This window comes from Pan troglodytes, chromosome 8 (assembly GCF_028858775.2).
Source record: "Pan troglodytes isolate AG18354 chromosome 8, NHGRI_mPanTro3-v2.0_pri, whole genome shotgun sequence".
In the NCBI taxonomy this organism is placed as follows: Eukaryota; Metazoa; Chordata; class Mammalia; order Primates; family Hominidae; genus Pan; species Pan troglodytes.
In genome coordinates, this window is record NC_072406.2 from 107,417,962 (window position 1) to 108,571,394 (window position 1,153,433).

General features: G+C 41.9%; 12 protein-coding genes, 2 long non-coding RNA genes and 2 pseudogenes across 153 annotated transcripts in view; 7 read left to right on the forward strand and 9 right to left on the reverse strand.

The window, feature by feature from the left end:
• Positions 1–312: 312 nt before the first annotated feature.
• Positions 313–249,957, reverse strand: SORBS1 (sorbin and SH3 domain containing 1). Of its 50 annotated transcripts, none has more exons than XM_016918917.4 (36): positions 249,838–249,950; positions 179,542–179,627; positions 129,641–129,695; positions 125,985–126,050; positions 123,117–123,212; positions 120,955–121,083; positions 110,740–110,766; positions 110,511–110,623; positions 104,002–104,718; positions 103,027–103,395; positions 99,176–99,320; positions 94,690–94,719; positions 87,580–87,752; positions 85,765–85,828; positions 83,563–83,637; positions 83,173–83,235; positions 72,785–72,832; positions 72,532–72,661; positions 70,225–70,339; positions 64,497–64,580; positions 60,511–60,576; positions 59,863–59,964; positions 56,186–56,235; positions 46,202–46,374; positions 44,205–45,683; positions 43,460–43,545; positions 39,784–39,951; positions 34,982–35,028; positions 30,138–30,252; positions 29,859–29,984; positions 27,707–27,901; positions 25,057–25,830; positions 11,296–11,355; positions 10,511–10,569; positions 6,871–6,983; positions 313–3,666 (listed from the first exon to the last, which is right to left on the reverse strand). In XM_016918917.4, exons 3-36 carry the CDS (start codon positions 129,648–129,650, stop codon positions 3,599–3,601), a joined length of 6,135 nt encoding a protein of 2,044 aa, XP_016774406.2. In that variant the 5' UTR covers positions 129,651–129,695; positions 179,542–179,627; positions 249,838–249,950; the 3' UTR covers positions 313–3,598. The 50 variants fall into 50 exon arrangements, with proteins under 50 accessions (XP_016774406.2, XP_016774391.3, XP_016774401.3 ...); XM_016918902.4 differs by having other exon boundaries at positions 10,511–10,701; XM_016918912.4 differs by lacking the exon at positions 123,117–123,212 and having other exon boundaries at positions 10,511–10,701.
• A 33,159-nt stretch (positions 249,958–283,116) lies between these two features.
• Positions 283,117–283,841, forward strand: LOC129136206 (small ribosomal subunit protein eS1-like). The gene has a single exon (XM_054660381.2). It carries the CDS (start codon positions 283,117–283,119, stop codon positions 283,348–283,350), a length of 234 nt encoding a protein of 77 aa, XP_054516356.1. The 3' UTR covers positions 283,351–283,841.
• Positions 283,842–294,349: 10,508 nt separating this feature from the next.
• Positions 294,350–350,702, reverse strand: ALDH18A1 (aldehyde dehydrogenase 18 family member A1). 8 transcript variants are annotated; one of them, XM_016918957.3, is made up of 18 exons: positions 350,406–350,702; positions 347,069–347,184; positions 336,786–337,000; positions 328,859–329,008; positions 328,665–328,769; positions 325,034–325,192; positions 324,502–324,592; positions 319,911–320,035; positions 318,989–319,133; positions 318,250–318,323; positions 316,910–317,003; positions 312,567–312,787; positions 304,891–305,028; positions 302,385–302,580; positions 302,161–302,282; positions 299,670–299,856; positions 298,615–298,710; positions 294,350–295,355 (listed from the first exon to the last, which is right to left on the reverse strand). In XM_016918957.3, the coding sequence occupies exons 2-18, from the start codon at positions 347,154–347,156 to the stop codon at positions 295,174–295,176; spliced, it is 2,388 nt and encodes a 795-aa protein (XP_016774446.1). In that variant the 5' UTR covers positions 347,157–347,184; positions 350,406–350,702; the 3' UTR covers positions 294,350–295,173. The 8 variants fall into 8 exon arrangements, with proteins under 8 accessions (XP_016774446.1, XP_016774448.1, XP_016774449.1 ...); XM_016918959.3 differs by having other exon boundaries at positions 325,040–325,192; positions 350,406–350,695; XM_016918960.4 differs by having other exon boundaries at positions 325,040–325,192; positions 350,255–350,520.
• Positions 350,703–357,024: 6,322 nt separating this feature from the next.
• On the reverse strand, positions 357,025–387,014 carry TCTN3 (tectonic family member 3). Of its 7 annotated transcripts, none has more exons than XM_009459003.5 (14): positions 386,647–387,014; positions 386,356–386,479; positions 385,921–386,039; positions 380,602–380,729; positions 380,257–380,365; positions 380,054–380,169; positions 379,505–379,540; positions 378,566–378,646; positions 377,508–377,633; positions 376,530–376,637; positions 376,109–376,188; positions 375,659–375,812; positions 373,472–373,609; positions 357,025–357,922 (listed from the first exon to the last, which is right to left on the reverse strand). In XM_009459003.5, exons 1-14 carry the CDS (start codon positions 386,954–386,956, stop codon positions 357,689–357,691), a joined length of 1,863 nt encoding a protein of 620 aa, XP_009457278.5. In that variant the 5' UTR covers positions 386,957–387,014; the 3' UTR covers positions 357,025–357,688. The 7 variants fall into 7 exon arrangements, with proteins under 7 accessions (XP_009457278.5, XP_009457277.5, XP_054516358.2 ...); XM_009459002.5 differs by having other exon boundaries at positions 376,109–376,203; XM_054660385.2 differs by lacking the exon at positions 357,025–357,922 and adding an exon at positions 370,726–371,841.
• A 95-nt stretch (positions 387,015–387,109) lies between these two features.
• On the forward strand, positions 387,110–594,805 carry ENTPD1 (ectonucleoside triphosphate diphosphohydrolase 1). 11 transcript variants are annotated; one of them, XR_010146994.1, is made up of 14 exons: positions 387,133–387,323; positions 390,814–390,923; positions 403,896–404,133; positions 404,878–405,022; positions 516,176–516,303; positions 532,641–532,758; positions 535,293–535,443; positions 537,436–537,595; positions 538,317–538,556; positions 540,401–540,661; positions 553,410–553,523; positions 557,665–557,802; positions 558,210–558,348; positions 559,114–560,848. XR_010146994.1 is itself a non-coding variant. In XM_063782057.1 (13 exons), exons 4-13 carry the CDS (start codon positions 404,986–404,988, stop codon positions 559,318–559,320), a joined length of 1,554 nt encoding a protein of 517 aa, XP_063638127.1. In that variant the 5' UTR covers positions 387,110–387,323; positions 390,814–390,923; positions 403,896–404,133; positions 404,878–404,985; the 3' UTR covers positions 559,321–560,848. The 11 variants fall into 11 exon arrangements, 7 of the variants coding, with proteins under 7 accessions (XP_063638127.1, XP_063638129.1, XP_003312748.1 ...); XM_063782057.1 differs by lacking the exon at positions 558,210–558,348 and having other exon boundaries at positions 387,110–387,323; XM_063782059.1 differs by lacking the exons at positions 403,896–404,133; positions 558,210–558,348.
• Positions 557,715–727,991, forward strand: CC2D2B (coiled-coil and C2 domain containing 2B). Its single transcript, XM_054660392.2, is given in 35 exon segments — positions 557,715–557,802; positions 606,927–606,985; positions 617,643–617,703; positions 619,940–620,016; positions 620,405–620,470; positions 622,836–622,931; positions 633,589–633,787; positions 634,167–634,303; positions 634,395–634,523; positions 643,924–644,133; positions 649,414–649,511; positions 655,855–655,995; positions 659,897–659,999; positions 660,192–660,304; positions 662,727–662,904; positions 666,063–666,213; positions 668,008–668,155; positions 675,988–676,126; positions 677,629–677,832; positions 682,524–682,616; positions 685,644–685,735; positions 686,800–686,970; positions 689,465–689,585; positions 690,339–690,448; positions 698,417–698,513; positions 704,129–704,227; positions 706,499–706,681; positions 706,846–707,043; positions 708,104–708,193; positions 710,526–710,639; positions 713,519–713,653; positions 714,019–714,141; positions 719,171–719,229; positions 721,497–721,674; positions 726,060–727,991. Coding segments are annotated over 34 exon segments (4,338 nt in total). The 5' UTR covers positions 557,715–557,802; positions 606,927–606,949; the 3' UTR covers positions 726,249–727,991.
• LOC104008264 (uncharacterized) lies at positions 617,146–787,476 on the reverse strand. 7 transcript variants are annotated; one of them, XR_010146999.1, is made up of 3 exons: positions 786,853–787,476; positions 786,502–786,543; positions 617,146–617,224 (listed from the first exon to the last, which is right to left on the reverse strand). It is a non-coding gene; the product is annotated as an uncharacterized LOC104008264 (long non-coding RNA). The 7 variants fall into 7 exon arrangements; XR_010146996.1 differs by lacking the exon at positions 617,146–617,224 and adding an exon at positions 644,484–644,555; XR_010146997.1 differs by lacking the exon at positions 617,146–617,224 and adding an exon at positions 737,061–737,194.
• CCNJ (cyclin J) lies at positions 737,294–755,165 on the forward strand. Of its 3 annotated transcripts, none has more exons than XM_063782062.1 (6): positions 737,294–737,502; positions 738,619–738,728; positions 744,492–744,702; positions 750,967–751,266; positions 751,354–751,513; positions 752,131–755,165. In XM_063782062.1, the coding sequence occupies exons 2-6, from the start codon at positions 738,660–738,662 to the stop codon at positions 752,540–752,542; spliced, it is 1,152 nt and encodes a 383-aa protein (XP_063638132.1). In that variant the 5' UTR covers positions 737,294–737,502; positions 738,619–738,659; the 3' UTR covers positions 752,543–755,165. The 3 variants fall into 3 exon arrangements, with proteins under 3 accessions (XP_063638132.1, XP_507947.3, XP_001157826.2); XM_507947.8 differs by lacking the exon at positions 737,294–737,502 and adding an exon at positions 737,769–737,986; XM_001157826.7 differs by lacking the exon at positions 737,294–737,502 and adding an exon at positions 737,901–737,986 and having other exon boundaries at positions 751,390–751,513.
• Positions 787,477–810,169: 22,693 nt separating the features above from the next.
• On the forward strand, positions 810,170–810,270 carry LOC112204620 (U6 spliceosomal RNA; annotated as a pseudogene).
• Positions 810,271–826,980: 16,710 nt separating this feature from the next.
• Positions 826,981–901,702, forward strand: ZNF518A (zinc finger protein 518A). Of its 50 annotated transcripts, none has more exons than XM_063780897.1 (8): positions 827,005–827,412; positions 830,013–830,097; positions 831,011–831,076; positions 832,616–832,735; positions 848,844–848,994; positions 852,758–852,830; positions 853,356–853,479; positions 853,630–860,171. In XM_063780897.1, the coding sequence occupies exon 8, from the start codon at positions 853,756–853,758 to the stop codon at positions 858,208–858,210; it is 4,455 nt and encodes a 1,484-aa protein (XP_063636967.1). In that variant the 5' UTR covers positions 827,005–827,412; positions 830,013–830,097; positions 831,011–831,076; positions 832,616–832,735; positions 848,844–848,994; positions 852,758–852,830; positions 853,356–853,479; positions 853,630–853,755; the 3' UTR covers positions 858,211–860,171. The 50 variants fall into 50 exon arrangements, with proteins under 50 accessions (XP_054515797.2, XP_003951766.3, XP_016774475.3 ...); XM_063780887.1 differs by lacking the exon at positions 827,005–827,412 and adding an exon at positions 827,437–827,539 and having other exon boundaries at positions 852,758–852,808; XM_063780902.1 differs by lacking the exons at positions 827,005–827,412; positions 832,616–832,735 and adding exons at positions 827,677–828,173; positions 901,491–901,702 and having other exon boundaries at positions 852,758–852,808; positions 853,630–857,838.
• On the reverse strand, positions 886,630–887,812 carry LOC450640 (nucleophosmin-like; annotated as a pseudogene).
• Positions 889,161–969,398, reverse strand: BLNK (B cell linker). 3 transcript variants are annotated; one of them, XM_001159266.6, is made up of 17 exons: positions 968,900–969,398; positions 944,523–944,588; positions 940,274–940,323; positions 928,323–928,363; positions 924,935–925,091; positions 921,365–921,528; positions 914,186–914,267; positions 912,858–912,926; positions 907,412–907,481; positions 905,441–905,468; positions 904,581–904,623; positions 902,101–902,185; positions 901,628–901,659; positions 898,560–898,636; positions 897,656–897,739; positions 894,058–894,213; positions 889,161–889,554 (listed from the first exon to the last, which is right to left on the reverse strand). In XM_001159266.6, the coding sequence occupies exons 1-17, from the start codon at positions 968,944–968,946 to the stop codon at positions 889,435–889,437; spliced, it is 1,371 nt and encodes a 456-aa protein (XP_001159266.1). In that variant the 5' UTR covers positions 968,947–969,398; the 3' UTR covers positions 889,161–889,434. The 3 variants fall into 3 exon arrangements, with proteins under 3 accessions (XP_001159266.1, XP_009457306.1, XP_001159213.1); XM_009459031.5 differs by lacking the exon at positions 968,900–969,398 and adding an exon at positions 952,632–952,712; XM_001159213.6 differs by lacking the exon at positions 912,858–912,926 and having other exon boundaries at positions 968,900–969,314.
• Positions 969,399–982,527: 13,129 nt separating this feature from the next.
• On the reverse strand, positions 982,528–1,018,288 carry LOC104008267 (uncharacterized). Of its 2 annotated transcripts, none has more exons than XR_682788.5 (2): positions 1,017,230–1,018,288; positions 982,528–997,913 (listed from the first exon to the last, which is right to left on the reverse strand). It is a non-coding gene; the product is annotated as an uncharacterized LOC104008267 (long non-coding RNA). The 2 variants fall into 2 exon arrangements; XR_010146657.1 differs by lacking the exon at positions 1,017,230–1,018,288 and adding an exon at positions 1,004,076–1,005,264.
• On the forward strand, positions 1,001,920–1,036,285 carry DNTT (DNA nucleotidylexotransferase). Of its 2 annotated transcripts, none has more exons than XM_009459032.5 (11): positions 1,001,920–1,002,268; positions 1,016,079–1,016,253; positions 1,016,983–1,017,111; positions 1,018,339–1,018,509; positions 1,020,379–1,020,450; positions 1,022,003–1,022,126; positions 1,025,191–1,025,323; positions 1,026,448–1,026,553; positions 1,030,075–1,030,320; positions 1,033,618–1,033,698; positions 1,035,859–1,036,285. In XM_009459032.5, the coding sequence occupies exons 1-11, from the start codon at positions 1,002,066–1,002,068 to the stop codon at positions 1,035,943–1,035,945; spliced, it is 1,527 nt and encodes a 508-aa protein (XP_009457307.1). In that variant the 5' UTR covers positions 1,001,920–1,002,065; the 3' UTR covers positions 1,035,946–1,036,285. The 2 variants fall into 2 exon arrangements, with proteins under 2 accessions (XP_009457307.1, XP_521569.1); XM_521569.7 differs by having other exon boundaries at positions 1,001,922–1,002,268; positions 1,033,615–1,033,698.
• A 6,657-nt stretch (positions 1,036,286–1,042,942) lies between these two features.
• Positions 1,042,943–1,056,990, reverse strand: OPALIN (oligodendrocytic myelin paranodal and inner loop protein). Of its 7 annotated transcripts, none has more exons than XM_063817618.1 (7): positions 1,056,590–1,056,983; positions 1,052,959–1,052,994; positions 1,051,173–1,051,211; positions 1,049,103–1,049,135; positions 1,047,431–1,047,550; positions 1,046,013–1,046,069; positions 1,042,943–1,043,831 (listed from the first exon to the last, which is right to left on the reverse strand). In XM_063817618.1, the coding sequence occupies exons 3-7, from the start codon at positions 1,051,179–1,051,181 to the stop codon at positions 1,043,655–1,043,657; spliced, it is 396 nt and encodes a 131-aa protein (XP_063673688.1). In that variant the 5' UTR covers positions 1,051,182–1,051,211; positions 1,052,959–1,052,994; positions 1,056,590–1,056,983; the 3' UTR covers positions 1,042,943–1,043,654.
• A 5,317-nt stretch (positions 1,056,991–1,062,307) lies between these two features.
• TLL2 (tolloid like 2) overlaps positions 1,062,308–1,153,433 on the reverse strand; it is a 150,650-nt gene continuing 59,524 nt past the window's right edge. Inside the window, exons 3-21 of the mRNA XM_016919000.4 lie at positions 1,144,931–1,145,008; positions 1,130,456–1,130,611; positions 1,126,290–1,126,407; positions 1,120,178–1,120,356; positions 1,118,582–1,118,687; positions 1,110,853–1,110,977; positions 1,108,034–1,108,149; positions 1,102,904–1,103,006; positions 1,094,878–1,094,994; positions 1,093,568–1,093,713; positions 1,092,880–1,093,075; positions 1,084,638–1,084,763; positions 1,083,737–1,083,897; positions 1,082,258–1,082,438; positions 1,076,652–1,076,777; positions 1,074,376–1,074,503; positions 1,071,289–1,071,502; positions 1,067,773–1,068,023; positions 1,062,308–1,065,925 (exon numbers count right to left, since the gene is read on the reverse strand). Coding sequence (XP_016774489.4) covers positions 1,065,791–1,065,925; positions 1,067,773–1,068,023; positions 1,071,289–1,071,502; positions 1,074,376–1,074,503; positions 1,076,652–1,076,777; positions 1,082,258–1,082,438; positions 1,083,737–1,083,897; positions 1,084,638–1,084,763; positions 1,092,880–1,093,075; positions 1,093,568–1,093,713; positions 1,094,878–1,094,994; positions 1,102,904–1,103,006; positions 1,108,034–1,108,149; positions 1,110,853–1,110,977; positions 1,118,582–1,118,687; positions 1,120,178–1,120,356; positions 1,126,290–1,126,407; positions 1,130,456–1,130,611; positions 1,144,931–1,145,008 — 2,762 coding nt within the window. The 3' untranslated portion in view covers positions 1,062,308–1,065,790. The remainder of the gene's footprint in view (positions 1,065,926–1,067,772; positions 1,068,024–1,071,288; positions 1,071,503–1,074,375; positions 1,074,504–1,076,651; positions 1,076,778–1,082,257; positions 1,082,439–1,083,736; positions 1,083,898–1,084,637; positions 1,084,764–1,092,879; positions 1,093,076–1,093,567; positions 1,093,714–1,094,877; positions 1,094,995–1,102,903; positions 1,103,007–1,108,033; positions 1,108,150–1,110,852; positions 1,110,978–1,118,581; positions 1,118,688–1,120,177; positions 1,120,357–1,126,289; positions 1,126,408–1,130,455; positions 1,130,612–1,144,930; positions 1,145,009–1,153,433) is intronic.

Below are 1,153,433 nucleotides of genomic sequence, written 5' to 3' on the forward strand. Positions count from 1 at the left end.
TATTTTAAAATGTTTTACTTTTGTTTTTAAAGACATTTGTGCATTACTTTTGTTATCAGAACAAATACGAACATATTTTAGAAATAATGGCAAAATGGTCAACAGTAATCAATTAATTCAGAGGGTCAGGAGTTAGGTTATTGAGAAAAAAGTAAGGTAAGAAGTGGTGTCTTCAAGGAGGCGGCAGAAGGCAGATGGTAAATGATTAAGAATGGAAAGGAGGGTATAAGAAATCGAAGCAGTGAATTTAAGCTTCATTTGAGAAGCTTGGCAAAGGAAGGAAAGAAACAATGAATGACCAGAACAAACATATGCCACGCAATTCTGAATAAAGTTTATTAAATAATATGTACAGCAAATGTAGTAATTCAACACATCTATTTATCAAATCAATCCACTGCAATGAAGAAAAATAAATGAACAGAAAAATCTATGTCTGCATAGGACATGCTCTCAGTGTGTAATTTAAATGGCAATACTTTAAATTAATTGGTTATATATAATGTCAGTTATTTTTCTTTCAGAATATAATCTTTTTTGTAGTAACCTATTCTAGCAATAGGACTTAATACGACTGCAGATAAATAGGACTGCAAAAACCAAAAACCCAAAATAATGAAATTAAAAAGGAAAAAAAAACTGTAACTGAGATCATAGTTACCTTTCCTCCCCAATAGAATACTTATCGTAAATTTTAACACTTTACAATGGCTATTTTTGTGCTAAAAATCTGTAGATGAGTTATTTGGAATTCCTTCATTTAAATAAAAATGCAAAAAAAACTTCATGACTTCCTTTACCCCCTTCCACTCAAATTTTTAAAATTATTTTTCTATACAAGGTAGGTACATGGGCTATACAAAGTTAAATATACATATTTACAGTCCCACTTCTTAAGCACATTATTTTTTTTTTCTTTTACTGATCCCAGAGAGACTGCAAAAGATAAGGAGTTTGGGGCTTGCCTTTACCCGGAAGCATGGCTAATATATCAAAATGTGTTGCAAGGCATGCCGCCAGTTAGTTGCACTTGCTATTAATAAACCTGTATAAACATTTCAGCATAAAAATAGGTACTTTATATTACTAAATGTCTGAAGACAAAAGAGCAATTGGAAATCTCTGTTTCTTGTTTCGTCATACATAGGAAGGCGACGTGATGCAAATTTTAACACAAGATTTTATTAAAGACGGGCAAATTGGTGAGGCATACCTGAATTTCTGGAGATATACAAATGCGTGAGGCTGGCATCATATGCAAATGTGGCTTTACAAATTGGTTTTATTTTCTAGCTGTATTTAAAGAGGTGTTCAAAATTACCTACTAATCAAGAAGCACCCCTGAAAAAACTATGAGATAAGATAGTGTTATTAATGGTTTGCATCTAAAGACCAGGAAACACATTAGCCAATACAGTCCAAAATCGGTGAAATGCTGCCGTGCAAATTGCACGTGCATATGCATTTTTACTATATTCCCTCAGAGACAGTAAAAAAACAACAACAACAGCAAAAAAAACCAGTGCTCTTAGATGGTGGAGCAGACCTTCCAAAACAACAGGCCTTACTCTTACTGGGTTTTAAGGACATTCAGGAAGTCTCCTTCTACCCAGAAAGCTCACCCCCTCCAGTTCCATAACCTTTTCCCTTGGGATTAAGGCCCTGCTCTGTCATACTTAAAAACAAATGTCTGTGGGAAGAGGTAACTCATTCCTATTATCAACCATTTACACCTTAGTGTGAATGAATTAGTGGCAGTTTCTTTCCTGAGAACAGGATTTGAAAGAACAATAGGGAGAAAGTGAGGGTACTGTGGCTGTCTGGTGGGGGATGGGAAGCTGATGGGATCCTAAGATGGGTATTTGTGACAGCAGCTGAGGCACAGGCATTGAAAACAAATTTTGCCTACCTGTAAAGACTCTAGACTTTGGGACAGTGGTCCTGGGGTAATTCTGAGATATATGCAGACAGCCAGGGGTTCCGTACACAACCCTACCACCTAGAATTGCTACTCCTATTTGTGAGCTTGGATGTGTATCTGTGGGGGAAGATGAGAGTTTAGAGACTCTGGAAAATATTCCAAGTATTTCCAGCTATGAACTACCCTCAGACAAAGGTTCTTCCAGCACCCTAGTTGTTTAAAAGTGAGCTAATGGAGATGGCAATATGACAATGCTTTCTAGGATCCCTCCAGGGAAAATTCATCTCTCCCTCCCTCGCACCCTTCTTAGCACATATCACAGTCTCTCTTGATTAAGTTCGTTTTCCTGTGTCAGTCTCCCCAATCACCTCTGAGTTTCTGGTGGGCAGGGAATGGGTCATTTCTGTATTTGTCTCACTCAGGATCTAAGAGAGGCCGATAAACATCCTTGAATTGGACAGAGTTGTGACCAAGCAGCCCGGGCGTCACAGGGGCCTCTCTCTTCGGATCTGGCCCCCACAAAGAACAGACGTCCTGGTTGCTGCTGGTAGTGGCAGAATTGCTGCTTCAGTCTGAAGAGAAGCCTTGCCAGGGTGTACTCAGATTCACAACCCTGGTTACTACCGTTTGTGTGATCCTTGAACTCCTACAGGGAGTAGATCTGGAGCCACGGCAAACCCTGGGCATGTCTTGCTTATGGTTGTCCCCCCAGCAGCCAGAGTACATTGGTGTATGTTAAATGAATCACTGAACATCATTTTTGGTGTTCTATGAGAATAGGCCTCCCAATTCTAAACTGTCCCAAACAAACACAAGCCAGAAAAGAAAACTTAGCAATAGTGCTCTGATAAATGCAGCTGCACTGTCCTGAAGGTAACCATTTCTAAAAGCCAAGGATATGGGAAAAGAATGAACCACAAGTGGCCTCCAGAGCCACAGGGCTTCCTGACTTCATCACTCAGAAAACAGACATAACCTATCTGCTTGGCCGTCTGCTCCCGAATTCTCATGGGCAAACCTTGTGTGCGTTTCTCTCTGAACATCAGGGCAGTCAATGGCACTGCTGCACAGCAGGCTGAATGCATCAGGTGCCTCAGTTTTGCCTCCGTTTCCCCATCCACACCTCAGCAGGTTGAGTGAGGGATTTGGTCTTGGGCAGTGTGGGGGACTCCACCTTTGTCTAGGGACAGTCTTGGTAGCTCAGACTGACCTCCAGCAGCGTTACAGGATCAGCTGGCTCCAGGGGAGCTGAGAAATGTAGGCTGGGGGTCTTGTTGCATTCTTGGGCTTGAAGCCTTCAGGCTCAATGATTGAGATGGGAGCTCTCTAAGGCTGGGGCAGCAGGAGGCATTTCTGGCTAACTCTGCTCCTGGACTATGCTTCAGGTCAGATTACCCAAGAGGTGGAGGGGAGGGGAAAGGCTTAAGTGGCTCCCAGAAGCGGCTAAGTAAATACAATTTGCTTCAATTCTTTTTGCTCAGCACACTAGTTCGGCCCTGTCTAATACACAGTAACCTTAGACAGGCTTGGGTTTTAAACACAACACTTCTCTGTCCCTGTCTTTTGCTTCTTACTTTATCCACTGTATTAATTTTCCTACTGACTCAACTAAAAAGATCGGTTCATGAATGATGCTTCCTCCTCCAATAAAAATAATCTCCATGGTTTTCAGTCTTCTTATAGATACAAAGGTTTTACATAGTTGCCTGGAAAAGTACCAAACTGCCTTGTCCTTCTTGAAGTACCTATGAAAAAACACACACATACAAAACATGAGAAGACCCACTCGCTTGAGTTGAGACAGCACGCTGCAGAGATTTCTGCTCCAAAACCCCTTGTAACAGTCCTGCAGCTTAGAGAATACCATATGGTTTCCAAAGTCCTTTCCCCTATCTTATCTCACTTAGGCTGCCAAATAATGCTGGGCGGTAAGCAATGTAGGCATTTCTAGTACTCCTGTTTTTCAGAAGGAACCCAGGTTCAGAGAGTAGAAGTAACATGTCTGAGGTCCCACTGCTTAGTAACTATCAGAGGCAGAATCTGAACCGAGGTCTTCTGACTCCCAGTCCATTGCTCTTTCCAACACTTCTGCTTTGTGGAGGAGTTCATACATTTATCTGACACAAGAAGATACCTGAGATTTAGATTTTCTAAACCATGCAGTTTCTAAAAGCCCACTGACTACAGCCACCCATCAAAAGGAAATTCCTATCCAGCTTGTGCCTAAGTCCCCAGTTGAGTCCCTATCTTTGGTACTAACCTTGTTAGGGCTCCTGCTAAGCCAGGAGCATTGAGCCATCTGGGAACAAAGCCCTTCCTGGGCTGCTCCAGATGCAGCACTGCTGATCCTTAATCTAGTTCCTTCCCTTGGGATTCTCTCTCTAAAGCAGGAGTGGCAAATATATGTTGTATCATCATTATCGTTTCTTTAGCAGACATCCCAATTTGATAATTGCACCCTTATCACAATTGGCTTAGATTTGGCTTCGGAATCCTGTTGTACACATCTCAAGCAGCCACTACCAGTGGGTTGGAATTACTACCCAAAGTGAAACTTCTAAGCTAAAAAAATATGTTAAAGCTTAGGAAACCTAAAACATCTAGTTGAACTCCTATGGAGAATGGCCAAGAAGGTTAGAGAACTGAGATGGTAGGGTCCAGAGATAATAAGAACCTTGCCTAGGGCCACATAGCTAGTTAGTATCTTTCCTTATGGATGAGAAAAATGAGTTCTGCTAAGGCTACTTTATTTGTAGTTTGAAAATGCTACTTTTCAAAGTGACCAAGGAGGCTGGGCATGGTGGCTCACGCCTGCAATCTCAGCACTTTGGGAGGCTGAGGCAGGCAGATCACTTGAGGTCAGGAGTTCGAGACCAGCCTGGCCAAGATAGTAAAACCCCATTTCCATTAAAAATATAAAAATTAGCTAGGCGTGGTGATGCGGGCCTGTAGTCCCAGCTACTTGGGAGGCTGACGCAGGAGAAGCGCTTGAACTCGGGAGGTGGAGCTTGCAGTGAGCCAAGTTTGTGCCACTGTACTCGAGCCTGGGTGACAAACCAAGACTCTATCTCAAAAAAAAAAAAAAGAAGCAAGTGAAGAGTTCAGGGATGCAAGGAAGATACTCATCCCAAAATATTTCCTTTACCCAGCTGCCTGGCAGGCCTTCATTAGAGAACTGGTGCTCCTTCCCACACCTAAGTTCTCATAAAAAATGTATATATTCCTGAACGAGTTTAACAGCTATTGCATACTAGTGCTGCACTCTCTAAAATGATAGCCACGTGGGACTACTGAGCACTTGAAATGTAGCTAGTCTGAAATGAGCTGTGCTGTAACTATAAAATACACATTGGGTTTCAAAGACAGTATGAAAAGATGTCTGTAAAATAAATCATTAACAATTTCTAATATTGATTACATGTTCAAATAGTAGCATTTTGAATGCACTGGGTTTACAAAATACATTAGAATTAATTTCACTGGTTTCTTTTTACTTCTTTTCAATGTGGCTTCTAGAAAATTTTAAATTTCACACATGGCTTACATTGTGTTTCTATTGGATTGCACTGCACCAGAGTGGTCACTGACTTCTCAGACCTGATTTCTACTGAACAGACGACTCAAAGTAGTGAGGGCCGTGGGCTTCTGAGGACCTTGGGAGGATGGGGTAGTTCTCTAAGAGGCTGGTGAGGACAAGGCAAATCTTACTGACTTCTCATTCATGTTGAGGTCTTGCTGTCCTTACCACCCCAGCCCTGATATTACTTTGCTTTAGCAAAGCTTTGCCAGAAAAATCAGGGAAGGGCTGGTCTTTGGAAAGAAGGTGAAGGTAAAGCCACTTGTACAGGGAGAAACTGAGGCAGAGTGGGTCAATATCTCCCAACATTATATTCATGCCTGAGCAGAAAGAACACAGATTTCAGGAGAGATGGGTGGCCTGAGTTCAAATCCTGGCCCCACTATTTGCTACCCTGGTGATCTTGGCATAGTTAATTAACTTCTTTGGGCCTCAGTTTTTGAATCTGATAAATGAGGATAATTCTTATCTTACAGGGCTGTTTGTTGAGAGAACGTCAATAAAAGCATATCAAACACAGTGTCTGCTTTGTAATAGAATCTCAATAAATGTTGATCTCTCTCCTTGCAAAGGCAAATCCTTTAATTAAGCAGGGTGCTTTGATTAATATTATTGAAAGCCTGGAGTAAATAAGGTCTTTAGAATGTCTACACATATGCCTGAGTTTCATGGTAGAGACATAGGCTCAGTCAACATTTTCTTGTGTTATTTCATAAGGGTTTTAAAAATAAAATTTCCAAATGCAAAATAGACACATACACAATATAAATATAAGTGGAAACTAGGGCCGGGTGCGGTGGCTTATGCCTGTAATCCCAACACTTTGGGAGGCCAAGGTGGGTGGATCACCTGAGGTCAGGAGTTCAAGACCAGCCTGACCAACAAGGTGAAACCCCATCTCTACCAAAAATAAAAAAATTAGCTGGGCATGGTGGCAGGCGCCTGTAGTCCCAGCTACTCGGGAGGCTGAGACAGGAGAATTGCTTGAACCTGGGAGGCAGAGGTTGCAGTGAGCCGAGATCACACCACTGCACTCTAGCCTGGGCAACAGAGTGAGATTCTGTCTCAATAAATAAATAAATAAATAAATAAATAAATAAATAAATAAATAAATAAAATAAATGGAAACCCAATTAATAAATCTGACAACTGCTCTTCTGTGCAGCACATTTGGTTTCAGGTTCAACATTAGCAACATCCACACAATCATAATAGCAACACAGACTGGTGGCCCAGAATTTCCAAGGTCGTAAAAATCTGAGAAGGCTCTTCTTTCTGTGCAGAGGAGATTGCTTTGCTTTTTGCATGGCTCATCGCCCCCTGTTATTCCCTCAATACACAACTAGTAAGAAAAGCATGATGAGATTCTTACCAACAAACCATCCATCGTCACATTTTTCCATGACATCAACGATATCTCCATCGCGGAGTTCCAGCTCATCATCATTCTGTGGTATATAGCTATATAATGCTTGATAGCTAAATCTATACATGAAAAAAATGAATAGTAAGTGACTCAAATGTCGACAGGATTAAATAAGGAATTTTTAAACTCCATTTCAAGTTCAATAAACTTTTCAGCAGTGTTTCCTACTTATCAGTAGGGATAAAAGCATTTTATTGACTATTTCCCTAATAACTTAGCATTTGGGGAGATGCATTCAACATATAATTAAGACTGAGGGATGGAGAACTTCTGACAAGCAAGCCATGATCAGTCTTACTTCGCTTCATTTGGTTACCACAGCCAAGCCTTTTTATCTAGAGCACTTCCTACTCTACTCCGACCTCTGCCTTTAAAGCAGTGGTCCCCAACCTTTTAGGCACCAGGGACTGGTTTTGTGGGAGACAATTTTTCCACAGATGGGGTGGGGTGGGGGGGATGGTTTTGGGATGAAACCATCAGGACATTAGTTAGATTCTCATAAGGAAGGCGTAACCTAGATCCCTCACATGTGCAGTTCACAATAGGGTTCAGGCTCCTGTGAGAATCTAATGCACTGCTGATCTGACAGGAGGCAGAGCCCAGGTGGTAGTGCCTGGGGATCGGGGACCCCTGCTTTAAAGTAAACTAAGCCTTTTCCTTAACACAGGATAATATATGTAGATTATCAAGCATAATCAGAAGTTATTTGGGCCCAGAGACATTACATTCTGGTCATATATATGGAGAACATAAAACATTTGTTTTTTTAAAAAAGTGTGTGTATAATAGCCATATATAATAGCTATATATATGCTATTAAAAGTACATTCCAATTGCCTCACTGTTTAGCAAAACTATCTTGAGTTTCTTTACATGCCTAAACACATTTCATTCACTGCTTTTAAATGTGGATGTCATTTTTCTGAAACCCTTGAAAGCTTTTTTCTTTTTTCTATCCCAGTGAGCATTGAGGGCAAGATTTTTATTTACTTGCTAGTTGGCCTAAGGCATTGGGTCTGTGCTGTTTTGTCTGTTCTAGCAGCCACTGGAGACAGCTGGACTGCTTGTGGTGAAATCTGATCCTTGCTTTGGCATCAAGGAAAAGCTTTGTTTTTATTTATTTCTTCAACAAATACATAAGAGGCACCTACTATGTACCAACTTCACAACTCTGTTTACTATTTTGAGACAAGACAGTAGCAGGCAAAACTGTAAATGAGCCAGTCATCTACCATTTCCAGTAGATGTCAATGAATTCCAGTGTGCAAGCAAGAAAGACTAGAAACAAGCAAGTGGAGTCAGTTCTCAAAAACAAGAGGTTCATTCTGCTCTGCTAAAACCAGAGGGACAACTTCACTTTCCATATTTATCCAAATGTATTGATAATTTGGAGAATGGATCTGGTTGCCAGAAGGAAGGTCTCAAATGAGGAATTAAGAGATGCAGATCAATTTCCAATTGGTAAATAAATACTTTTTTTTTTTTCATGTTTCTGTATTTGCCTGCTGTCTCCTACTCAATTTGGAGTCTCCTACTGGCCTCCCAACACATGCCCCTTGCCAGCTTCTTAGAATGCCTGGGCCCTTTAACTCCCACCATGGCTGCTTTGCCAGCCTCAGCCCTGGGAAATAACTCCAATATCTGCTTCTCTATTTTCACTCCCAGACAGTGGAGACTGGCTGGACAAAGTCCCACACTCTTGCTGCTTGGGTACGCCAGTCAGCTCTAATTTGGGATGAACCTCATACTCCTCAGAACATTGTCCCATGGGGTCCTTCCCCCAGCTCTCCTGCCAATCCTGGTGCCCCACGCTCAGCCAAGAGCTCTCACTCTGTCCCCACTTCTGGAGATGGAAGCTTGCTGTGGGCAGCACCTTAATCTTCCTCCCCTCCAGATTTAAGTCTCTGTGCCTCCACTCACCTTCCTGCCCCTGCTCACACATGTGAGGAAAGAAAGGTCCCTTCTCCAAGCCACGTTGAACCCCCTTCCTGGGCTCTTCCTTCACTTACTTTTTTTTTTTTTTTAACAGAGTCTCACTCTGTCTCTAGGCTGGAGTGCAATGGCGCAGTCTTGGTTCACTGCAACCTCCGTCTCGGGAGTTCAGGCGATTCTCCGGCCTCAGCCTCCCAAGTAGCTGGGACTACAGGCGCATGCCACCACGCCCAGCTAATTTTTGTATTTTTGGTAGAGACAGGGTTTCACCATGTTGGCCAGGACAGTCTCGATCTCTTGTCCTCGTGATCCGCCCACCTTGGCCTCCCAAAGTGCTGGGATTACAGGTGTGAGCCACCGCACCTGGCCTCACTTACATCTTATTTGCATTAACTGGCATTTTACTCTGGTAAAATTTGCTTGTCTCTGCACCCTAAAAACACCTCCCCTGCCTCTGCTATTCCCTTGATCTATAGCCCCCCGCCTTCCACTCACCATTGACCCTTCCTAACACAGCACCTGCCACCACCCCTGCCAACACTAATACTGCCATATCAGAGGTCACCAGGGATTTTTCCAGCTGCCATGGAAAATGCCTGGTGGACGTTTCTCATTTCCCACTCTTGGCCTCTCTGGGGCAGGTGACACTGCTGACCAGATGCTGTAGCTGTTCTGTGAAAGTGAACGTCTTAGACCCTCACTGGCATCTCTTGTTGCCCTTCTCTGTCTCTGTGGCTGGCTAGGCTTCTTTACATGTATCTCTGTTGGTAATTATACTCACTTCCACAGTTACAAAATGCCCACTTTGTCCTGGCTCAGGCCCTCATGGCTTCTTAGCTGGATTGAAGTCTTCTAACAAACATCTTTGTCCCTGATCTATGAAATCTACCCTCCACTCTGTTGCCAGAGTTATCTCCCTAAAACAAAATATGATCAATATGTTCCTTACTTCAAAAACCTTCAATGGCTCCCTAGTACCTGCAGAATAAAATCCAAACTTACTTCAACTGCATTCTGGAATCTACCATCTGGTCCCATCCCACCTCTGAGCTTCATCTCTATCTCTTCCATGAACCATATGCTGCAGCTACACGGGCCCTTTCAAATTCTCCAAATACCACCCACTCTATGCCTTTGCACATGTGGTCCTCACCTCTGGGAAGATATTTTCCTCCCTTTTCTAGCTCTCAGAATCTAATTTGTCTTTCAGTGTTTGGTCCAAATCTCTCTTTCTCTGTGCACAGAGTTTTCTCCTATGTGCTTAAAACATAGGAGATATCCAATAATTTTTTATGAATGAATGAATGAAGCAACCCTTTCATTCACAGCTGGTCAGAATTAACCATTCCTTCCTCTATATTCCCACTATACTAGCATTGAAACCAGTCAGCACAGCTCTCATTTGACATTCTACAGCAGTTAATCTTTACCTGTCTCTCTCTCCCAGCAGTCTATGACGGCCTTTATTTACCTGCCACCTGTTTTCACCTTGGCTGATGCAGAACATGGCCTTCACTAGAAATCCTCAGGAGAGAACCTGGGTGTAATTCACTCATTCCTGCAAATGACTGCCCCATATTCAGCCAGCGACCCACTTTCTAAGACCAACAGTCCTCTGAGAACATGAGAATCGAAGTTCACCAGGAGTACTTACAAATCTTGTGAGGTTTGACTCCTGTCGGGGGTGACTCTTCGCTGCTGGGCTTGAGGTTGCTGAGAAATGATTAAAGATGATTTATTGTCAGAAGGGGATACCTTGTGATGAAAGTCAAGGGGATGAGAAACAGTGCTGCAGTAATGAACAGATTTTTCGGCAATGTTTATGATCTCATTGCAAACCGCTTCCTGTGAGGTGGCCCCGAGATATCCAGAAACCCCAATAAAACAGTCAACATGGGGACAAAAAAAAAAGAAAGAGAGGAAGAGATGTAACATTCCAGACGAAGCACATAAGTCCAGGGAGAAAACAGAGTTGAAGATCCAGGTTAAAAAAATAGATATTCCAGTAGTGGAGTGCAGGAGGGATCCAGGCGTAAGCATGGAAAAACAGGTAAGATACAGAAGAATTTGGAATTTAGTAAGAATATTAAAAAAAAAAAAAGGCAGCAGCATAAAAGCCTGAAATTAGTGAGTAACTGTCACAAATGGAATACTTCAGGGTAGAAATGCAAGTATGTATCCCCAATCATGCACTAATACATTAATTTAATCCCACATATAGGCAGAGTAGAAATATCGTCTCTAAATTCCTCTGCTTTTTTCCAGGGGCTGGGGGTAATGCAGTGGCCTAACATCTCGCTCTACTACAATAGCCACAGAATTCTTGTAAATAATGTTTCTGTGGGTTAACCAGGCATCACTCTAGTCTAGATTCCAGAAGTAAGGATCAGTAAAAATTCTCTTTAGAAAAGCTGCAGTCTTATTCAACAGGCATCTTACCACATAGCTCTTTTCAGATTCTGTGAGATCTGGTCCTGCTCTCAATGAATGATGAGAAAGCTGTGATCACCAAGCAAATTATAAGGGAGACATTTTAGCAGATGTCACATTGGAAAGGATTCAAAATAAAAGCATGAGCAAATCCACGTACCACACCATCACGCTTGGATGACACCAGATACCGGCGGCCTATGGCCACCAAGTCTCCACAACAACAGGGTGGGTGCACAGAAGAAAATGCAAATGTAGAGTTAGAAGCAAGCATCCAGGAAATGAAATGGGAAATTGGAAACATGGCTGCAGTTAGGTGAGGATGAACAACACAGGGTCCCCAGATTGGCAGGAGAGAGACTCAGAAAGGCCATCTTAGCCAGGTCCCTTCACACATATTGGTCCCCTCACGCTCAGCTAGTAAGCATCTAGGGAAGGTGGCTGAACCCAAAGCCAGTTTTGGTTATTTTGTTGACTGGAAGCCCCCTCTAGCAGAGCAGGCCCATAGAACCATCAAGTCTGCTGTATTTCAGAAACTTATAAAAACTGAAAAAGGGAAAAACATTTTTGAAAACTTCCTTGGTAATATATGAAGTACCAACCAAGACCACTCCCCTGGAAAAATCTGCAAATGACACACTCCAGTGAGGTATGAGATGAATTCAGATAGCTTGTAGGACAGAGCTTGCTTCCAGAAATAGGACTATGTGTGACGAAACTGTCACTCTTCACTTACCAACCCAGGTACCACATGCTAACATAGAAACACAGGTGCAAACATGGCCAAGCAAACCCGCCTTTTGAGTGGGGCTTCCATTGTAGAGGCCAGGCCTTCACTGGGAGAGTGTTTGGAACCATGTCCCCCAGACAGGACTCAATTCCAAGCTCTAGGAAGTTTCTCTAAATAAATACCCTGAAGAGCCATCCTTGAAAAAATCCTCCAGGTAACATGCAATAATAGCAGCAGGCTGCCCAGGCATGGTGGCTCATGCCTGTAATCCCAGCACTTTGGGAGGCCAAGGCAGGAGGACTGCTTGAGCCGGGGAGTTGGAGACCAGCCTGGGCAACAAAGCAAAACCCCATCTCTACAAAAAAATACAAAAATTAGCTGGATGTGGCAGCATACACCTGCAGTCCCAGCTACTTGGGATCAACTGAGCCCGGGAGATTCAGGCCACAGTGAGCATGATTGCACTGCTGCACTCCAGCCTGGGTGACAAAGCAAGACCCTGTCTCAAAAATAAAAAAATAAAGCAATAGGCCACAACTCCAGGGCCTTCTAGATGGGCACTTAGAAATCTTTTGTGCATGACCCACTTGTTTCACAGAGAGACATAGAAAAAGTGGGAGCCTCCCCTGAGGTCACACATCAAGTCAGTGGTAGGCTTTTCTCCTGGCTTCATCTATTGTCCCAACTGACCTTGTCTTTTATCCTCAGACCATCTTCTGCCTTATCAAGTGTGCTCACTGACCTCATCTTCAGTGAGTCCCTCAGAAACCCTGGAGTCAGGCAGGACAGGGTTTATCATTGTTTTCTTAAAAAACCCAGGAAGCTGATGCTCAGAGGGGTTTCATGCATTCCTCAACATCACACAGCCAGTAAGAGGTAAAGTGGCTCAGCTGCTCTTTCCGCTCCACCAGACCACCCTCTCCTGTTCACCTCCACTGGAAATGTCCTCAACCGTTAGCAAGCCCTGCAGGACTAACTTCCATTGCAGGCATCATTTCAATACCCCTGTCCTTTTGGGAAGCCTCCTCAAGTTCTCCAAAAACCTTCTAAACTGCAACCACTCAAACCAGTCACCTTGCACTCTGACAGGAGTAAAGGAAGAGGTGGAACTAAATGAGCCACGTCATGCTTCTTCTACAATGACTCTGGACGTTAGGTCTTTGCCGGGTGACTGGGAGCCGACCTTGTATGGCTCCACCCACCCTCCACTCACTGCCTCTGGATTAAGGTGTCCGTATCACAAAGGAAAGAAATGGACATTTCCAAGTACCTTCTATGTGGGCTTTCAGAAGAATGAAACATCTGAAATGTCACCTTGAGTGGGTGACAATGACATGCAGATTTTAACATGACAGAAGGGAGAACTTCCAAACAATCCAACAATACAAGGGGCTGCCTCAAGTGGAAATGAGTTGGCTGCCACGGCAGCTGTTTAAGCTGAGGCTGCTGTGGACTATGACTAACTGGGATATTGTAGAGCCATCCTTCTTAGACTTTAATGTATATAGCTATCATTTGGGATCCTGTTAAAATGTGGACTCTGACTTGATACACCTGGGCTGTATTGTGAAATTCTGCGTTTCTACTTGGTAGTGCTGACACTGCTGGTTCACAGACCAACTGTAGGCAGCAAGGGTGCAGAGGACCTCAACTGCCCTACACTGAGATTCTTTGGCTATAGTATGCCAAGACCGGTGGTCTGGGTCACACCTCATGAAAACAAAAGTTCTCATAAAAAACAAAATATTTCCAAATTCCAGCTGGTGGCCTCATGACCTCAGGTCAAATGCGGTATAAAGAGAGGATGTAGACAATCTCTTGGCAAGATCTCCATAGTTTACAGAAACCTAGCCTCCTTCCACTCAACTTCATTCATCCCAAAGGAGTGACTGGAATCAATTATCTAGCAAACAATTTGGTGCTGAAAAGAGGATCAGTGAATCAAATATAGTAAGAAGAACCTGATATTTTACAAGCATATATAGATCCATTACATATCTGACTTTTGTACTAACCCTCTGACTTGAGGAGTGCAGAATAAGGAATTTAAGGCTCAGAGGAGTTCCACCCCAGGCACTACTTCTTTTTCTTTTTCTTTTTTTTTTTTTTTTTGAGACGGAGTCTTGCTCTGTTGCCCAGGCGCAATCTGGGCTCACTGCAACCTCTGTTTCCCAGGTTCAAGCAATTCTCCTGCCTCAGCCTCCCAAGTAGCTGGGATTACAGGCGTGGGCCACCATGTCCAGCTTTTTTTTTTTTTTGTACTTTTAGTAGAGATGGGGCTTCACCATGTTGGTCAGGCTGGTTTCAAACTCCTGACCTCAAATGATCTGCCCACCTTGGCCTCCCAAAGTGCTGGGATTACAGGCGTGAGCCACTGTGCCCGACCCCACTTCTATACTCTTGTCCTTTTGGGAAGCATCTTCAAGTTCTCCAAACCCCTTCTAAACTGCAATCACTCAAATCAGTCACCTCGGACTCTGACAGGGGTAAAGGAAGAGACAAAACGAAAGAGGCCATTTCATGCTTCTTCTACAATGTCTCAGGATGTTGGGCCTTTGCCAGGTGGCTGGGACCTGACCTTGTGAAGTTTGTACAAGGTAGTGTGAGAGCTGAGCCCTTTGACATCTAATCTCCATATACTACCTGCCACCTCCCTCTTGGATCATGATTAGATTGCTTGTGTAACTATGATAGCAACACCCAATTTCTGCCTTGTCTGAAAACAGGCACTATCTATCATTTCTCTTCTTGAATACTTTTTACTCTAGGTGTTCAAAGACATTTCCTTATGTAAAAGATACGGTGTACGGTAATAGCGTCCAATCATTAATTGTGAACTATAGTACCGGAAGGGATATTGATGGTCCACCTTGTACCTTCCTTGGTCTCAGGCCATGCCCAAAGCTAAGGATAATCATCATCATAGCTTTAACATCTGTATAGTACAAACTTAACCCCATTCCTGAGAGGTAGGGATGACTGGGTGCCTCACTTAGCGTTTGTTGAATAAATGAAGGAAGAAGGCAAGATAAACATTTATTCTATTAGTTAAGACTCAATTTCTCTCTGTTTAGATTTAAGTGAAATAGCTCATATAACTGAAATGTAAACCAGTTTTTTTCAGGGGACGGAGACATGGCATGGGGGTAGACCCTCAGTGGAAATGGAAACCATTACTATCTATCACAAGAATCAGCCCTTCATTTTGAAGGCTGTTTATCCTCAGATTTTTTTTTCCCCTCTAGTTATGTTTTCTTTTCCTGTCCCCATTTTCTAACCACTTTACAGCTTTGTACAGTGCTTCTTCTGGACCTATCCTGTCCAAGATGGTAGCCAGTAGCCACAGGTGGCTGTTGGACACTTGAGATGTGGCAAGTATGAAGTGAAATGTGTTATGTGTAAAAATATACACTGGATTTCAAAAACTTAGTACAAAATAAAGAATGTAAAATCTCAGTAATAATTTTTAGATATATTGGGTTACAATATATTATTAAAATTTCAGTTGTTCCATTTTACTGTGTGTACTAGAACATTTTAAAATCACACATGTGGCTTACATTATATTTCTACTAGACAATGCCTCTCTGAACCCTCCCCAGGTCCTCAGCATCTGCCCTTATTTAAGCCTAAGAGAAGATACAAGTTCTAACAAGGACTTCATCTAGTGTTAAGAATAAAAAAGAATAAGGTTAAGAATAAAAAAAAAATGCTAAGCACATTTCCAACTCTGGTGACGGCATTCCAGTTTTTCACGTGTTTACAAAAACAACCAGCCCAGCGCATGCATACACACATACACACACACACACACACACACACTGCACTCCCCTCCTTTCCCCCATTAATAGGAAGCAGGTGACAGTCCTTGATCCAGAAAGTGCTTTCTTCTGTATTTGTACACAAGTCGCCTCTCCTGGCCTGGAGCTTGCTTCATTCTCCTCAAGTGGGTGACCCTGCATGCGTCCTTGCTGTTGCCCTTCTACTTTCAGTTCACAGAAATCCCCCAGAAATCAGATCTTAGCCTCCCTGGAGCTGTTAATCCCTCTGGATCCACAGAACACCTGGCGCTACTGTGGAGTTACTAAGCATCCGCTTCCAGCTTTGGGTGTGTGCCAAAGCCTTGTGGGCCCAAATAGATTGCACACAGGCTACAGAACAGCAGGAAGTCCTAAAGATGTGGACAGGACAGAGAAACTCTATTTCTCCCTGGCCCCAAATCCCCTCTAGAAACAGCACGAGGCTCTGCTGCTCCCCTAACCTGCCTGAGTCTCACAGAGATGGCACTCCTCTAGTCATCTCACATCCCAAGTCTTCTCAGACCCCACCCCACCTTTCTGGTGACCTACCCTGACCTCCCAGCGGGACAGTGAGAAAATCCAGGTTCCAGGCCATGCTCTGTACTAACTGATTGTCTTGTGAACAAAATGCTTAACGTCTTAGGACTTCAAGTTCTAAAATACATAAGAGGATTGGACATAATTTACATAAATGTCTTTTTGGCTTTAATGCTCTATGATTGCAATGTGCCTGTCCCATGGGTTAAGAAGTAGGAGTGGGTAGGGGCTGACTTGGCTTAAGGGAGGCAGCACTCTACTCATTGCTTACTGAAGACTGGGAGGAGGAAGGCTTTTGACTGCAGCCTCCAGATATGGATGGAGTGCTCACTTCTGGAAGTATCCCAAGCGACTGCCCCAAAATAGTGATGGATTTGCACCTACTGGAACATCATGGGCAAACTCTTCCAGAGGAGTAGAAAGGCCCGAATGAGTCAGTCTCCTGGGTTTGAGCTCCAGGACACCACCAGAGCACCCTCAAAACAGTCTCTGACTCCACTGAGTTATCTTATTGAGTTTACTGAGAAAAAGATCACAGCTTAAATATAAAACTAATTACAAACAACTAGTTCAATTGCTTACCATCTAGATTTTATCTCCTTGCAAATCACTCACTAGACAACACATTAACTTTGTTGTAATTTGAATCTGATTACAACACTAAACTTAAATGCTCAGTAAATATTCAACCAATGCTCAGCCTTCTCTTCATAGACTATCATACAGTCTTCTCTTCCTTTCATAAGACAGTCAGGGGGGTAATGGCAGATACATATTCAAGTGTGAAGAAACCAAAGGCTTTCCAAGAATAGCTTATGCCTTTATACTGAAGGTAGAATAAACTAATTTGGGGAGCACAAATTCCAGATTTTCTAAATTCTCGATTTGTGTAACCCAAAGTAAAATGATTTTCCCATCATTCTCTATTTTCTTCTCTTCCCATCCTCCCCACCCACCATTTTTCTCTCTTAGGTGGAACAGGGTAAGGTGGATAAAGTAAACTACTTTTGTTTCATTTCCCTGGTACCTCGACATCACACAACAGGTATTTATGGTCCCGTTACAGGCTCTGCGCTAGCTGCTTTCATCTCTATTATATTTCATTTAATTCTCATAGTAACTCAAGAAGGTGGTCAACATTGACCTCATTTTACAAATGAGAAAACGAAGACCTGCCGTGTGTGAATTGGGAATGTGAACAGTTAGTATTGGAACATCTGTCTCTCAGACTCCAAGTTCTGCACATTCCACCACATCCCAAACTTCTAGGTTTCTGCTCTGCCAGAGGAAGATATCAGAAGAGGTAGAGAGAGATGCTCACCAACAGGTCACCTTAATTTGTCCAGTACCCTGTGGCTGGCACTTCCTACTGACATGCTCCATTCTCCTAACACCTTTATAAGGGTAGACACTTTAGCTTTGGGTCTTAGTCCCTTACCCTTTTTTTTTCTATTGTCCAGACTAGAGTGCAGTGGTGTGATCATGGCTCACTGTAGCCTTGACCTCCCAGACCCAAGCGCTCTTCCCATCTCAGCTTCCCAAGTAGCTGGAACCACAGGCACTCGCCACCACACTTGGCTAATGTTTTTTTGTAGAGACGTAGTCTCCCTGTGCTGCCCAGGCTGGTCTCAAACTCCTGAGCTCAAGACATCCTCCTGTGCTGGCCTCTGAAAGTGTTAGGATTACAGGTGTGAGTCACCGTGCCTGGCCAGTTCCCTACCGTTAGTGATGAGAGAATACCTGCTGCTTATTTTTGTAAGTACTGCAGCCAACGTCTCTCTCCATCCCGTAAGCTGTTAAACGCCCTCTATTTAGAGATTTCCCTTCTGAGTGAGTCAAAGGAAAATGTTTCCTATATTTACTTGAGTATCTTAACATTTAAAATTTCTTTTTTTCTTGCAGGTTCCATCACAGCTTCCTTTTCTATTTCTGATTTCCATCCTCAAGGCAGGCCTATGCCTCTGTTCTTATCTTTCTGGGAACTAATTTAGTTTCCTTGTGTTGAGAAGTGTTCCCTCTGAAGTCACATCTTTCTGTCTCAAGTTGAGTCACTTTCCCTCCTTCTCCTTTCTCTAAGCCTATAGTTTGTTCTTATGCTTCTCAGACAGATGCTTTAAGGACACATAGCTTTCCAGTATATTGAGATTTTATTTGATTAGCTTCCTTCCCTTTAGGAACCAAACTGACGTCACAAAATTTCTGTCACTTTCCTCAGGCCTTGGTTTCCTCATCTCAGTGTAAAAGACTGGAGGCTCTTAACCTGGTGATCTGTCACAGGTAGACTTGGGTGTGGGCCTTTTGAAACGATGCAAAACTGTGTGTCACTCTCCTCCCCAAACTACTGGCCTAGAGTCCTTGGCTGACCTCAGATTCTCAAAGGTTCTGTGATCCAGAAAAAGTTGTCAGTTACTGGAGTAGATGGTCTCTAAATATTCTCTTTAATTCAAAAATTCTAGGAGGTACTCTCACAATTTGTAAAAACACTTAAAAACCAAGGCTGGATGCCAGTCAACAAATAGTGCTTCTGTCAGAGAAACTCAGTAAATATTTGATCACGCAAACGATGGGATTTTTCAAGATGATCTTCCCTTTGCTTTCTTTTTCTTTTTTTTAGTGGAACAACCAGTTTGATCTGTAACTGACTGTGAACAATGAATTGAGATAACTCACTACCATCAGACCTGTCCCCTTACTTTCTTTTTTTTTGTTTACTTTTAAAAATTTTTTTGAAATAGAGTCTTGCTGTGTCACCCAGGCTGCAGTGCAGTGGCATGATCTCAGCTCACTGCAACCTCCACCTCCTGGGTTCAAGCAATTCTCATGCCTCAGCCTCCCGAGTAGCTGGGATTACAGATGTCTACCACCACGCCCGGCTAATTTTTCTATTTTTAGTAGAGACAGGGTTTCGCCATGTTGGCCAGGCTGGTCTTAAACTCCTGGCTTCAAGTGATCTGCCCGCCTCGGCCTCCCAAAGTACTGGGATTACAGGTGTGAGCCACCACGCCCAGCCTACTTTCTTGATTGTTCTAAATGTTGTTGGCCAAAATTGCGCCCAAGAAAATCCAAGAACTTGGTTGATAATTCTGACTGCTTGGGCATTTTGTAAGCACATTTTTCATCCAATAAGTTAAGTTGTCCCTCGGAACAAAAACTAAAAGGCAAAACTTCTATTTTTCCATGGTGAACGTCTGTAAGTTGACAATAAACCCCTGACTTAAATTTTTGTATGTGTTCTTCTTTCTCATTTAAACTAAAATTCATGCAGGATTTTTACCTAATCAAAGGATATCAAAGCTAAAAAGAATGGCATTTCTCTTGTCTGAATCTTTTGTTTACGGACAGAGTAGCTGCCAGGAAAGAGAAGTGACTCAACAAAAGACACTTGGCAAGCCAATGGCAGAGCTAGAGCTAGAACTTGGGACCCTGACTCTCAATCCAGTGCTCTTCCCCACCCCAACCTGATTTCCCTGAAGACCCCTGCATTCATTTCATTCACTCTCTTCTGCTGTTCAGAGAAAGAACACACCTAAAAACATGGGCAACTGACCCAATGTGAAACAGTTTAGGAGTGAAAAGTCAAACCATTTCACAGGAAGTGTCCACACATCTGCAGAGTTGAGGGAGGTGGGCAGGTGACTGATTCAAAGGGTCACCGTGACTCCTGACATAACTTCTGGTCCCAGCCCCTTCTCCAGAAACCCCCTTTTCTATTCACCTGTGGACACCAGAAGCCTCACCCAAACAAGGAATGCATCATTCTCTATGTACACCTTTCATGGTCCTACCTCTGGGCCTTTGCTTGAGCTATTTGCCTCGAGTCCCACCCTCCTGCTGTACATCTGTGAGAAAACCTCTTATTCTTTAAGGCTCAGATTAAATGCTACTTTTTTGAGGAGAGCAAAATCACTTGGTGACCATCCAGCAAGCCCCAGAGGCAAAAACTCCTTATCTGAGGAATTTAGAAGGGAGCAATGACCACCTGGTGACCATCAAACAGGCCAAATTCCTTATCTGGGAAAATTAGAAGTAATTAGACTTCCCTATCATTCAAAGCAGGCATCTGGTCCCAGATTTCTTTCCCTCCAAATTTATAAGTAACTAGAATTTCTACACATCTCTGGAATGGCATGCTGAAACTCACTGTGCAACCCTTGCTGACGTTAAGGCACCAAAACATCTACAGATGTAATCATGTATCATGACCTATGTGGCCAGTATGGTCCAAATTGCCCTTAAGCTTCTGCCTTAAGGTCCATAAATGCTCCTAAGGAAAATCCACCGCAGTGCGCTCAGTCCTCTCTCACTGAGTGCCCTGCTGCACCCTTTTGCAGAGTTCTTTCTTTCTAATAAACTTTCCTTCTTCAAATCTATACTGTTATCAGTCAATTTTTCTTACCAACACTCAAGTCAACCAACTCCTCATGCTGGGGCTCTGACACCCTTCCTGGCATTTTTTTTCCTGAAGTCTCCAGACAACCAACTTCCTTCCCGGTTATTATTTCTCCCCATCTTGATCTTCCAGGATGTACTGTTTGTGACTCTCTTTCCTTATTTGCATTATAACTACTTGGGAACAGGTCTTACTCCCCCGGTGAAGATCCTAAACTCCTTTAGTTGGAGTCAGTCATTGTTTGTCTTTTTTTTTTTTTTGAGATGGGGTCTTGCTCTGTCACCCAGGCTGGAGTGCAGTGGCCCTATCTCTGCTCACTGCAACCTCCGCTTCCTGGGTTCAAGTGATTCTCCCACCTCAGCCACCAAGTAGCTAGGATTACAGGCATGCACCACCACACCCAGCTGATTTTTGTATTTTTTTAGAAGAGATTTTTGTATTTTTAGAAGAGATGGGGTTTTGCCATGCTGGCTGGTCTTGAACTCCTGACCTCAAGTGATCTGCCTGCCTCAGGCTCCCAAAGTGCTGGGATTACAGGTGTAAGCCACCGTGTCTGGCTTGCCTTTTCTTTCATTCAACAAACATTCACTGAAGTGCCTTCCATACATTAGGTATCACGGTCCCGCCTTTGGAGCACTGATACTTTATGGGAACACAGGGAAGCAAAGGGGGCTGAGAGAGGCTCACACAGACCATTGCAGGGGCTATGGCAGCCCAAAGTCAGAGCACTAATCCACTCATGCAGGGGTGGGGGAGGCTGTCAGGAAAGGTGTTAAAGGAAATCAGAATATTTTACCCCAAAATATATTTTTTTGACATATTTTGACATGGCTGTCAGAGAGCCAGCAAAAAGAGGTAGCTCTGCAAAGCTGTCTTTTGTGCAGGAGATTTGTATTTGTAGAGAAAAATCTGCATTGATGCAGCCAGGTTTTCTCTGAGGCTTTCCCTTGTCTAGATCTAGAAAAGATTAACTGACAGTCTGACACCTTTAAAGGCCTAAAAGAAACATTTACCATCTATTCTCTCTGAGGCTGCTACCTGTGAGCTTTCATCTAAATAACAAGACCCCTTTGCTAGCCAAGCCTTACTTTTCTCCCTCCCATAACGTGTCTTGCTGCTTAAAATCTGATTTACCACTATAACCTGTCTTTGGCCATCCTCTGAGCCCCCACTCTTCTGTAACCTCAAGATGGTATAAGCTTCTGCACCCCATTGGTTGGGTCTTCATTCTGAAGGCTCCCATGTCACATAAAACTATGATTGAATAAATCTGTTTGCCTTTTCTCCTATTAATTTGCTTCTTGGCCGGGCGTGGTGGCTCATGCCTGTAATCCGAGGAGGCCGAGGCAGGAGGATCACTTGAGGTCAGGAGTCTGAGACCAGCCTGGCCAACATGGTGAAACCCCATCTCTACCAAACAATACAAAAATTACCTGGGCATGGTGGCATGTGCCTGTAGTCCCAGCTACTCGAGGAGGCTGAGGTTGAAGGAGTCTTGAACCTGGGGGCAGAGGATGCAATGAGATTGGGCCACTGCACTCCAGCCTGGGTGACAGAGTGAGACCTTGTCTCAAAAAAAAAAAAAGAAAGAAAAAAATTTTTGCTTCTTGTCAGTAATTTTTAGGGAAACTTCAAGGACAAAAGGGAAACTTTCCCTTGGCCCCAACAGCTTCCTAGAAGTTACATCTAAATGGAAGCCCTGATGATGTTCACCTCTCTCTATCTCTTGCAGCTAAGTACCTGGAATATCCTAAATGCCTCAAAGAGTAAATGATCATAACATTTCAGAATATCTTTTCATTTAAGGTTCTCAGATAAAATTCCCTCCCATTATTGGTCAGATTCTCAACCTACCTCCCCAGTACCTACAATAAAAGTGAACTTTTGTTTCAGCTCTTTAGTTCAGCAAGGAGAATAATGGCTGACAATTTTCTTGATACACAAACTGGTCTGGAATGCATTTTTCCAAATAAGCAACACAGCCTGTGGTCACGTCATCCTGATGGGGCTGCCAGAGAACAGTTGTCATACAAGTCCTTCCCATTTTTAGCATGTCTGTCACCCAAAGGGGGCCCAAGACACAGGAGCCCCTTCTGAAGGACCCCGTTTCCAGAGTCGTCAGCTCCTGCTCCAGCCACAGGAGGGGAAAGTGAGGGGGCTGAAGGGGAGGTGTGGGCAGCAGCCCTTTTCACACAAATGCCAGCTCTCAAGGGGGAGCGAGCCCCAGGCCACAGCCTGTGCACACCCATGGAGAAGGGGCTTGTGCCAGGAGGGCAGGAGGAAGGGAGGGGACAGGAAGTGGTACACTTGGGGTCTGGAGGCCCACCAAGAAAGGAACACCAAGTTTCAACAAGCCTAGCTTTCCAATCAACATAATCTTCAGTGTTGCCAGCTACTCCACTCCTATCCTGCCTTAGGAAGCAGGAAGCATATACCCCTAACCTTACTCGGAGATCCGGCACCGTGCGCACTTCCTATACACACAGGATCCTGGAATTGGGCCGGGATGATGACTCAACACTGACGATAAGGATGTCCCCGGGTGCCTTGGGTTGACTTAGAATGTTTATAGAATTGTTCCTGTGTCAGAAATGTTTAATTCTTTTCAACTAGCCACTTCACCATCTCTTCTATTCCTTCCTCAACCTGTTCCAGGGCCAGGCAAAGCCTTTGCCAGGTATTGCTGCTTTCCTACAGCCCTACACAGCAGTGGGTGACCCCACATATGGAGCCTTGGCACATGCCAAGCACCAACTTCCATGAATTACCTCACTGAATCCTTATGACTGCCCTACAAGGGATGGACTGCTTCCACTCCTGCTTAGCATGTGAGAGGTTAAGTGGCTTTCTAGCAAAAGGCTAAGCCTGATTTCTTATAAACTGCCCCATGCTGGCTCACCCTCAGTGATCCCCACTCCTGATGTGCTGGCCCACCCATGGGCCCACATGTGCTTGGCTGGAGCTGGAAGTCTGGCCTAGTGTGTCTCAAGCCTCTGTGCTCCTGTGTCCCCCAAGCATGCCTCTATTATTGCCCTAGTGATATTGCTAGGCTCCTCCTTGTTTTGAGGAGCCTTGAACTTAGGGTTCTCAAGAGGAGAGACAAATGACCTTTGTATTCTGCCCAGAGGCTGGTACCTGCAGGCCTTATTCATAGACTGAATAACTACAGCCTCAAAGGGAAACTGAGGTTGCAAGCCTAAGGGTTAAGCACTATTTACTGTGGACATCATACATACTAGATACTTAATAAATGGCTTGGAGACATCTTCAGGAACTCAATCTGGGTCTAAGGAAGTTCTAAAAATATTCTCAGTTCTAGATCACCCAAGATGGTGGCTCTATAGCTTCCGTTTATAAAGTGCTGACCATGTTCCCAGGATCATAAGCCCTTGTACTCAACCACTCTTTAAGGTAGATGCTATCATCTCCATTTTACAGACGAGGAAACTGAGTCTCAGAGAGGGGAAGCAACTCCCAAGTCACTAGACTGTAAGAGGTGGAGCTGGCATTCAAACCTGGTTGCTTCTGAGAAGTTGCCGAAAGTCTTTGACTTTCGCAGTAGTCAACAGCATAGCCAAAATCAGAATTGTGATTTGTTTAGTTGCTAAGTTCATTTCTCCAAAAAAAATTTTCAGGTCTCAAAACACCCTAAGGCTACCTTTGTCCAAATGCTGCACTCTTTGTAGCTGACCCAGAGAGAAGATGGTACACTCACCCCAAAACCTGGCATGGCTATTCGAGGATACCCCATGTCAGTCAGGGCCCCAGGAGACCTGCATTCTCCTCTCCAGAACCAAAACACCTTTGTTTCATGGCAAACAAAGGCCCCGCGCTCCCACACAAACACGAGACAGGACAAAGACCTGACAGAGCGGAGCACTAGCAGAGCACCATGGGTTATGGAAACAAAGTGCATCTTACATAAAAGCAAACCACACCACACCAAAGCCTGGTGTTCTCAGCTGTGTTAGTCAAAGCAAACTGAGGGTCATCTCTAAGGCATACATGGGATGTGAGGAAGGTCTGCCTTCTCAGAGGCCCTTGCAGCAGGCCAGGAGGCATTCAAAGTAGAGATAACTTCCGAATGACCTCAAGTGGCCAGATATAACCTGTCCTTTCCCTCCAACTGTATCCAGTCCTGGCACCTGAATTCATGTCCCCCCATTCCCTCTGGGGCCATCTCTTTGCTCCTGAGGCAAGCAAATGGTCTCACCAGCATTCACTTGGCCTCCGTAGATGGACCAGGGGCGAGACGTGCAGCCCACCCTGCCAAGTGAGACGCCAAGTGCACACGCAGCATGCTGCAGTCCTACCTGGCTCCCACCTCTCCGAGCAGCTTTCCTCCCCGCCTGCTCGCCACCTCTATGCCGCTCTGTCTGCTCAGCCTCACTTCCTGGAAAAGCGCTACCCAGGGGCTTGCCGGGCCGGCTCTCCTCAGGGGTGTTGAGATCTGAGAGTCTCTGTTCAGTACTCAGGCACCTGACCACGTCTGAAGGCTTCAAGCAGCTCTTCTTAGAGATCTTGGGTCCACCAGGGCCTCTTTCGCCTGCCCCCCTCTCTGCTTTCCTCTCATATTGTCCACTCTCTTCGCGCCATGGCTGCCTCTTGCTCTGGCTGCTAAAGGCATCACTAAGCTGGGAGATGACACTATCAGAGCTCCCCAACGGCAGCTGCAAGAAGCTATCTTGGTGGATGCCTGAAGATGGCGTGTGGACACCACCGTCTCCATTCATGTGAAGGGAGGCCTGGGAAGTGGGTGCTAGGGAGTAGGTTTTGTGTGGGGAAGGTAGGGCCAGTGGAGAAGCTACTGATCGTGGGGAGGGACGATCTGACCAACTCAAATGGGGGAGGCTGAGAGACAGGGAGGGACTGGCCCTCGGTGACAAGGCGAGGTGGTCAGTGTTATAGATAGAAGCCTCTGGCAGAGGAGGCAAGGGTGGGGTCAGGGCCAGAGAACGCCTGCCTGGGACCCCCACCGTCAGTGAGATCCACTCAGAGGTGACAGCGTGCATCTCGGGGGACAGGGCTCGGCGGGAGTGGGGCAGAGATGAGGGGGCTGGCGTGATGAGCTTGCTGTGACTGGAAAACTTAAAAAGAAGAAGAGAGAGGAAAACAAAAGAAAGAAGCAAAAGGTACAAGTGTCAGCATAAAGGAAAAAGAAGGAAAATAATCACAAGGGGTATATAAAGAGGAATGAAATGGAGAGGATGAGCAAGGACACTCTGGTGCCCAAAAAGGAAATCCTCAGGTTACATCTGGGGAGAAACCAGGATGGGTGAGTGTGCGTTTGAGCATGTGCGAGCGTGATCCTGATGTGTGCAGGCAGGGGGTGGAGGAAGCAGTGAGAGGTGTGGAGATGGGGAGAGGTTCCCGTCAGAGTAGTGACGGATGAGGCCGCCCTGCTTTGCAGAATCAGATTTTCAAAGGGACACATTGGAAGCTCCCCATCCCAGCCAACCCAGCCCCTGTGCATCCAGATCCCTGACCCGGAACCATACGGGGAAAGGTGGCCCCACACTGCCATGGCCCTTCCCTGGGATTTTATTTTCTCTGGGAGCTCAGCAGAGTCTTCCAGAGAGGAGTATGAGTAGTGTACTAGTTTTGTTTTACAATCACTCTTGGCTACAGTCAAGTGAAAAATGTAGTTGAGTTCCCTGCATCCTTACAAAGAAGAATGTCCCGCTCCAGTCACACACTCTGTCCTATAAGACAACAGGATGCAGCTATCACTGTCCAGGAAGCCCTGGGTCAGCCCGTTTAATGCTTTCTGCCAAGAACCCTCTACTGGGGTCAGTGATGAGCAGGTGGCAGAGGAGGAAACAATTAGAGGACCAGACAAGAGGCACCAAGAGGCACCATCTCAGGGTCAACCTGGGCCCCCAGGTGCTACTCTTGTTCCTCTGCCAACCTCCTTACAACATACATGGTGGTTTGGCCAGGCTCTTTCACAGGAATGTCACCCCCACCGTGTCACCCTGAACTCAAGGTTCTGACATTTTCTTGGCTTTGGGAAAGTGGGGATCAGTTAGGAATAGTTTATATTTCTAAACAATTTGTTCATAATTAATTTGTTCATAATTAATGTTTGGGAAAGCCAACATCTTATTACGCCTATAAACCTAAATCCTTTCAGCCCACTGAGACTGAGATGCTGTAAGTTACTTGTTCCAATCACCTGGTTCCAGTGAATGCAAATAATACTTCGGATCTGGTCTACATGGCTGATGAGAAGGTGTAAGTCTCTCTTTCAGCCTTTGTCTTCTGCAGGTCATCTTTGGCCAAGATGACTGAGGACCACATTTGGACCATGGGATTTATGACACAGTGGTGGTACCCACACCAACAGCTTCACCCAGGAGGGACCAACTGATAAAGGCTCTTGTTTCTCTATTTCTCTTTCCCTAGTCACCTTATTCCCAGAGCAATTACTTGACTATTCCTTTTCCCCTGAGATATATCTTCAACCAAGCACTGGAAAAGGCCATTTGTATGCATAAAGACAAAGTCCAGTGTACAGTCTGCTTTCCTGCAGTTTTTTTTTTTTTTTTTTTTTTTTTGAGATGGAGTCTCGCTCTGTCGTCCAGGCTGGAGTGCAGTGGCATGATCTCGGCTCACTGCAACCTCCGCCTCCCGGGTTTAAGCGATTCTCCTGCCTCAGCCTCCCGAGTAGCTGGGATTACAGGCGCCCGCCACCACACCTGGCTAATTTTGGAATTTTTGGTAGAGATGGGGTTTCACCATGTTGCCAGGCTGATCTTGAACTCCTGACCTCAGGTGATTCACCCGCCTCGGCCTCCCAAAGTGCTGGGATTACAGGCGTGAGCCACCACACCCGGCCTCCTGCAGACAGTTTTTAATTGCAGTGCTCAAAAACCTTCCCAGAGAGGCTGTGTGCCATCAGCACTGTTGACTACAAAAATTCACATGCTGAGTATGAAAACCAGTGAGGAGAAGCTTAGATACCTGTGGGCTTGCAGTGGCACTGCGACTTGGGGAGGAGGAGAAAGGCAGGTCCATGTAATCCACAGGGTTTTTCACCAGTGGTCGCTTGATCACATCCACGTAGGTGATGGGGAAGATGCCTTGTCGGGATGTCCCCGGGATCCTCCCTTCGTACCAGTTCTCATCTACCTGCCGGAGCAGTGTGATCCTCTCACCCTGGAAGACACAGCAAAGAGAGGGTCCTTGTCCTAGCATGCCTCTGCATGCCTGGGGCCTCTGCCTGCATGCTTCAATGTCCTGCATTGTTTACCACATCCTTAGCTCAGGAAAAACCTTCCCTGCTGAACCTGGAGGGAATTAACACCACTGGGATGAGGATGCTAATGGCAGAGGAGCTACCTTGATGCTGGGAAGTTCAGCTTGGTTCTTTAAGTATTTTAGTAAAGGAGAACATCAGATTTGTGTCCCTAAGCCAGGGAACAAATGTAGTGTTTTTGACTCATTTAATGTGAAACAGATACCCAATCTTCATTTCTAAGGCAAAGATTTTGGAGGGTTTCACTTTCTTTCTTTTGTAGCATTATAGATACTTATAATGTATCATTATAGAAAAATCAGAACACAAACATAAAGCAGAAAACAATCATCACCCATCACATAGTCATTTGGGGATAAACACTTAATATTTGGCATATGGACTCCCCAGATTTACTTCTATGCATGTGAATTAAACCTGCATATATTTTTTCTTATAAAAATTGAGTATGAACTGTGTTTCCCTTTTCCAACTTGCTTTTTAAAAAATACTTAATAGCACATAGTAAACCTCCTTCTTTATCAAGAAATAGAATTCTAGATTTTTAATGGCATTGCATAGCTTAATGGACCACTGCAGGGTATTCTGTCGCACACACATATACTGATTTAATTACTGATCCCCTGCTGTTGGGCAATTGGGTTGCTTCCAGTGCTTTTTCTAACAATGTGCTCACTTCCCTCAGTCCTCAATAAAATCAGTAACTTAGTAACTTTAGCAAGCCAGAGAATTTTGCCATGTAGAGTGTTTGGATTCTGGAAAGAACAACTTCTCTGCACAATGTAATTATGTTCTGAATAAGCATGATGGTGATAATAATAATACTGGCATCTCCTGTTTACTAAGCACCAACAAGATACCATGTGTCATGCTGGGGGCTTCACATAAGTTGTTTCACCAAAGTCTCTTACAACCACCTAGGAGAGAGCCATCTATCTTCATTTTTTTTCTATAAGAAAATGGTGGCTTGGAAAAAGTATTTAACTCCCACATTCTGCGTAGTTGGTTTGTGCCTTTTGGGTTCAAAGCTTTTCAAACTTCTCCTGGTATCAATGGACCTGTTTTTTCCACTAGGTCACACCAATATATTGTAAAACCCAGTGGCCAACACAATGCATTATCACATCATTAGTTGGTAAGTGTTGGTTGAAAACAGCTTATAAAAGATGTCTAAGACTCCAGAAATACTATGTTTAATCAGTGAGCTCAATATAGTTAAACCCTGATATTAGCCTAGGGTTTATTTTAAAAATACCTTACCTCAGAAAATTCTCCAATTGCCCTTAATGCAATTCTTTTTTTTTTTTTCTTCAGTAGAGATGGGGCCTTGCTATGTTGCTCAGGCTGGTCTTGAACCCCTGGCCTTAAGCGAGCCTCCTGCCTTGGTTTCCCAAAGTGCTGGGATTACAGGCCTTAATGCAATTCTTTTTTTTTTTTTTTTGGAGACCTATTGCCCAGGCTGGAGTGCAGTGGAGCGATCTCAGCTCACTGCAACCTCTGTCTCCCAGGTTCAAATGATTCTCCTGCCTCAGCCTCCTGAATAGCTGGGATTACAGGAACCCACTACCATGCCCAGCTAATTTTTGTATTTTTAGTAGAGACGGGGTTTCACCATGTTGGCCAGGCTAGTCTCAAACTCCTGACCTCAAGTGATCTACCCACCTCGGCCTCCCAAAGTGCTGGGATTACAGGCATGAGCCACCGTGCCCAGCCCTTAATGCAATTATTGATTGGCATACTTCTCTTAAGGGTACAGACAGCACCCCCAGACTGGGGTGTGATAGCAACACCACGCTTCCCCACATAGCTGCGCCATCCAAGAGAGCCCCAAAGCAAGGCATGAGAAGTGCAGCTTACCTTTCTGAAGGACATTTCTACTTGTGTATCACCATTAAAGTTAAACTTAGCAATAGCTTCTCCATATTCCAAAACCTGCACTGGTGTCAACTTTTTGGGCTGTGCCTTCTCAGCAGGAGGAAGGAGCTGAGAAAGGGAAAGAGGTAAAAGAGAACAAGGGAAGAGAAGAAAGCAGGGAAACAAGAGGAAAAGGAGGAAACAAAACATAAGCATTTGGTAAATAAATGGTGCTTTGGGCACGGTCAGGCTTTTCCTTAGAAAGAAAAGAGGCTGCGGTACCTCGATGTAGGTGCGTGGGAAGATTCCCACCCGGCCGTGGTGTTCTCCTTCATACCAGTTCTGATCAATTTGCTTATAAATGTAAACAATATCTCCCTTCTGCAGAGGAAGCTCCCTGTTGACAGAAGGTCAACGGCATTTTAGCAGATGTTTCAATATGTGTAAGATTAAGACACTTCAGTTTTGTAGCAAAAGGAGACTTTTAAGTGGGGTCAAAGGGTACAAATTCCAGAGAGGGGCCTCCATATTTGGAAGTAAGAACCCCACTATTCAGGAAATTACATCACATTTGGCATTTTTCCACTCTTTTGCAGGATGGATGTTAACATTCAAATTGACTAGCCCTTGAAAGTGTTCAGAGGCCTTATTAATTTGTTGTGGTTTTCTAAATGCATTTTTTGTGAATGTTGTCTTATGCTCAGAATATTTATGCAACACAGAGCAATGCACTCAGCTGCCTTAACTGATGTTTGTTAAACAAAACGTCTCCTGGATACCTTCACTATCCTCTTCTATGCCCTAGCAGGGCATGCCTTCGTTGCTTTAAATTGCCCTCAAATTATTTGTGATATATTGATATCCTTCTATCATTCCATCAATTTCACCATTTGTCCACCCATCCATTTTACCATCTATCTTTGTATCATCATGCAGTAGAAAGGTTCTGAAGTTAGGCAGATCTGGTCCAAAACCCAGTTCTGAAATTTAGTAGCTCTGGGACCTTGGACACAATACTTAATCTGAGACACTGTTTCTTTAGCTGAACTTGGAGCTAACTCAGAGTTGCTGGAGAATGCTTCAACAAATTAAAAATAAACAGTTAGGATGGTGCCTGTTGTACAGGTAGGTAACACTCAATAAATGTTAATTCCATTACTTTTTTTCATGAGACGGTCTCATTCTGCTGCCCAGGCTGGAATGCAAGTGGCATGATCACAGCTCATTGCAGCCTCAACCTCCTGGGTGCAAGTGATCCTCCTACCTCAGCCTCCTGAGTAGCTGGGACTACAGGCATGCACCACCATGCCTGGCCAATTGTTATGTATCTTTTTGTAGAGATGGGGTTTTGCTATGTTGCCCAGGCTGGTCTTGAACTCCTGGGCTCAAGTGATCCTCCTGCCTCAGTCTCCCAAAAAGCTGAGATTACAGGCATGTAGTCACCGCGCCTGGCCTAATTCCTTTGCTTTTAAACATGGAAAAGTGATGTTGGAAAGAAAAGTAGATTTTCCTTCAAATGCTCTTTGTACCCCTTTGCAACGTTTCCATATCCATTCCTTTGCTTGCCTTAATAATGATGATGTTATTATTATTATTATTATTATTATTGCTTTTTTTTTTGAGACGATGTCTCACTCTGTCACCAGGCTGGAGTGCAGTGGCACAATCTCAGCTCACTGCAACCTCTACCTCCCAGGTTCAAGCAATTCTCCTGCCTCAGCTTCCCGAGTAGCTGGGAGTACAGGCGCCACGCCTGGCTAATTTTTTGTGTGTTTTTTTTAGTAGAGACAGGGTTTCACCATGTTGGTCAGGCTGGTCTCGAACTCCTGACCTCAAGATCCACTTGACTCGACCTCCCAAAGTGCTGGGATTACAGGTGTGAGCCACCGTGCCTGGCCCAGATTATGTTAATTTTTAACCAGGACTCTTTAAAAAAAAAAATGAGACAAAGGCAAATTTTAAACAAAATGAAAAAAGAAGGATAAAAATTATAACCTTTTCTTTTTTTTCTTTTCTTTTTTTTTTTTTGAGACAGAGTTTTGCTTCTGTTGCCCAGGCTGGAGTGCAATGGTGTGATCTCAGCTCACTGCAACCTCCGCCTCCCGGGTTCAGGCAATTTTCCTGCCTCAGCCTCCCCAGTAGCTGGGATTACAGACATGCGCCACCAGGCCCGGCTAATTTTGTATTTTTAGTAGAGACGGTGTTTCTCCAAGTTGGTCAGGATGGTCTCAAACTCCCGACCTGAGGTGATCCGCCCGCCTCGGACTCCCAAAGTGCTGGGATTATAGGTGTGAGCCATCGCGCCTGGCCCTTATAACTTTTTCTTGAATTAAATAATTTTAAAATTGTAACATTTTCTTGAATTAAAAAAAAATGACCTAGATCTTTTTCATTTGAGTCAAACCAATAGGATGGAAAGGTCTCCAATTGTAACTTGGAAGGGGTGTGCTCACTTTGCAGGATGCCAGGAAGTCCCACGGTATGTGAGGGGTGCTGGCCGAACAATGAGGGCACATCTGGAAAACTACAGAAAGTCAGTTCTGTGCTGAATAAAAGCACAAGGCAGCCTTTGTGGGTCTCACATTAGCAGACAGGATTCTAACTCTCAAGAGGTCCGTAAAGGGGATATGGACATTTGTCTCTGTGAGAAGGAATGTCTCGGGCCACATTTTTGCCACAGCCCTCTTTGGGGGGCATTATGAATTCCCCCTCCCTTCACCCCCAACCACAGGCACATAGATGAGCAAGACCCTCAGCATATTCACCCCTATGGAGATCTGCAGGCTCCTGATTCTGCTATACTAAGTATCTCGCAGCTGTGGAGGGGGATGGGAGCATAATGGTCCTACTGTTAAGCAAAGGACCCACTTGTGTGTGAGAGACGAACTGAGGGGTCTGTAGTTGTGGCTGATGGAAGACTACCATGGGAAACCTGGGGCCCCATTCTTCCACTGCTGTGGACTATACCCCTAGCTCCCAAAGAACCACTGCTGGTGAGAGGGTTTGAGAAATATGATTCGCTTTAGATCTTTTTTGGAGCATCACGGTGTACATCAGCACAGCAGAGGCCCTGAGAAGGCCAGGGGGAAAGAAACTTGTTTAACTTTGTTGAACCAAGTATTCCATAACATGCTATTTTTTTTTAGATGGAGACTCACTCTGTCCCCCAGGCTGGAATGCAGTGGCATGATCTTGGCTTACTGCAACCTCCGCCTCCTGGGTTCAAGCAATTCTCATGCCTTAGACTCCTGAGTAGCTGGAATTACAGGCACTTGCCACCACACCCGGCTAATTTTTGTATTTTTTGGTAGAGACAGGGTTTCGCCATGTTGGCCAGGCTGGTCTTGAACTCCTGACCACAAGTGATCTGCCAGCCTCAGCCTCCCAAAGTGCTGGGATTACAGGTGTGAGCTACCACGCCTGGCCCCGACAGCATGCTTTTTTGAGTAATTGACTATGGGGAAATGTAAAACCAAGTGACTGAAGGGCTTAAAAGACCATGGAGCTAGAATTTACTTTTTTCACTAAATTTTGTGGACATTTTTTTGGAGGCAGCATGTCGTGATGAAAACACTGAGTCAGGAGGAAGGAGCCCTCTCTCCGGCATTAGCAATGTTGATAAAAGGTGACAATTTCTGTGGATCTAAGCTTTCTCACCTGTTCTATTTGACAGGGTTGCTCTAAAAAAAAATTGTTTTAAGACTCTTTATGAAATCTGGGAAAATGTAATATTATCATCACTATACCATTTAATAAACCTTACATAGACTCCTCAATTCAAAGAAATAAGTGTATTAATTAAATTGCAAATTAATTTCTATATCTCTGTTATCCTCTCTGGTTTAAAAAAAAAGGGGGGGAAGAGGATGACATATTTTGAGTATTAAATTTTGGTCACTATGCAAAATGTTTTACAGGTATTACCCCAGCTTCTCTGCAAGAGAGGCATTTTTACCCCTATCTCGCAGATAAAGAAAATTGAGTGGGGGAGAAGTTGATAACTTCACTACAGTCACAAAGATAGTAAGTGGCATAGTCAGGATTTGAACACAGGACTTCCTGACTCTAAAGCCCACAATCTTTGCAGTATATTACACAGCCACCTCCTTTAGCTGACCAACTAAAGGACTGGAGTAATACACACAAACCCAACTATACCAGATTTGTGCCTAGGCTCTAGGCACTGTGGCCTGGTCACTCATTTTGTGATGCAGGAGATCAGAACCATGGTTGGTTAGCTCCACACAGCATTTCCCAGCATCTAAGGACAGGGAGCTCTCCCTCTGATCACCAGATGCACAACCAATCATCTGCAGGACAATGGGGTGGCCACTGACCATTGTACTTTTAGCTGCCAATGAGAACTCATGGACTATTTAAATCCATAATTAGATAAAAAGCCAGCTGTTTCCTTATGGAACCCAGTCTTTGGTAGCATCTCCCAAATCGTGTTTCAGGTTCCTTTCTTGAAAGACTTCTGGAGCTATTAATATGTCATCAACAAAGTATCTCTTCAAAGTGGGTGGGAGGTATAGATATAGCATGCAGTGTTTCCCAACTCATTCTACAACAGAACTCTCTTTTTGAGAAAAATTTTACAGGGCTAGCACTCTGAAGAACACACTTAAGAGAAACGCCAGTCTCCTGTGGGTTCATGTAAGATTTTAATCTCTTGGGATGTTGTAGCAAAATGGGTAAAGTTATCTCCCTAGAGACTGGTCTAGATCCTTCCACAGAAAAGATGGGTCAGATCAAGCCACCACTTGAGCAAACAGAGCCACTACATAGGAGGAGGCAGGGTGGGGCAGGGTATAAGACCCCAACCTCTGCCTAGGTTTGAATTCCAACTCTATCACACCAGCTTGAGCAGGTTCCTTAACCTTATAGTCTCTTGGTCTCTTCATTTGAACAGTGGGGATCATCACAGCACCCGCTCCATAAGGAATTAACATAAGCAAAGTACTCTGAATAGTGTTTGGCACATAGCAAACTCTATGAACTACTGTTTTGTTCTTTTTTTTTTAACAACAATTTTTATAATTGTTATTTCTCCAACTCTACAAACAAACTGCTGTGTTTCAAAAAGGCAGCTAAAAAGATAAATAAATATAACTGGTGGCACTTACTTTAGTGTCTGAGCTTTAAAGTCAAATTTGGCTCTGGCAGGTCTCATCTGAACATAAGAAACAATGACAAGTTAAAATCAGGATTCATGGACAACAAGGACACATTTTCACAAATTTCTAGAAAGCAAAGCAGAAAAATTCACTCTAGCCAGTTTGTTCTAGTGTAGAAATCTGGGCAAAATTGCATTTGTCTGACCTTAGTAGAACACTAGATAAATGTTTAGTCAACTATGTATGTCATTCATGAGAATCCCCCTAAAAACAGCCAGATCTGGGGAAGAGATGGTTAGAAAGGTCCCAAAGCTGAGGTAACAGTTCCTCAAAACATGTGAACCATGGCTATTAAAAAAACAAACAAACAAAAAGACAAAGTCAGCCAGAAGTCCTAAGATGTTCCTTATCTACTGTCTTATTCCTTAGAGACATCTATTTGCTTAAATTACGATATGCAAGTAGGTGAAATGCCGATTCACTTCTCACATCATCTCCAACTCCATATATTTCTTACGGCCTGTGACATCATCCAAAAAGCCAGATAAAGTGGTCCCTGAGCTCAAATGACTTCTGCCAAGACTTCCAATCCTGTTGGGTAGCCCTCTGTTCCCAGATGCCCAGGTCCAAGTCAGCCTCTGCCCCTTCTCCACTTCCTGATCAAGTGTGTCATTAAGTCAGGAGGGACCTCCCTCCACACCTCCCTCCCTCCACAAACCTGTTGCTCAAAGCTGACATCTAGTTTCCATTGACACAAAGCTTCCTTTGATTTCACATTCTCTTCACTCTAATCTGTCACCCAGGAGCACAAATAACATTCCTAACATTCTTCCTCACATCTCTTCCTTGCTTTGAAGTTGGCTGCTGCTCTCAACTTTCCCTCAGTTCAAATCTCAATTCCTGCCATAGGTGAAGGCCTTTGGGTAGTTTCTCCCTACTCTTACGGAATTGCCTTTATCTCTACTACACTGTTCCTGTTCCAGTCAAATCTATTTGCTACACCTCAGCTGAACCCCCTCCTACCCTCTCCTCTGTCTGGAATTTTTTTTTTTTTTGAGACAGTGTCTTACTCTGTCTCCCAGGCTGGAGTGCAGTGGCACGATCTCAGCTCACTGTAACCTCTGCCTCCCAGGTTCAAGCAATTCTCCTGCTTTAGCCTCCCGAGTAGCTGGGACTACAGGCATGTGCCACCACGCCAGGCTAATTTTTGTATTTCTCGGTAGAGACTGGGTTTCACCATGTTGGCCAGGCTGGTCTCTAACTCCTGGCCTCAAGTGATCCACCCACTTTGGCCTCCCAAAGTGCTGGGATTACAGGTGTGAACCACTACGCCCGGCTGTGGAATTTCTTTCTTTTTTTTGAGACAGCGTCTTGCCCTGTTGCCCAGGATGGAGGGCAGTGGCACAATCACGGCTCACTGCAGTCTTGACTCCCCAGGCTCAGGTGATCTTCCCACCTCAGCCTCCTGAGTAGCTGGGACTACAGGCATGCACCACCATGCCTGGGTAACTTTTATACAGATAGGGTCCCACAATGTTGCCCAGGCTGGTCTCAGATTCCTGGGTTCAAGCGGTCCTCCTGCCTTGGCCTCCCAAAGTGCTGGGATTACAGGTGTGAGCCACTGTGCCTAGCCTTCCACAGGTATTTTTAAAGTCTGCATTTTCACATTGATGTTTTCATCTATCTACCCATCTATACCAAACGTACGGGGGCCAAGTGAATGATCACCTTATAATCTAGTTAAAGCCACACAATTTCAATACCTGTGTTTGTGTCTGTAACCAAAGGGCATAATTTCACAGTTGCAGGTGAACAAGAAAAGAATGGATGTGGGGTTAATGATAAATGACAAGTTCACAAGAGAAAACTAAATGACCAAAATTATAAGGATACGAATTTCACAGTGATTTCAACAGAAAAACACAAGGAAGTAGGTTACCTCATGTCACCCAGCTGTAGAGCTGTGTGAACTTTAAAAAATGTATACCAAAGCAGCACAGCATTCACACTTTGGTAACTGAGTTCTGTCAAAACAATATCTCCTATCAATTAAATCAATATAATTATATAGCTGTGTAGTTTATGATTACTTTGTAAGCAGACTTAGGTTAATAATATGGGGTGGTGAGATTTTTTTCATTAAAGACCTGTTAAAATTCACTGATTCCATTGAACTCTTGAGACGTGTATGTGAGTCATCGATGGTTATACAAAGCAACATCCTCTCCCTCTTTATCTCCCTATAGCTCCCAAGGCTAAATCCATCTTTCCCTCCTCTGGCTTTCACAGTATTGTATTACTTACTACAGGACAGAGATAACTGTATAAGAGGGAGACTTCCACTATCAGCTCCCCAAGGGCACAGAGACTGAGTTCTTTCTGCCTCCCATAGGGTCTTACACAGAACCTGTGGTCACCCAAGTCCTACTGAATGGGATTGAAGTGCATTGACACAGTGTGGCGCACCTGGGATGTGTTGGTCTCTACTTTTTCTAGTTCACAGTCAACCTCTAGGGCAGTGATTCTCAAAATGTGGTCCCTAAACTGCTATAATCAATATCACCTGGGAAATTGTTAAAAATGTAAATTTTCAGGCCCCACTGCAGAATCAGAAACTTTGCAGATAGGACCCAGGGTCTGTATTTTACCAAGCCCTCCAGGGGATGCTAACGCACTTGTCAGAGTTTGAGAAGCATTGCTCTAGAAGGGAGGCAGGCTCACTGAGCTGAGTTTGTCTGCCTCTGTCTGTGGTTATTCCACCCACGGTGCATTTCTGTTTGCATGTATCATGTACATGTGTAAGTGTGCAGCCCTAGTGCCTTCACCTGTTCCCATCTTCTTCTACCTACAAGCAGGCAGGACTGTCAGTGAGGACAAACCATGCCCAGAGCCTTCTGAGAAGGGCCTTTTTGAGGAGGAGCTGGAATGTTGAGGGCTCAAGGGCTATCTTTCCCTTGCAATTAACATTCGCTAACTTTTGCTTCTTCCTTGATAGATTTTCTTTCTCTCCATCATTTTAGAGTCTCCTTCTCTTCCCCAGCTTTCCTTTTTCTTTTAATTTGAGACAGCCTCAAATTTCTTTAAATTTGAGACAGGATCTCACTCTGCCATCCATGCTGGAGTGATGTGTTCATAGCTCATTGCAGTCTTGAACTTTTGGGGTCAAGTGATCCTCCCACCTCAGCCTCCCAAGTGGCTATGACTATAGGCGTGTGCCACCAAGCCTGGCTAATTTTTCTATATTTTTACATTTTTTTGTAAAGACGAGGTCTCCCTATGGTGCAAAGGCTAGTTTTGAACTCCTGGCCGTAAGTGATCCTACTGGCTCAGCTTCTCATAGTGCTGGGATTATAGACTTGAGCCACTAAACCCAGCCAGCTTTCTTTCTTTTAATTTGGTTCCCTCTTTTCACTATCTCTTCTTCCCAGACACATTTTTTTTTTTTTTTTTTTTGAGACAGGATCTTGCTCTGTTGCTCAGGCTGGAGTGCAGCGGCATGATCATGACTCACTGCAGCCTTGAGCTCCCAGGCTCAAGCAACCCTCCTGCCTCAGCCTCCTCAGTAGTTTGGACTACAGACATGTGCCACCACACCTGGCTATCTACCAATCTATCTAATTAATTAATTAATTAGAGATGGGGGTCTTACTATGTTGCCCAAGCTGGTGTCGAACTCCTGGGCTCAAGCAATTCTCCCACCTTGACTTCCCAAAGTACTGGGATTACAGGTGTAAGCCACTATGCCCAGTCATATTTCTAAAATAAAAAAGATAGGCAATGATACTGTAGATAGAAAAATAAATAAAAAATAAAAAAGATAGAAACAAATATTAATCTACTGTGCTGAAAGGTTATAAAACAGTACATACTTTGGGTGTTATTCCCCCATTCCCCTAGCTCCCCCACTAAATCCCAGACTTACCCATTTTCCCTAAAAGAGATCATCTTCAGCAGCGCTACTTAAGGGTTACATGGCAAAGCATAAACTCTTACGCAAGATACAGCATTTGGCTAGCATGAGAATTTCGACATGTTGACCTTAGTGCAGGAGGCCAAGATCTGGATAAAAATCACTTCAAAGTTTGTTCTTCTCTTTCCTCTTATAATATTAAGCTTTCATAATCTAGGCTTGGAAATGTCAAAACTAAAAGAACAAATGAAACGTCCCTTGGAGAACTCTCTTACCCTCTGTGGGTTTTTCCTAACTGCAAAAGTCTTTGGGCTTCAAAATTCTTTAGTGAGGCGCACTACTGCAGCACTGCTGAACACTTCACACAATTCATCCACCTACATGTGAGCAGCAGCACTGTTCTATATTTCAAAATTAATGTCACTAAATTTGGAGGCCTTTGTAAATGGCATAAATTATTGTTAAGCTAACTTTTGTAAAGTTTCATTAACCATCTTTTCAAAGAAGAATTGTGTAACTGTCCACACCATAGCTACCAATGCATATGGACTCAGGTATAAGGTTTCTAAGCAGAATGCACAGGCAACACAGTAGCATGATAAAATGCAGGATGTGGAGGGCTGGACTCATGAAGGCAGCCAATGGTCTAAGGCATGCAACAGGGGCATGTGCCAGCAGATCCCGGTCCCCCAGCCAGGCATGCTTGAACATACAGAGCACAGGACATAATGGGGTCATGTCTATTTACCAGCCACAAGAAGCCAAAGCAAGCCTAAGGGAGGCCAGGATGACAGATGCTGTTTGGAGAACTAAATTGGCCTACAGAGGACAATGCTGAGGGGAGGCAAATAGGCAAATATTGCTTTGGGTCAAGCAGCAGATTGAGGTGACCAAAACAGACCTCTGACCCAGATTTCCTTTTTGCAGTATCGTCTATATTGAGGAGGTCCCCAAAGCGCTCATTAGTGATAAACTGATGGTGCGTCGGAATGACGCCTGTGTGGCGTCGAGCTGCAATATCAGCCTCTTCTTGCTCGCGCTTAAGTCGTCTCTGGTCCGCTAAAAGTTTCTGCCATAAAATTGCATAAAATGGGCAGTGAATCATCTGTTCCAGCATATTAGAAAACTGCCAACAAAAGTAATTAGGGAAGGAGGTACTGGGTGAATGGGGCAGAAGCTTTAAGAGTCAGCTGTCAGAACGGCTTTAGAGCCACAACTATTACACTCCCATCATAACCACCCTCCAAGCACTGTAGAAAGGAGGCAGCACTTCACTGGAAAAGCCGGGATAGGGGAAGGATGATTCCACATGATTACACTGTCCAGCAAACTACCTACCCCCGGCTCAGCCCAAAGCCTCTTGCTTCTGGCAGCAAAAGGCCAGGTGAGCCAGGGGGCACATCCAGGGCATTCCCAACCATGCTGGGCTGGCAGCAGGAGGCTGGAAGTGCCATCTCTACCCTGTTTTTAGGCAGGGATATATTCCCACAGCATATTCCCCTGGCAGGACCAGGGCTGGCCAATTCCTCCTGCCCACCTCAGGCCTATTAAACCTGCCATAGGCTTCTGCTAGTGAAGTCTATGGCACCAGGTCATTTTTGTGCTTCCTGTATCTATTACTCTAATATGTTCTTGCCCATTTCAGAAAGGATGATGCCCCTTCTAGGCAGCCAACTCTTCCCCTAGGCACAATTTTTAGAAGGCCTTAGGATATGCACCAAAGGCTAATTATGTGGCTGACAGAGAGCATCAGTTACTTTTTTACTGAATGATTTCTTCACTGGGTGAAATGAAGCTGAGTTAAAGGGAATGACAGAGAATATAAATATTTAAAAAACCCTAAGAATAACGCTACCTGGGATTAGAAGAAATATTCTCTCTTAGAGTAAGGAAAAAGTCATCTATTTCTATTTTTAAAGGCTTCTTTGAAAAATCAAACAATGTTGCTTTTTACCAAATGCCCTCAATGCCCATTAAAATGACCCCATGGAATAGAATTTTAATGTGTTTTCTGATACTAAACAATCTTACTTTCCTGGGATTAACTTTCCTTGTAGGAAAGCATGAATTAGAACGGATAATTCTTAGCATTGGAAGACAGTAGGCTTTGTCCAGCAGGCAATTAAATGCCTCATGTGACTTGCACCCCTAAAGGAGGGTGGGCCCGATTTTTCTCCAAAGACTACAAATAACGAAGTGACAACTCATCAAATGGCTGTGGGATTTCCAGTACTCAAATAAGTTGTAAAGATTAAATTAGAAAAGACATGAGAAAGTCCTCTGCGAAGCCCAGTGCCATAGACAGAGTGCTGGTCCAGGCATCTGGAGCCCTGGTTTCTAGCTCTGCTATTGGTATAAGTTAACTTACTATCCAGCCCTGGGCAAGTTACTACCTTGCTGTGGTCCCTTCCTGGACTAAACCAGGGGCTTCACTACATGACCACTAATGTTCCTGCCAAGTCTGATATGTCTAATTTTCTGAAAATCCATGTCAATGATAAAGTATTTGCAATGGGGAGGGCCTGACTGACACCCCATGAGCTGGGGAGTGTGAGCTGTTTCTGTAGCCACGGGAATGGAGTGATGCTTGAAACTGCCACAGTTCTTACTCAAGGCCCCTTGTGTTCTGGCTGGAGTTAAACATAATCAATGGAAGTGGACATCGAATGGGGCAAAGCTCCCAATCTAGTACTTGAATCTCACCTTAGTAAGTCCCTCAGCCCTGTAGTTTAACCATATAAGCCAAAAACCATGGATAAAGACACAAAACTTTTAAGAATCTATGAGCCAGTGTTATTCAGGAGACAACTGCTCGCCTTCTTATGTAACTTCTAATATATCAATTGCTAAACCACTAGATAAACTACACCTCCCATGTGGTAGGCAAGAATTGTCCCATAAAACCTTCTAGGTCAGAGACTAGGGCTTATATTACTAAAATGGAATTTCACCTTCCTTCATCATAGCAGCCCTGGCCTACATACATGGGAATCTTATATCTTGTGGCAGGAAATAGTTAACAAAGAGCTATAGAAATGAATCTGCTCTATGGCCTGATGGACACTCATCATTAGTGAGTTATTACAAATAATAACTGTACATCAAATGCTTCCTCATTTCTTTCCATGGACAGGTGCAAGTTTCTTATTGAATACTGTTCAATTGTGCCTGGAGATGGGGAGAGGTATAGTGGTTTCATTTTTTTTTTTTTTTTGAGACGGAGTCTCGCACTGTCGCCTGGGCTGGTGTGTAATGGCGCCATCTCGGCTCACTGCAACCTGCACCTCCCAGGTTCAAGCAATTCTCCTGCCTCAGCCTCCTGAGTAGCTAGGATTACAGGCACCCGCCACCACGCCCAGCTAATTTTTTTGTATTTTTTAGTGGAGATGGGGTTTCACTGTGTTAGCCAGGATGGTCTCAAACTCCTGACCAAGTAAGTGATCCACCTGCCTTGGCCTCCCAAAGTGCTGGGATTACAGGCGTGAGCCACTGCACCTGGCCACGGTGGTTTCATTTTTGTCTTTTGTTTCACCATCTGGTGGCAATAATTATCATCATCCTACTCATCCCCAAGTCAGCCTTATCCTAAATCCTTCGGGAAACCCCACCTAAACTCTGGAACTACTCAACAAAGCAGAACAACAGAGAAAAAGGGCTTCAGACTTGAACGTGAACAGGACAGAGTTGTGCACACACGCACACCCTCCCCCACTGCTACCAGGTCAAGGTGATTTTTCCAGCTCTTAATTCATTTCAGGAATATGGGCTTGGGAGCTTGTTTAATCTCTAGGACTCTTTTTCTTGGGGATGTGAGGCCCAGAAAGCATGTATCATCACAATGCTTTATCCCAGCAGAAGCTTGTGATTTTGCCCATTTGGCTGATATGAAGAACTTCCTCTTCCCAAATCCCCGAGAAAAGGGGCTCTTTCTCAGGCCCTGACAGTCACCCCATGGCAGGACAGGCATTTCAGTAGCTACAAGAAAATATACACATTTTGAAGTTCTTGGCTGGGGTTTTCCAGCATTTCTTGGTGTATCTGCCTTCTTCTGAATTGAAGGCAACAGAGTTATAGGCAACTTCCTCAAATTGTTTTATAAAATGTATCAAGGTCATTACTATTTTTCATTTTCCTCTTTCTCCTGTTGTACCCTTCTCAATTTAAACAATGCTTTGTGCCAACAGAGGGGTGGGCAGTATTGGAGAAATATGCAGGCGGATTTCTTTAGGGATTATCAAGGGTGGGGTTGAGCGGGGATGAAAGAGCAAACTCTGGTTTCTAGCTTACAGGGCATTAAGTGCAGCAGTGGACAATCTCTGTATCTCCCATGCAGCAGTGCTGGCTGGACTTGGCATTTATAACCTAGTGCCTGTGGGGAAATCAGTCCTACTTTTTGGAAAAGTCCACTAAAAGAGGCATGAGTGAGCCTATGTCATATGAAAAAATCACTTGTGAAAGCCTCAATTTTTGCCTCTAATTGCTAGATCATGTCACCTCTCTGATAGATGTCTAGAATCTGTACTTTCTTCATACATTTTTCCAAGCAAAAACTAATGGATTTAAAAGGTAGGATTTACCTCTTTATCATCATGACGTCTTCGAATAAATTCTTCCGTGGATTCCAAGTAATCAGCTGGTATAAAATGTCTTGGCGATTCTGAATCTTTAAAACAACAAAGTAGAGTTAAAACAGGCAAAGATTTCGCTGGAAACCAGCTTGCGAAAAGAGTTCACCTTTCATCTATTATAAATATCAAAATTTTGAAGTCATTCTTGATTAATGATCAATGGTCGAATTCTGAAGGAAAAAAAAATTCCACCCCCCACCCCATTTTTTGGATTTATTTGTGAACTAGTTTAATGCAAAGAAAACTACTCAGAAGGCAAAAGGTGAGCAAAATGAGAGAACTTTCTTTGTAAAGTGTCCCTACAAAGAGGCGTGCAGGACCTTATAGGGACAAGGCACACACTCACACACATATAGGGCCATTGAGAGAGGCTGCCTCTCAAAAAACCATGGGGTATGTTGGGGATTGGTGCAAACAGCAAGGGGTTCAAGAGTTCAAATGAACACATTTCTCAGTTGAGCTAAACGGCCAATTTTTCTTTCGAAACACAGTTTGGTGGTTAGTCTAAATGACATGGGGGCTTTGTTTTTAAAGAAGTGCAGCCACTACGAGCCATGATTAATTGCCAAGCAAAACAAACAGAAAACAAAGGACAGACCAGAAAATGAGCACCAAGGGCACAGAGGAGGACGGGATAATGCAAGCAAAGTGGAGGGACGGGCAGGTGAGACTAGGCAAACACACAAAATGCCACCTCCACGGGATGGTGCCAGTTCACTTTGTGGGTTGTTGTTCCTGTCCAGGCTGTGGTCTGAGTATGGCACGGAGTTTCCATTATTAATGGCCCTTGGGTAGTCCTCCAGGGCCGTGAGTCTCTCCTGAGAGGGCTCTGAGCTGCAGCTAAGCCTGGCCATGGTGTGTCGGGAAGACAGGCGTGTGGGAACCACGGGCTTCCCCCCAGAAGGGGGCTGGTCCTGATGGGGCTGACTGGGGAGGTCTGGCTTCTGGCCCACCAGGAGGCCTGAGGAGTCACCAGGGGAAGGTTGTCTGGGGTGGTGGTGGAGGGGCTTTTTCAGCCGGAAAGGAAGGGGGCTCATTAGGTAGATGTTCCTGAGGAGGGTGCTCTTGTCCCCTCTGGCATCCAGGCGCCACTCAGGCTGTCTAGAGGTCTGCTGCTGCTCATGCTTCCGGATGGTGGTGAAGCGGGTGTATGAGGCCGGGCAGGTGCCCTTGCACTTGTTGAGGCGATGTTTGGGGAAATCTCCATGAACACTGCCGCCACTGCCTTCTCTGCTGTCAGTGGAGATATTTGAACAGCGGTCCACGTCATCAGAGCAGGTGGAGAGAGGCTCAGAAGGCACAAGGCCCCTGAAGCTCAAGGCATGGTGTGCCATATTGCTACATGTTGGGGAAGCATAGACCCCACTGGAGTTCATCCCATCCATCTCCTTGGGACGGAGCTTGGTTGACTCAAGTAGGGACTCGGCCGAGCGGGCTGAGGTCAGGCTGCCCCGGGACAGCACAGGTGTGGGAGACTTGCTCAGCCTTCCGGACAGGTCCAGGGATGGCATGGAACGGGACCGCTGAATCAGCTGCTCAAAAGCGGTGATGCGGGAAGAGACGGTGTGCTTGGGGATGTGTTCCGAGCCCTCCTGGCTGGGGCCCAGCTCACCCCTGGACAATGCCAGGCTACTCTTTTCAAAGTGGGAGGCAAGATCCCGCACACTCGAGGAGGAGGAGATGGAGCCCAGGAAGAGGCCAGATCGGTTGATCTGGTGCATGTCCCGATAAAGCATGGTGAACTGCATCCCAGCCTTTCTTGAGAGAGGACAGGGCCTCCTGCCGCTGGTGCTGTACTCCTGGAGGCTCATGGTACTGCTCGACTTGCTGTCATAATCCCGTCGGGAGCGCATGAGCAGGTTCTCAATGCTCCCTCCCACTTGGAGGGGGAGGCCTCTTTTGGAATCATTTAAAGAACCAGAAACACAAAGGTTCTCACAGCTTTGAGCCTTCTCTGAGGGCAAGAGGATACTCTTCTGTTCCTGCAAAAGAGCGCTGGGAGCAGAGAGCCTGGGTTTGAATTTGGAAGGAAGGATTTCCGAAATGCAGGCCTTCGCAGCTGACAGGGGCTTCTTGTGCTTACACACAGGGCCTAACGCATTGCTAGTGTTAAACGTTCGGCTATGGACTGAAGATGAAGAAATCATGTGAGCATTCCCACCTTTACGATCCACTGGTAAGCATGCAGAATAAAATAAATAGACCCATTAGGTTAAAGCTGAAAGCTGCTAAAAAGAAAAAGGAGAGGTAACATGCTCATTTGTCATAAGGGCTTTTAAAAAATTTCCAGTCGAGGTCCGGAAGCAAAATAATCTGTGCTGCAAAGCAGGTGCAAGGATGCAACAACAAAAAAAATGGCTACCCTGCTAGAGTTAGGAATGGCTAAAGCTCAGCTAATTTCTAAGAAAAGGTAATTAGAATGAGAGAGAGAGAGAAAGAGAGAAAGAGAGAGAGAAAGAAATCTTGAAGGAGAGCAAGGTTGGGGGGTCAAAGGAACAGAAACTATTAAAACCAGAAAGAAAAATGGCCGGTAAGAAAATAGGGGAGGGAATTTAAGAGGGCTCTGAGGCCTGAATGTGGGTCTGAACAAGGCAGGACTTATCCCCATTGCTGGAGGTTCACCACGGCCGACGCTCAGTGAATGGAGGTGGATGGGAGACAGAGGCCTGCAGGCTTCACCCAGTTAATTACCTTTAGTGGAAGCAGAGCTGGATGGTCGCTTGAGCCCACTCAGGCCCTGAAGAGGGATGTCACCACCTTCCAAGACACTTTTATAAATTTGTCTCTCATTCTCCAAGCTAGTGAGATCCCCAGGAGCCCCGTCTGATTCCCTCTTCACTGCATGGAAGTTGGAAGAATATATACTATGAACAGGTAATTTTGAAAGAAAGAGAGAAAGGGGAAAAAATAAAGATAAGAATAGGAGTTAGTGCTTTTAACATTTTTCAAACAGCACATTACCTACTGAGGACAAGAAATACACCTGGTATCCTAATCAAGAACTGTCCTTTCTAAAGAGTGCTCTTATTTAGACAGACATTTCTACAGACAGGCCCATGGAGCCCTGAATGCTCAGGAATCTTGCCCAAACAGCAAAGTTCTCTAATTGAAATGGCTACATTTGTGCTTTAAAAGAAAAATTCTGTGGAACGCTGCCTGGGGAAGAAGGGTTGGAGGAAGGATAGGGGAGAACAGGGGGAGGATCACACATAGGGGAGGGCAGGAGGACCCAATGGCTGCACGCAAGATGGTGCAGTCAAGCTCTCTGTCAGATGTGCCTCTGTCACGTAGCCAGGCAGTGTCAGCTACTTCAAGTCCACTACCTGGATTATTTTTCTTGGTTATTCTTCGTAAGCATTTGGAATATAAAATCATCAATGAAAGGAGGAAGCCCAAGAAAAATCAGTGACCAAGTGAAATTGGAACCTGGGATTCTATGGGCTCTTAGTATCACAGCCACATTTGCACTCACTTCTTTCAAAGTTTGTGTTCAGAAGATTATGACCTGACATGTAGTATAAGCATAAACAATTGCTCCTTTATAGACTCCATTTATTTTTATCTTGTTAACATCGAGGTATTTCTGCAAGTTACCACAAATTCCTTTTGGAATGAGGTGAGGCACAGAAAAAAAAATTAAGGGTACTTACTCACCGAGTCCCTCCCTTCTCCTAATCCCATTTTTCTATGCCTGCCACTAACACACTGTCATTCACACACACACACACACAGACACGCACATGCACAGACATGCGCGCGTGCGCGCACACACACACACATATTTCTCAGTTAAGTGAATGACTCCTGTCCCGCAGAACCACATAGGCTTCTCCTGAGCTTCTTTTATTCCTACCCAACTCAGGTTACTGGTATCAAAATAGATTTTTCAGCTCTGAAGACCCATTGCTAGGTGGAATTCCTTCATCCCTCTGTTTCATTGTGAACATCAACTAACATATAGAACAGCTTAAAGAATTACAGAGTGAACACCCATATTCCCCCCACCTAGCTTCTACGGGGGCCACAAACTGTGACTACTTGATCACACATCTGTCCAGCTATATTTTCCTCTACTCAACCAGCAATGATCAATAATGTGATGCTTTTACATTCCAGGAAACTGGCCTTTCTTTCTGTGCATAATTGCAGCCTCTGAGTCCCCATGGTCACTGATAATGACAGCAAAAACAACTCTACACACCTCTTGGTGAGGCGTCCTATGTGGCAGGCACCATGCCTATTGATCATTATCACTTCAATCCTAACAATCCTACTTCTGCCATTTTTTAGATGAGGAAACAAGGCACTGAGAGATTCAGTAACTTGTCAAAGTAGGCAGGTTAGCAGAATGGCAGGGCTGGAACTTGAACCAGGTCATTGAGCACTACACAGATAGTATTCTCTCTCAGCTCCTGTTTTACTTTACTGCTTATTAATTTATTTTTTTGTTGGGACAGGGTCTTACTATGTTGCCCAGGCTGGTCTTGAACTCCTAGCCTCAAGTAATCCTCCCACCTTGCCCTCCGAAAGTGCTGGGATTACAGGCATGAGCCACTGTGCCCAACCTTCAGCTGCTGTTTTATTAATAGATACAACATTTTCCTACAACTGAGGAGGCAGTGGCTTGCACACCACAGGAACCAGAGGGAGCTCAGGGATGCTCCAGCTCCGTATACACCATCACTGCTGAGTGTTACTCACCATGAACACACCCCTAAGATAAGCGGCACCAGACACAGGAGTCAGAAATGGAAAAGAGGTGGGGACTCTGGTAGAATACCGCGACATCTCCACCTTAGAATAATAAAGTCCCCTGAGCAATACTATTGCTTCTGGCACTAGTAATCCCCTCGCAGAGCTGCCACTTACTGAGCCTCACCTTGTACCCACCTGGGGGCTAAGGGCTTTATATACCCTATTTCAGGGGACTGCCGAGGGTGGGGATCAGAGCTCCCACAGGGCCCTCTTCATTCACTCTGGCCTGGATGTGGAGGTCAAATGCTTTTCCTCTTTACTTAGAGGAGATGGAAGAACCTGAGGGTAGCTTGCAAGGCTGTGGCACCATATGCCAATTTAAATAAATGTGAGTTGATCTAAACTGGCTTATAATTTTGAATTTCCTAATTAAAAATAAATATGTCCCTTTTCTAAATTTCCTATTCATTATCCACCCTCTTCCCTTTGGTTGCATTTTCTGATTTTGCCCTTCAGTTTAATGCTATGTTTCCTCTTTTTTGTATAACTTCAACAGCAAAAACATCCTTGAATAGATGTCCTTTATCTTTGCTGACCAACAGCTGTGGTGACTGAGGTCTCTTTTGAAGGTATGGTGTCTGAAGCTCCTCCCACCTTGGTTTGGGGCTACCACACCTCCTTAAGCATTGGAGATCACTAAACTAAATTGTGTTTGAGGCTGCATCCATACTTTGAGTTCCTATTCTTCTGCAACCTAACTATGTAAACAAACTACAATCTAAGAGTATGCTCTTATAACAAGTAGCTGAGTCTCAGCCAATCACAGCAGCCAAGCTTCAGCCAACCCCAGGCTGCCAACTGATCAGCCCACATCTATATAAATGCCCAAATAGGCAACTGTGGAGCTGCAACCAATCCAGCTGTAGCTGTACTTGCTGTCTTTTGTTGTTTATAAATGCTGCCTGCCCATGTTGCTGGGTGAAGCTCTCTGAACTGCCCCTGGTTCTAAGGGCTGCCTGAACATAAATCCTTCTATGCCTTAAATAAATCTGCTAAATTTAATTTGTCTAAAGTTTTTCTTTTAACAGAGTGACTGACAGCAGCTTCCATTCTGCTGTGCCTGCTATCCTCTGAATTGCCTCAGCTTTGGCCAGAACTTTTTTTTTTTGAGACAGAATCTCACTCTGTCGCTCAGGCTGGAGTGCAGTGGTGCCATCTTGGCTCACTGCAACCTCTGCCTCCCGGGTTCAAGTGATTCTCCTGCCTCAGCCTTCCTAGTAGCTGGGACTACAGGCATGCGCCACCACACCCGGCTAATTTTTGTACTTTTAGTAGAGACAGGGTTTCATCATGTTGGTCAGGCTGATCTCAAACTCCTAACCTCAGGTGATCCACCCACCTTGACCTCCCAAAGTGCTGGGATTACAGAAGTGAGTCACCACGCCCAGCCTGTCCAGAACTTCTAAGCCATCTTCCTAAGTTCCTAATAACTTTGTTCTGTCATGACTCTTGACCATAACTGGCTGCCTGACCTCACACCTCTGCTCTACCTCACCAACAGTCAGATCTCACCCCACCCCAACCCCTCAGCCACCTCACTCTCTGGCCTTATTCCACCCATTATCACCGTTTTTTCCTGCTTCCTACCAGAATGATAAACTAGCACTCAGGAAATCTCTCAGAATGGATTTGCCAAGCCAATTGTTTTTTTTCTGATACCAAAGCTAACAAAACATGCTTTTTCCAGATGGGTAACATTTTGAAACCGAGGCACTCCTTGTTTAAAAACAATACCCAAGAGCTCTACAACAATGCTGTGTCACCCAGGCTGGAGTGCAGTGGAGTGATCTCAGCTCACTGCAACCTCCGCCTCCCACGTTCAAGTGATTCTCCTGCCTCAGCCTCCCAAGTAGCTGGGACTACAGGTGCCTGCCACCACGCCTGGCTAATTTTTTTTTTTTTTTTTTTTTTTTTTTGGTAGTTTTAGTAGAGACAGGGTTTCATTATGTTGGCCAGGCTGGTCTTGAGCTCCTGACCTCATGATCCTCCTGCCTTGGCCTCCCAAAGTGCTGGGATTACAGGCATGAGCCACCATGCCCAGCCACAACAATGTTTTTAAGTGTATCATATCCATCAGATCTTCTAATGTTGAAGAGAGACCATTTGTTTCACTGTACAGAAGGGGAAACTGAAGACCAGAATGTCAAAGGCATTTGCCCAAGGTCACAGAGTACTTGCTCTGTCCAAGTGTACCAGAGAGGATGAGAGAAGCAGCCTTATCCCCTCGGCTGGTTGAGAAAGGTCCAATCAGGAATAGCAGCTGAGTACTTAACAAAACAAGTTAAGTTCAGAAGCTCAGCTCTGAGCAGCCTTGATTAACCCAGATTTTGGTTCAGGAAGAGCAAGCAAGAAGAGCTAGCACAGAGAATTCAGCCTCTGGCTAAGATGCAGAGCTGGCTGCTGAGTTTCAAGGGGATTCAACAAAAACACACTCACTGGAAGAGTAAAGTGAGAGAACAGAGCAATCATCCTAGGACCAACTGTTTCCAACTGTGCTAATGGGCAGGCTCCGGAGGCAGTGGACAGAGTCCTGGAGACTGGGATTCCCACCTGACTCCAGCAAGGAATGTGGATCAGTAGAGGCAAACTCACTCTTGTTTAAAAACTTGCGAACAGTCTGTTTCTCTTGGCCTCAATTTCTTTCACTTGCAAAACTAATAGGCATGGGGAGATTGTACAAGAAACCCACCTGCAGATCTGTTATGTACACAGACCCTTCTTTTGAGCTCCAGACACATACATTCAACCGCCTTCTAGACATCCACCTGAATGTTTCTCAGGCATCTTAAACTCAACGTGTCCCAAACCATCTTCCATCACACAACCCAGAAAGCTCAGGAAATCGGTTCCCTTCTCTCTCTCCTTGCTCCTTAAGCCTAATCAGTCACCAAGTCCTGCTTCTTCCCTGTCTTTGACACAGCTCACATTAATCCCTTTACTCTCCACCTCCCGCCTTATCATCGCTCACCTACAACTGTACAACAAACACGCATTGCTCCCCCAGTCTCCAGCCCTGATGCCCTCCAGTCATCTCTGTCTAGAAAAGATCTCATCATGTCATTCTACTGCTCATTTATTCGGTCAACAAATATTTACTGAGCATCTACTAAGTGTCAATCGCTCTCCTAGGTGAAGATTCAACAGGCAACAGAACGGACAAAAAGTTCCAGCCTCATAAAGCTTACATTCACCATTCAAAATAATTCAGTTATTTCAAGAAGAAGAAGGAAAAAAACCTAACTGTTGTTAACTGTGGCTTTGCAGGAAGGAGTCTAGATAATCCTCTAGAAGTTTCATTTTATAGCCTTTTGTACTGCATGAAAAAAATTATATTTATACTGATATTGTTATTCACATTTTATTTGCACCTCCTCCATAAAGCTTAACCTTTCTTCCTCCACAAAACAATAGGTGCTCACTCCTTCCTCCTGGGCCCCATCATTGCATTCACCCCACTGGACTCTGGTTATTTACAAATCTGTCTCCCCTATTACACCTGGAACCCCTTGAGGGCAGAAAGTTTATCTTCTTAATCCTTGCATATCTGGTGCCTTGCATGGTTGTTCAATAAATATTAATGGAATAAATGATTCTATAAAATTAAATGCCTACATGCATACAGATTTCTGACACATTTGTAAAGTCCCAGAGGACCTCTACTGTTTCATATAGTTCTTCAGGTTATGATCTGTGTTTTGTTCTCAAATCAGATTAAGGGGAAAAAGCGTTTGCTAGTCTACCATCACCATATAGGGAAGAACAGCTTGTTCTTGAGTGCCACCTGCTGGTCAAATAGAGTAAAGCTCTTTGGTTAGGCAAAGAAGGTTAATCAATGCTGAAATACATTGAAACGAAAGTAATGAGTAGTTACCACTACTGATTTATAGATCTGAAATGCTAGGAAAATAAAGTACAAAACTGGACACACACTGTGATGTTAATTATAAAATATATATATATTGAAGGCAAGGACTTGTAGTTGTATTAGGATATTGGGACTATGGATGAATTCCTCTCTGTTCCCAGTTCTTTTAATATTATCATATGTAATCAGTGTTAGTTAATAAAATTGTCAATTGAAGTCTGTCCAATTTATTAAAGTGGACTTAAAACAACACCATCACTTCTCCAGTTGCCACAAAACTGTGAACCTGGGCCACCTGTGACTCCTCCTCCTTCATTCTTTGGGTTAAGGTCAAGTCCTGCCAATGTTTCTGCCTACACATCATTCCTGTCCAACCAGTGAAAGGCACTAGGTTCAACTTACAAGCTGCCTGCCTCAGTGCTAACCAAGTTGGATTTCAGTTAATTAAGATTTACGGATCCATCCATTCATTGAGCAAACATTTACTGTATGCTTTCCTTTGTGTCAGGCACCCCATTTAGGCTGGTTCCTTACCAATTCCAGATATAAAAAAATCTTATTCATTTGGATAAACTGGGGGAAAACCAAGCCCAATTACTGAAAAATCCCCAAATGGTAGAATAGCAGGAGGAAAAAACTCATTTATTCCTGCCAAGTATTTCATGAGAGCTGAAAAACAGAGGCTTTGAAGACCTATTTTCAGTGATATAAATAAGAATTCTTGGTAAATTAACAGATTGAATATCTTCACTCACATTTACAGTGTCTGAAAACAATTTGCTCTTTTAGTCAGCTTACATTAGTACCCTCCAATCCTGCTAACCCAATATCATAAATAGTTGCTTAAATTGTGTGTGTGTGTGTGGGGGGGGGGGGGTTGTTTTTTGTTTTTCTTGAGACAGAGTCTCGCTCTGTCACTCAGACTGGAGTACAGTGGTGCGATCTTGGCTCACTGCAACCTCCGCTTCCCGGGGAAGCAATCCTCCACCTCAGCCTGCTGAGTAGCTGGGACTACAGACGTGCACCACCAAGCCCAGCTAATTTTTAAAGTATTTTTTGTAAAGAGGAAGTTTTGCCATGTTGCCCAGACTGGTCTTGAACTCTGGCCTCAAGTGATCCCCCAACCTTGGCCTCCCAAAGTGTTGGGATTACAGACGTGAGCCACCACGCCAGGTCTAAATTGTTTTTTAATAGCTTGAAAACATTAAACCTTAGTATATCTTCTGCTAACTTATTACAAAATTTTGAATCAGTATGGGGCAGATGAGAGTTTACTGCCAACCCTAGTCCCTTGGCCTAGAGCTTCACCGTTCCTAATCTGGATATGGCTCTGCCCTGAACCTGCTGAGGAACTATGGCATTACACTGCTTTGATGTGCCTATTTCCTCATCTATAAAATGGGGATTAAAAATAATGCCTCATCTTGGAATGTTCAGAGGATTAAATGAGGTAAGGTAGATAAAATACCAAGCACAGGACCTGGCACGTAGTAAATGCCTGATAAATTGTTAAAATGATGTTATTCAATACCTGTGCTCCTTTATCCTGACTGCCTGTGGTAGCATTTGCCACTTGGCCTTTTCATTTACTAACCTTATTTGTGTGTGTGTGTGTTTTGTCCCAAAACTATTAAGGGACTATATCCACATTCCTATTAGAATACAGAGCTTAGTGCCTTGGATCCAGTAGAGCTAGGGAATTCACTCTGCCAGCTGTCCCATGAAGCCCTTTCCGTCTTGTGCAGTTTAGGGGGATGGAGGTGAGGAGGTAAAGGAGGAGAGCAGGCAGCAGGGTTAACACGGGCAGTCGGGACTGCCAAAGTGACAAGCTGAGAATAAAGAGGTGGCCTGGGGGACCAAGGAGAGCTTGCTCGGAGCTGTGGCCTTGAGGACACCCTTTATCTGCAGGTAGCCTAGGGTCATCTGGTGGGCTTCATCTCTGAAGGCACATCCTAGGACCTAGAGGACCTGTGACTTATTGTCATTTTTAGAGCTGAAGGCCCGGCTCAACTGGAAGCTCTTTAAAAGGGAGTGAGCTGCAGAGCCAGAGTAGGAGACACGGGTTCTGATGCTACACCCGAGCCCTGACACCTGTCATATTGGCGACTGAGTCACCAACCCCACAGTGAATGCAAGAGACTTTACACCAGTCCTTCTCCAAGGTGGGAACTGTCCCCTAAGGCAGTCCTTCTCTAGCTGCTGTCTTAATATGTCTTCTTAATTTCTTCTTATGCTCCTGGGTATATTAATCATGAAACACACATATTTATAGAAGAAAAATTAACATGATGGATCTAGCTAGAGCTTTTGATCACTACCCTAAAAAGATTAAAGTTTTTCCATTTTTCCACCAAAATACCCAAATCCCTGCTGACTTTCAAATGAAACTCTTCCTGTAAAGCACATTCTCCAGCAATGTAGGTAGGATATGTCCCAGAGACCACAATATCTGTCAAAAAAAAACCTTATACACTCAGCAACTCTGCTCATTGTGGATTTATCCAACCCTACTAGAATAGGTAATAGGTGTGTCTTCCCCTCATTGTCATATTTCAAAGAACAAGACACAGATGCGATGGTGACAAAATAAGAAAAGCTCCTACCAGAACAAGGTCCTTTCCTAAATTCACTGGGTGCCCCAGGCACTGTGAAGACTGGGGCCTTACCTTGAGGAGTTTATAATACACTAGCAATTATAAAAATACAAGAGTATATGTCAGGTATACAGCAACAGAAGTAAGGGCCACAGAGGTACTAACGTGAGCCTGGGTACAGGAAGGCTCCATGAGGGCCTATCTATATAAGCTAAAATGTTTGCTATTTATCACATATAGAACAGGAGGTGAGGGTAGCACTGAACATTTTCAGCTGGGATAACAGCTTCACAGCAAAGTGCTGAGAAAGGCAATCTGCTATAGGATTCAGGATGGTTTGGCAGGGGAAGAGGCTGGTGGCACTCCACAAAGGAGTGGGGTATGCATGCATCATCCAGAGTCCTAAGAACTGACAGAGGAAAACAGATGCCCATCTATGTGAGAATCAGGTAAATTAGCCCCTTCTCGGCACCTCCCTCCCCCCGTCTATTTTTTTTTTTTTTTTTTTTTAGATGGAGTCTCACTCTGTCACCCAAGCTGGGGTGCAGTGGTGCGATCTCAGCTCACTGCACCTTCCGCCTCCCAGGTTCAAGTGATTCTCCTGCCTCAGCCTCCCAAGTAGCTAGGACCACGCCCAGCTATTTTTTGCATTTTTAGTAAAGACAGGATTTCACCATGTTGGCCAGGCTGGTCTCAAACTCCTTACCTCAGGAGATCTGCTTGCCTCAGCCTCCCAAAGTGCTGGGATTACAGGTGTAAGCCACTGCACCCAGCCCCCTCCCACAATCTTTACACCAGATGTGGCCTGTCTCAGTCACACTCCCCTCCCCATAAGAACCAGCAAATGAGATTTTTTTTCTTTCTTTTTTGGGACACAGTCTGGCTCTTTCACTCAGACTGGAGTGCAGTGGTACAATCTCAGCTCACTGCAGCCTCAGTCTCCTGGGCTCAAGAGATCCTCCTGCCTCAGCCTCCCAAGTAGCTGGAACTATAGATGCATAGCACCATACCCAGCTTTTCCTTTTTTTTTTTTGGGGGGGTAGAGACAGGGTCTATGTTGCCCAGGCTGGTCTTGAACTCCTGGGCTCAAGTGATCCTCCTGCCTTAGCCTCCCAAAGTGCTGAGATTACAGGCATAAGCCACCATGCCAGGCAAGAACTTGGATTCTAAACTTAGACAAATAAACTCCCATTCTAAAGGTGAAGATGCTAAAATGGGGAAAACTTTATGAAAGGTAATACAAATCATCACAAAATTAATTTGGAAGAGGAGGACAGAACAGAAGAAAAATAATTTGAAGACTATAATTAGATCACTTCTTATCACCAAACTGTACATCATTCAGAGCCAATAGGCTGATACAAACAAAACACACTCTGGGTCCAAAATATAAACTTCTCTCTTCCCATTTCTGACATTTAACATAGTAAGCAATGTAAACAAAATAAAATGGCAACTTACTATCCAGGAGTCTCTGAAGAAATTTCCGGAGTAGGGCTGATGGCTGAGCTCTGTAAATGTCCAAAAAAGAAAAAAAAGAAGAAAAAAATAATGCAGATGATTTATTTTGACTCATATGTTTCAAGCCAAGAGGAAAAAGAGAGAGGTCAATTTCTTTTTCCTAGTTTAGATCAGGACCTCTGGAAGTCAGGGGGGCTGGAAGGAAAAGGTCTTCGGTGCTGGTGGAGGGCGGTGGTCTTTCTCTGGAAGGAGAATGTATGGGCAGGTGGGCTCTCCTACTCCTGGTCTTTTGCCTTCCAGTGGATGCAGCCAAGGCCCTCTGGGTGGGTCAGGAGAAGGCCTCCTGGCTCATACTCATCTTCTGTCACAGGTCACTGGGCAATGGCCCACCGTGGGCCAACATGCTTTAGTGACATGGACAGCACATCCTCCACCAGCTTCTCCACAGCCCTCAGACCCCCCTCTGAGCCCAATGCAGAGCCCTTCATGCACCCCAAATGCCACATCCAGAGAGAGGGTCACCCAACACTTTAGGTCCAGCATGTACAAAAGCATACTTTAAAATACCACACTGTATTTAGATAACTTGTGTATGCCTGCAAATTTAGGAGTGCAGAAATGGGGAGAAATGCAATTTCACCAACCACATTAATGATCACTTCAGCATGAATAAGGGAATGCTTTATAAAATTACCAGGCACCACGCAAAAGGAAGAAAACAACCAAGAGCTACATGCAGAGAAAAAGCAACATAATTCTGTAGTTTAGGGTTTCTGTTGTCTTGGAGAGAAAAATGCAAATGCTTTGATATGCTTGTTTTTAAAAATAAGGGAGTAGTTGAATAAATCAATGCAAAGGTTAATTTTAAAGATACTTCTACCTTAAATAATGGCCTTATCTCTAATAATGACCATTTTAAGAAAAACTAGCTATTTGGAGAAGAGACATTTAAGGAAAGGACAGAAAGAAAAGGAAGAGATTGTGAAAGAGAGAAAAGGAAATGACAGGGAAGGAGAGGCAAACTCACCCACTAGCCCCCTGCCTGCTGAAACCTGTTGGGCTTGTATGCTTTCATTTCTGAGGGCACCTCTGCTCTGGGATGAGGACTGTACCCCACGCCACCCCCATTATTCCTCAGAGAGCACACCCCTCTTACCTTCACATTCATCCTCCAGCCCTTTTGGCTGCACTGTCTTGCCTGCCCATCCTCTCCTTCTTGAGTCTCCTATCTCTGAACACCTGTCCTGTCCGGTCTTCCACCTTGAAAAAACTTTGACCCTATAGAGTCCTCTGGGAACACTCCCCTCCCTTCCTTCCTCCCACGGCCACATCTTTTCACTCAGTGCTGTACCTCTGCAGGCTCCAGATTCTTTGCCATATACTCTAACTCCCAAGAACTACTCACCCAGCAACCTCCAAAGCCTTTGGAAACATCTTAGTCATCGCATCCACTGACCTTCCTGGGAGTCCACCTTTCTGGACATCTGGGAAGATCTCATGCTTTCTCCTCATGCTCCATCATTCGCTTTTCCCTCCGCCTCTGTGAACTCTCCTTTCTCTCCCTCTCCCCTTCTCCTGTTCCACATCACCCAACGTCCCCATGGGTAGTTCTTGGTTTCACATCCTTTCTCTCAACACAATCCCCTCTTCAGTCTTTCATCTACTCCCTAGTTGGGTGTCTTCTTCTACCCCCAGGGCTTCAACCATCGCCTCTCCTCAGGTGACTCCAATCCCCATCTTAAGCCCATGCCTCTTCCAAGAACTCTAGTTTTAGAGTTCCAACTGCCTACCGGATATTACCTATATGACACCCAACCAACACCTCAAAGGTCAATTACCTAAAGCCAACTCCCTCACCTTGCCTCTGCCCTGATCTTCTTCCCAGCTGTCCTCTGTGACGTGCTCACATCCTCATTCTTCCATCTGCCTGGCCAAAACCCTAAGGTTGTCTTTGTCTTAATCCCATCCCCCAATTCTTTGCTCTTTACACCAGTTAATTAAACTATCCCACTGCAACATCCTCAGTGACCTGGCTTGCATCTGCCCTCCTCACTGCATGCTGGCACACCCAGCAAGGGCTCTCACCACAGCCACAGTCACCATTCTCACTCCAGGGCTAGTTGTGATCTCTTCTCACCTGAGACCTTCAATTCCACAGTGGCTAATCTGGTTCCTTCACCCTAATTGGAAACTCAGCCCCTAACCCCACCCCACCTGCCCCACCCATCACCTGTCTGCCTCACCCATGTGTGCAGTGCCTCTGGTGGCTCCTTCAAGTGCTGAGGGAGAGCTTGAGCCTAACCCCTGGCCCTGCTGGCTTCCTCATGCTCTGCTGTCTCTGGATCCCCAATTCCTAACACCCTCAAGCAACCTGCAGCTCCTCGGCTCCTGACTCTCTTACCCCAGACCAAATCCCCGGTCTCTTCACCCCTTCCCTGGTTTGAGTCTCTGCTGTTCTCATGACTTTTGTGCCCAAGTCACTGGGGCTGGAGATCTGTCTTGGTTCTGCTTAAGTGTGGCATGGGTCCATCAGCAGTTTCCACTTTTCCTGTCATGGTTTGTGGACCTTCCTGGCCTCCTCAGCTCCATATTCCTTTTGTATCTTTTTTTTTTTTTTTTTCCTGAGACGGAGTCTCGCTCTGTCACCCAGGCTGGAGTGCAGAGGTGTGATCTCAGCTCTGCCTCCCGAATTCAAGCGATTCTCCTGCCTCAGCCTCCCAAATAGCTGGGAATACAGAGGCCTGCCACCATGCCTGGCTAATTTTTGTATTTTTAGTAGAGACTGGGTTTCATCATGTTGGCCACGCTGGTCTTGAACTCCTGACCTCAAGTGATCCACTTACCTTGGCCTCCCAAATTGCCGGGATTACAGGCGTGAGCCACCGCGCCCGGCCTCCTTTTGTACCTTCTCTAAAGATATCTTTTCCTTTTAAGAGTCTCTTTTGTTTTGTCAGGGAGCCCTCCAGGCAGTTCTATGAACATTTGGTTTTTTCCTCCTTGGAAACCTACTTACCATGATGTCTTTCTCTCTCTCTCTTACTCTCTCTCATATACCCTTTAATAAACCATATTTTGACATAGCTCCCTTTAAAATATCATGGCAGACTCAGTTTCAAACACTTTTTTTGTGTGTCCAGGCCATCTGACCTCTGAGTGCATTTTTCATTGAGAACTTTCTGAACTTTAAAATGACAAACACTACTACTCTGAGAGCGCCATGCACAGAAAGGGTACCCAAAGCACTGCTGCTGAGTTTTTGAAACTGATCTTTGAGGTTGGTATCTCCCAGGGCTGCAAAAAAGACATGGAAACTGCCAAAAATGGCTCCCTGAAAATTCAGAGAAGGCAGACAGAGGCAAAGGAAGGGAACTTAAAAGGTTGCCCCTGGAAAGCAGAGGAAGAGAATAAGGTGGGAGAGTAGTTTCAATCAGCAGCCTCTCTGCATATATTTGAAGAATCCCCTTTAAGGAAGATGCCAAGCTCAAAAGAAAACCAAGCAAAAATGAACTGGGTAGGTGTGGGGGAAGGAGTCTAAAACAGTAGTCAGAAAGCCATGCAGCCTAAAATAGCCAGCATCACCATCCGTCACCTCAACTACATCAAAAACCATAGAATAAAGAAGAAAACAAAGCACAGCTTGAAAAGGAACTGATGGCATGAGAAAAACTAGGAAATACCTGTGGCACGTTTGCACTGGGTGCTTTATTAAGCGTCTCCATTTTTTCTAAATCTGCCTCTAACTCTGTCTGGCAGAGGCTGAGATCTTTGTCTAGATTAGTCTGGTTCAAGAAAGAAAAGATGGGAAAGAAGGTTTTAGTTTAGAGGAAAGGGAGAAAGAATGGAAGGTTACGTTTGAAAAAAATGAATTTTTTTCTTAGTGTTATACTTTCATACGGCCAAGATAGCATGATTAAAACACAAGAGCTCACTGGAAATTAGTTGAAGACATGAAAACAGAGAATGTAACATTAGGCATATAAAGCAGAAATCCTGAAGTCATCAGAGCTTCAAAAAGCTATTCTACTTGCTACGGAGAACTACAAAAACCTACCTTTAAGGAAATGCCTATTTTCTCTTTTTTCAGAGTGTGGTGACAGTGACAAATACTATATGTCAGAAGAATACGTAATTGCTTTAAAAACCTCTAAACATTAGTATATGTCTTAGAGAATTTGTTACATAGTTTTATTACCTAACCAAAAAAAAAAGCATCAAGTTTTTTCAAAAGTGATTTAAGAAAACAAACAAACAAACCCACAACACACTCACACTAACCAAGGCTAGAGAGCACACACAGTCCAACGGAGGAGGCACAGCGGAATTACCTTTCTATCCTCTCTAGGAAGGATAGAGCAGTCTCCAGGAGTATAATCCCATATCTTTTTGGGAGGCTGACGGGAAGCAGAGGAGGAAATGAAGAAATGAGCATAAAGACATAAAGACAAACATGGAGACTGGCTCAAACAAGGAGGGGTACACTGGGAGAACTGTATCAACACAGAAAGGTGAACTCAAAAGCAAGGGGAGTGGGTGCTGCCTACGGACACAAGGCTGCCTGCTGGAGCGGAAGCCTGAGGATTTGGGAGCTGGGACTGTTACCTAGGAAGTCTGTTTCTATGTCTATGTTTCAAGAGCAAATCATCGTTGGATTCTAAATATTGAAAACTTAAGAAAAGAAGGGGGGAAAAAAAGAAAAAAAAAGCATTAACAAATTTGAACAAAAATAGAAACTTTTAAATTCCTCATTGTTCTCTTCAAACTAAGATTGACACTGAAGATTCTACATTTTTGAGGCAGTCTTCTGCTGTAAAATTCATTGTGTATTAACACGTGTGAATCTAGAGGTTTGGTCAACAGACTGAACCAAATGTACTTTCTGTGGTTTGTAGCAAAGAAATTCATATATAAAATGGGTGTTAAATAGTACACTAGACAATTTCATACCAGTAGTTTTAAAACCTTCTTTTACAGTTTAACTAGACCTTGATAGTGGTAGAGACATACTTTTCATCCCCCTTAGAGAACAGAGTTTAAACCCAGAATTTAAAGAGGGGACTGTAAGGTTATTTTTGTTTTGTCTTTTAACTCTTCAAGTCAGATTTACAGCTGCATTCCTAAGACAGAAATTTGCCAAAAGATTGTTGTAAGTTTAATGAGGGAAGAGTCCAGAGGGTGGAACATTCAGAGGTTACAGGTGACTTCTAACTCTGGATCCTCTCTTCTACTTGTTCTGCCTATTTAGACTTGAATTTTCTTACATAATGACCTCTAGGGTGATAAGAAATAGGAGATCATTAATAGCTCCTAAAATTTTGTGCAAATTTCATTATAGCCAACTCCATGGAAGCATTCAAATTGGTTTACATTGTGAAATTTTGACTTGCTCTTACATATAGAAATCATGTCAATTTCTATAGAAATTAGAGGAAAACAACTCAGAAAAAAAGCTGATTCCCAGGCTCTTTGTAATAAATCTGCAAATGAGAAGTAATCTGATTCCAAGGTGTGTTCACCGCTGACAGCAACAGGTCAGTAATGTCATCTCTGCACATGTATATTCCGCATTTCATAAAGTAAGTGATATTAGCAATTACCATTCATCTTTAAGCACTTAATACACTTGGACTGTTCATCTGCAGAAGTAGACTTTTTAAAGCCTAATGACTTACGATCATTTCTTTACTGCAATAAACAGGGCAGTGTTTACAAATTAAACTGGTTTTAAATAATCTGTCCAAAAATGGTCCCTGGAGTCTTGAACTATTTGCTATTCTAACAACTTGTTGGAGCTAAAAAGGTATCTTTTTAGTTAGGATCTTGCTGAAATTTCAGTTCATTTTGGGTGGCTAAAGCGAAGGGGTGGAGGGAGCAAGGAGTTCAGGGTAAATGTCTAGTGTCAAAGTTCTGGCAGGCTTTACTGGGGAAAGTGGTCCCCAGTTGGTGTGAGAAAAAAAAAAAGTAGAAATGCTGATTTCCATGATCTGGTAGGAGTTTTGATTCTGCTTCTGAATGGCTGAAAAGCTTTCCAAAACAACTTCCATGGTTTATGCCACTTTTATTTATGTCTCTTACTCTTTTGTGGCAGAGTGGTTGCAGTAGGAAGTGAAGAAAAAATTTATCCTTACCACACCTTCCTCCCAAACCCTGTTAGTTCAACTAGGTAATAAGCCCACCATTAGGATGCCTCAGACCATAAGGAGCTGTTCATTTCAGGACTGTTCCTCAGGATATGGGCATTGATTTAGTTAATTTGGCAAGTCTTCACAAGTATTATCTTTTAAAGTAAGACCTACACAAAAAGAAGCAGTCTCATTAGAAGAACTCTGAGGCCTGTGCAAAGAATGCATGTGGCTTCAGAGAAAATGCTACTTTGAAAAAGCATCTCTGAGTCTTTAAATAATTAAGAGGCTGTTGGAGCAATGGGGTGGGGAGACAAGCTAGAGGAAGGCCCCAGTATACAACTGGACTATGTTCTCAACATTTGTTTGAAGTTAGCTGTGTGGTACCTGGAGTGAAGTTTTTGGCAGCAATACTGTTAATTTATCAAGCTATGCATGGAGACTATTTAAATGTATGCTGGTATTAAAATACTATATATTATCCTCAAAAATTATTTGTAATGATAGATTTAGTAAAACAATCACAACTAATTAGGGAAAAAATTCCACCATTTTTCCTGAAAGCTAATATTTTAGATAAAACTAATTTAGTTGTTTGGCAGATGAGATGGGCAGAAATGTGTGGATTCTGAAACAGACTTCAAAAATCAACGGCATGGACTCTATTAAACATAACTTAATAGCTTTTGCTTTCCTTGACTAAAGTATGGCATTATTGTTTCATATACCAATCATGGTCTGTTTTGGGGGTGGGGAGACAACTACACACAGCAAAAGCTTTTTTCAGTGACATAATTGACCAGGTTTTAAGAAAAGGAGAAAAGAGAAAGGGTTAGGATACTGTTAAATACTGCATGTGGAAAAGATTGCCTGAGGTAGATTTAACTGATGTCTGAATGGTGAACAGCAGAGGCGAAAAAAAGAAAGGAGAGAAAGGAGAAGAAATGAGGTGTGCACCAATGCTTTGGGGAGGGGAGAAGGAGGGTGCAGACTTTGGGTCAGATGCGTCCCTCTCCACTGGTCACTAGGTGGCGCTGTTCATCCAGGACAGCTCAGCTGCTATCGGGAGACAGTGTCTAGGAGGGACCAGAAGAGAGGAACAAGCAGGCTGTTTGCAAGTCTGGTGCTCTTAACTCAGAAGATGCCTGAACTTTCAAAGCTCAGCACTGCCAAATCAAAGAGCAATTCCTAAGCACCAGCTTAATTTCTCTTTGTCTTTGTTTTAATAAAAAATTTTAAAACATTTTATTTACTCAACTATAAAATATATTCCTGTCTGCAAATAAAACTATCATCCCAGACCACAGAAACTCAAAAGCTGGATCCAATGCATAAAGTCTCATACAATCATTGAATAAAATGTGTTTATACACTTAACTCCTCTACCTGTAAATTCTTTTTGCAGCTGTAATAATTAAGACTTTAAAATAACTAGAATTTTAAAGTCAGTTTCCAGTTATCTCTAGAGGAAGGATGAGCTCAATTCTCCCTTCTATTTTATATTCCTTTGGGTGCAAGGCTAAGAAAATCCTCCTTTAAGTGCCAAAAGTCAATTTGTACCAAAGCCAATTCAGAGATATCATGGGGCAACTGTAGGCTGAATACTAAAGATGCTAGAATTCCTTACTCCCATTTCAAACTTTGGGAAATATCCTACATCATAGAAATCATTCCCTAAAAGTCACCTATAATGGGGTTGCATTTGTGGGTCACATCTGCATAAAGAGGTCCTTGTTGGCCTGCTCTGGGACTTCATTTACATATGTGCTTTTAAAAATGCTAAAGCAGAGACAATGCTGGTCTTCTCAGTGTGTAACACATTTTCAGCTTGTCTTTCACAGACCATAAAGACTTTGGTCAAGGAAGTGAAAACAATGGCTGAAATAATGCCATCCGCAAGGCATGTGGTACTTGTTGTTAGTGGGGGGAGGTCTAAGACAAGCAATGATTATTTGTGTTTCTCTGGGATATTCCAGCAAGATATACTTCCAGAGCTCACTATCCTTTCTCAGTGAAGTAAGGCAAAAGAAAGCTCAGAGGTTGTAGTGAGAAGAGACAATCCCACTACGGACAACCAACATGACTGCTCCCCACTTTCTGAATTCCTTACAAACATCTGATTCTTTAGCAGCAACAATGCATCCACAGCATTAGTTTAAAAGGTGTATAACCACTGAAGCTATTAAACTTACCGGTTTCCCAAACTCCAATTCCGAAAAGAATTTATACCAAGGTTCATTCTTTAAATCTATCTCTTCTGGGCTTATATCCCGACTCTATAGGGGTTGGTGATAGAGAAATGGAAGAAAGAGAAGGATAACATTATGCAAAGATTACATAGGAACAGGCCAGTAGAGATGCAGTGGTTTCCAGGTATATACAGGAGCTGCATTCAACAGCAGCAATCATGTTTTTACTGACAACAGCAAAAACAGGAGGGAGAGGATGGGTTTATAAAAACAGGGAAATTGAGGCAGGGAACAGTAAGTGAATCATTCTCAGCCCTAAGGCAGAGGAAAATGGACTATAGATGGACAACTCTGCACCACACTGCTGCCTACACAACAAGTCTGAATCTGGGCATAACAGCATTCTGCAATAATTTTCAGTAATGTGGAAGAAAAGAAAGCCCTTTACAAAGAACTATTAGTTATGAGCAAATTACCTGGTGAGCACACCAAACATTTAGCCATCTATGCCAGTTGAGTAGAGCTGATTTTTATGGGCTAGTACAACTTTAGTACTTATTTGCAAAGCTGCCTTAAGGTTTTCGAAATAAACGCAAATATTGACACTTTATAAAAGCCAATTGGTTAATACTGCATCTTTAATGGCACATGAGTAGGTAGGAAACCATGTCCCGTACACAGTAAAGTGAAAGTGAAAAATGATATAAGTAAAGACAGAGGACACAGTGAAAAAACATTTTAAACAAGTATCCATGACGGATGAATACAGACAGAATATACTTCGTGTTTTAACAAATAAATGTTAAAGAATTGGGAAAAAATAAAGTGAAAGAAAAGCTAGACAAGACAGATAACAGAACAAAGGGGAAAAAACTTCTGGGTTATATGACAAAAATAAGTTAGATTTCTCACTTTATATAACACTATGAGGTACCAATAGACTGATAATTTGATTTCATGGGATATAATATTTAACCAAATAAGTATAAAGTTCTGGCACCTTATTTAATGGAATAACACGTGTTTCTGGAAATAACTAGTTGGAAAATGAATGTGTGCAAAGCAAATCATGTTTTCCCCTTCATAAATTGGAGAAATGTTTACATCAGGGAAAAGTGTTTGAGGTTCATGACTAATTAAGTATGTATATATGTTTCAAAAAACATTGATAATCACAAAAAGAGAGTTGGGGTGATTTTCTACAATAACCTGAAATATAAAATGCATACACTTTCTACTGAGATTGAAAACACTGCACAACAAACTTCACTACTTCTGGGCTATAACATCTGAGGGAGGGGGTTGCCATGTCTGGTGTGCAGGTCTTTAATGCTAGTGCTTCACAAAGCAGCTCTTCTTGTACTTTACTTACAACGCAGTTAACATCCCCTTTGCAGCTTGTAGAAATGGCTGCTAACTTTCTTAGTGACCTTTACCATCCCTTTTTCTAAGATCTTTAAAAGAATCTTTAGCATTACTTTCACTTTTGCTACAGGTAGAGGACTATGGAAATATGGCAGGGAACCTTCTTTTAACTGAAACCAAGCTAGGTTGAAATCAGAGGGAAAATCATACTGAAACACAAGGTCTGTCCTCCTGCATCCAGATAAGACTTCCTCCAAATGTCTTTAGGGACTTATGGTTTAAATCCTGAAGGAGAAGCCTTGCCCTCCCTGTAGTAAATGGATTCTATATTTATTCAATTCAGTGAAAGGAGGTACAATACCCACAAAAACACAACTACTCAGTAGTGGCAATTTAGACATTGGGAGTTTCTAGATCCTAATATGATGGGGTTTCATGAAATCTATTTCATGTTTGTTATTTTTACAAAGACTATTTATAAACTGCCCTCTGGGAATGGTTAGGCTTTTTTTTTTTTTTTTCTTAAATAAAATGTACCAGCTCTTTCGGGAAACTGCCTGAAAGTTTTGGTACTCATGATCCTGAAGTAATTAACTTATTTTATTCCCAAAGGTTGTCTGCAGATCGTTTTACTGTGGAGGTTAATGCTGTGACAATAATAGAATCAGGAGGTTATGTCAAACAGCGATGGGTGAGAGCAACCAGCCTCAGTCCTTTGAGCTGCCCAGAGATAAAGCTAAAAAGGTGATACCACACAGCCCTCACATCTGCATTTGATTTTGCCAAGTATAACTCAGCTGTGGATTCTGTTATGGAACAGACCAATAGAAAAACATCCTTCTGGACACAGAGCAGGAACTCTGGCCTGGCAGACAGGGAAAAATTCCATAATGCCTGGCAAAGTTCTTTAGTACCACAGGCTATTCTCCCAGCTCAAAAAAAATCCTTGGAAAAGGGCAGGTAACTCACCAGAAAAATGCCAACTTCTCCTCAAAGACAGTTTTGCTTCTTGAATGGAAGCCAGAGACCAGCTTCAAATTCCAATTAAGTAAGTCGCCTGAATGTGGTATGTCTGTGTAGCACTTCATAATATTCAGTTATTGTACCCATATTATCACATTTGACCCACCCCATCTTCCAATTCCTAGTCCAGTGTTCTTTACACTATACCATATTCCCCTTTTCATATTCCACATGACAGGGGGGCAGGCCCACTAAGTTTGCGATGACACCAAGCTAAAGCAGGGCTAAATGACCATGCTGAAAAGTCAGGAAAGGAACGCAAAGTGAGGATGAACTGGGAAGAAACCAAGCTGGGGAAATCCCCTTGTTTTACACTTCCAAAATGTACACTGTGTCTGTAATCCCTCTTTTAATATCTGTCCGTCCTACTACATATATGTGTGTGTGTGTGTGTGTGTGTGTGTGTATATGTATATATTTAACTGAACTGAACTTCTGTAAGAGACTTAGAGGAAGGTATAAAAGAATGAGTCCTGAAAAAGGCCATTTCTGACAAAGCAAGGGCTGACCAATAGATCTCCAATTCCAAGGCTAGAAGAGAAAAAAGTATCCTACTATGATAAGAGGGGACCAAGTAGAGATAAAGACCCACATACGTGCCAGGTTTGGTGGCTCAAGCCTGTAGTCCCAGCAGTTTGGGAGGCCAAGAGGGGCAGATTGTTTGAGCCAAGGAGTTTGAGACCAGCCTGGGCAACATGGTGAAACCCCATCTCTACAAAAAATAAAAAATTAGCTGGGCCAGGCACGGTGGCTCATGGCTGTAATCCCACACTTTGGGAGGCAGAGGTGGGTGGATCATTTGAGGCCAGGAGTTCAAGACCAGTCTGGCCAACATGGTGAAACCCCATCTCTACTAAAAATACAAAAATTAGCTGGGCATGGTGGTGCGTGCCTGTAGCCCCAGCTACTTGGGAGGCTGAGGTGAGAGGACTGCCTGAGCCTGGGAGGTCAAGGCTTCAGTGAGCCATGATCACACCACTGTGCTCCAGCCTGGGTGATAGAGTGAGACCCTATCTCAAAAAAACAAAAAACAAAAAACAAAAAAAAAAAACAACCTTCATATGAGTCTTTCAAATAGATGACTAGGTCATCAAGTTTGTAAGTCTTCTGCAGGTGGTTTTGAAGGCAGTACAGTGTTTCTTTCATCTTTCTGGAATGATTTAGAGTATGCTCCAGGGCAAGGTGAGCTCTAGGGCAACCTCTCCTGCTAACCATGCATAGATGTGCCTATGAAGTCACAATTTAAATTGCCAGAGTTAAGCAGACATAAGTACCTCAAATGGAAAAAGCATTTTTTCTCCTAAAATGAGGTAGTGCATATCTGAGAGCAGACTTACATTCTACATCTGTCACTAGTTAGTATACTTACCCACAGTTAACAATGGAAGTGTGTGTTTTGGGGCAATGGGGGTGTATGCTCAAATTCTGGCAAACCAGATACTAGATACCAAAAGCCAAGACTCACATGCTGAAACTCACACTTCACCTTTTCTGTCCATGTGATAAAAACAGCAGGAAACAAAATCAAACATAAAGGATGAATTCAACTACTGTGAAGGGCAGACTGTCAAAAGATTAAGATTCAACTAAAACTTCTCTTTGGAGGAACAGAGCTAAATTGGGTGAAACTATTGGACATTCCTACTCCTCCTTGGCCTGCCTTTGGTGTTCATGCCCCATTAGTGGCTTGGCTTAGGGCTTGGTACTACACAGAGGAGCTTTGCAATCCATGTACGTGCTCACCACCATTCTCCAAGAAGGCCCCGTGGGGCACTATGTGTTACTTTTCAGGGTTTGTAAAAACAACATAAATGATCCCAAGAACTGTGGTATGGAAGATCCTCGTAAACTATTGCGGTATCAATGAGAAAAACTAAACTATGTTGTTTTTCCTAGTTCTGAGTAGTGGTTAAATGACTAAGAACCAGGGAAAGGAGCTGGAAACAAAGGAGAAATTAAGAAAAGGGAGCCTTCGGTAAGAGCCATGACAATCTATGAATGGTAATACTGCCAAAACAAAAACACTCAAAGGTCTACAGAGTCCCTGAAATCATTTAAATGTATTAATATGTAATGGTGGGTCCCAGACTTATTATTAGTGTTGGAAATAAACCCAAGGAGCACGACTTTCTTTGCAGGAGCACCTGGGTGCAAGGTTACCTTCTATGTTTCTTACGTACAGTATCTTCTAACAGCAGAGAACCTCCAAAGAAGGGCAGTGGTGGGGAGAAGGCAAAATTCTGTGCTCCTCTCTGAACTTTCTGCTTGAAATAACTGGTGCATAGTGAACGCTGAAGAATGACAACTCTAAGTATTTCTGTGACCTGTTGACCTTTTTTCCTAATTAAAATGACTTATCCTTCAGTGCTTTTAGAGATGTCACATTTTTATCTCAGTAGAAGTCAAATCGATTCTTCTTTCAAAACATGTAGAGCCGATGAGGCGGGGGGAACATAATTTGAGCCTGCATTTCAGAGGCCTGCTTATTCTGTAGACATTGTGGTGACCGTATTTTAATAAAAACCAAACTCCAGCATAATAATTCCATCCTGCTGTCCTGCTGGAGGACTGCAATGTTTATGGAGCTTTGGAGAACCCCTTAACCAGGATCACAATTCCAAACCAGCTTTTCCCAATGAAGGGTTAATAAAAGGATGCATGATTGGCAGGTATGAAACTAATCAATGTGTAAGAATTCTTCCTGTTTCACAGAAGAGGCCGCTTTTCCAGGGTGGTCTGCTATATGCATACAAACCATTTTCCCCACTCATAATTGCTTAGAGATGTAAACTTGTATAGGGAATCATAAACCAGGTCGAATATGAAATTTGTCCTCAATATTGCACTTGTCAAAAAAGGAAGACCTAAAAGATATATTCTAACAGCCTGGGCCTTTTTTCCAAGTCACAACATCCTATTAGTTATGTAGCTTTTAATGACATTCTAGTAACTTGTACAAAATTTATGCCTGTTCAGAGTCACTTAAAAAAAACTGGACTTCAGTCCACTTAATGACAAGCCTGATAAATGAACACTTAGACATTCAAAAAAAGACAGCAGCAAAATCAATCTTTATGTTAGTAGAAAAATTAATATTAGTTAAAACCATGCACAAAAAAAGCAACAGAGCCACAATAAGAGGATTTTTTAAAAGCAGACTCGCGGGACTTATTTTATGAACACCTGCAAAAATGAAAAGGGTAAAAGTACTTCATTTTTGTCATTATCTTCAAAACAAAGTTAAGTCTATCTCAAGGGGAAAGAATGTAATCCAACTGCACAATGCATTCTGATTAAAGAACATGGGCACGGTGAGACAAAATAACTTTAATATGCACATTACCATCTTTTCGTTGGTCAGAACGGAAGACTTGCCCGGCTGATATTCGTAAATGCTTTTGGGCTCTGCACGATATTTTCTTGTATCTACTTTCTTATCTGGGGGTTCCCAGTCATTTCTGCAGAAAGAAAATTCTATTAGAGCTATTTTCATGACAACTGGCATTAGCTTCCGACACGGTCTGACTTTGGATGGCTGTAGTGTAATCAAAGAACTGTTATATCCAAAGCATAACATCGGAGTCAGAGTGAACAATTTAGTTGTGTTGGTTTGCTTCTCAAAACAACCAGTTAAAGTTTGGTGTTCGCTTCTCACAAGGCTTGAGATGTCCTGTGCTCAAAACCAGGCACCAGGAAGGGGAGCGGACAAAGCAACAGGAACAGAGGCGGCAGCAGCAAAGCTGGCTCTGGAAAAATCTTTCACCTTGCTTCGCTCTATGGGCTTTTCATTCCACAGACATGCCTGTACTTCCCACTCACACTAGAGCACTGAGAGAGAACACAGGTCCTGGAGCCAGTTGACTGTGGTTCAAATCCTGCCACACCCCTTGCTAACTAGGTGATCTTAAACAAGTATTTCACCTCTTGGTATCTCAGTTTCCTCATCTGAAAAATGGGGTTGTTGTAAGGACTAAACAATTTACATGAGACAGCACATGTAATCACTGAGCAAAGTGCCAGGCCCATAGTAACCACACAATAAATGTCAGCTGCTATCATAATTGCATTCTTCCCTGTTCCACACTGGAATAGGGAAGAGTTAACTGTGGGTTGAGACCTTAGATTCAAGTCAGTAATCGATTTTGGCTTGATTTTTGTATATGGTGAGAGATGGGGGTCTAGCTTCACTCTTCTGCATAACCAGTTTTCCCAGCACCATTTATTGAAGGGTCTGTCTTTCTCCCAATGTATGTTCTTGGCACCTTTGTGGAAAATGAGTTCACAATAGGTGTGTGGATTTGTTTCTGGGTTCTCTATTCTGTTCCATTGGTCTATATGTCTGTTTTTATGCTAGTACCAAGCTGTTTTGTTTACTATAAGCTCTAGTTTGCAAATTTTTTATTTGTGCATTACCGTACTTTGCACTGTGATTAAGTTTTTCATGCAAGGCTGTAAACTTCTTGAAGGCAGAGACAATGATTTATATATACCTATATCCTTCCATGATATATGGTTAAATCTGCAGGGAATACACCCAGTGGGCTCTGGATGAAGGCAACTATAAAGGATTTGTGGGTATACCCAGGTTTCTTTTCAAATTAATTATCAAACTCCTCAGGTAGAGGCCACTTAAGTTCGAGTGGTGACTTTTAAAAACAGCCATTAATTTGTCTATGAGGTTGGAAAAGGTACAGAGGTGTGAAATTGGATGTGTATTTAAGGAAGAAGTAAATAATTTTGTTTGGTCAGAGCCTTTTGTGTGTTGAGAAGTGGTGTAAGTTGGGGCTAGAAGATGCATGGAACTCCTGTCCAAATAGCATGAGGAGATTGCTTCAGAGGGCATTTTTAGAGACAAGAACTCAAGTCAGGTGTTTGGGACCAGCCTAGCCAACACGGCGAAACGCTGTCTCTACTAAAAAAATACAAAAATTAACCGTGAGTGGTGATGTGCACCTGCAGTCCTAGCTACTCGGGAGCCTGAGGCATGAGAACTGCTTGAACCTGGGAGGCGGAGGGTGCAGTGAGCCGAGATCACACCACTGTACTCCAGCCTGGATGACAGAGCAAAACTCCATCTCAAAAAAAAAAAAAAAAACTCAAGAAAAAGAAAACTGTTTTGCTTGCTGCAGGCATTTTAAGAGATTTATTAATGCTGTCACTAAAACAAGTCCAAGGCTTATGTCTCAATAATACATGTTGCATGAGTAAATGGACATTAAAAAGTGAGGCTTCTTTTTAAAGTTATAGTCATTGCTATGAATATGTGAACACAGTATGCACAAAGAATATGACAACATGTGACAAATCTTGCAGTTAAGATTTCTCTTGTGAAAATGTAAAAAGTTATGATAATGATAGTCAATATTAATTAAGCCCATACTCTTAACTTGGCTCCCATACTAGGAGCCAAGTGCTACCAGGAATGTTTACATGTATTATCTCATTTTAACCTTGCACTATCCTTACTAGGAATCATGCTATTTTTATCCCCATTTTACAGAGGAGGACATTGAGGCTAAGAAATAAGAAGTCACTGCTAATAGGTGACAAGGGACAGACTCAAATTCCACATTCCTAAGAATGGAGGCTCCTAGGTCTCAATGAACAACAAGGCCCAGGCTGAATGAATGAGAGACAAGCGGGCACTTACCTTTCTGAGCTTGACTTCAGTGAGGAAGAGCGGGCTGGGAGGGGTAGTGTGGCCGACCTCTTGACTACCTTCTCACCATCAATGTAGCTCATCTCACTTTTTGAGCGAGGCACAGAAAGGGGAGATTTTGCTAGAGAAAGACAGTGCAGACAAAAGACTTAAAACTCATGAAAACTGAGAACAGGGCAATTATCTTCCCTCATCCACCACTTTCCCTTCCTCCCCCACAACCAGGTTATTTGAAGTCACTTACTGTCTTCAGAAAACGAGTATCTGGGAGAGTACAGATCTGAATCATCATCTATTGAACAAAACAAAATGTAGTCAGGAGAAGTCTGGCTGAGGTAAGAGAACCAAGTTGTATGTTCCCCATTTCCACAGTCTGGTACGAGCATCCAGCCCCCCTAGGGATCCCAGCGGAGAGAAGAGTGAAGCACCAGAAGCTACACCACGGCAGAGCACATTTGAGAGGAGCAAGGTTTGTAGAGCACACCCAACCAAACCTGTAGTCCAGGCAGGACAGTCACAACTGGCAGATGCTGCTGCCTGACATCAAGAAATGCATGGGGACAAACAGCCAAGGGTCCTTCTCTAGAGAATCCACACAACCAAAGCTGGAATGCAGGGTCTGGGTCTGGCTGAGTGGGAAGCAGGGGCTGAGATGGATCCCCGGCTGCACCAGCTCAGTGCACGGTTAAGCTCACCGAGTTCAACAGTGTCTTGAAAGGCCTCTTACCGGGGCCTCGGGCTGCTACTGGATGGGAAGGAGAGGCCCAGAGGGTGGGTTTTCTAGCTCCTTGCCTCAGCTTTGACCTGTTTTATATGGTAAGCTTTCATACACATCATTAACAAAGAAGTTCTGCAACTAAGAGAAGAATTTGAGAAAACCCTCCTCAAAATTTGTTTTGATTCCACCTCAATCTGGTTCCCTGAGTAGATTTGTTTCCTGGGAACACAACAGACCCATCGTCAAACGGCTTCCTCTGCAAAGGTACTACTCGGAGTGAGTATCTAAACTGCATCTCTGGAGCAAATCAAACTCACGCGTGTCTCTATGGTGGGAGGTGGCTCTCCAAAGGCATGACACACATCCCTATGTAGGCTAGACACTGGGTTCTAAAACTTGCAGAACCTATACAAGACCTGAAGCCCTTGTGGAAGTGGCTGTATCTTCTGAACTAAAAATCAGACCACAGGCACATTGATGGGAACAGGTTTTTAAAGTGGGACTGTCCCGAAAATGCACTCTATCTAGTCACTACATCCATCATGGTCCCTCCAAAGCACTACACCAAAAAGAGTTAGTCTGAAATAGTTAGCCTTTCCCATTTCTAACATCTTGCTAATCTGGATTCAAAATTCACACACATGGAATGAAGACCCAATTCCTTCCCTAAAGTTCATGACAACTTTAGGAAAGCACATGAACTAACCTGCAAAGACAAGTCAAAGAATCCACTGTATGGTGGTGACTTCGTGTTAATCAAGTCCTTGTTTCTATGCAAATCATTTTAAGTTTCAGAAGAGACAAGGCCAGAATATTTTATGAAATATAAATAAGCTAACATTGCTATTATTTTGATAAAGTATTATTCAGACAGCCTCTCTAACAAACACTCCTTCTTGTCCCCTCTTTTCCCCATTTTTATTTGTCTCAGGTCTCCCTTGGCCCACATAAGGGACAGGCATCAGGTACCAAGGTACCTTTTCCCCTACTTCCTTCCCTCACTTTCAAGAATTTATCAATATCAAGGTTGAACAGGGCTTAAGGTTTTTTTCTACCAACATAGCCAAGCCTTTCACTATTTTAAATTGAGTGTGTAAGCTTATTTATGTTATCTTCTGAAAATAGAACAGGGGAAAGAGATAAAGTGGGATCCAGAAAAAGATTTTTTGAAAGATTATTCTGAAAAATTGTGTGTTGACAGTTTTTTGTTTTTTTAAACAGAACGTCTGATTATACTGACAAAATGCCATGATGTCAAAGAAGACTAAAAATGAGCTTTGATTACAGGGACTTGATTAGAAAAAATGCTGCAATGAAAATGCCCAAATGAAAAGTTAGCTTAGTTAGAAGCTGATGTATGCACTGCTTAAAATGTAGCCTAGCATTTTAGCTCAAAACCCTGTACATCTCTGAATCATGGAGAAATTATAGCTTATCAGTAGATGATAAGATGAAGGTTAATTTATAACTATTACCTGGTTCATGAAGTAAGAAGCAAAGTTTTCACTGGGTGGAGAGGAGTGGCATTTAAATATTCAGTTTTTTGTTTTTTGTTTTTTTTAAGCCCGAGCTCTTTAAAAAATGTTTCTATCTAGAGCTTTCTAATGTGGAACTCTAGAAGGTTTATTAGAAGAAAATGAGAAATACTGGTTGAGCGTGGTGGCACACGCCTGTAACCCCAGCACTTTGGGAGGCTGAGGTGGGTGTATCGCTGGAGGTCAGGAGTTTGAGACCAGCCTGACCAACATGGTGAAACCCCGTCTCTATTAAAAATACAAAAATTAGCCAGGCGTGGTGGCATGTGCATGTAGTCCCAGCTAGTTGGGAGTCTAAGGCAGAAGAATTGCTTGAACCCCAGAGGCGGAGGTTGGGGTGAGCCAAGATTGTGCCCCTGTACGCCAGCCTGGCTGATGGAGTGAGACTCTGTCTCAAAAAGAAAAAAAAAAAAGTAAGAAGAAGAAAATGAGAAATAGTTCTTATAAGACGGGGAAAAAAACAGCACTACTTGGGAAGTTTAACAATGTATGTACTTTGAAAAGGAGAGGGAGAAGCAGGAAAGTTGGAGTTGGGGGATGCAGGTAACAGAGGCGTCTGAGGAACTGAATGTGCTTAAAGCTCCTTCCTTGGACGGGCCTGGTGGCTCACATCTGTAACCCCAGTGCTTTGGGAGGCTGGGGCGGGAAGATTGCTTAAGGCCAGAAACCCAAGACCAGCCTGGGCAACGTAGCAAGATCCTATCTCTACAAAAAATTTTTAAAAAATTAGCCATGCATGGCAGCACACACCTGCAGTCCTAGCTACTTGGGAGGCTGAGGTGGGAGGGTTGCTTGAGTCTAGGAGTTTGAGGCTGCAGTGAGCTATGACTGTACCACTGCACTCCAGCTTGGGTGACATGACAGAACAAGACTTTGTCTCTAAAGAAAAAAAAAACAAAAAACACTTGTTTCTTATTCAGTGTCAGGAGAGAAATCTCACCCACGCCAGGCTAACACAGGGCAGGAGAGTCTCTGTGAACAAGTTTTCATTTCTCTCAAAGGGTCCACAGGTTCTGATATGTGGATTTCAGCTCATGAACTTTTAACAGGACAAACAAGTCATACAGATTCATCTGAACAACTATAACACAGGACAAGTTCTAGGGCTTGTAAAATCCATTATTTTAATTTTTGATGCTTGTCTTGTAAATCTAATGGAAGAATATTTTACCTCAGCTTATGAATAAAAATAATAAATGTAGCTCCCATTATTAAGTGACTAACAATGGCTGGTAATTTACTAATGTCATCTCACTTCAACCTTGCAAAAAACTCCAAGAGGAACTAAATACCTCATTTTACAGACAAGGAAATGAAAGCCCAAGTAGGTTGAGAAGATTTGCCCTTAGCTGCAGAGTGAGACAGACAAAGCAGAAATGGATTTAAGGTCTTTCAGATTCCACTTCCCTATGTCATCTGGTAGCCCCGTGACAGAGATGCCTACTGTGTTCTTTCACCCCAGCTTCATCTGCCCAATCCTGGGAAAGCTGAAAGACTGGCCATTCTATTACCATGTTATTATGGAAGAGGCAGAGAAAGATGCTGTCTTGAAACTCAAGGCATGCACTGCACTGCTGGCCAGGCCAATTTCCAGCCCCTGAAGCCTTTGCCCGATTTTTGCATCCCCTCGCCCTCAGTGATGTTTAAGCAAGTTTTCTGAGTTGCCTCACATTTCTAGTTTTCCTCTTGCTGGTCTCCAGGGACAATGGATAACACTGAGTCACTCTTGCTACATCTTTTCTTTTCTTTTTTTTTTTTTTTTTTTTTTTTTGAGACAGAGTCTCACTCTGTTGCCCAGGCTGGAGTGCAGTGGTGCGATCTTGGCTCACTGCAACCTTTGCCTCCCGGGTTCAAGCAGTTCTCCTGTCGCAGCCTCCCGAGTAGCTGGGACTACAAGCGCCTGACACCACGCCCAGCTTGTTTTTGTATTTTTAGTAGAGATGGGGTTTCACCATATTTGTCAAGCTGGTCTCGAACTCCTGACCGCAGGTGATCCACCCGCATCAGCCTCCCAAAGAGCTGAGATTACAGGCGTGAGCCACTGCCCGGCCTCTGCACCTTCTATTAATAGTTGCTGTTCCTTGCTGCCTTCTCCTGGGAGGCTAAGTCAACACTGGGGATGATGGGTATGCAGTTAGAAATACCAAGGAATGGGAAAACAGTGTAAGGAGCATGTCTGCATTTCTCCACACTAGAGCCAGCCAAATGGGACAAGTGTGCTCAATATAGTTAAGACACATTAAATGAAATGTTTCTCAAATTGTCTATTACCTAGCACCTGAAGCTCGGCCTTCAGTATTTCTCCAAAGGCCCTTTAAAACAATGCTAGAGTGGGCTCAGCTGTGCAGAAATCTTGTGGTTTCTGCTCATGGTGGAACCACATGCTAATTGTGCTCCTCAGAGCTCCAAGCAGCAGACATCAAACCTTGGCAGCAACACTCAGACCTTCCTATGCCAGTGATTTGCAGGAAGCTGTAACACTGCATGGGATTTACACAGGGTAAACAACTCACTTAGGCCTCTGAAGGTCCAGCTGAGCTCTAATGTTTACACAATGATTCTTCTTGGGCTTTGGCAATCTGTCCTTGGTAGCTCGATTTGGGGACAGCCACTCTCCTACAACTGCCAGGAGCCACATAATTGCCTTTTCAACCACAGTGACTTTAAATGAGCTTCCAAATCACTTTTTTTTCTTGTTTCTTTTTCTTTAATTTATAAAAATCTCAAAGACAACTGAAGAAAGTACTGGTTGAAAGTTGTTCTAAAAAACTGCCTGACTAAAATGGGAGGATGGGCAAAAATCATTTGCATAACCACTTGCCTATATCAATTAAATTTCAATTTTATGCATTTCTCAGGCCTTTAAACTTAAAACAATTTTCCAAATATTAATGGCTCATTTTTGACACAATCTTTCTTCCACTGCTCAACCTAAATCCTCCTCTGGCTTTACCCCTCACACTTAGGAAGAGAAAGGATAAAAGGGTAAAGATAGTCATACATGACCCCCATGAACAAAAATAGTAGTCAGGGGAAAAGACACAGATGTAGAGTTGGGTACTGAGTCTGGGTGGGGTGGGAAAGGAAGAACAAACAAAAGGGCAAGGACATCAGGAAGCCCAGAGAGCTTGGGGGAAAGCATTACAAAGCTGTCTACGTTTTAGTTAAAGGCCATCAAGTTCTTTTTTTTTTTAAGAGACAGGGTTTCGCTTTGTTGCCCAGACTGGAGGGAGTACAGTGGTGTGATCGTAGCTCACTGCAGCCTCAAAATCCTGGGCTCAAGTGATCCCCCTGCCCTGACCTCCTGAGTAGCTGGGATTACAGATGTGGCAATCAAGTTCTAAAGAATGCAAAAAAAAAAAGACCAGGATAGGGTGTACAGTAGTTATAGAAGACACAGAGAAAAAAATAGAACTCTGAAGAAGAGAATGAGGTGGGGCAAAAAATAAGTTAAAGCAGAAAGTTTGGGAGAACCATAGGGTTAGAAGAAGACTCACCGTCTTCATCTGCTATGGAACTCCTGGGCCGTGAAGGTGGAAAGGGAGTAACTGCTACCGTTTCTTAACTGTCCCACAGGCCAGTCAATGCCTTTTGCACTTGCTAGGCGGAGATCTCCTGGGAAGCTCTCATTAGGAGAACGACTCAGACCCTCCCCTGGGCAGTACTGGCTGGAGTCTGGGGCAGGAGGCACAGATCCTGGCCAAGCATCTTCACAATAGAATTATTTGCTTGAACTCAAGCAAAACAAAGCTATTCTTACAAATCCTGTAAGGCCAGTAGAGAATTATTTTAACTCAACTACAGCTGTGCCTGAGAAGATGCGCCTCTTTAAATCCTTGCCTTAGTGCAATCTCTTCTAGGAATGAGGAAGAAGCGCTGAGACAGACCATTTTGACACCACAACCTGGGGATGCCTAGAGGTGGTGTCTTGAGTGACATCACCGAGAGGTGGCAGTGGCCACCACCAGCCTGAAGTGGTAGAAGAGGCATCACAAAGCATGGGAAAAAAGCTGGTCTCTGGGGCTTCACCTGGACTCGCCTTCTCACTGACATGGTCCAGGAGGTCCTCACAGGTCACGGAAAGTCAGGAGAAGCCATGGACCATGAAGTAACATACCAGTTATCTGGTTTTGCTGCAAATTCTGAGCCATTATTTGAAAATATTTTCCCTCTTCTTGACATCAAATGTGCCAAGTGAGCCAACATCATTTGGGCGTGTTCAGAGTAGGGGGCGCTAATTCTATAAAATCTGCATTCTCCATTCTCATCCTATATCCATATTCCCAAAACTGCATCTGGCCAATTTTCTTCATCTCTTTTTGGGGGCTGGGAAAGAGTGGTATTTCCCCATCCCAGTGGTTCTCAATCCTGTCTGTCAATCACTTGAGGAGTTTTCCTAACTATATATTCTTTTTTTTTTTTTTTGAGACAGAGACTCACTCTGTTGCCCATGGTGGAGTGCAGTGGTGCGATCTCGGCTCACTGCAACCTCTGCATCCCAGATTCAAGTGATTCTCTTGCCTCAGCCTCCCAGGTAGCTGGGATTACAGGCGCCTGCCATCACGCCCACTGGCTAATTTTTTTTTTTGTATTTTTAGTAAAGACAGGGTTTCACTATGTTGGCCAGGCTGGTCTCGAACTCCTGACCTCAGGTGATCTGCCCACCTCAGCCTCCCAAAGTGCTGAAATTACAGGCATGAGCCACTGTGCTGGGTCCCTAACTATATATTTCCAGGCACCATCTGGGAGGTACTGGCTTAGCAGACTGAGGCAGGACTGACTCAGGGGAAGCTGAATGCCTGAAGTCAGGTACCAGAGAGCCTCTGGACAAGAAGGGGACAAGCAAGAACACAGAGTCAGGAAGGGGAAAGGAATCTGCAGGGCAGTATAGCAGCGTTGAGTAAAAGCCTGTGTTAACGGAGCCCCAAACACCTAGGTTTGAATCCTGGTTCTGCTACTTACTGTGTAATCTTGCATATATTACTTAATCTCTCTGAACCTCATACTCCTCATTGATAAAATGAAGAGTTACTTCATGGGGCTGCTGGGAGAATGAAAATGAGATAACAATAGTGATATATTCAGCACAGAAACTTGTATGTGGCAAGGGCTCAATTAATGACAGCCACATAGTCACTGAGGTGGTGGTTATGTCATTATAAGACTATTATTATTAATAGGATTACCACTCTGGGCTGCTGAGATGTTGGCCACCACACTGCTGTTCCTTAAAGCAGCAGGGGAGAAAGTGGGGGACTGCATTTCTGAAGCTGTTTCTGCACAGTTTGCCCCCTCCCTTCTGCTAACATCTCTTCCATCCCGTAGACAGCAGTCTCCAAGATTACAAAATGATTAAAAGTGACTGCCCCTTCTTGGAATTTCCAAAGTTTTCTTTTTTAAAAAAGAACATTTTAACCCTCATTGACTGAGACATGATAACTCTATTTATAGTCTAGAAGTCTGGCCAAAAGTTTGCTTTTTCACTGTAGCTGGGGGAAAAAAGAAGGTTGCTAAGCCAGCATAAACAAACTTTCACACAGTCCCTTACTATTGAGGAGGATCAGCTTTGAGAGCTTTAGAAATGTCTTTTTTATACTGTATAAACAACTAGAATTTAGACAGAGATGGCAGCCCTTAGGCTAGGCTTTGATAGGTTTATTACAAATAATTCTAGTTCCAAATTCTGAATTAAAACCAAACAAAAAAACCCAGCAGTAAAAACAAACTTCTCCCCAGGAGAGAGACTCTGGAATGATGGCTCAGATTTCTCAGTAACGCTGTTTCTTAATGCACATTAACATCTGTGGGTAGAGCCTCCACTCGGTGCTGATCTGTCTTGAACGCCTTTATTTGAAAGGCATACATCTTTCCTATGTTAAGAAGGATGTGCATAGAGCGCTGGGCCACCTATCGGGGAGCACAGAGCTGGAGCAGCACCACGGACAGGGCTGATGAGGCCCTGCCGGAGCTCACAGACAACATGAAAACCACAAATCAAGGATCAAGAAATCCAGAGACTCTCTTGAAATGGTTTAAAAAAAAAAAAAAAAACCTCAAAACCAAAAACCCTGTGATTATTTTAAATGATCTAGCTCAAATGTTTCCATCACTTGTAAGAAGCCTTGATCTAATTGAATACATCAGTGATCTATGCCTGGATATGTCATCTAGGCAGGAGTGGGGGCGTGAGATGGAATTTACCCTATTTTTAAAAGATCTCCAGGGAGGATGTCTTTTTAGAAACTTGTGTTAAAGTCTAATCATCTTTGCTATTAATTTTTTTATATCCAACCTAATTTTTTCCTTTTTATTCTTTAAGACTATTTCTTCCTTTCGGTCTCTGAAAATAAAAAAAATAGTAAGGTTTGCTTCTAAATTATGTGATAAGTTATCATGACATCCCTTACTGTTTATGCCTCTATGCAAAATAAATCCAGTTCCCCATATGCTGGACTTGATGTATGCCAAAAATCAGATGTGATCGTCAGCAGGGGTTGCTAGGTGTGGTGGCTGATGACACGGGAGCTCTGGCTGTGCGGCCATGAAACCCTGTCTTTGGACCAACAGCCAAGCTGACTGTGGAAGCTGTGGGTGCTGCCTGTGGCAGGTCTAAGGCAGTGTTCCAGTGTGATGGGAGCCACTGTTCCTCTCCACAGGATTTCTTCACGTGGGCCTTCCTTTGCCTGTGTCCGTGGGATACTGTGCCTTCTGCACGCTCTGTGCTTGTTGCCTTGAAGGAAACTCTTATCTTACGAGTTTGGCTGGGTTTGCAAGTCCAAATAAAGCACAAATCGAAAATTGCAACTAGTCAAAATTACTCTGAAAAAACTCCCTAACTCAACTCAGTCAGTTGTTTCTTCACCAATGCTTTTGTGTGGTAATCAGTATCATGAGACAGAAAGACTGCGCTCTCTACACCAAATAGACTCTTCTTGGCCTTGAGGAAGTCACTGATCAGAATTAAATTATCAGCTTTTAGTTCTGTAAGTCTGGGTTTGTTTGGTAGACCTTTCTTTTCATTCAAAATAGGCCCCAGGTATGAAATGGTTGGAAACCAATTACTGGGACATATGAGAGACCAAAAATGGCCTATGGTATTTTAACTGTATCCAACACATCCCAGTGTGTCATCTCATATATGACTGATCAGTAAGAGTTTGGTGAATGATTGAATGAACAACTTTACCAATGATGAGAAGGGCTGAGAGGGATGGTCTGCTGAGCAGATTAGAGCAGAGAAGCATCAAGATGGTGGCACTGGCATTCATCCCTAAGAAAGAACTCTGGCTCCACAGTCCAAAGCCTTCATCATCGGTGTTTTCCAGGTATTGCTGAGGACCCACTGTGTGCCGGCAAGGTTTTCTGTGGTGTTCTGGACACACGCTCTCACAACTGCCCCCACACTGGACTCAGTAAGCTGAAGTGACCTTGCTGAACTCTCTGCCAGATGGGAACTTCTGAGGATGGGGTACATGTCCTATTCATGGCATTACTTCCAACGACAGTGCCTGGCACACAGCAAGTGTTCAATACTACTTGAATGAATGAAGTTCAGAGCGCTCAACATCTCATCCTAGAACAGTATTTAACAAAACTTCCTCCTCCACACCATATCTATTCACCCTCATCTGGATTACTCATCCAAAGATCAGATAATCCCTGCTATTAGGATAATTCTCAAGATGTTGCCCCTAACTCACATTTTAGAAACTTCCTTGACACTTAGACTTTTTCCCCAGAAATAATATTTCTTACACACAAATGTGGCTGTCTTCCCCAGCAGGTACAAATTCCTATCCAGCTCTTTCATTAAATGTTTTCCAGCTTAGCTAAAACCCTTATTTTCAAGAAATGTCATCTCCCACTATGACTGAATCTTATACCTGGATACCTCTTTAGGAATGCCCTACCAAAGAGAGATACCCTGAGGGCCCATGAAAAGAGTTAGTTGCAGGCATGAGAACTGGGTAATTTTCCTGTTGACGGTTGCAGATCTACCTCCTGCCCACCCGCTATAATGACTCAGCTTCCCTGAGTCACTGCTCAACCACCAGCATCAGGTGACCACCTCAGGTACAAAGCCTTGGGTAGTTGGGTAAAGGCAGCTTTGACCAGAGCCCCACATGTTCAAAGCATTGTAACTAAGCTAACACTGGCTACCCCGTTAATCATGTAAACCCTACGGGAATAGGACTAAAATACCATCTGGATAGACTCCGGTGATACAGTCAGCAAGGAGTGAGACACCACCACAAAACACAAGGTTAGAGGGAAGCAAATGACTGGGAAACAGCCCTTAGCCACCAGGAAAAACCCCAAGGTAAAAAAGAAAGTAGCAGCACCAGTACAAAGAGAGGCACACAATTTTCCTTTAATTACCTTCAGATTTAGGACTAGGAGTAGATGCAGGAAACTGGTAGGTGGGAGTGTAAGGATTGTCCTCTGTAGCAGAGAAAAGCAGTGGATTTTGAAACTATCCACCAGGAAGTAGAGGAAGTGACAAATCCCAATTGACTCTTTCGAATGACTGATTACCTATTTTAGTGTTATTAAAGCACACGGGCATCACACTTAAAAATAGATTAATGAATTAGAAAGGATTTAGTTATTTTAACATAGCACATCATGCAAATGAGTGAAATAAAATTTTCACCAGCCAAAAATGACTATGAAAATAAAATCTAAAAGCCCAAATCTTATGCCTAAAATGGAACTATAAGAATTAATTTAAAGCTCGGACAACAGATATGGTGTCTAAGTTTATGGTACCTTCGGAAGTTTGCTGGATTTCAGGAAGTTCAGGGAATTTGTACGTAGGGAAATAAGGGTTTTCTTCAGGAGTGTCTAGGCAGAGGAGCAGGTTTGGGAGAGAGAATAGAGGAAGATACAAATGGAGAGAATAAACGAGTAGGAATCCACATACAATTTAGGCTCCTTGAATTCTGGAACATACTAAGCTTCACTAGTGCTATGAAAGAAATTCAAACTGCTTTTAAAAATCCAGTTCTTTTGCCTGAATTACTGAGACACATCGAAAGAGACAATATCATTACTCTTCTTGGACAAAGAATTGCTATGAACAGGCTCCAATGGGCAAGAAACATTTAACATAAAGCATCAGGTTTTTACTTTTGATAGGCAAGAAATATTAAGTATGATAACAAATAGTATGTAATAAACATGCTATCCTAACATGATTTTTTTTATATCAAAGCTTGTATTGTGGACATTCAGCAAACAAGTAGATCATTAATTTTTCAAATACCTCTGCCTACCATTAAGGCAGGTAGTTTTGTTTAGCACCTACAATTTAGATTAAGAACTATAACATGAGAAGACCAAAGCTGCCTGTGGGGCAAAATTACATATTTTGCACATTTACATGCATTAATGTCTGCAATTAGGCTTCCAAAGCTGGGTCTAAAGGTGAGAGTCACAGATTGCAAGATGAAATGGGCAGTGACTTCAGGAAGTGATGAGTGGAGCTGACGCCATCTGATCACAGAAATCCAAGCATTTAGTTTCACCACTGTGACCACGCTCATCCACCCAACCACAGTGGATTTACTCTTCATTGGAAATGCTGAACGCCTCGATATTTAGAAACAGTTTGAACAGGGGCACACCCAGGTTCACTTTGAACCCAGCAGGAGTTAATTAACAGTGATGTTAGCTGGCATCCGCAGCTCATCAGAGAGATTGCACTTAGGTGGGAACACTGACCAGAACACTTTCTCTTTGCCTTCATGTGTCATCCATGCCAGGCAGCCAGACTAGATGTGGGTAAGGGGAAGGGCAGGATGCTCTGCCTGTGGGAGAAGTGGTACCCTTCCCACAGTGCAGCTACATCCCGCCTATCAGCTGACTGGCGGCACAGGCAGCGATGGGAGCCGGTGGGGTCATGTCCTGCCCAAGCACTGGCCTGCGGTTCTCCATGCTGGGTCACCTGCTGATAGCCCAGCCGGCATCTGATTTGGAAGCGCTGCTCTTTCAGCTTGAGCGGGCTTTGGTGTGTCAGCTCCTGACTGACTCTCAGGGCTACCTGCCAAGGGCTGGCTCTCAGCTGGGGAAGATTATTGTTCATATTAACACAGCCTGAGAGGCGTACTATGCATTCTACTTCACAAGGCCAAATGTGTTCTCCTTTAGACCCTGTGACATTCTCCGGAGGAAGGGAAGCAGAACAAACACAGAAAGGTACATGATTGGTCCAAGGTTACCTGAGTGCTTGGGGGACTCAATCCAGGTGAGAACTTTTTTTTTTTTTTTTGAGACAGAGTTTCACTCTTGTTGCCCAAGCTGGAGTGCAATGGCGCGATCTTGGCTCACTGCAACCTCCGCCTCCCGGGTTCAAGTGATTCTCCTGCCTCAGCCTCCAAGTAGCTGGGATTACAGGCATGTGGCACCACGCCCAGCTAATTTTATATTTTTAGTAGAGATGGGGTTTCTCCACATTGGTCAGGCTGGTCTCGAACTCCTAACCTCAGGTGATCCACCTGCCTCAGCCTCCCAAAGTCCTGGGATTACAGGCTTGAGCCACCGTGCCCGGCCAGAGAACAGTGTTCTTAATTCCCAGGTCGGTGCATTCTCAACTCACTCTGCCCACAAGGCAGTCATGGGCTGACACAGGGAGATGTACCTAAAGCTGGAAGCAGGTGGGTGATGGAGCTGCTCACATCCCAGGCAGACAGATGCTGGAGCACAGGCAGAGTGCTGGGCTCAGCCTGCTGCATTCCACATCTGGGAGGAAGGATTTGAGAGCAGATCTCAAATTCCACCTCTGAGGCAGGCACACAAGCGCTTCCTCCCTCCTATGCTCTAAAGGTGCATGGCTGGGCTCAGGCAGACCAGTACCTAATGAGGTCCAACTGCAGGACCCAGTCTTCTGGCATCCTAGCAAAGTGAGTTCAGGCCCACAAAACGTGTATTGGCACATAGCACAGCACAGCTTCTACAAATGAAAATCAGTACCTCTGTTCAGTTTGTGGATCTGTTTAAACATAGTCTTGTACCAGTCTTTTGATCTCTCAGTGTTCTGTACAAAAACAAAGGCAAAGAGCAAAATTAAATGAATATCTTGACACATTTCAGACCTCCTATGATTTCAAAATCAAAATGGAAAGTAACAATATCTGAATTCAAAACTCAGCCACATTTATCTTTTTTAAAAAGGCAAAACTTTTTAGAAAGAGAAAAACCAAGAGTCCCAAACCTCAATCTACAGGGTAATATTTGGCTGAAAGGATACAGATTTTGAAAACAGTGGATGAGGATACACTTGAAAGGTATCCATTTTTAAATTTTTAAAATTTCACTTTTAGATAGAAACTCTCTGTATATAGACTGTGCCAAACTGAAGGAAAGTCTCCTAGAAATATAAGAGACAAAGTATATTTGCTTATCATGCTGTGCCCCCAACCATTCTAGATTATTCAACAGCAATGCATCCGAGTCACCTTGCATAGGGCCAGATTTAGAATGCATACATTAAAACATAACTCGTTATAGCCAGAGTTATAACTCGAAAACTGCCAGAGTTTTCACCCTAACCACAAAGTTGGAATGGTTGGGCTTTTTTTTTAAGATAAAAATAAAACAAGGAAGGTGACAGATAGGTGGCTAGATATTTTCACTCCCACTTTACAGAAGAGGAAATGAGATACAGAATGACAAAGCGAACTGCCCAAAGTCACAGAGCTGATGAGAAGGTGAGTGGAAGGGCCATCCAACGCAATGGTTAGGGGTAAGGGTTTGGGAGTCAGATAGACCATTCTGTCACCCACAAGCTGTGCAATCTTGGATGAGTAACAAATCCCTGAGTCCCCATTTCCTCATCTATAAGATGGAAATGATATTAGTATCCATTACTCACTTGGATGAGTGATGCTTAAATGAGATAATGTACTCAGCAAATGGTAGCTGTGATTTCTCTTAGGAATAACTCTCCTTCTGTATTACTACTTAGGACCAGAGAAGAGTTATTTTGAGGCTTAGTCCACTGTGGTTTCTATTGGCCTCTTCCAAAGGGACATATTTGTTAAATGGAAATCACAGTGGAACATATTGCAGGCAATGGTCTAGTAGACACATGGAAAAGAATGGAATTCACCCAAATCCAGTTCCAAAAGTTGCCTAGCTTTATGTTAAATGTTTCTTGCCAATTGGAGCCTGTTCCCTGGAATTCCTTAGGGCCTGCAGGAGTGGCAGGCCTGTGCTGCCAGGGAGAGCTGGGTCAGGGATGCCATGAGACCTGCTCAGTCCTGGAGGCTTGGCTGGCGGAATCCATTCTGAGGTTCCCTTAGTGTTCCCTACTCACTTTGGATGACAAGTGATCTCCCATCCAGGGAGATCTTCCTGAACCTGTCAACAGGGACCTTGGGCCTCACACTCTCCCCAGGATTCTTACCCTGGACCAGGAATTTCTCAACATGCTCCACACAGAACAATAATGAAGGAAGACTGCCCATAACACTGTCCCTAGAACACTCACATACTCAAAGCCTCTGAAAAGTTCTACAGCAGAGAAATCTCTCTGACTTGGTCCCACCCAGCTTTTCCTCACATTTACTTGACCACGAAACCCTTTATTCATAGGACTTATAACATCCAACACCCACTTTGGGAAAAGCTGTTGTACACCAAGTCTGGAGCACAGCTTCTGGGGGAATCTGGCACTCACGGGGCTTACAGAGACGATGGTGTGATGGGGTTCACAGGTACTCAGAGTGTACACTTGTCACAGCTTAAGATGAAGCCTAAGAAGGACCTCTAAGTCAATATACATACCCGGAGTGGGATGCCCACTTCATCCATGGAAACATCGCTTAAGTCCTGAGTGCTCTTCACCGCCCGCCTACTGTCATCCTTTGCTCTTTTTTCAGCAGCCTTGCCAGGTGAGGTGGGTTTTTCCTGGGTTGGTGCTGAGTCCTGCTCTCCCACTCTTCTTTCTGAGACAGGATCTGGAAATGAAAAGCAATTGTTAGCTGAAGCTCTTTTGGTAGCTGCAAAACAAAACACTCCTGAACAGGCTAGCTGGGGGGAAGTGTGTCTGCTAATTCTCAACTGGAATTAGTTCTGCTTAGAGCAGGGGTCAGCAAACTGTGGCCCATGGGCTGGTTTTACTGGAACACAACCATGCCAATTCCTTTACATATTATTTATGGGTGCTTTTGCACTACTATGGCCAAGTTGAGTAGCTGTGACAGAAACCATATGGCCTGCAAAGTCTAAAATATTTATCATCTGGTCCTTAAAAAAAAAAAAAAAAAGGCTTGCCAACAATGTGATCAGAGCTTTGCAGAGGTATGCACATCGTGCTCTGGTCAGCTGAGTAGTTCTGACTGTTCTAGAAATTAAGGAACAGGGAGAACCACAGGATAGGGCTAACATTACTTGAAAGTTTTCGATTCCTCTTGAGGAAGTCACTTAACTTTTCCATGCCTCAGTTTTCCCATCCAAAAACAGGGATAACACTTCTATTGGCAAGCTCACAGCAATGTGGTGAGAGGACTTATCAGGATAACTTATGGCAAAGTGTTCAGGAAGCTGTACATTGCTAAGTATACATTATAGATTATTTTTGTTCAAGATTGGAAGATATAGAGCACTAACAAAGATACCACATATGACCTAAGATTATAAAATTACTTAATAGAATCTGGCTTCCAAGCTATACATTTATTTATTGGGCAGATTGCGCTCTGCCTTGTGGACATGAAGGTAAGCATTCCAGAATCTTAGCCTTCAGGGAGCTTACAGCCTAGTGGGCAGAAAAACCAAGTGAGCCAGCAATGAGAATGCAGGGTGACAAGGGCCGATTCTCAGAAGAGAAGCCAATCAGACTCACAGGAAGTGAAGGGTGCTCCAGAGGAACAGCTTAAATAAATGCTTGAGGGCCTCTGGACTACTGAGCTAATTATGTGCCAAGCAATGCAATAAACTCTTCATTTACATTCTCTCATTTTATCCTCCCAAAGATCTATGAGGAAGAAACTATTATCACCTTTTTTTTTTTAATAGTTAAAGGATCAATACACAGAGAAGTTAAAGTACCCTGCCTGCGGCCACACAACCAGCTCATAGCCAAGCTGTGATGTGGCCTAACGTCCACCTGACTCTAGCAGTCCTCTATGAACCACATCCTGTCTTGCCCCTTTCAAAGATGGTACCAAGGTTTCAAGTCTGGAAGCCTGGCCTAAGCCAAATGGAGAAGTTAGAAGTGGGTTAGGAATGGGAAGGAGAAATGGCTGCTTCCATTTGGACTATGGTAACTTTGAGAAGACAGCAAGATACTCAAGGAGGAATGCCCTGGAGACCCCTAGAGGAACTATGGAGGGGCCCAGGTGAGACACCCTAACAGGAGTGCAACTTTGGAGGCATCAGCCCAAAAGTGATGGCTGATGCCAGGGAGATGGCAGAGCTCAGTGGTGGACAGAAGCAAGGCCAGAGTAAAGCGCTAAAGTCATGCATGGAAGGACACCACGGTTATAGCTGCAAGGCAAAAGAATCCCCAAAGTGATGCAAAGTCATCTGAGGGACAGGAGATGAACCAGAAAAGTACACAAGGTGCCACTGAACCAGGGAAGACAGAACTCCAAGAAGTGGGTGGTTAAATGTCTCAAAAGAAAAAAAAAAAAAACCCAGAAATTGAAGCAGAGGAGGAGGCGGCATTAGATTAGGCAAGAGAGAAGTCACAGGAACACTCTGAGGGAGCAACTTCAGGACGGCAGTGGGGGTGGGTGCCAGATTGCACAGAGGGTTGAAGGTGTAAGCAGGAAGTTGGGGGAGTGAGTGGGGAGTTCAGCACAGAGGAAGGAATGTGCTAGATGGTAATTCAAGAGGTCAAAGGATTAGGGGCAAAAAGGTTTAAGCTGGCTGGGTGCCGTGGCTCATGCCTCTCAACATAACAGGAGGCCGAGGCAGGAGGATTGCTTGAACCTAGGAGTTCAAGACCAGCCTGGGCAACATAGCGAGACCCCATCGCTACAAAAAATTTAAAAATTAGCCAGGCACATGCCTGTTGTTCCAGCTCTTGGGAGGCTAAGTTGGGAGGATCTCCTGAGCCTGGGAGTTCGAAGCTGCAGTAAGCCATGATCATGCCACTACACTCCAGCCTCAGCAATAAAGCAAGACTCTGTCTCAAAAAAAAAAAAAAAAAAAAAAAGTTTAGGCCAAGGGAGCCTAAAATCCTATCAGTGAGAATGAGGCCCATGAGGTAAGGATGAAGGGCATCAAGATGTGCTGTGGCAATTAGTAAGTGCTCAGTTAAAACCTGCTTATTGATTGACTATGGACAAGTTCTCGTCTTTGAGAAAGGAACAGGTGCAGATTGCTGGCTGGGGGACTACACTCGGGTGAAAAGGAAGAATGTGAGGACACATGCAAAGTTGTGACAAAGTCAGAGATGTCTGTAAGTGGAGGAGACGCTGTAGAAGTGGGGGAAACAATGACTCCAGCATACTCAGGTTTTACAACTTTCATTCTCCTCCATGGGGTCGTGACTGCCCACATCCAAATGATTTCAAGGCTTGGTAAGTGCTTCAGAAAGCCTGATCCCTGGCATCATCACCGTCAATGTCAAAGGATGTTAAGAACAGATTGGCTTTATGGAATGAGTTCTCATGCTCCCAGAAAATTCCATCGCGAGGCCAAGGATTTGGCAGGAAGCCTGGAAGTGTAGAGGGATTTTGAGTTACCCAAGTCTACCCTTAATGTGGCTCTGCTGAACATTCTCCTCCCACCTGGAAAGGCCTTCTGTTGAATGTGAGCAGAAAGGAGCAGATGAGGCTGAGTTCAAGCTCAGTCTTACATGGTGCTTTAAGATCATGGTGAGGATCACAGACATGCCATACTCAGGGTCAAGGCAGGTGACTCTAACAACAATCACACTTGACTGTAAAAATCAGGCTGATAGTCCATGGATTTCTCCTAAAGCTGCCAGTGTCCTTTTGATCTATAAAATTTAGCCCTGAATTGTTTTACTTGAAAGCTTGTGGTCATGTGACTCATCACTGAGTGGATTTCAATATACAGAGAGCCCCTGAAGAAGAAGTGTCACTTTATATAATGAAAACCCAAAGTGACACTTAACTGTACCATGCAGGTGACAGGGCCAGGTGTTGACATCCATATTACAATGAGGGCTTGCTATTTTCTCAGTAGGAAAATGCTGATCCTTCACATGACATCCTGGGGGCATTTCCTCTTAGTCTTTTTTTTTTTTCTCTAATTACACAGGGTCTTATTCTCTTACCCAGGCTGAAGTGCAGTGGCATGATCATGGCTCACTGCAGCCTTGACCTCCCTGAGCTCAGGTGATCCTCCCACCTTTGCCTCCCAAGTAGCTGGGACTACAGGTGTGCGCCACCACATCTGGCTAGTTTTTTTGTATTTCTGTGGAAATGGGGTTTTGCCATATTGCCCAAGCTGGTCTCAAACTCCTGGGCTCAAGGAATCTGCCCACCTCTGCCTCCCAACTGCCTGCCTCTGCCTCCCAAAGTGTTGGGATTACAGGTGTGAGTCACTGTGCCTGGCCCCAGCTAATTCTTTGTATTTTTTTTTTTTAGAGAGACGGGGTTTCACCATGTTGCCCAGGCTGGTCTCAAAGTCCTGAGCTCAAGCAATCTGCCCGTCTTGGCCTTCCAAAATGTTGGGATTACAAGTGTGAGCCACTGCAAATCTAGCCTCCTTCTAGTTTTATACTGTGCCTTAAAAGGGAAGGTTCTGGGCCACTAAATAAATGACAATATTGACAACCTCAGATGGGGCCTCTGTTTGAAGGAGGTGGGATAGCTTCCCTTTTCTTCACACTGAGAGCTGGTGACTGAGGATTACAGCAATGCTCACACTTCTCTGCAGAAGAACGATGGCCTCTCTACACCATACGCCAGCCTCTCTCTCCCAGCCCTTATCTTATTATCCCATCTGTCTCCCCAAGGGGACTGAGAGGTACCTGAGAACACCATGTAGGCTTCATTCCCAGATGACTCTCCCTGAACATCAAGCCTCATGGAGACTCAACAAAAATCTGCTACAGAGAGGGAGGCTGGCAGCCCTGGAGTCCCGTCCCCACAGGTGATGGCTAAGCCTTACTTGCTCTAAGAGACTAGAGAGTGCCAACCCAGCCAGCCCTCTCTCTTTCAGGAGCTCCTGAACAAAGCTGTACTACTTCTTTTAAAGCATAAACTAATATTTAGTGAGCACCTACTTTAGGCCCCACTCTATCAAACATCATCAGCGGATCTGTCCCAAAACTCAGGGAAAGCGATAGCATCAGTCTTATTTTAGAGCCAAGGAATAAGCCTGAGCTGCCAGCATGGTGGAGCCACCCTCACTTTTTTGTTTTTTTTTTTTTTTTTGAGACAGAGTCTTACTCTGTCACCAGGTTGGAGTGCAGTGGCACGATCTCGGCTCACTGCAACCTCCACCTCCCCGTTTCAAGCGATTCTCCTGCCTCAGCCTCCCAAGTAGCTGGGACTACAGGCACGCGCCACCATGTCCAGCTAATTTTTGTATTTTTAGTAGAGACGGGTTTTCACCATGTTGGCCAGGATGGTCTCCATCTCTTGACCTTGTGATCCACCTGCCTCGGCCTCCCTAAGTGCTGGGATTACAGGCATCAGCCACTGCGTCCGGCCCACCCTCGAATTTTTTCATGTCTTTTCTCAATGCACAAAACATCCTCCCCATTCCTGTCACAATAACACCTCCTCCAGGCTGGGGTAAGGATTACCACCCTTGTTTCCCATATGAGGAAACTGGCTTAGAGGGATGAAGTCACTCACACAGAAACACACAGCTCCAAGAAGGAGGAGCTAGGACCAAACTCTGCATCTCCTAACGTATGGCTGGAGGCCTTTTTTATCTATTCTACCCTTCTTTCAAATTCCCACCAACAGGAAGGAGCCCACAGGAGCCACCTTTTTTTTTCAGAGCCACCACTCTTAGCAACCTCGGCTGGGGCCAGGGAATGAGGTGGGCTGGAGAGTGGCAGTTGGAGGAGGGACAGCCAAGGACACCTTGAGGTCAACCACAGCCTGTCTTGGTCTCAGAGCCAAGTCCTGATAAGGCTGAGAGGGTGTGAGAACCCCATGTCCTCCCGACCCAGGCTCGCCACCAATCACAGAACAGCAGTGGCATGAAGTTGCACAGAAATCATGTAGTACCTGTTCAGAAAACAGTGGCTTTTGTTATCCACCAATCAGCGATTCTGAACCCTGAAATTCATGAGTGTGTGCAAATCCATAGAAATCATGTGCACATGTTTACATGTGTGTGGCTTTTTTTTTTTTTTTAGAATCAATCTATTGCCTTCAATAGCTTCTCTCAAGGAGTCCATTAACAAAGAAAAGTTACACACTGTTGCACCACACTATTAGCAGCTCAAGGGCAGCACAGTTCCCTGATGTAGCCTCAGAGCCCCGCGCAGTGCAGGGTACAAAGGAGGCCCTGAATACAATGGTAAGTGAACCCACAGAGCGCCGCCTGGTAACAGGAATGCACATCTATTAAGCCATGCATCTATTAAGCAGCAGCTCAGTGCTGAGCTGTTAATGAGCAGAATCTCATCTGATTGTCATACAACCTGGAAGGCACTACAGCTTTCCTCACTTGATAGTTAGAAAATTGAAGCCCAGAGACTTAGATAACCTGCCTGAGGCAGCACCAGACCCAGGATTCAAAGCAGAATGGCTACAGGAAGCCACAAGGAAATAGCTACACATTCCCCTTCCTGGGTTCCCTCCCTACTCTGACATGGTCCCAATCCTACACACTTTATCAAGGGGTGAGCTAATTATATTTGTATATGTCTGATTATATTTGCAGTCACTCCCCACCATTGTCAACTCTTGCCACCTGCCACACTCAAGTGTGGTCAGCACAGAGGGCAGCATTGGCATCACCAGGGAGCTGGGCAGAAATGCACATTCTCTTGGCCAGGCACAGTAGCTGGTGCCTATAATCCCAGAACTTTAGGAGGCTGAGGGAGGAGGATTGCTTGAGGTCAGGATTTGACACCAGCCTTGGCAATATAGTGAGACTCCAGCTCTACAAAAAAACTTAAAAAAAAAAAACTAGCTGGGCATGGTGATGCACACCTGTAGTCCCAGCTACTCAGGAGACTGAGGTAGGAGGATCACATGAGCCCAGCAGTTCAAGGCTGCAGTAAGCTATGATTGTGCCACTGCACTCCAGTCTGGGTGACACAGCAAGAACCTGTATCAAAAAAAAAAAAAAGAAAGAAAAGAAAAGGAAAGAAAAAGAAATGCAAATTCTTACCCATACCCACCATTAAATCCAAATCTCTAGGGGGATGGCCTAGGAATCTGAGTTTCGACAAGCTCTCCAGGAATTTCTGATGCCTGCTCAAATTCAAGAAGCAGTTTTCTCACACTGTCTTCTGGGCACTGCTGGTCAGAAGGTTCTCACCTGGACCCACCACCCCAGGGGCATCTACTGGCATTTGGGCTTGCCACCCAAAAAGGAGAGAACTTGCCCATATCTCCCAACCCCTGACTCCTCACATCCAGAAGGGAGACAGAAGCAGCAGAAAGATGACCTCTTCAGAGAGGCCTGCCATGAACACTGCATCTAAAGCTGGACTCCTGGTTCTTTTTAACCCAGAACATCCTGTTCTTACCCATCAAGGCCCTTATCACAGTTCCATGGGACATGTTTACTAGTGTGGCTCACTGGTCTGGTCTGTCCACCACCCTGCAAGCTCCAGGGAGGCAGGAACTATGCCTATTTTCATCATCTTGGTAGTCCAGCAACAAAGAGTCTCTCCAAGACATCAGAGGATCTCGGAAGATATTGCTGATTGAATATCGGGCGGTGACCGGAAGACGGTTTCAACAGGAACAGGGATTAACACATAAATAAATATTTCTCACCTACCTGAAAGGCTACTGAGTCGTTTTTGCTGTTCTGTGATAAAAGAACACACAGTGTAAGTAAGATTTATACAGCACATAGTAAGACCAAGAAGCCCTGGCATAACTCGTTAGGATCTCAACCCTGAGTCCTCACTGTCCTCTGGACTTAGATGGTACAATGTGCATGCAGCCAGCTGACTGCAGGGGTATTAGCGTGGCTCCCGTTATGCCAGTGTGGTGTCTCCCAGCCCGCCCCGCTTCCAGATCTACACCAGGATTCAGGGGACTGCCACAATTTTCTAGCTGTTTACATCTTATCTCAAGATGATTCCATCATAGAAGGGAATCCATCCAACCCTCCAGCTTCAAGTGAGCAAGGCCTTATATGACCCCAGTCTTGGTACCTTTTGAGGGAAATGTAATTATAATCACAACCATGACAGTGACCGTCTCCTGAGAGCTTGCTAAATGCCAGGCGCTGTTTTAGCACTTTTGCAAACTTTGCAACAACTCTAGTAGTTGGGTATGATTATTCTTTCCCATTGTACAGAGGAGGAAATGAAAGCCTGGCCTTAGTCACTATAGTAATCTGGCTTGTCCAGAGTACAAGAAAAATCCTTTAAAAATCAGCAATGGCTGAGAAACTTCAGATAAGGGGCACAAATCGCCCAAGATAACACTGAAAATCAGCTGGATCTAGAACCTGGATCCTTGACTCCTAGTCCAGAGTTCATTCCAATTCTAGTCATCAAGACCTTGCTGGTCCTTGGCATTGAAGGGTTATTGGTTTCTCGCCATCCTGGGCACTCATGTGGAAGGGAAGCCACATCTCCTTTGTGGAGTCCTATGTGTACGTGCTATGAGATGAGAGCACAAAAATGACCTTTACCTTCCACAGCCGCTAAATATAAAGCAGCCACGTAGATAAAAATAGAACATTTGCCAACCCGTGGGTACTGTCATCATTCCCCTTGGCTGCGTTCCCACCCTCCTGCTACAATCAGTGTGAACCAGAAGTAAACAGCGAGCAGCTCAGGAGCTCACAGCCTGGGAAGCGGTGCCTGGCCACCTCTGCCACATGGATGAGGTTCGTACCGGCTGAACATGCAGAAGCCCAGTGCAGCTCTGGCCTCAGCTCTGCCAGCAACTTTCAGATGACAATGGCCAATTCACTAAACCTCTCGGCCTCAGTTTCCTTATCTGTTATGTCAAAGGGCCTATTGGTACTAAGGGGACCTACGGTTCCCACACACTACACTGAAGGCTGCTGAGCTCCAGCCGGCAGAAGTGAATGTATTCCACTTAAAAGATCATGTTGCCAACATGGCGACACCCCATTTCTACTAAAAAATACAAAAATTAGCCAGGCGTGGTGGCACACGCCTATAATCCCAGCTACTCCAGAGGCTGAGGCATGAGAATTACTTGAACCTGGGAGGCAGAGGTTGCAGTGAGCCAAGATCTTGCCACTGAACTCCAGCCTGGGTGAAAGAGAAAGACCCTGCCTCAAAAAAAAAAATAAATAAATAAATGAAAAAGACCACGTTGGCCAGGCACGGTGGCTCATGCCTATAATCCCAGCACTTTGGGAGGCCGAAGCAGGCAGATCCCTTGAGCCCAGGGGTTCAGGACTAGCCTAGGCAACATGGTAAAACCCCGTCTCTACAAAAAATATTTTAGAATTATCCAGGTGTGGTGGCACACGCCTGTGGTCCCAGCTACTGGCATCAAGAGGCTGAGGTGGGAGAATCACCTGAGCCTGGGAGGTTGAGGATGCAGTGAGCCATGACTGCACCACTGCACTCTAGCCTCAACAACAGAGTGAGACCTTGTCTCAAAAAAAAAAAAAAAAAAAAAAAAAAAAAAGACTATGTTGTCTCCAGTTTTGAGGTGTGAAATAGCCTTTCTTTCATAGGATGACATGCAACACAGGTAACAGTGGCCACTTTCTAGTGGTGTTATTTTAAAGCATTAGAATGAAAAACCCTAGGGTGATCCCTAGACTGCTTCATGTGTCCGTAAGTCTGGGAACCTCTGAGCTCTAGTTCTCAGTGTGGTCGGTGGGCCAGTGGCACTGGTATGCCTAGCAAGCTCGCTGAAAATGTAGAATCTCGTCTCCTCCACCCCAAACCTCTTGAGGCTGAACCTGCAAGTTAACAAGATTCTCAGGATCCAACGCACATAGACTGAGAAGCTCTAAGCAAGGGGACCCATGCACCTCTTTTCATCCTGAGAGTTTTCCGATTCAAAGCCTCCCTCCCAGACAGATGGTAAGTGATTTGCCTTCATACCCATGCGGTGTGAAAACTCAGGAAAGAAGGGGAAAGGGCTGTGTTGTTCACAACCATCAGCGCCAGGCCAGAGGCTCAGTGCCCCTCTGTTTCTAGTAGGGGTAAGCTGGCTTGGAGAGACAGGATTATTGCCACACTATGCCCTGGGACAGTCTAGGCAAAAAAAAAAAAGGCGGGGAGGGAGGCATTTTTTAGGATGACAAAACTAGAATTCCAGAAGTGGAGTAAAGTTATTCCCTCAGGAGACTTTGCAATAATTAAGAAATTATTTTTATGGGTACTGTTTATGAAGCAAAGCAGAGCTGCCAGGTTAGGCAAATTCCAAAGCAATGCCAAAAACACTTGACCTAAACCCCATTTATGATTAGTAATACGGGGCTGGGCCAGTGAGGCTCTTCTCTTCTTCTCGACGCTTCCTGCCCCACCTGCTTAGTGAACATATGGTTTTGCTCTTTATGGAAATCTATCATTTAATTCCAAAAAATGAATGTCATTACTTGTATCCTTTTCTGAAGGATGTGTGTCTCAGGCTGCACAATTCTGATTTTTAAACCCAAGGGCGGGACTTGGACAACAGAGAAAGGCAAGAACCAAAGGCATTTGGGTAAATAAAAGGAATCCATCTATTCAAGGAAGAAACAAAAAGGAACTACAGGCATTTCTGTGCCCAAAGATGTCTCACTAGGTGTCATCAGAGGGACTTGGCAGAAGCAGCTGACATTACACTTGGCATTTCCCAAAAACCAAGTTGCCTTGGGAATAAATCTCATTTTTAAAGAAACTGCCTGTCCTTCTGGGAACTAACTTAATTCTGTTTGACTGAATTTTTTTTTTTTTTAAATATGAGTCACAAGGAAGTTCAGAGAAACAAAATTTCACTTTGTCCCGCATTACAGACACTTTCTGGGCAAGGAGAGCCACTGCCAGTTAAGGGGCATGGCACGGCTGAAGGAGAATGGGCTCCTGCATGGTTCCGTGTGGGAGCTGGGGCCCTTTTTTTCAAGAACCCAGATTCATGGGTGAAAATTAATACAGGAGCCACACATAGTGAAAAAAATACAAAACTACTAAAACAACCTTAAGATTTTAGTGGAAAGATCTGAAGTGAAAGAAAATGTTTTATTCATCTGCTTTTCAAGTTAGAAGCAGGAAACAGAAAAACTCTATTTAGTATGGAAAACAATTAAAAATAGACTCCAGTCCCATTCTCATTCAAATTAATGCAGAGAGGAAGGGGGAGGGGGAGGAGTGGAGGAAAACTATGAAGTCAGAGAGCACAGAGTCAAAAGGAAGATGTGAGCTCTGAACAAAATAATTAAACCTCCACTGTTATCAGAAATTCAGACTAATGAGCCCTTTCTACATGAGGAAACAGCTTGAAAACTTTACATTTCATGCTGCAAAGGACTTTTGTAAAGACAAAGTTTATTCCTGTATGGAATTCCAAAAAGGAAAACTTAGGATTTAGAATCATCGTCTGGAATTTTAAAGCAGAAGGGTCAACATATACCCAAAGAACTTCCGCTTCACCCCACCTCAAAGCTTCTCTGCTTTTCAGAGAAGCAGAAAAACCAACCAGAAGCAGTCAGAGACACTACAGAAAACAAACATGAAAACTCTAAGCAGAGCTGCCTAGAGCCACATAGTACAGAGACAAACAGCCGGCAAGAATGAAGGCCAGTGAGTCTTCAAGAAAAATTCAATAGTCTCTGTTTTCAAGGTACAAAAACGTGTTTTACATTCCAGAAAACTGTCTACACAATATGTTTTCTTTTTTAAATTTGATACTCAAAATTCTGCTCTCTCTAAATTTCATTATGTCAAAAAACTAAATCATTTAAGATACTACTTAAAAGAGGTATTATTGTACCTAGATTTTCGAAGTTAAATCTCTGTTACCATCAAGAGACACAAACTTTTTCCTTTCTCCTTTTTTTTGGTGTTACGATTCGAAGAAGACAATCATGAACACCCAAGAAGTGGAACGAACCCAGCTTACTTATTCAGACACCTGATATCACCTCAGATCAGGGGCCTCTGTCTGTCTGCTGGGATTTATTTTATGGGCCACGAGAGTGAGTAAACTGGGGCAAATGGCCTTGGGAAACAACGGGATTTGTGAAAATTTCTGTGAAATAACAGAATTTCTGACCCAAGTATCATGGAATAGCTATGTTGATTCCAGTGGGCTGGGAGTGGGGCACAAGCCTCTCTTACCTCGATTGTGTTGCAAGAGCACAATAGTAGGATTGACAATCGTTGTGGAGGGATAGGCGGATGAAGGCTTGCTAACTGGTGGAAAGGCTTGGGAATCAGTTCCAATAAGGGAAGAAGAAACTTCATTTAGTAGAGGACTGGAATCCTGAAACGAACAAACAAACAATGTAACTAACTGTAAATATAAAAAGCTAGTGTTAATGTTTTTTAAAAAGAAGAAATTTAAAGCTTTACAATGATCTTAATTATAAAAAGAAATGCAATCAATGAGATACATCATATCATTAATTCCAGTTAGAAGTTTAAGCCGGAATGCTTATTCTCTTTGTTGGTATTAGTATGGGGCAGAGGAGAGAGAGAAGGTGAATGTTACTGTAAGTCTCAGCAACATCATTCATTAGGTCCACCTGCTAACAGTTGTGGGTCAATCTGGTTACTGAAAAACCAAATTCAAATCCAAGTAGAATAACATGCAAAACCCATGCAATTCCAAATGTGATCCAAGAACAAGAGCTGGTTTAATTGGGAAAAATCAGGGAAGTTTAGTACACTGTACAGAGAAATGTAAGACAATGTGAGGACAAGAAGACATCAATGTAAGAATAGGGAGGAGTTGAGCAACAGTTTTTTCAGAAAGCTACTCTTAGCATCGGCATCACTGAGCAATTTTACTGATGCTTGCTTCTGAGATTTGGATATTATCCTATCCTACTGTGACATTTTTTTTCACTCTAATATTAAAGTGACAAAGATCCCTAAGACTTGTGAGAATCCTGACTTTAAAAACCTGAGGTCTCTGCCAGAAATACCAATAAAATTATTAATACTAACATTATAATCTGCATATTGGGGATAATGCCAGTCTTTTAAAACAAAATAAGACCCCAAAAGGTACTAAGAATATTTAGACAGTTTCCTTCATGATATCTATACATTTCTATTTTTGAGTTTATAAACCATAAATTGAGGATGCTCTTCTTAAAAGGCTTTAAGAACAAGATTTTAAATAGTTACTTTTGAGGCAATAATTATCCTGAAGCAATAATCAAAGATCAACTCTTGTGAACGTACCCACAAGATGAGGGCCACCCCCTCACTCACACCTAGCCCAATGCCCTGCAGATAGCAGGTGCTAGTAAATGCCACATGACTGACAGGCGGGATCTTTCAGCAATGTTGTGTCTGAGCAAATGTTTGTAGCAAGAAAACAAATGCTTATCAAAAGAGGATATGGGCATCAGCACCCAGGACAGCTCCCAACACACAGTAGGAACTTCACAACACTGCCTAGGTCAGTCTATCTCTTCTGAAAGTCCACTAAATAGCCGCCGCTATTTAGTTATGAGGGGCAGCTCAATGTCATGAATAAAACCTTTTCTCAAGACTTGAGAAGCACAGTATGATTTTATACAAAAGTGCCTCACCTTGATTCCTCCATTTAGAAAGTGAAAAATAACTACACTTTTCCTAATTTATCTCCAAAGTGATATAATTATGATAAATGACATATCATTAAAAACTGCCTGAATGCATCCAAGAAACACAAAATATCAGGCATACAGCTCTTTAAAGTATAAATGCCTAATGTGATGTTTGGGTGGATCATATGAGCATTAAGCACTTTACAGATTTTATTTTGTGTTTTATTTCTGGAACATCACAAAAACAGCTATTGATTAAAATAACTCAAATCAATTAACATGACTTTTATTCTTTCTTCTTTCCCTCAACTAGCTACAGATGGAGCAGGCATCAGCTCACAGCTCAGACACCATCCACAGAGGCTCCTCCTCTTGACAGAGGAGGAAGAGGAATCCAAGTAGTTTCCTTTTTCACCTCTGTTACCCAGGGCCAAACCCGAAGCAATCAGGCCAAACTGAGGTCCTTCTGGGAGGTCTACACCAGGCTGATTAGTCAGGTTTGAGAAATTGAGGACCCTTCCCAACGAATCTGTCCTGATACACCTAAAACCAACTCGATATGAAAACCTAGGTCTACACAAATAAATTATAGAATACACAATCAAACTACTCACAATGGTCTATGAGGACACTAAACATAAGACACCTTACCTGCTACTCCAGGCAAACATAATCTGTGTCAAAGGGAAGATGCTTGAACTCCCCAAGACAAGAGTGGCTTCTAAATTCTAAGTTCAGCTGAAGGTAGAGGGGAATAGACCAGGGAAACATCTAGCATTTTTCTCCAATGGGACTGAGCTGCAAAATTCAAAGCTAGAAGGATATCCAAGCCCATGGGTCACATTGGGCCTGGTGCTGACCTAACTACACTGCACAGCACTAGAGATCTCAGAACAGGCCCCAGCTCAGGATGTAACGGTTCCCAGCTTTGATGTGTTTGATGCCTCATTATAATTTATCTAATAAGCCAAATAAAAAGTTTCCTTCCTGATTTCTGCATGACTGGCTTCAGCTTAACAAGCCATTTGGAACAGTTTTGCAGGCACACATCTTTACACAAAGGGATGTCAGTAAACGCTTAGTTCCATCAGCCAATTGCATGACCCACTACCTGACTGTATCTCAAAATGTAGGGTGTGGACCCCAGCATCTGAAACCCCTGAGCACTTGCTACCAAGTGAGATTCCTAGGCTCTTCTCCAGACCCACTCAGTCAGAAATTCTAGGAGTATAACCTGAGGGTGACGATTTAAACAAGCTCCCTGACCCTCAGATGATCCCATGTACACAAAGCTTGAGAAGTGACCTCCTACTCCAAAAATCCCTTTGAGAACAAGACCCTGACTCATGGTTGTACCCAGGGTACTTAGCAGAATGCCTAGACCATGGCAGAAACTCAATGATGAATTGTTAACTAACCAGTTACTTGCTTTTGAGTGACCCTGGCCCTCATTTGCCAGGGCAAGTCCTCAGCAACATAGCTAACATTCACTAGGCACCTTCTCTATGTCAAGCCCCATAACAGGAACTTTTACACTCGATCCTACTGAACCCGAAGCCCTGTGAGTAGATTCACGTATTCCCATATTACAACTCGCAATGAAGTTATCAGATTCTCTCAATTCCCAGGGCTCCTAAGGAAAAAGGAGACCCAAGCACTTTGACTCAGCTTTTTCTCTAAGCAGTTGGGCTTTCCTGGCTGTGATGGGAACTCATTCCCCCACCCGCAGGATGGGACCTGAGGCAGCAGGGCCCTTTGACTTCCTGTGACCACTGGGGCACTGTTTTGCCACAAAGGCTCCTGGGACCTTCTCCTCAGGGTCCCTAGCAATTGCCTGCCTTTTGAGGTAAAAGTCCTAACATTTGTACAGGGCTTTCAGACCCACTTGCTCACTTAAACCCAACTCTCTCACACACAAAAAAAAAAAAAAAAAAAAATCCTAGTCTCTATCATTTCTGTATACTACAGAGAGTTTATTTACTCACTAGGTCAACAAGAGAATCAGAGAATCGCTTCCTCCCCGAGATCTCCCCGCTCCCTGGTAAGTAGCACCCACCACGCCTGCCGTTGCTTTTCCCCATAATTCTTAGCTTTCCTCAGCTCTCCACACGACCCCCGACCTGGCCTGTGAAAAGCATGGCCAGTCAACATAAAGGCCACAGATGTTGTCTTCTGAGGGAGAAAGATGTGCATTCCCAACAGGACACAGCAGACGAGGCACTGCAGAGATGGGGAACAGCCCCGAGAGACCCAGGGAAGACACACGGGAAGCATGCACGCTAGTGACAGGGGACACGGCTCCAGTCATCACACAGGCACAGCGGCAGCCAGTGCTGTCCTCAGAGCTCTGTGCTTCAGTGAGAAAGGGAATGTGACTGCTGGGAGGAGACATTCAGAAAAGCCGTGAGGAGGGGAGTCCAGCAAGCTTACGGTACTCGAAACAGCTCCCGTGAGGTCAGGCTCCGAGACTCTGCGGAGGTCCTCCGGGGCAGGAGGGACCAGCGGAGGTGGTGGTGAGAAGGATGGTGGCGTCTGGCTAATGGGGGCAAAGGAGCCAGAGGCGCGGGCTGGCTGGCTGTGGTGGGGCCACCTCTGCAGATGAGGGGGAATGAAATCATCTAGAGTCGGGAAGGTCAGAGGTGAGGCGGCAGAGGCAGTCGCTGGGATTGTGGGGACGCAGCCAAGAGGCCCCAGAGGTGTTGGAGGTCTGGCAGTGCCTTCTTGCCCTCTGTCAGTATTAACCAGGTAGAGAGGGACAACTATTACCTCCGGCTGGGCTGCACTGGAGGAAGTGGCATCCTGTGGAAATAAGGGGGTCGTTATGGAAAGGGGTATGATACGAGGAAAGAATTCCATATTTAAACGGTTGAGAGTGGGCATGCAGTGAGGTACTCTGAGAAATATTTAATCAGTGCCCTTTCCTCAGAGTACATGAGACAGTCGGAGCTGGCCAGCTGGCCTTCTGACACTCCATGACACAGAGGGAACCCCATCCAACTCCGCTTTTCATCCATCTATTTTTGAATCCTTTTAACACTTTATGAGAGAGAAAGAAGAACAGAACAGGCAGGCAGGCTGTGTTTAACCCCACAACACCACCATAGAGCCTAAAAGCTTGGGAGTAAATACAATTTCTTTGGCACCTTGTAATAAAACATGAACAATGAGTTTCTCACCATGTTGTTAGTCTCTGGATTCCACGCTCCGGCATACTTACACATTTACAGAAAAGAGAGACAGACAAAGAGAGTACTGTGCTGAGAGGTTCAGACAGAAGAATTCGGGATTCAAGCCACAACATTAATGAGGAAAGGGAGGGTAGGGCAGCCCAGTGAACAATGAGCTGCTCGCATCAGTTTTGAAAGAGACAGTAGAGAAGACACACAAACATTCCTAATTTCTTGCCTTGGCTGGATAACTCGGCTGCAAAAGGTAAGATTCTTTGCTCTTCCGGTTTTCGGGATCAGAGGTAACCCGGGGGCCTAGCACAGGTGGTCTCACATCTGGGAACGAAGCCTGAGTCCCCAGGGAAGGACTCTCGCCACGGTTAACGGCATCTTTACGGATGTCAAAGAATAGCTTGGGAGGGTCAGGAGGAGGAGCAGGGGGTGGTTTTCCTGTGCCGGCTGTGCGGGAGACAAGGCCGGGAGCCGGTGCTCGGGTGCCCGCAGCCTCCGAGGGAGTGCCTTCGGCAGGGTCACGTGCAACACGAGAGGAGTTTTCTGACGCCGCCAGGCAAATGTTATTGGATAAACAAGGTACATATAAGCTGCTGACCTTTTTAATCCCAACTGCCTCATGACATGGGTTAGAGCTCACATTCTTATGATAAACTGTCCTGGTGGCTGCATAGCGCTGCTGGGGTTGGGATGAAGCACTGGGGAACGTGGAGTCCGGAAGCAAGGAACCAGGGCGCACCACACCTTTGGGAGCCGATCCAGCTGCCAGGAGGACGGAGATGGGCTGGGGTTGTGAGGGGTTCTGCTGGCTGGGGGTGCCGAGTGGGACATAAGGCTTTGGTGAGCTCAGGTAGAGGGAATCCTTATAGGTATTGTGGATGGTGGGGGACTGCCATGCAAAGCGGTCCTTTTGAGGGAGAGGAGGGCGTGGGGGAGAGAGAACCTTTAGCAATATTTTCAAGATATGTTATCAAACAGGGAAAAAAGAAAGAGGAGGGGAAATGGAAAGAAGGACGATCATTAGAAACGACAGCATAACATGATTCAAGCAAAAACAATTCTTAACACGTTTTTCAGCACATCCTCAGGTTAGACTCCTCCTAGTATCCACAATTCTAAGTGAAGCCAAAGACTGAATCCCACTCACCTGGAGAGGTAGGCCTGACTCTCCTTTGCATCCAGAGAGGCTGAGCCCAGCCCATAGCAGGCCACATGCTACATCAATTGTGACACCAATCCTTGGCTGACTGCATCTTTATTAGACATCCTGACTCAAGAAGGGAGCCAAGTGAACTAAACACCAGTGGGAGAAGCACCAAAGCCCCCAACTCCCTCTCAAACCTCCTTCCCTCATGATTTATCTTCGAGCCTTTGGCCTTAGAAGTTTATGTTCACTGGAACTCTTTTGAGTGCCTTTCATTCTTTTCCTTTAGGAAAAGGAGAACTGGAAGAACCGTCCTTATTTGTGTTCACAGGAGACAGATGTCTTAATTGAGTCACTGAGATTTAGCACTCAATTCCATAAGCATAACAAATTAACGCGCCCTAAGAAGAGAATGCTAAGGATTTTTGAATACACATGTGCTCTTTTCTCAGAGGAAAGAATTTGATGAAGCTAATTATTAGAAGGAAGACAAGCATGAGATTAAAAGCACACAGTCTCCCATTTTTGATGTACACAAAAAAGGGGACCAGGCAATGAAGGACTGAATTGGCCTCTACCAGATTGGACTGTGCCTAGTTTCTCAAAATCTAGCCCCATGCCCATCTCACCCAGCCCACCACCACACAAAGGGAATCAGTCCCAGAGGTAAATGATCAGCCTCAGATTCACAGCTTAAGCCCAAAGCTCTGGTTGCAGGTCCAGAGGCTCACACAGCATCCCTCGCTTCTCAACACTGCTCCTCTTTGGGTCTCAGTGGAGAAGAGGGTCAGGAAATGGGATGACCCTCCAGTCTGATCCTCATGTCAACAAGAGTCATCTGGCAATCTGTGGCTTAACTGGGAATTAGACTATGAGATGAGGAAACTTCATTTTGCTAGATTTTCTTTTCTTTTGTTGTTTTATTTTGTTTTGAGATGGAATCTCGCTCTGTCACCCAGGCGGGACTGCAGTGGCGCGATCTCGGCTCACTGCAACCTCCACCTCCTGGGTTCAAGTGATTCTCCTGCCTCAGCCTCCCGAGTAGCTGAGACTACAGGCACATGCCACCACGCCCGGCTAATTTTTTGTATTTTTAGTACAGACGGGGTTTCACCGTGTTAGCCAGGATGGTCTCAATCTCCTGACCTTGTAATCTGCCCACTTCAGCCTCCCCAAGTGCTGGGATTACAGGAGTGAGCCACTGCACCCAGCCTAGGTTTTCTTTAATGGCTCCTTTTTTTTTTTTTTTTTTTTTTTGGAGACGTAGTCCCACTCTGTCGCCCAGGCTGGAGTGCAGTGGCACGATCTAGGCTCACTGCAACCTCCGCCTCCCAGGTTCAAGCAATTCTCCTGCCTCAGCCTCCCGAGTAGCTGGGACTACAAGCACATGTCACCACACCCAGCTAATTTTTTGTATTTTTAGTAGAGACGGGGTTTCACCATGCTGGCCAGGATGGTCTTGAGCTCCTGACCTTGTGATCCACCTGCCTCGGCCTCTCAAAGTGCTGGGATTACAGGCGTGAATGGCTCCTATTTTTAAAGATATCCCAGTTCTAGAAGAAAACCAGAACTTTCTTCCAAATTACGCAAGTGAAGTATATTAGAGTCTGATCAATATCGGTAAGTGAATTTTGACCAAAAATGGGGAGGGTGCAAGATCTGGGTCTATTTTGAATTTATTTTTAATTTTCTTTCTTTTTTTTTTTTTTTTGAGATGCAGTCTCACCCTGTTGCGCAGGCTAGAGTGCAGTGGTGTGACCTTGGCTCACTGCAACCTCCGTCTCCCAGGTTCAAGCAATTCTCCTGCCTCAGCCTCCGGAGTAGCTGAGACTATAGGCCTGTGCCACCACACCCGGCTAATTGTTGTATTTTTAGTAGAGACGAGTTTTCACCATGTTGGCCAGGCTGGTCTTGAACTCTGACCTCAAGTGATCTGCCCGCCTTGGCCTCCCAAAGTGCTGGGATTACAGGCGTGAGCCACAGCGCCCGGCCAATTTTATTTCATTCTTTTTTTTTTTTTTTTTTTTTTTTTTGAGACGAAGTCTCGCTCTTGTCGCCCCAGCTGGAGTGCAATGGCACAATCTTGGCTCACTGCAACCTCCGCCTCCCAGGTTCAAGCGATTCTCCTGCCTCAGCCTACTGAGTAGCTAGGATTATAGATAGGTGCCTGCCATCACACCTGGCTAATTTTTGTATTTTTTTTAAGTAAAGACAGGGTTTCACCATGTTGGCCAGACTGGTCTCGAACTCCTGACCTAAGGCGATCCACCCACCTCAGCTTCCCAAAGTGCTGGGATTACAGGCAGGAGCCACTGCTCCTGGCCTATTTCATTCTTATATTTGTGGCATACAGGTGGCAAGAAGAAAGAATGTTAGAAAGGGTGAATAGGTGAAAAATATTTAAAAGTTTTATAGGTTGGGCACTGTGGTTTAAGCCTGTAATCCCAGCACTTTGGAAGACCAAGGCAGAAGGACCACTTGAGTCTGAGACCAGCCTGGGCAATACAGCGAGACTCTGTCTCTACAAAAAATTTAAAAAAGAAATAGCCAGGTGTGGTGGCACACACCTGTAGCCCCAGCTACTAAGGAGGCTGAGGAGGGAAGATTGCTTGAGCCCAGGAAGTCAAGGCTGCAGTAAGCTGTGATGGCACCTCTGCACTCCAGCCTAGGTGACAGAGCAAGACTGTCAAAAAAAAAAAAAAAAAAGTTTTTTGAGTCCGGATTAGAACATCAACCCAGAAACAGTAAATAACCTATTCCTTAAACTCAGTTTTCAAGGCACACATATAAGCTCATTGGAGAAGCAGCTCATTTGGATATCCTTGACTAATTCAATGACTATCCTTTCCACAGGGCACCCATGGCAGTGCCAGTGAATATGCACAAGCCAAAAAAAACAAAATGAATAGCCCCTCTCTAATATTCAGCAACAGCAAAAGCTTTCAGGTGAACTCACTTGGTTTCAGTGAACATGTTTACAGACTAAACGATTCTAGAAACAAAACACGTGGGCTAGCACGCACCAAAGGGACTGGCGGGTATGCTGATAATGGCAGTAGGGAGGTAAGCAAAAGATCATTCTGATTTGAGCTCAGATTTACTTTTACTTTCAGCTCAAATGTCCCATATGTGATTTCTTCTTGTCCAAAGATAGAAATCAGCTTCAGTGAGTTTCTAACTTATTTTGGCTCTCGCCATATATGGTGCATTACATCAGGCATGAGCCTTCCCAGGGCTTTGACCCTGTAGAGAGGACCCTTCCCCAGAGCATCAACAGTGCACTCAGATCCAAAGGTCTCCTGCCCTGGGGCTTCTTTTAGTCCTGAAGAAGAAAGGGGATAGGCACAGTGACTTTACATGCAGGGAACTACTTTTTGTTGTAAACATTGCAAGAACCACACAGGCAGTCTGCATTCTGCCCAGTTGGCTATAAATGAAATTCTATTTATCTTTTCAGAAGGTGGGCCAGTGAAAATATGAGGCTTCTGGAAAATCCTGGTATGTTTATAGTTTATACAGTTCTATAAACTAACAATTCCCTCCTCTAAGCCAGTGCATACTTACAGCTCTGGCAATCACGATATAGACAAGAAGTCATGTTTCCATTCAGAAAACACACCTAAGAGGTAATGCATGACCTAAAGGTTCCTGAAATTTGAATGGCTGATTTTACATTGAATATAAAGGATAAAACCTCTTTATGAGCAATTTACCAGGTTCCCTTAAAGGGAACCCCAGTAGAAAGAAAATTCTTGGATAGTGACAGATAAGAAAACATACTTTGTAAAAGATATTATAGGGTGTTCACCCTTATAAACCTCTTGAGGGCAATGTTTCACACAGTGATCTGAACACCACGGAGATGCTCAATAAAGCTGTGTTAAATAAATTTTAAAAGAATTTTTATTTACTTCACATGCTTTTAAAATTGTCTTTTCAAAAGAGCTGCTTAAGAAGCCAAAAAGAATTACTGAGTTACCCTTTGAACTAAGTCACTGATAGTGGAAGAGGACATGCTTCTACATTTGCTTTGAATTAATCAGCACTGTTTCTTGATCTGCATAGAGCTGATGGCATCCATTCTTGAGATGGTTGAAAAGAAGTATGTCTGCCACAGGCAGCACATTTATACACTGTGAAAGGGTTTAGGGACGGGAAAACCATGGCAAGTCATTTACCGGACAAGTGACCTCCCCAGTCCCTCTGTCTAATGAAGACTTCAAAAAGCCAGGCTCATTCGCAGCTCCTGGTTCTAACCAGTGACCCAGGATGCATATGGCTGTACCTAGGGAGGCAAGTCATAGCAGGTGGCAGAAAGGCTAAATGTGTTTGTTGCTCAGCATACAAGGCAGACAATTAAGCAACCAATTCCACGCTGAGGAGGATAAGCATCTGTAGAGAGGGAGAAAAACATCATCTCTGATTCAGCTTCATTTCAGCAGCAAGTGCATTTTTACATCCTCACAACAGGAACCAGAGGATCATTGGAGAAGTGGGGTGGGAACTAGGAAGGACCTGCAGAATTTCCGGACTCCTTGTGAGTTCGGGGAACACCTTCACAGAAGGAAGGCACAGGGAAGCGGACCACACAAGGAACACATTTCTGCTATAGTTTTTGAGCAGCACAGCTTCCTTTAAGAGAAAGGACTAGGCTAGGTGTGGTGTCTCACACCTATAATCCCAACACTTTTGGAAGCCAAGGTGGGAGAATGGCTTGAGGCCAGCTGTTGGAGGCTTCAGTGGGCTATGATGACACCATTGCATTCTGGCCTGGGCAACAGATAGAGACCCTGTCTTAAAAAAAGAGAGAGGAAGAGAGAAAGAGAGAGAGGGGAGAGAGAGGGGGAGAGAGAGAGAGAAGTAGTAGTTGACTCCACAGATGTGGCTCCTGTATGCAAAAATGTTCATCACAGATCACCTAAATTAAAACATGGTCTATTCCCATCATCAAAATGACAAAGTAACAACAGGAGAGGGAAGAAAGAAAAGATCAGGAAAGCCACCTAGGGGGAAAGACTTAAGCAAAAGTATCCTTACTCCAATTTGTACAGCTTTGGGGGATTTCTTTTGTAGGATACAGCTGGGCTGTACTGCCATTTTGCCTGTTCCTGGGCTGTTGGACTTAGGGTCTGGCCACAGCTACCTGATCTTAATCTGTAAGGATACTGTTGCTGGAGTTCTTACAGCCCCATCTCCAGAAAACAATTGGAATAAACACAAGATGCATTCTTCTCTTGAATATTACACTCTAAAGAATTTTTTTTAAAAACGTCTCAGACCTTTTTCCTACATATCCAAGGCTAAATGAATTCCCTCTTTCAGAACACTTCTACATACAGAACAAACCTAAATAGGCATCAAGGCCTATTTCCAACACCCTGGTACAGACCAACCTCATTCCATGCCTCTGCTCCCCTTGACCCCAACTTTCCCTTAGCTGGGTCCTTGCAGAGCTTATCCAGAGTTGTCCAAAAGCTTGAAACCTATTCCGTTATCCAACTGGGGAAGCAGGAAGTCACCAGTCTAAGTTAAGAGACTCAAGAACAGGTACCACTCACCAGTCCCCACCCTGCCCTTGGGCACATGCCTACCTGGGACTTGTCAGAAGGAAGGTTGGGATGCACACTTCTGTAGCCCTTGGCAGCGAGTGAAGAGGGCTGGGCATTTCCATTGGCATCAGCACTGGAAGAAAGCCTCCACTCATCTGAGAAATAGAGAGGAAAAAATCTCTCACTCACAGGGAATAACTCCCTGGTTCCCCTGTAACTCCGGGGTCCTTGGTAGAAGGCCAGAAAGGTGAGAATGCAAGAGAAGCCATACCTGCTGAAGAAGGCTCTGGCTCCAGACCTACACGTGGTGCAGAAAAGGATGAAAACAAGAAAAGGGGAAAAACAGAAATGGTTACATTTGCAGGAAACAAGCATGAAACTGCATAGAAGGTTGAAAATCCAGCACCCCGTTGTTTGACACAAAATGCCCTCAGTCACGATGGCCTGATTACCATAGGAACCCACTCGAAACCATGATGTGCTCACAGGCACTGACCTTTGAAAACACAAGGCTCACATTCACAGGGATGAAGAAACAATTGTTACTTGACATTCTTATTTTACAGACAAAAAGGCAACAGAATTCTCTACTGTCCAGTCCCTACTCACTGACTCTCATTCCCCTTCCTTGAGCCTGCTGTGGGCTCAGAATGACCACTCCCAACCAACTAACAGGCCCAGGAGAGAGAGAAGTGGATAAACACTTTTTCCAGGGGTGCTGGTGCTGGGCTAAGGGGCAGAACATGACTTAAGCTGGGAGGTATCTGCTGCGATAAAGACTTTTTTTTTCTCCCTGCCTGCTTTTCTTCTTTCCATTAAATGAGCCACATAAACATTTCAAAATCTAATCACCCTTCCTGAGTGTTCATCACATCACAAAGCACCCCTGTCTCCCTTCAGCCTTCCCAGCCACTGCCTGATGCATTTCAGAGACCCTAAACTTCTAGTTTGATCCACATAGCACATAGCACCATGAGGCAGCAGAGTGCAGTGGTTACAAGCCCGACTGGAAAGGCAGCTGGGCCTCAATTCATATCCTGGGTCTACCACCTAAGGGTTCTATGACCCTGGGCAAGTTATAAGCCTCAGTTTGCCCATCTGAAAAATGGAGATAATGATATGCCTGTTTTATAAGTGTTGTTAATAAGAACATTTATGCATGCAAAATGCCTACCACAGTGCCTGGCAAAGCTCAGAAAATGTTTGCTATTTATCATCTTCTGTATCATCTCTTGTCTCTACTTTCTGTCCTTGATCTAACCCAGGGGTCCACAGACTTTTTTCTATAGAGGGCCAGATAGTAAATATTTTAGGTTTTATGGGCCATATGGTCTCAGATGCAACTACTTGGCTCTGCTATTGTAGGACAAAGGCAGCCACAGATGATATGTAAATGAATGAGCATGGCTGTGTTCCAATAAACCTTTATTTATGGACACTAAAATCTGAATTTCATAAAATTTTCATGTGGCATACAATACCATTCTTCATTTTTCTTTCAACCATTAAAAAATGTAAAAGCCATTCTTAGCTCGAGGGCTGTACAAAAAAAGGCACAGGCCAGATTCCGCTCACAGCCACAGTTTGCCAATCCCTAATCTAGCCAAGCCTTAACCCCTTCTTCTCCCAGGCTGCCTTCTCTTGCCTCACCATGTAGAGAAAGAGGGACTAACACTGCAGTCTCACTGCCCAATCCTCCGTTTCAGTGTGGGTCCCTCAGGTGCTAGACATGGGCTTTCCAGATGCCAAGTTGAGATTTACAGACATTTACTGAACACCTCTCTAAGTGCCACTGTGAGTCACTGTTATGCCCACTTAGTTTTAGTTCAGTGTACACAACAACTCTGTGAAGTAGGTAATCACTCTCCTTCATGGATGAGGAAACAGAGAGGCCAATTGACTTGCCCAAAGTCGCACAGCCAGGAAGTGACAAAGCAGTCAGCCCAAGTCTCCAGAATCCAAACCTAGCACTCTGCCTACCACCCCCACAGCCACCAGCCTCCCCATCGGCCATGAAGTGGATGCTATGCTTCAGAGAGGTGGTGGGAGCCAAAAAGAGCTGGAGCAGAAGGCAAGGTAGGGTAAAGGTTCCAAGTGATTGCCATTCACGTATAGCAGTGGTGTAGCTGCATCAGGGCTTGCTGAAACACAGGTGGCTGGGCCTGGATCCTGGCACTTCTGATGCAGTAAGTATGAGGTGAGGCCCAAGAATCTGCATTTCTAACAAGTTTGCAGGTGATGCTGAGACTGCCAGTCCGTAACCGACACCTGGAGAACCACTGATGAGAGGTACACTCAAAAACGTCCTTATTCTGGAAAACTAGCTGTATCCATTTTATTTTTTCCCCTTTAAAACAGTTTTAAAATTTAGCTACATATTCTTTTAGCAGGTTGCCTGTTACATTTCTGCCACTTCCTTACAGACAATTCACTGCCATTTGTCTTCTCCAACCCACAAAAACTGCGTGCGGTCAGCCCTCCATATCCACGGATTCCGCATCTGTTAATTCAACCAACCGTGGATCAAATATTGGGGGAAAAAACACAAAATAAGAAAACAATAATAATACAACATTTAAAAAATACAGAATAACAACTATTTACATAGCACTTATATTAGGTATTACAAGTAATCTAGAGATTATTTAAAATATACAGGAGATGTGCATAGGTTATGTACAAATACAATGCCATTTTATATAAGGGACTTGAGCATCCTCAGATTTTGGTATCCGTGAAGGTCCTGGAACCAATCACTGGCAGATACTGAGGGACAACCGTAGTTGGGAAAGGTACATACAGGACATGTGTTTTGCTCACATTACTGCAATATACCGGCTTGTATGACCAGGAGCAAGTTCACTAGCCATGCTTAATTTTACTTTGCTCATCTATAAAATATAAGCCTTACCCCATACTCCTCACAGGGAGTATGATTCTTTGATTCTCTCCAATCAAAGAATTGGAGAATCTTTGAGAATCAAAGATCAGGTACATGAAAATACCTCTGAGTGCACCACACTCCCTGTCGTATCCAGATGGCTCCCTGGCCCAGAGCTCCCCTCACACCTGGCAGGCCCTTAAACACCTGGTGACATGCCATGACAATGGTCCACTTCTTCCCTCACAGCTATCACTTTAACCGTTCCATCTTCTTTACTAAGTTGCTATTTCTAGTCCACCTTTGTCAAATAAGTCTATCAAATTTATTAGATTTATGCATATACTAACATCAACAGGTTCTGAGTGAAGGGCTATCTAATGAAGGATGTAAACTTCGTACATGGAATTGGGGACACATTATTTTGCCCACTTTCTGGTTCTCAGTTGGGTTGGTTCTATTCAAGTGACACTAGCAAACAGCTATGTCACGGAAAGCTGAAATGTGAACTGTTCTTCTAAATCTCCAGGTATCATGAAGGGACCATCACTGTGACATCAGATTGCCTAGTTTCAGCCCTGAGTCTCTATCTTGCTAACTGCATATCCTGTGGCAAATGACCTGGCCACGTCTGTGAAATGGAGATAATATCTACCTCTTTTGAATCATGAGGACTAAATGAAAGTATTTGGCATAAAGCATGTGCTTTGCAAAATCAGAATTCAAAGCATAAGGGGGAAAAAAACCATGGAAAAAAATGAGCATTGTTGATCTCTGCCATGTGATAAATAGCTTTAAGAACATAAGATCCTTAGGGATAGATCCACTTTTTCTTCTCATTCCAAGTCTTTAAAACTGTTCCCCTTCCCCTACCTGAAAAAGGCAGTTCTCAGGACCTCTTAAATGTTCCTCTCTTCCTTGTTAAAGGAGAGCTATATTTCTGACATCTTATCATCCTTCATCTATTACCTCATCTTCTGAACCCGGAAGGTTGGTAGCAGCCCAGGGCCATTTGTGCCTATGTGCAGAAGTATGAAATTTTGCACACATGATCATCCATTATTAACTCCGGATTGAAGAGACTGTCAAAATGCTTCTTTCAATAAATGTTACCTTAGAGCTCCCAAGGTGGGGGGAGTGCCTCAGAAAGTTGGATCCTAGAGAGCTTTTGCAGTCCTGAGAGACCTACCCTTTCTGCAAGCAGCATAATTTACTTTGCCTTATCTTTTCCTCCAGCTGTTCTTTATTTGCAATCTTTTCTGGCCTGTGGCTGTAGCCTCCTGATATTTTATTTTATCTCATCTCATTCTATGCTAATTTCATTTTGACCTGTTTTAAAGCCTTTTGCTGATCAGTCAATTCTTCTTGGCATCTTAGGATAATTCTCATTGAGTGAGTCTTGATGTGTTCTGGTAAGAGTATTTAAGAGGTAGATGACAGGTGTTAATAGTAAGTCTAAGGGTGTTCCAAATCTTATTTGTGTTTATTTTGTATTCACACTGTACAGTAGAGAATTTAACTTTATCCAAAAAGAGGTCTGGCCTTGGCCCTCAGCTTCTGGGATGTAATCTCTGAGCTCTTGGAAAGTCATGCCTGATAGGAGTGACTTTGTTTATCTGGGGCTTTGAGTCACACCAATTATGTGACTTGGGGTGGGGGCTTTGAGCCACCAGGAGCTCAATCGATTACAAAGTTGGACTGGAGATTGAGAACTGCCCTGTGGGCAGTGGATCACGCCTATGTAATGGAGACATGGTAAAAACGCTGAACACAAAGGCTCAGGTACATTTCCTGGTTGAAAATGCTCTGAGAACACTGTCACACATCACTGCTGGGAAATAATATGTCCTGACTCTCCATGCAGAGTAGGCAACAGAAGCTCCGCATTTGGTACCTTTTCCAGACTCCAGCCTATGTGCATCTTCTCTTGCCTTTTTTAATCTGTATCCTTTCCCTATAATAAACCATAACCCGGAGTGTAGCAGCTTTCAGTAAGTTGTGTGAGTCCCTCCAGCATTGTACCAAACCTGAGAGTGGTTTTGTGAATCCCCTGAACTTGCAGCTGGTGTCAGAAGGGAGGGTGCACTCTTGTGAGGACCTTTCCCTCCAACTTCTCAGTTGGCCCTAATTCTCACACATGTACTCATCAAAAAGACTCTAATTTAATGGAGGTACGGGGTACCTTTAACTGCTTCAATGTTAACCTTCTTATGGTACCTTTTTGCTACTGCCATTCCTGGAGAGCAAATGTGAGAGTCAAAACCAGAGGAAATAATTGGACTGCAGGTCCAAGAATCTTTATGTCCAAAGCTAACTTTGCATTCAAGAATCAGGCAGTAAGGACTGGAGCCAACTGGTACAGAATTAACAAAATATAAGGGCTGAAATGGAGCCTGGCATCTAAGTCAGAACACAGGAATTGATATATCAAGCCACAAGATCTTTAGACTATACCAGACAGAAAGCTTGGTATCACACTCACCACCAACTCAGGCTCCCTGTCTGGAGTGAAAACACCCTGACCTGGGACATGATCAAGTCACTCTGAACCAACATGGCCAACGCCCAGACCTGGTGTGGCAATGAGGTCGGGAGGCAGGGATAAGGTGATGAGGTTTCTCCTGGGGGCAGGGAGTCGGTACTAAGATTACTGCCATTCCTTTCAGATGGTTCTAATCCAAAAACCAAGGTCCACATTCAGAGATGAGAAGGCTGATCGGGAAGCTGTGGTCAGGGATCTTGAGTTAAGCCACCACTTGAATGGAGGAGTCTGGAGAATGAGTGTTAACTGGGCAATTTCAAGGGCTCTCTCTGTCACTCCACCGAGAATGTCTCCATTCTCTCAAAGTTCATGTGGATGCAGATGGCTTCCAAATCCACACATTGGACTCCAAATTTCCAAATTCCCATTAGAAACATTCTCCTGGAAGTCCTTCCCTTGCCAAGAAACTCGACATGTCAAAAGATGGAATTCAACATTCTTTTCAGCACTCTTCACAAATCCCCCCAACTCCATGAGTGCCACAATTACTCTCCTAGCCAACCAGGGAAGGCATCTCCTGGGCCACATGGAGTCTTACCTCTCTGTGGTCCTTAAATACACCACAAGGAGCCCTGGTCATTTCATTCTCCAAAAGACACTTTGACCCTCAGCTTCTGCTCTTCACTCCCATTGCCACCATGCTGGGGGTGAGGCCCTCATGGCTTCAAACTGAAATTATTTCAAATCTTTAACAAGCCTCTTGACCTGCAGGAACTAGAATGGTTACTCTTAAAAAGCACTTGCTTTGGGCCTGTGCCAAAAGCTTGACATGAAAGAGCTCATTTAGCTGGGTGTGGTGGCTCATGCCTGTAATCCCAGCACTTTGGGAGGCCAAGGCGGGTGGATCATGAGGTCAGGAGTTCAAGACCAGCCTGGCCAACACAGTGAAACCTGGTCTCTACTAAAAATACAAAAAAAATTAGCCGAATGTGGTGGCAGACACCTATAGTCCCAGCTACTTGGGAGGCTGAGGCAAGAGAATCGCTTGAACCCAGGAGGCAGAGGTTGCAGCGAGCCGAGATACCACTGTACTCCAGCCTGGGTGACAGAGTGAGACTCCATCTCAAAAAAAAAAAAAGAAGAAGAAGAAAGAGCTCATTTAATCTCAACAACTCTGTTATGGTCATCTCCAATTTACAAATAAGGCAACTGAAGCCCTGTAAGGTGGAGTAATTTGTCCATACCGCAAAGACAGTAAGTGGCAGTGCTCAGCCTCAGTAGAGAACTGTGTGAAACCAGAACTGTATCATCTCTCCCAGGTGAGGGGGTTGGGACAAGGACTAGAAATAGGGGGCACTGCTGAAATGTGGGTATCAGGGGACCAGGTAGGGACTGGACCTTCCAGTCCAGGCAAATAATCAACAACCTGGACACCTATAGGCATTGAAGAAGGTGGCAAACAGGGAGCAAGTCAGAGAGGAAGCAGACAGAGCAGCTGGGGGACAAATGCTGTCCCTGGTGAGAAGGGAGGGAGCCAGACGCCATCTGACATTAGCTATCTGCAAAGGCATTGGGAGTAGGAAGCAATCCTTGGCAAGAGCCATCCACTACCTCACACTTGGGCTCCCAGTTCAGACTGGGCTTGGCTGTCTGCAAATACTGCTGAAAACTGTTTTTATGAAGCCAGGGAAGGCCCAGGGGCTCCTAGGCCCCAGGATAGGACAATAGACTGGTATGGGCCAGCAAGTTGTCAATCTGGAGGGTGACATGGACACTGTCAGAGTCAAGAGCCAGCAGGATGTTAGCCAATAGGTAGCATGGTAAGGGGACAAGATTCCCATTCCTGAATTACCTATACTCACATCCTCATTTTTTTTTTCTTTTTGAGCTGGAATCTTGCTCTGTCTTCCATGCTGGAGTGCAGTGGCATGATCTCACTCACTGCAACTTTCACCTCCCGGGTTCAAGCAATTCTCCTGCCTCAGCCTACCGAGTAGCTGGGATTACAGGCGTGCAACACCATGCTTGGCTGATTTTTGTATTTTTAGTAGAGACGGGGTTTCACCATGTTGGCCAGGCTGGTCTCGAACTTCTGGCCCCAACTGATCTGCCCACCTCGGCCTCCCAAAGCGCTGGGATTACAGGTGTGAGCCACTGCGCCCGGCTTACTGACATCCTCTTTTAAGCCCACTCCCCAGTGTTAACTTATTCTAGTCTGCTTTGTATACTTAATGAGCACGTGGATTTTTTTTTGTTTCCTCTACTCAAACCCAGCTTGTTCCTTTTCATCCAAACTGCCCTCCTGTACCATCTTAAATTTATCACCAATCAAAGGGATTCCATTTGTGTTAGGCTAATTTCCAAACTTCCTAAGGTCGCAGAGCATTCTGGAGCTAGAAAGGCTTGGAAAGCATCTGGCCCAAGTTCCTCATACTTGATAAGGGCTCAAAGTCACTAGGACTTACCCACAGCCCGAAAGGAAGATGGCTGACTACAAGTCCACACCTGACTCCTGTTGCAACATACTGCCTTTTGCCCTCACCTAATGCACCTAGAATTGCTCTCTTTTCCTCCTTTCTCATCACAATTCCAAGTGACTCATGCAGCACCTGGCACATAGATAACGCTGAATGAATGTATGCTTATTTGGATTCAATGATCTCAATTCACAAAGATGAACTTACTGTAAGGTGTGAATGACTGATAACTATCCCTTAATTCTTCCGAGTACAGTATTTGCATTTTAAAACAATCTGCTGATGGTTTGGTGAAAAAGATGTGGTGAAATTTCTTTTCACCAAATTAGCTGGTAGAAATTTGTAAGACACAAACGTATTTTGGGACAAGAGAGTGTTTCCAAAAGTGCCTCAAATCCACACACAGGGCCGGACGTGGTGGCTTACACCTGTAATCCCAGCACTTTGCCAGGCCGAGGCAGGTGGATCACTTGAGCCTACACGTTCAACATCAACCTGGGCAACATGGAGAAACTGTCTCTACGAAAAATACAAAAATTAGCCAAGTGTGGTGGCGTGCACCTCAGCTACTTGGGAGGCTGAGGTGGGAGGACAGATTGAGCCCGGGAGGCTGAGGCTGCAGCAAGCCATGATTACATCACTGTACTCCAAGCTGGGCAACAGAGTAAACCCTGTCTCAAAAAAACAAAACGAAACAGAAAAAAAAAACAAATCCACACACAGTACTGGTAGCACAGGCGTACACCTGGTGGGCATTGTGTTCTACGTCAATGCCACACTGTAACCACTAGAGGGAGCTCCAAGCTCCCTCTCCACCACCTCCATTTGCTGCCAGAGGACGGGACAGTTGGTTTGTAAGGTTATTTGACTGGGCCAGGGGACTGCACATAAAGCCTTTCTCTTTGCATCATCCCTTAGGATTCTCTCTTCTCCAAATGCTCTCTAGCTTGGAAGTGGGTCGTCCCAGTTAGGCTTGGAGAGGCTGGATGAGGTTAGCCTTAGAATAAAATAACTTTGCCTTCTCTCCTCACCCCCACCTTTCCAGCGGGTCAGGAGTCAGGGCTGGGCTCAGGGATGCAGGACCAAGAAGCTACTCTGTTAACTTTTAGGGCTGTGGGCTGCTCGGGCCTGCCCTCAGCCTAAGGACAAAGAAGCCCTCACGGGGACCAACATCACCAGAAAGGGGTTTGTGCTCAAACCCTAGCCTGGCCTCATCCACCAGCATGTGCCCTGGCACCTGTTATGGGTAGCTGGGAAGGAAGAAAATCAGTTTCCAGGATGCTAGGTCTGGCCATTTCCATCCTATATATCATATCTGTCTTATCACAACACACCACTCCCGCTGCACCAGAGGGGTCTGCATACCCTACTGCCTAGCCTCTCTGGTCCCAAGGGAATGGTCCTCCCCTCCATTCCATTTCTCCCTCCCTTTCCTTCAAGAAAGCAAGCTCCCATCCCCTACAGCAGCAGCTCTCAGATGCAGTCCTTGCACTAGCAGCATCAGCATGAACCTGTCAGAAATGTGAACCTTCAGACCCTATCTCAGACCTGCAAGTGGGAACCCTACATTCTAAAACTCCGGGCTGGGGCCCAGCAACCTACCTTTTTACTCCAAGTGATTCTGATGCAGCTAAAGCGTGAAAGTCACTGCCCTACAGAGTGGAGAGGTGCTGTCTCACCCTAAACTAACTGTGCCTGATCTCAAAGTCAGCATTTGCCAACTACCAGAATACTTGGGCTGTGCAAAGTCGTCTCTGGAGAGGCCAAAATAATCTAATCATAATCAAATAGCAGCTAACATCTAACAGTCTATTCCATGCCACCAGGCATGATACACAGCACTTCATACACTTCTTCCTCACAATAATCCTGAGGCAGATGCAATTATCAACCCCATTCTACAGTTCATCAGGGTTGAGAGACAGTGAATAACTCGACCAAAGTCGCACAGCTGACAGGTGGTGGGGACAGGGTGTGCACAGAGATTTATCTGGTTCTGAAGTCCCAGTTCTAAACCTCAATACCTCAGGTTTCCCAAGTGATGGGTTAAGGTGGGGAGATGGGCTTCATGTGGCTTCTTTGATCTCTCTTTGCTCCTAGTTTACACTGGGCCTTTGAGCTACTCTCCTGATCCTGCTCCCGCAGCTGGCTGGTGGCCAATCCCAGGCCTGAGCCCTCCCCACCTCTGCTTTTCCAGGAGCAAGATCATTGAGTCATCCACACTTCTCAGTCTCCCCTGGCTGCACCTCCAGCCCAGCCTGGACAGGTCACAGTGAACCTCTAGGCAGCAGGGATGAGCTCTGAGAAGCCCAACCTCTAGCCCATCGCACCGCTTACTTACCCCCCATGCCCTAAGCTATTTCAGTCTGCATGAGAGCAGTCTGCAGAGCACTGGCTGTGGTCACAGGATGACCTGCTCAGTCAAAGCTAACATAAAGTGTGGTTATTGCTGTGCCTTCATCTGCAGCATGTGACTGTCAGTTTGAGGCTTTGACCACTACCCATCCAAATGATTTGACTGTCCCAGGGGACCCTAAGAGACCCCAGAGGTATCTGATGAACTCACACCCTCCTGAGCAAAAACACCAGAGCCTCCTCCTGCCCTTCCCATGTGGCTTTGAACAGCTTTCCCTAGCTTCCGCGCACCTGGTTTGCTTTCGTGTTGCCGGGTTTCCTGAGGGCTCGCAGGGCTACTGCTTGGGGTTTCCCTGTAGGAAGACGAGGCCCGGAGAGTCACCGCTCCCTTCCCAGTGCAGATTTTTGTAGGATCCATGTCTGAAAAGAAAAGGTCCAAAATTGAAGACTGAATCCAAGACTCCTGAAGGATTAAAGGACAGTTGGTTAGCAAATTGTTACAGCCGGGGAATGAGATGAACCTGGTTACAGCCATGCGAAGTCTTTGAACACTTGTGGTCAATGAAATTAATCTGTGGGTGGTGGAGAGGGGCAAGTTTTCAGAGGTTTACTGTGCATCATGAAGTTAGGGGAACATGGCGGCAATGGTGAGTTCTGAGTAAATGGATGAGTTATACTATCAGCTGAAAACATTTCAAAATGAAAGCAGGTTTATTCCTTTTATTAAATGAAGTTTAGGTTGATGAGCAGACTTCTGACCAGTTAGTAAGGCACAGTTCAAGAAAGAGTTTATGAAAGATGTTTCAAGCTTCCAGACCATACTTCTCATTGAAGACCAAGTTGGCAACTAAGGAAGTCGGGGGGGTGGGGGGGGTGGTCCCACGGAGAACAACTACCCCCTGCAGTTTTCCAGTGGGAAAAGGAAAAGCAAATCTCCTTGGATCAGCAAGTCAAGACTCCCAAAATGCTGAGACAGAAGGATATGCTGCCTGGCGAGAAAGCTCACGAGTGACAGTCTCACTTTCCAAACATAACAAAGAAAACTCACAGCAACAAAAACGACTCAGAAGGCTAAATCCTTCAATGAGCAGTGTCCACCGAGCCTCAGCTGTCTTCACAGGGTCCTGGCATCTCCTACAGTTTCACTAGGGCCTAATAACAGACCCGGGTCAACTTTTAGAGTTTCCTTGAGAAAGATTTCAAAATATGCTTCAAAAGATCTGAATGCCATCCTGCAGGAAATCAGTCACGGAGGCAGGGAACCAGGGCAGACCACACGGTTCTGGGAGGCACACGCAGAGTGTTTCTTTATGTGCAGCTGAGCTATGCAGAACGCCACAGTTTTGTTTTCTTTTCATATTGCTCACAGCCTAGATCCCTGACCTAAAATTGTCACAGTTAGGATTACAGGTTGACATTCAGGGTGTGTGTCTGGGCAGGATGTGAGTTCAAACATCCAACTCATCCCCATTCCCGTCCGAGGGCAGAGAGAAGCAAAGCCTCTTCTCTCCTTTCTTTCCACGCCAGCAGCCCCCTGCCAACAACTCAGGGAGAATGATCATTAGCGTTAGACAAGAGAATGGACCTGCCTCGTCAGCACCTCTTGTATTGAACGCAATGCACGAAACGCACAATGTGTCAGGGCAAGCATCAGCCTTGGAGAGCATCTGACTTATCCAACTCTATCAAGAGGCTAAGCGACTGATATCACCAAACTATTGGGAAAACTGGTTCATAGTCACTTCAAAAGGATGAGGGGCACACTGATGGATGCAGCCCATCCATAGGTTCCTGGACACACAGCCCAGTTACTTCTGAAAGCGCCATTGGATAAAGTACTGTGTAGGCCTCATGTGTCCCCACTTTGTACAGAAGGAAGCGATGAGCCAGAGCTGACATCTGAACTGTACTCCCCCACCCTCTGGAGGGGAGAGGCAGGAAGTGGCTCCAGGTAAAACTGGGGAAGGCAAAGGGGATGCTCTGGGATGGCCCGGTGAGCATCAGAGGCGAATCTAGGTTGGGCACCTAAGGGCAGCTGCTTCAAATTCAGCTGAGTTCAGAGGTTCTCTGTGAGACCAGGTTAATTCTCAGGGAGACTGCGTTTTTGCTAAAGTACTGGGGGCTGGAAACCTCTAGGGAGAGCCTAGGATGTCCATGCACCGCAGACCCATCCCAAAGGGAAAGCTGAGCCTCTGGACTGACCCTTCTCCTAAAGAAAAGAGGGGCAAGGCCTCTGTCCTCAGTTCTTCCCCACATTCGCTGGCTCCCAGGAAAACGCACACAGACATTCACATACACAGAGGAAGTAAGGAAGCAAGCTGAGGAAGTGAGACGGAATGCCTCCTAAACATGCAACGATTCAGCTCAAAGTGCGTGTTAGAAGAAAAGAAGAAAGGAAAACCATGCCATGATCCGCTCACAGTTAGAGAAAATCGACCGACCCAAGGAGATACCTGTAGGGAGAACTAGGCCTGAGGCGTTTTTCACTGTCTTCACAGGAATGATTTTAACAGCAGAAATAGAGCGTGCGCGTAAAGGGTTGGCAGTTGCTGAAAACACAAAAGGGTAAATGGTGCATCCAGAAAGAACATTTGGGAAACACTCAGGCAGTTGAGGAACTGGGCAGGGACAATAGGAGGAAGTCGCCCACACAACAAGAACAATACAAAGGGCAGTAGATGCAGTAATTAAAAATAACCTGCTTTCTCTCTTTAGACTTCTAGGCCAAGACAACAGACCCCTCCCCTCTAACTATCACCCAAATACAGCTGGTCAGTGTTGACCGGTGCCTCCTGCCACACCAGGAGCTTGCCAAAGCTCTGGACAAAGATTTACAGAGGCACACAGATGGCCTGGCAAACAGAAGACGGGGAGACCACTCAGGGTCCACAGGGCCTCTTGGGAGAAGGCTGGGGAGTGGGTTCCGAGGAGGAGGGCTGTGGCCCATGGGCTCCAGATGAGTGGAAGAACGAAGGAACAAGATCGTGAGTTGCCTGGTCCCTTCAGCCACCAGAGCTACTTCCCCCATAGCATAACTTCCGGGGTCTTGTGCCTGCTCCGATAATTGTAGCCCTCTGGCCCCAAGCAAATCAAAGCCCCCATCTGTTAAACAGCAGATGGCCTTGCTCAAACCCACCCTTTCCTAGTCAGGAGGTGCCAAGTGTCCAAGTGCATATGTAGTCTCTGGGCAGCACCCAAGTGCACAGCCCAGGACCCCAATGCCCAGCTGAGCTAAGGCAGAGCAGGAATGCCTGCATGGGATGTGGTGAAGGCTACTGCTCAAACATCCTGAGTGCTCAAACTTATCTATCTGCAGGGTCTCTGGGCTCCCTGCCTGCCCAGATTCTGTAATCTCATGGTAGGCACGTTCCCTAACTCTCCTCACACCCAGCCTGTTGTGAGGCCTCCCCTCGTCCTCTCTTTCAAGGGCAGCACATAAAGAGGGATGGGAGCTCTGTGTGAAGGTGCCAGAGTCGACTGTGGCCACAGATCTACAGAAACACAGAGGGTAGGGCTGTCTGGGAACAAGACCGCCACTGCAAAGTCAGCATCGTGCTGGTGAGCCTGTCAAGGCAACAGAAGGAAGGCATGTCGGCCAGAGACAGTGCATCTTCCAGTCCATCCTGCTGTCAGCTCACCTCATAAGGCATGGGGCAGTCACACGGCGCCTGGCCATCAATGACTAGGTTGCTAACGACGCTACTGCATGGATTAAGACACAAATGTGCTCTCACAGCATCCTCCTGTCTGCTCCACCTGGGAGATGGGCTTGGGGGAGACTTTTGTAACCATTTTCAGAGGAAAAAACAAGAGGCTCAGTGAACTGCTCAGGCTCATTCAGTTCTCAAGCGGAGAGGCTGAGACTGGAGCTCAGCTATCCCAGCTCTGGTTCAGTGACCTCAGGCCACCCTGATGCCCTTCAGTCACTCCTGCCTGCTTGTTTGCAGACAAAGGTGAGTCTCACCAAGGAGAGAGTGGGACTCACTCCACCTGCCACCCTCCCCCACACGCCTTAAGTCTCTTGTATAAATGAGTTCACATGGATAGGGTCGATGACCCCACAGGCTTTAAACTAATAGGGCCCCCACCCCTCCCCATGCTCCTCACTGGATGCTAAACACATGCCTACAGCCACTCCACAGGCACTACCCCTCAGAGTTCCCTAAGTGCAACTTGGTCGAGACTGTCCAGGGCCCCACACCGTGGGTGCAGAGGGGCGACCAGGCAGGGAGGCAAGAACAGGAGCATGGCAGGTCCCCTCTGGCCACCAAGGAACCCACCCCCACACCACCTGGGCCCTGTACCCCAGCCCCTCCTAGTCTCTGGACATACCCTCTACGGCTGGTTCCTTTCACACTTTGCCTTGTCTTAAAAGGAACACTTTGTTGACCCAGATGGAAATTACAAAGATCAAAATGCCAAATTGTTTGGAATTATTCTTTGAGATGCATCTTGACTTAAATGCCCAATGCAAGGATTCTGGCCCTTCCTCTTGGATACCAGAAAATTTACTGGGATGAGCGTTCATTCCAATTCTGAATTTGAAGCAGAAATAAATACAGCAGATCATAAATTCCCTCATCTTATAGATAAGGGAACCCACACCCACAAAGATAAAGGGCCTCTCAAGATGTCCTGTTCATGAGTGGCAGAGCTGGGACTTGAACCCATGCCTTGTCACTCCAGCTTCAGCGTCCATCACACAACACAATAAAAGTGGCACCGCGAGCCCCGTAGCCAGGCTATGTGTGCAGCCACACTGAGGTCAGGATGAAAGTCTCCAGGCTAAGCAGGACCTCAAAGGTCATCGCATCCATCATTCATTTCACATTTAAATCTTTTATCCTAAAAATTTTAAAAACTGAAACTATGAGAGGATGTGCATTAAATTAATGCCACTGAAATAATTTATTTTAATGATTTAGGCTCTTGCCTTAGGGACAGGACTGTGAACACATCACTGTTTATTACAGGTGAAGGTAAAAGGCTGAGCAAGGGATATTTCAGGCTGATAAATGCCATCTGTACCAGGCATGAAATATGCCTTGGTCCATGTATCTGATCTGTCATTCACAGCATCCTTGTGAGCTAGGGAAAGTTTTTAATACCTTACAGTGGGAAAATGGCAGCCTCAGACTCCCGAAATGCAACAACAGGCTCCAGGTCTCAGAAAATCAGTGTAGGGAACAGGTCACCAGTTTATGGCTTGGTTAGGCCAATGATGTTTGCATCAGGCAGATGGGATGGCCCCAGCCTGACATACTCCGCACCTTTAGAAATGCTTTCCAGTACCAATCCAGACTTCTCTCCAAGAACCTTACCTTTGTCTTGCCCATTGCTGCCAGGTGCCAAGCCATTCACCACAGCTTTGGAACCACCATCACATTCTGCAAGAAAGAAAGAGAGCACGAGGTTTGTGAGTAAGCTGCCCCAGCACTTACTGAGTCCTGTGTGGCAGGAGGTGCTGGGGTCAGAATCAGGAGGAAGCAGAGAGGTCCTGCCCAGATACTTTCAGACCTCTAGGCCTTGGTTCCTATGAGGCCCTCTGCCGAGAATGCCTCCTCCTCCCTTCTCACCTGATAGAAATTCCACGCATCCCTGGGGCTCCCCTCGGATGTCATGTCCTCTGTGTTGGCTGAGACTTTCCTGAGTTCTGCTCAGTTACGGAAGCTAAGATCCTCCCTGCTCCCCTGTAGCCTAAGCCCCGCCCAGGTCCCCATCCCAAAATAGATAAAGGCAGGCCAAGGAAGGAAGGCCGGCAGGCCCTGTCGCCCTGGGATATGTGTGCTTGGAGGAACCCCTCCAAGCCCAGAGTTAACCAAGCTACAAACATAATCATGACTAGCTATGGGTTTTTAAACACTGACTTGCCTGGTGTGAGGATCCATGCTTAGCATTCCATAATTAGCATCTCATTTTATCCTGAAGACCCAGACCTCCAGAGCTAGGAGTTAGGAATGCCTACTTTATAGATAAGAAAACTGAGGCAGAGAGGATTCCAGGCCTGCCCAAGATCACTAGGCTGAAATTTGAACTCTGGTCTGCCCATCTCACAGCTCATCTTCTTCCTCCCCAAATGGGATAAACATTTGGGTTTCCTGATATATATATATATATATATATATATATATATATATTCTATTTCTCCAAATGCTGGGACTGAAGCTTAGTCCCACACCCCTGTAATTCATTAGGCTGAGACTAAGTCAACTTACCTAGGCCTTAACAATCAGCCTCCCAAAAGGGGGGTTGCCTGCTATAAACCACACTGACAGGCCAGTCTGGATGCTGCCTGTGGGCCATACATGAGCAGGGCCACTGCCCCACCTGGTGCCTGGGCTTCCGCATGCTGGCCCCACAGGCTGTGGCCTGTTAATTGCCCACACCCACCTATAGGTGAAGGCTAATTCTCCTAGATGTCTGAGTCTCCCTTGAGCTCTGATTTCTGAGATGGGTGGAAGAAGGGTGCTGGTGAGAAGGCCAGAAATCCAAGTACCTGCTCTAGTTCCTTCTGTGACTGTAGGCCTTGCTCCAGGCCTCCCCAGGCTAGTGTGGGGCAGCCTCTGAGCTACCAGCAGGCCCAGCCCCATGTTCTTCCTTTCTTTTAATTAAATGTAACAACCAAACTTGAAGAAATTTTGGAAAGGTATTTAAAAATTAGTAACTCCATCTCCTGAAACTCAAACCTCTGCAGCACAATGTTGCTGTCCAGCTTCCTGAGTTTGATTCAGCAACAGTACACACTAGCTGAGTGATCCCAGCCATATTATTAACCCCTCAGGGCCTCAGTTTTTCCATCTGTGTAATGAGGGTGGCAAACCACGCCCCACCTGTGAGGGTTTTCCAGGAGAATGTAACAATATCACACAGGTAAAGCACTTCCCCCAGTGACTGGCAGCCCAGCCCAAACTTGGAATAAAAAGAATCCACCATTTTTACACTGCTCTTTCCACCAGTGATTAAAACAAATATTTCCCATGTAGCTGCTTTTCTCCTAATGACCATTTTAACAGCGGCATAATATTCCATCAAGTAAATACACATAACGTACTTACTCATACCCCCCCTTCATGTGGGTGATATTTTTGTTTCCTTGGAATTAAGATAGAAATTCCCAAGAGTGGGATCATCAGGTCAAAGGCTCCAGAATTTCTGAACTCTTCCTAGGCAACGCCTCCTTCCAACCCTCCACCTGAGAGAGAGATTCTGGGGAGCAGTCTCCTGGGCTTTTCCACACCCATACCCTTCTTCCAGGCCCCTCCCTTCCTCCTTCTCTGGCCCTTGATGCCAAGAGTAGTAAAGCAAAGTGAGGCCAGTTCTGCCACTGGACGAGAAAGTAGCTTTAGGCTACAGAGAAAAAGTTAAAAACAAAATAAAGCAAAACATCATGGCCTATTTTAAATGACAACAAAAGCAAAAAGCCAAGGAGACAACAAAAAATGAGTTATGAAGCAGGAGCTACTGGCAGTACCCGAGCCTGCTTAGAGGGGAAAAGGTGCACGGCCTCTTCGCACACAGCAAAAGCACTCAAGGAATTGCTGAGAAGCCAAGTCCCTGGCTTTGCAGGGAGGAACTCAGCTCAAAACAGTAAGAGCCCAAAGATGAAGCACTTGCTATGCCTTGGACACAGAGCTCAGCACTTTAAAAGCACTGCCTTAGGCTAGCTAGGCACGGTGGCGGAGAGGGGCGGATCACCTGAGGTCAGGAGTTCGAGACCTGGTCAACATGGTCAACATGGTGAAACCCCATCTCTATTAAAAATACAAAAAAATTAGCCAGGCGTGGTGACGGGCACCTGTAATCTCAGCTACTCGGGAGGCTGAGGCAGGAGAATCACTTGAACTCAGGAGGCAGAGATTGGAGTGAGCCAAGATCACGCCACTGCACTCTAGCCTGGGTGACAGATCGAGACTCTGTCTCAAAAATAAATAAATAAAAGCATTGCCTCACTTCATCCTCACTAAATCCCAATGAACTGGTGTTTTTATTATGTCCATTTTGCAGAGGAGAAGGGTCCACCACAGGCCCAAGGCTATGCAGCCAGTAAACAATGAGGTCAGGGTGTGGGCCTCAGCTATTCCACCCCAGAGCCTTCCTAGGTCTGAACTACATACTGTCCTACTCAGAACTTGCCTAAAACAGCATTGTATGCAAATAAATGGAAAAGGGTGATTTTAATCCACAGAGGTCACTGACAACACTCACGAAATACGGCAGGATTGGGAGACTCCGGAATGAGATATCCACATGATCATCTTCCCACCCCACAGCCTGCCCCACCTGCAGGTCTCAGGAGGGTCCAGGGCATGCTCAGTAGCCTAAGTGGGGCTGAATCTCCAGATGGAAACTTCTCTGCTCCAATTCTGGGTTGGAAAGCTGACAGCTCTTAGCTGCATGATGAGCAGGGATCTGTTCCCATCTCTGTCTTCCCTAACCCACGTTTTCTACCTCAGCTCAAAACTAAAAATACTCAAAACTGATTATTTCTTTAGGTCTTGACTTTTACTACCAAAGGCAAAGCAAAAGAGGGAGCAAACTGCTCTACTAGCCTAGATGAAGGAAGCATTAGATTAGTTCACATCCTTGGGCAATTATGGCCAATCAGTTTACTTTTGCTGCAGTCACCCAGATTAAGAAATGCCATGAAGGTGTAACACATATGTCAAATTTTATCAAATTGTATACTAAAAATATCTGTGGTTTATAGTATGCCAGTTACATCTCAATAAAGAGAGGGCTAATGTGCATGTAAAGTGTATAGCACAGTTCTTTGGCAATAGTAGTAGGCACTCAAAAAATCATTAACCATGAAGGTGATGAGAGTGATGATGACAACTTATGACAAAGCTTTGGCATTCACCCAGGTGGCAAAAAATAAAAAATAAAATGCCAGAGTGGGGCCTTCAGGGTGCGTGGGAAATCTGGGTAAACTGCCCAGTTTGGTAGATAAGAGAAAGATGAGTTTAAAATGACTTACCAGAACTCATGGTGGTGGCAGGACAAGTCGTCTGCAACTGGGGCTCTGAACTGCTCTGTAGAAAAACAAACACCACACAATGCAATTGATGAATGGCAGGTTCGCGATAAATCCCAATGGTTAGTATTAAAAATGCAAACACTGTAACCCTTGATAAAACAGGGCTGAACCAGGAGTCACCTGGCCAGGCTTCTGGTTTGTGGTCACCCACATATTATTGTGACCTTGGGCACATCACTCAACCTCACTGGTTTCAGTTTTGTTGCCCATATTTGGTGCTGATGTTATCCGACATCCCTTTCAAACATTCTATTAAAAACCTCAAGCTACATGAGTGCACGTGGTTTAAAGAGAGGGTAAAGGAAAGGGGAAAAAACACATTTTAGGAGAAAGAGGTAAAATCACAACACAAACTGATTTGAGAACTTACTGATCATACTGAATGCTTATATATAGCTTACTATGCACAAGGAAATGTTCTAAATGCTTTAAATATATTAACACATTTGACCCTCACAACCCTAGGAGGTAACCACTAATGTCAGGTTAGTTTACACAGATGAGGAAACCGAGACACAGACAGGTGAAGCTGTGTGCTTGCTGCAGTGGAGGAGCTGATACTGGAACCCAGACAGCCTGACTTTCTGGCCCAAGTTCCTATGCACTGTGCTCTACCACCTGGAGGTGGGAACCAATCCCTGATGTTCAAATGGATAACCCCTTAATTTAGTAGGGTCTCAAAGAAAGCTGAAATTGTACTGACAATGCCCTAATATATATCCAGATCTTTTATTGAGTTATAGTTTGCATATAACCGAAAATATCCATTTTAATTGTACAATTCGATGAGTTTTGACAAATATATACATCCTATAACCACTACCGCAATCACAATATACAGCCTTTCCATCACCCCAAAAAGTTCCCATGTGTATCTCTACAGCCAAGTACCATCTCAGGTCCCTGTTAACAACTGATCTGCTTTCTGTTACTATTGTTTTACCTTTTCCAGGATTTTATATAAATGGTATCATAGTACAGGTAATCCTTTGTGTCTGGCTTCTCTCGTTTAGCATAACACTTCCGAAAAGCAACTGGTTAGATATGGCTGGGTCAATTTCTGGACTCTTTTCTGTTTCAGTGAGCTGTCTTTATCTGATAACTCACTGTCTTGATTACTGTAGTTTTACATAGCCTTGAAATCAGGTAATATGAGTGATAGAGTTTAGATATTTGTCCCTGCCCAAATCTCACATTAAAATGCAATCCCCGATGTTGGAGGTGGGCCTGGTGGGAGGTGTTTGGATCATGGGGGTGGATATCTCATGGCCTGGTGCTATCTCTGCAATAGCGAGTTCTCACAAGACCTGGTCATTTAAAAGTATGTGGCACCCCCCCCCACCCTTACTTATGCTCTTGTCGTGTGACACGCCTGCTCCCCGTCGCCTTCCACCATGATGGGAAGCTTCCTGAGGCTCCCCAGAAGCCAAGCAGATGCTTCCTGTACAGTTAGCTTACAGAACTGTGAGCCAATTAAACCCCTTTTCTTTATAAATGACCCAGTCTCTGGTATTTCTTTATAGCTGTGCAAGAATGGCCTAATACAGTGAGTCTTCCAACTTGAGTTTTTTTCCAAAATCATTTTGGCTATTTTAGGTCCTTTGCATTTTCATATAAAGTTTAAAACCACCTTAACAATTTCTACCTAAAAAAGTCTGTTGAGATTTTGACTGGAATCATGTTGAATCTATAGATCAATCTGTGGAAAACTAACATTTTTAACAATATTGAGTCTTCCAGTTCATGGGTATGACCTATCTCTCCCTTTTTCCAGGACTTCTTTAATTTCTCTTGGTAATATTTTATAGTTTTTTCAAAGTACAAGTCTTGTACATACCTCGACTAATAAGGTCTTACTGAACACATCTGAAGGTCACACAATCTGAAAAACAAGTCCTCGGGATATGTAGAACCTTGATATTTCAAGTGTGGTCCACAGGCCAGCAGCATTCACATTAGCTGGGAGCTTACTGAAAACGTAGAAGCGGCCGGGTGTGGTGAGTCACACCTGTAATTCCAGCACTTTGGAAGGCCAAGACGGGCGGATCACCTGAGGTCAAGAGTTTGAGACCACCCTGGCCAACATGGTGAAACCCTGTCTCTACTAAAATACAAAAATCAGCCGGGTGTGGTGGTGGGTGCCTGTAATCCTAGCTACTCGGGAGGCTGAGGCAGGAGAATTGCTTGAACCTGGGAGGCAGAAGTTGCAGTGAGCCAAGTTCGTGTGTGCCACTGCACTCCAGCCTGGGTGACAGAGCGAGACTCCAACTCCAAAAAAAAAAAAGTAAAGAAAATGCAGAAGCTCAGACTCCTGTACCTACTGAATCAGAATGGGCATTTTAACAAAATCCCAGGTGCTCCCTTTGCATTTTAACGTGTGAGAAGCAATGATACAGAGAAAACCCCCGATTCACGAATTCTGTAATAGGGATGTGAAGATATGGTATGAAGGTCTGCAAAAGGAGACATGCTTTAGCTTCTTCTTTTAAAAAAGCTGAAGTTGGACACTGGTTTCCTTTCTGGATGGTTGCTTTGCCTTACTGTCCTTGTAATTAACAGAGTAGAATGCTAGGGATGAAGAGGAAATCATTCAAAGTCCATCTCTGCAGCCCAAATCAGCAGGAACTTTGCCTCTGTCACTGTCAAATACATCTGAGACTATCTATGACCTTCAATAGCTGTCCCCACAGACGGTTCTCTAAGCTGTGGAAACATTTGTTCTTTCAATCGAGAAACACACAACCTGCTGTTTTCTGTATGTCCTCATGTTTTCCAATCCTAAGTTTTTGATACCTTAGTTTGCCTCCCAGGATCAGAAGGGTTGTTGTGATAGCAACCAAATGCTTTTATTTTATAAATAATTTTCATGAGCAATTGTATTATGTTAAGGTTTTTATTCCTTATTTTTATTTTTATTTTTGTTTTTGTTTTTGGGACAGGGTCTTGCACTATCACCCAGGCTAGAGTGCACTGGTGTGATCACGGCTCACTGCAGCCTCAACCTCCTGGGCTCAAGCGATCCTCCCACCTCAGCCTCCCAAGTAACTGGGACCAGTCATGCACCACCACACCTGGCTAATTTTTAAAATTTTTATTTTGTGGAGATGGGGTCTCTCTATTGCCCAGGCTGGCCTCAACTCCTGGCCTCAAGCGATCCTCCTGCCTCAGTCTCTGAAAGTGCAGGGATTATAGGTGTGAGCCACTGCACCTGGCCTTTCCTCAATTTTTAAAGCATTATTGAAGAAATCTTTTTGTTTCCACTGTGAAGCTATCTTAACTGAAACTATTTTCATTCTTTTATAAGTTTTTTCTAGCCTTTAGATACATAAGTAGCATATACATTGTTGTAAACATAATATCTGGACAGCTTTGTGTTCTAATTTTTAAATCAAGTATTTCATGAACATTTTTCTGGGATTCTATATAGTCAGCATATCCATCATTTTAATGGCTGTATTTCATTGTAATAACACTCCATAATCCATTTACCAATTCCCTTTGTATAGTTTAATTCGTCTTAATTTAAAAAACAAGTACAAAGCACACAGCATTCTTAGGCTGGAGAAGAAATGAATGGAGATGTCTTATGAACCAAACAAAAAGGATACCTCAACTCATACATGATGAGTAATCACTGTCATATGCGGGTAGCCCTTTGCACATTTCACATTTCTCAATATAGAAACTACTAACTTCTAAGTGTCAGCCCCCTTACTTACAAACTAACCTAAAATAGACACAGTCAGGGATAATCTTCAAAATATTTAACCATCATTTTGCCACAAATGTCTACCAACTGGAGCAGACACCAGTTGTAGCACTCTCTGGGAGGCCCCTCCTTGTGCCTGCTATTAACCATTTAATGGCTGGATGCTGAGACGGTAGAAGGAGAATGGACCCTGGGTGTTAACAGACTACTTCGATATTTTAAGAGCTAGTATGACGATAGTACGTGACAATGACAATGCACAGGTGAGTACCAGCTCTTGCACACGAGGACTTTTTGAGTAGCAGGTTCTGTTGTGTGTTCTCACTCTGGTGATTAAATCTGCAGCAGGTGATACTAACAAACAAGGGATAGTTTAAAATAAAATGAAAAGTGCTGAGGATGAATGGGCTGACTGAAGAAAAGGAACTGCAGCAACGGCAGCAGTGCCAAGGACAGTGCCCTGCGTCCGGTCCTCCCCTGTGGTGGCAACAGCAGCAACGTCCCATCCAGACTATTCCAGGGCCTGATTCTGGCTCTGATCCCAGCCAGCTCAGCCTCCTGGAATTCCTGCCCCAGTTCTGAGTGCAGTTCTCCAACCTTCCATAAACTCCATGAACTACCCAAGATCTTGCCAATAAATCCCTTTTCAGTTTGAGTTCACCAGAGGTGGTTTCTGGTTATCTGCCACCCAAGAACCTTGACCAGCAGAAGATGGGAGGGAGAAGTCCCCAAGGTTTCATCTGAAGAGGAGAATCTTCATTCCTCTCTCCTGACATGAGGCTGACCAGATCTGAATCCCAAGTGGCTCGGCAGTGGTTGTGTCTCTACAACCTTAAGTGCTCAGAGCCTGGGCAGTGAGGACGCATCCATGAAACTACACAAATTGAGCTTGACCGGAACACTGAAAGCTTTGAAAATCATAGTCTAGTCCCTGCTGTTTATTTAGAGATAATATGGGCCATTACAATCAGATGAGAACTTGAGAGTTTATTTTACATAAAAACCTCTAACACTTAATATTTATTTAAAAACTAAGCTGTAAAGAGCCTGATTTGGTTGAGTACATGATGGCACGTCTTTGGAATGCCTCTTACAAGTCCCCTCCAAATGAGCCAGGCACCTTTGGGTAAAAGCCAAAAGGACGAACAGTGTACCATCTAGTGGCAAAATGGCACAACTGCAAGTGGGCAGTAAATTCCCCTAGTGAGTTGCAGGAACCTATGCAGTGTCACAGCTTGGGTGTGCCAGCGGGGAGTCAAACCGCCATTCCACGCTTTGAGCTGCTTGGACCTGCCGTACTTGGTCAAAGTACCATGGCATCAACACAGACATTCCACGAGAAGAACAAGATGTGAAGTGGCCAGAGTTGTTAAGAAAGCATCCAGATAATTAATCATTCCATATTGTCCCCCCAACCCCGCCAATTCCATGACCCTATAATTCTAAGATAAGTTTTGATGACACAAAGTGATTAATTACTAAAAAGCCAAAGTTATACTCATGCTTCCAGCTGAAAAACAATCAACTAAATATGGGTTGGTTACTGGGAAAGGAAAGAAGGTCCTTATATGGATAGTTTAGGGATATACGACTAGGAAGAAATTGAGTATGTCTGTAAAAATGAATTCAAGGTCCTGCAAAGGTTCTTGGAAAACAAACAGCCTTTAAATCTCCTAGCCAGCATGCTCCAGCTTCTCCTATGCACTATGGTGTTTTGCCTCCATAGCTCCCCCATCCCTAACAATAGATTGTAAATATCTGGAAAGGAAAAACTGCATCATCCTCGGCACTGGGCATGCAGTAGGTGCTCAGTCACAGCCTTTGCTCTCGCCTCTGTTTAACCTTCAGAACCTAACTTCAGAGTCTTAAATCAAGAGCCTCCTTAACTCCACCATGGCTCCTTAAAAGGGAGCCAGCTCCCCACTTGAACAAAATGCTGGTTATGCCTTAGCTTTAAAATCCAATCTTGGGCCGGGCTCAGTGACTCACACCTAGAATCCCAGCACCTTGGGAGGCCGGTGCTTGAGGTCAGGAGTTCAAGACCAGCCTGGACAACATGGTGAAACCTCATCTCTACTAAAAATACAAAAATTAGCCGGGCATGGTGGTGGACGCCTGTAGTTCCAGCTACTCTGGAGGCAGAGGCAGGAGAATCACTTGAACTCGGGAGGCGGAGGTTGCAGTGAGCTGAGCTCGCACCACTGCACTCCAACCTGGGTGACAGAACAAGCCTCTGTCTCAAAAACAAAAACAAACAAACAAACAAAAAAAACAAAAAAACCCAGTTTGGTACTGGGCGCCATGGCTCGTACCTGTAATCCCAGCACTTGGGAGGCCGAGGCAGGCAGACTGCTTGAGTCTGGAGTTCAAGACCAGCCTAGGTAACATGGGGATGCCCTGTCTCCACCAAAAATACAAAAATTAGCTGGGTGTGCTGGTGCACGCCTGTAGTCCCAGCTACTCTGGAGGCTGAGGTGGGAGGGTCACTTGGACCCAGGAGGCCTCAGAGGTTGCAGTGAGCCAAGATTGCTCACTGCACTCTAGCCTGGGTAACAGAGTGAGACCCTGTATTTAAAAAAAAAAAAATCTAATCTGGGACTTGATTTTATATACGTACAGCTACTTCCAACAGCTTGAAAAGAACAGAGACAGCGCACAGAGCCCCAGAATAAACGCCTGGCCTTATTTCTTTGTACTTTGCAGATCCACTAGCAGAGCCACGTTTCTCCAATTTTTCAACAGCTCCTTCTCTTCTCAATCTCTATTAATGTCACTTCTCTTCAAATGCACCCTCTACATTATTGCAAAGGGTGCAGAAGGCTCTTCAGAAAGCCAGAAAGGATAAATACTGAGTCGCTGATACTTCCGTTCAAGGGGAAGAAAGTGGGATAAACTTGACCCTGACATTAACTTCAGTCTAGAATCCCATGACACTCCTGGGAGCTCAGAACACAACAAGCACGAAGTTTCTGTAAAAAGACCAATGTTTCTGGAGAGGGAGCAATAGGAAAACACATCAGAAAGGCCATCCTCCACATCCTCTCATTTCCTCCTGGAGTCCCTCCAACTCGGTTTCCATTCTAACCAATTATCTGAAATGGCCTTCAGAAAGGCTTCCAGTGCACACGCATGGCCAAGTCCAACGGTTTCTGCACTGGTCCAGGCTTCACTGATCTTTCCACTGCATTTAAGACAGTTAACTCCTTCCTCCTCCCCACACTTTCTGGTCTTGATTTCTAAGTGTCACTGTAAACTGATTTACACTGGGCCATGAGGATCCTTCTAGAACAGGGCCTCTGCAGTTCTTCAGGAGTTTAGGGAGCCAGAGGGCCCTCAGCTGGTCTTTATTCTGTTCCAACTACATGCTCACTTCTTTAGAACCAGAAGCATCTATATAGGTTACCCAGCCCATTTTCCTGGTTTTCCAGCTGTGTTGGAAGGAGGTTCCATGAGCCCCCTCCAGCCACTGTGCTGGCACCCACCTATGCACTCCCCAACTTTCAATTCAACCTGGGTCAAATTTCAATGGGGAAAAAAATTCCGCAGGGCTCCTATACACTCAGAGGGGTTGGCTGGGCAGTATGGCGGGCAAGGGAAAGGCAGCAAAGCTTTCGGAAAGAATATTATATCTAAAACACAGGCCTGATGATACAGTTCAAAAACATTTCTTTAGTATCTACTTTGCACCCAGGGAAGTGCTTGGCCCAGGGGAGACCAACATGATCAGACAGGATTGCTGTCTTTGAGGCCAACACAGGGCTGTAGGGTGGCAGATGTGGTCCATTTAAATATAGTACAATGGGATAACCCTTCTGCTAGCAATCTGGCTTAAGTGTCATGGGAGCACAAAAGGAAAAGGAATAAATTCTGCATGACAGAGAGAATAAGGAATGAATAAATACCAAAATTTTCCAATGTTCAATGACATACCTTCTAAAATCACCTCAAATGTCACACTTTTGGAAACACTGATCTAAAAATTCAAGTCCTAATTTAATGTGCCATAAGACCCTGCAGGATCATGTCCCAGTTATTTTTCCAGTCTCATCTCCCTCACATCCTCCCATGAGCCCTAAACTCCACATGTACCACACTTGCTATTCCTACTGAATTCTGACAAGAGTTCCCATTTCTAAGCCTTTAACCTTGCTTCCCACTAATGCCCTTTCCCTCATCTCCCCAAATTTAAGGCCAATCCCAATAGCCAGATGCATTGGCCCAACAAAAACTAAAGGTTTTTATTTTCATCTACTTTTTATTTTATTTTATTTTCTGTAGTTACACTGGCTAGAAATAGTTTTGGTTTTGATCCCTATTAAAAGTCATGAAGATGAAGAACTCTTTTATTTTGGAGACAGAGTCTCGCCCTCTCATCCAGGCTGGAGTGCAGTGGCACAATCTCGGTTCACTGCAACCTCCACCCCCTGGGTTCAAGTGATTCTCGTGCCTCAGTCTCCTAAGTAGCTGGGATTATAAGCACGTGCCATCTTGACTAATTTTTGTATTTTTAGTAAAGATGGGGTTTCACCATGTTGGCCAGGCTGGTCTTGAACTCCTGACCTCAAGTGATCCACCCGCCTCGGCCTCCCAAAGTGCTGGGATTTACAGGTGTGAGCCACCACACCCAGCCAAGAACTCATTTTAATAAGACCTATTTATGATCACAATATTCAGAAAGCCCATGCCCAAACTCCACTACCAATATCAAACTCTCGTTCCAGGTCCATGCCAGAGAAGGGGCAGATCTGGAGCTAGAACATTCACCACCAATAAATCTGCAATCATTTTATTTTTTTACCTTTTATACTTGAGTGGAGCTTTTAAATAAATATAAAATGTTGGCTTCCAACCCAATAAGCAAATTCAGCCCCCCAAACAGTTTCAAGTCTTATAAATGCAGTATTATTTGTGCTTCAAACAACAGAATTTAGGGGATAATTTGTAATTATATATTACATTGTCTAACATATTAAAATGCATGGCTTGCAGCAAACAAAATAGACGGGTTAATATCCTTAATCTAATGTAATCATACTAATTGCCAAGAAAAATATTTTTAGATACGTGAAGAAATGATTCCCAGAAGACAAAATGCAAATAATAAACAAATCTATGAGAAAACGTTTACTTAACCCAACTAGTTAAAAAATATATTAAAATAATGACTAACCATTTTTTCTACTTCTTGTATTAGTCCAAAAATTTTTTAAAACTAACAATGTGCGCAAATGCAAAGACATTGGCTTTTTCCTACACAGCCAATGACACTACATTTTTATCATTATCTTCAGCAATACACACCAAGAGCTATGCACCTCGTATCCCTGTGCTTTAGGAGAATCTAGTCTAAAGAAAGAAGCTTGAATGACAATAATGCTATACATACAGAGATGTTTACCATAGCTTTATTAGTAATAGTGAAAGCCTTGAAATCCTCTGGTGTTCAATAACACAGGGGCTAATTACCTGACCACATACCCACTGTGGGGACTGTTGAACAGTTATGAGAATAACTAACATAGACCATACAACATGGGAAAAGACTTCTCATAAGATTAGGTGACTACAGCAGGGTATAAGTCTGTGTGACATTTGTGATTACAATTTTTTTTCTTTTTGAGATGGAGTCTCACTCTGTTGCCTAGGCTGGAGTGCAGTGGCACGATCTCTGCTCACTGCAACCTCTGCCTCCTGGGTTCAAGCGATCCTCCTGCCTCAGCCTCCTGAGTAGCTAGGACTACACGCACACACCACCACGCCTGGCTAATTTTTGTATTTTTAGTAGAGACAGGGTTTCACCATGTTGGCCAGGCTAGTCTCAAACTCTTGACCTCAAGTGATCTGCCTGCCTCAGCCTCCCAAAGTGCTGGGATTACAAGCATGAGCCACTGTGCCCGGCTCTGTGGTTATAATTATATAATAGGCAAAACGCATGTATATAGTAAAAAGAAAATATATCCAAATTCTAATAGTGATTGTGGTAGCATAGAATTATGGGTAACTTCTTTTTCTATTTTCTAAACTGTTTATAATGTGCTTATAATACATTTCTTTACTAATGACAAATATCCTTTTTAGCTCCTACATGACATTTGATATGCAATTGTGTAATATTTAGAACCTGAAAGAAAAAATTCTAGGAGACAAGCTAAAAATGCCACTGACAGTCATGTCCATTAGAACATGGCAGAGCCACCTGATGCCATCTTCCACAGAACTTGTGGGATTCTAACACTCACCATCAGTGATTGCTTTTGTTTAATGAAAGCCAAACTACTCCCATGAAGTTCCTCAGGAGGATGAAGGGGGCAATAAACGGACTCGACTGTTCAGCCAGATTTCCTAAAGAAGCAATCGCACCAAAACATTTCATCTTAAAATAGTCAGCAGGAGCTGCCAGGTGACAACACACTAACTACCCCCATTGCTCTCAGTGCCTGCTCACTGCCAAGTCCCTGCTTCTAACCCAGCTTCATGGCATTCCAGAGCCCTGAACTCCTTCTCAAATCCTTTATATGTAAAACTCTGGGCACACACAGTTTCTAAAATACGCAGTTAACCAAGACAAGTCTTAAATGCAAAAACTGGCCTATTTGTGTTTCCCAAATATGGTTGTGTCTACAGAACCAAAACAAAGCTGTCTAATTGTGGCATTCAGCACATTTGGAGCCTTCTCCTTAGACAATCCAGATAACTCAAAATAGGGCAGATACCGAAATTCATGAGATAAATGCAAGACATCTTAACTCTGTTTAAATCATAAATATATAACCTCAAAATAATAAACACAAGCCCAAGACACAGAGCCATTTTTATTCTGAAGCAGTCGCTATACAATGTCTACCAGTGAGAGGCCATGAATGAAAGCATTTTGGATTCTCAGGAGAATCAAGGTAGGGCCGTAGTCCACAATATAGGTAAACGAGATGAAGAAGTACTGTGTATGGCTGGGAAAAAAAAATGTTAAAAAGCTGAAAAGCAGTCTGTTAGAGCTTGAAAATGGGAAAGCAGGGTGGGTTTGATATGGCAGGAGAGGTCTCTGCTCTTACAGACAGTCCACAGTTCCCTCTCAACTTTTCTTTTAAACCACAAAATCCCTGAGGCTATGTATTTACCACATCATATATTATACAGACATCTGCAGTACAGACCCATACCATGCTCAGGAATGAGGGAACAGAGGCTCCATTCAGTAAAAAGACTTTGGGTCTTTAGCAAATACATAACTTAAATACTTCAGTTCATAATACTGGCTTGTTCAGGAATTGCTTATTTTCCTTAAGAAGTTTTGAACTTGTAACTGAATATATACTAACCTACCAAAAAGGTAATATAAAACACTGCAAACACCATCTTTTCTGAGAAAACCTCTCTTCTCGGTGGCATTTGTTTAACAACTGAGGTGGAACACATATATACAGGCCCAAAATCAATAATCCCTGAGCACAGGCTCTGAGGCCATGGACCAAATCAGATCATTAGCACCTCACTGTAATAAATGCAAGACCTTGGCTCCCATCACTCATCCAGTGAATATATCACATTAGCTACTTTTATCTATCCTTGTTTATTTTTACCCTAATTTTAGGCAATTTTTGAATATATCAGGTATAAAAGCACGACATCCAACCACTGAAATTACAATACAAATTTCTGTAATGAGTTTTCTTCAAACCAAGATAAAACCACTAAAACATTCAACATAATATCAAGCTCACAGCAAAAATACAATGAAAGTATTTTTTTAAATCTATATTGTCTTCCAGACTACCTAGAAATAGGTTGGCATTATACATTTATATATTAATGTATAAAAATTAGTCTCTCTGTGTTTATATTTACACAAACACACATATAAACACACACACACACAATTTGCCTATATTATAGGCTTACAAGGACTCTGGCTCAGTTGGCATCTGGCACACACTTCTGACTTGAGTTGTATATGTGCCTGGTGGCTGCAGGAAAGCAACAAAAAGCCGGGTAAGAAGAACTCAATTTGAATCCAAACTTTGGCAGGGCTGTGCAAATTGAGAAGTCCCTTAATTTGTCAGCCTCGGTTTACTCATCCATAAAAAGAAATTAAAAATACTACTTTAGTCCGGGCATGGTGGCTCACACCTATAATCCCAGCACTATGAGAGGCCAAGGCAGGCGGATTACTTGAGGTCAGGTGTTTGAGACCAGCCTGGACAACATGGTGAAACCCTGTCTCTACTAAAAATACAAAAATTAGCCGGGTGTTGTGGTGCATGCCTGTAGTCCCAGCTACTTGGGAGGCTGAGGCATGAGAATCTCTTGAATCTGGGAGGCAGAGGTTGCAGTGAACCAAGATTGTGCTACTGCAGTCCAGCCTAGGTGACAGAGTAAGACTCTGTCTCAAAAAAACAAAAACAAAAGCAAAAAACCTACTTACATTAATTGTTTTTTGTTTTGTTTTGTTTTGTTTTTGAGATGGAGTCTTGCTCTGTTGCCCAGGCTGGAGTATAATGGCACGATCTTGGCTCACTGCAACCTCCGCCTCCCACGTTCAAGCAATTCAGCTACCTCAGCCTCCCTAGTAGCTGGGATTACAGGTGCATGCCACCACGCCTGGCTAGTTTTTGTATTTTTAGTAGAGACAGGGTTTCACCATGTTGGCCAGGCTGGTCTCGAACTCCTGACCTCAGGTGATCCACCCGCCTTGGCCTCCCAAAGTGCTGGGATCACAGGCATGAGCCACCGTGCCCAGCCCATTAAGTTGTTCTTAAGATTAAATTTTAAAATACAGTTGACCCTTGAACAACACACATTTGAGCTGTGAGGGTCCACTTATATGTAGATTTTTTTCAACCAAACTTGGATCAAAAATATAGCATTTGTAGGATGTGGAAGCTGCATATGTGGATGGCCAACTTTTCCTATATGTGAGTACTGCAGGGCCCGCTGCAGGACATAAGTCTGCTCAGATTTGGGTATACGTGGGGTCCTGGACCAATCTCTGTAGCATACTGACAGATAACTGTATATACGAAACACTGTAAATTGTCGTGTTATAAAAGGAAAAGTATTCTAGCAAAGGTATTGGGTCTATTCTTTGTTATCCTTTGTTTATTAACAGACTAATGAATGTGATCATTGTATATCTGATTATGAGGTTGATATTACCAATAGTTACCTGTACCAAACATCAGGTTTTATGAACTGAAGCAGGATTCAAGAACCAAACAGTCAGTTTCCAGGTCTGCCTTCCTATGCCAAGTCTGGCAATGAAGGACATTCTTGATAAAAAGCATCATGTTTTAAAAGCCTTCACAGTTGCTCCCTCCTTAGGTTCAGGTGCCAAAGAACCTAACCATTATTATCAAAACACACTGATTGTGTATGCATTCTGTGCAAGGCCCTGTGCTCACACTACAGAAGCAGAGGAGAACCATCTCTTCATTTCCTAAATGCTCACTGTGAACCAGCCACTTGACACATCATGTCATTTTTAATCCTCAGAACACCTAGTAAGGTTTCTACACCTATTCTGCAAATGGAGAAACTGAGCTTCAATAAAAGTTAGAAGGCTCATTGAAAAGTCTTGCAGAAGCAAGCGGGAAGGCTGGAATACAGGTCCTGGCTCTGGCTCCTCAACCCAGGCTCCTTCCACTTTGCCACATGAACCCAGCCAAGGAGACACAAAGCAGTCCCTGCCTGCAGCAAGATGCTCTTGTGTACAAAGGTTGCTTGGAGAATATACAGACCTAAAACAAAGACAAACGGATCGTCTTTGGGTGCTTTTTCATCCAGCTGTGGCAATAAAATTATCGAAGTTATCAATCAAGATAAGAGATGGTGCTTGCCCTCAGAGACTTTATATTCTAACTGGAGAGATAAGGCTAACCCTTGAAACCCTGATGAGCCACTACAAACAGCATGGAAGAGTATCCATGGACTGCCCTCTACTGCAGGAATCTTCCAGCTAAGAGAATGCCAAGCTTCACAACTTACCTGGGAAACACCCAGGCACATGCTGACAAAAGCACAAAATAGCCCATAGTTCTCATGATATCAATTTCTTTACAGAAAATCTTCATTAGGGGAAGTTAAAAGGGAATAAGATCACCTACAGAATTTTCTAACAGACTTTAGGAAGCAACAACGCCCACGAACATACCTAGACTTAGTATAACTTGGATTTGAGTTGCTGTTCTGACGCTTACTAGATGTGTCTTCTGTGGTTGGTTAACCTTGCTAAGCCTCAGTTTCCTCATCTATAAAATGGGAATAATAACAGCCATCAATCTCATAGCATTATGGTGAAGATTAAATAAGATTCAGTACATCCAGTGCCTATTACAATGTTGGAAAATGCTTAATAAATTTTAGCAGCTTTCAGCATGATCCTCATCATCAATAGCATCTGGGGCGGGGGTCAGACCCACTTTCTCCTCACCTGGTTTCTCTGAGTAGCAGCAGATGTTCTATTTCCACCATAGAGTGGTGAGTCTTTTCAAGCTAATTAAAAGAACAGTCTCGGTCAGTGCTCCTTTGAAGAGCTTACAGCACCTTTCTCTCCCTCATGAGGTGACATGTCCGGTCTTTCCCCAAGAGCACAATCTTCTCATAACTTTCCATAAGAAGTAAAGTAACTAGTCTCCTCTTTCTCCCCACAGTTAATACTCATGGATGTTACTGGCTAGGTATCACTTCATTTACATGTAAAACTTTTTTTTTAACTTTACCACTTCCTCCAGGATATACAAAACCCGTCTTCCACATTGCGTGTGGCAGCTCATGCCTGTAATCCCAGCACTTTGGGAGATCGAGGTGGGTGATTCGCTTGAGCCCAGGAGTTTGAGACCAGCCTAAGCAACATGGTGAAACCCCATCTCTACAAAAGTATAAAAATTAGCCAGGCATGGTGCCGTGTGCGTGTAATCCCAGCTACTCAGGAGGCTGACGCAGGAGGACTGATTTTGAGCCTGGGTGGTCGAGGCTGCAGTGAGCCATGATTCTACCATTGCACTCCAGCATGGGTAGCAGAATGAGACCCTGTCTCAAAACGAACAAACAAAAACTTGTCTACCATGTCTTTTGCTTTTAACAAACTGTTTTCCTCACAAAGTGTCTAGAGTTTCCAAAGCAATTCTCACATAGGTAATGTTTAGAACATAGCACAGAACACACACAGAATAGACCCAAGTCCAATTCAGTTAATGCAAAGGGTTTGTATTGCAGAGTATATGGAAATAACATTATGTAGATGGTGTACACAGACCACAAAATGGCCTTGAATGCCAGGCAATGACATTCTGTTGGGCCATGAAACCAAGGAAAGTTCTGCAGAAGAGAAGTTTTCAAATTCAAGATTGCAAAGGTTTGAAGGTCTCCTCCAGGGCTCATGTTGAAATCTACTTGCCATTGTGATAATATTAAGAGGTAGACCTTTAAGAGGTGATTAGCTCATAAAGCCTCTGCCCTCATGAATAGATTACTGTCATTATCAAGAGAGTGGGTTAGTTACTGCCAGAGTGGGCTCCTCATAAAAGGATGAGTCCACCGTGTTATGATACAGCAAGAGGGCCCTCACCAGATGCGACCCCTCCATAATCTAGGACTTCCCAGCCTCCAGAACTGTGAGCCAAACAAACTTCTACTCTTCATAAATTACCCAGTCTGTGGTATTCTGTTATGCAGCAAGAAACAAGTTAAGACAGTGATTGATCCAGCTGAAGCAGGCAAAATGCACTGTAGAGGTGGGGCCCTGGGGCAGAGAGAGCATGCAGGCTGACTGCCTGTGAGCGGGCTGGGCCACAGGAGGGGCAATGGTGCCCAGTGCTTTTTATGAGACCAAAAAAAAAAAAAGAAATATGCCTCAACCATATATACCCTCTCTGCCCAGGAGAGGAGCTCCCAGCAAACTTGTTCTGCTCATTTGGCTGTGAAAACTTCATAGAAGCCTTGCTGGCAGCAATCATAGGTGACAGTTTCTACATTTGTATTCTCTTGCTTATGGGTAGCAAAAACTGCTGCTGAGAGAGAATCTGATTTTCTGAGTATACTCCCTAAATCACATTTTGCCACTTTTGTCCACAGTGAAGCTTTTTTTCTGCCCAATTGCCTTGGTGGATGACAAGATAAAATTATCAGAAAATAAAAGGTGTCGAAAAATCCTTTAGAACTCAAAGACACTTATTATAACTAAATAAAGACACTACGATATCAACCACTACAATGGAATAAAAGGTGACAGAGTTAGGGATATTTAGATCATTTCCGAACTAACAAATGTTAAAGAGAATGGTTCTCAATACAAAATGGCCTTGTCGCCACAATTCACAACTTGTATCAATAGAACACACCATGTTGGAAGAAAAGAACTATGTATTATATTCCAATCAGTGTAGGATGTTTACAGCAGGGGCCAGGGAGGGAGTGTGTTGAGATCTTAAGAGACTAATTAAATTATTCACACACAACCCTGTTAGCAAAGAATTCTAGGTGCTCGGGCAGTGACGCTACCACTGTACAGCTTCCCTACATGCAAAATGGGAATAAAAGCAGCACTAACCTCCCTGTTGTGAGGATTAATCGAGATAACCATTTACCCACATAGCACAGTGCTTGACACACAGGAAGAACTCAGTAAATGGTCACCTATTGACATAATAATTTGTTTATTTATCCTGTTCTAACTCCAAAAATGAAGTGTGAGAAGAGTCAGAAGTGGGAATACTGGTTAATAAAAGGCTCTAGTTAGTCACTGTTTTACTTTAACAACAATGTACTGGACCCTGCATGGAGACAAGGGCATTGCCAGGAATGAAGGCTTTTGCCTTGGGCAGAGAAAACTCAACACAAAGCTTGTAGTGACTCCATCCAGCACCCTGCATTTGTGCAGAACTTTACAGGCGACAGGACAGCAGTGCCCTTGGCTGTCTGCAAAACAGGCCAGTAATTGAGTTCAATCTCAAAAAAACAAGAACAAAAACAAGGCAATATCATCTTTAAGAATGTTTCATGAGGCCAAAGGACTCAGAGCATCATAGAATTTCAAGGCTGGAGACGTAATATATCCATGTAATACAACTGTACTTGTACCCCTAAGTCTATAAAAGAATAAAATATCCCTACCAAAAAAGAAAAAAAAGCATTTCAGGGCTGGAAAAAAACACAGTTTCCAAATGTCATGGGCTTTACAGTCCTGATCAATACACTGAGATGAGAAAATGCAATGTCCAGGTACACGTCCTCCCTAAAACAAAGAACTCTCATCCTGCCAAGCCCTTCCAACAGGACAAGGGGCAAGCCATGTCAGCAGGAGATGTTACAATTACTATGTCTGTAGTCCTGCTCTGCTTTCTAGATGTTACACTCCCTGAAGACAGTCATCTATGTTTGCTTGTATGATGTTTGTTCATTCACGAGGGCACTCAAATATTTCTAAATTGCTTTTAAAATTTCATTGTGGCATTCCCTTCCTCTCTTAAAAAGGAAAAGCCAGCAGTTGAGAATTAAAATCTAAGGTTTCTTAACATTTATATAGGTCCAAGTGTCTCTAAAACTAAAGTCATATATACAAGTACTGAGTTGGCGCATAAATTGCTATCTAGCTATCTAGAGAAAAGGGCTTTGTTATGTTGCCCAGGTTAGCCTTGAACTCCTGGCCTCAAGTGATCCTCCTGCCACAGCCTCCCAAGCAGCTGAGACTACAGGCATGCACCACCTTGCTCAGGTCAGCTTTCTCCTAAAAAAAAAAAAAAAGAAAGAAAAATAAAAAAAATCCTTAACTTAAAGCAAGTCCACAAACAAATGTCCTTTGGTGCTTCTGAGCTCATTCATTCAGTAAAAGTTCACTAAATGTGAACTAAATGTGGGGCATTGAATAGTGGATCTCACTGTTTAAATTTATATCTTGAATATCTAGAGAGCAAACCATCAAAAAGTCTGACAGAGGGCATGTTAAGAAGACTATAGAGATGGGAGAAAGGATAAAGGTCCCATACAAGAATCCCCACCTCACCTCCCCTGCACCTTTTTTTTTTTTTCCAAGTATGCAACAAAAATCCTTCAGGAAAAACGTAACTTTAGAACTCTTGGGTTGGTTCCCAATATGCTTAAAGGGAGCTCTGGTATTTGTGGAGTTTGGTGAATATATTACACTTCTGGAGGAAATCCAGCTTAAGAAGCATGTAATTGTAGACTTTTTTCCTATCTGTTTAATAATAAAAGTACAAAAATAAATAAGCTTTTTCTTCTGTAAGAATGTGAAGCCTAAGTTTAAAAGATTTTTATACACTAGATTGTAAGGGAAAAAAACTAAAATATGTGTTTTAAGCACTTACTAAAAACAGAAATAAAAAACACTTGAACTCTCAGAATGGTAATGAAGCATTTCAAATTCCCCTCTGCTAATATCACAGCTCTAACAACTAACCAGCAAGCTCAAATGCAGAGAATCAGGTGCAGGGAGGCCTTAGGTAGCATGAAATCCGGGATGGCTACACAAGTTTGCCAACAGACTTTGATAAATTGACCAGTGGATAGGGACAGAAAATCCCAGCGACTCCAAAAGTTACATCTACATGTGATTTAAAATACATTCCTTGTTCACTGCTGGTTACACTAAAGTCCAAAGAGAAGAAAAGGAGGAGCAGGCGGGCTCCGAAATGTGCCCTAGACACTGACCACATGGAAACTGGCTGGAAAAGCCCTTCCTTGGAGTCACCGAGCAGTCAGCATTTACTCTTTTAATAGGGACAAGCAGCAGAGTCCTTCCAACGGGGGAAACCCTTCCGTGGCCCCTCAGCTCTGCAACCTCATTAAGTTCAGAGTGAAGCCAGCTGCCAGGAAAGCAAAGGGTGACCCAGCCATGGCTCTAGAAATTCCTAGCAAAGAAAATAAATTGAGTGCCTGAGAGCTCATAAATCACAGTGCTAGAAGGGAGATTTCAGGCAACTGCCAGGAAGATACGAAATCATCCTTAGAGTGTGCCTCTTCCAATGTGAAGATGCCTTTGCAGTGTTGGGGTTGCCTCGGAACTGCAAAACCAAAATGCTGCCTAGTCAAGTACTTCTGATCCTGCCTGGAAACAAAGTGTGGTTTCTCTGTAGGATGTGTCAGGTCCACATTCAGTCTCCTTGACCCCATTGCTGCCAAGGAGGGACAGGAGATGGAGGAAAATGAGACACAGGGGTGAGGAGTCCCCAAAGACAAGCAAAACAGAGGGGATGAAAAGGAGACCAATGTGTCCCAGCCCAAACATTGTTTCAGCAGGGGTAAAAGAAAGACCAATTCGTTACAAGAATCATTAAAATTATAAAGATAAAAATATACATATAAATTTATTCACTAAACAGAGGGTTAAAGTTTTATTTAAATCTTATTTCTTCTATCACTGAAGTCTACACAAGTGACATTAAGAAATTATATTTAAGCACAGATACATTATGTGAGATCACTTTTAAACTCAAAGAAGTTTTAAGATATTCAAAGTGATTGCTTCTCTCTAATCCCAATTGTCAGTCCCTTAAAAATATCTTTAGGCCAGTCGTGGTGGCTCATACCTATAATCCCAGCACTTTGGGAGGACGAAGCGGGTGAACTACTTGAGCTCAGGAGTTTGCGACCAGCCTGGGCAACATGGTGAAACCCCAACTCTACAAAAAATACAAAAATTAGTCGGGCGTGGTGGTGTGTGCCTGTAGTCCTACCTACTCAGGAGGCTAAAGTGGGAGGATCGCTTGAGCCCAGGACGTCGAGGCTGCAGTGAGCTGTGATTGCACCACTGCACTCCAGCCTGGGAGACAGAGCAAGACCCTGTCTCAAAAAAAAAAAAAAAAATTAATAACTTTATACAGAGTACAGCCAGAAACAAACTGACCCCTTTTTGGCTTTGATTTCTTTACTTTAAAAACCAAAAATGCTGCTTCATGTAAGTATGTGGTTGGAAGACCCTAATAAAACCATCATCATCTCTTTTGCAGATAACTGAATGAATATTATCTTTACTTTTACCCCCAATTATAATTATTGAACTAAATATTAGTTATAATCCTTGATATAACATTGGGTCTCTGTCTTCGTCCCTTTTTCTCCAAATTTACTGTTTTATGAATTCACAAATGATTTAATAATCAGAGATTTTCTCAAATGCAAGTTTTCTTACTGATATTGAGAAAGTATTTTAAATGACTACTTGCAATGCTGTTCTAAGTCAACTCTGATGAGTTGGAGAATTCGGAAAAACAGCAAGAGCATTTTAAAATTATTCTCACATGTGCCCTTCAACTAAATTTCTAACTTGTACTTTGAAAATTAATTTTATTGCACAAATTGAAGACACTACCCACAGTGCCTTGAAGTCTCAAATCTCACTCATAAGTAAAAATATGGACCCAAAATAAGTCAGCTTTGCTCTCAAACTTTCATTATACATTTGTATTCTCTGGATTTAAAAACAAGTATCTTAAATTGAGATAACAAATAATCTTTGCAAACGTTCCCACTGTACTAGAGGGCCTCAAGAAAACTGCTTTACATGGATCACCTGGGGGGGCACTTATTTAAAATGCGGATTACAAGTTCTGCAGCCAGATATGCTGATTCTGAAGTTCCAAGGGGGCCCTGGAATTTGCATTTCTGGCAGATGTCATTTAGGGCTATACTTTGAGAAATGTTGGTCAATACAACCAAGTGACGGCAACACCAAGTATTAAACGCTGATGCTCAACCCCAAACTGTCATACAAAGCTGGAAATGTTCACTAATTTGTACCATCACTTTAAATGTAATTTATAATTTGTACTGATCGCATCAGAATTGCATTAAGCAGGAAGACAGTTTTTCCTTTTTTTCCTGCAAAAATGTTCACAGTGAATAAAACAATGTGCAAATGTGATTCCACTTGCTGGGCCTGCCAGTCATGACTGCTGCCCCATCTGCACGCAGTCTGGCACAGGGTTTCCAAGTGAGAAGTTTACTAGGACTATACTCATCCATTAACTTAAATATTTCTAAGCCTGGATGTTTAGGAAAGCAAAGAATTGAAATGCACCCTACCTTTAAGACTATTTCATATCATAATCCATAAAATGACTATAACTTAAAAAATGGATACATTTGACACATCTGTGATGTCATCTAAAGAGCAAGTGTTTACTTTTTAATTAGACAGGCTTTGATCTCTAATAGTCCATTAATACTTTATCCTATTATTTTCAAAGGAAAATTTCCATTTTGCATCAAACTCTTAAATTCCAACTTCTCGATGTGTTTTCACTAAGTATAGTCTTTATGATTATTCAGCAACAGAAAGAGTTTCTTAAAGAAAACAACTGGAAAAGCAATTAAAACTAAAAAATTCAAAAGCAGCCATTCAAGTATCAAACTTTTTGTTAAGAAGACTCTTTTTCAACTCATTTCAAGAGTGAAGCTTTTTTTGAATAGGTTTTATTTTTGAAAGCGTTTTTTAAACTACAAAAGAAATATAAGCACACAACTAAACATCTGAAAATGAAAAAAAAAGATCTATAATGTCACCACCCTAACACAATCTCATTATTTGCTGAATTTCCCTGTAATCTTTCTTCATATTATCTGGTTATGTTCACAGTATATCTATAGTATTGTCTCATAAGTATTTTTCTTCTTGCTATAAAAGCTTTGAAATATGGTTCTAATTCTGCATGTTTTCTATATAAAGAGTTTTCCAGACTTCAGAAATCTGTTGAACTACATTTCCACAACGACCACTCATATCCTGCTGAAGTTGCCTCTGATCCAGGTAACTGCAAAACATTCAGTATTATATCACTGTGCAACATGCAAACTTTTTTTCTTTGGTCAGGGAGGGGGCATATACACAAGTTCTCCTTCCCACTTCTTTTGAAGGGCAGCTAAATGTGATGTATTTATTGCTAGGGAAAAAAAAACCCTATTGTTATCATCAAGAGCCTCCCCTCATGCTTAGCACATTACATACAATATCTCATTTAATCCTAGTAGCCTTACCATGTAGGCACTGTTACCAATTTAGAAAGGAGGCAATGATCCAGTGTCTTCTCTAGGGTCACCCTACCATTAAGTGGTGGAATTGTGATGTATAACCCAATCTATCCCACCCTAAATCCCAGGGCTCTTAAGAACTATCATGCCTCATACTACAAAGCTGTGCCTTGCAATGCATTTCCCTTCCTTGTACTCACCTCATTTTAAAAACATCTTTCCATTGCATTTGTTTGCATGGTGATTAAAAGAATGTGCTCAACAAATATGCCAAGTGCTCATGGAGTGTCTCCTTGGTACCACATGCTGTGCTCAGTGCCAGGCTATGGAGATGAACATTATCACTGCCCCTCAAGGAGGCAGTGGTCTTATAATCCAAGGCACGGAGGGTGCTTAAAAGCAAGACACTGATTTTTTTTTTAAGCCATGTGATGCCTGGCCAGTGTCCCACTGATGATGGCTGCTGAGAGAGTGACAGTGAACAGAAGTTTGTCCTGAGCCCCATGAGCAGATACAAGTGATCCCTTCCATCCAAGAAATAAACAGAGCTAATGAGGATGCTTTTCACATTGTTCACTCTGACCCTTTCACAGCACAAATTCCAAAACTGAGAATTTTTGGTTCTGCAAATGGAGGCATTAAAAGGAAAATACCAGTTTTAAGTAAAACCAAGTTTTGGAAAATTTGGAAAGGGATTTTTAAAGCCTTTGTATAGTTATACTATTGGGGTCACCCTCCAATCCCAAGTGGCTGTTTCAGTCCAGCTGTTTACTACCTTGACTTGGCTCTGGTCAACTCAAGTGGAAAAGATATCCCAAGTTCCAGTAAACACAAGGCTCTTTTTAGCACTGGCAGAGTGCTGGAGGGGGCTGGCAGGAGGTTTTTCTGGCCAAGCTTGAGCCAGAGTCTTAACAGAGAGGCAGTGTCCCCCAGGGCCCACAAGGCAGTGACAGGTAACCAAGGTGAGAGAACCATCAGGAAATGGGTCCACCTAAGTAGCCCATGGTCACAAATATCCCATTCTCCTGCCATTGTTAACCCCTGGCAATTCCATGCTTTCCTTTAACGAGAGAGTCCTGTTTCTTCTCTCTGTCTGTGCCTTCATCTTTTTTCTTAGAGGCAAGGCAATTAAGAATGTAGGCTCAGGCGGGGGCAGTGGATCACGCCTGTAATCCCAGCACTTTGGGAGGCCGAGGTGGGAGGATCACTAGAAGTCAGGAGTTCAAGACAAGCCTGGCCAACATGGCAAAACCCCACCTCTACTAGAAATACAAAAATTAGCCAGGCAAGGTGGCACGTGCCTGTAATCTCAGCTACTTGGGAAACTGAGGAATGGGAATCACTCGAACCCGGGAAGCGGAGGATGAAGTGAGCAGAGATGGCGCCACTGCACTCCAGCCTGGGAGACAGAGCGAGACTCTGTCTTAAAAAAAAAAAAAAAAGAAAGAAAAAAGGCTCAAATTCAGATACCAGCTCCACCACTTACTGGCTATGGAAACTTGGGCAAATTATCTTGGTGTCTTCATCTGTAAAACAGGGTAAACAGGGCACTCCTCTCATGTGGTTACTACAAGGCTTGATTAGGATATTATAGGTAAAGCAATTAAAAGCACCTGGCAGAGTCGGGGATGGTGCAAGTGTTTGATAAACAACAGCTGTCACTCAGGGTGCTCGCTGTCTAGCCCACTCTTTGTCCCACACATGTGACAGGTCCCGTATCATTTATTCTTCTCCAAGCCACGCATAACTCTCTGAAGGAAGGGCTGAATACTCTGCACACTCTGGCATTCTCTCTGCTCTTGCAGAATGGCCAACAAACATGTTTTCTTGGTTTACTTATCTATGAGGGACCTTTGAAAACACCCAGGTGTGAAATGTTCTCTTAACAGTTGCAACTATCTCAGGACCCTGTGAAGTGGAAAGTAGTCAATAAAAAACACTGTTGGGTTTACTGTGTTGTGAAAGACCTTAGAAATGATCTAGTTTGACATCTTCACTGTATAGAAGAGGAAGCAGTCCAGGTGGAAAAGGAAAAAGTCTACCCACAAACTCAGATCTACCCACAAAGTCAGAGTGAGCTTGGGACCTGGACAGGAATGAAAAAAGGGCTCTACCTTTCAACACAGCACTGTTTCCCCCAAAGGATGCTGTCCTGAGTCAAGTCACAGATAGCTAGCTTTGCCTTCCTACAGACCAAATGGTAAGGAGAACGTCATGCTAGTGTCACGTTTAAAGAGAAGCAAAATTCTTTAGTCACTGCAAATATGCCTTCTGAATTTTAACACGGTGCCTTGGACGAAGTAAAGGGGCAAGAGACAATTTTGTTGCTTTGATCTCACATAAAAAGGCAAAAGAGGCCAGGCGTGGTGGCTCATGCCTATAATCCTAGCACTTTGGGAGGCCGAGGAGGGCGGATCACGAGGTCGGGAGATCGAGACCATCCTGGCTAACACAGTGAAACCCCGTCTCTACTAAAAATACAAAAAATTAGCCGGATGTGGTGGCGAGTGCCTGTAGTCCCAGCTACTCGGGAGGCTGAGGCAGGAGAATGGTGTGAACCCAGGAGGCAGAGCTTGCAGTGAACTGAGATCACGCAACTGCACTCCAGCCTGGGAGACAGAGTGAGATTCCATCTCAAAAAAAAAAAAAAAAAAAGATACTAGGAAATATACCCTCACTTTTGAAATTTCTTCTCAATTCAAACACTTGCCAAATACAGAGTTAATGGAATGTTCTAGATAATGAAATATACTGGTAAATTAGCAAGTCCAATTTTTAAAGAATGAGAAATAACATGGAACGAAGTATGCTAGCATCTAAATATCATTGAATCTTCCTATGGGCAAAAAGGCATCTATGCAGCACCACTTTGGGCATTGATGATCATGATTCTGTGATGTAGCACATATTCCAGACTTGTTAGGACAGCCCCAGCTCAAATTATCTATCTCTGTCCCAATAATTAAAAATTCTGGGCTGGGCGTGGTGGCTCACGCCTGTAATCCCAGCACTTTGGGAGGCCGAGGCAGGCGGATCACGAGGTCAGGAGTTTGAGATCAGCTTGACCAACATAGTGAAACCCCGTATCTACTAAAAATACAAAAAAATTAGCTGGACATGCTGGTGGGTGCCTGTAATCCCAGCTACTTGGGAGGCTGAGGCAGGAGAATCGCTTAAACACGGGAGGCGGAGGTTGCAGTGAGCCAAGATCACGCTACTGCACTCCAGCCTGGGCAACAGTGCAAGACTCGAAAAAAAAAAAATTCTGGCTGGGCACAGTGGCTCACGCCTGTAATCCCAGCACACTGGGAGGCTGAGGTGGGCTAATCACGAGGTCAGGAGTTCGAGACCAGCCTGGCCAACATGGTGAAACCCCGTCTCTACTAAAAATACAAAAAATTAGCTGGCTGTAGTGGCAGGCACCTGTAATCCCAGCTACTCAGGAGGCTGGGGCAGGAGAATCACTTGAACCCGGGAGGTGGAGGTTGCAGTGAGCCAAGATCACACCACTGTACTCCAGCCTGGCGACAGAGCAAGACTCCATCTCCCAAAAAAAAAAAAAAAAAGAAAAGGAAAGAAAAAACTTCCCAAATTCCAACTTTTCAGGAACTAGTAACTGAATAAATCAAGACAGTAAGCATTATAAATAGAAATAAATCTAAGCCACAACACTGAAAAACCACAAAAGGAAGGAAGGCTCACAGGCTCATGTACAGAAGCATGTGCACATGAAAGAGAGCTCATTAGATCTACAGCTATAGATGTGACACATATTTGTAAGAGCCCCAATGTGGAGCCAATGTGACAGCAGACACAGCTTGAGCAACAATGCAAATTCTGCAACCAGAATCTTTAATTACCCATATTCCTGAGAAGGAAGCAAATGGCAAGAAAGGTGGATATCGCAGATTTCTTTTTTTTTTTTTTTCTAAGAAAAAATAATCAACTTTATCAGTGTATTCTGGTCAGAAAACACTGAACTCCAACTCCTATACTTCCTACATATTATCAGACTGAACCATCTCAAATTAACTTTTTAAAGTAAAAAATAGTCAAATATTGGAATATCACGTTGTTCAAACTAACATATGGCATTATGAAGAAACATAAGACCTCAGTCATCAAAGACAGCCTCTAACATGGGTTCAGAAAAATCATCTCTATTTTTAAATTATTTCCTTCAATGAGTTCTGGGGTAGAAAAAGTAGGGTGGGTGATTTGGGGTTAATGGTTGTATAAGTTACCAAAAACTCCATTGACTAGAACTCTTCATTTTCTAAGCATTCCTATTAAAGTTTTACTGCAGAATAATTTATGAGATGTCTGAGGCATGTTGTGAAAAAAAATATGTCTGACATTTAAGACTATTTTAAAACATCTCTCTTGCAAAAAGAGCCAGAGGTGTGGCAAGTTTGGGCCTTGCTCATGCCTTGGGGAGAGCTGGGGTTTTCAGCAGTTAGGGGCAGGGAGCCGGCCCAGCTTCAAAGGCAGAGGCTGGCTCTCCACACACCCTGAGGCGCTATTGGGCAAAGACAGCAACTGTGTTCCTATCTGGGGCCCCAGCCCTCTGTTTGCCCTTCAAGGTTCCCTGCTGCCTGAGGAAACATGTGAAATATTTCCGTGAAGGGCCGGCTGTGTGGAAGCAACAGGAAATAAAGGTTTACCCCAGTGACTTCCCATTAACCAAGAGGCGGGGGTCCATTTGAGAATCACGGTTTTCCAAGTGACTTGTTATTTTTACCAGATGTTTTCAAAGGCAGGTCTTGTGCAGAGGATTTGAGAGGTGTTTTTGTTTTTTGGAATAGAAAGTACTTAACCATAATAAGTATTCTAATTGAGCATTAAAAGCCAACCCAAATTTAAACTCACAATGGGGAAAGAAACCTCCACAGAAACATGACTTCTAAATTATCTTTGGGCTTAAGAGAAACTGAGCATTCATATACCCTGAAACTTCCCAAAGGAAGCAAAATCAATTCTTAGAAAATTCAACCTTTACCATCTTCTTTTTTTTTCTTTTTTTTTTTTGAGGCAGAGTTTCACTCTTGTTGCCCAGGCTGGAGTGCAATGGCATGATCTCGTCTCACCACAACCTCCGCCTCCTTGGTTCAAGCGATTCTCCTGCCTCAGCCTCCCGAGTAGCTGGGATTACAGGCATGCACCACCAGGCCTGGCTAATTTTCTATTTTTAGTAGAGATGGGGTTTCTCCATATTGTTCTGGCTGGTCGCGAACTCCCAACCTCAACTGATCCACCCGCCTCGGCCTCATAAAGTGCTGGTATTATAGGCGTGAGCCACCGTGCCCAGCCCTTTACCATCTTCTAACAAAGGTGTTAGGCTAAAGAGACTTCACTGGAACAGCACGGCCCAGATATAAAAGCTGGTAGTCAGCAGCCCCCTCAGATCCCATGGTGACCCTTTCTCCAAACTGCCCACACTGCCATTTTGTTAAGGTACCCACGCAAGGAGCACCCTTGCCTTCCACTCTCACTGCTAGGCCTTCCCCGAGCAGTGCCCCCTTGTCTGAAAAATTTTCCCTCTCCCTCTTCCCAGCCCCTACAAGCTAAGCTGCCACATCATGTCCTTTACACGGCTCCCACTTCCTCCAGAAAGATTTTCTAGGATGGATGGATCCTAGGAAAGAATGGATGACAGATTTCCACAGCCCCAACTCACCCAGACATGAAAATTTGTGTTTATGATCTTTCTTTCTTTCCCACTTATGGAACCTGCACTCTTTCATTATTAATGTATATATTTGCCTAAGGTGCTATTTTCTCTTGTCTACTGATTGCTCAGTGCAACGCATCTAGCTCCAAATATGAGCTTCTACAAAGCAATGTTTTCAGCCTCATTACATAGAGAAGGACTGAAGGAAATAAGGAGGCTCAGCCTAAAGAAATGTGAACCAGGAGGTGCAGGCTGGGGGCTGGACAGGGCAGAGTGGAGTTCTGCCTCCTCCATTTCAGGTCCTATCTAAGAGCATTTTGCTTTGCCTCTTTGGGCTTCACTCCTCTTCTGCAAGGAATGAAATAATAAGACCAGCTTTGGGGCTACGACAATGACAGTGTGATACGTGTAAAACCTTAGGTACACAGAGGAATCAAGTCCTTCGTCATTGCCGATGCTTTTCCAAAGCTCTGCCCACACCCCTTATAAATAGTTCCTTCATTAAAATCGCCTTAAATTACCTGATTTAAATGTGCCATATGTTTTCTGCCAGGCCTCCAAAACGCTCAGTAAATAACATTTTCCTTTCCTTATCTTCCCCACCTTGCCCCTAATATGCCATTTTCTACCTAACAAAAACTCACTTCTTTTAAAAATATAACCCTTTACTCTCTAATGTTTAATTACTTCCATATCATCTCAATGTTGGACTTGCTCTATAAGCCTGGTTTACCCAAACTATAGATTCTGGCACCATGTCTGACTAAATCTGTATTTGAAGTTTCTAAATGTCTCACTGATTTACAAGGTCATAAAATCTCGAGGCTCAAAGCACCCTTAGATTAGCTAAGCCAACATTTCCCAAAATGTGTTCTACAAAACACTGTGTGTTCCCGGAAAAGTTAGCAGGAATGCAGCAGAAAATGTGTTCCAGGGTCTCGCAAGTTTGCAACATCCACGGAGACTCTCAGAGACTTTCAATGACATATTTAGGCATCTGAAAAGTCTTGCCCAAAAGAATCCTATTTAAATTAGCCAAAGCAGCATTTCACCAACTTATTTGGCCACAGAGCCCCTCACCCACCCCAACCCTTAGGGTACCCATTAACATCCTGCATCATAAATGTTCATAAAATACCCCTAGAAGGGGAGAGAAGACAGACAAATTCACTTTCCCAAAGTCAGAGAGTAAATGGTGAAGCTGGCTTCAAACCCAGGTCTCTTAGACCCTCAGTCCCCTGCTCTTATCACTACACTAAAGGTTCTCAAAAGTCAGCATACAGCACAGCCACGAGCAGGGCTTGTCAAAGGGCAGACTGCTGAGCTCTGGCCCCAGACTTTCTATCTACTTCAGTGGGTATGGGCGCATTTGTAACTAGTTCCCAGGTGATCCTGCTGCTACAAGGCACCCGTCGAGAACCACTGAACTACATCCATCTGTAGGGGTACAGGAGATGGGTGGCACCTTGCCCTAAAGAGTAAAGACCTAGTGGGTGGCCGAGGCATAAACACGTGAAAACACCTAAATGACAAAAGGTTTAAGGAACTACACTTCAACATACAATGCCATATCTAACTAACTGCCAAAAATTCCAGAGTCAAAGAACTACAAAAGTTAGACAGAACTGAGCTAGACCTTGAAGGATAGAAAGGTCTGTATAAGAAAGAGATGAAGAATGAGAAGAGCATTCCAAGTGGAAACAATGGTTCCTATTATCCCAATATTTGTGTTTGTAAAATCATAGCTTTTGGAGCTGGAAGAGACCTGGCCTGTATGTCTTTGGAAAACACTCTAATTCTTACATTTAAATATGGGTGTGACTGCTATCTCAAAAATTCACAGCAAAACACTTAATGCAAAATAGAGTAGTTCCTCTAAAAATAAGTGATTTGGAGGAGTTAGCAAAGGTCTTCCTGCTCCCTTTCCATCTGCAGCTTTACTTCCTCAGGTCACCACCCCCACTGCCTTGTAGTCCATCCCCAACAACCTAAACCAAGGACCACTAAATCTGCAAGTCAACAGTTCATGCTTTCCTTGGAAAGTGGGGACCAAAGGAGTCAAAATAGTTCTCATGCAAGTGCCTTTCTAATAGAGCTTCGATGAGATGAAACAGTTTCTTGACGTCGCCTCTATGTCCTGCCACATTCCCAAACAACAAGCAATAGAATCTGGGGAAAGGGCGGGGCACGGTGGCTCACACCTGTAATCCCAGCACTTTGGGAGACTGAGGTGGGCGGATCACCTGAATTCAGGAGTTTAAGACCAGCCTGGCCAACATGGCGAAACCCCGCCTCTGCTAAAAATACAAAAAATTAGCTGGGCGTGGTGGCAGGTGCCTGCAATCCCAGCTACTCGGGAGGCTGAGGCAGGAGAATTGCTTGAACCCAGGAGGCAGAGGTTGCAGTGAGCCGAGATCACGCCATTGCACTCCAGCCTGGGCGACAGAGCAAGACTCTGTCTTGGGAAAAAAAAAAAATCTGGGGAAAGGATTTTGTGAGTGGGCCATGGCAAAATGCTTCAAAGGAATAATCAAGGTTGAAAATACCATGTTCTATTATCACTTCAGGGGCTACCATTCACCACTGTGCCCCCAATTCTGATTTTGCAAAGCTGTTGCTAGTTACTGCTGTCAGAGAAATAGTAATGACCTCCTTGGAGTAGGGAGATGATAAGCCTGCCTCTAATTCACTCATGTACAGGCATTCATTCATTGAACATTTGGTTAACATTTAAGGTAGGATGCTATTGACAACAATTGAGCTGTAAACTGCCCTCCCAGTAAAGGCAGAAAAAGCACACTGGTAAATCATAGGGCATGAGTCAGGAGGAGAGTGGAGAGGAAGAACGCTGAGGTTAGGGTGGAGGAGGGGTCAGGAGCAGTGGCTCACACCTGTAATCCCAGCACTTTGGGAGGCCCAGGTGGGAGGATTGCTTGAGCCCAGGAGTTTGAGACCAGCCTGGGAAACATAGTGAGACCCCATCTCTACGAAAAATAAAAATAAAAATTAGCTGGGCATGGTGGTACACGCCTGTAGTCCAAGCTACTTGGGAGGCTGAGCAGGAAGATCAGCTGAGCCTGGGAGGGTGAGGCTGCAGTGAGCTCTGATCACACCACTGCACTCCAGCCTGGGTGAGAGAGCAAGATCCTGTGTCAAAAAGAAAGGGTGAAGGAGGGTACTTCTAGGGGACCGTGAGGCAGTGACAGGAGGAAGTGGAAGGCAGGAGAGGGAAGGGAAGAACAGATGGCCCTTGAGCACCTGCCCTGTGCTGCATACTGCTGAGTCCTTCACCTACTCTCTCCTGTTATCCTCATAAAGCTCCATGAGGTGGAACAATTTGTAAATGGAGAACCAAAGCTTTGGAAGCTTAAGTGACTTGCCCATGGTCAGACAGCTAACAAACCCCGATGTGGCAATTTTAGCTCTGGTTTGTCTAAATCCAACTAGTAGTCTTTTAAGGTGATGTAAGGCCCTGGAACATCCACCTCCAAAGTCGACTAAAACAGGGTGAGGACACTTTGCAGTCTTTTCCAAAGATTCAACTTATAACTTAAAACATGATGAAATAATTCACTAAATATCGAGACATACATACACATGAGCTATATATTTGCCTAAATGTAAATATTTAAGTATTGTAAGGTTCTAAATTAACTATGAATGGAGCGGCAGCGGTTGGGGGGGGAGGGGAGTCAGACCATTTGTTTAAAATTATCACCACTGACAATACATTTTATGCCTCTAAAGGGGTTTGAACCCATGAGTACAGTGGCCTGAAAAACCATCTTCCTTATTCTCCAGGATGTTACACAAAAGTAACAAGGGAATGATGAAGGACAGGAGGACAAATGTGACATCTGAATAAATCAAGGAGACCGATATAACCCACAGACCCAACAACTGTGGTATGGCTTCTGAAAGCTACTGAGATGGTTCAGAAACATGCAGAGATAAGAATCGCTTAGGATTCATGTGTTTCCAGATCATATGAAACAACACTAGTAAATACAAACAGGCCTGCCTACATGTCCAGCACAGGTCTATAAGCTTAGATAGACTAGTGATTTTAACCGTTACATCCTACCTACAAGATAAATACTATCTTACAAATGAGGACACTTAGACACAGACAAAGTAACTGGCCAAGACCATATATACCTCAATAGTAAATGAAGAGCCGGGCACGGTGGCTCACGCCTGTAATCCCAGCACTCTGGGAGGCCAAGGTGGGCGGATCACTTGAGGTCAGAAGTTCAAGACCAGCCTGGCCAATATGGTGAATCCCTATCTCTACTAAACATACAAAAAAATTAGCCGGGCATTGTGGCGTGTGCCTATAATCCCAGCTAATCAGGAGGCTGAGGCGGAGAATTGCTCGAACCTGGGAGGCGGAGGTTGCAGTGAGCCGAGATTGCGCCACTGCACTCCAGCCTGGGTGACAGAGAAAGATTCCATCTCAAAAAAAAAAAAAAAAGTAAACGAAGAAACTAGGGTTTAAACTCAGGCCCTTGGGCTCCAGAGCCCTGCTTGTAATCACTGAGACAGACCACCTATCCTACAGTAGATGTACAAAATTATTCATTATATAATGATTTTATGGACAAAAGATTAAGACAGCCTAACTACCGTTCATAGGCAATTGTTTATGTATTATGGCACTTCTACTCAATGGAAAACTAGACAGCTGTTAAAGAGAATGAGGTATCTCAATGTGTGATGTGGAATGATCTCCAAGATTACAGTTAAATAAAAATGGTTCAAAATATTGTAGATCACTGGGCACGGTGGCTCACGCCTGTAATCCCAGCACTTTGGGAGGCTGAGGTGGGTGGATCACCTGAGGTCAGGAGTTCAAGACCAGCCTGACCAATATGGTGAAACCCTGTTTCTATTAAATACAAAAATTAGCTGGGCGTGGTGGCAGGCACCTGTAATCCCAGCTACTCGGGAGGCTGAGGCAGGAGAATCGCTTGAACCTGGGAGGTGGAGGTTGCAGTGAGCCAAAATCACACCATTGTATTCTAGCTTGGACGACAGAGTGAGACTCTGTCTCAAAAAAAAAAAAAAATTGTAGATAATATGTGCCATTTGTATGAACTACATATAATATATATATACACACACATACATATTTATAAATATCTAGAAAATCTCCAGAATAGTATAGAATAAAATGGTGCTCAGGATTTCTTCCAAAGAGAGGTACCTAGATCCTAGATATGAGAGAGGTAGAAGATTTACTTTTCACTGAAAACATTTTTACTAATTTTTAAATTTTGCACATGGTCAATTTTGTACATCACCTACTTATTTAAAGCAAATTCAAAAACAAATTAAAACTGTTTTCCAACCTAATGCACAGTTTTGGGGAAGATGGATAGAATAAAAGTAATCAGAATGGTCTCTCATGACAGACATCCTCTATCCATTCCTTAGAGAGAAGTGAATAACTTCCTGCAATTTTTCACAGTAGAGATTCTGAAATGCTTAGAAAAAAAAACAAAAAGCCATTCACTTTCCTCAGCCCAGACATTTGTTTCTTAAAAATGCAATGGACAGATAGCAGGAAAGAACTCCCTGTAAAGATTATAGGAAGAGAGAGTTCAATGTTTGTGCGTGGGTATATGTGAGAGATCATAAGAAATCCTTAAAAAAAATAAACATGGCAGGTAATGAACCAGCACCACCACTGTGTGGCTGAAATAGAAATGGGTATGTCACCTCCATGCCACCAAAGAAACGGAGTCTCTCGTGTCCTACAAAGCATGCGAGGCATCTTGCCTTGCCAAATTTAAACAGGGATATTATTTTTAAGCTACTATAATTAGTCTCCATTTGTCTGTGAATCAGCCTTTATGAGGCAATAGCATCTAAGCCCCATCAGATGAAACATGAAGCCACATCATGTCTGTTTATTATTTTGAAAAGAGAGGGTGCCAAGTTTCCTGTAACACCCAATTCAAACACTGAAATTTGGAGGACAGAATGTCCTGTTGTCCACGTTTGAAGATAGGAATATATTTTCATCTAATACATCAGAGTCCCAGGTTCAGCTGGCAACAGGAAGGAATTGAATTCCACAGCTCAAAAATAGGACTTAAGTACTAAAGCACCTTTCTTTGCTCATATACGATAATATTTATGTTTTAACCCCTCATGTGGCAGCATGTTTTAAAGTGCCCATGTTTGTGAACAAACATGAGAACGTTTTAATCTAAAGATAACTGCCTAGGTGACAAGAGATTGGCAAGTGTTTTAAAGCTATGTTTACACTCCCTGATATATGGTTCTCCTAATTAAGTTTCTCAAGAGCAATAAAGAGTTTCTATTGCAAACAGAAAGGTAGGGGGAGGGGAGCATTCCTATTTAAGCCTGAGCTTCCCGCAAATGACATGGCTCCCCTAAGGGGTTCTGAAATCAGGTATTGGAATATAGTAGAATCTTCTGGTCTCCAAAGGAAGTCCAGCCAGAGAGCAGGTAACACTAACTTTAATGCAGTTAGAATCTGTAAGAGGTTTAAACTGGCTGCCTCAGTAAGCCCCAGAGACCCAATGAGAGGGCACAAGCTCAACGCCATCATTCACAAAGAACATCAGTTAGCAGTATGCCAGCAGATCTGGCACATGGTGGTGGGGGCGGTGGTGCAGAAGAGGGAGATACACTAGTCACTTGTCTTCAGATTTATTACAGTAAAGCCTTAATATCTTCATGCCCTCGATAAACGTGCATAGGCACACCTGTATCTTTTATAGCAAGTACCATGGGTTCTAGTTTCAGTTATAACATTTACTAGCCAGGTTCCCTTCAGCCAACCACTTTAACCTTTCAGAACTCCATTTTTCCCCCTCAAATACAAAACAAGCAATAACAACAAATAGGGAATGAGGCAGTGGGGTGTAATACTTGCCCTGTATCTAACCTCACAGGATTTCTATAAGAACCAAAATGAAATAATTAATAATAGTTTCACAGTCTTTAAGGTTTAGCAAACATGTATATAATGTTTTCTTATGGCTGGGATGAGGTGCTTGACAATTCTCACATCTAACAACCCTCTGATAAAGGTACTATTATTATCCTTGTTTTGTAGATAAGAAAATTAAGGCCCAGAGAGGTTCAATAACTTGCTGGAAGTTATGATACTAGGAAGGGGGATTTGAACTTTAGCAGCCTGACTCGAGTTTGTGGTACTATATACCACAATATGCAGCCTGTCATAATTATCATATGAACATTAATATTATATAATAACTAAATTTATGTTTATCTCAATTTCACAAATGAAGAAAATGAGGCTCAGAGAGGTAAGTCACAAGCCAAGATCATCGAGCAGGCAAATGGCAGAGCCAGGATTTGAAACTAAGTCTATGTGACTGCAGACCCTGAACTCTCAACCACAAAGTTAATAAACTTCAATCCACAAATATTGACTCTGCATCTACTGCGCTACAGGCTCCGTGTTCTAAAACACTATTCTTTTTTTAAAAAAAGATAAGGTGGCAGTTATTCGCCCAGGAGCTAAAAGGTTTTCACATCATCTCCAGGCCAGATCAGCCCCACCCCCACTCTCCAGGGCAAAGTCCCAGCCTCAAACAGCAGGTGCCCAGTGATAGCTGATGCCAATAACAACAATGATGACAGAAATATTTTAAATGTTGGGCTCTTGCTTTAAACGGGAATTAGACTACTCAATTTCCAGGGCAAAAACGTCCTACAGGGCAAAATGCTGTTTCTAAAACAATGTGAACAGGTGTGGCCTATCTCAACAGGTGAAATATTTGAGGAACATTGTTCAGTCCTACCAGCCTTTCAACTCCCGAGGTAGGTTTGGCCCAATTCAACCTGGTTCTTCCCGGGCTTTCCTGATAGTCTTTTATCCCAGGGAAACCCCTCAGTTGGTCACCCTAGAGAGCAAGGACTAGGTTTTATACTCTTGACCAATACAAACACACACAGTGGTTCTAGCACAGTGCCTTGCAAATAAAAGGACCTAATGTCTTAGTGGATTCAATGGATGGAACAATATTTTATTATTTTCAAAGTACACTCATTTCCACTTCATAAGTGTTGCCAAGCAGCAGTCCCTGCACTGCTAAAATGATGATGTGAGAATCATTTTAATTAGCACTTTCATTGTTTGTATGCAAATGCACATTCCTAAAGTGGGTTCTTTAGAAAGCTTTCCTAAATCTACATCCCTCACAGTGATTTTTCCCTTAAATCTTTTTCCATAGACAGTAAAGAGATAAATTTCAATCCAGCCTGAGTCTTAATGACCCTGAATCTTTAATAATGGAATTAAGGTGCTTTTCTTAAGCACCTTAAGAAAAGCACCTTAAGAAAAGAATGGCAAGTCTAAAATGAGGAAATGTGAGGCACTTCCAGGCACCAAGATAGAGCTACTCCTTTGACTCAGTCATCCCAAAATAGGATGGGTGACTCCAAAAGAGAGCACACTCCCAACACCGAGCTGCAGAAAAGTGAACAGTTTGGCGGCCTGAGTCCCCCCGGGACAAACCTGAGAGTCTTCAGAGTCATCACAAACTTTCCGACCTCCTCCTCTTTTCCCTTCCCCAAATACTCCCAGCTCAGGGAGCCTGAACTCTCTGCCAGCCCGCCCCTAGCCTGTTCCTTCCTTTCGTCTCTGACCTAGGGGCTGGGCAGCCTTGGTCTTGTACCTCAGCTCAGGGAGAGGCCCAGATGGTCCTGGAGAACTCAACCCTGGCAGAGGCATTGGTGGACCCACCCAGCCCTGCCCTGGGTGGGAGTCCTGAAGAGCTGGTCTCTTGGGGAGTAGGAGTGGGAATAAGTTCTGGGTGGTCAGCACAGCTGAATCCTGATCTGAGTCACTAACTCAGCCCTGTATGGTTATGCCTGGGAGCCCAGAAAGCCAGTCACAGCTTAAAATTAGAGAGAACACCATGGGGAGAAGCAAAGTTTTTGGAAGGGCAAATGAGGAGTCAGAGGTTATCTGAGCTTGGAGAAAAACTCTGTGGTCCAAAGAGGGTGGGGAAATTTGGGAGCCAGGAAAGCACTAGAAAATCTTTTAAGGGGCTGCAAAGCACTCCTAACATTGGAATGCCCTATTTGCATGTCTAGGCCACAGGAAGAAGGAATGGAGTCAAAGCTGAACAAAGGACAGCAGCATTTATGGTCAGAGGAAAGTCCAAAAGGCTAAGGCAGGGGTGTCCAATCTTTTGGCTTCCCTGGGCCATATTGGAAGAAGAAGAATTGTTTTGGGCCACACATAAAATACACTAATGCTAGTGATAGCTGATGAGCTCAAACAAAACACACACACACACACACACACATCCCATATTGTTTTAAGAAAGTTTACAGATTTGTGCTGGGCCACATTCAAAGCTGTCCTGGGCCACATACAGCCTGCAGGCCTTGGGTTGGACAAGCTTGTTCTAAGGTCTGGGAAGAGTTAAAACATAAGAAATTGAAATAACCATTAGGTTTTTTGTTTTGGAGGTTCTTTTTTAAAAATCTATGATCAGACCAAGAAGAAAACAAAGCGTATGATAACAGACCTGCTTGAAGAAGCCCTCGTCATATTATAAGAGAAGCCACTCTTCCTCGTGTTGTTTCCACCTCCACCAACTATGAGAATGATCTTACTGGAAAGGGAGACTCTGGTAAGAGGTGACTGAGGCAGAAGACAGGTGTGGAGCTAGGAGAGTCGCAGCCCCTTTAAGTGAGAGCTACTCCTTTTTGGGTTTTCAGGCTCAGGTGAACCACATCCATAGACAGCTAAAAGAATCTGAACTGTCACTGATGAATCACTATCAGTAATCCTTCAGAAACCTCTGAGAAAAGGAAAGGTGATGAAAATTGAGGAACTAAATAATTAACACTAAGAAGGGTCTAGAAGTATACACTAAGAAGCTTGGGATCAACATCCTGAAGAATTCTAGCCTGGAATATTAAATAGATGAATACCTATGAAAAGAAAGTGGTGACTCTATTTTGGTGTCACTCCAAGAACTGACACAGGCTCACTGTCAAAAGGTATCAATTAATTTCCCTTTTTAAAAATAGAATTAGACCAATAGCTCAGATGAGCGTAACTTCACAGACATGATCCCAACACAGTTCTGGGACCCCCACAGAGCCCCTTCTCTCTCATTTATAACCACAGTTCCCTGGCACCACACAGGAAAATTATGCACATCTGGAGGAGAGGAGAGCTTGAGGTTAGGGTGCAAGGAAGGCTGCCACTTAGGATATCCCCTAAAGGTCACAGCCAAGCAGTGTGATGGCTGACACCTTAGAAATACATGCTTGTTAAGGCCTGCTAGTCCAAGCTGGATCAGTCTCCAGACTGTCATTCTCAAAACTAGCCAGCATAAAGACCACTGCTGGCAGGAGGGGAAGGGGGATGTTAAGAATATTTTAAGTGTGGTGACACCCTTCTCACTCAGTGACCTGTGACTGCCAAGCCAAGATCCCTGAATGGAAACGCCTGGTTGGAACTCCTTCTTAGCTCATCAGTGAGACAAGCATCTTTGGAGCTATTTTTTCCAAGGAAGGGGATGTCCCTGAAGGAAATGAGTAGATGCCAAGCAGAGAATATAGCAAATCAAAATACTTCCTGACACAGCCAAATCCTTGGCTGATGTACTTCCAGCTCAATGCCTGGAACTCAAGACCAGCCCAGGGAGGATCAGACACAGGCTCCCATGTGGCTAGAAGCGAAGAAGGTCCAAAGTGGCTTCAGAAATCTCTAAGACTGAAGACACCAGGCTTGTTCCAAGCCATAGGATTTCCAAGCTAAAGGGAAGATCGTACATCATCTTCTTACTTTAAAAAAAAAAAAAAAAAAAAAAAGGTGAGGGAAAATACAAGCACTAAGGGAAACAGTATTGCAGAGCTCCTTAAAGTAGTGAAGGATTTAAAGACTGTTCTTCAGAGCCCTTTTCCCCAAAGCGACATTTTTAGCCATGCACTGTTTAGTTAATTAACAGAGGAAACCAAAGGTTCAAACCAATCAGCCCCACTCCCAGCATTCAGTCCTGGAACTGACCCTGAGGTACTTCAGACCAGGGTGATGGGGAGAGAGGTCAGATGATCCGTGGCGATCTGGAACCAACCTCACAAAACTGCGTCATCCATGGACAGGCTGTAAGGGAACTGGCCACACCCCAGCCCCAGTCACGCTGCAAATTTAACCCTAAACAGAACATACTAAACATCAGTGTTGCTCAAAAGCTCGGAGACGCACTTTGGAGAAGGGAGGTGTACAAACAAGCATTTCTAGATGGCCGTCTTGTATGCCATCTTCCAGGGATGGGTCCAGAAACCAGCAGATATACTTTGGTTTGTTTTTTTTAACTGACACAAAATGGTTCGGAGACGTGCCCACTCTCTCTCTCTCTCTCTCAAAGATTCCCTTTTCAATGCTCTGTCGGTTCTTCTGCTTGGCCCAAGAAAGAAACCTCCATCGTGCACTACCAGTCTTCAACACATGCTAAATCGGGGCAATGTGGAGACAGGGGAGGCAGTGATGGCAGCCAGGAGAGGACGGGCTGAAGCAAAAGACACTGAATACTTGAAACCACAAATCCTGAATCTGCAATTCCTCTGTTTACTTAGAAACAGTTGCTGATGCTTACCCTGCCCAAAGATAAACTAGGACAAACCGGAAAGGGAAGGGGAAGCAGTGAGGTAAGGCCTGTTGTAAACCTGGCTCCATGCACACAGAGGAAAAGCTCCCCGCGTGGTCAGGACATAGTTTTCCTCCCGATGAGAAAAGTTAGATAACAGTATGAATAGTGATATTAGGCTGTATCCAGGCACTAAGCAGACGCAGAGGGCTGCTGTCTTCACACACATAAAAGACATTTGGAGACCACTGTGGTATGGTGGAAAGAGCATGGCATTTGGAGTCAGAGGAGGTGAACTTGAGTCCTGGCTCAGCCTAGGACAAGCTGTGTGACATCAGGCCAGGCATTCAACCCCTCTGAGTTTCAATTCTCTGTGAACTATGAAACAAATGACTTAGACTAGCTGATCTTGTAGGTGTCTTTCAGCTCTATCATTCTGTTATGCTACTAATGATGCAACAAAAGAGTTATGCATCCACTCAGCAAGCATTTCATGAACACATTCTGCATGCCAGGTCCTCCGCTGGGTACGAGGCACAATCTTGCACCCAAGGAACCTTCCAATCCACATATGTGAGAGACTTACAAATGAGTCTGTACAGTACAAAGGGAGAGATGCATGGATAGGGTGAAGGGTTCCAGCAGAGGAGAGGGCAGACAGCAATCAGAAACAGTTGCCCGGGAGTGATTCCTGGGCTAACACTTGAGGTAGGAGGTAATTAGGCCAAAGGAAAGAAAAAAAGGAATAGTATGTACACATGATAGTATGCACTCAGGAATGGCCCAGTAGGGCATGTGGGGTGGGAGGAGTGCTAAGAGATCAAAGGCCTTATAAGCCAAACTAAGAAAAGCTACTGCCAAGCACCCCCGGGGCCCCTGTACCTCCCCTGCTGTTCACCTCAACAACTCCCTATATGGCCACATCAGGGTCAGAAACAGCTCCTCCAAGTCCCCTTATGTCAACAGCCAAGCAACCATCCCACCCCTGCCCCCAGCCCTCTCCTTTTGTCCCTGAGTCTCATCTAGCTCCACCTGCCGCCCTGCACATCCAGGCCACACCTGCTGACACAGAAGCTTCCACTCAGTCACCCAGCAGGCCTTGCTTTCAGCTCTTGCTCAGCCCCCAATGCCCAACCCATGTCAGCTGTTCCAAATAGTTTCCATCTTCCTCAAAGCCACAATCACATCCCTCCCACCCACCCCAATCTCATGCTTAGTCGATGATTCCTACCTCCTCTGTTCCTGGGAATGACTGTCCAGCACAACTTCCATAGCAACCCTCCTGCCCACCTGTCCTAAGTTCCTTTCTACATGGTGCAGACAAAACCACGGATATCTCTGCTTACAAGCACAACAGAAAGCAAAGAGAAAAACTCTACGAAGAAATAGAGATTGCATTTATCAATCAATGCATCAATGCAGGCTGTTGCCCATGCATGTGACTGGGCTCTGAAACAAGCACACTTAGGTGGGATAAGGTATATGAATGTACTCCGCATGCCAAAAGGCCCTGTGTAAATATTAGAGCTACTCCATATGTGTTGGTTGAATACATGAATAAACAAATCAATGAATTTGAGGCAATCTAAAGAGCTGCAAAATACACAGTATTATCAGGCTTAGGAACCAGGAACACAGTCTAGAATTCAGCCAAGAAGATCCTTTCTAAAACCAGAGTTTTCAAAACTCTGGTCCCTCCTTTGCTCCTACACACACAGCCCACTTAATGCCAACCTGAGCAGTGCTGAATCATTTTAATGATGTATTTTGGCTATTTTGGAAATAACTTCCTAAAACAATATATTTAGTATAAAATACAAGCACAACAGGTTTAGTATATTGCACATATAGTACACTATACTTTGTGGGTGTGTATATACATTTGTACCATGCTCTAAGTGCCATTATAAGCTCTTAGCCAATGACTGCTAACACAGGCTCACAGCAAAACACCCCCTGCGGCCTCCATTACACCATCCTGTGCTGAGCATGTTCTACAAAATGTTTTGTTTTCTCTGCTAAAGCTTCTGTGCCATTTAATTTTTGTCCTGGTCACAATTTTGACTCATCAGAGCCAAGAGATGGTGTTCAACTGGCTTTGGACCCACCACAAAAAAAAATTAAGAAACAATATAACCCAGGATTGTAAAATCCAAGTATTAGGGTAGTCCAAGTCTCATGAGCACTGGTGAACACGGGTAGGCTTACAGACCTCAGAGCTCTAGTCATCAGAAATATTCTGCGGGATGACAAGAAGATGAAAACTCTCTGCCTGGGGTTTACTCTGTACCATCTACTAAACAGAGCTACAGAATTTCCTCTCAGTGCGGCAAGTTCAGGATAATACCATGAGCTGGTGAGTACATAACTCACTATATTTAGTTCATCTTTCGTGTTTATTACTGGCAGCCATGAGAAATAAACGATGACATTAGGAACCCATCTCTACTGAGACTCTGCCCTTTGAACCCCACAAAAGTTGTTACATGGCCAGTACTCCAGGTTTCCCCAGCACTGAGTATGTGCAGTATGTGACAGAATAGCGGAATTCTAGAATGTCAGAGCTTGAGGAAGGCCCAGACATGATCTCATTTATCTCAGAAACAACTAAAGCTCAGAGACAGCAGGTTGCTATAGGGTTGGTGGCAAGTCACGTATACCAAGAGTCTGATGAACTCTCACCCCAAAACCAAGAAGCCAAAAATGAAAAAGGTTGAAATTCAGTCTCCATCTGGGCTAGCATTTAGTCTTCAGCAGTCTACAAGAATGATTTCAGAAAGGAAACGACGACATTAGAAGAAACAGAAACTGTGGATCATGATGGCTCATAAAATAGGAATGACTCGGATTAAGTTCAGTTATTCAAGTTTTAGGTTGGTTGGGCTTTCTTGGTGGTGGTGGTGGTGTGAAATTCCTTTTCTAGAATCTACAGATGCTTTAGAAGGTACCAGACCCAAAAACTAATTCTTTGTTTCATTAAAACACTGGTGACTTCTGTTGTCCAGTTTTATATTTTTGTCTGACTATTAAAAGGAAAAAAACCTAAGAAACATTCAACTCCTTTGAGTTCAGTAGTTCACTTCTATTTGAAAAATAAAATGAAAATATTTAAGAGCAAATGTAATTAGTAAATTTGTATAAATGTTCCCAACATGGTATTTTTATGAGTAAATCACATTATACAAAGGACATTATATGTTTCAAAACTAATATAATGACTTGATATTTGTAAAGAATACTTTTAAAAAATTACATTGTTGCTTTCTTTCCTTCCTTTTAGTTAAAAACACACAAATTCCTTTCTTTCTTTTTTTTTTTAGACGTAGTTTTGCTCTTGCTGCCCAGGCTGGAGTGCAATGCAATGGCGCCATCTCGGCTCACTGCAAACTTTGCCTCCCAGGTTCAAGCAATTCTCCTGCCTCAGCCTCCTGAATAGCTGAGATTATGGGTGCCTGCCACCATGCCTGGCTAATTTTTTTGTATTTTTAGTAGAGACGGGATTTCACTATGTTGGCCAGGCTGGTCTTGAACTCCTGATCTCAGGTGATCTGCCCACCTCGGCCTCCCAAAGTGCTGGGATTACAGGCATCAGCCACCAGGCCCAGCCATAAAACACACAAATTTCTTTAAAGAAAAAAATATTTGTTTTACCCTACTGTCCCAACATTTTTTTCCCCATCATTTAAATTTTAGTTTCCTTATTTAAAAAGAGAGGTATCAGGCTGGGCGTGGTGGCTCACACCTGTAATCCCAGCACCTTGGGAAGCTGAGGTGGGCAGATAGCTTGAGGTTGAGACCAGTTCGAGACCAGCCTGGCCAACATGACGAAACCCCATCTCTACTAAAAATATAAAAATTAGCCGGGCATGGTGGTGCACCCTGTGGTCCCAGCTACTGGGGAGGCTGAAGCATAAGAATCGCTTGAACCTGGGAGGCGGAGGTTGCAGTGAGCCGAGATCACACCACTGCACTCCAGCCTGGGCAACAGAGTGAGACTCCATTTCAAAAAAAAAAAAAAAAAAGGTTGTTTTGTTGAACCTAAAGATCTCTTGATTTTTTAGGATAAGATTTTAAATGAATAGTAAGTCAGGGGTGACAAAACCAAAAGCCTGAGAAGATCAAACAGGTAGCAAACAGGTGATGTGGGGACCACAGCAAATTGGACTCCCTCCTGAGGGGGCAACCTCTGTTCCATTCCAGCCCACTGTCCCATGCAAGAATAGAGCCCAGTACTGCTAGATATTCTAGTTTTTCATGAGTAGTTAGAAATCAAATTATGTAAGATTTTCTGATTTTTAAAACTCTGGCCACTACTTTAAAAACTTTTAAAACACTGGTGTTTTGTGGCCAGCTAGCTTGCAATCTGGCTACAGAAGACAAAATGCTATAAATATGATAAATTCAGGGAACAAATAAATACAGTGTCTAGAAACATGAAATCTGCTGGAAAACGAAATTAGCTGTTAGAAAACAAAAAGGGGCTGGGCGTGGTGGCTCACACCTGTAATCCCAGCACTTTTGGAGGCAGAGGTGGGTGCACAGCTTGAGCCTAGGAGTTCAAGACCAGCCTAGCCAACATGGTGAAATCCTGTCTGTACAAAAAATACAAAAATTAGCTGGGCATGGTGGCGCACACCTGCAGTCCCAGTTACTAACGGGGCTGATTGGGAAGATTGTTTGAGCCTGGGAGGTCGAGGCTGCAGTGAGCCATAATCACACCACTGCACTCCAGCCAGGACAACAGTGCGAGACCCTGTCTCAAATAGAAAGGAAACAAAAAGTGTAAAGGTGCTTCCGCTTCCTTTTTAAATTAAAAGGATTAGCAACTCATATAAGAGACTATTTCCAACTTTTGAGTCCATGTTGGGACAATTCTGGAAGTTGTAAATTTTATTGAAGTTAGGCTGCCTTGAACATAGCTATCTTCCCCAGTCTTTCACCTAGATCTAATCAGAAAAGCCATCTTTTACAGCAGGCACCTACCTGCCACACAGAGCTATCCAGAAGCACATTTAGTATGGGATGTGTGACTAAGCATGGTAACTGGGCAGGGGAATGTCATCTCCTAAAAATGTAGAAGTGTTATATATGGAAATTGTGTACGTGCATATGTACCTTAAAGGGGTTCCTGACCCTTTACCCAAAAAGCCTAAAAACCAATATCTTACTGATTATAATAGTGAATGCTGAATTATCCAAAGTTCAACAAGCACAAATAATACATCATTTTTTTCAAGCACACCTCTGCAGGAATCATTTTTTATTTAATCACTGCCGTAATCAGTAGACTAGAGAAATTCTCTCTGAGTGAGAAAAACATGGAGTGAGTCATCTCTATGTTGATAAGGAGACAGCAGGATGAGGGCACTGCTGTGAAGTAGGCATCAGATGGTGCCTTGTCTAAATTAGTCAGTGGAACAATCAGAATGATTTCTTCCCATGACGAGCAGTAATCACCGGAGATGATGCTGATCTCCTTGTTTTAGTGACGACCCCAACACAATTTAATGTTTACTTCTCCAAACCAGGGCAAAAAAAAAGAAAAAAAAAGGAAAGACAAAAAATGTATTCCACTCTCTATTTGTAGTCACTAGATGGAAAAAGAGAAAGTATCTTGTTTTTACATGTGGCTGGCAAATGTGCTACAACTTCCTGTTTGTTTAAAAAGTACAAATGCAAATGTGTAAATCTCTTGGAGAAACACCAACACCTAAGAGATGTCGCTGTTGCGTGAAATGGATATCATGTCATTGTAGGTCACAATAACTTTCGCTGTTGCGTGAAATGGATATCATGTCATTGTAGGTCACAATAACTTTGGCCAGAAAGTGGCCTTATGAACCTCTGGTGATATAAAGCAATATGGCAGCCCAGGGAGATATTCTAGACAATGACCCCTGAGAAGCTGCCCCCAATAGCACACACTCCAAACAGCAGTGTGGTGACTGGCATCATTGGTTCTGGACACTGAATTAGAATTCAGTTGCCACCCTACTCTTTCAGAGAGGTGGCAACTTATACAAATTCTATTTTGAGCATTTTCCTAGGGTAGCTGGAATTCTTAAGATAAAGAAAATGGGTTTGGGTTGCTTTTTAATTTGTCTGAACTCCACGGTTAGAAACTATCAATCACAAAGGATTCCAAATCCTGTTCTGTTCCACAATGCAAGAAGACCTTGTTCTAAAGGGCAGCAGTGAGACGTTCAGTTGAAATGGCCATAATCTGTGGCTCAACTCATGGCAACCACCTCATTTCAAATCCATATTTGTCTAAAGCTGCTGAAAAAAGAAAATATTGAGCACAAACAGCTTTAAATCCTTTTTAGAAATAAGGGAAAGGATGGAAGAAAGAAATTGGCCTGACATATCCCCATACATGCAAAATTTGAAACTCAAGTCAAAGTACTCTAGTCCCAAGTTGTTAATGAATGTGAAGCCTCAGACCAATTAAAGGCACTGTGAACAGGCAATGCCCTCAATCAAAAGACACATTGAGCAAGAGGAGTTATAAACCAACTGGTGAGGAAACTTTCAATGTTTCTAGATCATTTATAAAGAATAAAAGGGATACTATTATTATCCTTTTTAAATATAATATATAAATATAACACAAAAAAAAAATTTTAAGTAGCTACCCATCTCAGGCCTCTCCTCCTGAGATGGTCTACAAATATACAAGCACTGAAGACTATTCTACAGCCTCAGCGGTTTTTTTGTTTGTGTGTGTGTCTGTGTGTGTGTTTAACTTAAGAAGGATACCACCAGTTTTTTAATGTCCCACCACTCTAAGTCTCCAGGGGCATAGGAAGATCCCATACCTTTTTTATTCCTGAAATCACTTACTGAAGGAGGAATCAGAAGGAAAAATCCTCCCCCTATGATTGCCAGTAAGTTTCATTCTTTTTAATTTTATTTAAGTTCCACTCTGTGAGAAAAGACAACAAATGAAAACCAGGGTTGATGCCATTCGTTATAAATACCATTCCACTGAAACCCTCATTTGCCATAAACCGTTGGTCATAGACAGAACACTACACAATTAATGTTCATTTTCTAGAGATTACATATTCCAGAAGTACCACTCAGAGTGTTTTCACTCAAGCTGGGGAGTCTTGAAATACATGTAGAAGCAAGTCAGCACTGCCCATGCCCACGGGAGGGCCAGACCCCATTCTAGAATGCTGCTGATCACCCTGCCCTCTCTCATCATCATTTCCACAAAAGGCCTGAGAAGACCACATGGGGTTGGGGTTGAGGGAAGGAGTGAAAATGTTTTCAAAGAAGGAAATTGTGAGGATATTCAAAAGCTTTGAGGGCAGGGGGATTGGGGGGTTCCTAAACTGAAAGGCTCACAAAGGCAGTCAGACGGAGGAAGGCTCACATAGGCAGTCAGAGGGAGGAGGAGGCAAATAGGCTTTGGAGCCAGTGATGGTGGGAAGAGGCAAAAATGTCTATGGCAGCTGGAGACTGCAAGACTAAAGGAACTCACTAGGAGCCTCAAAATGGGAAAACTAAGGTGCCCAACGAGAAGACGGAAGAAGCTCAATGAGACGGTTTGTCTGGGAAACAGACAAAGCAAACATGGGACAGCTGCATTTTATGCCAGAAGCCCACAAATAGATGAAGATGTGCATGAGTCAGAACTGATTTTCTCGTATCAGTCAATGGCAGTTGAGGGGTACAGGTGGAATGCATACATCTACCACAACCATCACAGTATATTTGTTATCTTGTAGCATTTATCCTTGATATTTTGAAGATAATCATAAATATCTTCTAACTTCTAGCCCTGTAAATCACGGTGCCTGTTTGGCCTTCTTCAGAAAATTTTATGATGTCTAACTTTTCATTGCAAAATTACTGATTTTCAGGTATGTTTTCACTTAGTGAACCCTCAATGAACTTTTGGATGATATAACTATTGAATGAGAAAAATACCTGAAATGTAATAACAGTAAATTAAATTTAGTCATTGAAATGGCTTGTAGAAGTTCCAGTGCCTAAGAGCAACGTAGCTTACAGGCTATTGGCAAAGGCTGCTGGATGTTCCTGCTTGCTAATAATTCACTCAGCTGACCAGATTTATAATTATGCAATCTTGAAAGTAATTTTCTTGATTTGGGGAAGTCACAGCACTTCAAACTTTTTACATAAGGTGAGACTTTATGACTACTTTTATATCATATTATCTCATTTGTATAATTCATATTTGCATAAAATGGAAACCATATTCATTAGCATGTCTTTATTTACTTCTTAGTAGGGACTTTATATGGAAAATATACCCTTTGCCTTCGCCTTCCCTCTTTCCTCTGTCAAAAATCCTACGCATCTCTTCCTTTCTCTCCCTAGATGATCTCATTCAGCCTCATGGCTTTAAATATCATCTATATGCCGATGACTATGAGAGATACCATTTCCAGCCCCAGCCAACTCTACATCTTTATGGGAATATCGAATGGGCATCTCAAACCTAAGACGGCCCAACAGAACCCTTAGGGTCCCTCTTTGCTCCTTATCTCAGTGAACGGCAACGTCATTCACCTAGCCAAAAACACTGGACTAATCCTGACTCTTGTTTTTACTCACATGCCACATGCAACCTAGAAGGCTCTACCTTCAAAATGTATCCTGAGCCTGACCGCTTCTTCGTATCATTCAATCATCACTACTCTAATCCAAGCCACACCCTAATCTCCTGCCTGGACCACTGGAAGGACCTCCTATAGGTTATACAGATTCTACTCTTGCCCCTACCATCTATTCTGCACTCAGGATCCAGAGGAAAAATGTTAAAGCACAAAGAAGATCACATGGACTATGGAATCCAATCACTCTCAGAGTAAAAATCAAACTCCTTACCATGGCCTACAGGGTCTGGCTCTCACCTACTGCTCTTATTTCACATCACTCTCCCTCCCTATGAACACCCCCAGCCCAAGTCCAGCCAAACTGCTCCTCTACTAAGCCAAGCTTATCCTACGTCAAAGGCCTTTCTTTTCACTTGCTATTCCCTCTGCCTGAACACTTCTCCTCCCCTGGTTCCTTTACTCCACTCAGGTCTCTGCACAAAACCAATCTCCTTCTTTTTCTCTCTCACATACATAGAAGCCTTTTTAGACCATTCTTTCAAAAACAGCCCCGCCAGCCCCTCACCTTGTTTTACTGTTTTCATACCACTCATTACCACCTGAAATTATATTGTCTATTTAGTTATTTGTTTGCTTCCTTCATATGTATTGCTCACAATACTTAGTGAACACCCTTCAGGTGTGAGGTGCTCTTCTAAGAGCTGAGGATACAACAGTGAACAAGACACGACAAGCAAAGACCCCTGCCCTCATGGAGCTCACATTCTTATGTATCATTCCCACTCAAATCTAAGATCCAGGGAGGCATAGGCACAGTCTGTCTTATGACCACTGAATCCCCAGAACAGTGCCTTGGCACAGAGCAGGCATTAATACATATTTGTTGAATGCATAAGTGTTCTGCTACCTGATGCCATCTGCTTCCCTGAGGACTTCCACTACAGAGCCCTTCCTGCCTACCAGATGGGATTCAGGTTCTGGGACTCAGAATGTCACTGTGTCCCCTTGGACAGGGCAGTCTAGACAGCCAGCCTCCTGTGGCTGATCTGGTTCCCTAATCCTGGGCCTGCTTACCTAACTGACTGCCCTTCCTTCCTATTCCAACCCCCAGCATCCTGCAAACTCACCAGTGGCCATCCCACTGGGATCTGTCTCAGTGGGTCACAGGAGCACCTGATCCACATCATAGGAGCTGACCAGGTAGTGTTAAACAGGCCAGCTTTTCTCTACAAAGAGTAGCTCAAATAAAGATGCATGGGTTGTTCAGCGTCCCTGGCCCATGGTGGTCCTTTCCCTCGATATCTCACCTAAGACCTCCAACATCCACTAGCTGTCATACCTGGAGGCACTCTCACCTCAGCACTGGAACACACTGTTATTAAGGACATATTTTTGCCTCTTTCAACTGTCATAGAGGCAAGACGTGTACCTGCTGTGATGAGTAATTAAGTTTCTTTCAAAAAAGGAAGAACATTTGTTAACTGTGAAATTCTCTGATCTCAAATAAAAATGAAGGTAATTGTGAAATGTCGTTAATTCATCTTTCAAGAAAATGGTAGCTATACTGGTAGGAAGGGAAACAAAAAAAAGAGAGAATGGAAATCTCTTGAAGAACCACTCTGGAAGTCTCAGAAAATAAGTATTTAAAACCCATTATTTCCAACATATCAGTTTCACACTTTAATGTATCTGTTGGCTCAGAAGTGCCCTGCTTGAAAACCCCTATGAGACTGGCAGATGAAGGTGTCTATGAACATCACAAAAGTCAAGGCAGGAAGCCCCTAACTGGTGGTCAGTTGAATTGGGCTGACTATGGCAGCTACACTGTAACACTTATATCTGGAATTCCAACTTGAAAAAGTGTGTTAATAAAGTTAATAAATGTAGCAGATAGGGGGAGAATTGCCTTGCTCTACATCTCAGAGCCAAACAGTATTACCTTCTATTTGCCCAGGACTTTATTCTCCCTGGGAAAATATAAGCATTCGTGCATACATTACTTCTTGCATGGATTATCTCTTTTAGTCTGCAAAGCAAACATATCCTGTAAACAGCAGGATATGTTTCTCTGTCTGGGGCCTGGGAGGTCAAAGAATTCACCTACAATCCCACAGTAAAAATGGCAGAACCAAGTAAGTACCAAAACCCAGATATGCCTAGGCCCAGCCCAGTATACTTCCTTCTATAATAGGAAGGACAGCATAGTTCTCTGCAAATCGCATTCTACAGTTAACAAAGCATTTCCCTTCACTGAGAAGAAGGAAAAAAACACATATATTCACCAGTGGTTTAAGGTGGTGGGAAGATGCATTGGTCCAGGAGCTCTGGGCAGAAAGCTTTCACGAACTCTTCCAAAGGATGCCAACTCCTGCAATGACAAATGTACAAAACACCTGGTGTGAATCACAGGCACCCTGTGGCCTCTCCCCAATGGGACTCATTTAAACACCATTTGCCAGGCAATTTAGGCATAAACCCCTATCTCTTGTAGCCCGATTTTCTTCCCCACTCTGACTTCCCAAAGTAGAACAAGGATCTTTAATTCACCAGCTGAAATGGTCCCCATTAGAATCACAGGATCTTGGGCAGAAGGCAGCTTTAGAGATCATCTTTAATGGAGATCACAAACTGAAAGCACAAGGGGTGACATCCAGCCTGTAGAAGTGTTACATTTCATCTATGGATATGTTTAGAAAATCTGAGCCAAACATAAAAATCAGAGCTATCACACAGAAACCCAGATTTCTGGCTTCTCTTAAAGAAAGAAAAAAAAATCAGACCTGTCAACATGGTCCACATTTATGTCTTAAAATGATCAGGTGGTGCTAAGCATTAAAAGCAGTCATCCTTCATAGGCAGGCTTGGCCGCTCCAATATACCACAGTCCCCACCACTCCCTATTGTCTCCTCCACACAGAGAAGAACTGGGGTTGTCATTAGTCATTGCCCTTGCATTATTTTTTTCTTGTGGTACAGAAATATTTTCTTCTACTTATAATTCTAACACAAGTGAGAAAACAAAAGGGGCCTAGTTCCAAGAAAAAAAAAATGGTAGAGCCCATATAATAACTCAAGTTGGTAGCCTCACTCCTGTAGACATTTGCAACCCCCAAAGAAGTACAACACTCCCACTTTACATGCATTAAATGTAAGCAGGAAACTGACTTGCCCACTCCCATAGTTACATGCAGAGGTCAATCTAGGTCTCTCGATTGCCTAATCCAGAACTCTTACACTATGCTGGACTACATACTAGTCTTATACTATTCAGCAAAAAAATTAATACAATAAACAAGTACACACACACAATTAACTAATTAAAAATAATTATCAAAAATAATACTTTCAGAGAAGTATTAAAGTCAAGGAAATACAGTTGAAGCATCCCACTTTCCACTAAAATGCTTGCCATACATCAAAAGTGCTCAGTGTCCTAAACGGTCTGGAGTACTCTTTATGCTAGAAAAATCTCCCCTAACATGCATCTTCAATACAAGACTGTAAATAAGTTTATGTACAAGGTAACAGCACTGTAATAAGTAAGCAATGTTCAACAATAAGATCTTGATAGTACTTATTTATATCACTCCCACAAAGAATTTATTGATTCATTCACTTAACAAATATTTATTGAGCCCTATTACACTCCAGGAAGTATGCAAGGTGATGGAGATACAAAAGTGAACAAGACCCTCAAGTTGATCTGAATAAAAGATAGATCCAGACACTCAAAATGAATTATAAAATAATGGGTAATTGTAGTGATCTGCAGTCAAATGCTCTACCCCTGAGCTAAACCCTCTACGGTCAGTGTAGTGATCTGAGTATGCACCTGTGTTATGGGAGCACTGAGCAGGGGCACCTGATGCAGTGGAGGTGAAAAGATACTTCCTAGCATGGACAGAGGCCTCAGGAAATCCTAAAGGTTGGATGGGAGTGGACCAGGCACAGTGAGAAATGGACGACAATGGAGGCAAAAGCAAGGAGATGAGAACAGCCCCTACAATTTGGTCTTGTCCAGATCTCCTATTAGCTCTGGGTCTTAAAAGCCCCTGCCTGATGCCACGTGACCCAACATCTGCTGGACTTGATCCACAGCCCTACATATGCACTTACAGAAGTTTATCTTGACAAGTGTCCATATAAAAAATGTCACTAATTCAGCCCTGCTCCCTGGCAATGCCTACCTATGACTCCCTGGAGTCTGCTGTCCCAGAGTCTGCAGGGCCTAAGAAACACAGTGGTAGAAATACTAAGCCTTCAGGCGCAGTGGCTCACACCTGTAATCCCAGCACTTTGGGAGGCCGAGATGGGTGGATCATGAGTTCAGGAGTTTGAGACCCGCCTGACCAACATGGTGAAATCCCATCTCTACTAAAAATAAAAAATTAGCTAAGCATGGTGGCACGCACCTGTAATCCCAGCTACTCAGGAGGCTGAGGCAGGACAATCACTTGAACCAGGGAAGCGGAGTTTGCAGTAAGCCAAGATCACGCCACTGCACTCCAGCCTGGGCGACACAGTGAGACTCCGTCTCAAAAAAAAAAAAAGAAAAAAGAAATAAAGAAATACTAAGCCTTTCATGATGGACAAAAGACAGTAAATAAAGATGTTTTTCTCATACCAGTCACAAGGCTGCCCTGTCTATCTCCACCCCAGGGCCTGGATTTCCACAGCAAGAAGCTACTATGCATTTGAGCCTCAAGCAGGAAGCTTTGTGAAAAATGTTCCAGAATATCTGCCCATCAAAATCCCCACATGGAGTTCTCTTTTTCTTCATAGATAAGAAAGAAGTGAGTCACCAGCCCTGATCTAGGCTGAGGCAAAACCAGGGAAAAGCACTCCAAAACACAGGCTGGAAAGCAGCACACAGAGGAGTAAAGACCAAACACATGGTCAAGGGTAGGGTTCCGGTTCAAGGCCCGTATAAGGAAACAAACAGGCAGAATTCACCTGAAGAATCGGAAGAGCTTCCCTGAATCAGTAACTAGTGGGCAGGTTCCCGAGTATGGCTGAAAATTAGAAACACCTGCAGAACTACAGCAACAAAATAACCCCCTATGTACCACAGCCATTAAATCAAAATCTATGGTTTAGAGGTCCAAGCACTGTCCAGAACCTCCTCACAGGTGATTGTGATGTCCAATATGAAAAGAGTGTATTTCACCCAGAGGTCTCAGAAGCTCCAAAACCTCTTCAAGGACATGAATTCAGCATCCTCCAGGAAAGAGCCAAGTATCCAGATCCTTAGGGGAGTAGCACATCCCTGGTATGTTTACCCACTCTCTGCATCACACTGTGACAACCACAACTTCTTTTAAATAAATGTAAAAAAAAAAAAAATAAGGAATGCCAGCAGCCAGAATAGCAAATGGGTAAGTGAAGTGGCCTTCCTCTTTGCCCCCATCCCTTGTATACCATGGCCCAATGTCAGTGCCTCTTGGTAAACGATTGGGGGTGTCCAATCTCAGCAGCAGATCTGAGCCTTCATACACCTGTGTGGGTTCACTGCTCTGGCAGAACAAAGGATGTGGGAGCATCCAGTCATTCAGGTGGCCTTCGAGGAATAGCTCCAAGGCACAGAGCACTCTGATCAGGTCCTTCCTGCCCACCAAAGCGCAGGACTCTACCGATCAATGCAGCGCCTGCAAACCTGCCAAGCCTGGCTGAGCACTTCTCTTTCCAGATCTCCACTTTGTGGTCATGTAACGACCTGAGAAATCTCAAGCTAAGACTGGCAAAGTAAATGCCGTGTACCGCAAAGATGACAGACGGATCGGAGTAAACTGGCTCCCTGAATGCACCAGCCTGCAGACATCTCTTCCCCCAATATTACAAGGTGCCACTAGGTGACCTTCAGGCAGCCAGCACCAGAGAAACCCACAGCTGACTAAGGTCAGCCTTTCTGATTGCAAGGCCCAGCAGCAATCCATACTATCCTTCCAAGGAACAAGGAAACAGGCAGGTGTCCCCATCAACCTAAGGATCCTCCATGTGAGCCATAATGCAAACTTGGAAGAGCATGGTGGAGGAGGAAGTTTAGGAAAAGCTCAAGATCATAATTTGCCCGCTCTTGGTGGTCCTCAATTTTTATTTTTATTTATTTATTTGTTTGTTTATTTATTTATTTTGAGAAGGGGTCTTGCTCTGTCACCCAGGCTGGAGTGCAGTGGCATGATCTCGGCTCACTGCAAGCTCCACCTCCCAGGTTCAAGCCATTCTCCTGCCTCAGGCTCCTGAGTAGCTGGGACTACAGGCGCCTGTCGCCACGCCCGGCTAATTTTTTATATTTTTGGTAGAGACGGGGTTTCACCGTGTTAGCCAGGATGGTCTCAATCTCCTGATCTCGTAATCCACCCACCTCGGCCTCCCCAAGTGCTGGGATTACAGGCGTGAGCCACCGCACCCGGTGGTGGTCCTCAATTTCTAAAAGATTCACTAATTTTCCCTACAGTACTGTTATATTCTGGCCTAAAACATGACATTTCTCTGTCCCAACCCCCAAAAAGACTTCACAAGAGTTGTCCCAGGCCCTGCCAAAGACCTCAAACCATCACTCCCTAATTCATCCCCCATCCCAAGAATACAGATCAATACCAACCATTGTGAAAGTCACCTCTGCCACCCTCATTCCTACCAAACATCAATCCAGGCCACCCAACCCACTCTGGACCACTCTGGGCTCTCCTGTTACAAGTTCTCAAAGCCCCATGTATCTCTCCTTCCTAGCATGAATCACTTATATTTTCACATTGTTGTCCCACTAACCTACATATGGACAGGGATCCATATAATCATTTCTGCTTTGCTTTGTTACTGCTGTTGTTTTAAAATTTTAAGGGGTCTTTGTTTGATGGCTCACTGTATCCCAATATAGTACCTTGGAGCCCTCTGGTTTCCTTCAAAATACACCTCAAATTTCATGCCACTCAGCTCAGACTTGGTCCCTCTCTCCTTGTTCCAGATCCAAGGCCCAAGCTGCTTTCTGAGCTCACGACATACTCTCTTCTCCTTCTCCCTCCACAAATTCCAACTCTTCCAACAACAAACACAGGCAGTCCAGGGGAGAAAATGCCCAAACTGGCCCTGAGGCTGACCAGTTTGGGAAGGAAACAAATCAGAAGTTATCTATTTCATGTTTGGGCAGTGTTTTTTTGTTTTTGTTTTTTTTGAAACAGAGTCTCACTCTGTCGCCCAAGCTGGAGTGCAATGGCATGATCTTGGCTCACAGCAACCTCCGCCTTCCAGGTTCAAGCGATCCTCCTGCCTCAGCCTCCTAAGTAGCTGGGACTACAAGCATGCACCACCATGCCCGGCTAATTTTTGTATTTTTAGTAGAGAGGGGGTTTCCCCATGTTGGCCAGGCTGGTCTCGAACTCTTGACCTTGTGATCCGCCTGCCTCGGCCTCCCAAAGTGCTGGGATTACAAGCGTGAGCCACCGTGCCCCGCCATGGGCAGTGTTTTTTTAAATCACACTGCATTATTTTATTTAAGATGAAGTTCTAATATGCAAAATGAATCCCTTTTCTGACTTTGAAAAAGACTTCTCTCTTTTCCATAACAAAACCCACTGGGGCCATAACTGGTGCCAACATCTCTAGGACCTGAACCCCACTGAAGCTTCCTGGGTGCTCAATGATGAGGTGGCTCCCACTTCCCAAACACCTCTTGGCTGTGTTCCCATTGCCCAGCTGTCCTCCTCCTGCATCCATTGGCAAAGGAAGATGAATCCTCAAGAGCTTTTTAAAGCTTTTCCACCTACTCCACTGATTCAGTAGGAGGGAGAATGAATGTTTCCAAGTTCTCTGAATGACACAAAGCTCATAAAGTATAACAAAATTAGTTGAAAATAACAAAATGAGTTTAGCTCTCCCTTCAAAAAAAAGGAAAAAAAGAAAGCATGTCTACTTTCTATGATTCACAATGACTTCACAATTTTTCCTCCACTAGGATATGTATTCTTCCTCCACTAGGATATGTATTCTTCCTCCCAAAGCTAATGGTTCTCTCTCCTCCCCTCCCTAAGACAGTGTAGGGCCACATCTCCAGAAACCTGCTCTATCTGATTTGAGACCCCCTGAAAAAATCTCAACAAAGCCCAGGGTACCCCATGCCAGAGGGTCCTTCCCCAGTCTGCATTTGCTGTTCTCTCTGCCTGCAAAGCTCTTTCCCTTTTTCTCACCAGGGAAAGAGAGCACTCACTTTTGAGAGCTCAGATCAAATATGCTTTTTCAATGGGGCCAGCCCAGACTCCCTAACCTTACTCTCACCAGCAAAAGCTGCTTTTCTTGTAGACCCTCTCACAATCTGTAATTATCTTATTTATCCGTATTTCCCTTTAGGGGGTAAGAATCTTGCCCAACTTGTTTACTGCTGTACCCCCAGCAACACAACACATAGCAAGTACTCAGTAAAATGTTGCTGAGTGGGTGGGCGGGTAAACAAGGAGGAGGAGGCAGGCCAGTGGGAACAGGGCTGAGAGCCCTTTAAAGGTGCCCCATGGCATCTTCATCATGGCAGGAAGCATGGGCAGGACTTCATCATGGCCTCCAGAATGGGTCTCTTGGTTTCTCTTGCCTTGATTCTTCTCAAGTCTGTTGCTACTTAGATACTGGTTCCACCACCATATACCCCTGACTCCACCCCAATTGTTCAGACCTGGGTATTTCCCAGGAAACCCAGTTCCCATGTTTGGCTTCTCTTACTCTGCCTCCATTCAGCCATCCTCAGCTTGAAAAATTCAGACATCCATAGCGGTGTCTGACTTTTTATGACATCAAGACCCTCAAGCATCTGACCCAAGCCCACCCCTCGAGCCATATCTCCAATACCCCACTTCGCCCTCCATCACCACCAATGAGCTCACAGCTCAGCTCTCTGGATCCATCATGCCTAAACCTTTGCTCAGGTCTCTACTGCTTAAAACAGCTTTCTGCTGCCTCGTTACCTGTTAGCTTCCTTCCACCCCTTAAATCATCCCTCACCATCACCACCACCCCACCCCCAGGCTAGAACTGATACCCTTTCCCTCTGCCCCACAGTCATATTTGCCCTCAACATCTGGAAATTATCTTTAATCTCTTTTTTTCCCCCAAATGACTGCCCCTTGATGTCTGGGACCCATCCAATTCATCCCTGTTGGCCCAGAGCCTGGCACATAGTAGGCACTCAATAAACATACACTGAACTAAACTACCTTGTTTTCTCCTTGACAATTCCCATTTCCAAAGTGACTCTTTGCATAATGTTAATACTCAGTACAAGTAACAGAAATATTCTGTTATTACGCATGCTTACTTAAGCCAACTGATAAGAAATAGCTGGGGTGGTAGTTTTATCACCATCATCATAAAACTGAAGACCTGAATGCTAACAGGCAGAAAGGTATGGTACAAAGAGTACTGGTTCTGGGTTCAAGTCCAGACTAGGGCAGTTGCCAGCAGCATAATTATGGGCATGTTACCTTCCTTCTCTGGCCCTAAGTTTCTTCCTCTGTAAGATAAAAGGCCCAATCAGACACGAATGGTCACATACTGTATGATTCCACTTACATGAAATGTCCAGAATAGATAAATCCATAGAGACAGAAAGTAGATTGTTTGTTGTCAGGAAAAGGGGGTAGAGGGGAATGGGGTGAAAATGCTAAATGGAGCTTCTTTTGGGGGTGACAAAAATGTTCTGGATTTAGTAGTGATGGTTGCAAACCTTTGTGAACATACTTAAAAAAAATTGTCTACTTAAATGGTTAAAACAATGAATTTTGTGTCATGTGAACTTTATCTGAATAAAAGAAAGAAAGAAAGGGCTAGACTAGAACAGAGGTTGAAAATTGGAGGTCCAACGGGCCACACCAGGCCTATGGCATGTTCTTTAGACCTAAACAAAGTTTTCAATGTTATATTTGCACAAACAATTCAAAAGCCAAAGATTTTCTTTTTAATTATTTTTTTTATAGCGATGAGGTCTCATTATGTTGCCCAGGCTGGTTTCAAGCTCCTAGGCTCAAGCGATCCTCCTGCCTCAGCCTCCCAAAGTGCTGAGATTACAGGCATGAGCCACAGCGCCCAGCCTCACAGGTTTTCTTGATTATGGTGGTCATTATACAAATCTGCACAGGACTACATACACATGTGCACACACACAAATGAGTACATATAACACAAATGATATCTGAATAAGATTGTAGCATTGTCAATTTCCTGGTTTTGATGTCATACTATACCTACATAAAATATTAACACTGGGGAAGTGGGGTGAAGGGCACACAGGATCCCTCTGTACCACTTGCTGCCACTTCCTGTGAGTCTATAATGATTTTTTTTTTTTTTAGACAGAGTCTTGCTCTGTTGCCCAGGCTAGAGTACAGTGCCATAATCTTGGCTCACTGCAACCTCCACCTCCTGGGTTCAAGCGATTCTCCTGCCTCAGCCTCCCCTAGCTGGAATTACAGGCGTCCACCACCACGCTCAGCCAATTTTTGTATTTTTAGTAGAGATACATTTTCACCATGTTGGCTAGGCTGGTCTCGAACTTCTGACCTCAAGTGATCTGCCAGCTTCAGCCACCAAAGTGCTGGGATTACAGGCACGAGCCACCATGCCCGGCCTTGTAATGATTTTTAAATTACAATAACATTTATAAAGCCAAACATTTTATAATTTCAAAATGTGGCTTCTCTTTAAAAATAACAGGATCTGGCAACACAGGGCCTCAAGGATAACAACTGGATGGAGCCGGGTAGTAGCTGCTGCCCTGTAAATGGCCAAGGCTCTCCGATTCATCTCCCTAACACCAAAGCTGAGTGTTGGCTGCCATTGATCCCAGTTGCATGCACTGGTTTTTCTCTTACAAAAGATAAATATTTATCTATCAAAAACAGGAAAATGAAAGGTCAAGAGTCTTATGTTTCCAGGAAAAAGGAAGACCACAACATTTTTGTGAGTGAGGAGAACATTCCTAACAGTTTGGTCTTCAATCTCTTACCCTTCATCTCGTGCTACCTGCCTGACCTCTGAAGCATTTGAGGTTTAGACTCCCGGACTCTCTTTTGGACCAAATTTCTTACTATGTCAGCAAATAAACTTTAAAATCAAACCACTAGAAAAGAACACAGCTTAAGTACACAATATCTCATTCTCCCCTAAGTATGTTGGTTCTTTCATCTCACCTTTCCTGAGAACACAGGATCCCGCTCTCAGCCATCAAAAGGAAAGGTTCCACCCCTTATGCAAGATCACAACCAGAAAAATAAGCGGGATTTCTTTTCTCCACTGAAACTATAGTTCTATTTAGTAAGGCAGGGAAAAGACCCTTAGGGTGTGCGTTCCCCCACCTTTCTTACCACCCCACCACCCCACCCACTCCTGGAGAACGTGCTTGGAATGCAACTGTCCCTGAAAAGGGGGCGGGCATAGTCACAGACAACCCAAGTAAATTGCCAGTGAATGTTTTTAGCATAGCCATTTCCAACCAGGTTACACAAAAAGATCACCTGGGGCTCCAGCCTGAGGGAGGAATTTTAATATCCTCTCCTCGGGTGACACGCATGCAGTCTGCCCAGCATGAATCCATCCTGGGGTGCCTGGAAATCAGTGATCTAGGAAACTCTGACCCCTGGCTACCTGGACAGCAGGGTAGGACATACGTCTCCAGCCACTAGCCACAGGTGGCAACTGAGCCCTTGAAATATGGTTAGTGTGACTTGAGATGTGCTGTAAGAGTCATGTACGCATTGGATTTTGAAGACTCAGAATTTTAAAAAAGAATGTAAAATATCTGAGAGTTTTTTTATGCAATTACATATGGAAATGATAATATTTTGGATATACTGGGTTAGAAAAAAAGTGTTGTTAAAATTAATTTTGTCTGTTTCTACTTTTTTAACGTGGCTACTAGAAAGTCTTAAATTACCTTTGTAGCTCATATCATATTTCTACTGCACAGCCAGACTCAAGGAGACACTCATCATTCTAGAGTAGGGATTACAGTCATAACTAAAAACGCAAGAAGGCTGGCCACGCTGGTTTCCACCTACCAACTGTGTGATGTTAAACGAGTTCTCAATCTCTGATGTTCAGTTTCCTCCCCTGTACACAGGCATAACATCCACACCCTGGGCTGCTGCTGAGCGCACATAAAAGAAGAGAGCTGGAAGCGCTAACCATGCATCTTCTCCCAGCTGGTACTCAACACCTGCACACTGCCGGCCCTTCTTCCTTCCCCGCCTTCCTTAAGGACACAAAATTTGAGTCTAGATCATCTGGCTTCAAATTTACTAACCACAACGCCCAGTTCTGCACAGTGGCAGCAAGTAGGACAGTGGTTCTCCATCTACAGGGTAAAAGGAATCACCTGGGACGCCCAAATCTCCCAGAGATTCAGACTCTGTCCACCTGGTATGGGTCCAGGTATACACATTTCCCACAAGCATCTCAGAACATCCTGATGCCTGGGGTCTAGAAGTCACTTTGAGAAACACTGACACAGCTGAGAAATTGTGACCAATATCGGCAAGACTCCCTGGGGACCTCCCCAGCCAGTCAGAAAGACCAGCCTCAACAAGGCAGGTGTGACCCACGGAGAGACCAGGAACTGGTCACAGGCCTTTTCCCAGCAGACAGCTGCTTTCCTGAGATCTTTCAAACCTAGGTAGGGAATCACCATCTGCCCTGGGCACTGCTTCAAACATCAGAAGGCAGCTGATATTTTCTGCCCTCACACAAGGCCCCTTAAGGTAGTCAAAAAATATGGACAATTTCAAGGTAACCAACAGCTTGGCCACTGGGCTAAAAAGACCTTGCTGAAGCCAGGCATGGTGGTGTGGGTCTGTAGTCCCAGCTCCTCAGGAGGCTGAGGCAGGAGAATGGCTTGAGGCCAAGAGTTCAAGGCTGCAATGTGCTATGATCGCACCTGTGAACAGCCACTGCACTCCAGCCTGGGCAGTATTGCATGACCCTGTCTCTAAAAAAATAAATAAATAATAAGTAAATAAGACTGTGATGCTTATTTACTTACCAGCAGTACCAGGCGGGTCTTTTTCTCTGCCTTTGACTGGTACTCTTGCCTGAACATTCTGAGTGTCAGTCTTCTGGATGTTACTCTTCCGCAGAAGCATTGCTCTGCCCTTCTAGGAGCCGACAGAAAGAAGCTCCATGCACAGACCTGCAAGTCCCAGCAGGCTGTTTGTTCTGGGGCCTTCAGCCACTCAAAGAAGTCATCTCACTGAACATGAATGTTGGACAGGCAGCTCACAGGGATCGATTCGACTCCAGGAGGCACAGACAGAAGAAAGCACTCTCTTTATCTAAGCCAAACAGTCACTGCTCCTTCCCTTGGTTTAAAAATCCTCTCTGTGCTAAACCACCTCCACCTCAAAGCAGTACAAAAGAGCAATTTCTTGGAGAACAAAAATTAAAATATCCTTCCCCAATAATATTTCTGTCAGTAAAATGTGGCCTAGAAACTCAACCTCTTCTTCCTTCTCAACGCAAATTTCCTTTCTATTTATGGAAAAAATACAGTCTGAATGAATTGCCACATTTCCCCACTAAATTCAAACTGCCTCAAATTATTTTTGAAGATAGGGTATGAAGTAAATAAGCACTGAATCTGAGAACTCTGACATATTTCTTTATTTTTAACACAGGAAAATGATCTGGGATTTGTGCAGAATGAAGTAACACCAAGCACATGCTGACTCCAGCAGATCAGCCCCAGGCCCCCTGCCACAGAGCATTTCCCCCATCACTCACCTTCCAGAGTGTGCTTCTCACATTCTACTGCCTCACCATCCTCTGTTCTATGCCCCAGATAGAACAGACCAGTGTCGCCTGAACATTACTGGGTCTCCATGTAGCCCAGTGTCCACTTGGTGGCCATACAAGCAAGCAATCCAACTCAAACATAATAAAAATTAACTTAAAATGTTAGGGGATCTCTTGTGGAGCACCAAAAGGAGGGAATTAAATTATTAATGCACAGGAAAGTATCTTCAAAATCCTTTCTTCTTCTCTACCACTTGATATCCTAAACACAGACAGCTCCTCTGGAAACTTCCTTTTACTTTTCATCTCCTGTGCTGATAAACACTTCTTGCCTCTCCCTCCTCCTCTCCTTTGGCCTCCATTCTCTCTTCTCACCTACAAGTATTGGCCCTTTCAGATGCCAGTAAGTGCTTACACACATACACATACACACACAAACACACACACACACACAAACACTCTGACCATCCCTACTTCCTAGTTCTCTAATTCAGCCTCTACTCATTGCCCTGACTCCATATGAAAAAGGCCCAGGCACTAAACTAACCAAGAGAAACTTCTCCTTAGAAGTTTGTGTTACTAGGAAAGTTGAGTAATAGACAATAGAATTCTCTTTTGCAGAGAGAAGAGGAGAAAGTCCATGAACACTCACAGTGGCATGTGGCAAGAGGTGGTGGATGCTAGAAGCTAATGCCTAGTAGTGCTAAATGTCACCACTCAGACCAGCTGGGCCCAGCTTCAGAAAAGATGCTCTTTATATCCAAGTTAGACCTCTGCTGCAGACAGAACCCCAGCACAGCCATTAATAAACCACACCACCCTACCTCCAAAAGTTTCTCAACACACTGCCTGGCTATATCCATCTCTACATTACCTGGGATAACGCAGTAAATAGAGAAGGGTATTTCCCAGGTCTCTGTCTATAGCAGAGATTCATCTTGGTGCTGGGAGAAGTTAACAATTACCTGAATATGAGGAACTGTGGGCCTAGCACCATGAAGAACTTCTAAAATAGCTCTGCTTGTACAAATAGTTCGTTCCTTCACTCTCCATGCACTGAGGAAGTTTGGGAGGCAGTGAGGACTAAAACAGAGAAACTATGATGAATATGACCCAGCCTCTACTCCCATGGATTAGCTGTGTGGCCTTGGGCAAGTTTCTGCACCTCTCTGAGCCTATTTCCATTTCTGCACAATGGCATGGCTGGCCATAGGTGATCAAGTTCCTTTCCAGCACTGCCGTTTCACAGCTCTGTGATTTTAAGGATACCTGCCATGGGGGTCATGGCCAAATGGGTGGGAAGAAGGGCAGACAGAAGAGGGAGTACAGCTATTACAAAATCTTAATTATTACTGATCACGGATTGGAGCTCTAAGAAAACATTCACTGCAACTCCAAAAACTGCAGGTGTCAAGTGTGGTCAGCAGTCACAGGCCAGTTTCTGGGACCCCTAATCTTAATAACAGAAAGACGTGCACACTATAGCAGGCCATTCACTTATGGGCCACAGAAAGACAAATTAAGGGCAGTGACTTCCTCTCACTGTAGCAAGACCCTCCCAATCCTAGTGAAGTCCAGAGTTCATTCTCCCTGGTCTGCAGATGAGCGCACAGGGTCTGAATGACTCCCCAAGTCACAGTTTGGTGGTAGCAAAACCAAGAGAGAAGCCCAGATTGTCTGTCTTCCCAGCTCACATTAAATGCCAATTAGATAACTGTGTGGGATCACTGCAAAGCATAGACACTTAGAAACCCACACACAGACTCACCTAATTGGTGCAAGAGGACGGGGGAGGACTCTGCAAAAGGGGAGCCAAGAGCAGCCTTTCCCTTCCTTTACCACCATGACAAGCAGGTTGGTCACCAGCCCTGGGGGTTAGTATCCACCCGCTACCCTGTTACATGTGCAGACATCTGTCTTTAAGTGATTGCAGTTGGTGGCTCATAATCTAGAGCTGAAGATCTTAACCTGAGTGCCAACTAAAACTATATGCAAAGACTCCACCACTTTTTATACGTGTATCCCTGGACAAATCTTTTAACATCTCAGTGGCTCAGTGTTCCCATCTGCAGAACAGAGATAACAGTGCCTACACCTCACAGGGTTGTGACGAGCATCAAGAGTAATACACCTAAGTGCTTAGCACAATGTCTACAACATAAATGTTAGTTATTATCATATAATTGTTCTGGAAAAAGTGTCCAAAGCTTTCATCAGATTCTCAAAGGGGTCCATGTTCCAATAAAAACTAAAAACTCTTGTTCTACACCCTATCCTTGGAATGGAACTGAGGTCATCCTCTAAGAAGAGAAGTGTCCCCTCTAGCTTCCTTACCTGTCCAGATGAAAGGGATGGGAGGCTTTCTACGCCCCACTACTCCTGGAGGGCTGGGGAGAGTGAGGAGATGAAAAGTAAAAGGGAGTTTCTAGAGGAGCAGCTGCCGTCGTGTACAGGATACCAAGTGGTAGAGAAGGAGAAAGGATTTTAAAGTTATTTTCCTAAGCATTAATAATTTAATTCCCTCCCTTTGGTGTTCAACAAGAGATCCACTAATATTTTAAATTAATTTTTATTATGTTTGAGTTGGATTGCTTCCTTGTATGGTTACCATTCTTTGTTTTCACAGTTCCTCAGCAGGAGGTTCAGAAAAGGTGACCAGAAAACTGGAATGCAGGGCTGGGAAACGGTGCCAGAAGCTCCTCCTCCCGCGTTCTGCGGGACTCCATGGGAGTGGGCTTATTCCCGTACGTGGATGCTGGAGTTGGGGGATTTGGCTCTCTCCTTTCTCATTTAGATTAGGACCAAAAAGGGTTGGAGGAGACATTTCCCAGCCACAGAAATGCCTATTTCTTGCCTCCAGTGTCAGAAGGAATACAGGGATCCTGGGTCCAAAACACAAAAGAGCTCTAACTGCAGAGCCTCAGCCTTGGGTCCACAGCCAGAAAATTCCACTCAGGTAGAAATGAATGTGGAGGACATAGATGAATGTCTAACATAAGAGTCAATTCAAATACCACACATCTTTACTCTCAGCTGGAACACTATCAACTCCATTAAGACTCGGGTAACTCTAATAGGCAGTTAAGTCTATCTTCGATTGATCAAGAGTGGGGAAATATATTATTACTTAATAAACATGGTGTTGGGTTTGATGAAATTTTTCAGAGCAAGCGGTATTTAGAAGAAAAATAAATAAGTATAAAAACAAAAGAGGGCGTCTCTGATGACAAAAAGGCTGGGAACAACAGTTCCCATGGCAGCCCTGGCTCCTGACGTCCCTAAGCTCCAATCTGTCATCCCTCCTGTATTCTCTACCTTGTTATCCGATCGGCAGACTGAGAATGAATTCCAAAGCAACCATGCTTTTTTACAAATCATTTTCTCTAATATAAAAGTAATACATGTTAATCATAGAAAGCTGAGAAAACAAAGGAAGTCTCAAAGAAAACACAAGAATCTGTCCACCAATGTTAACATGTTAATTCATTGCTGCCAATCTCTCTCTCTCTCTGTCTCTTTTTCTTGGTTTAAAGCAAATTATTTTTATCTTTATTTAAAGACTTAATATCACACTAAATTTCCTAAGATAGCAAGCATCTCTGAAGATTCAGTAAAAGCAGAAAGTCCAGAAAAGCTTAAAACTTGTTGGCAAAATGAAGAAGTACAAATGTGAGTGTGTATGTGCACATGTGCACACACATACACACACACACACACATACACGTGCAGGTCTTGCCTCTCAGAGGCCTCTTAAACTCTCACAACACAGGATGGTCACTGGCCACCCCTGAACTAAGAAGTTTAAACTTAGAGGATCAAAAAAGAACTCCACCCACTAAAACAATGCTCTTTAAGTATCAAAAAGCCTAGCATTTCCAACAAGTATTTTTAAAAACCTAAAACCTATTATGTGTACCTTGGCACCAATCTGGGTCGGTTCCTGGTGGGGTTCCAGGATAGAATTTCAAAAGATGCTGTAATTATTCCTCATGTCACTGATACCATTCTATCAGACTCAAATAAATCAAAATCATAGTAAGGAAAACAAAACTGAACCTCTGGCAATACACTCAGTACTTAGAAAACAAGAGTTTTCTTAAATACTGAGAAAACCAGCTCCTTTTACGGTCGCCTCATAAAACCATTTCTAATGAGACTTATGCCAGAGCTATGGGAAGAATAATTTGCTGACCAGTTTCAACAAACTGCACCCAAGTGATTTTTCCAAAGAGAAAGCGTTTGAGGGCGAAGGTAAGAGAAATCCTAGGGCAGGTGGGAGAACGTGTAACAGCTGCATGGTTTTTTTGTTGTTGTTTTGAGATGGAGTCTCCCTCTGTCGCCCAGGCTGGAGTGCAGTGGCATGATCTTGGCTCACTGCAACCTCCACCTCCCGGGTTCAAGCGATTCTCCTGCCTCAGCCTCCCAAGTAGCTCGGATTACAGGCACACACCACCACGCCCAGCTAATTTTTATATTTTTAGTAGAGACGGGGTTTCACCATGTTGGCCAGGCTGGTCTCGAACTCCTGACCTCAGGTGATCTGCCCACCTCGGCCTCCCAAAGAACTGGGATTACAGGCGTGAGCCACTGCTCCCTGCCAACAGCTGCATGTTAGACTCATTTTTATCAAGACTCAAATACAGTTAGAAGATACTTGTTCTGGTATTTACAAAACTGGTCCTCCTCCCTAACCATATCTAGTCACAGGTGGGTGAGGACTTGGGAAGGAATACAGGCACTTAGAGGTGAGGGATGGGTAGGCCCTGGGATTACAGAGCCGCCACCACTCAGAAAGCCTGTTCTTAACCATTCTGCTATCCCTTCATCAAAAAGAGCCTGATCATCCCTTGCACAAAACAGGATATTTTCCTCCTGGAAGATATCAATTAATAAAATGTATAAGTAATTTAATCTTCAACTTCAGAATTTCATTTTTAAAGGTATCATAGTTAGCTCTTAATATCTTTCTTCTCTCAAAAAAACAGAATTTTAAAACTAAACACACACACATGATCACATAGAGGGAGATATGTGAAAAACAAAACGGGACACATAGAAATTAAAGGGCAGCCAGGCACGGTGGCTCACGCCTGTAATTGCAGCACTTTGGGAGGTCAAGGAGGGCGGATCACCTGAGATCAGGAGTTCGAGACCAGCCTGGCCAACATGGCGAAACCCCATCTCTACTAAAAATACAAAAATTAGCTAGGTGTGGTGGCATGTGCCTGTAATCCCAGCTACTCGGGAGGCTGAGGTAGGAGAATCACCTGAGTCAAGGAGGCAGAGGTTGCAATGAGCCAAGATCATACCACTGCACTCCAGCCTGGGTGACAGAGCGAGACTCCATCAAAAAAAAAAAAAGGAAAGCGAAAGGAAAAAATTAAAGGGCATCTAAGCCAAAACAGTAGTGGCCCAGACTTTTTTTTTTTTTTTTGAGACAGAGTCACACCCTGTCGCCCAGGCTGGAGTGCAGTGGCATGATCATAGCTCACTGCAGCCTCAAACTTCTGGGTGCAACACCATGCCCAGCTAATTTTTTTAGTATTTTGTAGAGATGGGATCTCGACATTTTGCCCAAGCTGGTCTTGAACTCCTGGGCTCAAGCAATCCTCATACCTCAGCCTCCCAAAGTGCTGAGATTACAGGTGTGAGCCGGCACACCCAGCCCAGACTATTCAGACATGTAAATATTTGACACTTTTGTGGAATAAAGGCTGAATATGGTATTTTTCTACACTGACTAAATCTCCAGGAAACTGCTTCCTAAAAAAGGTCACTGCAATGTTCTCAACTAATGGAGTATATGATGCTGAAAGTTCAAGTCAGACACATCTAAGCCATAAAAGCCTACCAATAACGTTTCTTGCATTTGTATAGTGCCATTACTTTTTCCAAAATGCATCTATTACCTCATTTTATACCACTTATATCAGAACAAAAGGAAGAGTAATGTGTTGACTGGTTGGACAAACTGTACCGTCAAGAATGCTCCTATCCTCTGAAATGGATGAAAGTTCCAGACAAGAATGTCAGATCAGCGGGAAAGAGCTTTCCAATGAGAAGAGCTATCCAACAATGGAAAGAGTGGCTCCTAGAGAGTGAGTTCCTCATTGCCAGAGGTACACAAGTAGAGCTGTTAAACCCGTGTGGCTTCCAACTGCTCTAATAACTTTAAGATTCAGAGTCTTCAACTTTCTTACAGTGGAAGCCATGGGGGCATTGTCCTGTTGCCTTCTCTCTCATTCCTCATTAATGAGAAAGATGTTAAGCTCACTGACGTAAGTCCCAGTGAAGTCTTCTCCAGAACTCAGAAGGGCCATAAATAGAGAGACAAAGGGCAGGAAGTGGGAGTTATTCACCAGCGTGGAGGAAGCAGGATAAGCCCAGAGGAATGGCCTCTGGAATTATACAAAGAATTTGGAGGTGACTGGGGGTGGCCCTGGGAACAAAGTGAAACTGTCAGAACTCAGATAACAGTCCACGTTCCTGAGATTGGATTGTAGCAGCCCTTCTGGAAAAGGGGCACTTCTTGGGACTTTATACAAATCCAGCTGGGTCCCCCACACACTGCCTCACAAACCCTGTACGTCACCAAATATGAACAGAAGCCGTCTTTTGAGAGTTTCCTGAAACTGAGAGCTCAAGGAAGGTACCTTCTAGGACCGCCCCCTTGCCCCAAGTTTTCCAGAGGCCAGCAAACAATGAACTAGGGTTGTATATTTTCTCTACACTCTACTTTTATGACCAAAGCAAAGGATAAAATAATTGGTAATCTGTAATTTGGTCCAAAAAACAACCTCCAGGAGATGCCTTAAATTCAGTCCAGATTCTGACAATCCCCTGGTTTTATTTGGTCTACAGAGCTCATAGCAACACATGGCCCAGTTCAAGCCAATAACTTAGAGTTTTGGAGCAGACTTTAAAAGTCTTATTGGCAAAATCACAAAAGGCCAAAGAATGCACATATTATTCCAAATAAGGAAACCTTGTCCCTCTCGGATAAGGCCTGACACCCAAGATTTCCAGAGAAGACAGGATTTTTCTTCCTCAAAAAAAAAGAAGGAAAAAAAAAAAAAAAAAACAAGGATGAGAAGGGAAAGGAAAAGAGAACCAAATCTTCATCTTACGTGGTGATAAGTTAACAGATGATGTCCAAAAGGTAGTAAAACACACAGGTTACTATCAAATGTGGAAGTAAATATCAAAAGAATCAGCTAAGATTTTAAAGTGGCTGCCACCAGGGCAGCAGGGGGCTAACGGTGACGGTGTCGGAGACTGCAGTCCTGTAGAAATATTGGATTCTTGAAACTCTATGCCTGTGTAACTTTGGTAAAAATTACAAATTTTAAAAGCTAGAAGAAAGCAGGGGAAGGGCTAATATACACTAAATGCACGCATTTCCAAACTTAAGCTATAAAAAGTAAATAACACTTTAGGTAAATAATAATACTGTATTTAAATATTGTTTATCCATATGTTTCAACCAGAGCACTATATCTTAATAACTCCTTTTCTGATTAAAGTAATACTGTTCACTGTTTTTAAAAAGATAGAAAATAACTCACCCTTCCCCCCACCAAAAAAAGAAAAAATAGTCATAAAATTACCACCCAGAAAAAAACTGCCGGATGATATGAAAGTATTTCCTTTTCTCTTTTTATGTATGCATATATGTATATTCATGTATCAATACAGACAATTTTCTTTAACTTTTTGGGCTCATCTAAAGACAATAAGGTTTTTGTTTGGGGGAGAAAAAGCTTTTTTTTTTTTTTTGAGACAGATTCTCACTCTCCCTCCCAGGCTAGAGTGCAGTGGTGCAATCTCAGTTCACTGCAACTTCCGCCTCCCAGGTTCAAGTGATTCTCCTGCCTCAGCCTCCAAAGTAGCTGGGATAACAGGCACCTGCCACCACGCCCAGCTAATTTTTGTATTTTTAGTAGAGACAGGATTTCACTATGTTGGCCAGGCTGGTCTTGAAGTCCTGAGAAAAAGCATTTTATTTTGAAGATTATTAAATAAATAGGGTCTTTGCTTCTTACAGTACCATCAGTCAGTATCAAGCGTTCATTCTAAAAGGACAGGTAGGTATGTCAGGTTGTCAAAAGTTTTTGGAAAGTGAAGGTATTACCAGGCATGGTGGCTCACACCTGTAGTCTCAGCTACTGGGGAGGATCACTTGAGCCTAGGAATTTGAGACCAGCCTGGACAACATAGTGAGACTCTGTCAAAAATTTATTTTTAAAGTGGAAAAAAAATGAAAGCGAAGATGTAATTTTTCAGAATTTCTGGACATAAATTACAGCATTAACAGAAGATCCTTACTACAAACTGGTTCCACCTCAAATTGTGCTGTTTTCTAACTCTGCTCACAAGCCTGCTCATGCACATTTATCTCGTTCCATGCAAGCCTGTCTTTGCTTTCTCCTTCTCCCTACAACCCTACTTGTCACTAGCTTTCCTCTCCACCCCAACTTCCTGTTTTATTCCGCTCTCTCACACCTGTATCTTTTCTGTGCCACCTGTAACCTGATGCAATGTGGAACTAAGATCACATTCTTATTACTTTACATTTGCAGAATCGAATTAAATGCTCCTTATTTTTAAGTTATAAACTGAAATACAAAGCCTTCTGTTTATAACTTTTCTTTTTCTTTTCCTGAGCAACAGGATCTCACACTGTTGCTCAGGCTGAGGTGCAGCGGCAAGATCATGATTCGCTGCAGCCTCAACACCCCCGGCTCAAGGGATGCTCCATGCTCCCACCTCAGCGTCCCAAGTAACTCCAACTACAGGCATTCACCACTACACCCAGCTAATTCTACTTTTATTTTTGCAGAGATGGGGTCACACTATGTTGCCCAAGCTGGTCTCGAACTCCTGGCCTTAATCGATCCTCCCATCTTGGCTTCCCAAAGTGCAGGAATTACAGGCATGAGTCACCACGCCCAGCCTGTTGATACGTCTGTCTCCTAAAGCCTATGTTGCTGCCTTGTTTCTTGCTTGTTTTTGTTGTTGTCGTTTCTCAACATCAAAGGCAGTTGCAGCCTTTGGGACTGAGTTGGAAACTCTCAGAAATGAGAAAAGCCCTAGCTCCTGCCTGGAGAAGCCAATATAGACATGGAAGAGGCCTTGCATCAGAGAGAGGGTAGTTTTCTAGAGGACAGACGGCTAGTAGGAAGAGGGCTAGTGTCAGAGCCAACTTACTCTGCTCCTGAGGCACCAGCCCAGCATCACCCCATTCGGGAGAGTCAACTGCCCCAGAAGACAAACCCAAAGCTATCAGAGCATGCTGCTAAAGAACCACCTCTTCCTCCAGCCCTCTAAGAAGGGCCTTCTCCTTTTTCTGGTCATCCAAAATGGGTCTTTCTTCACAAGGGCTTCTTTAAAAATCTGGTCACCCCCATCCTACACATACAGGATTTTTTTGTAACCTAGATGCTAGACACATGTTAAAAGAGCTGTTAGGTGCTGATCACTCTTTGAAGTGTAAGCTCTCTCTCCCAGCTCTGAGAGATCTGCCCACTTCACAGGGCTGCCCTCCAGAGCTCCAGTGTCTGATCAAAAATGACCACAGCCAGGCGTGGTGGCTCACGCTCATAATCGCAGCACTTTAGGAGGCCGAAGCAGGCAGATTACTTGAGATCAGGAGTTCGAGACCAGCCTGGCCAACAGAGCAAAACCCCATCTCTACTAAAAGTACAAAAATTAGCCAGGCATGGTGGCGCATACATGTAGTCCCAGCTACTTGGGAGGCTGAAGGCCCAAGAATTGCTTGAACCCAGGAGGCGGAAGTTGCAGTGAGCCGACATTGTACCACTGCCCTCCAGCCTGGGCAACCAACCAAGACTGTCTCAAAAAAAAAAAAAAAAAAAAAAAAAAAAGACCAGGACAGGTCCAGGCACAATTCTAAGTACCATAAGAAGCTTTCTGAATCAAGGATGTAAATCTGATCTAATAATTCAGAGAACACTGCATCTACCTGTAGCCTTATCATCCAGCCCCCACATCCAATTTCAGCCACAGGTTCCTGGTTAGATGCTCTTCCGGTTAGATGCTCCCCTGAAATCAGCCCACCTGCTACTGTATCTGCAGCACATCCCTGAGTCCATGTCAAAAACAGAATCCGAGCCCTTTGACATGGCTCACGCTCCAGGAAATTAGACTGGAGTACACAGCTGTATTCTTCTTGATAACTATTTCCAAGCCATCTCCTTATGAAGATACATGGGAAAAAAAAAAAAAAGGAAGACAAGGAGTGCCAAAAAGGCAGTTCAGCTTTCTCTAAAAGAAACTCAGGCAAATAGCTCCTGTTCTGGGAAACCAGTAAATTTCCAAACAGTAAGATTTCCACAAATGATATTGGCAACTTAGGGGGTCAGGGAGAAGTAGTGGACCAGTTCTCATCGAAGAGCAGCAAGATGAGACAAGTTTCATACAGTGGCAAATGTTCCTTTTGGACTTGCTTCAAACCTGTGTGTGGGCTGATTCTCCGAAATAAACAAATTCTCTTGTATAAGGTTATGCGGTAACTGAGAGGGTGAGGATTCTGATGGAAAGAAATCACCCATAAGTCACCTTTGCCTAAGCAGGAGGGTCAGTTCTGCCTGCCCTGGGTCTTGACGCAGTGAAACCTCAACAGGGATGTGGGGCGCATCAAAGTGTCCATGTAACCCAGATGGACAGGTATATGCTACAGTTAACTTCAACTGCACCCTTGACTGGTATGGCATTTCAGAGCATTGAGACACCTTTCGATCCAGCAAAGAGCCAATCCTGGCTCCAATCGGCACCCATGAGCCGCTGAGGGAGGCACAATGTCCCGAGCAGCAGTTGGCCAAACACATGTGAGGGAGGTGCAGCTGCCGAGCCCTTCATGTTTACCAGGAAGAAAGAGTGTTGATTTTGCAGATTTTTGATAATGTTTTCACAGCCAGTGTTATTCCCAACCCATTTTTAAATGCAATCTGAACAACACCCCTTTCCACACCGGATTCCTTGTACTTAAATGGTTCCAGCTACCTCAGGCCTGAGAAACCTATTTCTCTCTATAGACCACACATCAGTTTGGCTGAGGGAAGAACAGAGGGAAAGCAGGATCGCAAGGATGGCAGGTGCAGGGCTGGAAGAAGAAAATTAAATTCACCAGACATGGGACACCTGGGCTGAGGACCTTTACACCAAGGAGCTTAAGATCTCCGTGGGCCACATGGGACCATCTAGAAAGGACTCTTTTAAGTCTAACCGTCTTTGGGTCTGTGGTTGTACTGTATTGATTCCATGTTCTCATTTTAAGTGAGCTAACGAAATGCAGCAAGCCATGAAAATTTAAAAGGACTAGAATGAATTGAGAAGTTATTTAGACTGAGAGCAAAGAACAGGCAAAGCAAGTGGCAATCTTGTTGGATAGATCTGGCATGCCACCACACAAGCAACCCAGGCTAGAAAGAGCCATTGACAAAATGCTGACAGTCTGCCCAGGCCCTTTTGAATATTGGGTTCTTGGATTATTTCCTAATTTTTTTTTTTTTACACAATCTTGAACATTGACTATTAAGTAGAAAAAAAGAAACATCTGAGGGGAAAAAATACATCCTCGGGAGACACAGGAAGAATGCCGTTTGAAGTAAGAATCTTTTTTCTCTCTGTCTCTCTCTGACACACACAAACTCATACACACACATTCAACTAGCCTTATGAGTCATCTTCTGCCATGACTGATGCCAGCTAACTCTGTCCTGCCAGCAGCCTCTGCCACCCACTGATGCAGTGGAACAGTGTTTGACCAGCTCCCTTCCTGATGCTGGTTTATTTCTGGCTAAAACCTCTGGTTTCAGTTAGGACCCAGATTTGTCTGGGGTTCCCCCTGGAAGTACTATTTGATGGCACTGATACTCAAAGCCCTATACCTAAAACGTCTTTGCATCTAAGAGATACTGTGGAGATCAAGCCAATTCTAGACCCTTATTGCCATGGTTTTGATATCTGTCAAACCAGGTATCAAACAGTGGTCACTCCACCCCAGAAACATCACGGTGAACCAAGTTATCCATAATCATCGATAACTGTATGCCCAACACCATGCAGACCCCACAACCTCCATGATGCTTACAATATAATTTCAGAGATAAAATCAGCCCAATGGAAGCTAATCAGACAGCCATACAAGGCAAAAGAAAAACCAGAAGACCCATCATCATTCATAGAGAAGTTGTGAGCAGGAACCAAGTATGGGCTACAAAATTCACTTCGACTTCAGATTCATACTGGGCCTTGAGGCAGAAGTAGAGTGTATACGAGGCAGAATATCGATGGAAGACACTGCAGGTAAAAAGACCTCTTTACAGGCCATAATGGAAACTCTGAAGCTGGCTAACCAAGAAGGCAACCATTAAGCAAGCCCCACTCCCCTCCCACACTACAGCTTCATCTCTCAAATATGGGGCATAGGCTTTCAGGCACAGACTCTAAAGAGGACAGATGTCCAAGCAGGGGCTCGTGGGCGCTGGGTAGCTGGAGTAAAGTGGTATCTACTTGTCAGCAGACTGAAAAGCAGGTCCAATTCTCTTGGATTATCTCCCTAAGTATGTTTCTCAGACCCCTGCATCAGAATTTCTGCAATCTCTCCAGACCTGAGAAATTAAAACCTTTGAGGGGATAGCCAGGGAATCTGCATCTTTAGCAAGCCACTCAATATGACAGGTAAAACCCACTGACCTTGGTGGAGGGTGGGTGTGGATGTCAATTCAGGGCTATCGTGTGGCCAGACAGAGCTGAGTTGGCATTGGCGACCCTAGGTCAGGGACTGTGATGTCTGGAGTAGGGTGGAGGCAGCTACTCTGCTCCCTTGGGTCCCTCAGGACTTAATATGGCCACTGGCAGTCACCATTTCTCGGGGTGACTTTAATGATCCCACTCAATATGATCCCAAAAATACAAAAATTGCTGCTAGCCTGCTCCAGCCTGCCCTATTCTGAAATGGGGGGTAATTTTTTAAAAAGTTGTCTATCTCAACTAAGAAAGAGATTTAAGCAGAAATCACACACGGGCTGGGGGGCAGGAAGGAGTGTGGCTGCAGCAGGAAGTAGGAAATCTTTTAGGATGAGGGACAGGATATTAGACAGGATCAGCCACCCAGCCCCAGAATTAATGCGGCTGCTCCCTTTACTGCACCCTTGGAAAATCATTAGAAAGAAGGTGATTTCTTTACAGAAGCCCAAGGGTGCTTGAGCTTGGATGGAGCTGAGTTCGCCTCAAGAATGAAGGAGTTCACCAGTGTGGATAGGTCTATCCAAATTTGGCCTAACGCACCCTATGAGAGAGGTACCTTCTGCACCATACACCATAGCCCCGAGAAATGGTGACTGCCAGCGGCCATATTAAGTCCTCAGGGACCCAAGAGAGCAGAGTAGCTGCCTCCACCCTACTCCAGACATCACAGTCCCTGACCTAGGGTCGCCAATGCCAACTCAGCTCTGTCTGGCCACACGATAGCCCTGAATTGACATCCACACCCACCCCCCACCAAAGTCAGTGGGTTTTACCTGTCACTGTCTAGGTCTGAGGCACCAGCTGGGCCTGGCGGCTCCAGATCTGGGTAGTGTAGTTCTTCAGGTGTGGTCGCCAGCCCAGCAGCATTGCCTGGGAACCTGTTAGAAATAAAAATCCTCTGGCCCCACCCTAGAGCTTCTGAATCAGAAATTCTGGAGGAGGGACCCAGCAATCTGTGTCTTAACAAGCCTTCCAGGTCATTCTGATCCAGCTCAAGTTTAAGAACCAGTGTGTTGTGCTATTAATAATAACATGAACCACAGTGGTAGATCAACAAAAGTAGCATCATATACACAGGCCTACAAAACACTTTCAAGTGTATTATCTTAATACATTTGATAATATATCAAATGTTGATACCCTCTTCTAATCCTAAGGCTCTGTAGTTCATTTGAATCTCACAGCAGTGCTGAAGTAGATAAGCTGCATTATCCCATTTTACAGAGGAGATTGAGGCTCAGATAGATGAAGTAACTGGCATAGATTACCCCTACCCAGAGCCCACTCATTTAAAAAGCGCACGAAAATTAGAGACTTAACTCTAAATAATTAAAAGTTACCAGCCCACACCCATTTCTTTTCCCCACGCTCCACAGGGATACTGGCCGCAACAGGGGTGAAATTGACTTTCTTTTTATCTGGTCCATTGTTACTCACCTCAAGTGACTATTTCCAAGACCATCTTCCATTAATTCTGGATTTTCAATGCCAGTCTGACACAGAATTAAGACAACAGCCCTCAACCGATAAACAGGCCATGCGCCAAAAGTTCATTTTCAAGTTGGAGGGTTGGAACTCAGATTGCATTTTCCCATGGACGTGACATGGAGATAGTTGTTGGATCCCCAGGTCAAGCCACAAAGCTGTCTGTGAGAGGGAGAGGCAGAGGACACAAGAGTGTTTGGCAATGGGCCAAAGGGTTAAAATCCCAGCTTTCTAATCAGTAACCAACATGAGACAAAAGCCCAAGTTACTTAGCCTTTCTCCGAGCCTCAGTTTCTTCGCCTGGGAATCCTAATACTGACCTTCCAGGGTTGAGAGGATTCAATGAAAATGCATACTGGGTCTGGCACACAGTTGATATTCAACAAGTGGCTGCATTGTTGTTGAACTCCTGAAGTAGAGGCCATATTCTATTTTTGCCCTGAAACCTATGCAATTGAAAAGAAATAGCATACATCTGAAATTATAACAACAAGACTGACTGCAAGAGGATTAACTGCCTCCTAAAGGACCAAGGAAAAGAAGGAAGGGTGTTGGGCTCAGGGGATGGCACAAGAGTCAGGTCCGGCCCTCACCCACTCCTCACACCTTTGGCCTTCCTTCAGCTCACTTGCCGCTTCTTTGGGAACCTTCCTTGGACTTCCAGCTTAGGTCAAATCTCTCTAGTACCTGCTTCAGTAGCCCCACGTACTTGCTCTTCATAGCCTTACACTGATTATAATGTTACCCTCATTTGCTTAATGCCTGTTTTCCCCACAACCTCACAAAGCCCATGAAGTCAGGGCTCAGGTCAGTTTCTGCTCATCAGTGTATCTTCCCCTGGTACTTTGTCCTGTGCCTGGAACACAGTAGGTACTCAAATATTTGTAGAATGAATCACACCAGAGCAGCTGGGCAGGGAAGAGGAGGTTGTGCGCAGCTGACTGCACATATGTGCAGATAACAAATTGGCGGTCTGTGACTCAGGGCTACCCGGAGAAGCACAAAACTCTTTTTCTGCCCCAATAAAATCAATCTGCTGCTGCCATATCACTCAGCCAAAAAGGCTGATTATTAAATGCACAAGTTATTAAACCCAAAGGCATCCTCTTCCAATGGGTGCACATGCCCCAGGCTGCTCAAAGGGCATGTGCTGAATGAAGCAAAATGGCACAGGAATCCAGGCAGGTCTGGGATGTGCTGCAGTTCTCCCTACCTCAATCTCAAAGTGGAGGGATGCCAGCCTCACCACAGCTGGCAGCCTCACTACACCTTGGAGCTCTACAGCAAGGTATGGAAAATAATGCTGCCAGCTGCAATGTACTGAGTGTCTACATGTACCAAGCAATAGTCCTGGGTGATCCTCAAAACCTAATGAGGTAGTTATGGTCCCCTTTCTACTGATGAAGAAACTGAGACTCAGGGAGACCAGGAACATACTCATGATCACATAGTGAATAAGTAGCAGAGCCAGAACTATTAATAGAACCCAAATCGGATCGCAAAGTGTGTGCTCTTAGCCATATTCAGCTATCCATCACCATATTAGGTATAAGTTTCTCTAAGAGTCTGTGAAGGATGTACAGACCTTGGAGACTCAATGCAACATGATATAAAACAGAAAAGAGATACAATTCTAGTGTGGGATCTTCTACTACTATGTGACCCAGAGTAAGTCATTTCACCTCCCTGGGCCCCAGGGAGGCTTCCTCCCCAGTAATGTTAAAGAATGAACTAGATGGCCATTAAGAGAAGAGATAGGATGCTGTTGAGCACACAAAAACACGTGCCAGTTAGAACCTATCATGAAACCACATCTGCCTGGCCTTTACCTAGGACCCAGCCATACTGCCTCTCAGCAATCTCTCACCCAAACTGGAGGTTAGCCGGAAACTTTGAGCTTTCTGGTAGGGAGGGAAGGAATGACAGAGGACACTTACTTTTCTACTAGGCCCCCTGAAACTGGCTTGGAATGAACCAAAGATAAGTAATAAGGGAAAGGAGACTGTTTACCATACATTTAAATATCTAAACCTCCCTCCCTCCTGCAGAGAACTGAAAAAATACCATATGCTGCAAAAGAAGCAGGTGTCAGTCTCCAAGTCTTCCATGGGCTCACACCCATCAGCAGTCTTCTGTGCAGCCCCACCTCCCTCTGGGATGTGTTCAACATACACCCAAGACCAACTGCAGGGACTGCCTTCAGAGGCCAAGGCCATCCGTCCAAGTAACAGATCTTCCCTCACTTCAACCCCTGCACTGCTGTACAGAGTGATCTGGAATTTACAGTCTCTTCTACAAAGCCTTACAAGGTCAAAAATGCTCAAGTTGTGTGATTCCTAGGATAAAAAGGCTGTGAAACAGAACAGGCTAAATGGCCGATACAAACGACACATCAGAAAGCCAAAAAACCCAACAGCCAAATGCAATCAGCAACGGGCAGAGCTGGAGCCAAGGCGCCTGGTGCTGGCCAGGCTTCAGCAGCACACAGGCCTGTGCTGCCACCAGCACCTGTGGATGTCACCACCTCCTGCTGGTCCCCTCCAGCACACAGACCAGTGCTGCCACCAGCACCTGTGAATGTTACCACCTCCTGCTCGTCCCCACTAAGAGTGAGCACAGACACCCCAGAACCAAAATAGGAGTCACAAAAGAACTGACATCCATTTTTATATGACTCCTGAGCTCTATACTCTGCAAAACCCATACTGACTTTTACATGTATGGCAGGGTATGGAGGAAATGGCTAAAGATACTTTGTAAAATGTTCGTCAAAATAAAACCTGAATTTTAAGCAAGAGCAGAAGGGGAGGAGTGGAGGAAGGAAGGAAAAATCCCTCTTTTTTACCATAATCCTAGATGCACTAAATCCAGCAATGTATATGAAATATTTCAGGAGCAGGAAAGTGGGGAGAAATGAGGGAAAGAAAGAGGGGGAGAAGGAAAAATACAGAAAGGGGAACAGTGTAAAGAGAAAGCCCCATGCTAAGTCATCCCAACCTGAAGCTGCCTCGTAGCCTTGGTCCTGCTCTCCTCTCCCCCTACTTACCAAGGCCTTTCAAAAGGGAGTTCTGCAATTCCACTCTAACCGTCAAACACCAAAAACACAACAAAACCTGACAAAATAATTGTACTAAGTCAGCACCCAATCTCCTGCAAAATCAGAAAAGCAAACTGACAAATATTAAGTGGACCACCATCAATACCAGACACAGAATTTGAAGACACTTCCAGCTTCTTATAAAAAGCTTCTAGGCTGGGCACGGTGGCTCACACCTGTAATCCCAGCATTTTGCGAGGCCGAGGCAGGTTGATCCCCTGAGGTCAGGAGTTCGAGACCAGCCTGACCAAAATGGAGAAACCCCATCTCTACATACAAAATTAGCCAGGCATGGTGGTGCATGACTGTAATCCCAGCTACTCGGGAGGCTGAGGCAGGAAAATCGCTTGAACCCGGGAGGTGGAGGTTGCAGTGAGCCCGGATCACGCCATTGCACTCCAGCCTGGGCAACAAGAACGAAACTCCATCTCAAAAAAAAAAAAAAAAAAAAAAAGCTTCTAGGCCAGGCATGGTGGCTCAGGCCTATAATCCCAGCACTTTGGGAGGCTGAGGTGGGCGGATTGCCTGAGGTCAGGAGTTTGAGACCAGCCTGGCTAACATGGTGAAACCCCATCCCTACTAAAAATACAAAAATTAGCCGGGCATGGTGGCGCACGCCTGTAGTCCCAGCTACTAGCTACTTGGGAGGCAGAGGCAGGAGAATCGCTTGAACCGGAAGGCGGAGGTTGCAGTAAGCCGAGATCTCGCCACTGCACTCCAGCCTGGGCGACAGAGCAAGACCCCATCTCCAAAAGAAAAGCTTATAAATGCCTAAATGTACTTCAGCAAACCCCTTCAAATTAAATAGTAAAATGCAGCTTTATGAAATTAAAATTTTAAGGTATTTAAAAATAAAGGAAGCGTTATGCATTCATACTCAAAGGGCACAACATGCTCCCACAATCTGGCCATAAATGCCTGGGGGCCTAAGAGAATGCAGAAAGACTGAGAATCTAATCTATTAGATCTAGCTATGGTTTTCCAAATTAGGGAAAAGGGTAGTTGGCAGTTAAACTGAAACCAACAGACTTTTACTCTCTGTGAAATTTGCTAAAATGGACATTTCTACAAAAAGATGTTTAAAGTGTTTTTTTATATATTAACTTCAGTACTCTCAATACCATCTGTCCTACTGCTCAAATATATTTTAAAAGCAACACACACACAAAGAATGGTTCCAGTTCTATCCATGCCCTGAATTCAAAGTAATTACCACAGATGGATTCTGAACCAGAAAACCAGACAGACGAGTGTTTATTAAATACCTACTATATGCCAGACCTCAGTGCTAATAAGGTACCCCCTTTGCCTGACCCTTTGTCTTCCCAGTTGCCAATGGCCATGATAGGTTAAGAATGAAGAGGGACTGAATGCCATACCACACCTTCAGATACAGCTGATATTTACCAGCAGGCAGAGGTGAACGGCACACAGAGAGCTTGGAGCTCAGTGCAACCGAGGAGCATGTCAGCCCTAAGTCATCCTTTTTCATCTTAAGAGGCTGACAAAAGTAACTCTTTCATCTTCCTTTCTCTCTTAGCATTTTTTTTTTAATGGAGTCTTGCTCTGTCGCCCAGGCTGGAGTGCAGTGGTGCGATCTTGGCTCACTGCAACCTCTGCCTCCAGGGTTCAAGGGATTCTCCTGCCTCAGCCTCCCGAGTAGCTGGGATGACAGGCGTGAGCCACCATGCCTGGCATTCTCTCTTAACTTATAAGCCTATCTTCCCACCCTTCAGGCCTTCCTGATTGAGGACAGAGCTTCCTCCCATAATTTTTTTTTCTTCTGTGAGACAGGGTCTCATTCTCTGTCACCCAGGTTGGAGTGCAGTGGCGTGATCACAGCTCACTGCAGCTCAACCTCCAGGGCTCAAGCCATCCTCCTGCCTCAGCCTCCTGAGTAGCTGGGACTACAGGCACCCGCCACCATGCCCAGCTAATTTTTGTATGTTTTGCAGAGACAGGGTTTCAATATGCATTGCCCAGGCTGGTCCTGAATTGCTGAGCTCAAGTGATCCCCTTGCCTCAGCCTCCCAAAGTGCTAGGATTACAGGTGTAAGCCACCACACCCGGACTTCCTTCTCTAATTTTATCTTGTTTCTGGTCACCAATAAGACTGAATCTGGAACTTAGTAGAATCTCAGAGTGGTAGAAAAGTGAAAACGGGGGTGTCTGGAAAAAGGATGAAGACACATCACTAACTTCAAGAACACAAGTTTTCCAGGCCTCATAAAGCTCAGAGCCAGGTGCCAGTGTGGTTCTATAAGTTAAAGAGAGACAGGAAGGGTGCAGAAGTTCTGACAGGGTCCCAAGGCCCAACCGAAAGGTGCCTCCTTTTCTCCCTTTCCTTCTCCTTGTTGCTGATTATTCCCCTTTTGTTCTTCTATTCAACCCATACTTATTTCTTGAGTCCCTACTTAACATATGCATGTTTCCCAGTTTAACACTGCCTTCATCAACATAATGCCGTCACACACATAGCACCTGACATTTTATGAACACAACCCTTCAGCAATCTTATAGAAAGCCTTTTGTGAAAAATAATCCCTGAAGAGAAATGTCACTGAACATTATTTTGGGTTGCTGGACCACAAATCCCACTAGTGCCCACCAACTTCATGTCAATATTCAGAACCATGAGGCAGATCATTCATATGGGTGCAAAATACTGATAATGAATGCTTGGCAAGAGTTCTTTCTGCATGGCCACTTAGGGGACACACAAGAGCCGATTTCCAAGGCTGGCACTAACAATCGAACAGTAATAATGAGTAAAAGCAGCCATGCTGTATTGGGTACCTGTTTATAGGTCAGGCATTAAGCTGGTGCTTACATACATTATCTGGTTCAATCAATCCTTACAACTGAGGCCAATTTTATCATCCCAATTTATTGGAGAAGAAAAGCTGAGCTCCAAGACTTTGCCCACAGTCACACAGCAAGTAAAGAAGCAGCACTAAAATCTGGACCCTAGACAATCCAACAACTACACTTCTCCTTTCCCCAGAGGTGGACATGAGCGAGACAGGACTTCAGAATGTCTGGAGACCCTCCTCAGTTCTGGGTGCCCTCTCTTCTGCCTGTGGATAAGGCAGGTGGGAACGAATGCTGGGGATGGGAAATCTGTGTGTCAGAAATAAACGTGTAAACATTTTCTCTATGCCCTAAATAATGTCACTTACCTCTCAAACCATTACCTCATGCTTTTGCACTTGAACAGTTTAAAAGCAAGTAATTCTTTGCTAAGTAAAATACTTCAGCACGGAAAAGCAAGGTCTCACCTATTCAGACTGGGTTTCAAAGAAGCAATCTGCACTACTGTATTCGAGTTATATTCCAAGATTTGTCTAAAACTTTCAGGTTCCACACCTAAGACTAGACTACTCCCAGGGCTAGGCTATCAGAGAATTATTAGATTCTCTACTTCATCCTCAGCTACCACTAATGAAAAAGACAGGGGTGCATGGAACACGGCTCCAAGCTCCCTGACCCTGCAGCAGACTGCAGCCAAGCTCTGCAGCCCTGAGTTCCTGAGGACAGGGACATGCATGTGTTGCATTAAGAAAAATAATTATAAGAGGCAATAGACTCCCATTTGGAAACCCAGAGAAAATAAAACCACATTCATCAACATTCCAATCACAGTATTATTTTAGGACAGTTCCCTGCAGTTTTTAAAAAATACATTTAGCACATGGTTGTAACCGTAGCCCATATGCAATTCTGTTTTATTTCAACTACTTCTACTTGATTATCAAGGGTCACCTGTTCTATTGTGCCTTTCCCAGACATCCACTTGTTCAGGTGAAACAAACCCTTCTCCTCTATGCCTTCACCATCCCTTAAACACACATGAATTGTGCCCCTCTAAAAGGTTAAGTAGCTTACACATCAGGCTCCCCCTATAAGCCATACCCCTTCCAGAGCGATATGATTGTGAGCTTTGATTATTTCTCATGTATTTGGCAAAAGCAACACCAAAATGTTAGCAGGGATAACACTGGAGCAGCAAGACCATGGCTGATTTCCACTTTTTGATGTGGCTCCAACTTTTCTTTCGACAACATATAATTTCTTTCGTGCATATTTAACTGATTATAAAAGTTTCTTAGAACTGCTATTGATCAACTTCAAAATCACACAAAGTTCGGGGTCTAAGGGTAGGAGACATGGGCCAATGTCTCAATTTTAAAGCAGGAAAGTGGGTGATCCTGATATCTACAAATAAATAAGCCTGGACGACTACAGACCAATAATGGCTCCTGGCAAAATTATAGAACAAATGGTTTGGGAACATTTCGAAAAAAATGTGAATGTTGGGAAAAGGCAATGTGCGTCCACAATGACAAAGGCATGCCAAAACCAATCGATTTTTCTCTTGTGGTTACCAAGTTGGTAGATCAGGTGAGATGCCAAAGATATCATGCACCTAGATTTCAGCAAAGCATCTAGAAAAACCTCCTATGATCCACTTGTAGATAAGACAGTGAAACAGAGTGAAGCTGCTTGCACTACTGTCTATGTAGCCAGGTGGTTACTACCCCACTGACCATACATCACTCCCTCCTTTGGGCCGCCATTGTGCTCTGTGCATATGCTCTCAGAGCACTTATTAAACTTGATTGAGTTACTTGTCTTTCTACTAGACCAGGTGTCAGCAAACACACCCACAGGCCTAACCCAGCCCGTCACCTGTTTTTGCAGTTTTACAGGAACAGCCACGCCACTTGTCTCCATCTTGTCTATGGCTACTTTGGTGCCACAATGGCAGAGTTGAATAGTTACAACAGAGAATGTATGGCCCACAAAGCTGACAATATTTACCATCTAGCCCTTTAGAGAAAAAGTGTGCCAATCATGATCTCTTTTCAAGCTGATGATCTCTTTCCAGGCAGGACAGTTGTCTTACTCCTTTATACCTTCGGCACTGGCATAGTGCCTGGCACATAATGGGCACATAATAAACATCTGGTGAGTAAATGTATACATTGGCATCACTAATGACTTGATGACAAGCTAGAGAAGGGTTACTGGTGGAATGATGCAGGGTTCAATTCTTAGGCACACACTGTCCACTGTCTTCTTAACAATGACTTGACTAGAGACAGACATGAAGGGCAGGCTTATCAAACCTTCAGATGGCACAAAACTGGGAAGAAGAGCTAATGCTATAGATGCCAGAATCAAGATTCAAATGACCTTAACAGCCCAGCATTCTGGGCGAAAAACAAGGGCGATTGTGCAAAAGTACGGGCTGGGGGCAGGTCTAAACTTCCTGAAGTCCACGAGACCTGCCCTGGCAACCATTCATGGGAAACAGAGAAGGGTGCCATCCTGACCACAAGGTTCATCAGAGCCCACAGTGCCCAGAGTAATACAATCTTCAAAGGCATTAAAAGTAGGACAGCATCCGGTTCACAGAAAAAATGGTAATACTCACACTGTACCCTGCTGTGGTCAGGCCACAAGTGGAGGATTCAGCTCAGGGCACCACACTTCTTTTAATGTATTGTTTTTAATAGATTCCAGTCACATGGTTTAAAAGACACCCAATGGTTTCTAGTGAAAAGTCCCTACTCCACCCCCAAGTCAAAAGCAACCAACATTACCCATTGCTTTTGTACCCTTCCAGGTGTAGTATATGCACATACAAGCAAATGTCCTGTCCTGTTTTTGCACAAATGATAGCATACCATACAGCTTAACATTATTTTTTCACATAAAAAATATATGCTACAGAGTCCCATGTCAGTACTTAAAAAGCTGCCTCATTTCTTTCTGTGGCTGCACAGTCTTCGATTGCATGAAGACACTATACTGATGGACATTTAGGTTTTCCAGTCTTTTGCTACCACAAACAATGCTGTCAGAAATGGACATACATCTTTTTTCACATATGCAGGTATATCTGTAGGACAGATTCCACAAAGTGGAATTATAGGATAAAGTGGGTATCTTTGTAATTTTGATAGATATTGTCTAATTGGATACCACCTTTTAAAGAGAGAAACTGACAAAATGGAGTTTTCTAAAAAGGGGGGCTGGAATTTATGTCCCGGATGGAAGAACTAAAGAGGCTTAATATGGAGCAAAGAGGGCTGCAGGGAAAGATGAGCACCATCACCCTCAGATACCCACAGCTACCATCAATAAGTTCAGTCCTCCTTCACCAACCCTGTGCCTGACACATGCTTGCAGGCTTGCATACATCATCTCATCGACTGTCACAACAACCCTGAGAGATGGGCATTTTTATCCTCACTATGCAGATAAGGAAACTCAGGCCAGAGTCCTCTTGCCAAAGGCCACAGAGCCAGGAAGGGGCAGAGCTCAGACTCAAACCAACCCAGGTAACTCCAAGGCTGCTGCACCTTATCTTAATCCCCTGTCCCTCCGGGCTGGGCCCTGTGGCCACAGCAGCATTCTCAGACCTGGCGCACCCGCAGATCACCCGGGCAGCCTCTGCACAGGCCCCACCACAGATCCTGGTCTAATTTTGAGGGGAGTTGGGGGGAACAGATATAGTTTTGAAAGCGCCCCCCTCTCTCAGGCGCATCCAATGTGCAGGCAAGGCTGAGAATTATTGCTCTAACCCACAGCAGTAGTTCTCCAACTAGGAAAGGCATCAAATTCACCTGGATTACTTGTAAAAAAGATTTTGGGGCCCCCACCCTGTGAGTTTCTGAATCAGCAGGTCTGGGGTGGGGCTGGAGAATTTGCACAAGTTTCCAGGTGATACTGATGCTGGTGGTCCAAGAACCATGCTTTAAGAACTACTCTACAGAAGCAAGAGCTACTACTACTCCTCTTAGTAATACATAGCAATTAACATTTTTCAAGGTACATTATCCCAGCGAGCCTTCACTGTTCTGGAAGGTCCAATGGGATAATGTCCTCTGTTAAATGAAGTGAAAACTGATACTCAAGTGTCTTAGCCAAGTTTATAAGTGTTATATAATCTTCACTTCTTCTTTTCTTTCTTTCTGTAAAATTCTTTGGCTTATACTTAGGTTTTCTGACATATAGTTCAATCTTCTTTCCACTGTACTAACACCAGGCTCTAAATTCCAAGAGGGCAAAAACCTTATCTATCTTGTTTACTCGTATTCCTCCTGAACCTAAAACAGTCGGTGCTCAATACATACGTTTGAATGACGAAATGAATCATGGGGTGTAAAAACTAGTGTGACATGGGTTCTAAACGAGAAAACTGTACTACAGGATGATTTCAGCTCATATGAAAGAATTTTAACAATTAGCCGGACGCAGGGGCTCATGCCTGTAATCCCAGCACTCTGGGATGCCAAGGTGGGCAGATCATTTGAGCTCAGGAGTTCGAGACCAGCCTGGCTAACATGGGGAAACCCCGTCCTTACTAAAAAAATACAAAAATTAGCCAGGCATGGTGGCAGGTGCCTGTAATACCAGCTACTCGGGAGGCTGAGGCAGGAGAATCACTTGAATCCAGGAAGCGGAGGTTGCAGTGAGCCGAGATCACGCCACTGCACCCCAGCCTGAGCAACGGGGTGAGACTCTGTCTCAAAAATGATTAATTAATTAAGAATTTTAACAATTAAAATAATTCAAAAAATAAAATGAACTGACTCAATAAGTAGTGAGCTCCCTGTCCTTGGAAAGATGCAAGCAGAGGCCAAATAGCCATGTAACAGAAATGTCACAAAGCAACTATACACCCCAAGACAATGTATAGTTGACCTCCATCACCTCTAATATTTTTCACAAAGCTAAATTTAATTCCTGTGTGATCCAGTAGAGAGGTGGCACTCTATGAATCCTTCTTGACTACTGGTCAGCAAGCCTGCCAATAGCTTCACTACATAAGTTTACACCAATTGTTGCACTTCTCAGCCCCAATTTCCCTGGACACAAAAGGAAGTGGTTTGTCAATCTCTTGGTATTGTCTAACAAAGTGACTGGCAAATAATAAACAACTAACAGATGTACCCAAGAACTTAAAATGCATACGACGTCTGCCTTTTCCCCTCTCTGCCATTCGGCATTGCAACTAATCCTGCATCTAATTGATATCTCCATGAAAATTAAACTTGAGGAAGAACCAAGGGCAAATTCAAAACCACACTGAGCCACCCTTTGAATTCCATACCTTTGCCAGTTTAATTATCAGTCTATTATTTTTTAAAAGTCCATTCTTCTAACAGCCACTTTCTGGGCACCCACTGTGGGCAGAACACTATGCAAGACCCTTGGAGAATACAGAAAAGGCTCATGCCCTGCTCTGCCTTCTTGGGTGTGTACCTGCATCTACCACATTGTTTAAAGATAGCTCTGAATTTCCCCCACCTGGGTAATGTCGAGGGATTCACTAAAATTTACTAGTGCAGAGCTGTGTTTACAGATTGATTTCATCAAGGAAGACCAAAACACAGAATAATAGAATGAGGAGTGAACCAAGACCCAGATGAAAACTTTTAATTTTTAAGGTCTAGGATACCAGTTGTCAAGGTTTACCTCTTCGTAACAGGTCAGAACACAGTGCTGTGCCTGGCCCAGCCCTTGTCCAAAAATCCATTTCACTCACACCTGAATGATATAAAGGGGTCATCCTGAGAGTGGTTCTTAGGCAACAGCTTCTCAACATCACCAACACTGTGAAGTCTTAGAGGCACTAGATTTCCAAGGGGAAAGGATAAGAAACTGGGGAAGACTCCCAGGCAGCCATATAAAGCCTAAGACTCTTTATTTACTTACTTTGTATATTAAAAACTGTTTCTGGCTGGGTGCAGTGGCTCACGCCTCTAATCCCAGCACTTTGGGAGGCCGAGGTGGGTGGATCACCTGAGGTCAGGAGTTCCAGACCAGCCTGGACAACATGGTGAAACCCCATCTCTACTAAAAATACAAAAATTAGCCGGGCATGGTGGCACATGCCTGTAATCCCAGCTATTCGGGAGGCTGAGGCAGGAGAATCGCTTGAACCCGGGAGGTGGAGGTTGCAGTGAGCCAAGATCGCACCACTGCACTCCAGCCTGGACGACAGAGCAAGACTCAGTCTCAAAAAAAAAAAAAAAAAACTGTTTCCACAGACACAGTACCAACAAATGAGAGCCACACAGCAGCTATTAAAACACTGAGAACTCCCTGGAGGACCCTACAAAGACGGTCAGTTTGGAACCAAAGCGGAGATTCCATTTGTCAGAGAAGTTGAAACCTTTGGCTCCCATGCTAGACAATGCAAATGACCTCTTCAGAATGTAGGAGGCCAAGAGAGAATGACTCAGAAAAGGGAAGCCAGTCATATACTCCAAAGCCAGAGATGAAAGGCTGAGATGAGTGTTTGCTGTCATGATTCAGCTCTTAAACAGATTCTGACAGCCACATTCAGGTGCCTGTTAACAAGGCTTTTCTTCCTTAAGGAATATCAAAAACAGCCTGCAGAAACAGTTCATAAGCATACACTGTCAAGATTCTGGACACTTAAACTACCAAGCAGTTTGCCGAGGGCATCATTGCAACAATAAAACATTCAAAAAGCTAACATTTTATTGTCCAGTTCCTGTAGACATACAGCTGAGGAGATTAGGGAGGAAAAGATTGCAGATTGAAATCTTGTAGCCCAGAGGTCCCAAAACTCTAAGATGTTTAAGAATCACCTGGAGTGCTTGATAAATGCAGAACCCCAGGCCCAGCCCCTAAAGAGGCTAACTGTATGAACGCAAAAAAGGCACTGCCCCATAAGGACTCCATATTTCAGTAAGCACCCCATGCCTTTCAAAGGTAGGTGGTCCCTAGACAACTCTTGAGGAAACGCTGACCTGGTCCAATGGGCTATTTTTGTAAGTAAGAAAAATGAAGCCCAAAGTAGTGCAGTGACTTGCCCAAGTCCAACTTCCTAAGTCCAATAATGGCTCCACAAGGAAGAAAGCTAGAAATAAGAATACATGCCTCACATTATAACCCAAATTGTTGAAGAGCATGGTCAACGCCTAGGGCAGCAGACAGCAAGTTTGGTCCTTAAACAGAGCCTCTTCCCAATGAAAGAACCTGCAAAAGAGGTCCCCTGGAAGGAAGACTGATTAGCAAATAGCAATAACTGGATTCAGCAGGGCCCCTGTGTTTCTTGCCACAGAACTCTGTCTACACCCCAAACACTGTCACCTGCACTGCCACTTCCTATTCACCTGACTGTGAACACCTGCAGGGCAGGGACTGGGTCCCATCCATCTCTGCATCACCACTGTCACATAGAAAGTCTTCATGAACTCTTTTATTCCAAGAATGAACGCTGTTACCACCCTCTGCATAGAATGCCTTCCAAGACGCTGGTTCACCTGCTGCACTTCCCTTCATCCCAGCTCCAGCTCAGGTGCCACCTCCTCCCACCAGACACAACCAGGTGTTCCTTCCTATCTCTCCCAGAGGACCCTGTACTTACCTGTTAGTACTTATCACACAGCTTTGTAATCATCTTGTTTACCTATGAGACAACTCCTTGAGAGCAATGATTTTGTCTTTGAAACCTCAGCCCCTAGCTCAGCTTGCCATGCAGAAGTTGCTCAACAAATGTTTAGAAGGTGTTCAATAAACGGAGGGAGGCAGGAAGAATGAAAGGGAGAAACTAATCTAAAATATCTCACTACAGACTCAAAACCCTACAAAGTTGTAGATGTGCTCTGCTGGGGTAAAGAAATACTTTAGTATTTCCTCTGCTCCAATCTGAAAAGTCAAGTCACCTTCTCTCCAGAGCCACCATGATCAGAGAGTTGTATTGGCAGCACTTGGAAAGGTCCTCCCCTGTCAATACCCCAACACACCTGTGGTCCACCCTCAACACATTCCTTCAACTCCCTCCTCCCAGCTTAGCCAGAGCTTCCCGAGCCTCAGACCTTCCCACAGGTCTGTACTGAGAACCGAGCACTTATCTCTGCCCACCCTGTACATGTTACCTGCCCTGGGGCATCTGTGGAGGACATCGGTCCCCATACAATACTCCCTGGTGCACAGGCCAGGCAAAGCACCAAGGGAGGTTCTCCAAACATCCAGAGCTAGAGAGGGGCTTTTCAGGCAAAGACGGTTTCTCTTTGAGAAGTCAAAGCCAGACTTTTGCCCTCAGCCTGCTCTGCCATGCTCTGCCACATCCCCGCACTCTAGGCAACTACCAGCTCGCAGCCAGGTAGAGCAGCACTAAACTTCCAACTCAGAGGTGCCAACTCTGTGGTTTACACCTGCTACTCCTTCACCTTTGCAAGGCCTTGTGCAGCTGGCCAGGCTCCCTCTGCCCACCAAACTGCGAGCCAGAGCCCCATTTCACATGTGCAGAAACTGCCCTAAAAGGCTAAGCGACTTGCCGGAGGTCACACCGCTCAAAAGCAGCAGAACTGGGGCTCACAGCAAGGTGTGCAGACTTTCCACTCATTGCTGCCACAGTGGCCACATGTATCAGTCGTCTCCTGGACCCAGTATGGTTTTCTCACCGTCTTAACTGGGGCCTTCCATTTTCAAAGCCAACAGCCCTTGAAACCTTTTTGAGAGTTTTCCCTATTTGCATTTTAGCTGCTATATAACAAACCAGATTTCCTGATTCTTTCTTGTGTTTATTATGTTCAGGATATTTTTTCCTAATGCTCTGAGAATTATTCCCATAGGAAACATTCAGCTCATTTGGAACTCTTTTGACACTAAAACCTCTTTCCCTGAGAACCTGCCTTCAGGGGCAAAACAAGGCTGGTGGCTGCTGATAAGCCACAGCGTGGCATGGAGAAGCAGCACGGACTTTCAATGAGGCAGCCCCCGTCCCGGGTCCACCCCCGACGACGAGCTGTGCAATCCACCACAGTCAACTTCACCTTCCCAGGTCTCAGTTTCCCCACCACACAATATAAATAATAAAACCTAACTTAAGGGATTGTTGTTAGGATTTAAGATAACATGCACAGGGGCCAACATGTGCATTGTGTGACCTTAAATCCTAACAACGACCTCTTAAGTTACGTTTTATTATTTTAACTCTCTCCCCGAATAGGAACTGATATTATTTCAATTACTTTCAGGCAAAGTCAACTTGGAGGGGAAAACACAGTATATGTATTTTTCTCATGCCCTGAGATTTCATCCCATAAGAAATACTCAGGAAAGCCTCCTGCCACAAATAAATGCAGTCATGGAGGAGAAATCAGAAATGAAGGGGGCAGCTTGGACACCTTAGGAAGGCAAAAGGGGATGGTTACTCTCTTGGGGCTAAAAAGGCCTCTCAAATGCCCCAGGTTCCCTCAGTCCCAACCCCCACAACCTACAAGGCCTGTTATCTAAGACAAGCCACTAACCCTCACTGAGCCTCACTTCCTCATCTGCACGACACAGATAACCTCACCCACAACCCCTAGCTGTCCAGGATGGTGGAAGGAAGGGTTTCTCCAAGGGTGGCCTGCACACCCCCTGCACCTCAGGCCCTGCTGGGAACCTTCCCGGCCTCTGGTTCCTGCTCCTTCCTTCCTGACAGAGCCTCCACTCTGTTCAGGTACCCACCCCACCTCCAGATGGCTCAGGAAATGGGATCCCCTTTCAGTCAACAGTGATTGACTCATGGAAGACATGTAACCCAACTCCAGCCAAGAGGGCATGATGAGAAGAGAGCTGGTGGTGCCTCCAAAAGCTTCCTGACTCCTGAGAAGAAGCACCAGAATCCATTTATACCCTTCTTTCCAAGAATGTTGTGTCTGAGATGCTTGGAAATGCTGTGGCTGTCTCATTCCCAGCTTGCAAATGAAGATAATGCCAAGGATGACAGAGATGAGAAGAAGCTGGGGTCTTGTTGACATCACCAAGCCACTGAAACAATCAATCCCAAACCCGCCCAGTGTCTGGATTAAGAATGGCCCCATTGCACAACTCCAGGGGGCATGATTCACATTGCAGTCCACATGAAACCACTCCTGTTTGAAAGACAATGAATTTCCCTATTGTCATCCTGTGCAGCCTAGACAACTCCATCCTGAATGTTAATCCATCACATTGACTTCTGATTAACCACTGTTCATGGAAGCCCTCTAAGATTTCCAGTGTATCGGTTCTTCTTTGTCTAAGAGACTGTACATAAATCCTGCCCTTAGGTGAAAACAACCTTGATATTATCATGCTTCAAATGTCCTACACATCCCTTCGTAAGTCACTCCCTCCCTATGGTACCGTATATAAACCCTGGGTCTAGGGGGTAATAGCGCAGGGATCCACCATCTTGTCTCACCACCATCCGAGACACAGACATGGTTTCTGTTCAGAAGTCCCTATTGAATGTTTCTTTCTGAGAAACTAGATAAATCAGCCTCTTTCTTCAGCCTGTCAGCATCCTTGAACTTTGGGGGTAGGTTCGCATAGGCCTGCCCACTGCAAAACATAGCCAATCTGACTTAGGGTTTCTGACTTGCAGCTGAAAAAATCTGGGTATGACCTGCATAACCTAGGGAATATATTAAAAATCACGAGTTTTGGGTCCACCAGAGAGTAATATGCATTTTTAACAAGCACCCCAGGGGATTCTTACGCTCCCCAAGTTTAAGAACCAGTGATTTAACGGAATGTAGAGATGTCCAGTGCAATGCCAGGCACACAGACAACACTATGCCACAGTCCAAAATGGACTTACCAGAGAAACACCATCCCACTTTTTCACTTGTGAAAAACTGCAGAAAGAACAGATGAGGACAACCAAAAGGGGAGTGTGAGCTGTCAAACAAAGAGCACCTCTTCCCCTAAAAGGCTGCTTCTGCGTGGTTTTAGGAAACCGTCTGCTAACATTCAGCCAAAATTCTCTCCCAGGACAACCCACTGCTGCTGGTTGCCTCCACAGCTGCACAGCTGGAGTCTACCTGGACCTCTGTTCTTGTGGACCTCAGCACACAGCACAGCAAACAGGCTCACGGCCACATGACTGGCCGTCCCGCTCTCCCGGTGGCCATTTTAACTTTATTAAAAGGTCATTTTCCTGGCCTGGCTATCTCTTATCCTGGACAGATCACCCCCTGTGGCACCAGGAAATGGCAAAGGAAGCTGGATTTATTAGAAGAAGATAAAAGAAGGAGCTGGCTGAGCCACCAGGCTGTCTAGAAATCATTGTTTTTGAAATGTCAAATATCCAGAAATCCTAAGGGGTAACAGCTATACCCCTAATTCCAAAGGTAAACCAAGACCAGAGAGGGGGTGGGACTTGGGGCCCCCAATCATGCAGCTTTTTCCTTTTTTTTTTTTTTTTTTGACATGGAGTCTAGCTCTGTCACCCAGGCTGGAGTGCAGTGGCGTGATCTCGGCTCACCGCAACCTCCGCCTCCCGGGTTCAATCGACTCTCCTGCCTCAGCCTCCCGAGTCGCTGGGATTACCGGTGCCTGCCACCATGCCCAGCTAATTTTTGTGTTTTTAGCAGAGACAGGGTTTCACTGTGCTGGCCAAGCCGGTCTCAAACGCCTGACCTCATGATCCGCCCTCCTCGGCCTCCCAAAGTCCTGGGATTACAAGCACGAGCCACCGCGCCCGGCCCATGCAGCTCCTTCAACACTAGTCAGAGTCATAGGGGTTTCCTACCATGGCAATGCTAAGGGATGATCAGGGGGCAGAGACTGTGTGGTGTGGATAAAAGGAGACTGGAAGGAGGCATCAGCACCAATTTAGAGAAGCCCTTTCAGGACATGAGTTGTGTGAATAAACCGTGAAGGCCAAGGGCAGCAAAGAACATCTCACCTGCTCTTTTTGATGTTAAGATCCTTTGGGTAGGCCTATTTAATTCATTTTGGCTTTTTTTCCCCATTCAATAAGTATTTGAGTGACTATTAAATGAAGAAGACTACACTAGGGGTTGCAGTGACAAGGGAGGGGGCCAGAGCTGAAGAAAGCACGAAGCATCTCAGTCTAACAGTGAGGATAAGGCAAACAGAGGAGAAAGTGAAAAGCAAGTCCCATTAGGGGAAGTGTCCTCTTCAGAAGACCTCCCTACCCTCCCAAGTCCAGTGATCAGGCACCCTCCACTCTGTGCTTCCCCAACACCCTCGGCATATAACTATCATTGCAGCTACCACACTGCACCATATCTGTCTCTGTCTCCCGTAGCAAGAGACTCAACATCTCGTTCATCCTCATATATCTAGCACAAGTCCTGGTACAAGGAGGGACTCAATAAGCACTGGTTGATGAAATGGATAAATGAATGGATGGATGATGGGTGGAGAGATGGATGGATGAGTAGATGGATACAGATGCCCAGGAATTCTGGCCAGCAAATCAGGGAAAGCTTCATGAGGGCTAAGGCATCTGAGCTAGAACTTGAAGGATGTGAACAAGTAGAGATGAAGAAGAGACCACTTCATCCAAAGTGCCTAGTACCATGTTAGGGAGGCATAAAGTTGGTGCTTCATAAATGCATCCTGGATGGGTTTACTACTGAACTGGGTTTTCCTAAGTGAAGGAATCTGCCTTCACTTCCTATAGCCTACCATCTCTCTCTAGATAAAGAGAAGCAGGCCCTAAACAGCAATTAAACTGATAAACCAAGGGAAAGGCAACTAACTATCAGTCTCTACAAACATTACTCTCCAAAGACAGTTTAGCAGAATGAAGACACTCCATTTGTACTGATAAGAGTTTTCTAGGATCCATTGTTAAGAGGCAAAAGCAATATATATATATTATACACATTCCCCATGTATGTATCTGCATATAGAAATCTTGGAAGGATACGCAAGAAACTGATAAAAGTAACTACCTATCTGTTGGATAATATATAATTCATCACCTAAACTGGGACACTTTTGAAAATGAAAGAGGGTGTGATTGATCATTCACTGGAACAAAGAAGGTAAACCGGAACTGCTCTGGACAAACTAGTTCATTCCAGCTAATGGGGGTGGGGTGAGGGAGGGAGTATAGGGGACCCAGCAGGGGTAAGAATGAAATTTTTCAATGTATACATTTTTATAGTGCCTTAATTTCCAAACCATGTGTATGTATCAAACTATTTTTACATTTAATAATCTTTTAATGGAAAGGAAAAGGCAAAAGAATTTAGCCTTCCAACTTGCTTAGACAAGGAAGCTCATTTGCGGGCACCACTGAATAGCCACCCTGAAGAGAACCCCTAGATATGAAATAAAATCACTGCTCATCGCACAGCCCTTTGGCAGCACACAAGAAAACAGCCTCAAGAAGAGAGAGCCGTACATGGCCTAAAAAGGCTGGGACTCTGCACGGCCGGCTGAGACGGGGAACATCAGAGGAATATAAACATTGTAAGACAGACGTAAAGCAGTTCAGGTTTTACACAATCATGGCAACAAAGTGAGATTGATTCAGGGCTGAATTAAGCTCTTTATATTGTTTCTACTTAAAAAGGAAATGTATTGACTACAGTCCTCCTCACAGATTTATCTTTCCTGACATCAAGCACATTCATAACCTATTTTGAATTCCAAGGAACAATGCCGGGGTTTAGGAAAGTGAATACCAGTGAGTTCCACCAGGCCATTTTAGAGGCTGGGCAGAAGCTTCTCTTAACTTCTAATTGCTCAGGAAGTGGGCACAATGTTTTTTTGGTTTTTTTGGGTTTTTTTTTAATCAGTCATAACCTCAAGTTAGAAAAATGCCTGTCCGGGATCCCTGAACTTTAGAATGGGTCTATCCTGGAAGAGCCACTTTGGAGCCTTTTTAGAGACCATGTGTGGGTGTCACTTGGATTTTTAATCTCTTTTGTAACCATCTCCTCCTTTCAGAAGTCACTACAGCTCCTCCAGCTAAGGCCTGAAGTGCCTAGACCAGGGGACATCTCATCTCCTGCCCCTAGACTCCAGCAGGCACTGTGGACACTGACCTTCCTAAGACCAGCTTGACCATGGCCCACTGTGAAACCTTCAGGGGTGCCATATGGCCTCGAGGATTGCAAGACCATGTAATTTATCATCCAAGCAGGGACACTTAAGAGGAAAAGGGGGCACTAGTAATAGTCACATTGGGACGAAGCACCCTGGGAAACTGGACCACAAGGTCATCCTACTATATAGAATAAATCCAATCCCTCTAACGGCTTGAATTCAAGATTCTCTACCATCTGGGCCCGACTTACTTCACAGTCCTTTTGCATTCTGACTGTGCCACATGGTCTAATCACAGTGGGCCTGCAGGTGCCCAGCATGCCTTGGGCTTCACTGTCTCTGTCCATTTGCTCACGCCAGTCCCTCCTCCTGCCTCCACCCATCCCCATCCCCACCAGTCTGTAACGCCCCCTTATCCATCTAGGTAGGTCTAAATCTCACCCTGCATTCAAAACAGAATTTAACTAGTATCATTCATTACTGCATTCATCCAACAAATATGTACTGCCTGCTTATTATGGCACATGGTGAAAAAGACTGAAAAAATTCCATCTCCCTGGAACTTTAATTCAAGTGTTGGGGGAGGTGCATGCACACTCACATAACCGTGATAATTGGTCCTAAGGAAGACACACAGTGACATGCTGGAGAAGCTACCCTGTTATGGTTTTGAACAGACACAACCACCACCCCACAAGGCTGTAGTAAGCTCCTTGAGGGCTAGGCCGAAGAGGTCCATTTCCCACCCCTGCTGAACCTATCACACGCCCCTGGGTAGAGCGGGTACTCAACAAACATTTGCTAGGTGAAGAATTAATAGTAAAGAAGCTTACTTACTTAATCTGAAGAGAGTTTGCTAACAACTAGTTCTCAATTCTCCATTAATCTGTATGAGATCAAAGGAGAACCTGAATTTCCACTGACCTGAGAGGAACAACACCCCAGGTCCCACAACTATGACTCTCATTCCACCCTGATGCTGGAAGGGAAGTGATTCAGTGCTGTGCTGCTTCACCTGCGGTCACACAGCTAGTGAGTGGCTGGGCCACTGGAGAGGTCAGAAGGTGATCCAGGAAAGACTCAGAATTTAATGACTGGATAAAAAGCCAAAAGAGGCCGGTGTGGTGGCTCACACCTGTAATCCCAGCATTCTGCAAGGCCAAGGTGGACGGATCACTTGAGCTTAGGAGTTCGAGACCAGCCTTGGCAACACGGCGAAACCCCATCTCTCCAAAAAAAATTGGCCAAGCATGGTGGCTCACACCTGCAGTCCAGTGACTTGGGAGGCTGAAGTAGGAGGATCACTTGAGCCCAGGAGGTTGAGGCTGCAGTGAGCCATGATCGCACCACTACACTGTAGCCTGGGGGACAGAGTGAGACTTTGTCTCCAAAAAAAAAAAAGGTGCTTGTGAAGGGACACTGTTAGTTGGAGGGATCAGAGAGCTTCGTGAAAGAGGCCTTGGGGTGAGTCCCAGGTGATAGAAAGGAAGTGGCCGGCAAGGTGAAGGCAGGGCCATAATTATGTGTCTGCGGCCACAGCAGATGCTTGACAAGGCAGTGTTAGCACTCAATCAGTGTTACAGAGGGAGCGGCTGCACTGGGGCAGAAATTAGGCCTGGGGAGGTCACCATCTGAGACATGTCCACAGAGCCACCTTTCTATGTCTGACCTGGAAGAGGGAGCGGAAAGCAACAGCAGTCAGGGTAACGCAGTGGCCCCTTTCCTCAGCACTGCCCTCAGGAGACGGGCTGCTCTGACTGACCAGTTCAGCATGGGAGGCTCCAGTAAAAGCCAAGGGTCCTGGGGCTCCCCACATTTGTGCGCTATTCTCCAAGTGGATAGGGGCTTACTCGAGTTAGATTAAACAGTAACTGGTAACAGAGGAATTTGGCAAGCAGCATACTTGTATCTGAGTGTATCTGCAACATGTAACCCTTCCTCAGAGGTTTCTGATGCTGAGTAGTCAGAGCAATAACTTAATTTTTTAAAAAAATAGCACAATTACAGCATTTTGGGAAGCCAAGGCAGGAGGATCACTTGAGCCCAGGAGGTTGAGGCTGCAATGAGCTGTGATTGTGCCACTGAACTCCAGCCTGGGTGACAAAGCGAGACCCTGTCTCACAAAAAAATAAAAATAAATTTTACAAAAGCACAATTAGCTGCATCTGAATTCTTATTTCAGTTACATATGAAGTGAGCAAATCAATTCTCAGCAGCCTGGAGTGGACCCCAACCACCTCTCACCTGCTGCAACTAAGATGCAGCCCTAGGCCACCATGGCTGGTCACACCTTGCTAGAATTTTTCTTTCCAGCCTCTACCCACCACTACCCCCACCTTGGCCCATCAAGTCTCAGTCAGTGACAAACCCACACTATAAATATTCAGTAAGGTACAATTTAAGTCTCTAGAGCTAAAGCAACAACTCAAGTTCCTCAGATGGGACCTTCCACTAGCACTGTGCTCTGAGTGGTAACGATACAACCAGGATCCCAAAGGCCAGAGTTTCTCAACCTCAGCACTGCTGACATTCTGCATGGGGTAACTCTGTTACGAGGAGCTATCTTGTCCACTCTAAGATGTTCGGAAGCATGCTTGGCCTCTACCTATTATATGCCAGTAACATTTGTGACAACCAAAAATGACTCTAGACACTGCCAAATGTCTCCTAGGGGTAAAATCCACATCCCCATGAGAACCATTGCCAAACGATGACCTCCCTAAGTTTGCTGTTTCATATATCCTCATATGCTCAGGCACCCGGGAGCACCTAGTCCAATAAAATGCCTTGGGAGTTAAAGGGAGAGTTTAGGATCTGGTGAGTTGGAGTCCTGGCTCTACATTGTACTAATTCCATGACTTTAAATAGGTCACTTAGACTCTTGGAGCCTCAGTTCCTTCATCTGCAAAATGGGAACAATTAAACAGCACCTACCTCATGGGGAAGCGATGGCAGTTACATAAAATGACATGTAAAGACTGCCTGGCACAGTGGGTGTTCAATAAACGTTAGTGATTATTTACAGGCTTGGAAAATTCCTTTTATCCAAGCCTGGAGTTTAGTCTTCTATTTCTGTGGCTTCTGATCTTCCCCCTCCTTCCTATGCTCTTTCCACCTGTTAAATGCCTTTAGTCTTAACCTTTGGTCTGAAAGAATCCTTCCTGCTAGTTCAAAGGTATCTGAGGTTAAAGCAAAGGAAAGAAACACACACACACACACAGACCCTTTTATATTCAACCCTGGTCAGACCAACCCTCCAGACAAAGGTTCCCATTGTTGTCTAAAAACAAACTTTTACACAGGGAGCCTAGGGGGCCTTTAAACTGCCACAAGCGCCAAAGTCTCCAGACTCCTCTAGTTCTCATTCCCATTCTGCCCCTGACCTTGGCACATTCTCTTCTCCTTTGTGGGCCTCAGTTTCCTCATCTATAAATGAGGGTTTCAGACTCAGAGGAGCTCTAACAGCCTCCCATCACTGGCCTCTAAGGTCTTGCACAGTACTGCAAAGCTGCAGCAGGGGTGGCAGCCGCAGCCGCGTTTTAGGTAAGTGTTTAACTTGGGAATAAAGTCATGTAGACAAATCATTATCTGTTGTTCCTATATTCCCAGAGAGCCAGCAGAATATAGTGGCATGGCTATTTGTTGCCACTGGAGTCAGAAATCTGAATAAAATGAAATCCCACCCTACCACTGAGACCTTGGGCAAAGTGGTTCACCCCTCTAATCCTACTGCCTTATCTGTAACATGGGCTAATAAGAGAGGCAGAAATGGTGTAAAGATAACAAGACAAAGATCATGAAAGCACCTGGCAAACAGAGCTGGTAGGCATACTAGGTATTCAAAAACATATGCCTTCCTTTCTGGAATCTCTTCTGTGAATTTTGTACTATAACTCCATGTCATTCTGGAAAGTTCTTTCTTCTCTCCTTTCTCACATACTATTCATCCTTCATGGCTCTGTCCAAGTCCTCCTCTGCCAGGAAGCCCTCCCTGTAGACTCTGTCTCTAAAGACCCAAGGCCTTAAGTTTCCCGAAGACTAGCTTTGTGGAGGTTAGGTAGGAGGTCACTAGCCACCAGTTCCCTACCTTGAGAATTTCCTTTCTGCAAATTCAGGAAGATTAACCCCTTCCCTGCTGTGCCCCAGAATAGTGCACGTACCTCAACATCTGCATAAACTTAGAATTCATACACCCCTTCGTCAAAGAGTCTCAAAACAACCCTGAGATGGGCTGGTTGAGTCAGGACAGCCCCTTCTTCCCCACAACTCCTCATCCAAGCTGGTCAGCCAGAGGCCCTCCCCCAGGCTCCTGCTCACTCCAGGAGAACAAGGAACAGGACAATGTGTTTCTCCTCTCACCTCTAAGGGATGGCCTCACAAATCCTCAGCCTAGACCCTTCCCCCTTGCCTGAGCCCAGGGCTGCAATGACTGCACTGAGATGAGATGGAACCGTAAAGGCAGCGACTCCTGCTGACAATGAAATGGAGCTCAGGAGATGAAGGGACTGGCCTGAGGTCTCTCCACTAGATCACAACTAGGGGTTAGAAGAGGGATCTTGGGGCCCTCAACATACCAAGTCCCCACTCACGCCCTCTTTCCCCAACAGCGGGTACCCCTCCTGTCTCAAGTATCTCCATTCTCCCAGGCTGGGACCTTGCAAATACCTCCAGCTCCTCCCTTGCCTTATCTCTCTCATCCAAGACCAGAACCCTTCCGTGATAAGAAACTGCAGAGGGCCCCAACCTCCCAAGCCTACTGCCTGGTCCCTACCACCTCATGCCCAGGAGCTGAGGCTGAGCTCCCCAGAGCCCATCCCACCCACCAGGGCCAGATTCCTCTGGCCCTAACATGCCTTTTTCATGCCACTCACCTGTCCAACAATCTGCCATGGCTACTCTATCCCACTGGATCAATCCTGTCCTGCCCAACACGCCCAACCCCCAGAAACCAGTCTTACCCACCCCTGCCAAGCTGGTTTCACCCTGCTCCCCTATGTACCCCTCCCCTCTTGCGGGGATTATCTCCTCTCTAATCCCTCTCTAGGTACCCATGTCATTCCCTTCCTTTGGAGGGTCCTTCCTTCTCCCCTTTCCTCCCTCCTATTGGTCCTTCAAGGCTCTGTCCAAGTTTCCCTCCACAAGGAGGCCTCCCATGACCCCCGCAGTGCTCTCTGACTCCTCTGCACACAATCCTCACTACACACTCAGGGCCTAAGCCTGTTGGCCTCCTGGCTGCGAGTTGTCACTACACTGTCTGAGCTGTACAAGCTTGACCTCATCACCAAACTGCAAAATGACCACCCACCAATATGGCCATGTTCCTTCTGCCTCCAACCTCAGCCTGGCATTCATTCCACAAATATTATCTGAGTGTCTCTAATAGATCCAGAAATTTCTTGTCCATGTTCTTGAAACCCTCCTTACATTTCAAAGCACAAGTTAAATGCTACCTGTTCTGTGAATCCTTCCCCACACCGCCCCCCACCCTGTCCCCAGGAGTCATCTCTCCACTTTATTCTCAGGCCCTATTTCCCCATGTCCTCCCTGAGATCTAGGACTTCTGTTCCTTACTCATAGCTGGGCCTCCCACAATACCCTATACCAAGAGGATGCTCAATGAGTGGCTTTCACAGTGAACTGAAACAGAATCTGTCCAATTCTGAGGCCAGTCTGGGCTCCTGGGTGGCCTCAAGCTGCCTACATCCAAATGACCTCTCACTGTTCTTCCAAGATTGGATTTGGGCCCAGACTGAGTCAAATGACCTCTTATCATTCTTCCAAAATTAGGCTTTCCTCTTTAATTACACCTTATCTCGCCATACTCTTTGTGGATTCTAATTACGTAATTACTTCAAGCCCTGGGACTTGAAAACAAACAAAGAAAAGAAGGGAGTGTGCGTGATTACACAGGTAAGTAAACACACCAAATATGCTTATTTACATATACCATACGCCATTTTCTTGTTCCTATACAATGTTGTAACCTGCAGAATAAAACCTAAGGAGGGGTCTAAATCACATTAGGATAAAAATCCCACTGGGTAGAAGGAGACCAAGGAGAATGTCATTCTCCTGAGATGGGCTTTAAAGAGCCTTGAAGTCAACCTCCAGCACCCTCCTCTTCCCCTTCTACAATGAAGAGAGGGGCCTCTGTGATCTTGAGCATGTTCCATTTTTAAAGCATGACCAGGCCCGATCCCTGCTAAGCAAAATATATACCCTCTTCTGAATGCCAAGTATTCCTCATGCTGTGTCTCTCCTAAGGCACATTTGCACCACTGCTAGACTATGCCCATGCTGCAGGCAGGGGCCCAGTCTCATCTCTCTTAGTAATCCTAACTCTCAACCCCTCCCAATCCCAGTAGCAAGCCCTCCTCCTGCCTTACTAAAGTATGTGCCCTTCTCCCAATCCACTAAGCCTGCCCTTGCATGTGCCGGTCCCTCTGTCCTCTGGTTGGATTCCAGCTCACCCCCCAACCCACATGCCCTCATGGCACCCTGTACTTGCCCTAACATATTGTTCATCACACTTTGGCATAAAAACCCTTTCGACTATAATCCTAGCTACTCAGGAGGCTGAGCCAGGAGAATCACTTGAACCTAGGAGGCGAAGGTTGCAGTGAGCCAAGATCGCACCATTGTACTCCAGCCTGGGCAACAAGAGAGAAACTCCGTCTCAAAAAACAAAACAAAACAAAACAAAAAACAAACAAACAAAAAAACCCTTTCATTTTCCTACCTCTCCCTTCAGACCAGTAGTCTCCAAACTTTTTGATCACACCTTCCTATTTGTGAAATAGTTTTGAGGATACTTACAAAGTAATTATAAATCTGTACTCCTATAAATAGGAAAGCTAAGTCTTTCCTTTAGTTAAAGCATAAACAGAACTCCAACTGATAAAGCTTTCTTCCTGCCCTCAATGGCTATCTTGAGCACTGCTTATCTACTGCTCTAGTTTAGGAGCTCGGTGAGGACAGCAGGGGTGTTTCATTCTCATTGTATTCCCAGGATCTCTACCGAACCCAAAACATAATAAATGAAAAAATGAATTAATTTACTTAACAGATAGTGGGGCCCCTCTGTAGGCCAGGCCCGTGCTAGGTACTGGGGACATACTGGTGACAAGAAAGAGCCCTGGCCACTGTTGTCATAACCCTACAGGCTGGTAGGGTGGGCAAACAATGATTTTCCAAAAAAGTGTAACAAAGACCACCGAACCATAAGAGCCCTCAAACAGGAGAGTGTCACCTAGGAAGCAGGGCCAGAGATAATTTCCCTAGAACATGACGCTCCAGGTGAGATCTGAGGGGTAAGAGGCACGAACCAGGTAAGGGAGGAAGGCTCCCTTTACATTCCAGGCTAAGGAAACCACATGCGCGAAAGTCCTGAGGCTGGACGGAGAACGGTAGGCACCAGGGACTAACAGAGGCCAGTAAAACAAAACAAATGCATAAACTCAGCAAGCCCAAGAAGGATGGCGAGCTCTCCTTCTCCCCTTCACTCCTCTCCACTTGTCAAAACAGACCACCCCCGACTACCACCCTCTGAGGCAGTGGCTCAGCCCTGCTACTGCCCAGCCTCTAAGCCAAGCAGAACAGGTGGGCTCTTGGCCTCCCAGCCAGCCCTCCCAAGACTGGACCCTCACATCACCCCTAACCCATGGACCCCCACATCACCCCTTCTGAGGAGCCCAGGGACTCCGAGAAGACACTCCTGAAAACCATGCATGTTGCCATAGGCACCAGCAATCAAAGGTTCCTGGACAGTTAATTTTTTAAAGAGAGTGTTAAATATTTTACATCTTCTAACGGCACTGTTTCTTCCTTGCCTATGATAAAAGGGAACACCCTATACTCCTCAAATTAAGGACTCACTCAAAATAAATGCCAATCTGCAAGACAGCCCAGGGAGGTCTGCATCCTACTGTCAAGGGCATCTTACAATGTCCTCATGACATCCTTGCATTGCTTGAGGGAAGCACCTGGAGAACCCAGAATCATAGGCCACCAAACCCCTTCCCTGCTGGAGCTCCTTTGACCCCAGGAAGGGAAAATTACTCACAATGATGCTTCAGGTGAGTATTTAAATAGCCCGTGCCTTTAATAATTAAAGACAAAACCAAGAACATAAACTGTAATGCAGGCTGGCGGCTGCAGAGCCTCCTCCCGGAGCAGCTGTCTTGATGAGAAGCCGTATCTTCTGACAGTGCTCAGGTATGACTAATATTTCCCAGTTCCTAGGGGGCCTCGCCCCCTCACACCTGCCATTGCTGGCTCACTAATGTACCACATCCAACATAGAGGCCCTGCAAAGCAAACACAAAATAGTCCTAAAAGGGCTAACATTGCCTTGGCCTCGGTTCATGGGCCTGGCAACTTGATTTTCAGCAACCACCAAACCCTGCTTAGGCCCTCAGCTCTCCCAAGCTCCAGCTTTCTCCAGCTACTCTCATTTCTGTCCCTGTTGGGATTTTGCTTTCCTTCTCCAGAGCCTCTATTCACTTTGTCCTGCTTAAAAGCAGTTCCCACTCCTGCCTCACCTCTCCACCCAGATTCCCCACCGGCAAGGCCACTGGGGCAGCGACTCAGATCTCCCAGCTCCAGTTCCAGCCTTTCTTACCTCATCCCTGGCTTCTAGACTCTGCCCAGTCTCCTATCGCCAGCCTCCTGTGTGCACTGTCTACAAAGAAAGGCCCTGTGGTCGCTCACACCTATAATCCCAGCACTTTGGGAGGCCGAGGTGGGCAGATCAGGAGTTCGAGACCAGCCTGGTCAACATGGTGAAACCCTGTCTCTATTAAAAACAAAAAAAGTAGCCGGGAGTGTTGGCAGGCGCCTGTAGTCCCAGCTACTCAGGAGGCTGAGGCAGGAGAATCGCTTGAACCCAGGAGGCGGAGGCTACAGTGAGCCAAGATCATGCCACTGTACTCCAGCCTGGGTGGCAGAGTGAAACTCCATCTCGAAAAAAAAAAAAGGGAGAGAAACAAAGGCCCAAGCCCAGAAGACTCAGCACTGTATATCTTACAGCAGCACTGGAAAGACTCCCTTACATCAACGTACCAGGCAAACAGTCCCATTTTCCTCCCTGTCAATTTGTTATAAGCAATTACAACCCCTGGCCATAATTCCATGCTCACAGGAAACAGTCACCCAACACTGGATCTGCCCCAACTGAAGATAAATTCTAAGTGGAGAAAAGCAATATGCAAATGAATTATCTTTTTACACATCAGACATACTGCTCATATGCTCAGCCACCAGGTTCCACACAGACTCCAGGCAATAAGAGAAACTGAATTTCACAAGGTATGTCCTAGTGGCCTTTCATACTAGGAAACCGAGGTCAGCCCACAGGTTGATGTTAATGATCAATGCATAAGCTATTATATAAATGTGTAATGAGCTTTCACACTGACATGCAAACAGAAGAACAATTCCGGGATCTACTAAGCACCCATTCCTATCATAACTGTTATAAGCTAGACCACCACCCAAGATGATGGAACGTCAAGGCCCAAACAAGAATGGATTGGTAAAGCCAGTTACAGGCTGTATCAGTCCTTTCTTGCATTGCTATAAAGAAATACCCGAGACTAGGTAATTTATAAACAAGAGAGGTTTAATTGGTTCATGGTTCTGCAGGCTGTACAGGAAGCATGATGCTGGCATCTGCTCGGCTTCTAGGGAGGCCTCAGGAAACTGACAATCAAGGCAGAAGGTGAAGGAGGAGCAGGCATGGAGCAGGCATGTCACATGGCCAGGGCAGGAGCAAGAGAGCAAAGAGGGAGGGGCTGCACACTGTTAAATGACCAGGTCTCACAAGAACTCACTCACTATCATGAGGACAGTACCAACGGGATGATACTAAACCACTCATGAGAAACTGCCCCTACAATCCAATCCCCTCCCACCAGGCCCCCCTCCAACATTAGGAATTACGTTTCAATATGAGATTTGAGTGGGGACACACATCCAAACTGTACCATAGGTGAAGCCTCAAGCACTCAATACTTCTTTTTTTGTTTGTTTTTGAGACAGAGTCTTGCTCTGTCGCCCAGGCTAGAGTGCAGTGGCATGATCTCTGCTCACTGCAACATCTGCCCCCTGGGTTCAAGCGATTCTCACGCCTCAGCCTCCTGGGTTCAAGCAATTCTCATCCCTCAGCCTCCCGAACAGCTGGGACTACAGGCGCATGCCACCACACCTGCAAATTTTTTTAATTTTATTAGAGACAGGGTTTCACCATATTGCCCAGGCTGGTCTCAAACTCCTGAGCTCAGGTGATCCATTCACCTCAGCCTCCCAAAGTGCCAGGATTATAGGCGTAAGCCACCGCACCCGGCCAAGCACTCAATACTCCTGATCACTGGTACTCAGGGAGAACCTGTATTTCTATGCCATGCTGAGAATCAGGCTTGCTAGGAACAGTCTCCTCACAGGTCAGCTCAGGGTCTGCCACTACTAGACACCTGACCTCAGATACATCACTGGCCTATTATAGTACTTTCCCTGTGTGCCTCCCCTGGCTGAGGCAAGGTGCCACATCCATTATGTACCTCTAGAGCACCCTCACTACCTGCACCTCCACACGCACTGTATCATACTAGAACCTTCCTATTTCATAGCCTGAAATGCACTGTTGATGTCTGTTGTGGAAGACAAGAGCCCTGCCCTCTGGGTGTTCATGAAGAAATAAACACCTGCAGGGTGGGGCCCATGTCTACAGTGTTGATGAGACTGCTCTGTTAAACTACTTCTTGGCTGGGCACAGTGGCTCACACCTATAATCCCAGCACTTTGGGAGGCCGAGGGGGTGTATCACCTGAGGTCAGGAGATCGAGACCAGCATGGCCAACATGGTGAAACCCCACCTCTACTAAAAATACAAAAAATTAGCCGGGTGTGGTGGCGGGCACCTATAAGCCCAACTACTCAAGAGGCTGAGGTTGAACCCGGGAAGCAGAGGTTGCAGTGAGCCGAGATCGCGCCATTGCATGCCAGCATAGGTGACAAGAGCAAAATGCCATCTCAAAAAATAAATAAATAAAGTATTTCTTAAGCCAAAGTTCCACATATAAGCAGAGATTTACCTACCCAATGGGGCACCCTCCCACCCCTGGGGCTAACATCAGAGCTCTCTTTCTCCTCATGCAGCAAAATGGGGCACCCCTAAAACACTGTGAAAGACTGAGCAACAGAGGGAATGACACCAACAAGAGATGCAAACCTCCAAGAAAATACCAGGGCCCAGCTGGGCTTCTGTCCCTGCTCTCTTCTGCATTCCTTCAATGCAGCTCGCTGCTCCACAGGGGTGATGGTAAATGTCCCACCCATTCCATGATGCAGATGTAGTGAGGGGAGAAGAAATGCATGGGGACAGGGGAAAGGGCTGCGGGGACCAGCCTATGTGCAGGCAAGCCAGGAGAAAGGAGATACTGAAAGGATCCTTATTCAGAGGACCAGTGACCAGTTGTGACACTCAGAGGACTTCGTGGACATACTGGCATTTTCACATCAGCTCACATGACTAAAGCAGCCCCTGGCTGAGAAACATTCCATTACGTATCCCTCCCCAGGTGGTCAGTCAGCTCTACAAGCATAGCCTTTCCTGACAACAGTCTTTCTCCACTCCACTCTGCTGTTTGAAAATGCCTCCTTGGCTCTCCCAATATCTTCTGTCCCCTTCTCAGTCTCAATAATAGTAACCAGAATGTACTGAATTATTACTACTTATGTGTCGCGCATAGTTCTTTTCTTTCCTTTTTTTTTTTTTTTTTTTTTTTTGAGTTGGAGTCTTGCTCTGTTGCCCAGGCTGGAGTGGTATAGTACTGTGATCTTGGCTCACTGCAGGCTCAACCTCCCAGGCTCAAGAGATCCTCCCACCTCAGCCTTCCAAGTAGCTGGGACTACAGGCTTGCACCACCACACCCAGCTAATTTTTCAAGTTTTTGTAGAGATGGGGGTCTCCCTATGTTGCCCAGGCTGGTCTCGAACTCCTGGGCTCAACTGACTCTCCCACCTCGACCTCCCAAAGTGCTGGGATTACAGGTGTGAGCCACCAGGCCCAGCCCATAGTTCTAAAGACTTGAATGACTGGGTCATCTAATCCTCCCTGCAATCCTGTGAGGTAGGTGCTATTACTTCCTCCATTTCACAGGTGATACAACTGAGGCACAGGGCAGTGACTTGCCCTAAGACCTAAATCTAGGAAGTAGCAAAGCCAGGATTTGAACCCAGGCAGCCTGAGTGCAAAGACTATACTCTCAGTTGCCCTACCTCACCTCAGGGAGAGAAGAGCCACACTCAAAGATAAGAGACCTGTTCCTAGCTCAGTCTTAAACAAATGGCTTTTCTGTGCCTCAGTTGCCTCCACCATGAAATGCTAATCATAAATGTCGGGTCTAGAAACACAGAATCTTAGCTCTATGATCAGCCTGCCCAAGAGTTCCTCCTGAGATTACAGAAACACTCTACAACTGCCCATGCCGACCGTAGGGCAGTCACTAGCCACACGTGCCTACAGAGCATTTGTGGCTAGCATGACCGAGAAGCTGAATTTTTAATGGTATTTCAATCTAATTAATTTCAATAGCCACATGTGGCTACTAGCTACTATACTGGACAGCTCAGCTCTAGTCTATAAATTCCAAGAGGGAAGGTGCCATTTCTCTTTGTTCGCTGCTATATTCCCAGAGCCCAGCATGGACGCTGGTCTATAACCGGTGCTCAATAACTATTTGATGAACAAATCAAAAGCAAAGGACTTTTCAGGTGCTCTAATAGTACCTCATCTCCCACACAGGCATTGATTCTTCATGTTCCCTGGAGAGTGGACATTTAGCCTTGGCTTGACACAGAATTCAGGGCTTCCTAATGCAGTCTGGTAGGGAGTTGCTCTTACAATAAAAAATATCTTCCACTGAGCTAAATCAATATCCCTAAAATTTCTAGTTACTAGTCCTGGCACATAAACTCAGAAGTGTGGGAAAACCAAAAGAAGTTATGAAAAAACACTTAAATGTTTTTAAACACCTGAATGCAGGGATACATCTATAATTCATTTTCATGGTTAAGATGAATCTGATCTTAACTGGTAATAACAGTCTTTCTCCGCTCCACTGTGCTGTTTGAAATGAATATATGACTACTATCTGTTTGGGAGAAAACAATCCTCTAGTGTCAAGGCTGTGGTCCAGAATTGCTTCTCCATTGATTTTAATACCAATGCATTTGAGTCCCCCAACTCCATAAGTGGGCCAGGGAATGTGCAGCTAGGCCCTCAACAAGCTAGGCTTGTTCTCCAAGCAGGGTCTGGGGATTCTGGCAGAATAACTCACATTTTCATATTTCCTACATACCTCCTATGTACCAACAACTGTGACAGACACAGGAGATACAGAGGATGGCGACGTGATATTCACAAGGAGCCCTCGGTTTAGGAAAAGGGAGAGTCAAAATGTGCAGAGGACTTACTTTGTACAAGGCACTGAACTAAGCCAGGAGAAAGACATATAAACCAAACACAATCAACTCAGTGTGGCCCATGCCAAAACAAACATACATACAAAACACCACAGTGGCTGCCTTAGAAGAGACACGTAGAGAATCCTAGCACCGTGGCTTGCACACAGCAGGTGCTCAATGCAGAGAACTGAATCAAACCTTGACCAACATCTCATTTTAAGGCTGGGAAAACCAAGGCCCAGATAGGTTAAGGGACTTATCAAAGTGACTCAGGTAGTTACTGACAGGGCTGAAGACAGCAACACTCTGTAACACTGTCTCCCTCCCAGTGCGTCTTATCCTCCACTGCATGGGGAGAATAGGCAGGATCTGCTGCCTATCATTATGTCTATCTCAGAATAAGCGACGGATTTATTTTTGCAACACTGTATGTTTGGGTGTCTTGAAATCTGATGACTAAATGTACGCATATCATCCTAGGAACAGGCTTTCAATCATTTAACAAACACTTCTTGAGAATATACCCTATATCAGGCACAAATTTAAGTGTGTGAATGAAGAAATGAAACAAACTTTTGGTCAAATCAGAGAGCTGAACATCCATGTTTATCTCTGCTCTCTTCTGGACTCCCACTAAAAGGACAGTAGACGGATGCGTTTCTTAATGAAAAAAGAGACCCCAGCAGATGAGATATGTCAACAGCAGTGGAGAGCTGACCACCATGCAGTAGCTGATTTAGGTTTCCGCATTGTCTGCTCTGCTAAGTGCAAGCAGAGCAGGAGCCACTAAACAAGTGCCCAACTCATGGCACAGAACACAAAGACAGTTCAGGAAGTGGAGGCACCAAGGACTCTAAAGGGAAAAGCAGGGTAAAGCTAAAAAGAAGGGTGCCTGCCTGCAAGTTGGTACAAAGAGCAGTCAGACCCAGGGTCCCTCTTGCAGTCTGCTCAGCCTGGTGATTTCCCTGCCTCAGCTAGCAGAAGGTGGAGATCCACTGATCAGGTAACTTACACCAGAGATACAGCCAAGGGAGGGACACAGCTGAGGGAGGTAGAGAGATGGGAGAGAGGGACGGCAGGTGGGGGCAACTTTCAAAAGACCCAGGGATTGAGTGAAAGTCTGCATATCAAACAGACTAATACCTAGCCCCTTTCCCCATGGAGGCTCCCAGAATGCAGGAAGGCCAGGCTGTTTACCACCCCACCCCACCCTACCCCACACCCAGGTAAAATCCTCTCCAAGAAAGCCCTATCCAGGAAAGCCCCAGAAAAAAGATCTACCGGCGCTGATATCTAGGCTGCTCCAGTAGAGAAAAAGGGGGCTCTCTGCTGGATCACTCTACAATGAAGTTAACGACTCCCTTCCTTGTGGCACTGATGCCCAATCAGCATTTCGGTGTCCATTCTTAAAATATACATAGACAGTCAAGGATCAGCATGCATGGAAGGATAGCTGCAATGGAAGATACAGTAACCAAAACAAATGGAAAAAGGGACTTGGAAGAAACAACATCTTCCAAGGGACAGCAGGGAACAGCAGAAAACCATAAAAAAAACAAAAACAAACAAACAAAAAAAACCCTTAATATAAAGGAATTTACTGTACCCATGAAACAAGAATAGAATGTCATCTAAAAAAGAAAAGCAAGTATTCAGAGAACTAGGGAGCTCTTAGAAAGTAAAACATGCAAATATGTTCCACGTAAACACATGAAAGCACAGTTAAAAATGGAAAAGAGTTGAAGATAAAGCTGAAGATAGCTCTCTGAAAGACAAAAATATAATAAAATGAAAAAAGGAAATAAAGTGTTTTAAAATTATAAACTTGCTCCAGGAAGTCCAACATTCAGCTAATAGGCATTCCAAAGACAAAACAAAGAAAATGGAGAAAATGAAATTATTAAAATATATCTATTTAAGAAAATTTCCCCAAACTGAAAGACGTCAATCTTCAGATCAAAAAGGCACACACCGGCTGGACGCAGTGGCTCACACCCGTAATCCCAGCATTTTGGGAGCCTGTGGCGGGTGGATCACCTGAGGTCTGGAATTTGAGACCAACCTGGCCAACGTGGTGAAACCCCCATCTCTACTAACAATGTAAAAATTAGCTGGGCGTGGTGGCATGCGCCTGTAATCCCAGATACTTGGGAGGCTAAGGCACAAGAATTGCTTGAACCCGGGAGGCGGAGGTTGCAGTGAGCCGAGATTGTACCACTGCACTCCAGCCTGGACAACAGAGTGAGACTCCATCTCAAAAAAAAAAAAAAAGGCCCACACCAAAGACCCAGGCCAATCATTTTTAAAGCAAGGAGATTTCAAATACAGGAAAAGAGAGAAGATCCCAAAAACTTTCAGTGAGAAATCAGGTTATCCATAAATGATCAAGAATCAGAATGGTATCCGAATTTTGATACCAATATTAGAACCTAGATGACAGTGGAATGATGGCTTCAAAATTCTAAGGGAAATGGCTTTCGACTTCAAATTCTAGATGAATCAAATCACCAATCGAATATGAATGTAGAATATGAACATTTTCAGACCTGTAAGCTTAAAGTGATCAACTTCCACAGACCCTCTCTCAGAAACTTGTGGAGGAATAAATCAACAAAGGAAACAGGATCCCACCCAGGATAAGGTGAGGGAATTCCCAGGATGAGTCATGCCACAGGCCTAGAGGTCAATGGGCAAGAACAAAGGAGACAGAATGGAGGCCTATAGGAGGGAAGTCTCCAAGCGGGCGTAAAAAAAAAAAAAACAGTAATAAAATAAAAAGGAACAAGCGCAGGCACGGTGGCTCATGCCTGTAATCCTAGCACTTTGAGAAGTTGAGGAGGGAGGATTGTTTGAGGGCAGGAGTTAGAGATCAGCCTAGGCAATGTAGTGAAACCCCATCTCTACCAAAAAACTTTAAAAATTAGCTGGACATGGTGGTGCCTGTAGTCCTAGCTACTCAGGAGGCTGAGGCAGGAGGATCACTTGAGTCCAGGAGGTCAAGGCTGCAATGAGCTACAATCGCACCTCTGCACTCTAGCCTGGTGGACAGAGCAAGGCCCTATCTCAATAAATAAATAAATAAATAAATAGGAACACATGTTATAAAACAAATGTCTTAAGATGCTGTCAAATACTTTGAGAATTAGCAATAAGTACATAGAAACTAAGTAAATAGAAAATGTAAGATAATTATTAACTCAAAAAATGTACAAGAAAGAAAATATTATAGTATACTATATGGCTCTGTCATGAACACTATTTACACAGCCAAAATAATGTAAGCACCAAATATCAATGTAATCAAAAACTGTGATATATCTATAATGAGAGGATAGGGAGAAAGGGAAGTATTGGGGGGCAGAGGAGAGGATCTAATCCATAGTAAGACATCAAGACATAACATCTAAAAGTAACCTCTAAGCTGGGCATGGTGGCTCACACCTGTAATCCCAGAACTTTAGGAGGCCCAGGTAGGAGGAGTGCTTCAGGCCAGGAGTTAAAGTCCACCCTGGCCTCAAGCAGGGTCTCAACATAGCAAGACCCTGTCTCTACAAAAAGAAAAATAAGGAAAAATAAAAATAACATCTAAAATGGACAATCAGAAAACAGCATTGTAAGCAGGTAACAATAAATATGATAGTAATATCAGGAGAAACAGCTCAGTGCATTAGAAGTAACTGTTGTAAACAGAGTAACAGCAGCCCCTCAAGGATGTCTATATCCTAACTGCCATGCCTGGCTAATTCTTTGTATTTTTTGCAGAGATAAGGTTTTACTATGTTGGCCAGGCTGATCTTGAACTCCTGGCTTTAAGTGATCCGCCGGCCTCAGCCTCCCAAACTGCTAGGATTACAGGAATGAGCCACTGCGCCCAGGCAGCCTTTATATTTTTCTAGTAGTATTGACTTTTTTTTTTTTTTTTTTTGAGAGGGAGTCTGGCTCTGTTGCCCAGGCTGGAGTGCAGTGGCACAATCTCAGCTCGCTGCAACTTCCGCCTCCCTGGTTCAAGTGATTCTCCTGCCTCAGCCTCCAGATTAACTGGGATTACAGGCGCTCGCCACCGTGACTGGCTAATTTTTGTATTTTTTTAGTAGAGATGGGGTTTTGCCATGTTGGCCAGGCTGGTCTCAAACTCCTGACCTCAGGTGATCCGCCCACCTCAGCCTCCCAAAGTGCTGGGATTACAGGCGTGAGCCACCACACCCAGCCTATTTGTCTTTCAAAACTCTGTGCGGGGTGGGGGTGCACAGTGGCTCAGGCCTGTAATCCCAGCACTTAGGGAGGCCAAGACAGGCAGATCACTTGAGGTCAGGACTTCGAGACCAGCCTGGCCAACATTGTGAAACCCTGTCTCTACTAATAATAAAAAAATTAACTGGGGGGGGGGGGTGGTCTCCTGTAGTCCCAGATACTAGGGAGGCTGAGGCAGGAGAATCGCTTGAACCCGGGAGGTAGAGGTTGCAGTGAGCTGAGATCATGCCACTGCACTCCAGCCTAAGCAACAGAGGGAGACTCCGTCTCAAAACAAACAAAAAAGAAACTCTCTGTGTACACACACACACACACACACACATATGCGAAAGTTTTATACAAATTAAAATTTAATTTAAAAAGAGAAGAAACACAGACTCACTCTATTCCCAGAACTCACAATATGGGGGAGGAAACAGACAAGGGAACCAGCAATATCAACAGAAGTAGAAAGCTGAACACAAGAAGAAAGGCATCTCTTTTTTTGTTTGTTTTTTTTTTTTTGAGATGGAGTTTCGCTCTTGTTACCCAGGCTGGAGTGCAATGGCGTGATCTCGGCTCACTGCAACCTCTACCTTCCAGGTTCAAGTGACTCTCCTGCCTAAGCCTCCTGAGTAGCTGGGACTACAGGCATGCGCCACCACGCCCGGCTAATTTTTTGTACTTTTAGTAGAGAGGGGGTTTCACCATGTTGGCCAGGCTGATCGCGAACTCCTGACCTCAGGTGATCCACCTGCCTCGGCCTCCCAAAGTGCTGGGATTACAGCTACCGCGCCCAGCTGAAAGGCATCTCTTTAAGACGTGAGGGGAGTCTGAGGGGAGAAGGCATCAGCCAGGAAACGCAGAAAAAGGCCTTCTGGTGAGGGAACCAGTCCTGGTGGGGGGTGCAGGGGGGCCTGGCCTTTGGGGACGTGGAGTAGGGAATGACTGGGCATCTGGTGGTTTGGCAGAGCCAGCAGGAAAGCATGGAGGGGTGGTTCTCAGCACCAGCAGGTTTGATGCCTACCCTATCCCCGCTTCTCCAGTTGGGGTATGAGACTGATAAGCATATTTACGGAGGGCTGGTACAAATGAGGGCCCACAATAAACACATTTTCGTAGAACGTCAATTGTATTCAACAGTAAAGCAACTTAAATACTTTTATACTAAAACCAGTACACATATATTACAGAGAATACAAACCTAATGTGACAAGGTGACTTCTTGTTTGCAAGGCCCACTTTAGATACTAAAGTACTTGCTGACCACTGAGCATCAAGAGTCAATCCTCTCTGTAACTAATTAGAGTCAGAAGAAAATCATAAAGCGGTACAGCATCCATCCATCAAAGAATCCGGGAACTTTACACCAGCAACTGTCGGTGGGTGCCCACCCTCCCAAGGTGGGCAGAAGACATACCTTGGGTCCCACTCAACACTAATCAGAAAGTTAACAAGCATCTCATTCTTTTCCAAAAGGGTCTGGGTCCTGCTACAGCCAGTTAGGTTAGCTCAGCCTGAGGAAACAGAGAAAACAACGATGCTAATTCTTCCTAGATATACTCTCTAGGCCATAGCCTGCCAGCCCCTATTCTAAGCAGTACCGCAATCACTGAGAAGAGCCCCACCTCCACTAGCAGCACCCCTAACCCCTTACAGTACAGGCCTCTGTTACAGAATGCATTAAAGACACTTTTTCCATGGAAGGAAGTCTAGAAACAGGGTACATCCCTTGAGAGAGGGTGTCCCTTGTGGTCCACAACACAAGGGTGGAAACTTTTTTCTATTGTTGTGAAAACAATAACCGCATGACAGAGACCTGGGAACTTTTTTTTCTATAAAAAGCCACTGCTGACCACAGAAGAAGTGGGGGGATAAATCAATGGAAGGCCACCCAGAAGTAAAAAGCAATTTAGTTGGATTTGGTTCATTTGCCTCTTTTTTGTTTTGTGTGTAAAACACATACACATTCAAAAAAGACTGAATTCAACTGATTTTATTTATTTATTTATTTGGATGGAGTCTCACTCTGTCCCCCAGGCTGGAGTGCAGTGGTACAATCTCGGCTCACTGCAACCTCCACCTCCCAGGCTCAAGCAATTCTTTCTGCCTCAGCCTCCTGAGTAGCTGGGATTACAGGCACCCATCACCACACCCAGCTAATTTTTGTCTTTTTTTTTTTTTTTTTTGAGACGGAGTCTTGCTATGTCGCCCAGGCTGGGGTGCAGTGGCGCGATCTTGGCTCACTGCAAGCTCCGCCTCCCAGGTTCATGCCATTCTCCTGCCTCAGCTTCCCGAGTAGCTGGGACTACAGGTGCCTGCCACCACACCCGGCTAAATTTTTGTATTTTTAGTAGAGACGGGGTTTCACCATGTTGACCAGGCTGGTCTCGAACTCCTGACGTCAGGTGATCCACCTGCTTCAGCCTCCCAAAGTGCTGGGATAACAGGCATGAGCTACCTTGCCTGGCCCTCGACTGATTTGAAATGAAGAACAGAGAACATGAAATTTTAATGGCAGTTGATTAAAAGAAACTACAAAGATATATTGTTGATAATAAAGAAAGAATGAGGGAGCAGGGCAAGGAGAAAGAGGTAAGAAAAAGAAATGGATAGTGGAGGGAGACGTAGCAAAAGAAGAATGGGAGACAGCAAGATTCAGGGACGGGTCCACATGCCTAACCGCACACAAAAAGGGGGAGCCACCAAAGGACCCACAGAGACACTTTCTAGGGCTTGAAGAGTTAGCCAAAGTCAGTTACATTGTTCATGGCCAGCTGTTGGCTGTAGCTCCAGACCTTGAACTATTATCACCTTTTATCCTTGCCTTTGAATGGTTAGTGCTCTGGTCAACCACTGTTCACAGCTCTTTAATTGCTCATTGAAACATTCTGAGGCTTAGCTTAGGTCACAAGCCAGAAGCTCCCCCAAATGAGCTACAATTCAGTAAATCATTCATCTCCAAGTATCTCCTCTGAAAAGGGAGTATTCGAAACACTATCTCATAAAACATTCAAAGCACCGATGAAAATCCAAGGAGAAAACGCTGCTTGCACTGAAACGAAATCCATGGAAAAGTGTTTTGAGTTTTGCATTTACAAAAAAACTGGGACTTCAGCAGAACTGAGTCCCACCTCAGCATCAGCCAGCATCACCACCCGCACACCTGACTTCCCACATGTCCACATTCTGCATGCTCCCGTGGATCTAAAGGCCTCAGTTGGTCCTGAAACTAAGCAGCCTCCATGACACTCTGCAATCTGAGGGTCAACAGGAGCAATCCCAAGGAGATTCCAAGACAGTCTCAGGCTGAGGATGAACTCTCAGTCCACCCCGCCACCCCCCATCCTAGTCTACCAAACCTCCCCTCACTTCACCCCAAGGGCTGTAGAAGAGCTCAGCTGTTTCAGAGACAATAGAGCCTCCCCCTTTCAAGCTCCATCCTTTTCTCCTCCAAGCTTGGTTTCTGTGTTTTTCCCTTCCCCACATAATCTGTCCCCAGCCTCCTACTTTCTCGTCTGTTTCTCCAATCTCTCTCTTCTTGTGCTCCTATTTCCTCCTCATGTTTCGCTATTCCATCTTAGAATCATTTCTCTCAGAGGAAGAGGGGGCTTAACAGATACATATAGGCCGGGCACAGTGGCTCAAGCCTATAACCCCAGCATGCTGGAAGGCCAATGCAGGCGGATTGCTTGAGTCCAGAAGTTTGAGACCAGCCTGGGCAACACCACAAAACTCTGTCTCTACAGAAAGTACAAAAATTAGCTGGGTGTGGTAGTGCGTCCCTGTGGTCCCAGCTACTCGGGAGGCTGAGGTAGGAGGACTGCCTGGGCCCAGGAGGTCGAGGCTGCAGTGAGCCATGATTGTGCCACTGCACTCCAGCCTGGGTGACAGGTGAGACCCTGTCTCAAAACAACCACCACCACCAAAAAACAAAAAAACCCAGATACATCTGGAAACAAGATCTACAATCTATCCCCCCAAGTTCCCACCCCAGCTCCACATCTTGCTAGCTGTGCAACCTTGGAAAAATGGCCAAACCTCCCAACCCCTCAAATTCCTCAGTTTGGCGGGGGAGGGGGAGGAACATGGCAATCACAGAGGTCTTTTATAACTCTCATCTTCTAGATAGGTAAACGTTCACCTGTATAACCATGAATAAACCAGCAAGTTAAACATCCACAGGGAAAGAGAACAAATTACAGAAACTCCCTTTCCTCAGCAATCTATCATCCCACCCTCATCTCCCACAACCACTCACTCTGGGGTCTGTGCCTCTCACTCTGGACCGTTCTAGCTCTGAATTGTTTACATACTTACAGTAAAACCTCACAAATCACACTAATCAAGGAAAAGGTAGATGTGAATCCAACAGAAGCCTGCATCCTAGAATGCTTCTTCTATGCCATTGTGCAATACTTTGAATTTATTATCAATTTAGCAAACAGGAAAGAACCTGAAAATGCCATCACAAACTGTGACTCTAAGAACAGTGGAGTTGTCAGGAACCCTGGAAGACCCTCTGCCCTATCATCCTCCACTTCACCAGCAAGGACACAGGCCCAGAGAGCAGAAGCCACTAGCCCAAAGCCCAAAGATTGGTGGCCAGGACCAAGGCTAGCTGTCCTGCCTCTGGTCCAGAGCTTCTCCACCAAAGCTTTTTGAGACCATCCATGCCTTTCTCCTAGAGACAGGTCAAATCCTAAATTACCATAGAGTGCCCACTACAGCAAATCTATCTCCACATCCAGGGAGGGGTCTGGAGATAAGTTAGGATGACCTGATCATTATCAATGCTGCACAATAAAAACTTTCTTTCCTGGCCCTGCCCTTTCATTCTTTACAAAGAAAACCCTAGACTCTGCTATCTGTATTGAACTCTATTTTAGAGAAGGGGAAAGAGAGGAACAGCTGAACAGTGCTTTGTTCTGCCAGGAAGAATTTGCTCATCCTTTCCCATAACTCTTACCCACTCCCCAATATGCCCAATCTCTTCCGAAAAGTTTACAGAAACTCTCCAACTACAACAAATGAAAGCAGGTAGGAGAAGGAAAAGGCCAACAAGGCGGGTATCGTCCACAAGATGACAATACCCTCCCAACTCTTTACCCCACAGGGTAGACAGCAGTTCATTTCAGTTGCTAATTCCCTGCAGGGAAGTCGCTAAAGGAGTGGTCTCAGGGCCCTCCAGCTGAGAAATGTGCTCTCTGCAACCCCTGGAGAACTAACCCTTCCCTAACCATCTGCTCCAACAGTGCCTTGGGCAAAGGTGCCAACAGACCAACCCTTCCCTTCTTTCCCCTCAGGCCAAGAAAGAGACATCAGAGCTTGGTTGGCAAGGGGCTATTTAAGGCAGCATCCAGAGGGCGGGGCAGAAAACTGCTGGAGGCATCCTCCTCCTCCACCCCTCCCCCTCACAGCCCAAACACACGCCCCTCACTCTGTAGACAGCCATCTACCTCATCGGTGTCTGAAGGCTGTAGATATGTCCATCATCTGTTTTCTGTCATTGATGCTGCTGACCCCTCTGTGTCCACCCCACTTTTAATCCAACCCTCCTCTCTTCCATCACCACCAAGATACCTTTCCAACCAAAACCACAGAATTGAATCTAAGCAGAGGAGCTCAAAACACAAGGAGAGTGAAGACAGCCAATCCATCCCCCGCCTCCACTTAAGAGGAAAAAAGGGCGCGGGGGGCTGGGCGGGGGGGTGGTGTTGAGGGGAGAGATGGAGTCAGAGGCCTGACACGCCAGATAGGTTCCATGATGTCTCTAGATGAACCTCCCTCCTATTGACGATGAAACCAATTCCAGCAATTTCAGCAGGTCGGCCCTGTGACAACAGGGGCATCCCAACGCTCAGTGTTTAAAACAAAAATCCAAAGGCTCGCCCAGAACATGCTGGGAAAAACCGAGGACTGAACAAAACGAGCCATGCTCAGTGGGATCCCTTCTGCTTTTATGTAGCAATGTAATAGCGTAATAAATTCTTGTCTGCCTGGAGAAAGCATGCACTGGTGAATTTCAAAGCCATCTTACGACAGCGGATGCATGGGGATGCAGAATTCGACAGCACATTCCTCCATGAAGGATACATAATGACTTCAAGCCTCTTTCCCCTCTTATCTTGAATGGCGCTACCACGTATCAAGGAAGCCACATCGGAAAGCAGCGAGGTGGTAGCAGGGGATGCCCGGGGAATTCGAAGAAAGGAGTTGCTTGCTGTCCATGTCGGTGATGAGCTGCCTAGCAAGATGCTGTCAGCCACTCGGGGAGAAGAAGGGGCACGGGCGGCACGGGCAGGCGCGGTGTCCCCGGCGCATACTAGTCCCCGTTCATTCAGGCGGGTCCGACCAACCGCGTCGTCCTTGCGCCCCTCCCGCCGCCCTCTCCAGGGGATGCTGATGAATGAACACACCTGAGATGCCTCCATCCCGCCGCTCGCTCCCTCCGCCTTCCTCTGGCTGCTGCAGAGGTGCCCCTCCTCGGTAGTTTCACTTTACAGCACAAACCCATTCGGGCTTTGATGTCTCCTCCACCCACCCAAATTGCAGCCACCCTGAGACGGGCGGACATTCTCTCCTAGCAGAGGCCATGATCGTACTACCCCACACCCACCAAAAAAGGAAATTTTAAAACCCCCAACCCTGGAAGCCCCCAGATCCTCTGCACCCTGGGGAACTTTCCCTGAAAGACTGGGGATTCGCGGAGCAGGCAGGATGGACGGTTCGGCCGCGAGGGACCACCGCTTTCCCTGTGCCCATGGGGGGATGCTCTGGGGGAGGGGGTCCCCCAAGTCCCTCCAACAGCTGGCCCTTTAAATGCGCCTCCTCCGAGCGCGGAACAAAGGCGCCGCCCGCGGGGGCCGAGCCGCAAACACCCCCGGCGCTGCCGCCGCCGAGCGGGCAAGCGCGGCCGGGCGGGCGAGCGCGGGCTTACCTTGCTGGTCGCCGGGCGGGCGGGCTGCGCGCGTCCGCCCCACTCGCACTACACGCTGCAGCTGGCCCCGCTCTGTTTTTCTGGGACTCAGCGCTGACTTCACCGACACTCCGCGGACAACCAATGGGCTGCGGTGCCCGCCCCCTCATTAGCATGCCTCTGGAACCGTCCACTCTGGCAGCGCCCGGCCAGCGGGCGGTGCCGGGGGCGGGGCCGGGCCCGGCCGTGACAGGAAGGGGCGTGTGCGCGGATGGGAGGCGAAGAAGCGTCCGGCGCCCGGCTCCTGGCATTGTGAGCCCGCCGGCCTCCGCCGGTAACGGGCGCGCGGGCCTAGTAACCCTTTCCGTCCTGGCCGGGCCGGACGCTGGCCTGGCGCGCCTTCTGGTCCTTCAGAAGGGTCGCCCACGGGGAGCTTGGAAGGAACCTTAGACGTAAAATAACAGTGATAAGTTATTTAACTCCTGGGCCTCAGTTTACCCATCTGTAAAATGGCATAATAGTCCGACTTCGTAAAATCTAGTGAAGATTAACATAGTTAACATAGGTGATGCATTTTGATCAGTGCCTGGCCGTCGTGCTACATAAACGTTTGCTGTTGTCATTCGTGTGCTCTGTACCAGCCAGTGTGCTTAATGCTTCCCGGATATTTCCTCATTTGATCCTCTTAGCCTGATAAGAGAGGAACGATTACTCATCCATATTTTTCTAGTGAGAAAACTGAAAATAATTACTATTTTTATGCAGGAAAACTGAGGTGTAGTTTAAGTGGCTTGTCCGAGGTCACACAGCAACTGGTGCAACCAGGATTTGAACCCAGGCTCTGAGATTTCACTCATGCAACACACATATATTTAGAGGCTCTGTGGCAGTGCTGGACCCCGGTGTTAACTGCAGAGAACAAGACAGGCAAGGCCTTTTCCCTTAGGAAGCTTCCATTTTAGTGGAGACAAGTAAATAAATAAGATCCTCTACAATGTGAAAAGTAGAGTGCATACAATGCAACAAGGTCATTGCAAGTGGGGGGAAGGCACCGTGTTAGATGGGGTTCAGAGCTAACCACTGTGCTATGCCATTCTCCTGACCCCCTCAGGGTTACAGAAAAGGAAACAGAGACAGGGATCAGAGTGGGGAATCTGCTGGCCCAAGGTCGCAGAGCCAGCAAGTACTGGTCTGGAACTTGCTCCCTCCATGCCCAGCTTCCCACATCCCTGAAGATAAGACACTCGCCCTTTGGGCTGAGCACAACTGATTTTTGTCAGCTGCCCTTGCAAGCATCTTCAGCCAGAGCACATTCTCAGTGAACAGGCTGTGGGTGGCAGGGTAAAGACTGGCCTTGATAACTGCACAGACTGATCGGAAACTCATCAGCAAAGATTCTTAGATGTCAGGGAACGGTGACAAGTCTTTGGTGACCACCTGGTGTCCTCTGCTGTGTATTTAAAAAAAAAAAAAAAAAGACTCCTAGCCATCTGGAAGCTTACTCTATAAATGAGAAAACACTGGGGAACTACTCAACCTAGGGAGCCCCCAGCCCACGGCCTTCCCCTATCTGCACCTCATCCTGCAGCTTTTCAAAGAACACTTCCCCGGCTCTCCTATTTATTTACTCCACAATCTGTGTAAGACAGCTCTCTCTGGGCTATAAAGTAATAAAACAGCTAGTATTTATTGAGCACGTCTAGGCTGCTATGCACCGTACTATACTTGTGCTAAGAGCTTTACATGCGTTAACTCATATCCACCACACGACCCCAGGTGGGAATAGTGTCGTTATCCTGAGGTTATCCACAGAGGTGTATAACAAAGGGTAGAGAGACTAGTTACTTATCCAGCAAATTCAGGGCAACACCATTTTAGAATAGCCAAAAAAAAAAAAAAAAATCAAAACAATCCAAATATCCAATTTGAGTGCATTGGTTAATAATAGTACAACCATATGACAGAATATCATATATTAATAGCTACAAAAAATGAAGAGGTTTATTGACACATAAAGATGCTCATAATAGGCTGGGAGTGGTGGCTCACGCCTGTAATCCCAGCACTCTAGGAGGCCAAGGTGGGCAGCGGTGGATCACCTGAGCTCAGGAGTTTGAGACCAGCCTGGGAAACATGGTGAAACCCCATCTCTACTAAAGAATCCAAAATTAGCTGGGCATGGTGGCGTGCACCTGTGGGAGGCTGAGGCAGGAGAATCGCCTGAGCCTGGGAGGCGGAGGTTGCAGTGAGCCAAGATCGTGCCACTGCACTACAGCCTGGGCAACAGAATGAGACTCCATCTCAAAAAAAGAAAAAAAAAAAAAAGATGCTCAGATTATTGAATGGAAAAATAGGTAGAAAACTAGTTTTATACTGCAATCCCATTAGAACTATTCTTATGGGATTGCAAGTAATTATTTTTGCTCATCCATAGTCTTCTGATTTTTTTCTTCATAAACATCTACCAACTTGTCCAATGAAAATAAAATAATTTTAAGATGAAAAACCAGACTCTATCAATGAAGATTTCATCTACACTATCTCAAGGAATCTTAAGGGAGGCCTAAGGCTTCAAGTCATCCCTCAAATATTGAACCTCTCTGCTGTTTCCAGTCTGTGTCACTGTTGCATGTCTCACTGTAAGGCATAACATTGCCATTAGGATTTATGAAAGAAATGGTAAAATAGTGGAAAGTCAAGAGAGAAGGAAAGTGGAAAAAACAGAAAGAAAAATCCTACTGGTGGACAGGCGCAGTGGCTCACGCCAGTAATCCCAGCACTTTGGGAGGCCGAGGCAGGCGGATCACGAGGTCAGGAGTTCGAGACCAGCCTGGCCAACATGGTGAAACCCCATCTCTACTAAAAACACAAAAAATTAGCCAGGCGTGGTGGCACGCACCTGTAATCCCAGCTACTCGGGAGGCTGAGGCAGGAGAATCGCTTGAACCCAGGAGGTGGAGGTTGCAGTGAGCCAAGACCACACCACTGCACTCCAGCCTGGCGACAGAGCGAGACTCCACCTCAAAAAAAGAAAAGAAAAGAAAAATCCTACTGTCCTTCAGGACTCATCTCAGGTGTCTCCTCCAAGAAATGTTGAAAGTCACGGTCTTTCGATGGGTTGGGTTTTTGTTTTTGTTTCTGTTTTTGAAACAGGGTTTCACTCATTCCTGTCACCCAGGCTGGAATGCAATGGCGCAATCTTGGCTCACTGCAGCCTTGATCTTCTGGGCTCAAGGGATCCTCCTGCCTCACCCTCCCAAGTAGCTGGGACTACAGGCATGGGCCACTGTGGCCAGCTAATTTTTTGTATTTTTGGTAGAGACAGAGTTTCACCATTTTGCCAGGCTGGTCTCAAACTCCTGGACTCAAGCGATCTGCCCCCCTCAGCCTCCCCAAGTGCTGGGATTACAGGCGTGAGCCACCACGCCTGGCCAGTCCTTCAATGTTTTAACACTGAAAGCAACCCAAGAAATCATCAGGTGTAATCGTGTCAGTTCATCCTATCTCCAGTCATTCATAGATTCATCTGGGCAGCAGGCCCTGAGCTAGGTGCTGGCTACAAGGTGGTGAGAGAGATACTTGCTCCCTACTTCCCAAAGGTGAGCCCTAGGGAACCAGAGGCCCAGGGAGGTTCGTTTGGGCAGGGCCAGCCCTGTGTGGATGCAACCTGTGCTGAGGAGGGCCCCACACTTGATTACATGCTCTGCTGTCACCATCTTGAAATTCTTCATTTTTGAACAAAGGGCCCTGCCTTTAATTTTTGAACTGAGCCCTGTAAATTATGTAACTTGTCCTGGGGAGGGTGAACCTTGAGGCCTTGTCAGTGCATCAGTGACTGACCCTTGAGTAAAACAGTAAAACTTCCTGTTCTCCAGTCTCAGTCTCCACCGTTTCTCTTAAACCTGGGTCCACAGGGAAACGGGAGGACTCCTGCCTTCCAGCCCTACAGTGCTTCATTTCTTCCTTTCTCATGGAACTTGCCATATTTGGCATAAACTCCTGTATATTTGTGTGTAGTCTTATCCCTCATTTCCTCTCCCCAGCAGATTGTAAATTCCATGAGGTCGTGCCTTGTGTCTGCTCATCTCAAACAGTGCTTAGTCCTGTGTTTTACACGCTGTTTAAAATGTGCTTAAGTTTAATTTAATCTTATTAGTAACTCCTTGTTTTCTCTTCATGTGTATCAGATTATTCCCAGCAGTCCTTCCGCTGTTGGAGAGAATTTAAAATATCAGGCGGAGAGTCATGCACACAAACCAGGATCATAAACATGCTGTGGGACGCATCCCCAAGCAGGTCATAAGTGTGAGGAATTAGGAAAGGAGGGAGCAGGATTTTTCAGAGGACAGCCCAGAGTCGTCAGCCTTTACTTCATCTTCAGAGCCACACAGATTGGGAGAGAGGGAAATAAACTAGAGGCCCTGGAGCTGGTAGTAGCATAACAGTTAAGGCTGCGGGCTCCAGAGACACCTGGCAGAATCCTAGCTCCAGTGCCTAGTGTGCAGACTTCTCTCATCTGTAACCTGGAGAAAACACAACCCTCCATAGGTTTACTTGCAAGCTGAAGATGAGATCATGCATTGATAGTGCCTACACACTGCCTGACACACATAAGCATCAATAAGTGAATATTATTTTAACATTACCAGGAGGCAGTGTTGAGAAAGACACCCTCTTAGAACATGTTGGTTTTGGTAAGTTGTTTTCCCAGTTACCCGAAATATTGACCATAGTCATTTTCAGAGATGCCGTGCTGGAGAATGCCAGGAGAAAAGAAGAAAACCAAATGAGAGAAAGAGAGTTATGAATCAAAGAGTTTTGCTGCTGTATCACCAAACACCCCTTGATGATTTTTGTCTAATGCCTTCTGTATCATCTTACAGAAAGCGAAGCAAGTAGTGGAAAGAGCAAAACTCCTTAATAACTGATTGTCTTGTTTCTTACTGATTAATTACTGAGAAAAAAGTAAATCTACAAACGCGTGCCTCAGGGCACGGAACTGATTTGAAGATGATGGAATGCCTGAGCCAAGAATTCCACATTCCTTAGAGGTCAATGCTGGTGGACAATGCTTTAGGGAAGTTTGGTGAAATGGGGGGGTTGATCAAGAGAAGTCTATGGGGCCAGGTAGAAACCCAGAGGAGTAGGAGGGATTGCTGTGCTTGGGAAGCAGGGATAGGATGAGTATGAGTAACCCCAGGACTCTGGTCACAGGGCCTCTGTTTATCAATCTATAAACACTGGCTCTGGCTGGCACACTGGTGCGCGCCTGTAATCCCAGTGCTTTGAGAGGCTGAGTTGGGAGGTCACTTGATCCTAGGAGTTTGAGGTTACAGTGAGCTATGATTGCACCACTGCACTCCAGCCTGGATAACAGAGCAAGATGCTGTATCTAAAAGGTAATAAAAATAAAAACACTTGCTCCAGTGTGTCTTGTGTTGTTGCTTGGGAGAAAACTTGTACACATAATAGCACCCCAAATATTGTACTGTATTTGACCACATATCCAAGGTTTGGCTTGGAGATTATTTTATGCTATTAGATAGTCAAAATAAAGACATTTAAAATGTTGGCCTGACCAGGCACAGTGGCTCATTCCTATAATCTCAGTGCTTTGGGAGGCTGAGGCAGGAGGATCACTTGAGGCCAGGAGTTTGAGACCAGCCTGGGCAACATAGCAAGACTCTATCTCTACAAATAAATTTTTAAAAATTAACTGGGCAAGGCCAGGCATGGTGGCTCACACTTATAATCTCAGCACTTTGGGAGGGTGAGGCAGGTGAATCACTTGAGGCTAGGAGTTTGAGATGAGACCAGCCTGGCCAACACAGCGAAACCCCACCTCTACTAAAAATACAAAAATTATGCAGGCGTTGTGGCAGGTGCCTGTAATCCCAGCTACTCGGGAGGCTGAGGAAAGAGAATTGCTTGAACCCAGGAAATGGAGGTTGCAGTAAGCCGAGATCATGCCACTGCACTCCAGCCTGGGCAACAGAGTGAGATTGTGTCTCAAAAAAAAAATACATAGATATTAGCTAGGCATGGTAGTGTGTACCTGTAGTCCTAGCTACTCGGGAGGCTCAGACAGGAGGATACCTTGAGCCCAGAAGTTCCAGCCTCCAGTGAGCCATGATCACATCGCTGCACTCCAGCCTGGGCAACAGAGCAAAATCCTGTAAAAAAAGAAGAAAAGAGGGAGGGAGGGAGAGAGGGATGGAGGGAGGGAAGAAGGAAGGCAGGCAGGCAGGCAGGCAAAATCCTGTAAAAAAGAAGAAGAAAAGAAGGAAGGAAGGGAGGGAGGGGATGGGAGGGGAGGAGAAAGGAGGGGAGGGGAGAGGAGAGGGGAGGGGGGAGCGGAGGGGAGGGGACAAGAAGGGAGGAGAGGGGAGGGGAGGAAGGAAGGAAGGAAAGAGGGAAGGGGAAAGAAGGAAGTTGACCTCAATGGACCTTTGAGAGAAATTACAAGTACAGAATGCACTTCTGTCAACTTCTACTGTGTCAATGGAAGGTTGGGGTTTGGGAGAGGGTAACACAAGGTGCCAATCTGAAGGCAGCTGCTGAGAGATCAGTTTTTTTTTCTGACTGGGGCAGGGGATTTATTGGTTAGAACATGCTGAGTTCACCTTAGAAGACTTCCTACTCTAAAGTAATTACATTAATGAAGTGTTTACTTGAGAAAACCATTTTTAGGCTGGAGGATACAGCTGATAACTCTGAGAGGCATTGTGATTGAGACTGAAGAGATGAGGAGAGGTGCCAGGAAGGAGGAATAAGGAGAGAGAGAGGAGGAAGAAGAAGGTGGCACAGGGAAATTGGGAGAGAGCCAGAGAAAGTGAGATCATCTTGATGGACTGAGAGAAAAAAACTGCAGCTTCAGAAACAGAGCAACTAGGCTCACTAATATAACCCTAACAAGGTTTAAAAATCAACGACAATGGTGTTAAGAGGATAACTGATGTTCTGGAAGCTGCTGGAAGCTTGTCAGAGGTGATTGGAACAGTTTACTGAGGGAACTCATTACACAGGACCAAATCAAGTCACAGGGGTGCCCTGGGAAGGCTAATTCCACTTCTTCAGCGTTTCTCAAGTGGAGATGCAGAGTGCTGGGGGGAGTGGGGGAGGGCAGAAGTGAAGGTGGCTGGACCGCGCATTGGGTATCAGCCCCTTCTCCATTACCTCAGCAAGTCTGTCCTGTCCCCGAACTTGCTTTGCCTGCCCCCTCTCAGCAAGGCCTAAACCTTGAGTTACCTCGACCCACTTTCTTGAAGGGCAGTTTAGTAACCATCTCTGGTCACCTGGCCATGCCCCATAGGGATCTTACCACCTGCTCACCCAACTGTCTGAACCAAGTGGTTCATTCAAGTGTACATAGGCTGTCTCTCAGAGGAGGCCTGGGAAAGTCCTCTGTTTCCAGGGATGTTTGGAACCCTCTTTAAATGGACAAATCTAAGCCATGCTTGCATGACCTACCTGTTTCTGTGGCTCAGTTTGTAAAAAATAGATATTCTGAAAGAACCATGTCCTACAGCCAAAGGGAGTGAGGGCAACTGGACTTTGTAGATAGGAGAATGGGACAGACATACCTATCTCCTCCCTTAGGCCAAAAGAACCAAGGACTTCTTCATTTGACCTTGAAGGAGAAGTAGAGCAGAAACAGAGAGCATGCTAGAACCAGGTTTCCAGAACCTGTTGCAGCCCAAGCTGCCTCCTCCAGAGAAGAAGGGTTATTCACAGTGAATCCTCCAACAGGAGCAAAGTAAGGACTCCCAATGGGTCAGTGGCAGCCCCTTTACTTGGGCTTGGTGTGGCCTCTATTGACAAGGCTCAATACGTTAAACAACGTGGTTCCCCCAGTTGGTATACAAACCATAGGCTGCTGGGTAGATGAGGCCTACTTTTTGATTCCAGAGGATGTTATACCCGGACTAGGGCTGTTAACTCCCAAATAGTTCTCAGAGGGTGGGGAGCAGCCAGACAGGTGGCCCTGGGATTGTAGAAAGAGAACTCTCAAACTGTTCAGTTAACCAACATCATGGGCCTATTGTGTTCCAGGTCTCAGTGTTGGAGAACCAGAAAATAAGGACCCTATCCTGAAGACACAATTGAGTGAAAAGACCAACAAATATACAGTCAATCACAAGACAATGTGATAAACAGACTCTTCTCTTTCTTTGAGATACAATTCACATACATGAAATTTATCTTTTTAAAGTGTATAATCCAGCAGTTTTTAGTATAGTCATAAGATTGTGCAACCATCACCACAATGAAATTCTAGAGTATTTCATCACCACATGCACAAAAAGTTATATCTATTAGCAGTCACTCCCCATTTTCCTTCTGCCCTAATCCCTGGTGATAACTAATGTACTTTCCATCTCTATAGATTTGCCTATTCTGGACATCTCATATAAATGGAACCATACTATATGTGGCCTTTTGCATCTGGCCTCATTCATTTAGCATAATGTTTTCAAGGTTCATCCTTGTTGTAGCATGTATCAGCATTTTGCCCCTTTTTATGGCTGAATAATATTCCATTGTACATATATACCACAATTTATTTATCCGTTCCTCAGCTGATAGACATTTGGGGTTGTTTCTACTTTTTGGCTGCTATGAATAATGCTGCTATGAACATTTATGTACAAGTTTTTGTATGAACATATGTTTTCAAGTTTCTTGTGTGTATACCTAGGAGTAGAGTTGTTGGCTCATATGCGAACTCTATGTTTAAGTTTTGGAAGAACTGCCAGACTGTTTTCCAAAGCAGCTGCACCATTTTACATTCACATCAGCAATGTATGAGTTGCAATTTCTCCAAATCCCCACCAATACTTGTTATTGTGTGTAATTTTTATTATAGTCATCTCAGCAGGTATAAAGTGGTATCTCATTCTGGTTGGTTTGTTTCTTTTTTATTTTTCTTTTATTTTTATTAGAGACAGGGTCTCTCTATGCTGCCTAGGTTGGAGTGCAATAGCTATTCACAGATGTAATCATAGCACATTGCAATCTCAAACTCCTGGCCTCAAGTGATCCTCCCGCCTCAGCCTTCTGAGTAGTTGGGACTACAAGCACTCACCACCCTGCCTGGCTTCTTATTCTGGTTTTGATTTGCATTTCTCTAATGATCAATGTTGTTGAGCATCTTTTCATATACTTATTGGCCACTTGTATATCTTCTCTGAAGATATGTCCATTCAAATCTTTTGCCTTTTTAGCTGGATTATTCGTCTTTTGACTGTTGAGTTGTATGAGTCTCAGTGGAGAGCATTTATCCAAGAATGAGGGTAGAAATGATGAATAAAGGGGTGGTTGCTTAGGGAAGCCTTCCTTCCTGGAGGAGATAATATCTGAGCCAAAACTAGAAGGATAATTAGGAAGAAGTAAAACAATCATTCCTGTATTCTACAAATATTTACTGAATTTCTCCTCTATCGGGCACTGAGGCTAGTACAAATTGATTCAGTCTTCACTCTCAAGGAAAGGATCTGTGATGGGTCAATGATTTCACATTCCCCACAGGTTCTACAGGACCCCAGCATGGCCTCACCCTGCATCTTCTCTGTTAGGCTGGGCCTTGGATCTCAAACCTCAGTTTGCTGGCCATCCTTGGGTTTCACCTGATGACCCTATAGGGGAAAGTGGGTGGACATTTATCCCCAGTGGTTGTGGTGGAGCTAGCTGACTGATTAGGCCTGTCAGACTTAGCTCCTTGCCTGGGACCCAGTTTCAGCAGGACACTCCTTATCTAGGATCAGACTTGATGTTTCCTGATTCCTTCCCCACTTTTCTGAGCCAAACCATCTATTCTAATCAGGCCTCTGAAGAAGCAAGTGGGCTTCTGAACACACAGGGCATCAACAGAGGCTTTACCCATCCAAGCAACATTATGACAGCAGAAAAGGCCTCTTTATTATAGAATAGGCAACTCCAATATTTTACAATTTTTTTAAGTAGGTTATACAACAGCATGAATCACATGATCTTATTTTTTAAATAATTCTGCATGGAAAGAAATTTGGCAAGTATAAATAAAATTTAATAGAGATGCGGGGCTAGGTGTGGTGGCTTACACCTGTAACCCTAGCGCCTTAGGAGACTGAGGGTGGAGGATTACTTGAGGCCGGGAATTCAAGACTAGCATGACAATATAGCAAGACCCTGTGCCTACAAAAAAAAAAAAAAAAAAAAAAAAATTGGCCAGGCATAGTTGCACAAGCCTGTAGTCCCAACTCTTTGGGAGGCTGAGTGGGAGGATTGCTTGAGCCCAGGAGTGCAAGGCTGCAGTGAGCTATGATTGTATCACTGCACCCCAGCCTGGGAAAGAGAGCAGAACTCTATTTCTAAAAATACATATAATAGAGGCCGGGTGCGGTGGCTCACACCTATAATCCTAGTACTTTGGGAGGCCAAGGAGGGCAGATTGTCTGAACTCGGGAGTTCAAGACCAGCCTGGCCAACCTGGTGAAACCCATGTCTCTGCTAAAAATACAAACGTTAGCCGGCTGTAGTGGTGCATGCCTGTAATCACAGCTACTTGGGAGGCTGAGGCACAAGAATCACTTAAACCTGGGAGGTGGAGGTTGCAGTGAGCCGAGATTGCACCACTGCACTCCAGCCTGGGTGACAGAGCAAGATTCTGTCTCCAAAAATAAAAAATAAAAAAATACAGATGACTTAATTTTTTTATTTTTGCTCATCAGTACTTTTTAAATTTTTTGCAATGATCATATCTTGCTAGTATAACATTTAAGGAAAAATAAACTTAGTGGCACAAAAATGATAGGATTTTAAAAATATTACTCTATATTTTGTGTGTTATAAATGTGAATTAATTGTATAATACTTTTGTGATTTGCTCTTTTACAAAGTTCATAATCATATTATTTGCTAATTACATTGCCTAATACAGAAAATGGTTTAGAAACAGAGGTTAGTGTTGTTTACAAAACAGAAAATCTTTGCTTCTTGCACATATTGGCTGCCCAGACCTCCCAGTCTTAGCCATCAAATCTTGGCATTTACCAGCCTCTGGAAGCATAAAACCCTGAGTGAGGGAGTTCTCCTGGCCTGGTCTACAGAAGCTTAGACAAGAATTGCCACAGAAGCATCAAAACAATAGAATGTGATGTCGTGGGCATCCCAGGGGGAAATAATGCTAGATTGAAATGAATTTTTGCATCACTGATTTTCCCTGCTGATTGAGCCCTGTTTATCTCATTTGGCAGATCAGCCTCAAAGTGCATGAACTATTTGTGCCTCATTAGTTTCCAATAGATTGATTTTGCTAGGATTGCGAATTGGCCATCTTGAATTGCAGCCTGCAGAAGCCGGCTCTGGCTCAGCCTCAGGGGGACAGACACTCGGAACAACAGCCGCCACTGCAGCCACCACCACTGAAAAAGAAACTGGAGAGCTGTTCTAAGGCTGCAAGGACAATAGTACCTTAAATCTTCTCTGGAACCAGACAGCATAAAATATGGACTTCTAAGAAAGCAAACAAGGGTCATCTCTGCTTTCTTTTCTTTCTCTCTCTCACGTATTCTCCTTGGCAACTGTCTCATCTTTCCCTCAATCCCTCTCTCCCTCCCTCCCTCTCTCTCTCATCTTAGCCCCTTCTTCAAATGTTAAAAAAAAAAAAACAGTTTTAAGAGAAAAACATAAACAACTTGAAGACTAGTTTATAAAACAGTGAATGCTGAACTACTTACAATATAGTGATTAGAAAGAAAAGCAGAATATAAAACCAAACATACAGTACAATGACATTGCTTTACAAAAAATATACATAGAAAAAAGGATTAAATTTTAAAAAGCATGCCAAATGTAGACAGCAGTAACTTTGGCTGGTGGGGATATGGATGATTATCGTTTTTTTCTTTAAACTTTTCTGCACTCAAAACTGTCTAAAATTATTAACAGCACACTTATCCTCAGAAAATTTTAATAAAAATACATAAAGTAATAAAATGGCACATATGTAATCAACTTAAAAAGCCCCCCCCCCCCTTTTTTTTCATTCAGTAAGGTGTATTAGCCTCTATAGGATATTTGCTGGCTTGGTAATTAAAATGTTAAGGGTAAATCCGGCTTTAGGCAAAATTTGATCCAGCAATCCAAGAGCCATTGTCAGAGCTCTCTCTTTTCAGTTCTGACTGCCTTTCTTTGGGTGTTGGCCCTATCCTCTCCTACTGCAAACCAGGATACCTCCACCTTTTTCCACTTGAAGGCGAACTTGGTGGTCCCAGATTCCTACTTTTCCACTTCTGGGAACCCAGAGGTGAGATGTCTTTCCCCACTAGCTTCAATGAGACAAATACTGGGAAAAGACCAGGGTTGGATGAGTTGGGGTCATGGACCATGATGAGTCATCCCTGGAATAATCAATGTGACAAGGGGATTGGGTACTATGAATGTCTGGTCCAGGTCACACGTCACGGTGGGAAATGGACATGGAGGAGGGGATGGATAAAGCACAAAAGCACCCAAACAAAAATGTCCCTAAGACAGCACAGTCTCCCCTGCAAGGATTGTATGATCTAGTTAGAAAACTAAGACAAGCATAGAAAAGGGTAAAACAAAAACAAGGAATAAACAATAAGTTTATTTAAACATGGCACAAGGCAGAACATGATTAATTTTCCAACAATAGCATAGACAGTAAGTCCTAGGCCAAGAATTCAGGGGTGGGATAACCTGAGCAAACTTGGTGGAAGGGAAGGAATGTAAGCTGGGTTCTGAAAGATGGGAAGGTTTGGAGAACAGATGGAAATGGCAACATCAGTTCAAACTAAGAGAATGGCCTGAGCGTAGCCACGGAGATGGTCAAGTGAAAGATGTATGAGAACAGAAACAGGGTCAGGAATGTGAGTAATTTTAGTCACACGCTAGAGATATTAATTGGGGCTGGAGTGCAGTGGCTTTGAAAGCTAAGCTCATGACTTTGAATTTATGTGGTAGCCGGTGAGGAGTCACCAAGGTTTTTAAACAGGGAACTGGTGAGATGCAGGTCATACATAAGGACAACCTGCCTGGTGGCAGGAGCAGGAGGAACTGGAGCTGAGAAAGATCAGAGGCAGAACAACCAGTTGAGAGGTTGCTGCAATGGTCCATGTGTGAAGTAATAAGGGCTGGAATGAGGGAGGTGACGATGAGGAATGGAAAGGAAGAGACATTTCATTCATCAACTCATTCATTCATCCAACAAGCATTTGTTAATCACGGACAACCAGGAACTCTACTAGATCAGCCACTAAGTTCATCAAGAAAGGTGTGGCACAGCTTGCCTTCTGCTGGAATACCAGGTCCTAGCTGAAGGTGACCAAAGACCATGGTGTTGCTGTTAAGAGAAATAGCAAAGTCAGGAGAAAGAACTAGTTTGGGCATCTAAGAACAAATAATTCCGAATCTAGTTTGACGGTACAGCAGGGCAGGCAGATGGAACTATCCAGCAGGCAGGAGAAAATGTAGGACTTGACCTGGAGAGGGAGGTCAAGACAGAAGGTTGAGATGTGGATACCTCTGTGCACAGGGGAGCGTCCTCCACAGGAGCACTGTGACTTAGGAAGGTCTGAGCCAGCCTGACTGAGCTTTATGCCGAGCTCAGAGCAGGGACAGAAATGGAGATCTCTTTGCCTGCCCCCTCTACATTAGGTGCAATATAAACCTGATACGAACTTCTGCCTCTTTCCTGTGATTCCCGACACGATGGCCCCATCAGCATCACACATGTTGAGATGATTTTTCAGAAGCTGATTACTTAAAACCTCTAATCCAACTCCCGTTTCACCTCTGGATTGAAAAGTGCTCTTCTCCCTCTGTCCCAGCTAGAAAAGGGTGTGCTGCAACCAGATGGTAAACTGTGGACAGAAATAAACCCTGTTCACATGTAGCAAGAATATTTATATCCAATCCCATAATATCACTGCAGGCATAATTATAGCCAATCCTGCAATTGTGCTGCGGGTATCAGGCATCAGAAAAACCAACCCAAAATGCCACAGAGAGACCAGGGAGATATGGGAACTGTAGAGGCAGCTGCTGCCCCTGAGAGACCCCTGGGCAGAAGTAGGGTGGGGCTATTTAGAGATTATGGAGGGGCTCCGCCAATGGTGGTGAAGAGGGACGTGATAATTTCACAGATTACATAGCTCAAACTCCAGTTTCAGTAGTACAGCATGCTTTTATTTGTAACTTTTAAGAAATTATAAAATCAATGCTTATTCATTGTACAAGGTTTAGGAAATATGGGAAAGTGTCTATAATCCCACAATCCAAAAATAGCATTGTTGCTGGTATGGTGGCTTATACCTGTAATCTCGGCACTTTGAGAGGCCAAGGTGGAAAGATGGCTTGAGGCCAGGCATTGAGGACCAGCCCAGGCAGCACAGTGAGACCCTGTCTGTCTCTATAGAAGTAAATAAAAGTAAATAGCCAGGCATGGTGACATGCACCTGCAGCCTCAGCTACTCAGGAGGCTGAGATGGAAGGATCTCTTCAGCCCAGGAGTTCAAGGCTGCAGTGAACCATGCTAGTGCCCTGCACTGTAGCCTGGGCAACAGGGCAAGACCCTGTATAAAAAAAAAAAAAAAAAAGTGGCCAGGCACAGTGGCTTATGCCTATAATCCTAACACTTTGGGAGCCCAAGGTGACTGGATCACCTGAGGTCAGGAGTTTGAGACCAGCCTGGCCAACATGGTGAAACCCCGTTTCTACTAAAAATACCAAAAAATTAGCCGAGTGTGGTGGTGCACGCCAGTAGTCCCAGCTACTCGCGAGGCTGAGGCAGGAGAATCACTTGAATCTGGGAGGCAGAGGTTGCAGTGATCCGAGATCGCACCATTGCACTCCAGTCTGGGCAACAAAAGCGAAGCTCTGTCTCAAAAAAAAAAGCATTGCTTGCTAACATTTTATAATTTGTTGTTACAGTATTTTACTTTGCATATATGTGTTTTGTGTCATACTGTAAATAACATTCTACATCTTGTTTATTTCATTTAATATCATATTTCCTCATATTGTTAAGATATATTCCAAAACATTATTTTACTGTGGTATTTCAGGGGGAAGAAGGTAACAAAAAAAACCACAAAACATTATTTTAAAACCTTTTTCTGTAGTATTTTTATGAAACGGAATACTATATAGCCGTTAAAATGAATAAACTAGAGCTTCATGTAGCAACACAAATAATTGTTAATATAAGGTTAATAAAAAGGTAATTTGCAGAGCCAGGTATTAATATGTAATTCAATGTCATTTTTGAGAAGTTAAAAGCTCTAAGGCCAGAAGCAGTGGCTCACATCTGTAGTCCCAGCACTTTTCAAGGCCAAGGCCTATGGATCACTTGAGCCCAGGAGTTTGAGATCAGCCTGGGCAACATGGCAAAACTCTGTCTCTACCAAAATATAAAATTTAGCTGGTGTAGTCACAGCTACTCCAGAGGCTGAGGTGGGAGGATTGCTTTAGCCTGAGAGACAGAGGCTGCAGTGAGCCATGATTGTGCCACTGCACTCCAGCCTGGGCAAAATGGCAACTCTATCTCAAAAAAAAAAAAAAATCTGAAACAATATTATACATTGTTTATGTTGACTTACATGTAAAAAGTATAGAGGCCTGCACAGTGGCTCACGCCTGTAATCCTAGCACTTTGGGAAGCCAAGGTGGGCGGATCATGAGGTCAGGAGATCGAGACATCCTGACTAACACAGTGAAACCCTGTCTCTACTAAAAATACAAAAATATTAGCCGGGCGTGGTGGCGGGCGCCTGTAGTCCTAGCTACTTGGGAGGCTGAGGCAGGAGAATGGCATGAACCTGGGAGGTGGAGCTTGCGGTAAGCCAAGATTGCGCCACTGCACTCCAGCCTGGGCGACAGAGCGAGACTCTGTTTCAAAAAAAAAAAAGAAAAAAAAAAAAAAGTATAGAAAATGTATGGGAAAAATTTTCTGCAGGGAAAGAGGAAACAGGTTGAAATTAAGGAGGAGTATAAAGGAGCTTTGATTGTTTCTGTAATTTGTTTTTTGGGTTTTTTTTTTTTTTTTGAAACAAGGTCTGGCTCTGTCTCTCAGGCTAGAGTACAGTAGCATGACCTTGGCTCACTGCAACCTCTGCCTGCCAGTCTCAAGCCATCCTCCCACCTCAGCTTCCTGAGTAGCTGGGGTTACAGGCATGCACCACCACGCCAGGCTAATTTTTGTATTTTTTGTAGAGACAGGGTTTCGCCATGTTGCCCAGGCTAGTTTTGAACTCCTGAGTTCAAGAGATCCTCCACCCTGGCTTCCCAAAATGCTGGGATGACAGGTGTGAGCCACTGCGCCCAGCCTGCTATTTCTTTTAAAAGGATTTAAAACAAATATAGCAAAACCTTAAAATGTATTAAATCTGTGATGAATAAATGTGTTCTTTATAGTCTGTATTTTTCTGCATGTTTGAAATATAGACATCATTATTTTTTAAATTAGTAGTATTCATTTTTTAGAGAAGTTTTAGGTTTACAGAAAAGTTGAGCAGAAAGTACAGGGAGTTTCTTCTTAAATTCCCACCTCACAGTTTCCTCTATTATTACCATCTTGCATTACTGTGGGTCATTTGTTACAACCGATGAGCCAATATTGATACCTTATTATTAGCTAAAGTCCACAGTTTTCATTAGGATTCCCTCTTTGTATTATGCATTCTATGGATTTTGACAAATGTATAATGACATAGATCCACTATAAGAGTGTCATACAGAGTAGTTTCACTGCCCTAAAAATCCTCCGTGTGCCACCTATTCATCCCTCCTTCCACCCAAACACCTGGAAACCACTGATCTTTCCACTTTCTCCAGTTTTGCCTTTTCCAGAATGTCACATACTTGGAATCACACAGTGTGTCTTTTCAGATAGGCTCCTGAATCATTTATTTTTTAAATCAAAAATTGAAAGCCAACCACAATGAAGAAAACAAAAATCATCAGAAACTTCACTATTTCAAGATAATCACTATTAACCATACACACGATTTACTTTTTTCATGTAAATGGGATCATAGTGTGCAAAATATTATATTGCCTTTCTTTTCCACTTAACAACATAGTATGAAACTACGTAATTCAGGATTTTTCTTCTTTTTTTTTTTTTTTAAAGTCTACAAGAATGTTTCACGATGTGGATTAAATTAGTGAGCTAACCGATCCTTTACTTTCAGACTATTAGGCTTTCACCTGTGGCATGAAGTTTTCCTGGCTTTGAGGATCCCCTCTTAAACTAGAAAAGGCCCTTGAAGTCTCCAGAGAAGGGGGGATATAAGGCTACTGGAAATACCTTTCTAGATATGTGTCACCTGTATGACATGTTTGACATTAAGTGTGAGTTCTCGGCAGTCAAGGACATTGTCAACCACTTCTCCCCTCATTACCAAACACATGGAGCAGGTATTGATGAACATGGTGGAATGGATCCAACTTGCCCTGCAACAAGTCACTTTGGAGTCACCTCTAAGGAAATTCTCAAGCCACACAGGGTGCTGACTCCTTAAGAGCTGGTACCGTACACTAGGAACTAAGAAAGACACCAGAGTGGTAAGAGGGTGCCCTGTTTTGTGGAGCAGAGCAAGACAGATGCTATGAAGAACTGGGATGACAGACTGGGTGGGGACAGTGGGCAGTGGGTGTGTCTGCTCAGAGAATCTGGAGGGTGGGAAAGTGAGAGCCCAGCACTACTGCCCTGAAGCCCAGTAGCCATGAGGGGCTGGAGTTTTATGTAGATGGAGGAAGTCCACAGGCTCCTCTGAGAGCATTTACTCTTTTCAGTCAGTTTATCACACTGGTTGAGAACGTGGGATCTAGTATGGGACTTCTGGTTCAAAACCCCACTCAATCACTCTCTGGCTATTTGGCTTTGGGCAAATGGCTAAGCCATGATGGCTCAACCCCAGAAGGGGGAATATAAAAGTTGTTGTGATGGTTAAGTGAGATTATATGTGCAAAGTACTTGGCACTTAGTGAGTGCTTGGTAAATGCTAGCAATAATAATGATGATAGTGATAATAAAGCTTAGCACCTGTTCTTTTAAAAAGAAAAGTAGTCACTGAGAGCATAAGATAGCCAAGCCAAGAAGATCAGCATGAGTCTCACACTGACACTCCCACCTAGAGAAAAGCCCAGCACATTTCACCAAGGCAGGCATGCCTGGATTCAAGTGGGTGGGGCACTGTAGGAGCAGAAAATAGGAACACCCCATTAGATAACTCAAAAGGAATTTGGGCAACTTTAATGATTTTTGCAAGCTTTCTGCCAGCCTATATGTATGTCCTCTGTGTTCATGTTTGTTCTCATGTGTAACCACCTCTAGCTCCTACCTTTTTTTGGGTTGCTGAATCCAGCCATTGCAGATGGATTTTCAAATGGATACATGGCCTTTGAAGTCACCTAGTTCTACTTCCCACCAATGAGGGGATTTCTGTGCAAAACACCTCTACATGTCCTCGTCTAATCTAGGGGATATCCTGGATTCCTCCCTTTCCTTCGGCCACTCCCAAGCAAACCTTGTTTCTATCTTCAAAAAAGATCTTAGATCTCTCCTCTCCTGCTAGCACCATTGGCACTCTCCTAGAGTAAGCCTCCTTCACCCCACACGTAGGCAGCTAGTCCCTAATAGACTTACTGGCTATTCTTCCCCAGGAACCAGGGTACTTTCTAAAAATGTAAATCAGATCATGACTCTCTCTCTATCCTAGGCTGGGTTCCCAGAAGCAGACCCTGACACAGAAATTCATGAGCAAGTGTTTTATTTAAAAAGAGCCCCAGGCAGAAACTGGTAAGAAAGTAGGGAAAGCTGGACAGGGAAGTGGAATACATCAGGCAAGGAAAAGTCTGGAAGCCTGGATTTCAGGCCCAGACCCAGCCTCAGCCTGATTCCTCAGGAAAACTGCAGAATAAATTGCAGCCAGAACTTGTTCCTCCTAAACATAATGGGGCTGGGCTTTCGTGCCTTCACCTGACTAGCTGAGTGCTTGGCTAAGGAGGCTTTCTGTGCATGTAAGCAAAGAGCTCTGGTAGCTGAAGGGCTACCCTTGGAACAAAGCTGTATGTGCCCAGCCCTTAAAAATGAAAGGACACAGAAGCTGGGGAACCAGCACATCAAAACTGCAAAAGCGATTCAAGAAAACCTCAGCAGAGCATCAACCAACAGGATCAACTCCAGTTCCCTCCCTTATTTCTTATCTCAGACCCTTGTTCATTTCCCTTATAGAACACGTCATGGTTTACAAGTAATTCGTGTAATTACTGGTCTCTATCCTTGTTTGTCCCCACTAAAACCTCCAGGAAGTAGTGCTTGTCTTGTTGCCTTTTGTACCCCAGTCCCTAGAACAGAGATGACATATTGTGGATCTTCCACAAAAATTTGTAGGAATGAATGAATGAATCAATGAATGAATGAATCAATGAATGAATGATCGGACCTTGGTTTGGACACTTTCAGTGATGGGGAGCTTCTACAGCATGTAGCAGCTCATCCATTTTCAGAAAGCCTTAATTGAAGTTCAGTCCCAAGACTGAATTGTAATCCACTTCCCTGTCATTTGCACCAACTGATCTCTCTGGAACAACTCAGGAGATTATTGTTTCTTCTATGTCTGTGCTTCAGCTATCCAATGTCCCAACTTTCTCTCATCCAGACTAATCAACTCCAGCTCCTCCAAAGTTTCCTTACTTGACATGGATTTTGTACCCATTGGCATCCATAAGTTGTTACGTCCCCATAAAATGCATAGCAATCCCTCCCATATTACCCTGAATACACCCTATCTTGGAAGAGAAACTGGGTCAGGTGCGACAAGAATTTGGAGGAGGGAAGCTGAGATAACCCAGCCAGAGCTCTAGAGTCAGCAGATCCAAGCACAACTGAATCTCAGCTCCACTTGCTATTGAAAGACTGATCCTGGGCAAAATGCTTACTTTCTCTGAACCTTAGTTTCTTCTTCTGTACAATGGGAAAAATAAGGGCATCCATATTACAGAGTTATTCTAAGAGTTAAATAAGACAAGAAATGCAAACCACTTTTAGCAGAGTGCCTGCCACAGCTTTAAGGACTCAGAGCTTCTGCAAACTTTACCTCTAACCTAAATGGCTCTCCATGCCCCTATAAGCTCCATTTTTCCCAGTCAAATCTTCCTGTTGGCCGGGTGTGGTGGCTCACGCCTGTAATCCCAGCACTTTGGGAGGCTGAGGCAGGAGGATCACCTGAGGTCAGGAGTTCAAGACCAGCCTGGCCAACATGTTTCTACTAAAAATACAAAAATTAGCCGGGCATGGTGGTGGGTGTCTGTAATCCCAGCTACTAGGGAGGCTGGGGCAGGAGAATCACTGGAACCCGGAAGGCGGAGGTTGCAGTGAACAGAGATCACACCATTGCATTCCAGCCTGGGCAGCAGAGTCAGACTGTCAAAAAAAAAAAAATCTTCCTGTTAACCCCCAAGCTCTGTCTTGGACACCTCCAGACTTTTTTTTTTTTCTATACGGAGTTTTGCTCTTGTTGCCCAGGCTGGAGTGCAATGGTGCAATCTTGGCTCACTGCAACTTCCGCCTCCTGGGTTCAAGCAATTCTCTTGCCTCAGCCTCCCGAATGGCTGGGATTACAGGCACCCACTACCATGCCCAGCTAATTTTTATATGTTTAGCAGAGACGGGGTTTCACCATATTGGCCAGGCTGGTCTCGAACTGCTGACCTCAGGTGATCCACCTGCCTCAGCCTCCCAAAGTGCTGGGATTACAGGTGTGAGCCACCGCGCCTGGCCCACCTCCACACTTTTTCAGTCATGATAAGCTTCTAGGTGATTTCCTGACTATTTTTCTTCCCATTTTCTCATTTCATTTTCCACCTACCTCTCCGCTTTCCTCATTACTACTCATTCATGTATCCACCACATAGCCATTCTCCCTTTCTCTTTTATGTGTCTTTCTTGCTCAGTTAATTCTCTCTTGCTTATTTTCTTTCCTCTCATCTTTCTTTATAGCATGAAAACTCTAATCAGTAAGATCATAAAAAAAAATTATCCCCTTCTATTCTGCCTTCTACCTTGGCTGCAGATAGCTGAGAGGAAATAATCAACATGGTAACAGTAAAATCAGTAAATGCTCATTTTCTTTTTTTTTTTTTGAGACGGAGTCTTGCTCTGTCGCCCAGGCTGAAGTGCAGTGGCACGATCTCGGCTCACTGCAAGCTCTGCCTCCCAGGTTCACGCCATTCTCCTGCCTCAGCCTCCCGAGTAGCTGGGACTACAGGCGCCCGCCACCATGCCCAGCTAATTTTTTGTATTTTTAGTAGAGACGGGGTTTCACCATGTTAGCCAGGATGGTCTCGATCTCCTGACCTCGAGATCTGCCCACCTCGGCCTCCCAAAGTGCTGGGATTACAGGCTTGAGCCACTGGGCCTGGCTAGTAAATGCTCATTTTCTCATCACTTAGGCATCTTAAGCTGCAGGCCATTTTTCATCTGCTCCTTGCCACAGATGGAAAGGTAAAAATCCAGGTTGGAAGGGAAGCAGTCAGCAGTGAGGACAGAGAAGAACCAGAAAACTCTCTTTCCCTTTCACCTATATGAATGATTCTGATTTCTTACCTGTTGTAATAGCAAAGATCTCCACTACAGTTATAGCTGTCTATCTTGTTATAACTTTAATGGAAATGCCTTTAATCTTTTGCCATTAATTATGTTTTTTTCTAGGTTTTGTACCAAACAGTCTTTATCCAATTGGGGGGAGATCTCTTCTGTGCCTAGTTAGCTAAGCTTATATAATATGTAGTTGTGATTATTAAACTAGAGTTTCTAGGTAGAAATTCGAGCACTGAAAGTCAGGGCAGCAGGGTGATAAGTAGGTTGGCATAGGAGGTATCCTGGGCTGGGAATATCAGAAGAAAGAATTGAGGCCAAGTGGGCAGGCTGGGGCATGGTGGAGAATCCTGTCCTGAGGGACTGTCATGGTGCTGATAGTCACTGCTCATAAACTAACTGAGATGTTGCAATTCAGATTTCAGGTGACCCTTGAGTGTAGTAATGACAAAACGAGGCTCTAGTTATAGTTCTTGCTTCTTCTTTTATTAATTTATATAAGCAACTCTGGATTTTCCAGGAGATTTTTGGTAAAAATTGGAGCAAATAACTGAAACTACATCCCTTTTCAAGTGAAAGCTTTTTTGGAGGTGGATCTGATGCTGGTTTTCCATTCCAATCAGCGCTGTGAAAGCTACTTCTTGTTCTTGCTATGGGCAGATTGAGCTGCTTTTTCTCCCTGATGGAAATTCAGGAAGGAAACCAAATAATTCCCAACGGAGACAAGCGTTGACCACAGTACCATCCAAAAGGGCTTTTAAAGATTTCAATCTTGCATGTGAGAATGTTGGCAAGTGAGGTTGGTTGCTCACACTACATTGTCAGCTTGATGAGAGGCTGGGAAGGAGGACATGAAAATTGTTCTGAGGGAGAGGAGGTTGCAGGTGAAACATTAATGAGGTGCACTTAACACTGGAAACATCTCAGTAAAAGTGTTTGTGATAAGCATCCAAAATAAAGCACTAAACACTCAGATATAAGCATCTCTCAGTAAACCAACCTGCACATACTGTGGGACTGGTGAAAGGATGGACATTCTAACATCAAAGCTTCACAATGTGGGCTGGTACAAAGGTAGTGGGGTAACTCGATTGTTCAGTCAGTTACAGATCGAAATCCTTGTTCTTTTTTTGTTTTTTGTTTTTTGTTTTTAAGACGAAGTCTTGCTCTTGTACCCCAGGCTGGAGTGCGATGGCATGATCTCGGCTCACTGCAACTTCCGACTCCCTTGTTCAAGGGATTCTCCTGCCTCAGTCTCCCAAGTAGCTGAGAATACAGGCATGCACCACCATGCCCAGCTAATTTTTTGTATTTTTAGTTTTAGTTTGCTAAGCTTATATAATATGTAGTTGTGGTTATTAGACTAGAGTTTCTAGGTGGGAAATCGAGCACTGAAAGTCAGGGAAGCAGGGTGATAAGTAGGTTGGCTTATCAGAGTTTCACCGTGTTGGCCAGGATGGTCTCGATCTGCTGACCTCGTGATCCACCCGCCTCTGCCTCCCAAAGTGCTGGGATTACAGGTGTGAGCCACCACGCCTGGCCCATACTCCTTGTTCTACTCCTTCCCCACCTTCTCACTACTGCGCTTCACCAGTCTTAAAAAAAATGTTACCCAGTGTGGCATGTACTGATTGCTATTCTACCCGTATCATGTAGTCGCATTTGTTTTGTTTTCAGCATGATTGATGGAAAATTGGCCATCCTGCCCTGGGATAACCAGGAGTTCACTGTGCTTGATTTCTTTTCTAGCTCCCTTCTTCACCACAGGGGGTGAAGAAAATAAGTCCTCAGCAACCCGTCATAAAGAGAAAATTTAAACTGACACAGGCAATGTGTCAGACAGCTTTGGGATAGTCTCAGAAGGTGGAAAGTAAAGAAAATCTATAAAGAAAAGTTGGGCTGGGCGTGGTGGCTCACACCTGTAATCCCAGCATTTTGGGAGGCCGTGGTGGGAGGATCACTTGAGCCCAGGAGTTTGAGACCAGCCTGTGCAACAAAGGGAAATCCTGTCTCTACAAAAAAAAAAAAAAAAAAAAAAAATTTAAAAAAATTTTAAAAAGAAAAGTTGAAGAAATTGGCATCAATGAGTCTTAAAAACAGAAGCTGACAGGCTAATATAGTGACTGTTTCTAGTTTGTAAACTAGATCAGCTACACACTCCAAAACACCATCTGTGCTCAGCCAGTGGTGGTGCACTGGACAAGCAGAAGAGTGAGTTCTAGAACTGGACTCCAGTCTCACCTCTGCCAATGCGTGTGGCCTGGGCAGTCTCCCTGTCTAGGCCTCAATTTCTGTCTCTGTAAAATTAAAAGGCTGGGCCACTTTGGGGTTCCCAGTCTTTCCTTAAGACTTCACAAAAGAAGAAATGTTTGGACACACCACAAAGAGTACTTTTAAATTATTACATAATAAATGCTTTGGCTGGGCGTAGTGGTTCATTCCTGTAATCTCAGCACTTTGGGAGGCCGAGGAGGACAGATCACTTGAGGCCAGGAGTTTGAAACCAGCCCGGCCAGCATGGAGAAACCCTATCTCTACTAAAAATACAAAAATTAGCTGGGTGTGGCAGCATGTGCCTGTAATCCGAGCTACTTGGGAGGCTGAGGCACGAGAATCACTTGAACCTGGGAGGTGGAGGTTGCAGTGAGTCGAGATCACACCACTGCACTGCAGCTTGGGCAACTGAGTGAGACTCTGCCTTATAAATAAATAAATACATTTACTAGGTGATGAGAATCTCCCAAACACAGGACTCATGAGGGAAAAGAAAAATAAAATAGGTGCTCAGTGATAAGAGTTTGGGAACCAGACTGAAGTCACTCTAGAGCAGGGATGGTGATGCAACATTTTAGAATCCTTAACACAGTGCCTTCTTACCACACACACCCATGAAGTGCTCATTATGTTTCAAACACACACATGAAAAGGACACATAGTAGACCCCCATGCACCCATTACCCAGCCCCAAGAATCATCCCTCAAGCCCAGTCTAGCTTTTCTATGCTCCCATCAGCTGACCTCTAAATATCCCAAAGACTATTTTGAAGCAAGTGCCGAAATCATATAATTTCACCTACAAATATTTCAGTATGTCACTCTGAGATAAGTAATATGTAAACATAGCCACAAAATCATTATCAGACCTAAAATGTTAATAATACTTCCTTAAATATCATTTTTTATCATTATGATTTTTTTTTGAGACAGAGTAAGAACCTATCAAACACCATGGAGTTGGGTCAAGAGGGCTCAGGAGCAAATTAAGAGATCCCCACAGTCCCACTGGCCAATGGTAGAAGAATCAATGAGGATTATAACTTCATTGATCTCAAACTCATTAAATATATTAAACCCATGAATTTTTAATGACACTTAGAAAAAAAAACAGCCTCATTTGTCATCTTTTGAAGGATGCTAGGAAATCAACCTATTATTTTGAAACTGACAAGGAAGGAAAACAAACAGCATTGATTCTGCCTTTTCTTTTCCAACTGTGTGTCATGATAACCAAATAGTTGATAAGAAGATGATTTTCTTTATAGAAACATTCTAGCTAATAAATGAAGAAGAAAAGAAGCTAAGAAATGTTAGCATATCTAGCTCTGTCACCCAGGCTAGAGTATAGTGGCATGTAGCCTCAACCTCCTGGGTTCAAGCGATCCTCCCAACTCAGCCTAAAGGTACACACCACCCTGCCCCAGCTAATTTTTTTTTTCTATTTTTTGTAGACAGCGGGGTCTCACTTTGTTGCCCAGGTTGGTCTTGAATTCCTGGGCTCAAGTGATCTTCCCGCCTCTGCCTCTCAAAGTCCTGGGATTACAGGCATGAGCCACCATGCCCAGCCTCCTTAAATATCATTTAATATTAATTGCATGTTCAAATTTCACGGATGGCGTCATACAATTTTTTTTTTTTTTGAGACAGGGTCTCACTCTGTCCACCCAGGCTGGAGTGCAGTGGCACTATCTTGGCTCACTGAAACCTCTGCCGCTCTGGTTCAAGCGATTCTCCTGCCTCAGCCTCCCGAATAGCTGGGATTACAGGCATGCGCTATCATGCCTGGCTAATTTTTGTATTTTTAGTAGAGACAGGGTTTCGCCATGTTGGCCAGACTGGTCTCGAGCTCCTAACCTCAAGTGATCCGCCCGCCTCAGCCTCCCAATGTGCTGGGGTTACAGGCATGAGCCACCGCACCCGGTCCAGCTTTTTGTGTTTCCATCAGGAGGCACATAATGCCCAGTTATCTTTCTTTTTTTGATGTTAGCAGCTATTGATGATCATTGCCTAGCTCCATTATTTCATTAAGAGTTGCAAAATTTCGATATGCAAAATGTTGATATGCTAACATTTCTTAGCTTCTTTTCTTCTTCATTTATTAGCTAGAATGTTTCTATAAAGAAAATCATCTTCTTATCAACTATTTGGTTATCATGACACACAGTTGGAAAAGAAAAGGCAGAATCAATGCTGTTTGTTTTCCTTCCTTGTCAGTTTCAAAATAATAGGTTGATTTCCTAGCATCCTTCAAAAGATGACAAATGAGGCTGTTTTTTTTTCTAAGTGTCATTAAAAATTCATGGGTTTGGTATATTTAATGAGTTTGAGATCAATGAAGTTATAATCCTCATTGAGTCTTCTACCATTGGCCCGTGGGACTGTGGGGATCTCTTAATTTGCTCCTGAGCCCTCTTGACCCAACTCCCTGGTGTTTGATAGGTTCTTACTTTCTGTGAACTCAACTTCTGAGATAATCTCTAAGGTCCTTCTTAGTCCTGCCCTCAGATCAAGCAAAGAATAGAGCCCATCCTTGGCCTCATATAGTATACACATTGAGACACAAAGGTTATTTTCTTCTTGGGTCTTACAGGAAAGATTTCTGAAAGGTAGGAGGAAGAGGGTGTGTGTAAACCCAACTCATCTCCTCAGGCTAGAGGAGGAGGCCTGAGGCTGTCAGTGAAAGTGGGGTGGGGGTGGGGAGTAGGGGGACAGAATCACAGCTCTGTCCTGGGAAATCAGGGAGAGAGTGGTTGCTTCAATTTCAAGTCATCTCCTCAAATCAACCCAAGTGCATGTCTCAACAGAACTGATTCCCTGTAACTACTTTCCTGCCGACCCTCTCTTCCCCACTCCCTGCTCTTCAGTTAGGGTAGTGTAGTTTGGGGAGGCACATAAAAATGCCTGGAGATCCTAAGTTGGAAAAGTAAGGTGTGAGGAAGGTAACCTGGCCACCCTGGCAAAAAAGAGAGCTTGACTGAGTCAGTCCCTATCCCAAGACTGGGTGGATCCAGTCACCACCCAAGAGTCCTGGGCCTGAGGCCAGCTTCTGCACTGCCCTGCCCTGTCCCTGCATAACCAGGGTATGACAACTCAAGCATCCAGGTGGAAGGAATGACAGAGACAGAACCTGTCTCCTTTAGCTTCCAAGACTCAAAGAAGTGAGCTTTGTGAGAGGGAAAAGCCTGGTTGAGAATGTCAGATAGAGGTGGGCATAACTTGATTTATAGCTTTTAAGCACTTAGACATTTGTCACATGGGACAATATTTGCACTTTTGCAAACACCAGGGCAGTGTTGGTCCTTCTGGCTTGGGCATTTCAAGTGAGTGTTTGGATGCCCCAAGTGAGGACGTCTGGTTAGACTTCATGATCCAGGCTAGTCCCTTGTCCAGCTTTTTCTTTTCCTTTCCCAGTCACCATGGAAAACAGACCACCTTTGGCATTACTGAATTCTGAGCATGTCCAGAATTTGGCTTGGGGCTGCTGCTTTTTGTGTAAAGTTAGGGGAAACCTGCAGTTTTGGAAAAGCATCTGGGAGCAAGAGATACATCTTGGGTTCTTCCTTCTTTCAGAAAGGTCCTGATAGCCAAGGATAGTCCCTCTCAATTACCACAACTGTATGCCCCTGCCCCCTGATCAAAGCTGATTAACACAGTGCAGACACCTTGCCCAAATTTCCTTATCTGAGAGCTCCAAAGAGAGAGGGATGTTCCGAGGATGAGAATTTCCGAAACTTAATTCCTTCCTTGCCTAAATCTTTGCTGTTCATCTTTTCCTTCAATTATGTGACACACTCCATACCCTTCAAAAAACATGGCTTTTTGCTCATTCGAGCTAACTTAAGTCAGTTTCTGTTGTCTGCATCCACACACAGATGAAAAACCCTTAACTAAAATTACTGTTCAATGGTGCTCTGGATGAAGAGCCCAGGCACCTAAATTCATCCCTTTCCCTCTGACTCCCCCATCCCTGTCATCACGTCTTTAAATCCCAGACTCATTATCCTCTGCTTACAGCCAGCACCAAGGCAATAAGGGGAAATAAAAATGAGAAAAAAATGATGATGATGATAATAATACTTATTTTTTGAGCACCTTTTATACCAGGAATTGTGTTAAGTGCTTTACATAAATTATTTTATTGAATCAAATCCTCATAAACAACTCTGGGTTTGTTAGGATGCTTTTGACTCCATGTAAGAGAAATCCCAAATAAAAATAGCTTAAACGTGAGGAAATGAGTTATTTTCTACGTAATAATAAGTCCCTACCAGGGGTAGCTTTAGGGTTGGTTAAATTAGAAGCTTGATGATGTCATTAGGCACCCCAGTTCTTGCCATCTTTTCACTCTGCCATCCTTAGTTGGCTTGGATCGTCAGCCTGGGTACCCTCGTGACCACAAAATGGCTGTTACACTTCCAGGCATCCCATCTGGACATGACAGTATTTAGCAGAGGGACGATCTCTTCCTTGTATCTTTTTTAAGTACAAGAAAAGCTTTCCAAGAAGCCTCTAGTTGATCACCTCTCTCATCTCAGTGGCCAGAACTGGGTCATACATGCATGTTTAATCCAACCATTGACCCAAAAGTGGTATTATTGCAATGGGCCTACACCAAGCATAATTCACCCCTGAGTTGAAAGAGGAAGAGATAAAACACTCTGAAAAAAAAAAAAAAGAAAAATGAGATCCGGCCAGGCGCAGTGGCTCATGCCTGTAATCCCAGCACTTTGGGAGGCTGAGGTTGGCGGATCATGAGGTCAGGAGATCAAGACCATCCTGACCAACATGGTGAAACCCCTCTCTACTGAAAACACAAAAATTAGCTGGGCGTGGCAGTGCGTGCCTGTAATCCCAGCTTCTTGGGAGGTTGAGGCAGGAGAATCGCTTGAACCAGGGAGGCGGATATTACAGTGAGCCAAGATCGCGCCACTGCACTCCAGCCTGGTGACAGAGCTAGACTCCGCTCAAAAAAAAAAAAAAAAAAAAAAAAGTATTTTTCAGCAAAGAAAAGGGGAGGAACCCATTCGGTAGTTAACCAACAGTGTCTGCTGCAAACCTTCGAGATACACATGAGCAATTCAGAGGGGTAGAGTGATTTGCCCAAGGTCAAACAACCAGTTAATTGCAGATATGGAGTCTGAATCCAGAACTGTCCATCTCTAAAATCTACTCTTTTAACCTGTATTCTGGGAGGCAGTTAGTCCACACTAAATTCTTTTGCCTTTGAGAAACGTAGGTTGCTAAGGCTATCCTGATTATTTCATGAAAATAACTGGTGTAGGAGCTACAAATTGATCATATTCAGGAGACCAAGCCACACAGCAAACTTATCTAGCCTCACTGAATCTGTTCCCCACTGGCTCACTCAAGTCTCCTCAAATACAGTGGTGAGGAAACTTAAAAGAAGCTCAATTCAGCAAACAGCAGGCTTCAGTCTTAGATATCTGGCTTTCGGAGTAGGCATCATAAGTGAACAAATATCCTTTCTGTGTCCTTCCACATCTCCTCTTATTGGTATTGCCACCTTTGGGGAATTCTTTCTACCCAATATCATTTATTTGGTTCTGATAGGGACTTCCAGTGACAGTACCAAGACATCAAGTCCCAGCTATTCAGGAGGCCGAGGCAGGATGATCACTTGAGCCCAGGAGTTTGAGACCAGCGTGGGCAACACAGTAAAATCTCATCTCAGGCCAGGCGCAGTGGCTCATGCCTGTAATCCCAGCACTTTGGCAGGCTGCGGCGGGTGGATCACGAAGTCAGGAGATCAAGACCTTCCTGGCCAACCTGGTGAAACCCGTCTCTACAAAAAGTACAAAAATTAGCCGGGTGTGGTAGTGCATGCCTGTAATCCCAGCTACTCAGGAGGCTGAGGCAGGAGAATCGCTTGAACCTTGGAGTCGGAGGTTGCAGTGAGCCGAGATCACGCCACTGCACTCCAGCCTGGTGACAGAGCGAGACTCAGTCTAAAAACAAAAAACAAAAAAACCCTCAACTCTATCAGTCAATCAATTAGTCAGAGATGACATTAAAATCAAAATAGTTAAACAATGGGAAAGCACAGACACCAACCAATCACAAGGGACACTTGCAGCAGTGGCAAAGCAGGCTCCTGAATGCCCCTGGCTGGGCTAGCCATTAACTCTTAGTTGTTGGGCCATGGGGAAGTCCAGGGTGTCCCAAGGAGGTCCAGGATGGCCAGGAGATGAGGACAGGGAACTTAGGAGTCTTGGGCCAGTAGATATTTACCAACAGCTATGAAAATATTTCACTTAATGGGTTCTTAATTACAAATATTGCATGTTTCAGTTCTAGAAAGCCCATTTGGTTCTTTTTTTATAGATTCGAATGCTCTGTTGAAATTCTTTATTTTTCATCTATTGTACTATTTTCTCTATTTATCATGTTTATAATACTTATTATAAAGTCCTTGTCTGCTAACTCAAATATCAGAATCATTTGTGGGTCTGCTTCTATTGCCTGCTCTTTCTCTACTTTTATTTTTTTTTTTTTCTGAGGCAGGTTCTTGCTCTGTTGCCCAGGCTGGTGTGTGGTGGTACAATCATGGGTCACCTTGACCTCCTGGGCTTAAACAATCCTCCCTCCTTAACCTCCCAAGTAGCTGGGACTACAGGTATTGTGACTAAGCCCAGGTAATTTTGTTTGTTTGTTTGTTTGAGACGGAGTCTGGCTCTGTTGCCCCAGGCTGAAGTGCAGTGGCACAATCTTGGTTCACTGCAAGCTCTGCCTCCTGGGTTCATGCCATTCTCCTGCCTCAGCCTCCTGAGTAGCTGGGACTACAGGCTCCCAACACCACGCCTGGCTAATTTTTTTTTGTATTTTTAGTAGAGACAGGGGTTTCACTGTGTTAGCCAGGATGGTCTTGATCTCCTGACCTCATGATCCAACCACCTTGGCCTCCCAAAGTGCTGGGATTACAGGCGTGAGCCACTGTGCCCGGCCACCCAGGTAATTTTTTAACTTCTTTTTTTTTTTGAGACAGGATCTCGCTCTATCGCCCAGGCTAGTGTGCAGTGATGCAATCTCTACTCACTGCAACCTCTGCCTCCCAGATTCAAGTGATTTTCCCACCTCAGCCTCCCAAGTAGCTGGGACTACAGGCATGTGCCACCACACCTGGCTAATTTTTCTATTTTTAGTAGAGATGGGATTTTGCCATGTTGCCCAGGCCGGTCTCAAACTCCTGAGCTCAAGTGATTCACCCACCTCAGCCTCCCAAAGTGCTGGGATTACAGGCATGAGCCACTGCACCCAGCCTGTTTTTTTTCTTTTTCTTTCTTTTTTTTTTGAGACAGAGTCTCACTCTTGTCACCCAGGCTGGAGTGCAATGGTGCGATTTTGGATCACTGCAACTTCCGTCTCCTGGGTTCAAGCGATTCTCCTGCCTCAGCCTCCTAAGTAGCTGGGATGACAGGTGTCCACCCCCACGCCTGGCTAATTTTTGTATTTTTCGTAGAGATGGGGTTTCGCCATGTTGGCCAGGCTGGTCTCAAACTCTTGACCTCAGGTGATCCACTCACCTCGGCCTCCCAAAGTGCTGGGATTACAGGCATGGGCCACCGCGCCCGGCCCCTGCTTATTTTCCTTATCAGTCACATTTTCCTGCTCTTTGCATGCCTTATAATTATATAAAAGAAAACAGAGGCAAAAGATGATATTATTTTCCTCCAGTGATGAATCTCTTTTTCTTCTGTTAGCAGATGGGGTGAGGGACTGATCACCTTAACCTAGTCAAGAATTCAGCTGGGTTGAGGCTGGGTTGCAGTCTTGGTTAGTCCTAGTCCATCTCTGAGTCATCACTATTCCTTGGATGGAGCCCACTCAAGCTTTTCATTGGCATGTCTCTGTCTTCTCATCCCTGAAAGCCTATGGAAGATTCAGCTCTGTTCTTAGGAGCTCCAGCTTAGCTCTAGATTCTAACATTACACCAGATAACATTGATCATCAAAAACTCTACCAGTTTCTCTTTGCCCCAGTAGAGACCCTATGCCTGGGTCAAGCCCTATCCTTGGCCTGTGCACAGATTTGGCAAATACCCTCTGGGAAGAAAATGGTCAGAGACAATCAGCACATTTAGAAAGGGCTCTTTCCGGCCGGGCGCAGTGGCTCATGCCTGTAGTCCCAGCACTTTGGGAGGCCAAGGTGGGCAGATCACCTGAGGTCAGGAGTTTGAGACCAGCCTGACCAACATGGTGAAACCCTGTCTCTAATAAAAATACAAAATTAGCTGGGTGTGGTGGCACATGCCTGCAATACCAACTACTCGGGAGGCTGAGACAGAAGAATCACTTGAACCCAGGAGGCGGAGGTTGCGGTGAGCCTAGATCGTGCCATTACACTCCAGCCTGGGCAACAAGAGTGAAACTCCGTCTCAAAAAAAAAAAAAAAAAAAAAAAAAAAAAAAAAAAAAAAAGGAAAGGGCTCTTTCCTCTCCAGAATTTCAGTTCATTAGTCCTCATTGATGGCACAACTCTGCGGTGTCTTAAAAAGGTGATTTCTGTAACTTACTCTGTTTTTTCTAGTTGCTTCAGCAGGAGTGTTGGATTGTTCCTACATATACATCCTATCCAGAAGAGGAAGCCCTCTGAAACCCTTTCAACATTTAACCATGGTGAGGTCATCCAGGTATATACGGCTGAATCAACCCAGAGCATACCATGGCCCCTGCTCCACACCTCTACTACAGTGAGGACAGGTGGCCCAAGCAGACTAGAGTCTTTTTGCAGCGAAACTGGGGACCATGAGCCTTTTTATTTTTACAGTGGGTGGAAAGTCTGATAAAGCTGTGAGAATAAGTCTGGAAGCTTCCAGTGGCTATGCCCCATGCTCAAGGAAGAGGCCAGTCTCCAGCAGGAGGAAATGAAGCCCTTCCACGGAAAGGAGAGGCATTGGGAGCACCCAGGGGATGTTGGAGTCCCTGATTCCAGTCACTTGCTCCTGCTGTGGTTTGGTTACCTGAGCCACATACTTCCCTTTTCTTCCTAAGCTAGTTCCAGTTTCTTTTTTAAAAAATTTATTTGTGTATATTTATGGGGTACATGAGAAAATCTGTTATATATATATAATACATAGTGATCAAGAAGCGGCATTCGGGGTGTCTGTCATGTGAGTACAACACATTTTTGTTAAGTTTAGTCATCCTACTCTGCTGTGGAATATTGAATTTATTCCTTTTATTTTACTGTATATTTGTATGTTTTAACACTTCTCTTTATCGGCCTGCCCCCCACCACTGTCCCTTCCATCTCTATTATCTGTTTTTCCATTCTTTAGCTCCATGTGGTCAATTTTTTTAGCTCCTACATATAAGTGAGAACATGCAATATTTGTCTTTCTGTGCCTGGCTTTTTCCACTTAAGAGAATAACCTCCAGGCCTTGTGGCTCTCTGAGCAGCACCATGGTGGTTGGCAAGAACAAGCACCTTACAAAAGGCAGCAAAAAGGGAGCCAAGAAGAAAGTGATGGATCCATTTTCTAAGAAAGATTGGTATAATGTGAAAGCAGCTGCTATGTTCAATATAAGAAATATTGGAAAGACGCTAGTTGCCAGGACCCAAGGAACCAAAATTGCATCCGATGGCCTCGAGGGTCGTGTGTTTGAAGTGAGTCTTGTTGATGTGCAGAATGATTAAGTTGCATTTAGAAAATTCAAGCTGATTACTGAAGATGTTCAGGGCAAAAACTGCCTAACTTCCATGGCATGGATCTTATTCGTGACAAAATGTGTTCCATGGTCAAAAAATGGCAGACAATGATTGAAGCTCACGTTGATGTTAAGACTACTCATGGTTACTTGCTTTGTCTGTTCTGTATTGGTTTTACTAAAAAAAGCAACAATCAGATACGGAAGACCTCTTATGCTCAGCACCAACAGATCCGCCAAATCCAGAAGATGATGGAAATCATGACCCAAGAGGTGCAGACAAATGACTTGAAAGAAGTGGTCAATAAATTGATTCTAGACAGCATTGGAAAAGACATAGAAAAGGCTTGCCAATCTATTTACCCTCTCCACGATGTCTTTGTTAGAAAAGTAAAAATGCTGAAGAAGCTCAAGTTTGAATTGGGAAAACTCATGGAGCTTCATGGTGAAGGTAGTAGTTCTGGAAAAGCCACTGGGGACAAGACAGGTGCTAAAGTCGAATGAGCTGATGGATATGAATGACCAGTCCAAGAATCTGTTTAAAGTTCAGACTTATAATAGTGGCAAATAAAAAGTCCTATTTGTGATGAAAAAAAATAATGATAATCTCCAGTTCCATCCATGTTGCTGCAAATGACATGATTTCATTCTTTTTATGGCTAAACAGTATTCCATTGTGTATATATACCACATGTTCTTTATTCTACCATTGATGGACACTTAGGCTGATTCCATATCTTAGCTATTGTGCATAGTGCTGCAATAAACATGCAAGTTTGCAGATATCCTTTTGATATATTGATTTCTTTTCCTTTGGGTAGATACCCATTAGTAGGATCGCTGAATCAAATGGTAATTCTACTTTTAGTTTTTTTAAGAAACCTCTGGCCAGGCACAGTGGCTCATGCCTGTAATTCCAGCATTTTGGGAGGCCAAGGCAGGTGGATCTCATGAGATCAGGAGTTCGGGACTCACCTCGCCAACATGGTGAAAACCCGTCTCTAATAAAAATACAAAAATTAACCAGGCATGATGGTGGGTGCCTGTAATCCAAGCTACTCAGGAGGCTGAGGCAGGACAGTCGCTTGAACCCGGGAGGCAGAGGTTGCAATGAGTTGAGATTGCACCACTGTACTCCAGCCTGGGCAACAGAGTGAGACTCCGTCTCAAAAAAAAAAAGAAAAAAAAAGAAATCTCCATACTGTTTTCCACAGTGGTTGTACTAGTTTACATTCCCACCAACAGTGTAAAAGAGTTCCCCTTTTTCCATATCCTCACCAAGATGCTATTTTTTTATCTTTTTAATAAAAGCCATTCTGATTGGAGTAAGATCTCATTGTGGTTTTGATTTTTATTTCTCTAATGATTAGTGATGGTGAACATTTTTCATATACCTGTTGGCCATTTACATGTCTTCTTTTAAGAAATGTCTATTTATGTCTTTTGCCCACTTTTTAATGGGATTATTTGTTTTTTCCTTTTTGAGATTTTTGAGTTCCTTTTATATTCTGGATATTAGTCCCTTGTTGAATGAATAGTTTGCAAATATTTTCTCCCTTTCAACAAGTTGTCCCTTCACTCTGTTGATTGAAACAATCAACTGCTGTTCAGAAGATTTTTAGTTTATTATAGTTCCGTTTGTCTATTTTTGTTTTTGTTGCCTATGCTTTTGAGGTCTTAGTCATAATTCTTTGCCTCGGCCAATGTCCAAGAGAGTTTTTCTTAGTATTTTTATAGTTTTAGATCTTATGTTTCAGTCTTTAATCCATTTTGAATTTACTTTCACATATGGTGAGAGAGAAGGATCCAGTTTCATTCTTCTACATGTGGCTATCCAATTTTCCCAGCACCCTTTATGGAAGAGGGTGTCCTTTCCCCAGTGTAAGCTCTTGGCACCTTTGTTGAAGATCAGTTGACTGTGTTCTCTAGTCTGTTCCATTGATCTATGTGTCTATTTTTATACCAATACCATGCTGTTTTGGTTACTATAGCCTTGTAATATATTTTGAAGTCCTGTAACATGACGCCTCTAGCTCCAGTTTCTTGAGAGGCTGGACCATCTCTATTTTCTTTGCCCTTGGGCTTTATAAGACACCCCTATGTCCATATAATACATTATCCTTTTCTTCTTAGGCAGGGCAGAGGTGGTTTATGTTACCTGTAATTCAACGAGTCTTAACTAAGACTACTTCTTTAATGGTGGGGCAGGTTTAGAAGGGTCCGGTGAAATGTGTCTCCCTCATTGCACAGAAGGAAGAGAAAGAGGATGAATGGTGATATTTTTGAGACCACAACTTTGGATCATGAATCCTCAGGCCAAGGAGAAACTGATGCCTCTAGATTCTGATCACTCTACTCCACCATGGGAAGAAATTCAGACATGCCTAAGAAGTTGTCTGAATCTGTCATCCAAAGCCAACCTGTCTTACCTTAATCTTTGATTAAAGTAAACTGCATTCCCACCCCCAGACATTATTAAAAAATGGGGGGAATGGAAACAGGGGAGATTCCTGTGTTTGTACATTTCACTTACTCCTGGGGCTCCCGAGTTGCAGATGAGCCTGAAGTTTACACCAGAGAATAAATAAGATAGCTGTTTGGACATCACACACCACTTTGCCAGTTTCCGTTCTCTTGAATTATTTACCATCTAATTGTCTGCATTGAAACAGAATCTGGAAACACAGAGTCAGAGTTGTAGCCCTATTTGCAAGTTACAGAAAGAAAACTAGAGTTCAGTGAAGTACCTGAGGCAGAAGCACTTCATGAGTTTCTGAAGTTCTCTTACCTTGGGAGGGCTGTGAATGCAGGGGGTGAAACCAGCACAGCAGCAAAGAGAAACACAGCCTCAGGCTGGAAGGGACCTTAGAAGTCACTAGTCCAGTCTCCCATTTGAGGTCACTCTCTCCCTCCAGTGTAGAGGTCTGGCATCTAGTCTGTACTTTCCCCTCAACTGGCTATGTCACCAAGAGCACCTGAACCTTGATTTCTTCAACTGCAAAGGATAGAATACAAAGCAGGATGGAATGGAAAATAAACCTGTCTATAAATTTAAAAAATTGTTATCACAAATTTTATTTTCACCATTGTACCAATAATTTCTTCTTTCTTTCTTTTCCTTTTCCTTCTTCTTTTTCTTTCTTTTCTGACTCTCTCTCTCCTTCCTTCCTTCTGTCCATCCTTCCTTCCTTCCTTCCTCTCTCTCTTTTTTTCTTTCTTTTTTTTTTTGTTTTTCAAGACAAGGTCTCACTCTGTGGCCCAAGCTGGAGTGCAGTGGCACGATCTTGGCCCACTGCAGTCTCAAATTCCTGAGCTCAAGCAATCCTTCCACCTCAGCCTCCCTAGTAGCTAGTAGCTAGGATCACGGATGTGCACCACCATGCTTGGCTACTTTTTTTTTTTTTTTTTTTTTTGAGACAGAGTCTTGCTCTTTCGCCCAGGCTGGGGTGCAGTGGCGCGATCTCAGCTCACTGCAACCTCCGCCTCACGGGTTCAAGCAATTCTCCTGCCTCAGCCTCTCGAGTAGCTGGGACTACAGGTGTATGCCACCATGCCCAGCTAATTTTTGTATTTTTTTAGGAGAGACGGGGTTTCACCATGTTGGCCAGGCTAGTCTCAGATTCCTGACCTTGTGATCTGCCCGCTTCAGTCTCCCAAAGTGCTGGGATTATAGGCATGAGCCACCGCGCCCGGCCCATCCTCAGCTACTTTTTGTTTTATTTTTCTTTTTGTAGAGACAGGGTCGCACCATATTGCCCAGGCTAGTCTCCAACTCCTGGGCTCAAGCAATCCTCTGCCTAGGCTTCCCAGTGCTGGGATTACAGGTGTGAACCACCATGCCTGGTCTGCACCAATAATTCCCATAGAAAGAAATATTAATAGCTATGAAAATTTTAAAATAAAGTAGAAAACTTAGAAAAGTATAATGACAAATAAAACTCACTTGTCTCACTGCTCAGTAGAAATCACTCATTAGCCGAGCATGGTGGTGTGTGCCTGTCGTTCCAGCTACTCAGGAGGCTGAGGCAGGAGAGTCACTTGAACCCGGGAGGCAGAGGTTGTGGTGAGCCGAGATCGCGCCACTACACTCCAGCCTGAAAAACAGAGCGAGAGTCTCTCTCTCTCTCTCTCTCTATCTCTCTCTCTCTCTCTATATATATACACATATCTTTTTTTTTTTTTTGAGACAGGGTCTCACTCTGTCACCCAGGCTGAAGTGCAATGGCTTGATTATTGCTCACTGTAGCTTTGACCTCCTGGGCTCAGGAGACCCTCCCGCCTCAGCCTCCTAAGTAGCCGGGACTACAGATACACATAACATGTCTGGCTAAGTAAAAAAACAATTTTGTAGACATAGGGTCTTGATATGTTGCCTAGGTTTGTCTTGAACCCCTGTCCTCAAGTGATACTCCAGCCTCAGCTTCCCAAAGTGCTGTGATTACAGTTGTGAGCCACTGTGCCCAGCCCATAATATTATTTGATACATTGTCTTCCAGTCTTTTTCTAACTAAATATATATAATTAAGAAATTTTAATTATACTGTTTTATAGCTTAGTTTTTTCCTATTCAATATTTTCTAGGGTGTCTCTTCTCCACGTCAGTAAATATTCTTCAAAAACAAGAATTTTGGCTGGGTGCGGTGGCTCATGCCTATAATCCCAGCACTTTGGGAGTCTGAGGTAGGCCGATCATGAGGCTGGGAGCTCAAGACCAACCTGGCCAACATAGTGAAACCCCGTCTCTACTAAAAACACAAAAATTAGCTGAGCATGGTGGCGCGCACCTGTAGTCCCAGCTACTTAGGAGGCTGAGCCAGAAGAGTCGCTTGAAACCGGGAGGCAGATGTTGCAGTGAGTCGAGATCGTGATACTGCACTCAAGCCTGGGCAAGAGAGCGAGACTCAGTCTCAAAAAAAAAAAAGTATATAAAAAAGTTAGATACAGGGTCTCACTATATTGTTTAGACTGGTCTCAGACTCCTGGGCTCAAGTGATCCTCCTGCCTTGGCCTCCCAAGATGCTGGAATTACAGGCATGAGCCACCACTCCTGGCCAAGTTATGCATTTACTAGTTAGGGTCAATTTACACCACCAATTTCAATGGAAATCAATATGATTTTTGATATTTGCAAAGAAAATGGTCCACTTCTTACAAACAGACTTCGGGATGAAAAATGAAGATGAGGCAGACACATCTACAGTGAGGAAAAGGATGATGCCTCCTTTTTCCTCATAGGCAACTGGGGGGAGGGGAAAGGAGGTAAGTAAAGGCATGTGGGGGAAGTCAGAGAAGCATCCACACCTGCTCATTATATCAAGTGTCTAGAGACTCTCTAAATAATTCAGACACAGTCGGCTCCCTCCAGGGGCAGGTGTTGAGGAGAGTTTCCAGACAAGCAGCTCCTCTTGCAAAACTGGGGCAGACTGAGGATCTGATTACGTGAAAAGGGGTCCAGTTAGTAGCTATGGCAACCTCCTTCTTCAGCCTTACAACTTGCCTTTGGGATAAGGTACAAGAAGCTTCTGGGAAAACACTACTGCTATGCCCCCTGTGGTGGTGAAGAGTTTTGAAGCTCTGTTGTCTTGGGTTCAAATCCAGGTTCCTCCGCTACAGTGTGATCTTGGGGAATTTACTGATCTTTAGGTTCTATACCTGTAAAATAGGGGTAACAATTCCCCTACTCAGATTATTGTGGCATCATGCATAATTCATCTAGCCCCCTTACTATGATGCTTAGTACATGGTGCTTAGTACATAGTAGATCTGTCCTAAGAATGTCCTCACTTTATGTCCTAGGAATTGATGCTTGGACTTTAAATAAAAGAGAAACGTAGGGCCTGGTGCGGTGGCATGCACTTGTAATCCTAACTATTCAGGAGCTGAGACAGAAGGATTGCTTGAGTTCAGGAGTTGAGTTTGAGACCAGTCTGGGTGACAGAGTGAGACCCCTGTCTCAAAGGGGAAAAAAAAAAGCAATGTTGAAAACTAAGAGAAAGCCATTCCTTAGAATCGTAAACAGTAACAGCCAATAGTTATTAAAGGTTAACCATATGCTGAATACCGTGCTGAGTGCTTTACATTTACTCTCGCAAAACCATTTATGGATACGTGTCATCAAAATTCAGAGAAGTTAAGACACTTTCCCCAGGTCAAACAACTAGTAGGTGTTAGAATCAAGGTCCAAACCCTATTCTGCCTCTAAACTGAAAAGGCCTGTGCTCTTACCCTGTAAGGAAGAGGATCTCTGGAAGTTATTTTACTGATCCAGCACTTCATTTCCAGGAGAGCAGCCTGAGGATCGGGAGGGGATAATTTGCTGGGCATTGAGGAAGAGCAGGCCGACTTCCTTAGGTCCATGGGACCCGACTGCCCTCTAGCGTTAGAGGAATCCTGGGGCCAGATGGAATAAAGAGCAAGTTGGTTTTCTTAGGTTATGGTGACTCCTCCTGCCTTCAGCATGGGATCATAGCTGCCTAGTTTGGTGTTTTCCTATTGGCCAAAGGGTTTCTCCTAGGGATTAGGGTAAAATAGGCTGTAAAGGGCGGGACTTAAGGATAAGAATTACCTGAATTTAGAGCAGCAATTCTCAGACAGATCAACGTTTGGACCATCAGGTGGAGGGAATGTCTCTTATCCCCAGCATCTGGCACGTAGTGGGTGCTCACTGGATACTGAATGAGGCTTTAAAATCTCATTCTCACTAATAGCAGAGTTCTGTAAAATAGCAGAGATCTGCAAACTTAAATGAGGTGCCCTTAAGGTAGTTATGAAGTTATTCATCGATTTTTGCCAGAAGTGCTAGTGGAAAAGACATTGTAACATTTAACTCAATTCTACTACAGGAGACTCCACAGGACACTTTCATAAGGAAGAGAGAACAATGACACTCTTCAGTGGTTTAGAAATAAGTTGGGGTCAGGGACGACTTGATCATCTTAGACTGCCAGCCTCATACCAGTGTCCCTAATGGTCCATGGATCTCAGAGAAAGCCCCCTCCATCTCTATAGCTCTGCCCAAGTAGCCTGTTTCAAAGCTACTCAGTGAGCATCTGTGTGCATTGCACCTTGCTGGGCTCAGTGGGGGATACAAAAACAGATATGCCAGATGTGGCTAATTGTGGCCAACATGGATGGTGCTTCTTCCATGAGCTAGGTGTCCGGTCCATTATCTGATTATTTACTGACAGGAGTCTTCAAGGTAAGTATTAACTGTCTATTTTTTTTCCAAATAAGGAAATTGAGGCTCATTGCAGCAAAAAACAATCCTGCAAATTCCTACAATTTATAGATGGGAGTGCAAGTCATATGACTCCCAAATCCATACTCTTTCCACTATGCCACTCTGGCCAATTCTTTGAAATATTAGGACTCCTTTTCTAAAATGCAGGTATCTCCAAGACAATTATTCCTGTTTTTGTCTGCTTGGGCTGCCATAACAAAATATCATAGACTAGGTGGATCAAACAACAGAAATTTATTTTTCAGTCTGGAGATTGGGAAGTCCAAGATCAAGGTGCTGGCCAGTTCGGTGCCTGGTGAGGGCCCTGCTTCCTAGCTTGCAGTAGACTGTTTTGTCTTCTCGCTGTGTCCTCACATGAAGGGCAGGAGGTCAAGGTCTCTAGAGTCTTATTTTACTTTTTACCCAACAGTTTGTTGAGAGACGTGGCATCTCTTACGAAAGCACCAATCCCACCATGAGGGCCCCACCCTCATGACCTCATCTAACCCTAATTACCTCCCAAAGGCCCCGTCTCCAAACACCATCACATTGAGGGGTAGGGCTTCAACGAAGGAATTTGGGAAGGGCACAAACATTTAGTCCATAACAACCCCCATCAAGCCATCAGTTTAAAAATAGATGGCTTTTCCTATACTTTGTTTCTTACATTTAGCTTTCTCTAGCCTCATTTCCTACTGACCCTTAGTCTGTAGCCTCTGCCTAGGGCAAGTCTACAACTCACTTTTTTTTTTTTTTTTTTGAGACGGAGTTTCACTCTTGTCACCCAGGCTGGACTGCAATGGCACGATCTCATCTCACTGCAACCGCCATGTCCCAGTTCAAGAGATTCTCTTGCCTCAGCCTCCCAAGTAGCTGGGATTACAGGCGCCTGCCACCATGCTCGGCTAATTTTTGTGTTTTTAGTAGAGACAAGGTTTCACCGTGTTGGCCAGGCTGGTCTTGAACTGCTGACCTCAGGTGATCCATCCGCCTTGGCCTCCCAAAGTGCTGGGATTACAGGCATGAGCCACTGCACCGGCCTACAACTCACTCTTTCCTCTCCAAAACTGCCTGGGAATTTTGTCTTTTCTCCACCTCTTATGGAGCACTTCAGCTTTCCCATATAAACCCGCATTACAAAACTCATCAATGAGTTCAAGGGAACAAAAGAGCCTTCCAAGAAAATCTCTTTGGAAAGTCACTAGGGGTAACTGTACCTAACATCGCTACCCACTAATGTAGTAGCTTACCCGATTTTTATCTTCTCATCTTCCTCACAAAGAGGATCTTGATTTTTGTTTGAGCAGGAATGTGCCCAGCTGTAAAACTCTACTTCCCAGTCCTCGCAGCTACAGTTGCTCATGTGGCCACAATAAACAGTTCCTCCTGATGAGATGTAAGGGGAAGTCACTTACTGGGGCTTCCAGGAGAGCTCTTTAAATGTGGGTGTGTTGGGCGAACTCAGCTGTGCATGCCTCTTTCCCCTGCCCTTCTTCCTGACTGGGACATAGATGGAACACAGGTGTGGAGATGGAACAGCCATCACGGTGCAAGGGAAGCTGTGGAGTTAAGAATGTCAGGGCTGAAAGTTGGAAAGAATCTGGGTTCCTAATGGCATCACAGAGTTGCCCTGTTGGTCTTGAGCTACTTCTGGACTTCTCATTATGGAAGAAAAACAAAACTCTCAGGTTACTTACAGTAGTGGTAATGCTAAGATAAATCATATAAGGGGCTAAAAATTCCAATTCTTTGTCCCACCCTCAGAAATTTTGGCTCAGCAGGTCTGGGTGCGGGAATCTACAGTTTTAGCTAGGCCCTGTGGTCATTCTGTCACAATGATCCTTGAACCACAGTTTGAAGTAGTCTGAGGCCCACATATACAGCAAATAGCAGAGGGGGGTGTGTGTGTGTGTGTGAAGAGCGGGTCAGTGATGTTGGGTTTTGCTTTCAATGCCTACCAAAGACTTGGCCAGCTGTGGATGTCAGATATAAAAAACACCTTGTTCAGCTAATTTGCAATTTAGTGATGAAGAGCTTCCCACACCTCCATCTAACTAGAAAGCTTATCCAAGCTCCCATTTCATGAGTGTGGAAACTGAGGCAAAAATGTTTAAGTAGTTACCCAAGGTCACAATGCCAGTCAGTGACAGAGCTGGAAAAAAAATTCTGGAGTCCCAGTTCAGTGCTCCCTCCATTATACTGGGCTGCAAATAGCACCATGAAACTTTAGTGTCTGCTCACCTCTCCCTCCCATTTCCTCTGTCAGGCAGTGCAGTGGGACATTGTGGCTACCTCTCTGGCCGCCATCCCAGCCCTCTTTTATTCCCCAGCAGCCCTACTGTTTAGGTGAATGAATCCTGCTCTCAGCTCCATGAATCAATTAGGATAATCTTCTTCCCCTATCCGATTTTCCTCCTCCCTTACCAATAGAACCCTTACTTTCTTGGAGCTGCAATGTGCCCAAATAAAAAAGCTACACCTCCCAGATCCCTTTTAGAGAGGGTAGGCCATGAGCTAGTTTTGGTCAAGCCACTGGGCAGGGGGGTCTTCCTGGAATGTCACTTAGAAGGGGCAGCTGGCAGACACTCCTCTGCCTATGGTTTTTCTTTCTTCCTGCTGGCTGGAATGCAGTCCTGATGGTTGGAATGCCACTACCATGTGGACAAGAGCCTTACCCTAGGACAGAAGAGCATAAATCAAAAGCAGCCCCAGTGCCTGATGGCCTTCATGGAGGCATTAAGTCAGCCTTGAAGCTGCCTACCTCCAGAGCTCTTTTTACATGAGAGAAAAAGGAATGATCAAGTTCAAGCCCCAATTCTTTGAAGTTTCTGTGGCATGCAGTTCAACGCAATGTATGCATTTATAGCAATGACTGATGCAGGCCAGTTTAATGAGTGAAGCTTGGGGTTTCTGTCTGATGATGATAGTGGTCTTTCTCAGGGCCCAGATGCAGGCCTGCCTTCTCAGTGGTCTTCCCCAAGGGCCCCAGCTCTCTTGGGCTGCCTTCTATTTAAGATTCCTGGGCATTTGTTGTCTGGTTGGGAGCTTATTGTGGTATTTGTGACAGTTTCAGGCAGGACTGTTTATAGCCTTTTCAGGCAAGCTATGCCAGAACTCCTCATCCAGAGGGCAGGGCAGTCAGGGTGACTTGCCAGACCATGTAAGGGTCTGGAGGAGAGGCAGGCTGTGCAGCCAGCCTGGGAACATGTTCCACATGACACCATCATTCTTGTGCTGGTAAAACATCCTCAGAGGAAAAGCAGCAGCATCGTAAGCGAGTGCTTATTTCTTTAGGAGGCCCCCATGAAATCTTTCAACTGCAGACTGTCAGGCACCAGGGGCCCTAAGGACAGGAGCTAGAGATGGAGGGAGAGTGGGGAGGGTCCGAGCTGTCAAGTGATCCTGAGGCAACAGGACTGGCAGGGAGGAGCTGGGGGGATGCAGTGAACTAAGGATGTCAGCTGGGGCTATGTGCCACCGTGGGAGCTCGCTCAGGTCGGACCCCACCAACTTCAGACCTTCACTGCACTTTTAGTCTTCAAGCTCTTGGGGCTTAATCTCCTGTTTTCCTTTCCTGTCTCCCCGTCTGAGTCCCTCTGTGGGGTCTGCCTATGTTGCTTCCACCAACAAACACTGTTGAGGCAGATGTCTTGTCTCCCCAGACAGCTTCCAGAGAAGAGACCATGCCCACAAGCAGGGCACGAGGGTCACAAGAGAGGAAAAGGAAGGGGGTAACAACAATTAAGGGAGAAAACTTCAATCATGCACAGGCTTTTCATAAAAAACTTTATTTCTCAAAAAAGGGGGAAGAATCCAAAGTATTAAAATAATCCTCTAATTTTTGTTTTGGAGGAAAAGGGTAGGACGACAAAATAATTCATACAAAAATTTCAAGCATCACTGCTGTAGATATTCCTCCAGCTCAGTGGGGAACATCCTGAAACTTGCATCTCCTGCTGCAGCTTGGGTTCCAGCTGCATCACGGGGAACACAGCATCTCCTGGATGCAGGAAGCTGCAAGCATCTGGAATGCTTATTAATTTACCCCACAAATAAATACAAAAGGTCAATCCTCCCAGTGGAAATGATTCCATCGATTTTTGTGACTTTCTGATGAGAATGCTAAAAAGAAGAGTTGCCCCTTTTCTAAAATTCCAAATCTTTCCTTTTTGAAGATGACTACATGTGAAAGAAATAAAATGTGAAAAGATTTGTTAAGGATGACTGGCTCTAGTACCAACTAAATGCCAAGGGGGACTGTAAGTCACTGAGGTGATACAAAGCAGCCATGGGTTTTCCTCACCTTTTTTATGGGGAAAATGCACCTTTCAATCCTAGAAGATAATTGGACTTGGCAAAGTCCCTATCGGTAGCAACTATTTTCTTACTTTAAAAAAAAAGGGTGAGCTGGGAGCCAGACTGTGCACATCAGCCAAGATTGCTATTGCCAAACGGAGCCCAGAAGCATCCAGGTACACTTTCCAACAGGCAGACCCTACCAGGAACTGGGAGACAAGAGCGGGCTCTCTCCTGAGATAAGACAAGTTTAACGTGAAGACCTTTTGGAAAATTCCCGGGTTTTCCTGGCTCTTTTCAGTTGGTGTTTCTCTGAGGAATAGGGAGGTTCTCATGAAGATATTTTAAACTTCCATGCTCTGAGAAATCTGAGACCACATGGTCCTTCCCTCGCAGCAGCCACTTAGTAGTAAGCAGTCCCTCAAGTCCTACTGGTCCCCGGGCGTGGATTCTCGATGTACTGATTCCCACTTCAGCTCCTGTGAAAAAGCATGAATAAAAGATGTAGCTTTTCCCAGCCTCTGCTTCCTGTCCATGCCCCAGACCCACCCTGCTGCTTTCCCCTCACTTGGTACCCTCTCTTCCTGCTAACTCCTCATCCATCCTCCCCAGGAGAGCTGAGTCACCCTGTTCCCATAAACATGTTCTTCGATTACTACAAATCATGATACACTCCTTCTCGTGAAACAGTGTGTGGACTCTTCTTCTGTATTTTATCCCCAGTGCATTTTGACAATGCTATTAATACAAGTGCTGTCTCTTTTATCAGTTTAGCATCTGAATTGCATACCATATTTTGACATTTGGGCATGTTTTGAGGGGTACGACAATGTTTACCATGATGGTTTCACCTCCTCAAATACACTTTAAATCTTAGAAAGAAAGGGACATGTTTTTGGTATCCCCTAGAAGTCTTAGCACAAGGGACTCATTAGACAGTTACTGAATACATCAAAGGGTTACTGTTCATTCCCTTTCCTCTTGCTCCCAGCTCAGACCTAGGGAACGTCAGGGGTTTTCCTGGCCCTGGCTTGGTGTTCTGCACTGTATACAGTGGAGGCAGGGTTCCCTCAATCATCACAACTTTACTGAGCATGTACTATGTACTAGGCACTGTGTTGAGCCCTGGGGATAAAGTGGTGAATAATAGATACAAGGCCCTGTTTTTGTGGCACTGATATTATAGCAGGCGAGGCAGCCAAAGGACAGGTGAGTAAATAGTCTCCTGTGGTGCTCAAGTGCAGTGATGGGTGCTATGACAGAGGCTGTGTGGTGGAGCTGGGGACACGCTGGGTAGGATGGTCAGGGAAAGCCTCCCTAAGGAAGTGCCTTTTGGTTGGGACCTGAACAGTGAGAAGGAGCTGGCTGGAGAAAACCAGACAGAGGTGCTGCAGGCAGAGAGAAGAGCAAGTACGAGACACAGTAGGGGTGGGATGTGCTTGGGGTAGTGGTTGGCAAGGAGAGTGAAACCAGCAGGATTCAAATTCTGGTTCAATAGCATAGAGACCACATGACTTTGGACATACTACCTAACTTTATGTCTCATGCCTCAGTTTCTTCATCTGGAAAATGAGAATTCATTTTGTAGAATGAAGTGAGAGCATGCTTGCGACACATTTAGCACAGTGCTGGGAATGTAGTAAATGCTCAGTAAAATCTGTTACTGTCATTAATGCATTTCACAAGGAATTTAACTCAACCAGCTTTCACTCTGAGCTGGTGTTGGAAGGACAATGAAATGATCTTTTGTTCTTCCTTCATCCTGGATTTTCATTTGAATGCTGGGTGCCCCAGCCCTTAAAAATATGTTGCTATTTCTTTTTCAAGTACATGGAGAGTATAAAGATCAATGCAAGTGATGTGATAATTACATCAAAATCCCAACATAATACAAATGGGGAACTAAAAATAAAGAGTATCATGATTAAGAATAACTGAGTTAAATTCCCTTTCATAACCTTTTAACAATTTGGTGAGAATTATTTCTCCAGGCAGATCATCTACTCAAAAAGTTCAGAAGGATTAAAATGTGTGTCTTTCTGTTTTGTTTTGTTATACAGATAGGGCCTCACTCTCTCCCAGGCTGGAGTACAATGGCATCATCTTAGCTCACTGCAGCCTCGAACTCCTGGGCTCAAGGGATCCTCTTGCCTCAGCCTCCTGAGTAACTGGGACTACAGGCTCACGCCACCACACCTGGATAATTTTTTCATCTCTGTAGAGAGGAGGTCTCGCTGCGTTGCCCAGGCTGGTCTCGAACTCCCCGACTCATGAGATCCTCCTGCTTCAGCCTCTCAAAGTGCCGGGATTACAGGTGTGAGCCACTGCCCGTGGCCTAAAATGTTTTGAGTGGTTGAAATAATTCTCAAATATTCAGAAAACGTGTCATAAATGTATTATTGGAGGTTTTTTGTCTGTTTTGTTTTTTGAGATGGAGTTTAGCTCTTGTTGCCCAGGCTAGAGCGCAATGGTGCGGTCTCGTCTCACTGCAACCTCTGCCTCCCAGGTTCAAGCGATTCTCCTGCCTCAGCCTCCCGAGTAGCTGGGATTACAGGCAAGTGCCACCATGCTCAGCTAATTTTGTATTTTTAGTAGAGATGGGGTTTCTCTATGTTGGTCACGCTGATCTCGAACTCCCGACCTCAGGTGATCTGCCCGCCTTGGCCTCCCAAAGTGCTGGAATTATAGGCGTGAGCCACTGCGCCCGTTCTGGAGTTTTATATACTGGTACCCCTGAAAACGAGAGACTGTCCAAATAACCCCAACACGACAGAGGGCTGGAAATTTTATACCTAATGGAAAGGGACAGAAGTGCCCTTCTGAAGCTTTTTATTTCAAGGTCTGCTGTAGAAGGTAACCTTGTACTTCTGGCTGGCCTGTTTGTTTTGATGCTGGTACTTAGGCCCACGGCACCTTCTTTTGTCCTACCATTGTGGGGTTTCCTATCTCCGAGGCAACCTGGCTGTGCCATTTTGACGAAACAAGTCTGTAAAAGGAGTGCTCTCAAGGGACACAGCATGTACCTCTGGCGCAGCCTGTGTAAAAAGGCAGGCTGTGGTTGCCCACGCTGTAGCGGGAGAACCCAGGCTTTGGACTTGCTCAAGTTTGGGTCTGAATGCCAGCTGTGGGACTCTGGGCAAGTTACTATACTTCTCTGAATCTCATTCTCCCTCTATGAAAAATGAATACAAGTACCTGCCTTCTTAGCATGTGAAATGCTTAGAAGATAGGCCTTCCACCAACTCATGGGAGGTTTCATTAATTATTCTCCCTGATAATCCTACCTTGCCAGAAGTCTGTCTCTATTTTTTTTTTTTTTTTTTTTTTGAGATGGTGTCTCACTCTGTCCTCCAGGCTGGAGTGCTGTAGCGTAATCTCGGGCTCACTGCAACCTCTGCCTCCCGGGTTCAAGCAATTCTCCTGCCTCGGCCTCCCGAGTAGCTGGGATTACAGGCATGCACCACTACACCTGGCTAATTTTTTGCATTTTTAGTAGAGACAGGGTTTCACCATGTTGGCCACGCTGGTCTCGAACTCCTGACCTCAGGTGATCCACCCACCTCGGCCTCCCAAAGTGCTGGGATTACAGGCGTGAGCCACCGCACCCAGCCTGTTTCTCTCTTATCTTGACCAAGCATGTGACAGTCAAGGGGAGGTGTCTTCCCCACCTCAACATACCCCTGGACCACCCAGTGCTTCACAAGGAACTTCTTTCTTCCCAACCAGAGTCTTTCTTACCCAGTCCAAAGCGGTAACCATCAGAAAAGCGAGTGCTGGCATTCCAGAACACACAGGCACTGTCTACGTGCTGCAGGAAGAACTCCGCTGTGTTTTCTGCAGGGTAAAGAAGGAGAAACCAAGTTAGGATGATACCCAGAGAACATCCCTGTTTCCAGCCATTGACTGGTGACAGATCAGGGCAGGGTCTGGGTCCCCACTGGGGCCTCTCCATGTGTTCTCACATATTAAATACTCAGGCTTGTGAAAAATCTCAACAGGAAGAAGACAAGTTAGCTTCATCAATCACAGTGTTGTGGAAAGACTGAGTTGGAATCCAGATCTCCCATGCAGGTGACCTGCCTAAACTTCCTACTTATGGGCTCCAGAGCCAGACTGCCTAGGCCTGAACTCCAGCTGTACACCTGCTAGCTTTGTGACCTTCTGCAGGTGTACAAAACTCTCTGTGTCTGGGTCAAAAGGGACTTACAACATGACCTAGCTGATAGGGTTGTAGAGAGGATGAAACACCTGGGGAGTACTCATCCTAGTGCCTAGCACACAGTGAGTGCTTGGTAAATGTTGGCTGTTAATACAGGTGGTACTGCTCTGGTGCCCTAATTAGCTGACTGTAAATTCCTCATTGGGGCCCTACTGGCATCCTCCACCATTGAGGCTCCAGTATCTGACACCCAGGAGTGTCCCTGCATATATATTTGTGGAATAAATGAATGAATGAATGTGCAGAGTTGGTTCTGCCTTGGTTTCCTCAGCTGTAAAATGGGTTTATTTTAACTACCTTGTAAGATTTGCTGCACGCATTAAATGATAGTGCCTCTGACAGGGTTAGTCATCTTCGAAGCAGAGCTAATCATCCCTGCCCCTCCTTCTCCAGCTGTGACAATATAATAAAGTGATGTGAAAGCACTCATCAAAGTACCAAATGCAACCACTACTAAACATTACCATAAGCCTACTCAAATGATGTTTTTCTGCAGCCCAAGGGGGGCTAAGAGGAGCAGGATCAGAAAGCAGCAAAGGCAGACACTGTATGCGGGAAGCATCTGGACACTGACCATCCTCTGTGACGATGACATCCGTGTGGGAGCTGCCATACTTGTGGATGTGGTCAATGGCATCCTGAACGTTGTCCACTACTTCAATGCATAATTCCAGGTCCCCATACTCAGTTCGGAGTGACTTCACTTCGGAGGGGCTGAAGGTCAGATAGGAGGCAAATTTGGGGCCTGCATGAATTTTTACCTGGAACGAGGAAGTCCAGGGGCAACAACATAAAAACAACTGAAATAAGCAAGTTCTAGGATAGAACAGAAAGGTGAGCCTGTAAAACCACAGCCCAAAGTGGCTCCTGTAGCCTCGACAACTGAACTAGTCCTACTTTCCTCCCTCCAGCATGATCTGACTGGCCACTTGCCAGCAATGGGCCCTCAAGACAGTTGGAACAGGGATTGAAGCAGGAAGCCTTGAACGTTAAGGATGTGCAAGGTGGGCCGGGCATGGTGGCTCACGCCTGTAATCCCAGCACTTTGGGAGGCTGAGACGGGTGGATAACTCGAGGTCAGGAGTTCAAAACCAACCTGGCCAACATGGTGAAACCCCGTCTTTACTAAAAAAATTAGCAGGGCATGGTGGCAGGTGCCTGTAATCTCAGCTACTTGGGAGGTTCAAGCAGGAGGAGAACTGCTTGAACCTGGAAGGCAGAGGTTGCAGTGAGCCAAGATTGTGCCACTGCACTCCAGCCTGGGGCACAGAGCAAGACTCCATCTCAAAGAAAAAAAAAAAAGAATAAAAAAGAATGTGCAAGGCGTTTAGTGGGTTATCAACACAAGGGCTTGACTTCTGGCATTTTACTAAAATGAATACTTGACAATAAAGATCCCAGTTCCTGCATATGGTACCTAGGCACTAGACTCGTGTGGAAAAAGGGAGGTGCCACATATACATTCCTACTCCCTGTACCCTAGCGAAGTCCCAGGTTTGCTTTAGAGGTAAGCAGTACTTGGTCAGGTGCTTTCAGCACCTCAAACTGTGGCTACTCATTTGATTTCCAACTGTGTCAGTCTGGCCCCACCTCTAGGTTCAGCTCAGCCCCAGGCTCTGGCTCTAATCCTGCTGCTGGTTAGAGGAATTTAAGGATTCTGAGGCTGGTCACCGAGGATCCCAATCACAAGCTGGATCCCACTTAAACCTTGTTCTCTGAGACATCCCCAGGACAGGGTTCATGCCTTGATTCTTTGGGATCAAGCTTTTGCCTTGGCTCAAGTTATAAGCGGTGTCTGCCTTATCCTCATGATTCCCAAGGCCCTGCCATTGTTTCTTATCTGGGATCTCACTTCTTCTGTGTTCCTTGGGGACTGGAACCCCATCCCTGTGCAAGTCATCCTTCTAGCTTTACTTTCTGCCATCCAAAAGTGCTGTATGAAGTACACACAGTGACTCATTTTGATTTGGAATTTCAAGGCCATCCTCATTTTAATGACTGAGGATACCACTGGTGTGTTCAAATTAGGTCTGGGGAGGGATTTAGTCCTGGCTAAAGGGGAGCTTTCCTCCTGTCTAATCCAGTTCACTGTGGTGCTTGGCAAACACAGGTGCCCAATCGACAGGCTTCCTTACCAAAGTAAAGTAAGGTCCCCGAACATGAATGACCATGTGATCTAACTTCCTTGTAATCCATGGAGTACAGTTTCATTTTTAAAACAATTCTTTCCAGTTCTCACTGGGACCATGCCACATTTATAAGCTAACTGGAGCCTTCCTTTCCAGCCAAAGGATGGAAGGGAAGAGACACATGTTCAGAGTCAAAGCAACCAAGGCCAACAAGCACCTTCTCTACTGCCATGCTGGTTTATTTAATTCTGAAAGTGTACTATGACATCAGAAATTAAAGCTTAAAATGCATCCATGCAGAGAGTTTAACAGATTGTCCATTTTTGCCTTGAGGGCATCTATTATATTTTCTTGCAGGCATGAATTTAGGACACAGCACAACTTTATATTTGAAACTTACTGGCTTTTGGTTTGTTTACAACCTTAACAATATAGTAAAAACATAATCCAGGGAGACATTCTACAAATTACTGAATCCCAAATATCACTGCATTAAGTACACTAATATTGGTAACCAAAGACACTGGGGGGAGGCAGTGAATGTACATAAGTTTTTGGTTTGAAACGTTTCTGCACCATCTTTTCAAATCAAATCCAAAAAATAATATATGCTTGGGAACACCTTGACACGTGAATAAAAGGTTGCCAGAAACAGTTCAGTCAGCATAGTGCCATGTGGTCTGTCTTACCTTTGAACCCTCTTTAGCACACAACACATTCCACTTTGTAATAAAGCTATTTGTGTATTGGTTTGGTTTGACTACTAGAGGGCAGGGGTTGTGTTTTACTCACACTTTACTTAGCATGGAACTTTGTACACAGAAGATATTAAAAAATATTGTTTCTTAAACTGCCTTATATGGTATGGCTGTGCCTGGTCTAATTCCACAGGCTTCTAAGACAGGAAGTAATGTACTAGTCCTATGGAACTCTTACCTGTTCCACTCTCAGCATATCAATGATCTGGTCAAATAATGGTGTCCTGAGCAGATCCCGGTGGATTAACAAAGTCTCCAAAGCATTACAGGCAGCTGGATATTCACATTTAGAGTCTCTGACTGAAAGAAGATGAGCAAAGAATTGTTTCCATTGACATGATCCAGAGCTGCAGAGGATGTAATATTTCTCCCTTGTGAAAGAGAAGACCCCATCCAGCTCACCTAGCCTGGTGACCTTATCAACACTGGCCTCGGAATCCACATACATGTGACAGATCCCTTCGCTGTGCCCCATCACTGGAATCCCCTTAGCAGCTTTCTGGATGTCTCTGACCAGCTGGGAAGAGCCACGTGGAATGATCAGATCTATCATTTTGTCTAGGCGGCAAAGATCTTCAACTTCTTCTCTGGTATTCACCTTTAGAAGGAAAGAAGAAAAAGATAAAGATGACATCTGACCACACAAAATATAAAAACAGCAGCTTCCCTTTTACAGATAAACATCTGTACACTCTGAGAACTAAGTGAGACACTGTGAAAACTTATTCTAAAAACAAAATTAAGTTCCCGATCATGGGAATCAAAAAGTTGTCCAGCAAATGCTTATCAAACACTATATATTCGGTGCTGTGCTCCACATCACATATCACGCAGGACACTGCATGCCGTCAAAGAGCTCAGCATCAAGTAGGGAAGGCAGCACTAGGGTACTGCTAGCCATAATACAGGGCAGACAATTTTTAAAATGCCAGAAGCAGCACAAAGGGGTATCTATGGAGGTTAAATGCAGTACACTACTCCAGGCCATGAAGATCACAAAAGGGAGTGGCTTCTCTGTTGGTTTTCTATTCACAGCATTGAGGAAATGTTGGGTTGGTCTTGCTAGGGAGTCATGGTTCTCATGACTTCTGATGGCAACTTCTACCCTGGGATGTGGATTGGAATGACTTAAAGAGCCTGTGAGAGGATACTGAGATTATGGGCATTTTGTTTTCTCTTGATTTTTAATTTTTCTCCACATGGTCATATTACTTTTATAATAAATATATATGTGTGCCAGAATGTTCACAGCAACTTTATTCCACATAGCCCAAAACTGGAAACAATCTAAATATTCATCAAGAGAAGAAAAGATGAACTGTAGTATATGCAGGTAAATGGAACACTACCCAGCAATTAAATGAGAAAACTACTGCTAGATGCAACAATGGGAATGAATGCCACAGACATAACGAACAAATGACAGGCAACATAAACGTGTGTTTTGTTTGATCTCATTTATATAAATTTCAAGAATAGCAAAAGGCAGGGCGTGGTGGCACATTCCCAGCACTTTGGGAGGCTGAGGCAGGCAGACTGCCTGAGCTCAGGAGTTTGAGACCAGCCTGGGCAACATGGTGAAACTCTGTCTCTACAAAAAACAAAAAACAAAAAACCCACAAAAGTTAGTCAGGTCTGGAGGCACACACCTGTAGTCCCAACTACTAGGAAAGCTGAGGTAGGTGGACTGCTTGAGCCTAGGAGGCCGAGGCTGCAGTGAGCCGAGAGCCAAGATTGTGCCACTGAATTCCAGTCTGGGCAACAGAAAAAGACCATGTCTCAAAAAAAAAAAAAAGGCAAAAGTAATTTAATGTGACAGAAGTCAAAAAAGTAGTTTGTGGGGAAGGGGGCTACATACTGACTGGGAAGGGCACAAGGGGGCCCTCCAGGATGTTGGACTGTTCTGTATCTTGATACGGCTGGTGGTTATACGTGTGTGTGTGAACAGTCACAGAGTGGTTCACAGGATCTGTATACTTTACGTATGTTACACATCAATAGGAAGAAAAGGAGGGAGGGCACCTGTGTAAGCTAGGAAGTGGTGGGGCTGGGATTTGAATCCCTAAAATCTGCGCTCTTTCCAACCACTATGTTGGCATAAGAAAAAAACCAGATTCTGGTCACTGAGTGTGTAATGAGCAGGTTTGTAGACATCCTCCCAGTAGCCAACAGAATCCTGGAATGTTGGAGCAAATGAGCCAAACTAAAAAAAGGATCTGGAGTCAGCCTAGGTCCAAATCTAAACTCTATCAAACACCATGTGACTCTTGGGGAATTACTTTACCTCTGAATCTGTTTTTTCCCAATGTAGAAAATGAGTCTAATAATTAATGATATTTTCCTTATGGGACTGCTGTGATGATCAAATGAGTTAATGGATAAAATGAGCCTTGCACATAGTAGGTACTCACAAGTAGTAGCTATTATTATCAAACTTCATTTGACAGTTGAGGAGAATGAGAAATGGTCAGTTAAAGTGATGACCTTAATAATAATAGTGATAACAGCATGATCTCATACTCAACACACCACATGACAGTTTATGACAAACTTTTGTAAAGTTTCTTATCTGACTTACCCTAGATCACTCTGCCAATGACAGGAACCTAGGCCTCACACTCTAGTTCTGGTACTCCTGCTGCCTTGTGACCCAAGAATGAAGGTCTAATTGACATTCTTGTAAATAAACAGTGCCAAGACGCAGCTATAAGGGAGGGGCCTTCCTAAGCCACTGAGGACCCATCTGGCTCTGCAGAATGGCCTAAAGTCTGTAGGCTACAGGCCTGCTGGAGTGTCAAGTCTGCTTGTAGTAGTGTCTTGGCTCTGTGTGGCCTAAGTTTTGCTTTAAATTCCCAAACACCTGATCTGGCCCCTCTGGGCCTGACTTGGTGCATTCCCAGGGACCTACCAGTTGCACGGCCTCCTTGACTCCATGGATTGAGAGAGCCTCCTGGGTCAGGAGGTGGAGAATCCGGTTGCTGTGTGCAGCCTCCTTTCCTCCTTTGAGTAACAAGCCATTACCACTTGCGATAGCCAAAGCTGCCACCTGCAGATCAAAGGGAGAGCAGTGGATCAAAGGAGACAAACAGTAATAGCAACAGTGATGTTAGCATTCATAAGCACTCCTTCTGTGCTAAGCACTGTGTTCATCATTTTATAAGGTCTATGCTGTTTCATCTTCATAACACTGCAGTGAATTAAGTGCCTGTTTTATCCCCTACTTTACAGATAAGGGCACTGAAGCCCAGAGAGGTTGATGACTCCCTGAAGTCACACAGCTTATAAATAACAGGGATGGGAGCCAGACTGAGGTGGTTTGACTCCAGAACAAACCACTGGATTTTAGCAACTAAACTATATGGCTTCCTTAGCACCATTAGCAAAGAGAACTGAGTTGGCCAGGTACGGTGGCTCACGCCTGTAATCTCAGCAATTTGGGAGGCCGAGGTGGGTGGATTACCTGAGGTCAGGAGTTCGATACCAGCCTGACCAACATGGTGAAACCCCATCTCTACTATAAATACAAAAATTAGCCGGGCATGGTGGCAGGTGCCTGTAGTCCTAGCTACCCAGGAGGCTGAGGCAAGAGACTTTCTTGAGCCTGGGAGGCAGAGGCTGCAGTCAGCCGAGATTGCACCACTTCACTCCAGCCTGGGCAACAGAGTGAGACTCCGTCTCAAACAAACAAATAAAGCAAAGAGAACTGAGTTAAGTGGCCAGGGCCACATGGTACCCCCCACTGTGGAGAACAGGGTCTTCAGCCACCTCTGTAAGGAAGCACTTGCTTCATCTGATCAGGCTGAGGCTGGGCAGCTCCTCTGGCCACATCCTACTCTGGCCTTGGAATTGTTCTGAGAGCTCTAAGTGCTTGGTGCTAAGAACCTGGAGAAGACCAGAGCTCCTGCCAGCCCCTGGGCAGCTGTGGTAGAGACTGCTGAGAACAGAGTCTTTTTCCCACATGCCTGTCTGGGGAGGAAAACGTAAACCATCCAGGAGGAGGGCTAGTTGCCTTGTTAGAGCAAAGAGTGAGTGACACTGACCTGATCATCCTACCTCTTATAAAAGTTAAGTAAACTTTCTCCAGACATAAACACACAGAATATTGCACACAATTTTTAGGATTCATGGATTCTGTGAAACCATCCAGGGCTGAGTCCAGATGAGGAGCCTTAGCTGTAGTTAGCTAATGAGTTATCAGCTCCTTGTGAGGTATCAGCTGGTATGGATGAGTGGTAGCAAAGAAAGTTCATGGATACAGTCCACAGAGAGACTTAGGCCCATTTCTACTAGCAGAGGTGAGTCTGGCAGTCATCACTGGGGCATTTCTGCAAGACAGGTATGTGGCCAGAGAGCTAGTGTGCCAGCATCAGCCAGGGACTGAGGATAGGCCTCAGTGGTATGGGAGTCCCTTGGTGAACACACTGGTTTTAGGGGATGTCAGAGAGTACCCTTCACAGAGCATTCCAGATTCCACAGTCACCTATGTCTTATAGTAAAGAGGTGCTAGTTTTTTGTTTTTACAATAGAATTTCCCTTTGAGACTTTGGGGCTAGTGCAAAGGAAGAGCTGGTATCCTATAGGACAGTCCAGTGGGGGAAATGCTCCCAGAATTCTGGGAGGCAGTTTAGGGTAATAAAGTGGGGCCACTCTCTAATGACACCTTGTATTTCCCAGCATGGCTGCTTGGCAAGAACTTTAACGCATGCTTTCTCAACCAGAGGCTGTGATATGTCAACTTGCTTAAAGAGGGTTGCATTCTTTTCTCTTTTTTGAGATGGAATCTCGCCCTGTTGCAAGGCTGGAATGCAGCGGCGCGATCTCGACTCACTGCAACCTCTGCCTCCTGGGTTCAAGTGATTCTCCTGTCTCAGCCTCCTGAGTAGCTGGGACTACAGGTCCCACCATGCCAACTAATTTTGTATTTTTTAGTAGAGACAAGGTTTCACCATGTTGGCCAGGATGGTCTCAATCTCTTGACCTCGTGATCCACCTGCCTGGGCCTCCCAAAGTGCTGGGATTACAGGTGTGAGCCACTGTGCCCGGCCGACAGTTGCATTCTAATTTCCATTAACTACTGAAAGTTCTTTTTCCTAACAGATGTACTTATAGGAAGCCATCAGTGACACTGACAATAAAGGGGTCCTTTTCACATGGGCCAAGCCAGTTATTCATGAATGACAGCAGCAGGCTAACAGAGACTTGTGGTCAGAGAACAAAGTGAACCACAGGCTAAGATATTTGGAAATTTGCTCCTGCACTGTGGTATGGTAGGTTGATTTGGGTTCCAGTCCCAGTTGCACCTTACAGGTGTGACAGGAATATTACCTTCTATGAGGTTCAGTTTCTCCAGCTCTAAAATGGACATATGAACAACTACTTTAGGATACTGGAGGAATCAAGAACGTATATTACCTCAAGAACAATCTGAGAATAAAGTCTCAAAAATTATCTTTTTTTTGGTTAAAAGACCTTCACACACACACAACTGTCTTTGGGAAACCTATCTCCAGTATTGAAAATATATTCTTCAGGATACAAAATCAATGTGCAAAAATCACAAGCATTCCTATACATCAATAACAGACAAACAGCCAAATCATGAGTGAACTCCCATTCACAATTGCTACAAAGAGAATAAAATACCTAGGAATCCAACTTACAAGGAATGTGAAGGACCTCTTCAAGGAGAACTACAAACCACTGCTCCACAAAATAAAAGAGGACACAAACAAATGGAAGAACATTCCATGCTCATGGATAGGAAGAATCAATATCATGAAAATGGCCATACTGCCCAAGGTAATTTACAGATTCGATGCCATCCCCATCAAGCTACCAATGACTTTCTTCACAGAATTGGAAAAACTACTTTAAAGTTCATACAGAACCAAAAAAGAGCCCGCATTGCCAAGACAATCCTAAGCAAAAAGAACAAAGCTGGAGGCATCATGCTACCTGACTTCAAACTATACTAAGGCTACAGTAACCAAAACAGCATGGTACTGGTACCAAAACAGAGAGATAGACCAATGGAACAGAACAGAGGCCTCAGAAATAACACCACACATCTACAACCATCTGATTTTTGACAAACCTGACAAAAACAAGAAATGGGGAAAGGATTCCCTATTTAATAAATGGTGCTGGGAAAACTGGCTAGCCATATGTAGAGAGCTGAAACTGGATCCCTTCCTTACACCTTATACAAAAATTAATTCAAGATGGATTAAAAACTTAAGTGTTAGACCTAAAACCATAAAAACCCTAGAAGAAAACCTAGGCAATATCATTCAGGACATAGGCATGGGCAAGGACTTCATGACTAAAACACCAAAAGCAATGACAGCAAAAGCCAAAATAGACAAATGGGATCTAATTAAACTAAAGAGCTTCTGCACGGCAAAAGAAACTACCATGAGAGTGAACAGGCAACCTACAGAATGGGAGAAAATTTTTGCAATCTACCTATTTGACAAAGGGCTAATATCCAGAATCTTCAAATAACTCAAACAAATTTACGAGAAAAAAACAACCCCATCAAAAAGTGGGCAAAGGATATGAACAGACACTTCTCAAAAGAAGACATTTATGCAGCCAACAGACACATGAAAAAATGCTCATCGTCACTGGTCATCAGAGAAATGCAAATCAAAACCACAATGAGATACCATCTCATGCCTGTTAGAATGGCATTCATTAAAAAGTCAGGAAACAAGATGCTGGAGAGGATGTGGAGAAACAGGAACACTTTTACACTGTTGGTGGGACTGTAAACTAGTTCAACCATTGTGGAAGACAATGTGGAGATTCCTCAAGGATCTAGAACTAGAAATACGATTTGACCCAGCCATCCCATTACTGGGTATATACCCAAAGGATTATAAATCATGCTACTGTAAAGACACATGCACACATATGTTTATTGTGGCACTATTCACAATAGCAAAGACTTGGAACCAACCCAAACATCCATCAATGATAGACTGGATTAAGAAAATGTGGCACATAGGTAGATAGAGCTCCCTCTCCCCTCTCCCCTCTCCCCTCCCCCCCTCCCCTCTCCCCTCTCCCCTCCCCCCTCCCCCCTCCCCCCTCTCCCCTCTCCCCTCTCCCCTCTCCCCTCTTTCCACGGTCTCCCTCTGATGCCGAGCAGAAGCTGGATGGTACTGCTGCCATCTCAGCTCACTGCAACCTCCCTGCCCGATTCTCCTGCCTCAGCCTGCCGAGTGCCTGCGATTGCAGGCGTGCGCCGCCACGCCTGACTGGTTTTCGTATTTTTTTGGTGGAGACGGGGTTTCGATGTGTCGGCTGGGCTGGTCTCCAGCTCCTAACCGCGAGTGATCCGCCAGCCTCGGCCTCCCGAGGTGCCGGGATTGCAGACGGAGTCTCGTTAACTCAGTGCTCAATGGCGCCCAGGCTGGAGTGCAGTGGGGTGATCTCGGCTCGCTACAACCACCTCCCAGCCGCCTGCCTTGGCCTCCCTAAGTGCCGAGATTGCAGCCTCTGCCTGGCAGCCACCCCGTCTGGGAAGTGAGGAGCGTCTCCGCCTGACTGCCCATCGTCTGGGATGTGAGGAGCCCCTCTGCCTGGCTGCCCAGTCTGGAAAGTGAGGAGCGTCTCTGCCCAGCCGCCATCCCATCTAGGAAGTGAGGAGCGCCTCTTCCCGGCCGCCATCACATCTGGGAAGTGAGGAGCGTCTCTGCCCGGCCGCCCATCGTCTGAGATGTGGGGAGCACCTCTGCCCTGCCGCCCCGTCCGGGATGTGAGGAGTGTCTCTGCCCGGCCGCCCTGTCTGAGAAGTGAGGAGACCCTCTGCCTGGCAACCGCCCCGTCTGAGAAGTGAGGAGCCCCTCCGCCCGGCAGCCACCCCGTCTGAGAAGTGAGGAGCGTCCTCCCTCCTCGTCTGGGAGGGAGGTGGGGGGGTCAGCCCCCCACCCGGCCAGCCGCCCCGTCCGGGAGGTGAGGGGCACCTCTGCCCGGCCGCCCCTACCGGGAAGTGAGGAGCCCCTCTGCCCGGCCAGCCGCCTCGTCCGGGAGGGAGGTGGGGGGGTCAGCCCCCCGCCTGGCCAGCCGCCCCATCCGGGAGGCGAGGGGTGCCTCTGCCCGGCCGCCCCTACTGGGAAGTGAGGAGCCCCTCTGCCCGGCCAGCCGCCCCGTCCGGGAGGGAGGTGGGGGGGTCAGCCCCCCTCCCGGCCAGCCGCCCCATCTGGGAGGGAGGTGGGGGGGTCAGCCCCCCGCCCGGCCAGCCGCCCCGTCCGGGAGGGAGGTGGGGGGATCAGCCCCCTGCCCGGCCAGCCGCCCTGTCCAGGAGGTGGGGGGGGGCGCCTCTGCCCGGCCGCCCCTACTGGGAAGTGAGGAGCCCCTCTGCCCGGCCAGCCGCTCTGTCTGGGAGGGAGGTGGGGGGGTCAGCCCCCGGCCCGGCCAGCCGCCCCGTCCGGGAGGGAGGTGGGGGGGTTAGCCCCCCGCCTGGCCAGCTGCCCCATCCGGGAGGTGAGGGGCGCCTCTGCCCGGCCACCCCTTCTGGGAAGTGAGGAGCCCCTCTGCCCGGCCAGCCGCTCTGTCTGGGAGGGAGGTGGGGGGGGTCAGCCCCCGGCCCGGCCAGCCGCCCCGTCCGGGAGGGAGGTGGGGGGGTTAGCCCCCCGCCTGGCCAGCCGCCCCATCCGGGAGGTGAGGGGCGCCTCTGCCCGGCCGCCCCTTCTGGGAAGTGAGGAGCCCCTCTGCCCGGCCAGCCGCCCCGTCCGGGAGGGAGGTGGGGGGGGTCAGCCCCCCGCCCGGCCAGCCGCCCCGTCCGGGAGGGAGGTGGGGGGGTCAGCCCCCCGCCCGGCCAGCCGCCCCGTCCGGGAGGGAGGTGGGGGGGTCAGCCCCCCGCCCGGCCAGCCGCCCCGTCCGGGAGGGAGGTGGGGGGGTCAGCCCCCCGCCCGGCCAGCCGCCCCGTCCGGGAGGGAGGTGGGGGGGTCAGCCCCCCGCCCGGCCAGCCGCCCCATCCGGGAGGGAGGTGGGGGGGTCAGCCCCCCGCCCGGCCAGCCGCCCCGTCCGGGAGGGAGGTGGGGGGATCAGCCCCCCGCCCGGCCAGCCGCCCTGTCCGGGAGGTGAGGGGCGCCTCTGCCCGGCCGCCCCTACCGGGAAGTGAGGAGCCCCTCTGCCCGGCCAGCCGCCCCCTCCGGGAGGGAGGTGGGGGGGTCAGCCCCCCGCCGGGCCAGCCGCCCCGTCGGGGAAGTGAGGGGCACCTCTGCCCGGCCGCCCCTACTGGGAAGTGAGGAGCCCCTCTGCCCGGCCAGCCGCCCTGTCCGGGAGGGAGGTGGGGGGTCAGCCCCCCGCCCGGCCAGCCGCCCCGTCCGGGAGGGAGGTGGGGGGGGTCAGCCCCCCGCCCGGCCAGCCGCCCCGTCCGGGAGGTGAGGGGCGCTTCTGCCCGGCCGCCCCTACTGGGAAGTGAGGAGCTCCTCTGCCCGGCCACCACCCCATCTGGGAGGTGTACTCAACAGCTCATTGAGAACGGGCCATGAAGACAATGGCGGTTTTGTGGAATAGAAAGGGGGGAAAGGTGGGGAAAAGATTGAGAAATCGGATGGTTGCTGTGTCTGTGTAGAAAGAGGTAGACATGGGAGACTTTTCATTTTGTTCTGTAGTAAGAAAAATTCTTCTGCCTTGGGATCCTGTTGATCTGTGACCTTACCCCCAACCCTGTGCTCTCTGAAACATGTGCTGTATCCACTCAGGGTTGAATGGATTAAGGGCGGTGCAAGATGTGCTTTGTTAAACAGATGCTTGAAGGCAGCATGTTCGTTAAGAGTCATCACCACTCCTTAATCTCAAGTACCCAGGGACACAAACACTGCGGAAGGCCGCAGGGTCCTCTGCCTAGGAAAACCAGAGAACTTTGTTCACTTGTTTATCTGCTGACCTTCCCTCCACTATTGTCCTGTGACCCTGCCAAATCCCCCTCTGCGAGAAACACCCAAGAATGATCAATAAAAAAGAAGAAAAAAAAAAAAAAAGACTAAAAAAAAAAACAAAACTCTAATCCCCAAATTCTCAGGGAGACTATTTTGAGTAATAATAAAACTCTAGTCTCCCATACAGCTGGCCCTGCAAAAAAAAAAAAAAAAAAAAAAAAAAGAAAATGTGGCACATATATACCATGGAATACTATGCAGCCACAAAAAAGGGTAAATCCATGTCCTTTGCAGGGACATGGATGAAGCTGCATGATTCTCTTGAGAGAATCTCAGCAAACTCTCACAAGCACAGAAAACCAAACAATGCATGTTCTCACTCATAGGTGGGAACTGAACAATGAGAACACTTGGACACAGGGTGGGGAACATCACACACCAGGGCCTGTCGGGGGGTGGGGGACTGGGGGAGGGATAGCATTAGGAGAAATAACTAATGTAAATGACGAGTTGATGGGTGCAGCAAACCAATATGGCACATGTATACCTATGTAACAAACCTGCACGTTGTGCACATGTACCCTAGAACTTAAATTAAAAAAAAAAAAAAGAAAAGAAAATATATTCTTCCTCCAATATCCACACCAGCCCCCAATGGCAGGGTATTTATTCTCCCGGGGTATATACACACCTGGGGTAGACAGTCAGGACGAGATTCAAAGATCACCAGCAGAACTCCAATTGGGACAGTCACTTGTTCCAGTTCCAAGTTTTTGGCGATTCGGGTGCGGCGCAAAACACGTCCCACGCTGTCCTGGGAGGAGGCTGCGATCTGTCGCAGACCAATGGCCAGGCTGTTCAATTTGGATGTGGAGAGGCTTAAACGTTTCAGCAGAGGAGCTGCAAGTCTCCCTGAAAAGCCATTAAGACGATATAATAAAGTAGCAGACCTGGCAGGCTACAGCTACCAACCGATGTGTCTTTCTTTTTTTTTTTTTTTTTTTTTTGAGACAGGGTCTCACTCTGACGCCCAGGCTGGAGTGCAGTGGCATGATCTAGGCCCAATGCAACCTCTGCCTCCTGGGTTCAAGCGATTCTCCCACCTCAGCCTCCTTAGTAGCTGGGACTACAGGCATGCACCACCAGGCCTGGCTTATTTTTGTAGAGATGGGGTTTCACCAGGTTGGCCAGGTTGATCTCGAACTCCTCAACTCAAGCGATCCACCTGCCTCGACCTCCCAAAGTGCTGGGATTACAAGTGCGAGCCACCGTGCCTGGCCCAACTGATGTGTCTTGATGTTTTACTGAACATGTGGGACTGCATTAGGAACAGACTTGGGAAGACAATGACATGCCACTTAAACTGTCTTTCTTGGGGGTCCATTTGGTAGTACATAGCATCATGTAAAGCTGTGTACCCTGATACCCTTTGTCCCAGCAATTTCAGTTCCAGAAATTTATCATTTGTATGAACAGAAAGGCATGTAATAAGGATACTTACCATGGCATTTTTGTAATGCTGAGAAATTGAATTCTACCTAAATATTCAGACAATGGTTTATAATTCAGTTATTATAAATAATATATCTAGGTTCACTGACATGGAGAGCTGTCTAGGATATAGTCTACGAAAAAGGCAAACTATAAAACAGCATGTATGATATGATCTTATTTATCAAACATTGGACATATATGTGTGCACGGGAAGAAATCTGGAACGCATCCAGAATAGTAATAATCTATCTTTCTATTTTTTTTATAATGAGTGAATTATTTTTATAATCAGAACCAACAAAGATGTTTTCTTCTAAAATAAAATGTTAAATATTTTGGGAAGGAGAACAGAATTTTAAAAAAGAAAACTTTTTTCCTTTTTTTCTTTTAGAGACAGGGTCTCAGTGTGCCGCCCAGGCTAGACTGCAGTGGTGCAATCATAGCTCATTGAAGCCTTGAACTCCGGGGCTCAAGTGATCCTCCTGCTTCAGTCTCCAGAGTAGCTAGGACTACAGGCACGTATCACCATGGCTGGCTAATTTTAAAACATATTTTGTAGAGATAGGGGTCTCACTATGTTGCCCAGGCTGGTCTCGAACTCCTGGGCTAAAGTGATTCCTCTGTCTCCACTTCCCAAAGTGCTGGGATTACTGGTATGAGCGACCATGCTTGGCTGAAAAAAAAATAGGATTATGGCAAGCTCATACGCAGAATTTTCTATATTTTTTTGAGACGGAGTCTCGCTGTCGCCCAGGCTGGAGTGCAGTGGCGCAATCTCGGCTCACTGCAAGCTCCACCTCCAGGGTTCAAGCCATTCTCCTGCCTCAGCCTTCTGAGTAGCTGGGACTACAGGCGCCCGCCACCACACCCGGCTAATTTTTTGTATTTTTAGTAGAGATGGGGTTTCACCGTGTTAGCCAGGATGGTCTCCATCTCCTGACCTTGTGATCTGCCCACCTCGGCCTCCCAAAGTGCTGGGATTACAGGCATGAGACACTGCACCCAGCCCAGAATTTTCTTTAAAAACAGTAGTATGCATGATGTGATTCCCTCTCTCCACACACAAACATGTACGTACATATTCATATATATACATGTATATACTCAGGAAGACCATTTGAAATCATATATCACAAATCATTACTGTGGTCAATGTTGAGATTACAAAAATTTTCCCTTTCCTTTTTTTACAGTCATAGCCACCAAGATAAAATAATAAAAAGATTTCTGCCTTGGGGGGAAGCAACTGACCTTATATTAAGAAAAAAAAATTAAACCATCTTTCTACCAACCAATTATACAAATTAATTAATTTTCTTTACTTTTCCCCATATGCTAAAAAAACAAGTTTTAATTATAGTATATGTTAAATGTTACATCCTAGCTTTTCACCTCACAATGCGAGTATATTTTCCATGTTGCAAAAATTATCTTAATTACTACTAAATATTCCATTAATTTGATACAGCTGAACGCACTTAACCACACCTATGTTATTAAATGCTCAGCTTGTTTCCAGTTTTTCAGTGTGATAAATCTTGCTCTAAGAATCCTTAGATAAAGAGCTATTTTCTTTTCTTTCTTTCTTTCTTTTTTTTTTGAGATGAAGTCTTGCTCTGCCGCTCAGGCTGGAGTGCAGTAGCGCAATCTCGGCTCACTGCAACCTCTGCCTCCTAGGTTCAAGCGATTCTCCTGCCTCAGCTGCCCGAGTAGCTGGGATTACAAATGTGAGCTACCACGGCCGGCATTTTTTTTTTTGAGATGGAGTTTTGCTCTTGTTGCCTAGACTGGAGTGCAGTGGTGCCACCTCGGCTCATGGCAACCTCTGCCTCCCGAGTTCAAGCGATTCTCCTGCCTCAGCCTCCTGAGTAGCTAGGATTACAGGCATGCGCCACCAAGCCCGGCTAATTTTGTATTTTTAGTAGAGATGAGGTTTCTCCATGTTGGTCAGGCTGGTCTTGAGCTCCCAACCTCAGGTGATCCGCCCACCTAGGCCTCCGAAAGTGCTGGGATTACAGGCGTGAGCCACTGCGCCCAGCTGTAATTTTTGTATTTTTATAGAGACGAGGTTTCACCATGTTGGCCAGGCTGGTCTCGAACTCATGACCTCAGCTGATCCGCCCACCTTGGCCTCTCAAAGTGCTGGGATTACAGGCATGAGCCACTGCGCCCAGCAGTAATTTTTGTATTTTTATTAGAGACAAGGTTTCATCATGTTGGTCAGGCTGGTCTTGAACTCAGACCTCAGGTGATCTGCCCACCTTGGCCTCTCAAAGTGCTGGGATTACGGGCGTGAGCCACTGTGCCTGGCCTAAAGACCTATTTTCTTTAGAAATAGTTTTTGAGGATAAATTCCCCAAACTGGGATTGCTAAGCCACGCTCATGTATACCCACGGCTTTGTTCTTAACCCACTATGTGTCCTTATGCATGTTCAGAGAGGTATAGCTGGGATCAGGAGTCTTCTGCCAACAACAAGCTGTGGAACCTTGGGCAACAACAGGTTTACCCTCTGTGGGTCTTAATTCTTTTACTTTAAATTAATGAGTGGATAGTATCAAAGATTTCTTCCAGTTCTGAAAATCTATTTTACGTTTTGTAATACTATAAAAATGAGATGTAAATTCTAGAGGAAGTTCTAAAACAATGGTTCAAAAATGTTTTAAGGAATGAAAGTAACGTTGTTGAACCTTGCAAAATTTCTTTGAAAGAAACACCATTAATATGGATGTTCAAGATAATGCAAAGGAAATTCAAAACCCCATAAAATCAATCCCTATTATTTTAAGGGGGAAAAGACAGAATTAAGAAAAAGAGGAGAAAGAGTCAGGGCCCTGACTCTCTACATGTCTAGGTGTTCACAATGTGAATTCAACATCTTACTTTACCATTAGCACCTCTAGGGTATTTCTGGATGGCACCTGGTGCTAACTCAGGGAAGACAAAAGACTGGTTAATTAACTAAGAAACAAGCTACCTTTCTTCACAGGCTGCACAAACTATTTCTACAACTCTTTCACATGTACAGTCCATCTGTGTTTAAATCCTGGTCCATCACTGACCATGTGGATTTGGGCAAGTGACAACTTCTCTGAGCTTCAGTTTCCTTCTCTGTCAAATGGGGATAATAAGTAGTAGCTATCTCAGAGGCACTATGTTATGAAGATTAAATGACATCCTGACTGCATAGTCGTTAGCACAGTGCCTGTCAATAGAGAAAGGCCTCAATAAATGTTAGCTATTAGCTGAATGTCTTAAGCAGTGGGGTTCTCAATCTTGTTCTTTTTTGTCCTGACCGCCATAGTAGCCACAGCTTGTGACCTGCGGGGAATGAAAAAAGCTCCTCTGGGGGTTGTACTAAAGTATTTGGGGAAGGAGAATACCAGCCACCCACCTACCCTCAATAAAAATGATACATAATGTACAATTTCTTTTATAAAAATCCTTATCTTTAGGCAGACATAAGAATTATTAGTAAAACTAAAAACCAAAATAATGCACACCCCTCCACAACATTGACTTTAAATTGCCTGGTCTTTACCCTCTGCCTCCTCCAAGTCTTTTTTGTTGGCTAACAGGATCTCATCACGCTGGTCCGTCAACAGATCAGCCAGATGATGGATAATTTCTGCTCTCTAGAAGAAAGGTACACCATTAAAAAAACAGAGATGTTAATCCAAGAAGAATGCACACCACAGTTTTTAAACCTACTCTTCTGAGAGTGCCAGGCCTTGCTCCCACATCCATGGTCATCACCAGTTGAAATCTCCTGACTTCCCATCACTTATTCCCACCACTGCTCCCCTTATTTCTTCCTTCCTCTCTCACTGCCAACCTCTAGGTCACTTCTTACTTTTCCTCCTTTTTTTTTCTTATGACTCCTGATTATTATAATTAGCAAACCATGGCTAATAATAATAATCAGGAGTCATAAGAAAAAAAAAGGGGGGGAAGGGGCATGATGGATACAATCTGTAGGAGACTGTATAATCTGTAGGAGATTATGTAACTGTACAGGGGCCAGTACTTTGAATTAACATGTTACATAGAGTCTTACATATTTAATATCATTAGTTAGTTTATTTCCAGGTAAGTTTTTACATCTGGTTCTTCCTTGTAAATTATTTATTTAATGCATTTAATCAAAGTGAAAAAATTCAGTCCTAGGTACTTGAAGACACCCCAAACCTGACCCTGCTAGATGAGGAAATGTGGCAAATCAGTATGCTAATTATTGGAGGAGCAGAGGGAAGTGGTTTGAAAGGGAAGCTAGGCTCCTCCTTTGCTTTCCTTTCTCTGCCGTTGGAGTTACTTTTTCTTTTCTCAGGCCAAAGGATTCACTAGTATAAACCCACACACATCTTCACTCTCAAATCCGTCCTTGACAACACAACCCCTGGGGGACTAGCTCCCAGCTTCTACTTGACCTCCTCACCACTTCCAGCCTCATCATGTCTGCTACTTAGACTAATTAAAGCCAGACAGGTCAGGGCTACCAACTATGGAGCAGGCTCTCGAGCTTCCCATTTTCTAGGCAAGTCAGGGGATTTGGAATGGGGTGGGATAAGTAATTTTCCCACATTTCCATGCCCAGTATGTGGCAGAATTAGGTAACCTTTCTAATCTCATCATTTTTATGATGCTCTTGATCAAAACATCATAGTGATGAAAAGTTATCTTGGGCCTCTGTCTATAAAAGATAAAACGGAAAATAAAATTAAGAAAAAGAAAAAAGGCAGAGCAAATTTGAATCAGACTTGTAACTCAGATAACTCTGTGGCTCACTAGGAATAAAGATGGAGTCAGCAGGTTTGACTCCTGTAACCATACAGCATGACTCACTCTGAAAACTATAACAATATTATCACCTAAGGTTATTACCTGCTCAGGTTCCAAGGTGGCCAACATCCTTCCTCCAGATCGAGCCATTTCTCCCTGCTGCTCAACAGTAGGGCCTGCAAGAATATGTGCAAATATCAGGTCATGGTCACCTTAGTTCTCTCTCTAGTTCTACTACTAGAGAGAGAACTACCAGCACATGCACAAGCTCATCACGCCCACAGAAGGAACACATGATGTCTTGGTATGCTTGTTTCACACAGGGGATCACCATGACCAATAAAATAGCAAAAGAATGTGCCAGATTCACTCAGGTATAAACATAAGAACTTGCCTGTATTTCTGGGGCAGACAATATACTTTGTTTTCTAGAATTCTTCTGAATTCCACTTTGGCGATATTTTTTAATGTGTTTACACTTCTGAATGCAGATTATGAGGCAATTCTGTCCTTTGTGAACACTCGAGAGCACATACTGTATCATATGCATCTTTGCATCTCTAGTGCTTATTTAGCACTTGGCATCTAACATAGGCCTAGCAAATGTTTCTTGAGAAAATCAATGCTTATATATTTTAACCAAGTGATTTTGCAGAGAATAGGTCTAGATAGGCAGGTTAGATAGAATTTCACAAAAGCAAAGCAAAATCCGATTTTGCAAATAGCGTTCAAAACAATGCCATATTTCATAATATTAGCATATCAATTTTGTGATCTCTAACTAAGCCAGGTGTCACTAGTTCCCATCACAGGCCTTGGGACCTTATGAAGAACTATTTACCTGCAGGCTTTACTTCTGAAAAGAAGGTACCAACTTTCTTCCCCTCCACAATGTCTGTGATGACGTGCCCAGACACCTTTGGGTGGGTTCCATTGGCAATAACAACAGAAGTGCCACCTTGCAAAGCCCAGAGGGCTGCTTTCACCTAATGAGACAGGTTAGATCCAGGAAAGATGAGATTCAGACCTATTCACCCACATTTTAAACTTGAAAAAAGATATAAAATACAAGTTGATATTGAACAACTTAAGTATATGAGAGAATGTTTTTAAAAGCTTAGAAGCTCTGAAAACACATAACAGCTCACACACTTTCCAGCTCAACCTTGGCCTGTGTTACTTAAAGGTAAACCAACCTATCCTTTGTTTCCAGTCTGTTCTCTCTTCAGTCTCTCTAGTATGGGACTCATAACTTCTACATTTGATTTACTGTGCCTCAACTTAGAAACAACTAAGTAGACCAACAGGCTGGAGTTTGACCAGAGTCTGATCTTGAGTACTTCTGGCTTTTCTAAGTGGGGGTCTTGTCCTCATCTGTGCTGTTGATACATGTGATGCTGTACCTTACGGGTATAACTTCTAAGAACAATTAATGGGACACAATTTTTGAAAGATTTCATCAAGAAATATTTGAACTGATGAGAGATTTATGAATTATGAAAAATATATAGGCCCTGCCCTTGCAGAGTTTACAACATGAACACACTGTTCATACAATATTAATGAGAAAACCCACATACACAGACATAACCAAACGTTGGAATGCAACACTCATTAAATCTGTATTTAGGTATGTACATATTTAAGTGTGTATGTGCCTACTATCTGAACCATTAACCCCCAAATAATTACAAAAGTAAAAAGGATACAATATAGTTTGGGCTTTAAAATTGTTATAGGCAGTTAAGGCACCAGATTCTTACCTTGGCTTCCATGCCACCCATTCCCACTCTAGACTTGGTTCCAAATGTCACAGACTGCTGATCTCCGGGATAAAATATATCAATAAGCTTTGCATCATCTGAACCTGGGGGGCTGTCAAAAAGGCCTAAAAAATAGACAAGAGTCAGTAATACTGCTTTGATGGAAGTGTCTCCAAGACAGGCCTCCCCAGGGCACCTGCCAATCACTCTGTACTTTACTCATCCAAATGAATTCCACTGCACTACCACCTGCTTTAACCAGAAAAAGAGAACAAGGGATTCGACACTGACAAACATCTCCAGGGAGACTCACCTTACATATTTCTATAACCTGGCTTAATAAATAAATGTTTCCCAACATCAGACCATGGCCATATCCTCGGCACAACATTTATTAGCCCTGCCCATATTCCTGGCAAGGTGTCCTTAATTCTGCCATTGCTACTTATGATGCTGTGCTTTAAGGACAGAACTGAAAAAGAAGGGTGGCTATTGCAGAAACAGCATAGCAGCCATATACTGTTTAATGTGACTGTTTCCAAGCAGGATGAAATGCAACAGAGGTACTCATTAACTCTCACAGTACCCTTTGAAACAGTCACTAATTTACACTCCCAGTTTTATGAGTGAGTCACTGTAGAGGTTAGGCTGAGTCAGCAGGAGAGTGCGTGACTCTTGGTATTCAGTCTGGATTTATTACCATAAAGTGTATGTCCCTTTTATAACTAAGTGGAGTGACATAAAATAGTTACCTGAAATGTTACATGCATACAATCCAAGATGAAAAATCCTCACAATTTCACTTTGAAAAAGAGTAAGTAGGAGCTTGGACAAGAAAAAGTGGGGGTAAGAAAGGGCTGAGAAACTAGAGTTAAATCAAGACCTAAAGTGGACACAGATGGGGAGGCTGGGGACTGGCTGAAGGACATTTTGGGCAGTGAGTTTTCTGGTTTCAAGTTACTGCTTTTCCTGTGCTATAATATACCTCTCCCCTCTATTATTCCAAATCTTTAAGACAATCTTGCTACATACTACCTCTCTGCAGGAGTAAGTGAATCAGGGAAGCGAGGAAATCAATGCCTATTGTAGAGCAAAGCAGTGGCAACTATAAGCAGTGCAAATTATTACAGGAAAAGAAAAAATAACCTTTCACAATCTGTCAGTCTCAACCTACTACTCCACAACTCTCCAGGATTTAGGGTTAGGACCTTCCCAGAAGATACAGTGCTATGAGATCACAGATTTAGATTTGGAAGCTGTTTCAGTTTCATATATTAGTATAGGAAAGATTGGACAATTCTAGCCAAACCTTCTCCAAAGACAGTGAGGGGTTCCTAGCATTCTGATAATGTGCCTACTCCTCTTTTCCCCTTACCCCACCAAGAGCATAGTTAAAATTCAGATACTGTTCTAAAAAATCAACACTCAGTAGAAAATGAATTAGGATACTCACAATAAGAATGCCAGTCTACCAATGACCCGATTTTGGTGCTTGAAGCTGCATCAAAACGATTTGCTAGAGTCTTGTTCAAACTGGGTTTTATAAATTAATCTCAAAACCTTACATTTTTTTTTTTACCTTGTCAAGCAGTATAAGAGAGAAGGAAGAGTGTAGCTTTTTTAATTGAACAGACTCAGATTTGAAACTGGCCTCTGTCAAGCACTTGCTATGTGACTTCAGATACACCATTTAATAGATCTGAATTTAATTTTAAATTAAACTAAAAAAAAATATTTCTTCTTCTTTCCCCCCTCCTCTCCCAACAGGGTCTCTGTTTCTGTCACTCAGGCTGCAGTGCGGTGGCATGATCACAGTTGACTGCAGCGTCAACTTCCTGGGCTCAAGTGATCTTACTGCCTCAGCCCTCCCAAGTAGCTGGGATTACAGGCATGTGCCACCGTGCCCAGCTTGAACCTAATTTTTAATTTCTTCATCTGTAAAACTGGGTTAGCCTACCCACTACCTACTTTGTAGGGTTGCTATAAAGATTGAATAAATTACATTTATCAAGCACCTAGCACACTATGTGCTCATGCTAGAAATTCAATAAAAACCTGCTGATTGGCCAGGCGCCGTGGCTCATGCCTGTAATCCCAGTGCTTTGGGAGGCCAAGGCAGGAGGATCACGAGGTGAGGAGTTCAAGACCAGCCTGGCCAACATGGTGAAACCCCTTCTCTACTAAAAATACAAAAATTAGCCAGGCGTGATAGCGCACACCTGTAATCCCAGCTACTAGGGAGGCTGAGACAGGAGAATAGCTTGAACCCAGGAGGCGGAGGTTGCAGTGAGCTGAGATCATGCCACTGCACTCCAGCCTGGGTGACAGAGCAAGACTCCATCTCGGGGGGGTGGGGGGAATGAATAAATAGAAAACCTGTTGATGAACCAAAATGGCTTTTTTCTCCAGGGTGGCTCACACTTACCCCAACTTACCTGTTCCTATCCTGGGACTTCAAATTACAGTGGATAACACAGGACTAAGACTTCTTACAGGTAAAGATATTGACATGTAGGTGTCGTATCTCTGACTTTCCACATGGGTAGAGACAGATCAATTCATCTATGTCTGCCCCTGCCTCCACTAGGTAGTCCCTGCCCTTACCTCACAACTGCTTGAGCGTAAAACAGAGAACAGGTCCTGCCATGTTAACCTGCCTTGATGTGGGCTGGGAATTAAGTAGAGGTTTTCTAACCTTCTGGGAATGTTAACAGGGGACTTTTGGAATCCTAGATTTTGGACACAGCTACTATATTTCTTATGGGTCAGACTGTGAAATGGAAATAGCTTAAGAAAGCTTGAGAGGAGTGAATGGAAAGACATATTAGAGCCAAGAGTGGCCCCTCCAGGAAGAAGGGAACAGCAGAGAAGGACAGAGTAACATATAAGAATATGGTACCCAGATAGCCTAGACTTCTACAGTGGCTCCAGCTTAAAACAATCTGTCCCAACAAAGGAAAAACAAAGACAAAAAAAATCCACAATCTGTCCTATGGTTTACATTAAAAACTGAAAGTAATCAAAACCACAGTAAGAAATTACTTCACACCCATTAGGATGGCTATAATAAAAAAGGCAGATAAAAACAACTGAATAGGCCAGGCGCGGTGGCTCACACCTGTAATCCCAGCACTTTGGGAGGCTGAGGCAGGTGGATCACAAGGTCAGGAGTTCAAAACCAGCCTGGCCCAAATGGTGAAACCCCATCTCTACTAAATATACAAAAATTAGCCAGGTGTGGTGGCAGGTGCCTATAATCCCAGTTACTCGGGAGGCTGAGGCAGGAGAATCGCTTGAACCCGGGAAGTGGAGGTTGCGGTGAGCCGATATTGTGCCACTACACTCCTGCCTGGGTGACAGGATAAGACTCTGCCTCAAAAAAAAAAAAAAAACAAAAACAACTGAATAACAGCAATGATGTAAACACATTAGAACCTTCATACAATGCTGGTGAGAATGTGAAATGGTACAAGGGGCCTTACTTTGGAAAACAGTCTAGTAGCTCCTCAAAAGTCTTTTAAACAGAGTTACCATATGACCCTGCAATTCCACTCTTAGATGAAATAAAAACATGTTCACACAAAAACGTGTCATGAATGTTCACAGCTAATGTCCATCAATTGATGAACTGATAAATAAAACATGGTACATCTACAGAGTGGAATATTATTCAGCAATAAAAACAAATGAAGTATTGATACATGCTGTAAAATGGATGAACCTTGAAAACATGCTAAGTGAAAAAAGCTGGTCACAAAGGGCCACCATAGTATATGATGCCATTTAAATAAAATTTCCAGAACAGGTTAATCCATAGAAACAGAAAATATACTGGAGACTGCCTAGGGATGGGGAGTTTGGGTAGAAGTGGGCAGTGACTGCTAATGGTTATGGAATTTCTTATTTGGGTGATGAAAGGGAAAGTGTTCTACAAATGACTGTGGTTTTGGTTGCACAATTATGTGAATATACTAAAAATCACTGAATTGTAAACTTTTATTTATTTATTTATTTTTGAGATAGGGTCTCGCTCTGTCACCCAGGCTGGAGTGCAGTGGCACGATAACAGCTCACTGCAGCCTGGAACTCCCAGCTCCAAGTGAAACTTCTGCTTCAGCCCCGAGTAGCTGAAACCGCAGGCACATACCACCATGTCCAGCTGACTTTTCTATTTTTTGTAGAAACAGGGACTCACTATATTACCCAGGTTGATCTTGAATTCCTGGGCTCAAGTGATCCTCCCGCTTTGGCCTCCCAAAGTGTTGGGATTATAGGTGTGAGCCACCACGCCAGGACAGAATTGTAAACTTCAAATAAGTGAATTGTATGGTATGTGAATTACGTCTCCATAAAGCTGTTATTTAAGAAAAACAACTGAAAGCACCTGGAAGTAACATTTCAGGATTCAAATGACATCTCTTAGACTCACCCACCCTGTTTTGAGTCATAAAAGCCCTTTGTCAGAACATATGGCTAATGATCTATAGCAAAAAAACATCAGAGGGACTCAAAGAAAGAGGGAAACTCATGTGCTCACATATGTAGCATTTAAAACAAAGGGCAGATAAAGGAAAAAAGCATTACTTTGTACCTTCTACATCTGAAAGAACAATCAAGAGATCAGTTTTCATTTCCACAGCCAGTCGGGCAGCCAGGCTATCATTATCTTTAACACTAATAACCTAGAATGCAGATTAAAAAGTCATAAGTGAGTGAGCTAAGCAGTCCAAAAAGAAATTCATGGAAGAACACAGCCAAGCTCAGGCAAAACCAAGCTAGGATCAGGCAAAACCAATGAACCCAAATATGTAGATGACGGCTCTTGCAGGCCCCTTCTGTCTGCAAAACACACTGTCTACTGGCAATCCCTTTTCCAAACATGCAGTCTTCTAGCCACTGAAATATACAAGCCATGCTCATCGCACCATCTTAAGTGACTATAGCACCTCACCCTGTTGAATGCAACCACGAGTTCAGAAGAGCTTATGCAGTCACTGCTCCATGACAAGTTTCTCTCACAACTTTTCCATCTTGTTTATGCCAAACTTCCGGTGTTAGTGCATGCAGCATAGCATGGTGTTAGTGTCTCCAGCATGCTAAACCCTTAGAAATACTTTACCCACATTTACCCCCTGCAGGTCACTGTTGGGCTCAGCTGGGGGGACAACAGCATCATTTGTGTTGACAATGGGGACAATGTTCATTCTAAGGAGTTCATGAAGTGTTCCATTGAGGTTCCGGCGCTTCTGCTCATCATGGAAATCCAAATTGGTCACCAAAATCTAAAAGGATTAAATAGATGGAAAATGCATGAGGGAGAAAAACGCTAAACTTCCCAGTATACAAAAGACGCTAAGAGCAGGGGAGTTAAACTTTAGGTTTCTGGGGCCCCATACAGATCAGAAGATTAGAATGAAATACACATATCTGGGTGCTATCCAATTCTTTTTTTTTTTTTTTTTTTTTTGAGACAGGGTCTCATTCTGTCACTCAGGCCGTAATGCAGTGGCATAATCTCTGCTCACTGCAACCTCCACCTCCTGGGTTCAAGCAATTCTCATGCCTCAGCTTTCCAAGTAGCTAGGATTACAGGCACACGCAGCTAATTTTTGTATTTTTAGTAGAGACAGGGTTTCGCCATGTTGCCCAGGCTGGTCTCAAACTCCTGGCCTCAAGTGATGGGATTACAGGTGTGATCCACTGCACCTGGCCCCAATTTTTGTAGAGATAAAAAAAATTACAATAATCTGAAGATTTATTTAAGAATGTTCAAGACTTCTTGCAAAAGTACTTTAATCCTCAAAGAGCTACCAAATTCCAAAATCTCATCCATTTACAAAATTAAGAAAATTAATGTATCTATTTTAGAGGGATACTGGGGGAATCAGTGATTATCCATTAATTTCTTTTCTTTTTTTATAGAGAGGGTCTTACTCTGTTGTCCACGCTGGACTTGAACTCCTACTCTCAAGTGATCCTCCCACCTCAGCCTCCTGAGTAACTGGGACTAAAGATGCACACTGCTGTGCCCCAGCAATTTCTAAAATATCTCTGTATTCTAGGATCTGATTCAGGGCCTGGCCATAGTAGGCCCTTAAATATTTGGCGAGTGAGTGAATAAATTATTTACCCTGCTTAGAAAAGTGTGTTAGACAAAATGGAATAGGGCTGTGTTGTCACTGCTCTTGCTCTAAAGCAGACTATTACTGGAGTTAACTAAGATTGTGTGTGAGCATGTGGGGTTAGTCTGAGAAATTTATGGAAGTTAGTCTTTGGTCACAAGCTGAAAGAGGGGCAGAACACAACTTGGTTCAAGGGAGGAGATGAGCATAAGGTGCTCAAAGGTAGAATGGAGAGCTGGTGTGTGGGCTGGTAAACAGCTCTGCTTCCTAGCTTAAATCAGAATTTTATGCAATGTTTAGGAGAAAAAGATAAATGGGTGAATGGAGATAGCAAGAAACTAAATGGCAACAAACCTTGAGGCTCAACAATAAATAATGCAATCTCTCTAATGTTTATGGAAGAGCTTTCTTGCTGTGTAGGGCAGGATGAGGTAGGGAAAGCTGGAAGCAAATAGTAAAGAAAGCAGGCACTGAAACAGTCAAAGTGAGGATGGTTAAGGGTCTGGCTATGGTAACTGAGAAGAATATAGCAATAAAACAGCAGCCTTAATGGTATATAAAACACAGGAAATATACATATAGAAAAATAATTCACTCACTCGATAAAAAATTTGTTGAGTACCTCTGAAATGCCAGGGTCTAGCTGCTGGAATGGAGAATAAGAATGTTGATGTCTTGGGGAAAAATAAAATGGAGCATATTTTTGAAAGGGAAGATCATGAACTCCTTTTCAGAAAAGCTTAGTGCTGTTGGACACAGGACTAGGTCAAAGCTGAACATATAGATTCTAGTCACGATGGTGAAAGATCAAACAATTAATATAAACCCGTGTGTAGGAGAGACAAGCAGGAGATCTAAAGGTCCAGGAAAAATACCTGTCACCAAAATAGCTTCACAAACATGGCCTGGGGATCTCAGCATGAAGGTAGGAGATAAAGAGTCCCAAGAGGGAAAAGTACGTGTTTAGACAAGTGCAATCTGTTGAGGGAAAATCAGTTTCCCTTCTATGAAGAAAAAACAAGCTGTTTTAAGTGTTTAAGTCTTTAACCTGGCAAACCACCTACTGGAAATTTTCAAAAGCCACTGATAATCGTCTTCTATATAGGATTACTGAAGAAAATAAGGAACCACAGGAAAAGGTACAAAGGGCAAATATTTTCTGTAGATATGATGGCCTTGGGGGAAGACACAGGTGTGAGAGGAAAGAGCCCAGGGATTGAAGCTTGTTGGGAACTGGAGGGGGCAGGGCTCTTCTTTCACTCAATGTAAATGGAAACAATGGCTGATGCTGCATGGACTCTTAATGCTACCGTCATTCAAAACAAAATAAAACAAAAACAAACTCTGAAAAGGTTTCATCCCTGGGAAAAACCAAACCAAAGCAAAACCATAGCTCCCTGACTTGAGCTTCCTCACCTGGCTCCAGGCACTTTAAAAAAATTAAAGACCAAAATTGTCATTGGACTGTGAAGAGAAACCAAATAATAAAGAAGAGTGATATAAATAGAGATTTATACTGTATTTATACTAACAGAAAAAAAGCTAAGACTACAGAAAGTGGGGTCCCCAGCCATAGGCAATGGGACAAGTCCGTGCCTTTCTGTTTTACCTCACTGACTTGAGGACACTCTGGTGTAATACCAGAACATCACTGTGGGTACAAACAGGCAAATGATGGAGAAACAAAAAAAAGTAACAGGAAATGAAGAAGCAAAACCTGAAACAATATATGTATATATAACAATATCACCTGTGTAAAATAACATCTGTGCATGTAGTGTACATGTAAAATAATATCCATAATATAAAATAACAGCTATTTTACATCTTTACAGGTAAAGGAATTTCAAAATAAAATAATTTGGGAGTTAGATTTTTTTTTTTCAGTTGTTTCCTGAAGTGACTGTTATTGAGATGTCTCTAGTGTGCAGTTGTACAGTTGATTAAGAATATAATTCAAAAAAATTCAGGAGATTTAGGTAAAAATGAAACAATGTAGAAAGAAGGTTCTAGAACATTTAGGGGTAGCCACCAAAAATTCGTAAGTCCCATGAGGACTGGAATCATGTCTGATTTGTTCACCACAGTATCCCCAATGCCCAAGACTGCTAGGTACACCATAGGTGCTCAATAAATATTTGCTGAATGAGTGAAAAACCAACCAATCACCAGCATTCCTCTTTCCCTTCAAAGCTTAATAAATATCTGCTATAAAAGGCAACCAACCAGGTGCAAAGAGAAGCAAGCCACCTGAAATCAAAGAAGCCAGTGAAATAAAGACATTCAACTTCTCTGTCTTCAGAAGTGTTAGCACTTGGAATCCTAAGTTATTAGTGTAACAAGAGCTGATATTTACTGACAATGTATTATGTACCAAACACTATACTAAATGCTTTTCATATATTTTCTCACTGAGCCCTTCCAAAAATTATCTGAAATAGGCACTGATATTATCCCCATTTTCAGATGAGGAAACTGAGGCACAAAAAGATTAGATAAGAAACTTTCTTCAGATCTCAAGTAGCAAGTGATGAAGCTGACACCATATTCCAATAGTCTGGCTCCAGACCCCTTTGTTCCACAACAACCACCCTCACAGGTCCCACATCCATTTCAAAGCCCAGCCTCTCACCTGGGCAGCACAGATGCTGTACTGGGTAAACATAGCCTCATACAAGGCCATCAGCCCACTCTGTCCGGCAGCTGCACAGGCTCGTGCCTCCAAGACTGGAATTGCCTGTAATATACCAATGAGACAAGGTGTGGTAGGGAATGAGGGAAGAAGACCTGAAGATCCATTTCAATGTGTGGGGAAGCAGCACTCACCATTTCTTTCAGCTGGTTCTGCCCCGAGTGGAGGGCCTGCCGCACGCTCTGAGACAGAAGGATCTCATGGCGCAAGCGTTGTTTGCCAAAGGCTACGGCTCCACTGGTCACCAGCATCATCTCTCTGCCCTGATTCTGCAGCACTGATACCTGGGCATTGAGAAAGGAAAGGGGACCGTAAGTCACCGTACTGTCTCTTTCATCTCTTCACAAGGGATGGAGGTAGGGTGGGCTATCGAGTAGATCCCAAATGCTGGTTTATGAACCAGCATGTGGCTGGCTCTGGAAGAATCAGCCAGATTGGTAAAAACACAGATTCCTACATCCTGTCTCAAATTTCTATTTAGCAGGTGGCACATAAAAATCAGACATTTTAATTTATTTTTTAATTAAAACAATTGGCTGGGCATGGTGGCTCATGCCTGTAATCCCAGCACTTTGGGAGGCCAAGGCAGGCACAATGCCTGAGCCCAGGAGGTTCAAGACCACCCAGGCAACATGGCAAGACCCAATCTCTACAAAAAGTACAAAATTTAGCCAGGCATGGTGGTGCATGCCAGCTACTTGGGAGGCTGAGGTAGGAGGATCACCTGAGCTCAGGGAGGTTAAGACTGCAGTAACCCATGATCGCACCACCACACTCCAACCTGGGCAATAGAATGAGAGAGATGCTGTCTCAAAAACAACAACAACAACAACAACAACAACAACAAAAAATCCTATGAAAAAAAATTTTTTAAGGCAGAGTCTTGCTCTGTCACCCAGGCTGGAGTGCCGTGGCATGAATGTGGCTCACTGCAGCCTTGGCTGCCTAGGCTCAAGTGATCCTCCTGCCTCAGCCTCACAAGTAGCTGGAACTACAGGCTCATGCCACCATGCCCAGCTAATTTTTCTTTTTTAACACATTTTTGTAGAAACAGAGTCTCACTATGTTGCCCAGGCTGGCCTCAAACTTCTGGTCTTAATCCATCCTCCTGCCACGGCCTCCCAAAGCATTGGGATTACAGACATGAGCCACCATGCCCGGCCTAAGTAAGACATTTTTAATAAGGAAATTCTGGTGTGTAGCCAAGTTTGACATCTATAGGACTTGACTGTATTAGGTTGGCGCAAAAGTAATTGCAGTTTTACCATTGACAGTAATGGCAAAAACCACAATTACTTTTGTGCCAACCTAATATTTGCAGGGAGTGTGTAATGCAGAAGGCCTAGTTGCCCCAAGAAATGAAGCCCAGAAAAGTCCGCAGGTAGGAAATGCAACGCAGACTCAGTAGATGGCTTCTCAGGTCCTAAGGCTTAACCCGGGTAAAGGAGGCTGTTCTGGTGGCATGTCTAATCCTATGGGTTGCCTCTGCCTACACCAGGGGCACATGCTGACCTTGTTCTGCTCTGTCTGCCCAGGACCAAATGCGGTCACTTTGTTTCCTACCTTAAGCAGACCTACATGAAAAAATTAAAGACTCAAGATGCAATAAAGTCAATATTCCTAAACTGTCCTTTCCTTCTGATGTCTGAAACCTTTTAACTGGTCCAGGAACTCACAAACAGCTATGATAAACCATGATTTAAAACAATAATAACTTTTTTTTTTTTTTGAAACACAGTCTTGCTTTGTCACCCACGCTGGAGGACAGTGGCACAATCATGGCTCACTGTAGCCCTGACCTCCAGGACTCAAGCAACCCCCTGACCTCAGCCCCTTGAGTAGCCACCTTGGCTTCCCAAAGTGCTGGGATTACAGGTGTGAGCCACTGTGCCTGGCCCCGACAATAATATTTTATAACAGAAAGTTTCAGCTGGCTGAGGTGGGACGACTGCTTGAGGCCAGGAATTCGAAACCAGCCTGAGCAAAATAGTAAGACCCCATATCTATGAAAAATTAAAAAAAATAATAGCCAAGTAGCATGTGCCTGTAGTCCCAGCTACTCAGGAGGCTGAAGAAGGATCCCAACTGAGCCCTGGAGTTCAGGGCTGCAGTGAACTATGATTACACCACTGCATTCCAGTCTAGGTGACAGAGCAAGACCCTCTCTCTAAAATAAATAAAAAGAAAAAGAAAAAGAAAATTTAATACTTAACCAAAGTGCTGAGAATAGTATTATAAATCCCCATGTACATACCACCCAGTTTCACCAACTATCTCTCATGGCCAACTTCCCACTCTCCAATAACCCCTCTATACCCTCACCATTGTTTTAATACAAATTCCAGGCAACAGACATGTTATTTCATCTGTAAATAGCTCAGTAATAACTGCTAAAAGATAATCATATATATTATATATAATATATAATTATATGTCTTTCTCTCTCCACAAATCCATTATCTGGAATATTTCAATGATTTCCTTCATATCAAATAGCCAGTGTTCATATTTTTCCAATTTTTTTTTAGCTTGCTCAAATTGAGATGCAAATTAAACCCTGCATTACAAATTAATTGAAGTGTCTCTCAAGTCTCTTTCATTCATGGGTTCCCTTCTCCATCAGTTTTCCCCCTTGTAATTTTTTGTTAAACTGAGTTGTTTATTCTTTAGGATTTCCCAGCCTACATTTTCCCAATTGTGTCCTTATGGTATTAATACTGCTCTTTGTATACCCTATAAACTGCTGTTTGGTATGAAGGCTTTTTTTTTTTTCCCCAACAAGTCTTTATAAGTTGTGGTGTACATGTTCATCAAGGGGATACATAATGCCTGATTATCTTTCTTTTTGTGATGTTAGCATCTGTTTATGATCATTGCCAAGATCCATTATTCCATTAGGAGATGCAAAATGCTGACACTCTAACTCAATGATTCCTTCTTCATTTATAATCTGGAATAATTCCAAAAGGGAAACTCTCCTTTACCAACTATTTGGTTACCCTGAGGTACAGTTTGTCTATGAAAAGCAGGACAAATGTGTGTCTCTTCCCCTTTACTCATCCATTTTCAATATGAGTAGCTTCTCTAGTGGGCTCCAAAAATGGCCAACAAAGTTTTTTTTTAAGTATAATTATGAACTCATGGATTTAAACGTATTTTGTTGTATTGTGCAGTGATTCCCTTTTTTTTTTTTTTTTTTTTTTTTTTGAGACTGAGTCTCACTCTCGCCCAGGCTGAAGTGCAGTGGTGCGATCTTGTCTCACTGCAACCTCCACCTCCCAGGTTCAAGCAATTCTACTGCTTCAGCCTACCAAGTAGCTAGGATTACAGGCAGGTGCCACCATTCCTGGCTAATTTTTTTTTTTTTATTAATTTATTTATTTTTATTGATCATTCTTGGGTGTTTCTCACAGAGGGGGATTTGGCAGGGTCATAGGACAATAGTGGAGGGAGGGTCAGCAGATAAACAAGTGAACAAAGGTCTCTGGTTTTCCTATGCAGAGGACCCTGCGGCCTTCCGTAGTGTTTGTGTCCCTGGGTATTTGAGATTAGGGAGTGGTGATGACTCTTAACGAGCAAGCTGCCTTCAAGCAACTGTATAACAAAGCACATCTTGCACCACCCTTAATCCATTTAACCCTGAGTGGACACAGCACATGTTTCAGAGAGCACAGAGTTGGGGGTAAGGTCACCGATCAACAGGATCCCAAGGCAGAAGAATTTTTCCTAGTACAGAACAAAATGAAAAGTCTCCCGTGTCTACCTCCCTCTACACAGACATGGCAACCATCCGATCTCTCAATCCTGTCCCCGCCTTTCCCCCGCTTCTATTCCACAAAACCGCCATTGTCATCATGGCCCATTCCCAATGAGCTGCCGGGTACACCTCCCAGACGGGGCGGTGGCCGGGCAGAGGGGCTCCTCACTTCCCAGTAGGGGCGGCCGGGCAGAGGCGCCCCTCATCTCCCGGACCGGGCGGCTGGCCGGGCGGGGGGCTGACCCCCCACCTCCCTCCCAGACGGGGCGGCTGGCCAGGCAGAGGGGCTCCTCACTTCCCAGTAGGGGCGGCCGGGCAGAGGCGCCCCTCACCTCCCGGACGGGGCGGCTGGCCGGGCGGGGGGCTGACCCCCCCACCTCCCTCCCGGATGGGGCGGCTGGCCTGGCGGGGGGCTGACCCCCCCACCTCCTTCCCGGACCGGGCGGCTGGCCGGGCAGAGGGGCTCCTCACTTCCCAGTAGGGACGGCCGGGCAGAGGCACCCCTCACCTCCCGGACGGGGCGGCTGGCCGGGCAGGGGGGCTGACCCCCCCACCTCCCTCCCGGACGGGGCGGCTGGCCGGGCAGAGGGGCTCCTCACTTCCCAGTAGGGGCGGCCAGGCAGAGGCGCCCCTCACCTCCCGGACGGGGCGGCTGGCCGGGCGGGGGGCTGACCCCCCCACCTCCCTCCCGGATGGGGCGGCTGGCCTGGCGGGGGGCTGACCCCCCCACCTCCTTCCCGGACCGGGCGGCTGGCCGGGCAGAGGGGCTCCTCACTTCCCAGTAGGGACGGCCGGACAGAGGCGCCCCTCACCTCCCGGATGGGGCGGCTGGCCGGGCAGGGGGGCTGACCCCCCCACCTCCCTCCCGGACGGGGCGGCTGGCCGGGCAGAGGGGCTCCTCACTTCCCAGTAGGGGCGGCCAGGCAGAGGCGCCCCTCACCTCCCGGACGGGGTGGCTGGCCGGGCAGGGGGCTGACCCCCCCACCTCCCTCCCGGTCGGGGCGGTTGGCCTGGCGGGGGGCTGACGCCCCCACCTCCCTCCCAGACGGGGCGGCTGGCCGGGCAGAAGGGCTCCTCACTTCCCAGTAGGGGCGGCCGGGCAGAGGCGCCCCTCACCTCCCGGACGGGGCGGCCGGCCGGGCGGGGGGCTGACCCCCCCCACCTCCTTCCCGGACGGGGCGGCTGGCCGGGCAGAGGGGCTCCTCACTTCCCAGTAGGGGCGGCCGGGCAGAGGCGCCCCTCACCTCCCGGACGGGGCGGCTGGCCGGGCAGGGGGCTGACCCCCCCACCTCCCTCCCGGATGGGGCGGCTGGCCGGGCAGAGGGGCTCCTCACTTCCCAGTAGGGGCGGCCGGGCAGAGGCGCCCCTCACCTCCCGGATGGGGCGGCTGGCCAGGCGGGGGGCTGACCCCCCCACCTCCCTCCCGGTCGGGGCGGCTGGCCTGGCAGGGGGCTGACCCCCCCACCTCCCTCCCGGATGGGGTGGCTGGCCGGGCGGGGGGCTGAACCCCCCCACCTCCTTCCCGGACGGGGCGGCTGGCTGGGCAGAGGGGCTCCTCACTTCCCAGTAGGGGCGGCCAGGCAGAGGCGCCCCTCACCTCCCAGACGGGGTGGCTGGCCAGGCAGGGGGCTGACCCCCCCCACCTCCCTCCCAGACGGGGTGGCTGGCCAGGCGGGGGGCTGACCCCCCACCTCCCTCCCGGACGGGGCGGCTGGCCGGGTGGGGGGCTGACCCCCCCACCTCCCTCCCGGACGGGGCGGCTGGCCTGGTGGGGGCTGACCCCCACCTCCCTCCTGGATGGGGTGGCTGTCCTGGCTAATTTTTGTATCTTTAGTAGAGATGAGGTTTCACCATGTTGGCCAGGCTAGTCTTGAACTCCTGACCTCAGGTGATCTGCCCACCTTGGCCTCCCAAGGTGTTGGGATTACAGGTGTAAGCCACTGTGCCCAGCTGTGATTCCCTTTCTTGATGTTTACATCATCCCATTTATGGCCAGTGGAAGCCAGTTTAAGTTGGCTCCTGAGTCCATCTGACATGATAAGATGTCTATTAGTCAGGCCCTGATGGAGACAGCTCTTCCATTAGGTCCACACGCAGCCCTAGAAAGAAAGCTGGTAACCTACGCAAACCTTTACCAGGTTTTTCCTACCGTTTTCATCAAGTTTCTCCTCCGTTCAAAATCTTCAGTCTGCTTTTGAGACTGAACTCCAACTCACCTAGTTGGCTTCAGAGCTCTGCCTAATGGAATGATCCACTTTATTTTTCATTCTTCCTAATGAGAGCACCACCTCTGCTTTCCAGCTTGTCTCCTCCCTGGCCCACAGCATGCCATACTCATTCCTGCCTGTCCTCTACCTGGAATACACTCCTAGAGCCTGTCCCTTCCCCAGAACCACTGGATTGCACAACTGCAGGGGCACCAGTCACACTGTGTACTTAGTAGCATGGAACTTTTCCCCTCTGTTTGTGCAAATCCCATCAGTTGTCAAGGCCCAGGCTGAGTTCCAGCTCTCCTAGGAAGCCCCAGGAACAACCATACTCTCATCTGAGTTTCCCACCTCTGGACCCATCGCTCACTGTCATTTGGGCCCACTTATTTGGATATTTACTGCCCTGAACAGTCACCTTAATGTGTGGGGAGTCCCAGTTCTGGCTCGCAAAGGGTAAAGACTGTTATGTTTCTAAGGTAGAGAGGGTAGAGAGGCTAGTGCCCCTCACAGTGTAGTCTCTTGATAAATATTTTTAAAATTTATCTGATGGACTCAATCTGGGAGGTGGGTTTGATCATTGCTGTTGTTTTGGGTGTTTTTTGTTTTTTTTTTTCTGCAGGGGTGGGTGGGGGGGTGGTCAGGGTTTTGCTCTGTTGCCCAGGTTGTAGTGCAGCGACTTTATCATAGTTCACTGCAACCTTGAGCTCCTGGGCTCCAGCAATCCCCTTGTCTCAGCCTACCAAGAAGTTAGAACTTTTTGAGACAGGGTCTTGCTCTGTCACCAAGGCTGGAGTGCAGTCGCGTGATCATAGCTCATTGCAGCCTCAATCTCCCAGGCTCAAGCAATCCTCCTACCTCAGCCTCCCGAGTAGCCAGGGCCACAGGAACGTGCCACATGTCTGGCTAATTTTTAAAAAAATTTTTGTAGAGATGGGGGTCTCACTATGTGGCTTAGGCTGGTCTCGAACTCCTGGGCTCAAGCAATCCTTCTGCCTCAGCCTTCCAAAGTGCTGGGATTACAGGCGCAAGTCACCACACCCAACCGATTTTATTTTTGTAGAGACAGGGTCTCACTTTGTTGCTCAGGCTTGATAATTTAGAATAGAAAATATAAGAAAAAAATTGTATCAAGTTTCAGGTTAGCAATTTCCCAATATTAACACCTCAGGAAATTGTTTTTTAAAAACTGAAAATTTAATTACAAGGTAGTGTAAGATTTCAGCTGCCATGGAATAGCTCTTGCTTTATCTGTGGGATGCCTGGATGTCTGGATTTTTACTTTTGGCCAAATCTGGCATGCTGCCGGTTTTTGTAAATGAAATTTTATCAGCTCACGGCCATGCTCATTCATTTATATATTATCTATGGTTGCTTCTGCAGAGCTGTGTAGTTGAGACAAAGACCATATAACCTACGAAACTAAAATATTTACTATCTGGCCTCTTGCAGAAAAAGTTTGCAGGCCCAGCACTTTGGGAGGCCAAGGTGGGAGGATCACTTGAGCCCAGCAGTTGGAAACCAGCCTGAGCAACATAGCAAGACCCCTGTCTCTACGAAAAATACAAAAATTTGCTGGGCATAATGGTTTGTGCCTGTAGCTGCAGCTACTCGGGAGGCTGAGGTGGGAGTATCACTTGAGCTCGATAGGTCCAGGCTGCAGTGAGCCATGATCATGCCACAACAGTCCAGCCTGGGTGACAGAGTGAGATCCTCTCAAAACAAACAAACACAGCTGCTTCATCCCAGAGATACTTCTTAAATGGCTAGGTGTGAAGCCCAGGCATCTCCAGGCCCAAGATGATTCTACTGTGTAGTCAGAACTAAGAATCTCTGACAGAAACAGCTCTTTATCACTAAGAAGTCTGAGACATGAACTGCATGAAATCACCCCTACTCCTTAACATCCCCTTTTCTTGCCCTAAGATGTCGTCTCTCACTGGCGTCTACAGTGGGAAACAGTTTTCACATTGGGTTAAATCTACTGCACTGAAATCACAATTATTTTTTTAAGTTGATGAGCAACTTAAACCTAATCTGAACTAGTGACTTAAAAACCCAATTTTAGTACAGCATAATTTCTATCTTGGCAATCACCTGCTCAACAATAGATGCCAAGCGCCCCAGGGCCAGGCCACATTCATCCCCTCGGGTCACCACGGCACTGCCGAGCTTCACCACGATTCTCTTGGCATGCTTCAGCTCACTGCGGTGGGCGAAGGACTTGCCATGTGTACGACTGAGGGGTACAGTGATAAACGGGATGTTGCTCCAAGAACGAACATGTCTGATGACTGAAGGCTGGATACAATCTGTAGCCATCAAAGTCAAATGCAAGAAAAAAAGAAATACTCAATATAGTTTTTCAATAAAAATATACATGCTCAGTATTAACCAGTTTAGATACCAAAAAATAGCATTATCATTATTAACTGTGTAAAACTAGCACAGTATATCAAAAGCTCTATCTAGCGTATTCTTATTTTAGTATTGTATGGAGTTTACACCCAGTATGCAGGTCATAGGCACACTCAAATGCTGTTGGTGAAGAGTACAAACAAATTAATCTCTCTTGAAGACAGGTTGGCAAATTTATCGAAAGCCTTAAAAAAGTTCTCTAAAAAAGAGATTTATCAGAAAGCTATTCATCACTGTTATTTATTATCAGAAAAATCAGAAGCAGAGTAAATGTTGGATAAAGGGAAAAAGATTAACATTTTTAGAATTTTTAATAATGTAGAAAAATACATGTTAATTTCATATACATGTATAAACACATAGATGGATAAAATAAATGAAAAATTAATATTTTATCTCTTGATAGGATTATAAGCAATTTTAAATTTTCTTCTTTGTTCTTTCTTAGATTTTGCAAGTTTATGCAGTAAAGATGCATTTTTTTTTCATAATCAGAAAAATATGGGTGTTTCTAAAGAAACCATATTACTATAAAAAGAGGAAAAAGCCGGCCGGGCATGGCGGCTCATGCCTATAATCCCAGCACTTTGGGAGGCCGAGGCAGAAGGATCACCTGAGGTCAGGAGTTCGAGACCACCCTGGACAACATGGTGAAACCCCGTCTCTACTAAAATGCAAAACTTAGCCGAGCATGGTAGTGGGCACCTATAATCCCAGCTACTCAGGTGGCTGAGGCAGGAGAATCGCTTGAACCCGGGAGGCAGAGGTTGCAGTGAGCCAAGATCGTGCCACTGCACTCCAGCCCGGGCAACAGAGCAAGACTCCTTCTCAAAAAAACAAAAAAAGAGGGAAGAGCCTGATTAGCAAAGACAGTAAAGAACAAAGTAAGTGTATGAATAATACAAAATCTCAACTATTCTACCTACAATTTCTCTCTTTGATGAATCCAGATGCCTGTAACAATGATCAAAGAAACCAGAGAGCTTTCTGAAGGAAAAGCAATGTTAGAGTCAGATACTTTCTATCCCCTTGGACATCTGCCTCTAACCAATTCTTTCCTGATTCTTTTTCTTGTAACACTGTACAAGATTACAGATAATTTGTACAGATGAACAAACAAACAAAAATTCTACAAGATTTCTAAGGAGGAAAAAAATCTTCATTAAAAGCCAAATAGATACCTGCATAAAGCCAAAAGTAAAAAGAGTAAAAGCTAAATGTCAGGCACAGAACCCCTTCAATACTTCTTATGGGCCCAAAACCTCCTGCTTAGCTGCTTACTACTTACCCATTCGCCCTTTCTCACACAATTACCAGATCCCCAAGTATTAGCCAGGCACACTGCCACCAGTCGAAAGACTACATTTCCCAGCCTTTCTTGCTCAGGTAGACAGGACAATGTGACCAAGTCTGGCTAACAAGATACATGTGAAAATGTTATGTGGGATTTCTAGGAACTTAAAAGAGACATGCTTTCTTCCCTTCATCCCCACTGCTTCTTGGAACATGGGTATGAAGGCTGGAGCTCATTCATTCATTTTGGACTAGAAGGAACTGTGAAGCAACAAGAAAGAACGAGCAGGGATCCCTGATGGATTTCACAGTGCTATTCTGGAAGCCCTGGACTGCCTACCTTCTTGCAGGGCTGCTAGGCTTCCTTCAGGAGAAAGAGAGAAAAACATTTCTATCCTGTTTGAGCCATGAATATTCTGAGTTTCCTGCTACATGCACATAATTGTAACTGACACAGAAGGACAATGAGTGCATAGGCAGATGGACTGTGTGAGGCCTACATGGGAGATAAGATGCTGTCAATCAGTGGGGGGTAGAGGAGCACTTAAGCAAATAGACGTTCCTCCCTGATAGCAACAAGCAAGACAAGGTGGGTAACATAGGTTCTCAGCAGGACTAAGCTTTAAGCAATTCCCTGGAAAGACTTTTCTATATCTCATTACAAGCAACTCATAAATATTTGAATGAATTACTAAAATTATCATTCCAAGCCACCTTTTGAACCACTGTTCTATAACTTTATTAGAGAGTTAACTACCTTCACTTGAACCACTATCACTTCCCTTTATATTGTCTGTCTATAAATTACAGACAATTTTCTCAAAATTTCTTTAGACCTTCTGACTCTATCTCCTGGCCGCTAACTCACTCCCTAACCACAATCTACTGATGGTGGGTAAAGCAGGCAGGACCTTATTCTCATGAATGGGAAGGCGACTATGGGTTCTCCTCCCTTCCTGCCTCCTTCACACACAAATCTTAGAAAGAACATTTCTAACGAAGTAATAGTCATTTCTGCCTTTCCTTAAATAACCGTTTTTCAAGTGACTATGTTTCAGGTTTGTGGAGATAAAAGAAAGATAATATGATTTTTTTTCACAACAGGCTTGGCATCTAGATCCTGGCACAGAGCTGCTTGGTAAGCCATCATCTGGGATGGAACTGGGATTCCGATGGCATTGCTGGATCCACAGGTGCACGGTCTCTTCCTGCTGTGGGAGTCCCTGGGACTAAAAGACTGGTTTGTTGTTGAGGCTAAGTTTTATGGAGTGCTACTTTCCTTCATTGGGTTAATTATTAATAATACAGGTACCCTACTCTGCTTTCAGGAATATTATCCTAAGCAATATGTACAACTAAGTCTTAAGTTTAAAAGTTGTATGCCTAATGGTTTGGTCTTACTGATCTGCCAGAGAGAAGGGTGGTGGAGGGACAGGCTTACTCCCCTAGGGTTTGGACCAGGGATCATCAGTGGCTGTTTGCAGAGCTTAGAGCTATGCCAAGTATCATGTATTATCCTTTTGGTAGCTGTCAGATCTAGGCTTTCTGGCTTTCTCTCCTGTCTGCTGGAGGGCCTATCTTGACCTGGAAGGGTGGTGAGCATGGGTGGAGCAGCCTGAGAGGGTACCTCAAGGACACAGGCAGTGGCATGCATGTCTGTCCAGGTGATCAAATGGTAGAAGCCAATCAGAATCCAGCAGCCAGGCTAGCATGAAGGAGGCTAACCCACAGTCTGTATCAGGAGAAGAGGGTGGGTCGCATGGCTCAGTGCCAGGTAGTCAAGGGTCATTCTGGCTGGAGACAACAGGGTAACAGCAGTAGATAAGGCCTGTTAGGGTTCAAGAGGAGGTCACCACTAACAACAAGGTTTCATGCAGTTGACTCAGTCAAATCCAGTAGGTTCTAGCACAAAGGAGAGCTTCAGGGGACTCAGGGCTTGTTGGGTTTCCTATTGAACAACGCCTTTTACCTTCCAAGGCTGACCCTACCTTTCTTGGGGGTATTTTTTTAATGTTCTACAATGTATTATACTTGTTAGGGTCCATATTGAAAACTGAGAAGGCCTTGATTAGTTAGGAAAATTCAAGGCTTCTAGAGAAATAATCGTTTCCCATCTTCTAAGGAACTTTTAGGCTCTAAGTTCCAAAGAAAATCTGTCCCCTCTTAGTAGGTATGAGGGCATACTGAAGTGTATGTGTGTACAGATGTGGCATGGTGGGGGATGGGAGGGGTTGTCCATGTTCTTCTTAAGGGCCACGGATTATACTCTTACCACTCTGACAGAGGAGAACCCTTTACTTCTTCAGCATCAGAATCCTTATGCCCAGTAACCAATGAGGCTGTGTTCCAGGCCTCAACAAGAAGGGACCCAGACGTGACTACTCTTTTTCTCTCTGGCCTTCCATTGCCTTCTCTGTTTGTCTCCACAAGCATTCTCATTTTGCCTTTCTTTTCTTTTTTTTTCCCTCTGCTATTCTGCTTATCATGGTCAGTGAAAGAGCTCCACGTTCCAGAAAAATCCAAATCCCCAAATTCAAAAACCTAGGGAAACAATTAGAAAGTGCCTCCTTCTGTGAATGAGTCTAATGAGGATAAGTATCAATAAAAATACTGAAGTGAACACTTACTATATACCAGGAGTTGTGCTAAGTATTCATACACCTTCTACAGGAGTAAAAAGGACAAGTGTTGGCTCTGGAGCCAGACTGCCTGAGTGAAATTTCAACCCCTTCACTTACTTGCTGTCTCCTTAACTATCTCATAAGGTTGGTAGGGTGGATAAAACAAGTTCATGCATGAACAGAGATTGGCACAAAATACTCAATGAATATTAACTGGTACTGTAAAAAAAGTGTTACTTGCTGTGACATGACATATATATCCATGGTCCCTGGCTTATAACTCTAATAATCCTTTTTACAGTCTTTTGTTATAATGTTGGTGTAAGGAAACAGAATCTCTCTGATATTCTCCTGAACTCCTTTCACCTACTCAAGGCAGGACTCTAATTTGATTGTGGGTTGTAAGACCCTCAGTCCAGAGAGGGTCCTGCCCCATACCTTGGAGGAAGAAATATTGCACAGGAAGACCAAGACAAAATCTGAACAGACAGGCCTTGCTGGGTTACCCCACTCAGTCTATTAGTATCAGGTCACATTCTTTTTGTTCAATCACATTTCGACACAGTTGCCCATGCTTCAATCATGCCTATCCAATAAGTCTCCATAAGAGGTCCAAGAGGACAAGGTTCGGAGAGCTTCCAGATGGCTGAACATGTGGAGGTTCCTGGAGGGTGGCGTGCCCCGGAAGGGCATGGAAGATCTGTGCCTCTTACCACACACCTCACCCTACGTATCTCTTCATCTGTTTCCTTTGTAATAAATTGGTAAATCTAAGTGTTTCCCTGAGTTCTCTGCATCACTCTAGCAAATCAATCAAGCCCAAAGAGGGTACTGTGGGAACCCCAACTTGAAGCCGGTCAGTCAGAAGTTCCAGAAGCCTGGACTCAGGACTACTAGGAAGATGGGGATGATCTTGAGGGACTGAGCCCTCAACCTGTGGGCTGTCCTCAGGGAGACAGTGTCAGAATTGAATTGGAGGATACCCAACTGATGTCCACTGCAACCCTGTACATTTGGTCACAGAAGTCTTCTGTGTTGATTGTTGTTATGGAGTGAGAGCAGAGGAAAAATAGTTTGAGCTTTTCCATATTCTACCTTCATCATCATCATCATCATCATCATCATCATCATCTTACTGAATTCTCATGAATTAAGCCTCATAAGTTAGGTATTATTATGAGTTCATTATTATTATTATCCCCATTTTATAAATAAGGAAACTGATGCTCAGAGTAACTGAGTAATTTACCAGCATTGCCAGATTACAAAAATGGCCACAATCCTTTTGCGGCTTCTCCATTAACAGGTGAGTCAATCTTCCAAACTTCTTAAATTTGAGCTGGCCCCGTAACTTGCTTTGACAAATGTGGCAGAAGGAACAGTGCATAAATTCTGAGTTTACATCTCAAGAGGACTTGTAGCTACCATGCTTCCTGTTCTTGGGAACCCTGCAAGCATCATGCAAAGCAGCAAATGAACATCCTGCTGGAGAATGAGAAGCCAAATGGAATGTACATGATGTATCATCCCAGCAGAGGCCCCTTCATCCCCAGCAATCAGCCCTAAGTCAATCTGAGACCTGACACAGACACAGAACCACTGTGCAGCTGAGCCCAGTCCAAAATACCATCCCACAGAATTGTGACCTAAACAGACAGTTGTTTTAAGCTACGAAGTTACTTCATAAGGAGAAGGGCTAGTTTTAAAAACCCAGGAACTGGTTCCAAAACCTGAACTTTCAGCCCTTATACTCTACATTAATAGGAAAGAGATTTTTCTGTCTAATGACAAGCTTGATTAGTTGATTGGCAAGTCATCTTGCAATGAAGCTTGGAAATGGACTACTGATAAGATTTAGGTGATATCAAGGAGCTAGCCAACTCAAAACATCACAAACAGCCTTTCAACAAATGATGCTGGAATAACTAGTATTAAAAGTTGAAAGATGAACATTGACCTAAACCTCACACCTTATACAAAAATTAACTCAAAATAGATCACGAAGTTGGGTGCAGTGGCTCACACCTGTAATTCCTGCAGGTTGGGAGGTCAAGGTGGGAGGATCTTTTGAGCCCAGAAGTTTGAGACCAGCCAGAGCAACATAGACTCCATTTTTACAGATTTTTTTTTTTTTTTTTTTTTTTGAAACGGAGTCTCACTCTGTCACCCAGGCTAGAGTGCAGTGGCGCTATCTTGGCTCACTGCAAGCTCCTCCTCCCGGGTTAATGCCATTCTCCTGCCTCAGCCTCCCGAGCAGCTGGGACTACAGGCACCTGCCACCACACCCGGCTAATTTTTTGTGTTTTTTAGTACAGACGGGGTTTCACTGTGTTAGTCAGGATGGTCTCGATATCCTGACCTCGTGATCTGCCTGCCTCGGCCTCCCAAAGTGCTGGGATTACAGGCGTGAGCCACCAGGCCCAACCAAAAAACTTTTTAAAAAATTAAATGTGCCAAGACGGGGCAACATGGCAAAACCCTGTCTCAACAAAAAATATAAAAATTAGCTGGATGTGGTGGTGCACGCCTATAGTCCCAGCTACTTGGGAGGCTGAGGCAGGAGAATCGCTTGAGCCTGGGACGTTGAGGCTGCAGTGAGTAATGATTGCACCACTGCTCTCCAGCCTGGGTGACAGAGTGACACCCTGTCTCAAAAAATAAAAAATAAAAAAATTAGCCAGGTGTGGTGGTGCAACCCATAGTCCTAGCTACCTGGGAGGCTGACATAGGAGGATCACTTGAGCCCTGAAGGTTGAGGCTGCAGTGAGCCTTGATCGTGCCACTATGCTCCAGCCCTGGGTAACAACCGAGCAAGATCTTGTCTCAAGAAAACAAAAAAAAATGGATCATGGATTTAAGTATAAAATATAAAACTATCGAACTTTCGGGAAAAAAACATACGAGAAAATCTTCAGAATACAGGGTTATACAAAGAGTTCTTAGACTTGACCCCAAAAGTACAATCCATAAAAACAAAAGCTGATAAATTTGACGTCATCAAAAGAAAAACTTTTCCTATATGAAAGACCCTCTTAAGAGAATAAAATGACAAGCTATGAGACTGGGAGAAAACATTTGCAAACCACCTATCCAACAAAGGACTAATACCTGGAAGTGCTATGGTTTGGATATGGTTTGGCCCTTCCAAGTCTCAGGTTGAAATCTGATCCCCAGTGTTGGAGGTGGGGCCTGGTAGGAAGTGTTTGAATTACGGGGGCAGATCCCTGATGAACAGCCTGGTGCCACTCTCAGAGGGAATGCATGAGTCCTCACTCTTAGTTCCCATGAGACATGGTTGTTAAAAAGAGCCTGGCCCTTTCTTTTCTCTCTCTTGCTTCCTCTCTGGCCATCTGATTTTGCACACAACAGCTCCCCTTCATCCTCTTCCAAGAGCAGAAGCAGCCTGAGGCATTCACCCAATGCAGTTTTTGGTGCCATGCTTTTTGTGCAGCCTGCAGAACCATGACAAATAAACCTCTTTTCTTTATACATTACCCAGCCTCAGATATTCCTTTATAGCAATAAAAATGGACTAAGACAGGAAGATATAGAGAATTCTCAAAATTCAATAGTTTAAAAAAAAAACAACTTTCCAATTCAAACTGAGCTGAAGGCCAGGTGTGGAGGCTCATGCCTATAATCCCAGGACTTTGGGAGGCTGAGGTGGGGGGATCACTTGAGGTCAGGAGTTTGACACCAGCCTGGCCAACATGGTAAAACCCTGTTTCTACTAAAAATACAAAAACTAGCTGGGCATGGTGGTGGGCACCTGTAATCCCAGCTACTCAGGAACTGAGGCAGGAGAATCGCTTGAACCCGGGAGGCAGAGGTTGCAGTGAGCTGAGATTGCGCCACTACACTCCAGCCTGGGTGACAGGGCAAGACTCCATCTCAAAAAACAAAAAAAAACAAAAAGAATGAGCTAAAGACATGAACTAACATTTCACTGAAGAGGATATAAACACATGAAAAGATGTTCAATATCATTAGCTATTAGGGAAAGGCACATTAAAGCCACAATGTGATTATCGCTACATACCTATCAAAATGGCTAAAATAAAAAAGAGTGACCACATCAAATGACGGTAAAGATGCAGAGAAAGTGCATCACTCATACAGTGCTAGTAGGAATGTAAAATGGTACTGTCACTCTGCAAAGACAGTTTGACAGTTTCTTATAAAACTGTGTTAGGCCATTCTTGCATTGCTGTAAAGAAATACCTGAGGCTAGGTAATTTATAAAGAAAAGAGGTTTAACTGGCTCATAGTTCTGTGGGCTGTACAGGAAGCATGGTGCTGGCATCTGCTCAGCTTCTGGTGAGGCCTCAGGAAGCTTATAATCATGGCAGAAGGCAAAGGGGAAGCAGGCATCTCCAATGGCGAGAGAGGGAACAAGAAGAGAGAGTGAGGGGGTGGTGCCACACACTTAACCAGATCTTGTGAGAAGTCACTCACTATCTCAAGGACAGCACCAAGGCATGAGGGATTCACCCCCATGACTCAAACACCTCCCACAGGCCCCACCTCCAACACTGGGAATTACAATTCAATATGAGATTTGGTAGGGACATACATTCAAACTATGTAAAAAACTAAACATGTAGCTACAATCTGACCCAGCAACTACACTCTTAGGCATTTATCCCACAGAAATGAAAACTATGTTCACACAAAATCCTGTACATCAATGTTCATACCAGCCTTATTCATAACAGCCAAAAAATGAGAGCAACCCAGATGTCCTTTAATGGGTGAATGGTTACACTAACTGTGATACACTCATAGCATTACATACTTCTCAGTAATAAAAAGGAACTAACTGATACACACAGCAACTTGAATGAATCTCCAGAGAATTATGCTGAAGAAAACAGAATTCCAAAAGGTTACATACTGGATAATTCCATTTATATAACATTTTTATAAGGACAAAATTATAAAAATGTAGACCAGATTAATGTTGGCCAGGGGTTAGTAATAGGGAAGAGGACAGTGGCTGTTAAAGAGAAATAAAAAATCCTGTGGTGATTGAAATGTTCTGTATCTTGATCGTATCAACGTCAATATCTTGGTTCAGATACTGGGTGAAATTGGGTAAAGGGTATAAGGGACCTTTTTGTACTATTTCTTAAAATTGCAAGTGAATTTATAATTAGCTCAAAATCTAAAACTTAATTACAAAAAACGAGTAATGAACAAAAGTAGCATGGGGCCGGGCACAGTGGCTAACGCCTGTAATCCCAACACTTTGGGAGGGAGGCCGAGGCGGGCAGATCATCTGAGGTCAGGAGTTCGAGACCAGCCTGGCCAACATGGCGAAACCCTATTTCTACTAAAAATACAAAATTAGCTGGGTGTGGTGATGCACACCTGTAATCCCAGCTAACTGGGAGGCTGAGGCAGGAGAATCGCTTGAACCTGGGAAGCAGAGGTTGCAGTGAGCTGAGATTACACCACTGCACTCCAGCCTGGGAGACAGAGTGAGACTCAAGAAAAAAAAAAGCATGTAGAAATTTATTTGGGGGTCAACTTTATTGACACAAACACTGAGAACATTTCACCAGGAGACTACCTCTTTGCCTCCTTGCTATTTGGCAGAATTTTGTCCAATTCTGCCAAATTACATCTTTTTTTCTCTCTCTCTCTTTTAAACCTTTTTTCTTGGCTGGGCACGATGGCTCACGCCTGTAATCCCAGCACTTTGGGAGGCCAAGGCAGGCAGATTGTTTGATCTCAAGAGTTCAAGACCAGCCTGGGCAATATGGCAAAATCGCATCTCGACAAAAAATAAAAAAGTTAGAGTCAGCGTGGTGGTGTGTGCCTGTAGTCCCAAGTACTTGGTGGGCTGAGGCAGGAGGATTGCTTGAGTCCAAGAGGTCTGGACTGCATGGAGCTATGTTTGTGCCACTGCACTCCAGCCTGGGTGACAAAATGAGACCCTGTCTCCAAACAAACAAACAAACATCTTTTTTCTCTTTGAAAACCTTGTTGAAACATACTTTGACTATCAAACGTCCCACATACTCATAAGTTTTCTATGATACATACGAGATCTGAAGACGGTTGTACACTTGACCCAGGGCAGAAGATGTTGGTTGAAGGGCTGGAACCCACAGCGGTAAACTTGACTCAACATGCTGCGATGTGGTCACTGACCAAAGTATCTGCAGAATACATTTTTTAAAAAGTGAGTAATGAAAAATACTGGACAATTCATTTTATTTCCCTCTACTTCCCCTTACCCTCGGAGTAAAAATCTGACTCTCCTGCTCCAAACTCCTCTGTATTAGGGAAACTCCCACCTCCTCTATATTATAGAAAAGAGAGAAAAAGTAAGTGGCTCCTTTCTAGGCCTCAACCATCTTAGTTTTTATGTAAGCAAATAATAATGCAGGGTTAGGAATATTTTGAGACACAAAAAACACCTGCTCTTTTTGGTATCTTCCAAATTAAAAAAAAATCTTTCAGGTGCAATGCTTATGTGTTAATACTAAATCTTCATATAATTCCTGTAACAGATCCAACATCCTAAAGCAATCATGTCCACCTTTCTGCTAACATCTCCCAACAGAACCAGGAAATGCACCTATTTGAAATGTCAGCTTGATCCTTGCCAGCCAGCCATGAAAAGCAAGAGGAAAGGCCAGAGGCTGCTGCCATGTCTTTCTTCCTGATGCCCACAGGATTACAAAATAACTCTTGTACCCCTGGAAGGCAGTGGCAATGCCTACAACTGGCTAACATCTTAATCCTGTGGAGGAAGAGAATATGGCTACAAATCTCGGTTGAGAACATAAGGCAGTTATGGGCATTTCCTCACCCTGGGTCAAATTTGAGACTTTAGACAAAGAATAGTTTATTTCACAAAAAAGTAGGGAACTCGTTCCTATATGTACAGGGAGAACAAGCCATTCATTATTGTAGCTTTTTTTTTTTTTTTTTTAAGATGGAGTCTTGTTCTGTTGCCAGGCTGGAGTACAGTGGAGCGATCTCGGCTCACTGCAACCTCTGTCTCCCGGGTTCAAGTGATTCCCCTGCCTCAGCCTCCCGAGTAGCTGGGACTACAGGCACGCGCTACCATGCCTGGCTAATTTTTTGTATTTTAGTAGAGACGGGGTTTCACCATGTTGGCCAGGATGGTCTCGATCTCCTGACCTTGTGATCCACCCACCTCGGCCTCCCAATATTGTAGCTCTTTTTATGCTACAGAGACACTGCTATTTTCACAAGGTAAGAAAAATACTTCACTTTCTTTGTTTGTGGGCCTCCTTTTAACTTTTGTTCCATGGATTGGTGGATATATCCCAGCCCTCTTAAATGTGCCTCAGAAGACTAGCATTTAGCCCCATAGTGAAGAAAAATTAGGAATGGTGTCATTGCTTTACAATTTATACTGCACAAAGGCACTGAAATGGGACAGAGAAGAGACTGGCAGGATGCAGCTGTTCTAAAACATATGGCATCTAGTAGGCAACAGAAAGTATTAATTGATCTTTGTTATTTCAATTTTTTCATAACACTGAAGTATGATTTTAGCACGTGATCTAAGTTTGCTGCTTATATAAATTCCTTCAATAATGGCTGCTAAACAATTATTTACATGTGAATTCTCCAAAATAACTACAGAAGAGCCAAAGGGTAAAACAATCAAATTCCAGTTCCACCTCCCTAAGAAACCTTCCCCAGCAAGGCTAGTCTTCACAGCTGGATATAATTCTATAGGTTAGCTTTTAAATAGCTCATGACTACTGCTTTTCCCATCTGGATTACAAACTTTCCATTGACAATATGGCAAAAACGATGAGGAACAAGGCCTTTGAAGTTGGTCAGATTTGGGTTCGAGCTCTGCACTTTCTGTGTGTCTTGTGGAGAGTTACCCAATTTTTCTTTATTATTATTATTATTATTATACTTTAAGTTTTAGGGTACATGTGCACAATGTGCAGGTTAGTTACATATGTAAGAGTTACCCAATTTTTCTAAGCCTCTGTTTCCTCACTTATAAATCAGGGATACTAACACTATGGACCTCATGAAATTATAGTGAGAATTAAAAGAGAGAATGCGTGGAAAGTGCTTGGGTACAACAAATGGTCAGTAAATGTCAGTTTTCCTCCTTTTGTCTTTTAGGCACTAATGATGCCTTAGAATTATTTTTTCCTTAATTTCCTTCAAGACCCATCACGGGAACAAATAATTCAACGAATATTCACTATTAGATACAATCACACACATATATTGACTGACTGTTTACCTCTCTATTAACCAAGAGTCATTGAAAGCTCTGAACACTTACGGTCACTGAAATAGAGATTGAAGACTGACGTAGAAACCAAGCCTCCTGACCTCTCCCCTGTACCACCATCTCTGACTGACCTCGGAGGTTACATCTACTCTGTCACTGCAATGGATAGCTCACCCTGCCAGAGTGTATTACGTCCTCGAGAAGCACACAGTTGATCCCAAGGAGCAAAGAGAGTGTGAGTGTGTGTGTGTGTGTGTGTATCTAGACTCGTGTCTAGATTCGTGTGACTGTGTCTCGACTCTGTGTGTGTGTTTAGACTCCATCAGTTGAAGAAAGTTTTCACGTTTTGACTCAAGACATTTCTCAATATCTCTTTACAGACTAAACAGAAAGCCCTTATCTAACTGATTTGAACAGAGAAGTGAACCTTAGTCCCAGCACAGTTCACCCACAAACACATGCTCGGTATATGGCTCACCACTTAAATACAAAGATCCGATGGGCCTCACCACCTCAGAGGGCAGGGGACAATGATGGGGGAAGGACGAGGTGGGTATGTGGGTGCGTCCTGCTGTAACAGGAAGACCCCAGCATACACAGAATGCCATACTGCAAAGGGAGTCTGGCTTTGAGGAGGGGATGATGAACGCCTGGAGGGCCGCGGGGAACTAGGGACCCAGGCCCCTGAGAGTCGGCGTGCGGCCAGCTAAAACCCGCGGCATCCCGGCGCTGCCACCACCGCCACCCACGCCACCCACCAGTGCAGGCTCCATACTCTTGGAAGGAAGGGGCCCGCGGATGCCTGAAGTCTCCACTTGGCCCAGTTCCTCACATGGTGTACCCAGCGGAGGCCGGGGAGGTCAGGGCCCGTAGCCATCCGTAGATCCCGGGGCCGCCGCGCACCGGCATATGGGAGCGCGCCACGGTCTTGCAGCGCGCCCTGGGCGGCCCGATGCAGCCGCCATCCCTCGGCCGAGGCCCACACCTACCCATGGGCCAGATCCCCGGGCCCCGGCACCTGCTCCGGCAGCGTCCCCGCTCCAGCGGCCCGGCGCTCACGCCCCTCGCCCTTGAGCCTGGGCGCGCAACAGCTTCCGCAGAGACGCGGGCGCCTAGCCATCCCCGCCGCTCGCCGCGTACCTGCCTCACCACCGCCGCCTTCGCCGCCTGGCACTACCGCGGGTCCGCACTCCACGCCGGGCTGATTCCGGCGCTCGCTCACTCTCTTTTTTCTTCCGTCCACGTCCCGCACGATGACGTTACGTCAGTGGCGTAAGAGTAAACCTGGGCAGCCGGCCCTACGCTGTTGACGTGGGGCGAGGGCCTGTCCTGGAGCTGCGGCGCGGCAATGGCGTAGGCCCCTTTCGAGAATCAGGCCAGCGCTCCACGTGGCGGGCCAGCCCACCAGGCCCCGGCAGCCTGGAAGAGGCGGGACTCGAGTTCAGGGGGAACGCCCACGTCCCGGGAGGGGACAGGGGCCGGAGACAGGGGCGAAGACACCTTCGAAACGCCGCCCCACTGGGCCTTCCAGGAAGGTAGAAGAGGTGCCTGGCACCCTCAGCTTCTGGTAGATTTCATAAGGTGTGTTTGTCAATGTTAACCATTTATATCCCGGGAAATAGGTTGGATCAACTTACATATGTTAGTTACTCCAGGCACATCCTGGGAATAGATTGGATCAGTTTACACACATTTGCAAACTTTGGCTCCTTAAATGGAAGCATTTTGGCACTGCAATCAAATTACTTGCCCCCTAGTCATGTGGAGGTTTCCCCAATGGTCCCATCTCAACTCCCTTTCATCAAAGGCAGTTGTAAGACTATTGCATTTTAAAATAGGATATTCAGTCTCTGACAACTAGAACTATTCCAAAGGTGAATGCAGACTCACCTTTAAAGAGAGACCACAAAAACCTGGCACTGTGGTGTGTGCCTGTAGTCCCAGCTACTCGTAGGTGGAGGCAGGAGAACCACCTGAGCCCAGGAGTTCAAATCCAGCCTGGACAACACAGCAAGACCCCACCTCTTAAAAAGAAAAAGAAAAAAAGTGAAAACACAGATTTTTCTCCCTCTTTCCTTGCTGTATTTTGCTCAAAGGACACATTCCTGCATAGGCACATAGTGCTGGGTGGTGGGAGGGCAGCACTTGATAGGAGGTTGGGCACAGAAAGGCATCATGCCCTTCTGTCGTCCCTGATAACACTACTGAGCCTATTTATTCATTTTCTTGTTTATTAAACACTGGCTACTGCTATGGTCTGAATATGTCCCCCAAAATTCATATGTTGGAAACTTAATTCCCAATGCAAGAATATTGGGAGGTGGGGCCTAATGGGAGGCATTTGGGTCAAGAGTGCTCCACCTTTATGAATAGAGTGACCCTCATGAATAGATTAATGCTGCTATCAAAAGGTTTGTGGAGGTGGGTGTTCTCTTCTGCTCTTCTGCCCTTCCACCACGTGAGGATACAGCAAGAAAGCCCTCACCAGATGCTGGCACCTTGATCTTGGACTTCCTAGCCTCTAGAACTGTGAGAAATAAATTTCTATTATTTAAAAATTATCCAGTCTGTGTTATTGTGTTTTAGCAGCACAAAATGGACTGAGACAGCCAAGCATTCCCTGGGTGTGGAAGAAGACATAGCTGAGTTCACAGCCTTATGGAAGAGAGAGATATATGAGCAAATAATTACAATACCATGTGATGAATACTAAAGAATGGGATGGCCAGACATTCAGGGATGGCTGAAATGGTTTGACTTTGTGTCCCCACCCAAATCTCACCTTGAATTGTAATTCCCATAATCCCCACCTATGGAGGGTGGGACCTGATGGGAGGTGATTGGATCATGGGACTGTTTCCCCCATGCTGTTCTCGTGATAGTGAGTTCTTATGAGATCTGGTGGTTTTATAAGGGACTCTTCCCCCTTCACTGGTTTGCTTTCTCCTGCCTGCCACCATGTAAGACTTGCCTCTTCCCCTTCCACCATGATTGTAAGTTTCCTGAAACCTCCCCAGCCATGTGAAACTGTGAATCATCTAAATCTCTTTTCTTTATAAATTACCCAGTCTTGGGTATGTCTTTGTAACAGTGTGAAAACAGACTAATACAATGGCTTTAAAAAGAGTTGATATTCAAATTATGCTTTGAAGCACTAGAAGTAAGGAGTTTACCTAAAAGAGGAGAGGAGTACAGGATCATATGAGGAAGAGGGAATAAGGGAATGATATATGCAGAGGTGTGAGACACCCCGTGAAAAGAGGCTACTTGCAGCAGGACATGACAGGAGAGGGGTCTGGCTGGTATCCTAAACTTACAAAGGGTTTTTTGTGGTATGCTAAAGATTTTGAATTTTATAATCCTTAAAAACAGAGAAACATGACTTTTTAAGTGCTGGAATGGTATGATCCGATTTTTGTGCCAGAAATCAGTAAAGACGCCTAGAGCTGGAATGTTGGTTAGCCTATTGCAAAGGCCCAGGTAAGAAATGGTGGCCCAAAAAAGGCTCCAGCAGAGGAATGGGGAACAAAAAGGAGGGAGAGCTGACAGCACTTATTCAAAGTGGGAGAGTGAGAGAAGAAGAGCAGTGCTTGGGAATCTGATGGTGCTGCAATACCATGAATCAGGAAATCTATGAGGTGAGTTCTCATGAGATCTGATGGTTTTATAAGGAACTCTTCCCCCTTCACTGGTTTGCTCTCTCATGCCTGCCACCATGTAAGACGTGCCTCTTCCCCTTCCACCATGATTGTAAGTTTCCTGAGACCTCCCCAGCCATGTGGAACTGTGAACAGGGAACAACAGTTCTTTTGGATGAGGAATGAGAATACGAAATGTGTTAAATGTGGAGCATTTTGAATTTGCAGTAGGGTAGAAAAAAACAAAAGAAATTAAATTTCCCTCAAGTAAGTTATATCTGGTACCTCGTCTTTTAAGATTCTCATCATGTACTTAGAATGAATTAGATGACTGTGGGTATAGCTAGAGCCAAGGGATAGGGGCCTTCACTTTAGAAGGCTTGTTCTGGTTCTTCTCTTAACTCACAGATTACCTTATGGTAATAGCTTATCTGCCTTCCCTGCTAAAAGATAAGCTCCTGAGAACAGGGAAGTATATTCATGGAACATAAGAAATATTCAATAGATATTTGATAAATAAAATGAACTACTTTTGGTTTAGTTTTCTCAAATTAAGAAATTGGGCTAATGACACCATCCTTGTCTATCCCATAGGGTTGTGAAGAGTATAAAAAATGAAAATCCTTTAACATTGTACAGACATTTTCTATTTTATCACTCTTATTTTTATTACTATTTTATTACTAATATTCTATTCCATCAATAAGGAGAAAGTAGTGGGATATGTAACTATGGATTAGGAAAAATTAAATTCCAGACACATGAGCTAGTTTTTCCCTCCATAGAAGTCAAGGAAGTAATTCAGCTATGATATTTTTCCTGTGTATGATAAAAAGACTGATTCTTTTTTTGACTGGAGGGGTTTAACTTTTGTCTCAGCAATTAGAAATAAGGCTGGACATGACCAGACAGTCACATAGGAAGTGGGACATTTAGTATTGGTCTATAAGAATGCAGGATTGAGAAGTGCTTCTTTAGATGCCATCTAAATTGTTTTAGGCTTAAATTACCTTAATCTCAAGTTATTTAATTGTAAAAACAGAAACTCATTCAAACAAGACAATTTACTAGAAGCAGTAACTTATAGTCTCCAAAGGCAGGAGGTAAAATTGGGTCTCACAAGGGGCAGGGACAAGAAAACTGGAAAGTAAGTAATCAAGATGGTTCTCCATCTCTAAGTCTCTTGCTGACACTTTTCTTTGCCCATCTGTTTCCTTCTCTCCACTTTTCCTTTAAGATAGAGTCTCCATTAGTGAACATTTGGTGGAAAATGGCTTCCCTAGCTCTAAAAAATCTTTCCAGTTAGTGCCCACTCGTGACTCATTTCAAGTCTTGGTCTAAATTCCAAGTTCCTGGGAGAGAAAATTGTACTGGCCTAGACTGGTTCAGGACTCCATTCTTGGTCCAGTCATGCATGTAATGGAAAGATGGAGGCTGTCCCCTCCCCTCCTTAAGCAAAGTTCTGAGCAGTTGGAATTCTCAGAGAAATAGTGGACATATTCAGGAGTTGGCAATGATGGGACCCTTAAATGAAACGAGTTTCAGCCACACTACGCAACATCACATAGTTTCACAAACCAAGCTGCACATCAGAAGCACCTAGAAAACTTTACAAAATACAGATCTTGGAGTCCCCACTTCCTAGACCTGCCTCTTCCACCAGTGATCAGAATCTCTAGGGGTAGGGCCCAGGAATCAGTATTTTTATAAAGCACCCTAAAAGATTACTTTGTGACTAACCTTTGGGAACCACTGCTTTAAAAGACCCAGAATACTGAACAAACAAATACAATGATAAAAAAGGGAAGTTACTCATAGAGTATTACATACAATACACAAGAAGTTGAGTTTTTTGTTTGTTTGTTTGTTTTTGAAACAGGGTCTCACTCTGTTACCCAGGCTGGAGTGCAGTGGCATGATCATGGTTCACTGCAGCCTCAACCTCCTGGGTTCAAGCGATCTTCCTACTTCCATCTCACAAATAGCTGGGACTGCAAATGTTCTGGTGATGGTTGTGTAACTCTGTGAATACATTTAAAACCACTGAATTGTACACTTTAAGAGGATGAATTTTATGGTATGTGAATTATAGTTGACATGTAATTTGTCTAAAGGCACAGAGTGGTCTCAAAGCACTTCGGAATGAGGCTAAGGATCTGAATCAGGGAGTAAGAGAGACCGGATTCTGAAAGGGGCAGGTAGTCTGTCAGCAGTGGACTGGATGTCTGCTGCCCCATAGATGTGAATGAGTTGTCACATATTTTTTCCTTTAAGAAGCCCAAACTTAAATATTCCATTAGCTTTGTGGTCAGTTTCACTACAGGTCTCCTCGGAGGCAGGGTTACTGAATTAAATGTCTATGAAATGGACTATGGTGGGATCTGTGCTATCAGCTTCCCAGCTACCGACTTCCCCTTGTACAGAAGCACCTCCTCTAATTTAATAACAACTGCTCAAAACTTTGCCTTTTCTTTCAGGGAAACTGGTTACTTTCCAAGTGTTTTGGAAAAGGGCAAAATGATAAACCAGTCAGAGATGACTTTACAAATGAGCATTTTCTTCTCATGAAGCAGGATTATAACTAAGTATATGCTGTATTAAAAGGCAATTTTAATTTCAGAGCATTAATATGCTGTGAAGAAAACCAAACTATCTCCCAATTCTGTCTTGACTTTCAAGTCCCCACAAAAGGAGCTGCCATCCTGCGTATCTTGGCTGTTTGGCCCATTCAGTGTTTCTACTACAGTCACTTCAGGCCCTGAACCCTCCTGCCCATGAAAAACCCTGGGCCTTCATGAGGGTTGTTCTAGGCTCCTGGGATCACCTCCCTCCCACTCACTCTCCCAATCCTCTACATCCTGCCATGTTAGTTCCAAACTTGCCCCTCACTAGTCTAGGCCACACTGATTGTTTGCTTTTCTGAACAAATGTAGTCTCCTGTGTTACGTCAATCTTCCCCCACTGAGTTGTTGGGTCACTGAGGAGCTGCACTTTACAATTCCACATTTCAGAGTTTCACTGAAGTTGTTCTAGTACATTCTATTCTTTAGATTCAATTCTTTGTAAAATGGATTTAAAGTTTAAAACAAGTAGATTTGATGTCGTCCACCAAAAATTTGCCTTAATTACAAGGCTAGCATAATTCTGCTCCAGGGCTAAACCTTTTAATGTTTTCTATCATAGTTCCCAACCAATTCCTACCCGCCCAAGAATAATAGGACATTACCTTGTTTTCTCTGCAAGCCAGAATCTCTGAATTGGCAGGGCAGGCAAGGCCCTTTGTAAGCTGCCACTGCCTGGTGCTAAAAAAAATAATTTTATGCTGAACTCACTAATGTCAGTCACAAAACTGGGGTCTTCAGAGTATATCTCCAAGAAAAAGAATCCAAGTCCCCTGATTTAAATGCTATGGTATATTTATGAAAGTTTCATCCCTCCCTGCATACCCCCCACCCTTTTTTTGAGACAGTCTTGCTCTGTTGCCCAGGCTGGAGTACAGTGGCATGATCATGGCTTCCTGCAGCCTTGACTCCCTGGGCTCAAGTGATCCTCCCACCTCAGCTTCCTGAGTAGCTGGGACCAAAAGTGTGTGCCACCATGCCTGGCTAAGCTTTTCTTTTTTTTAGACGGAGTTTCGCTCTTGTTGCCCAAGCTGGAGTGCAATGGCACAATCTTGGCTCACTGCAACCTCCGCCTCCCTGGTTCAAGCGATTCTCCTGCCTCAGCTTCCTGAGTAGCTGGGATTACAGGCACCCACCACCATGCCTGGCTAATTTTTGTATTTTTATTAGAGATGGGGTTTCACCATGTTGGCCAGGCTGGTGTTGAACTCCTGACCTCATGATCCATCCACCTTGACCTCCCAAAGTGCTGGGATTACAGGCGTGAGCCACTGTGCCCGGCCAGCTTTTCATTTTTTGTAGAGGTGGAGTCTTGCTACATTGCTCAGGCTGGTCTCGAACTCCTGACCTCAAGCAATCCTCTTGCCTCAGCCTCCCAAAGTGCTGGGATTACAGGAATGAGCCACTCTACCCGGACTTTTTTTCCCCAAACCTCACAAACATAGAAGCATAATCAGGAGGCAGACCACAGGTCAGCTGCCTTCTACCATGCTGCTGGAATTAGTACAACAAAGCTCTCAACCAGTTTTATTTTTCCTCACAATGAACGGAAGAAAAAGGCAGAAATAAATGGTAGGGTCATTTGCTAGTAGAAAAGAAAGCTGGGATTCCCCATTTACTTTGGAAACTGAGGAGAAAGAACTGCTTTCCCCACTCGTGTCTGGGCAAAGGGTGTGCCCAGATGTTGGCAAAGGAACCAGACAAAATCAACAGCCAGCAGTTTTCTGTTCCAAACAGTTAGCTCCTCTACAGTCCAGAGGGAAGCTATTCCTGAGTTCACTCAAGGTGACAGCAGAAGTGTTTCTCTCTTTTTGCTTGGCCCAACTGTGCCTGAGGGCTGATGGATCCAGACCTTGTAAACATTCAGCTAGGTGTAACATAACCAGAAAGGCTGAAGGAAGGCTCTTGGCCTTCCCAGCTTGAGAAGTAGGGGCCTCGTGTATCTGGTGGCCTGCAGAGCCCAAAGCAGAGAGCCATGATGAATAAAATACTTTTATTGCTTTTCTAAAATAACTCCTTTCATATACAAGGATTCCTTCAGTTAGGTCCTCTATTATCCTAAATGCTCTCTGGTCATGAGCAGGTGAGGATCTATTTAGCCAAGATAAGTGGCTGCCTCAGAGTTTCCCATAGGGAAAACTGAAATCTGATTATTTTCTTTTCTTCACGTAGTCTCTAGGTTGAGAACTCCAAGTAGTAAGAGGCACAGGATAAGGATGGGAGAGACTGAGCATTTTTGAGAGAATACTCCTCTGCTGAATGCCACTTTGAAGGGAAAGAAGTCGAATGGCCATTTCCAGTCCATTTTGGGTTGGCCCCTTGGAGGCTCTGGCTTCTGGGTAATGTCCACAAAGTTCACAAGAGTTGTCAAAGATACTTCTGTAACTTGCTGAGAATCCTACAGGAAGAAAGTCAATGACAGGTCAGTGCTTGGTACCCATTCATATAGCACTCTAACTTGGCTGTTATTATTACTTTCCCTGAAGAGAGAAATGAATTATTCTAAGCAAGATATACCTTTATCTCATATTGGTCCTATGTAGTTCTCTTTCAGTGAGACACAAGGAAATGAATATCTTAGCAATAGTCAATGATAGCAGAACTGAACAGTTACACCTACCTAAACCCTGACTCTAGCTTCCCCTAGCTGGGGAGCTGCCTGATATCAGAGAGGCCACATGGCAAAACTGCTGCTCTTAGGTGCTTAGCAGCTCTACTCTATCAGAAGGCTCCAGGCTCTGAAACAGTACATATGTACAAGTGAAAGTAGTAGTAGCAATTCTATTCCTTCTCCAATGGCAGAAAGAAAGGTCACTCACAGACTCTCAGGGTTGGAAGGATCCTTCCACCACCCACCAACTCATGCCAAATAAAACAGATGTTCCTAGAAGAAGGGATCTTGTCAGACTGACTCAAGTATCTGACCTAACAGATGTAGCTTTGGTAGATATGGCTGCAGCCTGATGATGTCTGGAATCATGTTTATCTAAAATGAATTCCCTTTGTTTTGACTCAGCTCAACAAGCAAACTTTTGATTATAATTTTTGGACAGTAAATAATTATTTTGTTAAACTTGAAGATTTTCTTCATTCACCCTCCTTCACTCTGATGAACATATTATGCATTTGCTGTGGTCTTTGGCAACAGTAAGTACCAAGCTCTGGGAACATAATTTTGCCTGGAATAACTCTCCTAGGGACTGTCACTTGATTGTTTGTTTTTAGAGACCGGGTCTTGCTCTGACACCCAGACTGGAGTGGAGTGGTGCAATCATCACTCACTGCAGCCTTGACCTCCTGGGCTCAAGTGATCCTCCTGCCTCAGCCTCCTGAGTAGCTAAGACTATACGAGTGCACAACCACACCTGGCTAAATTTTTTGTGTGTGTGTGTGTGAGATGGAGTCTCACTCTGTCACCCAGGCTGAAGTGCAGTGACACAATCTTGGCTCACTGCAACCTCTGCCTCCTGGGTTCAAGTGATTCTCATGCCTCAGCCTCCCAAGTAGCTGGGATTACAGGCACCCATCACCATGCCTAGCTAATTTTTTTGTATTTTTAGTAGAGACGGGGTTTCACCATGTTGGCTGGGCTGGTCTCGAACTCCTGACCTCGAGTGATCTGCCCAGTTCAGCCTCCCAAAGTGCTGGGATTACAGGTGTGAGCCACTGCGCCCGGCCTGGCTAATTTTTATTATTATATTTTTTTGTAGAGGCAGTTGTTAGTGTTGTCTATAAGTTGATTTAATAAATGTGCTATTCTAACTCATTTCAGAGCCTTTAGGAGGGCTTATTTGAAACTGCCCTCTCTGATGCATAATATGTGCATCAGAATGAAGGAGGGTGAATGAAGAAAATCTTCAAGTTTAACAAAATAGCTGTTTATAGTCCTAGGAAAATTTCCATGTTAATCTTGCTATGTTGCCCAGGCTGATCTCAAACACCTGGCCTCAAGTGATCCTCCTGCCTCAGCTTCCTAAAGTTTGTTTTTAAATGGGTATTGAGTCAGTCCTGTGCTAATCTTGCATTCAAATTAATTCTGTAGTTTTTTTTTTTTTGAGATGGAGTCTTGCTCTGTCGCCCAGGCTGGAGTGCAGTGGCGCGATCTCGGCTCACTGCAAGCTCTGCCTCCCAGGTTCACGCCATTCTCCTGCCTCAGCCTCCCGAGTAGCTGGGACTACATGTGCCCACCATCACACCTGGCTAATTTTTTGTATTTTTGGTAGAGACAGGATTTCACAGTGTCCAGCCAGGATGGTCTCGATCTCCTGACCTAGTGATCTGCCCGCCTCGGCCTCCCAAAGTGCTGAGATTACAGGTGTGAGCCACCACGCCCAGCCTTTTTTTTTTTTTTTTTTTTTAACATAGTGAGGCTCATGAGGGACTTGGCATAGGATAAATATAACTTCTGAGGCACTGAAAGAACCACATACATTACAAGGATGGCCAGCCTGGGCTGAAGCTGCCGAGGGATTCCTAACTCCAGCCAGGCATCGAAGACTGGCTGAGACTAATCAGAGAAAGAAAATGGATAAGAACATATTACCTATGGATAAATAATAAACTTTCTTTTGACTTAAACTTACAAAAGGATTTACTACTAGGACTTTAGTTTTCCTTCAGGAATTTTATAATGGGGAGAGGACATATATTCAATTTTTGGAGCAAATCTTTATAGCTGACATTATTGAAGCATGTTAATATTGTTATGTAAACTCACTGCAAAATGCCTGGTGACCTATACTGGCTGAAATGGTGAGAAATACTTTGGGATGGGAAACAGAATAGGGAATGATTTTTCAGCTATGGGTCAGTGTCGTCTAGAAGTTGATTGAATCAATGTGTTATTCTAAGTTATTTCAGAGCTTTTAGGAGGGGGGCAGATTTGAAACTGCCCACTAGCAGTCCCAGGAGAATTCCCAAAGGAGCTGTGGTTGGAATTGGGATAGTGGTCTCATGATGGAAGAGTGTCGTATTGAACACTGCTATACACCCAAATCATATCCACCTAGCATTAATTAGTAATAAAACTGATATTTGATTATCTTTATCTGACTCCTTTTAATTGGTTTCAAACTTAGGCAGGGAAAAAGAGTAACATTAGCCTCCTCAAACTCCCAAATCAGGGAATTTCTGTATCCTTGAGGTCATCCCATACCCAGAATTGAAGTCTAATATAACTATTAACCCAAGAAGGCAAACTTTAGGCCAGTGTCTGCTCAAGTATATATATTAATATCTTTCTAGTGGTGTTTCAGTGGCTGAGAAACCCCACATGACAAAAATTGTTCGAACTGAGTTGTTCTTTCAGAGTCACCCAGAATATGTGCTCATTAAGAGCTACTACTAGATTTGAAGACAGCAGCATAAAGACATGTCTTCTCCCTCTATATCTTAAAACCACTCCAATCCAACAAGAAACAGATACAAAAACTCCATGTTCACTGGAATGGGGAGACATCATAATATGCAAAAACAGAAAGCAGATGGCAGCAAGGTTTAACAGAGAGAAAGAAGGCCAAACCTGAAAGTTTTCAGAGACTAGACACAAGCAGATTTTCTCTGTGGAACTCTAAAGACTCAGTGACAGGAGGTAACAGAGGAAGGGATGAGGGGCAGATGGAAAATCATTACTGAATGATATCCCTTCAATGCAATCAGGCAACTATTCCTTCTCCCCCTCAACAAGAGACTAAACCACTTAAGCCAGAGAAATTCTGGACTCCGGGACATTGGGCATAAAGAAGGACAGAGTGAGGCATGGAATGAAAAATGGGGAATTATCCCTTCTCTAATTTAGCTCTAAAATGCTTACTTCATTTTAGATGAAGATGGTTTTACACCCATACCCTTCAGTCAGGAGACTAGAGAGTTTTCTCTGGAAAAAATTAACAGTTCCAGCAAAGACATAAAGATACTAACTGCTCCACAGTGAAGGCCACAAGTCAGTCAGTGTCACCCACAATCACAGAGCTTTCAGTCAGCTTAACAGCTTACTCTTATTTTGGATTGAGAGTTGAAGATTGACAAACATGCGGAAAGTTTCTCACAATAAAGAGAAAAACTGTACCAAATGAACAGAATAAACAACTCTGAGGAAACACAGACAATGAAAGATGAAGATGCAAAGTTGTTAGTATCTTCAGAGATACATGAAAAAAGATATTATGAAAAGAAACAGAATAAGACAGACCTTAGGTATTAAAAATCTGATGGCCAAAATAAAAAATTCAGTAAAAAAGTTAAAAGATAAAGTTGAGAATCTTTTTTAGGAAGAACAAAAAGATAAGGAGATAGACAACGAGAGAAAAGAAAAAGAAATAGAGATTCAATCTAGCGACACCCGAACAGATTAATAGGAGTGCCAAAAAAAAAAAAAAAGAGATATCAGAGAAAAGAGTGGGAAGGAAATTGTTAATCATGTAATAATAATAGAAAATTCTCAGAACTGAGTTTCAGAGTAAAAAATTTGGTATAATGAATGAAGAAAAGATCTACTCAAGGCATAAACTTTTGAAAACTTCAGACTGTTAAGAATAAAAAGATCCTAAAATGGCTTCTGAACAGCAATATTGGAAACTAGAAGACAATGAAAGAATGCCTTCAAAATTGTGAGTGAAAATAATTTTCAATTTAGAATGTTCTAACCAAATGATCATTTAAGCATAATGATGATGGATGATGAAGATTGAATAAAGATATTTTCAGACAATGTGAACTAAAGAAAAAAAATACTTTACATGCATCTTCCCCCCCCCCAAATTATTAGACTCTAAGCTCCATAAATACAAGAGAATAAACCAAGAAAAAGGACGAAGTAGTGTCCAGTAAACAGTGAATCTAAGACAAGTAAGAATAATTCCCTAGATGGCAGTACAAGAAAGTCCCACGACCACTGCAGGGCAGCAACTAGTCCACACTACATCAGGTTATGGGGTTATGGAGGTCTCCATGAAGAAAATATGCAGGAAAATGTGGAACTGATAGATAATATGGCAAGTTCAACTGTTTGAAAAACTGCATTGACAGAAATTTTACAGAGCTGTTGAAGAGTGTGAGAAGCCTTAGCTATTAGCTCAAAGAAAACTAAGAGTGAAATAGGTAATTATTAATTTCAGAAAAATAAAAAGTTCCACAAAAATTGAACACTTGCCGCAGCATGCATATTTACATAAACATCATGATGAAACATTGAATACTGATTTAATAATTTGATGCAAATACACTGGCAGAGTAGTGGGGGGGGTAGGAGGAAAATAACCGACCTACAAAAATAGAAAGTCAATACATTATCTGTGAAACAGGTAAGTCAAGGATAACTAAGTGTTCAACAGCATAGTAGGGCGACTGTATTAATAACAATATATTGTGTATTTCAAAATAGCTAGAAGAGCAGATTTTAAATGTTCCCAACCACAAAGAAATGACAAATGTTCAAGGTGATGGGTATCCTAAATACCGATTTGATCATCACATAGTGTATGAATTTATCAAAATAACACATGGATCCTTGACTCCTTCCCCCTCAACCTCCACATCTACATAGCCAAGTCTTACCTGTGGCATCTCTAAATCTGAATTCTGTCACTTCTCAAAGCCCTCCAAACTCCCACCCAAGTTCAGGCCTTCAGTATCTGCTGGCGAATTTCTACACAGATTAGAACTGTTCACCTCAGGGGTGTCTCAGACCTTCCATGGATGATGTCTATCTGCTTCACCTCTCTATAACTAGTTCCAGGCATAGTACTTGGCACAGAGTAAGCACTCAATAAAGATTTTTTTTTTTTTAAACAAATGAGTGGAGATTTCTTTTGGAGGTAGGGAACTAACATAATAAGAGATTAATAAATCACAAAGTAGAAAGTATGTCACAGCTATTTAAGAGTTAGCAGTTACAGATCTATTTGACCCTTTTTCCTTCCCATCACATGGTAATTAGGATCTTAATGGTTGTGCTTAATTAATTCATGTATTTATTAACAAATGTTTCAAATGAAATGTTTATTCTGCATTTATTTTTAAAATTGCCTCCATAATTGTATGGAAGTTTGGAGTAAATGCAGCCTAGTAGATACTCCAATTAAAAGGAGCTTACATTGCACTTACTAGGTAACCAGATAATACCAAATGTTATTGACCTACTTTATTTTATTTTTATTTATTTATTAAGACAGGGTCTCACTCTGATTGCCCAGGCTGGAGTGCAGTGGTACAATCTTGGCTCACTGCAGCCTTGACCTCTTCTGGCTCAGGTGATTCTCCCACCTCAGCCTCCCAAGTAGCTGAGGCTCAGGCGTGTGCCACCTTGCACATCTAATTTTTTTTTTTTTTTTTTTTTTAGTAGAGATGGTGTTTTGCCATGTTACCCAGGCTGGTCTCAAATTCCTGGACTCAGGCAATCCATCCGCCTCCGCCTCCCAAAATGCTGGAATTACAAGTATGAGCCATCACGCCTGGCCTATTTTATTTTTTGAAACAGGGTCTCACTCTGTCACCCAAGCTGGAGTGCAGTGGTACAAACACGGCTCACTGCACCCTCGACCTCTTAGAATCAAGCAATCCTCCCACCTCAGCCTCCTGAGTAGCTAGGAATACAGGTGCATGCCACCATGCCCAGCTAATTTTTTGATGTTTTGTAGAGATGGGGTCTCACTATGTTGCCTGGGCTGGTCTCGAATTCCTAGACTCAAGTGATCCTCCCACCTCAGCCTGCCAAAGTGCTGAGATTACAGGTGTGCACCACTGCACCAGCCTATTGACCCATTTTAGAATTTGAGTTTTAGTATCACATGAAGAACAAGATTCTTTGAGTATATTCAGTGTGTTTTATTTTGATTCTCAAGTCTAAATTTTTCCATTTGTGTTTTAAAAGTTATAGATAGGCAAAATTAGAGAATTCACTGTTTATTTAGTGTGTGCAACAGGAAGAGCACTGGGGAAAAATAACTCCCTCAAAATCTGGTCACCTCATTTCTTTTATCAAGACAGACAGAAGATACATAGCCCAGTCAGCACACTTCATTTACTGTGGGTCCAGTTCTGTTATGTATGGTTGACTTAATTTATTTCTACTTTAAGCTATATTTCATGATGTTTACTTAAGAAATTACCACCAGCAATTTTGTTTTAACACTTTGTAAAGTTTGGGGGGTTATTTGCTTCAATTCAATTTACAGTACAATAAAATCCTTTGTCCCAAAATAAGATTTACTTTGTAACAACATGAAGAGCTTGGATTAGGTTACATTAGGCTTTGGTAATAAGAAGTACACCCTATACATTACATCTGTATGATCACGATTTTTAAACCATTATATGTTAATACCCTACGTAAAATCAGTACAAATAAAAACTATTAAAGAAAAAATTGTGGATACTAACTTTTAGGTGTGTTTTTGTAGCTGCATTCAGACTATCAACTAGAACAAATTCATCTTTGATACAAGTGTCTAACTCATTAATGAGCTGTAAGAGTTCCTTATTTTGCATATATAAGAACTTTATCAGACACATATATTACAGACTCAGGCGTGTGCCACCTCGCCCAGCTAATTTTTTGTATTTTTTTTTTAGTAGAGACACGGTTTCACCATGTTGGTCAGGCTGATCTCAAACTCCCAATCTCAGGTGATCCGCCCACCTTGGTCTCCCAAAGTGCTGGGATTACAGGCGTGAGCCACTGTGCCTGGCCTCTCATTTTTTTTAAATGTTTTTTTGTTTGGTTTTAATATTTTTGTTGAGGTATAATTTATAAACAATAAAATATATACATTTTAAATATTTAGTTCAATGAGTTTTGCCAATTATATATGCTTTATAGCCAATACCCAAAGCAAGGTCTGGAGTATGTCCATCATTTCAGAGCTCCTTCGTGTCCCTTTCCAGTCTATTCTCTGTCCCTTTCCCAGAAGTAACCACTTTCTGACTTTCATCATTAAAAATTAATTATTATTATTGTGTGTGTGTGTGTGTGTGTGTGTGTGTGTCTGGCTTCTTTCACTAAAGATAAATGTTTCTGACGTTCATCTATGTTGTTTTGTGCATCAGTAATTCATTCTGTTTTACTGCTAAGTAGTATTCCATTGTGCGAATATATCATAATTTGCCCATTCTCCTCAAGATGGATATTCGGGTTGTTTCCAGTTTTGAGTGATTATGAATAGGGCTGTTATAAACTTCCTTGCACAAGCCTTTTTTGGGGCATATGTTTTAATGTCTCTTGGGTAAACACCTAGGAGTAAAATTGCGGATTCATAAGGAAGATGCATTTGTAAAAGTTTAGACCAATTTTCATATCTACTAGCAATGTATGAGAATTCCAGTTGTTCTACATTCTTGGAACATGATTGTCAGTCTTTTTTGTTTTAGCCATTCTTGTGAGCATGAAGTAGTAGCGCACGGTTTTAATTTGCATATCTCTAATGATTAATGATGTTGAATACCTATGTTTAATGATCAATTGTTTATCTCCATTTGTGAAGTATCTGTTCAAATCTTTTTTTTTTTTTTTTTTTTTTTTTTTTAAGATGGAGTCTTGCTCTGTCGCCCGGGCTGGAGCGCAGTGGCATGATCTCGGATCACTGCAATCTCTGCCTCCCAGGTTCAAGCAATTCTCGTGCCTCAGCCTCTGAAGTAGTTGGGACTACAGGCATGCGTCGCCATGCCCAGCAAATTTTTGTGTTTTTAGTAGAGATGGAGTTTCACCATGTTGGCCAGGCTGGTGTCAAACTCTTGACCTCAAGTGATCCGCTCATCTCAGCTTCTCAAAGTGCTGGGATTACAGGTGTGAGCCACTGCACCAGGCTGAAGTATCTGTTCAAATCTTTTGCCCATTTTTAGTTTGTCATTGTATTGTTTATTTGTAAAAGGTCTTTTTATATTCTAGATATGAGTCTTTTGTCAGATAAACTATTGAGAAACTTTTTCTCCCAAACTAGCCTGTTTTCTCATTTTCATAATGGTATCTTTTGGTGAGCAGAGATTTTTAATTTTGCTAAAGTCCAATTTATCAATTTTAAAGTTTATGGTCAATGATTTTTTTGTTTCTTGTCTAAGAAATCTTTGCTTTCTTCAAACTTACAGTCTCTTATGTTTCTTTTAGAAGCTTTATAATTCTGGATTTTATGTATTGGTCTATGATCCAGACATAAGTACTCTATGTATGGACTGAGATACAAGTTAGAGTTCATTTGTCCCCCATATGTTTACCCAGTAGTTCCAGATTCATCCAGTTGTTCCAGCACCAACTTTTAAAAAATTTCAATAGTTTTTGAGGTACAGATGGTTTTTGGTTACAGGGATGAGCTCTTTAATAGTGAATTCTGAGATTTCAGCAGCACCAATTGTTAAAAAAAAAGAAACTTTTTTTTTCAGGGCAGGTGGCTCATGCCTGTAATCCCAGAACTTTGAGAGGCTAAGGTTGGAGGAACACTTGAGACCAGGAGTTTGAGACCATCCTGGGCAACATAGTGAGACTTCATCTCAACAAAATATTAAATAGTTGGGCATGGTGGCATGTGCCTGTAGTCCTAGCTACCTCGGGAGGCTGAGGCAGGAGGATCACTTGAGCCTAGGAATTCGAGGCTGCAGTGAACTATGATGGCACCACTTCACTCCAGCTTGGGCTGTAACACAATTTAAGACCCTGTCTCTAAGAAGTAAATAGATAAATACTTTTTAAAATTTTTCCCATTGAATTGATGTGATTTATGAACCTATTTTTGAACTCTCTTCTGTCCCATTGGTCTGTCTATCTTTATACTAGAGTACCACTCTGTCTGAGATTTAGAGTAAGTCTTTAAATCAAGTACTGTAAGTCCTCCAACTTTGTTCTTTTTCAAAATTGTTTTGGCTATTCTAAGCCCTTAGCATTTCCATTTAAATTTTAGAATCAGTTCATCAATTTCTACAAAAATACCTTCTAGGATTTTATTGGGTCTGCATTAAATCTGTAGATCCATTTGAGGATAGAAATCTTAATGTTAAGTCCTCTTCATGAACCATTTATTTAGATCTCCTTTATCTCAGTAATGTTTTATAGTGAAGAGGTCTTGCATCTTTTTGCTAAATTGTTCCTAAGTAATTTTTCCATGGTATTGTAAATGAAACTGAATAAATTCATTTTTAAATAACATCTAGTTATTTTTAGAGTTTCCTAGTGACTTTAAGTTTAATTTTACAAAAGCAGTAAATAATAAAGTTAAAGAATATAAATAAAAATAATAAAACCATATTTCTACCGCTAAGAATACCATTATTAATATCTATATTTTATCTATACACACGGATATCCATATATATATTTTTAACCACGAGATCATACTGTATAGGCTGTTTTGTAATCTACTTTTAAAAAAATAGTGTCTACCTTTTCATGTCAACAACATTTTTTTCCTATCTAAAATATAGTCCATATTCAAGTTTCCTTAACTATCCCAAAAGGTGCTTTACATTTCTTTGTCCAAATCAGACTCCTATCCAAAAACATAAACTGTATCTGTATGTTATATCTACAAGTCTCTTTTAATTTAACACAATCAGATATGGTGATTTCTATTATGAATGTTAGACTTTAATAAAGCATATTGCCACTCCAGCCAGAGTGACAGAGCGAGACCCCATCTCTAGAATGAATGAATGAATGAATAAATAAATAAATAAAGTGTGTTGTAAATGTCCATGTAAAGGTAATTTTTCTTTAAATATCTCCATTTTTTTTTCCTTAGGGATAAACATATTTGAGAGAGAAGCTACTGAAAATCTTTAAATTCCCTAACTTATTTTAAAGATGTCAATGAAGTTATCCAAATTTTCAAAGGAGTCATTGAGAATGAATATGTTACAGGATAAAGGTGGTTAAATGTCATGTATCAGGGAGAGATTTCAAGTGGTTATATGTTTTATTTTATTTGAAACAGGGTCTTGCTCTGTTACCCAGGTTGGAGTTCAGTGGCGCGATCTCGGCTCACTGCAACCTCCGCCTCTCGGGTTCAAGCAATTCTCCTGTCTCAGCCTCCAGAGTAGCTGGGATTACACGCGTGTGCCACCATGCCCGGCTAATTTTTGTATTTTCAATAGAGACAGGGTTTTGCCGTTTTGGCCAGACCGGTCTCAAACTCCTGACCTTAAGTGATCCATCTGTCTCGGCTTCCAAAGTGCTGGGATTACAGGTGTGAGCCACCATGCCTGGCCGGTTATATATTTTAACATAGGAAACATTAAGCAAACTTTGAAAAGTTCTTTTAAAAAAAAGGTAATAAAATAATTAAAAAATAAACCCCAGCTGAATGAACTAGGTCAGTTTCTTCAATGCTAGCTATTAGGAAACCACAGAAGGAGGCAAAGTACTTCTATAGTCTAATAGTTCATTAAGAGATAAAAGCAAATAGTGGTTGATTGATCCTTGTGAAAGGAAGATTTCAGTGACAGAAACTACTGAGTCATAGTTATTAAGTCTACTGGTGGTGCTGCAACTGTCCCTTATTGAAAGAGAAGTCAGTTAGTATTCTCCAAGACATTAACAAAAAGGAGAAAGAGAATCCCTTTTTACTAATCCTGTCACTTCCTAGCCCTTTCTACTGTAGCAATTATTTCTAAAATCTAATGTTGAATTACTCTTAATTATTGTTCCTTATCTTTCCTAGTATGCTGCCTGCTTAATTACAAGATTGTGGCAGAGGTTCTTAGCCTGGCTTCGAAAAATCAATAATCCCTGGAACAATATAAGGAATGTTGCATGTCTGCATTCTTCTAATAAGTCAATAGTGTTAAATAGATTCTCTCAGTGGGGTCCATAAGATTCAGAACCACTAAGACAGACAGCTAGATTGGCAATTTTTCTAGCATATGTTATTTGACTGTGGTATAAAACATAGCCAACTTTCAATTATAATAAATAAAAGATGCTTATTAAATAAAACAATGTTATGAAATATAGTCAGAGATGTATCCTCTGAAAGTGTTTTTCAAATTGCAAATTGTGACCCACTAGTGGGTTTTGTCTAGCATTTAAAATACAAAAACAAACCAGAATAAACCAGAATAGAAAATATCTTTTTTTTTTTTTTGAGAAAAAGTCTTGCTCTGTCGCCCAGGCTGGAGTGCAGTGGCAGGATCTTTGCTCACTGCAACCTCCGTCTCACAGGTTTGAGTAATTTCCAGGTAATTTTTGTATTTTTAGTAGAGACAGGGTTTCACCATGTTGGCCAGACTTGGTCTCGAACTCCTGAACTTAAGGGATCTGCCCACCTTGGCCTCCCAAAGTGCTAGGATTACAGGTGTGAGTCACCGCGCCCGGCCAGAAAATATCACATTTTCTGTTGTGATACTGAAAATCACAAATTGTGGGTGCACTGGGTATAGTAAGGGCATTGTTTCATAAAACTTTTGTGTCTATTTTATGTACATGTGTGTTGCAAACTCGGTCATGATATAAAATATATTTTCTTACCATGGGTGATAGTCAACAAAGGTTGAAAAACATTGCTTTAATACCTACTTTTCTCTTTTCTGTTTTGCCTCAAAACTTCTTGATACGCTACTTCTATAGAAGCTTGGAACCAAAAAAGTTAATGATGATAAAATTGATAATAATGATATCAAGAGTAATATTTACTGAATATATACTACGTACCAGGAACTGTGCTGTTCTACTTTAATGATCTCACTTAATCTGTACAACCCAATGAGTATTATTAATTTCCATTTTATAGAAGAGAAAACAGATTTAGAGAAGTAAAATAACTTGATTTATAGGTCTGTCTGACTCAAAGCCCATGCTTACCATATAAACTGCAGACAATGGATCTCCTAGATAATCTAAAGAGTAGATGATTCACTTGGTGATAAACACAAATTAAATATTATAATTTTAGAAAGGTTTAGAGCCATGGTCCTGTGATGCTACATTGTCTTTTAAATTCACTTATTGTTTTGGTTTCAATTGATACTGCATATTCCTTAAAACTAGTTGTTTCTTCCTAGAGATATATTTTTTAATTTAAAGGGTTTATATGTAGACATGACATATGATGTGTTTTATTAATTCTCAAATTTAAAGATCCCTTTAGAACCCTAAATAGTATAAAATTGTAAGTGGCAGAATACCATATAAACAAATGCTGTTTACCTCATGGGTTTGTTGTGAGAATTCAACACTTACAAAAAACACTGATTGAAAATACCACTACTATCGGTCACACAGTAAATGTTCAATAAATGTTTATATATTATAATAATCATACAAGAAGATAGTGAAGTCTACACAGTTTTTTGTTTTTTGTTTTTTGTTTTTTTGCTGTATTTTCCCTCTATTTTATTGTTTGTCCTTGGGAATGGTCCAAAAATTTTGCTACTTCACTTTTTATAGAAAGAGGAATTTAAAGTGTTTCTATAGCTATACATTTACAATGAAAAATCATTCAGATAGTTCAGTTCACAATGCAACTGACCATCTAGCAGCTTGAGTTCAAGGTTTATAAACACAAATGCCTACCAGCCTAAGCAGATAACCTGAAAGAGAAGTGGGATGGTGAAGGGTGGGTTGGCTTAGGTTGTATGAATGCAGAACAGGGTAGAGTACTCTTTCTAAAAGTGGATATCACCATTCAGCAACTGAAGATTTTATGCCATGCAGGAATATAATAGGGTTTATACTGTCAGATTTTCAATTAAAGTCAGAAATCTGAATGTCTGGGCAAATTCTTGATTCTTAAATGTTGGCATAAACTTAAATAATAAAATGCTTTGTGGGCCAAACAAAACAAGTCTATAGACTAAATGCAGTATATAGACTGGCAGTTTGCCACTCAGCTTTAGTTTTATCCTATCACTTAGATATTCTAAGCTGACCAACACAGCCTAGGTAAGAATATTATAAACTACAAACTTTCAAACGGTGTCCAGTGGAGTAGGAGGAAGCATCCCAGAAGATATACATTCTGCAAGTGTAACTCCTCCTCTTTTTTATTTTAAAAGCTTTCGAAGATGTACACTAGCTTTCTTTGGATAAGCTATTGCTATTCTGAGAAAAAAATTTCACAAGAGGCTGGGCGTGGTGGCTCACGCCTGTAATCCCAGCACTTTGGGAGGTTGAGGCGGGTGCATCACCTGAGGTCAGGAGTTCGAGACTAGCCTGGCCAACATGGTGAAACTCCATCTTTACTAAAAATACAAAAAATTAGCTGGGCGTGGTTGCAGGTGCCTGTAGTCCCAGCTACTCGGAAGGCTGAGGCAGGAGAATCACTTGAACCTGGGAGGCGAAGGTTGCAGTGAGCCGAGATCACGCCACTGTACTCCAGGCTGGGAAACAAGAGTGAAACACTGTCTCAAAAAAAAAAAAAAAAAAAAATTTCACAAGATGTCCTAGACAAAAGCCTGTGTGGACAGAGAAGTGATTTCAAGTTAAGGACAAATAATCATAAATGCATAAAGAAAAAGTGAGTATGTTTATCTGACTTCTGGAGAAAATTTGCATTCAAGATTGAAGAAGTAAAAAAAATTTATTATAGAAGGAAATGCTTGCATTTGATAAACTTTTATGATATAAGTTTCATATAAGTATGAAATGATACTTTTAAGATGTTTTATTATAAGCTTATTGTAAGCACTATAAGATATAAGTATCATTTCGTAACTCCTTATACTTTTATAGGAGCATAGCGTCTTTCATGGGGATGAGCTGGTTAGCCCATAAAGTGAAAATTTTTACACAAAATTACCTTTGCAAATCCCTCAAATCACACTTAGTAAAGGAACGTGGTTTTGTGTATATCATACCACATCTTAATACATTCAAACAATTAATTTTTACTTAATAATTGGAACAGGTAATGTTTCTTCAATTATGTATGAATGAAGCACAGCTAAAATTCTCAACTCTCGCCCACTTAGGCCAGTTAAAGTGAATGACTGTAGTGTGGTTTTGTAGAGGGGACAAACTAACCTGAAAAGCTAACTTTTGCTAAATACTAGAAAAAGCTATCAGTTAAAATACCCAGACAAAAAAAAGGCACTGAGTGACTTCAATGCCTAAAGGAACCAGAGATGTGGAAATACACAGTGAACAGTCCTGTGGGTATCTTTCCAAACAACACAGTAACTAAAAAATATAATTGAATGTTCTCATTAATACAGTTTCTGGTAACCTGAGTGTTGACCCCATTTCTAGGCAAAGAGAAATAACTTGCCCAACCCTGTTGTGAGGGAGACCCAAAGGTATTTTACTTCTGACCTAAATGTAGTCTCAAGTTTACTTTATTTCTGGGATGTAAGTACAGTGCAACAGGTAAGAATTTAAATCTGTTTGATTTTCATTATAAGTTACTAAATTGGCATGCCAGTTTATATGTGAATAATTTCACTAGGACCTAGTTATTTCTAAGTAAAATGAAAATACCATGTTTTTAAACTTCTATAGCTAAAGATTGGTTTAAACACCAAGGCAGATGCTAAAGCTCTCCTAAGGTGCATAATAAACAATAGGTATATGTTTGCTACAGATTAAAAGTGTTCATTTAATGGAGGAGATACAACCAAGAGCTGGTAACTATAAACTAGTCACAGCGGTAACTTTAATCACAATCAACAGGCTCAGGGACTCACATATAACTGTGTGGCTGACAGATTGAACAATTATGGAAGGTGTTTTCTGTGGTTGAATCAATCAGAATAGTAATAATGGTAGGATTACTGAAAAGAAATTAACCTGTACTATAATCTGGGGTCAGTTTTTTTTAAAAAAGGATATAAGCGGTATTCATGACATCATGTTAATTTCAGTAATCAGGCAGGGTGAATAGACTTGACAAATTATGTCAGCTCACTTTAAACAAACATTGGTTGCTAATATAAATTAGCTCTTGGAAGGTAAAAAATTATTTGGTTAACAAATGACTGATAAGACAATCTAGGCTTTGCAAGGTTTAGTGATCCTTTATGAGCCATGACTTACCTGTATGGACTGGCACTGGTATAGGAATCGAACTCCTGATACATGAGCTTGCGGGTTGGACAGGAGACCTACATATGCCCACAATACCTGGATCTCCAGGGAAACTGGTATGAGACAGCAGGAAGTACAGTTTATAGCCTGCAGAAGGGTAAAGAAGCATCTGCTTGAATTGCCTGATGGTTGCCTATAGTCAATCACCAAGTACTAAGCCATTGTTTCTTAAGCATTTTTCAGTAATAAGGAAGGCAATGTAGCTTAGTGGAAGAACACAAAAGTTCACAATAAGACTATGTTATTATTCCTGATCTTTTTTTTTTTTTTTTTTTTTTTTGAGACGAAGTCTCGCACTGTCACCCAGGCTGGAGTGCAGGGGCACGATCTCGGCTCACTGCAACCTTTGCCTCCCAGGTTCAAGTGTTTCTCCTGCCTCAGCCTCTCAAGTAGCTGGGATTACAGGCGCCCACCACACCTAATTTTTATTTTTGTATTTTTAGTACAGACAGGGTTTCACCATGTTGGCCAGGCTGGTCTTGAACTCCTGACCTTGTGATTTGCCTGCCTCGGCCTCCCAAAGTGCTGGGATTACAGGCGAGACCCACCACACCCGACCTCTGATCTTTTTTTTTTTGAGATGGAGTCTCGCTCTGTTGCCCAGGCTGGAGTACAGTGGTGTGATTTCAGTTCACTGCAACCTCCGCCTCCTGGACTCAAGCGATTCTCCTGCCTCAGCCTCCCCAGTAGCTGGGATTACAGATGCCCACCACTACGCCTGGCTAATTTTTGTATTTTTAGTAGAGACAGAGTTTCACCATGTTGGTCAGTCTGGTCTCAAACTCCTGACCTCAAGTGATCTGCCCGCCTCGGCCTTCCAAAGTGCTGGGATTACAGGTGTGAGCCATGGCACCTGGCTTCCTTGATTAATTTAAATAACAGTTACTGAGTATCTCCTATGTGTGAGCTGCTTAGTAGCCACTGGCTTGAGCAGATCATGTGGCTAAAGTAAAGGATTTGAATACAGGAGCAGTGTAAAGTCAAAGAAGATGATACCTAAGGGTTAGATTATGAAGTGCATCCAAGTAGTCTGGAAGCCATCAGAGAGCCTCGAAAGTTTCTAGAATAGAAATATGGTATACCTAATGCAGTACTCCAGGAGGATTAATTGCAAAATGCAGAAAGGCATATCATTCTATATGGTTTTGATTTTTAACCAGATAATGCATTTTCATGTAAATAATTGTAAAAATGTAAATTTTTATAATTACAATAGAAAGAGCACAATTTTAACCTCATGAAACTCTGTGCTGACCAAATATTCAAGAATATAAAATATTTGAAATATATGAGATTTTTGAACAACAGAAATCTGTAGATTATCTGCCTTCAAATTTTTTTCTAAGTAAGGAAAATACATTAGGTATTTTAAACCTAACCTGAAATAACTACTTCAGGCTGGGAACAGTGGCTTATGCCTGTAATCCCAGCACTTTGGGAGGCCAAGGCAGGAGGATCACTTGAGCCCAGGAGTTTGAGACCATCTGGACAACATACTGAGACCTTGTCTCTACAAAAAAATCAAAAAATTATCTAGGCATGCTGGCATGTGCCTGTGGTCCCAGCTACTCGAGGGGCTGAGGTGGGAGGATAGCTTGGGCCCAGAAGGTTGAGAATGCAATGAGCCATGATCGTGCCACTGCACTCCAGCCTAGGTAAGAGGTCAAGATCTTGACTTAGAAAAAAAAAAAAAAGGCCAGGTGCGGTGGCTCATGCCTGTAATCCCAGCACTTTGGGAGGCCGAGGCAGGCGGATCACAAGGTCAGGAGTTCAAGACCAGCCTGGTCAATATAGTGAAACCTCATCTCTACTAAAAATACAAAAATTAGCCAGGTGTGGTGGCGGGTGCCTGCAGTCCCAGCTACTCGGGAGGCTGAGTGAGGCAGGAGAATCCCTTGAACCCAGGGGGTGGAGGTTGCAGTGAACCGAGATCATGCCACCACACTCGAGCCAGGGCAACACAGCGAGACTCCATCTCAAAAAAAAAAAAGGCTTCAAGTGGGCATGATTTCTTATACTCTTCCTTCTATGACAAATGCATTATCTATGGAGACAAGGCTGGTTTTAAACTTACTATCCAAGATTTACAAAGGGGTAAAAATGAGTCTTCATCAGAAAGTATATTTCTCTCCTTACTGAAATGCTGCAGTGCCTGTTGAGGATCCTGGTCCACCCTCCTTTCTGGGCTGGGTCAGCATTACCAAAGATGGCAACATACTCTGGTCTGGGCCTTCCATGAAGAGTCTGATAAATCTCCTGCTGCAAGTGGCTGCAGTCTGCCTTCTTCAACCTATAATTAAACACCATGGAGGCTGCAGTCCAATGCTAACATAATAATATACCTATATTAGTACGGTATGTTAAACCAAACATTGGAAATAATATAAAATAGACCAGAGGGTATAATCCTTAGTAGGTATTAACGATTGCCAGAAAACTCTTAGCAATATCAACACTATTTAGACTAAAAGACTATTCCTGACTAGCATTTTCTGAATTGTCATTAAAAATATAAAAGTTACCATATCAACATATTCCCTACATATTCCCGAAATTGCAGGAAATGATGCGGAAGCAAAGAACTACCTGAGCTTGCATCCAGATATTGCATTCACTCCAAACTGCACTTCATGTCTTTTAACAGAGCAACTTCCATTACCCTGGCTCTGTAAGAGGGTCATCCAAGGTGGAAAAGTGATGATCAAGGACATCATAACAGAAAAAAAAAGGAGGCAGCATTGCAAAATTTATGTTCTCATTCTCCTTTAATGCTATTTATTTTGTATTACTATCATAATGTTCGAGTCACAAATTTGTGATTTTTTTCCTCAGAAAACCACAGAGAGACAACTAGATTCCAAAAATGATTAACCATATATTAGTATATAAGTACCTCATTATAATGAACAAAAAATTCCTCACCTTTGGCTAGTCTAACATAAGTTTGAAAGCCTTTGCAGCTTTTCTCATTAGGCTGCAACAGGCCACCCAGCTCTAAAAAGGATACTGAGTAACTTATATCATCAGTCAGAGCCAAGAGTGGCTTCCCAACTATATAGCCAGGATTCCCACTTCTAGGACTGGTGAGAGAAGCAGCTGTGCTCTGTTGAAAAGCCTGCAGAAAGAGGGAAGAGAAGTCAATTATGGAGATAAGCATACTTTCCCACCTCCCACTGCTTGGCTTCACCGTACCCTTCCTTAAGGCAAGGAAATGCAATAAGTGAGCTACACTGAACAATCTGGCTTCTTTCCACAGTGTAGCATTTTGCTTCTTTCACTTTTTTAAATTTACTAAAATAAATCCTTCATGATCTGAATATTGAAATTCATAATACGCTACTTTTACCAAGGATTACAACCAATAATCTACTAAGGATCCCTTAAAAATTACTAGCAATTTAGCAATAATAACACAGCCTGGTTAAAATCTGAAAAATTTAAATGTAATTAAAAATATATATATTTTAATTAACTATAGATGTTCCAGAGATGAGCTCTGAGAGACACAGCAGTTGGTTGATCACCTGAGGGTAGAGTTGAGAAAATCTATGCTGGGTTCAAAAAGAGGAAAGAAGTAGCAGAAAGCCAAATGGCAGTGATTAAGAGTGAACACTCAGATTAAGTGGGAAATGAGTAAAATGCTGACTGCCCAGAAATATGAGAACAGCTAGTTAAAGAATTTTTGTAGGTGTTGGCTGAATTTATGATTCAAAATGACTATAAAAAAAGTTTTGATTTTAGATTGAAGTCCTGCTTTGTTGGGGGCCAGATAGAGAATTGGAGAAAATTTTAATGAGTAAACACTTGTAGAATAACCACAACTTGTAGTAAAATTATGGAATATTAAATGTTGAGGCCTCAATTGACAGACTGAACTAGGCCTTCATATTCTTATTCTATTTCACATGTATTACAGAAGCAAAGAAATTATTTCTAACCCAATATTTCTTCCCCTCTAAATCCCCTATAAGAGAAGGGCCCTAACCCTGAAGCGAAGGATGAAGTGTTGCTGTAAGGAAGCGCCTGGCTCAACAGTCAGGTTGGTTTGTCCCAAACTGACAGAAACCTTCTGGATTCCAAAAGTCCCATTGGTCTCCATCTCATAGGTGACCTGAAATGCAAAAAGAATCAATTAATAAAAAGTAGTTATTGGGCCGAATATGTTTAGGACAGAAGATTTTCTGTCTTCAAGGGTGTTATTATAACTAAATGAGGCAGACTGAAACAGTAATGTTAAAAATGCCAAACACAAATACTATGAAAGATAAAGATGATTTCATATTATATTTGTATATGAAAAAGAAACTGGATAGAGCTCTTTAAAAAGGGTTCACGGGTAGGTGAGTTTTTGGTAGGAATTGAAAGGGAAGAAAAATAAGTTGATTACGGACAGAGGAGGGCAAGTAGAAACAGGCAGAGGTGAGCATGGAACAGAAATCTGGTTTACTTGGCTCTCACAATGTTTGAGAATTAATAAAGATCATTGCTGGGGATACAAGTTGCAGGCAATTGAAAGTAACCTTAAATTTCTGAGCATAGTCTTTAAGAAGATGCTTTAAGATAATTCTTACTTTTTAAGGTTAGATTGTTTAGAGAACAGAGGAATAGAAGTTGATTATTCTACTTCAGAGTTTCAGATGATACTGTGTCAAGAGAATAAAATGAGGTCAGTCAGTATGAATCAGTAACAGACTGCAAGTGGGCAACGGAAGAGGTGTCAGAAATAATTTTAATGTCCTGGACCTGAAATACTGGAGGATGGTGGTGATGGAAATAACTGAAATGTGGTAGGGAGGATAATGGGCTCAATTATTGACAAGTTTAATTTCAAACTTGTTGGGAATTGTTGAAATTCACAATATGCTACTTTTACCAAGGATTGCAACCAAGAATCTACCAATACAACAAGTTTGCATTCCCAACATTGTTAGAGAATGCAAACAAAATTCAGTTGGGTCAGTCTGATACTTAATGGAAGATGAGGCACCTCTGGCAGTGTTGATCAACACACATCAGTCCAGAATCTGAGGTCAGTATCCCTACCTGAGAAACTACATTCTGACAAGTGTTTCCAGCCAACAGAGGAGCATTAGCCTGTGAGGTAAGTATTACAGGAACCTGGAACTAGCAACGAAAAGAAGCAAATTAACTAAAACTGAAGGCGGTATTTTGTCTTGTATCTATTAATAGATATCATGCTAAGATGAGTATTTTTCCTTCCCCTTGACCACCCTCTCTCTCTCTTCTTCCACTGCCAGCCAACAACTTAAATTCAAGTCTTTCTAAACGAGCACTTCTCAAAACTTATTTCTCAGAACACTAGTTCTATTAAATATAAAACAAGGGTTCCATAGTCAAATAATTGTTAGAAATACTATATTCAGTATTCCCCTTAGAGATTAATAAGGCCCTCTAGCAAATTAAAGACTCCAGGAGGGGTGAGATGGCTCACGCCTATAATCCCAATACTTTGGGAAGCCAAGTCAGGAGAATTGCTTGAGGTCAGGAGTTCAAGACCAGCCTGGACAACACAGCAAGATCCCCATCTCTACAAAATATTAAAAAATTAGCTGGGCATGGTGGCACACGTCTATAGTCCCAGCTACTTGGGAGGCTGAGGTAGAAGGATTAGTTGAGCCCAGGAGGTTTAGGCTGCAGTGAACTGTGACCGTGCCACTGCACTTCAGCCTGGGTGACAGAGCAAGACCCTGTCTCTCAAAAAAATTAAGAAGCCCACCCTAAATATAGTTTATTTAACCCAATGTTTACAAACTTATCTAACACCTTATGGATCCTGGTTTCATACGAGGCTATTAACTGTATAGGACGTACTTGCAAAGGCACCGTTTTAGATCCCTACTTAATTGTTTGCTACATCACGCTTACATTTATCTTTCAACAGTACAACTTAGACTAAAATTGCCTCAGATGCAGAGGAGCCAAATATTCTTTTTCTTTTTTCCTGGTACAACAGCATCATACCTCCATATTCTGTGGATCAGTCATGCCTCTTGGAACCTAGGAGAACAGCAGGGACATGAATGTGCATATACCTTACCAAAAATCACCAGGAGCTTGTGGTTTCATATTACTACCAATAGGCTTTGGTTTGGCGGGCAGGGGAGTCAATATATTAGAATGATTCACTTCCTCTATTCCACCTGACTCTTCTTTACACTAAAATGCCAGGAAGTGGAGCCAGGCAGGAGGGTGACAGACTGTGATGCCTATTTACTCTGACAGGGCTCTACTGAATAGCAAAAGCAAGAAGTTTGGTGAGATGGGTGTTTTCCCCCTTCCACCCTCGCAAGCCAATCCCATTAGTGAGAAGGGTGATGATCTCTTATCCTGCATATATATCCCCAATTATTTCATTTGTCTTCAGATGTGGTTTCCAGGCCCTCTGTCTTTTACGTGGCTCCTGGGGATTCTGACTTTTATTCAATGCTCTTTCCATAACCCACAACAGTGAGAAGCATGTTCCCTTCAACTTCATAGTAGTGACAGTGTAGGGAGAGAAAGGACACCTACCTTTAAGACTGTGAAGTTATAGTAAGAGGCAGCATTGAGGGCTGAATCCAAGGTACAGCTACTAGCCAGGTTCTTGAAAAAACGAGTGCAAGTTGTACTTTTACTCTCTAGGAAACCTTAAACACAGATAATTAAGAGAGTGGTAAATGAGAAAGCCTGTTTTAAATTGAATGAAAAGGTTGGTACTTTTGCTCTGGATTCACCTGCAGGATTGCTTTCAGCACAGAGTCCCCCAGCTCCAACTCCTGCAGGTTGTCTCAGCAAGTTTATTACAGACCACTTGGGGAAGTAAGTAAGAATGGGGTCCCCAGCCTGAATAAAATATAAAAGAAACTTTGTTCACAGTGAGACTGGACTAAACTACAACAGAAAAGAAAGAGTAGAAACAAGGTTAACTCAAGGGCATGATTACGTGGACAGTACTGCCCTCCAAAGAGCTGACAATGGTTTAGCTAGCTGCAGGGTAGTGCTGCAAAGTTACCTTGTCAGCTGTCTGCTATGAGAGTAAAAACCAAACCAAACAATCCCATCCCCTTCCCCAGGCTCACCCTGTAAAAAGATGGTGGTGATTGAGTTTGGAATGTTGAAGTGAATGATTCGCCTCCAAACTCTGCAGCCAGGGCCTGGAAGTTGGTTGCATTGACCTTTTGAAGCTTCTGGAAATAGTTTAAGTTTGCTAAAATGTTTTTTAAAAGAAAAAGCGTTTAGATAAAAGAAAAACATGCCAAGTAACTAATTTTAAAAAATATTTTTATTGAAGCATAATATACAGGGTGCAAATCTTAAGTGTAAACTCAAAGAATTTTTACAAATTTATATACTTGTATTACCACTACCCAGATCAAGTTACAGAATATTTCCCCAGAAGGCTCCCAATCAATACTCCATCTCCAGAAATAACAATTCTGATTTCCATCACTTCTTAATTTATTCACAATCTACTAACTGAATTATTGTTTTAATATGAAGATCTGAGATAAGAGTATGGTCATGAATGCCAGTCAGTTTCAAGTCATTGATGGTCAAGAATGTGTATGATCAGCAATTTGTAATGAAAATAGGAAGGTCAGCCAGGCGTGGTGGCTCAGGCCTATAATCCCAGCACTTTGGAAGGCCGAGGCAGGTGGATCACCTGAGGTCAGGAGTTCGAGACCAGCCTGGCCAACATACTGAAACCCCATCTCTACTAAAAATACAAAAAATTAGCCGGACATGGTGGCAGGCGCCTGTAATCCCAGCTACTCGGGAGGCTAAGGCAGAAGAATCGCTTGAACCTGGGAGGCAGAGGTTGCAGTGAGCCGAGGTCGCACCACTGCACTCCAGCCTGGGCAAGAAGAGCGAAACTCTGTCAAAAAAAAAAAAAAAAGAAAATAGGAAGCTCGATAATGCTCATGTCTGCCCCATACCAGATGAGTCTCTAACAGAATCGCACTATTTCCATAGGAACATGGGACAATTAGAGACAATTATGACAATTATTTGATCTGTCCTTTCCAAACCTTCCTGTTTCCTCTACACTTCAACTGACAAGTCCTAACAACAACTGACGAGTCCTAACAATGTTGCCATCTCTCAAGTTTAGAGATTTGTTGCATTTTATTCCTTAAGCCTTATAATTCCTCCATTCAAGATTTTAGATACTTCAAAAGGGTATTTTCTGGAAGAATTCTCTAATTTCTATGATAGCAATGTATAAATCTACCGAAACTCCTGCAGTCATCTCTTTATGGCACTTCAGAACCAGTAGAGAGATGTAGGAAAAGGGCTGTGATGCTGTCCCCTGCCCAGAGGATGGCAGGTGATTGACAACACTCTGTCTGCTTTACTACTCCAAGTCTGCTAAATTGAAAAAAGAACATAGGGAAACATGCCCCTTGCCAGTTTCATTCTTCATATAAGTAATGGTTATTTGTACAGAGTAAAAGAGGTTACAATACCTGCATCATTGAAAGCAAATGAGGATTCCACGTTAAATGAACCTGACCTTTACCCTCTATGATAATGGATAACATCTTAATTACCTGACTTTTCAGCTTGCTGAAAAGTCAGCATGAATGGGGCTCTCAATTCTGGGGCCTTTCAGACTACTCACTCTCCACACATCTCCTAGATCCTTCTTATTCAAAGTGGGGTACACACATTAGTAGCTCCAGCATCACCTGGGAGCTTCTCAGAAATGTAGACTCTCAGGCCACTCCGCAGACCTCAGTCAACATCTTCATGTTAACAAGATCTCCAGGTAATGTGTATGCATATTAGAATTTGAAAAGCATTGCTCTGAAACAGGTGATGTTGATGCTGCTGTTCTGTGGGCCACTTTCCACCTCTGATCTGAAATCTTCAAACCCTAACGCTTCCAAGAGGTATTTAAACATTTCCTTCGGAACTCATACCCTGAAAACCACATGGAGGAGATATTTACCTCATGTAAAATGCAGTTATTTGTATCTTTATACATGAAATAAAAGTTAAAGTTAAGCTAAGAAAGAAGGTGAACTGAGATGGCAAAATGTCTATCTGGCTATTTTTTCATGGCTTAAATGAATAAGAGAAAGTTTACATTTTGTCTCTCACTTCAGTGCAAAGATATTGGCGGTAGTGATGGTAAATATAGGCTAAGTAGAATTTTTGCCTAAAATTTCTACCATCACAGATGATATATTACACCTAAAAGAGCTTAAAGGTATTTAGATTTCTATTACAATTTCGGATGTCAAAGGAAGCCTACAGACCATCTGACCTAATCCCATGAGGAAATTTGGATCCTCAGAGGTAAAAGGGTAGCAAAAAGCCAGAGGGCCAGCTTGCAGAGCCAAGAGTAGATTGCAGATCTCCTATTCCTGGTGTTTTTTCCCCACTCCATCATGCTGTACAGACTTTGACTAAAAACGTAATTTACTGATGATCATTATCGTAGATACATATTTTTTTGAATTTTATTTTATTTTGAGATAGGATCTCACTCTGTTGCCCAGGCTGCAGTATAGTAGCATGATCACTGCATGCCTCGAACTCCTGGGCTCAAGCAATCCTACCTCAGCCTCCCAAGTAGCTGGCACTACAGGCATGCACCACCACACCCAGCTAATTTTCCTATTTTTTGTAAAGACTGGGTCTTGCTATGTTGCCAGGATTGTTCTCGAACTCCTGGGCTCATGCAATCCTCCTGCCCTGACCTCCCAAAGTGCTGGATTACAGGTATGAGCCACCATGCCTGGCTGCACCAATAGATACTAAGCACCATGGGGAAACAAAGATATGGTCCATCCTTTCATGGTGTTGACAATTTACCTGGAAAGACATGATGTTTACATAAATTAATAACAATATAAGAAATCCTATAGGTTCTAAGACGGTGACTCAAACAATAAATGCTTTAGAACTTCTGAGGATGGGCTTACTTCCAAAAGATGAGCAAGAAAACACTCGTGGAAAATACAGGTATTTCAAAATGCAAAGAGAAAAAGGAACTATAGAGTCAGAAAGAAAAGCAAATACAAACTTGGGAAAAATACAGGGCATATCTTGAGGACAACGAGTAGATGAGTTCAGCCAAAGCAGAGGGTCAAGTAGAGAGTAATGCTAAAAGAGCCAGGAACACTAAGTTGGATCAAATAGGAGATCTGACTGGCTGGCTAAGAAGCTGGATGTTATTTTATGGATAGTGGGAAGTAATGGAGGTTTCTCAGTAAGGAAGCAACATAATGCAATGTTATGGAAAGATTTATCTAGTGAAATGATTCTCCACAACTGTGTATACTGTGTGTAGATGCTATGTGTGTATATGTGAGGAAGGTAGGTAAATAATCAGAACCAAAGGGAAATTTTTGCCTTTTTCATACTAAACATGAATGCACACCCCACCCTCGTTCAGGAAAAAGTTCATTGATGTAATGAACCATAACTACTATTGGAAGTGGCCATATTCCTCCCTCAGGTGTTTAAGGGAAGTTCAGATCCACTGATCCCGAAGGAGTGTGCAGGATGGTGTGGGGGGCAGGAGTGGGGATCAAAAGCAGGGAGCACCAGGTAGGTGCCATTGCAATAACCCTGGAGCATGATCATAAGGCTGGATTTAAAAGGCAGTGAAATGTTTGGAAAAGAAGAGACAACTTTATCTTTTTTTGAGACAGACTCTCGTTCTGTTACCCAGGTTGGAGTGCAGTGGTGCAATCTCAGCCTCCCAGGCTCACATGATTCTCCTGCCCCAGCCTCCCAACTAGCTGAGATTACAGGTGCCCACTACCATGCCTGGATAATTTTTTGTTTTTTTAGTAGAGACAGGGTTTCACCATGTTGGTTAGGCTGGTCTCAAACTCCTGACCTCAAGTGATCTGCCCACCTCAGCCTCCCAAGTGCTGAGATTACAGGAGTGAGCCACCGCATCAGGCCACAACCTTATCTGAAAATGAAGTATTCATCTTGTTCCCTTTACCCTATTACCATCTAAATAACCACAAGGCTTCTGATAACTGCTTTGAAATTCAAGTCCCCCAAAACCAAAAAGTGGTTGTTTTCTGAGACAAATATAGTTTTGCAATTCTTATTAACAGTCAGATGAAATCAGGATGAGGTGACTTCCAGGATGCAAGAGACATTTAAATCCATTTTGTGCAGGAACATTATTTTGCTTCATAGACATTTTAAAAAGATAGATTAGCTTCATATCTTTAGAAATGTTATAGCCATCACCAGCAAATTTCTAAGTCCACTAACCATCCCCAATAATAATAACCTCTAATCTTTATTGTACTCTACAGTTGTAGAGCGCTTTCATATACAAAGCCAATGATATTATTTCTCACTTTACAGTTGAAGAAACGAGCCTGGAAATGCTAAGGGATTTGCCCAAGTCTGTATAGCTGGTAAGGAAATGGCAGGACTGAGATCCTAATCTAATGCTCCTCCTACACTGTTGCCTCATGAAATGAAAATAAGGTTGGCATAGACTCATTTGTCAAAGATGTTCATTCAAACATTATTTGGTGCTTACTATGTGTTAGGCACTGGGGATTCAGTTAGTACCCTCATGGAGATTGTAGTAAGTGGGGAATATAGTCTATCTGTGATTATCTGAGTTAAGAGGAATGATTAAAAGGATTGAAATTAAAGTTCTTTATGAGTTTTCTGATCCATAGCCAACAGAACATAAAAAGTTGCAAATGTGGCCAGGCGCGGTGGCTCACACCTGTAATCCCAGCACTTTGGGAGGTCGAGGTGGGTGGACCATGAGGTCAAGAGATCAAGACCATCCTGGCCAACATTGCAAAACCCCGTCTCTACTAAAAATACAAAAATTAGCTGGTCATGGTGGCACACACCCATAGTCCCAGCTACTCGGGAAGCTAAGGCAGGAGAATCACTTGAATCCGGGAGGTGGAGGTTGCAGTGAGCTGAGATCGTGCCACTGCACTGCACTCCTGGCGATAGGCGGAGGCTCCGTCTCAAAAAAAAAAAAAAAAAAAATGCAAATGTATTCCGTAATAAGAGAGAAGAGGCAGAAAGAGGCGTAGAGATTCAAAGGACAAAAAAAAAAAAAAAAAGTTTAAAAAAAAGAAATGGAAAAAAGGCCAGAATAAAAGCCAATTCTCAATAAATGTTAGACCAAGCTTGTCCAACCTGCAACCCACCGGCCGCATGCAGCCCAGGACGGCTTATGAATGCAGCCCAACAACACAAATTTGTAAACTTTCTTAAAACATTTGACTTTTTTTTGCTTTTTTTTGTTGTTGTTGTTTTTAACTCATCAGCTATCGTTAGTGTATTTTACGTGTGGCCCAAGACAATTCTTCCAATGTGGGCCAGGGAAGACAAAATATAACACTCCTGTGTTAGAAAATGAGAACAACCAACATGTTTCTACTCACAGTTGTTCACATGGACACAAAACTGCCTGATTCCATTAGAATCCATGAAAACTCTTGAAGGAAACGGGGAATTACTCCTGAAGATAACAGAGTTGTCTACACAAACCCAGCTTGAAGACCTGTGAGGAAAGAGGAGGGAGAAGATATATTTAGAAGGGGCGGGGCAGGTCCAAAAAAGAGTGTCCCAGCAATATCGGCCAGATGATGCCAAAGAGAGGACTCCTTGGGCACCTATAGGACGACACGAAGGTCTTATTCTACTGGCCAGCCCTGCTCTAGAGAATCAGAAAAGGCAATTCCTAGGAAAAACCAAGGGAATGTCCTAGGAGTGGAAGTACGGGTGGGAGGCACAAAGACTAACTCTTCTTACATCCAAATGTTACCCGTTGTAGGCCCCAATCCCCTTTAGGATTCAGTCTGAGCAACGAAGCTCACCTTACGCTGCCTGGAAGGCAGAAGGAGAAAACTGTCCTCGGATGGAGAAGATAGCAGTCCCTGTCGCAGCAGCAATTTATATCGCAGGCTCCAGGAGTCAAGTCACAGACACAGATCGGTAAGACTATGAAAGTACGACACAGAGTGAGTGGGATGAAGATCCCCAAACTCTCCCAGGTGCTCACCCTCCTTCTTCCGACAGCCCCACTCCTGCTTTGTGGCAGCTCAACTTTGCTCACAGAATTTTAGATCTCAGAAGTAAGTTTCCACCCCCACAACGTTTTCCCTCACCTGGGAAGAGGTCCACAGTCCTATTCCCAGGGGCCGAGGGAGTCACGAGAGTAGGGACCACTGTAGAGAGTCCAGGCACGGCCGGGCGAGTTGCAGTCGCCTCTGAAGGGGACTGGAGGGTTCCGCCATCCGTCCCTCGCTGCAGCTCCAAAGACGTGGGCACTGCCCCCGATGGGGAGGAAGAGGGCTGAGGCCGGACGCCATCGGGGAACACCAGAAAGAACACTTGCAGGAGCGCGAGCTGTGGGGTGCGCATGGGGCATTCAGGGCCTCCGGGTCCGACGTAAGCCTCCGCGGTCTCCAGTCGCATTGCCAGAGCGTGGGTGGGAGGAGTCGCATAGCGACTGACGCCATCCGCGTGCCTCTTCTCATTGGCTCATGAGAAGGCTGAGAGCTCTTCAGCCAATCGAAAGTGGGGTTGTTACAGCTCTTTCAGTGTCCTTCGGTCTGCGCCCTCCTCCTTAACGCGAGCCGGGCCCTGCCTCCGTTGCCTGGCAACCGTCAGTGACGAAGGAGCCCTTGCGCCTTCCTTCCGCTAGGTGGCGGTAGGAGTTCGGCGAACCGAGAGGTTCCGCGCCCACTTCGCGGCCCAGAGGACCGAGCCCGGCCTCCGGTGCAAGGAAACCCCAGAGGCCGGAACTAGAATTGCAAATTTTTTTTCACCCCGGATTCCAACGGTGAGAAACCCTTTCTATGGAAGAATAATGTTCTCAGGTGGGGGAAACACACCTAAGATCACATACCTTAAAAAACAGTCTCCTCTAAATATGGCTTTTTAAAAAAAAACACACACATTAGAAATAATGTTCATTCAGCTCCTTACATTTTAACATTGAGAAATTTTGAAAACCCTAAAGAAATGCATCAAATCATTAAAGATGGACTGCATGTTTGTTGTTAGAAAAATCAGTGAGAGAAAAATAAGAAAAAAGGGCAGGAAAAATGTGAGAAAATAGGGAGAGAAAGAATAAAAAAAAGAAACATTGTCTAGGAGGTGAGAAAATAAGATGGAGGAATGGAAATAGAAGATTTTTTTCCCCGTGTTAATGGCAAAATTTTTAAGCCTCTCTAGGAGGTTTTTGTTCTTCCCGGGAATGGCGTGCCTCTTCTGATTCCCCACAGCAGCGCGGGCCATGGGACTTTCCTTCAGTATTGGAAATGTACCGTAGCTGCACTGTCCAGCATGGTAGTCACCGGCCTTATGTGGCAATTGTGCGCTTGAAATGTGGCTAGCGTGACTGAGGAGCTGATTTTTTTTTTTTTTTTTTTTTTTTGAGACGGTGTTTCGCTCTGTCGCTCAGGCTGGAGTGCAGTGGTGTGATCTCAGCTCACTGCAACCTCTGCCTCTAGGATTCAGGTGATTCTTCTGTTTCAGCCTCCTGAGTAGCTGGGATTACAGGCACGCGCCACCATGCCCGGCTAATTTTATTTTTATTTTTAGTAGAGATGGGGGTTTCACCATGTTGTCCAGGCTGGTCTCGAACTCCTGACCTCAAGTGACCCGCCCGCCTTGGCCTCCTAAAGTGCTGGGATTACAGCTGTGAGTCGCTGTGCCTGGCCTGAATTTTTAATTTTTAAATTGTAATTAATTCAAAGTTAACCACAGACGTGAGTAGCTACCATATTGTACAGTGGGACTGTAGATGATCAAAATCTTGCTCCTCTTAGACCCAGTATTTTCCTATGTCCACGGTTCTGACATCTGGATTATTTTGGATATTTAGTTTTAGTATATAAATTAACATCTGTTAAGAGTTATCTAAAATCTAGTACACTTACCTAAAATCTGGTCAATACCTCCCTTTACAAGTGAATCATTTAACTCAGGTAAGTTTTAGGACATTTGACTTTACTTGAATTCTCTTACAAGATCTTTATTTTCTAATGTTTTGAAGTCAGTAGCTAAAAGTCTCTCTGTGTTATAAATATTTTCAAGTATGTTTTTATGTTGTTGTGTGATAGACAGCTATGGGAGATATGTGTTTGGTCTTAAAACATTTATTTACCTTATTAGTAATTTCTATAGGAAAAGGCCAAGTTCATATTATTCAGATTATATGATCATATGTATATACTAGAATGTAAATTCCAAAAATAGTGAGTTTTGTCTGTTTTGTTCATTGAAATATCCCCATGCCTAGAACAGTGTCTGGGACATGTTAGATGTGCATTAAATATTTTAAAAATATATTAAAAATTGTTTTGTTGAACTCTTTAGAATTAATCCTTAGGAATATTTTTAGTTTATTTTATTTCAGGATTGTATTTCTTTCTATAAAATTTCTTCTTTTTGCAACCAATTTACCATGTAATGATCTTTCTATAAAATTTCCATTGTACATCTGATCAGAGACTATTTTAGATTTCAAAGTTTGGAATTTAAATGGCAACTCTCAAATAGTGTTAAATTATTTCTGAATTTATTAGCGTTGGCAAAAGACTGTTGGTTGAAGTAATTTTAGAGATGAGTGATAAGGAAGTAATGTTTCCGGATCTTCTTGAGTTGCTTTTTCTTATTTTTGAATTTTAACACAACTTTTTTTTAGAAAAGTTATTTTTTTCTCTTTTGTTATAGTTAAGCAAAAAGATTATTTGTATTGCTGTTTTTTAAACTTGTTTTATTTATTGATTTAATTAATTAATTAATTAACTTATTTGAGAGAGTCTTGCCCTGTCACCCAGGCTGGAGTGCAGTGGTGCCATCTTGGCTCACTGCAACCTCCACCTCCCAGGTTCAAGCAACTTTCCTGCCTCAGCCTCCCTAGTAGCTGGGACTACAGGTGTACCCACCACACCCAGCCAATTTTTGCATTTGTAGTAGAGACGGAGTTTCACCATGTTGGCTAGGCTGGTCTCAAACTCCTGACCTCAAGTGATCTGCCTGCCTCAGCCTCCCGAAGTGTTGGGATTACAGGCATGAGCCACCGTGCCTGGCATGTATTGCTGTTTTGTATTTGTAAGAATCTCTGTAATATAGAACTCTCAATACTTTTGAGATCCAGTATTAAAATCTGAAAGATAATTTTGTGGATGAAGAATGAAATTTATTCACATGTGTCATGCAGATGTCAGGTTTAGTATGGGGACCAAGTCTTAAATTGAGATCATATAATATCATCTCAGAAGCAGAGATTTCCAAATTAGATCATATGATACTAGCAGTTGTCTGTGTTTGGGATTAAAAGAGTTTAATATGTAATTGGAAATTTAGCAAGGAGATTGTATTGAGATGGCAGACAAAGAACAAGTTCTGTCCTTTTCCCACTTCTCCCCCCTTTTCCAAAAATCTCTGAAAATTACAGAAAACTTAGATACACACACACTTGTGCATACATGAACATGCCCAGAATTGAAATACATGAAGGTGTGCTCTCATGGGCCAGACATTATAAGAATACTTGAAAAATAGAAGGCACATGGGATGGAATTGAAGGTGGACAAACAACAGTTGCATAATAAAGGCCTTATACAGAAATGGAAGTGACTCTTGGAGTGCTCTAAGCACACAGAAAGAAGGTATTTGTTATCAATAGTGGCCCTTAGACAATTCTATGAGTTATTGATTGAAGTACCACTGTAGGAAGAGCCAGGTCAGCCTCTCAAGCTTATCCCTACTTGTGCTTGCGGTGGACAGCAGAAGAATTTTCCCCTAAAGGTGGTGGGGGGGGTGGCGGGAGGCAGTCCATGTATACTTTTACTGAAAAGGCAGGACAGTGCCCTGGATGGCTTCTGACATTTAGGAGGAAGAGAGAGGCCCCACATGTTGAGACTGGTCCTAGCCCACTACTAGGTTTGCGTGTCTCCTCCAAAATTCATTTCAAAACTTAATCCCCAATGTGCAGTATTGAGAAGTGGGACCTTTAAGAGGTGATTTGATCATGAGGTCTCTGCCTTCATGAATGGACTAATCCATTCACGGGTTAATGGATTAATGTGTTGTCATGAGAGAGGAACTGGTGGCTTTACAAGAAGAGGAACAGAGACCTGAGTTAGCAAGTTAACACGCTCAGCTTCCTCACCATGTGATGCCCTGTGCTGCCTTGGGATGCTGCAGAGAGTTGCCAGCAGCAAGAAGGTTCTTAAGAGATGCCCCCTTGACCTTGGGCTTCCCAGCCTCCACAACTGTAAGAAATGAATTCCTTTTCTTTATAACTTATCCTGTTTCAGGCATTCTGTTATAAGCAACAGAGAATGAACGAAGACAGAAAATTGGAACCAAGAAGTGGGATTTTGCTGATGACAAATACCTGAAAATGGGGAAGCAGCCTTGGAACTAGGTAATGAGCAGGGGCTGGAAGAGTTTGAAGGAGCAGGCTATAAAGTGACTGTATTTCAGTGAATGGAGTATTAAGGGTGATTCTGGCGAGACTCAGAAAACAAAAAGACAAGGGAACATTTGGAACTTCTTAGAGATTTGTTAAATGATTGTAACCAGAATACGGATAGAAATATGGACAGTAAAGGCCATTCTGCTGAGATTTGAGATGGAACTGAGGAAGGTGGTATTGGAAAATGGAGTAAAGGCCATCCTTGTTATAAATTGGCAAAGAACTTGGCTGAACTGTGTCCATGCCTGAGGGCATTGTGGAGGGCCAAACTTGAGATTAATGAACTAGGGTATCTGGCAAAAGAAATTCCTAAGCCAAATATAGAAGGAGCTACATGATTACATTTGACAACTTATGCTGATATTCAGGAGCAAAGGAATAATTTAAAGGTAGAATTTATCATGAAAAGGGAAGCAGAGTGGAAGGATTTGGATAACTCTCAGCCTGACCACATGAAGAGTAAAAAAGCATGTTCAGCAGAGGAAACCAAGGGTGCAGCCCAGTGACTGTTTGCTAAAGAGATTAGTTTGGATAAAAGGGAGACAGATACCATTCCTTTAGACAAGGGAAGAAAGATCCCAAAGGCATTTCAAAGATCTTAGAGGGTGCCCCTCCCATCACAGGCCCAGAGGCATAGGAGGACAGAATAGTTTCAGAGGACAGGTCAGGGTACTCTCCACAGGCTCACTGCCCAGGGCCACCTCAAGGGAGTCCCACCGGCAAGATGGCTCTCACCAGGTATGCCTCTTTGACTTTGGACTTCCCAGGCTTCATAACTGTAAGAAATAAATTTTTTTCTTTATAAATTACCCATTTTTAGGTATTCTGTTATAAGCAACAGAAAATGGACTAAGATACACACCTTGTCAAACTCCATATCTACCATTTTCTTCTTCGAAAATCCTGCAGGTGGAATGCAATAAGCAGATCCCACCTGTGCATAGGCTAACAGGGAATCTCAGTTACCAAGGTGGACACACACTCAAAAGATCTACATTTGAAAAAGAAAAAACCCAGCAAACAAAAAAAGGGTATAATATTCAAGAAACATCAAAACCCGAGGCCAAGTACAGTGGCTCACACCTGTTATCCTAGCATTTGGGAAGCAGAAGCAGGAGGATCGCTTGAGCCAGGGAGGTTGAGGCTGCAGTGAGCCATGATCACACCAGTGCACTCTGCCCTGGGTGACAAAGTCTCTAAGTAAAGGAAAAAGGAAAAAAAATTTAAAAAGGACAAGTTAGAAAAATAGTTTAGAACAAATATAATTAACATTTATAGAGAGACATGAGAATTTTGCATCTATTAGAGAGGAATCAACTAGGAATTGTGATTAAAGATGGAAGAAAAATGCACATTTGGGCCAAGTGTGGTGGCTCATGCCTATAATCCCAGCAATTTGGGAGGCTGAGGCAGGGTGATCGCCTAAGTTCAGGAGTTAAAGACCAGCTTGGGCAACATGGTGAAACCCTGTCTCTACAAAAAATAAAAATTAGCCAGGTGTGGTAGTGCACACCTGTAGTTCCAGCTACCCAGGAGGCTGAGGTGGGAGGATCACTTGAGCCCAAGAGGTTGAGGCTGCAGTGAGCCTTGATTGTGCCACTGCACTCCAGCCTGGGTGACAGAGCAAAATCCTGTCCAAAAAAAAAGAAAGAGAGAGATTGAGAGAGAGAAAGAGAGAAGAAAAGAAAGGAGGTAAGAAGGAAAGAAAGATGCACATTTGACCCCTCTTTTGAAATTTTATTAAAATACCTGTTAAAAGACTTAAAAGGGTATATATTTATAAAAACAAAAAGTAGGAGGTGTGTTTGACCATCAGCATGGTCAGTATGGAAGATTTTTCATACATTTTTGAAGAAATTGGAAGGATATTGACTGAAGAAGCAGCAGCCTAGAATATCCATGGAAAGGGACTGCAGCCAAAGGAGACAGCTGCCTTCCAGCAGAATACCACAGAGTAGCCAGAACTAGCGATAGCAAGTAAGAGAGAAGATAAAAGGTAAAGTTGATGGAAATCAAGAAAATACATCGAAGGTCTATATGGTATATGGAATAGTTTGCCTTTGTACTCAAAAGGACCTATAACTAGATACTTTCTTTGAGGAAAAAATAGAGAATTCTTTCTAGAAATTGATACACTCTTTAGTTAATATCAGAGAGATTTGAGAAGTAATCAATAAAACATTCATGAGAGCAGAATATTTGGCAAAGGAGCAATCAGAATAAGAGAGAGCTCTTGGAAATTAAAACTATTAACTTTTTTGTTTAAAATTTTGGAAGATAAATATAAGGACATCTAATCTATTGAACAAAAAGATAAATAAATAGAAAATATGAGACACTGAGGATTAAATCTACAAGTCCAACGTTTGATCAATATGAGTTCCAGGAAAAAAAAAGAAAATGGAAGAATTAAATTGGTTAAAGAAATATTAGGAACTCACACCTGTAGTCTCAGCACTTTGAGAGGCTGAGGCAGGAGGATCGCTTGAGGCTGGAGGATCACTTGAGGCCAGGAGTTTGAGACCAACCTGGGCAACATAGTGAGACTCCGTTCCTACAAGAAATGAAAAAAAATACCTGGGCATGGTGGCACGTGCCTATAGTCCTAGCTGCACAAGAGGCTGAGTTGGGAAGATCGCTTGCACCCAGGAAATTGAGGTTATAGTGGCCTGTGATCACGGCACTGCACTCCAGCCTGGACAATAGAGCAAATCTCTGTCTCTATTAAAAAGAAAAGAAAATGGAAAAACAATAAAACAAATAAGTCCAAATATATAAATAATTACAATAAATATGAATAAGTTTAATTCATCTATTAAGAAGTATATTCTTTTTTTTTTTTTTTTTTTGAGACCAAGTTTCGCTCTTGTTGCCCAGGCTGGAGTGCAGTGGCATGATCTCGGCTCACTGCAGCCTCCACCTCCCTGGCTCAAGCAATTCTCCTGCCTCAGCTTCCCAAGTAGCTGGGATTACAGGTGCCCACCACCACGCCTGGCTAATGTTTTGTATTTTTAGTAGAGATGAGGTTTTGCCATGTTGGCCAGGCTGGTCTCGAACTCCTGGCCTCAGGTGATCTGCCCACCTCAGCCTCCCAAAGTGCTGGGATTACAGGCCTGAGCCACCGTGCCCAGCCAGAAATAAAATCTTAATAGGCAAATGCTAATAAGGAGGAAACAGATGTGGTAATAGTAATGACAGTCAAAATAGAATTCCAGCCTAGTGCAGTGGCTTGTGCCTGTAATTTCAGCTACTCAGGAAGGGAAGTTGAAGCAGAAGGACTGCTTGAGACCAGGAGTTCAAGACCAGCCGGGCAACATAGTGAGACCTTATCTCTAAAAATATAAAGATAAAAATAAAATTCTAAGTGAATTATATTTGAGGGCAATATATATTTCATCTTTATAAAAGTTACAGACTACCTAGAAGATGTTAAATTAATGAATCCTTGTGGATCTAAAGACATTGTTTTAAAATATAAAAGCAAATAACTAGTGGAAAGAGTAGACTAGGTAAATCCACCATCAGAGTAAAAGATTTTTATCATACCTCTTCCATAAATAGATAGATTAAATAATAAAAATAGAGAAAAAGATTTAAATAAGTGATTTTAAAATTCTCAATTTATCTATAGATGGTGTAGAACTTGAACCTAATAAGCAAATAGTACTAATTATTTTCAATCATACTTGGAGCATTGACAAAAATTGACCATGTATTATGCCACAAAGGAAATCTCAATGAAGAGAAAAAAGGCAAAGATTTTATAGTACATTCTGCTTGCCACAATGCATTAAAATTAGAAATTAACATAAAAGGACAGCAAAAATATCCTCTTGGAAATTAAGGGGAAAAATCACATTTTTGAATAAATCTTGAGTTAAAAGAAAATAAACACAAAAATTACAAACTAATTAAAAATGAAAGTTAAACAACTAGAATACATAGAACAAAGCCAATAGAACTTAGAGAACTTTTATATTTTCAAGTACTTTTATTTTTTAAAAAGAAATATTTAAAATAATCCTAAACTTAATCTTACAATTTAGTAAGCAAACAAATTACAAATTAAAAGATAAAGAAGAGAATTCATAAAGATAATAGAGGAAATTAAAAATTAAAAACAAATAAAAAATCAGTAGAGTAATTGATAAAACCAATAGCTGGTTATGTGAAAAGATAAACAGACAAATGTTTAGAAGATCAAATTAAAAAACACAAATTAATAATATTAGGTCCCAATAAGAGGTCATAACAATTGGTATAGACTTAAAATATATATATGATTAATATATATTCAGTAAAATAGCTGACAAGATGGAGAATTTCACCAGAGACTGAAACCTATGAAAATGCATCAAATGTAAATCCTAGAACTGAAAAGTACAATAATGGAAATTGAGAACTCTTAGATTGGTTTAACAGTGGATTAAACACAGCAGAGGGCAGGATTAGTGAACTGAAAAACTAGATTATTTGTTAAGATCTAGTATAAAACATGGGAAAATGTGTTGAAAATTCAGAAAAGAATGTAAGAGACAATGTGGGGAGAGTGGTAGAAATACCGATATGTAATTGGGCCCCAGAAGGAAAGGAGAGAGATAATGGGGTAGACACAGCAATATATTAGGATATTTTGGCTGAATATTTTCCCAAATAAATGAATGTTATCAATCTGTAGATTCCAGTTCTACAAAACCCAAACAAGATAAATTTAAAAGAAAATAATACATGGGGATATCTTACTCAAATCCCAAACATTGACAAAGAGAAAATCTTTAAAATGTATAGCTTAAAAAGACATATTACCTTCAAAACAGCAACAATAACACCTGACTTTTCTTGAAACAGAGTCTCACTCTGTCGCCCATGCTGGAGTGCAATGGTGCGATCTCGGTTCACTGCAAACTCCGCCTCTGGGTTCACACAATTCTCTGCCTCAGCCTCCAGAGTAGCTGGGATGACAGGCGCCTGCCACCACGCCAGGCTAAATTTTTTTTTTTTATTTTTAGTAGAGATGGGGTTTCACCATCTTGGCCAGGCTGGTTTTGAATTCCTCACCTCGTGATCCACCCGCCTCGGGCTCCCAAAGTGCTGGGATTACAGGTGTGAGCCACCGCGCCCGGCCTACACCTGACTTTTCAACAAAAATAATGGAAGTTATAAAAAGTCGAATATCTTTAAGGAAGCTAACCTAAAATTGTATACCCAGCAAAAGATTCCTCAAAAATGAAGATAAGATAAAAATGTATTTATAAACCAAAAACTGAGGGAAAAATTACCACTAACAGACCCACACAAAGAATTGCTAAAGGGAATTCTTCATGCCAAAGAGAAAATGATCTCAGATGGATGCATGGAAATGCAGAAATAAATGAAGAGCAATGGAAAGAATAAATATAATGTCAATATAGAAAATTCAATTGTATTCCTATATTATAGCCATAATAAAGTAAAACTTTTAGATGATAAAATGTACAATTACCTGAAGAAACACTAAATACACAGGAATAAATCTGAAATAGTATAAGATCTCTACATATCACTGGGCGGGGTGGCTCACGCCTGTAATCCAAGCACTTTGGGAGGCCAAGGCAGGTGGATCACTTGAGGTTAGGAGTTTGAGGCCAGCCTGGCTAACATGGTGAAACGCTGTCTCTACTGAAAATACAAAAATTAGCCAGGCGTGGTGGCAGGCGCCTGTAATCCCAGCCACTCGGGAGGCTGAGGCAGGAGAATCACTTGAACCCAGGAGGCAGAGATTGCAGTGAGCTGAGATCGTGCCACTGCACTCCAGCCTAGGCGACAGAGCGAGACTCTGTCTCAAAAAAAAAAAAAAAAGATCTGGCTGGGCGCAGTGGCTCACACCTGTAATCCCAGCACTTTGCGAGGCTGAGGCGGGTGGATCCCCTGAGGTCAGGAGTTCATGACCAGCCTGGACAACATGGTGAAACCCCATCTCTACTAAAATACAAAAAATTAGCCAGGCATGGTGGTTCATGCCTGTAGTCTCAGCTACTCAGGAGGCTGAGGCAGGGGAATTGCTTGAACCCGGGAGGCAGAGATTGCAGTGAGCTGAGATCATGCCACTGCACTCCAGCCTGGCAACAGAGCAAGACTCTGTCAAAAAAACAAAACAAAACAAAACTACATATCAAAATATGTAATATTTCTGAGAGGAATAATAGAAAACCTAAATAAATGGAGAGCTGCACCAAATTCATGGCTAGAAAGACTTATTAATGAAAACATGTGAAGTCTTCCCAAATTCATGTATAGATTCATACAGTCCAGTAAAAATTTCAGCATTTTTGGGTAAAAATTGACATGCTGATTTCAAATTTATGTGTAATTTCAAAAGGTCAAAAATGCCAAGAGAATCTTAAAGAAGAACAAGGCTAGAAGGCCTCTACCTACTAGATATCACATCTTATTATTAAGATAAAATAATTGTTAGAATAAAATGGTATCGCTTTGGCTCCAAGATCAACAAATAGATTAATGGAAAAGAATAGTGTCCAGAAAAAGACCCATACATATGTAGTCACTTGATTTGTGACAAAGGTAATATTACAGTACAGTGAGGAAAGGGTGATTTTGTCAATAAACTGTGCTGTACCAATTGGATATTTATAGGGATGACAGTGTATCTGTACTCCTACCTTACCTATACCCAAACATCAATTTTACATAGATTTTATACTTAGGGAAAAAATAAAGCTTCTAGAACATGATGTAAGATAATACGATCCTGAGGTAGGCAAAGGGTTTTTAAGCTGGACAAAAATCACCGATAATAAAGAAAAAGATTGTTTAATTGTGTCTTGTTAACATTGAGAATTTCTCTTAATAAAAAGACAGTATTAAGAGAGTAAAAAGGCAAGCTACTCAATGGTAAAATATTATATATATATGTATATATATGTAAATATACACATACACACATATAAAAAGAAGGATTTGTACCCAGAATACGTAAAGAATCCATGTACAATCCCCCAAAAAATTGACCAAAATTTTGACCAGACTTTTTATAAAGGAGGATATATAAATGAGTAATAAACATAAAAGAGAAACTCAACATCATTATCAAAGAAGTTCAAATTAAGACAATAATAAGATAGAATTCCATATCTTTCAAAGTGGTTAAACTTTTTAAAGGTGGAGGATATGGAGTTACTGGATATTTCATTTGCTACTGATAGGGGTATAAATTGGGGCTACCATTTACTGTTGGGCTTCATATAATAAAGCTAAACATATACATACCCTATGACCCAGCAAAATATACACTTTTAGGTGTATACCCAGTAGAAAATGTGTGTGTGTGTGTGTGTGTGTGTATGGTAAATACATATATTTAACAAAAGACTTGTATGACAACATTTATAACAGCATGATTTAAAATAGCACCAAACTACAATCAACCTTATTATCCATCAAAAGCAAAATGTATATAAATTGTAGTATACTCATACAATGGAATAATAATATTGCAATGAAAATGAACAAAGTACTGCCACACAACAATTTTTGTTGTTGTTGTTGTTTTTTGAGACAGAGTGTAAGTCTGTCACCCAGGCTGGAGTGCAATGGCGTGAACTCGGCTCACTGCAACCTCCACCTCCCGGGTTCAAGCAATTCTCCTGCCTCAGCCTCCTGAGTACCTGGGATTACAGGCGCCTGCCACCACACCTGGCTAATTTTTGTATTTTTAGTAGAGATGGGGTTTCGCCACTTTGGCCAGGCTGGTCTTGAATTTCTGACCTCAGGTGATCTGCCCACCTTGGCCTCCCAAAGTGCTGGGATTACAGGCATAAGCCACTGTGCCAGGCCAACTTAGACAATCTAAATGATAATCGTGTTGCTTTGGCCAGGCATGGTGGCTTATGGCACTTTGGGAGTCCAAGGTGGTTGAATTTGCTTTAGCTCAGGAGTTTGAGACCAGCCTGGGCGATGTAGTGAGACCTCGTCTCTATGAAAAATTTAAAAATTTAGTTGGGTGTGATGGCATGAACCTATAGTTCCAGCCACTTGGGAAACTGAGGTGGGAAGTTCACTTGAGCCTGGGAGGTCAAGGCTGCAGTGAGCAGTGATCATGCCACTGCATTCCTGCCTGGGTGAGTGAGTGAGACCTTGTCTCAAAACAAAAACAAAAACAAATATAATGTTGATCTAAAGCAAGATACACAAAAGAACATATTATATTATTTCATTTATATAAAATTCAAAAAATAGGCAAAACTGCCTTATATTATTAGAATGTTGGACAGTGGTTATGTTATGGGATCTTTGGGTTGTCAATTTTCTTCCTAGAAACCTCTGTGGCCAATAACGCCTTTGTTCAAGTTCTTGTCCTGCGTCCAGGAAGAATGAGGTACACAGACAAGTGAAGGATGAACAAGGCAAAGATAAACTTTATTAAGTGTTAGAACAGCTCAGAGGAGACCCTCAGTGGGTGGCTCCTCTCTGCAGATCCTCCAGTCAAGTGTTCAGCTCTCAGCATAGAGGAGGCCCTGGGGAGGGTAGCTCCTCTCTGCCCGCTGGTCGTCCCATCATCTGCTGCTCTCAGCAGAGAGGAGGCCCTGGAGAGGGTGGCTCTTCTCTGCAGACAGGTTGTTTGGAGGTCTCTGCAGGCCTCTCAAACTGTCAGCAGATGGTAGCTCTTCTCTGCAGCTGGTTGTCCCCTCATCTCTGTCCTCTGCATCCTCTGTCCTGCTCTGGCCATCCTCTCTAGTCCTGTGGCTCATAGGGTAGTAAGTACATGCAGATTGGTCCATGGGTGGTCATAGGCAGCAGGGAGTCCCCACTCTGGTGTGTGGGACTGGTGGCCTGGCCCTCAGCTTTCAGGCCCTCCATGGCCTGAAGGTGGTGCCTTACTGGGGACCCCACCCCCTTCTGCCCAGCAACCTGTCTGCCTTCCGCTGCCATTCATGGCCCAGGTGTTCAGCCCAACCCCACTTGGAGAGATCTGAGCAGGCGCTGGGAGAGAAGAGAGGTCAGGCAGTGGGAGCAGACACTCCTAAGCCTGCAGGGACTGAGGGGGGCGCCTTCCTGGGCACCCGAGGGTGCAGGCTGCAGAGATGGCCGGGTCCTGTGCCTGGGAGGGTGGCCACAGCTGTACCTGGGAGCTCCTGCCCTGCCAACTCAGGGATCCCGCTTGTTCCCAACTCCTGCCTGCTCCATGCAGCGGGGACCTGGTCTGCAGCTGTTGGTCGTGGGGGCTGCAGCTGCACCCGGGAGGGCAGATCCTGCCTGCTCCTGGCCTCCTCCAACAGCACAGGGAGGCTCAGATGCACAGCCATGGTTTGGGCGGCTGCAGCCCTGCCCAGGAGGGTGGAGCTTCTACCTGCTCCATAGAGCATGAGGCCTGGGTCTGCAGCCGCAGTTTGGGGGGGCTGCAGTGGTACCTGGGTAGCTCCCACCCCAATTCAGAAAGGGCAGGCCTCCCACTGGCTCCATGGAGTGCCCAGGCCCAGCGGGGCCTCCCTGCTGCAGCTAGTGTGATGGTAGCATCCGCTGCCATCAGTTATGTTTGAGAGGAGTAGTGACTGGGTAGGAATACAATGGAGATTTCTGAGCTGGTGGTAATCATGTCTTCAAATGGGCTAGGGTTACATGGGCAGGCTCACTTTTTTTGTTGTTTGTTTTGTTTTGTTTTGTTTTGTTTTTTGAGACAGAGTCTTGCTCTGTGTCTCAGGCTGGAGTGCAGTGGTGCAATCTTGGCTCACTGCAACCTCCACTTCCTGCCTTCAAGCGATTCTCGTGCTTCAGCCTCCTGAGTAGCTGGGATTATAGGCATGTGCCACTATGCCCAGCTAATTATTGTATTTTTAATAGAAATGGAGTTTCACCATGCTAGCCAGGCTAGTCTTGAACTCCTGACCTCAAGTGATCTGCCCACCTTGGCATCCCAAAGTGCTGGGATTACAGGTGTGAGCCACCTCTCCTAGCCATCACTTTGTAAAAATTAGTGGAGCTATATATACATTTGATTTATGCATTGTTCTGTATTCATGTTTATACTTCAACAAAAAAGTTTACTTAAAAAAAGATACTAGATTTTTCCAAATTAGATTGTCAACACTGAAAAAGTTTGATGACATCAAATGATGATATAAAAAAATGGGTACACTGCATTAGGAATGTAAACTGTTATAGCTTTTTTTGGAGGGCCATAGGTCAGTATCTATTAAGTTTTTATATGCATATGCCCCTTTATTCAGGGATTTAACTTCTTTTTTTTATTTTTATTTATTTTTATTTTATTTTTTTTTTTTGAGACAGAGTCTCACTCTGTCCCTAGGCTGGAGTGCAGTGCCGTGACCTCGGCTCACTACAACCTCCGACTCCCTGGTTCAAGTGATTCTTCTGCCTCAGCCTCCCGAGTAGCTGGGATTACAGGCATGTGCCATCACGCCCAGCTAATTTTTGTATTTTTAGTAGAGACAGGGTTTCACTATGTTGGCCTGGATGGTCTCAATCTCCTGACCTTGTGATCCGCCTGCCTTGGCCTCCCAAAGTGCTGGGATTACAGGCATGAGCTGCTGCGCCTGGCCCAGAGATTTAACTTCTTGATAGCTATTCCGGAGAAATCCACACAAGTGTAGAAGAGGCAAATAGAAGCATATATATTGGAAACAATGTAAATGTCTATTAGTAGCAGAGTGGATAAATAAACTATGATGCATTCATTATGGAATACTCTGTAACAGCAAGAATGAGGTAGTTCTTTATTTAGTGAAATGGAAATATCTCCAAGACAAATACATGAAAAAACCAAGTTACAGAACAGTACACAGAGCATACTATCATTTACACTAAAAAAGGCACATTTAAACTTTTAACCCAGTGTCTAATAAAAAGTTAAACAATGTTTGTGTGGTAGTATGTATGTTGTGTGGTACTTAGATTTTGAAAAACAGTTAATAATAATTTTGTGAAAAAAATTCTGCTCTGGTAGCAAAAGAACAGCGGTGAGAGCTCTTTCAATACAATAATTACAAATTGAGCATTTCTTCATTTTTAAAAACTTAACTGAGTACCTGTAGAATCATTTTCATCAGCTGAGACTTTTTAAAATTAAATTTTCTATTTCATGATAGATGAAGTTGTAGGTTATACAACCTACAACCTTCAGGTAGATGCATGAAGTTATAGGAAATTGAGAGTACTCAGAGCAATCCTGTGTACCCTCAAAGCTAACACTTCAAAAACTATCATACAATATCACAAGTGGAATAATGGCATTGATACAACCCACCAATCTTCAAGATTTCCCCAGTTTTATTTGTGTGTGTGTGTATATTTAGTTCATGAAATTTTAATGCATGTGTAGTTTCATGTTTCCACCACCACAGTAAAGATACAGAGCAGTTCTGTCTCCCTGAAAATCTCTCCTCTTTTCCTTATTTTTTTTTTTCTGTTTGTTTGTTTTTTCTTTGTTTTTTTGAGACGAAGTTTCGCTTTTGTTGCCCAGTCTGAAGTGCAATGGCCTGGTCTCGGCTCACTGCAACCTCCGCCTCCCGGGTTCAAGAGATTCTTCTGCCTCAGCCTCCCGAGTACCTGGGATTACAGGTGCCTGCCACCACGCCCAGCTAATTTTTGTATTTTTAGTAGAGACGAAGTTTCACCATGTTGGTCAGGCTGGTCTCAAACTCATGACCTCAGGCAATCCGCCGGCCTTGGCCTCCCAAGTGCTGGGATTACAGGCCTGAGCCACCGTGCCCGGGCCTCTTGTCTTTTCATAACCAAACCCACCTTTCTTTTCCCACTCCTGCTCCCCAAGATGCAGTGTTTTTTGTTGTTTGTTTGTTTGTTTGTTTGTTTGTTTGTTTTTGAGACGGAGTCTCCCTCTGTCGTCCAGGCTGAAGTGCAGTGGTGCCATCTCAGATCACTGCAACCACCACCTCCTGGGTTCAAGCAATTCTCCTGCCTCAGCCCCGGCCCCCACCACCAGTAGCTGGGATTACAGGCATGTGCCACCACGCCCAGCTAGTTTTTGTATTTTTAGTAGAGAGGGTTTCACCATGTTGACCAGGCTGGTCTCGAACTCCTGACCTTAGGTGATCCACCCCCCTCGGCCTCCCAAAGTGCTGGGATTACAAGCGTAAGCCACTGTGCACAGCCCCCAAGACGTAATTTTAAACCATCATTAATTTTTATAATAACCATGATAGGCCAGGCACGGTGGCTCATGCCTGTAATCCCAGCACTTTGGGAGATGGAGGCGGACAGATCACTTGAGGTCAGGAGTTCCAGACTAGCTTGGCCAATATGGTGAAACCCTGTCTCTACTAAAAATACAAAAATTAGCCGGGTGTGGTGGTGCCGGCCTGTAATCCCAGCTACTCAGGAGGCTGATGCAGGAGAATCACTTGAACAGAGGAGGTGGAGGTTGCAGTGAGCAGAGATTACACCACTGCATTCCAGCTTGGGCAACAGAGCCAGACTGTTTAAAAAAAATTTTTTTTTAATGATACTCATGATTAAAATAACTATGTAATTTATCTAAATTATTGTTTACAAGCATTTATCTAAGTAAATTGAATAAACGGTGTCTACATGTTTAGTAGAAAACAAATGTTTAGTAGCTCTGGCAGAATTCATCTCGTTGCTTTTTAAGAGATTAATAAACAATGAATACATTGTAGAGGAAAGAAGTATGTTTTCACTTTGAAACCTTTTAAAAAATTTTTCTTTAGCCATTTAGTATTAATAACAAGGGAAGTAGTATTAATAACAAGGGAAGAGGGGTTTCTACTCCTTTTCTTTTTTTCTTTGCTCTTCTTCCTCATTTCATCCCTTGGAGACTGTCTATAGTCCCACATTTTGTCCAGTTCTGAATCTGTGTAATTTTGACTCTATGGCAGAAACTGTTTATTGCTGACTATATATTTGTTCTCTCTTCTCTCAAATAAACAGAGCCCCAACTTTTTACTGAGCACAATATAGCCAAAAGATGACATTGCCCAGCCTCTTTCGCAGATAGCTGTGGCTATTCCAGGATCCCAGAAAATGGTAGCCACAAATGAAGGCCTCTGAAGCAGAACTGCCCTGGATCTTTACTGTGCTGGTGCCCTCTCGGACTTTCTCTTGCCCTTCTGTCTCTGGCCTCTCATTCTCCCCCGAGGCATGGAAACTAGAATTCCTCTTCCCCCAGGTGGGTCATAGAAGCCAGCAACAAAACCTAAAAATATCACTTTAACTTTCTCTTTCTCCCAGCCTTTCTGTATAAAAACTGGCCATAAAGAAATGATCTGACCTGCCTCGTTTGACTGTTCCAGATTGTTGAAACCCATTCTGGAGAGGCTTCTACCCCACATTTAGACTGTTGAATCCCATTGCAGAGCGGGTCCTATCCCACATCCAGAAGGAAGGAAGGCACAGAGGTCAAGAAGAATCTAGATAGACAGCATTGCTGAGTTTCTCCCACTCAGTCTATAGCATTAGATCACACTCTTTTTTTATCCTGTCATATTTGTACATGGCTGTTCATACTTGGTTGAACCTAAGCATAAAAGTGGACAATTTCCCCTGTATCTTTTATTTATTTTATTTATTTTCACTTTTTTTAGGGACAGGGTCTCACACTGTCACTCGAGCTGGAGCTCGGTGGCACAATCACAGCTCATGCAGCCTCAAACTCCTGGGCCCAGCATACCTGGCTAATTTTAAAATTTTTTGTACAGATGGAATCTTGCTTTGTTCCTAAGGCTGACCTTTAAACTCTTGGCCCCAAGGCATACTCCCTCCTCAGCCTCCCAAAGTGCTGAGGTCACAGGCATGTGACACTGTGCCCAGCCTCCCCTTCAGGTCTTCATTCTGCAGTCTCCTGTGTACGTGTAAAATTATGATCAAATAAATTTGTATGCCTTTTCTCCTATTAACCTGCCTTTTTTGTCAGCGATTGTCAGTGAAACTTCAGAGGGCAAAGGGGAAGTTTTCCTTGGCCCCTCCAGTTTTGGTGCTGTGAACAGGATACCAAAGCTGCTCTGTTCTTCTGGAAGCTGCAATGAAGGGAACCAAGGACCTGACGAGCCAGCAGAAGGGTAAGAAATTCTTACCAGTCAGGCTCCCGGCCTCTCTCCCTCTGTGGAATCTGGTAGAGCCGATGGTAAAAATCACTGTTTGTCTCATTTTCATCTCCAAAACCTTGATTAATGGGAAAAAAGGATTTGTGTGACTAGTTTTGGGTGTAGCGACTCTGGTGTCCTTTTTTGGTATGAATATTCACATTGTTTGGTCCCTTTCCTTCCAGAAATAGTCTTTGTCTTTCCGTGTTGTTGTGTCATAAAGAAGGATGCCATAGGGTAGGACATGGGCCTAAACCCCCATAAACTCTCTATTTGAGCTGGCACTGCAGACTGATCAGTTTTGCGGTTCTGACTAGACCTGTGTCTATAAACTTTGCTGTAGTCCCCAAAATAAAAACCAGATGAAGTTCTCCTATTGTCTTATTTCATGTCCGTATAAGACCTTGACTTTTGAGAGCATTTTCTCTTGGTCCTTGCGATTTTAGGGAGCATGATTTTCAGGTCACATTAGGTGACCAGTCTAAAAATGGCTGGTCACATAAGATTTTAAGCAGTATACTTTTTGTTCCAACTATGTCAAGCTCTCAGGGGAGTTTGTCTTAAGTTCCATCTGTAAGGGGCTCCTGTTGCCTGGTTAGGCTGGGAAAATTCTAATCCCAGGAGGGCCTACCTGGTGCCAGTGGATTAACGGGTCTGTGACTGGTGGTCCCTGGCAAATTTGTTGGTTACTAGTGGCACCATATGCACAAACACCAGCCTTAATAGTCTGTGGTGGGCTAGGCGCTGTGGCTCCCGCCTGTAATCCCAGCACTTTGGGAGGCCAAGGTGGGCAGATCATGAGGTCAGGAGATCGAGACCATCCTGGCTAACACGATGAAACCCCATCTCTACTAAAAATACAAAAAATTAGCCGGGTGTGGTGGCGGGCGCCTGTAGTCCCAGCTACTCAGGAGGCTGAGGCAGGAGAATGGCGTGAACCCGGGAGGCGGAGCTTGCAGCGAGCAGAGATTGCGCCGCTGCACTCCAGCCTGGGCGACAGAGCGAGACTCTGTCTTAAAAAAAAAAAAAAAAAAAAATAGTCTGTGGCGGCAAGAGTCTTTGTTATCTTAAGTCTACTTCTGAGTGAATTTTCGGGGATCATGGAGACTGTCTCCTCCATATGCTCTCAAGGAACACCTCTTGTTTATATAGTAAAAACTTATTCTAAACCTGGAAAATTATCTCCTGGACTTTTCATGAAGAGGCTTATTGTTGAGTCACTACTGGAATTTGTAAACCATTGGAAATTCTAATCATCAGTGGCCAAAAGATGGATCCTTTAAATTAGAAAGAACTTTAATTTTTTTTTCTTAAAAAGAAGATTTTGAAGATCTCTCATTCTAAACAATTGTCTTACTTGTATTTATGGGACAATCAAATTAAAGAAAGACACAATAGTGTCTTGGCTTAGAAATTCTCTTGACAAAATTAAAATGCAAAAATCTAACCCAAAACAAAATTAAAATCCTTTGTACACTCAAACTGCCTGCTTTGAATTCCCTGTGGGATTTACAAATAAGGCATTCCACCTTGTGGTGCAGTGGCTAAGATTCTGTGCTTTCACACCTGTGGCCTGGGTTTGATTCCTTGTCAGAGAATCAGTCCCTGTAGTACTTGTAAGCTCTTTAACTCAACAGCACAAACATTTATAAAACTTGGTTTAATATTTGTGTGACTCTTGACTTTTGGGGTACCCATTTGTTATTGATGGACAAATGTCCACAAAAAAGGTAGACAGGATATCCACTGCAGCTGGAGTGAGAGACAAGGGGTGGGTTAGCTCTACCATGAAGCAGCAGCAGAAAGGAAAAAAAATCTATCAACTATTTTTATATCCATCCATATAGCCATCCATCCATTCATCAATTTAAATAGTTACAGCTATTTTGGCATAAGTCCAAATTTTTGTACAGCTCAAAGTGTAGTAAGTCTCTATTTTATTTATTTACAGTCTAGAATAATGTCACCATTATCACAGAAATGACATCTACATTTTTCTTAAGTTAAAGTTTGAGACCTGGGCATGATGGCTCACTCCTGTAATCCCAGCACTTTGGGAGGCAGAGGTGGGCAGATTGCTTGAGCTCAGGAGTTCAAGACCAGCCTGGGCAACATAGTGAAACCCCATCTCTACAAAAAATACAAAAATTAGCTGGATGTGGTGCCATGGGCCTGTGGTCCTGGCTACTTGGGAGGCTGAGGTGGGAGAATCCCTTGAGCCTGGGAGGACGAGGCTGCAGTGAACTATATGATTGCACCACTACTACTGCAGCTTGGGCAATAGAATGAGACCCTGTCTCGAAAAAGGAATAAAAATAAAATTTACATAAATAAATAAATAAACGTTAAAGTTTGAAAACTTAATTTACCAGTTATTTTTCTTATTTAATTAGTAATACATTACTTCTTTTCAGGTCTCAGTTTTGGATTGTAACTAACCACTGTTCTCTTTTGGAGGCATAGTGCCTTAATAAATGTATTATTTTGTCTACTAAACCATGTGTTTGTTGCCAACTTGCAGTCTAGCAGTAAAGAAGCTAATTTTTTCCTGAGTTTAAGATTATGTTGAAAAATAGAATAGCTTATAACACTTTATGATATTATGTATTATACCAAACAGAGATGAAACTAAATAAGTTTACAACCTCTTAACCTTTGCACAAATGCTATCATTTATTTATTCATTTGTGCATTACTTTACTTCATGGAAGGAATATATTTATCATTTATTTATTTGTTTTTCAAACAGAGTTTCAAAAATTTTTTTTTTTTAGAATATGCAGTGTTTGTAAAACTACAACAGCAGCAGCAACAACAGTTTAAGAATAAGATTAGCCCACATATTATCAAAATAGTATTTTCAGGTCTGCTTTCTTACATCTTGTGAGAATGTACAGTCTGGATACTATCTTACTGTTTCAGTAAGCCTTGGAATTGTTTTGCAAAAGGACGACGGGAATGAAAAGAATCGTTAAGTTTTCACTGGAGAGAGTTATTCCCCTCGGTTATCCCTGGAATCTGGAAACGTTATAGTTTATAAACTTGTTTAAATAAAAGGTTTATGCAATGATTCTTGTTATGCCTTTTTGATTTCTCCTGGAAATTCACGATAACAATATTTATTTTTTGTGAACTTTACTTAATCAGGAGTCATTTCAGATAACTGAGTCATACCCTCTTGTCTCTTTCTCCTTTCAATTCTGTCAGTATTTGCTTCATGTATTTTGGGGCTCTGTGGTTAGGTGTTATATGTGTATAATTGTTATATTTTCAGATGTATTAACCTTTTTATTATGATTAGATGTCCTTCCTTGTCTTAATGTGCCTTGTCATAAAGGCTATTTCGTCTTATATTCATATAGCCATTCCATCTCTTTCATAGCAGCTATTTATGCATGCTATTCAACCTACTGTATATTTTAAACTAAACTGTGTTTCTTTTAGGCAACATGTAGTTAGATCTTGTTTTTTTTTAAATACATCCTGACAATTTTTGTCTTTTGATTAAACTGTTTAGTTCATTCACATTCAGTGTAGTTATTGGTATGTTTGGATTTGTCTATTTTGCTATTTCCTTTCTATATGTCTTATTTCTTCTTTTTCCTCTGTTCCCCTTTTACTGCCTTCTTTTGTTTTAAATCAATATTTTAATTCATTTAGTGAGATATAATTCACATACCCTTAAATTCACCCCTTTAAAGTGTACAATTCAGTGGTTTTTAGTATATTTATAGAGTCATTATCTAATTTCAGAACATTTTAATTACTCCCAAAAGAAATCCTGTATCTATAAGCAGCCACTCCCATTTCCCTCTCCCTCATCCCCTGACAACTACTTATTTATATTTGTATTTTTGTTTGCTTGTTTGAGACAGGGTTTCATTCTGTCACTCAGGCTGAAGTGCAGTGGTGTGATCATGGATCACTGCAGCCTTGACCTCCCAGGCTCAAGCAATCCTTCCACCTCAGCCTCCTGAGTAGCCGGGACTACAGATGTGTAACACCACATCCAGCTAATTTAAAAAAAATTTGTGCAGTCAGGGGTCCCACTATGTGGCCCATGCTTGTCTTAAAGTCTTGGTCTCTAGCAATCCTCCTGCCTTGGCCTCCCAAAGTGTTGGTATTGCAGGTATGAACCGCTGTGCCAAGCTCATTTTTAAGTATATTTTTAAAGTTCATTTTTCAGTGGTTACTCTAGGGATTTTTATTTTTCTTGAACTTCATAACTTTAACTTAAAATCCACTTCAGGTTAATGGTGGTTTACCTGTGATAAGATATGGCAACTTTGCTCCACTATAGCTCAGTTCTCTCCTTTTGGTTTTGGTTGCAAAAGGCAGTCCTTTGGTTCCTATTTGTTCCTGCATTGCTGTGGTTTGAGTATGGTTTGTCCCCACCAAAACTCATGTTGAGGCTTGGTCCCCAGTGTAACGGGTTGAGAGGTGGTAAGACTTTAAAAGGTATTTGAGTCATGAAAGATCTGCTCTTATGAAAGGATTAATGCCATATTGTGGGAGTGAGTTCTGTCTCTTGCAGTACTGGATTAATTACTGAGAGAGCAGGTGGTTATAAAGTGAAGTTTCCTCTCATGTTTTGTCTCTTTTCCACATGCTTGCTTGCCACTGTCATGTGTGCTCCTGCCATGTGATGCCATCTGCTATGTTATGATGCAACGTGAGGCCCTTGTCGGATGTGGCTTCCCAGTCTTAAACTTCCCAGTCTCCAGAACCATGAGCTAAATAAACTTCTTTTTATAATCAATTACCCAGTCTCAGGTATTCCATTATAGCAATGTAAAATGAACTAAAACATGCATATTCTTGCTGAGCGTGACAGATGGCAAGCTTTATTCATCTTCTGACACTGAGCCATTTCTGTAGCTAGTCATATAGTCAACTAGCTGGTCAAGGTGACCATAGAGTGGTACTGTGTCCCTGCTCACTACCTAAGGAGAGGCAGGGAAACTGGATTTGCTGCTTGCTCAAAAAGTGTTGGGCCCTTTGCCTGGGTTGCAACCCACTGTGTGGGTAGGCATGGGCCTTGTGGGATTTAGGCATAAGGAACTTAGGCAAATATGTTGATGTGCATTCTTCTTGCTGTTCTGTGAGTAATAAAGTGTTTTGTTTATGATGCAGGAATCTTGTGTCTTCTGCCTGTTTCCATGAGACAGTGTCAGGATAACTGTAAGCTTTAAGTAAGCTACAATCCCAAATCCTTCACCTTTTAAATTTGTTTTCAGCAATTCGCCTAGCTACCTAGATGTGGTTCTTTTTGTGTTTATCTTACACACATTGTTCATTGAGGTTCTTGGATCTGCAGGGTTTTTTTTTTTTTTTTTTGCAGTTGCAAGATTTAATAGAGTGAAAACAGAGCTCCCATAAAATGGGAGGGGACCCAAAGGGGGTTGCCGCTCCCTGCTCAAATGCCTGGGTTTATGTCCTGATCATTGTCCCTCCACCTGTGCTCTCAGGTGATATATGATTTGACTCTTTCTTTACCTCCTGCTTTAGCCTAATTTGTATTCTAGCGAGCCCTCTTTACTACCTGATTGGTCAGGTGTGAGCTGAGTTGCAAGCCCCGTGTTTAAAGGTGGGTGTGGTCACCTTTCCCAGCTAGGTTTAGGAATTCTTAGTCGGCCTAGGAAATCCAGCTAGTCCTGTCTCTCAGTACCCCCTCTCAACAGGAAAACCCAAGTGCTGTTGGGGAGGTTGGCTGACGACCGCTCTTAACTGCTTCCTGCTGAATTGAGGCATGATAGGGGTCGTGCAGTTGAGATTTCCTCAGGAGGGGTGCCTTCAATGCCATTAACATCAGAGCATGGGCTAGCAGGCCGGTCCAGGGGTCTGCAGTAGATCTTAGTCATGGACAGCATCTGGGGCTCCATTTGAAGAAGGATTTGTAATTTTACAGCTTCGATTCTGGAAGAGGCAAACTTAACAAGGAGCTTAAACATACAGGGATTGAAATGTATGGCCTGAAGTGCAGGGGCATATATGGGTGTGGGCGGTGAAAGTGGGGTTTCCTTTAGAAAAACTCCTATATGATGGGGCATCAATATTTCCAGGAAGCTGCATTCTCCATGGAAGCTCTTGGTAAGGGGAGCTACTGGTAGTACAGTGGCATGGAGGAGGTGCAGTGAGAGTGAAAGTTTTGGGTGAAGGGTTTTAAGTAATTTCCACTGGTTAGCTGCAGGCAAAAGTATTTTTCCTTCTTCGGTGGCTAGCCATCCTGAGGGGAGGAAACTATGTCCTTGTGAGGTTCCCCATTCTATGTCTTCTGCTGAGTACTGGGGCTTGGTTTCCTGGAGGGGATTACCCCATACTAGGGGTCCTTCTATAAGCATTTCTAATGGAGGGGGTCCTGCCTTGCAGCTCTTCTGCCTTCAATATCCTCTTGGTGGTTCCCTTCTATTTCCCTTTCCTTTCCTTTCTGGTGACGCCAGCAGTGTAAGACTGCCACCTCTTTAGGTTTCTCTGTACAGCCAAGAATAATCTCCTAATGGCTTCCTGATGTTTGATAGGTGTTCCCTCGGAAGTTAGGAATTTCCTTTCTCTCCATATTGCTGTGTGGGCATGGAGAACTAGGTGAGCATACTTAGAGTCTGTATATATATTTACCCTTTTTCCTTCTTCTAATTCTAGTGCCCGAGTGAGGGCTATTAGTTCTGCCAGCTGAGCACTAGTTCCTGGAGTGAGAGGATTACTTTCAAGTATTCCATTATTACTGACCACTGCATACCCCACTTTTCGAAGTCCTTTTTCTACAGAGGAACTTCCATTAGTATACAAGTTGAGGTTGGGATCAGTTAAGGGAACCTCTAGAAGGTCCCCTCGAGTGGCATAGGTTTGAGCAATCACCTGTTGACAGTTATGTTCTATCTTTTCTTTATTATTTGGAAGAAATGTGGCTCAGTTAGGAGTTGCACAAGTGTGCAGTTGCAGCACTGGCCCTTTAAGTAATAGAGCCTGTTATTTAAGCAAATGGTTGCCTGATAGCCACAAGTCTCCTTTAGCAGTGAGTATGCTGTTCACATCATGAGATGTCCACACGGTAAGATCTCTTCCCTGTATTATTTTAACTGCTTCAGATACTAAGACTGCTACTGCCACCACTACCCGTAAACAATGAGGCCAACCTTTTGCCACTACATCAATTTCCTTACTTAGGTAAGCCATGGGTTGCAAGCTGGTCTCTCGGACCTGTGTAAGGATTCCTAGAGCTATTCCTCTTTTTTCTGTGACATATAAAGAAAAGTCTCACTCCGTTGGCAAGCTTAATACCGGGGCTTGGGTTAGGGCCTTCTTTAGGGCCTGGAAAGCTGCTTCTGCTTCAGGTGTCCTTCTTACTAAATGGGTATTGGCTTTCTGAGTTTCCTTAATTAGTGTATATAATGGCCTGGCTATTTTGCCGTACCTGGGAATCCATATTTGGCAGAAGCGTGTTATGCCAAGGAACCCTCGTAGTTGCTTTAGGGTTTTGGGATGAGGATAAGCCAGTATAGGCTGGATACGTTCCTTACTGAAGGCCCTGGTGCCTTTGGATAATTTTAGCCCTAAGTATTTAACCTGCTGTGAGCAGAGCTGAGCCTTTGGTTTGGAAACCTTGTAGCCACAGGTGGCGAGGAAATTTAAGAGCGTTTGGGTGGCTTGATGGCACAAGGTTTCCGAACGGGCGGCTAAAAGTAAATCATCCACGTACCAAAGGACAAGAGTGTCCAGGTATGAGAACTGGCTCAACTCTTGGGCTAATGCTTGGCCAAATAGATGGGGGCTATCCCTGAACCCTTGGGGTAAAACAGTCCAGGTGAGTTGAGACATTGGGTTCGAAGGATCTTCAAAGGCAAACAAGAATTGAGAGTCAGGATGTACAGGGATGCAGAAAAAGGCATCCTTAAGGTCCAGGACTGTAAACCACTCTGCTTCCTCTGGTATTTGGGAAAGCAGAGTATAAGGGTTAGGTACAGCTGGGTATGGAGGGACAATGGCCTCACTGATAATCCTGAGATCTTGCCCTAACCTCCACTGTCCATTGGGTTTCTGTAATCCTAAAATTGGAGTATTGCAGAGGCTATTGCATGGTTTTACTAGGCCTTGGGCTTTTAGTTTCTTAACAATCTTTTGGAGTCCTTGTTGGGCCTCGGGTGTAAGGGGGTACTGCCTTTGGTAGGGAAAGGAGGCAGAATCCTTTAGTTTAACTTGAACAGAACAGGCATTCTTTGCTCGTCCATATTGTCCGTCTGTTGCCCAGACTTCAGGATTAATTCCTTCCTCAAGCAGAGGGCAACAAAAGGGGGTTCCTTTTCCTGTGTTCAGGTGTATAATGGCTGCTGCTTTTGCTAGAATGTCTCTCCCTAACAAGGGAGTGGGGCTTTCAGGCATAATTAGAAAAGCATGTGAAAGAGTAATGTTCCCCAGTCACAACTTAGTGGTTGGGAGAAATATCTAGTGACTGGCTGTCCTAGGACCCCTCGGATAGTGACAGATCTGGAGGACAGTTTTCCGGGACAAGAGAGTAAGACTGAGAAGGCCGTGCCAGTGTCCAGGAGACAGTTAACCTCCTGGCCCTCAATGGTCAAACATACCCGGGGCTCTGTGAGGGTGATGGCATGGGCTGGTGCTTGCCACAGGCACCCTCATTCCTGCTGCTGGATCATCTGGTTAGTGGCTTCTGACTCAGAGGACCTTCGTCCCCTGGGGCAGTGGGCCTTCCAGTGATTCCCTTGACATAAGGGGCATGGACGAGGGGGCAGCTTATTTCTATTTGGACAATCTGCTTTAAAGTGTCCTTGTAGACCACACTGGAAGCAAGCCCTATTAGGCATTCGATTTGCTCAGCCTTTCTGTGTTCCAGAGCCTCCAAAGTCCGCTTGCCTGAGGGCCATGACTAAAGCGGTGGCCTTTTTCTTATCTCGTTAGTCCAGTTCCACCTGCTCCTCCTGATCTCTATTATAAAAAACCGAGGTTGCCAAGTTCAATAGGGTTTTTTAAGTTTTGCTCCATGCCTAAGGCGGACTTTTGAAGTGTTTTTTTAATGTCTGCAGCTGACTGACTGATAAACTTATCCTTTAAGACTAGTTGGCCTTCAATAGAGTCAGGTGACAGAGAGGTATGCTTCCTCAGTGCCTCCCTTAGTCTCTCCAGAAAGGCAGTAGGATTTTCTTCCTTTCCCTGTGTTATAGTGGACATCATTGAATAATTTATAGGCTTCTTCCTAGGTTTCCCTAGTCCTACTAGCACATAAGTTAGCAAATGTCTGCGGCACCAATCTCCATGTTCTGATTCTGCTTCCCAATGAGGGTTTACACTGGGAACTGCCTGCTGGCCTGTGGGGAATCATTCTCTTTCCTCTGTTGTCATCCTATCATTGACCTGACTGAGATACCAGAGATCGCGAAACTCTCAGGCTGTAGTTATGGTGGCACTTCTCTCATTTGGGGTTAGTGTCTGATTTAGCAGTAACATTATATTTCTCCATGTCAGATTAAAGGATTGTCCTAACCCTTGTAAAACATCAATATAGCCATCAGGGTTATTTGAGAATTTACCTAGGTCTATTTTAATTTGCTTTAAGTCTGACAGGGAAAAAGGTACATACACTCTGACTGGGCCGAATTCTCCAGAATACATCTTAGGGGTGTTTTTGCCTTAGGGGTAACGTTTCCTATCTGGAAAAAAAAAAAACACAGGGATGCCAGCACCCCTAGTCATTCTCTGATGAGCATTAGTCCTAGAGCGTCTTCTATGGTCCTAATGCTTATTGCTTTCCAGGGTGCGTAACTACCCATGGACCTCTGCTTATCGGGTTAGTTACGCTTACCAAGTAGCAGTCCTGCGCCCCTTTTCCCACCTTTCTTGACCACAAAGAAAAGGGTCCAGGCTGCTGTATTCTAGTGGTCCTTTACCAGCATGCCCAACATTGCCTTTGTGCTCAGGGGTGAGTTGTAGAGCTGGGCTGGGTTCCTGAGTATTTCATAACAACCCAGTTGCCCCATCAAGATACATTCCAATAAATAAAACAGTTCTTATGCAAATTTGTGTCAGAGAGGATGTAGGTAACATTTTGAGTCAGGATTGAGATAGATTTTTTTGATTCTATAAGTGCTTTAAGACTTGGCTGAGTGAAAACAGCTCGAACATTTCAGCAAACCGATTATTAGGCAATTCTCCTAACTCTGCTTCCACAAGAGTCTCCCTATCAATTACTGAATACCCATTGTGGTTTTTTTTTTTATTATCCCAAGTTCATTGTTTTTTTTTTAATTTTTTAATTTTTAATTTATTATTATTATACTTTAAGTTTTAGGGTACATGTGCACAATGTGCAGGTTAGTTACATATGTATACATGTGCCATGCTGGTGCGCTGCACCCACCCAAATGTCCAACAATGATAGACTGGATTAAGAAAATGTGGCACATATACACCATGGAATACTATGCAGCCATAAAAAATGATGAGTTCCTGTCCTTTGTAGGGACATGGATGAAATTGGAAATCATCATTCTCAGTAAACTATCGCAAGAACAAAAAACCAAACACTGCATATTCTCACTCATAGGTGGGAGTTGAACAAAGAGAACACATGGACACAGGAAGGGGAACATCACACTCTGGGGACTGTTGTGGGTTGGGGGGAGGGGGGAGTGTTAGCATTGGGAGATATACCATTGTGGGTTTTTTCTCAATCACCTGGGAGGAAACCTCTATGGTCCTGTCCTGAAGGGAGTTCCTCCTAGGTCTGGTCGGACCTTTGTATGGTAATTAAGATTTAAATCCCCTGTTAGGAAATCTGCTGGGTTAAGGGAATTTTCAGTGGTTAAGGTTAAATCACCCTTTTCTAACAGAATAGCCCCATACGAGTAAGATTTGAGTTAGTAAGCTACCATTTTGCTTTTTTGACTTAGGATAATTCTGAACTGATGAGGTGTGCTCACAATGAGGTTTCCTCTAAAAGTTATTTTTCTACTTTCTTCTGTTAGCAAAGCAGTTGCTGCTACAGATTGAATGCATTTGGGCCATCTGCGGGTTACTGGGTTAAGGATTTTTGATAGGAAGGCTGCGGGTTGTCAGTGGTCTCAGTGTTTTCAGGCTGTTACGCCCTTGTTTACACTGACAACAAGGTAGTATTGGAGTGTTATAGGGTCATGGAGAAGACCTTCCATGATCAATTATAGGTTTTAAATTTACCCTGGCTTTTAAAGGAATAGGGCACACTGTTTTTTCTTTACTACTTCTATCTTTCTCTTTCTTTCTCTCTTTGACTCCCTCTTTGTCTCTCTTTCTTTCTCTCCCCTCTGTCTCTCTCTTTCTCTCTCTTTTCTCCTAGCCCTTTACAAACTTGGGGCCCTGGCAAGGGTGGTGGGGCATGGGTCTCACATAACTGCCCATGTCGAGAGCTGTATACCTAAATTGGGAGGGATACCAGGGACAAGACTCTCTGGGTTCATAGCCTAGGGGCCTAAGGATGCAGTGTAGAGCTCCCTTAGATCCCTTTGGAGATACAACTTGCTAGAGGAAATGAAACTCTGAACCATTAGTACCTAGGAGGCAGGGATGGGAGGAAGTAGATTCAGAGGTAAGGAGAATTTTGGGGCTACACTTTCAAGAAAGTTGTGGTTGGGACCCAGGAGGTATGGGTCAGAAGGAAAGGTAGGGGCACACACATGGGCAGCTGTTGAGTAGAGACTTCTGGCTGTGCCATGATCTGAACCAGCTAATGCTGGGAGTTCGGGACAACAGCTTTCTGCCTCTAGTTGGCCCTTGGCTTCCCCAGGAAAATTGAAAGCGGAAGCTGGTTCTAGGCAGACCAACACTCCCAACCCACAAGGATTGGGGGTTGTTAGAAAGCCCTTTCCCAGGACAGGCACGGTGGCTCATGCCTGTAATCCCAGCACTTTGGGAGGCTGAGGCAGGCAGATCACGAAGTCAGGAGGTCGAGACCATCTTGGCTAACATGGTGAAACCCTGTCTCTATTAAAAATACAAAAAAATTAGCTGGGTGTTGTGGTGGACACCTGTAGTCCCAGCTGCTGGGGAAGCTGAGGCAGGAGAATGGTGTGAACCCAGGAGGTGGAGCTTGCAGTGAGCCAAGATTGCACCACTGCACTCCAGCCTGGGTGACAGAGCAAGACTCTGTCTCAAAAAAAAAAAAAAAAAAAAAAAAGCCCTTTCCCAGATAGCCTCACACCTGAGTCTTAAGTCCAGCGGCCACGCTAATCGTTTTTAACTGGCCAACAGGTGCCTGGTATTTTCCTCCAATTCTAAGGAAGGATAGGACAGAATAGCAAGTGAAAGTGGTCCAATATTACCACTTTGGATGTCCCTTCGTGGTCACCAAAATGTTACCGGGGCGGGGTGGTCCTTGTTCTTAGAGCTCCCAAGATGGTGGGCCACTTCCAAGATGGCGGCAAGCCTCTTGTTCTCTCACCTGGGGTTCTTGGCCTCACGGATTCCAAGGAATGGAATCTTGGACCATGTGGTGAGTGTTATAGCTCTATTAGAAGCCGTGGGTCATGGAAGAGAACCATGGAACCCAGCGACTAGTGTTCAGCTCAACTAGGACGAACCTGGGCACTTAGCCATGCAGGAACAATGGCGAGCCTTTAGCCTGATTGGGAGTGGCAATGGGCACCTCGCTGGATCAGGAGTGCAGCAGACACCCTGCTGGATCCAGTGGGGTGGAAGTCAGTGATGGGTCTGCGACGGTGGCAAACAGCAGTGGTGGATGGCAAGCGAAAGCTCAGCTCAAGCCATAACAAACATGGACCAGAAGAGTGTGCAGTTGCAAGATTTAATAGAGTGAAAACAGAGCTCCCATAAAATGGGAGGGGACCCAAAGGGGGTTGCCCAGGTTAATTTTTAAAAGTAAAATTTGAGAAGTTTTGGGCCTTTATTTCTTCCAGTACATTTTCTGCTCATTTTTTCTCTCTCCTCTTTGTCTGGGACACCTCTTACATGTGTGTTGGGACACTTGAAATGGTCCCATAGATCTCCGAGGCTCTTTTTATTTTTCATCAATCTATTTCCTCTCTGTTACTTGAATCAGATCCTTTCTATTGATATATTGTTAAATTAACTGATTCCTTATTCTGATACTTTCAATCTATTATACTTTTGGGCCCATCTAGTGAATTTTTCATATCACTTATTTTGCTTTTCTTCTCTAGAATTTTTATTTGATTCTTTGCTATGGCTTTTGTTTCTTATTGATATTTCCTATTGCTGAATCATTATCATATTTTTCTTTGATTTTTTAACATCATAATAACTTCTTGAAATCTCTGCTAAATCCTATATATCTGGCCCCATTCAAAGTCAGTTTATACTGACTTCTTTATTCCCCCTCGGTGAGTATGGGTTATACTCTTATAGTTCTTTACATATCTAGTGATTTTTAATTAAATACTGGACATATGAACTAATATAGCAACTCGGGATTCTGTTTTATTTTTCTGAGGATTGTTGTTTTCTAGCAATTTGTCTGGGATTAAACTGCAGATTCTCTTCTCTGTGGTGTGTAGCTACTGATACCTCTGCTCAGCTTTTTATTCTTAATTTTTAGCCTGGCTTTCTGCAAGTTGCCCTCATGTCTACTTTAGTTTAGTGGACAGCCTACACTTTAGGAGAGGTTGTGTTAAAAAAAACTGAGTCCACAGGGATTCCACCCCCTCCTGCTCAATCTGTTTGTGAGTTAGGGAATGCTTTCAAAGTTATAGCCAGTTCTCAAATCTCTGGCTTTCACTTTTTGCTAGCCTGTCTTGGATTTCCACTATACACAGGTCAGAGAGAGATATGTGGAATGCTTATATCTTCTCAGATAATTCCATTAAATTTTTGGTTGGTCCACTTCACATCCCAACTGGAACTACAAAACCATGGGGTTTTCCCTGTTCACATCTAGCTGGCAAAAGTGGTTTTCTCTTCCCACCTTGGGTTGAGCCTGCCCTCTCTGGAGGAAAGCTGCTGGTTTTCATGGCTGAACTACTATCTTGCCAAGCTGTGTCCATGTTATGGGTAGAGACTAAAGGGGAGTCATCCCTGGCAAGCAGGTCATAGTTTCCCATTGTTGTTACCCAAAGTTTTGGAGACTTTTCATGAATAAATGCTTTTCAACTTGTTGTCTGCCTTTGCTCAATTTCTGGTGCCCTGAAATGGCTGTGTTTGATAATAGAAACCTTACCTCCCTTTAGATCACTTTACCCTCTTCTATTTATAATGTTCATAAATATATCATCTACATATACTAGAACCATAGTGAAAGTGTTATAACTTTTGCTTCTTTCATCAAATATAATTTTAAAAACTAAAGAGAAGGAAAGCTTTTTATAATTATTCATATTTTTGTTGTGTTCTTCCTTTCTTCTTGTCTTCCAAAAATTCTTATTTAACATTTCTATTCTGCATAGAAAACTTCTGTAACTATTCTTTTAGGGTATATATGCTGGTGATAGATTCTGTTCATTTTCCTTCATCTGAGACTGTCTTAATTTTCCTTTCATTCCTCAAGAATATTTGTGCTAGATATAGGATTCTGTGTTGACAATTCTTTTATTTTAGTAGTTGAAAAATACTGTGCCATTTTCTCTGGCCTCTGTGGTTTCTGATGAGAAAGCTACTGTAAGTCAAATTATTTTCCTTCTAAAAGTAAAGTGTTGTTTCTCTCTCTTTACTTTCAAGATATTTTATTTGTCTTTAATTTTCAAAAGTTTGATGATTGATGTGTTTTGGTGCATTTTGGGGGGTTTATCTCTGAGAGGGTTCACTCAGTTTCTTGAATTTTTAGGTGTTTTAGTTCCCAGTATCATCTCTGCACACTGGGTCCTGAGTGACAGAAGTGCCCACCAGAAGTGATGCTTTTTCCCAAATTCATCCTTTTGAACTTTGTGCTCCCAGAGAAGTGGCACCACCTTCAAACTCAGGTTAGGGTCACTGGCTCACTGCCATCTTCAGTTTAGAATTTAAAATCCAGAGAGCTCCCAAGAACATGAAGCTCCTTCGTCAGTGTTTCCACAGTAAATTATGCCCCAGCTCAGGTTCAGAAGTTGATGAAATGCCAATTTGTCCCGTGTAGTCCAAGCAGTTTAGTCAGGTTATGAGATTTGTTTGGACAAAACATGGAGCTCTAACATTTGGAGATTCACAGTGTGACCTCTCGATTTGAGTCATAGTTTTGGTACACTGAATTTTCCCATTTATTTGAGGAGAAGGAAAGGAGAGACTCATTTAATCAAGACCAACTCTTGTATTATTAACAAGCCTAGACAACCTCCAAAACATAAGGCTTCCATTCATATTTATTCTCTAGAAATTTTTTCTCTGTATCTGAGAATGGTGGTCAAAATTCAGTCTACAGATGACCTCAAGGTCTCTACCTCCTGTTTGGAAGTTGTCTAGGAAATCCCTTTGATAACTTATATGTGATTCATATTTTTCGATCATAAAGATTTGTTTCATTTATTACCCATTTCTTTGTGGAAAGAATTCCCTCACGTGTCAATCAGTTATAAGGACTCAAGATGTGCCGTGGGAAGAATGCAATCTCTCTACCTCCAATCCCACCATTTGCTTGTGAGATCAATGTTTTAACTCCTTTAAGCACATGTATTTTCTTATTATTTTAACCTAGAAATGATATATGCTTGCATTACTTTTCTCATGGTTATTTACAACTAATTGTGGAGTAAATGAATTTAGCCATGTTTTAAAAAATTTAAGATGTCAGCAGGCAAGTGATAGAGGTTGTTTAATAGAAGTTCTCTTAGCAGCATGTTAAAAATAATGCTGCAATAATATCATCTACCTAAATGGTTACTCCTAGCAGTCTGATGCCAAAATCTAAACAAATCTAGAATTTTTATATGTGGAGTGACAGTTGTACAAACATCACAGTATTCACATAAATATTTTGTATAAGTTAAATTATCTAAGTTTATTATTAGGTTATTATCCTTCCCATCCAAAATATTTTTTAAATCCTAAGACAACTTCATTGTAGTTTTAGTTATTACAAACTGGAGCAATCTTTAGCAAGTTTGGGAATACGAAAATAATAGCTTATTTAGGCTATCTAACTATTGAATTTGTTTCATATTTCAGTTCACCCTTGAACAATGTGGGGGCTATAGGCGCTGAGCCTCATAAAAAATTAGCATGTAACTGTTGCCTTCCCCAAAACTTATCTATTAATAGCCTACTATTGGCCAGAAGCCTTACTGATAACATAAACAGTTGATTAATACATATTTTGTATGTCATATGTATTATATTTTGTATTTTTATAATAAAGTAAGCTAAGTAAAGGAAAGATTATTAAGAAAATTGTAGGGAAGAGAAAATATATTTACAGTACTATACTGTATGTATGGATACTGTAAGTTTATGTTGTCTGTTTAAAAGGTGAATTGTCCATCTGAAATGGTGGGCAGCTGCAGCCGCAAACCTCAATTTATGGTACATATCAAGCAATTCATCTTTTTCTTGTAATGGCATGACTTTTCTCTGCTTGTTGGGAGCACTTCCAGCATCACTAGTGGCGCTTTATATGGATCCCACGGTGTTATTCGAGGTTTCTAGTATTGCACTAAACACAATGAAAAATGTGTGAGAGCCATGAGAGATCAGTTTTTACTGTGACACACAATTTACTGGAAAGATGAACTGCTCACACAGAGATGATGTTCGTCACACAGTGTTTTAAGCAGATTCTTGCAACACTTGAGCTCCCCACAATGGCAACAGAAGGTAGCTATGAAATCATTACAATAGTACAGTATGTTCTACGGTGAATTTTATGAAGTTATGATTTAATACTGCATCTTTATGTTTATTTCCATTTCTCTCAACTGCAAATGGCACTATGTATAGTCTGTGTTTGTGTAAGTTTTGATAAATTTTAACTTTTTATAATAGAGTTACATATATTTTATGTTAGTAAACAATAAAATAGACTAATATCTACATATATTTTATGCATTCATGACATACCTAACTTTTTCTTAGTATTTTCAATATTTCTAGGCTGCATGGTTCATCTGCATGTTTTTTCGAATTGTTGCAAATTTCTAAAAATTTTAAAATATATATATTTTTTGAAATCCACATGTAAGTGGACTCTCAAAGTTCAAACTTGAGTTGTTCAAAGGTACTTGAATTCTCTCCAGCCTTTCTCTTTCTGTCCTTAAACACATCAAATATCCTAACATTTTAAATGGAGTTCCTACCAATTATATTCAGAGAAACACAGTATGAAGCATGAAAAGTACCTATATGGAAAGTGGCTTATCACTTCATAGAGATTTTTAGAAAGTAATTTCCTTTAACTTTATTGGGAAGGAGGTTCTACTCAAAAACTGTTTCCTGGAGTAGTCAGTCTTAAGCTGCTGTATGTATTACGCTTCTTACCAAAGTTCAGGAGGGCACTATCTGTTTCCTCAGGATGGTGTCAAAATGGAGTGTTGGCAGTGTTCCTTATGTGAAGTAAAGAGATAACAGCTAGAAAGCTAATTAAAATAGAGTAGACTTGCTTTAAGGAAGCGGGCAAAACCTTTTCCTTCCCAGAAAAATTTCCTACTCCCACCCACTGCAAAGACTTGAAACAATAGAGTCAGCAATAAGAATGGCAACTTTATGTTCCCTTTTATGAAATTTCTAATTTTGTTTCCTTAAGTCTCTACCTCACTCTATGTTGTCTTGGGTAGGTAAGAATTGACAAATGCTTATTTTCCTAGTAGTGGTACATTTAAAAACAATCTCCCTTCCCCTAATGTTCCTTTTCAAAAACTTTATTCCAGCCAAAAGAGTGACTTTACATTGGGAGGATCTTAAGACAATAACAGCGAGATAGCCTTAGAGGAAATAATTGCCTTTTGTTTCATGAATTTCTCTAACTTAGTGATATCCCGATTCCTGATTTGTAGCAAGTCAGAAACACTGAAATCTCCACTTAAGAACATTAATAATATTTTTCCTAATTCACTGGATTTGATTATTGCACACAGAAGCTATTCTTCCCAGTATTTCTTTCTTTCTTTTTGAGACAGGTTCTCACTCTGTTACCCAGACTGGAGTGCAGTGACACGATTACAGCTCATTACAGCCTCAATCTCCCAGGCTCAAGTGATCTTCCCACCTCAGCCTCCGGAGTAGCTGGGACTGCAGGTATGCATGCCACCACACCTCATTAATTTCTGTGTTCTTTTGTTTTTTTTTTTTGTTACAGACAAGGTCCCGCCATGTTGCCCAGGCTGTTCTCAAACTCCTGAGCTCAAGTGATCTTCCTCTCTCAGCCTCCTGAAATGCTGGGATTACAGGTGTGAGCCACTGTGCCAGTATTTCCCACTATAATCAAGTGGTGCCACCACCATTTGGCTTATATTTCTACATTAAAAGGGAAGTGAAAAGAGAAAGGACAAAGAATCAATCATAATCTTGGGCATAATTACTGGGTCATCAGAAATGTTAAAGCATATAAGGACAAAAGAGGAAGTGGCTGAAAAAGTAAAGTACAGTGAAAAATAAAAGGAAATAATGGGGAAAAAAACTATGACTTTATTAGAAACTGATATATAATTAGAATGCAGATTTTTGGTGAGAGATTAGTGGTAAGAAAATAATTGTAAGTAAATATGTGTTATTTATTTATAGCCATTCTTATTTTTAAAAAGATATGTGGTGGTAAATATTTATGTAAATGTCTTCCTAATTGAAAAACACAATGAAACAAAAATAGTGGCATTTCTTTTTAACAGTGTTGTGTTTAACAATGGAATTGCTTCCTATCTGTCTGGAAAAGTGAAGGTATACTAATACCTCACACTTGTATAACCTTTGTAATTACAGAGCATTTTCCCATTCTTTTGATTTTCATAATAGCTTCATTAGGTCAATAGATCTTACTCTACTATGAAGGTGAGGAAACAGCCCATGCTGCTAAGGACTTGCCTAAAGTAGCGTCATTAATAATTATCAGCACCAGAACTAGAATTCAAGTCTCCTCTTATTTAGGATTTTTCTTCAACTGTTTGGTCTCTCAGGTAACTTTTCCAAGATCTTTTCCAGTTTCACTAGTTTTAGCTAATATATAAACATGTCATAATATTTTTATAGCCAAACAGTGCTGTCTGAGATTTTAAATCTTGAGACTTGAGAATGCCTGAAGGCTAGTGTGCTGGATATTCTGTATTCATTCTCCATTCTCCTCCACCCTGCTCTGGGTCCTGGGAGACCGGCCAGAGTGAACTGCATCAGGGGGCTTCTGGTTAGGTTCAGCAGGAGATTGGAGGCTGGGAGCAGAGCAAGATCTGGTATTTATTCCTCAGCTCCTTCCCTGCTGGGCCATGGATGAGTAGTGGCTATACTCTTTAACTGAAGATGTAGCCGACCCTCTGGGCCCCCTACCCATGTACCCTCAGCCCTCACCATTCCTTATGAATGGTGGTGGCTTCTTCTTTTGAAAATACCTGCCACTCTCTGCCTGATGGCTTTTTCTGGCCATAGAAACACGCTTAGCCCATGCACAGGACCAGCCAGAGGTTCTGGATAGTTGCGTTCTCCAGGGAACACCCCTTAATGAATGATGTGTAGGAACTGGTGGATAAATATCTCTCTTTCTGTTCCCCTGAGTTGGAACAGCTATGAGCTGTATGAGCTGTATTCTACACCTGTTTCCCAGGGGGTCCCTATCAAGACACAGCCCCAAATGCTGAGTGTGTCTAACATTGGATATTCTTTTAGTTAGGAAGAAGGTAAGAATCAGAGGAGTGGACATCCTTTTTTTTTTTTTTTTTTTTTTTTTTTTTTTTTTTTTTTTTTGACAGAGTCTTGCTCTGTCGCCCAGGCTGGAATACAGTGGTGTGATCTTGGCTCACTGCAACCTCCGCCTCCTGGGTTCAAGCTATTCTGAAGTCTCAGCTTCCCGAGTAGCTGCGATTACAGGCACCTGCTACCACGCCCAGCTAATTTTTGTATTTTTAGTAGAGACGGGGTTTCACCATGTTGGTCAGGTTGACCTTGAACTCCTGACCTCAGGTGATCCAACTGCCTTGGCCTCCCAAAGTGCTGGGATTACAGGTGTGAGCCACTGTGTCCGGCCAGAGTGGACATCCTTTAGTAACTGCAACAGAGGCATGCTTCGAATACTATACTTTTTTGAGACACATGAGATAATTTAATGATTGACAACAATACTAATTAGGCCAGCAATGATTACAGTGCTATTGCCACCATAATGCCAGTACAAGGTTGGGGTTATTGGTGGCTGTCAGGATGGTGGCTGTTAGAGAAGAGCTTGTTCTGCCCTAGCTGTATTCTTCATGGAGGCGAAGTTCTTGCAATTTTTCCGTAGTGCCAACCTGATGACACACTAACCATGTACGTCTTAGTTACAACAAAGCTATTCCACACCCAGCCATCTAACCTACTTTGTTTCTCATCTCAGGCATTACTGTGACAATATTTACACTCAGTTGTAGCAAAAATAAAAATTTTCTTTTTACATATCAATGAAAATTTGTAGGGGCTGCTGGGAGGGATTTGCTCTCTCAAATGCAGTGGTCGTGAATCCCCATGTTAGGTATTTTAGGAAAGATAAAATAAGTAATAAACAGACTCTTCCCTTATCAAGGGAACCCGCCCCCAATAATTCAACGTTATTTCACGTAGGTTCTTTTCTATTTCCCTAAGTGTTGGTCAGTCGGAGAAATAAAGGGAAAGAGTACAAAAGAGAGAAATTTTAAAGCTGGGTATCCACGGGAGACACACACATGTTGGCAGGTTCCATGATGCCCCCCAAGCCGCAAAACCAGCAAGTTTTTATTAGTGATTTTCAAAAGGGGAGGGAGTGTATGAATAGGGTATGGGTCACAGAGATCACATGCTTCACAAGGTAATAAAATATTACAAGGCAAATGGAGGCAGGGCGAGATCACAGGACGGGGGCGAAATTAAAATTGCTAATGAAGTTTCAGGCACGCATTGTCATTGATAACATCTTATCAGGAGACAGGGTTTGAGAGCAACCAGTCTGACTAAAAATTTACTAGGTGAGAATTTACTCACCGTAATAGGCCTGGGCGCGCTACTGGAGACCAGGGCTCATTTCATCCCTTATCTTCAACCATAAAAGACAGACATTCCCAGAGCGGCCAGTTTAGAGACCTACCCCTGGGAATGCATTCTCTTTCTCAGGGCTGTTCCTTGCTGAGAAAAGGAATTCAGCAATATTTCTCCTATTTGCTTTTGAAAGAAGAGAAATATGGCTCTGTTCCACCTGGCTCTCAGGCAGCCAGACCTAATGGTTATCGCCCTTGTTCCATGAACATCACTGTTATCCTGTTCTTTTTTCAAGGTGCCCAGATTTCATATTGTTTAAACACACATGGTTACAAACAATTTGTGCAGTTAACGCAATCATGACAGGATCCTGAGTGGACATACATCCTCAGCTTATGAAGATGATGGGATTAAGAGATTAAAGACAGGTATAGGAAATCACAAGAGTATTGATTGGGGAAGTGATAAATGTCCATGAAATCTTCACAATTTATGTTCACAGATTGCAGTAAAGACAGGCATTAGAAATTATAAAAGTATTAATTTGGGGAACTAATAAATGTCCATGAAATCTTCACAATTTATGTTCTCCTGCCATGGCTTCAGTCAGTCCCTCTTTTCCGGGTCCCTGACTTCCCGCAACATTCTCTCTGGAACTCCAGGTTTGGTAGTAATGGAGGATGGGGTGAGGAGCGAAGAGAAATTCTGTGTGGGAAGAAATGATAACATAAGTGTGAGTGGCAGAATTCTTTGTTAAGATGTTAATTATTGTGGGTTCCCAGTCCTACCCTGGCTCATTGTCAAAATTATGCAAGCTTCCCTAAAGCAATAAGGTAATAGGGAAGAATAAAGGGGTACCTTTGAAGACCAAGAAAGAGTGAAAGTTTTGGGTCACTGGGAAGGGATGAAGGTTCATGGGTCTATGGGTAATGGGGACTCTTGCCTGTTCTGTGGTCATGTCCTGCTGGGTAATACGTCAGAAAGGACAGCTGCATGGTGTCTCAGAGATGCTCCACTCCAAGCACCAGGGCATCCAGCTGAGGCAAAGCCCCCTCACCACACTCCCCCTTTCCTACTTAGCATGGGGAAAGAAAGGTTGGGCAGTGAGAATATCAGACGGGATCAAGCTAGGTGTGAGATTAGAAACCCTTCTCCCAGTTTCTATAGATGCACTTTCCCCAGATTCTGGTGTAAGCCAAGGAGGTAAGAGGACTCCAGTAATGACAGATTGAATTTCTTGCCAGCTCAGAGAGCCAGAGACTTGAGATGAATTTAAGTTGATATAAAGAAAATAAAGAGCAGAATTTTTTGGACACCTATATGTGGTGGATTAAGATGGAACTTGCTCCATGCATAAAAAACAGAGACAAAAAGGGCAGAATATGGCAAGGGCTCTAGGGGAGGCTAAGCAATGGAATGTATCTATAATAAATCATGACATGTTATTTGCAATTTGGAAACCTTGCAGGCTCTTCTCCACAGAGCTTCTTCCAGCTGGGCAGAGGAAAGAACAATTAAATGGAGAAGGGGGAAGGAATGATTTTCTCTTGGATTCTTTTCTTGCTTGCTCCGATTTCATAACATAAAGTACAGTAACAAGTAACTGTACATGTAGTAAACGTTTATTAGTCAAGTATGAAGAAAATACTTAGTCTGTTAATTCCTTCTTTTATGGTAGTCATATGTCACACTGATTTTTATGTCACAAAATCCATATTGCCCATCCTCCGGATTATAGAGACAGACACAACATTGTTTGGTGTCAGTGTCAAGGCATCATGGCACACAGGGTGAAGATCCCTTCACTCATTTAGTTCTCCATCTCACAGACTCCTTTGTCATTGTGCAGGCTTCAAAGCAGAGACCTCTGTGCAATTTCTGTTTTTCGTGGAAGAAATTACAGTTGGGTGGGTAGGGTTACAGGCATTTTCTACATTGAATCTGTATTTCCTGGATTCCAAAGCACTTGATGAAAATAGATTTTTTTTTTTTTTTTTTTTTTTTTTTTTTTAGACAGAGTCTTGCTCTGTCTTGCCCAGGCTGGAGTGCAGTGGCACAATCTTGGCTCATTGCAGCCTCCACCTCCAGGGTTCAAGTGATTCTCTTGCCTCAGCCTCCTGAGTAACTAGGACTACAGGCGTGTGCCACCACACCTGGCCAATTTTGTATTTTTAGTAGAGACGGGGTTTCACCATGTTGGCCAGGCTGTTCTTGAACTCCTGACCTCAGGTGATTCTCCCGCCTCGACTGGGATTATAGACGTGAGCCATCATGCCTGGCAAAAATAGATTTTTAGTGTTTGGAAATCAAGATGTGTCTTTCAGTCAAAGTCAAAAGAAATCTATTTGTTTCCAGAGAATCTCAAGTTATGCTGTGTTTGTCATTGTGCACAAGTATGCATAGTATTTCATAGAAGATATCATTTAATCTGATCGCCAAAGCAGATAAGTTATTTGTAACAGTAGTTGATGCAGGTAAATTTTAATTAAATTCTAGACCTCCAATTGGCTTTTAAAACCTTTTAAATATTTAATACAATTATTTATTTATTTATTTATTTGTTTGTTTGTTTATATGAGATGGAGTCTCGCCCTGTTGCCCAGGCTGGAGTGCAATGGTGTGATCTCGGCTCACTGCGACCTCCACCTCCCGGGTTCAAGTGATTCTCCTGCCTCAGCCTCTCCAGTAGCTGGGATTACAGGTGCGCACCACCATGCTCGGCTAATTTTTTTAATCTTTAGTAGAGACAGTGTTTCACCGTGTTGTCCAGGCTGGTCTCTAACTCCTGACCTCAGGTGATCCACCCACCTTGGCCTCCCAAAGGGTTGGGATTACAGGCATGAGCCACTGCCCCCGGCTGACTTTAGTTTTTAATATGGAAGATTGCCTGTTTTAGCTGAACAATGAATTTTAAAACAATAGGAGTTGTTACGTACTTTGGTCTATTTTAGAACATTTTCAAAGTTTTTTTTTTTTTTTTTTTGAGACAGAGTCTCACTCTATTGCCCAGATGGGAGTGCAGTGGCATGACCTCAGCTCACTGCAGCATCCGCCTCCCTGGTTCAAGGAATTCTCCTGCCTCAGCCTCCAGAGTAGCTGGGATTACAGGCTCATGCCACCATGCTAGGCTGATTTTTGTATTTTTAGTAGAGATGGGGTTTCCCCATGTTGCCCAGGCTGCTCTGAAAACTCCTGGCCTCAAGTGATCCACCTGCCTCGGCCTCCCAAAGTGCTGGGATTACAGACGTGAGCTGTCGTGCCCAGCTAGAAAATTTTCAAACTTTTGAGCAATGTGTGTGACCAATTCGTGTGCTGAGGAGGAGTTTTGCTTGGGAATGGTACATCTATTAAAAGTTTCTAGCTAACCTTTTCCCCTAAAATGTTTATTAAAATGTTTAATATTTAATAGAAATAATATGAAAATACATAAAGAAAAAGTCAATAAACTCCTTTCCCACCCCTCCAGCCATTTTTTCTTCTGTTCCTCCCTCACAGGATTCTTGTTCATCTTTTTTCATGCTCTTGCATGATGTGCATATATAGGTTTTTGTTAAAATGTAGCAGTGATGGTTGCACGCACACCCCCTCAGATCTCTTCACTATTTCTGTGCACTCCAACTCCTGGTGTAGTTATCCTCCCAACAGCCCAGCCCTGCATCACTTTATGAGCAAATGACCCTCAGGTTACTGGAATGTGCTTCATTTATGCACATCGGGGGCCATAAGTGCCTTTGAATTTATGCTTCCACCCCCAACCCTTAACTAATGACTGATAGGTGCAAAAATATAAACTTCAGCTCTTGACCCCCTCATCAGTATAATTTAGTCAATTACTCCCAGTAGTTTCTCAGCTTTGTTTTGCTTTTTGACACTAAAAACAATGCTATAATATAAAACTGTCTACATATATTCTATATATTTACCAAAAGTAATTTTGTCTGTGTGTGTGCGTGAAAGAGAGCCTCCACTTGAGTCTACTGAAGTTGAACTAAGCCACTTTCTACAATATTGAGATAAAGTAGTGGAGCTAGAAGTATGAAGAAGGATTTATGGGGGGTTAGGCAAATGAATCTTTGTCCTCTCAACAAGTATTTACTGTTTTCCTACTATGTGCAGGCTCTGTGTACAGTCTACTATTCAGTGCAGGACAAAGCAGAAATGGTTCCTGCCCTTGTGGAGCTCGTCTAGTGGGGGAGTAAGATATTAAGCAATGATGTCATATGTAAATCTTTGCAAATTGAATAAGTGCTATGAAGAATGAATAGAAGGTGCTCTGTGAGAGTTAATTGGGGGCCTAATTTAGAAATGGAAAAACCTCTTTGGAGAATTGACAGTAGAAAAAAAAATTAAAAGTTTTTTTTTTTTTGAGATGGAATCTTGCTCTGTCCCCCAAGCTGGAGTACAGTGGTGTGATCTCAGCTCACTGCAAACTCTGCTTCCTGGGTTTGAGCAATTATTCTGCCTCAGCCTCCTGAGTAGCTGGGATTACAGATGGCTGCCACCACTCCTGGCTAATTTTTTTGTATTTTTAGTAGAGACGGGGGTTTCACCATGTTGTCCAGGATGGTCTCAAACTCCTGACCTCAGGTGATCCACCTGCTTCGGCCTCCCAAAGTGCTGGCATTACACGCTTGAGCTGCTGCAACCGGCCTAAAAATTAAAACTTCTCCCCAATGTTTAAATTATTTACACAGCCCTAAAATTCATTCTAAAGAATTTTGTTTTGTATTTATTTGAATTGAATAGACTTGGAATTGAGTTTTGCTCTAACTTGCAATGACTGTGGAACAGCCACCTTTGTTGCAGAATTCCTCTCAAACCCTTATGATGGAACAACAGAAAATCTATAACTATGATAGGTGGCCAAATTAGCTGGAAAAATGTTTGACTTGTAAACGTATCATGCTGGGGTACCTGGAGCATCTGAATCCCACCACCACCACCACCACTCTGTAAGAGGAAAACCTGGTGGAACAAATCAGTTGAGGGCTGGGACTTCTGGGGTAGGGAGAAAGGAAGGGAGGGAAGATGAAGGAGACCAGGAGAGGATCCCAATGTTCTGAAAAAGTCCCTGGCATATGGTAGGCGTCCAGTAAATATTTATTGAATAAATGATTGCGTGAATGATGCTCAGCAGGGATATATTGCACATGGACTGCTCAGCAGCCTCATAGGGAGAAAACACTGTTTTGCATTAGCCCCTGGAATCTCTGTGTGTGCATAGTAGTCTGGTGATTAGATTGGTAATGTCCTGTGCCTGCCTTGATTTCTATATGGTAAGGGCTCAGATAAGAATATGAACCAGCTTTTCCCAGGATGGGGTAATTGTCAGATATTAATGAAGTATGGCAGTAGGCAAACCTAGGGCCAAAACTGAAGTGAGGGAGGCCCCTTGCTTGGCCAGATCAGGAGTCACTGTCCAGAGGCTTAGGTCCCATCATTTTCCTGCACCAAAGCTGGAAATAGTGGGCAGTCAGCAGGGAGCCAAGGAGTTGTGTGTGGTCAGGGTCAAGAAAGGCAAAATTCGTCAGAGAAATGCATACCCTGTTGGTGAGATGGAGAAGACCTATTCCTTCTCACCTCAAACCAAGACTAACCATAAATAGGCTATACATACTCATGATGATCTGACTATTTTGAGTAGCTTGCCAGAAGGGTAAGATGAGAAAAGAGATCTAATTTACACTTTTTAAAATGACAATTAGAGGGAGATCACAACAGCCAAAGAAGATTACCTATTTATTAAGCACATAGGCACACTCTGGTTTAGGTGCTGTGGGATGTTGAAGGATTTAGATGAGGAGGAGAGAAAAAGAATTTGCACTCAGACTCGAGAATTTGAAGTCACACTTTGGATTGTATACACAGGTATACTTCAGAGATATTGCAAGTTCAGTTCCAGACCACCACAATAAAGCAAGTTACACAAATTTTTTGGTTTCCCAGGGCATATAATAATTATGTTTACATTATATTATACATTATATTATAGTCTATAAAGTGTGCAATAGCATTATTTGCAAAAGTACAATGTATATACCTTGATTAAAAATACTTTATTGTTAAAAATGCTAATGATCATCTAAACCTTCTGTGAGTTGTAATCTTGTTGCTGTTGGAGGATTTTACCTCTATGTTAATAGCTGCTGACTGATCAGCGTGGTGGTTGCCGAAGGTTGGGGTGGCTGTGGCAATTTCTTAAAAGAAGACAACAGTGAAGTTTGCCACATCAATTGACTCTTCCTTTTATGACAATTTCTCTGTAGCATGTGATGCTGTTTGATAGCATTTTACCCACAGTAGGACTTTCAAAATTGGTGTCAGTCCTCTCAAGCCCTGCTGCTGCTTTATCAAGTAAGTTTATGTAACATTTTAAATCCTTTGCTGTAATTTCAACGATGTTCACTGCATCTTCCCCAGGAATAGATTCCATCTCAAGAAACCAGTTTCTTTGCTTATCCATAAGAAGCAAGTCCTCATCTGCTCCATTTGTATCATGAGATGTAGCAACTCAGTCACATATTTAGACTCCACTTCTAATTCTAGTTTTCTTGCTATTTCCACCACATCTGCAGTTACTTCCTTCACTGAAGTCTTGAACCCCTCCAAGTCATCTATAAGGGCTGGAATTGACTTCTTCCAAATTCTTGTTAATGTTGATATTTTCACCTCCTCCCATGAATCACGAATGTTCTTAATGGTATCTAGAATGGTGAATCCTTTCCAGAAAATTTTTGATTTACTTTGCCCAGATCCAACAGAGGAACTATCTATGGTGGCTACAGACTTATGAAATGTATTTCTTAAGTAATAAGACTTGAAATTACTTCTTGATCCATGGGCTGCAGAATAAATGTTGTGTTAGCATGCATAAAACTAACATTCATCTTCTTGTACATTTCCATCAGAGCTCCTGGGTGATCAAGTGCATTGTTAATGAACGGTAATATTTTGAAAGGAATATTTTTTCTGAGCAGCAGCCATCAACAGTTAGCTTAAAATATTCAGTAAACCATGCTGTAAACAGATTTATGGTCATCCAGGCTTTTTTATTCCAGTTACAGAGCACAGGCAGAGTAGCTTTAACATAATCCTTTTTGTTTTTGAGATGGAGTCTCTGTCACCCAGGCTAGAGTGCAGTGGCATGATCTTGGCTCAGTGCTACCTCCACCTTTTGGGTTCAAGTGATTCTCGTGCCTCGGCCTCCCGAATAGCTGGGACTACAGACACGTGCCACCAAGCCCTCCTAATTCTTTTGCATTTTTAGAGATGGGGTTTTACCATGTTGGCCAGGCTGGGCTCGAACTCCTAACCTCAGGTGATCTGCTTGCCTTGGCTTCCCAAAGTCCTGGGATTACAGGCGTAAGCCACTGCACCCGGCCCATTTAACGTAATTCTTAAAGGCCCTAGGATTTTCAGAATGGTCAATTAACAATGGCTTTAACTTAAAGTCACCAGCTTCATTAGGCCCTAACAAGAGAGTCATCCTCTCCTTTGAAGATTTGAAGCCAGGTATTGACTTCTCCTCTCTAGCTATGAAAAACTCTACTGGCCCCCAGAGGATGAAGGGCCTAATGTGGCATCCAAGATGGCATCTTCTTCCAAAAGAAGGCTATTTCATCTACATTGAAAATCTGTTGCTTCGTGTAGCCACTTTCATCAATGATCTTAGCATGATCTTCTGGATACCTCACTGCAGCTTCTCCATCAGCACTTGCTGCTTCACCTTGCGCTTTTACATTACGGAGGTGGCTTACTTTCTTAAACCTCATGAACCAACCTCTCCTGGCTTCTGACTTTTCTTCTGCAGCTTTCTCACCTTTCTCAGCCTTCATAGAACTGAAGAGAGTTAAGGTCTTGCTCTGGATTAGGTTTTGGCTCAAAGGAATGTTGTGGCTGGTTTGATCTTCTATCCAGACCTTTCAGACATTCTCCATATTAGTAATAAGGCTGTTTCTCTTTCTTATCATTTGTGTGTTCACTGGAGTACTGTGTTTACTTTTTTTAAAGAAATTTTCTTTGCGTTCATAACTTGGCTGTTTTCTGCAAGCAGCTTAGCTTTTAGCCTGTCTCAGCTTTCGACATGCCTTCCTTGCTAAGCTTAATCATTTCTAACTTTTGATTTCCAGTGAGAGATGTGTGACTTTTCCTTTTACTTGAACACTTACAGGCCATTGTAAGGTTATTAATTGGCCTAATTTCAATATATTGTGTCTCAAGGAATAGGGAAGCCCAAGGAGAGGGGGTGATAGTGGGACAGACAGTGAGTGGAACAATCAGACCACAAACAGCAGTTATCAATTAAGTTCATCATCTTATATGGGCATGGTTCATGGTGCCCCAAAACAGTTACAATTTTAATATCAAACATCACTGATCCCAGATCATCATAAGAAGTATAATAATAATGAAAAATTTTAAATATTGCAAGGATTACCAAGATGTGATACAGAGACATGAAGTGAGCACATGGTACTGCAATAATGGCACTGATAGACTTGTTCAATGCAGGGTTGCTACAAACCTTCAATTTGTAAAAATCACAACGTCTGTGAAACACAATAAAGCCAAGCACAAGCAGGTGGAGTATGCCTGTAAGAAACATAAAATATGAAAAATCAGCAGTGTGAGGCATTAAGCAGTTCCCAGGTTGCTTGGCACTTATGAAAGTCTCTTAGAATTTGGAGGAGAGAGGGTTAGCTGGAAGACTTGAAAGATTTAAGGTTTGAGCCAGACCCTGAAGGATGAGCTGAGACAATCATCTTAGGTTAAGTAATGATCTCAAAAGTATAAAAATTGCTATTACTGTTATCTTTTTCTGTTTTCCTATTTCTTCAGACTTTGCTGCCCCCAGAGGATGAAGGGCCTAATGTAAAGGAGAACAGGAGGCCTGATTTTGGCATTACCTCAAAGATTTGTCACCCCTGGCTGATCTCTGCAAAGGCGGAGGCGTTAACAGCAACATAGGAGCTTCCTGCTATAGACTGTTCTGGTATTGTGGGATATTATTGTCCTCAAAAGCTGGGTGTGTGGGCCATGCTGATAAGGTCATCGGCATTAGTCTAAGGGCCATGTGTTCTTCAAAACTTTCCACTGACTCTTAGGCCCAGCAAGGTCCAGAAGTAGAAGACAGAGATTTATGCTGTTTGGAGTCTTGATTGCTTGGCAAGTATTAATACAATTCTGGGGCACTTAACGGTTGGTTAGTGTAGTAAATTTTGCTTAACACTAGCTTTTCTGCATCTCAGAGCTACTTTAAGTTGTCTGGCAATGTTCCCAAATAAGGGTAACCCCGTCTGGAGAAGCCTAGGCCTTTTCCTTCCTTTTGTTATTTTTTTTTTCAAGTGCTGCAACCAGCAGTCGCTACTCCTTCCTGTCCTCCCCCTAGAGTTGCTGACTACTCTCCAGTGACATGTATTTGGAAACTTTTTAAGATACTAGAAAATCAACTTAGAAACTTTCTTTTTCTTTTTCTTCTTCTTTTTCTTTTTTCTTTTTTTTTTTTTAGACCAATGGGAATATTGTGTGTCGTGGATGGAAAGATTTGAATACTACTATGTTTTCACATTGAGTTCAATGTAACAAGGCCATTTCCGTGTCTTGGCACACAGCCTGAGTTAACTTTGCTTTGCTGGATGTGGATACAATGAATTCTGTTTGAACAAGAAATCATGTGTAACAAATGCTTTTGCAAAATCATGTCGTCATTAAAGCAGTTACTTTAATAAAGATGGGCTTCACAAGGGGTTTCCGGTACAACAGCTGCAGTTAAATATCTATACACTGTTAACATATTTTTTAAAATAAGCTTTTAATTATAGAATAGTTTTCAATTTACAGAAAAGTTATGAAGATAGTACAGAAAGTTACCAGGTACTCTCTACCCAGTTCCCTGATTATTAACATCTTACATTAGTGTGGTACATTTGATACAATAAATGAACCAATATTGATACCTTAATATCAACTAAAGTCCATACTTTATTCAGATTTCTTTAGTTTTTACCCAATGTTCTTTTCTGTTCCAAGATTCCTAATTACATTTAATCTTCATGACTCCTTAGGCTCCTCTTGGCTGTGAGAATTTCTCAGACTTTTTATTTTTGATGACCGTAGCAGTTTTGAGAAATACTGGTCAGAAATTTTGTATAATGTCCTTCAATTGGGATTTGTCTGATATCTTTCTCATGATTAGGCTCGAGTTATGCACTTTTTGGAGGAAGACCACAGAGTGCCATTTTCATCACATCATACCAAGGATATGTGTTATCAACATGATTTACCACTGTTGATGTTAATCTAGATGGCCTTGCTGAGGTAGTGTTTGTCAGGTTTTTCCACTGTAAAGTCACTCTTTCTTACTTTTTTTCTCTGCTGCACTCTTTGGAAAGAAGTCACTATGCAGGCCATACTTAAGGAGTGAGGAGTTATGCTTTACCTCCTAGAGAGTGGAGTATTTATGTAGCTCATTTGAAATTCTTCTGTATGGATTTGTCTATTCTCTCCCATTTGTTTATTTAATAATTCGTTTGTTAAATATTCTATTTCATAAATACACATAGTCTATTTCAGTATAGACTCGTGGATATTTATTTTATACTTTGGATTATCTTTGAATACGGTTCTATTTTATTGTTCAAATTATTCTAATTTTGGCTATTGGAAGCTCTATTGGCTCCTGTGTCACTTTGACACACCCCATCATTGTAAGCTTTTTTTTTCTTAATTACTTTCTGGCCCCATAAGATACTCCAGGATAACCTTGTAATATTTCCTGTCCCCAGCCTAGAGTCACCTATTTATCAGGGGAATTCTGGTTCCTTTTACTGGAGAACGGTTATAGAAACAAAAATCTGGGGGTTAGATGTGCTTATTGCTACTGCAGTATCATTGCTTATAGGCCCACTCTGCTGACAGAGCAAGAAAATGTAGATGTATTTTAAGCCATATATATATATATATATATATATATGCACAACTATAAATAGTTCTACATTTATTCATATGTATCCCTATTAAGCTAAACCTGAGTTCATACTGATGTCTCTAACGTTAATCCATTACCACATGGATCATTCTAGCCATTTCCCCTTACTTGTCTATAACCTTCCACTCCAACAGTGAGAAGCCTGACTCCTATTGTCTGTCATCCATTTATGTAATTTCTGATTCCAGTATACATGTATAGTGGTTTCAGAATTATGAATCTTGGGAGACAGAGTAATGTACTTTTATACAGTTCCTTTTGCCTTTGGTCCTGTAGACTTTACTCACATCTAAAGTGACTTGGGGCCGAGAGTGGGGACTCATGCCTGTAATCCTAGCACTTTGGGAGGCCAAGGCAGGTGGATTGCTTGAGGCCAGGAGTTCAAGACCAGCCTGACCAACATGGTGAAACCCCATCTCAACTAAAAATACAAAAATTAGCCAGGCTTGGTGGTGTGCTACTTGGGAGGCTGAGGCACAAGAGTTGCTTGAACCAGGGAGGCAGAGGTTGCAGTGAGCCAAGATCATGCTACTGAACTCCAGCCTCTGTGGTAGAGTAAGACTCTGTCTCAAAAAAAAAAAAAAAAAAAAAGTGACTAGGTCAGCACCCTTTTCCTCTACCTCCCTCTGTGAGGTTTTTTCACACATTTGTAATACAGTTCCATTATTTTGTCAGAATTTAAATTTCATTCTGGGCTCCCTTGACTTCCTGAATAATTTTTGAAAACTTTGTATGGGTTAAGGTTCATTCTTTGTGATTTAAATTTCTATAGATTTTGACAAATGCATATTGTCATGTATCCACCATTACAGTATCATACTGAAAAATTTTATCAATCTGAAAATATCCCCTCTGCTTTACTTATTCAACCTTTCCCTACCCTGATGAATCTTTGGTAATCACTCATTTATTTATTGTCTCTCTTTAAATTTAGCAGTTTTTTAAAAAATTTAAATTTTTAAAAATATTTTTAAGTTTTGGAGCTCTAATAAGTTGATTGGTCTTTCATAGATAATGAGTACTTTGTTTGAAAATGAGTATCTTTGACCTTAAAGAAATTATAGCTTTTATCAGTTATACTTGCAATTCACAGATTTGGATTTGTGTTTTGAAGCAGCAATAACATCTTACTTTTTTTAAATGTTTTTTTATTTTTAGAAATAAGGTCTTGCTCTCTTTCTCAGGTTGGAGTGCAGTGGCACAATCATAGCTCACTGCAGCCTTGAACTCCTGGGCTCAAGTGATCCTCTTGCCTCAGCCTCCTAAGTAGATGGGATATAGACATGAGCCACCATGCCCAGCTAATTTTTTAATTTTCATTTTTTAAAGACGAGATCCATTATGTTGTCCAGGCTGGTCTCCTGGCCTCAAGCAATCCTCCTGAATTGGCCTCCCAAAGTGCTGGGATTACAGGTTTGAGCCACTGCACCTGGCCAATCTTACCATTTTTGATGAAGTGACAGTCACTTATTATCTCTGCAGACCTTTGAGACATTTAGACAAATTGAGGCACTTGATGTGGGGAGTAGGATAAAGGAGTTAAAGGGGATATTTCAACAGAACATTTATGTAAGAGAATCCACTCATGCAAGGCAAGAGAGAGGTAGTAGTTGTAGCTAAAAAAACTAAGGTAATGCCTACACAGCACTGACTTCATTGAGTACTAGCATTGGGTTAGATATTTGCCGTAGCATAGGATCTTCATTTCAGTTCAGCAAACTCTCATTGAGTGTCTGCTGTGCTTGAAGCTGCTGTGCTGTGTACTCTAGGCTTACCTTCTCCTGCTGCCATGTTGGGTTGTAGACTTTCACTTTGGAAGAGTTGGCCATTCTGCCACATTCAAGGGCTTCCCCAAGCTCAGTTAGGGCATTCCTCCCTGACTACCTGGAAATAGGAAGACATGGGTGATCTCATGTCATACTTCACTCCCTCTCCCAACATGGCCTCAGTCCCACAGCTGCTGGTTGAATACATAGAATCACTTAACTTTGGGAAAAGGGGTGGAGAGGCCCTTTGTGCTATAGAAGGGAAAGGAATTTGATTCTCATTTCCTTCAAGTACCGTTAGGTTACTTCTGAAAAATAAGTGGAAGATATCAGAGGGGGAAAAAGCAAGAGACACAAGTACAAAAGGCAATGTTTTGTTTAATCTGAACATAGATTAGCGCATAGTGAAGAGGAAGAGAACTCACCCTTACTGAGTGCCACCTATGTGCCAGAGTCTGTGTTGGGAGTTCTCACATATTTATTCTCTTTTTTACCTCCAACATGGCTTTGTGAAGTAGATTTAAAAAAAGACCTTTATTTTATGGATACATTGGGGTTCAGAAGGGCTCGCTAACTTGTCTAAGATCATACAAAAAGAATTGAATCCAGATCTTCTTAATGCTCTGGCAGCACTCTAAAATCATCTTGGCCTTAAAAAAAAAACCGTGGCTGAAACCTACCCCAAACTCAATTAAATTCCAATCTCTGAGGGTTGGGATGGGCATTAGTATTTTTTATAATTGGGCCAAGTGATTATAGTGTGCAGCTGAAGTTGAGAACCATGGCTCTGACTAAAGAGGCAGTGCCACTCCTACTACTTTCCACAAGAAGGGACGGGGCATTTTTTGAACGAGTGTGCATTCTAAATACTCTTGGAACACTTTCAGATCCATCCCTTTTTCTCTGCTCCTCCTACCCTGCACCACAGTGTCCTTTTCATCTCTGGATATCTGTAAGTAAGCAGATGGAATGAGAAGAGAGGTTGTTATTGATAGTGGAGAAATACAAATTCAATTGAATTAATTTAATCAGCATTCCTCTTTTGATAAAACACGTATATGTAGTGCTGATAGACTGTCAAAGCACAATGTCAAGTAGTGTCAAGAAAATTTGATACAGTTTTCCAAATTTGTTGACAACTTTGGTTTGTTGAATATGCATTCACCAACACCAAATAGTACTGACTTATTATCTTGGTTTGTAGGGATCATAAAAAAGATGGGGCATGGATCTATTGCTGGTAGGAAAATAATTTTGAATTCCTGAGATTAGATTTGTTAATTGCCATATAACATGTAACATTTTACCCCAAGATTTTTGAAGTATTGCGATTTACCATATCTAAGGCATCTCAATTATAAAAATCCATTATTTTACAGTCTCCTTTTAACCTTGAAATTGACCATGAGCATCATAATATTTTGATTCAAATCAAAATGTTCAAATGTCATAATATTTTGAACACTTTGACATACGTTATGAAGAACCTCTTCATATATTCATCTATAACTAAAGTTGAATACATAAACACAGGCATTCTTGGAATTGGCAAAACATGTCATTTCGTACAATAGTTACCTTGGGCATTTATTTTAGGATACGTAAAACCAGAGTACCACCTCTCATGAGTTTTGTCAATATAATTCTGTTTTAATGGAGAACTGGAAACAATATAGAGAACAGAATGCTCATCTTCCACCCTATCCGACTAGCTCTGTCCTTTCTGTCCACCCTATCTGGCCCCTAGTGATGCAGAAACTACCATTACTACTTAGTCCAATTTATGTGGTTCCTGCTTGGTCACTGTTGGGTTTATGGAGTGTGCCTTAAACCATCAAACCACAATAGCATATTGCATATTGGACATTGTGTATGGTCCTTCCTGATTTCTACATCTGATGTTAAGTTCCACAGGGAAATCTAAGGAAACCTTGATATTGCTGCCTGATTATTACACTACAGACAAATTGCATGGTGAATATACTTTTCTTGCTTACACTGGTTTAACAGTTTTTTTTTTTTTTTGGCTTTGATCAGTTTATTGTTCAATTACTTATATTTTTCTGGCAAATGATTTTTTTTTTTTTTTAAGTGGAGTCTCGCTCTGTCACCCAGGCTGGAGTGCAGTGGCACCATCTCGGCTCACTGCAAGCTCTGCCTCCTGGGTTCACACCATTCTGTCACCTCAGCCTCCCAAGTAGCTGGGATTACAGGCATGCGCCACCATGCCCAGCTAATTTTTTTTGTATTTTTAGTAGAGACGGGATTTCACTGTGTTAGCCCGGGTGGCCTTGATCTCCTGACCTCGTGATCCGCCCACCTCGGCCTCCCAAAGTGCTGGGATTACAGGCGTGAGCCACCGCACCCGGCCCAAATTATTTCTTTTTTCTATTTGCCCCTAAAGTGAAATAGCCTATTTTGTGAGTATCATCTTGCCAAATTATAGCATTATTTTTAACCACCCAAGTCCATTTTGCGTATGTCTACTGACTCAGGAAATATTCAGTTACATTCCTTAAGTAACAGTAATAATACCCCATATAACCACTGCATATCATCAAATAATCTCCCACTTTTTCACCAGGATTCTTTTTTGCCTTTTATTGCAAAAAATTTCAAACATAGAAAGTAGAGAGAATAATAAAACATATCCCCATATACCATCCAGCTTCAGCAGTTATAATGTCATCCCTAATCTTGTTTTATCTGTACCTCACCCATTCCTCCTCTTTTTGAAACTAATCTCAGATTTCATCTGTATATATTTCTGTGTGTGTCTCCAGCAGATAAGGGCTTTGGAAAAATTATAGCCACAATACTACTATCATACCTTAAAAGTTAACAGTTCTATAATATTATAAAATATCTAGTCAGTTTTCAAATTTCTTTGATTTTTCTTTAAGTTTCTTTTACATTGGTTTGAATCAGAATTTCAAGGTCCTGGTATTAATTTTATTGGTATATCTTTTAAATCTCTTTTAATTTATAGGTAACTCATTCTCTTTTTTCTTCTCTGCAGTTTATTTGTTCAAGAAGTTGAGTTGTTTTATTGATTGTTTTAATCTAGTCTCCTACAAACTGGATTTTACTGATTGCATTCCTGTTGTATTTTTTTAACGTGTTTATCCGTGCCCTCTTTTCCCCACAAACTGGTATTAGGTTTAGAAGCTTCCATTTTTGGGAAGACAGCTTCAGAGGATGTGATGTGTGCTTCCATCAGAAGGCAGAGAATGAATGTTTATACCCCCTTTTGTTATGTGAACAGTCATTGATGATTATTGTTTATATTCATTCCTTTGTGAGGTATTGCAAGATGGTGATACCGAAATGCTACCAATTTTAGTCTTTCATTATCTGGAATACTTTAAAGACACTTTTCCCCATCAATGATTTTGTTGTCCTGGGGTATAGTTTGTGCAGCAAAGGGAGGTTGAGTGTTGCTATTATCCCCCTTGTGTGTTTTCACAATAATGAATTCGTTCTAAAGGTGAACAGTGATTTCTTCATAGGGTCATTATGACTATGTGGATCTCAATATATCTGATACATTTCAATCCATTGCAGTTATTCTTTTTATTGCTGCTCAAATGTCTTCTTTTCTTCTACTTTGGCCAGTAGGAGCCACTTAAAGTTAGCTCCTGAATCCTTTTGACACAACCCTAGTAATTTTAGATAGTGTCCTTGCTTTCTGATATACCTCCTGCCCCAGACTTGGTTAGCTATTTTTCCAAAGGGCCTTAGGCCATTTTAGTAGAAAATAGCATTTACAAATAGCCATCTTGGTGCTGGGATAGAAGGTAATGATTTAGTAAAAACCTATAGGGAAGGAGGGAATGAGCCATGTGGATATTCGGGAGGACAGCATTCCAGGCAGAAAGAACAGCATATGCAAAGACTTGGAGGCTAGAGCTGAGGGAGCAAGAAGAGGACAGTAGTAGGAAAGAAATAGAGGTGACCAACTTCCTGGTGGGAAGTTGGAAGGACTTTGGCTTTTCTTGGGGTGAGATGGAGCCTTTTATAAATTTTGAGCAAAAGAGTTCCATAATCTTTTGTTTTGTTTAATTTTTAACTGAATTATTATGGGTTCTGGGTTGAAAATAGGCTGAAGAGTTTGAAGAGTAGAATCTGGGAGGAGACCAGTGAGGAGGCTATCACAATAATACAGGATACAGGTGAGAGATGATGTGGCTTGGATCAGTGTGGTAGCAGTAGAAGTAATGAGAAGAGGTCAGGTCCTGGATGTATCTGGAAGATAGGACCCGCTGAATTTGCTAAAGGATTAGACTTGGATTGTAAGGTAAGAGGATTCAAATGTGACTCCAAGGTTTAAGGCCTGAGATGTTAATGAAATTATAAAACATGATAACACGAGTGGCATCTCTTTTGTGGGTCAGCACAGTGTTTGTGTCTGTGGGAAAGGAGCGGGGATGGGTCAGGCAAAACTTCACAGGGGATGATGTGGTTTGGATATTTGTCACTTCCAAATTTCATGTTGAAATGTGATCCCCAATGTTGGAGGTGGGACCTGGTGGGAGGTGTTTGGGTCCTGGGGGCAGATCCCTCATGAATGACTTGGTGAAAATGAGTTCATTTGAAATCTGGTTGTTTAAGAGTCTGGCACCTCCCCTTTCTCTCTCGTGCTCCCTCTCTTGCTATGTGATGTACCAGCTCCCCCTTCACCTTCTGCCATGATTGTAAGTTTCTTGAGGTCCTCACCAGAAGCAGATGCTGGTGCCATGCTTCTTGCACAGACTGCAGAGCCATGAGCCAATTACCTCTCTTTATAAATTACCCAGTCTCAGGTATTTCTTTATTGCAATGCAAAAATGGCCTAACACAGGGGACCAGATATTTGAGTCATGAAAGATATATAGGAGGACCAGGTGGATAAGAGGGGAAAGAGCATTCTGAGCAGGGTAATAGCTTGTATACATTCAGAGTTGTGGCCAGGCGCGGTGGCTCACGCCTGTAATCCCAGCACTTTGGGAGGCCAAGGCAGGCAGATCACGAGGTCAGGAGTTCGAGACCAGCCTGGCCAATATGGTGAAACCCCATCTCCACTAAAAATACAAAAATTAGCCGGCTGTGGTGGCACGCACCTCTAGTCCCAGCTATTTGGGAGGCTGAGGCAGGAGAATTGCTTGAACCTGGGAGGCGGAGGTTGCAGCGAGCCAAGATAGCACCACTGGACTCCAGCCTGGGTGACAGAGCGAGACTCCATCTCAGAACAAAACAAAACAAAAATTCGGAGTTTTACAAGGATTATGGGTCCTGGAATTAGATTCAGTTTTTGGAGTGCAGGAAGCCTATAACAGGAAATGAGTTTAGAGAGGTAGAGAGAGTCCTTACATATTCTATGACAGGAATTTAAATTTTATTTTATGCATGATAAGGAGACTAGAATTTTTAAAGTCTGCCAATGACATTATCAGATATCGATTTCAGAAAGATGAGAGAGTATGCACTATGGCAGAAGTGACGGGAATGGAGAGAGGAGATGAATTTGAGAGATCTTAAGGTATAGAAACAATTGGATTTGGTAAACAATAAGATGTGGGATGTGGGGAGGGGTCTAGGAGGACCCTGAGGTTGCTGGGTTGTGTGACTAGGTGGATGGTAGTGCCATTATCTAATGTAGGGGTTGGGCGCAGTGGCTCACGCCTGTAATCCCAGGACTTTGGGAGGCCGAGGCAGCCTATCACCTGAGGTCAGGAGTTCGAGACCAGGCTGGACCACATGTCAAAACCCTGTCTCTCCTAACACAAAATTAGCCAGGCATGGTGGTGTGCACCTGCAATCCCAGCTACTTGGGAGGCGGAGGCACAAGAATCGCTTGAACCTGGGAGGCAGAGGTTGCAGTGAGTCAAGATCGTGCCACTGCACTCCAGCCTGGGCGACAGAGTGAGACACCGTCTCAAAAAAAAAAAAAAAAAAGTAGGGAATACTGGTACTGGATGGGAGCAGATTTGGAAGTAAAGATACAGAGTACAGTTTGGATGCTAAGTTTGAGCTGCTTGTGGGATATTCTCTTGACACCCAGTAGGTGGATGGAAATATGGATCTGGTGCTCATGGGAGTGGACTTGGCAGAAATGTAAAGGCATAAGAAGTTATGACCTAGGTAGAATAAGTGAAGTAGGGAGAGAAGGCAAAGGGTGAAGGTCTAGGGAATACCAACATTTACAAGACACAAAAGTTGACTGAAAAGGAGCCATCATACACAGATGGAGGAGGAAAATCAGACACGAGGGGGGTTCTGGAAAATAAGGAGAGATCAATTTTCAAGAAAGAAGGAAGGCCAACAATGGTCCATGCTACAGAGATCCAGGAAGATAAAACACAAAAATTGGTCTTTGCTTTACAGGCCATTGGCAATCTTAGGGCAGTTTCATTGGCATGGTGCGGTGAGAAACGGGAATGCAATGGAAGGAGGAGTAAATGAATGAGGAGAGAATGGAGGTGATGAAGGAAGGCAAAGGTAGACCATGGTCTCAAGTAGCTTGTTTGTGAAGGAGATGTTTTTGTTTTAATTAATTTTTTAAAAATTGTGATAAAATAGACATAAAAGTTACTATATTGCTGGGCCCAGTGTCTCACGCCTGTAATCCCAGCACTTTGGGAGGCCGAGGTGGGCAGATCACCTGAGGTCAGGAGTTCGAGACCAGCCGCCTGACCAACATGGAGAAACCCTGTCTCTACTAAAAACACAAAATTAGCTGGGTGTGGTGGTGCATGCCTGTAATCCCAGCTACTCGGGAGGCTGAGGCAGGAGAATCACTTGCACCCAGGAGGCAGGGGTTGCAGTGAGCCGAGATGCTGAGATCGCGACATTGCACTCCAGCCTGGGCAATAAGAGCGAAACTCTGTCTCAAAAAAAAAGTTACCATATTAATCATTTAAAATTTATTTTTATTTTTGTAGAGATGGGGTCTTGTTATGTTGCCTAGGCTGGTCTCAAACTCCAGGCCTCCAGACAACCTACTGCTTCAGCCTCCCAAAATGCTGGGGTTACACGGTGAGCCAATGCACCTGGCCCATATTAATCATTTTTAACAGTATACTTAAGTATTTTTAAGTACATTCACATTGTTGTGCTGCCAATCTCAAGAATTTATTCATCTTGCAACACTAATAATCCATACCATTAAACAACAGAATTTGTTTTTAAGAATGAGAATCACTTAAATATTTTATATGCATAGGGGGATGAACCGGTACAGTGAAAGAGGATGAAGGTGTAGGAAAAATGAAAATTCTACCATTCTAAGAACTTTATAAGACCATTTCATCATTAAAAGACAGACAAATATCTTTACCCCTTTCTAACAACTCCTTCCATCTTTCTGAGTGCAGTTTTAATTTTCTACTTTCTATTACAAAAAAAAAATAAAATTGATGATAATTTTTTGTTGAGAAAGACGATTTATTTTTTAAGATAAACTCTGAGGCCTTTAGAAAGATACACACAAACTCCCATCTCTTTTATAATTATTCTTGTGTGAATTGGTGATAATATATACTTAACCATAGTATTTTCATGATGCTGAGGAGGGTGCGAACCTGGACAACGTGATTAAATTGTAGCACAGAGCATATTACCATAAAAAGCATTAAATGTTGTCAAAAGGCTCATGTAATATGAATTAGGGGTTAAAACTATGTTTCTGTTACTCCATATTCAGTTTGGATGAACTTCAAATATTTATGAAGTGCTAGTTACTATAATGAGATTTTACCTCTCCTGGTTAAACCAGAAGTTGGGTACTAGAACAATTTACTTTTTACTAACTCTTTCTCTCCCTGATGAAATGTAAAGAGAATGAGACAATTGTCAAAGTAACCTTTTGTCAACAACGTCTGATACAACATGACTGAAGTGAACTTGAATTTTAATTTTGTTTAAAATAGAGAACTGTGGCTAGGCACTGTGGCTCACACCTGTAATCCTAGCACTTTGGGAGGCCAAGGCAAGTGGATCACTTGAGGCCAGGAGTTTGAGACCAGCCTGGACAACATGGTGAAACCCAATCTCTACTAAAAATACAAAAATTAGCCGGGCTTAGTGGTGCGCATCTATAATCCCAGTTACTCGGGAGGCTGAGGCACAAGAATCACTTGAACCCGGGAGGCAGAGGTTGCAGTGAGCCAAGATCACGCCACTGCACTCCAGCCTGGATGACAGAGTGAGGCTCTGTCTCAAAAAAAAGAATGTAAGAATGTAGTAAAATAGGCCGGGCATGGTGGCTCACGCCTGTAATCCCAGCACTTTGGGAGGCTGAGGCGGGCGGATCACCTGAGGTCAGGAGTTCGAGACCAGCCTGACCAACATGGTGAAACCCCATCTCTACTAAAAATACACAAATTAGCTGGGCAAGGTGGCGGGCGCCTGTAATCCCAGCTACTTGGAGGCAGAGGCAGGAGAATCACTCGAACCCGGGAGGCAGAGGGTGCAGTAAGCTGAGATGGCTCCATTGCACTCCAGCCTGGGAGACAAGAGCAAAACTCTTGTCTCAAAAAAAAAAAAAAAAAAAAAAGAACCTAATATCCTAATGTAATAAAGTAGAGAACCGTTGCCACAGCACCCACCAAAGTGTGTCTCTCATTGACAAGCTCAGGTACTTGTTTGTCTGTTTCTCCTGTCTACCCCTCAGCCACTCTGGATCTTCCCTTTGATCATTCTTTTCTCTTTCTAGCTTTGATGTTTTGGTTTCCATTCTGTAATTCGCACACTATTTTGTGGACATGCTCTTTTCAAATTTCTCTCCAAAACAATAGTACAAAGGCAGTCATAAACCAATTATATTGTTGGTTTTTACAAAAAATCCCATCATATCACCAAAAACCAGTTTTATCATAACAGGATGAATATCAGACCAATATTCATTATTAGAGATGTAGTCTAAACTGACTCGAGAGAAGACATCCATTGAGTCTTTCATTCAGTGTAATTAATTGTTATCATACATGCAAAATCCTGTAACTATAAAGCATTTCGGAAATAAGGTATTGTTAAACAGCTCCAAATTTATTAAAGTATAAAAAATGTATTGAGTATATACCATGTGGCACCGTGCAAAGTAACAGAGATGCCTAAACTAAAAGGTTATCCTTTGTCCTTATTAAAGTATGACTGAAAGCTCGCTGGAGAATATAGTTTCTACATAGAGTCAAAACAGTCCTTCGGGCTCACAAATTTAATGATTTATATGGTATAACTGGCTTTAGATACAAATTTACATGCCAGACAAGCAATGTAGAAAAATCAAGAACTAGGAAACAGGAAAACAGATCTACATTTCTGCTTTGCTGCAATTCATTCATTTTTTTCAGCCATTCATCAAATATTTATTGAGAGCCCATGCTGTGAGAGAAACTGTATTAGGTGCTGGGGAACATGGTAGCAAATAAGAGAGACCATGTATGTGAGCATGAGCAGGTGGCTTAACCTCTCCACATCTCTAACCTCTTTTAGACTCAATGTCTGAGGTATCTTTCAGACCTGAAATGCTAAGGTTTGCAACAGCCTTGTGGAGGGAGAAGCTGCCAAGTCGCCTTGGGACTTGAGGACTTACCTTCCTTTCAAAGGATTAGCCCTTGTTTTGATTTCAAAATAATTTTGTTACACAGTTTAAAAATAATTTGGTCAGGCTCTCATCTACATTGGGGTAATCTTGACGGTCTGGATGTGGTAATTCATGCTCATTAGACTTCAAAGGTAGGAAGTCAAAGTTGGGAAATGGTGGATGACTTTCATCAATTCATAGCCAGGCAGCGGTTCCCATTGAGCAGCTCCTCTGTGGTTCCACCCAGCCTTCCAACCAATAACGCAGCGTCTCCTGCAGGAAACTCATCGCTTGGGTCACCTGTTGCTCTTTGCTCTAATGAGCCTTGAGAAAGGATTGCTGGTCATGGGACCAGAGGCTTTATGGGGAGGGAAGAATTGTTCTTGACTTTCAGTTTTTCGAGCGGGTTTCAAGGTAACAACTTTCTTATTATCTAGCTTCATAATTGCAGTAAGGAAATAGCTTTTTTTGCTTGCAGCTGAGATGACTTTTTCAAGGGGGAAAAAGGGATTTCTATAACGAAGAGAGGGAGAGAGAGATGAAGAGGGAGGGAGTAAGGGAGAGAGGGAAGAAGGGAGAAAGAGAGAGAGATTTGAATATACATTGCTTCAAGGATGCAAAAAATTACAACCTGGAAAAGGCTTCGAGTAACTTTAGGAAAATGAGCTGCTGGACTCCTCAGTCAATCTGTCCTTTCTAGTCAATGAAAAAGACAGGGTTTGAGGTTCCTTCCGAAACGGGGCCGGATAATTTAGCCCCTCCCACGAGCCCAAGGGTCTGTTATATCTCTGTTTCCTTGAGGACCTCTCTCACGGAGACGGACCACAGCAAGCAGAGGCTGGGGGGGGGGAAAAGACGAGGAAAGAGGAGGAAAACAAAAGCTGCTACTTATGGAAGATACAAAGGGTAAGACCAAAATTGATTTGATCTGAATCCTTAAGAAAAAAAAAATAGAAGGAAAAATAAAAGCCCAGACCAAAAAGCAAGTACTTGAAAGCTGGAGGCAAAAAGCCCTGAATGAACTTTCCCACCCTCTTCCTTCTGAGAGGAGGCAGAGAAAGAGCTTTGGGAAACTTTTTAGGAAGCAGAGTCCAGGGTTGCAGTCAAGGGTGGCTCTAGAGCAAGCTGGAGGGGCTCATGAATATTCATTATCAATTTGTATTCAGAGTTGGTTTTTTAGAGGCAAATGACTTTTTCAGTCCCCTTGCAGTTTAAGAGGCAGCTGCCTCATCTGCAGTCCGGACTCATCTAGCCTCGGGTCTGTACCTCAGGGTGTTTGCTTGAAGATGCTGGGCTCTGCGTGTAGATTTGTTTTGTTCTCGAATTTCTTGCATGCTTTCCTGTTGTGAAATTAGCAAAGGCTTCTTTGCTGGGAACAAGACAGAGAAGTTAATGTGGCACAAGGCTGTCACAACAGGACCCCAGAGTATGTCTTTCAAAATGCTGAAAGTTTCTTGAGATATGTGGGGGAGTTTTATGTGGGGGACAGAGTGGGGGACGGGGACGGGTAGAGGGAGGAAATAGAATAATTCTATCTTAAAAGGGCAGGTCACATCTGACTACATTTAGATTTTGTCCAAAAACTACAAGAGCAGCCTGGTTTGCACAGATGGTGTGCAGTCTCTATCTTTTACCTCTTTTGGGCATTTTCTGCCAGGACGGAGAGCCAGCTGCTTGCCAGCGTGTGAGAGCCAGGAAGAATCTCTGCAGCAGTGAGGGAGTATAGGGTTGTAAACCTTCTTCTCCTCCTTCTTTATCATCTCTAACTTCTAACATTCCCACATGCTTATACCGTATAGAACATGGAAGAATAGCATGAGTAGCCAACATATTTCTTAATACTTACAATAATGATAGCTGTTAATGTTGACTAAGTCTTTATTCTGTGTTGGGAGCTGTACCTAGCATATTACATGTGCTACTTACTTGTCACATGAACCTTACAAGTGCTATCATTGACATTCCCATTTTCCAGATGGCATAATTGAGGTACTGAGAGGATAACTCGCCTTGAGATCTCATAGTTAGTAAGGGCTGAGTGTGGATGGAGGTGGTCTGAGGCAGGGCTGGTGGGCTTTTCCACTCCCCAATACTGTTTCTCTGCTTTTTCTGGTGCCCTGACATTGTGGATTTCAGGTTTGCAAATCCTTGAAGCTACTGGGGAAGTGATACTGGTAAAATCTTAAGTCTGTGAAGGAATTTGTACTTTGCACTCAAGTTCACATACATTTTCCTCATTTGGTGCTCATGGCCATTCTCTATGAAAAGCAGGTATTGTTATTATGGTCTTTTGCAAAAAGGAGAAACTGAGGTCAGAAGGGGTTAGTTTGGTGACACCAGTCACAGCTAGTTGTCAAAAGTCTGGACTGGGGGGCTGGATGTGGTGGCTTGCACCTGTAATCCCAGCACTTTGGGAGGCCGAGGTGGGCGGATCACCTGAGGTCAGGAGTTCGAGACCGGCCTGGCCAACATGATGAAACCCTGTCTCTACTAAAAATACAAAAATTAGCTGGGTGTAGTGGTGTGCGCCTGTAGCCCCAGCCACTTGGAAGGCTGAGGTAGGAGAATCACCTGAACCCGGGAGGCAGAGGTTGCAGTGAGCTGAGGTTGCACCACTGCACTCCAGCCTGGGCGAGAGTGAGACACTGTCTCAAAAAAAAAAAAAAAAAAAAAAAAAAAAAAGGTTTGGACTGGATCTGAAACCCTCTGCTTCTGGTTTTTCTTCCAACCTACAGAGCAGACCCAGTCATCTCTGAACGTCTGTCCCCACCCCAAGCTGCGCCTTATTGAGTTGCTTTCAGTTCCCCAAAGGAACTGCATCTTTCCTCAGACTGAAGCTAGGCGCTTTCTTCTGTTTTAAGGGCCTATCTGGTACTCTGCTTCCCCTTTAGTCTGGAGCCGAGCTGCCTGGGTTTGAATTTCAGCTCCACCATTTACTGTGTGCCTTAGTTTCATCATCTGTAACATGAAGAGAATAACAGTAACATCTATCTTACAGGGTTGTGGTAAGGACTGAATGAGGGATTCATGCAAAGTTTTTAGAACAGGGCCTGATATATAGTATTGCTAAATAAATATTAACATTTGCTATCACTGCTTGAAGCCTCATATTGGGTGTTATTCCCCTTTAAGCCTTCTCTAATCCTTCAAGTCTAGATTAGCCCCCATCTTGGATGCTTCTATAGTACCTCATCAGTTATGCCTAAGGTGGCACTCATCATACTTGTCCATGCTCCTGCCCTCTGCATCACCTTCTCTCCCTTCCAATTATATTTTCTGTATTCACCTTTAGATCTGCAGTGTCTAGTGCAATTTTATTTTTAGTCTCTAAACTTATGACAACTTTCTCATCAGTGTGGGCAGAGTGGTGGGAGAGGGGCCTCAGTCATGATAGGGGTACAGGAGGTAGCCACAGAGGATGACCATATAGCAGTCATAGAGGGCCAGAAGCCATGCAGGAAGTGGACAGATGCTGAGTACTGATTCAGGAAGAGCACATGTCATTCAGCAACCAATGGTTAAGGTGTCAGGTTTCAATGAACTTCTCCATGAGGTCTGTGAGGTCCTCTGACGTACTTATTGTGGGTCAGCTTGGCAGCCACATTCATCAGCCCCTGGGACAGGTTCTTGAATTTGGTGTTCCTCTCAGAGAACATCCCAAGCTTTCCTTAGAAGGTGGTACACACCAGGCTCTTGTGCAAGTCCAAAAGGTCCTTGTCAGCCATTAGCACCTTGAGTTCCCTAATGGGAACTCAATAAATATTTAGTAAGTGAAGCATTATTATTTTAGCTGATGCTCATTTGAGACCTTCAAGAGGCTTGTTTAAAAGGGGACCTTTGAGTTTGCAGTAGGGTTCCCCACTGGTACATATAGATCTTTGGCACAATCTGTAAAGACGTCCCTCTATGTGGATACACTGAAAAACAAAATGCATCCCTCTGGGTGGATGATTTTCAGAGCTAATGTAACCCCATGCCAGGGCACCCTGTTGGGCAAGTGAAGCTCTGGCTGAACTTCAGCCCCTACTCCCTGCTCAGCCAAGGGCCAAACTGGAGATTTCAGATGCCTCATAGCCAACTTTGCTTTCTCTGAACAGAACATCTGGTTCCATAAATAGTGTCTTTCTAGCCCTACTTTATAGCAACCTTGCTGTCTGAGATAATGTACTCTGGTAATGAAATAAAAACAAACACTACAGAAGTTGGCCCTGGGAAAAATCATAAAGTACGCTATGGTTTTTTCCAGCACCCTCCCTTTCCTCTTCCTGGCATACCTTCAAACCATTTTGACAAATATTATTGTGTGTCTACCATTTGTAAGTTCCCATGCCACACAGATCCTTGGATAAACAGTTTGCTCACAGTCTAGTGGGGAAGCCTAATAATAATAGCTGGGAAGTGCTAATAATAATAGCTAACATTGATTATTTATTATGTGCCAAACATTGTAATGTGTGTTGTCTCATGTAATCTTTACAAAAATTCCATGATATTGGTTTCTGCATCTTCCAGCTGTGGAAGGAGGTCATTTGGTTAAGGTCACACAGCTAATAATAGGCAGAGGGGAAATTTTGACTGATGTGGTTAGGCTGCAAAGTCTGGGATCCTAATGGATACGTTCTACCTCCTCAAGAGCTGTAATGTAAGTCTAAACAAAGTGCCATGACACAGTGGTGCACGCTTGTAGTTCCAGCTACTCAGGAGGTTGAGGCAGGAGGATAGCTTGGACCCAGGAGTTTGAGGCTGTAATGTGCTATATTTGCACCCGTGAATAACCACTGCACTCCAGCCTGGGCAACATGATGAGACTTTGTCTCTAACAAAATAAAAATAAATAATAATAATACAAGAGAAAGTGCCATGAGAAGCAGAATAGGGAGCGATGGCTTCTGGAGAAACTTCTCAAAGGATGGGACACTTCAGTTGGATCTAGAAAGATGAGTAGAATCTGGTGCCCATGGCAAGCCCCTTCACCCTCCCAGCAGTGCTTGAAGATCTTTTCTCTCTTTTACCTTAACTATAGTGTAGATTTAAGAGTAAAAAGCCCCCTTTTTCCCCAAGCTCTGAGCAGTCAACCTACTTACATGTCCATCTTGGAGATTTGAAGGCAGAAGTACAGAGTTTATCCTTCACTATGGGTCGTGTAATCAAATAAGCCTTCACAAAGCAATCAGCTGCACATTAAATGATTTCCTTAATCATGATTGCACTGCGGGGTAATAACATACATCTGGTAAACAGTTTTTATAAATCATTGTGATTGGTATTGCCTTTACTTGGTCAAATTGCATTTTGAGAGTGCTTTCCCTCTTGTGTTGTCTTTTTGGTTGTTTCTCCGCTCTTTATAACTGGTAATGGTACTCAAGGGCACTAGTGTTTAATCTCACCAACTACTGTCCAGAGGTGATGGGCTCCATCTGTGTAGAGTGAAGGTGAGGCCTGGAGTAAATTACATAGAGTTTATTCTTTTTTTTTTTTTTTTTTTTTTTGAGACAGAGTCTCGCTTTGTCGCCCAGGCTGGAGTGCAGTGGCGCGATCTCAGCTCACTGCAAGCTCCGCCTCCCAGGTTCACGCCATTCTCCTGCCTCAGCCTCCCGAGTAGCTGGGACTACAGGCGCCTGCCACTACACCCGGCTAATTTTTTGTAATTTTTAGTAGAGACGGGGTTTCACTGTGTTAGCCAGGATGGTCTCGATCTCCTGACCTCATGATCCGCCCGTCTCGGCCTCCCAGAGTGCTGGGATTACAGGCGTGAGCCACCGCGCCCAGCCATAGAGTCTATTCTTTTAAGTACTTCGGAGGAAGGCCAAAATCAAGGGCAGCCCCTGTGGTGAAGAATCACTAAATGTTTTGATGGTTTGGTGAAGTGTGCAAGAGTGGAGTCACTTGTTTGTCTTGGTGATTTTGGTGTGTGTGTGCATGTGTGTGTGCATATGTTCTGAAGCAGTGCTTCTCAAACTTTAGCATGGGTATGTATCATTAGAGAACTTGTTAAAAATGCAGATTCTGATCCAATAGCTCTGAAGTAGGTCTACATTTCTAACAAGTTCCCAGGCGATGATAATGCTGCCCCTCCACAGACCACACTTTGACTGGCAATGTGGCAGGGTCATCGCATGCCTTAGTCTCAGGGCTTATTTTGGTACTAAATGACCAAGCTCTTCCCACCCTCTACTCCCTCACCAAGCTGCCACTTCTAGTCACTGGTCAGCTGTCATTGCAGGATGATGGGAAGCCTAATTCATTTATTCATTCAGCAAATATATGCCCTAGAACAGGAAATTGAGGTTCCCAATTTGCCAAATCCTAGAAACTGGAATCTTCAGCACACAAAAACTACTGTTACACAAAAAGGCCTTGTGTTAGATTTCCTGCATGTCTCCACCTTTTCTCCATGGCTCCAAGCTTCCCTAAACTTCCCTTATTCTCTGCCTTCAACTTGAGAAGTACTGGAGCAGAATGTGTGGCTGCCTGCAGAATCTTGTGCTGGGTGTTGGAGTCCTAGGGAGCTAGAGGTAGCAGGGACTCAGGGCTCTGAGACTGGCAACAGTGTGCCTGAGGCATTGTCTACGCTCTGCAGAAGAAAGGTGGGAATAATTCTAGGAGCAAAGCAAGGAAAGTGGGTGCAGAGAGAACCGATGGAATTTCTTTAGGCTTGAAAACTTGAGGGGGTTGTGAAGAGAAAATAAGTTGTTGGAGAAAAAAATCCAGAGTAGAGGTTGTCTAACATGTATGAAACATGCTGTTTTTGTTAGAATATCAAAGTGACTTTAGAGACCGACAATGGCAGTACATGCCCTGTTACACAAAGAGGTGTTTCCTTCCATAACCACTGCTTGGTTTAAAAAAATTTAAAAAGAAGCAAATAAAAAAAAAAAGAAGTGTTTCCTTTTGATTCATAGGAAGGATGTAAAGCATTGCTTTATGTCCGTGAGGATACAAGTAACATAGCACATGCCCATTAAAGAAAACATGATACTATAGATTACAGTAGGGAAGAAAAACAATCACTTGTAATATTTTGGTGCCATTTCCTGGCAGTTTTTTTTTTTTTTTTACTATGCCTGGGTTGTTTCTCTCATTTGGCATTCACTTGAATAGGACCTTGAAAAGTTATGAGATGGCACCATGATCATTAGGCTATATATGCAGTTTTAAAGCCTGGTTTTACTGTAGCAGTGAAGCACATGTATTTTCCATTTTATAGCGTGGTCTTTGTTAGCGTAATTTTTATAGTCACATAGTTTATTTAACAGTTCTCCTGTTATTGAATATTGAGGATGTTTCCATTTCCAATAAATGTCTTCGTGCAGGAAGTTTTTTCCATATGTAGGATTGCACTCTGAGGACAGGATCCCAGAAATAGACTTACTAGATTGAAACTTGTTAATGTTTTTTAAAGTTCTTGATTACTGTTGCCAGGTTGCATTCCCAAAGGTTGGGCCCTTCATGCTCTCAAAAGCAGTTCCTGTTTTGCGGCATCCCTGACAGCTTTGGTGTTTTTGTTTTTAAATAATTTTATCAATTTTTAGATTGTTTTAGTTTGTATTTCTTAATTACAGTAAATTTGACATTTTTCACGATATACTTCTTTTGTATACTTTTCACATCCTTTTCCTGTTTATTATAATACTTATTTGGATTTGATGTTTTTAATCAACTTATGTGCATGCTTTATCATATAAAGGTATTCAAGTTTTCCTGCCATACTTATAATAGTTTTTCTGTATTTATTTATTTATTTATTTATTTATTTATTTATTTTTGTTATGACGGCGTTTCACCATGTTGCCCAGGCTGGTCTCAAACTCCTGGACTCAAGTGATCTGCCTGCCTAGGCCTCCCAAAATGCTGGGATTACAGGTGTGAGCCACCACACCCGGCCTCTGATAGTTTTTCTGAATCTGTTCTTACTGTGAATAGATCCAACACATTTTTATATGTGGTGTCATCATTTTCTAAATAGTTTGACATCACATTTTTATTCTCTGTAGCCCAGAATATTACTTTTAAAAGATTGTAAATGATTTTTATTTTTGTTTGCCATTATAATTAATTTTTCATTTTTTCCATGATGGTTAGAGAATATGGCTTTATAATTTCTGAGGTTTCCTTGTAACTAAGCATATGGTGGGTTTGTGTAAATCTATGAACACTTGTGAAGAAGCTGTATGTTTTTAGGATATAAAATTGGATATTTATTAATCAATCCAGTCTTTTCAATTATATGGTAATTTATCTCCAACCATAATATTCTCTGATGGGTAGAGAGGAGCTTAGTCCTACCAACACCTTGATTTCAGTCCAGTGAAACTGATTTCAGCCTTCAGACTTCCAGAACTGTAAGAGAATAAATGTGTGTTGTTTTAAACCACTGAGTTTTTTATGGTAATTTGTTATAGCAGGCAAAGAAAACGAATACGGTAAGTGTTTAATGAAAGAAAGTGCTGGTGGCTTTAGTTAGTTAACACACAGGCTTATAGTGGACATTGGTTCACACACTATTCTAATCACCTTACAGATGTTAATTCAGTTCTCCAACCATCCAAGGAGGTTGGTATTATTTACTGTTAAATAACTCAATTGTTAAAGTCTCTCAGTTGGTAAGTGTTGAAGTTGAGATTCAAATCCATAGTTGTTGATCTTATTATCTGGAGACACAATTCACATATCATACGATTCGCCAACTTAAAGTTGACAATTCAGTGGTTTTAGTATATTCACAGGATTGTGTACCACCACCACAATCAATTTTGGAACACTTTATCACCCTGAAAAGAAACCTCATACCTATTAATGGGCACTCCCCATTTCCTCCCTACATGGCCCCCACTGTTCTGAGTCCTAGGAAAACACCAATCTACTTTCTGTCCCCACAGTTTTGCCAATTCTGGACATTCATTTCATAGCATATATCCCATTGAATGTATATACCACATTTTATTCATCAGTTGATGAATATTTGGATTGTTTTTACTTTTTGACATTATGAATAATGCTGCTGTGAGCATTCATGGACAAGTGTTGGTGTGGACTTGTTTTTAATTTCTTTTGGTTATATACCTAGGAGCAAAATTGCTGGGTCACTTGTATGTCTATGTTTAACCATTTGATGAACTGCCAGACTGTTTTCCAAAGTAGCTGGACCATTTACATTTCCACCAGCAATATATGGTGATTCCAATTTCTCCATATCCTTGCCAACACTTTTTATTACCTATCTTTTATTATAGCCTTCCTAATGAGTGTGAAGTAGTATCTCATTGAGGTTTTGATTTGTATTTCCCTGATGGCTGATGGTTTTGAAAATCCATTCATGTGTTTAGTGGGCATTTGTGGATCTTTTTTGGAAAAATGCCTGTTCAGATCCTTTGCCCATTTTTTTTTTTTTTTTTTTTGAGGTGGAGTTTTGCTCTTGTTGCCCAGGCTGGAGTGTGATGGCGTGATTTTGGCTCACTGCAACCTCCACCTCCTGAGTTCAAGCAGTTCTCCTGCCTCAGCCTCCGGAGTAGCTGGGATTACAGGCATGTGCCACCACACCCGGCTAATTTTGTATTTTTAGTAGAGACGGGCTTTCACCATGTTGGCCAGGCTGGTCTCGAACTCCTGACCTCAGGTGATCCACCTGCCTCGGCCTCCCAAAGTGCTGGGATTACAGGCGTGAGCCACCACGCCTGGCCTCTTTGCCCATTTTTTAAATGGGTTTACCTTTTTATGATTGAGTTGCAATGATTCCTTATATATTCCCTTTTCAGATATATGATTTCCAAAAATTTTCTCCCATTCTGTGGGTTGTCTTTTCACTTTCTTGATAGTGTTGTTTGCAGCACAAAATTTAAAAGTTTTAAATTTTGATGATATTCAATCTATAGTTTCTTTGGTTCTTATGCTTTTGTTGTCCTATCTAAGAAACTATTGCCTAATCCAAAGTCATGAAGATATACATCTATATTTTCTTCAAAGAGCTACATAGTTTTAGCCCTTGCATTTAGGTTTTTAATCCACTTTGAGTTAGTTTTTGTATATGTTATGAGGTAGGGGCCAAACTTCATGTTTTTGTGTGTGAATATCTAGTTGTTCCAGCACCATTTGTTGAAAAGATTATTATTTTCTCCAGTGAATTGTTTTGGCACCCTGTTGAAAATCAATTTCCCATAAGTGTGAGCGTTTTTTTCTAGACTCTCAGTTATATTCCATTTCTTTATATATCTAGCCCTATGTCAATTCCACATTTCTTGATACTACAGCTTGGTAGTAAGTTTTGAAATCAGGCAGTGTGAGTCCTCCAATTTCGTTTTATTTTTTAAATATTGTTTCGGGTATTATGGGTCCCATTAACTTCCACATGAATTTTAAGATCAGGTTGTCAACTTCTGCAAGGAAGCCAGCTGAGATTTTGATAAGATTGCATCAACTGTAAATCTATTTAGAGAATATTGCCATCTTAAAAATATTAAATCTTCTAATCCATGAACATATGATGTCTTTCTGTGTATGTAGGTCTTACTTAATTTCCTTAAGTAATATTTTGTAGTTTTCAGAGTGTAACTTTTGTATTTCTTTTGTTAAATTTATTCCTAAGTATGATTTTCTTTTTGATGCTATTATAAATATAATTGTTTTAAAATTTCATTTTTGGTTTGTTATCATAGATTTACTTTTTTGTTGTTGTATTAATTTTTTTATTTTAAAATGACTTCAAAATTACAGAAAAGTTACAAGAACAATTCAAAGAGCATTTCACAAGTATTCACCAATTTAAAAAATTCTGCCACATTTATCATTCTCTCTTCCCTTTTATATCTCTCCCACACACAACAGTCACATATAGTATTGTTCCTGAACCATTTGAGAATAAGTTGTATATATTATGTTCCTTTACCCCTAAATATTTCAGTATGTATTTCCTAAGAACAAAGATTTTCTCTTATATAACCACAGTACAGTAGTCAAACTCAGGAAATCTAACACTGATAGAATACTTTCAATTGTAGTCCATAATCAAATTTTGTTAATTGGTCAAACAATTGTTATCATAGATTTACTTTTAACCTCAATTATGCTCAATACTGTATACCTCATAAGTTCTTAGATTCTTTAACAGTGCTTCAAATAATAATGACTTCATGCTCTTAATGCAATTAAGATTCATTTAATTCAATACAATTGTCTGTTGTCTATTTACCTCTACTCATATTTTGTATGTTTTTGCAGTTCATATTTTGATAAAATATTGAAATAACTCTTTTTATCTACTTTTTTAGTCCTAAATTCTATTCCCCCTTCTCATTTGGCTGATATATTTTGTCCATCTTTATTTTTAATCTTTCTAAATCCAATTTGATTCTCTGTTTTAATAAAGGAATGTAAACAGTTCACATTTATTTTATCTGCCTTTTCTCATTTTATTCTCTTTAGTGTTTAATGTTTTTTTCTGTTATGCTTTTTGCTATACAGACTCTGGACTTTGTTATTTGTTTTTATATTTCCACAAAGCTGTGAATAACGGACATCTTACTTTTAATTGTACTTGTAGCAATCTTTTTTTTTTTTTTTTTTGAGGCAGGGTCTTGCTCTGTCACCTAGGCTGGAGTGCAGTAGCATAATCATAGCTCAATGTAACCTTGAACTCCTGGGCTCAGGTGATCCTCCTGCCTCAGCCGATCCTCCTGCCTCAGCCTTCCGAGTAGCTAGGGCTACAGGCGTGCACCACCATACCCAGCTGATTTTTTATTTTTTGTAGAAACAGGGTCTTGTTATGTTGCCCAGGCTGTGGAAATAAAAGAAAAGCATTCCATCCTGGCTAACATGGTGAAACCCCATCTCTACTAAAAATACAAAAAAAATTAGCCAGGCGTGGTGGTGGGCGCCTATAGTCCCAGCTACTCGAGAGGCTGAGGCAGGAGAATGGCGTGAATCTGGGAGGCAGAGCTTCAGTGAGCCGAGATCATACCACTGCACTCCAGCCTGGGAGACAGAGCGAGACTCCATCTCAAAAAAAAAAAAAAAAAGAAAGAAAAAAGGAAAGCAAAACATTCCTGAGCTTAAATTTATCTTAATATCAAAGTGAAATTAGTAATTTTTGACCCCATTATGAGAGAAGGATTAAGAGTTTTTGTGTCCCTGTGTCCTCCTTTTTCTTATTTTAAATATTTAATTTGATAATGTTATAAATTCAAATAGTAAAAATTATGTTAGTCACTTATTTCACAGTATTTTTTCTCTTTATTTGGATACTAATAATCAAATTCATCCATCCATGAATTTAATGAATTTTAATACAGTTCTTATCTCACTATGCCTTTCCCCATTCTTGGGTCCCTAATCTTGATTCCTTTCATAATGATCTATCTAGTAAGCATATTAATTTTTAGAAAGGGGATCAGTGTTATAAAAGAGAGACAACTTCTCTTAAATATAGCAATCTTTCCCCCTCAAGTCATTGGAAATATTCCTCCATTGTCTTGAGAAGTTTGATGCTGTAAAGAAGTTGCTATAGTTTGAATATGTCCCCCAGAAAGCATATGTTCAAAACTTAATCCCCAGTATAACAATGTTGGGAGGCAAGACCTACTGGGAGGTGCTTGGGTCATGAGGGATCCACCCTGATGAATGGATCAATGCCAATAATAAAAGGATTTGAAGCTGTGAGTTTGTTCTCTTGCTCTTATGCTCTCTTGCCCTTTGCTTTCTGCCATGGGATGACACAGCAAGAAGGCCCTTGCCAGATGCTGGCCCCTTGATCTGGAACTTCCCAGCCTCCAGAACTGTGAGCCAAATAAACTTCTGTTGTTTATAAATGACTCAGTCTGTTGTAGCAGCACAAAACAGACTCAGAAGTTGAGGACAACTGTTTTTTAGCCTGAATGGTTTTTGTTCCCCATTTCTGAAATTTACAACTTTCACAATAAGATAACTGGGTATAGACTTCCTTTCAAAAATTTTTGCCTGGGATATGGTAAACCCTCTTGATTTCCAAATTTAGGACTTATTTAGGAGCAAGAAAGATTTCTTCTGTCACAACTTTGATTAATGCTCCTGTTTTGTTTGTTTGTTTTTTTCTTCTTCAGGGACCTATTTGGATCTCTTATCTCTAAATTGCCTGCCTGTGGCCTGCCTGCCTGCCTCCTTCCCTCTTTCTTTCTCTTTCCCTCTCTTTCTTCTTTCTTTCTTTTCTTTTTTCTTTCTTTCTCTCTCTCTTTCTTTCTCCTTCCTTCTTTATTCCTTTCATTTTCTTCATTTATTTTTCATTGCATTCTGAGACTATTTTCCTAAGAATTTCCTCTATATCACTGATTCAATTTTCCTTAACTATCTCCCGTATAAACTTTCATTCAGTTACAGTGTTTTTGGCTTCCATGAAATCTTTTATTTTAGCTTGTTTATGGCAACATCCTCTTGTACAGAGTTCAAAAAAACAAACGATTTCCATCTATTCCTGCTTCATATCTATTTTAGAGGCAAGCTTTTCCTTCATTGTTCTTTCTATTTTCTTGCAAAATTTATTTAATCTAAGGCCTTATCCTTGAAAGAAAAGAGATTCCTTTTGTATGTATGTATGGATGAATGTGTTTTTCACCTTATCCTAAAAAGTATTTAAGGATGTATTAGGGGAGATTTATCCCAGTCTAACGTTGATATGGATGGAATGCATAGTCTGCCCATGGCTCCCTTAGGTTCTGTTCAGGTCTTGGAAAAATGCAATCACCAAATGCTAGATCCCCATCTAAGTATGAGAAGACATCTAAATCCTCCAGGCAGAAAAGTTCACTCAGACCCAGGAAAGAAGGCAAAAGTCTCGCCATGTACAGTAGTCATGTTCCAGAAGATAGAGTGACTAGGGCTGTCAGAGTTCTGTCAATATGGTTGTCCAGAGGCATAAAGGCATTCAGGAAGGAGCCTTTGCTCCTTCCCCACTGAGAGCAAACCTCTGTTGAATTAGGGAGTGAGCTCCTGTTCCACTGCTTAGCAGTTTTCCTCAGCCTTTTTTTGGATATCATTTCTAAGATCTCTTTAGACTTGTGGTAGCATATGGCTGCTAGTGTGGCTGTTTCTGTGAAGAACATTCCACGCAGAGGAACCAACATGTACAAAGTCCTGAGGAGAAATTAAGTGTTTAAGAAACAACAAAGAATCCAGTGTGGTTGGAGTGGAGAAAGCAAGGAGGTGAGAGCTGAGAGGTAGGTTTGGCCTAAACAGAATGTCTAGCATCCTGCAGGCCACTGTATAGCCTTTGGCTTTTACTTATAGAGCAATGGGAAACCACTGTGAGTGTTGAGCACAGGAGTGACTTTATCCAATTCACGTTTTAATAGGATCACTCTGGCTGCATTGTAGAGAACAGACATAAAGGGATATAAGCAGAAGAGAGACTAGTTGGGAGACTACTGCAGTAATACAGGTAAAAGATGATGGTGTCCATTTCCAGGTAGTAGCAGTGGACACGGTGAAAAGGGATTGGATTTGGGATCTAATAGAGCCAATAAAATCTCCTAGTTGGATTTGGATGGGAAACAAGAGAGAAGGAAACTTGACTCCAAGGTTTTGGGCCTTCCAAGAAACTAGAAGGATGGAGTTGCCTTGAGATGAGAAGACTGTAGGAGGAATAGTTTTGAGTGGGAAGATCAGGATCTCGGTTTTGGGTGTGTTAATGTTCCGATGCCTATTTGACATGGGTCTTTCAAATAGAGCAGATGGATATACAAATTTGGAGTTTGGGGAAGAAGACTGGACTTGAGATATAAATTTAGGTCATCAGATGGTGTTTAAACTGAGTGAGACAGGATTTAAATCCAATGAGACTGGGTAAGTGAGTGTAACTAGAAAAAAAAAAAAACGACAATGCTCTAAGGACTGAGCCGGATGCTCCAACTTTAAAGGTTGGGGATAGGAAGAGAAACCGTCCAAGAAGATTGAGAGAGAGAGAGAGAGTGAGTGAGTGTGTGTGTGTGTGTGTGTGTGTGTTGGAGTGGGGGAAGGGGGATAAACTAGGTAGGTGAGTATGGTGTCCTGGGAGCCATCGGAGAAAAGTGTTTCAACTGGGTCTAACTGGGTCTAATGCTGCTCATGGGTAAAATAAGATGAAACTGAGAATTGACCCTGGCATTTGGCACAGTGAATGTTGAAAGTTGTTAGTAAAGATTTCACAGGTAGAGGAAGTCTTTTAGGGATGGAAATATTTACAGAGAGGTGTGTAACTTCCTGGTGCTGATGTCCATCCAGACTGCAGACATTTTCTGTGAAAGAAAAGCCAGAGGCCTTTCAGGGCCAGGAAGTATGGTCTTTTTCAATTGTGTTTTTCTCAAAAAGCTTGCCCTAAGATTCACATTGTGAAGACAGCCCAAACTCCAGGCCCCTACCTACTGTTACTCTTCCCAGAACTGCCTTATGGCTTCAGAGAGCAGATCTGTTTGCAAAACTAATGGAGGATTAGGGCTGGGGAGGAGTAGAAGATCACATTTCAAATGTGGTGTAGGTATCTATGCATTTGGCATTTTAAAAAGACTCAGTGGATTTTAGTGCTAGGAGAGACTTAAATATCCTCAAATCTCTTAATTAAAATGAAATCAATTGCATTTGCTGTTTTAATTACAAAAATAATACAAGTTTATAACAAAATTTAGAATATATAAAGAATAAATAAGAAAATAAAAATTTGTGTAAGTTTACTACTCATAACTCTGTCATATGACTTTTTAGTCTTTCTCTTGTTCCCTCTCTTTGGCTTACTTTTTATTGTTTTTTAGTATTTATTTTCTACAAATTTGGATCCATGTTATGCATACCAATTGTAATCCTCAATTTTACTTTACAGTTTGTCGTGACAATTGAATGGCTTTTACCATATGATCTTTTAATGGCTGCATATAATATTCCATCATTTGAACATGTACCATATGTCTATTTAACCATTTCCTTTTGGGAAACATTTGAGAAACTTCCAGTTACTTTCCAAATTATTTTTCAAAAACATTTGCAAGTTATTTTCCAAATATATAATTATATTATAACTTCTGTGGATTAATCTCATTTCACATCTTTGACAGTTTCTTTAGGATCAATTCCTAAAAGTAGAATTTCCAAATTTCTTTCCAAATTTCAGCAGTGTATGAGTGATAGAAACATTGAAGTCCTGAGGTGGGAAGGAATGTGCTCATGTTGCACAACTGGTTGGTGGCTGAGTGTGCCCAGTTCCCTTGCCTTTTTGAAAGAGCCCCTCTCCTTTTCTTCCTACCATGCTTTCTGTAGCATTTCAGCCTCCTTTTAGTGATGTCCCATATGACTCCTTGGACCTTGATGACATTTAACCTTTTCCTGAAAACTCTTGGCTCCCACTTATCCCAAACTAGTCCCCCAGTGTATCTCTGGGCATGAACTCTGAACAATTAGAGATGTCCTTTTTCATGAGAGAAGATGTACAGTTCTCAGATACATTTTCTCTTTAGGGGTACAAATGTTTTCCCATTAGTCAAGAACTGCCACCCATTAGATATTCCTTCATGTATCCGAAGGCTTCCTGGAGTTTTCCTGACTTCTTTTTAGCTTTACTGGTCATATATTTTCTCTCTAAAATCTTACTCACTGTAGTACAGACATACTTTAAAGTTATTGCAAGTTTTGTTCCAGACCGCTACAAAGGAAGTAACGTGATTAAAAGAGTAGTATGAATTTTTGGTTTGCCAGTGCATATAAAAGTTATGTTTACACTATACTGTATCTATTAAGTGTACAATAGCATTATGTTTAAAAAAATGCACCTTAATTAAAAATACTTTATTGCTAAAAAAATGCTAACAATCATCTGAACCTTCAGTGAGTGGTACTCTTTTTGTTGGTGGAGAGTCTTGCCTTGATGTTTATGTTGCTGACTTATCAGGAGTTGGTTGCTGAAGGTTGGAGTGGCCGTGGCAATTTATTAAAAGAAGACAACAATGATGTTTACCACATTGAATGACTCTTCCTTTCATGACAGATTTCTCTGTAGCATGTGGTGCTGTTTGATAACATTTTACTAACAGTAGAACTTCTTTCAAAATTGGAGTCAATCCTCCTCCAGCACTCTTGCTGTTTCATTGAGCAAGTTTACATAATATTCTAAATACTTTGCTGTCATTTCAACAATGTTCACAGTATCTTCCCCAAGAGTAGATTCCATCTCAAGAAACCACTTTCTCTGTTCATCCATAAGAAGCAACTCCACAACTGTTCAAGTTTCATCATGAGATTGCAGCCATTCATTCACATCTTCAGGCTCCACTACTAATTCTAGTTCTCCTGCTGTTTCCATCACTTCTGCAGTCACTTTCTCCACTGAAGTCTTGAGCCCCTCCAAGTCATTCATGAGGGTTGGAGTCAACTTCTTCCAAACTCCTGTTAATATTGGTATTTTGACCTCCTCCCATGAATCGTGAATGTTCTTAATGGCACCTAGAATGGTAATTTTTGTCCAGAAGGCTTTCAATTTACTTTGCCCAGGTCCAACAGAAAAATCATTATGTTATGATAGCTATAGCCTTACTAAATGTATTTCTTAAATGAGACTTGAAAGTCAAAATTACTTTGTTTTGTGTTGCTATAAAGGAATACCAGAGACAGGGAAATTTATAAAGAAAGAAAGTTTATTTGGCTCACAATTCTGATGGCTTGAAAGCTCAAGATTGGGCATCTGGCAAGGGTTTCAGGCTGCTTCCACTCTTGGAGGAAGGTGAAGGGGAGCCAGAGTGTGCAGAGATCACATGGTGGGAGAGGAAGCAAGGTATAGAGAGGCCGGTGCTAGCCTCTTTTTGACAACCACTCTCATGGGAACGAATAGAGTAAGTATTCACTCACCCCCAAAGAAGGTCATTGATCTATGCATGAGGGATCTGCCCCCATGACCAAACACCTCCCATTTGGCCCCACCTCTAACACTGGGGATAAAATTTCAGTATGAGGCTTGGAGGAGACAAATATCCAAACCGTAGCACTCCTTGATCCATAGACTGCAGAATGGATGTTGTATTAGCAGGCATGAAAACATTTATCTTCTTGTATATCTTCATCAGAGCTCTTGGATGACTAGGTGCATTGTCAATGGACAGTAATATTTTGGAAGGAATTTTTTTTTTCTGAGAAGCAGACATCAACAGTGGGCTTAAAATATTCAGTAAACCTTACTGTAAACAGATTTATGGTCATCCAGCCTTTTTTGTTCCATTTATAGAGCACAGGCAGAGCAGATTTAACGTAATTCTTAAAGGCCCTAGGATTTTCAGAATGGTCAATTAATAATGGCTTAAACTTAAAGTCACTAGCTTCATTATCCTTTAACAAGAGAGTCATCCTGTCCTTTGAAGCTTTGAAGCCATCCTTTTTTATGGCTGCATAGTATTCCATGGTGTATATGTGCCACATTTTCTTAATCCAGTCTATCACTGATGAACATTTGGGTTGGTTCCAAGTCTTTGCTATTGTGAATAGTGCTGCAATAAACATACATGTGCATGTGTCTTTACAGTAGCTTGATTTATAATCCTTTGGGTAGATACCCAGTAATGGGATTGCTGGGTCAAATGGTATTTCTAGTTCTAGGTCCTTGAGGAGTTGCCACACTGTCTTCCACAATGGTTGAACTAGTTTACACTCCCACCAACAGTGTAAAAGCGTTCCTATTTCTCCACATCCTCTCCAGCGTCTGTTGTTTCCTGACTTTTTAATGATTGCCATTCTAACTGGTGTGAGCTGGTATCTCATTGTGGTTTTGATTTGCATTTATCTGATGACCAGTGATGATGAGCATTTTTTCATGTGTCTGTTGGCTGCATAGATGTCTTCTTTTGAGAAGTGTCTGTTCATATCCTTTGCCCACTTTTCGATGGGGTTGTTTTTTTCTTGTAAATTTGTTTAAGTTCTTTGTAGATTCTGGATATTAGCCCTTTGTCAAATAGGTAGATTGCAAAAATTTTCTCCCATTCTGTAGGTTGTCTGTTCACTCTGATGGTAGTTTCTTTAGCTGTGCAGAAGCTCTTTAATTAGATCCCATTTGTCTATTTTGGCTTTTGTTGCCATTGCTTTTGGTGTTTTAGTCATGAAGTCCTTGCCCATACCTATGTCCTGAATGGCATTGCCTAGGTTTTCTTCTAGGGTTTTCCTGGTTTTAGGTCTAACATTTAAGTCTTTAATCCTTCTTGAATTAATTTTTGTATAAGGTGTAAGGAAGGGATCCAGTTTCAGCTTTCTACATATGTCTAGCCAGTTTTCCCAGGACCATTTATTAAATAGGGAATCATTTCCCCATTTCTTGTTTTTATCAGGTTTGTCAAAGATCAGATGGTTGTAGATGTGTGGTGTTACTTCTGAGGCCTCTGTTGTGTTCCACTGGTCTATCTCTCTGTTTTGGTACCAGTACCATGCTGTTTTGGTTACTGTAGCCTTGTAGTATAGTTTGAAGTCAGGTAGTGTGATGCTTCCAGCTTTGTTCTTTTTGCTTAGGATTGTCTTGGCAATGTGGGCTCTTTTTTGGTTCCATAGGAACTTTAAAGTAGTTTTTTCCAATTCTGTGAAGAAAGTCATTGGTAGCTTGATGGAGATGGCATTGAATCTACAAATTACCTTGGGCAGTATGGCCATTTTCACGATATTGATTCTTCCTATCCATGAGCATGGAATGTTCTTCCATTTGTTTGTGTCCTTTTTTATTTCGTTGAGCAGTGGTTTGTAGTTCTCCTTTAAGGGGTCCTTTACGTCCCTTGTGAGTTGGATTCCTAGGTATTTTATTCTCTTTGAAGCAATTCTGAATGGGAGTTCACTCATCATTTGGCTTTCTGTTTGTTATTGGTGTATAAGAATGCTTGTGATTTTCGCATATTAATTTGGTATCCTGAGACTTTGCTGAAGTTGCTTATCAGCTTAAGGAGATTTTGGGCTGAGACAATGGGGTTTTCTAAATATACAATCAGGTCATCTGCAAACAGGGACAATTTGACTTCCTCTTTTCCTAATTGAATACCCTTTATTTCTTTCTCTTGCCTGATTGCCCTGGCCAGAACTTCCAACACTATGTTGAATAGGAGTGGTGAGAGAGAGGGCATCTCTGTCTTGTGCCAGTTTTCAAAGGGAATGCTTCCAGTTTTTGCCCATTCAGTATGATATTGGCTGTGGGTTTGTCATAAATAGCTCTTATTATTTTGAGATATGTTCCATCAATACCTAGTTTATTGAGAATTTTTAGCATGAAGGGCTGTTGAATTTTGTCGAAGACTTTTTCTGCCTCTATTGAGATAATCATGTGGTTTTTGTCTTTGGTATATTCTGTTGATTTGGGTGGAGAGTTCTGTAGATGTCTATTAGGTTTGCTTGGTGCAGAGCTGAGTTCAAGTACTGGATATCCTTGTTAACCTTCTGTCTCATTGATCTGTCTAATATTGACAGTGGGGTGTTAAAATCTCCCATTATTATTGTGTGGGAGTCTAAGTCTCTTTGTAGGTCTCTAAGGACTTGCTTTATGAATCTGGGTGCTCCTGTATTGGGTGCATATATATTTAGGATAGTTAGCTCTTCTTGTTGAATTGATCCCTTTACCATTATGTAATGGCCTTCTTTGTCTCTTTTGATCTTTGTTGGTTTAAAGTCTGTTTTATCAGAGACTAGGATTGCAACCCCTCCTTTTTTTTGCTTTCCATTTGCTTGTTAGATCTTCCTCCATCCATTTATTTTGAGCCTATGTGCGTTCCTTGCACATGAGATGGGTCTCCTGAATACAGCAGACTGATGGGTCTTGACTATATCCAATTTGCCAGTCTGTGTCTTTTAATTGGAGCATTTAGCCCATTTACATTTAAGGTTCATATTGTTATGTGTGAATTTGATCCTGTCATTATGATGTTAGCTGGTTATTTTACCCATTAGTTGATGCAGTTTCTTCCTAGCATCGACAGTCTTTACGATTTGGCATGTTTTTGCAGTGGTTGCTACCGGTTGTTCCTTTCCATGTTTAGTGCTTCCTTCAGGAGCTCTTGTAAGGCAGGCCTGGTGGTGACAAAATCTCTCAGCATTTGCTTGTCTGTAAAGGATTTTATTTCTCCTTCACTTATGAAGCTTAGTTTGGCTGGATATGAAATTCTGGGTTGAAAATTCTTTTCTTTAAGAATGTTGAATATTGGCCCCCAATCTCTTCTGGCTTGTAGAGTTTCTGCTGAGAGATCCACTGTGAGTCTGATGGGCTTCCCTTTGTGGGTAACCCAACCTTTCTCTCTGGTTGCCCTTAACATTTTTTCCTTCACCTTGGTGAATCTGACAATTATGTGTCTTGGGGTTGCTCTTCTCAAGGAGTATCTTTATGGTGTTCTCTGTGTTTCCGGAATTTGAATATTGGCCTGCCTTGCTAGGTTGGGGAAGTTCTTGTGGATAACATCCTGAAGAGTGTTTTCCAACTTGGTCCCATTCTCCCCGTCACTTTTAGGTACACCAATCAAATGTAGATTTGGTCTTTTCACATAGTCCCATATTTCTTGGAGGCTTTGTTCATTTCTTTTTACTCTTTTTTCTCTAAACTTCTCTTCTCACTTCATTTCATTCATTTGATCTTCCATCACTGATACCCTTTCTTCCATTTGGTCGAATTGGCTAATGAAGCTTGTGCATGGGTCACATAGTTCTCATGCCATGGTTTTCAGCTTGGTCATTTAAGGTGTTCTCTACACTGTTTATTCTAGTTAGCCATTTATCTAATCGTTTTTCAAGGTTTTTAGCTTCCTTGCGATGGGTTCGAACATCCTCCTTTAGCTTGGAGAAATTTGTCATTACTGACCTTCTGAAGCCTACTTCTGTCAGCTCGTCAAAGTCATTCTCCATCCAGCTTTGTTTCTTTGCTGGCGAGGAGCTGTGATCCTTTGGAGGAAAAGAGGCCCTCTGGTTTTTAGAATTTTCTGCTTTTCTGCTCTGGTTTCTCCCCATCTTTGTGGTTTTAATCTACCTTTGGTCTTTGATGTTGGTGACCTACAGATGGAGTTTTAGTGTGGATGTCCTTTTTGTTGATGTTGATGCTATTCCTTTCTGTTTGTTAGTTTTCCTTCTAACAGTCAGGTCCCTTAACTGCAGGTCTGTTGGAGTTTGCTGGAGGTCCTCTCCAGACTCTGTTTTTCTGGGTATCACCAGCAGAGGCTGCAGAACAGCAAATATTGCAGAACAGCAAATATTGCTGCCTGATCCTTCCTCTGGAAGCTTTGTCCTAGAGGGGTGCCCGCCTGTATGAAGAGTCAGCTGGCCCCTACTGGGAGGTGTCTCCCAGTTAGGCTACATGGGGGTCAGAGACCCACTTGAGTAAGCAGTCTGTCTGTTCTCTGAGCTCAAACACCATGCTGGGAGAACCACTGCTCTCTTCAGAGCTGTTAGACAGGGACGTTTACATCTGCAGAAGTTGTCTGCTGCCTTTTGTTCAGCTATGCCCTGCCCCCAGAGGTGGAGACTACAGAGGCAGTAGGCCTTGCTGAGCTGCGGTGGGCTCTGCCCAGTTCGATCTTCCAGGACACTTTGTTTACCTACTCAAACCTCGGCAATGGTGGATGCCCCTCCGCCTGCCAGGCTGCTGCCTCGCAGGTTGATCTCAGACTGCTGCACTAGAAGTGAGCAAGGCTTTGTGGGCATGGGATCCACTGAACCAGGTGTGGGATATAATCTCCTGGTGTGCCATTTGCTGAAACTGTTGGAAAAGCACAGTATTAGGGCAGGAGTGTCCTGTTTTTCCAGGTACCATCTGTCATGGCTTCCCTTGGCTAGGAAAGGGAAATCCCCTGGTCCCTTGCGCTTTCCAGGTGAGGCGATGTCCCGCCCTACTTCAGCTCGTCCTCCGTGGGCTGCACCCACTGTCCAACCAGTCCCAATGAGATGAACCAGGTACCTCAGTTGGAAATGCAAAAATCACCTGTCTTCTTTGTCAGTCATGCTGGGAGCTGCAGACTGGAGCTGTTCCCATTCAGCCATCTTGGAACCAAGATGTTTCTAATGACAGACAGGGAAAAGAAAACTGACAAGACCCAGACAGTTGACTTGACTCTTGTTAGAGCTCAACAGGTGGTTTGTAGTTGAGGAAGTGTCAATGGCTAAAAGATACGAGAAAATATCCAACTTCACTGGTAGGCAAACAAAGTAAACTAAAACAATGAGGTACTATTTTTCACATACCTAAAAGCAAAGTTTTTTTTCTTAATATCCAGTGTTGTTGAAGATGTGGGGAAACTAATATTCCCTAACTGTTGGCTAGAATGCAATGGATAAAATTTGACATTTTGCTCTACTTTTTAGGATATGTCCTCAACCTTATCTTTTAACCTTTTTGTTAAAATTTCTTATTTTGGTTATTACTGTTTAAATTTCTAAAAGCTTGTTTTTATTTTCTGATAGTTTATTTAAATAAAATTGTACACTTTTTTGGTATCATGGATGCAATATTTTCTCCTCTCTCTGATGATAGTAATTAATGTTTTCTTCTTTGTTTCCTCTGTTTTTTTAACTGTGTTTTTAACTTTTCATTTATGTCTTTCATGTTGAAGCCTTTTCACATATTATCTTACTTAATCTTCACTCAGTTCTATCAGGTTAATATTATTATCCTTGTTTTATAGTTAATGAGTCTTAGAGAGTGTATCATTGTTTTATTTCTCTTACCATGGGCAGCTGAAAAAATTGTTGGTCATAGACCAAAAGTACTGGTCACAGACCAGCCAAATCCACAGTCCAGCTTCTTAATCTAGTTGGATTCTCCGTTGAATCCTTAAAATCTCTCCTCACCACCTCCCTAACCCCAACACTTGTCTCATTATATTAGACAACTTTGTTAGAACTTTTTCCAAGTTGAATTAAAGTCTTTCTCCTTCCCTTTACCTTTCCACTGTCATTAGAACTAGTTCTGCCCTGTAGACCATAGAGATCCTCTCCCATTTCTACATCTCCTTCCATAGGAGATAGTCCCTCAAATATTTGAAATGATACTGTCATGATTCCTCCACATCTGCCATTCCCCAGCCTGAAGAGGCCTGGTTCTGCCTACTTTATTCTGCACCTTTGTGAAATTCTGCTTGGCTAACATTTTTGGAACACTTTGGACCATGTTCTCTCAAAGTCTCACTTTAAGTGTGTGTCTATAACTTAACATAGGGTCCAGATATGCTCTGAAAGACTTAACCTCAAATGGGATACTGTCATTTTATTAATGTATGCTGGAGTTGGCTTAGTTTCAATTTGAGGAATTTCATGTGCTGCAACTTCTTTTCCTAGAAAGTAATACTTTTGATGTTTCTCACAAATTATAATTTCTAGGACTCTGAGCTGCCTACTTCTACTTACTCCTTTTTAGTTAGGGTTGTGTGTGTGTGTTGTCCTTACTGGTTACTGCTTTTACCTCCTAGGGTCTTTTTTTCAAGGCCATTTTCACTTAACCTTAGCTATTAAGCCCAAGTGGAGGTGCTAAGGTGATTTGAAAAATGGAAATATCTTAATTTAAATTGCACAAACAAACACTATCGTGCATATTTGAGAAGTAAAATACAATGTAAATGGGGGCTTTTCAGGCACCATGTTAAGCACTTGGTATATATTATTTCATTTGGCTTTTATAACAGCATAATGAGGTGAGAACTGCTGTTATTCTCAATTTAGATGTGAGGAGGTGTGGCTAGTTCGATACAACTAGGAGGGCCAGAGGTGTATTGCAGACCTAAACATACCAGACTCAAGACTAATACTGCTGTTACCCACAGAAATGAAGCTCACATATTGTATTTTATGCCAATTATAGCTGATGTTGTTGGAAGGAATTATATAATCTGCTGAGGTGTATGGCATACTTCTCATCTTTAACAGAACATACCAAACATAAAAACTTTTATTTGATAGATTGAGGTGATGATATTGAACATCTGTCCTCCCATGTTCATTGTAGCACTATTCACAATAGCTAAGATTTGGAAGCAACCTAAGTGTCTGTCGAACATTAATTTTTGTGGCCCTTTAAGAATAAATATGTGGCCCTATAAATATGAATCTTATTTATATTTGTATAGACAGTGCCAAGCATATTGTAGGCAACTATGATTCAAATCACTGCACACATGCGTATTGAATGAGTACATGAATGAATCAATGAAGTTATAAAACAGCAATGACCTCAAGGTCTATTAAAGTTTTTAGAACTATTTGCCACTACACTAAATCTTTTATAAACTGTTTTGCTTTATGAGTCTATGTGTCTGCTTTTTGTAATTTTTTTCCCTTCTCCCTGTCATTGTAAATAGAATATCTATGGACATGAAATGTGCCTGAAGTTCTTTGCAAATGGAAGACTAAAAGGAAGTTGCCCCAGGCAATTCAGATCATTGTGTCCAAGAGAGGAACAAACTCATGTTTGATCCAGGTCATGACTGTATTCAAGGGCTTTGATCCTAGGTGTGGGGTCCAGCTGTAGGGGCATCAGGGAAGTACATTCTTGGTCTGTGTCCAAGTCCTTGGTCAGGGAAGTCTGTCTTAGCACCATGGAGACTTGGGAAACTGAATTCAGACCTTATGTGACAGGAGTGGACTAAAACCAGTGCATGCATATGATCCAGCAATTCCATGGCTAGGTATACACCCAAAAGAAAGAAAATCTGTATATAGAAGAGATATCTGCCCTCCCATGTTCATTGCAGCATTATTCACAATAGCAAAGATTTGGAAGCAACCTAAGTGTCCATCGACAGATGAATGGATAAAATGTGGTACATATACAAAATGGACTGCTATTCAGCCATAAACATAATAAAATCCTGTTATTTGCAATAACATGGATAGAACTGGAAGTCATTATGTTAAGTGAAATAAGTCAGGCACAGAAAGACAGACTTCACTTGTTCTCACTTATTTGTGGGAGCTAAAAATTAAAATAATTGAACTGAGAGAGAGTAGAAGGATGGTTACTAGAGGCTGGGAAGGGTAGTGGGGGCTGGGTAGAATGGAAAAAGGGGTGGGTAGTGAGTACAAAAAATAGTTAGAAAGAATGAATAAGACCTAGTATTTGATAGCGCAACAGGGTGCTATCAAACCTATTGCCTTGGTTTGCAATAGGGTGACTATAGACAATAATAATTTAATTGAACATTTAAAAATAACTAAAAGAGTATAATTGGATTGTAACACAAAAGATAAATGCTTGAGGTGATGGATACCTCATTTATCCTGATGTGATTATTACGCATTGCATGCCTGTAACAAAATATCTCAAGTACCCCATAAATATAGATACCTACTGTGTACCCATAAAAATTAAAAATAAAAAAATAAAAATAAAATCAGCATAGGGAGCCAGTCTCCTACTAATTTGGTCAACAGTTTATGTCAGGTTGTAGTCTTAAGGGTGGAAACGAAAAGAGGGCCAGGACCTTGGTAGCCAGACCAAAGTTCACGACTGTGTTATATACTCTGAAATGGATTTAGCCAAGGAGGTTTGCCCAGATTCTCCCATAGGTGATGTTAAATTCCTTCCAGGACACTTGACCCCAGGCATGGGATTGATGGTGGGTTTTCAGGTGCTCTCCCACTAACGCAAAAATGTCCATAATATATTCCAGGAATTAGGTGAGACAGAACCTCAGGAAACAAGCCTGTTATGCCTTCACCAAGGCAGGGCAGAGCTGGATAAGGGTGAACAGAAAGGGACAAATTATTGATGAGAGTTCTGTGAGTAGAAACTCCTTTCTCTTCTTTAGAATTTCTGCCTCCAGTTTGTTAATGCCACTTCCAAAATACACTGCTCTGAGCTGAAGATAATACTGCAGATAGAGTGCCATGAAGGCATTGGTTTGCAGTGATCTATAAAGGACTAATGTGCCAGGCTCTGTGTTAAGTGCTTGACTTTCACCACCTTGTTTACCCCTACAACAACAATTTTTAAATTGCCCTATTAAGATATAGAGCATTCTATCATTCTAAAATGTTTCCTGTGATTCAGTATATATTTATTTACTTTTTGGTTGATTTATTGAGTGAAGAACTGAAAATCACTTTATGGGTAGTATATTTCCTTTTGTGTATCACATCTGAAGTGAGACATTGTCAAACTGGGTAGGTATGTCCAGAATGAGGAAGGATGCAGAGACTATATCATATAAGGAACATGTGTCAAAGGAGGTAGTAAAAATGAATATGACTGGGGCTAGTAGTTCCAAGAAAAAATTGGAAACATGCGCCTGGCTAATCAGAAGGTTTAGCTAAAATATTTTCAGAGCCTATCACGTGAACCTGGTAAAAACAACCCAGTATTGGGCAAAAGAGTTAGGGCAATTTGAGGAAGTCCTGGCGCCTAGGCTAGGTGGTGATGAACAGGGAAGATGTGAAGGAAAAAGGAAGAGAGAGAATTTTCCCCCTTGCCTTATTGATTTCATCCTGCATTAGTTCATCTCAGCTCTTCCTGTTGTTCCCCCAACCCCAACAGTTTTTCTATTCTTTTATCTATTTTTGAATTGATTCTCTAAAAGTGCTAAGGCTGCGTTTTCGGCTCCTGGTCATCTGGATAACTACGGGTTTCAGGATTCTTGGGGATAATGGGATGGAGGCATGGGAGGAGAATGTCTGGGTTAAAAAGATACTGAGCTAGAAGTAGAAGCCTTGGTTGAATTTTACACTCAGCAACATACAGGTTGGGCAAGTTGCTTTGCTCTTTAGCTTCAGCTTTTGCACACCTATAAAATGGAAGCGGTGTGTGTGTGTGTTTGTGTGTGTGTGTGTAGTGTATGTATCCGTTGTCTCCTAGGGAGTTTCTTTGAGGATCAAAAAAGAGAGTGAACAAAAATGAATTTTGTAAACTGTTTTTGAGAGCATCTAAATGTAGTTTTATGAGTATCATTGTTACCATTGTCGCTGTTCTATTTGCTGAATCTTGTTTAATTTGGAAGCTCCCTAATTCACAATGATTTGTATAGTGGGGTCATCACTCTGTAGGAGCTCTAAATGGAGACTTTGTCCATGATTTCCAAAAGGTCATCCACCCCAGAGTCACATGAGACTGGAAAGCAAATCTTTTTCGTTAATTGGCTTCAAGTACTTTCAGCTTCAAATGGAGGTCTCTAAGGGTCCTTGGCTGGCACATCAAGGGGGCATTTCAAAGAAAGTGGCAAAATCTTGACTAAACTTCAGAGCAAACACGCACTCTTTTCTTTGCTACTCTCTTTCTAAAAAGAAAACAAATTATACTGGTCTGGGTTGTGTGAGCATGTGTGTATCAGCTTGTTCTAATTCTCTTTCCCCAACCCCTTCTTTGCTTGTCCCATTTTCAAGATAGGATAACACCCAGGTTTTTATATTACCTTCTGTGTTAGGACTTTCTTAGGATTCCTAAAAATTTTGGCTAAGTAGCATTAGGCCTGCTCTATTTCACAGGTAGGCATAAAAAAAAAAAAAACAGTGTCCACTTCTTCAAGACAGTATCCAATTCTTCCTGGCATTTTGATGGTAGGAAAAATATTTGAATTTATTTTTAGGGCAAGTCACGTGGCAAAAAGAATAACAAGTATTTATGGTTGCCTGGGGAACTCAGCTTCTAGTTACTACTGATTATGGGAAAGAGGAACAAATTTTAAGATGAGGCAAAATTGGTGACCAAGAACTAGAATAGCAGGTGGCCTGGGAAGAGGTGGGGGTGAAAGCGGGTAGAAAATCTATGCAAAAATATAGGTTCCTAGTCATTTTTTTTCTTTTGTCTCTTTCGATTACTGTATCCTGCCTTCCTGCAGGAGGAATGTAGTAAGATGCTTTGTATAATCAGGTGCTTTGCTTGTTCTTTTTTTTTTTTTTTTTGATTGTAGAAAAGATCAGCGTAGCAATTTGACTATTTGCCAAATTACCCATAAGATAGGGTAGGCATTAAAAACCCAGGGACACTGAAGTCAGGAAATCCAGCTTCTTGTATTCCTGGATCTTTCTTGGAACAGCCTGTCACATATGACATCTAATGATGTAGCACCAGCTGCTCACAAATACAAGTTCCTTAGAGTATGTAGACATTATGGGGCCACTAAAAATGTCTTATATGGCTTGCTGCCAGCATTTTCAGCACTGTCTCTCACCAGCAGCCACTCTCTAACTGTTTGCCCTAGCCAAGCTCAGAGACATGGGGACTCCTATGAGCTCCATTGTCTTGTGTAGAGAATGGGGCTAACTGTAGAGTGTGAAGGCCTGGGGAGAAAAACTCAGGCTGTGTTTCCTAGTCACCCCAAGACCTTGTGGACCCAGGAAGTAGCAGTTCCAGAGACCAATTGCTATATGGCTTTCTGCATGCCCACTGCCTTTGTCTTGCTGTTGTCGCAGGAAACATCTGGTGTACATCCAGTGCACCCAGAGCCTTTTGGAAAACACCTATCGGCCTCAGTACTCTTTTCCCTCAGGCTGGCAGACAATGAGGAAGGAGGAGAGAGAGCTACCCATTGGAGGAGGAAGTAAAGCTGGAGGCTGGGGTAGTGGCAAGATATGAGCATTCAGGTCTACAAAGCTTCAAGTCTCTCATTACTTCACTCCATCAGGCCAGGACAATCATGGGGGTTTGGCGGGAGTGGCGTTGCAGGGAGTTTAGGCCTAAGGGAGTGTATGTGTGAGGCACAAAGTAATAAGGACTGGACTTTGTTACCTGAGGTGATGAGGGTGACAGGCCCACATGGATAAATCAGGAAACAGGCAACAGGTTCTATAGCTGCATATCAGAGACTCACAGAGTGGAAATCCCTTTGATGAGGGCAGAGCAGCAGCCCAAATGACCGGATACCCACTGTGGAAGTCATCCCCTCATCACTTTTTCATTCCCAAGACTCAGCTCTTCTCTGACTCTCTTACTTTGTTGGCATCTCCTGTTGCAGTGTCTGGGCAATTTCTCTCAGTTGTTACAACTTGCATTCAAGGGCATCTCTTGTTCCAGGCCAACTCTATTGATCTCTGAAAAAATGGGAGGTAGAACAGTGTTCAAGCATTCAGATAAACCTACCTTCCAATCATAGTTCTGCTTCTTACTAGCTGTCCCACCTTAGGCAGGTAAGTTAACTTATCTGAATGTCAGTTTTCCCGCTTGTAAAATGCAGTTGGTATTAGTACTTAATTTAAAGCTTTGTTATGAGGATTAAATGAGATAATGCAAGTCCAGCCTATAGTTGACTTTGGCTTAAGCAGCAGTTGTTGGAACAATCTATTGTGGCCAAGATCATAAGGTCTCAGGACACAAGGTTGGCCACAAAACCAACCCAGCAACTTATGAAGCAGAAACCATCTGTGGTAACTTTTCTCAGAAGGTGGCTATGTAAACTGGCCTCATTTGGCTGAAGGAAGTTGGGAGGTGGATAGGTGGGGGAAATAAAAGAAAAGAGAAGAGTTAAATGAGTGTCAATGTCTCCTAATAATTAAAAGCTTAGAATCCCTGGAGTCAGACAGGCTTGTCCTCAAATTCCAGCTCTGTGCTTACCATTTGTGTGACCATGAATATGTTATCAAACTTTTGGACCCCAGTTTTCTCAAGTGCAAAATAGGCTAATGATGTCTATGGTGTTGTGATAATTTGATGAACAATGAGTATAAAGTGCTTAGCACAGTGCCTGCTACCCAGTAAGAACATAACAAATGGGGAAGAGGATGATTGTGAGGATGGCAGGCGTTTTTCTTGGCCTAGCATCCGGTGGTGCTGCTCTTGTTATCTAAGGAGGCAGGAAGGAGACAAGAGTGGGCACTTGGTAAAACTGGATGCAGGTGAAAGAGATGTGTTTATCTGAGGGCCTCATATCTGAGCCTCACTTCTACCTCCTGACCCCTTATGTCCTCCCACCCTGCTACCCAGTGCTTGGGTGCTGCTTAAAGCACTTTGTTCCAAACTCCCTAGGGATGGTTTGCCCCTCCCCTTCCCATAATGACTCAAAACTTCTGTTCATTCTGTTCAGCTTTGCCACAGCCAGGTTTTGGTGAGAAGGACCACACAGCTTCCTTTGACTTTAAGGCCACCAGAGGTATTTCTTTTTAACTCCACCAAATTGGAAATTAGTGGAGCAATAAGCAATGGAGGATGGAGGGTACTTTGAGCACAGAGACTTCCATATTGCCCTGAAAAGGAGCCTGAAAGACAAGGTTGAAGGAGACGCAGGTTCAGTAGGGGAGGGAGAAGGAATGCATATCCCTAGCTTCCGTATTGCACTACCGTCCTTTGCCTGAGAAAGCGAACCCTGGTGTTAGAATCTGAGATTAATGTTGTTCCCCAAGGAGGAAGGCAGCTTAGGACTGGTTCCCACCAAGCCAAGTGCAGTCCTAGATTCTGGCTCCCTGTGCCCACTGTCAGCAGAGAAAGCACCAAATCTAGTGAGAAAAAGTTTCAGCATATGTTAAAATGACAGAAACCACCTTATCCAACCTAGACTTTTCTGCCATGGGAAAAAGATGAAACCTGGAAATCTGGGAAACTTAAAATTTTCAACACCATTTATAAATATAAAAAGCCTCTGGTTACTTCAGTGTTGCACATTTAGATATTTGATTTTGTATGTTGATTACAAATGGAGTTGTGGCCTTGCAAACCATCATAATCATCATTATAATCATTGAATTTATGGTTCATATGGCAGTTTCTTATACATTATTCAATTTACTTTAATCCTCTTAACTCTGTCAAGTAGGTATTACCATTAATCCTCATTTTACAGCTGAGGAAACAAGGTGGAAAAGGTGACTTACTCAAGATCCCAGAGCTAGTAACCTCGAGGTTTTGTTTTGCTCTTTGGTTTTGTTTTCAATTTAGGTAATGAGCTACCAACATTAGAATGATGCATAGAAAGGTGCTGGGCCATGGTCTTTGCATCTTCCAATAAAGCATAATAAGATATATTAATTTCCAGGAAAAGAGTTGAGGGAGAAAAAAGGGGGAATATGATTTATTGATACAACTTTTAGGGAAATTTGATCAGCGTAGTATTCCAAGCTTTATTTTGATCATTTTCAAACCAAAGTTTAATCTGTTAAAATAGACATGCTTCTTTTACTCTGTGTAAACATGAAGCTCCACATATTACAAGAGGGCTTGGAAGGATGGGCCTACTAATTGGTACAGAGCAACAAAGTCTATTTTTTATTTAAAGATATAGATGTTTTAGGAAGGAGAGGGGATGTTAAAGATAGTATTTGGCTGTATGAAAATATAGAAGTATGAGACTGGCAGCTCTGTAGAGGGCTTTGGGTGAGAGAATACAAAGGAGAGAAAGTGAGAAAGACATTGTTGTATGAATATAAGATAAACCACCCCAGTTAAGTGCAGGCTCTGGATGAAGTATTTCTATTACAAATGACAGAGCTGGGACAGAAGCAATGTAGACTGTTGATGCAGTATCTTGAGGGGAGTTTGCACACTGGATATGTAAATTATTATTGTTTAAAGATATTCTTCCATCTTGGGGAAGTTGCTTAACCTATATTATTTGCATTTTTCTTATTTGCAAAATGGGACTAAAACAGTACAGTTCTTACCATATGTAATCTTTGAGAGTATTAACAAAAAAAAAGTATGTGAAGTGCCTACTACAGTGCTTGTCATAAAGAAGGCTGCAGTGGATATGGCAACACTTTCCTCCATCAACCCCCACCCCCAAATTCCTTTCAGTTATGAAAATTCTGAAACACTGTAACTTTACCTATATATTTATTGGATATCTACTTTTCGAAAAGTAGAACATGTGAAGAATTCTTGATTTTTCCTTGGAGATACCTTTGCAAGTTAGAGGAAGATATTAGTGCCTGTCTTCCTTGGTTTAATTTTAATTCAAAAGAAAGATATGATTGAGAAGGTAGGAGAAATGACTGACTAGTTCATCTAGGCATTAATAGTCCTAAAACAGGGAACTGTAAGGCAACCAGACACATGGCCTCAATTTTTTAAGAAGGCAGATTTAAAAATAAATACATGCATAAATAAAATTTTAAAACAAAACCAGAAAAAATGGTAGACGAATTCTAATGATCAAATTTACTAAAAAGAATATGGCTTTAAAAGATGAGTCTAGGCCAGGCATAGTGGCTCACGCCTGTAATCCCAGCACTTTGGGAGGCTGAGTTGGGGAATCATTTGAGGTCAGGAGTTCGAGACCAGCCTGGCCAACATGGTGAAACCCCATCTCTACTAAAAATACAAACATTAGCTGGGCGTGGTGGTGGGTGCCTGTAATCCCAGATACATTGGAGGCTGAGGCAGGAGAATCACTTGAACATGGGAGGTGGAGGTTGCAGTGAGCTGAGATTGCACCACTGCACTGCAGCCTGGGCGACAAAGTGAGACTCTGTCCAAAAAAAAGAAAAAAAAGAAAAAAGCGAGTCTAAAAAAGAAATAACTAAATGAGAAATCTGATTATACAATAATAAATAATCATAATGGATGAGAAAAGCGAAAAGCAGTTAAAACACTTATTTGATCTGAGGAACTTTATGAGGATGCGAGAAAGTATGGGTGAGTTTAATTTTCTTATATATTATTTTCTCTATTTTCTAAAAATCTCTATGGTAACTATGGCTTTTATAAAATAAACAGTTTTCCCCCAAGGATTTGTACAATAGAGAAAGGGATGGCAAGTAATTGAGAAGAATGGTTAGAAGCTAGGAGAATTCTTTTAAAAGTAGCATCACTTGGACTAAATATCTGTTGGCGATGAGGCATGGAGGAAAAAATGCTAAAGATAACAAAAGTTATTTTGGTTACAGTTCAGTGGAAGAACATGAACAGGAAGAGGGATGCATAGTGATCATGGATGATGCAAAGGAATTGGAACCTCTGAACTTCTATTTTGCTTCCATCTAGAAAATGGAGTTCAATCAGTACAAAGTAAAACATACACAATTAAGAAGTAATTGAAATGGATGAGAATTTATTGAGAGCCCTTGACTTTTCTAAATGAGTTTAAAGAATTTTAGAGAGATATGCTCTTTAAATTATTGGAATTGGTAATCTAAATAGTAAAAGATGAAAGAGAATGGATCCAGGAAACTCAGTATGAGTTGATACGTGGCAAAGTCTTAAATATGGAAGATTTGTTAACACCTAAAAAAGAAAGCTCCAGTCACTTGAAACTGGCATGCATTTATTGAATCAACTTATATCAAATTACTCTTATTTGTAAAATATTTAGAAGGGCTCTAGGATTAAAAAATTTTGGCAGTCTCTCAAATTCATAGAAACAGTGTACATTTGACCCTTGCACAACACAGGTTTGAATTATATGGGTCCACTTTGCAACAATTGGAAAAACTCAAAGATGAACCATATAGCCTAGAAATACTGAAAAAAATTAGGTAAAAGGTATGTCATGAATGCATAAAATATATGTAGATATTAATCTATCATTACTACCATGAAATATACACAAATCTATTATAAAAAGTTAACATTTATCAAAGCTTACACAATTACAAACCATGCATGACACCACTTACAGTTGATAGAAATTTAAACAAATATAAAGATACAGTATTAAGTCATAACTGCATAAAATTAACTGCATTACATACTATACTACTAAAATAATTTTGTAGCCACCTCCTCTTGCTATTACAGTGAGCTCAGGTGTTGCATGTATCTGCCTAGAATGCCATAAATTGCATATTGCAGTAAAAAGTGATCTCTAATGGTTCTCAAGTATTTTAAGTATTTTTCATTGTGTTTAGTACAACACTGTAAACTTTGAATAACACCATGGGACCCATTCAAAGTACCACGAGTGATATTGGAAGTGCTCTCAAGAAGCAGAGAAAAGTCATGACTCATGACATTACAAGAAAAAGTTGAATTGCTTCATATGAACTGTAGGTTGATGTCTGCAGCGGTGGTTGCCCACCACTTCAGACAGATGATTCATCTCATAGATGGGGATCTTGCAAACTTACCATATCGATAAATACAGTACAGGGTTATAAATGTATTTTCTCTTCTTTTTGATTTTCTTAATAACATTTTCTTTTATGTAGCTTACTTTATTGTAAGAATACAGCATATAATACATGTAAAATAGAAAATATGTGTAAATTGACTGTGTGTGTTATTGGTCAACAGACTATTAGTTAAGTTTTTGGGGAGTCAAAAGTTACATGCAGATTTTCAACTCCGTGGAGGTCAGTACCCCCAACTTCCATGTTGTTCAAGGGCTAACTGAAGTTTATTTCATCAAGAGTTTAAAATGTTTTTTAGTTGTAGAAAATTTCAAACAAATACAAGATGAAGAGAGTAATATAATAAACCACTGTATACTTATTACCCATCATCACAAACTATCAATATTCTGAGTTTTTTTTGTTTCATCTATCACTTTCCTTCCAACCATACCTTTTTGCTGTTTTTGGAATATTTTAAGCAAATCTCAAATATTATATCATTTTACTTGTAAGTACTTCAGTATGAAAAAAATGTATAGCAGAGTCTTTCATGATATGCCCAAAGATGAGTTGGAGAAATAGAGATTGGATAAGGATGAACTAAAAGGATTGGTACTAACATAAACCATGGCCAAATCATGTTGATAAATAGTTTGAAATCTACCTTGAAGAAAGGTGGTAGGGAAATATACTACAAGATTCTGTCCTTGTTGTTGTCTTATATGGCACGATTTATCAATGATATGGCCAAAAATTTAGAAAGCATGCTTAGCAGGTTTGCTAACAATACATAGCTTTTAGTGAGACTGCAATGTATTACATAAAAGGATCAAGTATCATCAGGCTGGAAAAATGAGCTGAAACCATAGGTTGACATTTAATTGATACACACAAGGTGAGATTCCTGACTTGGAGGTAGTTCATGGGAAGATCTGTAGTTTTTACTAGACCCATAGCCCTCAGTATGAGTATCTAAAATGATGAGTCATATTTAAACAGTGTTAATGTTTAGTTTCCAGGTGAAGGGCTATAATAACTTCACTGTATCTGCTATATTCAGTTCAGAGCAATGTATTTTGAGAAGGACATTACAAACTGAAGGGCATCTAGTGGAGGGTAATTAGGGTGACATAAAATCTGAAAATCATGATATGTAAAGAATGGTAAATGGAACTGGAGCTATTTAGCCTGGAGAATAGGGGACTTGAGGATGGGGTTTATATACTGGCAACCCATGAGGACTTGAAAAACAAATTTTTAATGAAGTAAACAAATTCTAATTTGCTTTGTAGCTTCAAGCTGGGATCAGAGAGTGGAAGTTAGAATGAAACAGAACTTAGGTGAAGATAGATTGCTAACAGTTAGACATGTCTGGCAATGGCTTAGACTACCTGGATATGCACTTCTGTCCCATCAGTGGAGAATTTTACTGCAGAGGGTAAATACCCATCTTTTAAACAGGATTGCCACTTGGAAGGAGTTGGACTAAGTTAGAGGTTCACAAGGGAGAACTTTGGCTGTACATTAGAATCACCCGGCTGGGGGTGGAGGTATTAAAAGTGAACAGTGCCTGGGCCCCATGCAAGAAATTCTGATGTAATTGTCCCAGGTGAGACTACAGAAAGTCCCCAGGGAACTCTGGAGTGTGTGAACTCTAAGGATCCTTTCAACTTTGAGATTTTTTTTTGGTTTGAAAAAGAGAAATCATGTTCATGGGGGGTATTTTAGAAGTCAGCATGGTGGAAAACCTGAAGATGACAGTGAAGTCAGGCACAAAACTGAACTCAGGGGAGTAAAGAGAATTGCTTAGGAGAGACTAAAAGTGCCAGAGTTTACCAGGAGACAGAGAAGCTTAGAGGAGAGGGTGCCTTGCATAGTTAAAAAAAAAACATCAAAAAAAGTGAGAGTGGGAATGGTATTAGGAGAAGAGAGCGTGGCTGAAGAAGATGGGAGTGTCCATTAGACAACCCACCCTGCTTTGCCTGGGACTGAGAGGTTTCTTGGGATACAGCACTTTCAGTGTTAAAACCAGGACAATCGCAGGCAAACTGGGATGGTTGGTCACCCGAGTGCCCCATAAGCCCCTGTCAAAAGACAAAATTACAACAAATTTAGTTTAAAGATCTCAATAGGCTTTATTGCAATTTTAGAATTGGGCAACACTTCATTCCATAAAATAGAGTAAGTGTTCCAATGAGTTGACCAGAGGCAGCAGGCTTTCTAGACAGAGAAAGGGCTGAAGAAAGCAGAAACAAAGAACAAAAAGTAGATTGGACATTTCAAAGTTACTTTCATTGTGGGCATAGGGAGATAGAAAGATGGAAAGATAACTGATTGGTTAACATCAGGTTACTCTGTTGTAAGAAATAAAACAGAGGGAACTGCATGATTGCCAGTTGAAGACTGAAACTGACCTGTTGGGAAATTAGGCTGTTGCCTCTCTCTCCTGATTTCATGGAAGACCAGATAACAAACTCAAGGTTTGGAGAAGCAGAACCTTAGATAAGGGACTCTATTTTGGTTTTTAGGCTGGTCTGTTGGGGCCTAGTGCAGGGGTTTAGTCCAAAACAGTGGCCTCCTATAATTTTTGTTGAACACCCATAAATGAAGGCAGCACGGGAAAGCATTTGTTATCCTAGTCACTCTTCCTGCAGAGTAAAGATGTGCTCTGCATTCATCTGAATTCATGGCTTTGGTGTGCGTAACTGCAAAAGCTGAAATGTCATGTTCACTCTGGCCATGTATTCCACTCATAGTACCATGCTTGTGTGTCCAGCATCTTGCCAGGGTGCTGGTCTTGGGCTTACTATGCTTTCTTTGGGGTGCCTTGGGATTCCTTACGTCATTGCTTCCTCCCAACACCAGCTGAAACCTCCTGAAGTGATTTTGAAGCTTGTTTCTTTGAATAGCTTCTTAGCAATTTCCTCACTGCTATTTCAGTTCCCCTCCCACCATTGTGTTAAACAGTGCCAAAGCAATTTCATTAAACTGGCTGACTTCAAGAATGGTGAACTAGGACTGCTTCTAAAAAGCAGGCTGATAGTAACTGAGGGAATTGCCTAATAAGGAATAGACGGGAGGCATGCTGCCCCTACATAATCTCTTCCTTATAAAAAGAGAAGTATGGATGGGATATGTTGAGTTGTTTATAAAAAATAATGAAGGGAAAATCCCCCTAAAATTATGGGGAAAAGGCCCCTGGTTGGGCTTTAAGTATAGAGAATAACTTGGGTAGTCTTCACCCACTGTATCCCTAAAAGGCCTCACAATTGCTCTTCAGTCTCTTTCTCCCCTTCTCATCCGCCATTAATTAGGAGGTTACTTATGTGTGTTATGAATTAAAGCAGTGGTTCTCAAAGTGTAGTCCCTGGACCTGCAGCAGAGCATCACCTAGCAACTTGTTAGAAATGCATATGCCCTGGCCTCACCTCAGACTTACTGAATCAGAAACTCTGAGGATGGGGTCAAGCAGTTGTAATAAGCCTTCCAGGTGATTCTGATGCAGGTTTATGGTTAAGAATTGGATTAGAGAAACTATGTTTTTAGAAGGTTCTTTAAAGGAGAAGTCCAGGGCCTACCCTCTGACATGGGGCTGAACAGGAAAGCAGCAAGCAGAAGAAACCAGAACTAACCACTGAGCCATGGTGGGTGGTGGTTTGACATTTATGTGACAAGACAGTTAATGTGACAGGAAAGAAAAATGAACAGAGAATTGTGAAATCAAATAGGATCAGAATGATGTCACAGTGGTCAATCCAATTAATTCATATCATTACAAAATTAGAAAGTCACTAATGACTAATTTCTAATATATATCTGCATAAAAGGGCATTGTATGATATGAATTGGATTTTTAAGTTTACAGTATTTTGTTTCATTTTGGAGACATAGCTTTTAGTAAAAACATGTCCAGTAGGTTCTAGTCAATCCTTAATTGAAGCTGTATGTTGACAGAAAAATAGAAACTCATTGAATTTTAAAAAGATGATTTGGCTACTACAGTTTTATTATTATTATTTTTTAGAGTTCTGTAGCAAAGAATCACAGAGGCCAAAAATGTGAAAAAAAAGTCATATGGCTTAATGATCTTTGTAATCATAACCCTATCAACCATAACAAAAACAACAATCATAAGTACAGTTGCCATTTATCGAGTGCCTACTCTGTGCAGACACTGCTGAGTGCTCAGCACGGGGGATGAAGTCATGGATAAGCAGCAGACATGGTCCTTGCCCTCCTACCCAGTGATTCCCAACCCTGGCTGCACTTGGCACCAGGGAGCCATTAAAAAATGTCAGTGCCAGGCCCCCAGCCCCTGAGGGATTCTGATTTAATTGCTTTGAGATGGGACCGCAGAGTTGGCATTTTTACAAAGGTCTCCAGTGAACCTAATGTATATATCCGGAATTGAGGACTGCTCTGGTGAAAGACTTACATATGTAAACAATTCATTATAATAGCCTTAAGTGCTATGAAGAAAAAGCTCAGAGTGTTGTGAAGGGTACCAGTTAGTGTGGGGTTCAGGGTAGGGTTTTCTGAGGCATCCTTGAGGAAGTGACTTTCTGTTGGGATCTGAAGGGTAAATAGGAAATAGCTAAGCAAAGAGGATGGGAAGGGAATGTTCTAGGCAGAGTACATAAATTGTGCTAGGGCTCTGGGCGAGGACAGCATAGTGAAATGGGGGCTGAAAGGGGGCAAACAGTGAAGGAAATATGGTGATTAGAGAAGTGGAGACCCAGGGAGGGGCCAGAACATACAGGACATACGGGCTAGATAAAGGATTGTGTTCTTTCTTGTAAGTAATGGGAAGCTGTGGAGTATTCTAAGTAACTAGTGGATGATGTGATTATATAGACCCTTTGAGAAGATTACTCTGGCCGTAGTTGGAAAGCAGATTGATGATAGGTAAGAGTGGATGCAGAGGGACCAGTTAGGAGTCATGTGGGAGGGCATGATGATGGGACTAAGAATACATTAGAGTGATGGAGAGGGTTACATGGCATTGAATTTTTGGGAGATTCCAAGACTTGGTACAAGGCCTCAGGGACATTTGCTGAATTAGTGAGTTGCTTGGATATAAAGGGTGAGGGTGGGGAAGGAATACAGGATGATGCTGCTGTTCTTGGTGTCAGTAACTGGATGAGTGGTGATGTTCACTGAGCTGTGAATATTGAGTTATAGAAAGCTGCAGGAGAAACAGTTTTGCAGAGGAAAGGAGAGCATGAATTCTGTTTGGGCACAATAGGTTTAAGGTGCCTGTGAGATATCCAAGTTAAAAGGTGAAGGAGGCAGCTGAAAGTTCAATAATACATATGTCTGGACCAAATATATAGTATTTCCCACATATGGACAGTAACTAAGACCATGGGGTCCGGTGAGATCACTCTAATCATTTTTTCATACAGAGCTCACTGCGTCTTCATGTCAACTTACCTAAATAAGTTATGTCTTTAAAATTTTATCTAGAACATGAAAATTTAGACAGGTTAAATAACTACCCCAGGTCATGCAGCTAGTAAGAGGCAGGGTTGAGATCCCATTTCATAGGAGATGCATCAGTACCTAGTCATACTGCATTTCCTTAATCAGAATGACTGATTCTCAGATACAATGGAGAGTTAACCATGTTTGCTAAGGAACGACCAATGACCAGCTGAGTGTATATTTTCTTCCATTATAAACATGGCATTTGAGTCTACTATTCTTGGAAAGTCAGTGAAAAAATATCCCATGGAGTTTATGATTAAGCTCTGAGATACAGATTTTGGGTTTACTGCCCAAACATCTGTCCCCTTGCTTCCTAGAAAACATGGAAACTGAAGTTGAGGTTGCCTGGAAGCTTACTAAAAATAGTGAGAACCATGGAATTGAGAAGTTAAAACATGTTTGAAGTAGTCAAATATATACCTCCACTTTTTTGATGGAAAACATTGTGTACTAAAAGTCTAAATACATTTCACTCATTCAACTGACATATGTAACACTGCTATAGGCCAGACCCTTTGCTGGGCTCTGGAGAGGCACTCCTTGTTCTTAAGGTGCTCTGTCTCATAGGGGAGACTGACACAAGTTAAAGGCTACTATAGCATTGTGAGAAGGGTGCTATGAGAGGATTGCAAAGGAGGGTATTTCGTCCATCATTAGAGAAGGGGAAAGCCTTTCTCAGAAAGACTTCCTGGAAGTGATAACACATAAACTAACAATTTGAGCCTCAATTTCTTCATAAGGTAGAGTTAGTTAGATAAATAAGAGAGGAAAGAATACTGCTTCAGGTACAAGAAAGAAACAGGAACATTTTACTATAAGGCAGGAGGATAGGAAAAAAAGACCCCATTTAGAGACCAACACCTTCATACACATGGGTTGTGTGGTTAGATGGTTAGCATGGCCTTAAAATTGTTGCTGGAGTTTGGCTTTTGAGGGACATAAAGGCATAATTGAAGAACTTCATACTGGTTAGGGCCACATACTGAGGTTTGCATTTTTAGGACGACTATGTTAGCTTTTAAGTAGACGATGGGTTGGAAGGGGAAGTACGTAGAGGTGGGGAGGACTCTACAGAAGTTATTGTAGGAGTCCAGGGAAGAAATACAGAGAGAAATGGACTGGGCATGGTGGCTCATACTGGTAATCCCAATTATTTGGGAGGCTATGGAAGGAGGGTCACTTGAGGCCAGGAGTTTGAGACCAGCCTGGGCAACATATTGAGACCCTGTCTCTACAAAAAAATTAGCCAGGTGTGGTGGTACATGCCCGTAGTCCCTAGCTACTCAGGAGGCTGAGACAGGAGAATCACTTGAGTCCAGGAGTTCAAGGCTGTAGTGAGCTATAATTATGCCACTGCACTCCAGCCTGGGATACAGAGCAAGACTCTATCTGAAAAAAACACAAAAACAAAATAAGGAGATAAACAAATAGATTTGAGAGGTATTTAGTGGGTGGAATCAACAAAACTTGGAGATTAGAGGGAGAAGTGGGAATATAGGGGGACTTAGAGGGAAAGTGGTGATCTTTACTTAGCCGATTATGCGAAAAGATTAATTTAGAGTGGGTAAAAAGTTAAATTTTAGACATGGTGAGTTTGGCCATAGAACATCCAAGCAGATATGTCCAGTAGGTGACTAGCATTATAAATTTTGAGCTCAAGAGAAAGGCCTGGGCTGGAAATACAGATCAGGGAATCACGGCCATAAAGACTGGGGACTTGTCATCATAGAGATTAGGAAGTTATCCTCATAGAGACTAGGGCATTGTGTTAGTCTGTTTGCATTCTTTAAAGGAATGCCTGAGACTGGGTAATTTATAAAGAAAAGAGGTTTATTTGTCTTATGGTCCTGCAGGTTCAGCCTGTAACATGGTGCTTGTACACAAGCAGTATAGTGCCAACATCTGCTTCTGGTGAGGGCCTCAGGAAGCTTACAATTGTGGCAGAAGGCAATGGGCATATCACATGGTGATGGAGCAAGAGAGAAAGGAGGAGGTGCCAGGCTCTTTTAAACAATCAGCTCTTGTGTGAACTAACAGAACGAGAACTCGCTCATTACTATGGAGAGGACACCATGCCATTCATGAGGGATCCACCCATGTGACGCAAAAACTTGCCACTAGGCCCACCTTCAACATTGAAGGTCACATTTTAACATGAGATTTGGAGGAGGAAAACATCCAGACTGTGCATCATCGCCATAGACAGTAGGATGTCATTCCTATAGAGGTTGAGGAGTTGTCCTCATAGAGATTAAGGACTTGCCATCCTCATAGTGAGTAGGGAGTCATCACCATTCAGTTGGCATATGTAGATAAAATGAGATGAACCAACATCCCAAGATGGAATGCTATGGATCATTCATATTTAAAGGATATGGTGTAAAAGAGAAGCTGGCAAAGTAGGGGAAGTAGGATGGTTATTGGAAAAACCTGGTGTCATGGGAGCCAGGAAAGGAGAGTGCTTATGTACTAAGATGTCAAATGTCAGATTGCACAAGAAATGTAGATACTGAGATGTGTCCACTGGATTTGGCACTATGAGGTTGTTGGTGATATTTGTGTGAACAGCTTTAGTGGAATGGGATCAGGAGCCAGATACAGTGGGTTCAGCAAGTAGGGAGGTGGAGTTTAGAAAGGCACTTATTGCCAGGAGAATTTTTAAAAAAAGCAAGTTAGAGAAAGTCAAGTAATAAGAACTAGTGTGGCATGGATCAGCTCTCTGGGAATGCTGGAGGGAGAGAACTGAAGGGGAGAGAAGTGGAATAAACACTATAAAAAGCTCTGAGAAGAGAGGATGTGGCTTCACCCCACCCAATCCTGAGAGAATGTGTGGAGGGTAGGCCTAATATTGTCTTGTTATCCAAATATTGTCTTTACCAGCTATCCTTTCCCTAAAGATGGGACAAGCCATTCCCAGAGGTCAGTTCCAGGCAACATGACCTTCCCAGAAGGTGGGGTAAAATTTTCCTCATTAACTCATGTGTTCCCCAGAGTCTTTGGGTTTTTAGGAATTTCTACAAAGAATTTCAAATATTTTACAAGTCATTTCCAAGTACCATAATATACTCTTCCTTCAGTTTGGTATCTCAAGCTTTTGTTAAGGTAGAGACACATTTTCCTTCACTCAGAACATTGTTGTAACTCTGAAGGAGAAAAGGCATGTGGAATTACTATTGCCTGCATTGGCCTTCCTTCTGTGGCTGCACCACTCCTACTTCTGTGAATCTGAGCAAATAAGAAAACAGACCACCTGCATGTGAGCAAGAAGCACACAGATTTTGCTGAATATGTGGCTTCAGTGGTCTTCACATTGCTTCCGTGTTCTATAGGTAGCCCGGTTTTATACAGACAGACAATCTATTTCACCTGATGGAATGAAAAGAATAAGAATCATGTGAAACCAAACACATAAGAGATGGATGTGTAAGGCATAATACCCATTTAGGGATTAACAATATCAGCTCATTTTTAAAACTTTTAAGCTCAGGGGTACATGTGCAGGTCTGTTATATAGGCAAACTTGTGTCATGGGAGTTTATTGTACAGATTATTTCATCACCCGGGTATTAAGCCTAGTTCCCATTGGTTATTTTTCCTTATCCTCTCTCTCCTCCCACCTTCCACCCTCCAATAGGACCTAGTGTGTGTTATGCCACTTTATATATCCATGTATTCTCATCATTTGGCTCTCACTTATAAGTGAGAATATGTGGCATTTGGTTTTTTGTTCCTGCATTAATTTGCTAAGGATAATGGCCTCCAGCTCCATGCCTGTTCCTGCAAAGGACATGATCTCATTCTTTTTTATGGCTGTATAGTATTCTGTGGTGTATATGTACCACATTTTCTTTATCTGGTCTATGATTGATGGGCATTTAAGTTGATTCCGTGTCTCTGCTATTGTGAATAGTGCTGCAGTGAACATATGTGTCTTTATGATAGAATGATTTATATTCCTTTGGGTATATATCCAGTAATGGGATTTCTGGGTCAAATGTTATTTCTGTTTTTAGGTCTTTGAGGAATCACTGCACTGTCTTCCAAAATGGTTAAACTAATTTACACTACCACCAATTGTGTATAAGCGTTCTTTTTTCTCCACAACCTTGCCAGCATCCGTTATTTTTTTACTTTTTAATGATAGCCATTCTGACTGGTGTGAGATGGTATCTTATTGTGGTTTTGCATTCCTCTAATGATCAGTGATGTTGAGCTTTTTTTATATGATTGTTGGCCACATGTATGCTTTATTCTGAAGAGTGTCTGTTCATGTCCTTTGCCCACTTTTTAATGGGGTTGTTTTTTCTTGTACATTTGTTTAAATTTCTTATGGATGTCAGATATTAGATCTTTGTTGGATGCATAAGTTGCAAAAATTTTCTCCCATTCTGTAGGTTGTCTGCTTACTCTGTTGATAGTTTATTTTGCTGTGTATCGGGGGAACCAGCCCCCAATATTTCAACATACGTTCTTTCTATTTTCCCTAAGTGTTGGCCGGTCTGAGAAATAAAGAGAAAGAGTACAAAGAGAGAAATTTTACAGCTGGTCTTCTGGGGATGTCATCACGTATTGGTAGGGCTGTGATGATGACCCTGAGCCGCAAAACCAGCAAGTTTTTATTAGGGATTTTGAAAGGGGAGGGGGTGTATGAACAGGGAGTAAGTCACAAAGATCACATGCTTCAAAGAGCAATAAAGGTCACAAGGCAAGGCAAAGTTAGAATTACTGATGAGGGCCTATGTCCCGCTGTGCATGCATTGTCTTGATAAACATCTTAACAGGAAACAGGGTTTGAGAGCAGACAACCAGTATGACTAGAATTTACCAGGCTGGAATTTCCCAATCCTAGTAAGCCTGAGGGTACTGCAGGAGACCAGGGCGTATTTCAGTCCTTATCTCAACTGCATAAGACAGACATTCCCAGAGTGGCTGTCTATAGACCTACCCCCAGGAATGCATTCCTTCCCCAGGGTTACTCCTTGCTGGGAAAAGAATTCAGCGATATTTCTCCTACTCACACATCTATCTATAGGCTTTCTGCAAGAAGAAAAATATGGCTGTATTCTGCCCGACCCCACAGGCAGTCAGACCTTATGGTTATCTTTCCTCGTTCCCTGAAAATAGCTGTTATTCTGTTATTTTTCAGGGTGCACTGATTTTATATTGTTTAAACACACATGTTTTACAAACAATTTGTACAGTTAACACAATCATCACAGGGTCCTGAGGTGACATACATCCTCAGCTTAAGAAGATGACAGGATTAAGAGATTAAAGTAAAGACAGGCATAAGAAATTATAAGAGTATTGATTGGGGAAGTGGTAAATGTCCATGAAATCTTCACAATTTATGTTCAGAGACTGCAGTAAAGACAGGCATAAGAAATTATAAAAGTATTAATTTTGGGAACTGATAAATGTCCATGAAATCTTCACAATTTATGTTCTTCTGCCTTGGCCTCAGCTGGTCCCTCTGTTTGGGGTCCCTGACTTCCCGCAACAGCTGTGCAGAAGCTTTTTAGTTCCATTAGATACTATTTGTCAATTTTTGCTTTTGTTGCTATTGCTTTTGGTGTCTTCCTCATGAAATCTTTGCCCATTCCTATGTCTGGAATGGTATTGTCTAGGTTGTCTTCCAGGATTTTTATGGTTTTGGGCTTTACATTTAGATCTTTAATCCATCCTGAGTTAACTTTTGTATATGGTATAAGGAAGGAGTCCAGCTTCAGTCTTATGCATATGTCTAGCCAGTTATCCCAGCACCATTTATTGAATAGGGGATCCTTTCCCCATTGTTTGTTTTTGTCAGGTTTATCCAAGATCAGGTGGTTGTAGATGTGTGGCCTTATTTCTGGGTCCTCTATTCTTTTTATTTTTGTTTATTTTTTATTTTTATTTATTTATTTTTGAGACAGAGATTTGCTTTTGTTGCCCAGGCTGGAGTGCAATGGCGTGATCTCTGCTTATTGTAACCTCTGCCTCTGGGTTCTCTATTCTGTTCCATTGGTCTATGTGTCTGATTTTGTACCAGTACCAAGCTGTTTTGATTACTGTAACCCTGTAGTATAGTTTGAGGTCAGATAGCGTGATGCCTCCAGCTTTGTTCTTTTTGCTTAGGATTGCCTTGGTTATTTGGGCTCTTTCTTGGTTCCATATGAATTTTAAAATAGTTTGTTCTAGTTCTGTGAAGAATCTCAATGGTAGTTTAATAGGAATAGCATTGAATCTATAAATTGCTTTGGGCGGTATGGCCATTTTAATGATATGGATTCTTCCTATCCATGAGCATAGAATGTTTTTCCATTTGTTTGTGTCATCTCTGACTTTTTAGATTTATTCTGATCCAAATGTGAGTGACCATGGCCTGTCAGCCCTCGGGAGGTCCTGAGAACATGTGCCCAAGGTGATCGGGGTACAGCTTGGTTTTATATATTTTAGAGAGGCATGAGACATCAATCAAATACATTTAAGAAATACATTGGTTTATTTCAGAAAGGTAGGAGAACTCAAAGTGAGGGCTACCAGGCTATAGGTAAATTTAAATGTTTTCTGTTTGACAATTTCTTGAGTTTGTCAAAAGACCTGAGATCTATAAAAAGGAATGTTCAGGTTAAAGATAAATGATTGTGGAGACCAAGTTTTATTTTGCAAAGGAAGCTCTCAGATAGCACACCTCAGAGAGAGAGAGCAGGTTGTAAAATGTTTCTTTTCTTTTCTTTTTTCAGGGCAATTAGCATATCCATGAATTTTTTTTTCTGTTTTGAATGATTTATTTCCCACCTTCTTTTTTTAAAATTATACGTTAAGTTCTAGGGTACATGTGCAGAACATGCAGGTTTGATACATAGGTATACATGTGCCATGTTGGTTTGCTGCACCCATCAACTCATCATTCACATTAGGTATTTCTCCTAATGCTATCCCTCTCCAAACCCCCCACACCATGACAGGCCCCGGTGTGTGATGTTCCCCGCCCTGTGTCCAAGTGATCTCATTGTTCAATTCCCACCTATGAGTGAGAACATGTGGTGTTTGGTTTTTTGTCCTTGTGATAGTTTGCTGAGGATGATGGTTTCCAGCTTCATCCATGTCTCCGCAAAGGACATGAACTCATCCTTTTTTATGGCTGCATAGTATTCCATGGTGTATATGTGCCACATTTTTTTAATCCATCACTGATAGACATTTGGGTTGGTTCCAAGTCTTTGCTATTGTGAATAGTGCCGCAATAAACATACATATGCATACGTCTTTATAGTAGCATGCTTTATAATCCTTTGGGTATTGCTGGTATAGTTTGAGGTCAGATAGCATGATGCCTCCAGCTTTGTTCCTTTTGCTTAGGATTGCCTTGGTTATCTGGGCTCTTTCTTGGTTCCATATGAATTTTAAAATAGTTTGTTCTAGTTCTGTGAAGAATCTCAATGGTAGCTTAATAGGAATAGCATTGAATCTATAAATTGCTTTGGGCGGTATGGCCATTTTAACAATATGGAATCTTCCTATCCATGAGCATGGAATGTTTTTCCATTTGTTTGTGTCATCTTTGGCTTTTTAGATTGCTGGGTCAAATGGTATTTCTAGTTCTAGATCCTTGGATCACCACACTGTCTTCCACAATGGTTGAACTAGTTTACACTCCCACCAACAGTGTAAAAGCATTCCTGTTTCTCCACAGCCTTGTCAGCATCTGTCATTTCCTGACTTTTTAATAATTGCCATTCTAACTGATGTGAGGTGATATCTCATTGTGGTTTTGATTTGCATTTCTCTGATGACCAGTGATAATGAGCATTTTTTAATGTGTCTGTTGGCTGCATAGATGTCCTCTTTTGAGAAGTGTCTGTTCATATCCTTTGCTCACTTTTTGATGGGGTTGTTTTTTTCTTGTAAATTTGTTTAAGTTCTTTGTAGATTCTGAATATTAGCTCATTGTCAAATGGGTAGATCGCAAAAATTTTCTCCCATTCTGTAGGTTGCCTGTTCACTCTGATGGTAGTTTCTTTTGCTGTGCAAACTTTTTAGTTTAATTAGATCCCATTTGTCCATTTTGGCTTTTGTTGCCATTGCTTTTGGTGTTTTAGTCATGAAGTCCTTGCCCATACCTATGTCCTGAATGGCATTGCCTAGGTTTTCTTCTAGGGTTTTTAAGGTTTTAGGTCTAACATTTAAGTCTTTAATCCTTCTTGAATTAATTTTTGTATAAGGTGTAAGGAAGGGATCCAGTTTCAGCTTTCTACATATGGCTAGCCAGTTTTCCCAGGACCATTCATTAAATAGGGAATCCTTTCCTCATTTCTTGTTTTTGTCAGGTTTGTCAAAGATCAGGTGATTGTAGATGTGTGGTGTTATTTCTGAGGCCACTGTTCTGTTCCATTGGTCTGTCTCTCTGTTTTGGTACCAGTACCATGCTGTTTCGGTTACTGTAGCCTTGTAGTATAGTTTGAAGTCAGGTAGCGTGATGCCTCCAGCTTTGTTCTTTTTGCTTAGGATTGTCTTGGCAATGTGGGCTCTCTTTTGGTTCCATAGGAACTTTAAAGTAGTTTTCTTCCAATTCTGTGAAGAAACTCATCGGTAGCTTGGTGGGGATGGCTTTGAATCTACAAATTACCTTGGGCAGTATTGATTCTTCCTATCCATGAGCATGGAATGCTCTTCCATTTGTTTGTGTCCTCTTTTATTTCATTGAGCAGTGGATTGTAGTTCTCTTGAAGAGGCCCTTCACATCCCTTGTAAGTTGGATTCCTAGGTATTTTATTCTCTTTGAAGCAATTGTGAATAGGAGTTCACTCATGATTTGGCTCTCTGTTTGTCTGTTATTGGTGTGTAAGAATGCTTATGATTTTTGCACATTAAATTTGTTTCCTGTGACTTTGCTGAAGTTGCTTATCAGCTTAAGGAGATTTTGGGCTGAGACGATGGGGTTTTCTAAATATACAATCATGTCATCTGCAAACAGGGACAATTTGACTTTGTCTTTTCCTAATTGATACTTCTTTCTCTGGCCTGATTGCCCTGTCCAGAACTTCCAACACTATGTTGAATAGGAGTGGTGAGAGAGGGCATCCCTGTCTTGTGCCAGTTTTCAAAGGGAATGCTTCCAGTTTTTGCCCATTCAGTATGATATTGGCTGTGGGTTTGTCATAAATAGCTCTTATTATTTTGAGATATGTTCCATCAATACCTAGTTTATTGAGAGTTTTTAGCATGAAGGTCTGTTGAATTTTGTCAAAGGCCTTTTCTGCATCTATTGAGATAATCGTGTGGTTTTTGTCTTTGGTATAGTCTGTTGATTTGGGTGGAGAGTTCTGTAGATGTCTATTAGGTTTGCTTGGTGCAGAGCTGAGTTCAAGTCCTGGATATCCTTGTTAACCTTCTGTCTCGTTGATCTGTCTAATATTGACAGTGGGGTGTAAAAGTCTCCCATTATCATTGTGTGGGAGTCTAAGTCTCTTTGTAGGTCTCTAAGGACTTGCTTTATGAATCTGGGTGCTCCTGTATTGGGTGCATATATACTTAGGATAATTAGCTCTTCTTGTTGAATTGATCCCTTTATCGTTATGTAATGGCCTTCTTTGTCTCTTTTGATCTTTGTTGGTTTAAAGTCTGTTTTACAAGAGACTAGGATTGCAACACCTCCTTTTTTTTGCTTTCCATTTGCTTGTTAGATCTTCCTCCATCCATTTATTTTGAGCCTATGTGCATTCGTTTCACATGAGATGGGTCTCCTGAATATAGCACACTGATGGGTCTTGACTCTATCCAATTTGCCAGTCTATGTCTTTTAATTGGGGCATTTAGCCCATTTATTTTTAAGGTTAATATTGTTATGTGTGAATTTGATCCTGTCATTTTGATGTTAGCTGGTTATTTTGCCCGCTAGCTGATGCAGTTTCTTTCTCATATTGATGGTCTTTACAATTTGGCATGTTTTTGCAGTGGCTGGTACTGGTTGTTCCTTTCCATGTTTAGTGCTTCCTTCAGGAGCTCTTGTAAGGCAAGCCTGGTGGTGACAAAATCTCTCAGTGTTTGCTTGTCTGTAAAGGATTTTATTTCTCCTTCACTTATGAAGCTTAGTTTGGCTGGATAGGAAATTCTAGGTCGAAAATTCTTTTCTTTAAGAATGTTGAATATTGGCCCCCATTCTCTTCTGGCTTGTAGAGTTTCTGCCCAGAGATCCGCTGTAAGACTGATGGGCTTCCCTTTGTGGGTAACCCGAACTTTCTCTCTGACTGCCCTTAACATTTTTTCCTTCATTTCAACCTTGGTGAATCTGACAATTATGTATCTTGGGGTTGCTCTTCTCGAGGAATATCTTTGTGGTGTTCTCTGTATTTCCTGAATTTGAATGTTGGCCTGCCTTGCTAGGTTGGGGAAGTTCTCCTGCATAATATCCTGAAGAGTGTTTTCCAACTTGGTTCCATTCTCCCTGTCACTTTCAGGTACACCAATCAGACATAGATTTGGTCTTTTCACATAGTCCCACATTTCTTGGAGGCTTTGTTCATTTCTTTTTACTCTTTTTTCTTTAAACTTCTCTTCTCACTTTATTTCATTAATTTGATCTTCAATCATTGATACCCTTTCTTCCACTTGATCGAATCGGCTAATGAAGCTTGTGCATGTGTCACATAGTTCTTGTGCCATGGTTTTCAGCTCCATCAGGTCATTTAAGGTCTTTTCTACACTGTTTATTCTAGTTAGCCATTTATCTAACCTAAGGTTTTTAGCTTTCTTGTGATGGGTTTGAACATGCTCCTTGAGTTCAGAGAAGTTTGTTATTACCAACCTTCTGAAGCCTACTTCTGTCAACTCGTCAAAGTCATTCTCCATCCAGCTTTGTTCCATTGCTGGCAAGGAGCTGGGATCCTTTGGAGGAGAAGAGGTGCTCTGGTTTTTAGAATTTTCAGCTTTCCTGCTCTGGTTTCACCCCATCTTTGTGGTTTTATCTACTTTTGGTCTTTGATATTGGTGACCTACAGATGGGGTTCTGGTGTAGGTGTCCTTTTTGTTGATGTTGGTGCTATTTCCTTCTGTTTGTTAGTTTTCCTTCTAACAGTCAGGCCCCTCTGCTGCAGGTCTGTTGGAGTTTGCTGGAGGTCCACTCCAGACCCTGTTTGTCTGGGTGTCACCAGCAGAGGCTGCAGAACAGCAAATATTGCACAACAGCAAATATTGCTGCCTGATCCTTCCTCTGGAAGCTTCGTCCCAAAAGGGGACCCGCCTATATGAGGTGTCTGCTGGCACCTACTGGGAGGTGTCTCCCAGTTAGGCTACATGGGGGTCAGGGACCCACTTGAGGGGGCAATCTGTCCGTTTTCAGAGCTCAAACACCATGTTGGGAGAACCACTGCTCTCTTCAGAGCTGTGAGACAGGGATGTTTAAGTCTGCCGAAGTTGTCTGCTGCCTTTTGTTCAGCTAAGTCCTGCCCACAGAGATGGAGTGTAGAGGCAGTAGGCCTTGCTGAGCTGCGGTGGGCTCTGCCCAGTTCGCACTTCCAGGCCACTTTGTTTACCTACTCAAGCCTCAGCAATAGTGGATGCCCCTCCCCCAGCCAGGCTTCCACCTTGCGGTTCAATCTCAGACTGCTGCACTTTCAGTGAACAAGGCTCCGTGGGTGTGTGACCCGCCAAGCCAGGCACGGGAGAGAATCTCCTTGTCTGCCAGTTGCCAAGACCTTGAGAAAAGCACAGTATTTGGGTGGGAGTGTCCCGTTTTCCAGGTGTAATATGTCACAGCTTCCCTTGGCTAGGAAAGAGAAATCCCCCAACCCCTTGTGCTTCCCAGGTGAGGCGATGCCCCGCCCTGCTTCCGCTCACTCTCTGTGGGCTGCACCCGTTGTCCAACCAGTTCCAATGAGTTGAACCAGGTACCTCAATTGGAAATGCAGAAATCACCCGTCTTCTGGGTCAATCACACTGGGAGCTGCAGACTGGAGCTGTTCCTATTCAGCCATCTTGGAATGGATCTTTCTCTGACTTTTTTGAGCAGTGTTTTGTAGTTCTCCTTGGAGAGCTCTTCCTGCTTTGGCTCTCAGCTTGACTGATGTTGGTGTATGGAGTGTTAAGGAGCTTTGCACATTGATTTTGTATTCTGAGACTTTGTTGAAGTTGTTAATCAGCTTAAGGAGCTTTGGGGCTGAGACCATGGGGTTTTCTAGGTATAGGATCATGTTGTCTGCAAATAGGGATAGTTTGACTTCTTCTCTTCCTATTTGGATGCCCTTTATTTCCTTCTCTTGCCTGATTGCCCTAACCAGGACATCCAATACTATGTTAAATAGGAGTGGTGACAGAGGACATCCTTGCCTTGTGCCAGTTTTCAAGGGGAATGCTTCCAGGTCTTGCCATTTAGTATGATGTTGGCTGTGGGTTTGTCATAGATGGCTCTTATTATTTTGAGGGATGTTCCCTCAATACCTAATTTACAGGGAGTTTTTAACATGAAGAGGCATTGAATTTTATAGAAATCCTTTTCTGTGTCTATTGAGATAACCATGTGGTTTTTGTCTTTAATTCTGTTTGCAAGATGAATCACATTTATTGATTTGCTTATGTTGAACCAACCTTACATCGCAGGGATAAAGGCTACTTGATTGTGGTGGATAAGCTTTTTGATGTGCTCCTGGATTTGGTTTGCCAGTATTTTGTTGAGGATATTTGCATCCATGTTCATCAAGGATATTGGCCTGAAGTTTTCATTTTTTGTTGCATCTCTGCCAGGTTTTGGTATCAGGATGATGCTCATATGCCTCGTAGAATGAGTTAGGGTGAAGTCCCTCCTCTCTATTCTGGGAATAGTTTCAGCAGGAATGATACCAGGTCTTCATTTTTTACCTTGTAGAAAAATTGACGTGGCAAGATAGCTTGGTAGACATGAAATCAGAAGTGGGGGAGTTAGTTTGATTATCTTAGAGGAGGCATTCTTCATCACTGTTAGGGGAAAAAACTTTCAAGGAAATGGTGTACTTGAGTCCACATGCCAAGGCACCTTCTTTCCCCAGACCATGCTAGAGATACTTTGACAGATTATTTTAGTTGCTTTTTTTTTTTTTTAATAATTTTGTTGATCATTCTTGGGTGTTTCTCGGAGAGGGGGATGTGGCAGGGTAATAGGACAACAGTGGAGAGAAGGTCAGCAGATAAACACGTGAACAAAGGTCTCTGGTTTTCCTAGGCAGAGGACCCTGCAGCCTTCCACAGTGTTTGTGTCCCTGGGTACTTGAGATTAGGGAGTGGTGATGACTCTTAACGAGCATGCTGCCTTCAAGCATCTGTTTAACAAAGCACATCTTGCACCTCCCTTAATCCATTTAACCCTGAGTTGACACAGCACATGTTTCAGAGAGCACGGGGTTGGGGGTAAGGTTATAGATTAACAGCATCCCAAGGCAGAAGAATTTTTCTTAGTACAGAACAAAATGGAGTCTCCTATGTCTACTTCTTTCTACACAGACACAGTAACAATCTGATCTCTCTTTCTTTTCCCCACATTTCCCCCTTTTCTTTTCAACAAAACCGCCATCGTCATCATGGCCCGTTCTCAATGAGCTATTGGGTACACCTCCCAGACAGGGTGGCAGCTGGGCAGAGGCGCCCTCCACATCCCAGACAGGGTGGCCGGGCAGAGGCGCACCCCACCCCCCAGACGGGGCGGCCGGGCAGAGGCGCCCCCCACCTCCCAGACGGGGCAGCCGGGCAGAGGCGCCCCCCACCTCCCAGACGGGGCAGATGCCGGGCAGAGGCGCACCCCACCTCCCAGACGGGATGGCCGCCGGGCAGAGGCGCTCCCCACCTCCCAGACGGGGCGGCCGCCGGGCAGAGGTGCTCCCCACCTCCCAGATGGGGTGGCCACCGGGCAGAGGCGCTCCCCACCTCCCAGACGGGGCGGCTGGGCAGAGGCACTCCCCACCTCCCAGACGGGGCGGCGGGGCAGAAGCGCTCCCCACTTCCCAGATGGGGCAGCGGCCGGGCTGAGATGCTCCTCACTTCCCAGACGGGGCAGCGGCCGGGCAGAGGTGCTCCTCACTTCCCAGACGGGGCAGCTGCCGGGCAGAGGCGCTCCTCACTTCTCAGATGGGGCGGCCGGGCAGAGGCGCTCCTCACCTCCCAGACAGGGCGGCTGGGCAGAGGCGCTTCTCACTTCCCAGACAGGGTTGCGGTCGGGCAGAGGCACTCCTCACTTCCCAGACAGGGTCGCAGTCGGGCAGAGGCACTCCTCACCTCCCGGACAGGGTGGCCGGGCAGAGGCGCTCCTCACCTCCCGGACGGGGCAGCTGGGCAGAGGCGCTCCTCACATCCCAGACAGGGTGGTGGCCAGGCAGAGGCGCTCCTCACTTCCCAGACGGGGTGGCGGCCAGGCAGAGGCGCTCCTCACCTCCCAGATGGGGCGGCGGCTGGGCAGAGGCACTCCTCAGTTCCCAGACGGGGCGGCCGGGCAGAGGCACTCCTCACCTCCCAGATGGGGTCACGGTCAGGCAGAGGCGCTCCTCACATCCCGGACGGGGTGGCCGGGCAGAGGCGCTCCTCACCTCCCAGACAGGGCGGCCGGGCAGAGGTGCTCCTCACTTCCCGGACGGGGCGGCTGGGCAGAGGCGCTCCTCACTTCCCAGACAGGGCGGCTGGGCAGAGGCGCTCCTCACTTCCCGGACGGGGCGGCCAGGCAGAGACGCTCCTCACATCCCAGATGGGGTGGTGGCCAGGCAGAGGCGCTCCTCACTTCCCAGACGGGGTTTAGTTGCCTTTTTTATTCTATGTAGATGACCCCATCCCCACCATATTCACATATTCCTTCTTCACTCAGGTACAAAATTCAGTAGGACACCACTTTCTGAGTCATATGCTGGATTTGAGGAGATACTGAAGCCACAAGACTGAAAGAACTTTTAAACTGTGGGTGATTTGGCTAAAAGCTACTCTCATCTATTATATATTCATCTTACTAGTTTTGCTCTCAGAGGAAGTTCCTGTTTCCAAGGTAAAGGAACCTTTCTCTAACTCCACCTACCTTCCTCCTCACTAAATGGGTACAGAAAATATGCTTAGAAAAAAACGCAGAGGACCCTGATATTGTCATTCTGAAATATCAGTAGTATCTGTCACATTTTGACAGGAACTAGATACTAATCAATTTATAAGATTGAGTTTTCATTTATCTAAAGTGCAGATACTCTGTGTTGATGGTTAAAGAGAAAGCCAGCTGGTTAGGTGTCAGATGATCTCTGACAGTGTTACCATAGACATTTAATTGCATGACCATATCTTATCCAGATGGCATTTCTCGCTTACACAGATACATAACCCCAGAGGGGCAGAGGGAGAGATGTCAAATTTCCCTCAAAATAGAACTTTGAGTCCACCCAAAGTCTACCAAGTGAGACTTTACAATTCTGCCCAAAGAGTACAGAAATTACATTGATCTGGCAAGAAAGAATGAATGGGAACCCAAAGGTAGCTGCTTGAGTTAATCAGGTTGGTGAGTGGCTGACAGGGTGCTAGAGTGGGCAAAGTCAACATTAAACCACCAGCGCACAACTTCCTATGTACCCAATGTTCACCTTCCCAGCTCCTATCATCTTTGCCACTTTACTCTGAACTGGAAACCCTCTGTACATTTTTTCCTCTTTAACTCAAAGCCTTTAGAACTCTTGAGCTCAAGCAGTCCCCTCCTGCCTCAGCCTCCTGAGTAGCTGGGACCACAAGCACACGCCACCATACCTGGATAATTTTTAAATTTTTTGTAGAGATAGGGTCTCTCCCTATGTTGCCCAGGTTAGTCTCGAACTCCTGGGCTCAAGTGATTATTCTGCCTCGGCCTCCCAAAGCACTGGGATTATGACCCACCACGCCTGGCCCCACATCTTGCTTTTCACATAATGAAATGTTTTGAAGACAGTTTGTGTCAACATTCATAGATCTACCTCAGTCTTTTTCATGTCTGCATAGAATTATGTATTATGAATGTGGTAGAATTTATATATCCAGACATCAGTTGATGGACTTTGTCATTTTTAGTCTTTTGCCATTACAAACAATGCTGCACTGAATGTCGCTGTCTATGCACCATTTTTTCACATATTCATAAGTATATCAGCAGGTTAAATTTCTAGAATTAGAATTCTTCAGTCAAAGGATATATGTACTTTACCCTTTGATAGATGTTACTCAATTGCCTCCCCATCAAAGAGGTTCTACAAATTTTTACTCCTACAAACATACAAGAAGTATCTGTTTTCCCACATCTTTGTCAACATATATAATTTCTTTACTGAATTTACAGTAAAATTCACTTTTTAAGGTGTAAAGTTCTATGAATTTTGACAAACATATAAAGTCATTTAACCACCATCACAATCAAAATCTAGAATATTTCTATTATTTCCAAAAGCTCTTTTGTGGCCCTTTGTAGTCAATCCTCTGTGCCCATCCTGAGCCTTTGCCTACTGATCTAATTTCTGTTCTTAGTTTTGCCTTTTCCAGAATATCATATCAATGAAAGCACAAAGTAAATAGCCTGTTTGAATCTGGTTTCTTTTACTTAGCATAATGCTTTTGAGATTCATCCATATTGTTACATTTATCAGTAGTTTATTCTTTTTCTTTATTGCTGAGTAGAATTTCATTGTATGATTGTTCCCAATTTGTATACATTTGCCAGTTGCTAGCATTTGGATTGTTTTGAGGTTTTGGCAATTATGAATAAAGCAGTTGGAAATATCTAGGTACATGTCTTTGTGTGGACATAGGTCTTTGCTTTTCTCAGGTAAATACCTCAGTGTGGGATTGCTCAATTTTATGGTGAGTTTTTATTTAACTTTATAAGAAACTGCCAAACACTTTCTCAAAGTGGCTTTGTTATTTCCCATCCCTAGCAGCAAGGCACAAGTGTTTCAGCTGCTCTGCATTCTTACCAACATTTCATATTGTCAATATTTAAAAAATTTTGGCCATTCTAATAAGTGTATAGTGAATATTATGTACTTATCAAACTTTTAAAATGTTGCTATTCTGAAAATTTTTTTTTCATTTACATTTCTTTAATTAAGGGTAGTTAGAATACATTTAATATGTTGATAACACATATTTCTTTTTCTTTGAATTGCCTATTCATCTTCTTTGCCATTTTTCTATTAGGTGAGCTGATCATTTTCTTAATGATTTTAAAATGATGCTTATATATTAGTGAATCCTACTATTTCATAATTGTTGCAAACTTTTTTTGTCATTTTTTACTTTGATTTGTTAACTTACAGAAATACAATTTACAAATTTTGAAGAGAATAGGAGACTTTATTTCTTATAAAAGGTTACAGCCTGCAGGATGGCCATTTTGACAGGTTGGGAAGTATAGCCTCCAGTCAGAAGCCAGAAACATACTTGGAGGGAGGGGCAAAGGGAACAGGAATTTACACAGAGCTGGTGGCCAAATATACATATTCAATAAGCTATAGAAGGAGTCATGAATATTTATGAAGGGAGAACCATCTGCATGTGTAATTGAGCCTTCTGCTTCTCCATGTTCAAAAAATGGTGGTGACCTTAGGTGGAGTTTTTGGCCCTCTGACATCAAAACATGAAGCAGAGGATGTGAAAACACTAGCTGCCTATTCTTCATAGACCGGCCAGAACCACCCCATAGTTAGTGGTCTCTTATCAGGCAGAAAAGATGGGGCAGCATCAGGGAGTCGGTTGATATCAGTGGTGGAGCCTTTTGAAAGGGCTGGTTTCTGTTAGGCCCTTGAGAAGGAAAGCCTACTCCTGGTTAGCAAGGGAGAGGGTCTGAGCCCCTCCCACCCTCCATTCCATCTTGGCTGAGAACGCAGTTTTCAAGGTTTCTCTGGGGTCCCCTTGGCCAAAAGATGGTCTGGTCAGTTGGGGGGCTTAGAATTTTATTTTGTATAGCTTATAGCACATTTTTCTATAGTAATATTTGTATGTAACCTCTAAATTTTGTACCTCATTGGTGCAAAAATAAGGCGGTATAAATGAGAGAGTTTATAAAGGCAAGGTATACAAGACAAGACTATAAGGCTAGGCACCCTGGTTGAGTCAGTTCACCCTGCTTCCACTATTATCCAACACTAGAGATGCATGGCCAATACAGATTTTCTTGCTTATTCTCACCATCTGCAAATAACCAAGGCTTGTTGACAAATGCAGCTGCTTTGAGAAAGGGTAGAGTCCCCAGGGCACAATTTTTCAATTTCAGATGTGGAAGAAGACTCGTTTAGTGGAAGCAATGTGCTTATTGCTGAGGCCATCAATACACCAGATTGTTACGCCTTTTGGCTGGGACACAGGGAATTCCTGTCTGCAGTGTCAGTGACATCACTTTGCCGGAAACAGCCTTCCTCCCTGCCAACCCTACACTTAAACATGGGATTCCACACTGACCACAAAGGCCTATTATTCTCAATGCAATCTATGGGCAAAAGAATTTGAGGGAGGCTAGAAGGGGTGGGGGCAAGAGAGAATGGATGGTTTGGTTGGAGGAAGTGAGAAGAATCAGGGAAGAGGACTCTTTTGCTTCCTCATTTCCCATACATAGAGCTTCTGTCAGCATTTGATTTTTGCGATCATTAACATTTTTAGAGTCAGGTATAACCAAGTGCAAACCAGTTATGTTAGTTACGTGCTGCTAATCTGAGAAGAGTGTGTTGCCCAAGAACTGTGGGTGGGGAGCCTCAGGTTGGCTGAATCTGATTTGCAGGAAGAGCTTGTTCTGCACCCCCACCCACATCTACGCTATTTGGATGTCACCAAATAGGCTCTCCCCACCCAAAGCTGAGTCTCAAGGGGTCCACTCAGTATCAGCCAGGCTACGTTGTTAAGATAAATGCAATTGTTTTCTAACTAAGAAGCTGTGAACCGAGAATAATTGGCTAATTAAAAGTTCAAAGAGTGGAAATAAAATAGCATTAAAAAGAGCCAGTAACTTCCTCTGACGTCTGTGGTTCAAGAGATCAGTGGAACAGGACATGGGTTATTTACTCAATTACCTTGTCTTTCTACCTTTCTTTTCATTCTCACCCCCACCCCTTCCCTTCCTTCTTATTTCCTGGCTCTATTTTCTTACCTGTGTCTCCCAACCCAATGTCCATCTTATTTTTCCTCCTTCTTTTTTGCCTTTTGCCCTTTAACTAACTGGTTATCATTGAGATCTTTAGGATCAAAGTTTGTCTTTAGCAGTTGTGTTTCTATTGATGTTTGTGCTGACTTCTTTAAGTAAAATATAGGCAGGAAAAAACCTGCTAAATTAAACTGCTTTATCCTTGAATGTGACTCTGGATTGGTTAATTGGAGAAATATGGGGTTGGGGTAGAATAAGACCTTTCCATTTAGATAGAATTTTGGACTAGTGCTTTTGCATTGGGTCAGCTGAGAAAGAATAAAACTGAAAAATTTCTACGCATCTCTAATGCAGGACAATGATTTAAGGCATTGAAGTGGAACTGAGACACTTGGATCAAATCCCTGTTCTGCCACGTGCAAGGTGCATGACTTGGGCAAGTCCCTTAAGCTTCCTGAGAAACACAGTCTCAGCCTTTTGTCATTTAACTGTAAGCTTCTGACTGTCAGGGATGAGATTCATGATTTCAAAAGGTAGGACATTGGTATCCTCAGTGAGAACAGTCCAGACAACCCTTCCAGCCAAATCCTCAATGTTGGTCACTTTTTATTTCTGGATAATGAGATTGGCTACCACATAACAGTACTGGTAGCACAGCCCAGACACTGTATGAGCCTCAGTCATGTATTGTAGGGTAGGGTGCTGGTTAAAAGCCTGGACCTTGAAGCCAGAATGCCCGTGTTTAATTCCTGGCCCTGTTACCAGTGGCAGCTATCTGAGTTACTGGCAGTGTATCCATATGGGTCTGCAGTAACCTCAATTCTTGCCTCATCAGAAGAAAGAATGTGAGGGATATAAAGTAGAAAAAGAGACTGAGTCAAGTTTCAGAGCAGGACTGGAAGTTTATTGAAAAGGCTTTAGAACAGGAAAGAAAGGAGAGAACCCTTGGAAGAGATCCAAGTGGGCAACTTGGAGAACAAACAATGTGTTTAGCTGTGATCCTAGGACTTTATAGGCTGCCATCTTGAGCCATTTTCCCGTGATTCTTCCCTTAGGGTGGGCTGCCTGCACGCACAGTGCCCTCCTTACCTCCTTGAGCACACAGTGTGTTTAGGAAGTTGTGTGCATGCTCATCTGAGGCTTTCTTTCCTTTTCCGGTGGAGTGCTCCTGGCAAGTCATCTTCCACCTTTTGTCTCTTAATGTGCATGCCCAGGAAGTTGCTTCTCCCTGGTGCTTGAATTCAATTAACACTTTAATGTTACAGCTGTGGATCAGCAGATTTTCTCTCCCTGGCTCCAGCTGCCAAATTATCATTTTTAGAGAGGCAATGTGATAATTGTCAAACCATCACCTGATATTTCTAGTTGGTGGGGGAGAAGAGCCCTTTCCTGCCATGTCTGTCTAACTACATGTAACAGCGCAACATTTACATCAGTGTAACTTTGGGAAGTTACTTAATCTCTCTGTGACTCAGTTTCCTCATCTGTAAACTAACAATAATGATAATTATAATAGTGACTGTGAGTGTGACTTTATTTGGAAATATAGTAGGGTGTTCAGAGATGTAATTAAGCTAAGGATCTTGAGATGAAATCATCTTGAATTTAGGGTGGGCCCTAAATCTGATGACTGGTGTCCTTATGAGAGAAAGGAGAAGGAAACATGACACAAAGAGCAACAGGGGGAAAGGCCATGTGAAGACAGAGGTGGAGATTGGAGTGATGCAGCCACAAGCCAAGGAATGCTAAGAAGCTGAAAAAGACAAGAAAGACATCTCCTCCAGAACCTTCAAAGGGAGCATGCCCCTGCTGATACCTTAACTTTTGGACTTCTGGCCTCCAGATTTATGAAAGAATACATTTCTGTTTGAAGCCAGCAAGTTCATGGTAACTTGTTGTAGCAGCCCTAAAAAACTAATACAGATTTTATAGAGAAGATGATAGTATTACGTGCACCTTATAGGATTGTAGTGAAGGCTAAATTAATGGCTGCATTTAAAGTGCTAAGAGTAGAATCTGGAATATAGTAAGACTCTTTAGTATAGGCTATTACGTGTTGTTAGCTCATTGAACCTTACATAGCAACCCTATGAAGCAGATACTATTGTGACTCCCATTCTGCCCATGAGGAAATGGAGGCTTACAGAGACTAAGCAAAGGTAAGCTTATCTGAACTCTGCTCTAGCTTGAACCATCCCCCAGAAGTCTGTGGAGTTTGACTAACTGCTGATGGATCCTGATGATTGTTGGCTCGGTGACCCTTCCTGATGATGGTCTCTCAGAAAAGACTCTCCAGTGCTGAGCCATCAAGAAGTCTAGAAGGCATTGAGAAGGCTGTCTCATGTGATTATGTTTACTCCTCCTGGATGCGTCTGCCCAGACCTGGTTTTGGCACAAGCTCTGCTCTGATGGAGCCAGGCTCTGTCCACACTTGGCTGTGTGGCCTGACCTCATTTGAGTAGCCTCAGCACATCATTACCACAAGAGGCAGGGATGTGCCACCCTAAAAGGCCACACCCTCTCTCTCCAGTGACTTCAACAGCCCCCAATGGTTCCTTGTTCACCCCTGAGTTGCTGAGCATAGATTATATGAATGACTTTAGAAGTAAGTCACATCACTCAGAATAAGGCAAAGCCCTCACTAGTGCCCTCAAGGCCTTATGAGCAGGGGACCCCATTGATCCTCTGACCAGTTCCTACTACTCTCCCCTCAGGGCCTTTCTGTGTACAGTTCCAGATGCTGTAAAGCTCTTGCCTCAGAGGTATGCAGGCTTTCTCCCTGTGATAGAAATCACCTTCTCAGGCCAGTCCTAATCACTGCATCCTTCCTTTTTACCTTCCTTGCTTTTTCTTCCTCCTCAGCACTTAAAATTATGTAATACACTGTAAATTTTATTTGTTTATCTTGCTTATTGTATTTTTCTCCCAACTAGAATATAAGCACCATGAGGATAGGGACATTTCTCACTTTGGGTTATTGCTGTAGCTCAGAGCCTAGGGCAGGTCTAGTTCATAGTAATAATGTGTTCAATAAGTAATGATTGAGTGACCAATTGAAAAAATGAATGAGGCATAGTCCCCTCTCCAACAACTATAGAACTCCCAAACTGAAATGGTTCAAGCTATATCTAGAGGTAGCACATGAAGAAAGGACTACTGACATAACTGAGCTTTGTAGAGTATAGGGGGAGCATAGCTTCCAACTGAGCTTGATTTTGAAGGAGACAAAAAGACTTGGAGAATGAGGGGAATGGAATTACAAATGAAGGTGTCCCACACTGAGAAAAGTTCAGAGAATCCAAAATTCATTCATTCATTCATTCATACAACATGGGATATACCAATGAACAAGCCAGAAAAAAGTCCCTGCCCTAAGGAGCTTACATTCTAGTAGTCATAATGTCAGGAATTCTCATCTTAGACCCAAACAGATCTGTTGGTTGGAATGGTAAAATGGGAAGGGCTGAAATTTCTGAAGGGCTTGGAGGTCTAGGTAGACCAGTGTAGCTTTCACCTGGCACACAGCAGGACATAGGTTCTTGATAAGGTAGAGTCTTAGGAACGTCAATTGTGGAAGATTTCTATAGCCACATGAAGGAGGGATTCTGATAGGGAAGAGAATTAGGAAGTGTGGGAGTCACCAGAAAGGGCCATTGTAGAAGATCAGATATGAGGTAAGGGTGACTGGAATCAGAGGATGTGGATATCACTATAGAAGAAGGTGGGTCTAAGGGGCTTGGGATGAAATAACTGAGAGAGGATCTTCAAGCCCCTGAGTGTGAGAACAACCTACATATGTGTCCTCAAGAAGAGTTCCCTGATGGAGAAGAAGGAAGGTAGCAGGGGTGGTGTGGAGACTTTGACTCTGTGAGTTGGAGGAATGACAACGCCAGATTAGGACCAGTCTTCTGAGCTTCAGTGATTGTTCCATCATTAGGCTATGTAAACACAGGAAGGACCACAACATTCCTTGAATGTTTGCTCACCAATGCTTGTCCACATTTGCTGTTTTGTTCTCTATATGACAAGAAAAGTTTAGTCCAGATGTGACTCATAACAAATTGGAAACAATTTGAATCTAGTCAGTCACATTGGATCTGCAAAGCAAAACTTTTTTTTGCCTGAAATCCACCACATCTGTCAACACCCCAAATCTGTTTATTAATGGAGTAAAATTTTAAGATGTTATATTTTTGTTATCACAGAGTAGCAATGCTGGGATTTCTCTGTACAACAGAATTTTGACTATGGACAAAATTAAATAATTTGTTTGTTTGTTTTGGAGACAGGGTCTCACTCTGTTGCCCAGGCTAGAGTGCAGTGGTGTGATCTTGGCTCACTACAACCTCGGTGTCCTGGGCTCAAGCGATCCTCTCACCTCAGCCTCCCAAATAGCTGGGACTACAGGCATATGCCACCACGCCTGGCTAATTTTTGTATTTTTTTTGTGGAGACAGATTTTCACCGTGTTACCCCCCAGTCTCAAACTCCTGGACTCAAGTGATCCGCCCACCTTTGCCTCCCAAAGTGCTGAGATTACAGGTGTGAGCCACTGCACCCTGCCGAGATTAAATAATTTTGATTTTCACCTTAATATGATTATAACTGGACATCATGATGGCTGTTTCTATAAGAATCAAAAGAACCTTTGCTTCCTTTGATTCTTATAAAAGTCTTGAAGGTATTTTTCCTCTGACACAGCTAATTGGCTTGAAATCAGCCTGTGTTTTTTCAAAGCTTGGGTTTCCTTCAGTTTTATCTCTCTGTCAGGTGAAGAGCTGAAGTTAATATTACCTTGCTCTCTCACTTTAAGCCGAAAATTCGCCTCCCTTGTCACATCACATGAAAAGAAAAAAATGCAAAGGAAGTGGCCGTCTTAAATTCTCCAGTACAGTAAGCCAATTCAAAGGGAAAACAATGACAACACTTTGCCATTGGATATTTTGGTAAAATCATTTGTTGAAATTCTGTTTCAAAATACCATTTCACATTGTATGACAGAAACCACATTTCTGTTATCCACAAGGCAGATTAAGGGCTTTTCAGGGAGAAGACAATCAATGTGAATTTTCCATAATAGAGCTTGACTGTGGCAGTCATGGCATCTGAAAGCACTCTGGGGGTCTAAGAAGAAGGGGCAGTTACCTAAGTAATTCTCTTTTTATGAACACATCCAAGATATGTCAACCTGCACCCCACCTCTAGCACCTCTTCTTTGGCACCACTTCTGAGATGACTCTCCTGCTTCCTGGATGTGATCAGGGCTTTTGAAAACTGGCTGACATATAGTCCATGGAAGATAGCATTTTAATTACTGCTCTCTGGGTAATGTAGTCAGTTACATGAAAAACAAACTTAACCATTGTGGGTTCTTTTGGTAATAAAAACATTTGAAAAATCATGTATGAAAAATTCCTAAATTTTCTCTCTGACCTAAAAATCTTTTTCTTATTATATCTTTAATAAGAAATAAGAGTAGGATGAAAGGCTTGCATATATTCTGGTAACCTGGATATCATTGCAAAAGCTGGGAAAATGTGGAAAAGTGTACATCTAACTCCTCAATGACAAGAAGAAGTTAGTAAATTTTCTCGTTAGGAAAAGGAAGAAATAATTATAGTCACATCAACTTGGTTCCCACCTCTGGGTTCTTGCAGTTTCTGTTCCTTCTTCCTCTTATGTTCTTACTCCCTCTCCAGGCTGGTGTTTTCTCCTCAAATGTCACCTTCAAGGTCTCGGCTCAAATGTCATCTTCTGAGAGAGGCTTTCTTGACCCTCAATCTGATACCTTTTCCTTCATTCCCAATTCTACTGCAAGTCACTCTATCAAGTTCCTTGGTTTGAATTTCTTCTTAGCACATATTGTGACCTGAAATCACCTATTTATGTGCTTCTTTTCTGGTTTATCTGTCTTGCTAACTAGATTGTAAATTCCAAAGAGCAGGGGCCTTATCAGTTTTTCTTTTTTTATTGTAGTAACTTGGATGCTAAGAATAGTGCCTGAAATGGCCATGGAAGGAAAATGAGATTGCAAGATTGTCATATTTACAAAAACAAAAGAAGTTAACAAGTAGACCTTGTTGAATAGCTTGAGGGAGTAAAACATTCAAAATTTTATTATGGTAGAAACATTGCTACAGTTTGTTTGTTGTTATATTTATAATTGGTTGTTTTATTTATAATTGCTTATCTAAAGGACATGCTGCTTAGGGCTGTGTTTGTCAACATCACAACGTTGGGAACCAAAGTGGGGTGCCCTTAGAGGGTTCTTTTCCAGATTCCAGAACACTGGCATCAAAGAGGACATCTCTCCCATACCAGTTTTATCCAGATGTTTTAGCTTCAAGTAGTTAAAATCCTGACTCTAATTGGGTCAAAGCATAAGTTTTATGGAAGGATGGGCTCAGCATTTGTTGATTTAGCAGCTTAAAATGCCATCAAGGACTCACGTTCTCTACATCTCTCTGCTCTGCCATCATTGGATGCCATCCCTTCCAGGCAGGACAATGTTTGAGGATGAAGAGAGAATGTTTTCTTTTTTCCCTAGACTTGCCCCAGAAGACTTCCTCCACGGTCACATGGGCCATAATTAGGTGGCATACCCATTATTAAACCAGTCACTGGTGAGGGAATGAAATTACACAGACAAGTCCATCCCTGAGCTTAGGGGAAAGGCAAGCATCTGAACAAAATGGAGGTTCTTTTGGGAAGGGAGAAGCAGGGAAGTGCTGTGTATTTCATCTGCTCTTCCTTGTTTGGAAGCAATAGATAATGATGTTGCTAAAACTTTTTCTCCTAAATTTTGTATTGTTTGGTCTGATGGGTAAAGACTGCCTCAAGATTCTGGGGATTGAGGTGGATTGGAGACCCATACCTTAATCCAAGCTTAGACTTGGATTAAGTTCAAGCTTCTGCTCAAGAGCTTCAGAGAGAGCTCCCATTTCAGTGCCCAGCCAGCTTCTACGTTTGGGAATAGTTTGGGGAGTTGAGAGAGGAGGAGGTTGAGTTGTCAAAATGGAGGGAATGGTGCAACCATTTCATTTCCTGTTCACTTCCTCTATGCAATCTGTTTACATCTGACCAAAGTAGCTTTTGCCTTTTTTTTTTTTTTTTTTTGAGAGGGAGTTTCACTCTGTCTCCAGGCTAGAGCACAGTGGTGCAATCTTGGCTCACAGCAACCTCTGCCTCCTGGGTTCAAGTGATTCTCCTGCCTCAGCCTCCTGAGTAGCTGGGATGGCAGGTGCACGCCACCATGCCCATCTAATTTTTGTATTTTCAGTAGAGACGGGGTTTCACCATGTTGGCCAGGATAGTCTTGATCTGTTGACCTCGTGATCCACCTGCCTCAGCCTCCCAAAGTGCTGGGATTACAAGCGTGAGCCACGGCACCCATTTTTGGTTATTATTTTTTTGAGATGGAGTCTTGTTCTGTCGCCCAGCCTGGAGTGCAGTGGTGCGATCTTGGCTCACCGCAACCTCTGCCTCCGGGGTTCAAGCGATTCTCCTGCCTCAGCCTCCCGAGTAGCTGGGATTACAGGTGCCCACCACCATGCCTGGCTAATTTTTGTATTTTTAGTAGAGATGGGGTTTCACCATATTGACCTGGCTGGTCTTGAACTGCTGGCCTTGAGATCCACCTGCCTCAGCCTCCCAAAGTGCTGGGACTACAGGTGTGAGCTGCCCTGTCCGGCCACTTTTGCCTTTTATATAATTCTACTATTGGAGCTTTTCTAATGTCCCATGACAGAATGAGACTAAAGACAAAATAAATAAGATAATATGAATTATGATCCAAAATGTTCAAGACTCCTCAGCCTCTATGCCATTACCAATTGCTTACTATGTAAGGGTGGTTTAAATGCAAGGGGTATGTATGTCAAGCCAGGAAATGTCATGGAATAGTGGGATTTGTTGTTTGATGATACATTCCTAATACTTTTTAACATCATAAACATTTTGTGGTAGATTTCAAAAATGAGGAGGGGTATTCTTGTTTTTTGTTATTTGTTACTTCTACCTTGATAGATCTGTGTGAACTGTTAAACAGCCAATTTGGGGCTCTTCTCACTCCTCATTCCATATCTGATCACTGACCTAGTTTTGTCCTTGCCACAGCCACTAACTCAGTCTTGGCCTTTGTCAAAGCACAAACAAATCCTTTTGTTCTTGAATTATTTCCCAATTACTCTGTAAGTACCTCATTGATAAAAAAGATTGGCTTTTAATCTGTCTCTGATGTCTCCAGGTAGCCATTACAAGACCAGACAGAAAGGGGAGGAAAATCAGTGTTTTTGATTTCTTGTTGGTATTTTTTTTCTTCTGCTTTTGGTTTTAGAGTCTAACGTGAAGACATTTTGCTCCAAGAATATCCTAGCCATCCTTGGCTTCTCCTCTATCATAGCTGTGATAGCTTTGCTTGCTGTGGGGTTGACCCAGAACAAAGCATTGCCAGAAAACGTTAAGGTAAGTCAAATATGTGTGTGTGTTTGTGTATATGTAAGAGGAGATCTGGGTGGGACAGGGGGAGGAGGGATAAGGTATGTAGAGCATAGGGGACGAGTTGAGGTTCTAACAGCCCAGGAACAAGTCAATTTCCACTGGATTAGGGGAGTAAAATGGAAATAGGTGCTCATTCTAGAAGAGTAAATGCCTTGAATCATTAGTGGTGGGAAGTTAACTGCCTTTATGATTGTTTAGTAAACTCATTAAATTGATACTCTAGCAGAGATGAATGCTTTATTCACCTTATCCAGATCTGTGTAATACTATGCCAAGATTCTATATTCTAGTATATTTCCACTTCTTCATCATGGGTGAATCACAATACTGCACTCTGTTCTTTTTGCTTCATTATTATCACTATCACCAAAACAATAACGTTTATTATACAACTCTGTATAAAGTACTTTGGAAGTCAGAGATTGAGGAGAAGACATGTTTCTTATCTCCAGATATAGTAAAGAATCAACAAAATCAATAAAAGCAAATCAGAAAACATATACGTGTATCAGGTATAGTCATTTGAAATGAATTCATGGATAGGCAGATTTCTTGTGACATTTCTACATTTGAACAACTAGTTAATATCATTAAAGATCATTAGGATCATTAACTGTAATGTATTTATGTTTTCTTTCCAGTTCATCAAAATAAAATTTCAGACATGAATATCTCACAAGTACTTTGTAATATGGTCATTATATTTTTTAATCTGTTAATTAAAAAGCATGTGGTAAATAAAAATTTATACTATAAATACACCATTTTAAACTTTCACTGAAATTATAGTAAACAAATATATAAGGGCCCAGATGATACCAATATGCTAATAAGCATGTATGTACACGTGGGCAGTAATATATCTAGAAGTTAACTTGACCATGGAGGCCTGGGAATACATGTGTAGAAGTATATTCTCTTGTATTTGAAGATGTTGAACTGGGAGCCTGGAAGGATGGTTGTGTATGCCAGGCCTCTGAAACTTTTACCATCCACCCAAATCACTGTATAGCAGAGGCGTGGGTGTCACACTGGCATCTTTTTGTCAAGTTCAACCCAGTGGTGCTGTGTACAGCAGTCCCTTTGTCAAGACAGAAGGCTGATACTATCTCATTGTTAAGGGTCGCTTGCCTTTTAATGTTGACTGATGTTGTTTCCTTGGCAAAACTTCACTCACAGTTGAAGCCTCATGACATCTTGGTTCCATTATTTGTTTACCAGCTCCAAAAATACATGGTTGCCTTCTTAATTTGACCTTTTTACATGTTCAGTATTGCATCATTGGAGAGGGGGATGCCTAGGAGGCAAAATCCATGACAAACTTGAGTTATGTTCCCAAGAATATGTGTGGTCATGGACGACCTTCCCTCATTCACAGTGGTCTCCTTTAAGTCTCTTGTGCTTCTGCATTGTTATATGGGCCTGGCAAAATGGAACAAGGTCTTTGGCATTCTTTAAATAAAAGGTAGGAGTATTGAAGAGCAGTCATTGGCATCTGAAGTGAATCTTTTTAATAACATCACTGATTTATTTTATACAAAGATAGTTTTATATATGCAAACTAGCCATTTGTTGAGGTTATATAATAATTTTAGTAAGATTCCTGGCATATATTGGGGGCAAAATATTTCAGGAACTTGTATTCTGGTGATGGCTTTAAACCAGATGTGCTGTCCAATTTGATAGCCACTAGCCACATGCAGCTCTTTAAGCTTGTCAATTAAAATTAAATAAAATTAAAAATTCTGTCCCTCTGTTGCACTAGCCACATTTCAAGTGCTCAATAGCCACACATGGCTGGTGGCTACTGTATTGGACAACACAGATATAGAATATTGCCTTGCTGTAGAAAGTTCTATTGGACATTGCCACTTTAAAGCATACTCTTGAATGATAACTCTGAAGTCATTCAAAACTAAGTTTAATGAATAGGGTGTATGATAAAACATTTTATAAAATCTAGAATAAGAAACAAAAAAACTTTTTTTTCTTGCATGGTTTGTAAACTAGTACCAGGATCATCCCAAATATCATGGGCTACTAAACTGGTTTGAGTAGTTTATTGAAATAAATGTATTTGCTTCCAAAAATGACCATTTAAAAGATAACACTTATTTGGATATTTGTACTGATACATGTTTTTTTGTTTGTTTGTTTGTTTTTTGTTTCTTTGTTTGGGGTTTTTGTTTGTTTCTTTTTCAAGATGGAGTCTCGCTCTGTCGCCCAGGCTGGAGTGCAGTGGCACGATCTCGGCTCACTGAAAGCTCCACCTCCTGGGTTCACGTCATTCTCCTGCCTCAGCCTCCCAAGTAGGGGACTACAGGTGCCCGCCATCACGCCCGGCTAATTTTTTTGTATTTTTAGTAGAGACAGGGTTTCACCATGTTAGCCAGGATGGTCTCGATCTCCTGACCTTGTGATCTGCCTGCCTCAGCCTCCCAAAATGCTGGGATTACAGGCGTGAGCCACCGTGCCCAGCTGATACATGTGTTTTGAGAGCACACAATGACATGACTTTATGACCATACTTCATTCAGCAGTTCTTCATTCATTTTTTATAAATTTATGCATCGACAATTATTTATTACACTCCAGTCTGGCTGACAGAGTAAGACTCTGTCTCAAAAAAAGTAAAATAAAAAATATTCATTGTCTGTGTTAGGCACTGGGCTACACAATAGGGAAGCCAGTATATAGATATGACTGAGCTTACCATCTGGGGAAGCAAACATATTTAATAACACAAATTATTAATTGTAATTATGATAAATTGCCACCAAATGAAAGTTTTGGGGCCAGGCAAGTCTTCCCTGAAAAAATGATACTAAAATAATATCTGAAGAATGATTGGAAGTTAGCTGGGAAAGACATAGGTAAAGGGTAGTCCAGGCAGGGCCGAGCACGGTGGCTCATGCCTGTAATCCCAGCAGTTTGGGAGGCCGAGGTGGGCAGATTGCCTGAGCTCAGGAGCTTGAGACCACCCTGGGCAACATGGTGAAACCCCATCTCTACTAAAATACAAAAAATTAGCTTGGTATGGTGGCGCGTACTTGTAATCCTAGCTACTCAGGAAGCTGAGGTGCGAGAATCACTTGGGCCCCAGAGGCGGAGGTTGCAGTGAGCCAAGATCTGCCACTGCACTCTAGCTTGGGCTACAGAGTGAGACTCCAACTCAAAAAAAAAAAAAAAAAAAAATTCCAGGAAGAAGGAAAGCAGGTGCAAGAGTCCTGAAACAAGAAGGAGTTGGATATCTCCTAGGAACTAGTTGGAGAGCAGGAGTGGGCCACGTGTTATATAAAGATGGGGAGGTACGTGGTGCAGGTCCTGCAAGACAGGTTGAGGATTTCAGTTTTAATCCTAAGAGTAGTGGGAAGCTAGTGGTATGATCAGATTTGTTTTTGCAAAGATCACTCTGATTTCAATGAATTAGAGGAGGATGAGATGTAGGAGGATACCAGGAAGAGGCTACAAGAAAAATGTGGAAGGAGGGGGAGCCTTTGGGTTCAATTTTTGAAGAATTGTTTTGAGTGTTGGAAAGCCAATGGGAAATGTCAAGAAAGCAGTTGGATAATCAGATTTGGACCTTTCTTTTCTAAGCAGATATCTACTGCTGTGCTCAATAAAAATATAAAACAAGCCAAATTTTAAATTTTCAAAGAGCTACATTTTAGAAAGTAGAAGAAAAGAGGTGAAATTAATTTTAATAATATATTTTATGTGGCCCAATGCATCCAAAATATTATCTCAACATTTCATCAAAATAAATAATTGTTGGCTGGGCGCGGTGGCTCACACTTGTAATCCCAGCACTTTGGGAGGCTGAGGTGGGTGGATCACGAGGTCAGGAGTTCAAGACCAGCCTGGCCAACATAGTGAAATCCCGTCTCTACTAAAAATACAAAAAAAATTAGCCGGGCGTGGTGGTAGGCACCTATAGTCCCAACTACTTGGGAGGCTGAGGCAGGAGAATCCCTTGAACCTGGGAGGTGAAGGTTGCAGTGAGCCAAGATCACGCCACTACACTCTAGCCTGGGTGACACAGCAAGACTCTGTCTCAAAAAAAAAAAATTTCGTTTTTGTTTTGTTTTGTTTTGTTTGTTTTTTGAGACGGAGTTTCGCTCTGTAGCACAGGCTGGAGTGCAGTGGTGCGATCTCAGCTCACTACAACCTCTGCCTCTCGGGTTCAAGCAATTCTCCTGCCTCAGCCTCCTGAGTAGCTGGGACTACAGGCACGTGCCACCATGCCCAGCTAATTTTTGTATTTAGTAGAGACGGGGTTTCACCTTGTTGGCCAGGATGGTCTCCATCTCTTGACCTCATGATCTGCCCACCTTGGCCTCCCAAAGTGTTGGGATTACAGGCATGAGCCACCACCATGCCCGGCCAAAAAAAAATTGTTAATGAGATATGTTACATTCTTTTTTCATACTATCTTCAAATTTTAACTTATGGCATATCTCAATTCCAACTAGTCATATTTCAAGTGCTCAATTGCCAGCTATTTGTTACCCTGGTTAAATAGCACAGGCCTAGATTAAAGCTATGTCTCTGATGGCATTGATTGACTGAAGCCTTAGAAATGGATGAGGTCATCTAGGATGGGGTTATAAAATGAGAAGAGAGTCAAGGTCCAAGTCCTGAGAAGCTCTATCATTTAAAGCAGGGGTCCCCAACCCCCAGGCCATGGACCAGTACAGCAGGAGGTGAGGAGCACGCGAGCGAGCAAAGCTTCATCTGTATTTACAGTTGCTCCCCATTGCCTACATTACTGCCTGAGCTCCATCTCCTGTCAGATCAGTGGCAGCATTAGATTCTTATAGGACCGCGAACCCTATTGCGAACTGCACATATGTAGGATCGGGATTGCGTGCTCCTTGTGAGAATCTAATGCCGGATGATCTGTCACTGTCTCCCGTTACCCCCGTATGGGACTGTCTAGTTGCAGGAAAACAAGCTCAGGCCTCCTATTGATTCTACATTATGGTGAGTTGTGTAATTATTTCATTATGTATTACAATGTAATAAAAATAGAAATAAGGTAGTTTACAATAAGTGTAATGCACTTGAATCATCCCAAAACCATTTCCCCCTCCTCACCACCTCTGGGTCTGTGGAAAAATTGTCCTCCAAGAAACTGGTCCCTGGTGTCAAAAAGGTTGGAGACCACTGATTTAAAGGGTGAATAGGGAACGAATTCGTCCTAAAGCATAATGATAACATTATTTAGTGCTTTGCAGTTATAAATCATTTCCACATGCATTTCCATTTTTTCTTCCCGTGAATACTGTGAAGAATGGAAGGTTATCCCCATTTTTTTTTTTTTTTTTTTTGAGATGGAGTTTTGCTCTTGTTGCCCAGGCTGGAGCGCAGTGGTATGATCTCGGCTCACCGCAATCTCTGCCTCCCAGGTTCAAGCAATTCTCCTGCCTCAGCCTGCTGAGTAGCTAGGATTATAGGCACACGCCACCACACCCGGCTAATTTTTGTATTTTTACTAGAGACGGGGTTTCTCCATGTTGGTCAGGCTGGTCTTGAACTCCCGACCTCAGTTGATCCGCCCGCCTCGGCCTCCCAAAGTGCTGGGATTACAGGCATGAGCCATCGCACCTGGCCATCCCCATTTTATAGATAACGAAATCAAAGCCTTAGATATTCTCTCACCCAAGGCAGAGGGGGAGCTAAAACTAGAATCCAGTTTTCTGATCCAAAGACTAATGTTCTTTCCATTTGTCTTAGTGAGTTTTTCCAAACAGCACATCCTATTAACAGAAATTGCATGCAGGATGTTTATTTTGGGAAGTGATTCCAAGGAAACAAGGAAGAAGGGAAAGAGAGAGTTAGGAGCAAATTACCACATTGGGCCACTGAGGCTTGATCCTCCCAGGGACCCTCTCAAGAGCTGTGGAGAGTGAACTTTAGAATTGTCTGCCCTGGGGATTTATCCCCTGGTTCTCATTATCTGTTGGTCAAGGGTTGCTCCCATCTGGTGTTAAGTCCCTGTCACTTCCAGGTTTGCACGTGTGTCAGAGGGGCCATGTGGGTACCACAGGTGACAACTTAGGCAGCAGGAGAGAAGCTGCTGGGCAGAAATAGAGAGATAAGGAGATACTGCTGGGGCTGGAGTAAAAAGTTGGCCAAGATGTAAAATGGTCACAAGAGGTATCTGATGTATCATTGCACCTCCTGATTTTTGTGGAGGTGAGGGTTCTTCGTACAAATAATTTCAATATAATAGAGATATATTCATGCAGAGACAGTGCTATGGAAGCCCAGAGAAAGAAGCTGCTAACTGTGCCTGTTTACATGGAGGCTTCACAGAGAAGGTAGCCTTGGAGCTGAGTCTTAAGTGCTATGGCTTGAATGTTTGATCCCTCCAAAACTCATGTTGAAACTTAATCCCCAGTATAATAGTATTAAGAGGCAGGGCCTTTAAGAGGTGGTGGGTCATGAGGGCTCTGACCTCATGAATGGATTAATCCATTCATGGATAAATGGATTGAGTTATCACAGGGTGGGTTAGTTATTATTAGAGTAGGTCTGTATTAAAAGCTAGTTTGGCTCTCAGTATGCCCCCTTTGCCATGTGATGCCCTGTGCCACCTCGGGACTCTGCAGAGAGTCCCCACCAGCAAGAAGGCCCTCCTGAGATGTTGCCTCTTGACCTTGGACTTCATAGCTTCTAGAACTGTAAGAAATACATTTATTTTTTAAATAAATTACCCAGTATCAAGTATTCAGTGATAGCAACAGAGAATGGACTAAGACAAATGGTAAGCAGTTTTCTAGAAAGTGGGATAGGACATGTTCCAGACAAAGATTATATCATGTGTTGAAGAGTGACAGCTTGAAATCATATGCAATCCCTGGGGAATCAGCAGCTCAGTATGGTTAGATTGTTGAATATGGGGGCAGGAAGGAGAGGTGGAAGAGGAGGTCCAAGTCTGAGCTTAGTATTTTTGGCTTAAAAGTGGGCATCTCATCCATTAAACTGCAGTGGTGTTCAGGCTTGGATCCATGTTAGAAGCACCTGAGGAGCTTTTCAAAAATATGGCTGGGCCCCATCTCAGGTCAATTAAATCATCTTTGGAGGTTACAGTTAAATAAAAATGGTTCAAAATATTGTAGATCACCGGGCGTGGTGGCTCACTCCTGTAATCCCAGCATTTTGGGAGGCTGAGGCCGGCAGATCACTTGAGGTCAGGAGTTCGACACCAGCCTGGCCAACATGGTGAACTGTCTCTACTAAAAATACAAAAATTAGCTAGGCATGTTGTCAGGTGCCTGTAATCCCAGCTACTCAGGAGGCTGAGGCAGGAGAATTGCTTGAACCCGGGAGGCAGAGGTTGCAGTGAGCTGAGATCACGCCACTGCACTCCAGCCTGGGCAACAGAGCGAGACTCTGTCTCAAAAAAAAGAAAAAAAAAGCCCAGGGACTGATACGTTCTAAAATCTTCCATGTGATTCTAATGAGTAGTTTTGATTGAAGACCACTGCTTTGAAGGGTTTCATACAAGGAAGTGATGCCCAGATTTGTGTTCCCAAGATTCCTTTTGGCTGGAGAGCAGATTAGAGGAGAGACCAGTTAGCATGCTCCTGCCATGGTCTAGGCAAGGCAGGCGAGGCCAGAATTAAGGCATTGTCTGTGGGGTAAGGGGAGGGGATAATGTGAAAGACACTTGGGTTGACCAGATCTTTGTGACACAATTCCTTTGAGGACCTTTTAAGATTAAGATGGAACAGGTACCTTGGGACGGTTAATGCTGAGAGAAAACTCCAAATGCTTCTGTTTAAAGAGGGTGGTGGCCACAAGCCTCTGTTGGTGCAACTTCATACATGGAAAGACTTTCAGCTGTCCTGTACTCACTTCCTCTGATTTGTCATCCCTGTCCTCTTGCAGGGATCATTATTCTGCCTGCCTAGAGTACAACACAACATGGGCCATGGACTCACACTGCCCTGGGTTTGAATCTTCGCTGTGCTCTTAGGGTCACAGGAGTTAACCTCTCTAAGCCTTAGTTTCTCCACTTGTATGATGGAACTGATGCTTCTTCTCTTGTAAGATTACTGTGAGAATTCAGTGGGATAAAGTACATGCAAATATGAGTCCAGAGCAGAAGGCCTGGCCCACTGCAGACACTCAGTGATTGATAACTCATGTCTTATCATTTTTGCAGCTTACCTGCCTTAGTGACAAATTGACAGTTATCTTTATTTTATTCCCACTGTTCCCCATCTGACTTGCCCTTGTCTAGCCCATTTCAGGTCAGCCCACCCATGCTGATGATCCAGTCTTGTCATCTTCCTGCCTGACCTAGTTTGGGTTCAGCCCTGCTGGGGAGATAGTGCCCTCATGCCTGGGCCACATGTGGCATAACACAGCAAGAACTCTTTATTGTTCTGAAATGTTTACTTGCCCAGCTACCTAAAAGGTTATAAGCACATTGAGGACAGGGAATGGATTTCATTTGTCTTTGTTTGCATTTTATTTATTCATTGACTCCATTCATTCATTTAACAAATAGCCATTGAACATCAACTCTATTGTAGGCCCTGGCATATATTAGTGAGCAAGATGGGCAAATTTATTATACCCTTGTTTTGAACTTATAGTATAATGAGGGAGATAATCATTAATCAAATAATCATAAAATAAATGCTAAATTACAGCCAGCACAACATCTGATTTGGGTAGTTGCTCCAGAGAAGTTTGCTGACTCTGAATAGAGTAAGCACCTTGAACAGATAAAACCGTTCCCTCCTTGTATGTGAAGAACCCAGGACCAACCTGGTAGCCAGGCAGTGTCAGTGAGGGAAGCAGACCTCTGCCTCAGAGTTCTCTAGAGATCCTAGTTCCCCACTCGTACCCTCAGAGCCTTCTCAGTTTGAACCTCCAGAGTGCAGGGCCTCAGAAGCTACATGTGTTAGCAGGCATCCTGGGGTGTTCTCATGCCACTGAAGTCTGTGAACCACTGCCTGTGAGACACAATGAGAACTTAAAAAAAAATAGCCTTAATGAACTGAAGAGTCATTAGCTGTACCCAAGACTCCCCCTGGGAAAGTACCTTTGTTCTGGTGGACCTAGGTGGGGCGGTAGCTTTGACGTCTGCTTGGTTCCCCACTTCCTTGTCTACTCATAACTGAACAGTGGCAGTTAGTGGTTGTCAGATATTCTTTTAGCACAAACATTCCACATTTTGGCACACACTGAGTCTCTGTCACACAAGCACCAGACTGACCCAATGCCAAACAACTAGCCTTCATTAAACGCTGCCTCTTCTGTGAATGCAGGCTCAGGGACCAGACCACTTTGATTTTAATCCCAGATATGCTACTTTCTAGCCGAGACTTTGGGCAAGAAATTCTCTCTATGCCTCCCCTTATATGTAAAATCAAGATAGTAACAGTACCTACTTAGAATATGGTTGTGAGAATTAAATGGAATAATACAAGTGACTTAATTGTCAGAGTGACGAGCACATCAGAGGTTCTCAATGGAGACTACCTGCTTTAATGAAGATATGTCCTATGGAAGGCCCTTAGCTATTAGTGTATTATGGTCACTGAACCAGTACTCTGCAGGATTTCTAGCTTCTGTTAAAGGGTAATGACCTTTCCTCATGCATCTGCTTTTTCAAAATGAACAAAAGTGCTGTTCTTAGATAAGCATTTGTGATTTTATCTTTTTATGGAGACTTTGGAAAGATTTGCTCTGATTTCCAACCTCGAATACTCTTGGAAAATATCTGCATTATTTTTACTCTATTGGATTTTAATGTGTGTTTTAGAAAACAACATCTGCAGATAGATGGTGTTGCACAACAATGTGAATATCCTTAATACCACAAAACTGCACTTAAAAATGGTTACAATGGTAACTTTTATGTTATGTGTGTTTTACAGCAATTAAAAAATAAGACAATAACAGAACTGTGGTTTGTATTAAAGATCTAGTAACTCTAATTAAAGAAAAAGGAAAGGAAGAAAATGGTCTCTAAATGTTTATAGGCCCTACTAGCATCTCTGTAGCTAATCTGGTTTGTTTATAGAGTACTAGAGTCTTACTCAAAATTATAAGCTTTGTTTATAAACCCAAGCTCACTGAGACAGACTGATGAGGCTGCTGAAGTTACCATTAAAGCTACAGGAACTTTTAAGAAAGTTTTTGAAGACACACTGTGTCTGAAGGGACCATGAAAAGTTAATGATCATACTTGCCTGTGTTACCAGATGTCTTAGTCTGTTTTGTGTGGCTGTGACAGAATGTGACAAACTTGGTAATTTATAATATAAAGAACAGAAATTACTTTTCTCACAGTTCTGGAGGCCAAGAAGCCCAAGATCAAGGTGCTGGCAGGCTTGGTGTCTGGTAAGGGCCTGGTCTCTGCTTCCAAGATGATGCCTTGAACTCTGCATCCTCTGGAGGGAGGAATGCTGTTCCTCACAATGGCAAAAGAGTAGGAGATAGCAAACTCACTCCCCAAACCCCATTTAATTGTGGCATTAATCCATTTAAGAGGGCAGAGTACTTGAATACCTAAATACCTCCCACTAGGGCTCACCTCCTGATGCTGATGCATTGGTGATGAAGTGTTCAACACATGAGTTTTGGAGGGGAAAACAGTCAAACCACAGCATCTGTCTTATGAGCTTTTTGGGGATGGTGTAGGACAACTCCAGTGGTACTACTTTATATTAGACAGTGAATATTAACCTCTTTTAGGGCTGGAAGGAATTTAGGAACCATCCAGTTCCAACCCCCTCATTTATCCATTTGATTCAATAATGATCTGTTGAATTCTTTCTCTGTGCCTAATGTATAGTAGGATATACCATCGTGGATGCTGTATATACTGTGGTAAACAAAGTAGACCTGCCCTCATGTAGCTTACAATCTAATAATAAAGATAGATATTAATCAAATAGCTGCATAAATATGTAATTACACCATGTGGCCAGTACCGTCTTTAGAGGGAAAATACAGGCATTCTGATCAGGAGGGTAGGATCTAAACTCAGGAGGTCAGAGAAGGCTGAGATGTCAAGTGAAGGGCTTTCTCGGTAAAGGCCCTGGAGCAGAAACCATGAGACCTATGGGCAACTGCAAGCAGGTCAGTTCCACCAGAGGTGTTTTCTGAATGAGAAGAGGGTGAAATATTCTACTTCTGTGGAGCCAGGAAGCAGGCTGTCTGATGCTCTAGTTTCTCTTTCTTTCTGCTTCTAAATAGACTTACCCAGAAGCCTGGTACTATGACATTTGTGTAGGTAGAATTGTTTCCATCCTAAGGAGATATCTGCCCCACGTCTATATGGCCTCCAGTCTCAGTGAGCTTAGGGTCTGTTGCGCCTACATTTCCAGGTCTTCACCAAGGCCCCTGCATTGGTGTTTCCATGAACCAAGCAAGGTCACTTCTACTGTTCCTCTTTCTGGACCAGCACTTCTATCCATGCAACCTAGCTCATGAAGATCGGTTATGATCTTCATGTGATCACTGCACTCCAGCCTGGGTGACAGAGCGAGACTCTGTCTCAAAAAAAAAAAAAATTAAAAAATTTAATTTATTTTTAGACTCATGGGGCACATGTGCATATTTGTTTCATGGGTATATTGCATGATGCTGAGGTTTGGGCTTCTAATGATCCTGTCACCCAAGTAGAGAACATAGAACCTGACAGGTAGTTTTTCAACCTTCGACCTCCTCCCCACCTCCCCTCTTTTGGAATCCCTAGTGTTTATTGTTCCCGTCTTTGTGTTCATGTGTACCCAACGTTTAGCTTCCACTTATAAGAATATGCAGTATTTGGTTTTCTGTTCCCGTGTTAATTCGCTTAGGGTAGTGGCCTCCAGCTGCATTCATGTTGCTGCAAAGGACATGATTTCATTCTTTTTTATGGCTGCATAGTATTCCATGGTGCATATGTACCACATTTTCTTTATACAATTCATCATTGATGGACACCTGGGTTGATTCTATGTCTTTGCTATTATGAATAGTGCTGTGATAAATATACAAGTGCAGGTGTCTTTTTGGTGGAATAATTTGTTTTCCTTTGGGTATATACCTAGTAATGGGATTGCTGGGTCAAATGGCAATTCTATTTTTAGTTCTTTGAGAAATCTCTAACCTTCTTTTCACAGGGCTGAATAAATTTGCGTTCCCACCAACAGTGTGTAAGCATTCTCTTGTATGCACAATCTTGCCAGCATCTGTTATTTTCTGACTTCTTAATAGCCATTCTGACTGGTATAAGATGGTATCTCATTGTGGTTTTAACATTCATCTCTCTGATGACCAGTGATGATGAGCATTTTTTCAAAAGTGTATTGGCCACTTGTATGTCTTCTCTTGAGAAGTGTCTATTTATGTCTTTGACCCACTTTTTGTGTGTTTACTCTGTCACTGTTTTTTTTTTTTTTTGCTCTGCAGAAGCTCTTTAGTTTAATTAGGTCCCAATTGTCACTTTTTGTTTTAACTGCATTTGCTTTTGAGGACTTAGTCATAAATTCTTTCCTGAGGCCAATGTCTGGAAGGGTATTTCCTAGGTTTCTTTTATGACTTTTATAGTTTGAGGGTCTTACAAGTTATGTGTTTATTCTACCTTGAGTTAATTTTTGTACATGGTGAGAGGTAGGGGTGTAGTTTCATACTTCTACATATGGTTAGCCAGTTTTCCAACCACCATTTATTAAATAGGAAGTCCTTTTCCCATTGTTTATTTTTGTCAGCTTTGTCAAAGATCAGTTGGTTGTAAGTGTATGGCTTTATTTCAGGGTCTCTATTCTGTTCCATTGATCTATGTATCTATTTCTGTACCAGTACCATGCTGTTTTAGTTATCATAGCTTTGTGGTTTAAAGTTAGGTTATGTGATGCCTCTGGCTTTATCCTTTTTGCTTAGGATTGCCTTGGCTATTTGGGCTCTTTTTTGGTCTGTATGAATTTTAGAGTAGATTTTTTTCTAATTCTTTGATTTCTTTGGGCAATACGACGCATTCAAAAAAGACTTGGAAGGAAATAAATAAAAATAAAAGTGATATCTAATTAGTAGAATCTTAAACATCTTTTTTTACTTCATTTTATAAGTGATATTTAAGAAACTTTTAGTACTCTTAAAATAGAAAATAATATTGAAATAATCCCGAGGGAGTGTCAGATCTCTTCCTTACCACCTAAATCTTACTGTTTTCTTTAAAGGATATACTCATAGGGACTTTTGGAAATATTTAAATATAAGCTACAGAGAAATGTTGGGTTTCTCCACTGCCAGACTTTGAGGCATTCACTAGCTAATGGACTTTTGAGCCCAGGAGGCAGAGAGAACATGAACATTCTCCAGACTTCTGGGAGGCTTTATTTACTGAAGCCCTTGTAGGCCTCGTACTCTCTGGAACATGCATTGGAAAATGCTGGTGTGGTGGAAAGAGAACAAAACGTTGTGGCTACCTGGGCTCTGATGGATGTTGTAACAAAGAAAGGCAAGCTCCCCAAATGCTCAAATTGAACTTTCAGTCAAGCTTTATCTGCCTCTCAAGCAGCAAACAATGCCAGTTTTTTATTCTGCAAGCCATTTTAGAAGACAAAATGTTTGGCACAGTTGCACAGGTTAGCATGCTAGTGTACTGTGTACACAAGATGAAATGTCTTCAATTTGCGTTAAAATATGCTTTACCCCCTTCTCAAACACTTGTCAAATGAAACGTAGTAAAAGCTTTTGTTTCTCAACTACCTCACTGTTTAAGTAAGGCCTTAGAGAAAACAAGCTGACAGAAGCAAGCCTGGTTCTTTGGCTCTATGGGAAGAATGACTTTCATATCAACAATGTTAGAATAAAATGTCCTGATCCCAGATAAATGCTGCTTGCTGCTTCTACCTCGCCAGTTTTTGTCGTATGCTGCTGTGGTTGGAACATTTTCTGGCAGGAAGAAATCAGGGGCTCTGTTAGGAAACAACAGAATTTTCTGCCATGTAATTCCTGAGCCTCTTTCTCCACTCTGGGAGGTTTCTCAAGGGTCCAGTGGCCCCAGACCTTAGTCAGTGTTCCTCTCTGCCCACAATGGCCACCACCTAAGCCATTTCTTGGATTCCTTTCACTGCAAGCCTAGCTGCAGAGGAGTCTGTCCAGCTTGCTTCCTTGCTGTGCCCAAAGCCAGCATACAGGCGCTTTTCTTTCTAAAGGCATAATGCTAATTACTGGAGGGAATCCCCACTGTGTGTAACTAGGAAGAGAACACTGTGGAGGTTATGGCAGGTCAAGGGTCCTCACAAGGTCTGCACGGTGGTACTCCCTGGTCTAGTGAAATGGAGTAGAGTTTGACACTCAATAGGCTCTACTTTTAGCTTTTCCTAGTGGTCCAGGGAGGTCTCTTAAATCCTATTTCTTGTCTTCTTTTCTCCCTGGAGTCTCTTAGATTCATAGCAGATGATATATATACCCATTGCCACCTACATTTTCAGGTCTTCACTGGGGCCCCTACATTGGTGTCTCCATGAACCAAACAAGGTCATTTCTACTGTTCCTCTTTCCAGACCACTGCTTCTGTTCATGCAACCTAGCTTATATATGTAGGGAGATTCACACACACACACACACACACACACCACACCCACACACACACCCACACACACAGCTAAATTAAGCATTTTTAAAGTGGCAGACCATACTTTGAGGTCTGCAGCTTAAATAAGCAGCCACGTGACAAGCGTCTCCTTCTTCTCTTCCTTTCGCTTCCCCATTTACTTCCCTCTATGTTTCTTCTCTAAGGAAGATTTAAAAGCACATGTGCCATCATGCTCTTCTCCCAAGTTCATATCAGATGTCATTAATCAATCATGGAATTTTTTAATCCTGAGTAAGCCCAGAGATATAACCAAAGATGACTATCAGTTGATCAAAATGGGCATTGAGCAGTTTACTCCTGGGTAGATACCCCCAAAGAAATGAGAGCTTATTTCAACAAAATGAAATGCATATGAATGTTTCTGGCAGCTATATTTCCAGTAGCCCCAAACTGGAAATAACCCGAATGTCCATCAACAGTTGAATGGATAAAAATATAGTATATCCATATAATGAAATACTCTGCAGTGATGGAAAAAGATGAACTACTGATACACACAGTTTGAGTTCATCTTACATAGTGTAAAGTGAAAGAAGTTAGACATAAAGGAGGCATACTATGTGAGTTCATACATTGCAGTTCAAAAACAGGCAGAACTCATACATGGTGGTAGAAGTTAAGACAGTGGTAACTGACTGAGAGGGGCACTGGGAAGCCTTATGAGGGCTAGAATGTGTTCTGTATCTTGATCTGGGTGGTGGTTATATGGATGTGCACATATGCAAAAATTTATTGAGGTGTATGCCTAGTATTTGCACACTTTACTGTAGCTACCCCTCATTTAATGTCCTTAAAAGGGGGCACCAATTTGAAAATTATTGCCCAGCCCTTGCTTCTATGTTTCTTGTATAGTTTCTGTTTCTAGTTCTTTCTCCTGCTGTCATCTGTCCTTCTTCTCCTCTGCTGACTTTCTTTCTTCCTTTTTTTCTTCTTTTCATCTCCCCCTACTCGTAAAGCTAAAAACATGAAGTTTAAGTACATATATTGTAAAATATATTAAATACAATTTTACAGTTATATTCATAATTTAAAAGTGAGTGTATTTAGTGTTTTTCACACCTCTCCTTAAAACAAACTCTGCATTTATTGAACTAAAATTAGATGAACATATTTATTACGTCTTACTGGCACTCAATGGAGTAACTCAGTGGTTCCCAAACTTATCTGCACATTAGAATCATGTGGGACCTTATAAAAATTCCAAAGCCCAGGACACAATACCACATCAATTAGATCACAATACCTGGGTCTAGGACACAAGCATCAGTAGCCATTGAAGCTTTCCAGGTGATTCCCGTATGATTCCAATGTGTAGACAAGTTTGGGGACTATAGATTAATGGCTTTCTATTCCTTCCATAGTGTCTCAGCTACTTCAGCATGTGGTTCTGAATCTTGGCTGCACATTAGAATCACCTAAGAAGCTTCTAAACAATACTGCTTCTTGGGCCCTGTTCTGCATAAGGTCTGAATATTTCTAACATGCAAACAGCATGAAGAGCCCCGTTCTAGCAGGGTTGTTGTCCTGGTAGATCTTGTGATCGGAGTGACTCCAGTGCCATCCCCTCAATGTTCCTCTCAAATACTTTCTCCTCATGTTTTTGAAAATTCCAGTCCTTTCTCTTGCAAGCCTAATATGGAGATGAGTGATGTGATACTGATAAGTTTTTGGTCTGTGTTGCTTTCAGTATGGGATTGTGCTGGATGCGGGTTCTTCTCACACAAGTTTATACATCTATAAGTGGCCAGCAGAAAAGGAGAATGACACAGGGGTGGTGCATCAAGTAGAAGAATGCAGGGTTAAAGGTAAGATGAAGACCAAGGGAAGGGGAGGCCAACAGTGGGGCATGAGAACATGAGAGGTGTATGACCAGTAGAACACAAGAGAAAAAGGAGTCCCACGCATAGGAAGCCAAGTGAAGAAAACAGTGCAGCTGCTGTTGTTATGTTATCGTTACAGAAAACATATTGAAATCAGTCGTTAATGATCAAAACCTAAGAATAAACACACGTAAATATAATTAATAGTAGCTCCCATCAACAGAACACTTCTGCATGCTATGTACTTAGTACTGAACATGTGTTACTTCAGTATACCCTCATAATCTCCCTTTGAGGTATGCATTATTATACTAATTTTTTAAAAATGAGGGCACTGAGGTTGAGAGAGGTTATACCACTTGTTTGTTACTCAAGCTAGTAAGTGATGGAGCTGTGGTTCAAACCAAATTCTGCCCGACTTCAAGTCTACATCTTAGCCAGTGCTTCTCAAACTTGCATGAGCTTGTTAAAAACACAGATGATGGGTCCCATCCCCTAGAGTTTCTGAGTCAGCAGATCTGGAATGAAGCCTGATAATCTGTATTTCTAAGAAGTTCCTAGGTGATGCTAATCTGTCTGGTTCAGAGATTTATTGCTCTCTTAATCTTTGTACCCTGATCTACAGCTTGGAAGACATTTTTCAAAGCTTTCAGCTTCTGTGTAGGCAGGAAAGACCAAATTATAGGCTCTTAGGGCTGGGAAAAGGAACTTACAGATCGTTTAAATTTTGTTTCACAGAGAAGGAAACAAAAACCTGGAGGATTAGTGCCTTGAAAGTAGCAACAGAATAGAGACAAGAATCTAGGTCTCCTAATTACACTCTAGGTTTCCTGCTACTCTGAGCTGCTGCATTATATATCAATAATTTTTTTCTTTTAAGGTCATAATATGTTAGAGTGGTTGACATTCAGCTTTCACTCCCTTTACCCAGTACCCTACCATGCACCATTATACCACAATCTCTCTGACTTTTATCTCTCTTAGCCTTTTGAGCTGGGAACCCACTGTTTATTTTTAGTCAGACTGATAGCCTAGATCCTAGAAGATAATTGATTTTCAGTTTGACAGCCTGTGGAATCCACTAATTTTCACAGGTCGTCAAGAAAGTAGTAGAGAGGAGATATTTCCAAGAGAGCAAGTCATTCTACCCAGTAGCCCCATCAATACTGACACTTTGGCCCCATCTGAGACAGTACTTCTGGCCTTTCTTAAAGCCCAAATCCCTCATTTTATTGGCTTTTATTTGACACACTGCCTTCCATTTTTAAAAGTTATTTTAATGGCCAAGCACGGTGGCTCATGCCTGTAATCCCAGCACTTTGGGAGGCTGAGGTGGGCGGATCACAAGGTCAGGAGATGGAGACCATCTTGGCTAACACGGTGAAACCCTGTATCTACTAAAAATACAACAAAATTAGCTGGGCATGGTGGTGCGTGCCTGTAGTCCCAGCTACTAGGGAGGCTGAGGCAGGAGAATCACTTGAACCCGGGAGGCGGAGGTTGCAGTTAGCCGAGATCGTGCCACTACACTCCAGCCTGGGCGACAGAGCAAGACTCTGTCTCAAAAAAAAAAATCTAGCAGATGTCCTTCTTCTGAGACTTATCCCATGAGCGTTTGGCCTAACAATGAAGGATTCTTCCCTCTCAAAAGAGAGAGTTCTCTAGTTAATCAAATATTTAACACCAAATTTTCTGAATCAAAACAATTAGCTGGTAACTTAGAGCTGATTTTCTCATGGTTATTAGGCTGTTTGAAAACCTGTGAATGATCTGGATAACTTATTTGAATAATTATCCTTAAAGCAATTACTCTGCTATGAAGCACTGATAGTGTAGATATTTATCTTAATGTGAGATGAAAGTGTTGTTATAACTTGAAAAAGCTTAAGGAATCTTGGCTCTAATCCTCCATAGCAACAGTCGGTTTTGCTCTAAAACTGGAAAAACAGTTTTGCTAGGGAGGCAGGATATCGGAGTGGAAAAGTCACTGAAGAGACATAGATTCTGTTCCTCTTTCTTGTAACAGGAAGCAACTCCACCTCAGAAACTTTAAGGTGCTGGCCAGGATCAGATAACTAGTTAGTGGCAGCTTCCATCTTTTTAGTAAAAGCCAATTTGTCTGCTGCTTAATTTTTATTCCAAGTGTTATCTTTAGGTCTTTTAGGAACTAGTGTCATTAATTACAGTGTTCCGGAGGAAATATCAAAAAGCAGCTAACAGAGTAGCTATCTATAAGATCCCCATTAAAGTCTGAGAATGTTATGCAATTGAATATGAAATTGCGCCATCCAGTGGCAGAATTATTGAACACTGGACAGACCCAACTTAAAGTCTGGAAATTAAATCCTCTCAAGGCTAGGTCCAGTGAATTACCCTCTAAGTACAATAACCTAACGTATAGTACATCAGGAAATTGTTTTCTTCTATTTTTTTCAAAACACCATATTTTGATCTACTATTGTCAAGGTATGTTTTATAATTTTTTTTAAAAGATTGTTATCTTCTACATCTTTTCCTAGGTCCTGGAATCTCAAAATTTGTTCAGAAAGTAAATGAAATAGGCATTTACCTGACTGATTGCATGGAAAGAGCTAGGGAAGTGATTCCAAGGTCCCAGCACCAAGAGACACCCGTTTACCTGGGAGCCACGGCAGGCATGCGGTTGCTCAGGTATAGCAGCATGTAGGGACCAAGAGTATCTGGGAGTTAGGCTTGGCAGTGAAAGAGCCTCTGAAGTTATGGGAAAGGGCCACACTCCCTAATACCCCAAGTTCTACACACCCAAGTCCATACTTAAGAAAGGATATTTCAGTAAGTGAATAAAATGTTCAAACTCTTAGTATATATAGGGGTAGGATTTTATATATGTTAAAAAAAAAAGCCCCCTTGTGCATCTCCCTATGGGGGATTCAAGGGGGAAGGGGCACAGGGAGAGAAAGACTGGGCCCGTATACTCTGGGGTTTGGGGCTACAGATTTAACTATTCAATATCTGTGAGGAAGAGGATAAGAGGAGACTCATAGACATCCCAGGTCATAAATATTCACAACTAGCACATCTTTATATCACTTGATACCTGTGTGAATTATTTGTTCACTTGTTCATTCATTCAGCATATAGTGCCTGCTCTATCCAGAATATGAAAACTCAACCCTCAAGGAAATCAGTTTCAATGCAGGGTGATCAGTGTTTTAATAGAGGAGTGCTCAGAGCTGCTGTGGGAGCACATTTGGCCCTGCCCAGGGTGAGAGGAGGTCAGGAAGACTTAGAGGAAGGGATGCCTGAACTGAATCATGAAAAATGAGTTGGAGGATCGGGGAACAGCTTTATCAGCAGAACAGACAGCATGCATTCAGTAACTGATGTTTATTCAGCACCTATTATATGTCAGGCACTGTTCTAAGTACTGAGGATACAACAGTGAACAGGACAAAGTCTCTGACTTCATGGAGCTTGTGTTCTACCGGATGTGCAAAGGTAGGGAAGTGTGAGAGGCGTATTCAGAGGACTGTAAGTAGTTCTGCATAGATAGAAGATAGGTAAGTAGTGTAAAATAATAATGATAATAATAGTAGCAGCTCGTATTTATTGAGCCCTTCCTATGTTCTTAGCACTACGCTAAGCACTTAATTGCACTGTCATAACAACTCTATGAAATTAATAATTATTAACAAGATAAGGAAGCTGTGGCTTACAAATGTTAAGTAACTCACCCAAGGTCACACACCTGGGAAGTGGTGGAGCCAGGATTCTGAGTGGGATTCTGAAAAGGAAGGGTCCAGGTCACAAAGTGCCCTATGGGGCCATGCTAGGAAGTTTGGAGTTTATCTTAGAGATAGTAGGAAGCCATTAAAGGATGCTACACAACTGGTGACACTGGTAGAGAAGATGGATTGGAGGGGAGAAAAGCTGGGGATAAAAGGAAGGCAGTTAGTAGGTGTGGACGCCATTTAGATGTGGACGCCATTAGGCCATTTAGGGGCCTAATGCCAGCTGGAAGGTAGCATCCTCTCGCTCAGAGACTCCCAGTGTTGGGTAGCCTAGATCTTGGAAGCAATTGCATCCCATCTTCATTAAGACAACCCTGGAAGATTCCTTCTTTAGGTCTCAAGGTCTCAAACAGACCCAAGAACTGAGCTGTAATATGAGGAAGATTTTTCCCAGTCTGGCAGCAGAGGAGATTGGATGTCTATTCCAGGTCATTTGCCACCTGATTTCTACTAGAACCCTAATTAAAAACCTGGAGCAGAGTCTGGCCATGTAACCAGCTAGGAGCCACCCATAGTGGTTAATATAGCACACATCAGCTTCAGGTATGGTCATCAAACCATACCCAGCTATCACCACCACAGTAATTTTAAGAGCCTTTGATAACTTTTTGAGCCAGGGAACTTCAGAACAAAAGTGGTATTTTAAGGAAAACCAACCTATGAAAGGATTGGAAGGATGTGGATTTGGAGAGAGATGAACAAAATATTAATTCTGCCTCATCCAAAAAAGGGGTTTCTTGGACAGCTGTGTGCGAAGATCCCCATCTCTTCATTTATTCCAGGGCATTATGGTTCACTTCTTAGTAGCACTGTGTGGATGCTGTAGCTGAAATGGGTAATGTAATATAATTATTAAAACAAAAATGATAACCTCAGCTCTTCCTTTGTACAGGATGGAAAGTGAAGAGTTGGCAGACAGGGTTCTGGATGTGGTGGAGAGGAGCCTCAGCAACTACCCCTTTGACTTCCAGGGTGCCAGGATCATTACTGGCCAAGAGGAAGGTGCCTATGGCTGGATTACTATCAACTATCTGCTGGGCAAATTCAGTCAGGTGAATATCTCACAGCATCCATGGAGGTGGCTCTCTGGAGGCCAATGCCATTGCTATCTCAGGCAGTACTTGGGTCGCTAGCCAGAATGAATGAATGAATGATAGATGGATGGATGGATGGATGACTGGATGAATGAATTTACTCTCACATTTGTAAGGGTCACCAGAGGTATAATTCTCTTACAAGACCTTCTACTATCGGGAGAATAAGGACATGTCTTTACCTTAGGGAGGCATAAAGGAAATTAAAAATTTATCGTTAAAAATTAGAATAGCTAACATTTGCCTTCTGCTATGTGTCTCCCGCTGTGCTCAGCACTTTTCATGTTTTCTCTGATTTCATCCTTAGAACAACAGTATGAGGTACTACATCATCCCCATTTTAGAGCCCCATATCGATGCCTAGAGAGGGTAATTAGTCTGCCCATGGCTGTACAGCTAACAAGTGACTGAGTGAGAATTTGAACTTGAATGTGTCTGGCCTCAGACCTCTTGTTTTTAAACACCAGTTACACTGCTTCTATGTCCGGCAGTCTGAGCTATGTCTTTGAAGCCCCTCTTTTCTTGCTGATAATCTGTTGTAGATCAGGAGCCTCTAGTGAGCTTTGCCTCACCTTTATGCCCCTGTTTCTTTGCCTTAGGAAATCCCTGACTCCAATAGATAGTATGAAAAGCAGGGTGTCCAGAGACTTCTAGCACTGGTAACTGTACTGTCTTTCAGAAAACAAGGTGGTTCAGCATAGTCCCATATGAAACCAATAATCAGGAAACCTTTGGAGCTTTGGACCTTGGGGGAGCCTCTACACAAATCACTTTTGTACCCCAAAATCAGACTATCGAGTCCCCAGATAATGCTCTGCAATTTCGCCTCTATGGCAAGGACTACAATGTCTACACACATAGCTTCTTGTGCTATGGGAAGGATCAGGCACTCTGGCGGAAACTGGCCAAGGACATTCAGGCAAGTATAACTCAATCCAGACCTGCCCTCTTCACATCTGCACCTCCAGCCCCCACATCCTGTTGTTTTCTGTTTCAAATTCAGTAGTTGTCTGAACTTGGTTATTGTACTTTCCAAACCTTTTTAGGCAGGATATTGAACTACATCTGGTTGACCCCTATAAATTGTTTCAGTCAGACATCCCCTCCCATGTTTGTTTACTGCGTTATCTCCACAGACACAACTGAGATCTTCTCTCAGGAAATAATTTCTCCCCCTCGTGGGGTTGATAATGAAAATTATGTGGTAGAATATTGTTTGTTGGAGGGGGAATTGCAATTTATAAGCTCTTTTAGACCACTTTTTAAAGCTCCCTTTCCTACAAACTACAAAAAAACAGAGTTGTTAGAAATGACCTGGAGAGGAGAAGGAAAAAAAAAAAAACACTTCAGGAGAAACACAAAATGTATCAACTGACACTTCAAATCTTGTCATCTTGTCCCCAGATGCTTTCTGCATTTTGAAGACAAGAAAAGTTAAACACACTTTGGGAGGCTGAGGTGGGTGGATCACTTGAGGTCAGGAGTTGGAGACCAGCCTGGCCAACATGGTGAAACCCCATCTCTACTAAAAATACAAAAAAAGAAAAAAAATTAGCCGGGCATGGTGGCACATACCTGTAATCCCAGCTACTTGGGAGGCTGAGAAAGGAGAATCACTTGAACTGGGAGGTGGAGGTTGCAGTGAGCCGAGATTGTGCCACTGCACTCCAGCCTGGGCCACAGAGTGAGACTCCATCTCAAAAAGAAAAAAAAAGAAAAGAAAAAGAAAACAAAAGTTAAACATACTCAACATCATGTGAGTACCAGGCACACCCTGACAAGTAAACACAAAGCCAGGATGTCATATCCAGCTGTTCCCTGTCTCCACTGAAAGGATAACAAGTTCTCTGCTCTTCTCCAAAGCATTCTCTCTGGTTTTCAAAACCACTACCAATAAGATGGTCCTGGGAGTAGGGGGCGCTGAGAGACATCCACTGAGCCTCAAAGCTCCACTAACCTTCTTATCCACAGCAGCCTCCTTTCTTCCCTAGTAGGTTGTGGGTTAGAAATTACTTTTTTTTGGGCCAGGCGCGGTGGCTCACACCTGTAATCCCAGCACTTTGGGAGGCCGAGGCGGGTGGATCACTTGAGGTCCGGAGTTCGAGACCAGCCTGACCAACATGGCGACACCCCATCTCTACTAAAAATACAAAAAATTAGCTGGGTGTGGTGGCACACACCTGTAATCCCAGCTACTAAGGAGTCTGAGGCAGGAGAATCGCTTGAACCTGGGAGGCTGAGGTTGCAGTGAGCTGAGATTGCGCCATTTTACTCCAGCCTGGGCGACAGAGCAAGACTCCATCTCAAAAAAAAAATTATTTTTCTTGGATAGGAGAATGCTTGAAGAAGAAAAAAAAATTTTTTTAAATAATTTTTAAATTATGTAGGCTCCTGGAGAACTACCCCCAGGCCCAAATTTTTGACAACCTTGAGAGTTTCCTTGTGAATTTGCTCCTGACCTAGATGATTAGGACTAAGCACTCAGGGACATTTCAAACTAATGGCATTTCTGGGCCCAGTTTTAACTACATCAGCATTCTTTGACTAGCCAAATACATTTATATCTGATACCACTTCTGGTGCCTGTTACACAAATCCATTTTTCATATTTATTCCTAAGGGTAAAAAGGCAGGGCAGGACATATTGATGCCAATACCAAGTGGTGGGATGTTGTACAGTGCCTACATATTGATTAAGTCAGACTGTACCTTTTGTATCCAAAGCGTTCACACATGATGCTTTCAAGTGATTTTTCCATTCAGGTTGCAAGTAATGAAATTCTCAGGGACCCATGCTTTCATCCTGGATATAAGAAGGTAGTGAACGTAAGTGACCTTTACAAGACCCCCTGCACCAAGAGATTTGAGATGACTCTTCCATTCCAGCAGTTTGAAATCCAGGGTATTGGAAACTATCAACAATGCCATCAAAGCATCCTGGAGCTCTTCAACACCAGTTACTGCCCTTACTCCCAGTGTGCCTTCAATGGGATTTTCTTGCCACCACTCCAGGGGGATTTTGGGGTAAGTTTGTGAAATGATGAGGTATAGGATGTCTTGTTTACAAGTTATAGAATATGTGCCTACAAAAGATTTAAATAATAGGATGCATTTTTCTCTTACATAATGTCTTGAGGTAGATGATTAGGGGTTGGTTCTTCAGCTCAACTATGTCAGAACTTGGGATCAGTTTTTTCCACTATCTTTGTGATCTTTTTGTGCTAAGGTATGTTACTGCTCCAAGCACCATATCACTAGGTCACTGCCTCCTTTTTGGCTCTAGGCAGCACCTTAAGCCCAGGTTCATCTCCATTCTAGTCAACAATAAGAGTACTGCCTTTCCGGAATGGGGGAGGTCCCAAAGAGGTTAGCCCCAGCAGTGTGGGAAAACTGACTAGGGGGTTGTGCCCAGGGGACCTTGTGGGACAGACCTCCTACAGCCACAGAACAGCCACTCTGATTTGGCATCTCCTTTGGCCAAGTGACAGAGCAGACTTCCCAGGGCTGGGGATGCTAAATCTGCCTCTTCCTTGTCTCTGCCTGTCCCCAGGGATATCTCCCTTCAGGATGTCACGATGCTTACTGTGGGTTAAGACAAAGACAGGTTTCCTGCTAGGGAACCCAGGATGATGGGGAAGCTGATTGTCCACCTTGATCTCACTTTTTCCAGTGTAGAAATTGTGAGTTTGGGGGAAATTTTCCACAAGATTGGTGTCAGGCAGAATCGGGGGAGAGGTGACATGGATGTGGAAGTTTGATTATCTTCCTGTCTGCTTGGAGTTTTTTCACTTCTTTGTGGCCCCAGGAACTGTCTCATCTTCATATTTGATTTCTGGGATATTGCTGGTGATAATCTCAGTGCTGTACATTTGTTTCTGGTTGTCTGTGGTTGGGGGGCATGAAGCCAGCTTGCTTCCATGCCGCCATTTTGGAATCAGACATCCAAGCATCATATTTTCTTTCACATGCAAAGCCAAAGCAGGAAAGATGTTTAAGGTTTTCCTTGCACACATCTCTTGCACACACATTTTGCAGAAGTGCCAACTGACATCTTTTCAGATCCTGCTGGCCAGAACTTGGTGAAATATATACTCTAAACCAATCTGTGATAAAGAGAAATGGATTAATATAGTTAGTTTAGACTAATTATTGTTTATCACCTGAGGAGTCGTTTTTGAGGATATTGCTTTCCTCTACTTGGGTAAAATCAGGACTTCATAAGCGAGGAAGAAGGGGGCTAGCTATGGGGTATGTGCCTGTTAGAGTTTGCCATAGGTGGCTTCTCAAATGTTAGAAGGAGGAGGAGCAGCAGTTAGATGACACGGCTGAGGGTTTTCCTCTATAAAGACATTTAGGAAGTAGAAACTCAGGAAATCCCAAAGAAACATTGAAGATAACATCATTGTCATTATGTTTTGAAGAGTTGGGGAATTATTTGAATCCTAGCTCCAAATTCCTTATTTTCTTAATAACTCCAGAGTAAGATAAAATATTTGAGCAGAGGCAGAAGAGATGGCTCTTAATTGACTCAGTCTTCAAATTTCTTATTTTGGTCCCAGAGGCTGAGCATTATTATAATCATAGTTTAGTAGCATATTGAAAAATTAGCTACCATCTGTCAAATGCCAATTATTGACTAAGCACTATATGTATATTATCTCATTTATTCATTCAAGATATTCAAAGAAACAAGGCTTTTGCCTGCCTTCATGCTTTCTCCCTTTTCAGAAAACAGATCAGCATGTAAGAAGGGAGGTTCAGCTCCTCCCCTCCAGGACCCCAGCAAGAGAGTTTCTCCTAAGGTCACCTGGCTTGGCCCAAGACAAAGCTCTAGAAGAGAACATAGGCACTGTCGTAATCAGATCTGATTCTACTTCTGGCTTCTTATGAACTGTATGAGCTGTTCATTTTCTTGGTCTCTGAGAAAACAATAGGTAATGCCATAGATCCAGACTTACCTCAACCATGGTCCAAACCACAGTCTACCCTCCCCTCAAGGTTCCTGAGGGAAATACATGACAAGACAATGACTGGCAGAGTAATATTTGGTTATTAGTTGGCTGCAAACCCAAATTCAGAAGAAACTGAACCTCACTTGAATGCCCTGTGACTGAGCTGGCACTGGCTCTTCACCTTGGACTTTTTTTGGGCCAGGGCCCTTGCCTTAGATTGAACTCCTTGAAGAGGAAGGAGGGTGCCACCTTGGCCAAGGGCCTTTTTCATTCCAGTCACTGCGAGGATGTAAATCTAAAGTCAATGAACATACCCTTGTGTCTTGAGTTTGTAACTTCTCAGAAAGTTTCACTTCCTGGGAAACATGGCCAATTCCTGCCTTCAAGCTTGAGCAAACCTTTCCTCCTTAGGGGACTGGAATTTCTTGCCTTTGAATGTGATTCATCCAACCAAAGCAGGGAGAGATAGGGGCTGGAAAAGGGTGGAGGAGTCTTGAACTCCCCCTGGAGGCTTTTCTGTTTGATCCCTTAGTTCCTCATTGAGATTGTTCTCCCAGCCTTCTGAACCTCAGTTTGGCAGTTCCTGAGACTATCGCATTGCCTGCCTCTATGTAGGATCTTTCTCCTCTAGATACAGCCCTCAGGGTCAGGACTGTCTTGTCCCGATTTCTGCATTGGCAGTTTCATTCTGCTTCAGATTTTTTATGTTTTTTGTTTTGTTTTGTTTTATGCCCTCTGTAATGTATCCCTAAGACCTAAAGTTTTTTTGTCTGTTTCCTCATCTGTACAATGGGGACAGTAATATCTATCTCATTGATAGTTGTGAGTCAGACAAGCAGTGATGGTCTGGGAAATGTCCAACAACCAACTCTCGGGGAATGGGGAGCTGATTTGTAGCACTTACCAGTTTCCATGGTGTAAGTAGTTCTACCACAGCCTATTTCAAGCTATCAACATATCAACTGGCTCACAAAAATCTGGAAATTTTAAGAATCAGCTCTTGTGAGTACATAAGAAAGAGTCAGCTCCAGCACACCATTGTAAATAGCAAAAAGTGGGCATACCCCAGCACCACCCTTAAAAAGGTTAGGTCTTTATCCTAGCAGTCTTCATTCTATGCTGTCCTTCCTGCAGGGAGTTCCTGTTATCGAGTCCTGCCTCTTGAAGCATAGCTATGTGCAACACAGAAATCCAGTTTCATTCCCATTCTTTCCAGAACTAGTTAGCCTGGGTGTTCTCAAGCCACAGAGAATTTGTTGGGGAGAGAGTTTTTGCCACAGTTGCATTCAGCACTGATGATCTGATTCTTAGTTGGTAAATATGGTATTAAAAATTGTCATTGCTTTAGTCAGTCTGGCTACACTGTAGCCTTGGTTGCTAAACAGAATCCAATGTTGTGGGCAAATTAGAAACACTAACAAGAAAGAGGGAACATCTGTAGGGAATTACTTATGAGGTAATTTAGAAATTATTTTTAAAGCTCACATTGTGCTGTTTATATAAATAAGAAAGGGAAGAAACAAGTTCAATAGGAAACTGGAATTAAAGAACATTAAAAACATATTTGTTTACATATGTATACATAAATGTGTGTATATTTATATTTATTTATATTTATATTTTTGTTGGTACAAAAGTAATTGTGGTTTCAGACCATGAATTTTATTTTTTTAATTTTTTTTGAAAAGTACTAAATATATAAATATTCACAAGTTCAACAAAGGAGAGAAAATAACACCAATAAAATCCCCAAAAACTTAACAATACATTAATCTAGGTTGGATGATCTTTTTTTTTTTAATTATACTTTAAGTTCTAGGGTACATGTACACAACATGCAGGTTTGTTAGATATGTATACGTACGCCATGTTGGTGTGCTGCACCCATTAACTCGTCATTTACATTAGGTATATCTCCTAATGCTATCCCTCCCCCCTCCCCCCACCCCACGACAGTCCCTGGTGTGTGATGTTCCCCTTCCTGTGTCCATGTGTTCTCATTGTTCAATTCCCACCTATGAGTGAGAACATGCGGTGTTTGTTTTTTTGTCCCTGCGATAGTTTGCTGAGAATGATGGTTTCCAGCTCCATCCATGTCCCTGCAAAGGACATGAACTCATCATTTTTTATGGCTGCATAGTATTCCATGGTGTATATGTGCCACATTTTCTTAATCCAGTCTATCATTGATTGACATTTGGGTTGGTTCCAAGTCTTTGCTATTGTGAATAGTGCCGCAGTAAACATACGTGTGCATGTGTCTTTATAGCAGCATGATTTATAATCCTTTGGGTATATACCCAGTAATGGGATGGCTGGGTCAAATGGTATTTCTAGTTCTAGATCCTTGAGGAATCGCCACACTGTCTTCCATAATGGTTGAACTAGTTTACAGTCCCACCAACAGTGTAAAAGTGTTCCTATTTCTCCACATCCTCTCCAGCACCTGTTGTTTCCTGACTTTTTAATGATTGCCATTCTAACTGGTGTGAGATGGTATCTCATTGTGGTTTTGATTTGCATTTCTCTGATGGCCAGTGATGATGAGCATTTTTTCATGTGTCTGTTGGCTGCAAAAATGTCTTCTTTTGAGAAGTGTCTATTCAGGTCCTTCGCCCACTTTGTGATGGGGTTGTTTTTTTTTCTTGTAAATTTGTTTGAGTTCATTTTAGATTCTGGATATTAGCCCTTTGTCAGATGATTAGGTTGCAAAAATTTTCTCCCATTCTGTAGGTTGCCTGTTCACTCTGATGGTAGTTTCTTTTGCTGTGCAGAAGCTCTTTAGTTTAATTAGATCCCATTTGTCAATTTTGGCTTTTGTTGCCATTGCTTTTGGTGTATTAGACATGAAGTCTTTGCCCATGCCCATGTCCTGAATAGTATTGCCTAGGTTTTCTTCTAGGGTTTTTATGGTTTTGGGTCTAACATGTAAGTCTTTAATCCATCTTGAATTAATTTTTGTCTAAGGTGTAAGGAAGGGATCCAGTTTCAGCTTTCTATGTATGGCTAGCCAGTTTTCCCAGCACCATTTATTAAATAGGGACTCCTTTCCCCATTTCTTGTTTTTCTCAGGTTTGTCAAAGATCAGATAGTTGTAGATATGTGGCATTATTTCTGAGGGCTCTGTTCTGTTCCATTGGTCTATATCTCTGTTTTGGTACCAGTACCATGCTGTTTTGGTTACTGTAGCCTTGTAGTATAGTTTGAAGTCAGGTAGCGTGATGCCTTCAGCTTTGTTCTTTTGGCTTAGGATTGACTTGGCAATGCAGGCTCTTTTTTGGTTCCATATGAACTTTAAAGTATTTTTTTCCAATTCTGTGAAGAAAGTTATTGGTAGCTTGATGGGGATGGCATTGAATCTATAAATTACCTTGGGCAGTATGGCCATTTTCACGACATTGATTCTTCCTACCCATGAGCATGAAATGTTCTTCCGTTTGTTTGTATCCTCTTTTATTTCATTGAGCAGTGGTTTGTAGTTCTCCTTGAAGAGGTCCTTCACATCCCTTGTAAGTTGGACTCCCAGGTATTTTATTCTCTTTGAAGCAATTGTGAATGGGAGTTCACTCATGATTTGGCTCTCTGTTTGTCTGTTATTGGTGTATAAGAACGCTTGTGGTTTTTGCACATTGATTTTGTATCCTGAGACTTTGCTGAAGTTGTTTATCAGCTTAAGGAGATTTTGGGCTGAGATGATGGGGTTTTCTAGATATACAATCATGTCATCTGCAAACAGGGACAATTTGACTTCCTCTTTTCCTAATTGAATGCCCTTTATTTCCTTCTCCTGCCTGACTGCCCTGGCCAGAACTTCCAACACTATGTTGAATAGGAGTGGTGAGAGAGGGCATCCCTGTCTTGTGCCAGTTTTCAAAGGGAATGCTTCCAGTTTTTGCCCATTCAGTATGATATTGGCTGTGGGTTTGTCATAGATAGCTCTTATTATTTTGAGATATGTCCCATCATTACCTAATTTATTGAGAGTTTTTAGCATGAAGAGTTGTTGAATTTTGTCAAAGGCCTTTTCTGCATCTATTGAGATAATCATGTGGCTTTTGTCTTTGGTTCTGTTTATATACTGGATTACGTTTATTGATTTTCGTATGTTGATCCAGCCTTCCATCCCAGGGATGAAGCCCACTTGATCATGGTGGATAAGCTTTTTGATGTGCTGCTGGATTCGGTTTGCCAGTATTTTATTGAGGATTTTTGCATCAATATTCATCAAGGATATTGGTCTAAAATTCTCTTTTTTTGTTGTGTCTCTGCCAAGCTTTGGTATCAGGATGATGCTGGCCTCATAAAATGAGTTAGGGCAGATTCCCTCTTTTTCTATTGATTGGAATAGTTTCAGAAGGAATGGTACCAGCTCCTCCTTGTATCTCTGGTAGAATTCGGCTGTGAATCCATCTGGTCCTGGACTTCTTTTGGTTGGTAAGCTATTAATTATTGCCTCAATTTCAGAGCCTGTTATTGGTCTATTCAGAGATTCAACTTCTTCCTCGTTTAGTCTTGGGAGGGTGTGTGTGTCGAGGAATTTATCTATTTCTTCTAGATTTTCTAGTTTATTTGCATAGAGGTGTTTATAGTATTCTCTGATGGTAGTTTGTATTTCTGTGGGATCGGTGGTGATATCCCCTTTACCATTTTTTATTGCATCTGTTTGATTCTTCCCTGTTTTCTTCTTTATTAGTCTTGCTAGCAGTCTATCAATTTTGTTGATCTTTTCAAAAAACCAGCTCCTGGATTCACTGATTTGTTGAAGGGCTTTTTGTGTCTCTATTTCCTTCAGTTCTGCTCTGATCTTAGTTATTTCTTGCCTTCTGCTAGCTTTTGAATATGTTTGCTCTTGCTTCTCTAGTTCTTTTAATTGTGATGTTAGGGTGTCAATTTTAGATCTTTCCTGCTTTCTCTTGTGGGCATTTAGTGCCATAAATTTCCCTCTACATACTGCTTTGAATGTGTCCCAGAGATTCTGGTATGTTGTGTCTTTGTTCTCGTTGGTTTCAAAGAACATCTTTATTTCTGCCTTCATTTCGTTACGTACCCAGTAGTCATTCAGGAGCAGGTTGTTCAGTTTCCATGTAGTTGAGCAGTTTTGAGTGAGTTTCTTAATCCTGAGTTCTAGTTTGATTGCACTGTGGTCTGAGAGACAGTTTGTTATAATTTCTGTTCTTTTACATTTGCTGAGGAGTGCTTTACTTCCAACTATGTGGTCAATTTTGGAATAAGTGTGGTGTGGCGCTGAAAAGAATGTATATTCTGTTGCTTAGGGGTGGAGAGTTCTGTAGATGTCTATTAGGTCCACTTGGTGCAGAGCTGAGTTCAATTCCTGGATATCCTTGTTAACTTTCTGTCTCCTTGATCTGTCTAATGTTGACAGTGGGGTGTTAAAGTCTCCCATTATTATTGTGTGGGAGCCTAAGTCTCTTTGTAGGTCACTAAGGACTTGCTTTATGAATTTGGGTGCTCTTGTATTGGGTGCATATATATTTAGGATAGTTAGCCCTTCTTGTTGAATTGATCCCTTTACCATTATGTAATGGCCTTGTCTCTTTTGATCTTTGTTGGTTTAAAGTCTGTTTTATCTGAGACTAGGATTGCAACCCCTGCCTTTTTTTGTTTTCTATTTGCTTGATAGATCTTCCTCCATCCCTTTATTTTGAGCCTATGTGTGTCTCTGCACGTGAGATGGGTTTCCTGAATACAGCACACTGATGGGTCTTGACTCTTTATCCAATTTGCCAGTCTGTGTCTTTTAATTGGAGCATTTAGCCCATTTACATTTAAGGTTAATATTGTTATGTGTGAATTTGATCCTGTCATTATGATGTTAGCTGGTTATTTTGCTCGTTAGTTGATGCAGTTTCTTCCTAGCCTTGATGGTCTTTACAATTTGGCATGTTTTTGCAGTGGCTGGTACCAGTTGTTCCTTTCCATGTTTAGTGCTTCCTTCAGGAGCTCTTTTAGGGCAGGCCTGGTGGTGACAAAATCTCTCAGTGTTTGCTTGTCTGTAAAGTATTTTATTTCTCCTTCACTTATGAAGCTTAGGTTGGCTGGACATGAAATTCTGGGTTGAAAATTCTTTTCTTTAAGAATGTTGAATATTGGCTACCACTCTCTTCTGGCTTATAGAGTTTCTGCCAAAATATCTGCTGTTAGTCTGATGGGCTTCCCTTTGTGGGTAACCCGACCTTTCTCTCTGGCTGCCCTTAACATTTTTTCCTTCATTTCAACTTTGGTGAATCTGATAATTATGTGTCTTGGAGTTGCTCTTCTCGAGGAGTATCTTTGTGGTGTTCTCTGTATTTCCTTAATTTGAATGTTGGCTTGCCTTGCTAGATTGGGGAAGTTCTCCTGGATAATATCCCGCAGAGTGTTTTCCAACTTGGTTCCATTCTCCCCGTCACTTTCAGGTACACCAATCAGACGTAGATTTGGTCTTTTCACATAATCCCATATTTCTTGGAGGCTTTGTCTGTTTCTCTTTATTCTTTTTTCTCTAAACTTCCCTTCTCACTTCAATTCATTCATTTCGCTAGACCATTCTTAAAAGAAGATATACAAATGGCCAACAAACATGAAAAAATGCTCAACATCACTAATTATCAGGGAAATGCAAATTAAAACCACAGTGAGACACTACCTTACTCTCCTGCAAGAATGGCCATAATTTAAAAATCAAAAAATAATAGATGTTGGCATGGATGTGGTGTAAAGGGAACACTTTTGCACTGCTGGTGGGAATGTAAACCAGTACAACCACTATGGAAAACAGTATAGAGACTCCTTAAGGAACTAAAAGTAGAACTACTGTTTGATCCAGCAATCCCACTACTGGATATCTACCCAGAGGAAAATAAGTCATTGTATGAAAAAGACACTTGCACACACATGTTCACAGCAACACAATTCACAGTTGCAAAAATATGGAACCAGTCCAAATGCCCATCAATCAACAAGTGGACAAAGAAAATGTGGTAAATATATATATGTATGCATATATATATATATATATATATATACACACACATAAATGTATATACACACACTATGGAATACTACTCAGCCATAAAAAGGAATGAAATCATGGCATTTGCAGCAAGGACACATGATGTATTAAGTAAAACAAAGCAGTATTATAAAAAATTTGTCTAGTATCATCATATTTAGGTTATACATATACATATACACATATCTAATTATATAAATATATATTCACTATTTTCTATTACATATCTATTTGCTATAGATATTAAACAGTAAATTGTTAAAAAGTGTACATCTCTAGAGGATGGTTAGATTAAGGAGGGACTTCCATTTTTAACTTGTATTATTTAAATTCTATATAATAAACGTGTTTTTTTTGAATAAGCCAGCATTTTAAAGACATTTCTATTTTGAAGGAAAAGAAATGAATAGGGAAACTTCATGTTTTGAGAAATAAATAAGAGCAAGATTCTGAGATGCCAGAGGGAGACTTCTGAAGGTCATGGGAAATTTTTCAAGAGCCCATGGCATGTAGTGTCTTGGGGGGTTGGAGGTGGCATGGACCAGGAGGCCCTGCTGACTTGATCCCTATGTATCCTACTGAAGGCTCAATATGTTGCTAAATCTACCTCATAGAAATTTTTTGTTTGTTGATCTGTTTTTTATAATTTGTACTTACTTTATAAAGCAAATGTCACTACTTAGCAAGAGCAAGAGAGTTTCTAGATGCTTACCTCATTGAGACTTTTGCTAATAGAATAAGCTCTAGGATTAATTTCAGAAAGTCTTTTGAAATGTAACAATTTAAGGAAATATTTATTAGTGCTTTATTGCATGCTCATTATAAAAAAAAAAAACTGTACAAAAAGCTTAAAGTAAAAACTAAAAGGTCTCTTCTCCCTCTCACCCCACCATCAGTTCACTAGAGGAAAAATGAGGAGTAGTTGTAATAAACAGGAAGAACTTTTCCAGGCATTATTTATGCGAATCCAAGCATATATAAATTTATCCAGATTTAACAGAGATTGTTGTGCCTTAGGAACTAGAGAGAGAGCAGTTTTCTGCCACTTATTTACGGAGCACTCACATGTGCCAAGTGCCATGTTAGTGAGGGCAGATTCAACCAAGAACAAGGGAAATTCCGTGCCTGCCATCACAGAGTTGGCATTCTAGAAAGCAGGCAGACATGAGACCAGAAACACAAACAAAGGCAAATCCGACTGCTGCACATCAAAAGGAACTGCTGGGGCCGGTCGCGGTGGCTTACGCCTGTAATCCCAGCACTTTGGGAGGCCGACGCGGGCGGATCACGAGGTTAGGAGATCGAGACCATCCTGGCTAACGCGGTGAAACCCCGTCTCTACTAAAAATACAAATTAGCCGGGCGTGGTGGCAGGCGCCTGTAATCCCAGCTACTCGGGAGGCTGAGGCAGGAGAATGGCGTGAACCCGGACGCAGAGCTTGCAGTGAGCTGAGATCGCGCCACTGCACTCCAGCCTGGGCGACAGAGCAAGACTCCATCTCAAAAAAAAAAAAAAAGTAACTGCTGGGAAGAAAGAGACAGTCCTGTGAAAGCAGATAACAGAGGGTCCTAGAGACCCCTCTAAGGAGGAGAAGTGGAAGTCCAGGGAATTCCAGCAGAGGGAATAGCAAGTGTACAGGTTCTAGGGGAGGAAAGGCTTGGCGGGGATTGAAAGCCAGGGTGCTGGGTATGGTGGGCATGGGGGCAGGGCTAGAACATGCCTGGTTTTCAGAGACCTTATAGGATTTGATTTTTATTCTAAGTATAACTAGGAGCCACCAAAGGTTTTAAGCAGGGGAGTGATATGATCAGATTTGTTTTTAAAAGATTCCTGTGACTGCTGTTTGTAGGATGGGTTGGACTAGAACCAGAAAGCTAATGTGGAGACTAATTAAGAGGCCATTGCAGTATCCACACGAGATGATAGTGGCTTGGGTTAAGAGGGCAGAAATAGGACCATACCACGATCTTTTTCTGCACCTGGGATACAATGATAATGGAAGTGCTGGAATTCCTGAGTTCAGGGCATATGGAGGCTCTCCAGTTTCTGCAGAGCTCGACTTCCTAGAGGAATGAGCATACCAGTTCAGAGGCTAAATGTATTTATACCATTGCTCATAGGGGAAATTGCTGGAAATCAGGAGAATATCTACCAGTAGAGAGTTGTTGAATAAATTAAGATACATCTACACCGTAGACTCTTATGTGGCCATTAGAGTGGCCCCAGCTGACTTGGAGGGATTTCTATAAAGGATTGTTAAGAAAAGCAAGGTGAAGAATCTGTTTAAAATTTCATTTCTAAAACAAACCCTTTATATGTGTGTGTGTGTATATGATTATAGGAGCATGGGGAAAATGGAAGGCTTCATATTAAGTTGTTAGTATGAACTCCTGTTGGGACTGAAAGTGGAAGAAAAAAAATCAAGCCAAAAAAAGGAAAATTTATTAAAAAGGACTAATATGCTCACACTTATGTTATTAGATATATATGTATAAGAATATTGAAAAATGCAACTTTTAAGAAGCTAGCACTGGGTTTATGTCAATTGGAACTGAGGCATACGGCCTGTTTGCAGCAGGAAATTGCCTGGTGGAGGATATTTTTCCTCATCTCTGAGTCACAGTGAGCCCCCAATGGGATCTCTGCTACCTCCTGTTTCTTTGCCTACCAAAACTCTGTTTCTTTGCCTATGCGAATTACACTTTGGGAATCACATTTGCTTTCTACATTCACTTCTAGTTAAGTAATTTTACAGAAGGCAAATTATAATCCCCAATCTAACCGTGTTTGCCACAGGGAAAACTTTATGCCCCCCTCAAATAATCTCAGTAAACTATGACTCAGCACAGTGTCTAGCAAACAGAGCTCAGTGTGTTTGCTGAATGAACAAATGATGTGCTCCTTTAATATCCAACATGATTTCCCCCTAAAAACTGGCACCTTTTTGGGTAGGAAAGAGGAAAAGCACTAGAGTTGGGGTTTGAATTGCCTCATCTAGCAAGCTCTGCTCAATTATTTTTTCCCCTTTAAATTATGCTCTATTAAAAGAGTAAAAAAGGCAGTTATAGGGTGGTATGAAGTATAATAAACATTATATATGTATCATAGAATGAGAAAAATGCTAGAAGCCTATATACTATATTTAATAGCAGTTGTCACTAAGTCGTAGAATTTAGAGGTCATTTTAATAGAATTTTTTTTGTTTTACTGATTTGAACTTTTAACTTTTTTTATAGTTATGTTTGATGATGATGATTTTTTAAAAATTTCAGTTGTGTCTAAAATAGTACCTAGCCCATAGTAGACCTGTAATAAATATTTGTTGAATAAAGATGGATTTTTTAAAGGAAAGCAGTACATATTCATTATAGAAAATAGGCAAAAAATAAGCACAAGGGGAAAGAACCAATTTCGCTACTCAGAGATAACTCAATAGTGTTGTATAGAATTTTCCAGTTTTTTATATTTATTAAACATTCATATGTAGTACATAGTATTTTTAAATGGGATTTTTGCAACCCCTTTCTCTCTCTTTTCTTATTCTCTTTCCCCATTTTTCTTTCTCCCTGACTCTTCTATTACAATTATGGAGAAAAGTAACTGCCAGGTGGCTTAGAAATGTGTGTCAGCAGCAAAGTGGCTCCTCTTCCAGGAAGGAAACAGCTGTTGGGCCTGCAATATCACTTTGTGTGTTAATTTACTCAGCAGAACTTTCCAGGTACCTGCACAAGGGATGCGGCCTTTAGGAGAGCAAGTTGGCATCCCTCTGTGTGGAACACAGCCTAAAACTGCAATTTTCTCTTGTAGGCATTTTCAGCTTTTTACTTTGTGATGAAGTTTTTAAACTTGACATCAGAGAAAGTCTCTCAGGAAAAGGTGACTGAGATGATGAAAAAGTTCTGTGCTCAGCCTTGGGAGGAGGTAAGTGACTAGGCACAGCAGCTCTAACAGCATGAGTGCCCTGTGTCCTTGCTGATGCAGAGGATGTGAGTCTGCTCTGAAACTCCTGCTGGTTTGATCAAGATCCAGCAAATGTGTTAGAGAAGACCAGATGGTGGACTCAGGAATGAATTTATCAGCATTCCTTGATAACTTGACATCCAGTGGCTTAAATAAGATCTTATTTTTTTCTCACCTAATACAAAGTCTGGCAGTAGGCAGCTGCTGGCATGGGGTCAGCAGCTCTGCTCTATCTCAGCCATTGCTTCTTCAGCTCTGCTGTTGTGCCTGTTTCTTCATGGACACAAGATGGTGGCTGTGGCTTCAGGCATCACAGCCATGTTCAGAAAGGTCAGAAAAGGGGTAGAACCAGATACATCTGTTCCTTTTTACAGGAAAGCAAAAGCTATCCCAGACTCAGCAGTCTTCCCCTTATATCTCAATGGCCAGGATTGACTGGGAAAACCAGGTGCAGAATTTTGTGACCAGTTTAGAGCTTAGACCTATCATGAGCCACTGCCTCGAGCTGGGCACATTGTGGCCCACTCTCCTCCTTCAGTCCCCAAATCAGGGTTCTGTTAGCAAGAAAGCAGGCAATGTGCAGAGTCTGCCACAGATACGATTGTGGTAAAATCCTCTCCATTTCCCAGGTCCAAGATATCTCCTACTTATTCATAAACTTGAAGCACAATTTTTTTCTTATCAGAGGCACTGAGCCATTCAACATCCAGTGCCACAAGATGAAAATCCAGGGATGAGAGGTATGGAATCCACTCCGATTATAAAAGACATAGCTCAAAACAGCAGCTGTACTTAAGTTGACAGTTGCAAAAGTGAATGGTGTTTTCATTCTTAAGAAATACTATTAATTAAAAATAGATGCTTATCCCTGACTGCACTGACAAGGGGGAAGAAAGGCTGAGCAAGAGCCTGGAGGCTTGCCATTCTCTCCAGGTATTTTGTCTAGAACATGAAAGAAATGTGGTCAGGGCCTTCATCAAGAGTTGCTCAAATATGTCTCAGCATTTTACAAAATGCTTAGCGGTGGTTTTTTGCATCTGGCGGTGATCTGTGGAGGAAGATAAGCATGTTAGAGTGGAGGCAATTTGAGACCAGGCCTACATGTGGCTGCTGAGGAAGCAGATTTAGGCTGCTCTTTGAAAAAAAATTACTTCTGGTTTAGATTAAAAGTTCTCATCCTGGCTAACATGGTGAAACCCCGTCTCTACTAAAAATACAAAAAAAATTAGCCAGGCGTGGTGGTGGGCACCTGTAGTCCCAGCTACTTGGGAGGCTGAGGCAGGAGAATGGCATGAACCCAGGAGGCGGAGCTTGCAGTGAGCTGAGATTGTGCCACTGCACTCCAGCCTGGGTGACAGAGCAGGACTCCATCTCAAAAATTAAAAAAAAAAAAAAAGTTCTGTCAGGTTTCCTCTCTTATCCACATCTCATTTTTTACTTCATAAGATTATGTTAGGCTGGGAATGCTTATATTTAGACCTGTAGTTCTGCTCAGGTAAGTCATGTGGGGAGTTGTTCAGAGGCCCTGGAAGTAAGCTAAGAAGGGCCTGCATTTGGGAGAATTCCTGAAGCATTTGGGGAAGGGGTTGCAGGGTTAGACCCCTGTCTTCACCCAGAGCCTACAGCATTGAGGTGGATGTTATGACCCAGGGTTCACTTTCCCAAGCTGCATCGTCCACCCAGGTAGAAAGCATAGTTTTGCCAAGTACATTGTTAGAAGGTGACTCTTTCTTCTTCCCCTCCTAACTTCATCATGGACTGCTACTCCAGTATGGCTTGTGTTTGGGAATGTTCCTCCTAAACACCTTTGGTAGAGAGATAATTAACAATGTTTAAGCATGTACTATGTGTTGACAGTGGTGGACATTTGCTTGCTGTGCTTTACGCATATCCTATCATGCTGCCTTCCCCTGCTTTGGCAAGGGAAATAAAATGCAAACCACGCCTGCTGACGCTCAGTCAGGTGCCTGAAGCCATTGGGTCTCTGAAGTGGAGAGACCAGGAGAGTGAGTGGAAGGGAGACTCCATGGTTGTCTTCTGGCAGCTTCATTAGAGGGCTAGTAGAATCTTTCAGCAGCCAGAACACAGCCAATTTTCTACTCTGAAAATCTGGTCATCCAAGATCTGGTCAGCCCAAGTGAACAATGTGATCAGATTCTATGTGTACTGATGACCAGTTATATTTCAGTGTACTCTGGATCCTCACATTCAGCCTCATGAATATTTAGCCTTTCTAGGGAAAGGCATCCCATTCTTGAAGATCCATCAATGCCCCTTTATGTGGAGGGCAGAAAGAGGATATCCATGAAGGGAAAAGAACCTCATCATGTTCCACTGCCCTGGGAATAGAAAGGAGAGAAGAGAGAGGGGAAGGTGGGAGAGAGAGGAGAGAGGAGAGTAGACTTCCCCTCCCAATTTGGAAAGCACATAGTGATCCACCCACAGGCATGAGCATGATCAATTCTGGATTGATGAAGAAGGTGGATGCCTTTTTGGCTTCTATATTTTTGGCTACTATCATAACCTTCAGGAGGCCAGACTGCATAGCCAATGTACAGATTTCCAGAAGGAGGAGGGGAATAGGAGTATTAAAGAATTCAGGGAAATTAGGCCAAAATGGCATCTCCCAGCCCCCCACAAGGGATAGGCCAGCCTTCAAGGACCTACAGGGGCTCAGCACTTTCAAGTTGGACCTAAGTAGATTCTTGGGATTTTGTGTCCCATAGGCATCCTTCAATTGACAGGCCCAAGACTACTTCAATAGGGGAGGAGGTCTTTTCACAAAGGGAAAGCAGAATGCAGTGACTGAAAGGAAGGGGTAGGAACCTGGACAGGCAATGCCAACTGATGTCCACACCAAGGTCTCAAGAGGATGTCACATGCAGAGGAATCAATCAAAGGATAATTTCCAGAACTGTGCTGAAAAGACAAGCTCCAAGCTGGGTCATTCTGAGGATTTCATCAGAGCAAGACAAGGCAGTCTAGTTATGGACTTATCCTTCCAGAAACTGGGGACAGGCAAGAACCAAGTGAGAAACAGACCCCAGCCAGCGGTTAGGATTTGCATATGGGTTAGGACCCACGGAAGGGAGAGAAATCTGGGAAAAGAGGGGTGTGGTTTAGGCATCAAGGAGATACTACATATAAAACATCTGGCATAGTTCCAGATGGTACATGATGCATGCATAACAAATGTTCTCTCTCTGCCAAGGGTATCCAGGAGGGAATGCCTATCTGAAGGGCTGAGGAATGGGGCAGCAGACAGAAGTCCAGGCTGAACTAGAGAGGTCCTGGCCTGTTGTCCTCAAATTGAGGGCAGGAGAGTTGCAGAGCAGGCTGTGGGTATCTGGGTGTATATTCACAACAGCTAGGCTAGGTAAGGGCAAGGGATGGCAAGCAGCTCTTAATATTTTTAGTAGGGAGTAGGATGAGTAAACATAGGAAGGACTCAAGGAAACAACCACTTTGCATGACTCAGATGCAAAAAAAGACATTAAGACAGAAGATAGAAGGTGAGATGTTGGCAGTGGTAGCAGTCCTCAGCAAAATGCTGCCTAAACTGTGTCCACAGCTGTGTTTCTCAAACTTTACTGTGCACGTGAATCACCTGGGAATCATACTGGGATGCAGATTCTGAATTGGTAGTTTTAAGGTGAGGACTAACCAGCTCCCAAGTGATGCTGATGCTGCCAGTCCAGGGACTAAAGTGAGTGGTAAGGCTTTTTATGGCTGTGGGCCAAAGGCTCTGGTCAAGAGCATATAGAAAACTCAGATTAAACAAAGTCTAGGGCATGAACAGAGGTACTGAAATTTAGTGTTTCAGAACCTACTAGACCACAGGAACTACTTTTTTCCTGGAGGACCTGTTATTATCTCATAGAAGCCTGTGCAGGAAAAGCTTCCTTAAGAGACCCTAAACTATAAAACCCTGCTCCCACTGAAGGAGTGCAGCACCACCCCCAAAACCCTCTGGAAGAGACCAACCTTCAGGTGCACTGGAGCTGGGGCTTTCCCCTCTCTTCATCAGGGCTAGTAGAGAAAAAGAGGGCCACAGAGAGGTGCCTATCATACGAGTATGATCTCCCCCTCACTTCACTTCTAGATAAAAACATCTTACGCTGGAGTAAAGGAGAAGTATCTGAGTGAATACTGCTTTTCTGGTACCTACATTCTCTCCCTCCTTCTGCAAGGCTATCATTTCACAGCTGATTCCTGGGAGCACATCCATTTCATTGGCAAGGTAATTTGGGGGCCTGTTGGGCTGGGGGGAGGTTGGGATTCGGTGGTAGTGACTGAAGCAGTTTGGGGCTTGAAAAAGGGGGGAGTCAGCCTGGTGTAGCTTTGGCTTGATGTCCTGTTCTGCCATTCTGCTTCAAACCCTGGCATTCTGTGTCAAGCCCTCCTGGGTCTGTTGGCCCACTGTGAGCATCCTCTCTAAGGACAGCTACTTGCATTTTCAGTTGCACCTTCCCACATAACAGTGACTCCTTACAAAACAAAACACAAAACGAGATATATTAAAGTAACAGCATTTCAGCAGCTACAGTGACTCTGTGTGCTGACTTCAGCAGCCCTCTGAAAGGCCCCTTCCATAAGCTGGGAAAGTATGATCATGCTTTCATCATCCTTGTTGGTTATTACTTCAAGGTTGACCAATCTGAAAGCTCTGTGTGAAGAAGGGGACTGAGTGGCTGTGAATGATGAGACCGTTGTTTAGAAGCCAGGCTTAGCCTGAGTCCGGAAGAAGCAACCTCAATGCTGTGCTTTACCATAGCACCACCTGCAGGTATCCAGGAATAGAGAACCCAGCTGAGCGACTCATGCTTGACCAAAAATACCCGGAGCAGTGTGTCTCTACCTTTTTAAGCCCATGCTCACTAGTGGGGAAAACATTTTACCCCCTGTATTAAATATGGTGATTTCAAGCAAAACAAAGCATTGAGACAGAGGGCTGTAGCAGGCCTGAGGATAACAGTGTCCTTACACTCTTGTCAGTGCTGATCTTGCTAATTCAAACTTAAATCTTTTCCTTGTTATAATATTCCAGACTTCCTTTAATTCCAGCAGTTTATTTTGTTTGAAAGATTATACCTATGTCAAATTTAGGACTGACACACGAGGTAGTCATGATGTATGTGTGTGTATATACTTTTTTTTTAAGAGACATGGTCTCACGCTGTCACCCAGGCTGGAGTGCAGTGGTATGATCACAGCTCACTGAAGCCTCAAACTCCTGGGATTAAATGATCCTCCCCACCCAGGCTCCCAAATAGCTGAGACTACAGACATGTTCCACCGTGCCCAGCTAATTTTATTTTTTAGAGAGACAGGGTCTCACTATGTTGCCCAGGCTAGTCTCAAACTCCTGGCCTCAAGTGATCCTCCCTCCTTGGCCTCCCAAAGTGCTGAGATTACAGGCATGAGCCACCGTGCCCAGCCAGTGATTTATATTGTTTGAACTCTTCCAATGCATGATCCAATAATTCTAAGCCCTAGGTGATAACTCTTCTAACTCCGCCAACCACAAACAGACTTTCCCCACTGTTTGCAGATCCAGGGCAGCGACGCCGGCTGGACTTTGGGCTACATGCTGAACCTGACCAACATGATCCCAGCTGAGCAACCATTGTCCACACCTCTCTCCCACTCCACCTATGTCTTCCTCATGGTTCTATTCTCCCTGGTCCTTTTCACAGTGGCCATCATAGGCTTGCTTATCTTTCACAAGCCTTCATATTTCTGGAAAGATATGGTATAGCAAAAGCAGCTGAAATATGCTGGCTGGAGTGAGGGAAAAAATCGTCCAGGGAGCATTTTCCTCCATCGCAGTGTTCAAGGCCATCCTTCCCTGTCTGCCAGGGCCAGTCTTGACGAGTGTGAAGCTTCCTTGGCTTTTACTGAAGCCTTTCTTTTGGAGGTATTCAATATCCTCTGCCTCAAGGACTTCGGCAGATACTGTCTCTTTCATGAGTTTTTCCCAGCTACACCTTTCTCCTTTGTACTTTGTGCTTGTATAGGTTTTAAAGACCTGACACCTTTCATAATATTTGCTTTATAAAAGAACAATATTGACTTTGTCTAGAAGAACTGAGAGTCTTGAGTCCTGTGATAGGAGGCTGAGCTGGCTGAAAGAAGAATCTCAGGAACTGGTTCAGTTGTACTCTTTAAGAACCCCTTTCTCTCTCCTGTTTGCCATCCATTAAGAAAGCCATATGATGCCTTTGGAGAAGGCAGACACACATTTCATTCCCAGCCTGCTCTGTGGGTAGGAGAATTTTCTACAGTAGGCAAATATGTGCTAAAGCCAAAGAGTTTTATAAGGAAATATATGTGCTCATGCAGTCAATACAGTTCTCAATCCCACCCAAAGCAGGGATGTCAATAAATCACATATTCCTAGGTGATACCCAAATGCTACAGAGTGGAACACTCAGACCTGAGATTTGCAAAAAGCAGATGTAAATATATGCATTCAAACATCAGGGCTTACTATGAGGTAGGTGGTATATACATGTCACAAATAAAAATACAGTTACAACTCAGGGTCACAAAAATGCATCTTCCAATGCATATTTTTATTATGGTAAAATATACATAAATATAATTCACCATTTTAACATTTAATTCATATTAAATACGTACAAATCAGTGACATTTAGTACATTCACAGTGTTGTGCCACCATCACCACTATTTAGTTCCAGAACATTTGCATCATCAAGACATTGTCTGGAGACAAGACTATCCTGGGTAGGCAGAAACCATAGATCTTTTGTGTTTACAGCTATGGAAACCAACTGTACCATAAAGATAGTTCACTGAGTTTTAAAGCCAAGCCACATCTTATTTTTCCAAGGTTTAATTTAGTGAGAGGGCAGCATTAGTGTGGAGTGGCATGCTTTTGCCCTATCATGGAATTTACACATCAGAATGTGCAGGATCCAAGTCTGAAAGTGTTGCCACCCGTCACACAACATGGGCTTTGTTTGCTTATTCCATGAAGCAGCAGCTATGGACCTTACCATGGAAACATGAAGAGACCCTGTACCCCTTTCCTTAAGGATTGCTGCAAGAGTTACCTGTTGAGCAGGATTGACTGGTGATGTTTCATTCTGACCTTGTCCCAAGCTCTCCATCTCTAGATCTGGGGACTGACTGTTGAGCTGATGGGGAAAGAAAAGCTCTCACACAAACCAGAAGCCAAATGTCCCCTATCTCTTGAATGATCAAGTCACTTTTGACAACAGCCAGGTGAATATAAAAACTTAATAAAGCTGTGGAAAGGAACTCTTAATCTTCTTTTCTGCTACTTAGAGTTAAATTCACTAGATCTTGATTAGGAATCAAAATTCGAATTGGGACATGTTCAAATTCTTTCTTGTGGTAGTTGCCTATACTGTCATCGCTGCTGTTGGTTGAGCATTTGTGGTGTACCACGCTGTGTGCTCAAGGGTATTACATTCATCTTCTCATTTAATCCTCACAACAATCTGAAGAAGGTAGGTATTACAATTCCCACTTCATAGAAACAGAAACTGAGGTTCAGAGAGGTTAAGTCATTTGCCCAAATGGCTGAGCCAAAGCCTGCCATGTACCTAACCTTTATTTTCTTTCCCGAACATACCAGGCTGTCTCCTCATAACTTCCAAGCATGCACTTAAAACTCCACATGAATACAAGGTTCATGGGACATGGTATTCATAGAAAGGGAGGCAGAAAGCTGGTCTGTTCCTGATAGGCTTGTAATTTAATATCATTCTGTTCATGTGCTTTGGATGGAAGCACATCTGGCATATGATGCTAATCAGTGGTTCCCATACCCCTGGCTTCCTAATTTTAATGTTTGCTCACAGCATAGTAGATTGACATCAAATAGTGGCCGATGATGATGAAAATAAAGGTCAAATAAGTTGAGCCAATAACAGCCGCTTTTTTCCTTCTGTCTGCGTATACAAAGCACTGTCATGCGCACAATCTATTCTGACCCTCACAACAACCCATAAGGGTGTAAACAGTATTTCCATTTTACAAATGAGGATCACACAAACTACTACATGGCAGAGCAGATACTCCAACTCATGTCTTCTGGTTGAAGCCTATTGCTTTTTCTTTTCTAAACACTTTCCCTCAGCAAGTTGGAATTAGACTTCACAAGTCTCCTTCAGAGAACACAAATATTTTCTTATTCCATTCCTGTTTGGTTGCCTACGTCCAATCTCCCCCTCCCCAGAGACGCCAAAAAAAAAAATCCTTTAAGGTATTTGGGAGCCAAACTCAACTTGTTAAAATCTCAAATTATGGAGACAATCAGCAGACACAACCTAACCCCAATTATTTTGGCGGGAAGGTTGGTTTAGAGGCAGATCCAGCAATCTGCTTTGGGCCACTCTGGGTGGGGTAGGTGAAATAAGATTGGTCACTGTTAACTAATTTTAATATTGGATTGGCCATTGGTTATCACTGATTACCATTCTCCCCTGGATTTTCACCCAGGACTCAAAACTTGGTTCTGCTAACCCTGTTCCTTTATGAGGAACCTTTTAAAGATTCCTTTATAAGGTGGGAGTTTTTTTTCTATGAACCTATAGGGGAGAAAAAAGATCAGCAGAAGTCGTTACTTTTTTTTTTTTTTTTTTTTTTTTGAGACAGAGTCTCACTCCATTGCCCAGGCTGGAGTGCAGTGGTGCTATCTCGGCTCACTGCAACCTCCACCTCCTGGGTTCAAGCAATTCTCCTGCCTCAGCCTCCCGAGTAGCTGGGATTGCAGGTGCCCACCACCACACCCGGCTAATTTTTGTATTTTTAGTAAAGACAGGGTTTCACCATGTTGGCCAGGCTGGTCTCCAACTCCCAATCTCAGGTGATCCAATTGCCTCGGGCTCCCCAAGTGCTGGGATTACAGGAGTGAGCCACCATGCCTGGCCAGAAGTGGTTACTTCTGTAGACAAAAGAATAATGCTACTTAATCAGGCTTTCTGTGTGACAAGAAAGAGAAAGAAAATATAAAAGTTTCAATTCATTCAATTCTTAATAAGAAATATGTAAATAAAATTTTTTAAAATTACACTTCATTTTAATGTTGTATCAGTCAAGGTCCCTGCAAGAGATGGATGGTATGGTACACTCAAACTGGGTAACACAGGAGAGTTTTCAGAAAGCAACTAAATCCAAAATACTATCAAGGAATCAATATAAAAATTGTTAATATTTTTCTCATACTAAATTTTCAAAATATTTTGTGTCTATTACATTTACAGCACATCTTAATTAGGACTAGCTGTGTGTTCACCTCACATGTGGCTTGTAGCTACCATATTGGACAGCACATGTCCAAAAAAATACATGTAAAGTTAAAGTTTAAAAGACACAGGAACTAAGCCCTCATTGTCTTTCCCTTGGGAGGTAGTTTAAAGAGCTATAGATGCTGTAACATTCTTGCTATTATTTATTATACATGACATTATTCCTAAAAAAGCTTTTGAGATCCTAGGTTGTATTCCTCAGGTTTTGTTGCCTTCCCATGAAGATGTGAAGGCAGGGATGCCTGTTATTCAGTCCAAGATGCATGATGAGAGACCTTGGGAAAGTTTCATCTGGATTTAAAGATTAATTCTTGATGCTTACATTCCATACTCAAAATGTAAATTTGAATATTAAAATAAAGATGATTTTTTTTTTGGAGCTAGTCTTGCTCTGTTGCCCAGGCTGGAATGCAGTGGCATGATCATGGCTCACTGCAGCCTCGACCTCCCAGGCTCAAGCAAGGCTACAGGTGTGCACCTAAGTAGCTAGGACTACAGGTGTGCACCACCATGTCTAGCTATTTTTTTTTTCTGTAGAGACAGGGTTTTCCTATGTTGTCCAGGCTGGTCTCGAACTCCTGCCCTCAAGCAATCCTCCTGCCTTGGCCTCCCAAAGTGTTGAGATTACAGGCGTAAGCCACTGCACCTGGCCAAGATGAATATTTTAATAGCTCACAGAACAAAGTTTGCCACATAATGATAAAATTACTATGAAAATATATTCCCTTTATTGTCAGTTTAAAAGATGAACTGAGTTTCACCGAAACTGGTCTGGCCCCTCTCTGATTCAAATACCAATAGTTGCTCTGATTCAAATTCCAACTGTTAGAACATGACAGTTGCTCATAACTAGCTTTGCTTACTAACCATGTTTCTTTCCATTTGTATTAGGTCCTTTACTTTTTATAACAGCCTCAAAGTTTCATGAATTGCTGCAGTAAACATTGATTTTCATGTTTGTGAGTCTGCAAGCCAGCTGGGCAGCTCTACTTCAGGTGGTAAGGGTGGATCAGACCTATTCCATATACCTCTTGTTCTCCTTGTCCAGTGGTTTCTAGGGATATGTTCTCATGATGAACCCCGCAGAGGCTCGTTAAAGTGAGAGGAAACTAGGATGCCTCTTAAGGTCTTGGTCAGGATGGGGTCTCCTGTCACTTCTGTCACAGGCTATTGTAAGTCATATGAGCAAGCTCAATAAAATATAGACAAGTCAGATAAACAGTGGGAGGAATGGCAAAGTCATATGGCCAAGGCCATGAGTGATTAATTTTAACACAGGAAAAAAGTAAAGCATTAAATGTGATTATTTAATATACAATGTCTTATTAACTGAAATATAAAATGTGTTTACTGTAAAATATAATCTGCTTATCTCACCAAAGAAATATTATCTTTAAAAAATGTCATTACTTCTAAGACATCATCAGTCTGCAACTTCTTTCCATAGCCTTAATCAGGATGCTGTGGCAGCTCCCACATTAGCCTCGCATTCTAAACTGGTAGATGTCCTAGGAAACCATACATCTATGTATTTTTCTTATTTTATACGTTTAGGACAATGTATAGCTAATTACCCAACTTTTTATTTGCATACAAATCTAATACAACTGAACACAATCAGTTTTATCACAGGTATAATGGATTTTTCAATAGTGAGGAGGTGCCTCCATGAGCCTTCTCTTTAGAAAAGTGGCATTCAAGACTCTTCATTTGAAGTGAAGATTGCTATGTCTTTTGCATTGCTCTATTTTAGATAAATTAAGTTATAAATTGACACTATAATCAACTGACACCATGATCAGTGATGATGATCACCCTCATCAGCACTAGAGTTGACTTGTTTTTATAACCCCTTTGCATGTATGTTGAATAGCAAAGTTCATCAGAGAACATGTATTAGTCAATGGTAAGTAAGATACTCTCATCTAAGAAATAACATCACCTCTTCTAATGAAGTTCTAAGAAGAGAGGGAAGAAAAAGTCTTGGGAGCTAGTCAGGGAATAGTGTGTATTTGCAATTACCTAAACTGAACTCTACCATTACTCCTAACCCAGTTCCTCCTCCTGTGTTTTACATGATTAATGCCACCCCTGCCTCAATGAACCAAGATCAGCTCCATCACTGGGACCTCCCCATTCTGCCTGTGCAATATTTTTCTTTTTTATTTCTCCTTCTAATATTACTGTTATTGCTCCAGTAAAGAGCTATAATATATTTTACCTGGACTGATACCAGGAATGGTGGTGTTGCTTCCAATCTGTTGCTGCTAGATTAATCTTTGCAAAGCACAGGCTTAATTTCATTGCTGCTCAACTAAAACCACTGGTGGCTTTCCATTGCCTACAAAATAAAGTCAACCTCCCCATCAGACATTCAAGGCTTTCAATGATCCATGGCTGCCAGCTCTCTCCAGGCTCATATCCCACTCCACTCCTCTGATGTTTCCTACACTACACTACACTATACTACACTACAGCCAGGTAGAATGACTGTTCACCCAACACCACTCAGGTTGTCTTCTCAACTTGGAATACTCTTGCACCTTCAAAGCTCAGTTCAAATGCCCCTTCATTTGTGAAGCCTTCTCCAAATTTCCAAGTCAGAATGTCTCTTCCTTGTGCTACCACAACCCTTTACCTGAGCCTCCATTAGTGCACTGAGACCATTCTGTTCAGTGTCTGGGTGAAGCTTCCTGGTGAAAAATATGTTACCTATTTCTTTCTGAAAAGTTGGATTCAGGGATATTTTAGCAGGACCTAAGGTAATAGTTCTAGCCAACCTCCCTGTCCACTGCCAGGCCGACTACAAACCCTTCTGTTGCTGGCGAGCTGGTCCGCACCACTAGTTCTGCTTCACTCTATTTCTCTCTTGATGTAACCATCTTCTTTCTCCAGGTTTTAAGAACCAGCCCAACTCCTGGTTCCCTGATGAAGCTTTTATTCCCCTAGCCACATGGAACTTTTCCTTTTTGGAACATGCCTTTAGTTTCTGTGTAGTTTGCCATGCAGCACTTCATTGTACACATTATTAAAACAGAATTTTAAGGATTAGAATGAACCTTAAAAGATCATGTGTCTCAAAATTTAATGTACATACAAATTACCCAGGGATTTTGTTGAAATAAAAATTATTTAATTTTAATTAATATAAATAATTCAGTAGGTCTGGGGTGAGGCCTGAGGTTTTACATTTCCAACAAGCTGCCAGGTAAAGCCAATACATCTGTCCAGGAATCACACTTTGCGTATCAAAGGTCTAGATGACATTATCATTCCAAAGAGTTTCTTTTACAGGCTCTCAGATCAGTGTTCATCCACTACCTGACTGCTGTCATTCATAGGCAGTCTGTTCCACAGCAGGCCAGCTAACGTGGTAGTTACAAAGCTCACTCCTCTTATACAACAATCCAAGTGTTTCTTTTGTCAGTTGTCTGTGCCCCAGGAGATCCCTCTCTGCCTTGCCTTGCCCTCTGCCTTTGGAGACCAGCACCTCATACTCAGTGAAGGCCTGGAGTGCTTAAGAGGGATTTCTTCCAGCTCTCTTGCCCTGGTCTTCAGTGTATTAGATGTATTACCTCCATGCTCTCAGTAGAGGCCCATAGGAAAGAGTAGGTAGGTTATGCCAGCTCACACGCATCCTTTAAAAATGGTTTAGAAGTTTAGCTGGTTTCTTATTATTCCTGTCTATGGATGTTTCCTTCTGTCACTCTACTAGGGATGAAACAGCTAATCATGTTCAATAGTTACATTTAGATTGGTTTTTAAAAACTATGATTGTATTAGTTCGTTTCCATGCTGCTGATAAAGACATATCTGAGACTGGGAACAAAAAGGGTTTAATTGGACTTACAGTTCCACATGGCTGGGGAGGCCTCAAAATCAGGTGGGAGGCAAAAGAGATGCTTACGTGGTGGCATCAAGAGAAAAATGAGGAAGAAGCAAAAGCAGAAACTCTTCATAAACCCACCAGATCTTGTGGGACTTATTATCACGAGAATAGCACAGAAAAGACTGGCCTCCATGATTCAATTACCTCCCCCTGGGTCCCTCCCACAACATGTGGGAATTCTGGGAGATACAATTCAAGTTGAGATTTGGGTGGGGACACAGCCAAACCATATCATTCCTCCCTGGGCTCCTCCAAATTTCATAATCCTCACATTTCAAAACCAATCATTCCTTCCCAACAGTTCCCCAAAGTCTTAACTCATTTCAGCATTAACCCAAAAGTCCACAGTCCAAAGTCTCATCTGAGACAAGGCAAGTCCCTTCCACTTACAAGCCTGTAAAAGCAAGCTAGTTACCTCCTAGATACAATGGGGGGTACAGGTATTGGGTAAATACAGCTGTTCCAAATGAGAGAAATTGGCCAAAACAAAGGGGTTACAGGGTCCATGCAAGTCTGAAATCCAGTGGGGCAGTCAAATTTTAAAGCTCCATAATGATCTCCTTTGACTCCATGTCTCACATTCAGGTCATGCTGATGCAAGAGATAGGTTCCCATGGTCTTGTGCAGCTCCGCCCCTGTGGCTTTGCAGAGTACAGCCTCCCTCCTGGCTGCTTTCTCAGGCTGATGTTGAGTGTCTGTAGCTTTTCCAGGCACAAGATGCAAGTTGGTGGTTGATCTACCATTCTGGGGTCTACCATTCTGGGGTCTACCGTTCTGGGACTGTGGCCTTCTTCTCACAGCTCCACTAGGCAGTGCCCCAACAGGGACTCTGTATGGGGGCTCTGCCCCACATTTCCCTTCCACACTGCCCTAGGAGAGGTTCTCCATGAGGGCTCTGCCCCTGCAGCAAACTTTTGCCTGGACATCCAGGTGTTTCCATATATCTTCTGAAATCTAGGCAGAGGTTCCCAAATCTCAATTCTTGACATCTCTGCACCCACAGGCTCAACATCACATGGAAGCTGCCAATGCTTGGGGCCTCTACCCTCTGAAGCCACAGCCCAAGCTCTATGTTGGCTCCTTTCAGCCATGGCTGGAGCAGCTGGGACACAGGACACCAAGTCCCTAGGCTGCACACAGCACAGAGACCCTGGGCCCAGCCCACAAAACCACTTTTTCCTCCTGGGCCTCTGGGCCTGTGATGGGAGGGGCTGCCATGAAGGTCTCTGACATGACCTGGAGACATTTTCCCCATGGTCTTGGGGATTAACATTAGGCTCCTTGCTGCTTATGCAAATTTCCGCAGCCAGCTTGAATTTCTCCTTAAAAAAAATGGGTTTTTCTTTTCTACTGCATCATCAGGCTGCAGATTTTCCACACTTATGCTCTTGTTTCCCTTTTAAAACAGAATGTTTTTAACAGCACCCAAGTCACCTTTTGAATGCTTTGCTGCTTAGAAATTTATTCCACCAGATACCCTAAGTCATCTCTCTCAAGCTCTAAGTTCCACAAATCTCTAGGGCAAGGGTGAAATGCTGCCAGTCTCCTTGCTAAAACATAACAAGGGTCACCTTTACTTCAGTTCCCAACAAGGTCTTCATCTCCATCTGAGACCACCTCAGCCTGGACCTTATTGTTCATATCACTATCAGTATTTTTGTCAATGCCATTCACAGTCTCTAGGAGGTTCCAAACTTTCCTACATTTTCCTATCTTCTTCTGAGCCCTCCAGATTATTTCGACACCCAGTTCCAAAGTTGCTTCCACATTTTCGGGTATCTTTTCAGCAATGCCCCACTCTACTGGTACTATTAGTCCATTTTCATGCTGCTGATAAAGACATACCTGAGACTGGGAACAAAAAGAGGTTTAATTGGACTTATAGTTCCACCTGGCTGGGGAGGCCTCAGAATCATGGCAGGAGGTGAAAGGCATTTCTTACATGGCAGCAGCAAGAGAAAAATGAAGAAGCAGCAAAAGCAGAAACCCCTGATAAAACCATCAGATCTCGTGAGACTTATTCACTATCACAAGAATAGCATGGGAAAGACCAGCCCCCTTGATTCAATTACCTCCCCCTGGGTCCTGTGGGAATTCTGGAAGGTACAATTCAAGTTGAGATTTGGGTGGGGACACAGCCAAACCATATCAATGATTTTGTACTTTAACCAGCTGAATGGAAGTACAATCTCTTGCTATATGACACAATAATTATTTGCAAAATGAGTAAACATATCATAAGGAAATTATTTTTACAAGGTTTGAAACCTGAAATGCAATCTATTATCATACATAACTAAAAATAGAGCCTCAATAAACAGATTCCCAGTTTTGAAAATGCAACATTTGTACTCCACATTGTCAGTTTTCTTAGGTATATTTATAAATACTCCTATAAAAATGTAAAGAAACACATAATGTAGATTGCTAATTTTATAATAACACAAGTTGATTTTGACATCCAACTTATTTTATTAATTATGAAATGACTTTTGGCCTAGTAACAATGAAAATGGGGGCAAATACAGATAAATGATAATTCTTAGAATGAACTACTCAGCACCAATTCCAAGTTTTTCTTGATGGTAAATCATAATGTTCCCTTTCTCCTCGGTTCTGCAATCTATAGGCATACCATAATTGTAATCAATAGCTTAAAAATATGTCTCTCTGTCCTATTCTGTATCTGTATCTCTTGGATTTTTACCTTTGCAATAGTCAACTGAACCATCTTCTTGGAGTACTCATGAAGATGGAAGTCTACATGGAGAATACAGGATGAATCCACTCTGTCTCCTGCAGTGAAGTCTGTTTGAAGGATGTATTTGGCTGTCTTCTGGACAGGCCATTCTAATAACAGAAACAAACAAGTTATTTTAAAACTTATTGGAATATTCAAATATTAACCAAAGTGGAAAAATATAATACACATCCATGTGCCCATCACAGAACTTCACTGATTATCATCATTTAGCCAGTCTTGAAGAAGCAAGTGCTAATTACAATCACAAATGAAACAAGATTCAGACTTCATGAAGAGCACTGTGCTATAATAAAAGAAGAAATGAGCACATACATTCTTTTACTGACAGTCAAATGGTGAAGGTGGGCAGAATCATTATGTGATGCAACATGGCAAAAGTATACAGACAGTGCATCCAGAGGAAGGCACCTTGCTGAATGACTAGAATGGAAGTAGGAGACATTTTGCAGGCCCCCTTCATCCTGCAGGGAGAACCAGAACCACAGCAGCTCTATTTGCCTATTCCTCTTTAAATTACAAAGTTAAAATTTGGGAGTAGTAGAAAATCAATTGGTTATCTTATAGAGTCTCCTAGAATATTTCATTGGCATTGAGAAGGTGGAAAATGCAAATTATATACTTTAAAATGTAATTTTTGCTTTTCACATATGCTTAAAGCCTAAAACCTCTTAATAAACTTCTTCTGAAATATACATTTGTGGGACAATTCTAGTATGTTTTAAATGTAACGGTTTCATAGTGTTTATAGAGAACTCTATTTTTTTCCAACTGCAATCCCTTCTTAACCCAAATTTATAACATGCTGTATTGTATGGATCTGTCAGTAGTGGGTCAGTTAAAAGGAAGAGGGTAGGAGGAATCCTGTCTTGGCTGTCATCTGCCTTATTTTTTCTTAGGCCAAGGCTTTTTAGGCTAACTAAGTTTTTCCTTTAGGTTTCTCCACTTGATTGGAATACCTTTGAGTCATTTTAATCCTGTCTATAGTAGATGAAGAAATTAGGGAAGTATGAAAAACTTAGTAATTTTAAAGAAAAACTTGAATCTGATTTTAATAGAGTAGCTTAGTTCAACATGGAATATCCATTTATATTGAAACTCATTCTTTCATATAGTGTACTTGTAACCCCGACCCCATATCTGGTACTGAGTGACAAGAGGGAAGAAAAAGGAAGGCTTTTGAGAAAAGGCCTTTTTACATGCTCTCTTTGGAATACTATAAAATTCCTAACCCAACCCACCATCAGTAATAGAGAGGTTTTCCTAAGAGAAGCAAGGAATTTTTATTGACCAGCATTGTCTTTTATCTTGTACAATGGAAGACAGTGGGTTGGAGTTAGGGTGTAGAATTATAATTATGGAATAGAGCTATATTATCATAAGGGAAATAAACAATTTCTGGTTTAACTGGTACCAACTGCTAGCTACTGGAAACCTAGGTACAGATAAACTGATCAGTTTTGCAACCCCAAGCCATGAAGGAGAAGTGACAGTCATTTCAAGAGGTCCTGGCCAACCTCTGTAGAGGTTGTATCTAAACCCTGAATATGTGTAAATTCATGAAACACTTATTTTCTAACATGTTTACATATCAATGGGAGTGATTAGGGATAGGGTTGAGAAAGATTATCCCATAGCTAAATCAATATTTACCTCTGACTTCTACCTCTGCAATTATTGGTACCAAGATTCCTGTCAAGTGAAGAAGGTGAGGAAGATAGATGAGATATTAGTAGAAAAGTTATGAGAGAAAAACTGAGTAGTCTCTGAAGAAATACCAAAATAACCCACACTAGGTTCAGGCAGGAGTTAACATCTAACCAGGTATATACAGAATAATGTCATAGATAACTGGAGAAAATATATTGTAAATCGGGGAAAGGCACATAATGACTTTCTCTATACACCTCTTTGTGTCCCTTCAACCTTTTCTCTCTTCTGTGGCCTTATTTTCTATTCCAGTTTTTCTATTCCAGCACTTCTCTTTTCCTGACTTTTCTTTTGATTTCTATACCTTTTTATATCCTTCCCTCTCTTGTTCTTTCCCTTTAGGGTGTCATGCTTTACTTTTCTCCTTGCCTTGCACTTCAATTTCTGAGGGCAGTGATCTGCTAATGCTCTCACCTCAGTGATACAGATTTAAAAACTACTGAATGATAGAAGAAAGGACTACTGGGTTGTGTATGTCAAAAATATTTTTTGTAGCACATCTATAAGGAATATTTTTAAGACCCTTGTCTAAAAATCATGGCCTTTACATTTATGTTTCTGATTTTTTTTTTTTGAGATGGAGTCTCTCACTCTGTTACCCAGGCCGGAGTGCAGTGGCACAATCTTGGCTCACTGCAACTTCTGCCTCCCGGGTTCAAGTGACTCTCCTGCCTCAGCCTCCCAAGTAGCTGGGATTACGGGCGCCTGCCACCACGCCCAGCTAACTTTTGTATTTTTAGTAGAGACAGAGTTTTGCATTGTTGGCCAGGCTGGTCTCAAACTTCTGACCTCAGGTGATCCGCCCGCCTTGGCCTTCCAAAGTGCTGGGATTACAGATGTGAGCCACTGCGCCTGGCCTGTTTCTGATATTCTTTATGGTCAAGAATTAAACTATTTAAATGTAAGTTATATTTACTTCAATCCTAAGAAATAACTTAATGGGGTATTTTCAATTCATAGCAATCAGAAATAACCTCGGTTGTAAATTGAATCTATAGCGCAACAAATATTGAGTGATAATTTTATACCACTTTTGAATGTTTATACAAATGCCCTAATTTGAAAGAAGTTTGAGTGTTTCATTGAAATAAAATACCATTCCTTAGTGTAGAGAACAAAATGACTGACTTGTTTAAATACCAATCAGGATTTATGTTAACAGGAAGTGGGTGGTCCTGAAAAGATCTTGGTCTTTGTAAGAATGTTTCTTGGGGCTGGGCGCGGTGGCTCATGCCTGTAATCCCAGCACTTTGGGAGGCCGAGGCGGGCGGATCACGAGATCAGGAGATCCGAGACCATCCTGGCTAACATGGTGAAACCCAGTCTCTACTAAAAATACAAAAAATTAGCCGGGCGTGGTGGCGGGTGCCTGTAGTCCCAGCTACTCAGGAGGCTGAGGCAGGAGAATGGCGTGAACCCGGGAAGTGGAGTTTGCAGTGAGCCGAGATAGCGCCACTGCAGTCTGGCCTGGGCAAAAGAGCGAGACTCTGTCTCAAAAAAAAAAAAAAAAAAGAATGTTTCTTGGTCAAAGTCCAAGTCTTCTGATGGCATTTATTCTTGTGGCTCACTAGGTGGGTGGTAATAGTAAAATATTTGCCTTGGTCCAGTTCCATTGTTGAAAACAAAATTTCTTAACTCCATTTGTTTTTGAAATTTTTGAGAAGGTGGCAATCTTTGTCCACAACCTCTATTAACACATTTTTTCAAGGGCATTTTCTCTGAAAAATCACTGTTGGAATGATCATATAAAGGTCCCAGTGTATGATCTGATACTTCATCAGTACATTCTAAATCTTCCAAATTCATTTCATCATAAGAATAGTGTTGGTGGAAAGATCTTTACCTTTGCAAACCACTTCAACTGAAGTAATGAAAACCTTGTCCAGGTAACTGGTTCTGAAAATCCCCATGAGGTTGAGTACTCACAGCTATATGGAAGAGTTGTTTTTATCTCCAGCCTCTGTTAACAAAACCAAAATCTTTCATTGGAAGTGTTCCTGAAAGTTACTATAGGCCTGGTTATGAACAGTATGCATCTTTTGTCTACAAGCTTTGCTAACAAAATCAAAATCATCTCCAGGGTCTGGTTCATGGAGGTCACTGTGAGGCTGGTGATCATTAAATGGTCTTGGTTTTGTTCTAGGCACCCAGTTAATGAACTCCATCTCCTCTTGGGAGACATTGTAACACTGATGATTAGCAAAAAAAAAAAAAAAAAAAAAAAAAAAAAAAAAAACATCTTGATCCTAGTCCCTTGCTAGCAAAATCCCAGTCTCTCAAGTGTCTCTTTTCTGCTATGCTATCACTACACTGGTATTCATCAAAATCCCTATGCCTTTGGACAGGTTCATTGTTGGCATAATCATAATTCTTTATCTGTACACCATTTTGAGGGTATTGATCATTAAGAAGCCTTGACTTTTTCCCAGACCCATGTGTGGCAGGGGAAATATGCTATAAATTACCAGTATTTTAACAATAAATAAAAGATAAATGCTATGGTATTAGCAATATCTCCCTTTACCCAATTCAGCAGGACACAAGATGACTTTGGTGTGATGTCTCCTAAATTGGGTTGTGCCTCATTTTCATTTCTCCTTTTTATCTACTTGTGAGCCCAAAACACCCTCCCACTGAAGCAGCCTCGTTGTCTGGGGTGACACCTGAGGTTTGCTGTCTGACGGCCACAGAGATCAAGGATGCAGACACACAAAGAGTGAGGTTAAGATCAGAAATTTAACAGGTGAAAGAATAGCTCTCTGCTACAGAGAGGGGTCTGCCAAGGACTCTTCTGCCCTCACTATCTGCCTAAATAATCTCTATCTCCTGTATCACTATCAGCTATCAGCCTGTAACTATAAGCTTTAAAAATTCCAAACTTGTTTTGGTGTTAAACAATAAATTTTTAGTAAAAACTGGTGAACACATTTCCCGGCATCTTTTCATTTAAAGGAATGTGTCATAACCAGGTCACTTTTACTGTAATTTGATGCATTAAAGAAGTAATCTTACAAATATGGCTGATGACATGCTGGTTTATTGTACTGACTTCATGTCAGAAGAAACAATCAAAATATAACTTACTCCTAAAGACATTCAGCTGATAACATAAAATATTTATTATATAAATAACATATTTGGGCTGTTTCTTGTTCTTAGTTACTATAAATAAAGCTGCTATGAACATTCATATCAGATTTATGAGTGAACAAAAGTTTTCATTTCTCTGGGATAAATGCCCAAGAGTGAAACTGTTGGGTCATATGCTAAGTCTGTTTCTATTTTTATAAGGAACTGCTAAACTGTTTTATAACAAAAAACACTCCAACTTGAAATAGAGATAAAAAAGAATAGATATCAGTTAGAATGAAAAAAGATAACTTTTAAAGACCTAGGATAAGATACTATAATTGACCACAAATTAGAACTGTGCTTCCTAGCAACAGGAACATAAAGGAAAGTTTCATTAAAAAACAAAACAAAACCCAACCTAAACAAAAATAACCCTCCAAGCCCCACAATATCACCTGAAAACAAGCCAACCGATTTCTGGCACTAACTTTTTTTTTTTTTTTTTTTTTTTGAGACGGAGTCTTGCTCTATTGCCCAGGTTGGAGTGCAGTGGCGTGATCTCGGCTCACTGCAAGCTCCGCCTCCCGGGTTCACACCATTCTCCTGCCTCAGCCTCCCGAGTAGCTGGGACTACAAGTGCCCACCACCACGCCTGGCTAATTTTTTCTATTTTTAGTAGAGACAGGGTTTCACCGTGTTAACCAGGATGGTCTCAATCTCCTGACCTCGTGATCTGCCCTCCTTGGCCACCCAAAGTGTTGGGATTACAGGTGTGAGCCACCACGCCCGGCCTCTGGCACTAACTCCTAGGAGGGATTTTCCCAAGGATTTATAAGAAACAGGAATATAATAGTTATTTTCAATGTTGAAGATAAATGCTTCCTTGGAATGGGAGAGCAGAGATTGTGTGAGGGAAAGGAACTGTGTCAAGGCAATATGAAGTGCTGTGGGAAGTTGAGCTCTGTACACCCTTCCTGTATGTTATGTCCTGTGAGGCTAATGCCTAACAGCGCCTGGCATTGCTCAAGTGCTCCTTCTCCTGGGAAACAGAAAATTCAGAATTGTGTCTGTTCTAACTTGTATTAAATCAGTTCACAGTAGATAGTCTCAGTGTATTCAAAGTAAGTTATATATGTGGCACATATACACCATGGAATACTATGCAGCCATAAAAAATGATGAGTTCATCATGTCCTTTGTAGGGACATGGATGAAATTGGAAATCATCATTCTCAGTAAACTATCGCAAGGACAAAAAACCAAACACCGCATGTTCTCACTCATAGATGGGAATTGAACATTGAGAACACATGGACACAGGAAGGGGAACACCACACTCTGGGGACTGTTGTGGGGTGGGGGGAGGGGGGAGGGATAGCATTAGGAGATATACCTAATGCTAAATGACAAGTTAATGGGTGCAGCACACCAGCATGGCACATGTATACATATGTAACTAACCTGCACATTGTACACATGTACCCTAAAACTTAAAGTATAATAATAAAATAAAAAAATAAGTTATATATTTCATTTTTTCTCAAAAAATCAAACCAAAGACAAACACAAACTATTTCTTATATTTAAACTAGTACTGTGTATTGTGAAATTAGTTTTATAGAGAAAAATGCCATCAGAGTGCAAAAACTTTTCAAAGATAGGGAAGATTGCAAGATTTTTTTCTATTGTCTCTATCAGTTTATAAATACACACACACACACATTATATGTGAAAGTCATAGAAGAGATTCTAGTACCATTTGATAAACCTTAATTCAGTTTCTGATATATTGGTAGAATAAATACAAGTTATTACTAAGAATCATAGCATTTTAGATTTTGAAGAGCATAGAGATTATCTATTTCAACATTTCCCAGTTTGGAGAACATTACTGTCCCATATCATAATGCTTGTTCTGTGGGGAAAAAAAGTGAGTTCTGTGCTTAAATAAGTTGGGAAAATGCTGGGCTAAATACAATTTAATAAATTTCTTCAGGATTTCTAATGCTTTTAATGAGTGAATGTTCATGGTCATACTGGGCTGCATTTCCCAAACTTATTTGACTTAAAAAAATACTTTTTATTCCTGTAAAACTAACAATATCTCATGAAACACTATGTTTTTAGAATACAGCATAAGAATAGCTAACTGATCTGGTCCAACTCCTGTATGTTATAAATTAAATATCTGTGGCCTAAAAAAGTTATCACTTACTCTAGGTCGCATACAATTAACAAGTGGCAGAGCTAAGATTTGAACCCAAATTTCCTGATTCCCAATCCTATGGATTTCCCCCACCACTCTGCTATTATTTAAAAAATATGTTCGCGAAGGCCCGCGGCGGGTGTTGACGCGATGTGATTTCTGCTCAGTGCTCTGAATGTCAAAGTGGAGAAATTCAATGAAGCGTGGGTAAACGGCGGGAGTAACTATGACTCTCTTAAGGTAGCCAAATGCCTCGTCATCTAATTAGTGACGCGCATGAATGGATGAACGAGATTCCCACTGTCCCTACCTACTATCCAGCGAAACCACAGCCAAGGGAATGGGCTTGGCAGAATCAGCGGGGAAAGAAGACCCTGTTGAGCTTGACTCTAGTCTGGCACGGTGAAGAGACATGAGAGGTGTAGAATAAGTGGGAGGCCCCCGGCGCCCCCCCGGTGTCCCCACGAGGGGTCTGGGGCGGGGTCCGCCGGCCCTGCGGGCCGCCGGTGAAATACCACTACTCTGATCGTTTTTTCACTGACCCGGTGAGGCAGGGGGGTGAGCCCCGAGGGGCTCTCGAACCATAAAAACCCTAGAAGAAAACCTAGGCATTACCATTCAGGACATAGGCATGGGCAAGGACTTCATGTCCAAAACACCAAAAGCAATGGCAACAAAAGCCAAAATTGACAAATGGGATCTAATTAAACTAAAGAGCTTCTGCACAGCAAAAGAAACTACCATCAGAGTGAATAGGCAACCTACAACATGGGAGAAAATTTTCGCAACCTACTCATCTGACAAAGGGCTAATATCCAGAATCTACAGTGAACTCAAACAAATTTACAAGAAAAAAACAAACAACCCCATCAAAAAGTGGGCGAAGGACATGAACAGACACTTCTCAAAAGAAGACATTTATGCAGCCAAAAAACACATGAAAAAATGCTCATCATCACTGGCCGTCAGAGAAATGCAAATCAAAACCACTATGAGATATCATCTCACACCAGTTAGAATGGCAATCATTAAAAAGTCAGGAAACAACAGGTGCTGGAGAGGATGTGGAGAAATAGGAACACTTTTACACTGTTGGTGGGACTGTAAACTAGTTCAACCATTGTGGAAGTCAGTGTGGCGATTCCTCAGGGATCTAGAACTAGAAATACCATTTGACCCAGCCATCCCATTACTGGGTATATACCCAAATGACTATAAATCATGCTGCTATAAAGACACATGCACACGTATGTTTATTGCGGCATTATTCACAACAGAAAAGACTTGGAACCAACCCAAATGTCCAACAATGATAGACTGGATTAAGAAAATGTGGCACATATACACCATGGAATACTATGCAGCCATAAAAAATGATGAGTTCATATCCTTTGTAGGGACATGGATGAAATTGGAAACCATCATTCTCAGTAAACTATCGCAAGAACAAAAAACCAAACACCGCATATTCTCACTCATAGGTGGGAATTGAACAATGAGATCACATGGACACAGGAAGGGGAATATCACACTCTGGGGACTGTGGTGGGGAGGGGGGAGGGGGGAGGGATAGCATTGGGAGATATACCTAATGCTAGATGACGAGTTAGTGGGTGCAGCGCACCAGCATGGCACATGTATACATATGTAACTAACCTGCACAATGTGCACATGTACCCTAAAACTTAAAGTATAATTAAAAAAAAAAAGAAAAAGAAAAAAAATATGTTACATAATTTTTATAAAATATTCATTTAAAATCATGTTACTAATGCCATGAAAGTCTTTATTTGGAGGCTATTCTCTGGATTCTTCCATAGAATTATTGGTTGGGGGATTTGCATCTTCATCTGAACCCCAGACACCCATTCCAAGATTACTAGAAGAAAAATATCAATAAACAACAGAAGCTTAAAATTCAATCAGAAACAGTCATAGGCTTTTAGAAACGTAAGTTGAACACAAAATAAGAAAAAGGCAAATCTATACACCATTCATATCTTGGCAATCTATAGATATGTTGCCATTTGTCGTAGTGGAAACAAGAATAATACATCATCAAGCACAATTTTAGAGAGTATTTTCAATTGTTAGGATATACCCATTTTCTCCTGTGGCCAAGACAGCATAAAAATTATTAAGGGTTTAAAGAATAGGCACTATGAGGAAAGTTTAAAGGAAGAGATAGAGAGGAAGTGGGAAATAGGTTATGGGTACTGAAGTACTGAATTAACTAATGAGCCCTTATAAGTATTTTTAGCTTCACCAAAATATAATCAAAACAGTATACAAGATAATAATGGCATTTTAATATCTTTAATAGTGGAGATTTAGTACTAATTTGCTTACTATTCCTCTCTTCATTAGAGACTTTTCAAGAACTCTTGCTTCAATAGATGGTTATAAATTCCCTTTTTTTCTTGTTGTAGATAACACACAAGTATCCCATGACTTTAAACATGTTTTTATTTCATCACTTATAAGATGCATATAATCAATCTGAAATTCTACAGAAAAAATTATGCATATTATAATTTTGTTTAAAAGGAATTTTAGCTGGATAGGGATTCCTGTACAGTCCTTTAGTACATAAGTAATGACTATTTGAGGTATAAATCTCAGAGCTAATAGCTAACACTTATTGAGCTCCTACCATATTTGGCACTGTGCTAAGAGCTTTACTTGTATTAACTCATTTAATTCTTACAACAACCTGTGAGGTATTATCTCCATATTATAGTTCAGAAAACTGCAGTACAAAAATCATAAAGTGGAAGCAGTGAAATTTAAACATAGGCTTTCTGGCTGTGCAGCCCATGTTCTTAGTTAATGCTATGGATTGAATGTTTGTGTGCCCCTAAAATTTATATGTTGAAGTCCTAATCTTCAAGTGTGATGGTATTTAAATGTGGAGACTTTGAGGAGTAATTAGGTCATGAGGGTGGAGCTCTCATGAATGGGAATAGTGCTCTTATAAGGAGAGACATAAAAGAGATGGTCTCTTTCTTGGATATGTGAGGATACAGCAAGAAGGTGTCTGTTTGCAAACCAGGAAGAGAGCCTTCACCAGGAACTGAATGCGCTGGCATCTTGATCTTGAACTTCCCAGCTGTCAGAACTGTAAGGAATAAATTTCTGTTGTTTACACTACCCAGTGTATGGTATTTTTGTTAACAGCAGTCTTAACTAAGACAGCCAAAAAGTTATATTGTCTCTTTCCAAGGAGGTAATTGATTTTAAGTACAAAGCAGTGGCCAGCCCTGTTCTATTTAGTACATGAGTCAACATGAGTTCAGGAAAATTTTACTTAAGTCTAATCTATTCCTAATTCAAATTATTTCTGGCCAGTTTGAATAAATCCTCCCAGATAACTCTAGTTTTCTTTCCAATACTGACCTCCAAATTACTTGAGCAGGACCTGCCTTTTTCTGAGGACTACATTTAGTCTGAAATATCTGTTTTTTTTTTGTTTTTTGTTTTTTTTTTGAGACAGAGTTTCGCTCTTGTTGCCCAGGCTGGAGTGCAAATGGCATGATCTTGGCTCACTGCAAGCTCTGCCTCCCAGCTTCAAGCGATTCTCCTGCCTCAGCCTCCCAAGTAGCTGGGATTACAGGCGCCTGCCACCATGCCCGGCTAATTTTTGTATTTTTAGTAGAGACAGGGTTTCACCATGTTGGCCAGGCTAGTCTGGAACTGCTGACCTCAGGTGATCTACCCACCTCGGCCTCCCAAAGTGCTGGGATTACAGGCATGAACCACTGCATCCAGCCCTAGTGTGAAATATCTTGATACTCACCCTCTACAAGCCTTTCCTCTTTCTGAGCTGTAGCTTACCTAGACACCTGAATTTCCTTTTCAGCTATCATTCATTGGAACCCAGACCTGGTAGGTGTTTCTTAAAATTTTCAGGCAGTTTATTTTCATGTTAGCTCTACAGCCTCACAGAAAATCAAAATCATGTAAGCAGTAGTATGTAACCAATATTTGGGTCCTAGAAGTACCCAAGCGTATTTTAAATGTTCATGGGACCTTGCAATCATCAAATCCAAATTTTTCATTTTATAGAAAAGAAAAGTGGGCCAGGTGTTGTGGCTCATGCCTGTAATCCCAGCACTTTGGGAAGTCGAGGTGGGCGGATCACCTGAGGTGAGGAAATTGAGACCAGCCTGGCCAACATGGTGAAACCCTGTCTCTACTAAAAATACAAAAAAAAATTTGCCAGGCATGGTGGTGTGTGCCTGTAGTCCCAGCTACTTGGGAGGCAGAGGCAGGAGAATCGCTTGAACCCAGGAGGTGGAGGTTGCAGTGAGCCAAAATCATGCCACTATCCTCCAGCCTGGGTGACAGGGTGAGACTCTGTCTCAAAAAAAAAAAAAAAAAAAAAAAAAAAGACTCCCAGAAAAGACAGATCACTTAAAGCTAGACAGTGGGAAAACAACAAAAGTAGTCATTTGTGGGTCCCCAAGACCAGTGTCATCCTTTTAAACTAGACAAACAAACGCTTAAACCTCATATTTTCAATTCAGTCCAACAAATATTTATGAAGAACCGAAGTAGTATTTGATCTAAAATGGCTAGTCAAAGCTGGTCCATATTTACAATCTAATTACATAGGCTCTTAAAACTGGAGAACCTTTCTGGCTGTGGAGATGTGACTATGGGTGAAAGTTACACAGAGATGCAAAGTTGTTGACTTTGAAGATGAAGGAAGGGGGCCAATATCCATGAAGTGTGGGTGGCATCTAGAAGCTGCAAAAGGCAAGGAAACAAATCCCCTGTAGGGCCTCCAGGAAAGAATGCAGGCCTGGTGACACCTGATTTTAGCCCACTGAGACCCTCGTTGGACTTCTAACCTACGGAACTGTAAGGTTTTTTAAGCCACTAAATTTGCAATAATTTGTAATAGCAGCAATGGAAAATCAACCCATTGGCACTGATCACAAACTCAAATTTCCAATTTCCTCTCTGGTCCAAGTATGAACCCAAAAAGTAGGGATGTAAAATAGAACTCTGATTCATGAGGGCAGTGAATCTAGAAGGTTCTCAGACATGGGTACATGAAATGATCACTTTTTAATTTTGATGTAATTGCTCTTGGATGGGACCAGACATCAGGTTAAAAAAATGTCATGATAAATTCTAATGTACAATTAAGTTCAAAACTCTATTCTAGGAACAAAAGAAAATAAGCATCTGAATTGCCTGTTGAGGGAATAACTTTGTTCTCTAATAGGTACCCAGGACTTTTTCTTTTTTTGAGAGACAGAGTCTCACTCTGTCACCCAGGCTGGAGTACAGTGGCACCACCATGGCTCACTGCACACTCAACCTCCCAGGCTCAAGTGATCCTCCTGCCTCAACCTCCCAAGTAGCTTGGACCAAGGTACACACTACCACACCCAGCTAAATTTTTATTTTTTGTAGAGGTGGGATCTTCCTATGTTGCCCAAGCTGGTCTTGAACTCCTGGGCTCAAGTGATCCTCCTGGCTCAGTCAAAGTGCTCGGATCACAGGTGTGAGCTACTGTGCCTGGCCAGTAGCTAAGATTTCTTAGAAGACAAACACCATATCCTTACACCCAAACTGGTACAGCTAGAAGTTTTATAGACAGCAGTCAGCACAGGTTGCCAAGATGAGCAAAGCTGTGTTTCATTAAAGCATTACGAGGGTTATCCTTCAGATTTTAGCCAAAGGACTACGTACACAACTGCAGGCACCTGTGCCCCAGCAGTTCAATGACTTTGAGAGCTGGTGAAGCTAATTATCTCTTCTCTACTTAATGCATCAACCTGGGTGATTGGTACCAAGTGAGAAACCTGGGAATCAACCCATTCTTCCCCCCAACTCACTCACCTACATCTCTTTGCCATTATTTTAATAAGTCTCTCTTTAAAAATCTTCAACTGTTCTCCTCACCATCTCTTCTGCCACTGCCTTAGATTAGGCCCCTAATTAATTTTTCCTTTAATTTCTGTAATTGTTCCCACACTAATCTCTGTGCCCCCAACCTACTTCCATTCTTCGATACTGTGAAACACATATTTGGTCATAGTCCATTTCCTGACATACAACTCCCAAAACCCTTGGAATCTCCAGAGTGGTAAGAGTGCCTTTTGTATACTACTGAGATGACTGGTGATTGGGGTCCCTGATAGCCTCAGCACGGGGACTGGTCCTCAGAAAAACCAAGGCAGGATTAAAGTGTTGGGACTTTCAGCTCTATCCCCCAACCTTTGGGGAGGGGAGAAAGGCTGTAGGTTAATCTCCTTGCCAATGGCCAGTGATTTAATCCATCATCCTACCTAACGAAGCTTCCATAAAAATACAAAAGGCTTGGGTTTGGACAACTTCTGGATAGCTGAACATGCGGAGGTTCCTAGAAGGTGGCTTGCCTGGAAAGGGCATGGAAGCCTGGCTCCCCTTCCCGCGTACTTTGCCCTGTGCATCTCTTGTCTGGTTGTTCCTCTGTATCCTTTGCAATGTCCTTTTTAATGAATGGGTAAACATAAGTGTTTCCCCGCATACTGTGAGGCACCCTAGGAAATTAATAGAATGATTTAGGAGGGGTTGTGGGAACTCTGATTTATAGTTGTCAGAAGTACAGACTGCAACCTGGGGCTTGTGATTGGCATCTGAAGTGGGGGACAGTTTTGTAAGACTAAGTCCTCAACCTATGGGATCTGATGCTATCTCCAGGTAGATAGTGTCAACAGAATTGAATTAGCGGACACCCAGATGGTGTACGTAGCAGAACTGCTTGATGTTTGTGGGAAAATCCCCACACATCTGGAGTCAGAAGTGTTGAGTAGCTGTGTGAGAGCAGGGAAAATACCTTTTTTCCTACATGTAACCTATCTATTCGAATCTATCTTACTCTCTGGTGCCAGAGTGATCTAAGATACATAACTTATTATGTGACTTCTACATAAAATGCCTCTGTGACTACATTTTGCCTTTAGGTTGCAATTCAAATCTTCGTAAGACAAGTCAGCTCCTTGGAGCTCTCACCCTTGCTATCTGCCCCTAGGTGAACCTATAATCTAGGCATTCTCACTACTTGTGAATCCCCCATGCGCCATGCTTTCACACCTCTGTGATCCAGCTTACATTGTTTTCTTTGCCTAGCCAACTCTTCCTTTACATTTCTGCTCAGACATCAGAATACTGACTCCACTTCTCCATTAACCTTCTCTGAGTACCCATACTTTCACTATCTGAAATTGCCTTATTTGTTGAATGCCTTTCTCCAGCACCATCCATACATTCGTTGTTTCATCCCATCATCAAATGTGTTTTAGGTGCCCAAAATATTCCAGATACCGTTTAAACACTTAAGAGATACCAAATCAATCAAAGTCCCTGTCCTCAAGAGGGACAGACCAAAAGCAAGTACACACATCATTTCTGATAGTAATAAGTGCTTTGACGGAAATCAAGATCATACAATCAACAGTGACTAGAAGAGAGGAACAGCACTAAATAAGACAGTCATGGAAGGCTGGCCCTCTGAGAAGGTGACATTTGAACCGAGCCATGCAAAGATAAAGCATTCTAGGCAGAGGAAACAGCAAGTGCAAAATCCCACCATGTAAGGCCTTGCAAGCCCACACAGATTTACAATCTTCATGGCCTGGTCTGGGTTAACCTGAAATAATCAAAAGGATCAAAATCCAGTCGAGATTATTCAAGTAAAAAGCTGGGAATAGCCATTTGGGAGACACAGACTCCAGAGAAATAGAGTCAGTGTTCCAAAGTTCAAAGTTAAATTATTGCATATATAGGCAGAAAACAAAGAAGTTTAGTAGGTTTATAACATTTTCTAGAACGCTAGTTTATGAGTTTCTTTTCTGTATGGCTTGTTTTCTTTACAGTTGGTTTTCATTTCCTTTCTGATTTAAAAGAGGTATTTAACACTCCATCTTAACACGGTGTGATAGCCATGAAACCTTTGGGTGAGAAACTAAAAGGGAAGTTAATCTATAATAAAAATCAACAGTAACAGGGAAGGGGTCTTTCCTGGAGCCCTTTAGTCATTTGTAACATTTTGTACAACAATGTAAGCAAGGAGGAAGGTTAATCTATAATCATAGAAACAAAGATTACAGCTTCCCAGGTTACAGCTGCTTGTAACGTGACTCAGGCCCCATAATCACATTTCTTTAAGGCTCAAAATAGTTTGGAGTTCCAATAGCTTAGATTTTGAATTACTTATTTTCACACCTGTCTTATTCATTGCTGAATCCTCAGAGCTAAGCAGAGTGCCAGGACACAGTAGGTATTCCATAAACACTTGTGGAATGGATAAAGTGTCTATTTGCTGGTTTACTTACCTATCTCCTTGAGGGCAAGGGCTCCTTCTGACCTCTGTAGGTCTAGTGTTGAGCTGTATGCCTGGCACATAGAGGTGCTTAACAGAGTTGCTAAGCAGCATATAAAAGATGTTGCTTGAGTACCATACAGCATATAAAAGATGTTGCATGAATACCATTATCTTCATTAGAGAAGATAAAATTAAATGGAAAGTATTCTTTAGAAATATGCCACTGAGTTTAGGCTAAAAGACACTAAGATTTTTGAATTGTTCCAGTGTTGCTTAGTTTCATAAAGTAGAAAACTGACATCCAGGCATGTTATAAAAGCAATCTTCTCAGGGAAAAATTATATATTAGTATCTATAAATAGCAATCACAACCTTAGATGGATATTAATGTTGACATGAGCTCAGAAAATGACTTATATGAATTCTAGTAAAAGATCCCCAGAGTTAATTTTCTGGTATTGTTAATTTTCAGATGTCAGCTATTGGGAAGAACATTTCTTTAGGTAGGGACTAAAAACAAGCACAAGTAAAAGGTTGCAAAGGGAAGAAGACTATAAGGAGAGAACATTTTATCAAGCAGCTCTTATAAGAAATTAGGAACCAATAAATTTTCCTCCCAGAATACCTGAATAAATACTGAGAAGGAAATCCCTAGCTTTCAGGCAAAATTCAGTTTCTGGTTTGATTTTATTTAGCTTATGAAACACTGAAAGATCATAATGCAAACAAAACAGATATGGTGTCAAAGAAACAAATATACATAAAACATTCATTCTTTTTATGAGCTATATAAACTATCCCAAAGACCTGTGATTTGAAAAGAAAGTGTTCCTTAGAGAAGTGGGGATTTTGTACATAACTGAGGTATGAGAAACATTTAGGGGTCATCTGGCAGACATGACAGCCAAAGTGACAAGAGAATGGGAATAAAAGCAAAGCCAAAGAAAGAGTTTTATAAAACCTCTACAGTGAGAAGAATAGGAGACAACCAAAGTGATTGAGAGCTATCAGAAAAGAGGCAAACCTGGATAATTACTGTGTTCAAAATAAAAAATATAAGTACAGGTTGAGGATCCCTCATCCATAATGCCCAGAAGTGTTTCAGATTTCAGATTTTTGTGGATTTTGGCATATTTGCACTATGCCAGTTGAGCATCCATAATCCCAAAATCTGAAATCTGAAATGCTCTAATGATCTTTCCTTTGAGTGTCAGTTTGGTGCTCAAAAAATTCCATATTTCGGAGCATTTCAATTTTCAGATATTTGGATTTGGCATTCTCAATCTGTATGTGTAGATGCCAGATGCTGCAAAGAAAAGGCTGCAGGATTTGGCTAGATTGTTGGTGATTTCTGAGAAGGCAATTTCATTAAGTGGTGAAAACAAACCACACATTTAAGAAGAGAATGGGACAGTAAAGAAATGGAGGTGGTGATCACAGACAAGGTGTTTTCAAATGTTTGACAATAGGCACAACAAGAAAGTGGAATAGTAGTTCATACAAGAGAATAGAAACCAACAGAATACTTCTAGGTATATTTGAAAGCAAGAGGAAAGCGGCAAGGGAGATTTAAGATGCCAGAGAGGAAAGTGATAGGGACAGTGAGATCCTAGAGCTAAAAAGGAATCACATTCTGTAGAAATGAAAGATTTTTTTCTTTAAAAAAAAAAAAAAAGGAAAATTTTTCTAAGAATAAGGCAAAGACTAATAAAAAGGGAAATGGGGTAGTGATCTATTCTTATAGTGATAATTAAATTCTATTGCCAGTAATCTTAAGCTTTATTGTAAAGAATCAATCTAAATGGGATAATGGCAGAAAGCCACTCAGGAATACAAAATGCAAATTATAAATAGGGAAATGTGAATTAAAAGCACAATGACATACCCTTTCAAACCCACTAAAATAATAAATAAAAATGATAGACAATAACAAATATTGGCAAGGCTAAACTCACTTTGGAAAATAGTTGGGCAATTTGTTTAAAAGTTAAATATAAATTTACCATATGACCCAGAAATTTCACTCCTAGATATCAATCCATGAGAAATGAAAACATTTATATCCATATAAAGACCTCCATATGAATGTTCTTAGCAACCTTATTAACAGTAGCCAAAAATGGGAAACAACTGAAATGTCCACTGTGAACCCTGAATATCTGAGATAGGTCTCAGTTAATTTAGAAAGTTTATTTTGCCGAAGTTGAGGACATGTGCCTGTGAGACAGCCTCAGGAGGTCCTGATGACATGTGGCCAAGATGGAGCACAGTTTGGTTTTATACATTTTAGGGAGACATGAGACATAAATCAAATATATAAGATGAACACTGGTTTTGTCTGGAAAGGTGGGACAACTCAAAGCTGGGAAGGGGCTTCCAGGTCATAAGTAGATAAGAGACAAATGGCTGCATTCTTTTGAGTTTCTGATTAGCCTCTCCAAAGGAAGCAATCAGATATGCATTTATCTCAGTGAGTAGAGGGGTGACTTTGAATACAATGGGAGGCCGGTTTGCCCTAAGCAGTCCAGGCCTGACTTTTCCCTTTAGCTTAGTGATTTTGGGGCCCCAAGATTAATTTTCCTTTCACACCACCTACTGATGAATAGGTAGACAAAATGTGGTATATCCATATAATGTACTATTATTCAGCAAAAACACAAATGAACTACTGATATATGCTGTATATCATGGACAAACCTCAAAAACATTATGCTAAACAAAAGAAGCCAAACACAAGAGACCAATATTGTATGATTCCATTTATATGAAATGTCCACATGAGACAAATCTCTAGAGACAGAAACTACATTAATTGTTGCCTGGGGTGGGGGAATAGGAATGAACAATTCATGAACATGAAGGTTCTTATTAGGGAGATAGAAGTGTTTTAAAACTGATGTACAGTAATAGATGCATAAATAGGTAAATTTAATAAAGATCATTAAATTGTATGCTTGAAGTGGGTGAATTATATGGTATGTTAAATACCTAACCAACAAACAAATGGAAACACATCCCATGTACATGGATGGGTAGATTCAATATTGTGAAAATGACCATACCGCCAAAAGCAATCTGTAAATTCAATGCATTCCCATCAAAATACCACTGTCATTCTTCACAGAACTAGAAAAAACAATCCTAAGATGCATATGGAACCAAAAAAGAGCCCACATAGTCAAAGCAAGACTAAGCAAAAAGAACAAATCTGGAGATATCACATTACCCGACTTCATACTATAAGGCCATAATAACCAAAACAGCATGGCACTGGTATAAAAAGAGGCACATAGACCAATGGAATAGAATAGAGAACCCAGAAATAAAGTCAAACACTTACAGCCAACTGATCTTCAACAAAGCAAACAAAAACATAAAGTGGGGAAAGGATACCCTATTCAACAAATTGTGCTGGGATAATTGGCAAGCCACATGTAGAAGAATGAAACTGGATCCTCATCTCTTACCTTATACAAAAATCAATTCAAGATGGATAAAAGACTTAAATCTAAGACCTAAAACCATAAAAATTCTAGAAGATAACATTGGAAAAACCCTTTTAGACATCGGCTTAGGCGAAGACTTCATAACCAAGAACCCAAAAGCAAATGTAACAAAGATAAATAGATGGGACTTAATTAAACTAAAAAGCTTCTGCACAGCAAGATAATAATAATAATAATAATAATAATAATAATAATAATCAGCAGAGTAAACAGACAACCCACAGAGTGGGAGAAAATCTTTGCAATCTATGCATCCAATGAAGGACTAATATCCAGAATCTACAGGAACTCAAACAAAGTAGCAGGAAAAAAACAAACAGTCCCATCAAAAAGTGGGCTAAGGACATGAATAGACAATTCTCAAAATAAGATATACAAATGGCCAACGAACATATGAAAAAATGCTCAGCATCACTGATTATCAGGGAAATGCAAATCAAAACCACAATGCAATACTACCTTACTCCTGCAAGAATAGCCATAATCAAAAAAATAAAAATAAATAGATGTTGGTGTGGATGTGGTGAAAAGGGAACACTTTTACACTGCTGGTAGGAATGTAAATTAGTACAACCACTATGAAAAACAGTGTGGAGATTCCTTAAAGAACTAAAAGTAGAACTACATTTGATCCAGCAATCCCACTACTGGGTATCTACCCAGAGGAAAAGAAGTCATTATACAAAAAAGATACTTACACACACTTGTTTACAGCAGCACAATTCACAATTGCAAAATCTGCAAAAATATGGAACCAGTACAAATGCCCATCAATCAACGAGTGGATAAAGAAAATGTGGTGTGTATACACACACACACACACACACACAAACACACACACACACACCCACGAGGGAATACCACTCAGCCACAACAAGGAATGAAATAATGGCATTTGTAGCAACCTGGATGGAACTGGAGACCATTATTCTAAGTGAAGTAACTCAGGAATGGAAAACCAAATATCGTATGTTCTCACTCATAAGTGGGAGCTAAGCTATGAGGACACAAAGGCATAAGAATGATACAATGAACTTTGGGGACTTGGGGGAAAGGCTGGGAGAGGGGATGAGGGATAAAAGACTATACACTGGGTACAGTGTACACTGCTTGGGTGATGGGTGCACCAATATCTCAGAAATCACCACTAAAGAACTTCTGCACGTAAGCAAACATCACCTGTTCCCCAAAAACTATTGAAATAAAAAATATTAAAATGAATAAACATCATATATAATTTGGTTTATCCAGTAAATGACTAACTTTAAGAGAAATTCACAAATTGATTTTAAATGATTTAAATTTTTGTAACAAATTAGAATCCCCTATGCTTGATAAAACAATTAGTAAAACTAAGTAGAATCAAGTAATCTTTTCTGCATTTTAGTGTTCCTGATTCTTTTGAGCAAATATAGAGGCCTGAAGACAATTTCATTTTAGAGTTTAAGAATTCTTCAGAATTTGTTTGATCCAAATCCCTCCATGTACTGGGGTCACTTGTGACAAGAAAAAAGAAAACCTTGACCATGGTCACATGGTAAGTCGGTAGCAGAACTAGACAAAAACTCAGCTCTCCTGATTTCTAATCTAATACTTTTTTCATTATCCCATGCAACCTCCCACATTTTCAGAACAGAAACAGAAAAATTAGAAGGAGAAAAGTAACCCAAACTCATAGGACTGTATCTTTTTTGGATTCCTATAAATACTCTTAAGCTTTGTTTCAGGAAGCAGTTACTTGGAAACAGTTTGATCCTTTCAGGTCTCGCTGTTAAGACTTATTAGGTAAGATCAGAGTAGTGTTTAGTCTAGAGTTCATCATTCCCCACTATTGAGACAAGGCCCTTCTGAACTCTATCCAGTATCCTGTGAATTATGAGGTTTTCCATAGATCAGAGTAGTGTTAGTCTAGAGCTCATTATTCCTTACTATTATGAGGTTTTCCATAGATCAGAGTAGTGTTTAGTCTAGGGCTCATTATTTCCCACTATTGAGACAATGCTCTTCTGAATGCTACCCAGTATCCTGTGAATTATGAGGTTTTCCATAACCTCATAATGGCTGGTGGGAAAAGTCCCTATTGCCAGCCCTATGTGAGCTCCAAGTACTGTTCCTTCTAACCTTCTAGAGTAGCTCTTTCTCCAGCCTCAGGTACTTTCCTGAAATGCAGGGAAACCTTCTGCATTCCAGGAAAGTATCTGAGGGTTGGTAAAGAGTACCCTAGAATACTCTCCCTGGGCAGTACTCTCTTGTCCAGTGCTAGCTGCCTTGGTTTCCCAGGCGTCTCAGTTCTGTCCCCTTAACTTGGCAGTGACTTGCTCCATCATGATTCCCACTTTCTGCACCATGACCTGGAAACTCTCTCAAGGCAGCAAGCTGGGACATTTCTCAGAGATCACTGTCCTTCATTGCCTGATATCCAACTTCTTGGAAATTGTTGTTTCATATATTTTCTTCACTTTTTTTTGTTGTTGTTGTTTCAGGTGGGAGGGTTAATCTGGTCCTTGTTACTTCCTCTTATCTGAAAGCAGAAGTCCCAGTGGTGTCATTTTTTTTTTCTTACTCTGAAATCTTGGGTCTAACAACTCTCTCCTACTTTATGAATTGGCTAATAACAATTCCTTTTCTTTTAATAGCCTTTTCTTTTATCTGTTCTCATAATGAGAAGCACAATTAAATGCTTATAAAGCTTTGATAAGAGGTACTTGGCAAAAATAAACAATTTAAGTATGATGACTACTGACAAAGACTCTCCTTAAGCAAAATTTAGTCAGGTCCCTTTGAGCCCATTTTCTACTAGGCCCGGTACTTGGGCCTTGTCCTCAAGAGCAAGAATCCTGTTAAGTCAGTTTTGTAAGAATCCCATCCTCATATCTGACCTCCCTCAATATCTGATCAAATTCCTCATCCTCCATTGCCCCCGAGGTGTTGTCTGATCATCCTGGCCTGCCTTCAGCAAGAATCCTGTTAGGTCTGTTTAACCAGAATTACCTTTTACCTTGATGTTTCCTCCTAGGAATTTTCCATCCACTGACCCCATTCTGTTCCTTGGTATGAATCCCCCCTTATTCTTCTTCTTTTCAGAACTGAGCACAGTTCTATACTCAAGTCCCTTACTTTATTGCAATAGTTCCTGAGTAAAATCTATTTTTTACTGCTTTCTTTACTGTCTAGCTCTGGTTTTAATACTATGTCTAATTTTACATAAAAATCCTTTATCACATATTCCACACTTTGAAACTCTAGCACTATCAACACCTAAGCTGAAAATGGTCTCTTATCCCTTAAAATTAAGGTTGTAAAAGTATTAAACTAAACAATAAAAAAAAAAAATCCACCTTGTTGTCATTGGCCCTAATTCTATATACTCCAAATACAAACAACTGTAGTGATTATGTCCCATTTAAGATTCTCTGCATTCCCTTTCCACATATTGGGAATTATTTCTATAAAGGCAGTAAGCAGGGTCAATGAAAACTTTAATCATTGCATTTTGGAGCCAAAGGGGACCTCAGAAAATCAATTTCTAATTGCTGTCTTTGTGGAGGTCAAAAACTGAAGTCTTGAAAGAATTTAACTGTCTTACTACTATATTATAGGAGACATGAGACTCAGTCATTATCCATCTTGAATTTTTAGTGATTTAAAATGTAGTATTATAGGCCGGGTGCGGTGGCTCACGCCTGCAATCCCAGCACTTTGGGAGGCTGAGGCGGGCGGATAACGAGGTCAGAAGATCGAGACCATCCTGGCTAACACGGTGAAACCTTGTCTCTACTAAAAATACACACAAAAAATTAGCCGGGCGTGGTGGCGGGCACCTGTAGTTCCAGCTACTCAGGAGGCTGAGGCAGGAGAATGGCATGAACCCGGGAGGCGGAGCTTGCAGTGAGCCGAGATCGCACCATTACACTCCAACTGGGGCGACAGTGCGAGACTCCATCTCAAAAAAAAAAAGGAAAATTTAGTATTACCATTGAACTCAACACTTGAAAAATGGTAGAACCATCCACATGTATAGTAAAACTACTATTTCCTTTGACTTAAATCTGGAACTTTAAAATATCAGACTTTAAAAGTGCATTAGCTTTTTAATCACTGGCATCATACTGCATCTAGTAAAATTCCACTTTTTCATGTGAACTGCTAAGACAGATGCTTTCATATCTTGTCACTGCAATTTTTAGTTTTCTCATAAGGTCTAAGAATTATTTTCCTCTAGAGCAGGGTTTTAAAATTCTGCTCTTCGAAGTGTCCTTCTGCCCCTTAGTCTGTGGGTGGAAAGTGAAGGAAGGAGAATAATTATGATGTCAAGTGGACTGAGTCTGGATCCTCAATCCCCTGCTTCAACCAACCCAACTCCCCACTTACCGTATCTGCTTTATATAACGGGCTTCGGAGCAAGATTTAATTGAAAGATTTCTCTGTTAAAGTTCAAAAACTACTGTTGTAATACCCATCTCACTTACGTTTTTATTTCTTCTGTTTTCATCATATTGCTGTCTTTCCCTCCTTTTGTTTCTCTGTCCCTTTTTCACTTTTCCTATTTGCAACTATATTTCCTTCTAGTTATTTTGCTTTTTTAAAAGGATAAGTTCAGTGTTTTTTTTCCTCTTTGCACAACCAATGGTTTTTAGAAAAATAATATTGTATGAGTATATGAAGGACTAAAAACATTGCTAAGAGATTATTCATGGGCAATTCTGAAATTAATATTAAAATAACCAAGAGAATATCTTAATTCACTTTCCAAGTGCAGTATTAAAAAAAAAATTCTTGCCAGGTGTGGTGCCTCACGCCTGTAATCCTAGCACTTTGGGAGGCCGAGGTGGGCAGATCATCTGAGGTCAGGAGTTTGAGACTAGCCTGGCCAACATGGCGAAACCCCACCTCTACTAAAAATACAAAAATTAGCCAGGCGTGGTGGCGGGCGCCTGTAATCCCAGCTACTCAGAAGGCTGAGGCAGGAGAATCACTTGAACCCAGGAGGCGGAGGTTGCAGTGGGCCGAGATCACGCCACTGCACTCCAACCCGAGTGACAGAGCAGGACTCTGTCTTAAAAAAACAAAATAACAACAAAACAAAAAACAAACTTTCTATTTTAAGACCTACCCATGATAACAATATACATTTGCAACTTTACCTTAACTTCATAATATCTTGTGGTGTATGTTAAATCAATAATTAATCCGAGCTCCTCATTTAGTGCTTTTATTGCGCTAATCAAGTCTTTTGGTATAAACTTCTGGGTTGGAGTAAGTCTCTGATTAACTGTCTATGATGAAAAATGAAAAATAAGGTTATAAAATACAGATAAAATGTTAACATTAAACATAGAACAAGGAAGAGAAAAAACATAAGACAATAAAAAGACTTGGTGAAAATGTCATAGCATAAGAATATTGACAAGCTTTTAACTAACTAGAGCTGTACAAATTGCCTAAACATATTCACATCCTTTGCCTCAGTGATTTCATGTCTTGGAAATTATCCTAAGGCAAGTATCAGAAATATTGGGGAAAAAGAGTTTGGGCGTAACATTCACTGCAACATTATGTATAATAGAAACACATTGGAATATCATGTTGCTGTTAAAAATCACATTTCTCAAAATTATTATTATTATTATTATTATGAGACAGAGTCTCACTCTGTCACCCAGGCTGGAGTGCAGTGGCGCAATCTTGGCTCACTGCAAGCTCCGCCTCCTGGGTTCACGCCATTCTCCTGCCTCAGCCTCCCGAGTAGCTGGGACTACAGGTGCCCACCACCACGCCTGGCTAATTGATTATTATTTTTTTAAATGAGGTCTCACTCTGTCACCTAGGATGTGGTGTAATGGTGCTGTCATAGCTCACTGTATTCTTGAACTCTTGGGCTCAAGGGATCCTCCTTCCTCAGCCTCCCAAGTAGCTAGGACTACAGGTAGGCACTACCCTACCCAGGTATTAATTTTTTTTTTTTTTTTTTGGAGATAGGGTCTTGCTATGTTGTTGCCCAGGCTGGTCTTAAACTTCTGGCCTCAAGTGATCCTCCCACCTTGGCCTCCCAAAGTCCTTGGATTACAGGCACCAGCCACCATGCCTGGCCACAAAGACTATTTAATAAGGAAAAATCCTCAAAATGTTACATAAAGATCACATCACAAAACTTTTACATATAGTGTTATTCTGATTTATTTTTGAAGGGGTAGGGAGAAGGAAAATATATCACTATTTTAAAAGTGGAATTTCAATTGTTTTTCTTCTATACTCATATGTTTTCCATTTTTTTTCTATTTCCAACAGAAACTTTCTGTAAATGCTACTGTCATTACAGGATAAACTTCAAATCTACTGTGATTCTTTAAGGCCGTATACACACAGACTTATCCATATATTGAGTCTTACCTTTCACCACAGATCCCACCTGGAAACACTCTCCAGTCCGGCAGCTCTCCTTACAGTCCAACAAATACATTAAGTTCGTTCCTCTTTCTGTGTCTTGTACCTTTCCTTAGGCTCCTTGACCATCTAAATCAGGGTTTCTCAACTGGGCACTAATATTTGGGGTGAAAAATTGTTGTGGGGCTGTCCTGTGCATTGCGGGACATTTAGCAGCATCCCTGGCCTCTGCATACTGAATGCCAATAGCACCCCCTCCCCAAACCCTCCAAGTTATGACAATCAAACATGTCTCCAGACATTGTCAAATGCCTCCTGGTGGACAAAATCACCCTGGCATGACTCACTGAAACTAATGCTTTAAGTAATTAATGTAATATAGTCCAAGTACATAAGTCTGAGTGGTCCAGCTTGATCCATAGGGAGTGATGAACGGACTGCACAGTCTTTAAATGACCTTCTGCAATAATACTTCAGCCAAACTTCTGAGAAAAAGTTAGGAAGGACAATTCTAGATTCTACTCTCATAAGAATCTGATGTACCGGTGTTTTATATTGCTTAAGAATGGATCCATACAAATTAGATCTAACTCCTACTCTCACTTCAAACCCTAACTCAAATCCTATAAGAAACCTCCAGCCAACATAACCCATAGCCATCTCTCCCTTTTCTAAACCTATATGAAGTGGTCATTTGTTTGAATGACAAATTTTTTTTCAATGTTTCTTGGCTATAGGTTCCAACAGAACTAGATTGCATGTACATAGCTTTATAATTGAAATAATCTAGGTCAGAACATATATCATTTACTAAAATTTACAAGCAGTATAATATACTCTGATATCTTCAGAATATTATGAATTTTTAAAGCTCCTAAGGAATTGAAAATTAACTTGTCAGCTAATGTGGTAACTTAACTAACTATTCAAGTGAATAATGAGACAGAAGCCTAAAATCTTAACTGCATTTTTCTTCATTTATTGAAAGCAATTTCAAACATAGGACTTCATTCTACTTCCCATCCTACTCTATAATCTGGCGATCAAAGCGTTATTTAACACTGTAGTAATAACTTCCTATTACAGTGAACTGAAATGCCAGACATTTGACTCAATTTAGCATATATTTTACTTATTTCAAAAAGAATTTAAAGCCACTTAAAATACAAATAAAATTTAAGTAGTAAATAAAGAACATGTAAACATTAACAAAATACAGATCATAAAGACCAGTCTGGATGTTAACTGAATTTCACATTCACCTCTCAGCGTCCAAGAAGCAAAAGCAAAAAAAAAAAAAATTTAAAAAATTTAAAAAGGGAAATCATTTATATATCACACAATATTTAAATATCCAAAAGAAAGCATTTTTTACTACTGAATCCTAAAAGATACCATTCATGTGACTGGGCATGACATTTAACATGACTGGCGTGACTCACTGAAACTAATGCTTTAAGTAATTAAGGTAATATAGTCCAAGTACATAAGTCTGAGTGGTCCAGCTTGATCCATAGGGAGTGATGAACAGACTGCACAGTCTTTAAATGACCTTCTGCAATAATACTTCTTTCAGCCAAACTTTTGAGAAAAAGTTAGGAAGGACAATTCTAGATTCTACTCTCTTACAAGAATCTGATGTGCTGGTGTTTTATATTGCTTAAGAATGGATCCATACAAATTAGAGGCCCACAGATATGAAGAGCAAACCCACAGTATCTAGCACTTGGTAAGCAGTCACTATTTTTTCTTAAAGCCAATTAGACAATAAGGCTGGCATCTTACTGAGCAAGATAAGAAACTAGAACTCTTACCTAGATAGAAGAGTTCCATCTAGAGGAAGACTTGATACTAGAGAACTTTTATATATCACCAATCCTAACTGCCCCTTGAGGCCACTCCTAATTTGCAAAGTAAAAGTATGTTATCAGTGTACTGAAGATAATTACGCAGGAGTATGCACACAGTTCATTTAAAAGCTGTAAATGGTTAGATTCACATTGAAAGGAATCCAGGATAGTCTTATTTTGCACTTTCAAAAACATGTATTTAATCTGCCAAGATATCTGCTATCTGTAGTGTTATTAAAATGCAGGTTTTCATCATTCTCAGCAAAGTAACACAAGAAGAGAAAACCAAACATGGCATGTTCTCACTCGTAAGTGAGAGTTGAACAACGAGAACACATGGACACAGGGAGGGGAACATCACACACCAGGGCCTGTAGGGGGGGTGGGGGCTGGAGGAGGGATAGCATTGGGAGAAATACCTAATGTAAGTGACGAGCTGATGGGTGTAGCAAACTAACATGGCACATGTATACCTATGTAACAAACCTGCACATTGTGCACATGTATCCCAGAACTTAAAAAGTATAATTTTAAAAAAAAGAAGAAAAATGCAGGTTTTATAGAAACATCAGTTAACTGAAGTATATATTAAGTTTATGCGACTTATAACTAGTTACTGTCTACTAAAACAAAGGTCAATGTAAGCTGTGCACAACAAAATATTAAATTTGACAGACCTTCCCACAAAATAGGTATACTACTACTCTATAAATCTATAGATCAAGAAAACTGATCTATAGATTGATTTATAGGTCAATAGTATGGCTATATTTGAATCTCACTTGCTTTTCATTAAGATAAAGTGAATTGAGAAGCAAGCAAAATAGTGTTTTACTGGACAACACTGGTAAATATCAGGGTCTAAATTTAATCTGAGGAACATAAAAATTCCTCAGATTATTTTGCAACTCTTCATAATATGAAAAGTCAGATTTATGCAAAGAATCAAGATCCAATTACAGAGCAACTTAACATAAAAGCTCTATAAGCCACACACTTTTAAAAATGTATCAAAAGCAGGTACTACCAAGAATATACAGTTGCTAAAATTGGGGAGGTAAATACTTTGTTCAACTCCAAATAATTGGTGACAGTATAAATTTCTTTAAGCCACATTCTTCTTGCCAGGAAAGAAGCTGGGTTTAAGGAAAACTCAGCTGCTTGCTACCGATTTGAGCTGGAAGAATGAGTCAAACTAACATTCACTTATGCAGCAGACAGCAACCCTGTTCACACCTTTGTCTTAAGTTAGGTGAGGGGGCATCAACTACCCTTTAGGACACCTACAATTCCATGGTAAAATGTCAGCAATAAGCTGGGCCTTGTTCTCTTTTGGGGTCTCAGAGTGGTCTTACCCTCAACCACTAAATGTAAAAGAATCCCTTTGAAAATCACCCCCCAACTTTTGAAAATGAATGCTGAACTGAATAGTATTTTTTTGGAGTGAGGTTTTGCTAAAGAATGAGCAATAATAAATTTAAGCTTCAATTACTTTTTGTGCTATTGCTATATAATTTTGAGTCAGTTCATTTTGTAAGTAACAAAGATGAAAATCACAAAAGATTTATTGAAAGCTGTTTATGGCAGCATATACTGAAACCTAGATGCAAAGACAGTTCCTTTCTCATTTTGGAATCAGTATTTATTCTTTTCTACCAGCCCCCATCCCTGCCCATCTTTCTCTCTCTTCTTGTGTGTTTGTTTTGCAGGGGAAAGCAGAGGGGGAAGTAGAGACCTTCCTTTTTTTAGGTTAATACAGTGAAACTCCACTTAAAATGGACTTCCTGGATTCCCTTCCAGAGATTGGTTCAAAAACTCTGTGATGGAGTTCAGGAATCTGCATTTTAAATAAACACTCCTAATAACTTTGATGCTGGTAGTCCAAGAACAACACTGAAAAGCAAGGTGCATGGATAAGTAGAGTAGTGTTTTGCCAGGTGGAACAGTCCATTCTAGGCAGAGAACAGAAGTAAAGGCATGATGGCATCAATGTGCATCATGTGCCTGAGGAACAGGTGCTTAAGGTCCTTAACTTTGCTGGTCCTCAGTTTCTGCATCTGATAAAAGAAGAGCTGACCTACATTGTTTTTGAGGTCCTTCCCAAAGTTAATATTTGATCATCACCCAAAGTACACAGGAATCATGGTTCACTGTTCACAGATGATACTGTGCTAATTGCTACTCATTTATTCAACAAACAAATGAAGAAATTCAGTGTCAGCCCTCAGTTTTTAGTCTGGTGGAGAGAGAGACAGATGAGTAATTACTATACAGTGCCATACAGAAGGAATTAGTGGTGGCATCACAAAGAAAGTAATGCTTGAGCAGAAACTTTATGGGGAAAAGTTGACAGGATTCCAGCAAGGAATGGCTTGTGCAAAGAAAACTACATGCTGTGACCAGGATACAGTTAATGGTTTGGCATGGTTTTAGCACAGTGTGCATGCTGGAGAATCGAAGAAAAACAAAGTTTTGGAAGAAAGGAGCTAGTTCATATATGTCAGGCAGAGAGCTCAGATTTTACTATATGGAGGAACTGAAAGCAGGGGATCAGGTCTGCACTTTAGGAACACAGTTCTGGTGATAATATAATGAAAGAAACAAGAAGGAGATAACTGGGAGACAAGTTAGTTAGTCAGTGAATGTCAAGAGATGCTGGCTGCTAAAGCACAGCCATGAGGACAAAGACAGGCTCCAAAGAACAGCTATTCAGGCAGCAGAATTAACCTGCTGAATGTGTGTGGAATGACTTTAAAAAATGGAATTTCAGGATTGTTCTTAGTTTTCACTGGGGTGACTGAACAGATACTGGCCTCATTCACGAAACAGGAAACACAGGGAATAAATCTGGGGAGGGAAGGTTGGTTTTGAACTCTATACACTTCGGGTACTTTGGGTACTGGGGTAAGGGTGTCACCATCAGGAGCTCAGGTAAGAAGTCCAGGCTAAAGAGAGATTTGGAGGTCATTTCCCTAAACTGGTGGTTGAAGCTATGAGATTACTCATAGGGAACAACAGAAACTGAAAAGAGAAAAAGATCAAGGACAAAACCTTAAAGAGCAACAACTGCGGCAAGGGGGACAGAGGAAAAGGTTTGTTTATTTATATGACAAACTTCAACATGTTTAGATGCCAAGGAGAAGAAAATGACTACAAAAGCATAGAAAAGGTATTAGAGCAAGCTTGTCCAATCTGCAGCCCACAGGCTCCATGTGGCCCAGGACTGCTTTGAATGTGGCCCAAGACAAATTTGTAAACTTTCTTAAAACATTTTGAGAGTTCTTTGCAATTTTTTATTTTTTGAGCTCATCAGCTATCGTTAGTGTATTTTATGTATGGCCCAAGACATTTCTTCTTCTTCCAATATGGCCCAGGGATGCCAAAAAATTGGACACCCCACACTAGAGCAAGATCCCAGAGGAACTGGTACTGCAAATTTAAAATAACCTAAGAGGTGGGAGAAGAATGGTAGAAACTGATGTTTGTGAAAACAATGAAACAAGGAAAGTTCAAGACTGGGAAATGGTCTACAGAGCCAAGTGCAGAAAAGAAGCCTAAGAAGATATTTTGGGTTTGGCAATCACAAAGTCCTTGGTGGCATGATTAGGTGGTGGAAGCCAGAACTCTGTGGGTAGAAGAGTTAACAAGTAAGGGAAGGGAAAAAAAGATTACCTTTTTCTCTAAATGTGGCTGTAAAAAAGGAGAGAGAGAAGAAATCTGAGAATAATCCCAGTGGATGGTTTTTCTTTTTGTTTTTGTTTTGTTGGATAGGGCAGATAAAGCCAGGGGAGGGAGGTGGGGAAAGGGTATACTGAAGATAAAAAGGGAGGGTTAAATGATGAAATAAGGCCCCAGAGGAGGCAGAATGAATGGGATCTAGGACATATATTGGATCATCTGTAGATAGAAAAAAAAAAAAAAAAGAAATAAACCAAACATACCTCTTCATCTGAGACAGGATATCTGCTGATGTTAAGTTGGCCTGGTGGTCAGTGTCACAGTATTCATGTCTGAGAGTCTCTGTTTCCTCTGAAAAAGCCAAGCCAGCTGCTGAAAGTACAAGGTCAAAAGTAGAGTAGAAGGTTTAAGGAACGATAAAAGTTAGAATAGTAGCTGTGGGTGAGAAAGGAAAAGAATGGCTGAGCTACATTATGGACCATGCCATATCATCAGGGCAATAATCTGGTTACATGATTTTCACTAATACAATTACCTTTCTATATGAGGAGAGAAAGCAAATGGCTAGACTAAACTAGAATAATAGGTATGCTGGACAAAAGTGGAAGAAACACAAAAGGCAAAGAAATTGTGGATACTGATGTGGGTAAATAATAAAACAAGGAGTGTGGGCTAGACAAGGAAGAAAGTCAATGTAGGTAGAGGCTGATGATGACAAAATAGTCATCAAGGGACAGCGTCTTCATGAGGTCAGGGATTAAGTATAGAAGAATAAGGCAGAGGAAGAGATGAAAGAAACAGGAAGATGAGAAGAGAATACTAGAGTTCCTGATTGTTAATATGGAACAGTCTTAGATATTATGGTCCTGCAGTCAGTCAGTCATGGCAGTAAGTTAAGGGAATATGGGGTGCTGGACCTGTGATGCACATGACTGCTTTAGTCCCCCCAGAACCTTGTGGCAATTGAGTATGAAAGAAAGACTGGCCAGGCACAGTGGCTCATGCCTGTAATCCCAGCACTTTGGGAGGCCGAGGCGGGTGGATCACCTGCGGTCAGGAATTCAAGACCAGCCTGGCCAACATGGTGAAACCCGGTCTCTCCTAAAAATACAATTAGCTGGGCGTGGTGGTGCACGCCTGTAGTCCCAGCTACTCGGGAGGCTGAGGCAGGAGAATCGCCTGAACCAGGGAGGCAGAGGTTGCAGTAAGTTGAGATCATACTACTGCACTCCAAACTGGGCTGACAGAGACTCCGTCTCAAAAAAAAAAAAAAAAAAAAGACTTGAGTTGGGTACTAAATTCCTTAATGAACATGAGTGACCAGGCAGCTGGTAAATAACAGTGAGGAGAGGGAAAAGGGCTCATTACAGAAGAGTTTCTGGTAAGTTTTACAAGGGTGGAATGGAATGGCGTAGCAATGGCCATGAGGAGATGGCGAATACAGATACCAGCTCTGGGTCCTGGGGTGGGATGGAATGGCCTAGCAATGGCCATGAGGAAATGGCGAATACAGATACCACCTCTAGGGGGCGGGGGGCGCGGGCAGGCACGGCTTTCGCTGTGGTGAATTGCTGGGAAAGCAGTGTCTTCAGGAGACAGCCAGGTACCCAATATCACAAGGAGGAATGTTTTGTGAACAAGAAGATATAAAGACATAGAGGGGTGAGAACATGTGGTGTTTGGTTTTTTGTCCTTGCGATAGTTTGCTGAGAATGATGGTTTCCAGCTTCATCCATGTCCCTACAAATGACATGAACTCATCATTTTTTATGGCTGCATAGTATTTCATATGAGAATTGAACAATGAGAACACTTGGACACAGGAAGGGGAACACCACACACCAGGGCCTGTTGTGGAATGGGGGGAGGGGGAGGGATAGCATTAGGAGCTATACCTAATGTAAATGACGAGTTAATGGGTGCAGCACACCAACATGGCACATGTATACATATGTAACAAACCTGCACGTTGTGCGCATGTACCCTGGAACTTAAAGTATGATAAAATATATATATATATAAATTTTAAAAAAGATATAGAGGGGTTTACATATGGGGAGTCTAGAAAAAGAGTTTACAGTTTCCAGAAGAAGGCAGATAGTGAGACGATCAGCAGATGGAGAAGGTGTGGGAATGAGGCTGCGAGAAGGGATAAATTATCTGGGTTGTTACCAAGTATGACAGAGACTATAGACAGGGTGGGATTTATGGTCTCAAATGAAACTGTGCCAAGCTGTCAGAGACACTGGGACTTTATTTTGCTTACTAAGGTTAAACACTAGTATTACTTTTGGTCACCATACTATTAAAAAATAAAGACAATCCTACGAAACTTAGGCAATTAATATCAGAATAAAGAGGTCAATAATGTTTATTCTCTATTAACATGTACATTTAGAAAATAAAAGCAAAGCTTAAAAATGCATGGAAGGCTTACACAGGACGACTGTTGGGGCATAATGCCTGACACAGAACGCAGTTAAACACTGTGGAAAGCCTGAATGAGTGAAAGCATACAAACCACCACCGTGCGGCTCTCTACACTAGCAAGTTTCCGAAGTTCGCCCCAGCCGGTTTCCCTGAACAAGTTCCCAACCGCATCACGTTTAGTTTATCTCGTTATTTTAACTCGGAGCGAGGCAATGGGAAAAAGAAAAACAATGAGAGCCGTACTCTGTTTATTAAGCGATGAATGACGACACATGGGTGAGGGTGTCTGCCATGCCCTATTTAAGACTTTAAACATAGTACATTAGTACGCTAACAGCAAGCTCTGGAAATAAAAGGAACCGCTTGCATATTTAGGGGGCTCTTTTGTAAGCCACAAAGGAAATCACCTGAAGTCAAAGCTCCCCTCTTTTCCTAGCAAGGCAGGGACGACGGCAAAGAGAAAGTAGGTCCCGGGGCGCTGCAACCCGTGCAACTTGCCGGCTGGCGTCCCCCGGCCTCGCGCCTCCACGCCCTGCGCGGGCGACCGCTCTTGCCACAGCGGCGCCCCGCAGCGTCCTCCCCGGGGACGCCCGCTCACCCGGGAGCTCGCGGCCGGTACTCACCCGCTGGGTATACTCTTCTTCTTCACCAGGACGAGAGGGATGAGAGACCCACGCCCCAGGCAACCCCGCTCTCAGGCCTCCTCCAGAACAGACCCCAGGGGACGCTACAACTCACACGCTCACGGGCAGAGGCGAGGGGCGGGGGTGATAGACCCCGGCGGCGAACAGACTTGGCGCACCGAAGATTCCCGAAGGCGCGTGCTCCGCTCCCTCTGGGTCCTGGCAGGCCAGGGGCGGCAGCGCGCATGCTCCTGGGTCGCCGCGACTTGCAGCCCGCGGGCGCCGTAGGGCTGGCGCAGGGTGTGGTGGGGCGGTTGGTGATTATCCTAGCCTGCGGTAGATGGTGCGCCCTGCCTTCCCTGCCCAGACGTAAGAAAAGTGCACTGTCCGTCCAGGTGAATGTCGGGCTGCTGGTGAAGGTTTCTCTGATTCTTCCCTGTCAGACATTCCCGCACTTTTGTGGAGCTCTGCTGCATGGGCAGAACTAGCTGGGCTGGGATAACCGGAGCCGGGGCCGCGCAGGCCGTTGGGACTTGTAGTTCGGGGGCCTGGCCGACCCGTTCGTTAGCCAATTTGGGAATGAGTAGAATTGAAAATCACTCGAGAGCAGTGTTTGATTTGCATCAAATACGGGTCGGCATATTATTAATTCAGTGCCTACTGTGTGTGCTGAACACCTTGCCTTAGTCCTGATCTTCACATTAGGATAAGCAGAAAGATGAACTTGCAAGGTAGAATGTAATGAACAAAAATTCGCATTATGAACCACAAATGCTGTTGGAGATCAAGAGACAGAGTTAGAAAAATCTTCCTGAAAGACGTGGAGTTTGAATCAGCCTTAGAAACACGGAATGCTATCCATTTGCGGGGAAGTTGTAAAAATTAAAGGATGGAGATGCCAGGGAGAATAAACAAGAACTCCATCCAGCTATAGTTGAGGGGTTATGTTGGAGAGTGGTCAATGTTGGAGAGTGGTCACTGCGGCTTAGATGGGGAAGTGATGTGAGGGTTTTTTGGCTTCACTTTCAGAAAGGGCCTCCTGGTTGACTTTCTCTCTAATTGAGGCTATAAGTATAGACACAGAGATACATCTTCAGGTTTGAATAAAAAACAGTACTTGTTTAGAGCTTCTGGGCCTCCTGGCCAGTGGTTGCTCTAAGAATTAATACATTTTTATAAATCTTGTAATTCACCTTTGAGTAGCAAAACTACGTTGCATGGTACGTGTTAGATGTAAATTTTCAAAATATAATATGATAGTTTTTGTAACCTGTTTCCACATTAGTTTTCATGTACCAGAAGTCCCAAGATAGAGAAGTGGGCCCAAATCTTTCTTGATCTACAGGAGCAGGACATGATGACTTGGGAACTGGTCCTGAGAGCAGTGGGTGATTTAGTTTTGTTGCCTTTCGAAGACTTAAATAAATTCACAGATCAGAAAATCTTTTGTCACGCCATTTGTTCCTAAGTTTTGATTTTGGAAAACAAGATAACAGTTAAGTTAATTTTTAAACTTGCCAGTTAATGCAATACATGGAAGTCACATAATGTTTTTTGTAGAACACTGTGAAATAATGCTATATTCCTCTTAACTAAGTAAAGAATTGTTAAGTTAAATTCCACTTCTTCCATATCCTAATAACAATAAAGGGTAGCTGGTGCTATATATTTAATAGATTATTTTTACAAAATGTATTGTTGCCTTAATTACATCATAACTGTGAATGAGACCTTAATTCTGGACATAGCATCCTAATTCAAATTAAGTCTGGAAGGCATCATTTAAGAAACATTGCTATAAGAGAGTTCAGAAAGGTGTCATCATACTATGTGACAATAGATGAACTGAGATAAAGATAAAATTGGATTTTGGTCTGAATTCAGATCTGCTAAGGAAGGAAAGTGCATTAATACATTTAGAAATATTTCTAACAAGAGCCAGGGGAAGATTAAAGGGAACCAATTTTCTGATTGGATCACAATTAAAGATATGCTACTATATACTAAGATATGCATTGTGTAACCATTTCCACATGCTAGAGGTTTTTCTGTGGTTTTATTTTGCTAGCACTCCTGAAACCAAATGGCCTGTGACAGAAGTAACCAAGGTGACTGAAAATTGTGCCAAAAAGAAGTCTGTGCTGATTCAGGGATCCACATAGTCTTGTGCCCGCAGAATTGATTTAGAAATTTGTTTAGGCAAAGCGCAGTGGCTCATGCCTATAATTCCAATGCTTTGGGAGGCTGAGGCAGGAGGATTGCTTGAGGCCAAGAGTTTGAGACCAGCCTGAGCAACACAGCGAGACCCTGTCTGTACATAATAATAACAATAATAATAATTAGCCGAGCCTTAGAGACACATGCCTGTAGTCCTAGCTACTCAAGAGGTGGAAGCAGGTGGATCGCTTGAGCCCAGGAGTTCAAGGCTGTAATGAGCTGTCATCATGCCACTGCACTTCAGCCTGGGTGAAAGAGTGAGACCCTGTCTCTAAAAAACAAACAGATAAACAAAAACTTGTGTGGCATTCTAATTTCTACAAATGTCTGAGGAATTGCATGAACTTGCATTTAACCGTCATGTTGAATGATACTCTTGTATTAGGCCATTCTTGCGTTGCAATAGAAGAATACTGGGTAATTTATAAAGAAAAGAGTTTTAATTGGCTCACAGTTCTGCAGGCTATATAAGCATGGCTCTAACATCTGCTTCTGGTGAGGGCATCAGGGAGCTTACAATCATGGTGGAAGGGAAGGGGAGCCAGCATGTCACATGGCAAGAGAGGAAATAAAGGAAGGAGGGGGGAGGTCCTAGACAGACTCTTTTAAACAACTAGATCTCATGTGAACTAACTGAGCAAGAACTCATCATGAAGGGGATGGTGCTAAGCCAACCATGAGGTATCCACCCCCACAATCCAATCACTTCCCACCAGGCCACATGTCCATTATTGGGAATCACATTTCAACATGAGATTTGGAGGAGACAAACATCCAAATAGATCTCTAGTATCTATTAATAGCCTTTTAATCAATTTCCCTGCCTCCATAGAATATCTATATTTAATCATTGCTTCTTGGCCTTTTGGCTAAGATCAAATGTATATTTAATCAGATCCTTTTTTTTCTTACTGCAAAGTTTTATACTTTTGGGGGGAAGGGAATTCATACATATTTTAATTAAAATAATTCCTTAGTATCTTGAAGTTTTTTTCAGTACCCTTTTTGTGAAAGTGATTTTTTTCTAGTACATTAGCATGTAGGGAAGATACTGACTTTTACATATATTCTCTTGTATTCTGCCAATTCCAATTTTCTAATTATGTCTAAACTTTATTTAGTCTTTTGGGTTTTTCATGTATAAAAACCTATCATCTACAAACAATGATAATTTTGTTTTCCTCTTCTAAGAGTTACACCTTTCACTTCCTTCTTTTGCACATCTTATTGCATTAACCGGGATTTCTATTAAATACTGAAGGTGACCAAATACAAATATGAAATAGTAAAAGTGATAGTATATCTGTTTTGTTTCTTGTTAAATTAAAAAATTTAAAAAGCATACTTTTAACCTCAAGTATCACAAGTCAGTTTTCTTATGATATGTCATTCTCAATAATATTTCTTATTTATTTAGAAAGTTGAAATAAAAGGACCATCATGAAAAAATCTCAAAGAGAAGATATTTTTAAAAAGGTAAGGTATTAATGGAGTTTATAATATTTTGATTATTCCAAATAGCCCTGTTGTAAATGGGGGATAATCCTGATAAATGTGATACATTTGTTTCTATATACAAATCATAAATTCATATGTAAAAAAAGAAACAATAGGAGAGTTTAGGGATGAATTGTATTCTTATTTGGTCTGTAAGTTATTTAATAAGATGAATTATTTATGTATGTATTTATTTAATCTCTTACTTCAATATCTATTTGTTTATATGTTCTCTCACCTAGCCAACAAGCCATTCCCTGCTTTGTTAAAAAAGATGTTTGTCAGTGAGTTAAATCTATATAGAAGCAATATTTACATGTCTCTTAGAGTAACTGCAATTAAGATTCACATTTTATCCCTACCTTCTAGATGGAAATGAGAACTTATGAAAAAGTATACAGGATTCTGGGAATGGTGGGCAAGATATTTGGGAACTAATAAGGGAGACCCTCTATCAGTTACTTGCCAGAATTGTTCCATCATACCTTAAGGGTTGCTATCCCCTGGTCAAGAGTAGAATTAGGTATTTTTTATTGTCTTGAGGTAGGTACTGAAGGTTGAATAAGATGTAAGGGAACATTGTAGTCTGTGTTGACCTTATTCAGTAGTTTTTAATAGTGGTACAAGAACGAATAGTAGATTTTGAAGTTTTTTCGGAAAGTTTATAGACTGGGCTCTTTTTATGATATTTTAACTGTGATCATGTCAATAGCCTGCTTTGGTTTTTGACACAAATTCATGTTTTTACTGTGATTAGAAAGCTTGAGATTTCCAACTGCACATTAGTTTGGTTAGCATGTACAGTTATTATTTCAGGAGTCTTTGCTATTATATTTTTTAGCATTAAAATTAAAAAGAAACTTATAACCATATCATTCTAAAAAGGGTTTAACATTGCTAGAATAGTTTACCTATAGAATATTGAGGTTTATAAAAACTGGAAAAGAAATGCTTATTTTAACATACTGAATTTTTGTTGATGATACAACATTCAACTAGAATTACCATAAGTCAGCTAGAAATATGATTTTGATGCTTAGGAGAGTGAAGGCTGGAGACACAGATTTGGGAATCCATGGGAATATGTGCACCCTCCAAAGCTTTGGAATGTACCCAACATTTAGGATATGAAGACGTATGACCATTGAAGGATACAGAAATAAGTGGCCACAGAGGTAGAAGGGTAGAGGGCAAGGATATATAAAGTTTTCAAAAAATAAGGTTGCTGAACGTTGCCACACGCTGCAGGGTAATAAATCAAGTAATAGCTAAAACTAGTATAGCATTGAATTTTCAAAGTATTTTCATATATGTCTGATCTCACTTGACCTTCTTAAAAGGTACATGAAGTGGTAATACATGAACACTAAGAACTAACTCTTGGATTTTATCACTAAAAGGCCTTTTTTATATTCCAGAGAACAATTTCTTTTTGGAAATTTTTAATTTTTATGTATACACAGTAGGTATATATAGGTATGGGGTACATGAGATATTTTTATACAGGCATACCATGTGTAATAATCACATCATTATGGTAAATGGGTTATTCATTACCTCAAGCATTTTTATCATTTCTTTGTGTTATAAACATTCCAATTGTATTCTTTCAGTTATTCTAAAATGTACTATAAATTATTGTTGACCATAGCCACCCTTTTGTGCTGTAAAATACTAGATCGTATTCATTGCATTGTACTTATTAACCTTCCCCATTCCCTGCCCCCCACCCAATACCTTTCCCAGTCTCTGGAAACCATCATTATACCCTCTATTTCCGTGAGTTCAATTGTTTTAATTTTCAGTTCTCACAAATGAGTGAGAATATGCAAAGTTTTTCTTTCTGTGCCTGACTTATTTCACTTAACATAATGACCTCCAGTTCCATCCAAGATGTTGCAAGTGATAGGATCTCATTCTTTTTTTTATGGCAGAATAGTACTCCATTGCATATATATATATACCACATTTTCTTTATCCATTTATCTGTTGATGGACACTTAGGTTGCTTCCAAATCTTGGCTCTTGTGAACAGTGCTGCAACAAACATGGGAGTGCAGGTATGTCTTCAATATACTGATTTTCTTTCCTTTGAGTATATACCCAGCAGTGGAATTGCTGGATCATATGGTAGCTATATCTTCAGTTTTTTGAGGAACCCCCATACTGTTCTCCGTAGTGGCTGTACTAATTTACATTCCCACCAACAGTGTATTAGGGTTGCCCTTTCTCAATGCTTTTGCCAGCATTCATTATTGCCTGTCTTTTGGTTAAAAGCCATTTTAAGTGAGTGAGATGATGTCTCATTGTAGTTTTGATTTGCATTTCTCTAATGGTCAATGATGTTGAGCATCTTTTCATATACCTGTTTGCCATTTGTATGTCTTCTTTTGAGAAATATCTATGTAGATCTTTTGCCCATTTTTAAATCAGATTATTAGACATTTTCCTATTGAGTTGTTTGAGCTCCTTGTATATTTTGGTTATTAATCCCTTATCAGATACATAGTTTGCATATATTTTCTCCCATTCTAAGGGCTGTTTCTTTGTTGATTGTTTCCTTTACTTTGCAGAAGCTTTTTAACTTGATGTGATCCCATTTGTCCATTTTTTGCTTTGATTGCCTGTGCTTTTGGGGTATTACTTAAGAAATCTTTGCCCAGACCAATGTCCTGGAGAGTTTCCCCAATTTTTCTTTTAGTAGTTTTATACTTTCAGATCTTAGATTTAAGTCTTTAATTCATTTTGATTTGATTTTTGTATATGGTGAGAGATAGGGGTCCAGTTTCATTCTTCTGCATATGGATATCCAGCTTTCCCAGCCCCCTTTATTAAAGAGATTGTCTTTTCCCAATGTGTATTTTTGGCACCTTGTTGAAAATGATTTCATTGTAGATGTATAGAATTATTTTTGGTTTCTTTATTTTGTTCCATTGATGTGTGTGTGTGTGTGCGTGTGTGTGTGTGTGTATTTTAATGCCAGTGCCATGCTGTTTTGTTTAGTACAGCTATGTAGCACAATTTGAAGTCAGTGGTATGGTTTGGCTTTTAGTATAGCTTTGTAGTACAATTTGAAGTCAGTGATATGGTTTGGCCATGTCCCCATCCAAAATCTCATCTGGAATTATAATCCCCATAATCCCCAAGTTCAATGGGGGGACCAGATGGAGGGAATTGGATCACGGGAGTGGTTTCCCCCATGCTGTTCTTGTTATAGTGAGTGAGTGAGTCTCACAAGATCTGATGGTTTTATAGGTGTTCGGCATTTCCCCTGCTTGCACTCACTCTGTCCTGCTGCCCTGTAAAGAAGGTGCCTGCTTCTCCTTTGCCTTCTGCCATGATTGCAAGTTTCCTGAGGCCTCCCCAGCAATGCGGAACTGTGAGTCAATTAAACTTCTTTCCTTTATAAATTACCCAGCCTCAGGTATTTCTTCATAACAGCGTGAGAATGGACTAATAGAGTCAGGTAATGTGATTTCTCGAGTCTTGTGTTTTCCTGCTCAGGATAGCTCTGGCTATTATGAGTCTTTTTAGGTTCCCTATAAATTTTAGGATTACTTTTTCTATTTTTGTGAAGAACGTTCTTGGTATTTTGATAGGGATTGGATTGAATATGTAGATTGCTTTGAATAGAATGGACATTTTAACAATATTGATTCTTCCAATCTATGAACATGAAATATCTTTCCATTTTTTGTGTATCCTCTTCAGTTTCTTGCATTTTATAGTTCTCATTGTGGACATCTTTTACTTATTTGATTAAGTTAATTCCTGGGTATTTAATTTGATTTGTAACTATTGTAAGTGGGATTATTTTCTAGATTTCTTTTTCAGATTGTTTGCTGTTGGCATATAGAAATGCTACTGACTTTTGTATATCAATTTTGTATCCTGCAACTTTGCTGAATTTGTTCATCATTTCTAATTGTTTTTTTGTGAAGTCTTTATGTTTTTCTAAATACATAATTATATCATCTCCAAACAAGGATAACTTGAGTTCTTTCTTTCCAATTTGGATGCCCTTTATTTCTTTCGTCTGATTGCTCTAGCTAGGACTTTGAGTACATGTTGAACAACAGTGGTGAAAGTAGGCATCCTTGTCTTGTTCCAGATCTTAGAGGACAGGCTTTCAGTTTTTCCCTGTTTGCTATAACATTAGCTGTGGGTCTGTCACATATGGCTTTTAGTGCGTTGGGGTACGTTTCTTATATACCCAGTTTTTGAAGGTTTTTTCATGAAGCGATGTTGAATTTTATCAAATGCTTTTTCAGCATCAATTGAAATAATCATATGGTTTTTGTCTCTCATTCTGTTGGTATGATGTATCACATTGATTGATTTGTGTATGTTGAACCACCCTTGTATCCCTGTGATGAATCTCATTTGGTCACGATGAATGATCTCTTTAATATGATGTTGAATTCGGCTTGCTAGTATTTTGTTGAGGATTTTTGCATCAATGTTCATCAGATACATTGGCCTGTAGTTTTCTTTTTTTGATGTCACTTTGTCTGGTTTTAGTATCAGGGTAATACTGGCCTTGTAGAATGAGTTTGGAAGTATTCCCTTGTCCTCTGTTTTTTGGAACAGTTTGAGTAGGATTGATATTAGTTCTTTAAATGTTTGCCAAAATTTAGCAGGGAAGCCATCAGGTCCCAGGCTTTTCTTTGCTTGGAGACTTTTTATTATGGCTTTGATCTTGTTACTTATTATTGGTCTATTCAAGTTTTGGATTTCTTCATGGTTCAATCTTGGTAGGTTGTATGTGTCTAGGAATTTATTCATTTCTTCTAGGTTTTTAAATTTATTGGCATATAATTTCTCATAGTAGCCTCTAATGGATCCTTTGAATTTCTGCAGTATCAGCTATAATGTCTCCTTTTTCATTTCTGATTTTATTTATTTGGGTTTTCTCTCTCTTTGTCTTAGTGAGTCTGGCTAATGATTTGTCAATTTTGTTTAACTTTTCAAAAAAACAACTTTTTGTTTCATTGGTGTTTTGTATTTTTTTATTTTAATGTGATTTATTTCCTGCTCTTGTTTTTACTATTTCTTCTATGAATTTTGGGTTCGATTTGCTCTTGCTTTTCTAGTTCTTTAAGACGCATCATTAGGTTATTTTAATTTTTTTTCTTTTAAAAAATTTTTTGACATAGACACTTATTGCTGTAAACTTTCCTCTTAGTACTGCTTTTGCTGTATCCCATAGGTTTTGGTATGTTGTGTTTCAATTTTCATTTGTTTCAAGGAATTTTCTTAATTTCTTCGTTGAGCCACTGGTCATTCAGAGGCATATTGTGTAATTTCCATGTGTTTGTATAGTTTCCAAAGTTCCTCTTGTTATTGACTTTTAATTTTATTCCATTGTAATCAGAGAAGATACTTGATATGATTTCAAAGTTTTTGAATTTTTAAAGATGTATTTTGTGGGCTAACATATGGTCTATTCTTGAGAATGATCCATGTGGTGAAGAGAAGAATGTATATTCTTCAGCCGTCGGATGAAACATTCTATAAATATCTGTTAGGTCCATTTGGTCTTTAGTGTAGATAAGGTCTGATATTTTTTGGTTGATTTTCTGTCTGGATGATCTGTTCAGTGTTGAAAGTGGGCTGTTGAAGTCTCCAACTATTGCTGCATTGGTTGTCTATCTCTCTGTTTAGCTCTAATAATATTCGTTTTATGTATCTGGGTGCTTCAGTGTTGGGAGCATATGTATGTACAATTATGACATCCTCTTGATGAATTGATCCCTTTTATATCGTGACCTTCTTTGTCTGTTTTTGTCTTGAAATTTATTTTATCTGATATAATTATAGCTATTCCTGCTCTTTTTTGGTTTCCATTTGCATGGACTATCTTTTTTCATCCTTTTCAGTGTTTATGTGTTTTTATAGGTGAAATGTGTTTCTTACGGGCAACAGGTCATTGAGTCTTGATTTTTTTATCCATTCAGCCACTCTATGTCTTTTGATTAGAGAGTTTAGTCCATTTATATTCAATGTTGTTGTTGATAAGCAAGGACTTTACTATTGCCATTCTGTTGTTTGTTTTCTGGTTGTTCTGTCTTCCTTCCTTCCTTCCTTCCTTCCGTCCGTTCGTCCGTCTTCTGTTTTTGGTGAAAGCAATTTTCTCTGGTGGTATGTTTTAACTCCTTGCTTTATATTTTTTGTGTATCTATGGTAGGTTTTTTGTTTGATGTTACAATGAGGCCTACAAACAACATCTTACAACCCATTATTTCAAATTGATGACAACTTAACTCTTATTGCAAAAACAAACTAACAAACAAACAAGGAGAAAACTAATTAAAACTCTACCCTTTAACTTTATCCCCCCTGCTTTTTAACTTTTTGTTTCTATTTATATCTTCTTATACTGTCTGTGTCTTAAAAAGTTATTGCAGTTATTATTTTTGAGACAGTCTTGCCCTGTCACCCAGGCTGGAGTGCAGCAGCATGGTCTCGGCTCACTGCAGCCTCCACCTCTGGATTCAGATGATTTTCCTGCCTCAGCCTCCCAGGTAGCTGGGTTACAGACGCACACCACCACACCTGGCTAATTTTTGTATTTTTAAGTAGAGACAGGGTTTCACCATATTGGCCAGGCGGATCTTGAACTCTTGACCTCAAGTGTTCCGCCTACCTCAGCCTCCCAAAGTGCTGGGATTACAGGTGTGAGCCACCGTGCCCAGCCTAAAAGTTGTTGTAGTTATTATTTTTGATAGATTCAACTTTCAGTATTCCCATTCAAGATATGAGTAGTTTACACACCACAATTATGGTGTTATAATATTCTGTATTTGTCTGTATACCTAATTACAAGAGAGTTTTGTACCTTCAGATGATTTCTTACTGTTCATTAATGTCCTTTTCTTTCAGATTGAAGAAGTCCCTTCAACATTTCTTGCAGAACAGATTTGGTGTTGACAAAATCCCTCAGCTTTTGTTTGTCTTGGAAAGTCTCAATTTCTCCTTCATCTTTGACGATATTTTCACTGGATACAATTTTCTAGGATAAAAATTTTTTCCTTCAGCACATTAAATAGATTCTGTCACTTTCTTTTAGCCTGTAAGGTTTTCACTGAGAAATGTGCTGCCAGATGTATTGGAGTTCCAATTTATGTTATTATTTTTCTTTTCCCTTGCTGCTTTTAGGATTATTTCTTTATCTTTGACCTTTGGGAGTTTGATTATTAAATATCTTGAGGTAGTCTCATTGGGTTAAATATGCTCAATTTTCTAAAGCCTTCTTGTATTTGAATATTAACATCTTTCTCTAGGTTGGAAAGTGTTATTATCTTTTGAATAAACTTTCTACTCCAGTCTCTCTCTCTACCTCTTCTTTAAGGCCAATAACTCTTAGATTTGCCCTTTTGAGGCTTTTTTTCTAGCTGCCATAGGCATGCTTCATTATTTTCTATTCTTTTTCTTTTGTCTCCTCTGACTGTGTATTTTCAAATAGCCTGTCTTCAAGCTTACTGATTCTTTCTTCTGCTTGATCAATTCTAATGTTGGGAGACTCTGATGCATTCTTCATTTTTTCAATTGATTTTTTCAGCTCCAGAATTTCTGCTTGATTCTTTTTAATTATTTCTATCTCTTTGTTAAATTTGTCTCATAACATTCTGAATTCTTTCTCTGTCTTACCTTGGATTTCACTGAGCTTCTTCAAAACAGTTACTTTGAATTCACTGCCTGAAAGATCACATATTTCTGTTACTCCAGAATTGGTCACTGGTGCCTTATTTAGTTTATTTGGAGAAGTCATGTTTTCCTGGATGGTCTTGAAGCTTGTGGGTGTTCATCAATGTCAGGGCATTGAATAGTTAGATATTTATTCTAATATTTGCAGTCTGGGTTTGTTTGTACCCAACTTTCTAGAGAAGGATTAGTAAGTATTCAAAGATAATTTTGAGTGTTGTGATCCAGTTATTTGGTCATGCAACCATAAATGCATTAAGGGGCACCCCAAGTCCAGTAATGTGCTGACTCTTGCAGACTTGTAGAGGTACTGCCTTGGTGGTCTTGGGAGAAGACCAAGGAGATCAGGGAGAATTCCCTGGATTACCAGGCAGGGTTTCTTGTTCTATTCCCTTTTCCCCAAACAAAGTGTCTTTCTCTCTCCATGCTGAGCTGCCTGGAGTTGGGGAAGGAGTGATGCAGACACTCCCATGGCCACTACCACTGGGACTGTGCTGGGTCATACCTGAAGCCAGCATAGTGCTAGGTCTCATCCAAGGCCTGTTGGTGAGAGTCCTGAGAGTCTTGATGTTTATTCAAGCCCCAAGGGCTATTTAGTGAGCAAATGATGAATCCTGCCAGGACTAGGTCTTCCCATTCAGTGAAGCAGGTTCCTTCCAGTGAAGCAGGTTCCCTTCTGGCCCAGGGTGGGTTTAGAAATGCCATTGAAGTGTGAGGGCCTGGGGTCAGGGGTTTTAGGAATTTGTTTGGTGCTTCATTTTACTGGGGCTGAACTGGCACCCAGGTTGTAAGACTAAGTCCTCTCTGCTTTTCCCTTTTCTTTCCTCAAGCAAAAGGGCTATCTGCTTATGGGCACCACTGCACCAGGCCAGTGGTGACTATACCCTGACTACCACTGATGTTTATTCAAGGCCCAAGGGGTTTTTAGTCAGCAGTTGGTGAGTCCTACCAAGCCTGGTTCTCTCCCGCCAGAGCCGCAGGTTCCTTTCTGGCCCAGGATGGGTCTAGAAATGCCCACCAAGACCTAAGGTCTGGAATCAGAGACTTTAGGAGTCTGCTTGATACACTTTATTTGACTGTGGCTGAGCTGGATACCCAAGTGTGTAGTCCATTCTCGCACTGCTATAAAGATAGTACCCTTTAAAAAGTAATTTATAAAGGAAAGAGGTTTAATTGACTCACAGTTCCACATGGTTGGGAAGGCCTCAGGAAACTTAGAATCATGGTGGAAGGCGAAGGGGAAGCAAGGACCTTCTTCACATGGTGGCAGGAGAGAGAAATGCAAGCCGGGCAAATACCAGACGCTTGTAAAACCATCAGATCTCGTGAAAACTCACTCACTATCATGAGAACAGCATGGGGGAAACCACCCCCATGATCCAATCACCTCCCACTCGGTCTCGCCCTCAACACCTGGGGATTACAATTCAAGATGAGATTTGGGTGGGAACACAAAGCCTAATCATATCACCAAGTTGCAAAACAAAGTCATTTTACTCTTCCTCCTCCTTTCCTCAAGCAGAAGGTGTCTCTCACTGTGGCCGCCACAGGTGGAAATGTGCTGGGTCACACCTGAAGCCAGCACAATACTGGGTCTCGCCCAAGGTCGTGGTGACTACTGACTGGCTACCACTGATGTTTATTCAAGGCCCAAGGGTTCTTTAGTCAGCAGATGGTGAATTCTGCCAGGATTGTAACCTTTCCTTCAGGGCAGTGGGTTCTCTTCTGGCCCGGTGTCCGTCTAAAAATATTATCTGGGAGATAGTGCCAGGAGTGGGGGCTTTAGGACTCTGCTTGGTGCTTTTACTGTGGCTGAGCTGGTATCCAAGTTGCAAGACAAAGTACTCTTTGCTCTTCCGTCTTTTCCTGGAGCTGTGAGCTGTACTGCCTGAAGTTGGGGGAGGGGTGATGCAAGCACTCCCTTGGCTGCCCCAGCTGGTGTCTCACTGGATCGTGTCACCCTGAGTCCACTGGCTGTGAGCCCTGCACAGTACCAGGACTTGTCCAGGAATTGTGGTCCTTGTGGGCTAGACTGCCTTTCAAATTTATTAGGACCCCAGAGTGCTTTAGCCAATGGTGGTGGGGCTAGCTGGAAGTCAGGTTCTGACTGCTGGGATGGACAGTTCCCATCTGGCTAGCACTTGTCTAAGTGCTCCCTCTGTGGGCACTGGCCAAATTCTGCCCTGTGTTGCTTTCTGCTATGTTAGGGGAGCAGTGAGTTCCAATGCAAAGTCCCCCAATCACTTAACTCTCCCTCCTCAAAGTGCACAGATTCTCTCTTCCTGCCATGCTGCCTGGGGATGAGAGAGAGGTGGTATAGGCAATTCAAGATCGTCTTTCCTACTCTCTTCAGTGCCTCTTTCCTTGACATGATGTTAAAACCAGGCACTATGATTGCTCACCTGATTTTTGGTTCTTGTGAAGGTGCTTCTTATGTGGATAGTTGTTCAATTTGTTGTTCCTGCAGTGCAGATGATTGCTGGAGGATTCTATCCAGCCACCTTGCTTTACCTCCTAAGAGAGAGTAATTTCACCATATATAAAGAGCTTATACAAATTGACAAAAAGGTGAAATTTAAGAAAACAAGCAAAATCTGTGAACTGGCATTTTAAAGGAGATGATGTTCAAAGGGCTGATGAATATTTGAAAAGATGTTCAATAACGAGAACACATAGACACGGGGCGGGGCACATCACACGCTAGGGCCTGTCGGAGGGTGGGGGGCTGGGGGAGGGATAGCATTAGGAGATATACCTAATGTAAATGACGAGTTGATGGGTGCAGCAACCAACATGGCACATGTATACCTATGTAACAAACCTGCATGTTGTGCACATGTACCCTAGGACTTAAAGTATAATAATAATAATAATAAAAGATGTTCAGTGACAAAACAAGATGCAAGTTTAACCCTCCCTGCTTTTTTTGCAGATGTCAGAAGAGATGGATAATATTACAGCTGAAGAAATTATAGACAAGCATCTCCAAAAAGGTTCTCAATAAGTATACCATAACTCTGATACTCTTCATTTTTATTTTTAAAGATGTAAATGATTAATCCTGTGCCAGGGTTTCAGCTGGGAACACAAATTTCCTAAGGAATCAGTTTAAAGAGAAATTAAACTTCCTAAATAAAACAAGATGGGCATAAGGAAATAGAAAAGTCAATGGATGTAATAAACCTGAATTTCATTTTCTTTTTGTCACTGCAAACATGGAGACGCCACTGGTGGTGAGACTGTTTTAGACCACAAAGATACATAGGTGCAGAACCTGCTTCAGCAAACTTCAAATCTCAGGGAGGAAAATACACAAATAATGGTTGAGCTCTGGTTCATTCATCAAGCAAATATTTATTGAGCATGTATTATATGCCATCTGCCATTCTAAGTTATGGGAATAGAGTATAAACAAAACCAACTAGTAATTTTTAAATTTTACCAAGGAATACTGTGGTTAAACATGAAGATTCTCATGACCTATAGTTAGTTATTTAGCTTTATGCTTACCCTTTACTTCTACAAACTTCTATGTAACCTTTAAGCACTCAAAGGCAGGGAATAGAAAAAGTAAAAAGCAAGGCAAAGTGATCAATAGGTCCTCAATTTTTTACTGTACCTAGGATTGCATGATCTTGCATGATCTCTTTCATTCCATCCAGCAAACGAGCAGAAAATAACACATGGCTTGGAGTACACACAAGGGCTTGAGACTTTTTTTTTTTTTTTTTTAAGAAACAGAGTCTTGCTCTGTTGCCTAAGGCTGGAGTGAAGTAGTGCGATCATAGCTCACTGCAGCCTCAGACTTCTGGGCTCAAGCGGTGGTCCCACCTCAGCCTCTCAAGTAGCTGGGACTATAGGCATGTATGTTATTTTTTTTTTTTTTGAGATGGAGTTTTGCTCTTATTGCTCAGACTGGAGTGCAATGGCGTGATCTCGGCTCACCGCAACCTCCACCTCCCGGGTTCAAGCAATTCTCCTGCCTCAGCCTCCCAAATAGCTGGGATTACAGGCATGTGCCACCACGCCCAGTTAATTTTGTATTTTTAGTAGAGATGGGGTTTCTCCATGTTGGTCAGGCTGGTCTCGAACTCCTGACCTGCCCGCCTCGGCTTCCCAAAGTGCTGGGATTACAGGCGTGAGCCACTGTGCCCAGCCCCCAAATTTTTGTGTGTGTGTGTGTGGAGACAGGGTCTTGCTATGTTGCGCAAGCTGGTCTCAAACTCCTGGCCTCAAGCAATCCTCCTGCCTCGGCCTCCCAAAATGCTGAGATTGCAGGCATAAGCCTCCTTTATACCCTCGAAACTTTCCTTTTCTCTAATAGCTGGAAAAAGTAGGGGTCAGAAGTGTTATAATGATTTTACAAAACTATCATAATTAAAATGGGTATCCAGAGACTTATCACTCTTCTTTTTTAGATTCCTGTCTTTTCAGTTTAATAAAATTCAAGTAACCAGGCTTTGATATTTTTGTATTAGTATACTTCACAGAGATGTCTCACAGATTTTTAAAATCTGAGCTTTGTTTTTGTTTTGTTTTGTTTTGTTTTGTTTTTGGCCAAAGAAGGGCTCTGGCCAGTAGCTGAGGAAGCAACAAAAGAAGGTGACAGAGACCTACTACGTACCCATGATAATTAAAAATTTAAAAAAGAGGGCTGGGCGCGGTGGCTCATGCCTGTAATCCCAGGACTTTGGGAGGCTGAGGTGGGTGGATCACCTGAGGTCAGGAGTTTAAGACCAGCCTGGCCAACATGGCGAAACCCCATCTCTACTAAAAATACAAAAAAGAAAGTTAGCAGGGTGTGGTAGCGCACGCCTGTAATCCCAGCTACTCAGGAGGCTGAGGCAGGAGAATCGCTTGAACCCGGGAGGGGGAGGTTGCAGTGAGCCAAGATGGTGTCACTGCACTCCAGCCTGGGTGACAAGAGCAAAACTCTGTCTCAAAAAAAATAAAAAAAATAAAAAAGAAGGTGATAGAGGATAGAAAAGTTGTCACAAAGAAAAACAAAAATCAGTCCTGAATGGGTGAAAGTATTCCAGATGGAAAAGGGGAAAGGACATCTATTTGTCTTAGATTCTAAGCTCTCATAAGATAATAACCTAGTTTTCATAATTGTCATGAGGCTTAGAAATGCATGCAATTAAAGAATTTAATAAATACTTTTGCTGCTATTGTTGTTTAATTATAATAAAGTGTCATAAACTCTTTATTATGTTGGTTTCCTGATAGATTTAGATGCAGAAGAAAATCAAAATGTAGCAAAGACATTGAGAGGCAAAGTGAGAGAAAAGCTAAAAATTTCTAAGGTAATGCTTTTTAAAATTTCCTGTTTTCAAATTTACTATTTAAATGAGACATTTAACACAATAAAGTTTTCTTTGTCAAAAGAGCCGAAATTCAGTGTTAATATAGCTCCTTAATTCCTAAAGTCTTCCTCTCTCTCTCTATATATATATTTTCCTTTTGTCTCATAATATCCTTATAATGTCAAACCTAAAGCCAAGAAGAGCTAGGTGATTTGGTCATAGTAATTATAAATGACATTTCAGTATGTCTGCTGATATTTCATGTACACATACCACACTTTTTAAAAGAAAAACATTGCAAAGTATTGATATTTATAAATTTTGGACAAAAGACTTATGAGCACAATTATGTCTATTTCTGTAAAGATTTATTTATGTTGTGTTTCAGATTAATAAAAGTGAAAAATCTTCAACTGAGCAGCTCATTGATAGCGAAATACATCAAAGGTCCAAGGTGAATAACTTTTCTCTTTTTTTACTTTTTAAAACAGCTTTATGGAAGTATAGTTTACATAGCAAAACTTCACCCATTTAAAGTGTATATGACTCAATGATTTCTAGTTAATTTACAGAATTGTTCAATCAATACCACAGTTTAGTTTTTATCACCCAAAAAAGATTCCTCTTTATCAGTGATTGCCCATTTGCAATCACCCTCTATTCTTACTTGGCATTACTTTTTATCCTAAAAAATTATAATAAAATATTGTTAAAAGATAAACTTAGGAACATTAAAAGTTTAAAGAGTTTATTTGAACAGGCAACAATCCATGAATTGAGGAGTGCCACTGTGCAGATGGTTAGGGCTCCACCGAAAGGGCATGCAGGGAAAACTTTTAAACGGTGCATGCGGAAGCAAGGCAAAGAAAACATTGATTGACTAGAATGGAGCAGTAGCCTTAAAGTTCCTAGTTAGAGATTAGTTGGCAGTTTCTGATTGGTAAAACTAAAATTACAGTTTCCTTGGATAGGACCATTCACACTGAATTGGGTTTGGTTTGCTTACATAGGAACTCAGGGCCCTAGAGCTGCTTCAGTCTAATAGCCTCCCAATTAATTATTTTAACAATGTTATAGGTGATATCCAACTTACAGATTTTTAATTTAATGTGTAATCAATATTTGAAAATTCAATGTGTAATCACATATTTGGAACTTGAAATGACAAAACAACTCATATTTTTAGAGAGTTATATTATTTAGAGGACAAGCTAAGTAGCTGTAACAAAAAGATTCAAAGTAAAGTGTTTTCATTAAGATAGAAGTTTCCTTTTTCTCTAATGTAACAAATCAGCAATCGGGGCTGATAGGAGAGTTTTGCCATCTCCAATATGTGGTTTCCATCCGTAAGTCCAATGGCAAAGCTGTAGTTTTCCATTTGCTAGCAAAAGGGAAGTGGGGAAGAAAGAACCAAAGGATTTTAGGTTGATCTTTTAGGGGACAAGACCAGGAAACTGCATATCATATCATTTCCACCAAATGAATGTGGAAGAAGTGTCTAGGTTCTACTATTAGAGATGGGAGAAAAGACTGTAATGAGCAACTAATAGTTTCTGCCACAAGCACCTAGAGTATTTAACTGCAAATTTTAAAATGCAAGGGTTTTTTTTTTAATTTATCTTTGGCTCCTCCACAGAGCACCTCTTAGGTGCTTAATAAAAATTATTTTAATTAAATGTAAAGGTAAAAGCAGACTAAAAAGTGATGTTTATGTGCATGTTATTCACTCAACACATGAATTAAAACATGCCTAAATTGGATTTAATTTCACTACGAGTAGTAAAAACTATAAAGAGTTACAAAGTTTGTCAAGGTCAATCCGTTGAGTATCAGGAAAAGGGGTTAAAAGGAAGAGAAATTGGCTTCTAAGAAACACGATCCCAATTACCACACAGGGATATTTGCTCAGGAAGCAGAAGATTTCAGCAAGTGATTTTGAGATGTGCAGAGGTGATGGGGGGTAAAAGTATATACTGACAATTCATATAAGCAGCATTGTTACAAGGTGAATAACTTTTAAGTTAATATGATGGCTACAGTGTAGATACAAACAATATAAAGATAAGCTTTTATCTTACAAGATAAAATCTTATAATTTTATATTTTATAAAATTATCTTATATAAAGTTATATCTTATAATTTTATATTTTACATATTTTAAATTCTTTCATTCCTAGTAACTATGAGTTTTACTTATTATAGAATTGATTCCTTTCCCAAGCCTTCCTTAAAACATTTCATTTTAATATATGTGTGTGAGAAAGAAGTGATTTATCAATTCAAAGAGTCAGACAAGAGTGAAAAATGAGAGCTTCTTTGTCAGCGGGTTTACAACCAAGAATATACCACTTTTCAGACTTTTAATTGCTTCTAACTCCATGAAAGATTGTGGGCTGAGGTGGCAGTGTGTGTGTGTGTGTGTGTGTGTGTGTGTGTGTGTGTGTGTCTGTGTGTGTGTGTGCGTGCGCCTGAACAGGACAGAACCAAAAACAAGGAGAGAAAAGAAAGTTCCACTGGAGCCAGCATTTTGGTCAAACTCTTATCACCCAGACTATAGTGAGGAGATAGTTTGGGAAGATGGAGAAGATTCTGGCTGTATATTCTGGCTTTTCTTGCAGTTACCTGAACATTAGAAACAAAACAAAAATAAAAACTCATGAACCAAACAGACTCAAAGCTAAATATACCTTGATATTGTTTGCCTTGGTGCTCCGTGTTTGCTAGAGAGATAACAATTATGTTTACCATATTACAGAAAACTATTTACTTATAAGCAGAAAAAGTGTTTATTTCAACACTAAATACTGGTTTATCATAGTTGTCTCCACAGACTGAAGTCTCATTGGATGAAAGTCTTTCATTTTTCATTCTGAGTGGTGAAGAAGGTTCAGCTTTGGGCAAGTCTTCAGAGCAGGTTGGATTTGTTTGCCTCCCTCCCACCATCTCACTCTCAGGAAAAAATGATTCTTTATTAAAAGTGCAGAATGAAATACTTGGACAGGAGATGAAGTTCTATTCTTGTGCCTTCATCTTTTCTTTGAATTAAGAAGCTGTTCATAATAACAAAACCTAGCATTTATTGAGTGCACTCTGAATGCCCAGTGATTACTAAGTTTTTAACACGAATTGTAGCATTCAATCCTCATCTTAACCCTGTGAGGCAGGCATTATGCTTATCTTTACAGGTAACGAAAATCAAGCAAAGAGGGTTAAGCCTTGATACAGCTGGAAAGTCTAGGCCGTCAGCTCAAAAGCCTGTGTTTTCTTTTTTCTTTCTTTCTTTTTCTTTTTTTTTTTTTGTTCCTATCCTTTCCAAGGGCCCTACATTGTTCTCCACAATCTCTACTACTCCTCATGGTCTCCTCATTCTTCATTCCTCCTAACCCAATCCCAAGCCCTCCTTCTAGTCAGTCCCTCTCAGTCCCCCTCAAACTGTGTAGTCTCCCTGTTTCCCTGGGGTTGCCCTTTCCTCCAGTCCTACTTAGCCTCACTGGTCTTTCCCATTTCCTCTTGACTTGTCTCCCTATCTGCTCTTGTTCCTGGACATTTTCTTCAATTCCTGTGTACCTTCCAGTCTCCCTACAGTTTTCTTGAGCCCTCTGCTACCCAGTACCTCTTATTCTCAGTAGTTCTACATAATGTCTTTTGACACCTCTTGGTCCCTCCAGATCCCTCAGGTCCCCCTGTCAAGTCCCTCTGAGACCCCCATTTGCCTTCCTACTTCCACCTCCCAGTCTCTTCCAGTCTCCTTTCTTTGCATTCTGCTCCAGTCCTTTCATTCTCATTTTGTTATTGTTGTTTTTCACACAATTAAAAAAAAAAACTCTTAAAATTTTGAACAAGTAAAACATACACAGTATAAAAACGTAATGCAGAAAGCCACAAGGAAGAAAATAAAAATCATCTGAAATCCCACTGCCCTAAGATAGTCACTATTATCATTTTTTCATACTTTTCTCTATGCTTAGCCCTGTACATGCACACACACGTTTTTATGACTATTATACTTTAAGTTCTGGGATACATGTGCTGAACTTGCAGGTTTGTTACATAGGTATACAGGTGCCATGGTGGTTTGCTTGCACCCATCAACCCGTCATCTACATTAGGTATTCTCCTAATGCTGTGCCTCCCCTCGCCCCCACCCCCTGACAGGCCCTGGTGTGTGATGTTCCCTTCCCTGTGTCCATGTGTTCTCATTGTTCAACTCCTACTTATGAGTGAGAACATGCGGTGTTTGGTTTTCTGTTCCTGTGTTAGTTTCCTGAGACTGATTGTTTCCAGCTTCATCCATGTCCCTGCAAAGGACGCGAACTCATCCTTTTTTATGTCTCCATAGTATTCCATGGTGTATATGTGCCACATTTTTTTTTATTCAGTCTATCATTGATGGGCATTTGGGTTGATTCCAAGTCTTTGCTATTGTGAACAGTGCTGTAGTAAACATACATGTGCATGTGTCTTTATAGTAGCATGATTTATAATCCTTTGGGTATATACCCAGTAATGAGATTGCTTGGTCAAATGTATTTCTGGTTCTAGATCCTTAGGGAATTGCCACACTGTCTTCCGCAATGGTGGAAGACACTCCCACCAACAGTGTAAAAGTGTTCCTATTTCTCCCCATCCTCTCTAGCATCCATTGTTTCCTGACTTTTTAACGATCGCCATTCTAACTGGTGTGAGATGGTATCTCATTGTGGCTTTGATTTGCATTTCTCTAATGACCAGTGATGGTGAGCTTTTTTTTCATATGTTTGCTGGCTGCATAAATGTCTTTTTTTGAGAAGTGTCTGTTCTTATCCTTCGCTCACTTTTTGATGGGGTTGTTTTTTCTTGTAAATTTGTTTAAGTTATTTGTAGATTCTGGATATTAGCCCTTTGCAGATGAGTAGATTGCAAAAATTTTCTCCTATTCTGTAGGTTGCCTGTTCACTCTGGTGATAGTTTCTTTTGCTGTGCAGAAGCTCTTTAGTTTAATTAGATCCCATTTGTCAATTTTGGCTTTTGTTGCCATTGCTTTTGGTGTTTTAGTTATAAATCCTTTGCCCATGCCTATGTCCTGAATATTATTGCCTAGGTTTTCTTCTAGGGTTTTTATGGTTTTAGGTCTTACATTTAAGTCTTTAATCCATCTCGAGTTAATTTTTATATAAGGTGTAAGGAAGGGGTCCAGTTTCAGTTTTCGGCATATGGCTAACCAGTTTTCCCAACACCATTGATTAAATAGGGAATCTTTACCCCATTGCTTGTTTTTGTCAGGTTTATCAAAGATCAGATGGTTGTAGATGTGTAGCATTATTTCTGAGGCCTCTGTTCTGTTCCATTAGTCTATATATCTATTTTGGTACCAGTACCATGCTGTTTGGTTACTGTAGCCTTGTAGTATAGTTTGAAGTCAGGTAGCGTGATGCCTCCAGCTTTGTTCTTTTTGCTTAGTATTGTCTTGGCTATCCAGGCTCTTTTTTGGTTCCATATGAAATTTAAAGTATTTTTTTCTAATTCTGTGAAGAAAGTCAATGGTAGCTTGATGGGGATAGCATTGAATCTATAAATTACTTTGGGCAGTATGGCCATTTTCACGATATTGATTCTTCCTATCCATGAGCATGGAATATATTTCCATTTGTTTGTGTCCTCTTTTATTTAATTGAGCAGTGGTTTATAGTTCTCCTTGAAGAGGTCCTTCACATCCCTTATAAGTTGTATTCCTAGGTATTTTATTCTCTGTGTAGCAATTGTGAATGGGAGTTCACTCATGATTTGGTTCTCTGTTTGTCTGTTATTGGTGTATAAGAATGCCTGTGATTTTTGCACATTGATTTTGTATCCTGAGACTTTCCCGAAGTTGCTTATCAGCTTAAGGAGGTTTTGGGCTGAGACGATGGGGTTTTCTAAATATGCAATCATGTCATCTGCAAACAGAGACAATTTGACTTCTTCTCTTCCTATTTGAATACCCTTTATTTCTTTCTCTTGCCTGATTTCCCTGGTCAGAACTTCCAATACTATGTTGAATAGGAGTGGTGAGAGAGGGCATCCTTGTCTTGTGCCAGTTTTCAAAGGGAATGCTTCCAGCTTCTGCCCATTCAGTTTGATATTGGCTGTGGGTTTGTCCTGAATAGCTCTTATATACATTCCATCAATACCTAGTTTATTGGGAGTTTTTAGCATGAAAGGGTGTTGAATTTTATCAAAGGTCTTTTCTGCATCTACTGAGATAGTCATGTGGTTTTTGTCATTGGTTCTGTTTACGTGATGGATTATGTTTATTGATTTTCATATGTGGAATCAGCCTTGCTTCCCGGGATGAAGCCCACTGATCGTGGTGGATAAGCTTTTTGAGGTGGTGTTGGACTTGGTTTGCCAGTATTTTATTGAGGATTTTTGCATCGATGTTCATCAGAAATATTGGCCTGAAATTTTCTTTTTTTGTTGTGTCTCTGACAGGTTTTGGTGTCAGGATGATGCTGGCCTCATAAAATGAGTTAGCGAGGAGTCTCTCTTTTTCTATTGTTTGGAATGGTTTCAGAGGGAATGGTATCAGCTCCTCTTTGTATCTCTGGTAGAATTCGGCTGTGAATCTGTCTGGTCCTGGGCTTTTTATGGTTGGTAGGCTATTAATTATTGCCTCAATTTCAGAATTTGATATTGGTCTATTCAGGGATTCGACTTCTTCCTGGTTTAGTCTTGGGAGGGTGTATGTGTCCAGGAATTTATCCATTTCTTCTAGATTTTCTAGTTTATTTGTGTAGAGGTGTTAATAGCATTCTCTGATGGTAGTTTGTATTTCTGTGGGATCAGTGGTGACATCCCCTTTATCGTTTTTTATTGTGTCTATTTGATTCTCCTCTCTTTTCTTCTTTATTAGTCTGGCTAGTGGTCTATTTTGTTAATCTTTTCAAAAAACCAGCTCCTGGATTCATTGATTTTTTGAAGAGTTTTTTGTGTCTCTATCTCCTTCAGTTCTGCTCTGATCTTAGTTATTTCTTGTCTTCTGCTAGCTTTTGAATTTGTTTGCTCATGCTTCTCCAGTTCTTTTAATTGTGATGTTAGGGTGTTGATTTTAGATCTTTCCCACTTTTTCCTGTGGGCTTTTTGTGCTATAAATTTCCCTCTAAACACTGCTTTAACTGTGTCCCAGAGATTCCAGTACATTGTGTCTTTGTTTTCTTTGGTTTCAAATAACTTATTTATTTCTGCCTTAATTTTGATACTTACCCAGTAGTCATTCAGGAGCAGGTTGTTCAGTTTCCATGTAGTTGTGCAGTTTTGAGTGAGTTTCTTAATCCTGAGTTCTAATTTGATTGCACTGTGGTCTGAGAGACTGTTACGATTTCCATTCTTTTGCATTTGCTGAGGAGTGTTTTACTTCCAATTATGTGGTCAATTTTAGAATAAGTGCAATGTGGTGCTGAGAAGAATGTATATTCTGTTGATTTGGGGTGGAGAGTTCTGTAGATGTCTGTTAGGTCCACTTGGTCCAGAGCTGAGTTCAAGTCCTGAATATCCTTGTTAATTTTCTGTCTCATTCATCTGTCTAATATTGACAGTGGGATGTTAAAGTCTCCCATTATTATTGTGTGGGAGTCTAAGTCTCTTTGTAGGTCTCTAAGGACTTGCTTTATGAATCTGGGTGCCCCAGTGTTGGATGCATATATATATTTAGGATAGTTAGCTCTTCTTGTTGCATCAATCCTTTACCATTATGTAATGCCCTTCTTTGTCTTTTTTCATCTTTGTTGGTTTAAAGTCTGTTTTATCAGAGACTAGGATGGCAACCCCTGCTTTTTTTTGCTTTCCATTTGCTTGGCAAATCTTCCTCCATCCCTTTATTTTGAGCCTATGTGTGTCTTTGCATGTGAGATGGGTCTCCTGAATACAGCACACCAATGGGTCTTGACTCGTTATCCAATTTGCCAGTCTGTATCTTTTAACTGGGGCATTTAGCCCATTTACATTTAAGGTTAATATTGTTCTGTGTGAATCTGATCCTGTCATTATGATGCTAGCTGGTTATTTTGCCTATTAGTTGATGCAATTTCTTCATAGTGTCAATGGTCTTTATAATTTGGTATGTTTTTGCAGTGGCTGGCACTGGTTTTTCCTTTCCATATTTAGTACTTTTTTCAGGAGCTCTTGTAAGTCAGGCCTGGTGGTAACAAAATCTCTCAGCATTTGCTTGTCTGTAAAGGATTTTATTTCTCCTTAGCTTATGAAGTTTAGTTTGGCTGAATATGAAATTCTGGGTTGAAAATTCTTTTCTTTAAGAATGTTGAATATTGGCCCCCACTCTTTTCTGGCTTGTAGGATTTCTGCATAGAGATCCACTGTTAGTCTGATGGACTTCCCTTTGTGGGTAACTTGACCTTTCTCTCTGGCTGCCCTTAACATTTTTTCCTTCATTTCAACCTTGGTGACTCTGGCGATTATGTTTCTTGGGGTTGCTCTTCTCGAGGAGTATCTTTGTGGTATTCTCTGTATTTCCTGAATTTGAATGTTAATCTGTCTTGCTAAGTTGGGGAAGTTCTCTTGGATAATATCCTGAAGAGTGTTTTCCAACTCAGTTCCATTCTCCTTGTCACTTTCAGGTACACCAATCAAATGTAGGTTTGGTCTTTTCACATAGTCCCATATTTCTTAGAGGCTTTGTTCATTTCTTTTCATTCTTTTTTCTCTAATCTTGTCTTCATGCTTTATTTCATTAAGTTGATCTTCAATCTCTGGTATCCTTTCTTCTGCTTGTTCGATTCAGCTGTTGGTACTTTTGTATGCTTCACAAAGTTCTCGTGCTGTGTTTTTCAGCTCCATCTGGTCATTTATGTTCTTCTTTAAACTGGTTGTTCTAGTTAGCAATTCCTCTAACTTTTTTTCAAGGTTCTTAGCTTCCTTGCATTAGGTTAGAACATGCTCTTTTAGCTCAGAGGAGTTTGTTATTACCCACCTTCTGAAGCCTACTTCTGTCAATTCATCAAACTTATTCTCTGTCCAGTTTTGTTCCCTTGCTGGTGAGGAGTTGTGATCCTTTGGAGGAAAAGAGGCGTTCTGGTTTTTGAAATTTTCAGCCTTTTTCTGCTGTTTTTTCCTCATCTTCATGGATTTACCTACCTTTGGTCTTTGGTGTTGGTGACCTTTGGATGGGGTTTCTGTGTGGACATCCTTTTTGTTGATGTTGATGCTATTCCTTTCTGTTTGTTAGTTTTCCTTGTAAGAGACCCCTCTGCTGCAGGTCTACTGGAGTTTGCTAGAGGTCCACTCCAGACCCTCTTTGCCTGGGTGTCACCAGCAGAGGCTACAGAACAGCAAAGATTGCTGCCTCTTCCTTCCTCTGGAAGCTTCATCCCAGAGGGGCACTCATCAGATGCCAGCGGAGCTCTCCTGTATGAGGTGTCTGTCGACCTGTGCTGGGAAGTGTCTCCCAGTCAGGAGGCACAGGGGTCAGGGAACCACTTGAGGAGGGAGTCTGTCCCTTAGCAGAGCTCGAGCACTGTGCTGGAAGATCTGCTGCTCTCTTCAGAGCTGGCAGGCAGGAACGTTTAAGTCTGCTGAAGCTGTGCCCACAGCCGCCCCTTCCCCAGGTGCTCTGTCCCAGGAGATGGGAGTTTTATTTATAAGCTCCTGACTGGGGCTACTGCCTTTCTTTCAGAGATGCCCTGGCCAGAGAGGAGGAGTCTAGAGAGGCAGTTTGGCTACAGCAGCTTTGCCAAGCTGTGGTGGGCTCTGCCCAGTTTGAACTTCCCCGTGGCTTTGTTTACACTGTAAGGGGAAAACCCGCCTACCCAAGCCTCAGTAATGGCGGACGCCCCTTCCCCACCAAGCTTGAGCGTCCCAGGTCGACTTCAGACTGCTGTGCTGGCAGTGAGAATTTCAAGCCAGTTGATCTTAGCTTGCGGGGCTCCGTCAGGGTGGGATCCACAAAGCTAGACCACACAGCTCCCTGGCTTCAGCCCCCTTTCCAGGGGAGTGAACGGTTCTGTCAGTTCTGTCTTGTTGGCGTTCCAGGCACCACTGGGGTATGAAAAAAAAAACAAAAAACAAACAAACAAAAAAACCTCTTGAAGCTAGCTCAGTGTCTGCCAAACAGCCACCCAGTTTTGTATTGAAACCCAGGGCCCTGGTGACGTAGGCCCCCAAGGGAATCTCCTGGTCTGCAGGTTGAGAAGACCATGGGAAAAGTGTTCCTCATGGCACAGTCCCTCAGGGCTTCCCTTGGCTAGGGGAGGGAGTTCCCCAACCCCTTATGCTTCCTGGGTGAGGCGGTGCCCCACCCTGCTTCTGCTCACCCTCTGTGGGCTGCACCCACTGTCTAATCAGTCCCAGTGCGACAAGCCAGGTACCTCAGTTGGAAATGTAGACATCACTGGCCTTCTGCGTTAGTCTTGCTGGGAGCTGCAGACTGGAGCTGTTCCTATTCCGCCATCTTGCCAGCCACAGAGTTTTTTGTTTGTTTGTTTTGTTTTGTTTTGAGATGGAGTCTTGGTCTGTCACCCAGGCTGGAGTGCAGTGGCATGACCTCAGCTCACTGCAACCTCTGTCTCCTGGCTTCAAGCGATTCTCTTGCCTCAGCCTCCCGAGTAGCTAGGATTACAGGAATGTGCCACCACACCGGGCTAATTTTTGTATTTTTAGTAGAGATGGGGTTTCGCTGTGTTGGCCAGGCTGGTCTCAAACTCCTGACCTCAGGTGATCTGCCCACCTCGGCCTTCCAAAGTGTTGGGATTACAGGCGTGAGCCACCACATCTGGCCACACAGTTTTATGTAAACAGAATCACAGTAGTAAATGGCAATTCCATTTTTCCAGTTGCTCAGTTGAACCTTGGTCTCATCCTCAGATTTCCTTTTACTCAAATGCTTCAAATCCAATTTCTTACAAACCCTGTTGGTTCTGCCTTCAAAGTATTCCCAAATCGGACCCACTTTTCACCAGCCTCTCTGGTACTTCACCATAGCCTCTCATCAGAATCACTGCCACTGTCTCCCTCTGTATTCACTATTGTCCCTGTAGTCCATTTTCCATACCATACAGTCATCACAGTGACCTTGTTAAAATCTAAGACAGATTTTTTTTTTTTTTTTTTTGCTTACACTTTCTAATGGTTTCCTACCTCATTCACAATAAAAGTCCTTACAGGGGGGACCTGGTTCCCTTAGCACCTCTCTGACTTTATTTCATTTTTCACTACTCTCCTCTCTGTCATCTAACACCAGCCACATTGGCTTCCTTCCTGTTTCTCATTTACAGCAAGCTCCTGCCTCAGGGCCTTTGTACCAAGGTGTCTGCCTAGAAAGCTCTTTCCTTTTCCGTAAGCTGTGTCCCCCGCTAACTTTGGATTTCTGTTCAAATGACATATTATTATAGATGCTATGCCTGACAACCCTATCTAAAATAGTACCCCCAACCTACCCAGCCCAGCATTCTCTATCCTCTTAGCCTGCTTTATTTTTCCTCATAACACTTATCACCACTTAATGTATATTTCTGTGTCTATTTGTTTATTTTCTTCCTGGAATATGTTAGGCACACAATGAATATTTGAATGAATATTGATTAAATGGGTATCAAACTTTCCTATGCTCTTAATCAGTCATCTGACTTCCCAGCATCCCACAATTTGGGTTAAGATAGGCTTTTCTGGAAAAACAAAAGCGGGCCGTATCTCTGATCCTCCCACCCAGCAGAGTATGCCAGGGCTAGGTGCTGTGGCTGTGGCCACTTTTCCTTCTTGTAGGGCAAGCATAAAGATATTAGGTCAGTAGGAGTAAAGAGTGGGGCAAATGGGCTTCTTGGGTATGAGGAAGTCAAGGTTTAGATGTGAGCTGTTTAGAGAAGTTGTTTGGAAAAGCTATCTGCCCTGCAGCTAGTGACTACTGTCCCCATCACAGAAAGGAGAATACTACTTCTTTTGTAAGAGGCTGAGTTTGAGTGTGGCACCTTCCTGCTGGGAGAAAGGGGAGCCCTCGTTCCAGATATCTCATCTGGGCAACGCAGAGTGAGGCCTGGGGTTACTTTCAGAAGGTTCTGCTTCTCATACCACAGTTAACAAGGCATGTTCCTGTGAGAAGGGGCAGGGACACTACCCCTTTTTTACTGCACAAAACTCACTTGTATCCATCTAGACTTATATCTTCTGACCCCATTCACCCTATCACACAATAGCCAACAGCACACACATTGCTCTGCTGTGAGCTGCATAGTGAAGACCAAGAAAGTGATCTGGGATAGCAGCTGGACTCAGACTAAGTGAGGAACAGTTGAGCAGGTAGGACTTGTATTGGTCCAGATCACAGCTTGTCTCAAGCTAAAAATATAGGCAGATTGGGTAGGGCTTATAAAAAAAAGACCCACAGAGTCATAACTCAGAGGCTAGAGTCCAAGATGAGAGCCCAGCGTAGTCTACCATCAGGGCAGACCTTAGCTCTGAAGGCAGGTGGAAAGCCCTGGCCCACACAAGGGGTGTTATAAAGGAAGCTTGGTTATGAGAGCTCCAGTTGGAGCAAAGAGGCTTTGTAGTCTACGACTGGGATCTTCAAAGAGAGCCCCCATGTGGAGATCCGCCAAATCTTGCTCCTAGATGTTGGCATACTTTATTTAAATTCTGAAAAGGATATCATGAAGATTTCTGGATATAAAATATTATCCTGATTTCATGGCAGGGATATAGGAGGGAGGGTGTGATGATATGATTTTATATGAACCTAGTTGATGTTTAATGACATTACTTATTTAACTTTGTCAGTATTGATCGAGGCCATGTAGGGATTATCTAGTCAAAGGAATTCTGTGATTAACTTTTTAAATTTTATTATTTACCCTAAATGTGTGTTTTTGAAAATTGAGGGATTTTTGTCTGACTCACACACTGTCTCTGTTGTTCAGTATGTGTATATTTCAAATTAGACAGATAAAATCATCCAAAATAATGATTTTGCTTTCATGAATAGACTCATTAAATTTATGAGTATGATCTATTCATTTTAATATTTAGTAATGTATCTGTTTCCACATCTATGTTCAAATTGTTTATAACCTTTATATATATCATATATCAGAATTTCACTATAATCACTCTACTAGACTTCTATGCTGAATCTTTACTTTTCTTTCTTCTTTCTTTTTTTTTTTTCATGAATACCTTGTAGAAAAAAGCATGCCTACTCTACAGCACTTTAGGTGGTACTGTTTTCTGAATGATGGGGAAAAAAAGGATTTAGGGTCACATGGTCTGGTATCTTTGGACCCTGCCCTACACTGTGTATTCTCAGTAGTTGAAATATTACAGTTGAGTATCTCAGAACATTTTCCATAGGGGAGGAAGGGCTATTTCAGCAGTCTTTCAGTGAAGAATTGCAAAGATGGGCTATAGAAAAATCATATTGTGTAATACTAAACCTTAAATGAGTTCTAAATTCAGTGAAATTTCATTGTAACACAAGTTCAACTGGAACTTGTTCTGTGGGTGGCAGGATCAGACGCACAGTTCACAGTAAGGTTCCAGTACATTACATTTATTTGCATATTAATCATTGGAGACAAGCATGTAAACTTATTTTCCTTTTTGGTATTCAACAGAGACCAGTAAACCATAGTTATCCCAAATGCTTTTCACTTGGTGTTAATTTACAAAATGTTGCTGAGAGTGAAGAGGAAGAGTTTATGAAAGAATTCATTTTGACAGATATACTCAAAGTAAAAGCTGCTGACTATGAAGATGATCAAGAACAAATAAAAAAACAGAAGGCAAATATTTTTGTACCAAGTAGTTCTCCAGGTAACATTCTTTCCCAGTAAAATATTCAAGTCATTCATGAATTATGTTATGGGATAATAGCTTTACTGTATGCTGGATAAATAAAAAGTACTGATCTAAAATTATAGTAACTTTTCTATATTTGTTTTTCATGACTTCCCTGAATTAAGGGAACTGATTAAGAGAACTCATTCTTCATTTAAAAAATGTACATATATAGGCATATGTATTTATATATAGATAGAGAGAGCGAGCGAGAAAGTGAGAGAAAGTGAGAGAGAGGCTTTCTGCTAGACTTCAGTAGTAGGGTGTAATTATAGTTGTTTGTACTACTTATTTGGTCAATATCCATTTAATATTTTGGACTTTAAAGTAATATCTAAGTTTTATTGTTATTAAGTGGTCAATCAGCGCAAACTGCCAAAAGATATGATGCCACGTATTTTAGAAGATGAAGGATTCTATATTCAGAGAAAGCCAGAAATATATAAAAAGACCTGCAACAAAATGGAAAATCGCCTGCTTAAACTAGAAGAGGCAAGTGCACCACCTAACAAGTTAAAACACTGGCTACTATGTGACTTATTTAGCAAAATATTTAATTACTATACTTAAATATTTTTGATAGGGAAAATGTTGGTTTGGAGAAAGTGGAGAAATAATGTCATTACCTACACCTATTAAACAGTCATGGAATTTCAGACTAAACATAAGGAAGGAACCTTTAAATCCATTACTTAAGACCATATACAGGAAGGTAACCAACAACAATTTATTTGTAATTATGGTCAAAATTCTTGTAATATCAATTATAGCTGGTGGTTTTGTGGTGTTGATTTATCCTTTAAAGATACTAAGTCTACTAATATAATGTCTAAATCATGATGAAATGTTAAATAGCCCTTAAAATTATAGTTTCAAGGAATATTGAATGATATGGGGAAATGCTCAAAATAAAATCTGAAGTGAAAAAAGCAGAATGCAAAATTATGTATGGTGCTAATTTTACAAAAATAATGAATAAATGAATGATACTCAAGGTAGCCACTATTATAACTTCTACCACTACATTACTCTTGTCTGTTAGTTCTACCTATTTTATATAAATGGAATAATAGAATAGGTACTCTATATTGTTGTGTACAGCAATAGCTTGTTCATTTCTGTTGCTGTGTAGAACTCCATAGTATGAAAAATACGTTTATTTATTAACCATTCTTATATTGATGGATATAAGTTACATCCAGTTTTGACTATTACTAATAACACTACCATGAAAACTTGCACATCTTCTGATAACTGTGTGTGTATGCATTTTCTGTTGGTAAATATCTCAGAGTAGAAATGCTGGGTTATAGGTTTGTATATGTTTAGTTTTACTATATAGTGCCAAATGATTTTCTAAAGTGGTTGTACCAAACTATACACAAAATAAGAAGTGTGTGAGAGTTTCAGCTGCTTTATATTCCTGTCAACATTTGGTATTATCTGTCTTTTAAATCATAGCCATTCTGATGTACATAAGTTGTATTTCATTGAAGTTTTAATCTGCATTTCCCTAATGACTAATGAAACTGAACACCTTTTCATGTCTGTTGGTTATTAGGACAGCCTTTTTTATGAAAGCTTGGTTAAGACTTCTACCCATTTTTTTCTTATTGGATTGTCTGCTTTTTCTTATTGATGTGTTGATTTCTGGATGTGAGCCCTCATATAATGTACTCTATGGCTAATCTTCTCACTGTCTGTATTAGTCCATTCTGACATTATTATAAAGAAATACCTGAGACTGGGTAATTTATAAATAAAAGAGGTGTAATTGGCTCATGATTCTACAGGCTGTACAGGAAGCATGATGCTGGCATCTGCTTGGCTTCTGGGGAGGCCTCAAGAAACTTCTGGGAGGCCTCAGGAAACTTGCAATCATGGTGGAGGGCAAAGAGGGAGCTGGCACTTCACGAGGCCAGAGTAGGAAGAAGAAAGAGAAGAGGGGAGGTGCCACCCACTTTTGAATGACTAGATCTCATGAGAACTCTATCACCAGAACAACCCCAAGGGGATGGTGTTAAACCATTCATGAAGGACCCACCCCCATGATCCAATCACTTTGTACCAAGCCCCACCTCCAACATTGGGGGTTACAACTCAACATGAGATTTGGGTGGAGACACAGATCCAAACCATATCACTCTTAATTGCGCTTTTTGATGGGATATTCTTAATTTTAATGTAGTATAATTTACCATTTTCTTTTTCTTTAGGGTTAGCACCTTTTATAGCCTGTTTAAGAAAGTGTGCTTACTCCAGGTCCCAAAAGTATTCTTCTGTTTTTATTCTAAAAAGTTTATTGTTGTACCTTTCTCATTTAGAGTTACCACCGATCTGGAAAACAATGTGGAAAGTACTTTCTATGTATAGTGGTAGGTAGGGGGTCATATTTCATTTCATCCGCATGGATATCCAGTTGACTTAGTACCATTTATTGAAAAAAATCAATAAACCTTTTCTCATTATAATTCATTGTCATCTTTGACATTAGTCAGCTGACCATCTATGTCTTTAAAAATAAAGGACTAGTCAATGGAAAGACATCCCATGTTCATGGGTTAGAGGACTTAATATTGTTAAAAATATCCATACTACCCAAACTGATCTGCAGACTTAGAGCAATGCATTTCAAACTCCCAATGACATTTTTTTACAGAAATGGAAAAAAATCCAATAATTAATAAGGAACCACAAAGGACCTTCAAGGTAGAAGCTTTATATTCCTGACTTCAAAATATATTACAAAGCTACATTAATCAAAACAGGATGGTACTGGCATAAAGACAGATATATGGACCAATGGAACAGAATGAAGAGCCCAGAAATAAACTCACGTATATACAGTCAAATGATCTTCAAGAGGGTGCCAAGACTACACAATGGGGAAAGGATAGTCTCTTCAACAAATGGTGTTGGGAAGACTGGACATCCACATGCAAAAGAATGAAATCAGACCTTTATCTTACATCATGCACAAACATCAACTCGAGATGGAGTAAAGACTTAAAAACAAGACCTGAAACTATAAAACTCCTAGATGAGAACGTGAAGGAAAGCCTTTATAACATCGTTCTTGGCAGTGGTTTCCTGGATATGACACCAAAAGCATAGGCAACAAAACAAAAATAGAGAAGTGAGACTACAACCAACTAAAATGCATCTGTTGCAGTAAAGGAAACAATCACCAGAGACAGAAGGCAACCTATGGAATGGGAGAAAATATTTGCAAACCATATATCTGATAAGAGATTGAAATCCAAAATATATAAGGAACTTATTTAACTCAGTAACAAATTAAAAAATGGGAAAAAGACTTGAATAGACATTTCTCCAAAAAAAACCAAAGATGCATACAAATGGCCAACAGACATATAAAACATGCCTAACATCACTAATTGTCAGAGAAATGCAAATCAAAACCATAATAAGATATCACTTCTCACCTGTTAGGATGGTCATTATTTAAAAAAAAAAAAATCCCCTGAAAATAACAAGTGTTAGCAACAATGTGGAGAAATTAGAACCCTTGTACACTGTTGGTGGGAATGTAAAATGGTGCGACCACTATGGAAAATGGTATGGAGTTCCTCTGCAAATTTAAAATAGAACTGTAATATGATCCAACAATCTCACTTCTGGGTATTTATCCAGAAAAATTAAATTTAAGATTTTGAAGCGATATTTGCATTCCCATGTTCATTGCAGCATTATTCACAATAGCCAAGAGGTGGAAACAACCTAGCTGTTCATTGACAGTTGAATAAAGAAAACACGGTGTATGTAGCCATAAATAATAAATCTTGTCATATGCTAAAACATGGGTGAAGCTCGAAGATGTTATACTAAATGAAATAAGTCAATCACAGAAGAACAAATTCTGCATGATTCTGCTTATATGAGGTATCCAAAGTAGTTCAGCTTCATAGAAGCAGAAGGTAGAATGGCGGTTGCCAGGGGCTTGGGAAGAGAGAAATAGGGAGTTGCTGTTCAAAGGGTATAGAATTTCAGTCATGCAAGATGAAAAAGCCCTAGGGATCTATGGTACAACATTGTGCTTATAGTTAATAGTACTGTAAACTTAAACATTTGTTGAGGGTAGATCTCATGTTTTGTATTTTTTACCACAAAAAATAGGACCTTTCAGATTTTATATTTTCTCTAATTTGTCTTCTACTTTTGCTTTTTAAAAAATTCTTTTTTCTCTCTGAATTTTAGTTTGCATATATTCTACTGACCTGTCTTAACCATTCACTTATATAATTTTCTGCCATATTTTATCTCCAGTTAAATCCACCCAATGAGTTCTTTCCCTTTATTTCTTTTATATGTTTAAAATATCCCCTTCTTCACCTTAAGAAAAAGATTTGGTAGTGTTTATTTGCCCTTGTGTTCTTTCTAGTATAGGCTTAATTTCTAAATTTTAAATTTTTTGCCATTTTCTTTCACCTAATTTCTGAGTTTAATTCTGATTTATGTTTTTAAATGTCATATAACTTCCATATAAATTCAGCTCACTGTGAAAACCACATTTCTATTTTTATCTGGTTTTGGATACCTTTCTGGTTTGCTTTGATTTCCTGTAGGCTGTTATTTTGCTGTTTATTCTTTTTTCTTATAGAAACTTTGATGGATTTAATCTTGATCCTTTTCTACTGCTTATTTTTAGATAAAATTATTTTTCCTGAACTTTTATAAAAAGGCTCAGTTCAAATAACTTTTCTATTTTCACAGACCTGTTGTTTTTGTGTCGTGTTAAAATATATTGTGGCTGGATTTCTGAAATGTCTTGGCTCTGTTCCCTTCCCCAGATTTTTTTCTGGACCTCCTCTTTCCTTAATTCCTGTGGTCCCCGTACTTCTTAGTTTCGATTTCACTCCCAGTAGTTTCTATTCAGTGTGAAGCCTCATTCTGAAAATTCCTGGGAACTAGATTCCTGCAGCTCCTTCAGTCCTTAACCCAACCATCCACAATTGGAGTAGACAAAACCTGTTCCAATTTTAGCTGCTGTTTTTAAGTTGGCCTGCTGTACTTTCTGGTGCATTTCTGTTGGCTCTTTTGGACTCTCGTCAGGTCTATCAGATGTTCCATTGCTTCTCTCTGCTATCTCCCACACAATCGCCAATGCTATTCAGACCTTCTGAATATTGATGATTTGTCTTCACTGACTTGTGTTTTGGGTTTCATGGGGCATTTCTTGAGAACTGCTTCTATTATAAATCTTGTCCGTGGATTTTTGGTTTTGCTGTCTAGTTGCTCTGCCTCTTTTAATATAGGAATTTGGGAAGATCTAAAACTGTACTGCCACCGTATTTTCAGACCAGCCCATCTGCTGACTTCTTAATTTTACATATTTTCAATACATTTTTTGCTTGAAAGTGTTCATTCGACATTTAATTCTTCTGTAAATATTCTAATTTTCTTGAGATATATTTAGTCTTTTCATGGGTTTTTGCTATTTTTAATACAGTAATAATAGCTACTTTAAAGTTCATATCTGGTAACTCCAATATTTGGATCACTATGAATCTTTTTATTATCTATTTTTTCTCTTGGTTTTGCTCATTTAGTCTTGCCTCTTATTATGACAGGTGATTTTAAAAATTATATTCTACATTATTATATATGAAAAATTATAGAAGCCCGAGATGATGTTATCTTCCAGCAGAAATGCTCCATCCTTTGCTTTGTTAAGCGTATTGAGGATGATCATCTTCATCCAACCAGGGACTTAACTGATTTAAAGACTGAATTACAGTTTTGTTAAGGCTCATTCTGTATCTATATTTTCCGTTTACCTAGTATTTTCTCTGCTTGACTGCAAGCAGGGCAGGGTTTTTGTTTTGTTTTATTGGCTTGTTTTATAATTTATTGCTAACACCTACCCAAATGCGTAGCATTGAACGAATGCTTATATTATGTGTAATAGAACTCATCACCTCAGTCACTGTATGCTTTTAGGGTCCTAATATAATTTAGAAGATAAAGACTGACAGAAGAAGTTCACTGGCATAATCTTAGAAAATGTTATTTCCTACAAGGTGCTTATCATACCATGAGAGACTAGCAATGTCTCTGCCCCATCCTAATTCATAGTGGAACACAGTTGTCAAGATTTTATAAATGGTACCACCATACCAAACATTACAATATCTTCATGTATTTTCCCAGTTGGCTTACTATAAAAGAATCTATCACCATTAAAATATAAAAACATAAAAGAATAAAAGAGGAGGGAAAAGCCCTGCTATTTATCTTATTCTTTGATATTATGTGGCATAATTTCTAGACTTTATAGTGACAATGCATTTTATCTAAATTTTGCTCCAGATATAGCAGAGATATTTTGGTGTAATTATCTGGGATCATTGCTTTTAGGAGAGAGGCCTTTGAAACAACAACAATTTGTTGAATGAATGAATAAATGAACAAATGCATCATAAAAAGTAAATGCATAATTTACAATTATTGAAGAAATATTAACCACCATTCAGGTTAACCTTTGTAATAATCTAGAATCCCAAGTTGGAAACCACTGGGCTGAACAAGTAACTTTCTTTTAGTGCATCTGTTCTAGCTTCATCCAAGCACAATTACAGGATTTCATGGACTGCTATAATTTGGAAAAAATGTAAAGGCCATCTCACCAACTGTCTAAATTGAGTTTTAAAATTCTTTCTTGCAGCTGCTGTGATTTGAATGTGTCTCCTCTAAAATTCAGGTTTTTTCAATGTGATAGCATTAAGGGGTAGGACCTATAAAAGGCGATTAGGCCATTAAGGCCCCTCCGCTATTGTCAATGGATTAGGTGCCCTTATAAAGGGGCTTTTCCCCTTCCACCATCTGCCATGTGAGGACACAGCATTCCTCCCTTCCAGCAGACACAGCAAAAAGGTCCACACTAGACATGAGATGTGGTGTCTTAATCTTGGACTTCCCAGCCTCCAGAACTGTGGAATAAATTTCTTTTCTTTATAATTTACCTAGCCTCAGGTACTCTGTTATAGTAGAACAAATTGACTAAGACAGTAGCATCCTTAACAGATCATGTCCTAGATTTTGTGTCAGACAAATGCCTCTACCTGCCTTTCTCTTCTATCTTCTTCACATTTTTCGTGTTGCCCAGCCAGCCTTGAAGGAAAAGCTGATTTATGGTCTCTCACCAGAATAAATATAAGGGCAACCAAGGTAGATATAATAGTTGTATGCATATCAGAGTCCTGTCTTTGCTTCTGCCTCTGCCAGGTACTTTAACAGCTTGTTGTACCTCTACTACCCCAGGTACCCTATTTGCCTGCTATTTACTGATTAGTTTCGTCTGACCATTTGACTATGACCTTCCCTCTGCTCCCATTTCTAGCACTCTTTTTATATATTTACATAGATTTTTATATGTCAACCAGCTTGGATGTTTTTGTGCTTTTATGTAGCCTTTGATTCATTGTTGCCCAAATCTTTATGCTTTTGGTACAACACACTTACCTAGTTCTAGAAGCCTACTTAACTCACTCAGTCAAGTGCTGCTTTTAACCAATGTGTCAGGGAGTTTGCTACCTCTCAAAAGAATTCATTCTAATGTTGGACTTTTTTTTTTTTTTTTTTTTGAGACGGAGTTTCACTCTTTTTGCCCAGGCTGGAGTGCAATGGCACAGTCTCAGCTCACTGCAACCTCTGCCTCCCAGGTTCAAGTAATTCTCCTGCCTTAGCCTCCCGAGTAGCTGGGATTACAGGTGTGCACCACCACGCCTGGCTAATTTTTGTATTTTTAGTAGAGATGGGGTTTTGCCATGTTGGCCAGGCTGGTCTTGAACTCTTGACCTCAGAAGACCTGCCCGCCCAGCCTCCCAAAGTGCTAGGATTACAGGCGTGAGCCACCACGCCCAGCGGACAGTTCTGATTGTTCTTTGTTTTCTGTTGTTAAAGTCTGTCTCCAGGTCACTTCTACTTATTTGACCTTTTTTGGCCATAAGGAACACATAAAGTACTTCATCTATGTGACAGCTCCTCAAATGTTTGAAGCCTACAGTCACTTCCACCTTTAGTTTTTGCTCTCCAGTCTAAATTGCCTCCTTTGGTTGTTGTTAGATATTCCACCACCTCATTTACCCTCCTCTAGCTTCTTAGCACTGTAGTCAGTAGGTGCTGAAGAGGACAGGACCAAGGGCAGAGGCTTGTGTCACTCCATTAGAAACCCAAAGCAACTGAGCAACACAGTTATTCAACCAGTGCTGGATCTGCTTAACAAGACAGGATTCTCTAGCTTAGGAACTTTAATTTTCAAAAGTTCATTTACAGTTTAGTTGTTTTAAACGGAAAATGATTTTTCCTTGGTGTTTTCTTTCCTGTTTAATGGCCAGTTTACCAACTTATTACCAATTGTCTAAACTCTCAGGTGAAATCAAGAGCAGGTTTCCCCTTTTATGGGTTGGCTCTTACATAGAGAACAAAGACTTACCAGCCATAAACAAGCTTTATTGCTGTTTGTCTGCCTCCCTGAAACCCAGTAAGGAAGAAGGAAAGGTTCCTAACTCAGGAAAAAATAAGGAGGCAGAGATTTAGGCACCGTACAGATGGCTTTCAGTCCTTGAGGAGCATTGGGTCTGCCACACCAGGTTAGGGGTGGGACAACATTAGGTGTAATAGCAATGGCACAGACTGAAGAGCATATCATATTACACCAGACTGATCCAGAGAGTGGGCTCAGTGTGCTCCTATTTGGGTTGATGCATTCATGGCTTTTATCAGGAGTGGCTAGGCATTGATGAATCAGGCTGCATATGCTAAGTAACTCACCAACCCTCGTAAATTGCATTACTGAAAACCAATGATATTGAGCACATGCATATTCAAACATGTGCATAAATTCAAAATAGTGGACTCAAAAAAAAATATATATATATATATATTTTGAGACAAAGTATCGCTCTGTCACCCAGGCTAGAGTACAATGGTGTGATCTCAGCTCACTGCAACCTCCGCCTCCTGGGTTCTAGTGATTCTCCTGCCTCAGCCTCCCAAGTAGTCGGGATTACAGGCACCCATCACCACGCCCGGCTAATTTTTGTATTTTTAGTAGAGATGGGGTTTTGCCATGTTGTCCAGGCTGGTCTCGAACTCTTGACCTCAGGTGGTCCATCTGCCTTGGCCTCCCAAAATGCTGGGATTACACAAGTATGAGCCACCACACTCGGCCTATTCCTTTACTTTCTTAATAAACTTGCTTTTACTTAAAAAAAAAGGTGGTCAGGTGCAGTGGCTCACACTTGTAATCCCAGCACTTTGGGAGGCCGAGGTGGGCAGATCACAAGGTCAGGAGATCAAGACTATCCTGGCCAAAATGGTGAAACACCGTCTCTACTAAAAATACAAACATTAGCTGGGTGTGGTGGCATGCGCCTGTAGTCCCAGCTACTTGGGAGGCTGAGGCAGGAGCATCGCTTGAACCTGGGAGGTGGAAGTTGCAGTGAGCTGAGATCACGCCACTGCACACTGCATTCCAGCCTGGTGACAGAGTGAGACTCTGTCTCAAAAAATAAAAAAAAAAAAAGATGGACTAAAACAGATGAATCATCTTCCATATGATCTAAGGCCTACAGACTTCAGAAATTTAAGGACAATCTGGTATCCAAATGGAGACAATCTCATATACAAAAACAGGTGCTCTTCTTATAGGAATTGCTTAGAGGGCCCAGGCTCCTGAAGATAATTTCCCAGAGGATCACCAGTGTATTCATTTATAAGCAATGTTTTAATAAGTAATTCTCATTTAACTCTGGCCCACGGTTCTAAACACCATTTGTCATAGTGTTTCTATAGGAAATTATTTTTGGTTTTATAACTTGAAAGTCCAACTTCCACTCCACCAGCACACAATAGTGAGATAGATTACAATAGTTAATAGCAAGATGATTAAAATGCTGTAATATAAATATATTTGATGAAATTAAGGGCCATAATCAATTTAAGGAAAAGGAATCAAATTATTATTTTTTGTTTTTCTATATCTCTTGATTTTCCTACAATTGAAATGTTACTTTTGTAAGGAAAAGTTACTTATAATTTCAAAAGAAACTGAATCAAATTAACATCGTGCACTTATTTTTCTTTAAAAGGCAGTAAAATATGACCTGGAAAGTTCATTTATGAACAAAATGGAAGGTTCAAGGGAAATATACCAGTTAGACCTCAACATTGTGGGTTTGCAATTCAGCCATCATCATCTCTTCAATCAAGAACAAGTATTATGCGCAAGGCTTCTCCAACTTTATGAATGTTTTCAGGACAGGCAGCAACAGAATGTATCTCAGCTGCTTTATGAGAAGGTGAGAATGGCTTTCATTATAAAGCTAAACATTTAATATTGAAAAAGAAAAAATTCCTTGTGCAGAGCAAATTATCAGAACATTTTCTAAATATTTAAGTAGAACAATGGTTCAATTTCAGTTTCTCTGAAAAGAAACTGTAGGAATTCACTGGCTGGGGAGAAAGCTTTAAATGTATCCTATGGGATATTTATTTACCACAAATGGTTTACTAATCAATGGTATTCTTGGTCCTATAACTCAAGAAGAGTATTTGAAATGATTATTACTGAAAAGAGCCATGTGGCTGTTTTAAGTCTTATAATAAAGTATTTTAATTAAAATATTAGAAATCTTAATCTCATAACAAACCTGAAGAGTCTTGGTCTGAAGATGATTAATCCAAACAGTCATCTCATGACATCATGAGGGGTATATGAAGTCTGAAGAGAAATAGAAGGAGTACCCACTGATTACTTTTATAAACTTGTGCCTCATTTAAACTCTCTGCTAGTTTTCTGATATATGAGCATTCTCTTGGGAAAGGTATTTTGATAGTATGTCTCATTCAACTAATGAATACATTTGAAATCAAATCCCCTCTAAGCTATTTAATGAAACATTCAATCCTGATGGAGCCACAAAGCCGTCTCAATAAACTGGACATGAACTAATTATGAACCTTCATAAATATCTGTTATGAACCTTCATAAATATCTGCTTTTTTTTTTCTTTTTGAGATGGAGTCTTGCTCTGTCGCCCAGGCTAGAGTGCAGTGGCGTGATCTTGGCTCACTGCAAACTCCGCCTCCCGAGTTCAAGCGATTCTCTTGCCTCAGCCTCCTGAGTAGCTGGGACTACAGGTGCCCACCACATGCACGGCTAATTTTTGTATTTTCAGTAGAGATGGGGTTTTGCCATGTTGGCCGGGCTGTTCTCGAACTTCTGACCTCAGGTGATCTGCCTAACTCGGCCTCCCAAAGTGCTGAGATTACAGGCATGAGCCACCATGCCCAGCTAATATGTGCTTTCTAAAATATAAGTTTAAAACCCACAGGACTTAATCCTTTTTTTTTTTTGTTTGAGATAAGGTCTCATTCAGGCTGCAATGCAGTGGCTCAATCATGGCTCACTGCAGCCTCAACCCAGGCTCAAGCTGTCCTCCCACTTCAGCCTCCTAAGTAGCTGGAACTACAGATGTGCACCATCACACCCAGCTAAAGTTTTTTTCTTTTTCATAGAGACAGGCTTTTGCCATGTTGCCCAGGCTGCTCTTGAACTCCTGGGCTCAAGCGATTTGCCTGCCTCGGCCTCCTTATATGGTGGGATTACAGGTGTGAGCCACCATGCCCAGCCAGGAGTTAATCTATTTGATTTGATGAAGCAATTGTGTGGGAGAACTTAATAGATGAACACCATGCATTAGCAATATCAGAATATTTCCTAAAATAAATATTGAATATTCTAACTTTTAGTAAAATATGGCCACTTTTTAAATGAATGAAGGAAACAACTCAGATTAAAATGCAGATCATTTAAAAAGTGACTTGATCTACAGATTTCTGCTTTATAGAATTTTTTCCCACAATATTATAGAATCTTTAAAATCCGATTTAGCAATATCAATTTTAGTTTATTAGAGTACCATCTATTAAAGTATATATAGACTCTGGGTTTATTTTTCATGTATATGCATGGCTCTGCATAAAATAAAAACTTTTGGGGTTATTATTTACAATATGTTTCAGTATTATTATTGTATTAGGAGCCAAATGTAATTTCTTAGCGGATTTTTGCTTTTTTTCAATTTATTCTCTTATGTGAATGTAAACATTTTCTCTAACTCCCAGTAAATTGTGAAAAGAGAAATGTGCTTGGAAGTGTGCGTGATCTTCCCTTCTGAGGTAGAGAAGAGCAGTGGGGAAGAGAAGAAAAGGCCAGGTGGTGCAGAGCATGTTCATTGGCCTCCCACTAAAAGATTAATTTCTTAAACATGGATAATTTAGTCCCTGGGTGTGAAATGTATGGCTTTGCCTGTTCCCAGTGTTTTCAAACCAATTCAGAGTAGTGGAAGAGTCATTGGCATCCAAGGAATTCTTAAACTGAAATATGCTCCTTTATATGAGTATGACTTCCACTTAAAGAACAAAGAGGGATGTTGCTGATACTATGAGAGAGTAGAAAGGATGCTCAGCTATGCAGACTTCTGCTCTTTTTCCCTCTAGCTTTAAAAAATTGTACAAGTAATACTGGAATACGTTCTCACTGGAAAAGATTAATTGTAGAAGTGTCAAGATGTGAAAGCCCTACTTCGTTCTTCACCTCATGGTTTGGACATCCTTTAGTTCTTTGAGTACATCCTTAAAGTTCTCCTCTCCCTGTATTTCTATATGTATGTATGCCATGATTGTTTTTAACATAAATTGGATCTTACCATATGTATTATTTGGCAACTTGGTTTTTTTTAGATACAGCATCTTGTTATGTTGCCCAGGCTGGACTCAAACTCCTGGGCTCAAGCAATCCTCCCACCTCAGCCTCCCAAGTAGGTGAGACTACAGGTGTGCACCACCATGCCCAGCTGGTTTTCTGAAATTAATACTCTATCTTGGAACTTTTTATGTATCACTATATATATATAGGTCCATAATATAGGTTTATTTTAATATATTTAATCACTCCCATTCAATGGCACTTAGATCATTTATGATTAATAATGAAGCAGTGAATATCCTTGTACCTATATATTTGAACACATATATAAAAACTTCTATAGGATAGATCCATAGAAGTGAAGTTGCCTGGTCAAAGGTAAGGGTATATGCAGTTTAAATTTTATTAGAAAGTGATAAAATGCCTTTCCCAAATGTTTTTCCAATTTGAATTTCCACTGGCAAGGCAGGACAGAGCCCACTTCCCAGAGCCTTCACCAATATTCAGTATTTTTCTCTAGCTTTATTTTTAATTAATTCACAAGTTAAAAAAGAATATATATATTTTTCTAGATGTAAGTCCATAAAAGAAGTATGTCTTTTAAATATGTTTTGTATATTTTTGTCATATTCTGTTACTTGCTTTTAAACTTTATTATATATTTTGGCAAACATTTTAAATTAAAAAAAATTCTTTTTTGAGAAAGGTCTCACTCTGTCCCCCAGAGTGCAATTATAACTCACTGCAGCCTCTAACTCCTGGGCTCAGGTGATGGTCTCACTCAGCCTCCCAAGTAGCTGGGACTACAGGTACATGCCACAACACCCAGGTCATTTTAAAAAAAAATTTAAGAAACAAGGTCTTGCTGTATTGCCAGAGTGACCTTGAAATCTTGGCCTCAAGCAATCCTCGTACCTCAGCTCCCTGAGTTGTTGGGATTACAGGCATGAGCCACTGAGCTTGGCAAGCATTTTACATTTTTACGACGTCAAATCTGTTCATCTTTTCCCTTGTGAATTTTAGATTTTCTTGTTTGCTTCCTAAGCTTCCTAAGACCTTCTCTACCCCAAGTTTACCAATTAGCATATTTTTGGTTGCAATTCATGGAGAACTTCATCTCAGTTACCTCAGACAATAAGGAAAAGGCATTACCTCATTGTCCAAGTTAGGGCAGCTCTAGGTTTGGTTAATTTGGTGTCTCGACGATATTATCAACAACCCTAGCCTTTTCTGTCCTTCTCTTCATCTTCAGCAAGTTGACTTGGGGTTAGCTCTACTTATGGAAGCTAACCAAGTGGCTGCTCCAGTTGAAGGCATGCTGGTGAGACACACAATATGCAGCGTAGTGTCTCACATTGAGAGCCTTCTCCAATCTCTCTCCTGCCCTGCAGCAGATTTCCCCTGATATTTCATTGACTAGAATTATTTTGCATGATAATGCCTAAACCATTCATTGGCAAGAATGAAATTGCTGCAAATAGCTGCACTAATCAGTTTACCTCAAAAACACATGGAAAATGATTGAGCAATTGAACAAAATTGGTGTTCTGCCAACAAAGAAAAATGATCCTTTAAGGGCAATGAATAGTGTCTGACAGACCAAAATTACAAAGACTTCCTTTTATATATCCTTATGGTATATATTATGTATGTATTTGTGTATGTGTATACATATGGATTTGTGAGTATATATGTGTGTGTCAAAGGGCATGTGTGTATATTATTTCTAGCCTTTTCTATCTAGAGTTTATATCTGTGTCTCAGGTGAGACTGGGCTCCAACTCCACTCTTTCTCCCAAAAGAGCAGCCTAATATCCAAATACCATCATTTATTTCCCTATTGATTTAAAATACTAACTTTATCCTATACCAGCTGCACATATTTATTAATATATAGGTTTGCTTGAGGACTGTCTGTTCCTCATATGACATATTTGTCTAGTTCCGTACTGTTTCATTACCATATTTAATTATTAAATTATATGTCATAGCACAAGTGCCTCCTCGTTGTTCTTTTCTAGAATGTTTTTGGATACCCCATAGATTTTATCTTCTACATGAACCTTAGAATTAGCTTGTCACCTTCTATTTTTAAAACCCTGTTACCATCTTTATTGTGATTGTGTTGTACTGTTACATTAATTTTGAAAGAAATTTGATCCTCATAAAAATTGGGTTTCCTCTTCCAGGAATATAGTTTGTTTTCCTATGTTTAGGTCTTCTTGTATGTCTTCCAGTAAAAGTTTATATCAATTGACTCTAGTCTTGAAGTTCCCACAAATTACCTCCAACTGTGACAGACGTCTCCTTTATGTGTTTTAGGGCCTAGTTTCCTCCAGTTCTATTGTTCTATGGATGTTACTCTGTTTTATACCTTCTGCAGTATATCTTGTTCTCTTGATTTTATTCTTCTTGTTTTCCTACATTATGCACTTATCCATAAAGATAGTTATCAATATATGTATATAGATATGAATGTGATGGCAATGAATGTGGATAAAGACAGACATATATTTTTTCTGTAACTATGGGATTTTAGGTGAAAGATAAGATTGATACCTGTGCTCAATATGCCTTCTTGATCTAATGGCATTTCTTTATATCAATTGATGAATTGATTGTCTAGTAATGTTCAAGATACTAGATGTTATTAGATACTAAATTGACGTTTATTGCCTACATAGATATTGAGGCCTTTCTCAGTTCCTCCCCAAGGTGCTTATATAAAATATATTGTGGAAGATAAGCCAATAATACACACAAAGTTATACATTTGTTCTGCTGCTGCACACACCTTGACCTACAGGTGAACTGGATCAATGGTAACAGGCAGATAAAATATACCAAAGAGCTCTTTTTTTTGTTATAGCTGAAAGCACTGACAGATGCTACCAAATTGTCAAATGAAAATTCAGAAATAAACCAGCTGACCAGAAAATCTTTACAAGATTATTATTGGCAAATAAGGTAGGTTTTGAGCCATTCATGTTCATCAAGCATTCATTAAGTAACTTCTTTAGACAAAGTACTGCACTTTCTATGGAAGATAAAGAAAAGTACACAATCCTTACTTTTTAGGCGATTACAGAAATGGTTTCAATCTTTTTTAAGACCCACATTTGTGTAAAAATATTTCACAGGGGTGCCATGTGAAAATAGTTCTAGTTTTAACATCCATTGATTTGTTTTAAAAAGTTGAAGAACTATGAGTTCATGAGTACTTTGAAATGGACTTGGATTATATTGATCTGAAGTGTTAGTATATATTTGAGAATTAGTGCACATTTACACATGTGCAAGATATATTATTATTTCAGTCTAAAGACAATATTTCACAAGTAGTGAATTTAAGGACCCCTGTAAAAAGCATGGTCTACAAGTTGGGAGCCATTGGCTTATAGACTGGAAAGCGAAGTTATGAAAGTATGAAATAACTGGGAAAGTAATTCCAAGACAAAACATATTCATGTGTCACAGAATCTCTAAAAGCATGAAAATTCACTGGAAGGTATTCATAATCAGAAGACAGGCTTCATTCAGACTTCTGACATGAATTTATACAACTTATTTAGCCTAAAATCTATCTCAGATTTAGAATTTAACTTAAAGTAGTCCCAGATTGGCATTGGCACCAAACAACTGGCAAAGCAAATACATATTTTTTCTGAAAGAGCACAATTTTAATCCTAGCTCAGAGATTATTCAAAGATATAACATTTTAAGGAACATGAGCTTACAGTTTACAACCTCTTCTATCACACACACACAAAGACAGCATGAATAAGAGCCAGCAGAAATAATAGAAGGCTCATACAAGCAAAAGCTTAAGAAAATAGAATTATCAAATATAGAAAATAATATAACTTTTTAAAATATGATTTAAAAATAAAAGACAAGCTTGAAAATATGATCTACAAACAAGATATAGTAAATAATTGAGTACTTCTTGAGCTATTTTTATATAAGAAGAACCAAAGAGAATTTATAGAATTGAAAAATATAAAATGAAAATTAAAAAATTCAATGGAAGGAGTTTCTAGGAAGATGGAAGAAGAAGAAGCACTAGGAATTAATCTGCCCACCCAGACAACAGTTGTACTAGCAGAGAACCTGTCTGATGTAACTGCAGTTGTCCCTCAGTATCTGCAAGGGATTGGTTCCAGAACCTCCTACACATACCAAAATTCATGGATGTTCAAGTCCCTTGTATAAAATGACATAGTATTTGCATATAACTTATACACACCCTCTCATATACTTTAAATCACTTCTAGATTATTTATAATACCCACTACAATGTAAATGCTATGTACATAGTTGTTCTACTGTATTTGTTTATTCACATTATTTTTTACTCTTGTATTGTTATTTTTATTGGCTTTTTAAAAAATGTTTTAAATCTGAGATTGGTTAATCTATAGATGCAGAACTCATGGATATGAAAAGCCTATATTTTGGAACTCTGGAGTCTACTGAAGGCTTGCAGCATCCAGAGGAAGGCTTGGGTGGTAAATTGGGGTTAATTTTGGTCAATGTCAGTTCTTAGCACAGTAGCAGCTATCCCCCCACCCCTGCCCCTCAGCCCCATGGCAGGCAGCTGTGTACGTGTTCCTGGAGTAATCCACACACATTTTTCAGGAGCCCAAGGTAAGCAAAAAGGACCTTATCCTACAAATATTGAGGACCTGTGCTCTGATCACTGCTTACTTCTAACCACAGAGGTGAAATGAGAGGGGGACCATTATTGTTGTACTTTTCCCCATTGTTGCAAGCCCCTCTATCTCTGGATAAAGTGACTTCCAGAGGATTTAAAAGGCTGGTGCCCCTTCCCCTCCCCTTCATTGTTTCTTTTTCTTCTTTTGGGAGCCAGATATTAAAGACTACGACATTTAAAAGCAACTGCATATACAGGGAAAATTAGAAAGTGACCACACATACCCAGGGAAAGGCATCAACTCAGAAAAGACTGGAGAGGACCTTATGTTTATACCTCAGCCTGATCCTGGGCACAGAGACAGCTGACAATGATTTTTTTTTTTTTTTTTGAGACAGAGTCTTGCTCTGTCACCCAGGCTAGAGTGCAGTGACACAATCTTGGCTCACTGCGACCTCCACTTCCCGGGTTCAAGCAATTCTCCTGCCTCAGCCTCCTGAGTAGCTGGGACTACAGGTGTGTGCCACCACGCCTGGCTAATCTTTGTATTTTTAGTAGAGATGGGGGTTCACCATATTAGCCAGGCTGGTCTCGAACTCCTGACCTCAGGTGATCCACCTGCCTTGGCCTCCCAAATTCCTGGGATTACAGGTGTGAGCCACCACACCTGGCCATGATTTAAAAATAATAATAATAATAACAATAACAAAAAACAGCAAGCCCTGGGAAAGGAGGACAATGTGATTTCTAGAGTTACCACATTATTAGATTCAAATGTCCAGTTTTCAACAACAAAAAAACACAAAGGTGTACAAAGAAACAGGAAAGTATGGCCAACTCAAAGGAAAAGAATAAATCAATAGAAACTATGCCAAAAAAAAAAAACCTACTAGATAAAGACCTACTCAATGGCAGATCTACCAGATAAAGACTTGAAAACAACTGTCATAAAGATGCTCAAAGAACTAAAGAAAGATGTCAAGAAAGTCAAGAAAACCGTACATTAAACCACGCATAGACAAAATAGGCCGGGCGTGTTGGCTCCAAGCCTGTAATCCCAGAACTTTGAGAGGCTGAGGTGAGCAGATTTCTTGAGGCCAGGAGTTCAAGACCAGCCTAGTTAACATGGTGAAACCCCAACTGTACTAAAAATACAAAAATTAGCCAAGTGTCATGGTGTGCACCTGTAGTCCCAGCTACTCTGGAGGCTAAGGTGGGAGAATTGCTTGAACCTGGGAGGCAGAGCTTGCAGTGAGCTGAGATTGTGCCACTGCATTCCAGCCTGGGTGACAGAGTGAGACTCTGTCTCAGTAAATAAATAAATTAATTAATTAAATAAACCACATATAAACAAAATGGAAGTAACAATAAAGAGATAGAAAATTGAAAAAGAGAATGAAGCTGAAAAGTATAACTGAAATGAAAAAGTCACTAGAGAGATTCAAAGGCAGATTACAGCAGGCAGAAGAAAGAATTAGTGATCTTGTAGATAGGACAATGTAAATCATTGAATTTGAGCAACAGAAAGAAAAAAATGTTGAAGAAACACAAACAGAGCCTAAGAGACCTGTGGAACACCATTAAGTGGACCAACATATTCAGTGGAGGAGATTCAAAAGGAGAAGATAGAGAGAAAGAAAAGAAATTAGGATAAAGGGTAAGAGGAATGAAATAACAAAGAGATACACAGAAATTAATAATAAAACTATAATAGAGAAAATCAATACACTCAAAAGTTGGATAAAAATTGATAAACTCTGGGAAAGCTGATCAAGTGGAAAAAGTGAAACAGCACAAATATACAATGTCAGGAAAGGAAAAGGAACATTACTATAGATGCTGTATATTTTAAATAACTTTATGCTAAAGAATGTAAACATTTATATGGAAAAGACAAATCTACACAAAATACAACTAATCAAACATATTCAAGAAGTGAAAGACAAGAAAAAAAAACCTTAAGTAATTCAATAATTGTTAAAGAAATCAAACCATTAATTTGAAACCTTTCTGCAAAGAAAACTCCAGGCTCAGATGACTAGAGTACTTTCTAGAACATTTAAAGCAGTGGGTCTCAAAGTATGGTCCCCAGACCAGCATCATCACCTTCACCTGGGAGTTTGTTAGAAATGCACATTATCAGGTCTACCACAGACCACTGAATCAGGAACTCTACAGGTAGGGCCTGGTAATCTGTGTTTAGCAAGCCCTCCAGGTGATTCTGATGCACAAAAAAGTTTCACAACCTCTTATTTAACAATAACTACTATTCTTCACAAACTCTTTCAAATAAAAGAAAAAGAGGCTACATTTTCAGCTCGTTTAATGAGGTTACAGTATCCTTGAAATTAAAACCTGGCAACCGTATCAAAATATTGCGACTGAATTTCACTCATGAGCATAGATACTAATGTACTAAACAGAATTTTATCAAATAATACATTATAACCAAATTTGGTTATTCCATACATTATAACCAAATTTGGATTATTCCAATTTGGAATAATCCAAGGAATGCAAGGATGGTTCAACATTATAAATTAATTAGTGTAACTTAACATACCAATACAATGTGTTGATTAGTGTAATTTAACATACTAATATAATGTGTTTGCAAAGTTATGAAACACAGAAGAAACTTTTTTAAAACAGTATGTTACTTCAATATTCTAAAAATATGATTATTAGCCTATTAGGCAAAGTACCTCTAAATTTGAAGCAATATTCTAATTGTTAACCTGAAAAAAGTGTAATAAATACATTATACAATTTCCAGAAAATCTGGAAATATACGGAGAATAGTGTATTTATTTTATTATTTTCTGATTAATAATTTGATCCATTGCTTTCAGTTTAGAGGTACTTCATTCAAATAGGTGTCAGGAGGTTGAAGAAAAATTGAGCATGTGAAGACCCAGAACACTTAAGCAGTTTTCTTAAGTAAGTTGGAGAACCACAGTTAACACTGGGCTTGTCTGACTCCAAGTATCTTGCTATCCTTTCTACTGCATCACACTTCTTATGGCATTTACTCAAAATGACCATACTCCTTTAAGTATTCTTGTTTCACACTTCAGCTATGTGAGTGGATTGGGAGGTAATGGAGGCTTACAAAAAATATTGGTAACATTTACAATATACACCTGTTATCCTGAAGTACCCTGAACCTTGAAATCACACAGGGAAACAGACATTGAATGACTTATTACAAGTGTGATGAATATTTAAAAGGAAAAGCATGAAGAGATATAAGAAAATTTAATTTTGTTGTGGGGGTTTTCAAGCAAGGCTCTACTGAGGAAGTGATATAAACTGAGTTTTGAAATACATATTTTCTTTTTTTCTTTTTTTCGAGACAAGGTCTCCCTCTGTTGCCTGGCCTGGAGCTCAGTGGCACAATCACGGCTCACTGCAGTCTCAACCTTCTAGTCTCAAGTGGTCCTCCCACCTCAGTCTCCTGAGTAGCTGGGACTACAAGTGTGCACCATCATGCCTGGCTAGTTTTTGTAACTTTTGTAGAGACAGGGTTTCACCATGTTGCCCAGGCTGGTCTTCAACTTCTGGGGTCAAGTGATCCACCCCACCTTGGCCTCTAAAATGCTGAGATTATAGGCATGCACCACCATGCTCGGCCTTGAAATGCATATTTTCTATCTTCATGCACTTTAACTAAGTAAGAATCCCTCCCCAGCACTTTCTTATAGTGACTCAAACTCTATGGTGCTAGGCTACCACCATCCTTTCCCATCAAGACCTCTTGAGATTTTGGCATCCTGAATCTAAGCCAATCCCTCACCAGTGGCTTTGGAACCATCCAAATAGAACTTAGGTGGCAAAATAAAAGTTGTGGGAGCATCATACTGCACCAAAGTATTGGAAGGGACATGCAGCAGCTGGTTTGCATCTTCTTTTTTGTAAATAGTGAAGTGCCAACCAGAAATTAACTAAATCCTGAATAGATAGCAAGCACAATTATCAAAACGTAGGGGCTTTCCACTCCCTTTCTTTTATTGCTCCTTTCTTCCACCATTGCTCTTCTCTCTTTGGTACTTCAGAATCTTGTAGTGTTCTGGCAGGGCTCAGTGGCTCACGCTTATAACCCCAGTGCTTTAGGAGGCTGAGGCAGGCAGATCACTTGAGGTCAGAAGTTTGAGACCAGGGTGCCCAACATGGTAAAACCCCATCTCTACTAAAATATAACAATTAGCCAGGCATGGTGGCACATGCCTATGGTCCCAGCTACTTGGGAGACTGAGACAGGAGAATCACTTGAACCCAGGAGATGGAGGTTGCAGTGAGCTGAGATCGTGCCATAGCACACCAGCCTGGGCAACAGAGCGAGACTCTCTCAAAAAAGAAAAAAAAAAATCTCGTAGAATTCTAGCTAGGCTATTTCCTTTCTCAGAAGCATTTGCATTTTAGCAGGGCACTTTTGAATAGTGAAAAGCCATTAAGTCATAAAGGAACAAATTTCTAATGGAATTGCAGTGGGTAACATAAAATATAGTAAGATGGGGTTCAGATGTGTATAAAATGAAAAGAATAAGGTGGGGAGGGAGTTCAGAAGAGTTATTGCAATACATTCTTCCATGCCACTTTTGAAGGCTTTTAGTTCTAATCCACTGACAAATTTTTGCTCTGCCATTTTTGTTGTAGTAATACAAAACAGATGTATGACTTAGAAAGGGGAAAGGACCTCTCCCTACTACACAGTATATTACGAACTTGGAAACAGATTAAATCTCTTCGACATGGGCAAGGGTTTACAAGCACCCCAATAAAGTTACAGGTTCAGAGGTAAGTGGCTGCTCTATTTGCTCTTATTGGTCTCCTGAGGAACTGCTCATGAATAACTGGAAATTCACAGTGACTAGGAAGACTTCCAGAAGCTAGGCAACTATTCCATGTGGTCAACAAAGAATTTGTATCTTAAATACATAAACATATATATATATGCATATATATGTTGAATATATAAAGTGGAATTCTTACAACTTAAGAAAACCCAATTAAACATGGGGAAATGATTTGAACAGACACTTCACTCAAGAATGTGTATGGATGGGAAATGAACACATGAAAAGATGCTCAATATTGTCATGTCATTCTCTATTGATTTGTCAATAGAGAAATGCAAATTAAAACCAGAAAGAAACAGTGCTACACACCTATTAGAATGGCTAAAATCCAAAACTAAAGGAAAGAAAAGACAAGACATTAACAAATGCTGGAAAGGATGCTGAGCAATAGAAACTTATTCATTGCTGATGGGAATGCAAAATGGTACAGCCACTTTGGAAACAGTTTGGCACATTCTTATAAAGTTAAATGTGGAGCCAGCAATCATACTTTAGATGAAATGCATTTTAGATAATTTGATAAAATCATAAAACCATGTCTTATGGAGGAAATAATTCAAACCCAAACACTTAAGCTGTTTGTGAACTCACAGGGAAATAACTAATTTTCTCCCCACAACCCATTGTCCTGGGTCTTTTGGTTTTCAAAAGTATGAAAGGTTAGTATAATTTCAGGCAAATAAGAAAAATGTTTATTTTGTTGATTTTTTTTCCTGCTGCAGTAGTTTTTTTTTTTATTTTATTTTAACAAAAGTGCTCTGGACGGTTTCTAAACCTAAACCCAGCATTGAACTTTATCTTAGACTCCTAAATTAATGTAAATGTAATGACTTGCTTCTAATCCTTTAAACCAACCTGACACACCCATGCATCATGAATCCCTGAGCAACAAAGAGGAGACACAGATGTCGTAGGGTTACCCAGAACAATGGCTCTGGACCCATATTACCTGCTCACCACTAACTCTTGTTGCCACTATTCTGAACTCCAGTCCCACCTGAGGCCCTTTGCGTTTGTTCTTCCTGACATTCAACTTTTCCAGCTGACTTTGGCTTCAATTCGTCTCTCCAGACTGCCTCTCAGCTAAATACCACACTGTCAGTCACCAGGCTGGCCCCAGCTGGGGTAGCCCCAGCGACCCTAAATTGGGGCATTTAGTTTAAGCAGTTAAAAATATCATTCTGATCAATTGGAGAAGCCATCTGTTTGAAGATGTTCCTAGGAACTGTTTCCTGGCCAACTTTACCACTATTGACCTCACAACATACCTGGTCCTTGTGAGCCCTAACTGAATAAACCTGTAGCTAGGCTTCCTGGAAAGATAGTACTCATGATAAGAAGGCCTGGTACCTAGACACTGAGCTCAGGTTATCATTTTGTCATGTATTTGGTTTGGGGCATGTTGAAGTTGATATGCCTTTGAGATATCTCTGAATAAGGTAATTGAGTGGGCAGCTACGTGCATGGTCTGTGACACAGTAAATAAGCATAATTGAAGCCATGGGTGTGCATGAAACTGCCTAGGGAGAAGGCAGAGAATAAGATGAGGAGAGACCCCAAGCACTGAGTCTTGAGAAATTGCTTTGAATGGCATGGTAGAGGAGGAGAAACCAGAGGAGGGACAGAGAAGCACCCGTTAGAGTATTTTGCCCCAGAGGCAAGGAAACAGGAGTATTTTAAGTAGAAGGAAGTGGTTAGCAGTTATTATCAGTTAAGTTCACTACTAAAAATGTTCACTGGATTTCCTGACATGGAGGTTATTGATAATCTCAGCTAGAGCAAGTTTTATAAAGTTACAGCGGCAGAAATGAGGTAACAGGAAGTTGAGGAGATAGCCCTGTCTTCTCGTTCAGGTGGCAAACTCTCCTTGTTAACTGTTAGCAACACTGCATTCAGCTTAGAGAGACTGGGTGGGTCAGTCGCTATAGATGATAGATTGTATTTTCTTCTGCCCCTGAACCCAAACTACAGCACTGGCAAATAACACAGAGAATTCAGATTTCTTATATTGTCTTCACTTGTGCTCTCTGTTTGGCACTGCCTACCTGGAGAAGATTCAGATAACTGCCAAAGAAACTGAAAATGAGAAAGAAAGTGCAAGCTATGCAAGCAGGAAATGCAACAACATTTGATAAAATAGCATCAGGACCTTCATCATTTCCCAGAGTCATTTGGCTCAGAATAGAAAGGAGGAAGCTATAGACCCTGCTTCAATAGTTTCCCTCAGAAGAAAATCTGGGTATAACACCTATTATCTAAGTTACTCGTAACACTTATTCCCCAAATTATTATAGATTGAAATCAGTTAGGAATTTCTAAAAATGACTGTTCTAATTTAATTAGTATGGGGTATGGTCTGGACATCATGAGTTTTAAAATGCTTCCCTGGTGATTTTAATATGTAACAAAGGTTAAAAGTCATTGTATTAAAGAACAGCAAGTTTACTGATGTCATATTGATTGCTCTGAATCCGAAGAAAATAATAATAATATTTATTAAGTGTTTGTTTTACTCCAAGTCCTGGGCTGAGCACTTTACTTAAATTAGTGCATTTAATCCTCACAACAACCTAATTTTCAGATGAGAAAAGTGAGGCATAGAGTTCTTAAGTAATTTACCCAGATTCTGCAGTGCCATTAATGGGGCTGGGTTTTCAGCCCAGGATACTACCATATAGATAATATCTGCACTTAGTCCCCTATATTCTATTTCAGAAGGCAAAAAGCATATAATAGCTTTTAAACAGCTCTCTTGAGATATAATTCACATACCATATGGTTCACCCATTCAAAGTCTCCAGTTCAGTGGTTTTTAATAAATTCCCAGAATTGTGCAACAATCACCGCAATTTAATCTTAGGATGTTTTTGTCACCCCCTAAAGAAACCATCTTCCCATTAGCAGTCACTCCTCACATGTGCAGACATAGGCTTTTCTTTCTTTTGGGTATATGAATGGAATGGCTGGGTCATATGGTAACTCTGTAGTTAACATTTTTGAGGAACTGCCAGACTGTTTTCCAAAACAGCTGCACCATTTTACATTCCCAACAGAGCATGTAATATTTTACCAAAGGATTTCCTTCTTAAATAATTAAAATGGAAAACAAAACCTTATACTGAAAACAAGAAATTTTTACACTATCAGAAAAACTTGACTCCTACATCAATAATTTTCTGACACTGTTCAGATAACTGAGATTTTATTGAACTACTAATAAAAGAGGAATAATAGTACTTACTTCATAGGGTTGTGATAATTGAATCAGTCAATACGTGTAAAGTACTTACACTATTGCCTGGCACATACTTAGTAAGTACTATATAAGGATTAGCTAGTAGTAGTAGTAATAGTAGTAGTAGTAGCAGCAGCAGTGGCAATAGTGCTAATGCCATGAATTGTTTACTGTTTATGCATAAACACCAACTATGATTTACTACTTAATATCACCATGATCACCTGCCCTTATACCTGCTCAGGTTCTCACAGCTTAAAAAATATGAGAGAAAGAAAAATGAGAGGAAACAGGGTATGTGTCCTTGAATATTTATCTCCCCATTCCCCTGTTACTTATTCTCACCAGAGGAAAGGTTTCTTGATGCCCTTAGAAAGGGCTGTAAACACTAATGGTAAATTTACTGAGTAGGGAGAAATATCTGAAAGCCGAGAACAAGCTTATAAAGTTTTTAAAATATTTATCAAATTGGTAATTTCCTTAGAATGTAAAATTACTTGTAAGAGATTGGTTTTGTGTGTGTGTGTGTGTTGGCAAAAACTCGAACAACTCTCAAATACCTCCATTATTTCTGCTTTCAATAATTCTGTTTATTATTAATTAGGATTAAAATGAATAAATGTGATGAACAAGAGCAAATCTCAGAAATGTCTGAAACTGAGAAGAAAAATGAAGGAAAAGAACTTAAGAATGGGAAAAAACAGGAGGTATTTATATTGCAAAATAACATTAAACTCAACTAGTTTATAATATTTTATTTTTTGATAGAATGTGAAATCTTGGTATTTCTAAAAGTTATCCAACAAACTGACAAATACAAGAAATAAATGAATTTTAAGAATAAATGTCCTACACAGGGATGTACATGGCAAATCATATATTTATTTTTTGATTTCTAGAGCCTCTCATATCTAGCTTCAGACGAAACAGAAATTGAAAGAATAAAGCCAATTACCTTGAGGCCACAACTTTCTTTCACTGCAGAATTAACAAGCTTATCCAAGTGTTCATTGTAAGCATGTTTAAATAATTATTTCTTTATTATATATTGTCTATTAATTGGATTGTTTTTAATAGTAAAGTGGGATTTCTTGGGTGAGTACCATATGCCAGGCACTCTTAAGTTTTTAAAAACACATTTTCATATTTAATTGTCACCATAACTCTATAGAGTTCCATATTATCCTCATCTTAAAGAAGGAATGTAGCTTATGGGAAGTTAAATTGCCCAGGTTCACACATCTAATACATGCCTGAGGTGGGACATAAACCAGTTTGGTGTTCTATAGAAACTGTGGTATCTTCACTGCTAGTCTTCATATATTGATAATTTGCAGGGTTTTTTTGTTTTGTTTTGCTATGTTAGTAATTTTCATTCAGGTATAAATAGGTGAGATATAAAGGCACTGTAAAAAGTAATATACCATTGTCTTTGCTTGTTAAAGGAACTCTGGCTCTCATAAAAACTATTTCACATCAAGAGGGCCCCCTAAACAATTTTCTTCTTTGACATTACAAACTTCTTTACTTCACAGTTGTGATTTCTTCCTTGAGCTGTAATGTTTTCTCTCTATGCCTAGAACATTATGCAAAAACAGACATCATAGGTAACCCCATTTCTCCATCTACTAGGCCTATGGATCCCATCTCCCTTAAAGAGGATATGGCAACTTAGAGTACTAGGTCTAATTTTTCAACATCTCTATCCCATGGCACACTTGGTACCAGTCCATCATTGAGTATTGGGAATGTGCATCATTTAGCAGTGTTGGAAAATACTGGGTAATCAATAAATGTTTATATATATTAAATGAATGAATGGATGCTTACATTAACAACCAAAAGAGCAGCAGACACAAAGTCACAATTATCACCACCCACTTTCTGACCAGAGAAGTGCAGCAGTGGAGAAATCCTTTATTTGTTCTGTACCTTCTTCCAAAAAGGGCCTGAGATACTTTATTATGTAGGACACCCATATAAAAAGACTATCTAAACAAGGGGAAGAATACAGGAGCCATAAAATGAAAGTTGGAGGGAGAGAGAAGAAAGAGGAAGAAGAAGATATTTGTGCTGGAAAACCTAGACTAAAACTTAGTGGAAGTCAAGGCAAAAGGATGTATGGTGTTTTATATCTTTGCAAAGCCATTGCCATCCGATAGCATTGCTGTCATCTATTTAACACACCCAGTAGAATAAAAACTCATTCTCCAGAAAAGAATAATATGTCGATATAGAGGATAGAAGTGAAAAGAATACAGAGATTAGAGAAAAATTAAAAAGAGTTTACAGGTGAAGAGAAAGGCAAGATTTCCTGAAGATAATTATAACCCTGAATAAACAAATTTTTAAAATCAATTCAACAAACTTTTAAAATCAAATTCAAATTTTTAAAATCAATACTTTTAGAGGGCAACAGAAAGGGTAACTTTTACTTAGATATTTCTTGAAAGGTAATTGGGAATATGGTCAAAAGAGGCCAACAGGGAGATAAGAATAGGTAATCTTTTGTCCCCTAACTCTTTGAGAAGGTTACAGAGATGGACAGATAAGGCAGGGACATACTGGGCCCACAGGGTGATTAGATTGGGGAGCAGAAGGGGATTTTATGTTTCAACTTAGGGTTTATCTTCCACCCAGCCTTCTCCCTTCTGAGAAAGAGGGTCAAGTCTTAAACATCATTAGATCAGTTCTCTTGCCGCTAGGAAAATATTCAATAAACGTTGGTTGAGTGAATTAAACAACGAATGAAAGACTCTAGGAGTTTTATATCAGTCAAGGGATCAACTTATGCCTCAACAAGTGTTTCCCCCAGGGAAGTAACCTGGCTTGCTCCTTTGATCTTTGGGTTCAGAGATAGGGTGGCTTCCCCACTGTCCTGGAGAAAAGGGGTACACAGCCTAAAGCTTAAGGTGATTTACAAAGACCTTTAAGAGGACACAGCAAGCCTGTTGCCTTAGAGCCACATCTTTGAAGTTATTGACAACATGGTGTGTGGAGGGTTGTGTGTTTGTGTACATAGTCTATGTGTGTGTCTTTTTAAAGTTAGAAAATATTTTTAAATTCTTGATTCAACCTCCCCTCCCCCTTCCCAAGCCCCTCAGTTTTTTCCTCTCATAAGACATCTGGTAGATATGTGCTGTAATCTCTTTAAATTGTAATTTAGTAAAATAAGAGCTGAATGATTTATAGGACCTTGATTTTAGTTCTTCTATTTTTGAATACATATTTTGAGTACATCTCTTTCATTAAAAACATTTGACTGGGAAGAAGAAACTTTTATCCACATGTAGACAAGTGTTATTTGATGTAAAGATAACATTTGTCCTCTGAAATTATCTTCTGTTTAACATGCTTATATACATTTTGAAAGAACAGTATGTTATGTCTATTGTACTTTTTAAGGGTGATTTAAAGGTTTGTTTAATTTTTAGGCATGAACAAAAAAGAAGAGCCAAAATTCAGAAGCTCAAATACTTTATTAAAATATTTTACAACAATAAACAGGTTTCTTGTACTTCAGTATCTCCCCTACAGTTTGATTTTAAAGTCATGTTTCAGCAAATTTTCAATATTCAGTTAATATATTGGCCTGAAGTGATTTCTTTGGAGGTATGCCATTGTCATTTACTTTTGTATCTTATTTTATGCCATACATAATTTAAAATTTTTTGTTAGCTACAGTTATATGTGATAAGTAATTTCTTTGATGTTAAGAGATGGACTGATCTTTATGTGTAGATGATAAGATATTTATAAATGTATAATTCACCACTAGTCTTTTATGCTGTAAGTACAAAGTTATTTGATTTGTAGTGTTCCAAATACTCGTCTCCTGCTAAAATTTCTGCACCCCTGGATGTGCAGCACTACTATTCATTGCAATGAGGTGGAAAAGTGCTGTTTACAGGATAATGAGTAGCATAGCTATTTTAAGTGTTGAATGATTTCTATAATACGAACTTCCACATCCCTGACTTGGTGGCTTCAGTCTCTTGCTGTATTTGTTCTTCCTCCTTTTTTGGATTTTTAGATCCCTCTAAGAATCAGATGAAAGAACATACACACAAAAGACCCCCAGTCTCTGTGCAAAGATCCCACTGTAAGAACCCCCACACTAATGGAAGAAGAAAATAGGATGATGGAGAAAAATGAGAGACAACAAAGGAGTCTAGACAAGAAGTCCTAGTGGCTAAAAATGGGGTTAAACTTAAAGCTAGACTTGAAAAAAAAATTAGGAGGGAATAAAGATTTGTGTGTAAGAAGGGAGGTGCTTGAGGAGTAGGGAGAGAATTGTAGTTACAAATATAAATCACAATTATTTTTATAATGTCGAGAATAATTTTATTCTCTCCTGATAGATGTTCTATTCATTATTCATGTATTCAGGTTTCCACTCTCTTACAATGTCCCTCTGTTGAAATTCCTACATTAAAAATATGCCTACTTTCCACACTGAATTCCTAATACAAAAAAAAAAAAGAACTATACTTTCCTACTGTTGTCCCTAAAGTAAATTGTGATATAATAATCCAATCACTTGAAGTTTAAAATCTGCCTCCCCAAATAGGTAAATGTGTATTTTGAGTCCTTTATCATCCTATCACTTAGCATATGAGCCTAACAAACTAAGAGGCAGGGAGGGAGAGGAATCTAGTTAAGAGATAAATTCACCATTAGCAAATGCAAAAATTGCAAAATAAATCGATATGCCCTAGCCTAACAGACTTTAACCTACATTTTTAATTCTTTTTTTTTTCTAAGATGAAGTCTCACCCTGTTGCCCAGGCTGGAGTGCAGTGGCGCGATCCCAGCCACCACAACCTCCACCTCCTGGGTTCAAGCAATTCTCCTTCCTCAGCCTGCCAAGTAGCTGGGATACAGATGCCCACCACCATGCCCAGCTAATTTTTGTATCTTTAGTAGAGACAGGATTTCACCACGTTGGCCAGGCTGGTCTCAAACTCCTGACCTCAAGTGATCTGCCTGCCTCAGCCTCCCAAAGTGCTGGGATTGCAGGCATGAACCAACATGCCCCGCATGTTATTCATTCATCCTTATTCATTCATCACTTCAGCCAAACTGAGCTGCTTGTCTTTTCCCACACGTGCTTGTAATTTCCTACCTCTAAGCTTTTGTACATGTTAGCTGCTCCGTTTAAAAACGCCCATTTTCATTCTGACCACTTTTAAGATGCTCAATCTCATCTGCATCATGGTGTTGACAGTTGTCAGGGGACAAGACTGGCTCCTAGGAACCCTCAACTGATAAAATTCTCTGTCTCAGTACACTTCCCTTGCTGTCCAGGGGCTGGCCTCCAGCCTGTAGTCCAAGAACCTGGGTTTGACAGTCCACTGAGAATCCATCCTACATACCCTAAGCAAATTCACAAGGCTGAAGTGTAAATGCCAACTCAACATTTGAATATATTTATCCGTTCATGTTCTCTGAAAGTTAACCCATTTACTGATTTACAATAAGAAAGTTATTTCACAGAGCTACAACTCCTACAAACCTTTCTGCAGTAGGGATGCCTTTGTCAAAGGGACCAGTGTGGTGTCTTAAATTCTCTCTTACAAGGAAGTAAAACCAGATAACTAGAAAAAATATGTGCCTCTTTGACTTTCCTTTTTCTTTGCTTTCTTGGCTAATAAGTCATCACTTTGATTGGCACATTCTTTCTTATCTTTCAAGGAGCAATTTTCCCCTCTGATTTCCTTCTTAGAGCTCATATCACTGTTTTCCCAAGCACTGACAACACAGTATAGGTCAAAATAAGATTTTTTATTGAAAAAAGTTTGCTTAGACTGGGTGCAGTGGCTCACACCTGTAATCCTAGCACTTTGGGAGGCCAAGGCAGGCGGATCACCTGAGGTCAGGAGTTCGAGTTCAGCCCGGCCAAAATGATGAAATCCCGTCTCTACTAAAAATACAAAAATTAGCCAGGTGTGGTGGTGGGCACCTGTAATCCCTGGTACTTGGGAGGCTGAGGCAGGAGAATTGCTTGAACCCAGGAGGCGGAGGTTGCAGTGAGCAGTGATTGCACCACTACAATCCAGCCTGGGCAACAGAGCAAGACTCAACCTCAAAAAAAAAAAAAGAAAGAAAGAAAGAAAAAAGTTATAGTTATGGCAGTAAACTTACATGGAATTGTAGTAAAAAACATACCATATAGAATTAGAAGACCTGGGTTTCATGCCCAGTGAACCTCTATGGGACTGTCTACTCAGCACCCCCTTTTCCTTTCTTCTGGAGCTTTTCCTCCCTCACCACTCCCATAGCTTGTTTAACTCATCCTTGAATTTCATGACCAATCACTACCTTTTTCCTAAGCAATTCAACCTGAGTCTCAACCACTTATAATAAAAACAAACATATTTTCATATACAGCTTCCATTTCCTCACTTATAAAATGAGAATAATATTTATTTCCTATAATTTTTATCAGATTTACATGAGATAAAGAATTTTTAAAGTGCTACTCAAAATTGCTATGATATTATGTTATATGTACCTCATATATTTATTCTCAGAACTGTATTCATAATCCCTTGTATTCAATTCATTTTCTATGGAGCCAGTAAAAGGCATTACAATTTCAAGGACATGACTGGCTGCTTTTCTCATAATCATGTGGATGAAATGCTATAGAGCAATACTTATTTTATATTCTGGTATTTAAAAAAAATATATGTTGTTAAGGGTGCTTATTTTTTCCTTTTTCTGTGTTGTATTTTTAGTGATCTATCAGCCATTTCTTTTATATTTAGGTTTATGAAAAAAGTGAAAGGACAAGCTTACTGGCAAAACTATATTTACCTTTACCTAACTACACAGAGCTGAAAGGCAAAACCGTTTTGCAATATGTAGAGTTTAGCTCTGATAAGCTGGTCATGCCTGCCGATGGAGAAACAGGAAGCAGTGAGTTTATTAAAAATATTACATTCCCCCTATTTTCTTCCTGAGTACCATATTCCTAAGTGACCCTGGCTCACTCACATAAGTACAAAATCCTGTATTTACAATATTCTTTTTTGTTTGTTTGTTTGTTTGAGACAGAATCTCACCCAGGATGAAGTGCAGTGGCTCGATCTCAGCTCACTGCAACCTCCACCTCCCAGGTTCAAGCAATTCTCGTGCCTCCAGTAGCTGGGATTACAGATCCCTGCCACCACGCCCATCTAATTTTTGTATTTTTAGTAGAGACAGGGTTTCACCATTTTAACCAGGCTGGTCTCAAACTCCTGATCTCAGGTGATCCGCCCCCCTCAGCCTCCCAAAGTGCTGGGATTACAGGCGTGAGCCACTGCACCTGGCCCTGTGTTTATTCTGTTAAAAATGAATTAAATTATTCATTCAGATTTTAAACTAGATTGTTTAAAGTTTTGTCTTGGGTCAGATTTTTGGGAAATTTCAAATGAGCAGTTAGCACCCACGCTTTTTGTAGGCCATCCAAGGCAAGGACAGAATGCTGTCTGGAAAGCAAGCTCTGCTTTTGAGTGGGCTGGCTGCTCTGCCTCGACCTCTCCTTTAGTGAACCTACAGGTGCTCGCAGACATATGGGTTTGTCTTTGAACTGTATAGGGAAGGGAAGAAGAAAATGAGGGAGGGAGGAAAGAGGGAGGGACAGAGAAAAGGAGAGAAGAAAGAAGGGATGTTTCTGTTAGTTGTTTTTCAATTGATTTTACTCCTCTTATACGGTTAAATGTAAGTTAGTGCGTCTCTGAGATCACTGTCATTCCTCTCCTTCTCCCCATTATTCCTTTCTTTCACCTTCCTAGGGGTTTGGAAACTACTAGGACCTATTTGGTGAAAAGTAAGGAAGTATGAACAAGTGAGCAAGGAGGAGAGAGGGGGAAAAAATGGGCAGAGAATGAGGGAAGAATGGAGTTTGCTTCAAGTCCAGATGAAGCAGAAAAATAAGCTTATGGAGACCCGGGACAAAAGACTCAGGACTCAAAAAATTTAGGGAACGCTGTGCACTCAGCAAAAGTTTTAAGAAGTATTGTTAAACTCTTTGGAGATTAGATGCAGAAGACTTGGGAATGTAAGGAAAGAGGAGAAAGAACAGCTTGCTGGCCTCTTTTTCTGCTGCCAATGGTCCTATCTTGCTGGAAGCCACTCCCACAGAGAATGGTTAAGAAGCCTCCAGGCATGAAAGGAAGAAAATCATGATATTCATCTCTACATATTCATCTCAATCTTTACCTTCTCTTTTGTAGTCCTTGAAGGATCTTAGAGAGGAGATGAGGGAGAGCACTAAGATAAGAGTGGAGTTAGGGCCGGGCGTGGTGGCTCACACCTGTAATCCTAGCACTTTGGGAGGCCCAGGCAGGTGGATCACCTCAGGTCAGGAGTTTGAGACCAGCCTGGCCAACATGGTAAAACCCCATCTCTACTAAAAAATACAAAAAATTAGCCAGGCGTGGTGGTTGACACCTGTAATCCCAGCTACTTGGGAGCCTGAGGCAGGAGAATCATTTGAACCCAGGAGGTGGAGGTTGCAGGGAGCTGAGATTGCCCCACTTTACTCCAGCCTGGGCATCAAGAGCGAAACTCTGTCTCAAAAAAAAAAAAAAAAAAAAAAGAGTGGGGTTAGCACAGATCTTCCTTTGTGTTCCTAGAGTTCCACAAGTAAAACTCAGGAAAAAACCCACAATGTGCTTCAACTGCACTTAAAACAATTCATATGTTTTTAATGCCTTTTATAAACAGATGTGCCTTTTCTTCTTGAGGGAAATGGAACTGAAGAACTCTGTCTTTTGACATCAGGAAAACTTAGCTATTCTCTATCATGGAGCTTAGATGAAAATGGTCTTCCTCTGATACCTATGCCACAATCATTAAGATCTTCTTACTGCAGGTAATAAACTTTTATCTTTGAAAAATAATGCCAGGTCTCAGCAAAGCATCACACAAAACATATTATGTGTAAAAGAGAAAACTTGAGCAGCAATAGGAAGAGTTTAGTTTCTTTGAATGTTGATTTATCTTTTATTTAAATCACTCTACTAAGGCAGTATGTGTATTTATATGTAAGAGAATGTGTCCCTTCAATGCTTGGAATTATAGCCACACAGATGATGAGAGAGGCATTCCCAGAGTCCCTCGCTTGTAGGCAAAGGTCAAGACTCCCAGGGACTTTATTTCTGGGGCCTGTATATCTCCCAGTCATTCTGGATTAGCAAAGAATCATTTATGCATTATCATCATTCTGGGAGTTCCCGGAAGGGTTGGGGTTAATTTTCAGATTAATTATTTGTGGGATTACTAGAAATAAGTACAGTAAATTCTATGAAAATGATGATAATGCTGGCTTCCATAATATGCTATGTTTGAGGGAAATGGTAAATATAAAGGAAAAAGTTTATTTCATCATTTAAAATAATGAACAATGATAACAAAAAGATATCCTCTCCCCTCCCCATCTTAACACATATTTTTAAAAATAAACGGAAATGAAAAGCTTCATATAACTTATGGCATTCTAGAAAGGGCAAAACTATGGAGACAGTAGAAAGATCAGTGGTTGCCAGAGGTTCCAGGGGGAGATAAGAATGAATAGTTGGAGCACACGGGATTTTTAGAGTAGTGAAACTATTTTGCATAACATTATAATGGTGGATACATGTCATTACACAGTTGTCAAAACCTACAGAATTTACAAGACCAAGGGTGAACCCTAATGTAAACTATGGACTTTGAGTGACAATGATGTGTCAATGTAGGTTCATGGATTGTAAAAAAAGGTACCACTCCAGCGAGGGATGTTAACAGCTGGGGAGGCTGTGCATGTTTATGGGGATGGGGTGCATGGGAACTCTCTGTGCCTTTTGTTCAATTTTGCTGCAAATCTAAAACTTCTCTAAAAAATTATGTTTTAAAAATATTATAGTTTTGAAAATTGTTATACATAACTGGATTAAACGGAAAATCACAACTGAAATTAGAGACTGTTTAAAAAAGAACAGGGAGAACATTATATATAAAAACCAGTAGCATACGGCCAGAGTCATAGTAAGAGTTCATAAATGCTTTTCTTCGGTACGTAAGAAACTGAAAGAGAAAAAAGCTAAATGGCAGTAGCACAAGGAGATCGTTGGTATGGAGGAAACTGACATAGTGGGGGTAGTTTACTTACCAAGGAGTTTGACAATAAAAAAAAGCTAAAAAATAACAGAAGACAAAAGAATCAAGGTACAGATTTCTTGAAAATTGGAGCCATATTTATCTTCTTAAAAGAAGTGATTAAAAGTGATGAGCTTACAAAAGATTGAAATCAGTAGGGAAAAAGACCCAATATATTGGAAAGAGTATAAGGTCCTTCAGAGTCAGGAAGGTATCAAACCAGAACCCAAGTGAATAACTATGGTTCTGGAGAAGAGAAACTCTCTCTTCCTTAACTCAGGGAATGGGACAGTCATCACTATGAAAACAGAAATGGAACTTTGATGGATGTCCTTGTTTTGCTAAGTAAATGAGGTCATCTTCTTAGAGACCTGGAGAAGGTCATTTTAAGAGCAAATCTTACAGTTATTAGAGGTAATTCATTTTGGAGCCAGTGGAAAAGTTTTTAATACCTAGAACTATTATTTTGTTATATTTCTTAATATTTCTGTAGCATAGTCTCCACAGCAGCTATTCCTAATCTTTGCCTCATCATAATATTGTTTGCATTTTTCTTGGAGTGAGATGTTTGTCCTCCTCACTCTGAGGCTAACTTTTATGCAGGTAATTTGCAACTCTCTTTTACAATTCTACGGATGCATTTATATCTTTTTCTTCCATTATCTTCAACTTGTCCATCTCCCTAGGCTGTTGGTCTTTTGTACCCAAAAGCCTTCTTTGTTTTAAAACAAACAAGCAAAAACTCAAGCACCTGATTAAATCCTGAAGCCCATTTTGGCTAGATTTTTCCTGCCAGAGTTCTCCAATGTGTGGCCTACTGGTCTGCATACATTCCCTCCACTTTCTGTTCACCCATTCCCTTCCTAATCCTACCCACTTGTCACTGAAGGTTACCAGCAAGTGACCTTCAAGCCATATTCATTGGCTTGTCTCCGTTGTCTTACAATTCCTATTACTTGGAAACTCAAGCTTACAAAAGATTGAAAACGGTTACATGCAAGAGTGGGACAGATGACAGGTTTCAGCAGGAAGTAAATTGCAGAAGAGGTTTTCAAAGTCCAGGGCCCTCTCTAAGTCAAACTTTACAATTAGAGGAAGTTACAGAACTTTCCCACAGTTTTGTTGTGGCAGCTCAAGGACTGGCTCTGAGCAGTAGGTTCTAGGAATTGGGATGGGTGCTCCAGAGGGCAGGACTGACTTGTGGAAGTCAGAGAATGAAGCCAAAGGAGAACTGAAAGGCAGTTTTGTTACTCATTCATTCACTTACTCATTCATCAAACACTGACTGAACTGTAGATAAAGTAGTGAACCGAAAGAGAGTCTCAGAAAGCTTTGATGCTTTTTTTTTTTAAAGACAGAGCTTCGCTCTTGTTGCCCAGGCTGGAGTGCAATGGTGCGATCTCGGCTCACTGCAACCTCTGCCTCCCTGGTTCAAGCAGTTCTCCTGCCTCAGCCTCCAGAGTAGCTGGGATTACAGGCATGCGCTACCAAGCTCAGCTAATTTTTGGTATTTTTAGTAGAGACGGGGTCTCTCCATGTTGGTCAGGCTAGTGTCAAACTGCTGAACTCAGGTGATCCGCCTGGCTCCACCTCCCAAAGTGTTGGGATTACAGGCATGAACCACCGCACCCAGCCCAGCTTTAGTGCTTTAATACCACATTAAACACACCTCTCCAGCTGGGCGTGGTGGCTCACGCCTGTAATCCCAGCACTTTGGGAGGCCAAGGTGGGCAGATCACCTGAAGTCAGGAGTTTGAGACCAGCCTGGCCAACATGGTGGAGTGGAACCCCATCTCTACTAAAAATACAAAAATTAGCTGGGCATGGTGGCACACGCATGTAGTCCCAGCTACCCAGGAGGCTGAGGCAGGAGAATCGCTTGAACCTGGGAAGCGGTGATTGCAGTGAGCCAAGATCATGCCATTGCACTACAGCCTGGTGACAGAGTGAGACTCTGTCTCAATAAACAAACAAATCAGAAAACCAAAAACAAACAAACAAACAAACAAAAACACCACACCTCTCTAACCTAAATGATCGTTGTCTAGAGTTTTCATTTTTAAACATGAAACAGTTTTTCTTACACACACTAGTTAATGAAATTTTTAACATAGTTCATTGACTTTTATGTTTACCTTATTTCTTATTTCCCATCCTTCATTCTCGATTTACTTTTCATGCTGAAAGCATGCTCCTTTAATGATTCTTTCAGTTAGTTTCTATGGATAGCAAAATTCTTTAGCCTTTCTAGATCTAAAAGTGTCTTTATTTTGCCCTCATTCTTAATAGTTTAGGTGAGTAGAAAATTTGAGGATGTTATTTATTTCCCTTTAGCACTTTGAAGCTGTTACAGTACTGCATTATCTTGTGGGATTTATCATTGCTATTTATAAGTCTGCTATTGGTCTAAATGTTGGGCTTTTATAGGCTATCTTTTCTCTCTGATAATGTTGAAATATTTCACTTTAATTCAGAGACAGAAAGTGGAATAAAGGTTACCAGGGATGGGGAAGGGAGAAATGAGGAGTTATTGTTTAATGTGTACAGAGTTTCAGTTTGGGATGAAGAAAATAATTCTGGAAATAGGTAATGATGATGGTTATACAGTACCGTGAGTATACATAATACTACTGAATCATACACTTTAAAATGGTGGTAAATTTTATATTATGTATCTTTAACCTTAATAAAAAAGGAAGAAACTGCCATTTGAGCCACGAAAAAAATTTTGCTTTATCCTTAAAGTACTGACATTTTACTATACTGTATATGTGTGGATTTATCATTATTCTTCTTCCTGCTTAGCAGAATAAATTTCATGTTTAAAGCCTCACATCTTTCATCAATTACAGAAACTTCTCAGCCACTATTTCTTCAAATATTACTTCTTCACCATTCCCACTCTTCTCTCCTTCAGGATTTCTTATTGAATTTGTATTGGAGCCTCTTGGTCTATTATTCATTTATTTATTTTTGAGACAGGGTCTCACTCTGTCACTCAGGCTGGAATGTAGTGGTGTAATCATAGCAGCCTCAAACTCCAGGGCTCAACAACTCTCCTGCCTCAGCCTCCCGAGTAGCTGAGACTGTAGGCAGGTGCCACCACATCCAGCTAATTTTTTTCTTGCTTTCTTTGTTTTCTTTTTAAGAGATGAGGAGGTCTTGCTATGTTGCCCAGGCTGATAAACTCCTGGGCTCAAGTGATCCTTTCACCTTGGCCTCACAAAGTGCTAGGATTACAGGCCTAAGCCACTGAGCCCAGCCAAGCCTCAGCCTATTAGCCACATCTCTTACCTATTATTTCACATTTTTATGTTTTTATTTCATCTGCATCCTGGGTGAATTTCTGGGTACTATTTTTTAGTTCCTTAATTCATTATTCAACTTTGTCCAGTATAAGGTTTATTTGATTTTTATGTTATAATTTTTACTTTTATTTTCTGCTGCCAAGTTTTCTGTTTGATTCTCTTTCATATCTACATTTTCTTATTTCATTTTGGCATTTTGTTCCATTATTTCTTGCATTTAAAAGTGAATTATTAGTTTTCATTTGCTTTTACATCGTAAGCATACTTCATTAAAATGTGTTTGGCAGACTTTCATAAAATGAATTTCAACTAGAATTAATTTATGTTCTGATAGTTGATACTGTTGATTATTTTTCTGAGCATGGCTTCTTTGCTCAGAAGTTTTGGTTAGCAGTGTCATTTTGACTTGGAGAACTTTTGGGTGATTTTGATTTATACATTTCTGGGTTTTTGGTGTTTTTTTTTTTTTTTTTTTCCTCTCTCTCCTTCTGTATCTACCCCTCCTTACCTAATGGTTCTGAATTTGACTTCATCTGTCCTCCTAAATCCAGAAGTGGGCTGTAAGCCTACTTACTGGGTAGGTTGGGAGATTGGGTTGTTATACTGGGTTGCTATTGGAGTCATCACAGATCTAGGTATCTGGTGAGCTGTGAGCCTAGTTCAGTTCCTCATTATGGGGCAGTGTCTGTGTCCTTTTCCCTCTCTAGATTCATAGCTTTCTAAAAGCCATGGCCCCATGCAGTGGTCAGTATTTTTTTAAAGGTCTCTTTATCTAAGTAAAGTTCCCCCCAGATCTTTGGCTTAAAATGATAAGCCTGGTGCTAGTTCCCTGTCTCAGGAACTGAGCCCACAACCACCACGGACTGCTCCTAGGCCTGAAGCCCAGCAAGCCCACAGTGCTATCCCCACTCACCACTCTGCCTTTCTTTTCCATTTCTGGTTCACAGGAATGTTTATCTTAGCTCTCAGCACAGTTATATTTTTAACTATTTTTTAACATCTTTATTGAGATACAACTCACAAACCATAAAATTCAGCCAATTAAAACATGCAATGCAATGGTTTTAATATATTCACAGGCTTGTACAACCATCATTACAATCTGGAAATGGATGGTGGTGATGGTTAAACAACATTGTGAGTGTACTTAATGCCACTGAATTGTGTATTTTAAAATAAAGTGGTAAATGTTATGTATATTTTACCTCAATTTACAAATGTGGTGGCTGTGGCCTTGCATTTGGGTGTATAAGCCAAGGTCTTGGGGCCTGCTAGAATTAAAGCTCGCCTCTTTCTTGGGGCCATGCTATACTTTGATTCTTTTGTCAGAAACAAGATGTAAATGTCAGGGCTGCATTAGATAGACAACAATCAAAGAGTTTCCCATGCCTTTTATAAAGTACTGCTTCCAGCTCTCCATCACCAAAGTAGAAATCTTCAATGGAAAAGAAGAGGGAGGGAGGAGGAAGGAAGGAAGGAAGGAAGGGAGGAAGGGAGGGAGGGAGGGAAGGAGGGAGGGGAAAATCTTCAATCATTTGACTGGTTTTGACCCAAGAACAGCACTGCTGTGAGCCATAGCCTACAGCTAAACGTGTATAGGAGCAGCTGGGGGAATCATTGTAGCAAGGCTCTGAGATTTTTATTACTTTCTCTGAGGCAGAAACCATGGGACTATGTTGAAATTCAATTACAACTTTCTTTGTTGTTTGTTGTTGTTGTTGTTGTTGTTGTTGTTAAAGGATATAATGGGAAAAGTTTCTAATCTATTCGTTAAGATTTAAGCTTTACCTGAGGCTGTCTTCTAGGTGATCTGGGCTAAGACTGTTTCAAGAAGGAAAATTTATTACATGATGGTGTCAAGGGTGTCAGGTCCTAGCGATCTCTTACAACATAGATATCAAAACAGTTCAAAATGAGGGCAGACATGGGAAGCAAAAGAAAAGAAGAATATGCAAACTTCACCTGTTCATAATTTTCCTTACATATTACCATACCACACATTGGCTTTTGCAGCAATAGCCTCAGAAGAATCATCAAAGAAATATGAACAAATGGGAAGGAGACAGTATAAAATGTGTGCTCGTGTTTGGGCTAAGACATTGTTGAATCCGTGTCAGAACTGTATTTCTGGAATCCCAATTTATAGACAGGAACCTTTCTGGACTACTTTATAGAAAGGATTGTAGAAATTTGGATTGTAGTCCAAATTTCTCTAGTTACACATGATAAGACAAATTATCTATGAAGAGACAGATTAAATAGCTGGGATAATTGATGGCTCTAAAGAAATCCTTACTCAATTAGGGTTGAATTCCTTTTGCACTTAGTCTATAGCTAAGGTCACTAAGAATATATTATGAGTCTAGCCTATCTTTTACAGCTTTCCAACTTTTAAGATTATCTCATGGCAGGGCACAGTGGCTCATGCCTGTAATCTCAGCACTTTGGGAGGCCGAGGGGGGCGGATCACAAGGTCAGGAGATTGAAACCATCCTGGCCAACATGGTGAAACGCCCTCTCTACTAAAAATACACAAGTTAGCCAGGCGTGGTAGCACGTGCCTGTAGTCTCAGCTACTCGGGAGGCTGAGGCATGAGAATCGCTTTGAACCTGGGAGGCAGAGGTTGCAGTGAGCTGGGATCGCGCCACTGCACTCCAGCCTGGCAACTGGCTACAGAGTGAGACTCCGTCTCAAAAAAAAAAAAAGATTATCTCATATGACCAAGGATGGTCCTCTGGCACATACTTACCCAGTTAATTGCATTACTTTCTATTATGTTTCCACTGTAAATATGTAGCCTAAATGTGGTTTTTATTTTCTGTGCTTTCTTAATTTTGCTTAAGTGAATATTTTGATTAAATTTCAATATTGTGCATCCTGTGAAAAGAAAACATTTAATAAGCTACTATGCTTAGGGTTTACATAATACATCCCATAAGCACCATTCATTTAAGCATCTACAGTATTTTAGCTGTTACATACAATATAGATGGCAAAGATGAATATTTACAGACTATTCTTAATAAGGTTATTGTCTCTTATAAATATTTATCAAAAAGCTGTGATACAAGTTAGAGTGAAAACTAGGAGAGATGTCACATCTCAACTTTCTATTCTATCCATAAATACAGAGGATGGATAAATTTTATCTTCAAATACCCAGAATGGGTATGTTTTTACCCTATATAACAGTGTATTATATATAATACATATATTTTATATTGTATGCAAGTTCAGAAAATATTTTCTCTATGTTAGTATGTTAAGGAATGTAGATGCAAGAAGTGTTCCTGGAATTCCATGGCTCATGGATGAACAGAAGCTTTTTGAATGGGCAAATGAAGTCAGAATTGATCCAAATAATCCAGAATATTCTGATTTAATGGAATCTGTTACAGTAAGTTAAAGCAAATATCAATACTGTAAACATATTCTATTTCCTAAGCTCTACTTAGGAAAGTATAGTTTCCCCCATAGTTTGCTATATATTTTTCTAGGCTCTTGGGGTTATGTAAAAGTAAATCTGAGGACAGAGACCATTTTCAACCAGTGTACAATACTGTAAAGACAATTAGAAACTCAGCAACTGAAATAATTCCTCCTTTAGGCCTGATGGATGGTCCTCTGCCACTACTTAGCAGCCACAGCACATCCGACAGTCTTTTATGCTAACATCTATTGTGCAGTTACCATGTGCCAGCCATGGTATTAGATACTGAAGATACCGAGATGATTTATAAACACACTCCTTCTCTCAGACTCCATTATATGGTCACCTCTACTCTTCTTTATAGCCAACTGAACTGCTCTATGTACCTCACACATGCTTTCTTCATACCTTTATTCATGCCACTGCTCTGCCTAGAAGGGTATCCATAGCGGTTATCTTATTCACCCTGCAAGTCTAATAAATGCTTCCCTGGTAACCTCAGTTAGGCACCACATTTTCTTTCCTTGCTTTCCTGTTAACCTTTCTTCTTCTCTTTTAAAAAATCAACTCTTATGACTCTAATTTCATTCTGCCTTTTACTATAGGTTTCTTTGTTTTTTGTTGTTATTGTTGTTTGTTTTTTTTAGATGGAATCTCGTTCTGTTGCCAGGCTGGAGTACAGTGGTGCGATCTCGGGTCACCACAACCTCCGCCTCCCAGGTTCCAGCGATTCTCTTGCCTCAGCCTCCCATGTAGCTGGGATTACAGGCACACGCCACTGCGCCCAGCTAATTTTTGTATTTTTAGTAGAGAGGGGGTTTTACCATGTTGGCCAAGCTGGTCTTGAACTCCTGAACTCAGGTGATCCACCTGCCATGGCCTCCCAAAGTGCTGGGTTTACAGGCATGAGCCACTGTGCCCAGCCTACTGTAGTTATTCATTCATATATTTTATTTTTCCTTGTGGAACTACAGCTAAGAAATCTGTGTCTCTCTGATGGCAGCTAGCACTATTCCTTGTGTGTACTATGCACTCACATTTGCATTTGTTGAATAAAACAACCCATAGATTAGATTGCTGCAAGTAAACTCCCTAGATTAGAGCTTCTCAGCTGAGGTGCAGAATTGGTTATAGGTATACAGAAGTATTGATCCTCTCTCAACTCAGGACGACCAGATAGGAACAGTCTCATCTGCCCTATCAGTGTACAATACAAAATTCAGTGTTCAGTGCGAATATTTTCATTTTCTTTGTAAGTCATGACTGGGAAAAGGTTGGAAAGCCACAAAGGCTGGATTCTATTTTGTTTTGTTTTGTTTTGTTTTTTGTATGTTCTAGACTACAAATTCAGTTGTTCTATTTCCTACTTATATTGCCACTCAGATCTCACAGTTGGGGAAAAAGTCTTTTGAAGTAATTCCTGAATTAAAAAAAATTAATATTTTAACTAAAGACTTTGCATTTTACAGTACATGAGACTTAAGGGGCAGGATATTCCAAAGTATTTTCGTCTTGAACAGTTGCAAGATGAATTTAACTTCGTTTCTGAAGAGGAAATGGCAAAGAGTAAACGTTTCCAGCTATTGCAACTTAGAAATGCAGGTCAATTAGATAATTTCCTTCTACAGCAAATGCCCCTCCATGATACAGAGATTCCAGATTTAGTCTTCCAGGTATTTGGTTTCTATTTGAATATGGCTTATTGTATGATAAAGTTAACGTTTTGCTGCTTTAACCCTATCTTAATTTATTTCTTTTTTTTTAAGCTAATAATCTGTAGACAGATTTCCTCCCTTCTCTTTAGGCATTAAAAATATACGTATCTCCCAAATTCCAGAAATTCTTCAGCTTGACTTAACGATTTAGTGTTGTCCAAACAGTCTATTCAGTATTCAGCAGCCAAAATCCTTTAGGCATATTCTAAATTTATGTAACTATTATATTTTTGTTATCATAAAATGTATCACCAATTTAAAAGCGGCTTTGGGAGTAAGGGGGAGAGACACTACCACAGTAAACTTAAACATTAATTATAAGGCCCATCTCAATGTTAGAATCTTTAAAATATTTCTAAAAGAAAACAAAAGCTGAGATGCACAATAGGTTCTCACTAGCTGGTGCCAGCCAGGTCTAGCACACTATCAAATAAGGCTAGCTTTTCATATTAGTTGCTTTAAGTTTGCTACTTGGTGAGATTTGGATATGGATCAAATATTAGATAATATTGGAGAATTGCTTGTGGTGCTTACGGCATTGTGGTTATGTAGAAGCATGTCCTTAGTCTTTGGAGATTCATGCTGAAGTATTAATCTAGAGATGCTTAAAGTGTCATCATGACTGTAATTGAGAATATGTTAGCCAAAAATAAAATAAATAAAAACAGATAAAACAAATATGATAAAATATTAATTATTTAATCAATGGGGTAGAGATATGGATTTTAAAATTTCTTTTTTTCAGCCAGGTGCAGTGACTCCTCATGCCTGTAATCTCGGCACTCTGGGGAGCTGAGGCAGAAGGATAGTTTGAGTCCAGGAGTTTGAGACCAACCTGGGCAAAATAGTGAGACCTCATCTCTACAAAAAAATAAACAAAATTAGCTGGGCATGGTGGAGCACACCTGTAGTGCCAGCTACTTGGAGGCTGAGGTGGGAGGATCACTTGAGGTCAAGGCTACAGTGAGCTGAGCTCCTGCCACTGCACTCCAGTCTGGGTGACAGAGTGAGACCCTGTCTTTAAAAAAAAAAAAATTACACACACACCCACATACACATGTGTGTGTATATATATTTCTACTTTTCTATATGTTTGAAAATTCGAAAAAATTTTAAACAAAAATAAATAGCATCTAATATACCAGTAAAAACCCACTAAAAATGTAATTTAACAAATATATCACTTGTAAGAGCAATAAAGACTGTAAGATACATAGGAATATATTTGACAAAAGTTATGCAAAAACTCAACAGATAACATTTTGAAATATTTTTGAATGATATACAAAAGAATCTGAGTAAATGTTCATTGATAGGAAGAGTCAACATTGTAAACTGCCAATTCTACCCATATTAAACTGTAAATATAGAAATGCAATTCCCAACCAAAGAAATAGAATAGACTTATTATGCATATGTGGAAATTTTATATTTGACAGCATTGTCATTACAAATTGTTGCGGGAAGTCAGGGACCCCGAACGGAGGGACCAGCTGAAGCCATGGCAGAAGAACATAAATTGTGAAGATTTCATGGACATTTATTAGTTCCCCAAACTAATACTTTTATAATTTCTTACACCTGTCTTTACTGCAATCTCTTAACATAAATTGTGAAGATTTCATGGACACTTATCACTTCCCCAATCAATATTCTTGTGATTTCCTATGCCTGTCTTTACTTTAATCTCTTAATCCTGTCATCTTCATAAGCTGAGGATGAATGTCACCCTAGGACCCTGTGATGATTGTGTTAACTGCACAAATTGTTTAAACAATATGAAATCTGGGCACCTTGAAAAAAGAACAGGATAACAGCAATGTTCAGGGAACAAGGGAGATAACCATTAGGTCTGGCTGCCTGAGAGCCAGGCAGAACAGAGCCATATTTCTCTTCTTTCAAAAGCAAATAGGAGAAATATCACTGAATTCTTTTTCTCAGCAAGGAACAGCCCTGAGAAAGAGAATGTGTGCCTAGGGGTAGGCTTCTAAAATGGCCGCTCTAGGGACGTCTGTCTTTTACGGTTGTGGATACAGGATGAAATAAGCCCCAGTCTCCCGTAGCGCTCCCAGGCTTATTAGGACAAGGAAATTCCCGCCTAATAAATTTTGGTCAGACCGGTTGTCTGCTCTCAAACCCTGTCTCCTGATAAGATGTTATCAATGACAATGCGTGCCCAAAACTTCATTAGCAATTTTAATTTCGCCCCGGTCCTGTAATCTCATCCTGCCTCCATTTGCCTTGTGATATTTTATTACCTTGTGAAGCATGTGATCTCTGTGACCCACACCCTATTCGTACACTCCCTCCCCTTTTGAAAATCACTAATAAAAACTTGCTGGATTTACGGCTCGGGGGGCATCACGGAACCTGCCAACATGTGATGTCTCCCCCAGACATCCAGCTTTAAAATTTCTCTCTTTTGTACTCTTTCCCTTTATTTCTCAGACCGGCCGACACTTAGGGAAATAGAAAAGAACCTACGTGAAATAACGTTGAATTATTGGGGGCGGGTTCCCCTGATAATTCAACGTGGGCTCTTTTCTATTTCCCTAAGCGTTGGCTGGTCTGAGAAATAAAGGGAAAGAGTACAAAAGAGAGAAACTTTAAAGCTGGGCATCACGGAACCTGCTGACATGTGATGTCTCCCCCAAACACCCAGCTTTAAAATTTCTCTCTTTTGTACTCTTTCCCTTTATTTCTCAGACTGGCCAACACTTAGGGAAATAGAAAAGAACCCATGTTGAATTATCGGGGGTGGGTTCCCCTGATAACAAATCAGTTGGAAAAGAATGAAGGATGCATTAACTGGTTCTGGAATTGTTATTCATACATGTGGAAAGAAATAAAATTAGATTCAGACGTCAGAAAAGAAATAAATACCATGTGTAGTGAAGATTACTTGTGAAAAGCAAAACTTGAAATGGGCATTTCAATTTTGGGATACAAAGGTATTTCTTAAATAAGACACGAAAAGTATAAATTATAAAGAAGAAGATTAATTAGTTTTTCTTTGAGATGGAGTCTCACTTTGTCGCACAGGCTGGAGTGCAATGGCGTGATCTCGGCTTAGTGCAACCTCCACCTCCTGGGTTCAAGTGATTCTCGTTCCTCAGCCTCTGTAGTAGCTGGGGCTACAGGTGTGTGCCATCACGCCTGGCTAATTTTTGTATTTTTAGTAGAGACAGGGTTTTGTCATGTTGCCCAGACTGGTCTTGAACTCCTAACTTTAAGTGATCTGCCGGCCTCGGCCTCCCACAGTGTTAGGATTACAGGCATGAGCCACAGTGCCTGGCCAGATTAATAAATTTTATAACATTAAAATTAAAAACCTACAGATTAGAAAAGTTATTCCCAACATATATAAAATTAAAATATTAATATCCAGAGTATTGTGTTAACTCCTAAAACTTAATACTTTAAAAGTAAATAAAGTGATATGAGGCCGGGTATGGTGGCTCACGCCTGTAATCCCAGCCCTTTGGGAGGCTGAGGTGGGCAGATCACAAGGTCAGGGCTTCAAGACCAGCCTGACCAACATGGTGAGACCCTCGTCTCTACTAAAAATACAAAAATTAGCCAGGTGTGGCGGCACACACCTGTAATCCCAGCTACTTGGGAGGCTGAGGCAGGAGAATCACTTGAACCCAGGAAGCAGAGGTTGCAGTGAACTGAGATCGTGCCACTGTACTCCAGCCTGGGTGACAGAGTGAGACTCTGTCGCAAAAAAACAATGTAAATAACGTGATATGAAATGGCAATATAATATTTTGTTAAATAAAAGTTGTTACTTGCAAAAGAATTAATTTCAGGATTTCTTATGGATAATTAGAAGGACAAGTAACTTACCTTCAGATAATAAGCATGCGTTGTTTCATGGCTGAAGATTCTAAAGTATTTACTTCATTATTTTTGTATAGTCTTTAATAATATCTATAATATAAAATCATTTCCAAGTGCATTGGGGATATATAATACGGAAAATGCATAAATAACAAATGCAAATTTACTTTATTTAGATGAAGCATCCTGACAATCTTATACTGACTATATATGTAATATTAAAATTATTTATTATAGTCAACACACATTAACTACTTAGTATATGCCAGGCACTTTACAGATATTATTTCAATTAAGTCTCACAAACAATCTTGTGACAGAGGTATTATTATTATTATTGAAGAGGAAAGTGGGGTCTGGAGCAGTTAATCAACTTTTCCAAACCACACAGTTAGTAAATGCCAGGGCCAACTTGAACCTAGGACTGTCTGCTTCCACTGCCCATGCTCTTAACCACTTATTTTGTTTTTAGTGATACAGGGCAAATGCATACATGAAGAATCTTTTCTCAATCCTCTTCACTTTTTAAAAAAATCATTTTCTCAGTCACAAATCTTGTTCTTAATCATTACTCTAATTTAAAAGATGAATGGACTTCAATCTAGACCCAAACAGAATATAGTTAGAAACTGGTTTTTAGCCTATCCTCAGTGGGAGAATCTAAAAGAAATGTTTTCTTCTGTCAGTCTCAGAATGTTTCCAGTGTCTTACACATGGACTGAAGTGACTAGTGATATTTATTGCAATGTGTCATATGTGAACTCTTTGTTACATTCAAGAAGTGAAACTAACAATTCTGTATTTAGGAGTATGAAAGTCAGAAAGAGAAGGAGGTATCCATTTCAGATGTAAATTCTATTACAGCACAAAGGATTAATTCTGCCAATTTTCTGAAAAAGGTAACAACACAGTATTATCAATATATTTGCCTTTGTTTTTGTGAAAACTGGTCTGCTAGATCCATGGTATTATAGTCCTTCCAGAGAGTCAGATGGACGAATCCACTCACTCGTCACCTCTTTCAGATCACTGAGGAGTTTTCTGTTCTTTTCAGACCTCTTTTTGAGAGTTAGGTTACTTCATTGACAGTGAACTCATTATTAAAGCACATCCCAACCTCTTCTGTTTAAACATAAATTTTAAAGACTTCCCATCTCTTCTTTGACTCTAAAAGTTCACCTTGAGAGATACCCCAGCATTTTGCCAGAACTCATATTTACTGGTGCCTCATGATGTCAAGGACTATAGCAATTCAGGAGATGAAGGGATAAAGAAGCTACCAGAGGCACACAGACAGTATTAGAAAAATAGATATGCTTTGAAACAAAGCCAAATAGTGAATATTTACAAAACACTCTAGCAGAGTCTTAACCAGGTTTGAGTGGAATCCTTCACTGGATTTCATGCCTGATTTCTATCAACCCCTCATCATGCCACTAGACTTAGAAGCTTAGTGCAGGGGCGACATCTACAGATCCTTAGTGCCTAGCATAGTATCTTACACTGAGAAAATGCTGATAAATGTTTGAGAAATTAATGAATTAAAGGATGGGAGTTGAGGTGGTTTCTACAACTCCTACAAAAGTAGACTCTTACCCACCTACATCTTCTTTGCTGTAGAGCACCAGTGCAGCCTTGCAGGGTAATTTGAAAAGAAGCAAGGAAAGCTATGGAAAGATCTAAGAGATACATTCCAGATCCCTCATGGGGACAGGTGAGAGGCAACCATGTATAGCTAGTAGAGCCCCAGGCAGGTGTCTGAAGACCTGTTCTTACTACTCTGTGTGTCACTGGCAAGTAACCAAATCACTGAGTCCCACTTTATTTTTTACAAAAACAGACAATATTAATGCTTGCTTTGCTTTACATCCAATGTGAGGGGCAAATGAGATCAAACCACAAGTATTCTTCTAGTTCGTACACCATGACTGTGAGATGGAATGTGGACCGCTGTAGCTCTCCCAGGCATGAGACAGCCCCCTTTATCACTGGCAGCTGTTTTTCCCACTCATCCCCTGCCTCTCTTACTTCTTTACTAGCTTGCTGTATGTTTTAAGTTGGGATGTGCTTTAATAGTGAGTTTGTGGTCTCGGGAAATAAAGAAGTGTTCTTGCTTATAAGAAAAGAGAACACATATCCTCCTTATCCTGTTTCTTCTTTTTTGTGTAAGGAGAAGCCCAGGAGGGAGGGTAGCAGAGGGTTAGGAAGGATGTAAGAGAGCAAGTATCTGAGTATGCTTGAACTTCATACAGGAATCCCGGAAAGGCACTTTCCAAACATTTTGTGTTTAGATTTTAACTCCTTGTGAAGACTTCTTTGCTGAGGACAGTTTAAAACTACAGGTTTGAAAAATAAAATAAAATGAAACTACAGGTTTGGTAGTTTCATGGGATAATTACTATAATCAAAGATACTGGAAAAGTTTGCTTCTGGAGGCCTATTACGGCCATAGGTACCTAAATCCTTCTATGAGAGGAACTCATGGAACTGTGAGTTATGTGCATTACATTTCCTGCTGTGTTACTGGAGTCAGTGATGGCTGAGGCCAGGATTACAGCAGTACAGAATGAGGTCCCAGTAGTCTCAAATATTACTAAAGTTTTTACTGAAACGTTTTCTCTAAGAGGGTAGCACATCTCTTCAATCTGTCCATTTCATTAATTTATTCAAGAAATATTTATTGAGCACCTATTATAATCCCTGAGCTCCTTGAGTATATATTCTATAAGTCAGATAATTGGAAACACATTATTAGTATGTTACAGAGTGAAAGGTGCTATGAAAAATAAAGTAGGAAGAGAGAACAGGAGTTCTGGGTGGAGGGGAGGGGTTGGGGTGAGTAAGGGCACAATTTTAAATAGAAGTGGTCAAAGAATCCGGTAAGAAGGTAACATTTCTGCAAAAGACCTAAAGGAGACAAGGAAGCTAGCCATGGAAGTTTAGGGAAAGAATATTCTAGGCTGATGGAACCCAGCGTAGAAAACTCGGCGTAGAAGCACACCTGGCCCGTGGGAGGAACAGCCAGGAGCTCAGCCTGCATCGTGCCAAGGGAAAGTGGGAGAAGAGAGAGAGTGGCCAGTGAAGGGGCCACCGGGGTCTTGTTCACCTTCAAGGGAAACAATTTGTTGTCCGTGTGGCAGGATAATTTTTAGGAGTTATGTTTTTCCCATTCATCTCTCACCACTCCATTTCCCTACCCGCTTCAAGAAGACAACTAGGGTCTCGATTACATTGTCTCCAGAATGATCTTTGACAGGACAGAAAGCAGAAAATTGCCTCCAGACATGCTTCTGCCTGGCTTCATATCTGAAAAACTAAAGACAGGGTAAGAGGAGAAAGGGAAGGATTTCCTCAGACTAAAAAGGAGATGTTCAGAGTCCTTGGAGGAACTAAGATCTGTGGGTTCTCCAAGTAGGAAGAGGGAGATGGCTTCCTTCAAGCACTGACTTTCTTGCCAGGCTGCCAGAATGAGGTCTTAAAGTCAGAATAGGATTGACTCGAAGGAAATACAGAAATGGGATCAAAATTCCTTGGGTTTGTAGATCAAGACTCATATCCATTACTAGTGGCTATTGTAGAAGTGGATTCACAGGGCAATTGTCTCCTTTGGTGAAAACTAGTTCTGGCCACATACACTGTGAGTTAGATGAAAAAAATAAGAGAGCAAAGAGTTTAGGATGAGATGAACTGGATGTAGAAAGACAAAAAAAAGTGGAAATAAACTAGCTTTGGTGTGACAGTGTCAAAGTTGGAAATTACTTTAATAATGGCAGCAAACAGAAGAGTATTTTCACTTGTCTAATCTCCTACTCCATTCATTGCCTGCAAAAATTAGGAGTAAAATATACTGGCACCGGTAGCATTGTAAATACTTAACCTTAAAATATAAACAATACATTTTTTATTAAATTCTAAACTTTTTTTAGGTGAGAAGGTTGATAATGAAGAGAATTGTTAAAATTAGCAAATGTAACTTGTCAGATATTGTGAATGATTATGAAGAAATTGTATCTACAAGGTAATTGCTAAAAACTATTAAGTATGAAATATAAACCTTTAAGATAATATCTTTAAAATCCTCTAAGTTCTCTATTTTTATTTTAATTAAGCCATATGTCAAAAGATGTGGTTTCAGATCATAACATGAAATATAATGATTTAAAATATTTGGTCAATTTAAAGTTGCATTTTGGGATCTCTACATGATATATTTTCAATTATATAGTATTTGGGGGCAGTTTTTTGCCCTCTCCTTAGACAGGTTTCAGGGCAAGAAAGAAAAATAAAAGAAACACCTTTGTCCCAAATTAGTTTTGCCATAAGATTTCCTGTCCTGAGACTGCTATAGGAAAAGTTGTTGCTGCTAGCACCATGCTAAGCCTGTAATCACCCCTTTGCAAAACAGAGAATCCTCAGCTGTACAAAGGTACTGAGATCCACAGGCAGCAGTTGGGGGAGCGTTTGCTGAAGTAACTCAATTCTCATACTGTCCTATCTGTGAACTAAGGGTAGGAACAGGGCTGTCTCTGGGAAAACTCCCTGGAGGCCACATGCAGACTCCTGGAATGATCAGTAAGGTTTTAACGGGTTTAGGATGCTGAACTCTATTGTGTTTTACTTTTCAGTCCTTGAGGGGAAAATGAGTGTGACCATAAAACTATAATTCTATGGATTTGTGTTGCCTGGGTTGGCGGCATATATAACTAATTCTAGTTTCAGAGCCATGGATAAAATGTTAATATTCAGGCACTTTCAAGAGAATGATTCCTGAACAATGAATAATCTTCCAAAAGATCATCAGGTTTCATGGCTTTACCTCTCCATGTCCACGTATCTGTTTGGACCATGTACCCAAGGGGCAAGGAGCAATCACAGTCTCTCTCAACATGAAGGAACATAGCATCTCTTCCTTCCTATGCTAAGAAAAATATTTCTCCTTGAGTTTAAGACAATTCTGTCTCCCCTCCATAATGCAGAGAATATGGTTTAGAATAATGGTCTCATTTCAATTACTCAAAAGACTGTTATCTTTTAAAACCAAGAAAACGTAAATGAGGCTAATGATCATTTTTTACCCGTTAGCCAATTGACAGATGCAGTTTGTAAGTTTGTTGAACCACGGAGAAAGTTAAAACCTCAGAGGAAAGAAAGGAAAAAAGTCACAGCGCAGGCGATCTCTGACGGAGATATTAAGATTCTTGTCCGAATAGTGAGGGCCTATAATATTCCTACCAGAAAAACAACAATTAATGGGTAAGGCAATATGCCCCAATTTTTAGAGTTGCAAAAGGTCTATTTTAAGTGTGAGAATTCTCCATGCTGTTCTATTTGTAAACCTTTGCACTTTGTTAATGCTCCATATACATAAAATGAATGAAAATTGAAATCTTCATTTGCATAGTCATACCTACTGTCAATGCCATGTATTAAGAGTTTTCTGAGGTTCGAGATTCCCAGAGTAACTTTAACATGTATATTTTGAGGGTATTGGCTGCATGCTCACCTTCTCATACTGTATCAAGTAAATTCCTTTGTCTCTATTCCCTGTTGTGAAAATTCTGAAGCTTCTGCTGCCAACTGCCCTATTCCATGCCACTGACTCTCTCAGTACTGGAAGCAGAAAGGTGGAGAAAATGCCCCAGGAAAGCTGTGAAGCAAATGTGGAATGGTGTGTAAAATCAGAATTGCTACAGTTACACCCTGCTCTGTTTTAGACCTGTTATTTTTAGGTAACATCTACAAATTGTATGTGCCCCATTGGGTTTTATTTGTGTTTTGGGGGCAGAGGATACATGGGGCCAGAGTGGACATCACTAGTGGGTGGGCAAAGTACAGCATCATGAATATTAAGTGCCCACGTGTATTTAGTGTATCCTGGATATTTAGTGTCTCATATATGTAGTGTCAGTATGATTTATATATTACTAATATTTATACCCAAATGCCTTAAGAATGTTAGGCATTCCCCTCTGTCTGTGTTCAATACATGTGTCCTGCTTGCTTACATTTATGCCTACCACAGCTCATGAATTCTTCCTATGAAAAACAAATGCTTTGCTTACTGGCTACTAATCTATAGTTAACATCTCTTAAAGGTTTTGCCAGTGTCTTACAAATTACAGCCTTGTTCATCTAAAAGAATTAAGTATGCTCAAAACAAATGCATATTTCAAAGACTGTTTTGTGAAATAAAGACATATAAAATCACCACCATTTTCTATAAGCATCATGCTGCTAAAAAAAAAAAAAGGAATATTGTAACACCAAAAAAGTAGGAGGGATATATTCTTAAAGTATAACTTGTCATATATATATAGAAAGAGTGTGTATATATATAGAGTGTATATATATAGAGAGAGAGAATATATATAGAGTGTATATATAAAGAGTGTATATATATATAGAGAGAGAGAGAGTGTGTGTATATATATATATAGAGAGAGAGAGAATGTGTATTTGTGTGTATATATATATATAGTACAGTCCAGCCCTACGGGGCTTAGCAGGGATTCTCCCTGTGTGCAGAGACGAGAGATAGTAAGAAATAAAGACACAAGACAAAGAGATAAAGAGAAAACCGCTGGGCTCAGGGGACCACTACCACCAAGATGCGGAGACCGGTGGTGGCCTCGAATGGCTGGGCGCACTGATATTCATTGCATACAAGAAAGGGGGCAGGGTAAGGAGGGTGAGTCGTCCAAGTGATTATAAGGTCAAGCAAGTCACCTGATCATGGGACAGGGGGCCCTTCCTTTTTAGGTAGCCAAAGCAGACAGGGAAGGCAGCATACATCAGTGTTTTCTTCTATGCACTTGTAAGAAAGATCAAAGACTTTAAGACTTTCACTATTTCTTCTACCGCTATCTTCTAAGAACTTCAAAGAGGAACCAGGAGTACGGGAGGAACATGAAAGTGGACAAGGAGCGTGACCATTGAAGCACAGTGCCACAGGGAGGGGTTTAGGCCTCCGGATGACTGCAGGCAGGCCTGGATAATATCCAGCCTTCCACAAGAAGCTGGTAGAGCAGAGTGTTCCCTGACTCCTCCAAGGAAAGGAGACTCCTTTCACGGTCTGCTAAGTAACGGGTGCCTTCCCAGGCACTGGCGTTACCGCTTGACCAAGGAGCCCTCAAGCGGCCCTTATGCGGGTGTGACAGAGGGCTCACCTCTTCCTTTCTAGGTCACTTCTCACAATGTCCCTTCAGCATCTGACCCTATACCCGCCGGTTATTCCTTGGTTATATTAGTAATACAAAAAGAGTAATATTAAAAGCTAATGATTAATAATGTTTATACTAATGACTGATAATGTCCATGATCATCTCTATATCTAATCTGTATTATAACTATTCTTATTTTAACTATTTTCCTTATTACACTGCAACAGTTTGTGCCTTCAGTCTCTTGCCTCGGCACCTGGGTAATCCTCCACCCACAATATATATTTTAATTGACATCCATCGTGAATAACTTGCCTTTTCTTCCCCTTTTTCTGAATACCTGTGAATATTTTATCATAGACGAGATCTAATCCATAGTTCAATATTTAGGAGTTGCGCTTCCAGAGTAGTAATTATCAAATGTTTAGCTGTAACCACACATGATAAGACAATTCAAAGCAAACTCAGTAAGAACCAGAGAAACTGACTTATATATCTTCATAAGCACAGGAAAAACCCACCCACTCCTACCAAAACTAATATTAAAACTAATTAAGGTGTATGTCTCTCTATTGTTTTTCCTGAAGAGCCTTGGATATGCCTACTTGTTCGAAATCATCTATATCTTGCCTCAGACATAGAGAAACAATCAAATCAGTAGCCTCAGATGAGACCTTACATGAGATAAGTATTTAACACTTCTATAAAGTATAATATTGATTATGTTTGTTCTGAATTACAATTGACTCTTAATTCATCTCTCCATCTATATTTTCTTTGGCTTCCAGTTTATTTTCCATGACACAGTAAAGGTGGCCTTTATAAAATGTAATTCTAACTATTTCATTCCCTGCTCTCAGGGTCTATATGATAAGGTATAAGCTCCTTAAAATGGCTACAAAATCTTCAGGCATCTGGCCCATGCCTACAATCAGCCTCATCTCTTTCTATCCCATAGGCATATCATGCTACTCCTTGTTCTACGAGGCCTCTGCTAGTTGTTTCCTTTGCCTGGAATGGCCTCGACGCATATCCATGTTATTGTCCAAAGGAACTACGACTTAAAGTTTCAAAGCACACGCTCAAGCAATGTTTTCTCCATGATGCTCTCCTTATTGTCACCCCCAAAAGTTAATCATTCCTTTTCCTGAATAATTTTCATACCTTAAAGATGTTTCTCTTATTTCTCACATTTCATTGCACTTGTTTGTTTACCTGTATATTTTCCCCTGATAGACTTTAAAATCCTTAAGAGAAAGTTCTGTTTATCTTTAGATCCTAGAAAAGTACCTGATATAGAATAGACCCAGTAGATGTTTATTCAATAAATAAATAAATAATGGTCATTTGAAAAACTAGAAAACTTAAGCCATACATTTGCCAAGTAATTTCCTAGGCCTCTACCTTTATCGACTATATACAGTATTTCAAAATCTAGTCAATGTTTATTATGTGTTTCAGGATACTGTACATCCATTCGTGGAAGTTTCTTTCCAGCACACTGTATACAAAACCAATACAGCAAGTGGATCTCATCCATGCTGGAATGAAGAAATTAAAGTAGATTTTGTGTAAGTTGGAGTTCATTTTTCCATAGCTCCTAAAAAAAGAGCAATAATAAAATTATTTTCTTGAGCCACTTATTGAAAATAATTATTGAAATAGGCTTTATTTAAGCTTTTAAATTTTGAAATATTTCATGCACATAAACTAATACATAATGTATACTATATAGCATAATATATAATCTATATGTATATATAAACATAAGTTCTAAAGAAAAGTAATAAAATGAATATCTATGTATTTACCATCCAGCTTAAAAACATGTAATATTACCAACACCTTAGAAGGCCCTTTGTGCCATTACCTAACGTCATCTTCTTTCTTTCTCCCCAGAGGTAATAACCATGAATTTGTGTTTATCATTCTTTCTCTCCTGTATGACTTTACTTCATAGGTATTCATCCCTAAGTATGTATTATTTACTTATGTATGTTTTCAACTTTATATAAATTGAGTTATATTTGTTTATTCTTCTGTAATCTTGTTTCTTTACTTATTTTGAACGATTCATCCATGTTCATGCTTGTAGCTGTTTGCTGTGGCCTAAATGTGCTCCCCAGAATTCATGTGTTGAAAACTTAACTCCCAATGTTGGGAAGTGAGGCCTAATGGGAGGTGTTTGAGGCCATGAGAGCTCCACCCTTATGAATAGATTAATGTCATTATAAAAAGGGCTTGCAGTGTGGGTTCACTTTCTTCTACTCTTCCGCCATGTGAGGACACAGCATTTGTCTCCTTTTTCCCTTCCACCTTCCACTATGTGAAGACACAGCAAGAAGGCCCTCACTAGACACCAGATGCTGACGTCTTGATTTTGAACTTTGCAGCCTCCATAATTGTAGGAAATAAATTTCTGTTCTTTATAAATTACCTAGTCTCAGATACTCTGTTATGGCAGCACAAAATGAACTAAGACATTGTTATTTTTTTATTTTTACTTCTATATTGTATTCTGTTGTATAAAAATGCCATAATTTATTTATACTTTCTTCTGTTGATGAACATTGGTCTTTTTTCTAATTTTTGCCATTACAAGCAATATTGCTTTGAACATTCTTGTACTTGTCTTCTGGAGCACATGTGCAAGAGTTTCTTTTTAAGACAGTGGCTCTCAGACCTTTTTATGTATTCAAATCATCTAGACAGCTTTTTTTTTTAATTAGGACAGGATCTCACTCTGTTGCCCAGGCTGAAGTGCAGTTGTATAATCATAGCTCACTGCCTCAAACTCCTGGGCTTAAGTGATTCTCCTGCCTCAGCCTCCCAAGTAGCCGAGACTACAGGAATGTACCACCACACCCAGCTAATTTATTTTTATTTTTGTAGCACTAGGGTCTCACTATGTTGCCCAGGCTGGTGTCAAACTCCTGGGCTCAAATGATCCTCCTGCCTGGCCTCCCAGAGTGCTGGGATTACAGGCATGAGCCACCACACCTGGCCTGCTTCTTAAAACACAGATTGGTAAGCCCACTTCTGTAGTTTCTAATTCAGTAGGTCTGGGGTAGGGTCTGATAATTCCATCTTTAGCAAGTTCCCGGTGGTTCTAATGCTACTAGTCACGTGACACTTTGAGAACCTGTTTTCTAGGATATGTGTTCAAAAGTGGAATTGCTAGGTTGTAGCTGAAGTCAGCTTCAACTTTACTGGACAATGCCAAACTCTTTTCTAAAGTGATTATATCAATATACACTCCCAATGGCAGTATATACAATTTCCTTTTGTGCCATGTCTTCATAATATTTTGTGTTTTAAAAATTATTTTTCTCAATATGGTGGATCTAAAATTATATTCTCATTGTGGTTTAATTTATAATTTCTTTTTAAAGAGGCAGTTTTTTTTCAATTTTTTTTAAATTAAGAGACTTTATTTTTAGAGCAATTTTAGGCTCACAAGAAAATTGGATGGGAAGTACAGAGTTCCCACAAACGCCCTCACCACAGCACACACACAGCTCCCTCAGCATCAACATCTGCTTTGTGTGATATTTGTTACAATCAATGAGCCAACATTGATACATCATTATCAACCATAGTCCATATTTAACGTTAGGGTTTACTCTTGGTGTTGTACATTCTATAGGTTTTGACAAATGTACAGTGACATGTATCTACCATTATAGTATCACACAGAATGGTTACACTCCCCTAAACATCCTGTGTGCTCTGTCTATTCATCCCTCCCTCCCCCTGGAACCTTGCCAACCACTGATCTTTTTACTGCCTTCGCAGTTTTGCCTTTTAAAGAATGTCATTGTGTACATCAAGGTTCTCCAGAGAAACAGAAACAATAGGATGTAGACAGAGAGAGAGAGAGAGAGAGAATTTTATTTTAAGGAATTGGATCACATGATTGTGGAGGCTGGCAAGTCCACAATGTGCAGGGTAGGATGGCAAGCTGGAGACTTGGGAAAGAGTTGCAGTTTAAGTCTGAAGGAAATCTGCTGGCAGAATTCCCTCTTCCACAGGGGAGGTCAGTCTTTTGTCTATTAAGGCCTTCAACTGATTGGATAAGGTCCACCCTTATTATGGAGGGTGATCTGCTTTACTCAAAGTCAACTGGCTTAAACTGTACCTAAAAAATACCTTCAGAGGCCAGGTGCAGTGGCTCACATCTGTAATCCCAGCACTTTGGGAGGTCGAGGCGGGTGGATCACTAGAGGTCAAGAGTTTGAGACCAGCCTGGCCAAGATGGTGAGCTGTGCTGGTGGATGCCTGTAATCCCAGCTACTTGGGAGGCTGAGGCAGGAGAATCGCTTGAACTCAGGAGGAGGAGGTTGCAGTGAACAGAGATCGCGCCACTGCACTCCAGCCTGGGCGACAGAAGGAGACTCCGTCTCAAAGAAAAAAACAAAAAACAAACAAAAAAACCTTCAGAGAAACATCTAGAATAATGTTTGACCAAATATCTAGAAACTGTGGCTCAGCCCAGTTGACACATAAAATTAGCCATCATAGTCATATAGTTGGAATCATACAGTATGGAGCCATTTCAGATTGGCTTTCTTCCATGAAAAACATGCCTGTCAAGTTTTCTCCATGTCTTTTTACAGCTTGATTGCTTACTTCTTTTTACCCCTGCATAATATTCTATTATATGGATGTATCACAGTTTACTTATTTATCCACATTGAGCTTCTTTCCATAGGTTCATTGGTCATTGGTATTTTCTTTTCTGTGAAATGACCTTTCATTACTTTTGTCTATTTTTCTTTTTTTTTTCTTTTTGGAAATTATTTTATTTCTTCCATGATGATTTAGAGGGACTATCTTCAAACCAGTACAAATATTTCATAAATAATATCTGACTGTTTTCTAACCAATTGAGTAATTTGTTGCACAATAAGCCACCTCACATCTAAGCAAGAAATACATTAAATTTGACTAGTAAAGACATTATATAATGCATTAGGACACAATTAAAATTTGCTTTAAATATTTATTTGAGAGAGAGGACACCACACTTCTTCTCAATGAAGAGAAACATTTTTACAGTCCAGAGGTCTTTTTTTTTTTTTTTTAACACCAATTATGCCATGACTTTATAGGGAGTAGGTTCCAGCATCTCAGGCTCCTTCCCATTGGGTCTCACAAAGGGTGCTTCTCTGGGTGAAGCAGGCTGGCGCTTCAGTTGAACCCAGGTACCTTTCTCTCTGGCTTCTTTTTCTGATCATTTTCCTTCACGTGTTTCGGGAAGCTATCTCAGCTCTTAGAGCGCTTATGTGCTCAATACACACATTAATTCTCTTGGCAAGAATCTTGCCCTTCTTTGTTTACAACAATGCCAACAGCATGTTGGGTAACATTGTAGACTCTTCCAGTTTTGCCATGGTAACACCTGTGGGCATTCCTTTTTAAACAATATCCATTCTCTTGATGTCTACAATATCACCTTTCTTATAGATTCGCATATACATGGCCAAAGGAACAACTCCATGTTTTCTAAAAGGCCTAGAGAACATACATCAGGTGCCTTTCTTCTTTTCCTTTGCGTTCATCATTTTGGCGAATTACTGGAAGATGGCTGCTCCAGCCGAAAGGATACTTTTCTCTATTTTTCTATTGTTTTGTCTGTCTTTATTTATTTATAATAAATAAATAAAATGTATTTATATATTTATCTTTGAGGCGGAGTCTTGCTCTGTCGCCCAGGCTGGAGTGCAGTGGCACGATCTGGGCTCACTGCAAGCTCTGCCTCCCAGGTTCGAACCATTCTCCTGCCTCAGCCTCCCGAGTAGCTGGGACTACAGGTGCCTGCCACCATGCCCAGCTAATTTATTTGTATTTTTGATAGAGACAGGGTTTCACCATGTTAGTCAGGATGGTATTGATCTCCTGACCTCATGATCCTCCCACCTTGGCCTCCCAAAGTGCTGGGATTACAGGTGTGAGCCACCGTGCCCGGCCTGTCTTTATTTTTTTTAAAGCAATTCTCTATATATTATGGATACCAGCCCTTTGTCAGTTATATGTGTTAAAACTATCTTTCCCTAATGGCTTGACTTTTCATTTTCTTTATGATGCATTTTGATGAAAAGAAGTTTTAAACTGTACCAGTCCTTTCCTTTATGGTATGTCCTTTTAAAAAAATCTTCTTTAATAAATAGTGGTCTTCCTTTACTTTCCTTACTTTAGAACATATGTCAACTTGCATTAAAATTTTAGACCATTGCATTTTCTGAAGAATGAGTGAGGATATCTTTTTCAATAATATTCCTGTATATAAAAGTATTTTTAATTAAAATAGTTAATAAATCAGATTTTTAAATCCAAAAAGAAATATACACCTATGTTCCTGCTTGCTACCAAGAAGGAATAAAACAGATATAGACTAGAATAATCCTTTATGTGGTGTTTAGGAACACACACATACACACACACACAGACCCAGTAAAATGGATCTAATTCCATTGCCACTTCTTTTAGTATTGCTATGCTTTACTGCTGGGTATAAATTTCTCTCATGAGCAGGTATGTGTAGCTATTAAACATCTAAACATTTTTTCAAATAATATGTTTCTTTTTATTTTGAAAGGTGGGAAAATTGACTTCTTATTCATACACATAGAGCAGGATTGTCGTGGATTAGCCATCATTTTATATTTTTTTATAATTTATTTTCTATAATTTCCTACGAATATTTTATATTTCATGTTTTCATCGTTTATATGATTTTATAGGATTTCTATGCTTTATCTGAAGCCTATGTTAATATATAACCCCACTAACAAAGGCTAAAGGAACTCAGAAGAACCGACATAATCACTTGCATATATGTGATGACATCTTGGAGGCTATATAAACATTCACATCCCAGCCACCCCTTCTGAAAGTGAAAGGCTTCAGATCCTAAACAGGATTTGCAAGGAAAGGGAGACCCTGTTTATGCCATTATTTCAAATTAGGGGTAGAGGAACTATAAGGAAGCATACCTTAGAATTTTGTTAGCTTAGATACTATGGAACTTCTGCTATTAGCAGAAATCAAATTTGTTCTTCCAGATTCAACATAGGCTCAATTATATTTTCAGAGTCGTTGGCCAGAGTTCCTAAACAGATATTCTTGTTATTTGGCTGCCTGTCTGAATCTTGTACCTCTCACTTTGCCTTGTTTTCTAACACTTGCTTTCTTGAACTATTTATTCTTTGTGTGTGAAGGAAATTATTGACTTAAAGGGAAATCTGTTATATAATATTGTATAATATCAAGTTAAATAATTAACATATAAAATGTATTTGTTTGAAAAGTTTGTAAATGTAAAATGTGTGGTCATGTGTGTTTGCAAATATTTGGAATATTAATGTAGACATTAGAGTTAGAAGAAATATACTGTATTAAATAAATTTAGGAGAACATAAAACAGTCAATAAGATACATAAACTTATAAGTGAACTAATGAGAAGACTTGGGAGTGTTTACATCCTTGCAATTATAGCAGTGAAATAGGCCAAGAACAATGTGGAGTACAACCAAGTGGATCAGAGGCTTTGGATAAGGCAAAACCATCCAGCTACTACTTTTTGTTGCCTCTGATACAAGACCCCAACTCCCCTCTTCTTGTGACATTTTAGTGAATAAAAACCACAAGCAAATGGATAAGTAGTCATAATAAATAATATTTATAAGTAATAAATAATATTAAATAATTAGCTCCATGAGCCCTTTCTGGAGGAAGAATTATGGTAACATCTGAAGAACATTTTAACAGAATACAGAATGCAAAATAATGCAGAAGGACTTAAGTGATGTCAGGAATATACTAAGTTAACAAGCTAAAAAATGTTGTAAGGATGACAGTTGTCCTTTCTCCTGCTAGCGCAATGTTGTAAATAAATATTGCCTTCCCCGCCCTTTCTTAGATTCTGGCAACATGAAAGGAAATCCTTGAGGAACAAAGTAGGGGAGTCAGCTAGTTATTTTATCACTAGGAAATATAAGGAAACTTCCACTTAAAATTGTTCTCTAAACTCAACTAGCATTTTTCAATCATCATTGCTTGTAGGCTTCAGAAAGTTAGAGAAGCTGTTGAAGATCCTTTGAAATAGTGGTTGCTTCCTTAAGCAACAAGATTCAACAAGTAATGTCAGTGGCAGCTGCATAATGAAAAGACCTGGTCTTTGGAGTTTGTTAGAACCGGGTCCAGCCAAGTGTGGTGGTACAACCTGTAGGCCCAGCTACTCGAGAAGCTGAGGTAGGAGGATCACTTGAGCCCAGGAGTTCAAGATCAGCCTGGGAAAGATAGACCCTGTCTCAAAAAAAAAAAAAAAAATATATATATATATATATATATATATATATATATATATATATATATGTGTGTGTGTATATATATATATGTGTGTGTGTGTGTGTATACATATATATATATATATATAGAAATAAACTAAATAAAAATATTAAAAAGAAGAAAAGCTATGTCCAGATCAGGCTCTGTGATTTGCTGGTGGCATTACCTTGAGTAAGTTATTTAACTTCTGTGAGCTTCAGTTTCTCTGTGTAAAGTAACCTATTGTACAGGATTGAGATTTCCATTACTGTTAAATGTTTGATGGAGATTCAGTGCACAAACTGGAGCTGAGAGTGAAAGTTCATTGCTCATGATATACACTACCCTTTCAACTACCTCCAAAATGTACCTAATCAAGAATGCCATCAGCAGACAGCTTGCAAAATTAAATGCACTCCATTATCCCAGTTTCTGCTTGGAGAAAATTAACATGGGAAAGAGAATAATTTCTGTTATTTATTTATGTATTTATTTATTTTGAGATGGAGTTCTGCTCTTGTTACCCAGGCTGGAGTGCAGTGGCGTGATCTCGACTCACTGCAACCTCCGCCTCCTGGGTTCAAGCGATTCTCCTGCCTCAGCCTCCTGAGTAGCTGGGATTACAACCGCCTGCCACCAGGCCCGGCTAATTGTGTGTGTGTGTGTGTGTGTGTGTGTGTGTGTGTGTATTTTTAGTAGAGACAGGGTTTCGCCATGGTAGCCAGGCTTGCCTCGAACTCCTGACCTCAGGTGATCCACCCGCCTCGGCCTCCCAAAGTGCTGGGATTACAGGCGTGAGCCACCGTGCCGGGCCGTAAATTCTGTATTTAAAGTCATATCTATTAACTGGGAATAAAAGAGCATTTTATCTCTATGTGTCAACTAGCAGAAACTAGCAGAATTTAAGATAGTTGAAAAATCTAGACAATACTCCAAAGAATCTTTGCAATTGATAGCTATAGTGAAAGCCTTTCTGTTCAACACTTAAACATTTTTATTTTTCATCTTAAGAGACATGTAAATTACAAAGCACATGCTGGCTCTAATGAAAGGTAGCAGCCAGTCTTCAGAACATAGAGCTTTTTCTTAGTTTATACTTCATAAAAGAAAACAACACAGGTAATTTTATAGTTCTTTATGAATAGTGCTCTTAGGAAATAAGTCGATTTTGAGAAAATTAAGCATTTGAATATGTTTTTCTTATTTGCAGCTCACCAGGACATGATTATAGCTTCTCAAGCTTATCTAAAATAAAAGATAACATATATATCAACATTTTTGATGAAATGATGACTGAAAAACATGAGGTAAAGTAGAATAATTACAATAGCCAATGCTGAAATAATTCTAAGGTCAAACTGAATGAAGTCTACTAACATGTTTGTAAATATGCTTTTAGATGCAATGTCTACATCCAACATTTTCTTGAAAGGATTTGAGGCAATTTGCAATAAAATCAGACATATAACAAGTCAGTTCAAAAATAACAGAGATCATAAACCACATACAGGAGGAGGAGGAATAAATATATCAAGAACTTGGGAGAAGTAGGTTTCTGCAATTGAACATTACAATTAAATGTGAGCTTCCTGTAGCCAATACAGAAATATAAACAGAAATAGGTTACATATATCTCATTATCTGATCAAAGAAAATATACCACTCCTGCAAAAGAGATCAAATTATTCCTAAGGCTAAAACTCAGTTCTACTTAATCTAATTTCTAAAATTACTGTCATCCTCATAGATGTGTAAAAGTTCCTAGCACAATGCCCAGCACCCTAGCAAGCTCCAAAATAAACGTTAGTTTCCTCACTATTGAACTTGCTACTAAAAATATAAAGATGCATACCCATAGTATCTACTCTTTTAAGGTATGTAGATTAAATGCTTTAATAGAAACGTTTTCCAAATTCTATGGCAATGCTACTGAAGGAGCAATTAATTCTACCTGGAGGGCCTGGGGATCCATGTCAGAGAAGTTGAACAAGACCTTGAAGAGTAAGTTTCAGGAACGAGCCTTCTGTAAAAAACACTGCAAATCGTAATGGCTATGTTTTCCAACCCAGTTTTCCAGGAGATACAACACACATTCTTATTAAAGAAACTTTAAATCAACCATGATAAATGCTGAAGGTAAAATATTGAGCAATAATTTGGTGATAGCTTTTCTCCAAGGAGTTAAACTGAGTAGTGTTTTGATGATCGAAATTGGTAACGGGTAAAGCTTAGAAAACCCAAAAGAATGTCTAACAAATTTTTTCTCTCAAAAGTGAATTATCTCAAAGACTAATTTGATCAGAATTGAATAGCAGTTGATTAACAACTGAACCCTTGAAAGTGCTTTGCATTGTTATTAGAGTGAGATTGTTGTTATTGGAATGAGATCCACATGCTTTAGGTATCAGACTTGTTTGTGACAATATTGGCATGCTCTTTAAAAAAGGAAAGGGCCTTGCATTCTTGTCCTCCTCTCATGGACAAGGTTTTAGGGTAGCTATGGGCCAAAACATTCCATTGTCTTCTAAATGACTAGAGCCAGGCTGAGCCCCGAGATAGCCACACAATTGAAAGAAGGTTTTAAGTTATCACTGAACATTATTTTGTCTAGAAATGTTTCATTTTTCCTCTTTTTTTCTCTGTGCCCCTCCTGTATATTTTCTTCCTGCTATCAACTGTTTTCTTACTTCCCACAGATCTCCCTTTCTTCAGTTATGTATTAGCAGAAAGCTGAAGAATTGGAACTCTTACAGACACGTAGCCTATTTCTAACGCTTGGCATGAAAGAAATGGACTGAACTGCCTTTGGAACTGGCAGAGCAAGCCCCATGCATACTCCAGATTTAAAACTTAGGTTAACTGAAACTCTAACAAAAATCCCAGTAGCCACAGAAAGACCTTAAACTAACCCAAAACTCAGATATTGGTTTAAATACTTTTTTAAAAAAAATAGTTATTTTCAAGATTTTAAAATTTATTAGCATATAAATTTTCAGCATAGTCTCATAATTTTTGACTTGCTATTATCTACTCTCATCTGGTTTCTAACTTTATCCAACCATGTCTTTCAATTTTTTAAAAAATTATTTAATTTGGAAGATGTTTGCCTATTCTTTAAAGAACCAACTACTGAAATTGTTTTTACTTTTCACTTTTTTGGTTTTCTAATTCATTTATTTCCACTTGTATTTTAATTATTTTTTTCTCCCTATTCCTCCAGGACTACAATTTTTGTACTTACTTTGGCCAAATGTATTGAATGCCTAGTTTGTTTGATCTCTTGCCTTCTCATGAATAATAGAAACATTCTGAGACTATAAATTTATCTCGGTAAACATCTTAGGCTATGTATTTTATATTTAGTGACTTATTTTTTATTTTATATATGTAATATATACATAGAATTTATATAATATATATACATAACATTTCTTGCTTGATATATATATATATATATATATATATATATATATATATATATATATATATAACATTTTCTTGCTTGGCCTAACAGTCTTCTAATACTGTATCTTCGCATTTTCAAATGTTTGAAAGGCTTTTGTGTAAACTTTTGATTTTAAATTTCAGTTTTATTACCTTGTGGAAGTCATGCTGTACCTTTGAGCCTTTAGTCCATGGTTCATTTAGTCAAGCCACTGTCCCAACTCTATGACTGCTAATTAACATACAAAGATGTTTCTCCTGATGACAAGATAAGGGACCCCATTGGACAAGCTATGTTGCTCACAAAGAAATTATCTTCCAGGACAAAGATGAAGGGGTTCCTTTGATTTACAAGGGATTGAGAGACTAAATACACAGATATCTGAGTTTTATTTATATGAGTTATTTAAAGAGATGGTCCAATCATAGCAGCACCTCTTCCACCATTTAACCATCAGAGTGCCTGGCCCTGCTTCAACTTACACCAGGATATGCAGACTCACCACATACACATTATAGCTCCAGATATTAAGTCTTCTTTTTATTACTTGATACATACAGTTCCCATACTAATAGATTCCTTAAAGGTTGCTTCATATATAATTCATATTGTTGATCTTAAAATTCTTTCATTGCTTCTCAGAGAGGATGCATAAGGAACTAATTTTACATACTTTTTATTTTTATTTGACTTTGAAGTTCAGGGGTACACATGCAAGTTTGTTATACAGGTAAACTTGTGTCACAGGGGTTTGTTGTACAGATTATTTCATCACCCAGGTATTAAGCCTAGTATCCATTAGCTATTTTTCCTGATCCTTTCCCACCTCCCACCCTCCACACTCCAATAGGCCCCAGTGTGTGTTATCCCTCTCTATGTGTCCATGTGTTCTCATCGTTTAGCTCCCACTTATAAGTGAGAGCATGTGGTATTTGGTTTTCTTTTCCTGTGTTAGTTTGCTAAGGATAATGGCCTCCAGCTCCATCCATGTAGGGAACTAATTCTAAAGTGAACCTTGATAGAGCTATAATCAATAGCCTAAGGCAAGGTAGACCTAAGAAGTCTCCAGCATCCCTGGGACTTAGGATGGAAAGATTAATGCAGTTGAGAGCACATCAGTCAGAATTCCAAGGACTTGATTCCTACAAAGCTACCTAAGTGTGCCTATTACCTTTTAGACTAGAGCAGCACAGTCCATCTTGCTCAGCTCTGTTGTTGCTGGTTAGCCTCTGGATTTAAAAGACACTTCTCATATTGTCTGGTAAGTGGATGGGGTAACTTCTTAAGTGCAAAAAGTTGGAAGGGCTCCTAATGTCCAAAGCAGTGGTTATTAACTAAAGGCAGGAATCAGGGTTTTAGCAGCTTTTTTCAAACTTCAGCTATTTTCTTTCACTTTTCCTAGATTCTCTGGCCTTTGGTTGATGAAATGAAAAATATAAGTGGCCAAAAGTGGAGTAGATCATAGGGTGCTGCCAATGGGAGGGGTGGTGGTGGTAGTGAATGCCAATCCCTTTTATGCCTAATCCCTGCTTCTCCCTACTATGAATACTTCCTCTAATTTTGGAAATAGTGTTATTGAGGAATGATTAGCATGCAATAATCTGCACATATTTAAAGTGTATAATTTGACATTTTGATATATGTATATACCAATGAAACTGGCATCACAATTAAGATAATAAACATATCCATTACCCTCAAAAGTATCCCCCTGCTCTGTTGGCCTATCTACCTCCTGCCCACAACCAGTGATTTGTGTTCTGTCACTATCATTTCTATTTTCTAGAATTTTATCGAAAATGGAATCCTATGGTATGTGTTCTTTTTTTTTTTTTTTGGTTTTGCTTCTTTTACTCAGAAAAATTATTTTCAGATTCATTCATGTTGTAGTTTTATCAAATAGTTCATTTCTTTTTATTATATAGCAGTATTCCATTGATAAACATGCATTTCATTGCTTGTTTATATATTCACCTGTTGATGGACATTTAGGTTGTTTTCATTTTTTGACTATTATAAATAAAGCTGCTATGAACATTTGTGTAAAGTCCTTTTATAGACAAATGCTTTCATTTCTCTTAGTAAATAAAAATAGCTGGATATGATGGTAAATGAATAAGAAACTGCTAAACTGTTTTCCAAAGTGATTGTACCACTTTTTATGCCCACCAATAATGTAGGAGACTTCCAGTTCTTTCACTTTCTTACAAACACTTGGTCAAACTTTTAAACTTTAGCCACTCTAATAGTTGTGTGGTGGTTTCTCATTGTAGCTCTAATTTGCATTTCCTAATGACTAATGGTGTTAGGCACCCTTCCATGTAAATATTTATTTGCCATTTATATATCTTTTTTGGTGAGGTGTCTGTTCAAGTCTTTTGTCTATTTTTAAAATTGGGTTATTTTCTTATTGAATTTTGGGAGTTCTTTGTATTCAAGTCTTTTGTCAGATACATGATTTGCAGATATTTTCTCCCAATATGTAGTTTATCTTTTTATTTTCTTAGCAGTGTGTTTTGAAGAGCAAGGTTTTTAATTTCGATGAAGTCAAACTTATCAACTTGCTTTTGATGTCATGTTTTTTAGCTCTGTATTTTGCAACTCTGTTTCTAGGTTCATACATGTTAGATATGTATTACATATTACATACATATTTCTTTTTGATGAATAGATTCCTGTATCAGTATAAAATATCTCTCTTTATTCCTGATTATATTTCTTGTTTTTAAATATGGTTTGACGGTTATAAATATAGTGACTTGGCTTTCTTTTCATTAGTGTTTGTATAACATATCTTTTTATTTTCTTTTAAGCTGTGTCTTTATATTTAACATGGGTTTACTCTAGACAGCATACAGTTGAGTCTTGCTTTTTAATCCACTCTGACAATCTCTGCCTTTGAATGTATGAGCATTTACATTTTGTATAATTATTAACCTGGCTGTGTACCATCTTCCTATTTATTTTCTGCTTATCCCAACTATTCTGTATTCTTTTTTCCTGCCTTCTTTTGGATTGATGGAATACTTTTATGATTTCATTTTATCTCCACTATTGGCTTATTAGCTATAATTGTTTGTTTTCTTAACTGTTGCTCTCAGGTTTACAATATTCTCTTTAATTTGCCACAGACTATCTGTACATAATACAGTACCACTTCACATTTAGTGTAAGAGCAGGATACTATAATATAATGCCTCCATTTCCCCTTCCTTGCATTGTGCTAGTGTTGTCATACATTCTACTTTACACAAGTCATAAACTCCACAACAGATAATTTTCTCTCAGACTATTATTTTTGCTTTAAATAGTTATCTTTCAAAGAAATTAAAAAGCAAGAAAAACAGATCTTTTCTATTTACCTTTTGATTTCTTTTTTAAAAGAAAGAGAATGACTTTTTATATTTACCTGTGAGTTTATAAAACTATTCATCACATGATATTAAGTAAGTAATAAAAAATTATTTATTTTCATAGGATCACTGTCTCAAGAGCTGTAGTGGTCACTCATATATAAGAAAGAGTTGGCTTGGATCCATTGTCTTCCCTTTTTCTGCTCTTCTGCAACAATCTGAGGTAAGAGAAAATGCTTCTTTGCTCATTCTAAGTTTTGACCTCTGGCTCATAGAAAAACTTTCTGTTGTCTTTGAATCAGACTCTGTGATTGGCAGGCTGGTAGGTCAGTTAAGATGATCCTGTATTAGAATGTTCTGGGCTTTTGAAGTGTTTGAAGATTTGAACTGTCTCTGGACAGTTCTTTAGAGTGTTAACTAACAAAGAATAGGAAAACTAGTCTTAGGTCTTAAAACAACATTTATATTTGCATATAAGAGTTCTATAAGATCAGATTCATGAAACATTCTGATTAATGGTGTTTCTTTGTAATCATGGGTACCAGGAGTTTCAGCTTGTCAACACTGTTTATTGACAATGGTAAGACCTATGATTTGCACTAGTCTCTGTGAGACCCTCAGAGGGCTCTGCTGTTGGTTTATTATGTAGCAGGAAAATGCCTACATGACTAGCAAAGTAGAAAAGCCCCAGCCCAGACTCCACTGTTACTTCTTCACTAAGTGATGATAGGCAAGGCACTTGACATCTCGACGCCATGCCAGACACTGTAAATGTGAAAATTCAGAAATGAATTTTCTACCTCATTGAGGTAGAAAATTTTATTCCACTGTCTGTGGAATAAAACTAACATTTCAGTACAATGTGATAATGCTGTAGTGCTTTAATAGAGGTATGAGATAGGTACATGGGAACATACAGTAGGGAGTACTTTACTGTTCCTGGGTTGCAAGTGGAAATGCCGGGGGAGTGGTTCAGAGAGTTTGGTAGTTAAGAGGAGACTAAGGAGGAGAATCAAAGATCAAAGAAAACTTAACATAGGCGATAACTTTTGAATTAAGTCCTTAAAGATGAATTTGTCAAGAAAATAAGGGCTTGACAAATTGGTCAAGCAAATAAGGGCTTAATTTAGATTGCCTTTTGCTACCCTGCTTTTCCATCATGGGTTTCTTCCTGCCTATGTGTCCTGACACCCAATTTCCAAGGAGATAACAGTGCTCTCAGATTTATTTCAGAGACAATCATTTAAAAAATATATACAAATCCTAGCTCCTTTGCTTGTCAAGGATTGTAAGCCTTGTTTATTAATGGCACGAAGTCACCGCTGTACAGTGTCATAGTAGTACATAAATGGCTGCCATCGTATACCAATTAAAGTGTTAATGAACTCTCTGTTCCTACTACCTGGCTGTCATGTTACCAACTGAAGCTATTGGTAAGGAAGTGGGAAAGAACGAATATCAGGTAGGACAGTAGAGGTGCCTGCACAATGTGCAATCACATGAAGTCATGACGGCACGTGTTGCAAAGACTGGCAATAGGAATAGACATTGTTGGAGGTACAGCTACAGGGATTCCTATGTTTTTAAGTCCCTGTGGACACTGCTCAGTCTCAGGCCAGACTGCAGGATACAGTGGTAGGTACGAGTGTGGGCTTCAAAGGTGGACACATCTGGGTTGTAATCCTGGCTCCACTGACTCATTACTTTTGTGATCTTGCACAAATACTTCAATTCTCTGACCCTCAGTTTGCTTATTTGTGAAATGGAGATAAGGGCAGTGTCTACTCCATTGAATGATACGATCTATATCAAGCACTTGGCACAGGGTCTTGCACATTAGTAAGCACTCAGTAACTATTAGCTATTATGCATTTTTTTAAGACAGCATCTCACTGCGTTGCCCAGGCTGGAATGCAGTGGGACAATCATGGATTATTGCAGCCTCAGCCTCCCAAGCCCAAGTGATCCTCCCACCTCATCCTCCTAAGTAGCTGGGACCACAGGTGTGCACCACCACTCCCAGCTAATATTTATTATTTACCTCTTACACACACGCACACACACATACACACACACACACACACACAATTTCTCCTACTGTGGACCTCAGGGTTGTCTTTCTTGCTGTTACATATTTTCTCTTTCTGGACCCAATACAAAATGTAACATGATCTTTTAACTTCTTCTCTGAGCCTGCATTAGATTTTCTAAGAGCTTTATCGCTGGTATCGTAACTTGCTTCTTTGTTCCATTCCTTTCTTACTCCTACCCTCTCTACATAGTACATATTAGGCAGGGACCCAAGGTGTCAAGGGTGCCTATGAACACATCACCACAGAGAACCTGCTCATTCTTGGGCAAGTGCAAATGAGTAGAAGCCCGTTCACGCAAGCAAGCAAGCTTTCTGTGATGGAGTGGACTCTGCTGGGCCTTAATATTTGACTGATGTTTATTTTCATCATGCATAATCCATTATACTGATATACTCTTTCAGATTAGTGGAACATTTCAAGTAACTATTCCATCAGTTTTGCTCGGGTATACTTGGAGTAATACTTATGTATTTCCTAAAGAAGATTCCAATGAGCAGAATTTAAAAGAATGTACATTCTTAAATATTTTTGCTACCATTGAACCTCAAATATCATATGTCACCTGTAATCCAACACTAGATAAGGTAGGTTTTACATTGAATTTCTTTTATATATACCATCAAAGAAGTATGAACTATTTTAAAAACCAGTAATAATTTCAAAGATGGCAAAAATAAACATTGGTTCTTGATATTTTCTTGTGAGAACAATATAGTACAATTCTGAAATACTTTACATTTTATTGTAGTTTTTAGATCAAACAGAGGTCTTGCAGAGAGCACAGATTTTTAAAAAGAATTGTAAGGCAATGTTTCCCAACCGAAGAATCGTAACTACTGTTTTTAATGATGAAGGGATACAGTTCTTAGTCACAAGATATATCAAGGCATTAAATCCACCTCAGCAACTTCTGGATATATTTCTTCACAATTCTAATGCAACATTTGTAAGTTATAATTATTTTTAACATCTTCATTGTGATTAAAGTGCATCTGTGAAGAATCACTTTTACCTTTTGTGTATTTGGGTTCAATCTAGTGAGTTGTCTGTCCTCAAAATATTTGTACTGTTTGTGAGTCATAAAGCTCCCTTAGCTGGACTCTTTAAGCTAAAATCAAAAGTTCTAATTTAGATTGCCTATTGCTACACCGCTTTTCCATCATGGGTTTCTTTCTGCCTGTGTGTCCTGACACCCAATATCCAAGGAGGTAATAGTGCTCTCAGATCTATTTCAAAGGCTATCTTTATCTTTTAAAAACTATGTACAAATCTGAGCTCCTTTGCTTGTCAAGGATTGTGAGTCTTGTTTATTAATTGCATGAAGTCACCAGTGTAGAAGGTCATAATGGCACATAAATGGCAGCTATTCAACATCAGTTCATGAACTTTCTATGTTAACACATTGTTTATTTGCACCCCTTTCTCCTTTCCTAGATTAGTCTGAGTCTTTGTCTCCAGCACTATAGGGGAAAAATCCATAGTATAACTTCTATTGTTTGAGAAAGCACATTGTACTACCCTAATATCTCCCTGCTGCAGCAGCTTATAATAAAGTTATATTCACAAAAATAATTGTGATAGATTTTGAACCAAAAAAAAAAACCTTTGCTATTCTTCAATATCTTAAAATTTTTTAACAGTTGTACTTTAAAGTACATGTTTAATGTGGAAACATATTATTGTAATATTTAAAATTTTAGTAATAAATTAAATAAATAATTACTAAATAAATAAATATAAATAAAATATAATGGTTACATGCACCCTGTGCAGTCAGCCCAACTTGGGCTCAGTTTCCCAGAGACTTCACATATTGTATTAGCCATGGAACCCAGGGCAAGTTATTTTATTACTCCAAGCTTATTTCCTCTTCTGTAATACTAGAATAATAATAGTGTCTACTTTTATAGGCTTAGATTATATGCTAAATGAGAGAGTGCATGTAAAGCATTGTGCTAAGCGATGGACATACAGCACACACTCAATAAATGTGAATATTATTCTAGGACCTCATTGCTCGATTTGTATCTTTGATTCCTTTTGTGCCTAATACACCAGATGAAAATGATGGCTCTGATATATGGATGACATCAGAGGTAATAAATTACATTTTATATATATAATTGAAATATATAGTATTTCTTTTAAGGAAACCTTTTAAAAATATTATGTATTTATGTATTACTTTGCCTTGTGAAATTTAAAAGTATTTGATAATTTTATACATCATCTTCAGCTCCATAACAATCTATGGAAATAATTCATGAATACCAAAAATCTTTTCAACATTCTAAGTGGTAGCTCATGAATATTTTGACTCAACGGGAATTCCAGGAGTATAATATTATGCCATTCTCCAGAGAGCAGTGTGACTTGTCACTATGGAGTTGGTCAGACCCTGAAGTCTTGTGCAAGCACTGTCACTTCCCAAAAGCTTTCCCCCATCACCCCCATCTGAGTGAAGAGCTCGTAGAACAGTGCTCTTCCTTAGCACTTAGATTAAAGTCCTCTTTAGTCTGATTGCCAAATAAAATACAGGCCCCATGCAATATTCAGGACAAACTTTTAGTAATAAATTATTTGTTGTTTATCTGAAATTCAAATCTAACTGGGCATCCTATAACTTCTTTTCAAGTCTGGCAACCCTAAGTAGAGTATTTAGAGTATTTCTTCCATTTCAGCTTAAATCATGTTTGTGTCATAAACCATGAGTGTATGACTGATTCAGTTTTACAAGAAAAGAATTATTTTCTCTCACCTAACACACAGTCTTTGGAGTAAAACAAACAAACAACCTTGGTTCAAATCCTAGTTCAAAGACTTAGTAGATGTGTGACCTAAGATAAGTTAACCTCTTTGGACCTCAATTTCCTTATCTATGTCATACAGGAGTTTAAAAAAGACTAAATGTAGTAACATGCAAAGCATCTGGACCTCAGGAAAACTTAGTTCCCTACTGTCATCCTCTCCCTACTCCTCTTATAAAATCCAGAACCTCCTTGACCTGACAATGAAGACTATTGTTATTCTGCCCTTAGCTCACCTGTTCACACTGTTCTTTCAGAAGGGCCTCCTTAACTATCCTCCCTAACCCCCATCCTTCACCATCAGGTTCAGCGAATGCACACTGATAGGGCCATATCAGTTGTTAAAACATTGCAATGCTTCCATAATGATTGGTAAATAGTCATTGCCATGAGCTCTATAGCTCCCCACCCCTTATCCCCACCTCCCTGGCCCCTACAGCCCCTTCTCAGGGACTGTATTGAACTGGAGAGTGCGTGTCACATCATTTTTTTTTTTTTTAAATGGAGTCTCGCTCTGTCGCCAGGCTGGAGTGCAGTGGCACGATCTCGACTCACTGCAACCTCTAACTCCCTAGTTCAAGCAATTCTCCTGCCTCAGCCTCCTGAGTAGCTGGAATTACAGGCACGCACCACCAGGCCCAGCTAATTTTTTTTTTTTTTTTTTTTTTTGTATTTTAGCAGAGATGGGGTTTCACCATGTTGGCCAGGATGGTCTCAATCTCCTGACCTCGTGATCTGGCCGCCTCAGCCTCCCAAAGTGCTGGGATTACAAGCATGAGCCACGGCGCCTGGCCATACACCTCATTTAAATGGTGTAGCCACTAGTCAGCAACAGATTGTTGCCATCTGAGCATTTGGACCCAAGTCTTTGCTAGAGTTTGTTTTTGTTTTTGTTTTTGTTTTTCAACAAAATCCAGAAATCTAGAGTTTTCTAAGAAAATGTTCTTTTTTTGACATTCTGGGAGCCAAACAAAACACACCTGTAGACTAGAACTAAGTCATAGACCACCAGTTGGCTACTTCTGCTATACTTTTTCTCCCCTGCTATATTGCTGTGCTTTACTGGGCACTCTCTATTTGATCTGTTACACCCTGCTCAGCTGTTCAGCTCTTTGAGTTGAAGACGTTTCAGTCACTTTTCCTGATTAACATCCAACTCAGAGTTCTTCCTTTCTTTGAGTTGACAGTACTATATTGGTACAGGACAGAATGTAGCTCCACAGCCCAAAGGATCACTTCCTACAAACACTATATGATTCCCTATCAGATAAGGTTCCTCGAAATACCAGTCCATATGTCCCTGCTTGCCCAGGGCACTTTAATATTTGTCCTAAACAAAAACATCCCATTTTGGGTATAAATTGTCTGGTCACTCTATACAATATCTACATTAAGTGTTCTATAATAAAGGTGGCCCCAATGCTCCAAGTCAATGTTCTCTTCCTCTAATGCCCTAGCAAAGCTGGAGCTGTCTGCTCTGCTGTCAACTTAGCAACTTGGTAAAAATAAATGTGTTTGGAACTGGAGTGAGTACAGGTGCTCCACATCAGTTGGATGCTTGCGTTACTCAATTTTCCCGCACTTTTCTTTTTTTGTTCCTATTGCTTTTGTTTTGTCTTAGCACTGCATCAGTTTAGCTATCGGAAATAAGGAGGAGCATGCCATCCTTCTCTGTAATTTCTTTCTGTATTTTGGAAAGAAGGCACTGGTCCTCTTGGGAACGTCAGCGTTAGAAGTAAGTGCTGGAGTTCGTATTGAAATAATGTAAGCAAAAGGAAATCAGATTTCAGCTGCAAGTTTAGAAGACTTCAAACCCAGGTTTCCATCTCTTCACAAACTAATTTGGAATTTCATGGGCAAGCAATGATTAGTTAAGGGGATAATGTTGGTTCATCAAAATTTCTACAATGTAAAGACTGATTTCCTTTTGCTTTTCTCCCCTGTAAAAGAGTACTAAAAATAGTGCTACATCATAGGGTTACTGGGAATATTAAATTACTTAGTACATATTAAGTGACTGAGAGCAGCACCTGGACTCAATAAAGGTGGTGGTGATGGTGGTGGTAATGTAGTAATAGTTATAGTGTAGTTGTGGCAGCTGTTATCCATCATTACCACCATGATCATCATATGGTTTTTGTTTTTATTTTTGTTTTTTGAGAGGGAGTTTTGCTCTTGCTGCCCAGGCTGGAGGGCAATAGCGTGATCTCGCCTCACTACAACCTCTGCCTCCCGGGTTCTAGTGATTTTTCTGCCTCAACCTCCCGAGTAGCTGGGATTACAGGCACCCACCACGCCCGGCTAATTTTTTGTATTTTTAGTAGAGATGGGGTTTCATCATGTTGGCCAGGCTGGTCTTGACTCCTGACCTCAGGTGATCCACCTGCCTTGGTCTCCCAAAGTGCTGGGATTACAGGCATGAGCCACTGTGCCCAGCCCATCATATGTTTCTAATAAGTGTATTTTAAGATCTGTAAAAAAAACACTTCTCCTCATGCTCCATTGCTGAGGTTTTAATCTTATAAGAAGTGAGCCAGGAATTAATGTTTCCCTATCTGAAATGTTTACAGCTTAATTTATATGCTTCTTCTACATTTGTACCACCAGAAAGCTATCATTTCTGAACCGTTTCTAGCCCTACCATGAGTATCTTGCTAAGTGTCAGTATTTACAGTCTTGCCTTATGGTTTTTGTCATGATGATTTATTTCCCTGTATCCTCTCGGCATTGTTTATTATTTCATTGCCAAGCTTTTTAACTATTAATAGAAGTTCATTCCCTCTATATGATCTCCTGCCATAGTTGTAAGTGCCACTAGATGGCAGTAAACAGTCAACAATATTTTGGCAACTATTTGCGTTAGTACCTGTGGACCAACACTGCAGGAGGTAGCCCTGCACAGTTTCACCTCAGCCATGGGGTTAAAGTAAAGCCTCCTCTTTACTATAAAGATGATGAGCACAGTGACCAAGAGCAAGGGCTGTGAAGTCGAGGAGAGCAGGCTGCACAGCGTAGTTTTAATAATATGGGTTTGGGGGACAGTCAGACACAGGTTTAAAATGCAGCAATTGCTGAGCATGGTGGCTCATGCCTATGATCCCAGCACTTTGGGAGGCTGAGGAGGGAGGATTGCTTGAGCTCAGGAGTTCAAGATCAGCCTGGATAACACAGGGAGACCCCACCTCTATAAATAAATAAATAAATAAGCCAGGCATACTGACACATACCTGTGGTCCCACATACTTAGACTGAGGAGGGAAGATCGCTTGAGCCTGGGAGGTCGAGGCTGCAGTGAGCTATAATGGCACCACTGCGCTCCAACCTGGGCAACAGAGCAAGACCCTGTCACACACACAGACAAAAAACCCAGCAATGCCACTAACTGTATGATCTCAGCCTTGTTTACTTCTCTGAGCCTCAGTTACCTCCTCATGAGACAGGAGTAATGCCACTCACAGGCTCTTTTGACAAGGCTCTTAACCTCTGATTCTTTATATGAAAGATGGGCATAATAACCCTTCCTCCCAGAATTTGGAGTGAATGAAAGTGACAAAGTTAGTGTTAATTCTTAGCATAATATCTGATGCACATAAATACTCAATAAATTAAATAGTCTCATTATTATTATTACCTAAAAATTTTTATTCTTTGGTAGGGTAGGCTTATACTACAAAAGGTCTTATCTTTCAGAGTAAAATAATAACAACATAATAACTACTTTTTATTCCTCAGACTGGTTTCCTGCATACTTCCCTTTAGCTTCTAATTGCAAATCTTGTTCCCAAATTTAATTTAATGGCTTTTTAACTTTACTTGGTTTTGTCAGAGCCTTAAGCCAGTTTCCATTTCCTATCTCTGCCTGGTGTTCACCCTCAGTCTCCAAATATATTCTAACCAAAGCAGGGATAGTCCATATAGCATCTTGTATGAATTAGACAAAAGTGCCCTACCTCAAAACACTGCAGTACTATCTGTTGGGAAACCCTTGTAATGCACTGATTTGTTAAAACAGCAGCTGTGTTGCCATCGGGGCACACTCTGCAGGACCATACATGACAGCACTGGCTCACAAGTTGTTTCATCTGAATCCTCATGCTAACCTGGGGCTGAGGATTTCTGGAGCTTTGGTTTGTTTTTTCTTTTTCTTTCTTTTTTTTTTTTTATTTCAAAGAAAATGTAAAAGCCCTCAAAAAGGCTTTTATTTATTTTTGTTGTTTGTTTGTTATTGAGACAGGATCTCACTCTGTCACCCAAGCTATAGGGCAGTGGCATTATCACAGCTTATTGCAGTCTCAACTCCTCAGGCTCAAGCGATCCTCCCACCTTAGCCTCCCAAGTAGCTGGGACTACAGGTGTGTGTGCCGCTGTGCCCAGCAAATTTAAAAAAAAATTTTTTGTGATAGATACAGGGTTTCCTTATGTTGCCCAGGCTGGTCTCAAACTCCTGGGCTCAAGTGATCCTCCCACCTCAGCCTCCCAAAGAGCCGGGATTACAGGCATAAGCCACCACACTCCACTAAAAAAGGCTTTAAAAATCAGAATCATCACAGTATAATTTCCATATATAGAAATTATTTAAATCCACCAAAAATTACTTTCTTTTTTCTCATACAGGGGCATGTGGCTTATGTAGTAACTCAAGAAACTAATGAATATTTGCTTTGGAATCCATCAACTGGCCAATGTTATAAGCAGTTTGACCCGTTTTGTCCCTTAAAAAGTGTAGATTGTTTGTTTGATGATAGAAATGTAAGTATATGGGGAAAAAAAAATCTTGAGTTATCTCCTCTAGAGTCACCCTGGCTACACACTAGAATCACCTGGGGAACTTTAAATATAGATAGTCTATCAGATTCCCTAGGGCATGGGGCCGGGGCAATCTTTTATCACTAAAGCTCCTCCAGGTGATTGTGTAGTGCCTTCAAGGATGAGAACCATTGAGGTAGTCTAATGATCATGAAACCCTAGAATCTCTTTATCTCCTGCCTCAGAACCCCGCTGGGATTCTGCCACTTCATTGAGTAGTAAGACTGTAAAATTTTGCTCCTTCCTTACCAACAATGGGCCTTGTGTTCCTATGGACCTACACTAATGTTATATTAATGTTTTCATAGGTCTGGTTTAATATTCAACAAAATAATACACCAATGGCTGTATTTTTTGACTATTCAAAGGAAAGTTTCTGGAAGCAGTTGCTTCCAAAAAACGTTCAAGGAACAAAAATACAAAGCATACAGGTAAATCATATTTTCCCAGGGGTGTCTGTATGAGAGTTACCATTGCTTCTAATCTTTACTAATTGTGACAGCTCTTATTATGTTTTATAGTTGGTTGGTTACTGAAATATTTGGCAATATTAATTTAAAAACGAGTTTTCTCTGCCATCCAGCTCACGGGCTCTTTCCCCTACTTGCAGAAAAAATAAATTGAGAAGAAAGTGACATCTCAAATGCAAATTTAGATGCTAAAATAGAATTTAAAATTTTTTCATCATAAAACATAACATATAATGTTCAAGATGTGTAGTAAGTTCTAACTCTGACCTAGCCCTCCTGTGCCATATCTATGGTAAGGATCAAGTAGAAAAATTGACAAAAAGCTTTCTGGACTCCCAACCATGATAGTTGTCTCACGGAATAGAAACAGGACAGAAACACTAGCAGTGAGTAGGCTGGAGCAGGGATGGCAGCAAGATCTGAAAATGCTTCATGAAAGCCAGAGAACCAGAGCAAGCATCACTTTTTAAAGACAGGGACTGTGGTGGGGCTACTTTACTTCCCTATTTTTGAAAGGAGATGGGAAGGAAAGCTGTAGACTCACTGTCTGGGGCTCAGGGTACAGGAGACCAAGAAGTAACTCAATCACTACATGGGTTGGCTAATGGATCTGTGATGTACTCAGTATTACTTTGGGAAGGCACTAGAAATACCATGTCAACAGCTGTTTCTGGATTGAGGGCCACGCTGTGGCAGGGTGTCGGCAATTGCACAGTCCACAAATGAGGAGACAGGAGCCCAGAGGGAGGGAGGGAGAGAGAGAGAAAGGATAAGAGAGAGCAAAAGAACAATAGAAAAATTAGGCAAAAGACAATTCATAGAAGCAGTAACTTACATGCTAAACCTCACTCATAATCAAGTAAATACAATTTAAAACAATAAAACAATTGCTGGACATGGTGGCTTATGCCTGTAATCCCAACACTTGGGGCAGTCAAGCCATGAGGATCACTTGAGGCCAGGAGTTCGAGACCAGCCTGGGCAGCATAGCAAGACCCTGTCTCTAAAAATAAAAACAAAAGAACTACCCAGGCATGGTGATGATGCGCAAGTGTAGTCCCAGCTACTCAGGACGCTTAGGTGAGAGGACTGTTTGAGCCCAGGAGGTTGAGGTTACAGTGAGCTATGATCGCACCACTGCACTCCAGCCTAGGAGCCTACTGCAAGACCTTTTCTCTAAGATAAATAAACAACTAAAACAATAAAATTATTTCACATGCATAAAATTGGCAAAAAAAAATGTGTGATCATACTGAGTGTTGTCAAAGAGGCAGAGAAGTGGTGGGAGCACACATTTCTGTAAATGCTTTGGAAAACAATATGTTGATAATACCTGGTAAAGGTGAAGATGCTCAACCTTTGATCTGCCAATTCAAACTTCTCAGTATATACCTCAGAGGAACATTCACGGGGAGACAAGTACAACAACATTCATTAGAGAATTGCTTGAAATAACAAAAATTTGAAACAGTTCATCAACTAGAAATCAGTACATGAGTTGTGAAGTACTTATACAATGAAATCTTCTGTACAGCAATAAAAGATGAATGAACTGAGCCAATTTACAGTTGTTCCCAATTTGACTGTCAGTGCATTACATCACAATCTCTGAGGGTGGAACCCACATGCCAGGAGCTTTGAAGGTTCCCCAGTTGATGCCAATGTGCAGCCGAGGTTGAGAATCACTGGCCAAGAGTCATGCATATCTACATGAAAGAATATAAAAAATGTAATGCTGAGCAAAATAAAAAGACATGAAATGACACATACAGTACAAAACCATTTATGTGGAGTTTGAAAGCTGTATATGGTTTATGTATACATAGATATGTGGTGATGTAGAAAAGCATTCATGGGAATGATAAATACCAAATTCAGATTAGAGGTTACTTTTGGGGAGAGAAAAAAAAGGAATGAGATCAAGGAGCAGTATACAGAGTACTTCAAGTCTGTCTGTAGTATCTTACTTATTTTTTAAAAGTCTAAAACAAATATGGAAGAATGCAAAGATCAGATGTAGCTAGGTGGTAGGTATGCTAGGTGGATGTTCATTACATTATTCTCTATGTTTGCCTGTATAGATTCAAGGCAATTCACACTATCAAAAAGAATGCATGGTGGCTGTGGGGGAAGAAATCAAAGAGGGCCCAAGTGTATAAAGTGATGGATTTCTGGCTGGGTGCGGTGGCTCACGCCTGTAATCCCAGCACTTTGGGAGGCTGAGGCAGGTGGATCACTTGAGGTCTGGAGTTTGAGACCAGCCTGGCCAACATGATGAAATCCCGTCTCTACTGAAAATACAAAAAAATTTAGCTGAATGTGGTGGTGCACACCTGTAATCCCAGTTACTCAGGAGGCTGAGGCAGGAGAATCACTTGAGCCCAGAGTGGCAGAGGTTGCAGTGAGCTGAAATTGCACCACTGCACTCCAGTCTGGGCAACAGAGTGAGACTCTGTCGAAGAAAAAAAAAAAGTGATGGGTTTCTTTCTTATTCAACATCTCTTTCCCGCTCTCAAAGAAGTCACTGTCAGTAGTTTCTTGTGCATCCTTCTAACATTCTCCATGCAGATGCAAGCATAGATAGGTATTTTTATATTTCCTACTTGAAAAGTCATTTTAAAGAAAGGGAAAAGTGCTTCTCTCTCTTGAGCAAGCCACATTTAAAGCCTCTAGAGTCCATACCTTGCTTTGCCCATCCCAAAGCTGTGACCAAAGCATTGATGCCTCCTGGGGGAGAATAATCTATTTCAAGATGAGGCTCTTGTTTGTTTAATGTATAATCATTCTCTTGTTCATTCAGGTGATATTTATTGATTTCCCACTATGAGCCAGTGTTACGTTAGATGTAGATACTACAAGAAAAAAGACATATCTCAGTGTTCTTGGAACTTGGATTCTAGAGGAAGAAACAGAAGGGAACAAGCAAGTGCAGTACAGAGCAATGAATGCTGTTACAGAAGATATTATGGTGCTTTGGGGAGTGCACAGCAGGAGGCCCTGAGGGAGGGGAGTTGTAGGGGCTTCCTGGGAAAGAGTGATGAGAAACATGAGTGAGGAAGGGTGAGCAGGAGCTGGCCTAGATAAAAGTCAGGAATGAGAATGGTCCCGACAGATAGCAGGAACAGTGAATGGGAAGACCTTTAGTGACAAGGAGATATCTGTCCAGGAGCTGAAAGGCCAGGCTGGCCAATGCTGGGGTGGACAGTCCTGGTGAGAGTTTGGGCCTTTGTCCTCAGGGCAGACAGAAGCCAGCATCTCTAAGGCAAGGGCTGCTGTGATCAAAATTGTATTTGTAAAAGCTACTCTGACTTAGGGCTGAAACTAAAGCCTTCTGCCAAGTTGAATCTATAAATATAAAACTCATAGTTGTGTTTAGCTTGTATCTCTACTTCTTTCCTGTGGGCTCATGGCCCTCCATCTTCTGCCTTGCCACATACATCCCAGAATAAACCACTATCTAGAGTGAACACTATTACACACAATTGTGAACACAAATTTGAATGTGCATGAGGAGAATGTGGGTACTCAGAAGTGGTGTTAACAGGGAAATCCCCTTGAAGTTTTGAAGGACATGAGTGCCCAGAAAGAAAGAGGCCTTTGCCAGAAAAGGAAAGGATAAACACACCATAAACTTCTCAAGTCAGCATAAACCAGGCCTCTTTTTCAGGCCTGAAGGTGGCCTAACTAATCCACAGGAGTTGCCCAGTGAGGAGTAGACAGCCGTTGGTGACAGTAATCAGGGAATTCCGTCCACCTATCCTGTGTGAGATAGCTGCCGGCTCCTGCAAGATGACACAAAGTCATCCTTCCCTTCCTCAGTATCTCCCATCTCCTACCATGCTGTACTGTGGGGCTCCTCCCTGTGCCTGGGACCATCTCTAATCCAGTGCTCCTCCACCATGGCAGGCATCAGAGCCAGCGGAAGGGGAGCTTGTTGAAACACAGGTTGCTGGGCCTCACCCCCAGGGTTCCTGATTCAGTAGATCTCAGGTGAGGGCCAAGAATTTGTGTTTCGAACAAGTTCCCGGATGTGAGGTTGCCAGTCTGGAGGCCACACTTAGGAACCTAGAGGCCTATCAAATGTTGCCTCCTTTTTACACAACCCTCATTCCACTCACGAAGGGGGAACATCTGTTCCTGTCCCTACAGCTGCCTCTTCCTCAGCTCAGGAATACCCAAAGTAAAAACTGTCTAAACCCAGCCCCTCACTCTTGTCCATGTGAGACCTGCAAGGAGTTGAGGGTTGGGTTGGCAAGGAACTTGAGAAGTCCTCTCCTCCCAGAAAATCCTGCCCAGGAAGGGAACTGGAAGAAACGTGGAATAGCACTGTTCCAGGCAAAGGCTTGGAGACAGGGGAGGTTGAAATGGATTCTGTGTATGTGCGTGTGTGTGTGTGTGTGTGTGTATGCATGCACATGTGTGCATACATACACAATGAACTGGCTTCTTCCAGCTGAAAGAAACAAATAATCAAAGAAGGAAGATGATCAACCATGTTAGAATAATAATAATATCTGATGTTTGTTGAGCATTCCATATGTGCCAGGCTTTACATGTATTACTTTATTTTAAAATCTTTACAAAACCCTAGAGCAGTAGGCACTATTATTATCCCTATGTTAAAAACTCAGAACAGAGAGGTGAAGACTTCACCAAGGTCACAGTGGAAGACACCAGTGCAGCTGCCAAAGATTATTTGGTAGTAGCATCCATAGCGTGTCAAATGCCTGTTTGAAAAATGAATTGGGGCGCCAGGTCTGTTTTACCCATGAAAATATATCTTTTGTAAACCCATCCCCCATCCCCTATTCTCGTGAAGCAGTGTGAAAATAAAAGAAAATGCTGTGGTCTGCATGTTACCTATGGAATTGAGTGTTTTTGCCACAGAAGCCTGGTTTGTCTTCCTCCTTATTATAGCTGGCATTCCAGGAGTGACTGTGATGTAAACATGGTCTCTAGAATCTATTCTAACTTTGGTTGTCTATTTCAGCCTGAAGAAATAATTTATTTTGAAACTGATAAAAGCATGGTAGAAGATCTAAGGAATAGGTACTGTGTTTTCCCCTAATCTCTTGTTGGGTTACCTTTCAGTCTTCTGACCCACCCATTCAAAATACCTGCTAGATCAGCAACAGAAACATGAAAAAGGAGTTTATAATATTTCCAGCTGGCCCAGTGGCTCACACCTATAATCCCAGTTCTCTGGGAAGCCAAGGTGGGAGGATCACTTGAGCCCAGGAGTTTGAGACCAGCCTGGGCAACATAGGGAGACGTCATCTCTACTAAAAAAAAAAAAAAAAAATATATATATATATATATATATATATATATCTGGGCATGATGGCATATACCTGTAATCTCAGTGACTAAGAGGGGGAGGATCGCTTGAGCCCAGGATTTTGAGGCTGCAATGAGATATGATCACACAACACACCACTGAGTTTCAGCCTGGGCAGCAGAGTGAGGCCTTGCAAAAAAAAAAAAAAAAAAGTTCCACTGAACCACCTGGTTCTTGGTACATCCATGGAAAAGTGGCCCCTCTGCCATCCAGGGCATTCTTTGATAGGACAGACTAAGTTAACTCTGGAAACATTGTGGGCCACCACTGGAAAGTTCTCAACATAGATGCCTGTTGAGCCTATAGTAATAATAATGCAGTAGCCAACACTTCTTGAAAGGACATGAAGGTAAATGACCCGTGACTTGACATCTGGTAAAAATGTCCCAGTTAAGCAGTAGAAACGGCAGTACTGCCACAGCTGGACACTCCCAGCCTCCCAAGCACCTACACATAAGTGCCTGAGGAAGTCAGTCAGTCAAGCCCAAAGGGCCACAGGCTTTGCAGCAGGACTGGCTCTCAGGCCATGTGTGTCAGAGGCTTCTAGATCTGACTGCCTCCAGTGGCTCACACTCACATAGCAGGCTGTCATGGAAGCCACTACAAAGCAAGCAACACAGAGCATGACCAAAGCAATTTTACCACTCCCTTTCTCACTAGCACACATCTCCCCCCAGCCCCCCAGCTGTCATTCTTACTCCTCATTTCCCAGTTCCTAATAAAAAAGGAAGAAATGCAATAGGGAAATGGTTCCCAACTGATTTTCATTAGAATCGCTTATAGAACTATTTAAAAATACAGGTATGAGCATCCCTGGATCAATATCTGGAGGTGAAACATTTTGATAAGGCGCTACAGGTGATTCTGATGCATAGCCGCTATTGAGACCCTCTACAGACTCCAAACTACTTAGTTGCACTATAAACTCAGCTAAGAAGAGACCTCCAGCACCTTCCTCTATAACATACACTGCAGTTAGAGAATCAATGCCACACAATCATCCTGCACAGAGAAGCTTTTCAGGAGAGCCCCATCAACCAACCCACACTGTGTCCCCTCTCTCTCCTCCCTGGCATATTCATCCCCAGGCACTGTTCTAGGGGCTGGATATATATGGGTAACAATGCCTGCCCTTATGGAGCTTACATTCAAATAGGGGGAAGCTGATCACCAAACTTACCTGTTCAATGCCTTGTTTCCTCCCAACTCTGCTTGCTAAATTAACTCATGTAATAATCCCATCCCTGCTAACATCATCCCAGACCAGATGTCTGGATTTTCATAAGGGCAGTTTCTTGGAAACAAAATGTCCAAGTCAAGGGAGGGTCTTGAAGAGTAGGAATGTCAACCCAGTAATCGGATGGTAGGTGTTGTCAAATCACACCCAGTAGGCAGCTGCCTACACACGGGTAACTGGAAAAGAGATGTGCCTTGGAGAGTTAATTGCTGGCTATCCCCAAGAGGCTTCTTGTCTTCCCAAGCCAAGTAAGAGCCTGCCTCTCCCCAGCTTCATTAATGTGAATGGTGGCAGACACCTCTAGCTATAGAGCTCTGGTTTCCTCCTAAGTCCAAAAAGTATCATTCTCATACTTGAATAAAAATCACAGGCTGGGCACGGTGGCTTACACCTGTAATCCCAGCACTTTGGGAGACCGAGGAGGGCGGATCACCTGAGGTCAGGAGTTTGAGACCAGCCTGGTCAACATGGTGAAACCCCGTCTCTACTGAAAATACAAAAATTAGCCACGTGTGGTGGCAGATGCCTGTAATCCCAGCTAATCGGGAGGCTGAGGCAGGAGAATCACTTGAACCCGGGAGGCAGAGGTTTCAGTGAGCCAAGATCTTACCATTGCACTCCAGCCTGGGGGACAAGAGCGAGACTTCGTCTCAAAAAAAAAAAAAAAGTCACAAAACTCTTATTACATTTACCAAATGAGTTATAACTTGTCATAAAATTACCTTTGGATTCTTACCTTAGGATCGAAAGGACTCTGAAGAGTAAAGTGATGGAATGGCGACCTAAACACCCAACACATTGGAATCGACAGTGTACTTTTATTTTGCGACAAATCCTTCCTAAGCTGGAATTTGGCATAGGAAGCTTTGTTTCATCTGAAGGAGATAATGAATTTGAAAGAATACTACAATTTTATTGGGTTTGTATATGATTTAATGCATTAATGACATTTGTTTTATATATGTTGTTAATTGCTAAATAATAGCAGTCTTAAATATTTCTGAAAGGCCTTTTATCTTGATCCTTAAAGATAGATGCTATAGCATTAAAATACACTTACTGAAGAATCAATATTGTTAAAATGTCCATACTACCCAAAGCAATCTACAGATTCAATGCAATCCCTATTAAAATACTAATGACATTCTTCACAGAAATAGAAAAAACAATCCTAAAATTTATGTGGAACCACAAAAGACTCAGAATAGTCAAAGCTATCCTAAGCAAAAAAAAAACACAAAACTGCATGAATCACATTACCTGACTTCAAATTATACTATAGGGCTTTAGTAACTAAAATAGTATGGTACTGGCATTAAAACATAGACCAATGGAACAGAATAGAGAACCCGGAAACAAATCCACACACCTAAGTGAACTCATTTTCAGCAAAGGCCCCAAGAACATACACTGGGGAAAATACAGTCTCTTCAATAAATGATGCTGGGAAAACTGGATATTCATATGCAGAAGAAGGAAACTAGGCCCCCATATGTCACTTTATGCAAAATCAAATCAAGCTGGACTAAAGAGTTAGTTTAAGGCCTCAAACTATGAAATTGCTACAAGAAAACATTGGGGAATGCCTCCAGGACATTGGTCTGAGCAAAAATTTCTTGAGTAATACCCCACAAGCACAGGCAACCAAAGAAAAAATGGACAAATGGGATCACATCAAGTTAAAAACCTTCGGCACAGCAAAGGAAGCAATCAACAAAGTGAAAAGACTGAGAGAAAATATTTGGAAACTACCAATCTGACAAGGGATTAATAACCAGAATATATAAGGGGCCCAAACAACTATAAGAAAAAAATATAATAATCTGATTTTTTAAATGGGCAAAAGACTTGAATAGACATTTTTCAAAAGAAGACATACAATTGACAAACAGGCATATGAAAAGGTGCTGAACATCATTGATCATCAGAGAAATGCACATCAAAACTAAATAAGGTATCATCTCACCCCAATTAAAATGACTTTTATTCAAAAGACAGACAATAACAAATGCTGGAGAGGATGTGGAGAAAAGGAAACCTTCGTACACCGTTAGTGGGAATGTAAATTAGTACAACCACTATCGAGAATAGTTTAGAGGTTCCTCAAAAAACTAAAAATAGAGCTACCATAGGATCCAGCAATCCCACTGCTGGGTATATACCCAAAAGAAAGGACATCAGTATATTGAAGACATGCCTGCACTCCCATGTTTGTTGCAGCACTGTTCACAAGAGCCAAGATTTGCAAGCAACCTAAGTGTCCATCAATAGATGAACGGATAAGGAAAATGTGGTGGATATACACAATGGAGTACAGTTCAGCCATAGAAAGGATGAGATCCTGTCATTTGCATCAACATGGATGGAACTGGAGGTCATTATGTTAAGTGAAATTAGATAGGCACAGAAAGACAAACATCACATGTTCTCACTTATTTGTGGGATCTAAAAAGCAAAACAATCAAACTCATGGAGATAGAGAGTAGAAGCTTACCAGAGGCTGGGAAGGGGAGTGGGAGTTCAGAGGGAGGTGGGGAATGGGTAATGGATACAAAAAATAGAATGAATAAGACCTAGTATTTGATAGCACAACAGGGTAACTATAGTCAATCATAATTTAATTGTACATTTAAAAATAACTAAAAGTGTATAATTGAATTGTTTATAACACAAAGGATAAATGCTTGGGGGGATGAATAGCCCATTTTCCATTATGTGACTACTATGCATTGCATCATTGCATGCCCATATCAAAATATCTTTTCATGTACCATATATATATATATGTATATCTATATATGTACTATGTGCCCACAAAAATTAAAAATTTTTAAAAATGCATTTACTTATAAACCAAGAAACTTCAAATGTGTTGAAGAATTATTACTAGGACCATGTTGCATGGCATTAACTTGGAACCAGTTATATGTTTTATGATGTATAAATTACAGGTTTTGCAAAGAGATGTCCAAAAGGAAACCACTCTGCAACTAAAAAACTAAAAAAAACCTCTAGTAGTAGATCAATTCCCTGTTATTTGTTCTGGGCAAGAGGACTCCAGGCAAGCTTCAATATCTTCTACATGCAAATTACAGTGGTCCCTTGGTATCATTAGATTTATCTCAGGACCCCCACAAATACCACAGTCCAGAGATGCTCAAGTCCCTTATATAAAATGCCATAGTCTTTGCATATAATCTATGTACAACCTCACACAATAGTTAGGTATTATAAGTAATAATTATAAATAGTTACATTATATTGTTTTCTATTTGTATTATTTTTTATTGTTGTTTTGGTTTTTTTTTGCGACGAGGTCTCACTTTGTCACCCAGGCTGGAGTATAGTGGTGTGATCATAGTTCACTGTAGCCTCAAACTCCTGTGCTCAAGCAATCCTCCTGCTTCAGCCTTCTGAGTAGCTGGGGCTACAGGTACTTGCCACCATGCCTGGCTAATTTTTAAAATATTTTTGTAAAGATGGGGTTTCACTATATTGCCCAGACTGGTCTTGAACTGCTGGGCTCAAATGATCCTCCAGCCTTAGCCTCCCAAAGTGCTGGGATTACAGAATGAGCCACTGTGCCCAGCCTGCTATTTTTTATTTTTTTCTGGATATTTTCCATTTGTGGTTGGTTGAATCCTCAAATGCGAAACCCATGGATATGAAGGACCAACCGTACTTCCAAATTTATACATTCAGCCAGGCCACTGACATCTTTTTGGATGGTAAAAAGACATCTCAAACTCAGCAAGTCCATAAACAAACATGGTGGGCATCTAGTATATTGTTAGGGTGCTCCTTTCCTTCTCCTACTCTACCCCAAGCTCTGGGCATCCTTTCACCTCTTCTTCCCTATAAACTGGCCCAGTGGGTTTTTGAAAACCTCAGCCTCCCAAGAGTGAGACTCCTTCCCCTTACCATGCAATAGACTAGAGGGTGTCTGCTAGGGAACTCTCTGAGATGAAGTAAGGAATCTATTGGGAGTTGAGTACTTAGGTGGGGAGGGAGGGATCTACAGGCACTATTCACTCATGAATAGGGAGGAAGTTGTTTTTTCTTTGCTTTGCTTTGCTTTATTTTAAAGCTTATAAACAATAGAAATTTATTTCTCATGGTTCTGGAAGCTGGGAATTCCAAGATCAAAGTGCTGGCAGAAAAGGGGTTCTTGTATATATAATACACCTTCTTGCTGTTTCCTCATATGGTAAAAGAAGTAAGGTAGGTTTTGCTTTGTTTTTAGTAGAATTAGGAGATAAACAGATAATAAAGCATAGTTAAATATAAGCCAAGGTTTAAAATGTGGAGTACCTATGTAAAATAATCAATTTAGTAATACATAGTCTACAATAAAACTGGACTAAACCCTGCAGCTCATGCTCAAATCCTAGTTTAACTACTCAGTAGCTTTGACCTAGGGCAAGTGACCGAATCTCTCTATACCCTCTACTCCATTAGAAAACAGGAATTTTTTTTAAAAAGTTATCATTTTATCATTGTCTTGAGGATTATGTGAGTTAATAATTACCATGGCACCCAACACCTAGTAAGTATTTAGTAAATGCTATCTATTTTTTTTCTTCTATGTGCCAGGCATTATGCTGGACACTGGAGTTATAGTAGTACACAGGACAGATACAGTCTTGTACATCTGCAGAGATTATGGGTTAGTTAGAGAGAGACCAGAAAACAGGTAATTGCAATATATTTTATTAAGTAAGCTCAAGGAAGGACAGTGTGCTACACAACTACATGGGAAGAGCGTGTGAACAGATTTAAGGATCAGGAAAATCCTCCTGAGCTAAGCAATTACAGTGTGAAAGAATGGTTGTCATCTATGTATTATTAAACAGGTAATTTTCCATGGGACCATGTTCCACAATCCTTTAATCCCATCACATAGTAGTCACTTAATAAACATAAACTGAATCGATGTTGAATAAATTGTTCTGAAATTCTCACTTAAATCCCCCATATGTAGAATCAAGTAATTTTCTCACCAGCAGTTTGCTCTCTAGAAAGTTTGTGGAATGTTACATGTGCAGGCTTTGGACTCAGACCTGGTTGTGCTCCTATCTGTAAAGTAAGGATTATAGTAATACCTACCTCATAGGGTTGTTTGAGGATTAAATATGTATGTGAAGCATTTAGCTGTACCTAGAACATAATTTGGCACCCACAGACAACTATTATAGTATTTTATGAGTACTATTTCTTTGAGGCTTTTGTGATCTTTTTGCATACAGTAATTCCAGATTACCCAGTTGTAATGTGGGTTTATGTGCTGTTCTGTCTTTGATCCAGGTCACGGGATTTCCCATCCAGATGCCATACATTGATGTACAGTCAATTATTGATGCTGTTTATCAAACTGGAATTCACTCTGCTGAATTTCCCCAGACAGAATTTGCTTTAGCTGTATACATTCACCCATACCCAAACAACATATTATCTGTGTGGGTCTATTTGGCTTCCTTAGTTCAACATCAATGAAAAGGAAGCAGAGCAAAGTAAAAGATTGTACTATAGTCCTCTAGTACCAACAAAAACTTTTCTGGTACCTTGAGATTTTGCTGTTTATTCTCAAGTCCAGCTAAGTGCTGGGCCCAATTTTTGATTCACTTACAGAGCTGGGCACTATGGAGACTCGCACCCTTGAGTGAGTCTTTGAGGAGGAGTCTAGATGAGCTTCTCACCAGAGACCTCTCCAGGGAGGATCTTTGGATAGTCTGGCTTTCTTGGGTCACCGTCTGCGTAGGTCTTATTCTGGGAAAGAAGCAATTTTGGCCTCTTCTCCTAAGACCAATGTTTCTCAAATTGTAGAATTCACACCACCTCCATTTGAATCATCTGGAGAGCCTTGTTGAAAATGCAGATTACTAGATCCTCCTCAAGACCCACTGAATCAGCACCTCTGGGAGTGAAGCTACAGACTCTGCATTATTTTCAACAAGCTCCCCAGATAATTCTGATGCACTGTTATGAGGGAGAGCCCAGCCTTATAGAATGTTGTCACTACTAAACTAAGGCTGGTACGTTTGATGCTGGGTCTGATACAATTTCAGATGGAAGCTGCTCAAGTGGAAAACTAAGGTCATTGCCTCTCATGGATAAAATGTTATTTCACTGGTAAAGAAAAAAAAAATAAAATCTACCATGTTGGGCTGATGTTGGCTTCTGGAAGCTTCTCAAAAGTTTGCACTTTGGATGCTACTGACATGAAATTCTTACAGCTCCAAGTATTTGGAAGGAACTCCCAGGAAACTCTAATTTCTCCCAATTCTGTGAGGGAGGAAATGGTCTTGACAAATCTCAGGACTCTTTTTTTCCTTAGTGAGCAGCCCCCAACTCTGCCTCTGGCACTTTTTGCTGCTTTTCTTTCTTAGTAGTGGCTTATCTAGATCCTAAGAGCCCCTCAAGAAAGACTGGACAGGGGTCTAAGTAGGAAGCACTATACTTTCTTCTAGTTGATTGTTTTGTCCTTCATTAAAAGAAATGTGTTTATATAATTTGCTTACATATGACAAAATAACTTACTTATCAAAAAGAAATAATCAAGGAGTATGGATTTCCAAAGGTTGACCAGAGCAGTTTTGTATGAGGTAAAGATAAAAGAACATTCACCTCTCCCATTGAAGAACCACTGAGGTTTCTTGGTTCACTCCCACAAGCAGAGAGCAGAGACCCCAAATGTATCTGCAGGGAATACCCAATCTGTATCTGTTTCCTAAATGTGCACGGGCTGGTGCCAGAAAAGGCCTCACTTATTTGTGGTGATGTTAGTCTTGGACCAAGCTTGAGATTACTAGAAGAGGCAAGTAGGGACATGGGTGAAGGAATGTTTTTTTCTCCCAGGTTAAAACCTAACTGTATGTGTCTTGTGGCATGCATAAGAAAACTGATCAGAATTTTTACTTTTATTTGAATGTTTTTGTTTAAATTTAGTGTGAAGTTTTATTATTAAACAAGTCCCCCACTTTGATTGATTTAGCACAAAAAATGATGCTGATGGAAAGATGAGGATGCCAAAGACAGACTGAATTCATGCAACTCATTTCTGTACAGCTTTGAATATTTACATAGCTATTTTATTCGTTGTTCAGGGTTTTTAGAATTGATAGGCTGCTTAAGAGTAGGGTAGCAAGTGTTCATAGGAAAGCATGGAGGACCTTTTTATATTGTATCCTTTTTACATGAGTGTTACTTTTTCAATTAAATTTTTTCCTGAAAATCATGAAATTATCTGTAATGAATCTTTTTTTCATGAAAACATTTGAAAAATACATGATTTTAAGTGGAATGTATAATTGCAAAGTTCTTTATATCATTCCATAAATAATTACAGGGCATCCATTACATGCCAGATACTGTGTATTATCTATTTAATAATGTGCTGGAGCACAGTGGTGAAAAGATAAAGACTCTACCAGTGTGAGGCTTACATTTTTAAAGGGGAAACAAACCACAGCAAGTAAGTGAGAAGATTTCAGGGTGTGATGAGTGCTCTAAAGGAAACAAATAGGATGGGATGATAGAGAAGGACTTTGGTGGGGATGAAGGGTATAAGCAGAGCAGTCAGGGAAGGCCTAAGGAGATAACATTTAAGCTGATATTTTAAAAATGATTTAACATTAGAATTGCATTCAGTTGCGTGTAACAGAAACCTAACCACAGTAGCTTAACCAAATAGGGATTATTTTTCACATGTCTCCAAGTCCAGAGGAGGCAGTCCAAGTTTGGTGCAAGAGGCCTACTAACTTCATCCAATTTCTTTGCGATCTCTAAAGAGACTTCTATTTTCTAGCCCAGTGGCTTTCAAATTTCAGCAGGTATAAAAATCACCTGAAGGGCTTGTTGAAACACAGATTGCTGGGCCCCACCCCCAGGGTTTCTGATTCAGAAATTATCAGGGTGATGCCTGATAATTTGCACATGTAAGTTCCCTGGTGATGCTGAGACGGCTGATCTGGGGACCACACTTTGAGAACCTCAGTTCTAGCTTCACAACCATTTTCATGGCTTAAAAATGTAGAAAAGGAAGGGGAAGACAGAGGATGCCAACTGGTTCCATTCTTTTAAGAAAGCTTGCCAAGAAGCCATGCCAGTAACTTCTACTTATATCCCTTTGGCCAGAACTGTATCACTCCTAGCCATAAGGGAGCCTGGGAGATCAAGTATTTTAAATGGACATATTGCTCTCCCAACTAAAGTCAGTATCCTATTGGTAAGGAAGGAGGAGAGGGTGGCTGTTGGGTAGGCAAATCAGAGTTTGCCACAGATGAGAGGAAGCCAGTCATGCAAAGACCAGTGGCAAAAAGCATTCGAGGTAGAGGGAACTGCGACTGTGAAGTCCTTCTGTCCAAAAAGAGACTTGCCTGGGGAGGGGAGAGTAGTAGCACATAAGTCTGGAGAGGTAGATAGGACCAGATCACGTAGGTCTTGGTAAAGAGTTTGGATTTTATTTACAGTGCAACAGGAAATCATTGAAAAGTTTTAAGCAACTGAATAAAATAATATTTTTCTTTTTTATATTTGAAATTACTTTAAAAACTATTTTTTACAGATACTCATTATTTTATATAAGTGCATAAATGTCATGTTTTTTGAAATGCAGGTTTTATTTTTCTTTTTTCGCTTGAGTCTCTGTCCACTGCTCTCCTCTCCCCACCCACATTGTTCACTTCTTCTACCTTCTTACCAACCATGTTGCATGTATCCTTTCACTTCACCAACATTCTCAAATATTCATATGCCGACACACACACATATGCACATATATGCATCTGTTACTGTCTTAGAAAAATGAGATGACATGATATGTGTTTTTCTGCATATTTTTTCCTTCAAAAATAGTAAAACACCTCCAAGTGAACTATTCATGTTTCCTAAAGGATGCATAACATTCTACAGTGTGGGCAGGACCACTGCATACACTTAAGGAGGTTATGCACCACATGACTCGAAAGTTTATGTGCAAGGACCCCTAGAGTTGTGTAGTATGTAGAAACCTTGGTTGTAAATGTTATTTATTACAGCTTATTCAAACCATTCCCCTACTGATGGGAATTTCTTTTAGTCCATTTGGTTGACATGTTGTTTATTTTTCCTATATCCTTGCTACTTTTGTGTCTATGAGTTCTATTACTGAAAGAGGAGTGTTGAAGTTACCAACTGTAATTATAAGTTTCTCTATGTCTTTTTTTTTGAGAAGGAGTCTCATTCTGCCACTCAGGTTGGAGTTCAGTGGCACAATCTCAACTCACTGCAACCTCCACCTCCAAGGTTTAAGCGATTCTCCTGCCTCAGCCTCCTGAGTAGCTGGGATTACAGGCGCCTGCCACGATGCCTGGCTGATTTTTGTACTTTTAGTAGAGATGAGGTTTCACCATGTTGGCCAGGGAGTTTATTTCTTCTTTCAGTTTTGTTAGTTTTTGTTTAATGTATTTTAAGTTCTATTGTTAGATGGACACACATTTAGGATTTATGTCTCCTTAATGAATTAACTCTTTTATCATTACACAATGTCCCTCTTTAGTCTTAGTAATTTTCTTTGCTCTGAAGTCTGTTTTGTCTGATGTTAATGTAGCTACTCCAGCTTTCTTTTGATTAGGGTTTGTGTGGTATACATATTTTCATTTTTTTATTTTTAACATACCTATATAATTATAGTTGAAATGAGTTTCTTGTAGACAGCATATACCTGAGTTACGGTTTTTGTTTTGTTTTGAGATGAAGTCTCGCTCTGTCGCCAGGCTGGAGTGCAGTGGTGCAATTTCGGCTCACTGCAACCTCCGACTCCTGGGTTCAAGCAATTCTCCTGCCTCAGCCTCCCAAGTACCTGGGATTACAGGTGTGCACCACCGTGCCCAGCTGATTTTTTGTATTTTTAGTAGAGCTGGGGTTTCACCATGTTGACCAGGATGGTCTTGATCTCCTGACCTCATGATCTGCCCACCTCAGGCTCCCAAAGTGCTGGGATTACAGGCATGAGCCACCATGCCCGGCCTATGATATTTTTTATACCCTCAGATAATATTTTTTAATTGGTGTGTTTAGACAATTTACACTTAATGTAATTGTTGGTATGTTTGGACTTAGGTCTATCATTTCATTATTTGCATTTCATTTGCTCTGTTTCAGTTCCACTGTTTCCTCTTTCCTGCTTTCTCAGGTTATTTGAACATTTCTTGGTATTTCATTTTAATGTATCTATTATATTTTTGACTATTATGTTTTTGTATATTTTTTTTAAGTTTTTCTAGGGATTATCCTAATACACATTTAACTTTTCACAGCCTACACAGAATCTACTTTTTACCACTTTTAAGTGGAATGTAGAAATCTTACCACATATTCTTTTGTACTTCTGCCTTTATGGTATAATTGTCTAATATATTGTATCTGTTGAAGTATATGCTGAAAACACTAGAAGACAATGTTCACATTTTTGCTTTTAACCATCAAATGTATTTTAAAGAACTCAAGTGGAAAAGAATGGTTACCCAAACATTTATCACTCTATTGTTCTTCCTTCATTCCTGATGTGCTAAGTTTCCTTCTGGTATTATTTCCCTTCTGTTTAAAAAATGTCCTTTAGCAATTCTTTTAGAGCAGGTTTACTGACAACAAGTCTTTGTTTTCTTTCATCTTCAAATGTCTTTAATTTCATTTCTGAATGATATTTTTGCAGGATATAGAATTCTGGGCCTGACAGTTCTTTTCTCTCAGGACTTAAAAACAAATTTCAACCTTTATTTTAGATTAAGGGGGCATATGTGTAGGTTTGTTACATGGATATATTGAATGATGCTGAGGTTGCAGATATGAATGAGCCCATCACTCAGGTAGTGAGGATAGTAACCAACAGTTAGTTTTTCAGTCCTTCCCCGCTTCTCTCCCTCCCTGCTCTAGTAGTACCCAGTGTCTATTGTTGCCATCTTTATGTCCATGAGTACCCAATGTTTTGCTCCCACTTGTGAGAATGTGATATTTGATTTTCTGTTCCTGCATTAATTCACTTAGGATAATGGTCTCCAGCTACAACCATGTTGCTGCAGAGGACATGATTTCATTCTTTTCTGTGGCACCTCAGCATTTAAAAAATTTTGTTCTATTTCTCTCTGGTCTTCTTGGTTTCTGGTGAGAGACCCACCATACGTTGAATTTTTCATTCTTCCCCTATAAGTAATGTTTTGTTTCTCTCTGGTTGTTTTCAATTTTTTTCTCTAGTTTTTTAGAAGGGTTTTGTGTGTGTGTTTTTGTTTTTGAGACAGAGTCTTGCTCTGTCACCCAGGATGGAATGCAATGGCTTAATCTTGGCTCACTGCAACCTCCACCTCCTACGTTCCAGCAGTTCTCCTGCCTCAGCCTCCCAAGTAGCTGGGATAACAGGTGCACCTCACCACGCCCAGCCAATTTTTGTATTTTTAGTAGAGATGGGGTTTCACCATGTTGTCCAGGCTGGTCTCAAACTCCTGGCCTCAAGTGATCCACTCACCTTGGCCTCCCAAAGTGCTGGTATTACAGGTTTGAGCAACTGTGCCCAGCCTAGTTTTTAGCAGTTTTATTATGTGTGTGGGTATAGATTTCTTTGGGTTCATCCTTGTTAGCATCACCTGAGTTTCTGAATCTGTTTTTGTCTTTTCTCAAATTAGAGGAATTTTCAGCCATTATTCTCCCAAATATTTCTGTACCATATTCTTTCTCCTTTCCTTCAGAGACTCCAATGACATAAGCATTAGACCACTGGGTATTATCCCACAGGTCTCCAAGTCTCTGTTCATTTGTTTCCAACTTTTGTTCAGGTTGTACTATTTCTATTGATCTACCTTGAAGTTCACTGACTACTCTGACATCTCCATTCTCCTAATGAGCCCATCCCATGAGTGTTTTTAAGTTTTGGTTTTTTTCTATCTTTTTAGTTATAAATTTTCCATCTAATTTCTTCTTTATGTATTCTATTTATTTGCTGAAACTTCTTATCTTTCCATTCATTTCAAGAAAGTTTTCTCTTCTTGGAGCATTATTATAATAGCTATTTTAAAGTCTTGTCAAATAATTCTCTGTCATCTTAGTGTTAGTGTTTGTTGATTGTCTTTCCCATGAGAATTGAGATTTGTTTTTGTTCTTCATACGCTGAGTAATTTGGGTTGTATCCAGGGCAATTTGAATATGCTGTATGTTAGGAGATCTACGTCTTACTTAAATCTTTTGGAGAATGTTGATGTTTTTTGTTGTAGCCAGGAACCAATCTGGTTGAGTTCAGGCTGCAAGTTCTGGCTAGCCTTTTGTGGGTTGTGGTTTCGATGTCAGGTCCATTTTCAAAGTCTTTCTGTGCTACTCAGATCTGTCACATATGTGTGCTGCTTAGTGGCCAGCCACTGCTCTGGGCAGTTCTGAGTTTTTAGTCTTTTCAGAGTGGATCTATGTGTGCACAACTCAGAGGTAAGCCCAGTTGTTCATAAGCACTTTGTGGGATCATTTTCCAAAGCTGCTCCTCCCTCTCCACAGTCTCCCCAGTACTTTTCAGTTCCCTGGGCCTCCCTTTTTCAGTTCTCCAGCCATAAAGCTGTGGTTTTTAGTTACACCTCTTTGCCCACACTTCCCATTATTGTACCTCCATCCAGAGTAAGGCAGTGGGAAGACAAAGGAAAACAAACAACCACAGCTGTTCTGATCAGATAAGAGGCTTTCCTTTCCTAAGTTTTTGGCACCTGTTGGCCCCTATTACCACTGTTGTGGCTATCACCAATCTGCTGAAGAATGCCTGGGGGCTACAGCAGGAGAGAGAGAAAAGAAAGAAAGAAAAAATAAATAAATGGGAATTGCTTCACTCTGATCATTAGGAGACTCCTTTGCTGTTCCTTATAACAAAAGGGATTCTCCTAGGGCTCTCCCTTTCTGTGCCCTGGTGCCCATTTCTAGATTTCAGGCTTCCTGAATCCAGGCTGGAGGATCCTGGAGGACGAAGGGGTAACTCACCACCAGTTTGGTGATATTTCAAATTAAGGTCTTCCTCCCCAGTTGCCTGCTACTATTTACTTTACATTGTCTTCAAATAGCTGCTCATGCAGTCTGTCCAGATTTTATAGTTACATTCGGTGGGAGAGACAGGGTGAATCTGGCTTAATCCATTGTGTTAGGGTTCTCCAGAGAAACAGAACCAACAGAATGTGCATGTGCATATGCGTGTATTTACCTATCTATCTGCATATATATGTGTGTATATGTGTATATGCATATACACAGAGATACAGATATATAAACTAAGGAATTATATCTATATCTGTAGTTATATATCTATATCTTACATGATCATAAAGGCTGAGGAGTCCCAAGATCTGCTGTCAGGAGCTGGAGACCAGGAGAGCTGACAGGTAGTTCCAGTCTGAAAACCGGCAGGCTCAAGATGCAAGAAGAGCTGATGTTTCAGTTTGAGTCTGAAGGCCAGGAAAGACCTATGTCCCAGCTCAAATAAGTTGGGCAGCAGGAATTCTCTCTTCCTCGACAAAGGGTCAATCTTTTTATTCTATTCCGGCCTTAAACTGATTGGATGAGGACCACTCACATTAGGGAGGGCAATCCACTTTACTTACTCCATGATTCAAATGTTTATCACATCCAAAAACACTCTCACAGACACACCCAGAATAATATTTGACCAAATATCTGGCACCCAATCTTGGCCCAGTCAAGTTGACACATAAAATTAACTGTCACATTCATCTTATCCAGAAATAGAATCTTAAATAGCATTTTAAAATTTGGAATATTTTTCATAAATTACAGATCACAAATATCTGTGATTACAAATACCTGGAACTAATTTTTTATAAAGTAGACTTAAAAACTATCCTTAACATTGTTCAATATGCTAAAACAGTTTGGAAATGTGATCTAGGAACTCTTGACTATCAAGCTCAGATGTGATTTACCTTTTTATGACCACTCCAACTACTAGGTGATGAATATTTTCAAGAAGGACAGGAGTAGTTGCAATAAGACCAGTTAAGAGACTACTGTACAAGTGTAACTGAGAGATGGTGGATATGAATAGTAGTTGCAATGAGTTGAATACTACAAATAGCAACAAATCAAGAACCGAGAACCAGAGCCCAGGGCTTTTGGCTTCCAGGCCTTTGCATCCAGTAGAATATGCTGCTGCCATTAAAAGGAATCCTGGATGTCCTGTTATGGAATGTTCGCCGGAATATTCTGTATGACAAAATCTAGGTACACAACAAAGCATGTAACATACTACCATTTGTACATAAAATGAGGCAAGGGAGTTTCATATATATATATATATATATATATATATATATATATATATATATATACATGGTTATAAATACCTGGATATCCCCGGAAGGCTACAAAAGAAAAGAGTAATGGTGTCACCTCTGGAAAAAACTGGGACCAGGGAGGGAAAGAAACTTGCTAGTCACTGTATAGTCTTCTATGGCTTGAAATCTTCTACCTTTTTCATGCATTCATTTAAAAAACTTAATTAAAAATCAGTGCTTTTCCACGGCGTAAAGTTCTGTGAGTTACAGAAGCTTTCCAGAGAATCTGGTCCCACCTCATCTCTTGTCAAATCTACCTGTGCCTTATGCTACAGTCACAATGGACTCTGCAGTTTCCCTATTCTGCCCTTTATATAGATGTTCTGCCTTTTTTACTTCCATTGTTTCATACCGTTGGTGATCAGTGCTTCCTTGACTTAGAACGTCTTTCCTATCTCCTCTTCACTCCAGACATACAGTGGCCTCTATTTTCATTCCAAACATGCCTTCACTTTAGAGTCTTTGCATGTACCAGTTCCCTCGGCCTGGAATGCTCAGCCACCTGATACGTACCTACTCTCTCACTTCCCTCAGGCCTTTGCATGCCTTACCTTATCATGAAACAAAGTCCACCCATTTCTTTTTTTTTTTTTTCCGAGACACAGTCTGGCTCTGTCACCCAGGCTGGAGTATAGTGGCGCGATCTCGGCTCACTGCAACCACCGCCTCCCGGCCTCAAGCAATTCTTCTGCCTCAGCCTACCGAGTAGCTGGGATTATAGGCGCCCACCACCACACCTGGCTAATTTTTGTATTTTTAGTAGATACGGGGTTTCACCATGTTGGCCAGGCTGTTCTCGAACTCTCGACCTTAGGTAATCTGCTGGCCTCAGCCTCCCAAAGTGATGGGATTACAGGCATGAGCCACCACACCCAGCCCACCCATGGTCACTTTCTAGCCTTTTTTTCTGTTTATTTTTCTTCACATCACTTGTCACCATGTGATATTTTTTTTGTTGTTGTTCATTGTATCTCTATTTCTAGTGGAATAAAAACTCTATGAGAGCAGAGACTTTAGGAGTTAAGTAAATACCTTAACTGTGTCCACCTTGCTCTAAAGGAATTAAATAAATCATAGTAAGTCTGAACTTTGCATTTTAAGGATTTACTATCTAAGACACACTATGGCAAAATATATGTGTAAAATGAACATTAATCCATAAAAGGAAATGGACATTGAAGTCTTCTCATCACAAGGCAAGTCCAGAAAACAATAATGATTTCTGAACAAATATATCCCAGTAAACAATATTTTCAAAGTAGAAGCGATAAATACAGTCTACTTCTTATACTAATGATTATAGTCTGTGCCCCATTTTTCTGAAAGTGTTCTTAAGTAGGCCCTGGACAGTTATTTAGAAGCCAAATTATTATAAAGTTGTTTAATAGTCATGAAATGGAACCCAAGGAGGTAGACACTATTTAAATGCCATTAAAAATGGCATGAAGCTTTTAGCCTGATGTGTCTACCTTCACTCTAGAGGATCCTGCAACTGAGAGACAGGCCAGGGCAGCCTTCTCCCTGGACTATGTCGGGTTAGGCCGGGATCTGCCAACTTCAGCTTCTGAGTTTCCCTTTTCTTGCCTTTGGTTCCTGCGGGCCTGCTCTCCTGGGTATAAGCATCGTCTATGGATAGGGTATGGCTCATATACATGTCTGCTGATGATCTTCAAATGGATGAAGATGCCACCCAGAATCACATAACATGTATTTATCACTTTGTAGTAGTTCTTTATCATCATGTATCTTTTTGGACAAAGGATTCAAAGTAAAAGGGGTGAAGTTTTAAAAATATTTACGTTTTACTATTAAGAGATTGATCTCCAGTCTCAGAAAAGTGGGCAGTCTCACTGTCCTAGGGTTACCATCCACCTCTTTTGTGATAATCCACCAAAGAGGTTAAAATACAATTGATTAGGTTTCCTCTAATCACATTTCAGCCCCCATGTCACCTCAATTGACGTCGGAGTGTTCTCACAGTTTTGCAGTTTCCTGATTTACGAGCACAGATGGTTAATTACATCCACCATGGGTTTGACAAGCAAGGTACTAGAAGTAATCTTAAATGTCTTCATTCAAAGCTCTTGGGAATCCCTACAGCAACGAAAATAAGGAGGGGGAAGAGATTAATTAGGTTTCTAGAAGAAAGGTGGAGTTTGAGGTGGAACTTAAAAAGAGAGCATAATTTCACAGGAAAAAAAAAACGCTTCAGGGGCTGCAGAAACAGCTAAAGCACATTTGGAGGGCCTGATGATCCACGGAGCAGCCCCTGGGATGGAAGCGGTTGGTGCAACGTGAAGTGAGGCAAACCGAATCCATGCCGTGAAGACTTTTAAACGCCAAACTGAGGCGTCGGAACTTTGCTCCGCGGGCATCGAGGAGCCATCGAAGGTTCTCAGCAGGTGAGTGGCCTAACTGGATTGGTCACTGCAGTGATCCACCTTACAATTTCTCCGGCGCTCTCTGCCGACCTCAGCCGGCGATCAGGCCGGCTTCGCAGTAGGTGGCGGCTGAGCGCCCCGGCAACCGAAGCGCCAGGCCAGCCCAGGCCACGCCGCGCCGTGCGGGATGCTGACCCTACCCAGGCGGGAGCCGCCGCGCCGCCGCCTGGCGCTGCACCTGGGCCCGGCCCGGCCGCCGATTGGACGGCTCGGGGCGACCCCGCTGTATCGCGAGACGAGATTGGCAGCGGCGGGGCCTGAAGTGCCCCCGCGCTGGCTTTGTATGCGAAGCCGCCTGCCGGTCCTTTAACAATGGGCGGCGCGAGCGTCCAGGCGCTGGGCTCTAGCTGAGGCCGGCGCTTAGTGGCCGACTGTCCGCAGCATGAGCGGGGCCGGCGTCCGCCGCACGCCGGCGGGGCTGGGGCTGTGAGGGCCGCGGTTCCGGGTAAGGGAGCCAGCGTGGGGCCGGGCGGCCCGGCAGGCCTGGGGTAGGCGTGGGGCAGCGGACCCTCCCGGGGTGAGGCGCAGAGCCTGGCTGGCCCGGCCTTTTGTTCCCCTTTCTGAGGCCGCGCGGAACGTGCGTTTCTCGGGGCTCCCGGGGAGGAGCAGGCTCCCGACGTCTACGCGGAGACCCCCGGCCAGGCAGACGCTCACCCCCGGGCTTTGCCATGGGAGCGTTTCCCCTCAGCGGGGCTATGAGCGTGTCACCTCTCCCCGCTCCTCAGGGAGGGCGGGAGAGCTCCAGCCCCGACGCAGGGAGCCCCAGCCGGGCCTCCCCCAGCTCTTCCCGAGCTCGCACCTGGCTCCGCGCTTTGGCAACTCAGGGCCCGAGTGGATCCCCTTTTGCCCGACACACAGTCGAGCAGTGAGTCTCAGAGTCCTTCGGCTCTTCCTGCGGGGGCAGACCCAGCTTCGCGTGTGGCGTTGGGGGAAACGACTCGGGTCGGGCTGGGTTGAGGAAGAGTCAAGTGAAGATGAGCAGCCACACCGGGTGGCCTGAGGTCACACCCCCCGGGGAGGGGGCGCAGAGGGTCGCGGGGGAGCCGGCAGTGACCGCGCCTGGGGTGTGTCTTACAGACTCGAGTTGCCGCGTCGGGCTGGGCGCGCCGCCGGGTCCCATGGAGCTGGAGGGGCAGTGGTGGCGAGGACAGCTGGCCGCCGATATTCACCAAGCGCTTCGCTACAAGGTAACTCCGAGGCCCGGCCTGCCTTCTCTTTCTGTGTCTCGCGCCAGTTGTTCTGAATCTCGGCTCTCTAGAAGGTCTAGTCAGGTTCTTTACTTACTATCTTCCGGGCCAGAAAAGGCGAGTTTGCTCATTTGCTCAAGGTTAATTAACTTCTTGGCTCCTTCTCTGGGATGTATCAAAAGAACCTGCAACCTGAATGAGTAGGGAGATGGTAGTTGGGCCAGGGAAGGTGGAAAGGGGCGTTCTGACTTCCAGGTGGGTCATGAATTTGATCTTGTATTTTAAAAGATATATACACTGAATTTTTGTTGGGCAGAACAGCCCTCTTTGTTCGAGAGTTGCCGTTGCATGCAGCCAGTTTAAGTCGCTTTTGTACATAAACTCCTCAGCCTTTCCGCTAACTTGCCGTGAGACGTGGACAAGTGAAATTTCTGTTTCTTGATTTCCTCATCTGTAAAATGAGGAATAATGAGTGTGCCTTATGATTCTGGCGATTGTGAAACTTAAGTTAGTACTGTACATGTGCTTAGAAACTGCTCTTGGTATATAGTAAGCACTAAGTGATAACTTCTTATCACTTACCCCTCAGGATTTGGGCTGTTCAAAAGCCCTAAAGTGGAGGGAGTTGGCTGCCCCTTCCTGCTGATATCAAAGGCAGAAAGTAGACTTAATAGATATTGGAAAAAAATACTTTTCCAACACAAAGCAAAGTCTGTGTATTGTTGCTATTAAGTAACGGTTTTACTCTGCATGTGGCAAGGCAGATTAATGAGACATTTCTGCCTCTTCGATAACCAAAAGAGAGACCAGATCCAAAATGATCTCTAGTTTAACTCAGTTTCACCTTGGATAAAGAAAGCCATTTGTTAAATGTAGAAAATTGAGAAAGAAGCAAAACAGCTGACTCTTTCAATAAAAAGGATTCTGACTCTTGGGGTTGAGATCCTGGAATGATAATGAACTTTTATCTTGAGTTTCTGACCAGGTCAAGTAGATTGGAAAACCTAATTCTGACTTAAATTGTTACCCTTTTCTAGGCCTGAGATTTCTAAATGCTACTTACTGATTCTGACATTCAGTCTCTTAGATTCACTAAAATACAGTTCAGCCCCCTAGGAGATGGTTTATACCACATAAAAATTCTAACTAATGGGATCTCTGGAGTGTTAGTTAGGAAAGAGGTGAAGCAGTTTCTTGGAAAATTGTCCAGATACACTTTTCATCTTTTTTTTTGACAGATGTCATCTTTCAATGTGAAATGTTTTCTTTTTTAAAAAAATTAATATAGTTGCACATATTTTGAAAAGTGTTTTAAGTGTCAGCCTTTTTATCCCTCTGGTATGTAGTGAAATTAATTAGTTGATATTAAGAGTACTTTTTTTTTGAGTTGGAGTTTCACCTGACCTCAGGTGATCCACCTGCCTCGGCCTCCTAAAGTGCTGGGATTACAGGCATGAACCACTGCGCCCAGCCAAGAGTATATTTTTTAATTGGCATGAAACTTAAAAGGTTTTTCTTGGTGATTTCCATACTTTTCAATCATTTTATGTGTAGATCATTTTAATTCGTGAGTGATTATCTGCATTTTGTCAATTGAGTTTGGACATGGGTTCTTTGTTTTTTTGTTTGTTTTTTCTCCTAGATTTAGATTTGTTGAAGGCTTTTGTGGATTAGTTTCTGGAGCATCCAAGGCATAAGACCCAACCTTATACTCACTCAAGTTGCTTATGAACTATCAGAGGACAAGGTAGCACAGGGTGTGAAGGAATGCCACTAAAAGTTTTATTGGGCCACCTATGGCCTACTGCCCTGCGTTGTCTTTATGTTTAAGCATTATGCAAACCATGGTTCTTACTGGCAACACTTTATACAAGAATTTACATTAATATGTAAAACTTAAACTTGTGGAACTGGAGAGACCACTGTTTGTAATACACTGAAGGAAACTTAAAATGGACTTTTCTCCTAGAAAAGACGTGGTAATTCCAGGCTATTAATTGGTGATTCAGTCGGATAGTCATCTGTTTTTCTTCAACATGTTGATTATTTATGACATACATGATATCATGCCAGGTGTTAGAGCAATAACAGTGAACGAGACATGATCCTTGCCTTCACAGTCTAACCTTATCTATAATTTAGAGCATCCACATTTAGGTCTTCCTTTGGGCAGTTGCCATTGAGATACTGCGGAAGGTATTCTATGTTTAGGCCCTAGGTTTGTGGAGAAATATTTGGTGTGACTAGCATTGTGTTTACTGGGGAAGAGTGAAAATGACAGTGAATGGAAATCATGCCAACTATCCACTCCCTCAAAAAACCCCTACAAAGCAGCTGTCACCTTACACCCTTTTGTCTCCTTTCTTGTCATTATTTTGCTGTGTATAGTTAGTGTCATAGGCTGTTTGGGAAAGTGTTTTTAGGAGCCTTAATGACAAATGGGAACAATTCTAGCTTTGTGAGAAACATTAAGAAAGTGAAGTCCATCAGTGTTTTCCAGGTGTTTCCCAGGGAGTCTTTAAGACCATGTTCAGGCCACTTTTTGGGAAAACCTGCTCTGGTTTTGCCTTTTTTCCCCAACTCCCTAATCCCTGAGCTAAGTTAGATTTTCTTCCTAGGTGTTGCCATAATAACCTGTGATGACTATATTGTGTGATAATCTCTGTATTTGATTCACCTGCTAGAGATAGGCTTGAGACTGTTTTTCCAGCTTTTATGCCTGGGTTAGTATAGTGTCTGCTACATGGGAGATGCTCAATAAATGTCACATGGTGGCAGCAAAGGTAAAGTTGCAACTCACTCACACCATTGTAAAGATCCAAAGAAACAGTTAAGGAGAAAAGAAAAATCCTAGGAACTACATGAGAAATCGGCATCTTCCCTTTATGTGGAAAAAAAAAATTTTTTTGGCCAGGCATGGTGGCTCACACCTGTAATCTCAACACTTTTGGGAGGCTGAAAGCAGGTGGATCACTTGAGTCCATGAGCTGGAGACCAGCCTGGGCAACATAGCGAGACCCTGTTGTACAGAAACTAACTGGGCGTGGCAGTGAGCACCTGTAGTCCCAGCTACTCCAGAGGTTGAGGTGGTTGGATTGCTTGAGCCTGGGGGGTGGAGGGTGCAGTGAGCCAAGATGGCACTACTGTACTCCAGCCTGGGCTACAGGAGACCCTGTCTCAAAAAACAACAATTGATGTATTCTTTGGCTACATTACTAAATTACATTGACTATTTTATCCATTTATCTTAGGTAATATTAAGTTAGGTGAATATATAACTTCCCTTTTTTGTTTATTGTAAAATGTATCAACATAAAACTTTTTTTCCCCAACTTTTAAGTTCAGGGGTACGTGTGCAGGATGTGCAGGTTTGTTACATAGGTAAACATTTGCCATGGTGGCTTACTGCACAGATCATCCCATCACCTAGGTATTAATCCCAGCATCCACTAGCTATTCTTCCTGATCCTCTTCCTCCTCCCACCCCCACCCTCCGACAGGCCCCAGTGTGTGTTGCTCCCCCCAACATGTGTCCATGTGTTCTCATCATTTAGCTCCCACTTATAAGTGAGAACATGTGGTATTTGGTTTTCTTTTCCTGCATTAGTTTGCTAAGGATAATGGCCTCCAGCTCCATCCATCTCTCTGCAAAGGACGTGATCTTGTTCCTTTTCATGGCTGCACAGTATTCCATGGTCTGTATGTACCACATTTTCTTTATCCAGTCTATCATTGATGGGCATTTAGGTTGATTCCATGTCTTTGCTCTTGTGAATAGTGCTTCAGTGAACATACACATGCATGTGTCTTTATAGTAGAATGATTTATATTCCTTTGGTTATATACCCAGTAATGAGATTGCTAGGTAAAAGGGTATTTCTGCCTCTAGGTCTTTGAGGAATCACCACACTGTCTTCCACAATGGTTGAACTAATTTACACTCCCACCAACAGTGTAAAAGCGTTCCTTTTTCTCCACAACCTTGCCAGCAGCTGTCATAACATAAAACTTACCATTCTAACCATTTTTAACTGTACAGTTCAGTGACATTAGGTACATTTGCATTGTTGTCACCACTATCTATCTTTAGAACTTTTTCATCTTCCCAAACTGAAACTCCATACCCATTGAACGATTACTCCCCAATTTCCCACCCTCTAGCTTCTGATAACCACTATTCTACTTTGTCCCTGTAAATAGGACTATTCTAGGTAACTCATTAAGTGGAATCATACAATAAATGTTCTTTCATGACTTTTTTCATTTAGCATACTGTCTCCAAGGTTCAACCATGTAGTATATTATAAGAATTTTCTAAGGCTGAATAATACTCCATGTATATACCACATTTTGTTTATCCATTCATCTGCTGGTGGGCATTTGCACTGTTTCCACCTTTTGGTTATTGTGAGTAATCCTGTTTTGAACATGTGTGTACAAATCTCTCTTCAAGTCCCTGCTTTCAGTTCTTTTGAGTATGTACCTGGATCATGTGGTAACTCTGTTTAATTTATTGACGATTGCCATACTGTTATCTGTAACAGCTACATCATTTTACATTCCCACGAGGAATGCACAAGGATTCCAGTTTCTCCACATTCAAGCTAACACTTATGATTTTCTGGTTTTGTTTTGTTTTTTGATAATAGCAATCCAACTAGGTGTGAAGTGCTGTTAGTGGTTTTGATTTGCATTTCCTAATAATTAATGATGCTGAACAAACATCTTTTTCATGTTTTATGATATTTGTTGGGCATTTGTGTGTATCTTCTTTGGAGAAATGTCTATTCAAATCCTTTGCCCATTTTTATAATTAGGTTTTTTGGTTGTTATCCAGTTGTATAAGTTATTTATATAATCTAGCTATTTACCCCTTATCAGATATGATTATAAATATTTTCATCCATTCTGCAGGTTGCCCTTTTACTCTGTTGATAGCATCTTTTGTTAAACAAAAGTTTTTAATTTTGTTAAAGTCCCATTTCTCTTTTTCTTTTTTTTTTTTTTGCAGGGTAGGGGAAGTTCTGCTTTTGGTATCGTATCCCTGTTACTTCTTCTATTGTGATACCTGTTGGGTTTAGTATCAGTATTATGCTGATCTTATAAAATGAATTTGGAAGCTTTCCATCTTTCTCTATGCTCTGGAAATATTTTAATAGTATAGAATTTTTCCAGTTTTTAAAAAACAAGTTGATATAATATAGTCCTGAGATTGAAGTGATTTTAGGTGTATGAGAGGATGATGGGAAAGGGCAGATCATAAAACTGTTAAAAGGGAAACAAAATTAGAAGATACTAGAGGAAAGGTACTGGTTTCTACACTATTGCAAGTATAATACTGTATGCAGCATATCCACTTATCTATTACCTTCTAAGCAAAAGTTCTGAGCATCTTGGAGAGGTGTAGGGGCATGTTTGTGGTATGTGGTTGGTTTGTCAGGGATGTTTTTCTGAAAACACCTGGTAGGGAAAACAGGATTCTCTTATTTAAAATCTTTGTAGGATGTATCCATTCTAGAAAGCAAGAAACAAGAACATCTATAATTGTTCACATCAGAAGTGGTTAAGAGTAAGGAGAAAAATTTGGTTTTAAATGTCATTCATTATCCCTCCACTTAACTTTTTCATTTTTGTATTCCAGTCAAGAAAAATATGTTTTAGGCACTTGTAATACTAATATATTGGAAAAACAATGTTAAGTCATTGCCTTGTGGGGATACGCCTACAGATAGGTCAGACTAAATGTTGTTCCTTTTGACTTAGGAGCTGAAGTTGCCCTCCTATAAAGGCCAGTCCCCTCAGTTAAGTCTCAGACGGTATTTTGCTGACTTGATTGCCATTGTGAGCAATCGCTTCACACTCTGCCCTTCTGCCCGCCATCTTGCTGTCTATTTACTGGACCTGTTTATGGACCGCTATGACATCTCTATCCAGCAGCTGCATTTAGTTGCGCTTTCCTGCCTGCTTCTAGCAAGTAAGTATGAATCTGATTTACATGACTGGAAATTTCTGATGTTTATATAATAAAATAAATTTATGTAGAACTCAGTGAAATATCATCAAGTCCCATTCATTCCAGTTCACTAGTATCAAGAAGTTTATGTTAAAAGTGCTTCTCAGTGTAATAATTCTTAACCAGACATTGAAAAATGGCTTTGGAGCCTGTTAAAAACATGTGCCTAAGCCGTATATTCTCGGCCACTCCAGATCTACTAAGACAAAATTTACATAATGGGTACTGGGTATTTTTTAACTTTTTGAAAAAGTTCCAAAGGTGATTTTGATTTACCTTTCCAATTGAGAACCATTGTCTTAAAGCAGTGGTTCTAAACCAGGAGCAGTTTTGTCCCACAGGGAACACTTGGCAACGTGTACAGACGTTCTGGTTGTCACATCTGGTGATAAAGTGGGAGATGCTTTTTTAGCATCTAGTACATAGAGGCCTGGGATGCTGCTAAACATCCGGTAGTGTACAGGACAGTTTCCCATAACAAAATTCTCTGTCCCAAAACATCAATGGAGCTAAAGTTGAGAAACTGTCTTAAAAGTACCATATTCTTACATTAGAATACTTTCTACTGACTAAATAATGAGTTGGCTTAATGAACTAAAAGTTAATGTGCAACTACTATAAATGTGAAAACTTTTGCTTATGCATTAGACCAACTGTGTAGTAGGCTCCAAGATACAATCTGATACAACCATATTTGTTACTTAGTACAGAATATACTGGTGGATCTTTTGGCCCCTCTTTCTCTTTACATCTTCCTATACCTCATTTCATTGCTTGTTGGTACTCTCACTGAAGATAGGGCACGTAAAGGAATTGAAATTGTGGTTTTTTTCTTTTAATAATGTGGAAGATTGTATTTGATATGGAAGTTGAATCAGTAATATAGTTTCTATATTCATGTTATTACAATGAAATTTATAGTATGTAGATGTATTGATAACCTTCACTTTTAACTCTCACTTGAGGGATAAAGATTGTATTTGATATTGAAGTTAAATCAGTAATGTAGTTTCTGTATTATCCATGTCATTATAATAGAATCTTAAAGTAGTATGTAGATATACTGATAATCTTCACCTCTAACTCTCCCTTGAGGTTTTGGGGTCAAATATGGCTGGGATGAAATAAGGAACATTCCCCCTATATCCATGCCACCAGAGTTCTTTAGCACTTCTGTGCTTGGCTGCTTATAAATCTAAAACCAAATGTAGTCCTATGTAGTATCATTTCTGGTACTAATCTCTTCTCAGATTTTATTTTCTGACCTTTATTCTTCCTTTGATCTGATGACCTCAACTACTTATTTTGTCCCCGGAATGTCCCTTTGTAAGTTATTTCAGATCCATTGTAGAACCAGGCTGAATGTAAATAAAACACAGCTGCAGCATGACTTCCCACTGCCTATATGTTAAGGTGGAAACTGCTTAATGTAGTGTTTAGAATCTTTCATCTGGACCCAGCCACCTTTCCAGTCTCATCCCCATGTACGTTGAGCAAAATTCTTAGAATACCATTTACTTCCTGAATATCTACATTTCCCCTTAATCTACTGTTCTCTAAAATTCAGACACTTCACTCATCCCTCATCCCCCTACCCAGGAGCCAGAGAGGTAATGCTTGTACATTTATAATTAACCTTTAATTTAGCCTCTAATTAAAGTTTCATGCTCATAAGTAATCATGTGTGTAATACTGTATGTGTTTAATCACTGGCTGTGAAGCCCTTTGGGGTTTAATAGTTTGTATAAGATTGGAAAAGCTCACACTTGACAGTTTAGATGTGTGAGTCCACAAATAAAATGGATTTTTGTTATTGTACAGAATGTTTATTATAGAATCAGTTGACAGTAGAGTGTCACTGGAAATCAGACATGCAAGTTAGATTATTTTAAAAACTTGGTATCATTAATGGAAAGTAACTGTGTGGCCATCACTGTCATTTTAACACTAGCACCTGCTCTATGCCTGTGATTTTTAAAGTGTAGCGTGGGCCAAGTGGGAAGGTCATCTTTGTGTACCATCTTAGGTTGGTTGGAATGGAGTTTTCAATTGTTCTTATTTTTAAATTGTGTATTTCTGTTAGTTTAAGGTCATGAACAATTTATTTTATTGAACTATTTGGATTAATATCAGTGGTAAGATGTAGTTATTTGTGACTCTTTCCAGTAATTAGGCATTAGGATCTGTATTTGCTGGGGTTCAAATATGAATTATCACCTATTACTGAAAGAACTAGATACCTCCCTCCTTTTTCTGCTGATGCCTCCTGATTTCCCTTTCCTTGAGGGAAGAATTGCTTTTACATTCTTCCTTTTGCACTGGAGAGTAGGAATGTATGTGAGGTATTCTTCAGGATTTCTGCTCCTCCCAAGTAGCAAGTTGTTCAAAAGAGTTTGAGCTATCAGCTCTACACCAGGGTCAGGAATTGAAGAGGTTAGCCCTTAGTAGGCAGCAGTCTCTCTACCCTTGCCCCCCAACCCTAGTCTGTAACTTTACAGCAGAAGAGCTTAGGATTCTTATAAACTGATAAACTATTTTCAGTGTCTGATTCCTGTTTTAAATTTGTGGAGTTCATTGTAATGGGAAGCTGTAGGTGGTTTGGCCAAAGATGGAGCATACCTTGTAAGTTCTAGAAGCAAATGCTTATGTCTACACTATTAGAAGAAGAAAGGGCCTACAGATTATCTCTGATTGGAGAGCTATGTGTAGCTCTGATTGGAGAACTATGTGTAGTGTTTTGGAGCAATGACCATAGTGATGGATTCCCTGGGTTGGAATCTCATCAGCAATATGAATTTCAACAACCCCTGAATCTCAGGTTATTTCTTTATAAGATGGAAATAAAGATACCTTACAAAGTTGTTCTGGGATCCAGTGGGGGTAATATGTTTAAAAGCATGTAGGAAATTGAAACATTAAAAGATTAGCATGGTAATTATTAATTCCTCCATAAGTTGCTCTGTTACCTTTAGCCTGCCTCTTTTACCCTAAAGGTTTTGACCTATTTCAAACTGGACCCTAATTTGTCCAGGGAAGTTCTCCTATTCCAACTCTTTCACATGTATGCCCTGGCTTCCCTTGGCTTCTGTGACCAACATTACATTTATGGAGCATGTGGAAGTAATCTTGGAGATAAGATTTCTCATAATTTGCTCAAGATCTTACATAACTAAGAAATGATCTTGGAGTCAAGACAAAGTGAAAAGTGAGACAGAGGCTTTTAGTAGTAACAATTTGTAACAAGTGCTTGTTTCCCCTTGCCAACCAACACTGGGTTAGCAAAGCTTTTTACTGATCTGTGAAAATTTATATCTCACAGTTGGTTTAATTTACATCTCAATTTTTAATGAGCTCAGAATTTTTTTTTATGAATTACCTTTTTCTTTTCTTTGCCCATTTTTATATTAGATTCATTTTATAAATTTGTGATAATTCTTAGTGTATGTTAGGGATGACTTTTTTCCCCCTACTTAGTAATAAAAAAATAGAATGTGGGTTGGTAGAGCACTCGGTGACATCTGATCCGTGCCCTATTCAGTATATAAATCTTCTCTACCACATACCTACTATTCACTGCTGGCTTTGAAAATGTGTTGGTTTCCATGGCTGATATGAACATATCCTACAAAGGAAAGACAACCCAGTGTTTTTGTTTCTGTGGCCTCTAATCCTTTATTTTCTGGGAAGCAGATATGAATTTCCTGTGCCCTTATTTCCTATTTGGGGCCTTTATCAATATAATCACATGGCTTCTGTTATTTCCTTTCAATTGAAGAAACTGATCTTTGTGAACTGTGTGTGATAATGTGGATAAGTAAACTTAAAATGAACATATGCATAGCAGTGAGCACAACAAAAACTATAGATAGGAATGCAGGTACTCAATTGACGTTATCACACTTTTTGAAATCTTTTAATATCCATGTATCTGAATATTTATTACTATACATAATGGAAAAGTTCCAAAAAATTTGAACCCTGAATTAAAACCCCAAGTATGGTTATTTATTCAGAATCAGATTATTCTTAACTTTGCAAGATCAATATGCAAAGTCTTTCACACTTGTAGTAGCCAAATATTTTATAAATATAAACATCCCATAGATGCTTAATAATACAGAAATCTGTCAGTTCTGGTCTAGAAGTGCAAATTTGGGAATTCAAACATAAATTTTCCTTTTGGCTTCCATTTTTGGTTTGATTTAACTTATCTGACCTTAAATGGATTGGCCAACCTCACTACCTTGGTTTTTGAGCAGTGAAATTGGTCATATGCAATTTTTTTTCCCAATGTTGAAGATTTCAAGGAGATAATATGAAACATTCTTGCTCCTTGAATTATGATGTATTAATTTCTTCAAAGGAACTTTAAGCATAATATAAATAAACTCATTAATTTCTACAGTATTCCTTTGAAGTATTCTGCCAGTATTGCTGTTGCTTCACAAATGGCAGGGTGCTTGAAAGCTGTAATGATTCATCCAGAGACACTGAACTAAATTCCTAGGTCATTCTCCTTCTGAAGAATTTCACTTCATACTAGGAACACTGGTTTCCTCTTCTTTTTTCAGGCAATAAGCTGGATAACTATGTCATACAGACCACTTTAGTGCTTTCAACTTTAAGTATTTGCTATTGGCAAAACTTGTTAAATTGATCTTTATGTGATTTTAATTAGGAAGGGCTATCTAGATTCAAGTCTGAATTACTTAAGTTTGGGATCAACTTCTACCTGCAGCAATATTTAGAGTGGTTTAGATCTAAGGAAGTTCACCTCTCTGCCATCACTCCTGCTTCCTTGGGCTTAGATTCTTCACAACACATGAGCTTAGAATCTCCTGGCATAGGCATAATATGATGGTTTTAAACCTTAAATCTAAAATAGAACACAGTAATAGGAGCTTTAGTTATAATTTCCTTTCTTCTGTGGACCACCATGGAACAAAGACCCAAAGAGGCTTGATGACAACTCTGGTTCTGTTGCTGCATCTGGAAACTCATAGTAGTACTTAATAGTTTGTAAATGTTCTCCAGCCATTAGTTCTAGAAATACTTTCTAAAATGAAGCCTTTATATATAGAGACAGTAAAATGCATGTTTGGAAAGTAAAGTGTAAGATGGTACATAATCTATAGAAACATTCTGGGGCTGGAAAGAGAATCTTATTCTTCAGCTATGCATAGCTGAAACCTTATAGATGGGTATTTCCAGAAAAGAAATTAATCCCTTTGAATAATGTTCAGCCATCATATTGTCTTTACTCCTATTCTGCTTTCAGTAAGGGAATTTAAAAGCAGATATAAACTATCTCCCCCATGCCCCTTTTTTCTTTAACAGACTAGATTTTTGTTTTGAATTCAGAAGAAGTGGGGGATGGGGCTTTTTGTGGAATGATAGTGCTTGTGTTAAATGTTCACCCAGTTTTTCCCTCCAGTCTCTCTCTGGAATTGAGATTATGTTGATGCCAAGATGAAACAATTGGAGCTTAACTATTTTTTATTTCAGATAAAGCTATGACATTCAATTGTTAAAACTATCTTCTCCTCTTGGCGGGGCGCAGTGGCTCACGCCTGTAATCCCAGCACTTTGGGAGGCCGAGGCAGGCAGATCACAAGGTCAAGAGATCAAGACCATCCTGGCTAACATGGTGAAACCCCGTCTCTACTAAAAATACAAAAAATTAGCCAGGCGTGGTGGCGGTCGCCTGTAGTCCCAGCTACTCGGGAGGCTGAGGCAGGAGAATGGCGTGAACCCGGGAGGTGGAGCTTGCAGTGAGCCGAGATCACGCCACTGCACTCCAGCCTGGGCGACAGAGCGAGACTCCGTCTCAAAAAAAAAAAAAAAAACTATCTTCTACTCTAAAATCAAATAATTTATTTTACCAGCTACCACCCACCTGCAAAAAAAATTTCCTGAAAATATTCAGCTGATGAGATTGAGTTATTTTTTTCACTGGCACATGACTATTTCCATTCTATACTAGAACACAGATCAAAATGTTTATGTATTTCAAGCATTTTTTTTTTAGGGGATTGGGGAAAGGTTGGGGATGGTGGCACTGGGAAAGAAAACACAGGGTTCTGGCACAATTGTATCTGTGTAAGGTAAGTACGTCTTTGGATCTAAATCCTGGCAATAAGACAGCAAATCCCATTTTACTGACTAGACTAGTAATGATCACTTGCCTAACATTTTCTCTCCCCTCCCATCCCCTTTTCTTATAAGGTAAATTTGAAGAAAAAGAAGACAGTGTGCCTAAGCTGGAGCAGCTCAACAGCCTGGGTTGTATGACTAATATGAATCTAGTATTAACAAAACAAAATTTGCTACATATGGAACTAATATTATTAGAAACCTTTCAGTGGAACCTCTGCCTTCCAACAGCCGCCCATTTCATTGAGTATTATCTCTCTGAAGCAGTACACGAAACAGATCTTCATGACGGCTGGCCAATGATTTGCTTGGAAAAGACTAAACTCTACATGGCCAAATATGCAGATTACTTCCTGGAAGTATCTTTGCAAGGTGGGTTGTTGTGAATACCAGTAAGTGACTTGTGCACTTGTGACTCGTGTATTCTGTTCCTTAAGTTCATTTTTGGTGTCTCCACAGATTATGCCTTTCTAAATTATGCACCTTCTTTAGTAGCTGCTGCATGTGTGGCTTCTTCGAGGATTATACTTCGTCTTTCTCCAACGTGGCCTACAAGACTACATCGTCTTACTGCCTACTCTTGGGATTTCTTAGTGCAGTGTATTGAACGACTGTTGATGTAAGCCTTTTTATTCTTGTGTTTGTACTTTCTCATTAACAGTTTTCTTCATGTATGAGGTGCCCTGAAAACAGCTTCTGAAAGGCACAGAGTTCCTAGGTTATTTGCTTTTGGCAGCAGTTACTTGCTGCCATGAGCAAGCCCATGTATGAGCAGAACTCTAGGGAAGGAGAGTCCCTTTTGGCCATTAACCAGTTAGAAGGTGTCATTGTTAGAATAATTCTGGGCACATGATAAGGAAAGGAGCTGCTTGTGTGTGTCTGTAAGTCTGTAACCCTGAGATCAGTCCAGGCCAGCCTTGCCCCATTCCTAACATCATTGAATTTTGGGGGCCACCAGGATGTTACCAAATTGGCAGCCACACTTACGTGCTTATTATGGACACATCTCCCAAACTGGAAATAATCCTCAAAGCTAGCAGGAAGGTTCACATCAAGGGAAATGGCTTTAGAAGGACACAAGCAAGGTCTCACTGTTGTTGGAATTATGGTGCAGTGACTGCTACCTGGGTAGTGGTGGTGGAAGAAGCTGTTGAGGAGTTGGGGATGGGGCATGATTTTCTTGCAGATTCTTCTCAAGTAATATTTTTAATAGTTTCCTTTCTCTCCACGTTTCAGCGCTCATGATAATGATGTGAAAGAAGCAAACAAACAGAGAGGGCAAGCAGGACCTCAGCCAGCGCAACTAAGTGTATTCCAGACAGCCTCCCAGCCATCACGGCCAGTTCACTTTCAGCAACCTCAGTATCTCCATCAGACACATCAGACCTCACTGCAGTATCGCCATCCTACGTCAGAACAACCAAGCTGTCAGCAGATTGTATCGACCACACACACCTCATCTTACACACTACAGACATGTCCTGCTGGCTTCCAAACTAATGTTCAGGGCCTTGGGCACATGCAGACTGGTGTTGGGATGTCACTGGCAATACCAGTAGAAGTTAAGCCTTGTCTGAGTGTTTCTTATAACCGGAGTTATCAGATAAATGAACATTACCCTTGTATTACTCCATGTTTTGAAAGGTGATTATGTGTGAAGCTGATAACCGACCCAGACTGCTTTGTGACATGAAGCTATGGGTAAGCGTTTTGTAAACTTCTGTTCAAAAGGAAAGGGATCTAAATGACATCAGAACTCTTCAGGTACCAGCATCAGGAAGACTGAATATCCCTTTTAATGCACCATGAATCCTGGGAGGACTAAGCAAATTAACAGTCTGTCAAATTCTGTTACAACAAATCCCTGTATGACAAAAATGTTCAAGTCCTGGCTGATGGTCCAAATATTTCAAAAATATTCAGTACAACAGAAAATTTGGACAGACTTCAATTTGCCATTTTGAGATTTGACCTGTGGTAGCATCTGGGCCTAATGTTGGCTTCTAAGTCAAAGACTAAATGTTTATCTCGTCTATGGACTTGCCAAACAGTCTTTTATGAAGGAAAGTTACAGTATTAATTTTTGAAAAGGTTTTTTTTATTCTGCAGTTTTTTATTTTTGTTCTACACATGAATTTTTGACTAAGTTTAAACTCATGAATTGTTATGCTACACCAATCTGTGCAGTAAAAAAAATTTTTTTAGATGATTCTATATAACTTCGTCTCACAAATAGCGTAGGTATCTGGGTTTATATACTAAAATTAAGGGTGGAGAAGATCTTATTTTTTAAATCATGGTCATAATTTTTCTTTTTTTCCCTAAGTGATCAACCTCAAATTTTTAGAATTAAAATACATTTAACTCAGGGAATTTGTACTACTTGGAAACACTTAACTGTAATGCAACATGCCTTGGGAATGTTATAGTGTGAACTACCTTTATAACATAGGTTAAAATACGCTTGCTAGGGTGTGTTTTCAAATGAGAACATAATATTATAGCTCAGAATGAAGTGGTAGTTCCTGTGATTCATAATACATATGTAGGTTTTGCATATCTCAGTGCAATCCGTGATTTATACTCAGAATCGACATTCTTAAAAAGTTATTTCAAGGGATGGCATAACTGTAAGAGGTCAGTGCTAGAATAAAGTCCTGTAGGTTTATTTTGGAAGGGACTGTGGCCAGGGTAGTTCTCAGGTTGTGCTAGAGCAGCACTTTGTTATGTGGAAGACAGGTTTTTTAAGCAACCTTTGAATCCAGCTCTAGTCAGTCTAAGCAGGCAAAGGTAACTGATGACTAAATTTCAGTAGCTACTTTCATTGGATTGACCCTACAACTGCCCTGGGACATTTCACTGTACCGGTATTAACTGCAAACAGCAATAATTGTCATTACAGCAAGGGCAGTTTGGGGGTAAAGCATTTTGGAGGAATAACCTTAAAAAGTTAAAAAGTCATTGTAATAACTGATAAACTGTATACATTGTGCTCCTTTCTGTGGGAGAAGAAAGATTTGGTGAAGGGAAGCTTTCTGGTTTAAAAATTAGTAAGGTGTGTCTTTTTGTTTTTTTTAAGATAGCACTTGAAGGGAAAACTGCATGGCAGATATGTGACTGCCACAATATGCATTGAAGACAAACTTACTATAAAGATGTTGTGGGTATGCAGCAGGAGTCTCAGTAATCAAGCCAATGGCCTTGTCAGGAAGGGAAGGGGCTCAATACAGTGATGGACTGATCCAGATGGCTCCCGGGGATGAATGTGGGCGGGTAGCTTCTGTCAGTATGAATGCTTAGAGAAATATCCTTTCCTTAAAAAGAAAATAACTTTTATATTTAGAGTACATAGGGCATGATGTGGATTTATTAGTCTGGTAGATAAAATGAAAAACCACTCAGGTAAGAACACTCACTGATGGCAGTTTTTAAGCATGAAAATTGTTTTCTGAAAGTATCATCACTTTTCCTTTTTAAAGAAGGCTGCTAATTGGATTTTGGTAGTTCTTACCTCAAGAAAACTTGAATTATTTGGGGGAAAGTAGGCTCAAAAGAGAATATATCTTTCACATTCACATTCAGAACCCAGCAACCTGGAGTCCAATTTTCAGTATTTTAACTACCTCAATAATACTATGAATGTAAGACATTGGGATAGAGATCCCAACTTGAAACAACAGCCAGTGCCTGTGGTAACTTAATGTCTTGTCAAATACTTTTATTGATTGGTTTATATGCCATTCTTGTTATAGAAGAATATGCCTTTTAAAAAAGCTTATTAATAACACTTTCCCAATTTATATTTTAAAAAGCTAAAGAACACTGGATTAATAATCTTTTGGGAGGGTAGAATAAAATAATTGATTACTATTGCTGCATACCCGGGGTGGGATGGGGTGGTTGGAGAACCAGAACTATTTTTAAAACATTAGGTTTCAATATAAATACAACTCACAACTGCTAGCTTTGGGGGGTGGGGGAACATTGTGTGGGTTTTGTTTTGTTTAATTTATTGATTAGTCTTTAAAGTAGGCTTTTTTTTTTGAGAATACTGGACCATCATTAAATGTGTACTGTGAAGAGATTAATATGTATGAAGGGCTTTACCAAAGTCCACTAAATAAACACTACTCAAGTACAGACTGCAAACCAAAATGTATCTGTGTTACGACATTAATTGCAAATAGCAAGTATGGTGCTAAAGTCTACACCAATGGAATTAGATGAGTGCTATGCACTTAATTTTAAAATAAAACTAGTTTTCAGTAAAATGGCTTTGGTATTTTTGTTTTAAATACAAACTTGTATATTTGCAGCCCTAGTGAACCATCTCATTATGTAATTCAGACTTGGAATCATGATTATATTTACTAAAAGCCATCAAGATGTAGAATATAGCCATTAGTGGCATAAAACATCCGTTCATTACGTATTCCATACTGAGCATTAAAGCCCACAAAAGTATATTGGACACCACTGTTGCCTTTTTGAGCTTAAAATCAGTTGTTAGTATGTTAGCAACTACAGATTCTAATTTATTCAACAATCATGCAAGCATCAGAAAATCTGAAGTTTGATGTCAAAAGTAGGGACACAGAAAATGGTTAAAGCTATGAGAAGGAATATAGGGTCTACAGTGAGTGAGAATGGTCTATTTACCTGAGTATAAATATCATTTGCTACTTAATTCAACTCAAACCTTAGCAGATGGAATTTGTTTTGAAAAGTAAAATTTAACAGGTTTGTACAAGCGGGTTAGGAATTTACACTGCCTTTTTAAAAAACATTTTTGAAATTAGTCTCAAAACTATCGTATCGTCACTTGTTCTGGCACAGTGCCAGGGTTTTAGCAGCCCTCAAGAGTTAATATACCATGTTCTTTAGGGCTGACTTTAAGAAAAAGAACAAGCATTCCAAACCAGGCCAGGTAGCTTTGCCTTGAGGTGATCTGAGCCCCATGTGGCAAGTTTATAACCAACAACTGCCTCTCAGGCACGTGGTAAAAGCCTCCCTAGCCTCAAGCAGCTTACATCTAGTTTGATAAATACGACTAGCACACTTGAAGACTAGCACACTTGCAGCGATTAGGCTAGTAGAGGCCCGCACGGTGGCTCATGCCTGTAATCCCAGCATTTTGGGTGGCTGAGGCCAGCGGATCACTTGAGGCCAGGAGTTTGAAGCCAGCCTGGGCAACATGGTGAAACCCTGTCTCTACTAAAAGTACAAAAACTAGCTGGGTGTAGTGGCACGTACCTGTAGTCCCAGCTACTTGGGAGACTGAGGCACAGGAATCACTTGAACTCAGGAGGTGGAGACTGCAATAAGCTGAGATCACACCACTGCACTCCAGCCTGCGCAACAGAGCTAGAGTCTGCCACTAAATAAAATTAGGCTGGTGTAGTCTGGAACTCGGTTTAATATCGTGTTAGTTTAGGAATCACTCAACATTCATTTTTCAATCCCTTAGATTTTAAAGTAGCAAGTACAGTCAGTTGACAGCATAAAGACCAGGCTCAGGGATCATATGGGAAGGACACCTGCTATCCTATCCTTGCCTGACTACCACTCTCTTTCCTCCCATAACACCCTCTGCCTCCCAGGTAAGCATCACCACCCTGAATTTATTAGTTCTTAAGTCCATGAAGCCTTGACATGGTATGCAATTTATATGTAAATGATTTCCCCTATTCTTAAAGTTTTGTCTACTCAAAGGGACCTGTAATTAAAAATGTAAGAGTGACTGTCTTGTATCCATTTACTTGCTAGTTTCTCCCTACTAGAACCTTGTGTTAGGCCGTTCTCGCATTGCTATAAAGAAATACTCAGGACTGGGTAATTTAGAAAGAAGAGAGGTTTAACTGGCTCATGCTTCTGTAGGCTGTACAGGAAGCATGGAGCTGGCATCTGCTTGGCTTCTGGGAGGCCTCAAGAAACTATGGCAGAAGGGTAAGCAGGAGCAGGAATCTCACATGGTGGGAGCAAGTGGGGGTAGGCGAAGGTGCCACATACTTTAACCAGATCTCACATGAAGTGAACTCACTATCACAAGGACAGCACCAAGCCATGAGGGATCCGCCCGCATGACATAAACACCTCCCACTAGGCCCCACCTCCAACATTGGGGATTACATTTCAACATGGATTTGGGTGGGGACAAATATCTAAACTATGTCAAACATATCTTCCCTCTGCCAGGCTGGAGCGCAGTGTTGCCATTATGGCGCACTGCAGCCTTGACCTCCTGGGCTCAAAAAATTCTCCCACTTCAGCCTCCTGAGTAGCTAGGATCGTAGGCACACACCACCACATGCCTGGCTAATTTTTACAATTTTTTGTAGAGGTGGGGGTTTGCCATGTTACCCAGGCTGTCCTTTTTTTTTTCTTAAGATTTTTAATTTTAGAACAGCTTAGATGTACAGAATTATTACTAAGATAGTACAGAGAGTCCCCATATATCCCACAGCCAGTCTCTCTTCTTATTAATATATTGAGATGGTACATTTGTCACAATGCACCAGTACTGATGTACTATTACTAACAGAAATCCATGCTTTATTCAAATTTCCTTAGTTTTTCCCTAATATCCTTTTTCTCTCCCAGATTCCTATGCAGGATATCACATTACCTTTAGCACTCAGGTCTTAGGCAACTCTGGGTTGTGACAGTTACTCAGACTTTGTCTGTGATGACCTCGACAGTTCTGAAAATCCGTGGTTAGGTATTTCATAGAATGAACATATGTTTCTTGAGAGCAGGGATTTTGTCTTACTCATCTTACGCCCCTGTGTGTGATAGGGATCTGATGTATGATAGCACATCATAGGCTCTTGGGATGTAGGTAACAAAAAATTGGCCAGCACGGTGGCTCACACCGGTAATGCCAGCACTTCTGGAGGCCAAGGTGGGTGGATCACTTGAGCTCAGGAGTTCAAGACCAGCCTGGCCAACATGGCAAAACCCCATCTCTACAAAAAATTAAAAAACTAGCTGGGCGTGGTGGTGTGTGCCTGTAGTCTCAGCTACTTGTGGGGCTGAAGCAGGAGGACTGCTTGAGCCCAGGAGGTCGAGGCTGCAGTGAGCCATGTTTGTGCCACTATACTCCAGCCTGGGTGACAAAGTGAGACCCTGTCTCAAAACAACAACCACCAAAACAAAACAACAACAAAAAAAAACGCAGTGTAAAAGTAGGCAGTGACTAATAAACAAATGCTGCCTTGGGTTGATTTAAAAAGTAGAGTACTCTGATCATAGGAAGGCACAGTCCCATCAGATTCAGCACTGGTTAGATCGTATCTACAAAAATCTTGTGAACTGAATTTTAAGTGAAATGGCGATAAACCCAAGTTTTGCCACAAGCTAGTGATGGGTCCAGGAATCATGTTATATGAGTAACAACTGAAGGAACTGGTGGTGTTTTCACCTGGGGAAGCCTAAGGAAAGGTAAAATGTTTGTCTTCCCAGATGTGAGAAGTCCTATTACTGCAAAGGGCAGAATTAAGTCAGTGGTCCAAAGTTTCTCACATTTCAATGAATAATAAGCCAGAATGTTACAAACAGAGTAGTGCTGCTTTGAGAGTTCCTGAGTTCCTAGTTAACAGAGGCCCCTGACATAGACCAGAAATGGGATGGAAGTAATCCTTGAACTTGGGTGTAAACATCTTCCAATTCTCAAGAGCTTCTGAAGCTCTAAAGAGTTTCTGAAGAGTTTCTAAAGGTTTTATGGACCTGGGACTTGAGCTGGGTGTAGAAAGAAGGGAAAAGCTTCAGCTAGACTAGGGCAGTCATCACCCCAGTGTTGGCACAAAGCAGACTGCACTAGCCTGGCTGAAGCCCTTCCCTTCTTATATTCTCAGCTCAATTGTTGGACAGTGAGGGCAGACTCACTGAGAAGCTGTAGCGGAAATAAAGTTGAGTGAGTAGAATGAGGTTGAGTTATGGAGTTTTGAAAGCCAGAAGAGAATACAGACTTTGTGGGGTCAGAGATATCGCTGAGGATTTGTGATATGATACTGGTGATTTTAGGAAGAATGATGATTTTAGGAAGATTGGTTTTAGAAAGAATAATGATTTTAGAAAATGGTGGTTTTAGGAAGAATGATCTGACAGTATCAGGGTAGGTTAGTAAGAGAAGATGGGAGGCAGAAAGCTTTCTGCAATAATGACAAATTGAGTAAGAATGGTACATGGATATTTAATGGTACAAAGGTAAACCCTAAGAAAGAAAACAAAATTGATAGAATTGAGGGATAGAATAAAGGAAAGGAAATATACTAATTCTGTTATTACTTATAAAAGTGAATTACAGATACTGAGATACTGGCTAAATAGAAAACAGAAATACTGATTATACAATCGGTATTACAAAGTTAACTACAGGAACAAAAACACAAAGCTTTCTAATTATTAAAAGAAGGAATAAAACAAAGCAAACTTTCCATATAGTAAAATATACTTTAAAGGTATAAATAGCAAAAGTATAACAAAATAATCTGACAGAACTAAGTCCAAACATATCAAATCAATAAATGAAAACAAACTCAACTATTAAGAGAAAAAGAACTTCAGACTGAACCACAGAGTGAAACCCTAATCTATGTTGTATGAGAGACAGGTCTAAAATAAAATGATTAAGAAAGGTTGAAGATCAATGAAAAAGTAGAGATACCAGAAGAACTCAAACAAAAAGCAAGGATCAAGATCTTAATAACAGACAAGGCTGAATTTTGGCCAAATGTATTAAACCAGATTTTAAAAAGGGCACTTTATAATGCTAAAGGTTACAGTTCATGATAAGGATGAAGTTATTAATACTTCTGGATCAAATAACTGTAGCAATATTATGCAAAAACTATAAAGGTTTTACGGAGAAATAAAAGAAAAACATGGGGCAGGGTGCGGTGGCTCACACCTGTAATCCCAGCACTTTGGGAGGCTGAGGCGGGCGAATCACGAGGTCAGGAGATCGAGACCATCCTGGCTAACACGGTGAAACTCCGTCTCTACCAAAAATACAAAAAATTAGCCAGGTGTGGTGGCGGGCACCTGTAGTCCCAGCTACTCCAGAGGCTGAAGCAGGAGAAAGCTCCAGGAGGCGGAGCTTGCAGTGAGCCGAGATGGCGCCACTGCACTCCAGCCTGGGTGACAGAGCAAGACTCCGTCTCAAAAAAAAAAAAAAAGATGGTAGGTAAGAAACTAATTTATTTCTCTAAGTCCATGACAGATCAGTAACATTAAAAAAAAAAAAAAAAAGCAAGGATATACAAAACCCTAACACACCATTATGTTTCATCTAATGGACACATATTAGATATTCTGAGAAGGAAATGGTGCAGACCTGGAATAACAAAGACGGCAGAGAAAACAAAGTACACCGCCAGATGTACAGAGATAGCCTGTCACGCATGCCAACAACAAAATTCTGTCTTTTAAAGAGTCCTTAGATAACTGAAATTGCTTTCTTTGTTGACCCATCTAGGTGCCTGAGATAAGAATATCCTTACTGGCCTCTTTGCTAGCTACCAGCTAATCTGCAGCTTATCCAGAGAAAATAAAATTCATGGTTTCCAAACTGCAAAAACACTTCCACTTTTGCCTTTGTTAGATGAGGTCAATCCATTACTGGATTTCACTTTACACAACAGTATACTAATAACTGACTATATTTCTGTAAGTTTTCTTGGATAATATCAAACTCTAATGTGAGGTTTTACAAAACTTGACTATGTATTAATCCACCAAAAAACTGCAACAATTCCAAAAAGTAGAATTACTACAGAAGACATATTCTGATGAAAATGTGACTAAAAAGAAATATGTAATAGGACCAAAGAACTCAAATAATCTTTAGGTCAAATAAGAAATCGAAACTGAAATTTCAAAGTATCTAGAAAATCACTTGTAACAAAAATTCTACATATCATGAGCTCTGGGATAAAACTAAAGCAATGCTCAGAATAAAATTAACATCCAACTGAAAAAGTCTAAGAACAAGAAACCAAACAAAAGCAGGAGGAAAGAAATAAGACAAAAGCAGTAAAAATGAATTATAAAAGGGAAAAAGAAAAAAACTAATACCTACCTATACATGCAATACAACTAAACAAGAGAAAATAAAATACAGTTTAAACATTGGGAAGGAGGAGGTAAAATTACAACTATTTGCAGAATCAATGTATACCTGGAAATGCAAGGTAATCAACTGAAAAACTATCACACGTGATAAGGAAATTTAGTAAATTGGCTGGCTACACAATTAAAATAGCTCTCATATATACAAACAACAACCAATTAGATTTAATGCAAGATATACTCAATTATAATGGCCACCAAAATAAGACAAAATGGCAATAAATACAAGACATGCACAAGATCTACATAAAGAAAACTCTAAAATACTTATGACACAAAAGAAAGTTGCACAAGGCATACCATATACTTTTATAGAAAGTGTAAACTTTATAAAGATGTCAATTGTCCTTAATCTATAAACTTAACACACTCTAACAAGGTAATTTTTTAAAATTACCTAAATAAAGAATAATGAATATAGAAAAGCCCCATGACATATTAAAATATATTACAAATCTATAAAAAATAAAACACAATGGTACTGGCAAATGAGTTGACACACAATTCTGTGAAACAGAACAGAAATTCCCAAAATAAACATATTTAGAATTTATTATATAATAAAGGTGGTATCTTAAATTAGTAGAGGAAAATAAATATTATTCAATAAATTGAGTTAGGTCAACTGGGTAGCCACCTAGAAAAACAAATTTGGATTCCACACCTCAAAAAATTTAAGTTTTAGGCTGGGCACAGTGGCTTATGCTTGTAATCCCAGCATTTTAGGAGGCTGAGGTGGGAGGATTGTTTGAGGCCAGGAGTTTGAGACCAGCCTGGGTGATATAGCGAGACTCTCGTTTCTGTAAAAAATACAAAAATTAGCCAGGTGTAGTGGTACGTGTCTGTAGTTCTAGCTACTATGGAGGCTGAGGTGGGAGGATCACTTGAATCCAGGAGTTCAAGACAAGCTTGAGCAACACAGTGAGATCCCATCCCTACAAAAAAATTTAAAAATTAGCCAAGCATGATGGTGCATGCCTGTAGTCCCAACTACTAGGGAGGCTGAGGTGGGAGGATCACTTGAGCCCAGAAGTTGGAAATTACAGTGAGCTATGATCTCACCATTGCACTCCAGCCTGGGCAACAGAGTGAGACCTCATCTCTTAAAACAAAATTAAATAAACAAATAAAACATTTAAATTCTGACCAAAAAGAAACCATGGAAGAATTATTTTATAACCTCAAAGACAGAATGTGTAAGAATACAAATACAGGCTGGGTCTAGTGGCTGCCTGTAATCCCAGCACATTGGGAGGCCAAGGTGGGTGGATCACCTGAGATGAGGAGTTCGAGACCAGCCTGGCGAAACCCTGACTCTACCAAAAACACAAAAATTAGCTGGGTGTGGTGTCATGTGCCTATAATCCCAGCTACTCAGAAGGCTGAGGCAGGAGAATCACTTGAACCCAGGAGGCAGAGGTTACAGTGAGCCAAGATCGCACTACTGCACTCCAACCTGGACGACAAAGTGAGACTCCATCTCAGAAAAAAAAAAAAAAAAAAAAAAAGAATACCAATGCAATAAAATTTATATAAATTTTTCAAAATTTTCTACAAGGCAAAAATCATCATAATCAAAGTCAAAAGACAAATAACAACATAGGTCAAGTATTTGCAATTAATCTCCAGACAAAGGGATAATTTCCTTAACATATAAAGATGGAAAGATATGAACAGGCAGTTCCCAGAAAAAGAAATACAAATGTCTCTGAAGAAAAGATATTCAGCCTCATCTTAGAGTTTGTTAACAGTGTTGGTGAAGGTGTAGGCATTATTCTACATTACTTATGAGTGTCTGATAGGTCGAATTCTATGAAAGGTAATTTGGCAATATATATCAAAGTTACAAAAGCAAAAATCTTTTGACCCAGAAATTCCACTTCTAGGAATGTACTCTACAGGTAAGAGTTATATACATGTGAAATGGGATAGGTACAAATTATTTATTTCACCATTACTGATAAGAGCAAAGATGAGAAACAACTTAAATGGTCATCCATAGGGACTCTGTTTTGCTATTATAATGGCATTAAAAGAACAAAATATTTCTCTATACTCATTGGTATGGATGATATCCAAGACATATCAGAGTACAGAGTATGCTACCATTACACCAATGCTTACAGGATCACATGAGGTCTCTTTTTTTTATTTATTAATTTTCACTGTTTGTTTCTGACTGGTCAACATAGAAAATTTGAAAAATGGGCCGGGTGCGGTGGCTCACATCTGTAATTCCAGCACTTTGGGAGGCCGAGGCAAGCAGATTGCCTGAGTCAGGAGTTTGAGACCAGTCTGACCAAATGGTGAAACTCTGTCTCTAATAAAAATACAAAAAAATTAGCTGGACGTGGTGGCGTGCACCTGTAATCCCAGCTACCTGGGAGGCTGAGGCAGGCAAATTGCTTGAACCAGGGAGGTGGAGGTTGCAGTGAGCCGATATCGTGCCACTGCACTCCAGCCTGGGCACGGAGCGAGACTCCATCTAAAAAAAAAAAGAAAGAAAATTTGAAAAACGAAAAATATAAAGCAAAAGGGCATAACGGGCCAGGCATGGTGGCTCATGCCTGTAATCCCAGCACTTTGGGAGGCCAAGACAGGTAGATCACTTGAGCTCAGGAGTTCAAGACCAGTCTGACCAACATGGAGAAACTTCGTCTCTACCAAAATACAAAAAAAAATTAGCTAGGCATGGTGGCACATGCCTATAGTCCCAGCTACTCGGGATCAGGAGGCTGAGGTGGCAGGATCGCTTGAGCTTGGGGGGCAGAGGTTGCAGTGAGCCGAAATTGCACCACTGCACTCCAGCCTGGGCTACAAAGTGAGACCCTCTCCCAAAAAAACAAAAAAAAGGGGGCATAACTAATCATTTGCTTTGAGGATCTTTCCTGTACACACATATATTATTTCTACATGGACTGCATATTAAATATGTAATTTTGTATTATATTTTTTGTACTTCACAATATATCAGCAACAATATTTTTTCATGAAATTAAAATATATCCAAAGAATATTTTGGAAGGGTTGGCCATACGAATTATATGAATAGAATATATTTTAATCATTTTCTAATGCTTTGAAATGATTTAAATATGCTCTAATAAATATATATTTTTACCACACTTCTTCAACAACAGACATTATTATCAAACGATTTCATCTTTGTAAATATATCAGGTAAAAATATCTCATTTTTGTTTTTATTAGCATTTCTTAAATTCTCAGTACAGATGACCATTTTTGCGTGAGTGTACTGACTACTTATACTTATTTGATGAAATAGCTGTTCATTCCTTTACCAATTTTCCTTTGGTTGTTAGTTCTTGGTTTTAAAAAGCACTCTAAATAGTCAGAAATTAGCCCATTAGCTATTTTACCTGTTACAAATATTTTTACCAGTTAACATTTTTTTACCCTTGCTTGTACTGTTGGGGGGACATGTTCCTATCAAAATATATCTTCCTTTTTCTTTTTTTCTTGAGACAGGGTCTCTCCCCTCACTCTGTCGCCCAGGCTGGAGTGCCCGAGTATGACAAGATATATCTGTGTATTGAAATCTTCTTGAATGACCCTCAGTACAATCTTTACGTTTTCTTCACATAGATCTTACACATTTCTTAAGTTTACTTCTGGGTATCTTACCCTTTAAAAATAATTACCGGCTGGACACAGTGGCTTACGCCTGTAATCCCAGCACATTGGGAGAGTGAGGTGGGCGGATCACGACGTCAGGAGTTCGAGACCAGCCTGACCAACATGGTGAAACCCGATCTCTACTAAGAATACAAAAATTAGCTGGGCGTGGTGGCGGGCGCCTGTAATCCCAGCTACTCAAGGCAGGAGAATCAGTTGAACCCAGGAGGTGGAGGCTGCAGTGAGCTGAGATCGTGCCACTACACTCCAGCCTGGGTGACAGGGCAAGACTCCTTCTCAAAAAAAAAAAAAATTACCACAACTGTGAATGAAATTTGTTTTTCCACTGTATTTTATCTGGTTATTGTCAGCATATATAAAAAGATGATTTATGTTTTAGAACCATATTTTACTTTCAAGGTGTTTTTAAGTACACTAACAGTACATGAATACATGCTTATATTTAAACATGTAGATGAGAATAAGCACAGAGCTGGGCGCAGTGGCTCATGCCTGTAATCCCAGCACTTTGGGAGGCTGAGGCGGGTGGATCACGAGGTCAGGAGATCGAGACCATTCTCGCTAATACAGTGAAACCCCATCTCTACTAAAAATACAAAAAATTAGCCGGGCATGGTGGCGGGCGGCTGTAGTCCCAGCTACTCGGGAGGCTGAGGCAGAAGAAAGGTGTGAACTCGGGAGGCGGAGGTTGCAGTGAGCCGAGACCGCGCTACTGCACTCCAGCCTGGGCAACAGAGCAAGACTCGGTCTCACAAAAAAAAAAAAAAAAAAAAAAAAAGAAATTACTGGGTCGCAGCCAGCAAATTAAACAGAAACAAAACAAAAACAAAAAAAACAACAACAAATAGAAACTGTAAGATTACACTGCTCTAGTAAGTACAAATATTGTTTTTACTAAACTTATTTCTAACTCTAGGTCAGAGTCCAAAAAGCTTGAAATACACTACTTAGTCCTGGGTTCTCAAATGGGGTACATAAGAATCATCTGCATCTCAGGACCAAAAGATTCCAATTCAGTAAATCTTGAATAAGAATCAAGAATCTATATTTTTAAAAGACACTACAGGTGATTCTGATGGAGAAAGTCTTGAGGCCTACTTGAAAAACTATGCTCCATATACATGCATGTCCTTCTCTAAAAGGTTCCCAACCAAGATAGCGGGTGACAAACTTTTGCCATGGAAAGCCACCCCAGTACAGAAGTGCAGGACTGGATGGCATGGGCCTACAGAATGCAGCCATGTTCTTGTAATGGTCTGCAGATTATTCCTGTACTGACCTCCACTCCACTGGGTTACCGGGCTAGGGACACGTCCTGGAAGGGTAATAGCCATGGCTAAGGTCTGGGTCTTTTACACAGTTAAGAGTCATCAGAAGTGAGCTGGTATCAACATATGACCTCATATGACCTGAGTTCTCTTTGACCTTGATTATTAACACAATTGTTAATACCTTCATTCAATACACCACTAAACTACTGCATTTCAGGCACTGTGGTGGGCACTAGTGGAAATAAAAAGATGACTGTCCCAGGAGTTTTCACACTCAGCCACCAACACTACCCCCTCTCCCAACACACAGAAGGCAATAAATAGCTCAGCAAAGGTTCTTTGTCTTTCCTTTTGGCAGAGGTACCTCATGGGTTTTAGACACCAGGGAAGGGGCCTGTCAGAGCCTGAGATAAGGTGACCATATCCTCCAATTTCACACTTCTCTTCCTTCACATACCTGAGGGAAACACTGTTCATGTCTTTTAAGGACTATGGCCTCTGTGGGTCTCCTATCAAGGCATGGAAAAATAAAAGTTAAATCTAGAATCCTAGAAACCATGCTCTCCAAGAAATAGTACTGAGAAATATATATTAAAAGGATTGTTAGGGTATGTGCTACCATATTAGCAACTGGTACATTTAGTAAGACTCACATTTTACAGATATGCCTTCTAGTAAGGTACTAAGTGAAAGTAGTCTTTGATTACAGAGAGGCTGAAAGCCCTCCCTTATTCACAAGTCACTTCCTGGTGGCTTAATGGGTATGTTTAACTGATTCAAAGACAACTAATTTAATTTGATAATCTGAAAGGATGTCTGTCAAAGGGTCATCATAGTTATTGCTGGGTAGTGAAAATGGATGATTTTTATTTTTGCCTTTGCAAATTTGTGTTTTCTAACTTTTCTTACAGTAATTATGGACTACTTTTACAATTGAGAAAATATATCTTTTTTTAGGAAAAAAAAGCTTCTTAGATCAAAAAGTAGACTGATTTCCTTATATCTTAGAGCAGGTTCTAGATAAAAGCCTTAGTAGGTATTTGTGCAGATACTGTTTTTTTCTGTTTTAAAAAATCCAAAGGTTCAAGTATTGAAGACCTCATTCCAAGAGAACCTTCTAAGTCTTGATATACAACAAAATTTGGGCCTTTTCTGGCTCAAGTAGAGAGAAGCCTACAAAGGAGCCTACAAAGATGCACGGAACCTACAAAAATGACCTGGTCTAAGGCCACTTCCTTGTAGACTCAGAAAAAATTGTCTGGCAGATAACCTTTTCACCTCTGTCCTCCTGTTCTATGAGGATCTCTCACGGCTGCATGAATTACGAGTCACACTCAGCATCAGTGCCTCTCCCTGCTATTGGTCCTGAAGAAGTGAGCTTTCTTTTGAAAATTCAAATTTACTGAGGTATAATTTACACACAATAAAATGCACATACTCAGTAACTTTTGACACCTATGCAACCACCACCACAACCAAGATACAGAACATTTCCATTACCCTAAAAGGTTTCTTTGTGCCCCTCCCACTCCATCCTCCCTGTATCCAAGCCCCTGGCCCCGGCAACCACTGAGAGAAACACCCATGAGATGAAGACTTACCAACGTGGAATAAGTCTGCCTTTCCTATAGTTTCAAACAAATGGAATTATACACGATGTTCTCTTTTGGGTGTGACTTCTTTCATTTGGCATACTGTTTTTAAGGTTCATCCATGTTGTTTGTTTTTAGTGCTGAGTACAGTACTATTTTGTTTGTACTCAGCAGTGAACGAAACCAAACTATATCATATTAGAAATTCATGATAAATGGTATTTGGGCTCATTAGTTACTTCATTCACCCATACATATTTTCAATGATTCATTTTTCTCTCATTCCACAAATTCTGTTGTAGTATTGCCTTTTATGTATCAGGCAATGTGTCAGCCATTGGTTAAATGTAAGCTGCACAGTTGGTTCTGGGATCATGTACCTAATTTTGATCCTGGGAAAAAAGATTATTCTGTGTAATATTCAATAGTAGCCCTACTTATCTATGTGAAAACTGTATGGGGCAGTGTTAAACTTACATGGCTGGGCACCCAGTGTCTCAATGTTCTTTGCAGACTTCATGAATAGTGTATTTTGTTCCGTCATAAGAATGAGGTAAGATGGTGCAGCCAAGATAGTATGTCCATGTTCAAGATAGGAAGAGCTAAGAAACATCTGTCACTGTTATCAGAAAAGAAAATCTTCCCAGAAGCCTCCGGCAGATTTCCTCTTATGATTCATCCACCAGAACTGGGTCACATAACCATCCACATCTGCAAGAAGGCCAATGAGGGTCTTGCAAAATGAAATAAGATGGTTATGACTGACACATACGAATCATGACTCATAGACTGAGGCTGGCAATTGTTATCCCAAGCGAAATTGAGGTTTCAGTAACAAGAAAGATGGAATAAATACATACTGGGTAGGCAATATGTATGCTGTGTCTACCATGGCTTCTCATAATGATGTCTGCAGGGAGCCTCGGGATGACTCTGGCACAGACAGGGCAATGTGAGTAATAAAGTGGAGAATGGAAAAAGCATTCCACTAGATGGGTACAACCTTCCCTAGCCCACACTAAGTAAGATCTTTGGAGACTTCCAAAAATATCATACACAATTGGGACGTTTACTTTTGTTAACAAATGGATTCATGCTCATAAAATCATAATTATGAACTTTCTCCCACTAATTATAAGACAAGATAAAGACAGATAACTTTTGCAGTCCCTGCCAAAAGGCACCCTCAAGCTCCAAAGCTTGAGCAAAGCACAATTTCTAAGGGGAAGCCAGAGTCATATCACCTTCCTTGAGCCTTATTCCCCATCGTGCTCCCTCACCTCACATGTGTGCCCCTGGAGACAAGGAAATTTGATCATGATTCTATTCTAGGTTCCAGGGGGCTAATAAATATCACCCTTTTCTTCTCCTCCCCAAAAAGGGAGAAAAGTCAGATCAATGCACAGATAAAAATGGGAATAAGGCAGATGAAGATCAAAGTATCAGCTTTAGAACTAATAAAACCTACCTCAAAGGGCATGCCTTAGATGTGTTATCTCAGTGGGTGACCTAACAGATACTTTACCACATAATTCAGTATTCCCAACCAGACACAGGCAGGGCAGGACAACTGTAGGCCTTCCCTACCAGAATAGGCTTACTGCAATAAACTTCCTGCATGTATGAGTGAACCAGACATGCCCCCCTCTGCCAATGTGAAGATCAGAAGGGGAGAGAAGCCAAACATGCCTATTTCCTTATCCTCAACTCACAGATCATATAGTCTCCCTCCTACCCTGAGGAGGGGAAGTGGCCGAAAGTATTTCTCACTCCTCTTTCTCCCTACGGACTGGAGTAGAAACTCATACCCGCTATGGAAACAAGAGAAACAGTTCCTCTAACACTTCTGTTTACAAATACCCTAAAACTGTTTGGTCACTAAGTGGATTTTTTTTTTAAGGAATAGGGCAACAATAAGAACATTAAATGTGAAGATGACTCTGGAAAGTTCCTCTAAAAAGTAAGATCTCACAGCCCCTTCATTAGCTAAGTAGTAGAGATTTCATTCATGCTAACCTATATACATACAGAACATATTATTTGGATGAGGTAAAATGCTAGCTTGAATGACAGAGACAGTCAGCTATCTGGAGATTTAAAATGCAGGGAGATTTGGGGGAAGGGTGTTAGAGAAAGCCATTGCCAGAATCTTTCAGTGGTACAGTATATAAGTTTATTTCAGGATCTGGGCTCCTTGCTTAGAGTGACCCTTTAGCTCATGGCACTGGTCTTCAAATATGTTACAAATTGATTTTGTTTGACCAATCCAGCATGAATGGTTTATCTGTAGCACAGTGGAAAGAAGTTCATTATTGTTATATATGATACTAGTCTACAGAGCAGTGAATCTTAAATGCCAGTGTGCATTAATCAAAGAGCTAATTAATGCAGGCTCCTAACACCCTACCCCAACTTCATAAGGTAAGTCTGGGACAGTGCCTATGAATCTGCATTTTTTAATAATTACCCTGGGAAATTCTGATTCAGATTTTGGGAGGTCCATATTTTAAGAACCACTGCTAAAGGGATGAGGTGAACTTTCATCAACTCCAAAACAGCTCTAGTTTCTTCTCCTAGCAGCCAATCCACGCTCCTTTAACCTTCTTTGTCAAATATATTGTTAAATGCTACCTGACAAAAGAATGACTTCTTAATGAGCCTATTAGGTCAGTAGCTTTCTAACTCTGTGGTCCACTGGTAGAATATGAAGCAGCTTTCTCATTCATTGCCCCCCTACTTTTGGTGTGCACTGTTCTAATCAAAGAGCTTTGAAGACAATAGATGTATTACAGAAGATTCAGTTTGCCTACCCTAGCATCCATTTCTCCTTTTTTCCTTCTAACAGAAGCTTGATTTGTCATGTGCCCTTCCCCCGCCCCCACATCAACATTGGAGGCTGAACCTGCCCTCAATTACAGGGAGAGGACTTAGAAGACTAAAAGTAATTCATTTTCTTTGCCAGTGCTTGGTTCAAGAAACTGGCACAAGGCCAGGTGCGTTAACTCATGCCTGTAATCCCAGCGTTTTGGGAAGCCAAGGTGGGAGTATCAATTGAGGCAAGCAGTTCAAGACCAGCCTGGTCAACATAGCAAGACCTTGTCTCTACACACAAAAAAAATATTTTTAATTAGCTGGGCATAGTGGCTCATGCCAGTATTCCCAGCTACCCTGCTTGAGCCCAGGAGTTTGAGATCACAGTGAGCCATAATCATGCCACTGCACTCCAGCCTGGGCAACCGAGCAAGACCTTGTCTCTAAAAGCAAAAAAAGGAAATGGGCACATTTAGAATCTGGCCAATAGGACACACTGAGGAACTCTGCTGGGAGGATTCTAGAAGTTTTCTAACAATGTGAGCAAATGTTGCCAGCTCTGGATGTGATGCCTGGAACTGCTGCAGCTGTCTTGCTACAGCTTGAGGTTGAAGTCATGATTACATACTTTCACCAACCAATTGTAACATAAAATATGACAGAGAGTTGCAAAGAACCTGTGCCCTTGATGACATTACTGTGCCAGTGAATAAAGGCAACCAAGCCTCAAAGCCTACCCTATAGCTGGAGTTCCTGTCATCAATGAGTTAATTTTACTATTTAATCTTCTTGGAGTCTGGATTTGTTACTTGCTGCCAAAAGCATTGTAACTGATACAGACATCTTTGTATAGTTTCCTGTATTCTTCTCCAATACGGTCAGATATGTGTACATTTTATTGTGCCCTCCTCAAAATGCTACCTTTTTTTTTTTTTTTTTTTTTTTTATTGATCATTCTTGGGTGTTTCTCGCAGAGGGGGATCTGGCAGGGTCACAGGACAATAGTGGAGGGAAAGTCAGCAGATAAACAAGTGAACAAAGGTCTCTGATTTTCCTACGCAGAGGACCCTGCGGCCTTCCGCAGTGTTTGTATCCCTGGGTACTTGACATTAGGGAGTGGTGATGACTCTTAACGAGCATGCTGAAAGCACATCTTGCACCACCCTTAATCCATTCAACCCTGAGTGGACACAGCACATGTTTTAGAGAGCACAGGGTTGGGGGCAAGGTCACAGATCAACATGAGCCCAAGGCAGAAGAATTTTTCTTAGTACAGAACAAAATGAAAAGTCTACCATGTCTACCTCTTTCTACACAGACATGGCAACCATCCGATTTCTCAATCTTTTCGCCACCTTTCCCCCTTCTTTCTATTCCACAAAACCGCCATTGTCATCATGGCCCGTTCTCAATGAGCTGTTGGGTACACCTCCCAGGCGGGGTGGTGGCCGGGCAGAGGGGCTCCTCACTTCCCAGTAGGGGCGGCCAGGCAGAGGCGCCCCTCACCTCCCGGACGAGGCGGCTGGCCGGGCGGGGGGCTGACCCCCCCACCTCCCTCCCGGACAGGACGGCTGGCCGGGTGGGGGGCTGACCCCCCCCACCTCCCTCCCGGACGGGGCGGCTGGCCGGGCAGGGGGCTGACCCCCCCCCACCTCCCTCCCGGACGGGGCGGCTGGCCGGGCGGGGGGCTGACCCCCCAACCTCCCTCCCGGACGGGGCGGCTGGCCGGGCGGGGGGCTGAGCCCCCCACCTCCCTCCCGGACGGGGCGGCTGGCCGGGCGGGGGGGCTGACCCCCCCCACCTCCCTCCCGGCCGGGGCGGCTGGCTGGGCAGAGGGGCTCCTCACTTCCCAGTAGGGGCGGCCGGGCAGAGGCACCCCTCACCTCCCGGACGGGGTGGCTGGCTGGGTAGGGGGCTGAGCCCCCCACCTCCCTCCCGGACGGGGCGGCTGGCCGGGCGGGGGGCTGACCCCCGCACCTCCCTCCCGGATGGGGCGGCTGGCCGGGCGGGGGGCTGACCCCCCACCTCCCTCCCGGACAGGGCGGCTGGCCGGGCAGAGGGGCTCCTCACTTCCCAGTAGGGGCGGCCGGGCAGAGGCGCCCCTCACCTCCCGGACAGGGTGGCTGGCCGGGCGGGGGGCTGAGCCCCCCACCTCCCTCCCGGACGGGGCGGCTGGCCGGGCGGGGGGGCTGACGCCCCCCACCTCCCTCCCGGCCGGGGCGGCTGGCCGGGCAGAGGTGCCCCTCACCTCCCAGACGGGGTGGCTGGCCGGGTAGGGGGCTGAGCCCCCCACCTCCCTCCCGGACGGGGCGGCTGGCCGGGCGGGGGGCTGACCCCCCCACCTCCCTCCCGGATGGGGCGGCTGGCCGGGCGGGGGGCTGACCCCCCACCTCCCTCCCGGACGGGGCGGCTGGCCGGGCAGAGGGGCTCCTCACTTCCCAGTAGGGGCAGCCGGGCAGAGGCGCCCCTCACCTCCCGGATGGGGCGGCTGGCCGGGCGGGGGGCTGAGCCCCCCCACCTCCCTCCCGGACGGGGCGGCTGGCCGGGTGGGGGGCTGACCCCCCCACCTCCCTCCTGGACGTGGTGGCTGCCGGGCGGAGACGCTCCTCACTTCCCAGACGGGATGGCAGCCGGGCGGTGGGGCTCCTCACTTCTCAGACGGGGTGGTTGCCAGGCGGAAGGTCTCCTCACTTCTCAGACGGGGCGGCCGGGCAGAGACGCTCCTCACCTCCCAGACGGGGTCGCGGCCTGGCCGAGGCGCTCCTCACATCCCAGACGGGGCGGCGGGGCAGAGGCACTCCCCACATCTGAGACGATGGACGGCCGGGCAGAGATGCTCCTCACTTCCTAGATGGGATGGCGGCCGGGGAGAGGCACTCCTCACTTCCCAGGTGGGATAGCGGCTGGGCAGAGACGCTCCTCACTTTCCAGACTGGGCAGCCAGGCAGAGGGGCTCCTCACATCCCAGACGATGGGCGGCCGGGCAGAGACGCTCCTCACTTCCCAGACGGGGTGGCGGCCGGGAAGAGGCTGCAATCTCCGCACTTTGGGGGGCCAAGGCAGGCGGCTGGGAGGTGGAGGCCGTAGCGAGCCGAGATCACGCCACTGCACTCCAGCCTGGGCACCATTGAGCACTGAGTTAACGAGACTCCGTCTGCAATCCCGGCCCCTCGGGAGGCCGAGGCTGGCAGATCACTCGCGGCTAGGAGCTGGAGACCAGTCCGGCCAACACAGTGAAACCCACCAAAAAAACATGAAAACCAGTCAGGCGTGGTGGCGTGAGTGCAATCGCAGGCACTCGGCAGGCTGGGGCAGGAGAATCAGGCAGGGAGGCTGCAGCGAACCGAGATGGCAGCAGTATAGTCCAGCTTTGGCCCGGCATGAGAGGGAAACCGTGGAAAGGAGAGGGAGAGGGAGACGGGAGACGGGAGAGGGAGAGAGAGACGGGAGAGGGAGACGGGAGAGGGAGACGGGAGACGGGAGAGGGAGACGGGAGAGGGAGACGGGAGACGGGAGAGGGAGACGGGAGAGGGAGACGGGAGAGGGAGAGGGAGAGGGCTCAAAATGCTACCTTTTGGATTTCTGAATATTCTGATATTTTACACACATGCATAAATACACGCAGACACACACACATACACAGACACCCCTCTTTACTTTTCTTAAGGTTAAGATGTTCATACTTCCCATGTCTTTTGAGATGTGTTATATTCGTGACTCCTGCGCTACAGCTGCTAGTGCTCTTAAGGTTGTGAATGCTACTGAACCATGATTTTTGAAGCAAAAAATAAAATTTTAGCTAATTATACCTACCCACCTGGGTGCTGTAATTTATGAATGTCCTAAACCAATTAATATGAAGAAGCTGCACACCTTAGAAATTCAGCCATATGTATAGAGATAGTAAGTAGTCTTGTTATTCAAAGCATGCTGGTGGCACGCAAGTGAGAAACCAATAAACCTTCACTATTACAGAAAACACACTGAGAAAGACAAACACCCTCTTCCTGCAATTTTACCACAGGTCTTTAAGTATCACATCTAAATCTGCATTTGAATTAGAGTTGGGTACGGTTATAAAATGAATGTCAGTAAGGGAATCATGCAGAATACTAACAAAAGACTGTTCCATTAGCCCATCTAAACAAGCTAAATAATCTCAACCCTGGTTATAAAAATTGCTTTTAAAATCACAGAGGCACTTTTTAGTTTGAAGATTGATTCTCAAAGGTCCAAGACTCAATTTTCTCAAAAGTAAGGCTTATTCATATTTGATGGATGTAATAGGCTTCAAGGAGGGACTGGCTTGTGCGTCAGTGTACAGTCTTCCATGACTTTTTTTTTTTTTTTTTTTTTTTGAGACGGAGTCTCGCTCTGTCGCCCAGGCTGGAGTGCAGTGGCGCGATCTCGGCTCACTGCAAGCTCCGCCTCCCGGGTTCACGCCATTCTCCTGCCTCAGCCTCCCGAGCAGCTGGGACTACAGGCGCCCGCTACCACGCCCGGCTAATTTTTTGTATTTTTAGTAGAGACGGGGTTCCATGACTTTTTCAAAGTACGTGTACTTTTGTGCCCTTGCCCCAACTTGCAACAACTCTGAAGGGCCATCCCAACTCCGGAATGCCCTTGTAGGATCCCCTTACGTCTTTGTTGTGACTGCATCACAGCTCAACTAACTCCTTCTTTTGCCTAATTCTGCTTCCTTTACTCCCTCACTCATATTACACCCAAGAATCCTCCTCATTAAGCCACCTATAGCCAAATCACTGTCTCACAGTCTCTTTCACAGCTACCTCAACCTACAACACTTTTCCTTAATCCAGAGAGTTGGAGGCCTGCCCCGCCTCTCATAAGTCAACCCCATTCCTCTAAATCTTCATGACAGCAGAACGGGTTTTGAGACTTCGACACACCATGTTTTATAGTTTCTGATTCTTTCTGTATAACAAAATCCTTCTCTAGGCACTTTTGAAGATTGTGTGGAGGGCAGTGGAGGTGTCTTCACTGACTGCCCCTTGTCCTTTGGTATATGGGAAGAATATTTTTAGGCTCTTCCCAAATAAAAAGAAGAAACTTTGCTGCAATGACCAATTAGATCTACGGTTTGGTAAAATTCTACTTGGAAATTATGAATTGATTTATTTGCTTAGCATTTGTCTCTGCTCTTAACCAATTCAATGAGAATCCCTGAATTAATATTTACAAAAGGCTTTAGAACTAAGAATGTTTTGAATAGGTAATAAATACATATAGCAATATTCAAAAGGTAAAAAATATATATATACTTTTATATATACACACATACATACACACCCTTTTTTAAACCAGTAATTCTTATTTCAATACCAAAAGAGTCAAACTGTTTCTGCTAAATACTAGCAAACAATTATATATAATCTAATCTAATATTCAAAGCCAATTACCAAGTATTAAATACAATCAATGTCTTAAATTTCCATCCCCACTACCTGGGTCCTAGTTACCATTATCTCATGCTTGGATGACTGGTCTTAGGTCTACTCTGCCCCACTCTAATCCTTGCTCCAATTGCGGCCACGGAGATCTTCTCAAAACTCGAACCTGGTCTCAAGTGTCATCTCCTCCCCCTTCTCTCCCCTCCGACCACCGGCCTTTCTTCTGATACCTATATTTGAATGTTCTTTCCTACCACAGGTCCTTTGCATATATTAGCCCTTTTATCAGGGGCACACATTCCTTCCCTCTTCATTTGTTAACATTTATTCATGTCTTCAGATTTCTGCTTGAGCATCACTTTAGGGAGACTTCCCTGATCTAACAAAATCAAATTCTCTTGTTACAGACTCTCATAGAAACTTGTGCTTCTTTGTAATACCTGTTATATTTGCATTTTTATATTTGTGATTATCTGGTTACTGGTGATCTATAGAAACTTGTGCTTTTTCCTAACACCTGTTACATTTGCATTTTTGTATTTGTGATTATCTGGCTACTGGTGATCTGTAACATTAAACCATCAGCTTTATGGACAAGGGTTTTACCTGCTTTTACTCACCATTTACAAGCCCTCTGTTGGAGTAGATGCTCAATATGTATTCACTGGGTGAAAACATTGGCAAATGTTTTATCTCCTATAAAATAGCCCCCAAAGCAACATGAATTTCACCATCTTTTTTCCCTAGTTGTTTCCAGCGATCGAAAGAACCCCAATAACAAGTCTTTGGCTAGAAGATTCTTTTTTAAAATATACGTTACGTGAGGAAGATGGGGTTGGATCTTCTTAGCACCCACCCATTTTGGAAGAGGGTTGTAAAGCATAGATGACATAAAGGGATAGTGCCCAGAATGCAGATATTCTATTACCTGTAACCACAAGATATCAACATCAGGACCATTTCCTTCTCTTGACATGAAAATAACTTCATCAAATGAGGAACTACTCAACCTCTTGTCTCCACCCCTTCTCTGAAGTTGGTATCCTATCCACCATTTGAACCCTGGTAGATGTGAGAACCCTATTCAATCTACTCTCAAGTAAAGAAATCAGCTCTTATAATTCCATTTTCTCCTTTTCATGGATGGGTTAAGTCTCTTTCCTGAATTGTATTCTTATGACACCAATCAAAGCATATGGGAGTAGGGGTTGGAGGGAGAAGGGGAAAAGTAGATTGTTCACAAATGTTAGCTTGAAAGAACTTGTTTAGTCTTAATGCCTTGAAGAAAATTTCCAACGGTAGCAAAATCTTTTTCTGGGAAAAACTGTTTTCATTTTCACTTTCCATGGGCTTTAAAAGAAAATTTAAGCCTCTTGGGGCAGTTTTAAAAAATATTTCTATAAAAGTTTCTGGCCAGGCGTGGTGGCTCATACCTGTAATCCCAGCACTCTGGGAGGCTGAGGCGGGTGGATCACCTGAGGTCAGGAGTTCAAGACCAACCTGGGCAACATGGTGAAACCCTGTCTCTACTAAAAATACAAAAATCACCTGGGTGTGATGGCACATGCCTGTAATCCCAGCTCCTTGGGAGGCTGAGACAGCAGAATCGTTTGAGCCCAGGAGGCGGAGGTTGCAGTGAGCCAAGACTGTGCCATTGCACTCCAGCCTGGGTGACAGAGCGAGACTCCATCTCAAAAAAAAAAAAAAAAAACAACTTTCTGCTAAGATAATTCGGAGGCCCTGAAGCAAGATTCTAGAGTGATATGCATGTATTTAACACTGTGTGAGAGGCTTGAAAATGTATGCCAAATTTTCAGCGTATGTTTGGGAGTATATTTTTCTGAAGAAAGAGTCCAGGTATTGCTTCAGATTCTCAGTCTCCAATACTTAGTATGCTGCCTGGCATGTAATAAATGCTTTATAAATACACAAATAAAAGGATGAGCGAATGAATGAAGGCAAAGCTCTAAAGACATTCAAAAGAATGACCACAGAAGTAAATTATTTAATACCAGGAAACATTGGTGTCAGTGAAGCCCAAGGAAAAGAAGATTTCAAGAAGAAAGTGGATAAACTGTCACACTGGACTGAACGGAGGTCAAGTCAGATAGGGTCTGAGAAATACCCAGTGGATTTAGAAATGAAGTGGTAGTTAGTGACCTTTAAAACTGGTAATTTCAGTTGAGATAAAATGTTGCAGTTGGTTGAAGAATAAACAGGAAGTTCACGGAAATAAACAGTGAGTAAAGACAACTTTTTCATGAACACTTGTCTGTGGACAGAGAGGTATGAAACAGAAGAGAGAGCGGCAAATTGGTGTAGGATGGTTTTATTTTTTTCTTCTAAGACAGAAAAGATGTGAGAATGCCTAAATGCCAGTGGGAAGGAGCCATAGCTAAGTAAACGAGAAAAATCCTAAAGAGTAGGAATGAATGGGAAGAGATCCAGAGGCTTGGACCAGAAGAGGATCACCTTTTCCACTGTGCAAGGAGAAAAGCACAAAAAAAAAAAAAAAAAAAAAAGAACAAAAATGGGTTATCAATGAAGTAAGTTTGAAGGTTTGGTCACACTAATTTGCTAAAGTTGCCATCTTACGTTTTCTGTTTTCTCTGAGAAAACGGGAGGTAAAATAATCTGCTGAGAATGAAAAAGTAGGAGATCTAGTGAGCACATAGGGAAGGGTCTAAGGTCAGCAGAAGTTTAAAAGAGCTCCTGTGGAGAATGGGAAAGAGAAGAATTGCCAGGCAAAGTCATGAACATAAATGTCATGCTATTAGTTTTCACCAATGTGTGATTTTTCTCTAAGAAGTCTTTCGAGCAGAAAGGCGTTTCTAAGAAAAATCCCTGCCACCAGAGGCTGCCTTATCTCTTGTGAGTGAGAATTAAGTCGAGTGACTTAAATTCACGTTCAAAATTGTGGTGGAAATACATTTATGTGAGTATCACATGCAGAAATTATGGTGAATCTGAAAATTATAGGAAGTTATTGGTATTATTTTAAATATCTAGAAAATAGAAGTTTGCCTCTTTAAGGGACTAAGAATGGTGACAGGAAAGTTTTTGTGTACAGGGAAATGAAAACCATTGTCAAGGCCGGCGCAATGGCTAACACCTGTAATCCCAGCACTTTGGGAGGCTGAGGCAGGCAGATCACCTGAAAACAGGAGTTCAAGACCAGCCTGGGCAATGTGGTGAAACTCCATCCCTACTAAAAATACCAAAATTAGCCCAGTGTGGTGGTGCACGCCTGTGGCCCCAGCTACTCAGGAGGCTGAGGCAGGAGAATCGCTTGAACGCAGGAGGCGGAGGTTGCCATGAGCCAAGATCGCGCCATTGCACTCCAGCCTGGGCAACAGAGCCAGACTCTTCTCAAAAACAAACAAACAAACAAAACCATTGTCAAAACAAAGCCCTAAATTAATTACAGTCATCATGCACTACATAACAATGTTTCAGTCAACAATGAACAGTATATACACTGCTGGTCCCATAAGATTAAAATGGAGCTGCACTATATAGGTGTATTAAAAAACAAAAACAACTTTTATATTGTATTTTTACTGTGCCATTTCCATGTTTAGATATGTTTAGAAATGCAAATATTCACCATTGTGCTACAATTGCCTCCAGTATTTAGTACAGCAACATGCTGCACAGGGTTGTAGCTTAGGAGTAACAGGCTATACCATACAATCTAGGTGTGTAGTAGGCTACACCAGCTATGTGTGTGTAAATAAACATGATGGTGAATTCACCTAATGACACATTTCTCAGAACATATCACCACAGTCAAGTGATGCATGACGGTACTTAGAGAGTCCCACAGGTGACCTAATAACTGAAGCAATCAGCTCTCAAAAGCTTTACCCTGTCACTTCAAGTGACAATGTCAGCGTCAACAAATCCAGAACAAAAGGAAGGACATCTAGAGAGAGAAATCCACAGCAAAGACTAGTTAGAGTGGTTTTCTCAAAACAGATAGAGATGGAAGGTAACAAGAGGGTGCATGTTCCCCAGCACATCTCTCCAGGCCAGCTGAGCCAAGCCTCGGAGAGGGCAATGGAGGTCCTCAGCCCATCAGCCATGACATACATATACATGACATAATCACTCAGACTCACCTAAAATTAAAAACAACAAACAAACAAATGGAGGACTCTCTCATGCCTATTCTACCAATTTTAAGTCAGTTCAGTCTCTAATGTTCAGTAGGTCATCAGGCAAAGGTGACATCACACTCAATCCCCAAACTGATGCCTATTCTCTTTAGCTTTTTCTTCTCCCTCTGTCTACAGACACCCAGAAGCAGCTGGTGACATTGAATACCTAATCACTGTTACTTCCCTCTTTATCTGTTTTCTGGCTTGGCTAGAGGCCTACCAAAAGGGTTAGTTACACAGCCAAGGTTTAAGATGAGTGCTTTCAACACTCTCCACCTAGCCAAACCTCCTCTGTCCTGAAAACAGTACAGCAGTCCAAGTGGGGAAGCAGAGAAGACAGCTGTTTTGAAACGCAGGCTAAATAAGTGGTTAAATGCACATTTTCTAAGGGCAAACTTCTAGGGTTTATATCCTACTACAGTAGACAGAAAATTGAGCTTTACTTTCCTCACGCACAAAATGGAGATAACAGCGCCATTGAGAATATTAAAGGAGACAAACCAGGTAAACTTAGAAGAGTGTCTGGAATACAATAAGCACTCAGTTTATGTTAGCTATTATTATAATTTCTGACCTAGGGTTGTGTTTTACTCGGTAGGTCTAACAGAGGGAAAAGGGTGCAAGAGTGTAATGGTTGAAGTGATGGAAGCTGACTGGGAGAGAGAACAGCCAAGGGATTGGAGTTCTTGAAGCTGAAGTACAGATGCACTGGAAGTCAGTCAGCTAAAAAGTTAGAAAAATGGGCAAAGAGCAGAAGAGTTTTTTAAGTTTTTAAGGGTGTAGCTGCTGACATAAATAATTATAAGATTCAGAGACTGGGTGGCTTCATGAAAAGGTAAAGGTCACTAAATTTGAGGTCAAGCAGTTGAGAGCCAGGATGTTGGTTTAGTTAACCACATGGAATTTGAAGTGACCGTCATAAAGGTGGGACTTGGGGAGAAGAGGGTAACTATAAGCCAGGTGCCAAAGTCTTCAGTGAATGAAATGAAATGAATGGGAATGGCAGGGACAGGAAGTTCAGAAAATAATAAAGTCATATTGTATAAGCACATCTAAAGAAGGATGCCAGCTGCTCTCCCCAGATCCAACTGATGCTAGCTGGTGGGAAAAGACCACAGACCCAAGGCTGCTAAATATCTTGCAATGCTTAAGAGAGTATAATGACAATACAGCAAACTGACCTATCCAAAATGTTACTACTGCTCCTGCTGAGAAATACAGCCATCAAACTGTTTAGAGTGCCTTCTCAAAGAAGCCTGGCTATTTCACATGTCATGGCATCTCTGAAGCCCTTTCGAAGGATCATTTGTGTCCTCTCTCTACCCCTACACATACGTCCACCACAGTATGGCTCATACTTTATGTATTTTTTTTTTGATTGATTGATTGATCGACTGGAGACAAGGTCTCACTCTGTCACCAGGCTGGAATGCAGTGGCAAAATCACAGCTCACTGAAGCCTTGACCTCCTAAGCTCAAGTGATCTTCCCACCTCAGCCTCCTGAACAGCCAGGACTACAGTTGCAAACCACCACACCTGGCTAATTTTTTTTATTTTTTGTAGAGATGAGATCCCTATGTTGCTCACAGTGGTCTGAACTCCTGGCCTCAAGCGATCCTCCTGTCTCAGCCTCACAAAGTGCTAGGATTATAGGCATGAGCCACCACACCTAGCTACATGTATACATTTAAATGTCACTCTCCCATAGGTACTTGCAGGGCTGAGGCAAGATGTAGTCATCTTTTCATGCCTATCTCTTAATGCTGTGTAAGCACTTCATAAATGTTATATAAGAGTTCTCACAGTCACCAAATCAGGGAACAGAGCATAAAAAGAATACTCTCCTATGAAGATGGGTCATGAAGCATTTAAGCTTTGACTATAAAGAATGATTTTTTTCTGGCTGGGCACGGTGGCTCATGCCTGTAATCCCAGCACTTTGGGAGGCCAAGGGGGGTGGATCACTTGAAGTCAGGAATTCGAGACCAGGCGAAACTCTGTCTCTACTGAAAAAATACAAAACTTAGCTGGGTGTGGTGACGGGTGCCTGTAATCCCCTCTACCCGGGAGGCTGAGGCAGGAGAATCGCTTGAACCTGGGAGGCAGAGGGTACAGTGAGCAGAGACTGCGCCACTGCACTCCAGCCTGGGCAACAGAGCGAGACCAGGCCTCAACAGAAAAGAAAAAAAGAAAAGAAAAGGAGATTTTCCAATAAAGATTAGAAAGGAGGTGTGATATTTTTTCACCAACTGGTAGGATAACATTTTTAAATACTCCTGATGAGAAGAAGTCATGGCTGACACCTAAAAGTAAAAACTCAGGATTTGGAGAATAAAGTTGTTAGTTAACTTGGAAAATCCTTTACCCAGTACACTAAACTAAAAACGACGACGTCTTAAATTAGCAAAATCTCTTTGTATTTCTCATTCTCTAAAAACTTTTTAAAAATTTACTTACCCTAGAGTTTAAATGAGATGCTTATAAATTCATCTTTGCTGTAGGTTAAGTAATGAGAGGGTTTTAAAATTTTGTTTCTGTTCCTCCTTGCAAGTGTCCCATGCCTGTTTTATTCTTTTTAGTCACTGAGATTATCTCCAAATGTCAAATTTTCAAATTAATCTGTATTTGATATAAATTCTTGAACATGTAGAAAAAGTAGGGAAAACAAAGTGAATATATCTTACGATTTCAGCCTAGGTGAATTCACATTTTGTTAGGGTGGGGGGTTTACTGTTATTCATTTACAGGAAAACAGAAAGATGGAGAAAAACGGTGTGGAAATAATAAAAATTTTAAAGGAAAACAATTTTCAGGGTAGTACAAAACAATCCTTAGGTACTGAAAAAATTATTGAAAGAACATATTTGCTCCAAATTTAATGATATCACTTCTCCTTCAGTTCTTTAAACTTGAAATCTTTAATTAATAAGCATAAACTTCTGTGAAAACATCATAAAATGAATTACTTTTTTGGACTCATAAAATAATTTATTATAGGCCCTTGGCCTTATTCTCCTTTGGGTTTGGAGAACTCAGTAAAGTATACATTACAAAGTTTGTGCAAGGAAGTAAGTACTAACAGAAGTGAATACTATTCCCTCCTCATTACTGCACAGGCATAACTAAAGAATAAAAACTTTGTGTTTTCTGTAAAAAAGGACTCTGAGAAAAGGAAATTGATAGTGAAAATTCCAAGATGTTCATGGTCAATGTTCACTCAGTAATGAAGTGCTATCATGTGTTACAGAGTTTTATTTTAGTGGCAGGAATTTTTGTAATTATGTAAATGATTTTACTCCTATATTTGGTCTTTAAAAATTGAATATACAGGCATATACCCTTTACAGAATTATGTAAGTAAAATTATAGCCATAATCACATTTAACAATTGAAACGATTTTTAACATCTGGATTATGAATATAAAATAATTTCTTGTATCTCATGTTTAGTTAAAACACTGTGTTATTTGAGGGTAAAATTTTTTCTGTTAATTTTCCCAAATCCCTTCCTGATGATACCTCACACACTGGCTTTTCTGGCCACAGCACAAAACTCAGCTGATTATCTACAGAGAACAGTCTACAACTCTATAATTATTCCTGTGCCATCTTCCTGGTTCTAACCCAAAGTACAGACTATTAGACATCCATAATTATGGTTGGAATAATTTCTCCTATTAACATTATTCTTACACTTGCCCACCCAAAAACTTGGAACACTTTTCTGCCCACTGACATAATTTCAATTATGACATAATTTCAATTGTAGTTTATTTTTATTGTTCATAACTCAGAAATATTCAATATTATTTGTATACTAGGAAAGATAGTATGCCTAATCACCTCCAGAATACTCACAAAAATTAAATAAGCTATCAAATCACATTTTTAAAACTTTTTTTACAATCAAGATTTCTAAAAATTAAATAATGTACCTATACTTTGGCCACTTTAAAAATAAATCAGATTCTTTGTTGGAAAGTCTATAAGCCAGCATTTCAATTTTTACTATAACTCTTCAAGGAACAAAATATACCCCATACTTGATGACAATCAACAATAATCAGTAGAAGAAAAGATATTTGGAAAGAAAGACAGTTTACAACAGTGAACTTCTGAATGCAAAAAATTTCAGTGCAAAATATTTTTGCACTATTAATACTATTGCAGTCATGTGCTACATAATGACATTTCACTGATGGTCCCATAAAGTTATAATATTTTTACTGTACCTTTTCTATGTCTAGACATGTTTATATATGCAAATACCATTGTGTTACAACCACCTATGGTATCCAGTACAGTAACATGCTACACAGGTTTGTAACCTAGGAGCAATACGCCATACCATACAGATATGTAGTAGCCCATACCATGTAGATTTATGTAAGTACACGCACAATAACAAAATCGCCCAACACATTTCTCAGAATGTATCCCTGTCATTAAGCGATGCATGACTGTGTATTTTATGTCTAATTCAAGTCAAACACAATTTTTTAATGTTGTATTTGTAATATGAAATGAAGACGTGGCAGGGCACAGTGGCTGATGCCTGTAATCCTAGAACTTTGGAAGCTGAGGCAGGCAGATCGCTTGAGCCCAGAAGTTCAAGACCAGCCTGGGAAATATGGTAAGACCCTGTCTCTACAAAAAAATTCAAAAATTAACTGGTGCGGTGGTGTGTGCCTGTAGTCCTAGCTACTTGGGAGGCTGAGGCGGGAGGATCACTTGAGCCTTGGAGGCAGAGGTTGCAGTGAGCCAAGATAGCGTCACTGCACTCCAGCATGAGCAACAGAGTGAGATTCTGTCTCAAACAAAGAAAAAAGAAATGAAGACTTGTTTACTTCATTGAGTAAATGATTACTGAACACTCACTATGTGCCAGGCATGTTCTCAATATGGGGGATTCACAGGTGATAAAGATAAACATAGTTTCTACTTTTCCATTATCATGAAGCCCAAATTTTTTAAAAATTTATTTTGCAGATGTGATCAAATGAAGTCTATGTGTTATCTTGAATCATTTACATTCAAAAATACTTAATCCTGCAATAAAATGTTAAAAAGTCACAGATGTTACAGAGTCAGGGTTGAAAAAGAGCTCATTAATTCCAAGATGCACATTATTTTACATTTTGACATCTCTGAAATCAGTCACATCTTACAATGTGATTAGACTAGACAGCAATGGAGATGGAGTTGGCACTGCCTACACGTGCATCAAAACTTCAAAACTCAGAATGAGCACTAGGGACTTGGAAGAAAATCCCAGGTTCAATGGTAAAGGCACCATTTTAAGGAATTTTTTTTTTTTTTTTTTTTTTTTTTTTTTTTTTTTTTGTGGTAGAGATGGGATATCGCTATGCTGACTGACCAGGCTGGTCTCAAACTCCTGGCCTCAAGCAATCCTCCCATCTGGGCCTCCCAAAGTGGTGGGATTACAGGCGTGAAGCACCACACCCAGCCTTAAGGATTTCTGATGATTCAAGATTCAATAAAACATAATAGTTCAAAGTTTTCATTTATTATAGGTGAGGAAAGTGAAATTCAGAGTGGTCACACAACTTGCCCTAATTTACAAAGCTGGACAGGTAGAATAGAGTCCAGGTCTGTTTTCTACAGTCATTCACTCTTCTACCAGTGTTCAGTTATACGGAGGAAAAGGGTGTCATACAAAACAAGTAGGTAAGAAGATGGCTCTATGTTACAAAGACGGATTTGTAACTTAATCCGTCCTTGCCTCAGTTTCTCCATCTATTAAAACAGGGATTTAACAAACCTAACTCACAGTACTGCTGTAAGCATTAAATAAAATATGTCTAGCAATTATCACAAAGATTGGCATATGGTAAATACTCCATAAATGTCAACTACTTGAGATCAAACTTTACATTTATTATACACTAAGTCAAGCCCACATATAGTTGTCTAAAGCACTTGAAAACTAAATAAACTGGTCAAATGTTTGAAGTGATAAATACAATGAAAATTTCCACCTTAACAATGTTTTGTCCAGGTACTATGCCAAGAACCCAATAGACCTACCTGCAAGAAACCATACAAAAAGCAAGATTCCAGGCTGGCATGACGATCAAATTATGTACTTCAATGCGTGTGAATGCATTTATAAGCACAGTCTCAATACATAAATAAGGAACAAAATATTTAAAATGCATAAACAGATCATTTCTCTTTGCTTTCTTTAAAATACTATATCAGAATCACCTGAGGAACTTGATAACAATTTTTTTAAAAACTATTATAACTACGTATATTAAGCCTCGTTAAAACCACAAGTTTTAGAGGCTTACTAGGTCAGCTCTTCTGATTTTGAGAGCTTAAGTGAAAATTTAAATTATAACACAGTATGTGGAGTAAACCTGCTTCAAATATTAGTTTCTACATTATTGTTTCTATAAAAATAGTAATCTTCTGTATTTTAATATCAACTCATCACATATTAAATATTTCAGTCAAATCAAAATTTCATTTAAAATCTTCAATCTAAAAAATACACAGTTAAGCGCTTAAAAAGTAATTTTAACCACTAGGAAATGTTAATGATTAACTCACATTTGTTTCTGTTTCACTCCATGACAAAGTCTATAGGACACCCTGCAGAGAGGAAAACTCACATTAATATATCCATAATTTTACTTTCAGAAGCTTCTGGTAATCAAAGACTTATTATGAGGTGTCTTCATGTTACCACTGCGCAGTAGCAAACTTAAAATATTCTAAAGATTAATCTATTTTCTCATTTTTTTAATGCTTTTGTTAAAATCTCAACAAGTACTAACATGTTATCTAAATTTAAACCTTAAAACAATAACACGACCCAATATGTGAACTCTGCCTATTAATTCTAAAACTTTTAATAATAGTTTGCTTATGTTTGAGACTTAAAACAAAACAATAACATACTGCACTACGCCCATCTTAGATATTTTCTAGGATCAAAGTCTATCTGGAGCAGGGCAAGCTGTGGTTGAGGGTGGTTGGGTCAGCAGGTAACAGCCTTATGACCAGCTCTAAACGCCTCCACGGTGAGGAGCACCTCGAGCTAACAGACCAAGCACCAAAGGGTGGAACAGCTCAAGGTTGCATTTAGGAGACTCCAGCCTCGGCCGCCCGTGACTCCTCGACGAGCCCCACCTCTCTCGGTTCCAGCATCCGGCCCGCCCCTTCCTCCCAGGCTACCACAGTATCGCCCGCCGAGCTCCCGGGCTGCGGGAAATGACGGAAACAAAAACTTGGTACACAAAGAAGGGCTGGGTCAGAAGTGAGGTCCCACCCTGGCAAGAAGGGCGACTTTTCTAGAAAAACTTAGCGGCAAGTTAACGGGAAGCGCGGCGACACAGTTCCTACGATTGTGGGGGGCACTCTGCCGCCAGGCAGTCTCATCCTTTGTCCTTTGAGAGGCCTCCTTGAAGCCGAAGGCTCTTAAGTGTCCCTGGGCAACCCTTGACTCGATCTCCATTACGGGCCCTCACTGACAGCAGCCATGACAGTTGCTTCCGGATATATTGAATCGCCGCGGCCAGAGTCTCCCGGAAGTGACGCAACGCGGAGGGATCCGCGTTCGGCTGTGGGAGACCGAGGCGAAGTGGTTCCCGGAAGCGGCTGCAGCTGGGCTGCTGGTGGCGGGGCGGGGGTAGAGTGGGGAGAGAGGTTGTGGGTCTTACAACCAACCAACCCCAACACGTTTTACGTGTTAGGCAGGCATTGTGCTGAACACTTCATTGGCAAGCCATTTAATCCCTTCCTTACAATCCCAGCAGTCAGAAATGTATCACTTACATTTTATATATGGGGAAACTAAGGTTAAGAGAGGGCAAGTAAATTTGTCCAAGATCGTATAGCTGGTACTTGGTGAACGTGGTCTAACCAGACACCGCGTTCTCCCTGGTGACTCCATTTTGTAAAACCAGAGCTGTTGGCACATGGCATCCTCTTAAGCCCCTTTAAGTTAGGCACTCTGTTGCCCAGAGAGGGGCCAACTTGTAGCCAGTATGCTCTTTATGGTGAACACAAGGCCCACCTGTGTGCCTGGGTCCCCTTGGCTGAACCTCGGATTTCACTTGGTTTCTGACACCTTGCCTTTGCAGCATTCTCCGTCTGCAGCGCTGGTTACCTGAGGAAACTGTCAATGATTGCTAGGCTCTGGGGAACATTTTAGCTCCGTTTAGGCCCTTTTAAATCCAGGACTAAGACAGTTGGAGACCTCTCACCATAACCAGATACTCTAGCTGGCCTTAACAGAGGGCCAAGGACCATAATCTTGGACTTTCCACCAGACCAAGTGTTTGTTTGGCTTCTGTTTCTTTAGAATATGACTGAAAACCAATCTGTCGTTTGTTTAGTCTTCTTTCTGCATTGACCAGTACTCACATAATAAAGTGGGACTAGCCACTAAGGCTATGTTTTTGTAAAAACAAATTAAGCCTAGAAAAACACAAGAAATACATCAAAATTAACAGTGATAGTGTTTGAATAGAGAGTGATTTTATTTTTTTCTCTCTGCTTTCTCTTTTGCATATCTGCTATAAAACCCTTTTAAAATAGAAAAATAAGCAAACTGGCTATGGTAAAAACATTTTTAATTGCCTGCTGTTATAATGACGGCAAAGGCATGTTGTCACATTTTGATAAATGACCGTCCTTGATACAAATCACGTAGAGAAATCCTGATTGACTAGAAAAGCATTGGATTTTTGTGAGTCAGTGTATTCTCAAAATTTTCGATATTTTGTTTTGGTTCTATAATCCTCACAGGAAAAGTAAAAAAGCAAATTGATGTTTTTCACACACTTTCGTATGAGAGTATGTTACCACCAAAAGTCTTCCCTAAAACAAAGTTGCAGGGGTCAAGTCATGTGGGGCGTTTGGATACTTGAAATGGTGGAGAACAAATATAAAAAGCTATTTTTATTCTGGCTGCTTTGGGGTACAGTTTTAAGCAATTTATTTCAGACTGCCAAAGAAAGCTTCATTCTTTATTCACATACTCTACTTCCCACTATTGCTTATTAGTGACTTCTAAAGCAGTGACAAAACAAGTAAAAGAAGATAGAAAGGAAAAATGAGAAGGGATCACGGGAAGAAGAAAATGTGGAGGAACAAAGACAGATGGTGATATTGGGGTTACTTTGGAACTCCAGGGTAGCATGTAACAGCCTTCTTATCCAAGTTCTGGCACAGGCCTGGTTGCCTACTAAAAGGTAAATTAGCATCTATGATGTTCCTGCTCACATACTCAGCACCCACAGTGATAAGTCTTACTAAAAATTCATCTTGATGCGCACTCAAATTAGACATATATTTTAACAAAAATGGAGGGGTTGAACAACAAGAAATGTAAAGTAAAATCCCATCATTTTTCCTGTTTTTTTATCTTACCATGTCATTCATTCATCTTGTGGTTAGTAGTATAACTATAAACTGGAAGTTTTGCCTGCAGCATTATAAAGCAACAACTATGAAACGCCAAAGTGAGGTGCTGACAAGATGCATGTTTTCCAAAGAAATGTCTTTACATTAGTCTGGCTCTGATGAGAAGTTGTTATGATGGGATTAAATGTGCAACAATTTTATTAGAGGAAACACCTGTGAGAGAGAATGGGAGGGAGCCAAGCAAGGCTGGGAGAGGCTGCAAGTCTGAAATTGAGTAAAGCAGAGAGAGAGGGAAGGGTGGTGGAAGTTTCCTGGACTGCCAAACAGTCTAAGCAAGATTTAGAAAGGCTATTGGAAATCCTCAAGCCAAAATCACCTGTCAGAGGAGTCCTTCTTTCAGGAGCCAGCCTGCCTTATTATCTGTGCTGCTCTCAGTCACCGGCTGGAGCAGCCCATGGGTGAAAATGTGGCCAGGGAATTCAGAGTACAGCAAGCATCTAGAGCCCTTGATCAGTTTTGCTCCCTGTATTGGCAGCCACAGTCCAAGAACTGGTTTTGCCGCTATTGGAACCTTTCACCAGTTTCATGGGTTAAAAGAAGATGTTGAAAGAGATGAGTTTATGAGGAGAAGTTTTGGGGAGAGCCATTGTTATATGCTTCCCCAGTCACCTTCAAGTCTAGTGAAGGGGTCTTCAATAGCAATACTCAGAGAACTTGACATGCATTTCCTGGGTTTTGAGAGGTACAGTAGTATCGTGACTCACATCTGGGAAATCCCAGGGGTAGGAGAGATGGGCCAGTGAGAATTTTGGCATAGGAGTGAAGGAAAGTTGCTATGTTGGGATCTGTAGTCACTGCCGTAGTTTGTCAAGGCAAATGATGCCTGAGTGTTTCTCGTGCAGCAGATGTGGGCCACGTGAAAAAAAGAGAAAGTTGGCCTGAGACCTTTTTGACTCTTGTGTATGGAGAGAATCTGTATGGTATGGATTATTAGAGAAGCCATAGCTGTAGATGGAGCAATAGCTGGAGGAACAGAATGTATTGCCTATCTAGAGTGACCAACTTGTCCAGTGTCCTTGGACTTTCCCTGCTTTAGTACCAAAAGTCCCAAGTCCCAGGAATCCATGTTTGATCATTCTGTGTGTCATAGGAGTTGCAGCATCCAACGAACCTAAAAATCACCCGTGAGAGTGAGCCAAGTTTAAGTTTCAAGCAGGTCTAGAGTGTAAAACCAGCTTATGACCATGCCGGGATTAAAGTAGATTTTAGCAGAGGACAATTGGAAAATGACGCTGAAACAAAAATTTCTTCACACTCTTTTTTTGGAGTGTGTATTAGTCTGTTGACACAGCCAAAATACCATAGACTGAGTGGCTTACACACAGAGATTTATTTTCTCACTGTTCTGGAAGCTCAAAGTTCAAAACCAGGGTTTTGACCAATTTGCTTTCTGGTGAGGGGCATTCTTCCTGGGTTGCAGCTGGCTGCCTTCTCACAATATCCTCATATGGCCTTTCCTCGGTACATACTCGAGATGAAGAGGCATGGAAGAGAAAGAGAGAGAACTTTCTGGTGTATCTTCTTATAAGATACTAATTCTGTCAGATCAGGGACCCACCCTTATGACCTCATTTCATCTTAATTACTTCCTTAGAGGCCCCATCTCCAGATATAGCCACAGCGGGGGTTAGGGCTTTACCATATGAATTTGAAGGGCACACAAACGTTCAATCCATCACAGAGTGTGACTCTGCAACACAGAGATACCTTTTTTGGGTAGGGGCGGTCATGAGAACATTAGGTCTGTGTTTATGTCTCACACTCTTAAGGAGAAGTTATGCTATGGTGACTTTGCAGCCCTGTATCTTTATGAACAAATGTAAATATGATGTCTATAGATCGTCTGTGACACTTTTAGAGCTCTTTAGACATTACTTTAATCTTGTCAAGGAAAGTTGGATACCCAGAGGACCCTGTTATTTTTGTGTTCTGCAGAGCAGAGGATGTCACACGCTAATGTTCACACTACCGAACTCATGAGGAAACCCACAACAGACTCTGTGTACATAGTGATCAGGACTTGGGCTAAGCCCTGGGGCTTGTACTTAGCTACAGGGACTTAGTAAACAGTGGAACTGTTCTGATAAGGGATATGTTACTGCTTCTATTTATGAAATTTGATTTTTTTAAAGTTAACACAGGATTGGCTAATCAGAGAATATATCCTCTTACATCTTTTTTACAAATATGAACTCAAGTAGTTGTAAGACTCCAGCTTAAAAGGCCAGTATATTAAGAATGAATTGCTGTTAAACAAAACAAAACAAAAAAAAAGACAGACATAGATTTGAGCTTCCTTTAGCATCCACTTGATCCTTCCAGGAGGTATAGCTGTTTTTTTAATTCCTTAAGGGGTATAATAGTTGGAATTATGTTCAGCTATGAGGAAGTAATAGAAATTTTCAAAATAAGTTTATTTAAACATGACATAAATTAATTTTTTTCTTTTGAGACGTCTAGATGAAATCAATTTAGAGTTCGTACAGTTATTCATGGGGTGAGGATTCCAGGCTCCTCCTATCTTGTTGCTCCACTATCTGTGGTGTCCATTTTCCAAGGTAATTTCATGATCTAAGATGGCTGTTAGAGCTGTAGCCATTCCAGTGAACAGGAAAGACTAGGGGATTCAAAGAAAAGCACAATTGTTTCATTTCAGGATAGTTCCCAAATGTTACACACAATCCTCTGCAAGACATGTGGAAAAGGTGGTATTTTATTTTCTGGTAAGCCAGTGCCCAGCTAAAAAATTAGTTTTTATTACTCTATAACAAGGGTCAGCAAATGATGGCCAATTGGTGAGTTGCCTGTTTTTATAAATAAAATGTTATTGGAACTCAGCCATGCTCATTTTACCTGTCGTCCATGTCTACATGTTCTTTTAAATGATTTTATTGACATAATTCACATTATACAATTTGCCCACTTAAAGTGTAAAATTCAGTGGCTATTAGCATTCACAGAATTATGCATCTATCACCACAATCAAGTCTAAAACATTTCCATTGTCCTGAAAAACCCCACGACCTTTAGGTATCTCTCCAATCCCCCATATCTGCTACCCATAATCTTTCTGTCTGTATAGATTTGCCTACTTTGGACTTTTCATGTAAGTGGAGTCATACAATAATTTGGGTCTTTTGTGTCTAGCTTCTTTCACTTAGCATAATGTTTTCAAGATTCATCCATACTGTAGCATGTATCAGTACTCCATTTCTTTCTGTGGCCAGATATTCCATTAATGGATATACCACCGGGTATTTATTCATCAGTTGATGGACATTGGGTTGTTTCTTCCTTTTAGCTATTGTGAATAATGCTTCTATAAATATTCGTGTACACATTTTTTTGTGGACATATGTTTTCATTTCTCTTGGGTATATTCCTAGGAGTAAAATTACTGGGTCTTGTGGTAAAGGTATGTTTAACCGTTTCAGAAACTACTAGACTATTTTCCAATGTGACTGCACCAGTTTCCCACCTTCAGAAACATGTTTGTATCTGAATGCATATCTCCTATATTTTAAATAAATAAATATATGCAGGGAAAAAATAATAGATCAGAAAGAGAGAGAATCCCATTGTTATTCTGGTTGTCCCTAAGATTTGCTCTATCCCTCTCCTATCTGAGGTTTGATTATTATGTGAGCGAATAAATCCTCTTTTTTTTTTTTTTTTTGTGACAGAGTCTCACTCTGTCACCCAGGCTGGAGTGCAGTGGCATGATCTTGGCTCCCTGCAACCTCCTCCTCCCAGGTTCAAGTGATTCTCCTGCCTTAGCCTCCTGAGTAGCTGGGATTATAGGCACGTGCCACCATGCCCAGCTAGTTTTTGTATTTTTAATAGAGACAGGGTTTCGCCATGTTGGCCAGGCTGGTCTTGAACTCCTGACCTCAGGTGATCTGCCCACCTTGGCCTCTCAAAGTGCTGGGATTACAGGCGTGAGCCACCACTCCGGCCAATCCTCCTTTTTATTTGAGCTATTTTGCATTAGGTCTCTGATACTTGCAAACAAAGGCAACTTGCAACTAATACAGAATGTGAACCTGCTAAAACAGTTGTACAGCCATGACATTATTCATGCTAAAAGGAGGTGGCTATTAGAAATAGACACTTGAAAAATACAACTTTCTATCAACTGTGATAGAAATCAGTAGTGACAACCAATATCAGTTTCCTCCTGTTATTTTTGGGCACGCAGCTAGACTATGTTTCCCAGATCCCCTTGTACTTAGATAAGATTATATGACTAGATGTCACCAGTGGAATGTGAGAAGTGATGGGTGTCATGATTGTAGTGGTTAAATATGGATATTGACTTATTTTTCTACTTTCCTTTTCTGAAGGCCAGGTGTGGAGAATTCAGAGGACTCTGCTTCTTGGGGAAGGTGGAGCTACTAGATATTAAAAACTTAGGTCCCTGAATGACTGCATGGAGTAGAACCCTTTCATTATGTCTGTTAACCCATATTGGACCGGGACATGAAAAAGCAATAATCCTTTATTCTGTTAAAATACGAAAGTAAAACAAAAACAAAAATAGCAGGTAGCCTACTTTAATACATCTACAGCCTTAAAATACTTCCTTATGGATTTTGATGGTTCTGGCTAATTTGGGCAAAAAATATGGCATAAAATATCAATCATCTGAATAAATGTGATTAAGATTTAACCAAGGTCATCATGAGAAATACTATAGTAGTATAGCTATTGGTGGTACCTATTCAAAGGATCACATACTAGTTTCCATATCCAGTTTGTGGAAGTCTTCGAAGCAATGTTTAAAGATGAGTTACCTAGAGATTGTGTGAACATAAAAATGTGGATGATCTAGAGGACAGAAGCAATTACCCTGATGAAGGTGTAAAAGTTGTCACTGTAAATGTCTATCACTGAAATCTCACATCATTTGTATTATTCAAATGTGTGTCCAGTGAGGCAAAAGAACTCATGGTATTAATTTGAATGCCACATATTGGTTCTTTAGAAATCATTTCCCTCCTCCTTTAGAAATCACTTCCTCCTTCACCTAGGACAAACCACAGATAACTGCACAGGCTCTGTAAATGGTTCTAAGAAGTCTTCAATGATGCCCCTAAGAACATATTTGGTTCCCTTCTGGTAGATTAAATGCTACCTAGCCTGAGGAAGACCCCCTGCATACTAGTATTTTTCTCCTACCATGAGTGACATATTGTAAAAGCATTAGGCATCCAGATGTTCTACTTCTCATTGCTTTTCTAAATGTTTTATTGAGATATACCTTCTACTATAAGATGACTCATTGTTAGGCAGTATTTATCAAGCAGCTATGCCAGTTATCAACTGATTGCCTCTCAGCCCCAAATTTACCTTTTTGCCTGATCAGTAAACATGGACCTGGGTCCTTGAAATATTTTTCCTTAGCCAGTGGGCATGATGTTAATCTTCTTAAGAAGTGGGAGCTGGAGAGACATTGCAGGAGGAGGAAGTTTTCCTTCCTGGTCCTGGTGGCTTTTATTCTCTATTGCTTGGCCTCTATTCTCTATTGCTTTTATTTTCTATAGCTTGGCCTGTGTAGTTTTCTCCGGTATGAGGTACCTAAAGGAGGCAGATTTCTCTAGTGGCCACTGTGTCAATTTCTAGACTTGGGTGGCAGAGGCATAGCCAGGAGAATGGCATGAATTTGTGCCTTCCCAGGTCACTGCTCTCTTAGCCCATTCTTCAGACCCACAATGTGTACATGCCTGGAGCCCTGCAAGCTGGCTGTGAGGAGCCCTGCAAGCAACGCTACCCTGGCTCTAGTGAGCCAGCCACCCAAGCTTTGCCTGTGCAGCTGCCCAGAGCTGCCCTTGTCCAAGTCACACACAGAAGCACTAGTTTCCTGTAGCTCCCAGTTCCAGCAGCATCCACAGTGGTGCTCTATCTTGTTCTGTGCACTTGGCTTCCTGCCTAACACCCACCTACCAGTGTGAGCTTGCCTGTACTCTCCTGCTTACCCAACAACTAGGCATAAATACATCTTTACAACTTTGTGTCTTCCAATTCATGAATATTGTATATTTCTCCTTTTATTTCGTTGTTCTTTAGTGTCTTTTACTGAAGTATTATAGTTTTATCTACAAATATTTTACATACTGTTTAAACATCTATTCCTAGTATTTCATATTTTAATGATATGATAAATGGCATCATATTTAAGTTTTTAATTTTTAACTATTTGATTGGAGTGCAACACATTTTTATATGTTGATTTTGTATATCCAGCAACTTTGCTAAACTTTCATATTACTTTTAATCATCTATATATTGGTTCTGTTTAATTTTCTATATCCCAAATTGTGTCATCTGTGAATTCTTCTTTTCTAATCTTTATGGTTTTATTTATTTTTCTTGCTTTACGTACCAGTGAAGACACAAAATATAATGTTGAATAGAAATGGTGTTAATGTCTGCCGGGCATGGTGGCTCACACCTATAATCCCAGCACTTTGGGAGGCCTAGGCGGGCGGATCCCGAGGTCAGGAGTTTGAGACCAGCCTGGCCAACATAGTGAAACCCCGTCTCTACTAAAAATACAAAAAAAAATTTAGCCGGGTGTGGTGGCACGTGCCTGTAGCCCCAGCTACTCGGGAGGCTGAAGCAGCAGAATCGCTTGAATCCTTCTCTTTTCTCTTTCTTTTCTTTTCTTTCTTTTTTTCAGATAGGGTCTTACTTTGTCACCCAGGCTGAAGTGCAGTGGTGCAATTGCTGCAGCCTCAAACTCTCAGACTCAGATGATTCTCCCATCTCAGCTTCCTGAGTAGCTGGGACTACAGGTTGCATCACCACACCCAGCTAATTTTTTTGTATTTTTTGTAGAGATGGGGTTTTGCCGTGTTGCCCAGGCTGGCCTCAAACTCCTGGACTCAAGCAATCTGCCCACCTCAGCCTCCCAAAGTGCTGGGGTTATAGGCTTAAGCCATGGTGCCCAGCCAAAAGTTTGGGATTTTTCAATCTGGGCCTGGAAAAGACAGATTAGTCTTTCTCAACTGGTAGAGAAATGAGGGTAGATGAGATCACATGGAAGACTTAGAAACAATAACATTCTTTACTATCAGGACAAAAAATTTTTTGCAGTGAGATAAAGCTGACATGTAAAGAGAAGCTGAGATAGGAGATTGATGGGAAGAAATCTGAAAAATTTTATATCACTGTTTCTGGGATCTCCTGAGACCCAGTGTTACGTGTACCCTTTCAGTAACTGTGTATTCAACACTTCATTTCATTATGAAGACTATCATACCTTGATATTTTTTCAGTAAATTTATATTTTCAGCCTAGTTTGTTTGCAACCATAAGGAAGTCTCAATGCATACATGATTGTTGCAAAAAAAAATACAAAAAATTATCAAGCAAAAAGCAGGATTTTCTCCTCTCTTTCTACCTTACTGTTCTCATTATAGTATTAACTTCTCACCACAGTGTTCTTAATATCTTTCCGTGTTCTTTCTATGTATATTACACATGTGAAATTATATATTTATAAACTACTTTCATCACTGTTTCACTCAGCGTTATATTGCGGAATTCTGTGTCAAGATACAGAAAATACACTTTTACCTTTTTAGTAGATGTGTTGTATGGTTGTACCCCTATCTGTATAACTAATTTCCTATTGATAGATATTCAAAAGATGTTCCCAATTTAGTGGTATTACAAAACAAAGATATAAAATTCTTTGCTTCATTTGTTAATTCAACAGAAATATATTGCCCATATTACGCGCCAGACAATTTTCTTGGCAAGTAATTTTTCAAGCTTCTATTGGTAGAGAGGGGAAGAAATAAACAAGAAAACAAATACATGTGAACTAAATAATTTCATCTAGTGATAAGTTCTGTGAAGACAAATAAAACAGGGAGATTTCATACAAAGCGAAAGATGTGGGTGTAGAACTTCTTCAGAAGGGGACCTGGGGAGGTAAGCAGTGACTCACACCAATGGAGTCCCAGTGCTTGAGGAGCTAAGCGGGGAGGATCACTTGAGTGCAGGAGTTTGAGAACAACCTGGACAACATAGCAAGACTCTGTCTCTCCAAAATTTAAAAATAAAAAAATTAGCTGGGCATGATGGCATGCTCCTCTAGTCCCAGATATTCAGGAGTTCAGGAGGCTGAGGTGGGAGAATTGTTTGAGGCCTGGTCCAGGAGATGGAGACTATAGTGAACCATGATCGTGCCACCCCAGCCTGAGCTACAGAAGGAAACCCTGTCTCTTTAAAAAAAAACAAAAAAAAAAAACAAAAAAAAACCGGGAGGCGAAGCTTGCAGTGAGCCGAGATCGCGCCACTGCACTCCAGCCTGGGCGACAGAGCGAGACTCCGTCTCAAAAAAAATAATAATAATAAAAAGAAAAAAAAAAGGAGGATGATCTGGGTCGTTTCTGCTGCAAGGTGGGTGATATTTGGCCTAAATCCTGAAGGATACAAAGAAATGGGCCCTGTGTGATCAAGGCAGACGAACATGGAAAGCAAAGATCCTAAGGCGGTAACAACTTGGCAGTTTGGAGGAAAAGAGAGGTGACCAGTGTATGTGTTAGACTTCTTGCAATCAGTGGAAACCAATATAACAGTTTAAGCAGGAAGATAATTTATTGAAAGATACTTGGCAGCTCACAGAATCTCCGGGATCCAAAGAACCATCTTGGATACTGGCCTACCAAGACAAATTCCCAAAAATCACACTGTGGAACTGGTCTAGAGGTGGCCAGTGTATCAGTTAGACTTCTCCTTGCAATCAATGGAAACCAATATAACAGTTTAAGCAGGAAGAGAATTTATTGAAAGATGCTTAGCAACTCACAGAATCTCTGGGATGGCAAAGAACCATCTTGGAGACTGGCCTACCAAGGCAAATTCCCAAAATCACACTGTGGAACTGGTCTAGAGGTGGCCAGTGTATCAGTTAGACTTCTCCTTGCAATCAATGGAAACCAATATAACAGTTTAAGCAGGAAGAGAATTTATTGAAAGATGCTTAGCAACTCACAGAATCTCTGGGATGGCAAAGAACCATCTTGGAGACTGGCCTACCAAGGCAAATTCCCAAAATCACACTGTGGAACTGGTCTAGTGGGAACATCACTACTGTGCTTGCTGGTTATATATGCTATTGCTTGCACTAATAATGATACTGCTACTGCTGACTCTTCAATTTCCATGTATCTGCCACCTTACCCTCCACCCTTATTTACGACACTAGTTTCCAATTTAAAGTCTGCAGAAGTGACTCCCTCATGTAGATCCTATATGTGTTTGCACATTTGTACTGGTATTTTTAGACTAAATTCCAGAGGAACAGTTGAGTTTAAGGAGAAGCACATTTACATATTTTTTTAAGACAGGGTCTCACTCTTGTTGCCCAGGCTAGAGTGCAGTGGTGCAATCATGGCTCACTAGAGCTTCTACCTCCCAGGCTCAAGTGATCCTCCCACCTCAGCCTCCCGAGTAGTTGGAACTACAGGCACGCACCACCGTGCCCTGCTAATTTTTAATTTTTTGTAAAGGCGGGATCTCCCTGTGTTGCCCAGGCTAGTCTTGAACTCCTGGGCTCAAGCGATCCTCCTGACTTAGTCTGCCAAAGTGTTGGAGTTACCCAACACTTGTTATTACTTATTAACTCTAGATTTATGTTTCAGGGTAGGATTGCAGAGCTGCGTATATTTGGACTTCATCCTGGCTCTGTGGCAGTAATTGTGCATCATTGGGCAAATTAGTCTACTTCTCTGGGCTTCATTTACCTTGCGTATATAATATGGAAATGACTACCATGTTTCTTAAGACTGCCAGTTGTCCCCCAGTATCCTCTTTCCCCTTCTATGCACACAGAGCCCCAAATTTTATCTAGATCCATACCTATGCAGAATCAATACTAATTTACTCTTTTCCCTTAGTCATAGCCAGCATTAAAACCTGTTGAGCCAGTGTCAGCAATTTGTAAGAAAATCCCAGAGGTTAATAATGAAGCACTTTTTAAAAATGCTGCATCACAAACTTTCTTTATGATACATGGGATGATACTGGATAGAAAAACAGATATTTGTGCCACTGAGTTAAAGTGACTGAACACAAATGTAAATGTGAAGAAATTTTAGAAATACCTTAAATGATTTGTTTTGCTTACATATTTCTTTTTGTATGTACAAAAATTATACATAGTTGAGTACACGTCTAAGTAAATCAAAAAGGTGTATTTCAGTAAGCACACAATAAAAATCTTGATAAAAGGGCATGTCACAATTTAATTGAAAGCATTTAAAAAATTTTTTAGATTCCATTAAAAACAGTAAATGTGGTACATGTACACTATAGAATACTATGCAGCCCTAAGAAAGAATGAAATTATGTTCTTTGCAGTAACATGGATGCAGTTGGAGACCATTATCCTAAGGAAATTAATGTAGAAACCGAAAACCAAATACCACGTTTTCATGTATATATGGAAGCTACACATTGGGTACGTACCCTGTTTTACTCAACATTTTGGGAAGTAACTGCCTCTGACTTCAACTCAGGAAAACACTTTTTTTGTTGCTAATGTAATCAGTTTGTGTAATGGCATCAGCAAATAAAAGTATGCTTATTTAAAAAAATAAGATTAGACATAAAGATGGGAACAGTTGAAACTGGGGACTACAGGAGTGGGAAGGGAAGGAGAGAGAAAAGGTTGAAAAACTACCTATTGGTTACTATGCTCGCTATCTGAGTGACGGCTTCAATCATACCCCAAACCTCAGCATCACACAACCATGAAACAAACCTGCAGGAGGATCACTTGAGGCCAGGAGTTCAAGGCCAGCCTGGGCAACATAGAGAGACCCCCATCTCTTAAAAAAAAAAAAAAAGCAAGAAATTGGCAGGGCATGGTAACACATGACTGTTATCCCAGCTACCCAGGAGGTTAAGGCAGGAGGATTGCTTGATCCTAGGAGTTCAAGGCTGCAGCGAGCTGTGATCATGCCACTGTACTTCAGCCTGGGTGACAGAGTGAGAATCCGTCTCTATTTTTTTTAAAGCTGATATTATAGGAACAATGTTCTCTGACAAACGTGAAATAAAATTAAAAATCAATGCAAATAGTTAAAAATTAGTTGTGAAAACAAAACCTTACTTCCAAACAACTCAAGGTCCAACTAAGACATCAAAAGATAGTGAAATCACTCCAGATAAACAACAGGTGCAGTGCAGCTAAAATGGAACTTAGAGGGAACTTGATAGGCTTTACATTTTAGAATACAATAAATAAAAAACAATAAATAAACTGAGCACTTAATTCATGAAGTTAAAAATAAGATAGAATGAACTCAGATAATATAGAAGAAAATAAACATGAGAGTAGAATTTAATTATTTAGAAAACAAAATAACAGAAAAAGAGATAATACCTCCAAAAGTTTTTTTTATTTTAGAATAATAATAAACAGACCAATATAAAGATAGAGACAAAAAGAAGGAGAACATAAAGGATCAAAACAAGAAAAACAGCTATAGTAGAGACTTAAAAAGCCTTAGAAAGATAATTTGAATAGCCATATTCAATAAATTTGTAAAACCTAGATGAAATAGATTATTTTCTATGAAAATATAAGTCACCAATAAAGCTTAGAAAATCTGAGCAAATAAATAATCGTTCAAAAATAATAATATTAAAATGTCTACCTTCTACAATAAAGATGTTATCTGTATATAGATTTATAGGCAGTCTTAACAAATGTTCAAGAAACAACTAAACCCCATTTTACACAAACTGCTAAAAGGTTATTAAAAAAAATTTCTTTTAAAAGGAAACAGCCAGGCATGGTGGCTCACACTTGTAATCCCAGCACTTTGGTAGGCCAAGGCAGCCAGATCACTTGAGACCAGGAGTTTGAGACCAGCCTGGCCAACATGGTGAAATGCCATCTCTACTAAAAATACAAAAATTAGCCGGGCGTGGTGGTGGGTGTCTGTAATCCCGGCTACTCAGGAGGCTGAGGCAAGAGAATCACTTGAACCTGGGAGGTGGAGGTTCCAGTGAGCCAAGATCGTGCCACTGCACTCCCAGTCCAACCTGGGCAACACAGCAAGACTCTGTCTCAAAAAAAAGAAGAAAAAAAAAGAGGAAACATGACCTATTAATTTTTTGAGACCATAGAAGAACAAGGAAAAAAAAAATTATAGCCACATTTCACTTATGAACATGGATGTAAACACAGTAAATATATCAACAAGTTGAATCAAACAACATATTAAAAAATAGACTGTGACAACTTTACATCAGAAACACAACAGTGGTTCAACAACTAAAATTATATCATTGTAACTCATATTCCATATTAAGGAATCAAATTTTAAAATGTGGCCATTTTAATGGTCAGGGGATAAGGAAAATCTGTTTGATGATATTTAAAATCTATTCATGATTCTTAAAAAACAACAACAAACAAAAACTTCTTAGCAAAAGAGGAAAAGAAAGACACCTCTTAATGTCATGATTGACATCTATGCAAAACCCATAAACACATATTAATGGTTACATTTAGAAGCATTTTTATAAAAGTTAGGATGTTATATAGATGCATGGATATTTTCTATTACCATTACTACTCAAGATTACATTGGAGACCTTAGAGATGTTCAGATTGGCTTCTTATTTTATTTTATTTTATTTTTTTGGCTGGAGCACGGTGGCGTGATCTCGGCTCACTGCAACCTCCGCCTCCTGAGTTAAAGCAATTTTCCTGCCTCAGCCTCCCAAGTAGCTGAGACTACAGGCGTGTGCCGCCATGCGCGGCCAATTTTTTGTATTTTAGTAGAGATGGGGTTTCACCATGTTCCCCAGGTTGGTCTCGAACTCCTGAATTCAGGCAATCCACCCACCTCAGCCTCTCAAAGTGCTAGGATTACAGGCGTGAGGCACCTCGCCCAGCCCAGATTGGCTTCTTTTATCAAGCAATATGTACTTAAGTTTGTTCCAGGTCTTGTGGCTTGATAGCTCATTTCCTTTAACGGCTAAATACTAAATAATATTTCACCGCATGGATAGATATACTACAATTTGTTTATCCATTCACCTTTTGGAAGGACTTCTTGGTGCTTCCAGTCTTTGGCAATTATGAACAAAGCTGTAATAAACATTCCTAGCAGATTTTATGTGAACGTAAATTTTCAACTCATTTGGGCAAATACCTACAAGTGCAATTCCTGAGCTCTATGGTAAGACTATATTTAACTTTGTAAGAAACTGCCAAACAGTATTCTAAAGTGGCTATACCACTGTGCATTTCCACCAGTAATAAATAAGAGTTTGCATTGCTCCACATTCTCCCCAGTATTTGGTATTGTCAGTTTTTGGATTTGAGCCATTCTAATAGGCGTGTGGTGGTATCTTGTTTTAATTCGCATTTCCCTAATGACATAAGGTGTTATTATGTCATTGGGTATATGGTGTATGGTGTATGTGGTCTCATATGTTTATTTGCCATCTGTGTATTTCCTCTGAGGAGGTGTTTTTCAGATCTTTAGCTTATTTTTTAAATCGAGTTCTTAGTTTTCTTATTACTGAGTTTCAAGACTTCTTTGTATATTTGAATACAAGTTCTTTGTCAGATATGTATTCTGCAAATATTTTCTCCCAGTCTGTGGCTTGTCTTTTAATGTTCTTAACAGTGTATTTCACAGAGCAAAAGTTTTAACTTTAAGTGAAGTCCAGATTACCAATTTTTTCTTTCGTGAATTGTGCTTTTGGTGTAGTATCTAAAAAGTTATCACCAAACACAAGGTCACCTAGATTTTCTCTTATGTTATCTTCTAGAAGTTTTAGTTTTGCACTTTACATTTAGGTATATAATCTGTTTTGAATTATGAGTTGTGAAATGTGTGAAGTCAGTGTCTATATATATTGTTTTAACATGTGGATGGCCAGTTGTTCCAGGAGCAATTGTTGAGAAGACTAGCCTTTCTCCGTTGAATCTCCTTTGCTCCTTTGTCAAAGATCAGGTGAGTATATTTGTATAGATCTATTTCTGGGCTCCCTATTATGTTCCATTGATCAATTTGTCTATTCTTTTACCAATACTACACTTTCTTGATTACTATACGTTTATGCTAAGCCTTGAAGTCAAGTAGTGTTAATTCTTCCAGTTTATTCTGCCTTATCAGTATTGTGTTGGCTATTTTGGGTCTCTTGGCTGTCCATATAAATTTGAATTTGTTGATATCCACAAAATAGCTTGCTGGGCTTTTTATTTGAATTACATTGAATCTATAAAGTTGGGAAAACCAAACATCTTCTGTAAATAGCTAGCCAGTTATCCCAGCACCATTTATTGAATAGAGAGTTCTTTCCCCGTTGCTTATTTTTGTCAACTTTGTCAAAGATCAGATGATTGTGGGGGTGCAGCATTATTTCTGGGTTGTCTGTTCTGTTCCATTGGCCTATGTGTCTGTTTTTATACCAGTGCCATGCTGTTTTGGTTGCTGTAGCCTTGTAGTAGAGTTTGAAGTTGGGTAGCATGATGCCTCCAGCTTTGTTTGTTTGTTTGTTTGTTTTCTGTTTTTTTTGTTTTTTGTTTTTTTTTTTTGCCTAGGATTGCTTTGGCTATTTGGGCTCATTTTTGGTTCCATATGGATTTTAAAATAGTTTGTGCTAATTCTGTGAAGAATGTCATTGGTAGATTGACAAGGATAGCATTGAATCTGTAAATTGCTTTGGGCAGTATGGCCATTTTAACAATATATTGATTCTTCTTATCCATGAGCATGGAATGTTTTTCCATTTGTTTGTGTCATTTCTGATTTATTTGAGCAGCATTTTGAAATTCTCCTTGTAGAGATCTTTCACCTCTCAGCTGTATTCCTAGGTATTTTATTCTTTTTTGTTGCTATTGTGAATGGGATTACATTACTGATTTGGTTCTTAGCTTGAATATTTTTGGTGTATAAGAATGCTACTGATTATTGTACATTGATTTTGTATCCTGAAACTTTGAAGTTGTTTATTAGCTTACGGAGCTTTTGGGCAGAGACTATGGGAATTTTTAGGTATAGAATCATGTTGTCTGCAAACAGGAATAGTTTGATTTCCTCTTTTCCTAGCTGGATGCCTTTTATTTCTTTATCTTGCATGATTACTCTAGCCAGGACTTCCAGTACTATGTTGAATAGGAGTGGTGAGAGAGGGCATCCTTGTCTTGTTCTGGTTTGCAAGGGGAATGCTTCCAGCTTTTGCCCATTCAGTGTGATGTTGGCTGTGGGTTTGTAATAGATGGCTCTTATTCTTTTGAAGTATGTTCCTTCAATGCCTAGTTTGTTGAGGGTTTTTAACATGAAAATGTTAGCAGAAAGGGGTCCTGATCCAGACTTCAAGAGATGGTTCTTGGATTTCATGCAAGAAAGAATTCCGGGCAAGTCTATAGAGTAAAGTGAAACAAGTTTATTAAGAAAGTAAAGAAACAAAGAATGGCTACTCCACAGGCAGAGCAGTGCTTGAGCTGCTCAACTAAGGATACTTATTGTTACTTCTTGATTATATGCTAAACAAGGGGTGGATTATTTATGAGTTTTCTGGGAAAGGGGTGGGCAATTCCAGGAACTGAGGATTCCTTTCCTTTTTAGACAATCTAGAGTAACTTCCTGATGTTGCCATTGCATTTGTAAACTGTCATTGCACTAGTGGGAGTGTCTTTTAGCATGCTAATGCATTATAATTAGCATATAATGAGCGGTGAGGACTTCCAGAGGTCACTCTCATCACTATCTTTGTTTTGGTGGGTTTTAGCTAGCTTCTTTACTGCGACTGTTTTATCAGCAAGGACTTAATGACCTTTATGTTGTGTCGACCTCCTATCTCTTCCTGTGACTTAGAATGCCTAACCTCCTGGGAATGCAACCCTGTAGGTTTCAGCCTTATTTTACCCAGCCCCTATTCAAGATGGAGTCAATCTGGTTTGAGTGCCTCTGACAAAGGGATGTTGAATTTTATCAAAAGCCTATTCTGCATCTATTGAGATAATCATGTGGATTTTGCTTTTAGTTCTATTTATTTGATGAATCACATTTATTGATTTGCATGTGTTGTACCAATCTTGGATCACAGTGATAAAGCTGGTGGATTAGCTTTTGATGCGCTGCTGGTTTTGGTTTGCTAGTATTTTGTTGAGGATTTTTGTGTCTATGTTCATCAAGGATATTGGCCTGAAGTTTTCTGTTTTTTGTTGTGTCTCTGCTAGGTTTTAGTATCAGGATGATGCTGGCATCATAGAATGAGTTAGGGAGGAGTTCCTCTTCAATTTTTGGGAATAGTTTCAATAGGAATGGTACCAGATCTTCTTTATACATCTGCTAGAATCCAGCTATGAATCCATCTGGTCCTAGACATTTTTTTTGGTTGGCAGGCTTTTTATACTGATTCAATTTTGGAACTCATTATTGGTCTGTTCAGGGATTCAGTTTCTTCCTAGTTCTGTCTTGGGAGGTTGTATGCATCCAGGAATTTATCAGTTTCTTCTAGGTTTTCTAGTTTGTGTGCATAGAGTTGTTCGTAGGCGTCTCTGAAGGTTTTTGTATTTCTGTGGGGTCAGTGGTAATGTCCCCTTCATCATTTCCGATTGTGTTTATTTGGATCTTCTCTCTTTTTTCTTTATTAGTCTAGATAGCAGTCTAACTATCTTATTATTTTTTTCAAAAAGTCAACTCTTGAATTTGTTGATCTTTTGTAAGGTTTTTCGCATCTCAGTTTCCTTCAGTTCAGCTCTGATTTTGGTTGTTTCTTGTCTTCTGCTAGCTTTGGGGTTTGTTTGCTCTTGTTTCTCTAGTTCTTCTAATTTTGATGTTAGGTAGTTAATTTGAGCTCTTTCTAACTTTTTGATGTGGGTGTTTAGTGCTATAAACTTCCCTCTTAACACTGCCTTAGCTGTGTCTCAGAGATTCTTGTATGTTGTATCTTTGTTCTTATTTGTTTCAAAGAATTTCTTTATTTCTGCTTTAATTTCATCACTTGCCCCAAAGTCATTCAGGAGCAGATTGTTTAATTTCTTCTCTTTTTCTTTCTTTCCTTTTTTTTTCTTTTTTTAGCAAGAGGTTTCAGTTTTTACTTGTTTAAAGAGTGTAGGTGGTAGTTTTAACAAAAGACTTTTGGTAAAAGCAGCTAGCAATAAGATCATGGCTATCAAAGCAATTTCTTTCAGAGAAAATGGCCATTCCTTTAAGTGCGACATATTTTTGGAAGTTTCTTAGAACAGTCTTAAGATTGTTTAATTTCTATGTAACTGTGTGGTTTTGAGTGATTATTTCAGTATTGATTTCTATTTTTATTGTGCTGTGGTCCAAGAGTGTGGTTGGTATAAGTTAGTATTGTGTTATTAATTTCACATTTCAATTGTTCACTGCTGGTATATAGGAAAGCAATTGACTTTTGTAAATTAACGTTGTATCCTGTAACCTTGCTGTAATCACTTATTAGTTCTGGCATTTTTTGGTCAATTATTTGAGATTTTATACATAGATAAATATGTTATCTGTAAGCAAAGAAAACTTTATTACTTCCTTCTCAATGTGTATATTTTTTTTCTTTTCTTTCTTTGACCTACTGAATTACCTAGGATTTTCAATATAATATTGAACAGAAGTGGTGAGAGGGAACAATTTTGCTTCATTCCTAATTTTAGTGAAAAGCATCTACTTTACCATCATTAAGTATGATGTCAGCTATGGTATTTGTAGATGTTCTTTATCAAGTTGAGAAGTTCCCTTCTATCCTAGTTTGCTGAGAGTTTTTATCATGAATAGGTATTGGATTTTGTCAGATGTTTTTTCTGCATCTATTGATAGGACTATATAATTTTTCTTTTTTAGCCTGTTGATTTGATGGATATAACAGTAATTGATTTTCAAATACTGAATCAGCCTTGCATAGTTTGTATAAATCCCACTTGGTCACGGTACCTTTAAATCAATTATAGCGATTTTTAGTGGTTATTTCTTCAAATACTGCCTCTCCAGCATTTTTTTTTCCTACTAGAACTCTGATTAGACAGGTGTTGAAATTCCCAGTCTTTCTTCTATGTATTTTACATCCTTTTCATTATTCTCATCCCTTCGACTTTCAATGCTGCATTCAGGAAATGTTTCCAGATCTATCTTTCACTTACTTTTTCATGTGTTTTTAATACTTAGTTTAGTCCAGTTCCTGAGTTTTAATTTTCAATTACTATGTTTTTGTTTTTTGGAAATTCTACCTGGTACTTTGTTAACTTCTCTGGCCAGTTTTGATAGACTCTTGGAATTTTACCTGAGGGAAATTTGCAATTTTTAACATAGATGATTAGACAAGATAGATTCAAACAAAAAGCACTAGTGCCACTGGGCTGAGGAGACAAACAAATAGAAATTGAGAGACAAAATATCAGAGCAGAGAAAATCAAGGCAAGTATATCCAAAACTTGCATGTCATCTTCCCTCAAGACATTTGCCAGTTGCTAAGCTTTACATGCACAAGATGAAAGTTCAAGAAATCCAGATAAAGAAGCATCTTTGAGGCTAAAGAGCTGAACAGGGATTTCAGTAGCTAGGGACACAGAGGTTCAAGTTAAAAAGATTGGCAAAGGTGGAAAAACTATATAAATACCACAGACTTTTAGAAGATACCACAGAAAGCCATATCCTAGGAGTAAGGGCAAAAAACAAAACAAAACAAAAACCTGAATCATCTTTTACAAGCCTAAAACCAGGCCTATATAGAATTAAGATAATCTGTCCCATCTGTCAGAAGAAAACTGACTTAGGAAGGAGAAAACATTATTTAAACCTTTTACAGTTTTAATACACAAGGTCTGGCATTCAGTAAAAATTATGAGGCATGCTATAAGAAGGACCACATAACGAAAAAACAAATTTAAAACAGATGGTAGAAATATCCTCACAGTGATTCAGATATTGAAGTTAGCAGACAGAGACTTTAAAATAATAATGATCCATGTTTAATTGCTGATCAAAAATAAAAAAGAGAAAAAATGTTTCTAAAAACAATGATTAAGATAGTCAGTAGAATAAAGGGAAAGACGGAATTTCAGCTGACACTTGGAATCTACTTAAAAGGTCAAATGGAAGTTTTAGAATTGAAAATAATCTATAACTAAAATTAAGAAATAAGTTGATGTGTTTAATAGCAGATTTGACATATCAAAACAGGATATTTTTACTGGAAGACATATGACTAGAAATTATCAAGATTAAAGCACAGAGAAAAAAGGATGGAAAATACATAACAAAGTTAAGAATATATAGAACATGGTGACATCTTCTGACTTGTGTATAAATCACAGAATAGGAGGAGAGAGAATAGGATAGTAGCAGTATTTCAGAATATGTTGGCTGAGAATATTTTTCTACTGCTGAAATATATCAAACCACAGATTTGAAAATCTCTCTAAGAACCATAGGTAAGATAAATACAATCACACTTGGGATCAGCATAGTCAAAGACAAGCAAATTATAAAAGCAACCTGAGAAAAATGAGATGTTTCTTTCAAATGGGCAGTTGAGTGAGGGAAGCCAGATAAATGACTTTTCAATAGGATCAACGGAAGTCAGAAAACAATAGAGCAATGTCTTTAAGTTGTTGGAACAAACTATCCATAAAGCTAGAATTCTACAACTGGCAAAAAAATTCTTCACAATTAAAAAAATTAAAAAGCAAAATAACGATATTTTCAGGCAAAGAAGTTGAAAGAATATATTGCCAGCAGATTTTCACTAAGGGAAATATTAAAGGGAGTTGTTCAAAGAGAAAAGAAATGGTCCCAGGTGGAAGTACAGAATAGAAAAAGAAATAAAGAGTGCTGTGAAGAGTAAATATGTAGGTATATTAGAGTGAATATTGACTTTATCAAATGACAAAAATAATGCCTTGGGCTTAAAGTATTTATAAAATGAAATCTATGACAACAGTAGGACAAACTGGGGGGGGGGGGTAAATGGATTTAAAATTTGTAAAGCTCTTTCATTGTTTGTGAAGAGATAAAATTACTAATTTCATAGGGGCTCTAACAGGTCAAGAATATATAATGTAAATACTAGGACTGCATAATAAACTAATAAGTGGAAATAAAATAAAAATACTTGAGTCATCCAAAAGAAGAAAATAATTAGTAAATTAACTAGTAAACTTTAAGATATGTCAGAGAAAAACATCAGAAGAATAAGATACCAAGAGAAAAAAGAAAATATTTAGAAAAGTTTAAAAGGCTAGGGAATAAAATGAAAAGGCATTGCATATTGTATAACATGTTTGTATTGGAGTCCCAGAAAAGGAGGAGCAAGAGAATGGTACAGAAATAATGTTTGAAGACATAATGGCTGAGATTTTCCCAAAACTGAAAAGTGATCTCCAGGCTCAGAGATTTCCACAGTGATTTTCGCCTCCTGGTATTCTCTCCTCCTATATAGTTTTCTCCCACATTGCAGAGGGCTAATCTGTATAACCAATAAAAGAGTGCAGAAAGGATGGAGTGTGCTTTCCAAGGCCAGGCATAAAGGATATTTCACTTTCCATCTTGCTCTCTCAGATCACTTTCTCAGAGAAGCTAACTTTCATGTCATGAAGACATTCAGGTAGCCCAGTGGAGAGATCCATGTGGCAGGAATTGAGGCCTATTGCCAAAAAACAGTACTAACTTGGCAGCCAATTGAGTAAGCTATGTTGGAAGCAGATCTTCCAGGCCCAGTCAAACTTTCAGATAACTGCATTCTTAGCTGTCTTCTGGTATTCAACCTTAAGAGAGACCCTGAGTCACGCTCGCTTTGGCAGCACATATACTAAAACTTGGAACGATACAGAGATTAGCATGGCCCCTGTGCAAGGATGACACGCAAATTCGTGAAGCGTTCCATATTTTTTGTATGTGCTATTCAGTTGTGAACTGGTGGGCCGTATGTAACAGCTGACCAACATGTGAAGATATTGATACTTGATAGCCTCTTAAGGAAAATTTGCTTCCAAATTTTAAGCTGGAAAGTCACTGGAATAACTTTTAAAAAGAATTACAATACATGCATGGCTTTTTAAAATTTCATTACGTATGTTAAGAATTGTGTACAAATTGAAATGTCTGTACTGATTCTCAACCAATAAAATCTCAATTATGAAAATAAAAAAAAAAAGAGAGACCCTGAGTCACAGCCATAATCATTAAGCCACTCCCAGGTTTTTCACCCTAAATAAACTGTAGGAGATAGTAACTGTTGATTGTCTTATGCCACTAAGTCTGGGCTAATTTGCATGCAGTGGCAAATAACAAATACAGATTTTTGAGGCCTGGAGTTGGAGTGCTGCTGTAACAGAAACCTAAAATGTAATGGCTTTGGAACTAGGCAATATATGGAACATAAAATGGTGAAAACCTTGAAGAGCCTTTAGGTGTTTGTTAGTAGAAACCTGATGGCATTTTAGGAAACTGCAGGTGAGGACTTAAAATGAAAGGGAGGTAAATTTTGCTGAATATTGGAGGAAAGGAAATCTTCCTTATGTAAAAACAAAGTTTAGCAAAACTAGTACCTGCAGTAACATGGAAAGTAGCAAACATACCAGATGAGCTACGTGATCTAGCTAAAAAGAATTTTCAGGCAAAATATTGTGTGCCTCCTTGATTCTTCATTTTGCTTATAGTAAAATGTGAAAGGCGAGAATAAGCAAAAAATAGAACTGTTTTTAAAAAGTTGAGTGAGAGAAGCCAGAAATCACTGGATTTGAACATTCTCAGCCTCTCCAAATGACACAGAATGCTGAAATTAACAAATGGCTTCCAGACAAAAGTCAAATTTAAGGCACTTTGAGAAAAACCTGGTCTAACAGATGAAGCTGAGAGTGTGCCTGTAAAATCCTTTTAAAGATCTCAGAAGGGTCCAAGGTGATGCTTTAGATACTTTTAATCAGAGAATAAAGGTTATGTGACTCTTAGGTGTGCTGTCCCCAGCAGCATCAGTGGAAGCCCAGTGTAGAAAAGGGATCACTTCAATGAGATTTGTGGGTGTGGCTTTTGCTTAGTAGAGTAAATCCAAGAACTTTCACAGAATACCCACAAAGTTTTAAAGATACTTATATTGGTGGAAACACCACTAGCTTGGACTTAATGGGTCAGAAATAGCAAAAAGGAAAATAAGTCCTTGGATTTGGAAACATTTATAGGCATGAAATAGGCCAAGAAAATCATGCAACCAAAACCAATGATAGTGTTTCATGAAAAAGGAAGAATAACTCAAAGAAAAGAATCAAGAGCCCAGATGGTAGAGCCAAGAGATATGGAGAATTGTTCCTGTGCAGGATTAGCAGTGAATTCCGATCAAGGACTTTAAAAATTTGTCCAGGTGAATTTCAGATTTGCTGTGGACTTCCCCCATCCTTTTAAACAGGAGCATCTACAGCAGTTATCCTTTGCCTGTGCCACCATACTGTTTGACATGGGAGACACTAATAACTTGTCACTTTAGTTCATATGACTTCAGATTGAAAGGAACCATACTTGAGCTTTTATGAAAGAACTACACCCAAGAAGACTTACCCATATCTGGACCTGATATAAACTTTTGTACTTTGAGCTCGTGCTGTAATGGATTAAAACTTTTGAGGGTGACTATTTTTTCATATGAGAGGGACATGAATAATTGGGTTAGAGAAGGTGGAATGTGGTAGCTACCCACCAAGATGACCTCCAGTGATTTTTGTTTCTTGGTATTAAACTCTTGGGTAGTCCCCTCTCATTCCGAATACAGCTGGCCTCTGTAACTCATACTTCTGAGACAATATAATAAAAGACAATGTGGCTTCCATCTTGTGTTCTTTTAGATCACTTGCTTTGGTAGAAATCAACTGCCATGCTAGGAGTATACTCAACCAGCCCAATGGAGAAGTCCATGTGACATTGCATTGAGACCACCTGCTAATAGTCAGCACTGAATCAGACACCCTGGAAGTGGATCTTCAACCTTAGTCAAGCCTTTAAATGACTGCAGTCTTAGCAAGCATCTTGACTGCTATCTCATGTGAGACTCTGTGTCAGAAACACCTAGCTAAGCTGCTTCTAGGTCCCTCCAATATAAACGCTATGAGATAATAAATGTATTTTTATTTTTTTAAGAGATGGAGTATATGTTGCCCAGGCTGGCCTTGAACTCCTAGGCTCAGCGATCTTCCTGCCCCAGCCTCCTGAGCAGCTGGGACTACAGGCATACATCACAGTGCCCAGCTTGATAATAAATGTTTATTGGTTTTACCTGCTAAGCTTTGAAGGTAATTTTTAAATGCAGCTATAGATAGCTAATAACATAATTTTTTTCCAAAACCGAGGGGGTTTTTCTCTGAAAAACAACATGAAGGATAAATATATGAAATGACATAAGAACCAAACTTCTAAAATCAAAGACAGGGAAATTTTTAAAAGCAAAATTCTGTTCATATAAAGATAAAAAACACATGTTATCTTCAACAGAACAAAAATTGAATAGATAGCTGTGACTCCTCAAGAGAAACAATGAAAGTCAGAGGCACCATAAAGTTATCTTCAATGTGGTACAAGAGAATAACTGCCAACCTAGAATTCCATAACAAACGAAACTATCTTTCAGTAACGAAGGTGAAATAAGTACATTTTCAAGAAAACACAAATAAAAAGCTTTATCACCAGCAAACCCACACTAAAAGATCAAGTGTTTCCCCCCTCACCCCCGCAAGCAGAAGAGAAAGGATCCCAGATGGAAGCTTGGAGTTGCAAGATATTAGGAAAGCATGTAGAAGTAAATCTGAATCAATTATGCAATTATGTCTATGTAAAGCAGTAATAACAATGTCTATTGGGGCTTATGATAGAGAGAAAATTAAAATTTATGAACGATAGCACATAAAGTAGGAAAGATGGGATTAAACTGAGTTAAAATGTTCTCTTCATTGACAAGAAAAAAGAAAAAGTACTGATGTACATTAGATATTAATAAGCCATGGGTAAATAATATAAACTATAATAAAGCACTTAAAGACAAGTAAAGAAGAGATTACTACAAAACTGATAAAAGGAATAATAAAACATCTAATCAATCCAAAAGAAGAAAAGAAAAGGAGAAAAATGATCATGGAAGAGGTAGAAAAAACAAAAAAATAGATAGTAGATTTAAGTTCACATATATCCCTACCTAATTATATTAAGTATAAATGATCTGTATTGTCCAGCTAGGAGCAAACCATTTTCTTAGGAAGAGAAACTATGATCTGCTGTTTGTAAGAGACAAACTGTAATGAAAGAAAAGCTTAAAGATAAAAGGTCATGTCATGTAAACACTAACTTAAAGAGACCTGGTATAGATATATATCACTCTCAGATAAAGTAAAATTCAAGAAAAAAATGTCTGACTAGAAATACAGCCCTATTTCATTAAGATAAAACTAATTTATCGGGAAGATATAATAATTTTAAAATTATATGTGCATAAATAACATTGTCTCAAAACACATAAAGCAAAATAACAGAACAACAAGGAAAAAGAGACACATCAACAATCATACTGGGAGTTTTAAAGATACTTCTCTCAGTAAGTGAAAAAATAAACAGACAAAAAATTTTTGAAAACCAATGAAGATATAGGAGTAAAAACAAGGATTTAAATGCACCTAAGAGACATGCACAGAACACTATACCCATTACCATGGAATACACATTCTTTTCAAGAGCACATGAAATATTTATAAATATTGACCATATACAAGGCTATAAAACAAATCTCAATACAGTTCAAAGAATTGAAATTGTGGAATACGTGTTTCCTGATCACAAGGGAACTGAGTTTGAGATCAATACAAAAACAACACACAGAAGTAAACAGTAGAAGAGAAAAAGGAAATAAACACCATGTGTTTAGAAATTAAACCATACATATCAAAATAGCCCATGTCAAAAAGAAATCACGATGGAAATTTAAAAATAGTTTGAATTCAATGTTAATTAAAATACTGCAAATCAAAAACTGTAGGATATAGCTAAAGTAGTGTTGGAGGGAAATTTATAACTTTGCATGCGTAAGAAAGGAGAATGACTGAAATCAGTTAGAGATTCCTCTCAAGAAGCTAGGTACCAAGTAACAAATTAAACCAAAGGATATACAAAGAAGAAATAATATAAATAGCAGAAGTGAATAAAATAGAAAACAAATATTAAATATAGAAGATCAACTTACCCAAAAGCTTGGTTATTTACAATGACTTAAAGAAAAAAAAAGAAAAAGAAATATCTCTGGGATAATGATTTTGAAAGACAGAGAAATCACAAATAATATCAGCAATGCATAAGGGGATATCAAAATATATCCTACAGATGGGAAAATGATTAAATTGTATTGTCAGTAAATTTGCCATTTAAGAAAAACTGGACAAAATCTAGGAAAATATAACAATAAAATAGACACAAGAAGAAATAGCTGGTCCTAGGATACGAGGGTTTTTTTTAAAAAAAAAAAAGAGAGAAGAAACAGCCAGAATAAATGTACGCAAAATGTATTTGCAACTCAAGGATGTTACCGTTGACACACCATTGACACACACTTTGTTTTGAAGATTGCATTTTTTAAAAATCATCAAATATTACTTCATTTTTTACCTTTCATTTTAAATAAACTTTTATCCATTTTGGGGTAGTGCTTCAGTATTTTTAATGCGTTATTTTTAGTTATTGCTTTAAAAATTTTATTTGAGTGATAGGCATGTTTAAAAATGTGTTTTGCAATGCTGTTTTATATGTTTTCAAGTTATGTTTGAAATGTGCTTAATATTTAGCTTTTCTATTTTAAAAATTTTATTAATCTTGGAAATTTTAAAGAAAACACCCATCTTCACTAATATTTCAATACTATATGAAATAAGACACAACTCTTTCTATATTGTTATTTTGTCCTAGTTTTACAATCTCTAGTTTGCATGGTGTTGATTCTAGGAAAGGTGTTGAAAAAAAGTGTTCAAGTTTTGTAAATATTCCATTTATCTATTGTCAGCTTAAGTGCAGGAGTATATAAATTAGTTTAAGCTTACTGATTTTGTTGTTGAAATCTTCTATATCCTCACAAATTTTTTAATCTGCTTGCCCTATCAGTTTCTAAAAAAGGTGTATTAACATCTTCCTCTATGATTGTAGATGTCTCAATTTTTTTCTTTTGTTAGATTTTACTTTATAAATTCCAATCTTATATTGTTAATTATAAGTTGAGGATTATGATACCTTATTCATTAATAGCTCCTTTTATTATTACTATGCAGTGACTATTTTCAATCCTTATTAAAGCTTTTGTCTTTAAATGATATTTTGGACTCATACTAGTATTTTTAACCTATTGTAACTGAACCAGACCAATTGGGTTCAACTTTTATGTAACGAGGTTGTGAATTGCTTTTCAGTTGCTATGGACCTCCCAGGTTCAAAGTCATGTAACCTGAGCATGCGCAGATGAACCAAGTGTGCAACCACTGGTGGAACCTAAATGCTCAGACCAAGGAACAGGGACTAAATTAAGAAGCAGACACCACTGACATCATGACCCCCAGCAGCAACTCATTGCAAGATCCAATCGGATCACCTCTCATTATCCTATACTTAAAAAAACCCGACCCAGGCTGGGCGCTGGGGACTCATGCCTGTAATCTCAGCACTTTGGGAAGCCGCGGTGGGTGCATCGCTGGAACCCTGGAGTTCTAGACCAGCCTGGACAATGTGGCGAAACCCGGCTCTACAAAAAAATACAAAAATTAGCGGGGCGTGGTGGCATGCTCCTGTAATCCCAGCTACTTGGGAGTGTCACTTCAGCCTGGGCGACAGAGCGAGACCCCGTCTGAAAAACAACAACAAAACAAAAAACAAAACAAAACAAAACAAAAACCTGGCCCAACCCCCAGCTTGGGGAAACAGGTTTGAGTGTTTCCTCCTCCCGTCTACTTGCCAGTCCAGTCACAATAACCCTTTCACGTTGCAAAAACCTGGTGCTTCCGTGTTTGGCTTTGTGTTGCACAGGCAAACTAGCCCGGTTTGGTTTGGTAACGCCGTTTTCCATTAGTTTAATATTTTCTTGGTGTATCTACCTAACTTTTACTTTCAAACTTTATAGTTTTTTTATTTTCTCTTGTAAGCAACACAGTGATGGAATTTGTTTTTGAGATATATTCTGAGGATCTATCTGTCTCAATATGTAAGCTTACTGTGTTAAAATGATTGATGAACTTATGTTTATCATAATATTTACATTTACATTTTCTGTTTACCATCTTTTATCACTGTGTCTTTATTTTTTCCTTCCTTGGATTGGATTGAGAAACAAAATGTATTGCCTTTTGATTCCTCTCTTGGCTTAGAAGCTATAGAATACATTTCTGTTCTTTTAACAGGAACCCTTAATATTTGATGTACATAACTACATATACATTTTTCTAACAATGTCTGTAATTACTCAATTTTTATTTTATTATTTTATTTTATTTTTTGAGAGTGTCTCGCTCTGTTGCCCAGGCTGGAATACAGTGGCTTGATCTCGGCTCACTGCAACCTCTGCCTCCTGGGTTCAAGTGATTCTACCGCCTCAGCTTCCCAAGTAGCTGGGATTACAGGTGTGTGCCACCACGCCTGGCTAATTTTTGTATTTTCAGTAGAGACGGGGTTTCACCACATGGGCCAGGATGGTTGAACTCCTAACCTCAAGTAATCCACCCGCCCCGGCCTCCCTAACTGCTGGGATTACAGGTGTGAGCCAACATGTGATTACCCAATATTTCTATCTTTCTTCTGAATACCACATGACTTTTATCCACTGAGCATCAAGACCAACTCTAAACCTTGTAATTGTTGCATAGCATTTTAGCTTCAACTTTTCTCGAAGATTAGAAAATGTTTTCTTGAAGAATCCATTAATTGTCTCACATATTTTGTAAGTTTCAGAACTCAACATTTTTGCTATATTTTATACTTTTCCTCTTGATTTACTTACCTTCTGGCTGAAGCTCATTATTTAATATTCCTTTGCAGAGAATATTTGGAGGTAAATTTGCTTACTCTTTAAATGTGATGGCAAATATCTTTAAAATTGCCCTTATAACAATAGTTCAGCTAGGTATGATATCCTATATACAGTCATCTTCTCTCACCACTTAAAAAAATTATGATGTTGTCTTATAATATCTATGAGGTATTGAAAAATTCTGTTTTTAGTCTAATTCTTTTGTATTTAATCTGTCTTTTCTTGCTGGTGACTTAAAAAAGAATTCTCTTTACTTTTTTTATTTTTGTAATTTTACTATGGTGTATCCAGGTATGTTTTTATTTATCCTACCCAGTGCTTGTAGCACATTTTCAAATGGGGATTCTTTTCTTTTTATGTTTTTTGTTACAATTTATTCTTTTTTTAATTTTTAATTTTTGTGGGAACATAGTACATGTATATATTTTGATACAGGCATGCAATTCATAATTACATCATGGAAATTGGGGTGTCCATCTCCTCAAGCATTTTCCTTTGTGTTACAACCAATCCAATTATACTCTTTTAGTTATTTTAAAATGTACAGTTAAGTTATTATTGACTATAGTCCTCCTGTTGTGCTATCAAATACTAGGTCTTGTTCATTCTTTCTCACAATTTTTTTTGTACCCATTAACTATCCCCACCTCCCTGCCATCCCTGCCGCCCACCCTAGAGGAATCTTGTGTTTTCTCCAATTCAGAAACATGCTTAGCCTTTATCTGTTCCAATACTGCTTTTCTTCGATTAACACACTTGCATGCACTCCTATAACAGGTGTATGTTGAAAACACTCAATCTATTCTCCATGTCTATTAAAAGCTCTTTCATGTGTTTCAATGTGTTTGTTTCTCCTTACTGCATTTCCTCAGGGCTATTTTCACATTGATTCTCTTTATTATAACCACTGTAGGCTTTATTCCATCTGTTAACTTATAATATTTCAATGGCTATATTTTTTTATTTCCAAGATTTCTAATTATAATTCTAATACATTCTGTTAAAATATCACTCTACTTGTGCTTCATTTCTGCCTGCTTATTAATTCATTGCTTGCTGTTTTTTTTTTTTTTTTTTTTTTTTGAGACGGAGTCTCGCTCTGTCGCCCAGGCCAGACTGCGGACTGCAGTGGCGCAATCTCGGCTCACTGCAAGCTCCGCTTCCCGGGTTCACGCCATTCTCCTGCCTCAGCCTCCCGAGTAGCTGGGACTACAGGCGCCCGCCACCGCGCCCGGCTAATTTTTTTTGTATTTTTAGTAGAGACGGGGTTTCACCTTGTTAGCCAGGATGGTCTCGATCTCCTGACCTCATGATCCACCCGCCTCGGCCTCCCAAAGTGCTGGGATTACAGGCGTGAGCCACCGCGCCCGGCCACTTGCTGTTTTTAATAACACCATTTTTTCATTTACCTTTTTGTAAGACAGTTTAGTTTCTTCTGGAGTGAACTTATATTCTGAAGTTTGATTTATTGGCTACTTTCATAGCATTAGATTACTTTATGGGGTTTGGAGTTAAATTTGCAGAGTCAATTTGAGTAGGAAGTTTATCCTTTCTTCCTTCCTTCCTTCCTCTCTCTCTCTCTTTCTTCCTCTCTTTCTCTTTCTTTCTTCTTTTCTTTCTTTTTTTTTTTTGTGACAGAGTCTCACTCTGTTGCCCAGGTTGGAGTGCAGTGACGCCATCTCGGTTCACTGCAACCTCTGCCTCCAGGGTTCAAGCAATTCTCCGTCTCAGCCTCCTGAGTAGCTGGGATTACAGGCGCCCGCCACCAGGCCCGGCTAATTTTTTTGTATTTTTAGTAGAGACGAGGTTTCACCATCTTGGCTAGGCTTGTCTTGAACTCCTGACCTTGTGATCCGCCTGCCTCGGCCTCCCAAAGTGCTGGGATTACAGGCGTGAGCCACCCCGCCCGGGCATTCTTTCTTTCTCTCTCTCACTCTTGCTCTTGCTCTCTGCTCACTCTTCCTTATTTAATTATTTTTAAGTTGTCTTTCCTAGCCTACCCCAGTCCCTCAGGGTGAAACAAGATTTTATATTACAGATGACAGGCCTCTGTTCTAGAGTAAATTGAGGCTAACACAGTTCCCTGGAGAGCCAGTGGATAATTTTGTTTTGTTCCTGGTACTTCCTTTTTCTATTATTCTGAGATTTTCTTACACTTTCTCCTGACTTACACTTCCTATTATCTGATTTCTGAGTTTTACTCTTTCTTGATTTACTCCCTGAATTTTAGTGAAGCATTACCTTTTTGGGAAAAAGTGCAAGAAAGCTGTTTTAGTGCATTTCCCTTCCTAAAAATGTCTTGATTCTACTCTTATGTTTAATTGTTTAATTTGCCTTAGAATTTAAAGGTATTACTCCATTGTTGTCTAGTTATTTGTGTAATTGTTGAGAAATCTGATTTTATTTTTATTTACAATCTTTTGCATGTGACCTCTCTTTTCTCTCTGTAAGATTTTAGGCTGTTTATATCCTGATGTTCTAAAATCTATAGTGATGTATCTTAGCGTTGTCATTTTGGTGACATTCAGTGTGAAATTCAGTATGGAAAGTGATATCCTCCAGTTCTAGGGCATTTTATTGTATTTGTTTAATAATTTCTTCTCATTTCTCTTTATGGAAAAGAGGGGTTCCTATTACCTGGATGTTAGGTTTTACTTTTTTATGTTTTCTATTAGTTATAGTGAATAATGCTGCTATGAACACAGTATACAAATATCTCCTCAGGATTCTGTTGTTAATTCTTTTAGGTATATACTCAGAAGTGAAATTGCTAGATCATATGGTAATTCTATTTTTACTATTTGCATGAAATGTATTTTTCCATCTTTTCACATTCAACCTATTTGTGTCTTTGAATCTAAAGTGAGTCTCTTGTGGACAGCATTCAGTTGGATCATGTATTTTTATCTATTCTTCCAATTTCTGTCTTTTAATTAGAGAGTTTAATTTATATTTAAAGTAATTACTGATAAGGAGGGACTTGTTATGTCATTTTGCTTTGTTTTCTATATGACTCATAACTTTCTTGTCTCTCATTTCCTGCCTTACAGTTTTCTTTTATCTTTAGTTGACTTTTTATAGTGAAATGTTTTAATTCCCTTCTCATTTCTTTTTGTGTATATTCTATAATTATTTTATGGTTACCATGGGGATTATATTTAACATCTTAAAGTTATAACACTCTAATGTGAATTTATACCAGATTAACTTCCAATAGCATACAAAAAGTCTGCTCCTTTACAGCTCCATGTCCACCTCTTTTTATTATTGATGTCACAAAATTACATCTTTATATATTGTGCATCCGAAAACATAAACTAGTCACTGGTTTTTAAAATTCAGTAGTCTCTTACATTATGTAGAAAATGAAATATGGATTTACAAACCAAAGTTATAAGAATACTAGCTTTTAGACCAATAATTGTTTTTTAATTTATTAGTCTCTTAAATCACATAGAAAACAAAAAGTGGAGTTACGCTGGGCGCGGTGACTCACACCTATAATCCCAGCACTCTGGAGGCTGAGGCGGGCGGATCACAAGGTCAAGAGTTCGAGACCAGCCTGGCCAATATGGTGAAACTCCTTCTCTACTAAAAATACAAAAATTAGCCAGGTATGGTGGTGGGCACCTGTACTCCCAGCTACTTGGGAGGCTGAGGCAGGAGAATCACTTGAAGCCGGGAGGCAGAGGTTGCAGTGAGCAGAGATCACACCACTGTACTCCAGCCTGTGCGACAGAGCGAGACTCGGTCTTAAAAAAAAAAAAAAAAGTCGAATTACAAGTCACTGTTGGCCTGGCGTGGTGGCTCATGGCTGTAATCCCAGTACTTTAGGAGGCTGAGGCGGGCAGGTAGCTTGAGCCCAGGAATTTGGGACCGGCCTGGGCAACATGGCGAAACTCCATCTCTACAAAAAATACAAAAAATTAGCCAGGCATGGTGGCACATGCCTGCGGTCCCAGCTACTCTGGAGACTGAGGTGGGAGGATCACCTGAGCCTGAGGTCAAGGTTGCAGTGAGCTGAGATCATGCCACTGCACTCCAGCCTGGGCCAGAGAGCGAGACCCTGGTCTTAAAAAACAAACCAACAAAAAACCAAGTTATTGTTACCATAAAACTAGCTTTAATAATTGCCCATATATTTATCTTCATTAAGAGCTTTATGTTTTCATATAACTTTGAGTTACTGTCTAGTGTCCTTTTATGTCAAACTGCAGGAACTCTCTTTAGCATTTCTTGCAGAGCAATTTTTGTTTTGTTTATTTCTTCCCTGTGATTGTGTCATACTTTCCTATATCTTTGTATGCCTTGTGATTTCTTTGTTGAAAGTTGGCCACTGGAATCTAATAATGTGGCAGCTGGTAGTCAAAGTCCTCCACATTCCCACAGGGTTTGCTGTTTTTTGTTGTTTGAGTTTTGGTTGTTGTAGGCTGTACTCATGCCAAGCCAAGGATCAACCTAAGGTGTAAACCTAGGGTCTCCTCAGGTGTTTTCTGAGCCTGTGTCTTTTCCTGGGCATGTGTGGTGACTTTCTTATTTCCCCTGGATATGCAGTTGCCTTTGAATGTCCTAGTCTTTAATGTTTGGCTTCCAAAAGGGCAAAAAGGAAAATGAAGGAGAGGAAAAAGGCGCTGGCCCTTTAAGTCTCTTGGCAGTTGCTTCAGCCTGAGGGGGAGGGACTTGCCTGCCACCTTGGAGGAGGGGTTGGGTGGTGGTGGTGCAACAATGGCTGTCCACCTCTGTGCGGACACTCCTAGGATCAGAAGTAGCAATCAGCAGTCAGAACACAGATCCCCAGTATTTGGAGGATGAGTACTTGCTCCTTATTGCCACCCAAGCCCAGCAAACTGCAAGCAAGGGACTCCAGGAAGAAGTGCACAGCTGCCTGGCTGGAGGCTACAGGGTGGGGGATGGTAGCTATTGCGAAGCTAAGAGCTGAAATTGACAGAAACTGCAATTTACCTTGCAAGCCTTCTATAGATGTCAGAGTTCCAAAATAGTTACATCAGACATATCCTGCCAGTACCACTTGTTGATAGATTCCTGCTGCTTCCTATGTTGCCATCTTCCCAGAATCCTCTCCTAAAAACTTTTCTTCTTAAGTCTTTTTGGTTTGGTTTTGTTTTTTGGAGGGGAAGAAATTTTATTTATCTGTACCCCATGAGTTTTATTAGTGATTTTTATTATTATTTTTTAAATTAATCTTTCTGTGTCAATAATTGTATAGGCCCAGTCCTCTTAACTCCCTTTCCTGTTTATCTAGCAACTGTTTGAATTATTGTGTCAGACTTTAAGCTAGGAGCTGGATGTTGATAGTTTCTATTTTTCAGTTACTCAGCTGCCTGAAGAGGTTGGGGAGATGGGAAAAAAAAAGGGAGTGAGGTAATTTCTGTCTACGTAGGGGCATTTTTCATTTAAATCTGTTGAATCTCTGCATTTTGTCCAGAGGGTCAGTTCCTTTTGCCATATCTCTGCTTTCTTGTCTTTAAAGAACATCGGTCATCTTGGTGACAGGATCAGTTAAAGTGAAGACCTATAACTTGTGGACATACATGAAATGTGGTCTTCTATTTAATCTGTAAATATTTCAGCATGTATCTTTAAATGATAAACTTTGAAGACATAACAGCAAATATATTACATCTAAAAATTAACAAAACAACTTAATATAATCAAATATCCTGTTTTCAAATTTCCAATTGTCTCATACATGTCATAAATGTGTTTTTGTCTATTTGCTTGAATCAGAATCCAAGTAACTTCCACACATGATGATTGATTGATATACAATTTAAGTCTCTTTTAATCTATAGGTTTTCTCTTTCATCTCTTTTTTCTGTGCAACTTTTTGTTTGGTTGAAAAAACAGGTCATTTGTCTTATACAGTTTCACAAAGTTGATTGTGCTCATTGTGTAGTTTAGTATGTTCCACTGACCTCTGTAATTCCTGTGAATTGGTAATACTATAGGCACTCTTGTTTTCCCATAATGACTGGTTTTCTCCCATTTTTTTGTGATATTGACAGATGTCAAACATTTTTATATGCCAACCAAAAGTTATTCATCCTTCCTCCATGCTAGTCAGAACTACTATTTTGCTCAGTTGTCAATTTGCCCAGTCCCAGGGTATAAATCATGATTGGTTTGAGTCAATTACAACAATGCTGTTTTTCTTTACCATCAATTTGTTCTAGAGATGAGTATGTGATTCCATGTTGGCAAATGAAATATAAAGAAGTTCATTAGAAAAGGTTGTTCTCTCCAGTAAAATTTGAAAGAGTGTGAGAAGATCTTTTTTTTTTTTTTTTTTTTTTTTTGCTTTTTCTCACTTCTTCCTGCTTAATATACTGCTGAGGGAGGATACAATGCCTGGTGCTGTGATAGCTACATGATCTCAATCTGATTCTTGTTCTGTATAAGTGATCTTTTTATCTCTGGAAACTTTTAGAAGTTCTGCTTTGTCTTTGATATTCTTCAATTTCATTATAATGTATCAGGGTTGAGTTTTTTTTTTTTTTTCATTATATCTTGCTGGACACCCCATGAACCATCAAACTTTTATTAAAAGTTTGCCTTAAGATGTAATGAGCCATAATAATCTACTTTTACAAGTTCTCAAGTATAATTTATTGGTATTAACATAGTCCATATGGCATTGATCTCACAGAAATCAAATTTATCTTTTAAACTACTTTAGACAAAAAAACAAATTAATCTGCACTAACAAAAAAGAAAAGAAAAACCCTATACATTTTTATTCTTTTAAAACTTTAAATAATGAAATGTTCTATGCATATACAATAGAAATAAAGGAGTATATATAACATATATGTGTACCAGGTTTGTTCTTAAATGTAATTAACAAGTATTCCACTTAATTCTTTTTTCTTTTTCTAAGGACTTGAATTAACTGTGCTATCTATTACATTACGCTCAGGATGCAGACAGTCTTAGGAAGAATTTGATGTGATTAGGGGTGGGGAGAGGTACCCTAAAATACTTAGGTAAGACCAATATAGTTTATACAGTTCATTTTAATGTTCTTTCTGTTTGAATATAGTATCCATGAAAAGAACTAAGAAAGAGGGACTATATCTTTCATTAAAACTTAATAAAAATGTCTTGGTCATCTAAGAAGTGTGAATTGAGAGGGAACTGTCAGGGATGCCAACCTAAAGAAAAATCTTTCTCATCCTGTGTTACAGTGTCTGAAATCTCATCTTTAGAATTGCTTTGTTGGATCATAAAATCTTTCAAATATTCAAGAAAATTCCATTGAACTGATGGCCCTCCATGAGGAATCATGTCTTATTTATTGCTAGCAGTTTCTGGCACATAATAGGTATTCAAGAAAATGTCTGCTGAATAAATATTAAACAACAAAATTGAAAAGAACATTGAGAAGAATAATACTTAAAGATCAACTAACACTTGTATGATAGATTGCCACAAGTAATTAAGCCATATCTTTGACCAGGATGTGTAACCACTTTATGCTGTATCACCCAGGCTCTTCATATATCTTTTTTTTTTTTTTCCCCAATTCTGATTGCACTTGATTATATTGTTGGGGGTAGAGAACCTGGGCTTGAGTTCATAGATCAGCAAAAAGAAGAGAGACATTTTTAGAGACTCTTACTATCCAAATTAATATCATTTAATCTTTTATTATCATAGTGCTTATGATGTACCAACTTATCTATGTCTTAAAAGTATGTTTACATTGTTGTAAGAACAAATATAAGTTTGATTTAAGTATGATTTACAGGTGAGAATCCTTAGAGAGAAATGAATTTCCATTTATATATTATTTTTAGGAGAAAATTTCACTGTCTTAAAGTGAGCTGCTTTATGACACAGTGTCCATGAATCGTACGCGTATTTTTTTTAATCCTTCCACCTCAGCCTCCTGAATCGCTGGGATTATAGGCACAAGCCACTGCACCTGGCATCAGTTGTAGATTGAAAAGCAGAAAGAGGTTTGTAATCAAGATGGAAACTTCATTACTATCACCACCATCATCACTTTTATCATTTCCATTACACTCTTGGTGCAATGGCGTTGAGTACTCTCTTCAGTCTATCAAACAATATATAACGTGTTAGTTATATGTTGCACAGCTCTGAGAAGCTCAGAGGTTAAATGCTGTCACCTAGTAAGCAGTAGTAAGGTCTTCAGAGGGATCAACTATTTAAAGCATTAATCTAGATGTCCTATCCCCATAACTATCCTTCTCAAGTAAAAAAGTATTCCAGAATCCTTTCCTAAGCTATGATTTAGCCTTCTCCCCTTTGTATCTTTTTCTCCCTTTTAATCATCTTCCCTTCCTTCTTGATTCACTCTCCTCTCTCCTCTCCTCCCTCACCACCCCACTTCCACTTTTTTTTTCTTGCTAACCAATATGTTCAAAACCTGAAAGGAGATCAAGAGAAACCTTTCAGGTTTTGAACATAGAGGTTAGCAAGAAAAAAAAGGTGATATGAATGGTGGAAGAGGTGATATGAATGGTGGAAGAGAAAGGGGAAGAGATAAGGTAAGTCTGACTAATATTTTAATTTATTTTAACTTTCTCCAATTCTTCTATAACATAAATGCAGGTTTGCAAGGTTTTGTAGGTGAATATATATGTAGAAGTAAAAATAAAGTTATAATGTGAATACTGTGGGGGGGGGATGCAATATCTTAATCGAAAAAACAAAAACTACATCAAAACACAGAACAAAAAACTCTGTCCATTTTTCCAAACTAACATCGTTTTTTGTTATTAAAAGAAAAATCTCGTTCTCTCTCTTTCTGCTGTGATGTGTGTGCATGTCTGGCTTGCACAGAAATGAGGACCTGAAGAGAGATGGGTGATGTACGATGCGGAATAAAATCCACTTTGTAAACATGTTCTTCATTCCATAATGGCATCCCCTTTGGTATTTACAGAAGATTTCTCCTTGTGTGTTTTACACAAGCATAAATATGACTAATGTGAATTTCCGCTCATTTGCCTTTTCTAGGTGGAATTGTGTAGCCCAATAAACACAATAATAAAGAAGGCTTCCTAAAGACAAAGTGAGGATTTCTCAGTGTGCTTTTTATTAAAGGATGGAGAAAATCTTGCATTTGGCTACAGGTTGACATTTTCAAAAGCCTGCCCTAAGACAATGAAAAATATGTATCATACACATATTTTAAAAATTTTTTAAAAATTATAAATGTCATACATGCTACTTAAGAAAACACGGAACATTAAAAAATGAAAAAAATCTGATCATAGTTTCACTTTCAATTTATTGGTATATCCTTCTGCACCAAGGTTTTTTGTTGTTGCTTAAACGTTTGCCGCCACTTATTCCCTCCCCCCATTTTAAAAGGAAGATAATTTATGTAGAATTATGTAGAAAGTGAGGTATCAATTAGTAGTTTGGATTTATAAAGAACAGAAGAGGAGCCACACTGGCCTTTGGGGTAAAGCCAACCATATTAACTGTCCAGCCCTGTTGTCAGGTAGAGGAAGTATTCGTTTGAGGGAGATGTGAGCCTCCCTCATTGTAAAGATAGTTTTTGATCAATTATTCAATATATACAGGTTGGGAGTTCAGTATGTCTTCTAGAACTACTGGCGGCAGCTTCTTTCGTTGACGTGGGCTACAATGGTTGCTAAAACCTGCGTGCCAGAAGCCAGAGATGGGGAGGCGCCATTTGCTAAACCGGAACTGGTTAAAATCTCAGGGTGGAGACCATTCCCAGTCAGCAAGGGCTTGGGAAGTGCATACAGTTCCTGCTCCTGGTGTCTACTCTGAAGAGCACAGAGTAGACGTTTGTCTGCCATTTCACCGGCAGTAGGATCAGCAGCTGCTGGTGAGCAAAGAGGTAGTAGTGGGTCACCGGACTGGTGGGCGCCGGGGCCGCGCGCTAGATGGAGAGGTCAGCGGCGAACCCAGCTCCATGGCCTGGTCTCGTCAGACCGAGCGCGGACCCTGCCGGCCTCCGTTCTCTTCCGCTTGTCTCAGGTAAAGCGCAGATCCCTCCGCCGCAGCGTGCGCTCCCGGTAGCGCTGCGATCAGCTTTTCGGCAATACCCGGATGGAAGTGTAATGGCCGCCATCAGGGACTCGCAGGCAATGGGGGACTACGACAGGTATTCCCCGTCAGCGGGACTGCCCAGACCTTTTAGGATGTCAGAACTTCTAGAGGGCCACCCAGCAGGCAAATGGCGAGTTTGTGGACCGTCAGGGTCCCCCAAACAGGTCCAGGGATCCGCCTCTTGTGAGAGGAAGCGCGAGTTAAATAGTCCCGGCCATTCAGCGCTTCCGCTTAACTTGCCGCAAAGTTTTTCTGGAGAAGTCGGGGTTTTTTTGCCGAGCGCTTTTGCCGACTGCTAGAGCTTACCCTTACTTTCTTAACCTGGGGTTGTTTTACGTCCGGGCTTTTTGAACTCTACACTCTCCTACATTCTAGGAGCTGGGTGGGAGTAGGAGACGGTGTGCCTCCGCGCTCCCCGCGGGGCAGCCGAACCCCGGAGGAAGGGGCGGATCGGGCGCGGTGTTTGGGGCGAAGCTGGGCGCGCGGCGCTCGAAGCACTCACTCGGCTTGTTTCGTGGTTGGTGGAGACAGCAAGGGCGCCCCGCAGACCGCACCCCTCGAGCTATAGGTTCGCAGGCCCGACTCGACGGCGTCCCTATTGCTGGCCCAGCGTATGGTCATTGGGGGCCATTTCTTGCAGAGATGCCCTGCTCCCTGACGCGCTCGCTCTTCTCCAGAGTTGGCCAAAGGTGCTCTTCCCCGCAGACCCTAACCACACCCAGTGGCAGTTGGATTTCTTTGTAACTGGCTTTCTCACATGTAGGGTTCATTTTGACTCTATTCGTTACATGGTGTCCTCTTTGTCAAGTAGACAGTCTCTTCCTAGGTGGCTGTGGTAATTGAAAAGTACATAGAGCGAAATGTATATAAGGAAAAATGTTTTAACTCTTAAGTGGACCGATCAAACAGATGTAGCTTTAAAGTTCAGAATACAACAGTTAAGACTCAGTTTTCTTTTTAGGTTTAAATTTGAGAGCAAGTAGTGTATGTGAGCTGTTTTAGTGCAAACATTGTTGAGTATGTTGTCAAACGTCTAAAAAACCCTAGAAAAATAAAATAAGTCAATGTTCAAGGAATTCATAAGAATGTTGGAATTTGTACAGTTGTCGCAGTGATAAAACATGAAGACACCAAACTGTCAGGATAGGAATTCTATTAACTTGAAAGTGTGCATGTTAGATCTAGTTACTGGTAATTGTTGATTTGCTTTTTCTGCAGCAAGGGGTCTGATTTGAGTGTACTCTAAGGTTGATATCCTCAGGTTTAATTTAAAACATTTAAATTGATTCAGTGAAATTTCCTAACATTTTTTGAGTTTAACTGCAAATTTATAGAAATGCATTCACTACCTTTCAGCAAAATTGTCTTTTCTGAAATTTATAAAGAGACATTGCGTTCTGTTAACACTTTGAGGGTGTTGGGATTTCCTGGGGAAGGTAAGCATAGTAAACGATGTTGATTTTTGCCATAGAAACTGTAAATTAGATCATCCCTAGATACAGAAAATTGCCAACAAAAGGGGGAGAATAAAACGTAGGTATGTTACACAACCAAATGTTTCCTGTTTGTTGCAGTGAAAATAAGTATAATTACCAATTAAAACGTTTTATATCTGGTTTTATGGAAGGACAAAAGACAGTAACCACAATGAACACCCACTGTGTGCATTGATAATGTATGAACTTTTAAATGCTTAAATTTTTTGCCATGGTCACACTTCGGATTCTGTTCTAGTCTCTCTGGTAATAGTATGCTGTAATCCCAGAAGTTTCTATATTTTGAAATATTACAGAGGGACTATACTTTAGCCTAGATCTATAATTTGACTTCAGGATATGCTTTAAATGCCCTTTAAGTGTATTTTTGTTGTTTACTTTTCTGTTTATAGTTGTTTAGAATTGTTCTCATTGAGGCATTGTGACATTGCATACTTTAGAGCACTTAATACTACTTTTTTTTTTTTTTTTTTTTAATGATAGGAGACTTGAATCTTTCCCACATTCCTTCAGGTATGCTACTGAAGGTTTTGTGGCAAAGTGCTATTAGCAGAAGAAAAAGGTTTTAACACCGTCTTGAAATTTTTATTTATTATCTGGTCCCAGGTGTGTAGGCTGTGAGTATTTCAGTTCTATATGGGGTATTGGCTTCTCATGGTGAGCAGTTTTCATGGCATATTAGATACCAGAAATGAGTATTAAGGGTTAGTATTGTGGTGGTAGGATAACTGAATTGGAACCGGATCCAGATATTATTTCTAGTTTTGTGACTTTGGGCAAGGCTCATTTTCTTTTTCTTGTAATAAATGAAGATACTGAGTTAGATTGATTCTAAGCTTTAGGTTGTGACTTTTGCAAATTTGTGACATGTTATCACTGGTCATCAATGATGTATGCTTAAGTGTATACAAGTTTTTTCTTTTTTTTTTTTTTTTTTTTTTTTACATTTCTTTATACACCTAAGTTGAATGTGAAGTGTAATTGAACAGTTTTTGTCGTCAAAAGTTTTAAAATCTTGGTCTTCATTTCCAGATATCATCTCTTCTTTTGATCACTGTTCCTGATTGTGACATTGTGCAAGTGTTAAATTGTGTGCCTTTTGTTCCTGAAGAAAGAGGTATGGTAAAGATTGAAATACTGGAGTATATAGTCTATTAAGTAGTAAGTTGGTATGTTTTAATATTGGACTAAATAAAGTAAAATATAGGTTAAGTATCCCAAATCCAAAAATCCAAAATGCAAAATTTTTTGAGTGCTGACATGATGGTCAAAGGAAATGCTCTTTGGAACATTTTGGATTTTGAATTTTTGGATTTGAGATGCTCAACTGGTATAATGCAAATATTCAAAAATCCTAAAAAAGAAAAAGAAAAAAAGAATGAAACCCTTCTGTTCCCAAGCATTTCAAATAAGAGACACTCAACCTGTAGTTTACATATACATGAGTTTTCATAAGTTATATAAGTTATAGTTTTATTTTATTTTTTGGCTAAAATAAAATACTTAAACATGAATTTTCATTTTAATCTAAGCAAAAAAAGTAATTTTTGGTTTCATAGTTTATTACTTAACATTTTATTAGAAATCCAAATATAACTTTAACTGTATCATCCTTCTAAATAGAAAAGTGGCATTAAAGTCTTCTGGGTAATGAACAGTGGAGATAAAGGTGGTAGATAGATGTTTCAAAGCTTTATGAATGGCCAGAAGATTGTGGTTTTGGTCTAGTAAGTGCAAAGCAATGTACCTAAAGAAAAATTATCTGATATGTGTTTATATTATGACTAATAGCATCTTCATTATGAATCAGGAAAGGGACTTGGGAATCACTATAGTGTTATGATTGGTTTCTTGAAGACAATCATGTGAATGTCTGGGTGTAGACAAAAAAGGAGGAAAAATATGCCAACAAATCTATGGTATTATAAGGAAAGCTTTGGAAATGTAGTGGAAAATATTGTACCCATGTAAAAAAACATGTTTTTTCTACCCTCAAAACACAGATGTCTCTTACTGTTTGTGTTGGATAGGTCCTGGGATCTTTGAAATGCTAAGATTCTTGGATACCACAGTATCATAAAATTCCTCTAAATGCAGTAAGTATACACATAAGTATAACCGTAAATTAGGAATAAGATTATTTATGTAACTGCTGAAATAGCTGACGTAGACTATACCACCTTACAGTATTGCTTTAATTATCATAATGACCGTGTTCTTCCCTGAACTTCACCAGCAAATGGATTTCTGTTCAGGGCCATTTTTTTACAAAGGCATGAATTTTTATTTTGTCAGAAAATAATGTACATTGAGTAGAGAGCAGTAGAGCTGAGTTGAGGTACCACGTTACCGTTTATGTCATTAAGTAACTTTTTCCTATATAATATTTGTTTGACTTCTACCACGAGATTCACATGGGTACTGTGTTATTCCTGAAGAGATAAAGTAATTCTGAATGCTAAGAATTTTCCTAAAGGTTGAGCATCCCAAATCTAAAAGCCTGAAATCTAAAATACTCCAAAATCTGAAACTTTTTGAGTGCTGACATGAAGCTCAAAGGCAATCATCACTGGAACATTTTGGATTTTGGATATTCAGCCAGTAAGTAATGCAAATATTCCAAAATCCGCAAAAATCTGAAATCTGAAACACTTCTAGTTCCAAGCTTTTTTGTTTTGTTTTGTTTTGTTTTTTTGAGACGGAGTCTCACTCTGCCACCCAGGCTGGAGTGCAGTGGCGCGATCTTGGCTCACTACAACCTCTGCCTCCCGGGTGCAAGCAATTCTGCCTCAGCCTCCCGAGTAGCTGGGACTATAGGCGCATGCCACCATGGCTGGCTAATTTTTTTTTTATTTTTAGTGGAGACGTGGCTTCGCCATGTTGGCCAGGCTGATCTAGAACTCCTGACCTCGAGTGATCTGTCTGCTTTGGCCTCCCAAAGTGCTGGGATTACAGGGGTGAGCCACTGGATTACAGGCATGAGCCACTGCTCCCGGCCTACTTCCAAGCATTTTAGTTAAGGAATATTCAGTTTGTACTATTTGAGCCAGACTACTCAGAAAAAGTAATGTAATGAAGAATGAAAGCTGTAGTTGTAGTGAAGTAAATAGGAGACTGCTGTGTGATGACTGACCAAAACGATTTGTATTAATTTATCTTGAAAACTTGTGAGCAAAGTCTGACTAAAAATTTAAAGTTGTGACTGGTATGGCTGCATGAAACAAGTGTCAGAATATTAGAATGAAGGTACATGATGTGAAGTTTCAGAAAATTAAGTGGGCTTCACATAGGTCTCATTTCATGAGGAAAGTCAAATAATTTCAAAATGTAGTAAGCTTATCGTCAATTCCTGATTAATATTGGTTTGTTGAAGGTTGTGGCTGGTAAAAGACGTGTCATATATTGTTTTTGTCAACTCAGTATCTCTTCATTTAGAGAACCACCCCTCCCCTATTCTGAGTGGTTGGTGGGCTGTCCATCAGTCTTACTGTCTTATAACCTGAGCTTGGTCATCCCCGTTGCAACAGTGATAGCTGTTACTCATGCAGAGCCAGTCAGAATCCTTTTTTTGAAATTTATGGTTGAATGCTAGGACAAAGATACTACCTTTTCTCTGAAATTGTTAATCTGGGAAGGTGCTGGTGACATTCTTTACCACGTGTATGAAAAGCGCATCTGTGTAGTGGGAGAAAGTGAAGCCATAAGGAGATGGGAGATGGATGGTGGTAGTGCCAGTTTCAATCTCAGGGAACATGGTAAGTGGTACCTACTTTTCTTTTGATTTTGTGAACTATCCTGGTGTCCTTCTCAGTCCTTGTGCCAAAATTTTTTGTGTAAATTGGTTTGAATTGGATTGCAGCAGAAAGTGTTCTGATGAATATATGGCCCTTATGAATTTAAGGTCTAAAGTTTCAGATTGATCATTCACATCCTTCTGTAGTTCGCCACTTTCCTATACCTTATAAGGAGTTCCCTTTATTTATTCATCATTTGTGCGTGCATTCAATCTACTTTCACTCAACCTACAAACATTTTTTTGAGTGTCCACTATGTACAAGTATGTGCAACTGCCTGGATAGGCAAGATTATATGTACTAGACTGAGTGGATGGTGGATATATAGCATATTTTTATTTATTTCTGGTGCACAGATTAATAAGCGTGTGTTGAGAATAATGACTGTGGTGCTTGGCATCTAAGTAATAATGTAAGAACAAGAATTCCTTGTCTTGGAAGTGCTTCTAGTTAAGGAATTCGTATTAATATACAGCAAACACAACAGAAAAAACAGATAAATGAATGCACAGTTGTATTTTAAGTGAATTTTGATGGGAAGGAAGTGAGCAGGTTGGCCCATTTAGGAAGATTTCCTGAAGAATATACAACTTTAAATGTATTTCTGCTTATGAATGTGGCTTTGATAGGCACAGAGAATAACTGAAAAAAGGATGGAGTTAAAAATGATTATAGGCTGATCCAGGTTGGAGTGGAGATTGGTTTCACTGTAACAGTATGTGTTCTTTGGAAATGAGGTAGTGGAAAATAAGGTGACTGTTTTAGGTAAATCTATGTATGAGGCATTTGGAAAGCCAAGCAGAAATTTTGGCCCTTTCTACTAAGATGGAGATTTCTTTGAAAAAATGTATATTTCTTTTCATATAATTTCATTTTTGTATGCTAAAATATGAATTAAGTGTGATGAAATACTGTAAAATTACTCATTTTGGCAAAAACCTTTGTTTTATTCATCTGTCTTGGAAATTTTTTAAAAATAGCAATTAACTTGGAATGCCGATTTATAAATATGTATATATAACCTTTCTCAAAAAGGGAAAGGTAAGAAGAAATATTATATATATTTATTTATTTCTTACCTTTCCCTTTTTGAGAGATCTCTTAGTAATAGTCAAAGCCATACCCTATTCCTTAGTGAGAAAGCCAGTTTGAAACGAATGTAGCAATAGATGTAAAAACATTTAAAGGCGTTTAAATGTGGCTTTTTAATGAGGTGGCTTATGCCTGTAGTCCCAGCACATTGAGCAGCTGAGCTGGGAGGATCGCTTGAGCCCAGGAGTTCAAGACTAGCCAGGGCAACATAGTGAGACCCCATCTCTATTTAAAAAAAAATGTTTTTAAAGATAAGGAACAGACTTAAAGTGATGATTGATTGCTCATAGAACGTTCATTTTGGGCTCCAGAACTAGGAATCATGTAGAATTTATTGTTGTGTCATTGTCTCATTAAATGCTGTAGTTTCCTATGTCCTTGCCTACCTTCTTTCCTTATAGCCTCGCATCTGACCCTCAACTCAGAGAGTAGCAGTTGGATTATTCCATTATACCAAGGTTGGCAAGCTTTTGCTGTAAATGGCCAGATAGTAAATATTTTAGGCTTTGTGGGCCATATGGTTTCTGGTGCAACTATTGTAACACAAAAGAAGCCATAGGCAATATGTAAATGAGTGAGTGTGGCTGTATTCCAGTGAAACTTAATTTACAAAAACAGGCAGCAGGCCAGATTTGGCCCGCAGGCTGTCATTTCATTCCACAAACTCTCTCAGTCACATCTGCGCACCTGCTAGCATCTTTATTTATCCTCCCCTCTAGTTACTATAGATGGATCATGTTTGCTCCTTTCTAAGTTCACCTCTTCAGCTCGTTCACTAGATTCCGTCCGTTCTAACCTGAAGGACTTCACTGCTGCATTTCTTTCCTATCCTTTATCATCAATTTTTTTATTTTTACTAGATCATTTTAATAAGCGTGCAGTCATACTGTAATTCCTCCCACCTTTAAAAAACAAAAAATAAATTGAAACAAAACAAAACAACTCCTTTATCTTAAAACTCCTTGAAAGAGTTGTCTGCACTACATCACTACTTCCTCTCTTCCCATTTTGCCTTACATCCAAGCTTGTCAGCCTTTCTCCTCTATAACTCCACTGAAACTGTTCTAATCCATGGTACCAGTGATCTTCACATTAAGTCTAGTTAGTCATCTTACTTGACAGAGTTGTTCAATCCCTTATCCAGTAAACATTTTCTTCATTTTGCTTTGAGGATACCACATTCTTGATTTACCTTAACTCTTATTGGTCATTTCTTTTCTGTCTCACTTGCTGGTTCTTTTTAATCTCTTTCTGTTGGATGTGTTATAGAATCTTGAGGCTCAGGCCTTGGACTGCTCTTTTTGTTTATTCCCCCTGGTGATTTCATCCTGCTCCAAGTACTTGAAAGTACATATGTACATATACACACACCGATAACTCCCCAAATTTCATCATCCACCTAGCCCACTGTATTCTATATCCAGCCACACAGTCCACATTTCCTCTTGGATGTCAAATAGACATCTCAGATGTTACATGCCTAAAATGGAACTTTTGATAAACTTTCCTATTACTTTAACAATCTTTTATATCTCGGTGAATAGCAACTCAGTTCTTTCCAATGCTGTCAGAACTTCTAGAGTTATCCTTGACATGTCTCTTTCTTTCAGAGAAAGCATGTCAGGATATCTTGTAGGTGCTAGCTTCAAAATATATTCAATCTGACCATGCCTCATTGTCTCAGCCAAACCACCGTCAACTCTTACTTGGATAATTGTACTGTGTAGTCTTTGTCTTTACTCTTAATCCCTCCTGAATACTCTGTTCTTAGCATAGCAGCCCAAGTGATAGAAGTAATTCGACTCATGGTAATTCTCTGCCCACAATGCTCCAGTAGCTTCCTCTCTGATTCAGAATAAAACCAAAGCCTTTACAGTTTCTATCAGGGCCTGTTTCTGTCCCCTTGTTACTTCTCTGACCTCATCTTCTAGCTTTCCCTCTAATGCTTTCTGTTGTGGTCATACTGATTTTCTTGCTGTTCCCCAAATGTGTTAGGCACATTGCACACTCAGGGTCATGTCACTAACTTTTGTTTTCTTGGATTGTTGGCTTCCTCAGCTCTTTAAGATACTGACTCCAATAAGACCTTTTCAAGTGAGGGCTCCCTGACTTAATATGTAGAATTACAACACTCTGATTCTGCCTTTCTGTCTTTGCTTTATTTTTCTCTGTAGCAATTGTTGCCTTTGAATATACTTTATAATTTACTTACTTTGTTTATTACCTAAATAATCAGTAAAATGTTACCTCCGTGAGGGGAGGGATTTTTGTCTGTTTGGTTTACTGCCATATTCCCAATGCTTAGAACGTAGATGTGGTGCTAGCTACAAGTCTGGCAGCATCCCACATGCTGGTGATGTAGTAAAGAACATTACAGATGTAGTTCTCACCCTTACGCAACTTATATTCGAGTGGTAGAGACAGATAGAAAATAAATGGGCAAATAAATAAAATATTGCCAGAGATATTAAGTGTTACAAAAAAGAAATAGAAAAGGATAAAGTGGCGATTTTTTTTTTTTTTTTTTTTTTTTTTTTGAGGAAGGGATGGTTTATAGGGAAGGGCCCTTCTGAGGTGGTGGCATTTGAGCTGAGACCTAAAAGATGAGAAGGATGTAGCCTTTTGAAGAATGGAAGAAAGCACATTTCAAGTAGGGAACAGCAGGTGCAAAGGCCTGAGATAGGATGGATAGGAAGAATATTTGAGGAGCTGAGAATCTGTGGCAGCTTGTTGGTGTATATGTACAATGGGGAGAGTGGTGTGAGATGAAGTTGAAGAAAAAGACCCGAGACCAGATACCTCTGTTTCTTGCAGGCCTTTGTAAAGAGATTAAATTTTATTTTAAGTGCCTTGTTGCTATAGGCTGAATGTTTATGTCCCCCTTCCCCATCCTCAAATTGATACATTGAAACCTATTCTCCAGTGTGATGGCATTTGGAAGTGGGGCCTTTTTAAGAGGTGATTAGGTCATAAGGGCAGAGTCCTTATGAATGGAATTAGTACCCTTATAAAAGAGACCCCAGAGAGCTCTATTTTGTCATGTGAGGACACAGTGAGAAGATGGCCACCTGTGAACCAGGAAGTAGGCCCTCCCCAGACACCAAATCGCCAGTGCCTTGATCTTAGACTTCTTAGGCTTCAGGATTGTGAGAAATAAGTCACCCAGTCTATGGTACTCTGTTACAGCAGCCAGAACAGAGTAAGACACTTGGGAAACCACCAAGGAGCTTTAAGCAGGGGAGCTTTGTGATATGTTTTATTTTAAGAAGAACATTTGCTCCTGTGTGGAGGATGGACTCAGAGGAGGGTGGTGGACAAGGTGGAAGCATGGATGCCAGTTAGGAGGACGTTTTCATTCATGTTAGAAATGATGGTGGCCTGGACTAAGATGATGACAGTGGATAGGAAGAGAGGAAGGGAAATACAAGATCTGTTGGTTTTGTTTTTGTTTTTGTTTTTTCGAGACGGAGTTTTGCTTTTGTTGCCCAGGCTGGAGTGCAATGGTGTGATCTCGGCTGACTGCAACCTCCACCTCCCGGGTTCAAGTGATTCTCCTGCCTCAGCCTCCTGAGTAGCCTGGATTACAGGCATGTACCACCATATCTGGCTAATTTTGTGTTTTTAGTAGTGGCGGGGTTTCTCTATGTTGGTCAGGCTGGTCTCAAACTCCCGACCTCAGGTGATCCACCTGCCTCAGCCTCGCAGAGTGCTAGGATTACAGGCGTAAGCCACCTCGCCCGGCCCAAGATCTGGTTTTGAGTTGGAATTGACCAGGCTTGCTTATGGATTAATGTGGGGAGTAAGGGATGGAGGAATCAAGGATGAGTCTTGATTTCTGGGTTGTGGAACTATGTGAATTTTAGTGCCATATAGTAAGATGGGGACATCCAGGGAGTGTAACTTCTAATCATGGAGGCAGGTGCTGTATAGACCTAGAGAAAAATTAAACCATTTATATTATTTTCTGAAGCTGAGTAAGAATGGATCACATGAGAACATGTTCTCCCAGCAAATAGCAGTACATCTTTTGATTTTCTTCCCTCCCCTCGTGTATTCCAAATCAAAATCTGCCTATTCTAAATCACTGTCGCAGCAAAATGACAAACAGAAAAAGAAAAGAGCAAAAGATGAAAATAATCCCTTTTCTATACTGAATTCAATGGTCCTTATGTCACTTTGGACAAATTAGTTCAGATTTTTCTCCCAATTCCTACCTATTAAAAAGGTGATTTCTGCCAGGGTGTGGTGGCTTATGTCTGTAGTCTCAGCACTTTGGGAGGCTGAGGTAGGCAAATTGCTTGAGACCAGGAGGTCAAGACCAACCTGGGCAACATGGTGAAACCCCATCTCTTAAAAAAAAAAAAAAAAAAAAAAAATTGGAAAAATTAGCTGGGCATGGTGGTGCATACCTATAGTCCCAGCTACTTGGGAAATTGAGGTGGGAGAATCAATTGAGCCCAGAAGGGCGAGGCTGTAATGAGCCGTAATTGTGCCATTGCAGCACTTCAGCCTGGGAGACAGAGTAAGACCCTGTCTCAAAAAAAAAAGATGGGGGGTTATGGGAGTGATTTCTGACTCTGTGTTTTAAACCAAGTTCCAAATTATTGCAGCAAAAAAGTTTACATGCTCTTTGAAGTTTGCTAGAAAGTGATTTAATCTAAAATCATAGTCATATATTTGATTTGAAAATGAGAGAATGAATAGCTTAAAAATATATGGGTTAGGCACTTGTGTACCCAGCCTTCTGGTTTTTGTGAGGGAAAAATGAGAAATAGTAAGTAAAACTTGCATTTAGGAAGCTTATAAATTATCTGGGGAGGTAAAACTTAAATAATGAAATTATGTAATAGTATAAAGCAATTTGTAATAAATGGTGAGCACTGGCTACTCTTTCAGTGGATACTCAGAGAAAGGAGAGATTTAGTGTGTATTGTAAAAGGTTACATGTCCCTATAGGAAGCAGAATTTGAAAGGAAGTTTGAATAGTGTTGAATTTAGATAGAAGGAAGGAGATGCCATGCCTGGTGACCGAAAACTATATGAACAGAACAAAGGTAAATAAAGGTGTATGTGTGGGTAAGCATCTTTTATATTGGGCACAGTGAGAAGTCATAGTTTCAGGGAGTAATAAAGAATAAGCTTTACCTGAACCAAGAACTGCTTCTGTATTTTAATTTTTAATTTTAAACTCCTTTATAATTGTATACCAATATCAATTGCATACCAGAATGGTATGTGACTCACAGATACACTAGAATTTTGAACATTTCTAGATCTGTATTTAATTACTTTTGAATATTTAATTACTTTTGCATATTTAACCCTACACTTCTTTTTTTCTTCTTCTTTTTTTTTTTTTTTTTTTTTGAGACAGGGTCTAGCTCTGTTGGTCTGGAGTGCAGTGGTGCTTGGCTTGCTGCAACCTCTGCCACCCAGGTTTAAGGGATCCTCCCACCTCAGCCTCCTGAGTGCCTGAGAATACAGGCACATGCCACCACACTTGCCTAATTTTTAAAATACTTTTGTAGAGATGAGGTCTCACTGTATTGCTCAGGCTGGTCTTGAACTCCTGGACTCAAGCAGTTCTCCTGCCTCTGCCTCCCAAAGTGCTGGGATTATAGGCCTGAGCCACCATGCCCAGCCTACATTTCTTTTTCTATGCTTAAGTTGTTCACAGTGATTTGGAAGGAGCTGGCTTTGGTTACATATGTAAACTGTATACAACCATTTCTTGCACTCTTAAAATGTGATAGGCATTAGTCTCTCAGGTAAACTTTTTGAAAACTTAAAACAGCTGCAAAAAAAAGTAAGCCCAAAATGTTTGTTTCAAGTCATGAATAGATAATAGTTATTTTGAGGGCACTAAAATAGATTCTGCTTTGAAAGTAATATTCTTAGGGTGTGTGTGTGTGTGTGTGTGTGTGTGTTTCTAGATTCCTTTTAGCAGAACCTTATATTTTTCAGTAAGGTTTTACTGTTACATGCTGCTTTGGTTTGATCACCACTCATATATTCATTCATATGACTGTTTTGCCTGTATCTGCAGAAAAAGGATTGAATGACTTAAGGAATGCAGTAGTTTTTTATTTGATGAGACAACTTACAGAGCTACATGCTGAGTCATGAATATAGCTAAGCTAAAACTAGAGTTTTTAGTTTTTTTTGGTGTTTAAGCAACTTGAATATAGTTAAGTAGCAGATAGATTCTTCCTTTTTAGACTCTATAGAATGCCTTTGACTTTTAATTATTTTAGAAAGCAAATATAACTGTCTAGGAATGTTGCCTTTTGATGAACTCTTCAAATCTTCCTTATATTTGGCATTTTACTTTGGGAATTATCTTTTAAAAATCTTTCCGGACCCAATGTGTGATTTCTTTTTTTTTTTTTTTATTGCGACAGAGTCTCACTGTGTCGCCCAAGCTGAAGTACAGTGGCGTGATCCCGGCTCACTGCCAACCTCTGCCACCCGGTTTCAAGTGATTCTCATGTCTCAGCCTCCTGAGTAGCTGGGATTACAGGCAACCGCAACCATGCCCGGCTAACTTTTTGTATTTTTAGTACAGATGGGGTTTCGCCATGTTGGCCAGGCTGTTCTTGAACTCCTAACCTCAGGTGATCCGCCCGCTTTGGCCTCGCAAAGTGTTGGGATTACAAGCATGAGCCACCGCTCCCAGCCGTGATTTCTGACCTATGTATGTTAACATTACCAGTTCCTTGGCTCCTCACTTTTTATTTGGATTGTCACTCTAGTCGCTTAATTTCCTCATTTCTATTTTTACTCTTTCTCCAGTTTATCTTGCTGTCTAGTACCCTTCTAATATTTCTAATGTACTGCTTTTATAACTTTTTTCTGTTCTTAAATTAACAATTGCTTCTGTTTACCTTTCATTTCCAGTTCAGACTATAGAGGGCAGCCTCTATAGTCTGTTCTCACTTAACCTCCCCATCATGCATTCCCTTTTTCATCTAGACCCTGTGGTACCTTAGGAGAAAAATACTTTTCTTCCATTGTTTCTTTATTCTTTTCTTGTGGTTTAGATTGCCTTTGCTCCTTTCTTACATGTTTTAAGTGCTGCTACTCTTTAAAGGGTCCTCACAAAACCTACCTTTCTGTGAAGTAAACACAGTCATCGTTGATTTGTCAACTTTCTGTAGTACGTAAGAAGCCTTTGATTACAAGCAGTAGAAACCAATGTGAGCTAGCTTATGTTGAAAGGGGGGATTATTTTAAGGATACAGGATTTCCTGGAATTCAAGAGTAGGAATATATAGGCAGACCTCATAAAGGCTTGTGGTGGTGACATTGCCCTCTTGGTTTCAGTCAGGGTTCTTAGGAGAGCTGATGATTTTTCTCCTATTGATTTGGTTTTCTGGTTTGTTTTTTGCTATACCATGCTGTCGTTTCTTTAAAAAAAATTAAACTATTGTCAGTAGTTTGGAGGATATCCTTCTGCAGATCTGTGCTTATACGCACATATGCTTATAAGATCTTTCCTCTTAGCATGAAAACAAGGATCATTTCTCCTAATTTAAAAATGTATTCTGTGCCTCAGTCTGCAGCTTCCTTTGTTGTTGTTTTTTTAGACAGGTCTCGCTGTGTCACCTAGGCTGGAGTGCAGTAGCATGATCACGGCTCACTGCAGCCTTGACCTCCCAAGCTGAAGCAATGCTTCCATCTCAGCCTCCCGAGTAGCTGGGACTACAGGTGCATGCCACCATGCTCAGCTAATTTTTGTATTTTTTGTAGAAATGGGGTTTCGCCATGTTTTCCAGGCTGGTCTTGAACTCTTCAGCTCAAGCCATCCACCCACCTTGGCTTCCCAAAGTGCTAGGATTATAGGCATGAGTCACCATGCCCAGCCTACAACTTCCTTTTTAAAAATTAAAAAAAAAATTGCTTGGAATAAATACTGTTCCAAGTCAATTCAGTACACATACTTCTTTCTGTATAATTTCATGTGGATGTTCCGTAATTTTATAATTTTCCTATTCTGGGCATTTAAGTGATACTGATATATCCATATTTATATATTATGCTTTTTTGGTTGGGGGGAGGATATTCTTAAAAGTGAGGTTTTTGTGAGTATACAAAATTGAGTATTTTCAAGGAAAATATAAATTACCAAAGTGACTCAAGCAGTAGAAAATCTAAAGAGCCCAGAAATCATAGAAGAACTTGCAAAGGTTGTAAGGTCTAAAAATCTGAAGTGTTACTAGGTCCATATGGTGTTCTTGGTGCAGTCTGTATAATTTTAAGGAAAGAACAAAAATTAAACTGTTGTCAGTAGTTTGGTTAGTGAACTATTTCAGAGCAGATGAAATAGTGGTAAGTACTCCAATCCATTTTACAAATCCTCTGTAATACCACTACCAAAACTGTTATAGATAGCAAAAAAAAAAGTTCTAAATAACACTTTGTCAGATGAAATTCAGCACTTTATTAAAGAATAATATGCTGCATATTGCAAAAGTAGTTCAACATTATAGTTGCTATTCATTTCTTTGTATAGCATATAGAAATAAATATATAGGCAAAATTAGGTTGATGTTACAATTTTTAGTATTTCTTTTAACAGTATCAAGATCAGGAAACATATTACTAGTTGAATACCATTTGTTTTCGTATAAAATACATGTATTTTTGTTGTTGTTGTTGTTGTTGTTGAGATGGAGTCTCGCTCTGTCGCCCAGGCTGGAGTGCAGTGGCGTAATCTCAGCTTACTGCAACCTCCATCTCCTGGGTTCAAGCGATTTTCCTGCCTCAGCCTCCCGAGTAGCTGGGATTACAGACATGCGCTACCACACCCGGCTGATTTTTGTATTTTTAGTAGAGATGGGGTTTCACCATGTTGGTCAGGCTGGTCTTGAACTCCTGACCTCAGGTGATCCTCCCACCTTGGCTTCCCAAAGTGTTGGGATTAAAGGCGTGAGCCACTGCTCCTGGCCGCATCTTTTTATTTATGTAACAACACTGCATACATAACTGCTATTCTGGTTGTATTAATTCCCATTACTTTTTAGGTAGCCTTATTCCTCACAAATTAATTGTTAAATAAACCGACTAAAAACACTTCTCTTATAGCATGAATTTATATAGCATGAATGAAATTCAGTAACATAATTCATCATTCTCTTGAGTGTTTACCATTAACTTTGACGCTTGTGTTAAAGTGTTCTCTGCAGTGGTATGACTGGGTACGTGTGTGTTGATATGGAGAACACAGAATTGAATGATACCTATATTGTTTTGATCTCTTCTTCACCTTTAGTGTCAACATTGATCTGTTTTATACTGGCAGCAAGTATATTATTTTGAGTTTAAGAAAAACTCAGTTGGTTTACCACAGAAATCACTTGCTTTGTTTGAGAATTTGCATCATGCCACTTTTTCATAAAGTTTCATAAAATTGCAGTCTAGAGACAAAAAGATTGCTGTTCTCACAAAGTCCAAATGTAAGGTGTTTGCTTGTGCTATCATAAGGTAGTATGCCAGTGTGGAGGCCATGGTGATCTAAGACAGCATTTTATGAAACACTGACCTAAGAGTAACCAGTGATCACTAGGAACATTTTTGTATGTGTATTCTTCTTGACTTTTAACTTTTTACGCATTTGTTTATCCATTTTCTATCCATCTATCAGTATTTGAACAAATTAAACTCTATATGTCTACTGTTTATTTTTTTTTCACTTAAGGTATGTTAGATATCATTGTGTTAATAAATGTGAGTTTACAGTATTGGTTTTTAAATTGCATAATATTCCCTTAAAATACTGTAATTGATTTAATCATTATTTATTGGTGGACACTTATTTTTAATTTTGTGATTTTATAAACGATGGCACAAATAATATTTCTGATTATTAGCTTTAGGATGCATTTCTAGAAGTGAATCAGAAGTTGTATGCCTTTTCTCCAGACTTTTTATGTATGTATTGCAAACTGTTCTTTATAAAGGTCATGCCAGCTTTTATCTCCATCATTAGTATATCGTTGTGCCTTTTTTCCCTCACTGACCAACACTAGGTATTAGAAATATGTAACATCTTTTGCAATCTGATTGGCAGAAGTTTTCTTGTTTTTATTTGTTTTGAATTCTAGTGAAGTTGGGCATGTTTTCACTTATATTCCTCTGTGACTTTCTTCTTTGGGTCTTTTGCCTAGTTTGTAACTTGTTTTTATTTTTATTATGAAATGTGTTTATGGACAAAATGCACACTATGTATGTGGTTTAAAGATAAAACAAATATCTGCATACCAACTATTTAAGAAACAGAAGCTCCTTTCCTCTACCCTCATTGTGTTCTCTCTGGACATATCCTCCTCTCTGCTCCTAACGAATATGAAACTACCATTCTGACTTTTGGTATTTTGGTGACTATAAACAACAAATTGTTTAGTTTTGAAAATTTGGTAGCAAGCCTAAATCTGGCTATACAGTGAAAAGGTAACAGTGCCACTAGTAGATGAAGGCTCCCAGGAGAAGTTAAGGTAACAGCATACCTGGATCATAGTCTGGTTTTAGCTTCTCTGGAGTTTATCAGAGCCACTTTTGGGGAAGTCTAGGTAAATCATGAGTGAATCCTAGCAACCTTAGGGCCCACTGTAAGCAGAGAATCTGGCGGGCTCAGAGTATAGACCAGATAGTGGATGTCTGAGAGAGGCTGCTCTGTAATTTTGGTTTCTAAGCTCACCATGCAGTTGATCTGGATATAAAGGTATGGAGGGAAAAGCAGGAACATCATGAGTTTATGTCAATACAAGCCAAATACAGATGAGAATCTGGGCCAGGCTTACCTGGGGATTCTGTCCAATGGTTGAAAAGATGGTACAGTGTCAGTGACATTTTTGGTGATGGAAGTCCTCAATGTGTCTTTTGATGTCAAAGATGTCTTTGGACTGACAGGAGCATGTGATCTGTGGTCTAACTGTTTGTTATCCTGGTATTTCCCTTTACTGTCATCTTGGGGATATTATTTACTTCTCTCTCCTCCATTTGATCTCCCAATGCATATTATGTCATGTCTTTCTCTCTCTCTGTTTATTCTTTCATTTTGCTGGAGTATATCTTATAGTAACAACTTGGGGAAGGATGTCTGGCAGGTAAATTTTGAGATTTTGCATGTCTTCATTTTACCCTTATACCTAGACCCTTGGTAAAATGTAGAATTCTCGGTTGAAAGCTTTATGCCAGAATTCGAAGGTATTGCCCCTTTGTCTTTGTCCATCTGTTATTGTTGCTGAGAAATCTAAAGTCATTTGGTTTCTAATCCTTTGTTTTCTGACCTTTTTTGTTTCTATTTAGAAACTGGATTTTGTCTCTACTGTTAGGAATCTTTGCAATGATATGCCTGCGTACCTTACACTGAGCACTTGGTGGACATTATCATCCTGGAAACTGATTTCCTACAGCTCAGTACTTTAAAAAGTTATTTTATTGATGATTTCCTTCCCCTTTGTACTCTCTTCCTGCCCTCCTGTTAGTCAAATGTTAGACCTCCTAGATTGCTCCTCTTTCTTACCTTGTTTCTCCTATTTTTCATCTCTGTGTTTTGTTTTTTTCTGAGAGGTTATTTCACCTTTACCTTATAGCCCTTCTGTTGCCCCTTTTTGGTTATGTTTTCTTATTTCTTAGAGTTCTTTTTGTTCTTTTGATGTTCCCTTTTTGTGGCATCCTGTTCTTATTTCTTATATCCCTAGAAATCAATGAGTTTTAAATGTTTTGTCTTGGCCGGGCGCGGTGGCTCACGCCTGTAATCCCAGCACTTTGGGAGGCCGAGGTGGGTGGATCACCTGAGGTCGGGAGTTCGATAACCAGCCTGACCAACATGGAGAAACCATGTCTCTACTAAAAATACAAAATTAGCCTGGTGTGGTGGCACATGCCTATAATCCCAGCTACTAGGGAGGCTGAGGCAGGAGAATCGCTTGAACCTGAGAGGTGGAGGTTGCGGTGAGCCGAGATCGTGCCATTGCACTCCAGCCTGGGCAACAAGAGTGGAACTCCATCTCAAAAAAAAAAATGTTTTGTCTTAGTACATAGTCTCAGTTTCTAACAAATTACTTTTTTTGATTTAATTGGTCTGGATCTTGAACTAATATTAGAGGGTTTTCTCAGATGTCCAGTAATCCTTGGCTGGCTGCTTGTGTCTCAGAAGCTCATGGAAAGCCCTGTCTGAACCCACAGAAGGGCTTGTAACACAAGGTTTTGACTCCCACTGTGGGGAGCTCTTTGGGCTGGGCCAGGCACCAGAATCTGGCCCAGTGCTTCTCCAACTAGTGAAGCTCCAGGATTTTTTTTGAGACGGAGTCTCGCCCTGTCGCCCAGGCTGGAGTGCAGTGGCATGGTCTCAGCTCACTGCAAGCTCCACCTCCCAGGTTCACACCATTCTCCTGCCTCAGCCTCCCGAGTAGCTGGGACTACAGGCGCCCACCACCACACCCGGCTAATTTTTTGTATTTTTAGTAAAGACGGGGTTTCACCGTGTTAGCCAGGATGGTCTTGATCTCCTGACCTGGTGATCTGCCCGCCTCGGCCTCCCAAAGTGCTGGGATTACAGGCGTGAGCCACCGTGCCTGGCCTGATTTTTTTTTTTCTTTTACCTCAATCTGTTACAGCTGATAATTTTAAAGCATAATAAAAATAAATTGCCAGAATAATGAAATTTTAAAAATGAAGACATACAAAACATAAGTACATATTTTTATTATTAGATTCAACAGATAAGTCTAACTCTGAAAAGTTTATAAATGTTTATTTTCGGTTTTGGTACTTACCTTGTCATGGACTGGTGATAGATGGCTTATGGACCATCAGCAGACCATAGTTTAAGGAGCATTGCTGTCGCCTAGGAGCCAACTTAGAAGCAGAAAAAAAGGGGATATGAGGTGAGGGTTTGTGTCTCATGTATATGGTCGTTTAATCCTCTTGGTTTTGGCATAGTGCCTACTCTCTCCCCTGTGCCTGGTCTCCCCTAAAACAAAGATTCGTTTTACCCACTGTAGAGAGTAAGCCTCTAGACTTCTGTAGTGGGGAAACAACAGTAACCAATAGCATGATAGAGTGGGGAAGAGAATCTTAGCATCCAACTATAAGTCAACCAACTTTCTCCAAATTTCTTTCTGTTTTAGCTTCCCCCTTCCTCCTTCCTCCCACAAGCTGGCAGTTCTTAGGCCTCGTAAAGATTCAGAATGTAAAATGTGTTAGTTCCTAGCTTTCCCAACTGTCTGCAAGGTCATTTATCTGCTTTTCAGTATCCAAAATTTTGTTGCTATTGCTCCCTCTTCTGTTTTCCATTATGAATTTTGCTGTAAGGGATTCTAAATATTTGATGTCACAGGTGTTCTTTTTCTCCATCCAGTCTTTTCTGCTTTTTTAACTATATTAATAACAATGTTTATATTCAATGTATATATTTTCCTCAAAGAGTACATATGTAGTATATTTTCTGAATCTTTGCATATCTAAAATTGTGCTTTTCTCTCACATATGGGAGCTTTTCTGGATGTGAAATTAATCTTGGGTTACCTCAGAACTCTATATACATGTTACTTCATTGTCTTCTCGTGTTTAGAGTTGTGAATAAAATGTCTGATTAATATTGGTGTCTGGGCCGGGCGTAGTGGCTCACGGCTGTAATCTGAGCACTTTGGGAGGCTGAGACGGGCAGATCACGAGGTCAGGAGATCGAGACCATCCTGGCTAACACAGTGAAACCCCGTCTCTACTAAAAATACAAAAAAAAAAAAAAAATAACCAGGCGTGGTGGTGGGCTCCTGTAGTCCCAGCTATTCGGGAGGCTGAGGCAGGAGAATGGTGTGAACCTGGGAGGCGGATCTTGCAGTGAGCCGAGATTGCACCACTGCACTCCAGCCTGGGTGACAGAGTGAGACTCCATTTCGGGGAAAAAAAAAAAATTGGTGTCTGATTAAAGGTGGTGTTCTGATGAAAAATCCCTTTCTTTAGGTAACTATTACCACCTTTTTGGATAGCATTTCATTTTTATCTTTTAAGCTAAAAATTTTTACAAGAATAAGTTGTAGATACTGAGCTTCTAATCTTGCCTGGTATTTGGAGAGCGTTTGATTTTAAAAATTCAGATCTTTTTGGAAAAAAAAAACCTAGGTACAATTTTTTCTCATTTTCAAAATCATTATTCCTCCCGCATCTACTTTGTTCTCTCTTTTATGACAGTCAGTATGCTCTTTTTTTCAATATGCTAGATCTTACTGAGGTTGCTAGTTATTACTTGATTTTTTTTTAAGTTTTCTTTTTTTTTTTATTGCAGCAACTTTCTTTCTTTCTTTCTTTCTTTTTTTTTTTGGAGACAGAGTCTCACTCTGTCACCCAGCCTGGAGTGCAGTGGCGTGATCTCGGCTCACTGCAGTCTCCACCTCCACGTCCCAGGTTCAAACAATTCTTGAGCCTCAGCCTCCTGAAGAGCTGGGATTGCAGGCACCCACCACCATGCCTGACTAATTTTTGTATTTTTAGTAGAGACGGGGTTTCACCATGTTGGTCAGGCTGGTCTCAAACTCCTGACCTCAGGTGATCCGCCCCCCTCGGCCTCCCAAAGTGCTGGGATTACAGGTGTGAGCCAGCACTCCCAGCCTTACTGCAGTAACTTTCATTATGGTCACTGCTGGATGGGAGAACAGGGGAGAGGTTTCTCTGAGGGTTCAGATTACTTTCTCTTTTTAGAGCTGCTGCATCCAGTGATGTTTCTGCCTACTTATCTTTTTTGTTGGCATTGTTGGGTGGGATGAATTCCTAAAGAATACACCAAGATTTTCTCAGTGTTTTTGTTAGGAGAAGGGGAAGTTGAGAGTTAACCTCATTTATTTTTCTTACAGTATAGAGATAATTCAGTTATGTGGCGAAAGGACAGGACTCTTAAGCAGAGGAAGATAGCCATGGGTGTAGGAAGATTCGTCTTTGTTCAGAAATAATGTCCTCTTTGCATCTCTCCTAACAGTTGGTGCTAGCAATCCCCTACTCTGTCTGGCCTCTGGATCTAGCTTGGAGTTCTGGATTCATTTCCTTCTTCCTTGTACCTCAGCCTGAGCCTTCTGTCACCCAAAGGGCTCCAGCTGGTTTTTCACTCAGGCCTCACTTTATCTTCCAAGGTATGTTTAGGGGAAGTTGTAGGCAGAATTATGTCTCTCACTTCCTTACTTGGGCATAATGGGCAGATCCTCATTAAATATTGATTGGATGAATGTTCCTAGTGAACTCCCTTTTTAAAAATGGTGTTTGGCAGTGGGTCGGCATTTGTTTTTACTCCCCTCTCACCAGACTGTTTCCTGTCAGACACCTTGCCATATGTATATGGAATGTTTTTCTAGTTCCTAGCCATTTTGTAGGAGTTTTTAAATTATATTTTTTGGTTGTTTCAATGGGCAGTTAGGAGAAGGAGGAAGTCAGATGTTTTCAGTTGCCATGTTCATATAGGAAACTACAGATTATTTTAATACTTTTACAAAATTGTATTATTTCAAGACTTATTGAGATGTTGGTCAAGTCTTATGCTGTAATAATACATATATAGAAGGCAGTAGTTTAAATAGCACATTTAAAACCAGTAATCTGGGCTGGACGTTGTGGCACACACCTATAATCTCAACACTTTGGGAGGCCAAGGCGAGTGGATCGCTTGAGCTCAGAAGTTCAACACCAGCCTTCGTGACATGGCAAAACCTCATCTATGCAGAAAAATACAAAAATTAGCGGACTGTGATGGTGTATACCTGTAGTCCCTGTTACTTGGGAGGCTGAAGTGGGAGGATTACTTGAGCCCAGGAGGTTGAGGCTGCAGTGAGCTGAGATCACGCCACTGCACTCCAGCCTGGGCGACAGCGAGATCCTGTCTCAAAATAAATAAGTAAAACCAGCAATCTTTGTTGGTGGGTAGAGATTGGACTGTAGTAAAAAGAGCATTAGCTCATAGGTTGGAGGATTACAATTGTAATAAAATTTTTCTTTTTTTATGTTGAGACGTTCACAACATGCCAACATTTTTTGTCCATACGTGGCAACCTTAGTATAAATTGCTGTCAGATATCATGTTTGTGTATTAGTCAAGAGTTCTCCAGAGATGCAGAGCCAGAAAGATACATACACAGTCATACCTTGTTTAACGATGGGAATACGTTCTGAGAAATGAGTCATGAGGTTATTTTGTCATTGTGTGAACATCAGAGTGTACTTACACAAACCTAGATGGTAAACCTGTTACACACTTTGGCTATATGGTATAGCCTGTTGCTTCTAGGCTACCTGTATAGCGTATTACTGTACTGAATAGTGTATGCAAATGTAACACAGTGATGAGTATTTGTGTATCTAAATGTAGAAAAGATGCAGCAAAATTACAGTATTATAATCTCATGGGACCACATTTGTTTATTTGGTTCATTGTTGGCCAAAACATGATTATGCAGCATGTGACTATATATAGATTGATTGATAGATATATAAATACATGAGAGGGGATTTATTAGGGGAATTGACTCATGTGATTATGGGGGCTGAGAAATCCTGTAAGAGGTTGTCTGCAAACTAGAGACCCTGGGATGCTGGTAGTATGATTCAGTCCAAGTCCAAACGCCTCAGAACCGGAGAACCCAATGGTCCAATTCTCAGTCTGAGGTTAAAGGCCTGGCTAAAGCAGGGCTGCTGGGCTAAGTCCTGGAGTCCTAAGGCTAGAGAGCCTGGAGTTCTGATGCCCAAGGGCAGGAGGAAGAGAGTATCCTTGCTCCAAGAGAGAGGCAGGGGAAATCCTTTTCTCTCCTTTTTTGTTCTGTCAAGGCCCCTGGCTGGTTGGATGGTGCCCACCCACACTGAGGCAAATCTGCCCCACTCTGTCTACTGACTCACATCCTGGTCTCTGGAAACACCCTCACAGACAAACCCAGAAGTAATGTTTTACTGGTTTTCTAGGTATTCCTTAATCCAGTCAAGTTGATACCTAAAATTAACCATCACAGATTGCTTCCCCATGCAACAAGTTGAACATAATTGAAGACATAGTAGACTCCCTAGAGAAACTTAAAATTTGAGGGCAAATAACAAACCCCAAACTGCCTAAAATACAAACTCCTCTAATGCCATATTGTATATGCCATACATTAAATACAAAAAAGATTGACATTCAGCTTTATTTAACAGTTACCAAGCTTAAGTAAGGGCTAAGTGGATTTCTTAATAAGATGGTCTCTTTTATCCTTATTGTTATGCCATTTTTTTGACTTACAAAAATGTTCCCAATGAAGCTTTTGAACCCCTTGTATTTGAAGTTGAAACTAGTGAAAACACATGAAAACTCGAGTAGCACAGAAGAGGTGTCAAATGTGAAATAGGACATAAGCAGTGGAAATACTGAGTTTCCATCTCCTAGGCACCTAAAATCTTTTGATACCCAGAAACAGAAAAAGTATGTATTACATTTTAATAATCCTATTCTCAAGGTCTAAGTGAGGCATTATTAGAGAAGGAAAAGCTGTCTGTTATGTTTTCACAACCATTTTGACTCCTGAGTCACATATTAGAGTATCTTACGAGATTAGACAGTTTGATTTCCTACCTCTTCATATATTCCATTTCCCCACTCTTGCCCTAGTCCCTGAAGGAAAACTGAACACATGACTTAGTAATACTATTTTCTTTTTAATCAACTCATATAATTCTTTCTACACCCAGCCTGGGCAACATGACGAAACCTCATCTCTACAAAAAATACAGAACATTAGTTGGGTATGGTGGCGCATGCCTGTAGTCCCTGCTGCTCTCAGGAGGCTGAGGTGGGAGGATCACCTGAGCCTGGGGAGGTCAAGCCTGCAGTGAGCCGTGATGGTGCCACTGCACTGCAGCCTGAGCGACAGAGTGAGACCCTGTCATCAATCTTTTCTTTCTTTCTCTTTCTCTGTTTCTTTCTTCCTTTCTTCCTTTCCTTCCTTCTTTCGTTTCTTTCTCCTCCTTCCCTCCTTCCTTCTTTTCTTTTTTTTCCCTTCCTTCCTGCCTTTTCTTTTTTTTCTTTTCTTTTCTCTTAACAAAGCAGTGAGTTAAAACCTGACTGTTGGATTGTAGAGCCTTCAATTAGTGTCTAGTTCATTCTCCTAGAAAGACAAGTGCTCTGCTTGGCTAGTCATTCTGAAATCATCTGTAAGCCCCATCTTAGTTTAAGAATAGCCATCAGATAATTCTTCTCAGCCTTTTCTCCTGGTTTCCTGACAGTTCCAGTTACTTTTTCAGCTTTTCTTCTTTTAGGGCCCTAAAAACCCTTCATGAGGCCTTCATCTTGTATTACCTTTTCTTTATAATACTAAAGTTTTATGACAAACATCCCATTCTGGATTCACATTTTACTGTATTAGTCATGGCATGTAAAACAATTCAATAATTGGTACCCTTCTGATTAATTTATTATAGATCTCTTAATACGTAAGTAATTCAACTTTTAATGATTCCCTCAGTAAAGGATTTCTAAAACAGTAAAGTTTGTAGGTATTTAGATTAATTGAAGTTTAAAGCTGAGACCTTTGGATAGACATTATGGATGAGGAGCTTAATGTGATTTATACTATGTTTTGTTTAGCTTATCTGATTTTGTCTATTCATATATATATATATATATAAAGCACAAAATTAAAAACATGTAATTTTTCTAATAATACAGTTTGATATATTAATGACTGAACCTTCAGTATTCAGATTCCTGTCTCAACAATGTATTGTTATGTCCCATACATGGTAATCACATAGAGTAATAGTGGTAGCTGTGATTTATATGGCACTTTAAAGGATATTTTTACATATATTTTCTCATTTTATCTTCACAACAACCTTGTGAAAGACATAGGGGAAGTACTAATTTTCCCCCCCATTTTACAGATGAAGGAACTGAGACACAGAGGTTGAGACTTGTCTAAAGTAACATGACCAGTAAGTGCTTGAATTAATGCAGGTAGGTAGTGATGGGTATGTTCTAATCTGCCAAGGGCTTTTCCTTGCTGTCATCTGGCTTGAGTTCTGAGGATATAAATTCATATAGCCAAAATGGTAGGGAACCAGAAAGGTAATGAGTAGATGGACTTTAGGACTACACTAGGGAAATGGTGCTGCTGTTCTTTTTAATTTCTTCCTTTTTGTTCTTTTTGTTTGGTTTCTAACTTGTTAGTAATGATAAGCAGATACCGTCTTTGGTTGTTTCTGTTAGATGAATGAAGCTTTTGTTTTAACTGTAGATTATCCCTGAGGAACTAAGGAAATAGAAAATCTGGAGAGAAGTCTGTTGGGATTCTCACAGGGAATAGCTATTAGATCAACTAAGCAAATGAGAAAGTTAATAGTATATGGATAAACCACATGTGTGTAATTGGAACTTTTTAGGATTCTAAGATTTTTAAAATCTTGTTTAAAAACTGTATTATCACCTTAATATAAAAATCTTAGCGCTTGAGCGTACTTACCCAACTGTGGTTTTCTTTAGATGAGGAAACTGAGGTCCAGAGAAGTTGAAGTTTTCCCAAGGTCACACAGCAGAGCTGGAACTAGAGCTTGCATTTCCTGACTTCCAGATTAGTGTTATTTTTACTTCAAACTATTACTTCTTGGTAAGCTGTTCTTAAAATACTTAAAAAGTCTTTTGTATATTTAATTTATGTTTTTGATTAACATTCCTACTTTGTGCCAAAATGAACTTACAGATACGAAATTTACTATTATTTTTGTGATGAGAATTTCAATTCTTTGTTTAATTTTAGGTGAGTTATTGTGGGAAAAATCCTGTATATTGAAGATGTCTCTACACAGTATCGTTTCCTGTTTAAATTACAGATAACTTCAAGAGTTTTCTGAAAAAAAGAAATTGGGACTTTTTTGGTTAAATCATGCCATCTGAACAGAAACAGTTATTTTGTGATGAAAAACAAACTACTTTAAAAAAAGATTATGATGTGAAAAATGAGATAGTTGATAGGTCGGCACCTAAACCAAAAATTTCAGGAAGTATTCATTATGAACTAAAAAATGTGAAAATTGATTTGCCAAAAATAAATATTCCAAATGAAGTCCTATTGAAACATGAAGTTGACAAATACAGAAAATTATTTCAGAGTAAACAGCAGACTGCAAGAAAATCTATCAGTATAAAGACTGTAAGCTGTGTAGAGGAGTGTACATTGCTTCATAAGTCTGAGAGAGCTGAAGAAGAGGGTGTAAAAATGTCTGCAAAAATACTCAATTTCAGCTGTTTAAAATGCCGAGACAACACTCGATATAGCCCAAATGATTTGCAGAAACACTTTCAAATGTGGCACCATGGCGAATTACCTTCATATCCTTGTGAAATGTGCAACTTTTCAGCAAATGACTTTCAGGTATTTAAACAACACAGACGAACCCATAGAAGCACTTTAGTAAAATGTGACATTTGTAACAATGAGAGTGTATATACTTTACTGAACTTGACAAAGCATTTCACATCCACACATTGTGTTAATGGTAATTTTCAATGTGAAAAGTGTAAGTTCTCCACCCAGGATGTTGGCACATTTGTTCAGCACATTCATAGACATAATGAAATTCATTATAAGTGTGGTAAATGTCATCATGTATGTTTTACCAAAGGAGAGCTTCAGAAGCACCTTCATATTCATTCTGGTACTTTTCCCTTCACTTGTCAATATTGTAGCTATGGTGCCACCAGGAGAGAACACCTTGTAAGACATGTTATAACTTTGCACAAAGAACATTTATATGCAAAAGAAAAACTGGAAAAAGACAAATATGAAAAAAGAATGGCAAAGACTTCTGCAGGACTTAAGCTAATACTGAAAAGATATAAAATAGGTGCATCAAGGAAGACGTTCTGGAAACGTAAGAAAATTAACAGTGGAAGTGACAGAAGTATAGAAAAGAACACTCAAGTGCTTAAGAAAATGAACAAAACACAGACTAAATCTGAAGACCAGAGCCATGTTGTTCAAGAGCATTTAAGTGAAGAAAAGGATGAAAGACCACACTGTGAGAATAATGATAAAGCCCCTGAATCAGAGTCAGAGAAGCCAACTCCTCTGTCCACTGGGCAAGGTAATAGAGCTGAAGAGGGACCAAACGCTAGTTCAGGTTTCATGAAGACTGCTGTACTAGGACCTACACCGAAAAATGTAATGATGAAAAATAATAAACAAGCAGCTTCCCCTAACTATAATGCTAAGTTTATGGGCTTCAAGATGATGGATGGAAAACAGCATATTGTATTAAAATTGGTGCCTATCAAACAAAATGTATGTTCACCAGGCTCACAGTCAGGTGCTGCAAAGGACAGTACTGCTAATTTGCAGCCCCAGACTTTGGACACTAATGGATTTTTAACAGGAGTAACAACTGAGTTAAATGACACAGTTTATATGAAAGCAGCTACTCCATTTTCATGTTCATCTTCTATACTTTCAGGGAAAGCAAGTTCAGAAAAAGAAATGACTTTGATATCTCAAAGGAATAATATGCTTCAAACAATGGATTATGAGAAAAGTGTATCTTCTTTGTCAGCAACATCAGAATTGGTTACAGCATCAGTGAATTTGACCACAAAATTTGAAACAAGAGATAATGTTGACTTCTGGGGAAATCATCTCACTCAGAGTCACCCCGAGGTATTAGGTACCACCATTAAAAGTCCAGATAAAGTCAACTGTGTTGCCAAACCAAATGCATACAACAGTGGAGATATGCATAATTATTGCATTAATTATGGCAACTCTGAGTTACCTGTTGAATCCTCCAACCAAGGATCATTACCTTTTCATAATTACTCAAAAGTGAATAATTCTAATAAACGTCGTAGGTTTTCAGGAACAGCAGTGTATGAAAACCCTCAAAGAGAATCTTCATCCAGCAAAACAGTTGTCCAACAACCAATTAGTGAATCATTTTTATCACTAGTGAGGCAGGAGAGCTCAAAACCAGATAGCCTGTTAGCATCTATTAGCCTTTTAAATGATAAAGATGGAACTTTAAAAGCAAAATCTGAAATTGAAGAACAGTATGTTTTAGAAAAAGGACAAAACATTGATGGACAAAACCTGTACAGTAATGAAAATCAAAATTTAGAGTGTGCGACTGAAAAATCTAAATGGGAAGACTTTTCTAATGTCGATTCACCTATGATGCCTAGAATCACATCTGTTTTCTCTCTCCAGAGCCAACAGGCATCAGAATTTCTGCCACCTGAAGTAAACCAATTGCTTCAGGATGTATTGAAAATAAAACCTGATGTAAAACAAGACTCTAGTAACACTCCAAATAAAGGCTTGCCACTTCATTGTGACCAGCCATTTCAAAAACACGAGAGAGAAGGCAAAATTGTTGAATCTTCGAAAGATTTCAAAGTGCAAGGCATCTTCCGAGTTCCACCTGGCAGTGTGGGTATTAATGTGCCTACAAATGATTTGAATTTGAAATTTGGAAAAGAAAAACAAGTGTCATCAATACCACAAGATGTGAGAGATTCAGAGAAGATGCCTAGAATTTCAGGTTTTGGCACATTACTTAAGACTCAGTCAGATGCGATAATAACACAACAGCTTGTAAAAGACAAACTACGAGCCACCACACAAAATTCAGGTTCTTTTTATATGCAGAGTCCACTTTTAAATTCAGAACAAAAAAAAACTATAATTGTTCAGACTTCAAAAGGATTCTTAATACCATTGAACATTACTAACAAGCCTGGGCTACCGGTTATTCCTGGAAATGCACTTCCATTGGTTAATTCACAAGGTATCCCTGCTTCTCTTTTTGTAAACAAGAAACCTGAGATGATTTTAACACTTAATAATGGGAAACTTGATGGTGTTTCCGCTGTTAAAACCGAGGGTGCCCCAGCTCGTGGAACTGTGACTAAGGAGCCTTGCAAAACACCTATTTTGAAGGTAGAACCAAACAATAATTGTCTTACACCTGGACTTTGTTCCAGCATTGGCAGTTGTTTGAGCATGAAAAGTAGCTCAGAAAATACTTTGCCATTGAAAGGCCCTTACATTTTGAAACCAACGAGTTCTGTGAAAGCTGTTCTTATTCCTAACATGCTATCTGAGCAACAGAGCACTAAGTTGAATATCTCCGGTTCAGTAAAACAGCAGAATGAGATTTTTCCAAAACCACCTCTTTATACCTTCTTGCCTGATGGCAAACAAGCTGTTTTTTTAAAGTGTGTGATGCCAAATAAAACTGAGCTGCTTAAGCCCAAATTAGTCCAAAATAGTACTTATCAAAATATACAGCCAAAGAAACCTGAAGGAACACCACAAAGAATATTGCTGAAAATTTTTAACCCTGTTTTAAATGTGACTGCTGCTAATAATCTGTCAGTAAGCAACTCTGCATCCTCATTGCAAAAAGACAACATACCATCTAATCAGATTATAGGAGGAGAGCAGAAAGAGCCAGAATCTTCTAGAGATGCCTTACCCTTCTTACTAGATGACTTAATGCCAGCAAATGAAATTGTGATAACTTCTACGGCAACATGCCCAGAATCTTCTGAGGAACCAATATGTGTCAGTGACTGTTCAGAGTCCAGGGTATTAAGGTGTAAAACAAATTGTACAATTGAGAGGAACTTCAATAGAAAAAAGACTTCCAAAAAAATTTTTTCAAAAACAAAAACTCATGGAAGTAAAGACTCTGAAACTGCCTTTGTATCTAGAAACAGAAACTGTAAACGAAAATGTAGGGATAGTTACCAAGAACCTCCAAGAAGAAAAGCAACATTGCATAGAAAGTGTAAAGAAAAGGCAAAACCTGAAGATGTCCGTGAAACATTTGGATTTAGCAGACCTAGGCTTTCAAAAGATTCCATCAGAACTTTGCGGCTTTTCCCTTTTAGTTCTAAACAGCTTGTGAAATGTCCTAGGAGAAACCAACCAGTTGTAGTTTTGAATCATCCTGACGCAGATGCACCAGAAGTAGTAAGTGTAATGAAAACTATTGCTAAATTTAATGGACATGTACTTAAGGTTTCATTGTCAAAAAGAACTATAAATGCTTTACTGAAACCAGTTTGTTATAACCCTCCTAAAACAACTTATGATGATTTTTCCAAGAGGCACAAAACATTTAAACCTGTTAGTTCTGTGAAAGAAAGATTTGTGCTAAAATTAACACTCAAAAAGACAAGCAAAAACAATTACCAGATTGTGAAGACTACCTCTGAAAATATTTTGAAGGCTAAATTTAACTGTTGGTTTTGTGGTAGAGTATTTGACAATCAGGATACTTGGGCTGGTCATGGGCAGAGACATTTAATGGAAGCTACTCGGGATTGGAACATGTTAGAATAGTTTACCATAATTACCAAGGAAAAGAAAAGTAAAATTACCTTAGAAGAAAACAACGGGTTCAATTACCATAATGCAGACATTTTCTACTTCAGTATAGTACCTGGAATCGAACATTTTAAAAGTTGATTGTATTTCTGTGGAAGAGTAAAAGTTGTATGTATGATATTTGAAAATGCTATCCCTGCACTCAAAAGTTTTGAAAGAAACTAATCACAGCACAGAAGTACCTTGATTTAATTTTTTAAACATGTGTTCTCGGGAAGTTAGGGCTAAAGCAAATTTTGATAAAACAATTTTCCCACTTTAGTTCTTTAGTGACTCTTAGTAGAGGGTAATGGCTGACACCCCCATTCCCTCTCTTCTTCCACCAGCCTTATGCATCTAAGTGTAGCTCCTCTGGAGATGGAGAGCTCTTTCATCATAGAACTGAAGGAGTTTCTCACATTTGTGAAGATACTTTGAGAGAACCTGGGTAAAGAAGTCACTATATCTGCTAAATATAGTTATTTTGAAGGATATTAGGCTCCTTGAAAGTACATTTAACTCACTACAGTTACACCTCATACAATGCTTGAAGAGTTTTTGGCAAGTAAATTTTTTTTCCAGTTGAACTCTGTCACTCGTTAGAGATTGGGAACACTCTCCCAAGGTGATTTTCTTTTTCTAAGTGACTGTGTCAAACGTTGCAGTAGATGGGCAGCTTCAAGAGAAGAATTTAAACTCTTTGTCTCATTGAAAGTTTGGTTAAAGAACTTGAACATATTTCTAAATTTGATTATATTCTCTGATGATCCCCTTGCACAGAACTATGCTTATCTCATTTGTTTGTCCTCCATAAACAAATGGCCATTTTTTTCTTCTTGGTTCCCATCCCTTTAAAAAGAATGGAACATAGGAGCACTTCCAAGGGAGTGGCTTTTCTTGAAAGTTAAAATTTTTTACCAAAACAGTATTTTGAAGCAAGATCATATTTTTGTCTGTATTCACTTTATTATTTGAACATGTCCAAATTAGGACAAAGCATTTCTGTTAGCTGCTTCTCAGTGTGACTGACAACCGAAAACATATATACAGATTGTTGGCATTTGAAAAAGGAAGCATCAATAGTGAACCCAGAGGCAGTGCATAAAACCTTAGGATAGATTCCTAAGGGACATGCCCAACAGAGTTTTAAAATGGATGTTTTCGTGATGACAACAGAATCATAGATTTAGATTTTTCACCTTGTAAGTTTGGATCAAATTTTGCCGGATCTTTGGATAATGGAGTTCTTGTGTTAAAAAATTACGTGTTATATGATTTTTTGTTACATTGTTACAAGTGTTAATGACATTTTCATTAATGGATGAAAACTTCAGGGCTTCTTTTCTGTATATAACAAATTAAGTCTGTACATATTTTTGTACCTTTTATGTAAATTTTGCACAGAAATTTTTGGCATAAGTTTATTTTCTTTCAGTTTAGTTCAGTGCATGCACTAATAAAACTGGTTGTTTAATTTAAAAGGAATATATAAGACTTTACCCATGTTATTTTCTTGGTTTTTATTTCAGATGTAGATTTTGTTTTTGAGGTAAATTCGTTCTTCAGGGATTGAACACTATTGTTAGCAAGTGCCTAAAAAAGATGTGAAACAGTTTACATATGTCAACTGTAACAGTAGGTCCCAAATGGGCCCATTCCCCTAATAGTTTTATTTTAAAGAAAGCCATACATAGAATGCTTCAAGCTATCTTGCTATGCACATTATACTTGTACTGTTTTGTGCAGTTTGTCTACTTTCTTAGTGAAGTATTTTTTGTATAAAATGTTACAATTGTGTTTCTTAAATTGAGCCTAAGAATGGAGTTAATTGGAAATATACAGTATATATTAATAATGTATATGGTGTTTAAAGAATGGTAAGCATTGTTAATTTCTGTAATGAACATTTTCAATTAAATTTATCTTGTTTGTGTTTACACAATAATTTTTTTACTGTGCTAAAATCTAATGGAAATTTTGTTCTCTAGGAAATACAGATTTTAAAGTGTATGTGTTTTTTCAATGCTAGTTAACTCTACAAGATAGATAAAAGTGTGGGATTTTTTTTTTCTTCCCAAAATCATAGATGACATATTGTCTAAGAAAGGTAACATATACCATAATTTTACTATGGTTATGCTGGCAAGATGAGCCATAGAGAGGCTTATAGTCTTCAGTACCCTAACAGCAATAAAATTAAAATGCTCTGTTTGTTACATATAGATCTGTTATGAGGCATCACCTGCTGTAAATAGCAAGGAGAGAGAAGGAACTTTCCTGCTAATATTTGCAGCACTATAAAATTACATTTCAGAATAGCCATATCAGGAAAATAATGTCGAGATATGTACTTCTTGCCTTAAAGTTTTAACAGCCATTTAAAGTAAGCTTTGTGCTCCAGATATTCTAGTTGGAACTTTTTCTGATTTTGTTAACTTAAGTTATTCTGAGGGAGGCAGACCTGCTTAGAGTTTCATTATTGCCATTGCAGAAAATCCAAAACAAAAGCCTGTATCCTTTATTTTTTTTGTGTGGCTTTCCAAAGAGGGCTTTCCAAAATATGATATTCAGTAGTTCGAGGTTCTTATTACAATTGAAGAGTTAGTTTTAGTTTTGCAGTTGAATTTCTGGGTGAGGAATTTGTTTTATTTTTTCCAGTTTGTCCATCTCCACTGAAATGGGTTTCTTACTATTTGGCAAGTACTTAAAAAACATAATTCACTTTTCAAAGAATTTATCTTGCTAAATATTCAGTAACACAAATTGAAATGTAATAGTTTTTTTAATGGAAAATATTTTCATCGGGGGGTTAGCAAATTTTTTCAATAAAGGGTCAGATAAATAAGCTTCGTAGGCCTTGTAGTTTCTGTCCTAACTACTCAATTCTCATAATGCAGAAAAAAACCATAGACAATATGTAAATGAATCAGTGTGGCTATGTTTTAATAAAACAATTTATAAAAACAGGAAGTGGGCTGAATTTGGCCCACCAGACATAGTTTACTAACTGTTGCTTGAATTCCCTAGAGTCTGCTTTCAGAATGGGATTTTTATTTAAAAAACACAAGCTTGATAAGTTTCGTGATGTACCTCACCTGTGTAAAAGAGCTACAAAGTACGAACTAAAATGTATGTATATAAAGTTTCTAGTATAGATGTATTTGTATAACAGTGAAGAGACTGTAAATGTAATGAAAATGGTTAGTGGGTAAAATAGGTCATTTGTGTGCTAAGAGTAGTGCAACTTACGAAGGGATTAAAAATGAGATAGAGCAGAAATGCTGTGAGAATTTATGTCCAGGTTAGATGGGAAAAGGACTTAGATATTCTTTCAGTGATTTGAAATAGCTGTTAAGAAAAAGTAATAGAAGTTCTTGGGGTGGGAGAAAATGGAGGTGAATTAAAAACAGAATATTATATATTAATTCCATACAGCTTATCTTGATTTTTTAAAAATAAGATTCCTTTTCACCATTGACATCTACTTCCTTCCTTAACTTTCTTAACAGAGCCATTTGGGGCGTTGGCTCTGTTCTTTGCCTTAGCAACTTGTTAGGATCCTTGCTCTCAGCATACTACCTTGACCCATTGGGGATCTCATCTAGCAAAACTTACTGGGGGGATTTTTCAGGGTGGTATTTGTTGCTAGTTAGCAGAGTATGGCATTAGTGGAAACTTTTTCCTGTAATGGAGAGTTGAAATGGTTGAGTTTGATGTTTATTAATTTATGTATGCCTCTCTTAATAACTGGAGAATTGAGAAGTAATTAGTATCTTGGAGGAAGTATTTCATGAAGTCATCTTTGAGGTGCTTTTTGACTAGTTTAACAAAGCTTCTGTTAATGCCTCCAAATTTAGGAATCTTTTTAAAACGAGAATAATTGTTACAAGAGTGGAAACTTTCAAGTAAATAGTGTGGAAAAAATATAATGTACATCAATTTTAGAAGTCATGAATTTAGGAGATGCCAAGAATGTGCTTAATTTAAATACTTTTTCCTAGTAAAGACATTTCTAATGTGTTAAAATAAGAATTTTTCCATATACTTCAAAGTGCTTAAACCAGAAGTAAGGGTTATGTTTGTGTGGCAACTCTTGAAATACGTCTTTCAATTAAGGAGTGAAATGTTGCCTGCGATCATCAATTACATCATAAGCTATTGCTAATGTCAAAGAATAGGAAAGCAAAATGAAAGTTAAATTTGGGAGACAGACCACAATACTCTTGTAGATGACTTGCTTTTAATATCTTGGAAGTTTAAAGGAGTACACTGAAAATTAGTTACTTTCCTGAACAATTAACAGTAATCAACTGGGAAACAATAAAAGAAGACCCATTTATTTATTTTTCGAGATGGAGTCTCACTCTGTTCCCCAGGCTGGAGTGCAGTGGCACAGTCTTGGCTCACTGCAGCCTCTGCCTCCCGGGTTCAAGTGCCGCTCCTGTAGTGGGATTACAGGTGCCCACCACGATACCCAGCTAATTTTCATATTTTTAGTAGCGATGGGGTTTCACCATGTTGGCTAGGCTGGTCTTGAACTCCTGACCTCAAGTGATTCACCTGCCTTGGCCTCCCAAAGTCTGGGATTATAGGCATGAGCCACCATGCCCAGCCAGTAAGACCCGTCTATAATAAGAGGCACAAAATAATACAAGCATGCCAAAAAACAACAACAACCAAAAAAAAAAAAAAAAAAAAAAAAAAAAAAAAAAAAAAAAAAAAAAAAACCGGACACCAAACCAAACCTGTAAGATGTAACTGGGAGATACATAGTATTTCTGAGTGGAAGACTAAATATACCCGCTTAGCAGATTACATTTTTAGAACTTTGTCCCCCACCCCTACCCCCATTACCCTCTTCCTCCAACAGAGCTGCTCTCCAGGGAGGATTGTGGTTTGGGCATTCATTGAAGAGCTGATTTCCCATTCTTTCTATCCTCCAGCTGTTCCATAGCATAAAGGTACAGAGGTTCTGTTCAGTGGACGGTTGGAGTAAGCTTCAAAAACTGACAACACATTATTACAAGAGGCCTGAATTAGGGTTTTTCAGAGTTACAGAACCAATATAAGCGGGCATGTCTTGAGGGAATTAGGTTACGTAATTATGGAGGCTAGGAAGTCCCACACTAGGCTGTCTGCAAGCTAGAGACGTAGTGATGGTGGTAGCATGACTCAGTTGAAGTCCAGAAGCCTCAGAACCAGGAAAACTGGTGGTGTAACTCTCAGACTGAGATAGAAGGCCTGAGATCCAAGGGGCCACGGGTGTAAGTCCTTGAATCCAAAGGCCTGAAAGCCTGGAGTTCTGATGTCCAAGGGCATGAAAATAAAGCTGTCTCAGCTCCTGGGGTATAGCGTTAGGCGTGGGGGGAGGAAGTTAGTGGAGAGAGAATTAGCTTTTTGTCTTTTCCTTCTGTCCGGGCTCCTAGCTGTTTGGATTGTGCCTCAATCACATTGTGGGCAAATCTTCCCCATTCAGTGTAATGGCTCACATACCAGTCTCTGAAAACACCCTCACAGACACATCCAGAAATAATGTTTTACCAGTTGTCTAGGTATTCCTTAATGCATTCAAGTTGACACTGAAAATTAACTGTCACAGGGCCTGTCTTTATTTGTAACAGACTTCAGAGTATCGTAGAAAACAGTAGAGCAATCAGTAACAGTGGAGGTTCAACAGTTGCCAGGTCATTCCAATAGATAACCAGAAGCTTAAAGAAAGGATCAGGGAGGCCAGGCATGGTGGCTCACACCTGTAATCCCAGCACTCTGGGAGGCTGAGACGGGCGGATCACAAGGTCAGGAGATCGAGACCATCCTGGCTAACACGGTGAAACTGCGTCCCTCCTAAAAATACAAAAAAATAGCCAGGCGTGGCAGCGTGCACCTGTAGTCCCAGCTACTCGAGAGTCTGAGGCAAGAGGATGGTGTGAACCCAGGAGGTGGAACTTGCAGTGAGCCGAGATCGCACCGCTGCACTCCAGCCTAGGCGACAGAGCGAGACTCTGTCTCAAAAAGAAAGAAAGGATCAGGGAAAGAGACAACCTAGATAAAACTACAGACATCCCTTGTGATCAGGAAGACTGTGCATGCTGAAGGCTGCCATCTCAGAGGACTGACCAGAGAGAACTTCTAAACTACAAGTTCCTGGCCAAATGAAGGGCAAACTTGTAAACTCCCTAAGTAGTGAAAGCAGTCTTCAAGCCATACATTAATTAGTCAAGCCAAGTCACTAAAGGAAGATGATCAGTATGCAGAGATCTGTGTTACCTAAAATGTCCAGTTTCAACACAAAAATTGACATATGCAAAGAAACAAAAGTATGTGTCCTATATGACAGAAATGTAGGAAATATAAAGTTTTGAGGGATACCAAATTTAGGATAAATGCTAAGCAGCTGTTACAAATATATATTCAAAAGGCTGGGTGCAGTGGTTCATGCCTGTAATGCCAGCAGTTTGGGAGGCTGAGGTGGGTGGATCCCTTGAGGCCAGGAGTTTGAGACCAGCCTGGCCAAAATGGTGAAACCCCGTCTCTACTAAAAATAAATTGGCCAAGCATGGTGGTGGGCGCCTGTAGTCCCAGCTACTCAGGAGGCTGAGGCAGGAGAATCGCTTGAACTCAGGAGGCAGAGGTTGCAGTGAGCCGAGATTGCGCCATTGCTGTCCAGCCTGGGAGGCAGCGAGACTCCACCTCAAAATAAATAAGTAAACCCAAAGAACTAAAGGAAGCCAGATGTAAAGAATTAAGGAAAGTATTCTAATGTCTCACCAAGTAGAGAACATAGAGATAGAAATTTTTTTTAAAGAACTAAATGAAAATTCTGGAGTTGAAAAGTACAATAACTACAATTTTAAAAGTTACTAGAAAGGCTCAATACTAGATTTGAGATGGCAGAAGAAAGAATCAGCAAACCTGCAGATTGATAGAGGATATGCAATCTGAAACAAAAAGTTTGAAGAAAAAGTGTTCTTCACACTATGTACACAAAAATTAACTCAAAATGGATCATAGACCTAAATACAAGCAAAAACTGTAAAACTTACAAAAAATGTAAGTATTTGTGATAATTCTCTAGGCAAAGCTTTCATAGCTGTGACACCAAAAACAAAAAAGTGCAATAGATAATTTGTTTTAAAAGACAGCGTTTTTATTACAGGAGGTTGTAAAACTAGTCTGTTTTATCTGTTTCAGATTAATCTCAACTTAATTTCAGTAATGAAAAATTTGCTCTATATGCCTTCATTCTGCCCATGCTGTTATTGTCACAAACTACATCTTTATAACAATTATATGTCCATCAACATAGTTTTATAATTACGCAGTTTTAAAAATCAGGAGGGAAGAACAAGAGTTACGAACAGATATTTGCTGCTCCAAAATCTGCATTGTAAAAGGCATGCACAAGGGCGATATGCTAATTCTGTTGGAGTCATGAGTGAGAGGCCCAGAGGTTGCACCTCACTTGGCTGCTCACTGGGTCTTGGATGCAGGGTTCAACCACTTGGCCAGTGGGAATGGTGTGCTACGATCTGCTCCTTTATTTTATTTTTTGCTCACCACACGGGAATTGTGATGCACCCTTAAATAAAGCATTTGTGTTCCAAGTTAAAAAAAAAATACATTGTCTTATGTTTATTTGTGCTGGTGAATATATTTACCTTTCCAGTGTTTTTTTTTTTTCCTTCATGTGAGTTCGAGTTACTGTCTAGAGTTCTTTCATTTTAGCTTTATACTCCCTTTAGCTTTTTTTTTCTTGTAGAGCAATTCTGCTAGCAACAAACTCAGCTTTTGTCTATCTATGAATATCTTAATTTTTCTGTTTAAAAGAATAGCTTTGCTGGATATAGAATTTTTGGTTGACAGTTTTGTTTTCTTTTTAATTTTCCATTCAACACTTCTAATATGTCATCCCATTGCCATCTGGCCTCCATGATTTCTGATGAGAAATCAGCTGTTAATTCTCCTGAGGACCTTTGGATGTGATGACTCACTTCTTTCTGTCTTGCTGCTTTCAAGATTCTCTTTTTGTCTTTGTCTTTCAACAGTTTGACTATGATGTGCCAGTATCCATATCTTTGAGTTTATGTTACTTGGAGATTCTGGAGCTTTGTAGAATGGTAGATTAATTTTCGTTAAATCTCATTTTTATTTCATTAAATTTGAGAGGTTTTCAGTTATTCATATATTCTCCCTGATGAATTCTCTTTTTTTCTCTCTTTCTGAGACTCATCCTATGGGTATGCTGGTATTATTACTAACTTATCTATTTATTTTAGAGAGGCTGGTTCTTGCTCTGTTGCCCAGGCTGGAGTGCAGTGGTGCAGTCATAGCTCACTGTAGCATTGAACTCCTAGACTCAAGCATTACTTCCACCACAACCTCCCAAATAGCCCAGCTAACTTTTAAAAAAATTTTTGTAGAGTTAGAATCTTACTGTGTTGTCCAGTCTGGTCTTGAACTCTTGGCCTCAAGGAATCCTCCTTCCTTGGCCTCCCAAAACACTGTGATTACAGGTGTGGGCCACTGTGTTTGGCCATATGCTGATATTCTTCATGGTATCATACACGTCTTTCAGGCTCTGTTCGTTTTTTGGTTTTCTTTCTGTTTCTCAGACTGTATGTCAGCTGATCAATCTTAGAGTTCACAGATTCTTTGTTTTGCTAGCTTACATCTGTTGAGCCCCTTTATTGAATTTTTATTTCAGTTACTGTGCTTTTCAACTGTAGAATTTCAATTTGGTTCTTTTAATAATTTCTATCCCTTTATTGATGTTCTCTCTTTGGTTAAGCTGTAATTCTCTTTAGTTCTTTAAACATGGTTTCTTTTAGTTCTTTGAACATATTTAAGATAGCTGAGTTGAAGTCTTTGTTCAAAATGTGCAGTGCCTTAGGGATAATTTCTACTGAATGCTTTTTTCTCTATGTATGGGTCATACTTTCCTCTTTGCATGTCTCATTTTTTTTGTTGTTGTTGAAGAATTTAAAAGTATGAATTTTGTAATGTGACAACTGAAAATCAGATTCTCCCCTCCAACCTCTCAGGTTTGTTATTCTTACCGTGTTTTGTACTTGTTGTCTAGTGACTTTTCTGAACTGATTTTGTAATGCTTGTATTCTTTGCCATTTGTGGCCATGAAAGTCTTTGTTCTGTGAGTTTAATGGTCAGCTAATAAGTAGACAGAGATAAACACCTGGAATGAATAAATCTTCCAGTGTTTGCTAAGGGACTTGTGTGTTTTTGTGACACATCAACATTCGGCCAGGTGGCTTACAACTCTGCCTTCACCTTCAGCCTCCAGGTTGGCCATTGTGAGAGTTTAGTGCCTTCTCACATCTTTTCTAAGCACACATACAGCCCTGGGCATGAGTGTGACCTTTTAGATTCTCAGGAGTATGTTAAAGCTTTACAAAGTCCCTATGGACATCTCATTTCCCAGGCTTTTCTTCCAAGCTTTTTGGTTAGTGTGTTGCCTGCCCCAGTTGTTATCTGTCACCCCAGGCAGCAGCAAATAAAGCATTTGGCTGCTAATATTTTAAACATTACCCCTAGTTAGCAACTTTAGCTCTGGACCAACTCCAAGTTAGGCAAAATAAAGACAGGCCTTCTGAGCTGGACTTCCAGGGAGCCACCAGACAGGTCAGTATAAATAGTTAAGGTATTTTGTGATTGAAGACTGTTCTTCCTCTAGTACTGGGAATGAGGGCTGTTATTTACAGTGCTGTTGCTGAGGTGAGGAGTGGAGAATGAGACTAGAGTAACTTAAAATACCACAAAGCTGTTGTTCTGAGATTCAGCCATTTTTCTTGGGTAAGCACTTCCTGGGATGCTAAAAGCTTTTGATTAGTTTAAAAAGTTCCAAAAAAGTTGATTGTGACAGTTTGTTTGCCAGACTTTTAATTGCTTTTATGTTAGGGCAGAATTTCAAAGTCTTTGCTATTTTCACTGACACCACATTATAGATAAATTTAACTTCATCGAAATTTGAAAAATATTATTGCTTCAATGGATATCATCAAGAAAGTGAAAAGACAACCCACAGATTGGGAAGAAATGTTGTATATCATACATCTGATTATGCATTTTAATTTAGAATAATGAACCCTTACAACTTAGAAGACGTAACCCAATTTAAAGTGGGCAAAAGATCTGAATAGCATTTCTCTAAAGAAGATATACAAATGGCCAAAAAGCACATGAAAAGATGCGCAACATCATTAGTCATTAGGGAAATGAAAACCAAAACCATGTGAGATACCACTTTATACCCTCTTGGATGGGTATTAAAAAAAAAAAACCCAGATGATGAGGCCAGGAAGAGTTTGGAACCCTCATACACTGTTGGTGGGAATGCAAAATGGTACAGCCATCTTGGAAAACAGTATGGGACTTCCTCAATAGGTTACATGTAATGTTACCCTGTGGCCCAGAGCTGCTTCTCCTAAGTATATACCCCAAATAATTTAAAACAGATGTTCACACAAAAATTTATACAAGGATGTTAATAGCAGTATTATTCATAGTGGCCTTAAAAGTGGAAACAACCCAAAGTCCATCAACTGATGAATGCATAAATAAATGTGTATATCTATACAATTGAATATTATTCAATCATAAAAATAAATGAGATAGTAATTTATGCTACAACTTGGATGAATGTTGGAAACATTAGGTTAAGTGAAAGAAGCCAGTAACAAAACCATGAGTCCATTCATATGAAATGTCAAGAATAGGCACATTTACAAAGAATGAAAGTAGATTAGTAGTGGTTGCTTAAAGCTAAAGGTGTTTAAAGGAAATACAGAGGGGACTGCTAAAGGACAAGGAGTGATAAAAATGTTCTAAAATTGTGATTGTTGTGTAATTCTGGGAATTCACTAAGAAACCATTGAAGTGTACATTTTATATGTGTGAATTATATGGTATGCAAATGATAGTAAGCACACATAGACACATGTATAATGTGGGACACCATTAAGGGCAACATATGTGTAATGAAAAATTTTTTAAGTAGTCAAAGAAATAATGACTAGAAACTTCCCAAGTTTGGTGAAAAACATATTTTCAGAAGCTCAACATACTCCAAGTAGGATAAATGCAAAGAGATTCAAAAGTACACATGTTATTGTCAGAATGTTGAAAGACAAAAAAAAAAATCTTGAAATTATCATAAGAAAAATGATGCATGGAACCCCCAATAAGATTAATAGCTGACTTCTCCCCAAAACTAAGAAGGCTAAAGGGAAGTGGATAACATATTCAAAGTTTTGAAATAGAAACAAAACTGTCTTTCAAAATTGAAGGCAAAATGGATATTTCAAATAAGCAAAATGAGAATTCATTGGTTGCAAACCTACCTTTCAGTAAATACTAAAAGTTCTTAAGACTGAAAGCAAATGACATCAGAGAATAATTTGAATTCACAGGAAAAAAGAAAGACATTACATGAAAGTAATTAAGTATAAAAGAGAATATAATTGCATCTTTATTTTCTTTTCTCTTAAAAGGCAATCAAATAAAACATTATGCATATAATTGTATTTTGGGGCCAATAGCAGAAATGTTATAACAACACAAGGAAAGTAGATGGGAATAAAGCTATTTTGCAGTAAGGAAATGACACCAGATAGTATCTCAAATCCACGGGAAGAAGTGAAAAGAAACCATAATAGTAAATAAGAAGGCTCATATGAAAAACTCTATAAATATATACTTGTTCTTTTTAAATTACCTTTAAAAGACACAAAATTATTAATAAGTATAACAGTTTATTCTTGGGTTTGTAACATATGTAAACCTATTGTGTGTAACAATAAGGTGGGGGAGGGAACAGAGCCATATAGTAGTAAAGTTTTGATATTTCACTGGAATTAAGTTTGTATTTATCTGAAATAGATTCTGATAAAGATGTATATTGTAAGCCCTAGAGCAACCACTAAGAAAATTCCTCAAAAATAAAACATCATTAAAGGGATTAAAATTTATTTTAAAATAGCCAAAGAAAACAGTAAAGGAGAAACAAATTAACAAAAAAGGAACGAAATCAATAAAAAACAAAAGCACACTGGTAGACATAAATCCAACTATATTAATATAACATTAAATTTGAATGGATTAAACAGTCCAATCAAAAGGCAGAAATTTTCAGACTGGATAAATAAGATTCATGTGCAGTAAACTCTCCATATCTGTGGGTTCTACATCTGCAGATTCAATCAATCATGGATCAAAAATGTAGTTAGGCTTATGATGATTGTGTCTGAACATGAACAGACTTTTTTTCTTATTCCCTAAACAATACAGTATAACAACTATTTAGATAGCATTTGCATTGTATTAGGTATTATAAGTAATCTGGAGATTAAAATATACAGGAGGATATTTGTAGGTTATGTGTGAATACTATGCCATTTTACATAAGGGATTTGAACATCCATAATTTTAGTTTCCACAAGAGCTTCTAGAACCGGTCCCCCATGGAGGCTAAGAGACAACTGTTTATATTATGGAAATTGGCAACAGATACAAACCAGGGCTTTTTACAACCCCTGACCAAGAGAGCTGATTTCACCAGCACCCTCTGTGGAGATTACAGTTCTAGTTTTTGTCCCATGAATCTGAACAAATCATTCTGTCTACAGGAGCTACACTTTAGACTCAAAGATATTAATAGGTTGAAATTTTAAAAATGGAAAAACATGTTGTCTCAGTCATTTTGGGCTGCCATAACAAAATACCATAGACTGAGGGGATGAAACAACAAGAATTTATTTTCAAAAAACATTACTAACTATAAAGAGGGAAATTTTATAACAGTAAAAGTGTCAACTCATCAGGAAGCTATAACAATTTTAAACATATATGCACCTAATAACAGAACCACAAAATCCATGAAGCAAAAACTGACAGAATTGAAGGGAGAAGTAGACAAGTAAAGAATGATAGTTGGACACTTTGATACTCCACTTTGCATAAATGAATAAAATAACAACAAAAGATTGGCAAGGAAATAGAAAACTTGAACAGCACTACAAACTAGATCTACTACATCTATGAAATCCACTCCAAAACAGGAGAATAGATATGCTTTTCCAAAGAACATGGAACATTCTCCAGGATATACCATATAAAACAAGTCTCAGTGAATTTGAGAGGATGGGAATGATACAAAGTGTGTTCTCCAACCACAATAGAATTAAATTAGGACTTAAAAACGAAGGAAATTTTGAAAATTCATAAATATATGGCAATTGAACAATACTCATAAATAATCAATGAATCAAGTAACAAACTTTCTTGAGGTTAATAAAAGAAAAAACATAACCTACCAAATCTTGTGAGATGTGACTAAAGCAGTGCTTAGAGGGAAATTTATATCTGTGAGTACATTTAAAAAATAAAAAAACTTACTGCAACAGAACTGTACACTTAAAAATGGCTAAAATGGTAACTTTTATGTATACTTACCACAATAAACAAGAAGAAAGATTTCAAATTAATAGCATAACTTTATACTTTAAGGAACAAGAAAAAAAAGAGCAAAGTAAACCCAAAGCAAGCCAAAGGAAGAAAATCATAAAAATGAGATGGAAGGAAATTGCATTGAGAATAGAAAGACAATAGAGAACATTAAGGAAACCAAAATTTGGTTCTTATCAAAGGTCAACAAAATTGACAAGCTTTAGCTAGACTGGCCAAGAAAATAAGACTCAAATTACTAAAAACAGAATGAAAGAGTGGACAATACTACTGCTCTTACAAAATGAAAATGAATGTAAGGGAATACTATGAACAACTGAATGCCCAGTAGTTAGATGACCTAGATGAAATTGACAAATTCCTAGAAAGATACAAAAACTATTTTAAAAAATGGCTTAAGAGGAAATATAAAATCAGAAGAAACCTATGACGAGTAAGGTATTGAAATGATACCACAAAAATTGTAAGAAAAACCCAGGTTTAGATGGCTTCAGAATACATTAGTAAACTCTACCAAAAAAATTATAGATAATAGATAGATAGATAGATAGCAATTCTTTACAAACTTACAAAATATGGAATAGGTGTTATATATTGAATGTTTGAGTCCCCCACTCCCCCAAATGCATATGTTGGTGCTTTAACCTCCAATTAAGGTATTAGGATGTGGGGCCTTAGGGAGATACTTAAGTTTAGATGAGGTCGTGAAGATAGAGCCCTCACAATGGAATTATTGCCCTTATAAGAAGAGTAAGGGACAGCATAATTTTTTTTCTCTACCATGAGGATACAACAGGAAGTCCCCATTTGTAAGGCAGGAATTGGGGCCTCACTAGAACCCATCTATCCTGGCCGCCTGGTCTCAAACTTCCCAGCTTCCATAACTGTGGGAAATAAATGCCTGTTGTCTGAGCCACTCAGTCTATGATATTTTTGTTATAGCACCCAGAGCCGATTAAGAAATGTACACTTCCCAGCTCATTCTATGAGGCCAAAGACATCTAAAGAAAATTTCCTTATGAATATAGATGCAATAAAGACTAGTAAATCAAGCCTGGGGACATATAAAAATAAGTCACTGCAAGACATTAGTATCTGGGCCACCACTTTGTACTTGGGGCAATTCATGCCTTACATACCCACAGGATGGGTCCTGATTGCCAGCTGGGTGATGAGTAATCTGGTCCCAAAACCTCATCTTTACTTCCTGCTTTCTTGGACTACTTTAGGTACTAACTCTGTCGGTTGGGTCTTCTGGATAAGATGCTGACGTGGAGTTTGGAATGCAAGAAGTTTATTGGGCAGTAATGCTTGGGAAAATTTAAAGGAGAGGGAGGAGGATTGAGTTTAAGAAAAGCCTGCAAACCATAAGGCAGGTCTGATAACTGGAGAAAGAAAGGGGTTGGTGAGTGGAAGCCGCATTGGTTATAGAGAGTCTCAGATTGTCATGCATCTCATATACAGTCAGCCAACCCAATGGGTATTTCAGGTCAAAGTCTGTCTTTTAGAAGAGTTCCATGTTGGGCAAAAATGTAGACTGAAGGGTGCTCAGGAAGACCATATATTTGTCTTGAATCCTGAGACAGATTCTGAAAGCCCTAATAGCTAGTGGCTGTCAACCTAATTGCACTCCTTGCAGCTGAATTACAAGTATTCCCTCCCTCCCTCCCTCCCTCCCTCCCTCCCTCCCTTCCTTCCTTTCTTTCCTCCTTCCTTTCTTTTGTTTTTTAGAGACAGGTCTTACTCTATCTCTCAGGCTGGAGTGCAGTGCAATCATTGTAACCTCAAATTCCTGGGCTCAAGCAATCCTGCCTCCTGAGTAGCTAGGACTTCAGGTGCATGGCACCCTGCCTGGTTATTATTATTTTTTAAGTTTTTGTAGAGACAGGGTCTATGTTGCCCAGGCTGGTCTCAGACTCCTGGCCTCAAGTGATCCTCCTGCCTTGGCTTCCCAAAGCAGTGTTATAGATGTGAGCCACTACACTCAGCCTATAAATTTTTTCTTGAAGGGAGATCCAAGCTGTACACTTCCATGAATGCCACACTATAGGGCAATATTGAGTAGTAAAACATTTATGTAACTGGAGTCCCAGAAAAGGAGGAGAAAAGGGAGAAAAAAATATTTGAAGCAATAATAACTGAAAATTTTCCCTAAATTTTATGAAAATGATAAACCTAAAGGTCCAAGAAGCTATGTGAAGCCCAAGCGGGAAAAGCATGAAGAAAACCATCCCAAACACATCATAATCACATTTCTGGCTGAGTGCCTATAATCCCAGCATTTTGGGAGGCTGAGATGGGAGGATCACTTGAGCCAGGAGTTTCAGACTACCCTGGGAAACATAGTGAGACCTTGTTTCTACAAAAAAACAAAACAAGGGTGGGCACAGTGGCTCATGCCTGTAATCCCAACACTGGGAAGCCAAGGCAGGAAGATCACCTGAGGTCAGGAGTTTGAGACCAGCCTGACCAACATGGTGAAACTCCATCTCTACTAAAAATACAAAAATTAGCTGGGCGTGGTGGCAGACACCTGTCATCCCAGCTACTCAGGAGGCTGACGCAGGAGAATCACTTGAACCCAGGAGGCAGAGGTTGCAGTGAGCTGAGATCGTGCCACTGCATTCCAGCCTGGATGACAGAGCGAGACTCTGTCTCAAAACAAACAAACAAACAAAAAGCAATAAAAACAACTTAGCTAGGTGTAGTTGTGCATGCCTGTAGTCCCAGCTACTTCAGTGGCTGCAGTGGGAGGATACTTGAGCCCATGAGGTTGAGGCTGCAGTGAGCCATGATCATGCCACACTGCACTCCAGCCAGGGCAACAGAGTGAGTCTCTGTCTCAAAAAAAAAAAAAAAAAAAAATCACATTTCTGAAAGCAAGTTATAAAAAATTTAACAGAAGCCAGAGGAAGAAAGTACACATATGTGTTGAGAAACAAAGATAAGAATTACTGCAGACTTACATCAGAAACTATGCAATCCAGAAGATAGTGGAATGATATTTTTAAAATATTGAAGGGAAAAATAAGTCATCCTAGAATTCTATATCTAGTGAAATCATCTTTCAAGAATGAAGACAAAACAAATACAGTTTAACATAAGAGAAATCTGAGATAATTCAGCACAACTGTGCTACCTTAAATATTAAGAGAAATTTTTTAGATAGAAGAAAAATGGTATCTTATCTACACAAAGGAATTAAGAGCACTGGACTTTTCCCTCATTGTTTAATTTCTTTTAAAGAAAATCACTGAAAGCAAAAATAATAACATATTATAGGATTTATTACATGTAGAAGTAAAATGTTTGACAACAGTAGCACAAATGCAGGGAAGGGGAAATGGAGGAGTACTGTTGTATTTGAAGATAGACTGTGATAAGTCACATATGTGTATTGTATAGCCTAGAGGAACCATTGTAAAAAACATGTAATTACTAAGAGAATATTGAAGATAAAATAGATTTTAAAACCTCAAGCCAACAGAAGGCACAAAATGGAAAACAAAAACTGGTGGGAAAATATAGAAAACAGAGATGGCAGCTTTAAACCCAATTATATCAATGTTATAAACACTCCAATTAAAAGGCAGAAATTTGTCAGGATAAAAAAATGTAGACCAGAAAAAAATGATACTAGGGATAAAAAGAAATACCTCAATGATAAAGAGTTCCATTCATTAAGAAGACATAGCTCTCCTAAAAGTCTATGCATATAATACCAAAGCTTCTAAATACCTGAAGTAAAAGCGACAGAACTATAGAGAGAAATTGACAAATGTACAATTATAGTTAGCTATTCCAATACTCCTCTCTCAGTAATTGATAGAACAACTAGGCAAAAAGAAATCAGTAATGACATAGAAGACTAGAGCCATATTATCAGTCAACTTGAACTAAATGATTTTACAGAACATTCCATCTGACATTAGCAGACTATGCCTTCTTCACAAGTCCATGTAGAACATCCACTAAATTTATTTCAATAAATTTAAAAGGATTGAATTCATGCAGAGTATGTTATATCCTTAACACAGAATTCAATTAGAAATCAATCTCAGAACAATCCTTGGAAAATTCCTGAATACATGGAAATTAAACAGCCCTTTTATGATTAACCCATGAGTTAAAGAAGAAGTCACAGGGGAAATTTAGAAATATTTTTAAGCGAATGAAATTGAGAAATCTATATTACAATTCATTGAATGTTACTAAACCAGTGTTTGGAGGGACATTTTAAGCTTCAAAAACTTGTATTAGAAAACAATAAAGGTTTATAGTCAATTATGTAAGCTTCCATCTTAAGAAAGTATGTAAAGAAGAGCAAATTAAACCCAAAATGAGCAGAAGAAAGGAAATAATAACATTATTTATGGTAATCAATGAGTAGAAAACAGACAAACAATAGGGAAAATTAATGAAATGAAAACTTGGTTCTTTGCAAAGGTCAATAAAATTGATAAACTTTTAGCTAGATGAATCGAGAAAAATGTTAAAGAGGGGACATTACTACAGATCTGACATATCTTAAAAGCATTATATTAGAATATATATTAGACTACGTTATACAAATAAATTTGGTATCCTAGTTGAAATGGACAAATTCCTTGAGAGACAAATTAACAAAACAAAAATAGAAAATCACAATAGCCTATATCTATTAAAAAATTGAAATCATAATTGAAAACCTTCACACAAAGAAAGCTCCAGCCCAGATGGCTTCATTGGTGAACTCTATCAAATGTATTAGGAATAAATAATATCAATGCTGCACAAATTCTTTCAAAAAATAGGGGAATATTTTTATGTCATTTTATGAGTCCAGCACTATCCTGATACTAAAATTTGATGAAGACATTGTAAATAAAGAAAACTACAGACCAGTGTTCCCTATGGATGTCTATGTTAAAATCCTTAATGTATTAGCATTAAAAACCCAGCAATATATAAAATGGATACTGTATGTTAAATAGGGTTTACTGCAGGCAAGAAAAATAAAATATTCACAATACATATGTCTGTCAAGGGACTTATGTCTAGAAAATATAACATTTTTACCATTTAATAAAAAGACAACCTAATTTTTAAAATAGACGAACAGATTCCTCAAAAAAGAGGATATATGGGCACATGAAAAGATACTCAGTATCATTAATCATCAAAAAATTGCTAATTAAAGCCACAATAAGATACTACTACACAGCTAGTAGAATGGCTAAAATTAAAACTGACAATATCAAGTACTGATTAGGGTGTGAAGCAACTGAACTCTCATACATTGCTGATGTCCCCATAGAGTTTATCCAAAGTACACCCACTTTATAAACATTTTGGCAGTTTCTTATAAACATGTACTTTCTATGTGACCCAGGATTATACTCCTAGATATTTTTTCTAAGAGGAATGAAAACACAGAAACTTCCACACAAAACCCTAACATACATACTGACAGACATACAGCAGGCTCAATAAATGTTCACTGGTTGAATGAAAAAATAACACTTTTGAATCTTTTACAATTCTTCTTCTTCTTCCTTTTCTTCTTCCTCCTCCTCCTCCTCTCCTCCTTCTCTTTCTCCTTCTCCTCCTCCTCCTTCTTCTTCTTTTCTTCTTCTTCCTTTCTTTCATTTTTTTTTTTGACATGGAGTCTCGCTCTCTAGCTCAGGCTGGAGTGCAGTGGCACAACCTCGGCTCACTGCAACCTCTGCCTCCTGGGTTCAAGCGATTCTCCTTATTTGGCCTCCTGAGTACCTGGGATTACAGGCAACTGCCATCACGCCTGGCTGATTTTTTGTATTTTTTAGTAGAGAGAGGGTTTCACCCTGTTGGCCAGGTTGATCTCAAACTCCTGACCTCAGGTGATCTGCCTGTCTTGGCCTCCCAAAATGCTGGGGTTACAGGCATGAACCACAGCTCCAGCCTCTTTTTTTTTTTTTTTTTTTTTTTTAATAGAGATGAAGTGTTGCTATGTTGCTAAGCCTGGTCTCAAATTCCTGAATTCAAGTGATCCTCTGCCTTAGCCTCCCAAAGTGCTATAATTACAGGTGTGAGCCACTGTACCCAGCCTTGAGCTTTCACAATTTTTTCATCTTTTTTTTATATATATACTTTAAGTTCTAGGGTACATGTGCACAACGTGCAGGTTTGTTACATATGTATACATGTGCCATGTTGGTTTGCTGCACCCATTAACTCGTCATTTACATTAGGTATTTCTCCTAATGCTATCCCTCCCTCCTCCCCCCACCCCACAATAGGCCCCAGTGTGTGATGTTCCCTGCCTGTGTCCAAGTGTTCTCATTGTTCACTTCCCACCTATGAGTGAGAACATGCAGTGTTAGGTTTTCTGTCCTTGCGATAGTTTGCTCAGAATGATGGTTTCCATCTTCATCCATGTCCCTACAAAGGACATGAACTCATCCTTTTTTATGGCTGCATAGTATTCCATGGTGTATATGTGCCACATTTTCTTAATCCAGTCTATCACTGATGGACATTTGGGTTGGTTCCACGTCTTTGCTATTGTGAATAGTGCCGCAATAAACATACATGTGCATGTGTCTTTATAGCAGCATGATTTATAATTCTTTGGGTATATACCCAGTAATGGGATGGCTGGGACAAATGGTATTTCTAGTTCTAGATCCTTGAGGAATCGCCACACTGTCTTCCACAATGGTTGAACTAGTTTACAGTCCCACCAACAGTGTAAAAGTGTTCCTATTTCTCCACATCCTCTCCAGCACCTGTTGTTTCCTGACTTTTTAATGATTGCCATTCTAACTGGTGTAAGATGGTATCTCATTGTGGTTTTGATTTGCATTTCTCTGATGGCCAGTGATGATGAGCACTTTTTCATGTGTCTGTTGGCTGCATAAAAGTCTTCTTTTGAAAAGTGTCTATTCATATCCTTCACCCACTTTTTGATGGGTTTGTTTGACTTTTTCTTGTAAATTTGTTTAAGTTCTTTGTAGACTCTGGATATTAGCCCTTTGTCAGATGGATAGATTGCAAAAGTTTTCTCCCATTCTGTAGGTTGCCTGTTCACTCTGATGGTAGTTTCTTTTGCTGTGCAGAAGCTCTTTAGTTTAATTAGATCCCATTTGTCAATTTTGGCTTTTGTTGCCATTGCTTTTGGTGTTTTAGTCATGAAGTCCTTGCCCATGCCTATGTCCTGAATGGTATTGCCTAGGTTTTCTTCTAGGGTTTTTATGGTTTTAGGTCTAACATGTAAGTCTTTAGTCCATCTTGAATTAATTTTTGTATAAGGTGTAAGGAAGGGATCCAGTTTCAGCTTTCTATATATGGCTCGCCAGTTTTCCCAGCACCATTAATTAGGGAATCCTTTCCCCATTTCTTGTTTTTGTCAGGTGTGTCAAAGATCACATGGTTGTAGATGTGTGGTGTTATTTCTGAGGCCTCTGTTCTGTTCCATTGGTCTATCTGTTTTGGTACCAGTACCATTCTGTTTTGGTTACTGTAGTCTTGTAGTATAGTTTGAAGTCAGGTAGCGTGATGCCTCCAGCTTTGTTCTTTTTGATTAGGATTGTCTTGGCAATGCGGGCTCTTTTTTGGTTCCATGTGAACTTTAAAATAGTTTTTCCAGTTCTGTGAAGAAAGTCACTGGTAGCTTGATTGGGATGGCATTGAATCTATAAATTACCTTGGGTAGTATGGCCATTTTCATGATATTGATTCTTCCTCTCCGTGAGCATGGAATGTTCTTCCATTTGTTTGTGTCCTCTTTTATTTCGTTGAGCAGTGGTTTGTAGTTCTCCTTGAAGAGGTCCTTCACATCCCTTGTAAGTTGGATTCCTAGGTATTTTCTTCTCTTTGAAGCAATTGTGAATGGGAGTTCACTCATGATTTGCCTCTCTGTCTGTTATTGGTGTATAGGAATGCTTGTGATTTTTGCACATTGATTTTGTATCCTGAGACATTGCTGAAGTTGCTTATCAGCTTAAGGAGATTTGGGGCTGATACAACGGGGTTTTCTAGATATACAATAATGTCACCTGCAAACAGGGACAGTTAGACTTCCTCATTTCCTAATTGAATACCCTTTATTTCTTTGCCTTGCCTGATTGCCCTGGCCAGAACTTCCAACACTATGTTGAATAAGAGTGGTGAGAAAGAGGGCATCCCTGTCTTGTGCCAGTTTTCAAAGGGAATGCTTCCAGTTTTTGCCCATTCAGTATGATGGTGGCTGTGGGCTTGTCATAAATAGCTCTTATTATTTTGAGATATGTTCCATCAATACCTAGTTTATTGAGAGTTTTTAGCATGAAGGCTGTTGAATTTTGTTGCAGGCCTTTTCTGCATCTATTGAGATAATCATGTGATTTTTGTCTTCTGTTTATGTGATGGATTATGTTTGCTGATTTGCATATGTTGAACCAGCCTTGCATCCCACGTATGAAGCCAACTTGATCATGGTGGATAAGCTTTTTGATGTGCTGCTGGATTCGGTTTGCCAGTATTTTATTGAGGATTTTTGCATCGATATTCATCAAGGCTATTGCTCTAAAATTCTTTTTGTTGTGTCTCTGCCAGGCTTTGGTATCAGGATGATGCTGGCCTCATAAAAAGTGTTATGGAGGATTCCCTCTTTTTCTATTGATTGGAATAGTTTCAGAAGGAATGGTACCACCTCCTGTTTGTACCTCTGGTAGAATTTGGCTGTGAATCTGTCTGGTCCTGGACTTCTTTTGGTTGGTAGGCTATTAATTATTGCCTCAATTTCAGAGCCTGTTATTTGTCTATTCAGGGATTCACTTCTTCCTGATTTAGTCTTGGGAGGGTATATGTGTCCAGGAATTTATCCATTTCTTCTAGATTTTCTAGTTTATTTGTGTAGAGGTGTTTATAGTATTCTCTGACGGTACTTTCTGTTTCTGTGGGATCGGTGGTGATATCCCCTTTATCATTTTTTATTGCATCTGTTTGATTCTTCTCTGTTCTTTATTAGTCTTGCTAGTGTTCTATCAATTTTGTTGATCTTTTCAAAAAAACAGCTCCTGGATTCATTGATTCTTTGAAGGTTTTTTTGTGTCTCTAACTCCTTCAGTTCTGCTCTGATCTTAGTTATTTCTTGCCTTCTGCTAGCTTTTGAATGTGTTTGCTCTTGCTTCTCTAGCTCTTTTAATTGTGATGTTAGGGTGTCAATTTTAGATCTTTCCTGCTTTCTCTTGTGGGCATTTAGTGCTATAAATTTCCCTCTACGCACTGCTTTAAATGTGTCACAGAGATTCTGGTACTTTGTGTCTTTGTTCTCATTCATTTCAAAGAACATCTTCATTTCTGCCTTCATTTTGTTATTTACCCAGTGGTCATTCAGGAGCAGGTTGTTCAGTTTCCATGTAGTTGAGCGGTTTTGAGTGAGTTTCTTAATCCTGAGTTCTAATTTGATTGCACTGTGATCTGAGAGACAGTTTGTTGTGATTTCTGTTCTTCTGCATTTGCTGAGGAGTGCTTTACTTCCAACTATGTGGTCAATTTTGGAATAAGTGCAATGTGGTGATGAGAATAATGTATATTCTGTTGATTTGGGGTGGAGAGTTCTATAGGTGTCTATTAGGTCTGCTTGGTGCAGAGCTGAGTTCAAGTCCTGGAGATCATTGTTAACCTTCTGTCTCGTTGATCTGTCTAATATTGACAATGGGGTGTTAAATTCTCCCATTATTATTGTTGGGTATCTAAATCTCTTTGTAGGTCTTTAAGGACTTGCTTTATGAATCTGGGTGCTCCTGTATTGGGTGCATATAGATTTAGGATAGTTAGCTCTTCTTGTTGAATTCATCCCTTTACCATTATTTAATGGCCTTTTTTGTCTCTTTTGATCTTTGTTGGTTTAAAGTCTGTTTTATCAGACTAGGATTGCATTTTTTGCTTTCCATTTGCTTGGTAGGTCTTCCTCCATCCCTTTATTTTGAGCCTATGTGTGTCTCTGCACATGAGATGGGTCTCCTGAATACAGCACACTCATGGGTCTTGACTCTTTATCCAATTTGCCAGTCTGTGTCTTTTAATTGGGGCATTTAGCCCATTTACATTTAAGGTTAATATTGTTATGTGTGAATTTGATCCTGTCATTATGATGTTAGCTGGTTATTTTGCCCGTTAATTGATGCAGTTTCTTCCTAGCATCTATGGTCTTTACAATTTAGCATGTTTTTGCAGTGGCTGGTACTGGTTGTTCCTTTCCATGTTTAGTGCTTCCTTCAGGAGCTCTTGTAAGGCAGGGCTGGTGGTGACAAAATCTCTCAGCATGTGCTTGTCTGTAAAGGATTTTATTTCTCCTTCACTTATGAAGCTTAGTTTGGCTGGATATGAAATTCTGGGTTGAAAATTATTTTCTTTAAGAATGTTGAATATCGACCCCCACTCTCTTCTGGCTTGTAGAGTTTCTGCTGAGAGATCTGCTGTTAGTCTGATGGGCATCCCTTTGTGGGTAACCCGACCTTTCTCTCTGGCTGCCCTTAACATTTTTTCCTTCATTTCAACCTTGGTGAATCTGACAATTATGTGTCTTGGGGTTGCTCTTCTTGAGGAGTATCTTTGTGGCATTCCGTGTATTTCCTGAATTTGAATGTTGGCCTGCCTTGCTAGGTTGGGGAAGTTCTCCTGGATAATATCCTAAAGAGTGTCTTCCAGCTAGGTTCCATTCTCCCTGTCACTTTCAGGTACACCAATCAAACGTAGATTTGGTCTTTTCACATAGTCCCATATTTCTTAGAGGCTTTGTTCATTTCTTTATCCTCTTTTTTCTCTAAACTTCTCTTCGCACTTCATTTCATTAATTTCATCTTCAATCACTGATACCCTTTCTTCCCTTGATCAAATCAGCTGCTGAAGCCTGTTCATGCATCACGTAGTTCTCGTGCCATGGTTTTCAGCTCCATCAGGTCATTTAAGGTCTTCTCTACACTGTTTATTCTAGTTAGCCATTCGTCTAATCTTTTTTCAAGGTTTTTAGCTTCCTTGTGATGGGTTTGAACATCCTCCTTTAGCTTGGAGTAGTTTTTATTACTGACCTTCTGAAGCCTACTTCTGTCAGTTCATCAAAGTCATTCTCTGTCCAGCTTTGTTCCGTTGCTGGCGAGGAGAGGAGCTGCAATCCTTTGGAGGAGAAGAGGCACTCTGGCTTTCAAAATTTTCAGCTTTTCTGCTCTGGTTTCTCCCCATCTTTGTGGTTTTATCTACCTTTGGTCTTTGATGATGGTGACCTACAGATGGGGTTTTGGTGTGGATGTTCTTTTTGTTGATGCTGATGCTATTCCTTTCTGTTTGTTATTTTCCTTGAACAGTCAGTCCCCTCAGCTGCTGGTCTGCTGGAGTTTGCTGGAGGTCCACTCCAGACCCTCTTTGCCTGGGTATCACCAGCAGAGGCTGCAGAACAGCAAATATTGCTGCCTGATCCTTCCTCTGGAAGCTTCGTCTCAGATGGGCACCCAGCTGTATGAGGTGTCAGTCGGCTCCTACTGGGAGGTGTCTCCCAGTTAGGCTACACAGGGGGGGACGTTTAAGTCTGCAGAAGTTTCTGCTGCCTTTTGTTCAGCTATGCCCTGCCCCCAGGGGTGGAGTCTACAGAGGCAGGCAGGCCTCCTTGAGCTGCAGTGGGCCCCACCCAGTTCGAGCTTCCAGGCTGCTTCATTTACCTATTCAAGCCTCAGCAATGGCAGACGCCTCTCCCCCAGCCAGGCTGCTGCCTTGCAGTTCAATCTCAGACTGCTGCACTAGCAGTGAGCAAGGCTTCGTGGGCGTGGGACCTGCTGAGCCAGGCGCCGGATATAATCTCCTGGTGTTCCATTTGCTAAGACCATTGGAAAAGTGCACTATTTGGATGGCAGTGTCCCGATTTTCCTGGTACAGTCTGTCACAGCTTCCCTTGGCTAGGAAAGGGAAATCCCCTGACCCCTTGTACTTCCTGGGTGAGGCAATGCCCCACCCTGCTTTGGCTCGCCCTCCATGGGCTGCACTCCAACCAGTCACAGTGAGATGAACCAGGTACCTCAATTGGAAATGCAGAAATCACCTGTCTTCTGCATCGATCACACTGGGAGCTGTAGACCGGAGCTGTTACTATTCAGCCATCTTGGAATGAACCAGCTTTTACAATTTTTAATATGCTCATGGAACAATAACATAAAGTAGGTTGCTTTTTTTTTTTTTTTTTTGATGGAGTCTCTCTCTGTCATCAGACTGGAGTGCAGTGGCACAATCTTGGCTCACTGCAACCTTCGCCTCCTGGGTTCAACTGATTCTTCTGCCTCAGCCTCCTGAGTAGCTGGGACTACAGGCATGTACCACCATGCCCAGCTAATTTTTGTATTTGTAGTAGAGACGGGGTTTCACCATGTTGGCCAAGATGGTCTTGATCTCTTGACCTCATGATTCGCCCGCCTTGGCCTCCCAAAGTGCTGGGATTACAGGTGTGAGCCACTGCGCCTGGCCTAGGTTGCATTATTATCTTCATTTTACAAATAGAGAAACCAAAACAAATAACTTTCCCAAGTTCACACAATCTGTTATTGGTAAAGCTGGGATTAGAATTATTGCAACTTACACCAAATAACTTGCGCTAAACCATAGCAATATCCTTCTTGTCTAATGGAGGAGTTACTTTTAGGGTCATTCACATATTTAGTAGAATAATATGTCCATCTTGATGCATCAAAGGTTAAGAAAAATGTTGAGTCCTTAGTCTTGGATGTTTGGCTCTTTTGTCCATGGATAGGCCCCAGAGGCCCAGGAATCTCATGATATTTGATGTGAGTTTCTGTGTATATACATAAATGAATTTTTCCTCAGGCCAAAGACCCATAGTTCTCATCAGATTCTCAAAGAATTTTGTAACTACTAAAAGATTAAGAACCACAGATGTAGAGAAAATATTTGAGATTTTCCTAATACACAATTATAATTACTAAGTGTTCTAAAATATTTATAGATGGGTTCATTTAAAGAGTTATCCACAGATCACTTTTTATGTCTGCAAAGAAGATTTTGGTTAGGGGACTAGGAGGTAATGTTTATCAGGCACAACTAGCTTACTTTAGCTCTTGAATCGTTACTGGAAAAATATTGTTTACCCTTACCTAGAAATAGAGGCTGAGTTATATGGTGTCTTAAGACCATTTTGAAGGAGAGGAATTCAGTCTTTTTAAGAACATGTCTCAGGTAGTGCTGGTTTTGCCTCACATCGCTGAATTCTGTTCTCTAGGACTTTCTTTTAGGCAAGACTATCCCAGCTACTACAGTAAGAGTAGTTTAGCTCCCAGAGTGCAAGGTCTCCAAACCATTGCCCTGGCTAACTGATGATAACACAATCAGGCTTGTGCTGGACACAGGCGTAGCTTTTTCATGTCTATTGTCCTTTTGAACAAACTTGAAAATCTTTCCTACTACCATAGCTGCAATCTACTTTGCAACAGAAGACAAGAACTGGGGTGTGGTTTTTTTCCTTCTTCAGCTGCTACACATGTACTTCTTGACTAGTGTCTCCTATTCCACCACCTAGCTTGCCTGAAAATTTCTTTATGCAAAACCATTTGTTTGTCAGCCATTGAGACATTGAGATCACAGACAGGTGTTTTGAAATTTCTTATTTGTTTATTTTGAGACAGTCTCACTCTGTGGCCCAGGCCAGAGTGCAGTGGCATGATCTTGGCTCACTACAACCTCCGCCTCCCAGGTTCAAGTGATTCTCATGCCTCAGCCTCCTGAGTAGTAGCTGAAATTACAGGTGAGTGCCACCATGCCCAGTTAATTTTTTCTAGTTTTAGTAGAGATGGGGTTTCCCTGTGTTGACCAGGTTGGTCTTGAACTCCTGGCCTCAAGTGATCCACCTGCTTCAGCCTGCCAAACTACTGTGATTATAGGTGTAAGCCACCATGCCCAGCCTCTTAAAGACTTTTCTAATCTCATCAAGAATACCACCTGCAGAGGTGGGCTTTAGAGAAGCAGGTGGGATCACCCTCAGTGGACTCTTCTGCAAGATGAGGGAAAAGACTGGCATGTTGGATTGGGTAGTTCTCCCAGCTTTGGGGAGGAGTAGAGCCCTTAGCAGAGAATGGCTTATCTCTCAGAAATTCTCCCAGCCTCTGCTCCAAGAAATCCACCACGCAGTACTATATGTCAACCAACTGAGGATTAGTATAATCTTAACAGCTATGCTATTACCTAGCTGGAGTAGGACACTTGGAGGAGGAGAGGAAGAATGAGGCAGAAGAGGTTGTTATAGAGCCAGGGTTGCTGTGGTAGCAGTGGGAATTAATGAGGATTTACTTAAATAGAAAATAATTCCATGTAACACTGAGGAAAACTGAAGCTAGAGAGCTGATGCCACATACTACAAACAGATGCTTTGCTTTACCAAAAAATTACCCCAGTTTCCCAGTTTAAATTGTGAGTCATCCTTTCTAGTACATTCAAAATGATTCAATGGTTTTCCTAAAAGGAGAAAAAAAACCTTTCCATACAAAATTTCCCAAACCCCTATATACCTGAATGTAAAAAATGCATATAAATTTTATTAGGTTTCTATGGCCGCCACAATAAACTGGGTGGCTTAAAAAGCCAGAAATTTATTGTCTTCAAGTACCGGACACTCGAAGTCCAAAATCAAGGTGCCATCAGGGCCATGCTCCCTCTAAAACCCGGAGGGAAGTCTGTTCTTGCCTCTTCCTAGCTTCTGATGGTTTGCAGGCAATCTTTGGTGCTCCCAGGCCTACAGATGCATCACTCCAGTCCCTCATCTTCATGTCGTAATCTTTTTTTTTTCAATAGAAACCATGCTACTTTATTAAAATGCCAAGTTTTAGTTCACATGTATATTTTTGTCTCCCCACCATTTCCATGTTCTGACCACTGCTACTACTATGTCCTATCATAACATTCCATACATATTTAAAACCAAGCAAAGGGTGAAGTTCCATCTTTAATAATGAAACAGGCATTTTGGACAACACATTCTTGGCAATGGAACCTGGACAACATTTATTAAACACAGTAGGGAAAGTTCTCACTCTGCATTATAGAAAGGACAGCCAGATATTGACTGTTACAGAAATGAAATAAGATGGAAAAATGTTAACAAATTGTTTAAACTATTTTCTTAAAGAGACTTCCTCCACTGCCAGGATCTTGAATAGCCTCCTGGTCAGTTGTCCGGAAGCAATTCTTCACATAATTGATGAACTTGGCTTCCACTTTGGGAAGAGAACCACCTTTTTCTATACTTGCTTGCATTTTTGATTTAATGTCTTCTACAGAACTAGGCCCTTTTGGTGTTTTACGAGTTTTTTCCTGTTTTTTGAAGGATTCTTGTCCTTTTGATCTTGGTGTTGATGATGGGTTTGAGTGTTTTCCATTCTGATTTGACTTTTGTGCATTTTTGGCTGGAGTATGTAGATTTCTTCAATGGTGCTTTTTCTTCAGTTTCCTCATCATCAAAATCATCATCATCATCATCATCATCATCATCTTCATCAGCAGCAAGTTTTACTTTTATTCTCTGGAATCTTGCTACCACCTCCAGGGACAGATCACTTTCCAGATATCCTTAAGAGTTTCACATCCTCCTCCTCTTCATCTTCTGACTCTGCATCTTCCTCCACAGCTACTAAATGCTGTCCACTAATATGCACTGGCCCTGAACCACACTTCAACAATAAAAGCACTGGTGGTGTTATTTCAAAGACCCCAAGGGAAACTGTTGGCTGTACAGACATTTTCAAAGTTGCCAGTGTTACTTTAATTGGACTGCCTTCATAATTCATTGCCTCTGCTTCAACAATATGCAATTCATCCTTTGCACCAGCCCCTAAACTGACCATTCTTAAGGATAACTGGTGCTCATTTTCATCATTATCCACCTTAAAGTGATAATCTTTGTCAGCCTTTAGTTCACAACTAAAAAGATAGTTCTGGGCCTCAGGGGGCTCATGTCCATGTCCATCGAATCTTCCATCAGGTGGCGGCACACACTTAGGTGGGAGAGAAAGCAGATGGAGATAAACGACCACTGCTCAAGAGAACAGCCATACAGGATGGAATCACACCAGTAGTATTCTTCCTGTGTGTCTCTTCATATAGTCTTCTCTCTGTGCCTGCATCCAAATTTCCTAATTTTATAAGGACACCAGCCATTGTATTAAGGCCCACCCTACTGACCTCATCTTACCTTGACTACATCTGTAAAGACCTCATTCCCAAATAAGGTCACATTCTGAGATATGTGGCCTTATGGATTAGGACTTCAACATATCTTTTTGAGGGGACCACAATTCAATCTGTAACATAGGTGGCAATTATGAAAGTTTATGACATTTAAATATGCAATTATCTTTAGAAGTGAGTCATGAGTTACCCTGAAATTATTACCTTCTGGCCTTTCAACATACTTTCATAGATTGCTATCTTATGCAGTGGCCAAGTGTGTTCCCCATTTAATTATTAGACTTAATTAGCTGCTTTATCACTTCACTGCTGTCTGAAGTACACAGTAGAAATATATGACAAAGTATGATACATTTCTGGGATGATCTAAGACCTTGGACCTGATTCTCCACGATGGTATCTCTTTTATTCCTTGGTGTTCACCAATGTCTGCTTTTCTGCTCTTGTTTTGTGGGATATTTCTCTAGGAACTGGCTTTTAGTCTAGCTTTGCTGTCATTCCACTTTGAAACTTGATATGGTTTGGCTGTGTCCTCACCCAAATCTCATCTTGAATTGTAGCTCCCATAATCCCCACGTGCCATGGGAGGGACCTGGTGGGAGGTAACTGAATCATGGGGGCAGGTTTTCCCATGTTGTTGTGATGGTGAGTAAGTCTCATGAGATCTGATGGTTTTATAAAGGGCAGTTCCCCTGCACATGCTCTCTTGCCTGCCACCATGTAAAACATGCCTTTGCTTCTTCTTCACCTTCTGCCATGATTGTGAGGCCTCCCCAGCCATGTGGAACTGTGAGTCCATTAAACCTCTTTTTTTTTTTTTTTTTTTTTTTGTAAATCACCCAGTCTCGAGTATGTCTTTATTAGCAGCGTGATAATGGACTAATACAAACCTCATATCAAGTTTAGGTTCTATTTGATAGACATGTAGATCAAAGAGGGTATAATTATATTTAGTAAGCAAAACTAACAGCATAATCCTAGACAAGAACTTATAGAAAGTTCATATCCATATATATATCCCATGGTTGAGAGTGCTCACAAAAAGGAACCATTACATCCTTCTTGCCTATACTTACAGATATCATACATTACCTTTAATACCATATTTTCTACAAATTAAAATTTTAACCAAGACTTAATTGTCAAGCATTGGCAGTGGAGAGCCCAGCTACATTAGTGTACCAATGATCATTGTGGAGGTTTAAATTTCCAGCCACTTTGTTTTACGCAAGAGCATTATTTTCTTATTTTGATAATATACTTTACACTTATTTTTAAAAATAAAAATATTTATTTGGAAAATATTAGTAGCATGATAACTCAACCTCACCAGATATTAACAGTTCATCAGGTCAGGCAATAGGTAGAACAAGTCCACATGAGCTTCTTAAAAAGAAATGGATGACCACTTCAATAGCTGACTCCATCTTCCATTTTATTACTGGATGATTCATAATCCAAAATATGAAGTTTTGGGACTTTTTCTCAAAAGGAGAAACTTTGGGAAAGTGTCTGAAGCAATGGTATTGATCTTTTTTTTTCCCTTTATGAAACTTTAACTGCATACTTCAGTCTGGTGGAATCTTTTGTGTTATTCTGACTGTCAATAAGAACCAAAGGACTATGTTGATGATTCTTGATGATTTCAGCAACACTTCCAAAGTACTAGAGGAAGAAAACATAGATGAATTATACATTGGCATTTGTGTTAAATTTGAGCTCCACTCCTCCCATCTTCTCTCATTCTCAAGTTAGTAAAAGTTATTACACCCCAGCTGACATTCTGCACAAAAAAATCTAGTTTAACAAAGGCTGTAACCTTCAAGGTGGCAGACCTTGGACTTTGCTGTATTAAGTACGAAGAAAAACACACTGACAGCCTCAATTAGCATAGCTACTTAGAGAGATTACTTCACTGAGTTATGATAAAATATTATAGTATATTGCTTTTTATTTACCGTTAAATGTAAAACTATCATACAACGCATTTTTCTACATTCTTTACAAAACATACATCATCTCTTACTTTGCACAAGTCTCAGATACAAGAATTGATGTAATAAATTAACCTTAGAAATTTAGTACAAGGAAATAGTCATCTCCTAAACAAAATTATGTTTTGTTTTCTTTTTTAAACAAATAAAGAAAGCTTTATAAACCTTCATATTTCCATTTTTACTTGGTTCCTGGTAAGCTTAGAGTTAATTTAGTGCCTAATTAATAATGAAATTTCATGCTAGGCTCTCTCCATACATACTTATTTTTCCAAATTTTGATCCTTGTTGTCTATGGGTTTTAATTTAAAATTATCACAAATTTTGTTCTGGAAAATAATTAAAGTTTTGAAGGAAAGATAAAAACAAATGTAACACAGATCATGAAATTAAATTCATTGAGTATACAAAAGTGCTACAAGTTCACACTCATTAAATGTATTTAGAATCACTTTTTAAAAGTGGTGATTGTTTTACAACAGTGCCATGAGTTTAGCAGTTACTATCAATTGATTTTATTTTCTCGATTTTTTAGATAAAGACAAACATCCACAGTAAAATTTTTAAGTGTTTATTAATTGTTTGGATGACTTCCAAGTATCTACATATTGAATAAAGTAAAATATTCAGAATATTGGCCAACATTTCCAAATGAAATACCAGTTGTCTTTTAGATAATTGGCTAGCTGAATATTCAGTCAGGGAGAGAGGTAAGAGACAGGGACTTTCAAATACCTTTAGTCTTTATTCTTTACTTCCTATTCAATCATTCAGCCATCTTGCAATTGCCAAAGTAATTCTTTCATTATAAATCCCATTAAACATTCATTCTGCTTGTTTGGCATAATATGTTGCTAAACCAAATGCAGTTGAAAGTTAAAGTTATGGACTCAAGGGCCAGAAAACGAAATAGCACAATCTCTTTGAAGTGGATTACAAGGGAAAAAGTGTGTCCTGAACCTAGGAAGCATAGGAGAGGATTGCTGTACTTACACAAACAAATATCTCATTCCGTTCCTCTAGTCCCTGAATATTTGTGAGTATTGCCTTGTTGTGGTGTTCGGGGATTGAAGTGTGTGCAGTAGGGAGTTGAGCTGAGTTGAAACATTTGAAGTAGGGAATGAAGTTGAAGAATATTTGTGATTTAATTTAAAAAAGAATTGGGCATAACATAGTTACAGCTTCCCCTCACTCTCCTTTTTTTCTGTTTTTATTAATTCAGTGTATTTGAGACAGATACATTCAGTGTATTTGTGGACAGAAAAACAACGTATTGGCCACTAAGATAAAGCAGACAGTTGTCAAACTGTAAAATTACTCAATATTGTATCACACAGTGCCAAAATAGCTGCATAAACAGTTGAATAGCTAATGAATTGGTTACTTTTTCTAGCCATGTACACACAAATACACACAGACTTTCAAAAAAACTCCACATGATTGACATCATGTAACCAACACTTTAATTTTCCATTCAGATGTTCAGTGTATAGGGGACATAATCTTTTTATTATAGATACTTTAAGTAAGAGTTTTAATTGACTGTCAGTACCTCCAGATGCTATTATAGTAATATATTACTCATTTTGGAATCCATAGGCTGAATATGTTGGAAGTGAGGTGAAGCTCTAGTCTATTCATTCTAAAGTGGAGATGAAGATTCATTAGGCCAAGAGGAATTCCTGTTTACCAGAGTTTCCTAGCAGGACAACGAAATCCAGAGCCCCTCAGGGAGTTCAAAATTTGTGAGAGAATTTCAGGACCTCGAAATAGGACAGCTTCTTCACCCACCCTTAAGCCTCTTATAGAAAAGCTAGACTGCTGGAGAAGCTTTAGGATGTTAAATGATAATGCGGTCTACATTTTAAAACCAAAGATTGGTCTTGATTAGTGCCCTTAGATTCAAGAGTTTTGCATTTTAAAATTATCTGAGACTTTGTTAAAAGCAAAATAAAATTCCCCAATATAAAAATTCTAGAAGAAAATGTAGGGGGGAAACACCATGACACTGGATTTGGCAATGATTTTTTGGATATGACATTAAAAGCATAGGCAAAAAAAGCAAAAATAGAGAAGACAATATCAAGCTTAAAAGCTTTTGCTCAGCAAATAACACAATCAACAGAGTGGAAAGGTAACCTATGGAGTGGGAAAAATATTTGCAAATCATTTATCTGATAAGGGGTTAATATCCAGAAACATAAAGAACTCCTAAAACTCAGCAACAACAAAAATCAAATAACCTGATTATAAAATGGAATAGACATTTCTCTGAAGATGACTTACAAGTAGCCAAAAAAGCATATGAAAAATGTTCAACATCACTAATCATCAGAGAAATGCAAATTAAAACCACAATGAGCTATCTATCACCTTACACCCATTTGGACGGCTACTATAAAACAACAACACAATTCAGAATATAACAAGTGCTGGTGGGGATGTGAAGAAGTTAAACCCTCGTGTGCTGTTGGTGGAACTGTAAAATGGTGCAACTGCTATGGAAAAAAGTATGGGAGGTTCTCAAAAAATTAAAAATAGAATACCCATATCATCCAGCAATCCCACTTCTGGGTATATACCCCCAAATAATTGAAAGCAGTGTCCTGGAGAGATTTTCACACCCGTGTTTATAGCAGCACTATTCACAATAGCCAAGAGGTAGAAGCAACACAAATGTCCACTGATGGATGTTAGACACACAAAATGTGGTATATAGATACAATGAGATACTATGCAGCCTTAAAAAGGAAGGAAATCCTAACACATGCTACAACATGGATGAGTCTCAAGGACATCATGCTAAGTTAAATAAGCTGGTCATAAAGGACAAATACTGTGTGATTCCACTTGTATGAGGTATCTAAAATATTCAAATTCATAAAAATAGAACGTGGTTGCTAGGGGCTGAAGGGAGGGGGAAAAGGGAAACTGTTGTTCAGTGGGTATAGGGTTTTAGTTCTATAAGATGAACAAGTTCTGGAGATCTGTTTCACAACAATGTAAATATACTTAACATTACTGAGCTGTACACTTAAAATGATTAAGATGGTAAATTTTGTATGTGGTTTTTTAACCACAATTGTCTAAAAGGCAAAATAAAGAATACACATGACTTTTTCAGTTTGTTTTGCAAATGCTATTCTCCTGCCTGTAATCACTCAACCAAATCAATTCAGTTGCTTAATAATTATTTATCAAGTGTACACTGAAGCCAGTTACTGTGCTCTGATTCTGGAAATACAGAGATGAAAAGACATTGTCCTTGGCTTCATGTAGTGGGGAAGACAGACACTTCAGCAATCATGACAATTTCCAACAATTCAAATATTTTCTAGCAGGTGCTGGGTTTGGAATGGTGTACCTTTTTCTGAAGGAATCTTGAAAGTAAATATTTCTTACCTTGAATTTTGTTTATGCTATTTTCTCTGCATAGATTGTTCTTCCCATTTTTCTCCTTCTCCATCCCTCCAACTTACATTCTACCCATTTAAATTCAACCCGTAATTCAAAACCAGAATAAGTATCACTGCATTCCTAGACCATTCATGGGTTACTCCAGCTCATATTTCAGGGTTCATTTATAGGAGCAGGCTGGCTAAACTGAGATATGGTAAGCACTGAGTTTGGTCCAGATTAAAGAGGCATTAAAGTTAATGTTTGATTAATATTTAAGACCCATGTGATTTTTTTTCTTGCTCCAGGCCCATAAGCTTATTCTGGTACAAGGGCTATAGTCTAATGTTTTAACTCAAGTTTCTGCATCTCTTCTGGATCCTTCCCTGGTAACCTACCTTGGTACTTGAGTTGAGATTTTAGGTCTTGACTTTGGAGGTCTGGAACTTGACCCTAATTCTTACAACCTTAATTCAACTTGACATTTCAACCTTGATTTATATTTGCCCCTGGACTAAAATCTTGGGTCAGACTGACCTCATTAAATAACTGAATGAAAGGACTAGCATGTACATCACATGACTTTTTCCTTTTCTGTGTTCTTATAGGATATACTGCCTAAATATAGTATTTTATCTTGTTCTCTATGACATTTATGCAAGCATTAGAACAAGTACTTTTGTATCCTTTCTCCTCATCTCTAGCATCTAATACAGTATTTGATGTCATTATACTCAATGCATAGTTATAGAATTGAATTTAAAAAGAAATCACTGACCTCTTCACCATTTTTCTTTCTGCCCAAGGCATATTGTTTCGTTGCTTCAATAAATCGCACAGGAATATTATATACTCGCTTATTAAAGAATACAACTAGTGTATATGGTTGTTTGGAATCATGGCCAGAGCTTTTCCGAATAAGAAATGATCCATCCTGTTTAATTTTTTTTAAAAAACATAATTATGGTTAGTATTACTTATATTTCTACAGGTTCAAAAAATCATTTTGTGAAGAACACCTATATTACATTCCAAAGGTAAATTATTTAGCTACATTATTTTTATTATTGATTAGCACTTGTCTTCTTATTTTCTAAGAAAATAGTCCAGGAAAATATATACTCATAGAAAATCCTGAGTGAGATCAATGCTTGCCTTTTTTGAAAAAAAGGTAATAATTAATTAATTATTTTTAGAAACAGTCTCACTTTGTTGCCCAGGCTGGTGTGCAGTGGTGCAATCACAGTTCACTACAGCCTGGAACTCCTGAGTTCAAGCGATCCTCCCACCTCAGCCTCCTGAGTACCTGGGACTACTGGCATGCACCACCATGCCCAGCTAAATGCTAGCTTTTTAATGTGCTAAATAAGGTTTTATGTTTATAAAATTTAGAAATATGTGAAGGGACACATTAAGATCAAATCTAGAGGACTCTCTTGAACTGGGAACCATAGCCACCAGTTGTCTATGAAAAAAAATGTATCAAACAAATTCCATTCATAAGTACTATAAGAAGAAAACAGAGGTTGGGAATCAAAACTTTCATTTTATATTTGCCCCTGGACTAAAATCTTGGGTCAGACTGACCTCATTATGAAAATTCTCTCCTCAAAGAACTTTTATAAGAAAAAAAATCCCTAGCCGGGCATGGTGGCGGGCACCTGTAGTCCCAGCTACTCGGGAGGCTGAGGCAGAAGAATGGCGTGAACCCAGGAGACGGAGTTTGCAGTGAGCCAAGATCGTGCCACTGCACTCCAGCCTGGGTGACAGAGCGAGACAACATCAAAAAAAAAAAAAAGAAAAAGAAAAAGAAAAAAAAATCCCCAAACTGTAACACAGTAATTCAAATTTTATTAAATTTTTTAATAAAAATATTTAGAATCATAAAATAAAAAATTACGAACAAAAGATGGACAAAAAGCAGAATGAAATGCAACAAGAGTTGATCAAACTCAGGAAACAAACTGAAGAAAAAGACAAGCCTATCTCAACAAAGAAAAAATTATAAGATGTCCAAGGGACGAGAGCTTCAAATGAAGATTTAAGAAATGACACTTGAAGGAAGGTGTGGAAACAACCAGGAGAGAAAATGGGATTTAATAAAATAAGTACCATAGAATCAAAGACAGTGATGGGAGAAAAAATGACAAAAAAGATCCAAAACGCATGTAAATTGAGTGCTTGCCGAAGAAAAACAAATAAGGGAACAGAACAACTCTTTAAGACTACGATCTAAGAAAACTTATTGGATATAAGAGAAAACTTAAATCTACGTATTGAAAGGGCTTCTGTCTACTTGAGAAAATTGATTTGGAATTATCAACTCAGAGATATATTCTGGTAAAATGATTAGACTTTAAAAACAAAAAGTCTGCAGAGCCACCAGACTAAAGTATCAAATTACATAGAAGGGCAAGAAAGTCACATTGGTATCAGACTTCTCAAGAGCTTCATACAGAACAACACAATCTAGTGGAGCAACACTTTTCAAACTCAAATTAAGGATTTTATAGCCAGCCAAGATTTCTTCCAACTACTAGGATATGAGAAAACAGTTTTTTAACTCTCTTTCTCTTTTTATTCCCCCACAGCAGTCTCACTCTTGTTGCCCAGGCTGGAGAGCAGTGGCATGATCTCGGCTCACTGCAACCTCCGCCTCCTAGGCTCAACCGATTCTCCTGCTTCAGCCTCCCGAGGAGCTGGGATTATAGGCGCCCGCCATCATGCCTGGCTAATTTTTTTATTTTCAGTAGAGATGAGGTTTTGCCATCTTGGCCAGGCTAGTCTCAAACTCCTGACCTCAAGTGATCCACTCACCTCGGCCCCGCAAAGTGCTAGGATTACGGGCATAAGCCACTGCGCCTGGCTGAGAAAATAGTTTTGAATATGAAAGAACTCAGGGAATAATGTAAACACGATTTTTCCTCAGAATCTACTACAGGTACACTTCATCAAAGGAAAGAGACAATGGTGGAAGTCCACCAAAGGACTGACGGAACACACTAATATATTTACTTGTAGAGCTAGGACTAAAACAAGGGTGAGGAAGAACAGTATGTAAATGCTATGTATTCTGACAAAGTGGAGTGCAAGAAAACAAAGAAAAAGAAAATGGGAGGAGAAGAGAGAAAGAAAAAGTGTCACTTTAATCTTGAATTGTCCAAGCTGTCCCTGGTGTTCCTACATGATTGAAGTTGGGCTCTCCAAACATTTACTTCCAGGTATTTTTTGTTTGTTTGTTTGTTTGCCATCTTGACTCAAATTTTTTTTTTTAATTTATTTATTTTTTTTTATATTTTTTATTTTTTATTATACTTTAAGTTTTAGGGTACATGTGCACATTGTGCAGGTTAGTTACATATGTATACATGTGCCATGCTGGTGCGCTGCACCCACTAACTCGTCATCTAGCATTAGGTATATCTCCCAATGCTATCCCTCCCCCCTCCCCCCTCCCCACCACAGTCCCCAGAGTATGATATTCCCCTTCCTGTGTCCATGTGATCTCATTGTTCAATTCCCACCTATGAGTGAGAATATGCGGTGTTTGGTTTTTTGTTCTTGCGATAGTTTACTGAGAATGATGGTTTCCATCTAATTAAACTAAAGAGCTTCTGCACAGCAAAAGAAACTACCATCAGAGTGAATAGGCAACCTACAACATGGGAGAAAATTTTCGCAACCTACTCATTTGACTCAAATTTTTAATCCTGCACATTGATCCAAAATAGCCTGTCACTGTTCACTCCTCAGTGGAGCTCATGCAGCACCAAGCCTTCCATAGACCTCCCCTGGAGCTTTCTCGTCTCCCACTGTTTGGAGGGCAGTGGAGGCTGTGGGTCCTTGAGGAGATGAAAGGACAAGTAGAAATGAGATGGAGGAACTTGAAAGAGAGGAGGGGATAGCAGTTTCTCTTGAGTAAGTAAAGGAAAAAGATCCTTGTATCTACACTTGTTGCAATTATTTAATTAGCATATCATAAGGACGACAACTGTGTCTATTACAGGCTGAGGGCAAAGCGTGTGATTTAAAAATGATCAGACCTTGGCCGGGCGCGGTGGCCCACGTCTGTAATCCCAGCACTTTGGGAGGCCAAGGCCGCCAGGCAGATCAACTGAGGTCAGGAGTTCGAGAGCAGCCTGGCCAACATGGTAAAACCCCGTCTCTACTAAAAATACAAAAATTAGCCGGGCTTGGGGGCACACACAAGTAATCCCAGCTGCTTGGGAGGCTGAGGCATGAGAATCACTTGAACTTGGGAGGCAGAGGTTGCAGTGAGCTGAGATCGAGCCACTGCACTCCAGTGAAACTGCATCTCAAAACAAATAAATAAAATAAAATAAAATAATAATAATAAATAATAAAAATGATCAGACCTTGTTTGATCTGTGCAATGCCTCTTCAGCAGACTTTCGATCACAGTCTCCAGCATACCATGGCTTGCAGAGAACGCCAGCTTCCTGTGAAATGGAGGGCACTGGTCAGCATGGGATGGTCCCTACTTAACTCTAATTTCTGTGTACTAGAAACAAAGACTCATTTGCATTATCAAGACAGGCCTCTACATTTAGACCAATAATTTTAAGATGAGTTTTATTTTTCCTTTGATCAAACACAAGGATTATACCGTTAACTTGTTTTTTGTATTTTTTTTTCATTTGGCCTTAGCTAGCTTCCTGAATTATTTCTTTCTTTCTCTTAAATAAGTAATAATCCCCCTTTCCATTGTGCTCTTATTGCTCTTACTTTGTGGAGTGCTGTACAATTTCCAAAGCATTTTTACAAATATTATTTTATTTGATTCTTGCAAGAAAGGATATATGCCTTCTTTGAAGGCAAGAAGGACACATGCTATTATCCGTATTTTACATTTTTACATATATTTTTATGGAAACTTAGAAAGACTTGCCCAAGGGCACACAGAGTCCTTTCTCTGTCCCTTTATAAACTGTGCTGTCTTACATGTGATTTAATATCATCAGCCTCTACAGATCTATTTGGAGGAAATTACAAAGTTTAAATAAAATCTATGTGAGAGGAAGAATAATGAAAAGACATTTCCTTGCTAGTTTTGAGGAAACATTAACTGGAGCAATGTCTTAGTCATGGAAAAAAAACAACAACTGGGTATTCTGTCCCTATTACCAAATGACAGTTCACATAATGATGGAAAATACAGTCTCTGTTCTCAAGGTTCACTCCAAATGTCTTCTCAGAAGACATGCTCTTTCCTGCAGTTTCCTGGTAACAATTTAGTGACATCAAGAGTTCATTTCATACCTGTTCTGAAATAGTGGAATTAGATGAAAAGCTGGGTAGGGGCCCATCCACAGTTGGGTTTCCCCCTTCTGTAAATCCTGAAAGGGATCAGAAAAGTCCTTCAATTAATCTTCATATTTCTTGAACTCTTTCTATGCCTATACCCTAACACTGTACTAGGTGCTGCCGGGGACACATGCACCAAAAAAAATCCTTAAGGCAATGGTTCCAAAAGTGTGGTCCAAGGACCCCTGGAAATCCCGAAAATCCTTTCAGGTGGTTCAAGAGGTCTTTTCTTTTCGAATTACCTATCACTATGAAACCCAATTTTCTTCATGTAGTTCCACCAGAAAAACATTGCAACAGATTAAATGTAGAAACAGAGATGAGAATCCAGCAGTCTCTGTTATGTTGCAGTAACATACATTAAAGAGATTTACAAAATGTAAACTAATGCCACTCTTTTCCCTAAATTGTTTTTGTTTGGAAAATATAGTTATTTTTCATAAACATATTATTTATGTTAACATGTAATGAGTTTAATATTATTTTTAAATGGATTAATAAATGTTTTAAATGTCTCAGTTTTAATTCTTAAAATACTAGGTATCAATAGAAACATGTAAACTAAAGCTCTTTGGGTCTACAATTATTTTAAGAGTGTTAAAGTGGTTCTGAGACCAAAATGTCTGAGAATTGCTGACTTCAGGCATCAACTCCCTCAAAGAGTTTACAGTCTAAATGTGGAAACATGTGAAATACGAACAAGACTTATCTGCATTCATTCATTCATTCATTCATTCTTGTTTCTCTGCCATGGATCAAAGGCATTGGGGATATACAGCAGTTAACAAAACAGCAAAATGCCCTGCTCTCCTGGAACTTAAATTTTAATGGATTGAGATGGGCAATAAAGACATAAGTAAAAAATATATATATAATGTTAGAGGGTCATAAATGCTATGAAGAAAAATAAATCAGGAAAGGAAGAATATTTGGGTGAGATCTGCAGGTGGAGAGGGAGGAGGCACTGGACATCCCAGGAAAGAATGTCCCGGGTAGAGGGAGCTGTGAAGGCAAGGCCTGGCATATCTAAGGAATAGCAAGAGCGCCACTGTGCCTGGAGTACAGTAAGAAAAGGGGAGAAGAGTAAGAGATACAGTCAGACAGGAGGCAATGAAGGGACCAGATTTATAGGACTTGGTGGACCCTTAACATGACTCAAGAGCTGTAATGAACATGATAAGGGAAGCTTTTGGAGGGTTTTGAACAGGGGGGTAACATGATCTGCCTATGTTTTAACAGGGTCATTCCAGCTGCTGGGCTGGAAACAGAGGGTGGCAACAGCAGAGTCGGGGAGGCCAGTTCGGTGTTCTTGCAGGAGATGACAGTGACTTGGAGAGATCACAGCAGTGGAAGTAGTGAGAGTGGTTGGATTCTGGATCTATTTTGAAGGAATAGCTGGAAGGTGTGTGAAGAAAGCAAGTGAGAAGTCAAGGGTGACTCTAAGGTTTTTGACAATAGCAACCAGAGTTGTCCTTTATTAAGATGGGGAAATCTGCAGGAGAAAGAATTCTGGATAAACTAAGTGCTTCAGATAATAGTGCCCTGGATGTTTAGAGAAGGCAGCCACCATTGTAAGAGGAGGGGGCAGTGAGGGCTTGGCAGGCCCAACAAAGATGGGCCAAAAGGAAGGATGTATTCTAATAGGAGGGGAACAGCACTCCCAGGTGACAGCAGCAAAGGTGAGTGAGTGAACAGACTTTCCCTAGGTGCACAGTGCAGGGCAGTTGGTGGTTTCTGCAGTTCTGGCAGTTGGAAGAGTACCCACGGCTAATATTTTTTGACACCCGAATGTGCTAGGCCTATTCTGTTTTCAGCATGCGCGCATCTCGTCCTTTCACCAGCTCTTTGTGGAATGAGCTATTATGCCCATTTTATAGAACAGGCCTTCTCAGACCACCCTGTCTACAGCAGCAGCCCTCCCTGCCTCCGTTACTCTCTGCCACCCACCCCTGCTGCTGCGCTGTATTTTTCTTTATAGCACTTCAGCATTTACCTGATATGATATTATTTGTGCGTTTATTTTTACTCTCTGTCTCCTTCAGTAGAATATAAGCTTCATGAGGACAGGGTCTTTATTTGTTTCGTTCATCCTTGTATCTCCTGTGCCTAGAACAATGCCTGGCACACGGCATATGGTCACTAACAACTGAATGAATGACTTGGTTTGAAAAACGGTAAAAGGTATAATAAACCTTTTTAAATAATGAAAAATAAATTTCTGTAGCCAAATCATTTTCACTTTGTGCTTTCAGAATTTTTTTAAAAAACTAGTAAAAGTTTCATTTATTTAAGATGAATATTATTAAAAATTTAAAAAGCCAATTTATGTTTAGTAAAAAAAATGCATAAAAATTTTGCATGTGGACAATTACTGTTTATTTAAATGGATTTAAGCTTTATTATTTTGGAATATATCCCAAATTATCTTTGTAAAGCAGAGTTTTTTTCTTCCTTTTTTCCCACATTGAGTTGCAGGCAAATTAAGGTTTGGGCAGTTACGCTCTGTGAGCCTGACTTATCCGATTCATATATTTTTAGGGTGATGTTTGCCTTGGAAAAATTATCCAGATATTTGCTGTATCTTCTTTTTAAGGTACCTTTTGTAGACATATTTTGTGATCTTTAAAATGTATTTTGACTTAATTTAAATCGGTATTATTTGTTTAGAACCAAACACTATAGCTGGTGCTTCCCATATGTTGTTTTACTTGATCTTATTATTTTGAAAACAGCTGTATTGTTTTTGTAAAAAAAAAAAAAAAGTTAAAAAAGGATGCATGATCAGTAAAATATTAAATCGCTACTAAAAAAAGTAAAAATTGCCTCAAATATATTTACTTTTCAAAACAACTCTGTGAAATAAACATTCTTGGCCCCATTTTACAGGTAAGGAAACAAGTGGGAGAAGATGCCAGGATAACGCAGCTGGAAGCGACAGTGCTGTGTTAGAACCCAGGCCTATCAGACTCTAGGATCCAGCCTCGACCACTCCCTGATACACTACATGGCTTCGTTGTACTTACTTGGCAGAGGTATGGGTTTTTGGTGGATTTGTCTGCAAGAAAGAATTTCAGATAATTAAAGGACAAAGCACAATATGAGTAAGTTTGACTTTTTGTTTACACTGATGATGCTGTGAACAGGCACATCACAAATAAATCAATACAAATGGCCAATAAAATGTATCTAAAGATAGAAGAGGCACCAAAACCTTAGATAAGTAAGACTCTTCCTTTTAGTTTTGAAAAAGGAGGAAATCTTGACTAAAGTATTGTATTTTAGTCAAGTTCAATAATTAACCCAATTAGTAGGTCTCTGCAACTCTACACAGTTATTTTAAAGTTGCTCAACACCTTTTAACATGTAACTGCAAAACAATGAAATGTTGGATTTTTACCTAGCACTGCAAGTCAGTGTCACTGTGCAGTGAAACAATGCACATGTTAATTCCTGCAGCAACAAGAGGAAACTGATCTTTAAAGGAAAGGATTCTTACTTCTGGGCAGGAGGAAACACTGGTGACTGCACAGCTTCTTGTCTGTGACTTGACCCTCGGTGGCGTTCAGCAGGTATAGGTTTTTCTGGATCAGGGAAATTATCATATTAGGATTAGAGTGAAATGTCTGTCCTCATCCCAAAACCCAGCAACATCAGCTGAGAAGAACCAAATTTGATCAGAAGTCTTCCTGGGAACATGTCTTAGTTACTGAGATGTCATGGATCTGTGCACTTGCCAGTCTGTTGATGTGGTTGTGCTATTAGGACCAGGACTCCCTCCCAGCAGTGTTACAGGTACATCCTACCACCTCTGCATTCATCCACTGGCAATGTACATAGAGACTGAACCCACGGGCCCTGAAACTTTAAGTGTGTGAGTATAGGTGGAAGCCAGAAGATGAGAACATTTTAGCCACCCTCTAAACAACTCACCCTCTACTTGCCATGTGGCCTCCACACAGGTGGAGACAACACCCTGGTGGGTCTTGATTAGTCATAAGACATGGTATAAGCAGTGTGTTACTGATAAGAGGCACACTGCTGAGTTCATAAATGATCTCTTTTTGCAAAATTAATTGGATCAAATTCAAGGTTATCCCTATAATAATGCAAATCTCGCTTGCATTTCAGTGTTTTCCTGAGCAGAAGAGGAAAGGGTGGGAAATGAGCATAAACCTGAAGTGTAAGAAATTTATGTTGAAGCCCATAGTGAACTCTACTGCTGAACCATTAATAAATGTGATCACAAATTATTTTAATACTTTACTCTCCCTCAAATTTGTCGTTGGGGGGTGGGGTGTGTTAAAATCTTGGTATGTTCATGTGTGAGTCTGCATGGAAGAAAGGCTGAGAACTACAGAAACCCCAAAGAAATAAAAGTAGTAAGAACTCAAAGATTCAAATAAATGGTAAGATAGACGTCAGGGTTTCTTACCATTCAGTGGTGCACTAAAGCTTGGAAACCTTGAACCTCTGAAGATTGTATTTTGAATTTGTGGCAAGCTACTTCAAACCTCTATGTTAGATGTTTTGCTCATGACATTAAAACTTGGTAATTTCAGAAGGAGAAACAATGAACACCTTAGGTCTTGCCAGCCTATAAGCTTTGACCACACCTGCTCTGCCTCCGCCATCCTGATTCCTTCCTAGGCTAGTAGAGGCCACTCACTCACTTTGCATTTGGATGGTAATTGCCTATGCTCTTGAAATAAATAACAAAGGAGGGGGCATGCCTGGCAGGCTCCTGTACTGGGAACCCTTTGAGAATGAGGACACCTAAGCAGCAGTGGACATGCCTTGGGCCCTGCTTCTTTCCTGGGTTTTGGAGGCTCTTGTAGCCATGAAGTCTGCACAGGTTGTACTTACTTCCTACAGATGCTCAGAGCCCCTGAAGTCACTATCACTCCACAACCTGGACTCAGCAGGTCTGAGAGGCTGCAAGGAATGGAAGGACAGAAAAGACAAAAGCCTCAAAGGGAAGGCAGAAGAAAGCAATACAGCAGAAAAGGGGTGATGCCTCAGAAATAGCCTAGGGCAGCAAGATATGGGAGACAGGATGAAAAAACCTAATGGCGTCATTAAAGCAGAGAGGTGAGTTGTAGTGCATGCTCAGAAAAGATCCACTGTCCATCATCAGAGAAAGGAGAGTGCTTTATGTAGATATATGCACATCAACTCAGGGAAGAGGGTGAATACTCACTACATTTTTAACCCTGGGTATCTTCAAGTATGGAATTAAATGGGTACAGGGCATGAACTTCTATATAATGTTTTAAGTGCTGATATTATAGATGATTCTTCTATTTTTTTCCGGTAATTTCCAAACACAATTTTTTTTAACATGAGCAGTTTCTAAAAATATATATAAGATTTTTGAGTGATGATAAAGGAAGAAATTCTAAATTACTCAGGAGGCTGAGGCAGAAAGACAACTTGAGCCCAGGAATTTGAAGCTGCAGTGAGCTATAATTATGCACCACTGCACTCCAGTCTGGGCTACAAAGTGAGACCCTAACTCAAAAAAAAAAAAAAAAAGGAAGAAAAGCAATTGAAGATGTACTAAGAAGACAGACATTTGAACTTTGAAAACATTATCTTGAAAACTTAGCAAAAGAACTTGTTCAAATAAACAGATTTTTAAAATTTTCATTACTTTAAGTAAGCTATTAGTTCTAAAACATGTGAATGGCTCTACGTTAGTTTTCACATCTATGTAAGGTCCTAGCACTATTGCCTGGCAAGTCATATCTGTCTGCCAACAGGCAGGTTTTTGCATGCATTCTGTAGCCTACTCTAAACATGCTGAGGTTCTGAGCTAGTTTTGCTGTTCATTGCTCACTGCAAAAACTATTTTGTTTAGAAAATTGAGTTTCATGTTTACAATTGCCCCAAAAATAATGTAATAAATGTGTATATACAAATCCTTAATTAAAATAACTTTTAGAGGACCTGCTCATCCTTCAGAATAATAGATTTTACCTTCACAAACACTTGAGGCATTCTGTTGAGAGGCAACTGGAGTCTATGTAAAAGAAAAAAAGGCAAGGATATTCAATATAGCAGAATGTGGAAATAAATGTCAGAGCAATATTATTAAAATAAATATTTTGGCAGCACTTTTCTTTGATGCATTGCTATTCTTTCAATCACGACAACAATTACAAACCCACAGTCCCTAGTTCAACCTTTGCATTAAGCAACAAACAGCCAGAAGTGTCCTATGAAGGAGCAATGTCACTGTGGTGCAGAAACCTCCCTGCCTTGTCAACAGGGTTGATGGAAATCATGACCCCCCAGCAGCTGCCACATAGTAACCCATGTACAGCAGGCATCTGGCATCTGCTTTGGTCTCATGACCCCCCCCTTCTGTGTGTTTGCTAAATGATTGTAAATGTCAGGCTTCACAGTAGGGACTAGGTCCAGGTGGGCTCCCTTACGTAGTGTTGTGGCCCAGGTTCACCATGTTCTGGCCAGAATCTGAGTTTAGCGAGGCCTATGTGTACCTGATACACAATGGTCTACCATTAGCTGTGGTGGGGAGTGGACACAGACGCTTCTTGTGGAGAGGGCAGGGAACCTGGCTGCCCCTCTGATCTGCTGCGCACACTCAGTGAAGCTGCTGGGATCAAGTGAGGATGAGCTCCTTCTATGCTCCAGGGAGGAGCATCCTCCCTGGCTACCTGAGGATTTGAAGCTTCTCTTGGACTGCTTGGGCAGCAACTTCAGTTGCTAAGATTGCTGTGTTCACCATAGCTGGAAGCATTTTCAACTTTAAATAAATGGATAAGAATAAACACTGCAGGAAATATGAAGCACTTTTAAATGCAAAATTAACTTACTGTCTTCAGTGGTGTCGTTGGTTTTTTCCTGGGGAATAAAAAGAGATGAGCTTTGTTAAAACACAACGAAGACAAAATGGAGCTATTTACCATTATTTTAGTCTCAAATTTAAGCTAGAATTATGAAAGCGATACGAGTGTGTAGAAGACTATCCTTGCAGGGTGGAGAGGGATGGAAGTGGGATTTAGTTATGATCCTCCTAGGCTCAGATGGAGTCTGCTGACAGATGGGGAAGGGGTCAACTGGGGATAAAGTAGGGCACCAGTTGCCAGGGAACCGGCAGAACTGGACTCTTGCACCAGTTGCACTAATTACTTGGCGGGTGACCTTGGGCCTCTTTGTCTTGAGTGTGAGGTTAGATTCCTCACCTGTCAATTGAGGACCAGGATCAGTATTTTCAGTGTTTCTGTGGAGCCCCCTCTTCCCCAACAGCTCCCTGTGGGGGTTACTGTCCAGGACAGAGGGTAGAGGTAAGAGGGTGGTCCAGCAGGTGAGGTTGCCGCTGCACTTGCCCACTCCAGCTTCCTCCTTGTCTCTAGGGACTATTCTCCACTGTCTTCTGTGCAGGCTTTCTTTCAGAGAGATCCGAAACCAAAACAAGTTTGAAAACCACTGATGTGTGGTCCTGAAGGTACTTGCCTGCACTAACATTCTAGTTTGCAAAATGATTCAGGTGCTGGAGCTTCTGAAAGTCGGGATGTCTTGTGGAACACTGTAAGTCAATGAACTCAAGATTCCAACAGAGACTGGAGTCTAATATTGGTAAGGTTGTATGCTCCTTTTCTGTGTGTTAAATTTCTTAATTTAAAAACCCTCACCATATCTCTCTCTCGCTTTGTTTTTGGCAGAGAGCTGAAGTGTGGGGGAAGAACACTAAGAATTCCTGAGCACCTGTAAGATGCCTGGCACTGGGTTAGGCTCCTCAGATGTAATTTAAACCTTACAGTGACATTTTAAGGTGAGGAAACTGAGGCTCAGAGAGACGAAGTAGTTTGCCCAAAGTGATACAGCTGAACTAAGAGAGACATATGCAGAGTTTTGGTTAATAAACCTTCAACATGGAGGCTTTCTTTGGTTTACACAGAGACAGAAATAAGATTAGAGCCATTCAGGCCAGCTTTAGACATATTTAAATTTGCTTTCCAAATAACCTGTTGAGCCAACATAATTTTACGGGGTGATGTTTGTAATATTAACACATTACAATCCTCACCTGACTGTTTACAAAGCCCTTCTAAATTCAATAAGAAAGAATGACTGTCACTTTCGAGAGGAACTTCAGTCATATGGCTTTGAGGGAGTGCCCTGGTATGACCAGCACATGGTATATATCTACACACTTATTTACAGACCATAAAACTGAGCAGCAGTAAGTAAAGACAAAACCTGCTAGAGGCTCTGAAAATGATTCAAGTGCTGGAGCTTCTGAAAGTCAGGGTGTCTTGTGGAACACTGTAAGTTAGTGAACTCAAGACTTAACTAAAACTTCACAGGAGGAAATACTTCTAGATTTATTTATTATTTATTTATTCATTTATTTATTTATTTGGGATGGAGTCTTGCTCTGTTGCCCAGGCTGGAGTGCAGTGCTGTGATCTCAGCTCACTGCAACCTGCAGAGGTTCAAGTGATCCTCCTGCCTCAGCCTCCCAAGTAGCTGGGATTACAGGTGTGTGCCACCATGCCTGGCTAATTTTTGTATTTTTAGTAGAGACGGGGTTTCGCCATGTTGGCCAGGCTGATCTTGAACTCCTGGCTTCAAGTGAGCTGCCCGCCTTGGCCTCCCAAAGTGCTGGGATGACAGGCCTGAGCCACCATGCCTGGCTCATTTGATGTTAGCAGGGCTCCTTACTGTTGGTCCAAGTTGCAGCCTGCCATGGGGAGAACTTCTAATGAAGTCAACAGGGCAGTGGGGTATCACCATCCTCACTCCCCAGATCTCAAAAGCTGCTTCCTGCAACAGGTACTTACCCGGCCCGTGGCAACGGGGATGGTGCAGCTGGTGAAGGTGACTTGGTTTCCCAGGCCCCACTGTTTCGACCTGCACAAACATATACACTACTCAGTCCCCAAGTCCTGAACCGGGGGCTGATGCTCACAGTGAGGCTGGCCTTTCTGGCAGGCTCAGAAATATTTGCACATATTGTGTTGTTTTCAGTTAAGCACATATAGGTAGTTATATTGAAGCTATTAAGGAAAACTTGCGGGCAAAGGTGATGACACATTTTAAAAGTGTCAGTGTATAAGCTCAGAGCTGGGATGGGGGTTAGGGACTCCACCTTAACATTTCTAAAGGACCTTCTCCTTACCCGCCCCCTGTCCCATGGGGCAAGTCCTGAGCCCACTGATTCTGAGGACTCAGTGAGGACCCCCACAGAGGTCCTTCAGGAAGGGAGCCAACAGCTCACACCTACATCTGTGCACACTGCACAAATGTGCACGGCAGAGGTGCCCAGAGACAGAGGCTCCAACCCACCACTCCTGACACAGACCTCAGACAGTGCTCCTTTATAAGCACACTTAAATACAGTAAATGCCTCTAACTTCACATTCAGAGGATATTTACTCATTCATCTCTGAGTTTTCAAGGGCTTTCGCCGACAGGTTTTCCTTAATGGACAAATTGAGACAAGTGCAGGCTGCTGCCCAAATCTCATCTTCTCAAGTCATAGAAGGGACCCGAAGGGTCTTGTCCCCTGCACCCAACCTCCCTTCCTGTACCTGAAGATAGATGCCAGACAATCGTTATGAGGGAGGAAGTGAGAGAGAAGCAGGATGGATCTTCACTGTGGGACAGAGGGCAGGCCAGGAGGGGAGAGGCCAGAGCTGAGCCAGCCCCCTCAGCATCCCCTGGCTGCCTCAGACATGATGCTCACCTGCTTGGACACCATTGCTCAGTGAGACCAAGGGGTCTCTTCATGAGGCTCTTCATTAACTTAACTGAACTGAATAAATGTTTTGTTAAGAACTTACTACACATACAAGTCCACAATTCCTTTTTTTTTTTTTTTTTTTTTTGAGACAGGGTCTTGTTCTGTCACCCAGGCTGGAGTGCAGTGGGGAGATCACAGCTTACTGGAGGCTTCAAACTCCTGGACTCAAGTGATCCTCCCCACTAAGTAGCTCCTGAGTAGCTGGGACTACAGGCATGCACCACCACACCTGGCTAATTTTTTGTCCAGATGAGATTTTGCCATGTTGCCCAGGCTGGCCTTGAACTCCTGGACTCAATCCATCCACCTGCCTTGGTCTCCCAAAGTGCTGGGATTACAGGAATGAGCCACGGTGCCTGGCCTATAATTCCTAATGGATTTATAGGGCATACTCTGTAAGTACAGGCTGGACCTGCTGCCCTCAGTCTGTACTTTCTTAGTTTATGAGATAGAGCACAGATAAGCACACACTGAAATAATAATCCATTACCAAGGATTATCAAGGACTTGGTACATGTAAAGCACATGAAGGCACTGTGTTAGGGGCCGAGGAAGAGGTGAAGAAGCAGACATAGGCCTCTGCCCTCTCAGAATTTATAACAGGGAAGATACGTGCACCCCCATATCATCTCATCCAAACACAAACAAGAAAAAGAAAAGGCCTCAAAAAGTATTGAAATAGAGTTCAGGAAGTTCCTTCCCATGTATGTCACTGGAGAGAGGCCCCCAGGCTTCTACTCAGAGCCCACTGACTCTTTTCCTAAACCCTCAAGGATGGGAGCAACAGCAAAGAGTGGGTGGTGTGGATTGTACCTGGAAGCCTTCCCCAGTACCCTGGGAAGCAATGCCCCCTCCATGACAGCTGTCTTCCATGGTACCTGAACTGGGTCTGATTTTTTGAAACATTTTGGAAAAGAGATTGCACTTGGAATGTTTACATTTCATGTGACAACATGAAAACAATAAACTGAAATGTCACCTGAATGTGTAGTAGGAGTCTCACTGTGTTTAAGTAACTGGTGTATCAAATTGAATACTTAAGACTGACACTGTTAAAGTACCCTTGACTGCCATAGAATTTGATGGAAGATCTCAGGGAAGTGGAACAAAATCTTGTATGAAAAATAAGGAAGTAGAAAGAAGGTCTAAGTCTGAATTTCATCCCAGGGGTTTTCCCTCTTCTGAAATGTTAAGGGCTCCTTTGGCCACTATATTATCTTTGTCAGACCTTCCTCCTGGCTTTTCTACTATGCTTCCTTTTCTTGCATATCTCAGAATAGTCTGCCAAAACCTTCCTTTTCCTTTCCTTCCCTATAAATAACTTCTGACAATCAGAGGACAGCATGATTGTCATGGTGGAACACTGTCATGGAGGACACTGGTGGAAAGCCTATGGTCTTGCCTCAGGAAGACAGAGTTCTAGGGAAGGATGGAGCATGACTCTTCATGGGTCACTGGCCCATGAAACAATATTGTTCCCTGATAATATCTGCCAGAATGGTCATGGATCAAGGCAGGTTGAACAAGGGATTCTGAATAATAACAATAATAATAACAAAGCACTAGCATTTTATGAGTGCAAGTCATCTATATTGAGTCACTTAATTCTCATGATATCTACTCATGATACCCCTAGGCATAGGTGCCATTTTTTCAGAGGAAGAAACTAAGAAACAGAGATGACTTCACTTGTTCAAAGTCCGGCACCTAGCAAATGTCAGAGCCAGGACCTAAACCTCTGGCTTTGGAGTTGGCTAAATCCATTCTACTGGCTTCTCAAGCACAACGGGGAGGGCAGGGGCTGTCACTGCACCAGATTTACTATATCACCCTCGGCAGGCACCTTACTGGCTATCAAAGGACCAAAAGCAATATTGACCAGAGGAAATTGATGTGGTGTGGTGCTTTGACAGAAACACCAACTAGGCACCTGATGGACACTTTTGTGATGCCCACTGGGGGACTATCTGAAGCCTTTAAAGGGGAATGGATGGTTATTCAAAGACACAGGCTAGTAGTCTGATCATTTCTTTTGTAAAAATAATCTCTGAAGGTTCCACTGTTTGCACACTTGGAAACTCATTCGGACTGTTTAGGCTTGTCCCTTCAAAATTATTTCACTTCTTCCCCCTTCCTGTAGGTACTCCCACCTGTATGTGATAATCACATAACCAGGACATTATTTTCTTGTTTAGATTTGCTTTCTTCATCTGATGACTCTAGTATTAAAATACAGCTATACCAGGTTAATAACAAACTTATGAGTAATAAATCCAGCTGGCTAATGCCCTGTTGGTGATTCTTTAAATATTTAATACAACCAGTGTTTGAGGACTCATTCACCCTCTCAACCAACTGACCCCTCTACAGTCTCGGCACCTCCCCTGAGCCAGATCCTGGGGTAGGTCCTGGAAACAGCTGTGAGCAAATAAAGACAGAAATTTCAGGGCATGTGCAGGGCACTAGAGGGATCTGTCCCAGCTTGGGGCCAGGTAAAGCCTCCTGAGCAATGACATTGAAGGCAAGGTCTCCAAGGAGCTTGCAATGTACTTAGGAAGCGATTAGACTGAGACACAAAGTAATTAGGGAATAAGTACGGGCTAAGTGTAAGGGGGAAGAGACTTCCTGCAAAGGAGAGCTCTCTGAGGGCTACAGAAACCAGAGGAGTCTTCCTGGAGGTGGAGGCCTCAAGCTGGGCCTTGAAGGATGAGTAGGATTAGGTGTCCTAAAAGTGAGAACACAAAGACCAAGAAGCAAGACCCGTGACATACAGGCTGATTGGAGTACTGGGTGTGTTTTAGGAAGAGGAGGTGCTTGTAAGGCAAGTAGAGCTTTGTAAGAGGTAAACACCAGATATTAGTAATCTATTTCTCTAAAGGAGGGTTGAGGTCTTCATTTATTTATTTGTTAAAGGTTTTCTATTCCAGTAACAACAGCCCTCATCCTGAGTTATCGGGAGTTAGGAGTCTCCATTTCTGCTGGGGCCTAAGCAACATGGTCACGATGTTTTAGATTGGCATGTTTGACCTTTGTCTCTCCAGAGGGTAAGATGAGCTGGCTAAGATGGCTCTGAGCTCCACTCCCCACTTATAAAGCGCTTGTGGGTTCTGAGGAGAGGTTAAGTAAAACCAGAACTTGTGAAGAAAGTGAATAATTTCACAAGAAATGAGTCCAGGAAAAGATTTTTAAAATACTCGACTGTTCTTTCATTTTCTATGAAGGAGCCTGTGTCTGGAAGCAGAGCTCAGCCTCTCAATGACTTGTGTTCAGCTCTGTGAGAGAAGAGAGTGTGTGTGTATGAATGTGTGTGTGTGTGTGCACACGCGCATATGTGTGCCTAGGGGAGAGGGACAAGGGGAGAGAGGGAGAGGAAATGCCTGTGAGAATGCTGGAGAGCAGGCTCCTACACCTCTCTGTGCTGTTAATGGGGGTCATGGGCACCCCTCAGTGTCTTGGGCTCAGCCTTGGGGGTTGCCAAAACCTATAGGAGCAACCAGGAACATTCATGGTTTGGGGGTAGGGGTGACATGGCAAAAACTAGCTTTGTGGTGAGATGAAACTGGTAACATCTGGAGGAGTTCAGCAGCTCAGTCCTTGTCGCTGAGGAGAGAGCCAAGAGGCAGGGGTATGGCTGCTGGACAAGAAGGTGCAAGGTGGCTGAGTAAAGAAAGCCCAGACTAGGGTGGTCACAGCTAAAATGGAACAGCAAATTCAGGAGAAAAAAAAGCAGGATTTGGAGCATGTGGCCTGGAGGCTCTACGCATTGAGAAACAGGGGTGCCCGCAGGGGAGGGAGGAGTGAGTTTAGAGTCCTGTGTGGGAGCATCAAGGTGTTCAGAAGGGAAGTCAGGTTGGGGTTGGATGCCAGGGAGTTACCAGTGTAGACTTGAGACATGAATCCAGATTAATCGATGAACCCTACAGAAGTGAAAAATCATTCTCTCTCCTCAGCTCTTAGTGTGTACCAGGCACTCATTAAGAGTTTCACATTCACATTTGCAGAATTCTCCTGTCACAGAGTAGGGGCTATGAGCACCATTTACAGAAAAGAAAATCTGATGCTTGGAGAGGTGAAGTACAAGCCCAAGGTGGCATAGCTGGTAACGGGGCACACTGGGGTTCCAACCGAGGTCTGTCTGGCTCAAAACCAAGCTTGTAACCATCATGATGTTCTGAAAGAACTGTGGGTTGAGGGCTGAGGGCTAAATTCTGGGACCCCCTCAGTCAAGGAAGGGGACACAGAGAAGCCAGCAAGGTGCCCAGTAAGGTAGGGTGAAAACCAGAACTTGTCTAGCAGATGCCAAAAGGCCTGGGGAAATGGCCACTTCCACACACGTGCCACCAGACAGTGCATGAGGATGAGGACTGGCCTTCTGTTCCCAATATTAAGACATTTGGAAATACAATTGATTATTCTTCATAGTTGATCTGTTTTTCTTATTTGAAATAGACGTAAAACCAAACCAAATCACACATACACTTTACCTGAAGCTGTTCCTGGAGGAGAGGCGGGCGTTGAGGAATTTGGCTTGGTTGATCTATTCACCATGGGAGCTTAAACACAGAAATGTATATATATATATATACATATACATAAAACCATTACAGATACATGCCATTGAGGAAAATTCACACTCAGGGAAAAATGATGACTAGACCAGAGAATTTGCAAAGAATGGGAGACACCCTTATTAGACACACAAACCAATAAAAGAAGTCTTCTTAGAAGAAACGTCTTTAGAATGGGAATATCAATGACAGATTCATAATTTGATATATTATTATTTGATTATTTGATGATAGAGATCTTGTTAAAGCGAATAATGGCTTCGAATTTCATTTGCCAAGTGGGAGGTCTAAGAGATAAAGGAGTTTTATTGTTTTTGTTTTTCATCAAGAGTGTATTGAACCCCTTACTGGAGGGGCCCAATTAATAGCTCCACCTCCCCTACCAGATGCAATACACACCATTGCTCTGGGATTTCATGGGTTTTTTTCTTTTCTTTTTTGTTTTTTTAAAGAGGGGTTGGTAAGGAGGGAATGTGTATTTGTTGTTTTGTGGTAATGGGTGGCTTGGGAATTCAGGTGGGTCTTGAAGCTGTTGGTGATATGTACGGAGTACGGGAGAGGGTTGCTACATGATGGCAGACTGAAACCTGAATATGGCTACCATGGAGTTGAGAGTAGTAGATGAGTAATGTTACCTGAAGAGGTATCACTTGTACTGGATCATATTCTCCATAGTGACTATATTCAGAGTAAACATACCCTGTTTCCATGCCTAATCTTATGTAGCACTGGCTTTTTAAGGTAATTCATTCGTCATAGCATTTGTTGTTCTGTGAAGGGTTTACGGATGAAATGTTTCATAGGCCTATCATACTACTAAATTTAAAGAACCGGGACTCAGGGCATATTTCACTCTTTCATTTTTTCACTCCTCTGCAGAAACTGTTCTTGGTGCAATGTTTACAAGGCCAACATGGTGGCTTGCGACATTGTATTAGGTTTTATGAGAAATCCATTTGAAGCGAGGGCAGCTGAAGAGAACTACCCAGGTGCTTTCATAATGTGAGATGGGAAGATTAAAGCATGGAAGAGGAAGGGGAAGGCAGGGAAGGGCTATGATACACAGAGATGGGTTGTCACTGATGCTGTCTGCCCAACAAGCCAAAGAAGCACACACTGTGGCCCAGGGGAGAAAGTCCTGGGCACTGTCATTTCTGAGCCTCTTAGTGCTTACTACCAAATACTCTTGTACATCCTGATCAACTGCTAAAAATTTTCAGGTGCTTAAGGCGACAAACTCTTACCTTTTTCAGGTGGAGGTGAACTGCTTTCTGTGGGATGAATATAGTTTTCATCATTATCTTCCACGGGGACCACATAATCAGCCTAACAGAAATACAAAACTGAATGAGAAGAATGCTGTACATTCATAGTTGACTGTATGGGAGGGAGTGATTTTTTTAAAAAGCATTATTAAGATGCAATTCACATATCATAAAATTCTACTATGTAAATTGTACAATTTGGTGAGTTTTAGTATATTCACAGACATATACAACCAACACCACAATCTAATTTTAGGACATTTTTATGACCCCAAAAAGAAACCTTGCACCCATTAGTCACTCCCCATCCACCGCTTCCTTGACCTAGTCGACCACAAATCTACTTTCTTTCTCTATAGATTTTGCCCATTCTGGACATTGAATATGCACGGAATCACACAATCTGTAGTCTTTTGAGACTTCTTTCACTTAGTATAATGTTTTCAAGGTTTTCCTGTGGTATAGTATGTATCACAACTCCAGTCTTTTTATGGCCAAATAATAGTCTATTTTATGAGTATGCCACATTTGTTTATCCATTCATCAGCTGATGGACATTTGAGTTTTTTTCCACTTTTTGGCTGTAATGAATAATGGTGTCATGACTATTCATGTACAAGTTTTTGTGTAGACATGCATTTCTCTTGGGAATATCCTAGAAGTGAAATTGTTGAGTCATATGGTAGCTCTAAGTTTAACAGTCGGAGAAACTGCCAAACTGTTTTCCAAAGAGGCTGCACCATTTTTCATTCCTGCCAGCAATGTATGAGGGCTCCAGTTTTTCCATATCCTCACCAACACTTGTTATCATCCTTTTTATTACAGCCATCCTTGTGTGTGCAAAATGATATCTCATTATAGTTTTGATTTGCATTTCCCTGAAGACTAATGATGTTGAGTATCTTTTTATATACTTATTGTCAATTTTTGTATATTCTTTGGAGACATGTCTATTCAAATCTTTGCCCATTTTTAATTGGGTTGTTTATCTTTTTATTGAGTTATAAGAGTTATCTATATATTCTAGTTATAAGTTCTTCATCAGATATACAATTTACAAAACTTTTCTTCCATTCTGTAGGTTACTTTTTTACTTTCTTATTGGTATCATTGGTGGCACAAAATGTTTAAATTTTGAAGTCTGTTTTATTTATTCTTTTATTGCTTGTACTTTTGATGTCATATCCAAGAAACCATTGCCTAACCCAAAGCCATAAAGACTCATATCTGTGTTTTCCTCTAAGAGTTTTACAGTTTTAGCTCTTACAGTTAGGTCTATGCTACATTTTCAGTTAATTTTTGTGTATGGTGCGAGATTAGAAGTCCAGTTTCATTCTTTTGCCTGTGGATACATCTAGCACCATTTACCTAGCACTATTTGTTTTAAAAAAGTATTTCTCTATTGAATCGTCTTAGCACTTTTGTCAATAATTAAATGACGACAAATGCAGGGAGGGAGAGATTTTATATTGACAAGACACAAATGAGGTAACCAGATCTCAAAACTGGTTTTTACCACCTGCCCTGGTGGGCAGCCAAGAAGGGTACTAGGAGAAACAAAAACAAAAATTTATTGCCAGGTGTTCTTCTAAGTACTTTACATGTTTTTTTTCTCATTTAATCCTTCTAACAACACAATAAGAGAGATATCACCATTGGCTCCATTTCCAGATGAAGAAACTGAGGCACAGAAAAATTAAGTAGTTTGCTCAAGTTGTCAAGTTTAAAAGTGGTAGACCCAGAAGGGCACAGTGGCTCGTGCCTGTAATCCCAGAACTTTGGGAGGCTGAGGTAGGTGGATAGATAAGAGTCCAGGAGTTCAAAACCAGCCTGGGCAACATGGTGAAACCCTGTCTCTACAAAAAATATAGAAAAATTAGCCAAACATATTGGTATGCACCTGTAGTCCCAGCTACTCCAGAGGCTGAGGTGGGAAGGTTGCTTGAGCCCAGGAAGCTGAGGCTGCAGTGAGTTGTGATTGCGCTTGGCAACAGAATGAGACCTTGTCTCCAAAAAAAAAAAAAAAAAAAGTGGTAGATCCAGGATTTGAACTCAAGCAGTTCAATAATTTAGCACCCATACTTTTATCCACCACATTCTAGTACCTTCCATCCTCCCCCTCCTCTTTCTGTCTTATCTACCCTCTCTTTATTTAATTGCTATTTCTTATCTCTTTCTTCACCTCTGAAGCTGGCCGAGAGGCACCAGAGAGTTCTACTCACACATCTCAATCTGCAGTTATATTTAGAGATGATCTGGCTGAGGGAGATGAGGCTTTGGAATCATACAGACCTGGGAGGAAATCTGTGCTTGAGTCTTTTCTAGATGTATGACCTGTGGGGGAGTTAATTGCTGAATCATCGGAAGTTCTCCTGGATTCTGCCATTCAGAGGTGGGCACTTGCTCCTCTGTGGCACAGGGAACCTGGTCCTCATCTCTGCTTCGTCTCTGGCCCCACAGTGTCAAACTATGAACTCCTGAACGACAGGGCCTTCTCCTTCTCTGTGTTTGTGTTTCCAGTGCCTGGCCAGTCAAATGCCTCACTGAATTGAATTGAAATTGCCTAACCCAATAGCCAAGGCTGGGATGGGCTGACTTAGCAGCTCTGAATAATGGGATGTTGAGTGGCTGTGGTATCCCTGCAGGACCTTTTTGGTTCTATGGTTCACCTTTTTGGACTCATTAGTAGCCAGAGTGACATGCTTTATAAGAACCCAACTTCTCTTCTAGGCGTTAGTTCCTATAAAAGGAGAGGCTGAGCCCCCAGGAGGCATGCCACCCTCTTAAACACTGTAGTCAACAAAATCCTTAAATATCTTATGTCTGAACACAGAATATTGGTATTGACACTTGGCAATGATGCCTGAATGGATATAGGGAAGTTGGAAGCTCCAGGCCCTAACCCAGTCCTACTTGACCACTTCAAAATTTATTCTTTCCTCTGTACTCTTAATTTTGTACTTGTTTTGTTCTGCAGTGCTTGATTACAGAAAATGTTTTTATCTGCAGTGTTTAGAATCTGAGCTGTTTAGAGTCATGATGATATAGGAGTTAAGAAAAAATTACTTAGGCAGATAGTGAGGGTAAGATGTCCTTGGTAAGGTTTTCCTTTTAATAAAAAGCAGCCCCAAAATCATTTTCTTTTCTAACAAAGAGTAGCCTGTAAAATCAAGCTGCTGATATAGACAAGCAAGCTGGAAGCTTGCATGGGTGAATGCTGGCAGTTGTGCCAATAGGAAAATGCTACCTGTGACTAGGCATGATCAAAATGGTGGCTCTGTCTTCCCCTCTCTTTGCCAGCCACCTGTACAGTAAGGAGCAGACAAGATGGCACTGGCCAAGTAGAAAACCCATTTGTATAATAAGATTAGGGAGGGGCGACCAGCCTCTTCTGCACCATATAAATGTCACTCCTGATCAAACCAATCTGTGGACCCTGTATAAATCAGATATCACCTCCTGAAGCCTGCCTCTAAAATCTGCTGTGATCCACCTCAGGCTTGGTTTTCCCTTCAGATCCCACTGTCTTGCAAGAGAGAGAGAGATGCTCTCCTCTCTCCTTTCTTCTGTCTATTAAACTTTCTGCTCCTTAACCCACCCACACGTGTCCATGTCATTAATCTTGTCAGTGCGAGACGATGAACCCCAGGTATTTACCCCAGACAACGATGCCACTTCAATGATATTTCTGGAATGGAGACATTTGTATTCCCAAAGAAGACTGATAGGAAAAAAGACTCGATCCAGTCTCAACAAATTCTGTTTGTAGTGTCTGCCCAACTTTCTCATCTTTATAGGGTTTTAGGAGAAGGAATGTAAAATGTATATTCCCAGCATTGCAATTCAATGCTTTAACGTTGTTATTGCTGAAATAAGTAAATGACCAAGAACCATCACATTTTATATCCTTTATTAGGACATAATGTGGTCTTATTGACCACTTTGACATTGCTGCAGTGTTTTAATATCAACCCCCTTATTTCATGAACAAAACACAAAAACTTGACTTTAGTGAATCAGTGATTGGTCTTTTGAAGCCAGGTAGATTATTATACTACCATGACCTACAGGTATTAGAAATCCTTCTTCAATTATTACAATGACATGATTCAAAATTAAAAATAGATTAAAAATCATCTTAGATCAACTCCAATGTTTAGATGTTTCAGTATTAATAAGACACTTGTCATAAGTGTTTACATGTTTGCCTCCCCCTAGGACTACAGATTTGAAAAATAGGAGTAGCGTGAATTTATCTTATTTTCACTTTCCCATCGGCTCATACCCTATTACTTAGCAGGAGTCATTTTGATTAGCTATTAAATGCCCACATGGGCTGCATCCTCATTACCACTCAAATAAGCATTTAAAAGCTTTCCATACATTATTTTATTGAATTCTTATAAAAATACCCTCTAAATATATTCCCTCTGTGACCTTGGGCAAGTTTTTTAGCCCCTTTACACCTTTGTTTCCTCATCTGTAAAGTGGGGCTGATGATAGACTTCATAGGGTTAGTGTGAGGATTTAATGAGATAATGCATACAAAGTGCTCAGAACACCAGTGGATACACAACATTCTCCAAGTGTTAGCCTCTCTCATTATAGCACAGATGCTCCTTCCTCCTAAATGTCTTTGCCCCACCTCCAGCTCTCTGTTTAGCCTGTATCTCTGTATTTTGCCTATAACCTGTAGAGCAGGGTTAAACACTTTTATTTATGCTTGTACTTGACTTCTTCTTTTCCCAACTAATGGTTCAGCCATATCTTAATGTTGGCTTCTGTTTGTTTGTTTATTTGTTTTTACACCTCTTTCTTATATTGGCTGTCTATCTGCCCATTCCAGAACGCCCCCGCCTTCATACTTCTCTTTTTCCCACTGGTGCAGACTTGCCTGAGCCACCTCCACAAGGCTGCTATTAGCAAACCTCTGCCCTGTCTCCCTGGGGTCCATTCTCAGTTATTTACAGAAATGAAGAGCCTTACATAACCCACAGTATTCATCTGCATTCTATATCTGAATTTGTGTCTTCATGTGGAATTGCCAAATGCTGAAATAATTTACAGTGAGATCCTAACAGCTGGTCTCCCCATCCTGTCCCCTCCCCTGCTCAGCTTCTCTTTGCCACCCTATTCCCACCCTTGAAAGGACAACATCGCCTCTCAGATGGGTAGGTAATAGTAAGAAGGAGTGTGTGCAGGATGAGGGTGTGTACATGCACTGTATGCATTGTGGGAGCTATGACAAATCAAAAAAGAGACAAGGATTCACAGCTGAGATAGAGGGGGATGCCCTGGGGCCCAGTTGCTTTGAAGCCATGGCTGGCCTGGTGTTGCTAGATCTTCAGTTTTCAGAAGAAACTAGAAAACTGGATTTTGTCAAGGCTCTAGAATATGGTAGAAAGGAATCCGACATATATTAAACCCCTCTGTGTGTGAGGCACTGTATTTAGTGCTGTACATATGTTCTTTTATTAAATTCTCAAAATAACAGAGATGAAAAACAGACTCATAGAAGTTGTCTAGCTTGCCCCAAATCATACACCTAGAAGGGCCAAAGCAGGAATTTGGGCCTAGATGCTGCATCTATTTTTATTTAAAAGTCCATCTTTTCCATCTCCTGCTGGGCTGCAAATTTTATAAAGGCGGAATGAAGGTCATTTCACAACATGTGTGTAAGCCATAAGTTTTATCCTCTACAGGCAAGTTATTTCTTAGAGAAGCTGCAGGCTGGTCTCTGTCCTTATTTAAAATGCAGGGACCTCTGGGAGCCATAACACATTAGGCTTTATCAGTTACTACAACAGCTTGGATGAGTTTACCTATTCATTTTCAAATAGGAGCTATTTCATAGGGAAAACAACACAAAGGGCTAGGTGCTGAGACAGGGAAGATTAAGGAGGTAAACCCAGAGTTGGATGCTGGGCCATCTGAAAAGGTGGGTCTCTGGACACCTGCTGGGGCAGGGCAGCTGTGGGGAGGGAGGAAGTGAGAAGCAAGAGCTGTCAAAGGGAAGTGAGGGATTAGCTCCTCCACAGGTTGTGCGGGGTACCTTACAGACTAGCTATCTCCATTGTACATCCTGGCCCATGTCACCCTCTGCATCTGAGAAGAGGGAAGTGGAGGAGCAGAGAGAAAAGAAGGTGGAGGAAAGAAGGCAAGGTGGCGACAGTGTTAGTGGGTATAATAGCTAGTCAGGCATGAGCAGGGCAGGAGAGGGCTCCCCTGCCCCAGGAATGTCAGGAGACCATCAGGTGATTGTCAGGTGGCTGTTAATTGTCTCTCTAAAATAATAATTGGTTACAGCCAGCGCCAGGGAAAGGCAGTCTCCCAATAGATAGAAAAAACCTGAAACTGGTGATGAGCAGTTTCCCGATAAGATCTCAGGAGTTGGGCAAGTGGGCTCAAGCATGCGCATTAAGAGGCAAAATGGCAGCGTTTAACTGGTACTTCACCTTCTAGAAACATTCAGCTGGTAAGGCAAGAATGCTTCAAGGGATCGTGCGTACAACTCCGGTAAGCACACTGCGCACGCTCACCTCCCAAATGCTAGCAGGGCACTGCACAAGCGGACAGCCCACACAAAGGAAGAATCAGGGGAGAAGGGACAAAAGACCCCGGAAGTGTGCTAGTGTATAAAACCCCAACTCAAAGGTCAAACAGCGCACTGGATCTCTCAAGTCGTCCGCTTGGCCCTCTTCTAAGTGTACTTGACTTCTTTTCATTCCTGCTCTGAAACTTGCCTTGGTCTCTCCTTCTGCCTTACGCCCAGGAGGCAAGAATTGAGGTTGCTGCAGACCCATATGGATTTGCTGTCAGTAACAACAGGACAGAGAAGCAAAGGAGAATAAAGAGAGAGGAAGAACATCTTAGGAAGGAAAGAAGAGATTCACAGGAAACCCCAGGGAAGAAGGAGGGGATAATATGAGGGGCACAGACTCAGTATTGATATTTTACCATACACCTCTAGTAAACTGACATATTTACAATAAGCCATTTTGGAGAAAACCAAGTCCCTTTGGTATAATAGTGGAGAGTTAGAGGGGGCAGTCAATAGCAGGTTGTAAAGAAGGAGGACAGCCAGCGGGCAGGCTGTCCTGGTCGCTTGCCCCACCCCCCTCTGTGTCCTGGGAAGCCTTTGGCACAGATTTACTTTACCTCATCCTCAAGGAGGCCTTTGGGTTTGGGTGGGACTTGAGGTTTCTGCAAAGCAGTCAGGGCCGGCAGGGTGGAGGTGAGCCTTGCTTTCTCTGAAGGCCAGCTGGGCTTACTGGGAAGTGTCTTGCTGAAGGGTGGGGAATGCCTCTGGCTTGATCGATTGTCTTGAAAGGAACAAACAAAAAACATAACATAAAAGAGGCTCTGGATCATTTCCTGGGTGGAAGCCATTGAGATCCAGAAAGTATAAAACCACGGGTGTCTATGTAGCCACAAATGATCCACGGGGCATTCCTTGAAAGAGTAAAGTGAAATGTTAGGCCCAAAATTTCAACTGCTTATTGACTTAAACGGCAAAAACTGGAAGAATGTCCTCATTAAAAACATCCTTCCGGGGCAGTGATGGACACCCAGAGGTTTAGGAGAACCAACAACCCAACACTTGGCCACACAGAGGGGATGGAAGCAGCACTGGAGGGCACAGGGTGGGGGTGAGGTGCTCCTGGCTTTTAAAAATGCCAAGGCCTGGGCTCCACCCCAGCCTGGCAATGTTTGAACTCCTCGGGAGGAGCCTGGCATTACAGGTTGGAAAAGTTCCCCAGGTTATGCTAAAGTGTATCCAGGTGGTGATTACTCATGTGGATCAACTTCCATGCTCCTTCCCTCAGTGATTTCGTTCCATTCACAGGGAATCTGTGGGATCCCTTTGGTCCAGGACTGTCCTTCTCAGCAGGTATCAGAAAAGGAGTCAGGCTCTAAGGCCAACTGGATCTGAGTTCTGTCCCTTGCTCTGCCACTCACTAGCTGTGCTCTTTGGGGCTGGTTATTCAACCTCTCTGGGACTCACATTCTTCATTGTTATTTTTAATTTTTTAATTTTTTATTTTTTTGAGACAAAGTCTTGCTCTGTTGCCCAGGCTGGAGTGCAGTGGCATGATCTCTGGTTACTGCAACCTCCGCCTCCCAGGTTCAAGTGATTCTCCTGCCTCAGCCTCTGAAGTAGCTGGGATTACAGGCACCCACCACCATGCCTGGCTAATTTTTGTATTTTTAGTAGAGATGGGGTTTTACCATGTTGGCCAGGCTGGTTTTGAACTCCTGACCTCAAGTGATTCACCCACCTCAGCCTCCTGAAGTGTTAGGATTACAGGCATGAGCCACCACGCCTGGCCAACATTCTTCATTTTTAAAATGAGGATCGTAATATCGACCTTAGAGATCTTGTGGGGATTAGGAAGATTGCAGTGAAGGCAGTAGGTACAGTGTGTCTGCCTAATAAGTAGAACTTATATCACCTGTGCCATGTGAGAGAGGCGTTAGGCAGCCTCAAGTCTACCCAGTGATTCAGTGAGCTGAGCATAGATTCAGACTGATGTGTTTTAGGAAAATCTTGGCATAGGAATAACCTGGCGTGTTCTTCATACTGGGAACAGCACAGGTGCTAGCACTGGCCTCTGGATTGCATCACTGGCCTCTTGCTGCTGCTTCCTGTGACAGCCCCACCTCGCCTGGTGCAGCTGTCCTTGCCTGTTAGGCCCTCGCCTCTATGCTCCTGGTGCCTGCCCTGCCCTCAGCCCTCACTCCTTGTTGAAGGTATGTGGTTAACTTCACCTCCGCTGCCTCCTCAGAAGCCTCTTTCTGGTGGTGTGGCTGTACTCAGGCATGAGGGCATCCTTCCTTCTGTGCCTATAACTCTTGTCAGTTTTATTTGCAGCTCCTGGAGTTTACTCAGATTTCTGAGTAAACAAATATTTAATGTAATATTTAAGCCCATCAGAAGTAGCAAAACACAGGAGACAGGCTTTGAAGAGTGTGATTTTTTTTTTTTTTGAGACAGAGTTTCACTCTTGTTGCCCAGGCTGGAGTGCAGTGGTGCCATCTTGGCTCACTGCAACCTCCGCCTCCTGGGTTCAAGTGATTCTACTGCCTCAGCCTCCCTAGTAGCTGGGATTACTGGCATGCACCACCATGCCCGGCTAATTTTTTTGTATTTTTAATAGAGACGGGGTTCTGCCATGTTGGCCAGGCTGGTCTTGAACTCCTGACGTCAGGTGATCCATCCACTGTGGCCTCCCAAAGTGCTGGGATTACAGGTGTGAGCCACCGCGCTTGGCCAAGAGTGTGTTCTTGAATGAGCCACTTAACCACCCTGAATTGCAGTAGCCCTTTCCTCCCCAGGGTTGCTGTGATGATTGAAAAAGATCATTCACCAAGTATGGTGGGTGGTGCACAGAGCAGAGTTGTGATGAGCTGGGCTTCGGAAGCTGAGAGCCCTGGCTTGTATCCCAGCTCCATCACTTAGAGAATCTTGGCCCAGTCAGTTCACTCCTCTGACCTCTTTCAGGATTATCGAGGAGGTTAAGTAGACCCCCAGGGGAAAGCACTAAACTGTAAATTAGAAGATCTCTGGGAGTATGTGCATCTTGAGTGCAGCTGAATGCTCAGTGCTTAGCATAGTTCTGGTGCACGGCAGGTGCTCAAAAGATCAACTGTGGCAACCCAGTAAGCCCAGCTGGCCTTCACTTTACTTTCATTCAGTGAAGCAAGGAGCAGTGCCTGGTACACTGTAAGGAGGGGGTTAATGGCAGTGAGATATTACATGTAGAGCCGGTCCATACAAATGCTGGCATCGCCATGACCATCACAGACATACTTGCTCTCTGAACCTTTGGGGAACTTAGTCACCTGCCAAGACTGGAACAAAGATGGGCATTAAAATGCATACTTGGGGCCAGGCGCAGTGGCTTATGCCTGTAATCCCAGCACTTTGGGAGGCTGAGGCGGTTGGATCACTTGAGGTCAGGAGTTTGAGACCAGCCTGGCCAACATGAGGAAATCCTGTCTCTACTAAAAATACAAAAGTTAGCCAGGCGTGGTGGTGGGTGCCTGTGGACCCAGCTACTCGGGAGGCTGAGGCAGGAGGCTGGACCCAGGAGGCAGAGGTTGCAGTGAAGCGAGTTCATGCCACTGCACTCCAGCCTGGGTGACAGAGTGAGACTCTGTCTCAAAACAAAACAAAACAAAACAAAAAAAAAACAGACCCAAGCTGTGTCCATTTAACCCATGAGGCTTATTCCAGGCTTGGGGCTCCTGAGCACCTGTATCCCCTGGTAAAACCGCACAGTCTGGACTAGGCATGGGAGGAAGATGAGGCAGACACTGGGATCCTCGAAGAAGTCTGTTTTGTACAGACTTCTTAAGAGAAATCCCAGAACCTTGAGCACACGAAGCCCTAAAAGTGGGACTAATCTCAGGGTTGCTTTCCCTTGGAGTGTTGGGCGGGAGCACAACCATCAGGGTATGCTGGGTTTGTTTGTTTGTTTGTTTGTTTATGCCTGCTTTCAATGTTCCCGATCTAGGAAAGACGCCTCTTCCCCTGGAATGGGAAAGCCCTACAGCTTGGGATCCTTTACCTCGGAGCCCAGATCCCCTGCTTGGAGGTGGCGGGAGCGGGCGGCTGGCAGAGGCCCTCAAGCAGCAGCCAGGTTTGTCCCCACCCTGCAATCTTGGACACCCCCACCTCCCCATGGGCCTGGAAGGCCGAGTGCCCAGGTCTGCGGGGGACCTCACCTATATACTCGCCTCTGGCGAAGGGCAGGGCTGGGTGAACCGGCCTGGTTTCCTGCTCTACTGGAGGCGGCTCGTAGCTGTCATCAGCGTTCTCCTCGGCGGGCATCACGTACATCTCTGAGTCCGAGTGCTCATCTGGATTTTCATAGTCGCTGTCCTGCAAGTGCAGATGCAGACACTGTGCTCAGCATCCCCGTCTGTGCTGCCTGGCCGTCAGGACCATTCCTGCCTTGGGAGGCCAGAGCAGTGACAGGAGACAAGGCTTGGAGAGGCTGACTTCACAGGGCTAGGCAGCCGGTAAGAGGCAAACCTGGGGTTTGAAGCAGGCCTTTCTGCCTCCAAAGTTTATCGTCTCCACCACTGCACTGTCCTGGGGGGACACAGGAACTACTTAACGCTAATGGGAGCTGACACTCTGTAGATCCACAACGAATAACAAGAGGAGATAATAAAACATATTTTTAAAAGATAGGAAAAGGGCCCAATAAAATAGAATAACCAATGGGTTTTATCTATTATGAATGCTGATCACTGAAGAGAAAATAGGTTTAATACGAAGAGGGTGAGGAGACACACAGGGCCAGCTAGATATCTTTCAGATGAGATTTTTTAAAAATTTCAAGCAGAGTTGGTAAGCTGCAGGGTCAAGGCTTCAAATGGACTCAGAGTTCGCTCTCTTTGTTTTTTTTTTTTTTTTTTCTTTTTTTGAGATGGAGTCTCACTCTGTTGCCCAGACTGGAGTGCAGTGGCGCAATCTCAGCTCACTGCAGCCTCTGCCTCCTGGGTTCCAGCGATTCTCCTGCCCTAGTCTCCCAAGTAGCTGGGATTACAGGCATGCACCACCGTGCCTGGCTAATTTTTTTTTGAAACCGAGTCTTGCTTTGTCGCCCAGGCTAGAGTGCAGTGGCAGGATCTCAGCTCACTGCAACCTCTACTTCCTGGGTTCAAGTTATTCTCCTGTCTCAGTCTCTCGAGTAGCTGGGATTACAAATTGCACCACCACGCCCAGCTAATTTTTGTATTTTTAGTAAAGCTGGGGTTTCACCATGTTGGCCAGGCTGGTCTCAAACTCCTGACCTCAGGTGATCTGCCAACCTTGGCCTCCCAAAGCACTGAGATTACAGGCATGAGCCACCGCGCCTGGCCTGTTTTTTTAAAATCCACATTTCATTTAAGTCCACATTGAAAATACATTGTCATGGTCTGAAGTCCAAATGGCTTAGAAGGATATAAAGTGCAGTCTCCTTCTCAGCCTCTCTGCTTCTCACCGCAGAGGCAGAAAGAGTTACTAGGTTTCTTGTGCATGTTTTTCAGAGATAGTTTATGTATATACCGTTTGTAAATATATTCATGTGGAGGAAATATTTGACTCAGGACATAAGAGGTCCTCTGGCCTCTGTGTCCACCGCCCTCACACTCTGCCTATCACATTGCATGATCTGTACATGACTTTCCACTTGCTCTTTGGCCTGTCGCCTTTCATAAGCAATTTTATATAGCAGGATTTTTTTTCCTGTTGGTCTTTAAAAAAAAAGAATTGTAGGGGTACATAGTAGGTATATATATATATGGGGTATATGAGATATTTTGAAACAGGCATACAATGTGTAGTAATAACATCTGGGTAAATGGGGTATCCATCACTCAAGCATTCATTTTTTGTGTGTGTTATAAACATTCCAATTATATTCTTTTAGTTATTTTTAAATGTACAATAAATTATTGTTGACTGTACTTACCCTGTTGTCAAACACTAGGTCTTATTCATCCTAACTATATTTTTGCACCCATTAACTGTCCCCATTTCCCTCCCCCCACCTGCTGCCCCCTCGACCACCCTTCCCAGCCTCTGGTAAACATCATTCTACTGTCTGTCTTTATGAGTTCAAGTGTTTTAATTTTTAGCTCCTACAAATGAATGAGAACATATAGCAGGATTTTTGTTTAAAATCAAGAAATTCTGGAGGCTTTATTAACAAGCCTGGATTTCATTCTGCGTGCAGTGGGGATCCATCTACTGAAGTCAAAAGAGCTGTGAGTGAATGCTTACTCAGTCTTTAGTACAGCTGGTATCTTCATTTTGGTTGTCTGATTTTGGGGCAAGTAATTCCTTCCTCTCCAGGCTGATTTTATTTTGTGCTTTCTAAGTTCCCTTGTGTGCTCTTTTTCATCCAGCCAGCTTGCTCAGTTTTCTTCTCTTACCTCTGCATGTGGACCAACCAATTTCTTTGCTTTACATGTGGCCGTGTGTGTGTGTGTGTGTGGGTGTGTGTGTGTGTGTTCGTGTGTGCACGCGCGTGCGCAGCCAGCAGGGGGCGCAGCTGCAGTGCATCTCAGGGAGCTGCGGCTGCTGGGCCCCAGGAGGAGCTCCATGACCAAGAGATGGGCAGAAAAGTCACCCCTTCCCCTCATTTTTCTTTTCTTTTTCTGCAGTTGAAGAAGGAGGAACTCCTGTCTTCTGAGACTCTGTATAAACTCCAGGTAGTGTGCACAGCCCAGGGCTGGGCACAGGACTGGAGGTCTGAGTCCTGGGTTCTCATTCCACTGAACTGGGTGATTTTCATTCTCTTGGCCTCAGTTTTCTTATCTGTGAAATGGGTATGTGGTTGTATGGAAGGCTTCTTGGATCCCTTCCAGATCTAAAACTCACAGGTTGGAGCAGGCTAACATTCTGGATGAATTTGATATAAGTGAGGAATAATTATTGTGAAGAAAAGTTTTTAGGATGTCAGGCCTTGCACATTTCAGAGCTACCTCAAAGAGATAATTCTGATACAACATCCCCAGTGTCATCATGGCCAGGTCCCTCTCTCTGTGGCTCCGGAGCTCTGCTAAATGTTCTCTTGATCACAGCAAGCACCTTGGTGGCAAAGAGCCTGGTCCTGAGATCTGAGGGCCTGGGTCTGAATTGTGGAACTGCAAGTGACTGAAACTTTCTATACCTTGGTCCTGGAGGCCCCCTGATGTGCCAGACACTTATTCTTTAGTTGTTGGTTCGTTTAGGGCTCCTGGGCAGGGGTCAGGCAGTGATGGGCACTGGGGAGTTTAGGGCAGAGGCATTTGCTAACTGATATGGAAACATTTAAACAATTTTACACCTGTTTTGGATGTGCTGGTGAGTACTCTGAACACCAGCACTGAAGTTGGGCATAAGAACACCTACCTCAAAGGTTTAAATGAGGTTATGTGTGGAAAGCTCTTAGCCAGGCGCACACTGAGTGCCAGTCAAGTCAGCTGGTATGCAGTATGCCTTGCCTGTAGGTGACCTTTCCAAGTCTTCCCTCTTGGGACGTGCGGCTGACCACCAGCATGTAATTCAGAAATAAGATCTTCAAAAGGCCTCCCATGGGACCCTGATGCCCTCCTGGTCCCAGGAGCAAATACTTACAAAGTCATCGGACCACTGCTCCTCTTCGTCAGCGGGGCTCTCTGCAACAGCAGGGGAGAAGCAGAAGGCACAAGTGTGAGCCTCAGCTGGCCAGCCCCAGCCCATCCACACACACTTCGCACCTGCCTTCCCTTCCCTTTGGGCTTTCTGGTGCCATATACTTGACCTTGGGTTAGTTACTACAATCATATGTTCACTTGCTTTTGACTTTTTAAAAAATATTAATTCTCAAAGCATAGAGAGAAGTCCCACTGGGCAGAGAAATGTGCGTCTGATCCATGGGTGGGCTTTGTTAAGGGACATTTCTGGGTCCCCCAGTAGAGACCTACAATTCATACTATGTGGCTTCTAAGGACTTCAGAGGATGGCGTAGTAGGAACAGCACAGGACAGGGAATCAGACAGACCTAAGTTCTTATCCAGGCTCTGTTCCGAATGCGTTGGAGTGTGGGCAAGACCTCTAACATCTCTGAGCCTCAGTTTCCAGATCTATACAATGAGGGGATCATTTCTGTGATCATCTCTGGCTCTAACTTTGACTTTTCTTGTTAAAAAAAAATTATCCAATGTCTTAGTATGTGCCAGGCAATATTATCAGAGCTTTGCCGTCTTTTAGCCCTCTCAAAGACGCTGTGAGGGGCTGGGCGTTGGGGCTTATGCCTGTAATCCCAGCACTGTAGTCCCAGCACTTTGAGAGGCCAAGGCAGGAGGGTTGCTTGAGCCCAGGAGTTCAAGACCAGTCTGGACAACATGGCAAGGCCCCATCTCTACAAAAAATAAAATAATTAGCTGGGTGTGGTGGTCCATATCTGTAGTTCCAGCTACTTAGCAGGCTGAGATGGGGGGATTGCTTGAGCCCAGGGGGTCGAGGCTGCAGTGAGCTGTGATTGTGCCATTGCACTCTAGCTTGGATGACAGAGTAAGACCCTGTCTCAAAAAAAAAAAAAAAAAAAAAAAAATCACCTAAACCTTGTGAGGAAACTGAGGCCTAGAGCAGATAAGTCACATGCCCAAGGTCAGATAGTGTAATAAATGGCAGAGCCAGGAGTTGAACCCTACAGGTTGCCTTCCACGGGCATGCGCTGAGCCCCCACATGGTGCTGCCTCGCTCCAGGGGCAGGAGGTGCCGTCCTGGGCTCTGCATGGGCATAGAAAAATGGATATGACAGGTTGTGGCCCTTAAGTAGTTTATGAGCTTGTAGAATAAAAAAAGTCTGAATTATGACAGCCCAGGCGAATATTTGACCCCTTTCCCTCCAAAACACATTTAGAGTATGAGAAACTTAGCATCTAGCCTATCACATAAACTGACCTTAGAGGTTAAACGGGATTCACTCTGCTGTGTAGGAATCAAGCAGACACAGGCCCATGTGGCAGAGTGGCTCCATGACAGCACCACAGAGGGTCCCAGCTCCCTCCTGCCCCGCTGAGCAGCCACTGCCACAGAGGATCCAGTGGATGTTCCTAAATTCCCCAGAACCTCAACAGAACCTTTTCTAGTTTTATTTTTATGTTTTTGCTATTCCCCGCTGAGCAGCCACTGCCACAGAGGACCCAGTGGATGTTCCTAAATTTCCCAGAACCTCAACAGAACATTTTCTAGTTTTATTTTTATGTTTTTGCTATTTCTACCCCTGCCACAGCAGACCACCGGACTCCGGAGAGTCAAACATTTGGGGTCTCCAGAGGCACCAGCAAGGAATTGCAGAGGTGAAATGGGGTCAGGAAGGATACTGTGGGATCGGAGTGGCCACATTTTAAGCAATGGCGGCAGCAGCACCCTCTTTTGGGAAAAACATGATAGGTGCTAAGAAAGAGCCTCACTCTACAAGCCAAACATGGGTCACACTTTGACGTGAACAGAAAAGAATTCTTACATTATTCTTTGGGTTGACTAATGCTGAATTAGAGTGTACTGCAATCACTGGGGTTGGCCAAGAAACTCTAGAAGATTGGGTGAATAAATCCTCTTCCCAATATGATTACCTGGCACAATGGGGGAGTACGTTTCTTTTTCTTTTCTAGTCTTTTTTTTTTTTTTTTTTTTTTTTGAGACAGAGTCTCACTCTGTTGCCCAGGTGGGAGTGCAGTGGCACAATCATGGCTTACTGCAGCCTCAACCTCCTTGGTGCAAGCGATCCTGCTACCTCAGCCTCCTGAGTAACTGCACGTGCCACCATGCCCAGCTAACTTTTGTATTTTTTGTAGAGATGGGGTTTTGCCATGTTGCCCAGGCTGGTCTTGAACTCCTGGGTTCAAATGACTCACCTGCCTCTGCCTTCAAAAGTGCTGGGATTACAGGCATAAGCCACTGCATCTGGTCAATATGTTTCTAATACCTTAAGTCTGGGGATCACTGAAGATCAACACTTAAGATGGCAAGAGTTTTTGTAACAACCATTCAAATAGAAACCCTTATAAAATGCCTTTATGAAACCCACTTCCCTGCCTGGATAACTGCATTTGCTCCACCCTTTCTCAGTGAGTGGGGGCCTATTATATGATCAGTCACTGGTGAAAGTAGTGCATTAGCCATCTAACTAGTGTCCCTGTCTCCATTATCTTTCTTCTCCAATCCATCCATCCTACCGTTTGTAGTTATTTTATTAAAATAAAGTTTGGATTACGCTGTTCCTTTCCTTAAGAGTCATCAGTGACTCCCTATGGAATCAAGTAGAGGTTCTGTGGCAACACATTCCAATGCCTCCGCCTTCTGTCCCACCACCGACTTCTTGCGGCAGGCTCCCACGCTCACTAACAGTAACACCAGACAGCTTCCTCCTCCCGTTGTGCACTTTGCTGATTCTCTGCTCTGCTCGTGCCGTTCCTGCAGCCCATCTTCTTTCTTCCATGGAAATCCCTATCACTCCTCCTCCACAAAGTCTACCACAGTCTCTTGTCATAATCAATCACTTCTTTTTCTGGGCCCTCTTGGAAGCTGGTGGCACCGTGATGTCACATGTACTTCGTTCTGTCCTGTGCTGTGATTAAGTTGTTCATGTCTCTCTGTACTGAAAATAAGGCCTATCTAATTTATCTTTGCATCTGGACAGAATTTTGCATTTGTAATTAATGTATTAATAAATGTGTGAACTAATAAATGACTCAAACAAAGGAACATTAGGATAGCAACAATAGATTTCATTTACTGAACACTTCCTATGTGCTGGGTGCCAGGCTAAGTGTTATAAAAGTATATTCTTATAACAGCACTATGTGGTAGGTGTTATTTTTATCTCTATTTTACAGTGGAGAAACTTGGTTTTGAAAGAGGTTGTAAAACCTGCCTGAGGCTACTTGGCTAGTGAGTTTGGGAGCTCGATTGGAAGCCAGGCTGTGTTGGCTCCTGCAGCTGAAATCTCATCTGAGCCACTTAGCCCTCTGCTGAGCACTTAGATAAAACTTTGGTGAAACGAGAATGACCCAATCCAGACATCTTGGCACATGGAGACAGAAAAGAGAGAAAAGCATCATACGGTATGGGATAGAGGTTGTTTGTTGGTGCCCCATTGATTCCTAGCTAGACTATCTACTTCAGGTCCCAAGTGGAACTCACAGCATCATATTCATAAAGTTACAGTCTTGCAGGCAATTGCCAAGACTAAAAAGCATGGGAGTCCAAGGTATTAGGTCCAAAACAGTAGTCAGTTTTCCAGTATCTCAGGGAGCTTCCCAAAGTGCACAGGTGGTAGTTTAGAGCCAGGCTTTCTAGGTTCAAATCCTGGCTCTGACCTTTACAAGCTGCTTGGTCTTGGACCAATAATTTAATATTGTTTAAAGCTTCATTTCCTCACCTGTAAAGCAAGGATAAGAACAGTGCCTGTATCATATTTTTGTGAGAATCAAATAATAAAATACATCTGAAGCTCTTAGCAAAGCCTGGCACACAGTAATGCTTTAGTAATGTTACCGTCATCTTGAGCATTGCAAAGAATGCCTCAATTAACACTCAAAACACCACTGATTCTAATTTACTCCCACGTCAATCACACACTATGGCTACCACAAAGGCATGGATCCAAGAAAGCCTCTATTGTAGTGAGTAAAATTTGGGGGAGAAGTTCAAGCTTCATGTGGGCCAGGTGGTTTGATTTTGTTTGTGTGATTCCATGGTCTCTACCAGGAAGCTGAGATCCTGGGCGGGCCCTCTTGTCAGTTAAAGCCTTTCCTATGGTGTGGTTTACCTGGTTTGGGGCTTATGCTCCATTTACCATGTCATAATCCCATGCCACACAATAGAGGGACTCCTCCCTTTGCCTGACCCAGGTTTTAAGATTCATGTAGCCCTCCCCATCCTGTGGGCACAGCACCAGACACAAGGAGATGTGAGAATGGCCACAGCGGCCCACATTTGGGCTTAAGCTCTGGGGTCAGACTGCCTAACTTAGAATCCTTATTCTGCCATTTTCTAGGAGTGAGATCTTAGCTGAATTGCTTCACCTCTGGGCCTCAGCTTCCCCTTTGCTAAAATGGACATTATTAATCGTGCTTAGAAGAGTATCTGACATAGAGTAAAGGGCTCAATGAATGTTAGCTATTACAATGAATTTACAGTCTCTGCAATTCTCAGAACAATCTAAAGGATAGGTATTCTTATCCCCAGGTCAGAAATTGGAGGCTCACTCAAATTACAAAACTGTTCCAAGTTCACACAGTGCTTAGGGAGCAAAGCCAGGATTCCAACCCAGGCCTAAAGGACCTCAGAGTCCAAGGTCTTCTCACCAAGCCACACTTCATAATACAAATAAAGACTAAGGGCCAGAAGAATGACCACATGAGACTGAGGACAACTCAGGGCCATGTAGTTTTTCTGAGAAATGTCCCCACACCTGGAATCATTGCCAGGAGCGGGGAAAGTTCAGAGAAAGGTGTGCCCAGTGACAGCCAAAAACTTGCATGAGGCCATGTGCCTGAGGTGGGGCCGAATGGGGCCTTGAAGGATGAGCAGGATTTGGGTGAGAGAATAAGGATGAAGGAGTGTGTCTTCCTCCATCATCTGAGAGAGGGGCTTATGTGTCAGCCCCAGAAGCAGGGCTTAGAGGCAGATGTGTGCAGAATGAATGTGCTGGGTTGGAGAGGGACAGGAGATTCTGCTGAGCACTCACACAAATCTGATGTGCTGCCGGCCAGTGGGGGCTCCAGCCATAGTGGACACCGCAGGCTCCAGTGACAAGCTGAGATGGGGAGCTGATGAGGTTGGTGTTTAGGAACTCAGGCATGGAAAGATGAAAGCTGATCCAGACCAGGGGGTCTGGGAATGGGAAGGGATGGCTGGAAGGACAGTACAGGACTCTGTGGTGGTGGCTGGGGCAAAGGGAGTATGAATCCAGCCTCTCAGTTCTGAGTCAATAGGAGCACCAGAGCCCCTGGGGCAGATGCTGGTGGCATCACAGCATGTCTGACATTCTGCCTCAGCTGCAGCCCTGATCCTGCTCTGGAGGCTACCCGGCCGCCAGACCCTGCCCATCTCTCCCCCAACAGAGCAGGTGGTGGCATGCAGGGAGCCAGTGGGAAGACCGCAGCAGGACACAGAAGGAAGGAAAGAGGGAGGGTGGGCCAGTTGTGGTGGTGGGGACAGACACTGAAAAGGAACAGAAAGCAGAACTACAGAGGCTGCAGGGGAGGCGGTGGGTGGCCAGTCCCACCAGTGCCGCCCTAAGAGGAGAAAGGGACATGATTTAATGTGGGGAACTGAGGACAAGACCCAGATTCAGGCTGGCTGGGAGAGGTGTTCTGAGTCTAAATACTTAACATCTTAGGCCAGGCATGGTGGGCTCACACCTGTAATCCCAGCACTTTGGGAGGCCAGGGCAGGAGGATCACTGGAGGCCGGGAATTTGAGAACACCCTGGACAACATAGTGAGACATTGTCTCTACAAAAAAGATTTTAGAAAATTAGCCAGGCATGGTGGCACATGCCTGTGGTCCCAGCTACTCAGGAGGCTGAAGCAGGAGGATCACTTGAGCCCAGGAGGTTGAGGCTGCAGTGAGCCATGATTGTACCCCTGGACCCCAGCCTGGGTGACAGGGCGAGACCCCGTCTCAAAAAAAGAAAAAAGAAATACTTATCATCGTAGAAACTCCCTTTGTCTGTATGTCTATTCATCCCTTCACAGGATCATTAACAGAGGGGTGGGGGTACAGCAATGGGGAACATAGTCCTGGCTCAGCCATCACCTCACTGCATGACCTCAGGAGTCACTTTGCCTCTCTGGTCTCCAGTTATTCCTAAAATGAGAAGCTTGGGTTGGGCAATCCTTCAGGAGTTTCTAAGCTTTAAAATACCTTTGAGCCCAAGTGTCATTCCTCTATTCTTAGTTCCCTATGGCAGGACTGATGTTGGATATAGCTCTCCCATGTCAGCGTAAGACCAGTACCTCCAGGGGAATATGGACAGGGAGACAGAAAACCAGGTAAATGCTGGCTCCACTAGGAGCACCAGGCCCATGACAAAAGCAATGTTAAATCTCACTTCTTTAGTGGACAAAGGATTGTTATGCATACCCCATACTTCTGTGTGGGCATTTACCCAAGAATCCCTGTCCAAGTGCCTTCTTTGCTCTGGATTTTTATTTTTTCCATGTAAGTGAGTTTGCCACCCCTCCACCCTATATTTGCTCTGATCTCCTCCCTGCATGATAGCAGAGCCAGAGGAGTCACACGTGGACCTCCCAGGGATGCCACCCCATCAGAGCCCTGGACATCAGAGCCCAAGAGTGCAAGAGAGGGGCTCTGTTCAGTTCTGACTCCTCAAGGACTTGTGGGGTAACCAATGGGGCATCTGCAGTGATCCCAGCAGACTCTCGGGCACCATGACTGGTCTCTCCCTGACCTCCATCCCCAGCCAGACCTCAGACTTCAAAGATACCGAAGGCTGTTCAACTGTGAAAGCTCAGGAACTGGGAAGCGAGTTCTTGCATTAATGTCAGGAGCTCTAGTGCCTTCAGAATAAGAAAAAAGTTCCCCCAAAAGCATGAACACTTGAGCTTGGGTCAAAGCAAGGAGCTGCAAAATGGGAGTCTGGGATGGGTTTTCCTCTTAGTGGCTGCAGTCACCTTGGACAGGATACTTAATGTCCTTGAGACACATTTTCCTCATCTGCAAAACCGAGATCATAATTTCTATATAACGGTGCTAATGAGAAGATTAAATGAGATATGTCTGTGAAGAGCTTAGCTTAATGCCCAGAACAGAGTCAATACTCAACAGATTTTGGATATCTTCCCTTCCCACAGCAATGCCAGCTGCTTGGGGCAATGCATTCTGCCCAGTGGGCCAGCAGTTCCTTAGGGGCAATGTTTCCTCCTCAGGGAAAGACTGAACTGGGATTGCTGGGTCTGAACTGAAGGCAGCAGGCTCCACACTGGCCTGACCTGCATCCCTGGAGGAGACCCAGCTCTCCATTCTTTGTGTAATTCAAGCTTTGTCCTTCTGTACTCTAACTAGGGAAGAGGGTATGGTGACTCTTTTACTGACCTCCTGTGGGGCAGTTGCTGGTCCTTTCTATCCTCTGCTCTCTGAAGGTCAGCATCACCAAGGTCAACACACTCTTGGCTTAGAGGATTTTGGGAAGCCATTTGTTTCCAGAACTGGAAAGAGGACATAAATCCAATGTGTGGGGGGAAAATGGCTGGAGCATTTCAGGAGCCTTTGGTGGATCAAGTGCTCCACAGGGCACGTGATTGGCCTCCCAGGCTCAAGAAGTCTGGTGGGCTCTGGCCTCCACACACTACAGTTTCCAAGATCCTAAAGACTCCCCAGGTTCAGGAGGAGCTCTCAGGGCTGATTTCTGAGGCCCTGGACTTGCAGCTGTGCAGAAACCTCAAGGCTCAGGGGAAGCAGCTGGAAATGCTCCTGGGATGTGAACTGGGGTGGGGGAGAGAACGGCAAGGGAGGATGCTAACTGCAGGTGGTGATGGTGGTTTTGGACCATTTCCGGGGATTGAGTGTAAGAGCAGGGGAAACTGGGCAAGGCCCCAGTCATCTGGCAAAGCAATAAGATGCATTTCCGAGACCCTGGAACATCAATGGATTTGCAGGGGTCAGGGATTAAGGGAATAAAATCTACTTGTCTTTCAGTTCAGGAAAGGCAATAGGGACAGAGATGGTGGTTTATAGCAGGGTTTCTTAAATGTGATTTACATTCAGATCCCCTGGAGATCTTGCTAAAATGTAAATTCTGATCCAGTAGTTCTAGGGTGGGGCCAAGATTCTGCATTTCTAACAAGCTCCAGATGAGGTTGATGCTGTCTTGCTGGGAATCAAACTTTGTGTTGCAAAGGCTTAGAAGATCCTGTTGGGCCACACTTCTGCATTCCAGGAGAGATTAAATGTTCTGACATCAAGACTATTTGGAAGGGTTCCAGGAAAGGGAGCAGGTGTCTGAGGACAAAAAAGAGAACACTTCAGAGCATCAGGGATATTGGAAGATGTGAATGCCTAAAGCCAGGGAATGTTAGGAGATGCTCACTTTATCACTGGGCCCTGAGCCCCAGAGATCTGTGTTTCTGCAGGAGTGCAGAACAATTAGTATTAGAGGGGACCTGACAGATCTTCTAGTTCAGGCCTGCATAATATAGATGAGGAAAGGAGCATGAGATGCCCAAGATTACACAGCCAGTTAGTGGCTAAGCCGAAAGACCTTGTATGTGGGCTCAGTGGTTTGCAGTTCCTCTTGTTAGCAATGTAGAGCCATGAAAAGATTTAAAGAGAATTTTATTTCAGAACAATTTTCTGGTGGAAGTTGAGAGGACCACATGCAATCAGGAATTAAGCAGATTACTTAGAGCCTTCTACCCTAGGACAAGCAAGAGATGATGAAGGCCTTAGCTGTAGCAATGGGAATAGAGAGGGAAAAATACTTAAGAGGCATTTAAGAGCAAATCAATGAGATTTGGAGATTAATTTTTGTAGAAGGTGAGGGAAAAGGAGGCATCAAGGTTGATCCCAAGTGTGTGGGTTAGGCAAAAGTATGAATAATAGATGGATGCTACCTCCCTTTTCCCCACGCAGAAATAGAGGGAAAGGAGAGGGCCTGGGTGGGTGGATCAGCAGGCAGACAGGTGAGTGTGAGGGGACAATCAGGAGGGAGGTCCACCCTGAAATCAGATATGTCAGTCCACTTAGGTTTCCAACAACTGTCTCTGAACTCCTGGAATCTGTGTCCAGCATCTCTGATGCTGTTGGTTCATCTAAAAGTGGCAAATATTCCTGCACATTTGTCCCCGAATCCTCAAATTAAATGTCACCTTCTCAGACAGATCTTCCCACACCACCTAAGCTCTTCTCCTACCCCACACTGATTCCCCACCATTGCACTCTTCCATCTTCCCTCACAGCAGGTACCATGTTTGCTAATTTATATTTACCTGTTTGCTTTCTTGTTTCTTATCTGACTCCCCACTAGTCATTCAGCACTGTAAGGTCAGGGGTTGTGTGTTGTTCCCCACTCCAGATCTAGCACAGTGACAGTCACACAGGACATACTCATGAAACACGTGTTGAATGAATCAGAAAATGTGCGAAACAGCTGAAGTACCTGGAGATGTTTATCCCAGAGAAGAAACCACTCAGATGGCCTAACTTCTTAATTCTCTCCTTTGAAGTTGCACAGGACAACTCTATTTCTATTTTTCTTAATATTTTTTTCTTATATTTTAAGAGATGGGATCTCGCTATATTGACCAAGCTGGTCTTAAACTCCTGGCCTCAAGCAATCCTCCCATCTTGGCCTCCCAAAGTGCTGGGATAACAGGTGTGAGCCCCTGCGCCTGGCTCTACTTTTCTTAATATTTAAAGGCTTGAACTGTGTGGCCATCAGGATAGACATAGGAAGTCACAAGGAAATGGATTGTATCTATATCCAGCCAGGGCTGCCTGTCCCTTGCTAAACCATGGGAAACCATCACAGAAAGTGTCCAAGCAGAAGCTGGGCCTTGTGTGCGGAGGTGCATGGTGGTGGGATAGGGGTTAAGCCCTGGATCAGATATTGGTCTACACGACCTCTGGGGTTCCTTTTAAACCCAAGACTCCATGATTTTATAATTTTCCCATCAAACTTATTTAGTTCTTTAACAGGTTGAGTCTGCTTTGGTTTCTTTTCTTTATTTAGAACTTGGAAGGAAGAATGTGTTTGTTCTCATGTAACTAGGAAGCTTCCTTGACTTATTGATTAGGTAGATATTAAAGCCCAGAACAGGGTCCCTCTTTTAGTGCCAGGCTGTACTGGCATCCCCTGACCAACTGTCTAAACTTGCTGACTGATTGGCAGGGTGATGCCAATAACTACTCTGTGAATTAGTGAGTGGTCCAACAGGCCTGTAACCAGACTTGGGCAGGTTGGTCAGCATTTCTCAGTGTGATAAGATTCCCTTAGGAGGAACTGCACTATCTGACTTATTGCTATCTTGATCAGTGGCCGAAAAAATAAAATAAAATAGTAAGCATCATTTAAGGTTATGGTTTGGTTTTAGGCTGTTGCCCTGTTGAGAATCATCAATGATGTCTGTAGCTCTGTGGTTTTCACTGAGGGATATTCAGGAAATCTTTATAATTAATGCTATAGAAAGAGATTTTAAAACTATCCTCCAACATATTTGTTCTAATAAAGAAATGTGTATTGAATATTTTACTTGGCTCACCACTGCCAGAAACACTACAAATCTCAAAACTAACCCTTCTTTCCTGCCAAAGTTGATCCTAGTTGGAATGAGGTTGCAGGCTAAACTTAGAGAGGACTGAGGGTCAGCAATGTGCCAGCAATAATTTATTACCCCCACCCCTTCAACAATCCTCAAGTATCAATTTAAACAGCTTTTGATGGAGGAAGTAGTCTCTTCCCCACTTACACCACACTCCCAGCCACAGATTAGATTAATTAGTGCTGCTGTGGAATTCCACAGAACTTTGTGCTTCCCCTATCACTGAATTGTAATTACTTTTCTTTTCTTTCTTTTTTTTTTTTTTTGAGACAGGGTCTCACTCTGTTGCCCTGGCTGGATTGCAGTAGCATGATCACATCTCACTGCAGCCTTGACCTCAGTGATCCTCCCACCTCAGCCTCCTGAGTAGCTGGGACTACAGGTGCATGCCACCACACCTGGATAATTTGCATTTTTTGTAGAGACAGGGTTTTGCCATGTTGCCCAGGCTGATCTCAAACTCCTGGGCTCAAGCAATCTGCCTTCCTCAGCCTCCCAAAATGCTAGGATTGCAGTTGTGAGCCACTGCACCTGGGCCTATAATTACTTTTAACATAATTGATATGGTTTTTCTGTGTACCCCCCAAATCTCATCTTGAATTGTAGCTCCCATAATTCCCACATGTTGTGGGAGGGACCTTGTAGGAGATAATTGAATCATGAGTGCAGTTTCCCCCATACCGTTCTGGTGGCAGTGAATAAGTCTCACAAAATCTGATGATTTTATCCAGGGTTTCCCCTTTCTCTTGGCTCTCATTCTACCTTGCCTGCCGCCATGTAAGACATGCCTTTTGCCTTCCACTATGATTGTGAGGCCCCCCCAGCCATGTGGAACTGTGAGTCCATTAAACCTCTTTTTCTTTATAAATTACCCAGTCTCGGGTATATCTTTATCAGCAGTGTGAAAACAGACGAATACAATAATCTATCTTCCCTTCTGGACTATAAATTCCTCAAATGTAGAGTCTATCTTTAACTTTTAGCACTGTATTCCTGCCTCAGATCTGTGTGTGCCTGGCACATGGAAGATGTTTAATAAGTGACCAATAAATAGGTGGGTGGATGGATGGATAAAAAAACTACATCTCCACTGTAGTCAAAATGCCTAATAGATTTAGTCATTCTTGAAATTAGAAAAGATACCTTTTGTTTTCAAATGAGGATAGCGTATTTCCCTTTCCATAAGCCTAAATGTAAATATGAACATTAAATTAGTCAAGAGTCAGTTAAAGTATCTGAGAAATACCTTACCTGAAGCGTAGTCCCTTCGAGGAACACTTGGAGGTGCTTTGACTTTTAGCCTGGAAGTAACAACCATGAGACAAAAGGTCAGTGAGCAGAACAATGATGGTCAAAGCCGATGCTAGAAGCTGATATAGACAGAATAGATAGACAACTAATAGCATAATGGCTTCTCTTGGACCCATCAATGGACAGATTTGATGTATTATAAATGTAGTGAAGCCATTAGTCAGGGGTTTTCCACCTCTCCCCATCTCCCCAGTGCATGCACAATGTGGCTATGACTTGGCAAAGGTGAAGTCAGGTGGAGAAGGGCTCAGAGAGGTCAGAATATGATAATAATAAGCACTGAGTTCAGAGGTTCAAGGAAGATAAATGTTGATTGGTTGGTAAGGTAAGTGTTGATAAGAAGGTAAGATAAGATGGACTATATTTTAATGACTTACAAATGTTTAACAGGAAAAAATCAGCTACAATAAGCGTTTTGGTTGTAGGTTGGGCTAAAATTATGTTTGCACCATTTTAAAAACGCAAATAAGCCAGACACACTGGCTCATTTCTGTAATCCCAGCACTTTGGGAGGCCAAGGCAGGAGGATCACTTGTGCCTAGGAGTTCAAAACCAGCCTGGGTAACATAGTGAGACTTCATCTCTACAAAAAAATAAACAAAATGAGCCAGCCATGGTGGCATGCACCTGTGGTCCCAGCTACTTGAGGGGCTAAGGTGGGAGGATCACTTGGGCCCCAGAGGTCAAAGCTGCAGTGAGCCATGATCACGCCCCTGTACTCCAGCTTGGGCGACAGAGCGAGACACTGTCTTTAAAAAGAAAAAAAAGCCGAACAAGTGAACAGTGAGTGTCTCAGGATTGGAGATTATGAGACTTAGCATATTTAGTATTCAACTTGTTTTAAGCACTCTCAAAACTTTACTAAAGTAAAGGTGCTTTAGTACCTTTATGCACATATGAAATGTGCTAGTCACAATCCTTCTTCATTCAATAAAAGAAGAAAACTGAAATTACATTTTAGAAAACTATTCCAAGTTTTGTAAGTTCTGATACCTCCCTTTCCACTACTTGAAATGAGTAAGGTTTATAGTCAATTATTTTTAATAATTATTACCCATTTTAACTAAGAATTATTTGCTTAATGAAATTTAAAATATACATAAATAAAACTTATATCCAGTAGCCTTTATTTACTAAAATATCATATCCTTCTATAGAAGCAGTATAACTGCTATTATATACAAACTTTTCATGTTTTGAAAAAAAAAGCATAGAAATTTGTGTTTGATTAAAAAATGCACACAAAAAGAATTTACAAACCAAAATTGTAATTTGCAAAAATAACAATACGTATATTTACATAGAAATTCTGGTTTTCTTTTTCTCATAGGCTCTCAATATCTATTATTTCATTCAATTCTCCTCACAAGCCAGCAGGGTGGGCTGGGAAGATACTATCATTAGGCCCATGATGAGGTATAGAGACAGAGATCATCCAAGGTGTTGCAAGGAAGAAAAACAAAAACAAAACTGGGTCTGGTGCCCAGGTTGGTTCAAGGAATAGTAAAATTTCCAAAAGCACAAACCACCTGTTATCCATTATTACTATCATTTCATAAAACAAAAGGAAGGGTATTTTAATACCCCCAAATCATCTCAGAATAAAGGAAAAACTCACTAAAGGACTGTTGGCCACTCAACACTAGGAATAAAAGGCATAGTTGAACTTTGTTCTGTAGCTGGCTGCTGCGCACAACCCCCAACACTTCATGGTCCTTATTTTCTCACGCGGCCATAGACCAGTGAAAACTCTGTCACAGTCTTGTGTTAGGGAACCAGCGTGTTCAAGCGTGCTTCCTCCGTTCAGGGTAGCACCTGTGGCCTGGCTTCAAGTAAAAGTGTAACTGCAAGTCACTTTGAGCTAAAGGGCCCCTGACGTCACCTGGGGTAATGACAATGGTGGCCATAATTTCCAGGCTGAGAAGAAACATGGTTTGTCATGTAAAAGTGCTTTGGTCATCCAATGGGCAGAATGTTTGAAATAGAGGCTGTTATAAAAAACTTGAGCTCCACAGCTGCTGTAAATATGACTGGCCATGGAATAGAGAGACATTTTATGCAGAGGCTTCATGTTATTGAGAACTGGTGTATTGTAAAACTGGCAACTGGGGGCCATGGAATAGAGAAACATTTTATGCAGAGGCTTCATGTTATTGAGAACTGGTGAACTGTAAAACTGGCAACTAGAATTGCTAGTGATTGTAACAAGGACTGTCTCATAAAGAATGAGACTCTATCTGTAGCAGAAATAATAAGCAAAAATCATCACACACCTCTCCCACTCATCAGACAGAACATGAAGCCAAATTCTCCTCCTCTGTAAGATGACCACCACCTCACAAGCAGAAGGCCATTTATGTTTTATGATGGTCACTTATGCATAGAGACTCATTTACATTTCATAGTCTGGAAATACCACCAAAAGTGATTTCTTATTTTTAATTTTAGCATAGATTAAAACGAATAAGGATGCTCTTTTGAATGCATAGAGAAATGAACTTCTATAAACTATTTTTTGGTCCAAAATTTGGGGAGAAAAATTTGGTAATAGCAATTAAAACTTTAAGGACACAACTTCTTCCATTTGGAAATTTCATTTTAGGAATTTAGCCTACTGGTATATTCAAGGTCTGCAATGAACATTTATTAAAGTATTATTCATGACATTTAAATTGGAGGAAACAACCAGAGAATTTTGATTGCTATTATCAAATTGCTATCCAAAAATGTTGTACCGGTTTAAATTCAAATCCCCCCTTAAAGATGGCCACCAATATTTAGCTAGTTAATTGAATTGTAATATATTTAAGGTAGACTATTAAATCATCTGTTCAGAAAAGAATATGGTTAATTTTTACTTACTAACAAATAAAGATGTCCATGAAATAGCTTAAGTAAAACCAACAAAGCAAGTTGGTAGAATGGCGTATGCACTATGATACCATTTATGACGAAAATGTGTGTGTATAGTATGTACAATGTCAGTGTATGTATGTATGTGTTTAAGCACACACATACATACATATATACATACTTATACACACATACATACATATATATACACACATTGAACTTACCATGACAATGTCCCTTTCTGGGGAGTAGGTTAAGATGGAGATATAAGGAAATGGGAGATTTTGACATCATACAATTCTGGCCTCTTTGATTTTTTTTCCCTGGTGAATCCGTATTAGTTTTATTTAAAAAATTTAAAGACTTAACAGAATACCATTTCCCATTTTCTCTTGAAAGAGACTTACCTACTAAGGTATATAAGACCTACTAAGGTATGTCTGCCTTAGATTTTGAGTGGCAAATGCAGATATGTACAATTTTTATTCTCTTTAAAAAAAAAAGCTTAAGAGTTTTTGATGTACAAGGAGTTTTGAGATGCTAGCTTTCCCTCTCCAAGTGCCAATTGAAAAGTTCATTTTCAGGTAATAATTCAAAAAGCAGAAATCAAAATATGGAAAACTGGCTGAGCGCAGTGGCTCATGCCTGTAATCCCAGCACTTTGGGAGGCTGAGGCGGGCGGATCACCTGAGGTCAGGAGTTCAAGGCCAGCCTGACCAACATGAAGAAACCCTGTCTCTACTAAAAATACAAAATTAGCCAGGTATGCTGGCACGTGCCTGTAATCCCAGCTATTTGCTGGGCCAAGGCAGGAGAATCGCTTGAACCCAGGAGGCAGAGGTTGCGGTGAGCCAAGATCGCTCCATTGCACTCCAGCCTGGGCAACAAGAGCGAAACTCCGTCTCAAAAAAACAAAAAAGCAAAAACAAAAACAAAACCCCCAAAAAAGGAAAACTCACATGGCATCTTGAAGAAGCTAGGGCTGTGTTTTGTAACTTTTCATTTGGATTTCTCCATACATGTTTTCATAGCCCTTAGCTAAATGGTTATAGAAATGATTTTCCTGCTTTGACATTTGTTAGGCACCTTGAATGGGCATAGCTCACCTTCCCTGCAGTGAGAAGGAAAATCAAAGTCCACTGAGTACAACTGCTCTCACTTGTCCTGTTCCAGAATGTAGACCTGGCCACCATGGATTCCAGCCAATAGTAAAGAAGGGTTACGTGCTAAAGAGGTAGAAACTTCTCATCCAGGTAACAGAGAAATTTGTTTTCTTCCATGTAGCACATGTTGACTTATTTTATATAATTAAGTATTTAAATAGAGGTGAACTTACTTTTTGATTTTATTCATTATTCCACCTTCATTGTTTTTAATATCGTGGACCATCTTTTGAAGCTGCCTGTAAAAAACAAAATTAAACATAAGATATTAATAACCAGTCTGACTTTTTTTAAAAAGTCTTCTACTCTTCTCAAATACAAAAAAGGGGAAAAAACCCTACCAAAACAACCTCCAAATAGGATGAATTATATTGTATTTAATTAAATTGACCATCTGCTACTTTAGCAAAGGAGAAGCGTGACTGATTCTATAAGGAATATGGTCACTGGGCTGTGTCCCCCTCCGTTGGGATGTCTGGACCAGTCTCAGGCTGTGAAGAAAGATATTCTGATTCTTGCTCATTGTCTTAGAGCATCCACGTTACGAAGATAGATGCTACTCTGTGGACATAGCAGAGGCTTCAATCAGGCCCAAGGTTCTTTTTTGTTAAATGTTAGTAGGTAGCATCTATTAAAACTTCCATTTAAATTTACTCCTACCTAGGAGTCATAAAGAAAATGACTATTAAATCTGGCTGATATTTGAAACTTCTGTAGAACAAAAAGGAATATTGAGGCAGGAGAATAGGGTCTGGAGGCAGGGAACCTAAGGCCAATTTTCACTGACTTCCTAGAACTGAATCAAATGGAAAACCCCACCTCTCCATGCACAAGTAACAAAAGGATCAGAGGCTACTACCTTTGCACTGCGTTGTAGATGAAAAATGGAAAGTGCCTCTGATTGATCCCCTCCTGTAACCAATCAGACTGGTCCCAGGCCAAGTCTTCCTGTGTAACTTTGTACCTTAACTTCAGCATCTGATTGATCACCTTCTGCAACCAGTCAGACTGGTCATGGGCCACTCCTTCATTTACATAGGATGTAACCAAGTAACCAATGGGAAACCCCTAGAAGGAAAATTCTGTAACCAGTGCTCTTGAGCCACTTGGTCAAGCCCATTCCTACTCTGTGGAGTGTACTTTCATTTCAGTAAATCTATGCTTTCATTGTTTCATTCTTTTGTTACTTTGTTTGTGCATTTTGTCCAATTCTGCGTTCAAAATGCCAAGAACCTGGAAGACTCATAGTCAAGACCCTCCACTGCTAACAATATGTATCAAGACCCTCCACTGGTAAGAATATGTACAAAATCAAAAGATAAATGACATGCTGAAAGAAATATTTGCAACATATAGTAATAATAATAAGAACTACATATTAGTTTGCTGCAAAAGTAATCACGGTTTTTGCCACTAGAAGTAATGGCAAAAACTACGATTATTTTTGCACCAGCCTTTCTCGATTTACAAAGAAATCTTACAACTCAGTAAGAAAAAGAGAAATAGTTCAATAGAAAAATGAGCAAAAGATATGAACACACAGCTAACAGAAAACAAATACAAGTGGTCAATAGACCAATGAAAAGATATTGAACATCACTTATATTTAAACAAATCTAAATCTAAACAACAGTGAGATGTCTTTTTGCCTATCAGACTGGCAAAACATAACAAGTGTGATAATATCCAATGTTGAGAAAGTAAATTGTTACAATCAAATCTGTCAAGATTTAAAACGTCCATGACTTTTGACCCAGCAATTGGACTGCTAAGAATTGGTCTTATGAAAATGGTCACAAAATGATATCAGTATATACATATAAGCATGTTTATTGCAACATGATGTGTAAGAACTCTCTAATCTTCTCCCTGCTTCTTCTGCCCTCCCCACAACCATAACTCTGAAAACAACCCAATGCTCATTAATCATTAAAAGGGAACTAGTTAAATAAATTATGATAGATCCATGCAATGGAATGCCACAGACCCCTAAAAAAAAGAGGAATATACATCTATATTGTTGCCTGGAACTTCTACTTTCTAAAAAGGGGATTATTACTTTATGATGTTTTAAAATATTTGAATTTTTATAGCATGTGTAGATATCATTTGTATTATCTGTGTTATATACAAATATGGAGAAAAATATTATAATGGGAGGATAGGGCCAGTTATGTTTTCCTCATAATAATTTTCTGACTTAAAAAATGTATAACAAAATTTCACGTGGTTCTTCCCTGAAAGAGTAGGACGTTTTAATTCACCTTTCAGGTAAATGCTTCCTTTGTTCTGAGAAAACTATTCGACTGGACCCTTTAGATAATGAACTGTACACAGCTATTGTTCTTGTAGGAAATGGTGATTTCCCCACAATCCTGAAAGCAGATTTCTCTGACTCTGGGAGCTAGGCCTTGGGTTAGGTAATAGAAATAGTTTAGCATAGGTCTAGGAAACTGTTGGTTGAGGACATCTGGGAGAAATACTACCTTGGCCCTTTGTGAATTTAGAATGCCCCTGCGGCGGAAGGGTTACTTTTTGGTGCAGCAGTGGAGCAGTTTAGAGGGTAAGAGGACAGCTTCTCAGAAGACCTCTGCCTGGGCGGGCCTGTGGGTGTCCTCTACCAAGTGTTAATTTAAAGCTAAACAATGCAGCGATGCTGGTGATCTGCCGGATCTGCTCTATTGAGGGCAGGCCCTCTAGCACTTAGGGAGTGGAGTGAAATTTACAGGATAGGGAATTGGGAAAAGGGAGATTGCTCAAACGTAAAATGGGAACTTGGGCTGCGGATTTTGGGGAGATCTGTCTCCTTCTAGGGCTGATGGCTGTTAGGCGCTAGAGTGCTGAAGAGCACAGACAAACCTGAGGGATTTTCAGTGGTGGGGGTTTGGGCGATGGCGGGGGGTGGTAGCCCTGAATCTGAGGCTGGGTCTGGGCCTCTGCTCTGAGAAAAGCCATAGCCAGAGCCATCGCTAGCTATTTTCAACCACATAATCCCTCTCTGCTGTCCCTGAATCTTCAGTAAGATCTTGTAGTAGCTGCAGCCCGGCCTCAGCTGGGCCTTGAGGAAGAGAGTGTTCCACTGGCATGGAAGGGTGGAGGGAGGACAGGCTGGAGTGTGAAGTAGAAGGATAGGAGAAACTTCTTTTGGGACAGCCGTATGGCTGCATCTTGGAGAATTACCTACATAAGGGAGGGACCCACTGAGGGACCCACGTTCAAATGTATGTGTCAGGGGTCTGGTGCCAAGTCATTGTAATTTGAGTAACAAAGGAAATGAGACCATATTTTATACTCCCTAGCTAGGGAGGCCGGGCACACTGATGATACAAGTGTAAGAGCTCAGCAAAGAGCCAGGCACATATTATGGGCTCAGTAGCAAAGAGAAAAGGATGGTTGAGAGACACACAGAGGGTCCCTCAGATGGGCCCTTGAGTTGCCTCAGAACTCTACAGTTTTCTAGAATTTGTTCACATATACTCTATGCCAAACCCTTTTCTCCTTTTCTTGAGGAACTGTAGAGAAACTTCGAGATAGAGGAAAGAAGGAAATGAAAATAAGGGGTCTGGCAGTGGGGAGAAAGAGAGATTGAGAGACAGACAGAGAGAGAGGGGGAGAGAGAGAGAGAGGGGGAGAGAGAGAGAGAGAGAGGAAGAGAGGAAGAGAGAAAGAGAGAGAGAGAGAGGTTGAAGTGGATTGATTGCAAGGAAATTCAATAATTTCATATGGAGGGCAGAGGGCAGCTCTGGTTGTAAGCTGACTGTAACTGAATGGAGTATCTTTAGGCTAAGTTAATGCTTAACCAGGTTGAGGAGCAAAATGAGGCAGCAGTGAAGAATCCTATCAGAAATGTGTCAAAAATGGGACACAGGCAGAGTAATAGGGAACCAGGGGCCAATTTGCATAAGTGATTTTGCTGTGGATGTAAATAAACAGATGCAAAATGTTGCAAAAGAATTGGATGCAATTTTGTCATTTGCTCAATTTGGCATTTGGTGCTTCTTGGCATTTCCTAATTACTTTTTATTGTGTATTATTATAACAATAACAATTATACTATGTAACTATATAATTACAGTAAGTTACTGAAGTGTTACATAAACTATACTTTTTAAAGTTGATGCATAATAGCAGTAGATATTTATGGATGCATGTGATATTTTGATACATGCATACAATGTGTAATGATCAAATAAGGGTAATTGGGAAACCCATCACCTCACCTCAAACATTTATCATTTCTTTGTGCTGAACACATTCCAAATCTTTTCGTCTAGCTATTTTGAAATATACAATAAATTATAGTTAACTATAGTCACCCTAGATAAATTACACTTTTTATATTTTAAAGTTTTCTTCTCTCTCTGTATCTCGTTCACACAAATTCTGATGTCTATAGACTGCTTTGTTACAACTGCCAAACTTCTGTGATCTGGGAAGACATAGTGACCCAAAACCAAGATTTGCTGTGATGCTGTTAGCTCATTATGTCAACTGTCCATGCATCTGGTGATGCACAGCTCTGCTGCTCTCTAGTATTGGCCATTTCATTTTGGAGTGCTTTTTGCTCCTTATTACAACTTATAGCACATGCCATAGCAAAAGAATGCACAACTGGTCTGTTCCAGGAGGGGTTGTTCTGGATTCAAACAGCAATCCCTTTACTGAGATGAGTTGTGTGTAGGTAAAGATAGGTAAGGCATAAAACAGCTTCACTTTGATTATCTCATTCAGAGATATCCTTCCATGGTGGGGAGATGGATAATAAGGTCACAATGTCCTAATCTTCTAAAGTTATAGAGAGAGAGCCATGCTCATGTAACAAAATAAAATGAAGAACAAAGCTTATCTAATACATGTTTTAAAATATATAAGTATTGTAACTTTAAGCAGTATGGCATTTTGGTATTTAAAAATGGTGAGCAGGTCATATAAATAATTATAATATTTGTGTAAACCAAATCAAATTTTATATTCTCTCTTTTGTTTTTAATTTTCAAGCTTTTGAATTAAGACACGTAACTTAGTCACACTGTAGTAGTGTGACCCTGGGTAAGTCTGAATCTTGAGAGATTTAAATTCCAGGAAGCACTGAGAGTAGAAAAGTCACCATTTGAAAGTTACAGCAGTTTCTTCCCTTTAAAGTGCCTTACTTTAGAATCCGATAGATCTCAAGAGGGCTATTGGACCACAACTGGCTGGGCCTCACCCCTGGAGATTCTCATTGGGTTGTCTGTGGTGCGTCAGAAAATCTGCATTTATGTTTTTATTATTATTATTATTATTATTATTATTATTATTATTATTTTGAGACGGAGTCTCACTCTTGTTGCCCAGGCTGGGGTGCAATGGCGTGATCTCGGCTCACTGCAACCTCCACCTCCCAGATTCAAGCGATTCTCCTGCCTCAGCCTCCTGAGTAGCTGAGAATACAGGGACCTGCCACCATGCCGGGCTAATTTTTTGTATTTTTAGTAGAGACGGGGTTTCATTATGTTGGCCAGGCTGGTCTTGAACTCCTGACCTCGTGATCTGCCTGCTCCGGCCTCCCAAAGTGCTGGGATTACAGGCATGAGCCACCATGCCCAGCTCCTGCATTTCTAACAAATTCCCAGGTGGTGCTGATGCTACCAGTTGGGAGACCATCCTTTGTGCATGACTATGATAGATCATGCCTTTTTCTATTGTGGGCCTTTTAGTTGTGCCCAAGTAAAGCAAATACCTGTATGGGGGAAAAACTAAATTCTCATTAACTCAAGTGCAAAGTTTCGGACAAATAAATTGGGTGGTCAATTGGAAGCATAATTTGGGTGTGTGCTTTTCAGTCTGCAGCTTCTTTGCAGGACTGTTGACTTTTCTCTGTATGAATTCAGACTAACCTCTGCCTATATATTTTAATTTATTTTATAGTCATGTACTTTCTTCTTGAGCCACAGTTTGCAAAACTGTAGAATGGAGATGAAGTGACTGCAGGCAGAACATGCCCCTCTCCTTGCGTGACAATGGAAAAGGGACTGGCCCTTCTTGGAGCAGAGTGCCATGGTCGGGACCATTTTGCCATTGCTATTATAATATGGTGCTCTAAGTGACTAACAGAATGCAGTGGCGGTGGCACTAAGACTCGACCTCATCCCTGTTGGTGGGGGATAGGCTGTCTTTGCTGTCACTCATCCTGCAAAGACTCCAACCTAGAAAAAGGATGTAAGAAAATGAGGATGTGGCAGGCAGGCCTCAGGCTTGGTACTGTGATGTTTCCTGTCTTCCCGGGGCCTCCTGGTTGTTGGTCCCTGTGCTGCAGGTTGAATAGAGGAATCTTCTAGAAGGATTCCCATTGAACAGCCTTCCAATTTTTACTACCCATGCATAAGATGTACAGATTTTACACAACTAAGATCACTCTTGACATTTTGAAATCTGTGTGTTCCACTTACTATATTGTGAATATTTTCATAAGCGAGCACCATCCTTAGGCTTTATCTGCATCTTTCCTTACTCTGCAAACTGAGGAGCTTTTAAATAGCTGAAACTCTGATCCAAGTAGGCGTGACAAGAAGCAGTGAATCAGGACCCCTCAGCTTGAGGGAGCAGAGAGATGACCAGACCACATGGCAATCTGAGACCAGGAGAAGCAAAGGCTGTGTGAGAATAAGTGCCGAATGCCTTGCTTCTGGGAGCCTGGGATCAAGAGGCTTGGACCTCAGGGGCAGGGAGGGAGGGGACAATCTCAGGTTCCCTCTTGTTTCTTGAAACCCAGCCTCTCTTCCAGATCACCCTCTGAAACAGTGTTTTCTAGAGTAAGGTCTAAAGATTGCCTGTATTTATTTGTTAGAAATTCAGATCACTGGACCCTAAACCATATCAATAGAATAAAAATTCCAGATAGAGCCCAGCAATCTGCTTTTTAACAAATTTTCTAGGCCTGGTGACTCTTATGCACACAGAAGGTTGAGAGCCATTTTTAAAGGATTAGGCCAGGCTGGGTGCGGTGGCTCACGCCTGTAATCCCAGCACTTTGGGAGGCCGAGGCGGGCCGATCATGAGGTCAGGAGATCGAGACCATCTTGGCTAACACGGTGAAACCCCATCTCTACTAAAAATACAAAAAAAAAAAAATTAGCCGGGCATGGTGGCGGGCGCCTGTAGTCCCAGCTACTCGGGAGGCTGAGGCAGGAGAATGGCGTGGACCCAGGAGGTGGAGCTTGCAGTGAGCCAAGATCGCGCCACTGCACTCCAGCCTGGGCGACAGAGCAAGACTCTGTCTCAAAAAAAAAAAAAGGAAAAAAAAAAGGATTAGGCCAGGTTTATCCCCTTCTAGGCTAAATTTAAATGGAAAGAGCAAAAGAGACGACTTCCCAACCTCCAGAGTATCTTCCCCCATCCACCATAGCCTGGAATAGCTTTAACAACAAATCTTACTCTTTTCTCCATAATGAGTGGCCAAAGGCTTACCCAGGCATTCTCCCCAGGAAAGGGACACTGGCAATGGAATTTTAGTCAATGGTATGACGTCTGCTTTCAACAAGGGGAAGACAGCAGAAGGAATCGGCTGTGGTTGCCAATGGCCGGGCATTCACCTTTACCTGGACTCAGATTAATACAAGTCGGGCACAGTGATGCTTCCAGCCTGCCTGCCTTCTCTTCCCAGGCAGCCTGGTGTCACAGCAGGACTCTAACCCCAGGAGCTGACTGTATACAGCCCAGCCTTCTTCAATGAGTCTTTTTTTTTTTTTTTGAGATGAAGTCTCGCTCTTGTCCCCCAGGCTGGAGTGCAATAGCGCCATCTCAGCTCACTGCAACCTCCGCCTCCCAGGTTCAAGCGATTCTCCTACCTCAGCCTCCCGAGTAGCTGGGATTACAGGCGCCTGCCACCACGCCTGGCTAACTTTTGTATTTTTAGTAGAGACAGGGTTTCACCGTGTTGGCCAGGCTGGTCTCAAACTTCTGACCTCAGGTAATCCGCCCACCTCGGCCTCCCAAATTGCTGGGATTACAGGCATGAGCCACCACACCTGGCTCTTCAGTGAGTCTTTTATGAATTGAAGTTTAGACCTTACATCAATTGGCAGTCTTTCTACATCTCCTTCTTGGATGAAAAGGTAGGTTAAAGAAATCGTCTTGACTTTGGCTGCACATTAGAATCACTTAGGGGACTTTTAATAATCTTGACACCCAGGCCTTGCCCCCGACCATTTAAACCAGAGTCATTGACTCTCAGGGGATCCAATGTGCAGCCAAGGTTAAGAACCACTGACAGTGTTATCAGGATAGGAGAACTTTGTACATACCCCAGGGAAGATCGTCTGTCCAAGAGAGCACAAGGAGAGGAATCCATAGTAAGAATCCACAGAAGGGTATCTGCAGACTGAGAACAGCCCCAGGCACATAGAAGGATAAACAAGTTCAGGAAGGATGGAGTTTAAGGACAGCGAGCTCTTCCAGGGCCAAGAGGGCACGGGGAGGGCAGCTGCATGCAGATATTTCGGCCAGATCACCAGAGGTGTCCAAGAAATTACATATTTGACAAAAACACTTTGCCAATAATTTTTATTAAATACAGGAGATGATTTAACAGATGATATTATCTGTAAGAAGTGCTTTTTAAAAAAGTTTAGTAGAAATAAGAAGATCATAAAACATCTTGTTTTCCTTGTAGCTCTTTAGTGCTGTCACAGAGGACAATGATAGGCAGGTTTCAGGATTTTTTTTTTCATTTGTCTTTCAGAAAGGGTGGAATGCAAAGTATTGCTAATCAGAGAAAATCCCTGTTTAATCTGCATGTAGGAATGGATTAAAGAGTGTCTCAGGTGAAAGTGACTCTTTGTAAATAAACAGAACAAATAAATCCTTCCTTCTTCATCCCCCACATCTTAACCTCAGGACCAGTTCTTGAGTTTCATCCTTTCAGTGTTCATAGGCTGGTCCTCCTCTCTGAGCCAAGATCTAAGCCTACACTTTCCCCTTTACAACAGGAAAATGCAGCAGCTGGCAGCAGGGCCCTCCCATCCATGCTGTGAGGGCTTGTTAGGGCCTCTTTCAGCAAATGTTTCTAAAACCTGGATTTCAACAGATCACTCCTTCCTCAAGAGTGCAGCAGCTCCCTGGTATCTACTGAATCAAGCCTGAGCTTTTTGTCATGGCTCAGTCACTCAGTCTCACCCTGAGCTCCAAGCCCATATAGAAATTTTATTTTTGTTACTAAATTTTAAAACAGCTCGATGATAGAAAACTGAACACTGCCAATAAGAAAAAGGAAAAGGGCCAGTCGTAGTGGTTCATGCTTGTAATCCCAGCACTTTGGGAGGCTGAGGAGGGTGGATCACTTGAGGTCAGGAGTTCAAGTACTGCAAGAACCCCTGGGGGCTGCTGGCTCAGCCCTTTGCTTTATCCACGTATACTTGGGTATCCTTAGAACATCTGTGCTGGTGCAATTGACCTGGTATCTCCAATTTATATGTTTCTAAAATCAATTTGGAGTAGAAATCTCTGTAATGTTTTCCTTGGCATATATAGAAACAAAAATGCATCCATGAATACTTTTTACTATGAATGGATTTTTAAAAACACTTTTTTAAACTTAAAATTTAAATACACTTAAATGCATTTAATTTAAAAATAAATAAATTAATGTTCATCATTAGGTCTGCTGATTCTCTAGTTGACTTCCTCCTTTTTTAGGTGTTTAATATAATTGACTCTGGGTTTCTTTTTAAGATGCTACTAATATAGTATATTTTATTTTTGTTACTAAATTTTAAAACAGCTATATGATAGAAAATTGAAAACTGACAATAAGAAAAAGAAAAAGGGCCGGGCATGGTGGCTCATGCCTGTAATCCCAGCACTTTGGGAAGCCAAGGAGGGTGGATCACTTGAGGTCAGGAGTTCAAAACCAGCCTGGCCAACATGGTGAAACCCTTGCTCTACTAAAAATAGAAAAATCGGCTGGCAGTGGTGGCATGTGCCTGTAATCCCAGCTACTTGGGAGGCTGAGGCCTGAGAATCACTTGAACCCGGGAGGCAGAGGTTGCAGTGAGACAAGATTGCACCACTGCACTCCAGCCTGGGCGACAGAGTAAGACTCCATCTCAGAAAAAAAAAAAAAAGAAGAAGAAGAAGAAGCAAATGGAGTTTATAAGCTGGCATCCTTGGATCTTCAGGCTTGAAACTTCTGAATGTTCTTTAACCCTTTCTCTCTCTCTTTGACTCTTCATCTCACATCTCTAGTCACATCAAAAGGGTGAGGAACAGCAGCCAGGTATCAGGAACAGCAAGTGCAAAGGCTCAGAGGTGAAACTGTCTGAGATGTTTCGGGTCCAGTGAGCAGCTGAGAGTGGCAGGAAAGTAGGTGTTGAGAGGATGTTTACAAGACAAGGATGAGACCGCTGGGAGCAGAGACAGATAGTCAAGGGACCTGTTAGGCCAAGGAGATGGGGGGTTACAGGCTTCCTGCTGGAAGCCCTTGGAGACCTTTCCTCGGGGTGTGTCATGATGAGGGTGGAAGAATGGAGGAGGACCTCGGCCCGGGACAGTGGTGGCTGGGACACCAGTATGGAGGCAACTGTGCCAGGCCCAAGCCTCGAGCTCATGACAGTGTGGTACCAAAGGCAATGGAATAACACTAGGAGTGCCCTGTGGACCTCAGCTGTGCGAAAGGACCAACAACTCTCAAAGAGGACATTACTGAGACAAAGTGCCATGTTGGCCATACTGGAGCCTGAGACAAAGTAAATCAGCAGGACTGATTCTGTCTTCATCTAAAATTCCAGTAGTTTCTTCATCATGGATTTCTGGGCATTCATTTTGATTTTTAAAATATTATATTAAATACTATTTGTATCAATTTATTAATGAGGGTTACCCCTTAAAATTTAATGTCATGATTTGCTGTTTTATACATGACTCGTTTTGTTTTATTCCACAAATATTCAGTGTGTACACACTGGGCATGGCACACGCAGGCCACAGAGCTAACCTGAACACAAACCCGACCCTCTTGTAATGCAGGAAAGGGGCCCCTTTCACCACCTTATCACATGACAGAAACCTTTTGGCCTATGTGAAGCCAGGGGACAGATATAGGCAGACTGGAGAATTCTCTGATTCACACAAAACATCCTCCTCTCAGGTCACTTCTGTCTTAAAGCTGAAGTTTTCAGCCACCAACCCATCGTTTTGAAGCAGCATGATACTTTTTAGTGACTATCCTGCTACTTGCAGGCAGCAGGACTCCTATGACAACTTCTCCCCCTCCACTCTTTCTAAAGCTTTGTCCATTTCTGGCACCGGCTTCCTAATGCTCACTTCCTCCAGCCTGGCCTTGCTATGAAATAACAGGAATTATATTTAGATTTGCGAATTCAGCACTGCAGGCTGCTTCCTTCTGGAGAGTGAGCTCATGGTGGAGCTGGCAGAGTTTTGACAGCTTTGGCAGTCCCTTCCATGGTGTGATAATGTGAACAAGCCCCTCAAGGTCGAGTTAGTGGCCTTCTCCTCCATTTCACAGATGCAGATACTGAAGCCCAAAGAGATCAGAGATCATGAGTGTCTCAGACTATACAGCTGACTCTGAATTTTGCCTACAATTAAGGTAGTCACAGAAATTTGGAAGTGAGAGACACTTTGGGAATATCCTGGGTCAACCTCCTCTTATGCCAAGGGAGGAAATTAAATTCCAGAGAAATTTTGTGATTGCCCTGAGATTAATTTAGTTGAGGACTCCTCCAACTCTTTTAGTCATACCTGTTCCTTCCCCTTCCACATAAGGCTTGAGCCCCCTGCTAGAGAAGGTGGGGGGTACCTCCATGGCCAGAGGTAACCCCCACCTTCTTATGCCATAGTTCAGAGCTGTGATTATAGTACAAGCCCTGTAAGCCATTGCTGAAAGAAGCGTCATGCATGCCAGTGATCAGACTTGGAAAATCAATAACGGTAAAAGCCAGCATTTATTGAGCATGTACTACGTGCTAGGTACTTTGTGTGCATTATCTCATTAACCCTCACAACTACCCTGTGAGAGAGGTCCTATTATCCCCATGTTTATATTGTGATAAAAAACACATAACAAAAAATTTACCATCTTAACCATTTTTAAGTATCCAGTTCAATGGCATTAATATATTCACATAGTTGTAGTTATCCCTGTTTTTATAGATGAGAAAATTTGACTCAGAGAGGTTAAATAATTTGCCCAGATCCTACAGCAAATAAGTGATAGAGCTGGAATTCAAAATCAGGTCTGATTCCAGAGCCTATGCTCTCAACCCACTCTGGATGATACAGGCTAACTTGTTTCAACTTGGCCCCTCACCAGGGCAGGCGACTGGCTTCAGCACCTACGTGCCTCTCTGGATACCTTCCTCTCTGTCCCTGGAGACAGCACCCATTCCCTCTACCAACCCAGTAATCTTTACTGTGACACATGTGCCCCCACCCCTGCCTTGCTATGGGTCCCCAAGGTTAGACATTTTGCTAGAGGGGAGCGTCAGCTCTTAAGGGCCTGTTTCAGACTTTGGGAGGAAGAGGGAGAGTAAAAAGAGGAAGGGACAGATGGCAGGGGAAATGGGAAGGAGAGGGGGTAAGGCACGTGGGAGGCAGGAGGGAATGCGGTAGCGGCCCTCTGGGGTCTGGAATGTGCTCAGAAGTAGGGTGGCTGAACAGAGCAACTGGAAGGACGCCACCATAATCCATGCATCCTTTCTCAACACCCGAGGCAGAAAGGCCCCCTGAGGGTCCTGGAGTGGAGGGGCTGTGTTCCCTTACACACAAGCATCTTGCTGCCAGGGCTGTTTCTTACTATCCACTTATTAACCGTATAAAGTAATTTATAAGTTTCTCCAAACAGTTCACACCCTACCTTTTTTTTTTTTTTTTTTTTTTTTTTTTTTGCTTGTTTCTTTTTTTTCCTACTGAGATCTGCAAATATTTTGTGGTAGTCTTTGGCATGTCTGAACGGCTGAGCTTGGTTATAAGCAGTCAGAAATTGGGCTGACTTGGCACAAGCAGGAGTAGGGATGATTCCACTAATACCCTGTGTCCTTCAAAAACACTGGTAGGACTTACCCTATCAGAGGCAGTTATGCATCAGGCACACCACCCTGAGACTGATGAGATGGCAAGGAAATGATGCTATACCTGCCTTAAGAAGTTCTTAGAAGCTTTGTCACTTGATTTGACAGCTGAAATTGGCATGGCCCTTCCCCTCTCTGACTTTAGGGGCCAGTGGTCCTTGGGGCCTCCAGGGATACAACACTTCTCTTTCCTTTAGCACATTGGAATGCTTGCTGGACTCTGCTCTCACCACCCACCTGGCAGAGGTCTTGAATAAAGGAAAACTTCCTCATAAAACTACATAAAAGCAGATTGCAAAAACCAAAAAAGTTAAGGGAGACTCCCGTGTTCATAGATGACACAGACTCTTGGGTTTGGAAGAACACTAAGAGGTCATGTCATTTAGTCCCTTCACTGTGTCTGACTCTGATGTGCTCATTGTTCTGATGAGGTGCTGACAGCTGCACCGTGCATGTGTTCACTGTCTGTCCTCTACCAGCATAAAAATGCAAAACTGACGTCTCTTAAATCGAACCAGCTGCCAATAGGTTTGTAAAACCAAGCGACTGAGAAGTAGTTCTAGTCATGTTTCTGAAAATGCAATTCTACATAATTCCAGAAAATAAAAGTGTCTTAAGAATTTGAATATGTTCTTTTAAAAATTAACTTAATGGGGGAAAAAGGAACTTTGGCTATATCTATATGGCATGATATATATAGTATTGTCATCTACTTGTCCTGGCATCCATTTCTGCAGGTAAAAGCAAAGATATTTTCAGGAAGTAAAGAGTGATTTTGAGGGATGGCATTCAAGAACTCATATATTGAAGAAGTTTGACCCAGTTAAATTCTTCTTAGCTCTGAGAAAACAAAGATATTGGGAATGTCTTGTATGTAGGGGTAGGGGTGAAAGGAAGAATTGTAATTCATTAAAAGCATCTACAAATGTTTGTCAATAATACATTTAAATAAAAACTTTGAAACAATATCTTTTTTTTTTTTTTTGAGACAGGGTCTCATCTTTTTTTTTTTTTTTTTTTTTTTTTTTTGAGACAGGGTCTAACTCTGTTACCCAGGCTGGGGTATAGTGGCGTTATCTCGGCTCACTAAAGCCTCAACCTCCCTGGCTCAAGTGATCCTCCCACCTCAGCCTCCTGAGTAGCTGGAACTACAGGCATGTGCCATCATGCCCAGCTAATTTTTTGTATTTTTTGTAGAGACAGGGTTTCGCCATGTTGCCCAGACTGGTCTCAAACTCCTGAGCTCAAGGGCTTTGTCCACGTCGGCCTCCCAAAGTACTGGGATTATAGGTATGAGCTACTGTGCCTGGCCAACAATATCTAGTGGGTCAAAAAAATATATAATCATGGGTCCCCAAAATACACTCGTTTATGGTAAATATAGGAAATTGTTTAATTATCAATTTTTAAATTGTGGTACAACATACATAGTGTAAAATTCACCATTTCACCCATTTCAAATTGTACAACTCAGTGGCATTTAGTAAATTCACAATATTGTGCAATCACCACCACTGCCTAGTTCCAGAATATTTTCATCACCCCTAAATAAAACCCCAGACCCATGAAGCAGTCATTAGCAATTTTAAAGCAGATTTTCAAAATAATTTACTTTTGAGGTATTTTCATGAATAGCTTTTGTTTTCATCATGCTAAGAGGTTGTTAATAGAATTTACCCTAATAGGTAGCATCGGGTATATTAAGCCCAATCATCTAAGATCGGTTTGGCAACTGTGATGATCTTCGAGTATGAAGATGATGTGAAATCTGAAGTCCTGCCATGGTAAAAAAGAGAACTCTGACCTTGAACAGGCTGTAAAGATCATCTAAAAGCCAAAACAATCATATATATGTAGAGAGTTCATTTTTCTCAATGATTTTGTATTACATTTGCCATTTTCTTTTTTGAAATTATAGTTCTCATGTTTGTATGTGATTCTCATAGTTATTTGCACTACAATGAAATACTCTTTCCTTCCTAGTATGTTCAATATTGAGTAGGGACATTAATACACTTTTTATGCTTAAAAAATTATTTTTCATAATGAAGTTTTTATACTTTGAACCAAGTAAGATTGTAAAATGAAGGGGTAAAAAATGGAATGGGGCTGGGGGTCATTTCACTCTAGGTACGAGCTCAGACTTTCTTGTCTTCTACTCCAAGCACCCTTGGTCATAGCCTCCCTCTGGGGAACTCCCCTTTACTTAGGTGTGGTCTCCCACCTCTGGCCTTTCCCTCCTTATCACCATGTTCCTGAACAATGATCCATTTATCCAGCTAGGCTGTTGATTGAACCACCTCTGTAAGTGGGTAGGAGAGCTCTCTGCCCCCTTGGTCTGAGTTGGTTATCAGATATATGAGTCCTGCGTGGGTGCTAGTGACAGATGACTCAGTGCCTGAACCTATTACACTTAATGATGTTTAATTTTGAACCAGAACATTGAGACACTGCCATATCCCAAGTAGATGCCTCTCTAACAACACAATCCAGGGCACCAGGGAAGCACAGACCAGGAGGAAGGGGGCATTCATTGAGCTCTTACTCTCCGGTATACAGAGGTACTGTTCTAATACCCCTGCTTTATGTTATATATTATTGAGATATTATTATTCCCATTTTTCAGATGAAAAACCTGAGGCTAAAAGGGATTAAGTGATCTTCTCAAAGACCACAAGCTGGTAAGTGCAGAGCAAATGTTCAAATCCACGTCTGCCTGATTCTTTCTTTTCAGTAAGACAAGAACACCTTCCAAGGGCACCTCTTAAAATACCACGTTGGTGCTGTGTGCTTGGTCTGTATATAAGACCAGCTCTGCTCTTCATAATTATAACTCACTCTCAGATTACATGAACGATTGTGGGAGCATTTTTTGCAAAATATATAGCAGTAGGATACCAGACACACCTGAGTCAGTGTGGAATTCAAGTTTGGGCCTGGAACACACAATTGTCTGAAATACTGACAGCAGGAATCCTCAGAAGGCTTTCTGACTAGTAAGTGACTGCTTTTTAAATTTTAAAACAAACGTCTATGAAAAGTGAAGAACAAAGCCTGAATGTCACATTGGCCAGTAAATTTCACAGGCAGACATGGAGGGGTCGTCTAGAGCTTGAACAGGTGACCTGGCCTCTCTGGGCCTCACCTTTCTCACCTGTGGAATAAAGGGGCTGGAGAGGTGTCCTTTCAGTCCTCGCAAGGCGAATCTCTGTGCTTCTCCATGGAAGCCTGTGTCTCTGCACATTGTAGAAGCAGGCAAGGCCCGAGTCCTCATGGAACCCCCGACCAGCACTGGCTGCATAATTTCTGGGGCCCAGTGTAAAATGAAAATGCAGGGCCCCTTGGTCGAAATTGTTAAGAATTTCAGGACTGCAACAGCAGAGCATTAAACCAGGCACAAGCTCCAAGCACAGGACCCTGTGCGACTGTATGGCCACACGCCCAGGAAGCTAGGGACCTGTGCTGCGTGTTCCCTACAATGTGTGAAGGAAGGGAATCTGGAGTAGGTCTGGGGCCCCCAGCCAGCATGGGAGGCAGGGATGCTCCTGGGGTAATGAGAGCCTTCCTTAGGAAACTGGCCAACAGAGAAGTGTGGCTCAGCAAACAGTCACCACATGTCCCTCAAGCTGGCTTCTTTGTCTTGCTTTTGAAATAAGCATTGAAATAGCCATGCTGGGCTGAGGGAAATGGTCTGTTTGGAGGCCTAGACCACAGTGCTGCAAAAGGGTTGTGAAAACATCAGGTTAAAAAATAAGGCTGCAGGTGTAGCTTCCGGCGGACTCCCTTTCAGAAGGGAGGTGAAGGCAGGACAGGTAGGAAAAGGTGGTGAAATAAGGAGGAGGAGGGGCTTGTGGGGAGGGCTCTTTTCTTTTTGGAACAAAGCACAGGGAGGAAGGAGGTGAAGTCAGACTTTCTTGCTCATTGCTGGATGGAGACAAATACGCCAGTAATGAGGAGGCTCAACACACAGTGAAGAGGAGCAACCTCCTGAGAGAGGGTTTCCACCGCAGCAGCCAACGCCAGTGTCCAGTGTCAGCCCAACACAAAAGCTGCTTCCCTACAGCTGTGCTGGGGAACCCCGAGGTCATGTGGGACCTAGAGGATGGCAGCCAGCATCACACTTCAGGGTTCTCTGCTCTCTTGATCTGGAGCAGGGACTTGGGTAGGGGCTGGAATTCCACCCCATCAGCAGGTGAGGCCCATTTCTGGAGCAACAGGTGAAACATACTCTAAATTCCTAATAATGTGCATGGTTCCTAGGGGCCTAGGAAGCCCAGCATAAACGTGGAATGAAAAAACTAAGGCTGCCTTTGAGCGCTTAAACCTCAACATCTGACAGAGCAAACACAGAGAAGCAAGGTCGCCCTCAAGAAGCAGAATGGCCCCAAGTCTGTGAGATTTAAGGGGGACCTGATGGAATGTAATCACCAATCCAGAGACACAGGGTGTCCAATGGGAGGCAGTAGCGGTACCTCTCTGACCTCCAATCTGCAGAGACGGAGTCTTGGTTAGGTGGACTTAAAAGGCCTCCTCAGTGAGGCTCTGTCTACAGTGGGCAAGAGCACCACAGCCCTGCAAGCCTGGAGGCAGGATTACCCAAAAGCCTTGAGCATCTGACATTACAACAGACAGCGCTCTTCTGAGCCCAGGACACTGGCTCCTTCCCATAGACCTCCTCTCATCATTCCTAATATGCAGAACAATCACACAAAGTGTTTCCTGAGATCCAGATACAATCGAAACCAATTTAAAGAGTTATTTTGGAGGGGGGCGGGGAGACATAGAAATGCTTAATAGAGCTGGAAAAAAGTCTTTAATGAAAAAGATTGAACCCTTAAAACCTACCCATCGGTTTCAAAAAAATATATACATACTGGCCACAGGGAGACCAGACAAGACAGGGTGAATCCTGCTCCAGAAACTCTCCCAGCTCATGGAAGGATTATTCCAAATACATGCCTCTTGGACACTGCCACAGAATCTTCATATATAACCAAGAAGATCAAAGGATGGACAAGCAAACGCATTTCATCTCTCCTCCACCAGCTGCTTTGTCTTTTATCCAGTGTCCTTAGGCAACATATTCTGCTCTAGGATAAGCACAGTGTGTGCACCTCTGTCCAGAATTTGGCCTTATTATTATTATTATTTTTGAGACATGGTCTCATTCTTTCACCAGGCTGGAGTGCAGTGGCATGATCTTGGCTCGTTGCAGCCTCAACCTCCTGGGCGATCCTCCCATTTCAGCCTCCTAAGTAGCTGGGACTGCAGACGCATGCCACCACACCAGACTTATTTATTTATTTATTTTTGTAGAGATGGGTGTCTCATTATGTTGACCCGGCTGGTCTTGAACTTCTGGCTCCAAGCAATCCTCCTGCCTCAGCCTCCCAAAGTGCTGGGATTACAGGCATGACTCTCTACACCCAGCCAGAATTTGGCCATTGGATCAGACTCACAAGCCCTTGAACTTCTTAATGGCTGTGTTATCACATAGTATGCTTTTTACCTCAACATTAAGAATTTCCACTCAAGATTTGCTCAGTCTACTTGAAGAAGTAGAAACAGACTATTTATTCCAAGATGATCTTATGTCCGGAAATCTTTTCCTGCTCTCACTTTTCTACCCAGGAGAAAGCAACTTATACCTCAATGGTGCATATAGTTCATGGGATCTAGTTTTGTTTGACACAGCTTCTTAAAAGGAACATCAAATTGAAATGCAGGCCTAAGGATTTATTGCCCCTCCTCTAGGCAATCCCTCGTCCAAACCATCCCAGCAGGAAACCCAGTGTGATCTGAGCAAAGACCACAACAATGGCAAAGATACGTATTGCCTATTCTGAACTTTAAATACACGTCACTATAAGCAAATAGAAATGAATATTTGCTTATTGTTCTGAAGAGAACATTTCACTTAGTCTGAATCAGGGTTTCTCAACAGTGGCAATAGGGACATTTTGGGCCAGATGATTCTTTGTTGTGGAGACTGCCCTGTACAATGTAGGATGTTTAGCGGCATCCTTGGGGACTAACTACTAGTGTCTGTAACACTCCCCAGTTGTGACAACCAAATGTTCCCTAGGGGACAAAATTGTCCCTGATGGAGAACCATTGATTGAAATGATCCAGCTATGTCTTGCGGGAGGCTGGGGAAGGATGTTTCTGTGGAATCTATTAAGAAGCCAAAGAAAGCGAAGTGTTTTAATTTCCCTAGAACAAGCTATCCTTTAATTTTTCTCTCCCTTTTTTTCTTGCTCATGTAAGACCTTCTTTGAAAATGAACCAAGCTGATAAATTCTCCCAAGAACAGATGGGGTTAAATCACCTGTAGGGAGAAAACAAGAGATCGTCTGTAAATACGTGCCTGAAGAGTTTGGCACCAGCCCAGTTCTTTTCAATCCAGTAATCTAGGAGGCAGGGCTGGAAAATAACTGTGATTTGGTCCTTGGAAACCTAATCGATTGTGTCATAGTCCATTTGGAAACATGTTGTGTGAAGAGGAAGGTGTTGTTCAGCCATGGTACACAATCATTGGGTCCAGAAGAGAGGTTCCTCGGACATGTGGACTCTGGTTTAGGGTTTTCCTAGCACAGCCATGCCCAGAGTGGGTGAGGAAGTTGCCTTGAGTTTTCTTGGCTGATGACTCTGAAGTCCACTCGCACTAAGCCAGTTTCTGATAACGTGGCTCCCATGTGGCTTGCCCACAGGGAGAAAGAACCCTTCTCAGCTGCTCTGGGTAGTCCATCCATTGGTGTGCTGCAAGATGGTCCAGTTAAGTGGCTTCTCATCCAATGGGAGGCAGGTAGGCAGTGTGAGGGGATGGGAAACCAGACTGTCCAGGAAGTGGATCTAATCTCCACCACTAGATGCTGTGCCTCCTGCCTGTAGCTCCCCTGAACTTTGCCACCCCAGTTAAAAGGAGTTGGAACCACAAATATGAAGAGCAAGAGAGACAGCAAATGCCACTCAGCTTGGGTGGTTTGAGGTACTGGTGGTTGTGTTTGCTTTTTATTGACTTGGTATACTGACTAAGTGGCAAATACTCTTCTGGGAACTTCAGTCCATGTTGTCTCACTTGGTCTTCACACAAGCCTGTGAGGAAGGCATCTCTAGCTTCGTTTGGCAGCTGGGAAAACTGAGGTGTAGAGAAACTGAATGGCTTCAGCTAGTAACTGGCCATTAGAATCAGCCCTGTTGGGCCCCAATGGCATGGTCCTTCTAAACATATCAAGAAATATTTCCTGAGAGTCCTGAGATAAAATGGTAGCCTTTGAGAATGTAACATATGTCAAATGTGGTCTCTGTGCTTAAAGGATCACAGCATCAGAGCTGAGAGGGACTTTGGGAAATGTTCTCATTTTGTAGTTTGAATCAAACAAACATAGGGGACATGGGGGAGCTAATAACCTATCCGGGATGTTGTGGAAGAAAAGGAAAGAAAAGCCATATATGGAAGAGCCATAAAGAAAACCTGCAGGGTGTGGTAGGTGAGTGGGTGTCAGCTGAGGTGGAGAGGGAAAGGTGAGTCAGTGTGAGGGCTGACGAGGATACCATCGACCAAAACAGGGAGGATCTGAGAGACAGCTAGTTGTGGAAAGGTGAAAAGAAGGTGAATTTGTTTCTGAAGAACTGAACCAGAAAAATCAAGGAAGTAAAAACTCCAGTTGAAAACTCCAAACCCTGAGAAGAGAAGGCATGTCTCAGAATCCATTAGATAAGGTCTCAGTGAGACCCCTACCAGGAAGACCCAGACACCCACGGCAGGGTTCTGTCATGCTTAACATTATTAGTCACTTAGATGAACGCAGAGAAGGAATGTTTGTCACATCTGCAGTCCATGCAAAGCCAAGTGTCACAGATGTCAGAATCAATAGACAAAATAGTCAAAATAGTCAGAAAGAAGAAATGGAACCAACATGAAACTTATTAGGGATCAATGGAAAGTCCCTGTTTATTTTCAGAAAATCAATTACACAACTATAGAATTAGAATAACAACAGTAATGATATTAATAGCTACTATTTTAAAAGTCCTATAATCACTATGTGCCAGTTGCTTCACAGAAAAATTTATTTAAACCTTACAATAGCCCTACAACATTGGTACGGTTATTATTATCTTTATCTTACAGGTGAGGAAACCAAGGAGATTAGGCAATCTTGCCTAAAATCACACAAATCTTGATTTTTCTAATGGAAAAATGCCATACTCTTTAATCAATAAGATAACTGGGGAGACCCGATTTGACCACACTTGTGTCAAAGACCTTTTCTAGTTGTAAAAATGAGCAGGTATGTGTTTGTTTATGCTACAAAGAAAAATACACAAGCACAGATGATGAATCAATTGGGAGGTTATTAAAAACTAAACATTTCATTTTCAAGTTAGTTTTACTAATTTGAAAAGGGATATTTGCAAAGTGATTCAGGATTGTAAATTTTGAAATGTTCCCCTAGAAAGGTGAAATTTTTATGATCATAGGAATGTTTACTGTGGAACGATTGAAACCCAGCTCTAGCCAGGTTTCTGATCATATCTTTACCTTATACAATTAAGGGAAAATCATGGCTAGGAATCAACTAAAAGACCCTAAGTGTCTATGGACTCCTACTAACAGAGAAGCCTACTTTAGCAGGCCTCGGTGGGAGCAAAAACATGAGAATCTGTGCTCACACCTCTCTGTGGTCACAAGCAACTTAGCCATCTCACCTATCTCTATTCTTATACAGCAGAAACTCTCAAGGTGATGACCCATCCCCACTGGGTTCATCCAGAACATTCCCTTTCTTCTTCATTTTGAGAATTCCTTGTCTCCTTCCAATCCTGCATGCCCTCCTTTCCTTGGATGACTCTGCTTCCCCTCTCCTCCTAGTAATTCCTTCTGCTCCACTCTCTTTTCGGTCCTGGGAATATACTCCCTGGATCAAGGTCATTCCTTTCAGTCCTTTGGATGGACACTCACTGTCCTTCTATTTTTGTGGCTAAGAATTTGAGCAAATTCTCACCTAAGCCTAAGAGTATAAACATAACTGTCCACTTTTATGGTCATCTGGTGCCAAATAATTACATGGTTAATCAACCTTCAGAATTGATGTCAACCAGTCAGGACAGAGGACACAAATCACAGGAGGCAAATATTTCATCTATTGACTCCTCACCATCCCATCTATCTAATTATGGAAAAGAGTTAAGATGGTGCTTCGAGCCCATTGAGTTTACAATTTCATTTCTTTGAAAAGTTCCGCGTCAACAGTACATTTTACCACAACAGGATGATTCTATAAAGACAACTGAGTAATCAAGTGGAAAAAAAGTTACTTTTATGTAAGCAGATGAGTGTAGTGTATGATTATCCATGGTATAATTTTGGTTTTCTATCCCATAATCTATGGTTGTATATTGCCCATCAACTACTCTGTGATCAAGGTGGACTTTGTCCCAAAGGGAGGAATCATAAAATGATTTAAGTTCTAGCACCTTTACTTAAATTCCCATCTGGATTCCCTGAAAGAGAATGTGTTTCTGTACAGTTCTACATTATGGAATATGTCTGGAAAAAAAAAAAAAAACATTTGGAATCCTCCTGTTCATTCAGAGGAAGGTGCCTAGTTAGTTTCTTTGCCATGTCTTTCTGCCCTCTCTTTCCCTCTTCCTTCTCACTGCCATGTCCCAAGTCCAGGCCTACAACCCTGGATGCTTGGGTTACTTAAGCGCTCCTCCCTCCCACCAGATCCCTGCCTCCAGTGTCCCTCCCACTCCAACGCATCCTACCAGGCTCCTTTAAGCCTACTGTCATGACATTGCTAACAGCTAACAGCATAACCTGTTCTCCAACTCCCTATGGTCAGGGCACTCACCATCCTTTGCAACCTGGACCCACCTTATTTGTCCAATCATACCAGGACCTTCAGGTCCCACATTCCCTACTCTTTAGTTTCCGCTGGACAGAAAACTCTCCTCACCATCCCACAAATGGACCGTACTTGTGTTAAGCTTTGAGTGACAGCCTCTGTATTTCCTCCCTCCCAGCACATAACATGTTTCCTCCAATTCTCCAGTATTTTATAATTTTACCCACCTCTCAAAGCCTACCTCTTAAAAGTATCTTCTCTATGAAACCTCCTCCTGCTACTCTAAGTCTCTTCTTACATTCCTTCTGTTGCTTACAGCTTCCATTGTATCACCCCCGCCCCTTATGAGGGTGTAGCTATTTGAGACCAAGGGCAAGAATGAGGTGCCTTCTTGTCCCGTCCGTGCTGATCACACAGCAGCACTCAACAGCATGTTCTTGAAATGGTTGAACACAGCTGATGTTGCCTACTGATCCCAGATCATTGATGCATTTCACATTACCTTTTACCAAGCACCTCCTAGGCATAAGACCTGTATTCTACTGTGAAGGGTTGTCCCTCTGCCAATTCCAGACTTTCTCTTAAATATTGTCTCAAAAGCTTCAATTCTCTGGCTCATTGTTATCTGTGATTACTTGTCTGCTACATGTGTCACATCACCCCCTGAACATTTGGCTAAGTTCCAATATGTAGTCAGAATAGAAAACACTCCCTGAACAGAGGGGAACATCACACACTGGGGCCTGTCAAGGTAGGGGACTAGGGGAGGGAGAGAATTAGGAGAAATACCTAATGTAGATGACAGGTCGATGGGTGCAGCAAACCACCATGGGACGTGTATACCTATGTAACAAACCTGCACCTTCTGCACATGTACCCCAGAACTTAAAAGTATAATAAAAAAAAAAGACTGTTAAAAAATGTGAAAAAAACCCGCACTCCCAGAACTTTAAAAGTTCCAGTCTCTGAAAGCCATGATGCCCTTACAATGAGACAAAAAGAAGACCTTCAAAAGCAAAATTTGGGGAAGTTGTCTTTTCCATAGCTCCTTGACTCACGCCCATGGGCCTTCTGGTTTATTCTTTTTGAGAGGCTTGTTATAGATATCGTTACATTGACATGAGGGCATTGGAAAGACAGATCTAATCCCCCCAAACACACTTGTCATATACACCCACAAAATAAATGAGACAATAAAACAATGAATAACAAATGATTACAGCTATCCTTAAAATTAAATAGTAACCTGCAATAAAATGGGTGAGGACTCAGTTTAGAGAAACCCTTCCTTAGAAAAGTTGGTTGCATTCAGATTCTAAAAGTTGACCTTCAGTAGAATCTAAGCCCTTGGCATTTGTTTTATTATCTTTCCAGAGCTTTACACTTTATTGTAAGAGGCAGCTAAAGCAAGTCTCTCTTGTTCCTACACATTTCTTTAAGAACTCAGTCCACTTCCCTATAGCAAGTGCCACCCAATGCTTTCCCTAAAAGCTCAGTCCAGTTCCCTATAGTAAGTGCCACCCACTGGAAACTAGCAAAGCATTCCAGGATTTCAGTATTTCTGAGATGCCATAAGAGCATTGGGGGTAAAAAAAGGAGATGAAGAAGGGTATTGGATGGGGAAAATCTTACCTCAACTTCTGACTGGCGGGGACGGTTATTTTATTAAGCTTGTCCATTCTGTTTGGTAATTGTAAGAGACACGAATAACTGTCCAGTGGTCACGTCAGCAGTTCCTGGCCCTCCTAGGGAGCAGCATGGTAAGCCTCTGGTCTCAAGGGTTCCGGCCACTCAAGTCTGATTTCTGAGAGTGCAGGCTGCTGGCAAACACCCCTGCTCTAGGGAGAAGTAAAACTTGCCCGAGCACATAGTCAAGTTTCATGTTTCTACATAATCATGTGATCTGGATAGCCAGCCAGCTTGGTGATTACTCCACTTTGTGTAAACTTTAATAATGAAACCTATTGGGCAGGCAAATTTCTTTCCAGCTGCTTTCTTTTACAATCAGATTTGTAACCAGGTTAGGACAAGTTTCTGGCTGGTCACTACTTCCTGTTTGTCCCAAACACATATAGTCTGTTTCCAGCAGGTGCATGCTATAACTGGGAACTTCCTGGGCTGAAGGAAAAGCAGTAATCAAGTCCATCTGAACCTCTCTTGGAGACTTTCTGCTTATTTGCATAAAGTCATGGATAAGCTTTTTCTACTTATAGAACCATTATATAAAAATGGCATTTTTGTGCTTTTTCTTAACCCCCGATGCGGGCAATACGTTTAAAAATAAATATCAGGTTTTCAGTGGCATGGTGGTAATAGTTTACTCAGAGAATTAGAGTCTCTCTTTTTCTGGAGCTCTATTTAAAATGGGATGGGCAATTCTCTGTTCATCTGGGGGTAGGGATGGATGACTCAGGAAAGGGGAGATGAACTCCATCGTCAGATGTGCAGCCTCCTTATTGCCTGATAGAGTCAGGAGTTACCTTGCCGATAGCCAGATGCTTTCAAACAAACCAGGATGTACCCAAAAGTCAGATGAGAACAAATCTAACAGTTTCACAACAATGCAATTCCTACATCAGGCCATTCTGAAGTCCTAAAAGCAGAATGCCATTCCCCTCCTTGCATTTGCCTCTTTCTGTCCTGTCCACCTCTTGCTCATCACACCCAGTGACACGCCAGACACGAGACCATCTCAAGCTCAGACAGGTGGGGTGAGGCTGGGAGGAGGGAGCCATACCTGTAGGGGCTGAACCTATTCAGAGAACTCTACTTCCCTCCTGGAAGACTTTATATTTCCTTCTGCCTAATCTGAAAAATGCTGATTTATCTGTTGTTTAAAGAGCAGCCCGCAGTCCAGGGTCAGAGAGGAAGAAAATGGGAGGGAAGGGACCTTTTGTACCTGGACACACTTTTCTGCAGCCATCGAGAATGCCCTGCTCACCCTTGTGGAATAAAGTACATGTTTCCAACATTTATCAAGGGAACCAGTCTTCTCCTGGGTCAGAATACACAGCGGGACAAAGTAAAGAGCCCTCAGTTACCTCTCCTGTTGCAGACCCAAGATCTGGCTGAAGACAGTGGGGAAAGAGGAGAAGACAGAAGAGGAGAAGGAGGTGGAGGAAGAGGAGGAGGAGAAGGAAGAAGCGGAGGAGGAGGAGACAGAGGAGAAGGGGGAGAAGGAACAGCGGCAATGGTAGAGGTGGAAACCATGGATGGATTTCTTCCCTCCTGTGCCTCTTTTTTGCACAAATGGATGTTCTGTCTTTCTCCAGGTAACCTTGATTATTCACATTCATCACTGCCTATGAATTTCTGGTTTGACTAGATGTTTAGGAGCAGAATCTTCAGAGCTGTTGAAGGGTGGGGCCCTTCTGCTTGGCCAGGACACTGACTTGGCCAGGCCGCTGACTTGGCCAGGCCAGCAAGAGAGCAGACAATGTTGCATGAGAAAAATGCAAGTGCTTGTCTCCTGCCATCATTCATTTTCCCCAATCTGGCTGCTCAATTTTCTTGCAGTACATCCTGAAGGAGCTCTAGACCCTGCCTCCTCCTCTCCCATAGTTCCTAACTGAAAGAAACAAGTAGACTAGGATGGTAAAGGCACATACAATGTCATCAAAGATCAGGAAATTCAGGCTTCACTGAATGAGATGATAATAGTCAGCTCGTTCTTTCTGAATTATTGTAAAATGCACCCCATAAGTCACTTGACTTTTCTCTCCACCAACAACTTTGCTCAACACCTGGCTGACAACTTCATATTTCCCCAGAGAAAAAGACCAGAGGCAAAGGTTACACTTCTGCTTTTTCTTTTTACAGCCACTTGTCTTTCTTCTTTTTACTGTATTTAGTCTAACATGATGAAAATGAGAGACTGTTTCCAGACTGGACATTTTACCCCATGTGAAATACAGTGTGACAGCCTAATGTTCCAGGCCTGCCACAACTGCTTTGGCTTCTAAGTTGCTCCATGACTAAATGAAAATTTTAAATTATTTGACTCTAATTTTGAAGTGGGGAAAACCTTTTTTTTTTTTTTTTTTTTTGAGACGGAGTCTTGCTGTCGCCCAGGCTGGAGTGCAGTGGCACGATCTTGGCTCACTGCAAGCTCCGCCTCCTGGGTTCACACCATTCTCCTGCCTCAGCTTCCTGAGTAGCTGGGACTACAGGCACCCGCCACCATGCCCGGCTAATTTTTTGTATTTTTTAGTAGAGACAGGGTTTCACCGTGTTAGCCAGGATGGTCTCGATCTCCTGACCTCGTGATCCGCCCGCCTCGGCCTCCCAAAGTGCTGGGATTACAGATGTGAGCCACCACACCTGGCCGGGGAAAACCTTTTTAAGCAAAACACAAAAAGGAAAAACAGTGGTAAATCTAGATTTATATAAATTTAAACTTTTATGTGACAAATGCACCATAAATGAAAGTCAAAATACAAATGACAGGCCCCATAACTGGATTACCAAAAAGGTTAATGCAAAGATGGAAACTGATGATACCAAGTCTTAGTTGGTAACTTATAAAAGGAATGAGACCACACAACGTGGTTCCACAGCGCATACAGAACGATATACCATGATAAGCCTTCAAGGTCGGTCTACATAGCACAGTGGACATGGAAATTAATGAATCACTAGATTCACAGATGAGAAATTGACAATCCCAACCTTAAAGAAAATTTGGAGTGCCTATACACTGTTGCTAAAAGTATAAGGTGCAATCGTTTGGAAACAGTTTGGTATTTTCCAATAAATTTGATGGCATGCATACCTATGACCCAGCATGGATCACAGATATTGCAGAGCACTCCTAACTGTGTATATCAAAGCATGTGCTAGAATTTTCACTGAAGCACCATTTCTTTTCTTTTCTTCTTCTTCTTCTTTTTTTTTTTTAAGACAGAGTCGCCCAGGCTGGAGTGCAATGGTGCGATCTTGGCTCACTGCAACATCCGCCTCCCAGGTTCAAGCAATTCTCCTGTCTCAGCCCCCCTGTAGCTGGGAGTAGAATTGCATGCCACCATGTCTGGCTAAGTTTTGTATTTTTAGTAGAAACGGGGTTTCACCATATTGGTCAGGCTGGTCTCGAACTCCTGACCTCAGGTGATCCACCCACCTCAGCCTCCCAAAGTGCTGGGATTATAGGCATGAGCCACCACGACTGACCTAGCCACCAAGCCCAGCCACCATTTCTAATAGGGGAAGAAAATGGCCCTGGAAATAATCCAATTGTCCATCAACTGGAGAACAACAAAATTAATTGTGACATCTTTTCATAATGGAGTACTATTCAACAGTGAAAATGAGTGAACTCCAGTTGCATCAGTATGGATAAATAACAAAAATAATTTGAGCAATAAAGGCAAGCTAAAGAAGTGTATGATCCCTTTTATATTAAGGTTAAAGACATGTAAAACTAAGTAATGTGTTATTTAGGATAAGTACATCTATGGTAAAACCCAGCAAGGGAATGAAAAATGAATAAGTCACCAGGGAGCAGGATTGGAGCGAAGGGACATGCAGGGCTTCCAAGCAATTGTAGTATATTTCTTAAGTTGAATGGTGGGTATAAGTGTTCATTTTATTGTTATTCTTTATATCTTATACATATTGTAGGTATTATATATTTAACACAAATTTTAAAAGATCTGATCTATCTTTGAACTTGTGTTGTAATAACAACAAAAAAAAAAAAAAAAGAAAGAAAAAAGAAAAAATATCTGGTCTAGAATTATGGGGCAAAGTCAAGATAGCATGCCTAAACCTAAGTCAGATGGTGGTGATCCACCATCTCTGTGAGATGATGAGACTTGAGAACAAGAAGACGGATTGTACTGCTTCTTGGGGTTGAGACCCCACCAGCCCTGGTTTCTCTTGGGCTCTTTGCCTTGCATCTGTGGATGACAACTACAACACCATGTTTATTGAATGCTTTCTGTGTTTCCTTTACTATGATGACATTCATTTTACATGTGAAAAAATTGATTCTGAGAGAGGCTAAGTAAACCGGTCTAAAGTTACACCACTCATCAATGGAAAAGCTGGGATTCAAACCCCAGTCTGTTTCCATAGTCTAAGCTACTAATCATAGACTCTGCCACTGCAAGAGAGATTTTCTGTGATTCAGCAGACAGGCCTGCTCTGGCATCAGGCACCAACTTAACCATGACCTTGGGCAAGTCTTTTAGTCTCCCTCACCTCAACTTCTTACCTCTAGAGCAAGGGATTCAAAGGGGCTGGGGCTCCATCTGACTTGGAATCTGGACATTGCCAATGTGCACAGAAACTGGTTAGTGGCAGTGGAAACATTCTCAGAGCTTTTAGAAGAGAAGTCTTGAATTCTCTTTACTAGACTGCTTCCCAAAGAAGTGCTCAGTGGCTGTGGCAGTTTACAGTGCCTTGGAGGGAGTCCAAGTCCTCACTGGGACTGGAAAGTCAGGCACAGTTCACTATCTTCTCTGCTACCCACGCACTGATGGCTTTTCCCTTGCCAGGGCCAGTTTAGGCAAACTGCCATAGGAAGTTGGCAAGGTGTGATGTTGGTGCTATGCAGTCTGGTTCTATGCAGAACTATAACCTGTTTCCAAGAGGCTCAGCTTCACAACAACTCCATGGGGGCAAAGGGTACTATGGTCATTCCCATTTTATGATGTGAAGTCTGATCCTCAGAAGGGTGACAAAACTTACTCAAGGCCACCCATCTTCTTGACATCAGAGCTAGGGCCTTTAGCCCCCAAACCATTCACCCTCCTTTCCTTTCTTGTGCTGGCCCCCTTTCTCAGGGTTGGCACAGGAATGCATCCTGCAGCAATCACAGACCCAGTAGCTTTCCCACGCATGCGGGCCAAAGTGGCAGGAGCTTGCGGATGGACAGGCCCATGCCTGGTTTTCTCAGCCAGTGCCAGTGAAGAGCCAGAGGGAAAAAGGTTGGGAGGAAGCTAAGGAGCCTGGGTAAACCAGTGGAGGAAAACAGCAGAAGAGACTAGGGAAAGGCAAAGACAGACAAGGAAGCGTGGCAGATGCTGGCAGTGGTTTTTCTGTTCTTCTTTTTGTGGAGACAAGGGAGAAAGAAGGAAGAAGAGAAGACATCTGAGACTTGAGCAAATGGGCAAAGGCCCTTTTAGGCTCAAGGCTTTATTTCTGTGAGACAAATTGGTTCCCTATTTTATCTGTTCAGTAAACTCAACATTCTATACATCAGATTGGCATGGAGTGGGCATCTGTTTTATTAGGAGAATGACTCAGATGAAAACATCGTTTACTCATTGCATCCAGCCCAGCCTCTATTGGCAAGAACATTACAACAGCCTAATATTGGGATGGACAACTCCTGGCCTATGTGTCATCTTTACCTCCTCCCTTGCCTTCTGTCCTCAGAGCCAATCTGCCAAGATTCTCCTTGGAAATATTTCCACGTTTACCCTGCTGTCACTATAGCCCAGGCCCCCACTTGGTTCACTGATCAGCCTCTTGCTACTTCTCGGTAGTGAGATCCACCCCCAATCTCATCCCCATGCCTCCAGCTACTGACCCTTCTTAAGGACCTCAGAGGAATTTCCTTTCTTCTAGAACCAAGTACCAATGTCATTCATGCCTCACTGTGACTGAGTCTCCTTGATGGTCCATCTTATTCCTCACTAATTCCCAGCAGGTGACCATCCCTTTAGTCAGACGGGTCATCAAACACTCTTTTCTCCTCATCAGTCACATGGCCCAGCCGCTAGTCAGAACCACCACCCAGAAGTGAAGAAGCAGATACACAAGGCCTTAGGAAATCAGGAATCCAGGTAATTTCCATCAGTCAGGGCCATTATGGAGCCAAAGAGCAGGCAAGGGTGGAGAGGCAGTTTTCGGTCCAAGGAATGGGTGTATCAGAGATGTGGAAAGCTGAGATAACACTCATGGCCTCCAAGAGGTGAGGGTCTATGATATGGTTTGTTTGTGTCTCCACCAAAATCTCAACTTGAATTATATCTCTCAGAATTCCCATGTGTTGTGGGTGAGACCCAGGGGAAAGTAACTGAATCATGGGAGCTAGTCTTTCCCGTGCTATTCTTGCGGTAGGGAATAAGTCTCACTAGATTTGATGGGTTTATCAGGGGTTTTCACTTTGGCTTCTTCCTCATTCTCTCTTGCTGCTGCCATGTAAGAAGTGCCTTTCACCCTCTGCCATTGTTATGAGACCTCCCCAGCCATGTGGAATTATAAGTTAAATTAAACCTCCTTTTCTTCCCAGTCTCAGGTATGTCTTTTCAGCAGTGTAAAAATGGACTAATACACTCTATCTGCCCTATGTCCTCAGTAGCAAATGCTGTGGCTGTTGATTATCATTTTCTGTTACCTTTTATCTGATGAAGCTTGACTAGTCTCCCAGTCTTTCTACTTAGGCAGTCCATCTGGATTCAAAGGGTCCCCAAACAAAAGCAGAGCAGACTTGAGCAAATATTTTATGTTCTTAAATATTCCATTGTCTCCAATTCAATATATATTTGTGATACCAATCCCATCATAAAGATATCATAAAGATTTCCCTTATCTCCAATTCAATGTGTAAATTTAATGTGATCCCAATAAAAATACCAAGAGGATCCTCTCCCTCCTCCCAAGCCAGATCTAGACAACTTGGTTCTAATGTTTCTTTATAAAAATAAACAAGCAAGAATAGCCAAGAAACCCTTGAAAAAGAAAATCAAGGAATGGGAAGGGACTAGCCTTCCTAGACATTAAAGTACAGTATGAAGCCTCTCTAATAAAAATAGCGTGGTATTGCTGCATGACCAATGGAAGTAATGAGAAAATATGTAGATAAATAGAAGATTATAAGCAAATTAAGTATATTATGAATGTGGCATATCTAATGGGGAAAAATAGGCTTTTCAATAAACAGTACAATTGCACAGCCATTGGGAAAAGTACAAAACTTAGATTCATACCTCAAATCACTTGCAAGAGTGAACTCCCAATGGATCAAAAATCTAAATGTAAAACATGAAGCCATAATATACCTGAAGAAAACACAGTTAAATTTCCTTATAACCTTATCTATGATTTAAAATCTAGAACTAATAAAAGAAAATCTTAATAAATTTAACCTGAGAAACATAAAAATTTTTTCATAGCAAAAAACACCATAAGCAGTATCAAAAGATAAAAGATAAATTGGGAGTCAAGAGTTGCATCATATATCACAGAACCGAAGGCTAATATCTCCTTAATAGGTAGAGATCCTAAACTTTGAGATAAAAAAAAAAAAAAACCAACTAGACAAAAAGTGGGCAAAACCATGAACATGAAAGGCAGGAGGCCTTTAAATGGATGAAAAGTATGCTTAACCACACTCCTATTAAGAGAAAGATTATTATAATCATGCTGAAGAAATATTTCAGATAAGCAAAAATCTAAAAGTCTGATGATGCTGTTGTTAAGGCTGTGAGGAAAAGACACCCTTTGCTTGCAAAATGTTGTACTCCCCTAGGAGGGGATTTGGCAATGAGGTAGGAGGTGGGGCTTGGACGCTAGACCAAATTGAGGACTGTATAAAACAAGTCAGGCTGGAAGCACCTCCCATGTCAGTTTACCATTGCCATGGCAACACCCAGAAGTTACCACCCTTTTCTCTGGCAATGACCTGACAACCTGGAAGTTACCACCCTTTTCCTAGAAATTTCTGCATAAACTACCCCTTAATTTGCATCTAATTAAAAGTGGATATAAATATGAGCGTAGCTCTGCCTCTCAGCCGCTACTCTGTGCACACCATCTATAAGTAGTCCTGCTCTGCAAGGAGCAGTGCTTTTGCTGCTGCTGTAGGCTGCCGCTTCAATACAAGTTGCTGTTTAACACTATTGCTGGCCCTTGAATTCTTTCCTGGACAAAGCCAAGAACCCTCTGGAGCTAAGCCCCGATTTTGGGCTTGTCTGTCCTACATCAGCAATACCTAATAAAATTACTTGAATTTACCTTATAACCCAAGCAACCTCAATTCTAGGAACCTATCCTGAAGATACACCTACATATGCAACATCTGCACACATTTATTGCAGTTTTATTGGCAATAGCAAAAGATCAGAAACACCTAAATGTCTAGCAATGGGAGACTGGTTGAATACATTTTGTGTATTCATGCGCACACATACACAGGCACTTGTTATTGCAACAATAAACACCGGAAGGGTAAATCAGAAGCTAATGAAAGTAGTCACTCATGGGAGGCAGAAGGGAGCTGGAAATAGTGGGGACGTGATAGGGATTAGATAGATTCTCTGGATCTATCTTTTTTTTTTTTTTTTGAGACAGAGTCTCATTTGTCACTCTGGCTGGAGTGCATCAGGCTCACTGCAGCCTCAACCTCCTGGGTTCAAGTAATCTTCCTACCTCAGTGCCCGAGTAGCTGGGACCACAGGCAGACACCACCATGCCCAGCTACTAGTTTGTGATTTTTGTAGAGATTGGGTCTCACCATGCTGCCCAGGCTGGTCTCAAATTCCTGGGCTCAAGTGATCTGCCCGCCTTGGCCTCCCAAAGGTGTGATTACAGGCATGAGCCACCGTGCCCTGCCTGGATCTATCTTTTTATTAAGTTTTGTCTTTTAAACTAGGTAACCGTTTGACATAAACAAACAAACAAAAAAAATTAAGGCAAAGAAAAAAAGGCAAATCTTAAAGACAAAAATGAATTTAGATGGTAACATATCACAGAGGAGAGAATTATTTCAAGTGACTCTTGAGCACAGTCCTCTGAGCATTCTCTGTGAAACTTATTCTAAGAATAAAAATAACTGCAAAGAAATCTTGAACTTTACTCAGTATTTTTATTTTTAGTAGTAAAACTATGGGTTTTGCTGTTTGAAGTGAAATTTTGTATATGGTATGAAAAATTAGTGGGAATGAAGATTTTTGGTATAGGAGAAAAAAGTAAAAATATAAAATCAAAGAAAAAATGTGGTAATTTCAAATTTAATGGAAAATATCAATCTGAACTTATGATTTTTCTAGCACTAGACACTGAAAAGTCATAGAAGTAATGACGGTTCCAAATTTTACATACATCAAATATGTTCAATTACAAATATAGTAAGAAAAGGATTCTCCACTAAAAGGAACCAGGTTCTCATTGAAGAAAGGGTTGATTTCAGGGAAAATAGAAGGTGAACCTGGACTACCTTGTGCCATAAAAGTAGTCACCCATGGGAGGGAAAAGGAGCTGGAAATAGTGGAGAAGTGATAGGAATTAGATAGATTCCCTGGATTTTTTTTTAAGACAAGTTCTCACTTGTCACTCTGGTTGGAGTGCAGTGGCGCCATCATGACTCACTGCAGCCTCAGTCTCAATCTCCTGGGCTCAAGCAATCCTCCCACCTCAGCACCTGAGTAGCTGGGACCACAGGCACGCACCACCATGCCCAGCTAATATGGTGCAGATCTTTGAAAGAGGCACATCATAGGAGCCGATCCTTGAAAGAGGGTCAAGTAGACAATTTTGGGACAATTTGAGCATTTATAAAAAATGACTGTAATTTATTTTAAAACATGGAAAAAATAAAAATCCACCAGTCCATAAAAACATAACCAAAAAACAAAGTCATTTGCCAACACTGAAGGTAACTATTCCGTCAGCTTTTTAATTGAAAATGTAAAAAATTAAATCAGCTGGAAATTAAAGAAGAATAAAGCAATTTTCCTGATGTTTTTGGGAGAAATTAAAAATCCTCAATTTTCACAGAATGCTAGCTAATACATGTAGAATGAATGATAGAATTAGAAAACTACCATTTTGCAACCCCAAATGAAGAATTTATTTAGGCAAGGATCATCAATTAATTCTAAAACCAGTAGGTAAAATGTTGGGGAGCATCATATCCTTATGACATCACAAGGTATCAAAGTCCCATGCCTGAGGCTGCTGGCTGATTGCAAAGCTGACCTTTACAGAGTTGACAGCTGACTGGTACTCATGTGATCAAATTCAGCATTATCCATATTGCTTCCTGATGCAAAATGAAGTACATCTCACCTATGAAATATCTCAATTTAATCAACTTTTAAATCTAGCTTCCAGCTTATACAGAGTGAACATATAATGAATCATCCAAAGTAGGGCATCTCTGGGAGTGAAAGAAGACTCAACCAACAATTATAGCAGGACTGCAGGTGTAAACAGAGAGGACATTCCTAGGCAAACTGGAATGTGAGATCCTGCTAGGTTTATAGGAAGTAAAGGGGATACAGGAACACGTTGAACAGCATTAAGAGAAAACAGTTATAATAATTTAAAAATCCAGATGTAGAAATTCTACAAGACTACCACTTGGTCTTCTTAATGTTAGAAGACCAAGAATGCTAGATGGTATTAGGGAATTGTTAATGTTCTTAGGTATGGTAATGGTACCATGGTAATGTAGAGGAAGATCCTTATTTGGATACTTTTGGGAGGTGCACACTGATGAATGTAAGGTTTAAGTGTCATGATGTCTACAACTAATTTTCAAATGGTTCAAAAAAATGTTAGCAATGATCAAAGTTGGGTGATGAGTGTATGGGTATTCATTGTACCAGTCTTTCAACTTTGCTACATATTTGAAATTTTCATGTAAGAGTTTTAAAAATGGCAGGACTTGAAATGTCTCTAAACTTCAACCCTTTCCAGAGAGCCATCTGGGATATTGGAACTGCCTGGTGCCCCAGGCCTCCTCATCAGTGCTCTTTCCATCAAGGAAGAATCCTGGCTGGGGCCCTCCTGTCATAGTCATCTCATCTCCCAAATATCGTTCCAATCTTGACCATTTTCTTATTTCTCGTGGCCTGTCCAAATCTCACTCACCATCAAGGCCCACTTTCTTTTGGAAGCTTTTCCTATTTCCTTCTAGTCCACTTGGGCCTCTACTCTGATCTCCTCTATCTCCCTGTCTTTTGACCATAGTTTTGACTTATTTTTCATAAGTATATATCCTGTTACCATGATAAAATTATAAACATCCCTGCGAAACGACTATATTCTATTTCTTTGGTCTTTCTCTGTGGCAAGCACAAAACTAGACCATTCTTTGTATAGAATAAATATTTTCTGAATTAAATGTGGAAGTTATTAAAAGACATCAACAAAAAAATACTTGTGAGATGCAACTACTTTTCAAACTCAGGAACTGAATTGTTGTTGAAAATCATTGAAATTCTAATAGTTTACCTATGCTGAATGGGGAACTACATGACCATGGAAGCCCTGCTTTCCAATCACAGTATTTCTTTCAACTGAGCCTGGTCATAAACTAAGAGTCCTTTTCAAAACGTGTTCAGCAAGTCACTGCTAAGTACTCAGAGCAAACAGTCCAGCAGAAATGTATTTGTCAGACTGTCCAAAGAGAAGAGTAAGGAATCAAACTTCCATCTCCTAGAACTCACCATCTGTCATTAACGCCAGTACTGCGGTCTCTTTCATATTGTCTTTCTGACTCCACTTGCACGTCTTACCTACCTCCAAACTCTACTTCTAGTCCCCTAACTGTCCAAACGGATCCCTGGACTCTCCAGGCTTCATCAGCATTTCCTTTACTATCATCCCTGGAACAGTCTCCATTGGACGATGGTATCCCCTGCAGTATGGGACCCAGATTCCCTCGGCTTCAAAGTGCTGTGACATTGGACTACATTTTATGCCCAGCATTCAGTCATAATTTGACAGATCTGGAATAGGCCTTCGAGAAAAAGCTGCCAGATTTAGCAAATAAGAATACAGGATGCCTAGTTACACTTTAGATAAACAATGCTTTTTCAGTAAAAGCACATCGCAAATATTGCATAATGTCCTGTCCTTCATCTGGGAAATCCACGAGGAGAAAACCAAGGCCCAGAGAGTGAACTGACTTGCAAAAGTCCATTTTAGAGAAAAACCCCAAGCCAGAAAAAAACAGGAGCAGAAAGAACTAAGATCTCCTTACTCCTGACCCATGTATAATGTTTTTTGCGTGTGTATGTGTAAAAACAACAATGTCTGTGGTCAAGATGTGTTGAATCAGTACAAGGAAGCAAATTTCTCATGAAAAAAAATTTTGTACATGTTTTCTATTAATTATTTAGCCAAATAATTTGGGCCTCTAGGATGAAATGGCTTAAGGAAATTCTCAGATCTCCAACCTGAGATTATCTGAGTGGAATAATTCAAATTCCTTCTTAAGAAATGGCAAACCAAAGACTGGACAGACTGGAAATATCAAAGAATGTATGTGGAGCTGGAGCAAGGGAACTGAATGCGTCACTACCATCCTTCCAGACCACGACTGCCAATCTGTGTGATTTCAACGTTCTGCTTTTTTACAAATGAGAAGACCCGGTATATAAAGTGTAACAAATATTTATAGAAAGCCACTTTTTATGAAGAAATCTTTTTAGATATTCTATAACATTACTGTCTTTCAAGTCAATGAGTAACTGGCTAATATTCCAATAGAAAAATGAGCAAAGAACACAAAAGGTTAATTCACAAGAGAAGAGATCCAGATGGCTGATAAAAATATAAACTAGCTCACAATCCCACTAAACCAAAGAAACACAAATTAAACCAAGTATAAAATACCACTGATTTTTTAACCTACCAAAGTAAGCTTTTAAAAAGTTATAAAATTCAGGTTTGGCAAAGGCATTGTTAAATGGGTGCTCTTGCCACTGACAGGACAACAAATTGATAGAAACTTCCTAGAAGGCAGTTTGGTTCTAGGTATCAGGATTCTTAAAATGTTCATATGCTTAAAAGAAAAATATAAAATTTTATTAATTTTTCCTAAGTGTAGAATTATTTATACCAGTATAGAATTAGAAACGATGTAAACATTCAACAATAATATAATAACTTCATAAATTATGATATAGCCATAAGTGGAATGCTCTGCAGCCATTAAAAACAGTGTTTTCAAATAATCTATAACCATATAGGAAAATCTTTACAATGGACCAAAAAAAAAAAAAAAAAAAAAAAAAAAAAGGACAGGGCCTGAAACTGTCCACATAGTTTGATTCAGGTTTTATAATCTCACACACAAACACAAAGGAAAACACACTGATACATTAAGTCTAAGTGTGATTCTCTCTGGGTGATTATCATATCCACTTAAAAAATGTTCCTAAATTTAAAGAATCTTAAAATCTTAAGATCTTTGGATTTATTTTTAAATTACAGTAAAAATTGGAAACATACTTTGTGTACAGGTAAAATATAACCGCTTTGTATAAGTTCCTTACAGCTGCCATAACAAATGACCACAGATATGGTGACTTAAAAAAACAGAAATTTATTGTCTCACAGTTCTGGAGACCAGAAGTCTGAAATCAAGGTGTCAGTAGGGCCATGCTTCCTCCAAAGGCTCTGGAGAAGAATCCTTCTTTGTCTCTTCCAGCTCCTTGTGGCTCCAGCCACTCCTTGGCTTGTGGCTGCATACCTCAAATCCCTGCCTCTGTCTTTACATGGTCTTCTCACTTCTTTCCAAGTCTCTCCTCTGTGTTGCTTATCAGGACACTTGTTACTGAATTTAGGGCCCACCCACTTAATCCAGGATAATCTCAAATTGGCATCCTTAATATAATCAAATCTGCAAATACTCGCTTTCCAAAAAATGTCACATTCACAGGTTCTAAGTGTTAGGCAGTAGACTTATCTTTTGGAGGACTATCATTCAACCTGGGGTAGGAAGTGGGACTGGACCCTGGAGGCGGGGCTCTGACACCAGACCAAATTGAGGGACTAGCTAAAACAGGTGAGTGGCAGAAGCACCTCCCGCTAAGGCACGCCCAACAGTGTGCTGTGTCAGTTTACAGTTGCCATGGCAACACTCAAAGGTTACTGCCCCTTTCCATGGCAATGACCTGACAACCTGGAAGTTACCATCCTCATCCTAGAAATTTCTGCATAAACCGCCCCTAAAAGTGGGCATAAATATGAATGCTGCACTATCTCTGAGCTGATGCTCTGGGCACACTGCCTATGGCATAGAACCTCTGCTGCTGCTGTACACCGCTGCTTCAATAAAAGTTGCAGTTTAACACCACTGGCTCACCCTTGAATTCTTTCCTAGGTGATGCCAAGAAGGCTCCCAGGCTAAGCCCCAATTTGAGGGCTTGCCTGTCCTGCATCAAACCCGCTATATACTGTAAGATGGTAGTTTTACTTACAAATGTCAAACATATAAAAAATATTTGTGTTTCATTTAGGACTCTTTTAACTGCAAGTAACAGAAAGCCCAACTCAGGCTGGATTAAAAAAGAAAGGAAATTGTTGGTATATCCAAATGTGCTGCATCTGAGCAGGCTGCAGAGTTTAGGAACCAAACGCTATGGCTAGGACCATTTTTTTCACTCTCTGTGAGTCGTAGCTAATTTATTCCTTAAAGGTGGCCAGCTGGCTCTGGCTCAGTGTGCTGCTGGATCTAGCTCATATCAACTATTCAGAGAAAATTGTTAAATTTGCAGAAAGTTTGTGAATCTATTGTTAACACAGCCATTATTTGAAAACAGTAAATCATATAAGATTATAATTCAATAAATTATATTTTTAAAATGCTATAAATACTCAAAATTCATGTCTTCCTATTTTACATTTTATATTTTCTATGCTCTTGAGGTGAGTTTCATCTATTGTACTTATGTCTACAATGGAAATACTATAATGGTCAGCAACATTATGTTAGAGCTTGAAATCAGCATGATGGAAGTGTTTCCACCACACGAATTGGCAAATGCTACAAATCAGAGTTGTTTTTTGAGAGCCAGTTGTTAAATATTCACCACCACCATTCCAGCTGCCCCGGACTCACAGCCCCTCAGGTTCAAGTACAGCAGGATAAAGATGGCACCCTCAAAAGTAATGAGATTCACCCTGATTGGATATTTTGTCTGTCTTTCCATCTCTGAGCCAAACACCAAAGCCAGAGGGAAAGTAATACCCTATCCTCCATCCTAGAGCTAGGTTAGTACACACCCAAGCCTCTATATTTAGGGTGATCACTCCATGACTATCAGGAGATGTCACCGGAAGAAGGGAAAAATGGCTGCTGGGGAAACGTCAAAGTATATCCACCATAGTTGTCAAGCAGTAGCTTACACATGGTCTCAAGGGCTCCTTCTTTCATTCCTCATTGATAAGAGGCATGTGGTTCTGGACCAATGAAGCTCTGGTAAATGGGGTGAGATGGGCAGGTTCTGGTGCAGATCTCTTCCCCATAACCCCCAACCTCTCTTTTTGGTGGGATGATGTCCCCGCTCTCTTCTCCCTCAGGCCTGTTTTTTTTTTCATGCTCACAGCTTGGCTCCAACTTAGATGAATGGAGCATGCATTTATAGGTTGTGTAGGTTCCTGAGATTTTTTTAAAAATGAATTTATTTCTTCCTTTTGAGGGGTTCCTAGTCAAATGGAGGAGACATATACAAATAAATAATAACCAAATGATGTAAAGTGTGCTTTCACAGACATATGGAAAAGCTGCACTGGGGAAGTTCAGAAAATTAGGGACAGACTCCCAGAGAAGAGGACATAAGTGAGCTGGACCTTTACATCCAAATAGGAGGTTTCCTGTGTGGCTAGAGGAGCACAGAGAAGATGTTCCATTCCAAAGGAACACAGAGCTAAGGTACCACAAGGTCACCTGGGTTCCTTTACTCCACCCTTTTTCCAACACCCTAGACACCCTAGAAAGATTTCCCTTCCTCTCTCACTCTCTTTACCATTCTGAGCCAAAATAGAACCCAAACACGGGAGCGACACAAAAGCACTGCTGAATGCAGACTGGTGTGGAGGATGAAGAACATGCCCAGGCTTTAAACTGAACACACAAAGAGCCTGGGCCATTGGAAAGACCCACAGGCACCTTGGAAATCCCCAGCTGCCTCCACCACGACATCAGGTGAAATCCATTCCTCTTCCAGTATAAGCATTCAAGGCCAACCATTCCTTGCTTTGTTAGCTTTTCTTTTTGGCTCAATTACTGTATCAGCACAGAATCATTTTCTATTTTCATCTCCAGGGCAGACGTTTCTCCAACAGTCTTTTGAGCCTGGGGACCAAAACACCGTTTATAGCTTTGCTTCTATGGGAAAAAGTGCTTTTAAGTACCAAACAACTGACTTACAAATAAATGATTAAACTCAACTGCCCTTAAGCAATGAGCTTCCTGTAATGTTTTGCACAGTTCAGTGCCAAAGGCTAATGTGTGTGTGTATGTATGTGTGTGTGTTTTAACATTTCTAAATATGGGTGCCAGGTGTTGCATTTTCAGACTGACCGAGTGTAACTTTTTTCTTCTTAAAGCAACAGAGTCTTTTTTTTTAGTGAACATGTATCTGTTTAAAAGAAAAGGTGAAAGAAATGGCAGGGGCCACAAAAGAAAAGCAACACTGAAACTTTAGTGGAGAAAGATATATTTGCACAATATAAGAAAAGAGGTTAACTTATTTTTAAAACTTTATTATTACAGATTAAGGCAAGCCTGCAACCATAGGGAAAGTTCAGAGATCAAAGCCTCCTGCACAGCTTGGTTTTACTTTGAGTCCAGCAACCCAAAGAGATCTCCACGGTGAGGTTTCTAGTCTCTTTCAAAGCAAGCCCAGATGAACAAAAATTTTAAAAGCATGCTGTGAAGATAGTACATAAACTGTGTCCCCGATAAATCAGTATCAGGGTGACCCCATCAGAAGGAGTGACCATGCAAATTGCTTTTTTGCATCAAAAGAAGACGACAGGGCTTAGTGCTTGATTCGTTTCAATCTCCCACTCCTTGATTCCTGTTTCTTTTCTACACCCTTGACTGATCTTCTGTTCTCAGTCTTTTCATTTCTCTCTCACTTCCTCTAACAGCAGGATATGATATAGTGAGAATTAATACTCCCAAACAAAAAAAAATTAACTATAGTTTTTTTATCCTTTCAAAACAAAACCATTTCTTTACTGCTGTTCTTTCAAGATTCATGACGTTTGTGTATACTGGCATGATGAAGCATTTTTCCCTGTGTGCATTGGTATATGATTTTTCTATATCCCTGAATGGTAGGTATTTTAATAATACTGATAACTATCAAATTTTTTAAAACTTGCTTGTGGCCAGGCATGGTGGCTCATGCCTGTAATCCCAGCACTTTGGGAGGCCGAGGTGGGTGGATCACCTGAGGTTAGGAGTTCGAGACCAGCCTGGCCAACATGATGAAACCACATCTTTACTAAAAATACAAAAAATAAGCCGGGCCTGGTGGCAGGCGCCTGTAATCCCAGCTACTCGGGAGGCTGAGGCAGGAGAATCACTTGAACCCAGGAGGCAGAGGTTGCAGTGAGCCGAGATCAGGCCACTGCACTCCACAGCGAAACTTCATCTCTAAATAAATAAATAAATTAAATTAAATTAAAACATAAAAACTTGCTTGTGTTTTTGAACAAAGTCCAATATTTCATGGAGAGCAGGACTGGCTGTGTATGTTGTGAGATCCAGTGCAAAATGAAGATGTGAGTCCCCTTCTTCAAATTGTGAGACAAGGTGAGAGTCTTCTGAATGTAGGGCCCTCTGTGACTGCACAGGTCCAGGTCCATGGAGCGGGCTCTGTGGGTGGGTTTTTATTCATGAGAGCACACACACACGGACACACGTACAATTCTCTAGACTAGTATAGAATTAACCAAAATTCACCATGAAAATTAAATCACGTGACCCCCATCAAAAAGGCCAAAGTATCCTGTGCTGGTTTCCAGTATACTTCCTGAGAATTCACTTACCATCATTGACAGAGAGAAAATATTGTTGTAATTCGTTACAGCACCATGACCAACTGATGAGTGGGGTGTTTTGGGTAACTTGTTTTCAAATTTTTAAAACTTAATAAGCATACGCAAAATGTGCTCAACAGAAAAGGAATTTTAGAGCCACCTTTCCCTCAGGGCTGGGAGCATTTGTAATACTGTGTGTGGAGGGCTCCAGCGCAGGGAACCATGATTGACAGCAGCCACCATGTGATGGATGGATGACCAGATTGATGTATTGATAAGGCCAGGCTTGCAGAAGAGAACTCTGAAGAGCAGGTTTTTCTGGTTCCAACAAATTAAATCACAGTCACATTTTTCTTCAATTAGTGACACATATCTGTTTTCACTTTCTCCCAATCCTTCTGCTGGTCCCATGGATGCCCCCTCCCCCTTAAGCCCCCACTCATTGTCCCCACCCCTTGTCATCTGGACACTTTTCCTTCCCCTGTGATAATGGAGTCATCATCCCATATCCTTTCTTGCAAACTTGACAGGGTATTAGAGGCGTCTTCTTCCTCCTAGGCTTCTGTTGCCTTTGAAGTGAGGTAGAGCATTTGTCTATGGGATGGGGAAGAGTGAGTGTCCAGATTCCAGTTGCACCTCTCGATTGCAGACGGTTTCTACTGCATCTCCCAAGGGGAAACACAAGTCACCATCATGAATTTACACTTTGTTCTCAATTGCCCACTCCAACCTATCTAGAGTCACATGAGCATGAGAAATGAATGTTGTCTCATTCAATCTTTATAATCCCTTGGGCACAGATGAGAAAAAGGCTTTGGAGAGGTTAAATAACTATTAATAAGAAGAGGGATTGTGATTCGATCACTGCATTAACTGACTCTCACCATTGTTCTGTACTGTCCACAAAACTTTGCTATAAATTATAAAACAAAAGTTTAACTAGGTAATCATTATATATACAAGATTCTAAATAAGCTAATTCACTCTCCCTATGGTTTCCTATTTTCTACCTCCTTCCAGATCATTCTTCCAGGTGCGGCCTCAGCTCCCTCTCCCTCGAAACCCAGTGGATGATTGTAACTTCCCGGTCACCTCTTCCTTTCCTACCAACCCCCCACTGCCACTCAGATGCTGTCAGAAAACACATTTAAGCAAACTAAAAATAGCAAACCCAGAATACTCCCCAGCAAGGAGAAAGAAGCTAATCATCTTCAAAGAAGCTGAAAGGATTTCAAGAATGGTGAAACATTCACAAATCTAGAATTGTGTTGTATAAGTTAACTGGCAATGCTGTACCACCTTGTAAAAATTCAGATAACAACTCATGTGCCTGTAGTCCTGTACAGTTTACAAAGCACCAATGCACTTTAACTGCACAGCATATTATGGCATAGATGCCATTATTAGGTCCATTTTTACAGAGGCGAAAGCTGAGGCACACAGCAGTTGCATGACTTCCCCACAATTAGTGAATATGAGAAGTGAAGTCAGGTTTTCTAACTTAAGAGCCTGTGTTCTTTCCACTCTCCCACACAGCTATTTGTTGAATTGAATTTTCAGATCAATGCACTTTTATTTCTTCTTTTTCCAAATAACAACAGATACAATTCAGAAAGAGCTAAGAGCCTCCTCTAACATTCTGCAGCTTAGACATCCTCCTGCTGCCAAATTTAGAAGTCATGGACCTTCGTGTATTCTTTCAAAAGTTAACTAGGTTTTAAATAAGTGGAGAAAATATGGATTATTTAATAAAAGAATCTAGGACAAGTAGGAAGCTACTTGGGGGAAGAGAAACTTGGATCCAATACCTCACTTGTTACACAAAAATAAATTCCAGTGGATTAAAGATTTAAATGTGAAAATAAATCCCTAAAAAACCTAGAAGAGAACATCATTCCCATCCCTCACCATCCCACTCCACCCCATCCCACCCGCTGCTGCTTAGGGTTTAGAATCTCTGAGTTGGAAAGGGCTAAGTATGACACAAACAGAGAAGCCATAAAGAATAAGATTGATATATTTGACTACATTTAAAAGATCTGCATGTTTAAAAGTCACCACCATTAACCAAGTCAGAAATCAGAAAACAAATCGGGGGAAGTATTTGAAACCTATACGCAGGAAGAAGACTAATTTTGTCATATATAAGCAAATCACACAAATCAATAAGGAAACACACACACCCAATAAAAAATAAGCAAAAGATAGAAAGGATGGTTTATAGAAATACTCGTAGCCCTCAAATAGATGAAAAGATGCACAACCTCACTCATATTGAAGAAAAAGCAAATGAAAACTCCACTGGGATAGCTTCTTCTACATTTCATATTTGCAAGCAACCCAAAGTTTGACAGTACACCATGTGTGATGAGCGTGAGACAACAGGCCCATCACCTCTCCGGTGTGTAATCTGAGTGTAAACTGGTACATTGTCAATGGAGAGCAATTTGCAGATTGGCAATAGCTATACAAATTTAAATGCACATATAGAGGATTTAAGCAAATTATCTGTCATCAAAATGCCATCAAGTGTAAATGATAGAACTTGGATTTGACTCCAAACCCCATGCTATTGGCACAGTCCAGAGCTGGAAGACTACACAACCAGAGCAGCCTCTACCTACACATTAAACAGCTATATAATATGTACCTATGAATGCAAGTAACATTTTCCATTTTTAATATTTAAATTTTTCTATAGATTTAGGGGGTGTAAGTGTTGTTTTGTTACATGGATATAATAGTTATAAAAAGCCCAGGCTTTTAGTGTAGCCATTACCTGAATAGTATATATTGTACTCATTCAGTAATTTTATAATATCTCCCCCTCTGTCCCACACCCTTCCAAGTATCCAATGTCTATTATTTCACTCTTTAGGTCCATGTGTACACAAGATTTAGCTCCCACTTATAAGTGAGAACATGCAGTATCTGACTTTCTGTTTCTGAGTTATTCACTTAAGATAGTGGCTTCCAGTTCCATCCATGTTGCTGCAAGAGACATAATTTCATTCTTTTTTTCGTGGCTGAGTAGTACTCCATTGTATATATAATATATATCACATTTTCTTTAACCAATCATCCATTGATGAACACTTAGGTTGATTTCATATCTTTCCTGTTGTGAATAGTTCTGCAACAAACATACCATTGTAACACATTCAATTTTTAAAAACAGACTTATTTTTTAGAGCAGTTTTAGGTTCACGGCAAAATTGAGCAGAAGGTAAAGAGATATATCACACACCTTGTGCCCTTACAAATGCATAGCCTCCCCCATTCCCAACGTCCCCCACCAGAGTGGTACATTTGTTACAACCGGTGAACCTACGCTGATACATCATTGCCACCCAAATTCTGTAGTTTACACAGGAGGGTTCGCTTTTGGTGTTGTATGCTCTATGGGTTTGGGTAAACGTATAATGACCATTATAAGTGTCATACAGAGTAGCTTCACTGCCCTAAACATCCCCTGTGCTCTGCCTACGCATCCCTCAACTTCTTTAATTTTCATGATAAAATTGGAAGAAAAGTGTTTATTATGTATGTTTTATGTATGAAGAGACTGCAGCTCAGAGAGGTTAAGTTTATTGCCCACAGCCACATAGCTGCTAAGTGGCAAAACCAGGCTCAAAGCCAGGGCTAGCCTTTCTTTCTACAGAACTGCTGCCTCCAACAGCTGCCTCTGCCCTGAGCATGCTGCCCTCTAGAATCCAAAAAGCTCTGTAGGTGGAGGGACTTGTGTTACAAGATGCTGGTCCTCAAGATTTGTTGGTCAAATGAATGAATGGTGTAATTCTGATGTTTGCCTTTGCAGATAAAGAGAATGCTGCCTTTTTTCTGCACAAAGAAAAACCATTACAAAGCAGAAAACAAAGCAGTGAAGGCTAAAAGGAATATTAAAATTTTCTGAAATAAAGTTAGTTATTCACAGTAAAATACTCCAGACTTTCTCCAACAGGGCCTTTGCTTTATAACCCAGAGGACTTTTAGGATAGAAAATACTGACACCAAATGGTGACAAGTAGAACTCCCATGTCTGGGACAATAGAAACATCTGAAATGAACTCTGCTCTGTCTGGCCGGCTCACTGAATGACTGCACTAGTTCCCAGAAAAATTGTCTTGTCAACAGCGCTCAACAAGTTTCATTTTGCCGCATTTCCCACACTTGTATGTCAGGATTTGCTCCCAAGAAGCCGGTATTCCTTCTCTGCCACCAGAATCCCAGAACACGCCAGGTGCAGCCCACTGTTGGCTGCACTCTTAAGTCCTAGTTTTCTCTGCCTTGGTCTACAGTGCGTGAATGTGCATATCCACATATGCACATGCAAATGGATGTACGCATGTGTATATTCATAAACTCATGTTTCAGGGTCCAAAATCCCTTACCTTTCCTTATGTATATAGAGAAAATGTGAGCTTTGTTATTTTGTCTATAGAAGAGCTGATTTACTTTCTTCTTGCTGGGATGTGGGAAAAGAACTAAAGCTTAGTTCCATCTTGCCATTTCAGTCCAATCCGATAGTTTTAACTGTCCCATCAGATAATTCAGTTTTCTTCGCTTTGATAACTTCAGGAAATGTAATATCTTTCAAAGTTCTGTCCCTTCCCTTCAAGATGGTATCCGGGTGCATGGGAGACGCATGTGGCTATTTGTCTTTGTGGCATTGTAGAACACTGTCTCATGGGTTGGCTGGTGAAGTGGAGCTGGTACTCAACAGGGAGGAAATACCTTCCAATGCCCTGCTTTCTGCCATCTGGCAAGGGCTTTGTGGTGCAAGTTTGAGTTGTCCAGACTATAGAGGAAAATGCCCCACCAATTAAAAGTAGTTGTTTCATTTAACAAACCCAAATATCAATAGAGAGTAGGGAAGGAGTCTATGCCTCTCTATCTTTTTAGCTTTACATGAAGGAGGACAACTGGAGTTATCCATCTCAGCCGTGCTCAACAAATATTCTAAACCAGTGGTTTTTCAAGGTCAGTGGCACAGGAGGATAACTATGGAGTTTGTAAAAAACATGAATACTCACCCCCACCCCCACCCTTTGGGATTCAGATTCTATTAGTGTGCAATGGAGCCTGTTCACTGATATTTTAAAAACTCAGGTAGTTTATTGTGTAGCCAGGGTTGTGAACCAAAGTTCTACACAGAGAACAAATATTTATATAACAATGTATTCATGTAACAGGCAAACTGGTTTTTTGTTTGTTTGTTTTTGCTTTGTATCCATTGCTCTGGGCTGAATGTTTGTTTCATCCACAAATTCACATGTTTTTGCCTTAATCCCCCATTTAAGATTAGGTGTATTTGGAGTTATACCTTTGGGAGTAATTAGGACATGAGTGTGGAGCCCTCCTGAACGGGATTAGTGCCCTTAAAGGAAGAAACACGAGAGAGATGATCTCGTTCCCCACCATGTGAGGATACAGCAAGAAGGTGGCCATCTGCAAACCAGAGCTAGTGCCCTCACCAGGAAACTTTTCAGCTGGCACCTTGATGTTGGATTTCCCAGACTCTAGAATGGAGAGAAATAAACTTCTCTGGTAATTTTGTTACAGCATCCCGAAGTGACTAAGACACCCTGGTGATCTGGGAGACTCCAATGTGTGGAATTTACCTAGTTTTCCTCTAAGAGCTGCCAGCCTCCTCTTGGATTTTCCTGGCACTCTTCCCCTTCTCTCCCTGTGCCCTCCTCCTAAGTTATCTAAGGCAAACCTCTTCCTCCAGTAGAAGTTCTTTCTGTTGGACACTCTTCTGCCCTTTCTAATAGAGCTGAGATTTACTAGTAGTACATAGGTTTACTTCCTCTGGGAATAACTAACCTGCTCTCTCAGAAGCTTTGGAAAGGAGCTAGGCCCTTTTTCACCAAGTTAAAACATTTCAGTTAAATATAATCACACCATTTAGCACCTAATTATAAACTATTACCTCCACAATTTAAAAATATTGAATATGAGATTTTGTTATTTTTAAAAAGTAAACAATTACACACAGAGCTTTATAAAAAAAGATTACTATGTTGAAAGTGAGTTCCTACTTCCCCCTACCCCCATCAAATTATTCTCTTTGAGAAACACACGTTTAAAATAAATCTCAAATTCGTTGCATTGAGAGCTGAGTTTGGTACCAAATTCACGATGTGACATTGTTTCTGCTGGGCCGTTGAACCCCTTTTCCTCCCAGGTGGTGATGAAAGACTTTCACTTCCTGGCAAAGAATAAGAGAGGGTTTTGGCTGCATCCCCAGCAAAACCAGCTTTAGATAAATGGTTTGGCACAAACACTTGTGGGCCTGAGCTCTCCCCTTCTATGCATTAGGGGTGTGTCACTGACAGAATTCTCACTGGTCTCTCTGGATGGAAGAGGAATGGTGTTCACGGCCTATACTTTGGGCTGTCATCTATGTACAAAGACATGTGCTAAGCCCTCTAAGACATACAAAGAAGGTTACACTCTAAATGGGAAGACGAGCCATACTTGTCTACATAAAGGAAGGTGGTCAGGGGCAGAAGGTAATTGAAACAGGGTAAGTATCAACAATGTGTTATTAAGGTGAGTTCCCAGGAAGCCAGCCCTGAGATGGGAATTTGTGTGCAGAAGTCTATTGGGGATGCCCTTGGGATCATCATCTATGGGAGCATGAAGGAGTAGATTGGGCAGAGAAAGAGTTGAACCACTATTTGATTGTAGTACAGATCTCAGCCAATCTAATAGGATGCTCTAGAGTTAGGCTGGCCCTTCAGAGTTGTCACCCCTTGAAATGAGATGACCTGACCTTTGTAACCTTCCCCCGATCATTGACCAATAAGTGGAGGGGTCTGTCCTTAGGCAAGTGTCTCTCTTTGTCAGTGAGCCATCAGCTCTGCCATTGTCAGTAGCAAAAGGAATGGTGACTCCATCCTGAAGGGGTCTCTGGGCAGCTCACCACAGCATCCACTACAGAGGGAGATCTGTGACCTTGAAGATAAATGTGTTTTTGGTTGTTGTTGTTTTGCTTTTTTTTCTTTGAGACGGAGTCTTGCTCTGTTGCTCAGGCTGGAGTACAGCAGTGCGATCTCGGCTCAGTGCAAGGTCTGCCTCCCAGGTTCAAGTGATTCTCCTGCCTCAGCCTCCTGAGTAGCTGAGATTACAGGTGTGTGCCACTATGCTCAGCTAATTTTTGTATTTTTAGTAGAGACAGGGTTTCACCATGTAGGTCAGGCTGGTCTCAAACTCCTGACCTCAGTTGATCCTCCTGCCTCGGCCTCCCAAAGTGCTGGGATTACAGGTGTAAGCCGCTGTGCCTGGGCCAAGGATAAATGTTTATAGCACGAGGGAAAAAGGTACATTACTAAGGCACTGGGAGTAACTGGGGAATCTGAAGTGTATTGTTATGATCAGTCTCTATTTGCTATTCATTTCACTCTGATAAGACCATCTCAATCCCCTAGTGTTATAAACACTACAAATACTACTATAGCATAAAATGTCCTCCATAAGATCCAGTAAAGAATAGCTGAAATATTTAGCTGACTCTTTTCAAACCGTAAAGGTCAAACACATTTCAAGTTTAGTTTAATTCTATTTTACAGTTTTGGTTTTATAACCCAAAACTATTGTTTTCCAATTCACTGTCTAAATAATTGTGAGATTCTGTCTGTCTCTCTCTTTATTTATTTATTTATGAAATCAGATCTGGCTCTGTTACCCAGGCTGGAGTGCAATGGCACAGTCATGGCTCATTATAGCCTCAACCTTCTGGGTTCAAGCAATCCTCCTGCTTCAGCCTTCTGAGTAGCTGCGAAGACAGGCGTGCACCACCACACTCAACTAATTTTTTTACTTTTATTTTTGTAGAGATGGGGTCCTGTTTTGTTGCCCAGGCTGGTCTCGAACTCCTGGTCTCAAATGATCCTCCTACCTCAGCCTCTCAAAATGCTGGGATTATAGGCATGAGCCTGGCCTCAATTTTTTTTTTAAGGTAGTCTTTTTTTTTTCCCAGTAGTTTTTGGGGAACAAGTGGTGTTTGTTCCCCAAACACCACTTTACAGGATAAGTTGTTTAGGTGTGATTTCTGAGATTTTTGATGTACCCATCCTCTCTCCTTTTACAATGATTTCTTTATGATGTGCCTCCTTGGTCTGGCACATTTATGCCTGTTTCCATCGCTACCATCATTAGTTTCTTTCAGATCTTTGCTAAAATGTCACCTCCTCAATAAAGCCTAATTGGATAATCTTAGACTGCCATCCCAACCCTGGCATGTGCTGTCCCCTTTATTTCTCTCTACAGCATTTATCACCATCTGGCCTGCTTGAGATTCTTGAATAATTTTATTTATTGTCTGTTTCCTTCTAGTAACAGACAAGTATGTAAATCCCATGAGGCAGGGGTTGTTTTATTCACTCTGTATTATTAATGCCTAGAAGTGCCTGGCACATAGTAGGCACACAGTCAATATGCATTGAATGAATGAATGGTCCCAGCTGAGGCTTCCACGGTTCTCTTCTGGCCATTTGCAATAGTGACCCAGCTGGAGTAGCAGCTTCAGCTCTCTGCACCTTCCAGGCATCCCGTTTTGGACCACAGTATATACACATCACTGCAGGGCTGCCTTCTGTGGCCCTGCCTCGGGCCTGCCACTGTCCTGCTCAGAAGCTCCCATGACTTCTTAGTGCCAACTCAGGCTCTGGGTGGTCTCCGAGGTCTGCTCCAAACCTAACTTCTCTCCTTTTCCCCCATCTGCTCAAATCCTTCCAGCCCTCCTGGCCCCTGACAGGCTCCCTCTCATGTGAGTGCCCTTCCTGCCACCCTTTCCTGCCCTCCTCTGAATTCCTCCAGCAGATGAGTGTAAGGGGGCAAGTTAAACATCTTCCAGGGCCTTCTGAAGAATGTGAGGATAAATGGTAAAGCATTTCACAAAGCCTAACATCTTTAGAGATGACTATTATTACCAGTGTGTCATGATAGTATTATTGTATCATAAACTTCTCAATTCAGTAATAGATGTCTGGAAGGTTGGAGCTAAAGCATCAAGCCACATTCTCCAGTTTACCAGTAATAAAGCTGATCTTGTGACTCTGGTCACAGTGGTGTGCTGGAGTCAGCTGCTGCCAGCTCACAAGAACCCATGGCTAAATGTTCTGGAACTCTGCGAGTCGGCTGCTAAACATTCACATGCACCCCACTGCCAACTGACCCATGCTTGTTTTGCAGTCAGTTCATAAGCTGCAGGAGAGAAAGATGTGTTTAACTGCTTACCTTAGAGACGTTATCGGTCAAGAAAAAGAATTAAAAGGATCTGGTGACAGAAGTGAAGGAGCAGTTTGGGGAGTGATGATGAGTAGTTCTGTTTCAGGCATTTTGAATAATATTTTTCAGTGGAATGTAAACGGGCCTGGTGCTGAAGAGAGAGAAATGGGCTAGAGATAAAGATTTGGAAGTTATGGGATATTGGCAGGACTGGAGGATTTTACCCCCGGATACCCAGGAGCCATGGCCCCAACCACTGATCCACAGCACAACGTCTATCATCTCACTCAGGCTCTGTTCTCATTCTCTCCAGTGGCCCCAAGTCATATCTTATTATAATTGTCTCCTGATTCCTTCCCTTCTTTCTCCCTCTTCAATTCACCCCATTCATTATTGCCTGATTAATTTCCCTAAGGCACCATTTTGATCACCTTCTGTGTTTGCTTAAACACCTTCAGCAGCTCCTAACTCTTTGCAAATAAAATCCCAACTGTCTTATTCAAATTTGTCCTTGAGGCAAATCCCTGTACTTTCTCCCCTCCATGCCTGATATTCATGCTGTCACCCATAATTTTGTATACAGTTAAGTTTAATAAACATTTTGGAATAAAGACTAGAAGTCACAAATAAGCTGCTGTTGTCCATCAGTTCCATTGTTCTAACTATCACTTCTCACGTTGTAGATGAAGGTGAACCCCTGTTATAACTAAAATATAGAAATTTCTTGTACTTGTTAGGCACCCAACATATATAGCTACCAAATGCTTCTTAATGGCAAGAAACAAATTTTCCAAGGTTTATTTTTCATTCAAGACACTCTACACATGCTCCTAGCAAGGCAGTTCTAAGCTCCAGAAGACACTTGCTGCCAAGAACCAAACACAGCTGTTCAGGCAACAGAGGAAGCTGGTGCTCGGTGAAAAACCAAACCAAAACAAAACTCTGCCCACACATTTGAGGATGGCACAGGTCCCAGATCTACACCTTGAAATGAATAGAAGATACAAGATATTTGATATAAAAGAAAATGAAAGTGCCGGAAACAGAAGTTTTCTCTCTCAAACTGACTTCCTCCAACGTGCACAGAGAATAACAACAGGACTCCTAAGGATAAAAATAGTGTTTGCTGATGGGAAGAGGGCTGCTTCTCCACTGAACCATGGAAAACCTAAAATCCTCCCCATTGTTTCCTGCCCCATACACTTGTACTCAATAAAGATCTGTAAGAATGATCATGTGGAGACTAAATATTACCCAAAATGGAAAAAATTTAAAAACAATCCCGAACTAAGGGGAGAAGTGGCTGCCTGGGAGCATCAGCATGGAAGCCAGTGAGCAGCTGTGTTCTTTGTTTCCTCATAGCCATCATCACCTGAACAGGCAGGAGCATTGGTCACATCTGCCAGCATCATGGGAGTGGCAGCATGAAAGGGAGGACAGAACAGTGGCCCAGCTCCCATGTGGACCAGGCAGGCAGTTGTCATGCTATCTTATTCATCACTTACAATGTGAAGAAGTTGGCACTATGACTGCTATTTTACATGTTGGAAGCTGCGAACCCCCCATGGGGTAAGGGAATGGCCCAAGCTCATACATCTGGTAAATAGCAGGTGGTTCAGGCTTGTGTAGCTCCTGAGGCACCAATACTTCCAGTTGCATTCAAAAGGGTGCTGTAGGTGTTCTACAAAACAAACAAAGAAAAGGTAAGCATGTTGAGAATACAGTGGGCGAACACAGTTTATTACAAACCTTTAATGTTCTAACACACATTGTATAGAGTTTCTCTGGTTTCCCTACACTTAATTCACTGCAGAATTTTTGTTTTGCCTGGAACACTTCATGGGACCAGTGTTCCCATAAATCATTGCAGGACACCCCTCTGGTCTCATTAGAGTCTTAGGTCTGTTTTATTTTTTTGTCTTGTTTTGTTTTCTTTTTTGAGACAGGGTCTCACTCTGTTACCCAGGCTGGAGAGCAGTGGCATGAACAGGGCTCTTTGCAGCCTCGATCTACTGGGCTCAAGTGATCCTCCTGTGTCAGCTCTTCCTAAGCGGGCTGGCACCACTTTTGGAAGAGTCTAGGGAAAGCAAAAGACCATTGGGAAGGACTGTGACAGGATTACCTACAAAGTATATGGGAACACAGGGAAGGGAAGGGGGAAGAAGGAGAAACCTGCACTATTACAATAGCAATGGACAGTTCTTGGAACTTGCATGCCAGTGGTCTTTGAAGTGCTTTAGTCCTCATAGCCACCTGTAAGATAGAAATCATTCTAACCCCCATTGCAGGGATAAGGGAAATAAAGCAAAGAAAGGTTAGGTTTTGAATTCAGGTAGTCTGGCTCCTAACACCTGTATTCTATTTGTTCATATTGAAGAGTCTTAAATGGAGCAGAATTCTCCACCAAGTAGCATAAACAAATAAACTTTTGTTAAGACACAGATTTGGAGATTATTGACCAATCTAGTAGATCAAGGAGAGTGCTCAACATCTGATGCAAAGAGCTTCAGAAAATTATAGTATAGTAAGAAGAAATCAATTCCTGCTATTGGCAGCAATGCCAAAGAGCATAAGAGAACTCTGTATAGTGTTTTATTATTTTCAAGGCACTTCATGAGCATGATTTAATTTAGTTCCTGAGAAGGCAATGAGACATCTGTGCTCTCAGACCTTATTTCACACCTCCCTTCACCACAGGGGATTGGTTTAACAGACATTAATTGCTGAAAAAGCAAAAAGAGGACATTGAGGTAACTCAGAGAAAGAAACTGCAAGAAGCACACTACACCACTGGGCTGGAGCAACAAAGGGATGGAGCTGGGATTGTTGAAAACTGGAAGTTTGGAGCAGGGCTCCCATGGAGCTGGAACACAGATCTTTAATAAGGAAGTGCTGCCTGTCGTCCCTGGTGCCATAGAATTTCACAGGGAAACCTCTGCAGAGCTGGGACTCAGACCTTTGAGGAGAGGTTGCCTAAGTGGTATTGATACCTCTGAATGGTACAGTAAGACTGGGTCTGGTTGTGCAGAAAAGAAAAAAAGAAAAAGAAAAAAGCTAAAGACTGGAACCAACCACTGCTGTCTGAGTAGAGAACCATTACTGCGAAGACCCTGACCTTTGTAGCGCAAGCAAACAAAAAAGGTCACCTCTTTCCTCTTATCTAGACTTTCGGTCTCCCTCTGGTATCACCATTGGCAGAGCCTGACATAAAGTCAGCCGGCAAATGAGAAAGAGAATTTGCTCAGTCCCAGCCTCAACCTCATGGAATCCATCAGAAAAAAGGTAGATTTGCAGCTGAGAGATGATAGCCTGATAACCAGACAGGCATCAGTACATTTGAAATTTTTGTTGGTAATCTTTTCAATACCAGTGACTCAAAGCAAATTAAAATGTGACATTGGTTAATATGATATTTTGATGATTTAGTAGTTTCACAAAACATATATATCCGATTTCAGATTGAACTGGAATGTCTCTAAAAACAAAACATAAATTACTACGAACTGACATTTATTGAAAGTGCTACCTTTGTGTCAAGCACTCTGCCCAGCAGGTTATGTGGGCTATCTCAGTCCTCATTTTACAGATGGGGTAAAGCTGAGGCTTAAAGAAGTTAAGCAACTTGCTTTGAAGCTTCAGAGCAATAGAGACAGAATTTTTATGGGCAGCCTGACGAAGCCTGAGCTGTTAGCCACATCTCAGTACTACCTCCCCATTCCCTTTACTGCTTAGGTGGTGCACCTTTACTATTAGGTGGCTATACCTTGGGAACGAACACAACAATCCCAGACTCTTGCTAGAATCATTTACTTACTCCCTGCTGCAGCACCATTTGGTAGCTAAGACTGCATTCTAACATGAAGCATTCAGCTCTTCAGTAACCAAACACATAATAGTGAGGGTCAAAATAGACTCTCATCTTCCAGTTGATCTCTAGCAAACAGTCATAGCATCCGGGAATTTCAGGGCTGCATTATAGGCCCTTACCAGGTGTCTGAATTCCCTTCTATTACAGCTCAATAAACAGTTATCCAGCATCTGTTTGAATACTTTTCATGACTTGTAACACACAACTGTATAAAGCTGCTCTCTGTATATTTTTAGACAGCTGAGTTACTAAACAGGTCTTACTTGCGGAGAACTGGAATCTATTACTCTACAATTTCCACCTGAAGATTTCTGATTTTGCTTTCTTGAGCAGCACAGAGTGCTTTACCCATGCCTTAAGGCAGCTGTCACATGACTCTTCCCCTAATACGGTTGTGAGGTGCTCACGTGTTTTGGAGATAGCAAAAGTCTCAAATAATATGGCACAGACGGCCAGCCATGGTGGCTCACACCTGTAATCCCAGCACTCTGAGAGGCCGAGGTGGGCTGATCACCTGAGGTCAGGAGTTCAAGACCAGCTTGACCAACATGGTGAAACCCCATCTCTACTAAAAATACAAAAATTAGCCAGGCGTGATGGCGTGCGCCTGTAATCCCAGCTATTCAGGAGGCTGAGGTAGCAGGATTGCTTGAACCCAGGAGGTGGAGGTTGCAGTGAGCTGAGATTGTGTCACTGCACTCTAGCCTGGGCAATAAGAGCGAAACTCCATCTCCAAAAAAAAAAAAAAAAAAAAAAGGACAAAGGGTGAGCAGAGCTCAGATTGGTTATTGGAGAAGACAATACAGAGGAAGGCTCCTTGGTGGTTAAGAGTAGTCTTTTAAAATCAGACAGATCTGAGTCCAAATCCTAGCTCAATCATTTCTCAGTTGTGAAAATTCAGTAGCTCTGTGACCTTGGGCAAATTGTTTAGCCAAATGAGAAAGGTAGGACCACCTGACAGTGGTATTGTGAGGATCCTGTTAGCTAAGGCTGGTAGGTGCTTGCCTTGGCCGTGTAGTAGCTGCTCAGGAAATGAGATCTATAGAGTGTATTAGTGAAAGACAAATTTAATTTTGTACATAAAGTTATGAAAATGTCTCCTTATGGCAGTGATTCTCATCTAAAAGTCATACCATCCCACTGAAGAAGACCTATTTTAGGGTTTATAACAGACTACTCTCTGGACAACCTTAATCCACTTAAAAAACTAATATATGCATACAGCATTTGGAATCCAAAGAACTGAATTCAAGATATGGCTTGGCCCCTTATTCTGTGATCTTGAATAACTGAGCCTTGGTTCTCTTGTTTATAAAATGTACCTATGTAAGTGAACAGGTGGTAATACCCACCATGAAATACTATGGAGCAGTTAGAAGCAACAGAGCAATTAGAATACGGACCTGGAAAACATAGTTCCAAGTGAAATAAAAAGGTGATTGGCAAAATGAGAAATGTAACAATGCCATTTATGTAAAGTCAAAACAACCACAAGCAGAATATAACACCCATGCAAATCACAGACATCCAGTACAGTGTAATGATTGTCTACAAAAGGAGGAGAATGCAAGTGAGTTGGGAGGTTTAAAGGGGATCAATAAATAAAGACCACAGAAGGGCCTCAGTACATTTAGAAATAAATAACATGCAAACAATGATGCTTCCCTACCTTCCTCACGAGGTTACTCTGAGGAGCTAATGAGATTGTGCGTATGAAAACAAAAGTTAATTGACTGTCTTCATTATGATCTCCATATTGGACAAATGAACTGAACAGAGATAAAAATTCCCCATCACACTTTGGCAGGAAGCTGTTGCCAGGGCAGCACCTGTGAAGCCCTGGCCTGGCTTGAGAGTCTGCTGGTGAGATGACATCAAAACCCTTCGTGTAGGAGGGTGGCAGTCTCCCTCCCTTCTGGAGACACCACCAGATGGGCCAGCCAGAGGCAGCAGCAGCCTCTTCCCATGGATCCACCACGAGCGTCCCACTTGAGCCCTCGGAAGAAGAGACCCCGGCAGACAGGTGCCTTGATGGCCTCCTCTCCTCAAGACATCAAATTTCAAGATTTGGTCGTCTTCATTTTGGAGAAGAAAATGGGAACCACCCGCAGAGCGTTCCTCATGGAGCTGGCCCGCAGGAAAGGGTTCAGGGTTGAAAATGAGCTCAGGTAGGACAGCATCGATCTTGCTTTGTAAATAAGCAGAGGCTTTGTGAACAGCTTCTTGGGAACCCAAGGAACCTGTGTTTTCTTCCACATGTGGAAGAGGTGATCTTCCCACTGGGAGAACAGCAGATTTGAAATCAAAGAACAACTAGTTAAGGAAAACGAGATAAGTGGGGACTGAATACAATTATATTGAAACTAGTTGACACCAAAAGATGAGATAAATTTTTTGTTTTTTGCTTTTCACTCCTATGAGATGTGTTATTTAGGGATGATAAGCAGAACACTAATTGGAAAATTTAATGCTGAACCACTCAATTCTATTCTTGACCAATTTGAACAAAGTATCACTGAGTTCAACAAAAAAGTTTTGGCTACTTTGATGCAGAAAGATGATTTGGTTGCTTGGTTCTTACCTATACATCTGGGCGTGCTAAGACAGCTAGCATCTGTGGTGGGCGAGGATGACTAGCCAGCTTACCACAGGCACCCAGATGTGGCCTTGACCACATTTTTCCAAAGAGTGGTCCTAGTGGGGTTCTTAGAAAGAGAGATGCTAGGTAAAGATGTATTCACTGTTAAGACAGCTCTGTCCAGGGATGACAGACATCACACTGAGTGAGATGTAATCAGAGCCCAGGCAAGGAGGCGATAGAAGCATTTGGACCACCTAGATTGGTTCACTCACTAATCCACTCACCTTGAACAGCAATTATTCTTGTTGTTTTTCTAACTTCTATGTAAGCTCTTCACTGATCTCAAATAGATGAAGAGAAAACAAACAAAATCCAGAAACAAATGGTATTAGAACCTTGACATAAGTGATGGTTCTGGATTAAACTGTTAAGGGGCTTGCAATGAAGGAGTAATGATTTATGCAGTTGACCGCTTTGACTGTGCAAGAAATAAATTGACCACAAATTTTCAGGCAAAACTATAAAAATTTTATGTGAAAGGACATTTTGATTGTATAAATAGTCTTTGATATTTGAAAATAAAACTGACAAGCATGTCATGCAGAAGAAATGTCAGCTTCCAAGTGTTGAGGAGACATATTTCAAAAGTCAATTTTCAGATATGTGAATGTTCGCAACACCGTGATTCATATGACATTGACTTTTCATTCATTTTTTGCTAAAATGCCCCATTCAGAAATTCCTGAATTTCCTATGGCCTTTCTTCCACCTGATTTCTCTTTGCAAGGTCTCCTTTTCTCTCTTGCTGCCTCTTTGTAACCTCCTACAGCCACTCTGAATCTCATTTTCTAACATCCTTTCCAAGAAAATCCTAGATTTCATCTAACTGTTAAGCCTGCCTGATATTACAGACTTACATAGAAGGCTAGAGTTGGAGAAGACAGGAAGATTATATAGGTAAAGAAGCCAAAAAAATAGATTTTTTTTTTTTTTTTTTGAGACAGAGTCTTGCTCTGTTGCCCGGGGTGGAGTGCAGTGGCACAATCTCGGCTCACTGCAACCTCCGCCTCCCAGGTGCAAGTGATTCTCCTTCCTCAGCCTCCCAAGTAGCTGGGACTACAGACACGCGCCACCACAATCAGCTAATTTTTGTGTTTTTAGTAGAGACGGGGTTTCACTATGTTGACCAGGATGGTCTCTATCTCCTGACTTTGTAATCCGCCTGCCTTGGCCTCCCAAAGTGCTGAGATTACAGGCATGAGCCACCACGTCTGGCCAAAAATAGATTTTTTGAAAAATAAATTAAAAGCCTTAGCAAATATGGAACTGCTTTTCATGGTAAAGAAATTTGACAAGGGTTAGGCAGGAAGGAAAGAACCAGAAGCACCACTTACTGGAAAGCTCTCCATTGAAACGTCCAAGCTTCCAGCAAGGACCCGCTGATTTATTATAGACACAGCAATGAATACATACAAGGCGGCTGAGGCAGGCACTCAGGGAGATGATGGGAGGTAAGTTTCTTCTGTTGGCAGGACAGCTGAAGAGGCAGCTACATGCCCCAGATGCCTGCTGCCAGGGACCAAGCCCAGCTGCTCAGGCGGCGGAGGAAGCTCACTGGTGCATGGTGAGCAAACTGCCGCTGTGCATGTGATGATGGCAAAGTTCCCAGGCTGGTAGTTCAGAAGACACATTAAATACAAATGTGCTCTATGGCGCAAAAATAAACCACAGGAAGTAGAAGTCCTAGGTCTCAAACGGAATTTCTGTGCATAGATATATAGACTTTAATTGGATAGAAAAATAAAAATTATTGTAGGGGACAAATCTCTAGATACGAAATTTAGAAACCTCAAATCCTGGCTCTGAGCCTCCCCAGCCATGGGGTATGGGACAAGGTCCCCTCTCTCCCGATTGATTTTAATATCCTGATAAATGGCCTATCTGATGTGATCACCAAATGAGATAATGCATGTCAATGTGCTTTGATAAATTAAAACAGTTAGACAAATGTAAAGTGTAATTATTTTCTTGTGAATTGCTGGATCCATCGACCTTTACAGCAAAACCCTAAGGAACGGGCTCTCCCTCCACAATATGAACAAGGTCAAATGATATCAACAAATAGAACAAAGACAGGAAGGAAACCCGTCAACATGTTATAACTGGTTTTTTGGGAGTGGGGGTTAGTAGGGAGAGATTATGGCTGTTTTTATTTTCCGGGTTTTCCAATTTTTTTTTTTTTTTGAGACGGAGTCTCGCTCTGTCCCAGGCTGGAGTGCAGTGGCACGATCTCGGCTCACTGCAACCTCCACCTCCCAGGTTCAAGCGATACTCCTGCCTAAGCCTCCTGAACAGCTGGGACTACAGGCACGCGTCAGCACGCCCAGATAATCTTTTTTATTTGTAATAGAGTTGGGGTTTCACGATGTTGGCCAGGGTGGTCTCGATCTCTTGACCTCGTGATCCGCCCGCCTTGGCCTCCCAAAATGCTGGGATTACAAGCGTGAGCACCGTGCCTGGCCTCCAATATATTTTTTACAATAAGCATATATATATATGTATGTGTGTGTGTGTATATATATATATAAGCATACATATGTGTGTGTGTGTGCATATATATATATATATATATATATTTTTTTTTTTTTTTTTTTGAGACAGGGTCTTGTTCTGTCACGCAGGCTGGAGTGCAGTGGTGCCATCTCGGCTCACTGCAACCTCCGTCTCCCAGACTCAACGGATCCTCTCACCTCAGCCTCCCAAGTAGCTGGGACTACAGATGCGGACCACCATGCCCGGCTAATTTTTGTAGAGATGGGGTTCCGCCATGTTGCCCAGGCTGGTCTCGGATTCCTAGCTCCTGCCTTCACCTCCCAAAGGATTACAGGTGTGAGCCATCGTGCCCAGGCTACAATAAGCATGTACTTTAAAAATAAAAATAACAAAGAAAGCTGTTTTTTCAGCTGATAGTCAACAGTTTTCATTGTTCCTAACACATTCTTTGGCTGTCAGAAGGATTAAATTAGAGAAGAAACCTGATTCCTGCTTTACCTGGGCCTGAACACACAAATTAGAAATGGTGTACCTCAAAGTGTTGCACTGTCTGGAGCTATTTCATTCTGCAACATGCATGCAACATAATTGGGTGGAGCTTTGCTAACATTTATGCTATATTGCAAAATACGTGCCATTCAATGTGCCATAGGAAGCTGGTCTTAAAACGTAGATAAGGGAAAGTATTAAAACCCTTGAGGCATTTTTGCATATTTATGAAAAGAATACTGAATTTTATTCCATGGCTAACTTCCTAAATTTTAGAGCAATTTGCCACCCGGGTCAAGCTGGAGAAGGATCAGAACCTACTGCTTGTCACTTTCTTATTTCATCCTGAGTTCCAATACATGGAGCTATTTTAAAATTTCATTCTGTTATCAACCCTCCTCCATAAACACATTAGTGTCACTCGAGTCCATGTGACGAGACCACCAAACAGGCATTGTGTGAGCAACAAGGCTGTTTATTTCACCTGGGTGCAAGCGAGCTGAGTCTGAAAAGAGAGTCAGCAAAGGGTGGTGGGATTATCATTAGTTCTTACAGGTTTTGGGATAGGCGGTGGAGTTAGGAGCAATGTTTTGTGGGCAGGGGGCGGATCTCAACAAAGTACATTCTTAAAGGTGGGGAGAATTACAAAGAACCTTCTTAAGGGTGGGGGAGATTACAAAATACATTCGTTAGGGTGAGGCAGAAACAAATCACAATGGTGGAATGTCATCAGTTAAGGCTATTTTCACTTCTTTTGTGTATCTTCAGTTGCTTCAGGCCATCTGGATGTATACGTGCAGGTCACAGGGGATATGATGGCCTGGCCTGGGCTCAGAGGCCTGACAATTAGTTAAGCTTACTCTCTGTGTCTTGACCCAAATCATTGATGCTGAGGAAGAAAGTGCACGACCAGGAAGGTTGGCTCTCCACCTTTGCATCTACCTAGCCGTTTAACACTTGCCAAGTTCCATTGTTCAAGCAGCTTGACACCCACCAGAGGATACTGTCATCCTTCCTAGACTTCCATAGTTTATCTACAAGGATGCCACTGGAAGGCATTGTCTTCAGTGAAAGCAAGATGCAGCATCATGTCATCACCAATAAAGGGCTTTGTTAGTACCTACTCTGTGCAGTATTTGTCAGGTTGTGGAGACACAAAATAGTGGAAGACATGAGTCCTGCAAACAAGGAGTTTACAGTCAGACAGGAAAGTCAGGAATTGTACCTTTGTCGTCACCTGGAATTTAAAAAGTAGCATAGCATATATTCCAAGTTTGAACAAGTTTTCTTTAAAAAAAAAAAAAAAGTTAGCATTTGCCTGCTCATTTTTTACTTTTAGTCTTCTAGTATTATTTTGGTCTAGTTTTACCTAAACTGGCTGCTTGCCCTTTCCATTCAGTCATTATATAATGTTTGACATGTGGATTCTGTCTCACTCATTATCCCAAAACCATCGCCTCCAAAAGTCCCTGGCAATCTCATGGTAGTAAAATGCATTATTTTTTTCCACCTGAATGTTGGTAAAGACTCTCTCCTTGACCAAACTGTAGCATGGCTTCTAGCAGTTAAGGCCATGTCCCTAGGATGGCCCCCTTTAAAATGCCTGCCTGAGAAAGTTCATCACTGCCAGGAGAATGTCCTGTTTATTCTAGCCAAAGGCAGGCAATAGGGAGCTGGCCCGTAAACCCTCTCTTAAAGCAGTTACTTTAGAAAGTTGCAATGATAAATCCTTTCTCTGTCCCTTTGAGATGTAAATCTTCTAACCATCCAGAACTGTCTTCCAAGGATCTGAAAAAAGCAACCCTTCAAGGAGGTAACTCCGACTTTCAGATTCTGTGGGAGGGAGGGCCTAACTTCAGAGGACCTTCCTCTAATTTACACCACAAAAGTTTGCTTCTCCTCCAGGAAAGCTCCAATTAACAAACCCAGATGGCCTACTCACAGGGACCAACCCCCCTGCTACCCCTCAGGGGCACACCCTTCCCCTAGCAGCACACCCCAGTTTTTTAAGTCTCATGCCTTTTGTTCCCATAAAGCTGAGTTCACTTCACACTGGGGCCTCTTTCCTATTGCCATCATTATGACTGAATATAACCATCCTTCCCACTTTAACTAGTGTCCAGCTTTGTTAATCTTTGGCAATGTTCTATTCTACACCTCAAATTTATGGTGTCTGAAATCAAAATATTCAAAGTCATTGTTTGCAAAATAAACAGAACATCAGTTGAAGGAGGTCAGTTTCCTGCTCTAGAAAATAAAAGTTGAACTGGCCACTCTCCAGGCCAGGCCCAGAATCCAAACACAGATTCCCTGGTTTTCTTTACAGTTTTTCTTGCTCTTTTCCTACCACCTTGAGTGCCTTCTCCCTTTACCTCTCTGCTTCCCAGACCTTAGACTCCTGAAAGCCCCCAGAGAGAAGCTTTCCTCCCTAGAATGCTGGTGGGAGTCACTGCCTAGGGTGGGCTCCCAGCTTTTCCTTTTGATGAGCAAAGGCTCTTAATCTCATCCAATTACCCCTCTCTGACTCCACAAGCCACGTGTAGACCTCATCTACAGACTTAGACAATTTTCTTTCACATAGGAGGCCTCAAGAAATATTTGCTCAGAGAATGATTTATCTGGTGAATATAAAACCAGCCCAAGGAACTTGTGTTTACCAAGAGTAATTTTTGTAATGAATTTTTTTTCTGCAATGCATGAGTATTACTTTTGTAATCAGCAACATAATAAATATTTTATTTTTATAAATTCAAGAGCATGAGCATGAGATATAAACTTTTTTCTTGCTCTGATCCAAATTACTTTGTATTTCAAAATTTGCGGCTTTAAATTAATAAAAATTTTCTTAATCCCATTTAAGGTGGGCCAAAAAAAATTGAGGCAAGATCGTCTCAGTCATAAGTACAGCAGGGCTGGAGACAGAAACCTGTCCTTAGTGGTGCTAGGTGCTAGTAAGAGTTTGCGATAAAACCATACAAAACTGCATGATCTTTCTGTTCCAAGGATACTGAAACAGATCAGTTGCTAAGTGAAATTGGTAGAAGGGTTTTTAAACTGTAAACAGGTCAGTTTAACTGTAAATGACTATTTAAGTCATTGTTTACAAAATAAGTCCTATATCAGATGGGAAGAATCAGGAATGACCTCTCCCTGGGAAGAAGACAGCAGGTGACCATCCATGAGGATCCAGAAAGTCAGACAGAGGGTGGGAAGGAGTCTATACCCAGGCAAATAAAAATAGCTGCCACTTTCCTCGTGGAGGGTTTTTCTAATTATACTTCATGAGAGGCAGGATCAACTAGGAAAAGAAAGACAGGAAGAACAGGGAAATTGTTGCCTGAGGAAAACAATGCAGAACTGAAGTCTGTGAGTTAATTCCATAACCCAGGGCTTTTCAGACATCTGAGTGCCACAGTCACGATTCTTGTAATATCTTTTACCCCATCTGTTATTATAATATATACGTAATCTGTTTATTTTGTTTGTTTATTTGTTTGGGGGGAGACAGGGCCTTGCTCTATCACCCAGGCTGGAGTGCAGTGGCGCGATCTCAGCTCACTACAATCTCCACCTCCTGGATTCAAGCGATTCTCGTGCCTCAGCCTCCCGAGTGGCTGGGATTACAGGCACGTGCCACCACACCCAGCTAATTTTTGTATTTTTAGTAGAGATGGGGTTTCACCATGTTAGCCAGGCTGGTCTTGAACTCTTGACCTCAAGTGATTCGCCCACCTGGGCCTCCCAGAGTGCTGGGATTATAGGCATAAGCCACCACACCTGGCCAGTGTGTTTCTTTTAATTGTCCCTAAACTGACTCATTTAAAATAAAATTAGCCTTGTTCTAAGGAATAATATCCATAAAACCTATGATCTGAGATGCATAATTTAAAATACAGATATAAATAAACACATAAGCCTTTTAAATGTTCAGTTGTGTACCTCCTAAAATTATGTCACGTACCTGCAGAGAAACAAGTACCATGTTGGAAAACACATTGAGGCCAAAGGCTCGAGTGGGAGTCAAATCTAGGCTGGGGCAGTTCAATAGAAAAGATCTTTCTCTACAGTGGTGTTTCTCAAAGTGGAGTTCTTGGGCTGTGGGGTGGTTTTAAAACATAGGTCCTCCTGTGGAGAGGGAGGGGCAATTTCCCCATCCTTTGCATCTGAGAGTGCTGGTGACTGATTCAACCAGTAAGGTACAGTGGAAGTGAGACTGTGTGACTTTCCCTGAAACACAATCTCTGGGACCCCAGAGCCTCATGTAAGACATTGGCGCCTCCTCTTAGACCACATAAAGTTGCTTGGGTCCCCAGTCCCTAGTTGCACTGCGCCCAGCTTTCCAGCCATCCTCACCAAGGTGGCAGAATGTAGAACCACAGGGAACATCAGCACCTCAGCAGAACAATACAGGGCAGAGAGATCACCCAGTCAAGCCTGCCTGAAGTCTTGACCCACGAAATTGTGAGATATAATAAAATAGTTGCCTTTTTAAGTCATTACATTTTGGGATCACTGGTTATGCAACAGTAGATAACGAAAACAGACTGACTATATCAGAATCACCAATGGAGATTGTCAAAATGCATATTCCTGGGCCTCAGGTGCAATTCCCCAGGGATTCTGAAGTCTCATAATGGGACCCAGTAATCTGAATTTTAACCTAGCTTCCTGGATGTCTCTGGTAGACACTAGAATTTGAGAGACATTCCTTTAGAGCTATTCATTCATTCATTCATTCATTCATCTATCCAGTCTACCATCATCTTTTTACCATTACTATAAATCTGGCCATGTGCTGGGCTCCAGGCATAACCCAGAGACCATGCCACTGTCCCTGCTCTCAGGGACACCAAGGACCAAGCTGGGCACCTGATAGTCAAGCACTAGTTGAAGGAGGAGACCCTGAATCTTCTTCCCTGTAGGAGACTGAGGGACCAATGCCAGTTCTCTCAGAATTGCTATAATTTGTTCAAGACCTCCCAAACTTAGTCCAAAGCACTAACAATCGGTCGTGGCCAAGAAATTAGGAGAAGATTGAATTCACTGATATTTTAGAAATAGCCATCTCAGCAGAACCTTGGGATCTCTGAGGTTGAGGTTGGCTACCAGAGGGTTTCTGTCACCTTTTATTATAAGAAGGAAGCCAAGGTCTCTGTGGGCAAGGCAGAAACAACTTCAGCCTCAATCACAGATTCATTTGCCCTTGAAAATGACATTCATGTATATTTTCCCCCAAGTAGAAAGGTGACCATAGATAGTTCATTACAGAAAATGAGAAAATAAAGAAAAACATTTCAAACACACAAACAAAGCCCCCCTCAGGCATCTAACCACAGTCTAGCAGAACGCTAAGAGGTTGCTTGAGTCAGGCACACCTGGGTTTGAACCTTGGCTTCGTGTAAGCTCCCCCAGGCTTGGTTTTCTCCTCTGTGATTATATTGCCTACTGTGCTAGGCTGTTGTGAGGATTAACTAAGAATATCTGCACATGCGTGTATGTCATTATCATTATCTTTGCTAATAGTTGCTTGAGTCAGGCACACCTGTGTTTGAACCTCGGCTTCATGTAAGCTCCCCCAGGCTTGGTTTTCTCCTCTGTGATTATATTGCCTACTGTGCTAGGCTGTTGTGAGGATTAAGTAAGAATATCTGCACGTGTGTATGTCATTATCATTATCTTTGCTAATAGTCACAAGTATTTCTTTCTAGTCTGATTCCCTTTATATGCCAGTATTTATTGTTCATTACTTAATAGTGCCTTGAGCCCCCTCCCATCTGTACTCCCCAGCATTCTAATGTCCCCATCAGAGGCAGGGCTGTGTCCAGAGGAATCCTAGGTGGAGAGATGGTGGCGATGGAGCAGCAGGGTAGGAGTGGATGGTGACAGGCCAGAATTTGGACGATGAGTCCAGAGCTCCCCCTTGACACGTCCATCTCCCTCAGAGGTTTAGGGAAAACCCAGAGCCCAGAGAGCCTGACAGCCTCCCTGTGGCTGCTCCGTCTTGATGTGTGGCTATGGCAACTGTTCTTTCAAGTTTTCTGGGGCAGTTCTACATGTCCTGTAGTCTAGTTTAGTCCATATAATATTGTACATAAAATAGCAAAACACAAATTCTATGTGGCAGCAGCAAGGCAATACGTTTACTGCTGTTATATAGGAGGTGCTATTCCATCTGTATTTCTGCCCTTGGGAGGAAATCGGTTTTCTTATTATTATGATACCCATCCAGATGTTACTCCCTCTGCAACAAGAGGAAGTGAGCAGCTCCCTCCTTTTCCAAAGAACACAAAGTCATGGATGGCCAAGCACATAGACTTTGATGAGAACAGCCATAGGATCAAATCCCTGCTCCACCTACTAATTATTCGCTGGGTGAAATTTTTAACATCTCCAAGGCTATCTCTTCCCTTTTTTTTTTTTTTTTTTTTTTTTTTTGAGATGGAGTTTCGCTCTGTCGCCCAGGCTGGAGTGTAGTGGCACAATCTCAACTCACTGCAACCTCCGCCTCCCAGGTTCAAGTGATTCTTCTGCCTCAGCCTCCCGAGTAGCTGGGACTACAGGCGCGTTCCACCACGCCCAGCTAATTTTTTGTATTTTTAGTAGAGACAGGGTTTCACCATGTTAGCCAGGATGGTCTTGATCTCCTGACCTCATGATCTGCCCCCCTCAGCCTCCCAAAGTGCTGGGATTACAGGCATGAGCCACCGCGCCTGGCCTCTCTTCCCATTTTTAGATGGGGATGATCATATCTATCTCATGGCATTATTGATAATTAAATGAAGTGATGTATAAAGTGTGCCTACCAGAGTGTCTAGCATATAGTAATATTCTAATATTGTTAACATTTCCAGTATTGGAGTGTTCAGAGCAGAGAGAAAACCACTGTACCAGCAAATAGACAAACAGCTGCCACAAGATAGTGATAAGAAAGTATCAGCAGAGCACACTAGAGGCCATGGGTCTCCTTAGTAATACTGCTCGGTAAGGGCTCGGAGCTGAAAGTGAACAACACACAGAGACTGTGAATTGCCTGTGAGGGGCTGATGGCAACCCCGACACGAGGAAGCACATCACAGCCCAGATCTAGCTGGCCACATGCAGAGGATCAGCCGAACTCAGGCAACACGAGACGATGGGAAATACAATCTGGGCCACAACAGAGATTCTCTCAACAAAATTTCTTAAATTATTTGTGGCAAAGGACCAGTTTTCAAAAAATGTGTTGAAGACCAATGCTTCTTTTTTTTTTTTTTTTAAGCCACAATAAAACTATTTTGGTGATGTCAAATTACAATTAAAGTTTCTAAATGCTGACTTACAATTTCTGAACTTACCTTGTTGGGAACTAGTGGCAACCAATACTGAGCTCTGAGTAGCATTGGCTTAAGAGGTTTTGTTTGACTTTTCGGTTTTTGTGTGTGCTTAAGATTATTATTGCTATTTTGTTTTGTTTGCTAGTTGCTTAATGAGCCGGAAGTGGGAGTTTAAATCAGAGCCTTCCTTCATATGACGTACAGCCTGTCATCCACAAATTTGTTTGTATTAATTAAGAAATGCATATGGTTCTCACCCAACAATGTGAGCGCAGACATTCTCACACTGTCTCAGAGAATCCCAGGAGAAGAGGCAGTAGGGGGAGTGGTAAGAGTGTAGGTGGTTAGGGGTCCCAGGGTTCCTCTTTAACATACCCTTCTCCCTCTCAGGGTTAGGTAAAACTCTATTTATTGTAATAATATTATAATAAATAATAATGTATCATAAGTATAATAATATAATAATAATTTTTCCCTCCAAAAGGCAGAAATACAGATGGAAAATATAGATGGAATAACACTTCCTATTAATCCTTGATCCAAAGAATCCTTCAGGAATTTTATTATAAATAAATTTTGAAATAATATGGATCTACAATAGGGAAGTGGTTATCCATCTTCCTTTAATTCTTGTAGAATGTTGCTTTGCCATGACTTATTTCTGTTTGGGCACATCCTGCCATCCAGATGGTCTCAGCTCCGACCCCAGCCCACACCTCTCTCTGAGCACCAACCTCAGATCCCAACTGTCAACCAGATATTTTAATTTGGATCTCCTGCTGTCCTTCAAATGCAGCATGCCTGAAATAAACTTCAGTTCCACCACTCCACCCCTTCCCCCAAAGAGACGCAACCTCCTAAATCTGATTTCTACCAAAAGTGCCATTACTTTACTGTGATTAATATGCTGGAGTAATATTTGACTCCCTCCCTGAATTCATCTTTCATAGGTGAGCTGATGCAGATGTCCACCATATTTCTCCTCTGCTTTTCTGTGCCAGACTGGGTTAAAATCATCTCACACTTACACAATCATTTCATCTTCCTAAGTAGTTCCCCAACCCTCCCTACCCCATTACGCTCCCCTCCAAATCACTGTATGTACCAGACTCGTCTTTTAAAATAACACTGTAGTGCTATCAATGTTCTGCTCACAAAAGCCTTCACTGGCTCCACAACCCCAGAAAATAAGATCAAACCTCCTCAACAGGCTTCTAAGACCTTCTAGAATGTAGTTGTCCCTACGAATTCAGCCACATCTACAATTACTTCCCAATATAAACTCTCCACTCCAACCCAGGCCATTCTCTTCCCTGTCCTTCTGGCCCCTGACCCTTTTCTTCCAGGAGAACCCTAAGTTCTGCCTTTTAGGTGTGTCATTCAGGACTAGACACAGTCCCAGCTCTGCCACCAACCAGCTGCCTCTCCCAGCTTACATCATGTTTTTTTCCTTCTCTGAACATGGCAGATCTTCATGCCTCATGTCTTGTCATAATTCACACCATAAGCCATCTGTTTCGTGTAACATACTAGTGTCTAGTAACTTCCTTTTTCTTCTTTGGTACCCAACCTCCTCCTACTACCATCACCGCCACTACTATCACAAGGAATCTAGGGTTGTGCATATAATAGCAAATTTAAAAATACCTCATGAATCAGATTCTATCAAAAAAAGAAGATGGAGAAAGAGGAAATCAAGGAAACAAAATAGGAGGAGAAAGAGAAAATATTGCTATGTTTTCTCTTCGATGCTTGGGTATGCTGTGTGCTCATGCTATTGCTCAGATTTATAGACTATTTGAACTGAAAGGATCTTAAAAATCACTGGGTCCAATAATATAATGCTGAATGTGAAGACATTAAAAACTAGAAATAACATATCTGGCCCAGAAAAAGCAATAAAAGAAAGATGAGTATCATTTACCAGCTGTGTGACTTTTAGAATGTCACTTGACCTCTCTGTTCCTCAGTTTCCTCATTTTTGAAGTGTGAATGATGTAACACTTATTGAGGAGCTAAATGAGATGATGTAGGTAAAGCACATGGCCAATGCCTTAAACATGGTAAGTGCTTAGTACCTGTTAAGAAAAAGATCCCTGTCCATGCTTCGAAAACACGTAAATCAAAATTTCTTGAAGGCTGGTTATAAATAATTAATTTATTATTAATAATAAACTGTGAGATCATTTAATGGGGTGTTTCTATGGTCTGAATATTTGTGTCACCCCAAAATTCATGAATTGAAACCTAATCCCCAAAGCGATGATATTAGAAGGTGGGGCCTTTGGGAGGTGAGTAGGTTATGAGGGCTCCACCTAGTGAATGAGAAATTAATGTCCTTAAAAAAGAGGCCCGAGAGAGCTGCCTTCCCCTTCTGCTATGTGAGGACACACAGTGGGTGCCATCTATGAAGAATGGGCCTTCACTGGACACCATATCTGCCGACCCCTTGATCATGGACTTTCCAGCCTCCAGAACTGTGAGCAATAAGTTTCTGTTGTTTATAAATTACTCAGTCTAAGGTATTTTGTTATAGCAGCCTAAATGGATTAAGACAGTTGCTTAATCCATGTAAGCATAGCTACATCTGTACCTATTTCTATGTCTACTTTGGATCATAATATAAAACGTATTTCTAACTGTGGGTCACTGTCAAACAAGTTTGAAGGCCATTGGATTATTAAAGTCCTCCACTAGTAAAAATGGAGCAGCATGCCAAAACCTCATGTGGAATGCTAGGTGCTACTTTAAGAGCAGTTTTATCTTCCATCTTTTCTGGACCTTGGTTTTCCATCAATACCTCAGTCCTGCTAATGTTGTCTTTATTTTTTGTGCATCTGACATGTAACCCAGACCACTGTTGCCATACTAATTAATGTAGAGATAATTCCCTTGCATGGAGGCCTAAATTCTCCACACCTATGGTTAGGTCTAGCATGTGTCTTTCTCCATCAGATGGAATGCTCAGAAACCTTGAGGAAAGAGGAGAGCTTCTGATTTTGAAAGATGTTTCAGCTGGTAACTCTGTCTTGCATTTTGCAGTGATTCTGTTACCCACATTGTAGCAGAGAACAACTCGGGTTCGGATGTTCTGGAGTGGCTTCAAGTACAGAAAATACAAGTCAGCTCACAACCAGAGCTCCTCGATGTCTCCTGGCTGATAGAATGCATAGGAGCAGGGAAACCGGTGGAAATGACAGGAAAACACCAGCTTGTTGTAAGTGTCATGGGTGTGATTTTCACTGTTCTTTGCTTGATGGTTAAGAACATATGCTTAGGATCAACGGAGCTGGGGTAAACCCTAAATTCTCTGCTTACTTCCTGTGTGACCTTGGGCAAGTCACTTAGCTTTACTGAGCTTCAGTCTCTTCCTTTATAATATGACATAACAATAATGCCAGCCTCACAAAATGGTCATGAAGATTAGAACAACATACATGTAAAGCGCTGAACACAATGTGTTGAGTATAGTAGGCATCTAACGAGCGGTCGCTATTTTCCCGAACACATTTATACACAAATATTTCAAAATATTTAAGCCTTGATATTCTAGCAGCCAGAAAAGCAGGAGATTCCTTTTTTTCTCTCACTGTGATCATTCAGAAAACAAAACAAAACAAACAAAACAAAAAGTTAAGCTCTCAATTTCAAATATTTGAGCAATTGTGCTAGAATCTTTGGGAAGAGGGCTTGGACCATAACTACAGAAGTTCATAGAAAACAAAGATGATATTTAATTGATAGGTCTTTTCATTTTTTTTCTGATTTCAAAAATAATACATGTTGATAATAGCAAGTTCAAATATTAGAGATGTATATAACATAAATTTTGAGTCTCCTATAATTTTATCCTCCAACTACAGACAACTACTTCCAAATTTTTTCTGTACATATCTGTTATTACTATTAATTTTTATTGAAAATGGATGCTTATGCATTTGTTTAGGTGAGAAGAGACTATTCAGATAGCACCAACCCAGGACCCCCGAAGACTCCACCAATTGCTGTACAAAAGATCTCCCAGTATGCATGTCAGAGAAGAACCACTTTAAACAACTGTAACCAGATATTCACGGTAACGGGACTTTACATCAACACCCAGGGCAAACGAAGGGCTTGCAGCTTCTTTCTGTGGACCGCAAATTAAATTATAAATTTTTCTGAAAACCTGGGAAAGTTTTCCTCCCACCTACCTGCAGCCCTAGCGTGATCTCTGATCCTTCTATCCTTCTTCTTTCTATCGAGACTGGGTCTCCTTCCTTCCTGGAAATGGACAAATACATTTAGGGTATATTCTTTAGAGACAGCGGATTACTATTTACAGAGAGTTGTCATTAATGGGCGCAACACTTGTCAAAAGCAAATATTCTGAAAAAACAAATACTGGAATTAGTCCAAAACATAGTAAGAGCAAATTACATAGAAATGGTAACAATACATCAACAGCTTTTGCTGGGAAACCAAAAAATTGAGCAAACCTAGATTCCAGCCTTTCTGATATTCACTAGTTTGGGCAAGTCAATTTCTCTCTCTGAGCCTGTCTCCTCATCTATTCAAAAAGAAATTGGATGGATCATATCTAAAGCTCCACTCAGCCCTCAGATTGGTAATTGTGTTTTGAATGGCCCTAAAACCCACAACTGCTTGTCTGCTAGCCTAGAGTCAGTGGTTAGCTGGATGAAACATGTAGTAGTAGATCAATACAGAGCTTCTCATTTCTAGACTTCCAGCTCCATGTCTGTGTTGGAAAGACCAGGAAATTGTAGCTACTGGATATGCTGAGCATGAGATCACACAGCTACAGCTGCTTTCTCCCCTGCTAGAAATACAAACATGCCCTACCTTAAATAATCCTGACTCTGGGTCTGTGTGAACTACGACTACACTCATTCATTCAACAAGCCTGTGTTAAGTGCTGTGTTTTATGGGGATGCTCAGTGATCAAGGCAGAATTCTAGCCACAGGCTAGTGGGAAGATAGTACAGAAGGAGGGATTATGCTGAGTCATGACTAGCAAGATGCTGTGAGCACCAAAGCATTTTTTAGTTAAATCATCTGTGAATGTTTAATAGCAGTGTACTCCAAATTTCCGTATAATGCACTCTGGTACCTGTCTTTTCAATTCAACTCTACTCCATGACACCAGAGAGGAATACAAGGGTATGGGAGACCCCATCCTGACCTAGAAGGAAACACGCAAGTGGTATTCCAATATTTAAAGGAGAGCAAGAGGCGTTTGTGAGTGACCACTGGCTCAGGGGCTTGGAAGCAAATCTCTTGCTTATCTGGTTTTATCCTTCAGGATGCCTTTGATATACTGGCTGAAAATTGTGAGTTTAGAGAAAATGAAGACTCCTGTGTGACATTTATGAGAGCAGCTTCTGTATTGAAATCTCTGCCATTCACAATCATCAGTATGAAGGACACAGAAGGAATTCCCTGCCTGGGGTCCAAGGTGAAGGGTATCATAGAGGTAAGGGTGAAATGGGATTTGTCCCACTTCCCAATAGGTAGGTGGGAACGGGGGAGAGAGAGATGTAGCTAACAGATTTTCCTGTCAACTATGTAGATGTGGTGTACATCACAAATTTTCCTTTATACATATTCCTCTCTCTCTCCTCTGTCTCTCTCTCTCTCTCTCTCTGTGTTTATTTTTATACACATACACACATACACATACACATATATATATATATGTTAGGGGTTGTGAATATCCTAGTCACATGGCACCAAAATACGTTAGTTGTGGCAGGTGTCAGAGTTACTGATAGTGAATCCGTTCGGGTCTGCAGCAACCCCAATTATTGCTTCCACAGAGGAAAGAATTCGACTGGGGGGCATAAGGCAGAAAAAGAGACTGAGGCAAGTTTCAGAGCAGGAGTGGAAGTTTATTAAAAAGCTTTAGAGGAGGAAAGAAAGGAAAGTACACTTGGAAGAGACCCAAGTGGGCAACTTGGAGGACAAGTGCAGCGTTTGACCTTTTGACTTGGGGTATACGTTGGCATTCTTCTGGGGTCCTGCGTCACTTTTCCCATGATTCTTCCCTTAGGGTGAGCCACCCGCATGCACAGTGCCCTCCTTGTGCTTGGGAGGGGAGCATGCGCAGTGTGTCTACTGGAGTTGTATGCATGCTCACCTGAGGCATTCTTCCCTTTTCCGGTGGAATGCTCCGGAAAGTCATACTCTGCCATTTTGTCTCTTAATGTGCATGCTCATGCCCACTCGCCCAATTCCTGAGATTTTAATGGAAGCTGCTGATTACCAATTTCAAGTGTTTTTATCTATTGGGAAATTGCCTCTCCCTGGCGCCAGTTGTGACTAATCATTTTATAGGGTGACAACTGCCAGACCATCACGGAATTGCCTCTCTCTAGCACTGGCTGCAACCAATTATCATTTTAGAGAGACCGTGTGATAACTCCTGGACCATCACCTGATGGTCGCCTGACATTCCTGGTTTGGAGGGGGGAGCCCTCTCCTGCCCTGCTCATGCCCGACTAGCTACCTACTCTAATATATAAATAGATAGAGACATGTTATTTATGATCTTATATTATCTAATATTATCACAGCTGGAGCTACATGGAACCAGCTAGTAGAAACAGAACTCTCCCATATTGTTATTAATCACAGTGAAAGACTCAAGTGGCCTAAATCTTGACAGCAGGGAAATGGTCTGATTTCCCTCAGTTCCACCTGGGGGTGCCACCTTAGAGCAGTGGTGTGTTTGACATGAAGTGGAAGTGGATCTACACCTCTCCAGGGAGAGCGCCAGAGGTTGTGCTTATTTACTGAATGGTGTTTAGGGATTCCCCAGCAAAGCAAGTTGGTCATCTGGTAGTAAGTTTCTGTATAGTCAAGTGCAAGGTATATTATTCAAGGACAATTATCCCAACTCTACTCAGAGGAAGGGGGCTCTGAGCTAGACATCACAAGGGCTTGAATGTAGATTGGCTTTTTGGTGGGTCCAAAATTAACCTTGTCAATGGAAAAGTCTTCTTATTTCAGTAAGGTCATATTCATTGAAGAGAAAATTATCACCAATATTTGGACATACATTTTTCAGTGAATATTTTGGTTTGGGATTCTGTAGATCTGGATCCTAACCATTTGTATCTTTGTTCCTAAGGATCGTAAAGGGGTCCTTGGATATATGATGAGCTAGCATTTTCAAGATCGTAGGGAAATGTCTTGTTTTCTCCAGATCAATTAGGGAAATACCCCTGCATGTGATGCATGCACATTTCATGAGAAACCAAACTACTAGGTCCATGAATTTGAGAGTCTTAGACAGTAATTGTCCAACATCACTAATTTAAAATATTTTTCAACTGTCCATTAGGAGATTATTGAAGATGGAGAAAGTTCTGAAGTTAAAGCTGTGTTAAATGATGAACGATATCAATCCTTCAAAGTAAGTGATTTTACATATATTTATTGAAAATGGTTTTTCAGTTAATCTTATTACTTATTCTGGCTGGTTGTATTAGTCAGCTTGGGCTGCGATAACAAAATAAAGAAATGGGGTGGCTTAAACAACAGAAATTTATTTTCTCACCATTCTGGAAGCTGAAAGTTCTGGATCAAGATGTCAGCAGGGTCAGTTTCTGGTGAGGGTTCTCTTTCTGGCTTCTTGCTGTGTCCTCACATGCTCCCCTGCTCACATGGTGAGAGACAGAGAGAACAAGCAATCTTTCTGGTGTCACAAAGACACTAATCCTGGGCCGGGCACCATAGCTCATGCCTGTGATCCAAGCACTTTGGGAGGCCAAGGCGGGTGCACTTGAAGCCAGGAATTCGACCAGCTTGGCCAACATGGTGAAACCCCATCATTTTACAAAAATACAAAAATTAGGTGTGGTGGGGCATGCCTGTAATTCCAGCTACTTGGGAGATTGAGACATGAGAATCGCTTGAGTCTGGGAGGCAGAGGTTGCAGTGAGCTGAGATCACACCACTGTACTCCAGCCTGGGTAATAGAGTGAGACTGTCTCAAAAACAAGACAAACAAAAAGACACTAATCCCATCATGAGAGCCCCACTCTCATGACCTCAAAGGCCCTGTCTTAAATACGGTCATACTGGGGATTAGGACTTCAACATACAAATGGGTTGGGAGGGGGAATTCCGTCCATAGCTTTGGTCTAGGAAGAAAATGCCTAAATAAATTCAGGTGCCCAGATTATTGCCATGCTGTCGTGATGTACAAATTGCCTTACCCTCCAAGAGTCTGTCACTCATGGGTACAAACATCATGGGACATGAGGACCATGGGGGGTTGGTGGGGACAGGACGGAACTGCTCTTAAAGAGCAGATTTGTGTCTGAAAATCTCCTTACTGCATCTCCATTTACTTGGAAGCAGGGTTTATTACCTCCCAATTTTCCCTACCTTAGAGTTGCAGGTAGAAGGGACTTCCACCAGTCCCTTCAAAGCAAAAGTGATGTACAGGCCTAAAATATGGCCATGAGCGGGAGCACAGGCTTGGAGTGTAAATAGACTGGGGTTTAAGTAAGTTTGGGCTGTGCCACTTCCCACCTGTATGATGGTGGAGAAACTATATAATCTAGATGAGCATCTCTTTTCAAAATGTGAGGGTACCTATGCAGAGCATGAGTGTCGGTGAGTGACCCAGCAAAAGGGAGAGCCCTAGAGAGCTAGCGTATCACTCATGGACAGCACAGGCAGGCCGTCAATTAGACTATACCTTAGCCCTGCACAGGTGCCAGAACCTGCTTGTTACTTCTGTTTCATTTTGTAATGCCACATGTCAAGAAAGGACTCACCTGAAATAAAAAATGCCCTTAAAAATAACCATCACCCACCTGCTCATTATATTCAGGAGAAACTAGGTCAAAGATTTGCTTATACTTTTTCTTCATTGCCTGAGACCTAGAAAGGGTCATGACTCGGATGTTATAATGATTATCTTAGAGACTGATGGCATGCCTTTCCCTCCATTTTAGCTCTTTACTTCTGTATTTGGAGTGGGGCTGAAGACTTCTGAGAAGTGGTTCAGGATGGGTTTCAGAACTCTGAGTAAAGTAAGGTCGGACAAAAGCCTGAAATTTACACGAATGCAGAAAGCAGGTAAATTGTCTCTCTTAAAAGTCATTGTTTGCTATGGGCTGGTCGGGTCGTGGTGGAGCTCTAAGTCAGTTACACTACAACTCCAATCTGGGAGAGCTGGGACACTTCTTTGATGTCCATTGATGCTTGGATCTAAATCCTAGCTCCAGCAGTTTCCAGCTGTGTGATCCTGAGCAAGTTGGTTAAAACCTTTGAACCTTAGTTACCTAATCTATGAAAGAGAGCTAACATTGATACTTAGCTGAGAAGTCAATCAGATAATGCAGGCAATGCCTCAGCACTGCGTCTGGCACAGAGCAAAGGCGCCCCTCCACTGTGGCTGTTCGTGGTCCTTCACCCAAATGTCAAGCCAGGTTGTGCTGCTGATCTTGTCCTTACTGACTCTTCCGGACATTGGGTCCTGGCTGTCTCCCTGGGTAAGAGTTGTGGGTGAAGAGTCAAAGACAGAAGGGTTGGCTGCTAAAGAATACTTGAACAGAGTTGTTGCCTGGCACAAATGTGAAGATGCCCTAGAAACTGTAAAACACCAGGAAAATAGAAGGGAACTGGTGGAAATCTAGGCAGAGGGTTGATATACCCAACCAGGACTCTTTAGCCTAAGACAAGACCGTGGTGGGACATGAGTGCTGTCATCACCCACCTGAAAGCCTGGCAGGGCCTCTCAGAGGTTGAAGGTAGCCTGGTCACTTTCATTTATGAGGCTCCCAGTAAGTTTTTTAAAAATGAAGGAATGGCAATACAGTGTGAAAAAAATTGTGTGTTTAAAAAAATGTTTACTTTTAACAAGCAATAAAAATACAATACAGTTGTGATTCAAAAGGGAGTCACAGCCACAGTCCCTACTCATTTTTTGTAAAGTTGCTAATCTTTGAAAGATTGCTAATAATACAATGCCACATAGGAAATAAAAGAGTCTAAGAAAAAAAGATCCAGTATTTATATTCCAGGACCCTGAAAGCACACGTTTAATAAGGATGATTTACACCAGTTCTCAAGATGCCATTCAAAAGAAATTTAAATAAGTATTAAACATAAGTAGCAAGTAAATGGTTTGGAATGATGAGTAAAGACTCTCAATGCTTAGAGAGAAATTGGGAGGCAATATAGTGTTTCATTTGGATGAAACCCTTATCAAATGACGTCCAGTGCTCTCAGGATCTAAGGGCTTCCAATTCCCTAGCTTTGTAAACTGGATTTTTGCTCTTCCTGTTAAGCTTTTCCAACTCTTTGAATGAAGCAGCTTTATTCATTTAGTCAATCAGTGATTTCCATCTAACTGTTTAATACTACCAGTTCTATGCAGAAATCAAGGAATGCCCTCCCATTATACCCCCACAAGTAGTTACAGGCACCCCTTGGTACAATGAATGGAATTGCCAATGGGAATAGCTTAGAATACTGTGAAGGGTAAGCTAATTGAACATATTGAAAGGACAGTTCATGGGTCAGATGGATAACCTGATCCAGTTTTACTTATATTTGCACTTGATTGCAGTTCCCTGAGGCTTGAGCATGCACATGCCACGTTTGCCTTGAAAAGTCAGTTTATGAACTATAGCAGCACATATTTAACCTTATACTGTGTGATAAGTTTCCTGTAATAAGTTAGTTGCCTTGCCATACCAAAAAGGAAAGCCAATTAAATTACTTTCATGGATGTCAACAAATCATCATAGTCTTACATGTTCATTCCTGATAGCTGCACATCTTCTTAAAGGAATAGTTGTGAATCCTGACTTTTGGATCATGTATATCACTGCATAAGCACAGGTGTTTGTGGTTACCCAGTGAGTTGTACTTTGAATATTAGTCATGATGACAGTTTCTGTATTAGAGCCTAATAGAGCATTGCTTCTTAGATCAAACTTCTCATGCTCACAAAAATGGCCATGTTGCAATAATTTTTAGAAATGTGGCTTTTTAATAAAAATAAAAAATAAGTATCATATTGAAATAAAGTAGTGTTCCACAAGTGGCGTGGTTTGGTATTGGACACAGTTTATAGGTGTATTCATATGAATACCATTTTCTCTTGATCTTGCCAGCATGTTTCCATGACTGTCCCCATTAGAGATAACATGGGAAATTTGGCAGGGTGTGCAAGCCAAATGGCCACCCTGCTGCCTCCCTTCCACAATCCCAGGGTGAGAAACAAGGACCAATAGATTTACTCTTGTCATTTCAGAGGGCCAGTGGTAGGTGAAATTGCAAAGAAGTAGACTTAGGCTTTTCAAAAGAAAGAACTGGCACAACAGAGTTTACAATTAGGAAACAGGCTCCTCTGGAGGTATCAGAGTTCCCCATTATTAGAGTCAAGCAAAGTTTGAATGGCCCCCTCTTGGAGACCCTAGATAGGAGAGCAGCGATGCTGAAGCATGATTTGATGTCCCTCAGGCTCTATGGATCTAATCACCAGGCTCATCTCCTCACCAATACTTCACCCCAATCCTTGGAGATAAGCCTCCCTTCTCCTTTCCTCTTTCTTTCCAAATCTCCCTCCACACTGCTCTGTGGGAACCACCAAGTTAGCTTTTCATCATAACAACTCTGAACTTTCATTAATTCATGCTGGTCAGGCAAAGAAGCAACAAGCTAAACCACCTAAGATATTTCCTGCCTTGCTTCAGACACACATCTACTCTGCTCCTATTCTTGACTTTAATTTTTTAATGGATCCATCACCTTCCAACTCTAAATCTCCTCATCCCAACTCTTTATGCGTTACCTTTTAAAAAACAGTAGGACACAGCTTATTGATCAAGAAGGCTGGTTCTTCAGTAGGAAGTCAGATCTGAACAGTTTGGATTCCAGAGGGATGTGAAATATTGTCTCCTCCTCAGGAAATTGTAAGCCTCTAGGTTAGAAAGCAAAGAACCACTGTTACCCTGAAAAATTCACAACCAGGAGAACCACGTGGATTATTCTGTCTCTGTGGGAATGGAGTTTGGTGTTGATGCCTGTAGTCATGTTAGCTCTATTGTGGGGACAGAATCCCCTTCTACTGAGGGCTGGTTGTTTCACACACGTGTCACTCTCTCCATTGACCTGTCAAATGGCCTCTCAGGATTTCTGTATTATGAAGACCTTGTCAGCTGTGTGACCAGGGCAGAAGCAGAGGCCGTCAGTGTGCTGGTTAAAGAGGCTGTCTGGGCATTTCTTCCGGATGCTTTCGTCACCATGACAGGAGGGTTCCGGAGGTAAATAACTTGGGTGGCTTTGCCTCCTCTGCCCGAATACTTCAGTGGCTCCCTGACTCGGACAGGCATCTGAAACGGCACAAAAGGCTGTGATCTGGTGCCAGCTTCTTTCTACAGCTTTATCTCCTGCCTCTCACATTTCATTTCAGCAACCCCAAATGGCTTGTCATCCCCTGCACATTCAGAGCTGTTTCTTGCCTGTTGCTTTGCTTACTCAGACTTTTCTGCTTTGACTGCCATTCCTCAAATTGTTGCTTGGCTGACTTCCCCTCATTCTTTAACACTCAATTTAGATGGCACCTCCTCCAGAAAGCCTTCCTTGACTCACTCTTTCTCCATGCTGGATTAGTGCCCCTCTTCCATGCTCCCTGAATACCTGCAAAGCCCTAGATCCACAGAGTTACAGTGATTTGTTCCTGTGTGCGGTTTCTCCACTAAGTTTGTAGAGCTTAGTTCTCAGCAAGACTAGTTCATGATGCCTAGCACAAAGTAGGTGCTCAAGAAATCTTGGTTGAGTCAATAAATGACTGACTGAATGAATTCATGAATGAGTGAACGCTTCACAAGGATGTATGTTGTTGTTGGATATTGAGGCCTACATTTCAGAAAGGGATTTATTTCCTCCCACAGCCTCCTCTACCTCTTTCTCCAGCCCTCTCACCTGGTGGCTTTTGGCCATTCTAACAAAATAGGTTTGGGGCAAGGAAGAAAGTAAGAGAAGATCAAATCTAAGATAATGCCTTTACTCCATGTCATAATTCCAAGAGCGCTACCTTGTATTATGTGAATACAATTCTTGGTTTGCTTGTTGTCATGCTTGTCTCCATGTGTGTATGTGTGGGTGCATGTAGGTTTGTGTGAGTGTGTAGAATAAATAATTTTTTTGTTATTTTTTGCCTTGATATACATAATCAGATACATGCTATGTATGACTTTTTCTGTGTCATAAATTTATTTTGTAAGGAACAGCGATGTGTAACCAAGGATATTTTGTTTCTTAAAAAAAAGTCAAGAACCTTCTATGTTGCAAATCTTAAGCATAGGGCATAGAAACAAAGGTGATTTTTTAAAAATGAAGACTAATATCTAATTGATTTCCATTTTATACTGCTTTTGAAAATTAGGGGTAAGAAGATGGGGCATGATGTAGATTTTTTAATTACCAGCCCAGGATCAACAGAGGATGAAGAGCAACTTTTACAGAAAGTGATGAACTTATGGGAAAAGAAGGTGAGAAGAAAGATGAAAAATACATGCACACTCAAACATTATGTTAACACTTGAATTTTGCACATTACTTGCCTTATAATTGTGTAATGACCATCTAATCAATTCTCAATTATTTGTGGCAGCTTATACAAAGCCATATGACCTACAATAAGACTTTCCTGTTTTGGGTCCTAGAGTACATGTTATGAATATGTCCTGTATCTTGTTTATTTATACTTACCCTATTGCCAACAGGGCCAAGGGTGGCTATGCATTTGTGTTTGACATGCAGAGGCATTAAAGCACCCAAACAAAGTGAAAAGTATGCACTATGAAGACCTGGGAAATGTCAGCTGGAAAGCTGCAAGCTTGGGTGAGGGGGCAGGACTGCAAAGACTGGGATAAAATCAGTCTAAGAGGTGTTGATAGTGCCTCGATAGATTCGAGGCACTTCGTGCTGAGATGGAATGAAGGAAACTAATGAGGGCAAGCTGAGCCCTGCAGAGGTCATGGCTCAGAAGCCCCCATACATTGCAGAGATCAGACTTGTGACAGGCCTATTGCCTGGTGGAGGAAACCAAAGTAAGCTAAGCTAACCCTGCAGCCAGAGCCACATGCAAGCCCTGACTCCTGTCCAACTCTAGTGAGAGCCTCACTTCCTAGAGAGACCAGAGGGTCCTACCCTTAGGACCTGTAGATAGGTCTGGCTGGGCTGGTGTTTCTCCTCACAGCTTCCTCCTTCCTGAGTAGTTTGCGTCTGTTGGGTGTGGACCAAGCTTACTGATATCCCAGAAAAGGAAAACCTCAGATAAAGTGAAAATAAAAGCTAGAAACACAACCCTAGGTTCAGGGGCACTGGAAGTGAAGACTCAACTTTAGAACCAGATCCAAACTGACATGAGTTTGAATACTGGGCGTCGAGTCTTCCCAGAAGGAGTTGGAGGGAATTAGAAGCGAAGGGCAGGGAAGGGATCCTGGCTAGAGAGCCTCACACTCAGCCTTGCAACCCTCCTCAGAAGGCACCTGAGACTAAATTTGGATGGAGCCTTCCTGTGGGAGGTCAAGCTGAGTGCATCTCCCTCCTGCCCCACAGCTCTCTTCCTGAGAACTGGCCGCTCTGTACCCCGGGGAGGATGGGAGGGATGGAGAGGTGGGGAAATGCCTCCTCCTAGTCAGGAGTTTCTCAGTGTCCAGTAGGAAAAATAAAAGAACATGCTGATGTCAATATTCAGTCAACCAGTGGGTATTGATGGGGAAGCCAGAGCCCAGAGGGCTGCCCTGTAGATAGCCGGGGCTGGAGATCTAGAGGTGGCATCAGGGTTTGTGTGCATGTTTGACAACTGTGGCCTGCTGCAGACAACCTTCTGAATATGCAGACAGGAGCATTACGTTCAAGGATGCATTCTCAAACACCTTGCAAAATTCAAGACAAAACCCAATAAAGAATGGCCCATTTCTCTCTTACCCACCAAGTGACAGTTTACTGTTAGACCCCAGCTTTGTGGGCTTTTTTTTTTTTTTTTTTTTTTAAGGGAAGGTGTGTTATTACAAATTTGGCTTTCATGTGAGACTTGTTCATATGTTTTATATCTCCTTTTTCAAATTTACATAATTGATACACAAAAGGCTGCTATTCTGTACTAGTTTTAGGAAGTTTCCTTAAAAAGTGGAATTGTGTTTTCCTGAGCTGGTGATTAGAGGTTAACTACGGCAACATCTACCACCTCCTCCAGAGGTTCTTCCTAACATTAGTGCTTCCCCCTTCAAATGGTGTTTTTTCTTCAAGGCGTTGAAGGGTGAAGAGTTCCCTCTATTGAGATCAATAAAATAAAAAGTATCTTTTTGAATTGAGATAATGTCTTGTGCAGGTTTGTAGAAGAAAGACAAAGCATGATTCCTAACAATAATCAATTTACCAATGATGCTCAAAGTGTGGTCCCTGGTCCGGGAACACCAGCATTGCCTGGGAACCTGTCAGAAATGCCCTCCCTGCCCCTCCTGCATCACTCTGGGGACAGAGCCCTGCAAACTGAGCTTTAGCAAACCTTCCAATTGCTTCTGATGATAGAGCTTTTAAACATCTAACCTAAAGAGTACATGGTAACAAATCACACATCCCAGTAGCTTGATGACATTATTTGAGGGTTATTTGCTGTTTTTGTTGCCAGATTTAGTGGTTGCTAGCATGTTTCTCTCTCCTGTCCCCACATCTGCCCTGTGCCATCAGGAACTCCCACCAAGAATGGCAACTCGATTGGGCACATCTTAGAATCACTTGTCCACGTTCTGGATAGGCAACTTTAGGTGAAACATGTGTCGTTAACTTTATCCCACTTTCTCCAAGGCAGGTGGACTAACACTCTCATGAGAAAGAGTCTCCCAAGTGCTACCTAGAAATAGCAAGTCATCCTGCCACAAAGTTAGACTCAGCCTCCAGCCACAACGCTTTTGGCTGGTTAAACCTGGACATCAGTATAATATAAAGGGACACTGTCTTTGTCCATTTACATTGCTATAAAGGAACATCTGAGGCTGGGTAATTTATAAAGAAAAGACGTTTACTTGGCCCATGGTTCTGCAGGATGTATAAGGAGCATGACACCAAGCATCTGCTTCTGGTGTGGCCTCAGGGGGCTTACACTCATGGCAGAAGGCAAGGAAGAGCTGGCAGGTGCCGAGGTCACAGGGTGAGAGAGAAAGCAAGACAGAGTGGGGAGGGGCCAGGCTCTTTGTAACCCCCAGCTTTCATGGGAGCTAACAAAGTGAGAACTCACTCATTACCATGAGGATGAGGAAGGCACAAGTCATTCATGAGAGATCTTCCCCTATGACCCAAAGACCTCCCATTAGGCCCCACCTCCAACATTGGGGATCAAATTTCTACGTGAGGTTTAGGGGGACAAACATCCAAACTATAGCAGACACTAACTCAAAGCTGCTCCCCAGAAACAATATGATTTTTAAAGTTTTATTATTTATTTATTTCTGAGACAGGGTCTTGCTCTGTCTCCCAGGCTAGTGTGCACTGGTGTGATTACAGCTCACTGAAGCCTCAGCCTCCCAGGCTCCAGGGATCCTTCCACCTCAGCCTCCTGAGTAGCTGGGACTATAGACACGTGCCATCATACCTGGCTAATTTTAAAATTTTATGTAGAAATGAGGTCTTATTATGTCACCCAGGCTGGTCTCAAATTCCTGCAGCGTGGCTTTTTGTTTATGGTTGGTTTGTTTTTAAAGCACTGAGGAGAGCCCAGAGCACTAGCTGAGGTTCAGAAGTGGAGAGGGAGATTTTCTTGCAGTTTTGCCATTAAGTGGCTTTGCTTCAGCCTCTCTCATCGCTAAATTCCTTTTCCGTAAAGGGAAGATAATGCAACCACTTTCTTAGTGTTTTCTCCTAGTGTTTGCAGGTGGGCCTTTAATGCAAGGCCAAACACATGTCCATGTTCTGCTCGAATCTGAAAAGATTTCATTAAGAATCCAGTGTTAAATCATAGATCTTCTTCATCAGGGCCTTTTCCTGATGCCATTCTGTTTCTTTTCAGGGATTACTTTTATATTATGACCTTGTGGAGTCAACATTTGAAAAGCTCAGGTTGCCTAGCAGGAAGGTTGATGCTTTGGATCATTTTCAAAAGTGCTTTCTGATTTTCAAATTGCCTCGTCAAAGAGTGGACAGTGACCAGTCCAGCTGGCAGGAAGGAAAGACCTGGAAGGCCATCCGTGTGGATTTAGTTCTGTGCCCCTATGAGCGTCGTGCCTTCGCCCTGTTGGGATGGACTGGCTCCCGGGTAAGTGCTACATGGACCCATGGGATGATGTTAGCTTTCTGAAAGACGCAGGTCGAGTCTACCTGGGCCCAGGGGAGAGATGATGGCAACAGGGGCTGGGTGACAGGGGAGGGGCCAGTACCCAGAAACCTCTAACTCAAGGCATCCTGTCCACACATGGCCAAGTATGACAGATTAATTTAGAACAGTTATTCCCAGTGTGTGGTCCCCAACACCAGCAGCAGCATCCTTACCCAGGAACAGGTTAGACATGGAAATTCTTCACCCCACTCCAAACCTATGGAATCAAATCAGCGTCTCTGGGGATTTCAGCCCAGAAATTTGTTTGGAAAAGGCTTCTAGGTGTTTCTGATGCAGCTCAAGTAGGAGAACCACTGAAGTACAGAAACCAGCAAGGGGATTGAAATAGGAAACAATTAATAAAGTGGAGAGGCAACTCACAGATTGGGAAAAAATATCTGCACATCATACATCACATAAGGGCCATTATCCAGCATATACAAGGAAACCAAAAGACTCAATAACAAGAAAACAAATAATCCTATTTAAAAATGGGCAAAGGACTTGAATAGATATTTCTCAAAAGAAGACATATAAATGGCAAGCAGATATTGCCATCTTGCTTAACATCTCTAATCATCAGAGAAATGCAAATTAAAACCACAATAAGATGTTATCTCACATCCGTCAGATTGGCTATTATCAAAAACATGAAAGACAGCAGGTGTTAGTGAGGCTGTGGAGAAAAGGGAACCCTCTTGTATTGTTGGTGGTGTTGTAAATTACACATTTTGGAAAATAGTATGGAAGTTCCTCAAAAAACTAAAAACAGGGCTACCATATGATCCAGCAATCTTACTTCTGGGTATATATCCAAAGGAAATGAACTCAGTATGTCAAAGAGAGGTCTGCACTCCCGTGTTCATTGCAGCATGATACACCATAGCCAAGATATTATATAAAAACAACCTAAGCATCCACAACAGATGAATGGATTTTTAAAATGTAGTATATGCACAGTGGAGTATGACACAGCCTTTCGAAAACAGGACATTCTGTCATTTGAGACAACATGGTTGAACCTAGAGGACATTATGTTAAGTGGAATAAGTCAGGCACAGAGAGACAAATACTGTATGATCTCGTTTCTGTATATGTAGAATCTAAAACAGTCAAACTCGTAGAAGTACAGAATAGAATGTAGAATGGTGGTTAGCAGAGGCTGGGGGATGAGGACAGAAAATGGACAGGGAAAAGGGTCAACAAGTACAAAGTTCCAGTCAGACAGGTGGAATAAACTCTGTTCTATTGCACAGTATGGTGACTATAGTTAATAAAAGTGTATATTTCAAAGTAGCTAAAAGAGAGGATTTTTAATGTTCTTACCACAAAGAAATGGTAGATGTTTGAGGTGATGGACATGCTAATTAGTCTGATTTTATCATTCTGCAATGTATATAGATGTATCAAAATATCATATTATAACCCACAAATGCATACAATTATTATATGTTAATTAAAAATAAAATCAAGCTATAAAATTTTTCTGAAAGAGCACAAGTTGAGTTCATCCCAGACCTGGTTGCAAGCTCCTGCTCTGCTTCTTACTGTTGGGTGATCTTGGACAAGTTCCCTATATTCTGTAAAACTCAATTTTCCCATCAGGAAAATGAGGACGATGACCTTAGCTACTTCCCTGAGTTGCAGAGACATTAGGTGACATGATGTTCTCAAAGCCTCAGCACCAAGCCAGCACGTGGACAGTACTGGATAAGCAGTAGCTTCCATATCCTGTCACTCACAGGAGAGGACACCTGTGATTTGAGTCCCATTCGCATGTGTTCCACCCTCCCAACTAAACACCTCACCCTGTTTCTCCTGTTTTCCCAGGTAGCTGGTTGTTGCTTTGAGTGAAATGGGTTCGTAGAGGGTTTTTTATACAGATGAATGACACAACACAAATTAATTGTTCTCAGCCGTGGGTTAAATGTCAGGTGTCTTTGCTTTGGACTGGAATTAATTCAGCACAGCATCTTAGCACTGGGATTTCTTACTCTAATCACAAATGTTGACTGACAACTAAATGCTTTTTTCATTCCTAAAAAAAGGGGAAGAAAAGAAAAAATATATCATAAATGCAACTTGTCTGATAGACATAAATCTTTGGGAACACATAGTTGATTGAGAAAGGGGAACGTTCCAGAAAGAAGTCCTTGGTTATGCAATGTCATGCCAGTTAAGCATCACTGGCTGAAGTGGTTGACATTTGCCCATTTTATTTTTAAGATGGACATGTTTTCAACACATTCTAGTCTGTTTCCTCAGAGTTCTCAGAAATTGTTGCTGTTGGTTCTGCAAGGCACTGGCAGAGCACTAAGCTCTTTTGCTTTTTAGCTGGGTGACTTTAAACAAATAAAGGACTTCTGATTGCAAAGTCCATCTCCTCAGCCATCCCGGGTTAGCTTTCCTAAAATAGCAAATTGTTCCTTACCACTAGAGGGCACCAGTATCCCAGGCTTGCTCCCTAATCCCACATGAAGAGGACAAAATTTCTAGATTGTGTTTCTCTCAGGAAAACTAGTCTCCATGACAATTCGTTGCCCTCCTTTCCCAAGGTGTTCCTGTCCTCTGTCTTAGGCTTCATGTATTGCTCCCTTCAGTCTCAGAGCCCATTCCTGACTGTGGGAGATGTCATCCAGGAGCAGTTGACTTAGACGATCAGTTTCATGGCATCTCAGTGTGAAAGGCTGTTAAAGCCAGAGGGAGTCTTAATCATGTCCTTCCTCCATCCTTTCATTCACTCAGCCAAGACTCAGGGAGTCTGGATGACTTGACAGGAGATGCACAGCCAGGTAGGGACAAAGTCCAGGCTGGAATGGATTCCCTGACTCCTCCATCCTCTTTTACAATAACAATATTCCAAATCATTTAAAACCCACCAAACTAGTATTTATCCAGCATTTACTCTGGACCAGGCATTATCCTGGTAGAACGCTCACGCTATTCATTTATTCATTCAATAAAACATTTGCTATACATCTTCTACATGCGAGGCACTATTTGAGGGAATACAGTTGTGGACAGAACAAACCAGGTTCCTGCTCTCACAGAGCTTACATTCTAGTGTGCTCATGGGAGCACGGACTTCTGTCACCAGAGAATTTGGCCCTGGGGGAGGAAAATCACTTTGAGAATGTTTAGTGGAGTTAGATATTTCACTAGAGGGATGTAGCCACCTAATACTGAAGACATTCTAGACGTGTTAATAATTTATTTTAACTATCTCCTATCCAGCAGTTTGAGAGAGACCTCCGGCGCTATGCCACACATGAGCGGAAGATGATTCTGGATAACCATGCTTTATATGACAAGACCAAGGTACAGTTCTCTTCCTAAAAGGGGCTACTTTGATCCTCATCCCCAAGGCTGGCCCCCGAGCTCTTTTCATGGACTGATTTTAGTATCCAGGTATGGTTTCTTTTGTTATGCGTGTTCTATTTCCAGTTCATCATAGTTGAGGGCAGCAAGAAAGATTTCCACAGACTCGCAGTTTCCACCCGGCCCAGAATGCAATTCGAGAGCTTTTGGCTGAAACATGATGAGCTAATTGGGCTTCCAGAACAAGTCCAGCAGTGAACATTAACTGGGTTTGGTATATCCTCGGTGTTGGCAATGAGTAACTCCAAAGTAAACCAGGGATCCCCAGAAATCACAAATACTACTTGTGTACCCCTCAAATGCAGGGGGCTGTGGCATTTTGAGTGGCCATGTAGGCCATTAACAACAGTCTCCTGCAAGAAAGAGAGCAACAGAGCTGCCCTGAGACATAAATGAGCATCCAGCTAGTCTCATTGACTACCCATGTCACTCATTTGGTGTGCTAGTCTTACTGTGGTCATGATCCAATTCATCCCTCAGCAAAACGATAGATGCCTGTAGAAGTTAGAAGAGTTAAATATCCAACTGTTAAATCCACAGTACTAAGGGCTACTCTTCTTACAGATATCAAGGACACCAAAATAGGCTCCGGGGGGAAGAAAACTCAAAATAACTAGAAGTAATGGTACTGGCCAGGCGCAGTGGCTCACGTCTGTAATCCCAGCACTTTGGGAGGCCGAGGCGGGTGGATCACTTGAGGTCAGGAGTTCAAGATCAGCCAACATGGTGAAACCCCATCTCTACTAAAAATACAAAAAATAACCAGGTGTGGCGGCTCGCACACACCCAGCTACTTGGGAGGCTGAGGCAGGAGAATCACTTGAACCCGGGAGGCAGAGGCTGCAGTGAGCCGAGATCACACCACTGCACTCCAGCCTGGGCAACAGAGTGAGACTCTGTGTCAGAAAGAAAAAAAAAGAAGTAATGATCATTTCCCTCTAGGAGCTTGTAGTCTAAATGAGATGTATTCAGTTAGAGTTGTCTCAGTTACAAATGTTAGAAATCAAATCTAAAGTGGCATAAACAAAAAAGGGAACTTGGGTTATATACTGCAATGTCGAAGCGTTCAGAGGCAGCCGAATATGGGTGCTCAGGCAGGCTTCCCTCAGTATTGCCTTTATTCTCAGGCAGGTTTCCCCATAAGTCCCACTCTTCCAGCTACTTCAACAGAGAAGAGCCTGTTTCCTAATAGTTCCCCCAAGAATCCTACCTGATGCTCATTGGCCAGGCCTGAGTCATGTGCCTATCCCTGAACCCATTATTGTGGCTCTGATTGGCCAGACTTGGGTCATGTGCTGCTTCTTGGAATTGGGAGCAGCTGCACCTAACCCTCCTGGACTGAGAGTCAAGAGGAGTGGTTTCCCATAGAAAAATCCAGGTGCTGCTCACAGAAGAGGGGGCTGTGGATGCTGGCAGGAAAGCCTCGGATGCTAAGCATGTGGGTGAAGGCAGATTCACATAGTACAATGAAGGAACACTTACAAATTAATACATTCTAAATAGTTCAATGTAAGCAAGTACCTTCTATGTGCCTAGCACCGTGCTATGTACAAGAAGGGATGGAGGAGAAGAGCTGCTTGGTCTTAAAGAGATCACAGGGTGGGATCCTGCTGGGGTTAGAGGCAAGCATGGAAAGCTGAGGAAAACCCAACACATACAAGTATCCTATAATTACCAGCAGTACAAAATTATAACTGCGTGTTAGAATTACCCAGTGCGTTCAAATAGATTGATTATAAGACCTCTCCTGAGCTTCTGATTTCACTGGACTGGGGTATGGCTCAAGCTTCAATGTTTATTTTTTAAAATCCATCAGGTTGTTCTAATAAACAGCTGTGGTTCAGAACTACAGCCCGTAGGAAAAATATCCAAATGGCTTTTGCTGAATATGTTAAAGCTGTTATGATTTTACTTTAATTCATTTAGTACCATGTTTTGGAAAGTCAGTTAAAATGACTTTTTATACTCAGAAGCAGGGAATTATGTTTGGGCTATAATTCATTCTGACAAGGCAATTTTATAAGTAACACTTTCACTGTGTCCACACCATGGTGCTTATGAAAAATATCTGAATGCACATATTTCTTGTTATGTTTTCAGAGGATATTCCTCAAAGCAGAAAGTGAAGAAGAAATTTTTGCGCATCTGGGATTGGATTATATTGAACCGTGGGAAAGAAATGCCTAGGAAAGTGTTGTCAAGATTTTTTTCCTATTCTTTTCAAGTTAAATAAATTATGCTTCATATTAGTAAAAGATGCCATAGGAGAGTTTGGGGTTATTTAGGTCTTATTGAAATGCAGATTGCTACTAGAAATAAATAACTTTGGAAACATGGGAAGGCGCCACTGGTAATGGGTAAGGTTCTAATAGGCCATGTTTATGACTGTTGCATAGAATTCACAATGCATTTTTCAAGAGAAATGATGTTGTCATTGGTGGCTCATTCAGGGAAGCTCATCAAAGCCCACTTTGTTTGCAGTGTAGCTGAAATACTGTCTATCTCTAATAAAAACAGGAGGAAACAAGATGATGGAATCTGTTTTTCTTCACTCAAATATTATAAACTATTTTAAAACACAAGTGTAACCAAGTGGAAGAATAAAGAGTTTACAGTTTGTCTTAAGGGGACAAACAGGTTTAATTAGAAGATGCAGAGATTCCAGAGGGGATTTGGGTCCGTTCTGGAGCTTGTGGAGGAGGGGTGCTGCCTCTGGACTGGCTCAGCTCGGCTCAGTGCCTGCTCCTTCCCGGCCATCATACAGCTGGTTCCCTAAGCATCCCAGCACAGGACCACATAAAGGATGTATTCTCCCTGCCATTGTGCTGAAGGAAAGACAATGTCCTAAACCATCAAAGAAATATCTCCCTCTTTTTTCCATCTTGGAGCTTCTGTCTACACCTTATGGCTCAGTCTCTCTCAGGAAGTCAGTCTCTCTTGGCTTCTTCATCTGAGGGCACCCAAGGGAAGGGAGGGAGCCCTGGCTGAGGGAAATTTTGGAACTCCCAGGCTCCAGACCCATTCTTTCCTCCTGCCTCCTCCAGGAGGCATAGACCCTTTGCCTTGAAGGGAGTTAACAGGTCATCTGTTCCAGCTGCTTCCGTGTCTTCAGCCTGCTAAAGAGCTGGGAGACCCATGACGACCGTTTTCCCTTCCTTCCAGTCGCTCTGGGAAGAGGATATTGGGAGATACAATACCTTTTGGCTATTGTGACTAATGCTGCTGTGAACATTGGCCTACAAGTATCTGTTTGAGTCCCTGCTTTCAATCCTTTTGGTAGGGACCTAGTAATAAAATTGCTAGATTCAATGGCTATTCTATACTATGTTTAACTCTTTGTGGAACCACTGTACTGTTTTCCATAACAACTGCACCATATTACATTCTTAACCAACAGTGCGCAAGCGTTCCAATTTCTCCACATCCTCAACACTTGTTATCTTCTGCATTATCTGTTTTATAATAGCTGTCTTAATGGGTGTGAAGTGGTGGGTGAAAACTTTTGCCCATCCTGGAACCCAAAGACAGTCCAGGCTGAAACTAACACACTGAAAGGGCCTCAGACGGTGTGTGTGCCTGTCACATCTTGAGTTGATGGCTAAAAAAAGCTGGGGACAACAAGAGGGTGGACAGCAGCCACCCCCACTGGCCTCAAATCCCAAAATCCACAAAGTATTCTAGTCTTTTCTGCTGCCCAGTGTTTCCCAGTTATGACATTCAAGATTATTCTAGGTAGTAAGTAGATGAATATTTTCATACTGATATAATCAATAAATATTTATTGAGTGCTTACCATATCAGTCATTTTTCTAGGCACAGGGCATAGAAAAGATAACAAAACTGTCAAAAATCTCTGCCTGTATGATTATAAGCATAAAGCTTATGTTCTAGAAAGGTGTTTATTTGTGTTCGAAAGGTGTTAAGAAAATGGTTCCTTATTGATGGTAGTGATATAAAGCTTCCTTTTTGGAGTAGGTTTATTTATATAAGAAAAGCGACTCAAGGTCAGGGAAATCATTTAGGAAATATTACCAGTGAAATGGGGGAGTGGCAAGAATGAGGAGAGAGGGACGCAGGTGGCTGACATTTGGGAAATGTGCAGGTGGCCTTGTCGCCTTCACCGAGCAACTCCCCAGCCCTGTTCTCTGGAGGTCCCCACCACACAATAGCCCCAGGAGGTCCATGCCGGAGGAGTTTCCCCATCAGAGAACCTCACAGATTCTAAATGCTACTTTCCTTATTTGAAAAGGCTTGTTGGAAATTCCACAAATGCCATGTCTTTTTTTTTTCTTTTTTGCTGTAAGCCAGAATTTTTATCAGTTCTGGACATGTTTTTTTTTTTTTTTTTTTTGCTGTAGGCCAGAATTTTTTTCAATTATTGTGGTGACTAGTTACCAGAACTCAGCCTTCGCCAGTGCCTCCTACTTTGGCAGCAGAGCGCCCTCTGATGGCTGACAGAAGAACCCTTGGAGGCAAGCACAGTATGATATAGCAGATCAAGTAGGAAGCAGATTATCTGTTAAAAACATTGGAACTATATGTAAGAAGCCATGGATCACCGATGCTCTATTTGTTCACTTTTTTCCCAGCCTTTTAAATCTGTGTTTTATTTGGGGTAGTTTTTATTGCTGTATCTTCAAGTTTACTAATCTTTTCTTCTGCAATGTCTAGTTTCATTAATCCTCTCCAGTATTTTATCTCACACATTATAGTTTTCATCTTTAGATGTATGATTTAGGTTTTAAAAACTATCTTCCATGCTTCTATTTAACATATTCAATTTTTCCTCTAGCTTATTAAATACATGGAATATAGTGTAACTGTTTCAATGTCCTTGTCTACTAATGATATCATCTGTGTCAATTTTGAGTCAGTTTCTATTAACTGAGTATTCTCCTCATTATGGGTCACATTTTCCTCCCTCTTTGCAAGCTTGGTAATTTTATATTGGATTCTAGACATTGTGAACATTGTGAATTTTTTCCTGGATATTTTTGTATTCCTGTTAATATTCTTAAACTTTGTTCCAGGATGTGGTTAATTTACTTGGAAACAGTTTGATGTGTCCTCATCTTGCTTTTGAGCTTTGTTAGGCAGGACTCATCTTACTTTTGAGCTTTGTTAGGCAGCACTAACGTAGTCTAATCCAGGATTAATATTCTTCCCCACTACTGAGGCAATACTTTTCTCAGTGTTCTGCCTGATGCCTGGTGAATTATGGTGTTTTCTACTCTGGGTGTTTGGGAACAGGCACGGTTTGTGGCCTCCCACTGAAAGGCCTGGCCCATCAGAGCTTAGGGTATTGTTCCCTCTAATCCCTTTGCGTGGTTCTTTCTCCAGCCTTGGGTAGTTTTCTCACGTGCATATGCTGATCAATGGAATAATCAAGAGGTCTCCTCTGTCTCTGTGCAACTCTCTCTCCAGTACTCTGCCCTGCAAATTCTATTCACCTTGGCCTCCATGGACTTCCAGCTCTATCTCACTAACAGCATGTGCAAAAGCCATGTGGTGCAAGGACCATGGTGTCAGAGAAAAGGCCCACGCAGCAGGAGGGCCATGGCATAAAATGAGCAGAGAGAAAGCTCTTGCAGCTGGAGGTTCCCACGTGTCTGAGTTGCAGAGAGAAAGCCTATGTTTGTGGACAGACCATGGCATCTTAAGGGCAGAGAGGAGGCCTAAGTGGTTGGGGAATAGAAACTAGAAGAGGTGGGACACAAGACTAGGCTTTCCCCAGCTCTCAAAACAAAGACCCATATCCTTACCTTGGCTTTCATAAGTGGGTAATCCCTGGCCAGGTGAGTCAACAGTAATCACTGTTTGACTCTTCATGACAAAATCAGTCACATTTATGGTAGAATTTTGTCAACATGGTTTGTTCTCGCTCACAATCAAATCTTTCAAATCATTTTAGCCTGGAAATGAAAGTCTATGATAAACTGATTCTCTTTCATTATAAATCAGATTTTAAGCCCCAGGTTACACTCACCCTGTCCTCCAGAGGCCCCCTTCAGTTTTAGAAATAGTTCTACAGCCTATTGGACAAACTCGGCCAACTTCCAAAATGTTCCCCAGTCTCACCTGTCCAGTTTTAGTATTTTTCACCCCTTAACTTATTGGAGTTCAGGTAGCCTCTCTATAAGATGGAGGAGAGAGGTTTTTTTCTGAGTTTTACTTGGAGGTACAGCACTTTAATGTATGCCCTGACATAACCAGACATTTCAGCCATTTGGAATTCTCAGAGGATTGAAGTGCTATGCCCATTTCTCCTTCTCCTCTAACTTCAGGTAAAGGAAAAAGAAGAAGAGTATAGATTCTTATCTTATTTGAGCCCCAGAGAGAGTTTTATGTCTTTGAGCTTAGAGGCAAAGCACCTGTATGAAAGCTTTCCTGATATTATTTCCATGGATGGAGATTCACATTCAATTGGGTAGAGAAACGTTTCCACAAACACCCAGTTTAGCATTTTCATTATGCCCCCAACATTGTCTTAGGACCTGGCAGATTGTCTGACATTGGAAGGAAGCCAGTGCACATTTGTTAAATCAATTCACGCATTAAGCAATGCTTCTCATCAAGATGGTGGGAGGGCAAAGGTTATATGACTTCACAATCTTTCAAAAATTAGTTATCACTTTTTTGTCTTCAATTAACATCGCAATGTTGCAGGGAAAAACACCTTAAGCAAAACTAATAATTGTTATTTCTTGGCAAAATAAAGAAGAAGTGAGTATCTGTCTCCACCAGCAAAGTCAGGAACTGAGAAGAATCATAGAGGGTATAGAAGGCTGTGCTGATGGGAGTGAGGAACAGGCAGGCAGAAGGAGTGCTTTGCAGGGTTTGGGGAAAATCAAAGTAGAATGTTTGGACTGGATGGATGTAACTTTATAGATAAACCAATTCAAACACCAGATGATACAGGAGGAAATGAGACCCACACACATCATGCAACCTGACTAAGGTCACTTAACTTACCAGCAGCCCTGGGTTAGGGAAGCAGAGCTTCTGACTTTGGGTCTCATCATTTTGCTTACCACACAGAGCTGCCCTCCATGAAAGACTGAACGTCTTCTAGCCTGGCAGAGAAAGTGCCAATATCGGGAATATCCCTGGGATAATCTTGGTTCCAAGGACAGAGCCAATGTTCTCTAATATAGGCAAAGAAAAGCCACAAACATTTTGTAGGTTCATAAGAATGGCCATTTTACTTTTCACTTCATTCCAACATAAGTTCTTGTGTATCATAGCAGAAGTAAATGACAGAAATGCTGAACCTTTCTAGTTTAATAGAAACAATGTTTAAATATTCTAAGCCGTGGATTATAAGTAGAATTAAAATAAGTGATCCAAAACACAAGTCATCCCTCACTTTATAGCTACATGGCTTAGTCACATGCATATTTCAATCCAGCCTCACAACCACCCCATGGGCTAAAAGGATGGAGGATGAGAACTGCTGTCTCCACTTTACAAGTACAGAACTGAGGCTCTGGATGATCAACAATCGGCCCAAGGGCTGACATCTATAAATATCAAAGCCAAGGCCACGGCTGAGTTCTCAGTAAATCCAAGGTCCTTCATGACATGTAGGAGAAGTACAAGCACCAGGATGACTGGGAATGTCTGTTTAAAAATGGCTAAATCTGCTTGTTTAAGGTAATTAGATCCAGAGGACTTGGCACAAAACTGAGTTTCAAAAGGGGCTTTGAAGAGCAGGTATTGACATGTGGCAGAGATTGGGTTCATAGAACATGTTCTTGGTTATTCAGGGAAGAGGGGCATGTTTCTGAGTAATCAGAAGCCCTGTGTGAGAAAGGAATATTTTCTAGGATATCTGTGTGGCTCATGGAACTGCTGGATGAACTTAAGATGCCCTGGACCCAGGCCTTCCCACTGGGAGGCCTGGCCTGCTCGAGGGCAATGGCTATACATGGGGGAACCAGGCTGCCTGGAAGCCTCCTCATGGGAGTGAAAGTGAAAGCCTGTCCCAAGCTGGCTGAATGGCAGGCACGTTGCTCCTTGGCCCATTCCTGTGGTCCTGTCTCCATCCCCTTGGGTCCTCTTGATTTTTCTTTCTACCAAACAGCTTTCCCCTAGATATCCAAGGACTTGGTTCTTTTCTCCAAGTAGACTTGGTTCTACTCCACAGAGTAGATACAGCCCTCATTTCTAATAATCTTTTGGAAAAACTCTTGCCTTCCCCGCGGCCCCCCATCTTTATTTTCAACACACACACAGTCCGTCGCAGAACTGCCCTCCTTAAATACTCTCTGATTACAGACACAAGTAGGAGCAATGAATGATGTGTCTCCTAGGCCAGGTGTGTGGTAGGGTAGCTGACACATGCTAGGAGGAAGTCTGCCCAAAGACACAAAGGAAATGAAATTCATATTGAAGGCAAAAGAAGAGTACAGAAGAAAAAAAAAAAAAGGCTGGGAATGGACTGGAAAATGGGAAGAGGAGTTACTGGGATAAGAGAAAGCTGGAGGGTGGCCTCTCCTGGAGTAATCCACCCAAAATAAGGCAACCTGGTTATAGTTTGCCCAATAGGCTCAATGGGCCAACACCACTTGAAGTAGCCTCTCCTTTTCCATTTGGCCTCCTTGGAGACAGTCCTCAGCAAGCTGAAGCGGCAATGCTATGCGTGGGCTTAAGGGCTCTTGTTTAATCTGAAGCCTTTAAAAAATAAAATGAAAGAAGTTGTAACTTTAACAACTATCCCTAAAGCACAAAAGTTAAAGTTATTTGAGGAACTGCCATCAGAGGTATCATAATGTCTTACTTTAAAAATTAAGCAAAATGTTTCATTGTAAAGACAAAGTGTTGTTTTAATATGAAACATGAATTTCCATCAACATTAACATCTTTAAGGTTAAATGTAACACCACCAGTCTCTGTATTTGGAATTTGGAACTTGTAAGAACCTGCCTTTTCCTGATTCATATGAGGACATGATCACACCTAGATTGGAAGATTCACATACTACCAGCAACACCTAGAATCATCTTTAGATAACAATTTGGATCATAGGCCATGGAGAAAGTTTGTCCTAAATGTTCCCTTGTGTGGCCCTGTGACTATGGGAAACAAATGCTGGTGATTAGCTATTTTATCAGGCAAGCAATATGGGAAGAGGTAGGAGGAAGGTGGTAGAGAGAGAGAACTAACATTTTGACTGGCGACTAAGTAGCAGACACTTCCCTTTATTTCTTATTTAATCTTTTCAATTATGACATGAGGCAAATAGTTCCCCTCCTTTAAAAAAGCAAAAACTGAGGCTTGAAATGTTAAACAACTTCTCCAAAGTCGTACAGCTGCTCAGTGGTAGGTGTGACTTAAGAGTCCATATTCTTTCCACTGCTGTGTGACATGATTGAGCCAGGTGCTTCCCTGTGGTCAGGGAATGTGTGGCTCCACATGATTCCTACCCTGAGATATTCAGAAACAATTAACTGCTTCCTCTCACACATCCTGCATAAGTTTCATTTGTATCCCAACTTGCACCAGGCTGACCTCAGCAACACTTCCATGAAAGTCAGATCTGATGGGTTTTTTGAGAAAAAGGATATGAAAAAAAGAGATGAGAAGGCAAGACACTCAGAAACCAAGCCCCTTTCCCAAAATGACAAAGAAAAGCAAATTCCCACTGGGAGCAGGAATAGGATCTAAGGACCGCATCTGGTGAGTCACATGTACTAACTAAAGCACAAGATCTGAGAGTTGGAATTAACCATGTTGGGGATGTCCCCTAAAGAGACAAATCAGCCCCAAAGTGTTCCAGAGCTGTAAATGAAATTTGGATTGATTAAGAAGCAGCTTGGCATCTCTCCTCTCCAAGTACAAAACCCTGGGTTTTCAGCCCTGTTCCAGTGCCAGGTCTGCTCCTTGACTGAGCTGCATCATTCCAGGCTCAGTCTGGGCACAAGCCACCACAATCCCCTCCTTCTTTCCATTTCTATAGTAGGACGGTAACGGTCATGCACAGGTTCCTCACTTCCTGCTACAGTCTTCACATATATGTGGGCCTCTTGTGCTCCCATCGTATTCTTCTCATGTGTGGGTGATCTCCTAGGATTCTTAAGGAAACAAATAGGTTTTTTAAAAACTACAGCAGAGAATTCTTCCATACAAGATGGACTAAAAGCAACCACATTGACCCTCCCACCTGAAATAACCAAAATCAGACGCAACATTTGAAGCAATAGTTTTCAAGACACTAGACAACAGGCAAGGAGGGACAATGGTCCTGGAGAGACAGAAAACAAATGAGGAGCTTTTGTTTTGGGAATTACCTGAGCTTACTGCTTTGGGAGAGCTTTCAGGCCACTCAACTATCTTTTGTTTATTGTTAACAAAGTTTCTCATTTTTTGTCTTTTAACTTAATCTATTGTGTATTTATATTTAAAGTGAGTTTTGTAGGCATCATATGATTGGACCTTGTTTTTATAGCCAATGTGAAATCTCTTCCTGTTAATTCGGGTATCTAGACCATTTACATTTAATGTGATCATTGATATGGTTGGGTTTAAATCTACCATCTTGCTATTTGTTTTCTGTTTGTTCTACCTGTTTGTTGTGTCTTTTTAACTCTTTTTCTACTTTATTTCATATAGATTTTAGAAGAACCTCATTAAGTTCCATGAAAAAAATTGATTGGGATTTATATTGAAATTACATCTGTTATATAGATCAACATTGTTTGACATCGTTATGTTATTAACACTTTCTATCCAGGAGCATGGTATGTAACCCCCATTATTTAGGTATTATTTAATGGGTTTTTTAACCAAAGTTTTATTATTTTCCATAAAGGTATTACATATTTTTGTTAGATTTATTCCATAGCATTCTACATATTTTAATACCAATTACCATCACAAATGGTAATTTTTAAAATCACTTTTTCTAATTGTTGTTGATGTTGAAAGTGTAAATTACTTTTATATATTGATTTTTGTATCCAGTAAACTTGTTAAAATTTCTTGTTAATTCAAGTAATTTTTCTGTAGATTTAGCTTTTCTTTTCTTTCTTTCTTTCTTCCTTTCTTTCTTTTTTCTTTTTTCTTTTTTTTTTTTTTAGATGAAGTCTCGCTCTTGTCCCCCAGGCTGGAGTGTGATGGTGTGATCTTGGCTCACTGCAACCTCCGCCTCCCAGGTTCAAGTGATTCTCCTGCTTCAGCCCCCCACCAAGTAGCTGGGATTACAGGCACCTGCCACCACACCTGGCTAACTTTTGTGTTTTTAGTAGAGATGGGGTTTACCATGTTGGCCAGGCTGGTCTAGAACTCCTGACCTCAGGTGATCCACCTGCCTTGGCCTCCCAAAGTGCTGAGATTACAGGCGTGAGCCACCGCACCCAGCCAGATTTAGCTTTTCTATGTCGACAATCATACCATCTGCAAATAATGACAATTTGGTTTCTTCCTTTTCAGTGTTACACTTTCTAATTTTTTTTTTGAGATGGAGTCTTGCTCTTGTCACCTGGCTGGAGTGCAATGGTGCAATCTCAGCTCACTGCAACCTCCACCTCCCGGGTTCAAGCGATTCTCTTCCCTCAGCCTCCCGAGTAGCTGGGATTACAGATGACCGCCACCACACCCAGCTAATTTTTTGTATTTTTAGTAGACATGGGGTTTCACCATATTGGCCAGGCTGGTCTCAAACTCCTGACCTCAGATAATTCACCCGCCTCAGCCTCCCAAAATGCTGGGATTACAGGCGTGAGCCACTGCACTGGACCTATACTTTCTAATTTTTAAAAATCCTACTTCATTGACTAGGATCTAAAGTATAATATTGAATAGAAGTGGTGTTAGTGAAGATCCTTGTTTTAATTCTGATCTAAAGAGAATGCTTTCAACATTTTGCTGTTAGGTATGATGTTAGCTGTAATTTTTTGAAAAAGACATCTTTCAAGTCAAGGAAGTTCCCATTCTATTTTTAATTTGCTGAGAGTTCATATCACTGTTAAGTTTTTTTGAACTTTCTTCCCCTATTGAGATGGTCACATGAGTTTTCCATTTTAGTTTGTCAGTAAAATAAATTATATTAAATTGATTGTCTAATATTAAAGGGAGCTTGAATTTCTGTTCAGCCAATAAAAATGCACTGAGAACCTCCTTTGTGCTTGAGCTTCCTCTTGGTCATCTCTTTTCTACATGTGCTCATACTGTGCTTCTTTTGGTGAAAGGCTTTCAAACACTTAGCTTGTTTACTGTGTGAATGGTATATAGAGAGTATAACCAAGAGTTCTTACCTCAGATATCTTGGGATTGTCGTCAATTTCTGAAATTTCACATGGTCTGTCACTTTCCTAAATTGGAAAAAATATAATAATAAAAGAAAGAAAGAAGAAGAAGTGAAGGGTTATAGCATTTGACCGTAACTATGATTAAAATCAGTGGTTTTTAAATCTGAGTGTACATTAAAACAAACAAAAGAAGCACAGAGGCATCTAATAACATCACCCCTCAAACCAAACCAAACCCATACCTAAGCCAAGAAATATCATTGTGAGTTATCAAAAATAATCCAGGGTGAGAGTAGAGATGAAACAATATTGGCCATGAGTTAATAATTGGGTTCATTATACTATCCTCTCTACTTTAGTATATGTTTGAAATTATAATTTAAAAATTGTTTTTGTTTTTTCAAGATCAGTGCCACAGCTTTGTCATCCAGAAATTCTGATTTAATTGGCTTTGGTGATTGGAAATTTTGAGCTTCCTAAATAATTTTAAAGTGCACTGGAGGTTGAGAAACTATTACTTAAACAATACCACCACTAACCACAATACTTCTTGATGTGTTTAAAATTTACAGCTTGTCAACACATCTTTACATGTAAAAATGTTCATCATCCATTATCTCATTTCATCCTTATAACTTTCCCTACCTCTTAAAATAGGGAGGGTAGTTTCTATGACTCCTATTTTGGAGTTGAACTAACCAAGACATATTAAATGTTAAGTCACTTGTCCAGGATCATATAAATCATAAAGTGGCAGAGTCAGGTTTAGAACCTCAATTTTCAATCTCTTAATTAATGTTTACCCATATGATAACAACCTCAAATGTCAATAAATAGAGAATAGAATTAGAACCCAGAGTCCACATGACACAGTTGTGTCATAACCATGGAACCTTGTTGGATATGGGTCTAGGTGGCCTTTGAATTCTAAGCATAGTCCCCAGAACAGTCTGGCATTGGAGGGGTGGATTGGATGGGGAGGATATAGATTCCCTTGTGATTCTATCATGGTGTCTATCATGGACACCTCAGCCCCTCTTCATCTCCTATCTTTCTTAACGTTATCTCCATCCTTTCTTTGTGAAGCTTGTGCGCTTTTGTTTCTCAACTTTAGAAAGCACACCCACTGTACAGACATGTGTTTGCCATGGCAACAGACATCCCTCTCCACTGCTACTTTTTGTTACCCCAAATACCATCTTTGTCAGGAATTCCTCAACTGACCTGAAGGTTTTATGACAAATCGGCTCTGTCTGGTGCCTAATGTCATGTCTGCAGTGGAAATTATGGCCCAGAAACTTCCAGCATCCTGTCCTCAGGAAATAGACATGGGCCCTGAATTCTGACACCCTTAGTCCAAAAGCCAGTTCACTGAAATACTGGTGGCTGCCTATACATCTGGACCCAAAGAAGCTAGTAATCACCTCCATGGCCTCAATGCTGCTTCTTCTTCGGTGAATCAAAGTAAATAGTAAAGCCACCAGCAGGGCTGTGGCCACCAGCAATGGTATGCCCGCCGCTAATCCAAGAGAGGGCCCACAGTCCTGGCACAGAATGAAAAACACAGGGTCAGAGGAAGCCCAGAGTCTTCAATAATAAAGGAAAAATTCAATAGAATAAAAATAAAACAAAAAATCTGCATGGATCATAAACGTCATATACAAAATCAAAAGGGTAATGAAATACTGTGCAAAAATGTTTGTAACACACATGACAAATGACTTACTTTCATAGGACTTAATTTACACAGTTTAAATCTGTTGGAAAGAGTAATGATCAAGTAGAAAAATGGGCAAAGGATATGAACAGGTATTCTTTAGAACAGAAATACAAATGTCTCTTCAATGTAGGAAAAGCTGAGATACAATTCAGAGCAACAATTAGATGTCATTTTCACCTGTTTGGCTAAAAATAAAAGCTTTTATTATACACCACACTTTTTTTTTTGTTTGAGATGGAGTCTTGCTCTGTTGCCCAGGCTGGAGTGCAATGGCACAGTCTCGGGTCACTGCAACCTCCGCCTCCTGGATTCAAACGATTCTTCTCCCTCAGCCTCCTGAGTAGCTGGGACTACAGGTGCATGCCACCACACCCAGCTAATTTTTGTATTTTTAGTAGAGATGGGGTTTCACTATGTTGGCCAGGCTGGTCTCTAACTCCTGACCTCATGATCTGCCCGCCTTGGCCTCCCAAAGTGCTGGGATTACAGGCTTGAGCCACCGTGCCCGGCCATACCACACTATTTTAATATGAATTAAAAAAATTTATTTGCACCTAATGTAAATGATGAGTTAATGGGTGCAGCACACCAACGTGGCACATGTATACATATGTAACAAACCTGCACGTTGTGCACATGTACCCTAGAACTTAAAGCATAATAAAAATAAATAAATAAAAAAGTGACATTTAGCCTTTCAAAAAAAATTTATTTGCAATAAATGCATTAACCTATTAATTTTCAAATTCCCATTTTGCTTTGATCGGAGTGGAAATAGTCATGCTTTTAGTTACATAAGTTTTCAGATTTGCAGACTATCTGGAAATATTGAAGATAATCTGCAGAAACCCTATAAAAGTGCAACTGTTATTTAATAATGGATTCACCTTCACTTCACTTTAGGGGGGAATTGATTTTATTGAAGAATAATAAAAGTATATGAATCACAAATATATAAGTGGATGACTTTTCACATGAGGAATACACGCATAAGACCAACACCCAGATCAAGAAACAGAACATCAGCAGTATCTCAGGATCCCCCTCAAATCCCTTCCAGCCTCCTTGTGCGTGACCACTATTCTGAAATCTATTGCCATAGAGTAGTTTTGTCTGTTTTTCAGCATAATATAGATGCAAATATAAGATATGCACTCTTTGTGTCTGGCTTCTTTTGCTCAACCCTTTGTGAAATCCATCTGTGATTTTGCATGTTCTCCCTCACTTTTGAGCGGAGCTGGTCAAGAATAATTGTTGAGCCAGATTCTGTGCTTAGTGACAGTTCACCTATCAAACTTTAAAGCTCAAAACAAATGCTCAAGATGGATGGAGCATTATTATTATCCCCATTTTATAAATTTAAGTGATATAGTTACCGTTTCTTTCCCACCTGTGACAGGAGAGGACGTCTGTATGGAAAAAGAACATAGATTGTAAAAGAACAAAAATCTATAGAATATACATTATACAAGACAATCTGCCAAAGGTTAGGCTATAAAGCCTAAAGTTGATCCCTTTGCTAAACTTTCTGTTAACAACTACCAAACAGAACCTAACTTGATTGCTTCCCAGGTAAGAATTGGAATAAAATTTGGCTACAAGGAGAAAAGAATTAGGAAATTCAGGCAATGTCTTCATTATTCACCCTGTGGATGTACCACATTTTACAACTCAGAAGGGCTTCCTCCTGTCCCTAGTCAGCACACCTGGCACACTTTGGGCCTACTTGTCCCCATTGCTAGAAGGGAAACACATATAAATACTGGTGGAAGCAAGGCTCTTTAAGGAAGCCTTGCTTGTTTTCAAGTATGTGATGAAACAAATGGCAGAAGTTGTCAAATATCCATGCTCCTGGGGATAATTCTACATGAAATGAATGCATTACATGTTTCTGGTCCACTGAGTTATTGGTCCAATGAGTTACTGGATTTCACTCATTTATAAGATATTTCAGGCAAGAGTTTACCTTGATTAGGAAATCTAAAGGAATAAAGTTCTGCATGAGAAACTATGTAAACTACACTAAGTGGTATGCTGTGGGATTAAGAGCACAGGTCCTGGGCTCACACTGCCTGCCATAGAACAGCCATTTCTCAATTTACAAGCTAAGGGGTTGCATGTCTCTATCTACACAATATCTACAGGGATAGTAGTAGCTGCCTCTAGGGTTATTAGGAGGATTGAATGAGGAACAGAACTATGAACTCTTGTCAGCCCTTTACACTTTGCAAAGCTCTGTCCAGATCTGTTATTTATTTAATACTCTCAGCAATCTCATCAAGTATATTGGAGTCCTGGGGCTTGGACTTTTGACAATTATTAACTCCATTTTACAAAAAAAAATGTAATAGATCTCAGAGAAGTTATGGGACTTGTCCAAGGTTTCACAGATAATCATAACTCTAATCTGAACTTGGATGTTTGACTTCCAAGCCCAGACCTCTTTCCCAGAGAGCTCCCATCAAAAGAAGGTTTTGATGACCAGGCACTGAAACTGGGTACTTAAATGGTTGTCCTTTGACCTAATCACAATCTCCCCCACCCCCACCCCCACACTACTTTAATCCTGCATTTCCCTAAGTTGCTCTGATTCTAAGGGTAGTAGGAAGAATCAGCCATTGTTTCAGGTAAGACTTCCTGTCTTCAGAGTACAGAAATACACTTAGGGTGGCTTTCACTAAAAAAAAAAAAAAAAAAAAAAGGAAGGTGTTAACTCTAAGAATATGGGAGTGTCCCATGGAGCCCAAGGACAGGTGGGAAGCTGGTTTTTCCAGGGACTGGACCTCGGAACGGGGAACTTGTGTGAACCGAAGGCACCCTCCTTTCTCCTTCGCTCCAGAGCAGCATGGCCTTCTGCCTGTACTGTTCTCTGATGTTTGCTTCTCTCTTTCTCTCCAGATGGATTTTTCTGCCCTCATAAACTCCTGCTAATTGTACCAGCTAATGCCATGGAGCACTTAGGATGTGCCAGGTTGTTCAAGAATTTTTCCCATATTGACTTATTTATTCTATACAACTGCCAGTGAATAGTAATGGGACTATGACGATCTCATTTTACAGATGAGAGGAGCAAGGCACAGAGAAGTGAAGTAACTTGTGTAAGGTCACACAGCCCTAGGTGACACACCCCGGGCGGTCTGGCTCTGGGATCCATGCTCTTAACCACTGTGCTACATGGCCTCCATGGCCTAATGCAGTGTCTTAGTCCCATTTTTCATACTTGACAGTTCAGTATGGACTGAACTGACAAATAGACTGAACCTGGCATTTCAGTCCTCAGCAGGGACTGGCCAGCAGGGAGCCCTGTTCCAAACTCCCCACAGAGAGGGATCCAGGTGCCCACCTCTGTCCCACTTTCCAGGGCACTGGCATTCCCAGGCTACCCAGCTGCACTGAAGTGGAAGGGTTATGCAGTAGAAATGTGACTTCCAGGCAGGATTACCTACCATCCACATTGTCCAGAGAGCTGCCCAGGACTTTCAGTGCTAAAAACAGACAACACCAGGCAAAGCAAGATGGTTGGTTGCTCTACACGGGATCAAAGGGGTGAAGAGACAGTTCTCAGAGAAATGAGCTGTTAGCCAAGAGAGTACTCCAAAGGGTGATGACTGGCCACATAAGGGCCCTCTTCCACCCCATTCACCCCCACTCCCCAAGAAATGGCTTCTTGCTTCTCTGCATTCTCTTGATGTGATGGGCCAAGATAACACAGAACCTGGAGTGTCTATGGACCTGCTGGGTTCCAACAGCCAGGGGAAAGTTCCAGCAGTGATTGAAGGAAAAGGTTTTGACAGGAAAAAGAGGAAGAATTAGGGAATTTGCCTGAAGCCAACAGGCAGAAGCTGAAGCAGGGAAGCAGAGCAAGTTGGGGAGGTTCAGAAATGCCCCCCACCAGAGGCGGGAGCAGGTGCCAATGTATTCAGTTCACAGAGGTCTGGGCAGACAGTGGTGGGCACCACAGGTCCAGCAATAAGTCACAATGTTCTAACTTTATGCTACTCTCTAGAACTATGCCCCCATGTTTCAGTAAAATGAGCACTGGCTTAGGAGTCCTCTTACGAGTAAGATTCAGTTCATTCTCTTTGAATAACCAGACAACTTATCAGAAAAATGTGGCACAGCCAAGCCCACTAAAAAACTGGGCCAGAAAAATGCCTTGCTCAACCATAGTAGTGTTACTGATCAGATAACAACCTTGGCTCTTAGTGTTATCTATATGCAATGTGCAAACAGAAGACGGAGGATCAGCTGTGGATTGAAACTCTAACATCGACAATTGAAAACCTCAATTTTGACTTGCAACTAAATGCCATAATCAAGAGCCATAAAATGTTCATTCTTGTTGACCCAATCATTCCCATTTTAGAATACATACAAGGAAATTATCTTAAATGCAGATATCACAAAATGCCATGTATCACAAAGTTATTCCTAATGATAGTTAATCAACTGAAGAAATAATTAACTTGAAAAAATATTATGCGATCATAATATGATCACATGATTATGTGATTAACCATATAACAGTTATGGTTATAAAGACTAGTGGAAAACATTTAGATATAAAATTATATGTAGAGTAAGAAAACAATAGTACAAAGGCAACAAAAGTCAAAATTTATGTAACGCCAAACAGGACAGGAAGGGTTACACCAGTTTTCTGCTGATGAGAGTTTAGGTGTTTTATTGTTGTTGTTGTTTTCCTATTTTCCTTTTCAAAATGTGTATTTATAAGTTTTATAATGGAAATAAATTCTCTCAGCATCTCTCAACTATTCCTCAGTGCGTTTTGAAAGTTTATGTAAATGGCCGGGCACAGTGGCTCACACCTATAATCCCAGCACTTTGGGAGGCTGAGGTGGGCGGATCACCTGAGGTCAGGAGTTTGAGACCAGCCTGGCCAACATGGCAAAACCCTGTCTCTACTAAAAAGTGCAAAAATTAGCCGGATATGGTGCTGCACACCTGTAATCCCAGCTACTCAGGAGGCTGAGGCAGGAGAATCGCTTGAACTCAGGAGGTGGAAGTTGCAGTGAGTTGAGATCATGCCACTGCACTCCAGCCTGGGTGACAGAGCAAGACCTTGTCTCAAAAAAAAAAAAAAAAAAAAAAAAGAAAGTCTGTGTAACTTATCACTGTGTGTGAGGGGTTTATGTGAGTTCTGGAGACCTACTGTAAATTCTGCACTGGTCTTCTCTGCGTTGCCTGGTGAATGGGGGCTGCTGTACTTACTGTGTTCGCTGGCAGGGTGAAGTTCAGTGAAAAACTCTGCAAGATAGAAGTAAACATTAAAGCTCCCAGGGATGGTCAGCAAGCTCCTGACTTCCTCAAACTCACTGACCCTGGTGGATTCCGAGAGATCATTGATCCTATAGACTCAGCCAGCCCCCATCGTCATGCACAGTCTTGGCCCCAAAAGAAGGAAGGGGAGGCAAGGAGCCTGTCATGAGTTCCTCCCTCAGCATCAAGTCAGTCTTGCCACCGCCCCCAACCAGGTCCTCGACCAGGATCAGATGAAGAGGCAGCCTGCAAGGCTATTGCCTGAGGGGTCCCATTCACAAGGGCAGCAAACACACGACTAGAAATTCAGCAAAAGGCTAAAATTATGTTTATTCCCCCTAGAACTCCTTTGAGACAGAAAACTGTTGAATTTAGAAGTATTTTGTGTTTTCTCCTTGGAGTAGAAGGTAAGACCCCCAAAGGGCATGGTCTAACAAGAACACCTGATCCTTACCTGGGAAAGGCAAGGCTTCTGTTTTTGCTACAACTGAGGCAGAGGTTCTAGGCTGCTGGAGCTGAAGTGGCCAGGAGGACAGGGGAACAGCAAACCCTTCTCTTTCCTCCCCTCACTTAGTAGATGGTCTCACCTCTCACGCAAATATGGAGTCCAAATTTAAAGATCGTGGGCTCAGTGGAGCACCAAGTAGCCTGCCCAGGGCCTCAGGTGGCTCCTTTCTCCTCCCTGTCTCCAGCCCCTGTTACTCTAGCCTTTCCAGGCTGCTCCTTACCAAGTCCTTTCCCTACCTAGATTGGAATGATGGGTGGACCTGTTCTGACTCAGCCAGTGTAACTATTTTCCCCTCTTTCCCTGGGTGGAAGTGGTCTTGTTCCCACTTTCTGGACTCTCAGCCCCTTGGGTCCAGCCACCCTGGATTAATACCTCCTGGCTGGGCCCTCCTTCAGCCTCGGTCTCCCTGACCCCCAGATATTTCCCTGGGCTTGGTCTACACCACAGCTTCCCGTCTTTCCAGCATCCCAAGACCAGATTCTGTCATTGTAGAAACAATGCATTTATTAAGTTTTAAAATTAAATGTTATCCAACAATAGGAAAGTTGTGAAACATTAAAGAATCCAAAAGAATCATGTTTCACACCTGAATTACCCGAAAGATCATCTCTCTCAAAACCCTCATTTTCCAGCAGAGGAAACTGAAACCCAGGGACTTATCAGAAATCACCTCATGGACAAATGAGAACAGTTGGAGCCACATAGACCAGCCAATGGGCCCCAGTCTATGTGACTCAACCCCAACCCGAAAGATGGTAACAGAGGATCTCATCCCAACAGAAGCAAACTGACAAAACACCTATTTCAGCTGACTTACTGATGGATTGGAATTCAGATGGGTTAATGAACAAGAAAATCTTTTGTGAACCAGAAGTGTTTTAAGCACCTAGAATGTGTAAGTCCCCCTAGCTTTTGCCCCAAATATTATGTCCTTCAATCAAGGTGGCCCTGCTCAACTAGCACGTTTCAGTGGTGCCTCTGCTCACTTCTCCCCCTCTTGGCAATAGGACACCCGCATTTTATAGAGAATAAACCAAGCCTCAAGAATTTGAACAGGTTTCCCAAGTCCAAACAACTACTTAGCTGTCACCAGAACCTGAGTGTCCCGGTGACAACCTCTTTCCACCACTCTGCAAGGCTTCCAAGCAACTCCAGTAGTCTCTGCGGATGAATCAGAGCACCCAGGCTGACAGCACTGTGCACCTCTGCTTCTGGGATGACAGTGGAACACAGGGACGTCTGGGCCTCTTAGGTCAGGGTCCTCTTGCTCAAGGGACCTAACCACTGCTCTTCACGCTAGCACCAGACCAACACGTGCTGCAAGGACACTGGATGGTCGCTGCACTGAATGCAGCTGCCCAGAGCCTTATCTCATCAGTGGGCACTGAGGACTGATGTCAGCAGCCCTAAGACAAAGCTTCCTTTGGGAGGACAGTAGAAGAGGGGGTGCAGCAACAAGTGGGCCATTGCATGTGTTGTTTATCAACATTTGGATGACGGAGATTTTGGCCAATTTCAGAAAGACACTCATATTTTGTAGAAACACAGTACAGTGCTCTCATGGAGAGAAAAACATCGCACAAATTAGGGTGGAGAAGAATCTGATGCAGTGCCCTTCAGAGACACAGCTGAGTGGGGTGATGCAACCCTGAGCTTGGAGCCACCTGATCTAAATTCGAGCCCAGACTTAGCCACTTAGGAGCTGTGTAGTCTTGGATAAGTCACTCAAACCCTCTGGTCTCCATTTTCTCACAACAAATCTATTCTCCAAGGCTCAGTTTTCCCATTCTCAAAATGGGATACTATTAACTTGCCTTGCCCACTTCACAAGGGAATACCGTAATGTCATCTGTGGCAGCTCCTTTATCCCAAACTGTAAAACACCCTCTGTGTTTTAGGGATCACGTGGTAGCATATTCTTTATGGCCTGGCCAGCACAGAGCTAAGGATAGGAAAGTTCTTGTGGAATGGAATTGCAAGCATGAGTTAGCGATAATCAAAGTACTAGAATTGGATACAATGCAATTATTGCTTACTGCTAGTCTGAGCACTATGCAGTATCTACACAATGATTCTGAAGGCATTTTGGGATCTCAGTGGCTGAACATCCTTCATTATAAGTTTGCAATTTGTAAGAGGAAGGAGGAAGAGACAGGATAAAAACTTACTGCTATTGAAGGTGTGCTGGGTATAAGACCCCATACTCACAACCTCCCCATGAAGGAAGCACTATTATTCCTGTATTATACCTGTGGAAACTGAGACCAAGATAGGTTTTTGCTCACCAGCTTTTAAGTGGTAGAGATCAGGTTAGATCACAGATCTTCCTAACTCCAAAGACTGAGCTCTACTCCTTTTAATAATGCTTTTTGTAAAAAAAAAAAAAAAAAAAAAAAGATTCCACAAGAAAGTGAGATTACACAATATTCTTCTTTTTGTGTCTGGCTTATTTCACTTAGCATAATGTTCTCCAGGTCCAAAAAGGACAAACATGGCAAATGGCAGGGTCTCCTCCTATTCTAAAGCTAATATTCAGTTGTATATACACATATAAACCACAGTCCCTTTATCCATTCATCCACTGATGGACACCTAGGCTGTTTCCATAATTCTTTAGTAAATCACAGAACCCTCTTGTTTTCTCTTCTAACTTAGCAAACTTCATTTGATTGACTCACAACGAAATATTTATCACAAGTAAACAAGAAAGATGGAAAATTTCTGATCAATGATGACCATCCATGTTGCTGATGATGGAACAAAAAGCCAGATTAAACAAGTAAGACAGATAAAATCGTTGATTAGATCCATTGCTTCAACTAGAAAGGGAACATAGGTGAAACATCTACTCTGTACTCTTGTATGTGGGGGTTTAAAAACAAACCTTAATACCAAAATGAAAGACAAGATCAGCAAATATTAGGTGAGAAGTTTAAAAAATTATTGGTATTTTGCATATAGGAAAATAATTTAAAATAAAGTCCCTTTACTTCATTGTACATTTAATTGAATTTGGAGGTTTTTTATAGTAAGAAATGAAAGTTCGATCGAGAAGAGATGCCAGCTTTCACTCACCATTTCTGACAGTCTCCCAGGAACCTTCTTCGTACACTGCCTTTGGTAAGCTCCTTTCTCACTGGCTTTATTGGCTTGTGTCTTTCATTTGTAGGAACAGTTAACTGACAAAGCTGCAGAGGCAGGCTGAGAGGTGGCTCCAAGAGAACCCTGGCCAAGCCATTTATGGTCAGGGGAGTAGCCAAGCCCTCAGTCCATCCCTCGGGAAAGATGGGCTGCTGCTGCATGGCCGACGTGTATGGCCTGGTTCACCCACCCTCTTTGCCTTGATTTTCTGTCCTTCTTACTTTTCAGGCTGCTTTCTTGGCTATATCTCCATCTCAGCAAAGAAGCCACAGCTGGCCTGAGAGCTTGGGGGCTTCTGCAGCCTGCAGCCCTTTGGAAACAATGGGTTACATGAGGCTGAGGCTGGCCACTCCATCCCCAGCTGACGGGAGTCCACATTAACCATGTTACTGATAATGATGGAGTCATTGTGTTACATGGACAACAGCATGGACATTCGGGATGTCTGGAGGAGGGGTGGGGGCTCATTCTGTTGCAGGAGTCACACTGCTGGGGGCTCCAGCTGATGCAAGGTGCTGCACTCAGTGGCCAATGAGCTGCCTGGTGTGAGTTCAGCCTCACCCCCTCTCTGTTTTTGTATTTTGGGTGGGAAGCTCTCTAGACCTGGAGGAAGCCATGGACTTGGGCTGCTTTATAACTTACAATTTCCCTGTTAGGGATTTGCCTCTTTAAAATGGTGAGTGAGTTGCTAATAAAACAACAGAATTAAACCAATAATTTGGCCATTGAAATGAAAACCACTGTGAGAGGAGCAGATAGGAGTGTAAGGAGAGAGCGACTCAAGTGACAGAGGAGGCCGTTGCTTTAGATGACTCTGGGAGATGGCACTGAAGCTGTGCGTGAAAGATGAGAAGAGGGCAGACATGTGAAGGGTTGAGGGAGGAGAGTCCCAGGCAGAAGCCACAGCAAATGCTAAGACCTGTAAGCTTGGTGCACTCCCAGAGCCGGCAGGAGGCCGGTTGGCTGGAACAACATAAACCAGGGAGTCACCCCGGAAGGGGCTAAGGACGGAGTGAGTTTAAGCCCTTTTGATGTGGCATGGGAGGGCATGGTAAGATTTTCATCCTTAGAGCCTTTTCCAAGGGTTTTTCAGTGGGAGAGATGCATGATGTAATTGCTGGTGACGAGGATTGCTAGGGCTTCTCTGTGGAGCCAAGATTACAGGGGAAGAGAGTAGAAGCAGGTGGCTGGCTAGTGGAGTCCAGGTGAGCGATGAAGGTGGCTGCTGTAGGAAGACAGCAGTGAATGATTGTGCTCTCTACTGTGGAGGTGGAGCCACTGGGATTTGATGATGAAAAAAATATGGGGCAGGGGAAGGGCGAGGTGAGGGAAAGAGAAGAATAAAGCCAACTCCTGGGTTTGGGGCTTGACTAACAAAAATGGAGATGCTATTGGCTTAGGCAGGTAATACTGGAGAAACAGATTACCCTTACACCTGAGTAGCCTAGGGGCTGTCCAAGTGTAGGTGCCAAGTAGGCGATTGGATAAAGGGGATCTGGGGCTGAAGACGTCCGTTTGGGAGTGGCCGGCCTGTGGATGGTTTTAAAGCCCCCGGTGTGCATGAGCAGGTAGACAGGGCAGAGGGCCAGGACAGCTGCCAGGGGTTCACAGACATTTAGCAGCCTGGAAGAGGGGGTGTCACTAGCAAGGAGAGTTGAGTGAGGCAGGAAAATCAGAGAAGTTCGGGGGTCACAGGAAAGAAATTTGATTCAAGAAGGGGAGTGGATGTTGGTTAATTGTATCAACTGCTGCTGAGAGGTAGCCTCCGAAGAGGTCAGAAGAGCCTTCTGATTCCCAGTATGGGGGTTGCTGATGGCCTTGACAAGAGCAGTTTAGTGGCACAGTGGAGACCAGATTGCCTTTAATCAGGTGGTTTTTCCATCCTGGTTGCATACCTGAATTACCTAGGTAGTGGTAGGGGGCTAGTTATAAAAACTCTTGAGGCCTAGAACCTGCCCCCAGAGACTCTGACTTAATTGATCAGAGTGAGGCAGGGGCATCCCCAGGGGACGCTAATGAGCAGTCAGGGGTGACAGCTGCTGTTCTAATCAGTTCTTAGACTGTGGTAATCAGCCACCTGCAACATGGCCGACACTGATGCTATCCTAAACAAGACCAATGCGGCCTCTGCCTTGTGGGCTTCCAGTTTCCAAGACTCCACAGTGACAGCCTAAACTGAACCTACTGGTGACAACATGGTCTAGAGAGACCTCTGTTTAGAGCCACAGCTGCCCTACTGGAAGCTGCATGGTCTTAGGCAAGTGAAATAACTTCTTCCAGTCTGAGTCTTTTAATCTACAAAGCAGGGATGATACAATTTACGCAATTAGACTACTTGAATCAGCACAGCTCGTACAAATGATGCTTTTAATTTTCCTTGACTGGCGTAGAATCAACCTGGACCATAGAACTCCAGTTTATGGCCCCAGCACTCTCTGGCAAGGCTGTTTGTGGATGGGGAGGGCCACTGAGGTCCTTTTTGGTACTTTTGTTTGCTGTGCATCCACTGATCCATAACTCTGCCTTCTGATGGACACGTTATCTCTTTAGAAGAATTGTTGACATCTTCAGGCAATTGGTACCCCTGCCTAAGTGTCCATCAGTCATGATTGCCCAGTCACAAGCATCAAAACCAGACTCTGCTTAATTTTTTGAAAAGGAAAATTTGGCCTGGCACAATGGCTCATGCCTGTAATCCCAACACTTTGAGAGGCCTAGGCGGGTGGATCACCTGAGGTCAGGAGTTCGAGAACAGCCTGGCCAACATGGTGAAACCCCATCTCTACTAAAAATACAAAAATTATCTGGGCATGGTGGCACATGCCTGTAATCCCAGCTACTCGGGAGGCTGAGGCAGGAGAATCGCTTGAACCTGGGAGGCGGAGGCTGCAGTGAGCCAAGATCATGCCATTGCACTCCAGCCTGGGCGACAGAGTAAGACTCCATCTCAAAATACAATACAATACAATACAATACAATACAATACAATACAATACAGTACAGTATAGTACAGTACAGTACAATACAATAAATACAATACAATACAATACAATATAATACAATACAGTACAATACAGAAAAGGAGAATTTATTGACTGAGTATAGTGGAGCTCTCAGAAAGGACAGAGGGCTAGAGAACCAGGCTCTGGAAGGACAGAGTGAGGTTGCTCCCAAACCTTCAGCAGCAGCAACTACCAGACGGTCTTTCAGAGGTGTCCTTCCAGGGAAACTGAGCTCCAAAATATCTCAGCCCTTTTGCCTCTCTGATCAGGACTCCAGTCCCAGGAAGAGGATTTGGTTGGTCTGGCTTGGTTCATATGGCCAAGGATGATGTACAACCTGACTAACAGTCCCCCCAGTGAGGGTCCCTCCAATGGAAGAAGAGGTGGTTCTGCAAAATGAATTTGGCATTGTTACCTAAAGGAGAAGGAATGGATGAAGTGAGTAAGCTCTCCTTTGGAAGTCGGGCCTGAGAATCATCTCCTTAGAAACCATAGATGGAATGCCCTTAGTGGGTGAAAGATTGGGGCCACCAACTCTGAGAATCTTGGATCATTTATATTTTGTCACCATGTAAATTTGTACAAGCCCAATCACATGGATGGTCTTCCCTGCAACAACCGGTCAGCTTAAAAAACTGGACCATTCTAAATGACAGGTGGCTGTCTTAGTCCATTTGGGACGCTAAAACAGAGCACCACAGACTGAGTGGCTTATAAGCAACAGAAAGTTATTTATCACAGTTCTGGGGGCTGGGAAGTCCAAGATCAAGGTGCCAGGAGATTCAGTGTCTGGTGAGGGCCTGCTTCCTGGTTCCTAGGCAGCTGTCCTCTCTCTGTGTCCTCACATGGAGGCTGAGGGATCTCTCTGGAGCCTCATAACCTAATTACGTCCCAAAGCCCCCGCCTCTCAATACTATTACATGAGGGGCTGGGATTTCAATACATGAATTTTGTGGGTATACAAACATTGTTGCAGTGGCCTTGTTCTAATTTTTAGAAATCTTTATCTAAAATGTTAATAATGAGGTAGGGATAAAGTGAAATTTTAGAACAAACAGAAGAATTATAGTCATTTTCCTATCTACAAATGTCACATGTGAGAGTCATTACTGCTGCCCACCAATGTTGCTAGTTTGCCTTGTTCTTGTCATGAAGTTAAGGACATCCATGTGACTTGCTGTGATCAATGAAATGAGTAGAAGTAATATATCATTTCCAGGCAGTTTTAAGAGCCAGTGTGTCATGTGCCACCCTTTCTTTCCCTGTATTATAAAACCCAGCAATGTTCTGATGCTGCTGCTTCATCAGCCTGGTCCTGACTGAGGATGATATGCAAGTGTTTCCAGATGACCAGAAATGAATGTGTAGTGTGGACAAGAAATAAATCTTATGTAAAGCCCCTGAGATTTGGGGGATAGTTGTTGCAGCATAAGCTAGCCTATGCTGACTGATATAGCAGCATTCATACCCTTGCACCACTGGGACTCACCGTTAGGTATAGAAGATAAACCTTGCTGAAGATCTATAGCCTGCTTTCTTTCTGTCTTTCTTTCTGTCTTTCTTTCTGTCTTTCTTCTCTTTCTTTCCTTTCTTTCTTCCTTTCTTTCTCCTTTTTGTTCTTTCTTCTTTCATTCTTTCTTTTTCTTTCTTTGTCTCTTTTTCTTTCTCTTTCTTTCTTTTTCTCTCTTTTTCTATCATCTATCTATCTACCTATCTACCTATATCATCTATTTATCATCTATCAATTATCTATCTATCAACTCTATGTAATTGGTGACTGCAAATGGGCAGAAAAGTCAAAATCTTGAGACTACGTATAGCACAAAACAACTGCATGTGTTAAAGGATTTTGCATTGAGAGCAATCTGAGTGCTTCTAAAAACACAGTTGTATAATTACCCTTCTGTAATATAACCCACAAAACTCCAAACATACCCCAAAGCCTCTTCATCTAATCAATCTGAGGAGGGTGTCCTTTATCAGATGGAGTCCCTGTCTTTGTGTTAGAAATAACCCTGTATCAGTCAGGTTCCCTGCAGGAGACAAGTAATGTACACTGATTACTACATTTGAAAAGTGTTTATTAAAATGACTACCTATAAAGGTTTCCCTTGAGGGAAGTGCAGTACCCCAAGGTTAGACAAGCAGGGTGTCATTACCACCCCTAAGCCTGAAGTGGAAAGTGGAAGGAGGAACTTCCAGGGCCCCCAATGGGGAGGCCTGGAACACTCCCAGTAGTGTTCACCTACTGGGAGCCATAACCTTCAGTCTCGGGTGTCAGATGTAGTCCTCAGACACATGTCCAGATAGAGGAGGGTGGCGACGGGAGCTGAGGGGCAAATGGAAGATGTCTACCACATCTGGATGGTTTCGGCAGCAGACATCTTCACAATTAGGTTGTAAGATTTTCAGCTTGTTTTGGTGTAAGAAAGGGAACAAATTTGAAAGCCATCTTTAGCTTTGCTCATGACTTTCTGGGTCCATTAGTGAACTCTGTTCTGGAGTACTTGGATACTAACCAGAGAGTGGAAGGCTGTAGAGAAGGGCCCCCTTTTAGTACTCTCTCCCAAGCTCTTGTGATATTGGAGAAAATTAGCACTAAAAGGACCCATCTGGTCTGAATTAGCAATACAAACCCAAGACACATCAATAAATCCACATTCTTTAATGAAACCATCCTTTCTAGGTAGAGACATATGTTAGGTCCTCTCCACTTTCTCTTTGAAACTGACATCATTTCATGAAATGTAAAATTACACAAAATAAAAAATACCCATATGTTTACATATAATACTTTAAACAGTTTTCCTTTTTAAAAATAAAATTTTAGGCATTTGGTATTACTCTTCAGAAGTTCGGTCTACAAAAGAAACTTTAAAAACATCTGCTAAAGCCAAGGGAACATTTGTTCACAAATGGAACGCTAACAATACCAATCTGAAAGCTATCAAAGGGACCCAATCAATAGAAAATCTCAATGTGAATTTGCTAGTTAGCAGGATTTTACAAATTATTTAAATCAGCTGAGCAATTCATGAGTGATATGAAACTTTACAGCAGGGGTGTCCCATCTTTTGGCTTCCCTGGGCCACTTTGGAAGAAGAATTATCTTGGGCCACACATAAAATACACTAACGATAGCTGACGAGAAAAAAAAAATCACAGAAAGAATCTTACAATGTTTTTTAAAAAGTTTACGAATTTGTGTCGGGCCATATTCAAAGCCGTCCTGGGCCAAGGGTTGGACAAGCTTGCTTTAGAGAGAAATTGTAAAGTAGAAATAAAAAGGAAACTTCACCTTACAGGTAAATACCTCTAAATATTTACCTTAGAGGAAAATAGAGGGAATAGTGGATCAATGAACAGCCTCTCTTTCTCTGTTTGAAGAAATTCCACTGGCTAAAGTTAATTCCAGATTTTTTCCTGCCCTGCAATCCAGGCTTAGCTTTTGCTAGACCAGGTTACACCAGAACGGAGCCAGGCTAAAAACCCAGACCCCAAATCCTTCATTAGCCTGTTGTCCTAAGACAATTCTCTGAACTAAAACTATTCTTGCAACTCACTGTCATCCCCAAAGCTTGGTACCCAATTAAAGCACAAAGCAGGCTGCAGCGATATCTTCTACCTCTGCTGTTTGCTTCTGGGGATGCTTGCAGGCAGGTCACTGAGCAATTGGAAGCACCAAGGCAGAGGCCTGGGTCTTTCTGCTGAATGGACTCTCTCTAGTGAAGCCAGCCTCTAGTTTCTTTGCAAGAACCTGTGTCATGCCTAAGTCCCCACAAGTGTGGGCTTCCAGAGGAGCGGCCCAGCTAGCCCCAGCTGAATCAGAGCTTCTCTTTTCTGTGGATACGTCACACAGAAGGCCTAAATAAAGGTTTTTCATAAGAGTCCCATTGTTGCAAATTGGCCATATGGTGACAATTGTTGAAGCTGTGTGTTTTTGAAAATGTTCATACTAAAGAGATAAAAAGAAGTATCATTGTTTCACCATCCTGCTGAGCAGCACCAACTCTGTTTCTGACTCCCTCCCACTTTTCTATGAAATTTGTTAATCTTGCTTAGACTTCTAAAGGTTAAAACTGCAGAATTTTTATTTCCTTGGAGAAAGAACCATAACACCCATCTTAGGTTTCCCAGTTCCAGTTTCAACTCTCATAGACAAGATGAGACCAAATAAAACCTCAGAAAATACAAAAATCAGATAAATGGAATCTACCCTAACAGGCAGGTGGGATTGGAGCCATGAGGTCAGCTGCTCCATTTGCTGTATCAAAGCGCATGCTGGGCAGGGTCTGCCATATGCACAATATGAGCGTGTAGGCTGAGCCTCAGTCCAGGGCCAAGAAAGGCCAAAACAGAGCTTGGTGAAAGGAGAGGCAGGAAATGGAGAGCCAGTCCTGCAGGGCCCACAGTAAAGCGAGGACCAGGGGTTGGCATTTTCCACACTGCATTGATTAAGGCTTTGACAGCTGATCTTTTACATACATACATATATACAGACATATATTATTAATAATAGTTTAATTTTTTTCTGTTTTAAGGAAAAAATATTCCCATGCATTTCTCTGACCTTTCTTTGTATCATTCTAGTTTTTGCTCCCAGCAATCACTTTAATGAGACACAGTCCTCTGGTGCCACATTCTGATCTGTAAAAAATACAACCTTTCACCTTTTACAAATACTTTGTTTAAAATGATGCTGATTCATCCCAAAGGAATTCCGGTGCATGGGAGCTATCTTGGCTCTAACCAAAAACACTCATGTGCCGCCCTGCGTCCAACACCAACCAAACAGGACTTACAGTTATGTAAACATTATTTAAAAATTATTCCAACATAAATACTCTTTTAAAGCTAACATACCACAGCTTTTAGCTCATAATGCCCATAGATGCCTTAATGAAATGCCATTCAAAACTACCTCACTGTTTAAATTATACCTTGAGGTGCTAAAATTATGTAAACATCATCCTCTACACTTCTCTAGAACAAGTGCCAAGTGTTATGAATTCTGATTGCAAGTTGGTGATTGAATACTAGTTAATCAGAGCAAAGTTACCAACGCACTCTTTAACCTGATTGGCTACAGGAAGCTAGTCGCTGATTGACTTGTTCCACAAGGCGATGATTCTTACATAACTTATAATTAACCAGTCTTCAACAGTGTTCACCCCATAAGGGACCTGAATTGGTCCCTCATAAGAGGTCTTTGCACATTTTGCAAATGCAGTTTGAATTGGATGTCAAGGAGTCCAGGTGTGCCACAGCAAGTGCCTCCAAAGGTAAAAGAAGAAATGTTCTTTGAAGCCCATGGAATTCCAAGAACAGGTGGAGTCTTCTCAAAGTCAATGAATGAAAAAATATCAGGACGAGCCACAATATTGTCTTCTCAGCAGACAGGACTCTCGCCAGCAAATGTTCTGCTGTATTCATAATGGATGCCTTAGCCCCTACTGCAATTAGGGAGTGGGGGAAACCAAAGGGACAAGGAGAGCGAATGACTCTGAGAAATGGCTTTGTGGTCTCCTAACTTCATGACAATGATTCTTATACTCGAAACTCCCTCTGTGCTCACTGCTCACTGTGATGCCTTTTTTAGTCCTGACATCCATCCATATTTTCAGGTTTCTTGGTTGACATGTCCCTGGCAGAGAGAAAGAAAATGATTCCAGCCAAAGCTCTGAGCCACACATTAGTCTCGGCCAAGTTTTCATCCCTTATGCCCAACATAGACAGAAGACAGCCTGGCACCTTTGCAAGCAAGTACAGATTAGAGGAACGGCCAACCCCAAGGCTGACCTTTTGCCACATAGGAGCAAGGGACAAGGAGAATGGTATGAACAAGCATAGCTTGAATGGTCAGTGACTTCAGTCCTAATCTTTAACACTTTAACAGTTCATGAATGATAACATTGCAGACAGAAGCAAAAGAACATTTTCTCTCCACCTTGTTGGCCAAACTTACAAGACTTTCATTCAAATATATACCTCTAAGGCTGGATTCTGAGTTTTTGTTTGAGAAAAATACTGTACACTGTTTTAGGGCAGATTTTCAAGGTGCTATTGTTGTTAAAAACAAAACAAAACAAAACAAAAAAACATTCTCAGTTTCTGTCTTTCAAGAACATCAGCACTATTTCTTCATGTGCAGGGCATCCTGGAACTTGGTGCTGGTGTATTGGGCATGAAAGCCTTTCTTGTTGATGGTGTCATCTGTGCGGAATCGAATCATCAGGGAATCGCCTGCAGAGTAGATTTCTTCTAATGGCTGCGGAAAGAAGAAAGGGAAACGAGAAGGACTTTAGCTGTGATTGGAGTTGAAAATGAGGAGGATGGGACAGGATCTTATGCAAGGACACAGGATGTGTCTCTGGTACCAGAGACTCTGAAGGGCATCCAAACAAGCTCCTTTTCAAAAGAAAACATTGCAAATTCTGCTCCAGGGAGCTTTGCAGGCCCTGCTCTTCCAAAGATGATCCTAGGTGCATAGCTCATATAGAATCTATTATTTATTAAGTATGCAGGTGGGTCAGGTGCTGCAGTAGGCAATTCCAGATCTTATGTAAACTTTACAGCAACCTTATAAGGCAGGTACTATCCCCATTTTTCACTTCAGGAAACTGAGACTCAAGTTCTCGCAGGTAGGCGGGACCCAAGCTTAGGTCCTTCTGACAGTAAAGGATGCACCATGAATCACCGAGCTCCAGGGTCACCATTGTGATGTGTCTCCCAGGAGACCTGAAACAAAGACCATGGTTCAGGCCTCTGTCTCATCCAAGGACAAAAAAATGGGATGGAGCCACCATATTGGTCAGAAAGGTTTTGCCAGGTGGTCTGTGAATGGGAGCCACGTTCCAAGGCTGTTGCCTGCGAGGTTCTAGTGGAGCCAAAGTGGGCTTCCCCCACAGTTAACTGCTCAGTTAACCCCTCCAAGGGGTTCCTTTCCACAGACCTCATAGTTTGAAAGATTTTATCAAAGGCAGTGCATTGGTTAAGTGCCACTTTGTCATTCTTCCTTTTTTAGAGGGTGAAAGAAGATGAAGGGAATTATTCAAAGAAATATAAATGCCAATTTGAGTTTCCGTTTAGCACAAGGAGCACTGGTGACTCAAAAATGATGTGCTATAAGTCCAGCCAATAGCAAAGAAGCTTGAGCGACCAGGCCTCGAGGCAACAGAAAGGAGGGGGCTGGTGCCCAGTATGGGCAGTGTCCAGTGCGGTGCAGCCAGGGGAGTGACTGGGACACTGTACTGGCCAATGCGCAAACTCCCACCAAGCACCAACTATATGCCAAGCCCTATGTCAGGTGCTGGAGAAACAGCAAACACAATAGGCCCACTAAAGAAGTCAATAATGAGAACATTGATAATGACCTTGAGCACAACTATTGTGTGTATAGTAAGTGACTTGTAATTTTCATAGGCATTTGGTTTTGCTTGAGGAGAGAAATGTGAATATAAGAAATATATAAAAGCATAATTAAATATTTTTAAAGCCTGAAGGCCAAATAAAAATGGAGGAGAGTGGCTGCGCATGGTGGCCCACGCCTGTAGTCCCAGCACTTTGGGAGGACGAGGCAGGTGGATCACTTGAGGTCAGGAGTTCAAGACCAGCCTGACCAACTGGTGAAACCCCGTCTCTACTGAAAATACAAAAATCAGGTGGGCGTGGTGGCGCATGTCTGTAATCCCAGCTACTTGGGAGGCTGAGGCAGGAGAATTGCATGAACTCAGGAGGCAGAGGTTGCAGTGAGCCGAGATCCAGCCTGGGCGACAGAGCAAGACTCCGTCTCGGGGGAAAAAAAAGAAAAAAAAAAAAAAAAAAAGGAGGGGAGAGGGAAAGCCTTTGCAAAAATAGGTGAAAGTCCCAAAAGGAAAAGTGCTCTTCCATGGCTGGCCTCAGTAAGGGGCCTTCAAGGACTGGTCCCTGGCTGCCTCCCAACCTCCTCTCGTGACAGTTCTCCTGCTTCCCACTCCGCTTCTGCAGAACGTGCCTCCTCGCCGTTGCTCCTAAGTGGAGGAGGTGGCCAGGACTGAAACCCGGGTGTGTCTGACTCCACAACTCCTGCTGTGAATCATCACACTCTGCCCCGGCCCCAGCGTCTCCGGGACTTACCCCAGAGCCACAGAAGCGGCCGAGCCTGGGCGCTGAGCTGTCGTAGCCGTCGTAGGCTTCCATGTAGTCGTAGCCGCAGTCGGCCTCCTCCTCAACCTCAAAGGTCCGGAATGTCAGCTCCACGCCGTAGCCGTCCTCTGCCACGATCACCCAGTCACAGTGGGCCTGGCTCGGGTAGTTGTTGTCCCCAAACTGGGCATGGGAATAGAGCTCTTTGGTCTGCACTTCAGCCTTCAGCCTGCCCCCGCACTCTGGAGCAGAGAGAAGTGAGATGTCCCCTCAGCACAAGACACCCTCGTGCCTCCCGCCTGCGTCTGCTCAGCTTTCTCTACAGAGCCTGGTGCGTGCCTGGCAGGAGAGGCCAGGTAGTCTCGTCACCCCATTTGATGGAGGAGTACACAGAGGCCCCTGGCTCCCAGGTCAGGGCTCCCTCGGGGGTGCAAAGTGGCCCTCACAAGCCAAGGTCCCCTGTTCCCAGCTTGAGAATACGTGAGCATGCCATTGAAAAGAGTTGGCTGCTTTTTGTTTTTTCCGGTTATGGAGACATGGAGCCAATGGATGGTTCGCCTCACTGGTCGCTGGGATGTGGGTGGATCTATTTGCCACTTTATTCCCTGGAAGTGTTGGATGCATCTGAGAAGGGCTCCCACTCGCCCCACCGACTGACTGCAATTTGTCATTTCTGCCGACAGAGGGCGATAAAAGCACATCGGAATCGCGGGTAAGCTCTCAAGCCTGGAAACTTCAGACCCTAATTGACTGGTTTTTGCATTTGAGGGCATTGACTATAGGCCAACTTTGAGGTCCCTGTGGGTGTCACAGGTGAGCTGCACCTCAGGCTCTGGGCTGGTATTCTGTAGCCTTTGTTTCTGGGTTTTTTCATTATACAAGGACAGTAACTCTGGTTGGCCCTGGTCCTATATATAGTACCTTGTGTCTTGGACACTTAAGCCCACATAAAATAAAATGGATATTGGCCGGGCGCAGTGGCTCATGCCTGTAATCCCAACATTTTGGGAGGCCGAGACGGGTGGATCACTTGAGGTCAGGAGTTTGCGACCAGCCTGGCCAACATGGTGAAACCCTGTCTCTACTGAAAATACAAAATTAGCTAGGTGTGGTGGTGGGCGCCTGTAATCCTAGCTACTCGGGAGGCTGAGGCAGGAGAATCTCTTGAACCTGGGAGGCGGAGGTTGCAGTGAACTGAGATTGTGCCACTGCACTCCAGCCTGGGCCACAGAGCAAAACTCCGTATCAAAAAAAAAAAAAGTAAATAAATAAATAAAATAGATAAGACTGGTCTAGATTAGCCAGCACCAGAAATTCTGGAAGCAAATTCTTGCACAGCCCCTCCCCAGTGTGCTCCATGCCCCCCGAGGGGCCCAGGCAAACGCTGTTGTAGATTCTGGGCCACCTGGCTCCTAACACTCCTAGGCCCCGCTGGAGCTCCACGCCCTGCCTGGCCCCGGTCCTGTCTGACTGACCATTCTGAGTCCTGTGTTGGCTCTGGCTTAGAATGTCTTACAGGTCTAACCTGTCTTTGGGAAATTTCAAATTCCTGAGAGCTGGGTGGTCATGAAATGAGCACAGAGCAGGGTGGGACACCTCCCCTCCATCCTGCCGGACGCCCCCACCCTCCCCACCTGCCTGGGCCCCGTGAGACAGACCCCTGGCCTACATCGATGACCCCGTGCCTTCTGCTGCAGGTTCAGCCATGGGGAGCACCAGCAGATCAGAGGGAGGGAGGCGAGAGAAGCCAGGGTATTTAGTCCCCTGATTGCCACAGCTTTTCTTCCACTTAGGTCACAGCTGCAGCCAGAGGGTCTCTGCATGCAGCCCTCTCTGTCTCCAGCTTCCAGGAACTGCTCCCTCCTCTCATCCTCTGGGCCTGGAGTTGCAGTTCCTAGCTCTGGTGGCTTCATTGTCCTACAGTGTCCCATACTCTCCCACCCCTTTGTAACTTGTCCCTTTATTAACTTCTCTCAAATAATGACTCTGAATGTGCCCCCACTTCCTGCCGGGACCCTGAAGCACCTCTGTTCCTGCTGGTCTCTATCTGCAGGGACAAGAGGGCTTTTAAACTTCCCTGTAGGGAGCTAGAACTCCTCAGGGAGTTTGACAGGGTTCCACAAACCATGCAGCGTTTTCTGCTGTGCAAGAGGAGGCTGAACTGCCTCAGGATGCTGGTCGCCATTTTGTTTGACCTAATTTATATTTTCCAGTACTGAAAAAAAACTGGAGGCAGAGGCTGTTAAAAGGATCACAGGGTCCCATGATCGTAAGCTCAGACTCAGCATTACAGAAGCAGAGTGGGCTTTGGGTGGTCACCAGCTCTGACAAAGGACACAATTGTACATCAGGATCAAAGGGTCAGATTTGCTTCCGTGGGCACTAGTCCCAGGTGGCAACATTTTAATGGCTAAAGAGCAGAGCCAAATTTCTTCCTGACATTCTTCTACTTAACGAAGTAGATAATATAAGTTATAAGCACATACATTTCCCACCAAAGGACCTAATAGTGCTATTTACATTTTGAATGGAAGAAAAAATCACGGGGAACAGAAACATTTTTCACTTTCCAGAACTGGTCCTTACAGGGATAAAAGGGCTGTTTTCACCACTCAGTTACCCAACTTCTGGACTTCATAGACCATCAAAATACCTGGGCCGGAGTGCAGTGGCGTGATCAGAGCTCACTGAAGCTTTGAACTCCTGGGCTCCAGCAATTCTCCTGCTTCGGCCTCCAGGGTAGCTGGGACCACCACACCTCGCTATGTTTTCTAGTTTTTATTTTGTAGAGATCGGGGGGTGGTCTCACCATCTTGCCCTGGCAGGTCTTGAACTCCTGGGCTCAAGCAATCCTCCCCACTCAGCCTCCCAAAGTTCTGGGATTACAGGTGTGAGCCACCGTGCCCAGCCAAAATATATTTTCAAAAGAGAGGAAGAAAGGAAGGAAAGAAGGAGGGAGGAAAAAATGGGGCACTAACAAAGGGTTGTCCATTTCAAATTGCGTCAATTAAGGACATTGAAAGAAGACGGCCCTTTTCCCTATGGTTGCTGATGCTTCATTTTATTTTTTTAGAGACAAAGTCTCACTCTATCGTCCAGGCTAGAGTGCAATGGCACGATCTTGGCTCACTGCAATCTCTGCCTCCAGGTTCAAGCAATTCTCCTGCCTCAGCCTCCTGAGTAGCTGGAATTACAGGCACCGACCACCATGCCCAGCTAATTTTGTATTTTTAGTAGAGACGGGGTTTCACCATGTTGCCCAGGCTGGTCTCGAACTCCTGACCTCAGATGATCCGCCTGCCTCGGCCTCCCAAAGTGCTGGGATTACAGGCATGAGCCACCACGCCCAGCTTGATGCTTCATTTTAATAGGACATTTTATCACGCACCTTCCTCCCCTCGCCCTCCCCCAGTCAGAATAAAAGGCAGTCCTTGTCCTGCCTTCACCATTTCTCTGTCTCCTGTCCAAGTGCTCATCAGGTGGAAGCCAGTGTCCCACCCCAGGTACCTGTGCTGTGCACTGCCTGGAAGCCTTTCCTCTGCACTGAGGCATCCGAATAAAACCTGAGAAACATACTGCTGCCGGAAGCCACCGTGGGGTCTGGTTTCTTGCTGCCGCAGAAACGGCCCAGAATGGGGGCCAGGCTGTCCGGCCCATCATACATTTCCAGGTGGTCATAGGCACATTCCTGGTGCTGCTCGATCTCAAACTCATTAAACGTCTGGGGACAGAAGAGCAGAAAGTAAGGCAAGGGCCTGACGTTCAGCTGGGGTGGGGGCCTCCTTTCCAGTTCTGGGACAGGAAGGGGCGAGGCAGTGCAGGGAGACATCCAGCTGGCTGTGCAGGGGGTGTGTGGCCATGATGATGCTTGAGGACATCTGTAGAGAGGGTCTCAACCTCCGCCTTGCTTTTGGTCCAGCAAGTGGCCCTATGAGGTAGTTACATGAGCTATTGCTACAATGACCACACTGCAGATGAGAGAGCAGGGCTTCAGAGATTAAATGCTTGACATTTTGACAGCTATTAAGTGACAGAGCCAGGCTTTACACAGCCCAAATCTGTCTTCCTTCCATCCCATCACACAGCTTCTCTCTCACTTAGGGCTAAGAGCCAGCAAGGGCTGAGTGCCCACTCTGTCGGCAGCTGTTTTAAATGCTTTACAAGTATCGCCTCATTTAATCTTTACACCCCTGTGATGTGTCTAATCCCCGCTTTACAGGTGAGGAAAATGAGGCTCATTGCTGTCAGATGACTTGCCCAAGGTCACATACTGAGAGTTGGGCCATGATCTGGTGCTCTGGCATCAGAGACCCTGCTGTTGACCTGTGCACTCTGCTGCACGATCCTTTAGTACAAATGACGCTGGTGAGGTTGTATGAGGTGCACGCTGCTCCAGGCAGCACCCTCATGGTGGCTGACTCTCGCTGAGTGTTTATTCCATGCCAAGCATTTATGCGCATTTTCTCTCTTACTTCTGGTGATGCTGTGAAGGAAGAGCTATTATTATTTCCAACATGCAGAAGGGGAAAATGAGTTTTAGAGAAGCTGGCTGGCCTGCCCCAGCTCACACAGCTGGAGACAGATGAAGCTGAATTTGACCCCAGCTAGCCTTCTCCAACCCCCACTGCTATCAGTCATCAGGTTATGCTGCCTCACCTCTCCCTGTTCCCCCTAAGGACTGTCCCCTAACGCTCGCCAGGGGCGCCCCACCATTCCAGGCTTTTCAGCCCTGAATGCAGGCTTCTCAGATGCTGGGTAGGTGGCCGACTGATGGCAGCCCCAGCGTCAAGGGAGATGGGATAAGGTGAGCGGGGACGGTGTTAGATGAAGACTTGGACCAAATGACAGAGCAGGGAGACAGGACATTAGTTGGGGGGCGGGGGGTTCAATTCAAAAGAGCGGGGCTGGCCTGGCAGCGCAGAGATGGAGGTTGGGAGGGGGAAGGGACCAGCACGGCAATGCAGGCTTTCAGAATGACTCCCACACACTAACGTACTTGGGCAAAGCTCTCCCGCCAGTGACATAGGGAGCACTGGGCCAAGGTGGTGGGTAGAGACACGGGACAGGGGAGCAGTGGCACCGGGACGGCCATGCAGTGGAAGGGAGCCTTAGGCTCAGCAGGCAGGGAGCTCCCAGGAGGTCCATGGGGCGCCCTGTCGCCACCCACATGCAGTGAACACCACCAGCTTCCTTGAGAAGTATTCAACTCACATTCTATGGTAGCGAAAAGCGCGCAATCAATATATCCACCATCCGTTTCCCAAGGGAACGCCTTTTGGAAACTACCAAGTGTGTCTATGAGCCTCGGGCAAACGCTTCCCGTTGTGCGTTTGCGCGCTCCCAACGCCAGAAGGCGCCTCCCCCGAGGTCCTCGGGGCTCTATGTTGCCATTGCGAACATTTCCCAGCAGATGGCGGTCTTGGAGAAGCAGTGCCTTTCCCTAAGGCGCTCTGCAGTTCATCCTCGCCCAGATTCAAGGCTGACCCGGGATACCACCTCTTAGCAGAGCAGCAGTTTCCCCACGGGCAGCCCAGCATGTGAACTGCCCGCTGGGAGCACCCTGTGGTCAGAGGTCCTGTCTTCACCCCTCGACGCCCTGGGGGCCCATTCGCCTCTTCTGCTCCTCACTCATGGCTCTCACCAATAAACATCCTGCAAGTCCCTGCGCCATAGTCCATTGATCATGGACTTTTCCCTCTCTGTTCTCTTCCATTCTCCCTGAGTTATCGTCCACAGTTCATAGGGTCAATCCTACTTACCTCTACAGTCAGAAAAACCCGTTTAAAAAATGTCCATCTGCCTGAAGTACAATACATTCTCCAGCTGGCAAAAGGGGTTCTTTATTCTCCAAAGTGTGGGAGTCCCTGGGGGTTGAGAAATGAGACTCCTAGGAGATTCAACTCTCCTTTGAAATAACTGTGCAAACCACACATCATATACGTGAAAAAGACTTCAAATAAAGGCTTGGGGAAAATTTTTAATTCAAGAGGGAATTTGCATAAAGAACTTAGTCTCCTATTACTAATGGGAAAAAAAAGTAAGTTGTAGAAAAAATACGAATGGGATTTTATTAGAGGAATTTGAGTAACAAAAACATATATATTTCCCTGTGCACTGACAGTCATGATTGTGCACAGAAAATTTCTAGAAGGATCCATAAGAATGTGTTTAGAGTGGTCATTTCTAGAGTGGAAATGGGGGCTCTGGGGCCTTTTGATTTCTATTTCCAACCTCCTGTACTGATTCATCTCGTTTTTAATCATGAGACTGTATCGTCTTGTAAAAAATTAAAACTGGAAACAAGTGAATCTCAAACAGCACTGCAGATGTGGGTGGTGGATGCCGCCTCCTGCTGGTCCCACTGTGCCCAGGTGTGACCTATAGAGCTTTTGTGCGTTGTCTCTTTTAATCTGCACAACAGCCCGATGAAGTAGGCTTCATTAGTATCCATGTTTTCCAGATAATGAAACTGAGACCTGGAAATGTTGAGTAACTTCCAAGTTACAGAGCTGGGAAGTGGCAGAGCAGAGACTCAAACGCACATCTGCCTGATACTCAAGTCCACATTCTCAATAAACTACAAAAATGACTCACGAGTTTCACTCTGTGGCCTGCAGTCGAAGAGATGTTCCAGGTGCACTCCCTCCGGCTGGGGTATTTGTCAGGCCAGTTGGGGCTCGCCAGGGTCCCCTCCACACTGCTGATCTTGTGTGCACAGCCAGCTGGGGGTGGCAGGGGGACACATACAAAGAGAGAAGTCATTCACTGTGGGCAGCACAAGAAGGATTCTAGGGGGGTCTCCTCCCCTCTCTCCTAATTGTCTCAGGGTCTTTATCAAATATGGGGTTGGGGTATCCTGAATCAGGTATCTCCTGGCTCAGGGATGTGCTGGTTTACTTGCACTGGCTTTTCTGCCTTCCTGACTGTGGCTCGGGGGCCAGGCTATCTTTCTATTCCTATCCACATTGCAGTTATCCTTGCAAATATGTTAAAAGCACTGGCAGTGGGGTCAGGTGGGCCTCGGCCCATGTCCTGGTTCTGCCACCTACAATCTGTGGGACTTGGGGCTCTTATGTAAGCTTCGGTGTCCTTATTTGTAAAAGGGTGCCACTCTAGTCAGGGTGATATGTGATCGAATGAGATAATGCATGGGAAAGGCTTAGGGCATGCCAGCCCATGGTAAGTGCTCAGTGCATCTTGGCTAACAGAGGTCTCCTTCGTCATCCATCCATAAGCTTCTTTTAGTTTTTCAAAGTGGCTTTATTTGGAGTCTACCAAGTTTGTCCTGGTTACAGTGCTATTTGCCAAGAGTGGTCCCACAACTTGTTCAATGCCTGGCATCTTGGCCAATAGCTGGCATTTCTCTTCTGTGGTGGGCACTGTGGTCAGCATTTTCCATGCATCCTCTCCTTTAGTCCTTCTCACTTCCCAAATAAGAAAATAGGTTTGGAGAGGGTCAGTGCCTTGCTGATAGGGGGCAGAGCTGGGACTCGAACTTGGCCTGCCTGGCTTTGAGGCCAGTGCTACCACTGCTTAGAAAGCACGGTGGACTGTATCACAAACACGGAGGCTCCACACTGAAGAAGCTGGAGAGGCAGGTGAGGAGGGCCGGGGGCAGGAAGGGGAGGAAACAGCTTCAAGGATGTTCCAAAGAGATTTGCCTCTGCTCAGTGCTACATCTGCTCTGCAGCCAACGCAGAGAACAGGTGCTCAAAGGGGCAGTGGCTCGGCTCCTGGGACATTTGCTCAGCTCCTGAGATGTTTGCTCTGACACCCCCTGCCGTTGGGGTCAACCCACACGAATGCAGCCACTATTCAGGGGTGGGATCTTGGGAGAGTTGACGTCACTCCTGTCCTCTCCCACACTGCAGGAGGCAAGCCTGGTCCTGGCCCGGGCCCATCTCACAGGGGCTTGACTGTTCCTTCCCAGCTCAGTTCTTCCAGCAGCCTCCCACCCAGCCCCTCCGCCACCTGTGACCATGCCCTAGGGCTGGGCTTGGAGGGTGGCCACCTCCTCCTGAAGATGTGTCAGCGCCTCCTTTAACATTCTAGGCAGATCCTGACCAGACTCTGCGGCACCCAGCCAAATCTCCTAACTCCAGACTGTTTATTCCAGAGATCAGGGTGTGTGTCTTCCACATCTTCCTCCACCCTTGACTTCCTTTGCAGGGTTTCGTGGCTGGAGCCAAGGCCTGGAAGCCTGTGTGTTTGTCATAAATGTTCGAACTCCCTTCACTGGGCAGGGTAAGAACAGAAGGAAGGCTTTTTCCAGGATGACTGGACAGTAAAAGCCACCTGGCCCTGAAGAATTCCCCACAGTGAATGGAGAATGGAGCAAAGCTTTCCCCAAATCCTATTTTCCAATGGGACCTGCATATGGTAATTAATATATGACAAAGACATAAATGGCTGATCTTTATTGACATTTGAGGACATAACATGTGTCAGAGAGTCTGAAATACTTTCTAGGCATTCTTTTAATCCTCACAAAAACTTTAAGAAGGAGATATGTTTAGACCCTTTTAACTAAAGAAAAAACTGAGGCTCAGAGAGGTTAAATAGCTTGCCCAAGGTCACACAGCTAGGGAACGGCAGAGCCAGGATTTAGACCTAGGTAATTGGATTCCAGAGCCTGCAGGCTTAATCACTTACAAAAATAACAGCCTAGAGCACCTGAGGCCCCCAGGTGCCTCCTGAAGGAGCGAGATGCCCTGGGGAAAACTCTCCCGCAAGGACAGCAGTTGCTGGGCCTCAGCTCAGAAGGTGGAAGAGCTCCTCGCCGCACCGCCTTACTCATGCACATGCACACAGGGGCATGGGGTGCGGCGAAGGGCAGCCCGCCCCCCCAACAACTGGAGGTCCAGCCTCACCCTCTTTGCAGTCATGCCCATTCTCGTGGAGCCGGTAGCCGTTTCTGCACCTGCACAGGTAGCTCCCGAAGGTGTTGACGCACTCATGCTGACACCCGCCATTGTCCTTGGCACACTCGTCCTTATCTGGGGAGATCAATGAACTCTTCTAAGAGGAACCGCCAACTTGCGAATGTCCCTCAGGGCTCAGAATCCCACTTAAAAGTGGCCTCCTCTGGGAAGCCTCTCTGATTGCTCCCCTTCCCCCTCTGATTGTTCCCTCACTGGAGGAGTGAAGCGGGAAGCATCTTCACCTCAGGTTTCTTGGGTATGTACTTGGCCCTGGTATGTGTTGAATTCTCCAAGTACTCTATGTATGTTCTCTGCCCCTGCTCCCTGCTCAAAACAAGGAGCTCCCTAAAGGACAGGCTAGTATTAATCACAATAGTAACAATAATAACAGTAATTCCCACTTACTGAGTGTTTACTATGCAACAGGCACTGCCCCAAACACTGTATGCATTATCTAAGTTAATTCTCATCCAACCTTAGGAGGGAGCTGTCTATCTGCCAGTCTTTACAAGTAAGGAAACTGGCCAGGCATGGTGGCTCATGCCTGTAATCCCAGCACTTTGGGAGGCCGAGGTGGGTGGATCATCTGAGGTTGGGAGTTCGAGACCAGCCTGGTCAACATGGAGAAACCCTGTCTCTACTAAAAATACAAAAATTAGCCAGGCGTGGTGGTGCATGCCTGTAATCCCAGCTACTCGGGAGGCTGAGGCAGGAGAATTGCTTGAACCTGGGAGGCAGAGGTTGCAGTGAGCAGAGATCGCGCCAGTGCACTCCAGCCTGGGCAACAAGAGTGAAACTCCATCTCACAAACAAAACAAAAGCAAGTAAGGAAACTGACGCTGAGAATGGCTAATGTGATCAAGGTCACTCAGTGAGCAAGCATCCTCTGTGGCCTGGGCTCAAGTGCCGCGACTCCACCCCACCCTCTGCACGTGGAGCAGCTGAGTGTTGGGGACACACAGCAGAGGGCCAGCCCTACCGCACCACTTCCAGCCTTTGTGGCCATGGGCAGTTCCTGCCCTCTGTGCCTCAGTTGCCTCACTTGTAAAATGGAGACAGTAATGGTATCCTCATTTCACAGGTTGTTGGGAGGGGTAAATTAATTAGAGCAGCATCCAGCCCACAGTGTTAGCTGTATAATTATTATGTGAGAACTCAAGTGCTGGCCCTTGTTAAACTTGTGGTCCTTGTATGCAGCCCTATCCTAAGCCAACTTGTTCCTGCATTTACCAAAGATCAGCCTCCCTCCCCTGCTTCCCTGCCATCACCAGAATGACTTTAGGGGTCAGCCCTGTCTTCCTCCCCTCTCTATATGCTCTTGTTCACCATTGTTAATGTCTCCTTGAACAATGTATTTCACCTGCTTATGTTATCAGGACAACTAAGAGCCCTTGTAAGAAAGACCCTTTGCTTTGGGAGGCCAAGGCAGGCGGATCACGAGATCAGGAGATTGAGACCATCCTGGCTAACATGGTGAAACCTTGTCTCTACTAAAAATACAAATAATAATAATAATAATAATAATTAGCCGGGCGTGGTGGCGGGCGCCTGTAGTCCCAGCTACTCGGGAGGCTGAGGCAGGAGAATGGCATGAACCCAGGAGGCGGAGCTTGCAGTGAGCAGAGATTGCACCACTGCACTCCAGCCTGGGCGACAGAGCGAGACTCTATCTCAAAAAAAAAAAAAAAAAAAAAAAAAAGAATGCAGAAGAGAGGCCAGGCGCGGTGGCTCATGTCTGTAATCCCAGCACTTTGGGAGGCCGAGGCGGGTGGATCACCTGAGGTCCGGAGTTCGAGACCAGCCTGACCAATGTAAAGAAACCTTGTCTCTACTAAAAATACAAAATTAGCTGGGCGTGCTGGCACCTGCCTGTAATCCCAGCTACTCAGGAGGGTGAGGCAGGAGAATCACTTGAAGCCAGGAGGCGGAGGTTGCGGTGAGCGGAGATTGCGCCATTGCACTCCAGCCTGGGCAACAAGAGCGACACTCTGTCTCCAAAAAAAAAAAAAAAAAAGAATGCAGAAGACATGAAGCCGCCCAACACCCAGCACTGACCCACCTCTCTCCCTTCCTCCAAGTCCTTCTGCAGATGACTCACAGGTCCTCACCCCTGCTCTGATCCTCTTCCCTGTGCTCTAGTTTCCTATTGCAAATGTGGAGCTGCCCTGCCTGTGAGGCTCTGCTACATCCTCCTCTGAGGTGGCTCCTGCACCCTGCCCTGCTGCCCTGGTCCTCCAGCCGCCTGGCCCTCCCAGCTCTACACTGCCTGGCATGGCTTGGTCAGATGACAAGTTTAGGCTTCCCCTGCTCAAGAACCTGCAAACAGTCCCCCTTCCTGTTTCATCGGGTCCCTACTCTTCAGCCCAGCGTTTAAGGTCCCTCATGACCTGGCCTTCTCCAACTTGGCCCATCTCATGCCCTTGGCTTCCCAGCATGGGTCAGGGCTCCATGCAGGCCCATCTCATCTCTGTCTCTGTGCTCTGTTGAGAACTTAACCTGTGCTCACACTGCCTCCCCTACTGGGGACCCTGATTACTTTCTCTCTAATCATCCTATCTCCACCTCCATGTCTTCCATCCTTTAAAACCTGGCTTAGACCACCCCAAATCCTGCAAAAAGTCTTCACCCACTGCTCCAGGCAACCATGGGCTTCTCTTCTTCAAACATTAGCCCTTGTTGCACCAGCCCACCCCACAGTGCTCCAGGCTGGGACTTAGCAGGGTGTGTATTCCTGGCTCCCTAGATGGCATGTAAGCTTGTCCAGGGTTGGGGTCATTTCCCTGGCAGCAGCTCTGAGCCTAGTAGTGTACTGTGCCCACAGCAGACACTCAAAACAAAAAACATGACTTGCTCAGTGAGAGACTGCCAAAAAAAAAAAACGCATGGAGATGGAACTCTGGGTATCTATAAAATCAACAAATAATTGGGTCATTTCTATGCCAAGCATTAAGACTATAAAGATAACCAAAGTACAGTTCCTGCTTGTAAACAGTTCACCCTCTAATATGACGTGACATGCAGGACATGCTACACAGTTTGCAAGGCTCAGTGCAAGATTTGAACTTTGTTGAAACACTATTATGAATTTCTTTTTTTTTTTTTTTGAGACGGCATCTTGCTCTGTCACCCAACCTCTGCCTCCCTGGCTCAAGCGATTCTCCTGCCTCAGCCTCCCGAGTAGCTGGGACTACACATGCGCCAGCGCGCCCAGCTTATTTTTTGCATTTTTAGTAGAGACGGGGTTTCACCATGTTGGGCAGGATGGTCTCGATCTCTTGACCTCGTGATCCACCCGCCTTGGCCTCCCAAAGTGCTGGAATTACAGGCATGAGCCACCATGCCCGGCCATGAATTTCAAGATGATGACAACAGAACCTTAAATTAGTGTGGGCCCTTCCGAGAACAGGCTCTGTGCTATTGCACAGGCCACAGGCCCATGGAGCTGGCCCTGGTGACAAGAGCCCTAATGGAAGGGAAGGAGAGAGTGCTATGGGAACACTGGTGAAAGAACAATCAATGTGCTAAGAGGGTGCTATGGTTTGAATGGGTCCCCCAAAGTTCATGTGTTATAAACTTAATCCCCAGTGCAACAGTGTTGAGAGATGAGGCCCTTAAATGTGATTAGGTCATGAGAGCTCATTATTGCAGGAGTGGCGTCCTGATAAAGGATGAGTTTGACCCCCTTGCCGCTCTTTCTCACCCATGTGGTGGCTTTCACCTTGTTATGACACAGCAAGAAGGCATTTGCCAGATGTTCCCCCTTGATTTTGGACTTCCCAGCCTCCAGATTCATAAGCCAAATACATTTCTGTTCACTATAAATTACTATGGTACTCTGTCATAGCAGCACAAAATGGACTAAGATAGAGGAATAAGACGAAGCCAGAGAATGTTACAGAAAGTGGCATTGTGGGTCTTGAGGTTGAAGTAGGAGTTTCCTAAGGAGGGAGGGAAGAAGGATATTCCAGGGAGAGGGAACGCCACAGGCAGAGGGTATGAAGACAGAATGGGATGGCGGTTTAGGAGTAGAAGGTGATGGTGTGGGGGAACAGTGAGGGGATTATTCGTGATCAGAGCACAGGGCACCTGCAGAGGGAATGTGGCTGGCAGAACAGGTGGGCCAAGGCAGTGTCCAGCACCACATGCCACGCTAAGGAGAATGGGCTTTTTCTACAGCTGCTGTACTGGCCCTGAGGGTTCATGGCCTTCAGTTTGAGAAGTAGGGTCCAATGTGCTGCTGTAGTGGGTTTAGTAGTGTCTTCCCAAAATTCCTGTTCATGTGTGATGTGGTTTGGCAGTGTCCCTACCCAAATCTCATCTTGAATTGTAGCTCCCATAATTCCCATGTGTTGTGGGAGGAACCCGGTGGGAGAGAATTGAATCATGGAGGCGGTTTCCCCCATACTGTTCTTGTGGTGGTGAATAAGTCTCACGAGATCTGATGATTTTATAAGGGGTTTCCCCCTTCACTTGGCTCTCATTCTGTATTGTCTGCAGCCATGTAAGACATGCCTTTGCCTTCTGCCATGATTGTGAGGCCTCCCCAGCCATGTGAAACTGTGAGTCCATTAAACCTTTTTTTCTTTATTTTTTATTTTTTGCCCCGAGATGGAGTCTTGCTCTGTCACCCAGGCTGGAATGCCATGGCACTATCTTGGCTCACTGCAACCTCCACCTCCTGTGTTCAAGCGATTCTCCTGCTTCAGCCTCACGAGTAGCTGGGATTACAGGCACACACCACCACGCCCGGCTAATTTTTTTTTTTTTTTTTTTGTATTTTTAGTAGAGACGGCGTTTCACCATGTTGGCCAGGCTGGTCTAGAACTCCTGACCTAGTGATCTGCCCGCCTCGGCCTCCCAAAGTGCTGGGATTACAGGCATGAGCCACCACGCCCGGCCTAAACCTCTTTTTCTTTATCAATTACTCAGTCTCAGGTATGTTGTGAAAACAGACTAATACAATGTGGAACCTTAGAATGTGATCTTACTTGGAAATAGTGTCTCTGCAGAACTATTAGTTAAGAATCTTGAGATGAAATCATCTTGGATTTAGGATCAACCCTAAATCCAATGACTGGAGTCCTTCTAGGAAAAGGAGGGGACACAGAGACCCAGAGAAGAAGGAAGGGCATGTGAAGATGGAGACAGAGATCGGGATGATGCAGCTACAAGGCAAGGAATGCCAAGGACTGCTGGGAGCCACCACAGGCTAGGAAGAGGCAGGGAGGGATTCTACCCTAGAACTTTCCGAGGCAGCATGGCCCTGCGAACACCTGGATTTTGGAATTCTGGCCCCCAGAACTGTAAGAATAAGATTCTGTTGTGTTAAACCAACCAGTTTGCGGTAATTTGTTATGGCAGCCCTAGGAAACTAACACAGCCACCAACAGATATATAAAAGCCCTGGATCCGGCACGCCCCCTCCAAGGCAGCCATACCTGGAGGGATGCAGGAGCAAGCAAAGAGAGAGAGGAGGGGGCCAGGGACCCCAGAGCCTGGAGTCTGCAAAGCCGCCTCACTCGCACTGCATCAGCCTCACCTCTGAACCCGCATACCTGAGAAGAAGTGGGCCCTGAAGCCGCGCTTGGAGACGGTGTTGTCGGACTTGAACTCCACGCGCATGTTGTTGCTCTGCGAGGTGATGACCTCGGGCGTCTCAGAGCCGCAGAACCTGCCGTGCAGCTTGGCGTCGGGGGACAGGCCGCTGCGCACCTCTACAAAGTCGTACTTACAGACCTGCAAGGGAGCATGATGGGGAGCTGCCCAGAGTCCCTGTCCCCACCCCAGACCCCCAGCACACTGCTGCACCTGCTTCCTGAGCGCCTCACCCTACCGTGTGTGGAGGGGGAGGGTCCCTTGACTCTTGCTACGCCGGTTATTTGAATGAGCTCCAGAGGGCACAGGGGGACCCCTGGCTCTCCCACTGAGGCTCTGTGGGGGTGCCATCGCCTGGCACAAGAGCACAGGGCTCCCAAACCTGCATCCCCTAATATATAAAATAAATGTAGCCTTGCTTTAATTTATTTTATATATTAGGCTTCCACATGAAATTTTACTTGAAGAAAGGGCCCCACTGCTAGAAGGAGAAGAAAAATAAGAAGAAGAGGAGGAGGGGGAAGCAAGAGGAAGAGGAGGAGGAAAATCCTGCAAACCACCGACAGAATCTGACTCCATTTTCAGGCAGGGAAACAAGCTCAGAGGGGGAAAGACATTTGTCTGAAGTCACATAGCTCAGCAGTGGTGGAGCTAGGACTAGAATTCATGTTCCTTGCTGTAGCAATGATTTTTCTCAAAAAGAACTTCACTGCTAAGGAGTCTTATCAATTGCTTTCAAGGATTATTTTTTTCTGCACAATATTCACTTTGGGGTGACACCCTCATGGGCACCATGGCCTCCATGCATTGGGGTCATCAGCATTGAGGTCTCCTTCCAGTACTCCAAAGGCCTGATCAGGTGAGAGCTACACCAGTACTATTCTCAAGGTGAGACCCCCAGCTCAGCTGGGGTGGGGAGGGGAGTCTCAGGAATGGCTTGTGTGCCCCAGGGTGTCCTTCCAGCCTAAGGTGCAGACGTAGGCATGCCTGACTAGCACTCCAGCTGTAGGGTGCTGCCTGGACCTCAACTGACTTGATCATCCATGATCACTGCCCAAAAGAGGAAACAGGCTGTCTGTAGCATCCTTGTCCCCAGCTGATCCTCACCCCCTTTATTCGCCTCAGCTGCACACCAGCTCCCCAGATTCACAGCCCAGTCCTGACACCTCCCACCCCCAATATCTGCCTCTTCCACTCTTGTCCTGATTCTCCTTGGATGTATCAGCGACAAGAGGGCCGGAGGTGCTCTATCTGCAGAGGGCGTGCGGCTGAAACTGCTAGAGAAAACATTCCCCCAGATTCTGCTAGCGCAGGTCCTAAGACTGTCCAAAGCTTCAGTCAACACAAGCCATCTCCCTGCCCTCCCAGCCCCTCACTGGTTTCCAGCTCTGAGTCACCCCTCAATACAGTCCCCAATCAATTACAGCATGGAGACATACGTCATTGCCTTCCAGTTCAAACACTTCAAACTGAAGGGAGATCCGGTACTGAGCGGGGGCCACCACCTGCCAGACACAGTTTTTGTTTGTGGGATACTCCTTCGGCCACCCAGGGCTGGTGATGGTTCCATTCAGCTTGGTAATGAAACCGCCACAGGCCACTGCACGGGGGAAACAGAAACAGGATTCATTTGGCTTTGGCTCCAGGTGACTGTGATTTCCCACCAGGAGCAATAGAGCCCTGCTGTTCTGTAATAATTTTAAAATGTTAGACAATTTGAACTGATTAATTCAGTGTCCTTTGTTCAAAACTAGTGGTTTCAACTGAATATTTGAAGGAAGAAAATTGGGGATAAATCTTTACTGCTTTTAAAAACAATGAATGCATTTGTGCTTTCCTTTCACCCAGTGGCAGAGCTGGGGGCTCCCTATGGCTTGGGCCAAAGGAGAATTAGAAATGTTTGCAGCAAGCTACTCACCATACCAAGCTTGCATGAACAAGCAGATTCATGCACGTGGACAAGGAAGATGGAACACAAGCCAGGTAGAAATAGGATGGATGAAAAGTGCTATCGGTTGAGTCACTGGAGTGCTCACGGTTTTTCTTTGCTTTTGTTTCCTACTTTAATAATCATGTCAATTTCACACAATCATAGAAGAAAATAAACCATGGCCTTGATTTCAGTCTCTAGGGCAGAGTCTATGTAATTTGGGCAGTTTTCTGACATTTGTGACAGCTGTCAGGCTTTTTCTCCTTCTAGGAAGTAGGTGGGTCTTCCACCATGTCTGCCCATTGCCCATCGTTCCTACACAGCCAGCTGGTTGCCCCATCTCTGCCCCACTTCCCCAAAGACTTGTCCCATATACCCTCTCATTCCAGCTTGGCAGGTCCCACACCAACCTTCGCACATCTTCTTATCGGCGGCCAGCTCGTAGCCAGGGTCACAGGCACACTTGTAGCTGCCCAGCGTGTTCACACAGCGATGCTCGCACCCGCCGTGATCTGGCCAGGAACACTCATCCACCTCTGGTGGGGAAGGAAGGTGACCCCGATTACATTGTCAGGAAGCCTCCTGGCTGTTCCCAACCCTTCCATATCCCAGCGTCACCAGCAAGTGTCCTCTAATAAACAGGAGCCACTCCTGATGACCACCTCCCAAAGAGTGCCATGTCCACCTCTGAAAACCAGGCAGCAGCTACAGTGAAGGCAGGACACTGACAACACGAGCAGGAACACCTTGTTAGCTGGGGTGGGCTCTGCCAAGAGAAGGCCAGGCCTGGAGAAGTGAATTCTTTGAGGTGTTTGGTCATCGGTCATTTGAGACTTCAAAAAATCTCAAAACATTCCATACCAAAGACTTCATCCATTTTAAAGCCATGGAATTGAGGACTTCCCCTGCCCCCATAAATATGCAACTTCTCAGAGATATTAAATAAAGGGTGAAGACAAAGAACACATTGCTAGATGAAGATGTGTCAGTATTCTCTAGACATTAGAGACAGAATCTGTTATTTAGGAGTTTTAGAAATACTCTTAAGAGAGGTATGCACAGGGAGATATTCAAGGTTACAGAAAACACGGGCTCTTAGGTTAGCAAATGCTCCCAGGAAAACCTGCAGGAAGAGGCCATAATGAGGCTGAGTTAGCAGGGGCGTTGGATGGGATTCGGCACCAAGGGCCTAGTGATGCGTTTGGGGCGACTAAATAACAGCACATAGCATGCCATTGGTGCTGTTCAGAGGAAGAACCTGGAAGTCATTAGAGACACTCCCCAGACACATTAACCCAAGTGCCACTGAAAAAAAGAAAAACCAAAACACATGTTAGAAATAAAAGGAAAAATATGATTATCTGTTGCCAGCCATAGTACATCTAGCCCTGAAAGAGAGCATGTGGGATGTGGCCTACCAGAGCTAGAGAGGAGTCTAGTGAAGGGACAACTAAACACTGAGACATCTTTTTCAAAAAAGTTGAACCTAGGAAGAAGAAAGGATATGGGGAGAAGCGGGAAGGAGAGTTCTGGTCCACAGCACCACGGAAGGTAGGAACATAGTAAGTATAAAGTTGTTGGCCAGGCACGGTGGCTCACGCCTGTAATCACAGCACTTTGGGAGGCTGAGGTGGGTGGATCACAAGGTCACAAGTTTGAGACCAGCCTGGGCAACATGGTGAAACCCCGTCTCTACTAAAAATACAAAATTAGCCGGGAGTGGTGGTGCATGCCTGTAATCCCAGCTACTCGGGAAGCTGAGGCAGGAGAATCGCTTGCACCTGGGAGGTGGAGGTTGCAGTGAGCTGAGATTGCGCCACTGCACTCCAGCCTGGGCAACGGAGCAAGACTCTGTCTCAACAACAACAAAAAAAGTTGTTCACCAAATCTTGAAATAACTCTTTACACACAAACTAAAAGAAATTAAGAACATCTATGAGTTGGTAAAGACCTGGAAAGTTACCCAGTCATGCCCTCTCAGGCAGGAATCCTTTCAATAACGTTCTGGAGAGATGGCTCTTCAGACCCTACTTGAAAACTCCCAGAGACAGGACTCTCACTACTTTTCAAAGGTATTTATTGGGTCAAAAGTCTGACTCCTTACAACTTCCAGTCCACTGGTCCTCAGAAAACACAAACCCTCCAATCATCCAGCTTCCCTCTACCCTGCCCTTTTCCAACTCAAATATACCCCTTTCCTTCCAGTCGTCCTTGTCTGTGATGCACAGACTCCTCATCAACCTGATTGCATTTCACTGGGTAAAGGAGGGTTTGTAAATATCCCATCATTTCACACAGTGGACAGTGAACTTGGGTAATTCTAATGGTGATGTACTCTTGGGCTCAATAAAAACTTATATAAATTAATTGCTTATTAGGGGAGATTGGGTTTAGAGAGACAATCCAGGCAGGGAGCTGAAGTTGCCCATCGCCTCAAATAAATGTAAGTAATAAGTATGCTAAAATAGTAACAAGTGTGCAGTTACTTTTTTATCACCTTACCATATTGAAAGTATTTTCTTAGACATTTGCTAAAAAGCATAGAAAGAAGAAAATAGTTGATAAAAAGTAGCAGAAAGAGTCCAGGCTTTAAAGTGAGTCAGACCTGGGGTGGATCCTCCAGCCGATCTTCCTCCAATAAATTGGGTGACTGCTTGTGATTTAGCCTCACTGAGCCTCCCTCCTGCTTTAAAGTGAGAATGATAATATTTACTTTTAGGGTTGTGACGACTGAAAACGATGCATGTGAAGTACCCGGCATACAGACCATCGGCACACAGAAGCCATCATGATAGACAGCAGCAGAGTTGCTTTCAAATTTCCAGTGAGTAGAGAGGCACAATGATGGGGCAGTGAAAAGATAAGATTCCCTGGGCATACCTGGACCAGGTGGGAGTGGAGCAGTGCAGGCCTGAGGAGGGAAGGGAGACAAAGCAAGAACAGAAAGAAGGAAAATGCTTCAAGGATGGGCCAGTGGAGGAAGATGGACAGGCAGGAGGGCAGCACAGCAGAAGAACTCAAGACACTGGCTGGGGGACCTAGGGAAGAGGCAGAAGGAAACCAAGGAAAGAGCCCATTGGGAGAGACAGATAGACAAAGGACCAAGGCTGGGGTCTGCAGGAGACTCTGATACCAGAAGATGCTGTGGCTGTAGGCAGGACACACAGGCAAGAAAGAGGTGCACAGAGGAGCAAGTCTCTTGGCACCATCTTAGCCAGGTGAAGGGAGAGAGCCCGGTGGATGGACCTAGGGCAAAAGCAAAGAAAATATAATTCCTCCAGAGACTAGAAGGTAAGGTGCTTGGCCTTGGGAGGTAGATGAAAGGCATGCTTTTACACCTGAGCTCTCTCTAGCAAGAGCCGTGAGATGTTTGGCCAGTTACAGCCCTGCTTCAGCTTGGCTGGATGGCACAGAGGTGCATGGGGCCTCCCACTGTGGTAAAGCAGCACCTGCTCCAAGCCCACTGGCTCGTGCTTGCTCTGGGCTGCAGAGGCCAAGGCCAAGGCCAAGCCTCCCAGAAAAATCTGGGAGAGCGTGGCAGTAGAAGAGACTGGAAGCAGCATTCAGCTTAGCATAGCAGGAGCTCTGGAGTCTTCTCATGGTCCAGGTGGAATTAGCGAAAGAAGGAAGTAGTTAGATGATGAGATGGCTCAGGCAGGATCCCAAAAATTGTTCAGAGAAAGTTAAGGAAAGGGAAGGCGGGGCATATTCTTAGGCTTTTGAAGAAATCCCTTGAGGGAAGCCAGTCCCCCTACCAAGCCCTTCATGGTGACCTATCAGCACTGGGATAGGGGGATGGAGGGATCAAGGTGGGAATCCTTTAATTCTTTATGTGGGAGGCATAGGACCAAAATGGCCCTGCCAGCCCTTGAGTGCTGCTGCCTTCTCCCAAAGTAACCAGAATTGTTAAGGTTCTCTGCTTGCTGCCAGCCAGTATGCTCTGAGAAGGCTGCCATCTGGCACCAGAATCAGGTACAGAGGCCAACTGGCACCCTGGCCAGGATCAGGCGCCAGCTGGGCCCTGGGCAGAGCACCTGCCAATTGGCACCAAGGCAAGAGCTTCTTTGGCTTGCTCCAGCTCTTCTGCTGGGCCTTTGAGCTCCTCTTCCAGCTTCTTTCACTGGAGAAGTTCTGACACACGTGCTAGGTACGTTGTGTTCACAGAGCATCTGAATGATGGCCTTGTTGGGAAAAGGCTGGGCTGGGGAAGCTGGCTGGGTACAGTCTCCTGACCTGCGCTGTCTGATACGGCAGCCCCCAGCCACATGTGGCTACTGAGCACCTGAAACGCAGCTGGTCCAAGTGGCGATGTGCCATGAGTATAAAACACATGCTGGATTTCCAAGACTTAGTGTGAAAAACATAAGATCTCTCACTAATATTGTGTATATTGATTACATATTAAAATGATATTATTTTGTACAATAAATAAAAATATCATTGAAATCAATGTCACTGGTTTCTCCTTTTTTGTAAGGCAGCTGCCAGCAAATTCAAGGTCACCTATGTGGCTTCTGGTTGTGCCTCACATCCCATTTCTGTTGGACAGTGTTGCACGAGGCTGTGGTCGCTCACCCACTCTTCTTTCAGAGAGTCTTGCAAGGGAGGCAGAGCAGGCAGCAGGATGCCCACTCCACCAGCAGGGAAACTGAGCCCCATTCATTCATCGATCTATCCATTCTTTCATTGCTCACTAGGTATTTACTGAGCCTACTGTGTGCCAAGCACTGGGACCACAGTGAGGAGCAAAGCAGGTATGGGCCGGTCGTAGGAAGGAAAGCTGATCTGCAAGAGAGCAAATAGCTAGTATGGAACATGGGACCAGCACCTCAAACTCCACTTGCAACGTCCAGAGCCCTTTTGCCTATACCCCTGTGGTATCGGGAAGGTAGAAAGGTGACCAGTGTCAGAATCAAATCACAAACACTAAGAAAAAATTCCACCCCCTTCACGTTCCTTCCCTGTGGCTTTCAGGTCTCCTTAGTGGAAACAGAGCGGATCGTGGAATCCTACAGATCCAGGTTCTAGTTCCAGCCCAGCCATGTTAGGAATTCAGCTTCCTCAACTGGAAAACGGGGGCAATAATAATTCCTACCAGGGGATTGTAATGAAGAAAAGTGAGATAACCTAGATCCTGGCACGTGGCCAGCATTCAGTAGCTGTCCTTTCCCTGACTTAATAGGTCTAGATGAGGTTTCTGTTAATCCTGATTCCTACTTTAAGATTCATGGTCAAGGTCAATGTTGTATATTTCTTCTTTTCTAATGTTGTTCTCTGCAGTTGTTTTAACCATAAAAAAGTCAAGCTGGGCCTGTGCACTAAGTTACTTTGGGTGGGCCTTAGTCCACACTTTGACAGGCATCTGAAAAGATGTTTGCAAATTGAAATGCCCTCCAAGTAGGACACTGGGTAACCTGGGCCCCGTCACAGACTGAGTCTCACAGCCTCCACCAAGGTCCACACCCACACAGCAATGTCATCGCGCATTTGCTGCTGATCTCCTTCACCACCTTGAGCACTTGAGGACAATCATTGTGTGCTTTCCTCGGCATCTCCAGCCCCAGCACCAACACATAGACTGATGAATGTTGAATGCACGCTAGATGGGGAGGAGGGAGAAGGTGGCGTCTTCTAACCAGCAAATGGAGCCAGCTATCATGGTTACTTGAGCAGGTCCAGGCACTTCCTCGGTCTCTTACAAACCAGTTTAGCATCAGAGAAATACCTTCCATTGCCCTGACTGGCATCTCCAGTAAGTTTTCCATAAAAGATTCAGGAGGTCCAGTTAAATTTGACTTTCAGATAAACCATCAATCACTTCTCAGCACAGTATGTGATATTTGGGACATATACTAAAAAAAAATCATTCTGTATCTAAAGTTCAAATGTAACTGGGCATCCTGTTTTTTTTTTTTTTAATTTCCTAAACCTGACAAGCCTAATCTCCAGCTTTAGCTGGTACTCTCAAAATTGTGCATTGCTGATCACCAGCAGCACCGGCAGTAAGGTGTGGATGGTCAGTGGTTACCAGTTATCCCCCTGGAATGGAGCCCCAGCACCCAGCTCACAGAACCTGCGGTGGAAGTCAGGGGAGGAGAAGGCCAAGGGGACTAGAATAAACAGAATTAGAATGACAACCTCATAATCATTCATGACATGTGGTAGGCAGAATAAGGCCTTCCAAAGCTGTCTACAGCTTGGCCTCTACAACCTGTGACTCTGTTACCTTAATGTAAGATTCTGCAAGTGTGGTTAAATTAAGGATCTTAATTAGGTGAAAGAAGGACTCTGCAGGTGTGGTTAAATGAAGGATCTTGGAGATGAGGAGATTCTCCTGGATTATCTGGGTGGGCTCAATGTCAACACCAGGTCCGTGTAAGGGAAAGAGGTGGAAGGAAGTTAGGGTCAGAAGGAGGAGATGTGCTGACAGGAGCAGAGGTCTGTGATGCAGCAGAGAGAATGTGGCATGAGAATGACACACTGGCCATTACTGGCTTTGACCATGGAAGGGGACCATGAGCCAAGGAATTCAGGCAGCTCCTAGAAGCTGGAAAAGGCAAAGAAATAGATTCTCCCTTAGAACCTCAAGAAGGAATGCAGCCCTGCCATCCCCTTGATTTTATCCCAGTGAGACCCATGTTAGACTTCTGACCTCCACAACTGTAGGATAATAAGTGTGCATTGTTTTAAGCCACCAAGCCTGTAGTAAATTGCTACAGCAGGAATAGGAAACCAGTCCATCACAATAGCCAGAAGAAATTGTCACATCGGTTTTTCCAGAAAGAATAACCACTTCAAAGGTTCCTTCCCTAGCAAAGACAATGAACGGGACTAAACACTACACTCGGTGTATTGACTTGCACTATTCCATTTTCTCCTGATGACAGCCTTGCAATCACCTGGCAGCATTGTCTCTCCAGTTAGAGAGACTGGAGCTTGTGCAACAGAAGCTGTGCAACTGGAGAAATCACGCAACTTGCTTGAGGCCACCCAGCCGGTGTCACTGCTGCCAAGTCAGACAGGGGCCACCCCAGGCTGGGAGACACCAGGCATGTGCAGGCTGGGCCAGGGTGGGATTGGGGCTGTGAATTTCCAGGCATCTCAACTAAGGCTGTCATATCTTCCCTGTGCAATCAGAAGCTGACCTGCTTTCAAAATACAAGTGCTGTGGCCTGGCTTTTTTTTTCTTTCTTTCTTTTTTTTTTTTTTTTGGCTTGAGAAAGAAGCAACTCAGTTTTGTCTCCAATCCTTCAGCGCCATCATGATTCTTCCTCTGCTGCTGTTTGGGTTTTGCTCTTCCCCGATACCTCAAAATAGGAAAAAATAACAGCCCCACCCCTTGTTTGTCACCTGCCAGCTTTTAAGTGCCTCCACAGCTGTCCTTTCTTTGGGGCTTCACAACAATTGCTTAGGTACAATGGGCAGATGTCCTTCTTCCTATTTTACAGAGAGGAAAACTGAAGCTTCAGTAAGGACGAATGGCTGCCTGCTCTGGGTGACATTGCAGAAGTGGGTTCTTTTGACACCCAGGCTGTTCACGTAGAACCTGGGAGAAGGTCTAAGATGGGGCAGAAGAGGAGAATGGAAGCAAGGGAGGGACTGGGATTTCTGTGCTGGCTCAGCCAGGAGTCCTAGGAGAGGAGGGAAGAGGAGAAAGCAGGCTCTGGGCAAGCACAAGTTGTAGGGGGGCTGGGGAAGTGGGGTCACTGATTAAGGGGCCACAGCAGCAGAGGACTGAATGTCTCTACTCAAGGGCTGCTGCTGTGCTCCTGGGCGCCCAGGCCCAATGCAGTGGGGAGCAGCCATGCTTCCCTCTTAGGGTGTGGTCTTCAGGGCTTTCAGGGGCCTGACCACAGAGAAGGAGGACCTGCCCATTCAAAGGAGGGTTGGAAGCTGGCTCTTCTGGGGCCAGGAAAGCTCGGTCTGCCCATGCCATTCTGGGCCTGGTTCCATCAGGACCCTACAGAGCAGCAGGTCCCCAGGGCAACACGGAAATTTGTTCCCAGAGTGCCACCCCTTATTCTCCTCCTGACCCCGATCATGTGGGGGTAAGCATGTAGTCTAGGGGCACTGATGTTCCAGGAGCTGAACACCTGGGTTGCCTCTCTGGCCCACATCAAGGAATAGTAGCAATGTTGTAGAAAGAGTTTGAGCTTAGGAATTAGGCCGACTGAATTAGATCCCCGATCTGCCACTTAACTACCTGCATGATCCTGAGAAGCCCTGCCCAGCCCTGATCCAAATCTAACTAACTCACAGGGTTATTTGGGGAATTAAATGACATTATGTAAGTCAAATACCTTACACAGTTCTTGGTACACAGTAGGTGATCAATTAATGATAGCTACTATCCAAATATTTGCTGTTATTCCATGCTCAGTTTCACTACCGTGTAGTTTGCCCTTGTAAACTTATTAGATCTAATTTCCAAGTACAGAACTTTCTATCGTGTGGAAGCCAAGGCTGAGCCTGCTCCTGATCAGTTGGGAACTCTGCTCGGGGCTCACACCCAGCTCTGAAATGCATCGCTGCCTTTTCTCTGCAGGGAGCCTTGTTTGGTGGTAAGCTTCCATATGGTTTTGTGTGTCTTAGGCCAGGGGGAGCAATATTTCTTCTTGTGCCTAAAAGTGGAAACAAACTGCTAATTCATACCCTTGAAAAAATTGGCTGCAAAGCCCGCTTTATTGATAGAGCCATCGGACACAAACTTCATCCACAGTCTGTTGGAGCTCGATTTCACATCCTCCGGCTTCTCATAGCCACAAAAGTGGCCGATCAGGGCACTCTCTCCCGTGGGGCCATCCCGGACTTCCAGGTAGTCATATGCACAGCTGTCGTGCCTTTCAATCTAAAGGAAGAAACAGAGGCAAGGTGGATGGCAGATGGTTCCGCTTTAAGGTTTTTGATTTAAGAAGAGAACCCAAATATCACTCTCAAAATCTAACCAAGAGGCCAAAGGACCCAAGTGTGTCCCAGGTCTCTCCATGCTGCTTCCTAGTTCGCTCCTTACTTGCAGAAGTCAAGGGTGAATCAAACTGAGAAGAGTCTAAGAGGATAAACAGAGAAGAACAATTCTACCAAACTTCCCTGGATCCCATCCTGAATTTTCACTTTGATTATTATTCTCAACCTCTCTTACTGCCCTCAGAAAGGTGGCAAACCCCATTTCAAAGCCTGCATAGATGTTGATGTCAGATGTCCGGGCACAATTCACCATGGGCTTGAGAATAGCCTCTTAGGTTCCTGCTTTTAGCCAAAAATGAAAACCCATCTTTACAGAGTGGAGGATGTCTACCAAAAGTTGCCGTTTCCTTGGGAAGCCGGTCTGAGCAGCACTCACCTCAAAAGCTTGGAAGGTAAGTCCCACGTGAAACCCCTCTGAAACCATAATCCTCCAGACACATTCCTTGGAAGGTCTGTAGTCATCCGGATAGTTGGGAGATTGAATCTGACCGGCATCTTTGTTAATGTCTCCCCCGCAGGTAGCTTTAGAAGGAGACATCAGGAGAGGAAGACCGGGGCCCTGGTCAGATCTTAGGAAGGAAGGTTGGGGAGGCGGGGGGAACAGCGCTTGCCACCACTAGGTGGCTCCGCTCACCAACATTTTCATCTCCAGCCCACAAACACCGCGCCTCCAGAAAGGCACGATTGCATTTGTCTTTAACTCTGAATTTTTTTCATATAAAGAAAAAACCACATAAAGCAGTGGTTCTCTACCTTCGCTGTGCATGAAAATCGCCTGGGGGAGTTTGCAAACTGTGGAAGCTGGGGCCACACCCCCCAGAGGTTCTGATTCCAGTGGGTGTGGGGGAGCGCTGCGTAGCCTTGAAGTTCCCCAGGTGATTCAAGGTAGAGAGTACAGGACCGCTGGTAGGAAAGGACCCGTGCGCGCACACGTGCACACATGCGCACACATGCACATTACTTATTTTACAAAGACAAAACTTTGGCCTCTCTAAAATTGTAATAATTTAAGGCCAACGGACCCTTGGTAATGTAAGGCCAAAGGACCCTTGGTAATTTTCTGGTAGTTTCCCCCCCCCCCTTTTTTTTTTTTTTTTTTTTGGCAGAGGGTACGGTGGGGTGGGGAATGAGCCAGAGAAGCTCAAGACATAGAAGAAATAGAAGCACCATCGCCTGGTGGCAGCTGCCTACAGCCCAGACCTATTGGTTCCCTCTACTCAGCCACCAGGGTAGCCTCAGAGGCCCTTTTAAGAAACGCAGTTGGAAATTCCTTGATGTTGCCCAAAGTCTTCTTTACACAAAGGAAACAAACAGAGGCCCAGAGAGGTCAGATTCTTTGCTTAGGCTCACACAGCAATTCAGAGGTTGCTATCATTTCCACAGGGTTCTAGATCCCCCCAATACCATCCTGTATGGGGGAAGCTGACTCCTCAGCTGGCCTGGAATGAGGGTTGAGCAGGATGGCGTCAGAAGGATGGCACCACTTCTGAAGTGGGCACAGCTGGCCTCTGCTTCCAGAACGTTGTGGGAGGGGCTGTGGAATCCTCTGCTTGCCCCCTGCGGTGGCTGCCCCCACCCCCATGGCTCTGGCCTGGAGTGTCTGGGCTGGGAGAGGGACAGTGGGCTGCCTGGGAAGGACAGAGCTTATGAGGGGCCACCGAGCGGCTGCTTTCACCACGCACAAACCTTCGTACACTGCAAAGAAGCCCTTGCCCAAGATGTTGCTGCTGCTGCGGAACTCCACCCAGAGCCGGCTGTCCGTGGAGACGAGGGGCTCCGGGATCTTATCGCCACAAAACCTGCCTGGAAAGTGGAAAAAGAAGCAGTTAGGAGCCCTGGGGACAGCAAGGAGGCACTGGCTTCAGGCTAGGAGGAAGCTGAGGTTCTTCACACGTGGTTTGAAGTGAGCAATAACCCTGGCTGGGACAACTTATCCTGTAGCACACACAGGATCAAAAGATGGGATTGGAAGAGTCACACAATAATGTGTGACTTAATTCTTTTTCAGGCTGACTTCAGGAGAATTCCAAATTCCCATCAAAGTATCCAGAGAAGAGCCCAGGCAGCCTCTCCCCTGCCGAGGGGTGTTGCTGAGGCTCTGAAGGTGAGGCAGGGGAAGAATGGTGAGAGAATAGAGCAGATTTCCTTTCCTGGTATTTCCTGTTGCATGTATACCCTTCCCTTTTGGGGGCATTAGACATCTGCTTTCCTTGACTTGGGAAGGGATGCCAGGGAAAACACAGCAAAGAAATAAAGCCATCTTGGCGTTTACATTTCACAAGCCTAGTTGCAATAGCAAAGATTTGGAAGGATGCACCGTATTTTCCCCCATCCTGGTAGCCGTAGGAGGGTTCCTAGGATGGAGGAGTGACAGGACTAGCGGGAGAGCAGCAGGGGGCCCCTAAAAGGACCCATTCCCCATCTCACCTTGAGAAAGAGATCCCAGGTAGGTTTAAGAATCTAAGAGAAGCAGAAAACTGTGTCCTCAGTCCTTGGGCAGAGTCCAGAGTGGCAGCAAGACCCTGGATTCCCCTGTTGTGCCCACCCGCCAAGGTCAGCATAGAAGTGTCTATGTGATTGTCCAGACATTTGGCCATGAGACAGGCATGCAGAGCTCTTCAGGCAAAGTGTGGCAGGATGGCAGCAACATGATTCCAGGCCCAAGAGGGGGATGGAAGTGACTTTCCCACAGCTGAGAGGATTAGGGGAGCCATAGAATGTCTCCCAAGCTTCTGGGGGAATGTAGACCTGCACCATTCTGAACTGGCCTAGGGTTGATAAAAGGAGGAAGCCCAGTAGCCTGTATCTGGACAGAGGACTCATTGGTTAGGGATGAGAACATCCCAGCAATGCCAGTCAGGGTGGCAGGATAGATGCCCCCCGCCACCACCATGCCTTGGCATAAACTATGCCCCCAACCAGGACATACAAATTGACCAAAACTGAAAACACAAATTGACCAAAATCAAGTCCCTACTACCTGATGGAAAGGGGGATCATCATAGACAAACTTTTGTTATCGAGAAAAAAAATAAATCCATTTGTATTTCTTAGACACTTGGGTGCATGGTCTGAAATCTGGAGCCTCCACAGAGGCCTGGTCTTCCCAGTACCTGGTCATTCTTGGCCATCTAATCCCTACTGCCACGTCAGGATGGCAGCCCAGGGCGAGGTGGGAGACGGGTTCATCTTTACTGAATGGTTCAGAACACAGGCCAGCCATGGTCTATTTGGACTGGAAGACCATGGTTCTACCAAGCACCTACTGCATGAGTCACTCGGAGAATGTATTTAGCTTTGGGGGGCAATGGGGAATGGGAAGTGGCTGCTAATGAATATGGGTCTTCTTTTGGAGTGATGAAGATATTCATTTTTTTTTTTTTTTTTTGAGACAGAGTCTTGCTCTGTCACCCAGGCTGGAACACAATGGCGTGATCTCAGCTCATTGCAGCCTCGGCCTCCCAGGTTCAAGGGATTCTCCTGCCTCACCCTCCCAAGTAGCTGGGACTACAGGTGCGTGCCACCACGCCCAGCTAATTTTTTATATTTTTAGTAGAGATGGGGTTTCACCGTGTTAGCCAGGATGGTCTCAATCTCCTGACCTCATGATCTGCCTGCCTCAGCTTCCCAAAGTGCTGGGTTTACAGGCATGAGCCACCGCGCCTGGCTGTGATGAAAATATTCTAAAATTGATTGTGGTGACACAACTCTGAGCATGCTAAAAACCATTGACTGGTATACTTTAAATGGTGAATTGTATGGTCCAGAAATTATATCTGAATATTTTTTTAAAGTCCAATTCACAGATATGTCACGGGTACTCTTACTGCCAGTGCTATGTTAGGCAGTGGACAAACCACGTGAGGCTATGAGCAGGTGAGGTTAGGGGAGGAGTAAAGGCCACTGTAGGCATCTCCTAAGGGCCAGCTGTGTTGTACATGGTTTGGGGAAACATGGGGATAAAGGCTGTTAATCTCCTCTGCTTCCTTCCAATTCTGACCACCTGTAGCCTTTTGGATTTGGGGAGATTAATATTAAGTGAGATGAGATGAAACTCCTGCCAAGAATTTGGCAAGAAAAAATCCACCAGAAGCCTCTAAATTTCCAGTAATGGTTTCTCTGGCACGGCCAATTAGTGTCAAGTGATTTTTGGAAAATGACAGGCAAGCCTGGGGAAGTACTGCTTACCAATGAGGACACAGAGCAATTAGACAGTGCCGGTTCACAAAAGGAATTCCTTCTTAGCCTAGCCCAAGTTTCAAATCCAAGTTTCTCCTTTAAAACCCAGCTGTCACAGCCACTGAGGCTTGTTTCCAAAAGAGAGGGAGACTTTCACTGCCTCGTCTCCTAAGGACCTAAGCAGATGAGATGAACCACGCACCACCCAAGGGCCATTAGACAGCCTGTCTCTGCTGAGTACTCGGCAGGAGGCAGGAATTGCAGCCTGAGGTATATTTTACTGCCTTGGCAAAACTAGACTTCGTAGAACAAATTACAAATTATTCCTAAGCACTCTCCCCAAATCACTTTGTCACTCTTAACTAGAATCCTCTACTTTGTCCCTTAACTGATGTCTCAGTGTTCTCATCTTCACCATAATGGTTCTAATAAAAGCCCCTTTTTTATTGACTATGTCTATGCCAGACACTGTCCTAAGCACTTTACATGGATTATCTCATTTCATCCCAATACTCTCTGAATTAGGTACTATTATTAATCCCACTTCACAGACGAGAAAACTGAGAGTCAGAGAATTTAACTCTCAAAGCTGTAAGTAAGAGCAGGATTTGAACCAGAGCAGTCTGAGACCTTCATCATCAGTATCACCTTCTTCATCATCACCACTACTACCATCAAAAAAAAAAACCTTCACTGACTGAGGCACAGTTCTGAACATTGTACAATTTTGGATAGATAGACATCAAATCTACTCTCTAGTAATGTAGATGTCATCCCCATTTCCCAGTTTGGAAACAGACAAGTAGGAATGAAGATCAAAGCCTCAAACCATAAAGCAATTCTGTGGAAATGCCAGGCTTGGCTGTTTGACTCACTGCATCATTTCTGCTCATTTGGGAGGCTGCCCCTGGCTAGGGAGCCTGAGTAGCCGGGCCACACGACACTGATCGGCCAGCCTGGCCTTTCTGAACTTCCCTCTCCCTATTTCAGGGAAAGAGGGAAAAAGGGCTTTTGTGTGCATTGTGGTGATACAGAATGCCCAAAGACAGTTTTGCATACAAAAGTGCATTGTTAGAGTAATTCCTCTAACAGAAATAAGGGAGGGAATCCAATTTACAGGACAGAATTTAAGATCACTGGATGAGCTCTCTCTGCAGCCAACTTCCTCCCCTCTTTAGGTGCAATATCATAAGTGACCCCCAAAACTGACAAACCAATTTGATATCTTTAACCAGCCATGAAATGTTCTCAATCGACTTTTCCCTTTAATCACTATGTGAAAACCTGGGTGTCGAAAAATAGTCTCCTTCCAAGGAGACTAAGCAGGCTGGAGAGAAACTGGACTAGAGAAAAGGTGTCAGATTCCTGCACTGAAATCCGGTTCCTGGATTTAGAGGAGGAGTTTAATAAGGATATCAAGAAGAGGAAATGCAGATGAGGACACTACAAGTGGGCTCCATGGGGAGTCATAAAGGGTTCATTCATAAAAAGTTATGCGTCCATTATGCCTGGATTTTCACACACTGCCCTGGGAAAAAATGCGACGCACAGTTTTCAGAGCAAGATGCATACTTTCACAATCCACCCTAATCCGCTCTCCCTCCTGCCAAAGGGGCATTGACCTGCCTTCTCCCAGCAGATTTCATGGCACTGACCCCTCCCAGGGACCAGCTCGGCCGACACAATGCACTTGTTCCAAACACAAAAGTTCACTAACAACTGCATTTGGAAACATCAGAGCAGGCCAAATAGTTGGCAAAGGAGAACTGCAAATGAAGAATGACGGTTACAGGCACTGGCACTCTACACACACACACACACACACACACACGCACACACACAGTAAAAGTGGGTAAAATATGAGCCAAAAAAAAAACACCTCAAAACAAAAAACAAAACAAAACAAAAACCATCACCACCACCAACAAATGGCAAAAGTCCCAATTCATTAATGAAATGTAGCCAGAAATACCAGGATCTATAATGAGAAAATCTTGTTTCAAGTTCAAGAAAAAGGAACTCCTGGAAATCTCTCTGCCTGTGCCCATTCTCAGGAACGTGCCTTGGCCCTCTCTGGGGAACTTCAGTAACAGACAGCTTCCTCCTCTTAAGCCTTTAAATCTATCCCATTCCTGGGAGGTGGGGGTAGAGAGTTGCCAGATTTAGCAAACAAAACTCAAGGAAGCCCAGTACATTTGAATTTCGGATAAACAACAAATAATGTATTTTATCTGGCACCCCTTGGGTTCAGCAGTCACCTCTCCCCTTCACCAGGACATCAGAATTCTGGTCTGATCTCAGCCACTAACTGTGTGGACTTTGAGTTAGTCCACACTTGGGGAGCTTGGTTTTCTCATAAAAGTGTGGGATTAAGTGACTGTAATGTCTCTGCCAGGTTGCAGGGTCTGTGATCCGATGTTCTCACGAAACTCCTCCCACATAGCTCTTTTAATTATTTCATTATAGACACCTGAATGTGTTCTTACAAAAGATTCAAACAATGGAGAAGTATACAAAACAAAATTTGAAGCTGCCCACCACCTCCGCGCTTCCTTCCTCAGAGGTAATCACCTTCAGCAGTTAGATGGGCATATTTGTGGTCCTTTCTACATTTGTGGTACTAGATTTGGGCACATGCCCTTTTATATAAAGGTAAATAGGATCATTCTCTGACCCAATTTGTGGGGATTCCAATTCACAGTCTCCCAGGAATCTGTATTCATAGAAATCTTCCCAGGAGGTTCTGATGTCCAGCCAGGTTTGGGAACCTCTGCTACTGGGAATCCAGCCCTCTGTCTTTTGCCACAAGCAAACAGTGCTACCTGTAAAGCCAGACCCTCCTTCTGGCTGCTGGAGAGCGCCATGCCTGCTCATAGTAGGCAGGAAACAGAAATCCAGGCAGGCATCCTCCGCCCTGCCACTGTGGGGCGGACTCCACTGGTCCTGCAGTAGACGTGCTCCTGTCCGTGCTTGGCCTGGGGATCACTTTCTTCGCTTGTCTACCTGGACAGCTGACTACCTGACTGACTTCTTCTAATGCTGGCAGCCTGGGACCCCTCAGTCATACGAAAGATTAATGTCTGCCAGGCTACCTTGAGTCCAGCCAACCCCTCTGTCCAGCCTCTTCTGACCTACCTCAGCCTTGGCTCCCCAGAATCTGGCATGAAGTCAGGGCTCGGTCTAGCAGTGACACCCCACAGTTTAGCCCTCTCCCTTCTTTCCTATCTCCATCTTGGCCAACCACCCGATACCAGCTCACTCTCAGGCTCGTCAGTTGCAGCATAACAAGTTGGGCTTTCTGCTCACATGAATATGTGCCAGGGACAAAGTCCTCACTGAGCGCTTAGACTTGTCCAAGCCAGAGCCCACCCTACAGACCCCTCTACGAGTGAGGACAATACACTCTCAGCTGAGACCCTCCCATCTGGCTCCTGGTCACTTCTGCCTGTCTCACCAGCTCCACCACGGCTGCCATTCCTGGGCTGAATGAGTCCTAGTGTCTACTCCCGAGACACTGCAGCCACTGGTCCTCTAGGCAAGGCTAACCTCCCCTGTCATCCACGAGAGATGTAGGGAAAAGAAAGAGAGATCAGACTGTTACTGTGTCTATGTAGAAAGGGAAGACAAAAGAGACTCCATTTTGGAAAAGACCTGTACTTTAAACAATTGCTTTGCTGAGATGTTGTTAATTTGTAGCTCTGCCCCAGCCACTTTGCCCCAGCCACTTTGACCCAACCTGGAGCTCACAAAAACATGTGTTGTATGAAATCGAGGTTTAAGGGATCTAGGGCTGCGCAGGACGTGCCTTGTTAACAAAATGTTTACAAGCAGTATACTTGGTAAAAGTCATCGCCATTCTCTAGTCTCAATAAACCAAGGGCACAGTGCACTTCTGCCCTTGAAAGCGGGGTATTTTCTCCCCATGTGATAGTCTGAAATATGGCCTTGTGGGATGAGAAAGACCTGACCGTCCCCCAGCCCGACACCCGTAAAGGGTCTGTGCTGAGGTGGATTAGTAAAAGAGGAAAGCCTCTTGCAGTTGAGATAGAGGAAGACCACTGTCCCCTGCCTGCCCCTGGGAACTGAATGTCTCGGTATAAAACCCGATTGTACATTTGTTCGATTCTGAGATAGGAGAAAAACTGCCCTGTGGTGGGAGGCAAGATATGTTTGCAGCAATGCTGCCTTGTTATTCTTTACTCCACTGAGATGTTTGGGTGGAGAGAAACATAAATCTGGCCTACGTGCACATCCAGGCATAGTACCTTCCCTTGAACTTAATTATGACATAGATTATTTTGCTTACATGTTTTTTGCTGACCTTCTCCTTATTATCACCCTGCTCTCCTACTACATTCCTTTTTGCTGAAATAATGAAAATAATAATCAATAAAAACTGAGTGAACTCAGAGACCGGTGCCGATGCAGGTCCTTGGTGTGCTGAGTGCCGGTCCCCTGGGCCCACTGTTGTTTCTCTATACTTTGTCTCTGTGTCTTATTTCTTTTCTCAGTCTCTCATCCCACCTGACTAGAAATACCCACAGGTGTGGAGGGGCAGGCCACCCCTTCATCTCTGGGGTGAACTAAGCTTTCTTGTTACACCACCTGCCCACTGTGTCTCACTCAAAGCTCTAAGCTAACTTTCCATGGGTGAGTTCATGCCCTGTTCATCTCACCAAAACAATACACGCTCATCATAGAAAAACTGGAAAATATAGCTAAACCAAGAACAACAGAATACATTTAAAAAATACTCTATCACCCTGAAATAACCAGTGTGTTATTTATGTATATTTATATTTTTACTTGAGATTTATATTGCAGATCACAAAGTGGTGTCTTCTAGTTAATTCAGCCTGTACACATGTTTTAAGTCATTTTGGTTTGAATAATTTTGGACAGGATATTTGGTGTTCAGTTCACCACACTCCCCCCACCACTCCTTATTTTATTACACAAATCCCATCTCCTTCACTTACATGTTATCCTTGAAGCCATCTACATTTGCAATGCCTGCATTATATATATATATATAAAATGCATAAATGTATTTTTTAATCAAAATGGAATCCTACTGCTTATTCTATTTTTGTCACATATTTTTTTGTGTGTAACAGTGTACCATGAACACCTTTCCATATCAGTAGTCAACTACAACTTCATTTTTAATGGCTGGGAAGTTTTCCATTAAAAAGATGGATCGTAATTTATTCAGCCAAACCCTACTGTTGAACATTTAAATTGCTTGCAATTTTTCCTGCTTCAGTGAACATCCCTGTAGCTAGAGCTTTGCACACTTCCTTAATTAGTTCCCTAGGATGAATTCCAAAAAGTGGAATTGCTGGGTCAAAGGGTATTCGCAGTTTTAAAAGCTTTTAACATGTGTGGCCAAATGGAGTGCTCAGAGTTTTACAATGACAGAGGACCTTGAGAGTTTCCTGTGACCGCTGTCAAGGTGGACCTTCCAGACATTAACAGCATCCCGGGGAACATCCCATCACTCCCCTCTTAACGGTGTCTAAAGTCCACTTACCCAAAAGGGGGGCTTTTCTCCAGTAACCATCCCGGACCTCCACGTAATCATACCAGCACAGTCGGCTTTTAAACAAATCCATGGATGTGAAGTTTAATACGATCTGTAAAGAATTACCATAAAGTGAGTTTTGGCAGCAAAGCCTGAGGAGTTTGGGAAGATATATCTTGCATACTGGTGTTCTCACGTTACCCTTTAGCATGCAGAACTCTCAGACCACGGTAGGAGTGTTGTCTCAAAAGCATGCTCACAGGAAACCTAAGGACATTAAATAATAAACCTTAAGCAGGATGGGGAGTAAACAGAAGGAGATGGGTCCTTCGGTTCTGTCTGGGGAATCACTTGAGCTTTTGAAGTCACTAGGTGGTTTACAGAAAGCGAGATGCATTAAAAAGACTGGCCAGGGCGCATGGAGACGGAGGATTTGGAAGGAGGTAAGGGGTCAGCGAAGTTCAGAGATACAAGAAGATCTTATAACATCATCAATCATTCCAAAGGGTCTGGGGTTAGCCCGAGTGCATCTGAACATCTCTGCGATCAACCTCCCCTCAGCCATGACCTCACTCTCCTGAGGTGTGGTGTGTCTAATGACCTTCCTACAGTTAGTCCATTCTTTCATTCACTCCATCATTGTTTGTTGACCACCTTCCGAGTGTCAGCCTGTGCTGGCCAATTGAGATAGAAAGATCAGTAAGACAGGGTCCTTTGCCTTTGGGGAGCCCAGAGAAGGGGGGAAAGGCAGATGGGCCAAGCCAATGAGAACACTATGGTATAAACACTGAAAAGAGAGGGATTGTCATGAGGAGCATCTTGGCAGCCCTGTCTGGACATCCCTGAGGTCAGGTAGTGGATGCTCCCATGGCCAAATAGGTGACTACTTAGTAGGGGGAAGGGGAGGGCTGGGTGGTCCCAGGGGCTGGGCCTCAGCACACAGGTACTGTACCTGTGAACTGGCTCTGGTGCCCCTGCAGCCCACCAGCTCGGGGCTGCCCTGGCAGATGGCCCAGAGCAGAGTTCAGATTTCCCCTGGCCTTTCACCCCCATGCAAGTTCCACTAAACCAGGTGCCTGTGGCTCCTCCCACTGTCCTGAGGCGCAGTGGCTTGTCTGGCCCAGGCTCACCTTTCCTCATGCCCCACATACCTGCTCCATCACGTCTCCACTCTTCCTCATCTCCAGCCCTGACCCAGCCCCTGCACCCCTGACTCTATTCGTTTTCCAACCCCGGAGGACTTTGCTCTCAGCAGTTCCTCTCTCTCCAGCATCTCCACTCACTGCCCCTCCACTAGCCACTTCTTTATATTCAAACAGCCCCAGGGGCCCTCTAGCTCTAAGTAAACCCTTAGGCTGGAAGGCTTCCTCAAAGGTTCCCATTCCCTCCCCACCAAATCTAAAGGACTGTTATTTGGCCTTGTGCCCCATGACCCCTCTGCCCAGAGCTTATCCTTTCTGGTTTTCACCACACTGGCCTATCTTCTCCCCACTGCTCTTGCTCCTCTGCCCTTCCCACTCCCTAGTAGGTGAGAGGACCTCCAAACAAAGCATTTCCTTTCCAGCCTCCTCCACTGTAGGAGATGCCATTGCCCCGATGGTCAAGGAGCCAAGCTTTGGTATTATCTTTCCTTCATCCTTACTGTTGATCCCCCATATCTGTTCAGCATCCATGCTGCAGCTCTTTTTAAGATATCCACATCCCTCCCCTCTAACCCCATCTTGCTCCTCCTGCCTCACCCCCTCCTGGATTGCTCCCACACGATTCCTGGACTCCTCCCTGCTGTGGCCCCATTTTTTCTACACACTGGGGCTTCTAGATCAATATTCCACTCATATCTCATGTTTACCAGACCCCTCCCAATCTTCCACTCATATATCATGTTGACCAAACCCCTCAGGAAACCTCAGTGGCTCTCTGTGCCCCCATCTCATGAATTAAATTCTGCTTACTTTCCACACCCCCAGAGCCTGTCCTGTGCAACCTGTTTCCCAGTGTTCCCTGACAGTCCCATGTCAGAGAAACCCTTCCCAGGCCTGCTCAAGTGTCCCCCTCCTCGAGCCTGTGTCTGATTGCCCTGATGAACACGATTGATCTTTGCCTCTTTGGAACACCCCACCCTCTGTCTTATAATGATTCTAGAGCCGGTGTCTTTAGATCTACCTAGATCTGGATTTGCTTCTCAGCTCCATCTACTAGCTCTGGAGTCTTGGGGAAATACTTGCCCTCTAGTTTCCTCATCTGTAACACAATACACACATCACTGTGCTATTGAGGGGACTGTGCGAGAAACCATATATAGAGTGTATATTGCTATGCCTGGCACACCATAGGCACTCGATAAATAGCAACTTAAAATACCAGGTAGTCCACATTGAGTGTACACTTAGCATACCACAACTAACACTAACCACACCTCGCAAGCTCCCCATCTTGATTAGTGTTGAGTGCCCATCCCTTCCCTTGGGCCCATCCCACCCAATGTTTTGTCTCAGGACAAATCACATCTTCCACAAAGCCCTGCGATCTCCTAGGAAACGAAGAGTCAGTGCCAGGAAAAAACAGGTCAGCTCACCTTCTGTCATTGTGTGTGTGTGCGCGCACGCGTGGGTGCATGCATGTGTGAGCATGTGCATGCATGTGTGTGTGCACAAGTGTGTGCGTGTGTGTGTGCATGTGTGTGCGCACGCTGTCACTCCTCTTTCAAACTAGACTGTGTTTTTCGACCCTACTTGCACATTAAAATCAACTTTGAAGCTTTGAAAAAGCTCATACCAAGCAAACACCCTTCCTTCCATTAAATCAGATTCCCTGGGAGTGGGGGGAGGGGGACCCAAAATAAACAGTCTTAAGACAGGGGTGTGCCTTAGATTTCTGTCCTATCCCACACCGTGCTCATATTCAGGTGGTAGAGCTTAGTAACACCTGTAAGCTGGTTGCACAATAATTCTTTAGCCTTTGCTTTTTTAAAATTACAGAAAGGAAATGTTAGTACAACTTCCTTGGTAACACATTCATGATCTGAATGAATGGGATAATTATTCAGGCTAATTATTTTAAGTACGTTAGTGAACCATAAAGACCATAGGGGAAAGAGGTGGTGAACAAGAGGTGATACTCGAATCAATCAAGTTTGCTAATTACTTGCAGCTCTGGGGAAAGCTGGGTGAAGCAGAAATGGAAATAATTGGTGCAGAAATTTCAATGATGTATATTCTCTCTGTCCCCAGTTAGCACTAATAATTAAGGCTTGATGAAGTTTACACAGTTCAAACATATCACACACCCTCTGCTGTGCAGAGCAGTTCAATAATTCAGAAATTACCAGACCTCTTCCTGTTCCCCCTTTCTGCCTCCCTCCTGTTAGCCTCCAGCAGGCACATGGATTTCACATCTACTCAAGGCAGACAGGTCTGGGGTCTCAGATACAAGATGACAGCCATACTTAATGTCTTAAATGCTTAGAGCCAAAGGAAGGATGTATACATGTGTGCCCACACATGTGCATTCATGTATGTATATAAATGCACGTTGAAATGTCTATCTACTAGCCTGGCCCCTTTGTGTAATAATATAAGATGATGGTCAAGCATTCAGGCTGTCAGAGTCCAATTGCCTGGGTTCAAATCCCAACTCTGCAACAAACTTAGAAGCCTTGGGCAAGTCCAATTCCTTACCTGTAAATAAGTATGGCAACAGCACCTATTTCACAAAGTTGATACGAGGACTAAATTAGATGATCCACATGATATGCTAAGGATAGTATCCAGTCTACAGAAAATGCTCACAATGGTTCCTAGTCATTTGTCCCTAGTTAGCACACTATGCTTAACTTGACATTTAGATGGACATTTTAAAAAGTTATAAATTAGAAATACCTGAAGGTTGGCTACAGGTGCCTGAAAAATTCCATCACACCCCACTGCCACCCCTAGCTGCAGGTTTTTCACTCAGCCCCTCATCCATCCACATATCCATTCAACAAATACTTGTCAGGTGACCATTCTGTGCCACAGACTGTGTGGAGTGCTGGGGCCCTGGGGCTGAACGATCTCCAACCTTAATGAGCTTAAGATTTAGAAGGGGGTCAAATAAACCAGTAGCGACTATACCGTGAGACATGCTATAACAGGTACAATTATAGAGAGCTCTGGGGACACTGGGGGTATCCCCTAACCTAGACCTAGGGAACAGGGTTTCTCTAAGATAGTTGCATCTAGTCTGAGACAACTTGAAGAACACTCAGATTTGTAGAGACATGTAGCAAAAAGATAAGCTTTGGAGAGCAAAACCTCAGTTCTCAGTTTCTAGTTCTGTATCTTACCTTGACTTTTGGCACTTTCCTTAATGTTCAAGCCTCAAATTCCTTATCCAGATAATGGATATAACAGTACGTGCCCTGCAGTAGGGTTGAAAACATACCACCCTTGGACCAGAGTGAAAGAGATCCTTGCCCTGGGCTCAGCTCTAGGGGGTCACGGAATCTTCAAGACTAAAGGGATGTGTCCACCCAGAGCTTGCCCAGGTCCTACGCCACACTCCAGGAATCCAGGAATTCCCTGTCCACACAGCTCTGAGCCCACTGCCAGGACATGCAAGGGCCTCTGCCCTGGATCCATCTTCTTGAGTGTAGACTGCATGCCTGGCCAGTCCATCCCGCTGGAGGGGCAGCCAAGGAGTGGCTGTTTGCAAAAGAGGAGTGTAAGATGCTTAGGGAAGTGGGCTGGGGTGTCAACAGGGATGTTCTTTAAGCCCCAAATGCTGAGACGGAGGCTGGGGGGAAGAACAGCCAGCTGTGGGCTGGCTCCCCGTGTCACCATCTTCCAGAGCAGCAATCCGAGGTGTCACAGAATTCTAAATTCTAGGATATTATAATAGTGTATTTGTTAAGGTTGGAAGGAACTGTGAGCTTGATTTATAACTCAGCGGATATTTAGTACATGCCAGCCTTCATTTGTATGGGTGAGACTGGTTGAGAAGTCCAGAAATAATGAACGTGCAGCAAAAGCACCATGCCTGGCATACAGTGGGTGCTTATAACCGAACAGCTGTTATTTTTACTATTAACAATAAGAACTCCTCCCACCTCACCCAACTCAAGGAGTGCCGTCCCATTTGCCAAGGGGGCTTCCCACCTACCTTTTCCCCTGGGGTGACCGAGATCCTCCAGACGCAGTGGGAGTAAGATGGGTACCCATTTGGGAAACCAGGTGCAGAAAAGTTTCCCGTTGTGTCCTGCAGGGTCTCCCCACACGCTGCACAAGCAAAATCACAACTGTGATGTGGCATATGCACCTCTCCCCGCCCAAGCAGCTCCTGCACGGGGCAGCGGAGCAAACATACCCCTTTGCCAGCCAAAGCCCTCGGAACAGGTTGGTGAGAAGTGTAGCAAGCAGATTGATGTTTTCTGGCTAACAAAAGCACAAGTAGGACCTAGGAGTCAAAAAGGAACGCCCAGGAATTTCTTCTGAGGCTCTCAGGACTGAACATGGCCTAGAGGTCATGAATCTTAGCTCTCTGGCCAGCTGTGTGGCTTGGGCAAGTTTCCTAGACTTGCTGGACCTTAGTTTTCTTATCTGTAAGATGGGCAGGACCTACCTGAGAGGGTTAGTGAAATCGTGTGCATTACATGAAATGGATCAGCTCAGTGCTTGGCACGTAGTGAGTGCTTCATATATAATGCCATTATTATTGCTAATAATAATATCGGTGGCAGAGAGAACATGAAAATGCAAGTAGAGGCCAGGCGTGGTGGCTCACGCCTGTAATCTCAGCACTTTGGGAGGCCAAGGCGGGTGGATCATTTGAGGTCAGGAGTTCGAGACCAGCCTGGCCAACATGGGGAAACCCCATCTCTACTAAAAATACAAAAATTAGCTGGGTGGTAGTGGCGTGCACCTGTAATCCCAGCTACTTGGGAGGCTGAGGCAGAAGAATCGCTTGAGCCTGGGAGGCTGGGAGGGGGAGAGTGCAGTGAGCCGAGATTGCGCCACTGCACTCCAGTCTACAGTCTGGGTGACAGAGTGAGACTCTGTCTCAAAAAAAAAAAAAAAAAAAAAAAGTGGAAGTAGGTAAGACAAAAAGAAAAAAATGTTTTGAAACTTATTTCAGCTGTTAGTTTAAATCTTTCCTCTTCTTTTTCTGCTACTCACTTCTGAAAGAACTATCAAGCAGTCAAGAAAACAAAAAAATGCAGAGGCACAGGGAGCTGGAATCTTCTATAGCAGGCTATTCTGCCCTTGAATGTTTGAGGGTTGGTTATGAGTCTAGAACCTAGTCTTTATGTATGTGAAAAGTATTTCCCCTAATTTGTCCTCACAAATGAAGGGTACCTGTATGAATCCTTGGAAACTACAGGTTTTGTATTTCTCTAATGCCTGGGGATTCAGACTCCAAAGACAAAGACACTGGTTTGCTGAGAGCCCCTCCTCTTATGTGGCCAACCCTAACATGTGGAGATCCAGCATCCTTAGGCATCTTTTCCTTACATGCAGTTCAACCTCTGCATGGCGACTGACTGAGCTTTCAGTTACTGCTCGGAACTACTGGAAGCTCCATATTTTTTGGAGCTGCAGGAAGGGATATGTGGAGAACTGCCCATTATCGGCCTCAGGAAATCCTGGATGTCGGGGCTTCAATATCACATTACTGAACAACTGCCAGGCATCATGAGGATTATGCCTGGCAGTCAACACCCCCAAGGGTTCCATGGAAATTATTTTAGAATAATCATCAACATTCTGCAAGAACAGATACATTACTGTGTGGCTCCATGGTATTTTGCTGTGAATCCTTTTGGGAAGTGAGCAGCATAAATGTTATAACTGAATAAATACGATGGCATTTCCCAGGGTATGCTATAAGGTTTCCCGTTCAATTCAGTAAGGTTATATGATATGTGTGTCCTGTATTTCAGCCCTAACACTCCCCCAGATGACTAATAGCTGGACGGACATATTTTCTAAAGTTTCTTGAGGAAGCAAGCCCCACACAGCCCTTTGCATCCCTCGGGTCCTGCTTAGTAAGGTAATGTGACAGCCCAGATTTTCTAAGATGGTCCTCACTTCAAATACTTCATCCCATGATCAAACTCTGTGTCTGGTTTCTAAGTTTGGGAAAGGCTATTGGTAATGGAACTTCCTTCTATCCTCCTAAAACCACTGAAATGGATTCTGACCCATCAGTAGTAAAAACTCAGCTGCCCTCACCAGTGCTTTACATTGAGGCTCAAGAGCTGAAAGGGGTCTAGAAGAGCTCAGACGGTGTGTGTATGATGATGCTGCTGAAGCCAAGGGGATGGAAGATAAACGGGACAAATCCAAGGGGAAGGAACGCTTCCAAACGGGCCAGGGAACAGGCATTTGCTCCAATCCCAGTATTGTCCCATCTTCAATGGCAGACTCCTGGCCACTGACCAGCACCTAGGATGGCCAGGAAAGCCCCAAGACCAAAGCAACAAGCTCATTAATAGCACTGAGACTCCCTCCACCTTGTAGCATTTGGGAAACTGACTTCCATCCTCCCAAAAGCATTCTCCCTCACTCTTTGTCTTCCTGCAAAATCCAGCTTGGTTCTTGTTTTCCCAAACCCACATCCCCTAGTCCCAGAGAAAGGAGAGGTGCTCTTACTGTTATGGGGCACACACTGCAGTACACCCCTATTTACTGTTGTTCTGTTATGCCTTCTTCCCCTTCTGGACACAAAGGCTTTGCCAGAGAAGTCTGAAGCCTCTCATGAAATTGCCAATGGACTCTAAAACCTATTATTCTCTTCACTGCCTGCTACCATGACACCATTTCACCTTTCTATACTGCCTAGCACCTCCTACCAGAAGGACACCAGAAATTAAAGCTGCCAAGGAATAGTCCCTTTAGGTCCCCCAAGTTGTTTTCCCAGCATAGGGACTGTGCTTTGGAGATGCTAGGGAGGTGCTGGCAGTCCCCACGGCTCATAGTTACCTGGGCATTTGTACAGCTTCCGGGCTTGAGCTATGTCTCCCTGACTGAGCCGCACACGCTGGCCAATGGTTGGCCTGACGCCATTGTCATCTTGACGGGGAAGGATGGTGTCTAAGAAAACTCCTCTACAGGAAGGAAAAAAGACAGAAAAAGAAAAGTCAAGGCCATCAGGCTGTCTGTGCTGGGATTTCTAGGCTTCATTCCCTTGCCCATAACCCCATCAACATTCCTGCCCCCTGGCCTGCCTCTCCCAGGCTGGCATGACTGAAGAGGTTTCCTTCGCTCATGCTAGCATTTTCACATTCCATCTCATCAGCTGCCTACTCGCTTTCCAGTGGGAAGATGACTCTGCCAAGTGTAAAAATATGCCCTAGTGCGGTAGCCCAGGGGCTTCCTTAGGGATGTGTCCTGAGCATTTTCATGAAGTCCTGACAGGTCCAGACCCTGGAGAGACCACGGTGTGAGTGGCGCCCCCTGCAGCTGTGCATTGGGAAGTACTGTGTGTAGTTAAGTCCTGGAGCCACCCCAGGGAGAGCTTGGGAACTGGTCCAATGTGAGACTCTCAGGGGCTGGTCAGCAAGTGCAGGTTGATGAATTGGTGATCCCAGTTTGGAGGCCCTGCTGGTAAGAGGGAAATCAGATGGAAAATGAGATAAATGCAGAGAACAAGAAGTAGTGAAAAAAGCCCTGGACTAGAGATTTCTACACTAGGCCTGCGTGTGCTTGGACAAGACCCTTCCCCTCTCTGAGCCTCTCTAAGTCTCAGTTTACCCCACTAAACAATAAGAAATTTGTTGAGATGGTCATGGCAGCCCCTTCTGTCTCTAACATCTTATTCTACTCCTACTTGACTGAAATCTAAAATGACAGCTTCATTTCTAAACTAGACAAGTGGAAATCAGGTTGCCAGCTGAGCACTGGCCCTGTTGTGGGCATGGTTTACACCCCGCCTGCTGCCTTGTCTGCTGCCAGCTCTGAGCCTCCTCTTCTGCTTCCAGACCCTCTATCTGGGGCCTCTCCTGGATGTTAGGCCTCTCCTTGAATCAGCGTCTCCTCCAGTCACCACCTTGTTTTTTCCCTTCCCTTCTTAACCAAGTTTCTAGAAAATATTGTCTCCATTCCCCAACTGCTCACCTCTGATTCACTTCTCAATCCAACTGTGATCTGACCCCATCAGCAACGGTCACCACTCATCTGCCAGTAGACAGCTTCCAATCTCCGTCTGCCCTCTCTCCAGCACTGACCTCCAATGCCCTCCTCCCTCCTTACTGTCTTCTCCCTGGGTCCAGGCCACGGCTGTCTCTGAGCAGTGAGACAAGAACCACTTCTGCTTCCCCTTCAGTGATGCCCCTTGGGTTTCTGCCCTCTCCCTCTGTCCTCTCTCTCCATATTCCATCTGCTCCTACGGCTTTTAACCATCATCTGCAGCCTCACAGCTAATCCTCTGTTTCCAGCCCAGGATCCTCTGCTGAGCCCTAGATGCCTCATAACACCTCCCCCTGGGCTGTCCTATGGGCCTCTTATATCCAACATGCTCAAAACCAAATTTATCACAATTCCATCCTTCTCCTGCTCACTCCATGATCCTTGTCTCCTGAGCCTGAATCTGAGGACATTCTCAGCTCCTCCCTCTCCCTCATACTCTCCTACCAAACCAGGAGCCAGGTCCTGTCCACTATACCTTTTTTGCACCCCTTGAACCCATACCCTCCTCCTTGTTCCCAGACCATTGCCATAGCTCAAGTGATCAACACCCCATTCTTGAACTCTTTCCAGTAGCTTCTTAACTGGCCTCTCTCCCTGTAGACTCAGCCACTTCTACTCTACTGCTCCCCTTGGCCACAATGCTGCAATGGAATCATCCCAGAATGCAAGGGGAGGCACGTGCCTTCTTTGCTTAGAACGCTTCACCAACTTCCAGTCACCACTTGGATCTCTAGGCTGTTTGCTCACTGACTTCTGCCTTCCTCTCCAGCCTGACTCTTTAATCCCATAACCAAAAGAATACTTAACAAGAATAAAGCATATGTCATTATTTTAAGCAACACTAAGCTCCTTGTAGGCCCCAAATATGCCCTTGCACATGCTATCCGCTCCCTAGGCTGCCCATGCCCTCTGTGTTTTTGTCTATTTGCAAACTCCTATTCATTCTCCAAAACCCCATCAGATGTCTTTATTAAAAGTCTTCCCCAAGCCTTTTCTACTCCTCCCATCTGGAGTTTATCATTCCCTGCTCTGGGTCTTAATCGTTTGTGTAGTCTCTTCTTATCATACTGTATTGTTTTTCTTAAGGAGTGATGGTATTTGTCTTCTTTGCTAAAAGTAAGTTCCTCAGGCAGAGAGACTGGGTGTTTTATCTCTGTCCTTAGAAACTAGAGCACAGCAGACCTCAAAAAATGCTTCTTGAATTAAATTATGCAATCAGGATAAAGGACTGTCTTTTAAAAACTTTGCAAAATAGTTATTTACATCCAAAATGGAAGCAAAAATGTACATATGTCACCTAGCTATTAGCTGTGCATGCTCTCTCTCTCTCTTTCTCTCTCTCTCTCTGTCTCTTTCAAGCACTGTTTCTATTTCCCTAAATTCTGCACTACATTAGAAAATACCTATTACCCCTGGTTCTTCCTGGTTACATCACTTTATCTTTTTGTTTTTGTGCAGACTTTTTTTTCTAAATCAGATTTCAAGCTCACTTTCCAACCTTAGCCTGTGGGAGTATAGATCATCTGCTGATTTCCTGTTCGGCATCTCTGTACCCAACATGTAACCCTTGACCTGTCTTTCTCTAGCTCCCATGGCCTCATTTTTGAGTCTGGACTCCTGTAGAGAAACTTTAGTGGAATCCTTGGCCTCCCTCACTGACTTTACCACATTTTAAACCACAAGTGATGACTCTGCGGAAAATCCTAAATTCAATCATTAGCTACTCCAAAAACAGGCACTTCTGCCCTAACGAAAGGTGTGTCCTTTTGTAATTATTTTCTTGGTTCCCTTGCAGAAAGGAATTCTGCAGCACAAGCATAAGGATCACACAGTCTATAAGCACCCCACGCTACCTGGCCACATCACGTAGATGACTTTGCCAGTGGGCCTGGGGCACAGAGGCCATGTTCTTGCACTTACTCATCATTCATAGGACTTTCCGATGTGCCAGGCCCTGCACTGGGCACTTTCCTTGCACCAACTCATTTCATCTTCATAACACCCTAGGAGTCAGGTGCCATTATCACAAGAGCTCTCACTCTACAGGGGAGAAGACTGAGCCTGCAGAGCTTAAGTGACTTTCCCAGGGCACAGAGCTAGTCATGGAGAGGCAGGCCAGGAGCTCACCTCTGGGAATCCTACTCCTTCCAGCCAGTGTTTCCTGCTGCCCAAGGAACAGTAGGCCTTATGATACATTAAATTATAGAGCTAAGAACATTGCAGACTTCAAAAACCAAAACATCAGGAACAACACTGGCTCACACTCAGACCGCTCTTTGGTGCTGGACGTCCTCCCTTGCATATCCTAAGCTGCCAGCAAGAGCTTCCTGCTGTTTACTACAAGAGCCGTCCCCTGTGTAAACTACAGCGGTGACGTTCCTTCCCTCTTTCATGTAGGACAACTCTTAGCATTGACATTCTGCTAAACTAAGACAGAGTTCAGCAGATGCCTCAGGGAATAAAACTGTCAGCTCTGAGTTCTGAAACAAAGAGGCCCCTGTACAAGAGAACTCTCTCCTCATCTCCTGGATCTTTGCCCAGCAAAACCTCCAAAGAGACCGCTCCCCACAGCCTGGGTCCAACCAAGGGGGAGGGGAGAAGAACTGCAATAAACTAGAGAGAATGAAGTTGGAAGGAGACAGCTCAATCGTAAAGAGACACAAGGATTGAGTTTCCTATCAGCAGGGTATAGCATTTGCCCACCTCCCCAGATCAGCATATGTTCCATGGGCTCTATTCTGCCCTTTTACAGAATCCAACATGAGGTACAGGCCAGCTTCAGGGTCTTTGTGACCAGAAGTAATGACATGGAGTTGGGAGTGGGGAAACTATTGATAAAATGCTCATAGAAAAGCCCCCAGTGAAAACCCAGTGAACAAAATTGTTTTCCGAAAATCCAGGTAAAAAGTTGGCAGAAAGGACAATGCAGTTATCCACCTGCAATAAAACAGATTTGCTGAAACCATTCTGAACTCTGGGGCAGAGGTGACAAGGCAGCAGTGGCAGATTGTTAAAATAAAAAGTCACTCCTCCTAATAGCCATATCCTACTGCAATGTGAAGCTGCCATACCTCCCAGTAAGAGGTGGAGTCTATTTCTCCACTTGCTTGAGTTTGGGGCTGGCCTTGTGGCTTGCTTTGACCAATAGAATGTGGCAGAAGTGATGTCATGCAAGTTCCAGAGCTGGGGCCTTAAGAGGCTTGCAGCTTCCCCGCTTGCTCTCTTGGAACTCTGAGTCCCCATGCAGTGTAAAGCCTGGTCTAGCCTACTGGAGGATGAGACGCCACATGAAGGAGAACCAAGGGGCTCCCAGAGAGAACAGAGGGGCATGAACAGGCAGCACCAAGTGCCAGGCATGTGACTGGTAATTCTGGACTCCCCAGCCCAATCAATCTGTCAGATGACTGTTGCTGTAAGTGATCCCAGGAAAGACCAGAGAAGAACAAGCCTGACTAACTAACCCACAGTATCATCAAAAATAATAAGCTGCTGTTGTAAGTCACTAAGCTTGGGGGTCAATTGCTCTGCAGCAGTAGCTAATGTAACAGTAGCAGGAGGGGCTGCCTGCCCTCGGCGAGCTGCTCTGCTCCTAGCTGCCCATCCTCCTGTGTGCTGCCCCTGCTGATCTCCCTCCTAGAGATTCTGGGGAATTTTGATGAGGAATTTTTATTTCATGGGTTTGGCCCATGGAGTTCCACTGGTCTGGGCTGATGGTTCACATTGACAATAGCATTAGAAATGGTTATCCCCTGAGGGACAAAAGGCATGGTATTACGAGCTAGCAATCCTAGAAAAAAAAATACATATATATATTTCAAAAAGAAAGACAAGAAGAAACGCTGGTGCTGGAAGATCCTCTGCCTGCATCCTGTACTGGCCTCTGGCTCCAGAGCTTGTGCAGTACCTGGCACGGAGCAGGCGGTGAGAAGGCGGTGCAGTCCCTACAGCACACAAATGCCCTACATGGTACAGACTTACAGATTCACCTTAATAAAGTAGCCATCGCATTGGTGAGCACATGGAAAGAACTGCAATGAGCATAATGGAAATTTCTACCCTCACCTATTCCCCACCATTGCAGGTCCTCCTGGCCCCTTTGAACTCATTCATTAATTTATTCATTTAGCAAATGGCTATTGAATACCTACTAGGTGCCAGGCACTATGTTGGGTGCTGGGGACTAGAAGAGAATGAGATAGTCTCTGTCCTCAAGGATCTCAGTCTACTGCCAGAGAAGGGAATGCAACAGATACATATGAATATATATGAATATATATGTATATATATGAATATATAAATTAATATATGAATTTATAAATTAATAATTATTAATAGATAAATTAAATGAATATTGATCTCATTTGAATATATAAATTATATGAATATATAAATTGAATATATAAATTAATATGAATATATAAATTAATAATTATTAATAGATAAATTAAAAAGCAATATGAAGAGTTATGGCAGCTACAGAAACAAGACCCAAGGAAAAAGCTTCTCCCTTGGGCCAACTTGACATAGATTCCTTGACAAAATTGATACTTGGTCTCTAGTAGCAGCCTGTAACTCCTGGATGATGGGGTGGGCCTTTGGCTATTCCCTGCACCATTTCCCAAACAGGTGAATCAGCCCACCCCAAGACCCAAGCATTGCCTCCCCCTTGGATATTTGCACACTGCACTGGCATCCTGAGACTCCCTGCACACAGCCTCAGGGTGGATCCCTCAATGTCTCAGTTTCCTAATCTGGAAGAGGAGGGCCTTCCAGCTTCATATTTCCTGTATGGCAGTGAATGAGATCATATCTGTCAACCCCTCACCCATCTGCATCGGATTGAGAAATTGCAACATGAAAGGTTAGAGCTGGAAGGGGCTCAGAGAACATCTACTCCAACCCTCTCACAAGGAAACCAAGGCCTGTGGAGGTGGAGATTTAACCATCACACAGCTGCCCCTAATTACTGTCTGCCTCCCTCAAAGGCAAGGGTCACAGGAGAACTATGACTAGAACCCGGCTTCTGCCTCTCAGTTCAGTGGTCTCTTCATCACACCATGTTTCTTTTACTATCTTTGGAAAAGAGCCAGGAGAAGGTCAAAGAGGCCAGGAAGGCTCAATTTCACGCCACTCCCAAGTGCTGTCGAAGATGCCAGCTTTAACACAACTCCACCCATTATAGCTCATGTCTAGGTGCAGGATAGAGATCATGACTAAAGCAGCTGTGTGGCCAGAGGAGCAGTACCCCCTGAGAACTTGGGATGCTGAGATTTAGAGGATTTCTCCCATAGTCCTATCAACAAACTCATCAACAGGATGCTTTTGGCAGCCTTACCCAAGAACCAAGGAGCCCTTGGCAAACAGTGTCCCTTTCACTCCCAAGAGCCATATGTTTTCTGAGCAAATGAATTCCTTTCATCTTTATGGACATGGAGACTCACGGAATGGATTATTTCCCTCTTTGCTGTGACTGCTAGGAAGCACAGGGCAGGATTTGCTGCCAACTCTAACCAAGTGTACATGACCTCACAGCATATAACTCTGAGCACTAAACTTATTCTGGGCCTCAACTTAGCTTTCTAGCCATATTTTTCCTTCTCCTTTCCCCCAGTTTTCTCACCTATTATTTATCTTTGTTACCTCATGTGTATATTGGAAGTCACCACAGATCACTTTGGGGGAAAGACTAAATAAATAAACAAGCAAACAGCTGGTTTTAACAGGAGACTGAAGAGAAAGTACCAAGAGAGAAAATGTTTGTTCTCTGTGACTCCTTTAACTCAACGGTAGAAAGAACTACAAAACTGGGACAAGTAGGGAAAAACTTCTGCACACAAAGCACTTACAGGGTCTAGAAGCAGGGAAAATGCTGAAAATCTTTAATGTCTGCTAGGCGCAGCACATCAGAACAGCTCATCAGAACAGACCCTGCCCATGCCAGCCATAAATAAACGGCCCAGCCCTACTTGAATACAGCGGCTTCCATCATCTGTGACCTGCAGGTGGGAACCTGGATCCTTGCTCTCACTCCAGTCCTCAGCTACCTGTCCATCTGAGAGCTGGCTGGAGCCTCATTGTCTTCAGCTCTAAAATGAATCGATGATTTACAGCCCTCCCAGCCTTGACACCGCCTAGTTTCCAATAAACCAAACCTCTGCTAGGAGAATTGGTGAGCACCACCATGCTTCTAGAAAAAAGACTCCCCCCACCCACTGGAAATTTGACACAGAGCCTCTAAGTTATTATCCCAGCCAACCTCTCGATAACTTCCCTTTTCCAGTTTGCTGCTTGTGACATTAGGGCATGATGGAATGCTAGCTTCACAATGGGATTCAATCTTATTAACGGGAACCTGATTAGATTATATTTCACTGCAGCGCAGAGGCCACTGTATTTCAAGGACAGACAGGCCAGCCGTGCTAGGAGCATGCAGAGACCCACTCTCCGCAGACCTCCAGGAATCCAACCCAAGCCTGCCGCAGGCACAGTAAAACACAGACGAGGCATAAGCATAGATTCCGACCTTGAGAAGGTGTTCCGGGCGTAGTGCATGATGCTGTCAAAGTCGTATGTCTCTCCCAGAGAGCTCACTTCCCCAGCTTCCATTTTTAAGAAATTATACTCCTGACCTGTGACACAACACTGTGTTAAGCCCTTTGAAAACCAAGTCGGGCACCTGAAAGGAGGCAGAGGAAGGAGAAGGAGGGCCCATAACAACTTCCCAGGGCTCTCTTGGCCCAGTCAGTCAAATAACAGGGCTTGTAGTGGTTCTTGTTGTTTTTAATAATTAGAAATTTGAAACCTCCAGCAAGCCCTGTGTTCTCCCAACCCCACCACCCAAGACCTATCCCCAAATGCCACTCAAACCTCTAAAGTAAGTTTGCAGACAGATTAGTTATCAACTTGCTTGCCCCCGCAAAAAATAAAAAATAAAAATAAAAAACTCTGGGCCAGGTGCCGTGGCTCACACCTGTAATTCCAGCACTTTGGGAGGCCAAGGCGGGTGGATCGCCTGAGGTCAGGAGTTCGAGACCAGCCTGGCCAACATGGCGAAACACCGTCTCTACTAAAAATACAAAAAATTAGCCGGGCATGGTGGTGGGTGCCTGTAGTCCCCACTACTTGGGAGGCTGAGACAGGAGAATGGCGTGAACCCAGGAGACGGAGCTTGCAGTGAGCCAAGATCGCACCACTGCACTCCAGCCTGGGTGACAGAGCAAGACTCTGTCTCAAAAAAAAAAAAAAAAAAGTACGAAAATTAGCTGGGCGTGGTGGCGGGTGCCTGTAATCCCAGCTACTTAGGAGGCTGAGGCAGGAGAATCCCTTGAACCCAGGAGGCGGAGGTTGCAGTGAGCCAAGATCACGCCACTGCACTCCAGCCTGGGCAGCAAGAGTGAGACTCTGCCTCAAAAAACAAACAAAAAAACAAAACAAACAAACAAAAACCTGATCTTGCAATTTGAAGAAACAAAAGAAAATGAATCAGAGAGTTAAGTTCAATCCTAAATAGCTCACAATTCAGATTCTCTAAAGCATTTGTAAGGCAATCATATTCTTCAACTAGCTACTTTTCATGCTCAATATTAACTTCCATATAAAATTATTTGACATAAGAGAGTATTTTTTTTTAATCTAGACACTTTATCTGCCTTGGGGCAGAATGTTTCTAGGCAGAAACACTGTTTTTACATGTGTTCATGTCCTAATTGTATTTCAGTTTCAGAAAATATGTTGCCTAAGTCAGCAAAAATAACTCATAAAAGCAGCCAGGAGAACTCTTTTTTTTTTTTTTTTTGGCTTATCAGCTCTGATGCTGTAACAGTGTTCTGGTCGACTGTGTTCCTTTCAGGAAATGGAGTTAGATTTCAATGTCCTTTAAAACATGGAAAATCATTTTGCTTCTGCTCCAACCTACAAGCTATGGCAGATGACCTCCCAGGAAGCCACAGATGGACAGTGGTCAGACTGGTGAGAAGGGCCTGTACAACAGAGTCATTGCTCCATATTCAGCAGTTAGCATTGCTCAGCTCCCAGCAAGTCCCCTCCTTCCCTCCCTCCTGTCCCTGAGGTTGCCACCTTCTCGACCGGTGCCTTCCAGACTCCACACAGGCCTCCTTACCTGGCTGGATGTTTTCCCTGATGATGGTGACATGTTGGTCTCTGTCTGGCCGGGTGTGTTCATGCCAAAACCCAACCACATGGCCCAGCTCGTGAGCCACAATGCCAAACTTGTCACAGTTCTTCCCAATGGATATGGCCTGTGGGCCTCCTCCTCGGCGCCCAACATAGGAGCAACAGCTGGACAATTGCAGGAATACCCAGGTCAGCAGGTCAGAAGACATTCAGAGCAAGAGGCAAGTCCCCCCTCCCACTCTGTATGTGTGTGCGTGTGTGCATGTAAAAGAAACAGAATTTCAGGCCGGGTGCAGTGGCTTACGCCTGTAATCTCAGAACTTTGGGAGGCCGAGGTGGGCGGATCACCTGAGGTCAGGGGTTTGAGACCTGCCTGGCCAACATGGTGAAACCCTGTCTCTACTGAAAATATAAAAATTAGCCAGATGTGATGGTGTGTGCCTGTAATCCCAGCTACTTGGGAGGTTGAGGCAGGAGAACTGCTTGAACCCCGGAGGCAGAGGTTGCAGTGAGCCAAGATCACGCCACTGCACTCCAGCCTAGATAACAAGAGTGAAACACCGTCTCAAAAAAAAAAAAAAAAAGAAAAGAAACAGAATTTCAGAGGTGAAAGTGCTCTCATTGTCCAACTTCCCACCCAATGACCCAATGCAGAAATTCCCTCCAAAAATGGTTCTTGAGCTTTTTGTGGTTATGAATCTTCTTGAAAAGCCGACAAAAGATATGGTCTCTCTCTGACATAAAGTCCATACCATACTCTACCCCTCCACCTGCAAGGTGCTGGAGTCCCTGCTGGGCCATTTTTAATGAAAAGGAGAAGAGTCACAGGAAGGAGGCAGATGAGTGTCTATAATGCATGCAACTTGTTGTCATTATCAGAGGAGCCTTAGAGATGACTCCCTTCTGGGCACAATCATTTTTTTCAAATAATACTTATATACATTTTTGTAATACTAAAATTTATTTCATCAGTCTTCTATTAATGTACGTCTCGGCTGTAACTCCAGTTTTTGCTATTTTAACAAGGCCTCGGGGGAGAGGATGACAAGCAAAACAAATAAAAACAACAGCAAATGAAACAAGGAAATGGTAGTGTAAATTTCTACCAATGGGATTCATGGATAAAAGGATATGTGCATTTGAAATTTTGATAGATACTGTCAAATTGCACTCCCAAAATGTTGTCTGTTTATATACTCACTAGTAAGATATTAAAAGCCCCTTTCTCTTTACCTAAAAGAAAGGAAATCAGTCTATTGAAGAGATATCCGCACTCTCATGTTTGTTGCAGCACTGTTCATGATAGCTAAGATTTGGAAGCAACCTAAGTGTCCATCAGCAGTTGAATGGATAAAGAAAATGTGTACACACAGAAAATATGTACAAGTACACAATGAAGTACTATTTAGCCTAAAAAAGAATGAGATCCTGTCATTTGCAACAACAGGAATGGAACTGGAGATCATTACGTTAAGTGAAATACGCCAGGCACAGAAAGACAAACATCATATGTTCTCACTTATTTGTGGTAGCTAAAAATTAAAACAATTGAACTCATGCAGATAGAGATTAGAAGGATGGTTACTGGAGGCTGGAAGGGTAGTGGGGGACTGGTGGGGAAAGTGGAGATGGTTAATGGGTAAAGAAAAAAAAATGAAAGCATGAATAAGATATACTATTTGACCAAAAAAACAGAGTGACTATAGTCAATAATAAGTTAATTGTACATTTAAAAACAACTAAAAGAGTGTAACTGGATTGTTTGTAAGACAAACGATAAATGCTTGAGGGGAGGGATACCCCATTCTCCATGATGTGATTATTTCACGTTGCATGCCTGTATCAAAACATCTCGGGTAGCCAACAAATATATACACCTACTGTTTACTCACAGAAGCTTAAACAAATGTTTAAGTCCTATTTCCCTCATCCTGGCCAACACTGGTTTTATCAAACTATTTTCCAATTGGATAGGTAAAAAATGGGATTTCACTGCATTGAGGGTGGATAGTTTTTCACATATTTTAAGTGACATTTTTATTTTTTTTCTGTGAACTATGTGATCACCTCTTACCCCTGTTTTCTTTTGGGTTGTCCATTTTTTTATGATTGATATTTAAGAACCCTTTGTAAATTAGGGAAACTAGTCAAGAGTGTTGCAAGTATTTTGCTCACTTTGTTAGTTCTCATTTGACTTTGTTTTTATGTATTATTTTGTTTTCTTTTTGCATTATAAAAGTTTTTAATGTTAGTATTATAAAATGTATTCATTTTCTTATGTGCTGCTTAGAAAGGTCATCCATATTTCAAGATTATAAATAAAATCTACTCTTGTTTCCTTCCTATACTCTTCGATTTTTTCTTTCTTTCTTCCATTTCTTTTTCTTTAATACTTACATCTTTGATCTAGCTAGAATAGTTATTGGTATAAGAAGTGAGGTAGGAGTCCAGCTTTTTTTTTTTTTTCACAGAGAGTTATCTAAATTATCCCAATATTCAAATATCCCAATTGACTAACTGATCTTTCTCCCACTCATTTAAAATGTTACCCAAATTTGTGTATAGGTATATTCATTTTGGACCCTTTTTTGTATATATCTATTTTTCCCTTGAGTTCCAAACTGTTTTGTTATTATCTTCCTTTTGCATTTTAATATTCTGCATGTTTGGTTAGACCATTAGATAGCTACCTCTGTCATTACTGTTTTCTCTCTCTCTCTGTCTCTCTCTCTCTTTCTCTCTCTCTCTCTCATTATTTCTACATGGTTGTTCCTCCAGATAAACTCTAGTATCATTTGTTCAAGTTCTAAAAATATGTATGCATACATACACATGTACGTATATATCTATAAATGTTGATGTTTAAATCAGAAAGGCATGAATGTACAGCTTATTTTAGGGAGTTCTGACATCTTTACTATGTTGAGTATCCCTACATCAGGAAGCAATATGCTTTCTATTTTTACTTTTTTTTTTTTAGGTTCCTTGGAGTTTTAGCATTTTCTTCCTATAGGTCTGGCACATTTATGTTTAGTCTTAGATATAGTATCTATTATGTTTCTATTAAAGTTGTGATTTTTTTCCCATCATAAAAGTGTATCACACTATTTCATGTATAAAGAAAAGCAGTCACCTATTTTTGTTAATTAATTAATTTTGTGGTCACTTAATAGAGTCTCCTTGTGTTTCTAACAGCTTTTCAATTGATATTCTGGGGTTTCTAGGCACACAGTCACATTACCTCCCATCAGTGCAAACATTGCCTTGTTCCTGCCAATATTCACAGTTTTTCTTTCTTTCTCTTGTCTAATTTATATTAATTAGCAATTCCAAAACAATGCTAAATAATTGTGGTAACCCTAAACATCTTAAACTTGTTCATGATTTTAACTAAAATTAAATGCTTCTAGAAGTATCATCGATAAACATGATATTGGCTTTTGGTTGGAAGTTATTTATATAAATGTATATTTATACTTACATATATATAATGCAAGAATCTATCCTTGACATCTATTTCTGTGCTATCTTGGTTACTTTTTTAAAACAAAAACTGCATGTTGTATTGTACAGGTGCCTTTTAGCATCTATTGAGATATGAATATAGCTTCTCTTCTTTGACCAATCAATCTTGAGAATAGATTTCCTAATGTTGAACTAATCTTGTATTCCCTAGATAAATGTATTTGGCAGCCTCCTCTTCTTTTCTTCTGCTGCTGAATTCTACGTGCTAACATTTTATTTAGGATTTTGCATGGCTATTCACATGTGAGATTAGTCTATAATTTTTTCTTTCTTATCTTTTTTATCATGTTTTCCTTTCTTTCTCTATTTATTTGGTGCCATCCTTTTCATTTCAAGGTAGCAATGCCATAACAGTTCCTCAAAAGTAATTTGAAAGCGTTCATCTTTCTCTATGCTCTAAAAAGTTTAAGTATACCAGAATAATCTGTTTTTGAAGTTTTGAAAGAATTCACCTGTGAAACTCTGGGTCTGGTGCTTTGTGGGAGATGACTTTTTCCCTCCGTTCTTCAATTTCATTCAAAGTTCTTGGTCTGTACCAGTACTTTATTTTTACCTTGAAGACTTTCACATTATCCACATTTTCACACTTCTTGCCCTAGAGTTTGCAAACTACTCCTTTGTGATTCTGCTGAATCTGTGGCTATTTCTCCCATTTTCATCTCTAATCTTTTGTATTTCTATGTAATCATATTTTGTCTCAATTAAACTAACAAGTGGTTTATCTGTTGTTTTCTGTTTGTTTGTTTATTCAAATAATTTACTCTTGAATTTGTTAGCCCTGTAATGTTTCACCTTGTCTGTTTCCTTGTGCTCTCCTTAGGTTTATTTTGTTGTGGTGATGGTGGTGGGTTGTAAGTATTTATTTTTACTAGCTTCTTTGAATTGAATATTTCATTGTCACTATTGTCAATGGGTGATGTGGATATTTAAGTCTGTGGGCTTTTGTCCAGACATAGCTTTAGCTATATCTCTTTTATTTTGAACCATAGGGCTTTCATTATCTAGACATTCTGCAATTTTAATCTTGCTGTTTTTATGACCTAAGAGCCATAAAAATGGAAGCATGGGGGGACTTTTAACTTACCAGCTAATGTTTATTCTATTTTTGTTATTATGTTATGTCCAGTTTCACTGCTTTGCAATCAGAAAATATCTTAATGCTATTTCTGCCTTTAAGAATTTGTTAAGATGTTCTTAATGCTTAATAGATGGGCCATTTAAAAAAATGTGTTATGAGGTTATAGAATCTGATAGACCTATAGAATCAACTCTATTAACTGTATTTTTCAAATCCTCTGTGAATCTCTACTTATTTTTTGGTCAACGTGACACTGACTTACTTGGGCTGACAGAAATGAATTAAGTCTCGTGCTACTGAGCATTTCTGTCAATTTCCCCTTGAATTCCCTGGGGCTTGTTTTATGACTCTTGATGCTATGCTATTTGGTGCATGAAGATTTATGACAGTTATATTCTCACTGTCCCTTATACCCTTTCTCATTATAAAGTGTCTCAGCTTTTAACATTTTCTGACTTTAAAAACAAAAACAACAAAACAATGAAAACCTAGTCAATGACTAAAATTGTGATCCCAGCTTTCTTTTTGTTAGCATTTACCTGTATGGCTTCTTTCCTTTTACTTTTAAACCTCTCTAGGTTGTTTTATTCAGTAATCATCTTATGTATAGACCATGTAGTTGGGTTTGGTTTTTTTTGTTGTTGTTGTTTTGTTTTGTTTTGTTTTGTTTTCTTTCTGAGATGGAGTTTTGCTCTTGTTGCCCAGGCTGGAGTGCAATGGCGGGATCTTGGCTCACTGCAACCTCTGCCTCCCAGCTCCAAGCGATTCTCCTGTCTCAGCCTCCCAAGTAGCTGGGATTACAGGCATGTGCCACCACACCTGGCTAATTTTGTATTTTTAGTAGAGATGGGGTTTCACCATGTTGGTCAGGCTGGTCTGGAACTCCCGACCTCAGGTGATCTGCCCACCTCAGCCTCCCAAACTGCTGGGATTACAGGCGTGACTCACCGCTCCTGGCCGGGTTTGGGTTTTTGATCCAACATGAGAACCTTTTCAGTAGGAAAGTATATCATACATATTTATTGACATAACAGATAACTTTAGTCATAAGCCAGTCATTTTATCACATATTATGTTTTCTGAAGGAAGTTTGTAAACCTGTAGAATCCCTCAAATTAAATGCAAAATTTTACATACATATTCATCTATTCTTGAAGAAGGAAAGCCCACTGCTTCATCAGATTCTAAATGGGGACACAAACCCCAAGAGGTTAAGAACCACTGCCTCAAGTCTTCACATGACACACCACCAGTTCCTTCTGTTGCTCTTCTAGTGCCAGTACCCCTGGTCTTCATGGAGTCTCCTGGAATCTTCCTCTTGGCCCATCAGCTTTGCCACTGGATTGTAATTTCACCAAGGGCAGAAAGTTTCTAGCAAACCCTGGACTCCTCTAAATAACAGCTCATTGGAAATACTTAGGTTTACAGAGAAAATTCAACACTCATGAGCCATCCGACTGATTCTGCAGAGGTGGCCTCGCTTTCGTTTACTTACCCACAGGTTCTGTAACTGAATACAATAAAGCTTTCCTCATCCGTCCTTTCTATGAAGGTCACACAGGTGTGCTTCTCCCAGTGTCTCATGGCCTGCTTAAAAATGGCCCTCTGGCTCCCTGAAACAACAGGGCAAGCACTCGACTTCAATGATGGGTCCATATTTTCTTTAGATGCTTTTTTTTTTCTTTCGAGATGGAGTTTTGCCTTTGTTGCCCAGGCTGGAGTGCAATGGTGCTATCTCGGCTCACTGCAACTTCCGCCTCCCGGGTTCAAGCGATTCTCCTGCCTCAGCCTCCCCAGTAGCTGAAATTACAGGCATGTGCCACCACGCCCGGCTAATTTTGTATTTTTAGTAGAGATGGGGTTTCTCCATGTTGGTCAGGCTAGTCTTGACTCCTGACCTCAGGTGATCCGCCAGCCTCAGCCTCCCAAAGTGCTGGGATTACAGGCATGAGCCACGGCACCCAGCCTCCTTAGATGCTTTAAAGCATGCTGAGTTAAGACAAAGGATGTTCCAACAATTAAAAAAAAAGATTGTTAATAATACTGTATTGTTTACTTGAAATTTGATAAAAGAACAGATTTTGTGTCCTCACCAGCCCCCAATGTAAGCATGGGTGGTGATGGATGTGCTAATTAATTTGATTATGGTGATCGAGACATAATATATCAAATCTTCACGTTGTATACCTTGAATATATACAATTTTTGTCAATTAAATATTTTCAAAAAAAAAAAAAGCTTGTTCAGAATAGAAATACTCCAGGAATTTTCAGGAATCAGGATTTCCCTTGCTAAAAACACAACGTAACTTTTCTGAGCTGCCAAAACCTAGAGAGTAGGAGTTTGTGGATTGGAAGGGAGGGTAAAAATAGATTTTCAAAATATCCTGGGCTTCCCAAATTTTCCTTTGTATTGAAAGTATTTTCCAAACTTTTACAAAACCTTATCCAGGTTTTTCGATTTGGAAACTGCAGGCTTTTGAAGTAGGGGGGAGTCAACTCCAGCTCACCAGCACTGCACTTCACCCCCTCATTTTCTTTTAGACCTGTAGGGGGGTGCTCCCATGCACTTTAAAATTTCTATTTGCATGTACATCTGTGTACTTTTGCACGGGGTTTCAGTGTCTTGTGGGGAATCCTTGAGCCTAATTTTTCTTCCAGGCCTTTGAAAATAGGTGAACTTCATACTTTCTTTGAACCTGTCTTGGTATTTCCTTGAGTGGAAATTTGCTGAATAATAAAACTCCAGGCTGACAGTTACGTATAGTCAGTCAGTTCTTTTCAAAATCTAGAAGGAAGACTGTTTAAATTTTCCTAGAAGCAATGAGAAGGATCTAGGAAAAAATAGTTGTCTGGGAAGTATGAAGGATGGTGGGAGTTGGAGGTCTGAGTTCTACAGGGCCCTCATTGCAAAACAAAAACAAAAATTACAAGCAAAACAAAACAGCTGACATCACTTGGATGTTTGTCCCCTTCAGATCTCATTTTGAAACATAATCCCCAGTGTTGGAGGTGGGCCTGGTGGGAGGTGTTTGGGTCATGGGGATGGGTCCCTCCAGAAGGGCTTAGTGCCATCCCCTTGGTGAATGAGCTCTCGCTCTGAGTTCATGAGAGATTTGGTTGTTTAAAAGTGTGTGGTACCTACCCCACCTCTCTCTTGCTCCCTCCCACCATGTGATGTTCTGGCTTCCTGTTGCCTTCCGCCATGATTGCAAGCTTCCTGAGGCCTCACCAGGAGCAGATATGCTGCCACCATGCTTCTCAGACAGCCTGCAGAGCCGTGAGCCAAAACAAACTTCTTTTCCTTAGAAACTACCCAGCCTCAGGTATTCCCTTAGAGCAACACAAATGGACTAGCACAACAGCACTGGGGAGGCTCCCATCATTGTCTGCAGGATGTGGGGATGGTATCATATTGTTGTCCCAAAAACATTCATATAGAATAAAGAATAACAGCTGGGCATGGTGATTCATGTCTGTAATCCCAGCACTTTGGAAGGCCAAGGCAGGTGGATCCCTTAAGCTCAGGAGTTTGAGACCAGCCTGGGCAACATGATGAAACCCTGTCTCTACAAACACTTAAGAAAAAAAAATTAGCTGGGCTTGGCGGCACGCGCCTGTAGTCTCAGCTACTCAGGAGGCTGAAGTGGGAGGATCGCTTGAGCCTGGAAGGTTGAGGCTGCAGTGAGACGTGATCATGCCACTGCACTGCAGCCTGGGCAACAGAGTAAGACCCTGTCTCAAAAAAATAAAAGAAAGAAAGAAGAAACAAACAACAACAACAAAAAATAGAATAACTTAACTGTCCATTTTTTTTCTGACATCTTGACATTTTTTGTTCAAATTGTTTATAGCTCAATTGCTCACCAAAAATAGCAACCCTACTAATTATCTAATAACATGAAATACTTGTGTCAACAAAATTCCGATATATAAAATTAGTTAACTTTGATGAAAGTAATATAAATCTTTGGTCAGAAAAGCACACCAGATCTGAAAGAACACAGTTAGGATACCAAGGAACAGAAGTCTGTAGTGGTTTATAATTTCTATTTTTTTTCTTTAGGCACTCACCTTTCTCTGCTGTGAGAATAGACCTCCTTGAAGGCAGGATGAAATCTTAGTCATCTTTTTTACCACCAATCCCTAATTAAGCACCTGGCACTAGGAAGCCGTGGGTTACTGCTGCGGGAGCGAAAGGGAACTGCAGGAATTCCGCTGCCCTGCTGCTGAGGTCTTCACCGTTCCCTAACTTATCAGTGATTCTCAGTGGCTTTGGCAAATCCTCAGGGAATCTGCCTTCATCAGCCACCTCTCAGAGTAGAGGTCACAGAGCCACAGGGAGGGGAAGGACTTGTAAGTTGCACTGAGAGCCCAGGAAGGTCTCTCGGTATGGCTTGTCACTCAGGCTTTCCATTGACATTGGCCGCAGGTATGCAGTGGGCATATTTGCTACCTGTCTAGGATGTGCCGTGCCCTGCTCTAGGTGTTGGAGATACGGAAGCAGAAATGAGACAGAAAAAAGACTGCTGCTCCCACAGAGCTTAGACAGAGACAAAAATAAATGAAACAGAAATAGAAGTAAAGAGTTCAGGTCATGGTAAGTGCTGCCAATGTTATAAAGCAGGGTCTGGGGACAGGGAGGCACTGGTGGCGGGAGGGCAGAAGGCCTTCCTGTGATGTGTCCCTTGACATAAGACTCAAATGATAAGAAGAAGACAGCCATGCAAAGACCTGGGGAAAGGGCCTCCAAGGGAGACAGAAGGCAAGTTCAAGTGTGAGTGCTCAGGGGCCTATGAGGGGGGCACGTCTTGGGATGGGCACATGGCTGGTGAGGCCAGAGCTTAGGGATGAAGGATGGGAGAAGGGTAGAGAGGGTCAAAGGCCAGGCAGGAGAGGGACAGTGGGGTACTTGAGGGAGGGCATTACAGGCCCATGGTCAGGAATTTCATTCTAGTGGCAATGGGAAGCTGGGGATGATTCACATATTTTAAAGATAATATTAATATCAGATACATACTAATTACTGTGTGCCAGGCACCACTCTAAGCGCTTTATCTATAGTAACCCATTTGATTCTGAAAACAACCAGATGGGGTAGAAGATATTATCATCCCCATTTACAGAAGAGGGAACTGAGGCACAGAGAGGCTAATTTCCCCAGGGCATTTTGCTGGCAAGTGCTGGAGCTGAGATTTGGACCCAGGGAGTCGAGCCATGTCCACTGGTCTCTTTGGTCACTGAGTGGAACACTGCTTGTAGGTGGTGGCAGGGGACCTCTGAGTCCAGGACGCTCATCCAGGCAGAGGACAGGGAAGCCAACCATGTGCAGTTGCTCAGGGACTTTCTTCTATGCGGAGGGCTTGTCCTCAAACAGTCATCATGCAAACCCCGCTTATCCGTCAAGGTCCTTCCAGGTCACTCCCCACATGAAGCATCGGGAGCAAGGTAACCAACTTTGAGGACATAGCTCCAACAGAGACTGCAATTTCCCCAGGACTGGTGGGCCAGGACTTGCCGGCAAGAGGGGGGCACCAACTGTAGGCCTGCTGTGGTCCCTAACATCTGCTCCATCCCACCCGGGTCCTTCCTAGAAGGACTCTCTCAACCCAGGGAGACAAAGCACCCTGACCCAAAGCAGGCCTTGTCTGTGGCTACTGACCAGTGAAGTTCCCTCCAATGACGTAGGGGATGACTCCTCCAGGCCATATCCTCTCTGTCCTTGAGGTTGTGGCTCTTCGGACCCGGGGAGAGAAGGTCTTGGCTGCGGCATGCAAGGTCCCAGGGCTGTGCAGGAGTGTGGTATTCTCCCAGCCATCTGCAAGACAGTCAGGTTAATATTGATTTTGCCCTTTGATTCCTCCCGTGAATTATGGCTGAGGTTGTATTATCCACAATTCCAAAAAGGGGATGTTAAAACATGTTCAAAAGGGGCTATTTCATCAGTTCAGGGTTTGGAAGCCCTGGGTGGCAGTTTTCCAGATGGGGGAAGAGTACATGTAGTAAACGTACCGGGCTATGATGGGAGTGGGTTTGGCTTGTCTGAGGCCTTGAGAGAGGTCACATGGGGCCACAGAATCAAATGGGCAGGGATACCTCACAGCTCTTTGGGTGGGGCTGAGGTTGGGGTGCACTTTCTGCTCAGAGTCACAAGCATTTGGGGAACAAACTGGGTCAATCTCTTGCCTTGATCCAATATGGTCAGTGTTGCATATTTTGAAATAATTTGGCCAGTACAACAAGGAGAGTGAACCTGTCTGTGACACTGGAAAAATTATTTATAAGAAAAACCGTGGGAAAAGCAGACCCTCATAAAACCCTCAACTCTTGGCATCTGTACCCTTAAGACAGGAGTGTGGCAAACACAAGGAGGTTCGATGGAAGGTTCTGAGTCCACGCGTTGGGCCTCCCACAATGGCAGAGGTAGGTAGGTGGAATAGAACGCTGAAATCCATGGACACTAGTCACTGAATCCGCATGCATTTCATTCACCAGTCAGATAATTTAAAATTTTGTTTTCAGTTGGCTTGCTTAGAATCCCTCATTATTCTAACTTGGAGCACTTTCACTCTAGTTTTTATACTTTTTCCCCTAAAAATCAGGTTTTGTTTTTGCAGACTCTTTTCTTTGTTTTTGTTTGTTTGTTTGCTTGTTTGTTTGTTTGTTTATTGAGACAGAGTCTCACTCTATCACCCAGGTTGCAGTGGCGCAATCTCGGCTCACTGCAACTTCCACCTCCCGGGTTCAAGCGATTCTCCTGCTTCAGCCTCCCGAGTAGTTGGTATAACAGGCGGAAGCCATCATGCCTGGCTAATTTTTGTATTTTACTAGAGATGGGGTTTCATCATGTTGACCAGGCTGGTCTCGAACTCCTGACCTCAAGTGATCCACCCGCCTAGGCCTCCCAAAGTGCTGGGATTACAGGTGTAAGCCACCATGCCTGGCCAATTCTTTTCACTTTTCTTTATTACATTAATGTTATTTACTTTATTACTTCCTTCTATTTTCACTTGTTTTATCCTGACATTTCCTTCCTAGCTTCTTTTCTCTCTTATTTAAAAAAATTGAGATAGAATTCACACACCATATTTAGCCTTTTAAAGTATACCATTCAGTGGCTTTTAGTATTTTCACAAAGTTGTGAAACCATCACCATTATCTAATTCTACAGTATTTTCATCATTCCAAAGAGAAACTTTGTACCCATTAACAGTCACTCCCCATCTCTCCCTTTCCCGAGACCTTGGCAACCAGTAATCAACTTTGTTTCTATGAATTTGCCTATTCTGGACATTTCCTAGAGATGGAATCACACGACATGTGGCCTTTTGTGTCTGGCTTCTTTCACTTGGCATGTTTTCAAGGATCACTCATGTTGTAGTATGAATCAGTTCTTCATTTTATGGCTGAGTAGTATTCCACTGTATGCACATACCACATTTTGTTTATCTGTTCTTCAGTGGGTGGACATTTAGGTTATTTCCACTTTTTGGCTGTTAGGAATAATGCTTCTATGAACATTCATATACACATTTTTGTGGACATAGTTTTTTCATTTCTCTTGGGTACATGCCTGGGGTGGAATTGCTGGGTCATATGGTAACTCTATGTTGAACCTTTTGAGAAACTACCAGACTGTTTTTCAAAACAGTGGCACCATTTTACATTCCCACCAGAAATACACCAGGGTTCCAATGTCTCCACATCCTCGTCAACACTTGTGATTGTCAATCTTTTTTATTATAGTCATCCTAATGGTGTGAAGCGGAATCTCATTTTGGTTTTGATTTTCATTTCCCCAATGACTAATGATGTTGAACATCTCTTCCACGTACTTGGTGGTCATTTTTGTATCTTCTTCAGAGAAATATCTATTCAAATTATTTATTCATTTCCTTTTATTTTCTTTTTTTTTTTTTGAGACGGAGTCTTGCTCTGTTGCCCAGGCTGGAGTACAGTGGCACGATCTCGGCTCACTGCAACCTCTGCCTCCCGGGTTCATGCCATTCTCCTGCCTCAGCCTCCTGAGTAGCTGGGACTACAGGTGCCCACCACCATACCCAGCTAATTTTTTGTATTTTTAGTAGAGACAGGGTTTCACCATGTTAGCCAGGATGGTCTCGATCTCCCGACCTCGTGATCTGCCTGCCTCGGCCTCCCAAAGTGCTGGGGTTGCAGGCATGAGGCTCTTTTATTGTTGTGTTATAATTAGTCTTTATATATTCTAGATACCAGGCTCTTGTCAGATATATAATTTCCAAATCTTTCTTCCATTCTGTAGGTTGTCTTTTCACTTTTATAATAGTGTCCTTTGAAGCACAAATGTTTTTAATGAAGTCTAATTTATCTATGATCTTGTTTTGTTGCTTGTGCTTTTGGTGTCATATCTAAGAAACCATAGCCTAATTCAAGATCACAAAGATTTATACATATGTTTTATTCTGACAGTTTTATAGTTTTAGCTCTTATATCTAGGTCTTTGATCCATTTTTAGTTAACTTTTGTATATGGTGTGAGGTAGGGCTCCAACTTCACTCTTTAGTATGTAAACATCTAACTGTCCTAGGACCATTTGTAGAAAAGACTAGTTTTTCTCCATGGAATTGTCTTGGTGCTCTTGTCCAAAATCAACTGGCCATCCTTTCCTAGCTTCTCGAGTTGAATACTTGGTGTATTAATTTTACATCTTTCTTATAAATATTAACATTTTCAAGGCTAAATTTCTCTCTGACGTCTTGTTTTCCTGTGTCTCACATTTTGAAATGTACATTTTCAATGTTAGATATTGATACATTCTTTAAGTTCCATTTAGACTTTCTTCTTTGACCTCTGAATTATTTCAAAGTATGGGTTTTAATTTCTAAACATTTGTTTCTGTGTGTGTGTTATTGATTTCTAACACTGCACTGTGTTCTAATAACCTATTCTTCATGGTAGGGGTTAGCAATTTTTCTATAAAAGGCCATATAGTAAATATTTTAAGCTTTGTGGGTCATATATTATTTGTTACAACTACTCAACTCTGCCATTGTAGTGTGAAAGCAGCCACAGATAATATGTCAATAAATGGACCTGGCTGTGTGCCAATAAAACTTTATTTGCAAAAACAGCAGGTTGGATTTGGCCTACTGATATCATTGATGGCTAGCCCTTGCTCTAAAGTATCAATTTTTTGGTATTTAGGCCTTCCTTGGTAAGCTAATACAAGACTGATTTTTATAAATGTTCCATGTTTTCTTATGATAATGTGTGATGTCTAATTGATGGGTTTCATATGTTGTTCAAATATTCCACTTACAAAAATTTTTGGCTTCTTAATGTATCAGTTACTAAGAAAAGTGCTTTAAGCAAAACCTCCAGAACTAAGACTATGAATTGTCATTTTCTCTATCCTTAATTTTTTCTCTAGATTGTTCAAGGCCATGTTGGTTAAGTAAGACAAGTTTAGAATTGTTAAACATTCCAGATAAATTTTTCTTTTATCATTAATAATCCTTTTTATAATAATAACATTCATTCATAATAATGATTGTTTTGTCTGATATAAATATTGCTATACCTTTTTTTTTTTTCTGAGTCAGGGTCTGGCTCTGTCACCCAGGCTGGAGTGCAGTGGCACGATCTCAGCTCACTGCAACCTCTGCCTCCTGGGTTCAAGCCATCCTCCCCCCTCCCCCTCCCAAGTAGCGGGGACCACAGGCATACGCCACCACCCCTGGCTAATTCTTATACTTTTTGTAGAGACATAGTTTCATCATGTTGCCCAGACTGGTCTCAAACTCCTGAGCTAAAGCGATCTGCCCACCTTGACCTCCCAGAAAGCTGAGATTACAGGCATGCACCACCGCACCTGGCCTGCTATACATTTTTAAATTTTGGTTAGTGTTTGCCTCATATAGCTTTTTTCTATCCATTTTCAATATTTTTCTATAATTATTTTTGTTAAAGTGAGTCATTGAATGGGTGTTATTCTCTGAGTTAATTGCATTTCCCACAACAAACAATACATCAAGCTTTGTAATTATCATAATATTGAGGTTCAATATTATATTTTCTGGTATATAAAGTAGCTTTTTCTAAATTGAAATTTTTATTTAGATAATTGTAGATTCACATGAAGTTGTAATAAATAATACAGAGATTTCATGTACCTTCCTTTCAGATATTTCATTTCCTCTAATGGTAACATTTTGCAAAACTACAGTACAATAACACAACTAGGATATGGGCATTGATACAAGCCACTGATTTCACTCAGATATCTCCAGCATTACTTGTACTCATTTGTGTGTGTATGTGTGTAAGACAATTTTATCACACTTACAGTTTTGTGTATCTACCACCACATTCATGATACTGAACAGTTTCAACACCATAAGTATCCCCCATGTTGTTATTTTATAACAATATCTACCCCTCTTTCCCCTTTCCTCCATCCATTCCAAAATTCTGGCAACCACCAGTCTGTTTCCATTTCTAAAATTCTGTCATTTGATGAATATCATATAAATAGAATCATACAGCATATAATAGGGATAATAATTATGCTCTTCTCACTCAGCATAATTCCCTGGAGATTCATCTAAGTTGTTGCCTGTATGAATAGTTTATTTTTATTGCTGAGTAGTAGTCCATGGTATGGATGAACCACAGTTTGTTTACCCATTCACCTGTTGAAGGATATCTGGATTGTTTCCTGCTATTACAAATAAAGCCATTATGAACATTCATGTACAGATTTTTGTGTAAAGGTAAGTTTTCATTTCTCTGGGACACATATCAAAGAGGGAATTACTGGCTCATATAGTAATTGGGTCTATTTCTGGGTTCTCTATTCCATTGGTCTACATGTTTATCACTCTGCCAATGCCATACCATCTTGATTACTGTAGCTACAGAGTAAGCCTTATATGGGGTAGAGTGATTACACCCCTTCAGTCTTCTTTTTCATAATTGTTTTAGTTGTCTTTCCATATAAATTTTAGAATAAGCTTGTCTATGCCTGCAAAAAATGAAAATAAAAAAACATGTTGAGATAGAAATTGCATTAAACCTATAGAACAATCTGGAGAGAACTTGGCACCTCTACTCTATGCATCTTCCAATCCAGGGATGCAGCATATCTCTCCACTGATTTATGTCTGTCTTGATTTTTTTCACCAGCATTGTTTAATTTTCATCACACAAATCCTGTACGAATTTTGTTAACTGTATATCCAAGTATTTCATCTTCTTTGGAGTGATTGTGTATATGGCATTGTATTTTTAATTTTGGTTTCTGTATGTTCATTGTTAGAATATAGAAATGTGAGCCATTATAGAATTTTATATTTCCAATATAGAAATGTGCTGGCCTTGTATTTCTGAAATTTTGTTGAACTCATTGATTGGTTCTAGGAGGTTTTTGGGCTTTTCTTTTTTCTTAATAGATTTCTTAGGATCTTCTATGTAGACAAACATGTCATTTACAAACAGGGACAGTTTTATTTTTTCCTTTCCAACTTGTTTGCCTTTTCTTTGTTTTTCGTGCTTTACTGCAGTGTCCGGAACTTCCAGAACTACGCTGAATGAGAGTATGAAAGCAGACATCCTTGCCTTGTTCTTGGTCTTGGGAAAAGGTGTTTGGTCTTTCGACCATTGAGTATAATGTAAGCTGTAGGTTTTTTTCTAGACACTCTGTATCAAAGTTAAGATAATTCCTCTCTATTCCTAATTTGTTGAGTTTTTATCGTGAATAGGTGTTAGATTTTGTTAAATGTGTTTTCTTCATCAATTGCTGTGATAATAGGATTCTTCTTTAATAGCTTGTTGATGTAGCAGGTTCTATAGACTGATTTTCAAATGTTGAATCAGCCTTGCATACCTGGAATAAATCCCACTGGGTTATGCTGTATAATTCTTTTTTATACATTGTTGGATTTCATTTGCTAATTTTTTTTTTTTTAAGGATTTCTGCATGTAAGTTTAATTCGGTTTTAGGGGTGTCTCTTTTTTTTAAGACAGAATCTCACTCTGTTGCCCAGGCTGGAGTGCAGTGGTGTGATCTTGGCTCACTGCAAGCTCCACCTCCCAGGTTCACGCCATTCTCCTGCCTCAGCCTCCCACATAGCTGGGACTACAGGCACCTGCCACCACGCCTGGCTAATTTTTTGTATTTTTAGTAGAGATGGGGTTTCACCATGTTAGCCAGGATGGTCTCGATCTCCTGACCTTGTGATCTGCCTGCCTCGGCCTCCCAAAGTGCTGGGATTACAGGAGTGGGCCACCACGCCCAGCCTTAGGAGTGTCTCTTACAAGCAGCAAACAGCTAGATTTTTTTCTTGTTGTTCAACCTGAGAATCTTCTAACAGACGAATTACATTTATTTTATAACTGATATACCTGGACTTATTCCCTTCCTTTTGTTTTATGCTTTCTTTTATTCTTTTGTTTTCTTTTCCTCCTTTTATTCTCCTTTCCTGCTTTCTATTAGATTAAGAAATTTTTCTATATTTACTTTTTATTTCCATTATGTGCTTTCTATTCTTTAATATTGCCTTTCATGTTTAACATTCATACTTGACTTTTTAAAGTATAAAGAATTAGTGAACTAAGAAGACAGATCTGGGCTGGGTGTGGCGGCTCATCCCTGTAATCCCAACACTTTGGGAGGCCGAGGCAGGAGGATCATGAGGTCAGGAGATCGAGACCATCCTGACTAACACAGTGAAACCCCATCTCTACTAAAAACTACAAAAACTTAGCCAGGCATGGTGGCAGGTGCCTGTAGTCCCAGCTACTCAGGAGGCTGAGGCAGAAGAATGGCGTGAACCTGGGAGGCGGAGCTTGTAGTGAGCCGAGATCACACCACTGCACTCCAGCCTGAGCGACAGAGCAAGACTCCGTCTCAAAAAAAAAAAAAAAAAAAAAAAAAAAGAAGACAGATCTGAAGCCAGAAACCACAACCTTGTTCTAAGAAATACAGGGTTTTTAAAATATTTTAATTTGTAAGACACCCTCCAATTTTTCATGTTATTATTTGCTTCCTTTCAAGACCCCAAATTAGTCACCATTATTGATGGCTTATTTGTGTTTGTTTGCAATACAGATTGATATCTGCCTTCATATCCATCCATTCCCTTGCTCACTGGTATTTCGTACATCTCACTTCTCCCTCCTGGAAATGCTTTTGAGTCTTGCTCTGTCGCCCAGGCTGGAATGCAGTGCAATCTCGGCTCACTGTAACCTCCATCTCCCAAGTTCAAGAGATTCTCCTGCCTCAGCCTCCCAAGTAGCTGGGGTTACAGACATGTGCAACCATGCCTAGCTGATTTTTGTGGTTTTAGTAGAGATAGGGTTTCACTATGTTGGCCAGGCTGGTTTTGAACTCCTGGCCTCAAGTGATCCACCCCATTTGGCCTCCCAAAGTGCTGGGATTACAGGTGTCTAAAACTTTTCAATAAACTTCACTCCTGCTCTAAAACTTGCCTGGGTCTCTCTCTCTCTGTGCCTTATGCCCCTTGGCTGAATTCTTTCCTCCGAGGAGGCAAGAATCAAATTGCTGCAGACCTGTATGGATCTGCTGCTGCTAACATCACCAACATCTGAGGCTTCCTTCTGTGAGTTATGTTCCTTATTCTCTTCTGATCATGGCCATTCACCTTTCTTTCCTTTGAACTCAACTCTGTATTTTTCACTTGGGGTGGTGAAAAGGTAATATTTTTTTCAGTGTTCCTCTACTTGTATAACGGGTTCCTACTCATCTAGTTGGTCATATTTCCAGACCCAGAAAGTTGGTATGTAATACGCTGTTAAACCTGAGAATAATTATCTTACCACCAGAATTTCTAGAACAGAAGTCATACACTTGCAGTGCTGGGATAAACCCAACCCGCAGATGTGTTTCTGTTTGGCCTGGACACTTTTGGCCCACACTATGTTTTTTTAAAAATCTCCCTGTAGGAGCCAACTTTTAAAAATCAAGGGATTTCACATAAGAATACAGATTTTCTAGTTTTTCTTTAAAAACTGAAAGATTTGGCAACAGCAGGCCCATCTTCCATCATAGTACAACCAGCTGGAGTTTAGAAGCACCTGCTCTCCATAGTCAGAGCACATGTTCTGTTTGCTAGAATCTCTCTCCCCCTTCACATTGTCCTATTCAGCTTACTTCACCTTTTAGATGACCTACCTGCCCTCTACGGAAGATATTCTAATTTGCTATTCCAGCCCTAAACTACAAATTGCATCAAGATGTCAAATGTGAATTTTTCTGGTAGACTGGAAGCTCCATGAGGGCAAGAACTGTTGCCAGCTTGTTCTCCACTTTATTCTCCACACCCTGCATGGTGCCTGACTTGTGGTGAGCATTCAATATTTTTATATTTTGAATGAATGAATTAAAGAAGGGATGAGCTATTCTAAAAATAAACAGCCCAACAGTCCAAACAACTCTGTGTTGGAAACCTCTCCAAAATGTTGGCAACACTGAAGCCCTTAATGTTTACATCCTGAGAATTATCCAGTCTTAAGTAATCACAGGCAGCAATGTAGCAAGTGGAAGTTTGTTACTCATTTCCCATATGGTTTTCAACAAGTCTCTTAATTTTCCTCTGTCGCCAACTCTCCTTTGGAGAATGGGCAAAAATACTTCTCTATTCAAAGAAATAACACTAAGATATTCCGTGTTTCTCCGACAAGCTGTGCTGCATATACATGTGACCTGGTATTATAAGGGTTGGTTTTATGCAGCCAAGTCAGCATGGGAAAATCTTAAGTGCACCTGGAAAGAAGCTAGGGTGTAATTTCCAGAAATGGGTTATTGAATGACAGCTTCCCCTTTGGTCCAGTGAGAAATTTAATTTGCTAAGGACTCAACACAGGAAGCATTTGCCGATTAAAAATATGTCTAAACAGATGTTCTGCTTAGCCTGGAAGAAGGATCTTAATGCAACTGTCATTATTGGATTTTCTTGGATTACTACTATCTGGAATCGGAGTCCAAATAGAAGGATGTAATTATTTATTATGGCCAAGAGTCCTGCATTTGAAGAGGAGCTCAGGGCGTCTGACAGGATTTAACACGCTAGGGGTAGGGTTGAGGGGGGATAAAGCCCATTTAAATTCTCTGGCTCTGGGAGTGAGCCCTGTCCTCTCTGAAAGAGCAAAGCGGTTGTTGCTTTTCAATCTTCTATTTCCAGCTGAAGGCACAGCCATGTCATAAACAGAACCAGGCCTGAGCCAGCCTTCTCCAGTGAGGAAGTGCAATTTTTAGATTAGGTAATTGGTCATTCCCACACTGGAAATAAACACGCTGACAGCCCAGCCATCTGCATAACCCTCACCCCAAAGGTGATGGGTGAATTTGCACCTCACCTGCAGCAATCTCGAAAGGCTGAAGGCCCCTAAGTAAAGGGGAGACTAGACCATTCTGCACAGTGGTTCTCAAACCTGGCTGCACATTAGATTCAACTGGGGAGCTTTTAAAAAATTCTGGTGTCTGCCTCCCTGCTCTGAGATTGAGAATCAATTGGCCTTAGAGTGGAGTCAAGGCACCTGCAGTTTCTAAAGCTCCCCAGGTGATTACAAAGCTCAGTGAAGTTTGGGAACCACTGATACAGCCCAAAGGTTAAGATCAAGGGGTTTGGGGTCAGGGGGACTTAAGCTCAAGATAAATGCTGCCATTTGCTACCTACATGGCTTTGGACAAATCACTTCCCCTTCGGAGCCTCACTTCCTGCTGCAGGGCGGTGGTGACCCAGGTAATGAATGTCAAATGCCTGCGGTGAGTAAGGGCTCAGTGTGAGCTGCCACAATGGCTACGAAAGTCTGCATTTGAGACAGGCTAAAAAGGAAGGCCTGAAGTTCGTGGGGCTCAGTTGTTACACCCAAGTAAACTGACATAAGTGATGTTAGGAATTCCAGCGTCGAGTGCTGTTTTGCACCCAAGTTTGTGGGATGCCTGTCCTCTGGTTCAACCAGATTCCATTATTATTTGCTTTCACACAAAGCCCCTAGGAAATGTTACTGAAAGTGAAAGGTCCATTCTCTTTCATGAATATGGTTCTGGAAATCAGGCTCTATCAAAACAGTCACAGCTTCATTCATGGAGCAGTTGCACACTCCATTTCATTAATCCCATTATCAGCCCTGAAATGCATGCTGAGCTCTCATCTCCAGAGGAGGGAGAGCCTTCTGACCAAAGGGTCTGCCGGAGGGGATGTTGAGTGAGCATTTCAGCCCTTTCCCCCTCCCCAAAGCTGGAGGCACAAATCCCCACCGTCAGGGCTGAGGGGAGCCACATAATGCCAGGAAATAAACCTGCTGCCGAAACTGGGAGCTTCCCTCAGATCCTTTCTCCTGCCTGGGCGGTCTCTTTTCCTGGGGGTGGTGGAAGGGAGGCAAGTTGTGATTAAAGGGAACCTGAGATTGACACAACATGTCTTATCTTTCATTCAAATAAAAGCAAGAGGCATCCAGCGCTGGCGCCGACAGCATCCTGAGGGTTGGGATGGGAAGGATGGAGGGACTGGTTAGAACGGCCTGCCCTCACCTCACTTCGAGATTTCCTTCCTCCTCAGGACTGCCCTGGATGCTTAAAGACATGCTTGTCTGCTGCTGTAATGCAGAGTGGAGGGACTGGCCTAGCCTGCATATTCCTTATCCTCTTCGAACAAACCAGGGCCATTCGGGGGAACTGCAGACTAGGGGACTGCTATCATCACCCTCCCTGAAAAGCCCAAGATTTTTTGTTGCAGTGTGGGTGCTGTGCACAACCCCACTAGAGGCAGAATTTTAATGGGCCACAGCCGCCGTCTTCCTTCCTGTCCTCTGTAATTGTGTTTCTATGCAGCTGTTGCACAGCTGCGGAATCCCAGTCCAGAGGTAGATAATGCACTTTCAATGCTGGATAATATAATTCCTGGAGGTGGAGGTGGAAGAGCTACATTCCTTGAGCCTCTTTTAAGTTCCAGACACCTGGCTATGTGCTTTACATAAATATTATTTCTAATTCCCTCTAAACCTCATACAAGCAGTTAAATAACTTATCCAAAGTCATAGCTACTAAGTGGGTGAGCTGGGATTCAAACCCAAGTGTGTCTGACTGTCCAAGTTTATAGTTGGGTCATTTTACACCCAACGAACTAGTAAATATCAAAAACTCTGACAATATCTATTGCTGGGGAGCAGAGGCAAGGGGGGGGAAGGTGGTAGATAGTCTCCAAATATGGCCGCCAAGTCCCCTTATCCCTGTGAGGTCATGCCGCTTCTCTCGTGAAGGAGTAGAATCTATTTCTCTCTCCTTGAATCTGGTCTGGTCGTTTGGCTTATTTTGTTAATAGAACGTAGCAGAAGTAGCATTCTTGAAGTTTTGAGTCCAGGCCTTAAATGGACTGGCAACTTCTGTTCCTTCCCTCTGGGAAGCCAATCACCATGCTATGAAAAGTTTCTGATTAGACAACTGAATGGTGACAGTCTGCATGGAGAGCAGGGCCACAAGGAGGCACACTGGGGCACTGGAGGTGTAGCTAAAGTTTTTTTGGATCTTCCAGCCCAGTCCACCTGCTAGATAAATTCAGTCAAGTGAGTGACCCCAGATGGCATCAGCCAAAGAACCACCCTACTGAACCCAGTCAACCCCCAGAATCATGAAAATAACAAACTATTGTTTGAAGTCACTAAGTTTGGGTGTGGTCTTTATGCAACAATAAATCACATAAATAAGGAAGAAAAATGAGTGTGGCATCTTTGTCACTGCAGTGTGATGACAAACCCTGCTGAATTCATTCACACATGCTCCATTTTTACCACTAAGTGCTGATCATTTGTGGCAAAGTGAAGGACCATTGAGTACCAGATGTCTGGGGAGCCCAAAAACTTATAAGTCAAAATACCCTTAAATAAGCAAAGCAGAAAAACACGGATCTGAAAGCAAGCCCTGCACATAGTCCAAACAACAAGCTGTATAGCTAAGAAACAAATGCAGATTAGTTACATGGGTGACTAAAGGATCTGCCTCTCTCTAAAAGAAGTCAAATTGAAGAGGAAGATCAACAACCCAATAGGAAAATGGGCACAGGACAGGAAGAGGCGATTCCCACTGACAAACATAGGAAAAAATGTTCAACGGCACCAGCAGTCAGAGGAGTACAAATTAAATATCAATAAGCCACAGCTTACTTGTTAAAAACACTGATAATGAGTTCTCCCTACTGCTAGTAAGAATATGGGAAAGGAGTACACTTATAAGTTGCTATGGAAATGTGAATTGTTACACCTTTTGAAACACAACCTAGCAACATCTATTACAAGCACACTAAATATGTAAGGATATATGTTCAGAAACGTTTACTGCAGTCATTATTCATGATGGCAAAAGCTTGAAGTGAACTGAATGCTAATTGATAAGGAAAACACTGAATAAATTATGATCCGTCCATATCAGTAATATCTACTCAAAAGAATACATTTAAGTTATAACTAGTGCCTTGGAGGGGTTGTGCCCATGAGGTATTGATGACGAAAGCATGATGCAGAAAAAATGTGTATCAAATATGATTCTATGTTTTAAAACAATGACAAAGCCTGTATCTGTATTTATGTTTAGATGTGTGCTTATATACGTATATCTCTGTATATATATCAATGTATGTGCATGGAGAAAAATATGAAGGCTGTATACAAAGTCACTAGCATGCATAACCTGGGAAAGCGTAGAGGGTTGATAAGTGGAAAAAAGAACCTGAAAGGAGGTGGCCACATTAAAGAGAAAAGAAAAAGAAGATAACACTTTTAAAAGTATGATGATATTATTACATTTATGCATTTGTGTAAAATTACATATATGCAAGTATATATGTAAAAATGTAAAATAGCATGAAAGCTGAAACACAAAATAAATAATGATTTCTATTTCATTCCTACATAGGCATCCGTGAGACATAAGATTCTGGCATTTAAAAATTATTCCTTGGCCAGGTGCGGTGGCTCACGCCTGTAATCCCAGCACTTTGGGAGGCCGAGGTGGGCAGATCACGAGGTCAGTAGACCGAGACCATCCTGGCTAACACGGTGAAACCCCGTCTCTACTAAAAATACAAAACATTAGCCGGGCATGGTGGCGGGCGCCTGTAGTCCCAGCTACTCGGGAGGCTGAGGCAGGAGAATGGCGTGAACCCAGGAGGCGGAGCTTGCAGTGAGCTGAGATCGCACCACTGCACTCCAGCCTGGGCGACAGAGCGAGACTCCACCTCAAAAAAAAAAAAATTTTTTTCTTTTGCTTTGCTGTGAAGTTTGTGTAGAAGAAATACTACTGCTGACTGTGAATCATGATTCCTGCAGGATGCAGGCCAGACGGAAGTCCAGCAGCCCCTCTCCTCCAGCACTGCTTCTGAACAGGAGAAGCTTCTCCAAAATAGATGTGTCCAGTGATCTCCGAGCTAGAAACTCTTAAACAACCAGCAGACCACACTTAGGTCTGAGCATCTGCATATAGACAGGCAGTGGCAGTGCTTCTGGGCAGGCTCCTGGCTCCCTGCCCACAGCCAACCAGCACCTCACCTGCTTCCCACTTAGTAGCCTATGGAGTCTCTAGTCTACACCTCCCCCACAATCCCCACTCCAGTTTTATTTTTCTTCTTTGCCTCCCTCACCCATTCATTCTCTCAGACACTCAGTTCTCAAAGCCACATTATTTGCCCCTCCCAGGTCTTCAGGGGCTTCAACTCACGATCCATGCACAAGGCAGAAAAGTCCAGCCAAGAGAGCAGAGTTTATCTGAGAGCTATGCTGTTCCTGACCACCAAATGCTGCCCTTCCATCCCTTTCGCCAGCAGCATGCCAGCCCCACTCACGTCCACAGACTTCAGTGCTTCTAGTCCATCTCAGCCAGTGAGATAGGAAAAGATTCCATAAGAGCTATCCAAGGCCATGGACTAGGGAAGGGAGAATGGGAGTGACTGCTTAATGAATACAGAGTCTGCTTTGAGGGTGATGAAAAAGTTCTGGAACTCAATAGGGGTAATGGTTACATAGCATTGTGAATGTACTTAATGCCACTAAAGGGTATGCTTTAAAATGGTAAGTCTTATGTCACGTGTATTTTTCCACAACTGAAAGAAAACAAGGTACCCAAAGACCTGGTGAGGGCTCACATTACCCTTTCCAGCTTCCTTGGTGCCAGTGTCCATGGCTGTGGTGTCTGGGCTGCTCTCAGATGCCTGCTCTTCAAGCCCACCTAGAGGAATGGAGAAGAAAGAGGCATGAGGACACATCAGCCTTCTCTGCATCAGCACCAAGGGATGAGGGAGCAAACCTGGTCACCTGGGGAGGATCAGAATCACCGTGGATTCGTAAGCTTCATTCCACAAATCAACTGAGCCCTTACCACATGGCCCCATGCTATTCTAGATGTGAGGGCAAAAACAAACCTGCTTTGTTTAATAACCACACACATCAGTCGCAAATTAATAAAAGTATAACTCTCCTGGATCATTTCAAGAGCACCCAGAATCAAATTTACAAAGTTACCAGGCAACCCCAAAATCAGCTTCCTCACGCGCCCCCCACCTCCATAAGAAAGGCCAAATGCAAATAGGATCCTCTCTGGGCCTGGAGTCCGCCTGGTGCAGAACGCAGGGAGATATGCCCAGTGCTGCCGAATACTCAGTGTGTCCTGTGACTGCTGCCTTTGTTACCCTGTGCACTCTCTTAGTATTCGGGTTTCCTCTGTGGGGTAAGTCTCCGTGTAGGAACCTACTGTGTTGACCTTATAAATTAGACTCCATAGACGCTCTGTTCACGAAGGACAGTGATGCTTGTACGTGTTTGCTAGTAGCCATCATTTATAAAATGTGTTAACATTTGTCTCTACCAGGAATGTGGCCAATCACCAAATATCTGTTTGACCTACTATGGGCCAGGTGCAATTCCAGGCACCATGGATCCAGCAGTGAACGAGGCAGGTGAGTTCCTGCTCTCAAGAGGTGTCCATTCTAATTGGAAAGCTGGACCATAAACCGCAGGTAAGTAAATTCATGAATGAGATCATTGCAGGTTTGGAAAATGCTCTGAAGAAGATCAAAACCAGTGTGTGATAGAACGTGATGGGAGGAGCTGCTTATCTGGTGGTTGGAGAGGGGCCTCAGGGAGGTGGGATGGCAGTGAGATCTGAAAGGCAGGAATGATCTGGCCATGTGGAGATCTGGCCAGAGGATCCTCCGCAGGGGAAGGATCCAGAAGGAGCCTAGACGGGGATTGAGCTTGTCATGAGAGGGACAGCCGCAGTGGGCAAGTGGGAACAGGGCCAGAGGGGGAGGCAGGCCCACACGGCCTTGCCAACCAGGCTGTGTTTTGTGACTTTATTCTCTTTGTTACAGGAACCCTGCAGAGGGTTTAAAGCATGAGAGGAATGTGTTTTTATCTGTGTTTTACCAAGATTGCCCTGGGACACAGGCAGACAAAAGCAGAAGCGGGGTGAACAGTTAGGAGCCTTGCAAGTGTCCGAGTGAGACAGAGTGGTGGCGTGGACCAGACACTGCAGTGGAGGTGCTGGGACCTGTCGTGTTAGGGAACAGTCATAGGCAGAGCTCACAGGTAGGGCTAGTGGATTCGATCTGAGGAAAGACAGGGGCCACCAATGCCACCTGCCCTTGGAATTTGAATAACTGGGTGGGTAGTGACACCAGGGAGCAGATTTGAGGACAAAGACTATGTCCAGGAGAGACTATTACACACATGAAACCACATCAAAGCAACCAAAGGACAATCTATTTTTAAACAAAAATATTATTTCTTGCATTTATTTAGAAACTTACAGCTTACAAGTCAGTTTCCCTCTCCCCTTTAACCCTTATCAGAACACTTTATGTGTAATCCCATTTTCCAGAGGAGAGAACTGAGGCATAAAATGTTTAACCCAGGGTTGCCTAGCCCATCAGGGAAGCTAAGGGCTCGGGACACAGTCTCCTGGTCAGACACCTGGTGGTCTTCCCTGGCCCCACAGATAAAGGCTTCCCACGCTGCTCAACCAAGGCTCACATGGCACCACGAACCCAACCCCTAGGCCTGTATGACCCTGGAGACAGCCACGTGGTCCCGCTCCCAACTCCTCACATGCAGGCCATCACTTTCCCTTTCTGTGACCATGACCTGGGCAGTGGCTGCAGCTGCCAGGTCTCCTGTAGAGAAGGTCCCACTACAGCCAGGTGGAGATGGGAGGATCCGCGCCTGCATCCTGCTCGTTCCGCTGCCTCCTGGCCAACCTGGAATCCACTCACACACTCCCTGCAGCTGCCGGGTGTTCGCTGCCAGCTCCTGGCCCTCTGGGTATTCATCCAGTTGCAGCAATATCATTTCCTCTCGGGCTAAAGGTCAGGGGAAATCCTGATGGTATGAAATCTCTCAGCAGCAGACGAACGTACCACCTGTGGTGTGGAGGCGAGCTGGAGCCGACGCTCTGGGTCTAGCTCAGCCTCACTCAGCTGTGCAACTGTGGTGGGGAACTCAGGTGTTAGTATTTTTCATCTGTCAAATGGGCTATTGCAAGGACCAAATGAGGTAATGGGTTTGTTTGGGCATTCGTTCATTCAACAAATATCTATCCAACACCTGCTACAGGCCAGACGCTGTGTCTGCTGCTTGGGATATGATGCAGAAGAAACTGTACCCTGACTTCATGGAAATTATATTCTGATGAAGGGTAGGGGAAAAAATGACAAACAAATAGCGAACCAGATATTTAGGTCTGGAGGATGTAGGTGGATATCTGGAGAGAAGCATTTCAAACTATGGGAACAGCAAGTGCAAAGGCCCTGGGGTGGGAGTGTGCTTGGCCGGGGGGAGGTGGGTACGACTGGAATGAAATGAGTGAGGAAGAGAGAAGGAGATGATGAGGTCAGCAGGCAATGGAGGGTCTGGAGAATCTGCTCATATGGGGCCTTGCAGGCCATTCAGGATTTTGGCTTTTATTCTGAGTGAACTAGATGGGATCCAGAGGACATGAAAGGGCTTTGTTACTGCACTGGTTTTGTATATGACAGGGATAATATGTAGTGAATAGGAGTGGGGAGACCAAGTGCCCCCCAGTGATGGAGGGGGGAAAGAATTAGTGTTTACTAAGTCCCAATTATGGTGCAAACCATGTGCTAAGAACAGTGCCAAGTGCTTTTCCTCACCTTCAGTTTTATATATGCAGTCTCATGAAGACCCAATAACAAACGGACCATGAACAGATGAGGAAACAAGGCTCCAAGAGGTGAAATGACTTGCTTGTCTTGAGGAAGCAGAGAGAGTTAGTAAAAGTGATGGCTGAAGGTGGGTCCTGTCTGACCCCCAAGCCTGTACTCCTTCTCTTCAGCCTCAGTCACAGAAAGAACGAAGAGAACAAGGGAGGTGCCTGGTAGAGGCTGCTTATTCCCAGGGGATACAAGGCATTGCCCATCCAGGAGGTCTGTAAGAAGACATATGAAGTCATGGGTCTAGCTCAGCTTGAGATAAGGCTGGAGCCATGGCAGTTAAGAATATAGAGCCCTCCTCTGTCCTTATCAACAAGAGATGGAAGGTTCTGTCTTTTATCTCAGAAAGGAAGCAAATCTCATGCTTCCAGCACTGTCTACCGGGGACCTACCTGGAGTTAATGTGGCTTGGCCACATTTCATCTCCTGATGAAAACACTTCCATGGCTCCCCCCTGCCCTTGGGATAGATTCCACCTCCTAACACCACTGATGAGGCCCTTAGTGATATGGCCCTGCCAGCCTCCTCCACCAGGTACCTCAAGCCTCCTGTCCTTCTACTCCCTCCACTGCCACTCTGTGCTCAGCTGCATTAAGTGACTTAGAGTGCCTTGGCTTTCTATTTTCCTCTTATTGCACACTTTCCTCAACCACACCCACCTCTTCATCTGGCCAAACCCTACTGGTCCTTCAAGTCTCCATGTAGGCACCACTTCCTCTGAGTATCCGCCCTCTTGGGGTAAAAGTCATTCTCTCTGTTCCCACAGCCCCTGGCCTTATTCACCACCCTCTCCACAAGGTACTGGGATCCATTTACTCAGCTGAATCCCCCATGATTTAGCTTTTCACATCTTGAAAGAAGGGATTTTGTTATGTCTAACAATGAATACCCAGCACCAGACCTGGCACATGGCAGGTACTGAGTAAAATACAGAACGGATGGATGAAGGGATGGATGGATGGGTAGGTGGGTGAATGAATGCATGGATGGATGGATGGATGGATGGACATACGAGTCATGTAGGCAGTGTTTAAAAAGAGAAATCAATCATTTCTAACTCAGCTTAACTGTTGGAAAAAAATTGTCTTTATCAGCTTTTATGGAGAGAAGGAGGCAGCTATTCTTCAAACAATGGCTCTGAACTTTGGCTGCGGTTTGAATCACCTGGGAAGCCTTTAAAAAAATACTGGCGTCTGGGTCGCCCCCCCTCCCCGCCCCAGGTTTTTATTTAATTGGTCTGGGGCATGGCCTGGGAATGGGGAGTTTAAAGAGTTCCCCAGGTGATTCTATGGTGCAGCCAAGGTTTAGATTTGCCACTCAGAGCACCCTGTAAGAGGAAGCCTCACCTTGTGCTATTTTCTTACTCCCAACCTCTCTCCTCCTGAGCTCACCAGGAACGGAAGACATGGACTTGGAGACAGACACTTTGAACACTAGGAAAAACCATGTCTCACATCGAAATCGATGAAAAGTGTTTCTCCGTTTCAATAAAAACTGGCAAATGAGTACGACAGGTGTGGCTCTGGCTATAACTGCAGCTGCAGGCACCATAGAACAAGGAAGAGAGAAACAGCCTGATGCAGACAAAGACTGAGGGCAGGGAGGGGAGAGCTTTCAGGGTATGGGGATCTATTTTTCCTTGGGTGTGATTGCAAGACAAAAAAAAAGTTTGAAAAAAATACATATATATCCCCATATTTGATCTTTGCTTAATTACCTCTTCGGTGAGAGGATATGCAAAGACCTTGTAGATTTCATTAGTCACAGAGGTTTATTCAGACGTCTCCTTTGCATAAGAAACCCAGGCTTACAGCTGGTCTCTGGGAAAGAATGCCCTCCAGGCCTTGAAAAGAGAGCTCCCGGCCTGTTCAAGCTCTCACTGAAACACAGAAGAGGTCAGCGGCCCGTGATGCATGGGCCCGGCTGAAATGTTTCTATGCAGCATTTGCAATTCAATCCCACAGTTTCCTTTATGGAACAATTCACTAAATTCAGAGTTGTTCTTTTTTCTAATTCACCATATAATTCACCTCCCAAGTTCAATTAAGAAGCAATCTGTTAGCAACTTTGGGAGCAAGCTGCTTTTCTTTGGGAAAGCCCAATTTTCTTCCGCTCTCAACAAAAAGTGCCTTAATTAGATGCATCATATGAGACATTGATGTACACACAACGCCCCCCACCATAATTAATGAAATATTAACTGTATACACCCATAGACATCTAGGCAGAAAGAGATGGGCTTTTCCAAAGCCCTAGGGGTAAAGCCTTGTGCCATAGATTAATATTGCCCATCTGAACAACAGTGACTATGAATTCATATTCATTAATATCATTCATAAACAAAACTCTATATTAATTATTCCTTTCATCTCTTATTCTTAAAGACTAACATTACTTGGTCCTTGGTTCTCTTGAACATGAGAATACCTACCATTTTTTAACTGCCAGCATTTAACTTTAAATGCCAATTCTTTGCAGGTACTTCACATATGTTCTCTATTTAATCCGCAAGCCAATTTTCTAAGGTGGGTATTATTCCCATTTTATATGCAGGGTAACCGAGGCTTAGAGCAGTTAAGACATCACTAGGGACACACCGCCATTGGGTGGAGAAGTTGAGATTCTCTCCATATCGGTCTGATATCAAAGCCCTTCATAGACATTACATACTAAAGAAACCTTGCAGGACGGCAGCCTTAGCTCTCATGTTTACTCATTTTTTAATACTGTATTTACAGCTTTGACCCACGAGAGCTAAATCTATCATAAAACTGCAGTGCTTTACTTTAAGAAAAAGAAAAAAATATATATCCAGCACAAGATCCTAAAAATCACTTTATTCCTACTCCATTCATTCAGTACGCCTTGGTGGAGCACCTGCTTTGGGCAGTACTGTGCTGGGTTCCTACAGGCAGTGCCTGCCCTCTTGGTGCCTGCATTCTGATTGAGGGGATGGAAATTAACAATAAATAATGAGATCATTTCGTGGGATTAAGCACTTTGAGGAAATTAAAACAGAGTTGTATGTCAGAGCAGTGGGGGATGGGAGTCCTAGGAGGGTCTCAGAGTCGGTGACATTTGAGCTAAGTGATGAGAGATGGATATCCATCTGGGGACAGTATTCTAGCAAAAAACAAACAAACAAAAACTGCAAGGAAAAAAGTCCTGAGGAGGGGAAGTAAGAGTCCAACGTGGCTGGAGCTGGGGCTGGCGAGCAAGATAGGAACTGTCACCTGCGAGGGACACAGGTCCAGCTCACGGCCAGCTAGAGCAAGGCCCTTGACTCTTACCTTTCTGACCATGTCTTAGGCCTTCTTAATTTGCTGGGCCTTTAGGTCACATGTAATCTGCACAGCAATCCTGTAAATAAGTACTGTTATTCCTCTTTTAAGGAGGAGAAAACTGAGGCTCATGAATAAGTTGTTCAAGGTCACCCAGCTAGTCAATGATTGAATGTGCATTTCAAAGAGGGCCCGTCTGACTCCAGAATCCATGCTCACAAAGCCTGCCCTCTACCCTAGACGGGTACAGGTGTGGCCTGAGCAAGCATCCCGGGGAAGGGCAATGAATGAATGAATGAAACATCTGCACAACTTTGTTGGAAAATTACCTGCAAGACACATCAATCAGGTGAAGTATTCATTATTCATTAGAAAAAAATTAAAAGGCAAAGCCCTTTTAAAAGGTTGATTCAGGAATGAACAAGGCAATCGCTACAGCACTAAAGCAATCAATGTGTAATCTTAAGCGATTCAATGCCAAGTAACTTTTATATCTGTGCCAAATTTCATATGCTACAGAAGAGAAAGGGAAAATGAGTTAAAAGACCATTGCCAGATTTTGTTTGTGAAATGATTTAATATTGGCAAGTGTATAATAAAATGGGAATGCTTATATACTCCTGGTGAAGGAGGACTATAAATTGGTAACACTTCATGAGGTAATTTCACAGGACTAATCAAAATCTTTTAAAACAGGCAATAAGGCTGGGTGCAGTGGCTCACACCTGTAATCCCAGCACTTCGGGAGGCAGAGGCGGGCGGATCACGTGAGGTCAGGAGTTCAAGACCAACCTGCTCAACATGGCGAAATCCCGTCTCTACTAAGAATACAAAAATTAGCCAGGCATGGTGGCGCACACCTGTAATTACAGCTACTCAGGAGGCTGAGGCAGGAGAAACATTTGAGCCCAGGAGGTGGAGTGGCAGTGAGCTGAGATCACACCACTGCACTCCAGCCTGGATGATGAAATGAGACTCTGTCTCAAAAAAATAAAATAAAAATAAATAAAACAGGCAATAATATGACTTCTAGATACCTGTATTAAGGAATTAATTGGCAATGAAGTCAAAGGATGTTCTTCTCAACATTTTGTATAATAAAAAAGGCTATAGCAACTACACCCCGAACAGGGGTGGTGAAATAAATTATGACATAATAGAACACTACGTAACCTTTTAAACTGTTTTAGAAGGAAGTTTACTAGGTGAGAAAGTGCTCGGATTATAAGTCAAAAAACAGGTTAGGAAATATAATTCAATATAAATTCAGTATAAATTCAATAGAATCCAGTATGATTCCATCTTTTCTTTAAAAAAATAGGCAAAAAACATGCCGAAAAAATGCTGGATGGAAATCACCACACTGTCCATTGTGATTATCTCTGGTGGTGACTCTGGGGTGAATTTTATTTTCTTATATACTTTTGTAATTTCCAATTTTGTTCAACATATTACTTTATAATCAGGAAACAGAGGCTTATTTTTTAAAAGAACTAGATTACATCATACACTATGCCTGCACTTTGTAGTGTGTGCCTGCACACACACACACACACACACACACACACACACACACAGTTGTCAGGGAAACCTTTTTCTGATGAGAAAGAAACATAGTTGTGTTTATGCAGATGGAAAAGTTGTAATCCAATCTTTTTTTTTTCTGCTTTTCTGCTCTGATCACAGAAAGAAAAAATACCGAGTCCACACCTTGGCAAGATGGAGGAAAGAAAAGCTTTTGAGGGGGAATGAGACGGGACCTGCCAGTGCTTTCTCTCAGACAGTGCTGGGAGGGCTCTTCTGAGATCCCATCTCCCATTCTCTAGTCAAGATCACTGGCTCCTGCCTGGGTCCTGGCACTGGCTGATGAAGTCTCAGAATTTGCTTCTGCCCCCAGGCAGAGGCCCTCATGCAAATTTGAGCTGTTTCCAGTGCCTTCAGCCAGAAGTCCATTTTGCTTGGTGTTGGACCCTCCTCTCCTCCTGCATGCCTGCGTCTGCATTCTCCCTGTTCTCTGGTTGTTGGATGAGTGACTGCCAGACCTTCCCCTTAGGCATGCTCTTAGAGTACCTCTGTTGCTCACCTGGCATCAAACCTCCAGTTCTCCCCTGGCCCCTGGACTCCAGGTATCCTTGTCTACCTGGTC

Excerpts from the sequence above, each read along its gene's own strand:
- SORBS1 (XM_016918902.4), bottom strand. Across the intron at positions 123,213-125,984 it reads CAGCAATGGGCAAGACAAAG|CAACTGCCAACCCTTTACGC; the intron begins GTAAGGTTCTTG and ends TTGTGTTTTCAG. Across the intron at positions 94,720-99,175 it reads GCTCTTGCAACACAATCGAG|AACAGCAAAAACGACTCAGT; the intron begins GTAAGAGAGGCT and ends CTTTTATCACAG.
- LOC129136206 (XM_054660381.2), top strand. The coding sequence starts at position 283,117 with ATGGTGGTTGGCAAGAACAAGCACCTTACAAAAGGCAGCAAAAAGGGA.
- ALDH18A1 (XM_016918957.3), bottom strand. The coding sequence starts at position 347,156 with ATGTTGAGTCAAGTTTACCGCTGTGGGTTCCAGCCCTTCAACCAACAT. Across the intron at positions 337,001-347,068 it reads TACAACCGTCTTCAGATCTC|ATTGTATCCAGCCTTCAGTC; the intron begins GTATGTATCATA and ends TGATGGCTACAG. Across the intron at positions 299,857-302,160 it reads ATATGCTGAGAGTGGAACAG|GTAAAAATTCATGCAGGCCC; the intron begins GTAAGAGTTCCA and ends TCCTCGTTCCAG.
- TCTN3 (XM_009459002.5), bottom strand. The coding sequence starts at position 386,956 with ATGCGACTGGAGACCGCGGAGGCTTACGTCGGACCCGGAGGCCCTGAA. Across the intron at positions 380,730-385,920 it reads TTGTGTCCATGTGAACAACT|CAAACTTAAACTATTTCCAG; the intron begins GTGAGTAGAAAC and ends AAAACATTTTAG. Across the intron at positions 357,923-373,471 it reads ACCAGTGCCAGTCCATACAG|GATTCTCAGCAAGTTACAGA; the intron begins GTAAGTCATGGC and ends TTCTTCCTGTAG.
- ENTPD1 (XM_063782056.1), top strand. The coding sequence starts at position 449,739 with ATGCTTTCCTGTTGTGAAATTAGCAAAGGCTTCTTTGCTGGGAACAAG. Across the intron at positions 516,304-532,640 it reads CATTGCCAGAAAACGTTAAG|TATGGGATTGTGCTGGATGC; the intron begins GTAAGTCAAATA and ends TGTTGCTTTCAG. Across the intron at positions 538,557-540,400 it reads AACTGGCCAAGGACATTCAG|GTTGCAAGTAATGAAATTCT; the intron begins GCAAGTATAACT and ends TTTTCCATTCAG.
- CCNJ (XM_063782062.1), top strand. The coding sequence starts at position 738,660 with ATGGAGCTGGAGGGGCAGTGGTGGCGAGGACAGCTGGCCGCCGATATT. Across the intron at positions 744,703-750,966 it reads TTCCTGCCTGCTTCTAGCAA|GTAAATTTGAAGAAAAAGAA; the intron begins GTAAGTATGAAT and ends TTTTCTTATAAG. Across the intron at positions 751,267-751,353 it reads CCTGGAAGTATCTTTGCAAG|ATTATGCCTTTCTAAATTAT; the intron begins GTGGGTTGTTGT and ends GTGTCTCCACAG.
- ZNF518A (XM_054659822.2), top strand. The coding sequence starts at position 853,756 with ATGCCATCTGAACAGAAACAGTTATTTTGTGATGAAAAACAAACTACT.
- BLNK (XM_001159266.6), bottom strand. The coding sequence starts at position 968,946 with ATGGACAAGCTTAATAAAATAACCGTCCCCGCCAGTCAGAAGTTGAG. Across the intron at positions 944,589-968,899 it reads CCCGCCAGTCAGAAGTTGAG|GCAGCTTCAAAAGATGGTCC; the intron begins GTAAGATTTTCC and ends TGTTTTTTACAG. Across the intron at positions 904,624-905,440 it reads CAACGACACCACTGAAGACA|ACTCCAGTTGCCTCTCAACA; the intron begins GTAAGTTAATTT and ends TCTTTTACATAG.
- DNTT (XM_521569.7), top strand. The coding sequence starts at position 1,002,066 with ATGGATCCACCACGAGCGTCCCACTTGAGCCCTCGGAAGAAGAGACCC. Across the intron at positions 1,002,269-1,016,078 it reads AGGGTTGAAAATGAGCTCAG|TGATTCTGTTACCCACATTG; the intron begins GTAGGACAGCAT and ends TGCATTTTGCAG. Across the intron at positions 1,026,554-1,030,074 it reads TGAACTTATGGGAAAAGAAG|GGATTACTTTTATATTATGA; the intron begins GTGAGAAGAAAG and ends GTTTCTTTTCAG.
- OPALIN (XM_063817618.1), bottom strand. Across the intron at positions 1,047,551-1,049,102 it reads TCACAGGTGGGAAAGAAACG|GACTGTGGGCCCTCTCTTGG; the intron begins GTAACTATATCA and ends ATTCTGTGCCAG. Across the intron at positions 1,046,070-1,047,430 it reads GCAGCATTGAGGCCATGGAG|GAAAGTGACAGACCATGTGA; the intron begins GTGATTACTAGC and ends TTTCCAATTTAG.